The sequence below is a fragment of the Phalacrocorax aristotelis genome, chromosome Z (genome assembly GCF_949628215.1).
Source record: "Phalacrocorax aristotelis chromosome Z, bGulAri2.1, whole genome shotgun sequence".
Lineage (NCBI taxonomy): Eukaryota > Metazoa > Chordata > Aves > Suliformes > Phalacrocoracidae > Phalacrocorax > Phalacrocorax aristotelis.
In genome coordinates this window covers 31,610,826-32,757,840 of record NC_134311.1, presented here as the reverse complement: position 1 = coordinate 32,757,840, position 1,147,015 = coordinate 31,610,826, and the positions used below count along the sequence as shown (strand labels likewise).

At 40.3% G+C, this 1,147,015-nt stretch overlaps 6 protein-coding genes and 4 long non-coding RNA genes across 23 annotated transcripts; 5 read left to right on the top strand and 5 right to left on the bottom strand.

Annotated features, from left to right (window-relative positions):
- Positions 1 to 55,601: 55,601 nt before the first annotated feature.
- On the bottom strand, positions 55,602 to 172,337 carry CDC42SE2 (CDC42 small effector 2). Of its 5 annotated transcripts, none has more exons than XM_075079593.1 (9): positions 172,177 to 172,337; positions 170,455 to 170,584; positions 142,483 to 142,570; positions 139,699 to 139,756; positions 125,593 to 125,664; positions 89,966 to 90,283; positions 62,656 to 62,757; positions 57,975 to 58,092; positions 55,602 to 57,532 (listed from the first exon to the last, which is right to left on the bottom strand). In XM_075079593.1, the coding sequence occupies exons 6-8, from the start codon at positions 90,017 to 90,019 to the stop codon at positions 57,994 to 57,996; spliced, it is 255 nt and encodes an 84-aa protein (XP_074935694.1). In that variant the 5' UTR covers positions 90,020 to 90,283; positions 125,593 to 125,664; positions 139,699 to 139,756; positions 142,483 to 142,570; positions 170,455 to 170,584; positions 172,177 to 172,337; the 3' UTR covers positions 55,602 to 57,532; positions 57,975 to 57,993. The 5 variants fall into 5 exon arrangements, with proteins under 5 accessions (XP_074935694.1, XP_074935692.1, XP_074935691.1 ...); XM_075079591.1 differs by lacking the exons at positions 142,483 to 142,570; positions 170,455 to 170,584; positions 172,177 to 172,337 and adding exons at positions 95,454 to 95,594; positions 103,006 to 103,112; positions 140,619 to 140,760; XM_075079590.1 differs by lacking the exons at positions 142,483 to 142,570; positions 170,455 to 170,584; positions 172,177 to 172,337 and adding exons at positions 103,006 to 103,112; positions 140,619 to 140,760.
- Positions 172,338 to 172,848: 511 nt separating this feature from the next.
- LYRM7 (LYR motif containing 7) lies at positions 172,849 to 185,898 on the bottom strand. Its single transcript, XM_075079588.1, has 5 exons — positions 185,791 to 185,898; positions 183,315 to 183,387; positions 182,633 to 182,703; positions 180,110 to 180,191; positions 172,849 to 173,476 (listed from the first exon to the last, which is right to left on the bottom strand). The coding sequence occupies exons 1-5, from the start codon at positions 185,806 to 185,808 to the stop codon at positions 173,400 to 173,402; spliced, it is 321 nt and encodes a 106-aa protein (XP_074935689.1). The 5' UTR covers positions 185,809 to 185,898; the 3' UTR covers positions 172,849 to 173,399.
- A 3,840-nt stretch (positions 185,899 to 189,738) lies between these two features.
- On the top strand, positions 189,739 to 194,036 carry HINT1 (histidine triad nucleotide binding protein 1). The gene is made up of 3 exons (XM_075078690.1): positions 189,739 to 189,911; positions 192,836 to 192,940; positions 193,695 to 194,036. The coding sequence occupies exons 1-3, from the start codon at positions 189,801 to 189,803 to the stop codon at positions 193,857 to 193,859; spliced, it is 381 nt and encodes a 126-aa protein (XP_074934791.1). The 5' UTR covers positions 189,739 to 189,800; the 3' UTR covers positions 193,860 to 194,036.
- Positions 194,037 to 227,849: 33,813 nt separating this feature from the next.
- Positions 227,850 to 245,960, top strand: LOC142050372 (uncharacterized). The gene is made up of 5 exons (XR_012658007.1): positions 227,850 to 228,115; positions 241,846 to 242,170; positions 244,151 to 244,280; positions 244,817 to 244,889; positions 245,673 to 245,960. It is a non-coding gene; the product is annotated as an uncharacterized LOC142050372 (long non-coding RNA).
- An 82,375-nt stretch (positions 245,961 to 328,335) lies between these two features.
- On the top strand, positions 328,336 to 983,467 carry LOC142050689 (uncharacterized). Of its 2 annotated transcripts, XR_012658089.1 has the most exons (3): positions 328,336 to 328,371; positions 981,070 to 981,532; positions 982,004 to 983,467. It is a non-coding gene; the product is annotated as an uncharacterized LOC142050689 (long non-coding RNA). The 2 variants fall into 2 exon arrangements; XR_012658088.1 differs by lacking the exon at positions 328,336 to 328,371 and having other exon boundaries at positions 980,654 to 981,532.
- CHSY3 (chondroitin sulfate synthase 3) lies at positions 661,992 to 838,971 on the bottom strand. The gene is made up of 3 exons (XM_075078530.1): positions 838,145 to 838,971; positions 836,459 to 836,742; positions 661,992 to 669,977 (listed from the first exon to the last, which is right to left on the bottom strand). Exons 1-3 carry the CDS (start codon positions 838,881 to 838,883, stop codon positions 668,412 to 668,414), a joined length of 2,589 nt encoding a protein of 862 aa, XP_074934631.1. The 5' UTR covers positions 838,884 to 838,971; the 3' UTR covers positions 661,992 to 668,411.
- On the bottom strand, positions 866,966 to 876,166 carry MINAR2 (membrane integral NOTCH2 associated receptor 2). The gene is made up of 3 exons (XM_075078429.1): positions 875,948 to 876,166; positions 868,136 to 868,381; positions 866,966 to 867,323 (listed from the first exon to the last, which is right to left on the bottom strand). The coding sequence occupies exons 1-3, from the start codon at positions 876,110 to 876,112 to the stop codon at positions 867,144 to 867,146; spliced, it is 591 nt and encodes a 196-aa protein (XP_074934530.1). The 5' UTR covers positions 876,113 to 876,166; the 3' UTR covers positions 866,966 to 867,143.
- On the bottom strand, positions 881,808 to 1,037,653 carry ADAMTS19 (ADAM metallopeptidase with thrombospondin type 1 motif 19). 3 transcript variants are annotated; one of them, XM_075079693.1, is made up of 23 exons: positions 1,037,223 to 1,037,653; positions 1,035,607 to 1,036,217; positions 1,006,848 to 1,007,013; positions 999,776 to 999,948; positions 998,773 to 998,856; positions 997,582 to 997,739; positions 986,003 to 986,046; positions 962,591 to 962,696; positions 947,436 to 947,576; positions 946,061 to 946,211; positions 937,962 to 938,063; positions 934,877 to 935,007; positions 933,127 to 933,296; positions 929,938 to 930,065; positions 926,755 to 926,875; positions 924,261 to 924,341; positions 913,563 to 913,720; positions 912,591 to 912,744; positions 909,527 to 909,662; positions 906,984 to 907,188; positions 904,937 to 905,089; positions 886,169 to 886,346; positions 881,808 to 883,058 (listed from the first exon to the last, which is right to left on the bottom strand). In XM_075079693.1, the coding sequence occupies exons 1-23, from the start codon at positions 1,037,299 to 1,037,301 to the stop codon at positions 882,907 to 882,909; spliced, it is 3,582 nt and encodes a 1,193-aa protein (XP_074935794.1). In that variant the 5' UTR covers positions 1,037,302 to 1,037,653; the 3' UTR covers positions 881,808 to 882,906. The 3 variants fall into 3 exon arrangements, with proteins under 3 accessions (XP_074935794.1, XP_074935795.1, XP_074935798.1); XM_075079694.1 differs by having other exon boundaries at positions 998,773 to 998,838; XM_075079697.1 differs by lacking the exon at positions 1,035,607 to 1,036,217 and having other exon boundaries at positions 1,037,223 to 1,037,300.
- Positions 1,037,654 to 1,037,761: 108 nt separating this feature from the next.
- On the top strand, positions 1,037,762 to 1,078,757 carry LOC142050252 (uncharacterized). 7 transcript variants are annotated; one of them, XR_012657967.1, is made up of 8 exons: positions 1,037,762 to 1,038,199; positions 1,052,406 to 1,052,528; positions 1,056,801 to 1,056,857; positions 1,061,157 to 1,061,242; positions 1,068,521 to 1,068,722; positions 1,072,158 to 1,072,479; positions 1,076,309 to 1,076,417; positions 1,078,693 to 1,078,757. It is a non-coding gene; the product is annotated as an uncharacterized LOC142050252 (long non-coding RNA). The 7 variants fall into 7 exon arrangements; XR_012657971.1 differs by lacking the exon at positions 1,078,693 to 1,078,757 and having other exon boundaries at positions 1,068,587 to 1,068,722; positions 1,076,309 to 1,076,648; XR_012657965.1 differs by lacking the exon at positions 1,078,693 to 1,078,757 and having other exon boundaries at positions 1,076,309 to 1,076,648.
- A 6,252-nt stretch (positions 1,078,758 to 1,085,009) lies between these two features.
- On the top strand, positions 1,085,010 to 1,126,181 carry LOC142050253 (uncharacterized). The gene is made up of 4 exons (XR_012657972.1): positions 1,085,010 to 1,085,160; positions 1,094,593 to 1,094,669; positions 1,108,394 to 1,108,490; positions 1,125,366 to 1,126,181. It is a non-coding gene; the product is annotated as an uncharacterized LOC142050253 (long non-coding RNA).
- The last annotated feature ends 20,834 nt before the right edge of the window (positions 1,126,182 to 1,147,015 follow it).

Sequence of the window (1,147,015 nt, the reverse complement as noted above, 5' to 3'; positions counted from 1 at the left end):
ATGGGTTAATCTGACATGACTTGTAGGTAACGCACATGACATGCACCATATGCAAGGTAGAGCTTGTGACCTGCAAGATGAGAAAGAAAAACACAATTGGCATAAATTCTAGCCAGCAGAAGCCAGCACCTGGCCAGGTGGCCAGCAGAAGTTCATGAGGTTTGACTCTGAAGGTTCACATTCCACTCCTCCCTTAACTACCACCATGCAGGTCTTCTCTCTTGAGAATGAAGCCAGAAGAAGAGCAAAGGGATATTAACACTGAGTCAGTTCAGGTTATTTACTTGAAGATTTGGGCACCAGCCTAAACGAAAATGACTAAGGACCTTTATTGCCAGCAGTGTTTTAGACATACTTACTATCTTGTCCTTGAAGTTTTAAGGGAGGACTTCATCTTCTGATGCTCTGACTAGGTAAAAGTCTGTCTTTTAATGCAGCCCAAATAGCCCTTTAACCTCTGTGTGTTTACATAAAGGTCACACTGGTTTGTACAAACCCCTCTGCTTTTACAGTACTGTTATCCACTGGCTGTCTTGCATAAAAACGTGGTCTCTGATGAGTGCTTTTATGCCAACAAACAGTGGAACCATAATTTGGAGGTTATTCTGATGCACGGAGCCTTAGCGCAGTACTGAGAAGCACAACAGTGTGATGTATGCAGCCTTCACTTCACATAGTTGCAATTAGATGCCTGAAGGAAGGATCCATTAAAAAAAGTAAATGAGCGTGAAGCTGCCTATTTCGAATTGTGAGAGTAGCAGTATGCTTTGAGTCCTAGATGGAGGTAAAAATTTGGTTGTTCTCATCAGATATTGGAATCTTTTGAAGTAAGATAATTCAGTCCATTTTATTTGAAAATGGAGCAGTGGGTACTGTAGATTTCATTTGTCTGCAAAGAATAGGCAGATGAATAGGCAATTACACAGTCTTGATGTTATAGATAGGTGGCCACCTTCTACTTCAGTTTCAAAAGAGCCTCTGAAAGCTTGTGTCCTTATCAGAGATAAACTCTTTCTTGTACTGAACTGTGACTGGTAAGTGTTCTCCGAAATTTCAGGTTTCAAGTGTGATCCAGATGCAGTGAACCTTATGGGAACAGCGTGTACTGGATTTAAAGCTGCATTTTTAAGACTTAAATGGCAATTTTGTCTCCCTGATACAAAGAAATGCAATAGATACCTATCTTCCAGCAGCAGCCTTAATGAATTGGCTTTGGATCAAGTACCACAAACCCAGTTCCTAGTCTTAAATTTGGATGCATGTTAACTCTATTCAGGTAGCAGATCATATTTAGAGATTAACAATGATTTATCCTCCTCATTCGTCCACGGTTAATTGCCAACAAATCCTTCTGATGAAAAGTAGGAAAGAACTATTGAACTTTTTCAGGCCTGCAATGTTGCAGAACTCAGATCGAAACTGGGATGAAGTTGTGCTCTGTGCAGTCGCTATTTTTGTTGGCCTTAGGAATAATGGAATGATGGCAAATAGTTGCCGATTATGGTGAAAGCAGAAGCATTTCTTGATCATACGTTCATTGTGGTTCACACGGCTTAATTTCTGGTAGCTTCTTACATCCATGTTACAGTGTTGGGCATTAAACTATTTTACTATCCCATGCTGTTTTAACATCCTCAGGGTGAATGTTTATTTCAAGTTTTAAGCAAGCTGTAAACCTTCGCAAACATTTTCAGGAGCTTTGAGAGCAGGTTGGACTGTCTGTGAGAACATAATTTTGTTTTCTCCTTAATGACTGGGTTTCTTCACTGTCTGCAGAATATTCAGTGCTTTCAGTAACCCCATTCTGCTGACTGTAGCAAGCACTGATTACTAATGCCTTAATTGACTCTTTTTACACCTTCTACAGATGTTGGTGGGGCTCTTTCGGTCTGTGTTTTCTTCAGTTCAGCTCCTTTGCTGTTTGGGTGGTTCTGCATTTCAATGGTAACAGTGCAGTCTGCAGCATGTAATCGTAAAACTCTTACTAGCGTACCTGAGTTTAGAAATAAGAGACTTCAGATGGCATTATTGGAGTAGAGAAAAGTCTGAAAAGTTACAGTACTTCAGCATTTTAATGCATGGTTTTCACCATGGAGTTTGCTCCCTTGAAGATGTATTTGTAAAACTGTGTGTAAAAGAAATGCCTAAATTTCAGCCAGAAAAACAGAAGTAGTCCTTTGCCAACTCATCGTTCTTGCCAATCTACTTAAGCAGAGAAAGGCAGTGTATTGTTTACAGATCCACGTAATGCATACCAGAGCACAAGCTGAAAATCTTTGTGGTTATAGGTAAAATGTGTGTGCACGTGTTAGCAGAGCTAGTCAAGTCTGACAGGCAACACCTTGCATATGTTTGCTACGCAGAGAGTTGCAACATAACTGCTACGAATTCAGAACAGATGTGGCTGAAAACATTTTTGAATTGATAGAGAAATGCTCTTTCAAGCTCTGAGATTCTTATCTGGCTTTTAAACCATGTGATTTTACCTGAGCAAAGCTTGAATAAAAAGCTAGCACCCTATTCAACTCCTGTTTCATAGCCAATTAGTGGAATGCAAACTGTTCTCCATTACTAAGCATCCATAGTCATCCCAGATGTTTCACTAAACTAAGTAACTGTAAGAAGTTGACATTTAAAAGATAAAATAAATGGGATGAAATTATAATGCCAGGAAATAAAGTGACCGAGAACCCCTCTGCGCACTTTTGCCACACAAAGTAATTGTTGAAATATATCTCTCAGAGGGACCTGAACAGTAGGGTTGAACAGAGAGCTGAGACAACAATGTAGTCCTTGTTAATGGTTGAATATTGGCGGCTTTATAAGACAGATTCTGATCTTTCTGACTCCACTGAAAATCTAAGTGAAAGTCTGCTGGAATCAAAGGAAAGAGGAACTTAGTTTTTGAAGCTTTTCAGAATTTCCCAGTGCGCTTTTGAACATCGTGAAACTCTTACTGTTTTTGTAACTTCGCTTCTGTAAGATATTTGCACTGGAAAACAAGTCTTCTGCACGCAATTGTTTACGTCAGCTGCTGAAGTTAGTGTGCAGTTTCAAGTGAAAAAACTGGCACAACTTAGCTTGTGCTCCATCTGAATACTGTCTTAATTATTTCTGACTATCCTTATAGTTTTCTTGCATCTCTTGAAGGAAATGGTTGCCATTTTGCAGCTGTACTATATTTTAGGTATAAATTTCCATTTATACCATTGTTTCACTTCATAATTCATGTTATAAATAGGACACCCAACGTCTTAGAACAGTTTTCTGAGAAATGCAGAGGACTGGAGCTCGCCTAGCCTGTGCCTTTTTTGTCTGGAAAACAAGCAAGCCAGTTTTCAGTTGCTGTTTCTTCTTTGTGACTTTTATTTCTGTACTCCCGGGTTATATTTTAAGGTGACACTAGTCTTAATTAACATGTGAGATGATAAACCAGCTTGGTCTTTGCTTAGGCATAGTAATGAAATGGAATAACTCTCCAAAGATCCTGATTTATTTTTCCAGGAGACAGAAGAGGACAAACATATTCACTATCTATTCATTATCAAATAGAGAAGAACATGAGAGCTTACTTTCTGCAACTAGTGCCAATGACAGAGACCACTGATTGATGCAAATGCAAATACTTGATTCTCTGGGGGAGGGGAAGAAGCCTAGAGAAAAGTCTAATAAATACTTCATTCTTGAAAAAGATACTTTTTACTAAATTTCTGTGCAGAGAAGCTGATCAAATTTATCAGCTCTGATGGTTGCTATCAAAACCAGGAAATAAAGTAATCCAATCACTTTCTATCCTGGTAGGTTTGCTGAGTTTTTCAATTATAACACATTTACTTTTAGTCAAAAAGAAAAACGATTGAGAACATTTAGAGGTACTTCTAAGCAAATCTTAGATCATTCTGTACCTGGGAGGTAAAAATCCTGGTCTGATTCTTTGAATTGTGTCTGTATTTACATAGAAAAAGGAAACCCTTAGGTAGACTCTGCGACATATTTCCTTCAGTAGTTCCTTGAATTTCTGTGTTTGTTTTTGTGATGCTGTAATACCACCTGTGTGTCCTTCTGCTCCAAACACAGCTAGTGAAACAAGAATCATATATTGTTAAATTGCCCAACAGTCTTATCGTGAAATGGGTGGCTTGTGCAACAGGAGTTTTTACAGTCAATTCATATTTCAAGGCTTTTTGTGTATGGATCTCATCAGGAAGTGAGCGAGACAATAAGAATTTGACGCTGTGGTACCAGCATTCCCAGACACATTTCTTTATTCCTAATGGAGAAACAAATGTGTAAAAAACATTTCCAAAATTACAGTACATTTTCCAAGTGATTTTTCTGTTAAATATTTTAACCAAAATTGGACATGTGTGGCTAGCTACAGAAACAAGGCCTCTTTTTCCCCCTTAACCACAGTTGTATTGCCTCATAGAGAAACTTGTGCAAAACTTCTGTACCAGATTCTTGTCCCTAAGATTGTAAACCTACATTGCAGGGTCTGAAAGAACATAATTATTGGGTAGATCCTGAGACCTCGCCACCAAAGCAATTCTTGGTGAGTGGTGTAAATTTCTATAACTCCACTGAAGTAGCTCTGACAGACAACAGTGGCTGTCTGCTGTAACTGACTGAAGAGGATTACTCCCGTTCATACTATCTTAGAAGAGCTATAAATGTTCCAGTAGCCAAAGCTGAGAATTTATGCTTACTTAAAGTAGTGCACACTCAGAAATTAATTCTGCTACCCTCTGAAATGCAGGGTCAAGCACAAGACATCAAATCCAAAGGTTTCCAGTTACTGTACTTGCTTTCTGATTTAGACCTCTAACCTGATAAAACCAGGATCTGAGAATGGATATTTAGGTGCCCAGTTAGAAAAACCAAGTTCTGTGTTAGAGAGGAAATGTATTTAAATCCCAGCCAATAAATCCAAGTGGAATGTCTTTTATGGATTGGCTCATGATTTAGGCAGTAAATTGGCAACGTTCACTAAGAATAATCATCCTAATTTTCTTTGTTTGAGAGCATAAAGTAAACACTGAATTGAGATTCATAGGTTTTTTATATTTTTTCTTGATCCTCAGTCTTGCATTTGCAGAACCATAGAAACAACATATTTTGCCTATTCCCAGACCTTTGTGGAAATAAGTGAAGTCAAAAAACTATGCTGTTCCCAGATGAAAACTGTTCATGTAATTTTGCAACTGCTAGCCTTTTTTACAAATGCAAATTGATGGGCACAAGGGGACATCTGCTGCCAGCAAGTGGCAATGCACTGAAGCTACTCAGTGCTAGGGTTCATGCAGTAGTATGGTAGGAGAGGGAAAATAACAGAGGTCATTATGCTTACCTTACACATTTCTGCCAGACTCCAGAAAAGACCTGATGATTTTTTTTCTGTGTTCTTGTCTTTGTGTCTGTGTTAGGAAAGAGCAGCAAGAAGGCAAGCTGGGGTAGCTGGAAAAACAAATTCTATTTCGTGATTCATTCACCTCACCTCAGAGCCATAAGAAGGGCTTGCTGACCAGATGGTTCAGCAACTGTTTGAAGTGATGGTTATGTTCTTTGGTATAGCTGTTGCAGTCCCTAGAAATCCTGAAAGCCCTTTCATTCAGCCAAGAAAGGTGCTAGCCTAACCCTAGAGTGCTCCTGCATGGAATGGTTGTGCGCTGCGAGTGAACAGTAGGACTAGGAAGTTACTGGTTTGGGTCTGACCTGGTGATGGTTCCATCGTAACTAAATTATTTTTAAAGTGTATGAGACTTGCATAGGATTGATTAGCAGTCTTGAGCCAGTCCCTAGCAAATATATCAGTGGGTAAAAGGCAAGAGTAATACTGACAAACTTTTCTTAAATCTATTCAGTGTGGAGGGGGTGTTTTCAGAGTGATTGTCAGAGGGGTTTTATATCAGAACACACTAATATTTCAGTAGATAAACAGTGTACTATTTATTCCTTGCACCTTGTCTGTCTGTAGTACTATAACTTTTATATGACATAGTTATGTTAGTTTTCAATTTGGAAAATCTGTACCATGGTGTCTGTCATTAGACAGCTGCTGAAACTTCTTTCGGACTTATATTTCTCTTTTTTTTTGTGGTGTTTACTCTTTGGTGGGGCTAGGAAAGGGCATTTCATATGAGTTAGAGTATTCCTATTAATAAGGGCATCTCACCTAAAAGTCAAGAGACAAACAAGTTACTGTAAAGACAAAACCAAGAAGTTAAAAAGAATTGTGTTGCTTACATTTGCCATAGGGATTTTTCAAATATTTTTTGACTTCCTAGTGTAACACATTGCCTGTGTATTCACTATCACAATCATAGCATTTCATGTGCTTTACTGGTGAAAATATCATGGCAGTCAGGAGTTGTTTAAGCTTAGCAAGATAAAGCAATTTCAGAGAAGGCTAAACAAACTAGTCACTGGGATTAGAAAAAATGTGAAAGTTATACCACTGCTCTGGACTATATGGGCTGGCTTTGTTTTTGGTTTTGGTTTTTTGTGTTTTGTTTTTTTTTTAAATACCCAGACAAAAAACAGTGTAGGAGGAGGTTCAGGATATTCAGGATACCACACAACCCCTCTTTGCTAGATGTTGATCTTGTTAGTTGGCAGCTGTGATTAAGTGTATTTCCTGTGTAAGATGAGTCATTAATGAGAGAAAGAAGTTGCATACACCACAAAATTAGGCTACCATAAACACCATACATACATCTTAGCCTTAGTGGTGCTCAGAAATTGAACATATCACTGCTTGGTGCCTTGCGCACCAAGTACTTGTAATACTGAGGTAATTGCATGTCTCTGGATTTCCACATGAAACTCAGGTTATTGGGGTTTGATCTCTTGACACTCCTATGGGTGGGGATAAGACCATCTCCCACCCACACGGTAATATCGCTGTTGCTCTCAGGAGGCTCTTGAGGTGTGCTCTGCCACCCACAAAGGGAACATTGCTGAATCGGTGATGTTTGTCAGGCTAAGTCTGAATGAATTTCCCTTTTTTTGGGCCAAAGGTCTGATAAGTTAATTTTCCACATGTGCTACAAAAAAAAAAACAACAAAAAAACCCAACAACAAAAGCAAATCCTCTTGAAAACAGAACTTTTCATGGTATGTTTCCTCCCTGGGGGAAGGACGAGAGTACAAACAACATATGGCAGATGTTAGCCACAGTTTTAAGCCCTAGCAAGAGCTCAGACACCATGGGGATAGGTGCTGAGTGAGAACACACTAGCAATAGAAAGGTGGTCTTCTCCAGGTGACTTCTCAGGGGGGCTGCAGGGTGCTGAAATGAAAAAGATGCACCAACATTGCAGAAAGCTTTTATGCTAGGGTTGTAGGGAATTAGGCCATTGAAGGGGAGCTTAACATGTGAAGAATAATTCATTCATTACCTACTTTTTATATTCAGGTCATAGCAGTTGGCCCACAAACAGTTATTGGCTGCTTAATACATCTGAATTTAATATAATCCAAAGGTTTTTCTTGGTTTTCATTGCTGTTTTTTTCTGGACGGGTGGGTTGGTTAGTTGGGTTTTTTTTTCAGGAACAGGAGAGTTGGTATATTTTTCCTTTTAGTACTATTGATCCACATTCTTGTCAAGGAATTAGTAAAAGTTTTATTTGGGTGAGGAAAATTTTATTTTGGTGAGGAAAAGTAGGGGGAAAATATTGCAGTTGCCAAATTTCGGTTTTGGTAATGAGTGGGGATGAGAATGAAAACCAAGCTATTATCTAATTCAAGATGCAGTTTTCAGGGTTAGGCAGTCAAGACAGTTTTCCATTCTTATGAAACATGCTTTATATTTTCTTACAAGCAGTACATGAATGTCCTAAAGACATGAATGCCCCAAACCCATCATCTTCTATCTTTGATCAAACTGTCAATTATATTGTACTGTCAAGAGCAATTTTTCAATCATAGTTTAAAAATTAAAAAGAACTAATTGAGAGAGGAAGATAAAGCCAGAAAGGATTAAATGCTGATACCATTTTACTGGAGGAATATAATTCCTGTATCTGACATACTGGCCTACATTCTTCCTGTGGTTAGTAATTCATTCCTGACTGTCCTGCTGTGAGGCATGTCATCTTAACCAGAAGGCCTTCCCTCCCTTCTCCAGTATTCGGTGGTTCTGCTTTTTGATGATCACCCCTCACCCTCCCAGGTTTAATACAAATGTCTTATGACAGCTTGGTCCACAGATAAAAGCTTAGTTTGCATATATGTATATATGTATATATACACACACATATATCTTCCATATATACACACACATATATCTTCCAGCACACTAATTACATTTCTTTTTTACCTCCCACTAAACATTAGCCAAAGATGTTTTTGAGCAATTCCTGCAGTTTGTCGTGGTGTGAGCAACACTGCTTTGCCTCTATTTTCTCAAGTCTTTTAAGTGGTACAAGTATGTCCGACCCAGTGCTTCCTAAAAGCTTCAGGTTGTATCATAAATATTGGAAACTACAGCTGTGAAGCAGTGACTTTAAAATATGTTAACTTTGGACTGGTTTAGCTAGGGACAGTCTTTTATGGTTATACAAATCTTGTATGGTTATGCAAGTGCTGTTAAACAACATTGTGCAAAAAGAACAATGTGAGGCAGTAATATCCCATTTTCAGAGGGCGTGAGTACAAGTGGCAACCCTTGCTTTTAAAAAAAAAGTGTTGTTGTGTAATTTGGAACAGAGATAGATCGCTTTATGAGGGCAGAGTATGAGGTTTCCTTGTACGCTTACCATGTGTATGTATGCAGATCCTCCAGGGAACAGCAGGTGCATCTGTTTCCTTACCACCTGTCCTGGCTAGTCCAATTGGAAAATTCAGGTAAGTTATCTGAACTGTTTGTTTTGTAGTACTGACTTCATAGGAAATAATCCTTTGTTTTTCTTAAAAACTTGTCTCTCCAATTTTCTTAAAAACTTGTCTTTGAATTTAACATCAGTTAATGATGTAAATATTTCTGGATTTAAACTTAATTAAGTTGAATTGGTATCCCTTGACATTGTAGAATAATCTTGAACCAAGCTAGATTTGAATTTAGCACTGCATATGTGTTTTTCATGCTCTAGAATAATACTGTGGGTAGAAATATCTGCATTCTAACAGAAGCTTGTAGAGTGCCCATCTAAGGTATATCTGGGACAGAAAAATAAGGCGCCCTGTTCTTACAGAATTGAAGAGATTGCTTTCCCAGGCACTAATTTCCCATAACCACCTTTTTTTTTGTACACAAAACAAAATACATGTGTCTACTTTGTGCATAAATTGGATTGACTTTGTACAGCAACCTGGTCATAACAGGGATCTGCAAGTACCGCAAAACAGAAGGAGCAAGGAGATCTGTACAAACTCAAAACCACCTTGTTGCCCCCTCTAAATCCCCCAGCAGATCATCCTCCGCACCATGCCAGCATAGAGCATTTTTGCTAGCTAGGCAGCTGCTGCACTGTGATGGCTTCTGTTACGCAGAGCAGTCTGTCTGTCTCCCACACTCTGATAATTATATTCAGCTGTTGTTACATTGGTCCCTTAGATTGCTAGCTGTTTGGGGCAAGGATCAGGTGGTTTTTAGATAGGGCTGTTGCCTAGTTACAGTATAAGAAGAGCCTGTAGGCACAACTAGAAACTATTGTGTACTAATGCAGTGCAAAAACACAGCAGGGGGAAAGTGCTCAAGGAGTGGCTATTTATAGGTGTTCTCGATCGACAGGTGCACAGGTAATGCAGCTGTGTGCATTTGCACATCTGAATGAATTTCCATCTTGAAAATTCAGAGTCGGGACTTCAACTGATATAAACTTTTCACTGCAGTGCCTAGAAAGAGAGTTTCTGAAAGCTGTTGGTCTGCCTTATCTTCCCAGATTTGAGGGCTGGTAGAAAGTCAGTGTACTCTAAGAAGACTCTATTTATATAACAAAGTGCAACCTCATTTTGTGCGTTAACCCACTCTTTTTCCACTCATCTTTCTTTTACTGAACATCCGAGAAATCCACCAACAATCGTACAAATACATTGGTATAAGGAGAACGCCAAATGTTTCTTAAGTCACTTAAACCCTCTTAAGTACTCATAAAACTCAATTTTATCCTGCCAATACACCCTCAAGTATCAGGTGTGTTGGAGGCTGTAGCAGAACTGGTCATCACCCTACTTTCTGTGCCCTCAGTTGAAAACGCACACCTAGCAGGTGCTAAACTTCTACATGTTAAAATGGCCAGTTTTGGGTAACCTTTAATTCCTGGACCTGAAACTGGCAGTTCATTCCTTAACCCATATATATATTTGAGCCAAGTACTGACACATGGGAGTCATGGCCAATTTAGCTATTTTACTGTTTAATCTACCAGTGTTCATACATGAACACCTATTTCTGTGTGAATTACTAAAATGAAGAATAAAGTAGCTGAAAAGGTAGAAAGAGTTGTGCTACTCAGCCTAATCTAAATTCAATCATAATTTCAGGAGCTAATAATAAGGTTTAGAAGTCTCCAAAGTGAAATGAGTAGACTCTCTAAATTTAATTGTGCCATATTTCTTCCCAGTCTTTCTTGAAGTCTCTCTTGAAAACTTATACAAGGAAAAATGTAACTGGGAAATTATTAAAATGATCTAATGACATTCCTGTCTCCTATTTCTGTGGTTACTTCCTAGCTTAAAGGGATAGAGATGTTGCTGATGAGTAATAACATGCATGTGCATTGAGAGTTTATATTCCAGTCTTACAAGCTTTCAGGCTTGCTGATTCAAACCTAATAAAACCCTGCACAGTTCACACCAGCAGTAAATTAGCTCTTTTTTGTTTAATTTCTTCTTATGTTTACCCAGCCTACCTCAAATATATTTTAAGTCGATATTAGAAAAGATTGGTCTGGTACTGCCAGAGAAATGAACTAGAATTATCAGATCTAAACAGAGTTACATACTCTTAGTTTCAGTCATTCACATTTTTATTTCATTAATTATTTTTTTTTCTTATTACCCATTCTTGGAAAACAACAATATATTGACTTCATCAGGATCAGCTAAGGATTTTTCTGTAAAATTGGTGTGGTAATTTTTTGCCACTAGAGAGCAGATTTGCACTATAAAATGTAGTATAACCTCACCAGAGATCATAGAATCAGAGAATCGTTAAGGTTGGAAAAGACCCTTAAGATCATCGAGTCCAACCACTAACCTATCACTGCCAAGTCCATCGCTAAACCACATCCTCAAGCACCACATTTACCCTTCTTTTAAATACCTCCAGGGATGGAGACTCCACCACCTCCCTGGGTAGCCTGTTCCAATGCCTGACAACCTTTTCAATTAAGAAGTTTTTCCTAATGTCCAACCTAAACTTCCCCTGGCGCAGCTTGAGGCCATTTCTTCTCATCCTATGGCTTGTTACTAGGGAGAAGAGACCGACCCCCGCCTCACTACAACCTCCTCTCAGCTAGTGTAGAGAGTGAGAAGGCCTCCCCTCAGCCTCCTCCAGACTAAACAACCCCAATTCCCTCAGCCGCTCCTCATAAGACTTGTGCTCTAGGCACAACTTTGTTGCCCTTCTCTGGACACGCTCCAGCACCTCGATGTCCCTCTTGTAGTGAGGGGCCCAAAACTGCACACAGAACTCGACGTGCAGCCTCACCAGTGCCAAGTACAGGGGCACGATCACCTCCCAGCTCCTGCTGGCCACACTATTCCTGACACAAGCCAGGATGCCGTTGGCCTTCTTGGTCGCCTGAGCACATTGCTGGCTCATGTTCAGCCGGCTGTCAGCCAACACCCCCAGGTCCTTTTCCTCCAGGCAGCTCTCCAGCCACTCTTCCCCAAGCCTGTAGTGTTGCCTGGGGTTGTTGTGACCCAAGTGCAGGACCCGGCACTTGGCCTTGTTGAATCTCATAACGTTGGCTCCAGCCCAACGATCCAGCCTGTCCAGATCCCTCTGTAGGGCCTTCCTGCCCTCCAGCAGATCGACACTTCCACCCAGCTTGGTGTCATCTGCAAACTTACTGAGGGTGCACTCCATCCCCTCATCCAGATCATCAATGAAGATATTGAAGAGGACTGGCCCCAACACTGAGCCCTGGGGAACACCTTGACTCCATTTACCACCACTCTCTGGGCTCGGCCGTCCAGCCAGTTTTTAACCCAGCACAGAGTGCTCTTGTCCGAGCCGTGAGCAGCAAGCTTCTCCAGGAGAATGCTGTGAGAGACAGTGTCAAAGGCCTTACTAAAGTCCAAGTACACAACGTCCACAGCCTTCCCCTCATCCACTAAGCATGTCACCTTGTCATAGAAGGAGACCAGGTTAGTGAGGCAGGACCTCCCTTTCATAAACCCATGCTGGCTGAGCCCGATCCCCTGGGTGTCCCGCATGTGCCGCATAACGGCATCCAAGATGATCTGTTCCATGACCTTTCCCGGCACCGAGGTCAGGCTGACAGGCCCGTAGTTCCCCGGATCCTCCTTCGACCCTTCTTGTAGAGGGGCATCACGTTCACTAGTTTCCAGTCGTCCGGGACCTCCCCGGTTGACCAGGACTGCTGATAAATGATGGGGAGTTGTCAAAGGGCTGGGAAGAGCCTCCTGTACATACAACTTTCAAATACAATTACCTGGTTATATGCATGCATGACTGTTTTCTTCTCAAACGGACTTTAGACTCTTCCCTGATTATTAGAAATTGCTTCTTTCATAAATTGTAATGATTAAAAATATTTTGTGTTTGAGGACTTCAGTGGAACTCTACAATTCTCTTAATCTGACATTCAGGAAAAAACAGAACATTAATTTATATTGTTTTAAGTATACTGCCCTTGTAAATATAATTATGAACTGGTGGAAACTGATCAGCTCATATTAGTTTATGTCTAATTCTTAAATGTTTCACTCCCTTAAATCAACTTTCATTTACTTGGACATTCCACTAAGCTGTATTTAGCAGGACTGCAGGAACACATCTTGGCTATTGACGTATTGCAAAATATGTAGAGGGGGAGAGCTTTCATAGTATGTTTTCAAGCTTTCTGACTAAAAGGAGCAAAGACTTTGGAAAGCCAGCAAAGGGAAGTTCAGAAACCCTGTCTGTTTTCCAAATACACCACAAAACTGTAATATTTGGGGTATAATCCTGAGTCTGTTAAAATTGGTAGCTTTGCTGATTCTTTGATAAAATAGGTGTATGCCCAGATTTTACTGTGAGGCAAACACCCTTACACCTGTTGCATCCCTTAATTGAGGACAGTTAATAGATATGAAAGTGGCATTAAAGGCTTCAAGGTATTTTTCTTGCTTCTCTAGCATGGCATGAGGAAAAAAGTGCTGGTGAACAAGGTCACAAACTGACATTGTCAATGTAACAACCAAGTTTCACAGGCCAACAGTGATGTATCGCTTTCATTCTATACATGCAGTACATATTCTTCATGTGCAATTTGTTAACTGGCTTCGGAGCACAACTTGTAATATCCTGTGATCATGCACTGCAGGATGCTTGAAGAACTTCAACAGTGAAGTTTTCTATTCAAGTTTCTTCATGGTGTTCTGTCAACTCAAACACACATAATTCTGATAAAAGGCAGTATCATAGCTCTGAATATTTGAAAAAAAGATCACAGGCAGAAAATGTTTCACATCTACCATGATCTCAGTTAGCATTACCTTATATTCTAGGAAGTACACAGTGTCTAGCTCTTATTTCGGTTGTGTAGCTGTTTGTGAGGTGTGACTTGAACAGTAAAAGCCACAAAAATTTCAGGTTAAATCTGTGAGTTACATGACATATCTCCTCTGTGAGGGGACTGAGAGAAACATTCAATTGATGTAATCTTGTTAAACTCCAAAAATGGATGAACATATTCTTGTACATTCTCACCTGTATGCTTGTTTTATGTTTCATCTGAAGCTACCATGGGAAACCAATTAAATTGAGATGTGTAAAACATGACCAGGAAAAAGAATTCAAATGCATCTCCTTAGAAAACTTCAGCCATAAAAGCTTATGTAGCTCAGCTATTCTAAAATGGTGCTGTACCATGTCCATATTTCCAGCCATACTCTCACTGTTCTTGCCTTTGGGATATCCGCTTCCTATTGGAGAACAAGATAACTGGCATCAAAAGGAATACCTCTCTACTTCCCAGGAAGATATAGATTGTTGGCTGCTGTACAATAAATAGCAATTATATCAATGCTGTTTAAATATCATGGTTTACATTATATCCTAATGGCATTTTAAGCAGGTTGAAGGTTACCATGAGTAACAGAGCAGACTGGTGAGACCAAGTCCTCTTTAGCAGTTCAGAAAGGAGGCAAGAATCATTGGATATGCCTCACTCTTGTCATATGAGGTGCAATGAGATGATGTCTCATTTGCTTTCTTCCTAAACCATCAAACAATATGTCCACTTTGTCCTTCCATGTGGTTTGTTTCCCTAGCTGTCCTTTGTAAAACACCTTAGAGGTTTAAATAGACTAGCTGATGTCACTGTCCTTATCTAATGATTTCTCCACCTGTGACTAGGAACTGATTATTCTATAATCAGTGCTGGTGTCTCATAACAGTAACCCTTGCTGGTGCCAACTATGGTTCACTGAGGGGAGGACTGGCCTCCTCAACAGCTGCTGGCAGAATTCCTGGAGTAGCTTAGGTAGTAGCTGCTCTTATTCCTGTAAGGCAACTGTATCATCATAAACATAAAGGAAGGAGAGAAGCTTCAGCAAAATTTACGCCCGTTATGTCCAACTTAACCATATTAGGACTTTCAGCTGGATGTAGATGGTATGGTTTAAGTATTATCACTTTGGTTACTTGCCATGCATACATGCACCCTTACTACAAGGGTGGCAGAAGGGACCAGTAGTTTGTATTCGTCTTGTGCCAAAGCTGACCAGGCTGGTCCTAAGTGTATCCAATTCATCAGAAACCATCTGTTGCCCTGAGATACTTATAACAGTAGGAAGCGTGTTTAGTTAAGTCAAAATGGTTCCTTAACAAATTAACATTTGTTTGTACACCAATAAAATCAGATCTGTGGTGCTGAGTAGCAGCATATTACTGGGTTTAATTATAGTTACAGTATGTGCAACTGCCATTTCTTCCCCATGTTACCATTAGTCACAAGAAAGTGGTACCAAGCAGGACAGTGCTCTCTGATTAGGCTTTTTATAATTGTAATTCTATTTATGGCCATCAACATAGTGGGAAGTTCTGACTTCTCATATTACAACAGAAAAAAGGAAACAAAACACAACTTCTTCATGTCTTAGACTATCTAGCTGAGTTTTCCAATGTTTGCTAATTTGCAGAAGCTAATATGCTAAGCCTTATGATTTACTTCTGATGACATAGCAATTTTTTAAGGCTGCTAGAAGTCAGAATGCATCTTCTATCATTTGATAGAGCGCTGTCAGCCTAGATTAATTGGCTATTCAGATATTCACATTTATAACTTAAACAAAGGTAGGTTGTTACGCAGAGTGACACTAGTTACTGAGATGCAGTGGTTTGTGGGAAGAGAACCAGCATGTGCAGTAAGTTTTGAAGCAAGCTGGAGTTCTTGCTGCTCTTTCTTCTACTCCATTTGCCACTTCTGTCTGTCCTCCTTATGCAGTTTTTGTCCCAAGATGCACTTAGAATGGAAATGCCGAGCCCAGACACACACAGATTTTGGAAAAATAGATCTGTAACTAGTCAGCGGGCTCTGCTCATTGCAGGAAAGTGTGATTTCTTCCTGTAGTGTCAACTCTTGCTATTCCAGAATGATGTTTGGGATTCAGGGAAAAAAGAGCAGTGGCTATTTTAAACTTTTGAATGTTAATCAAGAGCTATCATCCAGTGACCTAGTTCCAGCTGAGAGCAGTCTTAAAGGATTTCTGATTCTTTCTAATATGCCTGCTTTTGCTATGTGCAAGAAATTTCTAGGAATATGTCATAGCATTGACTTTGTGCTTCTGTTGTAGGACGTATGGTTATACAATGTGAAACAGTATGTTATGAGCCTCCTAATAACAGTAATTAAAAATTATAAACCTGGTTTTCTTCATGGAGTAGTAGTCTTCAAGTGTATCTTCAAACAGTAACTAATATTAAGAGAATCAAACCAAGACATCTTGATGTATTTCTACTGTTAAAATGCCAAACTGCAAAGATATGCTTGTAATGCAACATATTAACGTATAATCTAGCGGAATATGTTAACTAGGGAAAATGTGTTGGAGGTGTTCAGATTTAATCAGAACAGATGAACTTCAGTTGATATGATTTATGCAGATTCTTTGGGCTGTTTCAAGTTTGTCATCTGTGTTTATTTCTTAAACCAGGCAGGACTCCAGTAGAAACTTAAGTAGGGATCCTAGTCTTTTTTGCTGGGTGTCCTCTGAAGGCCTTCAGTCCTCAAGCATAGTGAATACTGGTATGCATATTGATATGGGGCAATACTTTGTGACAGTACCTATGACTTTTTTTAACCTTATGTTGATGTTAGATAGAAGAAGGTCTACTGTGTGTGTGATACTGCTTTTAATTGCTATGCAGCAGTTGATGCATTAGCCTGGAACTCAGGAGACTCAGGTTTGGTTCTCAGCTGCATACTCATAAGTCTCAATTTCATTTCCCTCACAGAGAAGTGCAGATAATTTTACTTCTCCGGGGAGATACATCATATGGCTATGAGGAATTCACATGCTAAAGAAGCAGCAAAGATACTTAATATCAACTATACAATTTAAATATCTGCACAGAAGAGCTATTGGAGGAGAGATCATTATTCTCTCTTTACCTCGTAGATGTTTAAGTACACTGAAATACGCCTCCTATACTAAGTGTGAGAAGAAAAATCCCCACAAATTATATATTTTCTGCAAACTTTCTTAGTATTTGTAGCACACAAGAACAAAATTGTATTTTTGATTATCTGACATAACAGTATATTTTTACAGTGCTTTTCAAAGATTAACAGCAGGCTTTCTAGACAATATTTCTAAAATATTCCCATCCCGGGACAATTTCAAATAAACGTAAATAAGTAGTGTTACCTGCTATTACCAGCAGTCATATTCCTAGCACACATTCATTCAGTTCACCATGTACTTGTTTTTGTGATCTTAAAATGATATACATTTTTTGCTGAAAATAGAATCTAGGCCGTTGTTTTGTTTTGTACCTTAGACTTAAACAATTGCGTAGTATCAAAGTTATTTGGTACTTTGTGTAGAGCTAATGAACTTCTCAGATGTCATGGTCTTTTTCCTTTGAAGCTAATAGAATGGTTATTTTTAAACCTGTAAGATGTTTAAAAAGAACTGTGAACTTCCTTTCAAACAATTCCAGTTTAATTTGTCTGTATAACCCCTCTGTTCTTTTTATCACTTGTTAAACACACATGGTTTACAGTATTTAGTGTTGTGTAATGGTGCTTTTGAAGAAACGCATGAGATTTTTTAAAGTGTAGTAAAAGAGTGATTGAAATAAAAGCCTGCTGCCTACTGAGGTTCACTCGTAACTTCAGGAGTTGGAAGATTTTTTTTTCTCCTTCTTCTTGTAGACACCTCTCTTACCTCCACGTGTCGTACGGCCAAATTGCTTTGTCTTGCTTAGGTAACTTGTTTCAGAAGAGATCTTGGAGGATAGGGAAGTCCCTACACAGATAGTTCTGGAAAAGTCACTCACTATAAACTTGTTCTTGGTCACCTAAATAAAGGTTAAAAATTAAAAAAGGCCCTTAGGGGTGTTAGTGTCCTTTACTAATGAAATGGTTTTCACTTATTTAGTGTTAATGATTCATGATCATGATTCACTTACATAAACCTGGGGAAAATGAGAGAAATATTGTTACTCCCTTAGCATTGAGCTCGCTTGAACCAGGGATGTGATAAGTTTTAGGTTTTTGGAGAATCCATGCCTATGCTTTAACTTTTTATTGCATTTAAAATAAGACTTAAACGTAATTAGCACTAAAATCTACGGCCACTTCCGTCTGAATGCTAAGTGAAAAGATGACCTCACTTGGATGCTTTCACAGTTAAGTACTTTAAAACTAGAACATGCATTTAAGAAACACACTAGTCCCAATGGCTCAGGTGGTGTGTTGAAGTGAACTGGGAAGCCTGGTGTGGTATACCTGTTCCAAGATTATTTAATGTGTAGCATTGGGGGTTTATGGAAAACTTCAGGGTCAGCCCAGCTGGAAGCAGGGGTGGCTTCTACCCTGGTGATAGTGAGGCCCACCCCCTGTCCCCAAACTTTATAACTGTCAAAAAAAACCCTCCCTAGTCTTATTTACCTCCTGTCCTAAGCACAGACAGCAAATGCATGAAGCCCAGCACAGCAACACACCCTGAAGTATACACCAAACCAGGACGTATGCTGTAGCCATCAGTGAAGAGGATTCTGCCAACCCAAAAGTAGTGAAGTTGATATGGGTTGCTGGTGCTGCTTGCCCCTATGTCGTGGTTCAGCCTCAGCTGGCAACTGAACACCACGCAGCCGCTCGCTCACCCCCCCCCACCCCTGTGGGATGGGGAAGAGAATCAGACGAGCAAAAGAACTTGTGGGTTGAGATAAGCACAGTTTAATGATTACAATAAAATGATAATGATAAATGATTATGATAATAATGACAATGATGTTAATATAATAAAAGGGAAAAGGAAGGGAAAGGGCAAACAGGAAAAAAACCGCAGAAACACGAACAATACAGCCGCTCACCACCTGCCGACCGACGCTGCCCGTCCCCGAGCCGCGCGCGATTGCTTCCTCCCTCCCCCGGCCAGCCCCTCCCAGGTAGCATACTGGGCATGACGTTACATGATATGGAATATCCCGTTGGTCAGTTTGAATCAGCTCTCTTAGCTGTGCCCCCCTCCCCTCCCAGCTTCTTGTGCACCCAGCAGAGCATGGGAGGCTAGACATGTCCTTGACTAGTATAAGCGCTACCCAGCAACAGCCTAAACATCTGTGTGTTATCTCAACAGGTTTTTTTTCCATGCTAATTTCAAAGCACAGCACTATACCAGCTAGAGTGAAGAAAACTAACTCTATCCCCGCTGAAACCATGACACCCTACTAGAATGGGATGTTGGTGAAAGCTGTCATCAAGAAGTAAGCAATTCAGGACCAGATCCGTCTCTATAGTTCCTGGAAGATCAAAATAACCAGGGCAAGCTGAATGCAGAGCATTGCACTTCCACCTTGTCTGATGCTGCCACTAAGCAAGGGGGAAAACAGTTTTATTGCCAAAGACAGCACAGGAAGGATCATGACTGTTGTCTGATACTGGTTGTGAGACACCCTGGATTATGGTTCCTGTTTCCAGGCTATGGTTTTGGTTTGTTGTTGGTTTTAATTTTGTTTTTAGAAATGTCTGGTCCAAATCAGGTTTCAGTATTTGATCGGACTGTGAAGGACAGTGAGCTTGAAGAAATGCTAGAGCCTTGATGCGTACCAGAGAAATTAAGAACTGGTTAGAGTGTTTGTTGTCATCCTCATTTTTAGTAGCTTACCAGCTATTACACAAAAAACAATAGGATCATCCTTGCATCCTCTAGCCTATTCCTTTGAGAAACTATCAGAAGTATGGCTTTACTGTATTGTTAACCTGGAGGACCTCCTCCTTTCTTGGGTGCCAAATTCATGTGTTTTATTTGGCAGCCTTCCATCGTGTGTTGGTTTTGAAAGGATATTTGGCTGAAATTGAATCTTGTTTTGCAGAAGCATTTAATTAGCCTTCATGCCTCTGAGATTAAGATTAAAAACTGTTGGTAAATCTGTTATCTATCTCAGTTTTCACAAGCAATTGCTACCAGCAGCTGACAAAGTACTCCATCAAAATACTGTGAATTTTGGGAGAAACTCATCAGTCCTAGTAAGTCTGCAGGGGCAATAACTAGTAAAACAAACATAGCCGTCTCACTCTTGAACATCTTGTGTTCAGCTTGTACTGATGAGTCAAACTCTTTTCCTGCACAGAATGAAGTCAGGATTATTAGCTAAACCGCACATGTCCTTTCCCACCAGGCAATGCATAGTATCATAAGTACTGTTTAAGGTATAATCCACGGCCTAAAATACTGCAAAAAACAGGCTGTCCGTCCATCTCCCATTTATCTTAGCCAAACCACATGAAACGCTGGGTTAAATGCTGCATCAAGTTATTCCCAAATTGTGTCACTATTATGTTATAGCCGTGTCCCTTTGTCACTTTGTTATAGCAAAGATGACTTAGCATTTTTAATGGTGAAATAATTCCATAAATTGTAACTTAGCTATAGAAAGTGACATAGATTGCCCAGAAATTACAGTGGGAGGCAGAAGGGGAGTAATGCAACTACTGGTCTTCCCCAGGTTTCTCCGGTTTTTGTTTGGTTGGTTTTGGCAGTCTCCCAAGATGTTTCTGTTAAGCAAAACACTAGGTATTTTAGTTGCCACTGTGCAAACCTGACTCCGATGACTTCAGGCTTCATCTTCTCAAAAACTCTGAGGCCAACATACAGCTGCTGATCTTGGTGACAAGTCTGTGAACCCAGAAGGTTTCTGTCAGCCACAAGGGAGCCATTCCAAATAAACCATGTTTTAATAGATGGGAATCTGCCCTGCTTACTGTTTCTTTTTACTGTAGTATTTGTGGGAGGTAGTAACAGAAAGCAAGAGGATTCTTCTCCAAGCAGAATTATTCCCTTAGTTGCCTGGTACAAACATATGAAGGAGGGGTATATATCTATAAAGTAGCAGGAGCCATTTTTTTTACTTAGTTACAGCCCTTCAATGATGCTACTGATGCAGAAGAAGGACAGAATTAATCACAGTATTTATTAGTGACTTTCTACTAAAATTAGGTTTTACTTAAGGATTTCATTGGATCAGAAGAAAATGCTTGATCCTTAAATTTATGTACTACTTCCTTTCCCCGTGAAAAAAAATATCAACACGCATGTTCAGACAGACTTTCTAGTCATTTAGCTGTCTCAAGAACTTGTAACAATGTTAACAATAAGATTGCGTGTCTTCTTTTTAAAAATTAGCATGTTAAACTATCTAGTAAATTCAACGCAGAACCTAATGCATGGAAGTTTTATAGATTGTGTGAGTGCAGGCTACCAGATTACGTATCTCCAAACATCTTTTCTGAATCTGAATCACTCATCATCACAAAGTTAGGCAATTCTCTGTTCAAGGGCAATGGAGAACTTCTCACTGAATGTACTGATCTGACAGCATGTTAGTGGCATAATTTATGCAGGCAATGGTTTAAAAGTGCTTCTCCTCCAGGCGTATTGACTTAACTTGCATAGAAGTGGAGCTATTGCTGGGATATGGTGTAAGCAATTGCAGGTGCTCAACTTCAGTGCTTAGTTTTTATGTACATTCTGAGCATGCATTAGGTTTATATGTAGGGTCACAGTATAATTTTGGATACAAATGACAAATACAATGTTTTCGTGTGACTCCAGAATTGAGGTACAAACTGTACAGTTATACAGGTGTTTTGTAAAAACAAAACAAGAAAACAACAACAAAAAACATAAAACAAAAAAAACCCCATATAATTACTTTGCAATTTTATATAGCAATTAAAAACCTCTATTAGAAGTTGACAGACATTATTCTGTCCTTTCTTCCATCTATGCATCATTTACTTGCTAAGTTTTGGTGATTTTTTTCCCCACCCCTCTGTCATACATGGAATTGTTGTATTTATAATGAATTTTGATCTTTCAGATCGGTTTGCTGCTTTTTAAAATTTTGAGATTCACCAGATTTTAAGGATTTAATATTTTCGTTGTTACTTTTTCATCATTCACCAAGAAGTACCACTTAAAGCAACATTCTGTTCTCACACTGCTCTCTGATTTCTTTTGTCTATTTTCACATAATAATATAGAAAGCCTAGCTAACTGTTATCTGACAGCTGCAGATTTTAAAATAAAATCTGTAGAACTTTGATTCAAAACTATTTCTAGTTTATAAGAACCATGTGTGTCCTGTGACTCCCCAAAATCCTAGATGCTAAACTCTTTCAACTGGTGAACTTTGCAGACGATGTAGTCCAATTATGTAAAAGGTTTTTGTTTTCCTTTTGAATAATATTATAAGAAATAGCTGAAGAAAACAATTTCTGTAGCGGTGTCTCATATTCAATCTTTAACACCAACAAAGAAAGCGTGTGTTGTGTGCCTCTACTCCCCTGTATTATAGATCTTATAATTTTTAAGTATGCATTTCAGGACAGAACTATAATATCCAGGAATTAATGCATAGATATTGTAGAATGTCAAGTCTTTGAACCTATCTCTATAATATGGTGTGAAATGCTGAAGCCATTTTGCAGGATTCATATGGAATATTTTCTCCTCTGTGTTAGTAGTTTGAATAGTGAAGGGGAAAGTCTGTCTTCCAGCCATATTTTACGGTTCCCCCCCCCCCCCCCCGCCCCGTAAAATTGCTATTAAGCTGTTTACTTTCAATAGAATGTAATGTTTTCATACTAGGTCACTACTTTTACAGTAGAGTGGCATCAATTTGGGTTGTCCTACCTGAAATTTTGAAATGGTTATTTCAGAAACTAGATGCATTTCCTGAAGATCATCTCAAGTAATCTCTAAAATCACCAGTTAATTTAAATAACCTTAGCCAACGGGCTACATGGATTCCCAGTGCCCTTCATCAGTCTTCTCAGGATGACACCACAAAAGATGTGAGTAGAGGTACCCTGCACTTTCTCTTACACAAAACTTTTAATTAACTGAGGAGCTTTGCATATGCTAGAACTATAAGAATGGAATTCATTTCTTTGCTATGTAGCTATGTTAATTAAAAGCTCTGTTTAAATTCATTTTAGCACTTATTTTGGCTGTCACACAAAAATATGTGCGGTCTTAAAAGTTGCAATCTTGAGCTTGACTACAAATAACCTTTTCTGGAGGTCCGATTTACTGCTCCTGACTTGGAATCATACATCATGCCTGCTTACTGTTTCTAGAAAGAGATTATTTTTCTCAAGTGAATAATTAATTAATGCTAAATAAATAAATAAACAATCAAACCTAAATTTTTAAAATTTAAAGAGTAAAAATAATAATTAATACTAAGTTGGGAAGAGAAAAGTTTACTAGCCCCCCTCCCCCAAAGTAATGTCCTAGAAGTTCGTAGTACAGACAGGAATTATAAAGATATGGTCTTACAGCAAATTGTGGTAACTGTTTATCTATTTACCTGCTTATCTAACCTCAGTTCTACTAGACTTGCCCATCTCCAACCAATATTAGATTCCATTTCTGCAATGCATCTCTTAGAAGTTCAGATTGGACATTCAGAGAAGGTTCTTCACTAAGAGGGTGTTTGGTGACTGGAACAGGCTCCTCAGGAAAGTGGTCACAGCACCAAGCCTGGCAGAGTTCAAGGAGCATCTGGACAATGCTTTTAGTCTTATGGTTGAGTTTTAGGTAGTCCTGTGAGAAGCAGAGAGTTGGACTCTTATGGGTCCCTTCCAGCTTGAGATAGTCTTATGATTCCATAGGTAACATTGGTCCAAGGTATAAATTCTGTGTTTATCAAGTAACTTGAAAAAAAAATAGTCTTTAACCTACTTGTAAATTAGGAGATCTTATGGTATATGAACTCACTCTTCAGTTATGAACTTTTTTTTTTTTGTTCTTTCTGCAATTTAGGGCAGCAAAATACCTAACTGTACACGTAGTTCTAAGTGTAAATCCATCTCTGCATCTCTCAATACCTTGCAAAACCAATGCCTGGTGAAGTGAATCTTATGCCACTTTATGGCATAAAATCTGCCAATCTCCCAAGAAATATTTGCTTCTGGCCTAATCCTGCGTAGAGGTAAGCTTTACAGGGCAAAGCAAAATCCATTCTCCAACTGACTAATGCTAGCTGATGAGAAAACATACAAGCACTTAACTAGCATATTAGATTTTGCATATTAAATATTTTTCCTTAAGTATGTAAATTGCAGTTGACAGTGGTCAAATTTCAACTGTTTTATAAAGGCTGATTGCCATTTTTACTTAAAATTATGAGGATTACCAGAGACTTTTAAAAGCAAATGTTGCAAAAATCCTTGAATTAGAAAAGCCTTCCAACTTTTGTGATTACTGATATTTGCTATGATTATATACTTAGCTTTCTACCAAAAGAAAACACCGCTTTTTTTTAAACAATAATTGGCTAAGGGAATAGTTGGTACGCTCAGTGTTCTGTAGAAACTTTAGCTTGGATATAGATCTCTGTTAATTTAGGGGAGTTGAGGGTTTATTTTGCTTTGTACATGCAGCAGTGAGATGGAAGTATTACCACAGTTTCATCGTTAATTGTTTAAGATACGTACACTGATAGGGGTTACCAATATTTCAACAATTATACTGAGATGCTGTGCTTCCTATTGATGTTAACTCCCAGCTGTCCTGAAGGGTAGTACTGATTCATAACACACACATGCCGAGGATCAGGGTGGCTTTGTCTTGAAGTTGCATTTTACACTGAATTTGCCGTACTTGGAGTATTGAGGCAATCCCGATCAGCACACCATTCCCCTCAAAGGGTCTGTGCCACATGTGAGCTTGGGAGTCCTGCAACTTTTTGCCCTCAGCTCTTCAGTGTTCACTGTTTTGCAGCAGGTTTAAGCGGGCTAATTTTACTTAGACTTAGAGACTTCGAATTTCTTTTTACTTCACTTTATTTTTTTATACAAGTGTCTTTTGGCTTCCCAGGAATAAACCAGGGAGATTGCTACTGTCTTCTCTAGCTCTGTAACACAGAACATGGAGAAAAAGGGCAATTTTAATGGCTGCTTTCATACCCTGCTTCCTTACTCGCAGCACACACTGTTTCCCTGTATTAGTCACATAGTCCAGAAACGTGTGTCTGTTAAAATCTGCAAATGTCCTTTCTCAATGAAGACTAAGGGAATAGCACCTATTGAAGTATAATCGTGCATTCCTTACCTTCAGGTGGTTCTTAACACAAGCTATATATTTTCATGCAGTCCTGTACTTGTCTCCTTCACCTTTTCTTTACTTGACACTAAGCTTCTGCGAACTGTTATTGCCCAGTTTGGAAACCACTTTATTACTTTGGATTCAAAAGGTAGATGATTTCTTTAGTGGTTTCACACTGAGGTTAGCACAGAAGGAAGCTTAAGGAATAGAAAAGGGAAAGAGTAAATAGGAAGCCCTTGAACCAAAACTACTTTAAAGTTACTAAATAGTGAAACTAGTAGGTAAGAAAAGCCTCTTCCCTGAATCTGTTTGTGGCAAGAGAGTCTGGTGCCAGCGAACTGGACTGCCTTCTATTTTTCAGATAATGAATTAGAAAAGGAAAATATTAAAACATAATGCTGAATTTTTATAGTCCTGGCCAAATGTTCTTATGTTAGATGTAGTTCTTAGGATTGCACAGGGTGGTGTTCTACAACAGGAGAACATCAGTCAGCATTGTATGGGAAAAAAAAATCTCTATGCACCTTCCTCAGGAGGTGATCAGGACAAAAAAATGTTCTTTACTAGGAGTGATTAGTTACTACAAACTCTAATAGCAATAGTTTAGACAGTCTCATATGAATCATGAAACAGTAGAGGTGGTTGATTTGTGCGTACGTTTTGAAAGGTGAAAAAATAGGTTTTTCCTAAATAAAAAACTGTGCACCTTGTGCATATATTGACATTTAAGCAACATGGGTGGGAATCAGACCAGGGATTTTGTTTCTCACACTGTATATGGTATACAAGGACAAAAATGTAGAACATTTCCATTCTTGGCAAAGCACATCCACTTAGTGTGATGGAGCACAGAGCTTTGGATTCCCCTTGAATGAGTTTAGGCCTTACAACCAGAAATTAATTGCCTAGTAGTGGAATACAGATTACTTTCAATAAACACTTCACACAACTTGAAAGAAATCCTGTTGAAATCTAGTAAGCCTTTGTCTGAAAAGGGTGAGTTTTTGGGAAATGGGGAATATATTTTTCAGACTGTGTGAGCGCAGAATTGTGAATCAGGAAAGAAATCCCCAGCTGTCAAAAGGCTGGGCTATTGAGTCTGATATATAAATACCCTGTTCAAGTGGCTGCTGTTAACAGAAAAATTGGTAGAAACCAGACCAAGCAAGTGGTCTGTGAACTGTCTGTCCCAAAAGATGTATTAAAGAAAAGGGGAGAAACACTGGGAAAGGGATGCAAGAGAGAAGACCCATAGTATCCTCCCTAGAGTGGTGAGAATACTACTGACTTGAAAATATTCCTGAACAACTGTTTTAAATTTGAGGCTGCTTGCTATGAAAGCCCATACCACCCAAGAAAATAGACTTCCAGCATGTATAAATACATTTTCTTGTGATTTATCCACTCCTATTTAAGTGAAGCATTGTTAATTTTACTCAAGCAAATGTGCACATCCTCAATTAGTATGCTCAAACATCAGCTGCAGCTATAGCGTGGTTAAACCTACTAGTCAAGTATCTTTGACATCTCTCCTCTGTTCCAGAGTAGTCCAACTTGTGAATTGGTAAGGGTACTGGTGGTTGAATGATTAAAATAGGTGCTGGATATTTTTAAACACCAAAACCATTGCAATATATCTAAACAATGCGGGCATTGCAGGTAACCTAAAGTTACCTTCTTTGTAACTCCTTCCAAAACACAAAGGTATAATGCATTTAACTTTTTTTGGGGAGAGAGTGGAAGGTAAAGGAGGAGAATCTTCTGTAGGCATACAGCCTTCACATAGGCCCAACACTATAACCTTGCTGTTCCCACGTAGACTCCTTGTGGGGAGAAAAGCAACATGTGACCATCCTGGGCAGATGAAGAGCAGTCTGGTTTAGTCTCCTTTTGGGCTGCCACAGAGCAGCAGACACAGGGAACTGCTATAGCCATTAGCATTGTGAGAGAAAAAACAGAGCTTTCAGTTTCCTCATAATCAAAAATCTTGGATGTGCTTTCCTTTTCTTGTTGATTTGGTCTCAAGGGTAATGCATCTCTGCTTATATAACCTATGCACATTGCTAAATGAATTCTATCACAAAGGAAAGTAAATGTTTGTTATTAAAAAAGCAAAGCAGTTTTTTAACATAGACTTGCCTTCTCAGAAGATTTCTCAAGACTTAAACTACAGTTACGTATAAATACGTTGCTGTCTAACATGACAAACAGATATATAAGGTATCTATTTTTGTGTGTGTGAGAGGTACGGTTGAATTTGTTTTCAAGTCTTTCCCATCCTAAATCGTCATGCCAGCTTTCTTTTCCCAGGTACCTTTTACCCTGTAGTAACATGCAGCATCCTCAATTTTTCAACAGTTAACTGTTCTTGTTGTCTTCACTCATCCACAATGACAGTTTTACTGCCAATTACTATTATCTGTTGCTGCCTGAATTCTTGCTGGTTCTATGCATTTGTTACTTCCTAATGGAAGTGCTGTAAAAGTCACCAGCAGCTGGACTGGAGCAGTAGCAATAGACTGCCAGGATGGAAACTGGCAGGTGACTGTACATATGGAAAGCAACTCCAGAATACATAATGGACTTAAAGTTCCTATTTGACGGTTGATTGGTTGGTTCTTTGCAATTTTTTTATTCCTTAACTTCTATCATGAATAGTCAATGTTGGAGAAAAAATACATTTTTTTTGTTAAGATCATTCACTGTTAATGGTTATATTTTCTCCAGTCTGTTGGCTTTCAGCAGAGCCCTGTCTTACTTTCTGTCTAATCTCTGGCAACAGAGGTCCTGAATGAGGCCGAATGTGAGTACAAGCAGCACAGTTGGGCTGTGATGTTTTCTGAAGATTTGACTAAGCCTTTATGGCACCTAAAAAGCTGTAGTTGTCTCTAGTTCAGGTAAGTGACCTAGTCAGACATCTCATGAGTGAGTTAACTTCTTCCCCTGTAGGATGCCTGTGCAAAACTTTGCATATGGATAGCAGTTGACTGGATAGTCAGTTGACTACATCACTTGCACAGCGTTCCTATTTGTATCCAGATTTCTGAAACCACTTAACAACTATGTATCAAATGCACCTGAATTTAAATTTTTCATGTTTAGTAATACGAACATGCATCGACATGACTCGTTCATTGTCTTCAGAAAAAATGGCAGTTGTCAACCAAATGGAAAAAGACAACTAGTCAATCTCTTAGAGGTGGCTTTATGCTACTAAAATGCCAGCCTATAACTAACTTTTCTATTTAGGAGCTACTTTCTCCAAGCACACAGTTTGTGTTGCCCGGGCTGCCAAGTTTAATAAAATTCAGTGTAATATTTTTTTTAACCAGTGGAGTTGAAAACCCTGAATTATAATGCCAGTTGGAAACCCTTATTGGAGAAAAGCCTTACTTGCCACAGGGTTTAGATAAGCATGAGGAAGCTGAAAATCAACAGTATCCTTAAATTTACATCCAAGTTGTGAAGTGGTGGAGTTTGGGTTTTTTTTCAGATTACTACTGAAAATGCCTGAACTTGAAAAGCTTCAGCTAGCTCAGATTTTCAGCCTCAGCCAATTGTACTTTTTAAGTCTTGGTTTATTACTAGTGAACTTTCATTGCAGCTAATAGTTGGCTGTTTACCAGTGGGCTCGGTAATGAAAGTTGGCTTGCATTTCCCTACAGAATTCAGATTTTCTTTCTCAGCTGAGTCTTTTCTAAGCTCTGCATGGGGAAATCCTGTCGTTCTCTCATTCATAATGTCTGGCATTTTAATTTTTCAACGCCAACATGTAGTATTTTCAATATAGCTTACTTTCTAAAGAAAAAAACAGTTGCAGAAACTTCTCGACGTTACTTAATAGAACTTTTAAATTTCAAAGGTTATTTTAACACTGAGATACACCTTTCCCTAACATCCTGTTCAATTCATTCAGCTTGAGAAATTCAACATTTACACAGAGAAACATTCTTGTCTAGATAATTTTCGTTTGGTAAACTACCTTTATTAGAATATTAGTAATGCATTTAACTCCATCACAATTTGGAAGGGATAAGAAAATTTGTACAAATTTGCCTTGACACCACCCCACACCCCCCACACTCCCCTGGCATTTTGTGGTATCTTGTAATTTAAAAAAGAAAGTCTCTATTTTTGTGCTCAATTACTGGCCTTATGTCTGCTTGATCTTACAAATTGAAGACTTGAGTGTGTATACTCTAACTGTATTTTAGAAGCCAAAGAACTGGCATGGTTTTGGTAGCTTGGTTTGGTTAGAAGGCTAGACTGCAACTAATTTAAAAGTAATCCAACTTTTCATCCTTAGATGAGGCTAAACATCTCTCCAAATGGAAGGCAAAGCTTTCTTTCCACTGTCTGAGGAGAGAATACAGTAGGACTACTGCTTATCTTACAGATTTTAAAAATGTAGCTTTAGAAGGTCTAAAACCCACAACATGTAGAGTTGCTCTAAATAAAGAGATTTACCCAAAACAGTAAAACAGCATTGTTACTGAGTGTCATGCTATATGGGGATTCTAACACATAAAACCTAGTCTCTAACATTTTTTCACGTATAATGCCTTCAGCTTTGCCTTTCTATCTTGGTTTCATTAAAAGTACTTTGAAATAGCTTCAGAAGGATATACACTACATAGCAAACAACTTTTTAAAAAACAATACTGAAAAGTACAGAATGACGTTAGCTTGCCAGGTTGCTTGGCTTGGTATTTTTTCAGAAAGTTGTATATTTCCAATTGTACATACAACTTATCTATTTATATGCTGCTGCTGTTGTTGTTTTATTATTAACTACTGGATTAAAACTAAAAAAAAACGTGCAAAATTTGGGTGAGGCAAAAGTCTGAGTTGTAGCTACTCTCATGGATATAAGTTTGACCTAAGATATTTTCGTTTGGAGGAAACTACTATTTTTTTATGTCTAAAAAGATTTGGTGTGCTAGTTCAAGCCCATATATTTTTAGGTATGAAACAAAATGATGTTTTAAGTAAGTGCACTGAAATGTGTCCTTCTTTCTGAATAATTTATAAGAGCAACTAAAGAAAATCCAAGCCATTTATCTTCCCACCCAGTTTTACCTGAGGAGAATTTTGGGTGTGATCTTTTCTTGGAAGCATAAACATGGAGGAGGCCAGAGGAGCAAAGGAACCATACTGAGGGGTGTCTGTAGATATTGATAGTGAGATGTGTCCCAGTAGCTTTGACCTGAAGTGCAAACACAATGCAGGAACCCTTATGGAAGCAAAACCAGAGGAGTCATCCTTGTTAGCGTTTTGTTCCACTCCTCCCAGCACTGTAGCATTCAATTCAGTATTCCTTGTGCCAGCCAGAATGACTCTCTCTCCCTCCCTCCTCTCCTCCCTCTCACACACACACACACAGGAAGGCTTTACAGCATGCCCAGGACACTTCAGTCTCAAATTGCTTTGGCTGGGGCTGTGCCTGCCGAAGTAAATAAAAACAGGGAGGCAGGGAGAAGGATGCCCTTCAGGTATTCTCATAACCAGCTGGGGTATGGCTTGACCTTAGCTCAGCTGTGTAGCAGCATAGTAAGGAGAGCTGGTTTGTAAGGAAGCATGATGCCTAACTGTTTAGACTTGATTTTAATGACTGTTAAGGGGCTGTGAATTTTTTTAGGATATAGATTTTGGAGCTTGGTAGAGCAAAATTCTAGCTCCTTATAAAAGAGATGCTTGGTAGGCAGCATTACTATGGAGGTAAGTGCCACATACTGCTTACTAGCTGTGGAGTTCTGTTACAGGTCATCTAATGTTGCTATACACTTGCTGAGGAAACAGTGGCAGGCAGTGTCTATTTGTTTCTTCCATGACAGTGGGTACTCTGTACATCACTCCAAATAGTTTATGTGAATGTCATAGGTGCAACATTATTCACTGCCCTTCAGTTAACTAATAAGTCCTGTTGTTTCTTGTCCCTGGATAGATAAAACCCTTATAGCAAAACCATTTAATAGCATGAATTTGACATTACAAAATCATATGATTTGAAATTGTTTCCTGAATTTTGTTCTCTAAACTTGATGATTTGTACCTTCAGCGTCACCCAGCAATGCAGAAAATGTGAATGTGGCTGAGTCAAAACTTAATTAAGCATCTCCGATATGCCTAGGTTTGTATATTCTGCCTTGTAGATACTCAAGTAAGAATTGTTTTCTCCTTTCCAAATGGCAGAGTGCTTTCTAGAACATGAGGCAACAATAGAATAATGTCGTATTCAGTAGCTTTAAATAGGAGTCAAAATGGGACCTGTTTTTTTGACGTATATGAAAGCAGACACTGGGATGCAAGAGCAAACCACACTCTTAGAGATTGCCACACTTCAGCCTAACTGCTAATGGTGTACCACAGCATTCCTGGGCAGGAGGCAGCTCTGTGGGTTACAGTCTGCTAGTGAAAACATTCTGGAATCTAACTGGTTTATATCAAACATCTTAAAAATGGAGAATATAGACTTTAAGGGTATACTCAGGGCAGAAAAAAAATCTATCAGGGGTTTTATGCATGGTGTCAATTAAAAGATCAATTAAATGTTAATGTTAGTGAATGTTAGTTAACGTTAATGTTAATGTTATTTTAATGTTACTACAGAAAATCCAGCCAAAGACATGTCAATGTTCTTCAGCCTTTAGCTGTAGAATAGAACAAAAACTCTGAGCACCTGCCGTGGTATTGGGTTATGCATTCAATTCTCTGCTTTCGTTAGTCCATTCCTTTAACAGTAAGATCACCGTGACAGGTCTTTTCACACTGCCATTGTGTATACTGTGTTTTTTGACAATGGACTGTGAAATCCACCTGTAAGATGGATACAAGTAAATATACCTGTAAATATTTAACAATAATATTTCAACTTAAGGAGTTGAACTAGATTTCAACTAGATAAGATGACCAGGTTATACCCAGAGCAAACTACATAGTGTCAATTCTGAGGATTTTGTGGGTGTGTCTGACTCCCTTACCAGAAACTGCTGTGAACTGAGCTTAGGTGGGTAGGTGTTGATGTTGGGTATCATCCTGTAACCAATGTGAGTTGAATAGGTTGAGCAAATTCAGTTCTCCTGAACAAGATGTCTGAGCTGTAAAACCCACAGTCAGGTGGCTTTACCTGCCAAATGATCTGAGCAGAATGATGGAAGATTGAATAAGCCATGAAAGTTAATGTAACCTCAACACTAGGAATAAATATGCTTTTGGCCAGGTGTGGTGGGTTGACCTGGACTGGATGTCGGGTGCCCACCAAGCTGCCCTACCACTCCCACACTTCAGCAGGACAGTGGGGGAGAAAATAAGATGAAAAAAACTTTTTGGGCCAAGATAAAGGCCGTCTAATAGAGAAAATGTAAAGGCTATACATGGAAGCAAAGGAAAACAAAAGATTTATTCTCTACTTCCCATCAGCAGTATCCAGTGACGTGGAGCCACAGAACGCATAGCAGTTGCTCCAGAAAACAAACACCTTAATAATGAATATCCCCCACCCCTTTCTCTTAGCTTTTATTGCTCAGTAGACATCATATGGTATGGACGATCCCTTTGGCCAGTTTGGGTCAGCTGTCCTGGTTATGTCCCCTCCGAAGCTCTTGCCCACCCTTAACCTACTGGCTTTTGGAGGGAGGGTGGGGGTTGGTGGACAGCCTTGGTGCTATACAAGCGCTGTAGCCAAAACACTGGTGTGCTACCAACACCCTTCTAGCTACAAATACAAAGCACAGCACTATCAGCACTGCTATGGGGAAAGTTAACCCCATCCCTGCCAGACCCAATACACCACCTGTGCATGATACAGTAGTGAGTCTATGGTGGGAGTTTTGCCTGAACTAGTTTTGTTTCAGTTTTCACTCTCCTAGTTTTGTAAAAGATTAATTTTCTCAGGCAGTTGAGATGAATTAGATTCCTAGACAATCCAAAAATTAATCTAAGCCAATAAAACTCATACACCTTTAAAGGAGGGGTAGGAGAGATGGTGTGGGAGCTAATGGAAAGTATTAGCTGAAAATAATGTTTTCTACATGCATTACTTGGCAATTATTCCACTTATTACTGCAGTATAGGGAAGAATGAGTAGATCCATATCCTGGAGTCAAACATACCACACTGTGACTCTGTTATTTGTCTGAGAGTCACTGCAAGAGCATACAAAAATATAGCAGTAAGTAACTAAAGAAATGTTATGTACTGTGGTGATATCTGAACCAAATTGGTATCTAGTTGTATGAATATAATACTGTCCATGTGCATGAATACTGAAATAATCTCCAAGCAGTGCAACTGCAGTCTGTATTCAGTAGAGCCACAGTGCGCACTGGGGTCTAGAGCTCTAGAGGAACCTTCCAGCTGGTGAGAGTGCAGGGTCAGGCCAAAAATGCTGACCTCTTTGGAATAAGAGTAATGTCAGTGATCTGCATGTTTTTCTATAGAAAATGCAAGAGTAGGGGAAAAAAAGAGTATCTGAAAGAGACTGCAAACTAAGGAGAAGCAAAATATTATCTAACATGAAAAGTACCTAATTTAATATTTAACATAACAGCTGCCCAACTTGTGTCCAGAGCATAGCTATTTTTTTGTCTCTCAAGGAGGCACAAACGGTTTTCACAGTTTTTCTCACCAAGAGCTGTCAAACTGGCTGTAATAAACTCTGTTAGCGACTCCTTCCCCCACACAGAATTATATCCTCTAACATGTGACCCACTGTGATCATGTTGAGCCAAAAAAGTTCAGAAAACTCACTGGGCTGAATTCACTAACTACCCTGTTCTCCAAAAGAGCAAGCAAGCAATCGTGTAAGATGAACACTATGCCTTTTTATGCTGCTCTCTTTAGCTCCAGTGAGCAGAACAGGACGTAGCCTGTTCATGTTTTTTTCAGATCAGTCAGTCTTTTGATGTGTAATGTTACCTTCTTGTACCAGGAGTGAATTGCTTTAACAGGAATGAAAGCCAGAGCTGCTGATGCCAATTCTGCTGGCATGAACGTGAATGAATAAGGGGTCTTCAGAGCAAGTGCTTACCAATGCGAGATCAGGACACAGGGAAGACTGGATGCTGTGGTCACGACAGCAAGGGTTTAGTGTTGTGCTGGGCAGCAGCTAATGCTACACCTGTATGAAAACATAAAGCTAAAATTCTCAAACAGGTAGCAGCATTGAGATATATATGTCAGCACCTCCTCTGCTATGTCTTCTCTCAAGCCCTAAACAGCCAGGTGCGTCCTGGAAGACTAAAGTGACCAACGCCATCTAAGCTGTCATCAAAGACAGGACTGTAATACCTGATCTGCCTGATTATTTGCAGTTCTCTGCACGTGCATAAGGAAAGTTGTACCATCTTCCTACATATATAAACTAAAAACCAGTGTCCCTTACAAAACTATTGCAAACAGATTGCAGTGGTTTATTTCTGGTGAGCAATGCTGCCATCATCCCAGCAGAGGGAAATCTGGAGACATTGTGAAAGCAGGTCTAGTTTTACAGAAGTAAAACCAGCTAGTTGTCATAAATATACTGGAGTTAGTGAAAGACTCTCTTTTTAATTATATGACCATAAACAATGATTAACTGATGTTACTGCTTAGTATGCACTAGGAGATGTTTGTTTTTAAGCTGTACTCCCAAGAATAAGATCTGGGGCACTAAATACGTTAGTGGTGTCACTTGTTTTTCTATAAAAATTAAGTTAGTTTTTTTGAGCTATTTTAACTTTGAAGTTCTGGATAAAAGCAAGATATATTATTTAGGATTTTTTTATTCTTCTTTAGATATTTTCTGAGTGCCAAAAGATCTTCACAAAAACCAAAGAAGGTATGCTTTACTACATTAAAAGTGTCAGGCTTTACTGAAAGGTATATATGCTACTTAATGAAAAGTCTTCTGGTGCTTAACAGAAAGTCCTGTCCTTCACAGTGGCAAGTGAAACAGTGCCAGGAAAATTACAATAGCATAGGCGTAGCTATACTGACAAAACTATACATGGTAATGGTAATGTAAAAGCTTTAAACTTTTTTTTTTTTTTTTCTCATTGGTCATCTCCGGCAGAAACCAGAGAGACCAATGCAATGGTACCTCCATAAGAGTATTCTGCTGGCCTACCTCTCTTGGCCAGTGGCAGGAACTTCAGATGCCTGAGCAATGTTTAAGTGACAGAAGTCTGTAATGTAAAACTAATCAGAGATTTCCGATCAGTCATGACAGTGAGGAAGAATAATTGCTTGATTATTATTATTATTATTATTGAATGTATAGGAATTGGAACAGAAATCATCACTCCTGAGTGGCTAAAGATTAATTTGTTGTCATGTTCTAAAGGGATGAAATAGTCTGGTAAAATCTACCCAGCACAAAGCCAAAATTATTCTAAAGTGATAGGAAGTAAAACATTTACAGAAGCAAACAACCACAGACCCCTACCCAATTTACTGAGCAAGTGTCCTTGGCTTTCTGTACAAGCCCTTGCCACAGAATTGCACTCCAGAATTTGAAATTTCATTTTAATACTGCTATTTGTGAAAAGGAAAAATAAATATGTGAGAAACTGAACTAGATGCATACTGCTACTTAAAGCCCAAGAGTGCTGACTCATCATCAGAAGGAACTTCAGGTCCAGAGGTTTTCTTTTCCTCCCTCAGCCTTCACCAGAGGCTGTTGTCCCCAGCACTGCAGGAGCAGCCAACAAGAACATGTATCTGCTCCTTATTCTCTTCAATTAATAACATAAGCTAAGGTGATCAGCAATTTATACATGTCAGGCTGGAAGCAATGGCAGGACTGTAATGAATGTGGCGTCCTCACTATGGAAGCTGTAGGTCCGTGCATATCTGACCCCAGAGCAAAGCTGCTACTTTTTATTTGCTTATTTTATAGTTATTTTTCACCTTAGACAGTTCCTTGGTTTGGTAAACTTGTGGCTTTAGAAGCAGTCTCACAAACTTCACAGCTACCAAAACTGAGGGAGAATGTGGCGGGGAAAGCAGCCACAGGACAGGGAGGCAGGAACCACTTGCATCAGTTTTGCCAGGAAATGTCTGTACCACCACAGCCCACAGCAGGGCAGGGGACAGTTTGATTGTGTGGGACAAAGCTGCTTCTGTAACTGCAGCTGAACCTTCTGCAAGTATAGTTAAACACTGTCTAGTCAGTGTGTGAACTCCGTCATTTGTCTCAAGGATGAACTAACTCAGCAGTCCATAGCAATTTGTGTCTCTAGTCAGCTGTTCTGCAGAATACCCTGTTAATCTTCCTAGCCCCATTCACAAGTTCTTCCTTAGGCATTAAACTGCTTCCATTTATACTGAACTCAGAAGCCGGCTGGTTTTGAGCACCATCTTTAGGATTTCTGTGTTGAAGTCCCCATCTTCAGTACATAAATCTGCATGGAGCTAAAAATATAGCTGAAAAAAGACCACTGACCACAAATCCCGTCATTGTATGCTTCATTTTAAAAAATAAGCACCTCCATTTTTAAAAGTGTCTGGATTTCCATCCTGTAATGCTGGGGTGACTTTTAATCTTCTTAAGCAATTTGACTTTACTCCTGAGACCTTGAGCCGTGGTTAATAGAGCAAAACTTTGTTACTGAGTCCTCTGCCAACCCAGATTGCTATAATCTGTGTATCTGGAAAATTTCTCTGTCATGTGAATGCTGAGGTGCTTTTACATACAGACGCCTTTCTCCTGGGGCCTGTTACCTGTCCCCCATAGCAGAGCACAATACCTGGTGCTTATGTAAACACAACTCCTGGCTTTGCATATATGGCAAGTAGATGTATTGCCCTTTTTAATTGCTGCTCCACATTGTATATGTGATGAAGATGCCAAGTTCTATGCAACTGCTCATGAGAAAACATCTTGTTTCTGCATCACCTGAGAAGATCTAACTATTAAATTATCCAAAAATGAGCTACAGGTGAGTCAGGGGACAAGTTGGATTTTACACCTGCTGAGAAAACCATTGCCAGGCTAGGTCAGTATATTGTCAATTCCTTTTGCTGGTGTTTGAATCTTTCGGATAGAATAATGCTTAGTCCACAACTGTTCACAGGAAACAAGCTATCTTGCCGTGTGGCAGTACCACAAGAATTATCCAGAATGTGTGCTTTAAGATACAGAAGCTAGATAACAACCCTTCCTAACTCCCAGTGCTGCCCAGAGCTTTGATTTATCTGTGCAAGGAATGAGTACAGTGTTAGCACTAATACTTATATGTGGTTCCACAAGATAACTCTTTGCTGTCCTGGACAAAGCCTTTATCTGATCAGCAATTCAATCCTATCTGCAAGTGCTAGGTCAGCAGGTTAATTGGAAATTTGTGACTGGTTTGACGATGGAGGAAAACTAGACTGATGTCTCACAGGTTTGTATTTGTAAGACAGAAGTATGTTGAGGTCAGGGAGTCAAAGGGCTCAGAGAAGCATCCCCAAATTGTTTCAATTCCTGTGTCACCAGAGCGCTCTTACTATTTAGTATGTTGAGATTTACTGCCAACAGGAAACTTCTAAAGCAAAGACCCCTGTGGCTTGTGATTGTATAATTCTAAACAGCATAACAATACTTTTTGTAGCTTTTATCACTCTTCTGCCTGGAGCCAGCAAACTGAGGTTTGCTTCCTCAGAATGATTTAGGACAGGGCATTTGAGTTACAGAGTTGCTCAGAAACCATGAAGAGGGATCTATATCAAAAGAGAGAACCAAAAGGAAAGGGGTTTGCTAGGGCAGACATCACATTCTGTTGCTTTCTTCCTGCTGCTCCTACTGTTATCCCATGCAAACCAACAGGTTCCTCCTGCATAGTGATTTGCTGCTCCCATAGCTGTCGCAGTATGTAATTCATTGTTTCTGGCACATCTTCAGCTGTTCCTCTGGTGCCGCCGGTGGTTCAGTCTTTAGTGGAATGATTGAAATATCTGTGCTCTTAGAAAGGCATATTTTATGCCCTTGGTCCAGGCAGTTGCTTGGTGGTAGCTTTAGGCAAAAAAAAAAGACATTGTGTGACTAATACCTGTTCCACATTTTTTCTTGCTATACCACAGAACACAGTAATGCTTCCAAATTTTTGTCTCTCCTCCACTAAAGAAAAATATTTTAATTGCTTTTACAAGCTTCTAGGATGCTTTTTTTCAAAACTTAAAACATACTTTAAGCCTTTTTCTTTAAATTTATCTTCCTCATTCTGTATGGGTTATTAACTTTAGTTATCTTTAATATCATGAGGCAGATACCATAAATTGTCTGGGGAGTAAGCACATTCATGTTGAGAAGCAAAGTTCTTCTCTTTGCTATGCAGCTTCTTGCCTCATGCTAGGCCAAATGCTTTAATCAAGAAGTGCAAAGAAGAAAAAAACTCCTGTGGTGCATGCAAAGACAAACTTGATGCTTTAGGTCAGATGCTTACCCAGTTTTCTGTCTGTAGCACATCTGTGCTTCGGAGAAGTAACCACATGGGAAAACGTTTCCAGAGCATGTTCCATGCTGTGACGTGTCTTATTTTTCAATAACTGAACATGGAAGGAGATGTAATTCTTGCTACCTGCTGAGCTTGCTGTGTAGCTTTCAGCTGTTTTGGAGTAAACCTGTTTCCCATCCCCTCCTTAATGTTTCATTAAATCAGCAGTTTCTGCTAATTCTTAGATGTTGTATCATACTTGGTTAGCAAAAGGGAGAACAGATCTAATTCTGTTGAATGAGATTTTTCTCTGATAAATTCTGTGTACAGAAAAAAAGGATCTGCCACCTTCACTGTCAGAAACCTCTGTTCAGGGCCACTCAAAAAATTTGCTGTTAAAAATCTTCTCTCAATTCTTGGAATACACTATATGCTGGCTAACAAGAATGAATTGCTGTTGGGGTAGAACATTTAATATCCCCATTTTTATCTTTCACGCTGAAAATAAATGCTCAGTTTTTAACAGTGCTGCTGGGAATGCACAATAAGAAAAGACATTTTTTGGGGAAGACATCACTGTTCCTTCAACTGTTGTGCATGATTTTAACTCAGAATGTTGATATCTTCATCCATCAAAATAAATAACTCCATTATTGCTGGGGTTCTCTGATCCATATCCTTTTATTATTCTGTTTCCACATAGGAACCAGACACCAAGACAGCTGATTCCTCAGGAATTCTGTCTTCACCAAATGCCACAGGGTTGTTTCTTGCCAATAGTGCAGCAAATCTAGTAACTTAATGTACCTGAAGACTTACAGCACCTTTCTTGAAATTGGTAAAATGAAAATTTTTCAATAGTTTCTGAATTATACCTAATAAAATTAGAGAAAGATGGTTTTTAAAGCTTTTTTTTTTCTCTTTAATCTTAGAGATTTGAAAGAAAACTGGCATATTGAATATGCAACGTTCTGTGAATGACCTAATACAGTGCTTTGGAATAACCTGCGATGGCCCTTGTGACTTCTTGTCCCCGCTAGTTGCTAAAAATTTCCCTGACAAATTTGAAATTTGTATATTTCTACATGCATTTGTGTATAGTCAGGCATATATTTGAGCGTATGGAGAAGCTTGTGTTTCAGCAACCTACTCCATATACTTTCATGACGCATTTTTTACATGGATAGAAACAATCTTTTTGCATACATGGGATTAATTAAATCTATTGTTTGCAGCAGCATTGTTTTGCTGACTAAGACATTCAGCATTAGACAGGCTTGCTCCAGCCAGTGACAAACTTGCCAGTTGACAGGAGAGCTGACTTATGGTGCAAATAAATAAAACCTTTATTAAGTGAAAGCTTTTCTGTCTTTTTGTACATATTCTCCATTATTTGAGTAAAAATCTACATATGACTGTTGAGTCTTTCTTCAGCCTTAGGACTTGACTTGTGAAATGCCACAGCTACCCTTGTCTAGTCTCCTTATAGCAGAAACTCCTTACTGGTACCATTTCTGCATGGATGGCCCTATCTGAGCTAGCCAAAAATCACTTTTTCTGTTAGCAAAGGAGTGTCAGAAGGACAGAATTGCTTTTGGTGCCTCTGACCAAGAGGAAGGTGATGCACTGGAACTCTTGATGTAGTTAAGGGGTCAGGGAAGAAGAATGATAGAATCATAGAATCATTAAGGTTGGAAAAGACCTCTGGGATCATCAAGTTCAAACGCCGAGCCAACACCACTATGTCTCCTAAACCATGCCCTGAAGTGCCATGTCTACAGGTCTTTTAAATAACTCCAGGGGTGGCGACTCCACCACCTCTCTGGGCAGCCTGTTCCAATGTCTGACCACTCTTTCAGTGAAGAAATTTTTCCTAACATCCAATCTAGACCTCCACTGATGCAGCTTGAAGATAAAGTAGATTTGCTTTGTTTGCTATCCTAAGATTTGGTTTGTTGAAGATATCCTAACACCATTCTGTAGCAACATAAGGAAATTCTGTGTGGAATGAATGCACAAAGCATCTCTTGTACTCCAGGTTTGCCAGATATGAGCAGATACACTTCTGAAGGAGGCAAGCTATTTTAATATGAGAAAGCAGCTTGGAATGGAGATTCTCTCATCTATTTCCTACTTTTTTTTAGTAACTTTCTTCTAAGAAATATTTTTTCCATTGGAAAAGTTCCCCAAGAGCTATTTCTAGGAGGAATGACAGAGAAACCATTGTGGTTTTCCTTTAAACTAGCTTTTAAATTACATCAGATGCCACCTATAATGTACTAAGTCCTCTGGCTTGTATTTATTTCATTACTGTAAGTTGGTTTGTGGGGAAGAAAAAAAGAACTAGATTAATGCCAATTGAAAGCTTGGACTGGCACACCCCTTGCCTAGAGAAAAGCCTCTGGTGATGTAAGACTTATTTATCCAGCAGTTCATGTTTAGTGTGGGCGCCAGTTATATTCTGTGACTGAATAGAAAGGGAGGATAAAGCCTGTAAATGTGACATGTTTTAAGGACTGATGAAAGGAAATTACAACCTATTTCTGAGAATACTTCTCAGTTTGGCCTGTTGCCTCCTTCACAGGAGATTCTGCTACAATCTGAAGGCACTCAAGGGTTTTTTGGGGGGATAAAAAGGGGCTTTTTGTACTTTTGGTCTGATACCTGAAAGTAATAATTTATCTTTTGCTTTCTTGGCTCAAGTTTCTCTGGAGAGTTTACGGTGGCTACTCTGACTATGCAGAACCTGTTGACTGAATGGGGTCCTCAGTCTCAGCTGGAGCCTCTAGGCATAATTGTAATACAAAAAATAGTGTAGGGTACTACAAGAATGATTTTGTAGATGTCCTAAAACCCTTGTTCTCCCTTGAGGCTAACTTCTAACTATATTAATTATTTAACAAGCATGACACTGCAGATGTAGTCTGCAGATTGCTGCTAATACACTTCTCTGTCCCATGCATTGTCCATCCTTGAGGGAATGCATGCACTGTGCATGCTTATAAGTCAAGATTGCAGCCTACTCTTCTGGCAGTGTTGGAAACTTTAATTGGCTTGAGCAGTTAAGGAAGATTTATATATGAGCAGAGACTTCAGGAGTGTACCACTCCCAGTACTAGTTTGTGACACTAACCTCTTGTATTTTGGGCTTACTTTTAAATGGAAAGGAAGAGTGGAAAAACAGAAAAGGTTAAAATGACCTGACCTGGCTTGGAGCTGTGCTTGCCTGGCCAGATACAGCCTCTGTTCCTCTCTCAGTCTTTGCCCATCTCTTCCTCCTCCACAGTCACCAAAACTGTCAACAAGAACCAGCCGCCAAGTTTCACTTCAAAGTAACTGTCCTGTCTCAATCTGCTCTCATTTTAGAGCCAACATTACAGTATTCATGCTTGCACATGGCAGTGGTTTTCTTAATTTGGCAAGACTGACAATAAGCTTTATAGATATTTGCCAGCACAGGTGCTGAAAGTATAAGTAAAAAAAGAACAACAACCAAGGAAAGGAAAAAGCAAACCAAATAGAAACTACACTTCTGTAATTCTTGGGAGGCATATATTTTTCTGACCCTCTGGCTCCCCTTTGACACTATTGAAGACTTTTCTGTCAGCATATTCTTGCCACTCTGTCCACAAACATCACAAAAGGTGTGCGACACCTTCAGAGGTGTCTATAATTAGGATCCACTGGTATAACATAGCACTGGTGGCTAACTACTTCAGAGTGTATGCAGATCACACACATCTGTTTCTTACTGCGTTTACTGCTGTGAGTCATGGAAAAGAAACAAATGGGTGCTCCAGCACGTTGTCCAAAACTGCAGCAACCAAGGTCCTGTTGGTAGTAATTGTTTGCTTGCATATGCCTGTTGTATATAGGCAGATTCATTTTACTCTGATACAGTGGGTGAATATTTCATGAAAGACAGAAAGCCCAAGTGGAGGAATACCAAATACAGACATGTAGTACCTGAAGTGTCTCATCAGCTACTGGCTGATGAGTATACACTTTTCACCATACTGCTCAATCCTGGCTCTTATTGGCAAAACTATTTGTATGAAAAGTTCATCCTTATATGGACTAGTAAAAAGGAATTTGAAAAGCCTGACTATCTCTGATGGCAACAGGAACAAAGAAATGTTAAAATATTGCCCTTGGTTATTACCTTTTGTCTGAGTCCACGTATACATGTTTGTATTGTGAACGTTGGAAGTTTTTGGTGTTAGTAGCTGCAAGCTGCATTCAGTCACTATTTTCTCTTAGCTGTCATCAGGTTCCACACAGGCTCAACCTCACAGCTCAGTTCATAGCTGCCCTGTGAGCTCACTGCATTTTCTCTCATTTATTTGTTCTTATGAGATATGCTGCTAGAGTGCTCTTTCCTCATCCCTAGTAAAACTCTTACCTGAAGAATCAAAACCACAAAAAGAAATTAAAAGAATTGACTGTTTGTTAGCAGTTTGTTTTGCAACAGCCGCATTCCCATCACTACTGCCTGTGGAAGAGGGCTACAGTGTTTGAGGAAAACGCTGTATTCTGCACAAATGCTTGAAGTTCAAGTGCAAAAGTAGTATCTACAGTCATATTGTCTTGTCAGTCTCTGTGCTCTACTGTAGACTTGGGAGGTTTTAACACTAAAACTTCATCTTCCTTGCATCTTTCCTCAAGTGTCTAACCGCTTCTCAAGCACTGCAGAAAAACTCATAGATGTAGTATGGGTGATCAAGGCACCCATAAACTTCCAAACCTGACATGCACCACTTCCTGAGACCTCTCAGCCCAAAGAAGCTCCCCTAAAGCAGATGGGACCTGAGAGAAGCCTACCCAAATGAAGTAATGAGCTATGGAAATAACTCTTAACATCAGAGGTCAGGACATGTTTCACCAGAGATAAAACTGTACTAGTAGCTAAAATATTTCTCTTCCATACCTCTGCAGTGCAGCTTTTGCCAAGTACTTCATTGCTGTCATGAAAACCTGCATTATATGAGCAAGAGTCATGGGACATCTCTTCTAGAGAATGTAATTATTGAACCCTAGAGGATATAGTTGCTGGTGTGAATTTGTGTATATAGGGGTGATCACACTTATGGGACAGCTTACCAGTAATTGTAGTTCCAGATGTGTTGTCCATATGCTCATTCATTATTCCTCCCCCTGCTTTTCTTTTTTTTTTCTGTGTCAACGGTTGAGAAAATAGAGTATGTGCTTTGCATGGCCCTTCTGTGGTCATGCACAGATGAACAGGAAAGAGGTACACACACCATGGGGTGCTGCAACAACACAAGGCTAAAATAGTGCCAAAGAGAGGGAAAGGAAAATCATCATGACAAGCACATGGAGGGAAAAAAGTAAGGGGACTGTGAGAGCAGGGAGGCAAGGCTTAAAGAGGGTAAGGTGGCAGCAGTAGCAGCCTAGCCAGAGCTTTGGCCACAGGGTCAGACTTGCAGGGCAGCACCATCACTCAGGGACTTGATGGGAGAGGAGAGGGAACTGGGAGAGAGGCTCCTTCTGACACTACTGACCCAAGATCAGAGCTGCCATTCAGATTGCGGAAGAGCTTTAAGAATGCTCCTGTTCTGGTGCCTTCATTCAAGCCTCTTCAGTGACATTTTGTGCAATGCAGCTCAAGAGTAAGACTGGACTGGTTTTACCAGCGTAGGAGGAGTGTGGGAGCAAGTAGGAGGTTGGGGGAGAACCCGATTGCTGCACAGATGCCTTGAAGTTTACCTTGCTACAGACTGGCACAAGAAAACAAGTTTTATAGGTAGATTAAATGCAGGTGTGACATTTTTCATGCCTTATATCCACAGCATACATTGCTCTGCTTCTTATTTTACAGTGCGCTATCTTTATTTTCTCTTTACTGCAGGGACCTGAGGCCTCATCTGTGTGATAAATGTGCCTGACACCTTCTAATGGTCTAAGGTGTGCAGATGCACCTTTAACAGGGAGTGGAAAATTGGGTGGTGTGTAGATTGATGGAGCAATTGCACCCAGCAGTGGCACTGCCACCATTTTCAGTGTGCAGGAAACGGGAAGGCAGCAGAGCTGCACAAAGCACAGGGCAGCTATTCCCTTTGTTGCTGACCAAAGTATCGTAAATGTAAATGGCTTCATCAAGAATCGCAACAGTGATTGCCCTGTAAATGGGTCAGGCAGCTTTTACATCTGCTTTCAAAATAATTGGTGTGTCCGCAGAGCTGGTTCCTCATCCTAGGTGACAATTCAAAGAAGCATGCCTGTCAGCTTTGCTATTGTATAAAGTGTACGTTGCCAGGGCTGTGGGGCAGGGAAGTTTCTTTTCCCAGTGTGAGTAGGGAACTATTACATGTGGTGCTAGAAACCAGCTTGTCCTTGTGGAGGAGCACTGCAAGGCAAAGCACGTGCAGGGACCTAGAGTGGGAAAGGCTTGTTCACTCTGCCACCCCCAAGCAGAGAGGGGCTGGAGGTTTCCCGAGGGAAATGACAGGTTCAGAGCAGCACAAGGCTGTTGGGGCTACTGTGGATGTGATGTGCTCCATGTGGTGTCCACTCCTCAAGCTTTGAGCTGTTCATGCCATTCTGGTTCTGCATGCTCTACACTGTTAGGATCAGCTTTGGAGCAAGAAAGTTGGAGAAGGATGTGAGAACAAAGCGCTGCAGGAAGACCTGAGCTAAGGCTGGGAGCTAGTTGTGCTGCCTGACTACTTAATATCATCTCATGTAACCTCTCACAAGCAGCTTAGAGCCAGTGAACATTTTGAAAATGAATACCAGGCTGGAGCATGACCTGAGAACCAGGCATGCTTATGCACGTACTGTTTTGTCCTGTGTACACTCTTCTTGAACAGTGTATTTCAAAAACTATGTATTTCCTACCAAGTTCAGAAGTGTCTTTTCTTCCACCTAGTAAGAGTAAAGGTGGTTGCTCTTTGAATTTATTTATAGTGAAGTAACAGAAATGGAAAATGTCCAAAACCAACAATGGTTTTCAACAGTGCTTGCCAGGTCAGATGCTTGCCAGGTCTAAGAGGAGGCAGGAGGAGGAGATCCAGAATTTAGCCAGACTTGCTGATGAAAAAGGATAGCATCATAATCTGAGCTACGCATTTTCTCTCCCTCCCTCATATTTTTGTGCTAATTAATTAGTGCTTATTTCTGAGTGCCAAACACAGCAGAAAACATGTAGCTTTTTTCTTGGTTATGTGTTTGTTAGAACTTGTTACCGTCTTGCCCTGGGGAAGGGTGAAAAAAAGCACAGTCTCTAGTTACTTCTTTGGTTTGGTCTTCAGAGATTTGGGACAGTCTTAAGGGACACACAGAAGAACTTCTGTGTCTCTGAGGTGGTAAGCAATTTAGGGCGGTAAAATGCTTCTTCTCAGTGTCTGGTGGGAAACGGGTATGTCATGGGCTCTGGCTGGAACTGGTGCTAAAATGCCCAGGAGCAAGGCTCACAGCTAGAAGTGAGGAGGCACAGTGCAACAGGCAGTGGAGTTGCCAGCAGAAAACCATGGGCACTGCCAGTTACGATTTCAGTTTCAGCTGAAGAAAAGAGTACAGCAGACAGTAATATGGCACATATGGCACTGTGTCAAAGAGCAACTCTATTTTAACCTTCAAAGGGGGTGCTGTTTTCTGCTGCCTTTTTTGCATCTCCTGTGAGCTGAGGGCTCCAAAAGCATCATCACAGAGCTAGTCATAGCGGGTGGCTAAAATCTGACAGCTCTGCTGAAAGGCACAACCCAGAGGAAGAGGGGCACACAGTGCAGATGGGAGCACAAGGGCACTCCCATGTTCACTCAGCCAACTGAGCCAATCATTTTAAGCTGATTTGTAGCAGAGAGAGAAGTTTAATGAGTGTTGGGGATCTAGTGGATAAGCAATGGTATGCTGGGCTTTTTCTTCACATGTGTGATTTTTTCAGGACATGTGGACTGGCAGCTTAGAGCCAATGAATGTTTTGAAAAGGAATACCAGGCTGGAGCATGACCTGAGAACCCAGCATGCTTATGCATGTACTGTTTTGTCCTGTGTACGCTCTTCTTGAACAGCATATTTCAAAATCAGTATATTTCATATCTAGTTCATATGGGAAGACGAGAGGCAAGCTGATGAGGAAATCAGAGTTGCACAAGTATTCCTGCAATGGACTAAATCTTTCAGTTCATCAGCAGGCATTGCTGTGTCATTAAACTCAGTCACTTCTGCATCAAAACCCAGCCCCTTGCCCCTTCTGAAGGAGGCTGCTGCAGAGTTCAAAGCCAGTTACCAGTTTTCCCTGAGCTCACGTAATTTAGCCTACAATCTTCCTTGAGTCCTGGTGCTGAGAGTCATCTGCCAGCTGAGGTTTTGCACGCTGCCATGTTTTCATCAGCCCAGAAAGACTAGGTGTCTGGTGTTCCTTCCTTCAGGGACCAGCTGTGGGACCACTCCAGTGACTTTTCGTGTTTTTCTCTATCTAAGCAGGTTTAGCTGTCTAGACCAAAGAAAGCTAGTGGACCCTGGCAGTGCAGAAGCTGCTGAATTTTCCTTTTCTCACTCCAATGAATGGCTGCCAAGGCCTCCTTGTATTTGTGGGCTTTTACAGTGAGCCCTGTGCTCAGCCTTGGAGCAGCTGGGCAGACACACTGTGGGTATGGCTTTTAAGAAAACCACTGATCCTGGAGCACACACCTGTTTGTGCACTTTCACTTCCAGGCAGGCTGGGATTTTTCTGTTGCTTCCCATAACTCACAAATGCAAACCTCAAACCCACTTGCTGATTAAAGAAACACAATCAAAATCAATATTCACTTTGTATTTAACTACAGGAACAAAATGGCAAGACCTGAAGCATTTAGCTCTAGTGAGGACGTGGTGCTATGTTCACAATGGCATTCCTCTGTTAATCACCCTGTATGTAATAAAAATAGATGCTATGTTTTTTACACCTCTATTCTCAGAGGTAAGGGCTCAAGATGGTATCACATCAGAGTGACAATACATTGTATCATTGGCGCTAAGGGGCATCTTAGTGTTGTAAACAACCTCTCTGATGATCACATGCAAGCACACTCACAGACGAAGCGGTATTTGTTGAAACCATGCAAGGCTGCGCAGTCAGAGACCTGTCTCTTGTGAGGAGCCGGTGTACCAGGTCAGGGTGTATAAGCAAAAAGCCAGATGAGCAGTCTTGTGCACAGAGCTCTCAGTTACAGCATATGTGACTGCGACAGCTGCCCCTCTGCTCTCCCTGCCACTTTCCTTGGAGGTGTTGCTTATAGGAACCATAGGAAAAAGAATTATCCGTTCTATCTGTGCAAATTCCTTAGTCTCTTGTGTTTTGGTGTTTATTCCATCACGCCAAGATGTTGGTATCAGGACTGCCTCTCAGCAGCAGCTTGGCAGAGGACAGATCTTGTTCCTATGTCCCATCAGATGAACATTTGTGATAGAATTGACTAAAAGCTGTATCTGAAGCTGTATTAGAAGTGAAAGGGTCTCTGTTCACCCAGGTGACCCTAAGTTCTCTTACTGATATAAATTAACGAAGTAGCAAGTCACAGTGAGCTCTGATGAGACAAGTTGTCCTATCCTGGCTTAGATCCTGCAGTCCTTATTCAGATAAATTATTTCATTAAAACAAATGAGGCTTTTTGACAAGAGTGCTCTGACCCTTTTTACTTTTCTCAAATCTATTTTTTTCTTACCTTGTGGTAATTGCTTGAAGCAGTAGAGAACTCTCTTGTCACCCTGCTGCTTCTGAAGCAGTCCTATCTTTCTGGGTACAGAATACAGGCAAGGGACAGGGCAATTAATATATGAAAAATTTTATTAGCTGATTTATATAATTATTAATAAAAATAAATTAGTTTTTCTTTTTCAAAGTGTCTATTATACCCTGTGTGCTTTTGCACCTCACTAGAGAGCTCTGAAGTGACCTTTCAATAAGCGTTACTGACTGAAGTGAGGATGAGGCCTGGGATGCCAGTCATTTGATACAATGCTACAAAAGCAAAATGTGGCACTGCTGTTATCCTTTAGAAGATGTCAGCACCACGCGAAATATCAAAATATTGCTAATGCTACTTCAAAAGCATTCTAGGAGATGTTTAGGGGCAATTTTCCTAAATTTGTTATTTCAAGGCTCACTTAAATTCATTATCTCCTTCTGCATATTCCTGGTAATACGTGTAAATGTTGCTATGATGCCATTTGTGATGGGAGGATTAAGGCTAACCTCAGGTGAGAAACAAGCAACATCAGTAACACATAAAGTCTTAAGAAATAGTTCTCAGAAGCCCAAAACCTTAAGTAGTGAAGTAGTGAAGGAATAAAAATGCAGGTGATGTGGTGTACCAGAAATTTGGGCAAAAGGTAGTGCAGAGGAAAAAATCCTGAACCATGCAAATGTATTCTTAGTTTTGTAAAATCCTTTAACCTCTTTGCAGCCCTCTGATTCTGGATCCTCTTGGCCTGATTAAAAAAGGCCATTCTCATTCGCAGGTTCATTTATGGACAGAGGACTGGACTGTAGGCTTCTTAATTGGAAAACAGTCCAGCGTGCTGTGAAACTGGCTTTACCTTGGGAGAATGAGGTATCTAAAGCAGTTGCCCATGCAGGGAGGCCAGTCCCACTTTCCAATTATCCAAATATTTATTGCAGCTTTTTAAACATCTTGTAATGTGACCATCATGATTGCTAATATGGGGGCGTGGGGGGATTTATGGGCCCTATGGCATGGTTTGTTGGACAGGAGTGTGGAAATTTCTTACAGAGAAGCTTAAATATAGAAGGCATGTTGGTCCCAAGCAGGATTTTTCTTCATGGGTGTGTGAGCAGCTGCACATATTTGATCACAGTTTTCCAAGCAGTGACAGCACTGATTATTGCATTGATAATAACCAGCTCCCATCGCTGACTGTGCTGGCAAAGCCCAGCCAAATGGGGACAGAGAGGAGGAGGACACGACTTTTCTTCGCACAGAGTTAGTTAGCTAAATGCCCTTACTTAGAAAATCTGATCTGAGAAAGGTTTTCTTAACTTAGTGCAATACTACGTGGATTTGCATTTAGGAAGGTAGCGGCGCTACCCAGGAATGTGATGCAAACCACTCAGTTAATTTGGGGTGAGGTGGGGGCTGTCTCAGCTGCCCCTGGACCAGGGCAGCTGCTGTGGTTGCACACGCTTGGGTGAGTGTCGCCGTGGCAGAAGCTGAGCTGGGGCACCGCGCTTGCGGCAGGCTTTACCCGCCGGTGGCTGCGACACCTGCAAGCACTGACAAAAACAACTGCAGGTCCCTCATGCCAAATGGCTTTGACATGTTGTACTGGGACACGACGTCTGTCCTATCAGCGCTGCGCTGGCCTCCGCATTGCTGCCGGATGGATGCTTGAAGCGCTGCTGCACGGGAGGCAGGTGGATGTCTTGCACAGCGGCTGAGAGGTGCCTCGTGCCCCAGAAACCATTAGGCACTCATTCTTAGAGAAGAAATCATTATGTCTCATTATAGCATGTACGCTGGGGACAGTGTAGGCCACTGCATCTATGTAGGTCAGAACAGTTTAATTTTGCTTAAAGTGTTCGGCTGTGCAAGTATGTTTTAAGAGGCTGAAAATCCTATTTAAAATTGTTTTAGTAAGCAGTCATCTTGATGTAACTTTGTGGGTTTAGGTTTTACAAAGCTGTTGCATTAGCCATGGTGTTTCCTTCTGTCATGTATTTCCAGTGCTCTGGTTGTGATTCAGAGAATGAGTGAGGAAGCTCTTAAACAAAGCATGGGATGGCAATTTAATTCCCACCCACGGACGGGGCTGGGTGCATTTTGGCAGTCTGTGAGGAAAACCACATCTATGCAACTGCAGATAGATGTGAACAGATAGAAGTGGGTGGTTCTAGTCGATAAAAAGGAATACTGAGACTTAGACCTGTAGCAGCAATATCATCCTGATGTTGTCCAGCTCCAGCAAATGAGTTTGGAAACAGATTTCTGAATTCTTTTTAAGAATTGTGGAGCTGTACGGGCATCAATTGCACCATCCTGTGTATGTTCACATGAAGAAAAATACTTTGCATTTAATACAGACTTTGAAAATTGTCAAAAAAAGTCTCATTCCCCAGCTCTTTTCACCGTGCAGCCCTGTTCCCCTGGGCTGCTCCTAACCCGCTTGTTACGACGGATCCTGCTTATGCCAGCTGGAAACCAAACGTCTGCTACTACTACAGAAAGAGTAATTGGCTTGGAATCTACTACCTAAAATCGTGAAAAATGAACAGGCCTTGCTGCACTGGGCTCTGGTTTTGCAGCTGTCGCCAATAGTACCCTCTTGAAAAGAGAATCATGGGGAATTGGTACAGTACTTGGACACCTATTAAAATTCACCCTCCTACCCCACTTACCCTCCTTTCTTTTCACTCACCCACTGTTAATAACTGACCTCCCCACAGTCCTCCATCCTTCCAAGCCCAAAGTGTTGCTCACTGAAGTGTGACTGTTGATTCCTTATTTGCACCTTCTGAAATGTTTCTCATTAGTGAACGGGAATCGAAACGCTGCACAACACCCCCACACCCATGCATTATCTCTGCTGCTTAATGCATACACCATACATTAGATGACTGTTAAGTGCTGTAGTAGGTGAAATTGTGACAAGTGGAAGAAGCTGTGGAGTGCCAAAATGTATATTAGCATTAACCACCTGTGAAGATTAGTCTTCTTATTACGATTCTCTGCATGTTAAATTGCTACTCTAAAGATGATTTCCTAAGGAAAACTGTTTCAGAATAGCCATTTCCCTAGTGTTGCCACAGTTCAGGAAATCCAAAGGCTTCAAAATCACTTCCAGGTAAAACTCATCTTCCTCCTAGAGATGATGTTTTAAGAACTGGCTTTGCTTAACAGCCTACCACACATGTTTGGTGAGGCATAGTGGTGAGTGACAGCAGGTGGAAAAGATAAACGCCAGCCACGATGTGGTGCAGGAGGGTTCCTCACACCACTGCTGTCTCAACAGAGGTCATTCATCCGAGCTTCCCACCAGGAAATACACAAATGAAAAATATGTTTATATGGCCTGGCAGATATTTCAAATAAATTATAACCTACGAAGGCTGATGTAATGGTGAGAGATTTAAAAAAACAAACCAAAAGCCAACAGTCCCTTCATGGCACTGAGGACATAGAACAGGCAAAACAAAGCACATTCCTGGGAAACAATTGCCCATGACTTTGACGTGCAGAGCACTGGTAGAACACCAGCACTCCCTGAATGCTGACATCAGTACGTGAAGCTTTCTTACTGCTTAGCATTTTGAGGATAAATGGCACATACCATAGTGTATCCATAGCTCACTGTTTCATGCTGAATTATCTCCTACCCTCAAAGTCACAGTTGGACTGATAAAGCTTATCATCACTGTTGCATATACCAATACCTTCCTGACCTGTTCGAAAATCAGAGTAAGCCAATTTCAGTGGTATCCACCAGAGCTCCAGCCCTGCTCTGTGCATGTCATGGCATACTAGGAGTGTCTTCTACTACAAGCCGAGCCCAAAAGTGAAGCATCCACTTCATTTGAAAGAACTGATAAACCAAATGTAACGCTCTACTTTTATTTTCTGCTAATAGGTTCTGTTACTATCTTGTGTCTAAAACCAGATTTTTAGAATTCATATTTTTGGGGACAAAAGATAAATTTGGCTGTAGACAATCCGTTCCATGAAAAGTTCCCACAAATGCTTAAATAGCTGTGTTATAACACATGAATATGCCTTTTGCAGGACGGCTCAATCATTCATAAATGTGGTTATACCATTCTGCTTCACATTTAAGTAAGCAAGCTTGGCATTCAGCAAGTTATTGCCAACTCCAAACCAGCACTCTGCATTTTCTGGGCTGAACAGGGAACTTGCTTGAAGTCTGAACTCATTGTTCCTATTAGGTTGTGTGAAGGCAGAAAGTCATGTCTTGTGCAGTGGTGACGGAACTAGCACTGATGGCAGAAATTAATCATATCACCTGAGTTTGACTGACTCCTGGTGATGGTGTAGTTGACCATCTGGCAATGTGTTCAACATGCTCTGCACCCCCAAACCATACAGAACACCCTGGGCAAACCGGTGAGCCCGATACATGGAAATAGAGCTCCCAAAAAAGTGGAAGTAGCTTTTCAGTAGATGTATTCCCAGCCCCAGCTGCGGCTAAGCTTTGCCACTAGGCTGAATGTTCTTTGGGTTTTTGGTTTTTTTTTATTCCGAAAGCTTGATGCTCTTCCACAGCCATGTTAAGCTACCAGCGTTCCCCAAAACTGATTATTTCTGATCCCACGCCATTCTCTCCCATGCTTGGAAAACATTTAGAAACCGATCCAGGTTAAAACTAAACAATTTGGCCAAAAAAACAACCTTTACTCTAAGTCAGTACCCAATACAGTCAGCTGGGCTGCCAAATCAGTGTCAGTGCTAGCGTGGACTGTTACAGTAAGTAGGTGGGATCAGTCCCAACCAGCTTTACTGGTATGCCTTTGAAGTCCTTCTACTAATCATTGGCAGAGCCAGGACATAATTTTCAATCAGCTTTAATGTCACAATCACCATATATGGATCTACAGTCAGGACTACATCATTAGTATTCAGGATGCTAAATACAATTAAATATTTGTCAGTTTATTTATTGAGTAGTGCACATTTTAAAATAATTTATAGCTGACTTAAAATGTTAAGTGATGAACTGCACATGTATGAGCACTTTGCTTCATGCCATGAATACAGTGAAAGTAAATTGATTTTCTTCTTCTGAAATACAGAAGACCACTTGCAATTCTTCTCCATGACAAAAACTTTTAAAATATGCACACCAAAATACCATTTTAACATCTGCCAATATTGCATAAGGTAGGACATCTATCAAGAGCGAGAAGGATGTTTTAGAGTGTTTTGTATGGTCGTTTCTTTTGTTGATTTTCAAGGAATCTAGCAACAGCTATACATTCACAGTGATGATTCAGTGTGCACTTAAGAGTGTTATTTGCTCAAGTTCACGATAACTTCCAGTCATGTTGGCTTATTGCATCTACGCACAGAGATCACTCCTAATCCCCTAACAGCAAACATTGAAAGAACCATCTAAAATTTACCTATTGCTACTTTAATGCACAGATTTTTGTCAGCAGGAAATGGTTACATTTTCATAATGTCTCATTCTGGGGAATCTTGCTCACTGCTTAGCAATTCCCTCACTCAGTATCTCTTAGCTTCCCAGTGGCAGACGTTGCATGTGCCGTCAGCCTCAGGCAGGTGAACTTCTTCAGAAATAAGGTAGTGCTTTGCTGATTATCATTTTTACATCTTCTTACCATTAGTAGAATCGTTTTATAGGGAAGTTGTAGCCTGTGGCTGCAACCAGCACACAAAAGCCTCAAACTCTCATCCCAAACACTGAGCCTGTAACATCTTTTACTCTGAAAGTGTTTTGTGTCCTGATGTAACTGTGCTCATGGAATTGCATTAGACAACTGAATCTGGAATTTAGTTCAGATTTCATCATGTTAACGTTTTTTAAGGAATAAGAATATGTTAAAGAGTTTATAGAAAATGTTGAAGAGTAAATAGCAGGTAATATGGTAATAACAATATGCATAATTATGCATAGTTTGTGATTAGGTGTGATAATAGAAAAAGGGATATGGAATAAGGAATGGGAATTTTACTGCTGAAATTCAAATAAGTGCAGTATTCCTAAACTGCAAAATCCAGGACATCAGTGGGAAATCCTCACCAAAAGTTTTTGATCTGTGGGAATGTGTAATACCCAGGTCTCTTCCATTAAACTGTTTTCATAAATATAAAACCTAATAAACCCTATAATGCTTGCTACTCATTTCAAAAGGGGACGTAGTACTTTTTTTCTTTTTTTAAGGCATTAAGGAGAGAAAGCACAGTCAATTAATGAAATCTTTTGAGTGGCATGCATAGGCATCTTCATAGAAGATGGAGATCAGGAAATACAGTAAAGTGCCAAAGATCCATAGAATCCTTATGAAGCTCAAATATAATTTTCCATTCTCTAGGAAGGGGCCCTATTCACATGCATACACATCAAATAGGAATAGCTTTAAAAATTAGGCGTTGAAAATCAATATTGTATTTAACTGACACCAGACCCACCCCACCCCAAAAAAAAAAAAAAAAAAAAGGACAAGGAATACTGACATCAGAATAATTGTGTTGTGGTGAAACATGTACTTGGTAAGAATGTGTCATTATGTAGGCAGGGCAAGATTTTTTAACGACTTAATTTTTTGGATCTTAAGGATAGGGGTTTTTTGGTATATTAAGTCATGGCAGAGTATAGTGCTACTTGGGACCAAGATGATGTTCAGAGACTTGGTTGCTAATGCAGCACCTTCTCACTTAAAAATTAAAAAAGGCACAAAAAGGATTAACTGACTCGTACAACTGCTTTAGGCAGCTAAACAGACTAAGGACTAAGTGTAAACAGGCTGGCTCCTTCTTAAAGAGGTCAAAACACTTTATTTTTATAGAGGGTTATATTAAAACATCTGCTCTTCAAGACATACCTTTGGAGACAGTACTAAGCTTCTATAACCTCAACAATTAAAGAAAAGAACCCTCTAGGTGACTGATATCTCATGACTTCATGTTGATCTTCCTTTCCCTTTACAACTATCTTTTTTCCTCAACTGGCAGTGTAAAGAACTTGCCATGAGCTAAAGAACTCATTACCAGTTTTTAAAACAATCTAGCATGAAGGCTAAAGTAGTAAATTAGTGCTTAAGGAATGAACTTAGTGTCAAATGCAAAAATTAATTGAGCCAAATACAGAGTAGACAACATTGTGCCTTGCAGGTATATTTAATGCAGATGTGCGTATTACGATGATTAGTTGTATAATTAAGTCTTCTACTGATCACAACAGTAATCTGCATCACAATCAAGAAAGTAACACACATACCAGTTGCAGTCAAAAGGAAAGAAATCCTGTATATGAAGGTTTGCAATGTGTTTTTTAAGCCACCTTCCCTTGAAGATCCTTGCAGAAGCCCCTGGTACACACGCCAAATCAATGCCACAAAACTGCTAATAAAATTATGGTTTAACCCACTTGGCAACAAAAGGGTCAAGTGTCATGAAAAAGACTCAAGCCTACAAATTACTTGATGACACTAATAGGTTACTCTTCAGCCAATTTTCACCACTGATTTCTCTGTTGGCTGCAAGTGTTTTTCTAATGCAAATGTAACTTATGAAAAAGAAAAAGGGTAGGCCACCAACTGAAAGAAAACATTTATTGAACCAAAGTCAATACTTCCCTTGTAATATCTACAAGCCAACACTGAACTGACTTTATTCAAGAATGAACACAATGTACAAAAAAAGTATGTCTGTTATAAAAATATGTCAATTTTTTTTCCTGGCTATTGAGCTGAAAACATTTTGATGAGTGCAAGATAGGTTTGGCAAACAAATTTAAGCCACTATCACCAATGACAAAATTAAAATAGTTTTTTAATCGTGGTGTATATTTAAGACTCATTGATAAAGTGGCACTGCAAATGTTGACCCTTAAAAATCATATCACTGCTCTGCCATGTGTTTATGCACCCAGACAACTGAACATCTTGATCTTCTGTCATCATGAATCAGTACCTTTATCAATGAAGACTATCCAACCCAATTCAAACTAATCAACCAGGTAACTGACACCTACCGCTGGAACACAACTTAGGGGAGGTAAACTACCTCCATGGCCCTGCATTTTGTGTGTTGTTTGCGAACTGAGAAAGAAGAGTAGGTAGGTTCATACATGTTTAAATCCACCTGGGAGCTGTTGCAATGTGAAATCAGGGAAAGGATGGAAAAAGCACACAGAATCATTTATGACAGCAAACTATATTTATGAAAACATGCGTGTTTACCTATAAAAATGGATCTGACTAGGCTCAGTTATGCCTTATTTGTTTGGATCAGGTTTTTTTCACATAAAAATTTAACTCAACCAGGACTCAAATCATCAACTTCTCTCAAACCACCAACAAGGAGGGGAAAAAGGGACCATTTACAGACATAATCTGAAACAGTGCAATATTAAAATACAATTTCACAACGTGTGAAAGAAACATGCTTTGGAACCTGAGCAAAAGGCGTTTTACTGACTTTGTAAAAAGTCACCCTGTATGTTGTTTTCATTGGCATCTGTTCTGCCAGATTAGTATGTTGCTTTTAGCAACTTCCATGGCCCCTAAATATTTAGTACACAGAATCTGCCAACTACTTAGAGAGGTCTACGAAACTTTTCAGCTAATATTGCAGGCAGTCTGACATGCTGCTACTGGAAATGACCATACAGGCTAAATCAAGAAAAACTGTAAAGAAGCAGCAAAACATGATGCTTTTCTTTTTTAAATAGACTAAAGCGCTTCCACAACACTTAGATACGGTACTACACTGGTTTACAGTCTCAAGGTCAGCTCTTTCAAAATAAATATACTGAACATTTACAACAAATGCCTCCTGAATGCAAGCTCTCTATTATTTCAAGACCAGTTGGATAAAAACTAAAATAAAGACGTAACTCTGAAGCAGGTAAGCTAAAAGTCCTTTTTCAGAAACAGGCATGACTTGGTGCCACAGCAAAATTTTTCACCAGTCTGCAGTAAGCAATTTTTTTTTCTTCTAGCACCAAGCAGGCCACCATACAAAGCAACCTCACAAAGCATGCGGTCATCTACTCTGCTGATTTTGTATGAAATAATCATTTGTGCTTGCAGGTCCCAGACCTTTCAAAAATGGGTATGAAAAACAGATGATTGAAGACATTAATGGAACACTCATTTCTAAATTACTTGAGTGCAGAAAAGATTTAAAGACTACAAAGCAACAGAATATTGTGCATTAGTATTTGTGAGGGACGAGGGAAGCTAAGGTCGGTGCTTTAGTTTGCTTAAAACAAACGAAAAGCTAAAATCAATCCTAAAATAGCTCTACGTCCATGATACTCGTAGAGGCCAATGTGTGCATGCCACTGAAAGGCACGGTCAGACCAATCTGACAAATGGCATCATCAGAGCAGAACAGCAACTTTTCACTGGAGTAATCACAAAGGGTGAACAATTAGCCATCACTTCTCTTGTCATGAGCACAGAAAGCAGTCACCAAGGCAAAAGAGGGGACACAGGAAAGAAGATACAGGAACTCGCATAAACCTGGAAGACAGAAAACACATACTAAACTGAGTTTTGAACATTCTGAGTGACCATTTTCCTTCTGTAACATTGCTATTCATTGACTTAACACCATACATATTATGCTTACATGGATGAACTGTTGCAAAAATAGTACCCTAATCATACCACAAAATTCTTCTGGAATTTGTTATACAACCAACTTCACTTGCAAAGATTTTCCTACGATATCATCGCAGGTATAAAACAGGCTTATGGACAGACTGATGCAGTCATGACAATTTATTTTTCATCGTTTAAAAAAATTAATATGCTTACATGACATTGATTTTTTTACTCAGAAATGCATTTTAAAATCGGGCATCATAAAGACACAGCTATTTACAGGGAGCTAATTCTGAAGTCGTATGATTGTTCTTCCTACTACTCTAACAATGCCTAAAAAGTAGAGTGCAATACTTACTGGAAAGGTTTCCCCAAGGTTATCCTGCCTTTGTATCTACAAGCTGCATCTGAACATTTGCAGACATGCCACCTCCATAGCCTCCCTTGGACTGCATTTGGTTCTGAATTGAGCTGACCTGGAGACAGAAGGGAAAGGGAAGCAGAGAAAACAAGAAAGGCAGTTAGTGCGCTATGGCATCTTCTTGCTTCCAATTTTATTTCTTGTTTAGGTTTGGTTTCCAAGTGCTCCTTTACCATTAAAGCCACATTACTTTTGCATGAAGACATGTGCAGCGTAGGCTTGCTGGAATTTTCACTTCTGCAGGCAGCTCAGCAGGAGAGATGGAAGAACTGATGCTGAGGCAGAAGTTTTTCCTCTCTCCCAAAGAAAACTGGCTGATTCAGGCTTTCACTGACCTGCTTGATTACTCAAAAAAAATTAATCAAATCTCTTACTGGTATCCAACTCCATTCCATCTGACAAGCTATAATTTATCTTGTAATACAGAAAATGTTCTTTGCAAAGTATGACAAACCAGAGACGTTTACACCGATACGTTAACAATATAATAGACAACTTACAAAATATCTGGATAGTATCTGCACTGTATGGCTAACTTCAGATAATTAAAAAAGGAATTTCTAAACCAAAAAGGAGCTTTTGGTTTGTGGAAGGCTTTTTATTTATCTATTTATACAACAGCACACAGTGCTTTCCTTAAATGCTACTATTCCTTTAAATGGTAGGGCATTTATTGTTTAAATCTTACTCAATCTACCAACTTCCCTGGAAACAGCTTATTTGAAGGTATTTTTAGCCTGATGCAAATAAATACATAAAGAACACGCACACACACGGAGACACATGCACATCCCTGTATGGCTTTCATTGCCTTTATCAACAAAAAGGAAGGGAATCTGTAGTTCTTTCCTGCTTGTGTTGCACAAGTCAAAATAATCATCTCCAAGTGCCTGCAGGAAGACCACTCTAACCTTAAATGTTTGGCCGCCTTCTCTCTGCACCCCAGAGCATAAGTATACAATGAGCACAAAATAGCATATTCTTTCAAGGCTACAGCTTCTGAAATTGAACTAGCAGCAAAGCCTATGCCTGCAGGGTACCACCTGCAATTATTAGATGTATGCTCCCTCATAGAGACCACCAAATATCACTAGAAAGCTGTATTAAAACAGCACTGGAGAAATATTTCCAAGTAGTGTGCACGATATTTTCCCTGTCTGCAAAGGCAAAAGGAGGATCTTCTGTTCCCCAGCAAAGCAAAACACAAGGACACACATGAATTAGCACAACTCTTTCATACACACTGTTTCGCAAACCAATGTGAAAAAAGAGCCTATTTTACGATCTTTGTTTTCAACAGTATCACATATTGCAGTGCTGTGTAAGACCATTTTCTAGCTTGGTGCTCTGCTCAAGTGAGTGATACAGCTGCAGCAAAGCAATGTTATATTCACATTTTTTTCCAGGAAAAGTGTTCAGAGCCAGTACTCCAGTGGGTCCGATGTCAGAGAATACAAACTCAGTAAGGAAGTGTGGAGAAGTGCAATCACGTTCACTGGGCAGTGTTTAAGAACTTTCACATTTCACCAAGCTGGTCTTCGTCTTCACCAAGCATCTTCCATTGCTCATTGGAACAAAAGGAGTTTGAATTTAATCTTTTTTTCCTCAGAAAATAATTCGTCTGCATGTAAATGTATTCACAAGAATGACTTGAGGATGGCATTAATTTCATCCGAATGAACTCTACCTCTAGAGTAAAAGAGCTAGAAAATCATCTCCAGGTCATGTCACCTTCCAGCCTGACAACTTGCCTACATGACTTTCAGATTTTGGAGAACAGCAAATGAACATAAATTGCAAGGCTAAGGTGTTAAATCTTTATGACTATTTCTCCTAAAGGTTAGAGTAATTTCTCTGGTACTTGATTCACACATATAGATGCTTGTGTTAGTGGGTAAGGAAGTGTCAGTCTAAAATGCAGGGGCTGTTACACCTAAAGCAAAGAGAATGCAGCGAATTAAACCTGACTGCATTAACAGTTCAGTGGCTATTTTATATATGAAAAAGAATATAGGAGACATACAAAGTTAAAAACACTGAGCAAAAAAGCAGGTCTGTAGGCTTATAAGGTGGTATTCTTTCTGAAGCATCCTGCTTTTGAGGCAATCTGGGCTACAAGAACAAGCGCCATGAAATGCAATTATTTTTTTCTTTCCAAAAGATGCCATTGCCTTCCTTTGAATCATCGTAACAGTAAGGTTCTTGTGTCGTATGTCTGATTTAGATAGTATAAGGATTTAAAGATTTTGGAAGAGGAAAGCTATTGCACCAATCAAAGATCAGACAATCTGTTGTGCTGCTTATCTATCTCATTAATTTCCTTCTTTCCTTTTCTTTCCCTCCTTTTTAGAATTAGGAAATAGTACAAGTGGTCCTTGAGAAAGAAAACACAGGAAAACTGAGAAGAGGGTGGAATACATGAAACCAAAGACTAAAGTGAGGAATATGAAGCAGAAGAAGAAAGTGAGAGATTTCATCATGGATTATGAAGGTAAAATAAGAAAGTTATGGGAATGAGAAAGAAAGAAAGAGTGCAGAGGGTTCCCACTGTTTAAGTGTACCTTTGACAAAGGAGCAAGACTCTTTACAGAGAGAAGGCAAACAAAAAAGCAAAATATTTCAGTAATCAGAAAACTACTGTACTCAGAATCATAAGGATATGTAATGAAGAACAAAGCTCATGAAAAAACACACAGAGCAGATAGTGGATGAAAACCGAAATTTATACAGGAAAAGCTAATAAATTGCAGGAAGTCCTCCAAAGGTACTGAGAAGAGAGAAGGCAAAAGGAGGTTCACGAAGGTGTGTAATGTCCATACTATAGAGGAAATTAAGCAGCAGAAAAACATGCGGAGGTTAACACTGTAATCTTGGAATTTACACTGCGAAGAATGAACAAGGAGACTGAATGCAATATTACCACAGGAAGTCACTGCAGAAGAGGCAGAAAAATAAGCACTGTGAAAAAGCAGAGATTTGTGCTTCTGAAGAGAGAGAAGGAAAACAGGATTATTTTTTGCATATAGATCCTTTCTATCTGGGATCACAAACATCATTCCGAGCACTGATGCAGCGCATCATCCAAATGGAAAAGAGTGAGAGAAAGAGAGCGCCAGTTATGAGCATTCAAAATGAAAAAGTCTATGTAGATAGACAATAACAATTACCTACTATCTGGAGTGTAATTGGATATTGTGCAAGGCAACGGTGCGGGCAAGCAGGAGGAAAGTCTAAGATGAAAGAGCAAAGCTGCCGGCAATCACCACAAACGTCACATGAGGCAGATCAGCTGTGAGAGTGACGAAGGTTCTCACAGGAGGGACAACAATCATTTAAAAAGCAAAAAGCCATGCTTTACAGAAAAAAAGAGAAAACTTCTCACTTTATTATTTCAATTTATAATGGCTTTAAATATTAATGCAATATATTGGATTAAATAAGTAATTAGCTTTAACTGAATTTTATCAAGTTCAAGCTGTGCTTGTCCGTTTAACTTGCTTACACATGTTTTAGTACAAATTACTTCCAATCCATTATGTTTTTTCCAGGACAATGTAGTATATTGCTTGGCACGTCAGATTTTCTAGCTTTGCCCTTCGCTAATATCTACTGACTTACAAAAGGTTTTGTCTGATCTCAATAAGCTGTAAACAAGTTGAAACTACAAATGACCTCACTTGCCTGCCTTAAAACCGCCTCCTTCCTTAAGAGCTCTGCTCTCTGTTCTTATACCTCTGAGAGAACTCTTTCTTCTCCTTTTGTCTGTAAGATTTTTTCCTCACTTTAATCTCAAAACTTTTTTTTCCTTTAAAGAGGCTTAAGGTCAAGAAGTATTTTTCATCGTTATCTACATACAAGCCTTTTATACATTGCTTATTATTGACCTTAAAAACAGATTGACACTTCACATAAATATAAAGCTGCATAAAAGAAATCTATCCTCATAAGCTGATTTTCAGTATCTATCTTAGCCTCCGTTTTTCACTTTCAAAGAGATAAAAATATTTATTGCTACTATCATCTACAAGAAGCCCGAAAACCTTGCCTATGACATTGTTGCTTGCTCCAGAAGTAATTCACACACTGCAAATAGGGCTACAGAGTATAGAAGAACCTCAACAAGGACACCCAAAAGTATTCGTGTGCACCAGAAACCAAGGTAAGTTAGAGTTTTACTTGAACTATATTTAAAATAGCTTAAAGCGTTTCAGGTAAGAAGTCTAGTCAATTATGAGATGCTTTTAAAAGTTTTCTCTAAAATACTCTAGTATATTTTCAAATATACCTCTATTTTAGTTCATACATATCATCAGAATGAATTTTTAAAAAGTATTCTACACAGAGCCTGTTCAATTTATACAGCATCTACTATGTATTGTCAATAAAAATAGGAATTTAAAAAATTAATTCCATAATCTTGAATGCAAGTGTTTAGGACTTGGAATTAAGACACTAGCAGGTTGTTCTTCAGTTATATACAGATTCTTTCTTATAGTTGAAAGACTCATTGCTTTAGCCACTATATATATATATATATATATATATATATATATACACACACACACAGTGTTCCTGTGTTCTATCTAAGATGAAATATTCTTCATCTGCTCATACTTACTGAATTCATTCCACTGAATAGGTCTCCTGATCCTACATGAGCTGTGTGAACAAAGTTTGTTGGCTCCCCAATCATGCTTCGGTCAATCCGCCGTCGTCTTTTCTGAAAGGAAGGTAAAGAAACCATCTAATTGAGAGTCATTGAGAAGGCAAAAACAATGTGTGTCATAAATGTAAAAGTTAACTGCCCACAGGATACTTCTTACACTAAGTAAAAAAGCAGAGTCCAAATTCCCAGGTTAACCAAGAGATTGGTGATACTGTCCTTCATTTTTACTTGGAGGATCTATAGCAGGCTGTTAGACCTGTGTTTAGGCCAACAAAACATTCGTAAATAACCTTACTACATTCTACAGTTTGTAAAGCAGTACTTGCAATGTCTCATACAATAACTTCTGCCTATAGTTGTATTTAAATCATGATCTGACAGATCAAATTTGAGTTTAGTCATTCAGAACAAGAATTCAGGATCAAAGACCATTAATATAGTCTATGAAACCACCAACTTACAGAATTTCTGATTTGCATGCCATGGGAACTTACATCGCTATTTGTAATATATTTCATAGTGATGTTCAGACAATGCCTTGAGTTTGATCAGGGTTAGTCACAGACACATCTTTACTGAACCCTGTGTACTAAGATAACTTCCAGTCCGTGTGGTTGTAGAGTGTGAGGTGGAGGGGTGCAGTATGATGGTAAAGCAGGATGCCAGATTAGGAACTCCCATTCCTGTGCCATGAGACAGAGGGCAAGAATGTCTTAACATCTGCCTCCCCTTTCTTAGAGTCACAGCTTCATTTTTTATTAATGTAATAACACACAAATGAAAAACTGGAGGCAGTAAGGACTTTCTCTAATTAAAGCTGCTTTGGTTGCCTGCCTCTAGCTAAGCGTTGCATCTAAAGGAATACAGCACGAAAACCCTGTCCTCATTTCTTAGGCCAGAGCCAGGGAGGTTACACAGAGCAAACCATGCACTGTGCAGTCACCATATGCCCATATAATGTATTTGAAAAAACCACATAGCATCTCCACCAGGTGTGATGATTATTTTAAACACACCTTGCTGTATTTACACAATATAGAATTGTAATATGCTGTGACTGACACAGAAATAAGCTCTAGAGAGGTGTATGAAACACACTGCTGCAACTAAAACACTTTAAATTTTCAGGTCTGCAGTAGTTGCCCCTCTCCCCCTTCTAAAAAGATAACAGCCAGAGTCAGATTCATTTATATGTCTAAACAATACATCCATGATTTCTTGGTTTTAGTACAGTTTTGAAATGCAGGGTTTTGATGTAGACAAAATGTAGACAAACTCAAAGCTTTTGAAATTTCTTGTTTTCCTTTGTTTGCAAATAACCAAACTCTTTCTTTGGGCAACTCAACTTATTTTCCTCCTTTACTTGTTGCTAAGATCACAGGCATGCCAGTAACAGAATTAAGAGTGCTGGGTCTTGTGAATGAATGTAAATGATTCTCCGCTAATCATCAGCAAGTCAACCAGTAACCACTAGTTAAAGTGAATTGCCATCAAACCCTGTTTTTATTTTAAGCAAGTTTCTTATCAGAGGCCATCAGCCAGTTACACCCTGGCATGTGCCCACTGATCTGATCTCCTTCAAGCAATGGAACAGTATTTAAATGCTCTGCTATATTAAGACCACAGCTAGTTTGCTCTGAAAGCAAATCAAACCTTTTTTTTTTTTTTTGCTGCAGGAGCACTCAGTTTACATTTACATTATTATTTTAGCTTGGATCACAAGCACGCTTGTGAAGCAACTTTGCCAGTCCCTATTTATCATGCTTCAGTTTTAATTTCAGAGTAATCTTGGAGTGTACAAATTAGACTTCTTGCGTGAAGCCAAACTGGAGGTCTAGCTGATGCACTCCCATTGCTAACGGACAGTGAGGCCAATGGACCAGGTGAGCCAGTCTGAAGCTGACCACAAAAGACATCTAAGGCACGTCACGGTTCCCCAACACTAACTGTTCTGCTCTACTACATAGCTGCTCCTACTAGAATATGCCATTTCCATAGACACAGCCTTAGCCAGAACCAATGTGACCAATTAGCATGGGTGAAGGGACTTGGGGAACACTGTAAAAAGTCACTTCTTTTTGAGCAATGTTGACACAAGAGACAGGAGGAGGGGAACATGCCTGGAAAGGTTACAAAGCTTTTACAGAGGATGCCAAAAACATTAGCTTTGCCAGGATTTTATTGTGAAGCTGTACTTTCTGAGGCCCTGTAAGAATACATGCAATACCATTGCTCTATAAACAACAAGAATGAACACACAGATTAATTCTTCAATAAATTTAGCATATTTAATTTGAGAGGAGCCGAGAAGCAGCGCATTCGTCTCTTACTTAAGAAGAAATGAATTGTCCAATTATGCTCATTTCCCTCTGCGTATCCCTTGTGCTTTTCCATGCTTGTTCCTAAGGCAAGTCATGTGCCTGAGCTGACAGAGCCCAGGAAAATGAATTCCCGCTAGCCTTCACCCATGCCCAAACTCTGCTTGACAACATACCATAAATAATTAGCCTGAGAATATATATACACCACTAACCATTACAGCAATGAGATCTGACTATAAAGATGATCTATAAACAACTGCTTGTTTATGATACTAGTACAAAGAACTTCAACCTACACGGACTTGTACCATCCAAAGGTTTGTTTTAAAGATGTTTCTGAGGGAATACCTTTATGTCCCAACTCTGGCAGCCTAATTGCAATGACACCCTAAGTCCTCTGTCTGTGTTTCTTGTGGATGTTTTCATTGCAGGGGGGAAGCAGAAGACAGCTGACATTATGATTAGCTAATGTGTCTGTGTCTCTTATCTTTCTTGTTAAAATCTGAATTGTAATATTTGCTTCCCCCCCATCTTGCCTTGTCTCAAGGGACTTCCCCCTTTACTAAGAGGGAAGGGGTGACAAGGAACACAAAACAGGAAATAGAGCAGAGGAAAAGACCTGTAAAGGGTTCCTGAAGTGGAATATGTAATATCATTATTTAATGGCTTTACTCAGTTTGTTCCCTTGACAAAAATCTGCAGAATCTGGATGGCAAAGTACACACCAGGTAATCTTTACGCCATGAAAAGAATAAATAATCTTTAAACATAAGTGGAAGAGATGCAGGTGGGTGTGGGTGTGGGTGTGTGTGTGTGTGTGTTAAATGTTTGAAAGGAACGGAAGCAGTCTGAGGATCCATCTCAGAAGCTTTGCTTTGAACATATACTAGATGGAATGAAACTGGATCACATTTCAGTTACCATAGTAATGAAGTCAAGAACTGTCTCTTCTATTCTTAATCTGTGAGTGATGCTTTGCACCCACACATGGTAGCATCTCTTTTGAAGTACAACATCAGAATTCAGAAGGCCACCAACAGTTACATCACACAGAAAATATCTTAACCTTGCAAGTTTCTTGAAACTTTCAATAAAGTTTGAAACTTCCATTTTAAAAAATTCAACTAATCTTACCATGCACTCAACCTGCCCTTCATCAAAACCACAAGTGTTTTACTGAAAGTGTTTTCATAGTTCAAAAAACTACTTATTACAAGAAATTCAAGACTATTTTTTCTTTAAGCAAATAATTGCCACTGATGTGTCTAGAGGCATGTAAAATTTCCGTTTCATTCCCCTCTATTTTGGGCTTGCAGGGAAGAAGTGATCTTTTTTTACTATCTCCAAATTTTGTCCAGGGACTGCGCTGCAGTTCTCTAGCTGAAGCCACTTCATAGTGATGGCAATTAGGTCTGAATTAGACAAGTTCTCTGGCTGTATATATGCATATAAAAAAGAAAAGTTTTGGAAATTTTTCTCCTCTACATGGTTATTCATGCCTCTCTGCTATTCATGACAGGCCTCCTCAAAAAAAGAAAAAGAAAAGACACGCAAAGTACCATCAAGGTCTCAAATATATCAGAAAATATTTGAGTGATGTCACTTAGATCCTAGTAGGCTGATAATTATTTTTCTAGATGTCCAGGTTTCAGCTGGGATAGAGTTAATTTTCTTCACAGTAGCTAGCATGGGCCTATGTGTTGGATTTGTGCTAAAAACAGATAATGCAGAGATGTTTTAGTTGTTGCTAAGCAGTGCTTACACTAGTCAGGAACTTTTTCAGCTTCCCACACTCAGCCAGGTGCACAAGAAGCTGGGAGGGGACATGGCTGGGACAGCTGATCCCAGCTGACCCAAGGGATATCCCACCCCATATGACATCATGCTCAGAATAAAAAGCTGGGGAAGAAGAACGAAGGGGGAGGGAGGAGGGGGAAATATATTCGGAGTGATGGCATTTGTCTTCCCAAGTAACCGTTACACGTGATGGAGCCCTGCTTTCCTGGAGATGGGTGAACACCTGCCTGCCCATGGGAAGCGGTGAATGAATTGCTTATTTTGCTTTGCTTGTGTGCACAGCTTTTGCTTTACCTATTAAACTGTCTTTATCTCAACCCACGAGTTTCCTCACTTTTACTCTTCCGATTCTCTCCCCCATCCCACTGTGGGGGGAGTGAGCGAGCGGCTGTGTGGTGCTGCGTTGCTGACTGGGGCTAAACCACAACACTGGAAGCTGCTAGAAGTTGCAAGTGATGTCAAACAGAATATCATATAAAAGTATCCCAAAGTCAGGTACAAACCTACACATGCTGGGGATCAAAAGCAAATAAATCTCTTCTGTTTAGCTGGCAGAAAAGTATGTTCTGCTAAATCTACACCAGACTTTTTGTGATAGCTGCTAGATGCATATCCCAAATCCAAGTCTGAGTGAAACAGAAGTGACATACAGCACTTCAAACGACTCTGCAACACAAAAGCCTGCATGGATCTGACCTGCAGAAGGCTCCATCTCAGCCCCGGTCAGCCCTCAAATGGAAGTACTGCGAGTGAAAGATGAAGAACGTGCTTTCTAAGCATAAAGCAATACATGGTGGAAACTGAAGAAAGTTGTTGCCATATTGCGAACATGTAGAGTTTCTGAAAACAATTGCTGCATAGGGCATTCTTCTCCTACCATCTACCATTTAATTTATCTGCACTTCACACACACGGAAAACTGCCAACTCTTTTTCACCACACAGCAGTGCTTTTTGCCCAGCTGTATGTTGTCCTGGCTTGTTACATCTTAGGATCTCAGTCAAGTAGACTGTAACAAACCAGGCAACAGAATACCCGCTGCCCTCAGTGCGAGCCTCCTATAGGGAACAACAGAGCATGTCTACAGTAGCAACAAATTAGTGGCAGAGGCAGACTGGAACTTCACACCTCACATTAAGAGTAACAAAATTTTGGTATTTAGGTCCCAAGCAGTAATCTTTGTTTTGATCATTCTTCTCTAAAACTAAACACAGATACAGCTGCTTTGCTTTTTAGGAGAACATTTTATTATTATTAATTAATATCATCTACTACAGCTACTACAACTACTATCAGCTGCCACAAGGCAAAGAGAACACTTTCCTACTGCTAACTTTGTAACATTTACCAAAGTGTTACAAGTGTTATTTTTCTTGACTGTGCTTCCATATATAGTTTTATTTTATATGCAGTAAAAATATATTGCACATAATATATATTGTTGTGTAATGCATAAATATTAATATATCATATGTTGCATTTACAGGCATTTTTCTGTCACTCGATATTTATTTGTGTTCCAAAAAAATGTAGGGCACAGTAAACTAAATCAGAAAGGAAATAGCATAATGACCTGATCTATCTAGTCTAATCTTGTGTAACATGTTTCCAACCAGATCCAAATCAATATGAAGCAATCCAAATATAAAACGACAAGTGACGCACCTTCCTTTTTTTGACACAGTTCTCTTTGTCTTTCATTGTAACTATCTGTAGAAAAGGAACTTCAGTTCAAATTTGTCATCATTTCTCCTTATTCTGCAAGACTATATTATTTTTCATGATGTGTCATTTTGGGTTCTGTTATTTCAATACAAAATTTGTAAGCTTGCCACAAAGACTGATATGCAGAAAATATAAGAAGTGATTATTTATTGAGGCATAATCCCTGTGCTTTATAGTTTCCTCTTCTGAATAAAATGATGAGAAACATTTATTGTATTTTAACTTCAAAACAGCTTTGATACATAATCAGGGAAAATCAAAACCAAGCACCATGCTTTGGCACCTCATGTGATGCAGAATGAAAGCATCAACTTCCTGAGACTCACTTTCCAGTCTTGCATCAGTTATCTTCTCTAATTTCAGACTATTTTTTAAAAAATCAAATTCTGTAAAAGGACTGCAGATTGTGTAAATCAAGATATTCATAATATTCCACATCAGAGTGGGCTATCACAGCATCATTTGAGGCTTCAGTGGGTCTCACTCACCTGCCAGGATTGCCTTCATCAAGTCAGCAATGCTTACTCCTGGCATGCAGGCTCAGTAACCTAGCTAGGGTAAAAAGTAGTTTTCCCCTTTTCTGAAATGATTGCTGTCATAAAACAGGCTTATCTCTCTTGTAAAGAAGCTAACTAAAGAACATTAATTCCTCTTTGAAGCCTAGTTCAAGACTTAATAAATTTACTTGCTAACTCCCCATTGGAAAACTCTCCTTGGTGAACAGAGGAGTGAACAATCCGTCTGGACGCTATAAAGAGTTGCTTTGCAGAATGGGTTTCTGTGGTTAGGGAATGACCGCTTACATTTATTACCTCCAAAAATTTTACTCTTTTCAAAGCAGAAATATGACTCTGAATTCATAAACGCTAGAAAGATACACAGCTTTTAAACTTGTCTCCACAACACAAGGGTCAGTTTTTCAGACTGCTCAGTCACCACTCTCTCAGACATTAAAATGGCATCAAATACAGTAAGAAGCAATTCACTCTCTACAAATAGCTCTTTGCAAGCTTGACTTTTAAATAACAGCAGGGTTATTTGAGCATAATTAAGTATAATAACTTTTAAGCACATCGTTTAATCCTTTGCCACACTAAGAGATCTAGAGTTAATACATCTTTCCATACTAAATCTAAATCTCAAACCGTCCTAAAATAAAATAAATCTCAGTACAGCCACCATAACTGCTGTTCTTACGGTAGATAGGTAGACAAATGCGAACAAGGAATACGTTCCCTCTCCTCCTCTGTACCTGCCTAGTGCATGTGTTTTCATTATCAGGAGCTAGTCTGCTCATACATCCAACACTGTATGGATGCACTATCAAGATGTGATTTGCTAATCTTTTCTTTTTTTAAATAGGAACTATCAGATTTATATGGAGGCTTACAGCTATTGTGTTTGATGTTCTTTCACAAATAACCCTCAAACAGCAACCCTTTTTTGGAGAACTTCTGTTACCATTCATTCTAGTGTTAATTTCAGGCTAACCCTATGCAAAAAGCAAAATCTTTTAATCTGCTAATTTACTCTCTGGGATCCCTGCCACCAATCAAGACAGGTGTTTCATAACTTTTCCCTGAGGACAAAGTGATCTATTAAACCTAATATAACCCTCTGTTGAAATAGAGCTGTTTGCCAGCTTTGTATTCAAGAACTCAGCTGAAACTTCAAAAGCAGTGAAGGCCAAAGATAAAACTAAGATAGCAATATAAGGAAAGGATTTAATCAAAGACAAGATAGTCAGCCATTTCAAGATGGGGAATTTTGGATGGTTACTGGGGAATTTTGGATGGTTACAGGCGAAACTGAAAGAGAGAAAACACTCTTCGTACTATTTTCCTTCTTTGATCTTGCCTACTTTTTATATCTGCTCTGAAAAGAGCACCAGCAGCAAAGGAGTCCCTATGCTGTGTCACCCAGCTGATCCTCCGCACGCTAACACACAGGAAGAGCTATGTACTTGCTCAGAATAGGATATATCAGATCACCCTGTAGATGTGGCTTCCTGTCCTCCCACTTACATGCTGTTCTGCTCCCAAAATAGTCTGACGTGCAGAGGATGGCTGTGTATCTTCCAAGACAAGCTGTGTCTGGGTTCCCAATATTGACCCATCAGAATTACTTTAAAAGGTCTTAAAGAGTGTCTTTCATCAAACCCTACCTGAAAGTGCTGCAGGGGCAAGGGTGTCCCTTGTATTTGTTTTTGTGCATTGTATTTTTAAGATGCATTTCTCCACACCTTCCTCCCTAATTAGGAACCAAGAGATTCATGTTAAAAACAAAAAAACTGAGTACACATATAAAGCTGGAATGCTAATACACTCTCATCTCTAGCAGCTGGACCATAATGTAGCAAACTAGCACTGTGAGGCCAATGGCTAGATGTGTAGGATCATCATATAGTCAGTATTGTATTTTTCACAGAAAAATTTTTGAAGAAGAAAATGCTGCAAACCTAAACATTTCCCTCAATATTGCAGTACTCTCCAATTTTTTTTCAGCTTTTTAAACCCATGAGCTTACACTACCAATTCCATCATTTATACAATCTGCAAGTACTACAAGAAAGTTAATGAAATTAAAGAGCCGCCACCCACAGTAATGTTAAAATTCCAGTCAGGCACTAGCATATGTTTAAAGTTTTAACATTTAATTTTTCAACCATAAAGTGACACTGACTATATTGATCTGCAAGAGACCACATACTCTGCGAAGGAGCAAGGATGAAGAACTAGACCTTTAAGTTTCCAATGCCTTCTATCATGAAGTTTACCATACAGAAGAAACACAGAGGCACAACTAAGATAATATGCAAGTATGCAAGATAAGTTAAAATGCTAGCCACTCCCTCCCAACCACCATTTCAGTGACAGATTTATTCTAAAGCAGTAATGTGGTATCTAAGCCCAGCGTAACAATGTTCTGACCAGTGCTGCAATCTTCAACTGCGAAACACCAAAGCTTCCACCATTACTAACATGCTTTTCTCAGTCACTTACATGGGCAGATTCTAGCAGATTGCTTAAAGAGTCTTGATTGCTTATGAATCTTACAAACTACTGCTTCACCAGAACAGAACCAGCAGGAAACCAGCACAGGTTTTCATGCCAGCTCTTAAGCAAAAGCGATAAATAGCAGGCCTCCAGCACACTCAGCTCTCATCAAGTTTTCCAGATATCCAGGACGATACCTGACTTTCTCTAGTTAAAGTAGGGTTAGGAAATTGAGACAAAGAATTCAAAAGAGGTAAGTTTTAAAATTATGTTAAGCTGTTACAATTAACAACTAATAAATTGATTATCAAAAGTATACTGGATTTAGCCTTTAGACAAAATCACTTAGCATTTACTGACTGCCTCAAGTGGCAAAAAAACCCCCAACCACAAACCAGAATAAGCAAATCTTATAGCTTTCTGAACTCCCAAGCAAAGTGACTAGCAATTCCATTCTTATTTAGAAGACGACAAAAAGCAAAGGGAAAATAAAAGAAGCTAAAATGGCAGAGAAGCTGACTTTATAAAATCTTCCTGCCTGACTTTAAGTACAACTTCACATCAAATTAACTTATTTTTTTAAATTTATACCTCAAACTGGACTGCATATTGTTAGCTCAAACAACTCCTTTGCTTTTAGCAAATTCAGCACCTTCTTGAATCTTTTGAAGTGTATGCTTTTTGATCTGTTTACACAATATTCCATTATATTATGATGGTGTTAGTCATCACATGACAAAACTGGCAATTGTAGCCTATGTTTTCTAAATAAACAGGAAAATTTGCCAGATGAGGTCAAATGACTCTGAAAGACAATAGGTCTTTTAAGAAATGTGTTTAGCTCACACATTAAAGGGAACTTGTTCCATTCCAGATGCTTAAACCAACTTTAAATCACATAGTAAAACACAATCCATTGGTTGGTATAGATAGTAAGTATTGTCCTTTCCAAAATACACATTAGCACAATTTTAAGGCAACTAACTTTTCTTTTCAAAAAGTTTATTTTCATTACTTTTGGTGACTAATGTCTCTTTAGCATAATTTAAAAATCAAAACATTCACCTAAGATAATAATACTGGATTTCTACTTCAGCAACCATACTTCTTTAGTGTCTTTAGACAGACTATGCATTCTGTTTCTAGAGTAACGGGTAATTCATTAATGATAAGGACAGCAGGGTGTGATGAAAGGAACAAGTCTGTGATACTGACTTGTGGTATCTCAGCAAAAATCAGAAATTCACATTTAACATATACTCTTTTCTTACAGTTGCCAAGCTATGTAACTTAAAACGCGTTAGCTGTTGCTTGGAACAAGTGCTTATTACCAGCCCGCACAGCTGCAAATAAAAGCTTCTCAATGCACCTTTCAGAGTGAATCCAGAGCTATGACACAGGTAAGGGACAACAACTGTGCTGCACATGGTATAGAAGCAGTGACTGAAGAAGTGGGTTTATTCACCCTTAAGAAGAGAAGAGATATCTGCTTGTGGTCTTAATGGTGTAATACTACCTAACAGGATGGTACAGAAGACACACTTGGAGGTGCACAGTGGTAGTATGAGAAGCCACAACCTGAAGTTGCAACATAGAAAATAGTGATTACATTTGAAAAGAAATTTTTTTCAGGTAGGCAGTCAAATACTGTACCAAGCACCAACGAATCTGAATGTCTATCTTCGGAGAGACCCAGAACACAGCTGGAATGGCCCTACAAAAGCCAGTCTAGTTGGTTCTGCTTTGAGTAGGTACACTGCACTAGATGGCATCCAGAGGCCTCTTGTCACCTAGATTATTTTCCAAGTCTCTGACTTCAGCTGGTGACGAAGAGGAAGAATGTAAAGCAGGCTGGAATTGACTTTGCTGCAACACAGATGCAGTATATTGTCCCCAGTGATCATAATGTTAAAAGAGACAGATTAAACAAATGTTGTAAATATACATCACATCACAAACTTTCTGGAGATATCTGATAGCTTCTCAAAAAAACCAAAGCCCAAAGTCCTGATAATGACACATTGCAAACTGCTTCATGTTGAGCTCTCTTTCCTTTCACTCGCTGACCTTCTCCAACAAGAACACAGGAAATACTTGAAAGGACATCTGGCATTACGAGAGCTGTAGTTCTCTAGAGGGCGTGTGTCAGGATTACAACATGTAGCCCCCTCCTGCTCAGCCAAATTAATGTGTGCACCCTCCCCCCCCCCCCACCCCGCTACAACAGCACCAAAAGCTTTTGGTGTTCTTAAGTACACTGCAAATTGAATTTCTTTTGTTAAGAAATTATATTTCAGGCTTGCAAATCCTGTAGTAAGACTTACTACAGCTAGCTGGCTAATATGAACAGGTTTGTTATGGCCTGCCTACACAGGCCTCTGCACACCTATGCATCTATATGGAAACATACACATTGCATAAGATACATTACATACAAGCCTTCTGTACTCCTATGTACAATATGTATAATCTTCTAAATCAGGATGATATGCACAAACCAAACTCCTTAAGTACAAGAACAAAAACCAAACCCTTCGAACAGGTAATAGCCACTGCCAGATACAGGACCCTCAGTCATACTCACCATACAAGCCCAATCAATTAGTAAGTTTAACACTTTCTCTGGATCAGGTAGTTTAACATCTGCTCTGAAGAAAACAGCTGCAAATTGTCATATGTGCTTGCAAGTAGCAGTTTGGTACTGCACAATGTGATTCACTTTCAACTATGACAACAAATCAGGGCATGCATAGTATTTTCAGAAAACCTCTGTACCCAGCTCACAGTAATTCCCTTACTGGGGGAAGATGGATCTTCAGGAATTATGGTACTGATGTTTTTTAGCAGTAGGATTCATGGATGGAAGCTCTAGTACTTGTGCTGCAGGCAGAAACAAAGCCACAATATTTAATAATAATACCCTCTAGAGCCAACAAACACAGAAACAGTGAATTCAACAGCTTTTAAATACCTCTGCGAACATCATCTTAGAAGCTTGACATTCGTTTGCCCAAACAGCAGCAGTTTCTTCTTTGTTTATATACCTATACAATGAAACACCTCGATATTCACCTGGTTTTCTAGTGGTTCGTCTGATTTTCTACTTACTTCTCAGCGAAGTGTTATCAAAATGAACTTGCTCTGAACGAAGATACTTTTTTTTTCTTTTTTGTACAAATCCTTTTTTAAGGGATGTAATCCTGTTAAGTTTTGTGTGCGTCAGGTCCATAAGGCCTGCTGACCTTTCTGGCAATCTTCCCATTGGCATTTCCTTGCTAAGTTATTGGTCACCTGTGTGAACTCATCATTATCTCTGGGTTCTGCTTGCTGCTCCAAAGGCACCCTGACCAGTAACCTCATCAGTATACGAGCACTGTCACAGGGCCTTGGGTAGCCTGTTTTGCAGTGGGGAGCAGCATTCATAAACATGGAATCACAGATTTGCTTCAGAGGCCAACCCACTTGCTCCTGTGAGGACTTTGCAAAGCTCCCAAATTTGACTCAGTGTTGAAAATCTGTTTATCCAGTTCATTTCAGGTAAGCCACTGGAACAAGTGCATCCCAAAATATGTTATGATGTAGTCTGTCTTTGCTTGCTCTTGAAACATCAAATCAAAAAGGAGTTACAATCTACCCAAGGGAAGCAGGAAGAGCCTCCCATATTATTCCCATACTATGAAAAGTAATCACACATCTGAAAGGTGATCACACCAGTGGACATGGAAATGATGGCATTATACACAAAATAAAAAATACAATACAACAAGCATCCAAGACAATTTAGCAATGGATGGCCCAGAAGATATTTTAGGGATGCTTAGATGCTGAGCCCACAGATAGCCTGGCCAGAAGCATCTCTGGGAGAGACTTCAACTAGCAACTCTTAAGAACAGCTGAGCTCAGACTTCAAATAGCTTTCTGCTCACCTTTTGAGATATTCAGAATAGTATCAGAATATTCAGAATGGTGTCCAGTTTTGGGCCCCCCAGTCTAAGAAGGACGTAGAACTGCTTGAGCAAGTCCAGCGGAGAGCTACCAAGATGATCAGGGGACTGGAGTATCTCCCTTGTGAGGAAAGGCTGAGAGACCTGGGTTTGTTCAGCCTGGAGAAGACTGAAGGGGGATTTCATCAATACCTATAAATATCCAAAGGGAGGGTGTCAGGACAATGGGACTAGGCTCTTTTCAGTGGTGCCCAATGACAGGACAAGGGGAAATGGGCACAAGTTGAACACAGGAAGTTCCACCTCGATATGAGAAAAACCTTCTGTGAGGGTGACAGAGCGGTGGAACAGGCTGCCCAGAGAGGTTGTGGAGTGTCCTTCCCTGGAGACATTCAAAACCCACCTGGATGCGTTCCTGTGCCCCCTGCTCTGGGTGTCTCTGCTCAAGCAGGGGGGTTGGACAAGATGATCTCCAGAAGTCCCTTCCCACCCCTACCAGTCTGTGATCTGACGAAGAGCAGCAACACAAAAGCCGATGCCCAAAGTGTGGCAAATACCCCCAAAAGATAGAAGGGAAGCTGTTCAGGTGCTAATTAAACAAGTTCTAAGAGAAGCATGGGGGCAAAGGAAGAGCAACATGGTGTGCCATTGCAAATCCGTAGGCTCGAAAGACAACAAAGAAAAAAGGCCATCATGAGGGAAAACTTCTAGTCAGTCACTGAATTCCTACCTATTTCAGTTCAACAAGGAACATAAAAAGGAAGCCCGATCAAGGAGTGTTCTGTTTTCCCTGGCAAAACAAAGGAATCCTTGCTGCCTTGTCCAACCTCCTATCAAAAGGAAAACAGCAATTCCAAGCATGTACAGGCACTTTTGCATAGTCTAGCTGAGGCATGCCACAATTCCACAGGTCTTGAATTTAAACAATCACTAACTATTTAAATTTCATCAAGTCAGAAAGCACCCCATACTCCTAATTTATTTGTCAAATTCTACTCTTCTAAATACAGCCTCGTTGAAAAGAAGTATTCAGGAGCAGTAGCAATAGCTCCTTACTCTTCCACTGGCTGCCCTAAGAAGACACATGAATTTTGTTGATGACAAAGTCTCAGGTACATTTATTATTCAGAATTTACTGCCAGAATCGAGAGTAGGATCAACAACACACCACACTATCATTTTTAAAGGCAGCATTGGCTGCTCATAATGTTCAGAAAAATCTTTCTACTTACTAATCCATTCCTGTGGCAAGCCTATCCCTCCTCGTCTTCAGGTCTTCTGTACTAAGTTACCATAGATAAATTTATTACTGTGAGGGCAGAACTTCCATCATTGTATTGTTGTGTTTCCTACCTGCATACTTTTTGACACCATTCCTTCAGTCTAGCAATTTTGAAGTTGGATCCACTGTAAAAATCCAGGAAATACAGTGGCTTTCTTAGTGCGTCAGATCTACTGGTATTGCCAGAATATGCCTGTATTTAGGAGCTTCTTAAGAGAGAACAGGAAAGCATGGTTCTTTAACAGTCAGCAAAACAGGGGAAGCTTTGGCACTGCAACACGGGACACCACAGAGATCTCTCAGACTCCTCCAGGTTCTTGCCTTATTGGCAACTTCAGGGCAACTGCTGCCCAGTTCCACAAGTGTAGTCAACTTCTATCAAAAACAAGATACAGCCAACATCAGCTGCTGGCTACAGATTTATAGTCACTGACAGTTAAAAAAAAAGTCAGAATGCAGAGCTGAAAAGGCAATAAACATACAGGACAAAACCGGGTTTTCTACAGATGCCTCAGGCTGGGAGTTTCTAAACAGGGTGCATAACAATAAAGGTAGATTATTTACAGTAAATATTTTTCCTTTTACTCTTCATCAAATGGAACCATAGGATACCTAAAAAGACAGGAATGTAACTCCACCTTTCCCAACAACTAGAGCTATGAACACAGAACTGAATATTAGTTCTTGGAAGGAAAATATATATCATTCCTAAATGAAAGAAAAACCACAACAGCCAAGATAAAACACTACCACCACCACTCTATGTTTCACAGCCTGAGTGTCAGGTACCCTTTACCAACACACAGGTCTCCAGTGGACTCTGGCGGCTATGATAATATATCAAGTTGGTTTTGAACAGCTGTCTCACCAGCATGACAACTGCCAAATTCCAATCATATAAAATTATTTTAAGAGCTTCCTATGCCACAGCATTATCAGGCTACACCACCCAGAAACATGCTTCCATGATCAAGGCACCAAATTTGCAAGAAGTTAATTTTCTTCCCAGATTTCTTGCATGTTTTCTATCCCTCAACCTCGCTTCACCATTTCATTGGGTTTCCCGAGAAATTCTGTGAAGGCCCATGGACCCAGGCATTAGAGTAGCTGCCTGCAACTGTTGTCCTGAGCAGACATTGCCACTTATCTCAATAGCTTCAAAGTTTTACACTAAGGAGAGCTGCGTATGACATAAAAATAATTTAGGACGAGATGCATCAGCATGAAAGGTCACACTTTTAATATGCAGAATCTTAGTTGTCTACCTTTGAATTAGTAAAACACCAGTTTTCACTTTACAGTTATGCTACAGAGAGCTTCTCAGAGCCTCTTTAACCTTTCCCCTCAGATGGCTGGAAATAGCACATTAGAAACAATTTTGAAGATCAGAATGCTGTGGTGGTGCTGCTGTCCCTCTGGTGTTGGCTCTGTACCCCCTTCTTCCCTGCCTGGTGGAATGAACACATGTGCAAGCATGGGCAGCCAGAGAAATGTCATCCTTTCAGGTGACTGGCATTTACAGCCCACCACATACTCATTGCTCGGGAGCCCTCCCTGCCTCTGCTCCTTGCTCTTCCCTATTACAGTAACTTTAACCTCTGACCTGCTCCCCTAAAGGTATCAGTCAATTTTGTCATTCGACAGCCATCCAGGGAGGAGTTTTACCCAAACACTGCTGGCTTTTCTTACTGGAAAGAGCAACTGATTTACAAGCTACCTCGATAAAGGATCCCAAAGGCTGCACAGCTAGAAAACAACAGAGTAGTATTAAGAAATCCTTCCATTTTAATCTTCCCTATTCCCTCACCTTTCTCTGTCCTAAATCATCTGCAGCCACTATGTTAAAGTCCCTCTTGAAGAAAGGGAATTGCTATAGCTCTTCAAAAGCTTTAAACACTTGTCTTCATAAAAACAATGTATACTTGGTTTACGCTCCAGCTGCTTTTATGCAAAGCCAAACATTACAGATTCAGAAGTGACCCTAGTTCTCTCTGTAACATAACTGTAGACAGTTTTAAATGTATTTTCTTAAGCTTTAAAGTGTTAATTTTAACACATTATACTGAAAACGCAAATATATTTTAAGTACACTTTATGAATCTAATATTTAAAACTCAAGGGCAAACAAATTTCTCCACTATAAACAGCACAAAGGGGTTTTGTTTTCCAGGTGCAACGCTAAAAAAGTCAGCAACCAGAAAGATGCATGCATTATCAAGACACTCACCACACTGTCTTTGGGATCACTAAGGAAAAAATTGAGAAACCCAATCCATTCTGCCCTTCCCAATTGCTTCCCTGCAGGCTTCATTTTCAGACCACTCTTACGTGTTCTGAGATTGTATAGCTGGAGTTCATTTTTGTTGAAGGAACTAGAACATGTAAACTTGTATATACCACAATCTAAAACTTAGGTGTGGCTGTTTATCTAGGGAACAGTAACAGCATGAACCATACCACAGTCAGTGCATCCTGGAGCATTTCTTGTCTTACACAGTGCAAACCTAAGTGTCTGCTATGTTTGGTCATAAAAAACAAATTGTCAGTGATATGCATCCCTGCAATGCCTGCAGAGCTAACATTGCTAAGAGCCTAAGTTGCATTCTATTCCTTCTTGGGCATGACCAAATTATTTACTAAATTCCAGTGAGCTGAAGCAAAGAGATTACTTGCAGAAAACTTACTGTACCAGTGTGGGAAAGATTCAGCTTGACTCTGAAGCCAGAGTGCATTTGTAGACCTGGCAACTGGAAGTTTTACTTATTTCCAAAAGCAGTTCCTTGTAAGAGTCAATCACTTGATGTACATTTTATTGACCAACAAATAACCATATAGTAAAACAGGTTTTGAGCTGTATTTTAGAGCATGCCTCAAAGGGAAAGTTTTGTCTTTTTCGATAACAAAATACAATGACATCAAAACCAAATAAAATCCTCTCATTCCCTTACAATTTTTCTTTCCTTTTCAGTGGGTAATAATGCAAGCTGACTGATTCTGGAACACTAAATTACAGAAGTTATTATGTAAAGCAAGGTACTGTAGAGCACCTGATCACTTTGCCTATTATATGTAGTAGAGACAGATCAGACTGATGTAACCTCTTCCGTTCATTCCAACTAATCAGAGATTAGTATTTACACTGGTGTCAAGTTCAGAGAGAGCGAGCAAGAGACAAAAGACATTGCAGAATGTCATTTGGTTACACGAAGCATGCTACCAGCAGCATATAAGGAGAGTAATTTTACTGTCTTCAAAGGATGATCAAAATGCCCTCACATTTTAAAAATATTATGGCAGATGTTAACAAAGCAGTTATTTCACAGGAGTACTGAGCACTGCAAAAACTCCTCTTGTATTATAATCTCTTTACATATAGAAAAGGTGTTTACAATGAACATCAAGTAAGTAAAGACTAAAAAAAATATATATACATAGTCTATAATTAACATAATCCCTTTTAAAATCTAGCCAGAACAACTTTTTGCCTTAACATTTAAGCTGTGCGGCCTTCAAAAATACCCATGATGCTTATATACATGCCCCATAGAAACCTACCACGAAACATCCAAGAGTTCTGTAGTTTTTAATATTTGGTAGTGCCTTTCATCAGAAGATCTAGGCACAGTTAGCAGGATCCCAGGCAAGCGCTCAGAAAAATAATCTGGCTGTTGGTTTTGGCTATAATTCAGCAGATTATTTCCTACACACACAAAAATACAAAACACCAAAATCCAACCCGCCATCCAAAACATACTTCACAAATCAGAGGAATCAGGAACTACAGTTTGCATGGCTTTGCTATGTAGAGAAACATTAAGCGTTGCTGCCTGCGGAAAACCCCAGAACCGTCGGTTCTTTAACTACTAAATCAGTTAACACACATCTATCTTCACGTATCAGTCAGTTCATTCCCAGATTTTAATCTAGGTGTGTATGTATAAAAATGTGTAAACTTCCTCTTGATTATCTTCTCTGTGTAGGAACATTACTCTTTTTTTATAATGGAAATGCTGGAATTTTATTCCTAAACTAAAAAGAGCAGCTGTATCTCCCTGACCTGAGATATGCGCATAGGTTTTATTTATGTGTAGGGCCATATGACGAGTCCTTGATTACATCCTTTCTAGTCTTCCAGCAGTCAGTTTAATACACACTGCTTTCACCGTGGCCACTTTAATCACCTTTTCTCCCTCATACTCACTACTGGCAGCAGCCTAGCATTGTTTGCAGTGTTTTAGAGATTTGCACTGTCTTCATGATTAGCTTACAGAAAAGACAATATCCACATAGTGTAATGGGCTTGGAAATCTTTGACAGGTTTAAAAAGTCTTTAAAAGCAATAATTAAGTAGCTCCAGTTCTTCTCTCTCACATATAAGACCCATTTCTTTATTGTCTGAAGTACACACATTGCAGTTACTTTCTTTCCTCCCTCAAATCTTCCTTTCTTTGCATTATAAATTGAAGAGGTGTTTAATTTTCAAAGCTTAATTCTGATGTTAAAAAAAGAAAATACGTATTTGATATTTTTCTACAGAGAATAAAAGGCCCTGTAGGCTCTTTTGCCTGCTATTCTGTAGATCAGCATGCCTATTCTTGTGTTGGCATTTCTTCTTCTCTTTAGAAGTTCAGCAATGCCAAGCTACTACCACAAACACAAGCAATCCAGTACGTTACATACACACGCATTTATACGTGTATGCATTTGTATATCCCAGCAGATTTGTTTCAAATATGTGCCTAGCAGGATTTATTGCCCCATTTTACCAGTAATCTACTATTTAACCATCATCCTAGAGCCTAGGAATTAAATGTTTTTTAAGTAACTGGAGTACAGCAAGCTGTATTTGAAGTAATATTTGTTCCAAGCAGAGTTAAATAACGTGTCATCCTATGTTAATTTTACTCAAGTCTTTCCAAAAAATCTACCTGAAGCGGATTTGGCTTGGAAGCCCCCTATGTTTAGAGGAACTTGATGAGTCATAACAGTAATTTCCTTTTATAAATAATACACTCGCTTCACACAAAACTTTAGTTCCCAGTTGAACATAGCCAAGTGTGCTTTCTTTAGATAACTTAATTCCTGATAGCATCAGTTTTTCAGTTCACAAACTGATAAAGCACTCCAAAAGGCAAGTTTAATGCAAATATACATAATGAGGTAAAGATTAGTAACTACAGTTTTGCAACTGTCTTTTTAAAAACACTGATGTGACATCACCTCTAAAATTATATCATTCTGGCATAATCCCCAATTAACATCTATTCATCAATCCTGTTGAAGACTTTTTCTTTATTTTATTCCAATCCAATTCATTTTTCTCTACCCACCACATCATCCTAGATGACCCAAACAATCTTTTTGTTCTTTCCTCATTTAAGGTCAGATGCTCTGAAGCCACCGATGGACACCATACAGCTCCCCAGGCAACATGCCTGACATTTTCCAGCTGTAAAGCAAGGATACCAGTGCTGACCTCTCAAATGAGTCAGGCCTAAGCCACAAGAAAACTTAACTCAAAATTGGTGGCATAACTTGGGGGTTTCAGTGGAGGCAAGACTTAAACCTGTGCTTAAAGCAGTCTGAGACCAGAATAAGAGACTGCCATGAATTTCCAGAGTGTTTACCTGTGCTCAGCCATCACCACAGTCACTGTCCATCAGAAATGTTTTTGGTTTTTAAGTAAGTAGAAGAAATTAAAAGGTCACGATTTCCTTTAACAAAGTGAAACTACAACGCTCTGTGTTGTACCACATCCCCCCAGAGAGATGGATGTAAAACAAAGGGAAGGCAGCCTCCAACAAGCAATACTATTTCCCACTGTGTGCCGTGATGAGACGAGCTCTGCACCTCTGCTCTAGAGGTGGAGAGCTCCAGCTGGCCAATATCATGGTGCTAGAGCAGTAAAGCATGAAGTGCCATGCTATGCCAGCAAAGAAGTGCTGGTCTGGGTAAACTCAGAAGACAAATCACAATTTGGTCCCAATTTATTTCTCAATCTCTGGAGAGAAGGCAGCTACATACCAACTTGTAACCATATTGTGCAGGTTAGAAACACCTAAACCATAATGCAGGCCTGCTAAAGATAAGGCAAAACTGAAATATTCTGGTTTGAGAGCATCCCAGAACCGAAACAGGCAAACTATGAACTAGGTAGTCCTTTATGATAAATCATCAAGCAGACCACAAAGGGTAGTTATGTTCATATTGAAAAACAGTCATACCAGAAGCAAGAGAAACAAACAATTATAAAGACCCTGTGCCTGCTGAAGACAGCATATTATAAACACATACTTTTCTGAGACTGAATGAACTGAATTTACAGTTGCAAGGAGAGAGAGAATGCAACTTAAAACTAGTTAAAAAAATTCCATGCAAGCCTCTCCCTTTTGATGTCAGGTCACTCTCAGAGCATGACATGTCAACAAATCACTCAGTTTCACACATTTATTTGAGGGAGGAAACACAAAGAGAGATGGTGTCTTTCCTCAGCAATAGTAAACTACAGCTCTCTTGAGGGTACACCCAAGTACCTAAAAACACCCTCTAAAGTTATTTCAAAAACAGAAATAAAACTGATGGGTTCAGAGAGGCATTACTTCCCTGAATCTGCATCACAATGCAGTTCACAGCTTCAGTTTTTCTGCCTAACCTCCACTCCTCTATTCTCCTCACTCTCTGGCAGCATATTAACCCAGAATTACAGATGCCAGCATTTTAGAGCAATCAGCTGAGCCACTCTGAAGATGAAAAGTGAGAAAATCACTGCAATTGAGTATGTATTAAAGTCTATTGCTTAATGGGTACCTTACAATTTCAGGATCTCTGAGAATACATGAACAATAGATATAACATAATTTAACAGGAACTTTGATATCATACCTGTCTCATGCGTAAGTAAGAGTTATGACATGAACTGCAGAACAAAAGGTTTGAAGAACAGTCTGAAAAAGGAAAACTTTCATCATTGTGAAATGTTAATGTTGGAAATTAAAGATATAAGTGCAGGCAGAGATCTTTAAAATAGCCATTTTAAAATGTGTATTTTGCAGATTGCATATTGGTCTTAATTATCTCCAACAGATTATCTCAGATCCATTACAGAAAAGTTACAATAAAAATACAGTAAACTAGCCGCAGAGGAAGCTTCTACTCTCAGTATTCCCTTTCATATCAAAAGCAGTTAAAGGTAAAAGGCTGAACATTTAGCTGCAGGGCAAGGACTGACTCCTCTATTCAGTAACACAAAGCATACTTCCATACGGAGTCAGTGAAAGTGCACATCTCTCAGACTATGTCCAGGTTACCTCTGCCTTTAGCTGTTGATAAGTAGAAGTGCCCCTAAACCCACACACTCGCCCATCTCCCCTGTTCCAACATGAAAAGCAGAACAGGGGGAAAGTAGCTGAACTGCCAAGCATTAAAATTAAGGCACACCAAAAATATCAGGGCTTTGCAGCTTCAGCTTTCATTTAAAAGAAAAATACAAAAATTGCATTGGATTTGTTAATTTCAGAAATGCTTCAGCACAGTTGCTAAGGGTGGCTGCAAAACTATCAACTTTTGCTAGGCAGTATCAACTATTTCTTGTGCAGCTCCGTTTGTCAGTGGCTCATACTGGGTTTTGTTCTTGAAGATGTCTTCTCATTCAAAATTTTGGAGCTTTAAAAGAAACAAGTGATTCAAGGGCTCTAACACTGGTGTCCGTATCAAAGAGTACAATCTACTTCTTCCCCATGTTTAAACAGAAAGCTTGAGCTCTTCAGAGCCTGTAGATATCAAAAGGATATTATGTCCTTCATCAAATATGTTGACAATGGCAAGACACATTCTCATCAACAGAAAGCTGGCATAATTCTTGTTTCCACCCCGCCAAAGAGCTATTTTCCATCCCATCAAGTAGTATGTTAAATAAATAGCATCAATACAGCTAACTAAGAGCTTCTAGAATTTTCACAGCCATAATAAAGGATTGCAAAATACTCAGTTAATTTTTATTCAGGTATGTATACATAAACACAAAATACTTTTTTTTTTCCTTTGCAAACATTTTAATACTTGAACATCACAACAGATATTTTAGGATGTGTGGGGTGTATTTAAAGGTAAAAGAAAAATCTAAAGCAGCTTTATCAGGCTGAAAGAGCACAAACAGATAAGGTTTGAGAAACACAGCCAAGTATTTGGCTGCTTATTTAACTCTGCCCCCTTTGATAAGGTGTTCCCTCAGGCTACTTATACAGCAGCACTGAATAGGGAAAAAGGAGGAATCTGAAACATTCAAACTGGCAGCTCAATATCTAACGAAGTATGTCAACACTGAAACCTGAGGGGTCTCTAGAGTTCTCACATTTTACATTTGAATATTTCACAGGCTTACTGAATGTGGTAGGGTGATCAAATGTAATGAATAAGATAGCCTGAGTTTAGTCATTTCGAGCCAGAAGCTGCACTTGTGCAGCACTGCTGTACCGAGCAGGGAGCCTCGCCCAGTACTTCAGGAACAAAACCCTGATTTACTGTGCAGGCCTGCTGGGGGTGATTTATTCTGCATTTGTCATGCATACTGAATGCTTTATTATCTTTATTGTGTTGAAGTGTGTAGAGTTGCAGTGGTAGATGTATCCTTTGATATACCTAGGACTCCTCTAGGAAAAAAGCTAGAGCTGACAATATTCGTCAGTGGTTAATTTCCTTTAAGTAATCAGAGTCAAGATCATTTATGTCTTCTGCATTCGACATTCAGCTCAGTTGATAAATACAGCAGTATGTACAGGGTTTTTTCTGCCTGTATTTTAAGATGGGCACCCCCACTCTAAATACAGATCTGTCAATCCTCTTCCATACTTCAAAAAAAGACAAAGGAAACCTCACTTTCTAAACCACTTCAAACATTTATGGCATAGCACGCAGCAAAACCCTAATAGCCCTTTCACAATATACAAAATGGAAATTACATAAATGAGAGACAAGCAACAAAACAGAAACTAATTAACTGGAGAAGGAAGCTCAGAGCAAGAAGGAAGAGAGCAAAGTTTATTCTTTTATAGCAGAGCAGTAATTTTGCTGCAAGGTCAAAGGAAACCGAACTGCTCAGCTGCACTGGGTGGTGGCCCAAACCAGGTGGGAGTGCACCAGATCATGACCCAAGGCTTCTCAGACCAAAAATTAACTTTGCAAGTTAAAAATGGACAGAACGTGAAAAAAAGTGGAGGAAAATAACAGATTCCACCAGATTCCTGGTGTAGGCGACAAGCTCAGCCTAAGAAAGAAACCATGGACACGTTCCCTGAAAACCTGCAAGATAAAAGGCTCTCTAAACTTCTGTTACTAAACAATGCATCTGGTAGTGGGAATTTGGCAGTTTATTGAAATGTAGCAGTGGATGGGACGATAGGACATAGGAAGCATGGAAGAGAGACTCATCTTGTCACTAGGAAGTGCAAGATCAGCTTTCAGAGCCTATAAAGGGTATCAGTGGGAGGTGTAAGAAACGTGGTGCCATCACAGAAAGTGATACTCTTCTCAAAATAAAAAACTGTTTGGGTCAGATCGTAAGAGATTGAATTCAGGCTATTTAAACAACCAAGAAAACCTGAACATAGTTATTAAGAGATTAATAACACCTCCTGAAAATAGATGTGAAAGCAACTAGTTGTCTGAAGTCTTCATTGTGGTGAAATCTATTGTCAATCCTAATCTGACAAGAGAAAACTGGAAGCTTATACCAGAACACCTTCCCTTGGCTTTTGTTTGCATTCTACTGGTAAAAACCTAAGGCTATTAAGAGGCAAGAGCTAAGCCACCATCAGGACCATGCTTCCTTCAACTGTATCACTATGTAGTTTTGCTTCTTCGCATACTCAATTTCTTCATTTATGACCCTGTTTCAGGAAAGCATGGAGACCCATGTTCAGACATGCCCCTTCCGTGATAGGAGTACTGCAGTCTCAGACGCACCAGGTAAAATATTTAGCAAACAAACGTTAGGTGAGAGAGCAGAACAGTGCTCTTTCCAAGGCACCTATGTTTTATTTCACAACAACACGGTGCAGTGCATTCATTCAGCGCTGACAAAAGACAAAAAGCTGTGCCGTTATACACTTCCATAAAAGATGATGGTAATACTTGAATACTCTTTTAATTAAGGAACCTCTTAAAGTGCACTAATATATAACTGCAACATTGTTGCTGTTCTGCTCTGGGGTATGCTATTAGGGAAGTGATGGCAGTAAAATTATGTAAGTAGCATGTTCTTATTGCCATAAAGTTTGTTAATCTTACCTAAAAAGGCATGGTTCAAAACCATGAAAATGCACTGGAAAGCACTAGTATGCTAGTTTGGAAGGCATGCAGAGTACTGGCAATAACCTACAAAATGCCTTCATGTACAGTCCAAGTAATAGTCTTATATAAAATTGACTGAAATGACTCAGTGCATGTACACATTTTTCATTTTAAGTGTACTATAACTGCAAGGAACAGAGATGCCATACTGATGAATCCTGATATAATATGCTAGAGTTTTGCCAGAAGAAAGCAAGAGAGAGAGTTCCTGCATCCTGGATTTCAAGAGAGAAGGAAAACTCCTGAGCTCAATGGAAGCTAACTGCTATGCACGCAAGCTAACTACTAACACGCGACTACTAAAAGCTCCATTTTTAACTTCTCCAGTGAAGAGCCTTAAAATTTGTCACTATCCAGGTCATTAAAGTTGTCCCAGATATCAGCACCTGACAAAGATAATGAGAAAAAAAATCATGTTCCAGAGAACGTAAGTATAAAAACAAAAGGAACATTTTAAACATTGATCAGAACAAGAGGCAAATTAAGTAACTTCCTGCTTTCAAGGTCTTTATTCTAAGAGGCTGTTGGTTGTTGGTGTTGCTACAAGACTACATTAGTCTTTCCACAGAAGGAACATCCTGAACATATAATGGCTGAACATGAAAGTGATAGCTGGGACACTGTTAGGCCACGAAGGAGTTGAGATGCAGGAGGTAAAATGGAGGAAGGAAAACGAAAGAGATGAAACCAAGCAGATGAGGCATTTGTCCTGAGAAACTGGACTAAACTGACAGATTGAATGCATAGTAGGGGACAGACAAGTGGCTTTGATGCAAGTTTGCATGTTTCACCTATCTTTTGATACAACTGGGCAAAAAGTACCAGTATTTGGGGGCTAAAAACAAGCATGTTTTTCAGCAAGTCAGTCTCCCAAACATGCAATCACGCAACACCTACAGAGACAGGGAAAAACTGCTTCTTTACCACTTGTCTGGTTTACCAGCTTGCTCACACTGACAGTACATGATTTGCTACATGTCAGAGGAGAAAATCATTCCTGTATTTATTCAGATGCATAAGTATCTGTTTAAATACTCCCCTTACTGCAACAGTGCATGCCAGAACAACGGCTATACAACACAACACAGCAAAATGAGGTAACTGCAGCGGAAGGACAACTAAGCACCTATTATCAAGCATGCCAAGGAGGGCCCACAGCTTTTTCTGAGATTCGTCCTGAAGAATTTTGGTACTTCATAATGAGCAAGGCTCCTACAACATTTGAAAGGCAGATTTCAGGAACTAGGTCAATGCTCAGTTACATGCTATCTCTATCTTAAACATAAGGATGGTTTTAATTTTCTAAGCAAATGCACACCACCAGATCAGTGGAAACATACAAAAAGGGGTTGTCTTCCCTTTTTGCCACTTTTGAAGTACATTCTCCACCCTTTCCATGAGTCATGACCCACAGATCATTATGTGCTGTATTAACATACCAAGTACTTCTTGGGCAATAACTTAACTGCATCATAAAGTTTGAGTCAAGATTTTATAAGGACTGAGCCTCAGGATTCTTGTAAACAAACAGAATATGCCATTTTCTATCTCAAAGATTTTTAACAGTCACACCTTATTTTTAGTTGAAATATATGTTCCAAAAACTAAGCAAATAAACTTTTGCTATATATGGACACAGCTAGTGTTTTAAAGGACTGAGTGGTATTCAAGAAACAGGAGAGGATTGCAGCTTCCCGTGTTGGCATCACAGAGTCCATCTCCCACAACTCTACTTGACTAAAAGTGAGATAAAGTTGCATTCATTTGTTAGAAATATTAATGGTCACACTTTAATATTTGTATTGTCACCCAAGGATGAGTCTGGCAGCCAGGCTTTGTGCAGTAACACCACCTAACGTTAGAAAATTTTTTTTTTTAAATCCTTTGGCTTCCCTAAAGCCAATATTATAATCTGAACATATTAATGCGAGTTTGCTCTACTCACTCTGAGATTCTCTTGGTCACTATAATTCCAGCATATCCTTTAGTATTAACTAGGTTCTCTTCCACATATTTGTAAGATGACTGTCCTTTCTATAAATTCATGTAGCCTGATCTGGATGCCACACCATACAGCAATTTTTCTCATACTGGGCTAACCATGACCCTGGTTAATTCTACTTTTGTACAGGCAGACTTTCTCCCAAAAGGATTAGAGTCTGGGACATACCCTAAGGGTAGAGTATATGAAACCCAAGAATATTTCTGTACTTTCTGTCTTCCTTACATATGCTTTGATATGTTCTTTTATCCAACTGTTTGTTATGTACTTTTTTTAAACGACAACCATTCCAACTTCTATTTTTTTTAAAAAAAGTATTTATGGTACAAGTGCATCCCTTCAATCTCCTAAGGTTTCATCTTAAAATTAATAAAACAATTAAGACTGAAATCCTTATTTAAATTAAGATGGAGGAGGACTGGATTTCACTCTGGACTTTTTAACAGAATAATTTCCTTCCTTCATCATTGTCCAGCCACACCTGAAGGCAGGCCTTTAGCCACACAGAAGTCAGGATGCTTACAGATCTCCACTCAAAAATTACTTATTTTAGAATGACAGTTTAGGTCCTCCTCACCCTTCCCTTCCTTCCTCCTCAGTTCAAACAAATAAAGGCTCTTTCCAAAGACTTTGGATAGATTTGATCTTAAAGACAGGAAAACAGCTGTATGACAATAATCTAGAACAGACATTTTTTTGGCCCCACTAAGCCAGAATGTTAGTTAATTGCTTAATTCTCACTGAGCTTGGCCAAACAGCACTAATTTAAAAAGCCATACGAAAACCAGAAAATGTGATCGATGTAGTAAATTATAAAAAAATAAAGCAGTGACAATACTCATACTTACAGGCTGAGGCTGTTCTGCAATACAGCAGTTGAAACACAACCAAAACTCACTCATTGTTTCCCGTTTGAAGTGGGAATGCAGATGAAAAGCAGGACTTGACCTCCGTAAATCTGTCTCTAGGTGGCAAGTTCTTTAAACAGATTTATTTAGTTCCAATGTGAAAATCGTTTCTCTTTTGAGCTCTTCTCTGAAGACAAGTCAGTCCCAGGACAGACAAGTTGAAGGCAAAAAGTTATTTTAGAGTCTTCTTTCAGAAGGTTGGTCCCAGCACCACAGAAATGTTACATATGCTTCTTTGGTCTCTAGCGTTACACAAACCTGAAAACAGAAGTACATTACATCAAAAAGAAAGAAAACACAGAATCTCATGCTCCCAGCCAGCCACCTACACACCAGTGATTTCTTCATAATATTTGAACCACAGACTGAAGAGACACTAGCAAACAAGTCACATGCTTATTTCTACAGTGACTACCAAAAATGGCATATACCAGAAATCCATATGAGGCTTACATTCCAGCTTTGGTTAGATAAAGTGATATCAGGAACTGGTGTCCTATCTTTTGACAGACATCTCTCTTTGATCTGTTTCTAGCTTTCAAATACCATTTAGAAAGTGACAACTGCCCAACACCCCTTTAAACTTCTTAGGAAATTGTGCCTATTGACATTTCAGATTTCTCGATGGAAAAGTTATCTAGTCCACTGACAGCATAAGGTTTAAATAGTATTTAACCCCAACCCTGTCACACATCTGTCAAGCAAAGGCGTGCTTTTCTAAATGTTGGGGAAACTAATAAATAGATTTCTGTATATGGAAAATTTGCAAAATGGCTGGACTTGGTCAGCTCAAGGTATTTCCCTTCCACTCTCTCTTCCTTCCTGATTCACGTACGGTTGGCTTCAAAACAGGACATTTCTTGTAGAGTTTGAAACTGTTTCCTTAAACCTCTAAAATTTCTCATGTGGAACAACCAAGGCTCCAGATTCCAACCATTGTTTAGCTAAAATAATGTTTATTGGTTAATCTCCAACCTGGTTTCTTTCACTAAGAGTGCAATAAAAATTCCTGTGAGATTTCACCCTGGTCATTCATATCGCCATCAATCATAAACTTTACTTGCAGAAAAAGTGAGATAATGAGTATTCAGTTGTTTTTACGTGCACGCTCCTTAATAATTCTATATATAACTGCATCTTCATTCATAGAAATGTGTGTGTAACTATGCATCATTATTTGTACGCAATTCCTCACAGTATGAAGTAGTTTGGAGGCTTCCATGGGGTACATAAACTCCATACATATATGCACATACACAAACATTCTGTGGCAGAGCAGTCCCACTTAGCTACTGCCTTCATCCATTCTCACCATGCCAAGCACATAAGAGACAATGTCCCCCATTTACTACACACACGCCAAGTTACTGTACTGTGCAGCCACTGCTAGCCAGGTACTTTCCAGGACTGTTGGCTACAACGCACACATACGGAAATACAGTAGCACCTTTCCCATACTAAGTCCAAAGCCTCTGGGAAGCTTTCTGACTTTTTACCTTTCAAGAGGCTAACAGAGGCTCTTCAAGAAATAAATGCATGCTGCAGTAACACCATCTAAACTGCAAAACCCCAGCAAAAGTACTTGTCTCTCCTAGCTTTGAAAAGCTACTGGTAGTGTTTCAATTAAGTTTATATGCCTGTTTGTGGCATCTGTTGCCTAAAGATCAGAATAGGAAAGGGGGAAAAATTCTTTGCTAGCTTTTCCTATCACTAACACCATATAAAGCAAAGCAGTTTTATTAAACAGAACACCCTGAGGGTAAGAAAAAAACTTAAAATAAAAAAAAAATCCTTCTGCACAACCTTTTGTTTGTCAGACATTCAAAAAAGGTCTTAGTACTGTGCTAATATGACATATTTTCCATTCTTAACAGATTTTTTTTTCTACCTTGAAGATGATCATCTAAATCCCATGTGTCAAGAAGGTGCAATAAAACATGGGAATTATCAACCAAGAGTGTGAAATCCAAGAATTAAAATAACTTTAAAAGTCTCTAAGGAAGTTCTCACTTCATAAGTAGGTAGCTTACATCATTTTCTCAATTATTCTGGTTACTGAAATTTGGATCAACTTTCAATAGTGAGAGATGGACTAACAGAAAAAGTTGATAAGAAAATACTGTTCTCTGCAGTGTCAGAATTTGCATGCTACACAATTCTTCTCTAAACTTGATTCAATATGTAACAGAATCGAAACTAAAACACGGTTAACTCCTGTTAAGCATGGAACAAATGACAATTTTAGTCTAGTAACTGTACAGCTTATCTCTCCTTAAAACTTGGCAGTTTTACTTCTGAGAAGATAGGCTCCAAAGTTGTTCTGAAATGCAGTAACGCTCTCCCAAGCTAGCTGCTCAGGTTATGAGAAACTGAGAAAGCAAATACTCAAAGTTAGAGTGTTTTGAAGTCTAATATAGTGAAACCTGACAGAGCTATATACAGATAAATTGCAGTGGGATTCTCTTGCTCTGCAGGTGACCCAATATTCTGATTTGCAGCTTCTGAAATTCTGATACTTGTTGCTTCCTTCACAGCCTCCTTCTGACAAAGTCCAGATTTAAGATATCAAATTCTTGTTCTCACAGAGGGTTAACTTCCACCCTGCTATTACACACATGTACAGAAAACATACATGGAAAGGGCAGGGAAATTCCTCTGTCAATCCATCTCCTCATTTGCTCACTGATAGCTGGCACACTCCTCCAGCTCACTGCAGCATTAAGCGCCGTTGTGAACTGAAGCCCTGGGAACACACCCGAAGGGCTTGTGTACGCTCCTGTGAGCCTGGAAGGCTGTTTCTGTTTACAAAATACTCAAGGGTGCAGAAGACTTTCTCCACCCAGCCACTCTCAGCATGCAGGACTTGGGCCCTCCAGCGCACAGTTCTCTCTGAAATTGACTCCCCCCCTTAAATCAAAAGCTGCTGAATGACAAAGCCAAGGTAGAGTTTGCAAATAATAGTCGCTGATAACACGTTCATTCTTAAAAATGTATTTTATTTTCTATAGCCACAGTACAGTGCCACATTTGCCTTCAATTTCACGGTTCTTCATTAGTACCAAGTAGTTTTTCAATCTGTTGTCTTTTAATTTAAAAAATAAATAAATAAAAAGGTGGTGGGACATGTCTCTAAGTCTGGAGGAAACTGACAGTAACTGCATCTCTTAAATGGCAAACACAAGTTTAGCAGTATTTGTTAGAGCACTAGAATTTTATACACCCCTGCTCTACTAAACAAATTATTTTTACAGTGGCCAAGTTAATATAAAAGATGAGGTATAAATCTGCCACACAAAAAGGGAAAGAAAAAGCAATTAAACTGACAGCAGAAAGCCGTATCGGCACTTTGATGCCAACAGCAACACACTAGAACTCCTCTTAAAATGCTAGTTGCTTGTTTAAAGAACAAGTTGAAACAGGAAAATTATGCTGTTCTTTTCTAAATTATTGGTTATAAAGAAAGAAAGAAAAAAGCACCATACTGACCGATAGCTACCAGTCAGGTAGTTACGTAGTACCAGCCCACTAGCCATCTTGTGAGAAAGTGTTACTAAAAAGCCTGGGCTGCACCCCAAACCTAGCTGCAATTAAGGAGATCCCAAAACCTGTGTGATGCCTCACAGCTAGTTCTCTGCTTTGTCGTAGCATCAAGCTTTTACTATGGCACTGTTCGCAAGTGTTGCTGCATTCGTCTGCATAGACTTGCCAGATGAAGAGGACTGAGGCTGAAGAACACAGCTGATGACGACAACAGCTGTCACGCTTTGTTTTTGCTCTTTACACAGTTTATGGTGCTCAGAGTGGCAGAACACCATACAGCTCATGCTGAAAAGACTAGGCGCTTATTCTGTCTGAACCAGAAAGTTAATCAGAGTGATGAATGGTGAGACACCTCTTTGCTTTTTCCCACTTCAACTTTCTCAACTCTGAACGCAACTTGTTTCACGGTGTACAATTCACATTGCAAGAGCACATAGGACTATCACGCTGAATAATTTTGTCACATTTTAAGGCTTTTATACCTTATGTATGACTTTCATTTCATCCCATTTATAGAAATTTTAAGTAATATGAAGAAATGAAGATATTAAAAAGGATACATTGTTTAAAAATTAAAGTGAAAACCAGTAAGCTAATTTTCATTACTCCGATGTTTATTCCACAGTAGCTGATCTAATGCAAAAACCAAAACTGCTGCTTATTGATAAATACCAGTCATAAAGGCAGTAAGTGCAAACACTGCATTAATGGATAGTGGGGGTGGAGCACATTCCCCTACAGTATCAGCAATTTTTCTTATTAAAGCAGTATTAACTTTTCTTTTTTTTTTTTCCTATTTTCTTATTAGGAAATAAACAGAGCAGGAAAGGAGAAAGGGGAAAAAAAAAATGAAATCAATATCCAAGCTCTTAATGTTTACTGGGAAAAAGTGGGTTAGAGAGCGTTTACCTTAGCTGATCCAAACAGGAATACGCTGCATGCTGTGGAGGGTCAGTTAGAATAAAGCTACTTATTAATTATATAGCTTAAAAACAGGCTGCTGTTTTAAAAACACATCTAGAAAGTTCCCTTTAGAGGTGAATCCTCTATGTCCTTTGCACGCTGTTCACTATGGCTTCAAACAGGAAGTGCGGTAACAACGCTCTCTGACAATTACTTGAAACAAATAAAACCACAGGAAGAAAGAAGATGACTGCAGGTGTTAACATCTGAATTCAACTACACTTGCTCCAAAGCTCAGAGTACTATTGGGGGGGGGGGGAGTTGAGTAAAGGAGAAAAAAAAATGAAGTGTGCAAGTGTGCACAAAGTCATGACTAAGTGTGCCTTGTCATGGTACGTCATGACATGACATGACGTACCACGACATGCACATGTATGCACACAGTCACACCCAGGACTACTACTAGTTTTTTTTAGTCTCAAGTACTTCATAAGAAAGAAATTTACAATGTTCTTGATATGGAGGTATCATTCCATAAGAGACACATTTTCTTTCCTTAAAGGCTCTGAACAGGTATCATTTGTTTCAATCCAGTAAACTGTAAATTGAAAATTATCAATTCAGAGTGTATTTTTAAGACTTCTTTCATATTTTTCCCTTTAAATCTCAACTGTAGCCATACTATTTCCTCTTGCTGCTTAGCAAAAACAGTCCAGTGGCAGCAATAAATGAGGGGGGCAGGGGGGATTAAGTTGTGTCCAAACCAGAGATGTTGCGCTGGTGCACACTTCCATACACTCACAACTGGAGCAACTGGAGGATGATCTCCAGCCCTTAAAGGAAGTGACAAGTGTTTACTCCCATGCTAGCTTCTTTTTTTGAAATAAAACAAGATGTACAAGAAGCAATGGAGATTTGAAACAAACACTACCTATAGGGAACATTGCCTGCATGAATGAATTTTGTATCACAAACTTCATCTCACCAGGGCAGTGCACTTGCAGAAGCACTCTTCTTCCCTTCCCCCCAGCACAGCAGGCACTTCTGGGGACTTTGGCACTGCTTTTAAGGCACCAATTATCTTTTGCACTTTCAGGTCCTGAGAAACCTGAGCTGCAAGTAACTCCTGCCAGACAAAGGACAACATTCATCATCGACATAGGCTGAATAAAGCTGAAATCCCTTTTTCACTTCCTCATAACTTTCCCATATCTGTTCTGTCCCCCCACCTCCCGCAAGTGCTTTAGGGTTTAGTTTCAAGACACTGAAGAAACTTCTTCAAAGTTTGGTTTAGACTTTCTTGCGCATTTTCAAACCCTGAACACACAGGTCCTAACTCTGTAAAAAGATATTTTAATTATATCTTTATGATACAGTTTTGAACATTATAACTGAAGTTATTTATAAGATTTTATTTTAGGGTTTTATGTTGGGATTATCAGTCATTTGAAGTTAGGTGCCCCCCCCCCCCCCCCCCCCATTTATACTGAAACGGTTTCCATTACTGTATTTCCTTGAGCAACTTAGGAATAGGTTGTACTTCAAATCAAGCTCAACACAAATTAATAGCCATGAACAACTACATATTGTAAGTGTGCTTTGCTTCTGAATTAAAAATTCAAAGAATATTGAAAATGGTGGAATAGGATGAAGGTATTCTTACAAATTAAAGGAGAAAGATTTTTTTAAAATTCTTGTTGTTAACAGAACGGAGTCTAGCTTTAGGAACAAACCCATCTTCCACTTTCATCTTTCCCAGAAACACCTCCAGTTTCTGTTTTTTCAGTTTGCAGGAAGCCAGCACAAGTTTCCCCACAACAAATGTACCCATCTGAGATAATACATGGGCAGGCAACAAAAGGTACAGGAAGGGAACCACAGCAAGTGTGTCAGGAGAAATACCAGGCTGTTCATATCAGGTCACTGACTGCCTGAGAGGGAGCTGTAAAGCAGGTGAAGGCAGGAGAGCTCACCATTCAGTCAAGGAAAGAACAGCTCATGCAGGGTGACAGTAGTCAAGTTGTTTGCGAGTGCCAGCTGGGAGCTTAAAGCAGAGAGCCTTTAAACATCTTTAAAACATCTTGATAGTGTGAAGCTCAAACATTTGCTTATCAGACAAGCGTCCTGCCCTTTTTGTTTTGGGGTTTTTCTTTTTTTTTTTTTTTTTTACACCCGCCACCTGCAATTGCCTGAGGTTTACTCTCTAGTCATTCTGTTAATTATTTCAGCTAAGTGGCCCAGCCCTTGAAAGGTCCTTATTATTTTATGCACAAAACCGACAAATGCAACAGATAGTATTACACTGGTCCCATTAAAATTCCCTGTGTCCAGTTTGAAACATAAAAGCATAGTTTTTCAGGACCAAACCAAGTTTAACAGGCAAGAGTGTGTCAGTGACTAAGCAGTTCAGGTTATCTTCTCCCCAGCACTGATATTTCAAAGCTTCCTGGGTCTTCAATTAATAATTGCTTTCAATATACACGGCTTCAGTGCAGCTTTCTGAAACAGCTGATACCTAGCTCGTACTGTTTCCCACACATACATGCAGACAGGATCCTACTTCTCTGAAAACCACAGCACAGAACATCTAATAGGTCCACACTATGAAAACAGAGATACTAGCACAAAACTAATAGTTCAAATTTATTTACTAAATAACAGGAAGACAAACCAAAGTTTGTTCTGTGCTACCTGAGACATAGGCTAGGCATAACATATTTTGCCCTACCTACAAAAACAGTCAGTTAAGAACAAGTGAGAAGCCTTTGAGAATCCACCCCTATGGTTTAGGAAATCTGATTTCATATTGCCTGCTGTTCACATTCAAAAAGAAAATCCAGTTAGTCAGAGTTCTAACTGACAATAACATTATCTTCTTAAGTGGCAAGCCCTATTGAAGGTAACACAAAAGAACACTTTCTCATCTGGCCTCGTTGTTAATTCTAACAGGTAATACAAGTCAGAGGGGAGAAAAATAAACAAGGCAAACTAGTAGTCCAAGGCAGGCTCTGAACAGGGTACCATTTCTATAAAGAAGAGAAAGAAAAAAAACAACACAAAACAAACAAAAAACCCAAACCCTCCCTGGAGAGCCCCATGTTATTACTTCTAAGATCTTCTAGGATAGAGGAAAGGAATAAGTGGGAACAAGGGGAGAAAAGGCCCTTAAAACTGTCAGGAGTTCACAGAGGCAAGCTCTCACCAGTACTGTGTTTCATGTAAAAAAAAAAAAAAATCAACATGGCACACTGCTATTGCAGATTTTTAAACTACTACTTTAAGAAAGACAGCCTTGCAACAGAAGTCTGCCATTTTATCTAAAGAAATTTTAATGCACTTCAGTATATTATTGCTGTCACTTCCTCACCTCCCACTCAGGTACAAAACAATTATGAGACTGATTACAGTAAGCAAAGCAGCATCATGTTAATTTTACTCAGTCACCCAGTAACACTAGCTAGGGTGCACATTTGACTGTTTGAAAAGCCAGATGAGTCACCTCTGTTCAAGCCTTCCTTGGCACGAGGCAATGAGACGTTTCACCAGAGAGGAGATCAGCACTTCCCCCTCTGCTGCTCCCCTTGAAGAAGCTGTAGACTGCCATGAAGTCATCCCTCAGCCTCCTCTTCCTCAAGCTGAACAAACCAAGTGACCTCAGCTGCTCCTTGTAAGTCTTGCCCTTGAGACCTCTCACCCTCTTGGTCACCCTCCTCTGGACACACTCCAATACTTTGATGTCCTCCTCGTACTGAGGTGCCCAACACTGCACACAGTGCTTAAGGTGGAGCCGCATCCATGTGATGTAGCATGGGACAATCACCTCCCTTAGCCAGCTGTCCCTTAGCCCTTTTGGCTGCCAGCACACACTGTTGACTCCTACTCAACTTGCCATCAACTCAAACCCCCAGACCTCTTTCAATGGGGCTGCCCTCCAGCCTCTCCTCCCCCAGTTTGTATGTATAACCAGGATTACCTTGTCCCAGGTGCAGAATGTAGGACTTCCCCATGTTAAATTTCACAAGGCTGGCGGCTGCCCAACTCTCTGGTCTATCCAGATCTCTCTGTAAGGCCTCTCTACCCTCAAGGGAGTCCACAGCTCCTCCTAATTTAGTATCACTGGCAAAATTACTTAATGTACATTTGACTCCTGTGTCTGGATTATTTATAAAAACATTGAAGAGCGCTGGCCCTAAAATTGAGCCCAGAGGAACCCCACTCGTGACTGGCTGCCAGCCTGATGTAACACCATTTGCTCTAACTCTTCAAGCCTGATCCGTGAGCCAATTGTTCACCCAATGTATTACAGCCTTGCCTAGCTGTATGAGGGACATTTCGTCCAGAAGGAATACTGTGAGACAGTATTAACAGCTTTGCTATAAAATCCAAAACACCCACATATTCTGGCTTTCACTGGTCATGGGTGACCTTATCAAAAAAGGAAATTAAGGTAGTTAAGCAGGACTTCCCCCTCGTGAACCCAAGATGGCTGTGACCAGTGACTGCATTGTCTCTGAAGTGTTTTTCAATAACTCCCAGAATAACCTTCTGCATCATTTTACCAGGCTCTGAAGACCGACAGGCCTGTAATTACAAGGGGCTTCCTTCTTACCCTTCTTGAAAACTGGGTTAAATCACAGCTTAATTACCATCCAATTATTGCTTAATTGATTAGCATTTCATTTTCATTCAATCATCCATTAGTTATAATTTGATAATCATTTAATCATTAATAAAACCCTTTTAGTTAACCCCATAACTATGACTTCTTTTAATTCACCTGCAACACATATTGCATCTTCTTATACACTAGGCAACATGAACAAATTTACCAAATAAAGTTTAATTATAAATTAATAAAATTTAAGAAATCAGGTAGAGAGAAGTGCAATTTTAAATCCAAAAAACACTATGCCATAACTTACACAGAAAAATAGCCAAGCTTATGTATGGTCAGGTTAAAATAAAAATAAGCAGTACACAAGACAAATCTCCAACACTGAAACACAATTTCAGTGGAGATACCAGAATTACTGACCTAGTTAAGAAGTGAAGTGCTGTACGAAAAAGGGAGTTAAAAATGTTCCAGAAACATTTTAACAAAGTACATATTCTCAACAGAACAGTTACTGCCATTCTGGAATTTGAACACACAGGAAGCTAAATTGTCTCCTCAGAAATGTCTGCCTATCTTGCCAAGAAGCGCTGAATTGTGTTCCCTGTGTACCCACAAAAAGTTCAAGGCCATTACTGCTAAAAATACCCGTTTGGAAAATGCCCTGCAGGTCATATATCAGTGGTGGTCAGTCACCTGGAGTTTAACTGCCAATGCAAAACCACTGTAAATCTCAAATGGTTTGGCTTTCCTATGAAACACTCATGGATACAAAGTCATATGGCTTACCTACACTGAGGTTTCCAGTGAGGGGAAAAATCTAGAATAAAGGTGTGTCAAGGCTAAGAGTTATTTTTCTAACAAATTTTAAATAAGTTGGTTATACCTGGAAATGCTAAACAGGTTCATTTCAGCTCCCCAAACCAAAAGCTGCTGACAAAACCATAAGTAACTGGTAGCACTTGTCTACTAAATACGAAGGAAACTTTATGTCTTAGCCAATGGCTCGCTGTAAGGAACTAAACAGGCAATGTGAAAAGTGTACTCTGATACGAAATAATCACAGGATGATACTATTTGATCTCCACAATGAACTTTTAGTTATATTAACTACAGCTATTCAAACTTGTATTCTCCTACAGTAGACAGAAAATACCTGCATAGGATGTAGTTACAAATTTAACTTCCGTATACCCTCTTAAAGAACAGGCATATATGATTTTCCGAATGCAAATTTAGTCTGCCAACAATTTGAAGAACTTCCATCAATAAATGGCAGAGATTACCCTGTGTCACAAACTATGCAATCTTATCCAAAGCCTACCAACAGAATGTCTTTTTAAATGCTTCACAACATAAACAACTGCTCTTGTAAATTCTGAGTTTTCAGGTTTTTTTAAAGAATGCCCTCTCCCCTCCCCCAATTTCTAAAAACATCCAAAAAACACTTCTGCGGAATGAATTGTGATAAATAAAAGCATTTCTCAAACTAAAATCCTTCCTGTTCTTTGTGATGCAAAGGAAATATTTTCTATTGTATTAGGCCAATATGCAAGAGAGGACTGAGACAGTACTCCTAGCCACTTCTGCTTTGTTCCTCAGGACATAGCCAAACATATTTTTCAGAATACATCTAGATTCAGCAGGTGGTCTCTTGCCTTCCCTCAAGATACCCACCTCCTCGGTTATGTCTACTTCACCATTAGTTCAAAAGCTTTCTGTGAAAGGCAAGTGTTTGGTTTGTTTAAGACTTGGGCTATGTGACAGCAGGGGAGGACAACCAGATGAGCAGGTATTTTGGCAAGATCTGGAGTAGCTTCTTGGCTGAGGGCGCAAGAGGGTGGGTGGGAGCAGCCACCAGGCATCCAGCTTGCTGCAGGCAGACCAGCCTTCGCCAGGGGACAAGCCCTGGGGCAGGGACGCCCACTCAGCTTCCTGGCCTCCATGTACAGCCTGACTGATGCTACATGCACCTGCAAGTACCCTCCAGTGCAAATAGCAATGACTTTTTAAAAAGGTGGAGACTGGAAAAGTGCTTCAGCCAGTTGGCTTTGACATAGTCATCACGCATGTGCAGTTAATTATCTCCTTAAAAGCTCTGCTTTTTATTTGATTTTAAGCATATTCTGCACCCTTCTTATTCTTTTCCCAATACATTCTAGACTAAGCTCATGTCACACAATAAAAATTACATCTGCTAGAGGCAAAAATACTACATGACATTTGTAAAGCAGAGTCATCCTGCCAGCTATTCAACATGACCTACTTGAAATTTAATCAGAACAGTGTTTTTTCCTCCTAAAAGCACAAGCTTAGGAAAAAAGAAAGTAGTATGCCAAAAGACATTAAGAATCACATGAAAGGAGACTAACTTTGAGGCTCCAATCTCAATCCAACCAGCAGGTCAGAAAGAGAAGGTACACAGTGCCACTGACGTTTCCTCTCAATCTCAGTGCTGCAGCTTTCAATACTACCTAGGCTACACTTCAAATGGTTCTGCTTTACACACGAGAACACTGCAGCATGAAAATTAGCCATCCTAAAACAAAAAGCACACACAGTGGTAAATCTGCTCTGTGTTTCTATCCAAGGCAATAAAGAAGGTGTAAATAGCATGAACGTTTTTACTCATTTACCTTCTCAGTCACTGGTTTAATTGTTGATCTTGATGGTAGAAAGTGGTTTTTGTACACTAAAACTCAACTCACAGCAAAGATATCTGCTTCTCAATTTAATGCAGCTTGAAAAACAGTACTTTCTATCACACTACTAGGTGTCCAGAAACAGATGTGAATCCACTGTCAGCCACAGTGCTTGTGCTATCTGGAGTCTGAGCTAGGCTCATTATTTCATTAAACAAATATTAACAAGCTGTCCAGCTCTTCTTATCAGGCTTGGATCCCACAGCTGACCGGAGAGCTCTATTCTAGATCAGCAACTAGCTACCACAATAGCACAAGACCTTCCCAAAAAATCCTAACACCCCCCCAACCAAAACACTCAACATAACCACACCACAACCCTCCTCACCCCCAAATAAGGTATTTCATTCTTTAGCTCAAACGCCATTTGCTGCTTACTTCCTATTAGCTTTCAGTTACAGTTATGTTCCTACACCATGACTTCTGCTTTTGAAAGTCTCTTACCTGTGGATTTTCTTAAGAACTACCTTATTAACAAAGAAACAAGAAAACCTGTTCTGGAAAGAAAAAAACCCCAACCAAACAAAAAAAACCACAAATCAAGAACATACTGGATATGAACTAGATTTGTCATTTGTCACATATACTACAACTACAGAAGGAAGTGGCTGGAGCTTAGTTGTCCAAGATGTGATTTCATGCATAATCATTGCGCTGCACTTAATCTACTTCCCATGTGGTCACCTCAGGAGCTGCCGAGCATGGCTGCATGTGAGAGCTAACTTTCACAAGCAGAGTAGTGGTACCCATGCCAGACAGTATTTTTGAGTTGACTACAGGAAGTAAGCCTGGACTAGCTACTGCAACTTCCACATATAGACATGACCCACACTCACCTAACCTCAGAGCATGGCCCCTTGCCAAGTGTCTCCCCCTGCCTCCCTCAGGCCTGTACCCCATCCCCTGCATGGGCACCTGTGTGGAAAAGAGGATTGATTTGTGCACAGTTGATAGCTGGGCAGCAAGAGCCAGCTCTAACTTTGTTTTTAAGAAACAGTCTACAATGCAGTGTATTGTTATCTTGCATGAAGGAATCAAAGATGCATCATGTCACAAGTAAAATAACTATTTTCATGTTATTGTAACAACAACAAAAAGCATCTGGACTAAAGGATCAGTTTTTTTCACATGCTTATTCTAGGAACTTCATGCATGAAATGCACTTATAGCTACAGTGCTATTATAAAACATTTGCTTATTTTTCAATAACTAGTACATATTACCTCAAGAGGAGCTCAGAGCACACAGCCAAGTCAGACACTTCTGTATGATGCTTTTGTTTCAATGTCACAATTCCACAATTTCATGAGGGGAAAAAGAGGTGCCTATGCTGAACATAGACAAGAATTCTTCATTTAGTGGATGCCAGCTAGAAAGTCCCCTACCTATTAAGTCAGTATTTTTAATCACCGAGAGCGATTAAAGACACCAGTGCAGCGTTTTCACCAGGGAATGAAAAATCATAGTTACAAAGAATAAACATGAGATCAACTAATCTAGTTCATTTATCAAACATGGCAGTTTATTTGCATGATCATACTTTCAGATGGTAGATGGAAGCATAAAACACACCTTACAAAAAATTTATTATGCCCAAAAGCACAAATGACATTGTTGATATAACCGGGTAATTACAATTTTGAAGATAGGTTTGCAAATCAGCGCTTCTGTACTCTGACACCCAGCCTCCAGCTCCCCTTCCTACTCTAAGAGAGATTTAATCAATTTAACCCAAGTTAAATGAGTATATAGCTAAATGGTAAAAGCTATAGGGGAAAAAAAGGAAGGCGATTATAAAAGAAAAACCATTTCCTAAGTTTTTTTTCCTAAACTGTAGAACAGTCTCAGTAGGCAAGTGGTGGAAGTTCCAGCACATGACTCATTCAGTACTAAACTGTACAGAGCATTAGTTAAAAAAACAAAAGAAAACCCCACACAAGAACAGTCACATCTTGGCAATGAAATTAACAGATGAATGAGCAGATCTTTCCATTTCATTTTTCTTAATGATTCTGCGGGAAAGAAATCAAAAAGTCTTTAATGTATGTTAAAATATTGCATTACTAAAAGAATAAAAATCATTCAGTAACATTTTAAAGACTTGGCAAAAACTTTGAGAACCAAAATGAAGCAGGTAAAAGAACTACAATTTTTTTTTCCTGCACTTAATATACTCCCAGCATTGTAACATAGGCATAACTCTTCATCTTGGGCCATCATTGATATAATTTGTGAAGTCAATTTTGTGACAGGATTGTCATAGTAAAGCTGGTAATAACTGAATTCCTGTAAAAAAAACAAACCATGCGCATATATATAAAGATCTTGAAGTATAATCCATTATCATTAATTGTATTGCTAACTGTTTGGAATTAGTTTAATTTAAAAAAAAAAAACCCAAACCCAACCACTATTAGGAGGCTCATGGCAGGCATAAGCTTTGAGGAAGTCTCCTGACCTCTTCTACTTTACATGTGTGGGAAACAGAAGCACAATGACAATATTATTTTATAACTCAAGATGGCCAGTTATTCTTACTCAACTTAGTTCCAAGCACATGCATTTCCACCAATTCATGGATTTCAGCGTATGTCTTCTTGCAAACCTAGGACACTGAAACTGCTCCGTTACGCTCAAGACAGAGGGCAATCATTTGCCCTGCAAAACTGGCCAACAAATGTTTATTAGTTTTTAGAATCCTGTATGTTAATCTCTTACATTTTTATGAGCAGACATTGGAAAGATCATGATAAAAATATGGTGTCTTTTCATATAAGGCAATAGGTATCTTTCTCAGCAGGACTTTTTCTGAACTCTGCACACAGAACTCTGAAGTTGCCATGAAAAAACCACTGAATATGCACTGATATGCTGATAACTTTAATCTGTGATGAATTTAAAAAACCTCTACACATCTGCCTTGATATCTGCTTTCCTTTTATTCTATCAATATAACTATAAAGTCACGTATTCAGACCGTTTCATGATGAAATCAACATTCTTCTTGAAGGGAATCTTTCCACTTACTCAGTTTTGCTGCAAAGAACGAATGTAACAAGTGGTCTTTTGCAGGTCCGGCAGTAATACAACCTGTTGGTCCTCAACTAACATTATCACTTTAAGAAAAGACTAATTTTAATCCTGTGTTAGTGGGGAAGGCTGACAGTAGTAAACTATGTTATGAATACAGTGTTGTGGCTGCAGTATCCACAGATAATACTTCTCTACCAGACATGCGAAATTATAGTATCCACATGGGGAGTTACAGTATGATACCTGTCAAATTTTATGTACTTTCAGTAGTTCCATTTCCCCTATGTCAGCCTCATCTTCTCTATAAAATCTCTGCAGTATACTCAGCAGCTCTTTAACAAAACATTGTACAATCTTCTTTAAAATCTCTAATGAGTACAGCAAGCCTTTTCTTTAGGTAACATATTAATATATCACATATGCAGTTGTTATATTTATCAATGTTTACTTGCCAGGTACATGCCAAATAAAGATACTACCAAAAATATGAAAGAGAAGATTTGCCTTCTTTGCTACAATTAGGCAACAACACAGGACTGCAACTGTGCCAGAGCGCACTGTACTTCTTAATGTTTATTAATACACAGGCTTGCATCAATCACTAGAATTCTTTATTTTATTTTGAATGGATTTTCGTATGATGTAACAGGATTTTAAAACGCCTAATCTTTTTATCTAGATACAGACCTCATACTTAAGGCCTGAGACTACAAATAAAAGTCAAGTTTGCCTTGCAGATGAGACAATATAGTTTGGAAAGAAAGCTGACTTACTAATGCTGACCTACAGAAGTTACCTAGAGAAACAACAACATCCTGTTTACTGATGCATGTATTTTCTAGTACACCACCATGACAAAGAATTGCAGTTCTTTGCAAGACTGTTCTTTACATGATTGTTCTTTGCCAAGCACTATTAAGTTGGAAGTAGATTCTTATTTTTCATCAGTCAAAACAACAAATAAATACAGAGTTAAGTCATTGGGTGATTAGTGGCCACTGATATGCCACTGCTCCGTATGTAGCAAAATTTTCAGTCCTTTTTTTTTTTTTTTTGGTAAACTAAGGGGGAAAAAATCCTGAAGTTTGAAAGTTTGTTGTGTAGACAAATGCCAGTTAGATGGAAGGAAGCCTGCTTCAGACCTACTAGATACAAACAGAAACAGTGATGAATGGACTGCTGGTTCTTCCAGTCTGAAGAGGCCTCTACAATGTTGTTATCCAGTATTCTACAAGAGGCACATTAATGTCATAACTGAATGAACACTAAGATTTTTAACCTCTAGTCTGTTTGTGATCTTTTTATAAAATAGGCATTCAAATGTCCCTTGAAGAAAACAACTTACGGGAAATCCATTAGTACCCTTAGAAAAAGTTATGATTAAGCAAGCTAAATCTTCTAAGTATGCACCCTCACCTCTGTATAATTCAGAGTTATACAAAAACTTTATCATCCCTCCCCCTTACCATTTTTATCCCTTTCTCAAACAACATTTTCTCAATATCCTCACTTTTCAAAAGGCAAGACAGAAGAAGTGGTACAAGTAAGCATCTGGAAGCTACGCATGTGGCTGAAGATCACACATCACTTGACTTTTACTATGATTTTCATTATGTATGACATTCCAAGTGAAGACATACAATATATTGTTTTTCTTTTAAATAATTTAATCAAGGCTTTGCAGAAATTTTTCCCTATTTCACAGTCTACCTTTACATTTTTGTCATGCATGTATTCTATTTGTTTTTTTTTAAATTGAGACAAATACTCTGTCAATCTTGTCTATGTATCTAGCTTCTGTAGGATGATTTACTTGGTACAGCTCAAATCTTAAGGGAATTAAGACATTGGAGTGACAGAAGAATCAGGAATTTAGGAAAAGTGAACCCCAAACAAGTAAACATTTTCCTCATGAACGCTTCCCCGAAGATACTTGCACTACTATGCTGCTGTTAAGGTTGAAACTGGTATTAACTACAGTTTTGTGCACCTTTCATCTTTCGGCCAGTATTTCAAACACAGCAGCCACCCTCAAGGTGTGTCACACTGCCAGATACTCAGCCTCTAATGCTTTTCCTCTGTGCGCTGCCTGTTTTCCCTGCAGTACTGCACTGCAAAGCAAGCATGTGGAATCCTATGGGCACTGGGGATAGGAGGCAAAAGCTAGAAAACAAAACAAACAACAAGCCAAGTGACCCTTTTGTGCTGAGTCCATCTCTTCCAGTGAAGGTGAAAAACAGCCCTTCAAAGTGATTTGAACTAGGTGCTTCTTTTACACTTAACGTTTGCAGAAGTTTTGATGAAAGAGGATGCCATGCTTTCAGCTCCTGCCCTGTGTTGTCCAGGTCTCCCCACTAGCCTGGCACAGTCTTCAGACATTGCCCCTACCTACTTCTTCTCTCATCCCTTCCTCAAAAGCACCGACACTTCCCTCCTCCATGCACACATACGGTGAGGAAAAAAGATTCACTTAATATTGCATTTTGTAATACCCAAAATAGTATCTACTTACAGTAGATGTTCACAGCATGAAATAAAGTCTTATCCCTTTAAGACAGCACAGCAATGAAGTAACATTCTTTTTCCTATTGTGGGCCCTTCAATTCCGCTGTCACATTAGCCGACAATATTTGCTTATCCACATTGAATGAACACTTTCAAGTACAAAGACCTAGCTCTGGAGAATTTGTCTGGGCGGGAGGAAAGGGAAAGGGAAGAAATGAGATTATTTACAAGAAAACACATTTGAAAACAGTATCAGGAACTGTGGTATGGATCAGAGGCATACTGTCTCCAAGCAATCTCTCTTACATTATATTAGTTAGTTACCTGCTTGCAAACAGGTAAGGAAGGGAAATAAAACACACACACAAAATACTGCCCTTTTCTTTCCAGCCTTCTGACCTAAACACAACCCCTAATAGAAGCCTGAAAAATAAACAGTGTTTTGACCATGGCATTTCTCGTACCGAAACAATCACTAGACCTACAATACTTCTGCTGATAAAGTTGAAAGGTCCTGAACAACAGATATGAAGTGTAATACTTGTCCTTCCCCACTATGAAAAGAATGCTACTGCCACACAGAGTAAGAATCTCTATAAACATAAGCATGAAGACTCACGTGTTTCTCACATCGGTCAAAACCATTTGCCCACTTGCAACAGGGAAATAGGAGTTCCTTTACTCAAGATCAACTACGGAAGTTTTCTAGACAGCCAATACATCAGGCAATCTTTTTGTAACACATGACAAAGCCATAAGGAAAATGACAGCAGCAACCATTGTAACTCTTCGTACCAGAAAGGACTGTCAGGTTCCTCCAAGACCTCTTGTGCAAACTATAGTAATGATGACAGCAGAACAAACCACAGACACTGGAAGTGAATTACAAGGCTTAGCTCATGATGCATTTAACATCTGATGATTCCAAGTATAACCCTGGAAAAAAAAATGCTTTGCCAACACCGCCCACTGTGTTCTCTACCGTCTGTTGTCTTATTCTACTCTTTTGACAGGTAAACTTAGTTAATCAGTTATTTCTCTTGGCAAATACTTAGTTCCCTAGACAACAAGGTAAATATATATTAGCTATGCAGAAGGATCATCATGGCTCCAAGTGTTGTTATGGAGAAACATGAAAACATGACAGACCATTAAAAATTTCTAACATACAAATCCACTACCTTTTCTGCTACTGACCGGGTCAGGAAAGCCTCTCGGTACTGGTACATACTTCCCTTTGAATAAGTCTATGCTTGTGTTTTAAATACAGTGGAACTTTGTCCTAAGCTGGGATCACAGCAATTTGAAGATACAAAGCACTAAGTAGCACAACAGCTTCATTTTCTCTCACGAACTGCTGTGGCAAACGACCAAGAAACAGGAATTAAACAGACAAGTTTTGGAAAATATAATAATAGCCCAAACTAGCAAACTAACCAAACTAAACCAAACTACTGCCTTTTACAAAAGAGGTAAAATGCCAGATTTTTTTGATTTTGTGAGAAGATGCATGATTTTCTTTAGTCCTATGGAGACTTTTGCTCCTTTCCCCAGTTACCGTGAACTCCTAAGAAGTTTTGCAGCCAACTTTTGAAGAGATTGTAAGAGCCTTGAAGTATATACAATGAGTAAGTATCTTCATAATGACCTTTACAAACTTTGTGGTGAGCATTCTGTGTGTGATTCATTCTGCATGCTACAGAACTGCTGGCAAACTCCATTATCACTGAAAATTTAAGCTGTAAAATTCAGAGGAATTCTCTATGTTCAAGGGCGGGGAGGGAAGGTCTTTTCTGCCATCACATTTCTCCTAGTTCTGTTTGGTTTTGTTTAGTTTTTTGTTTTGTTTTTGTTTGTTTGTTTTTTAAAGTAAATTATTTAATAACATCATAGTATTTCATTTGTATAATCCTTTCCAGTGAAAGGTCTGGAGATGAGTCACTAGGGTTTTGCTGGAGGGTACAATCAAGTCTACATGTAGAACTGGCTTAAGTAAATCAACTCAAACGAAAAGCAAGCAGCAACTACTTTGACTAAACTGTCAAACAGTTGTAAGGTGACAATTGAGTTTACCATACAAAGTTTCCCTATTTTGAATGAGATCCTATCTCCTCCAATGCCACACAACTGTTCCTTTTTACTTTTCTGTGTGTGGAGGGGTGGGGGACATTTTCCTTGAATCTGCTGACAAAGATACCCTGTATATATTTGGAAACAAAAAAACAAAACCACACACCAATTCCTTTGCCTGGGATAACAATTTTTATCTGTAAGTTAAGATTAAGTTATAAGAAATATGCATTTAGATAAAAGTTACAGTTGCTCTTTAACATGTTTTTCCATTATGGTTTCTCTTTCTCAAATAAAGGAAAGGGCTGTTAAAGGGGGTGTCAAGCTCTTGAAATTTGTAACTTTACTTTCACTACCAACTTTTGCAAAGAACACAAGATACAGCTGTAACTCCAGTATTTAAGTAGAGCCTCAAATCCTATCCTAGCTCAAAACATTTCCCTCATTTTTTCTATCCCTCACAAAAAAGCAGAGAATTCTATAATTTTGAGACTCAAGGTGTCTCCAAATAATTTACAGGCACCAGACCTTTCCCTTTGCACTTTACAGCAACTCAACAAATACACCTAGTGAGGGAACATGTTCCTCCTAGCTTTTACCTCCAGTCCTCTTTCACTGCTCAAGCTGAATGAAGAACAAGTGAGGGAAGCCACAAAAGAAAAAAAGGGAAGCCAAGGATTGAGTAACTCATCCCATTTACAATCAAGCTCCAGTAAATCTTGCTTGAACTGTTTAAGATATTGTTGTAGCTTTCCACCGAGCTCCTGCGCAGGACATGATTGCCTGTGCAGCAGAGTCAGCGGAAGGGAATGTGCCTCTAATCTGTGGTTGCTCCAGGTCAGCACGTTGGCCTCACCAGAGAACATCCAAGAGTCATGACATCTGTGCTCCATTTGCTCTGTAGCCCAGATATTACAGACTGCATATAGAAGGTATGAAAGTGGAAGAGAAACCAACAACAACAACTAAAAGATCTGTACCTATCTGGCCAAGAAATGGCTACTGTATTTGTCAAAATACTGGAAAACAGAACTAAAATAACCAAGCTTTCCACGTCACTATTCTTCATTACAGTAACGAGATAAGCACAATGCAGTAACTGCGCCTTCACTGGCAAGGTGCGCTTGCTTCCTAAATGGATGTGATTTCCCCTTTTTCTCCCCAAAAAGAAGGGGCAGTGGCTTATGCGCGAGGTTCAGCATGAAGGCCAGATATGGCTGTGATCCTTTCATGCAGGTCAATCAGTCACTTCCCCAAAGCCCTCTTTGTCTCCCACTCAGCCACAGATCATTTGGTTTAAGGTATTCAGTCTCTCCCTCAAACAAACACCCCCCTCTCCCAGACGTGCCGCCAGAACTGTGGCTAGTGAATCACTGTCCACAGCTGGGTAATTAATGAAGCCTATTGTATCCACATCAGTCGCATTATCCCAACTCGTTCACAGGACTTCCCATGCAAATAGATCAGATTGCGGCATCTTACAAATGAAACATTTAACATCAACTTCTCTAGGAAACATCTGTCACAATAAGCATAAGCACTTTTTAAGCACCAATGCAAATCTTGCAAACAGTCCTGTGAATATATACACACACATTTGTTACAATAAAGTAGTTTCTCAAACTGCTGCTTCTTTAAGGATTTCTTTCATCGATAGTACAAAAATCAGCTTGAACTGAATTCCTTCATGCTTTTTAACTGGTGACAATTAATTGTGTGCTGAATCAAACAGTACGAATTCTCCAGGAAATACACTATAAAGTTAAGACTCTAAAATCACAAACAAACAAACCAACAAATAAACCAACCCAAGGATTTTTACTAATTGTTATGAGAACAAACTCGCAGTGTTATGTTCAATACCAGTTCAAAGTAACAAAGACACTGGCAAGTCTTAAGTCATTGATTTATCTATGTATTAAAAAACACATAGATGGATTTCAGTCTGAGAGTTAAAATTAAAAGAAGAAAAAAAATCCCTAGGAAGAATAACAGGCATCTTCAGGTACTAGACTACTGGTTTAATTTGCTCATCTTCAAATGCGGCATCCTCCATTGGGAAGCTGCCCTCATTCTTTTCTCCAGGCCCTTGTTGCTAGGGTTGCAGCTGCATGGCTCATTCCTGTTGAAGCGCATGTCTTTGGATGGGGGCACAAAGGCTTTCATTCTCTGCTCCTCCAAGCAGGCACAGCACTGCCAGAAAAAAGCATTCACTCTTCTCCCCCCACCAGAAAAGTAGGCAGGCAACACCCCACATCCCCCCACCTTCCACACCATCGTGACCATTTACACATGAAGAGCTGCAGAAGGCATCCCCTTCCCTCCCTGAGGTGCCTGCCACCACCACCACCAGTTACCCCCTCCAGGGAAGGGTCTTCAGAAGCTGCTCATTTATGATCCAGTCATCTTTACTCATGACTTGATGGGAAGTTCACACTGCAGTTTGACTTAAGAACTACTGAGATGAGATTTGGTTTTTTAAAGCCAGTAGGAACAATCGCCGAGTATTTCTAAGCCTCCAGAAAGAGTTGTGTTTACAAGCCCTGGCCTTCTCTGGGACATACAGATTGAAGACACAAAACACAGAAGGGCACAACAACCAAATCAGCACACCTTGCTGTGGTCGAAAGTGCTCTTCATTCACACTGAACTACCTTCCCAGACCTTAATTCAAATCCTTATTGGCATTAACAGCTGAGTGCATTCTATGAACACATCTACACAGTTGTGGCACTTGTGAAGGGGAGAGAGATATGGGCTGTGTTTCCTTTCAGAAATTTAGCAAAATAAGCTGAAAAACAAATTCAAAATAAATAAAAGCTAATTGTTCCCTAAACTGGTTTTGGCACCATGGTGCTTGTGAATGCCAGTATACTGTCAGCAATTTCCTATAAAGAAGTTTAGCACTTCTAGTGTCGAACGAGGAAGCAAAGCAGGCAGAAACAATTCATTTTCACTTTGGATTCCCCTTCCTCAGGGCAAAAAATTCATTGCTGAACAGCAGAAAATGAGAAGAGAAAGAAATTAACCCTCCATGAGAACCCCGAGTATCAATACATAACAAATCATAAAACATGGTTTTTGAGGCTATGTGCAAATAAGTAATTTACAATGGAAACTGAGAAGATTTATTTCACAGAAAGCAACACCACGTTTTACATTAACAAGCACACACAGAGTACACGGGGTACAAAAGCATTTTCACATAGGATGTCAGACTACTACACAGCAAGAGGTAGAAAGGAAATCCCAGTTCTTCTAGGCCTGAACCAAAGGTCAGGCTAGTTTTTCACTTAATGTTATCACATCAGCAGTCCTGTACCTGAAGGCCTGTCTCTTTAGCAACAGCAGAGGAAACACTTGGAATCTGTGCCAGCTCTGAGGGACCCAAGCCTCCTTAGAAGGCAATAGGAATTCCAGCATTTGCTGCCCATGAGATTACTGGAGCATCCTGGCAGGGTTATGCACTTACTGCACTCCCAAAGAGCCGGCATATGACAACTTCCAGATGCAGTCTGAAACCAGAGCGCTGCTACCTGTCCCATGATCTGACACCTGTATCTAACACTGGAAGGACCACAGACGGTAGTACAATATTTTAACCCTGTTGACACAGGACGTATGCCAACAGTCTAGTCTATTTCCAGGTAACCTTTTGAGAAACAGGTTAGATCTTCCCTAGCGTGTGTTTCCTCTTGGTACTTCTGCTGAGGGCTTTGAGCCCCATGTGATTATTTTGAATGGGCACAAAGGCAGGCAGAGATGAACAAGCCTAATTTCTGCAAGGGAACGTCTTTAAAAGTTCACGTTTTGAAAAAAAAAAAAAACAAAAACCACAACATATTTACAGTTAACTGTCTCAGTTCTGTGCAAAGCATTTAAAAACCTAAGTGGGGGTAAACTGGAGTTTAAATGAAGAGATCCTGAAGAATACAACTGGTATTATTCGAGGACCATCACTCGAATATTTCTAGTGCAAGAGAAAGCTCATTTTCCTTCTAATCCAGAATTTGTCATGCCTTAACCTACAATTGTGGACTTTTTTCCCTGTGAATTTCTCAAATATTTAAAGTACGATACAGCAAGGTCAAAAAAAGGTACCTGTACCATGCTTACTTGTAATACTATGTATTTTAATACTTGATTCCATCTGCTCTTTTTCCTAGCCTGATCTCATACCTCTCTCCCAGGCTCCTGTTATACAGTTCTGTAATTGGGATGGTAGAACAATTGGTAGGAACAACTTCAATTGTTGTGTTAAAGGTATACATTTGGTAGAGCCCAAGAAAATAACCAGTAAAACAACCCATGTATTTCACACTAGGCAGTAAACAAGCCACAAGTAACTAGAAGACTAAAGAGGGGTAAGAGTAAGAGGAGCAGTAGAAAACACACAGTGGTGCTGAAATAACTGCAATTCTTGAACATACAATGTAGTGAATAACGCTGATTTTTGTCAAAAGAGAGTGAATCTGCTTTTTATGTCACTAGTACCTCCATTTTTGAACATTTGAAATTAACTGGTATGTGTGCATATTTATATACATACATAGATAGATACCTTAAGCTTTCCAGTTGCTTTAGTGAGGTGTGCACAAAGCTATCACCCTCAACTTCAGACTGAGACTTTGGAACAAATGCTGATTTAACTTACTTTATTATATACTGATATCCCAGACAGTTGCAAAATCTAAACAGTGCTGGTAACACCAGTAATAACAGTCAGTGCATACTGGTTGTTAACTTTCACTCACTAATTCTGTGCTGGTTCTTAGATCAGGAAAGGGACAAAGTGTTTGGGATTTTTGCAGAAGTTCTAAAAACAATAGTCTAAAATACTTTCTTCCACTTCTTGATGAATATCCTATTTTACTGTAATATTGAAAATGCAGTATCTCAAAAATGAAGTACTGTCTAAAATGTATAAATATTAATAGCAGGACAATTAAATAGTGAAAAGCCTTTCAGAAGCTTTTTTGAGAAGTTACTGGTCTTAATTTGTGAAGTGACAGACATTTCTTTTTCTAAGTGGTTGTTATTAATAGCTGTGTTACTGAACATGTCAGAATATAATCTGTTTCTGCAAAACAAGCTGTTATTTCTAGATATATGTGAATGTATCTTCCTTCTAGAGGATTCTCAGCTATCTGCAAAAAAGCAGTGAAACAAACAAAAAACCACTTCCACACTTGAGTTCAGTTCAACTACCAAATTAGTAATAGCTGCAGTGCTACTCCACTGTAGAAGCTTCCGGTTAGTAAATGCTACGTGACTTTGTTAAACATATATGGAAATGAAAGTATATCAGTCTCTAAGAGACTGGAACAAGCATACTTTTTTGTTACAGTTTGTTTTGAGACATATAACAAAGTCATACTTTTCTGCACAAAGCTTTACATCTGGGAATTTGGTGCCTATTTACAAGGAGTTACTAGCTACAGCAATGCAATACATTAGTTTAACAAAGCATCCAAGAGCCTCCACTACTACATCAGTAACACATACCAAGCCCCTCACCCTTAAATGGCACTACAGACAGTTTTTGCAGAGCTAGCAACTCTTTTCAAAGGCTTTTAAAAAGAGAAGTAGTTAGAGTTTTCTCCCATGCTACACCACGAAGGACTTCATAATGTAATGTTATCCATCAGCCTTCAAATTCTGGGTCCATCTAGCAGCATAACCACAGCAGTAATGACCACTACAGCTATTGCGAGATAGAAACAGCTGAAAGGAACAAGAAGGGACAGAAAGATAACAGGGAAGGTTGTAGTACTACAAGGGAAGGTGAGAGGGAGAAGAGAGGCAAGGTAGAGCAGAGCAAAAGAAATTATACTCATGAAACAAACCTGAAGATTACATCCAATATAAGAGAACTGGGTGGGAGACTTGTTTGTTTTTAAACAAATAAAAAATCTAAAAAGGTGAAGTCAAAGCACTTGCAATGATACTACAACAGACGACCCACTGCATTAAGAAGCTTTGCTGAAATCTATCTAAATATCCAGTGGCAAAGATAGTGCAGGAGATATTGAGGAGGTAGATGGCGAGCAGGAGAAAGATGGTACAGAAACAAAGGAACCATTTTATTCATGAGAGAGCACTGGCTGACAAATAAGTTTCTAAACTGGCTTATCTGAAGGTAAATAATGAAATTTTGACAGTAAATCATGTTTTTCTTCTACGGCACCTCAGTTAACAATGAGAAATTTCAGCAATCTTCTGTCAGTTTGTGTTCCCTCCAACAGATAAATCAAGCGATAACATCTGTGCACAAACTGGTCTGGGGATCTGCACTTTAAAATCAGCTGGGACTACAGAGATTCATGTCACAGTGTGGCTTTTCATTTACTTGGTAAGTCACAGTCCATTAAAATGAAGAAAGCGTTCAATACAGCAACACCCCAACCTCTTGTGGCATCTCAGGTTAGGAGCCTTATGCTAGAAACATCTCAAAACACAAACTGAAGTTAGGTAGCAAGGTTTTCAGAAGTGCCAAGTATGCAGCAATTTCCACTCAAGGCCTGCCAGATTTTTGAGAAGCAGGTGCTACTCAACTACAGATCTGGCTTGCTGTTTTACAAATCAAACAACAACTCTGGCACCCCTGCCCACCCAATAATTAATGACAATGCTTCTCCATGCCTCCACTTCCTCTTCTGCGTAAGGAAATTACCATCTTTTCATATACATGTACAGCAAATAACTATCACCCATGCATTCCTCCTTAAGAGAACATATTCCACGTTTCCACCTCACCACAGTAAAAGCATCTTCCCCAACAATACTGGCACTAACTTGAAAAGACTACTCTTAAAAAGGGGGCTAGGCTGGCATTACCATCCTAATTTTTAATTCATTGATTAACTAAAACCCAAACAAAAACCCCAGAGAAGCCACTGCAGCTCCCCCAGTGCTATTTCTCTGTCTGAGCCAATTCAAAAGCAGCATTCCTCTTCTGCCAGTCAACGGGTTTTAAGGAAGTTATGGCTTGAGGCCACTCTTCTAGTTTTCCAAACTCCTGCACCAATGAGTCAGTGTGCTCAGGATGTGCAAATGCAGTTCAGCCTCTGAACACTATTCATATTTAAGGCTGGTTGACCCAACTTGATGAACAGAATGACTGTTCACAAATACTTGGAATGAAGTCTAACAAGGCAGCCTCAAATAAATGGCAGTCATGCATAATCCAGCCAGAGAGAGGCACGAATCTCTTATGCAATAGGAATAATGGAAATATTGGCCTGCTTACCCTTCCTCCCCAATTTACTCAGTAACAGATAACATTCCTGGTAGGATTAATAACTGGGAATCAAGAAAGACTAGAAGGATTAAAGACTGATATACATTTCAATACAGAGAAAGACAAGATGTACTTCTGAATTGCCTCAGATTCTTGAAAAATGCTGCAACTACTAGGTCATGCTTAAGAAGGCAGGAGCCATGAGAAATTACTTTGGTCATTATATTTGAAAAAGAAAACTACATCGCAGAATGGTGTCTGGTGAGAAGCCTAATATGATTTGAACGCAGCATATTCCAAGGAACTGTATCAGTCTCTCCTGGAAACTGGAGCCAGACAGCTCAACCAAACTGCAACAATTTTGCACATGAGTAAACATGAAGAGGAGGTGCCTGTGAAAACTACAGAAAGGAGCAAGAAGTCTGTGAAATCTGCGTGTCCAAAGCTGAATATTAGTAAGATTTTCAAGACAGTATTTTGCATCTATAGGCCAAAGTCCTGAATAAGTGCTTACTGGAACACATCGTCCTTCAGGGGACATAGATTAAAGTGCTCTTCCTATTCAGGGAATACCCAGTAAGCTGTACATAATGCTAAAAAACACGGCTAGAAAATAATCCATTCTATGTCCTTCAGTGTGCTGTAGAAGCTGTTGGTCCAAAAGAAGGCATCAGAGTGGAAGATTATTTTCTGTGGCAAAGATGAACTTGAAAGTTAAATTGGGCCATCAGCACAAGTCTGTTCTTTACTTCCTCTTTCCTTCTTGATAACAGATCATTAATATGAGAGAATACTACCCTTCTCCCTCTTTTGAAGAAAACGGACAGTTGCCATGGTTAGAAGTTCTGCCTGAAATTCAAGAAAAAGTTTTAAATACTGTAAGGGCAACAGACCTCCGCCACTTCTGTTCACTTTTGCAACCAGCTTGCTGTAAATATCAGATTCTTACACTTCATGAGCTTGTGTCTGCCTCTGAGCTACCTAACTTCCTAGATTTTTAAGTATCTCAAGTAATTTCATGCTGTAAAATAGGGTTCCTTAATTATTTGACACCTACAGTGATCTGATTTGACTAAATAATGCAGGCACCTTGTCTGGTAGCATTTCATAGAATCATAGAATCGTTAAGGTTGGAAAAGACCCTTAAGATCACCGAGTCCAACCGCTAACCTATTACTGCCAAGTCCACCGCTAAACCACATCCTCAAGCACCACATCTACCCTTCTTTTAAATACCTCCAGTGATGGTGACTCAACCACATCCCTGGGCAGCCTCTTCCAATGCCTGACAACCCTTTCAATTAAGAAGTTTTTCCTAATGTCCAACCTAAACTTCCCCTGGCGCAGCTTGAGGCCATTATGTCTTGTCCTATAACTTGTTACTGGGGAGAAGAGACCGACTCCCGCCTCACTACAACCTCCTCTCAGCTAGTGTAGAGAGTGAGAAGGCCTCCCCTCAGCCTCCTCCAGACTAAACAACCCCAATTCCCTCAGCCGCTCCTCATAAGACTTGTGCTCTAGGCACAACTTTGTTGCCCTTCTCTGGACATGCTCCAGCACCTCGATGTCCCTCTTGTAGTGAGGGGCCCAAAACTGCACACAGAACTCGACGTGCATCCTCACCGGTGCCAAGTACAGGGGCACGATCACCTCCCTGCTCCTGCTGGCCACACTATTCCTGACACAAGCCAGGATGCCATTGGCCTTCTTGGTCGTCTGAGCACATTGCTGGCTCATGTTCAGCCAGCTGTCAGCCAACACCCCCAGGTCCTTTTCCTCCAGGCAGCTCTCCAGCCACTCTTCCCCAAGCCTGTAGTGTTGCCTGGGGTTGTTGTGACACAAGTGCAGGACCTGGCACTTGGCCTTGTTGAATCTCATAACGTTGTCTCCGGCCCAACAATCCAGCCTGTCCAGGTCCCTCTGTAGGGCCTTCCTGCCCTCCAGCAGATTGACACTTCCACCCAGCTTGGTGTCATCTGCAAACTTACTGAGGGGCACTCAATCCCCTCATCCAGATCATCAATGAAGATATTGAACAGGACTGGCCCCAACACTGAGCCCTGGGGAACACCACTCATGACTGGCCACCACCTGGATTTGACTCCATTCACCACCACTCTCTGGGCTCAGCCGTCCAGCCAGTTTTTAACCCAGCACAGAGAGCTCTTCTTCAAGCCGTGAGCAGCAAGCTTCTCCAGGAGAATGCTGTGGGAGACAGTGTCAAAGGCTTTACTGAAGTCCAAGTAGACAACGTCCGCAGCCTTCTCCTCATCCACTAAGCGGGTCACCTTATCACAGAAGGAGACCAGGTTAGTGAGGCAGGACCTCCCTTTCATAAACCCACGCTGGCTGAGCCCGATCCCCTGGGTGTCCCGCATGTGCCGCATAACGGCATCCAAGATGATCTGTTCCGTGACCTTTCCCGGCACCGAGGTCAGGCTGACAGGCCTGTAGTTCCCTGGATCCTCCTTCCGACCCTTCTTGTAGAGGGGCATCACATTCACTAGTTTCCAGTCGTCCGGAACCTCCCCGGTTGACCAGGACTACTGATAAATGATGGACAGTGGCTTGGCGAGCTCCTCTGCCAGCTCCCTCAGTATCCTCGAGTGGATCCCATCCAGCCCCATGGACTTGTGAATATCCAGGTGAAGGAGCAGGTCGGTGACTGCCACCTCTTCAACAACTGGAACTTCATTCTGCATACTACCTCCATTTCCCACCGCAGGGGCCTGACAACCCCGAGGATGACCAGTCTGGCTATTAAAGACTGAGGCAAAGAAAGGATTAAGTACCTCAGCCTTCTCCTCATCTTTCATGGCAAGGTTACCTTCTGCATCCAACAAAGGAGGGAGATTCTCCCCGGCCCTCCTTTTGTCACTGATGTATTTATAAAAACACTTTTTGTTAGCTTTAACGGTGGCGGCCAGTTTAAGTTCCAGCTGGGCCTTTGCCTTCCTAATCTTTTCCCTGCATAACCTCACAACATCCTTGTAGTCCTCCTGAGTCACCTGCCCCTTCTTCCAAAGGCAGCAACCTCCTTTTTTTCTTGAGTTCCAGCCAAAGCTCCCTATTCAGCCAAGCCGGTCTTCTCCCTCACCTGCTCGACTTATGGCACATGGGGACAGCCTGCTCCTGCGCCTTTGAGACTTCCTTCTTTAATAACATCCAGCCTTCCTGGACTCCTTTGCCCTTCAGGACTGCCTCCCAAGGGACTCTCTTAACCAGACTCCTTAACAATCCAAAGTCTGCCCTTCTGGAGTTCAGGGTAGCGTTTTTGCTGACCCCCTTCCTACCTTCTCCAAGAATCGAGAACTCTATCATGTCATGGTCACTGAGCCCAAGACAGCCTCCAACCACCACATCACCCACCAGGCCTTCTCTGTTCGTAAAGAGCAGGTCCAGCGGGGCACCTCCCCTGGTTGGCTCGCTTACCAGCTGCATCAGGAAGTTATCTCCCACACACTCCAGGAACCTCCGAGACTGCTTTCTCTCTGCTGTGTTGTATTTCCAGCAGATATCTGGTAAGTTGAAGTCTCCCATAAGAACCAGGGCTAGAGGTTGTGAGACTTCAGCCAACTGCTTGTAGAGCACTTCATCTTTCTCCTCATCCTGGTTGGGCGGTCTATAACAGACACCAACCAGGATGTCTCCTTTATCGGCCTTCCACCTGATCCTTACCTATAAGCACTCAAACTTATTACCATCGTTGAGTTCCAGACAGTCAAAACACTCTCTAACATACAAGGCTACCCCTCCACCTCTCCTTCCTTGCCTGTCCCTTCTAAAGAGCTTGTAGCCATCCACTGCAGTGCTCCAGTTGTGCGAGTCATCCCACCATCTTTCCACGATGGTGACCACATCATAGTTTCCCTGACGCACAATGGCTTCCAGCTCCTCCTGTTTATTGCCCATGATGCGTGCATTGGTATAAATGCACTTCAATCGATCTATTGATCTCTTTTTCCAACACAGGTATGCCACCCCCAGGCTCATTCCTAGCAAGCCTGGTTTTATCCCCTTCGCCCTTTGTATCTAGTTTAAAGCCCTCTCAACAAGGCCTGCTAACTCCTGAGCCAGAATCCTTTTCCCCCTTTGCGACAGATGAACCCCATCTGTCTCCAGCAGGCCTGGGGCCATGTAAATTGCCCCATGATCAAAAAAACAAAATTCCACCGCTGGCACCAGCCCCTGAGCCACGTGTTAACAAGATAGGCATTGCACACTGGAGGGTAACTACAAATCTGATGCACAGAAGACAGACAGTAAGCACTAAATAATTTGTGAAAAGGACCATTAACACTCAGCCTGGGCTCTCCCAGGAAACAGGACAACAGCGTTCAAGTAATCCCAGGACATTTGTCCTTGGCATTCTCACTGCATTCTCACTTTGTCCTGAAGATCATACAACACATGGGCTTGGGGAATTTTCTGTCGACGCGTGATTATTCAGAAAAAAAAAAATCTGAAAAAGCCAGAATTACACTCTTAGGCTTTGTGCCTTAATTACAAAACAGCAGATAAAACCAAAAATATGATTGCTAAGTACAGTATGTATAAGAGGGCAGGAAGTATGTACAGGTTTTTCAGGATGCCATATTTCACACTGTACATAAGTTTAGCCAATTTAAGATTACTGCATATGACTGTATTTCCAGAAAGAAAAAATATAATCTTATAGAACAGAACTTCCCAATCTGTTAGAGATATTTTAAATATCATTATGAAGTACACTCTATATCTAATTAGAAGTCTAAATATAAAACCTTGAAAATTTAAGATGTCTCAGATATTTCAAACTACAGTAACTGAACATTGTGTAGCCATCTTTCCTAGCATCATTTCTTTGTGGGCCTCGTGCTTTCCTTTCCTTCCCCATTACACTGCAGGATGGCTTACTCGCACAGGAGGACAAACCAGTTTAAGTATCCAATTTAGACATCAACCAATATTCCTGACATGCTTTCCTATCCTACTTTTTGTTTACTATTCTCTTCATACAGACAGGTGTAATGAAAGTCGGCTTCCACGACAGCAATTTTCTTATTGACAGTCTTTGATTCCTAGCTTTCTTCTATTTTATGGTTTCCACTGGCATAAAGCTTCAGTGGCTTTGTTTCTCATGTTCGACTTTACGGTGAAAAGCAACAGCAAAAGTTGTGCTGTACACTTCTGCATTAATATTGTTCAATTGGATCAGCTGTGTTCTACTTCAAAATGCAAACAAAATGTTTCAGGGAAAAAAACCACCACTGTCTTTTATGACTTATGTAAGAAGCTGAATCAGTCACCCAATCCAGCTGCACCCCAATGATCTGACCCAAGTTTAACAATGAAGGAAGTGGAGAACAGTCAGATACACAGTGCAAGAGACAGCAATAATGAAATGTGAGTATTTACACAAATGGGATCTGAAATGGAGTAACAGAAGAGCATATTTTTGCACCTGTGTTACCTGACAGTTATCCTACAGCATTAATGCAACAATCAGAATTCGTGAGCTGCAGGTAGAACTTAAGCTAAACTGAAAAACTTAAGTCCTTCATTAAACAAAATGTTAAAAATCAACATCTTATATGAATTTTTTCCTTTTCCCTTAAAGTGAACAGCACATATAAATTTGAATTAAATAACTGAACTAGAACTTCTCTTTTTGCCATTACTTCAACTTCATTAATCAATTATTAAATTGAAAATTAGGGTCATACAGAACTGATAAGTGTGGTGGATGAAGTCTAAATGCTTCCTTATACAGGAAACTAAAATCCAGGAAAATCTTACTGAGAAAAGACAGCCCGTGAACCAGATTTGAAAATGATGTGCTACAAAAGAAGGTAATAGAAAAGATATTTCAGATTTTGAAGATACGCAGGCTTTTCTGTGGACATAAACAGAACACATGAATAGTCTGCTAACATTTTAAGCAAGGCCTTCTGTCTGCAGAAGTGTTGCAGAAGCTTAGTACTAGATGTGAAAGGATTAAGGGTTTCCTTGGCAAACTCAAGTTGTTTACTTGTATAAAAGCACTTACCTAAAACTCACCACCATTTTGACACTACCTCCAGAAGGAAGAAGAAAATTTTCTTCTACCTTCTCCCCCACTGCAGTATTCTAGACCTTTGATGAATTAAGTGATAAGTAGCAATACTAGAATAGAAAAGTTAAGGAAAACACACTTTTTATCTTTTCTTCAGATTAGAATAAACCCAGAACGAGCGGTTGGAAAGTACATGTTTCAGGGTATCATGAGACCAGATGAGGAATATACTAACTATAAGGAAGAGCCACAAGCCTTAATGCCTTCTCCTTCACGTGACTGGAACATCCACCCACCATGTGGTCAAAGTCATGCGAGAAGAAACACTGGCTATGTGAATGAAGATGCAAGTCCACGCACACAATTACAGGGGGGCACGGGAGGGAAAAGTTGCAGGGTTCTAGGTAAAGAGGCAGCCGGGAATGGCCCTGGTGCACTGTCATGCATCACACTCATCTGTCTCACAAACTGTCAGTTTGAACCTTAAAACACTTAAGATAAATGATGAAAAACATTAGGACTTCAAGCATGGGGTTTTTAGGCTGGAATAAGACATACTGTAAGATGCTTATGGAGGCTTTACACTCACCAGTTTCACAGCTGCCAGCAAGACAAGTCAGGAAGGCTGTACTTCCTGACCTGTGATTGAAACTTCCTGCAGACACTCCTGGAGCATGTACAGAAAGGGCAGCCAACAGGTTGGGAACACCCAGCGCACTTCACTTGTTTCTGGCACAAGAATGAAATATACATGCTTTCGCACTGTAGTTCTCTTTGCTCCCTGCATCTCCCTGCTCCAGAGGGGATGACCACTGCCTAATGCCAGTGCTCCAGGAGAAGTCTCATCCATGTCCATGCCTTCCTTGTGCTGCTTGCAGTACAGCCCTTATTCGCCTCCTCTAGTAAATATTCCTCCTCTTTTCCTCTCAGTCCTCTTCAGATATCACCATCTTTTACCTACCCTTATCACCCTACACCTGCTACCCAACTACCTGCCTTCTCTTGTCCCCCTTCCATCCACCTCCATGGCATGGGGTTTGTATTTTTTTAAAAATTTGTTTTAAAATTACCTGATTGGGCTACTACTGCCTTCCTCTCTCTCCCCCCTCCTGACAGAGTCTTAAGGACAGGGATTCCTCATCCCCACACCCCATTCTCATTCTGCAATTAAATGTTTCTTCACAGGGTGGGTATATAAACATGTGGTAATGCCCCAGAGACACAGCAGCAAGAAGCAGGCCCGAGGAGGAACCGCAGGGCCAGCCAGGGAGGCTGCAGCCACAGCTCCCACTTTGGGATGCCACTTACACTTCCAGTTTCACATGCTAGTAATAAAACCACCTCCTTGTCACATACTTCTCCAAGGTAGATTCATGTGCAGACTCTTCTTTCCCCAGGGTCTCTAGCAAAAAGATTTTGTAAGTAATAGTGAAATCAGCTGAAAAAAACCCCAGGTGTGTTCACAGGAAGGAAGTGCACAACATGAAGGATAAGCCCAAACATGTCTGGTATCGTCAGTCATACTGAAAACACTTCAGGGTTGTCAAAGGAACAAAGGGGAAGGGAAAGAAAAAGAAGGAAACAGAAAATGTAAAGTTAGCCATTTACCAGTATTTAAATGAAAATCAACGCACTGAGTATTTTTAGGGTACAGCATCAAGTTTGACTTCTACTTTAATTACATACTTCATGAATGGTGCTCAGAAGCACACAGAGTAAGGTTAAGTAGAAAGATGTTTATTACGTAGTACACGAGAAATGAAACAGTGTTTGCAGGCTTTGCTCTCAATGCATAGAATTGTGCAATGTGTTCCACAAGTTACACCTCTTTCTCAGGAAGCAGCATGCATAAGAGATTTTTATGCATTTCCTGAAGTACTGTTACCTAACAGAATCCTTATCCACAGATCATTTGGTTTTTTAGACAGTAAAATATGAAACAGTATAGGAAAACATTAAAGTAGAATTTACAAGCTTCTAAAATTAAAGTTGCTGTACAGAACTGAGCTCATAAGAAACCAGCAGTAGTTTCAGGGTTTAGCTGTCCATCAGTACTCATGTAATCCACAGAAATTAACCCTACATAAATGCACTGCAATCATATCACTTACTAAAATCAAATAGGATGGATCTGTCCCAGAATGTTGCTGGAGGCAAATTCAGCTGATTAAAAACACTGGCCATTCATCTACATTGTTTAACACCACCCCAAAGCACATGTACTTAATGGGAATTCGAAAGTAGGAAAGTCAAGCTGGATGGGTCCTTCAAAGCTGAGCAAACCAGCATAAGCAGTAGCATATCACATTAAATTGCAAGTTAAATTATTAAAGCCATGAGAGGTATCACACAAAAGAAACCAAAGGAGTTTTGTCATTTTACTGAAGAATTAGGTATTGGACTTCTATTTAAAAGCCTTACTTTGAACAAAGGAATAGAAGTGTGAAATTAATACGAAGTAATTAGCAAACCCATTGAGAATATACTTTGTTAAGAAAATTATGGAAGGAAATCTGGGTAAAGTATATGTAGCTGCACATACCATGAATAGCAGAGTCTGTTGGGGCAACAAGACAATTTAATGCTGTAAAAATGATTTGTTAAATTAATTAAAGGTCACAAAGTACCTGGACCTCCTGTCAAAGTTAGCCTGAATTAGATATGAATATTAGTCTATCTGGTTTCATTATGAGCTCAAAGGATATTTACATATCATAATTCTGCTGGACTTACCAGGGGCTCATCACCAGGGAAGCACTTGAAATGCTGCTTAGAATTCATAAGAAGATCCATGAAACCAGATCCAATGTACTTAAGGTTAAAATCCCCATCTTGCTTCAATGGTTTTGGTACCACAATGAATATTCACAGATCTGTCTACATTTATGTCAACATTTAAAGTGAAAAGTAAACTGACATATTGCCTACCTGATTTCACAACTTCAGTTACTCTAGTCCTTTCTTTAAGCAGCACGTTATTCACTGAAGAGATCCCCAATTCTAGAAAGTAAGGAAGGAGGGAAAAAACGGTGTAAGTAACTATATATTACAGCTCCTGACGCAAATTATTTTTAACAGAGAGCAATGTAACTTCATGTTAGCAAGAAGGAAACAGCTACAAAGGACAATCTGGAGTTTCTCCAACTCTTTGCCGTTGCAGAGCACCACAGATGTCAGAACAGCTCAGCTACTGCCATTTGTGAATGAATACAAGGATTAGAGGCTACCTTGTTCGCTGCAGTGTTGGAAGAAACCTTCACTGACTTGTGCACTCTTGGGTGCTCTTTGTTCTTATTCTAATATGCTTACACACTGTTTTGTGTATATATATACACATAAATATAATTTTTATATGTGTGTATATATGTATGCCATAGTTGAAGGAAGTAAATAAGGAGCATGGGTTCAAAAGCAGTAACCACTTAGTTTTGGCTGCTCAGTTTGCTAGGATAAAACCTTAATATTCGCATGAGCTGGTGGAAAGGCCCTAAACCAGATGTATATTCCAACATTGTGTGCAGGATTAGCTAGATAATCCTTCTTACTGATCACAGCCTTCAGATCACTGGCAATGCCAGGTAGTTCAGGAAATAACTGGTTCGTTCTAAGCAGCCAATAAAAACGTGTAACTTTGCAGTTAAGTCTCATGACATGTGTGAGGTTTAGCAAACAAGTTTATTATTGTCCATGACATCTGCTACCAAGTTCAGCAGTTCTCAGTAAAAGGAAGGATGGATTACAAGAACTGCAGGCAATAACAGAAAGGAAACACATTCATAAGAGCTGGCTCTAAGCAACAAGAAGAATCACTGCTCTAGAATCTGCTGTTGAAGTAGCAGTGGATTATTTACCAGTGGTAAACCTGTATTCAGGAAAACAAACCCAAGAAATCAGAACACCCCTGTATTCAAATGTATCCACCTGTAATAACAAACTGTCATGACAGCATTCATATACCAGAAATAAGCTTCAAAACAGGCAGAAGCTGTGAGGAAAGCTGAAAAATTCAAACAATCCAGTTCACACTTCAAAACTTCATGCAAAATAAGGTTAAAGTAGTAATAAATTAAATTTTATGCATCTCCTATGTTAGGTAGGGCAATGTTTTGTAGATTTTATTTTTAAAACAAAAACCAAGCCAAAGAAAAAAAAAAAAAAAACAAAAAACAAAACACCAAAACCCAACACCCCTCTCTTCTACAGCTGAGCTCCCTGGTGTTTTATCTTTCACATTCCATGGCAAGACATTTGCTTGTGGACTTTCACTGGGGGCTGGTTTGTTACATTTCAGCTCTTCCTTACTCAAAAACTAGGGAACCAAGTCTTCTGTTTTTTTCTCAGAGTGACACAAGCCAGATTTAAAAAGTAAAATTAAGGTTGTTTTTTTTTAACCTGACAGTTTTCAGAAAAGACCGTCAGAAAATTTATGGACTAGAAACAAAGAGCTAAGGCAGATGAGAACAGGTAAGATAGGCTATAAATGAAGCAAAATGGTAAATCAAGAGAAGAATGCTGGGGAGGAAAAGAGGGAATAGGGAAACTTGTCTGCACAGCTTTATCTGTCAGAGACAGAAAGCTTTGATCACCTTTTTTGTTAGGATAGAAATCTGGGTGTTCAAAAAAGAAGGACTTCACAACAGTGGATTACTAAGCGGAATAGTATTAGGAAATGGCTGTAACAGCCTTCATGAAAATAACATTTGATGATTGCATAGCCCTGACAGTGACACAAGGCGGGACTGGAAAGAACGAGATTTGAGTCTCTTTCCTTTGGCTAATGAGTCAGACAACAGCTTTTTACTCTTTACCTTTAGTTACCTCAGAATAACGAGGAAGCAACAAAAGTAAACTTTAATTGACAGAACAATAAGATTGACAGATCGTATAAAAGGTGGAGAACTACTAGATGAAGGGCTAGAGAACTACAGGTCCCAAAAATGGGACATCTAGTTGGAGCAAAGCAGGCGGCTATCAACATAGTGGCAGAGGCACAGAGGGCAAACACTTGAATATCATAATGCTTGGGCTCCACATAAACTATATTCAGAACACCCTGTAAGTAGAGTTCTGATGATTTTTCTTTCCTCTACTAAGATAACCACATCACAATAAGCTATTCCTCAGACAGAACAGCAGAGCAACCAGCTTATAAACATGGGACACTGCACTGGTTGCCTAACAAGACAAACATGCATTTTTAGAGATCGTGTCAATTTTTAAACTGAATTGTCACTGAAAGTTGGCTACCTTCTAGTTAAAGACTCTGTGGACAATATCTGACATATACATAGGAGAACCAACTAATTTAGCTGTAATTAAACATGGATCTCCTCACTCAAATGCAATGCAACTGAAATCAAAGTGGAGAAAGAGTCACATTAGTAAATTTTACTGAGACAAAACTGAGGCAATTCTGCATTATGAGATGCTGGCACAGAGTACATATTAATAGCACAAAAAACATCCTAAAAACAGGCAGAGACTGCAATTCTGTGTAAGCCATTTCAATATGTAACAACATTTGTACAAATGTAATAATGGTAGATGTAAGAATATCTATATTTTTTACTTCTAAGCCAACTGTCTTCCTCCACCCCTCTCCTTAAAGTAAAACAGGCTAAGTAGAAAATAAAGTAATTATACTTTCCTAAACTGTAGCATTACAAATCTAGGGCCATGCAGTAAGAGCAGCAGGACAGAACAACAAAAGCCATCCTTGTACAGTAATATTTTTTAAAGTCAGTCACAAATGAGATCTGGACCAGTAGTTGTAGAGTCATCGTGTCACAGCTATTTAGAGTCCCAGATGAATGAACCCTGTAGACTCAACCCACATCCTAATGGACAATTTAATTCACAAAACCACTTCTATAAATGGTAGACTTCTGGCTTGAAAGGCTATTAAATGAACTGCCATAGAGTACCAGTCAGCAGAGTAGAAACAGTAGTTGTTTGCAAGTACTGCCAAGGCACACTACTAATCAAGCTGTAACCCCTTTCTATAAAGTCTCGACAGCTTATTGCAGACTTGCCCACATCACTCATTCATTAAGAATGTCAGTTATAAATAGCAATTGTTTAAGTGTTAACATTTGCATAAGAATTTTAAGCTTTATGCTTGTCTGAAGCCTTGCTTTCAGAGCTAACAATTCAGTATACTTCCTGTATTTCTAAATAATAATTAAATTACTGATTTAACCAGTTACAAGAAATCTGTAGTGTTGCAACATTAGGAGGTGATTTCCTCATTACCCCAACATTATCTGCTAAGATGATTTCTTATTTTAATTAGTCCATCACAGCTTAAAAGTCACATTAGCTTTTTGAGAAGTTCCGTATAAAACCTGTGCATGAAAACAAAGATGACAAAGTACAAATCAATATGGTAAATGACATACAGATTACCTTAGTAAGGTGAAGCATATCTATTAGTACACTATCTCTCCTACTGAAGAGATACACATTCTTTTAGAGAACCTAAATGCCAAAGAAATCTAGCTTGATGGGGCAGCTACAAAAGTGTCATAAGCATTAAGACACTTGAGAAAATTAATGCTGTTATTACTAAGTGTATCAAATTCAGAGAGAAAATTAGTGCAGCCCCATAACATTTTCGAAGTTGTTTTCCAATTACACAGAACAGCTTGACATCGGAAAAAGAACTTGAAGACACTATATATGTAAAGTGTAAGCTTTAAAAATGCTTTTGTGTCTTAAGGAAAAGTATTTCCTAAGCTAAAGAGACCATGAGCTTACAATAGCCAAAGAGTTAAATAGCCTGCAAACATTCAGTCCTTTCAACTAAAAAAAAAAAAAATCCAGACATTGAACTTCAGCAGTTTCACAGAACCATATAGGTTGGAAAGGACCTTTAAGATCATGAGTCCAACCATAAACCTGACACTGCCAGTTAACCACTAAACCATGCCCCTAAGCACCACATCTAAATGCCTTTTAAATACCTCCAGGGATGGTGACTCAACCACATCCCTGGGCAGCCCGTTCCAATGCCTGACAACCCTTTCGGTGAAGTAGTATTTTCTAATATCCAATCTAAAACTCCCCTGGCGCAGCTTGAGGCCATTTTGTCTTGCCCTATAACTTGTTACTTGGGAGAAGAGACCAACACCCACCTCGCTAAAACCTCCTTTCAGGTAGGTGTAGAGAACAATAGGGTCTCCCCTCAGCCTCCTTTTCTACAGGCTGAACAACCCCAGTTCCCTCAACCTCTCCTCATAAGACTTGTTCTGTAGACCCTTTACCAGTTTCATTGCTCTCTGAACATGCTCCAGCATCTCCATGTCCTTCTTGTAGTGAGGGGCCCAAAACTGCACACAGAACTCAAGGTGCATCCTCACCGGTGCCAAGTACAGGGGCACGATCACCTCCCTGCTCCTGCTGGCCACACTATTCCTGACACAAGCCAGGATGCCATTGGCCTTCTTGGTCGTCTGAGCACATTGCCGGCTCATGTTCATCCAGCTGTCAACCAGCGCCCCCAGGTCCTTCTCCGCCAGGCAGCTCTCCAGCCACTCCTCCCCAAGCCTGTAGTGTTGCATGGGGTTGTTGTGACCCAAGTGCAGGACCCGGCACTTGGCCTTGTTGAATCTCATAACGTTGTCTCCGGCCCAACAATCCAGCCTGTCCAGGTCCCTCTGTAGGGCCTTCCTGCCCTCCAGCAGATCGACACTTCCACCCAGCTTGGTGTCATCTGCAAACTTACTGAGGGTGCACTCAGTTGTCTGATCCAGGTAACTGGTAAAGACATTCAACAGAACCAGCCCCAACACTGACCCCTGTTTCGCCAATTTATCCATACGAAAACGATAATCTAAACTGTATATTTGGTTTTATTATCTGATTAGAACATCTGACTTTTTCATCCTTTTGCAAGCTATTAAGAACAGAAAAGGAAAAAATACCACAGATTAGTTTTATACCCGCTAACTGATTTTGATCTCTCTATAGACATACATAGTATATATACACAGATTTACAATCATCCTTCCATTCCAGTCAATGGCAAAGTCACATATATACAGAAAATTACAAATAGCCAGTAGAGTATATTTTATCATTTCATTATGAAGCTATAAGTGGTACACCAATTTATCTAACAGAGCCATAATGAATGTGAATGGAGTTAATAAATGTCAGTGAATTCAGAGCTGTGCATATTTGTAAGCAGAAGAGCCATAAGGCATGTAAAATTAAATATAAGTTGAGGCATAAAGAATCATGAAAGATCCTTTTATTTCTCCCATTCCTGTCAGAGGGATATAAGTCTCTAATTTTGAGGCCTTTAGAGGACAATATAGAGATGGATTTTACACTTAGATACGTCTGAAGTGGGACAGTATCTCTTTTCACCAACTTAGCCTAGAAAAGGACTTGGGACAGCCACCCACTTGAACTTCCCTGAATACCTTTTCCCCAGCCTAAACATTGTTTTCAAGAGATCCTTAGAAGACAGCAACATTAAGGCATTTCAATATCTTACAATGTTTACATTTACCTCCCTTGGCCTCCAGAAATCTCTAAGAAAAAAGGAAAATAATCCTCTTGGAAACTACTAGAAGTCAGACACATAGAAGGCTGACCTCCAGGTCATGCTGACATCAAGCTTTCCTATTTCTTCTCTGTCCTACTCAAATTTTTTGGCTTATCAGTGACACAGGTGTGCCTACTTGGATGACAGATGCACAACACTGTATGAACACACTAAGGAGAAGACTGAAAGATACCTGGGGTCAAAGGCTGCGACTGCAGAAATTCACTATGTAAGATGTGAAATCTTCTATTTCATTCTATTCATTCATTAAACACACTGGGCTTTTAGTGTGGAGAAATTCAGTATGTACATACTACAATGTTTGAGAGACCAAGCCTTTCATAAAGAGAAGGAAAAAGTATCCCTGTGCTAATACTTCTTTTTCAGATTATTCTACCATGCAACCTAAATCTAACTGTGATCTCTTTTGCTGTATATAAAGGCTTTCCTTTTCCATAAGGAAATGGTGGAAAGAGGCTAATATGATCAGGATTTTTGGTGGGAGGAAGGTGCATTTAACAGTATGCTCTTCCAAAGCACGTACTGTGTTTTCATACCTGCCAACTTAAGTTATTCACGCCAAATTCTACAAGTCTAAGATTTACCAGATAAAGGATGTAATTTGCTTAAGTTCTTGCTTCAAAATCTAGCATGAGTAATCCCTTAGCTGTCTACTTTAAATCACACAGGTGACAATCAACTTGTGTGCTACTACAAATCCTGTTCTATCAGAAGTAGAAAGGTTGAGGTAATGAACAGAAAAAAAAAAAAACACCCAAAACTACAACAGATTATTGTTGGAAGTCCTACCAACCGTAAAGTTTTATCTTTAAAAGAGCTAGAAAGAGACATATCCTGTTAGTGGATATCAAAACTCATCTTCAACAAAGAAGGGACCTGGCAAGTCACTAGCTACACAAACAGCTCCACCGCCTACACAGAGGAGTTCAGCCTTTGCAAAAACAGCCTTGAAAGACCAGAACTTGTTTTTCTAAGGCAAAGACTTTCAAAGTCATCACCTCCCACACTTAACCTCTTGAGAGGAGGCCTGGCATTTTGAAGAAAAAATACAGTAGTAATAATGCTTATTACTATGACAGCAGCCTGCATATAACAAGTGGATAGCACTGTAAAAAGAAAATACACCAAGCGGTGTGAACGTACTCACAGATGGCTCAGACCCACAGCTGACTCTAAGTTCAGGACAGTCTGACTGAGCGTCTGTGTCATGCCAGGCTAACTGCTCCACTCTGCCAGTGGCACAGGCAGCTCTCAAGATCCTCCCTTGACTCATCTGAACTCTGATGCAGAGAACGCACTTCAACTCCACATCCTTCTTGGTGATTTTGCTATAGTGCTTATCTATGCAATGAAGAAGTGAAGAAGCCCATTCTCTTAGGCCACCTAACACAAAAGTCATTGGAACTTCATCTGTATTTTGAACCAGTATCAATGCCTCTAATTCTCAACAGCAGTGGGCCAGTATTTTTAAACTCTTAAGTTACTGCAACTCATTAAAATTTGGGACAATCAATATAGTAATGGGGAAAACAAATCATCTTTCATCCAGGTCTCCCATATTTTTCAGTTTATTTAGACTACAGTAGTAAAGAGCCAAGAAACATCAGGTTTAACTTCTCCTTTCCCCCAAACAAAGCAACAGCCAATCCTCCTATAAATTCATAAAAATTTGTAAGTTTATCTGTCATCAGCACTGACTGAATAAGGGTAATTATTAAGAACCAGTTTCAGCACTCGAAAACAGAATACAGTTCCTCTTAAAAATCATTTTTTTTTTTAAATTTAAACCAGGATTGACTACACTTCAGAGCTAATTCTGTGTCTAAGTCAACAGCTGCCTGTATAAAAGCATCCAGACAAGAACCTTAAACATTCACAGTGACTTGGCAGAAATCACAAGGACGTGAGCTATCAGTAATAAGTGTCCTTAGTTCATATATCCAAGTTGTAAAACACTGACTTCTGAGCCTATCTGTAAGTTCTTAGAGACGCAACAAAAAAACAATGAAATTTCTTTGCTAGATTACAAGACTCTTTCATGCCATTTCCTGAACAGAAAGAAGACTCAACAATTACCCACATATCTGATTATTTCAGTGGATTAGTTTCAGAACTAAAAAAAAAATCCGTTTAAAAATCAGACTATAAGCAGTATTAGCTGCATTGTATTACTTTGTTTTTAATTAAGCAAAGAACATATCTACATCAAAGAACAAGCAGTGCTAGTGGCACTGAGCATATGCAATATTAACAGATTCTGTTAATGCAGATTCTGACTTTAGCCTTCCTCCCACACACACATTACCATGGTGATTTGCAAAATTTGCTGCCTGAGATTTTGGAACAGCACAGTATTTGAAATGCCCTCAGTATCTTTGAATAGATGCAAACACAAATGAAGTTAGATTTAAAGAGACAATAGGCCACAACAGTTGGTAAAACTGTCTATACAGAAGAACACTAACAAAAATATCTTAATATGACCTCAACCAGTAGAAACGACGCAACAAAGCCTTCACATTATGCTTTCTGTGCCTTAAAGGAAGGAAACTAAAAGTTTAAGGATTTGAGGAAAGAAATAGGCTACATTCGGTATAAAAAGCATAATCTATAATCACCCATTATCTATGTTCAACATTTGACTAGCTATCTGTGGAAGTGTCACTTTCAGAACAATACTTGTTCTTTAAATGAATTCTTAATTTACATACTATTTCACTAAAATGCACACTTGTTTGGACTACAAAAGGTCTATGCCTGTTGAGTTTCTCACAAGTGGGATCACTCTTGACACAGTTTCCTTCTTATTTATTCTAATTTTCAACAGAAGTAAAAAAAATTAAGAATTTAGGTTCACCTTACTGTGAATATATTCATATACTGACAACACAAAAGGCACAGGACTGGGAGCATAGGCAACAATTCTTGGTTCTTTGTGCCCAAACCAAACAACAGGTTAAACGAACAAATCCACCACCACCTCTGCATCTGTATAGTCCTGTATGTACAGTGATAATGTCTCATACTTTAGTTTGTAAGCACCTTGGAATACAACTAACACAATTATGATTCTAATGAAGAAATACAAGTGACGACTTCACCATAACTGCTACCTGCAGGTAACTATGGATATTACTCTTGCAGACGCATTCTTGCAGAGATGCCATGTTGACTTTCTTCACAGACACGATTGTAATGGATTTAGGATCTCAATGAAAGGTTCACCACTAACTTCACCATAGCCAGGGTTTAACTTGAAACTCTTAAAACTGAAAGGCATCCCTCACCACTGCTACTGACTTCCCAGGAAAAGCCTGTGGAAAGTGGAAGCAACCGAGATTTCTGAATGTCATATTTCAATATTTACTAGCATGACTATTTTGACGAGGAAGCAACTGCAATTTATGGAAGTCCTATTTTTGCATAAGATTTAAACAGTCAGTCTCCAAATTCAGTGAGTAAGTACAAGGAAGATGACAAAATATCCCCCTCCAAAAAGGAAGTGAGTGAAAACTGAATCAAGCCCATACAAAGATAAGCCTGTATTTTATGACAGAAAAGTCACTAAGTTTAAGACAGAAATCACCAACTTCATTCAAAAGACAGACACACTTATTTCTTCTATGAGGACAGTTGCGATTTTGACTGGAAAGGTTTTGGTGACAACCACTTTCTAGTCTGTACAAAGAAAGTTCTACAAAGAAATCGCTTCTGCACTCTGTGTAATAACTGATAAAGTTCAAGGCACATACACTTAGAAAAAAAATGTTGACTTGTACAGTACTTTGTAAAAAAAGCACAAGGCGCCAGGAAATGATGCAGTCTAATCAGTTATTTGGTTCATGCGTTGTTGTGCCCTCGTACTGTGATTTATAAGTATATAAACAAACAATAGCTCTCTGTTTTAGCCTAAATGGTTAGATACTTAAAATATTTTAACCCTGCTTGCCTGAAGAGCAACAGTAAGTACTGTAACTGTTTTGCTGTGAAAAATTATTTGACCTGAGTGGTCATCACTATGTGTAACCTTCTCCCAGCATTATAAGCCCCTTATTGCTTACCACAGCAAAGGAGAAACTTTCGTCTGAAGATGAATTGCAATTTCTCCTCCAATCTGGAGGGAATGCTTGATACAGCACAAACAAACCTCATCGTGGGCCATGACACTTCTGCTATAACTTATGTATGGTGGGGAGAGGACTGAAACTCTGTCCAGTGAAGGACTGAGCTGACAGTTTTCTAATAACTACAGCATCAGATCAAGTGCTCAGGTAACTGCAACCCAGTAGACCTTTGACATAACTAGATGTTGGCCAATACCGCAATCTGTACTTTAAACATTAGCCAAGTAACCAAGCCATCCACTGAACACAACCCACAGAGATCCTCTTCAGGTGTTTGTTGAATATACCATAACCATAACTTTGAAGCAAGCTGCACAGCAGTTCCTAGCTCTTTAGGCAGCAAAACTGTCAGCAGATTGCTTTCTCCCGTGTACCACTCTGATGCACTAATGCATGTGCATAGAGAAGGTATCAGTTCTCCCTCTGACATCTCATGACAAATATTACCAATCTGACTAAACAGAAAGCTAACTAAATGAGAGGAGGAAGTTCATACAGTATAGTCACATTTCCAGGAAAAGGCCTGCAAAACCTGCTGATGATCACATTGGCACCTTATGTCTTCCTTCTCACCCTTCTGTTTATGTGACACTGACAAAGATGGCGAAGTGCTCTGAAGGAGGTCTGCACTCCCTTACCTGTGCCCTCATTATAGGCAAGACAGCTCCTCTTCCTCTTGGAGTCGAGAGGTGATCAAGAGAAGCTTCTGTTCCTGTTGGGACAATCGTTACCCTTGAACTAGTAGTTTCATCTCATGTATCCACTTCTAATCACTTGCAAAACACTGAACTAGAGGGAGATCAAAGGAGTCCTCAGGCATGGCAATAGGGACTGAGAACAGACCCTCTCTTAGGACACTTACCAGCCTAACTTTCCTATATTCTTTGTTAGTGACAGCCAGCTTTCTCACTGCTGAACTTCCTCTTCAATCTGCTCTTTACATGAAGCCCCTGCTTCAACATATTCAGTACAGCTGTTTGATTGCTTTTACCCACTTCAGTATGTTTCAGGTTGCTTGTTCCTTGAGTTTGTTATTATTTCTTGACATCATCTCTAGTCATGCAATACAACAAGAGACACTAATCACACAAGACAGACTTGCTTCATCAAAATACCCTGAAACCTTTAATTGACTGTGAATACTCAAAAGCCTCTCTGCAGGTTTACTGACATTTTTTAAACAAAAAGGAATCCAACCCACCCATCTCAGGACCAGCATCCTTCAGAAAAGCATTCCTCCTCCCCCCTTTGTTTTCCTCCCAGCCTTGGCCACAGGAAGGAACACTATGTCCCTGCTTTTCTAATGCATCTCCATCTAGTCTATTCAAAAAATTATCCTTGGAAAAAAAAAATTCATTTAGTTGTGCAGTTATCATGTGCACTTAGCTTCAGAACTTTTAATGCAACAGTAATACACATCAAGACAGCTATAGTATTAAAAAACTCCTTCATGTTAACTCTGCTAAATGTACTTTAAGAATTTATAAAATTGCATTATACATTTGTGCAATAAACAGCAGCCAATTCCCTACAATCCTTCAGCATATGTAAGAGAGCATTTCTTTGACTTGTAAGTTATCAAAACAGTAACCAACACTTTCACAATACCCTCAGTTCTTTCAAAACTCAGTGATTTGCTTTACAGGCCAGTATTAAGATTAGGAGAAACAAGACTAATATTAAACAGATATGGGAGTTACTAGCAAACACATTTTAATTAATATGACACAGCAAGGTACAACAAGGCTTTACGATGGGCCACACTAGTCTACACCCGTTTTCTCTATCTGAACACACAGAGAGGTGTACAGTGAGAAACAGATACCCAGAGGTAAGGCGGTGACCAAAGATAACTCGGTCACTCAAGACACATGTTTACGTAAGTCTAATATTAGCTAGAACCATATCTAGTGAAAACATGTGTTGCAGTACTGCATTTGATGATAAATTGCTATTTAGTTCCCAGACTCTGGTTGTCAAGTCTAATCAAGACTTGGAACTAAGTTGCTGAAAGCTACTTTGAATAGTCAAACTATCACTCAAAAGCAAGTGAAACTTAGTCATATTTTAATACTGTTATAAATGTACTCAGCAACACTGACCAGAAAGAACCCAGTGGGTTTCTGCACACAGAGCTAACACAGATCATGACAGAGTTTGCAAAACAGACTGGCAAGAGATTTTCTTTAGCAATATGGTATGCTAAGCTTGCATATAATTTGCCACTCCACAACAAGCTAAATTCATCAAAAGTGAAACAAACAAAAGACCTGCAAGAGAGGTACTTCCAGTAAGGTTGGGTTGTTGTTTTTTGTTAATGTTATTTAGTAATTTAATTGTACATTATGCTTCATGCCTAAAGGTTGGTCTATAAATCACATTAAGCAAAGCAAATGTGTCAACACTATTCTTAAGTGTTTGAAACAGAAAATCTGGAACTCCAAGAAACTACCACCTCAGTAATATATCACAGAATTAAATACATTTTCCTTGCAATTCATACATCAATAGTGTAAAGAAAAAGTATTTTTCTAACAGGGAACTGTAATGCTAGCAAGAAATCCTAACTAAAGAGATAAAAAAAAAAAAGAAAACCCTTCACACCCCACCTTTGAGCGTCAAAATATCTGACACAAGTATCTGAAGGGTTTGTGCCCGTTCTCTCTAAAAGGCTTGCTCAAGTTACCAGGTGTTACATGGACACCTCCCCTGTGGACAATGAATTATAGCAGCAACTGCTGATTAATGTTATTTCACCACCACAAGCCATTACTCCTTCTAGGAATATAAAAGAGCATTGATTACACTTCTTGCTGCAGAAAAATATGAAATGAGACATTTAAGGCTTCTTTTTTTACTGTAATGGCTCCATAGGACATGATCTGATTTCTCAACACTACTCCAGGGTTAATGTTTTATCACTGCAATGAAAGCTCTGGTATCTAAGTAGAAGAAATCACAGTAAAATATTTAGAAAGCCACTTGGAACACACACTCAATTTCTCTTCTCCCTTTCCTGTTTCTAAAGCAACTCAGCTTACTTTCTGGAGAGCAGAAACTACGAAGGGATGTTCAAAATATTTCTAATTGTCTTTTCCCTATTGTGACAAGTCACCATGTCCACAAGGCTTCCCACAGACCACCACACTGCAAGACACCACAGAACTTCTGACACCCTTGTAAGGTCAGAATTACTAGGAAGCTCAAACTTTTTTTTTTTTTTTTTTTGCTATATTACAGCATAAGTAAATTGTCAATTATTTTTCAGCAAAACAGCCTTTACATCAAAGATAACATACAGCACAGCTGTAACATTTCTGGCCAAGCTACAGCTACCAAGAGTTTCAGAGTTATTGATTCCTCTGGTGTACAAACGCATTACAATGTTTTAGAGAGCGTACACTGTAATTTCTGATCTATGCAACTTTGGTCTAGTTATACAGAAACTTCCTGGTGAAGTTTCTTGAACATAGGAAAACTGATTGCCTGCTGTGGAAAGGATACCAGCCTTTTCTCAAAGCAGAAAGCGTATAAAGAATATTACCCATTAGCAAAATAATTTTAGATATCCCGACAGCTATATCCAGATTCTAGTTCCTCATCCAGGCTAATGGGAGAAATTAAAGAGAGCAGCAATGCAACTATTGACACACAATTACATTTATGTACATACTAAAATTCATACAGTGAATTATCTCATTGCTTACTTGAGCTGCTACTTAGTTCCTTAGTGGTTGTAATTACTTTCTTGATCACTTTCTACAATTTCATCTACAATAGCCCCTTTCACCCTTCAGAAAAAAAAATTATTACAATAGATATTTAGTATTTTATTACATCTTTCAAACATGCATCTATATTTCAACACCGTAAAAAACAACTTTCAGAAACATATCTGTACCTTTGCTGAGTTATTATTAATCAGATTACCTAAGCAAATTAATTGGCTAAACATTCCTTATGAATGAGGAAAAAGCACATTCTAATCTCAACTACTTCAGTTAAATATAAGGAAACATACCAGTATTACACTTACAGGTGTTTCCTATACATTCATTCAAGCTTAAAAGGTGACTGCTGGCCCTTGAGGATTAAATAAGACCCATTGCCAAAAAAAATACCTAAGAAAAGAGCTTAAGGCAACCGCTTCCCCTAGGCTTTACAGATTTTCTTTGCTTTTCTCATTTTTAAACAGTTATCACAGGCGGAATATATTTGCAATGGGTGCAGGAAAAGTCTGCTTAGGGTTTCATTTAAATTACTTCTGAAGTTTTTGTCCCACAAACGTGAAATAATTACTCCATTCATCCGAGTTCAAAACAAAATCGGAAGACTTACAGTTTAATGCATCTCCAGCTTCGGAGTTAAGGCTGGCAGGACCTTATGTTCTCCCGGCCTACGAAAGTAAGATTTATAATTTCGGTAAGAGCACAAGGTCACGCACGCCTTAAAGCCAAACGCTTAGCCCAGGAGACGAGCGCCACATTTCCAACAACCGCGTTAAACACGACTTTACCCCTCTGGATGCACAGCCAAGTCCCAGCTGCTATGCCCCAGCGCCCCCCCATCCTCACCCGCCGGGGGCACCCCACGCCGCTGTGCGGGGCTCCCCACGGCGGTGTCGGGGACACGCGTGGCCGCGGCATCCCCGGCCGGCCACCACGCCCTGCGCCCGCCACAGGCCGAGCCCAGGCCCCGCCGCCCGCCCACCTGCCCACGGCAGCACCTGCCCTCCCGCCACACGCCGTGCCAAGGATTGGGGTCGGAGGGGGGAAAAAAAACCCAACACCCCCGCCCTCCCTTCATCTTTTTTTTTTTTTTTTTTAGATCCCCCACCAGAGAATCAGCTGCTGGCTCCTTTTTGTCCGTGTCCGGCGGGATTACCGCGGAGCATCCCTCCCTCGCCGCGCCCGCGGCACCGGCCAGCCCCGCTCCCCGCTGCGGCGGCGGGGCCGGAGGCTCCCCCGAAAACACGACACCCCAAGCCCCCGCCGCCCCCGGGGCACCTCGCTCGCCACTGCCCGGCCGCGGGGTTGGCGGTGCGGTGAGCACCGGTGGTCTCAGGCGGCGGCAGCGAAGAGGCACCCACCGCCCCGCTCCGGCAGCGGCCCGAGCTCTCCTCCGGTGAAGGGAGCGGCCGCAGCGCAGCCCGGGGAATACCGGTTACCTGCCCCGCGGGCGCGCCGGGGAAATGTGGGATTCGAGAGCGCGGACACCCCACACACACCCACACAGCCCCCCGTGCCCCCGCCACTCACCGCTGCCCACGGAGGCGCCCGCTCCTTTGTCTGCCCGCCGCGCCCCAGCACCTCCGTCTCCCGCTGCCGGGCGCCCCGCGCCCCCTCCCCGCCGCGCCGCGCCGCGCTGGGGGCGGAGGAGGAGGCAGACGCGATCCACGGAGGAGGCCGCTACCGCGCGGCGATCACATGCAGCGGGCGGGCGCGGCGCCGCGCAGGCCCCCTCCCGCGATCCCGGCCGGCTGCCGTGAGCCCGGCCGGCAGGGTCTGACGGCGGTACGGGAGGGGGGCGTGTGAAGATGGCGACGCGGGGAGGGAATCCCCAGGCCTGGGCGCGCCGAGGAGGGGAGGGGAGGGGACAAAGGAGGCCAGGCGGCGGCGGCTGCCGCTGCCCGTCAGTGCTATCGAGGGGGCGGTAGCCCGCTCCTCCTCCGCCGCCGCCGCGCTTTCAAACCGCCGTCAGGGGCCGGGGCCGCAGCGCCCCCTGCCCGCACCGCTCCGTCGTCCCTGACGGGCGCCGCCGCGCCCGGGCTGTCGGAGCGGTGCCGTCCGTGGAGCCGCCGCCGACCTGACTGCGCACCCCAGCGGGACGTCCGCCCCCGGCTGGCACCATCGTGGTCTCCGGGATGGGCTCTCCCTCTGCAGGGTCTTCCGAAGGCGGCGGGTTCATCTCGCCTTCTCAGATGGTTTCCCACCTTTGCGCCGTGGGGTGATAGCTCCATGCCCCAGGGGGAGTGAGCCCAAGTGGCTGACCGTTCGTTAGCCAGCCGTCCAAAATTTTGTGCTGGCACTGCCAAGGCCAAGGAGGGGGAAAAGTAGTGAAAGTGGGTAAACAAAAGCTGGTATGGCTGGGGTTGGACCTCCAGGAAAAGAGATGGGGCTTCTGGCCCCAAGCTGTTGACAGCAGCAAACCCCCTCTGCGTGCTGGCAAACTTCCCCATCCTACGTCCCCCGCAGCAGACAATTCAGTCATGACAGCAATATGAACCCGACCTTGCGGAGAGGTGATGGTTCGTCACTTGATTTACTGATTTAAAATAGATATGGCACCACTGCGACTCTTGAAAGGAGCTCTCTCCGCTCCGTTCCACTGGACCATACTTTTAAAAAGAAAAAGAGAGGGGGGAAAAAAGCTAAAGGTGGCAAGCATGACTTAAATACGAAACATGATGAATGTGCAAGATCAGGCGTTCCTTGCTGGGTGGCAAAGTGCAGCTAGCAGCTCTACCCAGTGACACCTTGGTGCTGTTGAGCTGCAGTTCTCCACACAGAGACATGCTGCCATCCTCCTCCATCTCATCTGCACACTACTTGACCTGGTTTGGCACATCATCCATGGTTCAGCCGCATGGGTGAAAATGGAAGATGTGGCAGCGCTAATGAGTTGCCAGTAAGCTGAATTTGGATGGCATCACAGGGAAAGAGACTGTAGAGACCAATTGTAGAGTGCAAAAATTTCCTCATCTATACCTGAATCTGCAAACTGTTGTAAAACAGTCTGAAAAGGATATCAAGCATATAAAAAAAAAATTCAAAAACTTTTGATCTCTTTTTTTAGTCTGTATGAATCTGCGACATTTACACTTGCTGACAATATAGATTTCGTGTCATTAATATGACCTGCATCAACTGACAATGTGGTTGGGTTTTATTATTTTTCCAGACTCTTCTTTTTTATGATTCTGGACATTTTTCTAAGAGGTCTTTTTTTGTGCGCAATGAGGTACCACATGTGGTTATGTCTAATCTGCCTTCAGAAGGATGCAGTGTCTGTGGGTGTCTGCAACATCCCCTTGCACAGACAGGGGCACTGAAAACCAGTCCCAACCCAGTGACCTGCCAGTGGCATTTCAGCTGCATGTGTCTGGATAATGAACACACTTACCTGATGCCTGCGAAGAACAGCTGCAATGGTTGCTTCCATTCTGCTTAAGCTTCTCGTTACTGTTAATGGACTTTACTTCACAAGAATCCTGTGATGTAGAGAAAGTATTGTTACCCCCACTTTCAAGATGAGAAATTGCAGCATAAAGAGGCAGTATAGTTTGCCTCAAGTCATGCATATAAGTATGTGGTAAAACCAGAAACTTAATCCAGAGTTTGGATGCAGGTCCAGTCAGTCTAACCACAAGTTCATCTTCTTTCCAAAGCTCTGTTTCTCAGGATTCCACTCCTGAAAAATTCTTGGGGGGAGGAGCGAAGCAATATTGAAGAAGACACGCTAGCAGAAATTCTGTTGTGCTCATGCAGAAAACCCGGGTAGTTAAATGGAAATGATGCAAGCAGGCGTATTTCCATAGAAGACTTCTGCAGAAGCGCTACCTCTTGGTTTGTACACTTCTTGTGTACAAACCAAGTAGAACACCATGCAACCTGTCACTTCAAGATCATGCATTTAAGACGTGATGTAAGAGCTTCCAGCTCTTATTGGCCAAATTTCATGCAGGAGAAGGTGAATCACAGGAACACTGCAGAAATCTTAGGCCAAAGCTGCTAACAGGTTAAGGATTCCCGTGAAGGACAGTCCGCATTAGGAGTACCACTGTATTCTAAAGATTTGTGGCATTTTCATCAGACCCTGTGGTAGCACACGGTTTGAACTGTTCCCCACAGCAATTCCTCTCAAGGAACAAAGACGTGTCAAGTGCTCGCAGTCATATTCACTTGCGTTACATGGTTCTCGTACATTAGATGGTTCAGAGTTTTGGGCATCTCCCCTGCCACATGCCTCAACAGACAGTAGAGTGCCCAAAGGCACATTGTATTGTAGCCCAGTAGCATAAACCTGTAAGAAGCCAACCTTCACAAACCAGGACCAGCAGCAGAGTCAGGAGATTCATCTATATTGCAAAGGCATGTGCCAAACACTTGTCAGAAGACAGTCATGTGCCAGGCTGCTTCTGGCAGCAATGGTACGTATTCAGCTGCCATAGTTACTAACAAAGTACTAATCATGTTGTGTGTGAGAAAAAACTGTGTATAGAGCCAGCCATGCTTGCAAATAAACTCAATTAGGCCTTCAATAGATTGAACTGAATTGGACAAATGTGCTCTGACCAACGGTTTGTACTCTGCTTTATTATGGTTAGTTCCTCAAAAGCACAGTCACGCTGTCTTTACCACTTTCCAAGTATCCCTCTTGTGTCCTTCTGACTAAATACTGACCATTCCCTAGATTTCTTTCCCCAGTGACAGTCTGGCCCATATTACTGACTAATTTTACCAATTACTTCTTCTATATTCAAAGTTAGGCGAGAACTTTATCTTTCAAAAACTTTTTCCTCTCCTGCTGTCCTCAGGGCCTCATGCAGAACCACGAAAAAAAATTGTTAGGCAGAAATAACTCAATATTTATATGAACCTTTGCTAATAAATTATGTTCTTCACACCCCATGGGCCAGGGTGGTTGCTAGTTAGCATACCAAACACAGCAAATAGAAATCCATCATTGCTGGCTTTGATGGTGTCTGTGAAAAAAGATTGCTTTTTAAAAGGGAAAAATTACTTCATGATTCCAAATTTAACAATGCATTGTCCCCTTTCTTAAATGAACAATAAAATGTACATGTTAGCTGTGACTGAGCCGAGGTGTGTGGGTATAACACTCATAAACACCATGGGATTCCTCTATTGCTAGTGTAGCCGGTGAAGGTGTGGACCGGCAATTACAAGTGGTTAAGGTAGCTGTTCACTGAGCTGCGATAGCTGACCATACCTGCATTCCTTACCTCTGGCAACTGTGTGCCTTCGTGACAGCAGCCTAGGCAAATACGTTTTGTTTTGCATTTGCCACAGGCAAAGAACCAGGAGAACAGTCCGTTGACGTGGCTCAGCTAACAAGAGGCAACGTGTTACACTCTGCTCATTCAGCTGTTTGCAAGGGTCTGTTCATGACCAATGAGGAAGTTGTTCATGAACTTCATGAGCAACTGAAGTTCTTATGAACAGGTCCAGTCATAACCACCAGCTTTAAGAAGAGATCAGCCCAATGAGTGGGGGGCGGGGAGGGTGGCGGTGGAGAAGGCGGCTATCTTCTTACTTGTCTTCTCCTCTGCTAAAAGAGGAAGCTACTGGCAATATTCACCTTCCAGTGTTTTCTCTAAATGGTTCTTCCCTGTGGATGAGTCCAGGTAAGGGAAAAACTTGCTTTTTCCAGAAGAGAGAGAGACGTTGCACCTGGAAGTCCCAGCAAACGCTCTGAATCTGCATGTGTTTTGGATACAAGTCCCTCTATGTGGCCTGGTAACTGTCCATGTGGAAGCTGATGCACCCTGCCTGCTCCCTTATGGCTCTAGAGGTAGCATATGTCTTTTTCTGAATTAGATCCAGAGACCTGAAACACAACCTGAGGTGCTCTTTCAGCAACTAGTGTGAGGCAGATTTACTACTCTCCAAGAAAGTGTGGGGAGAATGGAAAAGGATGCATGTCCTCTTCACTCAGCCACTTCTCACTCAATGTGTAAAGACCTGAACTTGGCAAAGTAGCTCAGAGCTTTTTTGCATAATAAAAAGAAGATCCTTGAACAAAAGAAGCTCACCAAGTGACAATCCAAAGGGATTTTCTCAGACAATAGTACTGGTTCTATCAGAAAGGAACTTTGCTAAATAGCAGCAGTAATTTAGTTGCTTCATCATGAGCCCGCAATGAAAACTGTGTATGATACCTTAATTCATTGTCCTTTTTTCTGACAGAAATGCAACACCACAAACAATAGCATTTTTAAACTTGCAGGAACCAGGGCTGTTAATTACATATCTAATATATTTTCTGTAACTTCCCTTAACTTTCATTCTGTGCGTGTATGTGGCTTTGGAAAGCCATAATTATTTAACATGCATCTAAGTTTCCTCTCTCACCCTCTGGCTGTCTGGTCTGTTTAAGTTGCATATTTCTATTATGTTTTTTGCTATGTTTGCACATTGCCCAGTATTGAGCAACTCCCAGTTTGTTTGGCTTCTCTGCTTGCTGTTATGACAAACAAAAAATAGTTCTACACTTTTAAAATTAATTATTATTTCAGAAGCTCTAGGCATTAACTTTGTTTTCCTGTTTATGAAAATATAGTTTTCTTGGTTTTATCAGAGATCGGGGCATTCCATTAGGCACGTAAAAAAAAAGGCTTTGCATGTTACAAGCTTTGCTTGTTACAGGCTTTGCAACATGCTGCTGTGAAACTGGGTAGAATGGTCTGGGAATGGGAGAAAACCCCTTAGAATCCTCTGTGACGTCCAATTTTTCTCACCATTGTGTTAATGTTCCTAGGTGCCTTGCCAAGGGCATGGAGAGCTTTACAGACTTATCTCATTAGTGCTGCTGGCTAGGTTCAAGTATTTCCTAGGAAGCTTTTATTCATCTGGGGAAAAGTCCTCTGAAGTCAACAGGAGCCTCTGGAGTCAACAAGTGAGTGACTTATTAGGTCTCTGAACCATTTATGATCATCCTTCCTAGCATCCAGCCAGCACTTTGAAAGCTGACATTGCTCCTTTTTGTTCTTTAATTTTCTTCTTTTTTATTTTCTAATTGCCACTTCCACTGAAGACTTATACTCACTGTTTTTTGAATGTGACCACACTACCCCTGTTCTGAAGTGCAAACCAGGTAGACTCACATTCCTGCTGCTATTAACCTGCCTGTCCCTGCAGCAGAACCAGCTCAATGTAACTGAGGAATGGTGACTAGATAGATGGCAACTCTTAATCTGGTGACAATATAAATCCTCTTTGCTTTTTCTTACTTTAAGCTGTTCAAACCCATTTTGCTTCTCCCTCCCGCCCAAAAAAAACCAACCCCCCCCCAAAAAAAACCAAAAACCAAGGAACATGGAAAGGAAACCAGCATTCTAATACTTGCAGATTAATTCTATTTCTAACTTCAAAAAAATACAACAGGATTCTGCACCCAGTATCAGGGGTATTTTTTGCTTCTAAGGTGAATTCTGTCCTCTCCATGAAACATTCTCTTGGTTCCTAAATGCAGGGAAGTGCCCCAGTCTGATGCTGACCTTAGAACTTGAATTAATTAGTGAAAGACATGCCAGTGTCTTCAGTGTCTTCAGTGAGACCAGTTTTCTACCTTGCACACTCAGCTTCCTAACACAGTGCTTTTTGTGTCTGTGTCTTTTTTCTTTATAGCAGGTACTTTCATAAGATTCCACCTCATAAATTTCTTTTTCCATGGCTTCTTTTTTTTTTCACCCTACACTGTACAGTGTTTATTGTAGCTAGTTTATTTTTACTAATTTTATGCAAGTGAACAGGATCTTACTCAGCTGATGGATAGGTAGAACTAAAAGCCTGCTTGCAGCAGTATTTGGCTGTGCTCTCAGCCACTCCATTACGATGCCTTCCTTGTTCATGTAACTGGCAGTAAGCTACATCAACTCATATGTTGTTGCTATTTTTGATCTCTTGCCAACCTGCTAGATTAATTTGGAATTGCTTTCAGTCCTAGGCCACCAAAGATTGACGACATTGGTTTTGAACAGGACATTCGTATGCATGAGGAAAAAACAACCACCCTTAGCATCTGAACAGTGACAATATGCCCTGAAGCATATGCTCTTTGAACTTGCAACTGGGATTTCAGACAGTATTATCATTAAGTACTGGTGTTTATTTTGTGTCCATAGTACCGGTCAAAAGAGGTGGGGCTCACAATAGAACTAGATGATGTGCTAGGAAAAACTTGCCGACCTTTTCCTAGAACAGGAATCCCACTAACTCTAGCAGAGTTGGGAGAATTTCATAAAACTCAGGTCAAGCCAGCGGCAGGAGATAGATAGATAGATAGATAGATAGATAGATAGATAGATAGATAGATAGATAGATAGATAGATAGATAGAGATATATATATTTGCCTCAAAAATTAAACTCAAATGCTATCCGTGCCACAGAAAACACATGTGTAAGGTTACACAGGGTTTTTTATCACCATGCCATCAGCCTCACTGATTCATTCTTGGAGAGGGTGCAGTTTTGCACGTCCAGCTGCACTGCCAGACAGAGAGTTTGCCACAACAGAGCATGGGTGTCCGCTCAGGGCTGGGCCCAAACACCTGCCTTGTTATTCCTGAACTGAATAAGCCCACTGATGCAGCAAATAATTTTGACAATGGGGTACAAGTCATGTGGATGTTGCCCATATTATTCAGTAGGAGAATGTTTTCCTGAAGTGTAAATGGATTATAACATCCATTCTGAATGCTAGTCTCAGATTTGCAAAGGGAAGTGAATCTCAATCTGTGCCAAAACTATGAAAGAAAAGGACAGAAGTGTGCATATATGTTGAAATATGACTAAGATGCACTAAGAGTAAGAGAAGAGCATGAAGTTCCATGAATGCTGGAACCCATAAATTGTGGTTTCTAGAGTCTTTTTATGACAAACACGCAGACATACACAGCACACACAACTGGAACTAAGGTAAGAAAAACCTTACTTACACAGACACAGAAAAAGAGAAACTAGCACAAAACTAAAAAAGAGAGCAAATAGAATAACAGGAAAATAGCTTTAAATAAATCTCAGATTTTCACATTTATGTAGTTGGGAGAATTGGCCTTGAAAATGGGACTATCCAATTACCCAACTGACATGATGAAAATCATAGCTACCATAGGCAGCCGGAATACATTTTTTCCAGCTTTATGCCTTTAGCAATATATGGTGGCATTAAGTTCTGCCAGCTAATCGCACTGTAAATCCAAATATTCTCTGAAACTCTATTTCCTCTCTGTCTTGACTGACTGCCTTTTTTCCCCTAGGGCACAAAATTGAGAAAGCAGCATTTAATCAACCATTTTCTTTCCCTCTACTAGTCTATATTTAATCTTAATTTATTTCCTTTCCTCACAAAACCATGTGAAACATGGGAAGCTTTCTTCACATGTAACTGTTGAGCTCTCTATAGCAACACTGCTGTCTAACATAGCAGAGCATTGGGATAGCTAACCTGAATTAAATAAAATCCTGCTACATCCACAAACAAAGTAAATATACATATATTTCTACAATAAGGGGATTTAATGCCTTGGAAGTCATGCTGCAAAAAAAGTAAATAGTTCACCTGTATGAATTAATTGGTAAGTTGCAAAGTAAAAGATTATCAACTATGGCTTTCTGAGAAATGTCAGAAATGGGTTTCAGAGGTAGGAGCCCTCAGTGGAAGTGGCTTGCTGCCATGCGTTCAGGGTTTCACCTAGCAGCCAGCAGCAGGAGCAGTGCCGTAGGTTGGTACTGGTGTAATGAGGCCAAAGCTTCCTTCCCACTGCACCGGCATTTGTATCAGGCGTCCGTCCAGCGAGACAAGACCTTAGATGGTCTTTATCATGATAACCAACATTTTGAAAGGCACTGGAAGTAGTTTTAATTAAGGTTTATTGCTCTGTGTTATATTTCACGTACCGCTGGAGCCTCCTTTTTTTGTGGGGCAGCCACAGTAGCACAGCAGAAGGCAACTGCAGTGCAGAGAAACATCCTCCCTTGTAATCATTCAGAGGAATCTTTGTCTATTCAGAATTCACCGCTTGTACCCAAGTCTTACCTCCATCATATTATGGAACTGTTTAAAGAAAATATTTGAGGTGAAAGTAATAAAACAACCACTCTGATTCATACAAGTAAGTTTCTGTGAAAAATTGCGGGAATTCACGCCTGATTTTCCCCTGTAAATAGAAGCATTCAGCTGCTGCTAATTGGCATACCCATGTCCTGTGATTTAGTAGAGTTTGGTGGATTCTGAGTAATTGCAAATTAAAAGCAGGCACTGCATGATAAAACAATCTAGGCTTTAAATGGATACTAAATGTATTTCAGGTCCAAATTAGGAGCCAGACCTCAGAGATGCTCCAGATATTGAACTCGTACTGGAATTTACAGCAAATTCAGCAACATCTCTTATTAAAAAGCAATAGGTTTTTTATTGTACCTGAGTAGAATTCAGCTGTTCATTCCAGAACAGTTCATTCTGTAAACAAAGCATACTGATGTAGGTACTATTCATGAGCAAATATGCTACCAGACCAGGCTCAGGAGTTTGACGGGCTACCCCTTGCTAAATAATATAATTGTTTCTTTTCTAACATCCCCAAAATAGTCCAAGAAAAATGTTGATGAATTGTTTTCCACTTTGAAAATCTCTGACAAAAAGACTGATTACAGTGTGTATAAGTAATAAGAAAAGTTATAGCAAAAAACGCAGACAATAGCAGCAAGGGGCAACTATATAAAATGTCCCGCACATTTATATATTTAGGAAAACATTCCAAGGATTTCTATGCTGAATACCTCACTGAAACAGTAAAGGGTCTTTTCCTCGAACAACCCACAGCTGAGCTGCACATGGCAATGATACCTAAATAGGACTGTGCCCTGGAGGCTATAAGGATATATAAATTTGAAAAGTCAGTATGTACTTTGGTGCTTTGGGTCCACCACGTGATTGCTTCCCTTTTGGTTTCTGTATTTTTAGCCCTGTTGGTCCAAATACACATTTGGAAGCAGGTTAACCACTGCTTGTTTCTCTGAGACCGTACACAGCCTACCTGCATGACAAAACCAGAACTGGCTGAGACGTCCTGGTTGTTAACACACTGCATTGCCCTATCCAGGGAGCAACGAATTCAAAATGGGGTAACATCAGCATATCACACAGGCCGTTGTTACAGTCTTTATTCTGGTGCTTTATTGGGTAGAGGAGGGTCTTTAGGACACCAAAATCAAATTACTTGCTTCAGTGTGTGGAGGACTGGGAAGGACGTTCTTCTTCATGACTCCCCCAAATCTTTACACTTTTGTCACCACCCAGATATATATAGCAGTTCTATTTTGAAGCCCTGTCCCTAAGGCACTTCAAGCGCTGATAGTCAGATCTGGGCTTAAACCAAAATCTTGCTGGAAAATAGCTAGCATAATTTACCCGTGCAATGTGGGATCATGTTTAAAAATCATTTCAATCCACTCAAGCACTAAGCTTTTTGTTTTGTAACCTACACGTTGCCGGCGCTAGGGCAACTTCAGTAATGTTGAGAACAAGTGGGAACAACAGCAAAGACTTGCTGCTGGCAACCAATGCTGCTCAAACCTGTTCCACATAGCTGTCAGAGCCTTCCCTGTAATGTTGCACCAGCAGATTCACACCACTTAGCAATGGTTGAAAATTTTTGACAAAAACTTTCAGTAGCCTCTAGTAAAAGTTTACTGTTTGGTATTGTAAGATACTTTACCTATAAGATATTTGAGTGGCAAACTGGGTTTAATATGTAGGCATATATCAACAGGGGTTTAAACAAAGATGTGCTCATTTGGGTCATAGGAGAGATTTGGAGTTGTCTTCCAGGGTGTTTTTTTCCCAACCCATTCTAGGTTTGGAAAAAAATGAGAGATTTCCTGGGAAGTGAAACTCTTTACCTATCTCCCATGCCACTTCCTCAAGAATGCAGAGGTACTTATGATGACATGATCTGACAAAAAAAAGAAATAAATAATAATGCAAGGATGTATCCTAGAGGCCTGTTTCTGTTCCCAGTGAAATCAATTTAAAAACTCCCACTGACTTCAGTGGAAGCTGGATTAAGCTTAGTTAGTTCTAGAGGAACTTTAATAGGAGAATAGAAGTCTGCCTTGGGCAAAAAGAGAATGAGGGACTTTCAAAGTATCAAATTAAAGACATGGGACTCATGTTCCATTTATTATGCCCAGACAATCTAGTGTGGGAACAGAACAATTAAATATGCTCTGGTCTTCCTTTACAAATTTCCTCCTCCTACTTCTCTCAAATGACACTTACAAAGAACACACCCCCCCCACCCACACACACACGCATGCGCACAAAAAAAAAAAAAGCCAAACCCTCTTCTTGAAGCTATAAAATTCTTCCGCCCCAAAACTCACCCTTTCAAACAGCAATTCCACACATACAAATTTATAACCTGGGAACAGGCCAGATTCTGTTTCAGAAAGTGCCTCAGCTTTGCTGAGAATTTCAAGTTTACCTGCCCCCATCAATTACATGCATTTCACCAGATATTACCAACTGGGCCATGACTGTCTTTCCAGTGTCTCAATCTAGGAGTGCACACTTATGCCAGGATACAGTTGGGAGACACCAGGGACATGGGAACACACTGTACCTGCCTCTTGTTCCCCACCGCACCTTGCTTGTTATACAGAGCTAGCCAGAATTAGCAGCCTAGTGGGGACTTGCAATGTGCTCCGGCAGGTCTTGTGTTCAGCATGTTGGTGGACCAGGCAGGACATGGGACGTGGCACAAAGCACACTTACCCCACAGTGAAGGCACCACCTATCTGTCCCATACTAATGTTAGAAAATCCCACAACTGTTAAATTTCCGTTCAAGTTTTATAACTACAGATATGTATGTGCCTGAATAAGATGGCAGTTTCTCTGGCTTTTCTGTCCATTTGGATTTCATCCATGTATGATCACTGCATATATGATTTTTACAAGCATGACAAACAGAATCTACAGAAGCAGGAAATGCTCTGTATTCATTTCCCTAGGTGGTCAACTGCTTTGAAAACAGGGAGCAGGAGCAGGCTGAAAATGTAATGGAAGCTCAGGATAATAGATAAGATTACTGTTAGTTTTGTTGCTGTTTACTGTTTGGGAAAGCATCCAAAAGCCCCACTATGTCATATTTAAAACCCAACAAGAAAGTTCTCATATACGTAGAAATAGATCCTGTCTTGAGGAGTTCACAGTCAAGATGAAGAACAAGATGGAGTAAGAAACAATCATGAAGGAGGAGCTGAGGATAGTTAAATGACCATTTGGGTGGCCTTGGTAGCACTCTTCAGACAGTTCCAGGCTGCCCGCTGAAAGACAAGTCTTTCTCCCTGGGTTTTTATCAAAATGGTCTATTTCAGTCCAATTTGACACTGAAAAAAATGACTTTCCTGGTGCTTAGTTCATGCAGAACTATAATGCCAAGAAAAAAAAACAAAAAGAAAAAAAATTTGGCCACAGGCGTCTTTTCTAGAAGTTTCTTTTTGCCAATTGTCTCTTTTGCTTGTAATCATATCTCCTTTAAAGTACTGAGGATTCAGGAATTTCCAGTCATTCACAGCTGCATTTGTCTTCCAAAATCTCCAAAATGTGTGTAGCATAGGCATTGGGTCCTCTGCACTGAGTGCTTTCCTCTACTGCACTGCTGCTGCCGCACCACGCTACTTGCTCATGTAGAACCTGTCTTCCCAAACTATTTCAGATTTAGAGTCAGCATTTCATGCAGCAGACTGTAGCAACGCATGGACAAAACTTGGCTAGAGTGTGTTAGGCTTTCTGTCTCTTCTAAGCACCCCTGACATACTGTCTACCATATTATAATGCCTAAGTATGTATTTACATATGTAACTTTATCATCAAATTTTGAAAGTGACCTCTAATCTGGCTCAGAACTCAGGACCATTGGCTTCCCAGCCTATACTCAGGACACCTTACAATCCCACCCTGCACATAGGATATTTATTTATTTTCTATTTTAGTCATTTGAAAAGATAACGGCCGGATCCTCATTTGGCAATACAGAAAAGAAAACTGCATCCATATATACTTGTTTAATTTTCAGAAAACCTATTGTGACACAGAGACCTCAAAATGTGGAAGTGCCCTATAAATTAACTTAGGCCACCTGAGTTCACTGATGTACAACAAAAGATATAAACTGAACAGCTGGGCATAGAACATTTCACTTCCCTGTTGTTCAAAAAAAGAGACTGTCAGACCCTGGCCATTCGAGGTCCGTTTGATTGTTGTACTTGTATTCTCTACAGAGAATTAATAAATATTTACATTGAATACACGTGCATGCATGCACGGTTGACAGAGAGAGAGAACCAGTTCCATGAGGCTCCAACAACTGTAAACTCCTGTGAGGGCATAAAAATTGGAGAAATGCTTTACAAACTGAGTCACTGGTGTGTACTAGCGAGAACAGATTTGCAAATAACTGTATAAATATAAACTAATCACAAAAATAACTTCTGAAAACTGTCTATAACAGGCAAGTGATTCATTAAAAACATCCCCACTGGGTTTTTTATTCCCTTTTGTATCAGTGGTTCTGCTGTAATTCTTTTTGTATTCTTGAGTCATTGCCAATGGTGCTATCTGGAGACAAACAACTGAAGCAACTTTAGAGATTGCTGTCTTTATATGGCCACAAAATGCTAATACTACATGGCTGCTAATTCTGCAAGCTGACTTTCTCTCATGCTTCTATTCCCCCAGATAAAATAACTATTGCAGAAAATGTGCACAGCTCTATAATTTATCCTCAGGCTGGCAGCAAGGTGCTGCAGAAAGCTGTGTGCTTAGCTGCTGCTTCTCCTACACCCTTCCTAGTTGCTTCTTTGCTCTGTTGTCAACGGTGAAGTCGGTTTGCGATCACACAGTTATAGCCCTTCGGCAGCAATACAGAAGTGAAAGGAAGAGAGCTGCTGACAGGGATGAGTGAAGGTACCCGTGGAGGAAGACCCTTCTTCAGTGTTCTTTTCCAGCAAGCAAATGCTCTCCTTGGCTTGTGCTAGACTGAATGAATGTCCGTTCTTTGACAATGCAAAGGGTACCTTTTTAACCACACACAGGGAGTAAAAAACACATTCCCTAACTCACCTGAAACATGTGGTGGACAGACAAAATGCACTCCAAGCATCCCCGTGATTCACGCCTGCAAATAAACTCAGGAAGATGGTATAGCACATTGCTTATGTTCGGATCTCAGGAGGCTTTTGTAGGATTTAGCTTTCCTTTTTAATTTTTCCCTGCAAATACCATTGCAATATCTCTAATACATTATTAAGGCCTTAGTCCTTCACAGACCCATGTCCAACTTCACACAGAGAAGTTGTCTTATTCATTTAACCTGTTTGGAAATGCAAAGCTATTCATATCTGACACTGCCTGTCACAGTGCTCTACCTTGTGCTGCTTGCCCTCGCTGAGTGCCTGTTCTGAAGGGAGTGCAGGTAACCCAGCAGTCAAACCTGGCCTACATGACTTGGCAGTCAGCCTCCAGAGCTGCAGTTTCACCACAATGTGATGTGTTGGTATCTCTAGAACAGCAATCTGCTTCACGGGTAAAAAAAGATGGATTCTTCTTGATCCCTTTGCATGGGAAAAAGGTGATTTCCTCCAGTAAGACTGTTTAAAGTTGCATGTAGATTGAAGTCCTGTTGTGCACAGACAAGAAAATGTTAAATGCTGATACTGCTCTAAGTTGTTTCACTTCTCTGTCTGATAGAATAATTCAGATGTAGGGTTTAGGGTTTTATTGTTGTTAAAAGGTTCAGCGTGAGAAGAAAGTGAAGTGTGGAGAGAAGTAGCATTTGTTCAATTTGCAGTTAAACTGGTGAACATGAGAGGAGGCTTAGGACGTTGCATATGTTTTAAGTCTTAAAATGTCTTGTTACTAGCCAGAAACCTTTTATTATTCAAAGAAATACTTTTCCTGCCTCATGTAATCTGACGTAGTTTATTGAAAGTCTTAGTTTAACAAAGTTATTTTTATTTCAGGAAGTCATAGTTTATATGGTTTAAAACATGAAAGCATGGAAGACAGCCCTGGGGAAACTAAGCCCATATCTGGAAATGCAGCGGAGGATCCCTTGTGCCAATTGCCAATTTAAAAAAGTCTGTTTGCAGAAGTCAGAACTAATAGTGTTCATGTTCCCAACTTACTCAACATCATACTCAGCAGTAAGCATCCTCCTCTATTTTATTAGTGATTTTAGCTTTAGTCTCAAAATTGATCATTTCTTATAGTTCTCCTTTCCTGTAATGGGAATTAAATGTCTCTATTACACAAAAAAGCAGGTGTGAATAATGAGATGCCTTGCAAAGTGTCACTTAGATCAAGACTTAGTCTTGATCTAGACATGAGACTTAGTCTTCTTGAACACACTCTCAGCTCTGCCACCTACTTCCTCTAAGACCTTCGATAAAACACTTAACCACTCTGCATTCATTTCTCCACCTGTAAAATGAGAATGGCAAGAGCCACATGTTACTGCCCAGGCCCCAGTGAGCTCGGCACGGTATGAGGGACAGACACAGTCCTGGTCTGACTGGGGGGTTATGCATCTGGCTGGCCATGACTGCTTTGCACGTTGATACTAGCAGAGGCCTATAGTCACTTTATTGCAGAACTTGCTTTGTATGTTTGTAGATCTGGAGGTTACTTAAAATATTATTTTGCTAGCAGATGTCATATACTAACCTGGCAGAGAATGGTTTAAAATCCCAAACTAAAAATATAAGCACTTTTTTTCCCCCAGGGATTTAATCTGTTAAAATTGTCTTAGGCTAATTTTTTGGTGCATCTGGAAAATTAACAGCATTTTTAGGATATATCCAATTTGACTCTCAATTTGAAGATTTTCTGGATTTGAGAAATATATGGACAATTTGGGGAAAGTTTAGTATTCAAAGTGGAGACTGATGCTGAGAAGAGGTGCTTGTCACTCTGCCAATCTCCCATCCCTCTGGCTTCCTTGACTCACTCTTGTGTTTCCTTTATTCTCCCTTTCCCTCCCCAACCTCTTTCCCAAGAGCCATACAACTGATATTTCAGTTCCCATGCGTCTGCTAAAGCACTGCCAGTTTTCCTGACACTAGCAGAGAACGGGTTTCAGTTATGTGCTGTATTATACCACTGTGCGGTAACACTAAGGGGTAACAGCTGGTTGAATAAATTATCTTTTATTTTAAATTTAACTGATTTTTTTTAATTAAAATAAAAAGTTTGATTTACATCAGGGCTGTTTTATGAAAAGGGGTCAGGAAAGGCAGATAGTTTCTCAGAGGTCCAGTTAAAGACAGGAAACCACCTACCTGAAAGGAACAGACTAACCTTGATGCTTTTTGTCCCCGTTTCTCACTTATGTAGTCCTGTACTGAGAACTTAATAATGATGGCCTTTGTGAGCCACTCTCCTCAGCACATAGCTCATCTCGAGTGCTGACGAGAAAGCCGAGGGTACAGACTCCATTCCACTACTAGATCAGACATCAAAAATAGAGGAGATACTACATTCAGCAGTGCAACAGCTTTGTCCTCCTGTGGAAATGCCTGTAGTCTTTTCTCAAGTGACAACAGTTGGAACATTTCCATCATACAATCTAGGACTTATTTAGGTACCTTACGGAAGGGAAGGGAGGTAAGGAAAAGAAAAAGAATCACGTATCAGTCACCAGAATCATAGATTTAATTTTCATAATCTATTTACATTTTCTTTTATTGGTATTTATTACCACAAACTTCTAAATATGGAGGCTGTTGTTAGTTCCTTTAATGGGCTTATTTTGTTCTTCTGCCCACATGCTTCCTTTGCATCAAGCAGGCCTTCCGGGCAATATTGATTATGAATCAGCTTACTTCTGACAACTATTTTGAGTACAGCATTTAGAAGGCTATGAAATCCCATCTTTCCCAGGGTGTTTCAGGCACAAGGAAAAGCTAATAATACAAAACTTGACTTTTTCTACTAGCTCAGCTGTAATAAACAAAGAGAAACAGCTTCATACTATAACCGAGGCAGAGACAGTTATTTTTGTCCAATGGTGTTCACTTCACCACAGGGTAAGCATAGAAATCTTTATGTGATAGATGTCCATAATAAATCTCTTGGACCAGGCAGGCAGAGGTCACAGAGCAAGACACCAGCCCCACAAAAATAGGTGCTAAGATAATTTTAAACGGATATGTAGCCTGTGAGGGCTGCTAGGAGGGGGTAGATCTAATGATTGTTTATTTTCCCTTATTTATGTTCCCTCAATAATGTGGATTTATCTCTGTAGCTGTGCCAGTTTAGCTAAAATTTCTACGAAGACTACTAGTACTTCCAGAGGACTTGAAGCCAGCCTGCAAATGTCTCCAGCTGTAGCTGAAAGGAAAAAAAGGATTCAATTAATAGGAGTCACATCCAATTCACTTAGGAAATGCAGAGGCATAAATTGTACCTGTGGCTTCTTAAGACTTTTGCATCCCAAAAGAGATTCCTCCTGAGAGAGGTCAGGAGCTCTTTTTGCCAGGACCTCTGTTATCCCCCTGAGAGACAGGAGCAGCACTGAGCTGAACCAAAGTGGGGTCCTAAGTGAGGGTATGGTTTCAGTGTCACCACGAGCCAGTGTTAGGCCATGTTGCTGTTAAAAGGAGCAGTCCTGCTCCTCCCACGACATCCAGCTGCTCAAGCCTGCCATGTGTTTGCACTGGTTGTAGTGATCTCTCAGCCATGAGACATGCCAGCCCTCTGATCTTGCTGAAGGCCAATATTTCATTCTAGAAGGTATCAGATCAACAAGCTGATCCGACTTGCCAAACAATTCCTAGTTTTGATAGGAAATAGGTAGCGAGAATATGTACCTGGGAGCAAGGCATAATCACCCTTTGCAGTGGTAACTCCATCTCAGAGCAGCTTAGCCCAGCAATGATATGCTGAAAAAGTGTCTTGAACACATGCTTTGCTCCACCAGAGCCATCTGATTTGGTCTTCAGTGTTCCCTTGTGTAACTTCCATTAGCATTGTTTGTCAAAACGTATTTTTGTCAAACACAGCCTGATAGTGTCAGCATCTGATTAAGCCAGCTTTGAACACAACCATTACACTTACGTGAGAAACCTGCATGTAGCAGCAGGAAGCCTTTGGGTCTGTCCTTACGCCCCAGCGAGAGCACTAGCCCTACACAGCTGAGGTAAGGGCTAGCTTGTGCTGTGGAGCAAGAAGCCCATGGAGACACAGTTCAGACCCTGAGCTGTGCTCCACACGCACATGTGCAGCTACACAGTGTCAGAGCTTTCCAAGCTATTATTTTGTGATCAGTTCCTCCAAGTCTCACCTGATGGCTCAAGACATCCAAGAATTATCTATATATGAATATGCAAGCACATACAGAGCAGGTACCATAATCTAGGCATTTTATTAACAACATAACAATAACTTTCAGAGCTTCTTGTAGGACAAGCTAAACGCAAACATGTAGTGTTTCTTCTTTATGTCTACGTTGTAGAAGTGTACAACATCAAACAGCACACCCAACAACTATTAAAGTGATTTATAAACTTCCAGCATGAAATTTTTCATATAATCACTGCTATCCTGCTGTGGGCACCAGCAAAGTCTCCCAGCTTTTTTTCTGGATAGTGCCTGTCTGCCAAATATATTGCTCAGAAAGTATTTTCCATGTGAAATATTTATTTTGTAGCACAGTAAGGATGTATGTAATTCATCAGAGGATTGTAGTACTACACTGTATCTCAGTGAATCAACTTTAATGAGTGATTTCTAACAAAAATTCCTGCTGTGAGAAGCAGAAAAATTAGAACAGTATTGGGTCCCTGCAGATGTATTCTTCAGCTCCCAGATTTGCCATTCCAGATATAAAGCCCTAAAAATACTACTGCTTCACTGTAAAAATCCCTTTAAAGTAACCTTATCAAGCCTAATATATGACAACACTGCTGTTATCAAGACTTTTTCCGTTTAAGATGTGTTTTTGAGTGTGTATACACACACTCAAATCACATACATAGGTACCAGTTTCCTCATATAAGGGAGGAGGGTACTAAAACTGGGGATTACAAGAGGAAGAAGACAAGGTACAGTTCTTCATACAAAAATGGACAAAAATAACAAGGGCATGACCTCAAGCACTGATGCCTAATGAGAAGTACGAGCAGGACATTTTTCCCCAAACAGCATCGTTACATCCGTCTTAGATATACACTGTGAAAAAGGATTTGACGTCCACAACATTAGCCCAGGTCCCAGACCTTTGCCTCTCCTCCAGACCTTTCATCCAGGTCTTAGATCTGTGGACATGTAAGGGGAAGTCCAGGTAAAGAGGCAAAGGCAGGTGTTTTCTTCTCACCAAACTAGTGGAAAAAAACCACATCATTTCATGCAGCCTCTTCTTAGCGGGCAAATTAATTTGAAGATTAGAGATGAGAACTGCCTCTGCCGATAGGTCTCCACATCAGCTGTGCAGAGCAGGCCATCCAGGTGCACAAGCGGGTCCTGGACTGCTTACTGAAAAACAGGGGGTTTAAACAGGTCACCTTACCCCTGCCCCTCTGAGGGCCAAGCTCTTGATTCCTCTAATGAGGAGGAGATACTTCCTCCTAATGAAACTTTGCAATGCCACCAGAACCACTTTCTTTCTCCTAGTCCACTTTCACAGGTCTGCTTGTGGCCAGCTGTGAGCAGGTGCTATTCTGCTCCTTTGGCTACTTGTTTTGCATATTCTGTTCCAGTTTAAGAAGTGCCCTCCTGTGTGTTGTGGTTATGTGCATAGCTGCTGATCACTCATATTCAGTTCTCCCATGGACCTACTCCCACCCCACCCCTTTGACCTGACATTGTGCAGGGTACTCTGGCAAGTAACAGAGCAATCTCTCATTATTCTGTACAGCCACTGTATTTAGTGCACACTCATCACCCTGCTACTTGTGTGCTGTGGATGCAAATTCACTCCCGGCACTGCTGAGTTTTATAGTGGTCCTGCTCCTGCAGTTAAGTACAGAAGACAAACAGTAGTCACTCTAAAATGCACACAGCTGTGGTGTCACCTGGACAGCACAACCTGGTTCTGGCTCCCTGGCTAGCAATCCTGCTTCCTCTACCCGTTGGAGACTATAACCTGCTGATAGAGTCATCTTTTTTTTACCCTCAGCTGCCATTAAAGCAATGGGCCATTAATGCGCTGTGGATACACAGCCAACATTCATCCCCCCACTTAGCCGGACATCTGGCAGCTCAGTGGCATCTGACCCCTCCTTGGTTCTGGAACAGGCAGCATGGGCAGGTTTCATTACACTCCCCGGTGCCCCCATGCTGCCACACAGATGAACCCTCCAAGCCCTGACATGGATACCTCGCTCCTGCATTGGCTCCAGATGTTTTCTTCAGACAGTATATGCAAAAGAATCAACAGCTAATTTCAAGAAGGGAGGAAGGGAGGGGAGTTATTACTATGAAAACAATTTTGTGCTTGCAGGGAAAATACTCTGGATGTAAGAACTTCAAAGTAGGACAAGAGTGATAAGAAACAGATCTCAATCAGAGATTAATTTCCTGTTTTCTGTTCAAAACAGTCCTATGTCACAACCAGTGCAGTGTGACTAGCCTAGCACGGCCAGAGAGATTTTATCTTGAACATCTACCCATTGCTATAAGCAGAATATGAAGAAATAACAACACACAAATATTTTTTCTGTAAAAGATTTTAAGACCTGCTCTTTCTACTTTTCTGGTAAGCAAACTGCAAGTATAAATTCCCCCAATCTACTACCATGATTACTGAAACTTCTTTCCCTTTGGCTCCCCACTGCCATTTAATCTATGAAGCAGATCTGAAAACTGTTCTTGGCTATAAACCTGACCCTGTCAACCCTCTTCATTACATTTAGCTCAAGGTTGGTATTCTGACCTCCCAGCCAAGCGCCAGCCAGCTCCCCTCCAGGAATTCAGCCTCTGCTGCATCCCACCCTCTGTGCTGCTGGGCTGCTACACTCACGTCACGGTTTTGTCTTCCTGCAGCTGCCCTTGGTCTCTTTCTGACCATCTCTGGGTTTTTTCTTCATGAAAATCTCTCTTAGTTCCCGTTTTTATTTCATACCTCAATCTCAGTTTATGTGCCTCTGTTAACAAAATACACATATATGTCCTAAAATAAAACTTTTTGGTGTTAGGCTAAGCAAGCTACATCAAGGTGGTTTTTGTACCCAGCTCCGTTTCTGCCTTTTTGCATTATGTTCTAAACTAATCTATAATCTCATCTGTGCATTTTAAGGCCTCCTCCTCCTGGCATTGCTTTTACTACTGTTAAAAATGATAAATAAATGTAATCTTTATTAATTTATACAGCAGCTTTTGGCTTTGCAAAGTTTGGTCTGAACCACTAAATTAATCTTTTTGGAGACTATAAAGAATCAGTCAAATATCACTGAGTAATCAAATTTAACAGACTACCATTTCTGAGACCTTACACACAGTTTCTTGTTACTTTCTTCGTCCGTATAATAACTAGAGCTCTACCTTCAACACCTGGCTTACCAAACTGAGACTAGGATAAAAACCCTCCTTTGAAGTACTCAATTTAACTAGTTTTGCAACTGTGACATGCATGAAGACTAACAGTCACATACTTTCTTTTGCTTAATTTATTGGTATTGACATTCAAAGTACAATACAGCCAACCCCTTTGGCAGTTTGCCTCCAGCACAAAACCCCTGAAAATTAAAAAAAAAAAAAAAAAAAGGTCTTCCTTGTCCCCATCCCTAAAATACTTTCTAGCCTGGAGTACTGTTCCCAGCCAGAAGGAATAATGAAGAAATACTCAGGAAAATGACAGTACCTAGTCCTCAGCCTATATTTTGGCTTCAAAATGCAAACATAATAATCTGCATAGTTATACAGCATTTGCAACTTAAAAACTTGCCAACACCTAATGCACAGCAGGGACAAATCTGAGCTTCCTGAATGGCACATAGCTTGTAAACAGTCCAGCTACGGGCAGTATGGGCTGCTGATAGAGTGTGCAATGAGAGAGGGCTGCATGGGCCCAGAGCCCGTTGGATCATGCCAAGTTCCTTGGCTAAAGAAGAAAAGAAACAAGGAAGAGTTTCTGTGGTCAGTATCATCACATATTCCTCCTTTCCTAACTGATCCTGAGGTTGCACACACTGGCTTAATTGACACAGGAAATCCAAGCAGCAAGCTCTTATGCCACTGAAGAGAATTATAAAACCATTGTGGATTTCCAGGGGTCTGGAGGGAGCCACTGAGAAGCATTTTGAACTTTTCAGAAACCCTCTGCAATTTTGCTTTACCCAGCTCTTCATCCTGGGGCAACGTCTGTCTCCCAAAACCCCCATCATCTCCCATGCCTTCCCCAGTACCTCTGCCCCGCTGCTGGTGTTCAGACACTGAGAACTGCCATGCAGGGGGCTGGTCATTGCTAACCACCTCTGTTTAACAGGGCTAGGGACCAGCCAGCGGCCCCGTTACCTCCACCCTGCTCTAATGACCAAGGTGCTAGATGATGTTGGGAGGATCTAGCCCTGCCTGTTATATTATGGGAGAGGCTATCAAGGCAGCAGATATATTTGGCATATTGAAACCGTGACTGTTGTGGGGGCTAAGGATGACTGTGCAAGGAGGTTAGGACACTAAAAAGTACAGCATTGCCGATTCCTGCACAACATACTCCTAAATACCAGTAATAGCAGCTGTGGGCTGAGCAGGAGCACAAATAGCCCTCCCTCCTCCCGTGCCATGCACTTCTCCGAGCAATGTCCCAGGGCCTGCCCCGCCCACAGGGCCCTCCTCACTCAGTTTCATCCATGGGACAGGAGACCAGGCTCCCTAGGGTCCACTGGAAATTGGCCAGAACACTCTTCTCCATTTGGAGCTCTGAGAAAGCAATTCTAAAATATGGAATCAGGTTTTTAATTAGAATTCTCCATTCACATACCTAATTTTCCTGTCTTTCCTGCAAAGACCCATGATGACATACAGTAAAAGAGCCTAGAGCACAGACAAAAGCCATTAAACACCTGTGTGTTGGTGTTTAATGCATTTGAGGTCATCGAGGGTTATCTGAGGAGGTTCAGGTACACAGATGGACAGAAAACTATACTTGTTATTCAAATTATTAATTGTTCAAATTATTCCTTAACTCAGGTAATATCTGTTAAAGCATTAATGTACCATATGTAAAGGCAGAAAGATGAGCATTACAAACCCAGGAAGTTAAAACACTTGATGCAGCATGTAACTTGGCTTTTTGAAGCAGCATGTTCACAGCTGCGCAGCTATGCAAGCATTCGGTAGCATAAGCCTTTGTTGAGTTTCTTTGACAATTTTATTGCTCCATACCAAAATGCCACGTGCAAGTGCAGGTTAGAAAGCCTGAAGAAGGCTTTGCTGGTGATCTCTGCATCTGGCTCTGTGGCTGTATCTTTTTGGACTGTTACCATCCTATGCGTGAATAGGTAACTGTACTACATACACTTCTTAGGTAACAGCCACACTCTCAAGAGAGGTAGAACATACAAGATATGAGCCACAAAGCTACTTTCTTTGAAAAGAAATCAATCACCATGGTAAAGATCTATTCAGATATTCTCCAGGGTAAAAAATTAAAATGGCTCCAGAAATTAAATGAGTGGTTACATGTTCTTTCTATTGATTTCAGTATTGCTTTTAGGCTACTGCTTACCCAAAGGTTCCCCGTGCAACCAAGAGCTTGGCTCACTTTGAAGATTATGACACATCCTGCTTGCTTTACGCACAGAGGTGAATTCAATGAGACGGCTTCTGTGCACCAGGCAGGAAACATTTACTCCCAAGTTCCTTATTTCCTTGGCAAACTGTCATTATAAAACATGCTGCCAGTTCTGCAAGCCTTTAAGCACTGCATTTAATTGGCCTGCTTATATAAGCAGGAACATGTATTTGCTCAAATGCTGACCAGATCAAACTCTATGCCATAGCTGGAATTTTCATATAAAGTCATGCTTTAAGGAGCTAGGACACTCCTTACTGAGAGTCCTCTCCCATTGCTGCAGTGGTAACGGTGTGGGTGAGGACTACACACCCAGGGGGTTTAAACCTGTGTTTCCATACAGTGCCTTTCTACCTCCTTGCTGTGAGATTGATGGTTTAAGATAAGGCACCAAGAAGTGCTGGCCTTTCTGGTTTTAACAGACTCGGGATATCCACAATGATTTACATGTTGCATATACAGTGATCTGCCACAGAACAGGCTGAAGTTAATGCTTCTCGCAGGTCAGCAGAGGCAGAAAAACCCATCAACTTCTCAAAAAGAATCATCTGAGATATTTGGCTTAGCATCAGCTTAGCATCAGCGCCTGTGTATGGACAAAAAAGGAGCATTAGGGTTCTCAGACAGCAAGAGAATGACAGAAGTCTTGAGGCAGGAAGACCAAGATGGACAGTGGCCAAGAGAAAGTAAAGATAGAGAAAAAAAACACATTCTTCCTTACCTAGGCTAAGACTGCTCTGATTATTGTACCCAGGCCAGAGTTTGCTGTGGGCCAACACTTCATAGGTTAGCAGAACCAGAACTTGAGACTTACAAGAAACCTTCACACAACCCTGGACTATCTGTTAAATGAACTCAAAACATAGAGAGTGCTTCCAGTGATTCAAGAGTGATTGAGAGTTTCCTCACATTTAACTTGGTGGAAATAGCAGCAGAGCCCCTGCAAGTGATTTCTAGCTGATTATTTTCAGGGGCAAGATATTCAGAATCTAACTACTGGGTAAGGATTAAATAACCCATTTTAATACAGCATTAACAGTTAGTACTTGACAACATCTGTGAAATTGGCTCTGCACAGAGTTCCTGAAGGGCAGAGGTAGGAGAAGGCAAATGCGCAATATTCATACATAAACTCTTAGGAAAAAGAAGTGAAGACTAGCAGCTCACACAATTTTCATCTTAAGTCACCTGGCAAGAAGAGTCCCTGCTGTAGAGACCACTAGCTACAGAGGGGTGTTACAGAAGGGTGTACTCCTGCCTAACCAAGTGCAGCACAACGTCTTATTTTCTACCATCTTTGTATCCTAATTTTCTGGTGAGCAGTGGTGGAGGTTTAAGAACCTCTTTCCCTTTCAGCTTCTGCTGCCTTCAGTGTGGTTGAGCACATTGCTTCTAAATTACTTTAGCATACATATAACATAGCTTTTCCCAGCACCCAGCTGAGTCCTCATTCCTCCTCATTCTAACGTGTCTACTGCATATGCTTTAGTATTGTGGGAGGTGAGACTTCAAACATCCCAACAAAACAGGTGTCCGCTTTCCTGGAGGCAATGCTTCGCTAGGAGAAGATACTGAGCAGAGTCTAACTAACAGCAGAGAGCTGCACTTCATGCTTTTCTTGATACTCAGCCTATATTTTCCCCACTTCCTCTCCTCAGCCCCCGTTATAGGCTGCCAAACCATCCCAGCCATACCTTACCTTCTGAGGGCATACATTTGAAGGGTAGTCATAATGTGAAAGTACGCTATTCTACATCAGTCAGAACTGCAGCTCATTCCTCTTCATTTCCTTACATATATGGATACATCCTTGGAGATCACTGTTTAGCTAATCTTAGTTTATTCCTAATTTCACATTAGAATGGGTATAAAACATTCTTTCTTGATCTGTTCTAATAAATAGTAGCTTTTTGAACCTCTGTTTAGTAATGCCTAGTGATTTCCAAATATGAAACAGTCCCCTAAATAATTAATAGAATAACAAAATTCTTAATATTTCCTTTTCTTGCTAAAATGTAGAGCGCCGTTACTTTCAGAGGTTGTTTTTCTAAGAGTCAATAGGATTTTTAGTTTCGAAAGTGTGCCAGATGTTACAGGCAGCTCAGATGATTTTTTTTTTTATTTCATTATAATTTCAGCTTTCCCTATTTATTTTCTTTCTTTGACATGGAGTAGAGGAAACGTCGCTTAGGAGAAATCCCCGAGAGATCACCTGACTTAACTTCTGTGGTTTGGGTCACTGTATATTTGAGTAAATCACTTAAGTAACTACTTCATGTGCTAGAAAATTTAGTTTTAAATAAATGCAACTGTACGAGAACAAGGTGATGAAATCTGCACCAAGCTTTGCTGGTTGATCACTGAAACTCTGTTGTGCACTTTGTTCCCTGGTTTGGGGCAGGGGTGGGGTGGGTTGCACCCTTTTCTCTTGCGTATTTGGGGTCTTCTATCCTGAAATGATGATGCAACACACGTGCCAGCATTTGTACGCTTTTTCTCCATTTTAAGTGTTTGTAATTTTAAACATTCATTGAAACATTGTTAAAAAAAATGAACAGGGAAAGAAAGCCCAACACTGATCTTAAAGCAGAATGTCAAGCTACAAGCCTGTTGTAGGGGACTGGGAAGTACATCAAACAGCATGCTGTGCAGCGTGATTCGTCATTTGATGTAACTGGTGCATCATAACATACATCTCCCACCTGACAAAGGCAGGTAACGCACTCTTTACCTGTCCCAGGTCTTTTGTCCTTGGAGTCATAAATCCCCTAAATTTTGCCTTTCACACAGTAGCTAAAGTGAAACAGTACAGAGCAGCATACCTGCCACCATTCTGCCCGCCCACGGCCCTTCTCCAAGCCTTCTGCTCTAAACGCATGTACTAGCAGCATGGCAAAATGAAACAGTTTCTAGAGTCCTTTTTTCTTTTCTTTTTAGAAAGTATTTGTATTGTTAGTCCAACGTTAAGTTGCCATGTTGAATTTTCTTGTACCTGTTCATAATCTACTTAATCCCATATTTGGATGCAGTTGTGGAAGCTGTGAGGTTACTTCCTAATGTGTCTGTATAGACAATGTTACCAGAAACTAGTATGGGTACATTTGTTGATCCCCCCTATTACAACATTTAAGAGTTTTACAGCCCCCCCTGTAGAGGAAATTCTCGTCCTTCCTTCTCCATAAGGAATAAAAATACAGATAGTCTTTGCAAGTCATTGCAGCTGAGTATTTATCTAAGTCCCACTGAATGCAACTGAAAAAGCAAAAACTTAGGGAAAATTATATACAAAAATGACTCCAAAACAGGTAATTGACCCTAAATCTTTCTGTTCAAAGAATTTACTTTCTGCACACACAGCAGTCCTAATTATGACTGCAATGAAGCATAATCAAGTGCAAATTAAATAACTTCTTTGCCTTTATTATTTCTCTGTTCAATCCTCTGTTCTTCAGCCCACAAATAATCAGTCTTCCTTTCACCTCGAGTCTGCACTGCAGACTACAATTAAACAATGAAAATCTGACATTTCTAGTGGAAAATCGTTTAAAGAACCGTTTAGTACATTGACATTTTTGTTTCACTAGTGCAAAAGCTGTCCTTAATATTCCTGTATTCCATTTGCTCTTCCTTCTATGAATTTTAATGCTCTTGTGCTCATTCATATGCTCATTCATTTTGCATTTCATTCATCAGTTTGACAAGAGCCAGCCTCACCTCAGCTACTATCGGTCAGCACTGCAGGGCCCACCGCAGAGCACTTGTCTGCTTGTATTTCCACAAAGCATGTTCAGAAGATATTTACTGAGGAAATCACATGCATAATTAAATACTAGTGACCAAAAAAATCTGGCAGGTTCTTCGCATTAAAAGGAAATTCCTTCAGGAACTATTTCCAGGTAGGTAAGAATTCCTCCTCCGCCCTTTCTCAGTACTGTGTTGTTATATAGATCTCTTCCCTGCTGATCCAGTAAAACATGTTGGCCAAACTCAATATATGGAAGAAATTTTTTACGACGAGGGTGGTGAAACATTGGCACAGGCTGCCCACAGAGGTGGTAGATGCCCCGTCCCCAGAAACATTCAAGGTCAGGTTGGATGGGACCCTGAGCAACCTGATCTACTGGAAGATGTCCCTGCTCACTGCAGAGCGGTTGGACTAGATGACTTTTAAAGGTCTCTTCCAACCTAAACCATTCTATGATTCTATTATTTTACAATAACTCCTACAGAGAGTGTACTATATATGTAGCGTTTGAAATCACATCCAAAGGAATTACAGCCTGAAAGCCATACTCTTTGTGTTATGACATAGCTAGACACAGCTGACTCTGAAAAGCACAAGTTTGTTCCCTCTCCTTAAGAGTACTTGTTTTTCCATGGGCTGAGTTTGTGTTGAGTCTCCAAAAACCCCCCAAGAAACTGACTTCAGGCCGTACCTCTGCAAGTGTCAGGAGGAAATGTGAAGCAGAGGATAGCAGTCCTCCCAAAATATATGAATGAACTGGTAAAGACCTACACAGAAACATCAGTGCTGGCTCACCTGCAGGTGGACAGCAACAGACCAAAGACTATTATCTTAAATACACGCTTAGAAAGGGAAGGAAGCACTGCAATGACCTTTTCATTTTTTCCTTTACAAACTGACTGGAAAAAATGTAGAGTATTGTACGGGTCACTGCCTGCTTGTTTTCACTACCACAGTCGTACTGCGCAGCGAGCAGAGTGACAGAATTCCCATGCTTAGCTACGGAGATGTCTTTCAGCTGGAAAGGACAGTTTGGGGGCAGCTGAATCACCCTTTGCACATAGACACAGACCTCAGAGAACAGGGCTGCTACTGCTACAGCAGCCAGTGAAACAGTAGAACTATTCCCATTTTTATGGCCTAAAGCAGAGTGCCATCCTCCTTCCCAGCTCCTACAGACCATAGTTTCACCAGCTGTTTATTTAATCCTGACTAATCCCAGACTCAAGCCATAGCCTTCCCATGAGATGGGAAGCTGAAGCACATACTGCAAGAAAAAATTAAGCATAATTTGAAAAGTAGATGCTTTTACTCCTCCACCTGATGCAAACCAGATTACCACAGTGCTAACTAAATGGAAATATTTGCTTATAAAAAGAGCAAATTATTAAAACTTACTGCTGTTTATCAAAGTATAAAAATGTGCCCTTCCTCTCTTTTCCTCGCCTCAGATTTATCTCGCTGGCACAAAAAAAAAAAGTCACAGGAACTTTTAAGAAACTGAATAATGCTATCCCAAAGCTTCACTTGTGAAGTCTTTCAACAGAATTAGAGAGATCTGGATATCTACCCCATAAAAAGCACATATATCTTACACTCAAAGATGACTGGATTTCTACTAGAGTCAGCAAAACACCAAACCTTTGTAGCTCTAAAATACCAGCCTTAATACTGAATTCATTTTGCAATTTGTGCTTTGTGTTAAGTAATAAATTTCCCATAAAGCTAAAGATGAAAGATTTGACAGCCCACCAAACTGCAGAGTTTAGGATTAAATTGTTGCAAGTAGTTTGGAAAGTGTTATCTAAGCCAGGGAAGTACTAGGACTCAGCTCTTCCTGTAAGTTGGTCAGCCTTTATTTTTAGTTTTCAATTGTCAATATTTTTCCCTTTTGTAAAGGAAGTGTAAAGAACTGCCAGTACTTGAAGCTAAATTACTTTATTTACATGTCCAGTATGATACAAACAGGACTGATAATCCTATGCTGCGCTCAGACTAGTTCAGCTCCGTCAGCTGGCATGACCTCTAAGAAGAAGAATAAATGCTAATACTAGATTTAGTCACTGAAGTTGCCACAGGTTTCTTGATCTCATATTACTAGAAAAACTGCCTGAAAACTTGGCACCTTGGGGAAGGTACAAGCCACTTTTCTAGACTAAACTCCTAACGCTACTTCCAGGTAACTCTTTGTGGAGTCACTTTGTGGTGTACAACAGCACTCCCTGTAAAAATAGCAACTAAAGCTTTCTTTACCAAAGAGCACAGGAAGAGAGAAGGGGATTAATTTGGCCCTGCTAAATTAGAAAAGCCACCCTGTTTCACTGGAAGATCATAAAGACTTTTAACACAAATCCTACCCAGGCAAACGAAAGCAATTCATAATTACATCTATCACCTGTGTTCTATGAACATCAGGCTATAGCAAATGTACTAATACCATGCTTGATGCCTATCCTGAGCTACTGCTTGCAGAAAAAAAATCTGAAGAAACCTTGTATTTTGAAATTGTTAAATAAAGGAGAGGAAAAGGTTGTTAGAATAAAACCAAAACTTGAAATTTAAACAGGAAGCATTCCTTGGATGTATATAATGCTTTCATTAAAGCTACAGTATAGAGAGTCAAGACTTCCTGAAGGAGAATACCAGGGCAGAAGGCTCTAACAGACACATCTCTGGCAGATGATGTCAAAAGTTGACAGAATCAGAATGATGTCAGAAGTTGTCAAATTTTCTTATGCGTCATCACTTAGGAGACATCTGTTCTGCCAAACTCTGTAAGCATGCGACTACCTCGAGTAGACCTGAAACTCACCTTTAAAATACCAGGTCCTGCTAAGCAGCACTGCTCTTGTATACATATACATACAGGTCACAGAAGCGCCTCCAGACAGCAACACCCGGCAGTTAGACCATACTGATCTCTTGGCTGTAGCAGCTGAACCCTAACACATCAGAACAAGCAGTAAGTACTTTTCCCCTTTTCAACAGAATCTCCTGCCTGCCTACGAGAGATTGCAACAGATTTTTTTTGATACAAGTCATAGTTCTTTAAACTGTAGTTTAACTATTACATTTAAGGCTTATCTTTTAAGACTGATGATGTATACTCTGGAAAAAAATTGCTCTAAAAATTGCTCTAAATCTGCTCTAAAATTCTGCAGTTCCAGTAAACCTGAAAAAGTTGAATGTGATTGAAGAGTATTACTGTGAGCCACCAACCTTTTCCCCTCCCAGGTCATTAAGTGAAAGCCCCTGTAGTTTTAAACAGTTTCACCTAACACTTCAAACTTTGCAGAGGGAATGCAACAATACTTCCTGTCTTTTTAACATTATTTGACAGCCCTGTCAGTCTCTTATGTCAGCAGTCTTTTGCTTATCAACTCGATTTTCCTCATCCCAGCGCTGCAAAATTCAGTTTGTCTTTGCTGCCCAGGAATGCACAAGGACAGCAGGAACACAGAATGCTAATGCAGAGGCCATAAACATACAGCACAGGAGTGTAAGGAGAATTGTTCTGAGCGCCACTAAATTGTAACAACCTTTTCTTATCATGCCCTTTATTTCCAGCAGTTGTGCGTGTTATTCAAGTGACTCATTCGGTGTTTTTACTAGGAGTGTGCAAGGTGTAGGTAAGATGAAGCATGCAAATGCCTGTCAAATCCCAAGCCTGATCCTGTAGGTTGGCATTTCCACACTATCTTTCTATTACTGTGTTAATTCTTGTCAAAAACAAAAACCTAAAACACATGGCAGCAGAAAAATACCGAAGCAACAGTCACATGAAGAGTTTCTCCACTTGCGGTTTCCTCAAACAGCATACCAAAGACTGCCATCTACTGTTGACATCACTAAGTCTTTTAGTACATAACTTGCATGGTACAGGCAATAGTATTCTCCATCACTACCAAAAGAGTGAAGACCTACCAGGCCTCAGTCCTATGAAATCAGTCTGAAGGATAAAATCACAAATACACAACTTCCATAGCCTAAAGCAATGGGCCTACAAGAGATTAATTCCCCCCAATTCCAGTGTGCCATGGGGTGTATACCTTAATGGTTGTATCATTTGTCATTCTTGCCAGACCCCCATTTAATTATTTCTGCTTAAAAATTAGTCACTTTACTTGATGTTCTGTTTTCTCTTTAGAACTGCAACTACTTTTATTTTCTTTCCTTTCCATACCCCTCTCATGTTCCTTACGGAAGGAAAAGTCATTGTAGTCTGGTTTTCAACCCCTCTGCAGCCTGCCACAAAACATGCCGTGTCCTTAGGGAAGCAGACAACACAAGCGGCCTAGAACAGCATATCCCCTACAACAGAGGATGTTTGTTTTGTAGCAGAGCCACCAGACTGCAACAAACAGCAAGAACTGCACTCATTTCATTCTATCTCCCATCATTTGCCTGCTGCCTTCTAGCTGCCATGGTTGCAGTTATCAGTGCGACAGGAAGAGGGTTACTGACAAGGTATTCGCTGCTGGCTCTCCTGCCCACGGCAGCCAGAGGCAATAGTTTTAAAGAAGGGAGTACTTACCGCACCAACACGCTGTGTGAGGAAAGGAGACTGGATATGCAGGCACTAGTTTTCCATTCTACTCAGTCAGTGAAGCCATGCCAGAACTCACATGGATATGCAATATTGACATCTTGGAGGCTTATGAAAAATAAACAGGACCACTGGGATCTGAAACAGAGCTGAGAGATATTACTGGGCTACCTCACTCCTGTGTGAGGTATTAGATCCTAGTATGGTGCCTGTTACTGATTTCACACAGAGGAGATTCTATGTATCACTGTAGTTGTATCTGATCTAACCAATTAAAATGAATGTGAACAGATCATTGTGATGAATTCCGCAAAAAGCAAAGAAGCCTCCTTTAAAAAAAGTGGAAGTGATAAGGGCTTACTAAATAAACCCACCATAAATTCACTCTAGGCAAGTCAGATCACTCGCAACTGAGCAACAGGCGTCTTTTCTTTGGAAAATGCTTTGGTAAGTCACTTGCTAATTACAAGATAAAACGAAAACCTTAAATTCATAAACCATATGATCTAAAACAACATCCTTAGGTTAGGTTGCAGCTGGGTTCTCGTGTTCCGCTGTCAGCTAAGAAAGCAAACGCTGCCACTGCTGCTCGTTCAAAGGAGTGGGGGAGGAGAAAAACACTACACTAACTCTGTGAGATGTGATGTTCACTCCCATCTGTAAAACCTGAACAATTTATTCAGATAAACCTTAAGAACTCTCTCAAACATCACAGTATAATAGTGTACAATTAATGACGACTCCAGAAATCATGCTTTTGGTGCAAAGCATAGATTTAATGATAAGTGCCACAAGATGGCTTTTCATTACCTCAAAGTGGCATATGATTGACAACAAACTTATAAATAGACATTATCAGGATTAAGAACTGCATTTACTTAGTTTTTAGGAATCCCGCATCACTAGGAAACAATCTCTGATGACTGCCATAATTAAAAACATTCCTGGCTGAAATGACAAAATTTAGCAGTGTATTTTTGAGAGAACTGTGCGTCTTGAGTTTCCATGGACATAGTAGTATCTTCCACAATACTAAGTGCATGATGGTACCACAGCACACAACAAGATCAGTGACTTGGTCTCAATCTCTGTTTTCCTGGTAACAATACTTAACTGTTTGTAAAATTTATCTTTAAAACAGGTATCCACTATTGGTTTTCAGAGATCTCAGTACAGGATATTAACCTTCTGGGGAGAAGGGTGTATTTTCCTCAGGATTCATGCTTTTTTGTTGGTTTATCAAAGTAAGGAGTGTTGTCTTGTAGCAGATCCTTCCTGGGTATGAGCACTGTAACAGAAAACAAACCTGTAAGAATATAATCTTACGGGAAATACTATTTAAGATTCTAAAGATGTCCTTACATTTATGAACAAAAAATAAGGTTACTACAAAAAAAATCAGGCTACTGAAATGAGAACCTAAACTTCTGGTGAGCGTATAAGCAGCATCATGGTATCTACCCAAGACAAAATTATATTTGGATTTTCACCTTCTGTTGGTCAGAATAGTGCGTTCCCTTTTTTCCTTTTAAAAGCACTGAAAATATTCTGAAAGCATTAAGAATCCATAAGAAATGGTAAAATGTTGCAGTAACTTTTAGCAAGAGAGGGAATAGCAATTTTATCATGCCTGAGACAGATTACGTTTACTTCAACAGTTCCAAAAATGGATACTAAATTTGACTTAGCCCTCTCTCCCAATGCCCTGGAACCTGATCTGTAATATTCATTGTCACACCTGTTCTAAATGCCAACAGGAAAAGAAAGCATCAAATGAAAATTATAGACACTGTATCGTCACAGAAGCACAGTGTGTTAGGGGTTTGTCTAATTATACGCCATTTTAACCTCTTCCTGACTCTAATTTCTTGCCACCTAGCTCTTCAAAAATCAGCTTGTCCTTTCTTCAGGGAGGGAAGGAGGTATGTCATGTTGGATTTGCTCCAGCGCAAACACCTGAAACCATAATGCTGTACTTGCACTAGGTCAAACAGCTGTGAAAGGTACAGTAAACCTGCAAAACTGCCTGTGTTTGTGTGCATCTGTGTAATGAGTAACATTCTACCCAAACTACACTGATCTCATACCTTACAAGAAAGAAAACTGGTTTCCTTGAAGGTATGTTTCTTCTGCATCTGTGTACTGATACTGATGCATTTAGTAAGTTTCTACAAGCTTTAAGTAACATTTCAATTGCATGTCTCTTATATAAAACACCTGTGAGTAAATTGACTTAAGGTGTTGATCTACAAACTTAGAACAGGTGCAAGAAACAGAAACACCAAAGAAAAACAGAATTGGATATAAAGTATTTAAAAGCAAAAGCTCAAACAAATAAAGATTGAAAGAATAATTTTTAACCTTCCTTTTCAAAGCTAAGTTTAACATACACTGCCAACACACCAAATCAAAATCACCAGAACCTACTGCATGTGTGGTATATTACTGAAGCGTAAGCTCTACTTGTAACACCTTGATCTGAAATTAATGTGAAATGAATAGAACTGAGACATTTGTATACCACTCAGTAACATAACTCAGACTGAAACACAAAAAAACTCCTAAGAATTGTCTAATATGACTAACAAGCTTCTAACTGAAATCTTCTCTTTAGTAAGAAAGCCTCAGACTAATTCATTGGGTTTGTTTTGTTTGTTGTTTTAAGATTTGCCAGTGAATCCCAACACAACTATGCACCACTACGTCTCAAATTATTTTTAAAGAGTAACATGTTCCCCTTAGGAAAATTTGTTCTCACTAAGGCAGATCTTTGCCTTTTTCTTTTCAGTTATTAGTTAGTTTAGAGAGACAGGAGTGGGGGAAAAAAAAAAGAAAAACACTAGGTGTAGATAAATTGCATATTGTTAGCTATAACACAAAAAGTTAGAGTCAAAAGATTCTGACAGTAACTCACTTAAGCAAACCAGCTGCAGAAATAGGTTTCCAAAACATTTTACCTAGTTTCTTTTTCCCCTGCTCTTCCTTCATAGAACACAGCAACTGATCACTCCATCTTTTTTTGGGTGGACAATGACTTGGGATGAAGCAAGGATGTAATACTAACTTAAATACAGCCCAACTGTAAGTATTTTACAAGATTTTCTTTTTTTCCAAATAGGTCACTATACTTTCTATTACAGCAAAGTAAACCTTCATTACAAAGTTTCCAAAACAAACATGTGGCACCTAAGGTGAAACACTATAAAAAGCAAACTTAAACTGAGGTTGCTTATTTTCACTTGCCAACAGCCACTCAAGCAGCCACCTTAGGGGTGCACTTCTGGTTTGGTGGGGTTTTTTTTGTTTATTTTGTTTTGGGTTTTTGTTAATAAATCTGCCAAAGCCTCTCATTTAATACAAGATGACAGCAAAAAAGCAAGGAGGGAGCTAACTGTAATTCTATTGGCACTACAAAATTTACCACAGACCATACAGATTAAGGATCAAAAAGGTTGATTTTGTTCTCCTAAAACTTCCTTAATCAAAGCTGTACTGGATTTGAATACCCATTGAATGTGCTACGTAAGTAGACTCACACAGCTACACAGGCATTTCCTACAACAAACTTCCTGCCAGAAATGAGCTCCTAGGTGCCAACAAGCAAAGTGAGAAGATCCACTTGGTATTTTCATCAAATATATGCACAAGATGTTTGGAGAGTCTGGAGCCGGGAGAGCCGACCCCAAGTGGCCAAAGGGATGTCCCACACCATATGACATCATGCTCTGCATATAAACCTGGGGGAAGAACAAGGAAGGGGGGGATGTTCGCAGTGATGGTGTTTGTCTTCCCAAGTCACCATTACACATGATGGAGCCCTGCTTTCCTGGAGATGGCTGAACACCTGCCTGACCTTGGGAAGTGGTGAATGAATTCCTTTTTTTGCTTTGCTTGCACGCACAGCTTTTGCTTTACCTATTAAACTAACTTTATCTCAACCCATGAGTCTTTTCACTTTTACCCTTCCAATTCCCTCCCCTATCCCACTGCAGGGGATAAAGTGAGCGGCTGTGAGGGGCTGAGCTGCTGGCTGGGGTTAAACCACAACACTGCCTAGCCATAGATTCAACTGGAAGTTGAAATCCCACTTCCAGCTTTTCCTCTCTTTTTAATCTCAGACAACTTTTCTTTACAAACAAGGAAGGATGGTGAGATATTAAACAAAATGGAGCAGCAGTGGAAACCACATCCATTTATAGGTACAATTTCACACAGTGCGCTGACCATGCTATTCAGCATAAACTGCTATCAAAATATGGTGACAATTACCACAACTTCCTTAAACTTCTGAATTTCTGGTGTCAGAAATTTTCTAATGGCATACTCTGTGCTACTGGTGACATTAATAATACAAAAAGAGCTATATCAGAATTGCCTAGTTCAGAGTGCTGACTAATCAAAGCTGGATTCTTAGGAAAGATGTGAACACATTAGAAGCCTGCTCAGAGAATGGCACTTAGGAATAATGTTCTGTTACTGATCAATTTGTCATGGTATAAAGGTCTATCTATTCCTTCTGTAAGGAGATTTTCTTTTACTCCTTCACTACAACATCAAGCTAAATGTCAAGTTTAATCTTCTGCTGTTCTGTAATTTGAGTAATACCTTGCTCCTGACCACAAAGATTCTTCATTGCCGTGACCTTTTTACTGCATAAAATAAAAATGCTTTTTTTTTTGTGCTAGCTTTGAATGTAAATTCCAACTTCACTGAATGCTCTTTACATTTTCATTATACCAGGACAAGTAAGAATATCTACCCATTCTATACTTTTTTTAATATATACTGTTTATTCTTCTGCTGTGAACTTCTATGATGATGCTCTGGATTTCTTTCCTAAGCATTCCTGATCTTTTAAGTGAAAATTCATTACATTATCACGACTAAATAGTTCTCACTTCAATATATATTCCAAATACAGAAACCAGACAGCTCTCAAACTGAGATGGCTGTTTCAAGATTGTTTTGTTCTTACCGCAGTAAGATCAATTACAGGATAAGAAGCAAAACGGAGACCTATCCAAAACACATATCGAAAAAAAAATGGGCAAGAGAGTGCATAATGACATCCTCTGCATTTATAAGCACGTCAAATGTACCCTGTGTACGAAGGCATTCCACATTTTTTGCTGCAGGACAAAGTTTTCCTGGCCAGTACTAGACTCTGGAAGTCCTCCTTCTTCCACAGAAACCACAATGCCACCTTTTATGCAGGCTGCAAAATTAGGTGGATGCAATTCTATCACCTTTTGTTTACAGAGATTTTAAAAGAGACAGCATTAAATCTCTGCTACAGTCAAAACGGACAGTCACCACTCCCCTCCCCTTGTCAGCTGAGTAAAGTAATTTCAATATAAAAGGGTATCAGACTGGTCAGAAAAGATCTCCCCTTCGTCAATCCTTGCTGACTACTCCCACTCCTCATTCTGTTCTTAGACCAGTTGGAAGCTTCCCAGATTCTCCCTCTTGCCCTTCTTGAAAAGGGGAGTGACATTTGCTTTCTTCCAGTCCTCAGGCAACTCCTTATCACCATGTCCTGTCAAAGACAACCAAGAGTGGCCTTGCAATACATTAGCCAGCTCCCTCAGCACTCGGGTGCATCACATCAGGTCCCATGGATTGTGTATGCCCTATCTGTTCAAATGTTCCCTGGCTTTTTCCTCCTCTACCAAAAGTAAGTCATCCTCACTCCAGATGTTCCCAGTGGTCTGAGACCCGTGATTCCTGAAGGCAAATCTTAATAGTAAAGACAAGTGAAGGTACCGAGCACCTCAGTCTCTTCCGTGTCCTTTGTTAACCAGGTCCTATTCCTTCTGCTGTTGATATGCTTGTAGAAGCTGTTCTTGCTGTGCTTCACATTCCTTGCCAAGATCAACTTCAGGTGGGCTCTAGCTGTCCTAATCCCATCCCCACAAGCTCACACAGCATTAGAATATAACTTAGTATTTGAACATGAACACATGTGGCTTCTGCAAGGCAAGTTCTCCCTTACAGTCCCTGCTGGAGTTCTCTGAAGAGCTCCTATGGGGCTGCCACAACATGCTTAGATTCCCAAAAGTCCCTCAGCAAATGCTTCTAAGAAAACAATAGCTTTATTATGACAGAAGGTCTTGCATGGTTAAGTCCCTGGTTAAACTGTAGGAAGTAATAAACGAACAGGCCTCCCAATGGAGAGACATCAAAAGCAGAGTTCTAGAGTTGCTTCTGTTGGCATCTGTGCTGTTCAACGTATTTGTAAGTCACCTGGAAAAGAAGAGTTTTTAATGATGCCATCCTGAGCAAGTTCTTTAAGAAAATGGCCTACTGTGAAGAATTGCAGGATAAGCTTAAGACTTGACTGAATATCCAGTAAACGACAGAGAAAATTATATGTAGACATGCAATGCACACAGGTCAAAAAAAACCCCAATCTAACCTCACAGAGAAAGTGATACGTTCAAAACAGACTATGACCATTCAGATGAGTTTAATGAATACAAGGTAATTTTGTAAAATTAAGTAAATATATGTATGCACAGCAGCCAAAAATGAAATTTAGAATTAGGAATGACTAGGAAACCAATTGAGAATGAAAAAGAAACTTCATTGTGCCATCGTTGTGTGTATAAATGCCTGGTTTGCCCATGGCTTGATGATTGTGCTCAGCTCTGAATGAGACAGCAAGCTCTTAATCGTCTTGAAATATAGTAGAATTGAAAATGGTGCAGCGAATAGCAACCGAATGATCACAGGCATTCACCTGCTGTTTCACACAGAAGCTGTTCCTTGTGGGTGCTGAAACAAAAGGTGGGCAATGAGGGGCTTAACTCATGAACAGCTTGGTGCAAATGGATAGTAACAAGAATAGGACCAGTACAGCGAGTGATTATTCATAAAAAACCAGAGTAAATTCTTTGTCAAGCTTCATTCTTGGAAGCAAGATATTTGCATAGGTTGACAGGAACAAGTTCATGAGAGAGAAACCTACTGAGGATAACTAAAACAGAAGCAATCTCTGGCTCAAAGAGTGCTGCCAGGTGTAAAGAGCTGGGAGATGTGAAAGTTCACTTGCTCTGTTCCTGCTCTTCACCTGTCATCTGCCTCAGACCACTGTAGAGTCACACTGGTCAACACTTGTCTAGTCGTATCTTTGGCATCATCATAATGGCTGTTCTAAAGTTAGATGCTTTACCAAATCTAGAACTGGAAACCTTTACAAAGCTTTGCAGACACCACTAAAACAGAATTGAAAGGAAATGACATACAGAGCTCCACCATACATTTGTAGACAGAACCTACTAGTTCTCTTGTGTCTGACTGCAAAATAGAAGAACCTCTAAACCAGGAACCAAAATTTCAAAATTTGATAGGCTTTGCATCAAGGCCATCATTGTGTCACAAATCTTCCAAGGCATAGTTGGTAACTTAAATTGTCAGAACAAGGTTTCAGAAAAGAACACTCAATCCTCAAAGAAAAAGCTATTCTATGGACAGCATACATACTGCATTTGCTAATTCTCCTCAGGCAGCTTCTACCTATTTGGTAGAGCAGGCACCTACAGACACTGCGGCTACTACATTTAGGCCTATACTGACTGACCAGCCAGTACATGCACGCCAACTTGCTACCTCATTGCTGTCACTCCGAATAGTCAAGTTATCAAGGTGTAACTTCTTCTCTCAATAAGGGCATTAAATGCAGTCACTGCCTCTTTTCAACCAGCCTCCACATTTCAAAATAGTTGTGTAGAAACTTTGACCTTTGAAACCTCCACCTGTTCTAGGTAGCGACATCAGTCAACAGGCTTAAATTAAGGGTTTGGGAAAAGAAATGACAGACAGACTTTTGCTCTCTCTATCCCTTTACTTAGTTTTCAAGTTTTGTATTTATTTACTGAACCACAACATTTTTAAACATTTTTTAGCATGCAGCTTTACTCACATATTTTGTCAGAATCTGTGTGAACTGCCTGAATAACTGAAGTTCTCAGAATCACTTCAACATCTGAAGCTATTTTCAGAAGCTAGTAAAAGGAAAAAAAACACAACACAGTAATTTAAATGATACGTAATTATTCCTGAAGGCATTTTCCATACTAGACGGCTATTCAAATAAAGCCAGTCAGTTCTGTTATGCAGTTAGTTATGAACTATCTATGCATGGCTTTTACTTTTGGGATCCTGGAATAACTTACAGATTGATATATAAGCTACTTCGATATACAGCACGAGTGGAAGGAAACTTCCGCTCAGTAACGTACAGTAGAATAAAATATACACACCCAATTAAAACTGCAAACGAATAAAGTAGAATGCAACTACCAAAACAAGTATTTGTTTCCAATGGTCAAATACATCGGTGAATGCCTCAATAACATCTGACTATCCCCAGTAAAAGGGCAATCTGGTTCTTTTAACATTCCTCTCTTGAACGAATTGCTCGTCATTAATACTGAGGTTTCCCAGAAAAACAGTACAGGAACAAGGCTCTACCTAAAGATTAGCAGAGGCATTAGTATTTGGCAAAAGGCCCAGAATGCCTTCCCTTATTAAGAGGATAAGCCAAAGCACCCTTGCTAGTTTTGCTGAACAATTAAGAGAAGCCAAATACTTGCTTGTATGTTACCTGTCTCAGAAATAAATGAAACTGCACATGCGAGACATGTATACTAGGCAGTAGTGTGTACCAACAGAAGTGAACCTTTGCAAGAGTTAGAGCTCAGGACTTGACATCTACACTGAATTTCTCCTCCTCCTTTTCCCTTTTAAGGGTTCAGACTTGGTATCCTCCAGTTCCCCCTATCAAATGTCCATTCGCGGTTAGGCTGCATGCTCCTGAATCTGAAGTGGAAGGTGTGCTTCATCTTAAGTTCTGCTATTTGCTCTGTGACTGCTTCACAAATCAAGCCAAATCACAGGAAGCAGAGATAACCAAGGTAACTTCAGAAGCGTACTTGTGATCTGAAGTAAAACTCTGCAGCAGACGCAGCTGCCACATCTCTCATTCTAATACTGCAAATAGTTACTCCCACCTCCTTAGGTCACTACATAAGTATTTTGTGTCAATTAAAAGACACTGCAGCTTTCTGTTCTGGCACAGTAATGCACATTTGGTTGGTCAATATTCATTTTTTTAGCTGCTGCCCAAAGCAGAACACTGAAACCCCAGCGTTTATGCAAGCAATTGCCCAAATTCTCACAAGTCCTTTATATCATTTCATTCAGATCCTCTGCATCCAAGTCTATTCATATATATACATATGTATATGAAATAAACATGACAGCTTCTATGATAGTCTAGGATTGTGTAGTTGTGATAAAAGCCTAGAATTCCTCCCACTGACATGTTTAATCAAGGTATCAATTGACCCATACTAAAAAGTCACATATGTGCATTTTGTAGGTTGCCATTCCTAACATAGATTTAAAAATTACAGCAAGTATTTTACCTGTACATCTATAACAAAAAAGAGTGTACAATTTTTCAGATCAGACACCAGAAAAACAGAGAATTATTACTACAGAGGTCTGGTAACAAGCAGAAATGCTAGAAAGTATTAACTAAATGATTTACATTAGTGTGCAGCGGCTGGTATGATGCAAAGGTTTAGATTTACTTCTGCAAAGGGCAGATGGAGGCACTTTCTTCCAACTAGTGCCAAATGACAATGTAAATACATTCTGTTAAAAGGCTGAATGACAAGGATGAAATTTTTCACTCTGTATGGATGTTAAGAACTAAAATACCTAAAATACACAAGTTCCATTTCAGGCCTCAGTAAGTTCTAGAAAAATGACTCAGTAAAAAGTGTTAAAAGAACAACTGAGTAAAGGTAACTTACATAGTGAGATAACAGAATGTTCTACTCCCTTTAATGTACCACGAGGAAAGAAGCAGCAAAAAAAATCCAGCAGTATAATTAATACCTCTATATTACAACAGTCATGATCATTTGGCTGTGTTTTGCCTCCCACAAAAGATGCTGCCTTGTTTGTGATCAGAAATCAAAATAACTTCTCATGTGTGCCAGTGGCTGAACAGATTATTTAATTTCTCTGTATCTGTCTGTGCTTGTCTATACAACAAAGACCAGGTAAACTTAAGTGAGCACAGCTCAGATAAATATTTATGAGTAAAGTATACAAAATAGTTACATGAAAATAGCAACAAAGCATTTTTTCATAATTTTATTGTAAGCTTCAAAATAAGCATACTGAACTACCAGAAGACACTTTCTCCTTATGTATTTTTGCATGTGCAAAATTTTATAACATACTATTAATAGCCATGGAGGTATCAATATATTTATAAACAAAAATCCAAGTCAAAGCCTTTTTACACTCATCTGGCTCTCACAATGTCTCAATCAGTCCTTACACTGGTTTAAAGATCCTTTAAGTAAAAAGCTCCTATATAAGTATTCTTATGCAAAGTGGAAAAAAACCCAATTAAAATATGAAGTACCTCATTTATCTTTTCTTCAGATGTCTCATCTTGGTTATTTTTGAATTCTTCATTTATCTTTTGTCTTGCAGCTAAATAAACAGAAAAACTGAAGTGTGAACAAAAAATTCTATCTTGTCTTTGTCGCTGCCTCAAAGCTCAGAGTCCTAAGCCCTTTATAGCACTTTCCTGGTGCACTCTGCCCGAAGTATTTTAAGATTTCCATGGAATTCAGGTGATATCATATTTTAAGTTGACTGGTATAGGAATAAAATATGATTGCCTATCTAGCATTTTGATCTTTAAAAATAGCTAACATATAGAAGCCACTACTAAAAATTCGTTTACTAAAAAAGCAGTATTTATACTCTGAGGAGCAACTGTACCTAAAGTGAATCAACTCAAATGCTTTGACTGAAGAGAGAACGTTTAAAAAAAAATCCCAGGAAGAACACCAAGATTCCAAAAAGAGATGTTTTCCTTATGAGATATGGCTCGAGTGCTTAAGTCTAACAACCAGTTTTTTGTTTCAAATTAAAGGATGTCTGGTTATGGACACACAAGTTTTCCCAAGGATTACTTAAAAATGTGGAAGGGAATAATTAAAGGAAGACTATGTTAAGAATTTTCTTTCCCTGTGTTCAGAGAACAAAGTTCTACACAAATATGGGTAAGCATCCACCACACAAAGACAGCATCTCACCTTCAAGGGCTCTGGTATCATTTCTAAAAACTTCTTGCCGGGTTCTGTGTAATAATTTAAAAAGCTTCAGAACCTGTCAACACAACATTAATAGTATTAGCTTGTTTGCTAACAGGATTCTTAGTTAAAACAAACATGTTGCAATTAAGAGTGTTCTGGTTGATTTTTTGTGTTCTTTCCATTTAGTACAGAATTTGGTATGGAATCAGTACCTACTTTACCTCAACTCCTGACCAAACAACTTGCAGCCAAAGCAGATGTGAGAAAGTCAAGATCCTAGACAGTTCTAGATGTTTCAAGTTAATCTAAGATGCTAGAGAATATGAGCACTACACTCCTAAATTATCATTTGGCATGACGAGAATATAATCCTGAAATACATTGGTGCAAACATACTTATCGTGCCAATATCAAATAACCCAACAGAATCAGAATACCTCTAGAAGTCAAGTCTCCTGAAGTGACTATCAAGGGTACATCACTGGATATTCTCCGATTACAAAAAAAAAAAAGAAATATAAATGGCTAAAGTTTTCTCACACTTACAAGCCAACGTGAGAAGAGTGAATTTCAGAACGATCTCACATGGTATATTAACTAATTCTACAATTATCTTTCATTTCTCTGTATAATACCTAGGCATAATCTTCTTCTACAGGGGATGTGGCAAAACCAACACAATGCAACGTCCTCCCCTAAATATAATCGCTGCATCAGCAAACAAACACTTCAGTAAGAGCAAACACTCAAGAAAATTAGGATCTATATTATAAAGGTGACACGTCTCAGTATGCATATAAAGCAATACCACTGAGAATCGCAGCTCATAGTCATGTGTTTTGGCCATTTATTCATACAGACTAATGAACTACAGAAGTCGTCCAGTCCCTGTCAGACTTTTTTGGTGATTGTCCAGGATTCGCAGGAATCTCTGACAAGCACAAAAAAAAAGTTACAAAGATAACTTTTTTCGTTATTTCTAGTACTTTCTAGTGTGCTTTGGCATTTCTAGAAGGCACAGTTACAGGTATTTCACAATAATCTTAAACCGTTTTCTCACAATTAATAATCCAAAACTTTCTTAGAGGAACACAGTGGAAACCGAGGGATGTAACAGAAATGACCATCTTTATCAGCCTGCTCTGCATCTGTGAGCCAGAGATGTAAAAAGACTGTCCCCTAGAAGGCCAATAAAAACCACCCTGGCAGTGCCCTTTTGAAAAAAGCATTGCCTCAGCTTTCAGAGAAGCTTGCTGTTTTGCGGGCTGTCGTTGGCAGATTTAAAGCAATTTCTTCCAACACACGTCAACATATTTTCAAATTTTCAAGCTAAGTTCTCACCCTCCGCTCAGCTGGTCACTTGGTTACACCTTGATATAATTCATCCAGAAATGTACACAAAAGACAGTTTTTAGGAAGAGAAGACATAAAACAGTGAGAATGGGCAACATTCCAGTTCAGTACTGCTTCTTTAACATACTACTACCACAACTTTAGTGCTATTAAGGGACAACTTACAAATATGAACAAATTCAAATCTTGCTTCACCACGTGGATTAGACCACCTCATAATTTCTACTGCAATTTATGATTTAGCATCCTGTTGAGAATACGCTACCGCATTACCCATCTTTCTGGAAAGAGGACAAACTAGTGCATTCTCAATTGTGTAAGAGTCTTATGAATGTTTAAATAAAAAACGTTTGTCACTTTTACAAGAATCAGTATGCGACTTGACAATCAGTTAAACCAATCTGAGCAGAGACCTGTAAGAAAGATCAAGGGCTCTGCCAACTCCTTTTCAGGTGGTGTGTCCTTAATAATTAGCAACTGAAGGGAGCCATGTTGCCTTTAATTGCAGCATTCCCTAGATGGCTGAATCTGTGAAAAGAATTAAAAGCCAGGAAATAAATTTCTTCGCTATAAATGTATCTTCAGAGATTTGACTAAATTATTTTAGATTATTTCGAAGCAAGATATATTAATGCAGAGACTCCTTTCAGCTCTACAGACCTACCCCGCAGTGATACGCAAAGCAAAACTCGCCCCAATATATATAACGTGTGCCTCGTTACTACTCGCAGCCTGAGGCCGCAGCTGTGAGGGGGCCCAGAGGGCGCTGCCGCCCGCCCCGGGGGCGCCGGGCGGCGTAAGGGGGGGCAAAGCCCCTGCCGCGGCCGGGAAATGGCGGCGACGTCCCGCCGGCGGCAGGCAGCCCGCCCACCCTCACCCAGCCGCAGCAGGACCGCCGCTACCACCCGGGGCGCCTGCCAGGCGGGGACGGGCAGGGCCGGCCTCCGACTCGCTGGAGGCGGCCCCCGAGCACCGGAGCAGGGAGCGCCCGGCCCCCGCCGCCAGCCTCGGGAGGCGGCCAGACGGGGCCTCACAGGCAGAGGCCGACCCCCTCTCCCTGCGGGACACCGGAGGCCGTTAGTGCCCGCGCATGCGCGCCACACTCACACACCCCCTCGCTCACCCTCCGGCGGCCCGCCATGGCCACCGCCCTCCTTTTCCGGCCCGGGGCGGCAGTAGAGGCGGAAGTGACGATAGCACACGACGTGCCGCCGGGTGCCCCCGTCAATGCTGCCCCGCCCAGCGCGGCTCACCCTCGCCGTGGTTCCGGGCAGAGCTGCCGTGGGCGCCCCCGCGCCCCAAAATGCGACACATCTTACCCGTTCTCTTCTGAAGAAAATTCTCATTGTTTCAAACCGGTATCGGGAAAGCCATTAATCTGAGGCCAACACATTATTTTACACCGCTCCCTGTTATTTCCCAGAAGCGCTCAATGGCATTTAAACTTTTTTTTTTTTAAAAAAAAAAAGTGCTGACACTGAGGTGATCAAGGATTATTTACCAGAACCGATCAGGGTGTTTCATATTTTGTTTGAACGTCTTTTGCAGAAAATATTCTGACTGGGGCTACAGAAAAACCATAACCAAACAACCACCCTGCTTTTATGCCGACTAAGGTTAGCAGAACCAGCCTGACTTTGGAAAAAATAAACCTGATCGTGGTTCTTCAGGTGACCTAGAGAGGAATTACAGGTTCTGACACCAGGATTGCCCTCGATGGTAGCAGTCGGTGCACTAATGTGGCCGCCCGCCACCCCCCCACAGTCCTGGGGGCACCCCAGGCCGCGAGAGCACGGCAATGGCGGCCGGCCTGGGGCCGTAGGGCTCCCTGAGGCAGCGGGGCACGGACGCTTCTCCCGCTGCACTCCTCTGCTTCGTTGCAGACGGACATGATATAATCTCCGCTAGCAAGTGTACTGCTACGAAAATCGCCCCTACGAAGTGCACCGGTGGTTAATAAAGCAAATGTACATCTGTCTCAAGCTACTACAAATTACTGTCAGCGATCAATAACAGCAGCCATTGGCTGTATAGCAACAACCAACACTGCAGCAACAGCCGACCTGTAGGTACTTGCCATGGCATGTCACTACAAATTGACCTCTAGCAAAGCAGCTGAACATCACTATAAGGGCAGATACATTACGACAGACTACTTGTACGGATCTATAATAGCAACACCAAGTGAGATACGATTTCAGAGGGGGGGGCCCGGCCATCACAGCGGTGGGAGGGCAGACCCACCCGGCTAGGCAGCGTCCCAGTGGGGGGCTGCAAACTAACAAGTCTCTCTTCAAAGATGATCTGCGGCACGGAGCCTGGAGTCTTGGGAGTCCACCATCTCATAGGAAGTTTCTGCGGAGGTCTTAGCCTGTTTAGGAAAGGAGAAGCATGTGTGGCACAGGATGGTCTTAGAGACAGAGACATTTTGGCAAAAAGTTATTTTTATATCATTGAGACGTTAGAGGGCACAGGATGCCACCACCGTGAGCACCCAATGGGTGCTGTTAGCATTCATCTTCCACCTGGAACAGCCAGTAGATGATAATGATGTTTGCTCATATTCCAGATCAATTTTTATTTTGCCAGACTGTTTTCCTGCTCTTGCAGTTAGAACAGCCAATGGCAGTTACCTGGTCTTACTTTCTTGGGGGGTTTCCTCCTTTCCCAGACTATTTTTGACCTTTTCAGATGAAACGTTGCTCTCTACAGTGCCTTGTTTCTGCACTTATCAACGGTATCTTGGGATGTCTCTGGTTTCTAGATACCCAGCTGCACTTAAAATAGGACAGCCACGCTTCTAAAGGGTGTGTCTGGTCCCCAGGCTCACAGCTCCCAGGCTGACAGGCATTTTCTCTGCCAGTGTTTTTCAACAGATGTTTTCTCCTGTTCAGCCGTATTCCCTTTCTGGCCAGGTTACCTTTCCGGCTGCTCACACCAAGCTCCCCACAGCCCCTCCATGCCTTGCCTACAGCCTGGCCGACCAGCCCAGCCTCGGCCTGGCCATCCCAGGGCTGTGTCTGTTACTTTAAAATCCAATTGCCATTCTCCAGAAAAAACACCAATTCAATAACGCATCATCCAGTATTAGCTAAAGGCAGCATAATGATTTTAAATGTAATCAGCTTTACTGCTTTGCTAGACTTTTAGCTTCAATAGACAGCCCGTTTCATTGTTTAATTGCAACTACATTCAAAGGTGATTGAAGTGTGGGAACACTAAACTGTTACTAAATATTTTTAATATGTCAAATTTCCTGATTGCTCTTATTTGAAGGACTATACACCTCATAAAGAAACTTAATCCATCGGCAGGAGAAATGATCTTTATTCATAGATCTATTTGCACAAATAATTATTGCAACTGTGAATGAATGAATTAAATCCTTTGAAAAGGCCTTGTTATATTCAAAATAATAGAAAATTTGCCATTTATGTGGTGAGACAAAAATATATGTTGAAGTCAACTATATGAAAAAAAATTTTTTTACCTTTTCAGAGAAACTTCTTAAATTGTCTCTTTATGTCTTCTCCTGACACAGAAATATGTTTTCTAGACTGACTCCATGGCAGCCTGTGGTGTTGTCCATAAAGCAGATCCATCACCTGGTCTGCAATGACCCAATAATCACACCCTCAGGAGAGAGACGCTGCTTATTTATTTCAGGGTTGTGCAAGCTGGGGTGCTTGGTGGTTTCCCACAAGTCAAGCACACCGGGTCAAAATCATAGTAGGTATTTATACAGTTAAATGTATTAGTAACACATAATATTCGCGCCCTCCAGCTAGTTGTTGCTTAGTTTCTTTCTCATTTCATCGTAAAAGTACAAACTAAATTAAATCAAATCCTGTTAAATTTGCCACGCGTGCTCAGAGAGTGAGGGGCTTATTTGAGTAGGGGGCTTTCTGATCTATGAGCATGATTTTTGCTATTATGATGAGGATGGTTCACCTCAAGGACACTTAGTTCTTACCAAGTTGGCAACGTACATAAAATATCCTGATTAGTTGTTCTCCTTAAGGTCTAGTTGCCCCAGGATGTCTGTGGTTAAAGGATACTGACTTTGTACTTTATGGCCCAGCTGAGGTGGGAGTTTTCCTTTTATCGTTTTCCAAGGATACTGAATGTCTGTTTTTCTAAGTAAAGGTAGTTTAGTGTCCTTTAGTTTTAACATATTGGCCTAATACAATGTTAGCTAAGTTTCTTCAACAATGGAACTACCTGAAGTACACTAACATGTAGAGATGGATCCTTGATAAGTATTTGTATGTTAGATGGTTCCTGAGTCTGTCTAGCTAGTCCTACCAACTCTTCTTTCATAAAATACGTTTAACTCTTGAGAAAATAGGGCAATTAAGTTATTCATCTCTTTGCTTAATAACCAGGGTTAGACGACAGTAGAAAGCAATCTACCCCTGAAGCAACAATGCCGCCCTTATCTTGGCTGACATACTCCAGTACTCTCCGTAGGACTTACACGTGTCAAAATACCTTAATGCAGTACCATCAATGTATCAGCAGAATATTATCCCACTGTTTAATGTGCTTCATCAGAGCTTTGTTTCGTGTATCCCAAAATGCATCACTTCAGAGTTAGTACCAGATGTGTATGACAAATTCTGCTCTTTTTGTAACAAGTTCAGGTAATTGAATGGTGAAACCATTTTAGATGTAAACCACTTTGCAGTATTTATTCCCTGCCTCCTTCCAGAATTATCTTTCCTGTGAGATTTTTGTCATGAGGCAAATATATATAAAAGTGTATATATAGTTGGATTTGTTTGGATTTGATGCGGCAATAAACACCATTTCTGGCTGCAATAGCCTCTCTCAGCACCCCCACAGCCTCACCACATGACCCCAGCACGCCTCCACGCCGATGGCGTCGCAACGACGCCACCAGCCCCCTCCTACCCCGGGATCCCTCCGCCGCGCCGAGAGACCCGTCAGTCCCACTCCGCGAGGGCGGGCCAACTGGGTGGGCGGGGACAAGCGAAAAAGACAGGCAAATCTACCAATCGCTAGGTGGACACGGCCGGCTGTTATTTGTCGACCCAATGAGCGCCGCGGGAGGGCGTGGCGGCGCGAGGAAGCGCGGGGCAAGGGGCGCCGCGCGCGGGGAGGAGGGCCGCCATGGCTGACGAGATCAGCAAGGCTCAGGCCGCCCGCCCGGGGGGAGACACGATCTTCGGGAAGATCATCCGCAAGGAGATCCCCGCCAACATCATCTACGAGGACGAGCAGGTGCGGGCGGCGCCCTCGCAGCCGCCCGGGGCTCGGGGGGTGCCGCTGAGTTGCTTCGGAGGGCGGTGGGTGTGGGGGGACGGGGCCTCTCCACAGCCCCCTGCTGTGGGGGCAGCAGTCTGTCTGTTGTCTATCTCCACAGTCTCCTGTCCCCACGGTGTCTCCTCCTTCGTGTTCCGGCCCGGCCCGACGCAGGGCTGCGGGTGCTGCTGTGTCACCGGCCTCCGTGTCGGAGTATTGCGGCATTACAGGCCGCGAAGGCTTCGCTGCCCGGGGACGGGGCTTCTGGCACCTGGCGCGGGAGGGGGGTCGTGAATCCGGAGATATACCAGCCGCAGGCAATCTGCTTGTGGGTTTGGGGCCTATGCGTCTGGATCTGTTTTGGCACGGCTGAAATGCGGGTCTTGATGTGCCTCCCCAAAGCGTAGTGGAGATGACACAGCTGTGCCTGCCGGGCTTGGGTTATGAACTTCTGAGAGGGGTTATTATTATTACAGAACTATAGAGAAGTACGGCTTTTTCTGCTGTCCACAAAAGCCTGGAACTGGGCGTCCTGCAGGCGGCTAAAAATTGGTTTCTGTGGTGAGGTGGGATTAGTAGCATTCAGAGGTGCTGGTGCACCACAGCGTGCTAGGACCGAAGTGAAATGGTTAGCTTATGAGAACGTGCAGCTGTTATCTCCAAACGCAAACTAAACCAGTGTCAGGTATAGGCCTCTCTCTTTTTTTTTTTTTTTTAATTGAAATACTAAACATCAGTAGGAGCTTTTGAAGTAAGGGATTAGCTGGAGTGTAGAATACAAACTCCCTAAAGATGCTGTTTTTTTCTGATTTCTGTGCTTAAAAACTGCGTGGCTTGGAACAACGTTTTCTTAATAGGCACAGAAATGTCACAGCTGCCATCTACTCTCAAGAATATCAGAAATTTTCACTGCTTTCCGAAATCATGCTTATGCTACTTCTTTGTGTTTATGTGAGGGTGTGCATCCTTTCTTTACCCGGGTCAAAGCTGCATGAGGTTTTTCCTCAGCTGTGATGGCTACAGCAGTGTAACCTGAACTCTGTGCTTGATTGAGAATGAGTCCATTGACTTTGATGGGTGACTTGAGAGCATATAACCTACTCTGGCTGCTGTTACTCTAGGATATTTTCTGGAAGAGTGATTACCTGCATAGCATCTTAGTTGATTTTTACCTTAAACTACGTAGAAATGTAGAACTGCTTTTAGAGTTTAGCTTGCTATAGTGGATGATCTTTAGTTCATTTGGTTGACTCTGTGAAGGTCTTTTTAGAGGTGGCTGGAAATGTTACAAGGAAAAATGTAAGGAAGGTTTTTAATCATTAATTGACATGCAGGGAAAAGGAGATATTAAAAAGTACTAAGTCTGCGTGGAATTAGGCCTTATTGTTGGTTTAGTTGAATCTGAACTTGCGGAAATGAAGGCTGGTTTATTGTGCACTCGTGGACTTTCTGTGATTGTGTTTTTGTTCAATACTACTTCTGCTCTCTGTCCCATAGAAAATTATTTGCTACTGGTCTTCTGCTCATTAAATTCTTCAACTCAGTTTGGCCATTTGCATCCGCCTCTATGTGGCTCATGTAGAATAGAAAAGCTGCTTATAAAATGATCGACATAAAGTAACATTTTTTTAATTAGGTGCAAATTGGTTTTTTTAATCCATTCTTTGCTTACCACCTCCTCTGTTTGGGGGAAACAGGCAGTTTCTCAGAGATTTAAAAGTGGGCATTATCTTCTTAAAGATAGCTTAAAATAGGACACATTGGAGGTATACAAGATAAGGCCTGCTAACTGAGGCAAAGGCTGCAGTTCCTGTCAGTAGAATTAAAAAGCAGTATAGTGACATAGAAAATTTCACTTTATTGATTCATGAATAACTGAAAGCATCTAGAAAATACAACTTTGGAGAAAGTGCATGCTTATAAACACGTACCTCAGCCACTAACTACCAGGTGTTTTGCAGTTCAGTGTGATGGGTAAGTCGGAGATGCCCTTTGGTTAGCAGTGGCAGAGTGCATGCTCAGTGTGGGCATCTGCAAACTGTAGTGGTTGCAGTAGCAAGTCCTGGTTCTGTGGCTGGCCGTTTGCACAAAGAGGCATAGCTTCCTTTTCTCTTTCTTTGCTTTCTCTTCTTTTTTTCATGCATGTTGGAAGTTCCTAGTCTGAGATTTATTGGGTGTAGTTAAGTGCTGTATGTGGTTTCTGTTAGATAGTGATTTTGGTACTTGCATAAAATTAGTTGGGCGTCAACTATTTGCTACAGATAGTTGTTCATATTTCAAAAGTGATGCCTTTCCCTCAATTTGAGAATGTCAGAAGTAGAGCTAGCCTTAATACATTGTTTTGAAATAATCTTTTTCTGAAATACTTTGTGCTATTGGGAACAGAAATGTAATATTGCCTCAATGACATAACTTCAGGTTCTTTGAAATTGCCTTGCTGTCTTTGACAAAGGCAATGTTCAGACATAACTGGAAGGTGATCCGAGACCGTTTGCCATTTGTTTTGTTAAACAGGGTGTTAATGAAAAAGTGAAATAAGTATAAATATATTTTTATAGGCATGCATGACATCAGCTCTGTTAGTTGTTATGCATATGTGGAAATAAATCATGAACTTCATTGCATATTAACATGCTGAGAAGACTACAGCTTTTAAATAATACTTAACAAAGAATAATGATTATTTTTTTCATACCAGCAGGTCTTGGTAAGTAGGTGTTTTGTGTTTAGAAATCAGAGGACTTTGAATAATAGATCACTCAAGAAAAAAGTCAGTGTTTCTGCTTATGTTTGGGGTATCTGATAATCTGCTTAAGTAGGCCTTTAGTGAGGCATATTGATTTATTTAAGCTTTTGCCTTTCTCTAAAGCAAATTATGTTTTAAATGTTTGCTGTTCCTCCAGTGCCTTGCGTTCCATGATATTTCACCTCAAGCTCCAACACATTTCCTAGTGATTCCTAAGAAGCCAATTGTCAGGTTATCTGAAGCAGAAGATTCCGATGAATCTGTAAGTACTCTAGAAGCTTTCTGTACACCACACTGTACCTCTGATTACTTCATAATTTACTAGACTTTCCCCCTTTTTCTCTTGACATTTAGAAGAGGCCAAGTAGTTTTCCAGTACAATAGTCCTTTTCCTCTAGCTTAGAATGGGAATGGAGTTAAGGTTTTGCAGTACAAGTAGGGATATGAAGCAAAATATATCTCTGGAAGTGCAAATTTATTATTATTTCGGAGCATACTCTTGATGTCTGTTTTCATGGTTTACAGGCAGTAGTACTTATTCTAATATGGCTTGGGGTTTTTGGCAGGTCAGAGACAAAGTTAGCTGAGAGTGCTCAATATTTCATTTGTAACTCTAAAAATTAAGTTCAAAGATTTTGTAAACCTTTACGTGATAATGTAAAGTTTATTTTCCCCCAGAACTGTGTATGTTGCCTGAAGAAGTACTGGGGGCTTTAACCATGAGATAAACTTAGCTTCTGTGACACTTTTGTAGTCTGTTACTGTCTAGCTTAAAAAAAAAACCACTATAGCTATTTTTTCCCCCTATATTATGAATAGTCAGTCTTTATAGTTTTTCTTGGAAAGTGTCAGTTGCAGGCAGACAATAATTTGAAGAGCAGTAGCTGAATTTCTAAGAATTAGCTTACTGGTTTATCTGAATGGTCTCTGCTCTCATTCCTTCCATTCCTGCCCTCTCCCCTTTTTGTGTGTTTTCTGTTTGGTTTTTTCTTTTTTTTTTTTTTTCTCTCCTCCAGCTTCTTGGGCATTTAATGATCGTTGGCAAGAAGTGTGCTGCTAACCTGGGCCTGACCAATGGATTCCGGATGGTTGTGAATGAAGGGCCAGAGGGTGGGCAGTCTGTCTATCATGTACATCTCCATGTTCTGGGTGGTCGTCAGTTCGGCTGGCCTCCTGGCTAAGAGTTTTACACCACAAGAGTTCTAACTGCATGCGTACAAATTACCACCAAATAGGTTTAATGTGTCACCCATCAATCTAGCCACTGTTAATGTAATTTTTTTAGAATGTGGATCTACGAAGGGTAATAAATGCTCTGAACAACCTTTGCACAATAAAGATTTAGCATGTGGGAATCATCTCTGTCTGGTGTGTCTTATTGATTGAAACAATTCTGCAACTTACAGTGGTGTCCTCTGGAGTTTTAGTATGTAGCATGTTTCAGCCTGCTTTTAACAATCTTCTGTCTATAGTAATTTGCTGAGGCATTTGAAAACTGAGGGTGCAGCTGCTTAGCAGTCTTTCACATCTTTTGGAAAGAAAACTTCTATGCTTTTTGAATGTGGTGTGTAAATAAAGCTGGCATAGGCTGCTGCTAAAAGTGTTGTATGTGAAATTCTGAACATGCTGTGCAAAGGCTGTGTCAGCGCAGTGCAACGTGTTGGAAACAAGCAGCTCCTGTTGGAGCCCTCTGTCAATGGCTGCTTTATAAGGCCCCATCTTTCTGATGAGAAGGAGTGAAACAATAGTCTTAATGGCAGCTGCAATGGTTCCGTAGCACACTGGTGTTTACTTCTACGTCGTGATTTTGATGGAATTGAAATGAAAATATTGAACTGTGTCTGTAGGGCCTTGTAAGATGCTCAAGGCACTTCATCTTGGCACATCAGCAGCATGAGGTAATATGTATGCATCTTAGATTCCAGATTTTATTGGGCTGACTTTGTCCTTCAGTGAATAGTAGTTTCTCTATGTTACTGCATACAGTTCACTGTCATCAAATCTCCAAGGCAACGAATTTTACTGAAGTTAGGATTACAGATGTGTCTGCCAGTGTAAATATAAAGCAGCTGTTCCTTCTGTTAAAATTGAGAAGTCCCAGCTAACCAGTTTTTATGATGGGAGATACTTGGAAGTCTTTATGCAGATGCATGAAGAAAAACTGGGGTATTTGGGAGCACCACTACTCCAGCATACAGTTTTAACACCAAATGTGTTAGGGAAAGAACTGTGGGAGTGTGGAAGGTGCACAGGTAAAGCGTGGGAGTTGTGATTCCTATTCAGATAAAAACTTGTAAGTTTGGTAAAGGAATTTGAATTCATTCCACTTTAAAGGAAGGTTCTGAACCTTCAGAGTTTTTACCCTAAGACACAACTTCAACTGGAAAATCAGCTAGCGCTTCTGAGGGCGGCTGGTCTATAGTTGAGTTAGGAATAAAAAGGTCGTCCTGTGGTGGTAGCCTGACAGCTCTTCTGGATGTCCTGCACAGAAGTGAAGAAGAAAACCACCCAACCCCCAGAGGTACATCCCAGAGCAGACAGCTGAATGTGTATTGCAAGAATGAGGTATCACTAGCAGATACAGTGGGGCTACAGTGAAGGTTTGTGACTGGGAAACTTGCTGTGGGAACAATTTACATGAAAGGCACTTAAGGATATTGAGATGAACCACTGGCACTCAAATGTGGGAAAGGGCACATGATGTGCGTACTATCACTTTTCTAATTTCTGTTCTCCTGTGTGTATGCTTTATACCAACATTGGCATGTGTGGATTAAAGCATGACTGGTGAAGTTAATTGCATCACTGCTGAACCCTGTAACTCGGTAAGGCTTTTGTTGTTTTACTTGGAATCTGACTTGCAGATGTACGTGTTTTGGGAAGGTAAGAAGACTTCCAGGCGAGGGTGGAACCATGGAGTTTTTGCAAGGTGAGCTTGCTAACCAGATGCGTTGTGCTTCAGTTTCAGATAAGTGTGTTCTGCAGTACCTTGAAAGCCAAAGACTGATGCTCAAACGGTGGGTAGTACTGAGCTTAAGACATCTGTCAGACAATGGGGAACCCCATGTGGAAAGAACAGCCTTCCTGCCATCAGTTTCCTCCAGCTTGAGCTGCAGTCTGTTTCTTCTGTGGCTAGGCAATCGGCTGTGGAGCAGCTGCTGTCTCCTATGATTTCGAAGGCCAGTTACAAAGTGAGATGCTAACTGCATCATGGGCAGACAGCAAACATCTTAGATATTAAATAAGCCAGACGTGGACATAGGAAAGTAGGGTTATCCTAAGTAGCCCTTCAGCTACATTACTGATGAGCCTGAGTAACTCGCAGGAAGATGTCTTGGTCTCTTCTGTTTCTCCAAGTAATCAAATGTCATTAGATGACAAAAGCCTGTAAGAAACCCAAGGACTTCACCTTCATTTAATCTTCATGGGCAGAGGGTGGAAGTGATTTACTTGGAGTAGATGGAAGCTAATATGTGGTCTGAAATTAAATTGCTGTAGTGTTTGTGTCCACTTAACTGAATGGTTGAGCTAGGCAACATCTTTTGTTACATCTCTGTAAACTCCCTGAAGTACCTGGAGGGTGTTCCTGCTTTTCAGACGTAGGGATGGAGTGGGGAGTGTGTTGGAAAGCCATAATGGGGAATTTTGAAGAAGCTAGATATGGCTTATAAATTCAGGAAGACTGGATTTAGCGGTCTCTGGTAGAATTTATGTCTCATTGTGCAGGTAATACCACTGTTACTCCTTCAAATCAGAACAAATGGATATTGATCAATAATCCGCTGAAAAAGAGCTTGGCATGGAAAATTACTGGTAGAGAAAGCTTATGGATCACATATATATTTATTCCATTTTTAAGTATTTAAAAAATCAAAAGGTATGTATACTTCAGTATTTTAGTTTGGATTGGAACTGTTCTTTCAAAGTGAATTTGGCTGTGTTTTTGTGGTTTTGGAGCTGTCTTGGCCTGTGTGGACTAGATTCTTCTTGAATGAACTGGAAGATACATCCCAGGACTTACCAAAAATACTCCAGCCACAAATAGGCATTTTGTGTGTTCAAACCAGAGCTTGGCAGAAGAAGAAAACCCAAAATGCTGAAAGGTATTGTCATGGTTTTAGTTTGGATAGAGTTAATTTTCTTCACTGCAGCTGGCATAGTGCTGTGCTTTGGACTTAGCATGAAGACGATGTTGATAACACACCGATGTTTTGGGCTGTTGCTGGGTAGTGCTTGTACTAGTCGAGGGCATTTCCAGGTTCCCATGCTCTGCCGGGTGCACAAGAAGCCAGAAGGGGAGGGGGCACAGCTAAGAGAGTGGACTCAAACTGGCCAAAGGGATATTCCATATCATGTAACATCATGCCCAGTATGTTAACTGGGAGGAGCTGGCTGGGGGAGGGAGGCAGCAATCGCGGCTCGGGGACAGGCAGTGTCGGTTGGCGGGTGGTGAGCGGTTGTATCATTTGTGTTTCCGTGTTTTTTGTTCTTTTTTTTCTTCTTTTCCTTCCTTTTCCATTTTTTTATATTATCATTACTGTCATTATTATCATAATCATTATTATAATTATTATTTTATTGTAATTATTAAACTATGCTTAACCCACAAGTTCTTTTGCTCTTCCGATTCTCTTCCCCATCCCACGGGGTGGGGGGGAGTGAGTGAGTGGCTGCGTGGTGGTTGGTTGCCAGCTGAGGCTGAACCATGACAGGTATGTAGTATGGGTGTTGGAGTCTCACATTATCTTTACAGATTGACTCTTACTGAGCTGTACTGCTTGTTAATGTAGTATTTCTAGTAAAGGTGGCAACCCTGAGGATGGTGATAAAGGTATGAAAAAGAGGCAGAACTTACACAGAAAGTATGATATGAAACTCAGAAGATGATGGACTGAGAACGAGAAAGATTCGGGTTTTATGAGAGGATCCTACACAGAGGGGGAACTTGGCCTGAAAATATTTCACTGTCTTCAAGACATTTGAAGAATGCAGAGAGTAAACTGACCACTTTGAAGACATGTCTCCAGCTTACATAGAATCCAGGACAGAATGCTTGAGCATTCAAAAGAGTGAAGTGCTATGCCAAGTTTATTATTTTTGTCCAGCTTGAAGTAATGGTTGCACTAATGAGCATGGCTATGTTCAAACCCTCTGTGTGTTTAGGTTTTGTTTGTATCTGCTGCATGTTCCTTAAGAGTTAGACAAGGTGAAAAGGTTGATACATTCTGGAATGAATGACAGGGATGTGTTTTAAAGCGCCGTGGAAGACTTTGAAGGGTCCACACTAGCTCCAGGTTGCTGTGGACCTACAAGAGAGTTCCTTTTTTTTTAAAGCTAGTGACTGTATTTAGACTGTTCTGGTTCTGGGGCTTAAAATTACACAGAGACCCAAGTAACCCTCTGATGAGTGTCCAAGAGAGAGCGGTAAACTACGCATGTGATATTTATGTCAATTTTTAAAATACCAGTCACTGAGTTTGAACTAACGCCTAGGTATGAATTTTGCATCCTTTTAGGTGTTGAGCTGTCCAGTCTTGTTGAGCCAAGCTGACTACGCGTAGCCACGCAGTTCTTGAAAACCCCGTGACAGTAACTTGCAGATTTGGACAAGCCATCCTGACTTTGGCTCCAGTTGTCTTATTTTCTCCTCTTTGTTCGTTATTTTCTAATGCATTGGAACTAATTTCTGTGGACCAGGTTGAATTTCTCTTAAGAGCACTCGATTAATCTTTTATCTGATTATGGCTGTATTTGCTATGGATTTAAATACAAAGTCCTCTCTTCATTCTGGCTGTTAATTCTCCAGTTATTAAGGAAAAAAACAGCCAAGGCTGTTTTAACATACATGGAATGACTGTAGTAAACCTGCAGAATGTAATCTTGTTTTATTCTTATTTATAGTTAAGAATTTCTGTCCTTCTGACAAACTGTGATAGTTTGTCTAAACTATCTACACTAATACTGCTAAAGTACTAAAACTACTGGCTAAAAGTGCTCTAGCCAATTCATAGCTGAGCTTGAAGAAACTGGGGAAGAATCGAAACCTAGGCTAATACTGTTGGGCAGAGCTGCCTGCTAGGGTTGGCTACCAGGTACATGCCCTATATGCCCGTGGAGTTGAAAAGGAGATGTGGGCTTTATTTGACTGTCATGGGCTTATACCTGACACTTGGGCTGCCAGATGGAAAAAAACCTGGATCTAAGCCTAAAATAGAGTCTTCTGTGTAGAAGTTGAAGGAGGGTGGTGGTTTAAGGAGAGGTCACTGCTTTAGTGACTGGGGTAGGAACATGACTCTCTGGAGACAGGAGACTTGTGAAAATATCTGGGAATGCAGCCCCTTTGAGGGGGAAGCTTCAAGAGAACAATTGTTTTTTTTTTCTCTGAGAAACAGAAGGATCTTGAGAGAAAAAGCATCTAGAAGTTCCAGAAGAAGAGAGACTACCTCTTCTTAACTCGTAGTAAAAGTGAAAAAGAACTGGTAATATGCATGCGAGGGGTAAAAAACTTAAGTATTAGCCATTGGATGTTCTGTGTGTTGAAAGTCCAGCAACACCTGTAGAAATGTTACTGAGTATATGTGAGCTTGGTTAACTTGGTCTTGCTAAACTTGGTCAAAACACGTCCTTTCAGGAGACAATGCCCAGAGGATATGGTTAAAGGGTAAAGGGACAATAAGTGAGGCTGGAGCTGTAGTTCTTGACCCCTTTGTCAGGATTTGTACTGTTGGTTTGGCTGAAGGTCAAGTACCAATCAGACTTCCATAACAGATTTCAGTAGCAGAGAAGACTCACAGCTGAGAATAAGTATACTCCAAAGAAATCTGGTATTTTTGTTTTGTTGTAGTGGTAGCTGTGCTCTGTCAAATTTTGTCAATGTAAAAATTCTGTTACTGTGAAGAAGCTGGTGAATTCTCCAGAAACTTGATAAAGCATCATGCTTGATAGCATATGTTGGCTGAAAGATGGTAACTAGATGTGGAAAAGCCCCACCCTACTATCTCATCGTGGGGAGGAGGGAGAGTGTTCTGTCTTGCTTGTGGCTTGTATTTTGTTGGAAGCTCTCAGGGGCCTTGGAGTTATATCCTCTCGCAAAACAGGAACAGTTCTGTCAATTCATTTGTAGAATGTACGTCTGTAATGCAAGTAGGTTGTCCTTTTTCTTCTTCAAGAGTAGCCAGTCCCTAAATGCTGTTTTACATAAGCAAGGAGGTATGATCAGTGTTTGAGACTCTAGCAGCTAGCACTGAAGCAGCTGTTTGGAGCCACAGTGGTGTGGTCTCTTACAAGGTCATGTATCCTTGCAGAGTTGAGATAATGCTGTTTTCCCCTGTCCCTCTGTTTTATCGTTACAGCAAGATCTAGACTATGGTGTGTATAGAGTGGATGGAGTAACAATTCCAGAAGCTTCACTTCAGGAAAGAAATGTCTGCGGAGAAGGAAGGGAGGGGTGAGTTAAAAAAGAAACAGTAAACTCAATGTGGTAATTGAATGGCATGGTGCTGCAGTGAAAATCCATACCTGCTTATGTTGTGTTAGGGCGGGAAGGGGAATACTCGTATGGAAAGGCCTGTCTGCTTTCTTACATGCCATTGGGAACTTGTGTATTCCTAGTGTTGTTATCTCTGGGTCCTTTGCTCAGTGCTCAGTGTAAAAATCTGGAGGTGAAGTTGCGTAGCTCCAGAGAGTGGTTGCTCCTCTCTCAGCTCTGTGCTAGGGGTGTGTCTGTCAAATAACTCAGTGCAAGCCAAGGGAGGATGGGCACCTTGACCTGCATCACAGCTCACATACCTGTCTATAACATTTCTGTACTCTTGCACAGAGGGGAGGTCCCAGTAAGCTGTGGTGACAAACCTAACATCACAGTATTTATACAAGTCTGCCTTTCTGTAGTCTGTCGATTGGAATGCATTCAATGATTACGCTGCAAATGACACTGCTTCTTATTCATAGAGTTCGTTCTTTTTTCTTTACAATAATTTTGGCAAAACGATCTAACGTGATTTAATTTTTAGTCCAAAAACTTTAGTCCATAAATTGTGTCTGGATCTCAATTTAGTGAGAACACTTGGTTTTATGCTTGATGGAACTAATCAGCTCATCCCTGCCTTTTTTTGTAGTTAGAAAAACCTCATTTGATTCTTAATATTTTGGCTTTTTTAAATCATTTAACAGCTCAGCAGTGTCCACAAAATTGCTTCCACTTTTATTCACGGTAGAGCAAACAACATGCATTTGCTTTTCCAGCTGTGACATAGAAACATTTGAGTTTCGAATCAAAAGATGTGAAGTAAGTGCGAGGCATGGTACAGTTCACTTGTCGCTCTGAGGCACCTCTCTGCATTGCATTGCAGCCTCCCTGGAGACTCTGGTTATCGTTAAGTTGTAAGCTAGCCTAGGGCCTTCCTCCGTAACTTCTGCGCAAACAAATGGAATTTCAGCTTTGTGGCAAAAGAAGATGCATCGTGACTGTAGTCCTGTGGTTAGAACGTGTATTTTTATCCAGTGAAGCTTAGCTTAGAGAATTGTGGAAAAATGCTGTCATCCCGGTCCCAGAAGAGATGTTGAACACCAGCATGAGGGTCAGGCTGATGTGCCTGTTCTGCAGAGGAAGCTGGGAACAAGATGGTGGAATTATATTCCTGTACTTTAAACTCAAGTCCTCTGTCCCATAGTGAAGGCAAGTGAGATGTGATATGCTGACTACTTTATTTCTAAAATATAGAATGCAATGGTAGGTATTTTGTAATAGAATTTTCCTTCAGACAGCTTTTCTTAATTAAAGGGAAAAAAATGTTCTGTGTTTTATAAATGTCCTGATCTTGATGGGGGTGTGTGAGGGTGTGGAGGGTATGTGTGTGTAAGGTATCCTGTAAGCAGGCTTACCACAGTTGCCCTCTTTGAAAAAATGTGGGTAAACGTGGAGCTTACTGGAGATAATCAGGTAAAACAAATGGGTTCCTTGCAAATTTAAGCACTTGCAGGGCAAGAGTGTTGTTCTGTCTGGGTTTTTTTGGACATAAGTGAGCTACATAACTGTGTCATCTTCATTATCTTCAGAGTTGAATGACAGGCCAGGTGTGTTACAGAAACCATCTGCATCATTAGAAGAATGTGCTATCTACTGAGATACAGCGAAATTAAAAATTATGTTTACGAAACCTGCATGGGTACATTTACCTTTGTAAGAGGTTTTGGCTTAGACTGTATTTATGATTAGTAGTAGCACTTCTTCGTCAGTATATTAAGAAAGTGATTTCCTGAGTTCATTCCGTGTATTGCTGTGGGAACAGAGAAAGCGTGTAGCAGAACAATGAACCTCATCTTCAGAAGAATGGAATTCAGCTTCCTGAGTAAGCTTGTAGATGAGATCCCATGGGAGGCAGCTGTGGAAAGAGGCCCAAGACAGCTCTTTGAACGTCAAGAATAGCCTCCTTCAGGCATAGGAACTGCATGTTTTGAAGTTCACAGTCCAAGGGGATGTGGCAGGAGGTCCACATGGCTGAACTGGGACCTTTGACTAAACTGAAGTGCAGAAGGCACTTGTTCATAGGTGGGAGTGGGGATGGGCTACATGAAAGAAATAGACATTGCTCAGGTGGAGTAGAAGAGCCAAGCTTAGCTGGAACTGAAATTTGTGGTGGATGAGAAGGGCAACAACAGGGGCTGTTACAGCTGCCTAAGCAGCAGGAGTGGACTAAGAAACATGTAGACCTCCTGAAGAATGGGGTGACAGGCCTAGTGACAAAGGAAGTAGAAAAGGTTGAGTTACTCAACTGCTTTTTAAATTTTTTTTTCCCCTCATCTTTGTTTACTGGCAAGGTTTTCTGTCTAGTCTCCTACATCTGTGTGCCTAGAGGCCAAGTTTGTGCCATGGTAAAGGCAGATTGAGTTAGGGACTTCTTAAGCAACCTAGACATACACAGGTGTTCGTGGGACTGAATGGGATGCATCCAATGCTGCTGAGGGAACTAGTCAATGTGATTGCAAAGTCCCTCTTTGTGATATTCCAAAAGGCATGATGACTGTGTGAAGTACATTATGACTGGAAGATGGCAAGCATCACAGCTAACCTGAAGAAAAATAAGGTGAATTTGAGGAACTTCAAGCAGGCACCACTGGAGTCCCCAGGAAGATCATAGAGCCAGTCTTCCTGGAAGCCATTTCTGGGCACATCAGGAGAAGGTGATTGGGAACAGCAAGCACAGATTTACCTGGGCAAGTTGTGCCTGATCAACCTGGTTGCCTTATACAATGATGTAATTAGCAGTGTGGATATAGGCAGAACAAAACTTTTGACACAGACTCTTTGCATCTGAAGTAGAGAAACCTGCACTGGATTGGCAGATTACCGGGTGGGTGGAAAACTGGCTGGACCAGTGGGGTCAAAGAGTGGGTCAAAGAGTAGGAGTGCCTACTTAGGCACAGCATTCCTCAGGGGTTTATATTAGGGGTGCTAACATTTAATGTCTTTGTCAGTAACCTAGAAAATGGAATGGAGTACACCCTTAGGAAGTTCACAGTTGACACCAAACTGGGGAGGGGAATGACTGATAAGCTGGAGGCCAGGGCTGATATTTAGAGGCACTTAACAGGTTGGAGAAGGGGACCGATGGGGACCTTTTGAAGCTCAACAGAGTCAGGTGCAGAGTCCTGCACTTGGAAGGGACTAGCCTCAAGCAACAGGCACACTGGGGATTGACTGGCTAGAAAGCTGTCTTGCAAAGCAGGCTCTGGCATTTTTGATGTCCAACAAGGTGAACAAAACCCAGCAGCATGCCTTTGCAGCAACGAAGGCCAAGCCCACCCTTGGCAGCACTAGGAGCAGCTTAATTGAGGGAATTCATTAGTACCCTCAATTCAGCACTTGTGAGATGTATCTGGAGTGCTGTGCGCAGTTTTGGGCTCTCCAGTACAAGGAAGATGCAGACGTACTGGAGAGAGACTAGTGGTGGGCCACTGGGATGGAGGCTGGAGCGCGTGGTATACAAAGAAAGTCTGAGAAATGGGTTGTTTTGCCCTGAAGGGATGGTTTGGAGTTTTCTGTTTCTGTTCCATCTGAGTTGGATGGTTTCTGTTTTCAGCTATCTAATGGGTGGCTGTAGGGAAGGCAGGCTCCTGGAGGTGCAGAGGGAAAGGGTGAGAGGCAATGGGCTGATGTTGCAGCGGGAGAAATTCTGAATAGATACTAGGAAGAAATTATTCACAGTGAGGAAGGTCAAGTGCTGGAGCAGGTTGTTCAGAGAGGCTGTGGGATCTTCATCCTTGGAGGTGCTCAAAGCTTGACTAGACAAGGCCCTGAGAAATGTGGATCTGACGCCAAAGCTGGCTCTCATCTGAGCAGGAAAGTGAACTAGACAGTCTCCAAAGGTCCCTTCCAACATTGTTCTGGTGTTCCATTGACAGCAGCATAAATATCTTCAAAGCAGATTCAAAATAAAGTGATGGAAACAACAAGAAAGCCACAAGGCAAAAAGCAAAAAGCCAAAACTGCAGAACTAAAATAAAAAAGCGTGTGAGAGAGGATTCCGTTGTATTTGAAATCCTGTAATTTTGAAAGTATAAATTTGCATTTACAAGACTTCATATGTTTGTATCAAATTTATGACATATTCTTACTCCTTTTGTTTGAGAATGGGAGAAATGCCATATTAAGCTGCTCATTGTTAGCCACAATTAATTAGAAATCAGTGGCTGGAAACTATTAATGAGAATGTGGAACACATTTCTTTTGAACACCAAAGAAAAAGAAATAGGACAAAAGAGAATCAGAGCTGTTATGAACAGACTGAATTTTCTGTCTTGAAAATGCATGATTGTTTCTTGCTTTACAGGACATAAATGGTAGGAGTAGTGTGGATAATGTCCCCTGCCCCCTTCCCATCCCCTGAGGGACTGCAACTGGCTTGGGTTGTCAGTCAGCCACTTAATCCCCGTGTGAACTCAGACAATAGTGCAATTTTCAGCCTTGGTACCTGGAAGTGGGTTCTCTCTCATTTTCTCAGCTGATAGGCCTTGATATGTGAAACTATGCTGACACCGATAACGTTGACGGGCTCAGATAATTAGTGATGGTGACTAAAGAAACAAAACTGAAACCTAAAATGGTGCAACTTGCCGTCTACCTAAAATTTTCTTTTTATAAAAGATTTTGAGAGTTGTGTGAGCTGGTGCCCATCTCAGATGCTTACTCGGTTTAAAATGTATGCATAAAATGTACATGTGGTTCTTGGCTTAAAAAGTAAAACAGAATGTAATGTATGAGTTCTTGTTTGCCTTTATGCGGTAGTGTCTGGACTTCTGACTGCTGCACAGGAATCCCAGCTGACTGCTGTTTGCAATGCAAGAGACCAGTTCTGCACTGCCTGCCAGATTGCCTGCATTGAAGAGAACCTCAACATTTCTGCTGCCAAGTCAGGTCAAAATTTCTGCCTGACAGAGAAGTAGATCTTGAAATAAAAGCATTTGGTCAGATTTATGTGTTTGAGTTTTAAGGTGTTCTGCCTGGCATTCTTGGGTTTTTTTCAGCCTCTGTTGTTTTGTGTAGCTGCACAGATTTCAATCTTATGACTTAACGAAATGGTAAATTTTCAATTGAAAAAAAGATGAATAGCTACATGTGGTTAAAAGGGTAGATTCTTACATAGGTTTTTTTCACAATACTTCTAAAATAAACTTCTATAAAATAGGTATGATGAAGTGTGAGCACGCATACTTAATTTGACTGTTAGAAGATACAAAGCAGATTACTTTGCTGTTGTGTTAATGATAAGGTGTCTGGGAGTGGTTAAACCCAGACAAAATCTGTTCTATTAGTACTGGAGTCTGAAACTCCAACCCCCAAACTTCAGGTGGAATCTTAGTCCTTTTGTGACTTCTTGTAAATAGAATATTTAGAAAAGCTGGCTCCTATTTTGCTTTTTTAGGTAAAAGTGGAAATAAAGGTGTACGCATAAAGTAAATATACTTGCCAATGTTGTAAATAGTGCTGCAAAGAATTACATAGGTTGGTATTGTGATGTAATCAAACAGGAAAAAATATTATTTCCTCTGTCACCTGCATTTTTCTGTCTTTTGAACTACTAATCCAGGAGGCCGTGTAGGTTAGCTAGATTAAGGAACTGAAAAATGTCAGTATTTGGGGGGTGCAGGTGTTTAAAACTTTCTTCACTGCACTACATTTTTGTAATGCATCATGATCAGTCTGAACTTTCTTGTAGTTCCCATTTTGAAAAACACTGGGATATATTAAAAACAAAAATAACTTTTAATCAGTTTTTCACAAGGAAATATGTTATTGGTTGTTTATCTTGAGCTGCTAAAACTTATTAAATGACCTGCATTTGATGTGTTTCAAAGGTAATGTGATGAAGTGAGGTAAAAAAAATCCATTATAAAAAACTAATACATTGTAAATGGAACAATGTGTAACTAACAAAATAGAATAAGGAAGACTAGGACAATCACAAATCTAATAATTATGTAGTGTAACAGAAAGTGAATGTCAAGATAGATAACAGGATGATGGGAAATTGAGACTGAGAGGTGATTAAATAAATATGGCTTATGGAACTTGACTTCCAGTCCAGGTGTTAGAGTATTGCGTAATTATGTATATTTTATTTTTCAATAAATAAGAGTATTTTTCAAATGCTCTTAAAACATTTTTGCCATTGAAATTTATATTGGTTTCAGTGGGAACCACATTCAGCCCTCTCTAAGCACTTCTAAAAATTCCTTATGTCCTGTCTGGCCACACCAGGGCATATTAAAATATAAAATTCTAGTAGTGAAAAACATTGTCAGCCAGTGAAGGGCATCCTGATTCTAGTGTGTGTTCTATAATTGAAATAATGTGTACTTTGGTAAGTGGGTAGAATGAAAAATGCCACACCCAAGTATCCACAGGGAAATGTCCTTGTCTCTTTGTCACAAATCAGCATGCTGTCTTTTCCATGAAAGGATTATCCCTTAAAACAGTAGATGAAAGTTCTGAGCAAAGTTTCATAAATGTACTTCCTAGGTCGGGCCACTTGAGGGCAGCGTAGGACTACTGTTAAATTCAGCCTCTGGTTTCAACAGAGGCCTTGAGTGTCTTGGGTTTTTACTTCATTGTAACGAAATGTGAATACTAATATCAAAAGTTATAAAAATAAGTGATTCAACTTTTTAAATAGCTTATTCTCTGATGCACAAAATTTCTCGTTTGCAGAACAGCATGTATCAGTTCAGCATGGTTGATACGGGCAGATAGCCTTTTTCAGAGTTTTAGCTTTTAATTAGCTTGATACAATCTTAAGAGCTGCTGTGTGATAGTTCAGAAGAAAATCTTTCTGGCGTCCTTGTGCATCATGCATTGATTGACCTTGAGAATTTGTCGCATACATTCATGTTTGTATGAACTTGATGCCTTCTGGAGGGTCCTTTCGAAGAATTGGCAATGCAGCTGCTACCAAAATTATACTTAATATCATGTTTTGGAGGTGGAATGTGTGAAAACGTATCTTCACATCTAATAAATTGTCACTGCAGGCACACAAAGCATAGGTGGCTACATGGCACTTTCCTATAGAAATCCTGCCGTTGCTGTCTTATTATTCAGACAAGTACTGGATTATTGCAGTGTATAATTACATTTCTAGGACTGTGTTCAGAACATTTAGAGGGAAAGGGTCATAAAAAGTCTTGTGAGTAATAACTAGAAGTAGACTAATGAGCACTTAACTGTAGTTTTTTTTCTTAACCATAATTATATATCAATGTAATCTTTCTTTCAGAAACACTTTGATTTATGTACAATATTATAAAACCCTCTACTGAATAATGCTGTCAGTCACTTACCATTGATCAAGTTTTTCAAATCACTTTTTTAGATGGAGGGTTGTGTTTCAATCAGGAGGAGCATTAAAGTATAAGATGAGGGACTGAATGCCACATATTGTCACTGGCTCTTTTAATTTTTCATGTTGTTTCCCCCCCACCCCCCCTCATGAGTGGGCTTCTCATATCTGATTCACTAGCTCCTTCTGTATGTTTTGATTTAAACTACTGGTGGTGCCATGGATGCCTCAGGATCTTACTGAAGCAAGAACCAATCCTGTGTACTTCATGGGCAAACACTGTAATTAACTGAGGGAAGAAATAATTTGACTTGTAATATCTGCTAAGCAGTGATGATTGTATGCAAAGGTCTTGGCCTACAAGATCAAACAAGAAAGAAGCAAGCTTTAGAAAGCTGCTGTGTGAAAGCAGTTTTGATTTTGAGAGAGAAGGAGAAAGTGAAAACAAATAAATGTTGTGGCAGGATTAGCAATATTAATCTAGAACCAGATGAGAGTCAGGTTTGACTGGAATTCCTGTTACTTTGCCTTATTACTAGAATTTAGTAACTCAAATAAGCAGAGGCTATTCCATCCCTTAAGAAGTCCCATTGTCTTGGGGGACTATGGCTTAGAGTAAAATGGACCATATTCCGGGTCTTTGCTTCTAAAGTTACACTATAACTTTCTAAGATCTAAATGATAAAAAACCAAAATTGTTCGCTGAAGTCTATGGTGTGTGGGCTCGGACTTAACTTACCAAATGGGAAAAACATGGGCCTGAAAACTGTCAGACCCTATCTGACCCAGCAGGGTAGGACCTTTACTGTGACTATTAGTGATGATCATTTTCTACCTACCTATCTGTTACTGGACAGTGAACTTTTGGAGCTGGCAGTCTACTCTGCTCAGTGAGTTTCATGTTCACATTAAGGTTTGCAACTATGGGGCAGCTCACAAGATAAGGTCCTTGAGCTGTATGCTCTGCTAAACAGAGGGGCCTGTTTGTTTGCCAGAGCATCAGGAGTATATGTGGTGCTAAATAAATTATTCCAGATTAAGGAAAAAAAACTAACGCAGGAGTGCTATCTTTAGGTTAGCTGCAGACCTGTGTTTGAGTAGAAAGCACAGTAGGGAAGTGTATTGTAATTCTGAAGTTGAAAGTTGTAGCAATAAGTAATGAAAGCTAAAGAAAGATTTGTATTCCAGGCTACACTGCTTCATCATCTGTAAATAGCCTTCTTAATCTATATTAAAAACATATCCTGCTTTCTTTGTGTTTTTTCCTAGTTGCTGCATGTGTGTGTGTGTGTCTATACATTGCTACTGTTAAAAGAGCAAAACCAACAATGTAAGACTTATTCCTGGAATCATAAACTGGATGAGGCTTTTTAACACAATGCGTATCTCATTTCTGGCTTTAGGATGCCAGTGATTTGAAAAGGTAGAAATGAAGTAGAGAAGGATATATTTTCTGAATCCTAATTTGAAATACCTCAGGAATACTCCTTTCAAGATGTGAATTGTTTTAAAGAATCTTAATACTCAATTCAAAAAACGTCAGGAATACTTCTTTCAAGATCTATGTTGTTTTAAGTTTTTTGTGTGTGTGTGTGAATGGATTGAGCACAGCCCTTCAGAGAAAGACTTGGGGATATTTGTAGATGAAAAATTAGGTATGAGCTAGCAATGTGCACTTGCAGCCCAGAAAGGTAATTGTATCCTGGGCTGCATCAAAAGAAGTGTGGCCAGCAGGTTGAGGGAGGTGATTCTGCCCCTCTGCTCTCGTGTGACCCCACCTGCAGTACTGCATCCAGCTCTGGGGTCCCCAGCACAGGAAAGACATGGACCTGTTGGAGTGGGTCCAAAGGAGGGCCATGAAAATGGTCCGAGGGCTGGAGCACCTCTCCTATGACAACAGGCTGAGAGAGTTGGGGTTGTTCAGCCTGGAGAAGAGAAGGCTGTGGGGAGACATAATTGCAGCCTTCCAGTCTATAATGGCGCAACTCACCAGGAAGATGGAGAAAGATTTTCTGAAACTGAAAGAGGGTAGATTTAGATTGGATGTAAGAAGAGATTTATTATGATTAGTGGTGAGATGCTGGAATGGGTTACCTAAAGAAGTGGATGCCCCATCCCTAGAAGTGTGCAGAGTCAGGTTGGATGAGGCTTTGAGCAACCTGATCTAGTGAAAGATGTCTGCCCATGGTGAGGGTTTGGACTACATGGTCTTTTAAGGTCCCATCTAAAGCAACTCAGTCTGCAATTCTGTGTTATTTGCTGGGAGCAATGCTAGTTTCCTACCTGTACTTTGTGACTGAAAATGTACATTATTGTGCTTGCTTTTTCTGATTGGACTGTGCAAGACGTTGACTGTTCTTCAGTAGGTATTTGCTGGTTTTCACAGGTTAAGTTAGGTGCTTGCTTGATTTTTGCCTCACCCATACACCAAAAATGTGCCTCCTATGAGCATTTATGGGGGCAGAGTTTAATCCTTGAATTAATATATGTGAAAAGTAAACATGACAATAGATTATGAGTCAGAATTAGCAAAAATGTCAACAGAGTCATATTCCCACTATTTTGCCCAGTACATCTGGGCTGTGATTGCCTTAGCTGGAACTGAGTAAACTCTGAGGTTTTCTCAGCTTTGTAATAGTACTAGCAGGAAGTGAATGTATTTTAAGTACTGTCTGTGACTGTGACTAAAGAACGTATTTTGAAATGGGCTGTTTAATGAACTGCAAATATAAAATGGTTGTATTTTCTTCATTAGATTTCTACTTTAGACTGATTTTTGACCACTCTAATAGGGAAAATTAGTTCTTAGCAGCAGCTAAGTTTATTTTTTATGTTTCCAAAGAGAAGAGATATGGATGAGAGATGGAAACTGGAAAATGAATTTGGGAACAGTCACTTTTAATTTACATAGAACCTCTAAATATATTATGAAGGCACTGGACCACTAGGGAAATACAAGGCAGCCTTGAGATGGGTGGGAATTCAGGAAAAAGGACAGTTGTGAGAGGCAGTACCTCTCTATGCTGACCTGAAGAAGGATTGCTCAAACTTCTGGCTTCTCTCCCACGAAAAATTCAGTCAGAAAGCCACAGCTCTATTTCACATCTTTCTGGAATGTGTGAGTTTCCACTTTGTTGCTTGTTTCTGTCTCACTTTTGAAAAGCACTGACTTTGTGTCTCTGTCTACAAAATCTCTGTCTACAGCAATTTCAAGTGTTCGTATCTAAACACTTAAAGATACTGGACTCCCTTTTCCTCCCTCAGTGATGTGGACCTGAGCCAGACTTCTGCCACCACTTGCCCTTCTTTAAGGTATGCTCTGAATCAAACAGGAGCTTGGACTGTACCAAGCCTTATTCTTGTATAGGAGATGGGTTTTGGAATAGCCCAGCTGACTGAAACTATTTTATAGTGGAGGTGGTTTCAGTGAGTTCTTACCACTGACTGAGAAGTTCAGGAATCAGTTTTTCACAAAGAAGCCTTTGGATAGTCTTTGCAGTCAGTTTGTCTTTTAAAATATAAAATACTTTTTCTTATCCTCACTTGAGGTAATTTTGATACGAAGCTGCTAGTTGATTCATAAATTTTGTATTCAGATGCAGCAGAGTGCCTCTGTGGGAAAACAGGATTCCTTCCTCCTTTGTATCCTGTTGCCAGCTTTCATGAGGCTACATTTGTAGGAGTGTCAAAAATGTGCACTTATAGGCAAGAAGCAATTTGAGCTAACAAGAATTCTTTGTAAGATATTCAGAATTCAGCTCTGCTAATAAATTAAAATAACCAGCACCCTATTAACATGAGACCCTGGCAGGAAAATGAGCAGAGCACTACTTGAGATCGGAAAGGAGACAGACAATTGCCTTAATAAGAGCTTTGTCTTGCTTCTAAGTAAAAGTTAGAGCAATTGCAATAAAGAGGCTGTTAGTAGGGTTAAGAGGATTTCGCATATCTCAGCTATTGCTGCTTTTTCAAGAAAACAGCAGATAGCTATTGTAAATAGCACTCTTACACGCAAAAGCAATGGATTATTTTCTATTTATTTTTATGCTGCCTTTAATCTGAGCATTGATGTGTCCATATCCACCACAGCATCAGGTATTACTATGAAAGCTAGGCATGCGATTCAATACTAGTCACTTCACTGCTAATTCCTGTTTATGTAACTCAAAGTAGTTTGGGGTATTTCAAAGATGCTGACCAGAATTCTGAGCCTACTGAAAGGTTTTGGTTGGCTATATGTGAAGAAGTATACTAGTGTAGGCTTCCCTACACTGCTTCCCAATATACCTGATCATTAGAGTGAATGGTTAAGAAATGCTACAGTTCTTGACCTGTTTGGCACCACTGGCAATGTGGTGTCAGTGATGAAGTTTGCCAGTCTGATTGATATAAGTGAATTATTTTTGGCCATCTGTTCAGGGATGTAGTTGCTAAAAAAGTACAGAAAGAAAGAGTAAATTCCTCTGGGCTTGAACGTACTGGTTGAAACTCAGGACAGCATGAAGGAGCCCGCGTCAGGCTGTCAAATGTCCTTGTAAGGCAGTTTATGGAGGGACCCCCCTAACAATATTTGGGGTGAACCAGAGGCGGAGTTGGGAGTGGGAAAGGTATGTCAAAAGCAGGTTCCGCTCTGATCTGACAACCTGCAGTTAGAGCAGCCTGGGGGTGCTGCTGTGATTTTTGAGAACAACCAGGACTGTCTAATTTATGAAAAGTCCTTGTTAGTCCCCAGAGGATAGCAGAGAATCAGAAGTTTGCAAGGTTGCAAAATGCTCTCAAGTCATTTTAACATCCTTTCCCAGGGTATTTGCTTTTGGGCAGCTCATTCTGCATGATGCCTAACAGAGGAGCTGCACTGCATCTTGCTCAGTTTCTAAGGCCACCCTGTATCTGCCTGTGTCATCACCACTTTGACCGCAACTTTCTGACAGCAAGTTTCTGTAAATGAAGCCCAGTGCTGGTGAGGAAAGAGACTGACTGAGATTCTCCCAATTAGACTAATGGCAACTACCTTTTCTAATCTGGGGAAGAATTTATCCCCTTGTTATGCTGGCAGAAATTAAGGAATTTAATAATTTAGGGAAATATTCTTTCTTACAATGTGTATGACAGACCATGACTGGTGCTTTCCTACACACACAAGTGAAAGTGCTAGGCAAGGGTGATGAATAAAACATTGAAGCTAAGCTTTACTGTATGGTTCTGATATGAAAAATTGTTCATAGTATTTCCTGAAAATTAATTAATACACAAGAAGCACAGCTGATCCTGATTGCTCATACACAGTGCAGTCATCAAGGTGGAAATTAGACAAGCTTCAGTGTTATAGGAATGAGACTAACAATTGCTTATCAGTATTTCAGCTATACTACCATCCTGTGACTGAAATTCACTGTTAAACAAAAGCTGGTCTCATCACTCTAACATGGTATTTGATTGGGGTGTGCTGTGAGGCTCGAATAGTTCCTGGTGTAAGGGCTCCATGGGCCACAGTGTCTGTTTGTACTGAACCCACTGTAATGAACTGCCTTGTTTTTGTGATCTCGTGCTGTGCATATATCACAATATATATTGGACTTCTCAAAGTATTTTTGGTATTGTTTCCTTCTGTTGTTTAAGACGGTGAAGCAGTCCATCTGGCTTGCGATGTAAGAATTGTGTTTATTGTGCAAAATATGCCCCAACTATTGTTTTGTTAGCTCTGAACTATTGTCCCATTGTATCATTATCTCAACACCAGAAATAGAGACAGTCTCCACTCACAGAAGGTAATTTCAGCTCCCATCCTAGCTTTCCTCTAAGGAAAATAAGGTCAGATTAATACAGAAAATAAGAAAAGGAGGTCAGAAGATGTGCCAGGACCATTGCTTCCAGGATTTACAATGCCTGAGGCTGTTGTGGCACCATACTGTTACCTTTGCCTTAGGTGTAGACAATAAACAATGCATGTCATATAAGCCTGTGTAATTTCCTATTTCTGTAGAAACTGGAAACAGTGGGGTATGATATGAGCATTAAGACCCACTAAATGACACGTTATCGGTAAAGCAAAGTGCAGATGACAAATTGTAGCCTCTCATTTTTCTTCTGTTCTCTAGTTGTTCATGAACAGATTTTATTCTTTTGAATCTGTTATGTTTTCATAATGCCAGATGCACTGTGGGCTATTCATAAACAGCAGATTCCTCACAGACTCTTTTTTCATTTTGTGTACTCATTGTCACTTTGTCTGTCATTGAATGAGTTATCATTTCAATAATGGCAGAAGGGGAGGGGGAAAAATGACATCAAGTTCCTGGTTCTTTGCTTTTTTTCCTCAGGAAAGTGGAAACTTTGATCTGAAAGGAGCCAGCACAGAGGCACATTGCCTGATGGGTCAGGGCACGTGGCAGGGTAAACTAGAATTAACCTAATACTCTCCTTTTGTCTTCTGTGTGATTTTGAGTCATTTGCACCATCCTTTTTGTAGACCTCATTGAGGTTCTTAGCTCTGTGTTAGCAGGGGCTCTCTCTCTTCATACATTTGTACAGTGTGCAGCACAAGAGGGTGATGCTATCTATCTGTGCACATTGCCATAATTAATACCTGATTGTGTCCTAGAAACTCCATCACTGCCTGGCTAGATGACTACTGGTAAAGTAGTGCTAGTGTTCAGGTTAGATTGAAGCCTTAATCCCTTGCAAAATATTTTTATGCAAGACCAGTCATAGGGAGCGCATCTGGGTAATTCTCTAGCTTATTTAATTGACTTTTTTGGTTAAATCGCTTTGGATATCTGACTGATTTTTCTCAAAACTCTCCTCTTACTTCCCTTATTTAAGACAAAAGTTCTTTAATTGATCTTTTTCCTTCTGAGATACGGAAAAGCTGGTGAACTCTGCTTTCTGTTGAGGACAACTGCAGCGAGCCTTCAGCTGGGTGTGCCTTAGGGCATCGGTGTGCAGGTCCTGATCCAAGTCTGTACTTCCCAAGTTGAGGGTAGCTTTATGTGAACTGCACTTAAAATTAAACACACGCCTTACTGGACTGAAGAGTCACTGACATTGACTTTAATGTCAGAGTGATTTTATCTCAGAAACCCTTATGTTCAGAAAAAAAGAAAGATAACTTTATTTTCCAAGGAAAATCTCTAGGAACTTCTGAGTAGATCTATAGTGGTAACACCATGCAGATTTCTTTGGTTAGCTCAGTCCTTGCAAATGTTTTTTGCTAGCATTTTGGCAGTGTGTAAGAATGTGTCACTTAGCCTTTTTTCCTTCTTTGCCTCAGGGAGCAATAATGTAATATACTGTACATCTTGAGGTTATGTCTTGCCTGTCAGAATTTGTTCTAGATCACTAGTTTGCCTGATTACGATGGGGTCAAACCACAAATACTGAAGTGTCTCAGCTGCCAGCTGCGGTAATAAAGTTCAATACGAAAGAAAGGTGTTAAATCAAGCTTGATTCTTAATATTTTTATAGCTTATCAGGGCTATTCTCTGAGTGAAGGAAAACCTTTTTTAAAGTGTGTTACATAAAAGAATCATTCTAATTTTTATTTAGCACATTGAGCAACTTTAGAATTAACTCTTGTGCCCTCAGCTGTTTGAAATAATCGGAGTATCTTTCACAGTTATCTGTATCAGTCAACCACAGAGGAAAATACAAGAAGCAAATTTTTTCGGGGCTGGGAAGGAGGGAGAAGTTGTTAAAATATTTATCAAAGAGCATAATGCTGGAGACACACTCGCGCTTGCTGTGGTTCCTCACTGAAGGTGAGAGTTGCTGGATATGTGTAAGGAAGGCCTATTCTTTCTGGCTTCCGAACGTCCTTATTTCATGGGACAGAGAGCACAGATAATCTGACCTGCACTCATGTCTCCAAACCTGTGGAAAAATTTGACCTTCAGAGAAGTGTTTTTACATGGACAAGGTTAACAAAGCGAAGGTTGAAGAGAGTGAGTGATTCTCTGATTTCTGATTGAGAACTAATGTCTTCCCCCTTGAAGTGACATCCTCATGTTGTCTTTCAAGTATGTTAATAAGGGCAGAAAATGAAAGGTGTTTTTTTAGGGTTTTGTTTGCATGACTGATAATGGACACATCTTACATGCATTTGTAAGGCGAAGGAAATACAGTATTTGTGTTACATGTAGGTGGAAAATACAACTTGGGAGAAAGCTAATCGTGCTTTCATGTGCACCATAGCTGCATTTGTGGACAAATGGTCACCTGCAAATTTTAATTATAATATCTTTATTTCTAGCAATATACCATATTGTTACTATTATTGACATCCAACTATAAAAAATAAGGCTGAAAAAGTCACAGTAATTTGCACAGCTCTGCAAGGTGTTCCTAGTACTGCATAATATCCATTATAATTTATCTAGGAAGATATAAATTCAACCCAATGCTCTGCAGCTTCTTTTGGGACCAGATCAATAGGAGACAGGGAATATATTAGAGGTTTACCTCTCCCACAGAGGGAATTGGGCAGAAGAGAGAGAACTGCAGTGGATCTGCCTGCTTTCTGTTGAGACAATTCTGGCTCACTAATGAATCATGCAATTACTGACTCCTGTGTTTTGACAGAAATGCAAAATGAGGGAGACTAAGATGTGTGTTTCCTCTTCTCTCTGCCCTCATGGAATAGGCAAGACTTTTTGTGGGCAGAGACAAAAGTTGTTGATTTTACGGGGGTAGATGATCTGGGCTTTGTTTCTCTGGACATAGGCATGATGATGTGATATGATATGATTACCTTCCAACGTAGGTTGGTGTGCCCTCCTCATCCACAGAGTGTGCTGATGTGCTGGCATACTTACTAACAGGTCTGCAGCCAGCAAGTCACATTGGAGTGCGCTTCAAGTAAGAAATTAAGTTTGAGTCTTTTGTCCTGGTCTTAGGTTCCTTATCCAGAAATTTTGGTTAGTAAAACAAGTACACAGGATTCTTACAACCCCATTGTTACCAGATTCTGATGGTTTTTTTGCATAATGGCACTTACAAATTTGTTTAAGCTGCTGCTTAATGCTATGACACTCAATAGTTCAATGCCCTTAGCCAGCTAATAAGACAACTTCTGCAGGTGTCGAACAAATAAATGTGAATTCCAGATGCTCAGAAAAAGCCAATTAATACAGTCTTTCATGGCATGGAATCTAACCCTGTAGGAAGTTTAGCAAGCATTAAACAGAAAAGAACAGTGACAGAAAAAATTAACTGTTCTGATCTGTGTGTGTTGTGCCTGTTTTTCAGAAAGGGTGCTTCACAATTACAGACTTGTATATGTACACAACTCGTTATTCTTATGAAAAGACGTGAATAAAACCAACTTGACCTCAGTGCTCTTACGCTTCTGATTTAAATAGGAACCAGAGTGCATGTGCCTTGCTTTATTTTCAAATAGGCAGTTTATGATCTCATTGTAAATTTTCTGCTGCTCGCTCCTATAAATATTTTCTGCAATATTTCAGTAGCTCTTCAGAGTGCCTTCTGTGCAACAACCTTGCCAACTTTTTGGGGAACTGCATTAATTAACCTTTTCTAAACAAGCTGTCTAGGTATCCTGAATGAATCTAAGTACCCAGTCTGTAAGGTCATCTGTCTTCCATCCTCCTGAAGATTTTTCTTTTCTAGTGGCATTTCTTCAGCCAAGATGATTATAAAACTTTTCAGGATCCATTTATAATTTCAAGTACCAGAATAGGCTGTTATTCAGCTGCCTAGATACTCTGTTTCTGAAAGTGGCCAATGCTTATGGGGAGGTAAATGCCTTGCTTAATATAAGAGTAATTAATAAGATCTACAATGTCTCTGAACAGACATTAAATTCTCTAAGCCAAAATGTCTTAATTCATATATATAGGCTAGATCTGCAAGTGGAATTTTGCATCATAATATCCAGCTCAGAGATGGCTGCTGCCCAGTCTCTTTTATGTTCCTTTTATGTCATATATAGGGAGAATCCATAGCCTAAAAAATGAGCTTTATGGAAATCAATATATTGATTCAATCTGCTGCTTAAATCTCTTGTGAGGAAGCGCCAGGAAAGGAATGAGATTCTAATTCCATTTGGAAAGAAATGTTAAAGGTCAAACCATACACTTGAGAGTGGTAGGGTCTTCTGTTTGGGATTCATGGCTGCAAAATCATGTGTCTGTGACAAGCTGGATGATCGCTTTTCTTTCAGGAAGAAGAGAGAGAATGTTCTTCATGTGTAACCATGGATTGCACAGGGCAGTGAATGAAATCACAAGCAATTTAAAATTTGAGCATTGCAGATGTTGGAAGTGAAGCAAGGTAAAAGCTCTAGATGGGGGATTCAGTTAAACAGGGTGAGAAAGCAGCACTTCGGACTTTATCAATACCAGTGCTACTGATCTAGTAGATCTGAGGTGGCCATCTGTATCCTGCTGCCCCTGTAGTTTGAGCCTAAAGATCTAGCATGAGGGCCTCTGGTTCTCATTGGTACTTCTTGATTCTACCAGAATATGAATAATGTATCTCAGTAAGCATACACTAAAATTATCAGCCCTTTTCAAACACTTGCCATTTTCCTCCTCCCTGGAGGGGGAAACAATAAACTTGTATCTTTGAATCTTGACTTTGGGAGTGGTTAAGAAACAAATAAAAGGCTATAAAGTAGCGTGGCACCACTTCCGATCACATAGACTTTTGCATTCAAGATTGCAAAAGACAGAAGCAACAATTAAGCAAGGCTTTGCAAGCATTCAAAAGCAGTAGTCAGACTTTTTAAAGCAGCTTTAGGAAAGGTCCTGAAACCTATTACATTTGTTTGAGGTTAGCTTTTCCTGCCTAAATGAAAGAGGGTAAATACTCAACTAAATGATTTTGTAAAATTCCCAGCTCTTCTTGTCCCTGTGGACATTACCACTAGTTTCTAAGCTATATCCCAAAGTTGTTCTTTTGAGCTTGGCCTTTATATGACTTGTCCATTAATTTCACTGCTTGCAATGAGTCACAGTTTTTCCATTGACTCATTTGTTTTTAGACCTTCCAACTGTGAATTTATAAAGTCACAATCTGCAGCTGAAAGATAACCATAACTGGTTAGAAAATGTAAAATGTGCCTTAGAGGCACAAAAGCCTAGGATTGCTGTAAATCTTTAGGCAGAAGCTAGGCCAGTTTACATGCAGCCACTGCATGCTTTAACATGTTCCAATGCTGCAAACTACTGCTGCAGAAGCCAAAATTTGCCAGTGGACCAGGGCCTTCTTGCTGCAAATCCTTTTGCCTAAAAATTGTTATCACAGAAAGAAAGGATAGTGTGCATGCAAGCTGCTAAACTGTGCTTCCCTCCTGCAGGAGTGGTGGTCCAGTCCTGTGTTTGCTGCTGAGATTGGCTTTAGGTCAGCTCTATATGTTGGAGATTTTTTTCTGCTGTTGTGTCGGTGGTGTGGAAACAGCAAAAGAAGTGAGATAAGCTGCTGCTTTTTCAAATTATTTTTTTTTTTTTTTTTTAGTTTGTGTGAATGCATTTATTTAATAGGATCCAACACCTATAATGCAGAAAGTAGATGCTATAATCCTGCATTCAATTTTGTTTTGTTAAATGTTAGGTCTTTGAAGTGGAGCCTGTGTTCTCTTGTGTTTTATAAATCCCCATGTACTTTCACAGTGATGTAGAAATTCTTATTCCTAATGGAAGAGGAAACTAAATAGGGCCACGAGAAGTTCTGTGCACCTGGAAGCACTAACTCTGGTGCAAAGATTCCTGGAAGTTCCCAAGTGCATTAATATTTCTAATGTATACAGTTAATGTACTTACAAAACATGGGTTTCAGGTGTTATTTTCCAATGTTCACATTCCAGAAGGAATTGTCTTTGAAGACATTTTTTTGTTGTTTTCAAACAGCGATCTAAATATCTCAAAAACATTTTTACAGACAGAAATAAATCAATCTACGGATGGCTATGGATCAGTTTAGTTTTCTCTGGTCATGTGTTTCTTATTTTTTCCAACTACAAAGAAGATGATGGCCTGCTACAAAGGGACTTGCTTTTTAATGACCTTAAACCATATTCTAATTGTAAACAAGCAGCTGTGTACTTTAATACCCTGGAATTAGCTAAAGCTTTACTGTGCTTAATAGATGCATGTTTGTCTAGTCTAAGGAAGGCTGCCCTTCCCCTCTTCTTGTCTTCCAAGAAAAGGTGTTTCTACTGCAGAAAATAGTCACATCATTTGCTTCTGGAGCTCGATATAAAGTATGAGAGACCCACGAACTGTGGAGTCTGCTTTACTGTTGGGTTGATTACATCTCCTTGTAGATTAGAGTTCCTTTAAAGAGATTTAGGAAATGCTGTGCAATCTGGGCTTCCAAAGACGGCTTTCTTTCTACCAGAAGAATAATTCTCTTTTGTTTGGACATGTGGAAGGAGTAAGTTGCTGCTATGCTTGTGCCTTAGACACATGGGGTTGCCTCTGGAATTGACTGTAAACATCTGGGGACTAAACCTATTGCAAAACAGTAAAGAACAATACTCTTTCAGATGTACTGAACGATCTCTATAAAATAGTCCAGTTGTCTTTTCTGAGCTATGTAAGTGTGCCACTAAAGTACATATAGTAGGTAAAACATGCTCTATTGGAAGGCTCTACATTTTGACACCACGCTGTAGACATTATCTCATATGAGGGAAGACATTTATTTAGGCTGTCTTTGATCTCATTGATACCATTTTTTTCATAGCCAAAGACAAAATATCTCCTAATATATTTTCCAGTTGCATTTAGTCTCTAAACACTGTCTCTCCTCTGGTCCACATGTACTGAATTTTTAGGCTTATTATTTGCAAAGCAGGAAATTCTCCCAACTGAAGAATCCCTTATGTAACAGCGAATACAGTGTTACTAGCATATAATTATATATGCATCCAATGGCTTTGATGGCAAAACTTTCATTGACTTTGATGTTAGTGAGCTAAGTCCCTTTGTGATAACCTCAAGAGTGGAATGTTTTTCTGTTGAGTTGGGAGAGCCTTGATTTTGGTTGGAATGGATTAAATCAAAACCCAGTTGTTGATGTTGAATACCAACGGAGGTAATAAACCAAAATGCCTTTTAAAATAACATTGAACAAAATATTGAATTATTTAAAATTGCTATTTTATATTTGCTCTTCTCACTTTCTAGTGGCAGTGAGTTACCTACTACTGTCTATGAAGTCTAGAATGAGACTGCAAGTTGAAAGGATCCTGTGGATCAGTACACGAATCTCAGCCATTGAAGTATAAATGTAAAAATAGTTGTTCTTAGTAACAGAAGTTTGTATGCATCCTGCATTACAGCATGAACTTTCCTACTGATTTTATTTATACTTATGATTTCTCCTGCTTCTGTAGAGCTCAGCAACATGTTTGATCTTCATCAGAACTTCTGCAGATCTTGTGGGTGTTGTCATGTGGGGTTTTGGTCAAAACCCACTTGTCTTCTCAAGTTATTAATACATTATAAAGCTGCTTTGGTCCTTTTTTGTTAGGCAATGGCTTTGTCTTCTAGGCACTCTCAGATATAGGGGACTTGGAAATGGTAAGATTTTGCAGCATGAAGAGCTCCAAACTAGAAGTGTATTCTTGTGCCGGGATCACAGGCAACACTTCCTTATGTCAGAAGGAGTACAGCATGTTCTCTGCCACCCATTACTGTGAGAAAAGGATAGTCTTTCTTCTGCTTGTGCATTTTCAACCTTTTTAGGCATCTATAAACCAGATGGACTCCAGGAGGAAAGCCTTTTCTCCCTTACTGCTGCTTGAGCATGAGACACTACCTCATTGCAGTCTTGCTGCAAGCCTTGATACTACAGTTCTACAGCTCCTAAAACACTGTGTAGTGATCAGGACACACAGCACGGTTCCAGTAAGTGATCCTGTAGCTTTAGCTGAGTGCCACCTTTGTGTGGTATTTTGCTGTATTTCATAATAATACCTCCAAAAGGGGACCAGAAGAAGATTACATTTTGCATGTATGCTGGACGTATTACCTGCAGTGTATTTGAGAATAATTTGATTTCCATAAGCATTATAACTGATGGCAGACAGTGGTTTCAAGGTAGAAAAAGCACTACATATGAGCAGGAAAATGAGACTGAGCATAGGCAGATGGGGAAGTACTTCTCTCTGGGACAAGAGAGAAGCACTGAGAAAGTAACATCATTTACTGGCATACATGAGAAGTGGTGAGAGGGAATTTTGATGGTGATGCCAATGCGTCTTACAAGTAGATTTCCAGTCTAGGATTGTTTTAGGGATATTTCATAAAGGGTAGGTTGCTGAGAGTTTTGCTGAGGGCAATGTGAACTCTTGCACAGTCACCAGTCTTGAAGTACTAGGTGAATGATGAGCCAATAGGAAGTAAGGGGGTGATACTTGTGTGCACTGAAGACTCTACTTGATGGGCCCTTGCAAGCAAGACTTGGAACAGGTAGTGGCTAGACATGGCAGTGTGCTGCACCGAAACAATGACAGTTTGAACTTGTTAGAAGACAACTACTTGGGCTGAGCGACTGCCAGCAAGTTACAGGGAATCGATGTATTGGAAAAATAATTTGAACTTATGTTGCTGTGTGGTGTAATGAAAGTATCTACTCAAGCTGAGGACTTAAACAAGTAGTGGGATAGCATGCAGAATCATAGAATAGAATCATTTAGGCTGGAAAAGACCTTTAAGACCATCAAGTCCAACCGTTAACGTAACACTGCCAAGTCCACCACTAAACCATGTTCCTAAGTGCCACATCTACACATCTTGTAAATACCTCCAGGGATGGTGACTCAACCACATCCCTGGGCAGCTGGTTACAGTGCCTGACAACCCATTCAATGAAGTAATATTTCCTAATATCCAGTCTAAACCTCCCCCAGCACATCTTGAGGCCATTTTGTCTTGTCCTATAACTTGTTACTTGGGAGAAGAGACCAACACCCACCTCACTACAACCTCCTTTCAGGTAGTTGTAGAGAGCAATAAGGTCTCCCCTCAGCCTCCTTTTCTACAGGCTGAACAACCCCAGTCCTCTCAGCCACTCCTAAGTCTTGTTCTCCAGACCCTTCACCAGCTTCGTTGCCCTTCTCTGGACACGCTCCAGCACCTCCATGTCCTTCTTGTACTGAGGGGCCAAAACTGGACACAGTATTCAAGGTGCGGCCTCACCAGTGCCAAGTACAGGGGCACAATCACTTCCCTGCTCCTGCTGGCCACACTACTTCTGATACAAGCCAGGATGCAGCTGGCCTTCTTGGCCACCTGGGTGCACTACCAGCTCATATTGAGCTGCTGTCAACCAACACACCAGGTCCTTTTCTGCTGGACAGCTCTCCAGCCACTCTTCCCCAGGCCTGTAGTGTTGCCTGGGGTTGTTGTGGCCCAGGTGCGGGACCCAGCACTTGGTCTTGTTGAAGCTCATACAGTTGGCCGCAGCTGACTGTCCAGATCCCTCTGTAGAGCCTTCGGGCAGATTACCCTCAAGCAGATCAACACTCCTGCCCAACTTGATATCAACTGCAAAAGACAGTAAGCACATCATTGATCCATGCTTGGATGTCAGATTTACAAGTGGCAAACACTTGTGCCCTCCAGACTCTGCTCTGCCCTTGCTGCATGGATGTAAGAGACACTGTCAATAAGCTTTTGAACTGCTGCAGTGTATACAGTGTGATGTTTGTTTCAGGGTAAACTTCACAGATTTTGCATGCCTTTGAACAGTCGGCTACAAGCTGTGTTGTTATAGGGGCTGATTGGTGAGCAGTGTGATTGGGACAGAGAGGAAAACATCCTAATAAACTTTCACATGCTTAAGCAATCTCCTCTTTTAGTCAGAAATGTGACCCTGTGAATACCAACTAAAACTGCATTTATTGCCTTTGTACATAATAGCATCCCCCCATTCCTTCTACTGGATGAGATGACATAGACACTTGTAAATCTGTGCCCTCCTGTGGCTTGGGTTTCCTGATGTCTGAATTCACAGAGACTGGTAGTGTGGCTAGAAGTAACCAGAAGGAAACTATGGGCTGAATATTGGAAGTGAGGCACTTCTTCCCTCACAGTTTGTTATGAGAGAGGGACATGTTTCTGTGGGGCAAAATGCTGTCAGATGAAGCTTTCACTTCCTATCCCTAGGCTGTCCATCACCACCTCACCTGGGCTGGTAACCTGCACTGTGTTTTCACTAGGGCTTACTGGTTGTTTAAAAGCCCTGCATTCCAGATCAAAATTAGCTTTATATTTGGTAAGATATAAGAAGAAACTTAACAGCTTCTCTTGGCACAGACCTATAATAAGATGTGAAAACTAAATTAACTTATCTAGTGTTTAAGTAGTGGGAAAATAGATGTACCGGTAATTTCTTTCTGAATAGAGCTGATTACCCATTTGTTTACTGGAGATTAGTAAATAATCCAAATAATCTAAAAAAAAAAAGTCTAAAAATAGGCTTTTAGCTAATGCATTTAAGGATAAATGCATTAAGAAAAGCAAGGGCAAAAGTGTGTGTATGTCTGAAGTTCAAGAATGTGAAAGATGATTTCTGGAAAAAGTCTACAATCTTTGGAGGCTTGGTGTCACTGAGCCTGCTTCCCAGGGGAATGGAAAACAGAGCACTTGCTGTACTCTGAAAATCTGAAACTCATCTGATCTTGTATCATGCCCTATAGGAATCCAGCTGGAATGTGGTTTTTTTTTTCAAATAGCAAGATATGCCACATTATATGCTGTCAGAACATAGCATGAACAACTAATAATAAGTCGTCTTTGTTACCAATGCAAATGTCATTGGTAAATGATTATTTGAACTGGTCTGGCAATGGAGTTGAGAAAAAGGTTATGTTTTTGATATTGAATACTGTTTCTTTTTTTGTTTTGTTTTCTTTTAAGTGAAGGTATGCTTCATTGAGGTATACATGCTTTAAAAGCTGATGCTCTTCTCTGTGTATTGCCAGTCTTGGGTCAGTAAAATGGCAATTTTTTCTAGTCCATAATGGGGTGTCTTGGGAAAACTACTGCAAAATAGAGAGACTTGTGGCCTCTGTCATGCCATAGAAGTGCTCATCGCTGCCAAGAGAGATGTATTTTAGAAGAATACAAACTACAAATAATGGAAATTAAATTGCACCGTAAACATTTTGAGGAATGGTGAAAAAGCTCTTAATGGAAAGAGAACAAATGAAAGAGATTAATAGAAAGCAGATAAATGTGCTATCTGTGTTGTCTTGGTCAACTTTGAGGCTTTGGTTCTGCTGTGGGTCTAATAAGAAACAGAAGACAACCTTGCAGAGAGATTTTGTGCTAGGTGGCATAAAAATATTAGGTTCAGTCCAAAATTAGTGTATATTCAGTTCTCCAGTACAGCCAAAAATTCCTTAGTTGACCTCCCTTTGAATTAAAGTGGAAAAGTTCCATTGCATCATTTTCACTATTGACAATTCTTCTCCCTTGGCTGATAAGTTACCTGGATGAGCACTTTCTTCCAATGATAGTACCTGCGTAATCCTGTTTTTGAATGGCTCTAAATGTTTTCCTCTACTAAACCTTTAGTAATGAACTAAAACTTTTTCTTTTTTAAAAAATATGCCTTAGTTTTACTGGGAACATTAAAAAAGCATGACTCTTGAACACTGTAAAGTAAATCAGCTCTTTAAGCTGTTTGTAAATATCAGCCATAAAGCATAATTTTGACAAGCACAACGGTTCCACGAAGCAATCATGAAATTAAAAATTAACATTAAAAGAATTCAGGAAAATACTCATCTCTGAATGGAGCAGATGGAGAAAAGTCTATTCTTTCCCTTCAGAAATCCTCATCTTGACATGGAGAATATATCTTTACGATTACTCCCTATTTATAATGTACAGATAGTTATGAATCACAGTGGTTTCTTTGTCATGCTGTGACAATAGACACACTATATGGTATGTCTCACCTTCACAGTCCAATTGGTGATGTTTTTGGAATTTAGTACTTAATGATGATTACTGCAGTGACTCAGAAAAAATGAGGGCTAAATTCTACCCATTGGGCTTTCCACTGCAAACACAAAAATACGTCTGTAAATGCATGAGTAAGCTTTTGCCATTTTACCCTCTTAGAAGGTTAAGTTCCTCTTGTTTCTTGATGATCATGTTTTGTACATTATGACAAAATTTTGCAAAGAAGACAAATGTGTCATCCTATTCAGTTTATGCTTTCTCAAGGAGAAGAATATTTTTATTTGTAGCAATAGTTTCACCTATTTATATTGGGTAGAAAAAGGAAATCTGTCTTTGTTCTTATATTATTTTTTCCCTTTATTTTCACAGTATTTTCAAGTGTTTTGACACTTTATTATTAAATAAAGAACCTCGTCAGCCCATCTTTCAGCCACATGCCCAAGAACAGACTTCTTGCAGTGAAAGACATTGTATTCTCATTTGTGTGGAGATTCCTGGGCAGAACAAACCATCACATCCAACTTATATGTTACAATTGCTCTAATACTGTCATTTGAAAACCCCACAGGAATATTACTGTCTCTTCTGTTTTTTCAGTTTGCATAGTTTCCTCTTAAAAAAAGCTGACCAAAACAACCAGAGAGACTTACTTTTTAAATAACTGTATTTTCAGTGGGGTAATGCTGAAATGGGAAATATTATATATCTTGTGTATTTATACAGGAATGATGTACCAAACTGCTGTATTGGGTTTCTTTATCTTCTCATCAGACTGTGTAAAAATTGAATGAAATGGCAAATGGATTCATACTTTTATGTAATCTTGAAATTAAAAAACAAGGAAAGAGGTTTTGCAGCATTGTCTGAAATCTCATATTTTCTATAACTTGACTCCTGAGGCACTCTGTTGACTGGCTCATCAAAGAGATTTTCTTAATTTATATGCTTCCTTTGTAACTACTCATTCACTACATAATTTTAACGCAAAAGCAGCTAAAATTCAATATGTAATCATAGGGAAATCCAAGGCTACATTGATTTTGTATATTGCAAAATTTGAGAGTCAGTGACTTGAGAACAAACAAAATATTTGTCAGTCAGATAACAGACTTTCCTGTCCCAGTTTTCTCATACCGAAGTCCCAGCACAATATTCCTACCAGGGTCCCCACCCTCTTATGATGCCCACTATCTTACCAAACTAAGTTAGGATCTATCTGTTCCCATTCTCGTCTTTCACACCCTGCCCTTCGTTTCCTTGCAAAGCATCCCTGTACTTACTGACCACATATGTCCTGGCACTGGGAAGCACAGAGTCTGATATCCATTCCTGTAAGCATGGTGTTATCAGGGAGAGGTAGAATCAACCTCTGTACCAAACATTGCAAAAGCCCACTCCCAAAACCTGTGGGCATGCACTTAACAGGAGCTGGAAGGCAGTTATAAATATCCCTCTTGCTATATTTCAGGTGAGATCCATGACTTTGAAGTTAGGGAGCCTCCTGAGCTGGAGATGAACTTCCAGCATAACAACTTCCTCACTCCTATCGGACTCCTTTTCTTATCCTTCAAATTTTCTGCTAAGAGTGCTTTCCTATCGGTTATCTTCACATGCTTCCAAAGCAGATGTTAAAGGGCATTAGCAGTTTGAACTGGGGAAATGCAGCTGAGAGTAAGTAGGAGTTTGAGTGTCTGAAATAGCATTGGCTCAAGAAAAAAGAAGAAGTTCTGACTGCAGATGGTAACAGTGCATTTTTAAAGGCAGCAATACTCCCTCTGTGACTGGAAATTCAGTGACTTCCTGAAAATACCACTCAAGACTTTCTTTTAAATTACTGTAAAATGCTGTTTTTTTGCAAGACTTATCACGAAAAACATCTCTGGGGCTCTCTTGGTGGCCACTTGACAGGCGATAAAGCTGCTGCTGGCATGTTTTGAACTGATGCTTCTTGAACCTATGATGGTAATGATACAGCAGTGAGTTGTGATCATGGTGATATGTAAGTGAGAATAAATTGCCTGTATGGTTTTGCAGTGAAATAGCTGATCAGGCTACCATGTGTTGTTTTTGACTGATTTAGAAAGCAGAGATATCCCAGAGGTCTCTCTTCTATGGAAGACCCTGAAAGAATAAAAGGAAATGTAGTTTTCTGCTGAAAACAGCTGGAAATCAGCATTTGCTTCCTGTAAACTCAGCATAACTGATATGGGTTTTTTTGCTAAAAGGGACTTCAGGAAGTCCAGAAGCTGTCAGATTTTAAAGTTGGTACTCAAAAAGTTGCAGGCAACTACAGGAAGGAAAGGCTGCAAAGGATGGAGAAAGAACCTTGCTCTCTTTGAAAGAGGGCAAAGAAAGTCAGCAGCTGATGTAGCAGAGGTCCTAAACAGCAGAGGGAGGGAGGACGTGCTCCTGTACACAGCAGTTGTGAGAGTACTCTTGCAAAAGGGGTGCTGGCTTTTTTGGATGGCGAATGAAGCAACATTTTCATTCAGGGAGATCCTGCACTGCATGGAGCTAAACTTTTAGAAAGAAAGCTCTGCATTTTGAATTGCTACAAAACTGAAATGGGATCATGTTTCTACAGCATCCTTATGAAGTTAAATTTCTTCTTCCCACTACTGTTACTAGAGTAAAAGTTCCATACTGCCGAGTTTCCTGGTTTTGGTGAGTGGGGCTCCGGAATGCTTCCCTATTAACCATAAGGGGGATATCAGCATTGCGAACTCCAGTGGGACATTTTCAGGTGGTCTGTGGAGGACTGATTTCATAACTCTCTCTTTTTTCTTTTCTGGCTGCCAAATGCCTGCAGAAGGAGTTAACAGCACTGCAATACTCTCCTAACACCACTTTTCTACATACAAGGCCTTCAGTTCCTTGGGCGGTGGTTGTGTGTGGGTGTCATCCCTGAAAAGGAAGGGAAGCAGTCACCAGGGAATCTCTCCATTAAGAACGGTTTCTCTTTGCTAATGCAAAGAAGCTTAAACAAGTGAATGGACTTTCTCCCTGATAGGCTGTGAACTGAATTAGTTCAGACAAATTTGGACAGGAAAATGGATGCAGAGAGAAGATGGCTTTTTGTTTGTTTGTTTGTTTGTTTATAAAACATAGCTTTGCTGTTCTTATATAGAGAAAACAGAATGGAATATGCTTTCCAGGTGGTATGGTAGACCTTAATTCAGTCCAATACCTGGTGTTAGGGAGGTTTTAAAATCACAGTTACACTTTTTTTTTTCTCTTTCTAGATCTCTAATACTGGAGCTACGAAGAGCATCCTGATTTTAGTCCTTCCTCCTGCATACAACAATCGGTATTAGTAAACTGCAGCTGTAGTCTGTATGATCTGTATTGAAAACTATAAAAAGGTTACAGTTACAAAATGTAATTTTACAGAACCTCTAAACAAGTAATGACTTAAAAACTCAGACACCGTAATGGAAAGCCTGCCTTCTAGCCCAGAAGACCAGAATCTCTGATGCACCCATGAAAGGTTTCATGAATACAATTAGAAAGATTAATTGCTTAAAATATTCAGACTATTGTTAGGTAGTTAGACTGTTCTGTTGTTATTATTTATTACAAGACTAAGTGCAATTCAAACAATTTAAAAGAAATTCTGCAAAGAATGAACACGCGTTTATTCCTTGATGAGCTGCCACATGAACAGGCATGCAATTTACAGATAGCCCTCTAGATGGCTCTTGGAGCAGACTGGAGCAATTTGCTGTAGCAAGACTGTGAAGTAGTGCCTGATAATGATGAGATCGACTCAGATAGACTAACCTAAGCGTGTTGAGGTATTGAAATAGTTGCATGATAGAGCTTGCAAACTTGCATAGCTTAGTGCTGCAAAAGGACATGAGGGCAACGAGTTTGGATCAGTGCTTAACCAATGCTGCAGATAGGGTGATGCCATTGGTCTGATCCAGTAAAGAAATAGCCAGTTTACCACTCCTGGGTAAATTTTTTTGACCTCAGTGGAGCTCACAGATTTTTGTGGGGCCAGAACATCCCCTTATTTTTTGCAAAATTTGTATTAATCTCCATGCAGTTGTAAAACAGCAAGTGATTTGTTCTTACTTGTTTGGAGAATGTACTCTTCCTTCTTTATTTTTGCCAGCTTTTGATGATATTCATTTCTGGGTTTGCCGTGAAATATTTTGGGGATACGTGATTTTTCCTTGGCCAGAGTTTGTGTTAATCTTTTGAAGTGTTTTTGAATTAAAAAATGTGTTGTGGGAGCGTAACATAATAATGTAATGGTAATAGCAGGTTGGAGAAGAATTTAATAGGAGAAGAGGTAGCAGCTTTTCCTTTGTTATGCCAGAAGTGTTGCAGTAAGAATTTACTCTGTAGAAAGAATGCTCAAGTAATGAAAGCCCTAACAGAAATATCTGCCCATGTGCATTCCCGCTGGTGTAATTCCCCTGTGTGCAAATTTTGCACAGCCTGTGATTATCTGCACAGCTGGAGTAGCCTTGTGTTGATCTGAACCTTCACCTTTGGCAGAATGAAACTTTTAGGTTTATGAATAAGGTGATCATGAACATGTTAGCCTTGACAAGGTGTTCTTTCTGCTATGGGATTACATTGCACTAACAAAACAAACTGCTGTTATAAGAAGTGAGTTTTGTTTGGTAAAAAGAAAATATCTTTTAAGGCTTTACAAAAACATTTTAAAGCTACATACGTTTTAAACATATGTGTTGTGAGCAAAGATGTATTTAAAATATATTTATTTAGGAATGTGGAGGTGTTGGCCCTTTTTAACTGACTCTGCTGTTTTAATTTTTTCTCTAAATCTGACAGATACATGCTGAGGCTTTGCTGCATCAAATTTCAAACCAATCAGGTTTCATCTGACAAATAGTCACATTAATATCTTAAATGCCTGAATACCTTCATTGAATCTGCTGGGGCTATAGGCATTGCTCACATGACTAACGGTACTTATTCAGTTTTCTGTGCTGGATGCTTGCTGAATGTGGATAGCATTAATACCTGCACAAAAGCGCAGCTGCTTGGAAAGAATACAAAGGCACTGAATGGCAAAGGAAGGGTGGAAAGGCCATTGCCTAATGTGCTCTTCTCTCTGCCACAAAAGATCACTCAGGACACTCAACGTGCCCTCTCTCACTTAATGGGCTGCAGCCACATGGTTATTCTGTTCTCTCTTCCATCCCACTTTCACCTTGCTGGGCTGATTACAGGCTTCTCAGCAATGTAAAAGTGAATCTGGACAAACCAAGATTGATGACCAAATAAAAACAAAAGCTGTCTCAAAACAATTATCTGGGGCAAACGGCCAGCTGAGAGCCCAGAGACTGGGCTTCCTGCTTCTGATGCCACTGAGAGGGATGTTGAAGGCAGCTCTTGCTTCTGGGAGAGACTATGATCTCATGCACCTTGATCCTCCTCATGAATGTAGAGGCGGCAGCAGCAGCTGTAACAAAGCACTCTGTATTTGGCTGTGCAGGTAGGAGGCAGAGAATGAGGTTAAGTGCAGCATATGTTGGCTAGTTGTGCTGGATAAGACAAAAATCTAGCTGGCTGAAGTAGGCAGAGGTAGGTAGTTCTTACAGAGGTGCATTGAAGCAGTCTGTAATAGTTTTATTTGCCCATGTCTAAGGGTATTTTGCAGCTCTGCTGCAACTTAGCAATTATAGAAACATGCTCTTTCAAATTGTTGGCATTCTTTTTTAGATATTCCTGAGGTATGCCTGCACTTAGTAATGGCTAAGATAATAATTCTTCTGTGACTGCAGTGTCAAGGAGCCCACTTAGGACATTTGAAAGTCAATATAGCATTGAAGATGTTCTGCATAATAAAATAATAATGCAGGTATGTTAACTGGATGGGTGGTATGTTAATGCCAGAAACTCCAAATTCTAAGGCTGTGCAATAGCAGCAGCTTGTATGTAGGCAGAGTTGGCAGAGAACTGCATCAAAGCAGATTTTGGTGTGGGCACATAAATTCCTGGTTTTGAACATATGTTGAAGTATCATAAATGTTAATGGGCAGAGTTCACTAACCTAGCTTATGGAAGGTGGATTCAATTGGTGGATAATGAGCAAGGACTTGGTCTCAAAAACGTCCTCCTGTCCAGCCAAAAATGGCAGTCTATGATGATCTCTGTTATTCATAAATTGCTGGGTGTATTAGGGTATAAGGAAAAGACACAATTGGTATGTTCATATGAGGATGCAAATACTTCCTCATATCTCTCTAAACCACATTGAAAATGAACATTTGATAGAAAACAGCAGCAGACATCACCAGGGCCATCCTTTCAATGAAAAGTTGTCAAGGATTTCTAATTCACACCATTGCCTGCTGCTTGTGTGTGGACAAACTGGGAAATGCAAATTACCTTCAAAATAATTTTCCTGAGTGAGAAAATCAGTATTCAGATCTTGAGGGATTAAACATGATGATGTAAATGTTTGAGACTCACAGTTACATTAAGGCCACATTATATTACTTTAACCCCAAAGTGAGTATAACTGTAATTGATTTACTATATTTAAGTGCATAAAGGAGAACAAAAAGCCCATGTCTGCCATTTTAGGTTTAGTGTTTTTTCCGTTTTGCCTTTCTGTATGCATTTCATACCATGTTAAGTCCTGCTAATTTTCAGCACTTTTAGATATAACCAGTACTACTCTAACTGGAGTATTTTCTGGCTATCTGCTATAAGTTAGTATATTTTCTGATCTAACAATCAGCCAGCTGGCTGATGTCCTCTAACATTTCCAAATAATAAGGTGCTTGAAGCAGTTTTGTGCTCATGGAGATGTCGTTTTTCAGAACCCTTTTAGGATGTCGATATGTGCATGCTGATGATGCTCTAACATCTTTATATGTATCTGTATGTGTGTGTGTGGCTCTTGGCACTATCTGGAGCCATAGCAATTGGAGCCATTATTAGAATTTCAGATAAACTCCTTTGGCTGCACTGCATAAAGGCATGCAGCCAGGAGTCGATTAGCTACAGGCACCAGATCTCCCTGCCCTCCTCTGACCACCTCCAGAAGAGAGATAGATGAGTGACACATTAGTCAGCTCTGGAAGTGCTGCACTCCTAACGCAGCATGCTACCAGATAATGGCTTTGATCTCAGTTGCTGGAGTCTGCTGAGCACCGGACTGCATAGCTGAACGGCTGAGGTGTGAGCCATTCTGCCACCACTGCAGTGTGTCACCAGCCTCAGGAGGGGCAATGCCAGCAGGCAGGGATGCCAACTGCTGCCACTGACCCACTCACCCACCAAACGTGAATCCAGCACTCTCACATCGTGTCCTTCACATTCAGCTTGTTCACGTGAACCCCCACCCTGCATAAATTTCCCAGTTGGATATCTGAAATGGATAGAGAGCACTGCTATCTTGTTTTCCCTTTTTGCTCTTAACAGCATGTACTGTCAGCACCTTTGGGAATATGGGATATAGACTCCAACATTTTCTAGGGATGTTTGTTGTGCCTTGTCCTGGGCTTCTTCCAGTGATCCTTACCTAGTCTAAGATGCTGAGGCACTGATTACACACTTGCAGCGTGACTGCTTTAGGTCCTAACATCCTTTTGAAGTGATGTGAAAGAAAGGAGGAATACCCTATCTGCTTGCTGAATAGATATTTTACTATAAAAGGTGAAACAAAGACTTCTAGCTCAAATTGTGCTGTCCAGCAGAAAGATCTGTATTAACAGCAACATTTTCCAGCTGAAATCTCCCCATATTCTTGTAGGAAGCAGATCAAGTAAATGATGCTAGGTCCAGAAGAAGTATTGAGAATACCATCTGAAAAGATCAGAGAAGCTTTAACCAGAATGCTCCAATACTTGATGCCTACGCTTTGTGAAGTGTTCTTCATTTAATGAACAGGATATTATTCCTGTAGAAGTACTGAAACAGCAAAATGCCTGGACCTGAGCCTCTAATTCTTTCAATCGTTGTGATTTAAGGGGTTACGTAGACCTTTGAAAGCTCTCAGGCCAGAGGCAATCTCTGATCCAATTTATACTTCTCTGCATCTGATGGTGATGTTGTGTATACTATAGGAAAAGGCAACAAAATAATTTGGTGTATAGCATACCCAGTCTGCTTTTACATTTTCTTGCCTTTTAGGCAGGACCAGTCATACCTTAAATGCACTGATTTTTAGTTAATACATCTTGCAAAATTTCAGTATTTTTTCCAGATTACATCTTAGGTAAATGATAGATAAGAATGTAAATACAACTTGTTTCAGTAAAGAAAAAAAGGAAAATTACTGTTACGATTTATAAATAGAACTATTCTTAATCTGGCTTTTAACATGACAAAAGATGAAAAAATATGAATGGGAACAGGGCTAATCTGGCCATATGTCCTGGATAATTCTCCATCTTTGGGACCTGTATGGAAATTTCTGTCATGCAAGCCAGTTATCAGCAGCTTCCAAAGGAGTAAAAGAGAACAGAAAACCAACCAACCACACTCTCCTCCAATGCTGCTCTAGACAGGATCTATGTATGTGTCCATCTGATCTGCGAAGTGAATATCTAGGGTAACAGAGTTCTTCAGGACTGCACATAAAAACTGTGATAGCAACTGTGATAGTTGTTATCCTGAAGTCTAGGGAAGCTCCTAGACACTTATTGAGAGGTAGTTAGGTATAAGTCTCCGATATGGCTCAGCTATTGCATGACCAGATATTCTGAATTCTGTTTATAATTTGGTGTATTATGAATATGGTATAAGAAGATTTTGTGCATAATAGTTGGTGTGAGATAGACTTAGGAAAGCAATGAATGTGAGGGGAGGTTAAATCATTCCTTGCTCATGTACAGGCAAAAGAAGTGGGAAGAGGTTTGTGTTTGAACTGTAGCCCGAATGTCACATGTGGGAGGTGGGTTTCACAGAACATTATCCTGGTGTATTAAGTAGAGATTTGCAGTTCATACCAAAAATAATTAGGACTTCGTGATGGGATACAGAAATGTGTTAGAGGTACTCTAGAGGTGGATATTGCTTTTGGCACTTGAGCTGAGGTTCTGTAAAGACCTCTTTTACTGTGAATAGCTGCGCTGTACTGGGATGTGGGTTGTATCTTGAGTACCTTGTTTTTCCAAAGATAAGCTTTCTCTGGTAAATAGTTGTGTGTATGTATATATTTTCAAGTTCATCTTAACAACAGAAAAGTTTCATCCTTCTCTGTTTTCAAAATCAGCTTGAGTGTTAATGTTTCAGATAATTAGAGTCAACTACCAGACCATGCTTCATTTTTTTAATAAAAAGTAGATTGTTCCAGAAAAATAATTTTAAGTATTATTTCTAAATGTATTAATTCTGTAACAAAATGCATGTTAGAACTGCAGAGGGATATCAAAGTCAGGTTTGTTATAAGAACCTTCCTACCAGCTTAGGTATTGCCCTGTGGGTGTTCACATACTCAGTAATTTTATGCACATGTAAAATAAGATTGCTTCTGTGTGTAAAGTTGAGCCAGTGAAGACCCCCTTAAACTATGATGGCACTCAAGAAAATTATGCCTACAACATAATTTGAAATGAGTATCACTTACGATTCATGGAAGGTCACTCAGAAATATGCTGTCATTCAGAAACAGAAAAATACAGAAAAAATAAAGTAAGGTCTGGCTGTTGCCTGCTCAAAAAAATCTGCTTCCTTTGAGGTTTTTTTGCCTCTCTTATATCTGTATGAACTGGCTTTTACTCCCAAAGTCTGCATGACATTAGAAACATCTCTGTATCTTCCCTAACATTGTCAAGAAATGGTTTTCTGAGCTTTTTAGTATTTCTTCGAGCTGAAGGACCCAGAGGTCTCCTTTCGTGCTTTCAGAACAACTCAGAGATACAAAACTACATCCCCTCTCTGCTATGCTGTTCACCAGTCCTTACCAAACATACCTATCCTTTTCAATTTAGTCCTTCCATATATTTTAGCCCTGTGCTGAATTATGTATAAAACTAACAGGAAAGTCTCAGGTAGAGTCATATTACTAAGCAAAAGCTGACCATAATCTTGGATACGCAGAATTTTGGAAAAACAATGCACCTGAATTTGTGTAAGTCTTGGGACTAATTGTCATCTTCTGTACCCTTGAATTATTCCTGTAAGTGGATCTTGCTTTTGAAAGGGAAAAGGCTTAGCTTTTAGAAAAAAGTATGCATAAAAATTACAGCTTGGATTGGGCAGTCTTTTGGATCAACCTCCATTCATATTATAAATTATAAAAGTGACTTTCTAATGGTCAAGGAAGCAGAAAATCAGAATCTTTCGTGCATTTTAAAATAACATCTTTATTCACATGTGGAAATAACTTTGAACTGTTCAACTGGATAAAAAAATCTGTATATTTTCATCTTTGTTTACCATGTCAGTTCAAAGCTGGGCTTAGAGGAAGGTGGAGAATTTCTGGTCTAGCAGAACCTTTGCTGCTGCTGAGCCTGCAGACACTTTTTTTTTTTTTTTTTTTTCTTTTTTCTTTTGTGAGGGACTATCAGACTGGTAATGCAGTGTCTGTCCTGCCACTTTCTTTCCCCTCAGCTCCCAACCCATTTTCCTGTTACCTGCTTTGGGAGTGTTGTAAGTTCTGTCCTGCACAAGTGTAAGAAGCATGGAACAGAAATGCAGAATCACTGAGGCTGGAAGGCATCTCTGGAGATTGTCTGCTACAACCCTCCAGCACATGGAAAGGGTCAACTGAAGTATGTTGCCCAGGCCATGTACGGTTGAGTTTTTAATATCTCCAAGGATGGAGACTCTACACACCTCTGGGCAGCCTTTGCCAGTGCCAGTGCTTGATCACCCTTACTTAAAAAAGTTTTTTTCTTACATTTATGTTGAATTTCTGTATTGCAGATCTTCATTGCTTCTTGTCCTGTCACTGGGCACTGCTGAGAAGCATTTGGCTTTATCATCCTTACACCCTCCTGTCAAGTATTTTTAGAAATGTACAAGATTCTCCTGAGCTTTGTCTTCTCCATGCTAAACAAGACCCAGCTCCCTCAGCCTCACCTTCTATGAAAGATGCTCCAGTCTCATTGACATCTTTGTGGCCCTGCACTGAACTTGCTCCAGTATTTCCATGTCTCTCTTGTACTGGCGAGCCCAGAAATGGACCCAGCACTACAGATGTATCTCACCCATTCTGAGAAGAGGGGAGGGATCACTTGCCTGGTGGCAAAGCTTTTCCTAGTGCAGCCCGAGAAGCTGCTGCCCTTCTTTGCCATGAGGCTGCATTGCTGACTGATGTTCAGCTTGTTCACTAGGACCCTGAGATCCTTCTCTGCAGAGCTGCTTTCCAGCTGGCCAGCCCCCAGCCTGTACCGGTGCCTGCAGTTATTCCTGCTGAGGGGCAGGACTTTGAATTTACCTTTCTTGAACTTCATGAGGTTTCTGTTTGCCCATTTCTCCAGCTTGTAAAGTCCCTCTGAATGGCTGCCACATCTGGTATGTTAACTGTTCCTCCCAGTTTTGTATCATCTGCAGACTTGCTGAGACTGCACTCAGTCCCATAATTAATGATAAGTTTAAATGGAGTTGGTCCCCGTATCAGTTCCTGGGGTACACTACTGGCAACTGGTCTTCAGCTGGTCTTTGTGGCACTGATCACAGCCCTTTGAGCCTGGCAGTTCTACCAGTTTTCAGTCCACCTCGCTGCCTACTTATCTAGTCTGTACTTCATCAGTTTGCCTAGGAGGGTGTGATGGGAGACAGTGTGGACAGCCCTGCTAAAGTTAAGGTAAAACAACTTCTGCTCTCCTGTCATGCACCAGGCCAGTCACCTCATCACAGATGGCTGTCAGGTTGTTCAGGAATTATTTCCTCTTCATAAATCCATGCTGACTACTCCCAATAACCTTCTTGCCTTTTATATGTTTGGATAGTTTTGTCCATCACCTCCTCAGGAGTAAAGGTCAGGCTGATCAGCATGTTCCCCAAGATCCTCCTCCTTCCTCTTCTTGTATATAAGAGCAACATTAGCTTTCTTTCAGTCCTTGGAAACACCCTTTGCCCCCCTAATTGCCGTGATCTTTCAAAGATGATTGAGAGAGTCTCCCAGTGGCATTGGCCAGTTTCCCTCAGCACCCATTGGTGCATCCTGTCAGGTTCCATGGACGTGTGTATGTCCAGGTTGTTGAAATGTTCCATAGCCTGGTCCCCCTCTACAAAGGCCAAGTTTTCTTGCTCTGCACTTTTCCACTGCTCTCCTCACAAATGCAGTCTGCCAAGTAGCCATAGGGTAGTCAACCAGCTCAGCCACTTAGAGACCAGTGTGAGAAAAATTCTGCGTGGGGTACTTGGCTGGCCATGGTACGAGGGCTGTCTGCATATCTCACCATGAAACAGGGACACATTTATTGCTTCTACATAGCTAATGATATGTGTACCCAGCAAATAATCAGGAGTGCTAGTATTTTGGTTACACCATTATTCATACAATTTGCTGGAGATGTTAGGGAATGTGACTATCTTTCCTGCCATCATAAATGGAAATGTCTGCCTTTACGGGAAGACGTAAAGGGAGAAAAGATGCCACCTCTTCGTGTGGACAATAAGAGGAGTCTGGTCAATACATTGTTTCCAGTACCATAGTTTGGGGCTGGTTTAAGTCCGCACTATGAGTGAAATGCAACAGTACTGGGTTTGTCTCTGCTGCAGAAAACTAATTTTTGTGTTGCTGGTGTTTGTCAGTGGACAAAAGGTACCTAGAAAAATACTATGAAAAAAATCTTAGAAGTATGCCTAGGAGATTTACATATTAAGAAAAAGTATTTTACAGGACCTCAATTCTGAGCAAAATTGTTCTCAGCAACACCGCTTTCGTATGACTTCTGTGCTGTCTGTTTCTCTGGAGCAAATCAGCGTTTTTGTCACAGGTAAGAAATCTGGCACAGAGTTGACTACCTGGAGATTACAAGGGCTGCGTTGGCAAAGGGACCACCCAAATACTGACTTTCTACTGTGCTCAAATCAACCACAGAGAAACTTCAGTGGCATGCACTTAGAAATACATGCTAAGGAAATGAATCCTTCAGGAGAATGGGGAGGGCTCATAGTTTATAGAAGGAATCTGGTAAAAATATGTGACCATTGACTAACATGTGGAACACAATGTGTTTTAATACTGTACACATGTGAATGAATGAATGAAGTGGAAGCCAGGACAGTGTACAGAGATTGTACACCAGAGAGCGGTCAGTTCATGTGCTTCTAAAGGCACTGTGAGAAGCTGAAAAAATAAGCGAGTTCTCTGCAGGATAGTCATATACTGTAAAGTGGAGTCTGCTGCTATTGTAGCACAGACTGAAGGGGGCTGCTTCCTGCCTGAAGTGCCGTTTCTTGGTTTAGAGCTGAGCATTCTTGATTCATTCAAGAATTCAGCATTTTTTTCTGTTCAGCCCCCACACCTCTGTGTTGTAGGCATTTCCACCTCTAGTTAATCTGATGTGTATTCTCATGCCATTGAGGTTAATGGGATTGCCTGTGTGTACAGTAGAAGACTAAGACTTTGAAATGATAAAGCCAGACCACTGTGGGTGGATAAGACCAATGAAAATTTGTCATCAGAAGTTTATCATGGCTGCTAAGGAATAGTAAATGCTATGTCTCTTAAGCTTCTGCAGTAAATTTAGCCACTTAATTTACTCCCAGAGGCATGGGGCTACTTAAAAGCAGAGTCTTCCTTCCCTTCCTTTCTGTGAATGCCTCTTTATATTATGTATAAAACTTTAAAAGAAGTTTTACCATATCCCTGCTGCTAAAGACTGTGAAATGCTCAGGTTTGAAATCTTTTAACTGAGAGGTCACTTGGTCATTAAAACCTTTACTGAAAAGAAGTGCTACCTGGCACTTACTAGGATCAGATATTCTGCAGGACATGGACAATTATTTCCTGTATCAGCATCTTGCTAATTGCAGTAACTGTTTGGGGTGTAAGTGTTTCTGAGGATTTGGACTTTAAATATTTTCCAGCTGAAAGACTTTTGGTGTTAAGGTGGGAACCCCTGTTAATAAATTTTCACAGATTTATGAAGGTTCACTTTATTCTTCTGTGCATTAGTGACCTGTCTGCATTAAGAATATTCCTACTATAGTTTTTCCTGTGAAATTTCCTTAGTTGTCCTGTCTTGGGGTATCATGGCTGCCTTTCACACTCCTTTTTCCTCTAGAATGCGTGCTGGTGGCAGTCATCATAGAGCATGGAACAGACCTAGACCTGTGTTCACATCATAAAACTGCTTTTAAAATAGGTCCAATTATTCACTGTTTTTGAAATACGCGTCACAAAGCCAGTCCCTTTCAACCCTTAGCAGATAACAGTCTTTCTAGCCTGTAGCACTTGCAGTAGCTGCACGCTGTCTGGCTTATGTGGGAATGCACTCCCAGAGCTCTTGGCCTCTGGATTTCACTCCTCTTTGCTACCAAATATGGTTACATTTGTTTGTGCTGTGTCAGACTTATAGGAACATGCACAAATGTTTGTGGTATTATTGGTTTTCCTCTTTCCTATAAGTCAAGATAAGGACTTCAGTTCCTATGAAAATTTATGTAACATAGGTAGAAAATAGAATTATAGAATCATAGAATCATTAAGGTTGGAAAAGACCCTTAAGACCATCGAGTCCAACCGCTAACCTGTCACTGCCAAGTCCACCACTAAACCATATCCTCACACACCACATCTACCCTTTCTTTTAAATACCTCCAGAGATGGAGACTCCACCACCTCCATGGAATAGGAGCTTCCAGTTTTATAAAATGTACAGTATAAAGACATAGCTTTATATCTGACTGGCCTGGTTTATGCCAGGATCTATCCTTAGTTTTCATGGAGTCAGCCAGTGAACTGCTTTAGCTCCAGCACTGGTGTGAACAGAAGAATCGAAACATTTGTGTGCATTGGGGGAAGCCAACTCATTACTTTGATTATTAATACTGAACAGATGCCATGCACTGTTCGAGAATGACTATGAAAGTCAGGCAGAATACTTTTTGGTACCTGGCGCAAATTAAGATTAAGGGCTGCAGTCCTGCATCTACCGACCAAATGTGATTTGTGGATTCTACAGAATGCAGGAGAACTAGTTGAAGTGTTTGGTTTGCAGAGCCTGATTTTCTTTCCAATATCAGCCTCCTTAGAGGCATAAAATTAGGCATTAGATAATATACAGTGAGAGTGGCCTTAATTCTGTATTTCCTTAGCAATGGGAGGCCATTTCTTTATGAATATTTTTTTTCAATCACTTGATTTTTATTTTCACATTCTCATTTTCTCCTTTATCAAACTTATCTTTACAGCTTCCCGATTTTCTTTCACAGACTCTTACTGGTGCTGCTATAATTTAGGCATCTTCTATTGTTCCAACAGATGCTATTTTGGAGATATCCAGACTTACCTACCCAGAGTTGGGGTTTAGCCTCTTGGGATCATAAATTTTCTTGTTGTATTTAAATTACAGAAAGTGTTGGAAGGCTTCAGTTGAATTATGACCATGTTGTCCAAAGCAGCCTGTGTTCTTATTCTAAGAGACAGATCAAAAAGGCAGAGGTTGATTTTGTTCATTTATCATTTTCTTTGTATAAGGTGGTAAAGTACGTACAGGCAGACAGGAAAGATAATTGAGAATACTGAATTATTAGAAAGGAAATAGCAAGTTCCAGTTTCCTTCATATCTCTTGTATTTTGGTTAAATTTCATTCTCTTGTAGGCTAGTTGATAATTACATTGTCCTGAGATTGTTGACACAGACCGTTGGTATATGTATTGCAATAAAGAAGTGCAGATTCATGGATATTTCGGCTTCTGCATGTGCTGAAATTCTTACTAATTCCATTACTTGCAATCATTTGCCCTGAAGGTGTTTCCTTAACCACTAAAAACTGTATCAAGATAGTCATCCTGTTAAGCGAACTAGTCTTCAGTAGCATCCAGCAATGTTGAATGAAGAAGTACAGCTCCTGTATCTTTATTTTTTTCAGAAATAATTTTTTTTTGTTTGGGTTCTAAGTGGTTTTGATAGGTCATTAGACAATGCATGACCTTATCTATCTGAGGTCTGCCAATACGGCTCAAAAGGATGATACAGAATATACAGCATGATAGATGGTGTGGAGGAAGCAGTCTTCTACTCAGCTTTGTGCCATGTATCAGTTTTCTTTTCTTTCTCTTAGATAATATGAGTAATAGAACCTGAAAGTCATTGTACAGTCTTCTTACCAATTTGTACCACCATTTCTGGTAAAATTTTGTAGCAGTTGACTTCTTCCAGTCAATATACTGGGTAACTCTGATAACTTGATGCTATTTTTAATCATCCTAGAATTTACCACTGACTTTTTTCCTTAATTGGCACTTTTCATATTGTTAATTATTTTTGCTCTTTTGCCAGAACAAAATACAGAATCATAGAGTCACATTGTGGTTGAGGTTGGAAGGGACTTCTAGAGGCCTTCTGGTCCAAACTTTCTGCTCCAGCAGGGAGACCTGAAGCATGCTGCCTGAGACCATGTCTGGATGGCTTTTGAAGACCTTCAAGGATGGAGACTCCATCACCACTCTGGGCAACCTGTTCCCATGCTGAGTAACCCTCACAGTAAAAAAGTGTTTCCTGATGTTCAGAAGGAGCCTCACGTCTTTTGGTTTATGCCTCTGGTCCTGTCACTGGGCTCCACTGGGAAGAGTCTGGCTCCATCTTCTAAACACCCTCCCTTCAGGTGTGTGTACAATATGATGAGATTGCCCCCAGGCATCCTCTTCTCTAGGCTGAACAGTCCCAGCTCTCTCAGTATTTCCTCATAGGAGAGATACTCCAGGCCCTCCATCATCTTTGTGGCTCTTCATTTGACTCCCTCCAGTAGTTCCATCTCTCTCTTGCACTGGGGAGCCCAGAACTGGGCACAGTACGCCAAGCATGGCCTCACCAGTGCTGAGGAGAGGAGAACATCACCTCCCTTGGCCTGCCGGCAACACTCTTCCTCATGCAGCCCAGGATACCATTAGTCATCTTTGCCACAAGGGCACAGTGCTGGCCTATGTTCAACTTGGTGTCCACCCCAAAGATGTAATTTTACAAATAGTGTTATTTCATTTAGGATCCTATCAGTATCTGATAGGATACTTCCATGCAAGTGCATGGAAAGACGTAAGTCACATAGAAATTTCCTAGGGTATCATAGTCTGTGTTTGTAAGCATATGTAGCAGCCGTGTTGACCGGCTGAGGCACTGAACGGTTGTATTAGGTCTGGCTGAGATGGAGCTAATTTTCTCCACAGCAGCCCTCGTAGCACTGTGCTTTGTATTGGTGGCTAGAAAGATGTTGATAATGCACCAGTGTTTTGGCTACCCCTGAGCAGTGCTTGCACAGCATCAAGGCTCTCTCTCCAACATTTCCCCCCCTTCACCAGTAGGCAGGGGGTGGGCAAGATCTTGGGAGGGGACACAGCCAGGACAGTTGACCCAAACTGACCAAAGGGATATACCGTACTGTACGACATCCACTCAGCAAAAAAAGCTAAAAGAAAGGGGGAGCAAGGGGGCGCACTCGTCATTTACAGTGTTTGTCTTCTGGAGCAACCACTACACATACTGAAGCCCTGCTTCCCAGGAAGTGGCTGGATGGGATGTAGAGAGTAAAATCTTTGTTTTCCTTTTGCTTCCACACATGTTTTTTTTTTTTTTTTGCTTTTATTAAAATGCCTTTACGTTGGCCCATGAGGGCTTTTTTCCATCTCATTTTCTCCCTGTCCCTGTCCTACTGAGGAGGGGAGTGATAGAGCGGCTTGGTGGCATCTGGAGTCCAGTCGAGGTCAACCCAGAACAACAGTTGACATTCTTAGTACTTGAACTCACCCAGTCTTCCACGGCAGGCTACTGGCCTCTTGACAGTCAGCTGAGGATTTAGCACTGCGGCAGTGAAGGTGGCTATGGAGATACTGAAAACACCCACTCTGTTCTGACCAGAGATGAGCCTCAGCTCTGCAAAATATTAGATTCAAACCCAAATCTGGTTCCAATTCCTGTCTTTCAGCTCTAAGGTGTGTCATAAAAATGAATACTGAAATAAACTGTATCATGTCTTTCTGGTCAGCCACAGAAATCTACAGACTACATGGTGCTTTCCTATATACATTGCATATCCTATAAGAGAAGCGGCAGATACCTGACTGCGTTTCTGCAATAATGTGAAGTAATAACAGGAACATTTTCCATTTATGCAACTCTGAAAGCAGATACTTCAGCTGCTACTGAGGTACCTTGAAGAGGAGGGTTCTGAATGTCCTCTAAGAAGCCTGCAGATTGTTCCATATTTTATTTCTGATTTCTGGCAGAAGAAAATAATATTTTCAAAATTTGAAGTTCTAGCTCTGCAGAGAAATGTCATAACAGAAATCAATGGTTTTTGCATATTGAAGGTCCATTGCTTCTTCAAGACTGCATCATGCATCTTCTTGGCACTCATAAGTGATAGGGGTTTTTGAAATTTCCTCCTGTTATGCAAGAAATGGGAAATATTTGTTTCACATATGATTAAAAAAAATTACAATGATGTGAGGTTTCTCAGAGCTTTGGAATGCTGAATGTAGAATATGAGGAGAGTCACATGTGTATGATAATCCATTTCTGTTGCCTATGTTTATAACGAAAAACAGAGAGGATGCTGGAATATTTTTTAAACTTGCCTATATTTTTACAGAGAGCTCCACAGACATGGAATTTTAAAATTCCACCAGCTGTGTAACACTGTATTCCTATGAAGAGTTACAACACATGTGCATGCCTAGAGGACATCTGAAGCTTTCTATGTCCAGGACTCCATTCATATAGTAAGTCTTTAAATATATACATGTACATACATACCTACATACTTACACATAAATGTAATTTATTGTTCTTGGGCTAAACTGCACCTAAGGGTTTAAAGACAGCAAGCTATAGAGCTGTAGAGAACAAGTTATGCCTACATTGATGTCCTATTTACCACAGATGTGCTACAGAAAGCATTAGATAATGTTACTTCCTACACCTCCCGAGAAAGCATCCTTTTGCCAAAGCATCTCTAAACAAAGCTCCCAAATTCATGGACTCATATTGCAACTAACCTCTGCTTGATGCTGCCTCCATTTCTATCTGGGAGCTGGGCTCCTTGTTGCTGTCGGGTATTTTTCATAATAAGCATGCTGACTGGATCACAGTGTTGCTTGTAAAAGAAGCCTGGCTGACTGCTGGCTTTTATCTTTGATCTTAGATGAAGGCTTTCCAAGTGTGGCTCAGCAGGTAGTTGACTGCTCCTCCTGCTCACTTTAAATTTTAGAAGTGTCTTATCTCCCACAACGATTTCTTTGTCTTTCCTTTTCAACAGAGCCTCTTTACTGAACCCACAAGAGAAGAAAAGCTTGGATGGAGCTGGAAAATGAGGACATTTTTTCTCCCGGGTAATGTGCATTTTCACCTTTGTGATGCTGCTCCATCCAGCACAACATTTCATATTAAAAACATCCGATTCACTTTGTGAAGCCTGTTGGGTTTTTTTTTTTTTTCTGTAGCAGCAAACTCCTTTGTTAGGTATGAAGGTATAAAGATCTCAAGTGCACATAAAGATCACAGCACTGTTTGGATGTAGTGCTTTTATCCTGAAAGCATAAAACATCTTGGATGTAAAACTTTGTTTCTGTTCAGCTGTGTTAGCGTGGCACTGTGCCCAAGCTAATATGTCTTGCAGCTTGAGGAAAAAAACCTATGCTACAGCTATGCTATCCTCTTGTTTTTGGAGCTTCTAGCTAGAACTGTTCTTCTACTTATTGAGGAGAAATCTGTAATTTGACATCATAAAAGTGCAGAAACCCTGGTTTTTTATTTCTGCCTCTCTCTCATGCTATTGCAGTAAGACCATAATATGTTGCAATCTTCTTTCACTCTGCCTCTGTGGTGCCTTGAACACTGAAGTACTCCAGAGCACGTAAGATTCACACTGGATTTCCCAGCTGAGGTCTTAGACTAAAATGAGGCAAAATCCTCTATATTTTCAAGTTTATTGGAAACCCAAATCCAAATATAGCTTTGAAGGATGAAACCTCATGAACTAATCCTAAAAAACCAAAGAATCTTCCCAAGATCATGACAGAACAGTTTTAAATGGATGGCTAGAATATTACAATATGTAGCATCAATGTTTTCTGATATGCCATGAGTAAACATTTCTAATATTTTTGTTCTAGCACCTTGCCTCCCATCAGGAGATTTGATGGCATATGCCAAATTCTAAGAAGACTACAGAAATTCTGTAAGGCTTATATAAGCATCAGTATTCCTGCATGAAGAATGGAAATGCTCAGGGCAAAGAAGCTCAGTGTTGTGCTCAGCATTGTACTTACACTTGTGGAGCCAAGGAATAGAAGAACAACTCCTGCACCTGACAGAAAGTCCTCCCATGTTTCTGCCTGCTTCAAATGGATTATGTTTCTGTCTTTTCAAGAAAATCATTGGTATAAAATGTATTACTGTAGATATACTACTAAGATCTTACTAAAGCAAATGATATTGGAGATTTGTAATTAAATAAATGTAATTTTTTCTTTGAAGAACTCTGTCTGTCCTGTTGCAGTCCTGTGGCTTGCAAGGGTCTCTAAATTGCAAATGATTTTGTGTGCCTTTTACTTTGTAATACCACTATCTATAGTTTCCTTGCCTGTGAGAGTTGAAACTTGAAATCAGATCCAAGTTGTTATTTAGACAAGATTTCCATAATATGCACTTCCCTTGCTTTGCAAATTTGCTGCTGCTAAGCAAGCAGATGTACTGCAGGCAGCACTGTAGGATAAGAGTATGAGTGTTGTATAATACACTTGTTTTCTTTCTCTCCATTTTGCTCTTTTTCTCCTCCTCCAGCAAGTGTGCTCCCAGGCACTCTTGGAAAGCTGCCAGTCCAGAAACATAAACACTTCTGAAATTCTTCCCAGCCTGAGATTTCTGATATCCTTTTCATGGGGTAGTCAAATTAGAAAGAATCCCCGAAGTAATTTCTGTGGAGGATGTTGCTGTAGAAGGGAGGGCAGGCTCAGACAGAAGATCCCCAGAGATGCTAATGCCCCAATATAAAAAAGCTAAAGCTATTCATATTTTGTGTGACTACTCTGGGTAATATAAGAGAGAGAACAACGGTAATCATTCTACTAGTACATGTTTAGTTCCTTTTTACTGTCCCCCTTCTGGGCTTTGATGGGCTTCTATATAATGATTCTCATCTGTTCAATGTTAACAGCTACTAGTAAAAGCCATCTACTTAAACACAGGTAATTTGAAGTACGTGAAAATAAATGAGCTATAAGGTCTGTTGGGTGTTGGGTGTTTTAATGGGCTGCAATGCTTAAGGGATGATGAAAGTTTTGCAGTTTGCAGCGTTAACATATAATTCATGCCGTCTGTTAGGTTGCTCCCAACGGACCCACCTTGTTTATATCCATACCCTGAAGGTGACTGCAGACACACCCTATGGCACAATGGACAGTAATAGAGAAATAGATAATATCTATCCCCTGGGGCTCTGGCAAAGCATATCTAATACTTGTCCTGCCCCAAACTGACTGCTTTTGGCCCATCTGTGTGGGGCAGGCTGGCTTATTCCACAAATCTACCAGCACCTTGTAGCAAGAGCGAGGAGATCTGGGAGCCTACCCTGCTTCTACCATGGAAGAAGTGCTTGTTTTGGGGGCCAGCTGAACTCAGCCGCCCCTGGGAAGATGGCCTAGGTCACTGCACTGGAAGCGTAAGGATAAGGCCCTTCCAGGATAAAATTTATGGCAATTCAGATTGCTCCCCAAGCACCTCATTCAGAAGAAAAACACATGTAAAAGTGATACACACCTTACCTGTGCCAGGAAAAAAAAATCTACTGTGAGTTTGCAGGACAAAAGTAAAACTTATTTTGCCATTTGCAGGGGTTGTGAGTGAAGAAGAGGATACCTTAGGGTCCCACCATCGTGTAGAAGACTCTCTCCTGCTTTAGTATGTAACCCACAGTTTGGCCACTAAAGCAATAGTCTGAGGGACATCTGTCCAGGCAGCTGATTTTCCTGGGCGACACACAGCAACCCCAATGGGTTCAGCGGTGCTTTTAACATCATATGTCTGTCCTCAGCTTCCATTTGCACAGAGCTGAAGTCGTGTGGGATCTGGCATTTGAAATGTTTCAATATAGGTCTGGGGTGGTCTTTCCTCAGACGTAGGCCTGTGCTGAATACAAGGAGCCATCGCCACGTGCACTCAGCACATCCTGATCCTGGAGGGAACATTATGCAAATTGTTTTCAGGATAAAGGGAACCTTTGGCTCCTTCCTATAGACATGTTTGTTGTAGCAGTCTCTCTTGACTGCTATGTGATCACTTTGGAGATGTTCCTGTGTTACCTATAATTTTAAATAACTCCCAAAACACATGAAGTATGTTTAGAGAGGAGACATTGGGGTTTTTTTGCACAGGGTGCAAGGTGGAATATTTCCGCAAGTCAAGCACACCTATTGGAGTTCATTTTGTCATTTATACATGACAGTTAACACACCACGCCTATCTAATACATAATCGTTGACCTGACTGAACATCCTCTTCTTAGTTTTAAAGCTATACTGTGGTTTTAATTCACTGCACATGCTCAAAAGGAGTGTGGAGGGGAGGGTAGTCCTTTCGTACCTCAGTTGAGTTGGTGGTGGCAATCTCCTCCTGCAGGAATCACCTTTCACCCGATTACAGTTCTTCAGCACCTTCTGGGGCAAGTTGTTCCCCTTTTATCATTGGTGGCTTCACATCTGTGGCCTTCCCTTATCTTCACACCCTTTTTTCTAGCAGGATGTTTCTATTGTCAGTCCTTGAAGTTCTACTGATTTGTATTCTTTTAGGAGGTCCTTGTCAATGAGGCATTCATTGCTAATACCCTCTTATCTGGCCTAAGTGTTATTTGCTACCTTGAACTGTGATCCACACTTAACTGCTAATAATTCCTGTGCTATTCCATTTCATCCAAGAAGAATATATATATTTGAGACAATGCCTGGACAAGGATGGGTGACTCTTGCTTCAGCAGCAGATTGGATTAGGCAAGGATTCAGCTGGCCCTGTTGCTGCCATACACTGGTGACTGCGAAATGGATATTCTGCCAAGCCTGCACCTGCCTTCCTCCCTCTCTGCCTGCTTTCACCCAGAAGATATGGTGCAAGCCAGCCCCCAGCCCTGAGAAGCCACTCATAAGAGTGGCCACCTGGCTGCCCAGTCAGTACCGGGACTTTGGATGATAGAGGTGGGTGGACATTAGGTCTATCCTGAGAGGAGAGTGTGTCATAGATATGAACTTCATGTGTTTGACCATCAAGTGGATAGGGTGGTCTGAGGTGCAGAGAAGGTAAGATCATGACATCCCATGGACCTGTTATACTTACTTTTGAATACTAAAAGAGGGATTTTGTCATACTGGGACAACAGGGATGGCTCTGAAATGTGTTTCTGTGTGCTTACACATGCATTGCCTGCTCCTCACACAGCTGGCTGTTGTGAAACAGCCCTGCATGGGATCTGTGGGGCAACAGTTCCCATGTCATCTGGTGCCCCTGATGCTCTTTGTCAAGGGACATAACTTGGTAAAGTTGGATTGCATCTGCCAAAGATTTTTCAGGTTTTCTATTTGTCCACACTGCCCAAGGACATGACCTGAAGCATCAGTGTGGTCTACATGGACCTTAAAAATTCTCATGGCAGCCTACTTGGGGCACTGTTGCCCCAGCACCCGTAGTGAGCTCCAGTGCCATGAAAATGTGAACGAGGATTTGGCCTTGAGAGGACCAGATGACTGCTGAGAGTGCAGTAGCTGCACAACTAGACACAGCTATACAGATCCTACTGCTAGATAAGGATCATTTGAGCTCTGGCAGCTCCATCTAGCCTTTTGAAAATTATCTTGAGCTCATTGCACGGTGTAGAAGAGGGAGCAGGTGAGTTTGGGTTCATGTCAGCAGGTCCTGCAGTGCAGTTTTCTTGGAAGTGTTTCTCCTACTGGTAAAAATGTAGCATGACTGGAAATGGGGTAAGATTCTGGCTCTAAATGCAGAAGTGCAGCACAGACTGGGATCCACCTGGCTGGAGAGCAGCTCTGTTGACAGGGACCTTGGGGTCCTGGTGGACAGGAAGCTCAACATGAGTGAACAGTGTGCTGCTGCGGCCAAGAAGGCCAACAGGATGCTGGGTTGCATCAAAAAGGGCATCACCAGCAGAGATAAAGAAGTCATCATCCCACTCTGCTCAGCGCTTGTCAGGCCACACCTGGAGTGCTGTGTGCAGTTCTGGTCCCTGCTATACAAAGAAGATGTGGACAGGCTGGAAGGGGTCCAGAGAAGGGCCACCAAGATGATCAAAGGACTGGGAAGCTGCCATACGAGGACAGACTGGGAGAACTGGGTTTGTTCAGCCTTGAGAAAAGGAGGCTCAGAGGGGATCTCATCACCATGTGCCAGTACTTAAGGGGTAGCTACAAAGAAGACGGAGACTCCCTTTTTACAAGGAGTCACATGGAGAGGACGAGGGGGAATGGACACAAGTTGCTCTTGGGGAGATTCTGATTGGACACAAGAGGGAAATTTTTCACAGTGAGGACAGTCACCCATTGGAATACTCTCCCCAGAGAAATGGTTCACTGGGCCACTTTCAAGATTTGTCTGGACAGGCTGCTGGGCCATCTTGTCTAGACTGTGCTCTTCCCAGAAATGTTGGACTAGATGATCCCTGAGGTCCCTTCCAACCTGTGATTCTGTGATTCTGTGAAGTGTGTGTTAAAAAAGCATCTGGGAGGTAGACTGTCTTTTAGTCTAAAATACTACTAGTTCACCAGAAGACACCTCACCTCCAGCTGGCAGTGAGCACCCTGTTTCTTCAGAATTGTGGTTGCCTGGTTTGCCTCTGCCCCCTCACCAGGTGAAGTGGGGACCCTGTCACCTTGTCTCATGTCACAGTCCTGCAAGTGAAGAGCGGTACCACTCAGCTCGAGCTCTTCACAGGGCAGCTGCAGGCAGAGAGCAGATAAGGCAACATGCCTGCAATCTTTTTTTCTTTCCCCCCACAGAATTACAGCTGATTTGGGGTACATTTTTATCTCAGTAATTGGGAAATCTAATTAGATATCCTGGAGTCCTAATTAAGTGGCTTTTATGGTTATAAGGGATTTTGAGAATATTCATCTGTGAAGACTTGCAACCTATGTTCCATTTGCATGTGCAGTTTCTATGGCTGTGCAAGTGCTGTAATTGCCTGTAGGAATTATAGTGTTTGCCCAAATGGAAGAAATTACAAATACTTCCTAGCATTCAGTTTCTAAGTCTCTTATTCTAGAATTAGGGAGACAGCTGACAAAAAATACTATACTTGAGTATAATGCAAGAACAGAAATCACATTCCGTTCACTTAAACTGTGTGTTTTTTGGCAACTTGTGTATCAATTGATGGAAAGTTAAAATTTTGCAGCTGTTTTAACACTTGGTTAACCACCACAGGAATCCTTGGTAGCAGCTGAGTATGTACCATGGCATGGAATATATGCTAATACTGTTCCAATTAAGCAGTATTCACTGCAATTGCCTCTCATTAGATAAATAATTTCTGAGAGATATACTAATTAAGTGTTTTTCCTTATTATGAATTTCATGATTAAGAGGAGTTTACTATATTTACAGCAGTGCAACTAAAACTGTTCAGAACTAGCCAATCTAAAGTTTACAGAACACAGAAAGAAATTGCTTATGCTTCTGTCTTCTTCATTGCTAATTGTGAAGGGTATGTTTAGTTTCCTTAGAGGTGCTTTCACTCCTGTAATGACTAAAATGATCCCTAAGTTGGTAAAGTATTTTGACATCCTCTAGAACTTAAATGGTTTTATAACATTAAAAAGCGATTGTTATTCAGTTCTCTGAGCTAGCTGCTGCTGTCTAGCAGCTGATTTGCTTATTTATAATAATAATAATAAGCTGTCTGGTTTAGCATTGTATCACCATGTAAAGCTCTTTAATGCTAGACTGTTGCAATCAGCTGGAACACTTAGGCTTAGAAAAGAGTTTTGTTAAATCTGATGGCGGCTTATTTCCTGCCAGCATTACAAGCATTTTATTCCTTCTTGAACAGAGACAATTTTTAAAATTTCTTGTTTACATTTTCATAGAGGCACATAAAGTATTAATAGTCCATATGTAGCTTAGAGAACTTTATTAAATGTTAGCATTTATACACAGCTTTACTTCCAGCACATCAGGTTTCCACACCACATGGATGAGCCTATCAAGATGAAAATTTCTCTGTGGTTATCATTTGTGCTTGGGTAAATACCATACCAATTTAAATAACTCCTGTTGGAAGCCAAAAGCAGTAGAAGTGCTGGAAAAGTGATGACTGAAGACAGAGGCTCTTGACCTCACCAGATGACAGGCAGGATCGTCATAGGTCATGTATTTGGGATCAGGAGACAAAGTCCAGTTACCTTTCATCATGGCAGTTTGTCAGGCTCTTCCTCCAGCGTTTTTGCATCCAGGCAATTTTTTAAATGGATCTCATGCAGTTTTGGCAGCTTAATTCAATTTAAAAGACTTCTTGTTCCTGATTTCTCCTTTTGCATGAAATGGTAGCTTTGCAGAATTGTGAACAAATTTAATGCCTTTTCCTTCTTACATGTTCTCTGTCCCATGGGCTCTTCATTTTGCTTGTGCAAATCCCTGTACCCTGGGAAACAAACAGAAGTTTAGAGGCCAGAAGGCTTGTTCTGCATTTGTTCCTCTCTTGAAAATGTAAAGCTATCACTATCCAGCCTGCTCTTCTCCCTGTAGCAATTGCTTTCCTCTTAACAGGCAAACAATTCAATCATTCTCTTTTTTTCCCTTCACTCCAGCTCCATTCACAAAAGAATCTGGCCAGGCACTTGTGTAACTAACATTTCTGTGTACTCTTGAGGGATATCTGAGCTGTTTCTCAAGCCAGTAATGCCGAGACTATGTAAGGTTTCTGAGAAGGCACGTGTAATTTTGCAAGGACTGTCCTTTTAGAGACATTCCTCTGTAGTTGTCAAAGTCTTCACGGATGCTCTTGGCTCTGATATCTGAGAGGAAACCAGGAGGTCAGAGCAGACACTTTTGACTCCTGGGCTCTTTCCTGAAGGTGCTTCTTAGAGCTTCATTATCTGTGTGCAAACAGTGTACAACTGAGTACAAATACAGGAGATGAAATGTAATCATCCTACAGTTTGGTGTTTCTAACAGTTCTGACTTCCCAGGGGAGACTGTAAAACACTGAAAATGTTCCTACTGTAAAGTAGAGAATTATAACTTCCCTCACCCCCACCCCATGGCCAGCTCTTTTCCCTTCAAGCCCCAGAATTCTCAATCAGACTTTTAAAACATGCGGGATATGACATGGCCTTTATCATTCTCAGGTTATCTGGAGAACCAGAGGGATAATGACTCCCACTCATGCTGTCCAGAGCAGAGGGCAGAGTCAGAATCAAGCACCTCCTGTGTGCCAGTGCACCCAGATTCGGTGCTCCTTCACTGTTGGTTTTTTTTCTCCCAATTTTTTAAGATAAGTGAGTGGTGAAAATATTTTATTTCAACTAAGGGCTTTGCCTTATCTGAGCAGAAAATGACCTGAAGGTCAGATCTGCCTATAGGCACATATTAAGTATTAATTTCTATGACTAAATGACATAAAGAGAACCAAGAATTAGTTATATCACAGATCAGCAAATTGACCTGAGGGTAGCATTGTAAATTTTTTTTTCTTTTCATACCATTCCCTAATACTGAAAAAGAACCCAACCCAAACCAAACCACATTTGGAAGAGTCTTAATATGATCTCAACAAGTCTCAAGCGTCCTTTTTTTCTCTTACTCCTCTAAATTTTGCCTCTCTAAAAGCTTTAGAATGAGAAAAGATGGATTATATCTTAGTATAGTCTTTGTGGATTTAAGAGAAAAAAGGAACAGCAATCCCAATCAAAATCAATCAGTGTGGGTAGAGCAGGTAGAGAAGGGATTGTGTGAGCTTATTGGTAGGTCATTGACTTACTAATGCATCTTGATATTTTCCTGTTAAAATCCTATTCCAAGTTTGTGTGGCTATGGGAAAAAGGATTCTTAATACTTTCAGACGTACTGATAGATCAGTCTGTAAGAGTAAGCCTTGCTTAAACATAAACTAACTAATTAAATATTAGGGCCAGCCAAATTGTGGAAAGCACTCTAAGATAATTTCCCTCCTTGTTTTTGTTTCGATGGCAGGTGTTTAATGTGCAGTCATAATTTTTTATTTCTCCTCATTTTTTGCTGTATTTCCTTTTCAATTTGTTTACCTATACAAGCAAATTACTATTTAGGTGCCCATTAGTTATACAGGCCAAAGAACTGATTCACTTAATTGAGTTTAAAAGTTAGATTTGCAGATATTCTCCATTCTCTTTAGTTTTTCATCATTTGGAATTACATTTACAGTTCTGAATAAGGAATAAGTGAATTAAGTATAAATACAGCACATAGGTGTTCTATTGTGTCAGGGAGAGTGGTCTTACAGGAACCACACAAAAAAGACATGTGAAAAAAGTCTAGGCATGTCCCTTCAGCTGTCAGAGATTTGACAAATACATCTAGAAATTTCTATATCCAGATTGACAGCATGTGGCATATTAAGCTAAAAGCAAAATATCTAACTCTTTAAGTTTTGTAAACTAAAGAACATCAATGTATTTTGGTTTATGCAGTGACCACAGACTACCCAAGAATGTAACTCTTAGGTTGAATTTGAAATGTGGCTGCAAATTAGCTACTAAGTTAACCAGTGACTACATTGGTGCGGTGATTTGTTGTCACCATGTAACTGTGCAATAGCAGTTATGGTCACAGTCTACAGAGGCTGTGTTGGCTGTTTCATTACTTGGGTGGCCTTCCTCATATTCATCAGGAGATTTTCAGGCCCTTTGGGTGATAGAGAAGAGTCAGTCACACCTCAGCCCAAGGGACTTTTAGACAGCATCTCCCCAAAGAATCTGGTCTTGGGATTTTTCTAGTATTTGGGATTTTTCTGATGTTTGCAGTCAAACTACTCCAATCTTCATTTTATTCAGCCATCAGCATACAGATCCCTTACTGTTGATCCCCTGTCACTCCAAATGATCAGTATGACACAGATTTCAGCTCTTGTTAGACTTTTCATATGTCCCATCTTTTTATATGTAATCCATATCCCCTCACTGAGGAAAGTGCTCCTTTTCACTTATGGTCTGGTACCATGCAGAGGTTTCAGCCAGGATTGAGGCCACTGGTGAAATATGCTCGATGGTGTGAGAGCTTCTGTTGAGCTGCTATTAAGGGTGCCTGATATTCTGTGTTTGATTTCTTAGAATTGGCTCATTTAGTGCTGCGTGCTTTTGCAGTGTTGAAAACTGGGGTTATTTTTTTCCTGTGAGGTACTTTGTTCAACTTTTTAGCAGTGATACCCCAGTAACATGCCTGCAAACACAGCATATAGGCTGTCGTTCTCCATGGGAACTGGGCTTTGTGCTTCTCCGGGCTAGATAGCAGGGAAAGGTTAAAGAATGAACATCCCTAAGAGTAAAGCTGGGCAAAACAAATGAGGTAATACAACAACCATGCACTTAAGCTAATCTTTTCAGCGAAGTTGCACACTGAACATCTAAATTTTTGTCATTATTGTCACAAGTCTGTCTTCTTCTTGGCACTAAGTTATAGTGCTTGAGGTTCTTGCTGTGGGATTATCAAGCTACATAAAAGCAAAGCAAAATGTTCTTCGATAACTTTCTAGGCCAGTGATCTCAGGCAATGTTACAGCTAAGGTCATACAGGGTCAAATGTATAGGTGAGCTGATACAGAATCAGATGCCATAAGGTCTATTTCTGCATCTTCTCTAGCTTGGGTGAGTTTGATTAACCTTTCTCAGATGGCTGCTCCAGTCGTATAATGGAGATGGCAGTATTCTGTCTTGTAATGAAGAGGTTTACAGATGATAAATATTTCAAAAGTGCCCTTTCGGGTGCAAAAGTTGAGGTTTTCTTTCCTGCTGTATTTTAAGTATTCTTCCCTTGTTACTCTCCCAAATTTCAGAGGCTATTATTTTTTTCTTTTGGGTGTATCAGAAAGTTTTTATTGACCTACTTAGAGAAGTGACAAGATCTGACTTTGTGCTAGCTGCAAAGTGTTGCTTTTACTACCAGCTTTCCCCTCTTACTTCATGTTTTTGATTAGCTCCAATCTGAAGAATTCAGAAATATTTCCTCCTTGAATTAGTATTTTCATTCTTCATAGCCAGCTAATATGGTTTGATTGGCTGTAGAGGAAATTGTTGCTGTTCTAAACCTCTGACAAAGTCTACCAGCAGATAAGGATTTTTAAAATCTGAATATGGCCTAATATGTTCCTATGATCACTTACATATGGCCAATTTTTAAAAATATAATCAATGAAGATAAAGCATTTCCTCTTCCCAGGCTCACACTTAACACTATAGATTGATAACCCTTAAGGTATTAATTTTTTTTTATTATTTTTTACTTTTTCTTTTCACATTAGTAACACAGTTCAAGTGATATATGTAAGACAGAAATGCTGTTCCTTGTCTTAGCTAACAATAGTGCTGAAATATTTAATTTTAAAAGAGAAATATTCTAAACTGGAAACTTCAATTAAGCCCCCTTCATAATTTTAGTTGAATAAAAAGAGTAAAATCTCTGGTTGTATAGTCACTTGTACACTTTATTTCTACTTCTGCCTGAGCCCGGAGAGCCCTGTTTTTCCAGTTACAACACTAAGCTAATATCTTACAAGGACAGCAAGTCTGTAAGGTTTCACTATTCAGAAGAGTGTGCATTGTGTTAGATTTATGAGCCTCCAGCCAGCATCCAGGTCCCCCTGTGATAGAAAACACATAGCGGGAATCCTGGGTTTAAGGAATTTGCACTGAATAATCCAGGCACAGAGAGGCTCAGACTAGGCAGTGTACCAAGGTGGGAGGCAGCTCAGGGGCTTGCTGGAACTCACACAGGAATTGAGCTGAGCTGGGCAGAACAGAGCTCAGATTTTCATAGTGCTAAACCAGAAGTTTAACTGCAAGACTTCAAAATACCATTGTAAAATTTTGATTCTGTTGATGCCAAACCCAAATCCTGATGTTGACTAAGACTTAAACCTAAGCCTGAGTGCCATCCAAGATATAATCCAGTGGTACATCTCAGGCTTGTTTTCTCTTTTTATATCCCTCAAAATATCTCTGTGGTGGCTCACATTTTCTAGTGAGGCTAACAAAAACACAACATTGCAGATTCTTGAGACTTTCTGGTATGTCTTCTCACCTGGTCTTCTGTCCTCTGTGCTTTCTGCTGGTTATAATGTAGAAATCTTGATGCTTGCAAGATAAGTATTAAATTTTCTGCAATTAGAAAAGAAAATTCAGATTTCATTTTGTTGTGAAGCGAGGCCAAAGACAGAAATGCAGAAAGACCTCCATGAGCTATTTAAAGGTGAGCTGAGGACATCTAGGTTGCTAGATGAAGTGGTCCAAAGGAATGTGAAGCCAGGTACCTCTGTGATGTGGATGCAGCTGCTGAGAAAGGCTACAACTGACACATGATTTATTAACAACATTTAATACTAGGGTTGTAATCTTGTTCAACGAGCGAAACGTATTCTAAATGGAGAACTTCACGACATAGAGAAAGATGATACTTAATATTCAGTCATTGGCTCACAGTTTAAATTAAAATATATCATCATGATATATTTACTTCTGCCAAGTACCTTTTTACATTCATTTTTAAGGTGGGATAAGTGCATCTTTGATGAAAGTGGTATTGAGCATATATTTGCTCAATTGAGCAAATATATTGAGCATATATTGAGCATATATTGAGCATATATTTGCTTAAAATGTATAAATATTTTAAATTTATCTTATCTTCTGCATATCCTATACAGTTATACATCATGCTTTTCTGGAACAAAACAAAAGTTTGGAAAAAAAAGAAGATAATTCACAGCATCTTACAGTGGACTCGACCCATTTTTTGTTAGACAGAACTTGAACATACACAGAGGTAATGGAAATAGCCCATGAACTGTAAAACCATTGGTCTCCCAGCTCAAAACCCTCTACTCACAAATGTGCTGTCCTCATTTAGACTGAACATACCCACTGAGCCCACATCACAGACCTCAAAACACTGGCAGTTATGCAGCAGGGTTGAGATGAAATCTGAAGAACTGCTCTGTGCAACACGTAACATTTCTCCATGCTGGATATCCTGCGTAGACTTTGGCTGCTGAAGAATGGAATACCTCAGTCTGTGGATGTCTCCATCACCCAGAAGAAGGTTCCCAACAGCCACAACTAGCTTTTGCTTCCCTCTCTGTATTTTCTCTAATCACAACTCTCCTGGCTGTGTTTTCAGAGTTGTAGGTACACAGCATGGTAGCGAACTTTCAAATGGAAAGGTCACTTAGTTGTTTTCTCAGGGACCAGCAAACTTTTCCTCAACTATTTAGATGAGTTAGGAAGCCTCCTTTCCTTTTCTGTGCTGTCAGAGTGGTGCATAAAGGCGAGCATGCTTTATGAAAATTCAGGGTCAGTATTTTGCAGAGGAATGGTGTGAAGAGAATCTGTCCTACAAGTACTAAAACAAAGGCTTTTTCCAAGGCCTGACTCTGAATTCTGTACAGTCCAGAGCAAAATCTGCTCCCTGTTTTCCTTCCTTCATACACACTTTTGCACTATTTATCTGACAATTACAATCAAATAACAGTACCATTAGAAGAATATTAATGGCAATAAATAGAATAGCAATCATATTAGCTTGAATAAGCATAACAATTAATGTGGTTACCCAGACAGAAAGTGCCAATCATTTCTCTATGCCTTGAGGATACAACAAACCCCATGTAATTTCTAGATGGTCAAAAGACCTATTGTATCATCAAAACATGTAATAAGATTGGAGAGGGACTGATGTCTTTAGGATCTAATACATATAAGGAGTATTTATTCAGCTGGAAACCTTCTGACCTGTTAATAAATGACTACTTGTAGTATTAACTAATACTAGTAATAACTAATTGTTGTATTAACTATATTAATAATAACTTTCAAAAACTGAAGCTGCCTTGACTGGGTGAGACTAGACCTCCTTGCTAATATATATTCACAGAAGCTGTAATTTAGCCACAGAAATAGAAAAAAATATACATGAAGGAATTAAAGAAATTAGGTATGAGGAAATATTCGCAAAGTACCTATGGTTTGTTTGTTTTTACACGAGTTAGAAGGAAAAGCATGCTGTGAATTGAATAAGGTAGTACTCAGAAAGGAACCCTTGCTTCCTCCAGTCTTGCAGGTCCACAAAAGCTCTTATGAAATTTTCAGTCTCATTGACCCAGGTCCAGGGATCTTATTGTAATTTCTTCCTCAGCCTCTACGTAAAGATGGCAAAAGTGAGCACTGAAAAGAAATAACTTTGCAAAAAGACATGAAACTACTTTTTACAACTATAGAGAATATATCATTGTGTTCTTTTTTTTTTACTATAATTTTCTTTACCATATTAATCTCTAAACAGAATTTTTTCCATGTCTATTGCAAATCCTTTGGGTTGGTAGAGTCTTCCCAAGTCAGCGGCTGTAGCAGGAAGCTAGCTAGTGCTTCTTATTCTATCAGTTCTGACCTTATTTGGCTGCTTGAGGGTGAGAGAGCTTAGGGATGGTCAAAATGCTATATCTGCCCTAAGGCTGCAGCTGGAGAATGACGAATTTAATTTCTAATGGCTCTACTTAAGACAGTCAAAATCGTTATTCAAAGAACACCAAACATGGTTCTTTATGCCTTGAAACCAACAGGCCAGATTAAAGTGGGAATCCCCAAAGGGAAGTTATGCAATGGGTACTCTAATCTCTTCAGTTTCTTAGCCACAGAAACTACAGAATGACTGGATTGTGATCGGCTTCAGAAAGAAGAAAACACAAGAGTGTACAAACAAAAATAAGGCCATCAACAGTGGCATGTTATTCTGTGTTACAAGCTGTGTTTTGTTCAGACAATTCCATGTGGTTGCTAGTGGCACCAGGGTTTAAGCTTTAACAGGGTATTCCTTGTTTTAGACGAGTTTGTGCAAGATCCTGGTTTCAGTAGGAGGTTTACTCAGAGTCTATCAGACCCATAAGCAGCTGTTCTGTCCTTCCCAATGACTACTTGCGTTGTTCCTCCCTAACCAGGGATGAACCACAACCAAAAGTTTTTGTCAGTTAGGTTTTTATTTCCCTCCCCCCGCCCCTCTTTTTTTGCTTATTTTTTTTCTTTTTTTAATTTTTTAAAAATTTTTTTTCCAAAAGTAGCAAGTTATAAACAAAATACACCAAGTATCAGATACACTGCCTGTTATAGAAAGTACATTCAGTAATGGCTGATCTGCACCTGCTCCTCGATGACTATGACAGTAAACATAGATTATCATAACAAATATCTGCAAAATAAGTATTGATCCATGACCATCTTCTGAAAAATAGTAATAACTGTGTTCGCCTGTAGAGAGAATTATCAATATGTAATCCAGAAGTTATAGCCCTGTAGGCTCTTGCTAATGGTAATCAATAACTCTTTATTTCTGCATGTCATGCAGATTAGCAGTGTTGACAATTTCCTGTTGTTTTTTTATTTAAGGGGTAGTCAGAGCTGTTCATTTTTGGAATCCACTGGTGGCCACTGCCTATATAGTTTCACAGGAATCTCTATATAACTTCACAATTAATTATTTATTGGCATTACACGAATGCCTGGCTGAAATCAATGCTTAGATAAACTGTCATTATACATACACATAGAAAAAGTATTCCAAAGGGTTTGTATAATCTGCATAAATGGGATGCAAGAAGAGAAACAGTGTTGTGATGTGTATTGACTGGGATGGTTGGGTTGTTGCCAGAATCAGAAACAGAGCTGTGATCTTCTCAGTTCTTGTCAAGATGACTTAGTTGATATGCTATAAATCGTTTATTGCATGCTTGAAATTTCCTTTCATTATTTTCCATCCAGCACGTCTCTGTAAAAGCACAGATAAAAGATTTGTGTTTGGTAGCTCAATGTCACGAAAATTTTGCAAGTCAGTAATGCCTTCTCTATTCCTTGAACTTTGTAATGACATGACAGTGGATATGAAGGACACTGCTCCAAATTTTCTTGATACAGGAGTAAATAATAATCTGTCTCAGGAGGGAGTTATACATTAAAAATATGAAAAACTTGTTTTTTTCCATACAGAGGTGGTTTTTTTGGGGGGAGGGGAGTGGATTGGAAATTAAATCGTGATAAAACACTTATTGAAGCATGAACTTTTGAGGAGGCCGGTATCTCAAAGTAAGAGGATATGCTTCATATGTTCACATATCAAACAGCCCTGAGAAATGTAAACGATTATAAATCTCATTACAGACCAATAATATAGTATGCAATTTTTAATAACCATATGGGCAAAGGGAATAATTGTAGATCTCTTAAACATTTACTTAATTACCTCATATTCCTGTTTTCTTCAAGAATTACACTTCTTCTATTACATTTTTTTTATTAAATGGCTTAATGTAATTGACCTAAGGGCTTAATAAGTACCTAAATACTTGCAAATAAATGAAATCAAATACAGGCACAGAACTGTAGTCAAGGCAATTTGTGAGGCCACAGGAGATTAGGTGTATAGCACAGAAGATCATAGTGACAGGAAAGAAGGCTGTAAGGGACAAGAAATGTTCATCTACTCCAGGCAGGTATTTGCCTAATTTGTTCTTAAAAAACTTAGGTTTTTAGTTAGAAATCCTATGTCCTTTTGATATCTATCACAGTACTTCCCTATCTTTAGCACTAGAAAGTTTTTCCATGGAGTCTAAGTTCAGCCACTGCACCGCAAGCCTGTTTTTCTGTTGTAGGCACCATAGACAAGAGTGTATGTTCTTTCTTCCCCATTTGAAGCAGCTTCTTACATATTTAAAGACTGTCATCATATGCCTTCAAGCCTTTTCCCTCTCCACCCCTCTGGACCCCTGGCTTATGTAGTCTTTTCATCTTTAGACTAAACAAACCCAATTATTTCAGTCTTTCTTCATAGCTCATGTTTTCCAGATGCCTCATCATTCCTGTTTCTCTACTCTGGACTGTCTCCAGTTTGATACACATGATTTTTTGAAGTGTGGTGCCTAAAATTGGGTGTTATACTTCAACTACTTCAGCTGCAGTCTTATTAGTGCTGAGTAGAATGGAAAAATTATTGTGTCTGATAATGTTTTTGCCACTTACATGTTTTTCTAATAGCATGCCACTGCTCATTCATCTGCACTTTGTAGTCTGCTCTAGTCCCCAGGATCTTTTCTGAAGACCTATTACCTTGTCAGTCCTTTGCCATCTGGTATTTCCTGTTTGTGAAACAGGTTATTCCCCGCAAAGTACAGAGGTGCACAGCCCTCTAACTGAATTTCGTTTCTTTTTATTTCTTTCTAGACCGTGTTTTCAGTCTACCAAGGTCACTGTGAATTCTAATTTTGTCCTCCATCAGACTTGTAGAGATCCCATCTTAGCATCATCTCAGGAAGTAGCATGCTTTCAAAGACTTATTAGGCTGCTAATGCCTGGTGAAGTGGTGTCTGCTTGGTCTGGAGTAAGAGTTAGGACTCAGCATCTGGCCTTTGATGATTCATTAATAGCTAGGGGAATAATTTTCCAATGCTATGCTGAATAAATCTGTTATCTACTGAGGACATTTCTTTTTCTTAAACATGCTGCCTGGAATCTGTCTAGTTTTCACTTTCAGCTATTTTGTTTCCAGATCAAGTGTCACGGATTTATAATCTCCAGCTGGAAATTTCACAAAAAACCTTACACCTTGGAATAGGGGAGAAGCTGCCTGGCAGAGCAGGACCACATCTACAGTGAACTGTAATAATATACTAACTGCTTAGTACTGCCACTGAAAATTCAGCATTCTGATCTTGCTTTCCACTGAAAAATTCTATAAATCTTGAGATTCTGTTGGCTTTTCTAATTGACTGACTTATGGTGTTAACCAACCTGGAAAAGGTTTCAGGTGGCATATTTTACTCCAGTATTATTTTGGTATTTGAGGTTTATCGGTTGGTTAAGAATTAGTCACTGAAGGAATTCGTGAATCATTCTGCATAATGAATAAATTTATGTTCTGACTGCAAACAATTTCTGAAAAGGAACAAAGGGAGAAATTAATTTTAAAAATGTTAACTCACTCAACTCCAATAGGACTTTTAGTCATCTTTTAAACATCCATAGACCACGGGAGAGAAAGAAATGTCAGGGCTTAATGTAGAGTCCAGACAAAGTCAAAGGTAGAGTCAGGATTAGACTTCTTAGCTTCTATCTTTTGGTTTGATAATGACTCTGGTTTTGTTTCCACATTAGTTCATGTCTTTAGAGTCCCTGAGGGTAGGGGTATGGATGGAGGGCCTTGGAGAGACATGCATATCTCAAATGGCAATACCAACAGGCTTACCAATGAAGGGGAAAAAGAAAACAGCAACAAGAACATCAGTGATGATGTGTCGTGGCTTAGAGTGCAATACACACAGTTGTTTTGCAATTTACCTTGGCGGTGTGATTCCACACCATTATAATCCTGTTCCACTGACTGCTAATTCCAGAGCAGTGTGTGCACAATAGAGCATAAATTGGGCATCACAGAGTGAATATTAAATGCAGAACATAAAGCACTAAGCACCTTGTAAGCAAATCAGAAGGGCAGACTGATAACATAATTAACTACAGTTTTTATTTTAGACCACTGTCTTAAAAGTTAAATTATGATCCTTTATGTAAATCTACCCATAGGAAATGCAAAAAAAATGTGTAAGAAGAAAGATTATCCTCAACCAAAATATGGGGTGCAAACACAGAAAATCAAATAAAATGAGTAAACTTTAGAAGAATGAAAGACAAACTTGAAGAAAAGGACTAGCAAAGCTGAACACTAACATTCCTTATGTTCAGCTGTAGGTCTGATTTTATCAGTTCTTTCAAAAGCACAAATCAGCAATAAGAAAATCTGCAGTACAAGGCACTGAAAAAGTCCACAATAAAGTTTGCAAATTAAAATAAAAATCAAAGCTGCAGGGTTATGCACAATAGTAGAAAATGGATCCCAAAACACAGACTGCAAACTATGAAATTTTTCACATAAAAGGATGAGTGTTTAAGCAGTAATTACATGTTACTGGGAGATAACGCTGCTGAGTTTCTAAAACTTTAACATAGGATGGTTGCGGCAGCAATTTTTTCGATTCACCTTATTTTAGAACAGCAATATTAGGAAATTCCGTAAATAATGGTTTACTTGTTTATGCTCACTTCTTGCTTTTGCCTTCTTCTAATTGGTCTGTCAGAAATGGTATTTGGAGAAAAGATACTTCAGCTTTAGAAGAAAGAAGGTTTTGATTTTACAAAAGTGGTTTGGTGTTGCTCGTGAACTGATCAGAGCCCTCTATCTGTGTGCGTATGGTTGCACTTCTTCCTCTGCTTGTGACTTGCTGTTTGACTGCAATGTGAAAGCATATTCTGTTATTCAGTTGTATTTTAACTTAAAATATTACACATATTGTTTAAGTACGGTGACTAGGCTAGTTGCCATGGAAAAATTAATTTGATAGTATTTGCTTTTTGTTATTAGTGACGATGTCTTTCATATCACTTTTTCAGTTACTGCTCTCATCACTATGACTCACCAAAAATCCTGCTTTGCCAGACTGGAGTGCTAGGCAGTTTGGGCAAAAACATACCTGGAGGCTGAGCCTGTGGTTTTGCATTTCTTTTGTCTAAATACAGAAAGACCACAGGCCGTAGACAATGTAAATCTCTCTGTCCTAAAGTCCTGGAGAGGTATTGCTGTATGAACGTCAGCTACATGGCAGGTACTGGGGCAATGGGACACCTCCCACAAATGCTGACTCTATGAGCAGACTTTATGGGGTCGAACCACACGTGGACTACAGAGACATTTGGGATTCTGGTCGCAAAGCATGAAAGCCTGGCAGCTGGGCACATTCAGAGGGATTTGGGAGACAGAGCCTCCTGTGTCCTGCCTTCTCTTGCCCCCAGGTAACTCTGTGTCTGCTTTCACCCCGCTGCATTAAATGGTTGTCATTAAGGACCAGCTTTGGTGGAGTAAGTATAGGCTTTTCTGGTTTAAGCGGTTGTCTATCTCACTCTGTACTCTTATACATGAGCAAAGATTCACTCTTGGAGCTGTATTTTGATAATTTTGGGTTTTGAAACAGTATCCTGGTGTGTACACCAGGTGCCTTGAAGCCACCTTCACATTTGTCAATACAGCAAAGTGAAGAATGGTCAGGGATTTTGAGTGACTCTTATTCTGCTACCAGGTAGAAGTTCCCACTGGACAGCAGCTGTTTTCAGGCCTCTGACCCAGCCCTGAAATGACAAATAGATGTGGGCAGATATTTTTTTTTTTTTTTATTTCCTTGGAAAACAGAAGCTGTAAAAATCAGCACTAAGTAAACTCTAATTTAGGCAAATCCAGATTTTTTTTCCACTGAGCAAAGACCCTGCCATGGTGGACTGTGAAGAGTGGATTACACCCAGCACTGATTTGAACGACACAGTCTGAACAAACACTGAGTTTCATAAGCTGTTGTCATCTTAATTGGTGAGATAGCAGTTTCAAATTCAAATACTTCAACCCCAAATTCTTTATACTTCTATGTTCTTAAAGCTGGGTTTCTGTAACAGGGAAGGACTGAACACTAACCGGTTCTGGGTGGAGTCAGTCACTCACACATGAAGTTTGGTTCTGCCATCATTAACCCCAGCAACAACTTGTCCTGGACTGCTAAATATGTGAGGCACAAAGAAACCCATGCACCTACCCTGCTTTACTTGCTTAAGTTCTCAGTAAGTCCACCTTTTTCATGCAGAATCACAGACTGGTAGGGGTTGGAAGGGACCCCCCTGCTTGAGCAGGGACACCCAGAGCAGGGGGCACAGGAATGCATCCAGGTGGGGTTTGAATGTCTCCGGGGAAGGAGACTCCACAACCTCTCTGGGCAGCCTGTTCCAGTCCTCTGTCACCCTCACGGTAAAGAAGTTTTTCCTCATATGTAAGTGGAACTTCCTGTTTTCCAACTTGTGCTCATTGCCCCTTGGCCTGCCACTGGGCACCACTGAAAAGAGTCCAGTCCCACCCTCCTGACACCCGCCCTTCAGATATTTATAAGCATTCATGAGATCCACCCTCAGTCTTCTCCAGGCTGAACAAACCCAGGCCTAACAGCCTTTCCTCATAAGGGAGTTGCTCCCTGATCATCTTGGTAGCTCTCCGCTGGACTTGCCCGAGCGGTTCCCTGTCCTGCTTGAACTGGGGGACCTAAAACCTTTTCTGCAGTTCCTGGCCAGAGTTTCTAGGCAAAGGAATGCTTCCAAGGAATTTGCATGAAAGCCAGTGGCTTTCTGAAGCTGATTTTCCAACACAGAGCTTCCCATATTCCTGAAGCAGCAGCTGCTACCTATGGTGCAGCACAACCTTCTCTTCCTACACCTGCCAAAAGCATCTTGTCAGTACTATTTCATTTGGTTTGTACTTTTTTTTCCTAGTTATGAATTCTTACCTTCTTTGGTTGCTTGAATTGCTTTAATTCCATTTCAGTGAAAAAAGGCATAACCTTTGGAAGCTCATCAGACAATTCAGAAACTTGAACTCTACCTCTCAAGAGTCCCACCTGACATAGCATAGAGACTCTCCCACAGCAGAAGACTCTGAGCCACCCCTGCAGCAGTCTGAGCTATTTTTCATGCAATTGAAAATCACTAGAATGTAATTCAGTATTTTTTGATCAGAATTGTCATACCTTCTTTCCCCTTACCCTGGATTTTTGCTGGCACAACGCTAAAAAATAAATTAGTAGCATAGCTTAAGTGGGTTTGAGCAATGGCAGGGAAATAATCAGACCACTTCACTGCAGCACCAAGCATGACGAAAATATTGCCTGAAGGTGAGTGCAACTATATTCAGAATCTGGTGTGAAAGCACCAGTCTAAGTCCTGTGCTTGTGCTCTCTGTTCTGTACCTTAAAGTATCTTGACCAAATTCCAGCCTGTGGTTAGATTTGCTATCTGGGCTTTTTGTATTATCACAGATGAAATGCCAAGCAAGAGCTTTGTTGCCAGTAGCTGTTAGCTATCCCTCCTGAGCCAACAGGAGCTGCTAGAACTTTTGCTAAGCTTTTCACTGCTGCAACTTGTTTTTCATAGATCTGTATGTCTCCCAGCATGCCTGCACCTCCTTAACAGTCTAAAACCAAGGCATCTGAGTAAGAAAGGTGGACCAGGTGGTTGAGGGTTGTGAAGATTCTATTGCATCTGCAGCTTGCACATCAATAGATTTGAGGATTCATTTTTTATTTTAAAAATAGTCAGAAACATATACCACTGCTTTCCTATCACTTAATTGTGATTATTTTAACTTGAACACATTTCAATGGCTTTTAGAAGACTAAGATAATATATTGTGACTGAAAGGAATGAATTCAACAAACATAATCAATTGAAATGAACTGGAAAAGGGAGTCTAATAAATAGAGGCTGCTTTCAGCCTGCCTGTGAAGAAAAGACTGCTTCCTTGACCCCTCTGATCCAAAGTTTTCAGCCCAGAGGCTATGTCTGCCCTCCGTAGTGATGCTCAGCTGCTGCATGAGGCTATTGTGCTTACTTTTAACTGTTTGGCTGTGTTCTTTATTCTCATCAGGTCTTCACATTTTATTGGATACATTTATATATGCATTGGAAATAGCACAACTATAAATGGGTTGACAGAAAAGATTTACAAGGTTATATTTAGTTCCTGAGAAACATTCTTGAGACTTTCTCTGAAGTCACTGATCCCAAAATCACCTCTACATACTTTTCATACTGGTCTCCCTCATACAGTCCACACTGGTGTACAATTCTGTCTGTGCATGCTTAATAATAGAGAGTTGAGAAGATGTAGTTTTGGCTCTCTTCTTTCCTCTCTGAATTACTGCTTTTCTTTTTTTTTTTTTTTTCACTTAAGATCACATAATTTGCCTTCCCCATGCTTTTTCTCAGCATTCTCATTTTATATGAAAACACCTTTTAAAATGCAGCTGTATGTGAGTACCATTTTGACATTAGACTATTTCTTTTTTAGTGTCTTGTTGTTATTACCTGCTTCCTACTGTCTCCATTTTTTCCTAACAGCCACCTCCTCAAACAACAATTTCTTTTATTCGGCTATTTGAGCATGATCTGTATGATAGCTTGTTTTCAATGTCTGTAATTACAATATGCCTGACTGGTGCCTTCCTAATCTTCACAGAATTATTTTTCAAGAAAATAGTTCTCATTACATGTAAAATGTTTGAAGGCTTTGTCCTCTGAGCACATTTCATTTGTAACTGCACTTTCTGTTTAGTATGATATTATCTCCAGGAGCTGCCTCTGTGTTTCCTTTTCTACCGTCAACAACATAGATAGAAGATGTACTTCTTGTGTCTGACGTTATCCCTGAAAATGTAACTATTGAACAAGTGGGGTTTTTTCTTGATGAAGCATTTTAAAGTATCTGAAGCATCATAGATGACAGAGCAGGAAAAGATGGTGTAGGCAATCTCATTCCCTTGGTAATTCAGTGTTCATCTGCAATGCCTTTTAATCCATTTATCTGCAAAAGATGATGCCACCAACATGCTTAAGAAAGAATGGCATACACTTGGTTATTCAGCAGGGTTAAATGTGTTTTTGATACATAAAGGTAATAAATATATATTTGCCATAATTTTGCATAAATAATAAATTTGAAGTTTTCAGCTAGAAACTGAGCTTCAGTTTTGATTATGTCAGTAAAACCTAAAAGATGGGTGTAGGTGCCTCAAAGGAGTATTTAGGATCTGGATTTTTGATTTCTTGAGGTAAATGCTTGCTTTTTCTTGAATTGGTTTCAACTTCTGCTTCCACCAATACCCATTCTCCATAAGTCACGTAATGCTTCTTTCTGTGTGGCCAGAAAGGATCCTGAAGACCTGTCATATGTTTTTTCTTGAGATATTTCTGGTGTTGATTGGCAGGGACTTTCAAAATTGTTTGACAGCCATGCTTGAAACTCACTGGGGAGTGCTAAATCTCTCTACATTTAACACTGAAGGAGGGCGTTCTCCCATGCCTGCTGGGAGAATATAGAGTTAGCTCAATGATGACCTAAGGCAGACTAGATCATTCAGACCGAATTCTGTGCCATTTTAAAGAAGTGGTATGGAGCAGAGAACCTGAGTGGTCACTTTTTCTCTTTCCCTCTCTCTGTTACAAGAGGTTTACATTTTTAGTACCCTAGATGATGCCTTAGCCACAGCTTTTCACTTCCAGATCATAGGTTTCTGGTGCCTACCCCCAAATGTCAAGACTTTGCTCTTGGTTATTTTTCCATAAATTTCATCAAACAGAATTAATTTTCTTACTTTCTAGTAATACCGTTCACCCTGCTCTATTTATTTGCATTAATATTTTATCTATTCTGATTCTTACAAAGTTTGAGATCTGTATAATTAGTTCAGTTATCAGCAATATCTGTTATTTCGTCACCTCAACTAGGAGTATCTAAAGTTTAGATACTATCTAAACTTTATCTAAAGTTTATCTAAAGTTTAGATACTAGGAGTATCTAAAGTATCTAAGTTGTAATCTGAAGCCCTGGAACTTGTCCCAAGTACCCCATTGCATTCTTCATTCACAAAAATGAACCGAAATCGAATTTAGTTATGATCCTGATACCTTCCATTGAATCATAGAACGGTTCAGATTGGAATGGACCTCAAAAAATCATCTGATCCCACCTTCATGGGAAAGGGAGACTAGATGAGATTACACAGCACCCTGTCCAATTGCATCCTGAAAACCTCCATTGATGGGGACTCCACCACATCGCTGGGGAGGCTGCTCACTGGAGATGACACCTCATTCTTTTAGTCTTTCCTCACAGGGAAGGTTCTCCAGCCCTTTTGTTATCTTTGTGGCCCTCCTTTGGACCCTCCCCGGTCTGTCCACATCTTTCTTTAATTGTGGGGACCAGAACTGGCCACAATAGACCATGTGCAGCCTGACAAGTGCTGAGCAGATTGGGATGATCACATCTCTATCTCTGCTAGTAATGCCTGTGTGGGTGCAGCCCAGGATCTGATTTGCCTTTGTGGCTGGAGCTGTGCTCTGCTGACTCATGTTTATCTTGTCCACCAGGACCCCCAGGGCCCTGGGAGGTGGCTGCTCTGGCTCTCCAGCCACACATATCCTAGCATGTACTGGGCTCTTTGGTTTTCCTGACTCAGGTGCAGGACTTTGGACATGTCTTTATTAAACTTTATACTGTTCCTGCTACCCACTTTTCCTGCATGTTCAGACCTCCCTGTAAGAAGGCTCCTCCTTCTGATGTGTCCACCTCACCATCCAGTTTGGTGTCATCAGCAAACTTGGTGAGGGTGCTTTCAATCCCATCATCCAAGTCATTCATGAAGGTGTTGAATAACATGGGGACCAGCGTCGATGCCTGGGGGACTCCACTTGTGACGGGCTGCCAGCCTGAGAAAAAAACCCTGAACATTTCTCAGCATATACATTTGAAAAGTCAATATCTAGCAGGTTTTTTTCCCCCTAGCATATTTAAAGTATAGTCAGTAAGTAAGATAGAGTGTAGTTTATGCTAGAAGTGTTTAGCTGGTGGAATGCAAGAGATGGAAGGACAGATCTGTTCCTAAGATCTGTCAGCAATATGAAGGTAGGAACAGCTAGGAGGACTAAAATTCAGTGTTATTTTCTTTCAGTTATTGGTTGGAGAGAGGTCTTGCTGTTAGGTAATCTCTCGGAAGAGCTGGAGCTGGGAAATTATCCAATTGACTGGGTGGTTTTGTTAGACTATGTTGGGACTTGGGGTGACATAAGGCATCCCTTATTTGATTTTCTGGGAAAAGAAGGGAGAGGTTGATTTATATTTCTGTTCTGAATTATTAAGTCATTTATTTTACTGTAGTGTCAGGATTTCTCAGCTGAGATCACACCCTGTCTGGTAGGACAAAATAAAAATACATTGTCACAACTGCAGTGCCAATGGTACTACGGACTAAGTAGCATGGTGATGTCTAACAACTTGCCTAATGATAGAGAATAGGTCAATGGCAGAGGTCTGCGAGGAGCCCCCATCTCAGTCTTTAGCTACTGGCCCACATTCTCTGTTGAAAGTGGCTGATACTGGAAAAGGGGAGCTGCAGTCCCAGGCCTCAAATGTGGAGTTTCACTGGAGATAATGGTGGGAACTCCCCCAGTTTAAATTCTTCCATGGAAAATGATGGGTTTTTGTAGTCCCTGGCTGTACCTGTTTCCCACAGGCAGCTTGACTTACTTGTGCCAGCATAGCCATAAATCCTGCAGTTATATTCAGTAAATTAAGCTTCCCCCTTCCAAAGCTTTATTCCTACAGCTCTGCTCTTACCCAGTTTGGAAGCACACTTTCCTGTGTTGGCAGCTGTGGTGTTCTGAATATGTGACTTCAAACTGCAGTTTATAAGCCTTATACCTGCACTTCTTCTTCTAAAAATCACTGCTGTTTGTCTAATAAAGTTTATTTCCTGTGGGAGAAATAGAAATGCCATGCTTCCTAGCGGAGATTTAAAAAAAAAAATTTATTCTGTTTTTGATAAGTAAACAATGCAAACTAAAACTGAGTATAGCTAGGCACAATTTATGTGCCAGACATTTTTCTGTACAGTTTGATGAAATACATTTCACAGCCGTAATCCTCAGATATGTGGTACACCAGTTCCCCATTCCATTTAAAACTCCTGGCAGTAATGTAATAATTGACGAAACACTTATTTCAGGGATCAATGCTGAGGTTGTGGCTTCCTTGCTGTGCTTAATTAAGAAGATTACTTACCACTTGTCTACCTAAGATAATAAAAGGGCATCTCATGTGCTCTGTTTCAGTTGTCTTTGAAGCCATTGGCCAAAGGCCAGTGACCTTTCAGTAATGATGGCATCCAATGCTGTTAGAAGCCCTCCCCTTAGAGCATCAGGCAGATGATGATAATCTTCCACTCCTGTCAGAGCAGTGAAAAAGCAGTAGGTGCCACATTCTGACACTTTTATGGCTCATTTCATCTCCGGGGTGACAGAGCTATGCCGACTATTAAGCATTCCCTTTATAGGTCTGCCATTGTATTTGGAGTCTATTTTTAGTATTTTTTTCTAAAAAGGAAAACTTAAGATCAAGGAAATATAATGCACTTTTACAAGAATTCTCTGTGAAGAGAGTGGGGTTTTTGCTTCTCTGCTGTGGTATCTTACTCTGAGGGTGGTGAGGCACTGGAACAGGTTGCCCATCCCTGGAAGTGCTCAAGGCCAGGATGGATGGGGCTTTGGGCAACCTGGTCTTGTGAAAGGTGTCCTGGCCCATGGCAGGGGACTGGAACTAGATGATCTTTAAGGTCCCTTCCAACCCAAACCATTCTATGATTCTATTACTTTTCAGAGCTGCCTGAGGACACAAACTCAAGTAATGTGAATTCTTAGAACAAATTACTCAGTTGAAAGAGAAATGGGGAGTCTCTCTGTACTCCTTCCCCACCCACACATCCGCTGTGCCCAGGAGGGGATAGGAGAGGAAGTGGAAGGGGCTGCAAGGCTTTTGAACCATCAGACAGGTGTCATCCTCAGAAGTAGCCTGGCATCATGGCAGTATGCATGAGAGACATGGTGGGGAGCAGGGGAGCGAACCAGAGGAGCTGCTTCTCTAGCTGTGGAGAGCCCTGGGTAACTCAGAAGCAGAATATTGTATATCTGGTTGTGAGCTAGAAGGCACCACTGCCAGTGTGACAGTTCACTCAGTGGCATGACTGTCCTGCCCAGTGAGTGGAGTAGTAAACCATCCTGGGTGTTTGCACACCATGGTGTGCAAATCGTACTGCATTATTACTCTTACTTGCTTACACAAGGTGTGCAGAGCCTGGATGGGAGAACAGACTTAGGGTGAAGCCTCTCTGTTCTCCCTGAAGGGGTCATGAGCTTCTGCAGACCAAGTGGCAGAGCCTATGCTAGCATTGTTTTGCAGAAACATGACATTTTATTCCTAGCTTTGCAGCATGGAGAAACAAAAAGAAGTACATTATGATGAATACGCTGGAAGAGGTGATGTTCTTCACAGAACAAAAGATACGGGAAACACTGTTTAGTTTCTAGCAAGGGAGTTTGTCAGTTTTTAATTTTTACAACTCTTTCTTGGTAGAATTGCACGTTCCAATACACACCCCCTCTGCAAGGTACCTGCCAAAGAGAGAAAGCACGCTTGTTTTTTTAGGCAATGATTCTTATTCTGGCTGCCTAGTCCTGAAATGAGTTCTGGGTAAATTTCCTAATGGGCAAAACATAAATCACCTGAATAACTGAGCAACCCATTATCAACACAAAGGGTGCCTTAGCTCCTGCACTTAACAGATACAGTAAAGTTGTAGAAAGCTCTAACAAAGCTGGTGTGGGCAGAAGATAGGGAGGGGAGGAAGTGAGCTTCGAAGCTGAGCTGACAGATCACTCATCCATATTTCCATACTGAGACATGAGTAAGAAGCCTCAGTAATTATTCTAGGGACAAGTTCCCAGAGTACCTGATGGTCCGGTGCTGGATTTTGGTGTTTTGATTAAAATACTGACATGATAGGTAATGAAAAAACCCCCACACTTCTGAAACTACAGGATTCATGTTTTTTTAGTCATCTCCTACAGTATTGCATAGAACAGTGGACAAAATTATGCCTATTTAATGGCACAGCTATCAATAGGGTTGCAGGATTTTCTGTTTTAAGAGTTTAAAGCTGGCCTAGGTATCTCAAATTCTGCTTGAACAGTGTTATGTGTTGCACTCCTCTGCTACCCCTCTTTTTGATATTTACTGCTGAATAACAGTTAAGAAACACAAATGTTCTCACTTATTACTTCGTTATAGTATGCATATCTGTTATATGACTTAAGATGTTTTAAAAATATGCTGCATATTAGATTACAGGTTTTTTTAATAGAACTTCCCATACATATTGGTTTCTAGATATAAAACCCCTACAGAATTGTGGACATTTCTTACTTGTACTTGAATAATCAATTTTGCTTCTGGACATCTCAGGTAAGCACCTGCCTGAAATGGCTCAAGATTAATTCAATTTTAAAAAAGGCTGGAATAAGGGATACTTAAAAATTCTCTTCCTGCAGTAAAAAGTTTATCTGATAAAATGTGAAAGACTGTATTTTTTGAGAAAAAGCATTTACTTTGAAACAATTTTTAGTTATTTTTAATATTACTTAGGTTACAATACAAAGGTTTTTTTTACGTACCATGATCTTGAATATTGAAGGTACAATAACAGTTTGGAACTAGATTCCGTCTTTTAAGTATAATACCTGGTTTTATTTGGTAGTCCTCTCAGATTGCCCCATGAAAATGCTGCCCCTCTTTCACCGGCCCTCCTACTAACATCACTTGTGCTGGTGACAAAGGGTCTTAGGGCCCCGCTCATCCTATTCCTGGTAATCAGCAGTAAGCAGTAAGTGAACCTCAAAGGGACTGGCAGCCCTTTCCATGGCGCAGAGGGAGGGGAGGATCTTGTACTGTCCCCACATACTAAGACCTCCTTCATTAGGGGTCTGGAAACCATTCTGGAAACCTGCAGCCCTTTCAGCCCTGTGAACGGGAACACTGCAGCAGGCAACTCGTTATTGCACAGATGTGATGCAGAAGAGTTGTGGTTTAACCCAGCCAGCAGCTAAGCCCCACACAGCTACTCACTCACTCACAGCCCCTCCCCCAGGTGGGATGGGGTGAGAATCAGAACGGTAAAAGTGAGAAAACCCATGGGTTGAGATAAAGACGGTTTAATAAGTAAAACAAAAGCCATGCGCACAAGCAAAGCAAAACAAGGAATTCATTCACCGCTTCCCATGGGCAGGCAGGTGTTCAGCCATCTCCAGGAAAGCAGGGCTCCATCATGCATAAAGGGTACCTGGGAAGACAAACGCCATCACTCCAAACATCCCCCCCTTCCTTCTTCCCCCAGCTTTATATGCTGAGCATTACATCATATGGTGTGGGATATCCCTTGGGTCAGTTGGGGTCAGCTGTCCCGGCCGTGTCCCCTCCCAGCTTCTTGTGCAGCCGGCAGAGCATGGCAAGCTGAAAAAGTCTTTGACCAGTGTAAGCACTGCTCAGCAACAACTAAAATATCAGTGTGTTATCAACATTATTGCCACTCGAAATCTAAACCCCAGCACTATACCAGCTGAAACCAGGACAAGAAGCAAGGTCTTGGGTTCATACCTGAAGATTTCACAGAATCGTTGAGGTTGGGACGGACCTCTTGAGATCCTGTAGTCTAATCTTCTTGCTCAATGTAGGGTCAACCACAGCAGGCTGACCAGGATTGTGTCCAGCTGGCTTTTGAATCTGTCCCAGGATGCAGACCACACAACCCCTCTGGGCAGCCTGTGCCACTGCTCAGTCTCCCTCACAGTAAGAAAGTGTTTTCTTGTGTTCAAACTGAATTTCTTTTTTTCAGTGTGTGCCCATTGCCTCTTGTTTTCTCAGCAGGCACCGCTGAGAAGAGTCTGCCTCCCTCATCTTCATTCCCTCCCTCCCATCAGGTATTTATGCACAATGATAAGATCCCCTGGAGCCCTCTTATCTCCAGCGCTCTCAGCCTCAGCTCTCTCAGCCTCTCCTCATACAAGAGATGCTCTGGTCCTGTAACCATCTGAGTGGCCCTTTGCTGGACTTGCTTCAGTATGTCCATGTCCCTCTTGTACTGGGAAGCCCAAAACTGGACACAGCAATCCAGATGTGGCCTCACCAGTGCCAAGAAGAGAGGGAGGGTCACTCCCTTGACCTGCTGGTGATGCCTTTCCTAATGAAACCTGGAAGACTCTTTGCACTGCCCTTTTACTCTGAGGATGCATTAGATTTGTCATTTCATACTTGAAAAGCAGCACTAGCTTGAGCACAGGAAGACCTGCCCAGTAGTCAGTCCTCTGACCAGCTGTTGAGAAAGCTGTTCCACAGAGTTGAAAGAATATTCTGCAACGTGAGCTGACTTCCAAATGCAGTAGGGCTTATGCTCATTCATCTTGCTGTCAGGACACTCCACACAGCACAGGAAGCAGCTTGGCAAGCAGATTATAAGCCCCAGGTGGCAAAGCCTGAGAAATGAGTTAAATATAACCCTATGAAATAACTTTAGTGACCATGGCAAATAGAACTTTTATGTTAGCCTGAGAGATTTTTATGTTTGGGTTTTTTTTTTTCTCCTTTTTAAGTGGCTGTGTATGAGACAAAATACATGTTATTAATTTTAAAATCTAAAGAAAGAGAGCCATACATGTGAAGCAGATTGCTCTTCCTGGCAACTAATAAACTCAGCACTTTCCTTCTCTGCAACTCAGCCATGCACACACTTACAGGTGTATTGTCATTACCTACTTAAGCATCCTTCCATCACCTATAGCAAATATATAAGTGTTGTTGCATGAATGTCTTTGTCTTCACACACGTCCCTGCTCCCTGGGATCAGAAGTACAGATCTTCCAACATTGCTGTTTATTTGAGGAAAGAAGGAAACAGCAGAGTGAAACATACTAATCTTTTGTTATCTGAAAAATCTGGGCACTCTTTTAGGAGGCAACAGATCTTTACACCCTGAAGAGGACTATATGGGACTCTTTGCAGCAGAATCAATGGAGCATGAGCCTTTGGCAATTTCAGGGCACCACTGCCAAGTTCAGCTTTAGCGAAACTTCAGTTGCCTGTGTAATACTTCTGCTTATGTTGATTGTTTTCAAGGTAATATAATATATATTGTATTTCCTCACTGCCATTAAAAGATCCCAACAAGATTTTTGGAGGCTTTTGGAATAAAAGCTGATCGGAAGCTTTTATCAAATGAACAAACGTTTCATTTTTTTAGATAACCTGGAGCTGCAGCCACTATCTCAAGATCTAACTGATCTCTTCTCCATTTCTAGCTGTGGTCTCAACCAATAATTACGATACATACAGGAATTTTAAAATTTCTCAAAACTTATCTTAAGTTAAAGTTAGATTACTGAGTAGCAGAAAAGGTGTAGTAGAATTTTTAAGTTGTACCTAAACATAAATAATAGTTAAGAGAAAAAATAATAGAAAAAACTAGAAAAATGTGTTTAAGGGAAAAAACATCATGTAGGAGAAAAAAATGTAATAACTGTCATAACAGAGGACCTGACAAACAATTATAAATAATTTTTGATGGTCAGACTATGGTTGTTTAAGAACTTGATTTGTCCTAATGTGGTCCAGACTTCTCTGAGCAGCTAAAAGCATGATGCAGTCATACAGAAATGTGGCTAAATACAGAGCCTTTTTCAAAGGCTTAGTTTGTGTTAAAGCATTATAAAAACAGTTGAGGTTTTGCATGTGAACTGACTGAGTAGTCTTAAAAATGTCATCCTTTAACACAGTTCTCAGCCCAGAGGGACTGATTTATGATGGGGAATGGAAGATATGAAGAGTCCACCATGGGAAAAGCCTAAGAGAGGACTGGCCAGGGAAAGTGTAAACCAGACAACACCAGCATTTGGAGTCAGCTGCCAGCTTACTGACGAGAAGAGCCTTCAGTGTATGGGAAGTGGTTTGATATTAATAACATATAGTTGAAATACAACCTTTCAGCAAAGTCTGGTCTGTTCTTAGTTTCAAAGTTTAAATGGTGAGACTGTCCGCTGTCTATTGGCAAATAATAGCTTGTTTAGACTTTAAAACTGAGAAGAATTTTCTGCTTAGATTGCCTCTGCTGAATTAAAGGACCTTTGAAGCTCAGTTCAAAGGTAACGGGTGATTACTTATTACCTGTATGTTAACATTTGAGTAGTAAACCCAGAGACTCCATGCCATAGCTGTTCTTCCTTGGCTGTGAGCTTATACAAACAAGTGCCACATTGCTTCTAACTTCGGTTTTCTTCAGCATCACGGAAAGATAAACTGATAGAAGTGGGAAAAGAAAATTGGTTACAGATCACTATGAATGGACTGATTTGGGAGATCACAGCCTGGATGTACAAGTGATGAAGATTATATAGTGCCCCTGATGATAAAAAAATATGTTGGTGGGAGAACCACAGTTCACATGGTTCATTCAGAGTCCAGTTTGACTTTGAATTTTGAATGTGGGACTTAAGTCCAAAGTACAATTCAAAGCTTCATTCATCGCAGAGCATTCAAAGCGTGGTACATAATACTGTTATCTCCATTTTTCATTGCTATGTGTATAACAGGGTTTCAAAATATTGTTTTAAATAACTTTATATTAATGGATAATAAATAAATAAATAAGAGGCTAAGTGGAAACAGCGGGGTCCTGTGAAACAGAACAACTCTACCTGCATCTCCATTAGGGATTTTAGTAACTAACCGAAGGATCCAACTGTTCAGGGAGGTAGCTTCCCTTAACGTCCCATGGAAAGTGAATGAGTGTTTATAGTATCAGATCAATGTCAGAACATTTGCTTTATTTATTCCTAATTCCATTTAAAAAGGCCTCCTATACAAGCAAACAAAAACTTCCTTTAAGGAAAAAGTAACTCACCAAAGTTAGTCACGTATCACTAAAGCACTGATAATGATACTTAAATAGTGTGTTTTAAAAGCAAGCAAGAGGGAAGTACTTCATTTATTATAATTGTATGGAAACAAAATATAAAAGGCATATATTGGCAGGCAAATAAATAGAAAAACAAAGTAAAATAAATCTTGTGTTAGAGCTAGGGAAAAGCTGGTAGAGGAGGATGAAAAGGAAAACTTAAACAAAACTTCCAACTTGGTTATTGACCACCTGTCCCGGTGTCAGCTGGGATAGAGTTAAATTTATTCGTAGTAGCTAGTATGAGAATATGTTCTGGATTTTTGCTGGAAACAGCGGTGATAATGTGGAGATGTTTTAGTTGTTGCTAAGCAGCGGTTACACTGGTCAAGGACTTTTTCAGCTGCCCGTGCTCTGCCGGGTGCAGAAGCAGCTGGGAGGGGACACGGCCGGGACAGCTGACCCCAACTGACCAGTGGGATATTCCATACCATATGACATCATGCTCGGTATATAAAGCTGGGGGAAGAAGGAGGAAGGGGGGACGTTTGGAGTGGTGGCGTTTGTCTTCCCAAGTAACCGTTACGCGTGATGGAGCCCTGCTTTCCTGGAGGTGGCTGAACACCTGCCTGCCCATGGGAAGCGGTGAATGAATTCCTTGTTTTGCTTTGCTTCCGCGCGCAGCTTTTGCTTTACCTATTACACTGTCTTTATCTCACACCATGAGTTGCCTCACTCTTACTCTTCCGATTCTCTCCCCTGTCCCGCCAGGGGGGAGTGAGCGAGCGGCTGCGTGGTGCTTGGTTGCTGACTGGGGCTAAACCACAAAGCTGTTTTAGGTTTACGCCCTTAATAGAGACACAAAGAGCAAGTCTGCTCAATCAGAGGAATCAATACACAAATATCACTTCTTGCGTACCCCCCCAGGAATTCTTTTCCTTTTTAATTTAGCAGATAGACCCTTTTTACCAAAAATGTTTGAAGACCAGTCCCCATTGTTTCTACTGAATTCTAGTCTAGTGTCAATCCAGAGAGCACTGGAAGAAGTACCACTACTAGCAGATGCTAGATTTAATGTGGACTTGAAAAGGCTTGTACTGCTAACTCTTTAGAAGTCAGTAGAACCTGTGCTGATGGCACAATATTCAGCCTGCCTTATGATGGTGAAGCATAGATAAAAAGATTTAAGGCATGCTTGGTAAGAATAAAAGGCGCTAGAGGAATCAGGAAAGCACTTTGGTAAAAATCCATCCCCCTTCACCTCAAAGGCAGGAGCCATGATCGCTTTTCAACATATACATAGTCCTGTGTCATCAAAGGACAAAAATCAGTCATTTCCTACAGAACACATATTTCCCAATTCATATATTTAAAGGTGGGTTTATTTTCTGGTAATAAAGAAAGTGGAGTAGTTGAAAACATTGTACAAATTATATAACTATCTGGCATGTTTTACTATGGCTGCCAGCCAAACTAAAACATATATATCTGTATCACTGCAGAATTTGAAGGACGTAGAGGTCTAGGGAAATCTAAATTCCTCTGCAGAGCAGAAAGATATCTGTTGACTTTCAAAGTCCTTGGTCTATAAGATAAATGTTAAACTAAATTCAACCTTCTCATATCTTACAATTTACCTTCAGCCATATGCTCTTCTTCTTGTGTAAGATAAAAGCACACTTTCATCACCCACAGATGGATTATTCATTTTAATGAAATAAAAATTTTTCATCTTATTTTATTAATTTTCTTCTACAATACTTTGCTGGTATGGCCCTCACTTTACTCTTTTCTCTAAAATGGAATGGAATTCATTCAGTGCTATTGTGAAGGCTACACAATAAATATTTGTTAGAAAAATCATGAATAGGAGAACTATGTCAGAGACCTCAGGCTTCACTCGTCCTAGAAATTTCTCTTTGGAATCGAAATTCAAAAGTGTCAAACTCCAACAGTGAAAGAAAGTGTAATTACTACATCCTGAGGTATCTCAAATTAGGCTTTTTAAAATTGCAGTAATGTATATTGTCTGTTAGAATGAATGTAGGGGAACAAATAGTTATCCTCAAACTATAACATGTGCACATATAAATCAGGATATTAAACAGCCAGTTGTGGAAGGAGAAGAAGTAATAATGAATGTTAGTTCTGGGTAAAGTATACGTCAAACTGAATTCTACGCAGAAGTATCACTCTCTGCACCTAAAAGCAAACATGCAACTATGGAGGGACAGCTGACTTCAGGAAAGGTGTCTTTGTGAGTTTTGAGTTTCATATTTTTGTCAGATTTCAAGTATTATCAACCAGTCACCTTAGGAAAGTGACAAATACTAATTGTCAATATGATCAGTGGTCCAGCCCTCTGTTTCATGGGCTGATCAACTCTTCTCTTGCACTGCCCATATCCCCTCTCCTAAAGAAAAACCAAACCACCATATCCATAGCTCCCAAGAGAGGCTCAGGCCTTGTATTGCAACTCCTTGACACAGAAACATTGCCCCAGTTTGTTCCCACCCAAGAGTGGCAGAGGTTGCTTCTGTATTGGAAACATCTGTTTTTTTCTGGATGTCCTTTGCTGCTTCTTGCCTTTAAACTGCATTACCTGTCTGTCCACAATGAGAAATTTCTGTTGCTCCCCAAGGACTGGATTGTCTCAGCTGGGATCCCGCACTCTCTGTAGCATTGACCCAACAACCAGTGTAAAGAGGGTTTTGGGGCCTCTGAGGATGGGATGAGAAGTGGTTCTGGCTGTCCTTGTGACCAACCTGTACCAGTGCCTCGCAAGTACTGAGGGTGGATGTAGGCAGGAATTTCCAGTTACAAAAGTGGCATCAAAGAAAAGAGGAGGATATTTTGGAAATATCGTATGTCAAAGATTTCTAGGATCTCCTTTGGCTTGGGGAAAATGATGCTAAGATTTATGTTAGAAGATAGATCTACACAGGCAGGTACACACTGCCCTACATCCATTCTGGCCTTTTCATGGAGCTGCCATAAGTAAAGGCTGCACACACCTGAAATCCAATGACATATGTATGGGTACACCCACCTGTCCAACTCACCCTATCTCTGTACCTAAAAATCCTCTTTGGTCTTTTGTTCCACTATGCTACATCAATATAAACCCTTCAGCACGGAGCAGATATTTAAGCATCCATCAAAACCAGTCCAAGTCATTGACCAGGCATTGACCCTGCACAAAAGCAAACTTACCACCTGTGGAAGCGGAAGAAACCTAAAAACTGACCTGGCTATGGTGGGTCCCTCACTGTACTTAAACCTACATTCAATATGATGAAAAGTAGTAACTTTTGCATTTACCAGTAGAGCAATTCTTCCATCAGTAAAGAGTTTTCAAAAATACACCTTTTATGGACTCAAATGGTAGTGAAAGATGCAGAGAAAGGCTAAGAACTGTGTTCCACAAGCTGTTATACAAGCAAGCAACCCACCTTCAGTGAAGCAGTGCAGAAAATGCCGTTCTAAATGAATTTACCAGAGAACTTAAGTATTTTGGCATATCCAAGTATGTGTCACAATGCACAGAATTTCCTTCCAGCCATGCTGTTTCAGCATGGCAGCTGACAGTCTGTTTAACAGAGTGTACTGGGTCTCATTGGGTTGGAGTTAATTTTCTTCATAGCAGTCCGTATTGTGCTGTGTTTTAGATTTGCAACCAAAACAGTGTTGATAACACAATAATATTTGGATATCGCTGGGCAGTGCTTGCTCAGCATCAAGGCCTTCTCTGTTTCTCACTCTGCTCCCACTGTGAGTAGATCAGGGGTAGAAAAGAACCTGCGAGGAGTCACATCTGGGACAGCTGGCCCAAAATCACCGCAGAGATGTTTCAGTTCCATGTAATGTCATGCTCAGCAATAAAGCTGGGGGACAGTTTTTCCAAGGCAGTTGTTGCTCAGAGACTGGTTGGGCATCAGTCTGCTGTGATTGCCTTTGAATCCCATCAGGATTTTTCTTTTTTCCCATCCACTTACTAAACAGCCTTTGTCTTGACCCATGAGTTTTCTGATGTTTGCCTTTCTGATTCTCCCCCCAGTCCCACTGCAGGGAGGTGAGCGAGCAATTGGGTGGAAGCTTGGTTGCCAGCCAGGATCAGCCTGCCACACAAAAGGTTTTCAGACTGTTCTGCCACCTAGAGCCAAAAGTGCAAAGGCTATCTCCATTAATATTACTGTAACCAAAGTGATGAAATTAATCAACCAGGGATGTTGTTACATTATGGGAACATGGAGTGTACGACTCAGTGTATCTGTTGATCTGTATTTTAGTCCCTAGGTAATCATTAATGTGAACGAAACAATAGACAATGTGCTTCTGTCAGAAGAGGATGACAAAATGCAGTTTCGTGTAGTGGACTGAGAAAACTGGCCAGGACTGCCAAGATTAAGAACCAACTAGGTAAAAGGTAATTCCGGCAGGGGGAGATCGCGACCACCGACTCACGGACCACCGACCCAAGTAACACCACCTACTCAAAAGAGAACCATGGAAGAGGACACTGAGCCTGCGCAATAATTTTCATATGGAACGAGCAAGTTTGTACCAATCAGTAGAAAGGATAATAATGAATATGTATGAATAGGTAAATTTTTGATCTATAAATTGTATGGGAAAGGTGTGTAAGGTACGCACGTTAGGAGGAGCGATCCCCCGTGCATCCGGCGCCATGAATAAAGAATGCCTGCTCTTTAATACTAAATTGGTGTTAAAGAGTTGTTTCTGATTTTACAGCGTTTTTTGATAACGTTACTATTTCCCCATTATTTAACACTGGGAGGTAGCACTATCAATATGTCTCTCTTTATGGCTGCCTTTCCACCTTGCATATCACATGCTTATAATTGCCGCCTTCTGGACAGCTAGCTATCACCTGACTTAAGATGCCAAGTATCTCAGTATGTATCACCTGGCCCTCAGCTCCATGTGCCAATCTGCCTCTGTTCTCAGACCAGAGTTTTACAGCACTGTAAATCCAACTTCCAGGCTGTTAATACAGAATTAAAAATGCTGCACCCTTGTAACTGACTCTGCTATTTTATATTTAATTCAAGGTATTTTGAACCAACATGCTCTATGCCAATAGGCATCACATATTTTCTCAAAGCCAGCATAAAATTGGTGTAAAGGAAGCATAAACGCTTATTGTGTCCTCTGTCTAATCTAACTAAAATGTAAACACATGATACTCACAATCTACACAAAATTGGTAATGCTCCTAGAGCGATTTGAGATTGCCTCTAGGAATATTAGTCCATGTCAAACACCATGTAAGAAGTTGGCCTTTCTGGATATCTAATGAGCTTTATTTTCCCTCATCCACACTAGTGTTTCCATTCCATTAATGACATGTACCTGCCCATATGTGGGCACAGAACTGAGGGGACTGTATTTTAGCCATAGTATTCTGCAATAATTTCAGTTTATGCACCTGTATCTTCAGCTTGTTTCTCCCTTGTCCTCGTATCCTTATGACAACAAAAATTTCCATGTTTTACAGAAAAAGCAGGACCTAGGATCCTTTATTTTTAGAGAATGCCCCCTTAATCTCTTACTGAATTCCAAAATGAAGCAAAGGATAATCGAAATTAAAATTATCTGAGATACTGAAAAATCTGAATAATAATATTTAGTTATTATTATTATTATTATTGCATTCTTTTTCATTAATTTTTTCTTCAAGCTATGAATCATTGTACAACTCAGAGAGCTCTTTCCTACAGGTAGCCAGGCAGTTCGGTCAAGGTTGACACTGCCAGGAAGAAGGTACAACGCTCACAACCATGTAAAAAGGACAAGGAGCTGGCAACATTGTAGTATGGGACAGAGGAGAGAAGCTGAGGACGACAGGTAATGATCATTACAGGGTGAAGTTTAAAAGGAAAGGACCCACCAGTGGATAGCAGTCTCAGAAGGATTTAGGATCTTTCAGCAGTTCCTGTGCAGATAGTATTAAATGAATTAATGCTTAGTGTCCTGTATAATTTAATTGTTATGGTTTCCTTTATAGCTTAGCAACTATAAGACATTTAATCAGTTGTTTGTTACATCATTAGACATAACCTTAAATCACCAAGTCCATAAATAAAGCATTTTGTTAGCTTCATTTTACCCTTCTGACATGTAAATAGAAGTGGTGTCACTCTACAAAGCATATGATCCCTGTGCAATGAACATATGTCCTTCAAAAAATGGTTTGAAGTCTCAAAACCTTTGTCAGAGCTCTTCAGGAGAGTAAAGAGAAGTTTTAAAAATAGGTACAAAACTAATTAGGAGTTTGCAAATGCAGTGGGACTGAAGGTCAGTTTTGTCTTTGCAAAAGGTTAATAGCAGGACACCACGTGGTTATGTACTCAGACTGTTATTTATTGTGTCTATAGACCATATTAATAACCTCAATCAGTCTGAAGGTTACAGCACAGGGCTAGTGTGGCCACGTGCCAACTGTTGAGGAATTACCTCCCTCCCTGTGCACAAGCCAGCATCCCATATGAGTGAAGCAGTGAACGGAAGCATCCCTCAGGTCTGGACAAATGCCATAGCATCAGAAGGTGAAAGCTGCTACTTAGGAAGCTTTGCAATGGCTGGGGCAGGAAAAGAGAAGGCTAAAACAGGGTCACTGGTGTGAACCGGACACATTTTTGGAAACCAGTACTAAAATAAATGGAAGTGTTCACTGTGGGCGTAAAGGAAGTAATGGTACAAAGGTACAATGCAGTAGAAGATTCAAAACAAGACATATAGCTGTTAAGGTACTTTTAAAGGTGACTGTGAATTCAGTTTTGAAGGCAATGCAGCTTTTTGCAGCTCTGTTTTCCACATGGCTTTTGCATAAGAAATGTTAATCATATTTAGCAAAGAGAATCTTCAATGCTTACCTGTCTTTTTTATTTTTTTAATGAGCAAATTATGCTTATATTTGCATAAAGCAATCTTTTATACAAGGTTATGTCCTACAAGACACTTGATTAACAAAATTTTAAGGTAAAATTTTTGAAGTCTCACTCAAATTTATGTTTACTTCTTGTTCAGGTAGTCTTCCTGGATAACAGAAAGTACTGAAAATAAGAGATACCAGGAAAGTAGTCCTCTCCAAGGCTTTTTTTCTGTTTTTGCAAATACATTGAATGGATTCTGCAAAAGCCCGTCAGGTTCTCAGTATATTATATATTAGTCAAGCTATAATCCTTCCTGCTCATGTTATGCCATGTTTAGATCTACTTAGGCAAAGAGAAAGATGCCATTAAGTTCAGTGCAGTAAGTCTATGACACTTCTGCTTGCATTGAACTGAGGAAATAAAAAAAATTCTGTCTTTTCTTTGCAGAGAAAAACATCTTAAAATATATTTAAACAGTATTTAAGAATGCCAAGGGAAGCTTCATTTCTTAGAAATCCTATTAAATAGTTACTATACAGGATTAACCATTCATCTGTCAGGCATGAAGGGCTGACTGCTAACTGAGCTTTGCATGTCTTGATTTGGGTTCCTTTGTTAAATCCTCAGTGATCAGTTTAATTTTATATTTGCATAAAATCAGTAGAATATCCAGCACTGTTTCTTCCTTTTCTTTGCTTGCACCTTTTTGAAATACAGAATATTTTGAATTTCGTTTTTTCTTAAATGATTTATCTTTTTAATCTTACTGACACCTGGTCAGTTGGCTGTGAAAAGAAAAGTGTTCAAGGAAGTGTTTAGCCAATGAAAGAGGAATTAGTCAGGCTGCAATGAACCTTTCAAATACCTGCTTCCATTCAAAAAGGTGTGGGAAAATCCCTGAGATTTTCACTATCAAAATAACCTGCATTTTTCTGAAAGATCACTGAAAAATAACTGTTCCTATGCGCACCGTATATACTGGTGCATTTCTTCTCCTGCTGTTGCCAGTGTGAATGCCTCAGCTATCCCCATGAAACCCATCCACTGCAATACCTGCCCTTGGCATCACTGATGACATCATCCGTCCACTATGGAGAACAGTCAGTAATTTCTCACAAAGCCTGAACGGTCACATTGGGTTCATAAAGGTGAGCTTTTGGGTAACTCAGACACTTTTGCTCTTTACCGAGAGAAAAACAAGTGCAGCGGTGGCTGTGAACAGCGCTTCGGGGATATCAGGCAGACCTTATGGGCAGACAACTTTGTGATCTGACTCTGCAGAATTTAACTTAAACTGCCTAACAATGCCCTTTGACATGTCCTTTGTCTTTCCATCTTTTTGTATGTTACAGTTTGCACACCAAAGGGGTTTTACTCTGTGGGGGGTAAAAAAGAGCATGCTTACATAGTGTATTTGCTGCTCTTTCTATGGTTAGCCCTGTCAAAAGCAGTTGTTCACCCACTGAATCACCTCTGTCTGCAGCCTGTTTCTGCTTTGTGGGGTGGTAAAAGTCTTGGTGATGCTAACCTTTGAGGGCTGGGCACACCTAAGCCTTAAGTAGTCCTTTTGTGGTGCCAAGATGCATAGTCTCTGAAGCTTAATCTATTCTTAAACTCATCAAAGCCCCTGCAAATGGCCTGCATTTGCATACTGCTGTTTTAAAACAGGACTTTATTGCTTGAGCTCTGGCTTTCAGTAGTTTGGACACTACACAAACTACAGTTTTTGCCCTCCAGCATAGTGTTTGAAAATAGAATTGTTCATTAAATATATAACTATAGAACATGTACATTTGTACCAAATATATAAATAGTAGGAAGGACTTAAATCCAGAGCAGAAACCCATACCAATTACTATCTGATCACAGAAAAGACACGTAAACAGAGGCTGTCATTTCTCTGTGACCATACATTCAAGCACTTGCGTGTAGCATCCTGCCTGCTTCCATATGCCTATCTCCATACCTCTAAGTTTCTGTCAACGCTCACATGTGTTGTGGCATTCCCAAATCCTCCCATTCCAGCTGTTTGCTCTGTTTCTTTTCCACCTCCAGCTATTCTTCTGCTGTCTTTGGCTCCTGTAAGCCCTCCCTGGGACATCCCAACCCACAGCAGCCCCCAGGCAGGTACTCAGTGGTACAAAAGTGAGGTCGCTAATTTCAGCATGGATGGGTCATCCCACCATGTCCCCAGACTGTTAAAGAGTAGTCCTTGTTGTTCAGTAAAGTCTCTGGTGGATGTCCTCTGGCAGAATATTTCCCAACAGAACACTTCCTGGTGACTTAACATGTGTTATGTAGTCATAGCTAAATAATTCTAAATGTGTACTTTTAGGGGATTATTTCATGAAAAGTAGAAAATAGGACTTGATGAAGCATGAGAGACATGTACAATGTCAATTTAAAATAAAAGAAAAACATTTTCTGCCTGATATATCATCCAGAACTTTTGTCTAGACTTTTTTACAGCAGAAACGTAAAACACTTGTGAATTTAACTAGTAAAAAGTCCTGGTTTGGTACATTAATGATTTCCAGGCAAATTAAATATTAAAAGCAAAGTCTGAGAAGTGCAGCTTGAATATATGAAACTAAGATCCAAAATGAAATGTCTTAGCTGGGGGATGTGTGTGTGTGTGTGCGTGCGTGTATTTGGGCATTCATGCTAGCACAAATGATTCGGGCTCATTTAAGAATGGGTAAAATAATAAGAACAAAGAAAGGGCTGGGGAATGATTTGTCAGTGATGATAAAATCAGTGGGATGTGTCTTCCATTACCTTTCATGAAAGGAAATAATTAAAAATGGCAAGAACTGACCTCCAGCTTTTAGTCCAAACCTAAAGAATCAATCTCAAAACTTCAGCACAGGAAATGTAATTATAAAGAGCCTCAGCAGATGCTACAGAGCCTTTTGCAGAGTTCTGCACACTCCCCAGGCAGAGGAAAAATTCACATCAGAAGAAAATGAGATGAGAGATGGTGAGAAACTAAGTGCATGTCTCACAAAATGGGTCCCTGTAGGCTGCTGTGCATATGTAAGGCAGTAGATAAAAACCATGGTAATTTTGATCTCTCCTCTTTCTTGGAATCATTTATTTGTTTACTGCATTTAATTTTGGGCTCCTAATTCATGTGAAATTTCAGTAGCACAACTGGTTTTAAATTCTTTTTAGAAGAAGCCTTGAAAGGCTCTCGTACAGAACTTTTTGCCTCAAAGCGATGTACAGCAGTCCTCAAATGAGGTGTCTTGCCAGCAGAGTTGTCATACAGCAGAATAATAACATAATAAATATTCATTGGTAGACTGTAGCAGGTCTGAGACTAAAGTAAGAGTAAGTTTTATTCATGTTTAAAGTGCCAAATTCTTTGCATTAGTAAAAATTTAGTTTCCCTTAGGAGTGTTTTTCTGCACATCTTTTGATTCTTAGGACAATGATGTTGAAGAATAACAGGCCTAACCTAGGGGTTAAGAGACCTGCAGTGCTCTGCATTACTTTAATGCATATCCCTCAGCAAGTCACCTAGGACTGAGAGTGCCAAAAGTTTGGGTCTGAGCTCCCGTTTTGGAAAAGCAGCAATATAGGAACAGGTTATTTGCTCTTATGCAGGCAAGTTTCAGAACGGCACCTTCAAATGGCACCTAGCTTCGGGCAGCCACTTAAAAATGAAAAATCCACTTGGTCTTAATCTTGCTGGGGGTAAGCTGTGCTTTCCCCAAGTGCTTTGCTGTTGAGAGATGTAGCGTAAGTGCTCCTTGGCACTGTCACCAAAATGGGGAATAAAACTCCTTAACACCAATGTAGTATTAAGAAGCAGACATTCTTTATTACAGTGCTGGATGCATGGGGGATAATTCCTCCTAGCGTGAATACCTCAAGTGATGGTAGAGCTTATATTGCGCAGTTATATACATGTGCATTAGATTTCCCGGAGTAGCTATACATATTCATTCTATTTCTTGGAACTAATTATAATCCTTGCATCTTAATTACCCATGCATTTTAAGCCCCTTAGGAGCCCCTGAAGAGGTATCAGGTGGTCCCTCATGGTCCCTAGCGGTTTGTTGAAGGGGTGTTTCTTGTGTCCTTTCCATGAACTCTGAGTCCTTCTTGCACATATGGTCATGAGCTGGCCCATCGAGTAATCCTGTCACAGTGTGTGGCAGGGTGAGTTGGTTTCAACTGGTGTTCCGACTCTTATCTAGTTGGAGATGTCCTTAGTTCCTTTTGTCTTGGTTTCAACTGGCACCTGCTGCTAGGTTGTTTGCATCCCTCCAGATCAGCTTGCAAAGATTATGTCCTTGAGCACATTCTTGCCTGAGGGCCTTTACAACAGCACCATGCTGTTAGCAAGGGAGATTTCCTCCCATTTGATTGCGGTAGTTTTATGTGCCCATTTCTTGGCCACAGCAAAACTGCAGCATGCCTTTGCAGCAGCATGTGCAGCAGGAAGCACTGAGAGATGGCAGGAGGCACTTCTTTGGACAGTTCACTGAGCTCAGGAAATCCATGAAGGTGTTTTCATGAGCAGTTTGAAATGAAATGCATAGTAAGCTGTAGAACTGTGACATTAACTCCAGCAGGATTAAAATAAACTGAGATGAGAAGGTGGCTGTTCTGGATTTCCTCAGTATTTGTTTCAAGAGCAGGACCAGTACAGGATCTGTTAAACTTTACCTATTAAGTGGAATTTTACAAAACCAAGGAAAAGATAATCTGCGTTTTAAGGAGATTACAGTTTAGAACTAGAAATATTCAAGTACGGATGCAGAAGTAAAAATTACCACTTCAGCTGTTTTAATTTATTACCATGTTGCTTTCTCAGAATTCTTATTTAAACCCTGTTTTAAGATCTGTAATGCTAAGCTAACAGTCCAAAGGTTTAACTCGTCATATCATAATGCATTTTCACTGAAAATATAATATCTGTAGGTTATCAAACTGTCAGGTTAATATACTAGTCAGATCTTTTTAAAGAAAAAGCCATATCATCCGTTCTTTTCTTTACAGAAAATAACATACCTATGCTAAGTATGGACAACATTGCCACTGCATTGAGATAAGGCACAAAAAATAACATTACAGTGAGAATCAGTGAGAATACACAGGGAAACAGTGTAGTAATGTCACATTAGAAAAGTATAGCAGAATTAGTGCTTGTATTTCTCTATCTGTCCTGTTGCATACCATCTTGCTCAGATAATCCTAACTCCATTGTTTACAGGGCTAGTAGTTGTAATGTTTGTGCTATGTCACAGCTTCTGCATATTTATAGGCCTGGAAATCCTTTTTGCTCAGTTGAGGGACTGAGGTTGCATGGGAGGTATTTTCATGCTTCTTGTGGGTCCATAGTCATTATTTTCAGCCCCTCTGGTGTGATAGGTCTGCTGTTTAGAAACTGTGAAGAACCTGCTCAAACGAACCTCAGGAATAATGAGCACAGGGACATCTCAGCCTGAGATGTGTTAGTTGCTATTCAGGGCCTCAAAGTAAAATGCATTAGCAAGCACTTAGCAGTAAGCGTATGCCCAGAGCCTGGTAACCTTCAAATCTAATGATGTATTTAGGGACTATTGCCTACATTTGTAATAGAAGAAAAAGAAGAAGATCATTTTAAACATTATCTAGAATATCTCAGTAAGGTGTGATCATTTCAGGGTCTGCATTATCCTAGATGAAATTGTTCTTGAGCACCTTCTCATTTTATCAGGGCAGATTTAGTCCCTCTCAAATGGCACCCTGAACCCCTGCAATTGGCAACACGCAAGCCTTGGGTGAAGTGCTTCCTTTGCTCCTCGAGGGAGCATGATGGCTGACCATATGCCCTGCTATCACAGGGAGAAAACATGCATTTAGTCATCCTCTAATGTGGTGGACATCTTCAGGCACTGGAAATCAGAGGTCGTAGTCATGGTTGAGCGGTGGTTTAGATGATGAAGCAGATGCTGTCTACTGTAAAAACACCTCAAATAGGAAAGTGCTTTTATGCTCAGTCAGTGCTTGGGCTTGATCCAATTTTAAAGAGAGACACGGAGAAGTTTTTCAGTGGCTGCACTGGGAGAAAGAACAGGCCTCTGATGTTTCCAGAGCTTTCAATTTTTGCTCTATCCTTCCAGCTGTTTCTTCCGCCTTTGCTTTATTCTAAGCTGCAAGTAAAAGCAAAGTTTGGGATACTTCAGTGAAGAAATCTTACAGGCATAGAAAGGAAAGCTGACTCTAGAGTTCCTTTATCCCTATACATGAAAAGCTCCCATTATAATCAGCAGGCAATCTGCATGCGTGAGGAATTTCAGGAGTTGAGGATTACACTGGTAGAGGGGGACTTTTCCTTTCAAGTCTGCTGCACTGTATTTCTAATCAATTGTTTAGCCTTTAATTGATTAACTTTTGATTTAATCGACATTGACTGCAATCCTTTTGTTCTTTGCTCTGTTGCAGCTGTAGCTAGCACGCATCTGATTGTACTTAGAGTAGGCCCAATCATTTGTTTCCCAGGCAAGCAAAGCCTTTTCCAAAGCCCTTAAGTTTTCTTTGTCTTTTCTCATTGGGTATTTTGCTAGCGTTAAGAACACAGGGCCATTAGTTTCATGGCAGATCACCTGTTTAATTTAAAAAATAGTAAATATCTGCCATTAGTCCTGCTGCGACTGCTAGCTATGTATATGAGGCTATTTAATATTTAAATTAGTTGTGAAAATGAGACTTATTAGTTTTAAGTATTAATCTATCACTAATACCTGAAAAGTCTCAATGAAGAGAAACCGTGCTATTCTGTTGTTATATGGCTCAAGAGACTAAGGTAAAGCTTAGCGTTGCATGTTGTTTAGATTTTAAAACATTTTAATTAATTTTATCCTGACTTGGCAAATGCCCGAAACATTGTTTGGCTATACCAAGGGAGTGTGCTCCGCGTCTCTACCAATGTCTTAGCATTAAAACCCTTCTGACAAATAACTAAGCCTCTTGCACAGCATATTGAGTTTCTGTTGTCTGAGTCATACTTTGAACCTATTGTCCACCATCTGTGGCTTTAAAACCTGTTAAAGCCAAAAGTTGATAATAGTAATACTGAGCTCTTGTACTTTTCATCAAAAACATCTCTTCAGTTCATTGATAAAGAACATGAACAGCTGAGAGGCTAAATGACTTATCTACCCAGTATCACATGAGGAGTCACCAGTAAACCCAGATAGAAAAGAGGCTCAAGGCACCTCTTCTAACCACAAGACTGTACTTCTTACCTCTGTAGTCATCCATCAACTGTGTCCAATTTGTATGAGTATGGTAAAGAATCTTTGAAAACATAAATGTGTGCAAAAGCAGTGTTGGGAATTAATTCTGTGGCTTTGCCCTACTTTTTTCCTATGCTTTTCATTTTTGTTACCGAGGTCAAAGATTATTTGCTGGAAGAAAATGTTGTTCCTCTGGGTTTTTTTCCCAGTTGTTTTGTTCCTTTTGTGGGAGATACCTTCTCTGCTTTTTGACTTCAAACTTTTGCATGGGAGCTGATTAAGCATTAGTCACCTTCCTTGCCTGACAGGGTAAAATAGCAACTGATGTCCCCCAGTACGGTACACCATACAAATTAATATCCTGGTGATGTTTCATTTCTATCAAGTTTAAACAAGAGTAAAATTCATCTTGATTTTGAGTTTTACAACAGAAAGTATTGGAGATTATGGTTACTCCTCCTTTCCAGCTTCTTTTCCTTCCCCCTACTTTTCTTTCATCTCCTAACTTGACATTCTTCCCTCTGAGACCTTGGTCTCAGTATTTATCTCGGTGTGGGGAGGCTTTCCCTGAGGACATTTTAGTACAGTTCTGGTATTTAGCCAGCTGGTGTTATTGCTCCAGGTGCTTCTGAGCAATACGCTATTAACATGTAGGGGTATTTGCTATCAGTTCTGCTACCCCTGTGGCAGAGTCTTGAAGGAAGCCAGCAACTGTGCATCTTCTCTTGAGAGGGCAATCATTACCAGGTTTAAAAACAGACAGGCATTTTTGGGTATTTTCACTGGGCTTGTGTGAGTTAAAGAGCACTCCACTGACTCTGAGGCTTCCATAAATCCACTGCTAGCTTTTTGTACAAGATCTTTCTTAATACAGGGGAGACTTATGTATGGAGTTCACTGATCTGTATGTGCTCTATGTGTGTGTATTTTGAGTCATGCAACAAGGAGATGCCACGGTGCTGCCCCTGGTGCCAGGTAGACGATGTAATGTAGCCGAGCATCCTGCAAGACAGCACAACTCCTTGACTTTGCCAGAATCTTTGTGTTCCCTGCTGAAACGGATGTCGCACAGGGCTATGCTGGCAATATATATGGTGGGGACTCAGGTTCCGTATAGGAAGATTGGGAAAAGAAAAACTTTTTAGGCACACTCAAACTGAATATCTCAAAAAAAAAAAGTGAAGAGGCTTCATATATTTATCTTGCAATATATCAACTGAACTTAAGAGAAGGGTTCCTTTTCTTGTAGTCTGTAAGAATAACAAAATGTAATTTAATTTCAAAATGGCATATGATTTTGAAAATGGAAAATTTTTTTATGTGGTCAATTCCAGATTTTGTCTTTCCTCATTGAAATATTCTGTTGAGTTGACCCCAAATCACAGACTACTCCAGCTGTCCTGACTTCTATTTTTTATTTTTATTTTTATATACTTATATATTTACTGTTCTCTGTACTTCTAAAGTAAAGAATATTCAGGGAATGGCAGAAGGAAACCAGGGCATGAGAGGAATCAAAGTTCTTTGTGTTCCTATTTCTTTCTTTTTGAAGATTTATCTCCCAAAATACACTGTCATGTATTCAGCAGAGGTTTCATTGTGTTTTGGCAAAATCTCACTTTCCCAATTATATGGCACTCACTGGCAAAGCCCCATTTTTAAAATGTTTTCAGGTGTCTGTAAATAGAACAAGAAAGATAGTTAATACTGACCTTTTTGTACCTCTTTAACACTTCATTTTGGAGCAGTGTGTCATGTTGAAGTTTTTACCACTGAAACTATGCAAGTAAGGTGCAGTCTAAGAAGTTTCTTTAGCTAAATATAAGCATGTGTTTCTGTTTCCCTCTCACTTCCTTCCTTTCTTTGTTTCAATGAAGGGAGAAAAGCAGAAAATTGAGATTACAAATAAAAAAAAAAAAGAAAAAAGAAAAGGGGGGGTTTTACTAGGTAGAAAGTAATCGTATCATGTGCATAAGAATTACTGTGGAGCAAAGAGTAGGTAAGTAGAGCTGGGGAAGAAGCAGAGCTGGGATGGTACAATAGGCTTGAGTGAAGAAACAGAAATTATTTGGAAGATCTTTCTTCTCATGACTCATGTGCCTTTTCTTCTTGTAATTCTTCTCTCCCATGGGTTGTTGGCATGGTCCTGAGGGGGTCATGACCTATTAATAGTGCTTGCTTTTCTTCATGAAAATGTGTATCAGTAAAGATAGATAGAACAGTAATACTAAAGATATGACAGGTAAGCAGGATTCTGAACAGAATGAACTTAAAAACCTTCCTCCAAAACACAGACAAATGAGTTCCTTAAAATGCTGTATTGTGACAGATAGGGTAGTATATTCTTCATTTTACTGCACATCTGGCATGGAGTAAGATCTGCTTCATATGCTATTTTGCCCAAAGAGTCACTGATAAAATTGAATTTTGTACCTAATCTTTCATTGTAAAATATTCAAGCAATTTTTCCCACCAGCAGTCACGTAAACAGCTGAATGGAGTGTCTCCTTCCACTACCCTTTGTTTATTCCTTCCTTAAGAGGTCCACTAATACAGAAGTTGCACCTACTTTTAACTTTTTGAATTAATATTGGTTTTTACATGGCTCTTGGAGTTTGTTCTGGACAAACCTTCCTAGGCTGTGTTTATGTAATACACTAACTCAGATGCTATATCCCAAGGTATGCCAGTATGCCAAAACAGAGATACTCACAGCAGCAAAGTTAGGCATGTGGTTCACTACTTTGCTGAGCGGGAGATGGGACATCGGTGAAGATAAATGTGACTGCAGGGAAGATCAGTTCTTTACTGGTAGTAATTTGTTCTGACTGTCAGTATTTTCTGTCGTGTGAGGACCAAGCTAAGTTCTGCAAAGATGAAGAGAATTATTAAAAGGGGAAGGAAAATCCCCAGAACAGATTGAAAAGTAGGTTTTTCTTTCCTGATTTATTCTTCCCAGAGCTTTATTCTTTTATTGTAGAGGAACAAGAAAAAGGAAGCACTCAAATGTTTGAACCCTCTCTGGTAATAGCAATGTTAAACATCACAAGTACATTTTATGTCTATCCACTCAAAAGGGAAGGGAAATGTGTTTTGGAATTTCATACCCTACTTTACTGCTCCAGTTATTTTATGTTCTGGTCCCTCTGCTACCCAATAGTCTATTATAATTTGTTTTATTGTTCAGTGGCTTTTGTTGTGTAGCTTGAAATGATATATAATATTGGAAAAAGAAATGAATTAAACATGCAGTGTTCAGTTAGCATGCCCTTGTTTCTTTTACTCCTTTGTTAAAATATATGGCAGTCTTTTCTCTCTACTGTTCAGAATCCTACAGAAATGAAATATTGATGGAAAGGAGCTATCAAGTGCCAGCAATAGTTAATGAGGGTTTGAATTTTTATGTCCAGTCCAAATCCTAATGTAACCTTTACATTCCAGAATAAATGTTGAAATTGGTAGGAGCTACTGCACTGAACACCTCCCTGGATTTGGCCCTTTGGCAAGCACGATTGTGTTTTTAAAGAGCTTCCTCTTGCTCTGCTCAGATTTTCTCAGTTTTCCCACCCTTCTGTAATTATCTCCCAAAACTTTTCCTTTAAATTAAACAAGAGAATATGTGCTGAAGGTTTTATTTACAAGTTTTTTTAAGCACTTGTTCCTATGAACTGGGTCTGTGGCTGCACTGTGCCAGCCAACCCACTTGGTGCCCCATTGAGTCCTTCTCGGAGGGGTCATGGGGCAGATAAGCGCTGTGCATGAGCCCTGGGGAGCCTTGCTGCAAGGCAGAAACCTGGATGGAGTGTTTTCTCAACTCACCAAACAGACCCCAAAGGAGTGTGTTAGCGTGACTCTAGCCTCATGCAGCGGTTGCCTACGTTTTTTCTGAATTAGGCCTCAGCCCTGGCCAATGTCAGTCAGCTCCCCATTGTTTCCCCAAAATGCTGACAGGGTATCTTTGCTGGCTGGAGTTACTCTGGTGGAGGAAAGAGGAGCAGTGGGTGAGGCTTCGGCGCATTTCCTTCTTCACTATCAAATACTATAATTGAGTCTCTCAATACTGAACCCAGTAGACTTAAACACGTAATGGACAACAGCTTTTTTGTCGAGTTAAAAGTCCAGCAGCTGGAAGGCCTCACTTAAAGATTCTCCTAGGATCTGTGTGGTCTACCCACCTCTGTCCAGAATGTAGGCAGAGCTGGATTTTTCTCCCTGAATTTAATTCTTAGAAAAATCTACCCTATCTTCAGACCAACAGAATTACAGAAATAACCCTGCAAATATATTTATTTTTTCCTCGTGGAAATCAGTTTTTGTCATTTTAAACCAACATCCAAACCAAGCAGAAGCTGGTATGTTCCATCAGTAAAAACAAAGCAAAAGAGCAAGGGACTTGTCAGTGTAGGATGCACACACTGAATCTGATTTCATTAGATGGATGATCTTTAACTAAAGTAGAAAAAACAGCAAGTCTGTGTAGATATACTCTGATTTGATTTTAAGAGTTGCCAATTGGTTTCATTTTAGCTTAATTGACTGCCTGAAGATAAAGATGGTCTGAGCGCTAAAAATGGGCTGAAATGAGAAAAAAGGTGAATTAAGGCAAATACAGCTACTTTGGTGTAAATCTGTGTGTGGACCCATTTGCTTTCCAAAGTGTATAAAATCAGTTTACTGAAAGCCAATAACAAACTACCAGGGTGAATATCTCTTGTTCTTCCCTCATGTCTTCGAGGCTTATGCAACCTATTGCTCTGTTGCTTCTGATATTCCGTCTGGAAAAAGCTTTCTATATTTAGTACCTTAAAAAACATTATTTTTTATTTTATTTTTATGGCCCAAAATAAATTGCACAAACTTTAATTTCAGAGAGAGTGCTAAAATTGTTTTAGTTCTTCAGTAGTCCAGCAGTCTTCAAAATATATGCTTCAGTTTGTCTGGAGGGCTGTACAATTTGATGTTGCTGTTGAACCTCTGCATATCCAGACTGGTTTTTTTTATTCTTTGATGTAAAGCAGTACTCTACAGGCCTGAACTCTGTGTAGTTAAATGCTGCTTCATTGTGCTTACGTATTTCTACATGAATAAGACTATTTGCAGACGTCATTATTGCAATACTGTTGTGTACAATGTACAGATTATAGCATGATATTTTGTATTTGAGGTTAAACTTTGGATTTCTATCTTCTAATTGTCAATTTCTAGTTAATTTAATCAACAAATTTAATGTGCATTCAAATGTAATTATAATTTAATTTTCTCTGCAGCTGTCATGTTCCCAGAGAGGATGATATGCCAAATCTGATGCATTTATTTCTTGAATTCAGTTTGTGTTGCCGGATGCTCTGCCATGCCCCTCGAAATCTGGATGCAAGTAAATACAAAAGCAAAATTCTTAAAAAAAGAAACCTAATTCTGCGTTTGAGAAAAAGATGGAACTACTTCTTTCTGTAAGCCATATCTTGTTCATATTTTCAGACCACTGCTGCTGGATGGTGGAAATGCTGCTGGAAAAAATGGAGTACACCAAAATTAGAAATGGAGAGTACACACATGATGAAGAAAGAGTTCAGGCAGCAAAGCTATTTCCTGAGTTTAGACACAAGTTTGTGTATTATTTCTAGAAGAATTACCATCTAAAGATAACCATCAGATATAACTCAAGAAAAGCTAAATAACTGCAGAGGAGGTTTGTTGTTTGTTTGTTGGTTGCTTTTTTTTAATTCAGCTACCACCTCCTTCACTTCATCTGCTCAAAAATAAAAGACATATCTTTCTCTAAAAGCCTTTTCCTGCCCATTACTTAACCCTGTCAATTTGTCCAGTCTGTTTTGGTGGGTCTGTTTTCTCTTGACCAGGTGAGGATGTTGCTGTGGCTGCCCTGATGTTGTTTCTTTTGTGACAGCTAACTTTTGCTGACAGAGCTTATGCTGCAGCAAACCTATTCTTCCTTTCTCTTCCAACTGAATAGTGGTATCCTAAAGCAGATGCTGCTGTCATAAATTGATAATCTGCTATGGTTCATTAAATACTTAAATTTTGTAATTACGACAAGAATGATATGATATCTTCCACGGGAGAAGTCACCTGGAACACAGTTTCTGGCCCTTCTGATGGAGATTTCAGCAACACACTGAACCACTTCTGATGAAGAACTTTGTTCACTATGTCCAACAAAGAAATGGATATATTAACACATCCTACAAACAACTATTTTCCTAGTTGAATTACATAGCCCACAGGGTGCTTATGCGTGCCTCAAAATCACAGTCTTAACTCCAAATTTGTGGGAAGGGAGGTGGTAGTAATAATGTACTATAATTTTTCTTTAAAAGGCTTGTCTGTCAGTAAAGGTTTTTTGCCATACATTTACTAGTGGGGGACTTCAGCAGCTATGCAGTTAGGCATGTGAGTAAAAGCAAGAAGGTGAAAGTCTGCATTGTGGTATCGTATATATAATTGAAGCAAGTGTCTCAGCTGCAACTACACTGACAAGAGGTGGATGTGACAATACCATAAGAGGCCAAGAATTAATCTGGTTTTAGTGAATGTAGGGGAATAGACAGGGATCGGCGACCGGAAGATCACGGGCTGTGACGGAAAGATAGACTCCTCCCCATAGGAGTGGCAGGAACAGGAAGCACAAGAGCTATATAAGCGTGTGACGCAGCCAAATAAACGGACATTTTGTATCCATCATATTGATGTCTGTGCATCACTGTCCCCAGGGTGGGTAGAGCCCTGGGTCCCGGAGATATGCGGCCCAAGATAAGTTCTCCCGTAGAAGCGTACAGCTACAAGTGAATTGTTTTTGCCAACTTTTTAAGTAAAACATTAAGTCTTTAAATCAAAACAATGGATTTTTTCTAAATAAATTAATTGACTGCATTTAAAAAAAAAAAGCTTCCCAATGAAAGATGAAACAAATTTAAATTTTGAAATGTATAAAGTGCTTTATTTGACTTACTATGTTGTCCTCAATTTTTTCATTGACAGAAAACTGGAAAAGATCAATTATTCACATTCTTTATACTAAGGTTGCAAATGTATTTTGTTTATGTCTGTCCACGCTGTAATGGAGAGAAGTGTCACCTGAGATGATCCTGCATGTTAAGTACAGGGGTTTTGGTGGTTAAGGACTCTAAGTGCAATACTAGTCTGTGTTTCTAAGCCAAGTTATCTCCAGGTTTCTTGGGGGTGGGAGGGGATTATATGAATTAGAAACAGGAAGTTAACACATTTTCTGAGTCCACTGTGAGACCTGTGGTTTCTGCTGTCACCAGAACCTTGTAGTAGTAAATTTCCTTGTAACTCCCTACAGATTTATCTGTAATTCATATGCCTTGGTCTGACCTTGGTCAATCTAATTTATTCTTCCTAGTATCCTTTTAAAAGTTAAATACTACTTTCTGCTTATGTGCATTTGCTCATTGGGCGGATCTTTAACTTAACTGACACATATGAAAAATAAGCTCACTTGCACTGGAGGAACAGAGGAGAAGACTCGGTTTAGGGGTTAGATTTCCCAGCTGTTTCAATGCAAATCTGTAGGCTGATCTCACTAGCTGCTCTATCCAAAATCAACAAGGCAGGGCATCATAAACAGCACAGTGATGGCACTACAGCAGTGAGCCTGGAGATAAGTGGAATTGAAATATTCTGAAAACCTGAGTACTGTGGCAATTGGTTCTGCTTCCAAAGCTGCCTTTGCTCCTCCGGGCCCCACTTAGACAGGATGTGGTCTTTCCTTAATAATCCCCACTGCCTCCTTTCAGTACAGCTTTGTAAGAAAAGCAAGGAGAAGCCACACAATAAAGAGCGGGGCTTCTGCTCCTGCCTGTGGCTGGCTAGGCTGGTGATGGGCTACCATCCCTGTGCCCTGTCCTGAGGCATGGGCAGAACTTTAAGGTCCTTCAGACTATGTTCCCTTTGCCTTTGTCCCTGCCAAACATGTGCCCAGATGTTACAGACCAAATCCAAAGCAATAAGGTCAAGCAGTAATTCAAAGCTGATTTGAATTCATTTTTTCCATTCTCCCTCTTTTCTTTTTTCCTTATTGACTTTAATGAGATTTCAGTTAAGGCCATAAGGCCTTTGGTTCATGGATAGCAGAATTATGATACCACAGGAAGAGGCCTGTTGACATGCGTAATTATTCATCCAGTCAATACCAGTACTGTTCTGCACGTTCTCCAAAGTTTTACTCTGACAGCTGTCATTCCCGGACAGTAAGCTTCTTGGGAAACTTCAGTTCCCCTTTCACTGCACTCCACTTCATACAACAATTTCTTGTCTGGAACTATGTCAGTATGCATCAACTATTGCTTAATCATGCCAGACCTTGCAAACCATCAAAACTCAGAGGTCAAAATCAGCCCTTCATTAATAGCAGTAATGCTCTTTGGATTTATTGTCACCCTGTTAATGTGCTGTTCAGCACTGTTTATGGCATTTTCATAACCAGTACAGCAGCTTGGTAAGCATTACGTTTGTGCCAAGTGAGGATGCATGTAATCTGTTCCTTCCATGCATTTTAATACCTAGTCCTCAAATATACCTATTCTGCCATGTCATGTGGCAAATATATAGCTGGACTGATATTGAGTCGTGCCAGATATGGGAAAAATAACCTGAAAAAAGTATAGTCATGGCTATTTTGGGCTGTTCAGAGTGCAGGGTTGGCTGTCTTTGGCCTATGACTAGATTGTCACAGTGAAGTTAAAATGTGCTACTGCGGTTGCTACAGTTGTCTAAGCCCATTTATTTCCTTGTTCCATTTTGTTCTGTTCATCCAGCATCCATCCCCCCTGCCTACGTTTTCTGTTCATCTTGCTGTCACTTGGTCTGGTGTGTTTTATTTATTTTTTGTTTTGGTATAAATTAAAATGAGTCTGCTGCTGTCTCCAAGCTGACCTACAGGATTATTTATTTCAGATCTCAGCAAATATTGCCCTATCTAAATAATCTTATGAAGAGTGTCTCTGTGATTTGGTATCTAGGTGAAAAGATAAGAAGTATTATTAACTTTGTATTGCCCATTGTCCTACGTGATCACTTGCATTGATTATATCCAAAAGCTTGTACCCTTGATAGCTTTTATTGTCAAGGCTCAGTTGACAAGGCTGGAAGCATTCCAGGATGGGTTGCTGGTTTAGAGGTACTTTAGCACTGGATTGTGTTTTGTTGTGTCAATATGAAGGGGCTTGCTCTGAAGTAATTCTCAGCAATCCATTCACTTTGTGTAACTTGCAGAGGTATGTGGAGAGATGAAGCTTTCTCCAAAGTGACATCCACACAGAGCCATTACTTTCAATGTCTGAACAGTTGTGACTGGAGCTTCTAGAGCAAATTATTGTAACTTGATCTTTTATCCCTGATGTTATGAGAGTTAAGTATTTCTTTTCTTTTGGCATAGCTCAGTAGTTAAACTGCAGGTGAGGAGTTGTAATGACCTGATATGAATGCACTTTGGCATGAGCCACATGCACTTTGAGATTGAATAAGGAGCACTGCAAATTAATTTGTGCTTCTGAAAGGCAGATTCATTCTCAACTAATGCTAGAAGCAGTAAAATATTTTCAAAGCACCTGCAAAAATTTAAAATATTTCCTCAGTATACAAAATGTTATGATGAACGGTTGTTTTGTCAAGAGCTTTTTATTTGCTTTTGAGTATGGCCTTTATTTGCTTTTGATTATATTACTTCAAATCACTTCGAACACTAAAATTTTAGATTTCTAGTTCACAATAAGAAGAAAAGGGATTTTTTGACATTTTAGATTTCATTTAATAACTGGTCCATTGACTTTACCAAAGTTAAAGCATTAATCTTAGATGTAGAACTATTCAGATAGTGAAATCTTCCAAATTAGAATAAGATTAGCAAAATTAGCCTAACAGTGAATAGCAGGAGTCATCAACTCCTGAAGAATGCTTCAGACTCTATCCCTTGTTCTGCCCAGGATTAGAGTTTGGCTTGGATAATCCTCTCCTTGATAACTATCTTCTTATTATATTGCAGACAAGTCAGTGTTCTCATTTAATAGATATTTTCTGGTAGAGGTTACGTGGTTTCCAGGAGTGACTTCAGAGGCTTTCTTCCAAACATATTTACCTTTTTTGTGCCAACCACCTAACGTTGTGTCCCATCACATAAATAATAATGCCCATTTTACTTTCAGTGGGACAGAAACAGCACAACCTATAACACAACAAATTCTCACTGACAGAGTGCAGGGTGTACTTATATCTGACCCAACGTATGTTACAGGGAGATGAGATTATTTGGTAACTTTCATGGATATAGCATTTGATTCCTAGTAAAATCTTTTGCTATTTATTAATCCTCATTGTCAATATACACCATCTACAATCCGAGGGAATCATTCATCCAAACTGCAAATTTTGTCCAGTGCCAGAACTCCATCAGACAGGAATGAGCGTAGCCTGGGGGGCCGCGCCAATTTATAGCCCCAGGCTCTTTTTTTGGGTAAAGTATGCTCTAAAAGAGAAGACACCAGCAAAAGTGGGAAAAGAATATACATTTTTTCCTAGAAAAAAAACCCAAACTCTTCCAGTGAGAGAGGCCTTTTATTTTAGCTGGCTGAAAAACAGCCCTCAGCCTTATGCCAGGGACTATGTCTAGTCTGTAGTACCCACATGTCCGACAGCATCTCTGTGGTCACAGCTCTTTGAAGAATTCACATTTGGCAGGACAGTTATGAGACAGACCTATCTGAGAGTGATGGACGTGGTGATGTTGAGAGGAAAAGCAAGGCTGTCTCGTGCTTGGAGTGGATTGCCCACTGGCACTTTCCAACCCCTCTGTGAAGGATTCCCCCCCGCCACATGCTGCTTGCTCCCTCTGCTGCGCTCTCACATTCCTCATTCACTTAGGGCCCCCTTTTCTCATCTTTGTTATGTGTCTCTTATCAGTGGCAGAAATTTTGTTATATTTTTATTTCCAGATTTGGAGTTGTGTGGAATAATCGCTGGAGGTGACATAGAAATTAAACTTATGTTTTTAGAAAAGGTACAGCATTGAAGAAGCTGTCAGGGTGAAGTGCAGCTGACGTGAGAAATCCATTCCACAGAAGTTCCCTAGTAACCTTAGAGGTCAGCAATGCCAGGAGAACTTGGCGTACTGACTCTGAGAGGAGGCATCTGGAGGGTAGAATGGTACGGAGGCATCACAGCCAGGCTCATGATAAATGGGAACTTGAGGTACCATGGAGCTGGTACACTGCATATTTGCCACCCTGGGCCAAAAGTCCGTCACCCTTTTGACAAAATGCTGTCCTTTTGGTGAACTTTGCTCATTATAATATAAAAACACACCTCCATTCCAAAAGTTAACCACCTCTAAAGTTTGGTTTGAGCACATGCTTTGAATTTCTTCTAGTCTACACTTTTAAAAGCAAAGCAAAGAAATTTTACACCAATCATAATGAAGGTATGTATGACTAGAGTCACTCAAGCTCCACCTGAAAGGTAAAAAATAGTATAAAATATGTGAAGAGAAAGAGGGCGTTAGGGAAGATACCATTGCATACCACTCTGACTTCTGGGACCAGTTGATGGGCTGAGCCTTTCTTCCCCCCCACTGGGATGCCTTTGGGTAAGATTGGAAACCTCTGTAGAGTCACTTTAAATCCCTAACATATTAGAGTTGCTTTGCTTCATATTAGAGTTGCTTCATATTTGTTTTGCATACTTGTAGCCTAGCAGTGTACTCATATCTTTGGCATTTATGTGTGTCTTTTAACCAGCATTTTTATCACTGGTAATCCAAATAACCTGTGTATCTGTTGCTGTAATAAATTGTACTATTCATTAACCTAGCCATGGATCGTTCTCATTGAACCGGCCTGGGCGTCTGCCAAATCAGTTACTAACAACAAATACTCTGATGGGTGGTTGCTCCTACAACCCTTAGAAAATAAACTGTTGACCAAGTCTGAGACTAAGGCTGGACTAAGCCACAACTAGACTCGTCTCTGAGAAGGAGTTTAGAAAGCAAAAGGGTCCTGTCTGAACCTCGTGACTCAACGGTAGGGTCTCCCCCTAGCCACTCCTCAGACCCTTACCATTAATGCAACAGGTTGATGAAGGGGTACTGCAAGGGGGGAGGAAGGTGTCTAGGGCTACAGAAGCCAGAAATGTAAAAGTATGATAAAAAATAAATAATATCAGAACGTTTTCTTTTCTGAATTGGAAAGTCAGAAAGTCCCAGACATCTTAGGGCTGGATTACTCCATGTATTGAGGTGTGGGTATGTGGGTCATTATCTGTAATATTACATACTTCCTCGCTTTATTATATAATCCTTGAAGATTTTTTAAAATGTCAGAAATAAAGATTTAATGTACTCCAGGGACTACTACTTCAGATCTCTCCGCCTGCAAGCAAGAGAAAGCAGAATTATTCTTTTTAATGAAATAACTGTAGCTGTTATATTTGCCTTCCATGGTTCATTAATAGGAACTTGTTTGGTCTCAGTAATTTTCTCTTGACACAGTGCAGCAAAATACACACAGCTTCACTGCGGATGAAAGGATTACCAGAAAAATAACAGAAAGCTCAAATGGGAAGCTCAAATTGACATTTTAGAAGGCGGCATGTGTCTGTTCCATCTGTATCACTTTATTGAAGAACAGAATGTACCATCCGGGAAGGATAGAAAGAGGCACACTTTATAAAATACAGCAACACATCTTTCAGTTTCACTCCACGTGAGTATCTGGTGCTTGATGTGCAACACAATTGTTATCGTATAAGTACAGGACACTAGACTTTTCTGTGGTCCTCTTATTTACCTGAAAATACTTGTAGTAAAGGACAGGATTACTGAATTTCTACACTATTTTACTTGTAAAGAATTTAGTAGATTTCTGCCAGGTTAAGAACTTTGCAGAGAAATTGCTCCCGCCCTAGATTCTGGTAGGTTTTATGCCAGAAATAAAGTGTTCTCTACTGAGAGAACTTTCCTGATGCTCTGTGAACTAGTATAAAATAATGACTTGATACCTTATAGGTGCTTCAATGTATTTTTGTATGCGTGTTAATACCACTTGTTAGCACTTAGTGCAATCACAACACCTGAGTTAATTTATATCCATATCTTCTGCATAGTCCTAACTGAAACTGAATCAGTGAAGACCGGGCTGAGACTTGTTTTTAAGATGCTTAGGTAAAAAATTTCTTGGGTGCTGGCTGAGTGTTTGTTTTGGGACTGGATGATCACAGAAATCTATAATAACCTAGTTACCTATTTTAATTCTTTTCAGCTCATCAGTGACCAAATTTAATACTTGATTCACATGGTGGCCTGTATGAAATCTTTTGACAGTCTCAACTGATTCACTGGCAGACGGCAATTCGCATTGCAGAAGCCAAGACAAAATTACCAGACGTTAATGGGTCTCATTTTTGGCAGACTTTGCAGAGGAATCTGTATTACAAAATCTGACTCACTTTCCTGTGTCCCAAAGGGACCTGGCAGCTGATGGGTGAAGCATACCCGTAAAATGAGGAGCTCAGATTGCTGCTTCACAAACTGTTGCTGCTGTGTAGAAACGTGGAGAATCCACTCTTCAGGACAGGTGGTCTTTTTCAGCAACTAAAAATATTCTTAAATTAAGGGAAAAGAAACTTATTGCTAGGTAGAAATGCTTTACACAGCTCATCTGTGCTCTGTATTGGGATGTCCTCATCATCAGAAAGAAAACTAACTTTATATCATCTATGGGTTTGAAAAAGGTTAATTTTAATTTAAATTGTTGACCATGCAAGTTTCATTTATGCATCAGAGAGGTAATAACTGAGTAGCATAATGAAAGAGAGTTATTTAACATGATAACAAGTCCCCATAGCTGCTACTATTAACTTGTCTGATCTACGTAATTTAAATAAGAATATCTAACATATTTATATTTACTTTATTTTTTTTAACCAGGATTTATACCTGTTAGATAATGATTAAACAAATCCTGACATATTTAAACATATTTTACAACTGTTTCAGCTGTTTGGTATTCACTAAGCAACAGAATGTTAGGATAAGTAGTGCAAACAAATTAAGTTGAAACTGCCAGATGAAAATTGAAGCTTGCTGGGTGTTTACTTGGGAAGGAAAGTGTGATGTGAAGTAGTGACTGCAGTAGTACTGATCAGTGCTGGCCTTGCTGCAGTTAATAGTAACTTTTCTAGAGAATTTAGTAAGAGGGAGATGAAGCAGAAATTGCTTGCCTCTGAGCTGAGCTTGTTCAGTTGCCAAAAGACAGTTGCTCTTTCCTTCAAAATGGAGAAAACCAAAGTCAATGTTCAGAAATTACTGTGGTTTGTTATGGATGGTGATTGCCAGGGCAGTTTACAGGACCACAGTTTTTTTGACAGACCAAGGCAGCAGCCAAGATGACTAGAAGCATGGGGGAAAAGACGAGACACTTACCTAACATATTTGTAGAGAGAGAAAGGAAATATTAGGAGGCAGTAGGAACACTCTGGGACAGGCAGCATCTTTTTGCTTTATGCTGTGTGGTGCATAGGACATGGTTTAGCAATTCTGAGGACCATTGCAATTTAAGATTTCTTTTGTTAAGACATACAGATAGCATCATAGATACTGGATGGAAAGATGACGTAATATCTTTCTAAAAGAGGCCATCCACTGACTAAAACTAGAAGTTTTCTTGCTCTAAGTAAGGAGTCATATATAGATTTCCATTAATCTAAGAGCACAAAGAGAAGCTTTTTCTGTCATGTCAATTTCTTTGCATATCTTTCTTTGTTTAGAAATACCCTACTGAGATAAAACTCCTAATCTAAAGCTTGTAGTTTTGGGGACAGCAGGAGACTTAGGTAATAATAATAAAAGACAAGAAAATAACCCATTTTAAAAGAGGAAAAGCATGGAAACAATGAAAGAAAAATATACAATCCACAGACATAGAGGCTCTAATTGGACTGCCTGGCACCTTGTCAAAATCTAATTTTGTTCTTGCCTTTTAAAAAGCGTCTTTCATTGGAAGCTGTCAATGACAAGGTATAGGAAACATCTGTAACTGTGACATGCCTCTAGTCCCTCTGTATGGGCCTGGAAACGAAGACATAGGTAGATGGATAAGCCCCCAAACTTCCCATGTAATGAAATCAGACTCTGGTCTGGTTGCGTGAACATTCTGTATAGCTTGGTTTCTCTGGGGTCGAGATGAAATGCATAGCTTTGGAAATGCCAGGAACCTGTGAAATGCATAATCATATTTAATGAAGGAAAGCTGTGACTGTGAAACCAGAGAAATAACTTTAGAATTTTAATTTATTTATTTTGTCAGATAGCACCCCTGTCCTGCCCTGCTCAGGTGCCCAGGCACGTCAGGGGAAGGGAGCTAAGTATTTTATTCTTGCATCTTTCAGTAGAATTAATTGAATTTAAAAGGATAGATTTGATTAACATCTTGAATGAGACTGATTACCAAGTGTGACAAGGCAGGAAGTTTAGAATGTGGCCGTTATTGCTGTGGGTCAACAAGTCAAATTTAGGAATCCTAATTTCACCAAACTCAGATGTGTTTGGAGGTGGATCCAGATATTACATTTGTACCTTCTCTGATACTGTTTCTCTTGTCACATTTGCATCAATAGGCAGTGTGCAAGTACTGAGTGTTCACCATAGAGAAAGAAACTCTTAGGCAGATCTTAACAGCTTTTATAGAATCCAGTGCTGGTTGAAGTCATCCCATAAAGCATTGGATGAAAGCTAGTCTAATTAACTGTCAGCAACTGCGCTGACCAGGACTTGGTATCAGTGCTTGTTGAGTGTCAGGAAATAGGATGTGGGCTTTGACAGGGACAGGTGAACTGTTGCTGCATAAACACCCTCAGACTACTAGTAGTAACAGGGTTTAGATGACCACTGAGATATATCTATGGCACCTAAGGTGTAGGCTGTAAGTATTCTCAACACGGTTTGTAAGAATGTCAACAAGGATGAAAAAAAACAAAACGTTTCTGAAACTTTCCCGACAGCTTTTTAAACAATACCCCCCCAAACTGTATGGGACAAGAGTACTTTAGGTTTCTCCCATCCACCAAATATATTTGCCAAGATGTCACTGAGTACAGGTGCCCAGAGGCAGTTCAAGGCCTATCAGTACACTAGGCAAAATGGATTTTGCTGTTTCTGTTTCTAGCCTTCTTTTCTTATGTAACAAATTCAGTTTTGCAGCTGCAGAATGTCCTTCCCAGGTCTCCTTTCACTATACATAAAGTGGTGACGCAAGCAGACAGAGGTGCATGCAGTGAACTTCTTTCATTATGTTCTGGCATGTCTGCCACTGAAAAGACTTGCTAAAGGAACTGTACTGAAGACACAAGTCCTGTCTTCTTCATGGCCAGAGGAAATTTGTACCTCAGTCTTTTTCTGCCCTGCCTCTGCACCTGTGAAGACACCTTCATGGGATATCTACTTGATCTGCTTCGGCAAGGGGCCAGCCTGAGGGTAGAGGATGGGGCAGGGTGTTTCTGGGGCAGGACCAGAGTGTGTGTCTCTAATGTACAGTTATTGCTCCCACTCCTAAGGCAGGAGCACTGCCACCCTCACAGATGCAGTGATTTACACCTTTTGATATTACTCTACAAAGAGGCACTGAGGGAACAGCCCAGGCTGAGACAGGGCACTGTCTGTGGCTCCTTGAAATGTGGGATCCTCAGCTTCTTCCATGCTTCATTCCCTTTTTCTTCCCCGAGCATCCACTGTTGTTGAATTAGGGATGTGAAAAGGTTACATCTCTGTCTGTTTCCTGCAGCACCTCTTCATGGACCTGTTGTACAAGGCCATGCCTGATCCATTTGTTAACTTGTTGATACTGTCAATCAACATCAGCTACTCCAGCTGCATGTTTCAGAAGATGTTGAAAAACCCCAAATTTCCTTGAAGCTCTGGATGCCAGGTTGGGGAGTCCAGCTCCTCTCTCCCATGTGTTTTTTATCTTTGGGGTAGAGGCCGCACAGGCAGTAAAAGTTCTTCTGCCCATTTTTTCCCAGCCTTTCCAAGGAGGGGAAAGGAAAATGTTACACTGAGGAGGCAGAAGAGAAGGAGTGACCTGTGGGGTATCTTTTACTTGGAGGCTATTTGGCTATCCAAGTCAGCTTCGCTTGTGCTTAAAGCTGACATTACAAGCTTTTATTATTTGGGGCAGTTAATATTTATAATCTCTTCCTGGAGAAATCTGTTTTTAAAACTGCAAGATCCATTTAGAACATGTTGGTATGGAAAAAATAATTGCACTCCTACATGAACAACATTACCTTACTTGAGTAGGCAAGTCAGCCCCTTCTCTGTGAGTGCATTACTTTGTGCTGCATGCAAGATTCTTGCTTTACTGCTATCACTGGAAAAGTTCTTCACAAGGTCAAAGGCAAAGTGTATCCAGCAGAGGAATGGATAGTCGTTTGTCATTTCCTACTTCAGTAATCAGGAATGTGCTGTTAGAAATCTTCAGACCTGTCAGTTTTGGAATTAAATGGTTTTTTCAAAGTCTCTTATTTAGCTACTGAAATTTACTTTTTTTTTCAGTAAAATCCTCTGAGATAAAAGAAGTGCATATTAAAAAATAATACATGCCTGTGCAGAAATCCAAACAAGAGTCAAATACCATGAAACGAAACAGTCCTTCACACTACAGGACTTCCATACTGCTTTTCTAATCCAGCATTGCATTATCTCAAGCACTTTCTGCTTCAGTGACCCTCTCTTGCGCCTGCTAAATTTAATGGAAAAATACCTACTGAAATCAATGAGAACAGGATCATGCACACAGTGTGCAAAGAACTCTGTAAATAAACAAACCTGCTATATCCATTCAGTCGTATGCTCTGAGCAGCTAGCATTAGGAGGCACTTTGTTTTACTTAGGGCAGTATAATGAGCCTAAAAACTTCCAATCACTTTTTCACTTCAGTCTGTTATAACATTTGCTAGCACTGAGGAACTGTTACGGGGAAGCAAATTATGTGTTTGGGTTTGGTTTTTATACGTATTTATTTCCTAGTAGAAGTGTGTATGTCCCAGATAGTGCAGCTGGACAGTGCGTCCTGCTCTGAGCTGGGTCAAGGCTTCCTGGGGCTGCAGAGGGAGCTGGGAACCCACCAGGGTCTGGACTTCACTTCTGCAGCCACCCACCGCAGACGTGCTGGCTGGGATGGACAAGCAGAGGAACATCTCTGCAAAATGAGACTGCTGTTCTGAGGAGACAGAAACATTCTTCCCATCCCAGAACTAGCCACTATCCTCCTCCCCTTCGCAGCAAAGTAGGTGGTGGGTCCATTTGGTGCCCCTCAATGATTTGCTCCTCAAGGTAAACTGGTTGCCTTGCTAGAGCCTAGACTTGGCCCTAGTCATCTCAGATGGCTGGATTTGTGACAATGTAATATAATTAATATTCCATTTTACTTAGTTTGCCAAAAAGTCCCTTTCTGGGGCTGCAGCAAAAGAAGTTTTCAGCATAAGGTTCCTAAAAGGGAAGAGTTGGATCTTACATGTATCGTTAGAAGAAAATAGTGCATGGTAACACCAACATTGACATTTTAAGAATAAGAACATTGTGTCAAGCTTCTAAGTAATTTGAAGTTCATCACATGCTCAGTTAGTATCCAATATACTTCACAGAATCACAGAATCACAGAATCACAGGTTTAAAGGGAACTCAGGGATCATCTAGTCCAACCTTTCTGGGAAGAGCACAGTCTAGACAAGATGGCCCAGCACCCTGTCCAGACGACTCTTGAAAGTGTTCAATGTGGCCGAATCAACCACTTCCCTGGGGAGATTATTCCAATGGTTGACTGTTCTCACTGTGAAACCTTCCCCTCTCATGTCCAGTCGGAATCTCCCCAAGAGCGACTTGTGTCCATACGGGAACCTTCATGAGGTTCTTGCTGGCCCACTCTTCCAGCCTAGCCACATCTTCCTGCAGAGCGGCTCTCCCTTCTGGAGCGTCTACCTCCCCACTCGGTTTGGTGTCATCTGCAAACCTGTCGTCAGGCTACTCTTGATCCCAGTACCCAGATCGCTTATGAAGATGTTGAATGACATTGGGCCCGGTATGGATCCCTGGGGCACCCCGCTTGGGACAGGGTGCCACTTGGAAAAGGAGCTATTTTCCACCACCCTTTGGGTGGGGCCTGTCAGCCAATTCCCCACCCACTGCACAGACCACTTGTCTAGGCCATAACGCATTCATTTCTCCAGGAGGAGGCTGTGGGGGACCGTATCAAAGGCCTTGGGGAGGGCCAGGTAGACAACATCCACCGCCTGCCCCAGGTCAACCAGGCAAGTCACTTTCTTGTAGAAGGCCACCAGGTTTGTCAAGCACGACCTGCCCTTAGTGAAGCCGTGTTGGCTTTTCCTAATCATGTGCTTCATTTGACTTGTGATGGCCCCCAGGAGGATTTGTTCCATACCTATCCCACGGACTGAAGTTAGGCTGAGAAAGATACGTGGTGATTTCTGAGGCTTTATGTAAGTTTTCATACAACAGGTGATCACAAACATGTGCATTAGAGATCCCAGAGCACTGAGTGTTCTGTAGAAGATATTTGGTTTTGTTTGGAAATGTGACTCTTCAGTGTGTTTTTTGTTGAAGAAACTGTAATAAAGAGTAAGGAAATAATAAAGTATGGGCCACCCTGTATAGCTGAATGTTTGAGAAATTTTGGACTCAGTTCTTGATCCTTCAGAAAGCTCTGTGTGGATACACCTCATAATGTCCTATCAATTATGCCATATGCAAAGTGTGACCAGCTTCCCAGCCACAAATTATACTAGGAGTCTCTTTTTCTTATGAAGACGGTTTCAGCTGTCTCTTCACCAGCACCGGTGCCTTCTGCAGTATTGTGTATGTTCTGGACACAATGTCTTTCGGTCATTTTTGTATGCTACTGGGCACTGGGCAGTATGTGCAGTGGTGGTGTTTTCTCACTAGTCAGGTTTTTTGCCAGAATAGACCAAAGAGATAAGCATGTCTGTAATTTTGTACTAACAATAGATCTTAAACCCATGTCTACTAATTGAGGGTATGTGTTTAAGACCAGTTAACTCTTCAGGGTAGACCCTAAGATCTCCCAGGCATGTAAGTCTGTTAAATGAACAAAATCTTACTGGTTTTGAGGGCTTTTGTGCCAGCACTGCCTTATGTCTTTTGTTGTACCTGGCAGAGCAGGTTAGCAGAGGTGTTGGGAGTGGAAGATGATGGGCCCTTTCCCTGTGCAGTTAACCCACTAGGCATGTTGCAGTTGCAAGGCAAAACACTTGAGCTTATGCCTCTGTGAGAGATGTTTATCCAGCCATTGTCTTACAAGGGCTTAACTAATTTCTGCCTGTTTTCTCAGCAGCTTGCAGTTGTGAAGGCACAGTCATTTAGTGCATTTAGTGATGCCTGATCCCACAGTAACCTTGGGAAGGTCTGGAACTTCAGGTATTGCTTTTTCCCTGACACAATTCAGGTAGGAGTCTCTCTGTGTTCCCATTTTTTCAGCAGTCCTCAGCCCACTGCAACTTGTGGCAATGCCATCTGTCCTTAGTCAGGGGCATTGGCACAGAGAGGAAAGTACTTTAAATTGTAGGGCTAATCATCAGCTTTCTACTCTGTGCCAAGACTGAAGGGCATTTAGGCTTGATCTCAGCTTGATGCTAAAGGTAAGAAGGCATTTTGGAACAAATTGTTACTTCATATGAAGTGCAGCCTTTGGTCCCCTTCATGCAGCCTGCTGCTTGGTTTGCCTGCCAGGAGTCTTTTGCTACCCTATGTCTGCAAGAGGATGGGCTGACAAGCAGCGGTAAAACCCAACTTCCACGTACAGCAGCTTTGCAGGAGCTGTGTATCATAGCAAAAATAAATTATTTGGACAGGCATATATGGATTAAGTGGTTGTTGGATATCTACTGTGTTAAATAACTCTTCTCCTAGGCACTATGAAGTAATAAAAAATGTCGACTTCGATTTTTTTTGTTTCAAAAAACCAAACCTCAGTTTTATTGGAAAATTCTTGAGTGGTTGTATCAGAAAGGAAGCCTGGCTCCCTAATTCTCAGCCTCAGTGCTCCTTAAAGCACATAACAAATGGTCCTCAAAGTGTCCTGTGCTAGTGGAGAACCATGAGGCCTCTTCCTTGTTTCTCAAATTCTCTGATGTCCAACAGTAGGAAAGCAGACAGTAGTGTGGGTTTCTGGTGTTATTCAATATTTGCCTCTGACAGCAAAATGCTCTGTTGGGAATCTTTGCGTGTAAGTGGATTGTAAACTATTTGCATTATTGCGCAGGCCACAGATTTTAACCCATCATCTTGGTCATAATAGCTCTGTTTGTGAATGATATATGCAGAAGGAAAAATTGGCCTTCAGACCAATGAAAAAACACTTACAAAGCTCAGAAAGCCCTGAATAATCCAGATATACACAAATGTGCACACTAAATGGATATTGGTGGTGTAGGAGACAGGCCCTGCCTATCTTTTTCATCAAATTGCCGGACTGAATTGAAGACCAAATTGCTTGCTTACCTGCTCTGGTTTGTGAAAATTTCTATTAGCACAACTAGTAACTCTATCTGAGCAGTTCATTCCTTCTCTGAGAAAATGCTGGTGTTGCAGTGGCCTTTTCTTATTTTTTAGATAGATACCACAGAAAATGAAAAATCTCTTGAGGGCTGCTCCAGTTTACTATATATAGGATGCTTAAAAATATAACAACTAAGGAACAAATTTTTCTTTGCCCCTAGCAAATGAGATGGACCCTGGAAGGTGGAGAACATGTAATAGTGGTGTTCTGCACTTTTGCTAGACTTAAACGGACTGCCACATAGTATTTTATTTTGGTGCAAGTCCGGTACCTGAAAGGGTACTATGTGAGCTGTGGTGTTTTCTACCCACCTGGCACTGTTGGAGGCCTGAAAGAAATGCAGGCAAAAATGGAGAATGAAAACACGTCCTAGTGCAAGGGCTAAATATGCCTCTGTGTGCAGCATTGTGCCTGTGCAAACAATCACAATGAGAACTGGAAAGACAGGAAGCAAGGAGGCCCCTTGTCTCGCTGACGCAGAAAACCGGCTGGCATTGAGAATGTGGGGCATCTGCATGGCATGGGGTGTACAAGCAAGCCTCTGCTTTCCTGAGAGTCAAGCATATCCCAGAGTGCTTTCTGTAGGAGCTGGGTAAACATTTTCTGTGTCTCTGTGTGCATATCTATGGACATAGAGAGACATTAGCTATTCAGGTATAAATCTGGTCTTGTAAAACTTATTTTAGAGCAAATAATTCATTTTTAGGCTCATCCCACAAAGGTTTGGGAATTGGCTATGACTGTATCGCTGCATTCAGCACAAGGTGTAGTTCTCCCATTTAAAGGCAGCATGAAAGCATGAATGACACCATGGATGAAAGTCTGCAGAGTGAGGGCTACTGCATACTGCAAAAAGCAAAACAGTTCACGTTGTGTCTTCATCTCCCTTCCAATTACAAAATCCAACACACTGCAGCCAAGTATCCCCATGACTCACTGTCCAGTAATTAATCTCTGCTATGCCAAAGGCATTCAAAACATCAGAATAGAATCACTCGGGGGAATCCTATATTAGCTGGAAATTAAAGTTTAAAAGGCTGTAGCTCTTGTTTCTCTTGTGGCTGCTACTTTAAAAATATTTCTAAGTGGAAAATGGAAACTTGCTGTTATTGGGAGGAGGGGAAAAGGGGAAATTGACTATTCCTGTGTGACTTAACATGGTTGATTGACAACAACAAAGCCAGGGACAATCATGAGACACCAATGCATAAAATGTCTCTAGAAAATAACCAGCTCATTAAGGAAAGAAAAAAAAAAGTTATTTCTGCCTAATTATTAGGAACTTGTTTGAACAACAGGGCAATATCAGCTGGACAGTTTTATGTCATTGATGGTTTTCTCAATGATTTTTTTTGTTAAAGGAGTGGACCTGGAAACCCTCTGAATTATTAATGCTCAAAGCAAGATGGTCTATCAGATTTTCAGTTTTATGTTGTGATTCCCTTGGATATATTTTACCAAAGGTATAAATATGTCTTGCCTGCAGGCCTCTCTGCTGAGTAAAAAAGGTCTTGCTTTGTCATACTCCTGCTCCTAGTCCCTAAATGACGGAGCACCTTGACAACACATCTGACATGCCGTGAGTTTACTGCACTGGAGGTAACCTCAGTTGTTTGTGCGGACGACCAGAGCTACAACATAAATGCATTTGTGAGAACTGGGGAAGCGGGTGTGTGTCTGCAGAGATAGTCCTGGGAAATCTAGGTCCATCCCTATGAATATATCCTCTGCCTCCTTCCTTATCTGCAAAAAATCCTCTTGTTTTCTAGAGTGGAGTCTGTGGGGCTTTCTTTGCTCAAAGACTCCTCAGGCATGTAGATGCTCTGAAGTGAGATGTATGCAGTTCAGCAATCACCCAGAGCCAGAAAGGTTTTCATTCAGCATATGCATTTCAGCTGGATGGGTCTGTGTAACACAGCCCCCCACCCTATGCTTAACACTGAACCTGGTGCCACATGGCTCGTGTGGCTCCTTCTGTAAGGGGCAGCTCCCTGCCTACTTCTATCCCAGAAAACCAATAGCAATAACAAACAATAATATTACGTGCAGTTTGAAAAGCGTATGAACATCTTACTAGCTACCAGTGTGTGTCCAGAGAGTGCTAGAACAGATTGCATTTTACCTGGCTATAATTTTTTTTAATGCATGTACTTAATTGTCTCTGGCTTTCACAGAATGTAACTGCTGTTTCTGTACCTCCTCTTTAGTACTAATAGCGGTGTTTCTGGCACCACATCTGTGCATTTTCTTGCAGTCAAGTGGAAATGCATGAATCTTTATTCACTTGCAGGCTGCCAGAAAAGTTCCTCTGACCTCATGGTAAGTGCTGTTCCCATTGTCTTTGTCCATGTGGTGGTGTTGCATACTCTCACAAAGTGCTATAATCTATTACAGTTGTATTGCTTTCCAAATGCTGGGCATTTCCTTCACCCATGCTGTTTGCCAGAGCATGTGTAGCCCCACGTGATATGTTTATATTTTTTGTAAGCTCTAACACTAAGCTCCACATTCTCTTCTGCCCAAAGGTTTTGATTTTTTTAAAAAAGGACATTATTAAAAAAGAATCCTAAATTACAGCAGCATGACATTATCAGTCCTCTCACCGTACATCTTAGGCCACTGTTTGTGAGAAGCCAGACTCAGCAGCAAAGTCAGTTTAGATTTTTGTGATATAAATCAGGTTGTTTCAACAAGGAAAGGGGTTATTCCTTTCCTGAATTCTTTCAATGACACAGTCTGAGCACTGTTCCTCAGCTCAGCGCAACCACTTCCAACTGCTTCTGTGAGAAACATTTTAAGGTATAGTTCAGTGAATTTGTGGCCAATTCTTCAGAGAAAAAGGAGTGGAAACTTCTTGTGCCAGCTTTATTCTTTAAGGCAACAATTCAGTAAATTGCATCTTCTGACTGGACTGGGCAGTTTCTATCGTTTAGAAAATCTTTTTACTTTGTCAAAGACTAGTTTGCTTTCAGGACTCTCTGCCATCTTCAGAGTTCTTCACAGTTCTTTCTCCTCTGAGTCCAAACTGGGCTTACATGAGGGACCCAGTTAGCACTTGCAACTCTAACCTGTCTTCTCAACCCCAGAATTCAGCACAGGCTCTTCTGAGCTTTTACCTTTTTTCTGTCCTCCCCATCTGAAGAAAATGGTACAATTTTTTCTTCTTTCTTTTTTTTTTTTTTTCATTCTCGTTATTTTGACAGTTTGCCCTCCTCTGGGGCTGCATGGTGTTTCACAATCAACTGGTTTCAAATGCTTGGTTTCCAGGTGCTGTTGTTGTAAACATAACTTGGAGACCACATTAAATGCTGGTGTCTTCTCCAGAGTGCTTTCAGTGATGCTATTCTTCCATTCAGTAGGTTCTTAATTAGTTTTACCTCACACCATGTCCTGTTCAGAGGTACTTGAAGGCAGAGTTTGACATTGCTTTGCTTCCTTTTCTTTGTTTTTTTTTTTTAACCCTGTCCAAATGCTAAGTCACCAGAGCAACCAGTTCCAGCTAGCTGCTCCAAGAACGTCAAGATACAGTTTCCTGCAGATAACAAAAAGTAATTTCTTGGAGGCTGATGAGACCTTCTTAAGAAATTCCTGTATTTGTTATCAGTTCCTGATGTGAAATTCACAAAATACTTCCTCTTCAACCCTGTCTTTCAGCCGAAGATATAAGTAAACAAATTCACTCATGGGCTGTGGATGTCATATCCCTGTGGGAGTATGCAGTGTGGATGCTTTCTCTCTGTGCTGTAAAAATGTCACCTGGCTTTACCTGTGATGATGTTAGTTGGCTCAGGGTCTCTGCACAGAAACATAAATATGCTTTAATGCAAAAGGTTGGATGCTCTAAGTTATTGGCATAGCTTAATGCCTTACAGTAAATCTCAGAAAGAGTATGCCACTGAGTTAAGACTTCAAGATTTGGCTTCCTAGTAATAGTTGAACACAATAAAAATATTCTCTTAGCGGTGATCTGTGCTGTTCGGAACAAATGGAAAGCAGGAGCTAGTCTTTGTTGTAAGTATGAAGTGAATCCTCCTGTGACAGACTTCCTCTGATAATAGAGATGAACATAACAAATCTTTCATGGAGGTGTCTGCTAACCTAGAAAAGCTTAAGCTGTCAGGTCTGGTTCTACCCTTGCCTTGGGTTTCTATTTCTCTGTTTAGCAATTGCCTCCCAAAGCACGCATGAGTAGGAGTGCGTGAAAATAGAAGCTGCATGGCAAATCAAGGAAAAGACTTGTTGTTGTTTCCTATGCTTTGCTTGTTGTTTTTGTTTGCCTCTCATTTCCCTGGGGCAATGGATGCCTGTAATTAGAAGGGAATAAGTGGCTGAGAAACCTCTCCTGCCTCCCTCCATCTCTTCCCACTGGGAGTGGGTTGGAATCTGTGCTGTGGCCTGGACTCAGTCCACAGTAATAAAGCAAAGCCTTGGGTGGCAAGCCAAGAGAGCCTGCGAGAGGAGCAACATGGTGGGGTGAAAAACATGCCCTCTTTTTATCTATTTTGGATACAAAGATGAAGAGTTGTGACACCTTGGCATGAACATCTTTGAATGCTGTTATGGTCCCTCTGTTTATGAAAAGGTACCTGACAGAAGACTGTGTGTAGTTTGGCTCCCAGAGTAAACTTGCCTCGTGGTGGGGGAGGAGCAGCTGGAAGAAACAACAGCTCAAACCCTGCAGTTCTGGGGTGTGTGCCCCCACTCTCACCACTGACGAGCTACTCTCTGATGCCCTGGCTGACATGGATGTCTGGTTGTAGTTCCTCTTCATCCTGGCTCTCACCGCTTTATCTCATACCCTTTCCCTTGCCCACACTTGGGGAGGGAGACCACTCACTTGTGGATGCAGAAAGCACACCCTGACTCTCAGCTAGGCGCCAGGCTCCTGCGGGAGCTCACCTGGAAGAAGTCTGGGCACTGCGTTTCTGCCTGCAATTTGATGGAAATAGAAAGCTGCTATAGGCTTGATGAGGCTCAAACTCACGCTGTGAAAGCACAGGGGGCTTTGGGATTATTAAAGGATACCCACCGTCTTAAATATACAACACTTCATTACTGATTTTGTTTGTTTGTTTGTTTTGGGTTTGTGGGTTTTTTTTTCTGTTCTTTGCTGAAATTAAGCCACAAGAGAAAGCCAGGTCTTGTGGGTGAAATTTCATTAGTGCTGCATTTTCTCAGTTAGCTTGTAGCCCATTCATCTCTCCTACCTTTGTTTAAGTCATCCATGTGGTTGTCACATTTCTGCAGCTCTTTTCTGCTGGACTGTGTCTTCATTTTGGCTAATAGCTTATGCTATTGTCTTCCTTGAGTGTGTCCAAAAAAGCTGCAACTGAAGTAAATACTTTTAGCTTTCTTTATGGAACACCATCCAAGTACATGGGCCTTATTAAGAGCTTCTTCCCCTGGGTAATAAGACCTTGGGACCTTCCCCATGGAAGTGCAGTAATTTAATTCCTTAGGCCTATCCTGGATTTCTTGCCAATTTCTTCTATAACATCAGAGATGTATTTTGCTTGCAGTGAGTAACAGTTATGAATTGTCAGCCTTCTCCCTCCCGCATGCTACACACTTTCTGTCCCCAGAGGCAGGCAGAGTGTCCTTATACAATTCAGTTGTAAAACAGCTAAGGAGCAGATCACTCACCTCCTGCCCTCTCCAACAGGACTTTGGTGATCCAGACATTAGCAGGATCCTCACAACAGGAAGACTGGGCACAGTGGACATCATAAAATATGTTATCCTTATACCCTTATGTAGTAACATCGGCATTTCCTACTGAGGCATGCAGCAAAAAAAAATTTGTCAGCTAATTCTTCTCTCTCTGAGTTGCAGGAAGGGGAAACTGCCCCTTGTTTGTTGCACAGCAAAACTACCCTGTTACCTTGGATCATGTTAATGAACTTTAATTCTGATTATAATCAGTGTTTTGCTCGCAATAACTCTCTCTCAATATCAGGTAATGTATTTCTTCAGCCACTCCAATCTAATGACAAGCATTGAAATAGAGGGCTTCCGCTGTGCTGAGTTTTCTGTTAAAAGCTGAAATGACATTGACACCAATATGGGAGGATAATCGGATGTGGAAACAGCATACAGCCTCTGTGGGGCCACAAGTTATGCAGGCAGCTGGGCACAAGAAATGAGGGTGAAAGTGTCGTCTCTGGCCTGTACAGATGACTGGCACAAAAGAATGAGAGAATCTAAACTTTTCTCATGGCCTCTCTAATAGGATTCAAAAACAGAGTTCTGTAAGGCCCTCTGGTTAAATGCCACTCTACCATTGTGATGTGGCACTGCAGCATCTCTTTACTCTTTTTTCTCTCAGGAGGGCAGAGGGGAATGGGTGAGCCAAAGGACCTTCATACTGAGGTTGAGAATTGGTGTGCCGGATTCTCCTTCCGCTAATTTTTTCCAAGAGGTGTCTCAGCATGGCACCTCTATTGCTTTCAGTACAGTGGGGAAACAGGCTGTTGTTTATGGCTGGTTGGCAGCTGCTGTCAAGTCTTCCTTGGTGAGTTAAGTAATTAAACTGAGAAATAAACCAGAAAAGTTAGTGCTTGACTCTTTGCCTGTTGGTATAGGAGTGTGAGAGAGGCTGAGAAGTTTGACAAGTGTCATCTGGCTAGGCAAATTCCATGGACTGCGAGCAATCATGCTGTACTTTTTGCTGTCCCTTCTTTGGGTACATGTGACACTTAGGAATGGCCCTTGGTGCTGTAGACAATGGGGCTGAATCCCTCATCGGGCAGTCTGGAATAATCACTGGGGGTGACTTAGAAATTAGAAATGTTTTCAGAAATGGTATAGCATGGAAGAAGCTTGCAGGGTAGGGTGCAGCAGAGAGGTGAGAAATCCATTCCATGGAAGTTCCCTATGCTTGTAAGCTTAGATGTCAGCAATGCCAGGAGAACTTGATGTACTGACTCTAAGAGGATTTGTCCAGAGGGTGGAACAGTGTAGAGACTCCATGTCCAGGCTCTGTGACCATGGAGCTGGTACAGTGCACGTTTGCTACCTGAGCCAACAGTCTGTCATGCTTTTGACAGAACTGTCCTTATTATCATTATAATACCAGAACACACATCCATTCCAAAAGCTACCTGCCTTGAAGGTGCAACCACCCCTCAATGGGCAAAGCAAGGAAATTTTACACCAATCATAATAAAGGTATGTATGACTAGAGTCACTCAAGCTCCACCTGAAAGATAAAAAATAGTATAAATTATGTTAAGAGAAAAGCGGTGTTGGGGAAGATACCATCAGGTATCACTCTGACTTCTGGGACCGGTCGACGGGCTGAGCCTCTCTTCCCCCGCATTGGGATACCTTTGGGTAAGATTTGAGAACTTGGCTATACCAAGTGTTTCCCCGGGAAAACTTAGAAACCTCTCTATAGCTTCACTTTAAATCTCCAATGCATTAGAGTCGCTTCATATTTGCTTAATGCGCTTGTAGCCTAGCAGTGTTACTAATTTTCCTAGTATTTGTGTGTCTTGTAACCAGCAATTCTATCACCAGTAATCCAAATAGCCTGCATGTCTGTTGCTAATAAATTGTACTGTACATTAATCTAGCCATGACCTTTCTCACTGAATGTGACCGGCCTGGCCGTCTGCCAAATTAGTTACAAACAACAAATGCTCTGATGGGCTGTTACATCTCAATCCTTAGAAAATATACCATTGACCAAGTCTGAGACTAAGGCTGGACTAAGCCACACCTAGACTCGTCTCTGAGGAGTTTAGAAAGCCAAAGGGTCCTGTCTGAACCTTGTGACTCAATGGTAGGGTCTCCCCCTAGCCACTCCTCAGAATCCTACTATTAACACAACAGCCAGCCCTTGCCTGTTCTCATACTTTGCTCTCTGGCCACAAACTTCCAGCCCTAGCTAAGAAAAAGTATCATGAAATTAAACTTAAAATACAGTTATGTGGTTGTTTAAATGCACCTATTTATGTTATCATTAAGGTTCTTGAATTTATATTACTGATACCAGGCACAGAATCAGCTGAGACCTGCTCACGTGTATGGAGGAGCTTAGGTTTAGGTGTTAGCTGCAAGCAATTATGTTCTGGTCTGGTTTTAGCATTTAAAACTGATTTGACTGAGTAAATCCACAGGCTGTCATAGTACATCTACAAAAAGAGCTCTGCCAGCGGACTGAGTTTCAAATTTGTCAGTGGGGCATGCACTAGTACTATAGCTAATGCTCTTCCCAAAACCTGCTTTTGGGTCTTACTCGGGATGCCATGAGACTTAAAGCTAGAAGACTGAATTTTCACACACTACAGCTTCTAATGTTCCTATGTGTCCACTTCTACTCAAAGACCGACCACTGAATAGAGAGCAAAGTGTCAGGATGGTCTCAGACATGTGAATACCACCATAAAAATGGTGCCAGCCAGGTTACTTGGTTTTTGTAGTAAAATATTTAAGCTCTGTAAACTGCACATCTACTTAAAAAAATAAAATACTTTTTTCAATAACCCTATTTTCTAAAAGTCAAACTCTATTCTGGTAGGCACATCAGCTATGGGTTTCCATGCCAAACTTCAGTGTGCTGAAGTTGTCAAGCTTACTCCTAATAAACTGTTAAACACCACACATTTCTTGTACTGCCGAGGCCTGTAAATACTAATGATGTCTGCAGAGAATGTGAGATAAGTTATCTCCAGTACCAGAACTCCTCATTGTACTGACCACTCCAGAGGGATGAGGTCTGTGTGGTTCTGTTTTGCTTTGAGAAGGGGCTGTCTTGAAAAAGATGAGTAAAAGACTTCTGTAGTAAAAGAACTCAAGAAAAAATCATTCTTAGTATTTTAAGTCTTTCTGTTTTACAGAAAGAAATTAAAATAACTAGTGACACATTAAATGCTGCCCTTCAGTGGAATAAAATAATACCAAATAATGGAGTATTTACAGTTATTAAAGTGCTATGGCTTATCAAGATTAATTTTTTTAATTTGTAAAATATTAAAAAATGTATGTAGTTATACATGTTTTATTAACTTTAACTGAATAAAATATGAAATTCACTTCAGTCAAGCAAATAATTCTGGAGATGAAATTATCAAATCATGACCCAAGACAATGACATTTAATCAGGTTAGAGTATATGTGACACAAATGGCTGGTATTAAAGCAAAACTCAGTTCGTCACTAGTTCTAACAAAGAATAGATAGAAGTAAACAGCTGACTTCTGACCTTCCTTTGCAGCATTCAGCTGAGCGACGATTCAGACGTTTGTTTATTTTGATACACTTACTGTCAGCTCATGCTGTGCTGGTGTTCCAGGAATCAGTCTGCAGATGAGCCCTTCATTACTCACTTATGCAAAAAATTTCTGGTAAGGTTGCTTAACTGAACAAGTGATGGAAGCCTTGGACAGGCTGACTAATAAGTACTGACAGTGGTGGAGCACCTTCCTGAGGCCATGTGCCCTCGGTCTCCTTATACTTTCTGAGTAAATTGCAGGAATGAATGTCGTACTTTGCTTTTGATGTCCATCAAAAATGTTGGCCAGATCCCTGGTGGGAGGTAAAAAAATTGGTATTACCTTGGAATGCTAGATGAAAAGCTCTCTTTGCTTGAAAGCTAAATTATACAGTCAACAAAATACTCCCAGTTTGCCTTCATTTTGAAGCAGGACACAGTTTAAGAGATGACTAGTTACAAGAAGTTTACCTGAAAGTGAGCTGCTTTCCTCAGTCCTCACCACTCAGACCATGTTTCTGACCTGTTCACATACTTGTCCCTACCTGCTGTCTGGCAGCAAATCAGTGATCAGAGGTAGTAAAAAGAAGGAAGCTTCCTTCCTTCTGTGTTCTCCCAATTTACACCCAAAATGGGAATTTGAGGTTCTTTTACTTAGATGCACGACTAGAAAAATATGGGAAGTAACCCAGCAAGAGGCCCACACACCTTGCAGTTTCCTGCCTCTTGTAAACTCAGTGCTCATGTCGTCTTTTCTGTAATCTCAGGGGGGAAACTGTGAAAATCTCACCGTGATCAACATCACTGGAAGTATTTACAAACCCATTTTTACTAGATGCAAGGAGACAATATGATGACATTTCTTCCTATGTGAGCACAAAATAAATGGTGAACTTGCAGTTATCTAACCAACTGCAGTTATGGAATTGAATATTTTAATACTATTTTAAATTTGAAATGTTAATAATACTAATAATGCTTACTGAGTATTTCAGTACTACTTACTTTTAATAATGTTTAGTATATCAGCTCTGTGATATTGCCTCCTATGTAAAAAGTCCATTTTAAGAAATAGTCTGAAAGAATGCATCAGAAGTGAATAACAGGTTTGCTCTGGACTGCAAGCTCCCATGATCAATTTTCCTCCATGTTCATATTCCCTGTGTTTTACATAGGGTACCTTGACCCCTAGCTACATGAATACTATGGCATTTAACTTCTATGAATAGACCTATTGACTTTCAGGAAATATTCAGAGCCTGTTTCAGAAGTCTGGCTACACAGGACATTAGTTAGAGCATTCTTTCACAACTGCATCTAAGAAAAAAATGTCTCTGAAAGGCATTACAGAGTCCCTAAAACATATGTCTAACATTAGAGGGTGCAAACACTTTTCTTTGTGCTGATACCTGTAAGTTTCCACCATGAGTACTTAAGGCCTTGAGCCTAGTAAGGTAAGTGGACCTCAAAGCAGGGTACAAAAATTCAGGTGTCAATATAAAGTAAACTCTTGGTGATGAAGAAATTAAAGAAAATCTTATGAAAAGGAAAATCTGTGATTCAGTTTTCATTGCTTTTATTTACAGGATAGAAGAGAACAGAAGAGAGCATAACAGCTCCAGCTGGCAGGGACCCACAGGGATCATCTGATCCAACTGTCTGAGCACTCCAGAGCCAACAAGCTGTTAAAGCCTGTTATGAAACACATTGTCCCAATGCCTCTTATCACAGCACTGACAGGCACGGGGCATAGACCACCTGTCCGGGAAGCCTGCTGCAGTCTCTGATCGCCCTGTTGCAATGAAACACTTCCCAATACCAAGGCAAATCCAGGAAAGCCACAACCGCTGCCTTCCCTTTACCCGTGTGGTGGGCGGCCGTCTGGTAGGAGGATCTCTGATGAGTGAGACAGGGCTTTCCCTGTGTGAAGCCCTGCGGACTCTGCCCGGTGATGGCAGCGTCCTGGAAATGCCTTCCCGTAGCTCCCAGCCAGATCTGCTCCAGCATTTTTCCAGGTGCTGAGGTTAGACTGCCAGGTGTGTGGTTTGCTGGGTCTTGCCAGGAGCACAGCGTGGGAGGGGTTCAAAGCTGCCTCAGGGGAGGCTCAGCCGTGACACTGGACAGCAAGGTGACCCTGAGCCAGCAGTGTGCCCTTGTGGCCAAGAAGGCCAACGGTATCGTGGGCAGCATTAAATGCCGTGTGGCCAGCAGGTCGAGGGAGGTTATCCTCCCCCTCTGCTCTGCCCTAGTGAGACCGCATTTGGAGTGCTGTGTGCAGTTTGGGGCCCCCCAGTTCAAGCAGGACAGGGAACCGCTCGGGCAAGTCCAGCGGAGAGCTACCAAGATGATCAGGGAGCAACTCCCTTATGAGGAAAGGCTGTTAGGCCTGGGTTTGTTCAGCCTGGAGAAGAGAAGACTGAGGGTGGATCTCATGAATGCTTATAAATATCTGAAGGGCGGGTGTCAGGAGGGTGGGACTGGACTCTTTTCAGTGGTGCCCAGTGGCAGGCCAAGGGGCAATGGGCACAAGTTGGAAAACAGGAAGTTCCACTTACATATGAGGAAAAACTTCTTTACCGTGAGGGTGACAGAGGACTGGAACAGGCTGCCCAGAGAGGTTGTGGAGTCTCCTTCCCCGGAGACATTCAAACCCCACCTGCATGCATTCCTGTGCCCCCTGCTCTGGGTGTCCCTGCTCAAGCAGGGGGGTTGGACAAGGTGATCTCCAGCGGTCCCTTCCAACCCCTACTGGTCTGTGATTCTGTGATTGTGAGATTGTCTATTTTGTAAGTAATTTGTGTTGTTAATGTTATTTCATGTATTGCCTGCATTGTGTTGGAGCATATCAAATCTATTTCTTGTCTTGCCTTCACTGTATTCTCTTCATTCCGCTTTATTTCTTAGTTTCTGTTTTGTATTCTCTGGTGTGGTATATTGTATGGGTTGCACTGTATGTAGCGTAGTGCTTGTGTTGCTTTGTCTGGTTGGGTACTTACTGCATTCTCTGTATAGTATGGTGTGGAGCGGTGCTTATTGCACGTCCTGTACAGCGCAGCGTGTTGTTTTTTGTGGTGTAGTGTGTATTGCGGTGTGTATTGTATTGCATTTTCTTGTGCGTTGTGCGTATGGTGAGTATGGGATGGTACATGCTGTATGGCGTGTGGTGTATGGGACGTGTTGTGTGCTTTGTGCCTGTTCTGTGTGGTTTGTATCCCACCATCAGTGAAGGAAGAGTTAGTACATGAATTACTACAGGAGCTTGACCCCGACAAGTGAATGGGCGCTGATGCCATCGCAAGGGCACTCTCCATAATCTTCGAGAAGTCATGGAGAAAGGCAAATGTTACCCCTACCTACAAGAAAGGGTCGAGGGAGGATCCGGTTAACTGAAGGCCAATTAGCTTTACTTCAATCCGTGGGATAGGTATGGAACAAATCCTCCTGGGGGCCATCACAAGTCAAATGAAGCACATGATTAGGAAAAGCCAACACGGCTTCACTAAGGGCAGGTCGTGCTTGACAAACCTGGTGGCCTTCTACAAGAAAGTGACTTGCCTGGTTGACCTGGGGCAGGCGGTGGACGTTGTCTACCTGGCCCTCTCCAAGGCCTTTGATACGGTCCCCCACAGCCTCCTCCTGGAGAAATGAATGCGTTATGGCCTAGACAAGTGGTCTGTGCAGTGGGTGGGGAATTGGCTGACAGGCCCCACCCAAAGGGTGGTGGAAAATAGCTCCTTTTCCAAGTGGCACCCTGTCCCAAGCGGGGTGCCCCAGGGATCCATATTGGGCCCAATGTCATTCAACATCTTCATAAGCGATCTGGGTACTGGGATCAAGTGTAGCCTGACGACAGGTTTGCGGATGACACCAAACCGAGTGGGGAGGTAGACGCTCCAGAAGGGAGAGCCGCTCTGCAGGAAGATGTGGCTAGGCTGGAAGAGTGGGCCAGCAAGAACCTCATGAAGGTTCTCGTATGGACACAAGTCGCTCTTGGGGAGGTTCCGACTGGAGCATGCAACAGAAACCATAAAACACAATGCAGAATACACAACAACAAAAAATACATTGACAGGCGGACGATGCAAATTACCTAACAATACCAAATACATTACAAACCAAACAATGCCCTACAACACAACACGTACAACGCAATAAATAGCATACCGTGGGCTCTGTAGAACACAAGACATAGAACACATTCCAGAAAACACATATATTATACAAAATAAAAGACACACTATACATTAGAAAATACAAGACAATACACAAATACAAAATACAATACAAAACCAAAAGCAGACCACAAAATGCAAACTATAGTACAATATGAAACATACGATACATACAACAAAAATGCAAACAATACCACACGATACGTACAGTAGGATACGTACGATAAATGTCTGACGACACAACACATGCGGTACACCTTGGAAAACAAACTGCATGTCATTGTATGTATTTTATTTTACTGTATTCTATTTTGTAGTCTGTTTTATGGTATGTATTGAATAGTATGGTACAGCATTACGGGGTGCTACTCTTCTCCCGAGTAACGAGTGATAGGACGAGAGGAAACAGCCTCCACCTGCGCCAGGGGAGGTCAGATTGGATCTTAGGAAATAATTTCATCACCAAAAGGCTCACCAAGCGTCGCAAAAGGCTGCCCGACTACTAGAACATACTATACCTTGCAATACATACCGTACAATACATACTATACGTACAGTACCGTACCATACCGACTATACAAGTCGCCATGCCATACAGAAGAAAATACAACAGAATATAAAGTACAGCACAAGACTTACCGTAGGATACATACTGTACCATAGAATATAATGCAACACATACAATACTGTCATGGTTTTAGCTGGGATAGAGTTAATTTTCTTCACTTTAGCTGGCACAGTGCCGTCCTTTGAACTTAGCATGGAAAAAAAGTTTTGAGATAAAACACAGATGTTTTGGTCTGTTGCTGGGTAGCGCTTGTACTAGTCCAGGACATTTCTAGCCTCCCATGCTCTGCTGGGTGCACAAGAAGCCGGGAGGGGAGGGGGCACAGCTAAGAGAGCAGATTCAAACTGACCAAAGGGAATATTCCATATCATGTAACATCATGCCCAGTATTTTACCTGGGAGGAGCTGGCTGGGGGAGGCAGGCAGCAATCACGGCTCAGAGATGGGCAGCGTCAGTCGGCGGGTGGTGAGCGGTTGTATCGTTCATGTTTATGTGGTTTTTTTTCCCTGTTTTTTCCCCTTTCCCTTCCATTTCCATTTTATTATATTAACATTATTGTCATAATTATAATAATCATTATTATTATTATTATTTTGTAATCATTAAACTGTGCTTGTCTCAACCCACAAGTTCTTTTGCTCGTCCGATTCTCTTCCCCATCCCACAGGGGTTGGGGTGGGGAGTGAGTGAGCGGCTACGTGGTGTTCAGTTGCCAGCTGAGGCTGAATCATGACAGTGCATTTTTGGCGCCCAACATGGGGCTTGAAGGGTTTGAGATAATAACAGTTGCTGGTCACAGCATTGATTCATCTGCTCTCAGTATTAGTTTGTCCAGTCTTTACCATGCCGATTGTAAAGTACATGTTAAAACTTGCTGTTGGTTTTTTCAGTTTGCTGTGCTCTGCAGTTATTAGAGATGTTTTGCCTAGGAGAATTGTTATTAAAACACTGGCCTTGACCGTTATCGGTTATTTAGGTCTTGCATGGAAGCTGTTACTGTACTTCAGCTACCACCTCATGGAGGCAATTAGCAACTACACCTCTTCCTCTGAGAAGTTTTTTATGGAGGAAATACAGAACGGCAGCTTAGCTACCATCTTATATAACGTGTCCTCCTTCAGTACAACAACTTTTCAGTATCTTGAACATCCTTGGGTAGTCAAGATACATCTGTTGATATTGCTTTGGCAGGTGGTTTCAGTTCTGTCTAAGGTTAATAAGCAAGTCAAGAATATAATCCAGAGATCTGCCCCAAGGCTCGATAGCTGTGCGTGGCAGGGTATGTGGGGTAGTATGGGCAAATGCCTAAGACGGTGGGCACCCGCCGTGATGTGGGACTTCACCCCTGAACAAGTGCAGAATCCTGAAAAATCAGTAGAACATTTGGAGGAAGTATGTTGTCAACCTGGCAATTCCAGAGAGAGACAAATCACTGCAATGTGCTGGGGCCTGGCTCATGCCTATCGAGTCCTATTTAACACTATTCAGTACCCCCAAGGGAAAGAGAAGGTCGCGGGATCTAAAAAGACAAAGACAAGGAAAGCAACGAGTACTGTGGCCCCTCAAACCCCCACAACAGACACTGCAACTACGCCAACCCCAGTGACAAGCACTGCGGCCACTCAAGCCCCCACGACAGGCACTGCAGCTACTCAAACCCCAGTGTCAAGCTTGCAGCTAAACCAGAGGACCAACCTGTGCCAGTATCAGTCGCCCCTATATGCAAGAAGAAATCATGGAAGAATAGGTCAACTCATTTAGAAAGAGATTATGAGGAACCAGGGCCATCACGAGAAGAAGAGGAGGAAGAGGAAGAATGTGTACAAGAAACGGAAACTACCCGATCCCTATTCTTGAGTGAGTTGCGGGATATACGGAAAGATCTCAGGCATCATTCAGGTGAGCACATTACACCTGGCTGCTCCGATGCTGGGATAATGGGGCCAGTAGCCTGGAATTAGAGGGGAAGGAAGCCAAACAACTGGGATCCCTCTCTAGGGAAGCGGACATTGATAAAGCAATTGGAAAAGGAACACAAGCCCTCAGCCTCTGGAGGCGGCTCCTGTCTGCAGTGAGAGAGAGGTATCCCTTCAAAGAAGATATTGTATTTCGCCTAGGAAAATGGATGACCATGGAGAAAGGCATTCAGCATCTAAGGGAATTAGCTGTGCTTGAGGTGATTTATGGTGACCTGGATGACCAACGGTCCTCCAAAGATCTAGATGAAGCCGAGTGCACACGACCCATGTGGTGGAAGTTTGTACGGAGCGCACCATCCTTGTATGCAAACTCATTGGCAGTGATGTCCTGGAAAGATGACGAGACACCAATGGTGGCGGAGTTGATTGATAAACTCTGGGAATATGAAGCGAATCTCTCTTCTTCGCTCATCTCTGCTGTTGAGAAACTGTCCCGAGAGTTCCGGCAACTCAAAGAAGATAGGTCCTACTCCCCACCAGTACGGACCAGTATCTCAGCCATTAGGAGTAAGCGTCCCTTTGCTCAAGAGAAAGGATACACACGACAGGACACCCTATGGTTTTACTTGCGTGATCACGGAGAGGACATGAAGAAGGCAGATGGAAAACCTACCTCAGCCCTAGAGGCACGGGTACATGAGCTGCAAGGGAGAACAATCACACAGAGGAGTTTCTCCAGGAGAGCTACTGCTCCAGTTTCCAGTAAGCAATTCCCCAGGCAGAGGAGCAGAAGTGCTGATTTTCTGTCTGATCTTAATAGAGACACTCGTGGTTCATATTTACAGGAAGTGAGTGATGAATACTGTGATAAGGACTAGGGGGGCCCTGCCTCCAGCCAGGTGGAGGAAAGGGATAACCGGGTTTACTGGACTGTGTGGATCCGATGGCCTGGCACATCTGACCCACAGGAGGATAAAGCTTTAGTGGACACCGGCGCACAGTGCACCTTAATGCCATCAAACTATATAGGGGCAGAACCCATCAACATTGCTGGAGTGACAGGGGGATCTCAAGAGCTAACTGTATTGGAGGCCGAAGTGAGCCTAACTGGGAATGAATGGCAAAAGCACCCCATTGTGACTGGCCCAGAGGCTCCGTGCATCCTTGGCATAGACTACCTCAGGAGAGGGTATTTCAAGGACCCAAAAGGTTACAAGTGGGCTTTTGGTGTAGCTGCCTTGGAGACGGAGGAAACTGAACAGCTGTCTACCTTGCCCGGTCTCTCAAAGGACCCTTCTGTGGTGGGGTTGCTGAAGGTCAAAGAACAACAGGTGCCAATCGCCACCACAACAGTGCACCGGCGGCAATATCGCACCAACAGAGACTCTCTGATCCCCATCCATAAACTCATTCACCAACTGAGGAACCAAGGAGTCATCAGTAAGACCCACTCACCCTTTAACAGTCCCATATGGCCAGTCCGGAAGTCTAATGGAGAGTGGAGACTAACAGTAGACTATCGTGGCCTGAATGAAGTCACTCCACCGTTGAGTGCTGCTGTGCCAGACATGCTAGAACTTCAATACGAACTGGAGTCAAAGGCAGCCAAGTGGTTATGCCACATCTGATATCGCTAATGCATTCTTCTCAATCCCTCTGGCAGCAGAGTGCAGGCCACAGTTTGCTTTCACACAGAGGGGTGTCCAGTACACCTGGAATCAACTGCCCCAGGGGTGGAAACACAGCCCTACCATTTGCCGTGGACTGATCCATACTGCACGGGAGCAAGGTGAAGCTCCCGAACACCTACAGTACATTGATGACATCACTGTGTGGGGTAACACAGGAGAAGAAGTTTTTCAGAAAGGAGAGAAAATAGTCCAAATCCTTCTGAAAGCTGGTTTTGCCAAAAAACCAAAGTAAAGTCAAGGTACCCGCATGAGAAATCCAGTTCTTAGGAATCAAATGGCAAGATGGTTGTCATCAGATCCCCATGGATGTGATCAACAAGATAGCAGCCATGTCTCCACCAACTAGCAAAAAGGAAACACAAGCTTTCTTGGGCGTTGTGGGTTTTTGGAGGATGCATATTCCAGATTACAGTCTGATCGTAAGCCCTCTTTCTCAAGTGACCCGGAAAAAGAATTATTTCAAATGGGGCCCTGAGCAACAACCAGTTTTCGACCAGATTAAACGAGAAATAGTTCATGCAGTAGCTCTTGGGCCGGTCCAGGCAGGACAAGATGTAAAAAATGTGCTCTACTCTGCAGCCGGGGAGAATGGCCCTACCTGGAGCCTCTGGCAGGAAGCACCAGGGGAGACCCGAGGTCGACCCCCAGAGTTTTGGAGTCAGGGATACAGAGGGTCCAAAGCCCGCTATACTCCAACTGAAAAAGAGATATTGGCAGGATATGAAGGGGTCTGAGCTGCTTCAGAAGTGGTTGGTACTGAGGCACAGCTGCTCCTGGCACCCCGACTACCAGTGCTGGGCTGGATGTTCAGAGGGAACGTCCCCTCTACACACCATGCAACTGATGTTACGTGGAGTAAATGGGTTGCCCTGATCATTGAGTGGGCTCAAGTAGGAAACCCCAGTCGCCCAGTGTCGTGGTTTAGCCGGCAGCTCAACCCCACACAGTCGCTCGCTCACTCCCCCATCAGTAGATGGGGGAGAGAATCAGAGGGGTAACGCTCGTGGGTTGGGATAAGAACAGTTTAATAATTAAAATTAAAAGAAACAACAACAGAAACGCAATGTAAAGGAGAACAACAAGAGGCGCAAAGCCCCGGGGGAGGGGGGAAGGGAGGGGAGAGGGGGAACGAACCGCCGAAACAAACCGCATGCGCCGCACCCACCCACCGACCCGGCGCTGTGCCGCTCCCGAGCAGCAATGGCCCCCCCTCAATATACTGGTCATGGGGTCACATGGTGTGGGATGAACATGCCGTTGGCCAGTCGGGGTCAGCCGCCCCGCCATGGCCCTGCCCCTCCCAGCCCTCTCCCCCGCCACACAGCAGAGCGTGGGAAGCTGGCAAGGTAGCCAATCCCCACAGCGAGGAGAATTAAGTCCTTCTCAGCCAAAACCAGCACACCCAGGAATCTTGGAAGTGATTATGGACTGGCCAGAAGGCAAAGACTTTGGATTATCACCAGAGGAGGAGGTGACACATGCTGAAGAAGCCCCACTGTATAACAAACTGCCAGAAGATGAGAAGCAATATGCCCTGTTCACTGATGGGTCCTGTCGCCTTGTGGGGAAGCACCGGAGATGGAAGGCTGCTGTATGGAGTCCTACATGACAGGTAGCAGAAACTGCTGAAGGAGAAGGTGAATTGAGCCAGTTTGCAGAGGTAAAGGCCATCCAGCTGGCCTTAGGCATTGCTGAACGGGAAAAGTGGACAGTGCTCTATCTCTATACTGACTCCTGGATGGTGGCAAACGCCCCGTGGGGGCAGTTACAGCAGTGGAAGCAAAGCAACTGGCAGCGCAGAGGCAAACCCATCTGGGCTGCCACATTGTGGCAAGATATTGCTGCCCAGGTAGAGATCCTGGTTGTGAAAGTACATCATGTGGATGCTCACGTCCCCAAGAGTCAGGCCACTTGAAGAACATCGAAACAACCAGCAGGTGGATCAGGCTGCCAAGACTGAAGTGGCTGAGGTGGATCTGCACTGGCAATATAAGGGTGAACTATTTCTAGCTCAGTGGGCCCATGACACCTCAGGCCATCAAGGGAGAGATGCAACATACAGGTGGGCTCGTGATCGAGGGGTGGACTCGACCATGGACGCTATTGTGCAGGTTATCCACGAATGTGAAATGTGCGCTGCCATCAAGCAAGCGAAGCGGGTAAAGCCTCTGTGGTATGGGGGACAATGGCTGAACAATAAATCTGGGGAGGCCTGGCAAATTGACTATATCACACTCCCACAAACCCGCCAAGGCAAGTGCCATGTGCTTACCATGGTAGAAGCAACCACCTGCTGGCTGGAAACATCTCCTGTCCCCCGCGCCACTGCCCGGAACACTCTCCTGGCTCTCAAAAAACAAGTCCTGTGGTGACATGGCACCCCAGAGAGAACTGAGTCAGACAACGGGACTCATTTCCGAAATAACCTCATAGACACCTGGGCCAAAGAGCACGGCATTGAGTGGGTGTATCACATCCCCTATCACGCACCAGCCTCTGGGAAAATTCAATGATACAATGGACTGTTAAAAACTACACTGAGAGCAATGGGGGGTGGGGCATTCAAGCACTGGGATACACATTTAGCAAAAGCCACCTGGTTAGTCAACACGAGGGGATCTGCCAACCGAGCTGGCCCTGCCCAGTCAGAAATCCTACATACTGTGGAAGGGGATAGAGTCCCTGGAGTGCATGTAAAAAATATGTTGGGCGAAACAGTCTGGGTTATTCCTGCTTCAGGCAAAGGCAAACCCACTCGTGGGATTGCGTTTGCTCGAGGACCTGGGCGCACTTGGTGGGTGATGCGGGAGGATGGAGGAATCCGGTGTGTACCTCAAGGGGGTTTAATTTTGGGTGAAAACAGCCAATGAACTGAATAATATGCTGTTAATTGCCATATAATGTTGTATGTCATCACTACTATGGTTGCCATATGCCATATCAATGGAATGGTATCATGGTAGTAATCTCCCAATTAATAATAATAGCAAATGAACTTTCAATTGAACCAAGCAAAGTGCAGCAGTGAGAGAACAAGAACTACCAGTGCAGCGGTGATGGAACAAGGACTGACTTCAGCATGCAACAATCCGACACAACAGACCCCACCTCTCTGTAAGACTCTTACAATAGATGAAACCCAAAGTCATGGACTAAATGAACTCAATGGACATTTCATGGACATTTTACAGGGGTGGTCCATAGACTAGGGGAATGATAAATAAAAATCTGTATATCCTATTAAAGGATGAGAAGGTGGGTAGGGATTATTGAAATTGTACTGAATAGTATGGGACCTAAGCATGATGTAAATGATATGGAATAAGGGGTGGATAGTCATGGTTTTAGCTGGGATAGAGTTAATTTTCTTCACTCTAGCTGGCACAGTGCCGTGCTTTGAACTTAGCATGGAAAAAAAGTTTTGAGATAAAACACAGATGTTTTGGTCTGTTGCTGGGTAGCGCTTGTACTAGTCCAGGACATTTCTAGCCTCCCATGCTCTGCTGGGTGCACAAGAAGCCGGGAGGGGAAGGGGCACAGCTAAGAGAGCAGATTCAAACTGATCAAAGGGAATATTCCATAACATGTAACATCATGCCCAGTATGTTACCTGGGAGGGGCTGGCCGGGGGAGGGAGGCAGCAATCACGGCTCAGAGATGGGCAGCGTCAGTCGGCGGGTGGTGAGGGGTTGTATCGTTCGTGTTTCTGCGGTTTTTTTCCCTTTTTTTCCCCTTTCCCTTCCATTTCCATTTTATTATATTAACATTATTGTCATAATTATAATAATCATTGTTATTATTTTATAATCATTAAACTGTACTTATCTCAACCCACAAGCTGTTTTGCTCGTCCAAATCTCTTCCCCATCCCACAGGGGTTGGGGTGGGGAGTGAGTGAGCGGCTGCGTGGTGTTCAGTTGCCAGCTGAGGCTGAACAATGAGAAATACCATGGATGATATGCAATACATACAATTCAATACCGACCCTGCACCACGTACCGTAGAATACAATGCAGGGCGCAGCACAATACAAACTACACGACACAAGAGAATACAATACATACCAGACAAGCCAACAGAATTCACACAATACAAAACAAAAACTACCGTGCCCTACCCTACAATGCATAATCTACAATCCATACAATTTGATACCAAAGACAAGAAATAAAAAATACGGTATAAACATACAAAGCATACAATAAAATACATACAATGCATAGAATAGAATAGAATAGAAAAAACACCGTACTGGACAATACATACAATATAATACCAACTACAAGACTAACAATACATACGATACGTTCAATACCATACATACCTGATCATACAATGAAATCCATAAAATAAATACCATACAAGAAAAATCAAAACATACCATACGTACATTATAATGCAATACACACGCAATACATAAGTTCACGATCTACCTAATACAAATACAAATACAAATACAACGCGTACGCTAACATTAAAAACAGAATACACATAGTACGATACAAACCATACCATACCATGCAATATGCACAGTAAATTAATACAATATATAAAAAGCATGCAATACAATACAACACATACAATTAATACAATATCTAAAGTAAATGAAATGCAGTAAATCCCATACCGGACCATGCAGTACACACCGCACAATACAATAAATGCCACACAACACAATGTATACCACACCGCACCATACAATGCAATGCAATACCATACTTGCCCCATTTTCATTAGGAAACCTTCTTAGCCACGAGGATGGTCCAGCACTGCAAGAGGCTGCCTAGAGAGGTGTCGCTGCTGCGAAACGCCGATTCCCAGCACAAGCCAAGAGGTGGGGGGATGGGGGGGCAGGGGCACTGTGGTAACCACGGACGCGACTGCTGGGGCCGCAGCGCTGTCGGGGTGAGCGCCGTGAGCGACGACATCCTGTTCTGAGGTCCCCAAGCGATAAACAGTGATGTCACCTAGCGATGGACTCTGACATCAGCTAGCGATGGATTGTGATGAGGCGTCCCTCACTGCTTATATTCAGGCGCCGACTCTCACCCAGCCGGCTCGTGCCCGCACTCCGGCTGAGCGAGTTCGTGAGGTTTGGAGTGTCGAGCGAGGCCTTTGGTGCTGGTGTCGCGCTTGGGGAGTTGTTCGCTGCAGCTCTCTGTGGCCGATCCCAGAGCCCTCGAAGGACCTTCCCTGGCCCTGCCAGCTTCAGGCAGCCGGGGCACCCAGGAGGCGCGCTCACAGCAGCAGAGGTGAGCTGGGAGGGACGGGACACCTCACCCTGGGGAGCTGGGACGGTTTTCTTCTGGAGGGACCTGGGCATTGCTGCCACCCCTCCACGGCCCAGCCAATGACCCTGGCCTCTCCTCCTTTTCTAGCACGACACCCACTGCTGCAGCGCCAGAGAGAGGGAGCAGCTCGACATGCCCGGCTCCCCCAGCCCACCGCAGCACGTGGAGAGCATGGTCACAGAGCTGGAGGAGCGCTGCCCCATCTGCCTGGGCAGCTGCGAGGAGCCCAGCTCTGTCATGCCGTGCTTCCACCGGTTCTGCTACCCCTGCATCCTGCGGTGGGCTGAGATCAAGCCCGAGTGCCCCCTCTGCAAGGGGACAGTGACCTCCATCTTGCACTCGGTGCAGGCGGACAGTGACTACATGGAGCATGTCATCACACCATCCATGACACCATCAGTCGCCGTCCACCAGGCGGGAAGAGTTCCCAGACCACCAGCCGCCCACAACCTCCATCACCCTGGAGCACCCCAACGGTGGGCTGCAGGAGGGGTGCCCAGGCGTCCTGTGGGCGGCCTCCAGCCCCCAAACTGGATGAACTCTTTCCACAACCAGCCAACGCTCCTCAACATCCTGCAGCGCTGGGTCCATCAGGAGCAAGAGGAGATCTTTGGCATCCTCAGCCACCACGGCATGGATACAGAGGGGCCGGGCCACATGCAGGGGGTCTCCCCGCAAAACCGCAGGGCGACACGTGTGCAACAGCCTGCACGTGTCGCTGGGCAAGGGCGCAGCGGAGACACCCACCCTCTGCAGGGCTGGCAGGACGCCCGTGCTGCCGGGGAGCGGGAGGGCAGCCCCACGGGTGCCCCTGGCCCTGCTGCCTCCCAAGGCGGGTCTCTCACTCCCAGCCCAGCCCCCACCAGCAGCCCTGCAAGAAGCAGCGCAGACGAGCTCCCCGGCACCTCACCCGTTGCCACTGGTGAGGATCCCAGCAGCCACCCCTCTGCTCCCGTTGCCATCCCTGTGGAGCAAGAAGAGCCCCAGGAGGAGCCAGGGGAGGCTGTGCCCAGGCCCTCCACCTCCAGCCGGGGCACTGAACGCTCCCGTGGGGGGACACGGCAACCCCCAAAGAGGAAGACCGGCAGCTCCGAGGCCTCTCCTGCCAACAAGAGGCCAGCACCACGTCGGTGACCCTGCAGGCTGCCCGGTGGGATGGCCAAACCAGGACTGGGCCATCAGCTGGTCCCGGGGCAGATCTTTCCAGCCAGGGGTCCAGGGCCAGCCCACACCCCACTGCCCATCACCCCAGGCTTGGCCTCCTCCTCACCGCACCCTCTGCCCCCACCTCCCCGGGGCCCTGCTCTCCTGCCAGCCTGCACGGATGGCTGCAGCCTCGCTATGGCAGCACCCAGACCCCTCCTCCTGCACTGAGTCTCAACTTGGTGCTGCTCTCTGCATCATCTGCTGCCCTCGAGCACAGGCTTTCCTCCCGCTCTTCCAAACCCAGCCTTGGTACTGCCATTTCTTCTCCTCTGCTGGGAAAGGACCCGTCTCGGCAGATGCTCGCCAGAGGGATGCCCAGCGGCTGAGGATGCTGCGTTTGTCTGCTTTGGAGAAAAGGAGGCAGAGGGTCGACCGTGTTGCTCTCTACAGCTTCCCGAGGAGGGGAAGCGGAGACGGGGTGCTCATCTCTTCTCCCTGGGATCCAGCAAGGGGATGCAGCGTGGCAGTGGTTCAAAGCTGACTCAGGGGAGGCTCAGCCTTGACACTGGGAAGCGTTTCTTTGCCAAGAAACATCTCCATATTATCACCACTGTTTCCAGCAAAAATCCAAAACATAGTCTCATACTAGCTACTAGGAAGAAATGTAACTCCATCCCAGCTGAAACCAGGACAGTATCCACTCCTTATTCCATACCATTTACATCATGCTTAGGTTCTACACTATCCAATACAATCTCATTAACTTCCACCCCGCCCTTCCCATCCTTTGATAAAATACACGGATATCATTTAGCCCATGGCTTTGGTCTCCATCTGTTCTTGTGGTCACTCAGGACAGGAGAGGTGGTGTGTTGCGTGGAGTTACTGGGCACCAAAATGAGCTCAGGTCGGGTCACTGCTGCACTTGCACTGCTGCTTGAAAGGCTTGTGCTCCATTGGTTTGGGTGGTTCCTGCTGTGGTAATTCCCATAACGTGCAACTCAAATCACAGGTTACAACAATTTAAAGGTATATCCATCACAATCTCCACCCCTGGTCCCTTTGGGCCAGGTTATAGGTTTTAACATTGCAATGAACTCCTCTCCTTGCCCCTGCTCTGGCTTGGACTTACCCACAGACTGTAGTCCTTTAGGGTTGTACCTGCTCCAAGTGGAGCCTTACCCGGGAGCCACAGTCTCTCCAGGGGCACACCTGCTGCAGCATAGACTTATCCAGAGCCACAGTCGCTTTGAGGTGCGCCTGTTCCAGCGTGGCCTTCTGCATGGGCCTCAATGCTTTCAGAGCTATACCTGCTCCACCATGGCCGTACCCACAGCTGCAATCCCTCCAGAAGTAAACTCGCTCCAACAGGGCCTTGCCCATGGCTGCAGTCCCTCCAGAAGTAAACCTGCTCCGTTGTGGCCTTATCCATGGCCACGCACTTTGAGGTGCTCTGGCGTGACCTCATGCACAGCCACTGATGCTTCAACGTGTACCTGCTGCAGCACGGACTTATCTACAGCCACAGACACTTCGAGGCGTACCTTCTCCAAGACGGATATATCCTTGGGCCACAATTGCCTCAGAGGTATACCTGCTGTGTGTGGCACAGACATAACCAAGGCCACAGATGCTTTGAGATATACCTGCTCTGGCATGGGCTTATACACAGCCACAGATGCCGCGGGGTGTCCTGCTCCCACATGGACTCATCCACAGGTCACAGTCCCTTTGGCTCGAGTTCACACTGGAGTCCCAGCCTGTCCAGTAGAGCAGCACAGAAACAGCAGCTGGGCCCTGGCCATCTGCCAGCCCAGGCGCATCACCGTGGCTGTTATCAGAATGCTCCCAGGCCCGGCAGGGTAAGGTGATAAGCGGTATGGCAGTACAGCAAGCAGTGAAAGCAAAAAGCACCACTAATGAGCACTAGATTTTAAGGCATACAGTAAGTCAGGCAAGCCCCATAGCAAGCACAGAAGCCTGCCAATTAATAGCTAAGCAGCAATAACCGCTATAAATTCCATCTAGCGCATTCCAATCAAACCTGTCGTTATCTCAAACCTTTCGTGCCCCACGTTGGGCGCCAAAATGGGCTGCCGTGGTTTAGCCCCAGTCAGCAACCAAGCACCACGCAGCCGCTCGCTCACTCCCCCCTGGCGGGACGGGGGAGAGAATCGGAAGAGTAAGAGTGAGGTAACTCATGGTTTGAGATAAAGACAGTGTAATAGGTAAAGCAAAAGCTGCGCGCGGAAGCAAAGCAAAACAAGGAATTCATTCACCGCTTCCCATGGGCAGGCAGGTGTTCAGCCATCTCCAGGAAAGCAGGGCTCCATCACGCGTAACGGTTACTTGGGAAGACAAACGCCATCACTCCAAACGTCCCCCCTTCCTCCTTCTTCCCCCAGCTTTATATACCGAGCATGATGTCATATGGTATGGAATATCCCACTGGTCAGTTGGGGTCAGCTGTCCCGGCCGTGTCCCCTCCCAGCTGCTTCTGCACCCGGCAGAGCACGGGCAGCTGAAAAAGTCCTTGACCAGTGTAAGCGCTACTTTGCAACAACTAAAACATCTCCACATTATCACCGCTGTTTCCAGCAAAAATCCAAAACATAGTCTCATACCAGCTACTGCAAAGAAATTTAACTCTATCCCAGCTGAAACCAGGACAGGTGGTCAGAGGCTGCAACAGGCTTCCTGGAGAGGTGGTCGACGCCCCGTGCCTGTCAGTGCCGTGAGAAGAGGCATTGGGACAATGCCCTTTGTAACAGGCTTTAACTGCTGGTCAGCCCTGGAGTGCTCAGGCAGCTGGACCTGATGATCCCTGTGCGAACTAAAGACTTTGTGCACAGGGCTGAACCTCTCTTCCTCCCCATAGGGACACCTATTGGGTAGGACTCAAACACTCGGTTTTACCTAGCGACGACACGGGAAATCTAGAGAACAAGCTTGTTATTTTGCATTTTCTGTTTTAGCACTTGCACGTGCTTTGCAGACGGTGTATTTAACACCGGCAACCTGGTAAGAACCTGTATTTCTGGTGTTTTGATAAACCACACTATTAGTGAATCTGGCCGTGAAGCGTTGTTGGGCACGACTCGAGCAGTAGTGATCAAACTGTTAGTGAATCCCTCACGGACTAACTGTGCTGAATCGGGTATCACTCAGAATCTAAGCGCAGGCGCCCCCAGCCTCTCTGACATCTGAGGTTTTGTATTTTAGGTGTCGAAATTTTGGCATTGCGTGTTCTGCGTGTATTCCATGGTACAATATTTATCGTATCGGGTGTATTGTATTTTGTGTGGTAGTGTTGTTTGTAATGTACTTGGTACTGAATGTTGTCCTGGCAGGTAGTTGTGCTGTGTTTTGTACCATAATGTATTTCTTAGTGTATTTGCTGCATTGCACGGCTTGTACTTGTCACGGAGTAAAAATGTTTACACGGTTTTGGTCCAGCATCAATTTAGGATTCTTCAATAGTTTTTGCGATCGATCACAAACCTAGGCGGTATAATTCTTCAGCATCAGCCAATTTAACAGAGCGATTCAATGGAATTTGTGAACAATCAAATTAGCGACTCAGTTAAAGATCCGAGAATGGCAAGGGTCACCCAAAACTTACAGCAGGGTAGCACGCACAGATGGGGTTGAAATGCAATCATACGCACGCACAGACAGACCGACGCATGGCTCTACATTACACTCACGCACACGCACAGACAGGCAGGCACACAGCTGAAATCAAATTGCGCTCGCACAAACACACCCCCAGAGGTTGGCCTGTGGTTAGAATTTCCTTTCTTGCGAGTTTCACGAATTACCACTATTATGTGCCGCATTCGTCGACGGAGGGTTGGGAAACCTTGCAAAGTCACGGCAGAGAGTCCGTGCAAAACGATTGACGGACGACGCTTCAGTCCTTGCAAATCTACCCTGAGAGGCGTCCCGGCTCTCTAAAATGCAATGAAACCAGAATACAATCCAAAATACAATGCAACACGTAAAATACAACACATCCCACAAATATACCACGCATTGCACATCGCACAAGACGTACCACACGCTACATAAAACCCAGTACAAACTACAGCGCAAAACAGCACACCAAATACAAGACATGCAGCCCATATGATGCATTCAATACAATTCGGTACACAGAAGACAATACGATACATTATGTACAAGAAGTACCGCATGGTGCAAAGTCCCATACAACGTATGACACAAAACAAACTGCAGTACAATACACAACACAGAGTACAATACGTCCAACACAAAACATACGGTACGTACTGTACCACACAATACTTACAATACCACACAATGCAAGAGAAGCACAGAATCACATAATCACAGGTCGGAAGGGACCTCAGGGATCATCTGGTCCAACCTTTCTAGGAAGAGCACAGTCTAGACAAGATGGTCCAGCACCTTGTCCAGTTGAATCTTAAAGGTGTCCAACGTGGCCAAGTCAACCATCTCTCTGGGGAGATTATTTCAATGGTTGACTGTCCTCACTGTGAAAAATTTTCCTCTTGTGTCCAGTCGGAATCTCAATAAGAGTAACTTGTGTCCGTTCCCCCTTGTCCTCTCCATGTGACTTCTTGTAAAGACGGATCCTCCATCTTCCTTGTAGCTACCCCTTAAGTACTGGCACATGGTGATGAGATCCCCTCTGAGCCTCCTTTTCTCAAGGCTGAACAAACCCAGTTCTCCCAGTCTATCCTCGTATGGCAGCTTCCCAGTCCTTTGATCATCTTGGTGGCCCTTCTCTGGACCCCTTCCAGCCTGTCCACATCCTTTTTGTATAGCAGGGACCAGAACTGTATACAGTACTCCAGGTGTGGCCTGACAAGCGCTGAGCAGAGTGGGATGACGACTTCTTTATCTCTGCTGGTGATGCCCTTTTGGTGCAACACAGCATCCTGTTGGCCCTCTGGGACACAGCACCGCACTGTTCGCTCATGGTGAGCTTTCTGTCCACCAGGACGCCCAGGTCCCTTTCCACAGAGCTGCTCTCCAGCCAGGCGGATCCCAGTCTGTGCTGAACTCCCAGATTATGTTTTCCCAGGTTCATGACCTTACACTTCTTGTTGAAAATTCATAAGGTTCTTGCTGGCCCACTCTTCCAGCCTAGCCACATCTTCCTGCAGAGCGGCTCTCCCTTCTGGAGCGTCTACCTCCCCACTCGGTTTGGTGTCATCTGCAAACCTGTCGTCAGGCTACTCTTGATCCCAGTACCCAGATCGCTTATGAAGATGTTGAATGACATTGGGCCCAATATGGATCCCTGGGGCACCCCGCTTGGGACAGGGTGCCACTTGGAAAAGGAGCTATTTTCCACCACCCTTTGGGTGGGGCCTGTCAGCCAATTCCCCACCCACTGCACAGACCACTTGTCTAGGCCATAACGTATTCATTTCTCCAGGAGGAGGCTGTGGGGGACCGTATCAAAGGCCTTGGAGAGGGCCAGGTAGACAACGTCCACCGCCTGCCCCAGGTCAACCAGGCAAGTCACTTTCTTGTAGAAGGCCACCAGGTTTGTCAAGCACGACCTGCCCTTAGTGAAGCCGTGTTGGCTTTTCCTAATCATGTGCTTCATTTGACTTGTGATGGCCCCCAGGAGGATTTGTTCCATACCTATCCCACGGATTGAAGTAAAGCTAATTGGCCTTCAGTTAACCAGATCCTCCCTCGACCCTTTCTTGTAGGTAGGGGTAACATTTGCCTTTCTCCACGACTTCTCGAAGATTATGGAGAGTGCCCTTGCGATGGCATCAGCGCCCATTCACTTGTCGGGGTCAAGCTCCTGTAGTAATTCATGTACTAACTCTTCCTTCACTGATGGTGGGATACAAACCACACAGAACAGGCACAAAGCACACAACACGTCCCATACACCACACGCCATACAGCACGTACCATCCCATACTCACCATACGCACAACGCACAAGAAAATGCAATACAATACACACCGCAATACACACTACACCACAAAAAACAACACGCTGCGCTGTACAGGACGTGCAATAAGCACCGCTCCACACCATACTATACAGAGAATGCAGTAAATACCCAACCAGACAAAGCAACACAAGCACTACGCTACATACAGTGCAACCCATACAATATACCACACCAGAGAATACAAAACAGAAACTAAGAAATAAAGCGGAATGAAGAGAATACAGTGAAGGCAAGACAAGAAATAGATTTGATATGCTCCAACACAATGCAGGCAATACATGAAATAACATTAACAACACAAATTACTTACAAAATAGACAATCTCACAATCACAGAATCACAGACCAGTAGGGGTTGGAAGGGACCGCTGGAGATCACCTTGTCCAACCCCCCTGCTTGAGCAGGGACACCCAGAGCAGGGGGCACAGGAATGCATGCAGGTGGGGTTTGAATGTCTCCGGGGAAGGAGACTCCACAACCTCTCTGGGCAGCCTGTTCCAGTCCTCTGTCACCCTCACGGTAAAGAAGTTTTTCCTCATATGTAAGTGGAACTTCCTGTTTTCCAACTTGTGCCCATTGCCCCTTGGCCTGCCACTGGGCACCACTGAAAAGAGTCCAGTCCCACCCTCCTGACACCCACCCTTCAGATATTTATAAGCATTCATGAGATCCACCCTCAGTCTTCTCTTCTCCAGGCTGAACAAACCCAGGCCTAACAGCCTTTCCTCATAAGGGAGTTGCTCCCTGATCATCTTGGTAGCTCTCCGCTGGACTTGCCCGAGCGGTTCCCTCTCCTGCTTGAACTGGGGGGCCCCAAACTGCACACAGCACTCCAAATGCGGTCTCACTAGGGCAGAGCAGAGGGGGAGGATAACCTCCCTCGACCTGCTGGCCACACGGCTTTTAATGCTGCCCACGATACCGTTGGCCTTCTTGGCCACAAGGGCACACTGCTGGCTCAGGGTCACCTTGCTGTCCAGTGTCACGGCTGAGCCTCCCCTGAGGCAGCTTTGAACCCCTCCCACGCTGTGCTCCTGGCAAGACCCAGCAAACCACACACCTGGCAGTCTAACCTCAGCACCTGGAAAAATGCTGGAGCAGATCTGGCTGGGAGCTACGGGAAGGCATTTCCAGGACGCTGCCATCACCGGGCAGAGTCCGCAGGGCTTCACACAGGGAAAGCCCCGTCTCACTCATCGGAGATCCTCCTACCAGGCGGCCTGCCGAGCGGGTGACGGGAAGACGGCGGATGTGGCTTTCCTGGACTTTAGGGAGGCTTTTGACGCCGTCCCTCACAGCATCCTTCGGGACAAGCTATCCAGCTGTGAGGTCAGCAGGGGCACACTGCGCTGGGTGAAGAACCAGCCTTTTGACATTAGGAAACCTTTCTTAACCGTGAGAGCTGTCCAGCAGTGTCCAGCAGCTCTCCCAGGTCCTTCTTAACAGAGCAGAGCCGCTTTCCAGTAGTTCAGCTCCCAACCCGTACTGGTGCATGTGATTGTTCCTCCACAGGTGCAGGACCCTGCACTTGCTCTTGTTGAATTCCATGAGGTTCCCCTTGGCCCAGCTCTGCAGCCTGTCCAGGTCCTGTTGGATGGCAGCACAGCCTGCCGGCGTTATCAGCCACTCCTCCCAGCTTCGTATCGTCAGCGAACGTGCTGAGGGTACGCTCTGTCCCTTCGCCCAGGCCACTGATGAATACATTGGACAGGACTGGAATCCCTGCAAGGCATGCAATGCAATCCATAAAACAATACATATAACTCAAGATACACAATACAATACAAACAATACAATAAAGAGCATACAATACATACTAAACCACGCAACACATGCAATGCATATAATACGCACAGTACTCTACCAATACAATACTCTACCAGTACAATACACACCACACAGATCACACAATACCTGCCATACCACACAATACGTTTCATACATACATACAATACGAAATACAAGTAAATAAGAACAATCGAATGCAGCTCCTGCAACGCAAGACATGCAATAAACTACAAACAATCCATGCATTACAATGCAAACAGTAAGTGCCATACCGTACGGTACGTGCGATACAATACGTACCCTACAATACGACACACACAACGCATGCCCTACAACAGAACACATACACACCATGCCATACAATAAACCACAACACATACCATACGTACAGTACAATGCAATGGAAAATACAAGAGAAAATGCTAAACACATGACAAAATACAAGGTGTACCTTGCAATAAGGTACCTGAAAGTCAACACTTAATATACAGCACCTAACACACAACACTGAAAATTTAATACATACACTCCAAAAATACCTAAACTCCAAAAATACCTACTATACAAAAAGCAATGCAGTACAAAACGCAGTGCGATAGGACACAATATGTCCAATACTTGAAATACAACACATCAACTGCATCACAGAATACAATACATGCAGCCTCTGGCCAGCCTCTCGGCAAAGAACCGCCTCCCACTGTCACAGCTGATCCTCCCCCGAGGCAGATTTGAACCATTCCCGTACAGCACAATACAAAATACATTACAACACAAAACACACTAAAATGCAAAAGACATCACAATACACAGAATACATACAAAACAATACCAAATACAATACCAAAGACGTTACAGACCAAGCAACACCATACAACACAATACATACAAAACAATACCTTACAACACAATACATAACACACACTACAAACAATACAATACGTAAAATGGAAATACTATACAAAATACCGTACAAAACATGAATACAAAATACAATACAAACACCAAAGTACAGTTCAAAATACAAAATGCAGTACAAAGAATACAATACATACAGCACAACGCAAACCATACGATACTTACCAGAAAATACAGACGATCCAATACATACCATAAGCGTCTTAACATACAACACGTACAGTGCACAAGAAAAAACAAACAGCAGCGCAATACAAAACATATATTACAAAACCTAAAGAAAAATATCAAACAGAAAGCTAAATACAAAATACTATACAATACAAACATTATACAATGCACACAACGCGATAGTTACCGTACCTTGGTGTACAGTACAAGGAATGCGATCAATACCACGCCAGACAATACACAATATCCACAAATCCACAAAATACACAACCAAACTACAGTACAATACAATCCATAAAATACAACACACGAAACCCTCATCACGCCATGCACTAAAGCACAGCACGTACAATACGTACAAGACAACGCAAGGCAAACAACAGTAGTAAATACACTACGGGACAAAATACGTTAGAACACATACAGCACAATACTTACAGTCCAACACGGCGCAATACATACAAGAAACACCATGCAAAACATGCCATACAGAAAATTCGATGCAGAAAATATAATGCAATACACAATACGTACAATGCAATACAGACAACGCAATACAAAATACAGCAAATACGACAGAAAAGACAACACGGTACCGACAATACGGAATACAATACAAAATACGCAACGCTACGCCATACAAGCAACACGGGACACATACGATAAACACCAGAGCGTAACATTCGATATGTACAATGCGATAAATACCACACCGTGAAACACAAGCAACACAACAGAAATACAATACAATGCATACTCTAGAAAAGAAATATAACACAACACGGTGCAATGTGAAACGACACATTACGGTACGATACAGTAAGATACAAGACGATACATAGAATACGTTACAAGAGAATAACCAAATACAATAAAATACATACAGTAAATACCACACCATACAAGAGAACAAAACAGATACAACACCTACAAGACGGTGCAAGAGAAATTACAATACGTACAATACGTACAACAGAAACAATACAATACAAAATACAATACGCACCACACAATACATACCATGGCATTCGCTACCTAAACTGCAAGACAAAATGCATTACAATGCAAAGCACGTTACAAGAAAAAAATAGATTACAATACATACGCACTAAAATACATTTGAAAAAATACAATACAACGGCATACAGTATGTAAAGGAACAGAAGTACCCCACAATACAATACGTACAATGAATAACATACGATACAACACGATACATACAACAAGATATCTAGAACAGGGCACACAATACAGAAAATTCAACCCCCTAAGACAGTACATAGAAAGCCATACAATACGCTATAAAATACACCACCATACGTAACATGCTATGCAAGACAGTACAAAATACTAACGCTGCAATACAAACAACACAACGGAATACAGACAACGCAGTCAACGCCTCACAAGAAAACGGAACACATTCAATACAAACGATAGATAAAATACAATATAAAATCCATACAATGCTGTATAAACAATACAAACTACAAGAGACAGAATGCAATACCTACCACACCACACAATACACGCACCACCATACTACAGATTATATACATAAATATAGAGATAAAGAAAACACACACGAGACATACCATACCCCTCACTACACACCTTAAAAGAATAGAACGCTTGCCATATGTACAATACCATAAATACAAGGCGGTAGACATGTTCAGTTCCCTGAGATACAACACATACAGAACAACGCGATACACACCTTACCACACACTACAATGCTTAGAACAGAAGAGGAAATAAAACACAATACAAAATACCACACAATACACAGCAAACCGTACAAGGCATAAAAGACCATGCGACATATACACATGTACATACGTATACGTATTACAATGTATTACAATACAAAATATGTTACAATACATGCAATACAGAAAAGACAACACACAAGAATCCACGCAGAAGGCGCAAGACAAACAACGCATTATATACCACGGAATGGGGACACAGCAACAGAAAACACAATACCTGTGAGACGATACGAAACAATCCCAAACCCAGAATACCATACGCACAATATGATTCATACAATGCTTACACGCCGTGCAATAAACACCACGCCATACAACGCGGACACTGCACTACACAAACCGAACTACGGTACGACACCTGAAGTACAATGCATGCAATCAAAAAAAGAAAAGAAAATATGACACATGCAGCGCGATACAAACAACACGATACAAGTAATGCAGTACAAACATGGGAACTATGGAAACTATATCATATAAACTATGTGACACAACGCAAAAACCACAATACAAAAAATACAACAGATACAACGCGATACAAAACCCAATACCAAACACGCAATGCAACATAGAGCACAAAATACAACACGAAAGGCGGTTTTATGGAAACAATACAATACAAACGATACAACATGATAAACAACGTACCATAAAACAAAATGCGAGAACAGTTACACCATACAAGAACATACAGGACACAAAAGAAACTACAGTACAATACAAAACACAATGCAAAAGGAAGCCAGAAAACACAATACGTACAATACCTAAAAGAAAAAGTACAATACAAATTAAAAACCACAATATAATACAAACAATACAACGCATCTGTTACAGACAGGACGATAAATACCATACGACACGAGCAATACCCGACCACACAATGCATACAGCGCCCAGCACAAAACAGAATGCGCACCACGCAACAAAGCACAGAACAGTACAAAAGAAACTGCAGTACAAAATACAATCCCACATACAGTAACCTACAGGCAATACAATAGGATATAAAATGCCATGCCGGCAATCCATCACATTGAATGGTATGGTAGAAACAGATATTTTAAATTATGTATATAGAAACGTATCTTTTATATAGTTAAAGAATTAGAAATAGTTATAATTCTTTGAACATACCATTTAGATATTATAAATTAACATTTCTATATTTATAATATAGAAATGTAACACATATTTACGTAGAAATAAATTTCTAAATTACAGACAAGAGCAAATATACAAAGTCCAATAAAAAGATAGAGCACATATAAATATATATTTATAACCATATAAATACAAAATACAAATGTATATTGTACGGGATGTGCAAACTGTGATTACGATACATACAGCCATACAGTGCAGCACTCTACATCCAATACCATATGATAGATACGCTACGATAGACCCAATAATACACACGCGATACACAGAATACAAGACCCAACACAAAACAAACCACAGTAAAATACAGTCAGAACCACACCACACACCACATACAACTCACACAACACATGCCATACCACACCTGCCACGCATTCCATAACTCACCGTACACTACTACCGTACCTCAGACACACGGCACAGCACGCATGCCATGCAATACATAGAATACGGTAACTACCGCGCCAGACAACGAAACACAACGCATACAGGGCGTACAAGGAAACGCAGGACAGAATGCAAGACCAGGCAAGGCAAGACAGAGCAAACTAGAGTACAACACAGGCCACACAGAACCTAGATTCGCAAGGGAAAAACACAGTCCAAGACACATGACAATCGAAAATACATCGCAACAGAAAAATAGATTTCCACGCAAAATACGCCGAGCTCGGCAGTCGCCTGGGGACATCCCTGCTCTGGGCCCAGGGAGGCAGCCAACTCCCTTGGAGGGAGGATCCGCTCTGCAGGCAGGTGCCTCGCTCCGTCTCCGTCTCCTTCTCCCGCTGCAGCTGCGGCTCCCGCTCCGTCTCCGTCGCTGGCTCCCTGTCCGTCTCCATCTCCATCTCCGTCTCCTTCTCCCGCTGCAGCTGCGGCTCCCGCTCCATCTCCGTCTCTGGCTCCGTTTCCGTCTCCGGCTCCTGTCCGTCTCAGTCTCCGTCCACCGCTCCGTGTCCGGCGGCAGTCACCGACGGCCACGATGCGCCCTTGCTCCTGCTCGGTGCGGGGCTCGGGGCAGCTCCTGCGGCGCGGGCTCGGTGGCCCCGACTCGGCGAGAGCGCTGGCGCAGCTCCCTGCCCTCCTCTCTCGTGCGAGGGCGGCCTCGGCCAGAGCCGGGGCTTCCTCCCGGCTCCCGCCAGGGGCCCCCGAGGGCCCGGGAAGGCTCTTCTCCCGCAGCCACCTCCCGCCTTCCCCCCGCAAGGCGCACACACGCACCCCGCGCCCGCCCCGCCGGCAGCGACCGGGCCCCGACGAGCCGGCCCGTGCCCGCCAGCACCGATGGCAGAGCGCCGCCCCGCCTCCCTCCCGGGCGCCCACCGGCCCGCCCGCCCGGCAGAGACCCCCCACCCGCCCGGCCCGTCCCGTCCCGTTCCCCCGGGACAGCAGAGCACCCCGCGCACTCCCCCTGCGGGAACAGCCCCGCGCACACCCCGCAGCCGGACACCCGGCCCCCCGGGCGGCCGCCTGCCGGGACAGGCGCTCCGGCGGGGCGGCCGCGGGGGCTCTGCCGGGCGCCGGCGGCTCCGGGCAACCGGGGACTCGGCTCTCTGCCCGCGGCCGCGCGCCTGCGCGCCGCCGCCGTTGGCACCAACCGCCTCGGGGGCCGCCACCCGCTCCAACCTCCCGCGCGGCCGGGCGCAGGCTCCGCCCCCTGCCCGCTCGCCCAATCAGCGCGCCGGGCCCCGCGGGGGCGGAGGCGCGGTGGTGAGGGGGCGCGGTCCGGCCGTCCTCGTCCGCGGCGGGCAGGGCCGCCCCGCGTGTCCTTGCTGCGCCGCAGGTGCCTGCGCGAGGCGTCGCCCTTTGGCAGCACGAGCTGGCGAGCGCGAGGGTGCGGAAGGAGCGGGCTCGTATAGCCTGGGGGTGAGGTGTTCTCCTGGAGGGAGGCAGGGGCTTGGGCTCTTCACCAAAGGGCGTGCTGGCCAGAGGAGAACCTGTGTAGCCAAGCGGAGAAGAGTCCCAGAGGCGCAGCCCTGAGGTCGGGAGCCAGGCCGTGGCCCTTTTCAGAGCAGGCCTGTAGGCGTGAGGTGCCGTCGGCTCCTCTTGTCTCCACAGCCTCCCTCAGTGCAAGCCTGAACTGGCAGCCCGAGGCGAGTGGGTGTTTTGGGTGTCAGGCTCCTGTTTGCTGGGCGAGTGTTGTAGCCACTGGAGCACGACGAGAGAGGGGTGGAAGCATCAGCGTTGCTGCCACATTTGAAAGAGCGGCAACTTTGTTAGGAGAGGAGAAAGGAGGGGCGGGGGGGGAAGGGTCGTAAGAGAAGGAGCAGAAAGCAGACCCATCCCCAGGATGGACTTGTCTGGAACTTGGTGAGGTCGCGAGCAGAGTAGGTTACTCGACAGCACGCAGAACAACTTGCTGGCCTTTCACCCTTTCGACTTGCATCTGTGGGCAATTCTTCCCCTCTGCAAAGAGCAAAAATGGTCGTGGGATACCTGGAGGAGGCAAAGAGAAGTTTGGAAGTGAAGTCCTCCCAGGTCCATCGCTAGGTGACATCACGGTTTATCACTTGGGGACCTCAGAACAGGACGGCGTCGCTCACGGCGCTCACCCCGACAGCGCTGCGGCCCCAGCAGTCGCGTCCGTGGTTACCACAGTGCCCCTGCCCCCCCATCCCCCCACCTCTTGGCTTGTGCTGGGAATCGGCGTTTCGCAGCAGCGACACCTCTCTAGGCAGCCTCTACGGTACGTACCGTATGTTTTGTGTTGGACGTATTGTACTCTGTGTTGTGTATTGTACTGCAGTTTGTTTTGTGTCATACGTTGTATGGGACTTTGCACCATGCGGTACTTCTTGTGTAGCATGTATCGTATTGTCTTCTGTGTACCGAATTGTATTGAATGCATCATATGGGCTGCATGTCTTGTATTTGGTGTGCTGTTTTGCGCTGTAGTTTGTACTGGGTTTTATGTAGCGTGTGGTACGTCTTGTGCGGTGTGCAATGCGTGGTATATTTGTGGGATGTGTTGTATTTTACGTGTTGCATTGTATTTTGGATTGTATTCTGGTTTCATTGCATTTTAGAGAGCTGGGACACCTCTCAGGGTAGATTTGCAAGGACTGAAGCGTCGTCCATCGATCGTTTTGCACGGACTCTCTGCCGTGACTTTGCAAGGTTTCCCAACCCTCCGTCGACGAATGCGGCACATAATAGTGGTAATTCGTGAAACTCGCAAGAAAGGAAATTCTAACCACAGGCCAACCTCTGGGGGTGTGTTTGTGCGAGCACAATTTGATTTCAGCTGTGTGCCTGCCTGTCTGTGCGTGTGCGTGAGTGTGATGTAGAGCCATGCGTCGGTCTGTCTGTGCGTGCGTATGATTGCATTTCAACCCCATCTGTGCGTGCTACCCTGCTGTAAGTTTTGGGTGACCCTTGCCATTCTCGGATCTTTAACTGAGTCGCTAATTTGATTGTTCACAAATTCCATTGAATCGCTCTGTTAAATTGGCTGATGCTGAAGAATTATACCGCCTAGGTTTGTGATCGATCGCAAAAACTATTGAAGAATCCTAAATTGATGCTGGACCAAAACCGTGTAAACATTTTTACTCCGTGACAAGTACAAGCCGTGCAATGCAGCAAATACACTAAGAAATACATTATGGTACAAAACACAGCACAACTACCTGCCAGGACAACATTCATGACCAAGTACATTACAAACAACACTACCACACAAAATACAATACACCCAATACGATAAATAATGTACCATGGAATACACGCAGAACACGCAATGCCAAAATTTCAACACCTAAAATACAAAACCTCAGATGTCAGAGAGGCTGGGGGCGCCTGCGCTTAGATTCTGAGTGATACCCGATTCAGCACAGTTAGTCCGTGAGGGATTCACTAACAGTTTGATCACTACTGCTCGAGTCGTGCCCAACAACGCTTCACGGCCAGATTCACTAATAGTGTGGTTTATCAAAACACCAGAAATACAGGTTCTTACCAGGTTGCCGGTGTTAAATACACCGTCTGCAAAGCACGTGCAAGTGCTAAAACAGAAAATGCAAAATAACAAGCTTGTTCTCTAGATTTCCCGTGTCGTCGCTAGGTAAAACCGAGTGTTTGAGTCCTACCCAATAGGTGTCCCTATGGGGAGGAAGAGAGGTTCAGCCCTGTGCACAAAGTCTTTAGTTCGCACAGGGATCATCAGGTCCAGCTGCCTGAGCACTCCAGGGCTGACCAGCAGTTAAAGCCTGTTACAAAGCGCATTGTCCCAATGCCTCTTCTCACGGCACTGACAGGCACGGGGCGTCGACCACCTCTCCAGGAAGCCTGTTGCAGCCTCTGACCACCTGTCCTGGTTTCAGCTGGGACAGAGTTAAATTTCTTTGCAGTAGCTAGTATGAGACTATGTTTTGGATTTTTGCTGGAAACAGCAGTGATAATGTGGAGATGTTTTAGTTGTTGCAAAGTAGCGCTTACACTGGTCGAGGACTTTTTCAGCTGCCCGTGCTCTGCCGGGTGCAGAAGCAGCTGGGAGGGGACACGGCCGGGACAGCTGACCCCAACTGACCAGTGGGATATTCCATACCATATGACATCATGCTCGGTATATAAAGCTGGGGGAAGAAGGAGGAAGGGGGGACGTTTGGAGTGATGGCGTTTGTCTTCCCAAGTAACCGTTACGCGTGATGGAGCCCTGCTTTCCTGGAGATGGCTGAACACCTGCCTGCCCATGGGAAGCGGTGAATGAATTCCTTGTTTTGCTTTGCTTCCGCGCGCAGCTTTTGCTTTACCTATTACACTGTCTTTATCTCAAACCATGAGTTACCTCACTCTTACTCTTCCGATTCTCTCCCCCGTCCCGCCAGGGGGGAGTGAGCGAGCGGCTGCGTGGTGCTTGGTTGCTGACTGGGGCTAAATCACGACAGCCCATTTTGGCGCCCAACGTGGGGCAGGAAAGGTTTGAGATAACGACAGGTTTGATTGGAATGCGCTAGATGGAATTTATAGCGGTTATTGCTGCTTAGCTATTAATTGGCAGGCTTCTGTGCTTGCTATGGGGCTTGCCTGACTTACTGTATGCCTTAAAATCTAGTGCTCATTAGTGGTGCTTTTTGCTTTCACTGCTTGCTGTACTGCCATACCGCTTATCACCTTACCCTGCCGGGCCTGGGAACATTCTGATAACAGCCACGGTGATGCGCCTGGGCTGGCAGATGGCCAGGGCCCAGCTGCTGTTTCTGTGCTGCTCTACTGGACAGGCTGGGACTCCAGTGTGAACTCGAGCCAAAGGGACTGTGACCTGTGGATGAGTCCATGTGGGAGCAGGACACCCCGCGGCATCTGTGGCTGTGTATAAGCCCATGCCAGAGCAGGTATATCTCAAAGCATCTGTGGCCTTGGTTATGTCTGTGCCACACACAGCAGGTATACCTCTGAGGCAATTGTGGCCCAAGGATATATCCGTCTTGGAGAAGGTACGCCTCGAAGTGTCTGTGGCTGTAGATAAGTCCGTGCTGCAGCAGGTACACGTTGAAGCATCAGTGGCCGTGCATGAGGTCACGCCAGAGCACCTCAAAGTGCGTGGCCATGGATAAGGCCACAACGGAGCAGGTTTACTTCCGGAGGGACTGCAGCCATGGGCAAGGCCCTGTTGGAGCGAGTTTACTTCTGGAGGGATTGCAGCTGTGGGTACGGCCATGGTGGAGCAGGTATAGCTCTGAAAGCATTGAGGCCCATGCAGAAGGCCACGCTGGAACAGGCGCACCTCAAAGCGACTGTGGCTCTGGATAAGTCTATGCTGCAGCAGGTGTGCCCCTGGAGAGACTGTGGCTCCCAGGTAAGGCTCCACTTGGAGTAGGTACAACCCTAAAGGACTAGTCTGTGGGTAAGTCCAAGCCAGAGCAGGGGCAAGGAGAGGAGTTCATTGCAATGTTAAAACCTATAACCTGGCCCAAAGGGACCAGGGGTGGAGATTGTGATGGATATACCTTTAAATTGTTGTAACCTGTGATTTTGAGTTGCACGTTATGGGAATTACCACAGCAGGAACCACCCAAACCAATGGAGCACAAGCCTTTCAAGCAGCAGTGCAAGTGCAGCAGTGACCCGACCTGAGCTCGTTTTGGTGCCCAGTAACTCCACGCAACACACCACCTCTCCTGTCCTGAGTGACCACAAGAACAGATGGAGACCAAAGCCATGGGCTAAATGATATCCGTGTATTTTATCAAAGGATGGGAAGGGCGGGGTGGAAGTTAATGAGATTGTATTGGATAGTGTGGAACCTAAGCATGATGTAAATGGTATGGAATAAGGAGTGGATACTGTCCTGGTTTCAGCTGGGATGGAGTTACATTTCTTCCTAGTAGCTAGTATGAGACTATGTTTTGGATTTTTGCTGGAAACAGTGGTGATAATATGGAGATGTTTCTTGGCAAAGAAACGCTTCCCAGTGTCAAGGCTGAGCCTCCCCTGAGTCAGCTTTGAACCACTGCCACGCTGCATCCCCTTGCTGGATCCCAGGGAGAAGAGATGAGCACCCCGTCTCCGCTTCCCCTCCTCGGGAAGCTGTAGAGAGCAACACGGTCGACCCTCTGCCTCCTTTTCTCCAAAGCAGACAAACGCAGCATCCTCAGCCGCTGGGCATCCCTCTGGCGAGCATCTGCCGAGACGGGTCCTTTCCCAGCAGAGGAGAAGAAATGGCAGTACCAAGGCTGGGTTTGGAAGAGCGGGAGGAAAGCCTGTGCTCGAGGGCAGCAGATGATGCAGAGAGCAGCACCAAGCTGCGACTCAGTGCAGGAGGAGGGGTCTGGGTGCTGCCATAGCGAGGCTGCAGCCATCCATGCAGGCTGGCAGGAGAGCAGGGCCCCGGGGAGGTGGGGGCAGAGGGTGCGGTGAGGAGGAGGCCAAGCCTGGGGTGATGGGCAGTGGGGTGTGGGCTGGCCCTGGACCCCTGGCTGGAAAGATCTGCCCCGGGACCAGCTGATGGCCCAGTCCTGGTTTGGCCATCCCACCGGGCAGCCTGCAGGGTCACCGACGTGGTGCTGGCCTCTTGTTGGCAGGAGAGGCCTCGGAGCTGCCGGTCTTCCTCTTTGGGGGTTGCCGTGTCCCCCCACGGGAGCGTTCAGTGCCCCGGCTGGAGGTGGAGGGCCTGGGCACAGCCTCCCCTGGCTCCTCCTGGGGCTCTTCTTGCTCCACAGGGATGGCAACAGGAGCAGAGGGGTGGCTGCTGGGATCCTCACCAGTGGCAACGGGTGAGGTGCCGGGGAGCTCGTCTGCGCTGGTTCTTGCAGGGCTGCTGGTGGGGGCTGGGCTGGGAGTGAGAGACCCTCCTTGGGAGGCAGCAGGGCCAGGGGCACCCGTGGGGCTGCCCTCCCACTCCCCGGCAGCACGGGCGTCCTGCCAGCCCTGCAGAGGGTGGGTGTCTCCGCTGCGCCCTTGCCCAGCGACACGTGCAGGCTGTTGCACACGTGTCGCCCTGCGGTTTTGCAGGGAGACCCCCTGCATGTGGCCCGGCCCCTCTGTATCCATGCCGTGGTGGCTGAGGATGCCAAAGATCTCCTCTTGCTCCTGATGGACCCAGCGCTGCAGGATGTTGAGGAGCGTTGGCTGGTTGTGGAAAGAGTTCATCCAGTTTGGGGGCTGGAGGCCGCCCACAGGACGCCTGGGCACCCCTCCTGCAGCCCACCGTTGGGGTGCTCCAGGGTGATGGAGGTTGTGGGCGGCTGGTGGTCTGGGAACTCTTCCCGCCTGGTGGACGGCGACTGATGGTGTCATGGATGGTGTGATGACATGCTCCATGTAGTCACTGTCCGCCTGCACCGAGTGCAAGATGGAGGTCACTGTCCCCTTGCAGAGGGGGCACTCGGGCTTGATCTCAGCCCACCGCAGGATGCAGGGGTAGCAGAACCGGTGGAAGCATGGCATGACAGAGCTGGGCTCCTCGCAGCTGCCCAGGCAGATGGGGCAGCGCTCCTCCAGCTCTGTGACCATGCTCTCCACGTGCTGCGGTGGGCTGGGGGAGCCGGGCGTGTCGAGCTGCTCCCTCTCTCTGGCGCTGCAGCAGTGGGTGTCGTGCTAGAAAAGGAGGAGAGGCCAGGGTCATTGGCTGGGCCGTGGAGGGGTGGCAGCAATGCCCAGGTCCCTCCAGAAGAAAACCGTCCCAGCTCCCCAGGGTGAGGTGTCCTGTCCCTCCCAGCTCACCTCTGCTGCTGTGAGCGCGCCTCCTGGGTGCCCCGGCTGCCTGAAGCTGGCAGGGCCAGGGAAGGTCCTTCGAGGGCTCTGGGATCGGCCACAGAGAGCTGCAGCGAACAACTCCCCAAGCGCGACACCAGCACCAAAGGCCTCGCTCGACACTCCAAACCTCACGAACTCGCTCAGCCGGAGTGCGGGCACGAGCCGGCTGGGTGAGAGTCGGCGCCTGAATATAAGCAGTGAGGGACGCCTCATCACAATCCATCGCTAGCTGATGTCAGAGTCCATCGCTAGGTGACATCACGGTTTATCACTTGGGGACCTCAGAACAGGACGGCGTCGCTCACGGCGCTCACCCCGACAGCGCTGCGGCCCCAGCAGTCGCGTCCGTGGTTACCACAGTGCCCCTGCCCCCCCATCCCCCCACCTCTTGGCTTGTGCTGGGAATCGGCGTTTCGCAGCAGCGACACCTCTCTAGGCAGCCTCTACGGTACGTACCGTATGTTTTGTGTTGGACGTATTGTACTCTGTGTTGTGTATTGTACTGCAGTTTGTTTTGTGTCATACGTTGTATGGGACTTTGCACCATGCGGTACTTCTTGTGTAGCATGTATCGTATTGTCTTCTGTGTACCGAATTGTATTGAATGCATCATATGGGCTGCATGTCTTGTATTTGGTGTGCTGTTTTGCGCTGTAGTTTGTACTGTGTTTTATGTAGCGTGTGGTACGTCTTGTGCGGTGTGCAATGCGTGGTATATTTGTGGGATGTGTTGTATTTTACGTGTTGCATTGTATTTTGGATTGTATTCTGGTTTCATTGCATTTTAGAGAGCTGGGACACCTCTCAGGGTAGATTTGCAAGGACTGAAGCGTCGTCCGTCGACCGTTTTGCACGGACTCTCTGCCGTGACTTTGCAAGGTTTTCCAACCCTCCGTCGACGAATGCGGCACATAATAGTGGTAATTCGTGAAACTCGCAAGAAAGGAAATTCTAACCACAGGCCAACCTCTGGGGGTGTGTTTGTGCGAGCGCAATTTGATTTCAGCTGTGTGCCTGCCTGTCTGTGCGTGTGCGTGAGTGTGATGTAGAGCCATGCGTCGGTCTGTCTGTGCGTGCGTATGATTGCATTTCAACCCCATCTGTGCGTGCTACCCTGCTGTAAGTTTTGGGTGACCCTGGCCATTCTCGGATCTTTAACTGAGTCGCTAATTTGATTGTTCACAAATTCCATTGAATCGCTCTGTTAAATTGGCTGATGCTGAAGAATTATACCGCCTAGGTTTGTGATCGATCGCAAAAACTATTGAAGAATCCTAAATTGATGCTGGACCAAAACCGTGTAAACATTTTTACTCCGTGACAAGTACAAGCCGTGCAATGCAGCAAATACACTAAGAAATACATTATGGTACAAAACACAGCACAACTACCTGCCAGGACAACATTCATGACCAAGTACATTACAAACAACACTACCACACAAAATACAATACACCCAATACGATAAATAATGTACCATGGAATACACGCAGAACACGCAATGCCAAAATTTCGACACCTAAAATACAAAACCTCAGATGTCAGAGAGGCTGGGGGCGCCTGCGCTTAGATTCTGAGTGATACCCGATTCAGCACAGTTAGTCCGTGAGGGATTCACTAACAGTTTGATCACTACTGCTCGAGTCGTGCCCAACAACGCTTCACGGCCAGATTCACTAATAGTGTGGTTTATCAAAACACCAGAAATACAGGTTCTTACCAGGTTGCCGGTGTTAAATACACCGTCTGCAAAGCACGTGCAAGTGCTAAAACAGAAAATGCAAAATAACAAGCTTGTTCTCTAGATTTCCCGTGTCGTCGCTAGGTAAAACCGAGTGTTTGAGTCCTACCCAATAGGTGTCCCTATGGGGAGGAAGAGAGGTTCAGCCCTGTGCACAAAGTCTTTAGTTCGCACAGGGATCATCAGGTCCAGCTGCCTGAGCACTCCAGGGCTGACCAGCAGTTAAAGCCTGTTACAAAGGGCATTGTCCCAATGCCTCTTCTCACGGCACTGACAGGCACGGGGCGTCGACCACCTCTCCAGGAAGCCTGTTGCAGCCTCTGACCACCTGTCCTGGTTTCAGCTGGGATAGAGTTAAATTTCTTTGCAGTAGCTAGTATGAGACTATGTTTTGGATTTTTGCTGGAAACAGCGGTGATAATGTGGAGATGTTTTAGTTGTTGCAAAGTAGCGCTTACACTGGTCGAGGACTTTTTCAGCTGCCCGTGCTCTGCCGGGTGCAGAAGCAGCTGGGAGGGGACACGGCCGGGACAGCTGACCCCAACTGACCAGTGGGATATTCCATACCATATGACATCATGCTCGGTATATAAAGCTGGGGGAAGAAGGAGGAAGGGGGGACGTTTGGAGTGATGGCGTTTGTCTTCCCAAGTAACCGTTACGCGTGATGGAGCCCTGCTTTCCTGGAGATGGCTGAACACCTGCCTGCCCATGGGAAGCGGTGAATGAATTCCTTGTTTTGCTTTGCTTCCGCGCGCAGCTTTTGCTTTACCTATTACACTGTCTTTATCTCAAACCATGAGTTACCTCACTCTTACTCTTCCGATTCTCTCCCCCGTCCCGCCAGGGGGGAGTGAGCGAGCGGCTGCGTGGTGCTTGGTTGCTGACTGGGGCTAAATCACGACAGCCCATTTTGGCGCCCAACGTGGGGCAGGAAAGGTTTGAGATAACGACAGGTTTGATTGGAATGCGCTAGATGGAATTTATAGCGGTTATTGCTGCTTAGCTATTAATTGGCAGGCTTCTGTGCTTGCTATGGGGCTTGCCTGACTTACTGTATGCCTTAAAATCTAGTGCTCATTAGTGGTGCTTTTTGCTTTCACTGCTTGCTGTACTGCCATACCGCTTATCACCTTACCCTGCCGGGCCTGGGAACATTCTGATAACAGCCACGGTGATGCGCCTGGGCTGGCAGATGGCCAGGGCCCAGCTGCTGTTTCTGTGCTGCTCTACTGGACAGGCTGGGACTCCAGTGTGAACTCGAGCCAAAGGGACTGTGACCTGTGGATGAGTCCATGTGGGAGCAGGACACCCCGCGGCATCTGTGGCTGTGTATAAGCCCATGCCAGAGCAGGTATATCTCAAAGCATCTGTGGCCTTGGTTATGTCTGTGCCACACACAGCAGGTATACCTCTGAGGCAATTGTGGCCCAAGGATATATCCGTCTTGGAGAAGGTACGCCTCGAAGTGTCTGTGGCTGTAGATAAGTCCGTGCTGCAGCAGGTACACGTTGAAGCATCAGTGGCCGTGCATGAGGTCACGCCAGAGCACCTCAAAGTGCGTGGCCATGGATAAGGCCACAACGGAGCAGGTTTACTTCTGGAGGGACTGCAGCCATGGGCAAGGCCCTGTTGGAGCGAGTTTACTTCTGGAGGGATTGCAGCTGTGGGTACGGCCATGGTGGAGCAGGTATAGCTCTGAAAGCATTGAGGCCCATGCAGAAGGCCACGCTGGAACAGGCGCACCTCAAAGCGACTGTGGCTCTGGATAAGTCTATGCTGCAGCAGGTGTGCCCCTGGAGAGACTGTGGCTCCCGGGTAAGGCTCCACTTGGAGTAGGTACAACCCTAAAGGACTAGTCTGTGGGTAAGTCCAAGCCAGAGCAGGGGCAAGGAGAGGAGTTCATTGCAATGTTAAAACCTATAACCTGGCCCAAAGGGACCAGGGGTGGAGATTGTGATGGATATACCTTTAAATTGTTGTAACCTGTGATTTTGAGTTGCACGTTATGGGAATTACCACAGCAGGAACCACCCAAACCAATGGAGCACAAGCCTTTCAAGCAGCAGTGCAAGTGCAGCAGTGACCCGACCTGAGCTCGTTTTGGTGCCCAGTAACTCCACGCAACACACCACCTCTCCTGTCCTGAGTGACCACAAGAACAGATGGAGACCAAAGCCATGGGCTAAATGATATCCGTGTATTTTATCAAAGGATGGGAAGGGCGGGGTGGAAGTTAATGAGATTGTATTGGATAGTGTGGAACCTAAGCATGATGTAAATGGTATGGAATAAGGAGTGGATACTGTCCTGGTTTCAGCTGGGATGGAGTTACATTTCTTCCTAGTAGCTAGTATGAGACTATGTTTTGGATTTTTGCTGGAAACAGTGGTGATAATATGGAGATGTTTCTTGGCAAAGAAACGCTTCCCAGTGTCAAGGCTGAGCCTCCCCTGAGTCAGCTTTGAACCACTGCCACGCTGCATCCCCTTGCTGGATCCCAGGGAGAAGAGATGAGCACCCCGTCTCCGCTTCCCCTCCTCGGGAAGCTGTAGAGAGCAACACGGTCGACCCTCTGCCTCCTTTTCTCCAAAGCAGACAAACGCAGCATCCTCAGCCGCTGGGCATCCCTCTGGCGAGCATCTGCCGAGACGGGTCCTTTCCCAGCAGAGGAGAAGAAATGGCAGTACCAAGGCTGGGTTTGGAAGAGCGGGAGGAAAGCCTGTGCTCGAGGGCAGCAGATGATGCAGAGAGCAGCACCAAGTTGAGACTCAGTGCAGGAGGAGGGGTCTGGGTGCTGCCATAGCGAGGCTGCAGCCATCCGTGCAGGCTGGCAGGAGAGCAGGGCCCCGGGGAGGTGGGGGCAGAGGGTGCGGTGAGGAGGAGGCCAAGCCTGGGGTGATGGGCAGTGGGGTGTGGGCTGGCCCTGGACCCCTGGCTGGAAAGATCTGCCCCGGGACCAGCTGATGGCCCAGTCCTGGTTTGGCCATCCCACCGGGCAGCCTGCAGGGTCACCGACGTGGTGCTGGCCTCTTGTTGGCAGGAGAGGCCTCGGAGCTGCCGGTCTTCCTCTTTGGGGGTTGCCGTGTCCCCCCACGGGAGCGTTCAGTGCCCCGGCTGGAGGTGGAGGGCCTGGGCACAGCCTCCCCTGGCTCCTCCTGGGGCTCTTCTTGCTCCACAGGGATGGCAACGGGAGCAGAGGGGTGGCTGCTGGGATCCTCACCAGTGGCAACGGGTGAGGTGCCGGGGAGCTCGTCTGCGCTGGCTCTTGCAGGGCTGCTGGTGGGGGCTGGGCTGGGAGTGAGAGACCCTCCTTGGGAGGCAGCAGGGCCAGGGGCACCCGTGGGGCTGCCCTCCCGCTCCCCGGCAGCACGGGCGTCCTGCCAGCCCTGCAGAGGGTGGGTGTCTCCGCTGCGCCCTTGCCCAGCGACACGTGCAGGCTGTTGCACACGTGTCGCCCTGCGGTTTTGCAGGGAGACCCCCTGCATGTGGCCCGGCCCCTCTGTATCCATGCCGTGGTGGCTGAGGATGCCAAAGATCTCCTCTTGCTCCTGATGGACCCAGCGCTGCAGGATGTTGAGGAGCGTTGGCTGGTTGTGGAAAGAGTTCATCCAGTTTGGGGGCTGGAGGCCGCCCACAGGACGCCTGGGCACCCCTCCTGCAGCCCACCGTTGGGGTGCTCCAGGGTGATGGAGGTTGTGGGCGGCTGGTGGTCTGGGAACTCTTCCCGCCTGGCGGACGGCGACTGATGGTGTCATGGATGGTGTGATGACATGCTCCATGTAGTCACTGTCCGCCTGCACCGAGTGCAAGATGGAGGTCACTGTCCCCTTGCAGAGGGGGCACTCGGGCTTGATCTCAGCCCACCGCAGGATGCAGGGGTAGCAGAACCGGTGGAAGCATGGCATGACAGAGCTGGGCTCCTCGCAGCTGCCCAGGCAGATGGGGCAGCGCTCCTCCAGCTCTGTGACCATGCTCTCCACGTGCTGCGGTGGGCTGGGGGAGCCGGGCGTGTCGAGCTGCTCCCTCTCTCTGGCGCTGCAGCAGTGGGTGTCGTGCTAGAAAAGGAGGAGAGGCCAGGGTCATTGGCTGGGCCGTGGAGGGGTGGCAGCAATGCCCAGGTCTCTCCAGAAGGAAACCGTCCCAGCTCCCCAGGGTGAGGTGTCCTGTCCCTCCCAGCTCACCTCTGCTGCTGTGAGCGCGCCTCCTGGGTGCCCCGGCTGCCTGAAGCTGGCAGGGCCAGGGAAGGTCCTTCGAGGGCTCTGGGATCGGCCACAGAGAGCTGCAGCGAACAACTCCCCAAGCGCGACACCAGCACCAAAGGCCTCGCTCGACACTCCAGACCTCACGAACTCGCTCAGCCGGAGTGCGGGCACGAGCCGGCTGGGTGAGAGTCGGCGCCTGAATATAAGCAGTGAGGGACGCCTCATCACAATCCATCGCTAGCTGATGTCAGAGTCCATCGCTAGGTGACATCACTGTTTATCGCTTGGGGACCTCAGAACAGGACGTCGTCGCTCACGGCGCTCACCCCGACAGCGCTGCGGCCCCAGCAGTCGCGTCCGTGGTTACCACAATGCTCCTGCCCCCCCATCCCCCCACCTCTTGGCTTGTGCTGGGAATCGGCGTTTCGCAGCAGCGACACCTCTCTAGGCAGCCTCTTGCAGTGCTGGACCACCCTCGCGGTTTAGAAAGGTTTCCTAATGTCAAAAAAGGCTGGTTCTTCACCCAGCGCAGTGTGCCCCTGCTGACCTCACAGCTGGATATCTTGTCCCGAAGGATGCTGTGAGGGACGGCGTCAAAAGCCTCCCTAAAGTCCAGGAAAGCCACATCCGCCGTCTTCCCGTCACCCGCTCGGCAGGCCGCCTGGTAGGAGGATCTCCGATGAGTGAGACGGGGCTTTCCCTGTGTGAAGCCCTGCGGACTCTGCCCGGTGATGGCAGCGTCCTGGAAATGCCTTCCCGTAGCTCCCAGCCAGATCTGCTCCAGCATTTTTCCAGGTGCTGAGGTTAGACTGCCAGGTGTGTGGTTTGCTGGGTCTTGCCAGGAGCACAGCATGGGAGGGGTTCAAAGCTGCCTCAGGGGAGGCTCAGCCGTGGCACTGGGAAGCGTTTCTTTGCCGAGAGGGTGGTCAGAGGCTGCAACAGGCTTCCCGGGGAGGTGGTTGATGCCGGGTGCCTGTCAGTGCCGTGAGAAGAGGCGTGGGAATGGTTCCTGCCGATGGGGCAAGTATGGTATTGCATTGCATTGTATGGTGCGGTGTGGTATACATTGTGTTGTGTGGCATTTATTGTATTGTGCGGTGTGTACTGCATGGTCCGGTATGGGATTTACTGCATTTCATTTACTTTAGATATTGTATTAATTGTATGTGTTGTATTGTATTGCATGCTTTTTATATATTGTATTAATTTACTGTGCATATTGCATGGTATGGTATGGTTTGTATCGTACTATGTGTATTCTGTTTTTAATGTTAGCGTACGCGTTGTATTTGTATTTGTATTTGTATTTGTATTAGGTAGATCGTGAACTTATGTATTGCGTGTGTATTGCATTATAATGTACGTATGGTATGTTTTGATTTTTCTTGTATGGTATTTATTTTATGGATTTCATTGTATGATCAGGTATGTATGGTATTGAACGTATCGTATGTATTGTTAGTCTTGTAGTTGGTATTATATTGTATGTATTGTCCAGTACGGTGTTTTTTCTATTCTATTCTATTCTATGCATTGTATGTATTTTATTGTATGCTTTGTATGTTTATACCGTATTTTTTATTTCTTGTCTTTGGTATCAAATTGTATGGATTGTAGATTATGCATTGTAGGGTAGGGCACGGTAGTTTTTGTTTTGTATTGTGTGAATTCTGTTGGCTTGTCTGGTATGTATTGTATTCTCTTGTGTCGTGTAGTTTGTATTCTGCTGCGCCCTGCATTGTATTCTACGGTACGTGGTGCAGGGTCGGTATTGAATTGTATGTATTGCATAGCCTCCGTGGTACTGTGTGCGTTGCATTGTATTCTATGGTACGGTGTGTATCCTACGGTAAGTCTTGTGCTGTAAAGTTATATTCTGTTGTATTTTCTGTATATTCTGTTGTGCTATAAAGTTATATTCTGTTGTATTTTCTTCTGTATGGCATGGCGACTTGTATAGTCGGTATGGTACGGTACTGTACGTATAGTATGTATTGTACGGTATGTATTGCAAGGTATAGTATGTTCTAGTAGTCGGGCAGCCTTTTGCAACGCTTGGTGAGCCTTTTGGTGATGCAATTATTTCCTAAGATCCAATCTGACCTCCCCTGGCGCAGGTGGAGGCTGTTTCCTCTCGTCCTATCACTCGTTACTTGGGAGAAGAGTAGCACCCCGTAATGCTATACCATACTATTCAATACATACCATAAAACAGACTACAAAATAGAATACAGTAAAATAAAATACATACAATGACATGCAGTTTGTTTTCCAAGGTGTACCGCATGTGTTGTGTGGTCAGACATTTATCGTACGTATCCTACTGTACGTATCGTGTGGTATTGTTTGCATTTTTGTTGTATGTATCGTATGTTTCATATTGTACTATAGTTTGCATTTTGTGGTCTGCTTTTGGTTTTGTATTGTATTTTGCATTTGTGTATTGTCTTGTATTTTCTAATGTATAGTGTGTCTTTTATTTTGTATAATATATGTGTTTTCTGGAATGTGTTCTATGTCTTGTGTATTTTCTAATGTATAGTGTGTCTTTTATTTTGTATAATATATGTGTTTTCTGGAATGTGTTCTATGTCTTGTGTTCTACGGAGCCCACAGTATGCTATTTATTGCGTTGTACGTGTTGTGTTGTAGGGCGTTGTTTGGTTTGTAATGTATTTGGTATTGTTAGGTAATTTGCATCGTCCGTCTGTCAATGTATTTTGTGTTGTTGTGTATTCTGCATTGTGTTTTATGGTTTCTGTGGCATGGTTTGTATTGTATGGCTTCTTAGGTATTGTGTTGTGTGCGTTCTGTTGTGCACGTTGTATTTTGTCTTGCGTTTTCTTGCAGGTGTTGTACGTGCCGTGTTTTGTTGTAAGGTACCGTCATTGTTGTATTTTATGTGTTGTCTTATCTTGTATGGGATGGTGGTTTTATATGGATTGTATGGTATTCTGCATCTTGCACGTCTTGTAATTTAGGCACAGTATGTGTTCTAGGTAAGGCACGCATTGTATGGAATTGTATGCGTGGTGTTGTACGTATCGTGATGCGTTGTAGCAAATGTATTGCATTTTTTGTTGTATGTATGGTTTTATTTAAATGTGTATAGTGTATGGTGTGGTATTTATTGTATTTCACAGAATCACAGGTTGAAAGGGAACTCGGGGATCATCTGGTCCAACCTTTCTGGGAAGAGCGCAGTCTAGACAAGATGGCCCAGCACCCTGTCCAGCCGGATCTTGAAAGTGTTCAATGTGGCTGAATCAACCACTTCCCAGGGGAGATTATTCCAATGGTTGACTGTTCTCACTGTGAAACCTTCCCCTCTCATGTCCAGTCGGAATCTCCCCAAGAGCGACTTGTGTCCATACGTGAACCTTCTTGAGGTTCTTGCTGGCCCACTCTTCCAGCCTAGCCACATCTTCCTGCAGAGCGGCTCTCCCTTCTGGAGTGTCTACCTCCCCACTCGGTTTGGTGTCATCCGCAAACCTGTCGTCAGGCTACTCTTGATCCCAGTACCCAGATCGCTTATGAAGATGTTGAATGACATTGGGCCCAATATGGATCCCTGGGGCACCCCACTTGGGACAGGGTGCCACTTGGAAAAGGAGCTATTTTCCACCACCCTTTGGGTGGGGCCTGTCAGCCAATTCCCCACCCACTGCACAGACCACTTGTCTAGGCCATAACGTATTCATTTCTCCAGGAGGAGGCTGTGGGGGACCGTATCAAAGGCCTTGGAGAGGGCCAGGTAGACAACGTCCACCGCCTGCCCCAGGTCAACCAGGCAAGTCACTTTCTTGTAGAAGGCCACCAGGTTTGTCAAGCACGACCTGCCCTTAGTGAAGCCGTGTTGGCTTTTCCTAATCATGTGCTTCATTTGACTTGTGATGGCCCCCAGGAGGATTTGTTCCATACCTATCCCATGGATTGAAGTAAAGCTAATTGGCCTTCAGTTAACCAGATCCTCCCTCGACCCTTTCTTGTAGGTAGGGGTAACATTTGCCTTTCTCCACGACTTCTCGAAGATTATGGAGAGTGCCCTTGCGATGGCATCAGCGCCCATTCACTTGTCGGGGTCAAGCTCCTGTAGTAATTCATGTACTAACTCTTCCTTCACTGATGGTGGGATACAAACCACACAGAACAGGCACAAAGCACACAACACGTCCCATACACCACACGCCATACAGCACGTACCATCCCATACTCACCATACGCACAACGCACAAGAAAATGCAATACAATACACACCGCAATACACACTACACCACAAAAAACAACACGCTGCGCTGTACAGGACGTGCAATAAGCACCGCTCCACACCATACTATACAGAGAATGCAGTAAATACCCAACCAGACAAAGCAACACAAGCACTACGCTACATACAGTGCAACCCATACAATATACCACACCAGAGAATACAAAACAGAAACTAAGAAATAAAGCAGAATGAAGAGAATACAGTGAAGGCAAGACAAGAAATAGATTTGATATGCTCCAACACAATGCAGGCAATACATGAAATAACATTAACAACACAAATTACTTACAAAATAGACAATATCACAATCACAGAATCACAGACCAGTAGGGGTTGGAAGGGACCGCTGGAGATCGCCTTGTCCAACCCCCCTGCTTGAGCAGGGACACCCAGAGCAGGGGGCACAGGAATGCATGCAGGTGGGGTTTGAATGTCTCCGGGGAAGGAGACTCCACAACCTCTCTGGGCAGCCTGTTCCAGTCCTCTGTCACCCTCACGGTAAAGAAGTTTTTCCTCATATGTAAGTGGAACTTCCTGTTTTCCAACTTGTGCCCATTGCCCCTTGGCCTGCCACTGGGCACCACTGAAAAGAGTCTGACACCCGCCCTTCAGATATTTATAAGCATTCATGAGATCCACCCTCAGTCTTCTCTTCTCCAGGCTGAACAAACCCAGGCCTAACAGCCTTTCCTCATAAGGGAGTTGCTCCCTGATCATCTTGGTAGCTCTCCGCTGGACTTGCCCGAGCGGTTCCCTGTCCTGCTTGAACTGGGGGGCCCCAAACTGCACACAGCACTCCAAATGCGGTCTCACTAGGGCAGAGCAGAGGGGGAGGATAACCTCCCTCGACCTGCTGGCCACACGGCTTTTAATGCTGCCCACGATACCGTTGGCCTTCTTGGCCACAAGGGCACACTGCTGGCTCAGGGTCACCTTGCTGTCCAGTGTCACGGCTGAGCCTCCCCTGAGGCAGCTTTGAACCCCTCCCACGCTGTGCTCCTGGCAAGACCCAGCAAACCACACACCTGGCAGTCTAACCTCAGCACCTGGAAAAATGCTGGAGCAGATCTGGCTGGGAGCTACGGGAAGGCATTTCCAGGACGCTGCCATCACCGGGCAGAGTCCGCAGGGCTTCACACAGGGAAAGCCCCGTCTCACTCATCGGAGATCCTCCTACCAGGCGGCCTGCCGAGCGGGTGACGGGAAGACGGCGGATGTGGCTTTCCTGGACTTTAGGGAGGCTTTTGACGCTGTCCCTCACAGCATCCTTCGGGACAAGCTATCCAGCTGTGAGGTCAGCAGGGGCACACTGCGCTGGGTGAAGAACCAGCCTTTTTTGACATTAGGAAACCTTTCTTAACCGTGAGAGCTGTCCAGCAGTGTCCAGCAGCTCTCCCAGGTCCTTCTTAACAGAGCAGAGCCGCTTTCCAGTAGTTCAGCTCCCAACCCGTACTGGTGCATGTGATTGTTCCTCCACAGGTGCAGGACCCTGCACTTGCTCTTGTTGAATTCCATGAGGTTCCCCTTGGCCCAGCTCTGCAGCCTGTCCAGGTCCTGTTGGATGGCAGCACAGCCTGCCGGCGTTATCAGCCACTCCTCCCAGCTTCGTATCGTCAGCGAACGTGCTGAGGGTACGCTCTGTCCCTTCGCCCAGGCCACTGATGAATACATTGGACAGGACTGGAATCCCTGCAAGGCATGCAATGCAATCCATAAAACAATACATATAACTCAAGATACACAATACAATACAAACAATACAATAAAGAGCATACAATACATACTAAACCACGCAACACATGCAATGCATATAATACGCACAGTACTCTACCAATACAATACTCTACCAGTACAATACACACCACACAGATCACACAATACCTGCCATACCACACAATACGTTTCATACATACATACAATACGAAATACAAGTAAATAAGAACAATCGAATGCAGCTCCTGCAACGCAAGACATGCAATAAACTACAAACAATCCATGCATTACAATGCAAACAGTAAGTGCCATACCGTACGGTACGTGCGATACAATACGTACCCTACAATACGACACACACAACGCATGCCCTACAACAGAACACATACACACCATGCCATACAATAAACCACAACACATACCATACGTACAGTACAATGCAATGGAAAATACAAGAGAAAATGCTAAACACATGACAAAATACAAGGTGTACCTTGCAATAAGGTACCTGAAAGTCAACACTTAATATACAGCACCTAACACACAACACTGAAAATTTAATACATACACTCCAAAAATACCTAAACTCCAAAAATACCTACTATACAAAAAGCAATGCAGTACAAAACGCAGTGCGATAGGACACAATATGTCCAATACTTGAAATACAACACATCAACTGCATCACAGAATACAATACATGCAGCCTCTGGCCAGCCTCTCGGCAAAGAACCGCCTCCCACTGTCACAGCTGATCCTCCCCCGAGGCAGATTTGAACCATTCCCGTACAGCACAATACAAAATACATTACAACACAAAACACACTAAAATGCAAAAGACATCACAATACACAGAATACATACAAAACAATACCAAATACAATACCAAAGACGTTACAGACCAAGCAACACCATACAACACAATACATACAAAACAATACCTTACAACACAATACATAACACACACTACAAACAATACAATACGTAAAATGGAAATACTATACAAAATACCGTACAAAACATGAATACAAAATACAATACAAACACCAAAGTACAGTTCAAAATACAAAATGCAGTACAAAGAATACAATACATACAGCACAACGCAAACCATACGATACTTACCAGAAAATACAGACAATCCAATACATACCATAAGCGTCTTAACATACAACACGTACAGTGCACAAGAAAAAACAAACAGCAGCGCAATACAAAACATATATTACAAAACCTAAAGAAAAATATCAAACAGAAAGCTAAATACAAAATACTATACAATACAAACATTATACAATGCACACAACGCGATAGTTACCGTACCTTGGTGTACAGTACAAGGAATGCGATCAATACCACGCCAGACAATACACAATATCCACAAATCCACAAAATACACAACCAAACTACAGTACAATACAATCCATAAAATACAACACACGAAACCCTCATCACGCCATGCACTAAAGCACAGCACGTACAATACGTACAAGACAACGCAAGGCAAACAACAATAGTAAATACACTACGGGACAAAATACGTTAGAACACATACAGCACAATACTTACAGTCCAACACGGCGCAATACATACAAGAAACACCATGCAAAACATGCCATACAGAAAATTCGATGCAGAAAATATAATGCAATACACAATACGTACAATGCAATACAGACAACGCAATACAAAATACAGCAAATACGACAGAAAAGACAACACGGTACCGACAATACAGAATACAATACAAAATACGCAACGCTACGCCATACAAGCAACACGGGACACATACGATAAACACCAGAGCGTAACATTCGATACGCACAATGCGATAAATACCACACCGTGAAACACAAGCAACACAACAGAAATACAATACAACGCATACTCTAGAAAAGAAATATAACACAGCACGGTGCAATGTGAAACGACACATTACGGTACGATACAGTAAGATACAAGACAATACATAGAATACGTTACAAGAGAATAACCAAATACAATAAAATACATACAGTAAATGCCACACCATACAAGAGAACAAAACAGATACAACACCTACAAGACGGTGCAAGAGAAATTACAATACGTACAATACGTACAACAGAAACAATACAATACAAAATACAATACGCACCACACAATACATACCATGGCATTCGCTACCTAAACTGCAAGACAAAATGCATTACAATGCAAAGCACGTTACAAGAAAAAAATAGATTACAATACATACGCACTAAAATACATTTGAAAAAATACAATACAACGGCATACAGTATGTAAAGGAACAGAAGTACCCCACAATACAATACGTACAATGAATAACATACGATACAACACGATACATACAACAAGATATCTAGAACAGGGCACACAATACAGAAAATTCAACCCCCTAAGACAGTACATAGAAAGCCATACAATACGCTATAAAATACACCACCATACGTAACATGCTATGCAAGACAGTACAAAATACTAACGCTGCAATACAAACAACACAACGGAATACAGACAACGCAGTCAACGCCTCACAAGAAAACGGAACACATTCAATACAAACGATAGATAAAATACAATATAAAATCCATACAATGCTGTATAAACAATACAAACTACAAGAGACAGAATGCAATACCTACCACACCACACAATACACGCACCACCATACTACAGATTATATACATAAATATAGAGATAAAGAAAACACACACGAGACATACCATACCCCTCACTACACACCTTAAAAGAATAGAACGCTTGCCATATGTACAATACCATAAATACAAGGCGGTAGACACGTTCAGTTCCCTGAGATACAACACATACAGAACAACGCGATACACACCTTACCACACACTACAATGCTTAGAACAGAAGAGGAAATAAAACACAATACAAAATACCACACAATACACAGCAAACCGTACAAGGCATAAAAGACCATGCGACATATACACATGTACATACGTATACGTATTACAATGTATTACAATACAAAATATGTTACAATACATGCAATACAGAAAAGACAACACACAAGAATCCACGCAGAAGACGCAAGACAAACAACGCATTATATACCACGGAATGGGGACACAGCAACAGAAAACACAATACCTGTGAGACGATACGAAACAATCCCAAACCCAGAATACCATACGCACAATATGATTCATACAATGCTTACACGCCGTGCAATAAACACCACGCCATACAACGCGGACACTGCACTACACAAACCGAACTACGGTACGACACCTGAAGTACAATGCATGCAATCAAAAAAAGAAAAGAAAATATGACACATGCAGCGCGATACAAACAACACGATACAAGTAATGCAGTACAAACATGGGAACTATGGAAACTATATCATATAAACTATGTGACACAACGCAAAAACCACAATACAAAAAATACAACAGATACAACGCGATACAAAACCCAATACCAAACACGCAATGCAACATAGAGCACAAAATACAACACGAAAGGCGGTTTTATGGAAACAATACAATACAAACGATACAACATGATAAACAACGTACCATAAAACAAAATGCGAGAACAGTTACACCATACAAGAACATACAGGACACAAAAGAAACTACAGTACAATACAAAACACAATGCAAAAGGAAGCCAGAAAACACAATACGTACAATACCTAAAAGAAAAAGTACAATACAAACTAAAAACCACAATATAATACAAACAATACAACGCATCTGTTACAGACAGGACGATAAATACCGTACGACACGAGCAATACCCGACCACACAATGCATACAGCGCCCAGCACAAAACAGAATGCGCACCACGCAACAAAGCACAGAACAGTACAAAAGAAACTGCGGTACAAAATACAATCCCACATACAGTAACCTACAGGCAATACAATAGGATATAAAATGCCATGCCGGCAATCCATCACATTGAATGGTATGGTAGAAACAGATATTTTAAATTATGTATATAGAAACGTATCTTTTATATAGTTAAAGAATTAGAAATAGTTATAATTCTTTGAACATACCATTTAGATATTATAAATTAACATTTCTATATTTATAATATAGAAATGTAATACATATTTACGTAGAAATAAATTTCTAAATTACAGACAAGAGCAAATATACAAAGTCCAATAAAAAGATAGAGCACATATAAATATATATTTATAACCATATAAATACAAAATACAAATGTATATTGTACGGGATGTGCAAACTGTGATTACGATACATACAGCCATACAGTGCAGCACTCTACATCCAATACCATATGATAGATACGCTACGATAGACCCAATAATACACACGCGATACACAGAATACAAGACCCAACACAAAACAAACCACAGTAAAATACAGTCAGAACCACACCACACACCACATACAACTCACACAACACATGCCATACCACACCTGCCACGCATTCCATAACTCACCGTACACTACTACCGTACCTCAGACACACGGCACAGCACGCATGCCATGCAATACATAGAATACGGTAACTACCGCGCCAGACAACGAAACACAACGCATACAGGGCGTACAAGGAAACGCAGGACAGAATGCAAGACCAGGCAAGGCAAGACAGAGCAAACTAGAGTACAACACAGGCCACACAGAACCTAGATTCGCAAGGGAAAAACACAGTCCAAGACACATGACAATCGAAAATACATCGCAACAGAAAAATAGATTTCCACGCAAAATACGCCGAGCTCGGCAGTCGCCTGGGGACATCCCTGCTCTGGGCCCAGGGAGGCAGCCAACTCCCTTGGAGGGAGGATCCGCTCTGCAGGCAGGTGCCTCGCTCCGTCTCCGTCTCCTTCTCCCGCTGCAGCTGCGGCTCCCGCTCCGTCTCCGTCGCTGGCTCCCTGTCCGTCTCCATCTCCGTCTCCGTCGCTGGCTCCCTGTCCGTCTCCATCTCCATCTCCGTCTCCGTCTCCTTCTCGCGCTGCAGCTGCGGCTCCCGCTCCATCTCCGTCTCTGGCTCCGTTTCCGTCTCCGGCTCCTGTCCGTCTCAGTCTCCGTCCACCGCTCCGTGTCCGGCGGCAGTCACCGACGGCCACGATGCGCCCTTGCTCCTGCTCGGTGCGGGGCTCGGGGCAGCTCCTGCGGCGCGGGCTCGGTGGCCCCGACTCGGCGAGAGCGCTGGCGCAGCTCCCTGCCCTCCTCTCTCGTGCGAGGGCGGCCTCGGCCAGAGCCGGGGCTTCCTCCCGGCTCCCGCCAGGGGCCCCCGAGGGCCCGGGAAGGCTCTTCTCCCGCAGCCACCTCCCGCCTTCCCCCCGCAAGGCGCACACACGCACCCCGCGCCCGCCCCGCCGGCAGCGACCGGGCCCCGACGAGCCGGCCCGTGCCCGCCAGCACCGATGGCAGAGCGCCGCCCCGCCTCCCTCCCGGGCGCCCACCGGCCCGCCCGCCCGGCAGAGACCCCCCACCCGCCCGGCCCGTCCCGTCCCGTTCCCCCGGGACAGCAGAGCACCCCGCGCACTCCCCCTGCGGGAACAGCCCCGCGCACACCCCGCAGCCGGACACCCGGCCCCCCGGGCGGCCGCCTGCCGGGACAGGCGCTCCGGCGGGGCGGCCGCGGGGGCTCTGCCGGGCGCCGGCGGCTCCGGGCAACCGGGGACTCGGCTCTCTGCCCGCGGCCGCGCGCCTGCGCGCCGCCGCCGTTGGCACCAACCGCCTCGGGGGCCGCCACCCGCTCCAACCTCCCGCGCGGCCGGGCGCAGGCTCCGCCCCCTGCCCGCTCGCCCAATCAGCGCGCCGGGCCCCGCGGGGGCGGAGGCGCGGTGGTGAGGGGGCGCGGTCCGGCCGTCCTCGTCCGCGGCGGGCAGGGCCGCCCCGCGTGTCCTTGCTGCGCCGCAGGTGCCTGCGCGAGGCGTCGCCCTTTGGCAGCACGAGCTGGCGAGCGCGAGGGTGCGGAAGGAGCGGGCTCGTATAGCCTGGGGGTGAGGTGTTCTCCTGGAGGGAGGCAGGGGCTTGGGCTCTTCACCAAAGGGCGTGCTGGCCAGAGGAGAACCTGTGTAGCCAAGCGGAGAAGAGTCCCAGAGGCGCAGCCCTGAGGTCGGGAGCCAGGCCGTGGCCCTTTTCAGAGCAGGCCTGTAGGCGTGAGGTGCCGTCGGCTCCTCTTGTCTCCACAGCCTCCCTCAGTGCAAGCCTGAACTGGCAGCCCGAGGCGAGTGGGTGTTTTGGGTGTCAGGCTCCTGTTTGCTGGGCGAGTGTTGTAGCCACTGGAGCACGACGAGAGAGGGGTGGAAGCATCAGCGTTGCTGCCACATTTGAAAGAGCGGCAACTTTGTTAGGAGAGGAGAAAGGAGGGGCGGGGGGGGAAGGGTCGTAAGAGAAGGAGCAGAAAGCAGACCCATCCCCAGGATGGACTTGTCTGGAACTTGGTGAGGTCGCGAGCAGAGTAGGTTACTCGACAGCACGCAGAACAACTTGCTGGCCTTTCACCCTTTCGACTTGCATCTGTGGGCAATTCTTCCCCTCTGCAAAGAGCAAAAATGGTCGTGGGATACCTGGAGGAGGCAAAGAGAAGTTTGGAAGTGAAGTCCTCCCAGGTCCATCGCTAGGTGACATCACGGTTTATCACTTGGGGACCTCAGAACAGGACGGCGTCGCTCACGGCGCTCACCCCGACAGCGCTGCGGCCCCAGCAGTCGCGTCCGTGGTTACCACAGTGCCCCTGCCCCCCCATCCCCCCACCTCTTGGCTTGTGCTGGGAATCGGCGTTTCGCAGCAGCGACACCTCTCTAGGCAGCCTCTACGGTACGTACCGTATGTTTTGTGTTGGACGTATTGTACTCTGTGTTGTGTATTGTACTGCAGTTTGTTTTGTGTCATACGTTGTATGGGACTTTGCACCATGCGGTACTTCTTGTGTAGCATGTATCGTATTGTCTTCTGTGTACCGAATTGTATTGAATGCATCATATGGGCTGCATGTCTTGTATTTGGTGTGCTGTTTTGCGCTGTAGTTTGTACTGGGTTTTATGTAGCGTGTGGTACGTCTTGTGCGGTGTGCAATGCGTGGTATATTTGTGGGATGTGTTGTATTTTACGTGTTGCATTGTATTTTGGATTGTATTCTGGTTTCATTGCATTTTAGAGAGCCGGGACACCTCTCAGGGTAGATTTGCAAGGACTGAAGCGTCGTCCGTCGACCGTTTTGCACGGACTCTCTGCCGTGACTTTGCAAGGTTTCCCAACCCTCCGTCGACGAATGCGGCACATAATAGTGGTAATTCGTGAAACTCGCAAGAAAGGAAATTCTAACCACAGGCCAACCTCTGGGGGTGTGTTTGTGCGAGCGCAATTTGATTTCAGCTGTGTGCCTGCCTGTCTGTGCGTGTGCGTGAGTGTGATGTAGAGCCATGCGTCGGTCTGTCTGTGCGTGCGTATGATTGCATTTCAACCCCATCTGTGCGTGCTACCCTGCTGTAAGTTTTGGGTGACCCTTGCCATTCTCGGATCTTTAACTGAGTCGCTAATTTGATTGTTCACAAATTCCATTGAATCGCTCTGTTAAATTGGCTGATGCTGAAGAATTATACCGCCTAGGTTTGTGATCGATCGCAAAAACTATTGAAGAATCCTAAATTGATGCTGGACCAAAACCGTGTAAACATTTTTACTCCGTGGCAAGTACAAGCCGTGCAATGCAGCAAATACACTAAGAAATACATTATGGTACAAAACACAGCACAACTACCTGCCAGGACAACATTCAGTACCAAGTACATTACAAACAACACTACCACACAAAATACAATACACCCAATACGATAAATAATGTACCATGGAATACACGCAGAACACGCAATGCCAAAATTTCGACACCTAAAATACAAAACCTCAGATGTCAGAGAGGCTGGGGGCGCCTGCGCTTAGATTCTGAGTGATACCCGATTCAGCACAGTTAGTCCGTGAGGGATTCACTAACAGTTTGATCACTACTGCTCGAGTCGTGCCCAACAACGCTTCACGGCCAGATTCACTAATAGTGTGGTTTATCAAAACACCAGAAATACAGGTTCTTACCAGGTTGCCGGTGTTAAATACACCGTCTGCAAAGCACGTGCAAGTGCTAAAACAGAAAATGCAAAATAACAAGCTTGTTCTCTAGATTTCCCGTGTCGTCGCTAGGTAAAACCGAGTGTTTGAGTCCTACCCAATAGGTGTCCCTATGGGGAGGAAGAGAGGTTCAGCCCTGTGCACAAAGTCTTTAGTTCCCACAGGGATCATCAGGTCCAGCTGCCTGAGCACTCCAGGGCTGACCAGCAGTTAAAGCCTGTTACAAAGGGCATTGTCCCAATGCCTCTTCTCACGGCACTGACAGGCACGGGGCGTCGACCACCTCTCCAGGAAGCCTGTTGCAGCCTCTGACCACCTGTCCTGGTTTCAGCTGGGATAGAGTTAAATTTCTTTGCAGTAGCTAGTATGAGACTATGTTTTGGATTTTTGCTGGAAACAGCGGTGATAATGTGGAGATGTTTTAGTTGTTGCAAAGTAGCGCTTACACTGGTCGAGGACTTTTTCAGCTGCCCGTGCTCTGCCGGGTGCAGAAGCAGCTGGGAGGGGACACGGCCGGGACAGCTGACCCCAACTGACCAGTGGGATATTCCATACCATATGACATCATGCTCGGTATATAAAGCTGGGGGAAGAAGGAGGAAGGGGGGACGTTTGGAGTGATGGCGTTTGTCTTCCCAAGTAACCGTTACGCGTGATGGAGCCCTGCTTTCCTGGAGGTGGCTGAACACCTGCCTGCCCATGGGAAGCGGTGAATGAATTCCTTGTTTTGCTTTGCTTCCGCGCGCAGCTTTTGCTTTACCTATTACACTGTCTTTATCTCAAACCATGAGTTACCTCACTCTTACTCTTCCGATTCTCTCCCCCGTCCCGCCAGGGGGGAGTGAGCGAGCGGCTGCGTGGTGCTTGGTTGCTGACTGGGGCTAAACCACGGCAGCCCATTTTGGCGCCCAACGTGGGGCAGGAAAGGTTTGAGATAACGACAGGTTTGATTGGAATGCGCTAGATGGAATTTATAGCGGTTATTGCTGCTTAGCTATTAATTGGCAGGCTTCTGTGCTTGCTATGGGGCTTGCCTGACTTACTGTATGCCTTAAAATCTAGTGCTCATTAGTGGTGCTTTTTGCTTTCACTGCTTGCTGTACTGCCATACCGCTTATCACCTTACCCTGCTGGGCCTGGGAACATTCTGATAACAGCCACGGTGATGCGCCTGGGCTGGCAGATGGCCAGGGCCCAGCTGCTGTTTCTGTGCTGCTCTACTGGACAGGCTGGAACTCCAGTGTGAACTCGAGCCAAAGGGACTGTGACCTGTGGATGAGTCCATGTGGGAGCAGGACACCCCGCGGCATCTGTGGCTGTGTATAAGCCCATGCCAGAGCAGGTATATCTCAAAGCATCTGTGGCCTTGGTTATGTCTGTGCCACACACAGCAGGTATACCTCTGAGGCAATTGTGGCCCAAGGATATATCCGTCTTGGAGAAGGTACGCCTCGAAGTGTCTGTGGCTGTAGATAAGTCCGTGCTGCAGCAGGTACACGTTGAAGCATCAGTGGCCATGCATGAGGTCACGCCAGAGCACCTCAAAGTGCATGGCCATGGATAAGCCCACAACGGAGCAGGTTTACTTCTGGAGGGACTGCAGCCATGGGCAAGGCCCTGTTGGAGCGAGTTTACTTCTGGAGAGATTGCAGCTGTGGGTACGGCCATGGTGGAGCAGGTATAGCTCTGAAAGCATTGAGGCCCATGCAGAAGGCCACGCTGGAACAGGCGCACCTCAAAGCGACTGTGGCTCTGGATAAGTCTATGCTGCAGCAGGTGTGCCCCTGGAGAGACTGTGGCTCCCGGGTAAGGCTCCACTTGGAGTAGGTACAACCCTAAAGGACTAGTCTGTGGGTAAGTCCAAGCCAGAGCAGGGGCAAGGAGAGGAGTTCATTGCAATGTTAAAACCTATAACCTGGCCCAAAGGGACCAGGGGTGGAGATTGTGATGGATATACCTTTAAATTGTTGTAACCTGTGATTTGAGTTGCACGTTATGGGAATTACCACAGCAGGAACCACCCAAACCAATGGAGCACAAGCCTTTCAAGCAGCAGTGCAAGTGCAGCAGTGACCCGACCTGAGCTCGTTTTGGTGCCCAGTAACTCCACGCAACACACCACCTCTCCTGTCCTGAGTGACCACAAGAACAGATGGAGACCAAAGCCATGGGCTAAATGATATCCGTGTATTTTATCAAAGGATGGGAAGGGCGGGGTGGAAGTTAATGAGATTGTATTGGATAGTGTGGAACCTAAGCATGATGTAAATGGTATGGAATAAGGAGTGGATACTGTCCTGGTTTCAGCTGGGATGGAGTTACATTTCTTCCTAGTAGCTAGTATGAGACTATGTTTTGGATTTTTGCTGGAAACAGTGGTGATAATATGGAGATGTTTCTTGGCAAAGAAACGCTTCCCAGTGTCAAGGCTGAGCCTCCCCTGAGTCAGCTTTGAACCACTGCCACGCTGCATCCCCTTGCTGGATCCCAGGGAGAAGAGATGAGCACCCCGTCTCCGCTTCCCCTCCTCGGCAAGCTGTAGAGAGCAACACGGTCGACCCTCTGCCTCCTTTTCTCCAAAGCAGACAAACGCAGCATCCTCAGCCGCTGGGCATCCCTCTGGCGAGCATCTGCCGAGACGGGTCCTTTCCCAGCAGAGGAGAAGAAATGGCAGTACCAAGGCTGGGTTTGGAAGAGCGGGAGGAAAGCCTGTGCTCGAGGGCAGCAGATGATGCAGAGAGCAGCACCAAGTTGAGACTCAGTGCAGGAGGAGGGGTCTGGGTGCTGCCATAGCGAGGCTGCAGCCATCCGTGCAGGCTGGCAGGAGAGCAGGGCCCCGGGGAGGTGGGGGCAGAGGGTGCGGTGAGGAGGAGGCCAAGCCTGGGGTGATGGGCAGTGGGGTGTGGGCTGGCCCTGGACCCCTGGCTGGAAAGATCTGCCCCGGGACCAGCTGATGGCCCAGTCCTGGTTTGGCCATCCCACCGGGCAGCCTGCAGGGTCACCGACGTGGTGCTGGCCTCTTGTTGGCAGGAGAGGCCTCGGAGCTGCCGGTCTTCCTCTTTGGGGGTCGCCGTGTCCCCCCACGGGAGCGTTCAGTGCCCCGGCTGGAGGTGGAGGGCCTGGGCACAGCCTCCCCTGGCTCCTCCTGGGGCTCTTCTTGCTCCACAGGGATGGCAACGGGAGCAGAGGGGTGGCTGCTGGGATCCTCACCAGTGGCAACGGGTGAGGTGCCGGGGAGCTCGTCTGCGCTGGTTCTTGCAGGGCTGCTGGTGGGGGCTGGGCTGGGAGTGAGAGACCCTCCTTGGGAGGCAGCAGGGCCAGGGGCACCCGTGGGGCTGCCCTCCCGCTCCCCGGCAGCACGGGCGTCCTGCCAGCCCTGCAGAGGGTGGGTGTCTCCGCTGCGCCCTTGCCCAGCGACACGTGCAGGCTGTTGCACACGTGTCGCCCTGCGGTTTTGCAGGGAGACCCCCTGCATGTGGCCCGGCCCCTCTGTATCCATGCCGTGGTGGCTGAGGATGCCAAAGATCTCCTCTTGCTCCTGATGGACCCAGCGCTGCAGGATGTTGAGGAGCGTTGGCTGGTTGTGGAAAGAGTTCATCCAGTTTGGGGGCTGGAGGCCGCCCACAGGACGCCTGGGCACCCCTCCTGCAGCCCACCGTTGGGGTGCTCCAGGGTGATGGAGGTTGTGGGCGGCTGGTGGTCTGGGAACTCTTCCCGCCTGGCGGACGGCGACTGATGGTGTCATGGATGGTGTGATGACATGCTCCATGTAGTCACTGTCCGCCTGCACCGAGTGCAAGATGGAGGTCACTGTCCCCTTGCAGAGGGGGCACTCGGGCTTGATCTCAGCCCACCGCAGGATGCAGGGGTAGCAGAACCGGTGGAAGCACGGCATGACAGAGCTGGGCTCCTCGCAGCTGCCCAGGCAGATGGGGCAGCGCTCCTCCAGCTCTGTGACCATGCTCTCCACGTGCTGCGGTGGGCTGGGGGAGCCGGGCATGTCGAGCTGCTCCCTCTCTCTGGCGCTGCAGCAGTGGGTGTCGTGCTAGAAAAGGAGGAGAGGCCAGGGTCATTGGCTGGGCCGTGGAGGGGTGGCAGCAATGCCCAGGTCTCTCCAGAAGGAAACCGTCCCAGCTCCCCAGGGTGAGGTGTCCTGTCCCTCCCAGCTCACCTCTGCTGCTGTGAGCGCGCCTCCTGGGTGACCCGGCTGCCTGAAGCTGGCAGGGCCAGGGAAGGTCCTTCGAGGGCTCTGGGATCGGCCACAGAGAGCTGCAGCGAACAACTCCCCAAGCGCGACACCAGCACCAAAGGCCTCGCTCGACACTCCAAACCTCACGAACTCGCTCAGCCGGAGTGCGGGCACGAGCCGGCTGGGTGAGAGTCGGCGCCTGAATATAAGCAGTGAGGGACGCCTCATCACAATCCATCGCTAGCTGATGTCAGAGTCCATCGCTAGGTGACATCACTGTTTATCGCTTGGGGACCTCAGAACAGGACGGCGTCGCTCACGGCGCTCACCCCGACAGCGCTGCGGCCCCAGCAGTCGCGTCCGTTGTTACCACAATGCTCCTGCCCCCCCCATCCCCCTACCTCTTGGCTTGTGCTGGGAATCGGCGTTTCGCAGCAGCGACACCTCTCTAGGCAGCCTCTTGCAGTGCTGGACCACCCTCGCGGTTTAGAAAGGTTTCCTAATGTCAAAAAAGGCTGGTTCTTCACCCAGCGCAGTGTGCCCCTGCTGACCTCACAGCTGGATAGCTTGTCCCGAAGGATGCTGTGAGGGACGGCGTCAAAAGCGTCCCTAAAGTCCAGGAAAGCCACATCCGCCGTCTTCCCGTCACCCGCTCAGCAGGCCGCCTGGTAGGAGGATCTCCGATGAGTGAGACGGGGCTTTCCCTGTGTGAAGCCCTGCGGACTCTGCCCGGTGATGGCAGCGTCCTGGAAATGCCTTCCCGTAGCTCCCAGCCAGATCTGCTCCAGCATTTTTCCAGGTGCTGAGGTTAGACTGCCAGGTGTGTGGTTTGCTGGGTCTTGCCAGGAGCACAGCGTGGGAGGGGTTCAAAGCTGCCTCAGGGGAGGCTCAGCCGTGGCACTGGGAAGCGTTTCTTTGCCGAGAGGGTGGTCAGAGGCTGCAACAGGCTTCCCGGGGAGGTGGTTGATGCCGGGTGCCTGTCAGTGCCGTGAGAAGAGGCGTGGGAATGTTTCCTGCAGATGGGGCAAGTATGGTATTGCATTGCATTGTATGGTGCGGTGTGGTATACATTGTGTTGTGTGGCATTTATTGTATTGTGCGGTGTGTACTGCATGGTCCGGTATGGGATTTACTGCATTTCATTTACTTTAGATATTGTATTAATTGTATGTGTTGTATTGTATTGCATGCTTTTTATATATTGTATTAATTTACTGTGCATATTGCATGGTATGGTATGGTTTGTATCGTACTATGTGTATTCTGTTTTTAATGTTAGCATACGCGTTGTATTTGTATTTGTATTTGTATTAGGTAGATCGTGAACTTACGTATTGCGTGTGTATTGCATTATAATGTACGTATGGTATGTTTTGATTTTTCTTGTATGGTATTTATTTTATGGATTTCATTGTATGATCAGGTATGTATGGTATTGAACGTATCGTATGTATTGTTAGTCTTGTAGTTGGTATTATATTGTATGTATTGTCCAGTACGGTGTTTTTTCTATTCTATTCTATTCTATGCATTGTATGTATTTTATTGTATGCTCTGTATGTTTATACCGTATTTTTTATTTCTTGTCTTTGGTATCAAATTGTATGGATTGTAGATTATGCATTGTAGGGTAGGGCACGGTAGTTTTTGTTTTGTATTGTGTGAATTCTGTTGGCTTGTCTGGTATGTATTGTATTCTCTTGTGTCGTGTAGTTTGTATTGTGCTGCGCCCTGCATTGTATTCTACGGTACGTGGTGCAGGGTCGGTATTGAATTGTATGTATTGCATAGCCTCCGTGGTACTGTGTGCGTTGCATTGTATTCTATGGTACGGTGTGTATCCTACGGTAAGTCTTGTGCTGTAAAGTTATATTCTGTTGTATTTTCTTCTGTATGGCATGGCGACTTGTATAGTCGGTATGGTACGGTACTGTACGTATAGTATGTATTGTACGGTATGTATTGCAAGGTATAGTATGTTCTAGTAGTCGGGCAGCCTTTTGCAACGCTTGGTGAGCCTTTTGGTGATGCAATTATTTCCTAAGATCCAATCTGACCTCCCCTGGCGCAGGTGGAGGCTGTTTCCTCTCGTCCTATCACTCGTTACTTGGGAGAAGAGTAGCACCCCGTAATGCTATACCATACTATTCAATACATACCATAAAACAGACTACAAAATAGAATACAGTAAAATAAAATACATACAATGACATGCAGTTTGTTTTCCAAGGTGTACCGCATGTGTTGTGTGGTCAGACATTTATCGTACGTATCCTACTGTACGTATTGTGTGGTATTGTTTGCATTTTTGTTGTATGTATCGTATGTTTCATATTGTACTATAGTTTGCATTTTGTGGTCTGCTTTTGGTTTTGTATTGTATTTTGTATTTGTGTATTGTCTTGTATTTTCTAATGTATAGTGTGTCTTTTATTTTGTATAATATATGTGTTTTCTGGAATGTGTTCTATGTCTTGTGTATTTTCTAATGTATAGTGTGTCTTTTATTTTGTATAATATATGTGTTTTCTGGAATGTGTTCTATGTCTTGTGTTCTACGGAGCCCACGGTATGCTATTTATTGCGTTGTACGTGTTGTGTTGTAGGGCATTGTTTGGTTTGTAATGTATTTTGTATTGTTAGGTAATTTGCATCGTCCGTCTGTCAATGTATTTTGTGTTGTTGTGTATTCTGCATTGTGTTTTATGGTTTCTGTGGCATGGTTTGTATTGTATGGCTTCTTAGGTATTGTGTTGTGTGCGTTCTGTTGTGCACGTTGTATTTTGTCTTGCGTTTTCTTGCAGGTGTTTTATGTGCCGTGTTTTGTTGTAAGGTACCGTCATTGTTGTATTTTATGTGTTGTCTTATCTTGTATGGGATGGTGGTTTTATATGGATTGTATGGTATTCTGCATCTTGCACGTCTTGTAATTTAGGCACAGTATGTGTTCTAGGTAAGGCACGCATTGTATGGAATTGTATGCGTGGTGTTGTACGTATCGTGATGCGTTGTAGCAAATGTATTGCATTTTTTGTTGTATGTATGGTTTTATTTAAATGTGTATAGTGTATGGTGTGGTATTTATTGTATTTCACAGAATCACAGGTTGAAAGGGAACTCAGGGATCATCTAGTCCAACCTTTCTGGGAAGAGCGCAGTCTAGACAAGATGGCCCAGCACCCTGTCCAGCCGGATCTTGAAAGTGTTCAATGTGGCTGAATCAACCACTTCCCAGGGGAGATTATTCCAATGGTTGACTGTTCTCACTGTGAAACCTTCCCCTCTCATGTCCAGTCGGAATCTCCCCAAGAGCGACTTGTGTCCATACGTGAACCTTCTTGAGGTTCTTGCTGGCCCACTCTTCCAGCCTAGCCACATCTTCCTGCAGAGCGGCTCTCCCTTCTGGAGTGTCTACCTCCCCACTCGGTTTGGTGTCATCCGCAAACCTGTCGTCAGGCTACTCTTGATCCCAGTACCCAGATCGCTTATGAAGATGTTGAATGACATTGGGCCCAATATGGATCCCTGGGGCACCCCACTTGGGACAGGGTGCCACTTGGAAAAGGAGCTATTTTCCACCACCCTTTGGGTGGGGCCTGTCAGCCAATTCCCCACCCACTGCACAGACCACTTGTCTAGGCCATAACGTATTCATTTCTCCAGGAGGAGGCTGTGGGGGACCGTATCAAAGGCCTTGGAGAGGGCCAGGTAGACAACGTCCACCGCCTGCCCCAGGTCAACCAGGCAAGTCACTTTCTTGTAGAAGGCCACCAGGTTTGTCAAGCACGACCTGCCCTTAGTGAAGCCGTGTTGGCTTTTCCTAATCATGTGCTTCATTTGACTTGTGATGGCCCCCAGGAGGATTTGTTCCATACCTATCCCATGGATTGAAGTAAAGCTAATTGGCCTTCAGTTAACCAGATCCTCCCTCGACCCTTTCTTGTAGGTAGGGGTAACATTTGCCTTTCTCCACGACTTCTCGAAGATTATGGAGAGTGCCCTTGCGATGGCATCAGCGCCCATTCACTTGTCGGGGTCAAGCTCCTGTAGTAATTCATGTACTAACTCTTCCTTCACTGATGGTGGGATACAAACCACACAGAACAGGCACAAAGCACACAACACGTCCCATACACCACACGCCATACAGCACGTACCATCCCATACTCACCATACGCACAACGCACAAGAAAATGCAATACAATACACACCGCAATACACACTACACCACAAAAAACAACACGCTGCGCTGTACAGGACGTGCAATAAGCACCGCTCCACACCATACTATACAGAGAATGCAGTAAATACCCAACCAGACAAAGCAACACAAGCACTACGCTACATACAGTGCAACCCATACAATATACCACACCAGAGAATACAAAACAGAAACTAAGAAATAAAGCAGAATGAAGAGAATACAGTGAAGGCAAGACAAGAAATAGATTTGATATGCTCCAACACAATGCAGGCAATACATGAAATAACATTAACAACACAAATTACTTACAAAATAGACAATATCACAATCACAGAATCACAGACCAGTAGGGGTTGGAAGGGACCGCTGGAGATCGCCTTGTCCAACCCCCCTGCTTGAGCAGGGACACCCAGAGCAGGGGGCACAGGAATGCATGCAGGTGGGGTTTGAATGTCTCCGGGGAAGGAGACTCCACAACCTCTCTGGGCAGCCTGTTCCAGTCCTCTGTCACCCTCACGGTAAAGAAGTTTTTCCTCATATGTAAGTGGAACTTCCTGTTTTCCAACTTGTGCCCATTGCCCCTTGGCCTGCCACTGGGCACCACTGAAAAGAGTCTGACACCCGCCCTTCAGATATTTATAAGCATTCATGAGATCCACCCTCAGTCTTCTCTTCTCCAGGCTGAACAAACCCAGGCCTAACAGCCTTTCCTCATAAGGGAGTTGCTCCCTGATCATCTTGGTAGCTCTCCGCTGGACTTGCCCGAGCGGTTCCCTGTCCTGCTTGAACTGGGGGGCCCCAAACTGCACACAGCACTCCAAATGCGGTCTCACTAGGGCAGAGCAGAGGGGGAGGATAACCTCCCTCGACCTGCTGGCCACACGGCTTTTAATGCTGCCCACGATACCGTTGGCCTTCTTGGCCACAAGGGCACACTGCTGGCTCAGGGTCACCTTGCTGTCCAGTGTCACGGCTGAGCCTCCCCTGAGGCAGCTTTGAACCCCTCCCACGCTGTGCTCCTGGCAAGACCCAGCAAACCACACACCTGGCAGTCTAACCTCAGCACCTGGAAAAATGCTGGAGCAGATCTGGCTGGGAGCTACGGGAAGGCATTTCCAGGACGCTGCCATCACCGGGCAGAGTCCGCAGGGCTTCACACAGGGAAAGCCCCGTCTCACTCATCGGAGATCCTCCTACCAGGCGGCCTGCCGAGCGGGTGACGGGAAGACGGCGGATGTGGCTTTCCTGGACTTTAGGGACGCTTTTGACGCCGTCCCTCACAGCATCCTTCGGGACAAGCTATCCAGCTGTGAGGTCAGCAGGGGCACACTGCGCTGGGTGAAGAACCAGCCTTTTTTGACATTAGGAAACCTTTCTTAACCGTGAGAGCTGTCCAGCAGTGTCCAGCAGCTCTCCCAGGTCCTTCTTAACAGAGCAGAGCCGCTTTCCAGTAGTTCAGCTCCCAACCCGTACTGGTGCATGTGATTGTTCCTCCACAGGTGCAGGACCCTGCACTTGCTCTTGTTGAATTCCATGAGGTTCCCCTTGGCCCAGCTCTGCAGCCTGTCCAGGTCCTGTTGGATGGCAGCACAGCCTGCCGGCGTTATCAGCCACTCCTCCCAGCTTCGTATCGTCAGCGAACGTGCTGAGGGTACGCTCTGTCCCTTCGCCCAGGCCACTGATGAATACATTGGACAGGACTGGAATCCCTGCAAGGCATGCAATGCAATCCATAAAACAATACATATAACTCAAGATACACAATACAATACAAACAATACAATAAAGAGCATACAATACATACTAAACCACGCAACACATGCAATGCATATAATACGCACAGTACTCTACCAATACAATACTCTACCAGTACAATACACACCACACAGATCACACAATACCTGCCATACCACACAATACGTTTCATACATACATACAATACGAAATACAAGTAAATAAGAACAATCGAATGCAGCTCCTGCAACGCAAGACATGCAATAAACTACAAACAATCCATGCATTACAATGCAAACAGTAAGTGCCATACCGTACGGTACGTGCGATACAATACGTACCCTACAATACGACACACACAACGCATGCCCTACAACAGAACACATACACACCATGCCATACAATAAACCACAACACATACCATACGTACAGTACAATGCAATGGAAAATACAAGAGAAAATGCTAAACACATGACAAAATACAAGGTGTACCTTGCAATAAGGTACCTGAAAGTCAACACTTAATATACAGCACCTAACACACAACACTGAAAATTTAATACATACACTCCAAAAATACCTAAACTCCAAAAATACCTACTATACAAAAAGCAATGCAGTACAAAACGCAGTGCGATAGGACACAATATGTCCAATACTTGAAATACAACACATCAACTGCATCACAGAATACAATACATGCAGCCTCTGGCCAGCCTCTCGGCAAAGAACCGCCTCCCACTGTCACAGCTGATCCTCCCCCGAGGCAGATTTGAACCATTCCCGTACAGCACAATACAAAATACATTACAACACAAAACACACTAAAATGCAAAAGACATCACAATACACAGAATACATACAAAACAATACCAAATACAATACCAAAGACGTTACAGACCAAGCAACACCATACAACACAATACATACAAAACAATACCTTACAACACAATACATAACACACACTACAAACAATACAATACGTAAAATGGAAATACTATACAAAATACCGTACAAAACATGAATACAAAATACAATACAAACACCAAAGTACAGTTCAAAATACAAAATGCAGTACAAAGAATACAATACATACAGCACAACGCAAACCATACGATACTTACCAGAAAATACAGACAATCCAATACATACCATAAGCGTCTTAACATACAACACGTACAGTGCACAAGAAAAAACAAACAGCAGCGCAATACAAAACATATATTACAAAACCTAAAGAAAAATATCAAACAGAAAGCTAAATACAAAATACTATACAATACAAACATTATACAATGCACACAACGCGATAGTTACCGTACCTTGGTGTACAGTACAAGGAATGCGATCAATACCACGCCAGACAATACACAATATCCACAAATCCACAAAATACACAACCAAACTACAGTACAATACAATCCATAAAATACAACACACGAAACCCTCATCACGCCATGCACTAAAGCACAGCACGTACAATACGTACAAGACAACGCAAGGCAAACAACAGTAGTAAATACACTACGGGACAAAATACGTTAGAACACATACAGCACAATACTTACAGTCCAACACGGCGCAATACATACAAGAAACACCATGCAAAACATGCCATACAGAAAATTCGATGCAGAAAATATAATGCAATACACAATACGTACAATGCAATACAGACAACGCAATACAAAATACAGCAAATACGACAGAAAAGACAACACGGTACCGACAATACGGAATACAATACAAAATACGCAACGCTACGCCATACAAGCAACACGGGACACATACGATAAACACCAGAGCGTAACATTCGATACGCACAATGCGATAAATACCACACCGTGAAACACAAGCAACACAACAGAAATACAATACAATGCATACTCTAGAAAAGAAATATAACACAACACGGTGCAATGTGAAACGACACATTACGGTACGATACAGTAAGATACAAGACGATACATAGAATACGTTACAAGAGAATAACCAAATACAATAAAATACATACAGTAAATACCACACCATACAAGAGAACAAAACAGATACAACACCTACAAGACGGTGCAAGAGAAATTACAATACGTACAATACGTACAACAGAAACAATACAATACAAAATACAATACGCACCACACAATACATACCATGGCATTCGCTACCTAAACTGCAAGACAAAATGCATTACAATGCAAAGCACGTTACAAGAAAAAAATAGATTACAATACATACGCACTAAAATACATTTGAAAAAATACAATACAACGGCATACAGTATGTAAAGGAACAGAAGTACCCCACAATACAATACGTACAATGAATAACATACGATACAACACGATACATACAACAAGATATCTAGAACAGGGCACACAATACAGAAAATTCAACCCCCTAAGACAGTACATAGAAAGCCATACAATACGCTATAAAATACACCACCATACGTAACATGCTATGCAAGACAGTACAAAATACTAACGCTGCAATACAAACAACACAACGGAATACAGACAACGCAGTCAACGCCTCACAAGAAAACGGAACACATTCAATACAAACGATAGATAAAATACAATATAAAATCCATACAATGCTGTATAAACAATACAAACTACAAGAGACAGAATGCAATACCTACCACACCACACAATACACGCACCACCATACTACAGATTATATACATAAATATAGAGATAAAGAAAACACACACGAGACATACCATACCCCTCACTACACACCTTAAAAGAATAGAACGCTTGCCATATGTACAATACCATAAATACAAGGCGGTAGACACGTTCAGTTCCCTGAGATACAACACATACAGAACAACGCGATACACACCTTACCACACACTACAATGCTTAGAACAGAAGAGGAAATAAAACACAATACAAAATACCACACAATACACAGCAAACCGTACAAGGCATAAAAGACCATGCGACATATACACATGTACATACGTATACGTATTACAATGTATTACAATACAAAATATGTTACAATACATGCAATACAGAAAAGACAACACACAAGAATCCACGCAGAAGACGCAAGACAAACAACGCATTATATACCACGGAATGGGGACACAGCAACAGAAAACACAATACCTGTGAGACGATACGAAACAATCCCAAACCCAGAATACCATACGCACAATATGATTCATACAATGCTTACACGCCGTGCAATAAACACCACGCCATACAACGCGGACACTGCACTACACAAACCGAACTACGGTACGACACCTGAAGTACAATGCATGCAATCAAAAAAAGAAAAGAAAATATGACACATGCAGCGCGATACAAACAACACGATACAAGTAATGCAGTACAAACATGGGAACTATGGAAACTATATCATATAAACTATGTGACACAACGCAAAAACCACAATACAAAAAATACAACAGATACAACGCGATACAAAACCCAATACCAAACACGCAATGCAACATAGAGCACAAAATACAACACGAAAGGCGGTTTTATGGAAACAATACAATACAAACGATACAACATGATAAACAACGTACCATAAAACAAAATGCGAGAACAGTTACACCATACAAGAACATACAGGACACAAAAGAAACTACAGTACAATACAAAACACAATGCAAAAGGAAGCCAGAAAACACAATACGTACAATACCTAAAAGAAAAAGTACAATACAAATTAAAAACCACAATATAATACAAACAATACAACGCATCTGTTACAGACAGGACGATAAATACCATACGACACGAGCAATACCCGACCACACAATGCATACAGCGCCCAGCACAAAACAGAATGCGCACCACGCAACAAAGCACAGAACAGTACAAAAGAAACTGCAGTACAAAATACAATCCCACATACAGTAACCTACAGGCAATACAATAGGATATAAAATGCCATGCCGGCAATCCATCACATTGAATGGTATGGTAGAAACAGATATTTTAAATTATGTATATAGAAACGTATCTTTTATATAGTTAAAGAATTAGAAATAGTTATAATTCTTTGAACATACCATTTAGATATTATAAATTAACATTTCTATATTTATAATATAGAAATGTAACACATATTTACGTAGAAATAAATTTCTAAATTACAGACAAGAGCAAATATACAAAGTCCAATAAAAAGATAGAGCACATATAAATATATATTTATAACCATATAAATACAAAATACAAATGTATATTGTACGGGATGTGCAAACTGTGATTACGATACATACAGCCATACAGTGCAGCACTCTACATCCAATACCATATGATAGATACGCTACGATAGACCCAATAATACACACGCGATACACAGAATACAAGACCCAACACAAAACAAACCACAGTAAAATACAGTCAGAACCACACCACACACCACATACAACTCACACAACACATGCCATACCACACCTGCCACGCATTCCATAACTCACCGTACACTACTACCGTACCTCAGACACACGGCACAGCACGCATGCCATGCAATACATAGAATACGGTAACTACCGCGCCAGACAACGAAACACAACGCATACAGGGCGTACAAGGAAACGCAGGACAGAATGCAAGACCAGGCAAGGCAAGACAGAGCAAACTAGAGTACAACACAGGCCACACAGAACCTAGATTCGCAAGGGAAAAACACAGTCCAAGACACATGACAATCGAAAATACATCGCAACAGAAAAATAGATTTCCACGCAAAATACGCCGAGCTCGGCAGTCGCCTGGGGACATCCCTGCTCTGGGCCCAGGGAGGCAGCCAACTCCCTTGGAGGGAGGATCCGCTCTGCAGGCAGGTGCCTCGCTCCGTCTCCGTCTCCTTCTCCCGCTGCAGCTGCGGCTCCCGCTCCGTCTCCGTCGCTGGCTCCCTGTCCGTCTCCATCTCCATCTCCGTCTCCTTCTCCCGCTGCAGCTGCGGCTCCCGCTCCATCTCCGTCTCTGGCTCCGTTTCCGTCTCCGGCTCCGTCCACCGCTCCGTGTCCGGCGGCAGTCACCGACGGCCACGATGCGCCCTTGCTCCTGCTCGGTGCGGGGCTCGGGGCAGCTCCTGTGGCGCGGGCTCGGTGGCCCCGACTCGGCGAGAGCGCTGGCGCAGCTCCCTGCCCTCCTCTCTCGTGCGAGGGCGGCCTCGGCCAGAGCCGGGGCTTCCTCCCGGCTCCCGCCAGGGGCCCCCGAGGGCCCGGGAAGGCTCTTCTCCCGCAGCCACCTCCCGCCTTCCCCCCGCAAGGCGCACACACGCACCCCGCGCCCGCCCCGCCGGCAGCGACCGGGCCCCGACGAGCCGGCCCGTGCCCGCCAGCACCGATGGCAGAGCGCCGCCCCGCCTCCCTCCCGGGCGCCCACCGGCCCGCCCGCCCGGCAGAGACCCCCCACCCGCCCGGCCCGTCCCGTCCCGTTCCCCCGGGACAGCAGAGCACCCCGCGCACTCCCCCTGCGGGAACAGCCCCGCGCACACCCCGCAGCCGGACACCCGGCCCCCCGGGCGGCCGCCTGCCGGGACAGGCGCTCCGGCGGGGCGGCCGCGGGGGCTCTGCCGGGCGCCGGCGGCTCCGGGCAACCGGGGACTCGGCTCTCTGCCCGCGGCCGCGCGCCTGCGCGCCGCCGCCGTTGGCACCAACCGCCTCGGGGGCCGCCACCCGCTCCAACCTCCCGCGCGGCCGGGCGCAGGCTCCGCCCCCTGCCCGCTCGCCCAATCAGCGCGCCGGGCCCCGCGGGGGCGGAGGCGCGGTGGTGAGGGGGCGCGGTCCGGCCGTCCTCGTCCGCGGCGGGCAGGGCCGCCCCGCGTGTCCTTGCTGCGCCGCAGGTGCCTGCGCGAGGCGTCGCCCTTTGGCAGCACGAGCTGGCGAGCGCGAGGGTGCGGAAGGAGCGGGCTCGTATAGCCTGGGGGTGAGGTGTTCTCCTGGAGGGAGGCAGGGGCTTGGGCTCTTCACCAAAGGGCGTGCTGGCCAGAGGAGAACCTGTGTAGCCAAGCGGAGAAGAGTCCCAGAGGCGCAGCCCTGAGGTCGGGAGCCAGGCCGTGGCCCTTTTCAGAGCAGGCCTGTAGGCGTGAGGTGCCGTCGGCTCCTCTTGTCTCCACAGCCTCCCTCAGTGCAAGCCTGAACTGGCAGCCCGAGGCGAGTGGGTGTTTTGGGTGTCAGGCTCCTGTTTGCTGGGCGAGTGTTGTAGCCACTGGAGCACGACGAGAGAGGGGTGGAAGCATCAGCGTTGCTGCCACATTTGAAAGAGCGGCAACTTTGTTAGGAGAGGAGAAAGGAGGGGCGGGGGGGGAAGGGTCGTAAGAGAAGGAGCAGAAAGCAGACCCATCCCCAGGATGGACTTGTCTGGAACTTGGTGAGGTCGCGAGCAGAGTAGGTTACTCGACAGCACGCAGAACAACTTGCTGGCCTTTCACCCTTTCGACTTGCATCTGTGGGCAATTCTTCCCCTCTGCAAAGAGCAAAAATGGTCGTGGGATACCTGGAGGAGGCAAAGAGAAGTTTGGAAGTGAAGTCCTCCCAGGTCCATCGCTAGGTGACATCACGGTTTATCACTTGGGGACCTCAGAACAGGACGGCGTCGCTCACGGCGCTCACCCCGACAGCGCTGCGGCCCCAGCAGTCGCGTCCGTGGTTACCACAGTGCCCCTGCCCCCCCATCCCCCCACCTCTTGGCTTGTGCTGGGAATCGGCGTTTCGCAGCAGCGACACCTCTCTAGGCAGCCTCTACGGTACGTACCGTATGTTTTGTGTTGGACGTATTGTACTCTGTGTTGTGTATTGTACTGCAGTTTGTTTTGTGTCATACGTTGTATGGGACTTTGCACCATGCGGTACTTCTTGTGTAGCATGTATCGTATTGTCTTCTGTGTACCGAATTGTATTGAATGCATCATATGGGCTGCATGTCTTGTATTTGGTGTGCTGTTTTGCGCTGTAGTTTGTACTGGGTTTTATGTAGCGTGTGGTACGTCTTGTGCGGTGTGCAATGCGTGGTATATTTGTGGGATGTGTTGTATTTTACGTGTTGCATTGTATTTTGGATTGTATTCTGGTTTCATTGCATTTTAGAGAGCCGGGACACCTCTCAGGGTAGATTTGCAAGGACTGAAGCGTCGTCCGTCGACCGTTTTGCACGGACTCTCTGCCGTGACTTTGCAAGGTTTCCCAACCCTCCGTCGACGAATGCGGCACATAATAGTGGTAATTCGTGAAACTCGCAAGAAAGGAAATTCTAACCACAGGCCAACCTCTGGGGGTGTGTTTGTGCGAGCGCAATTTGATTTCAGCTGTGTGCCTGCCTGTCTGTGCGTGTGCGTGAGTGTGATGTAGAGCCATGCGTCGGTCTGTCTGTGCGTGCGTATGATTGCATTTCAACCCCATCTGTGCGTGCTACCCTGCTGTAAGTTTTGGGTGACCCTTGCCATTCTCGGATCTTTAACTGAGTCGCTAATTTGATTGTTCACAAATTCCATTGAATCGCTCTGTTAAATTGGCTGATGCTGAAGAATTATACCGCCTAGGTTTGTGATCGATCGCAAAAACTATTGAAGAATCCTAAATTGATGCTGGACCAAAACCGTGTAAACATTTTTACTCCGTGGCAAGTACAAGCCGTGCAATGCAGCAAATACACTAAGAAATACATTATGGTACAAAACACAGCACAACTACCTGCCAGGACAACATTCAGTACCAAGTACATTACAAACAACACTACCACACAAAATACAATACACCCAATACGATAAATAATGTACCATGGAATACACGCAGAACACGCAATGCCAAAATTTCGACACCTAAAATACAAAACCTCAGATGTCAGAGAGGCTGGGGGCGCCTGCGCTTAGATTCTGAGTGATACCCGATTCAGCACAGTTAGTCCGTGAGGGATTCACTAACAGTTTGATCACTACTGCTCGAGTCGTGCCCAACAACGCTTCACGGCCAGATTCACTAATAGTGTGGTTTATCAAAACACCAGAAATACAGGTTCTTACCAGGTTGCCGGTGTTAAATACACCGTCTGCAAAGCACGTGCAAGTGCTAAAACAGAAAATGCAAAATAACAAGCTTGTTCTCTAGATTTCCCGTGTCGTCGCTAGGTAAAACCGAGTGTTTGAGTCCTACCCAATAGGTGTCCCTATGGGGAGGAAGAGAGGTTCAGCCCTGTGCACAAAGTCTTTAGTTCCCACAGGGATCATCAGGTCCAGCTGCCTGAGCACTCCAGGGCTGACCAGCAGTTAAAGCCTGTTACAAAGGGCATTGTCCCAATGCCTCTTCTCACGGCACTGACAGGCACGGGGCGTCGACCACCTCTCCAGGAAGCCTGTTGCAGCCTCTGACCACCTGTCCTGGTTTCAGCTGGGATAGAGTTAAATTTCTTTGCAGTAGCTAGTATGAGACTATGTTTTGGATTTTTGCTGGAAACAGCGGTGATAATGTGGAGATGTTTTAGTTGTTGCAAAGTAGCGCTTACACTGGTCGAGGACTTTTTCAGCTGCCCGTGCTCTGCCGGGTGCAGAAGCAGCTGGGAGGGGACACGGCCGGGACAGCTGACCCCAACTGACCAGTGGGATATTCCATACCATATGACATCATGCTCGGTATATAAAGCTGGGGGAAGAAGGAGGAAGGGGGGACGTTTGGAGTGATGGCGTTTGTCTTCCCAAGTAACCGTTACGCGTGATGGAGCCCTGCTTTCCTGGAGGTGGCTGAACACCTGCCTGCCCATGGGAAGCGGTGAATGAATTCCTTGTTTTGCTTTGCTTCCGCGCGCAGCTTTTGCTTTACCTATTACACTGTCTTTATCTCAAACCATGAGTTACCTCACTCTTACTCTTCCGATTCTCTCCCCCGTCCCGCCAGGGGGGAGTGAGCGAGCGGCTGCGTGGTGCTTGGTTGCTGACTGGGGCTAAACCACGGCAGCCCATTTTGGCGCCCAACGTGGGGCAGGAAAGGTTTGAGATAACGACAGGTTTGATTGGAATGCGCTAGATGGAATTTATAGCGGTTATTGCTGCTTAGCTATTAATTGGCAGGCTTCTGTGCTTGCTATGGGGCTTGCCTGACTTACTGTATGCCTTAAAATCTAGTGCTCATTAGTGGTGCTTTTTGCTTTCACTGCTTGCTGTACTGCCATACCGCTTATCACCTTACCCTGCTGGGCCTGGGAACATTCTGATAACAGCCACGGTGATGCGCCTGGGCTGGCAGATGGCCAGGGCCCAGCTGCTGTTTCTGTGCTGCTCTACTGGACAGGCTGGAACTCCAGTGTGAACTCGAGCCAAAGGGACTGTGACCTGTGGATGAGTCCATGTGGGAGCAGGACACCCCGCGGCATCTGTGGCTGTGTATAAGCCCATGCCAGAGCAGGTATATCTCAAAGCATCTGTGGCCTTGGTTATGTCTGTGCCACACACAGCAGGTATACCTCTGAGGCAATTGTGGCCCAAGGATATATCCGTCTTGGAGAAGGTACGCCTCGAAGTGTCTGTGGCTGTAGATAAGTCCGTGCTGCAGCAGGTACACGTTGAAGCATCAGTGGCCATGCATGAGGTCACGCCAGAGCACCTCAAAGTGCATGGCCATGGATAAGCCCACAACGGAGCAGGTTTACTTCTGGAGGGACTGCAGCCATGGGCAAGGCCCTGTTGGAGCGAGTTTACTTCTGGAGAGATTGCAGCTGTGGGTACGGCCATGGTGGAGCAGGTATAGCTCTGAAAGCATTGAGGCCCATGCAGAAGGCCACGCTGGAACAGGCGCACCTCAAAGCGACTGTGGCTCTGGATAAGTCTATGCTGCAGCAGGTGTGCCCCTGGAGAGACTGTGGCTCCCGGGTAAGGCTCCACTTGGAGTAGGTACAACCCTAAAGGACTAGTCTGTGGGTAAGTCCAAGCCAGAGCAGGGGCAAGGAGAGGAGTTCATTGCAATGTTAAAACCTATAACCTGGCCCAAAGGGACCAGGGGTGGAGATTGTGATGGATATACCTTTAAATTGTTGTAACCTGTGATTTGAGTTGCACGTTATGGGAATTACCACAGCAGGAACCACCCAAACCAATGGAGCACAAGCCTTTCAAGCAGCAGTGCAAGTGCAGCAGTGACCCGACCTGAGCTCGTTTTGGTGCCCAGTAACTCCACGCAACACACCACCTCTCCTGTCCTGAGTGACCACAAGAACAGATGGAGACCAAAGCCATGGGCTAAATGATATCCGTGTATTTTATCAAAGGATGGGAAGGGCGGGGTGGAAGTTAATGAGATTGTATTGGATAGTGTGGAACCTAAGCATGATGTAAATGGTATGGAATAAGGAGTGGATACTGTCCTGGTTTCAGCTGGGATGGAGTTACATTTCTTCCTAGTAGCTAGTATGAGACTATGTTTTGGATTTTTGCTGGAAACAGTGGTGATAATATGGAGATGTTTCTTGGCAAAGAAACGCTTCCCAGTGTCAAGGCTGAGCCTCCCCTGAGTCAGCTTTGAACCACTGCCACGCTGCATCCCCTTGCTGGATCCCAGGGAGAAGAGATGAGCACCCCGTCTCCGCTTCCCCTCCTCGGGAAGCTGTAGAGAGCAACACGGTCGACCCTCTGCCTCCTTTTCTCCAAAGCAGACAAACGCAGCATCCTCAGCCGCTGGGCATCCCTCTGGCGAGCATCTGCCGAGACGGGTCCTTTCCCAGCAGAGGAGAAGAAATGGCAGTACCAAGGCTGGGTTTGGAAGAGCGGGAGGAAAGCCTGTGCTCGAGGGCAGCAGATGATGCAGAGAGCAGCACCAAGTTGAGACTCAGTGCAGGAGGAGGGGTCTGGGTGCTGCCATAGCGAGGCTGCAGCCATCCGTGCAGGCTGGCAGGAGAGCAGGGCCCCGGGGAGGTGGGGGCAGAGGGTGCGGTGAGGAGGAGGCCAAGCCTGGGGTGATGGGCAGTGGGGTGTGGGCTGGCCCTGGACCCCTGGCTGGAAAGATCTGCCCCGGGACCAGCTGATGGCCCAGTCCTGGTTTGGCCATCCCACCGGGCAGCCTGCAGGGTCACCGACGTGGTGCTGGCCTCTTGTTGGCAGGAGAGGCCTCGGAGCTGCCGGTCTTCCTCTTTGGGGGTCGCCGTGTCCCCCCACGGGAGCGTTCAGTGCCCCGGCTGGAGGTGGAGGGCCTGGGCACAGCCTCCCCTGGCTCCTCCTGGGGCTCTTCTTGCTCCACAGGGATGGCAACGGGAGCAGAGGGGTGGCTGCTGGGATCCTCACCAGTGGCAACGGGTGAGGTGCCGGGGAGCTCGTCTGCGCTGGTTCTTGCAGGGCTGCTGGTGGGGGCTGGGCTGGGAGTGAGAGACCCTCCTTGGGAGGCAGCAGGGCCAGGGGCACCCGTGGGGCTGCCCTCCCGCTCCCCGGCAGCACGGGCGTCCTGCCAGCCCTGCAGAGGGTGGGTGTCTCCGCTGCGCCCTTGCCCAGCGACACGTGCAGGCTGTTGCACACGTGTCGCCCTGCGGTTTTGCAGGGAGACCCCCTGCATGTGGCCCGGCCCCTCTGTATCCATGCCGTGGTGGCTGAGGATGCCAAAGATCTCCTCTTGCTCCTGATGGACCCAGCGCTGCAGGATGTTGAGGAGCGTTGGCTGGTTGTGGAAAGAGTTCATCCAGTTTGGGGGCTGGAGGCCGCCCACAGGACGCCTGGGCACCCCTCCTGCAGCCCACCGTTGGGGTGCTCCAGGGTGATGGAGGTTGTGGGCGGCTGGTGGTCTGGGAACTCTTCCCGCCTGGCGGACGGCGACTGATGGTGTCATGGATGGTGTGATGACATGCTCCATGTAGTCACTGTCCGCCTGCACCGAGTGCAAGATGGAGGTCACTGTCCCCTTGCAGAGGGGGCACTCGGGCTTGATCTCAGCCCACCGCAGGATGCAGGGGTAGCAGAACCGGTGGAAGCACGGCATGACAGAGCTGGGCTCCTCGCAGCTGCCCAGGCAGATGGGGCAGCGCTCCTCCAGCTCTGTGACCATGCTCTCCACGTGCTGCGGTGGGCTGGGGGAGCCGGGCATGTCGAGCTGCTCCCTCTCTCTGGCGCTGCAGCAGTGGGTGTCGTGCTAGAAAAGGAGGAGAGGCCAGGGTCATTGGCTGGGCCGTGGAGGGGTGGCAGCAATGCCCAGGTCTCTCCAGAAGGAAACCGTCCCAGCTCCCCAGGGTGAGGTGTCCTGTCCCTCCCAGCTCACCTCTGCTGCTGTGAGCGCGCCTCCTGGGTGACCCGGCTGCCTGAAGCTGGCAGGGCCAGGGAAGGTCCTTCGAGGGCTCTGGGATCGGCCACAGAGAGCTGCAGCGAACAACTCCCCAAGCGCGACACCAGCACCAAAGGCCTCGCTCGACACTCCAAACCTCACGAACTCGCTCAGCCGGAGTGCGGGCACGAGCCGGCTGGGTGAGAGTCGGCGCCTGAATATAAGCAGTGAGGGACGCCTCATCACAATCCATCGCTAGCTGATGTCAGAGTCCATCGCTAGGTGACATCACTGTTTATCGCTTGGGGACCTCAGAACAGGACGGCGTCGCTCACGGCGCTCACCCCGACAGCGCTGCGGCCCCAGCAGTCGCGTCCGTTGTTACCACAATGCTCCTGCCCCCCCCATCCCCCTACCTCTTGGCTTGTGCTGGGAATCGGCGTTTCGCAGCAGCGACACCTCTCTAGGCAGCCTCTTGCAGTGCTGGACCACCCTCGCGGTTTAGAAAGGTTTCCTAATGTCAAAAAAGGCTGGTTCTTCACCCAGCGCAGTGTGCCCCTGCTGACCTCACAGCTGGATAGCTTGTCCCGAAGGATGCTGTGAGGGACGGCGTCAAAAGCGTCCCTAAAGTCCAGGAAAGCCACATCCGCCGTCTTCCCGTCACCCGCTCAGCAGGCCGCCTGGTAGGAGGATCTCCGATGAGTGAGACGGGGCTTTCCCTGTGTGAAGCCCTGCGGACTCTGCCCGGTGATGGCAGCGTCCTGGAAATGCCTTCCCGTAGCTCCCAGCCAGATCTGCTCCAGCATTTTTCCAGGTGCTGAGGTTAGACTGCCAGGTGTGTGGTTTGCTGGGTCTTGCCAGGAGCACAGCGTGGGAGGGGTTCAAAGCTGCCTCAGGGGAGGCTCAGCCGTGGCACTGGGAAGCGTTTCTTTGCCGAGAGGGTGGTCAGAGGCTGCAACAGGCTTCCCGGGGAGGTGGTTGATGCCGGGTGCCTGTCAGTGCCGTGAGAAGAGGCGTGGGAATGTTTCCTGCAGATGGGGCAAGTATGGTATTGCATTGCATTGTATGGTGCGGTGTGGTATACATTGTGTTGTGTGGCATTTATTGTATTGTGCGGTGTGTACTGCATGGTCCGGTATGGGATTTACTGCATTTCATTTACTTTAGATATTGTATTAATTGTATGTGTTGTATTGTATTGCATGCTTTTTATATATTGTATTAATTTACTGTGCATATTGCATGGTATGGTATGGTTTGTATCGTACTATGTGTATTCTGTTTTTAATGTTAGCATACGCGTTGTATTTGTATTTGTATTTGTATTAGGTAGATCGTGAACTTACGTATTGCGTGTGTATTGCATTATAATGTACGTATGGTATGTTTTGATTTTTCTTGTATGGTATTTATTTTATGGATTTCATTGTATGATCAGGTATGTATGGTATTGAACGTATCGTATGTATTGTTAGTCTTGTAGTTGGTATTATATTGTATGTATTGTCCAGTACGGTGTTTTTTCTATTCTATTCTATTCTATGCATTGTATGTATTTTATTGTATGCTCTGTATGTTTATACCGTATTTTTTATTTCTTGTCTTTGGTATCAAATTGTATGGATTGTAGATTATGCATTGTAGGGTAGGGCACGGTAGTTTTTGTTTTGTATTGTGTGAATTCTGTTGGCTTGTCTGGTATGTATTGTATTCTCTTGTGTCGTGTAGTTTGTATTGTGCTGCGCCCTGCATTGTATTCTACGGTACGTGGTGCAGGGTCGGTATTGAATTGTATGTATTGCATAGCCTCCGTGGTACTGTGTGCGTTGCATTGTATTCTATGGTACGGTGTGTATCCTACGGTAAGTCTTGTGCTGTAAAGTTATATTCTGTTGTATTTTCTTCTGTATGGCATGGCGACTTGTATAGTCGGTATGGTACGGTACTGTACGTATAGTATGTATTGTACGGTATGTATTGCAAGGTATAGTATGTTCTAGTAGTCGGGCAGCCTTTTGCAACGCTTGGTGAGCCTTTTGGTGATGCAATTATTTCCTAAGATCCAATCTGACCTCCCCTGGCGCAGGTGGAGGCTGTTTCCTCTCGTCCTATCACTCGTTACTTGGGAGAAGAGTAGCACCCCGTAATGCTATACCATACTATTCAATACATACCATAAAACAGACTACAAAATAGAATACAGTAAAATAAAATACATACAATGACATGCAGTTTGTTTTCCAAGGTGTACCGCATGTGTTGTGTGGTCAGACATTTATCGTACGTATCCTACTGTACGTATTGTGTGGTATTGTTTGCATTTTTGTTGTATGTATCGTATGTTTCATATTGTACTATAGTTTGCATTTTGTGGTCTGCTTTTGGTTTTGTATTGTATTTTGTATTTGTGTATTGTCTTGTATTTTCTAATGTATAGTGTGTCTTTTATTTTGTATAATATATGTGTTTTCTGGAATGTGTTCTATGTCTTGTGTATTTTCTAATGTATAGTGTGTCTTTTATTTTGTATAATATATGTGTTTTCTGGAATGTGTTCTATGTCTTGTGTTCTACGGAGCCCACGGTATGCTATTTATTGCGTTGTACGTGTTGTGTTGTAGGGCATTGTTTGGTTTGTAATGTATTTTGTATTGTTAGGTAATTTGCATCGTCCGTCTGTCAATGTATTTTGTGTTGTTGTGTATTCTGCATTGTGTTTTATGGTTTCTGTGGCATGGTTTGTATTGTATGGCTTCTTAGGTATTGTGTTGTGTGCGTTCTGTTGTGCACGTTGTATTTTGTCTTGCGTTTTCTTGCAGGTGTTTTATGTGCCGTGTTTTGTTGTAAGGTACCGTCATTGTTGTATTTTATGTGTTGTCTTATCTTGTATGGGATGGTGGTTTTATATGGATTGTATGGTATTCTGCATCTTGCACGTCTTGTAATTTAGGCACAGTATGTGTTCTAGGTAAGGCACGCATTGTATGGAATTGTATGCGTGGTGTTGTACGTATCGTGATGCGTTGTAGCAAATGTATTGCATTTTTTGTTGTATGTATGGTTTTATTTAAATGTGTATAGTGTATGGTGTGGTATTTATTGTATTTCACAGAATCACAGGTTGAAAGGGAACTCAGGGATCATCTAGTCCAACCTTTCTGGGAAGAGCGCAGTCTAGACAAGATGGCCCAGCACCCTGTCCAGCCGGATCTTGAAAGTGTTCAATGTGGCTGAATCAACCACTTCCCAGGGGAGATTATTCCAATGGTTGACTGTTCTCACTGTGAAACCTTCCCCTCTCATGTCCAGTCGGAATCTCCCCAAGAGCGACTTGTGTCCATACGTGAACCTTCTTGAGGTTCTTGCTGGCCCACTCTTCCAGCCTAGCCACATCTTCCTGCAGAGCGGCTCTCCCTTCTGGAGTGTCTACCTCCCCACTCGGTTTGGTGTCATCCGCAAACCTGTCGTCAGGCTACTCTTGATCCCAGTACCCAGATCGCTTATGAAGATGTTGAATGACATTGGGCCCAATATGGATCCCTGGGGCACCCCACTTGGGACAGGGTGCCACTTGGAAAAGGAGCTATTTTCCACCACCCTTTGGGTGGGGCCTGTCAGCCAATTCCCCACCCACTGCACAGACCACTTGTCTAGGCCATAACGTATTCATTTCTCCAGGAGGAGGCTGTGGGGGACCGTATCAAAGGCCTTGGAGAGGGCCAGGTAGACAACGTCCACCGCCTGCCCCAGGTCAACCAGGCAAGTCACTTTCTTGTAGAAGGCCACCAGGTTTGTCAAGCACGACCTGCCCTTAGTGAAGCCGTGTTGGCTTTTCCTAATCATGTGCTTCATTTGACTTGTGATGGCCCCCAGGAGGATTTGTTCCATACCTATCCCATGGATTGAAGTAAAGCTAATTGGCCTTCAGTTAACCAGATCCTCCCTCGACCCTTTCTTGTAGGTAGGGGTAACATTTGCCTTTCTCCACGACTTCTCGAAGATTATGGAGAGTGCCCTTGCGATGGCATCAGCGCCCATTCACTTGTCGGGGTCAAGCTCCTGTAGTAATTCATGTACTAACTCTTCCTTCACTGATGGTGGGATACAAACCACACAGAACAGGCACAAAGCACACAACACGTCCCATACACCACACGCCATACAGCACGTACCATCCCATACTCACCATACGCACAACGCACAAGAAAATGCAATACAATACACACCGCAATACACACTACACCACAAAAAACAACACGCTGCGCTGTACAGGACGTGCAATAAGCACCGCTCCACACCATACTATACAGAGAATGCAGTAAATACCCAACCAGACAAAGCAACACAAGCACTACGCTACATACAGTGCAACCCATACAATATACCACACCAGAGAATACAAAACAGAAACTAAGAAATAAAGCAGAATGAAGAGAATACAGTGAAGGCAAGACAAGAAATAGATTTGATATGCTCCAACACAATGCAGGCAATACATGAAATAACATTAACAACACAAATTACTTACAAAATAGACAATATCACAATCACAGAATCACAGACCAGTAGGGGTTGGAAGGGACCGCTGGAGATCGCCTTGTCCAACCCCCCTGCTTGAGCAGGGACACCCAGAGCAGGGGGCACAGGAATGCATGCAGGTGGGGTTTGAATGTCTCCGGGGAAGGAGACTCCACAACCTCTCTGGGCAGCCTGTTCCAGTCCTCTGTCACCCTCACGGTAAAGAAGTTTTTCCTCATATGTAAGTGGAACTTCCTGTTTTCCAACTTGTGCCCATTGCCCCTTGGCCTGCCACTGGGCACCACTGAAAAGAGTCTGACACCCGCCCTTCAGATATTTATAAGCATTCATGAGATCCACCCTCAGTCTTCTCTTCTCCAGGCTGAACAAACCCAGGCCTAACAGCCTTTCCTCATAAGGGAGTTGCTCCCTGATCATCTTGGTAGCTCTCCGCTGGACTTGCCCGAGCGGTTCCCTGTCCTGCTTGAACTGGGGGGCCCCAAACTGCACACAGCACTCCAAATGCGGTCTCACTAGGGCAGAGCAGAGGGGGAGGATAACCTCCCTCGACCTGCTGGCCACACGGCTTTTAATGCTGCCCACGATACCGTTGGCCTTCTTGGCCACAAGGGCACACTGCTGGCTCAGGGTCACCTTGCTGTCCAGTGTCACGGCTGAGCCTCCCCTGAGGCAGCTTTGAACCCCTCCCACGCTGTGCTCCTGGCAAGACCCAGCAAACCACACACCTGGCAGTCTAACCTCAGCACCTGGAAAAATGCTGGAGCAGATCTGGCTGGGAGCTACGGGAAGGCATTTCCAGGACGCTGCCATCACCGGGCAGAGTCCGCAGGGCTTCACACAGGGAAAGCCCCGTCTCACTCATCGGAGATCCTCCTACCAGGCGGCCTGCCGAGCGGGTGACGGGAAGACGGCGGATGTGGCTTTCCTGGACTTTAGGGACGCTTTTGACGCCGTCCCTCACAGCATCCTTCGGGACAAGCTATCCAGCTGTGAGGTCAGCAGGGGCACACTGCGCTGGGTGAAGAACCAGCCTTTTTTGACATTAGGAAACCTTTCTTAACCGTGAGAGCTGTCCAGCAGTGTCCAGCAGCTCTCCCAGGTCCTTCTTAACAGAGCAGAGCCGCTTTCCAGTAGTTCAGCTCCCAACCCGTACTGGTGCATGTGATTGTTCCTCCACAGGTGCAGGACCCTGCACTTGCTCTTGTTGAATTCCATGAGGTTCCCCTTGGCCCAGCTCTGCAGCCTGTCCAGGTCCTGTTGGATGGCAGCACAGCCTGCCGGCGTTATCAGCCACTCCTCCCAGCTTCGTATCGTCAGCGAACGTGCTGAGGGTACGCTCTGTCCCTTCGCCCAGGCCACTGATGAATACATTGGACAGGACTGGAATCCCTGCAAGGCATGCAATGCAATCCATAAAACAATACATATAACTCAAGATACACAATACAATACAAACAATACAATAAAGAGCATACAATACATACTAAACCACGCAACACATGCAATGCATATAATACGCACAGTACTCTACCAATACAATACTCTACCAGTACAATACACACCACACAGATCACACAATACCTGCCATACCACACAATACGTTTCATACATACATACAATACGAAATACAAGTAAATAAGAACAATCGAATGCAGCTCCTGCAACGCAAGACATGCAATAAACTACAAACAATCCATGCATTACAATGCAAACAGTAAGTGCCATACCGTACGGTACGTGCGATACAATACGTACCCTACAATACGACACACACAACGCATGCCCTACAACAGAACACATACACACCATGCCATACAATAAACCACAACACATACCATACGTACAGTACAATGCAATGGAAAATACAAGAGAAAATGCTAAACACATGACAAAATACAAGGTGTACCTTGCAATAAGGTACCTGAAAGTCAACACTTAATATACAGCACCTAACACACAACACTGAAAATTTAATACATACACTCCAAAAATACCTAAACTCCAAAAATACCTACTATACAAAAAGCAATGCAGTACAAAACGCAGTGCGATAGGACACAATATGTCCAATACTTGAAATACAACACATCAACTGCATCACAGAATACAATACATGCAGCCTCTGGCCAGCCTCTCGGCAAAGAACCGCCTCCCACTGTCACAGCTGATCCTCCCCCGAGGCAGATTTGAACCATTCCCGTACAGCACAATACAAAATACATTACAACACAAAACACACTAAAATGCAAAAGACATCACAATACACAGAATACATACAAAACAATACCAAATACAATACCAAAGACGTTACAGACCAAGCAACACCATACAACACAATACATACAAAACAATACCTTACAACACAATACATAACACACACTACAAACAATACAATACGTAAAATGGAAATACTATACAAAATACCGTACAAAACATGAATACAAAATACAATACAAACACCAAAGTACAGTTCAAAATACAAAATGCAGTACAAAGAATACAATACATACAGCACAACGCAAACCATACGATACTTACCAGAAAATACAGACGATCCAATACATACCATAAGCGTCTTAACATACAACACGTACAGTGCACAAGAAAAAACAAACAGCAGCGCAATACAAAACATATATTACAAAACCTAAAGAAAAATATCAAACAGAAAGCTAAATACAAAATACTATACAATACAAACATTATACAATGCACACAACGCGATAGTTACCGTACCTTGGTGTACAGTACAAGGAATGCGATCAATACCACGCCAGACAATACACAATATCCACAAATCCACAAAATACACAACCAAACTACAGTACAATACAATCCATAAAATACAACACACGAAACCCTCATCACGCCATGCACTAAAGCACAGCACGTACAATACGTACAAGACAACGCAAGGCAAACAACAGTAGTAAATACACTACGGGACAAAATACGTTAGAACACATACAGCACAATACTTACAGTCCAACACGGCGCAATACATACAAGAAACACCATGCAAAACATGCCATACAGAAAATTCGATGCAGAAAATATAATGCAATACACAATACGTACAATGCAATACAGACAACGCAATACAAAATACAGCAAATACGACAGAAAAGACAACACGGTACCGACAATACGGAATACAATACAAAATACGCAACGCTACGCCATACAAGCAACACGGGACACATACGATAAACACCAGAGCGTAACATTCGATATGTACAATGCGATAAATACCACACCGTGAAACACAAGCAACACAACAGAAATACAATACAATGCATACTCTAGAAAAGAAATATAACACAACACGGTGCAATGTGAAACGACACATTACGGTACGATACAGTAAGATACAAGACGATACATAGAATACGTTACAAGAGAATAACCAAATACAATAAAATACATACAGTAAATACCACACCATACAAGAGAACAAAACAGATACAACACCTACAAGACGGTGCAAGAGAAATTACAATACGTACAATACGTACAACAGAAACAATACAATACAAAATACAATACGCACCACACAATACATACCATGGCATTCGCTACCTAAACTGCAAGACAAAATGCATTACAATGCAAAGCACGTTACAAGAAAAAAATAGATTACAATACATACGCACTAAAATACATTTGAAAAAATACAATACAACGGCATACAGTATGTAAAGGAACAGAAGTACCCCACAATACAATACGTACAATGAATAACATACGATACAACACGATACATACAACAAGATATCTAGAACAGGGCACACAATACAGAAAATTCAACCCCCTAAGACAGTACATAGAAAGCCATACAATACGCTATAAAATACACCACCATACGTAACATGCTATGCAAGACAGTACAAAATACTAACGCTGCAATACAAACAACACAACGGAATACAGACAACGCAGTCAACGCCTCACAAGAAAACGGAACACATTCAATACAAACGATAGATAAAATACAATATAAAATCCATACAATGCTGTATAAACAATACAAACTACAAGAGACAGAATGCAATACCTACCACACCACACAATACACGCACCACCATACTACAGATTATATACATAAATATAGAGATAAAGAAAACACACACGAGACATACCATACCCCTCACTACACACCTTAAAAGAATAGAACGCTTGCCATATGTACAATACCATAAATACAAGGCGGTAGACACGTTCAGTTCCCTGAGATACAACACATACAGAACAACGCGATACACACCTTACCACACACTACAATGCTTAGAACAGAAGAGGAAATAAAACACAATACAAAATACCACACAATACACAGCAAACCGTACAAGGCATAAAAGACCATGCGACATATACACATGTACATACGTATACGTATTACAATGTATTACAATACAAAATATGTTACAATACATGCAATACAGAAAAGACAACACACAAGAATCCACGCAGAAGACGCAAGACAAACAACGCATTATATACCACGGAATGGGGACACAGCAACAGAAAACACAATACCTGTGAGACGATACGAAACAATCCCAAACCCAGAATACCATACGCACAATATGATTCATACAATGCTTACACGCCGTGCAATAAACACCACGCCATACAACGCGGACACTGCACTACACAAACCGAACTACGGTACGACACCTGAAGTACAATGCATGCAATCAAAAAAAGAAAAGAAAATATGACACATGCAGCGCGATACAAACAACACGATACAAGTAATGCAGTACAAACATGGGAACTATGGAAACTATATCATATAAACTATGTGACACAACGCAAAAACCACAATACAAAAAATACAACAGATACAACGCGATACAAAACCCAATACCAAACACGCAATGCAACATAGAGCACAAAATACAACACGAAAGGCGGTTTTATGGAAACAATACAATACAAACGATACAACATGATAAACAACGTACCATAAAACAAAATGCGAGAACAGTTACACCATACAAGAACATACAGGACACAAAAGAAACTACAGTACAATACAAAACACAATGCAAAAGGAAGCCAGAAAACACAATACGTACAATACCTAAAAGAAAAAGTACAATACAAATTAAAAACCACAATATAATACAAACAATACAACGCATCTGTTACAGACAGGACGATAAATACCGTACGACACGAGCAATACCCGACCACACAATGCATACAGCGCCCAGCACAAAACAGAATGCGCACCACGCAACAAAGCACAGAACAGTACAAAAGAAACTGCGGTACAAAATACAATCCCACATACAGTAACCTACAGGCAATACAATAGGATATAAAATGCCATGCCGGCAATCCATCACATTGAATGGTATGGTAGAAACAGATATTTTAAATTATGTATATAGAAACGTATCTTTTATATAGTTAAAGAATTAGAAATAGTTATAATTCTTTGAACATACCATTTAGATATTATAAATTAACATTTCTATATTTATAATATAGAAATGTAATACATATTTACGTAGAAATAAATTTCTAAATTACAGACAAGAGCAAATATACAAAGTCCAATAAAAAGATAGAGCACATATAAATATATATTTATAACCATATAAATACAAAATACAAATGTATATTGTACGGGATGTGCAAACTGTGATTACGATACATACAGCCATACAGTGCAGCACTCTACATCCAATACCATATGATAGATACGCTACGATAGACCCAATAATACACACGCGATACACAGAATACAAGACCCAACACAAAACAAACCACAGTAAAATACAGTCAGAACCACACCACACACCACATACAACTCACACAACACATGCCATACCACACCTGCCACGCATTCCATAACTCACCGTACACTACTACCGTACCTCAGACACACGGCACAGCACGCATGCCATGCAATACATAGAATACGGTAACTACCGCGCCAGACAACGAAACACAACGCATACAGGGCGTACAAGGAAACGCAGGACAGAATGCAAGACCAGGCAAGGCAAGACAGAGCAAACTAGAGTACAACACAGGCCACACAGAACCTAGATTCGCAAGGGAAAAACACAGTCCAAGACACATGACAATCGAAAATACATCGCAACAGAAAAATAGATTTCCACGCAAAATACGCCGAGCTCGGCAGTCGCCTGGGGACATCCCTGCTCTGGGCCCAGGGAGGCAGCCAACTCCCTTGGAGGGAGGATCCGCTCTGCAGGCAGGTGCCTCGCTCCGTCTCCGTCTCCTTCTCCCGCTGCAGCTGCGGCTCCCGCTCCGTCTCCGTCGCTGGCTCCCTGTCCGTCTCCATCTCCATCTCCGTCTCCTTCTCCCGCTGCAGCTGCGGCTCCCGCTCCATCTCCGTCTCTGGCTCCGTTTCCGTCTCCGGCTCCTGTCCGTCTCAGTCTCCGTCCACCGCTCCGTGTCCGGCGGCAGTCACCGACGGCCACGATGCGCCCTTGCTCCTGCTCGGTGCGGGGCTCGGGGCAGCTCCTGCGGCGCGGGCTCGGTGGCCCCGACTCGGCGAGAGCGCTGGCGCAGCTCCCTGCCCTCCTCTCTCGTGCGAGGGCGGCCTCGGCCAGAGCCGGGGCTTCCTCCCGGCTCCCGCCAGGGGCCCCCGAGGGCCGGGGAAGGCTCTTCTCCCGCAGCCACCTCCCGCCTTCCCCCCGCAAGGCGCACACACGCACCCCGCGCCCGCCCCGCCGGCAGCGACCGGGCCCCGACGAGCCGGCCCGTGCCCGCCAGCACCGATGGCAGAGCGCCGCCCCGCCTCCCTCCCGGGCGCCCACCGGCCCGCCCGCCCGGCAGAGACCCCCCACCCGCCCGGCCCGTCCCGTCCCGTTCCCCCGGGACAGCAGAGCACCCCGCGCACTCCCCCTGCGGGAACAGCCCCGCGCACACCCCGCAGCCGGACACCCGGCCCCCCGGGCGGCCGCCTGCCGGGACAGGCGCTCCGGCGGGGCGGCCGCGGGGGCTCTGCCGGGCGCCGGCGGCTCCGGGCAACCGGGGACTCGGCTCTCTGCCCGCGGCCGCGCGCCTGCGCGCCGCCGCCGTTGGCACCAACCGCCTCGGGGGCCGCCACCCGCTCCAACCTCCCGCGCGGCCGGGCGCAGGCTCCGCCCCCTGCCCGCTCGCCCAATCAGCGCGCCGGGCCCCGCGGGGGCGGAGGCGCGGTGGTGAGGGGGCGCGGTCCGGCCGTCCTCGTCCGCGGCGGGCAGGGCCGCCCCGCGTGTCCTTGCTGCGCCGCAGGTGCCTGCGCGAGGCGTCGCCCTTTGGCAGCACGAGCTGGCGAGCGCGAGGGTGCGGAAGGAGCGGGCTCGTATAGCCTGGGGGTGAGGTGTTCTCCTGGAGGGAGGCAGGGGCTTGGGCTCTTCACCAAAGGGCGTGCTGGCCAGAGGAGAACCTGTGTAGCCAAGCGGAGAAGAGTCCCAGAGGCGCAGCCCTGAGGTCGGGAGCCAGGCCGTGGCCCTTTTCAGAGCAGGCCTGTAGGCGTGAGGTGCCGTCGGCTCCTCTTGTCTCCACAGCCTCCCTCAGTGCAAGCCTGAACTGGCAGCCCGAGGCGAGTGGGTGTTTTGGGTGTCAGGCTCCTGTTTGCTGGGCGAGTGTTGTAGCCACTGGAGCACGACGAGAGAGGGGTGGAAGCATCAGCGTTGCTGCCACATTTGAAAGAGCGGCAACTTTGTTAGGAGAGGAGAAAGGAGGGGCGGGGGGGGAAGGGTCGTAAGAGAAGGAGCAGAAAGCAGACCCATCCCCAGGATGGACTTGTCTGGAACTTGGTGAGGTCGCGAGCAGAGTAGGTTACTCGACAGCACGCAGAACAACTTGCTGGCCTTTCACCCTTTCGACTTGCATCTGTGGGCAATTCTTCCCCTCTGCAAAGAGCAAAAATGGTCGTGGGATACCTGGAGGAGGCAAAGAGAAGTTTGGAAGTGAAGTCCTCCCAGGTCCATCGCTAGGTGACATCACGGTTTATCACTTGGGGACCTCAGAACAGGACGGCGTCGCTCACGGCGCTCACCCCGACAGCGCTGCGGCCCCAGCAGTCGCGTCCGTGGTTACCACAATGCTCCTGCTACCCCATCCCCCCACCTCTTGGCTTGTGCTGGGAATCGGCGTTTCGCAGCAGCGACACCTCTCTAGGCAGCCTCTTGCAGTGCTGGACCACCCTCGCGGTTTATAAAGGTTTCCTAATGTCAAAAAAGGCTGGTTCTTCACCCAGCACAGTGTGCCCCTGCTGACCTCACAGCTGGATAACTTGTCCCGAAGGATGCTGTGAGGGACGGCGTCAAAAGCCTCCCTAAAGTCCAGGAAAGCCACATCCGCCGTCTTCCCGTCACCCGCTCAGCAGGCCGCCTGGTAGGAGGATCTCCGATGAGTGAGACGGGGCTTTCCCTGTGTGAAGCCCTGCGGACTCTGCCCGGTGATGGCAGCGTCCTGGAAATGCCTTCCCGTAGCTCCCAGCCAGATCTGCTCCAGCATTTTTCCAGGTGCTGAGGTTAGACTGCCAGGTGTGTGGTTTGCTGGGTCTTGCCAGGAGCACAGCGTGGGAGGGGTTCAAAGCTGCCTCAGGGGAGGCTCAGCCGTGGCACTGGGAAGCGTTTCTTTGCCGAGAGGGTGGTCAGAGGCTGCAACAGGCTTCCCGGGGAGGTGGTTGATGCCGGGTGCCTGTCAGTGCCGTGAGAAGAGGCGTGGGAATGGTTCCTGCAGATGGGGCAAGTATGGTATTGCATTTACGTTTATTTACTTATTTTTCTTTATTTAATACTTCATTTTATTTACTTTAGATATTGTATTAATTCTATATATTATATGCTTTTTATATATTGTATTAATTTACTGTGTGTATTGTATTTTATAGTATGGGTTGTATCATACTCTTCATATTGTATAGTGTATATCTTGTTATTTATTTGTATTTTGTAATGTATTTATATATTGCATGGTATTGCAATGGTTTTTAATTTGTATTGTTTGTATTGTATCATATTCTGCATTGTATTTTGCACTGGATTGCTTGTATTGCCTGATATTTTTTATTGTATGGTTTGTTGTTTATTGTATTTTCTAATGTATTTTGTGTTCCATCTTATGTATTGTATTTGTTGATGCATTTAATAGGTTGTGTATTTGATATTGGATATATTGTGTCCTGTTGTATTGTCTTTTGTACTGTTTTCCTTTTGTATTGTGGTATTTTTGGTATTTAAGTATTAAATTTTCAGTGCTGTATTTTATGTACTGTATATTAGGTGTTTCATATTATATATGGTGTTTTAAGTAGTGAATTTCAGTTATTGTATTGCATTACACATTTTATTCTTTAATATATTTAGCATTTAATGTTGTATTTTCTATTGCATTGTACTGTATCTATTGTATGTGTGGTGTTTTATTGTATGGCATGGTGTGTGCATTAATGTGGCATGTGTTGTCTGTGTTGTAATGTATGGTATGTATTGTATTGCATGTATTGTATGGCATGGCACTTACTAGAGTTTTTGTATTGTATTGTTTGTATTGTAAGGCATGGATTGTTTGTAGTGTATTTCATGTCTTGTGTTGCAGGTGCTGCATTCGATTGTACTTATTTATTTGTATTTTGTATTGTACGTATGTATTAAACCTATTGTATATTATGGTTCTATTACATTTTATATTGTGATGTATGTGGTATATGGTATGCACTGAATTGCATGTGTTGTATATCCGTGGTACTGTATGTGTTGCTTTGCATTTTATGTTATCGTAAGTATCCTATTGTAAATATTGTACTATACTTTATATTCTATTTATTTTCTTTTGTATTGCATTTGTATATGCATTGTAACTGTATAGTTGGTATTGTATGGTATGGTATTGCATAGTATTTATTGTATTATTTGGTATTTTTTACATTCTGTTTACTGTACAGTATGAAATATAATGAGTAGTATGGCATTTATTGTATTGTGTGGTAAATAGTGGATGGTATGTTAAGGTATTGTATTATATGCATTTTTTATATTGTAGTAATTCTGTGTACTGTATTTTATGTATTGTATGGTATGGTGTTTATTGTACTGTAAGGTATGTATGGTGTTGTTTGGTATTCCTTGTAGGTATTGTGCGGTATGTGATGGTAGTGCAAATGTTTTATGGTATTTTGTATGTATATGTTTTATCTGTTTATATTGTATGGTATTGTACATACTCTACTTTGGGTATGGTATGTATTGTATTCTATTTCTCACATTGTATATTCTGAGTATTGTATTTTGTATGGTGTTGTATTTTATACTGTACTTATTGTATTTTTTAAAATGTGTTGTATTTTATGTATTGTTTTGTATTTGATATATTATGTATTTCATTGTGTAGTGTGGTATCTATTGTATTGTTGCATTCTATGTAGTTTATGGTATTTATTGTATTTTATGTATTGTTTTGTACTGTATTGTATTGGGTATATTGTATGGTATGCTATTGTGTGTATTGTAGGCTATGGTATGTCTCTCATGTATGGTATGTGCTGAACTGTAGCTTCTAGCTATTGTATTGTATAAAATGTATGTAGTGTCTGCTATGATATTTATTATGAAGTCTATATTGTATTGAATGTATTTTAATATATTGTATGTATGGTGTTGGTTATGTATGGTAAGGTAGGTATTGTATGCTATGTTTTATATTGTATTTATTGTACGGTATGCATTGTAGATATTCTAAGATATGGTATGGTATCTGTGCTGGTTTTGGCTGAGAAGGGGTTAATTCTCCTCACTGGGGGGGGTCGGCTACCTTTGCAGCTTCCCGAGCTGTGCCACGTCCGTGGGAGGCTGGGAGGGGCGGGGCCATGGTGGGGGCGGCTGATGCCGACTGCCCAAAGGCATGTTCATCCCATACCATGTGACCCCATGACCAGTATATTGAGGGGGGGCAGTTGCGGCTCGGGGGCGGTGCGGCGTCGGGTCGGCGGGCAGTGAGCGGCTGCGTCACGTGCGGTTTGTTTTGGTGGTTAATTCCCCTCCCCCCTCCGTTTCCCCCCCACCCCCCCAGGTTTTGTGCCTTTCATTGTTCTCCTTTCCATTGCAATTTTGTTGGTGTTTTTCTTTAATTTTAACTATTAACCTGTTCTTGTCCCAACCCACGAGCGTTACCCTTCTGATTCTCTCTCCCATCTACCATGGGGGAGTGAGCGAGCGGCTGTGTGGGGCTGAGCTGCCGCTAAACCATGACAGTCTTTTTGGCGCCCAACGTGGGGCTCAGAGGGTTTGAGAAAATGACAGCTGCTGGCCACAGCACCAGGTTCTTGTTTTTGCAGTTTGTGTTAAAGATTGGTGTTGGTTTGTTTAGTCTGCTGTGTTCTGCTGTGATTAGTGGTGTTTTGCCTACAAGATTTGTTATGCAAACACTGGTTTTCAGCTTTATCTGGTATTTGGGGTTTTTGCTGAAACCGTTACTGTACTTCAGATACCACCTTGTTGAGGCAATTAGCAATTATACCTCCTCCTCTGAGAGATTTGATATGGAGGAAATACAGAATAGTATGTTTGCAACTTTGTTCTATGATATCTCCACCTTTATTACAACAACCTTTTTGTATCTTGAACATTCCTGGGTGGTTAAGGTGCACTTATTGTTAGTTTTTGGGCATATTGTTTTGGTTTTGGCTAAGGTTAGAAAACAATTTAAAATATCACCCAGAGATCTGCCCCCAGGCTTGATAGTTACGAGTGGCAGGGCACGTGGGATAGGATGGGCAAATACCTAGGGCAGTGGGCACCCCCAGTATTTTGGAGTGTCACCCCTGAACAAGTGCAGAATCCTGAAAAACTAGTAGAATATTTGGAGAAAGTATGTTGTTACGCTGGGAACTCCAGAGAGACACAGATCACTGCAACATGCTGGGGCCTGGCCCATGCGTACCGGGCCCTGCTCAACAGTGTTCAGTGCTCCCAAGGGGAAGAGAAGGTCTCTGGATCTAAAAAGACAAAGTGACAGGCACTGCGGCCACTCAAACCCCCAGGACAAGCACTGTGGCTACTCAAACCCCCACAACAAGTACTGGAGCTGGCTCAGAGAATCAACCCATGCCAGTATCAGCTGCCCCCATGCACAAGACAAAATATTGGAAGCAGACGTCAACTCGTTTAGAAAGGGATGATGAAGAACCAGGACCATCGCGGGGAGAAGAGGAGGAAGCAGCCATAAATGAATCGGAGACCACCTGATCCCTGTCCTTGAGTGGGTTGCGAGATATGCGAAAGGATTTTGTCCATTGTCTAGGGGAGGAAATTGCCACCTAGCTGCTCTGGTGCTGGGATAATGGGGCCAGTAGCCTGGAATTAGAGGGAAAAGAAGCCAAACAACTGGGTTCCCTTTCTGGGGAAGGGGGCATTGGCAAAGCAATTGGAAAAGGGACACAAGCCCTCAGCTGCTGGAGGCGCCTCCTGTCCAAAGTGAAGGAAAGGTATCCCTTTAAAGATGATGTTACGTATTGCCTAGGAAAATGGACAACTATGGAGAAAGGCATCCAGCACCTAAGGGAATTAGCTGTGCTTGAGGTGATTTATGGTGACCTGGATGATCAACGGTCATCCAAAGATCCAGATGAAGCCAAGTGCACACAACCCATGTGGCAGAAGTTTGTACGGAGCGCACCATCTTCACATGCAAACTCATTGGCAGTGATGTCCTGGAAAGATGACAAGACACCAACGGTGGCAGAGGTGATTGATAAACTCCGGGATTATGAAACAAATATCTCTTCCTCGCTAGTGGAGAAACTATACCGAGAGGTCCAGCAACTCAAAGAAGATATGTCCTACTCCTCATCTCTGCAGAGTAGTGTCTCAGCTGTTAGGAATAAGCATCCTTTTGCGCAAAGGAGAGGATACATACCACGGGGCACCCTATGGTTCTACCTGCGTGACCAGGGAAAGGACATGAGGATGTGGGCTGGCAAGCCTACCTCAACCCTAGAGGCACAGGTACATGAGCTGCAAGGAAGAAAAATCACTCAGGGAGGTTCTTCCAGGAAAGCTACTGTTCTTATCTCAACCCATAAGTGTTACCCTTCTGATTCTCTCCCCCATCTACTGGTGGGAGAGTGAGCGAGCGACTGTGTGGTGCTGAGTTGCCAGCTAAACCACTACAGAATCATATTCTATTTTTTAATGTTTTGTGCATTGTATGTATGGCTTGGTGTTTTCTTTATGTATTGTGTTGTATGGTATGTATTGTGTCATATGCTATATACTGTATTGTATTATATGCTCTGTATTTTCTTGTATGATATTGTATATTACGATATTTATATGGTGTGCTCTTCACTGTATTGCATGTATTGCATGTATTGTGTGTATTGTGTTTTATTTAATTGTATTGTTTATATTGTATGGTTTGGTATGTGTTTTATGGTTTGGTATGTGTTGCATGTACTGGATGGAATGGTATATATTGTATTTTTCATTGCATTCTATTTTGTATCGTATTGTATCATGTGAGGTTCAACTGTATAAGGTTTAACAAGGCCAAGTGCTGGGTCTTGCACTTGGGTCACAACAACCCCATGCAATGCTACAGGCTTGGGGAAGAATGGCTGGAATGCTGCCCATCAGAAAAGGACCTGGGGGTGTTGGCTGACAGCCGGCTGAACCTGGGCCAGCAGCGTGCCCAGGTGGCCAAGAAGGCCAACAGCATCCTGGCGTGTGTCAGGAATAGTGTGGCCAGCAGGAGCAGGGAGGTGATCGTGCCCCTGTACTCGGCACTGGTGAGGATGCACCTCCAATACTGTGTTCAGTTTTGGCCTCTGAGAACAAGAAAGACGTCGAGGTGCTGGAGCGTGTCCAGAGAAGGGCAACAAAGCTGGTGAAGGGTCTGGAGAACAGGTCTTAAGAGGAGGGGCTGATTGAACTTGGTTTTTTTAGCCTGGAGAAAAGGAGTCTGAGGGGAGACCTTATTGCTCTCTACAACTTTCTTCATGGAAAGGGTTGTCAAGCATGGAACAGGCTGCCCAGCGAAGTGGTCGAGTCAGCGTCCTTGGAGGTATTTAAAAGAGGTGTAGATGTGGCACTTAGGGACGTGGTTTAGTGGTGGACTTGGCAGTGTTACATTAATGGTTGGACTCTATGATATTAAAGGTCTTTTCCTACCTAAATGATTCCATGTATTTTGCATAGTATTTTGTATTGTATCTTTTGTGTTCTATGTTTTGTATTGTATGGTGCAGTATTTTGTATTTGCTATGGTTATTTTTTATTGTATGTTTTGTGTTTTATTTTGTGGTATTTATTGTGTTGTTTTGTATTGTCTACTGGTTTTTGTATTGTGTTGTGTATTTGTATTTTATGTTGTATATTGTATGTATTGTATTTGTTTTCTTTAATGTATTGTATGATAAGGTATTTATTTTATTGCATGCATTGTATGTGTTGTATTTTCTAATATATGCTATAGTATTTATTTTACTGTATTTTCTATTGTATTCTATTTTGTTTTGTATGGTGTGTATTGTATGGTATGTCTGGTGTGTTTTTTTGTGTGTATGTACTGTGTATTGTGTGGTATGTTTTGTGTTGCACGTATTGTGTGTTTTGTGTTGTAGGTATTGTATTTTGTATTGTATGTAATATGTAGTGTATCATATATATTGAACTATATGTATTCTATTTTTTAGTGTATTTTAAATTGTATGTTTTGTATTTTGTATTGTGTGTGTTGTATGTGTTTTGTTGCATTTTATGGTATGGTATTTATTGTGTTGAATGTATTTTCTGTGTATTGTGTTTTGTTTTGTATTTTGTATTGTTCCATATTGCATGTATTGTATGGCATGTTATGGTATTTATTGTAATGTATATATTGCATTTTATGTATTGTATGTATTTTATGCGCTTTATTGTATGGTATGTGTTGTGTTGTATTTTGTATTGTTGGGTATAGGTATTGTATTAATTGTATGTCATGTAAGTACTGTATTTGAATTCTGTACTGTATCGTGTTTTCTATTGTACTTTGTATTGTGTGTACTGTACAGTATTGTATGTATGGTATTGTCTGTATGGTATGATATGGTATGTATTTTCTGTATAGTATGGTATAGTAGGTACTGCATTTATTATATGTATTGCATTTTATTTCCTGTATTGCATTGTATGGTATGGTTCAGAATTTATTGTGTTGTATGTATTGTATTTTGTATGATGTAGTTTGGTATTTATTGTATGTCTTCTATTGTATGTCTTTTTATTGTATGTCTTGTCTATATTGTATTTTGTGTTGGTAATGCATGTAATTTAACATATTCCATGTAATATATGTAGTTTATGGTATGATGTGTATGGTATCTATGGTATTGTATGGTATATATTGTCTGTAATTTAATGTTTATTTTCTACTGTAATTTTTACTGAGTTGTATGCCATCTTGCATGTTGTCTCATATGAAATTTTTTATTTTATCTTGTATTTTATGTATTGTATTTTATGTGTTGTCTTTCATGTATTGTAAGGTATGATTGGGTATTATATTGTAGTATATGTATAATAGTATACGTGTTTCTTTTTGTGTTATATTGCACGTATAGTATGGTATGTGCTTGTGATATGTGTGTACTCTGGTATTTTGTATTATCTGTACTGAATTTTGTATTGTATTTTATATTGTACAGTATGTTATTTATTGTGTTGTATGTATTGCATTGTATTAAATTTATTGCATTGTATTGCATGGTGTGGTATTGAATGATATTTTATGTATTGTGTATTGTATTTTGTATCATGTTTTGTATTGTATGTATCCTATGTATGGTATTGTATTTTATTTAGTGGACTGTATTGTATTTTGTATTGTATGGTATGTATTGTATTACATGTATTGTACGACATGGGATGATATTTATTGTATTGGGTGGTGTATGGCATGGTATCGCATATATTCTGTGGGGTTGTATTGTATGGTATTGCATGTATTGTATGGTATTGCTTTGTGTTTTGCGTGGCATTGCATGTATTGCACTGTTTTGCACGGTATTTGTTTTATCGTATGTATTATATTGTGTTGCATTGTATGTATTGAACGGTATGGGTATTGTTATTTTCTGTTATTGGTATTGTCATTGGTATTTTATGGTATCGGTACTGGTATTCACTCTAACCTCTGCCTCTTGAATGGACCAAACCACCATGTTGCTTTTCCTGCCACACAATAGAAGTGTCATGATTAAATAAGACATTGGCTGGTGCATACTCATCTATTTTATTCTCCACAATAAACACTTAGCAAAGATAAACTAGATAGTGTGTGGATGCTTCAGATAATCGCAGACTGCTTCAATAGCCCACTGTCTTAAACTCTTCATCCTTTGTAATGACTTCCAAAAGCCATTAGTTCCTTTGTCAACAGAATGGACTGTTGGGTTTTTCCCCCCATAAGTTTTGTGCTATGCTCAGTTTATTCTGTCTAATATTTAATTTTTATTTGTACCATCTCAATTAGACTGCCTGCTGGAACTGGCAATACAACAAGGGCAAAGCCGTCTTTTGTGCCAACGCTTTTTATCTAGACCTTCTAGTAACTTGGATTGTGTAATCAAGCCTAGTGGAGAGACCATGTTCAGGAGTGTTTTAGAACTATTTTTTTTAAAAGCCTTTCATATTTCTTTGTACAAGAACAATAATTAAGTCCTTCAAAAATAAAAATTCCTGCCATGTAAACCTTCCTATGGAATTACTGGCAGCAAGGAGTGAAATGGAAGTGAGCAAGCTTGATTTAAGATGGCCCTGACTTTCATGGACCATACACATTTCACTCCCTTTGTACAGTATATTTAGCTGGTATACAGTTTTTTTAAAAATTGGTGCTGCTTGAATTTCGTAGTTTTCAGTGTGTGTTTACCACCAACTCATCTCTTTGTCATTATTCATTATATTTTTCAACCGCTGTGTTCCAGAACAGTTTACTTTTTCTAGGATTTTAACATTTTAAATAATACATATCTAAGGTTTTAGTTGCACCTTCTTCTGTAAGCTGGCTTTTGAGAGTGTGTAGCCAAAGCTCTTTTCCCCAGCTTCCTTTAAACTGTGTTTTGTTGCTTGGAAGAGCAACTTTTAACTTAGATTTTCCTAGGTTTTAATTGCTCGAAAAGATGGCATAGAAAGTTTTGTTTGCAGTTTTATTGCTGTCTGTTACTAGCACTTATGAAAACAAAAGGTATTGTGCTCCTCTGTTCAGTGATGACTGTCTTTATTGAAGCAGTATCTGAAAACACCACCTGCTGATAAAGTGGAAGAATTCTTTATAAAGCATATGGGGGCTGGTGCAAATCAGCCAAATTTGTAAAGAGTCTTAAAACTCCAGCAGGACAAAAGGAGATTTTTGGTTAGCTAGTGGACAAATCAGCAATACTTTTGTAGCTTGATGTGGAATTTCAACACACCTTGAGTGAAACTCGGTGATCGCAAAGACCTCTATACATTCTTGTTGACCGAAATGTGTGGAGCTGTCACTAAAATGGGGAATAAAACTCCTTAACACCAATGTAGTATTAAGAAGCAGACATTCTTTATTACAGTGCTGGATGCATAGGGGATAATTCCTCCTAGCGTGAATACCTCAAGTGATGGTAGAGCTTATATTGCACAGTTATATACATGTGCATTAGATTTCCCGGAGTAGCTATACATATTCATTCTATTTCTTGGAACTAATTATAATCCTTGCATCTTAATTGCCCATGCATTTTAAGTCCCTTAGGAGTCCCTGAAGAGATATCAGGTGGTCCCTCATGGTCCCTAGCGGTTTGTTGAAGGGGTGTTTCTTGTGTCCTTTCCATGAACTCTGAGTCCTTCTTGCACATATGGTCATGAGCTGGCCCATCGAGTAATCCTGTCACGGTGTGTGGCAGGGTGTGTTGGTTTCAACTGGTGTTCCGACTCTTATCTAGTTGGAGATGTCCTTAGTTCCTTTTGTCTTTGTTTCAACTGGCACCTGCTGCTAGGTTGTTTGTATCCCTCCAGGATGTCACTGATCAGCTTGCAAAGATTATGTCCTTGAGCGCGTTATTGCCTGAGGGCCTTTACAACAGAGCTAGTTTCTTTCTATGGTGATGTGAAAACTGTCAGCTGTGAGCTGTGCTCACTCATGCAGTCCCACTTCCTTAGATTTATTATTCCGTTTCATTAGTAGTTTAAGTAGCTAGGTAAGCTTGGCTTAAGACTTCAGTAAGCACAGAACTTGGCTGAGAAGAAATCCATTTCTCAGAAAAGTATTGCTGCTGTCCTTTCACTGCAGTCTGGTTGAGACTGGAGGCTACCAGTTTATGTGCCACATAAAGTTGTTCAGAAAGTGCTTATATTCAGTGGCAAGTGGAACTGTTAAAACCAAAATCCCAGTAAGCTGCAAAGGAAAACTTGAAAATTGAATACAAACCTGTGGGAGAGTTGGTAGAGGAAGGCACACGAGCTAAGCATTTGAAAATGTGCAGTTGATCTAGGCTCAAGATTAGGTTATATATGAGAAAGGCCATTACTAGTTGCCGGCTTTACGGAGGAAATGTGGTGTATGACTGCTGAGGAGCAGTCCTTAAAGGAGGTAATTAAGTCTAATGCCACAGAGGTGTCAAGGCGAACAATATTCTGGTGTTAGGAAATAAGCTATCTGGTGGATTTTGTTCGAAGTAGACAAGTGCTAATGGTTTAAACGGTGCTGATAAACATGCTACAAAGAATCCCAGAGGCTCATGGTTCTACATGAAGTCTGCAAAGATGCCTCAGGAACCGATCCCTTACATCCATTTGCACCAGCACACATCCTGAGTCCTGAGAGTTGCTGATTGGGACGTCTCAGCTGGGCCCTGGGTCCATCCCCTAGCCCAGCTCTGCTGCCCAGTAGTGGTCCCTGAGCTTGGGCCCCTAAGCACTCCCATTCCAGGATGGCTGCAAGACAATATTAAGGCTGTTTCTTACCTCATCGCCCATGTCATAGGTCATCCCTTCATTCCCTTTCCAGGAGTCGAGGAGTCCCTCTGGCATTCCTGCTTCCAGCCAGTTTAAGCCCTTCTTGCCCTGCATGCCAGATCGTTCCTTAGTCACAGATTACCACTGCTGAGCAGTTAAAATTTCGACTTACCCTTTACTAAGCAACACAAAAGCACAGAACCCAATAATTCCTGTGCATTTGTGGAAGAGGGGTGGCAATAACAGCCTGAGATGTGGTACAGACAGGGTATGGCAAGGATTTTGGCTAGCAGTGCCTGAGGAGACAGTGGCAGAATCTGGGTTGGTGGGTTGATGTTGCAAAGACCCTGCTTTAGATTTGCTGTTTTGCTGATCTAGTCTTGCTATAATTAAGGAGTGATTAAAATATCTCCAACACATTTTTCACTAGACATATTAAATAATGCCATAAAATGTTCCACAGATCTGGGAATTAGCAGTTAACTGTCTATTCCATAGTATTTCCAGTCTAATGGCTTTATGTAAATGGATTGCAATAGTGAATTAGTTACTAAAGCGAGACTGCATTTAGCACTGCTAAATTACAAAAGATCCCAGTTATTTGTTTTAAACTTTGTCGGTGACAATATCAAGTGGGTGTTTGCTTTAGTACAATGAGTTACAAAAGCATTAGTCAAATTTGTGTGTGGCTATAACCATTCTCTGTGTCCTTTTGGTCAAGCATTGCCCTCTAGGCTTCACAGTTTCATATGGTTTTAATAATCTTCTTCCATTGGGCACAAAGAATTACTAAATCGGGATTCAAATATACTTCTTTTGCTGCAAACTTCCTGTTCTACTTTGTTGCTGGTCTTTTTTTGTTTTGGTTCTTTGTTTTATTGTTGCTAAATATATATATCCCTTACCAGTATCTGGTCCAGTTCAATGATCAGAGCAGTATCTGTACCATTTCTGTGTTTGGACTGTGGCAAGTTGGAAGCTTGTGCAAGAAATGCCATGGTATTTGAGATGAAAAAAAAATGCATCTAGAATTCAGTTTGACTAGCAAGTTTTCAGACAGGTTGAACTCTTCAGACTTCAGAAACCAGACTGTAATAAAGGGGCGTAATGGGAGCACACCTATACAAATGCACTGTTCATTTGAGGCAAAAAGCATAATTACCATTGATAGCAGAGCATAGATTTACCTAAATTGCTAAGTGGCCAATAGATTTAGACAAACTAACTTGTATTGGCATTCATGCAGCAAGTTTTAGTTTGGTGTAAAACGTGGCTTTGATTAGCTGACCATCCATCCTCTTCTGATCATTTCAAACACAAAATAACTGGATAGTTATTTCTGCAAAGGCTGCTGGATCCTTGCAACCCAGCACCATAAAGGTTCTTGCTGTCAGGTGATTAAATCTGAGACACAAGACAGTATTATGTAAGAGCCACTAGTTTCTGGATATGTTTCTCATTATGATCCTCATTTTTTGATTCTCTTGTGTAGTTCATTAAGTACCATTGCATTGCCTCTGGTAGTTATACTCCTCAAGTTTTCCTAGATTAAGATCTACCTCAATAATCACTTAGCCTGAAAAGACAAGTTTAGCGCTCACAGTACCTCCTCTGGTTATTTCTTACATCCTACACTTTGCTTTTGCTACTGTACTATGAATGTTAATCAATTGCTAATGAAGTTAACCTCCTTCCTTATTGCTGAATATAAAACATTTACATGTACAAGTACTTCTTGAGCTTATCTGGTTTATGAAACTGTAATGGCCTTTGCTCTCTGTGCCCTGTACTTACATGTCCATGCCCCCTTACAGTTCAATGGCCCTCTTTTTCCCCCTTGGAGTTCACTGAAGATGTGTGTAGGAGATACATTTGTTCTGCCCCTTTTGCCTTCTCCACCCTTTCCTTCTCAGAGGCACTTCCCTGCTGTTGATTCTGAGGTTATCTTTTTACATTGACAGAATTCTTGTGTTTCTTCCAATGTAAAGAACAGCCATATAAAGTCAGGCAGTATTTTTCTTTATGGGTTCTCATTATATTCACACAAAACAATTTCACCTAATATATATAGTCTTAAGGGAAAACTAAGTCGAGAAACTAGTGATATATTCAGCTTTCTGTACACGTGCATCATTGCTTACAATAATTCAGTAATATGAGAGCCTGTGTGTATAGGTAAAATTAAGGCCATTTGTGATCTCACTCATGGCACCGTATCAGGTTATACCAATGAGTAGGAATGTTACTGCTGGGGTCTCATGGATTAGTTTTTGGCCCGCCCAATTATTGTTCCTATCTTAACCTGTGAGTATATAGTTCTGCAAACTGAACTGTAGAGATTTTATGGAAAACACAACTTGGGAGGCAATAAGATTACTGCTGGAGATCTGAATTGCATGTTTAAATAATTACAAAATACCAACTTCATTTGATAATAACAAATGCAAAGCAACAGTGGACACTTTGGTTAGGGTTTAGGAGGAAGAAGTAGTTCCTTCACTTTGTGGTCTTGCCTTGCACTACCTGGAGAACCGGCACCAGAATGTCTTCATTGAACTTGGGGATCTTCACCACCGTCCTTCAGCCATCTGTCCTTGACATACATCTGAGAGTGAATAATTACTCTGGAGAACAGAGATGCAAACCCAAAGTTAGGATGACCAAAGAGAAGAATTACAACTTTCAGTGAACTACTGTAGATCTAAGAAAACTAAGTCCTTGGCCAGAAAATGGACATCATGTTGCTGCATTTTAAAGCCCCTACTAAATGATTCATGTAATTCCAAGAAGTGCATGGAACACACTAGAAGTGCTAGAAAGTGTTAAAAGAAAGGCTATGAAAATAATTATGAGGCTGGAAAATAGGCCTGAGAAACTCAGTTAATTCATATTATCAGAGGAAGCTGAGTGGTGACTTGTATTAGGGCAGAGAAGAGATATTAGGGAACTTATATGACAAAGGGATCATGAGATTCGGTGGCTAGAAGCTGAAATTTGACAATTTCAATATTAAAATAAGATGCAAATCTTTAGCAGGATAATTAAATATTTAAACAGCATAGCTGAGAGGGTGCTGGACCTGCTACATTTTGGCAACTTTATAAAAGACGACATGTCTACAATGTTAATTTGAATTCTGTAGCCTGGCTTTGATCAAAGATTTTGACAGTAAATACTGAAAACACAGCAAACAGAGATGATGTGCATTCAGTACAATGCTTCAGTGTACAGATATATATATATGTACATGTACATATAGGTAATTTTGGCCACCATGCACTTTTTAATAGCATCTCAACCTTTTGGCAAGTTAATGTCAAAATATTTAAATGTCAGCAGCAAGCAACATAAGTGCATGTCTGGTGCATCCCTGCATGGCACTGACCTTCTGGGGAAAAAATATATTGCATGCTATCTATACTCGAAATACAGTGAAACCCAGGAGAGCAATCTTGTTGGTTAATGACACTTCCAGCTTGTGCAGATATTGGAAAAGGGTCCTTCTAGGCAGGAATCTGTTGGCCTCTGGCATCTCTTTGTACTGTATACAAATAAAAAAGAAGAAATAGTGGGGTGATGGACTACAACAGGCTCCTGGAAACTCTTTCATTGCCCCTGTTAAGGATTAGAATTTGTGAAGAGGAGAGTGAAGAAACTGCTAAGGTCCCCAGGCTTTGGGGATGTGCATGGACCTATAGAGTGGGAAACACTGAACATTCCTTCTCAGCTAATGCTGTTGGTGTGGTCTCCACTGTATGGAATGAGAATTTTAATGTACTTATTATCGTATTCTACAGTTTCTTCCAAACTCGTTCATTTTCTTTGCTCCATTCTCTACGGCTTCTGGTTCTTGGCTGGTATTTTGTGAATCCCATGTTCAGGAAAACCAGAAAGGGCATATAGAAGAGAGAAGAAAGAGATTTTAAAGTGGAGGAAGACCACATAATAAGATATAATTAGCAAGTTCTTGGCCTGATTGTGTCATGAAAGGGATAATTGCTCTGGAAAGTAAGCAGCTTTTATACTGCAACTGACTTAGCAAAGAGAAAAGGGTAGGTGTTTGTCTTGTGCATATACTGTAAAGAAGGTGGTGTGAATTTAACAACTCTGGATCTGGAGAGAATATGCATGCCATTATTTGTTGCAGCAGTGCATTTTGTGTGAATATGCTAGGATTCCAAGCAGATGCCTGGGAAGCTTCCAAGGACTTTGTACAATAAAACTGCTTCTATTTAAATATCACCTATATAACGTCATTTAAATGGAACATATAAAACGCATGGCTTCTGCTGCTTTTCCTCTACTCATTTCCATATCTATTATGTACTCTCTGTATAGTCCACAATGATTACTTGATAAACCCATTAAGTTATCAGCAGGGCGTATTTGCAGGGCATATCCACTCTAGATGTTATCGTTGTTCAATTCAAGTAAAGGTGAAATGGTTTGTACAGGGTGAAGCTGGGGAGCTGTTTCCCACCAAGTCTTTAATTAATGACAGTGTGCTATAGCAAATATAGAATATGCAAGATAGGAAAATAGAGTATGGAAAGTTCAAAGAACAGGCCAAACTAGACTGTGGTGCTGTGTTTATGTTAGCAAATAAATGTGATATTAAAAAAAAGGATGTAATCAAAGATAGGAATGGAAGCTGATGCAACTCAACTGCAGTGGATTAACTGCTACTAAATTGAGGACTGTGCAGACAGAATAATCCTAGAGTAGGTTGTTTTGGTTTGGAATTGAAGGAGTTATCTGCAGGTTGTTCTTTGTTCTCCCCAGTTTTCCCCTACATTTAAATGAATTTGTCTGGGAAAAATGTTGTTATGGCAACATATTTTTTCCAAAGTTAATCTCTGTTTCAGACTTACAAGTTATATTACTACAAAAATGGCATTCAGGAAATACATAAATACAATTTAGTTGCCTAAACATAGCTGTAGATTCCTTTTCAGATCAGAAAGGTATCATGTCCTGAAAAGTGAAGTCAGACACACAAAGCTACTGTCAATGATGTATACACAGCTCTGTCACTGCAGTGAGAAAGGGAGGTTTAGTTGGGAAGTGTGCAGAAATGGCTCTTGTGTGAGAAGGGAGAGAGTGGGAAGAGCCTTGGAGACTTTCTTTTGTCCCAGAGAGACAGGAGGTACAAGTGAAGACTGATGCTGCTGAGTGAGGGTACTGGCTGCTGCAAAATTCACAGTAGTCTTTACTTATTAGAGACAACGCTGCCTAAAAGTCAGGATGTCTGGTACTGTCACAGGCAAAAGCAAGCAAGGGGCTCCTGCTGCTTTTCTGTCCTGCACAACTGTATGCTTTGATTTTCCAGGGCTGTTTATTTCCGTCCAACGTCTCAATGCAGCACACTTCATTATTGCAGCCTTCAGAAGTTTATCTCTGGCAGGAGGCCTTCAACATTGTGTACCTCTCTATATAAAAATAGTGTCAGTGATCACATTTGCCTGAGTTTGCTATTGCATGTGTTTATAGCATGCCTAAATGAACAAAAAACTTGACTTGCAATTGTTGTGGCTAAAATCTTGTGTATGGGCAAGAGGAGGTACACCCTGTATAAAGCCAAGAACTTAGTCTTAATATAATTAAGAGTCTAATAATTATTAGTTCAGATCTAATTGTTGGGGGGCAGGGAAAGAATTAAGCTCAAATTCTTCCTTTTGTACCCCTTTTCCTGGTTTACATACATCCTTCCTCTGTTCCTCCTGGGTCTAAGGTTAGTAATTTCATCCTTGTGGTGGGATGCTGTGGTGAGCCCTCAGTATCTGGGGTCCTTCACAAGGCGGAATATGATGTTTATGTGATTTTTTTTCCTTTTTTTCTCTAGGTTTTCCCTGGGATAATTTTTCTTTTTGCTTGCTGACACACTTCTTCACATTTGCTCTTTATTCATTGGTCTGCAACTCCATGTTATGTCCAAGTTTAAACTTTTATGGTGCTCATTACCAAATTCTTTGTTCTCTTTATTACTCCTAGACACAGTTTTGTCTGGTTCCAGGTATTTCTTTAACTGACCGTTGGTAAGTTGCTCATACCCATGGGGTAGTAGTGCCAAGTCTCTGCCCTACATCTTCTCACTCCGTGCCTGTGCTGCTCTGCACTATATCCTGTGTCTCCACTTCTGAAGACCCCTCCTATTGTACCAGGTCTTTATTTCTTTACACTACATCATTATGTTAGAGCCATAAATATCCATTGTATAGAAAATAATGGCTTGTTACTGCTGCTTATATAATGCTTTGGTTGTACCGTATGAAGAAAGTAAAATAAACAGGCAAAATTACTGTCACCACTAAATCAGGTGAAACAAATCTGCAGGTGGGTCAAGAAAAGTTCAGGGAGACTTTTGTGGTTTAGCTAGCAACTCAGCCCCAAACAGCTGCTCGCTGACTCCCCCACTGCAGGATGGGGGAGAGAATCGGAAGGGTAAAAGTGAGAAAACTTGTGGGTTGAGATAAGAATAGTTTAATAATTAAAATAAAACAATAATAACAACAACAACATAATAATGCAAGGAAAAGGAAAATAATGAGAGAGGTGAAACCCAGGTTGAGGGGAAGGGGAAACGAACAACCAAAACCATCAGCACGGGACGCAGCCTCTCACCGCCCACCGACCCGATGCCGCCAGTCCCCGAGCCACAACCGCCCCCCCACGCGCCAACTGCCCCGTTAATGTACTGGCCATGGCGTCACATGGTATGGAACGAGCATCCCATTGGCCAGTCGGGGTCACCTGTCTGGGGTGTGGCCCCGCCCCTCCCGGCCTCCTGCCCACATGGCAGAGCATGGGAGGCTGGAAAGGTCCCTCACTGCTACAGGCGCTACTTGGCGACACTGAGCTGCTACTTAACAGCAACTAAAGCGTCACTGTGCCTCGCATTTTCCCAGCTACGGTGAAGACAATTAACTCTATCCCAGCCAAAACTAGCAGAGAAAGGAAGCCTGACAAGCCTTAGTCCTGAGGACTTGCAAATTAAGTACAAGGCTTATGGCCTGCAGCCAGCAATGGCAGTATTATATTACAAGGATACATGGGTAGAGAATGCCTGGGTTATTGCACTAAAACTAGTTCTTCTTGTTCATCTCCAAGTTTGTCACCACCAGCATTTCAGTCTTGAAGCTCTTTATCTCCTACTTTCCATGATGCTGAGAATCAGTTATCCTTATTTTGAAATTTGTTCTTGAGGCTATACAAAATTCTCAATCTTCCCCGAAAGACTTATTTTTAGGTTTTGTCTCTCTTCACCTGCTCACCAGAACAATTTTTACTTTATTTTTTCATTTAGAAAATATTTTTAATTTTTACAAAATATGGCCTGCATTTTTTCTAGTCAACCACCACTGGTGTGCTGAAGACTTTAGATCTGCTTTAAAAAAATTCCAATCTGAAAGTTCCTCATAGCTTATGTTGCTCATTTCCCATTGAATCCTCTGGCAGCCTCTTTGCTGAAGTTAGCCAACTATTTTGATACAAGCTGGTGCTTCGCACCTGATTTCGTTTTTCATGTGGACAATGAAAACTCATCCTTCTTTCCTTCTCACTGAAGGAAAACTATTTGGACTTCTGCATCAAAATCCAGGGCAGAAATAAATTCTTGTCAAGTGGCAGGAATGATTTATGCAGGTCTATTTTCAGAGTTGGACTCTTCATACTTGACTACGTGTAGGTGTGGGTCTGCTGCATCTGTACTCTGTCAATGAAGAGTCTTAGTTTGAGAATTCTTGCCAATATTTGTGCAAATTAATGAAGCTTTTTCCTCCCTTGAGATAAATTAAAAAGACAACAGTGTGCTTTTATACTGCTTGATAATTTGCTGATTTAATTTCTAAGTGTATCTGAAATGTGCTACATGGGTTTTTCACACTATCCTTTGGGCAATACTGTATCCTTGCCTTTAGCAGACTCTATGATATTGATATCTGCTTTAACAGGACTCTGCAAAATATGCTATGACTGGGAGGAATTGATGTACAGAAGTAGGAATGACCTACAAAAGAAGATCTTAATCTTGTACCCCAGGTGTGTGCTTTGAGGGAGCTTTGAAACAGCTCACCACTGTAGATTCAAAGATTCAGTTTGGGCTTCTCAGCGTATTTCATCAGACCCTATTAGATGGTGGAAGGGGAAACTAAAATGCCAACATGAAAGAAGCTTCTAGTTGCATCTGTCACATTAAAGAGACTCTGTTAAAATAGTGGTAAAAAGCATCCATCAGGGGATTTGCTGGATTTATCCAGAAAAGGATAGCTTTCCTCTGCCTGTGGAGAGGATGATTAGCAAGGTATGTGCACATGGAGGCAGTGAGAATGTATTAGTCCCAGGCCCAAAGTAAATAGGATTCTGCAAGATTAGAGCTCAGATTGTAACATACAGTGATATTACCATGTGATGAACTTGAGCAAACTCAGTTTTTAAAGCTCACTGCACAAGATTTTTCAATTAATTTTTTCATTTTAAAACGATTTTGGCACACACTCACCACTATTTTGCCCTCCTTGTAAGCATCGTTAGAGGCTTCTGAAGTGCATCCATATGTAACTGCATTTTCATCTTCAGTATTATACTTCCTCAAGAACTTTTTGGCTAACAAACACTGCTATCTGGGGGAAATTAAATTAGCCTGCATAAAGCTTGATTTCATGTAGCTACACTTCCATATATTAAAGGGATTTCACCCCTTTCTATTTTACAAACAGCTGATTGCTCCACCTTCTTGATATTGTTTGATTGAACTGGTTTCCCCAAAACCAGTGTTTAAGGCTTCCTTTGCTATGTGTTTTCCTCTGGCCAAATTTTCTGATTCTCTCATGTATAGGAGTAAGATCTCTCCTAAGGAAAAGGACCATTCAGTATTTCTTCACTTGCCCAAAACAGCCTGCAAAATTTGGGACTAAGTAAGTATGGTTTAGTCACCTTGCAAGGCTGCTTTCAGTAACTTACAATAGGCAGTATCTTTCACAATAAGAAGGGCTAACAGTCTTTCTCTTAGCAGGGTACTGCTGCTGTTTGAGTATGAATCCACTCCTGAAATTATAGAACTACTGTTTTCTTTTAAATAGCATGGAAGCAAAGCCTTCCCACTAGCTTTGATGGGAATCAAACCATGTTTCCGGTATGATGACTGGCGGAGACGAAAGATAAAAGGTTTGTGGAGTTTAATGGATATTTAAGAGTCTCTGTAGAGATTAGATTTGTATCACAAAAGTTTTTATTGCTGGAGTCAGAAACCTAAGACCAAGTACAAAGAAAGATACTGAATTTTAACCTGACATTTGGGGGAAATTGAAAAAAAATCAATTCTCATGAAGTCGCTTAGAAATTGCCCTGTACTTGCTCACAGGTCAGCATGGGACATCTGACAGCATCTTAAGCCCTGACCAGCCTCTGAGCTGAAGAGTTGTCAAAACTGGTTGCCAAGAGGCCTGCTAGTCATCTGTAAGTACTGAGAGAGGATTCAGAATTCAAACCAGCCTGTTTGTTCTCTTTTCTCTCCCTTAAAAAACTTCTATGTCCAGTGATTCACAGACAGCCTTGCATGACTCCTGTTCTGGGACAGCACTCCTCCCTCCTGCGGTTCATGCAGGGAGCATTTCACTGCAGATACAGCAGTCAAGCAAACAATATATTAATTACTGAGCCCAGTCTGTGACTTTGGGGCTTTTCAAGAGCATAAAGGTTTTGAAGAAGGGTTAGCCTCAGTTTCCTTCTCAACATTAGCATCTGGCTCATTTTGCCCTTGGGCTGGACCCAAGCTCCAGCTCACTCTGCACAGAGTGTCTGTGGTTTGTTTCAGTCTTTGTGCCTATGATAATAAATTGAACGCTGTCATGTAGCCAGCCTTGAAAACTTAATTTGTCTCTGTCCTTTGCACATCTGATAATAAAAAAAGAGTTTTAAGGTCTAGATTCCTAGTTCACTGGTGCCAGGACTATGTGAAATGTTAGGACTTCCTGGGGCTGGACTTTCTCTGGGTGTTATCCCGAAAAGCAGTTTAATTCACCCAGGGTGCAAAACACCAAACTACACACAGAGTGGAGGTATTTTATTTAGTTAATTTTTTGCACAAAGATGGGTGCTAGGTGGCAACCCACAAAGCTAGCACCCTGTACCAAGAAACTACAAGGCATTTATACAGTTAAATGTGTCAGTCACAGCTAATAGTCACACACCTCAGCTAATAATTGGTTAATTTCTTTCTTGCTTCGATGTAGTGGTATGTCTCTCTTTAATTTACCATGCATGCTCAGAGAGGAAGGGGCTTGTTTGAAGGGGGTGGTTCCTGGCTTATGGGTGTGATTTTTAGTATTACAGTGAGGAAAGTTCACCTAATGGGCACTTTGTTTTAGTTTTATCAACATCCCAATTGGTTGGTCTCCTTGACTATAGACCTTATTACCCCGTTCTCAGCGTCTTCTAAGGCAGGATGTTTGCTTTGATCAGTCTCTCAGCTCTCCTCCAGGATATAGTCATAAAACAAGTGCTTGACTACCTCTCAGTTCCCTCCTCTGGCCATCAAATTCTGTTTCACCAGGCTCACATTGTTCATTATTCTGGCTTAGTGGAAAATTCCCAAAATCCAATTTTCTTCAGGATATCAGTTCTTTGTGTCTGTTTAGTCCTTTTAAGGACATAGAGTATAGCTCTACTATATGGAAGTGGAAGTGATGCAAAACTCAAGCTTGATAGACTTAGTATTATTTAGGAGATTCTTCTTGGTTTTGCCTTGCTTCAAAAGCTCTTATATGTGGGGATTTACTGGATTTATTTAGGGAGGAAGAAAGCAAAGATTTGGAATTACCTTTTGCAGAACCTGAATCAGCAGGACATTTTCATGTCTTGGCGATTTGATTAACATTAAAGCTAGGAGGGCTGCAACTTGGTTACTTACTGGGACAGATTAAAAATTCATTCTGAATTGCTTTAGTAGGAAATTTAGATCTTGATGCTGACTGAGATGGGGATTCTTTGTAGCACTGTCTGCCATATACCATGACAAGCAAGCTGCCTGTGACATGACTAGGAAGAAATGTTTGTGATTGAAGAGACCAAGGCTCAGTCTAGCCGTATTATGTCTAGAGATGCTTGAAGTTTGTCTAAGTGTTTCCTAGCCATGGCAGAAGTGTGTCAGACTTAAAAGGAAATATACTGCACAGCGCTCATAATGTGTGAAAAAGTGGTTGGTTGTGGAGAAACAGAAGGGGACTAACATGAGAGCTGAGAAGTGGTTTAAAGGTGAGGTAGCAAATGGGTAGCATTTGAAATTGAAAGATTGAACAAGCAACCAGTCCGTGACGATGCAAAACACTAGCTTTGGGTGTCTGGCAGAAAGTCAGTTTGGGAAATGTTAATGCTTCTGTATTTCAGTAACGACCATGCTATGTTGGTATATATGGTGGTGCTACTAGGATAAAGCTGCTACAAGACATTTCAGCGCTGTGCACTAGATATGCAAAATGCACTGGTGTGCTGACTGCAAAGAAGGATACTTTTTCTGAAAATGAGCAATAAATAAACATGTTAGACATGTTTATCTCATGTTAGACATGTATGACTATTCACTCAACTACTGCTTAGATTTTCGCCAACGCAGCTCATGCTAAAGCCTGATGTGTGCTGGGAGCAGTGCCATTAGGTCAAAGTTAGAGTACTAGATAGGCAGGACAGGTGGCCAGGAAGAGCTGAAGGGGCATTATGCAGCCATGATCACCTGCAAATTGGTGTCTCCGGCAGCCATTATCTTGTCTGGCTGTTCCTCAGAAACCACTAACTTATGGAAATGGTATAGACCACACCTCCAAGCTGGAGGGTATGAAACATCAGCTAACCCAACAAGTTTTCAAAGCGGATCCATCAGCAGCTGGACTGCTGAGGCTTTCATGCATCCCTGTGAGATGCAGGGGATGGCTGCACTGTGACAGAGGAGAAAGGATAAGCACTCTCCCCATCAGCTAGGTAACTCTTTTCTTTTGCTCATAGGTGCACAGTATTAAGAGTTATGGGTTGTAAGTTATGAAATATTATTACTTGAAAGGTGAAAAAGTGAATTAATATGACAGACTAGTCTGAGTGAAAGAGGATTGAACCCCTGTTTCTTGTGTTTATTTCTTAATAAGCTCATGAAATAAAGTGTAAATAATAGAGAATATGTACTATAAATTTGAGAGATCCGAACAGACATTGACAGGCATGTGTGTGATTTCATGGGGAAGATGAGAGCACTACAGCTTCCAGCTGCCAGTCAGCCAGGAACAGTCTGCTCATGGCTTTTAACTTTCCTATTTGATAAATTTGGAAAAAATGAAGTTCTAGGAGCTTTGGTGTTTAGAAATCTATCCCCACTCCTGCCCAAGCAAAAAAAAAAAAACAACCCCTGAGTTTTGTTCTGTGTTAATAACATTAGAGAACCCCATGGATAGGCATATTCATCAAAGGCAAGGTGCTCCGTCTGATAAGAGCATTAATCATACTGACTGCTTCTACATGGTACAAAGGAAGAAGATTACTCTTTAGGGAAGCTTGTTTATAAACCAGTAGCTGCAATCCTGGCTGAGTACCCCAGGATGATGTCTATCCTCTTTGTAACACAACCTAATCATTAGTCTAAATCCAGTCAGTACTTCCAGTAACGGATCTCCTAAAGCACACACCAAGGTCAAATCTCGCAACTCATGGTCCCTGAGAGAAGGATTTCATGGCATAATCATCCTCAAAGCCGGTGCTGAGATCTTCTAAGCCTTTTCAGCCTCTTTAGCTTTCTTCCAAGCTTTGTGTAGATGCCTTAGTTCAGTTGTAATGATTTAATGATTTGGGGAACATATGGCATATATAGCTGAAAGGAAATTCATAAAATGTACATATGTTACTTGTAGGTAACGCTAATAAATCATGGCTCTAGGCAGAATAGCACATGCCAGGGGATAACTGCTGTTCAAAATCCACTTTACTCTGATTGCCAAAACACAGTCTAGATTTGGAAGAGAGAAGTTCTGCACCACCACTTCTCCAGCTGTGTTGTTCTGCGGCATCTGTGTCTCTTTTAGGGCAGGCTTGTTCTCTCAGTTTAAGAAGACTCTGACTAGCCAGATTCTGCACTCCCGCCATTTCTGTTCCTCTGCTAGGACTTTTCCAGTTTAATATTGTAAGGCTAAGAATGCTTTTCATATATATCAATGTCTATGTTTTTTATTGGCTGATAAGATATTGTTTGGATCTGTTGGGGCCATCTCAAAAGAAGCTGGACTCTTCTGTTTAGGAAGCTGAAATGAACATTAAGTAAGTATTTGTGATGATCCACTACAAAATTTGCCCCTACGAAAAGACATTCTAATTGGCACTAAAGGTTACAGTTATGCTAAATTCATAATACAGAAATGGAAGTAATAAATTTACATAGTTCCCTGAGCTTTTGCACTAGCAAAAGGAAGGACTTCTTATGGCATTGGAGGCAACCCTGCTTGGCTTGCAGCAGCCACTTTGAAGAAAGTGTTATGGAAACTGAGAGAAGTAGCAGACAAAGGACAGGGGAATGTCAATGAGTGGGAAGTGACGGCAGAAGTAGCTAGGGATTACTGGAGGCTGATTTGAAGTGATAGGCAAGTATTCATGTGGCAGACTTTCTGGTTAAATTTTGAGTCTTTGGACCCTCAGGAATTATACTTTTGACATCAACTGTATAACCTTGAGGCATTACGATGATTACACCCAGGAAGTCACTGATGTCAGTGCTAACAACAGCTCTGGTCTATTGGCATGTCAATGATTGGTAGAGATCTCTCAGCCACAGAAGGGATCTGTGGACCTGAATTTCTCTTTTCTGGAAATACAAGGAAGGGAGGTCCCTGATGTTAAACAGACATAACAACTGAAAAAAAGCCTTTTTTGCTTTTTGGTAGGCCTTTGTATAGAAGAAAAGGACAATGGGCATGAATCAGGACCAGTTTCTTTCATTCAGGCAAGAGATAGAAATAATCTGCCCTTATAATTGTGAGCCATTTGCATACAAGTAGCAGATTAAGCAAAATGTTGGTCAGTTCCCAGTTGGAGTGAAAATCAGGTTTTATTACGTCTAAGTTAGAGCCTTAAACTGTAATTTAAGAATTGGTTTTCTCTTTACAGAAAAACAGAATTTGTGAATACTTTGCAGAAGAGAGAGAAGTCAGCTGTCTGGAAGCACGCGGGCTGACTGCCAAAGCAGGAGCAGCACAGCCTCTTTACTGCGGAGCCTTGTCGCTGTGTCCTGGCCACCTCTTGTGCCACAGCTGCTCTGCAGTACAAAGGAGCTTTAGCACAGGCTCAGCTGCTCACACATTTGCTGCATTACCCTCTGCAGCTCTCCTTCAGGTGATGATAGGGAGGAATCTCAGCCCAGATGTTTGCTCATTAGTGTGTTGGGACATGTAATTCATTAACACCTGAAGACTGTTTAGATGGGCTACTCATCCTGGCTTCTGAATCAAGCTTAAAAGAAAATGTCAGTAATTATTTGTTATGCTTTGGAGAAGAAAAGCAAGTATTTACCAAAGGAAAATACTGTGTTGGCTTCAAAAGGTTTTCAAAACAGGTATTAAAATCCCTGCAAGTTTTTTTCAGTGGGGAGGGTCTGCTCTCTGCGAAGGTTTCTGCTTTGACAAGGCTTTGCAGCACAGCCCTAATGGCTGAAAACAAAAATGCTGTGCTGAAAGAAAAGCATCCGAGCACTTTTCAAGATAAAAGGTAGAGGTGGAACAGATGTCATCTGAAGAGATCTTTAAGGCACAGGAAATGAAAACTCAAAGTGTGTAATTGGTTCAGGATTTTAGAAGATGACCTGGTTACTCTCAAGACTTTTACTTTCTTAAGAGGAGGAGAGAAATGGATTTAGGTAACACTCTAGAGCAGCCTGTTCAAAGTTATCCTGCAGAGCATTTGCTTGTGAAGCAAACCCCTGACTGAATGCCATGAAGGGAGGTGCTAACTTGGGGCTGCAGTCTTTGCTGGTCTTTGGTTTTGTGGAGGCTGCCTGCCCCATCGTGGGTGATGTTTGGGAGCAGCCAGACCAAAGCATCGATACCACATTGAGGAGTAAGGCCTGGGTGCTCTGTGCTTTATTGGTACACCCCAAAATCTCATCTGCTTCCATCTGGATGGGTCATCTTTAGAGAGAGAGATTGTCTGTATTGCTACATTAGGAAGAAAACATAAGGTCTTGTGTTTGCAGAGAACATGTGGGAATGAGCAGGACGGGACCCTGGATAATTGCATGATAGTTTCAGAACCCTCACAAGCTTAAGAACCAGCAAGCAATCAAAATATGTCTATGTTCATGACGAGATTTTCCCAGACCTATTTTCTTCTTTTTGAAAAGCCTTTCCTAAAGGAGGCTCTGGGTGGTGTGCAGATGCCTTGTTTTCCCAGATTCTTGATAGAGGAGCCTCTTCATTCTGACAATCTGGTGAGTCTGAGGTGGCTGATTTAGAGCAGAAAGAGCAGGGTAAAGTTTGGAGGATAAAACCAGCAAAAACCAGATGAGTCAACTGCATGAATGGACACACCTTCTGTATCACAACCTCTCTTTGTACCTCATGTTTTCACTTTTTACTCCTCAGCACCACTACCTTCAGTCTGAACTAGGGCACTGAGATCTCCATCAGGATCTTTTCTATCCTAGAGTCCTAGACTCATTCATTGACTTTGATGGACTAAAGCGCTGAACTTTGCAAAAGCTGGTGGCTACTGTTGTGAAAACTTTTAAAAGAAAAATAACCAATAGCTTAAAGAAGACTCCTCCAGTCTAACATAGTTCTCCAGTTTGTCTTTTTCAGTATGTTTCTTTAATTACATGCTGCCAGCTCCTTGGACTGTGAGAAATATTAATTTTTAAATACAAGAAATACTTAGCAGGGAAAAATATTATTAAGTTTTCAGGACATATCAGACCAAGACCAAATGGTGCTTTAATTTAGCATTAGGCGTTGATTATAAAAACTATGACCACAGCAAACTTGTCTGGTATTAATGTGAATGTCATGTGTTCCCACGGGACACCCACTGAAGTTCAGCTATAATTAATGTACCATTGCAGCAAAGTGTCAGTGAAAGTTCATACCTTCTACTGCTTGTCCTTTCGAAACAATTAAGCAATTAATTGCTGTTCTCTAACCTCCTGCTCTGTTAAATGCCATTCTGACAAAAAGATGCTATTTCTTTATATCCTGTTATTCCTGTCAAATTATCTACCCAGCCTTTAAAAATTAATTTTTTCCTTTGTGTCGCAAAGGTCACATGTGGAACGAGGTCATTGAAATTAACACACTAATAATTCAGCCTGCAACTTTTACTGTTAGCAAATCTCTGGTGGCCTTAATATATACTACCTATCACTTACAAGTGAGAGACAAATTATACTTTTAAACCTCTGAAGCTGCAGAACACTTTCTGTGAACTCCTGTGCACAGTTCTTCTGCAAAAACTTTTGCATGATTTTTTCTCTTTCTTTGGCTTTGTAACACCCTTTACATAAGCTATTTATTTATTTCTAGTTTTATCTATATTTTAGCTGATCAGTTCTGTTTCTGCATTTAGACAAGATGTGAGTGTTTCTAAATTGGCATAAACAGCTGGTTTTCGCTTTAGTGCAGGGAGTCTTGGTGATAGTACGAATCTAACCACCATGGATTTTTTATTCACAGAGGACAATTTTTGGTTTGAGGGTGGGGTTTTATTGCATGCCCTGAGAAGTGTGGATTTATTGCCTGCCATGCAGATTTGTTGCCTGCCATATAGCTGCAGTCGAGGGGGAAACTTTCTTACAGCACAATCAGGATGTTAAAGGGGGGAAAAAAAAATAAATTCCCACAGAAAGCAATGTTGCATGTTGCCATGATGGAGGAGGACCAAGCTGCCAATGAAAGAAAAGCTTCTGTATTCACCAAACTGAGACAGAAGCTGTTGGCCTTGAGAGAACACTGCTCAGCATAAGACCAGCGGATCAGCTGGAAAGCTGTTAATGGAGTAATAACCACAGCTCTTTAACTATTTATCCACTGAAGCAATTTTGTGGTTTCTTAGCACTTAATCATTTAAAATGACTAACAGACCTGATCTGTGGAGTAGATCTGAGATCACTAGACCGTGGTATTCTATAAAGGCATACCTCGTAATTTATCCCTAAACGAAATAAATGTACTTTACATACAGAAAAGCATCTCCTGTAGGAATACATTCACAGGCGTACCTTTTTCTTCAAGGGTGTTTTAGCATGGGTCATTTTTATTTTTTAGCATTCTTTCCCATATGTTTGAAATGTGTGTCTGTCTGAACCTGGAAGTCAAAAATTATCTGTCACGGGAGAGGTTTGGTGCAGTAAACAATTAAGAAGGCCCAGGTCTTCCTCTAGGCAATTTCTAATGGTTGAGGAAGACTCTTCAGTATGAAGAATATCTAACTGAACAAATTTTACTAGGCCACAGCTCAGATTTGAGAGTGAAGACAGGATGTCAAAAGTGATTCCCTGCAGCACTTTTTCTGCCTGCAGAAGTGCTACTTCCAGCCCTCTGTTCTGTCCCTATGGTGACGAGGATGTTCATGCAGTTGGATACCTGAACCTCGTGCAGTACCCAGCATTCGTATGGATATCTACCTGGGGGAGTACTGACAGAAGCATGCTCTGCAGAGACATGCAAATATTTACCTCAATGATCAGCGTGCTAGTGTTTTACTTGACGAATAAGGTCTATATTTATAAGGCACCTGAGTCACTAGCAGTAATGGATGCAATTTGTCCAGAGTGGAAAAATCTTTGCAAAGTTATGCTAATTTGATATGAACATATCGATGCTTTGAACGTATTTTTGAATATATTGCTACATGGAGAACAGGCTTTTTCTCCAGAGTACTTCACTGAGCATCCAGACTAATCTGAGACTTAAATACATGTCTTAGGTTTAATGCTATCTGTTTCACTCTTCACTCTGGTTTATCTGTATTTTGGGTACTGATATCTGACTAGTTTATTTGCCTGCTCATTTTCTCTTTGAAGGAGTAAGTAGCAGAGACTGGACATCTAGCTTTTCATCTGGGCCTTCTAAACAGGTATACCTTTGTTTCTTCTTCACATTTTCTGGCTAGATCCAGTGCTTTGTAGTTAATGGTTTAGATAATTTAAATTACCAACCACTTCTGAAAGGATAAAGGGTAAGTTGAAAGAATACGTGGGACACAGACCCACATAACCTGCCACGGCTGTTCTGTTTCTGTATTGGAGTTAATCTATGATTTGATCTGGTCACAGAATTAGCATTTATTCTACTACTAGAACACTTTATGTGACTTCTAATTTTGTTCATCTTATAACTCAGGCTTCTGAATTTTAGTATTTGTCATTTAAAAATTCCTAGCCTTTTTACGTTATATTGTGTTTTATTAGAATACACATCTTAAAATATAATAGATCATTCTTTTTATATTAAATCTTACCTTAATTATAGTACCTGTCAAGTCAGTAACACTGCTTGGGCTAAGGTATGATTCAGCACAAGTAAAAGGACAAGAAGTCTCTTTCAAGGCTTTTAGTTCTTGCAGGATAGCAGACAATCACATTTCTTTTCCCAACTGCTAAAGCTTTGATATTGCAAATCAGCGTGTAAATCGTGACAGGAATGCTGGGCGGACAGATTTTGTGGATAACCCCTTCCAGGTTGGCTGAATTAAAGCTTTGTATGCTCAAAATATTAAGCAATTCATGGAGTTCTTTGTAGGAAGAGTCATAAACCTCAAACCTTATGTGCCCTCTCATTTAGTACCAGTGTTATATTATATTTGTGATGAGATTCACTCTTCCACCTTGTCCTGTTTGTGAGTGTTGACTGGGGATGTAGATGCCTGAGACCTTGCCAGTTTTTGCAGTTCAGGAGTTCACAGAGCAGCCTATAGACTACTTTGTTTTGGTGAGGTTCATTGATTCTGTTGATGTTAGTAAAACAGTAAGAAAAGAGTTGTTTCTGCCATAGTTAATATATTGCCTCACTTGGCTGTCTTTAAAGGACCTAAATTTGTAAATCCACCTTCTCAAGACATACCCAACCACCTCTTGCAACAGTGGGTACTGGACCTGCGCAAACCTTGCTGATGCTTAATAAGATGCCTTAGTGGGTAATAAGGTAGCAGCCACGCTTGAAGTCTTAAGCCCCAGTATGGGCACTTATAACAAGCATTTGAAATCTACTGTTCTCCACAGGCATAAATGCTGCTACTTGCTCCTGCTGATCTGCCAGTAAGAGTTACGTTACATACAGGTTTATTTTGCAGTTTAAATGCACTTTTGACTCTCTTTTAGGGCTTTTGCTGTTCCTAGATGTTTCAGATAGAGTTACTACTGAAAACAAAATATTTTCTTCAGCAAACACCTATTGTCCTGATGTGTTTGCTTCACCATAGCTAATAGCTAATTTTACTGCAATGGAGACGTTTTTCTCAATGAGATGTGAATTCTGAAACTTTTGGATCATTTGCCAAGAGGGGACAAGTGTAACTTGCAGGAGCAGGTCTTGCAAGAGGATGATGGTGGAGATGAGGCAGACACCATTCTCTGTCCTAATTGCTACCCCTGATTAGGAGGGACACGTAGAATGTCCTAGATGGCATTTAGCACCTCAGTGTCAACACTCTGATTATGACAATTTTGTTTCAAAAAGGGAAGTGTTTCTTAACATTCTTAACTCGGACTTCTTCAAAGTTTTAACAATCCAGGAGAAAGGAAGAGTGCCTAGCTGAGTGAGAACTGTCTATATTGCACCTGATAGTAAAACTGGAAGGTGATTTAATCCTTTCTAGGTTAGCATATTTTCCTTTTCCATGGGACCTACTCTGGTACATCTCTCTGAGGAGTCTAAGTCTGCTTAAGCAAGTGTGGAGGCAAAGTGTGAGCATGTCTGCCTGCTTTTATAGCCCTACAGGCACTGGAAGAGTCCCCAGTGACAGAAACATTTTTGAAGGAAAAACATGAACTATACATAATGCCTTCAATTACACTGTTGTAAAACAAGGATGGCATGACAGGGATGTGAGACTTCTGAATTTCCCCCTGTATTTATTTGATCTTTTTTAGCTTTGGCTGATAGTTCACTGCTCAGTTCCTGGGCTTGCAACCTGGAGATGTTCACATAAAATGGTACTAAATGGCAATGATAGCTTAATATATTCTCCTTCACATTCTTAGCATGTGAATTTTACAGATGCATGAAAAGTATAATAGTAGGGGATACCTGAAGGATATGAAGTTCCTCAGTAGCATCCCTAGTCGCAAACTGGAGAGCTGTAGGACTGTTTTGCAGTGATAAAACAAAGAAACAAGTTTGGCTTTCAGGGTTTTCAGGAGCTATTAACATGATGACAGTGCCTTGAATTGCAATGGATTGTTCTCAGGTAGCTCTGAACTCAGATAAAGGGCAAACTCTTTTACATGGGCAAAATCTGAAACTTGTTTTTAGTTAAATACCTAATAATAAGTAGTTTGTGGGAGGAAAGTGGGATGCAAGCTTTCAGCTGCTGGCAAACATTTTATCTAAAATGTTTTTCCTAAGTTTTTGATGATTAGGGTAGGCTGAAAGACAACCTGTGAAATTTAAAACGCTTTCAAGCTTTAAAAGTCTTACTATGTAAGAGAGTTTTGCAGGGGGCTGGGCTAATCTAACCCACTAGTTCCCTCTGCCTTACACCTTTTGCTTAGGAGCAGCTTGTCAAAAAACAAAACAAAAAAACAAAACAAAACAAAAACAAAACAAAAAAAAAACCAAAAGGTGGTAGATTTACACAGATATGTGTAAATTAGAGAATTGTTAAATTAATTGTAAATTAGAGAATCGGCATTAGCTATAACTAAAAAAAAAAATGCTTGCAGGGGACAGAGCTTCAGTTTTCACTCAGGATGTCCTGCTGGGGAAACTCTGAATCTGCATATCTGTCAGAGGACCTAACAAATCTTCATATGAAGCCCAGCTGTGTTGTGGACTGTAGCCAGGTCCCAGTGGGGCAGTGGTTGTGCTGCACCCTCTTTGGCTCAGTGGGGCCAAGTGCTCACTGGCTTCTGGGATACGTTAGCAGAATTAGGCACATTTCAGAGCTATGCAGTTCTTTTTCACCTGTGTCTAACAACATTTTAAGTTTATTAGAACTAAACTGGGAAATAGTTAGAAAAAGAAGACACTTTGAAATGTTCTGTGTTTTCCCTCCCAGCTCTCACTTAGTTAAACTGGTTGGTTTTACACTGTTTATTGTCCAGCTGGCTTGCTTTATGGTATTTTTAAACTGCAGTGAAGTCTTTAGCCAAAAAAAAGAAATTTCTAACAAAAGAAATGGAGATAAATGAACATGAGCCAGCAGTGTGCCCAGGTGGCCAAGAAGGCCAACAGCATCCTGGCTTATATCAGGAATAGTGTGTCCAGCAGGAGTAGGGAAGGGATCGTGCCCCTGTACTTGGCACTGGTGAGGCCGCACCTCCAATACTGTGTTCAGTTTTGGGCCCCTCACTAAAAGAGGGACATTAAGGTGCTGGAGCGTGTCCAGAGAAGGGCAACAAAGCTGGTGAACAGTCTGGACAGCAAGCCTTATAAGGAGCAGCTGAGGGAACTGGAGTTGTTTAGCCTGGAGAAGAGGAGGCTGAGGGGAGACCTTATCACTCTCTACAACTACCTGAAAGGAGGTTGTAATGAGGCAGGTGTTGGTCTCTTCTCCCAGGTCACTAGTGATAGAATGAGAGGAAATGGCCTCAAGATGCATCAGGGGAGGTTTAGATTGAATATTAGGAAAAGTTTCTATACTGAAAGAGTGGTCAGCCATTGGAACAGGCTGCCCAGAGAGGTGGTAGAGTCATTCTCCCTGGAGGTGTTCAAAATATGTATAGACGTGGCACTTCAGGGTGTAGTTTAGGAGGCACGGTGGTGATGGGTTGACAGTTGGACTTGATGATCTTAAAGGTCTTTTCCAACCTTAATGATTCTGTAAAATATTAATGTCCATCAGGCTGAAGGTCAAGTATTAATGGTCATTGTATGTGCGGGGAAAAAGTGTGAGGTTTTTTGCATATCAGAATATAATTTGTCCCTGTTTTTCTACAATGCTTGGCAATAAAATGTTGTTAGAAGTCTCAGGTGTAATGAAAAATGCATATAACAACTTTTAAAACACTGTGTATTACTTTTAAGAACCTTTGATTTAACCTACTTGATAACTTTGCTATGCTGTTATGTAGTTAACAGGGTCATTAAAAGACAAATGACCAAGTCACTTATGAAATGCTGAAAACTATGAGGGAGGAATATATAGAATAGGTTTCAATGGAAGCTGGAGCTTTCTGGCAGTTGTGTTGGTGTATATCACGCGGTTTCTAAGCTAGCCATGAATTTTCATTTTGCAGGTTCTTGAAAAACATTTCTTCACCTAGCATAGGACTGTTTATGTAAAAAATACATCAAATGTCAAAACAGTGGTTTAAGAAAGAAGATTAAGTAGTTGAAGGAGAAGCCGGTAGGCATAGCATGCAATGTATCTACCAAGACAGTGATCTACCTCTCACAGAGTTTTAAAAAGTGCTGTTCTGAAGCAAAAGCCTATCTAATGGTTCATACATCCTTTAGCAAATATCAGAAAAGTTCTTCGGATGCTGTTTGTGAATACAGACTTTTATACAAACTCCAGACTTGACATCTGTCATGGTTGTCAAGATTTGGAGAATAACAAAGCATATCTGCCTCAAGATTCAGGATCTAGACCTGAATGCAGAAAAGTTACCGTGCACCATTCTTGCTGCAGCAGCATGGTTAGGACCTTCATGGCTGTACTTTAACTACTAATTGCAGGTTGATTGTGAATGCCCAATGCACCATCTAATAAGATAAATAGTAGGATAAAAGTATTTTTACTTATCACTCTTTTCCAAACTCTGTTGCTTTGCAAACTTTGAAACTCTGCTGCTTTGGTAACAAAAGAGTAGATTCACCTGAGGAAGCTGGAACTCTTGAGTGAACTGCATTTCCTAGCTGCAGCTCCTAGTTGTTCTGTTGTGGAAGATACTGAAGCAGAAGTCGAGAGACTCTGAGTTCCTTCAGACTCCTGAAATCAGGTGATTAGCTTAGGTTTTGTGATTCCATAACTAGGTCAGCCTGGAAAAATACAGTATTGATCCTTGCTAGATGGGCAGACTAATAAATGAACATTTGACTTGGTGAAGTTAAATCAAAATATCTGTGCTGAGGAAGGCCTGCCTTGCAGAATATTGGGTATAGCTTCTGTGTGGTGGCTTTATGGTTTCGAGTAAAATGCTGTAAGTGATGGAGAGTCTCCCATGTGGCCTGGCAGGTATCATCTTACTTGCTTCAGCAATATGACAATTCTGAGGCATATCAATATTTGGGTGCAATGCCCCTCTTGAAAGACATTGCTTAGGAAACAGAATTTCTCTTTAAACTTCTATTCCAAATAGATAAAAAGGTCCTGCTGTTTTGTGGAATGGGACCTGTATGTTTTTAATCAGAAACAGTGATGTGCAAGTGATGTACAGGAGAATGGTTGCAAGGGGTTTAGAGTATAGCTGATCCAAAGGCACCTGTTCCCTGCTGCCATTTTTTGCCCCACAGATTATAGTAAACCACAGATATGCTGGACATGATTCAAACGAGTGAAGAAAACAGTCTCTTCCTTGAAAAGTGAGATATATGTGTGTGTGTGTATATATATGTATGTGTGTGGGTGGTGGTGACTGATTAAAAAAGCAACTGTTAAGAAAGGCAACACATGCGAACAATTAAAAAGAATGAACTATCATTAGTCACATCCTATGTGAAATGGAGCTGATAACATAACCTTTCTGTGCCTTAGTTGGCTCTCTGCTTTTGAAATCCATTCCCCTCTGCCCCCAGGAAAAAAAAAAAAAAATATTCATTACTAAAAAGGCAGTATGAAGGGGACAAGGAGGTATGATGAAAAGGTGCAACTGGTAGCACTATTACTGTGGGGAAGAAAATAAAAAGACTAGTATAAAGTGAGAACAGAGTTAATTCCCTTACCTTCTGAGGTGACAGCCTGCTGAAAAAGATGTTATTTGTTCCATGAAATATTAAATAAGTCTGCTTTCCAGGAAGATCACTGTATCTGCTGTGTACAAGGGGGAGGGAGAGGCAGAAAACCCTGATGGTTTGCACTAGGAACTTGTTAACTGTTGTCTGATTATCTGAAAGATCCTTTTGCAGGGTTTCTAGGAAGTCCCAGAGGTGCACTTGCTACTGGTACTTTGTACAAAAAAAGGTTTTGGTCCCTTTTTCCTTTTGAATGGTGTCTCAAGTCCACCACAGATGACAAACACCAAAGAATAATCAGGCAAAACCGAACTTCAAATGTGGTTAAGCTAATCAGCTATGCTAAATGGCTCTAGATATTTCTTAGATATTTTGTACGAACATACAGTGGTTTAAAACATGCATCTGCTTATGCTGTGTGTAATACAGCATATATTAACAATCAGTTGTTCTTATCATTGATCCTGTACCTGCCACAAGGCAGAAGAGTGACTACGGTGGCCAGTACTTAGAAGTGGTGCTTCAGTGGAAGAGGGTCCGTTTGGCAAGAGGGAAGGAAGGCTTGCCAGCTCTCCAAATTGATCCTCCCTAGCAGGTGGTGCCAGTCAGAGGGAAAATCTCCACATGGGTGTTTCAGCAGAAGCTTCTGGGCTCACAGTGGGATACACAAAATACATTACCTCCCTTCTCTCACCTTCCTGCCTATAACATAAATGCAGCTCATCCTCTTCTGCTGTGGCTATGCTCAACCCTGCTTCTATAAAAAGAAAGACTGAAGCTCAGCTTGGTTACCCTGGGTAGCTCTATATGCTAGAATCGGTGAACCTAATTCTCACTGCAGGCATCAGAAGCCAGGAGAGATTACTGTTATCATTTTACAGCTGGAGGAAAAGAGAGAGAAAGGTTGAAGTACTTTATTCAAGGCCAAAAAATGAGTCAGAGAAGAGTTGAAAAGCCTTTGGAAGCTCCTATGCTCCTTAAAGGTAGTTGGAGAATTTTTTTTCAGCACAAAGTCTTCAAAGAGCTGGCTTTTTCCCTTCCATCTGTGGTGAAGTTTGCTCCAAGACTTTGACTGCTGACAACTGGACTGAGAAGGATCCATGTGCTACGATAACACAGACTCACGTTGCATGCACACATCACCTCTTTTTGAGGCAGTGCCCTCTATAGTCCATTTGCTGACCCCTCCATTTGGCATTTATTTTTTCTTCTCCATTTTGTATGAAATTGGGCCAGAGATATGTTGTCTGACTTTCTCATGCTCAAACCGCTGAGCTGGAGACATGAGTTCATACGCCTGCTCTAGACTGAGTACCTGTGAGTTTTGAACCCAAATACATCACATCCCAAGAGATGTCCTAGGTGAAGGGTTATTCTGCAGTGCAACAACTGCTTGTGAAAATGTTTTGGAAGGATTCCCTATCTTCTGTGCTAAACTAAGGTTTTCAGCTGTTGGAAGAGTGGAGCTCTAGAAAAGTCTTCTGGGAGGAGCCATTGGACCACAAAGTTAATCTGTTTTAGAGTTCTGCCCTTAAACAGTAACAATACACTCCAATACTATATTTCTATGAGCATGCGCTTTGAAACACACCTTATTTTGGGGGTGGGGGAGGGAAAAGCTATTCCTAGTCTTTCTGGCAACACAGCATGAAAAAATAAAGTTATGTAGTTTAGGCTTTGGGGTTTTTTTTTTTGTTTGGTTGTGTTTTGTTTTTTTGAAAGCAGCAACACTGCTGTGTCTCCCATGTGTTTTCTGATATGCTTAGAAGCTTATTAAAATGTCTGCAGGTTTAATGTGTGCTTTGCAATACCTTTCTTGAATGCACTTAAGTAGCAATTTAAGATGCGTTTCAATTTTGAAAAGCTTTATTTGAAACTTTGTAAAGCTGTGTTTTGACACTGGCTCAGTAGAACTTCGTGGCTGTATCAGCTTGATTCTCCGAAGTGTTTCGTGCTGCAGGGCATTTTGACAGGATAGTTGTATTTCACAGTGCCTTCCAGGGACCTCTGTGAACAGGGACAGTACCTTCAGTGTGTTGTGCTCTCCAGAAAGCCATGGAACACCAACCTAAAAAAAATTTTTTTAATTTTTAATGCACCAATATGGCACAGTATCAGAGTAACTCCACACAGCCACCTGCATAAGATAGAGCAGAATATAACAATTGTGCAGGATATAACACAGGTAGGTACCACACAAATCTTTGTAGTGGTACTTTTGGAATGGAGTAGAGGTTTTAGGTCAGAACTAATGTGTATATAGATTTGCTTAAGTACCTTTTCTCTCTGCTCTTGTTCACATGAGGAAGGCGCTCCTTGTTAGTCTGTTTTGTTTCGATCATCTCCCTAACAATACTTGACTCCGCCTACTAGTCACAGAACCACGAGACAGGAAGTTGGATAGGACCACTGCACCTCATTTGGCTGTAGCTCCTGCTCAAAGCAAGTCCAGCTAGATGAGGCTGAACTCTGCTTTCCTTTTATGAAAAACCTGTGCTCTTGTTTTCCTTTGCATGTATCTATGACACATGCCCCCGAAGGGGCTTTGATTCTTTCTGAAAAACCTAGATGCGTTGGCAAGGAGGGAGTTGTGATCCTGCCCTGATCTCCCAGACTGAGTAACCAGAGCCTAAAGACTGCAGCATTAACTAGCCAGACTATAGATGCAGCTATACAGAAACACAAAAGGCATAATTGTATGCATATATAAAGGCTGAGAAAAGCTGAAGCAGCTTTACCTTCCCAGGTTATCTTAAATTTTATATGAATGGCTCACTTTCTTCCAAAAGATACCATTACAGCAAAAGCAGAAGAATTCAACTGCCCTTTGCAGCAGACTGAAGTGTCTTAAAAGATGGTACATCTTTTGCATAGACCCAGTTGGGATGATGCTTCATTTTCTAGGCTATTTTTACACTGCCTGTCCTTTAGATAAGAATATCTAAGACAGTACAGGATATATGAAAAAATCTCAGTGTTGTAAGGTCCTTAGTACTGTTCCAGCTCACACCAGGGCTGGAACACGAAACCAAGTTTGACTATTTGCCAAAATATTAAAATAACAATGAAAAAAAACCCAAAACCCCAAAAATCATTGGCCAGCCATGCAGAGTTCATTTTTTGGCACTTATAATTACCAATGCCTTTTATATTTACCAACCAAATGCCAGTTGGTATTTGAATACTTGAAACTTGAATATTCTATACTTCTTAGAAGTTAAAATTTGTATCACCAACATTCTTTGTATGATTATGTCCAAAATCAGTTTTTAATATTTTCATATGGATCTCAGCAAACAAGAAGCCAAGCATACTGAATAGAAAACTCTTAGAAACCAACATTCTGGTTGCCAAGCTCTGTTTTCATATATTAGCCCTTAATCCATTCTGGCCACCAGCAGGATTTAAAATTGCCCAATCAAATGAGAAAGAAAAACTAGCTAGGATACTTACAGAATGGACCCTGGGCTTGGCTACAACAGCCAGATGCAGGATGCTGGGGGGAAGCAATAAAGTGCAGAACTTCCCAAGATACAGTTTCTAGCTGGGGTCATGGGTAGTCACAGCTTCCTCCTGGTTCCTAGGGTTTCCCTTTAACATGCCCTCAACCAAATTGGGTCAACCTGAGCATGTGTGTACACCCAGGCAGCTGTTGACCAAGTCAGTGTGGAAAGCATTAGCCCTTTGCTGAAGAAGGAAATTCTGCATCTGAGGAGCGACTGAGGTAATATTTCCATAATCTGTTATCTGACCTGAAACCAGAAGAATTTGGTATTCATTGCTTCAAACAAATTTATTGAAAGGCTGGAAGTATTTACCAGTAAGCCACTTTTTTTTTTCCCCAGTATAGTTTATTACTACAGAAAGAGATTAAAGTAGTGTTTCCACCCCTGTGGTATTTTTCCAGTGTTTGCATTGGGTCTGTGCACATGTGGTTGCCTGGATGCTGAAAGAGGAGTTAGCTACAGACTCAGACTTTTGCAGAGAGGGTTTCCAGTAAACTGGTATATTTTTATTCATACCTGCTTTCATAAACTAAACTCTAAAGCAGTCCCCTATGGCAATGAACCAGATGGAAGCAATAATTTCCATATCTCAGGAGAACAACACGCAGGCCATTCAGAGATAGAGGGAGGAAAACACAGAACATTATGCATAAATTACTGCACTTTGCATGTAGTAGACACCAATTATTTGATTGAATTTAGCTACCTATTTACTGCTTTCTATTACAAATTGCTGTAAAGTAGTATGGGAATTTGGAAGATTTTAGAACTGATAGAAATTACTGATGTGAAGATCCTTAATAGATTTAAATATATCCAGCTTCAGTTGTTTATTAAATTTTAATTGGTATGACCTGTAAAATATAAAAAGTAAAATAATACCATTAAGCTACCAAAATACATACTTATGAGTATTGGTAGTTGGTTCAACTTCTCTTCTTTGCAATGCACACAATTATTAACATCTCCTGAGTTTACTTATTTTGCAGCTTAGAAATACATTTCACAACAGAATGTATATGTGATAAAAGAGTATTACAGGTACAAATAAGAAATATTTTATCTCCAGATTTTACCACATAAAATCTAAATTAGTCATAGGTGTAATGTCTGATATTTATTTGCTGATTTCAGAAAAGTGAAATTTCCCTCAGTCAGGAGTTTGATTTATGTTTTATATGTGCTTTGGGGTGGTGAATGTAATCTGGGGATTGATTACTGGATTTTAGAGTTTTTTGTCTAATTCAAATCTGACCAAGACTGACCAAGCATATTCAGTAGAGAATGACATTTATTACAGTGATTTGTGTAATGTGGCCTCCTATCTCATATTTGGTGCCCAATGAATCTTTTAAGTGTTGATTCTTTTCTTCAAATTTCTACCTGCTTTTCTCAACCTTTTGGATATTCAGGTGTTCAATGATGAAGAGGAGCCTGCAAAGCTTAACACAGTAAAATACAGCCACAAAATGATATGTGGAACTAGGAAGTTAAATGAAATGCAGTGTTAGCTCTCACTGACTTCTTTTTCACTCTGCTCCCTTCCCCTCACCCTTTGAAAAGTAGTACCTCGGAGCTAAAGAAGTGATGTACACATAATAAAAATAATGTTCAGGTTCTTTTGAATTAAGAGTTAAACCTCTTGCTTTTTCTCTTTCCCACTGTATGTAGCTGCACATGTAGTAGTTAGGCTTATAAACTACAATACTGGCACAATGGGATGAATGAATGCTGGAATAGGAGCCATGTGTGAGAAGTGCTCAAGTGTTTTGGCTTCAGTTAGCACCTTAAAACATTTTATATAGGATTAAACGCGAAACAGAAAAGCAACAGTCCTGTTGGGACTGTTCCTGCTGGGAGTATCTGTCAGGCTCACTGCATGTGGCTGCTTTTAGAAGGCAGAAAAAAACTTAAGGAAAATTACTGTTTCACATTAGGCAAAACATAACTAAGACAAATAATATTATGGGCACAGTAAAGAAATAACTGTCTTGGTAAATTCCTGTTAAAATTCCTTCTTTTTTTATCTCTCTGTTCTTATCATTAACAGCTAAATAGATCAGATTATGTCTGCTTTGTGCACGTGTTTCATTCAGGAATAGCTGAAGTCTGGTTGTTGGGAAGGGGACTGGGAATTAAGGATATTGTATTCCTGGTCTGCTCCTTGGTCCCACTGAAGAAATAATTTACTTGTTCTGGTGGTGGTGAAACAAGTGGTAAAACTGTAGCTGGGGTCAGTGGGACAGGACTGTTCATTGATTATGCCGCACTTAAAGGAGCTTGTTGAAAAGTTTAATCCCTTTTTTTTTTTTAAATAAGCCAGTGAGTTTGAAACTTGAAGCATTCAGCCTTAGACAATGAACCAGAGGGTTTATAGAGTTTAAGGTAACCTGCCTGAGAAAAGCAACTGCATTCCTTTCTTCGGAAAATGAAACTCTGGGAGTTTTATTTTGATTTAGAAATAAATCAAGTCTGCAAACCAGCATTGCCATTCCCTCAGTATCTCTGACGGGAGAGTTGTATTGTACATTCATATTTGGAAAACAGTCTGAGGTCACTAATGTGCAAAAAGGTGTTATAACAGAAAAGTCTTAACTGTTTGTCTAAATAAGGGATGGGTGAGCTCTGATTCATTGCACAGTTTATATCTCTGGGTTTGCAGCAAGGTATTCTACTGAAGCAAGGACAAGTTGAGCTCTCTGTCAGATCAACTTTCCTTCTGAAGGAGTTATGGGTTTGGGGTTGGGGAGTTAGCTACAAGGGGCGTCAGCAAGCCTATGGCTTAGGGAATAGGTCTCCATGGCACAAAAGTTGAGGGTGCAGGCTGGCCTGACTGCAGTATATTCTTAATATCTTAACAGAAACTGGAGATGTGCTTGTGGCAAAACATAAGGTTTTAGTGATTCTTTTTTTTCTTTTACTGTTTTTGGTTGTGGGGTTTTGTGTTGGTTTGTTTTTGTTGTTTTTTTTAAGTTTTTCTAATTTTCCACTTGTGTGTTTGAAACCTGGCTTACCGTTATGAGAGAACTCTCGTCTATGGAGACAGTTGGGCTGTTCGATGGGCCCTTCGATGGTTTTGATGTGAGTCCTGGTGACTCCAAACTGTAGAAATTTCAGATTCCTTGCTCCATTTCTTCAAGTTTCTGTTGCCTTGGCAATGCTAGGCAAAGAGAAGGCTGCCCGCAGCCAGCAATCCATTGGGCTGAGGCAGCACTAGGGATCGAAATGGGACGGGGCAGTCCCCATGTGCCCTGAAACCCTGCAGCACTGCTGTGGGGATGCCTGGTGAAGCAAACCTTGCAGGCTGGTTGAGGGTACGATGGCCCAGCTGGGCTGCCAGTGAGCCCAGGGCAAATGGGGTGCAGAGCAACTTTACTTGGAACAACACTTATTTCTGATAACAGGAATCGTGGATGCCTGTGGCCTCTCATGTCCAGGACATGGACAGGGCTCTGCAGTGGAAGATGTCCCACTGATCTCTATGAGCTCTATGAGCAGAATGAAATATTTTAATGTAACTCTTGCCTTGAATTTTGCCACCCCTACAAAGTACTTTGGTTCAGCAGTGCATCTCATCTCACTCCTCTTTGTTGGTTTTTAGTAAATTTCCTTTAGTGCAATGCATGTGGTATTTGGATATGTTAGAATCAGCCAGCAGAGTCTGCCTTTTCCTAAAGTTGTGCACACTTTCCGTTCTATTAGAGTTTAAATTATTTTTTCAATTTCAAAGTGGGCAATGGTGCCAGGTTGGTTTATGCAGTATAGCTGACAAACAGCAGATGAAATATTTAATGACTTTTTATTTCCCAGATCACTAAAAAGTCCGGGAATGTGTTCTAAAACTTCAGCCTTGGCCTATTTAATTTTCCAAGCATCTTTTTCATACATATCTTGTAATTTTATACACATTGTGGACCTGTGTGAATGAAGTGCTGAAGTCATCTAACTTCCTGATAAACTCACACCAGAGTATAAAAACTTATTTTCAGTTTTACAAGCCAAACACTTGAATTAATTCCATGCACTTTAAAGTAATCCCATAAAACTGTTCCTTTAAAGGAGATTAAAAGGCAGTTCTTTTAAATTCATTCCCTTTGGAATTCATTTTGCGTCCATACTGGATCCACCTGAAGATGATTCTTTCTTCCAATATGTATGTATGACTGTGCACTTTATGGAATGTATGTTGGCACAACTCTTGGCAATTCAGGCAACCTCCAAGCCTGGTTGTCAAATCTGAGAAAAACTGGATACAGTCAGGCTTCAGCCCTGTCCTTATAACTAGGCTGAACAACAGTATACCTGTGAAAGACATAATACAATGTAAATGTTTTTAAGAACAACTTACCACTTACTCAGTGCTAGGACATTTTTTAAAATATTGACATTGAAACCAGGAATTAATTTCTATTATGCTGGTCAGATTTAAAAAAAAAACCCTACTGATATAAACCAGTGGAACTTGGTAGTAGCTGCACTAGGTAACTGAAGTAGCTTCAGGAGGAACAAACAGTACTTTTATTGTTGCACTTAAATAAACAGAACAGTGTTGCAAAGAACAGTGAAGGATACGGTAAAAACAGTGAGTTTTAGGAACTGAAATCTCTACCCATGGAACTAATGAGTTCTGGGAGAAAGAAAGAATAATTCTAATGATCAGTTCTGCACTGAAATTGTAAGTCATTGGTAGTGCATAAAAAACCTGACAGCATTTGCTTGAATGGTTAATGTATCCAATAGTGGCACACAGTAAGGTTTGTGCTTTAGAGGGGGACTGTTTTGCAGGAACTATGTAATACTCTTACATTCATTTGCATAGATAGTGAACTTACCTGCTTTGAAAAGTGCTCATACAGATTCCTTGTATTGCTGCTGTGGAGTGGAGGCTTGTGGGTGTTTTAACACTTATTTATTTAATGATGATCTGTAAGGAAAAAGAAAGATTTTGTGGCTGTATCACAGAAAATCACTTCAGGCAAGGAAATGGTACAGGCTTGTTGAGCAAAGGCTATATAATAGAAAAATGTTTAAGGTAGTTCCTGAGGCTAACCCATTAGTTTAGTATCACAGTTTGGTGGAAAAAGAGTTCTTCATGACTTCTTTCTCCCTCTTAGCAAGTATCTGCTAAAGTTCTCCCTCCAGAAGGGCCAGATGGATGGCTTTATTGGATTCTTCTGTGATGAATAATTTCCTTAACACCCCTCCCTAAGAGCCATCAAACTGAGAAGAGGTGGATAGAGGCTCTGTTGCTTAGCTTTTAGGTGATGGGTCTTGCCTACCTTGTCCAGTTCTGTTTAATCACCCATCTGCAGAAAACAAGAGACTTGTAGGAATAGATGTTACTAGTCATTGGCCAAAAATGTCTTAGATGAGATGTTGGTTTTTGTAGTTTGCTGTGCTCTGCAGTGATTAGAGATGTTTTGCCTAGGAGAATTGTTATTAAAACACTGGCCTTGACCGTTATCGGTTATTTAGGTCTTGCATGGAAGCCATTAGTGTACTTTGGCTACCACCTCAGGGAGACAATTAGCAATTATACCTCCTCCTCTGAGGAGTTTTTTATGGAGGAAATACAGAATGGCACCTTAGCTACCATCTTATATAATGTCTCCTCCTTCAGTACAACAACTTTTCAGTATCTTGAACATCCTTGGGTAGTTAAGATACATCTGTTGATATTGCTTTGGCAGATGGGTCAGTTCTGTCTAAGGTTAATAAACAAGTCAAGAATATAATCCAGAGATCTGCCCCAAGGCTCGATAGCTGTGCATGGCAGGATATGTGGGGTAGTATGGGCAAATGCCTAAGACGGTGGGCACCCCCAGTGTTGTGGGACTTCACCCTGGAACAAGTGCAGAATCCTGAAAAATCAGTAGAATATTTGGAGGAAGTATGTTGTCACCCTGGCAATTCCAGAGAGATACAAATCACTGCAATGTGCTGGGGCCTGACTCATGCCTATCGAGTCCTATTTAACTCTATTCAGTACCCCCAAGGGAAAGAGAAGGCCTCTGGATCTAAAAAGACAAAGACAAGGCAAACAACAAGCACTGTGGCCACTCAAACCCCCACAACAGACACTGCAGCTACTCAAACCCTGGTGAAAAGTGTTGCAGCTGAATCAGAGGACCAACCCGTGCCAGTATCAGTTGCCCCTATACTCAAGACGAAATCTTGGAAGAGAAAGTCAACTAATTTAGAAAGAGATTATGAAGAAGCAGGGCCATCACAAGAAGAAGAGGAGGAAGAACGTGTACAAGTAATGGAAAGAACCCAATCCCTATGCTTGAGTGAGTTGCCGGATGTCCGAAAAGATTTTGGCTGTCGTTCAGGTGAGCACATTATCACCTGGCTGCTCCGATGCTAGGATAATGGGGCCAGTAGTCTGGAATTAGAGGGGAAGGAAGCCAAACAACTGGGATCCCTCTCTAGGGAAGGGGGCATTGATAAAGCAATTGGAAAAGGAACACAAGCCCTCAGCCTCTGGAGGTGACTCCTTTCAGGTGTGAGAGAAAGGTATCCCTTCAAAGAAGATATTGTATTTCACCTAGGAAAATGGATGACCATGGAGAAAGGTAGCCAGTACCTGAGGGAACTAGCCATGCTTGAGGTGATTTGTGTTGACCTGGACGATGAACAGTCATCCAAAGATCCAGACGAAGCCCAGTGCTCACAACCCATGTGGCGGAAGTTTGTATGGAGTGCACCATCGACGCATGGGATCGCATTGGCAGTAATGCCCTGGAAAGATGATGGGACACCAATGGTAGTGGAGCTGATTGATAAACTCCGGGAGTATGAAACAAATCTCTTTTCCTTGCTTGTCTCTGCTGTTGAGAAAATGTCCTGGGAGTTCCAGCAATTCAAAGACGATATGTCCTGCTCCCCACCAGTACGGACCAGTATCTCAGCCATTAGGAGTAAGTGTCCCTTTGCTCAAGAGAAGGGATACACACAACGGGGCACCCTGTGGTTTTACCTGCGTGACCATGGAGATGACATGAAGAAGTGGGATGGAAAACCTACCTCGACCCTAGAGGCACAGGTATGTGAGCTGCAAGAGAAACCAATCACTTGGGAGTTTCTCCAGGAGAGCTGCTGCTCCAGTTTCCAGTAAGCAATTCCCCAGACAGAGCAGAAGTGCTGATTTTCTGTCTGATCTTAATAGAGACACTTGTGATTCATGTTTACAGGGAGTGAGTTGTGAATGCCACAATTGGGACTAGAGGGGCCCTGCCTCCAGCCAGGTGGAGGAAAGGGATAACCGGGTTTACTGGACTGTGTGGATCCGATGGCCTGGCACGTCTGACCCACAGGAGTATAAAGCTTTAGTGGACACCGGCGCACAGTGCACCTTAATGCCATCAAACTATATAGGGGCAGAACCCATCAGCATTGCTGGAGTGACAGGGGGATCCCAAGAGCTAACTGTATTGGAGGCCGAAGTGAGCCTAACCGGGAATGAGTGGCAGAAGCACCCCATTGTGACTGGCCCAGAGGCTCTGTGCATCCTTGGCATAGACTATCTCAGTAGGGGGTATTTCAAGGACCCAAAAGGGTACAGGTGGGCTTTTGGTGTAGCTGCCTTGGAGACGGAGGAAATTAAACAGCTGTCTACCTTGCCTGGCTTCTCGAAGGACCCTTCTGTTGTGGGGTTGCTGAAGGTCAAAGGACAACAGGTGCCAATCACCACCACAACAGTGCATCGGCAGCAATATCGCACCAACTAGACTTCTGATTCCCATCTGTGATCTCATTCGTCAACTGGAGAGCCAAGGAGTCATCAGTAAGACCCACTCACCCTTTAACAGTCCCATATGGCCAGTGTGGAAATCTAATGGAGAGTGGAGGCTAACAGTAGCAAATCATGGCCTGAATGAAGTCACGCTGCCACTGCGTGCTGCCGTGCCAGACATGCTAGAACTTCAATACGAACTGGAGTCCAAGGCAGCCAAGTGGTTATGCCACATCTGATATCGCTAATGCATTCTTCTCAATCCCTCTGGCAGCAGAGTGCAGGCCACAGTTTGCTTTCACTTGGAGGGGGGTCCAGTACACCTGGAATCGACTGCCCCAGGGGTGGAAACACAGTCCTACCATTTGCCATGAACTGATCCATACTGCACGGGAGCAAGGTGGAGCTCCCGAACACCTACAGTACATTGATGACATCATCGTGTGGGGCCATACAGCAGAAGTAGTTTATGAGAAAGGAAAGAAAATAGTCCAAATCCTTCTGAAGGCTGGTTTTGCTATAAAACAAAGTAAGGGCAAGGCACCCACACAGGAGATCCAGTTCTTAGGAATAAAATGGCAAGATGGATGTCATCTCATTCCAATGGATGTGCTCAACAAAATAACAACCATATCTCCACCAACTAGTGAAAAGGAAACACAAGTTTTTTTAGGCGTTGTGGGTTTTTGGAGAATGCATATTCCAGATTACAGTCTGATCGTAAGCCCTCTCTATCAAGTGACCTGGAAGAATGATTTCAAATGGGGCCCTGAGCAACAACCAGTTTTCAACCAGATTCAACAGGACATAATTAATGCAGAAGCCCTTGAGCCAGTCCGGGCAGAACAAGATGTAAAGAATGTGCTCTACACTGCAGCCGGGGAGAATGGCCCTACCTGGAGCCTCTGGCAGAAAGCACATGGGGAGACCCAGGGTCAACCCCTAGGGTTTTGGAGTCAGGGATACAGAGGGTCCGAAGCCCGCTATACTCCAACTGAAAAAGAGATATTGGCAGCATATGAAGGGGTTCGAGCTGCTTCAGAAGTGGTTGGTACTGAGGCACAGTTGCTCCTGGCACCCCGACTGGCAGTGCTGGGCTGGATGTTCAAAGGAAATGTCCCCTCTACACACCATGCAACTGATGTTACATGGAGTAAATGGGTTGCCCTGATCACCCAGCGGGCTCGAGTGGGAAACCCCAGTCGCCCAGGAATCTTGAAAGTGATCATGGACTGGCCAGAAGTCAAAGACTTTGGATTATCACCAGAGGAGGAGGTGACACGTGCTGAAGAAGCCCCACTGTATAACAAACTGCCAGAAGATGAGAAGCAATATGCCCTGTTCACTGATGGGTCCTGTCGCCTTGTGGGAAAGCACCAGAGATGGAAGGCTGCTGAATGGAGTCCTACAAGACAAGTCGCAGAAACTGCTGAAGGAGAAGGTGAATTGAGCCAGTTTGCAGAGGTAACGGCCATCTAGCTGGCCTTAGACATTGCTGAATGGGAAAAGTGGCCAGTGCTCTATCTCTATACTGACTCCTGGATGGTGGCAAATGCCGCATGGGGGCGGTTACAGCAGTGGAAGCAGAACAACTGGCAGAGTAGATGTAAACCTATCTGGGCTGCCGCATTGTGGCAAGATATTGCTGCCCGGGTAGAGAAACTGGTTGTAAAGGTACATGGATGCTCACGTCCCCAAGAGTCGGGCCACTGAAGAACATTGAAACAACCAGCAGGTAGATCAGGCTGCCAAGATTGCTGAGGTGGATCTGGCCTGGCAGCATAAGGGTGAACTATTTCTAGCTCGGTGGGCCCATGACACCTCAGGCCATCAAGGGAGAGATGCAACATACAGGTGGGCTCGTGATCGAGGGGTGGACTTGACCATGGACGCTATTGCACAGGCTATCCATGAATGTGAAACATGCGCTGCCATCAAGCAAGCGAAGCGGGTAAAGCCTCTGTGGTATGGGGGATGATGGCTGAACTATAAATATGGGGCAAATTGACTATATCACACTCCCACAAACCCGCCAAGGCAAGTGCCATGTGCTTACAATGGTGCAAACAACGACTGGCTGGATGGAAACATCTCCTGTCCCCCACACCACTGCCCGGAACACTCTCCTGGGTCTCAAAAAACAAGTCCTGTGGCGACATGGCACCCCAGAGAGAACTGAGTCAGACAACGGGACTCATTTCCGAAATAACCTCATAGACACCTGGGCCAAAGAGCACGGCATTGAGTGGGTGTATCACATCCCCTATCACGCACCAGCCTCTGGGAAAATGGAACGATAAAATGGAGGATACACATTTAGCAAAAGCCACCTGGTTAGTCAACACGAGGGGATCTGCCAACCGAGCTGGCCCTGCCCAGTCAGAACCCTTACGTACTGTGGATGGGGATAGAGTCCCTGTAGTGCGTGTAAAAAAAATATGCTGGGAAAAACAGTCTGGGTTCTTCCTGCCTCAGGCAAAGGCAAACCCATTCATGGATTGCTTTTACTCGAGGACCTTGGTGCACTTGGTGGGTGGTGTGGGAGGATAGAGAAGTCTGATGTGAGCCACAAGGGGATTTGATTTTGGGCGAAAACAGCCAATGAACTGAGTAGTGTGCTGTTAATTGCTATATAGTGTTGTATGTCATCACTACTATGGTTGCTATATGCCATATCAATAGTGTCATGGTGGGAATCCCCAAATTAATAAAAATTAACTTTCAATTGAACCAAGAAAAGTGCAGCTGTGCTAGAACAAGGACTAACAGTGCAGCGGTGATTGAACGAGGACTGACTTCAGCATGCAACAAGCCAACACCACAAACCCCACCTCTCTGAAAGACTTGTACAATAGATGAGACCCAAAGTCATGGACTAAATGAACTCAATGGACATTTCATGGACATTTTCCAGGGGTGATCCATAGACTAGGGGAATGATAAATGAAATCTGTATATTCTGTCAAAGGACGAGAAGGCAGGTAAGGGTTATTGAAATTGTATTGGATAGTATGGGACCTGATCATGATGTAAATGATATGGAATAAGGGGTGCATACTGCCATGGTTTTAGCTGGGATAGAGTTAATCTTCTTCACTGCAGCTGGCATAGTGCTGTGCTTTGGACTTAGCATGGTAACGATGTTGAGATAACACACAGTTGTTTGGGCTGTTGCTGGGTAGCGCTTGTACTAGTCAAGGGCATTTCCAGCTTCCCATTCTCTGCCGGGTGCACAAGAAGCCAGGAGGGGAGGGGGCACAGCTAAGAGAGCAGATTCAAACTGACCAAAGGGATATTCCATATCATGTAACATCATGCCCAGTATGTTACCTGGGAGGAGCTGGCTGGGGGAGGAGGGAAGAAATCACAGCTCGGGAATGGGCAGTGTCGGCCAGTGGGTGGTGAGCAGCTGTATCGTTTGTGTTCCTTTTTTTCCCTTTTCCATTTTATTATATTATCATTGTTGTTATTATTATTGTAAATATTATTTTTATTGTAATTATTAAACTGTGCTTATCTCAACCCACAAGTTCTTTTGCTCGTCCAATTTTCTCCCCCATCCTTCAGGGGTGCGGGGAGTAAGCAAGTGGCTGCGTGGTGTTTAGTTGCCAACTGAGGACAATGCCACTAGCTCTTCCCTAAAAAAAAGCAATCTGCACTGCATGACTTTCTAAAATAATGAACATTATCTGCTGTGAAATTTGAGAAATGTTCTTCCAATCACACAGAAATTATCAAAAGAGTGGGGTTTTTTAGTCCTTTTGGTGCTTCCTATTCCACTTGGGGTTGAAAGAGGAAAAAATATATGAATAAAAAAGCACTTCAATGCTATAACTACATAGCTGGAAAGAGCCAGTATCTCTACTGTGTTGGGTAGATGCTTTCAATGAAATGACGGAATAATACACAGCTGCATCCATGTCTCCCCTGTCTCCTCCTTTTGGAGCACCATCTCACTCAGATGTCTGAAGTACAGCCCAGCTCATATGCTTGGCTCCTTCTCACCAATCTGTGTACACAGATGTGAATGATAAATATGGGAATGAAGACCAACTGTATAGGGATCTAACAGGATCTACAAGGCAAATTCTGAATTGTGCCCTTAAACGTCTTTAATGTAGTGACAGATTTTTTTTTTTAAAGAAAGATTGATTATATAAAAACTTGATAAATCTGTGGTTGGTTCTGCAAGTAGTGTCTTGAGAGATTTTGCTACAGTTTCTCAAATAGCATTGTTTTGCACATATTGGGGCACTACATACGCTGTTTTTTAATAAAGTGATCTTGTTTGTTCTGGTTAGTATCCCTGTGGCCTGTTCCAAAGCCACTTGAATCTGTTTGAAACAAGAACTTGACAGGACAGAGCATGTTATTAAATAGTAGGAGAAAACAGGGGCATTGACACAAAGAAAGGGCCTCTGCTTTAAAACCAAAATGAAATGACACTGTCTACTAGAACTGCTTGTCCCTTTTGTTTATTTCCTATCACTTTGGAAATGAAAGGAAATAAATTCCTATGAAATACTGCTGAACTGAGTCATTTGAGAATGGCAAAGTCTCTCCCCTGCTCTCTGGAACAGTATGGATTAAGTTATTGTAAATAGAAAGATAGCAATTAAATTAGAGAGTTTCCTTAGCCCTCAAGGTTTTTGAAAGTAAAGACTGGTGCCCACACATGGCCCGTCAGCTGATTCTGTGATGTGATTTTTATAGTGCAAATTACGACAAGTCATAAGAGCTGTGGCAGCCATGCTGAAACGATGTTTGTAAGGTCAAATTTTTGAACCTAAAAGTGTGAGCAGGTTTGATGTGCGTTAACCCCAGTTGGAAGCTCAGCCCCACACAGCTGCTCACTCCCTCCCTGCAGGGGGATGGGGGAGAGGATCAGAAGGGCTAAGGAAGAAAACTTTTGGATTGAGATAAGGACAGTTTAATAGGTAGAGGGGGGAAAAGGAAACAAAGCAAAACAAAAAACAAGTGATGCAAGAGCAGTCAGTCACTACCAACTGACAGATGCGTAGCTGGTCCCTGAGCAAGGGTGACTCTGGAAACTGCCCCCCCAGTTTTACTGCTGAGCATGATGTTTATATATAACATATGGGATATCGCTTTGATCAGTTGGGGTCAGCTGTCCCGACTCTCTCCCTCCCAGCATTTTGCCCACCGGGGAGGAAGAGTAAGAAACAGAGGAGGACTTGGCACTGTTCAGCAATAGTTAAAACACAGGGGTCTTATCAACTCTGGTCACAGTCATCACAAATAGAGAACAAAGCACCATATGAGGTGATATGAAGAAAGTTACCCTACCACAGACAGACCCAGTACGTGATTAAAAACTCCACCTCTTTCCCCAGCTAATGGATTTTTAGCTATTTGAGTTGCTAATGTAAATGATACAAAACAGTTTTCTTTCTCCTGTTGTTTATAGAAGGTAGAAATAAATTCAGTGCAGAGCTGTAAGTACAATTATCCTGGCACAGCTCAACCAGGACAGAAGACTTTGTCAAAGTCTTTGTTTGAGGTCTTTGTACAGCAAAGACCTCAAACAAATATCTCTGTGTGGCAGACACTGCTAAGTTACTTGTTTTCAGAAGGATGGTTTGTTTCTCCTACTATTTCTTTTCACACTGCTTTGGGGAACTTTCTTGTTGAGACCTATGTACATTTTCAAAGCTGTCTCAATCCCATTTTCAGCAAAGAAACGTACCACACTGCTTAAAAGCATTTGAATGTCTAGCAATCTCCCACTGAAACCTGTGAGACTTTGGCACTTTTGTATCTCTGAAGATTTGGGCTTTGGAAGCTTATTAAGCAAACTTTCAAAGGCTCCTGAAATGAATAGGAGTTGCGTTACATTTCAGTGGGATTTCAACTTCCAAGTCCACGAATTACTTCAAAAGTAGAACTGTGGGGCTTTTAAAAATGCTACCCTAGCTTCACTGAAATGTAATTGATCTGATCTAGGTAAACTGTATAAACTGTATCACTGTTTGAGGTCCTTGTCATTGGGGTTCATATTCTAGCTAACATTAATTAATGGATTTTTAAAAAAAACAAACAGGTTTTGCAAAAATTCCTGGTAGCATAATCATGTAGGTCAATGCCTAGAGAACTTTCCAAAATACTAAGGCATATAATTCGCATTTACTCCCAAATCTACCCATGCAGACACTATCAAAAAGCCAGAGACTTATGCGTAGCTGTAGGTGGTTAAATATCCTTAAGTACCCTTTAATTTGGCTTCATATTGCAACACCTATAGTTTTACTTCCCTGTTTATAAAAGCTTTTACTAGTGTTACTGTTGCACCACAGATTTTTTTTTTTTGAGAAATGACCACAAAATTAAAGAAATAAGAAATTGCTTTTAAAATCCATGTATTACAAGTGTTGTGTTATTTTTTGTAGGTTTTGTACATATTCCATAATTCTAAAAAAATATTTTCCTGAAATATAGACACCAAGCTATGTAACCATTGCCTTTCGTTTCTCTGAAATGTATATGTTCAAATAAATGAGGAAAAAATAAAAGGTATAAAGTAATTTCACCAGAGACACAGATGCTTTACTTGGTCCAGAAGGAAAAAAACCATTTTGTAAGCACCGATCGGCACGCATTAGTGTGATGTACAGAGCTTCACATGTTAGGACATAGAAGTTTTGTACATGAAAGAGCTGTGTTGCACGCTACACTGTTCATATAGATATAACCTAAGGATTTAAAGGATTAGGCTTTGCATCAACATGTTTAACCTTGGTTTAGGAGGATTAAAAGGCCTGGTGCACTCAAGTCAAGGCAGGAGGGAGAATCCAGAACTGAATCTGCAGCAAACCCATGGCAGGCTGGGATGAACCTGACTACAGGGAAAAAAATAAGGAAAAAAAAAAAAAAAAGAAAAAAAGGAAAAAAAGTCTCTCTCATCCCTCCCTCTCCCCCTGCCTCCCTCTGCCCTTCTCCTCTAGTAGGACAATAGGCTTGTCACCCATCCCTTGCTTTAAAGTCCTACTCTACACCTATGCAAAAGGAAAAGGAATGAGTTTAGAGATCCTGTTATTATAATAGTGTTACACCAGCCTAATGGTATGTGTAGGGCTCTGAAAACTCTTGTGGGTTAGAGATAACCAGAACGAAGGAGCTAAAAGATGGTCCTCAAAACCAACTTCTTTTTTATTCCAGTTATGAACTCAGCACAGAAGCAGAACATCAAAAAACCCCAACTCACTGCCTGTTCTGTTAAAAACTGTTTTGGTTTTGGTTTTCCCCCAAAAAGAAAGGTGATACTAAGCATTTGAAAGTAAGCTTATTTAGGCACACAACAAACACTGAGAGAAACTTTTGTGAACCAAATTCAATCTTGCAATTTAAGCACCTGTTGGTTGACAATCTACAGCATATGCTCATGAGAATCAGATCATGTGAACTTTGTAACTTAGAAATTCTTATATTACTAAGATCTATTTGCCCTATTGGAAAACAAGAGGGACATGCCCATAAGCACCATCTGCAAACCCAAAAATGCAAGATCGCATTTGGAGTGTTGTGTCCACTTTTGGGCTCAATGGTACAAGGGAACATGACACTGACAAACTGAAGTGAGTCTCTCAAAAGGCTACCTAGATGATTAAGGGCCTGGGGCACCTGTCATGTGAGGAGAGGCTGACAGAGAGCTGGATTTGTTCAGCCTGGAGAAGAGAAACATAATGGAGAAACCTCATTGCAGTATTCAGCGCTGGAGATGGAGAAGATGGAATGAGACTTTCCTTGGATATGCATGGTGGTAAGAGGAGAGGCAACAAACACAAACTGCAACAAGGGAAATTCTGGTGAAACACTGGGAAGCTTTTTCCCATGAGGGTTATCAAATGGTGGAAGAGGGGCCCAGGGATTCTCCATCACTGGAGATATCCAGAATGTGACTTGCCACAGCCTACCTAACCAGACCTGGCCTGAGTGAGGTATTTGAAAGTGTTTGACCTCCAGATATCCATTCCAACCTATTTTATTCTGTGATTCTGTGATCACCTTAATGGAATTAAAAAAATCCCCTCGATTATTTTTGTCCTTTGTTGGACAAATTATTTGTATTATTAATTTACTTAGACAGTGTTTTCCGATACCCATGTTTTTATATCCTTGTAGTCTGGTTTTGCTTAGGTTATATGTGTTTAGATGTGTCCCGGTGCAGCTTCACAGGAAGATAAACTTGTAAATAGTCTGTGAATGTTTGCTTGCATATTCCTATTTCTTAGTGCTTTTTGCACTCAGAAAACAATTTATCTAGTAAATGTCATAAATAATTCTTTCTGAACGATCTCTGTCATAATTTAGTTTCTTCAGCTCAGCAAGTATCTAGAAGCAGATCATGATTTCTTCAATTAATTTGCTACACTTCATTCAAAAATATTGGAGCTTTGTTTCTACTGTCTATGATTTGATAGTCAGCAGTGGGGTGTTGAATATTCTATACTGGATATTCAAGATACAAACTTGTTGATAAGAAAAATGATGAACTATTGTACTGATCTCTAATGGGGTTAGTGTGAACTGGGAGATGCAGGCTGAAAGAGGATGTATGCCTCTTAGAAAGACTAGGATTTACTGTTCCACTTTCAAAGGATAAGACATCAGGTCTTGATATAACAGCACTGCAGCGATCCGGAAGGAATAGTAAACACAGTGTGTTACCATGACTGTAACTTTTCTGTTGCACAAATACTGTCCAGCTCTTTTGAAAGTAGCTGTTTGTGTTGTGTTTGCAATTAGTCTGACATACTGTCCTGGTTTCAGCTGGGATAGAGTTAAATTTCTTAGCAAAGGCTAATCACCATCCTCTCCTTAGAAAGCCTGCTGAGGAGTGGTAGAGATAATAATGAATTGAAAGTGGTATGAGAACAATTCTCCTGGGCTTGTGGACCAGACTAAAGTAATTGAAAATAGATTTTTGTGAGAAAATGAACTAGTGGCTGAAATGATAAAAATCATAATGAAGGGGTGCATGTAGAGGGTTGCATTCACTTTTGACCTGTGAAAGTTCTTTTGATGGAAGTAAATCAACGTAGCATTCATCTAAATCCATGACATTTTGAGTAAAGCAGATCTATTGCTCACGTGACTACGGGATATTGGGCTATTTAACCGTCTTCTGATGGCTTGTGATAAGCGATTTGGATAGTACATCTCCCAGTTGTGTTTAGATCTACACTGTTCTATATATTAAAGGTATTCTTCCTTGCTAATTGTTCAGTGGAAAACCATAGGTACATTTTTGATTTGGCACTTATCTGTGAGATGATGATATGTAGAGAGGTCTCTATTTCATCATTGGCCTGCAGAGTTTTCTAATGTATGTCTAGAAGAAGAGGAAATGAGGGTGAGAGGCCAGAGGAACCCACCTCTGGGAAAACGTAAAAGAATTTACATCCCTACTGTATCTGAGAAGACTGAGACAAAACCACGGTCAAGATGTAGGAAGGTTTATGGAGCAAAATCGCAGCGTGCAGCCAGTAGTAGCCTCCACTTCTGGGAGCAGAGTTTGTACGGCTGTAGTGTCTCCTATGACTTTGACAGCCAAATCCCACCACTTACTTGGCTTTCATGTGGACAAATTACCAGAAGTGGGTCAGCTTTCATTATGTGAATTTTTGTACTTCTACAGTGCTTAGTAAGGTAGGGGGCTGGCCCAGGGAGAAGACCCACCCGGGGATATGGTTGTAAATGGTATTCCAATAGCTTCCTTTTGTGGCCAGGTTACAGAGTAGGTAGTAACTGTTCAAGAGTCTGTTGGAAAAAACAAAAAAAGGACCTATTTATTTTTCTGTTTCACTGCAGAAATCACAGTGACAAATCTGATACTACTTGATGAAAAATAAGTCAGTCTTGCCAACAAAGTAAAGGAAAGGAGATTTGCTTTATTTTTAAATTGTTTGAATGTATTCATGCTTTCAAAGATTTAACTGAATGGACATTTTGTGAGTTAATTACAGAGATTTTTGTTCAGAACTATTTCATCACATTGTCAAAAGGCAATGTGCTGAAATGTATAAATACAGCAACATCTTAATTATTTTGGTAGAAAGGTGAAGGCAACAGCAGCAAGGGTGAGAGAAGCCAGGGAAGTCTGGTGCAGAAAGTCAGTGTGCAAGATAACATTTGAAGAGCCTAAGACTCAACAAATCTCGAATGCTTAACTGATTGTATTGAATTGGTTTGCGTACATCAAACATTTTTAAGGTTACCTTTGTATAAATCAAATGGGTAACAAATTAAATTTGTTGTGGTTGAAAGGATTTAATATACAAATAAAGAACCTCTCTTCAGGTCAGAACGTGTGGCAAGGGTGTTGAACATATAGAATGCTTCTTTCAGTCTGCAGCAAGAAGCCTGTTGGGAGAGAGTTCTAGTCAGGAAATATACTGTAGAGAGATACAAAATTGCTGAGAGATAGTGTTTCTGTTTGAATAAGGGTTCTGATCTGCTGTCTGAAAGAAGTTGTGTTTTATAGTTACTTTTTATTCTGTCACTGTTGGGGGCAGGGCCCATGGAGCAGAGATTTCTTTACTGGCAGTTTGCCTCTCTCTAGGTTTTAAATAAAGGTAGCTAAAAGGTTAGATTTCCACTTGGTATTTTTTGCTGTTCCTGTCCTTTTCCACAAAGAAGATTTTCCATCACTCAGAGGGAAATGGTCTACACCAGAGAGAAGAATTCACTTTACCTTGATAGAATCAAGCTAACAACAACCTTTTAAAGCTGTGGATCCAAGTAAAATTACAAGTTAATCACACAGACTTCTCACTCAATCATATCTTCTGTTGACTTGTCAACTTTAGTAGAAAATAATTAAAGCATAAGGCCACCACCTTTGAAATGTGTTTTGCCTAAACACAAATTTTATCTGCAAGATTTTTGTACTACTATATTAAGTCTAGAGTATATAAACTGGAACTAAACGATGCCAAGACTATAAATAAAAATTACAGTAACCCGTCTCTTTTTACTAAGTAAATGAACTGGTTTTATGCATTGTGGTATTCTTGTCCAGGATGAAGAGACATAACACTCAAAGGCATAGCTTTCTTACCTAAAACATCTGTGAGATATTGTGCATGAAAATATTATGGAGAAGAGAAGCTACAGAGGTAAAAAACACTTTGTTCAAAAAAGAGTATTTTATGTCATACCCTAAGATTTCAATACTGTAAATTAACAAAATAGGTTGTATCCAGTTTGAAACCAATGGCAGAGGCTTGCTAGCTTCCGATAAGTCTGGTTTTAGGATAAGAGAGAAGACTTTTTTTTAATTGTATGCATTCTTATTATTTCATTATAGATGTTTGTTATGAACATATCCTTACCTGTACAAACTGCCTTTGCTACAGAGAAAAAAGTTAACCTTTCCTTAAAGCAGCTCTATAGCACAATTTAATCCTACAGCACTGAATCTCACTAGCATTAGAAAGTCCAATGGAGTGAATGAATGAAATGTCCCTACGTCCCAAAAAAATCATGATGTGGAGGGGAACAGGGAAGAGTGAAGAAGCCAGTTCGAGCACTGAGTGCTTCATGTAGCATCCAGTGTAACAATATATTAAAGCTTTTGACTGAATTAATCTTAAACAGAAAATGGAGCTGTGCTGGTTTTGGCTGGGAAAGAGTTAATTCCCTTCACTGCAGCGCCTGTAGCAGTGAGGGACCTTTCCAGCCTCCCATGCTCTGCCATGTGGGCAGGAGGCCGGGAGGGGCGGGGCCACACCCCAGACAGGTGACCCCGACTGGCCAATGGGATGCTCGTTCCATACCATGTGATGCCATGGCCAGTACATTAACGGGGCAGTTGGCGCGTGGGGGGCGGTTGTGGCTCGGGGACTGGCGGCGTCGGGTCGGTGGGCGGCTGCGTCCCGTGCTGATGGTTTTGGTTGTTCATTTCCCCTTCCCCCAAACCAGATTTCACCTCTTTCTCGTTATTTTCCCTTTCCTTGCATTATTATGTTGTTGTTGTTATTATTGTTTTATTTTAATTATTAAACTATTCTTACCTCAACCCACGAGCTTTACCCTTCCGATTCTCTCCCCCATCCCGCCAATGGGGGAGTGAGCGAGTGGCTCCGTGGGGCTGAGTTGCCGGCTAAACAACAACAGGAGCTTATGGAGTAGAAAAAATAATCAAAAACTGTCCTCTTCTGTTATTGCTTAACATTTAACAACTTTCTCTAATCCTTCCTTGGAACACTGTTACATTACCAGAGGCATGGAAATATGCTGCTGTTGCAGAAGCTTGTTTTTGCTGGTGTGGAAAGAAACCCAAATGAAAGAACCTCAAACAAATTATCATTTTACCTGCAGCAGCTGATGCAAGTAATAAACCCTGCATCTGTTCATTTTGGCTTAAGACTGGGAAAGTTCAAAGTGCATCATGGCAGTTCTGCCACTCTCACCAGGGATACCCTGGCAGTGGCGTGCGCAGGGAAAATGGATCCTGTCCTTAGTATTGGAAACAGGAGCAATACGAAATGCAGCAGATCAGAGTTACAGTGAAGGGCTGACCTAAACTGCTTTCACCTGCCATGCAGAATCCTACCCATCACAAACATCTGAGGTGTTCTTCTTTCAACAGCGGTACTGAAGACTGTCCCAGGCAATAGACAGGTATAGTAGGATAGTTTTATTTCTGAACATTCACAGCCATTCTGCTTAAGGGAGCATCCTGATACTCAGACTAACAGGTTCTGATAGCTATAGTTGTGTCTTTGTCATGGTTTAACTCCAGCTGGCAACTCAACCCCACACAGCTGCTCACTCACTCTCTCCCAGTGGGATGTGGGAGGGAGTTGGAAGGGTAAAAGTGAGAAAACTTGTAGGCCAAGATAAAAGACAGTTTAATAGGTAAAGAAAAGTTGCGTGTGTAAGCAAAGCAAAACAAGGAATTCATTCACCACTTCCCATGGGCAGGCAGGTGTTCAGCCATCTCCAGGAAAGCAGGCCTTCATCACAGGTAATGGTCACTTGGGAAGACAAACGCCATCACTCCAAACGTTCCCCCTTCCTTCTTCTTCCCCCAGCTTCATATACTAAGCACAATGTCATACGGTATGGAATACCCCACTGGTCAGTTGAGGTCAGCTATCTTGGCTGTGCCCCCTCCCAACTTCTTGTGCACCCCCAGCCTATTCACTGGTAGAGTGATGTAAGAAGCAGAAAGGCCTTGACTCTGTGTAAGCCCTGCTCAGCAATAACTAAAACATCCCTGTATAATCAAGACTGTTTTCAGCACAAATCCAAAACATAGCCCCATAGTAGGTACTGTGAAGAAAATTAACTCTATCCCAGCCAAAACCAGCAGAGTCTTTAACCCGAGAGACTAATGAAACAAAAATTTGAGACTAATGACACTTGATGCTGAACCTTTAAGTCAAGGAACTTCTGTAGTATGTGAAAAATAGCCAGGACAACCAGGTTACCTTCAGTGGGTGATACCCAGGCTTTTCAGTATCCATTAATTATTACCAGAGTTGTGGTTTTCTTCTATTTAAACAGGGGAAACAGAAACTCTATTAATCTGTATGATCTTCCAGCTGTGAGCAGAAGACTTTGCTTATTTGATACTGTAGTCCTAAGTGCTTCTCCATTTTCTGCATCCAAATCCACATATGATGGCCAGCTGTTTTGCATCAGGATTTATGTCTGTAAAAATTAATTGTCCTGGCTCAGAAATGAGAATGCTGTTTTACTAAACAATTTGAGGTCTTCATACTTCTTCTCCCACCTGTGAAAAGATCTAGACCCTCAAAAAAAGTTACACAACCCTTAAACAAAGAGAGACAGGAATATTCCTGTTTACATCCCCAGGTGTGGTAATTCTGGGTACAGAAAAGATATACATTTTGATACCACTGTCTTCCCTCTGATCAAGCTACAGCTCCAAATTTGAATGTGGTACCTTCAGGGCAGTCACTGTACAACACTTAGGCCAAGTGCAAAGACCCTTATTTTACATTGATAGAGAAAATCCCACAGTGTGCCAATGTGCATGGAATTACGGTGGTTACATTGCTAATGCTACACAAACCACTTGCTACGTTTGAGGGGAGTAGGTAAGCAAAGAGGGTGCTAAACGCAGCACACATCTACTTCAATAGGTGATAATTTTCTGATGTGCTCTTTTCCATTCCTTTGATACAGCCATCTAGCTGCTCTGGAGACCAGGTTTCCCTGGGCGTGCCATGTGCTTTTCTGAAGCATTAGGGAAGCAGAGTTTAAGGGAATTCAAAAGAGATCAGACCATCATCTCCCTCAGCTGTTTCTTGCTCTTTTTTGCCTATCCCCACTCCTAAAAGCAAATATGAAATTTTGCTTTCCTGATTTTGGACAAAAGGTAAATTCTGGATATAATTGAGCAAAGGAGCAAGATGAGGGGCAAAGCAAGTCCACAAATATTTGTGAAAATAACGAGAACAGGAAAGGATAACTAAAATGTGTGTAACTAAGGAAAAAATAATCCGGGCAGTAAGCAAAACCCTCTTTGCCTATAGAGAAAAATCTTTGAAATAGAGAAAAATATTTCAAGGGAATTGATGAAAACTCCATCTTTTTCTTTTCTGTATACTGATATCCTCAAGAAGTTTCTAAAAATTATTAAAAGGGAACGTTCCATATCAGTAATAAAATTGGCATAATAATCTAACAGAAGTATTTTCTGTCATTGTTTTCAAATATTCTGTAAGTAAAACTGAAATTTCTGCATTATAATGCATTATAACCATTTTGAACTTCGCTCATGTTAATTATGTTTTTTGCTATGTGACAGTGTAAGATGTCAGGATTTCAGTTTATGTCCTGAAGTATTTTAATGAAGTCTCACTGTGTTGGAGAGGACAGTGTTCAGGTCAGAGAAACCAAGCAGTTTGACACAGGTTTGAGAGGTGGCTTACTTTGATGAACTGTTGTAACATTTACTTGATTTAATTCACAGGTGAGTAATGATGAGTGATGTTTCCTGGGTCAGTGGTGGAAGTTTCTAAAAGGTATTTTGTGCTCATTCAAAACATATATTGTCACTTTAGCTAATCCCATAAATGTAAATATTTTTCCTATGAGAAAGTTATAACTTTGCCTGTGATTCCACTTGGGTTTGTGTGCCATTCATATGATTTTAAAACAATGGGCAATGATCCCTAACTCACACGTATATTGTGCTATATGAAGTCACTACTACCACGATAGTCCAGACTGACAGCTCAAAACATGATGCTACCCATAGTATGCTATTTGCTCAGTGTTTTGTTTAGACTCTAGTGAAGGCTGGAAATCCTGAGCTCCTCCCCTCTGTGTGTGTCTATAGAGCTGAGCCCTAATGTTGAAGATAGGAACACAACAAGTGCCAGTCTGAATGCTTTTTCTGATTGATGTGAAGTATGTTGAAATTTCATTAAACAAGGTAGGGATTTGGTAAGTTTTCAGAAAAAAAGATAGGTGGTGTCAGGTGTTAGATCTGTGAAATAAAGTTAAAAACAAAACTGGAAGGGAAGCATCATTCAGTAAGGTGTTTAGATTAGCTTCTGAAGAAGAGTATTGCTTAGATTAGTTTCTGAAGAAAAGTATTGTTTTAACACAAGCAAATGACATTTCACAGGTCGGATGTAAAACACTAACTCATCTGTTTTGCCAAGTGGATCTGCACCCTGCAGTCCTTATTCACTGAAACTTCACTGTTAACCTACAGTTTTCTAAATAAATTAGTAATTTTAAACAGGATGGCTTTTATCTGACCTTTCTGCTGAACTGTCTTAGTCAGATTTCTGCTTTTCCCGTCCAGGTATAGCGGTTCTCATTAAGGCCACTAATGAGACCTTCTTGCCAGAACAAGGTCCCACTTTCTGCACTTTTCCCTTCAGATCTCCCTTGTCTCCCTTTCTTCTGGTTGTATTTCCTTTGCCTTTTACTGCTGGGTGTGTTGTCAGCTAATTTTGCTAACAGAATCAACAGCAAAGTTGTTCCTTGCTTTGTCCTCCTCTATTGATATTCCCCAGAACTCTCTCAATTCTTTCTCTTCCTGTTCTATGGTCATCCCCTGGGATTTCTGCATCTGCTCCAGAGTTTCAGTTGCTACATACTCTAAAATGTACCACTTCACAACTAACAGAGCAGTCTGTCATCTGGAAAACTGATTAATTCTATTTTTTATCATGAGTTATATATAGATGCTGGCTGCATCATGGCTAATTAAGGAAAAATTACCCATAATTTTTAACTCATAAGATGTTTAGAAAAGTTTGTTTTGTTACTCTCCCCCTAGCTGCAGTTCATTTCTGCTTGCCACTGCCTTCCCTCCTTCCTGCCCCCCTCTTCCACTTTTCAGGATGATTTATGAGTTAATCACTTGTCATAAGCCCAATGTCTGCTAGATTTGCAAATGAAGGGGTTTTTTTTTAACTACCATAATAACCATTATTTCAGAAACACCTCTATTTAAATTCTTTTCTAATAGAATCGTAAATACAATGCAAACCATTGTCTTTATTCAATGCTTTTTTTTAATGGGAAGCGTAGGCACTATGTTTTAAGTTTTGAATACTTCAGTGATATTTACATTATTTAAAAATAGTCTGGCTAAATTCCTATAGTTATTGTTGTCCACCAGAAACACTTTCCAGTGAATGAGATATTCTATTAGATACATGTAAAAATTTTAATTGTAGGAAGATGTGATATTTTCAGAACATGCTCTGAATGAAATGAAAAGCACAGTAACTCATCCAATATACATCTAAAGTAATATGGCACGGATGGCTCACACCATATGATAAGTAAATCACTTGTTAACATTTTAAAAACAGATGGTGACTCACAGGCAACCTTGTACTTCAAAGCGTTGGGAAGGAATTCATTAGTAAAAAGCTGTCTTTGTAATTGCTCAGCTGCTTTAAATTTTCCAAAGTGATGCTGACCCTACTTAATTTCTCCAACTATTATTTTTCAGATAACTTGACATCTTCACTCCTTGAGAGCTGAGTATAAAAATAAACTGAAGTAAAGCAGCATTCAAGCATATGAATTAAACATCTTGATACTTTGGGAACCTTTTCAGAAAGGTTAGATCTAATCCACGTAGATGATGGAAGCCCTTTTAAAACTCATTTCTAGTCTCCTGAGAAGCAGTAATCCTAACCGTGGCATTTCTGTTTTTTTCATTTTACCCTGTTCTTCTTATCAATGTATAAACACTAACTCTCTTCCTCAGACAGGAACCATTCAACAACTTTTACTTTAAAATTGATCATCATAAAAATAAGCAGAGACTACATCCAGAATTTGTTTGACAGAGTATATGCATTTAACAAGTAATGTTAGTGATGTGAATGGAGTATTTGTCACATGAGAAGTCATGGATTCTTAGACAGAAATAGTTTGCTGGAGTTTCTTTCAATTAATTCATAGGTGGGTCAAAAGTGGCATTAGTGTGTTGATATGTGAAAAGTGGATTTGTACTGCAAGTGATCAAAGAAATCAGAGTTGACAAGCTTTATGTGTGTGGTGCCTCATTGTTAAATCAAAAGGTGTCTGATAATCCCTGAGTTCTGGAGGCTCATAGCACTTCTTGCTCCATATTTTCTAAAAAAAAAAAAATATAAAAAATATTCCTGCTAGATAATATATAATTGCTGACTTTTAGTTCTTTGGGGGATTTTGTTTGTTTATTTGTTTGCTTTAACAGGAGACCTGACTTTAATTTTTCAGCTTTTTTTGGTTTTGTTTTTAATTTGAAGTTTGAAGAGATTCTTAATTATCACTTTCCTCTAGTAAAGTAAAATCCTTTATTCTAGATGGTACAGTTGATACTCTCTTTTTGAGACTTTCTACTCCAATTTTTTAAGCTAAGCAATGGAAATATCAGGGCTAAACTGACAGTACTTTTACTGGGCTTTGAGAGAGATGGCTAGTCTTTATTAAGTTGTGATCACCATTGGAAGAATTGTGAATGAAATCATTTAGAGAAGAATGCTGCATTTTATAAAAATATTTCAGCTACATAGGGGAAGGACATATATTTTAAATGACAAACAAATGATAACTTTGGTGACAAGTATCTTTGGATTTTGATGGGGTCATTGCATATGTAGCTATGATTTTTTTTTCATTACTGAAGACTTTTTTGTCATCTCACCCTCTCCTTTTCTAATGCCAGTATGAATAAAAGGAACTGTTGCTTTCCTACAATGGCAAAATTTTCCTGAGAACAGCTAATATTATAAAACTGGATCTTTATGGGGATAGGAGTATTTTGATATTTCCTGATCACTTGAAATGTTCTTAATCCTCTTTTAGAACGTGTCACCAAAATATTAATCTGTATTTTAACATTATTAACTCCACTCCTGAAACTCAGTGGTTACCTGGCTTGAATTTCAAGCCTAAGAGTAGTCTAAGCAGCCTGAAAAAACTGATGCTTTCTAGAGTGCAAATTATTCCCCTCAATACCGTGGAAGTAGAAATTCCTGAGATGTGAAAATTGCCACCCACAAGTTAATAAATGCCACCCCCAGTTTTAAGGAAAAGCAGATGGTGTAATTATGTTAAAGAGACAAGGGGAGTAAGAAAGAGAAAATCAAGGCCAATGAGAATAGTGGGAATTTTGGGGCCCTCTGAGTGGTCTGCATGCCCAGGCCAGGTCAACCACGTGCCTTCTGCTGCAGCCTGAGACCACAGCTGTGGGCTGGTATATGTGGTCATGTCAGAGGACTATAATTTGCCTGCTTGTAAATTGTTTGCAGAAATCAACATTCCTCTTAAACTTTAGCAGAACTTGCTTTTATTTTCACATGAGACCTTTCAATGACTGTTTAGGACTTGGTGGGATTATCATTGCTTGGATCAGGAATTTAGAAGTCTGTGGGATGCATGGACTGGTTCATGTACCAGTTTGTTATGTGACAGTAACAGCTGCTTTAGAATGGGTGACTAAGAATCAATTCTTGTAAAACTTAGATTTTTATTTTACTTTGATTTTTGTTAATGTAGCTGTCTACTAGATTTACTATGCATTCTATCAGGCTATTTAGGAGAAAAAATTGATAAAGGTAAGCTTTGTGGTTTCCAAAGGCATGATTGAGATTCATTGGGCTTTCATTTTAATAATACATGTATATTCGTTGCTCATTATTAGCATGATTTGTGCCTCATAACTTCAGCCACGCACTGTTCTGTGTGTGGTCAAAATGTTACCTATTCTATTTTGGACACATCTGTCAGAAAAGCCAAGTGAAAAGTAGGAATGACTTCAGGGTCATGACACTCAGAGTTTGAATGCCCAGGACATGGAGGTGAGAGTGAATAACATTCCCCAAGGATAGTGAAATTGCAGATTCCAATGATAGTTCAGCAGTGAGACAATTCGTACAGTACAACAGGGCCATGATTCCCATGACACCAGGCTGTGGCCAGGGAGGGTGACTCGGGGACAGAGATGATTCCACAGGACTGGCAGTTACTGATGATCACTATTTTCACTCTGCGAAGCTAGACTCTGGCATCAATGGAGAAGAGGAGGAGAAACATGTGAAACGTGAAAACTGAGTCAGAAGAGGGATAAGCCATTAATGGGTTGAATTCCTTCAGGCTGGGAAAATTCATCACAGAGTCAAAAGGTTCAGACTTTTCCACTGAGCAGCTGGAGCAAGCTTCTGCTTTCCATGATACGCTGCCCTCAAAATTAGCAGACTTCTAGCTGGAAAACCAAGCAACAATTATTTCTGACTGTTCTACTCTGTGATTATAGATGACGATGTAGTTATTGTTAAGGGGTATCTGGGCAGACAACTTGATAAGATGGAGTAACAGATACTATGGGCTCAAAATGGTGATCTATTTCATTCCTACATTGATATTCAGTGAACCTAGCCAGAGCTAGTTCAGCTATGATGCAAGAAGGCTATTCTAGGCTGCTCCTGTATTTTCTATGTGGATAGCTAAATGCCTGTTTCAGCAGTGAAGATTCAGGGGGTCTTCTTGTGTTGTCCAGACTGATCCCTTATAAAATTAACTCATTTTCTGATTAAGGCCTGAGATTTTGCATCTGGCCTTTGAAATTGAGTGTGATTAGTGAACTGGATGAAGAGTATAAATAAATGACTATGCACGCAATCACCTAGGCTGTAGGCTTTCTAGAGATAGGAAGAGCTGTGCAAGCTTGTGTGCATGTGTATGTACACAAGTCTGCACATGTATGCATGTACAGCAGTTGGCACAACAGTATCCTGGCACACAAGTTAATGGCAACAGAATTTAAGGCAATTGCACAGGAAATGGCAGGTTGGTTTGATAATTGGTATTTTCGCATGCCCTCTTAACTGACTTGCATTTTCTTTTCATCCTAGACCTTTCAGTTAGGTGTACAGCTTAATGCACATATTTGAGTATGCAATTTCAAGCCCATACTTTGAAAAAATGAGCCCAGCAAAGGAATATTAGTATTTGCTGTCTGTCTGTAAATGACACAGAATTGTTTTGTAGACATATTAATCTTTCAGAAGCAGTCAGAACAATTTGAATGGGTTTTGTTATCAGTCATGTCAGCATGACAAGAGAGAAAACGTGTCCTTTGTAAGTTCACACCTTCATGTACAAGACAACATACTGTATTGAAACATCCGCACTTCAATTATTGTAAGGAGTCTTTGCACTAATTATAGATATTCCTGCTGTTGTAAAGCTGCATTTTTAAGAGGGCAGATATTCTTATGCAAGATGTTAATATGGATTTATGCAATAAATTCAGTTATGAGTAGACTGAGTATTTCTTAGGAAACTTTGGGTCTGTAATGAATTTTAAGAGTGTAGTGATAAATGCTTTATAATTGGTATACTCCTGAACAGAGAAATCATAGAATCATAGAATTGTTAATGTTGGAGAAGACCCTTAAGGTCATCGAGTCCAACCACTGACCTATCACTGCCAAGTCCACCACTAAACCATATCCTCAAGCACCACGTCTACCCTTCTTTTAAATACCTCCAGGGATGGAGACTCCACCGCCTCCCTGGGCAGCCTGTTCCAATGTTTGACAACCCTTTCGGTGAAGAAGTTTTTCCTAATATCCAACCTAAACTTCCCCTGGTGCAGCTTGAGGCCATTTCCTCTCATCCTATTGCTTGTTACTAGGGAGAAGAGACCAACACCCACCTCGCTACAACCTCCTCTCAGGTAGTTGTAGAGAGCGAGAAGGTCTCCCCTCAGACTCCTCCAGACTAAACAACCCCAATTCCCTCAGCCGCTTCTCATAAGACTTGTGCTCTAGTCCCTTCACTAACTTCGTTGCCCTTTTCTGGACACGCTCCAGCACCTCGATGTCCATCTTGTAGTGAGGGTCCAAAACTGAACACAGTATAGGAGGTGCATCCTCACCAGTGCCGAGTACAGGGGCATGATCACCTCCCTGCTCCTGCTGGCCACACTATTCCTGATACAAGCCAGGATGCCATTGGCCTTCTTGGCTGCCTGAGGCATTGCCTTCTTACAAGGGGATGCCCATTTGTTGTCTTGTGCCAGAATCACCCTTCCAAATATGAGAATTGCACCTGGTAAGGACAGAAAGCCAGAGTGGCGGATGACAAATTTATCACGCACATACCTCTGATTCTAGTGGAAATTGTGCGTTGCACATCAGGTAAATGTGGCTGGTTTCTAGAGGTTCAGAGGGTAGCCACCAATGGAGTGCTGGGGAGGAGCTATTGGGATTGGAAAGAAAGAGAGAGTTGCTGGAGGCAAAACTTAAGCTATTAAAGAATTAAAGTTCAGGTCAACACACAGAGTGTGCAGTGAAATGTTTCCCGGATCTCCATCCTGTCTGTGGTGCAGAAAGACAGCGCTGCAGAAGATGATGTTGGAAGGAGGGCTTAGTGGACTACCAGCAATTCAGAGCATCTGCTCAAGGTTTATAAAAAATTGTCTGGTGAAGTAATGCTATCACATTTATGCATTCCCATCTCATTTCAATATGACAAATATTACAGTGAGTACTTTTTTTTTTCCCATGTAAGAAATTTTATAGGAGGGTCATAGCTTGCAGTGAAAGCCAGATGGTTGAAATGCTCATGGCAGCAATTTTTTGTCTCAAAATATTGTGATGGTGGGGAGTTCTTTACTAGTTCTATAAAGTATATGACGTGTTCAGAAAATTAATTTGCCTTTCTGTTTTATTTCAAGAACAGAAGTAAAAAGTAAGTTCCACTGGTGTAGCTAGCACAGTTGCAAAGATTATAGTTTTTGTTGAGGACAGAAAATAAAAAATCTATCCAGAATAATTTACATGGAAAATATCACTATCTCTTTACAATATGAATGTCAAAAGAACAAGCTTTCTCACTTGTATTAGCTGTTAAAAAAATTCACTTTTTTTCAGAAAACACTTGAAGGTCCTTGCTGCTGTTTGTGTATGACAGTAACTCTTTGGATCAGATTTTTAGTGCAAATGTTAATCACTGGATGCTCATTTTCTAAAAGTGTTTGTCATCTAGTCAGAATATTTCTGAAAGTGAAAACACTGGCATGAACATATTCTATGGGTGGAGATGAAAGGATACTCCTACAATGAAGAAGTCTTCAAGAGGTTTTTTGTTTGTTTTGGGTTTGTGTTTTTTTTTTTCTTTTTCCCAATGCCTGAGTGGAAAAATGGATCAAACCCACTGTTTTCAAGTACATGTATTTTTAGATGCACGTAATTAATTTTGCTCATAGACTTTCTAGCATATGTATCTGAGTCCAGAATACAAGCTTATCAGGAGACTGGAAGACTTCTGGAGTAGATGGGGCCTACATGAAAGTGATGCAAAATGAAAGATCAGGATATATCAGCTGCAATAGAAGTGACCAAGGCTAGTATTGTGGCAGAAGTGGCAGACAAATGCTTTGCATTTGTAATTATTTGCAGAGGAGCTTTGGGAGGTTTTTGCTCCACAATCTCTCTCATACAGACCTATCTATACAATTTGACTCATGAACAGACATCAGCATTTCTTTTCCCAAAAATTTGGCATTTACACTTGCCCAGGCATTGCATAGAAACTTCTTTGGTGTGAAAATTGTAAATACTGTATTTAATTTTGACAAATTACATTCTGCAGAATTGTATTGTTTTGTTTTGTTCTATTTGTGTCAGAAACACCAGTTTTCCTGGCTTTATTTGAATGAAGAATTACTTTACTGAGGATTGACTCACATGGAATGTTAAACTCAGGTCAGAAGACTGCTCACATCCCAGTGCCTCTTCTGTTTAAATTGCTACAGACTTAAACCTGACCTTGGCACCTCCTACCCAGTCCAGATGTTTTTCTAGAGCTACTTTGCATATATATGTGATGTAAATAGGATGGCTTAAACTCAGACTAGTCTATTTAAAGCAACTTCATTCCCAGGTTATTGCAGGTTATTTTTTGGGAAGATTTTCTGATTCCACCCACATTTGACCTTGGACAAAAGGATTTTTCAGCCATACCAGTACTTAGCTCCCACTTCTCAAGTTGTCAAATAACAATCCAAGCAGTCAAAACCCTGAAAGTGTTAGCAGCATCTTCATTTCCAAACCATTGGCAGGTAGCTGAAAAATAGCGTACCCAGACTTATGAAAAAGATGAGAATTTGTTCTTTATTAATGGAGGTAGTCAAATCCCAGTAAATAAGGTGCTATAAGGAGTAACTAAAAAAAACATGTAGAAAGGGAGCATAATTCCCCTTTTTTCTCCTTCTGTTCTCTTCTAGTGGCTTTGATAGGGCTTAGTTGCTGCCAGGCTGGCCCCCCTACCCTACTGGTGGCATAGCTGTTACCCAGTAAACTCCTTTCAGCTGGTGTGCAGGTGCTACAACAGAACTCCAACTGCATATTCTGGGGACCTGCAAGTAGCTTTACAAATGTTCATAGTGTGTTTGCTGGATATTTTTTCTGCTTGTATGCAGAGGACCAAAAGTCATAAGATCACATTTCCAGTTTATGTAACGCTATTTTTAGGATCCTGTTCTAATTCTCATATGCAACATATAAATACTGAGTTGCCTTATACATCACTATGTTTAATCCTTCTGTGTCATTACACTTCTTTATCTAATGATTTATACAAAATTTTTAAAGCGTTCTTCCCAATTTGGTGTTCCAACAAAAAACCTCTTTCCTAAGCCTGCTCCTCTTAATACAGAAATTGTCATAATTGACTTGGTCTTTTGTCGTTTGGGCAGTTCATTACACAAGTCTTCTATGGCTTGCAAATACCTGCAATGGAAACAGCAGAAATCCCATTAATATCGTGCAGGGTAATTTCAGGGCTTGTAATTGCACTTAGTTGTTAGGGTTGTTTTGCCATAAAACTGACACCGAGTCGAAGTAAGATGCAAGAAACATCACCAAAGAAGCAATTAAGCCAGAGTAAAGACTGTCTCCCAAACTCTGGAGGAGATTTCTGATGCTGCATTTTTTCCAGGCATTACTATAGCAACTGATAAGAAAATTGGTCACAGAAAAAATTTCCTTTCTTCTTCTGAATGCTGGAGGCAGACGATTACTGGTTTTTTTTTTTCCCTCCTCTCTTCAGTGCAGTGCTTTATTGGAAGTAACACTACAGATTTTTGTTAAGTGAAGCTGTTACCTCTGTGCTCCTGCTCTGGCTGAGGATGGTAATTGAGGTAGGGCTTGCAGGAAATAGGAAAAGGAGAAGAATGGTTTTCATGTCATTTATGAGGCAGTCAAAGTACAGAATAGTGTATTTTAGTAAAGTGAAACACTTAGAAAGCATAATACACAAACATTTTGTGATAATGATGGTAGATCATTGCATGTTCTTAAATATGCATATTATGTATATGTGACATTGCTATTTTACCAAGGAGACACTACTCACTCTTGGGCAGAAATAAAAAGAGGCAAATTTATGTGTAGAATGTAGTGAAAGATTCTGATATGGTAGATGAAGAGATGCGGCTTTTTGTTTCTGCTATTTTACTAATTTTTACAAGAGTGCATTTAATATGGGTATGATCGGGTCTTTGTAGGTTTCTTGATTTTGGCGTTCAGCATTTGTTGATAGTTGAATATGATTTCAAAAGTTGTGACTAATTTTGGAAGGTGTTCTTGTTAAATGTCGGACAGCTAGTTGTTTACCTGTGTAACATTTTTCCTTTTGGTGTGTGTACCTTCTACGATCTGATTTTACCTCATATTTGAAGGATATTTTTAAACTCCAAGTTACACTCTCTTTATTGCCCTCTGCTGCCAGCTTTTCCCTGCATCCTTAGTTTTAACGGCTAGGCAACAGGAACAGACCTCTCTTCTCCCCTTTGACCAGCGAGGCTGGCTTTGAGGGAGCTGGTTTGAAACAGGAGTAGGAGTATTGCCTCATAGATTTCCCCTGCCTTGTTCTTTCTGAACCTGATTATCACTGGCATTTCTTACTGGCATTGACATGCTCCTGAGGGTATGACTTTGATAGGTTTTTGCTGCTGATCCCTTCCTGTAGGACCAACATGCTGGGTATGATGTGTTTGAGAATGTGAAACTCTGCCCATAAGTAGGAGCCCTCTTGGATGTGGCTATCTGGTAAAAATGCACACTATGTTCCTGTTATGTCATGAGCTGTTGTGAATCTTATATGAGACTGGATAGTTTAGGAAATAACAGGTATTTTTGCAACAAGGAGGATTATATAATTTTAAGCTGTATTGTAGCAAAAAGGACAATGGGCAGGGGAGAAGTGCCACTTTAAAAACGCGTCAATCTATTTAAGAAGAGTTTATTTAAGGACCCCAAAATATGATAACTAGAAAAAAAAAAGCATTCTACTGTCTTCACTAAAACATACTTTATCTCTTGCCTAGGAAAAAGAGTTTATAGGATAAAACAACAGAAAACAAACCACATGATTTTTGAGGGGAAAATATTTTTGAAGGGTAGATTCAGGTCTGTGTATAGAAATAACATTTCTCATTTGTGTGTTGGTGATGCCAAAATTAAGGAGCATACAAAAATATTTGTTCTTGCTGCTTTGTTCTTATTGGGCCTTGGATGGAAGTTAAAATTCTTCAGGATGTGTTATGTTTTCCTGCATTGCAATGGGCTTCTTTGTACACACTCTGTTCTGTTATTTATGCAAAAACTCTTTTCATTTTAATCAAGTTTCACCAAAACACTTAACAACTTGATCTTCACCTTCAGTAAAGGCCAAAATCATCGCTTCTTTTTAGCTGTTTCTGTTTTTTCTCAGGAATTTTCCTGCTACTGTGCTGGAGTAGTTTGATCTTATACACTGATAAGGTTATTATGGGGTGTAAGATGTGGATTACATACAGATGGAGTTAAAACTGGAAAAAGACGTGATATTTTACTCTACTCAGCGCTTGTCAGGCCACACCTGGAGTACTGTGTGCAGTTCTGGTCCCCACTCTACAAAGAAGATGTGGACAGGCTGGAAGGGGTCCAGAGAAGGACCACCAAGATGATCAAAGGACTGGGAAGCTGCCATACGAGGATAGGCTGAGAGAACTGGGTTTATTCAGCCTTGAGAAAAGGAGGCTCAGAGGGGCTCTCATCACATTGTGCCAGTACTTAAGGGGTAGCTACAAAGAAGATGGAGACTCCCTTTTTACAAGGACTCACATGGAGAGGACAAGGGGGAATGGACACAAGTTGCTCTTGGGGAGATTCCAGTTGGACATGAGAGGGAAATTTTTCACAGTGAGGACAGTCACCATTGGAATAATCTCCCCGGGGAAGTGGTTGACTCAGCCACGTTGGACACCTTCAAGCGTCGTCTGGACAGGCTGCTGGGCGATCTTGTCTGGACTGTGCTCTTCCTAGAAAGGTTGGCCTAGATGATCCCTGAGGTCCCTTCCAACCTGTGATTCTCTGATTTTATGGCTTGTTTCTACCACAGGATCACTATTAACAAGTAGTAAGTACTTTGCAACTGTTATCACACAGAAGTAACCACAGTAACATTATGTGCGTAACCAGGAAATAGGAGACACATTGTGACTGTTGCTGATGAGTGTACCAGAAAGAGCACAGTAGGATTAGTTACTAAGCAGTGCTAAATTTTTTTTTTCAAGTATGCTAGTGTGTTTATTTATTGACTTGTTTATATAACCTTAACAAATATAATGTGGAAGTTGCAGGGAAAATTAAAATGGAATGTCAAGGTACTAAATTTACAGGTAATTTTATTTAGCTTAATTTAATCTAGCTTACAGCTACTGCAAGTATTATAATCAGTAGATAGTCTTGCTTAATTTAAGTCTCTCCTTGGGTAATTTGGCTTGTTTGGAGCAGAAGCAATGCTTAAAAGATTTAAAAATATGTTTTATGTCTGGCTACAATATACTTTAGGTCAGTGCTAGCATTTTTCAAGATAATGGATTTGGTAAATATTTTATTTAAATAGTGAAAATTATAACCATGTCTGGCATATAAGAGATGCAGAGATTAGTGCATGCTAATTGTTAGCTGAGTACATGGCTCTTTTCTTTTAGAACTTAATAAAATTATGTTCTGTATTTTTACAGTTTATGTCAGATGACATTTAACGAAATTCAGATGAACAGTAAACTCCTATTACAGAAGGAAAACTTGCATGTACACATTGCGTATGACCATAGATACCTGTTTGTTTCTACAACTGCTAAGCTGTTTCCAGCAACCTCAATTTAAACCTGAAGTGCCTCCCACAGATGTAAGTAAAGGCACTTCAGATGAAATCCTAAGCCCACAACAGTCAATAAAAAATTTTGCAATCGATTTTTAATGGGGCAAGGATTCACTCTAAGAATTTCCTGCTGCTAAATGAAACCTGAGTTTGACCTAGAAAAAATATCTAAGCATATCAAGTGGTGTGGAAATCCCTAAGAAAAGATATTATGACAGTAACATTAGAAGAAGGTTGAACTCAGAGAAATTACAATTCTTTCTACCACCCTTCTCTTCTTTCAGGACTATGAGACATCAGCAGAGAATAAGGAAAAGATCTCATTTTAAAACAAATTGAGGTTGAGTTATGCTTTTTAAATATCCTAAATGTGTGATCTCACCTTCTAATCAGATATATTTTTGGCAATCTAAAAGATGCAGTGAAGTTTGTGAAATCTAGATGAGCTGGAGTTTCTTAGGAGTTGGTCCCTGAATCTACAGCTGTGCTGAGTGATAACAATTAATTCCTTTACATTATTTGTAATACCACTGCATTCTACATAAACGTCAACAGTCAAAGCCTAGCTATGATTCAGACCCAAACACCTCTTTGTCATGTGTCCTTTTTTCCTTGGGTATTAGCATGTCTACGTGATTATTCAAAAGTGAATGAGTTTACTTATTTTGCTACTTAATCCACTAAAAAGAAACATAAACATCCTGGGGAAATTAGACTGGATAGAATTTCTTCTTCTCTTTCCTGGATTTAATAAATCTGGTGGAATATTACTGACATGTGCCAAGGAGTGGGTGGTGGTATCTCTGTTGGAGCTCTCCCTCTGCCCTCGAACTGTGTCTATGCAGAAAAATAGTGGATAAAATGCAACTGCAAAGCTAGTTGTTCTGCAGATATGGGACCTCAGCAGGTCTGTGGCAGTTAGCTCTGTAATTCATGTGTCCCAACTACAGCTACGCGTCAGAAATTGCCTTTCTGTCCCATAGTATGGATGCCAGGTTCCGAGCAATTTTTCTACAAAATTCATTCCTGTTGGGTTTTATTACTTGTTGTTATAGCTTGAGCTAAGGGTTTTCTCTTTTCTGAGAAACAAAAACAAGTTGAAAGCAACTTTGCCTTCTTGCTTATTTAGAGGGATGGCTTGGTTTTGGAAGTGGAGCCTGGGTTATGTGCCTCCTTCTGGCTTTGATAAGTAGTTAGACTCATAGAATGGTGTGTATTGGAAAGGACCTTAAAGATCATCTAGTTGCAACACCCCCTGCCATGGGCAGGGGTACCTCCCACTGTATCAGGTTGCTCAAAGGCTCATTCAACCTGGCCTTGAACACTTCCAGAGAGGGGGCATCCACAGCTTTCTGGGCTTTCTATTGTCTCACCACCCTTGCTGTAAAGAATTTCTTCTTAATATCTAAATCTACACTCTGCCTGATAAAGTCCACCCCCATCTTTCCTGTAGGCCCCCTTTAAGTTCTGCAAGACTGCTGCAAGGTCTCCCCAGAGCCTTCTTTTCTCTAGGCTAAACCATTCCAACTCTCAGCCTGTCTTCATAGGAGAGGAGGTCCAGCCCCATGATCATCTTTGTGGTCCCCTTCTGTACCCGCTCAAGCAGGTCCATGTTTTTCTTATGCTGGAAGCCCCAGAGCTGAACACAGCACTCCAGGTGGGGTCTCACAAGCGTGGAGTGGAGGTGGAGAATCACCTCCCTCGACCTGCTGGTCACGCTTCTTCTGATGCAGCCCAGGATATAGTTGGCCTTCTGGGCTGCTAGTGCACATCGCTGGCTCATAATCAGTTTTTCATCCACCAAATCCCTAAAGTCCTTCTTCACAGGGCTGCTCTCAATCACCTCGTTATTTTCCATGTGCCTTAGCACAGTTTTGAGGAGGATATGCTCCAGGATTTTGCTGGGCACAGGGGTGAGGCTGACCAGCCTGTAGTCCCCCAGGTCTTCATTTTTTCCCTCTTTAAAAATGAGGGTTATGTTTCCCGTTTTCCAGTCACTGGGAACTTTAGTCTGCCACGACTTTTCAGATATGGTGGGTAGTGGCTTAGTAGCTTCACCTCCCAGTTCCCTCAGGTCCCATGGATGCTTCTTATCAGGTCCCATGGATTTGCGTACCTTCAGGTTCCCTAGATGGTTTTGAACGTGACCTAATACAGTGGGCAGTACTTAATTCTTATACTCCCTGCCTTTGGATTCCATGAATTGGTTGGTGTGGCTAGAGCACTTGCAAGTGAAGACCAAGGCAAAAAAGTTGTTGAGTACCTCAGCCTTCTCTGTGTCAGTTGTAGCCAGGGCTCTCATTTTGCTCATCAGGGGAGCACAGTTTCTTTCGTCTTTCTTTGTTGTCCTGCCTACCTGAAGAAACCCTTCTTATTATTTCTCATGTCCCTAGCCAAGTTAATCTGCAGCTGTACCTTGGCTTTCCTCATCCTCTTGGACCATATCCTTATAATCTCACCAGGATGTATATCCCTGCCTCCATTGACTATGCATTTTGTTTTTGTGTTTCAGTTTGGATAAGAGGTCTTGACTTAGCCAAGCCGGCTTCCTGCCTCCCCTGCCCAACTTCTTGCACGTGGGGATTTTGAGCTCTTGTGCCCTAAGAAAAATGTCTTTAAATATACCCCAAGTCTCATTTGCTCCTTTGCCTCTGAAGGCAGTTTCCCAAGGGATCCCATGCACTAGCACCCTAAACAGCTGAAAGTTTGTCTTTCTGAGGTTTAACATCCTGACTCTACTTTTTACCTATCCTGTATGCCTCAGGGTTGACAATTGCACAGGTGCATGATCACTGCAGCCCAGACTACCTCCAGTCTTGACCTCTTTGATAAGTTCATCTACACTAGTGAGAACAGGTCCAGCCAGCAGTGTTTCTCCTCTTGTTGGGGTCTGCACTGCCTGTACTAGGAAGTTGTCCTCAATGCACTGCCGTAGTTTCCTGGACTGCTTGCAGTTTGCTGTGCTGCTTTTCCAGCAGATGTCCAGTGATTGAAGTTCACTGTCAGTCTCAGGGCCTGCAAGCACGGTGTTTCCTGCAGTTGAAGAAGGAAGTCTTCACCAGCCTCCTCTTATTGATGACGTAGCCTGTAGCAGACAGCAACCACAAAGTTTTCTTTGTTGGCTTGGTATCTAATTTTTACCCATAAGCTCTCTACCTGCGCATTGCTGTTCTTCAAATACAGCTTGGTGCGATCAATCCCACTTTTAACATAGAGGGCAAGCCCCCCACTTCTCCTTCCTTAAATTGTTTTTCACGGGGAAGTTTTAGAGTGATTTCTTTTGGTGTGTGGAAGCTACTAGTGTAGGAGAGCTAGGCCAGGTTATTATTATTTTTGCCACACTTCCCAGCCTTAGACTCCATCTCCTGCCACAGGTAGCTGACCCTCCTATAGCTGCAGTATTACTGTTCCTGCTCCTTTAAGCTTAATCTGATGGGGCAAGAATGGACTTTAGACTCCAAAAATGAGTTTGTTATTGCTTCTGTAACATCAAATTATGTCCTGTACTGACTTTGCCCTACTATTACTAAACTTAAAAAAAAAAAGGCAAAATTATTTACTGATGTTTCCAAAATCTGTAATTTGTTTTATCAATGAGTATTGTGATATATGCTTGGTCCCTGTAGCCTGAATGGTAAGACAGTTTGCATTTTCCTGCTCCTACTGTTCAACCAGTCAACTTTATAGGGCAGGTAAAGGTGTGAAAAACAGGTATGTAAATGTATGAATAAGAAAAAAAATTTTTAATTTCCCCTTCTTTAAACCTTATAAATCAGTGTTCCATGAGGAATACTTTTGTGTGCTATCTTTTTTCTAAGGAAGAAAACATGTTGTCTTTTCTACTTTACACCTATTTTTATGCTATAACTTTCTCTATCCTGAGTTAACCACCTTTAAGGTTACAACAGAGTTTATACACAAGCTCAAACCATCATTTCTTCTCATGCCATTATTTTTGCATTGAAAACAAGCATCCTCTATTTATTAAACCAAGAATAATGTACTCAAGAAGCTGCTGGACAGCTAACAGTATCAATTGCAATGAAGGAAGGATGGTTCTGAGGCTAAATAATCCATTGTTAATACTATGTAAAAACAGATGCTCATACTTTTTGTAGGAAGTTGCATTCAAAATATATAACAAAATGTTTAAACAAGAATTACAAGGCTGTGAATCCAGAATGTTAATAACCGAGGGGCATTTTCCTTTTTCTTTTCCCACCTCTAATCTGTATAATCTGTGTGCATAAAAAAAAAAAAAAAGACAAATTATCACTGGTGGAATGCAGCTTTCAGTTACTTTGTTTTAAACTTTGAAAGGTGTATTTCTTATAAAGCCACAGGCATCCATTACAAGAGGGTCTTAAATATTATCACAGCATAGCTGAAGGTATTTGAAATTTTGTGTGACTGTTGGTAAACTTATTTTATCATTAGCCAGCTTATTCTTCATTGCAATTTGCACTAACGAGAAAAAAAATAAAGATCACCGTATTTTATTGATAAAATGATTGCTATGAGAAAATGCAGTTAGTAACAAAGTCACTACGATAACTGGTGTGAAGTGACATTAGTTAATAAGGCTCAGACTTCCCATATGAAGTCATTGGGAACACATGCCTCTGAGAAGGTCACTTGGCCTTGACTACTTGCCAATTTTTCCTTCTTTCTAATAGTGTAGTGCAGAGCATATAAAAGAAAAAATCCTTGCCTCTGAGGTATAGTGGTTTCCCAATAGCAGAATTTGTTCACAGAAATTTGTCATTGTGTTTTGCAAACTGACAGGTTATGCTTTTCCTAGATGACTTTGGCTTCAGTCCTGCACGTATGCATGCATAAGTATGTCTGCAGATGTGGGTGGTCCCTTTCCTCACAAAAGCAGGACAGTGAAGATTTTGGTCCAATCAAAATTTCCAGTTGTGAAGTATCAGAGAACCAATGCAAGTATTCATTGACCTGAAAGGACTGTTGGCTGCAAGAGAGGTATATGGGCCTAAAAGTTTGGGCATGTGTAAGTTCAACATAGATATGGATGGAAATAGCTGTACATTCATTCAGCTGCCTTTTTTGGTTTTGGTTGTTTTTGTTTTGTTCTTATTTTTTTGTTTGGTTCCACAGGAAGTAATTTGTCTTTGCAATGGTCCGTTAGGTCCTTTCTGGTGCCAAAATTGTATTCCCTTTCTCTTTGTGGTTTTTTTTTTTTTTTTAGAGCTTCCCTTAGTTAAATGACTGCACTAGTTTTACTAGTATCAGAACCAGTCCCTTTGTTTCTTCTGTTTCCAGGGTTCTGATAAGCTAACAGTGCTGAAACAGCTTTTTAGTAGTATAACTCCATTATTCTTCAAGCGCAAAGAAAAAGAGCCCAGTTTGTCTGATTGCTGTAACAAAAGGCTCATTGCAAATCTTTGATCAGTTGTGGTTATTTTCTCTCCCCCATTCTACCCTAAATCAAAAGTCAGTTAACATGTAGGATGTTTTTGTCTCATTTAAGCTTTATGGTTTTGAGGCTGTGCACTGACAGGAGTTATGAATCCATCAAGTTTTACTTCAGTATTTTGTATCATTCATCATTTTGAATCCATGTTGATATTTTTTTTCCCTTGGGGTTTAAGAATCAATCTCTATCACCCTTGCAGCTCCCTAAGGTTTATATTTGTTCTTTTCTCTTTTCTCAGCCTACCTAGCTGCTTTTAGGTATGTTACTCTTACTTTTCTCTTAAAAGGCATTTTTCATGGTGACTATACATCTAAAGGGGCTGCTAGACATATCCTAATGGTTATTTACTGCAGCAATACAGATTAATCAAATAGTCCAGTAGGAATCAGCTTTTATAATAGTATGGATCTAATATATGTTACTTAAGAGCTGTAGTTCCTTCTTGTCTTGTAACTGTTATTTGATCATTGTCCATACATAATCATCTTACCTATATGGATGCCTTTTTCATCTGATGTGTTTCTGCACGTTACTTCCAAGTCATATAGGCAAGAATGTAATGTAAATCCTCATCGTGTCTGGCTAGACACAAAGTATATGCAAAAAGCCCTCTGGGACGAGGGGACCCATGACGAAGCCCCAGGCTGTGTTGATTTTTATGGGTGTAGATGGCAGGCTGGAGGCTGGTTATTCTTGACCTGGCTGCAGAGAGATGTCAACCCAATCTTTTCCTCTAAACACAGAGGGTAGGACTTTCTAATAATATTCCATAGAGCTGGGACTGTTTAGCCTGGAGAGGAGAAAGCTGGGGGGGAGGATCTTATCAGCATAATAAATCTCTGAAGGGAGGGTGCAAAGAAGATGCAGCCAATCTTTCCAGTGGTGCCCAGTGACAGGACCAGAGGCAGTGGGCACAAACTTAAACACAGGAAATTCTGTATGAATGTCACGAAACACTTTTTACTGTGAGGGTGACTAAGCACTGGCACAGATTGCCCAGAGAGGTGGTGGAGTCTGCATCCTTGGAGATATTAAAAAACAACTGGACATGGTCCTAGGCAGTCTACTTTAGATGCCCCTGCTTGAGCAGTAGTTAGACCAGATGATCTCCAGAGGCCCTTTCCAACCTCTAGAGATCACTCTACAGTTAGTGAATCATTAGGAAAGTCATCTTGTGGGGACTGCTCAACTCACATGGTTGTCTTTCAGTACAGTGATAAAGATAGTTAATAATTTGGGCAAGCCTGTTCTGGTTGTCTTTTGACATGTGAAATGTTAAGACCCCATAACTGCCTCTGTTGATTCATGACAGCCAGTCTCCCAAATACTTCTGGAATGCCAGCAGGCAAGCTGGTGAACATATTTACTAAGCATGTAGGTGTTTTCACCAGTCACAGAGACTGTTTTTGGCTTTGAATGTAAGCTGTAGGGTTGAATGAAAATATGGCTGTGATGAGCCCATGCTTAGTGTCTGTCAGCATGTGAGAGGGATGCTTTACACCAAAGGCAGGTTGGGAGGAGCTGGGCCACATGTCCCCAGGCCACTCTGTTTAAGTGAGAGGCTCCTTGGTGTTGCTTTCTCCAGAACAATTTGAAACCAAAACAGATTATTGATGGGATGAATTCTCATTTTATCATTATCATTTTACTTCAACAATTACTTTGAAGAAATCTTAGCCAGACCACAAAGCAGTAAAGTTACAGAACTAGAGGTCAGTTTTGCCTGTTATTTGTTTTCTGGGACTAAAATCATCTTAAAATTGGAGGGAAAATCAAGCACCATTCTTGTGCAAAGCAACAACTTCTTTACTGTGCAGGCATTATCCCTTCTTTATAAAATTTTGCTTCAAACTTTAAACTTTTATAGCAAAGTTTAATTTGTTTAAGTGTTATCTCTATGGTTAGTTGAAACAAAATGGAAAGAAAGCGTGGTGAATAATCCTGATTAGAACAGGAGTCCCTATGGTCTCTGCTATGGTTTGGTGTTATAGATATTTGTGGTTTGTGTAAGCATTCATATTTAATAACATATTTTTAATAAAATGCTCCCATGGTATTGAAATGGATATGGCAGACTCTTATGAGTAGGTATAAGTTGGTTATGAAGTGCTTTCTGAAATCACTTAATATTTTTGTCCAGATAGTATTCCAAGTCTTACAAACTTTTTTGTAATTCAGGCTAGTCATAGAAGCCTTTTCTCCAGATATTCTTCTTCCAAAAGTTTTTTTTTTAGACTCAGAGAATGGAAACTGAGTGATTATTTGGCTGTGCCTCTGTGATTTATTATTAGGATAAATAATTTCTGTGCAGATTACAAATGGTTGAAAAAATGAGAGCCAGTAGCCCAAATGGGACCTAAGGCAGGAGAAAAAGTGTGTCTCTACTGACACTATTCACGGTCTTGGACAGAGAAGTCCCTCTAGAAAGCCAAGAGATTCCTCAGAGGTGAATCCCTTCTGTGATTTTTTTTCCTCAAGAACTGGGTTTTGTTTGATACAAAGAATTCAAATGTGATATAAACAATATTTTGGGGATAGAATAAAAATGGAAAAGGTAAAAGTTGTCAAAAAAGAGGAAGAGAATTTCTTTTCCACCTCCTCCTCAGCCCCTCAAATGACTCCTCATGCAAAGTAAACGTTCACAAACTAGGAGAAATCTTTTTCCCCTCTCTGGTTGTTTGTTGTGGCCCTTCAGGCTCTGGTTGTGCTCCTTACACAGTCCTCTTAATTTTGTCAGCTGTAAGGAACAACCAGGGTTTGTAAAGCCTAGAAATAAATGGTATATTGTTCCACAGAGAAAATCTATACTAGTAGGTTTTTCAGTCAGTGTTGGTCCAGGAGGTCATGCATCTTTAGTGTGAGCTTTAGGAGACTGACAGCCCCCATTGGTATTATCCTTAGTAAGGTCTTTGAGAACTTTCTGAGCAAATTTGTCCTTCCCACATCCTTAAATTTGGTGACTATATAATTGTGCACATTTGATACCTAAGGACTTGAAATCATTAAAATCAGAGGTAAGCGATGCTCTCAGAAGTTTCTAAACAAAAAGAATGAGAGCCAAAAGAAAACTAGTAAGTTAAAGCACTTATTGCTAAAAGTTAGTCATGGGTGAAAGACAATGAATAAATACCACAAGCATTTTATTATATGTCCAGGTGAAAGACACAACACAAATCCAGCATAGAAATGCATAGCAGATACAGGTATTTTATTAATTTTTCCCAGATCTTAAAGATCTTTGTACTGTGCTAAATTCATGCAAAAACATATAACGCTAATGCTATTGTGATATGCCCTGAACTGTAAAGGCTGTCAAACAAATTCTTCTAGCTGGAGAAAGTATCAATGTAAGAGAATAAATAAGTCTAATGTCTATCTTGAAACTGACAGGAACATTTTCTTTCTGCTGGGCTGGTCAGTTGAGACAAATATTTTTCTGACAGGTTGACTTTGATTGCTTGTTACCCCACATCGTGCCTAACCTCCTGATCAAATCTTATTTGCATGAAAAACCAAGACTGTAAGGAGTTCAGAATGAACACACTTCAGGCATAAAGTGTGACACTTGGAGTTTATGGTGGAGCAGTTTAATTATTTTTGTTGCATGCAAAAAAAAGTTCGATGACTTTGAAACTCTGCTAAGGTATCAAATGGGAAATGACATAACCAAAGACACGATGAGTATAAGAAAAAAAACCCAAACCAAAACATGATATTTCTACTCAGGTGAGCAATAGAGGATAGTTGGTTAAATAAATAAATACTGGTAATAGTGCCTGTGTATCTGCAAAATAACATCATACCTGAAGCAGTATGTCATGGTACCTTCTTCCCCAGATGTGAATGGCATCTTAGAGACCTGTGTCTCTGGTATGTTTATCTCTCATTATCACAGAACCACAGACCAGTAGGGTTTGGAAGGGACCTCTGGAGATCGTCTTGTCCAACCCCCCTGCTTGAGCAGGGACACCCAGAGCAGGGGGCACAGGAGTGCATCCAGGCAGGTTTTGAATGTCTCCGGGGAAGAAGACTCCACAACCTCCCTGGGCAGCCTGTGCCACTGCTCTGTCACCCTCATGGTAAAGAAGTTTTTTCTCATATTTAAGTGGAACTTCCTGTTTTCCAACTTGTGTCCATTCCCCCTTGGCCTGTCATTGGGCACTGTTGTGCTTTAGCCCCAGTCAGCAACCAAGCACCACGCAGCCGCTCGCTCACTCCCCCCTGGCGGGACAGGGGAGAGAATCGGAAGAGTAAGAGTGAGGTAACTCATGGTTTGAGATAAAGACAGTGTAATAGGTAAAGCAAAAGCTGCGCGCGGAAGCAAAGCAAAACAAGGAATTCATTCACCGCTTCCCATGGGCATGCAGGTGTTCAGCCATCTCCAGGAAAGCAGGGCTCCATCACGCGTAACGGTTACTTGGGAAGACAAACGCCATCACTCCAAACGTCCCCCCTTCCTCCTTCTTCCCCCAGCTTTATATACCGAGCATGATGTCATATGGTATGGAATATCCCACTGGTCAGTTGGGGTCAGCTGTCCCGGCCGTGTCCCCTCCCAGCTGCTTCTGCACCTGGCAAAGCACGGGCAGCTGAAAAAGTCCTCGACCAGTGTAAGCGCTACTTTGCAACAACTAAAACATCTCCACATTATCACCGCTGTTTCCAGCAAAAATCCAAAACATAGTCTCATACTAGCTACTGCAAAGAAATTTAACTCTATCCCAGCTGAAACCAGGACAGGAACTATTGAAAAGAGCCTAGTCCCGTCATCCTGACACCTACGATTCAAATATTTATAGGTATTGGTGAAATCCCCCCTCAGTCTTCACTTCTCCAGGCTGAACAAACCCAGTTCTGTCAGCCTTTCTTAATAAGCGAGATGCTCCAGCCCCCGATCATATTGGTAGCTCTCCGCTGGCCTTGCTCAAGCAGTTCTGCATCCTTCTTAGACTGGGGGGCCCAAAACTGGACACAGTAGTCCAAATGTGTTCTCACTAGGGCAGAGTAGAGGGAGAGAATGACCTCTCTAAACCTGCTGGCCACACTCCTTTTAATGCAGCCCAGGATATTGTTGGCCTTCTTGGCCATAAGGGCACAGTGCTGGCTCATGGTCAACTTGCTGTCCACCAGCACTCCCAGGCCCTTCTCAACAGACCCACTTTCTAGTAATTCAGTCCCCAAACTGTACGTGGGGTTGTTCCTCCCCAAGTGCAGAACCTTGCACTTGCTCTTGTTGAATTTCATCAGGTTGCCCTCGGCCCAGCTCTCCAGCCTGTCCAGGTCTCGTTAGATGTCAGCACAGCCTTCCGGCATATCAGCCACTCCTCCCAGCTTAGTATCATCAGTGAACCTGCTGAGGTTACACTCTATTCCACTGTCCAGGTCATCGATGAATATGTTGAACAGGACTGGACCCAGCACAGACCCCTGGGGAACACCACTAGTTACAAGCCTCCATCCAGACTCTGCTCCGTTGATCATGACCCTCTGAGCTCTGTTGCTGAGCCAGTTCTCTGTCCACCTCACTGTCCACTCATCCAGCCCACACTCCCTTAGCTTGTCTTAGGATGTTATGGGAGGCAGTGTTGAATGCCTTACTGAAGTCAAGACAGACAACATCCACTGCTCTCCCTTCATCAACCCAGCCAGTCATGTCATCATAGAAAGCTATCAGGTTGGTCAAGCGTGATCTTCCCTTGGTGAATCCATGTTGACTATTTCTGATAACATTCTTGTCCTCTACATGCCTGGAGATGACCTCCAGAATGAACTGCTCCATCACCTTTCCAGGGATGGAGATGAGGCTGACCAGCCTATAGTTTCCCAGGACCTCCTTCTTGCCCTTTTTGAAGATTGGAGTGACACTTGCTTTCCTCCAGTCATCGGGCACCTCACCTGTTCTCCATGACCTTTCAAAAATGATGGAGAGTGGCTCAGCAAGAATATCCACCAGCTCCCTCAGTATATCCCATCAGGGTGCATCCCATCGGGGCCCATGGATTTGCAAGGATCCAGTTTGCATAGGTGATCTCTAATCCAAGAGATTGTGTTTTAGCAGCTATGTAAACCTATTGCTAACAAGAATTGTGCTGAAAGATAACTTCAGTCAGAACAGTTGTGGGAAATATCTGATGCATTCAAAATACCCTCTAATATAATGTTGGCTGTCATGTAATTAAAATTGTAATCTGATTTGAACAGAAGCAATTAATTTAACATTTATATAAATAAAACACACTGAACAGTGTCATAAAAAAGGATTTCTATTATTAAAGCTGATACCCTTTATCAATTTTAGTTATCAAAAGAACTGAACTTCTATCAGATGTAGGCATATAACAGACAAATATTTCCAGTGGTTCTTGACAACCTTTTGAATAATGCATTTCTTTCACAAGTTGTACCTAGAACGCTAAGGCATGTACAGGGTTTCTTTCAGCCACGTTGGAAATATTTAAGTAAAGAACCCGAAATGTATTGTTCTAAATTACTAGGGCAGTAATATGTATTACAGCAGTAATTATTATTTTACAAATCACAACTGTTTCATATGGTTCTATCATAAGCAAAAGGTGATATAACCATTGAACCGAGTTCTCAGAAATAGTTTATGGTATGTTGCTTGTTTCCAGGATATTCCTAATGACATCAAATTATTGGAGTCTGCAATCAACTTTTGAATACAATTGGGAGGCATAAATGTATTGTTGTTGCAGGAAAAGTTACACAATATTGAATCCTGAGGGGAGACAAATGTACAGATGATGATTCTGCATCTGCAAATTTGTTTAAAATTGATTTAATTACACTGGAGAAACTAAAATATGATGATGGCAGGTCTTCTTGGTGTCCCAGTTCTTACAGTAGAAAAGGGAGGCCAGGCACAAATACAGAACTCTTTTTAACTTGTTCTGTGGTCCATTGTTTCTAGAGGTGAGTCTTCCTTTTAAAATGTTCATGGCAGAAATGAAAGAAAAATACAACAATCATAATTCTTGCCTAATGATTCCACTGTCCTAAATTTCTACTGTCATCTTCCTGCTTAAAGCCTCTGCTGGTGTTGGTTGTTTTAATCTGTAAATCTTTTACAAGAAAAAAATATTTTATATGAAGACAGGATTCCTGGTCTGGCTCATCTTAAATATAACAATCAAATAACCTATTTATCTTGCTCATTTCTTTCATCCTTTTCACTTAACTGATTATATAGTTCCTTGCTCAACTGTCGTACAATACATGGATTTTGGCAGTGTCATTTCTGGTCTCTGCTGAGAGTGCTGACGTTTCTCTCCATCTGAATTTCCTATTTCAGGATAGTTTCTTGTCCCCAAGAGAAGATGCTCTTTGGAGCAGGAATCTCATACTGAACTTACTTTAGCATGGCATGGTGAGACCAGTGAAAAGACAGGGAGGGGAAAATAGTGTGAATAAAATAAAAGAAGTGAGAGGGAGATAACTCATACAAATCAGAAAATATACTCTCTCCAACTTCATTAGGTTCCTTATCTCTGTTTGGTGGAATTTTTTGTAAAAATAAAAGCAAATGCAAGATAAAGCAAAACAAAGGGAAAGGGAAAAAAGGAAAAGAAAAAGAGGTCAAGGATAAAAGGAAGAAAAGCCTCCTCTAGTAAAGTATTAGGCAAATTACCTCTAGCAGAGTATTACCATGAGCTGAAGTTGTTCCACACCTAAGAATGGCCTTAGTAAGATAAGCAGTATGAACATACTGGATTTACAGATAACGTTCATTTTTTTACTATGCAGAAGGGATGCACTGTTCCTCCTCCCCTCAGTGGCATGTGACTTTCTCCATTTACTGAGAAACACTTTGGAGAAGTAATTCTGAAAGGCATGCTAATTTTTGACTCCTGCTGTGATGTCATTGATCTTTTGAGTTTTTTTTGTAGTGCAGTTTGTTCCTATGCAGATCTTTTGGCATTTGAAACCTGTGGGAATTTGGAGAGCTGTCTATCAACCACAGAAGGGGTGTGTTGTTTCTCAAGCATCCAGCCATCTCTGCAGCTAACATTAGCTTAATTGGGACTTTCTCCTGTTGTATGTCTTTATAGGTGGTAGGAATGAACAGGGATGTCTGTCTGGGAGAGGACTTAGAAATTCTTTGCCTAATTCTGTTGCGTACGTAATTTTTCGTAAAAAGTTTTTTCCATGCCAGTTTGTACAATATACTGTTGCTTTATGCTAGTCCCATCAAAGCAAAGATGTGCCTTCACAGTAGTAGCCTCATACTGGACCTTTCAGAAACTGCTGCTTTCTGTCCTTTTTATGAAGTTGTGACAAACCCAGTTTATAGGTCAAAGATGACAGGAAATAGAACAAAATGCAGAGCTCCGAGACCTGGCCAGAGGCAAGAAAGTTTAACCACTGGTGTCCTGCAACAGCTGCAAAGTAAGTTTACAAATGTTTCTGAATAAGCAGCTGCTGGTCAGTTAGTTCATCTCTGAGATGAGGTGGTGGCATCTCACACAGAGACAACTTTGGCTGCTCCTGTTCCAGGACCCCACTGCTAGGGAAACTGATGTGACACTTGCTCCGTCATGTGCGTTTTTCTCTTCTTTCAAATGGTTTTTCTTTCAAATGGTTTCTAAAGATAGAGAAACATCATCTGCTCAGAAGGAGGAAAAAGCAAGGAGTAATATATTTTCCAGTTCTCTGCTAGGACAAAGAGCCTGTGGTCATACAATTGTGCATCAGACAGAAAAAACAGTAATGCTCTGCCCTCTGACTGTTCAACTAGTAGAAATGAACAAGTGAACAATATGCATATATAAACCAGCGCGACCTAAGACTCAGACCATAGACAAAGAGTAGACAAACTGCAAGCCAATGATGGCAAGACTTCACAAGTTCAGCTGTTTGTGTCAGACCAGACGTGGTTGTAAATGTGTGAGAACTAGCAGGTCTTTCCTGGATCTGTGTGCTAAGGCTACAAATCTTTCAAGATAAGTTGTTTTCTTTCACTGCAAGAGATATATTTCCTTAAGTGCTGCAGTAAAATGCACAACAGCAGACGAAGACATGCATCAATTTCTGAGCTATGCTCAGCGTTTTGAATTTGTGGCACTGTGGTTCACAGGAGGAGGGAGGGGAAATGTGGACAACTTGATCTGAAATAATTTAAGAAGAAAATTATATGTGCATAGGAACTATAAGGCTCATTTGTCATTTGCTAGCAGAGCTTCATAAGAAAATTTCTACCTATTTCTCTATATCTGTCTATATCTCCTGTATTATAAAAAACCCAAGCTTATCACTTCTCTATCTGGAGGGTTTTTTTCTGTCTGATTGTCGTTTCAACAGGTTAGTCACAAGACTGTTTTAAATCAGACTCAGAGCACAGTTGCAAGAATACACCTTTTTGCTACTACCAAATACTAAACAATAGAAGCAATTCTGTTTCTTTTCATGTTCGGAATAATTTTCTGTGGGTTAAAGACATGTATAGTTCTACACTGTCTTAGGATTAAAAAACTGTTTTAAGATACAGAATTAAACCAATCTGGAGCAGTATGTGTGTATTTGTGGCAATGCCACAGCTTATTATGGAAGAAGAAAATACCAGACCATACCAAAGGCTTTGTAACAGCCCCAGTTCCCATTCCCTCACTTTTCTGTTCTGATTCATTACGTTTTGTGCACTCCTTCTAATGCTGATTAAGCTATTCACCTATGCTTGTCAGATATTAGATTTTTCTGTTACTCCCTTTCCAGGCTCTAAATAGGTGCAAAACCAAGGTTGTGGATGGCGGTCTTATTCTTAGCCTTCCCTAGATGAATAATTTGTAATTGACTAGTGATTTTCACACAGCATGTGTCAACTATGCTCTTGCTACAGGGTGCCTGGGTTTAGACACAAACAAAACACATCACTTTGTCTAGACGTAACCAAATAATTCATGTCTAGCATTATGATTGAAATGAAAGACTGTATGAAATAAGTCTGAAAAATATGTTTATAAACAGTTACGGCAGTGGATTGCCAGACTATAACAGATTTGTACACAATACACAATCTAAATGCAGTCGGCTATGGCAAGTGTAAAAGTGTATCGTTAGTGTGCCATAAACAATTAAAATTGTGACAGCACTAAATGTGAATTTGACGCCTGATTGAATGAAATGAGAATTAAAAATGATCCTCACTTTGCTTGCATATAAAGTGTGCTCTCTTTGTAAGAAAGGTCATTTTTTCACATACACACATTTTAGCCCTAGGAAATTAGGCTTAGTTCCTATTTTAACTGCTTGTACCAGTAATGCAGGTTCCGTTGATCAGATTAGTTTCCCACCTATACTTTACAATTCGATTGTTTCCTAATAATATCTTTACCAGCATAAATTTGTAGTGTTTAAGTCCAAAAGCAACCATCAGATTATCCAGACCAAATATGTAAGCAGATTGCTCAGTTCAAATTCAGGCAGCCACAGGGATGCTCCACGCAGTACTGAACCCGTCTGCTTGGGCTTGGCTGAGCATGTACTGAAGAAGAGTGTTCAGTCCTGATCTTCTGAAGCCACTACTATGCTTGGAGATATGTCAGTCTCATTAACATACATTTTTACTGACTATCTGTTTGAGTTGGTCCGGCTTTCACTCTGCTGCCTGGGAACACCTTCCCAGTCCTGGCTGGATGTGCCCTGGCCCCGTCATGGTCGCATGTCAGTGAGAGCCGTCCCCTGCATGGAAAGGATCCTTCCAACATTGGGAAGGCTCTGTGTAGTCAGGAGACTAGGACTGCCAGTGGCCCCAGAGCTTGACCTTCCACAGGGCTTAGACACAGCTGCTAGAGAAACTACTACTCCTAATACTTATTATTATTACTTATTTATTTCCTATTGTAACAATTGTGTGAAAGAACTTCTAAATTGTAACCAACTAACTGATCTATAAATTTTTTTAGGAAGTTCAACAGTTCAACTTTAAATCTGTAAATAGCTGCTTCTTCTTTCTTTGACTCATTTTTTATGGCCCTTCTGCATTATTTCCAGTTTTTCAGTATATCTTTTTTAAAACCAAAAGCATCAAAAATATCTGCAGAACTCCAAGCTTCACATCTTAATGTCATATAGAAAAGTAAATATCTCTCTGCTACTTCCATCTTCTGTAGCTATTCATACAGCAAAGTACTACATTGGCTTTTTTAGCTATAACGTTGCAAAGGAATATTTGTTTTGTGAGTTCCCCTTCCCTATTCTGAATTCCTTTTTTATTACACTTGTAGCTTTACACTTAGTCATATCAAAATACTTTTTATTTCAACTAGTCTAGCTTGAAAATATAAATCACATTGCTCTGTCTTCATGTCAGCACAAGTATGCCTAGAAGACTGCAAATGTTTGTGTCAGATCACCCTGTTTTTTACATCCTAAACACTGGCATGTCCCAAGCACTCTTCTATTACTAGAGACATTACTTCCAACGGTCCTATTGATCATAATATCCTAAACAAAACCTGCAGAGATTATTTTTTTTTCCCCCATGCATGTTAACATAGAATTAAAAATTGCAAAAAGCCAGGGTGCTTCTTAGCATTTTTAATTGTATCAACCCTCATTAGGTAAAAAGTCAAATGCAATATACTTTATATGAGTGTTACAAATACTTTATTTTTGTTGGAAATTGAGTCCAGAATATAATAAGAAACATAGTTACTAGTTGAAAGTTTTTGAGGGAGATCCAGATTTAACTGCAAGTTTACACTTAATGAGTAATCTAGTATATAAGATTTTATTCACTAAGTATGGCATGCTATCAAAGCTAGTAGAAAGTGTATTAAGTGTCATACAAGCTCCCTCTACCCCTTGAGAAAGCATATATGTCTCTCAAAAGCTCATGTTATTCCAACGTCAGAACCAATACCATTTAAATTCATTTATTCTCTGAGTATTTCCTTCTATGACTTTATGAGGTTTATCTCTGAAGAACTCTGCTTCTTGTGGACAAATTTAAAATTGTTATTCTACCTGACTTCTTTTCAGTTTTTATTGAAGTATTATGTTAGTCATATAATGTGCAATTTTTCATGTTTACGTGAGTTGATTTTCCTTAGCTCTAGCTCTTTTTCATTTTTGATTGATTTTTTTTCACTGACTCTGTTTTCTGTCAAGTTCATTGGCCTTGCTTGTGTACAGGAGGGCAGGGAGGAAGGGTATGGGTTAGTGTACAGATTTCCCTGACCTTTGAAGCTCTCTCTACTATGGAATTTATTATATAGACACAGCAGCTGTTATCTTCCTCCAGAAAAGCATTATATGTAAGTGATGAATCGGTGGGTAAAAATGCCAATTTCCCAGAACACTCTCATTCTGCTTCCAAGGGGTAACATATATAATTCTTTGTGATCTTTTTTAGATGGAGTCAAATGGTCTTTTTGATAGATTACCTGAAGACATTTTTTGTATAGCCAGTTTACATGTTCTCTACAGCTTTGCAATGAAAAAGCTGAAATGGCTCTGTCTCAAGAAACCATGGACAGTTATTAATTTTCCATTTTGTCTTCCTGTATTTTGAGGCCCTAATCAATAATATAAAACTCTATTAAGTTTCTGGTTTTCTGTGGCTCTATAACACTGAGATTAAGCTAATGGTTTTAAATAAATCAAAAACTACTTGTCGAAAAGCCACAAGTTTCATTTTTAACATTTGGTTAAGTTACTGAACATATTATTTTTGACTTCAGCAAGAACTTTGCTCTGGATTGAAGCAAAAAGCTTCATCAGCATATGGGAATTTTCTTCTGCCAGAATAAAGAAGTTGAAAACACAATGTTCTCAGCTAAATATTCCACAGGAATATTGATCTGGTACAGAAGCCTGTAAATAAAGCTATTTCCACAGTAGTATTAGTACTATCTCGGGTGCCCAATAACCAGCTTCCTGTAGTCTTAATTGAAAAATATCTCACTATAATAGCTGATGCTCATTGTGAGGTCAACACATTGAAGAGATTCAAAATGCTCTGGAAAAGGTCAGTAAGACCATACTACTCTATCACCCTGTGAATGATTAATGAACAGTTGTCTGAATAAACCAAAACTTCGCTATCTGGAGCAAAGCTGACAAAAAATAGATTTCTGAACCAACGAATGTGACTGTGGATGGTGAACAAATTTTCCAGGCGTTAGCTTTGTTACAATATTTTATCTAAATCTGCCCTACCCTGCACTGCTTTGCTACTGGGACTTGCCTTGTGATGCTCCTCAAGAAGAAGGATCCTAAAAGATACTCCTTTCACTAGAAGCCACGATATAATTAAGATTTGATGTTTCTTTTAAGTTTATGTATATTTCTTTATATCTAAGTAGTTACATATTTAATAAATATTCTTAAACTTGGAGTTATGTTTATTCTTTCCTCTTTGTGTAGGGCCTGCAGTCCTTCATCAGCTGCTCTGTTTCTGCTTTCTGTAGTGAAAAAACAGTGATTTACTTCAGCACAATGGCCTCTGTAGTCTTCTTGAAGTGGTGCTGTGTCTATTCAACTCAGTTATGGACCTAGAAATTAAAAGCATGGTGTAGGCTCTTTCTGACGGTCTGGTCTGCCCAGCACAATTCCTTAGTAAGAAAAACTCAGAGGAGACACCGCTTCCAGGGCCTGCCCTCGACCTTTCCTCTAGAGACAGATGCTGGCAGGAGGCACTAAAGCCTTCCTAAGTGGAGTCTGCCTAAGAGAGGCATGCACAAAAAGAACAGAGGCATGTTCTCCATAATCCACACCATAGCAAAAAGTGCATTTCTGAAGGATAGTAAAAGAGAAAATTTAGGAGTTACGGGGTGAGTCCACCATGAAGTTGAGTGCCCTAAGAGTTTTGTTTAAACATTTAATCTCATGTTTCTCCTTTTTAGCTTCCGTAGTGACTTTTTTTTTTTTTGGTATGTAGGTGACTAGGGCTGTTTGAATAAATTTTCTATTCTGAAAACACCTTCAAGTATACTTTCCCTTATAGCAAATATCTGCTGATTTATACATTTTGTTCTCCTTGGGTTTGAACTCCTGAACAAAAAAACTCATACACAGCAAAAGGCGGTCAAGGGAACAAAAAGGGGAAAAAAACAGTAAACAACAACAATCCCTACTTCCAGAATTTCAAGTAGGTTGAAACTCAGAGAATAGAGACATTGACTGAACTGTGATATAGCTGCTTTCCTCTGACCTAAGGTTTGTATCTTTTACCCCTGTCTTGGTTTCAGCTGGGATAGAGTTAAATTTCTTTGCAGTAGCTAGTATGAGACTATGTTTTGGATTTTTGCTGGAAACAGCGGTGATAATGTGGAGATGTTTTAGTTGTTGCAAAGTAGCGCTTACACTGGTCGAGGACTTTTTCAGCTGCCCGTGCTCTGCCGGGTGCAGAAGCAGCTGGGAGGGGACACGGCCGGGACAGCTGACCCCAACTGACCAGTGGGATATTCCATACCATATGACATCATGCTCGGTATATAAAGCTGGGGGAAGAAGGAGGAAGGGGGGACGTTTGGAGTGATGGCGTTTCTCTTCCCAAGTAACCGTTACGCGTGATGGAGCCCTGCTTTCCTGGAGATGGCTGAACACCTGCCTGCCCATGGGAAGCGGTGAATGAATTCCTTGTTTTGCTTTGCTTCTGCGCGCAGCTTTTGCTTTACCTATTACACTGTCTTTATCTCAAACCATGAGTTGCCTCACTCTTACTCTTCTGATTCTCTCCCCCGTCCCGCCAGGGGGGAGTGAGCGAGCGGCTGCGTGGTGCTTGGTTGCTGACTGGGGCTAAACCACGACAGCCCCTTTCAAAGGTAGAAAATTGCATTTACTCATTAGGGAAAGATTAATCTGTTTTCAGCTCCACCAGGTTTTCCGGGTCAACTGGCTTTAAAAATGCTCATGCATTTGATAACAAACAAATCACATACCAACAGAACATCTCTGTTTTTATCTACTGCTATATAATACATGGATTGGATTAAACTGATATTTATTAATTACCACAAACTCAGCTAAAAACACAGGAGGAGTCTATGCCTTGTGTAGTCCTCTGAATAGCAAAGGAATCTTTTCAATGCTCTCAGAACAGTCGTAGCACTGTTCATTTTTTTCCTTCTTCCCTTCGAAGGTCGCACTGAAAAAGACAGACCAGAAATCCCTAACATAGCCCACACATCAGCTGCATCCTGTAGCACAAGCTCACCATACTAATTGACTAACGCTTTACAAAATGGTCCTCCTCACACCTTTTATTGCTTAATGTGAGCATCGTGCTTTTCCAGTGAAAGCCACGCAGCCTGAGCGCTACACTTTGGAAGTTGGTCCTAATCTCTAGTCATTGCTTCATGGCTGACTTTTCCTACGCAGCATGAACCACCACTGCTGTACTCCCTCTCAAACACTCTCAGGCAGCTTTCTAGATAATGTACTTCTAACCATCATGCTTATGTGGCCTGCCAACACAATTCCAGCTGAACGTGAAAAGCAGGCAGGAAGCAGCTTAGTATAAACTAGCTTTCACAGGTGTTTTGGCCAGCTAAGAATCTATCCTAGGACACTTAAGATCCTGCTGCGCCTTCCAATAAGCAGAAGGACATTTTTTTCCAAATAAGTACTTAATTATTCAGCTATACCCACTAATAAAATCAATATAAGTGACACAGTTTTGAGGCAATGAGCATCTATGAAATGCATGACAGATAGGGGCAATCAACAGGACATAAACATACAAACACATAATTGAATGCTTACCTGCTGATTTGATATCCATCATTTTGGGGAAAAAAACCCAAACCCAACAGTTTAATTTCTAATATTATTAGATTTAAAAAACCCACAACAGTGCTCAGATTTTTCAGATTCCAGATGAACCCAGTGGACTCTTTACATGTGCATATCTACATTCACCAGGACAAAATGGAGTCATCTGATGAAACTACTGTCTTTGGTTTTTGGGTTTGCATGTAGCAAAGAAAGATGTTCTGGCTGCTGATTTTATACCTTCTCCTCAATATCTAACTTCCTGATTACAACCCTTCTGACAGCTACTAAACCAACCTGAAGACCACACAGAGAAGGTAGCAAAAAATCTTATTTATATTATTATTTTCAGATAACTCTTAGGTAAACTACAGTAAGAACAAATTCTGACACAGACAAGGAATGCACAGTAAAATATCAGGTTTTTAAACAAGAAAATATGAATCCCCTACCAAAAAATTAATCTCGAAGTAACTTAAAGTAAGTACTTTTTGTTGACTGCTGAAAAAGTTAGCATTTTTAAAGAGATAAAGTTAAAAGAAATCAAGCTCGTGTCAAGGCATATAGGTTTTTTACTAACTATACATAAAGCAAAGCAGAATGTGCAGGAATATGGTAAATGTCAGTCTGAAGGACTTAATTTCTGCTCTATTTTCATCTCATGCTCTTAAATGTTGTGCTTTGCTTATCTTTTATTGGATATCTGGTTGCTGTGGTGGAATTTTCTCTTCCAGTCATTCCTTTGTTACAAAAGATATCTAGCATATTTCTCTAGAATGGATAGTATTTAAAAGGCAAAATAGCTGAGCAATGACAGCTTTTTCTATTGTACACAAGAGTGTAGCTGAAGCCTAGAAGCTTTTTTAAAATTCTTTATATTGGGAATGTTGTTGATCACCCCCTTGCAGTAAAGAAATAATGGTAGCTGGTTCTGTTTCTGCTACAATTTCAATGTCTTTCTTCTATCAAACTATATTTTCATTCTTTTTATCATGTCTTTATCATCAGCATTAATGTTATATCTCAGAAAAATCAAATAATGCTTTTAATCAGGAGAAAAGTAAGTACAATTGATTTACATAGCTACACAAGAAGCAAATGCTTCCTTTTTCTTGGGAGACAGGGAGGCAGTGAAAGTCAGACCTCATAGAGATAAAAAGACTGGAGAAACAGACATAGAGCAGGGTTAGGATGGGACATTGGAGAAACAGGTTTTGATCGTTGCATCATGCCTGCAGGAATAGCACTGACAGTAGTGGCATCTAGCAATGGCACTAAAGTAACAGGTGATATAACTTTCATCCAAGCTATTTGAATTAATTTGCAAAGAGTTTTCACAAAAATTTTAGTGTTTTCCAGTGTGGCTGCAGTTATGTCCAGGACACCTTTGCTTGTACAGTAAGGAAGGAGGGAGGAAAGGAAGTGGAAACCTTCAGGTGCTTTGTTTTGTATGTTTTGTATGTACTGCAGGTACCAAATTAACGAAGAAGAGTAATGCATGTCACTGAATTCTGTTCACTAAAACAGTGCTTCAAAAAAAAAAAAGAGTGTAGATTTCACAAATCCAAGAAATGAGAAGCAAACAAAGCAAGTGATTTGACCAAAGTGTCCAAACAAGTCCATGGGACTTCTGAAAGACACCAGACATCTTCAAGGACTATTACCTGGGTGGTTTTCTATATGGCTTTTGAGAGAGAGACAAATAAAAAGTGTGCCTTCAGGTATTAGATCCGTAGGAGATCTTCAGTACCCATTTTGATTGGGAAAACAATTATAATATCCACTCTTTTGAAGCTTTTTCTCACCTCTCATATTTAACTTGTTTCTGCAAATCTGAGAGTAAGCACTGAAACTGTCTGACTTGGTAAAAACAGCCCAGATGGAAGAAGAGAGATACCACTGAAGTTCAGTCTGAGAACAGACTTGTCCCCTGAGTGAAGGTACCTCTGCTTGGACTGATGCAAGGACCATGCAAAATCTGTTTGTCTGCCTGCTAAAAGAACAGCAGGTGGTTAAACTTATCACTGTTCTATGGGATGGGTTCTCTTTTGCAGAGCTGTTGGCTCATAATAGATAGAATTCTTTCTGAAGTTGTCTGGTCATTGATTAACCTTTTCTTTGCCACAGATTAAAGGACAAAAACACAATACGCAAGCTTTGAAAGAAAATAACTTTAGCTGCTGGCTAGCAACCTGTAAGGGAACCGATGAGAGGACATACAAGGGACAGTTAATTTGTGAGGTGGAGGCACATATGGCTTTATTTATTTCTACACATGCAGAGATACCTCTTCCCTGTAAGCTGGAGTTACTGAACTGGAAGCCAAGGCCCAAAAGAAGCACCCGCTGCCCTCCCAGCAGGAGCTCAGGCTGGCGATCTGAGGGCAAGCAGGTGCCACTGTTCCTTTGCTCTTTTTAGTTCCAGCCCTGCCACTGAGTTTGCTGAGGTCCCTCCTCATCTGTTCGCCCTGAAACTTTCAGAAAACTTGTGCATGCACATGTTCCCTGCCAGGCAAAGTTAAAAAGCATAACCACATTGATCCACACAGAAAACACAATATTTTAAATTTTAAAACCCTTCCTGGCCAATGTGGTTCAATTCCAAACCTTCTGCTGGTAACGTTCCCAGCAGCATAGGACGGCTTTCAGCATTTGGAAGTGAAATCCACCTTGGAGGTCTATAGGGAGCCTGAAAGCTCTGATGTCCAGGCTTCAAGATCTACAAATTATGATTGGCATCACCTCAGTGGTCAAGGGCCAGTTCATTATAACAGGCGGCACTGGATTTGTAACTTTCAGTCCTCAGGGAGTAAATCATGGCTTTCCACATTTGGCAGGATGCTTTGGATTTTTTCCATTTTCTCCTATTGATCCTAAAGTACTGATTTAACATAATCTCTAAAGAGGTAAGTGGATGCATTGCCTTCTTAAATATACCCAGGTGTTAGTCTCCACAGTGTTTCTCTTCAATTGGTGCTAAAAACCAAATTGACTTAGAAGGGTATATGAGGATCTCTAAAGAAATTTATGCTAAATTACTGCAGGGAATTGAATTTGTAGCTCAGCTCAAACAGCAAGTGTCTCTAAAGTGATGTAAAGAGATATATGCATCCCTTGTGATATATGCTCTTCTCAATGACCTTTTGTGGGCTTCACTGGATTGTGTGACGGTGCTGTAAAATATAGTGCAGCCCTAAACAAAGGGATTTTTTAAAATTATTTTTTACTGCAAGTTAGCAGAGTTGCAACTACTGATACATTTATGAAATAGTCCTTGAGAATTGTACAACACCAAAGCCATGATAACAAAATCATTTGCTAGTAGGAATCTATCAGAATTTCAGTTATTTAGTCATGAATGAAGAAAGCAAATACACCAAATATTTCTTGGTCAGCCTGTGAGGTATTTTTGATAACCGCTTCATTTTGCAGAAAAGCAATTTCACAAGCCGTCTGCATTAGTGTTTGTATGGCTTCCAGACTATAGTCAAGTGTCAGCCTGCAGTTTTGCTGAACATTTGTTGGAATTTATTGATGATCTGTAATGCTTTCAAACCCACAAGTAGCTAACTGTCTAAATGACAGGTACTGACTGAAACCTGAAGAGCTATTTTGACCTTGCAATGATTTTTACTTTTGTAAGTGTTAAATATCTTTCTAACTAATAATATCTTTTCTAACCAATGTTATGTGGTTATTTAAAAAGCATGATTGCATGAGTCAAAAATAGAGTAAAGCAAACACAACCTTTACTTAGAGTTTAATTTTGTCTGAATATAGCAAGTTTTGTTCTGGAACAGATGAGATTATTTGAAATGACACTTCACAAAAAATCCATGCCAAAATCTTACCATTTATAACTCCTTATATAAGCAGGTATGAATTTGGCTTGTACTTCTACTACAGTGGACACCTTCATTGGTTTTATGGATGTCTGCAAATGGTATTATGAGAGCTGGTGCTGATGTTCACTTCGATTAATTAGCGATTCACAGGGAGAATACAGAAATTTGTAGTTCCTTTACAGTACTAGCACAGGTTCAATATTGTACAGAAGTGCTACAGGGCTGAGAAGAGCTGAGCAAATGTGTGTCATTGTCGTCCCCCCCCCCGCCCCCCTTTTTCCCCTTGCAAGCAACAGAGCAGGATTTCTGCATAGCATTTGAATGCACTGGGAATAATTAAATTTTTATACTAATAACCATCCCCAGTTATAACTTGGCAGCTGAGAAGATACAGTGCAGTGCCTCAGCCATGGAGCAGGTGTGCTGCAGTCATAGCCAGCACACTGGTATTTGTTCCTAACCTACCCTAAATGGCTTCTATGTGAAAAAAATTTCACCTGCAAAATGGTATGTTAATAACTTTTGCTTGACAAAGTAGATTAGAAAGCTATTTAAAATGCTCCTTGCCCTCTTTGATATCTCTGTCTCTCAGAAGTCATTGGCATCTCAAATGACATCAATGAAAGTCAAGTTAGTCTTTTTTCCTGCCCTGGGGAGCAATGGATTCCCACTGTGTTGTTTTTAACTCAGTTGGATGGGGTTTTTTTGAGATATGATGTAGAGAAACACATTACAAAGCTTACTAATATGATTTAACATCTTAGGAGAGAAGTTAGGATTAGAAGGTCTAATGGTCATTTCTAGACTGAAAAAAAAATCTGTGACTCTAAATAGTACTTAATTGTAAAACCTTTGTTGGTACAATTGACCAGTCCATGTCCCAAAGACTTTTAAAAGAAGTAAACACTCGGATTACTGTAATTTGTTCTCCTTATTCCTGTCATTACTAGGGATCAGAAGAAAAGCTTAAAGAAGGAGAATGCTTTGGTGGAATATCAGGCAATATTTTCTGCATCACACAGCTTGGCTGTAAAACACAATTCCAAGAAAATCTATTAAGTGACCTGTTCAAGAATTTGAATGAAGCACAAAAGCTAAATGTTCATTTTAATTTGCAATGACAGTTGGGACAAAAGTGAAATAATGGATCTGTTTAACTTCTGATTCCTGTAGCCAGCTTTATATTCTGGCCTTCAGAATGTATGTATGTTATGCTGAGAGCTGTGGGTCACCTACTGCATCGCTTGCGCTGGGCACACAGCTTGCTATGAAGCTCCCTTTCAGAGAAGGATGCAGAGCAGATGGTAGTGAGGAGACCAAGAAAAGCAGTTTACTTTTTATTAACTCAAGGAAATCAACACAAGCAATCCAGGACTTCAGTGACCTCTCCTTGCTAATTAAACCCAAATCTTCTTCAGTGCTGCAGTTAGATACAAGGATATCAAAGGGCAGGAAGTCAGCTATATAAAAAGTAACTCAGCAGAGCAATGGAGATTTGTGCTCTGTTTTATGAGATACAAAAACCATCCCTTGGCTTGCACAAGAAAATTTGTATGTAGAATATACCAAATATCCTATTTCTCCTCGGAAAGGTCTGTCATTTGGAAGTCTAATTCTGGTGTGATCTGCAAAATTACAAGATCTTCAAGCCAGTGTCCATGTATTCCACTTTTTCAAAAGTGTGAAGCACTGCATCAGCACTTACTAGAGTAATAACTGTACTGAATTGGTTTAGGTTTTCTCCAGACATATGGTAGATCAAAGTACTTTATTGTATTTTTTTTAACTGCTGAGCAATCTTTGTTGATTTAGTGTACGCGGAAAAACGCTTTCCAATAATTTATTGAATTACCTTATTCTCCTTTATAGCAATATTGTCTGAAAAAGTACAGTGAGAACAACAGTGCTGTGTTTGCAAGACAGGATAAAATTTCTAAGATGCATGCCCTAAAAGGATACTGTTATTATGCCTGAAAAATTGAAGGAGTCACACATTAAATTTAGACTACTCACAGATGGACACTAGTTTATTTTCTGAGCATGTTATGGACTTATTTAATGTGTAACTTGAGGGGCACAGGACTAATTCTGAATTTAAAGTGAATCACACTCTCCACATTCCTCTAAATATCCTTTATACCTAGAAGCCTGGTGTAAGGTTTTTATTTATGTACCCACTATCATATGAATATGTGTACATACTGCACACAGGAGAAAAAAAAAAAGTTAATTTAATACTAGTGGTTTTGCTTTGTATAAAGCTTTGGATGTCTTTCTTAGTATTTGTAAATCAGTGTTAAGAAGTGACCAGGTTGCTGCTGTGGGAGGGAGAAGTCAGAAGGAAACCATAACCTCAGAGGTATTTTCTGACAGGTTCTGCAAGTAGACTTTAGCTCTTGATAAATGTACAATGTGATACATTTGAAATTTTGAATTTGTTCAGTTACATGTTGCAATGGAGCAAAGGGATAATCCTGTTGAGACAGGAAAGACTAATGGCTGATAAAATTGCAGATTTGATAAAAACAATAAGTTTCCTTTTGAAAGCGTTTAATTGCTTTTAACCTGGCTTTTTCTTTGGATATCTATACGTTTATACTCCTGCTAAATGAAGGGAGCTGTGTCTGTGAAACTTTGTTGTTCCCTCAGTTCTATCTGACTTTGAGAAACACTGGGGCACTTTTCACTTGGTAACAAAACATGCATATGGAAATGCCCAGGAAGCTAATCAGAGTTAACATAGATTTCATGTATGATAGCCAAGAAATACAGGAAGATCAAAATGTGTACAGGAAAATTCTGAGTGGGAAGGAGGGAGACGGCATGAAATACTTCGGTTTTCATATGCTGCTACAAAAAGTAAACAAGAAAGCAAACTTGCTCTTGTATCTACAGAGATACATTACAGATGGAGCACTCACCATCAGGCTGTTTGTACGTTGAATAATTTTGCCTCTGTGTATGTGAAGCATTATTATGCAATGGGGATATTAAGGATGTGGGATATTAAGTCAGTTATCCAGGGAGAAAAAAAAGACATTAGAAATTCTGTTAATTGAGTAATGACTTTACTTGTGATTTTGAAGAAGAATAATGGGGACTTACATTATGAAAAGAAGGCTGTACTAAGTCCTGATCCTGCACAGGAAAAGAAAAAAACACCCAACATATTTAATAAAGGTGGGAAGGAAACAGCAATAGCCAGGTTTCTGCATAATGGTACAGTATTTTTAGTACTTGCCTAGGATATGGGATAGGAACAGTCAGGGGCTTTGGACTGTAGTCTGGACTCAGTGTTCTAAGGTCACAGGACATGCTTTAGTCATTGGGCATGTGAGGCCAGAACTATCTTTCATCCTGTTGTAAGTTTGAGCCACTGTGCAAAAGGAGTGCAAAAGGAATGAAAAATTCATATTCCCTAAAAGCACACTGTCTCGAGCATCCTAGCCCACTGCTAGTGAGCACAGAGAGTCCCAAATTCTGGTCTCTGCTCCTAATGAAGCTCCTGTTACATCCAATAACTCTGGAAGAAAGATAATTTGGGACTCCCTGACACACATTTCTCCCCAAGGAAGACTTCTTGTCATGGATAGTAGAGCCAAACTTTTTCTTGCTTACTGTTTCCAATTACTTTTTCTGCTTTGGTATTTCCCAATGGTCCTAGTAGATTAAAGTACTACTGGGAAATAACAGGTGCCTGTTCAAGTATTCTCACACTGGCGAGGATCCCACTAATCTTCCCAACTTCTGGACAGGATGGTTTGACCAGGTAAGATATAGCCCATCTAGCCTGTATTTGCTTTTCAAGATGATGCTTAAGGAACTGGGCAAGAACAGCATGAACATACCTCAGTATTTCACACTGGTATAGCTCTAGTATTATAAAGGTTGAGGCATTCAGGGGAAGGTACTGGCTCTGCTTTGTGTGGAATTTATTACAGATGTTAGGTAGACTTGAGCTGTCTGAGGGTCTGAGGAACTCAGGCTGCCCTCCACAGAAAAACAGATCTCATACACTTCCCTGGTCACAGTGAAACATGTAACCCAGACCACATGCTGAATGGCCACAGAAATTTCTTCTCTAAAATGGAGCTACCATTTTACTTTAAAATGCTCACAAAGACAGGCTATCTTGCACAACAGGTGGTTGAAACATCCTTTTGAATCTAGGAAATACAAAGACATTACACTGACTTAGATACTGCATCTGCCTGTCATAAAGAAAGATGCCCCTTCGAAAGAGGCATATATGCCGGTGTGATACATTCAGTTTTTAGAGGAGTGGGATTTCAGCTTCTTATGTCCCCAGCATTTCCTGGTGAATAACTGCCATAGCTGCATGCTGTGGGGGTTTACCCTGAGCAGATCTGAGCACTTTTTCCCAGCTGTGTTACACCCAGGGCTGAGATGCCAAATTCATTTCAGTACCAAACAGCGTTGACCCTGGTCAGGCATCCCTAGCCAGTTTTTAACTAGATTGGTAAGCAACATTTCTCAGATCTCCACTTTCCAGACAGCCTACAACCACTTTCTGATAGTGGTCACTTCAACCAACTATACCACACATTTGGGACACTCCATAGTCCTGAAAATAGGAATCAGTGGAACAATTCAGCAGCACACATATCTCAGAGAAGTTCAGTTTACTGGGGGAGGGTAATATGGCTTTATTATTTTCCTAAGTCACTCCTTAGATAAAGAAACCCCTCCAAAACATACACCCCTCCACACACACCCCACCATCCACCCCCGTTTCCCAGCTGAACAAAGCATCAGGCAGGGGACAGGAGAGGAGTCATCGCTGGACTTTAAACGTGCTACTTTGGTTTTCTCAGAAGTTGACAATTTCAGGTTCATTTTTCACCTGTGGTGATTTTACTAAATTATTTTTTCTAATATATGGCAGTATAACACCACTGACTGTCTATGCCATACAATTAATCCATCTTATTCTTTGTAAGAACAAAGATTAAAACATATTCCTTTGGTGTTCCCACTCAGAATAATTAGAATTAATTTTAAACACAGTATTAATTAATGTACCAATACATATAACCCCATCTTTTTCTAGGTTTTAGTGATGTAGAAAACTGGAATTGCTGAATCGCAGAATTTTTAAGTGATTTAACTAAGTATATGCCAGATCACAGCAGTTCCTTCCTCCTTCAGTTATATCAGGTGAATAAAGAGCTGGGAAGTCCTGCGCTGTCTTTAGAACACAAGAGTTTGGGATAGGGACCTAACTCAGGGCATGTATTCCACAAATCAGACATCTCCCTAACTGTACTGACCTGTAACTTTAACTAATCATCATTATAAAATAAACTTCATGACTGTAATTTTTTGAGCTCTCTTGAAAGTATCCTAGGTCCATGGTACACACAAATCTTTGAATATACTCGAAGAATTAAGATTCTGATTAAGTGAACACCATGTGAATTAAGGCACTTACCATCCTTTTGGATATAGATCTTTTTTTGTTTGAACTTCATCAAGCTCAGGCTCTAAACTCTGGGATGCAGCACCACTGGGACTTCAAACATCAGATACAGCTCTTAGCAGCTCATTAGCTGTGGGATGGCAATAGCACTTAGACTGGGGACTGCTGGCAGAAAACAGGATTTAACAGTTTAGTAACACCTTGATGAGGGTTTTAAAGATCTCAGTGGCATTTGAAAAATGGCATGGGAGGAAAACAGGAACATTTGGCACTTACTGACTGTAGCTCATATGCTCTGCTGTGATGAGCTGCAGTGTAATGTAGCAGAGAAGGGACATAAGAGAAAAGTGCGTTGAAGCTCATTACTTTTGGGACACAGCTATTCTTTCCTGATCACCAGAACAGGTTAGAGAGATTTCTGGGTTGCTGCCATAGAGCTAGCCAGAGTGGAAGAGCTACGGTGCATAGCCCTCACCTCCATCCCTACAAACGCAGGGATAGCCTCAGATGAGCTATGTCAGTTCTGTATACACCAAGAGCACCTTTAGGTGATGGACAGCCATTTTCAGATGTTATCTTATTTCTTGACACAGACAGAGTGCTGCAAAGACCAAAACAGCTAAGAAACTGTTTCCAAGTGTTCAAACATGAGTTAGGAATAGTTGTCCTTGCCAGTATCAAGGAAAAGACTGGGTTGGGGGACATCTAGTACATCAGTGCCTCATGTACCAAGGCTGCAGATGCTGCTGCCGCTACAAGAATACCATGGTACAGTAAGTAACACTCATAGAAGGAAGTGAGGTGAAATGGATCAGCACTTGGATGCCACTTACCCCCCTGGAGCTCTGGTGCTTACAACCAGGGTAACAAGAGTACTAGTTGCTGAACAACACTGAACAACAGAAACATGAAAATGGTGGTCTCCCTAGCAAAAAACAAAGGTACACATACTTTTGTCTGAAAGCTTATCTCTAAGTTCAGGATCAATGAACATCACCATTAATATTGAATTCCACATTCTAAAGCATTTGACATGCAGTGTTTGCTTTTAGTAAGCAGCAGCCTTATAAGTGAGGACTGATGATTGAATCTCAAAAGTCTGCAATAACCTGAAGTAGTAAAAGAGTGACAGAAATAAGTTTTAACAATTTCCTTCCTCTGGAGTTTAGCATGAACTTCTTCCTTCATTTCTAGGAAATAAATACAGACGCAATGAAACATCATTAAAGTCACTGGAAATCACAGTCCCTTACTCAAACACATAGTTAGCATTGCTTTTAGTTTTATTTATTGAGGATCTTTGTCAGTGCTTCTAGGACTTTTTTTTTTTCCTTTTCCAAGGGGCTGTTTTGATATTAGATTATTTTCTTTCAGCTTCCTGTCAGTAGTGGAAGCTGACTTTCCTCTGACTTTTATTAGTGGTACTGTGGACTACTGATAACTAAGGGTAATTGAAAAAGCTGGTGTATTGTTACCTTGTTTCTCATTATTTGAGCACCACAGCAGGCCTCTTGCCCACTGGTAATAAGAATTGTATTGTTTTCCATTCGCTTTTCCTTGCCTTATATGACCCCGCTCAGCAGATGTGGTAACTGAAGCAACTGACTAGAACGCCGGAGAAGAACTTGTATGCTTGTCCTGATGTGCCTTGTGTTCACGTGTAGACACAGTTTTTTAAATCAGAATTTTGGAGTTTTCTACAGTAAGAAGTTTCCCTTTTGAGTAGACATGAGCTTACTCATATCTATCCAGCAGAGAGGTCATGCTTTCACACACAGTGAAAACTCTTACAAGCCTCTTATTTTTCTACTTGAAGGTAGATGAGAAAAGAGTGAAGTCTCTCTTCATAAGACAATCCCATTTACCTTTTCATTCCTGGAGCATATTCCAAGGTAACTCCTCTACACAAACTTCTCCCCTTTTTTCTTACTAAAAAGAATTATTCCAGAGTAATGCAAGCAATCATATTTTGCTAAAGAGCTGAGAGATGCTTGAGGAACAGTCCCTGTCTTCCTTGACTCACCAAAGGCAACAAGGGTCTATAGAAAGTCTGGTATCACAGATATAAATCATTACAGTGTTGATGCAGGGAAATCTGGCATTAGAACACCACAGCATGGTATGAAACATGCTTTCCCAGATCAGACTAGTATTTTTTCCCTGGCCTGGGAGATAAATATACAAGGTGAGGAAAATGTATCATTCCCTGAGGGAATCACGAACTCTTTCATTAACACTCTCTGACACAGCACATACTACAGATCATATCATGAGGCAGAAGATATTCAGTGCTATAAATCCATCCCTTGCACTGTACCAAATAGTGACTACATCTGGCTTAGGGCAATTTGTGTCCCATTAATATGATCTCAGGTCCACATCTGTGCAAAGGCAGTCATAACTTACCCTCTCAGTGCCTTCCTTTTGACTCTGGACATCAGCCTCTGAACAAAGCTGTCAGCCTCCCTGGCAATAGCCCCAATACATGATCTACCACCATCAAACTGCTTAGCTGACAGCGATGCCTCAAAGTATCCCTTTCAGGTAAATGCTGTGCATCAGCAACTGCTTGGTTCCCTCCTCCTCCTCAGCTGGTTTGTCACAGCAGTATTCAGCCCATTCACACCATAAGGCAAAATTAAACACTGAAGTACAGACACTCCATCATGGGCTTTTTTGCCAGATCATTGAAATGAACATCAGCAGAACACCCCGCTGGCAAGGGCTAACTACTTCAAGTTGCCTTATCAAGACTGTGTCAAGGGACATAGCTTGGTGTAGTAACCATGCAGCATCTAGTAAGTGGACCAGCTCCATGCAACATTGCTGCAATCACCTGGTCTAAATCTTATGGTGACAAAATTGCTGGGGGACTAATTCCAACAACACAGCAAACTGTCAAATCCAGTTAAAAAGAACTGCATGTCTGTAACAACTTTATCGTGCAGCTTTGGCTATTTCAGCTTGTCCTGGTTTCAGCTGGGATAGAGTACGTTTACTTCACTGTAGCTGATATAGTGCTGTGTTTTGGATTTAGTACGAGAATAATGTTGATAACACACTGATGTCTTAGTTGTTGCTAAGTAGTGCTTACACTAGTCAAGGACTTTTCCAGCTTCCCATGCTCTGCTGGGTGCACAAGAAGCTGGGAGGGGAGGGGGCACAGCCAGGACAGCTGACCCAAACTGGCTAAAGTGATATTCCATATTTTATGACGTCATGCCCAGTATATTAAATGGGGGCAGTTGGCTGGGAGAAGCAGTGATCATGGCTCAGGGACCAGCAGTGTCTGCCAGTGGGTGGTGAGTGGTTGCATCATCTGTTTGGTTGTTTTTTCCCCCACTCCTAAGGTTTTGCCACTTTCTCTCTCTTTTCCTTTTCATTATATTATTATTGTTGCTATTATTATTACTATTGCTATTACTATTACTGTTTTATTTTAATTATTAAACTGTTCTTATCTCAACCCACAGGTTTTCTTACTTTTGCCCTTCTGATTCTCTCCCCCATCTCACTTCGGTTAGGGGAGTGAACAAGCAGCTGTGAGGTGCTTAGTTGTTGACTGGGGCTAAACCATAACACAGCTGTTCCTTGCCTTCTATCCCATCTTAATCTATCCTATGACCTATTTTAAGTAGTATCTCCAAACAGATACTACTTAAAAAATAACCCGCGAAGTGCTTCACACTAGCTCTCAGGAGTTTGGCCCTCAGAAGTCATCATGGAAGGTTCCTATTTTAACATATTGCATGTGCTGCTGCAATATACTTCCAGACACAGGTCTGTGTCCAAACAAGCTGACAAGGTACATTGAGAACCATCCAACAACTTGCTAGATCCATCTCTTTTGACCACTGCCACATTCAGGTGAATTAAGATGCTAATCTGCACTGCTTCTTCTTGTTGCTCTCCTCAGCCTATTATTTGGCTTGGCTTGTCTGGAAAAAACCCTTTCAAGGCAGAAAGCTTTGACAAAGTATTTAGCCAGAGGTTGTCTTTGTTCTGCCCTCTGTATATCTGCAGAGGCTACTTTCTTTCTTGCAACTGTCTTTTTCCCTAGTGCCCTGGCCATATTGCATATGTCTGCAGCACATAAACAGTGTTAGGCGCTCAGCAAAAAGAAGGCGTTCTCATTTTAAGGGTGTCAAACATGGTCCCAGTGACAGTCCTCAGAGTGAGGTGTGCTGTACAGCAGCATCCCCCCACAGCTGCAAACAGCAGTGAGGTTGCATAAACCAAGGTAGGGAAATTACACATGGTGGGGAAACAAGCACAAGCAGGGTGGCCTGGGTGATAAGCCCAAGTAAACTCTGGCAGGCATTTGGGATGACCCATCTGTAGAATGACAGAATACAAGTATTCTACAAGACAGACAGTTGTGTGTAAATTGTATAATTTTATGTAATAGTAGGTCATTCAAACATGCTCAGCTCCTACATACCCTGCATGCATTATAAATATCTGATAGGTGAAAACTATTCAATAACTGCAAGTAATAATTATGACTGCCTTCCCTACAGAGTGCTATTGTCTACTTGAGAAAATATTTGTGTTGGTTTGGCCTATTTTTAAAAATACTTTATTTTCTCTTCCTTTTCTTTCGATTTTTTTTTCCATAGGAAATGTCTTTTTGCTTATCTCCTTCCCTTTGATAGTCAATTTTGCTTGAGTTTATTTGATAAGTTTATCAATACATGTGCATACAGCTATAGTTGAAGAACCTCTGAAAGGCATGTCTGTGTCAATACATAAAAAGGAGAATAAAATATGTTTTGAAAAGGTAAAATCATTGGAGCAGCCAAGGCTTTGACTATACAAGCTTTAATTTTCAACTCATAGTAGCAGACTAAGCTGACAGGATCAGAGCATGTCTCAAGTTTGTTTCTAAGGGAGGGGGTGCGGGGAGGAGAAGGGATCATGCAACGCAGATTGGAGCTAAATGACAAGTTTAAGAGTAAAATGCTCATCTATAGCCAAACTTTTAGAATAATGGAATGTAATTGCCTTTCAAATCATATAGAATAACAGAAGGTCTTGTAAAGATGAGTTAATAGTTAAAGCTGGAAAAGATTTCTATTGTCACCTCCAATGCAAGTTTCTTACTACTATGATGGGTACCTATGTGTGAGCCACTCTGTTTTCTGTGTGTACCCAAGATAAATTAGGAGGCACTCACTGAACTGCAGAGCCCTTAGATTTCCAAAGACTGTTTCCTCAGCTGTAAAACTGAATTACAGTACCTACCTGCCTACATAAAGTCTGTTTGCTCTTCTGTGGAGCCTTCCAGGCAAGGTGCAATGACTGTTCATGGCATTGCATGCAACACCAAACTGCTACACCTTGCCACAAAATGTCCTCAGCTGGCATGCATCATGGCCTGGGTGTTACAAACTTCTATTAACTCGAATGTTCATTTTTCATGTGGGAACATTCCCTCTCCAGTCAAATTCAGGCATCTGTCTGTTTATCCAACTGCTTTCATGGGGACTGCATGCTCTTTGCTGAAGTTTTCCCTTGTTTCAAAGGGCTTCTTTCTGCCTAAAGTGGGCGTTGCCGTTAGAAGTGAGAACCTCTCTGAAAAAACAGATAATTTTAAATGCGCTCACCAGACTATGCTCCTCACTATAGAAACCAGTGCCTTTCTGATCTGTAATTTCCTTTTCCAGCAGGATTGTCAGTGGAATGATGTAGTTACTAGTCCATTACATAAGGTTGCTCATCTAAAAGTAACTTAAAACATTCCAGCAACTGAGTGAAACTAAAAGCAAACCTTTTAATGTTTTTGCATGTAGGATACAGCATTTTGTCAAGCATTTACTAAACAGACAAGTACAAGGAGCCCCAAAAATATGGTTATTACTCATTGTCCAGACCAAAAATTATGGAAATTATGCATTTATTGTTGGTCCTCATATGCCTTTGGCATCGGCAATGGGTCATAATGAATATGACTTAAAAATAAAGGGGTGGTTAGAAAAACATTGCTCATTTATTTGTTAAACGGATAATCTAACGCCTGATTTATAGAATTTCTACAGTATTTCCTTCTGCCCATATGACAATGACAGGTTAAACGAAGTTTTTATTATTCCCCAAACACAAATTTGATCACCATTGCCATCCTAAGCCAAACCCTTTTCCTTGTCATTGTCCCCGAGGAAAGGCCAAGTAAGTAGAATTGTGTAAAGTGCATTTCAAGAATTTAAAGTGAATGAAGTCATGGCTGAAGTGCAGTATAGAAAGCACTGAAGCACCGCTCTACTATCAGTGCTACAGATCATAAGCCTTTATTTTTGCTGTTGTGCATAAGGGAAGCCAGTTATCCAAGAATGCCTTTATTTATGGGTTGATCTCCACCTCTGTCTTTCCTTGACAACCTCCCAAAAGATTTCCATTCTTGACCAAAGATTCCTAAGGACAGCTGAAGAAGTTTTTTAAAACTCAGTAATTTATAAATAGATACATAAGTAGCTATAAGATAGAGGTTTCAAAATAATTATTCAAATAGTACCTACTTTGTTTTATAGTTGCAGTTGCTGAAATGGATTCCACCTCATTTGTCTTACAACAGTATTTGTAGGTACTACTTTCCTGCTATGACTAGTATCTGTAATGAAAAGTAGCATGCATACTATAACTAGTAGACATCAGCATCATTTATTTTTACCTCAACCTTTTGCTTAATTTAATAATATAAGTTTGGTGTATTTAGGGTGTCAGGAGGGGGGGATGTTGTTGTTTTTTGGGTTTTGTTTTGTTTGGCGTTTTTTTTTTTTTTCCCCTAGTGGAGCATCAGGGTTTCTTGCAATTATTTAGCAGTTTTTTAGAGTATAACATTTCCCAGTCAGTTGTTGCCCTAAAATTGTATATTCAAAAAGAAAATATACAAAATTAAGGTACCCAATGATCATATGGTCAATATTATGATATGTCATTGTACCATAGGCTTAAATGCTCGCAGTTTCTGGGTTTGAAATTTTGTTAATACTAATTAAGATTCCTGTGTGACATAAGTAAGTAGATAGTAGATATAAGCCCCTATTTTAATGTAAGGCATCTAGAAAGGTTTCCTGATATTGTCAAGATTTAACTCCCTTGTGCCTTGTTTATCAGACATATAGTCAGACATCTCCTTACTTTTCTTTTCGTTACTGCCTGCATAATAATTCCAATCCTGTCTTACATTATCAGATAGAATCCCACTGTCTTCTCTTTACTGTGGGATTCTCAAATTAGCATAGCTTTGGCATTGGACTCACATAATTTCAATCAGTTCAACTGATTATGAAAGTGCTGTCTAAATAGGTTTAGTAGTTTTAAAAAATCCTTTGTAATTCTTTAGATGCAAATTCTGATAAAGACTTGTAGACTACCAGAGTCAGTAGAAGCTGAAACACTAAGCATTCCCTTTGTAATCTGCAAGGAAATCTTCGCCGAAAGATATGCTTGTAAATTTCCATATAAATGAAATGTCTTTTTTTTGTCATGAAAATACATAAGCAAGGGAAAGCAGGCAACAGACTGAGGCTGGCTTGTCAGGAGATTCACAGCCAAACTGACAAAGTTGTATTAGAACCACTTAAGAATGGGTAGTTTTATCTGCATGATATAAATTATAGAGTTTATTTTAGCTGTTAACTTTTATCTAAAGGTATTCTTTAAATAAAAATCTGCTTATTTTCTTTAGTACTATATAGTGATTTAGTATAAATGCCTATGTTTAAAGAAGATAACACTTTTAAATAATTTTCAAATTAGCATATCTTTTGACAAGTTTTGTTCTGCTTTCTTTGAAATCACGAGTGATTATTTAAATTCCTGTTGGTTTAACGTCACTCAGTCATTCTCTTCCCTTGTCAACTTGAATGTGTTGCAAGCTTCCAATTCAAAGGCTTTTCTGTGAAGTTTCCTTTCTGAAATAATTCTCAAGTGTGGCACTGGCCTCTACAGTGGCTACATGAAGTGTTGTGCATGGGCACTTGATCAAAAATACATAGAAGCAGGAAAATGGTTTGTCACCCTAGATTGCTGCCAGGAGGCTAGAAATCAGCAATATTCCTACCCTGTATATTTCCACCTAGTGAGTAAAAATCTACCTTAAATATATCTCCTGTGTAGCTGATAATGATCTACATAAAATCTGCTACCCAGCGTAAGTCCCACTCAGAAATCTGGATGCACACAGGAAGTGCTTAGATGGTCTTCTCCTGCCTGCACTCACAGCTCTGCAATGAAGTTATTGCTGGCCAAATTTATTCTGAAACCAGAACATAATGAAATTTCACAAAAGTTTAGTTCAAAATGAACCTTTCTGCCTCCTCTGAAGAATTTTGATGTCTAGATATTGCTAAAGTGTGATGCAGGAAGAAAATAAGTTTCTATTTTCTTTACCTAATAAAAATTGAAAGACCTTACCTTTCTTGTTTAACAAGCTGTACATCCCATATAAATTTTGATGCCTTACATATTTTACTAATAAACCATTAACAAGATTATAAAAGGTATTTTTCCACTTGCATAACAGTAAACAATTTTCTTAGTATCATTGTCTCTCACCACACTTTTTTACAAAATAATTCTTGCAGGTACTTTATATTTCTTTAGAAATGTTGCAGTACAGAATATTTTGCCTGAATGCAAGTTAGTCTGAAAGCCAATAAACTTTTTCAAAAAGACGAAGTTGTTACTTTGGTATGAAATCCCACAATAAACAAGTGTAAGAAGAAGAGGACATATCCTGTGCTATCTGCCAGGCAGAGAGTCTTTAAGTAATGTCTGATACCTTGCTAGATGTTCAGCTCATTAATAGTAGGTGTGGTTAGTAAAGCAGATCAAAGCAGAGAAGGTGTGCAGTCAACAAAGAGCACTGTTCATTGGTGATTTGCTATTTGGGCTGAGTTCATCAGATACTGTGCTTCACAACAATAATAAAAAAGTCAAGGGACTAGGCTCTAGACTAGGCACTATAAAGCAGAAATAAAGACAGCAGGATATATTAAGTGCATCTCCAAGTTCAAAACTCATGGTCATATCCCTAGCCCAACAAGCAAGGGATAGAAAGAGTTGCAGGCAGGGTGCAGGCAGAGTGATAGCTTTGCGAAGAACATGCTGCCATTCTGTGTACAGCAGCACGTGAAGACTATTGTGAAGAGATATCCAATGGACATGAAATTTCATTTTTAATGAAATGCTAAATGAAGTTGAAGATTTCACTAAAAAAGATCCCCGGGGTGTTAAGACACAAAAGTATGATACATGCATGAATTATTGGCATAACTATCTTAACTATCTTAAAAATGGTGAAAATTGTACTCTTTTATGTTATGGTACTAGTGAGAGCTTGGCATCTGTACTCTTAAATAGAGGAAAATGGAGGGGGGTGCCCTGTAGCTACAGAGGTGGAGAGGTTTGTTTGTTTGCTTGCTATTTTCTTTTTCAAAGAAGAAACCAAGATTATCTAAAATGAACATTTATTCTCATTGCTAAACAACACTGAATCAATATTGGCATACCCAAGAATAAAGTGATTACAAACATCAGAATTATAAGCTCAATTAATACTTGAATTCAAATACATTTTTATTGCATTTGATAAACCCTTACGGTAAGAAGAGGAAGATCCTGAATTTTCATACAAGATAAGCAGAAAAATCCATAAGCAAAAGGCCTGTACAGCAAGAGATATTGGAGACACTGTGAAAGATGAGCCTTCTTAAAAGCAACTGGGACCCACTATGTGACAAACAGCATAAACCCCTACCCTGCTATTGGTTAAGAGAGGTAGTCCTCAATCAAGATGAGATTTTGTTCAAAGATATCAAAATGGCAATTCATCAGGTTGACAAGAAAGAAATATCTTTTTTTGTGTACATGAAAATAACCTGGGATCTGAAAAAAAAAATCAAATAACTAAATAATTTTTTCTAGGCTTCAAATTAATAGACATACTGAGAAATTCACATGGCCAAAAATAAGCTGAGACAAGCCAATAGGTGATATTGCCAACCATGTGAAAAAATAGCCCTTGGAAGAGGCAGAGGTTCTTGCTGGCAGAAAAAATTAATTATCTGTTAACTTCCCTGAGAGAGTCTTACTGAAACACAGGTAAAGAGGAGATTATGCTATCAAGCGTTTCATTTTTAGATTAAGTATCTGCTATGAAAATACCTCAGAGACAATCACATTTCAACAAAATACAAGTGAAATACTACTTCCCATTATTCCCATGCAAAATGTCTTAACGGAAAACAGTGGGAAAATAATAAAATATGTTCTACCAAAATTATGCCATGAGGCTGTGATGCCTATTTAGTTATGTTAAAAAGTAGAACAGCACTGGTGGAACATAGCTTGTCACCAGTGACTTTTTAAAGCCTGCATTAGAAATGAACGTCAGGGTAGTTAGGGACCTGCTGGTATGTACGGACAAAGAAGGCGAAACAGTATACTCAGAATATGAAGTTCCAGGAATGACCAACATTTTGTAAAAACAAGGATGTGTCCACCTCTAATCAGAAATAGCTGTCACTGACAGCAGACAGGTGGTAGCCAGATATAAATGAGCACCTACAGTAGCTAAGTGACATCTGCAGATCCCAGCAGGCAGAGGATTAATGGGGGGTTGGACAAGATGATCTCCAGAGGTCCCTTCCAACACCTACAATCTGTGATCCTGTAATTAAGCTGTTGTGATGTTTATTCAAGAAATCCTCATAGTCAACAGGCCACAGCTAAAAGCAACAGATTAAACAGAACTAAACAATGTGCAGAGATCCACAGAGCACTTCATAAATAGCACTTCAGCCTTGCTCTCTGGCTATAACTCTGATATTTATTATGTACTGATGATGATTATTAGCTGTTAGTTACATCTGGCTTGGAAGATAAAGAACTGTAATTTTTAAGTGCATGCAGCTTGAGCCAGATTGATTGTTTGTCATTAACAACAAGAAACGTTGATCTTCAAGACAGCTAAAATGACCCAGGTCATTTTAGATTCCCAGATTTAGAGTAGCTTTTCACACAGAGACAACCGTTACATTGCAAAGACATGACTTTCCCAAACTTACTTTCCTCTTCCAAAGAAGGGCACAGACAAACAGCAGTGGTTTTGGTACCATTAGAGGGAAGCCAGAAGGTCTCCCATCTCCTCAACTTCACTGCTTTCAAAGTTTAAAAAATGCTGGAGGAATGGGGAAGAAGAAGAGAAGGAAGTGAAGGAAGGAATTTCTCTGTCTTGAGTGCAATGCCAGTGCATCCCCGCCTGCAAAAAAACACACACTGACTGAACAGCATCCCTTGGGTACAGCCAGAACTTATTGTACAAAAACCAGACAGGTTTCACACAATGTATGTGCTATTTATGTTTTCATACCTGGCTTCAGCCAGAGTGCTTTAAGAACAGGAAGTTTATTATTAACCCACAACATGCTGGTCCGGTTTCCTAGCTTTGATTTAACACAGTGATACAAGACTTGTCAGATCTGGTGAAGTATCATCCCCTTGTTCTCATAACTCTGCTCCATCTTCATGTTCTGGGAGCAAGATTATTCTCTGCCTTTGCATGCTTCCCTGTCTGAGCCTTTCATTACCCTGACAGAAACTTTCCTGCACCATAATAAATGGAGACCACTGAAGCCAGGCTTTATTGTGATAACAGATTTCACTGAATGTTATTTTCTACTGTGCTTCACAAGCTGTCCTATGGAAAAAGGAACAAAGGCAGGATCTAGGATACCACAGCATTCAGGATTTTCATCAGGAGAATTTAATCATTAATATATTTCCTGTTGTTATAAAGAAACAAAAAAAAGATTCTGACCTGTGAGTTTTCAATGTCTCTTCAGTAGCATTTCATCCACCAGCATATGCTGTATTTCTGCATTCCGTATTAGAATATGAACCTCAGTAAAGCCATATAGTGTCTGAAGGACTCTTGTGAAAGTAGTTGCAAATCATGCTGACTGCTTTACCCTGCTACCTTGTCTTCTACCTAGTGTTTCAATTCATTGTCATGTTTGAAACACTATTTCAAAGTGGTGATTTGGGAAAGAGATATTGATTTAAATTGATTAATATTATATTGGATATTAGGAAAAATTTCTTCATGAAAAGAGTTATCAAGCATTGGAAGATGCTCTCCAGGGAAGTGGTTGAGTCATCATCCCTAGAAGTATTTAAAAACATGTAGATTTGGTGCTTAGAGACATGGTTTAGTGGTGGCCTTGGCAGTGTTAGGTTAACGGTTGGACTCGATGATCTTACAGGTCTTTTCCAACCTAAGTGATTCTATAATTCTCTGATTCTATGAAAATGATGCCTTAGTCCATGTTGGTGAACTCTTGACCTTTCAGAACATAACCACATTGATTTAATAATATCTTCTACTGCCTTTTTCTTCTGAACAAATTCCCTTTGAAGTCATTCCCACAGAATAACCTACTACAGGATCATGCATTTTGGATTTAGAACAGCAAACTATTTGTGAGGTATGGTGATGAAGAAAAAAGTTCTGTTGTAGAAGAATAATAAGATGTGGCATATTGCCCAAAAAAATTTCATTATCATGGACCATGTCTTTTAGTACACAAGCACTAAATCTGATATAGTCCTCTTGCTTTGCTTTTAGGGTCACTGACTCAGGTACATGTTTGGGGAAACAAAGAGGAAACCTTCACTCCAAGTGTGCTAGAAAATGCATTTTAGCTGCATAGGCTGCTGCAGTTTCTTTTCTTTCTTCAGGGCAAACTCCATTCATGGTTATGCAATGGACTTAACTGTATTGTGCGGGTTGGCATAAGGACCATATTCTTTCTGAAGGGAAAGGAGAGCAGACCAAGCAGGAGTAAGAGGCTGCAGAACATGTCAACCTCCTCTATCCATATTTTCCCTTTCCTAGGCTGACTGCACTGTGTTGTCTGTAGCTCAGAAACTCCTCAGTGCACTGTCCTACACTTGCAGCAGCTCGGTTTTCCACAGAACAGAACTCAGCTGCTTTCTGCATCTCCCACTGAAAATTTTGTGCCCTGTCAGATTATTAAATGCACAGAAGAAATAAAAGGCCTGAAGCAGTAAAGCCATCTGGGTATTTGTTCATGGAATAGGTATAGCAAATGTGCAGTAGTAGATGACACTAAATAAAGAGGGGAAGTAGACACTCCAGAAGGGAGAGCTGCTCTGCAGGGAGATCTGGATAGGCTGGAAGAGTGGGCCAGCAAGAACCTTATGAAGTCCAACAAGGACAAGTGTAAGGTCATACACTTGGGAAAACATAATCCGGGAGTGCAGCACAGACTGGGATCCACCTGGCTGGAGAGCAGCTCTGTGGAAAGGGACCTGGGGGTCCTGGTGGACAGAAAGCTCACCATGAACGAACAGTGCGCTGCTGCGGCCAAGACGGCCAACAGGATGCTGGGTTGCATCAAAAAGGGCATCACCAGCAGAGATAAAGAAGTCATCATCCCACTCTGCTCAGCTCTTGTCAGGCCACACCTGGAGCACTGTGTGCAGTTCTGGTCCCCGCTCTACAAAAAGGATGTGGACAGGCTGGAAGGGGTCCAGAGAAGGGCCACCAAGATGATCAAAGGACTGGGAAACCTGCCATATGAGGATAGGCTGAGAGAACTGGGTTTGCTCAGCCTTGAGAAAAGGAGGCTCAGAGGGGATCTCATCACCATGTGCCAGTACTTAAGGGGTAGCTACAAAGAAGATGGAGGATCCGTTTTTACAAGGAGTCCCATGGAGAGGACAAGGGGGAATGGACACAAGTTGCTCTTGGGGAGATTCCAGTTGGACACGAGAGGGAAATTTTTCACAGTGAGGACAGTCAACCATTGGAATAATCTCCCCAGGGAAGTGGTTGACTCGGCCACTTTGGACACCTTTAAGATTCGTCTGGACAGGGTGCTGGGCCATCTTGTCTAGACTGTGCTCTTCCCAGAAAGGTTGGCCTAGATGATCCCTGAGGTCCCTTCCAACCTGTGATTCTGTAATTCCAGTCATTAAGGGATCTTTCTGGCAGTTAAAAACCCATTTCACATTCCACACCCAGTGTCAGACCCAGTTAATGGCCCTGACCTGTCCCACTTGGGGCACCCACCCCACCTCAGGGGGCCCATTTATAAGCCTAGACTGGGACACCCAGGTCTTCTCTGATGGATGTTGAATCTATGCCATGGGGTGCTGATCTTCAGTCCCGTCTCCTGGTGGACTCCTCATACATGCATCTTAGCCCCAATTCTTGCTCTCCCATTACCTTGCTGTGCCGTGGATGATACAAGCCCCAGCTCTGCCCCTGCTGAGATCCATTGGGGTGGGCATGACCTGTGTGGGGCAGCCTCTGTTTCACCCCCTTGTGGGGCAGCCTGTCACTCAGCGCTCCCTGACACTTATTTTCCATGCTAGATTTGTTGACAATAATACCAGTCACTGTCAATTCTAATGGTGGCTTGAGTACTACCGTCACAGAAACATTTTGAATTTGTAGCCAGTACTGGCAATTTGGTACAATCCTGTGTCCAATGGCATTGACTAAACCATATTTTAATAAATGGATAACTTAAGGTGAGCCCCTGAAGGTGGTTCTTCATTGCCTCAAGCCTTCTACCTATTCCCTAGCACTACACTAGTTCCCAGTTTCTTTCCTAGCTGATTACAATGTGATTATTATTCCCATTTTAGTATTTCTTTAAAAAAATCTTCTTAGTTAAGAATTTCTTAACACCGAAGTAGACTCCCATAGACAGCAAAAGCTCCTGTTAGTAATTTTGCTCACTTGTCTCAAAACTTGAAGAAAACCTTTAGCACTTTGATTGCTCAGCGAAAGATATATTTAGATCCAGAGAATACTGTACATGGTCAACCCAACTAGAAAAAAATAATTTTGGCAACACGAAATGTCTATTTCCTCCATACAGATGCATAGTGCTGTAGGTATTAAATGTATACTTGTGGTCAGTGGCAACACTGAAACTTCACTGGTAGAAGCCCAAACACTGGAAAACAAATGGCAATAAGCCAATATATTTATAGTGAAAACTGTGTGATATTCCAGTCCTGGATCCAGGATACTGATAATGAAATCACGAAATCCAGTTAAAGGTATTTAGGGCAAACAACTTGATGATTGCATGTATGACTTTTCATTTCAGTCTAATCTAAGATTCCTAGTGATATACAAGAAAGCTGTTTTATGTTTAGACCTTTCTTATATAAGCACTAGATTTGTTCTCCATGTTTAAAAAAGTTGACCTGCAATACAGAACATGAGTGCCCAACCATGTTTTCCCTTAAGGTGAGCTGCTCCCAGCACACATCATCTAAATGTCAAATAAGAGGCCTAAAAGATGCAATAGCTACCTTAGTAATTGTTGGACTATCCTTTGAGATAGGGACATAGCTTTTGTAGTGTCAGTAGACAGAAGTGTCTGAGGAAGGCATTATAATTAGTTCATTAGAAGTTACTGACTTCACAGACTCATTTATCTTAAAAATATCTGAAATACTAAACAAAACTGAAGAGGCCTATGACCAAGAAGTCACAGTGTACTTTGAGAACCTCCCAGTAGGTCACTATTGTTGGGGGTGATGATGACCATACTATTTTGCACAAAAGCACTTGATATGAGCAAGGGGAAAAAGCGATGGAATGCCTGTTCTTTAGAATACTCTTCCCCTCACTATTTTATTCATTTTCCATGTCTGATATATGAATACATGGCAGTTCAGGACCCAGAACCTCTTATCACCAGGAGGAGTTCCCTGATGACAAGAAAACTTTCTGCTAGGCATTTTCAGCCAGTTTACCGTTATGATTTCTGCATATGGTATACTTATTTTGTATGATTTACAAGTATTTGTTCCACAAACCTCTGTCTGTGTAAGTGCTGACTTACTAAAGACAGTTTACCTATCCAGGATACCTACATGTATGAATATTGTTGTTTTTTCCCCACAATTCAGTTGTTCAGATTATATATTCTGACATATAGTGATTTTATGCAACAGAACCAAAAATAGACTCATCAATATTAAAACATGCAAATCATATATTTTTAACAAAACATCCTCATTTGACTTTACAATGCATATCCAACCCTGCTTTCTAGGGAGGGAGAAAGATTCCTGTAGACAGCATCTGATTTCATTATGACCTATGCAAATCCTAGTCTGTCTTTCAAGAAGACAACAGCTTCCTACTTCCATGTCTAAATCAGCTTTTTCAGGTTTTTTTGTTTAAGTTAAGTGCTTATATGAATGGCTCTGATGGAAAAGCATCACTACCCTCCAATTTTCCAAATAGGTATAGAGTAAGTGTTTATTATTGTATCTTCATATCCATATATCCTAAGCAGAGTGATATTGTAGATCTAAAAAAAAAACCCCAACAACAAAACAAAGGAAAAAGCCTCTCTTTATATTCTTTTCTTCTGCAAACAGACCCGTCATATACTGAACCGTATAATATAATAACAAAGAGTTGTGGGAAGAGGAGGTGAGGCCTTGCCTGAGAAGCCAAAGCTACTTATACCCTAATGTCTGGAACGAAGGAACTCCAAGGAAAAACAATCTTTTTCAAGAGGTTTGTGTTTTGGGTTTGTTTGTTTGCTTGCTTTAAATTTCTGAGGTGAATTCTGTAGTTCTATCCTGAAAATATCTTCTTTTTAAAGCATGTATATAAACAATGAAGTTAACTGTCTTGCTCATCATTTGTTGTATTTTCTGTTCACTGTTAATGGAATAAGAAAACTGAAGAGTTAGCAGAGAAATGGGGAAAAAAAGGAGTCAATGGGAAAAAAAATCCCATCAATAAAATTAGCTGGATCATAGGTATTTCAAGAGTTGTTTATGAGTGTTGCCATGTAAATTTGGACCTGCAGGCTAACAGGACACAAATAACTCTATCTGTGGATATGCTATTACAATAGGTGTATATGTATCTATGCTCTGCCAGCAGCTGTGAGGTAGAAGGTCCTAGGGGTTGCTGAATCAGGTAGTCTAATACAGGCAAGGTTGCTGCAGCTCTCTGCCCTGAGGTCTGACCAGGTGTGAGGTTGAGCACTTATTTGGGGTAAGCACACGCCTCCAGGCATACTTGTACAATGCAAATATATGTATATACACAGCCAGCCAAAAGATCAGCACGTACAGACACACTCAGTGCTCAAACAAACAAAACCACCACCAAAAGCCTTATCCTGTTCCTCTCGTTGGCTGGTCAGGGTCACGATGAAGCCCATTAGAAGAAAATGTGTGTATACAGATAGATATGGATCCATCCAGTACCTGACATGAGACTCACAGTCTAGCCAGAGGCTGCCCCTGGATCCCTGGTCTTGCCAGCTGCTGGCATCTGGGCATATGACCCCCCCAAGGCTGCAGCCCCATTCCTGCTGCTGGTACAGAACCCGCTTGCACACACAAGAAAATGCACACACAGACAGACAGACATGCTAAGGATCCCTCCAGTAACTGGCCTCAGACACCCAGTCTACCCAGTAGATGGGTCACAGGTTCCCCAGTCTCCAATTGCCTCATGCATGACAAAACACACATGTAAATGGGTTTCTTGGCCAATGCCCAGACCCCACAGTGTCCCCAGTAGCTGGCTTGGATCCCCTGGTTCCTCCAGTAGCCAACTCTGAAACCTCTGCTGTCTACCTGGCTTCCCAAGCCATTTGCCCTACTCAGTGTCAGGTCTGCCTTGGCTTATGCTAGTGATAACACACTGATATAGTGGTGATAACCACACAGCAGGCACATGTCCCAGCCTTCCTGGCTGCTGGCACACCATGCACACAGGCTCCCTCTGGTCCACAGTCCAAATCCAGTGGCTGGCACTTATACATCCACACACAGGAAAAAATATATTTTCCCTTACCCAAGAAAAAAATCAGAAATGTAATTTAATGAGAAGACAGGGCAGACTGTGCTGATTAGGCACAGGGCATGGCCAGACACGCATATTGACCAGCAACCTCTTTACATGCAACCAACACTTAGGCCCTTATCCCGCTATTTTTGCACACTTATTGCTCCCCAAACCACCTTGATTCTTCCACTTCCTGCCTATGGTTCTTCCCTAAGCATCCCTTAATAAGTTTTCCATAATCCCAAAATGCTGTTCCCTGCATCCCATAGTAAGTCCTGTACCATGGTAGGTAGCACACCTCTAAGACTGAAAGGTGATGGGGTGACTTTCTGGTACCACCCCTGAGCAGTGGGACTGAAACTTTCCTGGGGCAGGGGCTCAGGTCTCTCATGAAGCTGTTGGGTGACCCCACTTGCCAGTGGCATGCTAGGCTCCTCTCTCTGTCTGGAGGTAAGTGTTTAATCACATAACCTAACAGAAGTTAGAACAAGTCATTATGACACAAAGATATGTTGAAACACAGACAGGCAACATCTCTTTTGCACGGCATGCTCTTGTTTAGTCCTTAATAGCTAGTAAATAAATAGTAGCAATAGTAATAACTATTAGCTAACTTATTTACTGTTAAAAACATTTGTAGTTAAGTTTAATTTGGACCTCCACTTATTAGCAATTACCAAAGGATGTAACAGGAAGAAAGTGTCATTTAATCAAAGTCTGTGAATTCAGTTTGCCTTAAGAAGCTGTTAGCTCCTTTAAGGGAAACTACAGATTTGCACCAAGCTAGGGTAATCACTGAAGCTAAATGAAAAATAATAGAATCTAAAACACTTGTCTTAGAATAAAATGAAGTGCCCTCTGCATTGACTGAAAGCAGAAGTTAGAAAGTGACCCATGCTGAAGTTAGCATACAGTCTAACCTAAAATCTAGCAGTGTGAATACTATCCTGAGACTAAGTCCCTCCAACAGATGGAAGAACTTGCTAAAAATGTTGGCTTTTCTACTTCAGTGATGGAAAAAGCCCCCCAAAGGCTCCAGTTTTTAAGAAACAGTGTTAACTTTTCTTAAAAAGTGACAAAGGTAAAGCTGCCTATTTCCTCCACTTACATGAGTTATCATTATATGCTGGCAGCAAATACTTCTGAAAAGGCAAATGTGTAAGGAATGCTTGAAATGCCTTTTTTTTTTTTTAGGCTATATATTTAACTTTTTATATATTGCTTTAAACTTGCTTTTAAGGTTTAGAGGGGGAAAAATTACTACTAATAAGGAAAATAGCTGGATCTTTTTAATAGCAGAAACTTTGTCAATGGATATGAGATTTTTTTAAGACAGAAGATACTAATTTAAAAATAAACCAAAATTAATTAAATTAAATGTGTAGTTTTAATTAATTTCAATAGCCAGCTTTACAAAAATGTTAGGTAGACAGTTTATTCTTTTCCTTATACTAGGCAGACATACATATTTTACTTAATGACTTCATAACTTACAGGCAAATGTTGAAAAAACCTTAGCAAAAATTTTTTTTCTCAATATAATTATTGCGGCTTTATCATTGTTTTTTCTTACTATAAATATGTATCACCTGACCAGCTTGCTCAGAGAGATCATCTCAAGCTTCTTCCAAATTTTTAAGTGTCATTTTGCATGACAAACCTTCATGTAACCTTGCACCACATATTTCAACAAATAGTTGCTTCTAAAAGATTTGGTTTTCCACCTTCTGCATGAAAGGGAACATGAATGATGCAAAGAAGAATGGAAAATATATTTCAGTTTTACTGTTACAGCATACCTGTATGTGAATTATTCCACATGCCTTCAATAAAAAAGCAACATTCTTTTTCCCCACCACAACATCATCTTTATTTTACAAGAAGGAACATAATCATTTTTAGAAAAGTTAAAAGTAAAATCCTAAGCCATGAAACTGCTTTTGGAAAGGATAGCCTAAAAAACAAACTGTCCCAGACATTGCTATCAGATTTAATCTTTGGCAGGCATATACTTCTGCATTCTTCATACAGAGGTAGTGATAGTTAATATTCTTTCCAAAAAGATGCAGTTTTAATCTAATTAGATGATGGTTTGGTATCTAGGTGTCTGAGGGCATTGTCTAAGTGCTTCTTGAATAATGTCAGGCTTGGTGCCATGACTATCTCCCTGAGGAGCCTGTTCCAGTGCTCCACCACCCTCTGGGTGAAGAACCTTTTCCTAATATCCAACCTAAACCTCCCCTGGCACATCTTCCCGCCATACCCTTGGGTCCTGTCATTGCTCACTAGAGAGAAGAGATCAGTGCCTGCCCCTCCTCCTCCCCTTGTGAGGAAGCTGCCGACCGCAATGAGGTCTCCCTCAGTCTCTTCTCCTGGCTGAACAAACCAAGGGACTCATATGGTCCTCATATGAGCTGCTCTTCATATGGTTTCTCCTCTAAACCCTTCACCAACGTCGTGGCCCTCCTCTGGACACTCTCTAGTAGCTTTGTATCCTTACTATAATGCGGCGCCCAAAACTGCACAGCACTCGAGGTGAGGCCGCACCAGCGCAGAGCAGGACAATCACCTCCCTTGACCGGCTGCAATGCAGTGCCTGATGCGCCCCAGGACTCGGTTGGCCCCCTTGGCTGCCAGGGCACACTGTTGGCTCGTGTTTGACTTGCTGTCAACCAGAACCTGCAGATTCCTCTCCACAGGGCTGCCTTCCAGCCCCTCACTTCTCAGCCTGTATGTATATCCAGGGTTGCTGTGCCCCAGGGTTGCTCTGCCCCAGGTGCAAAATCTGACACCTGTCCTTGTTAAACTTCATACGGTTGGTGATTGCCCAACTCTCTAATTTGCTGAGATCAGGCTGTCCTGTACAGGGACAGGAGTTGGTCTCGATGATCCTTGTGGGTCCCTTCCAACTCAGGACATTCTATGATTCTATGATTCTATTTACTGACTCTAAAATATATAGACAATTCTTCACGAGAATCATATTGTTCTACAAGCCACATGCGCCACTAGCACTGTTAAACTGGAAAAGCAAAAAGTATTTTTTTACATGTAATACAGAAGAAAATACCCTCTCATGTGTTCTTGTGCAATCTAAAATAATTTTTATTTCCCTTAAATCTCTTACATTAAATTTTTATAGAAATGCCCAAATAAGCAGTTTAACAGGAAACCTAGCATTTCCAGAGCCTGAGAGTTCTACAGTTATCCGAAGTGGCTAAAACAAACTGTAACAAAAAAGATTTGAATATGTAAGTGAAATATTACCATTGACCACCCATGAAAAAAGCTTTACATTTGTGGTTTTCAGGTTCCACAAAGTTTTATACCTACATATTATTATAAGCTTGGTAGACTGAGAAGTGGAGAAAAGCCATCTCACAGTGAGCTCATAGAATTTACCTGACAGCTGAAGGTGAGGGGGAGAGCTGGTCGCCCTCAAGCCTTTTAAGTAATAATTATGAATAGCAAATTGAGCTGGATTCTTTTTTGTCTGCTCACAAACATTCTGTCAACAGAGAAAAAGCCAGGTACATCTGATAAGTCCATCACCAAGCTGTCTTAATCTGTAAAATGCAAGCGCTGTCACTAGCAGCCTGCAGCAACAACCTGTCCCTGGGACAGGATTGCCCTTACTTCTAAGGATATTATGTTTCAATGCGGCAGCCTAAGGGAGAACTTTTACCTAGCTGAAGACCCTGAGGAGCCCAGAAGGATGGCAGCAGTCTCCAAGCTTGCGTGTATTCTTCCTTTGAAGTTAATCTATTTATACATCCCCGTTCCTTAAAGCTAGTACAAGAAAACACCACTTGTTGTAGCAGGTTAGAGTGATGTGGCAGCTACAGAAGTGGTCTGTTTCCCTCTGCCTCTTTCTTTAGCAGGATCTGGTACTAGGTGCTTCAAGAAGAGGTCCAAGAACTTTTGTTGTGGGTATGATAACCAAACCAGAAGGCAAACTGCTCTGTAATCCAACTTTGAAGGTACATCCCGAACATCTTCTACCTCTACCATAAATTTCAAGATTTCTTCCACTGAGGACAGGATATATAGCTCCATTCAGTTTTAGGCAGATTGTTCTGAGGCACCAATATGGGACATTTAAGCTACAGGACTCAAACTTTACAATCCTTGGCAGGAACAGTGCCTTGGTCCATTCTGCCCACAATATTATCAAAATTAGACCCGACTTTGAATTCTGATATTCAGATTGGTTTTTGCTATAAGGACCCTCAGAACCTTATGTCACATACTCTTCACCTTTCCATTCACTTTATCTCACTGCCCTCACTTCTGCACTTTAGTACAGCCCTTTTAAGAGTCTCAAAAGTGTCAGAGATTGTGGTCTCAAAAAACCTGTTTTTATATATGGATGTGTGTATATTTATGTATGAAAGGGAGAGGCAGAAGAATATTTGAAACCTCCTGGCAACAAGAACAAAGTTACAAGATTTAGAATTTTCTAACATTTGCAAAGGGTGTCTGTTAGCCTGCTGGTTGTAAATTAAATCGTAAAACCATGAACGAAGAGCATCCTAAAGGCACAGACAAGAGAAAACCAAGTAAATATAGTTGATCTTTTGATTAATTAATACTTATTCCATGCTTAAAAGCAGGGGATTTTCTCTAGAAAGACAAAACTAACATTTATTTACATTTAGATTTTAATTCATTGTATTTGTGCTGCATCAGAAGCCAAAATCTTCATGTAAATTTACATGATGAGCCTTACAATATGTTTGGTTTTGCTCCTGTTGTAGAGGATGTATGAGCACAGAGGCCAGAGGCACAAAAGGCAGACAGCCATTTGAAAACTCACTTCTTACACCATGCATTTTAGACAAAATGTAGCACTCAAAAAAATTAAGCCAATGCTAGAATAAGGAAATCAACAACTTTTATGAATGAACATGATCTTAAACCATTGCCACATTGTTTCTCAGTCCAAATCAACTTAGTCTTTCCCTCTGCTTTGAAATAATATTTGTCTCATTTCTGGACTGATACTAACATTTTCCATAGGTTTGGTACTTGCATCCATCGTGCCTATTGCTTATCTTTGCACCACATACGAACACTTCAGCATTGACCCTGTTTACTTTCTATTGAGAGGTCCAACAACTGTTACACATTTTATTTGCAAATCCTCTAAGTGACTAAGCGCTGACATACTATCAGCCGAGAAATAATAGCTTAAAATTTCTCAGAAGAAAATGAAATCTCTTTGGATTTTTTCACTGAATCTTTGGCCAAAAGTGTCTGCAACGTTTATGGAAGACACTGCTTTGAATTGCTTTATTGTGGACTGGAACATAGAAGAGAGAAGAAACAAAATACAGAATAAAATACAGAAAAGTGCTGAGCTGGGGCTTTTCAATCTCCACAGAGGGGCAATCAAGATGATGGTGAGTGAAGAGTAGAAAGAAGAGAGAATCAGCATGGAGATGGATGCCAGTGGCAGAGCAACTCTTCAGTGTGCCTCCACTCCCCAACAGCACACAGAACCTTTTTTAAACATCACATACTGCTGAATCCTCCTCCACACTACACACAGACAAACCATACAATTCATCGAAGCCAGCCAGGACAGCTGTTATATTTTTCGATGAATAGAGTCCTTATTAAAAACTCTTTCTGGATAAATTCACCTAGTTTTGGAAACCTTATTCTAGCCTAGCAAACACCACTTTCATAACGTGTCTTTATAGGTCTTGGCTGAAATTATGTAATAATGAGTTTAGATCCAGCAGCTAAAAGGACTAATTTTTACACTGAGGTCAGTAAGAGGGAGAAGGTGATGACGTATAGTTTGGTGGCTGCAATCCAGTCCAAACAGTTAAGCAAAGTAAAGTAAATAGTTCTAGTCTGGCTTTGGTTTGCTCTTCCTACCTGCACTTGCAGAAAGACTCATTGTGGTACAGTATAGGAAATTATAGTGCCCAGTGTGCATTATTAACATGTTCTGCAGTCACCAACAGTCATGAGTTTATAAAACACTAACCTGTTTGTTAAGAAACAAACCACTTATTCTTGTCACAGGAGAGACTTATGATTTGTTTCCATTGTGCAGGTTGCGCATATGTACTGTCTTAAACAATAGAAAGCTAAAAGTATAGTCTCTAAATATTATAAGATACAATTATGCAGGAAAAAAATCCCACATTCACATATATTTTCCTCTTACTTGCTCTTCAGGCTCTCAAATAGAGCTTTACATAGCCATATAGTACTCCAAGTTCCTAAAGAGATAAAGACAGCTTGAGGAAAGAAAGTTAATGCTCCTGCTGAGTTTCACTGAATTTCATACATCCTTACCCCCACAGCCACATCACTCAATTCATGGTCCTTAAGATAACTTGAGGAAGCTACTTTTCTGAAGCAGTCTTTCCTGAAGAAAAACCAAATAAACAGTTTGGTATTAAAATATCAAACCTCATCTTTTAAATACTTAGGAAATAGAGCGCTGCCATTTGAGTGGTTCCTTCAGTTCAGAAGCTTCTTTTTCTGTCCACAGTGGTGCTGACTGGCAGATCCCAGCATCACGGCACCATGGAAGAAAAAAGATTTCAGTATAAGCAGGGTTAAAATTCCAGAACAGACAGCCATGTTCAGAGACTAACATTTTGCATCCTAAAGAAAAGATTAGGAAAGTTGGTTTCCTGCTGAAATATATCTCAGAAAACTCTAATAAAGTTGTGAATATACCATTAGGTAGGATCTGTCATGCACTGGAATGAACATAATCCAGAAATACAGCTCTTGCAGTCCACACTGAAAACAAGGGCATTTTTTTCACTAAGATCATCTTCCACTCACACCACTTCATATTTCTGGTGCAGCTTTCCCACTGTAACAAAGTAATCACAAAGTTGCAGAAGTACAGAAGAATTTAGATATCTCCTGAAGTTTACTGCATGTTCTGATTTTACAATGAAGAATGTCAACTCCAGGCCGGAAGGTAAGGTCACAGTCTCTGCCTACTCCACACATTCTGATTGATACCTGCCATGATAGGGTTACTCATTTCACAGACCCTACTGTCAGTCATTCCTTCTGGAGTGAGGAGGTGTGGAGAGTGGTCAAACACCATTTTAAAATGTAAGGGTTTATTTTCATAAGGGGGGAAAGAAAGGCAAGCAGTGATTTTAAAGAAACTAATGACTTTAAGTATTCCTTTGAAATTATTTTTGACATGTAAGGACTGTGGTACTTCTCACTGAATTCAATGGCATAGGCTGGGACTCACCTGCTACTGCCTGTGCATTTTCATGATTAATATCTCATAACTAATAAAATGGGCCTCAAGGGGCCACTGAAACTTTCTGCAACCAAGGTGACCTGGTTATTGGAGAAATGTCAAACGAAGATATTTGCAATGCAACTCGGCATAGCAATAACGGTATTATATATCAGGTTAGGCAAGAAAAATTGTCTCAAAGGGTCTTTGTTACAAAGGAGAAAAGCTCTTCTGTATGTCTGAGTAAATCATTCCCTGTAGGCCAGAACTGTAACTTCACTATGTAGTAGAGTTGTGGTGCTGTTTCACTTGACATTGCAATGGGCTAAACACTGAGTAACTCCTTTGTGAAAGGTCACCGGTGTCTTGGCTTCCATGGTGTATCTAAGACTTTAGCTAATTTATATTTAGGTATTATGAAGCAGAGATCACAGATGCACTGCAACTGCTCCTTAGTTATAAAGTCACTAATAAGCAAATATTCACCATGATGTCATTCACTACTATGAACAAGTTTATGTTGAATGCAATTTCATAAAGACATTGCCATGAACTATCAAAGTTATTAAAGACCACTGCATTCATTAACGGAGCTGCCCATTGTCTTACTAAATAGCAGTTTTGTCCTTATAAGTATTAATTACAAACAAAACTAAAGACCTCAGTTGTTCCTACATGAATGAAGTTGAGCCATCATGTGATGCTCTATCTGACCAGGCTAGAGGGAGCAACGACAGAACACAGGTATTTCTTGACAGCTCTTTGAGATGCTCTCTTTTTAGTTGTAATTTTGTGCATTACCTGATACCAAAGGACATGGTCCAAACTAAAGACTTTTAAGTATGTGGGTTTTTAATATTGTATAGATTCTTTTTCCCAGTGTTTTTACTGCTTGCTTCCAATGCCTCACTGAATAAGAAAGCTGTAAAGGTAGCGACACAAAGCAACACAAATAATTCTTTTTCTGTCCAAGTTGCTGGCATTTGTAGATGTTAGAAAGTAGGAATCACACCTTTGATTGTTCTGACCATTGAAACTGCAAGGCCTCACCACCAGTCCCCTCAGACAAGTAGTACATGTGTACAAGTGGAACACAGACATGTGCAGCGAGTGTATTAAATCCACAATGCACTGACCAGCATGTGTGTGAAAAGTTCAAGAACATGTTTGATTAGTGTACACACTTGTTCAATGCTTTGCTTTACACTTGCACCTCTGTTGAGGTTTAACTTGGCAGGCAGCTAAACACTGCACAGCTGCTCACTCACTCCCCCTCAGTGGGATGGGGAGAGAATTTTAAAAACCCTTAAAACTCATGGGTTGAGATAAAGAGAATTTAACAGGAGAGAAAGGAAAGGGAAAATAATAATAATGATAAAAGTATATACAAAACAAGTGATGCACAATGCAATTGCTCCCCAGCCACTAACCGATGCTACCCAGTTCCTGAGTGGCTGATCCCGGCCAGCTTTTCCCCTAGCTTATATACTGGGTATGGGGTCATATGGTATGGGATATCCGTTTCGTCAGGTTGAGTCAGCTGTCCCAGCCATGTCCCCTCACAGCTTCTTGTGCACCCCCAGCCTACCCACTGGTGTGGTGGGGTGGGTGAGAAGCAGAAAAAGGCCTTGACTCTCTGTAAGCACTGCCCAGCAATAACTAAAACATCCCTCTGTCATCAACAATATACTGATCCCAAAGCCAATACAGCACTATACCAGCTACTGGAAAGAAAATTAACTCTATACCACCTGAAACTGGGACCACCTCCTAAAATATTTCTTTGCATGGATCTGGCACAAGAAGTCTGATGTTTTGCTGTGTTAAAAAAAAAATTACATTTTGTTCTTATTGTTGAGAGTTCATCAGATTTTGTTCAAGGATGAGTGCAGTTCCAGACAGGTATACAGGTGCCTAATCAAGTCAGCAGGCTTGAATAGGAGTTCTTTCATAGGCCGCATAAAGGACCGATCAGAGTGGGGAAAAAAAAATCAAGAAATCTTACCTAGAAAGAAATCAAAGCTCTGCCTGTCATTGAAAGGACAACAGAGGGACAGAGGCAAACTAGCTCTTTAACCACAACAGCCAGCAGACTGTTATTTAACCATCGAAATAGACGTAATTCCAGGTGCCGAAAGAAAAAGACACAAAGCAGAAACAGAAATCTGAAACAAGTGAAATGATTAAGGATTTTGAAACTGTAAGCAACCCTGGGGCCTTGCACAGTATTTAGAACATTCTTATGTAGACCACTTTCATTAACTTTATCTCAAATTCGGGATCTGTTCAGAAAAGGAGTAATAAATTACCAAACGAGGCACATCTAGATAGTACACTGAACTGGTGTTAAAGTTGTCTTCTATAGGTCGCTCCTACATCACCTGAATAGCTTTTCAGGATCCACAAAATGCTTGGTCACAAAACTTTCCGTATTGTGAAATAAATTCCAAAATTGGGGCTATTGCAATACAAAGATAAGGACAAAATTGTTTACACAATGTTTACTCTTTACATCAGACTGATCATCATAATAGGTTATGAACCATACAGCATTGATTCTGACAAATGAGACATGAACTCGGCAGCAAAATTCCTATTATACAAGGGTAGAACTAGACCTGTTAGCCATTTAAACTTCAAAGTAAGTCAATCAGAAGTTGAATGATTGGCAAATTCAGAAGCTACAATTGATCTGCAGCCAAGCAACATCAGGAAATGTAACAGACTCCCTTCTTTAACAAGGGAAGTTACATCTAATTCTAATTCATACAAACAAGTACCCTATCAGCATCCAGGGACAAAGGTCACCACTGAGATGATATGGCTTTTGGAAGATAATTTTTCATCCACAACACTGTCAATCTCTGAATACAAGGTTCTTTAAAAGCAGAAGTCACAACACTTAATCTCATCAGTTCAGTAGATAAAAGACAGACCCTGCCGAACATCCCACAAAGTCTGATAAACTTCAAATTATCTGGCCTGGTAAACTTTTAAGATATCTTACAATGGCTTTCTAGTTTAGAAGCCTCTTTCATTTGCAGTATTAGGCTGAAAAAAAATACTAGGAAGAATAAGTGGATGAGGCCCTATACAGACAGATAAGAGTGGTCTCGTGTCTGCAGGTCCTGGGGGACTTCAACTACCCTGATGTTTACCAGAGACAAAAAACAAGCAGGACATAAGCAATTCAGGATGTTCATGGAAGACAGCAGTAACAATTTCCTGACCCAACTGATAGAGAAACCAAGGAAATGACCTCATGCTCAAAACTAAGCAGGGTCTCACTGGTAATGTGAAGGCAGAAGGCAGCTTTGGCTGCAGTGATCATGAGACAGTGAAGTTCAGGACCCGGGGAGGAGGGACTGATCAGGGCAAAAAGCAAGATCACAATCCTGGGCTGCAGGAGAGCAGACCTTGGCATCTTCAAAGATGTGCTTGGACGGGCGCCATAGGATGAAACACTACAGGTAAGAGGGCCCCAGGAAAGCTTAATAATACTCAAGGATTATCTCCTCTAAGCTCAAGAGCAGCCCATCCCAATGAACAGGTAGGCAGGCAAAAATGTCAGGAGGCCTGTGTGGATGAAAAAGAAGCTCCTGGCCAAACTCAGTCACAAAAAGGAAGCATTCAGAAGGTAGAAGTGGGGACAGGTAATCTGGGAGAAATACAGTGATGGTGTCTGAGCATGCAGGGATGAGGTTAGGAAAGCCAAAGCCCAACTGGAATTGAATCTGGTGAGGATCATAAAAGGCAACAAGAAGGGTTGAGGTACTGAATGCAAGACTGGAATTTCTGAATCTGAGGTCTCAGAAACCAGGGGGAAAGCCTGGAGCAAGAAAGACTTACCCAAGGTGGAAGAGGATCAGATGAGGGAATGCTTCAGCAAACTGGGCGGACATAAGTGCATGAGCCCTGTTGGGATGAACCCACAAGTGCTGAGGGAGCTGGTGGGTGTCATTGCAAGGCATAATCTTTGAACAATCATGGTGATCAGAGAAGTGCCTGAGGACTGGAGGAAAGCAAATATCACTCCTTTCTTCAGGAATGGCATGAGGGAGGATCCAGGGAACAACAGGTCAGTCAACCTCACCTAAATCCTTGGAGAGGTGACAGAGCAGCTAATCCTGGGAAGCATTTCCAGTTACATGAAGGAAGAGAAGGTGATCAGAAGTGGTCAGCATGGATTCTCCAAGGAGAAGTCCTGCATGACCAACCTGATAACCTTCTTTGACAAAATGACTGGCTTGGTAGAGGAGGGAGAAGCAGTGGGTGTTGTCTCCCCTGACTTCTCTAAGGTTTTTGAAACTCTCCCCCTAGAGAGATGACATCCTCATGGAGAGGCTGATGAAGTCTAGGCTGGATGAGCAGAGAGAGAGTGAGACTGAAACCTGGCTGAATGGCCATGCCCAGAGGCTGGTGATCAGTGGCACAAAGTCTAGTTGGACATCAGCAAATATCAGTGTACCCCAGGGCTTACTGCTGGGTCTAATCCTGTTCAACATCCTCGTTCATGATCTGGATGATGGGGTAGGGCGTACCTGCAGTGAGTTTGCTGACCATACAAAACTGGGAGGAGTGAGTAGAACACCAGAAGGTCATGCTGCCATTGAGTTGGGCCTTGACAGGCTCGAGAAATGGACTGACAGGAACCTTATGAAGTTTAACAAGGAGAAATGCCAAGTCCCACATCGGGGAAGGAACTACCCAGTGCACCAGGGGTATACACTGGGGGCCAACAGGCTGCAAATCAGCTTTGCTGAAAAGGCCTTGGTGTTCTGGTAGACACCAGGTAGAACATAGGCCAGCACTTTGCTCTGGTGGCAAAGCAAGCTAATGGTGTCCAGGGATGCATGAGGAGGAGTGTTGCCAGCAGGTGGAGGGAGGTGACCTTCCCATTTATTCAGCACTGGTGAGGCCTCATGGGGAATGCTGTGCCCAGTTCTGAGCTCTCCCATGCAGGAAAGAGATGGAGCTACTGAAGACAGTCCAGCAAAGGGCCATGAAGATGATGAAGGGGGTTGAGCATCTCTCTTACGAGGAAAGTCAGAGAGAGATGGGACTGTTCAGCCTGCAGAAGAGAAGGCTTGGGGGGATATTATTAGTGCGTATATATACCTGAAGGGAGGGTACAAAGAAGACGGAGCCACGCTCTTTCCAGTGGTGCCCCTTGACAGGACAAGAGGAGAAGGGCACAAACTGAAACACAGAGGTTCTGTACGGCCATCGGGAAACACTTTTTTACTGGAAAGGTGACGGAGCACTGTCACAGTTTACCCAGAGAGATTATGTAGTCTCCATCCTTGGAGATCTTCAAAAGCCATCCGAACATGATCCTGGGCAGCCAACTCTAGGTCTACGTGGTCCAACCCTCTGGCTCAGCTTCAGCAGGTTGGACCAGATGAGCTCCAAAGCTCCCTTCTAAACTTAGGCCTTTTGCAATTCTGTGATTCTGCACACATGTGAGTTTAAGAAATGGGGTTCTGTGGAAATGTGGTTTCTGCTGAAATTACATTATTTTGCTGCAGGCCAGGACTCCCCAGGGGGATAGGCAGGTGTCCATTGATATTTTTTTCTAAGTAACACTTCTGTGTATTACTGATCTCCAAAGCAATCATGTACTAGTGTAGTAGCCCTAGTCATGGGTTTTGCCAGCTATCCCCAAGCTCAAGTGTGGATATCTGGCAATATGGGTTGATCACAAATTGGGTGTGTAGGAGGTGTGAACATCAGGAAACACCTTTACTGTGAGCATGATTGAGCACTGGCACTTCCAAAGACACATCATATTTGAAAATGTTCATATCCCTGCAAGAATGTTTTTTGAATGGCATTCTATTTAGAAGTTGATAAATCAGAAATACTGAGATGATAAACAGAGCAAAAAGCAGGCAAGAAAGAACAGGAATAAAAAAAATTTTAACCATTTAGGTGACTAGAAGTAAAATCTAAAACCTTTCACCTAACGTCTGAGAGGTGCAATGGAACAAACACCATTCTCTTCTGCGTCATCACCATATCTATTTATAAGGAAAACAACAGAAGCTTTGTTAGACTGTCTCTGATGATGTAGGATATTGATCATCATGCAGGCAACAGGGCATTCTTTTGTTTACTTTTCACCATGCTAGTGAAAAATACATTTATGTAAGGCTGGAAACAAAGCCATTCCAACACCGAAAAAGAGTTGAAAAGGGCAAAGTGACTTTTTGTCCTTCTGCTGAAAAAGAGTTTATCATGTGACCTCACTTCTTACAAATATTGCAGGTGCTATGGCCAGAATGACACTTAGTAGCCTTAAAGGCAGGCAGCAACAATAATTCAGAGAAGTAGATAGGCTGCTTTAAACCATTTTGGCCTTGCTTACAATAATACCTTCATAAACTAACATTATGAGCTGTGCTTCGTGTTTTTTATTATTCTGAAAGGATATGATACAGTATGTCAAAGTCAGCTCTGCCACTGTCCATATGTGTGCTCTGAACAAATAAAATATCTCTTCTTTCTGGACCATCAAATTGACACACAGGAACAGTAAATTCACCTAGAGGAGACAGGGTGAAAATTTCCCTTTAAGTAATAATGACTTTTACTTGTACAGATTGGTCTAGCCTTCTCAAATTGCAACATAATTTTCAAAATTTTAACAGGAGGAAAAAATATGATAGTGATCAGTGCTATAGTGTTTCATAAAATCAGACTACGATAGGACAACCATCTACACACTGCTGTCTTTTCCCTTATCCTGTTAACTGAGCCAGGAAAAAAAACACAGTAAATTCCCTATAAGGAGAGCAAAGGCAGTGTATTATACAAAGAACATAGAGCCCAAATAACAGCCATTGAAATGAAGAATTAAAATGTCACATAAAAGTACTGAGGTATTTGGTATTGTAAATAGAATTGCTGCACTTTCCAGGATGAAGACCAAGATTCCTAACAACAATGAAAAATACCTACTACCAAGAAAATAAATACACCTTTGGGGAAGGAGACTATGCTTAGTGTTCCAGGCCCACTCTCTGATAAGTGTAATTTTTCAAAGTATACACAATATTCTCATATGTCTTCTAATTACCACTTCTGCTTCTTGCCTGTGCATTAATATGAAGTGACATGGGTGTGTTATTACAGGGAAACAAACATTCTTGAAGCTATCTCTCTGCCATTAATTTAGCTGAGGCTATTTTTTTTTTTTTTTTTGGCTTTTAAAGGACAGACTTTTTAAAGAGAATTTTGTTTTTTACCTCTTCTTCCCTCAGAAAAGCATGCAAAATACAGTGAGGGAGTTCTCTTTTAGAAGTGCCATACACTGTTTTTGAGCAGTTCTACACTTTTGCAGAAATGGCCAAGAATACCTAAAAGACCTAATGCTATGAATATAGCTACTGCTGAGCAGAAATGGAAGGAGTATAAATGGGAGTGCTTCAATTGCATGGAGCTTAGAGACTTGGATGATAAGGTGTTTATGGGTAAGGATGAGGGGGAAGGCCAACAAGGCAGACATCCTGCTGGGAATCTGTTATAGACCACCCAACCAAGATAAAGAGGCAGATGAAGTGTTCTACAAGCAGCTGGAGGAAGTATCACAATCGGTTGCCCTTGTTCTAGTGGGGGACTTCAATTTACTGATGGCTGCTGAAAATACAACACAGCAGAGAAGAAACAGACCAGGAGGTTCCTGGAGTGTGTGGAAAATAACTTCCTCACACAGCTTGTAAGTGAACCTATGAGGGGAGGTGCCTCGCTTGACCTCCTGTCCACAGAGAAGAACTGGTGGGAGATGTGGTGGTTGGAGGCTGTCTTGGGCTCAGCAACCATGATATAATTGAGTTCTTGATTCATGGTGAAGTAAGAAGAGGGGTCAGCAGAACCACTATCATGGACTTCTGGAGGGTAGGCTTTGGTCTGTTCAGGACACTGGTTGGGAGAATCCCTTGGGAGATAGTCCCAAAGGGCAAAGGGGTACAGGAAGGCTGGGCATTCTTCAAGAAGGAAGTCTTGAAGGCGCAGGAGAAGGCTGTCCTCAAGTGCTGCAAGATGAACCAGCGGGGCAGATGACAGGCCTGGCTAAAGAGGGAGTTTTGGCTGACACTCAGGAAAAAAAGGAGAGTCTACCATTTTTGGAAGAAGGGGCAGGTAACACAAGAAGAGTACAGAGACCTCATTAGGTCTTGCAGGGAGAAAATTAGGTGAGCAAAAGCCCAACTAGAACTCAACCTGGCCACTGCTCTAAGGGTATCAAAAATTGTTTTTATAAATATACCAACAACAAAAAGAGAACCAAAGAGAATCTCCATCCTCTATTGGACATGGAGGGGAACATTGCCACTGAGGATAAGGAAAAGGCTGAGGTACTAAATGTCGCCTTTGCTTCAGTCTTTAACAGTCAGACCAGTTATCCCCAGGGTATTCAGCCCATGGAGTTGGAAGGCAGGGACGGATCACAGAATAAACCCCCCCATAATCCAGGAGGAAGAAATTTACAACCTGCTGCTCCACCTGGACACTCACAGGGCTATGGGGCCGGATGGGATCCACCTGAGAGGACTGAGGGAGCTGGCAGAGGAGCTCCCCAAGACACTTTCCATCATTTACCAGCAGTCCTGGTTAACAGGGGAGGTCTCAGACAACTGGAGGCTTGACAATGTGACACCCATCTACAAGAAGGGTTGGAAGGAGGATCTGGGGAACTGCAGACCAGTTAGCCTGACCTCGGTATGAGGGGAGATTATGGAGTGGTTCATCTTGAGTGAGTTCACCAAGCATGTGCAGGACAACCAGGGGATCAAGCCCAGTCAGCATGGCTTCATGAAAGGCAGGTCCTGCCTGACCAACCTGATCTTCTTCTATGACAGGGTGACCCACCTAGTGGATGAGGGAAAGACTGTGGGTGTTGTCTACCTGGACTTTAGCAAAGCCTTTGATACTGTCTCCCACAGCATTCTTCTAGAGAAGCTGGTGCCTCATGGCTTAGACAGGTGTACTTTTCACTGGGTAAATACTGGCTGGATGGCCGAGCCCAGGGAGTTGTGGTGAACGGAGCTAAATCCACTTGGTGGCCAGTCACAAGCGGGGTTCCCCAGGGCTCAGTGTTGGGGCCAGTCTTGTTTAATATCTTTATCAACAATTTGGATGAGGAGATTAAGTGCCCCCTTTGCAAGTTTGCAGGTGACACCAAACTGGGCAGGAGAGTTGATCTGCTCAAAGGCAGGAAGGCTCTGCAGAGGGACCCAGACAGGCTGGATTGATAGGCCAAGGCCAGTTGTATGAGGTTTAAGAAGGCCAAGTGCCAGGTCCTGCACTTCAGTCACAATAACAACCACATGCAAAGCTACAATCTTGGGGAAGAGTGGCTGGAGAGCTGCCTGGCAGTGAAGGACCTGGGGGTGCTGGTTGACAGCTGGCTGAACATGAGCCAGCAGTGTGCCCAGGTGGCCAAGAAGGCCATCAGCATCCTGCCTTGTGTCAGAAATAGTGCAGCTAGCAGGAGTAGGGAAGTGATCATACCTCTGCACTTGGCACTGGTGAGGCCACACCTCCAATATCGTGTTCAGTTTTGAGTCCCTCACTACAAGAACATTGAGTTGCTGGAGCATGTCCAGAGAAGGGCAGCAAAGCTGGTAAAGGGTATGGAGAACAAGTCTTGTGAGGACTGGCTGAGGGAACTGGGGTTGTTTAGCCTGGAGGAGAGGAGGCTGAGGGGAGATCTTCTCACTTTCTACAACTACCTGAAAGGAGCTTGTAGCGAGGTGGGTGTTGGTCTTTTCTCCCAGGCCACTAGTAATAGAACGAGAGGAAACAACTTCAAGCTGTGTCAGGGTAGGTTTAGATTGAATATTAGGAAAAATTTCCTTACTGAAAGAGTGGTCAGACATTGGAACAGGCTGCCCAGAGAGGTGGTGGAGTCACCACCCCTGGAGGTATTTAAAAGATGCATAGATATGGCACTTCAGGACATGGTTTAGGAGACATGGTAGTGTTGGGTTGATGGTTGGACTTGATGATCCTAGAGGTCTTTTGTAACCTTAATGATTCGATGATTCTAAATGGAGACACATAGAGGGGGAGCAGGACCTTTTGGCTAGGTTAAGAATTGCTTTGCCATCCTAGTGATCCTTTTGCAATAAGGAATGTATAAATTGGGCCTCTCTTTAGAAGAGGGGTAAGGATTGTACTGGTTTGGGCTAGAAGAGAGTTCATTTTCTTCACTCTAGCTGGTATAGTGTGTTTTGGATTTGTTATGAGAATAGTGCTGATAGCACAGTGATGTTTCAGTTGTTGTTTAGTGAATGCTAAATGTCCCTAGGTAGTGCCTATACTAGTCAAGGACTTTTCCAGCTTCCCATGTTGCACAACAAGCCAGGAGGGGAGGGAGCACAAGAAAGGCATCTGACCTAGACTGACCCAAGAGATATTCCATACCATATGATGTCATGCTCAGTATATAAAGCTGGGGGACGAATGAAAGGAGGGACATTCACAGTGATGTTGTTTGTCTTCCCAAGTAACGATTATGCTTGATGGAGCCCTTCTTTCCTGGAGGTGGCTGAACACCTGCCTGCCCATGGGAAGTAGGGAATGAATTCCTTGTTTTGCTTTGCTTGCACGTGCAGGTTTTGCTTTTCCTTTTCATTATATAATTAATGTTATTATTATTATTACTATTACTGTTTTGCTGTACCTATTAAACTGTCTTTTTCTCAACCTATGAGTGTTCTCACTTTTACCCTTCTGATTCTCTCCCTATACCACCAGGGGGCGCGAGCGTGCAAGCGGCTGTATGGTGCTTGGCTGCTGGCTGGAGCTAAACCACAACAGGAGAGAGGAGGAAAACTGTAGGAACAACCTTTGACTTTCAGTTCTTAAATTCCTCAAAATTTAAATTCAAATCCAGTATTTGGAATACGCCCACCATGGATTTTGTTGCAAAGTACAGAAAAATGGATGGAAGCTGTGATCTTGACCTAGAATTTCAATACTCTATTTTGTTTGGACTTGTTGAATTAAATCTATCATATCCATTTTCTCCATTTACTATTAACAAAGGGACATATGACATCAAATAAGTTGGATTTCATTCTTATTCAGGAAGTATTTCAATGCCTTGGAAGTTTTTGGTCTGCATGTACTCATACTGTTCAGTGCACTAACCTTTTGCACAGTTCACCTATTAGAATCTGAACTTACCTTAGTTTTTCAGTTTTTCCAATACACTGTCATCTCCAGTAATGGACACCCAGCACAATTAAATGAAATATTTGTAATTTGTAGATCGGGAGTTTTGTAAGGATATTGCAGGATATGGATACTTTTATTATAAACTACTTCAATCTGTCTCTTTTCATACTTCCCCAATATTACATCAAGTAGAAATAAAAGCATATTACAGATGGCCAGACAGACAAGCTGTAGCTGAAGGCTGTTTCTTCTGTTCGTAAGTTGTCATACTGTAAGCATTCTGGCTGATGTTTTCCATAAGGCTAATATTCTGAGTGTTAAATTTTATAAGGAGGAAATGCTACCTTTGCTATGGTTGTGAAAAATTTTTAGAAGTTCGAAGGTAGAGACATTATATGTTACAAGAACGATTTTCATGTATTGGTTGTGTGCATTTTGCTAGGGGCATTGAGTAAAAGTAGCTAAAACAAGAGCTATATTTTAAGAAAATAAATCATTCAGGAGAAACCTCATAAAATTTGAATGTTGTGTTAAAGAGAAGCTCTAGACTTTGTGGGCAGCAGGTATATCAGAACCGAATGCAACCCTGGAATGGGCCTCACCTCTTTCATTTATCAGTCTCCTATTTATATGTAGCTTTCTGAGCTCCTTTACTATGACTTTCAAAACACGGTCATAGTAGAAGCTATTAAATAAATTTTCTTTTCCTAAAGAAACCTGTCTGGAAAATTGACTTCCATTTCTGCTTTCTAGGTATACAGCCTCAATTATGCTATATAACATAATCCTCAGATTAGACTGGGTTACTCAAGAAATCTAGATCCTAGAATCATAGAATGGTTTAGGTTGGAAGGGACCTTTAGAGGTCATCTAGTCCAACCCGCATGCAATGAGCAGGGACACCTTCAACTAGATCAGGTTGCTTAGAGACCCATCCAACCTGACCTTGAATGTTTCTAGGGATGGGGCCTCCACAACCCCTCCAGGCAACCTATTCCAGTGTTTCACCACCCTCATTGTAAAAAATTTTTTCCTTATATCCAGTCTAAATCTACCCCTCTTTAGTTTAAAACCATTACCCCTTGTCCTGTCACAACAGGCCTTGCTAAAGAGATTGTCCCCATCCTTCTTGTAGTCCCCCTTCAAGTACTGGAAGGGCCCCAATAAGGTCTCTCCACAGCCTTCTCCAACCTGAACAATCCCAGCTCTCTCAGCCTGTCCTCATAGAATACGTGCTCCAACCCTCCAATCATTTTTGTGGCCCTCCTCTGGACGCGCTCCTACAGGTTCATGTTCTTGTGCTGACTGCTCCAGAGCTGGATTCAAAGGAACTGGTCCTCCTTTAAAATAACTCAGTTTTAATCATTACTTCACTATTTCTTTGTAAGCTAAACATCTGACCAAGTCAAACCAACAACTTGAATTTAGGAAGACAAATACCTAGAAGAAACTTTTAATGAGCAGTTTGCAAAACAAGATCCACCTACAGACCTTTTTCAGTAAATAGTTCTAAGTAATGATAGACATTATAAACAACCCCTGTCTACTTTGAAAACAGAAAGAGTAAGCATAAATTACCTACTGGAAGTACGTGATAGTAAGCACAATGTAATTGCAAGAGTAGTATTAAAATCAACTATATGCTCACCAGCTGTCACCAATATTGCATTTGGAGGCATGCACTCCTAACCAAGAACTGCACAGTGCTAGTTTGAAACAGCTGGCAAAATGTCTTTCCTTCCATTCCTTTTGAACTATAGCATTTCACTGGTAAATGTTTTGCTGAACAATTTGTGGAGCTCACAGTATGAGTCCTTATAATTAGAATGATTCTGCAACACTGCTGACAGCACCATACTGCACTTTGTCAAACTGATCCCACTCATCTCTGAAATAAATAGATTAAATGAAGCTGTTAAATTCAAGTACATGTCAGAAAAGTTATTAATCTGTCCTGAAATGTATGACTACATGTTCTAGTAAAAAGACTGAAAAATTTAGTTCCATGGCCCCATTAATTTTATTGCAACTAATTATATATTGTGCCTCATGGAGGTGGTTCCTTCAGATGTCACTTATTAGCCATAATGAAGTAACTCTTCACTGAGAGTTAATTTCCAGATGTAAATTGATCCAAAAAAAAGGTTTAAGTCCTTTCTGGCTGTGATTGGAGAAAAACAGTCACACAGTGTAGGCTGTAGCCTAAATTACTTAGGAATTTAAGAGAATCAAAGTTGTTTTGCTTAGTTTTTTAGAGGAATAATTTCAAAGGAAGGACTGAGTTCTGTATTTCAGCAAGAGCTGACCCAAGAGTTGGTAAGTGGTCTAGCAATTTACAATGGCCAATTAATTTTTTTAATGCATCTTTTCAATGACATGCAGAGATGTCATTTAGTAGGTCATGGATTACCAAGAATACACCTTCAATGTATTGCTATTGATCTTACTGTGAAGGTTCTGAAGAACTGTGCACTGACAGAAAACTACCATTTCATCCACACTCCTTTTCCATTCATATGTGATAACTCAGTATACAAAAAAATCCTTAGGAAAGGATGTAACTCTATTTCCTAGGCATGCACAACAACCAGAATTTAGGAACTCAACTCTGGTCATACCTATTATGTCAAACTCAAGACTACAAAAGTAATTAGTTTTTCTTATGATCAGTTCAGGTGAACTCTTTTAAAACTTTTAAGATAATGAATCCACATTTCAGTATGTATGTAACTGAAAGGCTTGTGAACCAACAAGGCAAATAAGATGTGAGTGATAGCAATTCTGGTAAATTTCAATCAGTTCTTGATCTGTCTCTGTTGTCATGTTTCTTACAGTATTTGGGGTTTGGTTTTTTTTTAAGTGGACTATATAACATAACATTCAAGTATTTTCTAAGGCACAGAGTGTCATCACATTTTCTTTCTTAGTCCTATATGAAGACACATTTTTAATGTCTTGTAAAATATTTGGAGATTTTTTCCTGCTCTTAATTGAATTTAAGTATATGTGTTTGAGAGAAGTGATAGTGCTTTTGGAGAGCTGCAGACATGATGGCTTGGATCCAGCTTCCATTGAAGTAAATGGAAACACTTCAGTTGATTTAATGGGTCTTGGATTTGATCCAAGGTGCACTTTGACTTAATTGGACTATTCCTGGGAGTGAGTGCTGTACCTAGTTGAATACTCATATGCAATGAGCATTTGTAAGATCTAGCCCTTAGAAATGAGCACCTGAGAGACAAGAGCAGCTACTTTTATGGTATGACTTGTTAAGAATCACAAGAAATAAGAACCATGAAAGTTTTGCATAAGTAAGAATATTTTTATATTAATGTAGAGGAACAACATACCAGGAATTTATCTTTTACATTTCTGTGAAACATCAGTATAAATCTGTACTTTTTCACATGTTATTACAAGCTAAACTCCCCAAAGATGGAAAAAATAGGTGCAGAACTGGGTCTTATAAATTGGGTCTTGTAGCTATCTATATTAATTTCTTGGTATAATTATTTAATGATACAAAATAATCACTATATACTCACTTTCACTCCCGTGAGACTTGTTTCCCTCTTTACCCTCTGTGATAAGATCATCAGTATAGATAAGCTAGTGAAAATATGTCTTAATATAACCTCAATCGTAATTGAAGCTGTTTCTACAAAACTGTGCATAATGCCTATCCTGATTCCCTATCCACTGCAAATGTGAAATGCCTTCAAAATGATTTATCATAAGCTGTCTCCATTTGGTCTTTAAACAAAAGATTTTTAAAGAGTTTGGCAATCTCTGTCTTAATTTCAAAGATATATACATTTTTTTTCCTTTGTCAATTTTTACTTTGAAACAATTGTGTTCTGCCTTCAAAGCTTAACTTTGTTTCACAAAAGAATTAAACAAGATTGAAAGGTGTTCCATAGTTATTAAGATAATCAGAGTTTTTTGACCTTCTCTTTCAAGATATCACAAATCTTAATGAGTGTTCTTAAAAAGCTCTGAAAGTGCCATATTTTCTGCTGTGGCATAATATGATGACCTGGTCACCAGCTACAGCTGTGGAGAGCTAGCACTAAACATCGATGCCATTGCATTTCCAAATAACATATCTACCACAATGGGGTGCACACTTCAATGTAATAGGCTCACATGGCTGAAAGTACCACTGGCTGTTAGACTGGGGCAGAAACCCACCTGCTGCCAGACAACTCTGTTCTGTGACATTCGGCCCGCATGCACAGTTATGCACTGTCCGACTGCTTTTCCACCAGCTCTGCCCAGTACCTTTTTCACTTCTGCTCAGATGGCTCTGTGCCACTTCTATCTTATCATGAGATGGGCTGCTGTCACACCAGCCATACAAATGTAAAAGCTGTAGCCAGTCATCACCTCCCCAGACTGCAGCATTCAAAAACCCACTGCATAATAAAACCTTACACAATCCAAACCTCTTTAGAAAGCCATTGTTTAAAACACTTCTCTGTGAGGAACTTTGACAGCACAGCCGTACTAGGCTGGTATGTGAAAATCCACTCCATGAGACACAGTGTGACCTGTTGGCTCCAGATATATCCAGCTAACTGTCCATGCAACTTAAACATGAATACAGTTATTAAATAATTGCAACAAAACAACACAATTCAGCAGTACAAAGGTGGGGGGGAAAAGTTCCAGAAGAAGAAATTATATCTGTGAACTGGAGAGAAAGAAATTCAGTTTGTTACAAAATTATTCCTAGAGTTGGGTTTACAATTTGCTCACTTTTCCTCTTCACCTGTCCATCTCTTTCTTTTACATACTCTCTATTTCCTTCATTCTTTTTAATTCTTTTCAGTTTGGAAGGATCTCCCAGTTCCTTCTCACTAATGCTATGTATATATCAAGGTATTTTCCACACTCTGATTGTGGCTCTCCATTTCTTCCTTGTATATTCTGTCTCTTTGGATTTTGGAAGAGCTATGGTAAAATAAATCACTGAAGAGGCAGGTTAAGTTATTATTATCAATTAACTCAGCACAGCACTAAGACAAAGTAGCTAGGTGCAGGGGAAATCTGCCTGTGTTTCCTACACAGCTAGTGACCCCTGCGGCCCTGCCCAATCTGCTATACATACTGACTAAATAATAGTATTTGGTGTCCTATGGATACATTTCCTCCCATATACACAAATTCAGAAGGAAAACTTTTTTGAGCAAAATCAAAGCTCCAACGTAAAGTAACAAGAATTTCCATCCTTGTTCAAGATGTCCAGTGTTTCTTAAAAGTCATATAGCAAGAATTAACTGCTGTCCACCTCCCTGTCAAATATCCCAGTATAATGTGTATTTTAAAGCATTTATGTTTTTTTTTCCAAATTTTATGCATTGGATTGAGTTAATCTAAAAAAAAGCCTCTAATTTAACAGTATTAAAAATGTAGTAACTGGCCACTTTATTTCTCTTTAAGACTTTTTCCAGCTGTACTCTAAGGTCTAATGATTAACAGACTTTAGGGATAATCATAATAGTCTGGTAAAACTGGAGTTAGGTGCCAAAGATTACACCAATAAGAAATGGTACAGGTGCAAGTTAAAAGCCACAAACTGCAGTGACCCATGACTAGAACTACCTTAATTTAAGCCACATTAGAGCTGAACAGTACCTTGTTAATGTCATGCAGGCATTGACACATGAACAAGCAGGAAAACCAACATGACAAGGATTAAATGTATGACAAAAATCACTGGGCTGCTTAATACATGGCTTTTACTACACTACAGTTATATGCATAACAGGCTGAGCGGTAATATTCTTATATTCCTTTCTGTGGCTGGAGAGCACAGTCTTCCATTAGATGGTTGTATAACAGAGAACAGCCATTTAAGCCTTCTTCCCATAATTTGCGTGTTGACCTTGCACATATTAAGGCGGCTGGTATTCAAAAAATCCTTAAACAACATCATTATATGCTTCCTGAAACCTTGCTTCCATTCTTATTTTCCTTGCTATAGAAATAAGTATGTAAAATTGTAAAAATTTTGACATTGGAAATGTATAAGAACCAAGAACCTCCTCCCCCTTAGAACCATCATGTGATAAGTGAATACAATAACTATGTCCATAAAGTATACAGCCAGAAAGTCTGATAAAACCACCAGGCTTGGGCCCCTGGTTATGTCAGGCTAGTTAGTCCACCCAGACAGAGTACTTCAGTTATGTTATAGCATTGCAGTGTTTTGGAGACTTAAAAATGTGAGCCAAAGGGAAATAACAGGAGATATCAAGCTTTACCAATGACAGCTGTCAAGAAACTGACAGGCAATGTCTGTCCCCACAAGTCCAGCAGCTGATCTTCCCTTAGCGCCGCAAAGGGAATGAGACACCTCAAGATGCCTGTCGCTCTACACAGAAGGAAAGTCATTCCAGAACTTCAGTACATCCACCAGCTTTACCTGGACCAGACACACCAGCCACACAGTTAAGAATGTAAAGTGCCTGCACTGTCACTAGCTGCTTCTTCTAGTTCTGTAGCAGATACATAAATTTACTATATGAAAAAGTGTGAGGAAACAACTTACAGAATTTAACTGAGCATCAAAATTTAGAAACAACAAACACACATGAAGACTCAACAGCTCCGGAGCAAGATTACTGGTTCTTTTTAGAGACTAACAGTTATGTTGCAGGCCTGTGCAGCACTTAAGAAGTGAGTGATCTGGAAGATATGCAGGTTCTTCACAAAGACCACAAGAGATCACAGTGATTATTTCATTCCACCATTTCCCCAAAATCCACAATTTCTCTGGCAAGATAGCATGAAGTAACTCTTAGAATGATAAATCAAGTGACTCCAAGGAATTGCAAGGTCAATTCAAGTATTTTTTCTTCTAATCAAACTCATCTATCTTCTCTGTTGAATTTGACTAACTTCCAGCATTTTGAGTCACCATATGAAAGAGGACAGAAATAGACCCTACAAGTCTTTTCCATACTCAAGCACATTTGGTTGTAATACACATTTGTACCAGCTTGTAATAAAATTCTGTAATCTGATATAGTATCTCCGCATATCATCAGCATCTAATAATTGCCGTTACTTAAGCTCTGATCCTGCAAATAGTTGTGACTATTAAGATAGGGCTGTACCCTCAGAAACATCAGGCTGATTTAATTAAATGACACTACCCATATGACTGATTTCAGAATTGACATGTCAGCAAGAGAAAGCCAATACAGCAAAACAACATTAAGAAAAATTGATGATCCCTAAGTCCATCTTAGATCAATCCTACTTTAACAAAGAAGATCTTCCCTTCATATTCCCTGATGTTTATATGGACAAGTTAAAATAGAAGATCACCTTATTTTCTGAGTGTTGACAATGCTATTTCTTCACAAACTTTTTTGTGACGAAAATTAAAACTTGAGTGAAATTAGAAAAAATTGAGAACAAGGTGAAAAATTAACTGAATTACCTTGCAGAGACATACAGCTTCTTCCTTAAAATGCCTAATACAATTTTAAAATATGAATGTATGGCGAGAGTGTTGTCAATGCCAACAGTTGGAATGCCTGATTAAAGTCTCATGTGTACTTTGTTCCTGAAATTTAAAAAAATTGCAGTCTTTTGTTTTTAAGAACTGGAAAAGGTAAATAAAATTTTTCAGATGTTACTTTCAAGATGATTAATCCCTCAAACTGTAAGAAAAATAAGTCTCATTATCAGGTAAAGCTGGATGGTCTACTACTAAGAAAACAGTACTTTTCTAAGAAGTAGTAGTTAAAAAAATAGCCGAAGAAAATATAGTCCATTAAACTTGATGTTGTAATTTGATGGAAAACAGCACAAATTCAGGCCCCAAAATTTAGGTCAATGAGGCTGTGTACTCAGGACCCGATTTTTATGCAGCACTTTTGGGCGAGATTGACAGAAGCTATCAAATATATATGTTTGTTCTTTTTTCTTTTTTTTATTCCAAATAGTATAACATTTCAAGAAAGAAGCAATATCAGCATCACAAAACATGCACAATATTTAGTCTGAGTTAACACAGTCTGAAGTCAATGCTGAACTTCACAGCTTTTTTTCTCCTTTTTTTTAATTCATAAATTTATGGTATTCACAATAAAAAGACTTTGTAAGAGCAGCTCCCCATTCAAAAATTTCTACACTGGTTCAGACATTTGGTGGTATGGTATGGTATTCTACTTTCACTTCAGCTACTCCATTATTATTTGGATCCACCCAGCTCTCTTTGATAATGGTAAGACTCTTACTACAGTTCTCCTGTAGTTAAAGACAAAAAGCATTCACACCAAGTCTCTCATCTATTTTGAGAAAGAGCATTTAATTTGGCAATTTACACATCCATTTTCCCTTGCCTAAAAGACAGAGTCCACCAATCTTACATGTTATTAGACACAGTAAAATCTGTCTTAAATTTGTATAAATAAAGTGGTCGCTGCTACAAAATAGAGGTCAAACATGTTGGTTTTTTTTTTTTTCATTTTGCAATAGAAAGATTATATTTTAATTTTATTCCTGAGGAAAGAACACTTAAACCATTGAAACACAAGGAGGGCAACCATGCCAGATTTTAGGCAATTCTATTACCTTAAGTGGAGTTCTGATCTTGACAATGTATTTTATTGCTTGGAGAGAAACCCATCTATAGCTCTGCCTGGAATCCTTTAAATCCTTACAGGTAAATTGTGCCAAACTTATTGGAGTAGTTTATATTACCCTGATATTCAGCTGCTGTCATTTTTAACAGTGAACCAGAAGGCTGTCAAATCTTATAAAGGCGGCACAGATTCAAATTCATTAAAAATAAAACAAAACAAACTCAAAACCAAACCCAAAACCCACTACGCCCTTTGTTCCCTACAATAGGTAGTAGCTGAATTCATTCCAGCAATCCTTTTACATTTCCTACATTCCAGCATTTATTTTTACTAATATATTTTTTTTTCTGGCAGAAAGCCATCATGTTATTGCTTTATATTCCTAGTCCATGTTAACCCAACTGTAAAATAAATTATGTGAGCTATTTTAGAAATACTGAAGTGGCAAAATTCTGCAGTAGAAAATATAGTAAAATGTCCCCTTTTTAATCATCCAACTAAGACTTGCCAGAAAGTATAGCTAGAGCAAAATTATTGTCACATGTGAGAGCCATTCTCAGGAACAGAAAAGGCAATATTTGGATTCTGAAGTGCTAAATAAGCTATAAAACTTTATCACACAGTATTTAAACTTGGTCTCTGACAAGCAAATGTACTTTCTGGGAGAACAGAAAAGCCTCAGAGAGCCACAAGTTTCTGTAAAAAAAATGTCAATTATAATTCACCAAAATTTTTCAGAAGGCAAAATGGCAATCTCCTCTTTGCTGGTCTACTTCCCCCCTCCGTGTTTCTGCGAGAGAAACATACTGTCTCTTAAATAGACCATAGAGCTTCCCTGTAATAGATTTCAACTCTCAAACCTCTATTTTGCAGTAAGATATTACCAGGTAGCATGCAGCTTCACATACTGGAAAAAATTGCTTTCTTTCTAGAGCTCCCAATCCACCTACATCATTCAGCAAGTCCAGTCAAAAGACAATAAGATAGAAAAGGTCTTTATTCCCATGACTGTGGTGAATCCAATGCTATTACTTTCCAGCCATCTGAACCACATACTTAGGTAAGGTGGAATAGAGAACAACCAACCAAAGGAGTCACTACGTACTGCATGGTCATTAACATAGCACAGGTATTTATTTTTAAGTCATATATGAGCAGAGTTTATTTGCTCTGTAAATATAAATCTCAGTAAAGCTGGTGAAAATTTCAAAGGTAATCTCAACAACTGAATTCACAAGAGCCATATATATCACCTTATTTATGTTCTGTGAACCACTGACAGAATAAGAAAACTTCTCTCCTCAAACGATGGAAATTTTTATAATTGAAAAAAAAAAACCCCAAAACATTTAGGTAGTCCATTCTACTCTTAATAATAACTGAGCATTACACAGCTTAAAAAATGTCCACAATCAGGTGTCCTCAGCTTCTGCTTTAGTTTAAGCATTCCTTTTGTCCTGAAAACAGTCTGAGTGAATACGTACTCTAACACAGATTTTAACAGTTCCCTTCTGAATTTGCTAATACATTTCATAAGCTAGTGTTTTTGCCCCCTGTTGATCAGATAGCAATGAAGTTAGATGAGGGGAAAAAAAAAAAGAACACTGGAAACTGTAAGACCAGATTGCTCATTGAACACAAAGGAATGCTTTGATTGCTGACTCATCATCTAGCAGTGTTCATTAAGTATCTTACCCCACCACTGTTTACAAGAGCTCTTTCAGGGATCAAGACAAGCAAGCATCTTCTCCCCTTTTCCTAACTGTTGGCGAAAAAAAAAAAAAAAAAGAGAGAAAGTCAAGTAAACTCTCATTTTGTGGTTGGCAAGGGAACAACAATTGGTTTCTAACACTCCTTTCCCTCAGGAGGCTATGGAGAGTGAATTCTTTCATTTCTACCAGCTGCCAGTAAGAACCACATTGCAGGTGGCTGCTCTCTTGTACATATGCTGTTAGCTCTGCTTGTTTGTATATTCACTAAAATGAGTGACACACCTGAGTATCCTCATATGTCTACTTAGGGAGGTGGTGCTGTCAGCCTGAAGAAATCATATACCTGGCTAGCAATGTACAAAATCCAGTGCATTGAGATGAGGTCCTATAGGGCTTTGCTTCAATTCATGGTACACTCTTCTGTGTGCTGAGTAGTTTATATTTCTGTAACTGGTGTGACATTCCAGCTGACTTAAAAATCTAAATTTATTTCACTAGGCTACTGGAACTGACGAATTAGAGACAATTTTCACTTGTTTAGCTACTTCAGAAAGCACCATAAAGGACAGCACTGTAGGATGAAAATTAATGTACTCAGGAAAACAGAGAAAGACATACCACTATTTTGATTCTAAGTGCCTCAAGGTAATTTAGAAAACACATTGCACTGTTATTCTGAAGAGCCATAAAGATTCCACAGGGGGGCACTTTATAGTCTAATACACTTTTCACCTTAACACAAGACATTATACAGAAACAACAGATTGGCAGGCTCAAGTAGGTAGAAACAAAATTAAACCAGAAACTAATATTTTTTTTTTTTAAAGGAAAAAGAAAAAATGGTGTTCTCCATACAGGCTCTGTAGCTTTGAATAAAGGGTGAAGCACAGCTGTGACTTTGCTTTCTTTGGTCTTTGCTTTGCAATGAAGATTAGAATTTTAACATTGTAGTAGTCACCTGCTGGAATGGAGGGGAAGAAATCTTCTTTAACGTAAAGTGACCTAATTCCTAGGGAGTGTTTGGTAAAACACATTGAAAGAACAACATAGCTACCTTGGACAAACACGCATCAACATGAGGAAACACGAGAGAGCACAATGTAAACTCTGAGGTGAAAACTGTGGTAAGATACTTGTGATTTCCCACACACAAGATGAAATCCCAAGCCTAAAGGAGGAACTTGCTTGGCCTGTCATGCTGCAGACCTACTTGTAGGTTTCAAATTCTGCCAGAACACTTGGGTGAGTTGTGCTACTTTTTCAGACATAAGGAGTCCAGACTGCCTAAAAACACTTTTATACCACACTGGGAACCTCTTGAGGGCCAAGCCTGATTAAAGGTCCACTTCTCTCAAGATGAGACATGTCTGCCAGCCTAGCTTCAGATGCAACTAAATAGCCAGTATTACCCCAAAAGTCAACTTGGCAGTAGCAAAACTAATTTTGGATTCTGGATTATTTGCCCCCGCCAAGCAAAACACAAATGTAATGCCAGCACTTACCAGCAGCCCCTGCTCGGTTAGACTTACCTGTAGCAATGCTGGCACATTTCAAACTTAGTTTTGCTGTCCTTTCCAAACCACAGCTTATTTTAAGCTTATTTATATTTATTGACTTACTGTTCTACCACAAGACCCTTCAGTCATTAGCTCTGTCATTATAGAAGGTACAGCTCATTCTGTCCAGAGGCCCTTCTACAACCCACTTTATCTAAAGCCAGTATCTTCTGTTGATCTGGACCATAACACCATCCTAAAATCTACCATTCATTGCAAATAGGTGGCTTAGATATAGCTACAAGGCTTGTGTTGATACTATGCTTAAACTAGCAGCTCCTTCTGAACACAGCTATCTTGTAACTGCCAGAAGACCCTAAACCAAACCCATCACCCCAGCATCAGGCCAGGCACCTGTATGGTGCTGCCTTAATGTTTACCTCTCAAAGACATAAACATGAGGGGATCTGTGCTGGCAGCATGGTCTGTAAAAACAAGCCTGACTTAGGTTTACTTAGAGCTTAACTTAGAGCCAGGCTTCATCTGTCTCACTGACTCCTTCCTGGAGCATGGACAGATCATTTACACCTGTGCCTCCTTTTCTAAATTTGGTATCAGGAGAGCTATGCTGTTGTAGATGACCTGAGACCCAGCTTGTTATCTATGCAACTCAGTTGCTGCAAGCACCGTGGAATAAAAAGAAGCTTTAAAGAAAATATTGGAAAATAATTTCTCTTATTATAGGGTGTTCTGTAAAACAGATAGAGGATGAAGCTATGTTCTATCTGGATTTGATTAGGTGATGCAGTGCCTGGAAGAAAGGAGCACCAAGGCAGCTAGTGAAGTGTTCTTAAGCAAAACTGGGAGCTTCATGTACTACTCTCTCTTTTTTATTATGTCTGTGTGGTTCTCTCCTTGGGATGTGAGCTACTCTTCGGAGGACTCAAACTCCTCAAGTGTATAGTAACAAAAGCCTACCTATTGTACATAAAGATTTAGACTGTGACCTTATTAAATGTCACACCCTTTTGGCTGTGTAAGGTTTTAGTTTCTTAATGCACTAGTACTTAAAGACTAGCTGTGCTGTGCGTAATCATAAACTATAGCAGGTGCAGCTGACATGCCTGTAAGAGTCTATGATCAAATACTCAACAGGTTGTGGAGGATTACAGAAATGTTTCCCTGGACCAAACTTATACAAGGATATTTGTGCAAAAAAATAAGTTTGTCAGATGTGCTGGATTTCTGAGGCAATTCAGAAGGTGAAAATGGGGCAGCACTTAGCAGGTTTCGATTTTGCAAGCCACTTTTAATAGTTCTTCGTATCATTGAAGAACAGCAGCTGCAGCAGTGTTATTGCTGGCATAGCTATAGGGAGACTCCTTTGGCACATGAATTACAGGCAGGAATTATTCCCTACATCAGATCAAGTCCGTATGTGTGCACTGGAAAAATTCTGTCCAAGTTACACCTAGGTAACTCTTCTGACCTACTTATTCCAGACACTGGTTATCCAATAAGTCTACTCAAATGTCTGGCCAGCAGTTGGCAAACATGATACAGTTGCTATACTTCACTGAGGTGCAGCCAGAGAATACTGGAAGGATGTTCTTACATCCTGACAGACGTCAGATTTTCTGCGCCCTGTCCTCAGTCTATTCTTAATGCACTAGTTTATATGTCCCCATGCGGTGGGGTGCACAAGTTAATGAGAAACATTCTTCTTCATGCTGTGGTAAATAACATTAAGAAAATGTGACTCAGGATACAGTGGTCTTCTCACATCCAAATATCTGATGCTTTTTTTCACATCACCTGAGTAGACCACAGAGGGATGCATGGCACTGTGGCCCAGAAAGTCCTGTATATTTCAGCAACAGCTACAAGATGCAGGAAAAAGTGTAAATTTTTATTTGGGTATGTTAACTTCATTCAAAACCTAACGTTACAAAATGGTATATTTTGAGTGATCATAGAGATAATGATTCAACAGCAAAACTGTGTAGATATTTTTCTAACACATGAAAAAGATGATTATGTCGGCTTTTTGGAGGAAAACTGGGAACCCTGTAGCTAATTTTTTCCACCTGTGGAAAAACAGACAATTGTGGCCCTGGCAAAATAGTACACTATTTCTTTTAGCTTTCATATATTGTTATTCTATAGCCTTCCATGGAATACATTCTTCTGAGTAGCTACTATACGAACAAAGAACACAACACTATTTCTTGTATCTGGATAAAAGGCAGCACACCAGATTCTCTGGGCCAGGAAAGCACAGCTAAAAGATCCTTGCCATGTAATTTCCCCCCTCTCACAGACATCCTCTGCCTCCCTGCCTCCACCCCCAAATCATCTGACTTCTGAGCAGTTTTGTTCCTGGCAGCTGTGGATACTTTGATGGTACCTGCAGCGTCTGACAGTTTCTTTTGGACTTCTTCAATCAATCAATGTCAAACCTGAAAGCACAACGACTTGTGCTCTCTTTGGGCATCCAATCAGTCTGAGATGGTACATTTGTGAAACAAGCAAAGCTCTTTGACATGAGGCCTGGGAAGATAGGAACATATACAGGGTGTCATCAATCAGCGAATTTTCCTGCAGGTACAACATAATTTGTCAGACTGTCCATTTTCAAGACAGCAGCTCCAGGGTTTACAAATGAAACTAAATGCATTCTGAAAACAAGATTACTTATGACATTTTGTCTCTCTTTTCAATAATGTGATATTAATATTTCAGATCTGCACCATTATTTTAATAGAATAAATTGATTGAATTCTGTCCAGAAAGTGGGGGAAGGGGTTATCAGCTAAGCTACCCAAAGGCCCATTCCTGTATCCAGAGTCCCACTGTACATATCAATGAGAAGAAAAGCTGTCATTGGTGTTTTTAAAAAGACTTTTCCATTGTACAAATAGTTTGCCAAAGACCTTTTTCTTCTAGTAGATTCTCAGTTATGAATGTACTATGAAGAAAACATGAGCATTTAAGGGACCCTCACCAGGCCAACCCTTGCTAATATTCAAGAATGTTTTGATCCACTTCAGGAGAAAACACATATAAAATAAGGAAAGGCAATAGGCAGTGATTTGCATTGTCTGGGACCTCTACCTCAGATGCATTCTAGTGAGCACATGTATAGGAAAAAGGTATAAACTCCTTTATGGGTCCCAAATTTCCTTGCAAGTTACTGCCAAGATCAGTGGAACTAAGATGAAAATTAGGAACTCCTGCTTCTTTACACAAAGGACTATTATTTTTCCACAGGAGGCGTTCCTAGCTCCCCTTTTTCATCCTCTGGCTGAGAAGTGGAGCACAGCTTTTCCTTCCTGGCTGCCTGCAGTGGTACTCTGGAGTACCAGAGAACAGCAATTAGACCATGTCTACATGGAAACTTTTAATTGGATTAAAACTGTGTCAAAAACAATAGCTGTACTCTGCAGCAGTCTTCCTATTTCAAAGCTGAATTTGAAAATTCGTCATTTTATTCCTTTCATGCTGCAAAATCAAAATCAACATTTAAAAAATGGTGTGGGTTATAAGGTTAACCTGTGCATTGAACAGACACTTTACGGTGAGGGCAACAGGTTAGCTGAGGAGAAAAATCTCTGTATATTCATTTCAGACGTGCATTTCTGAATTCCAAATCAGAGGTAATGCGGAGAATAAAAAAAGTTTTTTTTTCTCAGGGGACTATAACATTTGGGGTCTGGCCTGGGACCTGGGTACAGAAGACAAAATTTTTTTCAGACCCATTTGTTTTGCTTTAACCATAAGATGAAGGTTGTTTTACTGAAGAAGTTTGTTGGTTTAGTTTTGGCTCCTAATACATCTGATCTATAGACAACTCTTTCAATAGCTTTGTGTGCTGACAGTCACAAGTCAGTACAGGCTTCCACCGAGACACTCCCTCAAAGCCCTGGCTTAGCCCGACCCACCAAGCTTTATTTATTACCAAGGTTTTCTGTATCACTTCTGTTTTCGCTCTCAAGTTTAGCTAAATAAATTTATTTCCTATGTTAAAATGCATAGATCAGTCTGGACAAAACTGTAGCAAAACAATTCCAACTTCAAGGGGCAAGCCCTCAGCTCAGGTCAGGTTCCTCTGAGTCACAATAGCAATTAGGCCCATGCTAAAAGGCTCCATTCCAAGCTGATTAGGACCAAATCTTCATGCCAATGCAACTACTGTCCTCTTCTGTGGGTGAAAAAAGAACAAAATTTGCTATTAAGTCAAGTGGGAAAGCTGTCTTCAGCGGGTTTTGGCCTGGGTCCACAGGCTTTGGTTTTTGAGGCCTGGTGTAAGGGAGAACCTTTTTTGTTGTTTATTGGTTGTCAAAGGTCAAAGGTGTAATGAACCCTGTCAGCTTGAAAAATTAAGCCCGACATACATAAATGATTGAAATATTAAACTGCTATAAATTTGCTAAATTCAGCGCTGCTTAGGGTCTTTTATTTTTTGTCACTTGCACATCATGTGTGTAATATCAGTTCTCTGTTCGTTAATCCCACAGTGCTCGCCCTGTCAGGCTTTTCCTTCATCCATACGAAACAAGTGCATGGAAGGGTGTTATTCTGAGCAATGACTTACCACATCATGCCATTGGGCTTTTTCTCCACTGTCCTTGCAATAGCATTTTTCAGGTAATCAACAAGAAAATAATAGTGTTTCAGACATGTGAAAGAAGATTGGGATGATGCTTTAATTAGGTGAGAAGTTTATGAATCCTAATGTTCCTCATTCAGGAATGCTGGCTACATCTTAGCTGATGCAGCCATTATTCTTCTTTCATTATTTCTCTGAAGCAAAGGATTTTCATAGCCCCAAGCTGTAACCCAGCTGGCTTTGAGTTCACCCTTACGAAACTTACTCTCCGTGCATGGACAAGGCCCATACAGAATGTTGTTTCCTTGCAGTACCAGGCATGAGGACCCCTAGCTTTCTTCCACTAGCTCTTGGGATATGGTTCCTTTTGAATCGCTATCAAGTTTTTTCAAGAGACTGGATCATCGCAACTTATGGCAATATCACCACAACTAGAACTTCGTCTTCCTACCTCCTGCGTGCCTGTCAATGTGGCTGAAAAACTTTCCACACAGCATTGCTATCTAGAAAAAGAAAACTTCCTTTCCAGCCCCCAGGATAGAACTTTCCTTTTATGGCATATAAGGGAGGGAAGATAAAAGCAATCCATCTAGACATGGAGGGGAGCACAGGTTGGAGACACTGAGCTTGCCATCCCCCTTTCCACAACACACAGAGTCTTCTGGGGGCTCATGGTTGCCACAGGCCTGTCCATACAAATGCAAAGCTTTCCAACCAACTCCTGGAGGAAAGAAACCACTGAAGAAGAAATAGCTCTTCCCTTGACAGTCTAGAAACACCTTCTTATCTTATTACCAAGGATTCAGGGGTCACATTGTAACCGAAACCAAAGAGAAATGATTGGTGCCTGGAAAATGTGCTTTTTTCTGAAGCTCCTTCCTGCCAGATCTAGTAGTATGGTTCAGAAACATGCAGATAAACAGGAAACCTACCTCTAATGTTCCCATACAGCTTTCATCCACCTCACTCATAGACATGAAATAGGTGAGTTTTCTTCTGGTCTAATTTATCACGTGCCACTGCCTATGCTTGTTCTGGATTTGTGGGTTCGGTTTTCATGTGTTCTACTCTCCTGCAAAAATCCTGAATGTTGCCAGGGCAGGATAATGGGAGAAGCACAAATTTCAATCATCCACAGTATTATATTACTCTTTAACACAGAAAAGCAAAAACTAGTCAGCTATTACAGTCCCATATGGGCATGGAGCTTTATTACATCAAACCCACCTACTGTGTTATTACTCAGTTAGAGGTTGGAATATCCTATTTAAAAAGGGATCTGTTAGGCATAAGTGGTGGTACTCTCAGGCCTGTCAAATTCTGATATAAACTTACCAGCACAAGACTGGAGCCTGGATGACACACTGTCCTTAGTTTGAGAAGAATACAAATGGAACAACGTGACTGGGAGATAGGTAGAAAAATGCTTTTGCTCAGACTCCCATGGTAGCAATCACTGTAACAGCTAGGCACTAGTACTAAACAGACATGATGAGATAAATGTCTTGTTTATCTGGCATATGTAATTTGTCACTCTGATAGGACAATAACTACATGGCAATTTATTGCGTCAATTTTTTTAATCTTAACTTCCCTGCCAATCAGTGTTTGCACTGTGACTATTGGTTGTATTTTAGAATGAAACTGGATTGTTATGATTCAGTTTTTGTAGTACTTAGAAAGTCAGTTCCTGGGAAACAGTGAAAACAAAGAGCTGCATGTGATAGGAAAATACAGCAACACCTGAAGGAATTCTGGCTAGGGGAGAAAGTAAGCGCAGTAAAAATGAAACTGAAGGCTTTAGTACTTATATTAGGTAAAATTATCTCACCAAAACCTATATGCTTTTAATTTATGAATACAGTTTTTTGTCAAGTTCAGAAGGAGCAGTAGAGCACACTTTGAATCTTTCAAACTACAATCACTATCATACAGGGCTCTACAATACATCCAAGAATAAAGTGATTCCTCTCCTCTCCTACAGAATATTTACTAAATTAATTCATTGAATGAATACATAGCAGATGCTTGAGTCATTTGTACAGTATCAGGAGCAATGAATTTTGGACAGACAATTTTAAAAAGAAATCCAACATTCCAATATTAACCTCCCTGCTACATCTCATTTACCCAGTTTTGCAGTATAGACTTCTCTCACTTTGAATTTACACTAGCCTCTGCAAATTTCTTCCAAACTCTAGCAGTGGGTTTACTTGTTGTTTTACTAACAGTGATTGCCTTAAAAAGTCAATACATTAACTAAATCTGTTGCATCATTTTTAGCCAGCACTGGTACAGGTTCCAGAGAGGTGACAGTCTGATTTTAATAAACAACATCGACCAGGTGATTTATCAAATGACAGGAATAAATAGGTAAGATGAACTAACGTATCCCAGAAATCAGGAGGTATATTTTTGTACACAAATCAAGAAATTCCAGTTTATCATTATGTGGTTTTATTTTACCCATTACTGACATCTTCAAGCTTATGAATTTCAATATGGCCTCCTTTTCTGAAGGGCACTGCAATAGGAATGGTATTTGATTTGACATTTGTTTTTCTCTGTTAAGGCATAGGACTCAAAAACTGCAGGGGTTTCAGCTGAATCTCTGAACAAAGATTGTTTCTGGATTTTATCATAATGTTGATAATGACACTGACAGGAGGTAAAAATCAGCTAGGTAATGAAAAAATTGATCTTATAAGAATTTATGGCTTACCTTCTGAGGAAGCATACACATAGCTTCCAAACAGATTCATATCTGTCCATGATTATATACTTTGTTCTGAAAAGAGAAAGGGCCCAGAAAAGGGCCTTTAGCTCTATGAAAAGAGAACAGGGCTACTAAGAGAATGAGAAATCGAAAAGGAAGTAGGAAGGCAGCAAAACAACAACAGAGAAAAAGGGCTTGGAAAAGGGCTGGAAATATTGATATAGGCAGAGGAGAGTAAATAGTGATGTGGTTTTGGGAATGAGGAGAGAGGCACTGGGAAGTGAGCAGATGCAAGAGGAATGATTAAAATCAAGATGTGGAAGGAAACAAAAAGTGGTGATGAAGATCATGAAAAGGACGATGGAGAAAGTGAAGAAAACACACTCAATATATAAGCTGTAAAAATTCATATCCTAGAGAAGTACAGCTTATCCCACAACAAGTACTTAACCATCCTGTAGAATGATTTTACTTGTCTGTCAAAAGAGCTTGTGCTATAGGTAGGCAAAGGAAAGAAGACTTGTAAAACAATTCAATATAAAACTTTCAAAATTCATTGCTGGCTTGCATAAAAAACACCTGAAACTGAATGCATACATATCTCCTTGGATACTTGAATCAGAAAAAAATCTTTCTACTTGCTCTTATATTAATATTTTTATTACTGTATAAGAATTCCATTAGATTAAAACCCAGAAACTCCATAGAATATCTAGGTCCCATAGAGTTTCTCTCTGTTTGGAGATGGTCTGTGCTTTATACACTTTGGAATCATCAGCCCTGGACTGGTATGCAGAGATACTTACACTCATATTTCTTCCACTTTTCTAAGGAGAAATGGATGAGCCTATTACCAATTTCTATTAGCATCATCCAACAGACTAAGTTTAAAAGATCACAGTCTGCTGTCCAACATTTTTCCCCCAGAATGAAGCAAAATGCCATACTCATAAGACAACCCTTGGACCCTTCCAGCAAACAGGTAGAAACTGGCCAAAAGTTTTCCTGTAAGACATTGGCTGAATTGCATATATCTTTTCATTCATTCCCATTCATTTCATTTGGTGATTTGTTATAGCTCCTGTTTGCTGACATTTGTCTTCTCTGTACGTGTTTATGTTTCCTTTAATTTATTTATTATGAAAGGAAAAAAAGCAGTCATTCTTTCCAAGCCTTCCCATGAGACCATAAAAAATGTATGAGAAAAGCCAAAGCTTATGCAGTGCTTTTGTAAGTGACTGAAAATGGATTCTATTAACCTCAAAAATAAGCAGATGCCTAAGAAAGGTCATAAGCTAATTACTTACCTTATTTTGCATTGTAGAAATTAAAAGAACCACAGCAGAAAGAATCTGGATAATCACTTTAATATTCCATGATAAGATCACAAGAGGGTAATAAAAGACTTTCAGCTGTTATTAGTAATTGCAGGAATATTATGCAGTCTTTTAAGGGAATGAAAAAAAATTACGCTCTTGATGATAAATACATAAATGTTTTTAAGTAACCAAAGTACTACTAAATACAAAAAACCACCAATAAACCGCTTACATTTAGACTGTCCAAATAAATACTCAGAAGAGAAGCCATGCACCACGGTGCCTCAAAATTTTGGGTACCAAAAATCAGACACCCTAAAACATGTTATTGCTTAAAATGTGGGTGTCAATCCCACTTAATATGTAAGAAATAGAGCCTTTAAAATCACTCATCATCTTTGAAAATTACGGTTTATTTAAAATTATATACAAGATGTGTCTAAAAATTATTAAATGCATTCTGAGAAAAGATATTTGTAATGGCATAGAAGGTGGGTTTCTGCATTAGTAAAGTGTGAAGGAAAACAATACAGGTAAATGGTTACTCCTAAACTAATACCTATAGCTTCTGGAAATTATGTATTTAAGTAATGACCAAAAGGAATTTTAATATGCTGGATAACAAGCTTATAGTGAAGTGGAGAAGGCCCTTGTTTCTTTTCCACAGTAGTGCTGGGTGTTATCTCATGAAGATACAGCTAAAAACTTGTAACATTTATGATCTGCAAGACTCAGTTCACTTCTTTAAAAATATAATTGGATTCTCTATGATTCCTATTTTCTGATCCTCTTACAAAAAGACAGTAAGGAAACTGCCCAATTCTACAACAGAAGGAAAGGAAAACCTTGTTATGAGCAGCTGAAACATCAGAGAGACTATCACATACAATCATTATGCATGGGAGTAGGTTATCACAATTTGATTGATTAACCACGGAATCATTTCCTTTGAATCAACAGTACAACAATTTGTTATCAATGAAACATGCCTCTATTCATATTCTGAAGAGCAGGAAGCCTAATAACCATTCAAACTAGACCAGAACTTGGTGCACAATGTGGCCTTTTCTGCAGTAGCTGGAGCTCCAGCTGAGCAGCACGGCTGCAAACCCTGGTAACAGAAAGCTGACATATACCTTTATCACCCAAGGTGCCTCTAACGTAGCAAGTGATAGGATGAGAAGAAATAGCCTCAGGTTACACCAGGGGAGGTTTAGATTGGATATTGGGAAAAGTTTCTTCACTGAAAGGGTTATCAAGCCCTGGGAAGTGGTTGAGTCATCATCCCTGGAGGTATTTAGAAGATGTGTTGATGTAGCACTGAGAGGTATGGTTTAGTGGTGGCCTTTGCAGTGCTAGGTTTATGGTCGAACGCTATGATCTGAAAGGCCTTTTCCTACCTAAATGATTCTATAATTCTGTGATCTGGATCCTCTTCAACTCTGAGGGCAGTGAACCTATTTTGTAGTTGTGAGTCCTTAGGTAGGGCAGGAGCCTTCCTCATCATGCCTGAAGTCACCAATTTCCATCCCACACCTTCTCCAGAGGCTGCACTTATAGTAGAGATGGACACTGTCTGTACTTCAGTAATGGTTGGGGTCCAGGACTTTTCAAACTGTTGCATCTCGGAGAAGATCCTTATCTATCTCCCTTCGCCCTTCTCTGATGCTGTGCAAACTGCTCACTTCCTCTCATACCTCCTCCACTTGGAGGAACAGCTCCTCCAAGATGGCACACATCCAGCAGGACAGGGCCAACTCACCTGGTGTCAGAGAGACACCCCAGGAACTCTCTACAGCCTGGAACTTAGAAGGGTGCTTCCCCCATCTGAAGCTCTAACTGTGTCAAAGCCTCTCCCCTAGCAGGGACAGCTGCTCCAACACCTGCTGGGGAAACTGCCCTGTGGTATGCAACCACTGTACTGACACTGTTTATATCGGTACAAATTCAACTGAGGCCTCCTTCTTTATACCTTTCTGCACAAACTCCTGCATCGATTGGCTATCTTCATGAGTTGTGCTGTAGGAGTGGCTCTTCTGTTAGCTTTGCCCAAGCACTGGTGCCTGACCCTCCCTAATCAGGGGACTCCTGCAATGAAGGCTCCAGACACCCTGGCTCAAGGGAAGCTGGTGACACTCATTAAAAGCTGCTAGAGCTTCCTAAGGCACACACGTAATTTCTTGATTTGATGTTGGGGGACAAAATGTATGGGCCCAGAGAAATGAAGTGTGAGACTCTCATTGACTTCAAAGATAACAACAGTTTAAATCTTAATAACATGTATTAATTCTTCATAGGGTCATGGGAAAGCAAGTATTGTAGGATTTTTCCTATGTGGGAACTTTTTTTGGAAGTTTATGAAAACTTGAGGAATGGGAAGACAAACCATGCCAGCTCTTTGCTAAGAAGTCTCAGTGTGTTTACCAGATTTTTTAGCAAGGAGTGAAAAAGCAAGGAAACACATGGGACTAAGCTACAGCTATATCTTTTAATTGGTCATTTTTAGCACAAGTGTTTGAGAACCAAAAAACTTTGAGTCATTGGCGGAGATTGTGGTAGGGGGCAGTACATGGGAGCTGCAGAAAAGTGATCTGGATCTAGAAGGAGTCATTTCTTCATTCCCCAGAAGCAGAGCAAACCCAGACCTAGACTAAAGCATACCAGTCATGGTTGCTTGGGGTTATTAGCAACTGCAATAAAAATATGTCTAATATGTCTGACTGTAGATCCTTAGACCCAGGGATCAGACATAAATAAAATAACTCTTGATTGCAAAGGAATCTAATGGTGGGGAAAACCTCTGAATACAAATGTGTGGTTGAAAAAATAATACCTTATCTCCATTCAGCAGAATTCTCTATTTAGCTGTTCCATATTTATTCATAATAATATCCAGAAATAGGCAGTCCCAGCGCAAGGGCTGAATACAGTCTCTTTATAGAAGAAAACACACTTTTCCATTTCTGGAGCAGCAGAACAAATTCATCACAGAACCTCCAAAATATTTATACTAATTGGTCTGTATAAGATTAGGTGAAAGTATTGGTGGAAATGTTTGTACCATGAGGAGCAATAATAAAGCTACTTCTTACATGACAATTTCAGGTAGACTAAGGAATACTTAAATCACATGAAGAATCACTGCTTTGCTTTCTTCTTGTGCATTCAGTCATTGATACATGAGCTCCAAGCTTAAGAACTAAAAAACAAAGAAAACATACTTTTTAAAAATTACAAAAGCTGTAGGGTGTGAGATGTATTACCAATAGCATACACAAGACATGGAAGTATATAGCTTTGTATTGTAACATCATGCAGAATTATATGCTGTGCTAACAGCCCTTAAATGGTGTGAATTATCTTGTTACTATACAGAAAAAAAAAAATTTGATTAGCTTACAGAGTATTCACTAATTCGTGCTGATTAAGCTGCTGAGTGCAAAGCAATTAGTAAAAACATTCCATACACTACTTGTTTTCCACAGCGAACAAGTAAATTGGTGTTATTAATCCTTTCAAATATAGCTGTCTTTATTATATACAAATTCTAGTTTTTGAAGGAATATATTACATTATCAGATATACTTACCGTATTATCTTGCATACTACAATCCATGAAATATCCAGGGATTCATAAGGGCTCATTTCATGTTTTCCTTGAATTAGAAATCTGTAACTTATTACACCTGTCTTCATAGAGAAAATTTTAAGAGGTCAAATACTGCCTTTTTTTCAGCAGTAACCAAAAATTCAGCTTTTATCCTTGCTTAATTTCCTGTGTTCAGGTGCCAGAAATACTGGGGTAAGGTGCAGTGAAAACAACTGTGTATTTTATCAGGGCTATTCACCTCAAAGTTATTAGTTAAGACAAATAGTTACACTAGAGAGGAAGTACAATGGGAGAATTGTTTTGGCTTAAGTTTAATCTAAGGCCAATTTGTGAATGCTAGTAATAAATCAGTCCTGCTTTATGCCAGTTTAACTATTCACCAGCTTTAAAAGAGAGCCATATTCTAGTTTTAAAGTTTGTTATTTAACATTTATTAATTCATAAAATCCAGAAGTGTTCTATGGCATGTATTTTTCAGGATTTAGCATTAACTAGTTTTGTTAAATACTCTGCTGATAGAATTTCTTGAGAAATATAGTCTCTATTCAATATGTAGTAAAGGAGAAAGTAGATTAATAGTAAACCAGTAAGGAGAGCAGCGAGGCTCTAGAGTGCTGTAAAATGTGTGTAAATAACTGGATACACACAGGTAAATAGTTGAGATTAATATAAATGTTCATTATAAACTTGCTATTCAAACCCAAGATTACAATTTCTTTTAAGCCCTCCCTCCTAGGAAAAGTTGCAATTACAAAAAACTTTGCTGACTGCATTTCATCCCACACTCTATTTGCCAGAGGTGTGACAACTACCTATCCAAACACCAACCCACCATCAGTGAAGGAAGAGTTAGTACATTAACTAAAATAGGAACTTGACCCCTACAAATCAATGGGCCCTGACACCATCCACCCAAGGGTGTTGAGAGAGCTGGCTGACATCATCGCAAGGCCACTCTCCATAATCTTCGAGAAGTCATGGAGAACGGGGGATGTGCCAGAGGACTGGAGGTAGGGCTACTACAAGAAAGGATTGAGGGAGCATCTGGGTAACTATAGGCCCATCAGCCTTACTTCAATCCCTGGGAAAATATGGAATGAATCCTCCTGGGGGCCACCACAAGTCAAATGGTTGGGAAAAGCCGATGTGGCTTCACTAAGGGCAGAACATGCTTGACAAACCTGGTGGCCTTCTATGACAAGGTGACTTGCCTGGTTGACATGAGGCGGGTGGTGGACCTTGTCTACCTAGACCTCTCCAAGGCCTTTGGTACAGTCCCCCACAGCCTCCTCCTGGAGAAATTAATGCGTTATGGCCTAGACGAGTGGTCTGTGCAGTGGGTGGGGAATTGGCTGACAGGCCCCACCCACAGGGTGGTGGTAAATAGCTCCTTTTCCAAGTGGCAACCTGTCACAGGTAGAGTCCCCCAGGGATCAATATTGGGCCCAATGTTATTCAACATCTTTATAAGTTATGTGGATAACAGCATCAAATGTAGCCTGATGAAATCTGCTGATGACACCAAGTTGAGTGGGGAAGTAGACACTCCAGAAGGGAGAGCTGCTCTGCAGGGAGATCTGGATAGGCTGGAAGAGTGGGCCAGCAAAAACCTTATGAAGTTCAACAAGGACAAGTGTAAGATCATGCACATGGGAAAACATAATCCGGGAGTGTAGCACAGACTGGGATCCACCTGGCTGGAGAGCAGCTCTGTGGAAAGGGACCTGGGGGTCCTGGTGGACAGAAAGCTCACCATGAGCGAACAGTGCGCTGCTGCGGCCAAGAAGGCCAACAGGATGCTGGGTTGCATCAAAAAGGGCTTCACCAGCAGAGATAAAGAAGTCATCATCCCGCTCTCGTCAGCGCTTGTCAGGCCACACCTGGAGTACTGTGTGCAGTTCTGGTCCCCGCTCTACAAAAAGGATGTGGACGGGCTGGAAGGGGTCCAGAGAAGGGCCACCAAGATGATCAAAGGACTGGGAAGCCTGCCATACGAGGATAGGCTGGGAGAACTGTGTTTGCTCAGCCTTGAGAAAAGGAGGCTCAGAGGGGATCTCATCACCATGTGCCAGTACTTAAGGGGTAGCTGCAAAGAAGATGGAGACTCCCTTTTTACAAGGAGTCCCATGGAGAGGACAAGGGGGAATGGACACAAGTTGCTCTTACGGAGATTCCAGTTGGACACGAGAGGGAAATTTTTCACAGCGAGGACAGTCAACCATTGGAATAATCTCCCCAGGGAAGTGGTTGACTCGGCCACTTTGGACACCTTTAAGATTCGTCTGGACAGGGTGCTGGGCCGTCTTGTCTAGATTGTGCTCTTCCCAGAAAGGTTGGACTAGATGATCCCTGACGTCCCTTCCAATCTGTGATTCTGTGATTCTGTGAACTATATTTAATTTAATGAGATCCGATTATAAAATTATATAAGTTGCTACAGTTTCTATTGTTAACTTTAAAGACAACAGGGGAATTTACCAAGTCAAGAATCTATTCTTTCCACTGAGCTATAAGACTATCTCAAGTGCTTTAGTTCACCATAACTCTAAAGCATATCTTCTAATGCAACTCTAAGACATATGCAATATATGTTCCTAAATCCTAAATTTGATGATTTTGTAAATTAAATTCCAACACCTGTCTAACATGATTCATTGAATAATATAAACAGATAGCAAATTTTTGGGATTGTTAATGAAGCCTTTAGTAAAATTTCTGAAGAGTTTTGCATGTAAGAGGTAGAAAGTTAATTTGAAAATGTACTGAAATTTTCAAAATAATTTTTCATTATTCAAGAAAAAAGGTAATTATAGACTGCTACACCAAGTAGAGATTCCGGATAAGCACATGAGTCGTTATTCAATTGTGTTGTTTAATTTTCATTGTGTTTACCTTCCTCTTATTACTGTCTGCTTGCTGAAATGCCACAGCAAAGTACTAAGAAAACATGGGGCTTTTATCTACACTATTTTCCAATTTCTTTCATATTCTTTAATCTTAGCCACAATAAAGTTAAAGCAAGATTGTGTCCCCCAGTTTCACAGTTAATATCACCAGTCACTTGCAAATATTACTGAACCGGTATTCTCTGTCCAACACAGCATCATTTGATCTCCCATAGATAGGGTTTTTTCCGGTCCTGCAAACTGAGAAGGTTTATGCAAGGTCTGTGAAAACAAAGCACAGTTAAGTGGAATATGGAAGTTTATAGCTCTATAATGCCAGTAGGGTGATTTAGCAATGCCTAGTGACTTAACGCTGGGAATGAAAAACAGCTCCTTTGAAAGAGAGAACTATACACACACACACACATTCTCTTGGATGTCTGTCTTTTCCAGTAACTTGTTTTACAGCACACTAGAGTATTGCCCATTGAGGGGGAAATAAGCGTTTATAAAAGGTATTGCACATACATTTTGAAACCTACTTTTTGCTGTATGAAATATGTCTTTGACATTACACATTAAGAGGGATCTCACCTTTTAATTCTTTAACATAAGGAGATTGCTTAATATAAGGAGATTTTTTAAAATAGTAGATAATCTTAAAAAGGCAGATCTGGATTTCTGAACTTGTTTTCTAGAATATTTGAGAAATTACCTCAAATATTTTATATGACATGCAACCACCCACACTTGTGTCATCAGTATAAGTTGCATTATCAGGGAATTATTAATGTAAGTACATACTTGCTGAAGTGGCTAAGTAGTGTACAGCTGTGCACACTACAAGTGTACAAGTGTTTTCATGTAGTTAGTGATATAATACTTAGTCATGCATGTGGAATAGAACACATTGGAAAACAGAGTGAAACCGTCTAAGGTGATTTGCTGAATATATTGTGAGGTTTGTAGATGCTTCCATTGCATTCATAATCTTTTTTATTTATTAGCTTTCATTTCGAAAAAGCAATTCCACCCATAAAAATGTAACAACTGCTTCTAAGATGGCTGTTTTCACTCTAAGAAAAAAAAATTCTGGATCTAGAGCACTCTGAATATATTTACTCATTTCTTTATAGTAATCAAAGGCAAATAAAAAATGATTTTTTAAATTGCCTTTTCTAAAAAAAAAATAAAATCTGAAGATCTTTTTTGAAGAAAAAATCTTCATGGTAAGAATGAAGGGGAAAAGACCAGAGAGAAAAACAATTATATTACCATATCCAGTTACATATACATCTTAAATTCTGCATGCGTTCTGATTATTTTATGTCAAAAGGATACATTAGAAATTAAAAGGTACAAAGAAGAGCAACCAGAATTATTAGAGTTGTGGAAAAAATAACATATAAAATGAAATTAAATAGACAAAAACTTCTTATCCTGAAGACGAGGCAGCTGGGGAAGATTATCACAGATGTCTACAAATTCCTGAAGGAGAGAAGAAAGAATGATTAAAGTTCTTTTTCAGCAAGTATATGGTTACGATGTGAAAGTCACTGCTACAAAATGCTTAGGATATCAGAATATAAGTGGGCTAATAATCAGTTAGGTAAGTGAGTGGTAGAAAAACACAGAGGTATTAAATTGATTGAATGTTGCTACAACTCCCAGCTCAGGGAGTGCTGAAACAGAGATTGCTGGAAACTAGAACTTTGCTGTAGAAATGCTGTGTTGGCTCTCATTTTACAGTTTTTCCTCTGTGACCAGTGAGAAGGAGAGGGTTCAGGTAGAATCATAGAATCATTAAGGTTGCAAAAGACCTCTAGGATCATCAAGTCCAGCTGTGAACCCAGCACTACCACCATGCCTCCTCCTAAACCATGCACTGAAGTGCCACATCTACACGTCTTTTGAACACCTCCAGGGATGGTGACTCCACCACCTCTCTGGGCAGCCTTTTCTGATGCCTGACTGCTCTTTCAGTAAAAAATGTTTCCTAATATACAATCTAAACCTCCTCTGATGCAGCTTGAAGCTGTTTCCTCTCGTTCTATTACTAGTGACCTGGGAGAAAAGACCAACACCCACCTTGCTACAGCCTCCTTTCAGGTAGTTGTACTGATGCTCCTCTGGATTGATCTCACATAGTCTTTCTTAATTTGGCTTTGCTCGTGAGCTCACACACAGATTCCTTTGATAAATCTGCTCCTCACTTTGAGCAGAAAGTTAGATTGCATTGGGAAAAATGTGATCTCACTAAGGCATCTAAAGATGGTGATACCTGAAAAATATACCTTTCACAATGGATTTGGTGGCATTTGAATCATTAGGACGTTGGGGTTTTATTTTTTAGTAGTGTTTCCAGACAAAATAGCAAACATGTCTTTGTTTGAAGAGCCATGTGAATTCAACATGCCTGGCTGGATTTAGAGAAGTTATTGTTATTGATGCTGAGTAACACTGTACAAATTCACCACTTCTATGCCCTGTGTTTGTAATAAAAATATGAAACTGTGTTATATTAGATGGTAGGTTTTGTTCAGCAGTGCTTAAATCACTTATCAAGTGTTGTAAATGCCTTTTTAAAATTATTATTATAAAACCAAGCTAAAAGAAATGAAAGTACTAGATTTTGGCCACTCAGTGTGAGGACAGAACACAGAAACACTCTTGAGTGTCAAAGAAAGAAACATTATGTGTAATCCTAGTCACCTATTTAGAAAATTACTTAGAAATGAAATATTGTCAGTTTATGGCTGGTTGCCCAAAAATGAAGAAAAATTAAAAATTTAATTTTCAGTGTAAGCACCTAATATCTTCATCAGTCAAAACCCTGTTACGGGGTCCAACTGGAATCTCAACTGCTACTCACAACGTTCACAAGAGTGAGAGATCCAGTATCATGCTGGACTCAGAAGACTGTTTTTCAAAAGTCACTCATGTAAGTACTAGTCTCATAGGGACAGGAAGTTACAAAATGACAGATAAGTTTGGCAGCAGGGGGAAGAGATTTTAAAACAAACCATTAAAATACGATCAGGAAAAAGTTACAAGAAATTAGTTGCTAATTGCATACCTAGAAACATAGACAGTTTCTTAACTCCTTTGAAAAAGCATCATATTAGTTAGGCTGGTGAGCTAGCCTACAAAATCATTTAGCTAGGGGACTGAAGGATTTTATTTTACGTCCTTGTAGAAACCAGCAGTTAAAATTAGATTCTTTCATGGAGAAGCTTTCTCATATTATTGCTATTATCCAAAAGTGTAGAGAGAAATAAACAGGAAGACTCTTCTGAGCTTTGTTTTCCCCTGTAGAGGAGTTCTTCAGTGACAAACGACTTGTCAGATGAGACTGGTGGAGAGATCGTCTTTGCACTGATTGCTTCAACCCTCTGAGAGTCTAAACTTCTTATTAACAAACTGACTTTATCTGGAAATTAATAAGGGGTTGTAAAGTAGTTAGATAATTATAGCTATTTGAGCGCTCTGGCTCACAGGAAGATCAGGTAACAAACTGGCACTTCTTAAATTATGCCCTTACATAAGGGCAGGTAGACTGTGTAATGAGTAATATGCAGGAACTCTTGAGCTTTCTCTTGGTTTGACGTCATTTGAAAATCAGAATGAAAAGCATAATTTTAGAGGAGTTATTTCTATGAGAATGGGAGGTGGCATTGGAAGTGAAAATAAAGTTTAAAAATACTGGCCAGCAGAAAGAAGAAAGACAAGTAAAAAATCACAAACAATGGACACAAAGGAAATAAACTGTAAGGCAACTCTATCTGCCCTTTCTTTACCTATGGAAAACTCTTGTCTTTAGTTCTGGTGGGTTCCCCACCTCCATCTTCCCCAGCCTTCTTGAGTTCCCTCGGATTCATCTTGACCATCACTCCTTTGTGTGTTATTACTTGAAATCAAATAGAAGTCTACAGTCCCTAGCTCTAAAACCTCTAAGTATCACTGCAAATCTCCTACTACACTTTGGGGCCCTATAAAACACTAGTCTTACTAACAAAAAGAACATTTAGGAAAAGCTTAGAGCAGGGAAACAACAATATTTATTGTGGTGATCGCTAATATCCAGTAACTGCAGAGCTCTTAATCTCTTTTAATTCCTTTCTCAATACATCTTCCCATTCAATATCCTTTTGTTTGAACTCAGAAGTAATACCACTGAATCAGTGTCATCATTGTAGGGGGAACATGAACAAATTCAAACTGGAAACAGACAGTTAAACAAATAGATAACCGCCACAGACTTGGGCAATGTCTGTGCCCAAGTCACAAAAGACTATTTAACAGTATTTTTTAGAACTAAGGCTCTGAATTATTTTTATAACAACTAGGAATTGAGACTATAAATCACATATTTCACTGATACTTCTTTTTATTTTTAATTGCTGTTAAAAATATAGCATAAAAATGTAATTTGGAAGTTGGAGAAGCAAATGACTAAGTGCTTTAACAACACGCTGATTATTACTGTGCCGCATTTGGGAGTTGTCAATAAGAGGCTGATTTCTTTTGAAAATTGTCCCATTTTATCGCAGATTTAGGCTTCAAGGATTTTTGGAGATTGTGCTTGTCAGCCACTTGCAACACATGAAGCATTGTGCATTGAAAACAGATTGTAATTAGCTGGGTATCAGAGGTGAGTTTTGCAGTAGTTTTAAACAGGTATATTTATCCCCCTTCTGATGTCAAAGAGGAAGAAGTATCATTTCTAGAGGCCTTGGCTTTTGAGAGGTTTTGAGCACTTAGTTACACAAGGATAATAACAATAAAAAAATCCTTATTGTAATTCACACGAAGGAGAGGAGTCATGGTGTCACTGGTGCAACAGAACAACATCTGCAGTCTCTATCTTTATGTTTCTGTTTAAGAGAGAAAGAGAAGGAAAAAGCTTTGCTGATGACTTAAGGCTGGTTTTGGATGATATTTTTAAAGCCATGTGAATAATTACCTGAATTCTTCGGCAGTATGATTTCCAAAGGTGCTTGGCCAAGGAAGCTGCCTTGATTGCTATGTTTTCCTCATTCTGAAAAGCCTCCCAAGAGCTTAAGGAAAGTTTTCATGAAACATTATAGGCTCCTGTTTGAAGCCTCTAGTCCCCTACAAAACCTGTGCAAACTGTTGTACCAAACTTCTGACAAAACAAAAACATGGAACACCTCTAGGTGTAAGTCATTCCTCTCCAGGGCTGGTTCTTTTCTGAAAAGGGAAGATCAGACAGCTTGTTCACACTACTCTCCACAGAAAAAGGCTTATTCCTCACCCATATCAAAGACCTTTTAGAGAAAGTGCATGCACGATTTACTACCCACTCCAAAAATGCTGATATTATGCATAAATTTGTGGCATAACTAATTAATTTCTATGCTGTGCTTCTCTGCCTGAATTCTTTTTAGTCACTCAGGCATTTATAATTTTGGATTTCACACTTAAAAAATAAATCTTGTGACAGGTTAGATCTTATCATTTGGGATAAATATCTTAACAATGTCATCCAGGGAAGTGAGGCAGGACTTTATGGGCAAAACCCAGCAGAGGAATCCATGGACTCCATGGGTACTAATATCTGGTAGATAAAACAAGTATCAGCTCTCCCACCCTAACTTGCCTAGGGCAGGGGCAGTCGCAGTCCATCACAACCACTTGAACAAAATGATCTGCAGTATCTCGTAATACCCTGACTTTCTAAATGTAGCTTTGTTTCCAACATAGCAATCCAAGGTTTTAAACCTTCTTAGGATGTGGAAGGAAAACTCATATGACAAGAAAGCAGTGGTAAGGCTGAAAGGACTTTTCAGCAATTTATTAATGTCAGATTGATTAAGGATTTTGGCTAGGAGCCTTAATTCTCAGCGTTTTCCATTATTTAAACTTTGTAGCAGGTGGACACTCAAAGGATGATAACAAACCACACCAAAGAAATAATTTATTGTGCTGCATTCAGTGTGCATTATTAGATAAAAAGACCTAAGATTTTAAATTTGCTACAAATCTGCTGATCATCTTGAGGAAACCTGCTTTGTTCTGTGGCTTACCCAAGAAGTGTTAGGACAGATGTTCTTTTCCTTTGTTTGTTTCATCTGCACATGTGAAATAAGCTGTAACGGATGTAGCTGAATTGCCTTAAAGTGTTTCAGGGCCACACTGGGTTTGTAGTTCATAGATTTAGAGAATGTGAGTTGACCAAATTTTCTGAACCTAATGCCACTTTGGCATCCTCTTAGGACTCTTTTGTCTGAGGCTAAGAATGGGCAATAGCTGTTCAAAGGGATACTGTGTTGGTAAACTGAAATGAAAATAGAAAGTCCATTACTGTCTTGTGTTTCATTTTTCCTCAGATATGACCAGACAAGGATTTAGATATCCAGGATGCAGGTCTTTTTTTCTTTCCTTGCAAAGACAACAACAAGAATATAATGGCCAAGACGACAGTTTAAATGGAGCAAATGGAAGGCTTTCAGAGGTTATTGCAGTTGCTGATCTTTGGACCAGACACTGACATTTCAGAATAAAGAGTAAACATATTCACAGATCTATAGACACAGCCCTCATGCATTTTGACTGATCTGCATGTTCATTTGAAATGGAGAGTAATTTAAACCAGTTGGTGGGGTTTTTTTGTTGCTGTTTGTGGGTTTTTCATTGTTTATTTTGGTGGAAAGTGATTTTTACAGACCTTGGCAGAGCAATCAATACCAGCCAGGTTGCATTCACTTCCTATGGGCCTTGGCTTCTACAAGGAACTTAGGAAAGATTTATCCCTTCAATCCCTTGCTCTGCCTTCTCCAGTTGCTCAAATTCCACTCAGAAAGGGAATTTTAAAAATTTTGCTTTTCAGTCTAGACTGTGAATTTATGTCTATCTGTGGCACGATAGATCATTCTGCGTAAGCTTCTACATTCTGTTTCAGCACATTAAAATACGGGTACTCTGAGAAAGAAGTTCAGAACAACTCTCTTTTTTCCTTTTGTCCAGCTCTTCAATTTACCAATGTCATCATATACATATTCCAGATGAAGAAATGACAGCAATCTCGCAACCTGTGCTCTACACAATTTACTATTTTTTCTTGCGTTGGCATTTGTTTCATTTTTGACAGTTTGCTTACATTAGTCTTGATACTGTTTGAAAGTTTATCGTAATTTATAAATACAATGTAAGAGAATATTTCATAAATGTGCATAAGAGATTAAAGCATTATTTTGCATCTATTTTACTTAGTTGTAAAAAGACATATGCAAAAAGAAATATTTTAATATCTGGGGTACATAACCAAATGCAGAAGAAATCTTTATTCTGATCCCATACAGACCTAACCTGTTGACGGACTTAGAGTAAACATTTGGTTCATATATACATCAATGATTAGGAAATAAACATAATTTCTGAACTGCTCACTGCTTCAGTATTATTCCACTCTTCATCATATTTTGTAGGCTTTTTTTAAGTTTTTAAAACTACATTCAGATAGATGAATTGATAGATTTCTATTGAAATATAAAACTGACATTTAAATAAGCTCATAAAGAGTTTAAAGCCCATCTATTTTAGGAATATATTCAATAGGTAAACTAAGAAACACAAAATCTAATTACTATTTGTAAAATGGTTGGACAAACACAGCATAAATCAAAAGCTAACCAACCATCACTGTTATCATTATCTCAAAGTGAATTGCAATTATTTGGAGACTGGATTTTTTTATGATTAATATAATTTGTTCTACCTAGTTTTCCTAAGTAATTTCTCTGCAAAAACGACCACAGCAATGACCTCTCCTAGTAATTTAATGAGCAAGAGGAGGTTCTCATACAAATTGCTACCACATATATAAAATTATCATGCCTCCTGGCTTGAGACATATGGTTGTCTGACTTTTTGAAACAATAAAAAGGGTCATCTTCTGCTTCTTACACAGTATGAGTGGTTCTCCAATTGCTGTATAAATGCTAACTAATTGAATGCCAGACCCTCTTCTGGGGGAGCACTACGGATGCACAGTTTATTATGGATACTTGCTAGTAGCAATTCTGCTCAGAAAACAATGTAATGACACAAAACAAACCTAACTTCTGGCATACACAGAAAAAAAGTATCAGGTACATCCTGATGGGGGAACACCCTTCAGATAGAGTAGCTGATGGACCATTTAGGACTTGCTGAACCTCAGAAAAATGGATATAATGCCCCAATAAGGAACTGATTGTTTTAGTTATTTTGGTGAGTATAGGTTATATCTTCTTACCTACAGACCATGATCATAAAAACAAAGGGTAAAAGCTTCCCCATCCTACGTGAACCACAACAGCTTTGAGAAGAGAGGTGAAAGAAACTGTAAGGACCAGACTTTCCCAAGTGGAGAACCTACTTGATTCAGGTGAATCTAAGAGCATTTTCCTGTGCATCCGTCTTTCCTGATGTTTCAAAGAGGAGAGATTTTATATATAGATATTACCATAATGTTAAATGTTTACTTTATAATGTTTAGAAAGGAAACTAGAATGTTTCTTTGACATTGTATTCAGACAACACTGCCCCATGGAAGTGTATGTTAATAGCTCGATGGACTCCCCAGCTCAGCATTTGAAGAAGGAAGTTTTGCATAAATGTAAAAGAGGTAGGTTAAAACAGAAACCTTGACAGTACCACGAAAACCAGATTCAGAATTCTGAGAATGATTTCACTCCTTTGTATGCAATAGTAGTGCATCACTGCAGAATGGAAATTCACAGGGGTGCATTCCACACAGAGATAACTGAGTTACAGCCAGTCAAAAAGTGATCACACTTTTGTACTGAAATATCTGATTTTTCAGAGTTTAGTTGAAATACCTATAATGATTCAAGTTATTAAAATATTTGAGTGAATTCATGTAGGTAGTAAAGCTGAAATAAAATTAAACATTAACTCTAGCTGAGCCACTAGGCTGCTTCACCTGAGATTAAACTTCAATAAACACACAGAAAAATAATTTTTTTAATGTATCAGTGCCAGTCTTCAACATATCCTACAAATCTGGTGCTAAATATTGTTGTTATTCCAGTTGGTGTAAATTTTCTATTGACTGCTGCTGAACACAAAAGCCAGTGCAAGAGAAAGAATGAGACTGTCAAGTTAGGAGCGGTGTTAGCATTACCAGCCAAAAGGGAGAAGGCAGCTTTTTAAAGTCATTTAAAAGGGCAGAATTAGTAATAGAAGTACAGAGCTTACTGCTACATCTCTTCCATCCCATTAGAGTAGCTAGATGTCACATCATTAGATCCTGCTTCTGACGCTTGCTATTGTTGTCAGCTTGTTGACCAGAGCATTATCAAAACCAGGCAATTCCGTTGCCAGTGCCTGAACCTGAACTTGGGTACTTATCAGAAAGCATGCCTACTGAAGTGATATGTGAGCTAAGTGCAGCTGAAATACCATTCAGCTCTTTGGGGTGTCACATGTTTGGTTGTAGTATGTGGGGGTTTGTCAATTATTTATACATCATAATGATTCTCAGAGTGGAAAAGAAAGTGCAGCTGTAAATTGCACCAACTTTCATAATTTCTAGTGCTTCAAATTAAAATGCCAGTAGCAGACAAGAAAATTATTGATGGTCCGCCTCTGTGGAAACAGATACCCTAAACGCAAGAAAGGCTACTGTTGTACCCTCAGCTAAGCGCTAGTGTTCATATGTGCCTGAACATTTCCTAGGATCTTCATGCTGGAAAGCCTACAGCCAAGAAATCTGTTTTGGTGAGAAGGTATAAAGAAGAAAAATACCTGCATAGGTTAGCACAGGGCAGAAATTATTAAGTTCTAATTGGATATAAAAAATATCCCTGCAGTTTTCTCTGTCATTTGCTGAGTTGTAGCAAAAATCAGAATTTACCGGAGTTGAACTAAGTAATTAAATAAATTAGTTACAGTAAATTTACGTAGCGCCACATCCCAGTACTACGCTGCCCTTGTTAAGGCCAGGGAAGAAAACATTGCAAGCATGAAGTTGTGAGATGAGAGATCCTGAGTTTTAGTTATGCAGTGTTATATAGGAAAAAATCATACCTGAAAATGTTCTGAATAAAGTACAAGATTCAGATATAGCTCATATGAGATGATGGAGAAAGAGAGATAAACAAATGTGATATTCAGTGTTCAGTGGTGAGACAAAATGAAAGTATTTTCAGAATTATGGCAAACGTAGGCAAGTAGGTGGGAAAATCAAGACTGGTGATCAGCCAGGATGATCCTGGACCAATATTCAAGAAAGATATCAGAGACACTGTAAATTTAGAAAGCCAAGCATGGACTTTTCAGAGTAGCAAATGTGAGTAAGAAACAAGCTAGAGAAAAGATGTTTTTGCCCTACTACAATTTTTCTGTTGAAAGAACTCGCTTACTCAGTAGTTGTTACAAAATTACCCCCTTGATTTCTTTACCTATATATATAATATAGCATTTCACATTTCTGAATGTGGGGGAGATACCAAATGCCTGGTGTTTCTTTCAGCATTATTATAGAATAGTTACTATAGTCTATAATAAAGAAACAACAGAAGCAACTTCCAGTTAAATATTTAAAATTTCCTGAGAGGTTTAACTATCTATCTCTGTTTAAAACTAGTGTATAATAGATAGAAATCAGCTTATTTTTACCCAGAAGCTTTAGTGCACCCGTGTAAGCTGTGACATAACTCAGCAGGTTAAAAGATCTGCCATTAAATTATTTCAGAATACAGAAATGCAAGCAAAATTTAGTGATGCTGACAAATCATTCAAAAGCCCTGGTGGTTTGTCATATTATTGATTTTCTTAAAAATGAGAACAGGCCACAAACAGTAAGCAATACTACAGCAGTTAAGCAATACAGAAAAATCCTGGTTGTGGACTGGTCTGTTAAGATGCTTGTGAACATTGCCTTACACATGACCTTATGTAGGAATGGAATTTAACAAAAATAGAATAAGTGTATTTTCCTCAAGACTGTCAGCTCTCTCAGTTCCAATGTGTTGGAATTAAGGTAACCAATCAAAAAGTATCACTACTTCCAGGAATGATTCTTTTATTTTAGTTTTTTAAATATATGTGAAAAAGTAAATCCTTCTACAGCAAAGTATTTGCTGATAAATATTATACAGCGCTTTCTTGGTTTGGGAAAATTGAGAAGTAAGAAAAATAAAAAAGGAAAGGAAATAGACCAAATTATAGAGCAAATTTTTATTTTTATTTGGTAATATATATAAGTACATATAGAGATGTATAGATATAATTAAACACACAGATTGCCTTCAGAATACTATTTTTGTACAGAGTAACATATTTCAGGCATTTCACGTTATTTGAAAGGCATCAAGGGCAAAGTGATCATTGCTAGAGCAAGTTTTGCATTTCAGTCATCCCAATGGGCAGGTAAAAAATCAACACAGACTAAACTGAGCAAAAAATCTCAGGCTGCAGAAGCATTGACTCTTTTAACATATACAGTGTGCAGCGGAGGAGGAGGGCAAAAACGATAGTGAAAGGACTAGAGGTCACGACTTATGAAGAGCAGATAAGGATATAAGGTTTTTCAGTCAGAGGGGAATGAGGGTGACTTCATTGCTGCCTACATGTTCCTCAAGATGGATAGCAGAGCAGGAGGTGCTGTTATCCTCTCTCTGGTGGCTGGTGATGGGACACAAGGGAAAGGCTTAAAGCTGTGTCTTAGGAGTTTTGGATCAGATATTAAGAAAAAGTTCTTTACTGAGAGAATGGTCAAGCACTGGAACAAGGTCCCTCAGGAAGTGGTCATGGCCCCAAGCCTGTCTGTGTTCAAGAAGTGTTTGGGCAATGGTGTTGGATATAAGGTTTAACCTTTAGGTTGCCCTGTGTGGAGTCAGAAGTTGGACTTGATCCTCATGGGTCCCTTCCAACTCAGCATAGTCGATGATTCTAAGTGGAAGATTTCTGCTTGCTAGCATAAATCTCAACTCTTTGTGATCAAGTTTTGTTTCTTACTAAAACATAAATAACTCTCTATCTTTCTCTCTGTGACTTTTTAATTATATTAATTGCAACCCATGGTTCTTCCTTGAATGTATCCTTCAAACTATTTTGTGCACTTATGTTTAAATCTTTAAATAACAAAAATTAAGAAGATTATGAATAAAATACCATGATATTTAAAGGCAGGCTTTATCCTAAAGGGTGGACTTGATTAGTATTCCTCTGACCTTATTTCCCACTTTTTCATATCAAAGTAAATATGAAATGTCTCCTTTGGTGTCATTTTTGCATTTAATAAGAAGATAACTTCTCATTTTAAAAGCTATAGTAAATTGGTGTTTATAGAGACAGACATGTTATACCTTGGGATTATTGTTTCCTTAAATTTCTTTTGATATCAGTAAGAACTAATTATTCATACACTCATTAACAAGCATCTGGCAAGTGTTAGCAAATCAGACACTGACAACAGAAGTAGCTTCAGGAATGGAACTATCTTTTTGTTGGATTATTCATATCTCTGTTAAGCTCCCCCTAAAGTAATTAAAGAGTAAGGCATTCATCTAGAGGATCATCCCTGCAAAATATCAAGACAAGAGCAGAAGGAGAAAGGAGGGGGTGAATGCTATATGACTAGATAAATTGTTTGAAATATTTTTTTTTTCTATTATGCATTAGGTGTTAAAAAGGATTATGGAAATGAGATGGAATAGCAACGAGTGCTCTGTTCTTGTGTTGAATGACTTTCAGGACAGCAGTTAATTGAACTGTTTATCACATTGGAAGGTCACATGAAACATGGCTGTCAGAAGACTTCAGAATAAACTGCACTTCATGCTAAAAATAAAAACAGGCCCCCACATTCATTTACGTTTTTAAAATTCTAATGTGGTTATTTAATCTCAATGGAGAAATACTCATCATGATCACGGCAGCACTGCTGAAATTAGCAAGTCATCCACTACCTGCTGATTTCTCTGCTAGCAGTTTTCAGTTTAACAGGGTTTTTATATAAAATAGTCTTAGGTTAAAAATTAGATCAAGTGATTTTTGGGAGGGAGAAGAAAGTACGGCAAAACAACAGTATACTTAATTAAAATTTCCAAGATTATTTTTCCATTGTAACAATTAATACTAACAGTAGGTGTTATTCCAAAGGATTCCCCATAGGACCTTTACACACACAAAGATGGTGAGAGATAAATCGAGCTGGAGTTCCTCTGCTGCTCTCATGAGCAGGCATCACACACCTGTTGTGGCTTCTCTATATTATGCAGTTACAATTCCCCTGCAGAGGCAGAACTACATTTCAGACCTTGCGCCCGTTCAGATTTCAGTGCTGGAGCTTCCAACAGGACAACCCTGGAGCTCACAGGCTCTTACTGATAAAGTCACCTGGCAAAGGGAAACCAGGGCAAACTCTATTTCATGCATCACCAGAAGACGTAACTTTTCACTCCATGAATCATGCTACATCAAATCCAACAGAGCTCCTAGAAGCTTCATTTTGAGAAGCTTCACTCAGAGATGACAGGGCCTAGCACCAAGGGCACTGAGCTGTTTGCCAGCTCATAAGGTGGAAGGCTGTCAATAAAAGGAGGTGTACCCTTTTATTTTCTCAGTATTTTCTCAACGTGCTGCCAATCCTGAGATTACCATGGCAAGTATCCTGCAGGTGGGACACACTGATTAAGGACAACAAATAATTAACTTAGAGCTTTGCTTCTCCCTCATCTAAGTGATTTCTAACTGCAGTGTCTTCTCAGGTAAATTGTGTCAACGAAGTTTTTCTGCAAAGTTTTCTCTGGGATAGACAGTACTAAGAGAAACTTTGAGTAGGATCTGTGGGAGAGGAAATATTTTGACAGAGATCCCAGGCTGAACAGTTTCTCTTGGGAAGAAAAATATTGCCAGTGAATATCAATCTCTTGGTGCCTGTTCTCCCTCAGCAACTAGTCCAGTCACTCTTTCATCAGAAAATAGCATCTATCTTTTTTCACTCACTTTTACATGCATAAGCAGTTTTGCCTACAAAGAATACACACACATATTTCTAAAATAAGGTCTTTTTGCAGTTAAGGTAGTTTTATTTCTGAAGAAACTAATTCAGTTTTGGCACGCATTTAAACTTAATTTTTTTTTTTCCCTAAGACTATTCCAATTTTTTTCTTTTTTAAATAAAAACTGATTGCTTTGATCTGTTCTTAGTGTACTTCCTGCTGAATGTACATGAAATTCTGCAGCTCTATAGTTGAAGTCCTTAAATGTATTGAGCTAAAGGATGATAATGCTCTTGTACCTGACCTAGTCCTTTTAGAGGAAGTTACATTTCATTGAGATTGTCCTTGGAGGTCATCTCCTAGGGGTTTCTTTTTTTTCTTAATTAGATTAACCTATGCTTAGAGTTAGCTTCATTTTTGTCACATAACAGTGTTTAGCTACCTTCTACTTTCTGCTGGTGGTTTCCGAATAGCAGGTAATGAATGTCATGAGTCTGGAAGCAGAGTCAGCACCCTGCTTTATGACTGCGTATGAATTTAGGGACAGTCTGTGCCATGGAGTTACCTGAGCATTAACCTAAGAAACTACAAACCAGAAGGAGTCACAAAATCCTGGTTATGTCCAGAAGACTCAGCAAAGAACCTTTTTGCCTACTACAGACAAAGCCCTGTCACTTCTCAAATGCAGTGCCCTAGTGTTGACCTAGTCAACACAAAAACCCAGTCAGAAAAAGAACCATTAACCCCCTGGGCCTTTACTAACTTCATCACTTTTTTTTTTTTTTTTTTAGCTGAAATACTACCCCTTTCTAGGTCATTTAATAATGGACCTTAATTGTGGTGCCTGTGAAATTGCTCAACCAGTGCTTTAGAGAAAGGTTAGGGGAATGTGAAACAAACAGTCTGTCAGGGCAGGAGAGAGAAATTTCACCTCCCAAACCAGCATACAACCTTTACCACTTCCTAAATCTTTGTGTTGATTGGTAATAAACTTTGGATCTGGTGTCCAGCTTCAAGCTCAAATGTGCTTTCATAAAAAGCCTTCACAAAGAAAGGTGTTTTCATCTTTCTGCTGTAAACAATGCCCCAGCTGGTTCCTGTGTGTATTCAGCTGCCCTAGTTACTGCTCAGGAAAAGCCAACCTCCATCAGACCCAGGTATGCCTTTTGTTTTATTAATGGTTTCTTTATAATCTAGCCAATACTTTTAATCTAGTGAACCTAGCTACTGTATTCTCTAGCTCCATTTCCAATACAGTGAAAAGCAACTGTCAGTTCTCTTGGTTGAAGACATTAGGTTTCTGATTACATTTAAAACAGCATAGAAAACCCCGGGAGGAAGCAGCTTTTAGCTACTAAATGAGAAGCATATCATTTTTAAGTGCTATGGAGAAGTAAAGATTCAGCTCAACTGGAAGTAATCAATTCCTATTTTAATCACATCAGTTTTTGTAAACATCTGTCACATTATTCAGTAAATTCTTTCTTTTCTAGAAAATTCTGCAAAACTTCTAAGTGTTAGCTAACAAGAACTGAATGCCTTGCACTTCTACAAAGCTCAAACCACTTCTTTCAAGACTGCATTGCTACCTATGAAAACCAGCTGTTGAACACGAGGCTGCCCTGTTTGGTCTATGCCAGTGTAGTTGTGATACTCAAATTTAAAGAGAGGAGACTCTGGGTGCTCCTTTGGAGGTACTGTATTCTCTAGCTCCATTTCCAAAAGGCCTGGTGTCCATGCAAGAAACAGATCTAACACATGGAATTTTCACAATGCAAGGGTATGGGATATTCATGTTTTCCTGGCATTTGCTTTTATGGGGCCATTTCCCAGAAGCACCTTTGGAAATCCCATGTGAAGCTTAACTGAAGCCTTTAGTCATGGCAACAATTACTAGCAGGGTATACATAGAATCATCTAAAGCTGAATGAATTTAATACTGTCAAGAAAACCTCTCCACCTATTTTATAATAATGTAATTCCTGTTACTTTTAAGAAAACATTTTTCCCTCCTATCACTCATGTTATACATACCCCTCACCTTATATTTCGCACTCAACATAATTTTAATTTCTTTTTCATTTTTAACTGGTACTATTGGATGAGAATATTCATGGCAAAAAATATTGCCTTTATTGCAGAAGAACGGGTTTCTATAAAGTTTTGTATTGGTTAAGTAATTATGTATTAGTTAAAAAAAAATTCAGGGAAAACAAAAGGCACAAGTCCCACAAGATTAAAGTGTGCAAGATACTGTGGGGAAGGTAAGTGTTTGAGAGTTAATCATTTTAAAGTACTGCCCACCTACACTACACCTTTGGAGGCCTTCTCCCCCTTGTTGACCTTAGCTTTGATTTTTGCCTTCCTCCTTCAGCTACTGCATCACTGTCTTGGGATGCAACTTCAAGAGCTTTGTGCCTGACATTGAGCCAGCAGTTCCACAAGCAGCCTCAGAGCCTCTCAAGAACCTGTATGCTGCCAAAATGCCAGCAGCATTTCCTCTCCATAGTGAAAAATTCAGGGGAGCTGCAGTGACCTGATTCTGCAGTCCCTCACTGAAATGAAAGCATAATATGCTGAACTAGATGGAGAACTGTTGGTACTCAGAGGCTTTGTTATGCTGTATTACAGCCATGACAGAATGCCTTTGCTAGCAGTGTCTCTTAGCTGTCTATACCTAAAATTTAGGAGAAGTGTGTTCCCCCTTAACAGAGCACAATTCCTGTCAGCATTACAATTGCCTTACAAAAGCCTGGCACCTTCACGCTATAATAGCTGGCTGGAAAGGACATGATCTGAAGTGGTTTCAACATTTCTCACAAAGAGGCCAAGCAGGGCCAGTCTTCCATCTGAAACTCTATTATGTGCACAGTTTAATTTAACTAGTAGCAGCGTTTCTTCTGCATGCTTTCTGTCCCTCATTGCTATGTTGTTTGTTTCCAGACTGAATTGCTTTTATTGATTTTGTACTGTTTTGTCTAATGATTTTTCTTGTAAACCCCACTTAATATGATTTATGACCTTCACTCTTCTGCCACAAATCCAGTTGCAGGATGTTTGCTCTACCAGTAAATCAATTATTTTAAACACTACCTCAAAGGATCTTCTCAGAAAATTTCTCCATCACACCTTAGAGATGTCCTCTGCCTTTTCTTCCTCCTGTCAGTTCCTATTTAACATCTTTATCTCTTGATGTACACCCATTCCCCTTTGGAACACACTTCTTGCAAATGTCTGGGGGATAAGATATCTGCAGGGACTCCACTAGGCTACTTGTTTTAACATTTACCGTGTAGCTGACACGGTTTGCTTATCCATAGCTCTGATGGTTACAAAGGCAATCTGTGGATGGTTTAAGCCGTCAAGTGTCAGAAGGGGATGTCAATCTGATTTGACTCACCATCCACATAATTAGAAACAAACAAACAATCAAAACCCTGGCAAGCCTGTGATTTGAACCAGCATCTCCCTCGTGAGCCTAGTAAATTCAGGGTACAATGTAGTTTACCTTGTTTCTGTGGTATAAAACTAGAGAGATTATAAATTTTCTTGAACTCAGCAAGCAAGTAGCTCATCCTTTCACATGCAATTCCCAAGTTTTAAAGCTAAAATGTCAAAAGAGTAAAAGAATAACTTGTGTTGAAGGCAAATGGATTTTTGTGGCTTTTCTCCAGGGAAGCTCTCATTTGTGAGAGCATATTAAAAGCTACAGCAAGTAAAAGAATGCTAGCGTCTCCTGGTAATGGCATATGACTGCATAAAACAACAAACCTTATGACACACTAAAACCTTATGACACACTAAAAATAAGCTTGTTCCCTCCCCTTCTCTTATTAACAAATCCTAAAAAGAAAATATAACAAAAGTCAGAAATAACTGCTAACTTTTTACTTTAATCACCAACTCCAAGATGATTATTGGTCTACAGACTCTGCTAGGAATAAAATACTGCTGTTAAGTCAGATTACAAAATAGAATTACCCAGCTTTCTGCTCCATTCACCTTAAAAGATTTTATATTAAAAACTTAAAAACAGTAAAAATATTGAACACAAGATTCAATCAAGACTTACGTATTTTAATGGCAAAAGTGATAGTGGAGCTAAAAGAGGTTTACAGAATATACCAGAACAAGGACAGGTAAATCTTATTTCCCATTAGTTTGATGGATCACAGGTGGTTAAGAGATACTAGATAAAATGGATTGTATTAAAATAGTCTGACTAGACTTACCTGTAAAGTGTTGCCATTATAACTCTCTGGTTTCTGTAAGTTTTTCACACTGACAATTGCCTCAGTTTTTCACAGTTTATATCCAAGTAGCCCAAATGCAGACTATGGACTCACAAGCATGTAGGCAGTAATTGCCTTATAACTGGATCCAGATGACAGAATTTCTGGTTGCAAAATTTGTCAGTCAACTTTCTATGCTGCATGGCATATGTTAAAGAAACAGGTGCAGATTAAGTCACAGAATTTGCTTTATTTCTTTGGCTTCTATGTGGGTGGGTTTATTGTCTTCTGTTCAGTAACAGTTTAGCAAGTGGCTTGTGCAGACTACAGAGGCTAGAACGTGCCTGTGCACTGTGCACTTAGATATCTTTTATTTGAAATGGGCACAATATAACCCTGCCCTTGGACTCTGCAGGAAGGACAATGTATAGACAACACCAGGAAGCCCACTGAACCCTAGTCTGGTAGGTCATTTAAAACTAAACAAGCACTTTACTTCTACTTGGCTATGGAAGCATGAAGTATTTTGCACCTGAGTTTAAGTTATTACATTTGTTCAGCCACATATTTTAGTTGTGTTGTCTGTTTCATGTCGATTCATCCTGACAAGTTGAAGACCACACATACCATGCAGTCCATTTGTACAGAACCATTTTTGCTATGCCTCATATTTCCTTATAATTCCAATAATTATTTGATTTTGCTTTACACTACACAAATATGCAATGCTGGTAGATAACGTCACATAGTTCCTACAAGAGAAAAAAAAAAAAAAAGACTGGTGTTTAACCTCTGAGCGTGTACTGTATAGTGAATGATACGTACAGAAGTACCCAATTGTTCACTACCTGGTATGTGCAGTACAACTTCACAGTCACCTTGTTGAAAGTATATTTGAAAAAAGAAGCACATTCAACATCCTCCATCCATGGCAACTAGGCTAAAGATTATGTGGTTTTATTCAGTACAAACTCTAACCTTAGTCTCAGCAATGTTATTTCAAGGTGTACTCTGTAGAGAAAACAATAAGCTTAATAGAATGACAATGTAATTTGTCCTCCTTAAGGAAAGGAGGGATTAATGTTAATAAATGCCTTAATTAACCCTAATACGGGTTAACAAATCTGCATTAGTATCATTTTATAGAATCATCTTAGCTCTCAAATCCAAAATATTGTACAAACTTGGCATAATCTCTCTGAAGTCACTGAAGAGCTTTTTATCTCATGAAATATCCAAATATGGAGGGCAATTTTTCTCACATCAGTTCTTTTTGACTATCGTTAATTCAGAATGACAGCAGCTAAAAAAATACAATACAATTGGTTGCATTACATAGGTAATATCTCTAGAAGATTATTTATTCTTTAATAATTCATCCATTGCTTGTGCCAAACAACAGTATCTCTTCAGGATCGAGGAAGCAAAGGTCTTTTCTCAACTATACCTTTGACTTCTTTACATAATCTCCTGTTCCTGTGTGCATGGCAGAAGGAGGCACATGCCTGGTTCTTTTGCAGGACTGACGCACATTACATAGCAGGAAAGTGCGTCTTACTCCTCCCCCACTTAAATATTTATATCAGACTCCACCAAAATACTGCACAGAGAGAATTTGACAGGGAAGAGGTAGTGCTTACCTGTAAAGGCAGAGGTGCCCTAAAGGCGTGTCTCCAGGAAAGCAAATACCACCACTATAGACATTTGTAAAAGGCATGTGTCCTGAAAAGTGCATTACCCTACCCCTAATTCTGGTCACATACATGGGTCACAGAATAGCTCCTGGGAGAACACCACACCACCATGCAACCACCACCACTGGCAGACCTTGTGTTTTTGGCAGGCTTCAGCATAAGAATCACAGAAACTCCGTGTTAAAATTTGGCATCTCGCTTGTAGAGATTCAAGCTATTAGAAAGCTATCCATAAATACTTTTTGATACATCAAGAAGATGTATAAATTTAATAATCTTACATGAGGTGGACCTTCAACATGACAGTTGACCAATTCCTACAAAAAGAAAATGAAGAAAAAGAGACCTGTTGTGAGAGCTGTGTAGCTTTGTCCCCATTGGGACAAAGACAAGAAATCCCTGAGCATTAAAAATTGCTAACAGGAAACCCTTTCTCTTCAGAGACTATGCCATTCCAACCCACAGTAACACAAAAGTAAATGAACACTAGTAAGCTGATGGTTTTATAATAAAAGAATTATCACCTTGCCAGCAACTATGATTCCCTACAGTATTCAAATACAGTGGTTATTACAGATTTGCCGTGTGATACATCATTTTTAAATGTTAATCTCTTAATATTCTTGAAGCATCTCAATCTTTAGTGAGTATAGTATGACCGAATCAGGAGAGACAGCATGCATCATTGCAAGATTACAAGCACTTTTAATTCAGTCATGCTGACCTTCCAGCAGTGAGCTTAAAAACAGCTGAAAAATGAACCTTTCAATGATAAGACTGACTGCTATTGAAATTTAATTGTCCCTGGTGTTTGTGTGACTAAGGGTCTCACCTTGTCAGTTTTTGCACTGGTTTTGGTAGCACCACTAAACAGAATGCTTTATCAGCTTTGACAGTTACGCCTGAGAGCAAGGATTTAAAATGAACTAGTTAAAAGAACGAAAATATCCTAGCTGCATTTCTTAAAAAGAAGTATTTGATATTTCTTACCCAGACATTGTCTTCGAGTTTCTGCAGTTTATCGGTTCCCAGTACTTTTAGGGTCTTGAAAACACAGTAACTAATTCATGAACTGACCTTGTATGAAACATTGCCTGACTCATCCCCACCACTCACCCCTGCGCCCCACCAAAAAAAAAAAAAAAAAAGAAACTGATTAGAGTGTCAAGAGCGATTACCATGACAAATAAATATCAGAGGTAGAAATCGACGCACCTGTCAGACCTGTTGGTGATCATTTTTCTGCTAGTAACTATGGAAATCACAGAATCACAGAATCACAGATTGGAAGGGACGTCAGGGATCATCTAGTCCAACCTTTCTGGGAAGAGCACAATCTAGACAAGATGGCCCAGCACCCTGTCCAGACGAATCTTAAAGGTGTCCAAAGTGGCCGAGTCAACCACTTCCCTGGGGAGATTATTCCAATGGTTGACTGTCCTCACTGTGAAAAATTTCCCCCTCGTGTCCAACTGGAATCTCCCCAAGAGCAACTTGTGTCCATTCCCCCTTGTCCTCTCCATGGGACTCCTTGTAAAAAGGGAACCTCCATCTTCTTTGCAGCTACCCCTTAAGTACTGGAACATGGTGATGAGATCCCCTCTGAGCCTTCTTTTCTCAAGGCTGAGCAAACACAGTTCTCCCAGCCTATCCTCGTATGGCAGGCTTCCCAGTCCTCTGATCATCTTGGTGGCCCTTCTCTGGACCCCTTCCAGCCTGTCCACATCCTTTTTGTAGAGCGGGGACCAGAACCACAGACAGTACTCCAGGTGTGGCCTGACAAGCGCTGACTAGAGCGGGATGATGACTTCTTTATCTCTGCTGGTGAAGCCCTTTTTGATGCAACCCAGCATCCTGTTGGCCTTCTTGGCCGCAGCAGCGCACTGTTCGCTCATGGTGAGCTTTCTGTCCACCAGGACCCCCAGGTCCCTTTCCACAGAGCTACTCTCCAGCCAGGTGCATCCCAGTCTGTGCTACACTCCCGGATTATGTTTTCCCATGTGCATGATCTTACACTTGTCCTTGTTGAACTTCATAAGGTTTTTGCTGGCCCACTCTTCCAGCCTATCCAGATCTCCCTGCAGAGCAGCTCTCCCTTCTGGAGTGTCTACTTCCCCACTCAACTTGGTGTCATCAGCAAATTTCATCAGGCTACATTTGATGCTGTTATCCACATAACTTATAAAGATGTTGAATAACATTGGGCCCAATATTGATCCCTGGGGGACTCTACCTGTGACAGGTTGCCACTTGGAAAAGGAGCTATTTACCACCACCCTGTGGGTGGGGCCTGTCAGCCAGTTCCCCACCCACTGCACAGACCACTCGTCTAGGCCATAACGCATTAATTTCTCCAGGAGGAGGCTGTGGGGGACTGTACCAAAGGCCTTGGAGAGGTCTAGGTAGACAAGGTCCACCACCCGCCTCATGTCAACCAGGCAAGTCACCTTGTCATAGAAGGCCACCAGGTTTGTCAAGCATGTTCTGCCCTTAGTGAAGCCACATCGGCTTTTCCCAATCACGTGCTTCAATTGACTTGTGGTGGCCCCCAGGAGGATTCATTCCATATTTTCCCAGGGATTGAAGTAAGGCTGATGGGCCTATAGTTACCCAAATGCTCCCTTGATCCCTTCTTGCAGTAGCCCTTCCTCCAGTCCTCTGGCACATCCCCCATTCTCCATGACTTCTCGAAGATTATGGAGAGTGGCCTTGCGATGATGTCAGCCAGCTCTCTCAACACCCTTGGGTGGATGGCGTCAGGGCCCATTGATTTGTAGGGGTCAAGTTCCTATAGTAATTAATGTACTAACTCTTCCTTCACTGATGGTGGGTTGGTGTTTGGATCAATTGGCAATTTCGTTCCCAAAGCCTGGGACCCTACAGTGCTGGTAAAGACCGAGGTGAAGAAGGTGTTGAGGACCTCTGCCTTTTCTGCATTGTTGGTGATTGACTCTCCTTTTCCGTTTAACAGTGGGCCTATGTTTTCCTTCTTTTTCTGGTTATTTGACATGTCTGAAGATACCTTTTTTGTTATGAAATGTAAGTGATACACTCTGCCTAGCTCTTAAGTCTAAGATACATTTACACTTCAGAAATGTTAGTCATGCAGTGAAGTTAAATGACCTAATTACGAATTCAATTAATTCAATGAAAAAAGTTGAAGTCAGTGACAGACTAAATTAACTTCCTGTCTAACAATAAAGCTGGAAATGCAGGGTGTGCTGGTTTTGGCTGAGAAGGGGTTAATTCTCCTCACTGTGGGGGTCAGCTACCTTTCCAGCTTCCCGCGCTCTGCCGCGTGGCGTGGCAGGGGGGGCTGGGAGGGGCAGGGCCATGGTGGGGGCGGCTGACCCCGACTGGCCAATGGCAGGTTCATTCCATACCATGTGACACCATGACCAGTATATTGAGGGGGGGCAGTGGCAGCGGGCGGGCGGCGCGGCGTCGGGTCGGCGGGCGGCGAGCGGCTGCGGCGCGTGCGGTTTGTTCCGGCGGTTCGTTCCCCCTCTCCCCTCCCCTCCCTTCCCCCCTCCCCCGGGGCTTTGCGCCTCTCGTTGTTCTCCTTCACATTGCATTTCTACTGTTGTTTCTTTTAATTTTCATTATTAAACTGTTCTTATCCCAACCCACGAGCGTTACCCTTCTGATTCTCTCCCCCATCTACCGGTGGGGGAGTGAGCGAGCGACTGTGTGGGGCTGAGCTGCCGCTAAACCACGACAGTCTTTTTGGCGCCCAACGTGGGGCTCAAGGGTTGGAGATAACAACAGCTGCTGGTCACAGCACCATGTTGTCCTTTTTGCAGTGGGTGTTAAAAATCGGTGTTGGTTGTTTGAGTCTGCTGTGTTCTGCTGTGATTAGTAATGTTTTGCCTACGAGATTTGTTATACAAACACTCGTTTTCAGCTTTACCTGGTATTTGGGGTTTTTGCTGAAACCGTTACTGTACTTCGGATACCACCTTGTTGAGGCAATTAGCAATTATACCTCCTCCTCTGAGAGATTTTATATGGAGGAAATACAGAATAATACCTTTGCAACTTTGTTCTATGATGTCTGTGCCTTTGTTACAACAACGTTTTTGTATCTTGAACATCCTTGGGTGGTTAAGGTGCAGTCATTGTTAGTTTTTGGGCATGTTGTTTTGGTTTTGACTAAGCAACTTAAGAATATCACCCAGAAATCTGCCCCGAGGCTTGATAGTTACGAGTGGCAGGGCATGTGGGATAGCATGGGCAAATACCTAGGGCAGTGGGCACCCCCAGTGTTTTGGAGTTTCACCCCCGAGCAAGTGCAGAATCCTAAAAAACTAGTAGAATATTTGGAGAAAGTATGTTGTTACGCTGGGAACTCCAGAGAGACACAGATAACTGCAACGTGCTGGGGTCTGGCCCATGCATACCGAGCCCTGCTCAACAGTATTCAGTGCCCCCAGGGGGAAGAGAATGTCTCTGGATTGAAATGCAAAGTGACTGGCACTGTAGACAATCCAGCCCTGACAACAGGCACTGCAGCCACTCAAACCCCCACAACAAGTACCGGAGCTAGCTCAGAAAATAAACCCGTACCAGTATCAGTTGCCCCCATACATAAGACGAAATATTGGAAGCGGACATCAACCCGTTTAGAACGGGATGATGAAGAACCAGGGCCATCGCGGGGAGAGGAGGGAGAAGTAATAAATGAAATAGAGACCACCCGATCCCTGTCCTTAAGCGAGTTGCGAGATATGCGAAAAGATTATAGCCGTCGTTCAGGTGAGCACATTGCCACCTGGCTGCTCCGATGCTGGGATAATGGGGCCAGTAGCCTGGAACTAGAGGGAAAAGAAGCCAAACAATTGGGATCCCTTTCTGGGGAAGGGGGCGTTGACAAAGCAATTGGAAAAAAACCACAAGCCCTCAGCCTCTGGAGGCGACTCCTGTCTGGAGTGAAGGAAAGGTATCCCTTTAAAGAAGATGTTACATATCGCCCAGGAAAATGGACAACTATGGAGAAAGGCATCCAGTATCTCAGGGAATTAGCTGTGTTTGAGGTGATTTATGGTGACCTGGATGATCAACGGTCATCCAAAGATCCAGATGAAGCCGAGTGCACACGACCCATGTGGCGGAAGTTTGTACGGAGCGCACCATCTTCGCATGCAAACTCATTGGCAGTGATGTCCTGGAAAGATGACGAGACACCAACGGTGGCAGAGGTGATAGATAGGCTCCGGGATTATGACACAAATATCTCTTCCTCGCTTGTCTCTGCTGTGGAGAAACTATCCCAAGAGGTCCAGCAACTCAAAGAAGATCTGTCCTACTCCCCACCTCGACAGAGCAGTGTCTCAGCTGTTAGGAATAAGCGTCCTTTGGCTCAAAGAAGGGGATACACACCACGGGCCACCCTATGGTTCTACCTGCGTGACCACGGAGAGGACATGATGAGGTGGGATGGCAAGCCTACTTCGACCCTACAGGCACGAGTACATGAACTGCAAGGAAGAACAGTCACTCAGGGAGGCTCTTCCAGGAAAGCTGCTGCTCCAGTTTCCAGCGAGCAAGTCCCCAGACAGAGGAGTAGAAGCGCAGATTTTATTTCTAAGTGTAATAGAGGGACTCCTGATTCACATTTACAGGAAGTGAGTTGTGACTGCCATGATCAGGACTAGAGGGGCCCTGCCTCCAGCCGGGTGGAGGAAAGGGATAACCGGGCTTACTGGACTGTGTGGATCCGATGGCCTGGCACGTCCGACCCACAGGAGTATAAAGCTTTAGTGGACACCGGCGCACAGTGCACCTTAATGCCATCAAACTGTATAGGGGCAGAACCCATCAGCATTGCTGGAGTGACAGGGGGATCCCAAGAGCTAACTGTATTGGAGGCCGAAGTGAGCCTAACTGGCAATGAGTGGCAGAAGCACCCCATTGTGACTGGCCCAGAGGCTCCGTGCATCCTTGGTATAGACTACCTCAGGAGAGGGTATTTCAAGGACCCAAAAGGTTACAAGTGGGCTTTTGGTGTAGCTGCCTTGGAGACGGAGGAAACTGAACAGCTGTCTACCTTGCCCGGTCTCTCAAAGGACCCTTCTGTGGTGGGGTTGCTGAAGGTCAAAGAACAACAGGTGCCAATCGCCACCACAACAGTGCACCGGCGGCAATATCGCACCAACAGAGACTCTCTGATCCCCATCCATAAACTCATTCACCAACTGAGGAGCCAAGGAGTCATCAGTAAGACCCACTCACCCTTTAACAGTCCCATATGGCCAGTCCGGAAGTCTAATGGAGAGTGGAGACTAACAGTAGACTATCGTGGCCTGAATGAAGTCACTCCACCGTTGAGTGCTGCTGTGCCAGACATGCTAGAACTTCAATACGAACTGGAGTCAAAGGCGGCCAAGTGGTATGCCACAATTGATATTGCTAATGCATTCTTCTCAATCCCTCTGGCAGCAGAGTGCAGGCCACAGTTTGCTTTCACATGGAGGGGCGTCCAGTACACCTGGAATCGACTGCCCCAGGGGTGGAAACACAGTCCTACCATTTGCCATGGACTGATTCAGACTGTACTGGAACAGGGAGAAGCTCCAGAACACCTTCAATACATTGATGACATCATTGTGTGGGGCAGCACAGCAGAAGAAGTTTTTGAGAAAGGTGAGAAAATAGTCCAAATCCTTCTGAAAGCTGGTTTTGCCATAAAACAAAGTAAGGTGAAGGGACCTGCACGAGAAATCCAGTTCTTAGGAATTAAATGGCAAGACGGTCGTCGTCAGATTCCAATGGATGTGATCAACAAAATAGCAGCCATGTCTCCACCAACTAGCAAAAAGGAAACACAAGCTTTCTTGGGCGTTGTGGGTTTTTGGAGAATGCATATTCCAAATTACAGTCTGATCGTGAGCCCTCTCTATCAAGTGACCCGGAAAAAGAATGATTTCAAATGGGGCCCTGAGCAACGACAAGCCTTTGAACAGATTAAACGAGAAATAGTCCATGCAGTAGCTCTTGGGCCAGTCCGGGCAGGACAAGATGTAAAAAATGTGCTCTACACTGCAGCCGGGGAGAATGGCCCTACCTGGAGTCTCTGGCAGAAAGCACCTGGGGAGACCCGGGGTCGACCCCTAGGGTTTTGGAGTCGGGGATACAGAGGGTCTGAAGCCCGCTATACTCCAACTGAAAAAGAGATATTGGCAGCATATGAAGGGGTTCGAGCTGCTTCAGAAGTGGTTGGTACTGAAGCACAGTTGCTCCTGGCACCCCGACTGCCAGTGCTGGGCTGGATGTTCAAAGGAAACATCCCCTCTACACACCATGCAACTGATGCTACGTGGAGTAAATGGGTTGCACTGATCACCCAGCGGGCTCGAGTAGGAAACCCCAGTCGCCCAGGAATCTTGGAAGTGATTATGGACTGGCCAGAAGGCAAAGATTTTGGATTATCACCAGAGGAGGAGGTGACACGTGCTGAAGAAGCCCCACTGTATAACAAACTGCCAGAAGATGAGAAGCAATATGCCCTGTTCACTGATGGGTCCTGTCGCCTTGTGGGAAAGCACCGGAGATGGAAGGCTGCTGTATGGAGTCCTACACGACAAGTAGCAGAAACTGCTGAAGGAGAAGGTGAATCGAGCCAGTTTGCAGAGGTAAAGGCCATCCAGCTGGCCTTAGACATCGCTGAACGGGAAAAGTGGCCAGTGCTCTATCTCTATACTGACTCCTGGATGGTGGCAAATGCCCTGTGGGGCTGGCTGCAGCAATGGAAGCAAAGCAACTGGCAGCGCAGAGGCAAACCCATCTGGGCTGCCACATTGTGGCAAGATATTGCTGCCCGGGTAGAGAAACTGGTTGTAAAGGTACGGCATGTGGATGCTCACGTCCCCAAGAGTCGGGCCACTGAAGAACATCGAAACAACCAGCAGGTAGATCGGGCTGCCAAGATTGAAGTGGCTGAGGTGGATCTGGACTGGCAGCATAAGGGTGAACTATTTCTAGCTCGGTGGGCCCATGACACCTCAGGCCATCAAGGGAGAGATGCAACATACAGGTGGGCTCGTGATCGAGGGGTGGACTTGACCATGGGTATTATTGCACAGGTTATCCACGAATGTGACACATGCGCTGCAATCAAGCAAGCGAAGCGGGTAAAGCCTCTGTGGTATGGGGGACGATGGCTGAAATATAAATATGGGGAGGCCTGGCAAATTGACTATATCACACTCCCACAGACCCGCCAAGGCAAGCGCCATGTGCTTACAATGGTAGAAACAACGACTGGCTGGCTGGAAACATATCCTGTCCCCCACGCCACTGCCCGGAACACTATCCTGGGTCTTGAGAAACAAGTCCTGTGGCGACATGGCACCCCAGAGAGGATTGAGTCAGACAATGGGACTCATTTCCGAAATAGCCTCATAGACACCTGGGCCAAAGAGCACGGCATTGAGTGGGTGTATCACATCCCCTATCACGCACCAGCCTCTGGGAAAATTGAAAGGTACAATGGACTGTTAAAAACCACACTGAGAGCAATGGGGGGTGGGACATTCAAGCACTGGGATACACATTTAGCAAAAGCCACGTGGTTAGTCAACACGAGGGGATCTGCCAACCGAGCTGGCCCTGCCCAGTCAGAAATCCTACATACTGTGGAAGGGGATAGAGTCCCTGTAGTGCACACAAAAAGTATGCTGGGCAAAACAGTCTGGGTTCTTCCTGCCTCTGGCAAAGGCAAACCCATTCGTGGGATTGTTTTTGCTCGAGGACCTGGGTGCACTTGGTGGGTGATGCGGGAGGATGGAGAAATCCGATGTGTGCCTCAAGGGGACTTGATTTTGGGTGAAAACAGTCAATGAACTGAATGGCACAATGTGAACTGCTATATAATATTGTGTGTCACCTCTGTGTTGTATCAATGATATCAGAGTACGAGCCTCCCAACCCATGGAAGATCAACTATGAAACAAGCCGTGCAGCAGTGATGGAACGATGACTGACTCGGTATGCAGCAACCCAACGCCACACACCATCTCTCCCACCCGGAAAGACTGATACAACAGATGGAGCCCAGAGTCATGGACTGCGTGAACTCAATGGACATTTTAATGGACATTTTACAGGGAAGGTCCATGAACTAAGGGAATGATGTCTGTGTATTATGTTAAAGGATGGGAAGGGGAGGGGTGGTGGTTGGTACGGTTGTATTGCATCATATGGGACCTGGGCATGGTGTAAGTGGTATGGAATAAGGGGTGGAGAATGTGCTGGTTTTGGCTGAGAAGGGGTTAATTCTCCTCACTGTGGGGGTCAGCTACCTTTCCAGCTTCCCGCGCTCTGCCGCGTGGCGTGGCAGGGGGGGCTGGGAGGGGCAGGGCCATGGTGGGGGCGGCTGACCCCGACTGGCCAATGGCAGGTTCATTCCATACCATGTGACACCATGACCAGTATATTGAGGGGGGGCAGTGGCAGCGGGCGGGCGGCGCGGCGTCGGGTCGGCGGGCGGCGAGCGGCTGCGGCGCGTGCGGTTTGTTCCGGCGGTTCGTTCCCCCTCTCCCCTCCCCTCCCTTCCCCCCTCCCCCGGGGCTTTGCGCCTCTCGTTGTTCTCCTTCACATTGCATTTCTACTGTTGTTTCTTTTAATTTTCATTATTAAACTGTTCTTATCCCAACCCACGAGCGTTACCCTTCTGATTCTCTCCCCCATCTACCGGTGGGGGAGTGAGCGAGCGACTGTGTGGGGCTGAGCTGCCGCTAAACCACGACACAGGGGGAGCATCTTTGTAGAAGACACTTTGGATAAGTGCACTCTGCATGTTATATGTCTTTTTTATTTTCATGTTAAAGCAAAAATTCTGTTTCAAATTTGCTAATAGATCATGTTTATTTCAGTTAATAACTTAAGGCCAACATTATAAAATATATCTTCATAAATTACTGACAAGGACATTTAGGAAAAGAGTAGGAAGTTTTGGAATGCTAATACAAATTACAGGCATGGCATTTTTATGATCACTGTGTCACACACTATGAGCTGCACAAAGAATAAATGGCTAGATAGAGATTGTCAATTTAATAAGATGGAAATATGGTGAATTTCTGTCATGACTGATAAGGTGTTGGAACGGTCTTGAAAATACTGTTAACAGCAGAAAGGGTCTTTCAACTATAAGAAACTTGCTGAGTGATGCTCAGAGAAAAATGAAAGTGAATCCCTAGAGCAGATGGAAAGTGGGCTCTGCCTCCTGCTACATTCACTTTGCGCAGCAGTAAAACCAGGAAGAGTTCTGTTTCTGTGGAATGAGGCATGAGATAGAAAAAAAGAGGTTCTACCATGAATACAGAAAGGATAACAAAAGCTAGTTTTTCATTACACTTTCTGCCCCCACACCCTGCTAGACAGTTTGTGCCCTATTCCAGCTAAGGGGGCGGATCTCGCTGTGAGAGACCTTATTACTTTTTTACGTGAAACCATTTCCAAATTTATAATCAAGAATTTAGCCCTCTCTTTTGCTAGACTAGATACATAGCAACTTTTAAAATGAGAAATTAATCTGAACTTAGCCAAATATAATAAGTATTGCTGGGATTCTTTGCAGCATTGCAGATAATCCCTTTGAGTCCCTACAAGCAAAAGCAATTTGGGGAAGTCTGGAAGGCTGAGTTTGTTTTCTACTGTTGCAGGTCAGTTTGGAGATTAGGGGAAATGCTGTCTATAATGGATGCAAGAGGAAAGCTCCTGAATCTAGATGCGCTTAGCAAACAAATATCCTGAATTATTAGTCATCTGCTGACTCCTATCAAATTTCAGCTGGAAACTTTCAAAAATAGAGGCCTACCTATCATGCAAAAAAGAAGAGAAATCTTCTGGACTGATTTCTAGCACTATTGCTCCTTAAGGAAATGGAAAAAGAAACCAGCCCACACCCACAAAACACCCTATGAAATACTGACAAATGCACACTTTTGAAGCAGAACCTTATATTCTTTCAAACATGTATGTCTATATCTGAGAAGAAAAAGTGAGAACTCAAAAGGTATACCTGACTTGCCTTTAGGGATTTACCAGAAGGGCCAAAGCCAGCAGAAAGGCATATAGAGAATGAAAGACAAAAATAAAAATAGTAGAGACGAGATCATGACTATTGTTAGGTGAACCTGCTTTCCTCTGAGATATACCTCTTCCTGTTCCCAGCCTGAGTAGATGATTATGTATAGGTATCAGAGTATAAATGCCGGAACAATTTGTAAGTATCTTTTAAAAACAGCTGAATGAATTGACAGGGTTTTTTTCTTAAAAAAGGTGAAGTTATATTTGATCACAGCTGTCACATCAGGTTTAAGTCCTGTACCGATAGCTCCTGACCTTTCTCGTTTTGTGGGCTCCCCAGCAGTTCCAATGGGGTGTAAAATGGAGAGTGAAGGCAAGACTGGTTTTCTCCTCTTTCATGAAAATGCTAAAAACAGCCTGTGGACCTGTGTTTTGTGTCCCTCAGGTGTCAGACCCAAAGCTCTCTCAAGTACTAGACTTTCTAAGACATCCTCTCATTCACCTAACAGAAAGCTATAACCTACATTTTCAGCAGTGCTTGTTTAAAGGAGAAAAGCACCTAGAGCCATTGCTGTTCTAGGTGTTATTACTTGAACAAGCTGAGCTGGAAATCCCCGGCTCAAGCAGAAACGCAATGTGGAGTAATAGAAAAACATTCTAAATCACTGCCAAAGACATGACCTGGACAAGAACATCAATTATTTTCCTGATATAAGATGCCTGTGTACAAAAGATTCTGCAATTTTAGCACTTTCTTATGAGTGTGACTTCAACCTGAAATAAAAAGTTTTGCCTTTAGAGCTATATTATTTTGATCTTAAGGGTGACAAAACAATACAAAGCAAAGCAATAGGGATTATGCATTCATGCAAAGATATTTTGATAATTTGACTGAGATAAAATTAACTTCCTTACTACCTAAAATGTGTTTCTATTTTTACCAGAGTTAGATCAGACATTTAAATTATAAAATTATAATTATTTTCTAGTTTTAAAAGCCATGAAATAATAGAATTTCAGATCCAGTCACAAAACTTTTAATGCATTATGTCTTTTCATATTTGCTTAATCCAAACCCTCCAATGTTATTAACATAAACCAATCTGCAGAGGGCCATATTTATCTACTAACTCCATGAAAGTGATAAAGGAATTAATAAGGGGTCAGGACTGCAGTTTGGTCATCCTTCTACATACAAGAACACTGACTCAAGCTCACATTTTAGAAGCAAAAATTCCAGATCTGGGCCCAACTTTATGATCGTATTTGTAAAGCAGCCACCATTTTTATGAAGCCAGGCACTAAAACCATAAAAAGAAAGGGTCTAAACCCATTCGTAGTTATTTTCGGAATTGTAGGTTTGATTCTGTCTCATTTATACAAAATATTTCTCCTTTTATAGATCCATATATCTATACCTGTCTATCTATACAGATAATATATGCCCACCATTTTTAAATGGTAGTAGCCAAGCATTTAATACTGTAGCCTAAACAATATTTTTACCAAAAAGTCTTAAAGATTCCTGTGCTAGTTTTGGCTGGGATAGAGTTAATTCTTTTCACTGTAGCACCTGTAGCAGTGAGGGATCTTTCCAGCCTCCCATGCTCTGCCACGTGGGCATGAACTGGGAAGGGCGGGGCCACACCCCAGACAGGTGACCCCGACTGGCCAATGGGATGCTCGTTCCATACCATGTGACGCCATGGCCAGTACATTAACGGGGCAGTTGGCACACAGGGATGGTTGTGGCTTGGAGACTGGTGGTTGTGTCTCATGCTGTTTGTTTTGGTTGTTCATTTCCCCTCCCCCGGGTTTTGCCTTTCTTGTCATTTTCCTTTCCATTGTATTATTGTTGCTGCTGCTGTTGTTACTGTTTTATTTTAATTATTAAACTGTTCTTATCTCAACCCATGAGCTTTACCCTTCTGATTCTCTCCCCGATCCTACCAGTGGGGGAGCGAGTGAGTGGCTGCATGGGGCTGAGTTGCCAGCTAAACCACAACTCCCTGAGAAATCCATGTCCTGAGGAAGCAGGATGTTCAGTAATATAATGTTGTAAATGTTCATCAAGGGGTAAAAAAATGATGTGTCCTAACTCCTCCACAGTCTTTGATAGTAACTGAACTTCCTGCTGTAAGTGTAGTTAATGCACTCAGTCTGCGATGTCTGTAGGTGATGGTTTGTGACTAACATGCTTGAGAACTGGAAGAGACATAACATGCAGGAATAAATATGGAAAGCTCACTCCAAAACCATACTGTAAAGAACAATCCATTCTTTATAATGTATTGTTTTGACCAATCTCTTCTTTCACCATTAGATAAAAGTCATGATTTGCTTTATTCAAGTTACAAATTTATGATTTGTTACTACCATCACAAGTATTTATCTTCCCTACCCTTCAGCCACCAAAAATTAGGTTAATAATTCTTTTCAAAGATGGTGTTCTTCACCTTAATTAGATATAATAAATGAAGCATTGATTGAAAATAGAAATAAAGAAAAAAATTCCCAATCCACACCAAAACCACATTTTATTTATAAATGCTTTTTGTTAACTGGTAACTAAACTGTTACCAGTTTCAGAATTGAGTACCAGTAGCAATTATAAGGTTATTAACAATGTTCAAATGTTATTACTCCACACCTGAGGAAATGCTAATAATCTGTTTAGATTTTTCTGTGGGAGCAGCCTGGCTTCTGTCTCACTCATGCACTCTTCTAAATGTGTGTCATGCTCTTTGTGAAGAGCACGTGAGACAGCTAAGCCAGTGTTTCTTTTGAAGTTTTAGGACAGAAGAAGATTTAACTACTTTTTTTTTTTTTTTTTTGAGATCTAGTGTTTTTATTGATATTTAATTGAGATCATCCTTTGGCAAAAAACTTGCTCTGCTCCCCTAATTCAGGAGAATTCTGAATTTGTAAACCTATTCCCTGATGACACAGGAAAATAAATGAGGACAGGTCTCAGCTCAGACACTGAATTGCCCTGTGGTTCTCAAGTGCCCTGTGCTTTGCAAATGCCCACCTGTGGCACAATTCTCTCACCAGAAGGAAGAATTAGGGAGAAGGAAAGCACTCCTAGAGCACCTGTGAAAGCCGGGAGAAGTTATATTTTACTACTATTTGTGTTTTCCTTCAGTACGTCTTCATCTTCAGCCTACATCCAAAAGCAAGTTGCATTTTATGGCTTTTGTTGCATGCTACATGCTTGGTTTACTCAAGCACTAGTTCCTAGAGGTGTGAAAGACACTTTATGCTACTTCTCCTAACCTGCATTGCCCAATCCAAATTGATCCTATCCCACTTCTCCTAGCCCAGATGAGCTCTCAGACCAATATGCTGCAACTCACATAACCATACAAAAGCAAAGAAGAAAAGTGGTACCACCCCTACAGTCTCCCACATCCTGCTGCAGTCCTCTTCTCCAACAGCAGCTTGGTAGTTTCCTCCCACCCTGACTAATTAAGTTACCAGCTGCCAGCATGGTCCAGCTGGCCATACTTGCTCCCAAAAAGGGATGGTGTACTGGCAATCATGAGGCAGGGGAGACTAAGAAGACAGGTGATCTCCCAAGCTGCGCTTGCACCATGTTTGGGCATGCAGTGTCCACCTCCACCAGCAATGTGGCAGCCACCATGCTGCAAGCAATCCCAGAGGCCAGGTCCCATCACCTTTTCCATCCACTCCAACTCACCCAAAATGCAAGTTGGGGTATCACGAGTGGCTTTGCAGACACGAAAAGCCCCAGAGGGGGTCACTGTCTGCTGCCCCTTGTCACTTTGACCATGCCTCAGATGGGCCACTGGTAGTTTTTGTGAGATCACAGTCACCCAGATTAATTTAGAGAATATGGAGCCTTAAAAAAAATAATAAAAGGAAAACATGGGGACTTTTCAGGTGGAACAATTTGCTGGATTTTAAGATAACCAGTTCCTTCCCCACATTTCTGAATAGGAATGGAATTAAGCCAGGGACAGAAAAATTTCCTTGTCAGGGTTCCCAAGTCTCAGTTAGATCCTAATTTTCAAAGCATTGCTGTTATACAACCACATAATAAGGCAATCAACAATAATCGGCATTCTAATTAAGCAAAATGCACTTTATGTTGTAGCACGTAAATTGAGATTGCAGAGATTAAGAACATTTGTCCCTAGTTGCCATACACAGATAATGCTTCTATACATGGAGAATCATTGGTCAGCCTATTTAATGTTTTAAAAACCCAAAAAGGTAATAAATATAGTTAAAATGATAGGAAATGTTTCTTAAATCCAAAGACAGTGCCTAAAATCAGAAATATACACAAAGCAATCAGTAACCATTAAGACACATTTTTACTGCAAATTATGCCAAGAAAACTATAGCATAGAGACAATCAGGGTAAATTATGCCCACACATTTTTCACATATATACATTGACATATGTATTTGTACAATATACATCTGTGTACAATGTGTACAAATGCACATGTATAAAAATCAGCTTCTTAAAGGCAGAATGTTATCTAACCTGTCTTGCAGAAATAAGGTACTTCAGTTCAAAGATTGGACCAGATTGGAAAACCAAAGTCCTGGCCTTGAAAATGCCAAATGCCTCTTGTGATGTTCTCACTTTGGTAGAAGGGAGGATATTGAACACTTAGCTGGAAATTTCTCCAGATGTCATGGGTTTTAATTACAGTGTCACAAATAACATGGTGTAGCTAAGAGTCAATACAATTTTGTTGTTATTCTAATCATCTGTTATTTAAGATTTTAATCCTCAAAGATGGGTAAAATATATTTTCTCCACTTCCATATTTATATTGTATTTCAACATTGCAGTTTTGGGCATCATTAATGAAAACAAAAATCAATCAATTAGTGCAAAGCTTTGACTAAATTTTGCATGGTTACTCAGTGTTGCAGAAGACAGCCGATGCTTAGTAGTAAAGCAAACACTTCTGCCTAGAAGAGTTCATACTTTGAATGGTGTTCTGGTGGCTGGTTACATGTTGAGTTGTAACATGGCCTAGACTACTATTTCATTTTACTTAGATGTCTACCTGAGAAAACAAACTGAATAGGAAGAAGAAAAATTCCTCATTGTATCCTATTCTGAACACTGACAGAAATTTTTCTGCCAGTGTAGATGGCTCAGCCTTCTGATCTAGAGTAGATTTTGTCCTACTTTGTTGTAAGGAAGACATCTCTTTCTTTTCCACTTTCATAAGGAAATGTTAAATCCATATATTTTACCTTCATGATACCTGGCATAATTGACCCAGGTCTGAATTCTTTTCTCCCTGAGTTTTACTTCATATCAAATTGTATTCATTTTCCATGTTGTAGGGGAATAGACAGGGATCGGCGACTGGAAGATCACGGGATGTGACGGAAAGATAGACTCCTCCCCATAGGAGTGGCAGGAACAGGAAGCGCAAGAGCTATATAAGCGTGTGACGCAGCCAAATAAACGGACATTTTGTATCCATCATATTGATGTCTGTGCATCACTGTCCCCAGGGTGGGTAGAGCCCTGGGTCCCGGAGATATGCGGCCCAAGATAAGTTCTCCCGTAGAAGCGTACAGCAACACCATGTAAACAGCCAAAAGATAATATTAAATATGTTACCTAAGGACCCCACATAAAACAGATCGAATGGCAAAAAATTATTGTTTTGCATAAAATTAATAATCTTGAGATGAAAACAAAGCCTTAGCCTATTGCCTTTTAGGATAGTTCGGGGACACCATTAAAATGCCTTTTATACCTATGACTGCAATCCCTAAACTATCTGTTCTCTTATTTTGCATATCTAATAAATACAAAGAGATTAATAAAATATTTCTTTAGGTGATATTGGGTGGTAAAGAAGTAAAAAATTTCCCCTGCTTTTCTTTTTTTATTTCTTTTTTATTACGTATGCACAATAGTACCATCTTGTAGAACAATAAAGGTCTCTTAATCTCCACATCCCTCTTGGTTTAAATATGATTACTGTTGAAAAGTTAGCAGCCGTTTCAGAGGGAAATGAAAGACAAAGCCCAACCAACTGGCACCAAATCAAAATTCATGAAAATTATGTCCATCATGTCTGCCAGTTAAACAGCACTATTTGGTGTAGTTTTGCCTTACTGTGAATATGTCCTGTTCACCTCCATGTGCAGATATGTAGACCAACCTCCTTCACATAAATAGAAGATATTTGATCCTGAATTTTCTTTCTTACTGAAAAGATCAAAGAATTGTAATTTCCACGTAGTCATCAACTTGATCTAAATCTACATCTTGTTTTCATTTAAAATGATTTTATTATTTTCTTTTCTTCCCCTTTTTCTGAGAAAACTGATATTTTAACTTCTAAGAGGTGTGATATACTCCATTTACCTAAACATTTCCTTGGTCTTCTGTATAAATATATTGGGTAGCTTTGCAAAATTTGGGTAGACTTTGTTTTAAAGCTTAGAGCTTGGTGCCTGCTACTTTTACTCAATACAGAAATTAGCATTTTTTGAAGATTGATTTTGTTAGGCTAAAGATAGATTCTGCGTGAAAGATGGGAAATACCAGAGTAAAGATTGTTTAAAAAATGTTGTCACTGGGTGACTCCTCTGACCTGAGAACTGCAGCCACCCTAAAGCTATGGTCTCATCCATGTATCTATTTTTTCATATTTATCAAGGCACCATTGTAATTATTTCAGTTAATTAACTTAAGGGACGTGTTCTCTGCTTGGTGCTATCAAAAGTTAGTAGTGATACATAAAACTGTGGCTTACTCAGTGTTTTAATGCCATACAGGGCAGAGTGTGCCACTCCTACTTATGTTGATGCCACCCTATTCTATGAGAGGGTTATTTGCTGCTTGGGAGCTACGGGAGCAACCAAGGCCAAAATGAAAAAGAATGCCAGAAGCCCTGTGTGCCAGACATCTGTTTCATGTCCTAGAAACTGTAACACAATAAGAGTTTGCTTTTTCTGTAATCATGGTACTGTTTTTCTCTTTTGGCATCCCTCTGTTAAAATGGGCTCCTCTGCATGACTTGCTTGAATATATTTTAGACGAAATAATGGACAGCTTTCTCTGGAAATGTGTCCTTCAGCTTATTTAAGTGGGAAGTAGCTCTCACAAACATAGCTTATAGCAGAGCATCAAATGCATACACACACACTCAGGTAAGCACTGTAGGAAGACTAATCTTCAAATAGCTGCTGAAGAATTTGCTTCAACTTTAAATTAAGATGTTTGGAGTTAAATCCTAAGTAGCTGCCTTTAGCGAAAGCTAGCTTTATCAGAGTTAACAACTACATAGGCTTCTTCCCCACATGACTTATTTTATTACAAGGGATGCAAACAGGAAATCTAAAATTCTTACCATTTTGAATTCTCTAACAGTCTTTCAAATACAAAATGTGATGCTTCAAATCTTAACAGTTTCTGCCCTTACTGCGTCTGTTAACTGTATATTACAAAAATATATAACCCCCTTATACCAAATAAAATACCAGAAGAGAAAAGCAACAAGTGACCAGAAGGGCAGATGCCCATGCAGAGGGATAGCAGGGTCATAGCAGAGCAGAGCACAACCCATACCTTGATCAGTTCCTGTTGCTGCTCCAAAATGAGCAGGGTGTGGCCTATGTTTTGTTGTTCACCGACTGTGCAGTAGGAAGGAGGAGCAGAGGCTATAAGTGAGATTACTGGTCACAAATCCTTGATGATGCAGGATGCTTTTCCCATCTTCTTCATCAGCAGTCAAAAGTGCAAAACAAGCATGTCATGCTTTGGGTTTGGGCATTGTTTGTGGTGAAAGACGAAAGGAATCTTGTTCCTTGCTCTGCTCCCATATGGCTGCAACAAAATGGTCAGATTTTGCCCAAGCTGGGCAAAAAATCCCATGGATGTAATTTGTTGCAATATTTTCTAGCTGTCCTGAGCTAGACATGTGAAGATTTGATATAATTTTTAGACCTAACACACTCTCTTTCAAAGAGTAACAAATGTACAGGTGTACAAGCAAGGGTGTCTGAAGCACTGTCATTGATTATTCCATTTAATAATTTCTTCACCACAAATGGAGTCCTCCAATTTTAATAAAAACAGATTATGTAATTTCTCTCTCTGAGACTGGCCAGACTTTTGAGACAAAAGGTCTTCTTTTGGACATTGTCATTATTTACTGTATGTAGTCTTGCTTTTCGATTGGAAATGAACTGCTTGCTCTGCCAGTTTGAAATTGGAAATTACATAGGATTGGTAGAAATACCCTAATTCTCCCTAAAATCCAAGGTGTCTGGAAAGATTCAGGATATTACGTTGCTACTAAGCTGTTAGTTTTAGGTCAATGTGCTATTCCTTTCAAGATTATTAAACAATTCTAACGTGGATTTTGATAACAGAGGGATTTTTCACAGCAGTTCCTGTAGCTGGCAAGCTATAATATGTCAACACAAACATACCTGGTCACTTTGCTTTTTGGATATTAGATGGAGCTTGGGCAAATTATTTGGAAATTATTTGCAACATGCTTTCAAATAGTATAAATCATCCTCAGCACATACATAGCAATTTACCCTAGCTGCTTTGAGGTATATGAATGGGAGGATAAAAAGTTTCTAGCAATTACTTGTTTGACTCTGATTTACTATATGTGTATACAAATAAGGAGAAATTCAATACAGTAGTAAGAAGAAAATCAATATTGTATTACTTTAGATTAGACACTAAACTGGTGAAGACATCAGTACTGTAATACACTGCAGCTATCTTTTACTTCATATAGAAACCAAACTGTGATAAAATTCCTTCATTAAATACAACAAAATATTTGGTCTCAGGCTTTGAGCAGCTCCACTGAGCCAGGAGACAATTTGCTTTTTTATATTATGGTATGGAAGTTATAATACGGAAAGATTTACGAGGCAAAAATAAGGAAAAGAAGGGAAGGACAAAGTTATAAAGGACAAAGTTACTAGATAAGGAAGACTTCATCAGTGGAGTACAAATTTCAGCCCTTTCAATGCTTGCTCTAGCGCTGTTAAATCTTCGTGCTCTAGCCACTGCTTTGCTTTCTGTGAAAACTAGGAGTAGCTGTTTCACACCGTCACTCCAGTAAAATGTATCATGATAATTAACTACTATTGTCATAAACTGGTAACCATGTAAACTATTCTCTATGTTTACAAATATGAGCTGAATATTACAGCAAGATTTTTTTAATGAAACACTCAATATACAACTTAGGACGAAGCAGAAGAGAAAGTGGCACAACATACTACACTAATGAAGATGAGGAAAAAAACCCCAACTTTTCACATATGTTCACTTTTCTCATTTCACTGGGAGTGGGAATAGTTTCGTAAAGATCTTGCTGAGAAGGGATGGCTGATATAAGAAAAGATCTGATACAGCATTAGAAGACAGGATTGTCAAACTAAGCATTTCTTGTATATTTGTGGTTATTTTTGCTGGCTGCAAACCTAATTTCTTACTAATTTGTTGCCAAGTATCTCATATTCCAGAATCCATGAATGACAGCTGAAGGAAGAAAAGTCATCAAATGCTGTGACACTCACAGTAAATTGGCCCAGGTCAGCATTACTCTAAGGATCTCAAAACAATAGCTTTTTCCCAGGTGTAAGAATTTTAAATTCTTCAAAGGTCCAACATTTTCACTGGGAAGCCAGCCAAGGCCTATACACTGCATTTGTATATCTTTTCTATTAATTTATTTGGCATAATTACAGACAGGAACTGCTACTGCTCTTGAAATGAGGCGTACAGGAGTATATCCTGAGCATTTTAAAGGCAATGCTTAGGGAAGATAAAAGATTGTGCTGATCAGGTGTGCTGATCAGTGCACATTTTTTGAGTCTCTAACCCTCTGGAAATCCTGTTTATGTCTTACATTATGTCCTCAGATGAGCTGCATCCCATGTATAACAGCTTTCGGCACATTTGGCAACAACCCTCTGAAACAAGGGGCTCTGGCCCTCCAAGGCTTTGCAACAGGATGCTGATCTACCCAGGCAGATAGTAAACTCACTTTCAAGAATATTAGCATGACAGTAAGCAGCACAATTTCATACTGTTAGAAAAGAGATTGGTTTCTGCACGTGAAATCAGGTCATTTTCTATACCTGCAGTTACACTTGGCTCTATTTGCAGCAATAGCCTGGTGAGAGAGATACTGAAATGTATCAAGCTGGAAATAAAACAAAGTTCCCTGAAACACTATGGTTAGTGTTAAATTTCTAATCCTCGATTTCCCAATGCATATGTCCCAAACACATAGATGGTGTAAAGGAGTAATATAGATACTAACAAAGTGGGACTTTCCTCTAAAGAGAAGAATGACAGTCTCCTGGGGACATAATTTTGCTCCAAGGTATCCGTATGCACTGCATGACTCTGGGGTAAAATGAACAACAGTGAAACAGAAATTGAGTGTTTTGGAAGGAAAAATCCATTTTTAAAGAATTTCAGAGTGTTAAGGGTTTCGGTAGCGGTGTTCGGGATTTTTCTGTCCTTCATGTATTGCAAAGGCTATGTATTATAAAACTTGTTTTTAATTTCTTAGGACTGTTTAGTTCAAAATGGGAATGAAATATCAAAATGCCAGCAAGGACACCACAGACACGGGGAACTGCAATAGTTTTACTTATTTTCACTACACTCTTGCTCTAACTTACTAAGTAGTTGCTAATCCTTCTGGCATTATTCACCCAGAGCTACACTTTAAAGGACTTAAAAAATTGTTCCCTCTGCACGGTCTGTTGCTTTTGAAGAGCCATTTCACCATTTCCTTTACAGAACAATTACTTAGGTGTTGTATTAAGTACTTTAATGCCCCCCTCTGCATATTTTTTTTTGTTTTTGTTTTTCAGGTGAGCAGGTCAGAAAAATTACTCCTTTAATTACAATTTTAAAATCTGCATAGGTGTTAATCAAGTCTTCATCTGTTTTATGGCACTCTATCCATACAATCTTAATACAAATCTGTACTGAAAAACATTGCAGGCATAGTATTATATTCAAAACACCAATAACTTCCATAGACAACATTAACAGTCAGAGGCACTCAGAAAGGTTCTTTTTTTTTTTTTTAATTCCATGGTTTTACTCCGTGGCTAATAAAATTATGCAAAATCACTGTACATCAAAAGATGCAATTACCTTAAATGAAGTACTCTAACATAATAGAGAAAAAAACGAGCAGACAATGTTCCACATCAAAGCCATTTCAGAAACAAATGTGACATTTTAGGGAAGGAATTTGTAAACTAACAACTTGGAAACCATGGAAGGAAATGGCCTTCCCAAGTAAAAATGCTTCTTAAGAAAATGATGAAATCTCATCTTTTTGTCATCACAAGAACTTACTAAAGTGATAATAGGCATTTTCCTAGTACGATCTTCATTATATATGGTTGATGTACTGTTTTATGTTTTGCTGTGCTTTCTAAACTTACTGCCCTTCCTTTTTCTTCTGCAGAAAAGAGGAGTTATTCACATGTATACTTCAAGTCCTTCACCCTGCAGGACAACCTACAGACCTTGTATCTTGGAAGAGGGGAATAAGTGGGCTGATGATGTGGCACCTGGTCTTTTCTTGATTAAGAAGATAATACTGAATTTCCCACTTTGGTGTATGAGGTAAAATAGTTCTGGAGATACTGAGAATAGGAACACATGAACTGTTTTGTTGTACCTTGCCTCTGACTGCCATGTCTTTTGGGAAAGAGCAGCTGGCTGAAGAAGCCTTATCTACTTCTCCCTGATCAGTCAGTCTGTAGCAGACATCCACCACAATGCTGCCTATACTGCTTTGGCCTCTCTTTTGACCCACAAACTCCCAGCCAGCTGACCACCAGTCCCGGGCAGAGCTCCATGTGTTCCTGCTGCTCTCCTACATTCAGGACAACTCCCCCTTCTCACAATCCCAGCCTGTCCTTCACAAAGGGCTTGTACCCATCCATTGCAGCACTCCAGCCATGTGAGTTTTTCCACTGTGCTTCTGTGATCCCAGTGAAATTGTAGCCCTGCAGTGGCACACAGACCTCCAATTCCTCCTGTTTGTTCCCCATCCTGCCAGCACTAGTGCAGGCACTGCAGAGAGGCACCTGGTGATGATGATTTCTCAAATAAAGCATGAGAGATTACCTCCATAATTACTGTGAAAATAGTGAAACAAATTAAAAACTGATTTATTTTTCACTTAGTCTAGAGGATCACTCTTAGATTTTACTTATTGGCATGTATACCAAATGATGCTTTGAAAGTCATGCAAGCAATTTCACAGAAATTAATTAAGCTTTACTTTTTCCTAGATAGAAGATATTCAATAAATAATAAGAAAAGTAACTGTGCCTGCTTGACAGTCTTCAGGGGATACCAATTTTTGATAATTACATATATGTATGTATATATGTATATTTTTATCCATAACACCACCCACCCACCCCACACCCCAGTCACAGAATGGCTGAGGTTGGAAGGAACTTCTGGAGGCCATCTGCTCCAAGCCCCTGCTCAACCACGGGAACCTAGAGGTATATACATGTAACAGTATTTATATATCTTTGTTCTGGCTTCTCATGAAGATACTTACATGGTTATTGATTTAAATTGGAGAAATGAGTGATTAGGAATGAAAGCACTTGGGCAGATTATGACTAAAATTTTTCTTCTACAGAAAACCTACTAGCAACATTAGGGAAACAAATCATTAGGATAGTGATAGAAACAGGAATAGTATCTTGGTATAAAGTAATTAAGACAAAACATCACCCAGATTGCTGATGAATTCACCTTGTGTCTCACTTTTCCTGAGTAATGTCCTTCCTTATTACAGGAATGGAAAGTACATCGTGACTCCCTGAAAAATAAAAAAAAAAAAACAGTAAAGAGTAGACAATGGTCTTGAATAAATTAGAATAATAAATGAGACAAAGAATGATTTTCCAGAAATTTCTGTAGAATTTCCCTCAGATTCATGAAAATCGTTCATCTAGTGTGTTCAAGATCTTCATATCCAGGAGATCCAGGACCTATAGCAAATGTTAGACAAATACAAAACACATATTTGGTAACAAATGGTTATAAAATGGTTATGTATCTATCTGAAACCATAAAAACATGGGGAATTCTTTCATCTGGAATTTACTATAAATAAAGCTTTAAAGAAAATTAAAAATATTAAAGTAAATTTTATTATACAAATGTCACAATATATGCCTTTGAAATAAAAATCTGAGGCAGAGACAAAATCACCGTCATTTCATCACTGTTAGGAACAGAACAGACCTAGGTTTCTAAATTCCTTGGAGACATCTTTTTCAAGGCTTGCATTCCCTTATGATATAATACCCTTTCTCAGTCAAGTTCAGTGTCTGCCGGGGTCTAGGTTTGTGCCTGGATAGAGAAACCTGAGATGTTGGGAAAACAACTAGATAACCTCTGCACTAGTTCTTTGAAGGTGGTACTAAACTATCCAAAATAGTTGCATGGAAAGTTCCTGGGAAGAGATACAGAAAGTTCCTTCAATGCTGCATGACTGCAAATGAGAGGGCAAATTTCATTCAGTATCAGTGAGTGCAAAGTAGTACACACAGGAAAAACTAACCTTATCTTCACTTCATAAGGTGCTCCAACTACTTATTACCTTTATGAAAGAAACCGTGGGTCCATTATTAACAGTTTTCTAAAGACCACCTACAGAGATGTTTAAAGGGATGAAGAGAACATGGAGCTTTCTTGGGAAAAGAGAAAAGAACAATTAGGTGAACAACATTGTGGTGTTGTGTACACTTATGGGTTCTACAAGCCTAGGACAAAATCTTCAGTCATTAGGTTGTGGAGAGAAAGAGTACAGAAGAGTTTGATATAGCACTTACGCAGAGTAATGGAAGACAGTTATGTTAAGTATGAAGTGTCTGGATGTTTCCATAATTTCCTACTGTTAGACCTTTGGAAAATACACCTTATGGTTTGGATGTATCCGTAATTTCTCAGCTGTTAGACCCTTGGAAAATACACCTTATGCCTCTCCATTTAAGCCAGCTGGAAGAAGCCTCACATTTGGACCCTAGTCCTCATGGGGGACTTGAACCACCTAATCTGCTGCAGAGACAACACAGCAGGAGACAAGCAGTCCCGGAGCAATCTGAAATTAATTGATTAATAAATTCCTTAGACAGGTTACTGAGGAGTGGATGAGGGAATGTGCTCTGTTGGACCTGCTACTTACAAACACGGAGAACTGGTCAGAGATGCAAGGGGAGCATGGACTGCAGCAACCAAGGAAGGCTGGAATTCAGGAACCTGAGGGGAGGGAACAGGGCAAATAGCAGGATCACAACCCTGGACTTTAAGAGAACAATGTTTGTCCTGTTCAGAGACCTGCTTGGAGGAAAGGTCTTGGAAGAACACAGGGTTCAGAAGAAATAGTTGATTTTCAAGCGTCACTTTATTCAAGCTCAAGATCCTATGAGCAAGAAATCAAGCAAAAGTGGCAGGAAGTCTGTATGGATGAATGAGGAGTTCCTGACTATACACAGACATAACAAGGAAGCATACAGGAACTAGAATCAGGGACAGGTGACACAGGAGAAAGAAGTAGATGCTATCCAAGAGTGCAGGGATGGGGCTAGGAAAACTAAAGCCGTCTGGGCTTTACCCTGACAAGTGATGTGAAGGACAACAAGGGTTTGTACAGGTATATCAGCTGCATAAGAAAGATGAAAGAATATGTGGGCCCATTGCTGAATGGGGCAGGGGACCTGATGACACAGGATATCGAAAAGTTAGGAACTCAATGCCTTCTTTGCCTACACCTTTACATATCAGATTTGCTTTCAAGAATACCAGGCCTAAGACCTGTGGGGAAGCCTAGAGCAAGGAAGATTTAGTCTTGATGTAGGAGGATCAGGTTAGGGAGCATACAATCAAATAAGATATATTTATATATAAACCCATATATGGAACACACGCATGACTGCTTGGGGAGACAGCTGATGTCATTATGAGGACAGTCTGGATCCTTTTTGAAAGTTGATAGCAATGGGGGATCAGAGGAAGAAGGTGGTTCTTGAGGATTGGACGAAAGCAAGTGTTACTCCTGTCTTCAAAAAGAGGAAGGAGGGCCGAAGGAACCTTGGGCTCTGGGAAGGTGTTGGGAGTAGTCAGCATGTATTTAAAATGGGACAAATCATCCCTGATCAACCTGACAGCCTTCTACAATGGGGTGACTGCCTCGGACAACAGGAGAGCAGCTGATGCTCTTTATCTGGACTTTCGTAAGGCTCTTGGCAGTGTTTCCCATAACATCCTCATAGATCAACTTATGAAGTATAAAGTAGACAAGAGGCTGAACTGCCAAGAATCCAGTGAAGGGCCATGAATGTGATTAAGGGTCTGGAACATCTTCCTTATGAGGAGAGGCTGAAAGAGCTGGAACTTTTCAGCCTAGAGAAGAGAAGGCTCAGGAGGCTCTTACATGTGTATATAAATATCTGATGGAAGGAATGAAAATGAGGGACCCAGACTCTTCTCAGAGGTATGCACTGATAGGAAAAGAGGCATTGGACACACAAATTGAAATACAGGAAAAGCTGTTTAAACATGAGACTTTTTTACTGTGAGTGTGGTTGAACACTGGCACAGGTTGCCCAGAGAGGCTGTGGAGTTTGCACCTGTGAAGATATGAAAAACCTGACAGGACACAGCCCTGAGCAACCTGCTGTAGCTGACCCTGCTTTAAGCAGGGAGTTGGACTACATGATCATCAGAGGTTCCTTCCAACCTCAACCACACTATGTTTCTGCAATTGCTGATTTCAAGCAGTCTATGTAATTTTAAATAATCATTTTCACCTCATTTTAATATTTTGAACAAGAATTCTTCCTCCAGAACGGCATGTAACATAAGAAATTTTAATAAAGACAAAGACAATGCACACAGCAGCACTTTGGCAGAAGAAAATACACTTGTCAGAATGCATTACAGTCTTATAACACACTTTAAACCACAGAACATGACTTTATGCAATATTAAACATAAATTAAACATAATCTGAAAAGAAAAGAAACAGTTCATGATTGAAGTTTTCTTCATTTTAAGTTAATCACAGTGCATGTCCTCAGACCTGGGAGGGTGATGCCGTTCCAGTTTCTGTTTACTGCAGGTGAAAACCCATAGCCACATAGTGATTAAAACCATAATCACACAGGTCTTGTTCATCTTTTACTGTGTCTATGGTTCTGTGACAGTAACAGTTATTTTTCTTTGTTATACAGTGAAATGCATTGACATAAAGTACATTAGGCTGCTGAAGAATAGCTCTCCTATGAATAAATGAAAAATACATATTTATTGGGGTTTTTTTTTGTGCACATCATTATACTGCTCTAAAGGAGGTCACAGCAACCAAGGCTGAAATCATACTTTCATTCTAGCTGTCCCTTTTCAATTTCTCCTAATTTTCCTACCACGTGTCTTTGGGACCAACATTTCCCATACTTGGTCTCTGTTTAAAACATGAATGTTCTTCTGCAGTATGGACAAATGTAGTTGCTTTTTAGCTATGCAACAATGAAAACATTTATCTCCTTGTATATTCCAAACAGAAATGTCATGCTCAGACAAACCCACAACTCAGAAACTAGAAACTCCAATAAAAAGGAAAGTAGCTTATTTCATAGAGACCAGTGTTGTTATCAAGGATTGTTTAAATTATCTGATTCACCACAGACAAAAGTTTTCTTCCGTGATTCAAGGCATTTTCAGTCTCAGTGCTCAATGGTTGGAGAAGCAGGAGGTGTTTAGCTTCATGGGACAAATCCAGCCTAACAAAACTCAGCTGAAAGACCGTAGTTTTATGGGAGGTGGACAGATATAAGTCTGCCAATGACCTGGAATCTCCAGCTTTTATAAATTCTCCCAGTTGAGCTATGAGATCAAAGAGCCTTTAGCAAGCAGGAGGATTATTCAAATAAATAAATAAATAAAACCACTAAAAGACCCCCAAACCCTACGAATGTCTTTCATAACGAAACAACAAAACTTAGCAAAATAATTGCCTCTCATTTTCTTTTTATTCCTGACTCCCCGCGCACACACACCCCCCCACCCCCATTAGTTTTAAAAACCTCAGAGATGTACAGCCTAGGAAGAATTCATATATTGTTACTCTGCCGCAATGTCAAGCACTCAGTGTATGCTTCCACTGGAATTTGCAAGAGATTTGTTTTGGACAAATAGTGATAATGTAGGTAAACTGAATTGATTACTTCCAGGTCAGGCATTTGGCTTCAGAAGTGTTGTAGGGAAACAACCCCCCCCCCCGAGAAAAACCCTAGAACAATTGAACGGAAGTTAGGGAAGCAGAATTCAGACCAGTAGCCTGTAGATGGTTTACTATAGCCTCAGAATTAAGGAGCAACAGCCACAAAAGACGGAGATTTGGAGATAATAATTCACTGAGAAGGCTTTATCTTACAGTTTGAAATTGGTTAAAGTCCTGAACTGCAAGAGGGAGAGGGGGATTTTATTCCTTGCTTGTGTTATAAGTGTTCAGCCAAGACTTTCATCTGGGGAAGGACTCCCCCTGTGATAATGTCTGGCAAATGTACAAGAATGTTCTGAGGAAATGTCAAAACATGATCTATGTTTTTTTGATGCTACTAGTTCCTTGCTTGGCCTGACTTTTAGTTTATTATTATCAGCTTAGTTCATGCTTTCTAGCTACATGAGATATTCTCAGATATACTTTCTGACATTCAATTCAGAAACCTCTGTAATTATCTGTCATGCAGAATTAGGGGTGACAGTGTGTGAGAGGTTAAGTTTGTTTCTTATAAGCTTTGTTTACAGCAAAATCCCAATGTGACATCAAGAGAAGGAAATGATTGGTTATACAAGGCAAACCAAAAACATTTATTATCCCATCTCACTGAGTCTTAGATGATTCAGTGGAATTTCTGAAAAGATTCTATTAGTAAACAAATAGAAATTGGTTTTGGACATGTTAGACATGATTTTGATTAAAAACAGACTGCATAGTCCTTGGCTGTTTGCATTAATGATGTGCCAGCCGGCCTCTCTTGTTTGATGAAGGACTGCAAAAGCTGGCTGAGAGAAATTTAAGGGAATAATTATTTCACCCTATGAATTAAATCTCACCACTGCTATTCCCAGAAAATCTGACAAGCAATGAGACCAAAGGGAGCTGCACTAAATTTTCAATGAAAAAGTGTGTTCACTTTTGGAGCAGGTATTTTCAGGACCTTTGGCTTAAGTCATTGTCACAGTCCCAAGAAATAAAGGCTGACAACAAAAAGAAGAAAGTTGCAATAAAAGTCAACCAAGAAAAATACCAAGATGCTTTAAGACATTGTCCAAAGCAAACATGGGTATTCAATTGCTATGTAGGGTTCTGTTTCATGTTTTCAGGCCTCTGCTGTAAACTCACTGAAATAAGGTTGGGAAAATGAAACTCATTTGTGGTTTAATTTACTTATTCCAGAATATTGCAAGGTGGTAAGCCAAACAGAGCCATACTTAAATCAAATATGTCACTGTGTAGACCTCAGGGCAATTTTCGTAGCTACAGCTGAGTCACTAAGACAACTGGGCTACTCAGTGAAATGAAACAGTAAATTAAAGGCACATGTAATCGGCTTTCTGTGTTTATTGCTCTCTCTCTTTTCAGTGCATCTGAATATGCTCAGGACCAATTTAATAAAATCTCTTTTGACAGACTTTCTGTGTTCTTTTTCTTCTACTTTCCTCTAAAAAGGATCTTAGTGAACATCAAAAACCAGACTACAACTAGTACTATATGAGTTATATGTGTAAAATGGCTCTTTGGGGGCTCTCGGATTCCTGTGTTATTTGTTTGCTTTTCTCCATGGGGGCCTCAGAGCATAACAAACTGATCGTTATGACCTGAATTGAGTCTCTGTATTCCTTTTTATATGTTTGAGGCAATAATATTTTTTTTAACACCTCAGTAGAAGTTGGTAATGAAAACAAATATGTACAAATGAAGCTGTCTTTCCCATACCCAGACATTTCTTTGACTTTAACAACCTGCAAAAATCTGTCATCAGTGCAATAATTACAATAGCAAGTTAGAAGCATTCCTCTTCCATTTACTTCCATCTGACACATCCGTTACTAGTATAATCAGAGCCCTCTTGCATTGCCTAATTATCTCCTAAGTGGCAAGGTAAATCCTAAGAAGTTAACTGAATATTGATGAAGCAAGAGCCCAGAAAAAGTAAAGTACCGTTTTTCACCATTAGGACCTTCATAATTGTGAGTGATCAAGTGCAACTATGGCTAACCTGCAATCCCAGGAAGGGCTGTGCCACCATGCTCCTCCCCTTCCCCCATTTCTTGGCCAGCACCAACCATTCAGCAGCAAACTCAGATACAAACCAAAGTTCCCAAAATGGTCAGCCCCTCCCCAGGGACTCGTGTTGGTCTGGCATTGGTCAGTTTTCTTGAAAGATGGGGCAACCAAGAGAGTAACGATGCAGTATTAGTGCCTCTATGACATATTCATCTCAGGGAGGGAAGCCCTCGTTTGGATCCAGGTCTGCAAGGAGCTGTTTTGAACTGCAGTGGACACCATTTAACAGGCTTGTGTGTAGGAAGCTGCTGTGAACTCCTTCCCAGCAGCTTGGCTAGCTCCTCACTCAGTTTTCTGTAATTTATACAAAAAGGGATAGCAGAGGAAAAGTACTCAGGCTCTATGAGCATTTCATATGTCACAATGAGCGTGTCTCTGAAAGTAGCCACAGCTGTAATAGGGTGATGTAAATACTGACTTGAGACAAGCCTAAAAAAATTCAGAAAAAAAATTAAATAAACAGAAAACTGAATATCCCCCCACTTTTCTTCTTTTCTTTTCTGTTCCTGCATTCTCCTAGATTTCCAACCTTTCTGTGGCCACCCTTAGAACACCTAAAACATGAGGACATTAAAACTGTTTTGTTTGTTCCTAGGCTTGTACCAGTGGTGGTGGATGCTGCAGCTCCCCAGTGAAAAAATGTTTGTTAACCTCCAGAAAAAGTAATTCTGTGGCATGTCTGCAAAATCACCCTAGTCTGTCAAATACAGCATAGCCTGAAGGGGATTATATCCTGGACTTTATCACTCAGCATTATAAGGACAAGGCAGGACAGTGAAGCTTTCACCATGTGAAAGATAAAAGAAGACAGCACTGTAACCTCATCTCTGGACAGCTTTGGTTGTGAACAATAAGTACAGAGACTTCTCTGCCTTACTAGTTTGTAATAGGGCTGCTAAAATACATTAGTTATTCCATGTTACCCTGTCTTACTCCCAAAAAACCATTTCCTTCCCACTGCAAAGCTTAACACGTTATGTGGCCAGCTTTGTGTACAAAGTCTACCCTGATCCTCCTTGCTAATGCTGCTCAGCACCACACTAGTCCTTGGCATTTCAAGGAGAAAATAAGACTTTACATTCATTAATATTGGGCTAATGACTGCCTCATTAGCCTCATTAGCCTAAACAACCTCACCACACTTCACAAAGAAATGAAGTTCTTGCTATTTATAAAATAGATTGAGCTGATACCAAAGTGAATCAATCAACACGTAAAAAGCATGCAGAAAGTAAAACGCACACATCTAACAGAATTAAAAGGCCTTTTGTAAACAAGATTCTTCATAAGCTTCAGCTTAATGGAATATCAAATGTTACAAAAAACACAGTGCTTCTGACAGATTCACATGAATTTCTCCAGTAGTTGCTGGAAAGCAATTAGCTATTAAAGGCCTCTTTTTCTTTTCTTTTTTATTTTTTTCTTAATATGTAATTTAAAGTAATTAAAAGACTGTCTTCCTTAATAGGTGGGGAAAACAGAATGATTTATTTTGTTTCATATACAAAATGATCCACAGAAGATGTGTCAAAAATTTCTAAGAACCATAGTACAATACAACAAAAACTTTTACCAGAAAAGCAAAAAAAGCGCAGGAAAATAAAAAAAATAATTAAAATGTCAAGATTATAATATTATTTATTATTATTATATAACAAATGCTTCACTATATTATTCTTATCCCTACATTCCAGCAGCAGTTTTAAAGTGGTCAGCTCATGTCCTGATAAGCATCCAGCTTAACATAGACTGGTCTACCCTGCGCTCTGTAACTGAGGTGGTACTGGTCTACCTCACTGCCTAAACCAGCTGGTGCAAGCCAGGTTAAGTGCTGAGACCCGCACTGAAATCGGTTGTCTCACCTTAGCAACATTGGATTTGCCTATGGGAAAATAATGGCAACACAACAACAAACCTTCCAAGGCACAGAGGGCCCATCTGCCTGAGCGCTGGAATTACAGACTGAGAAATAAGTACTGTGTTTGCTTTTCAGAACAGATGATCCCACCACGTGGGGGAAACAGGCTGCTAGAAAGGGCATAGGCAACTCACTCTTTCATTCCAACTTCACAAATATTTTACTTAAACTTTCTGGCTGTATTAATTTACAACTTTTTACCTCTTTCTATTTTTGCACATGCGAATTTCTCCTGCCACCTTCTATTTCTTTTTTAATTAGAAAAGGTTGAAAGAGAGGCTTTAAAAGTGTCCGAAAGTGCATGGAGAAATGTAGAAAGGACTCTAGTGGAAAAAAATGTAACGTGTAGTCATGCCAGGAAGACAGCACCTCAAAGTAAGGCAGAGCTGCTGGATTAATTATATTGCCAACTTTAATTCTCATAGTTCACAATTTCCAACTGATTGGATAAGCAATCTTTCTGGTATTTTGAAACATAGTGACTCAATGTTACATTTTCAACGCTGCCCTAAGGGTCATTGCACAGGAGGCAAAATGCTTCCTGGGCATCCCTGGCTAACTGTTAGACCACAGTCCTGCATGGCTGCACCCTGCCGTTTTTCTCTTCCAAGGATAACCATGTAGCTTCAGGCTCCTGAGCTGTCAGAGAGACTGACATGTTGAATTACCAATTATTTCCCTCTCTCTCTTCCTTCCCTCCCCATCCTCCTTCCTTCAAGAGCTGCTCAGTTGACCTGACAGTGTATTTCTCTTATTCCTAAGGGAAAAGGATCTGGTTTATTTTCATATGAATCTGCCAGTCTCAATTCATCTGCTTACTACAGTGCAAGTAATTTGGAGCATTTGCTTCAAAGAAAGACATTAAGACAATTTAACTAACACAACATATTTCCCCAGAGAAGGACAACAGCGATGTAGAGGAAAATCCCTCTCCCCTTCACTGTCCTTCTCTGGCAGAAGGGTTTGCTGGATATGAGGAAGATCATGCATAGTTTTGGAGCAGGGGCGAGAGCTGCATGAACACTTTTCCAACTCACTTGAACCTGAGCTGGGCCAAAGCGATCAAGTCTTCCCTTCACAAATGAGACCATGTCTAGACCTGAAAAGGACAGTTCCAGTCTGCTAACAGATTCAAGTTATTTCAAAATCGAATATAGCTGTCACTCGTAAACCAGCTGTTACGACCTGTTGAAGTTAACACACTAAAGAAGAGTGCTTTTTCAAGTAGAAAAATCTGGGAAAGGCTGGAAGAGGATTCTTTTCAGCTGTGCTGCAGCACTAGAAACCTCTGAAGTCTGTGTAGCCAAAAGGTAAGGCAATTGAGAGTGACAAGAGTGAATTCCCTTGTCAACCTGGCAGAATAATGAAAATATCTTGGTACGTAACCTTAGTGAGGACTGTTGCAGATTTTTCTGAGTTGTGTTATTTCTAGAGTATGCCCTCAATACAATGAATATAACTTATAATTCTGAACATGGAAAGAAAAAAGATCAGGTACCTTTATTATGGAGTTGTCTAGTAGCAATTGGAGGTGTCTTATTAATGTTCTTCTTATGATCTTTCCTCCACCTCAACTCCATGCATGGATTTATAATGGTGAAGGCTGAATCAAAACAGAAATAAAATGAGAGGTTCTTTTACTGGGAACTAACCATATCCTAAACCTAATAATATCAATTCCAGCTCCACCCTTTATTTTAATTCTAGTCATACGTGCTTTTCCCAAGTCCTGACCAGGTTGGAATGGAAATTTTTCCTGGCTGGAAATATTCTAGTTTTTCTTTTTTTCCCAGTTCTACTATACTTCCTGCCTCATTCAGGGGCAACCTGCAATAAATTCTGTCTATATGGTTTCCAGACTAATATTTCAGTACAGGGTGCTTTATTATATTTACTTCAAAAATTTTGGGAAGGAATATTAGGGAAATGGAGCAAATGGTGAGGAAGACAGGTTTGGGGAAAGATGGACTGCACTGGGGACATGGGGAACACTGAGGACATCAACATGAGGGGAATATTTAAGGGAAAATCTTATATTAGAAAACATTTATTTCAGTCTATGCATATACTATGAACTATACGGTCAGTAAATTTGAGGAAAATTCAGGCAAGAAAAGTCATGCCTTTGAAAGGTGAACAGTTTTTAACAAGCATACATCTGGTGGAATAAAAAAGAAAAGAATGGAGTTAGCTGACAGGGACAGAATAGAGCAAGTATTTGGAAGGAGCAAAGAAGAATGGTTTGGGGACAGGAATGTCAGAGTGTTATTGCTGTTGTGACAAGAGAGACAAGGGAGCACTATGTGATCTTACAAGGATTTCGTGCCCATTCTAGCTTCAATGGCAACTTTTTTTTTTTTTTTTTTTTTATACAGACACTCTCAGCATGTGCCTACTAAATGATTCTGCCTTAAATCAGGAGATGATTCTGTCACAGCTATTTCAGGATAAGTTACCAAAAGATCATACTAAAAAAGTAATAAAGTCACAGAAATTGCTCTTTTAAAATACAAAAAAACACTACAGTACGGCACGAAAAATAACATTTTCCACTCAGTGCTGAGGACTGGCCTGTGAACTGCAATAATAAGGGATAATTTCAAACATGCCCTCTGTAAGCCCAATTTAGTTTCAGTCTTTCTCCTCTGATCTGGTTTTTCATATGAACACAGAGATTATGGAGTGGTTCATCTTGAGTGAGTTCACCAAGCATGTGCAGGACAACCAGGGGATCAAGCCCAGTCAGCATGGCTTCATGAAAGGCAGGTCCTGCCTGACCAACCTGATCTTCTGCTATGACAGGGTGACCCACCTAGTGGATGAGGGAAAGACTGTGGGTGTCGTCTACCTGGACTTTAGCAAAGCCTGTGATACTGTCTCCCACAGAATTCTTCTAGAGAAGCTGGTGCCTCATGACTTAGACAGGTGTACTTTTCACTGGGTAAATACTGGCTGGATGGCCGAGCCGAGAGTTGTGGTGAACGGAGCTAAATCCAGTTGGTGGCCAGTCACAAGCGGGGTTCCCCAGGGCTCAGCGTTGGGGCCAGTCTTGTTTAACATCTTTATCAACAATCTGGATGAGGAGATCAAGTGCACCCTTAGTAAGTTTGCAGGTGACACCAAATTGGGCAGGAGAGTTGATCTGCTCAAAGGGAGGAAGGCTCTGCAGAGGGACCCGGACAGGCTGGATTGATAGGCCAAGGCCAGTTGAATGAGGTTTAAGAAGGCCAAGTGCCAGGTCCTGCACTTCAGTCACAACAAACCACATGCAAAGCTACGATCTTGGGGAAGAGTGGCTGAAGAGCTGCCTGGCAGTGAAGGACCTGGGGGTGCTGGTTGACAGCTGGCTGAACATGAGCCAGCAGTGTGCCCAGGTGGCCAAGAAGGCCAACAGCATCCTGCCTTATGTCAGAACTAGAGTGGCCAGCAGGACTAAGGAAGCGATCATGCCCCTGTATTTGGCACTGGTGAGGCCACACCTCCAATACTGTGCTCAGTTTTGGGCCCCTCACTACAAGACATTGAGGTCCTGGAGCGTGTCCAGAGAAGGGCAACAAAACTGATGAAGGCTGGTAAAGGGTATGGAGAGCAAGTCTTGTGAGGACTGGCTGAGGGAACTGGGGTTGTTTAGCCTGGAGAAGAGGAGGCTGAGGGGAGACCTTATCGCTTTCTATAGCTACCTGAAAGGAGGTTGTAGCGAGGTGGGTGTTGGTGTTGGTCTCTTCTCCCAAGTCGCTAGTCATAGAGCAAGAGGAAACAGCTTCAAGCTGCATCAGGGGAGGTTTAGATTGTATATTAGGAAACATTTTTTACTGAAAGAGTGGTCAGACATCAGAAAAGGCTGCCCAGAGAGGTGGTGGAGTCACCATCCCTGGAGGTGTTCAAAAGACGTGTAGATGTGTAGATATTTTCAAAAGACATGTAGATTATGGCACTTCAGTGCGTGGTTTAGGAGGAGGCATGGTGGTGGGCTGACAGTTGGACTTGATGATCCTAGAGGTCTTTTGCAATCTTAATGATTCAATGATTCTAAGGAGCTCTTGACTAACTTGCACATGAAAAGGCAATGTACAAGTGGCAGAAGCAGCAGCAGGTGGCCCAGGAGGAGTGTATAGCTGCTGTCCTATCTTGCAGGGATGAGGTTAGGAAAGTCAAGGCTGATTAGGAGTTGCCACAGGGAGCAAGGTATGTGAAGCAGAACAAAAAGTGCTTTCACAAATATATTAACAGCAAAAGTAAGAGTAGGGAAAACATGGATCTGCTGCTGAATGGGTCAGGGGAGCTGGTGACAAAAGACAAAAAAAAGCCAAGGTCCTCGACATCTTCTTTGTCTCAGTCTTTATCAGTAAAAATCAACTTCAGGAATCCCAAGGTCTGACACCACAGGGAAAGTCTGGAGCAAGGAAGACAGCCTTCACAGAGGAAGATCAGGTTGGGGGCACTTAAAAAAACCGGACGTACATAAGTCCGTGGGGTCTGATGGGGTGCACACATGGGTACTGAGAGACCTGTCTGATTTCATTGCAAGGCCACTCTTGATAATCTTTAAATAATCATGGTGACTGGTATAGCTGCCCGAGGACTGCAAGAAAGTGAATATGATACCTAGCTTCAAAAACAGCAAGAAGAAAGACCCAGAGAACTACAGGCTGGTCAGCCTCAACTTGGTCCCTGGTGAGGTGATAGAATAAATAATCCTGGGGACTGTTTCCAGGCATATGAAAGGTAAGGATGTGATTATGAATAGTCAGCAGGTATTATAGGGAGGAAATTATTCTTAAAGAAACAGCGTTCTACAATGAGGTGACCAGCTTGGTGGATGAAGGGAGACCAGTGGATATTGTTTACCTTGACTTTAGTAAGATTTTTGATAGTATCACATAATGCCTTCATAGACACCATGGCAAACTAATGGGTTAGATAATGGGACAGTGAGGTGGACTGAAAACGAGCTGAACTTCTGGGCCTAATGGGTGGTGATCAATACACAAAGTCCTGTCTGTGGTGTACTAGTGGTGTAACTTAGGTGTTAATACTGGGTTCAACACTGTTTAACATCTTTAATGATACAAAACTAGGAGGAATAGTTAATATACCACTGCTACCATTCAGAGGGACCTTTATAGGCTAGAGAAACAGACAAGCAATAACCTTATGAAGTTCAAAAAAGAAAAATGCAGGGACAATATTGTTTCACATCTTCATTAATGACCTGGATGATGGGACCAAGTGCACTTTCAACAAGTTTGCAGGTGATACAAAATTGGGAGGAATAATTAATATAGCAGGTGGGTGCTACCATTCAGAGGGACCTTGACAACCTGCAGAGAAGCAAAAACAGGATACACAAACTCCTCTGCAAAGTTCTGCTCGTGGGCAGGGATAATCCCAGGCAACAGTACACACTAGGAGCTGACCAGGAATGGAAAGCAACTTTGCAGAGAAGGACCTCAGGTCCCAGTGGACAACCAAGCTGCCCACGAGCCAGCAATGTGCCCATGCAGCAAAGATGACCAACAGCCTTCTGTGCTGCATTAGGAAGACCATTGCCAGTAGGAAGAGGGAGGCATGGCCAGGGAGAGAAGGGAGACATGGGCAGAACAGGGAGACATGGACATGCTGGAGTGAGTCCAGTGAAGGGTCACAAAGATGATTAAGGGACTGGATATACAACAAGAGTCTGAGAGAGTGGGGAGTATTCAGCCTGGAGAAGAGAAGGCTCATGGGGAATCTCATCCCCTGATGGGTAGGGAATAAAGAAGGCAGACACAGACTCTTTTCCATGGTGCCCACTGACGGGACAGGATGCAATGCGCAAAATAAAAAAACCAAATAGACAAAAACAAAGAAATCATAAAAATCAATCAAAACACAATAATTTATTTTTTTTTTTTTGCAGTGAGAGTGGTGATACACTGGAACGTTTTGTGGGCTTTCTGTCTTTGGACATATTCAAAACCCAGCTGGACAGGGCTTGAGCTACCTGACCTAGGCAACCCTGCTTTGAGCACAGGGCTGCGCACTAAAAAATCTCCAAAGGTTCTTTCCAGCATCAACCACTATGTGATTCTGTGAAACTGCAAGTGTAAGACTGTAACTGTTGGACTGACAGTTTTTATACGATTCACATCAGCTTCATCCATCAGCTTAGCCACATTCAATGTCATTAACTACCAGCATCATACATACCAATAAAATACAATAAATTAGGGATCTCACATCTTTTATAAGTCTAGGTTTAGTTATTCTCACATGATAAGAAAAATCTGAAATAATCTGTGTTGAAAGATATATGGAATTCAGGCAAAGAAAACACCTTTCTCCATGAAGTGAATAGGAGTTTGATTTTTCATTTCAACAAGGACAAGGTGTGTACAGTGACAGTGAAAAATGTCAGACCCTCAAAATCTTCATGGAACATAAAAAGGTGAAGCTCCCTTTGTGTGAATTTTCTTTCTTGGTTTGCTGAAATTGAAATGATAATGTCATTTGGGGTTTCTTTTGATTTTTTTTTTCCATTTATAGGGATAATTGCTTTAGCAGCAGTAGCAATTGTAGCAATTAGCAATGTAACTATCTTCTTTTTTAAAAAAAATCCAGCTGAGCATGTGGAAAGAAATTATAAAATACATGAGATTAAAGGTACTGAAGACTTCCCATGATGCTATATTATTTTATACTCTCACTAAATAAAGAGACAGAGGGGTGATTTTCATTTTTCCACTTAACATGCAGTTTTGAGTTAAAAAAAACATAACCACATAAAGAAATCATTCAGACCACTAAAAATTCTGTCTAGCCTAGGAGATCATCTGTTCTTCACCTGAACAAAACCTTAGTTTTCCATTTCACAATTCCCTTTGTCCTGACACAGGTGAATGACAGCAAAAGCTTAGAGACTAGGCAATAAATACATAACTAAATGAACTCCTGACATCTGTGCTGCATTTTGTGTCCTTTGTGTTTGTGGGCCCTTACTCTGTTTCGGTAAATCTAATCAGCTTACTCACTGCTGCATCTTCTATTCATTCATTGCAGTGCTTATGTAACTGGGAAAAGAAAAAACAATCTCCGTCACTTGCATTTCCAAAAAGCTGCCTGAAGTTTTTCTAGAAATATGTTGTATGCCCAGCTCCTCCCAGTTTTGCAAACTAAACTACCCCATCGACTGCATCATTCTCTTGGGAAGCAGGTAATGACAGAGGAGCCTGGTAGCTCCTCCTTTTGCCCCATCCTCCATCTTCAGAAAGCAAACTCTAGTAGCGTCAAGGAAGGCCAAGATGGATAGAGATGCTCCATCTCTGCTGCCCAAATGAAATGCCATGGGCAGACAATAAATCACTTACACAAGAATGTCACTGGTAAGAGACAGAGCACATTGGCACAGGCATTTTCTATATATATTGCTTTTTATCATTAGCCTCTACTCAGCAAATGGTGATCCCAGTGTCCCCAAAGTCATGGCAGCTGCTTTTGATTCTTTCTTGCAAATCCATCTCAAAATCCTCTCAATCAATTACAGGAGCATTTTACACAGATTCTGGGCACGCAACTGAAATTAAGGCATGCCAGCTGTATCAGTAAAACTGAAAGAGGAATGCATTTTTAAAGGAAGGATAAAAAGACAAGGCATTTTGGTGGCCTTTAGATGAATAGCTATGGTAATCCTAGTACTGTTCAAGGGCGCTTTTTCAGATGCCATTAATGTACTAAGCAGCTGCATATTTAAACCACTTTTAAACCATTCTCCAAGCCATACAGACTGCACCTCTCTAACAGCCCAAGAGCAATTTCTTCTTTTCAGCCAGTACGTAGCGTATTTAATAGTCTATTATATATCCTGAGGTAGTCCAAAGTGATATAAAGCAGTTATTTTATGGAACACTGATTTGCAGCTCAGTATCATTTCCTGGCACATCACATCACATATTAACATAACACAAGATGGAAACTGATTGAATGCCTTTTGAGAATAGTATTGCTGTAAGGGGAAAAAAAGGCAAAAATACGTAGCTGCTTGAGTTTACATTGTGAACAAAGGGCTTTACTGCACTAGAATATAGAGACTTTCACTATATTCCCAATTTTTCTCTTTATGCTCCAGCAAGTGGGACATGTAAAAGGAATTTAATTCTGGAAAGTTGCTTAGGTACTCTTGTGACAGCACATTGTAGGAGGAAAGAAGGGAAGGGAGAAGGCATGAGATCTCACTGTTAGATGTAGAATATAAATATCTTCTTTGCAACAAGGCAGAAAGTCAGTGATTGCTGGCCAAATCATTGTCTGGAGATAAGACAAAAGGAGGAAGGGAAGAAGAAAGGAAATCAAAGCAATGGGAAACAGGAAAATGCCATATACTTGACAGAATAGTTAATCAGGAAAAAGACAGAACAAATAAAATATGTATGTTCAAAAAGAAGAATATATGAAATGGTTAAAAGAAGTTTGAATATCAGTTAGGATCTTTGGGTGTTTGAGGTTTTGATCTCCCTTTAGAGAAGGCCTATTATCATCAAGGTTTCAAACTAGAAGGTGTGAATGTAGATTAAATCTAGTGATAAATTACAACCTAGAAAACTTCTGTAGAAATTGAATTTTGGCTGTGAAACAAATACAGGATCAGGCTGTGTTTCAGTTAGCAGAATTTGTTCTTAACCATCTGTTCCACATCTTGAATTAATACTAGAGCCTTCCCTGGAGTGGTTTTGGAGTCTTAAATAATTCTGCTTCAAGAAACAGCCAGAAAACAAACAGGTGGGATTGGCCCTGATCAACATGAGTGATGTCCAAGGCAGTGCTCTGGGTAGCAGAAGCGGGAGCATCCAACAATATGTCTCTTCTCCAAGCACACTACAGATTAGGCTGTGTGGATGCCAGAGTTGTAAAGAGAAGAAAAACAGGTTATTATTGCCTTCTGATATCACTGCCAATTGCTGGGGGGAAGGGGAGGGGCGGGGAGGATTGGGGGGAGGTGGGGAGCAGTGAAGGGGAGGGATAGAGAAACATATTAATTTAAATTTTTTTTTCTGGTAAATGGATTATTATTGTTATAGAGAAAATTCAGCTAGCTGAACCAATATCATTTATTCTTTGCAAGTTTTCATTTTAGGATCTTTTCAAAGGCAAATATTTTAAAGGGGATAACTTTCCATAAAGTAGTCCTCAGGGGAGTGATCTAGCTGCACTAAAATGTCTAGCAGCTGAATTCAGTTTCCTTTACAGATCATTTTATTGTGGAAAATAAAGATTGAACCTATACTTTTGTGCTATCAAAATATTAGTACAAGTTCAGTTTTTCATTAACAATTCCATGGCATATATTTAACTTATAAAAGATCAGACATTCATTTCTGTGTATAACATCCCCAAGAGATCTTCCCCAGTCCCCCACTATCACCTTCCAGATAGCCTCCAAGAGGTCTCAGCTATTTGTTCAGCTCCAGCCACCGGGTCCTCAGTGGAAAGCTTAGAAGTATAGCCTAAAGCATACCTCAGTTATGAAATGCAGTGTACTGCCAGCTTCAGTAATAATGTAGAGGTTAACATCCAGTCCCTTTGTGGCACTAACCGTGGGTTGTTCCCTCATTAGAGGAATAATGCTGTTAAGTGAGGACTACATGGTGACACTTTACTCACTCATGGGGGTTTCAGTCTGTGCTGAACTTTGTAAGGTTTCCTGGAGCTTTGAACAATCATGTGAAGAGGGACAAATATGGGGTAGTTAGCTTCTGTATTTCTTCTGAAGGCTGTTCATCACATCGTACCACTTTTTTATATATTAGGTCAATGAATACTGTGAATAACTAGCATCTTCTCCTCTTACACTCACTGAGCAACTGTAGCATCTTCTGCTCTACTTTATATTAACAGTGAGTTTGCCTTTGTAAACTCATTCCTTTTATATTCATTTTTCTGAACTGTTTCCCTGAGTCATCCTTGCCCTCCATGGAGCATTAAGGGACCATCTATGGCTTAATAGTCAGGCCTGTGAATCCCACAGTTCACATCCTAGCTTCAATAAGATCTTAGTTCCTTTGCATCCTGGGAGTCCTTAAACTGTTAATGGCCAGAAACTCAGGCTATAGTGGTAATCACAATGTGCTGGACTAAGACACTGAACTGATATGAATCCACCAATAGCTGGGGCTGATTTGTCTTATTCCTATTTGTCTGTGCTGTACACAGTGGATTTTGCTTCTGACACTTCTTAAAAGGCATAACTGATACTTTATCCAAGCATGTGAATGCAGATGGGACAAGGCGTAAAAGCCAGTGCCTTCCCTGCCCTGCCACGATGTTACCCTGTGATATAAGGTATCACTCATTCCACATCAGTCAACCTGCAAGAGAATTGTGACTGCCTTTTGCAGAGCAGGGCACGCCAAAAAAAGTTTCCCTTTCTCCAGTGCAGAATATGGTCCCCAGGACCTCAGAGAATTTGACTTGCATTTGCTCATTGTTAAGCAGGTACATGTTGTAGGACTGATGTAGGATGCTGAGCTGTCTCTATTTTTTTTCTTTCTCTTTAACTCTGCAGTTGCTTTTAACATAGCCCTCTTCTCTGCCTCTCTCTGCTAGAGGTGGTGTACGATTATCTCAAATATTCAAAGCTGCACAAGCTGTTTGCCTGAAACTCATTTCCTTTGGATTAGATAGGAAGGGCTTGAGAGCTCAGCTGTTGTTCAGGTAAGGGAACATGAGGGTAAACTAGACAGAAAACTTTTGCATGCACAGGATAATTCCTTGAGATCCTATATGTGCCCAGTGTTTTATAGGTGAGTCCCAAAATTGTCATTCTTACTGTATAATCAGAGTAACTAAGGACACTTAGGAAAGTTTTGGATTCTTTGTGTATCTTTCAGTTGGTCTAAGCTTTAATATTAGACTGTTCTGTCTCACTGTAGCCTCACAGCAGTGAACAGTGTAAGCAAAGGGTATTTCGTAGACATCTGGGCCAAAATTTTTTCTCGACATTAATATCTTCCACTAATTTCACTGCTCTCCCTTCCTTATGATTACATATTAAATGAAACTATGACTGTGAAAATAGTTAATTTATCTAGAAATCCTGTGTGGGACCTCAGGGCAGAGCAGCTGCAAAACAACTTAAAATTTACTCATCTCAGATTGGAATTAATTTTAACAGATTTTGAGAGCTTGTGAATATCATATCATCATGAGAATATCGTATCATCAGTGATACATAAAAACAGCCTCTGATGTGTACCCAGAAAAATATGGCAACTTTTTAATAAGGCCTGAGTCTTCTAAGATGCTGCATTCAAAAATGAAGAATACTTCTCATTCAGTATTCGCTGCTCTTCCTCATGGGACTGTTCAATTTGAATAATACAAATGCTACAGAGCATTGAGGGCACAAGGGCTAAAGCTACTTATATTTCCAAGAAATATACCTGGAGAGTACCTGGAAACACCATTTTGCAAAGGTCTGGCAGATATTTGAATTGTCACTTTTCTGGCACAGTTCTTCTTACACTGAGGAGTTAAAACTAAGGGATATTATAGAACTTACCATTTTACTTCAGTGTGTATTCAGTGAATTTCATAAGCTTGTCTTCATAAACCAATAAATTATTCAGTTCCTTTGCCATTTAACTGAATCTTTTACACCAAGAAAGAAAAATGTTTTAAAACATAAGAAATGTCAACCTTAAAAAAAAATCACACAAATCCACATCATCTTTCGCATGATTTAAAGACAATAGGGCATCTGAACTAAGCCACTTGTCATCCTTTAAGCCTAAATATTTCATTAAAAGGCTTCTCCTGGAATTCTGAATTAATTTTACTCCTTCTCCCTACATTCACAATGGTAATTTCAGAGCTACTGAACTATAGAGCACCTTGCACTCATCTGTCTGCTTGCTCTAGCAGTGGGTGCTGGCTGTGATGCAGTGCTTCATGGCAGCATAACCTGGAGACTACACTGCTTTATCTCACTGACAATTGTTGGTGACTTGGGAATTTACGGTATTGTAACAGAATAATAAATGTTTCAGGCTTTTCTTAACAATTAGGCAGGGCTAAGAAATGTGCATATGGTATTTTGGATTAAAAGTTCTTCATGTATTGCAGAGCAGGGCATTATGACTGTCAAAAATAGAAAGTACTAGAGAGTACTTCTGACATACAGTATGAGGCCTCTGAGGAAACTCTATTACTATTTTTCTCCTGCTGTGTTGTTTACTTCAAAAGACACTGTCGTGGTTCAGCCTCAGTCAGCAACTAAACACCACGCAGCCGCTCGCTTACTCCCCGCATCCCTGTGGGACAGGGGAGAGAATCAGAAGAGCAAAAACACACAAAGCAAAAATAACTTGTGGGTTAAGATAAGAACAGTTTAATAATTACAGTAAAAATAATAATTATAATAATAAAGATAATGATAATAATAACAATAATGATAATATAGTTAAACAGAAAAGGAAAAAAAAGGAAAAAAAAGGAAAAAAACAGAAACACAAACGATACAGCCGCTCACCACCCACCAACCGGCGCTGCCCGTCCCCGAGCTGCGATTGCTGCCTCCTTCCCACGGCCAGCCCTTCCCAGTTAACATACTGGGCATGATGTTACATGATACGGAATATCCCTTTGGCCAGTTTGAGTCCACTCTCTTAGCTGTGCCCCCTCCCCTCCTGGCTTCTTGCGCACCCGGCAGGGCATGGGAAGCTGGAAATACCCTTGACTAGTACAAGCACTACCCAGCAACAACCAAAACATCGGTGTGTTATCAACATTGTCTTCATGCTAAGTCCAAAGCACAGCACTATGCCAGCTGCAGTGAAGAAGATTAACTCTATCCCAGCTAAAACCATGACAGTCACATGTGATGATGAATTCCTTAAGGAAATATATTGATACACTGCATTCAAAGGGGCTGACATTTCCAGCATGCTAACAGACTCCCCCACCAAAAAATGCCTTTAAAAAGTAGAGATTGTTGTTGTTGCAATATTCAGACGATTATTCTTCTAGCACAAACAGTTAGGATGAATCGGTGACATCTCCCTCTTTCAAGCAACATGGCTGGAGCAGATTAGAACTGGCCTAGGAACACCATAACATTTCTTACTCTCTCTGTAGTTAAAGTAGAAATGTTTCCCTTCAACAGTTTTAAAGACTCAGGTTGGTCTTTCATGAAGACAAAGCTTTCAAAGCCATGTCTGCAGATTTAACGAATATTATTTATAAAGCAACAGACAATGTAGTCAAAGGAAGGTATGTAATCTTTGAGGACAGAAATTAACTACAAATTACTAATTCAATGATAGAAATATTTTTTTAAATAATATTTTTCTTGAGGATTCTGATGATGTTTCCTAATTGTAAAGATATAGGCAGCAGCTGATGCAAAGCCTTTACATAATTTTGTGTGTTTTACACCTGACCTTATACTGGCAAAAAGAACTCAAACAATGGAAACATACAGTTTTAAAATCACTGCCAATCACAATATTGTCGTATTATTTTTAAGAGGCATGTCTTTTATCTAGGGCCTTTATTTGCTAAATTTCATTATTCATTTCTTCCAAAAGATGGCTTTAACATAGTTTATGTATAATATAGTACATCCTAGCATTCTGAAATGAGATTGGCTCATTAATCAACAGCCCATAATGACTACAAAGGAAAAATACAGGAAGCATGACTTCATGTCCAGCTCTGCTGTAAACGGAGAGCACATGTTGGCAAAAACTCTCTTCTTTGTTCCCATTTCCATTCCTCTTAATATTAATTTTGTTTATAGCTCAAGAAAATCTGCATGCAAGGAAAACCACTGTGTGTCACAGCTGAAAGACAAAGAAGTAAGTAATCAGACAACGCATTTCTGGGCAAATATAACAAGCCTGCAGTTGCACTGAAAGGCAGGGGAGCATGAGCCAAATGACTGAGAAACATACTTCCTGTAGAGCCTTATGAAAATGACGTTATACATAAAAAGAATTGCAGCAGACTTGGCTGTGAGTTTAGGAGGTCTAACGGACATAAATATGAGCTCACCAGCAGCCAGTACAAAAGTTTCATGCCTGTCACACAACTCTAACTCTTTCACACTTAAGTGTATTTCCTTACATAGAAACTAATTAACAATTAACTGTATGAAATGAAACCGTATGTATGAAAATTGTCCTACTCAAAAGGTTATATAGAAGTTATTTTATAGCATAAGTATGAACTTGCTCCTGAGAGCCTTCCGGTTTGCAAATACTTCCATCTGATGTAACTGATGTGATATATGAGAATAAGTATCACATAATTTTTTCTTGATGCAAAAGAATGAAAATACATTCCTTATTTGTAAACTGATAAAATGATATAAATCAGCATAATACAAGCTGGTTTTGTTTCTAATTCCATTGAGTTCACTGATAGGATGAAGAAATGGGTGTTCATCTGTTTTTTTCTCCAGCCATACTCAATTTTCTGTGAATAAACAATAGAAATGCAATTAGTTTCAAGCAATACAAACATGTTTGTGAAGTTGTATCCTTTTGTTAGTCACTTTTTTTATTGTTTACTTCTGAGCATTAGTGCTGAAACTAATGTAGGATCTTCTCAGCTGGTGATACAGGATGTAGTTACAGTATGTTCTGATTGCATCTGATTTTTGCAATGAATTATTATATTTGCTTTCTACTGGTGGTTCTAAATAATTTCTTTCAGACTCTGTGAATTATGTCCATTTTCACATACCTGATTTCAGGGAAATGAAGATAATGAAATATAGCAAGACAACATGATGCCATAACATTTCCTCTCCAGAAATTATTAGTCCTTCAGGATAAAGTGTGTTCCTAGGGAAATTTTCTGACCAGTGTCCCAATCAAAGAGCTGTGGAATCAATCTAAACTTCAGGGCCTTTCACCTAAACCAGTAATCCTTTTGAGGTCTGCCCTTCACTAATCTTTGTAAGTAATTCTGCTTTGACAGAGCACAGCTAAATCTGATCTAGTTAACTAAAAATACTCACTAAATCAAGGAAGGATGAGGATTTACAATATTTCAGCAGTTTTCTAAGGAATGACATGTCACTAAAGATCTCTGACATGCCTGCAAGGTTATTCAGACATCTCACATGGGCTGTTAACACTGTAGACTATGTTGAACTTAAGAAATTGAAGGGACCAAATTAATTGACAGTAATTAGGTTATTGGACTGTATTACTTTTAGTTATTTTTCCTATCAGCCATAATAGAACATGTGGGTTAATCCACTGGTTTTCAGCTATGTACAATAGAAATAATAAGTCAGGGTCTATGGTTTCAAGAAGCTAAACATCTTCTGGTATTTTCTTCTAATGTTTTGTTTTGTGCTACTCTTCCATTGAATTTGGAAATTCAGCTTTTCCTGCTCTGCAGAGTACTGTACTCTCCACGGCCAAAACATGTGCACCCTCAGGTGCCCGAGGCATGAAAAAAACTGATGGAGAGCAGGAGCAACCCAGCAATTCTAAGATTTTATGTTAAGGCCCTCTAATATGCACACAACAATTTAGTACAAAGTCACTTTTCCAGTACAATCAAGGCAGAGTACACAGTTAGGAAAATAGAAATATAAAAGCAAGATAAAGTGTTGCAAAGGCAACACATAACAGGAAAGCAACATTACTCCTTCCACGGGTACTCTCTATTGCATGGCATGAATTATTCTATTATAACTAAACAATGGGAGATTAATCTCAAATTCTTTCATAATGTGTTAAATTTTCTCAAATTTTCCTAATGTGGCAGAAGTGAAATTAACATATACAGTCCCTGCCTGCATAACACATGTCAGAAGCCTAACATGTTAGTGCATGAAGTCTGTTTGTTAGTACCCAGAGTTTAAGCACACTGTAGCAGGCTCCTGCTGGCTTGGTCACAAATTCTCCCCGCAGTTGCTCTTTCTTTTATGAGCAGACAGAATGATGATCTAGTTTCCTTTAACTCTGTCATAGAGCCATTCCCTCCAGGAAAAAGGCATAAATATTGCTGAACGCTCAAAACCAGTGCTGAGTAACCCCTTTATCTTTTTGCCTACATTTTCTTACTGGAACTCAAGTAAGCATCTGTAAGGTTTTGTTTTTTTGGTTTGGTTTGGTTTTGTTTTGTCAATGGAATTGGAAATAAAACCAGCTTGTATTATGCTGATTTATCTCATTTTAAAAGCTGTTTACTGTATTCCCCAGAACTACGTAAGCTGGTGTTTCAAGTGTTAAAGGCATGAGTATGAATTTTGAGTTACATTATCTAGTTCTTTTCAAGTCCTAGAAATGAACCCAGTGTTGTTGAGAATTGTGACCATCACTCAAGCATTTTCCCCAGACCCTCTAGTATGTACCAACTGCTAAGTGCATTGCTCCATGGTGAAACAATAGCACAGACTTCTTCACAGCATTCCTGTCAGAGCAGAAGAAAGCAGGGATATATCAGTCTAGCTTGCAAATGAATGTTCTTGACACATTTTCTTATGTTCTTATTAACTGGAAAATTACATATTCAAAGGCTCTAATACAGTTACAGTTAGATTCCTAAAATGGAAAAAGGTAACTTTACATTTGTCAGACTGTAACGATTTGTCAGGACTTTCTGAATTTTAAAGAGACAATTATGTCTCTATTTTTTCCCCAGTTCCCATTACAAGGAGCTCTGAACCCTCCCCTCAAGGAGGTAAGTCAAGGTACCATACTGGAAATACTATAAGCCTGAATCGGAATGATAATTCCTATTCACTTTGTGAGCAAAATATAACACAGCATTATCACTTAGGACCAGTGTATGAAGGAACAAGCATAAATAAGTTCAGTGTTAGTTACAAAGTGGTCACAGTAAAAGTATGCTGAAGATGTCGCCTCCACCCTTACCCCTCTGAGGGCCTGTTTTGTAATCCTACCAAATGCTGTCAGACACTGCCAGCCAACTGACACTGTGATGCTGTAACCACATTTCTTTTCAGGAGTCAGTTCTTGCAAACACAGAGGCTGTCAAATTGAAGGAGAATATGTGAACACTAAAAATGCTAGCACTAATTACTATGGCAACTCAGAAATTCTGATGTTAAAATTAGACATTTTGATTTACATTTCCGTGTTTCTCTGGAGGAAAAAAAAAGCAACTAAATAACATTTTATATATCTTACTTCTAATGAAAATACTTAAACACATATGCATTCTTTTAACAGAAAATCTTTAAATCCAAATAGGAAACCCAAACAGAAACTGATTTGGAGCTGCAATCAGTGAAAGATAGTAAATATGAAGTAAAGATATTCTACAGATATGTTTTGCAGGTAGAAATGAGCAATGCGATTTGGAAAGTCGACAGCAATTATCTTCAACTCATGCTTATTTCACCAGTTATTACAATGCTTTATTTCCAAAATAACAAACAGCAATGTTCTTTGTGGATAAGTAAAAGCCTGTAAAATGTCATCCATTGAAACAACTAGAGGAATTTCAAGGGTGTATTTAAAAGACACAGAACATATTCTATGATGGCCTAGAATTAAACAATTGATTTTAAGAAAGATTTATCTGGAGAAGGGGGGAATAAAATCTTAAAATCAAACGGGCTAACATATACCTAGATTCCCACCTTGATATCAGGAATTCAGCTGATGCTGCCATGGCTTAAACTAAAACTCTGATTTATTCTAACATCTAAGGGGGGGAACATAAAAACAATAGAATTAGAAAACCTTATAGATTTTCGTTGCTAGCCACTTTTGGATAGCCTTTCCCACTGCTTTAAATAAATGCTGAAATGAAGACTGTTAAAGCATCAAGGCACGCAGGGTACAGCAGAGTGCACCAGTGCTGCTGCCAGCTGTAACTGCTGTGTTCACAGAGGTGGTAAGGTGACCAGAAGAAATGGCAGCCTTGCACTCAGTGTTTGCTTTTCCTCACACGCATCACAGCGTGAGCTGGTCCCCACCCTCTGCCCCACCACTGCTAGGTGGTGCATAAATCTTGTTTGCACCAGGTTCTGGGAGAGGGCTTTAATATCCTTTAAGAGCTAGGAGATGCTCCAAAGGCCCAGAGTGTAAGCTGGGCCAGAATCAAACCTAAAATAAATATTTAAGACCACTGACTTCAATCGAAATTTTCTTGGCTTCAACTCGGTCTAGGTACCTGCTTCAAGTCTCTGTACTGTATGGTCAGCTTTCAGACATACTCCTCCCATACATGAATGCCTCTTAGTAGGGCCAGAGCATACACACCTCTTGATAGAGACAGAGAGTTTTTGACCAAACAAGGTTAACATGAGTGACAAGAAAAGATCTCCCTCATTTTCTGTTGTCAGATACTGCTCAGCGAACACTTAACTTCAGTGCTAAAATGGTGAGGGATTTTATGTCTTTGTTCTCTTAAAATTAACCAGCAATCAAATGCAACTAAATTTTTATTGGCTTCAGAATCCACTGCGAGAGCAGTGAGAAAGCTGGGGGAAAGTTATCAGTGCATGAAAACAAAGATGAACACTGTAGTCCATCATAATGAAAACCCATCACAGCTTCTGGTTGCTTACAGTAGCCCAGAACTACAACACAATAATGATACGCTACGCTCAATTATCTGTGCAATTTCTTCACCTTACAAATCATGGAAAATGTGTGGGAGATGAGACAAAGATGGGACTTTTGACAGAACAGGGAGCTGTGCTCATTAACAGGTTTCCCCTTCCCCCTCTCACTTTGTCACAGTTGTCATTTCATCTCAGATTATGGAAACGCTTTCAATCTGCCTTTCTGCATTAGCCTGTCATTAGTTTTACACTTTGTTCTTTCATCAGTGGTTCTTAATTACTGTAATTTTGTTCTACAGTCTTTGATAAACTCATGCAGTGTCCCATTTTCACGTTTTCATCCTACTGAATTGAAGGCGATGACTCCAGTAGTTGCAAATGGAGTTAAGGCAGGACTAAAATACCCCACCACACACAAATGATTAGGTACTCACATCATGGCTCCTGCTTTTGTGCAGTTATTTCAGTAGATAAAGCTTTGATGCAAGTTAAAGAAAGGCCGATATCAGGTATGTGTGGAAGGGAAGGAGAACAAAATAGATTTCATTACATTTTATCTGGACCTGGCTGCAGCATCAGTCCAGTTTCCTAGATGGTTCTCTGATGCCTGCTTCTGACCAGGCATCAGATGTCCCTGCCTACTTGCCAGTACCAGCAGCTGGCAGGAATAGGCTTTAGCTGCATAACACTTACAGGGATGGGCTGGGGGTGATACACTTTGCTTAATCCAAGCTGAAAAAAGCAAAATGCTGAACAGTTACAAACACAAATATTGTTCCAAGGACAACTTCCAGATGACAGCTTCAGAACAAGTACGTTCAAAGGTGGTGTGACCCTATCTAAAGTCAACCTTTATAAGACAACTGTGTTTCATGGTTTTTTTGTTGGTTTGGTATGGCTTCTTTTTTTTAACTGGTTCATGAAGACAAATTCTTTCTTACTGGCACTGTTTCTCTCCTTCCTTTTTCAAGCAAGGGATATCAAATACAAAAGTGTGTGAAGTTTTTGTATGACCAAATTAATTGCACTCTTGAACCTGGTAAAGGGGCGCTTAAAGTAGAAGATCTACGCAGTGGTAGTGGTCTGTAAGCAGACACAGAGAACAGTTTTCTGGAACATATATTTTTTGTCATTCAATGCTCTAGATATTAACTTCCAAACCCAGGACCATTGAACTTCAAGTAGTGAGGTGTGCTGGTTTTGGCTGAGAAGGGGTTTAATTCTCCTCACTGTGGGGGGTCGGGGACCTTTCCAGCTTCTCGAGCTCTGCCGCATGGCGGGGGGGGCTGGGAGGGGCAGGGCCATGGCGGGGGCGGCTGACCTCGACTGGCCAATGGCAGGTTCATCCCATACCATGTGACACCATGACCAGTATATTGGGGGGGGCAGTTGTGGCTCGGGGGCGGCGCGGCGTCGGGTCGGTGGGGGGTGAGCGGCTGCGGCGCGTGCGGTTTGTTTCAGCAGTTCGTTCCCCCTCTCCCCTCCCTTCCCCCCTCCCCCGGGGCTTTGCGCCTCTCGTTGTTCTCCTTTACATTGCATTTCTACTGTTGTTTCTTTTAATTTTAATTATTAAACTGTTCTTATCCCAACCCACGAGCGTTACCCCTCTGATTCTCTCCCCCATCTACTGATGGGGGAGTGAGCGAGTGGCTGTGTGGGGCTGAGCTGCCAGCTAAACCACGACACAAGGGGACTTAGCTGCAGAACTCATTGATCTTAATGTGAATTGCATGGCCAGAAACCATAGTTTCTTTGCAAATGTATGTATAGCTGTTCAGCCTTTTTTTTGTTATTTAGCATTTCTCCTGACTGAAGCATTTGTATGTGAAGTAAAGCGATTGGAAGTTACCATAACAGAAATTTCTGTAATGTTCAAGTTCATATTTCTTCACATTTCTTCATATTTCTTCACACCTTGCAAGAGATTGTATGCTATAATATTATAGATAAAAGCATTATCTCTGCAAAGTTGGCCTCACAAGATCATAAATCAGTGTATAATCTTATTAAAGGGTGAAGCAAAAAATACAATATAAGGCAAGAATTACATGAGACTTTTTTGTTACTGGGATGCACTGAAGCCCATAAATGGACTTGGCAGTCCACTGTACACGGTAAAAACACAGGCCAAGAAGTAGAATGGATCTCAGAGGCCTACTAGCTATGTGTCAAATAAGAGAGGAAGGGAGCAAAATGAAGATGTATTAGTCAGCATTAGCAAGCAGCATCCACTTCAGACATCTGTATAAGACGCTTGTTTAAAAACATGGTAGAGTTTCGCAGCAGTGTCTTACATTGATGATGAAAGAGAGGTGGTATGTATGGAGGAGAGCTCAGCTCCAGAAGTGCATAAAGCAACGTTCATTTTAGGGAATAGAGATGATGGTTGGCTGGCATGGTGCCGGTTCCTAACTTTTGTTCCTAATTTTTGTCACATAATGACAAAAATATTATTGCATACCGTGTTTTGGATTTGCTGGGTTTGTAATGGTTCTCATTCTAACTTTGAGTTCTAGCATGGCTCCCACCAAATTTATTAAGTTTGTCAAGGAAAAAATAAGGACATTACCAAACTTTTCCTCACACAATAAATTTAACTGCGGTTGTCAAAAATGTGCTATTCACGTGAGTAATAATCTTTTTAATAAAACTTCAGGAAACTGCATCATGCAACATGGAGCATGTGTTGTGAATCAGTCAAAGGTTACTCAAGCCAGACAGGTACCCTCCACAAGACATTACTGTTAACTGAAACTGATAATACTGTAACCGGGAGGATTTCTAAAGAGTCAATGGTGATGGTGATGATTATGTTTAATGGCATCCTATATCTAGGAAAGGTATCTTGATCTCATAGGTTTTAGCATGTTGTCAAACTGCATTGCTTTGATTAAACTTTGAGCTGCAAACCAATTGTTCCCATGATCAAAAATATACTAGTTGACAAAGCAAGTCCTGTTTGATTCCTTTGGCATTTGTTCAAGAACAGCTTTCCGCCAGCTTCTGCCAGCAAGGTCCTCTGGCCCATTTCAGCTCTGACAGCATGGGCTTTCTTAAACAGTTCATGAGCTGCAGTGGTGTTTGTATCCTCACCTTTTCCTGTGAACAAGTTAACAACCTATTTTCCAGGGTAAGCAGTAAATTTCTTCCTGTCTTCTCATTTTTATCTATTTAATCATGTAATGCAGGGGGTCTGGGCACAGGCCCAACAGAATAGGCACTACATGTACCCTGTGATTATGCTTCTCCAGCCACTGGGAATTTAATCTCAAAACTCACCTCCAGCATATTTTCCACTCTCCTCTTTTTCTTGCACCCCTTGATGTGCAAGCCTGAAAGACAGACCATCCTTTCTTCGTGTGACTTTTGGCCACACCAAATAATCCTTTTCTTCTCTAGTTAAAGGAAGAGGTGGCCAACACCTCCACACCAGCTATTTCTCTCTGTCACCCTCTGCTTCCTCAAGATGTCCTGTATTTCCCTCCAGGCCTGGAAGCACTAGTTGCCTATTTGCAAATGTAGTGCCATAGTTGCCTGTGGGATATCAACAGTGCAAGTAGTGACTGTCAGTTAATCTCAATGGACCCAACCAGTCCTGGCATAAATTAGAGCAGCTATAGGGTTGCTGCAGTGTGTGCTCGCCAGCTGTGTGAGACTAGCATAGCAACCTTTTGTCAATGTCTTCACAAAGTTTTTCTAACTCCATCCCACTTACGAAAAACTGAAGAGAGGTCCTAACAACCTCTCACAGCCCTCCTCTGCAGACACATGCACTCTCAATCTTGCTTTCTCAGTCTCAAAACATTTGAGGTGTGGATAGTAGTTGCAGTAATGGAGTTTACCTGAGTGGATAGTTCACAGTCCTTCTCTTCCAACAGCTGCAGGAATCCTGCTGCCTCCAAACCTGTTCAGTTCAAGCCACCTGTCTCCCCTTTCCCGAAGGTGGGTGCCACCTTTTGTAATGTCAGCAAGCACCACACCCTTACCAGGGCTGAAGCTTAATAAAGAGTGATAGAGCTCACAAGAAAACTGGCTTTAAACTTATTTCATCTTTCAGTATAATTTGTCCAGTAATCTCAATCCTTTGCATTAATCATTACCTGCTTTCTCCTAGACGATGTTTTTACACCACTTTTCCAAAAGCTGATCTTACCCTTACCACAACAGCGAAGAAGCTGCACAGCTTCTGAGACAATTTAGGAGTTTCAAATTATGTCTAGTGTAGCTTTAATCAGCCAAAAGATGCCATCCAAATTAGATTCATCCTTCACTTTTTTCCCCTTCCTTGCAGAATTCCATTTTAATAAGAAAACTCCCTGCAGAAAATCTTTAAAATCCTCTATCAAAAACTCTGTAAAGATGGCTTCATCTATAAATGTCCCATGGAATAATAGAAATTCCTTCTTTCTTACTCTCAGAGTTAGGGCAGATAAAGAGACAACTATGATTCACTCATATGACTGAATAGAAGTGGTACAGATTTCAAAAATCCTTTCTAAAATTTAATTTCTTAAAAATGAGTATATTGCATCATAAAAATATGGTTTATGTAGAATATGGCCTATGCAATCTGTCTTATCAGTCTGATTTATGGATCCTACCTGCCTGCAAAAAGCACTGTCTGAATCACTTCACTTTGACACAGTCCTCCTTTGATACAGAAGCTCACTTCTGTATAAAAATGGGATAAACATATCCTGCTCTGAAGGACTGCTTTTCAGTTTCTCAGGAGCTTTTAGAAAAGGCAATCTCATCCACACAAGGTGGGTGAGAAAGAACAGGAAACTTTGATTCACATCAAGTTTTATTGGAGGACAAGATGGCAGCAAAATACTAAGTAATTATGACTTAATATTTAAAAATATTTTAAAAAAAAAGAAATACAAGATTTTGTAACAATAAGACTTGTAGAACATCTAAACATGTTTTGCTGGCAGTGTTGAAAGACTTGCTTCCTAAGCAAAGTTTTATTTCATTAGAAGGTAGATACAGAACCAGATCCTGAGTGCTGTCCAAATGTGATCTTAGTGATTGCCTTCCTTGACACCGTCTACAAGTGTCAAGCCATTCCCAATCCATCCATTTTGCTTATTTTCTGAGCAAACTCAAGACTACTGTGCTAACACTTGAGCTCCTATGTCAAGTAGCAGAAACTGTGTGCCACACTCTCTGATGCTGCCTGTTGGGCAGGAATCATATTAACTTTATGCTCCTTTTAGCGCTGGCATGCTCTCAAAGACTGTTTGTAAGTTAGGTTACAGCTCTATGTGGTCTGACTCATGCCAAAATTAAATAAGTGAACTAGGGAGAAAGATGGTGTGAATACACCACTGAGTATATTTATAGGGAAAAGCCCTCCAATTACTGAGACATATAAAACACACAATCTGTATTACTGGTATTACTCTGTGAATTCTGAAATTGCTACAGTAATCTGGAGTGTACAGCTTGCCATTACAAGATCACTTGTTTTTTAGTTATAGGAAACCTTAGAGCAGTTCTATATTAAGTTCTAACAGATGCTTCAACCTTAGAGGTATTCCTTAATAGGTTCACAAAATTGTCATTTCTTCCTCCTCCTAACTGTTAAATGCCATCAGCAATTATTTAATTGGTCACTTGCTGCTCTCCAGAGTTTTCACCTTTAGTGGTCTGTGGGTAAATTTATTCTGACAGCCTCATGATGAGACCAATTTGGCATATATTTCTGGCATTACAAGTGAACACCACATTTAGCAAGTCTAAACGACCCAGAGTAGACAAAAAAGAAAGAGATTATATAGGGCAATATCCAAATAAGCTATTTGTTCCCTTTTGTAGGAGGAAATATCACTGCCTAAAAAAACTCAAGAACTGACAAAACACAGATTATCTTATTTCTATAATCCTAACAGATAGCAATACATACAGAACATTTCATATCAGTGTCAGTGACATTCACCTTAGTGCATTTTCTTTTGTAATCAAGATATTACTATTGCTATTTGGTGCTTTAGACTAGGTTTGCAGGAATGAAAATTAAGCCAAAATTATAAAATGACAAATAAATTCACCATTTAATAGCAGCTGGATCACAGTCCCAGGCTATCAAATCCCAAATATGCAATGCTTTAGTTTATCAATACAGTATCATAGCATTTAACAGACATGTCTGGCCACGCTGGTAGTAAAGCAAGTCAGCCTACTGTCTTAGTTCAGTCCTCAGCAGGTAACCTCCTTCTTAACAACAGCAGCACTGCAGTTTATCTTAGAAATATCAATAAAAAGCTTCCCTGAGATGCTCCACATCTTTCCTGCCTGGTCATCCCTGTGTCTTTTCCCGGTGATGTCTTCGTATCATTGAGTATGCTACTTACCGCTGCAGGACAAGGTGGGTCCTGGACAGAAGGTTGTAGTAGCTGTTTTGCACCTATATATTCACTCCACAGATGTTTTTCAATTAATAATCCAGCAGAGTTTTTAGCAGTACAAATTACATCTGAAAACACATTCAGGCTACTAACTCAGAAAGAAATCAGCGGTTTCTACTGGAATGCTGCCTGAATACCATAATTTAAAAAACAGGCCTGCAAGGATGAACAAAACTAAACTTAAAGTATACAGGAGGTGAAAGCAGGGACAAGTAACCCATAAGAAATAGGGAGACACTGTTCCAGCATGCAGAGGCATCTTAGAAAAGCAAAAGCCACCAGGAATTGTCTCTGGCAAGTGAAATAAGGTAACAAAAAGGGCTGCTAAAGGTGTATCATTAGCAAATGCAAGAGAAGGGAAAATCCAGCTCCATTGGTGACCTGGGCAAGTGACATCATGTCAAAAGACATGGAAAAGGTCAAGTTACTCAATAACTTCTTTGCCTATCTTGCTATTACGATTTGTCTTCAGGAATCTTCAGGACTGCTAAGATTTGCCTTCAGGAATTTGCCTTCATAGACAAGCTGTTGATGTGTGGGCTGGATAAGCAGACAGTGAGGTGGGTGGAAAACTGTTTGAATGGCCAGGCCCAGAGGGGTGGTTATCAGTAGCACATAGTCTAGTTGGAGGCCAGTAACTAGTGATGTACCTCAGGGGTCTATACAGGCTCCAGCCCTGTTCAACATCTTAATTAAAGATCTTGATGATGGGTCAGAGTATATCTGGTACTTGGAGAGCTGTCTGATGTCACTGCAAGGCCACTCTTCATCATCTTTGAAAGGTGATGACATTCAAGGAAGGTTCTTGAGAATTGGGAGAAAGTAAATACCACCCCATCTAGCAAGATGGAGGATCCAGGGAACTATAAGCTGGTCATCTTCTCCTTGATCCTGGGAGGGAGACAGAGCAAATAATGCTGGAAACCATTTCCAAATAAATGAAGGACAAGCAGCTGAGTGGTAGTATTCAGCGTGGATTTTCAAAGACCATGCCTGACCAACATGATAGCCTTCTACAATGAAATGACTGAGTTGGTGACTAAGGAAAGGGCAGTGGTTGCTGTTTATTTGGACTTCAGCAGGGCTTTCAACTATTTCAGAACATCCCCATAGGCAAACTGAAGATCTACAGACTAGATAAATTAATACTCATGTGGACTGAAGACTATCTGATTGGCCAGGCCCAACTCCAGATCCAAGATAGTCACTAGTGGTGTACCTCAGTAATCAATACCAGGGACAATATTGTTTCACATCTTCATTAATGACCTGGATGATGGGACCAAGTGCACTTTCAACAAGTTTGCAGGTGATACAAAATTGGGAGGAATAATTAATATAGCAGGTGGGTGCTACCATTCAGAGGGACCTTGACAACCTGCAGAGAAGCAAAAACAGGATACACAAACTCCTCTGCAAAGTTCTGCTCGTGGGCAGGGATAATCCCAGGCAACAGTACACACTAGGAGCTGACCAGGAATGGAAAGCAACTTTGCAGAGAAGGACCTCAGGTCCCAGTGGACAACCAAGCTGCCCACGAGCCAGCAATGTGCCCATGCAGCAAAGATGACCAACAGCCTTCTGTGCTGCATTAGGAAGACCATTGCCAGTAGGAAGAGGGAGGCATGGCCAGGGAGAGAAGGGAGACATGGGCAGAACAGGGAGACATGGACATGCTGGAGTGAGTCCAGTGAAGGGTCACAAAGATGATTAAGGGACTGGATATACAACAAGAGTCTGAGAGAGTGGGGAGTATTCAGCCTGGAGAAGAGAAGGCTCATGGGAATCTCATCCATATGTATAAACGCCTGATGGGTAGGGAATAAAGAAGACAGACACAGACTCTTCTCAGTAGTGCCCAGTAGTTTTAGTTAAACAGGTACATCTCAAATGTTGCCCTTTGAGGCCGTGAAGATATTAAAAACCCAGCTGGACATAGCCATGTGCAACCTGTGCTAGGTGATTCTGATTTGAGCAGGGGTTTGACCTAGATGATCTCCAGAGGTCCCTTTCCATCTCAGCCATTCTGTGATTGTGTGAGATTATGTAAAATATGTGTAGTACACAAGCATGAGAGTTTTTAGTAAGATGCTTATTCATCCTCAGGTAGCCCAACCTCACTGTGGAAAGGAGCATACTCTCCAGAGGCATTGCTGACCCTACCACTGTGGGAGTGCTAATAGAACCAGCCTTGGAGTAGAGAAGTATGGGTGCATTTTTCCTCCACATTTCTCTCCTGAACACCTTTCCTGACATTTTAATTTACTTCACAAATACTACTGTCAGACAACACTTCGCAGTTGTCTGTAATGAAGCAACAGAGTTGTCATGAGTGCCAGCAGGAAAAAGAGCATTACAAAAATGTGACCTCATGAAGTCTGACATATGTCTCAGGAGATAAGCACCTCCTGCTTCTTCACATTTTCCCTCTGTGTTTTCAAAGGTTCACTTCTCTGTGTCACTGAACCATTTAACATCTGCTGAATCAGTGAGTCTTGTATGCTTCAGCCCTAATATTGGAGGTGCATTTTAAAGTTTGGAAAGGTTTTGTGTTCCTGGTCCTGGCAAGAAACTCAGGATGTCAGGAAGACTGAGGAAAGTGGTAATAAAATTCACGACAGTTTAAAGATAAGTCACAGGCAAATGGAAATGGCTTGCAATGGAGCTGGGAACTAATTCAACAAAGTACAGTAGTTTAGCAATTTTACACAGCAGTGGCGTCATTACAGTGTCTAACTTAATTGGAATGTATGAATAAGCTACCAAGGTGTTGAAAAATAATTTTACCTGGAATATATAATTTGGGGTTTAATGCATAAGCCCACAACAAAATTTGTACACAATTTTGTACAAATTTGTACAAAATTTGGTTCCTTGCTATGGTGATACTAAAAAGGAGATAGATTTCCTTAGTCCTCTAAGTTTGTCATCAGTATCCTAAGTACAGCAGAATCTCGAAACTGAAAGTGGAATAGGAAGGGAAAGGAAGATGGGACGAGACTGCAGAAACTCCCTCCAAGTGCCAGCTGTTTGTAATTTGAGGACATTAAAATCTACAATTATTAAAATTAATAACAAGGATTTCTTTTTCCAAAGATGTACCGTAGCACTGGTGTTGCCATTTCTCTACCACTGAGCTTCAACTGTTAGTACTAAAGACAGCTTCCTCATTTTGTTTACTCTGTTCAGAAAAAGGAAATCCCAGTAACACTGCATCTGTTACTGTTAGCACAATAAAAATAGGAATATTTTAATATTAGTTTGGCATTTGCTGCTTAAGCCACCCCCAGGTAAAGCTGTGAGGTGCAGTGCTGCAGAAATATTTCCCATAACATGTTTCCCTTAACATGTCACCCAAACAGCACTGCAAAGCATTCTGTAACCAATGCTTAATGGTTACATTTATGCTAGTCCTTCAGGTTTTTTTTATTAAACCTTTCTAAGTTCTTCTTTTCTTCCTGCAGTTTCTTTCCTTCTATTGTGCTGTTTTTTCTCCCACCTACTTTAATGTCTACTTTAATTAAGTTCTGCACTGTGCCTGTATCTTCTTTCTTTCAAATCTATGTCCTCTGATTTCTCCCTCTCTTGTAAGGCTCTTACTCTTACATATCAAGGCTAGTGAAATTGTTTACCCACAGACTGAATTTCTACTTCACAAGGAAAAAAAAAAATCCATCTTCTTGGCTCCTTATATGATTTCCCATGCACTTTCCTTCCTATTGCCCAGCAGTATCTGCTCCTGTCACATAGACAGCATTTATGCTTTCTTTCCAGGAGGCTTAATGAATGGGCTTCCCCACCTGGTGCTGAGCTGAATCCAGGCAGACATGGTAGCTCCCTGTGGAGCACAGCAAGATGTCAAACATAAAGAAAAAGAAGAAAGGGAATATTCTCTCTGGTTTCTTACATGCTCCTTTCTTTGCTTAGCTCCATGTTTTTCTCAGAGCAGGCTCTCACCAAGGGTGCTCTAGGACAAATCTTGATCTCTCTGGTCTCTTTCATATATGAGGGCAAGATCTAGGGATCTGCCCTTGTGTCCTTCCCTTAAATACCTGTTGGTCATGGAAGAAGTTATGACTGATATAATTCTTCATGCAATACAAATCTGCTGCTGTCAGCAGTTCTGGAGTGGGAAATATAACATTTCTCATTCACTTTTATGAGAGATGTCTTCTTATAACTTGTTTTGTTAAAAGCACCTATAGGGTCTGGATATTTTTCAGTATCAGCACATGCTGGGTGCATGGCTCATCATTTGGACCCAGTTATTTAAATAAATTTGCTCAGCTTTGCCAACAGAAAATATTCAGTCATAACTCATATTCATTCTGGACTTCTCATCAAGAAAAACCATCGCATCAATGCAGCAAATAAAAGACCATAGGTGAACATACTTTATTTCAACCATGTAGCTTTGCTTGCAGCTGTACACTACTGTCCAGAAGCCTTTGCTTAAAGAAACCCTTTTTCATTTAAAGCATTGATGTACCACATAACAGTACAACATATGAAGTTACAATGGAAAGACTAGAGCATCTTAGGCACAAACAGAACAAAGGTGTCAAAGATCTCGCTCCCAGTTAAATAAAGTGTGCCACGTCTTAAAACAGAACAGGAAGAAGCCATAATTGCCAGTTAAACTACCACTGCAGTGAACTTGGGCATGCTGGTCAGAACAAACCAGGTGTGAAAGGTCTACAGTTTTGGTATTCTTACACATGGTTTCAGCAGTTGTCACTGCACGTACAAGTGGAACACAAAGCTTTCAGGAAGAAAGGAAAGATGAGTTCTACTTTAAAACAAGTTTTGTGTTCCACTCTCCTAACATAAGAAAGATACACACACACCTCTCTAGATTTACATCATTCCTATCCATCCTGTCACCCATGAAACACTTTTTCTGCATTCCTCACTTACCTGCATTCCTAACTTCTATTCTTCAACTGCTGGCAGCACTGTGTTTGGACTTTGTGCCTCTTCCCAGCAGTCACACACTAGAAGCGTGAAGGTGGATCACTGGGTACCATGCGCTTTGTACAAATTCAGGCTTCTACTTCCTATGTCTGCCCACGACAGCCGGCTAAGAGAATTGTCCTTACCTGGGAGCAGATCTAAGCTTTGATTTTGAAGTTAACTATGCACAGTAATTCTCTCTCTGGTCAGTCATGGTTCAATTACCCTTTTCAAAGCATTAGTGAGTTTATCTTTTCTTTAGTCAGCAGCATATGGACAAATGTGGAAAATAAACTCAGCATATTGCTCCATATTACCCTAAGCAAGGGCGAGAGCAAGTCATGAAGGCTCCCCAAATAACCAATAATAAAAATGTTCATGATCTCAAGCACAAGCATTTTTTTTCATCATTCACTTTATTCTCTCTATTGCTTTTTTCTTCCCCCCGATGAAATCACCTAAAGGCAATTTACCTGCTCTGAGTAAAAGTATTTGGCACCTACATTAGCTAGCATACATCTCTCTTAGGAATATCTTCACAGAGCCCATTGCATTGCTGGGGTCTCCTTTTTATATGAATGTCTTCAGTGGGTGTGTCCAGAAGTTGTGGCAGCAGGTGTATTTGACCTATGTACCTACCATCTGATTATGCCACACCACAGTCCCTCTGAATCTAAGGATCAGTCTCTCACATGTTTAGGCAAGTCCAGCAAGTCTTGCCTGCTGCATTAAGCTGGATACTATGCCCGTAGCTTTGCAGTCACTTAAAATCATTGCTAGATATGGCTGACTTGTGAAGAACACTACCACACTGCAGGCATCCTATGCAGACCTGAGGACATCTTCCCACCAGCGCTACAAAAGAAACAAAACCCATCAGCCTACAGTATATAGTGTATCTTTTGATCTCTACCTACATGATTAAGCTTTCCACTAATGCTAAATAAACAATCAGCAAGGATCCTTTTAATATATCTTGAAAGTTCCTATAAATGGCAGACATCTGTTGAATAATTAGGTTCCTAGAAAATAAGGATGTAAAATTAGTTTGTATCACATAGTCCATATATGTGCTGTCTTACATCTTAATACACATTATTTATTTTATTAAAATTATGGAACTGATAAATATACTTCTGAAATTCCAAATAAAAGATCTGAAGAAAAAAAAAATCCCAAACAAACAAAAAAAAGAGATGATGAAAATCCCCAGATTCTGTTCATTTTCCTAGACTTAAGTATTGGAAAGATTTTGCATTTCATTGCCTTGGTAGGATTCCAGTACGCAGGAAACCAGAGGAAGGGATGAAGTAATAATATTCAGAACACTTTTAACTTAGAGTGACGAACAAATGGAAACAATCTGAAGCAGGACTGGAAACTCATTCAGCAAAATACTCTAGTTCAGCAGTTTTATATGGCAGTGACATCATAAAACCATAACAGAAATATCATGCTAGCTCAAAACGTTTCAAATACTGAAGAAATATATACGGCAAATGGAAAAGAAAAATAGGAAGAGAGAGTGAGTCATGAAAAGCTAGCTCATTAATCAAGTGAATAAATGCTGACAGAAGAAAATGTGAAGAAAATTATTCTAAGAAATTAATGAATTAAAAATGGACTGACTTAACTTTGTATGTTACTTACAGACTTATGACAGAGCATAACCTTCAGTGATATTCAGTTATTGTAAATAGTTAGACTTCTGTGAAACATCTCATTGTGCGGCAGTTTAGACCATAATCATCACTGCTATCCACACATCATGGCTGATTTTTGTGTGTATCTACTACAGGCATTTTTTGTTTCCTTCTCATCTGATTCTTTTTTAAAAATAGAGCAGAAATACAAAACTTTCCTCTAGACGGCAGCTCACCAATTCTTAGTCCATATTTTTTTCCAAAAATCCTAACTGATTTCAAGTTGCAAGAAATCAGATGTAGACTGCACATGTGTTTTGTTTATATCTTAAAGCTAGGATTGTTCTTTGGAGCAAAATCATCTGTGTGGCAAACTATGTCTTAACTAATCACTAGAATTACTTCTTAAGAAACCAGCAGAAGTTTAAATTGCTTATTTGCTCTATTTAAAGAAAGTGGTTGTTAATTCATGCTCCTTGGAAGTCTCCACAGTTCCTCAGGATCCACAGTGATCAGAGATGAGCCATTTTACCAGCATCATAATTGTTGCAAGAATCTTGAGGCACTGTTAAGCACACACTGGTACAAAGGCTCCAAAAGGCACTTTTGTGCACATCATTACGGTCTTTGGTGAGTGCAGAAGGTGCCTCTCTCTGCACTGCTTTTTAGGAATACCGCTTGGCACCTTTCTCCCTGCATGTCCCATGACATGGTAAGACTCCAAGTGCATGGTCCAGGCCCACTAGCCCCACTGAGTGGAAGCACTGCTGGTTCAGCCCCTTCCTTCACAATGCTCCTTGAGAAGAAAGAGGGAAGAGGTGTGGGGCCAGACTCTTTCCACCTGGGACACCTTTCCTCCCTAGACAGGGAGACACAGAATCTGCAGGAGATACCCTGACACCCCAACCCAATGAAACTTCAGTTCAGCATCCTCCTGTCATTCCTCCCAAGCCCTGATTAAAATGGCCCTTTTGCTTCCCAAAAGCAGCTGGTGGTAACCAGTGCAGCTCTTCTGTGCTGGCTTGCTCTGCCTATTTGCAGCTCCAAGGAGAGGCATCTGGCAGTGCTGGTGGTTGCAAGGAGGTGACTTGGGCAGAAGGTGCTGACTCCCACAGGTGAGTCTTATGTGTCCCCCTGGCCCTCTGCCTTTCTCCAGCTTGAGAACCAGTACCCTGATGCACAGTACACTCAGCAAGTCTTAGGAAGCCCAACCTGATGTTTTGCCTTCATCAAGAAGATGCAAATGCTCTGTTAAATTAAGTACTGTGAATGGAAAAACATGTCAGGATGGGGGTGGCGTGGGGATTTCTGAGGTTTCTGCGTGGGGATTGCAGAGATTTTTTTTTAAGAACGGCAGTATCTGAAAAGCCAAAGTGTGAGCAGTTCACAACGCACTTCCCAGCAATCAAAATATGGAAGCTATTCCCAGGGTAAGGAGGTTTGGGAAAAACTGGTCATTACGTTCTACTGTGAATTCATTAGTTACGCATTTATAAAGGGACAACATACACAGAGAAATTTCATTTTACAATCAAGATTATGACTCAGACTAGACAAGCAAACAGTTGATTAGCACAGACATTCCCATCTTAATCTATACATCCATAACATTACTCTAACACTTTTGTGCTTTTTTTTGTTTTAATATTATCTCCTTAGAAGGCATATTATTCCTTAAACAAACTAACACAAGTTCTCAAGTTATCTCAGGATAGTTATTTCAAAAGACAATGCAGTATTTCATAATAAACATTTATAATCAGGTTTTTAACAAAGTAATTCATCATATAAACAAATGAATCAGTCAGACACTAAATAAATATTTGTACTGGTAAATACTAGCATTTTGCTTATATCATGTAGGACCTGATCCTGCAAGCCCTCTGTATACATCTTTATCCCCACTGAATGATTGGTTTCATTTCTTGTTCTAATCTACTATTTTACTTTGAGCTGAGCAAATACTTTCTGGCCACTAAGTTAAGTAATTGAATTAAGGACTGGAACATATCCCAGCGGACAATGATTTCCTTAGATGTCCTTGTAACTCATTCTTTTTTTCATGTTTATGAAATCATCACAGACATTTATCAACAGGCATTCAGTTTTTGGTATTTACAATCTGAGTTGCATCAGTTAGTCAAGACTGATCAAATAAATTGTATGTTCCTTGTTCTTGGATCTCTGACTGAACAAAGCATGACCTTTACACTCAATTTAGAGTGGTTTCCAAGAATTATTTCATAAGTAATACTGCATTTCACTTTCTTCAGACATTTGAGCTAAAAATACTAGGAAGGCAAGAGCCTCCAGGAGAATAACAAGCCAGCAGCTCTCCTTGGGGAGGGCAGTCAAGCATGAATTATCATCTATCTGTTCCCATCTACCACAATTACTACCTTCTCCAAGGCAATGGGGAGAGCCTTTTTCAAAGCATACAGAAAGCTACGGCCAGTCCTTTAATTCTGAATTTACTCACTCCTTTGCAGGGATGCGTTTTTCCTTGCATGGTAAATCCAGAACAGAGAACCACAGATGAGAAACATTAACTGATCTACACACTTTCCTTGTGCCTTAGGAAATTTATCAGGATATTTTCATACAAATAGATGTGTCAATGAATTCCAATCTTTTAGTTGTTTTTTGAAAGGCAACAAAGGAGTCTCTTACAGCTAAAAAATTTCAAACTTAAACTCAATAATTGCATGCTTTTTCTGGCCCAGGTCTCTTTGAAATGTAGTTTGAAATCAAGGGTACTGAGGTTATTAGAGGTACCCACTGTATTAATTTAAGTTTTGCTGAATTCTGATGTTTTCTTGGATGCCTTTGAGCTCTTACCACAGTATAATATGAAATGTTTCAAGAATGTTGCAAAAATAATGATTGCAACAAATCACTGCCTGAACTGAAAAGAGGAACAAATTTTGAAATTACTCTCTGTATATATCTATATATATAGGGATATACACACACGCACGCACACACACATATATATCCCTATATAAACATTTCTCTACAATACAGAATTCTATTTTATTATTTCTTATGTTGGTATCATTTTAGATACTTTACTCTGTGAATCCACAATATGACAACTTCAGGCTGTCCAGAGAGATAAACCTTAACACAGTCTTACAACCTCCATTAATATAAATATATTGGCAAAGAACTTTGACCAGCAATAGTAAATTCTGAAACTTAAATAATTATTCTACAATTATTTTAACAACAAATTTCTACTGAGTACCAATATTCATCGAAAATGTAAAAAAAAAAAAGGATACACCTTTACCTTCTAACACTCTGTATCAAGTGCAGCTTTATGAAAGGAATGTAAAAGAAAATTATGTATTATAGACTCATTCTAAAAAGAGAAACAGCAACTTATACTATGTGTTTCAAAGAAAGAATACTGTATGCCTGCACTTTGTCATAAATGACCATGTTAAGTCATAGTTTCTTCTTGCCTGCAAATGAAGGACGTTGGTTCACAAATCTTCTAAAGTGTACAGAAGCATTTGATTAAATCCTTTTCCTTGTGAAAATAAAGTTCATTTACACTTAGAGTGAACAACAGTGAGGAGTTTTTTACTATAATAGGACATTTAAGGACCTTGGTAGCCAGTACCAGTGTATTTGCAAGTAGCTCCTCAGCTTTTCTGTTTTTGTTTTTGTTTTTTTTTTTTTTAAAAATAAACGTACAATCATAGTTATTCATTTACTTTAAAAATTCTAAAGATGAAGAAAAGTAGCGTTTATACATACAAGTCCTCATATAAATTATAAAACTCAAGTTTATCTTATAGAGTTCCATCCCCAGAAGAAGCATAAAGCACTTTTGTGGTACCTTCACCAGTAAATATTTGTATCACATCAAATCTGAGAAATGCAACAAAGATGATACCGCATCCAAAAGCTGAAAGAGAACATTCTTCTGATGCAGTCTCTTTTGATGGATGTGCTCCATGGGATCATATGATTGCCGTGAATTGACTGAATTTCAAATAAAGGGAATATGAAGAAATTCACCTCACCAGTTCAGTAGGTATAAGGAACATCAGTGAACAGCAGACTCATCTCACTTGAGGTCAACAGTCTTTGGAAGACAACGAGGAGGGAGTTTAAAACTACACCAGCAAAATCAAATAATAATAACAATAATGAGGTAAACTCCCCTAAAAAGGCCAAGTAGGCTGCAATGTCAGGAGAGAGTTTGATTGTACCTGACACCCAAATGTTTCTGTAGCCAGAGTTCAGCAAGCTGCATGGTAGAGGCAAAAGTACTTGCTTTGGACCCTAAGCACATTTTATATTGTTTCGGATCTAAACTGGGGTCACACTGAACTGGATGAAAAATATGGACAACTCCCACTTCTTGACTTCTGAAAGCCTTCAAGCCAGATGTTATCACTTTTGTAAAGAGGTCTACATCCTCAAGTCCCCAGCCTTGAATTGAGGTATCAAACCCACCAGCAGTAAGTAGATCGCTTTTGTAAATACAGGTAATTCCAAACCCATACTCTCTCCAAAATCCAGTTCTTTTTGTGAAAACGAAACTACTGTCAGCTGGAGGATTGCCTCCATATATAACTTTTGGATCATACTGGCTAAAGATGATAGGGTAGTAAACCTGTTCTCCCTGAATAGTGTTATCTCTGCAACGCTGGAGGAAGTCTGGTGTGAATATCAGGTCAACATCACAGAAGAGCAGCAAAGTGCCATTGTCAAATTGAGATGAAGCCATTTCAAGACCTAAACCTCTAGAAAACTTTCCTGACATTGGAATCAGGGTCATATCTGCCTTAGGATACTTAATGCTGTATTCTTTTATTAGCTCTATGTGCTTTCTGGTGTCTTGGCCTGACTCAGAACTGAAGAGAATTATTGCCAACTTTACATTCTGCCTGGGAATTAGACAAGTCTTCTCAAAGTTATCCATAAATCTTGAGAAAATGTCAAATCTTCCTGTAAGAGGGACAAGAATATGTATTTTCTTGTTACTGCGTCCCCCCGTGTCTTTGGTGCCTTGGAATGATGAGGAAAAAATCTTTAAAGAACTTGAAAGAAAAGAGAAAGATTGAGTGTCAGTGTTGGTATCTTCCAGCAGGCTTCTTACATCCAGCTCCTCTGCTTCTTTGAAGAAGGGTTTGCTAAACAATTGCTGAAGGTAAGCATGCCGCCTCACTGGAACCGTAACTTTCCTTCCTTTGTGCCTTTTGTACAGAAGTAGTAAATCCAGGATATACTCCACTCCATGCAGAGGGTCCACCCTGCGGTAGCCATACTGTATTTCCTTGAAATCAATGAGCCTTCCTCTAGATCTAGAGTTCTCATTTATCATTTCCATGACTTGCATCACGGTGTCATCCAGTGCAGCCCGCAGGACAGTGCTCAGGCTTTGCCGGGGTGGCTGGTTCTCCACCATCGAGTAAAGAAATTTTCCTGTCAGGAACTCCCACTCAATGACTTCATCCCTTTCACGTGGCTGGAAGTGATTGAAAGATGGCATCACTCCCAGTTGTTGATCTTCTTTATTTACTTCACTGTTACTGAGCTTGCTCATCAGGGCACTTTCTCTATGGAGCTGGATGGTCCGATAGCGCAGTTCGGAAATTTTGCGACTCAGTATGTAATTGTGCAGCCTGTATTGGTAGGCTGGTCTTTTGTTTGGATGAAGTGTTATGGCTGTATGAATCTTGCTGTTGTGAAGATCCTGAATGTAACCCTTGCGGTTGTGTTCATAATTTTCATGGAACAATTGCTGCATCTAGAAAGAGAGAGAGAAAAAATAAAAGACTTTAAGAGGAAGTGCCTCTACCCATAAAGTGACCCATGTTGGTACTGTTAATCATTAACAATTCTTATAGATCACGGCTATTTTTAGGCACAGAACTTTACAGTATTCTGTAGGAACTATTTACACTGGTTTGGTCTCGGTTTCAGGACTGTCCACAGTAAGCAAATATTGCCCTCTAACTAATCAGAGGGGCTGATATCTTGGGTTTATTTTTACTTCATCTAGCTGCAAAAATAAAAGAAACACTTAACCAAAGGTCTGCAGATAATATTTCTGAGTTCCTAGGTGCAGGCTGTATGCTGCTATGCATGAAGCACACTAAGTCTCCACCTACATCTAAACCCTTATTAGCACAGATCCTTACTGAAATATTAGCAACACTGATTATGTTTTTTAACAGGACCTTGGATTTATGTCTATGGAGCACAAAGCTGCTTGTATTTCCTATAGATATACTCAGATGGACAGTGCTACTTAACATTCAAAAACTGAATGTACTTCATTTAACAAAACTATTTTTTTCCATGTGGACAAAGAATTCAATGACTGAAATACAACCATTGCAATATGTGCGTTGGCAGGGTACATATAATAGAGTACATCAATTAAGCAATATATCATGCTAGTATACCTCACCCTGAGTAATTTCCAATGTATTTCTGTGGCAAGAAAAGACATTCTACTTCTGTAAAATTAGTAATTGTAGTATCTTCTAAATAGTGAAGAGATATATTTTGTCTGAAGCACAGATTTACAATTTAAAGTATCTGGCCTTTATACCTTTCTCTGCAAACAGCTAAACCATAAAGCAAATCATAAAACTTTCTCTGACTCAGTTTCCTCCCTAAAAGAAAACGTAGCTCATTATTAATTTAATGTGATGAGTATTTATTCTTAAATGAGAAGTAACATGGAGGAGTAAAATTTCAACATAATTTAAGACCCACTGCTCTTTTCTAAGCTAACTCCAGAGAAACCAAATTATTTCCCAAGATCTTTTTCAGCTGCAAATGGACTGGTCTGTAATTAACACATAAGGAAAATGTGCTAATTAGATAGAAAATGTTGTTCAAGGAAGTGGTGTAAGCTTGAGCTATAATCAGACTTTGAGATGAGTACTGAAGTTTGTCTTTTATACACTGAGGAAATCAAGAGAGGTGAGGTCTGATGACACAATGTCTCAGACTCAAAACACAGCTCATTTTACTGCAATTCTTTCTAAACAGAGGTTTTGCTACTAGAAGTAATATTAAACATAGGGCAATAAATGTAAAATAACTCCTAACAAAGCTAAGAACCATGACAATTATTTAAAATCCATTAGCACGTGTGAGAAATACACTTTTTCATACTTAGAAAAACAGAATTTTGATATGATATTTCTGGAATCTCTCTCCTACCCTCTTCAGACCCCAAATGTCTCTGCTTGAGCAAACGTATTAGTCAGGTTAGCATTTCTGAGGCCATATAACATGGAGAAAAGCAACAGCCTAATTCTGAGAACTACCTTAAGCTACCTTAAATTTGGCTTTAAAAAACCCAATATGTCTGTTATACTAAAGTGAGAGTGAGAATGAAAAAACATACATAGTTACAAAATGACTCAAATACTCCTTATTCACAGAACCCCTATGTAAAGCTGTCAGACCACATTTGTTCTGTCTTAGGAGGTGGTATTTTGTTTGTCACATGAGATGAGATGAAGCAAGGACAAGAGGGTTTGGGTGATCTTCTTGCTATCACAGAGAACAGGAACCAACAGCATTGGTACTGAGTTGGCGTTTAACCAGCAGTGCTGGCAAACTCAAAATATGGCTGCCTTGAGGACAAGAGAGGGACACTGGTGGGACAGGCATATTAGAGACTGAACCAGGGGAAAGTGCCTGGGAAAGGGATGGGTGAGGATAGTTGCTTTTTGAAAGAATAATTCGCCCTTCTCCCTCTATAATTTACATTTTGAATAATGAAAAAAAGATCTAATGATCAGGTGAGGTTTCCATCTCTCCAGTTAGAATTCACACTCCCTTCCTGGCCTTTTTTATTTAAAGAGTCTACTGTGTGCTCTGCAAGGTGACTGTGCTTTTGTATTCTCCACTTCTTCTGGAAAAACTTGAACCCATTATTTCCACATTTAGAATTTCACACTAAAATCCCCTTCTAAAAAAAATAAAGAAAATGTATAATGTTGAAAACAAAAGAAAGAGTGGGAAGCTGTTTGGTTGCTGAATGGTATCATCATTCCTAAATCTTCCTAAATCTTCTAATCATAGTCACGTTAGTTTTTCTTCATCCACAATGAAGAATGGTATTTGAGTATAACTGCAATAATCATTAACTACCATTAACGTATTTCACTTATGGTACCTGAATTTTCTCACTAAGTTTTATTTAAAGTACTATAATTTATTTTATCCAAAAGACTTTTAACAGATGACAACCTATCACTGTAAAACTAAATGCTGTCCTCCTATTGTGCAAATTCTTCTGTAACCCTTGACTTATTACAAGCTCAGCTTCACAGCAGATTCATTAGCAACACTCATTTAACAGGAATATTCTATTAACATAAATACCACATTTTTATTACATTCCAATTTCAGATGCTTTGGTTTATTAGTTATGCTCCACTGAAATCATAGTGAGAGGATGTACTCCATTATACTAATGATTTTGCTTTTGATAATCAACAACAGATTAGCAGTAGCAATGCAAAAAGTTTGAACCAACTCAGTAATACAATATTACCACACATATACAAAACTGTATTAATCCAGTTTAAATTATGTTACTGAACACTTTTAACAGATCTCAATACAGAGAAAACAGTTCAGAACAAAACTGACACTGAAATAATAAACTCTTCCTAAAGATACCAGGTGCCACACAGAAATTTGTTTTCAATTTTGCATGACAAAAATGTCTTTTTACAACTTGAATTATTAACATCTAGATGAAAGCAATTAATTGTGATCCTAACCTTGCTTTGAAATTTCTAAGCAAGGTGGTCAAGCCTAGTAGGCAAAGGGAAAGATGATTAAGCTTCCTGGGGGACAGATCTGTGCAAGGGCCTGAATTGGCCAATGCAGTCATAAGTGATCTGGAAACAGGTGATTTGGGGGGTGAAAGATTTCCTGAATATAAATCAAAATTATGCAGCACTGTAAAAGTAAACCTGCCTGCAAAAGTTCTCATGATTTTGAATGACTAAGTAATAAAATGGCAAATTAAATTTTGTTTAGATAAGTGCAAAGCACATGTGAAGAAGGCAATCCTAATCTTACCTGAAGAATGTCAGACTGTGTGCAAGCTGCTAGCACTCTGGAAAGAGAACCGAGTTACCCAGTGGGCAATTCTGTGCAAATGTCACGTCAGTGTCCAATAGTGATGAAAGGAAAAGCAAATTGCATGAGGACAAGTCTAGAGTGAATCAGAAACATCATTATACGGTTGTGTCCACAGCACACCTGAAATCTTGAAGGCTGTGGGCGGGTACCTTGTCAATGTAATGATGTCCCATCTGAAATCGATAACATATGAGCAGAAAGGTACGCATCAAGGCCACCAGATGATCACACATGTGGATTGCTAGATGAACAGATGACTAGGGCCAACCCCAAGATCTATAAAGGTCAGTAGCACCATAATGGAAGTGGATAGGACTAGACACTGTCTCTTCTCACATAGAGAACTAAGACACATACAATGATGCTCTCAAGATTCAAACAGAAAAGGAAATACTTATGTAGCTCAACCACAGAACTTACTGGCACAGCAAGCTGCTGATGGTAAAATTAGGTATGGCTTCAAAGGCTGAGACAACAGCTTAGTGGGAGTCTTCCATCATTGTTACGTTAAACACAAAGGTACACTTTCTCCACAACACTGCTGTACTGCAGACTCCTGGAGCCCCAGCTGAGGTTATATCACAATATTGTCTTACACCCCTGCCTTGACTTCTTCTGCTGGTTACTGCAGAGAGAGCATATTTTGTCAAATGAACGTTTAGTCTGACACGATACAATCACTTTACATTCACTGAAAGCAGAGAATGGGAGAAGTTGTCTTTGTTCAATATAATACATGGAGGCACAACATTTTATTTTTTCATATTGCATGATTTTGTGAGTTTCCTGAAGAGATTGCTGTCTTCTGAACAATTCTTACAGCACAACTAATGCAAGAGTTAGCAAGGACTTCTGCTTGCTTATTTTCACACCAGCTGAAACTAGAGTTGGCAAGAAATGTGAATAACCTAATTGTGCTCTGAGGAACTCTGAACTGCAACCAAGGATAAAAAAAAACCGGAGAAGAAACAAATTAGAATAAAGGCAATGCTTTATTATCATGGCAGAGAAATACAATAGCTAATACGTAAGCACAATGTAATTTGCATTGCAAGCTCTGAAATCATCGTAACCTCCGTGATTTACTGATATAATAAAAAGGGAAGTTCTTATTATATATACACAAAAGCCCAAACCAACCTACTTTATTATTGCAAGACTATAACATATTAAAAGATTGAGTACAAATGGTGCTTCTTAAATTAACACAATATTTCTCTGAGCATTGTTTAAGAACAATTTCTCCCATTTTACAGAGAAGACATGGAACTTAATCCTCCACCCACCCTAGCTCTTCCTAAATCTACAGCTGTACTAAACTGTTGACTGTTTTATCTAAAATAAGATTAACAGGAACTACTCCTGGTCTTTCTTCGCCCTGCTTTCTAGAGTTTAGCTCTTCTAAAAATAAAGATTTATTCACTATTTCCACTGACTTCAGGGGGCATTTAATTCATATGAAGAACACATGTAAAATCTACTGTGATTTAGATGATACTGTTTGGTTGAACAGCAGCAAGATGAGTACCTTAATCAAAGGATGAGGGGAAAAAAAATTCAGGTAACTATGGGCACATTAGGATGTTCTCAATAACATGTACTGAAATGCAACACTAAGCTATGGGTGATCGTAAGTTGCTGGACAAGAAAACAGATTTCAGCAAGTCATTTGGTGTGGTGCTATGAGAAGAACGGTCAGCCTGGAGAGGATAAGGATTAAGACTGGAATTATGAAACGCATATGAACTATATAACAGAGAAGCAATAACCAGCTATGTTTAAATAGGGAACTGTCAGTTTGGAGGGAATTAATTACAGAAGCTTCTGAGAAACAATATCATACCTAGTGACACGGGCACAAAACCTGGGATGCTGCTCATGACAGAAAGACGAGGACATCATGAAGAGACAAGGATAAGACACCCCACAAGAAGAGCTAAAGAACTTGGAGAAGCAACATTGCAGTTGTTATAATAACACAACACACATAATCCTACACCCGTGGTTTTAAGAGGTAGGTGACTAAATATCTTAGGAAAGCTGATTTTTTAAACTCGAAATAACTGATGTAAGAATATTAGCAGACAGTAAGGTGACATGGAGAGATTATGAAACATCAGTGTGAACCTCCACAGAAAAGGAAAACAAGATTTTGTGTTGCCTCAGCCAAAGTATTTCTGAAAGACATAGCAGACAACTTCACACAATTCTGAACCTGTACTTTGACCAAATGCATGGGACCAAATCAATGCAAAAGAGATTTATCAAGACCAGAAACTATTGTATGAGAAGAGGTTAATGTTATTTGGCTTGTTTAACCTTACACAATGAAGGATAAGAATCATATTGTCTCTAAATACCTTAAGTAAATAAGAGAAAGATAATGAAAGCAAAGTAGCCTCAGCTTTACTTGGGCAGGAAATTAAAGGAAAATTTCTAGCTGTCAGAAGAAGGGTTTAGATTACAAGGAATGCATACAAATTAATCAGGTTATAAAAAACTAGATTGCTTGTGACTAGGGGAATCAATGACTTGAGAGATCCATTCAATTCTTCTCGATGCAGTGACTGGCTTCTAGTAAGAATTAATTACATCTTATTAACTGCCAGCAGCCAACCTTCCTACAAACAGAAGACATTACATTGAAAATACCTAACATCCTCTTTCTATTCACAGTCCTTAGCCAACAGCAGTTCCTTAGATTTCCACTTAGTGTAATGCCTAACAAACGAGCTTTATATCTGTAAAAATTATGACCAGTGATGTAATAGCTTTATAACACAACCGTTTGCTTGTAGTTTATAATGCATCTGAGGAACAATGTTGTGAAGCATTTTGCCACAAAAACAGAACAAGGACTCATGCTTCACTGTCCAAATTTTTGTAAGGGATTAAAACCTGCTGCCATCTTTACATTATGCCCATCACTTTAGCATATGACGCACCCAGAAACAACAGGGAAAACTGGAGTGTCATTCTAATCTACGAGTGATAGGAAAATCCTACGTATTAGAGAGTTGTATCTTGCTGCATAAGGAAAGGCATATCTGCTAATTCTTCCTAGAGAACTAAGTTTAAGCCAACACAGCAACAGAAGAAAGCACTGAATACTATTCTGTTTCACACATCATTAACAGACATATTATGCAACTTAAGCACCAGAATCAACAGTCTTCCTGCTGACATATTCCCCCAGATGAACAAAACCTGATGTACTGATTTCAGCTCTGGTATGTAGGGGTTAGTAAGCAGAAAAATTACAAGCGCACACCACAAATTCAATTAATAGTTTCTTCAGCATTAGGACCACTCACTCAATAGCAAGGAATCTAACTTCTTATTTGCAGATTATCTAGATATGATATGGAGTGATCAAAATAGAAAAGAGGTAATTTCTTTTAAAAGTAGAACTGTGCATTAATTATTTATAACTCTTCTGCTAGTCCTCACCTTAATGAGACTAATAAATAAAGGTTAATAGCAAACTCTTTTGGACCATTTTCGCTCCACCTCTCACAGTAGTCAAACCATCGGACGGAAATCAGCTCAGCATACTGTAAGCCAGGTGATATCAAGGAAAGCTAAAATAAAGTGCTTATGAAACAGTGGTTCTCTGTTAATATTAGTAGACTTTTTTGACATCACATCTCTTTATAGCTGTAAACTAAAAAAACTCCACTCCAAATCCCAAAGTTTTCCTGCAGTGTAGGACAGACAATACAAAAGGATGTATGAAGTCATGCTGTTTTGTGCATGATTCTACCCTCCTGCTATAGGGATACTTCACCAAGCGCACAATGTAATAAAATCCAACAAATCTGTACAGGCAAAATAAGCATAGGTTAGAAAAAGAATAGTAAATATTTGAACCTTTGTAATTTAACCTATAAATAGGCAAATTAAGCAGCATGACATACAAGTACAGCAGCATACATGCAAGAAAGCAGCAAAATGTTTTCTATTACCCTCTGCATTATCCAAGTGGAAAATGCAGGAGAAAAGGCTGCATTTCAGAAGGTTTAAGGAAACTAGACTGTCACCCTTTCAGCTTGCTCAGGTTTGGTCTGCCTGGTGTCACTTACCTGCTTCTTTGGCACAAACCAGCCTTCAGAGTAGCAGCACCATGGGTAATGGGGAAGGGGTAAAGAATTTACATACTGGTAACGGTGCAACAGTGACAGTGGACAACAACTTCCCCCTCACTGCCAGTCTTCTTTCCGTTGGCATGTGAAAGGGAATAGGCTAGCTCAGGATTTTTGATGATGCTGAAGATCTGACTCATTCCCTATTCTGGATAAAAAAAGAGAAGGTATAACTAGTTTTCCTATCACAGCTTAAGCTTTGTGTAATTCAGTGATGTTCAGACTTGTAGTTGCTCCTACGTCCTCACATCATTGAGGGAGGTCAGGAGAGGAAAGCACATCCACATTCTCATAGAGTTAACACAGTGAGACACCAGCAAGTGCACTGGGACCAGCTACATGTTTACAAGATGAGTCCTGGGACCTGAACATGCCCTCCTCAGCACTAACTGCATAGACTTGTAGTCCAGCAGGTAAATCCATCTGTAGTTTTGCCATTCATTTGTCTCATTACTGAAGGTGGTAATTTATCACAGTAGTATTGCCTGCTATCGCATCCAGGTGACAGCCCCAAGCGTGCATGTACTTTATATGGTTTTGAAGATCTTGGCAGGACACGCACACTTGCTTTGGCAATAGGTCCATACTTAAAACTTTTCCAAATGATAAAACTGTTCTTCAGCTCCCCCCAGCCAGGTGAAGGACCAATCCACCCTCGTGCAAGCCAAACTGCGCGCCCACACCCTCAGGGCCATACTGCCGAACTGGATCTCGCCCAAGTTCCTGCCATGCTGCAAAGGCTTCTGCAGCTCCTGGTACAACCACCCTTCCCCGGGGCTCTGCCCCTCATTCATTGGTAGTGGCTGTGCCTCAGGTACTTTGCCTGGAAGCTCTCCCAGAAATCGGGATTCTTATTTTTTTCTGCAGTAAAGAAAGGTGCCCAATATTTGGTAGCTGGTACCCTGCCGGAAGATTTAAGAGATTGCTGCCTTGGTTTCTGAGTAAACTGTTATACCTCTGGGAGAAAGGAGACCTGATAGTTGGTTGCTACTTGTCAGTGAGCTCTAAAAAAAAAATCCAGATCTGGAAGAACTGTGCCAGAGGTGTTGACTTTCACTAAATGTTTTTTTTCTTCTCTGAGCTTGCTGACAGTTAACGTTCATTCTCAATCAATTCTTTCTGGTTGGAGTTCTCTTAAAAACGGATGTCCTTTTAATAGCTTTGTATAGAGCTCAGAGAACTTGAAGCTGTTTAAAATCCTACAGTTGTATCTGTATAAATAATTCAGAAAATAAATTTCTTTACATACTGAATGTCTATCTTCAGACTACAAATGCTATGACGATTGTTCTAGGATCAACGAGTAGTACCATAAAATGGTATCATGCCAAGATGTTAAATAACTTGCTGTGATCGAGGTCAAGAAAATAAATTCAATGTTTTCTAGATATACAGCATGACAGGTGCAGAGTTAATTAATAAGAGGTATTTCACAAATTTAAGATACATTTCATAACTTCCATTCAGCATGGATGTGTAATGCCTGAAATCCTCTACCGCTGAATGAAGAATGAGATTTTCTTCTGTGCCTCAATTTTATGGTGCATTATAAAAATTTAGTGTTTCTATAGCTTTTATGCTTCAAGCGCCCTGAGTGGGTAATCTCAATCTGGTGGGAGAGAACAATTTTATATAGTAAGAGAAAACAGCCCCCTGCCTGCCCTCAGCCCAGTAACAACACTAGCTATAAACAGTATGAGGCTCCTTTTTCATGAAGAATCCTTATACAGTAGTGATATTTTTACAAGGCACAATCCTCCTTACTGGGAGATGAGCATCTCTGCAACTACAGACAAAGTCTGTATATTTAAAAAATAAAATAGTGAAACAGTAAGACTACAACAGTCTGACACAAAGTGTTCCCTGATATTTCTGACTTCCCTTGGGAAATAAATCTAACTGAAGAATCTGCATGCCTGTACCTTACTTAACCTGTTATCCACTACAGAAAATGTACATCTTACATTGCTGTGCAGGAGCTCAAAAGGTCTTCCTTAAGGGATTCAGTCATAAGGATCTGTACTTTTGAAGTAATTCAGCAATTCAAATGTTGAGGAAAACATTGAGAAAAAGACATTATAACTTCTAATTAATCTGAAAAAAAATTAAAAATCAAGCTTTGGGGCTACAAACCCTGAGACCTTAGTGCTGAGGTAAAGTGCTCTGAAGTAGAAATCTTCTCTGCTTCACTAGTTGGTCACGTTTCTGACTAAGTGAAAAGTTATAAGTGAAAGCAATTGTTTGCATTTAATATTCAAGTATATTTATCATTATAGCCTACAAATGGAAAATGCTCTGAGGTATTTATTATGTATCACTGCAGTCAATTATTGGGGCACAAAAGGTTTCTCCTCATCGTTTGATTGGGTTTTAGGAGTCTTTATTAAGTATTAAGTATTACTGTTTGAGGCTAAAATGAAAACAAGAAGTATTTTTTTCAAGCGGTTTTTATTGCTTTTTACCCTCAGTTTTATCTCATGGTAATGGATTCTACAGAATCCATTTTGATACAAAAGACAGCAAAAATGAACAGCCCCATGCTCCCCAAAGTCCAAAGTTATTTGGAAACAGCACTTTACTTTCCATAAATGTTAAAAGAAATAACATGAATGTCTTTACTGTAACTAGAAGATTTATCTATACTAGCTATGTACCCAATTATTATTATTATTCTATGACTATAATTCTATATTAATAAGAATTCTGATATTACGAAACACAACTTGAAGAGAAATGTGGCAGAAATTTCTGCTGTACTACCAGTATTAGGGAATCTGCACCTGGCATCCTCCAAAAATCTTTCAGAAAAATGTAAGCTTTGAGAGACTTGAAATACTGACAATTCACAGCATTTTTAACTTGTTAATACAGGACCTACGTTATCTGGCACATATGCAGACGCAAACATATAGCATAATTCAAATTTTTTTGGAGTAACTCAGCCTTTAAGAGATGCTACTTCCTCTGTTCATTTATTATTTTTTCCCTTTATCTTACTTACAGTTCATGTTCTATTCTGCAGACTTCTTGAAAGTATTTAGATACAGCAAATAAATAATCATTCCCCTGTGCTTAGCTGACACAATTCCATTTAGTCAGATACCTAATTGTGCCCCACAGGTCTAAAGCTAAATAGTTTATACAGGCCTGGAATCATGTATCGGGGCCCCATGGGAAGAGTACCACACAATTTCTGAAGATGAAATACATAGTCTCAACAAAAAGTATTGTACATGGCCAGTTACAAAAAGTGACACCAATGGCAATCTCATCAGCTGAACTTCCATGCAACTTAGAAAAGCTAGCTGATATTTTAGTAACATGCAGGTAATACCATGAAGACTGCTGTATAACATATTGTGAAGAATATACGGTGTTTCTTTTTTTGCTGACAAAAACGTATGCACATGTACCAGGTAAATGGCAAATGAGAATACTCAGCTTAATACTTAATACACTTAATACACTTAATACTTGATACACTCGATACTTATTTCTTGGTCAAAGTAGAGCTGTTAAACTACTGCCCGTGTAGAAAAATCTGAAAAGTCCATGAAGGTGAGAATAGAAGTTAGTAAGAAAGAGTAATTTTAAAAAGTCAAAACAAAAAGTCAAAAGACAAAGCATCACAAGAAGACAAGGATGGGATGCCAACCTATGCTGGGGAGAAGTGAGGACCAATTCACTTACATGACGAAGCAAGAGCTGGGAAGGTCAGACACACTGGAAGGAATTTCTAGATCAGAAAACATAGTTTGTCCCCTACAGAAGAATGCAGTGCACCAGAAGATCTCTTCTCTGATAATAAAATGCTTCTGAAGAGTAAAGACAAGAAGACAGGGAACCGCTCATGGGGCTTGCTTTGTCAGAAACCATGTATTCTTTATGTCAACAAGTGAATACTAACGGTGTGCTCCGGACACCACTGCAGCCTAAGTCTTGCCTACACCCAGCTCTTCCCTTGGGAAATCAGTCTGTACCAGGAATGCTCAAATAGCTGGAATTAGGGGGTTTAGTTTCAGGGGACCATGAAAAATAAGCACTAGGTTAATGAAAAAGGCAGCTTTTTTAATACTGAAGGGTTGCTAAACAGAAGATCAACCTCAAAGGGGCCTGAGACTGTTAGCCAGAGCAGTGCGGGTCCCTGGCTGAAATGCCAGGAGGTTAAAGTTTGCTATCCCCTGCTGATTGGAACCAAACAGAAGGGAGTTTGGTGAATTTCTTAATACAAAGTTTGTTCAGATCTCTGATCTGAACAGATCTGCAAAAGAAGAAATATATCAGAACGCTGCATTTGCCTTTGCTGTTGCTTGCCTGATTATTTCTAGAGATATTTTCTCCTCAGATATAGGCACATCTGAAAAAAAGTGTTTTCAGATCTGAAAATATTCATAACTCATAGTATCAAATCAGATTAGCAATAAAAAAAAATAACTCCAGCACTGAAATGAGAAAAATTGTTTAAAAAGTCATCCAGGTCCTCAGGAAACAACGAGATTGGCTGGAAAAAAATCGTGTAACTCTATCTGTATTTCAACACAATCCATAATTATGCTTCTAAAATTTTATTTCTCTTGAGGCACAGGCATGCAGCTTGTTTTCTTCTCTACTGTTCACCAACTACAATTTTCTTTTTTTTATCCTAAGAAGTTCTCTACTGCAAGTTATCTGCTTAAGAAGTATTCTACTGCATATACACTTCAGAAAACTGCTGGTTATACCCTTTAAGGAAGCTTTTGAAGCCTTTAATTGTTAGCAGAAACATCAATAAATGCTTTTATAACCAATTAAGTACAGATTTCTATTCCAGCACTATCAGATAACGTTGAAATAATGTATGAGGAACAGCATCCATAACTTCCATTAAGTAATGCCATGAATTCTGTACTTAAAAACTTCATCTATCAAACGAATCAACTGTCTGAATATATTACACATTTGTTTACATCAATGCCTAAACATCTACAAAAGAACCAGTGTAGGAAGACACTTGGCCTCAAATGTCTTTGTTTATTCACAATTAGCAATATTTAATGAAGAATTAGTTTAAGTATTTCAATTCCCTAGCCCATTAGCCTCATTTGGATGGATTTTCCACATGAAATAAAGAAAGGGCAAGCGTTCTAAAGGGACATACGTAACTGGAAAAACTTAAAAGCTTAGCATAGGACTGATACTTGGTTATATCTTTAAAGATGGAGAATACAAATTCAATCTGCAGCATCCATTTTAAATTACTCTCCGCTAGGCAGTATCAGATAAAAACTCATTGCACTCTTTTATGCAGTGCTGGTCTAAGGACAAAAGCAAGAATGTGAGATAGAGGTAATATATGTTTTAAAAATAAACTCGCATAAAAGGATAAGATGAGCATGCTTCTAGTGGAAGAAAACTTCAGAGACCTGAAAACCTGTCTGGAAGCCTTTTGGACATCTTAGTTGGCTAGTTTCCTTGCTTTGCTTCAAGCTCAGGCCATGATGTCTGGACTTGTGTTTTCCATGTTTTCTGGCAATAAATGCAACATATTGACAAAATCTGAGGTATCAAAAGGAATAAAGCATGACGGAAACTGGCAAACTAAGACGACAAACAGACCAGGGCTATATATCTAAGGCGTACAAGGAAGAGCATATTGTTGATACAAAAACAGGCAATCTCATAAAAAACAGCACTTGTAGCAAAGCACTGACTTTCTGTTTAAAACTCCAAGGGCATTAAATTTATTTGATTTGCTTTGAAGCCTGCATGCTTATTCAGACTGCCCTTGGAATCTGGCATCTTGCAAAAGCTGTTGGGTGGAGTAAGTGTTCAGTTATGGACCTGCTAGTGCAGAGGAGTCCTGAAAATAAGCATCCAGGGGAAAAAAAAAAGAAAAGAAAAACCACCAACAAACCCCAGCCCCCAAAAATGATAACAAAATTTTTAAATCTGGCGAAGCTACAACCCCTTCTGCACACGTTTGTCAGGTTATGAGACCACAAATGTCATCCCACTTCAAATTATTTCAGTATATCTAAGCTTGACAGACAAATGACAGATGACACAAGCACTGAAGTGTGTTTAAGCACTCAGCCATGGCTTAATTGATTTATAAAATTTATACGGAAGTGGTTTGGGAGACCTGGAGCTATGACAAAGGGCTACCCACAGCAGGAAATACTGCTGACTAGTAATCTTGACTTTTCTTATATGATTTAAAAAACAGGCTTTAAGTGTATCATTAGAGCAAGCCACTGAGCAATGTACCACTCAGGCTGCCATATCTTTCTGTCTGCATGAGGTGAGAGGGAGGAAATATTTCTTCTTCCACTTCCCTTTGGCCATTCTACAGGGCTTGCTTGATGTGTCCAGACCTTTTTTATGCTTTTAGGCTCACCTTCAGGGGTGCAGGTGTGAGTACAGTGGTTAGGGAGATATGATGCTTTATTGCCAAGAGAAAAGAGATTTACAGAGCCCTTTCTGCAGAGGTAAATCTAGGTTTCCCTCTTTGCTCACTCAGCTAGTAGTGAGGCTTTGTATTCCTGTTTATACAGAGGACTTGCCTGCCTGGGTGCAACGTCTGTCCTTCCCAGGCAGGGGCAGGTGACTGAATTTGGTTCTGGGATCAGAGCCCCAAAGACAACGGGAATAAAGCCTGCCTCCAGCCAGATTTTTCTAATGCTAGGAATATTAACTTTATAAAGGAAACATACCATCATGCAGCTACAATAACACAGGAATAATTTACAAATAATATATAACAGAAATCAGACATGTCTTTTTTACTAGGACGAAGAAATAGAATATCAGCAGCTCTAAAATAGAGACAGGAAAAGGTCTCTGTACCATAAAGTACCGAAGGGAGCCAGGGCTTCTTAACATTACTGAAGCTCTGAACTTAGCATGAAGCTAAAAGGATTAAACATACACATAATAAGTACATCCAATATGACATTATAAGGGACAAGAGCAGTGAGAACCCTTGCTGCTCTGGGGCAAAGGTAATTTGGTAGCTCAGTAAAGGCCCACTGCAAGGTATCAGCATGAGCTCACTGCAAAGATCCAGACTACAGAATGTAGAATTAATACTTCTTCCCAGATAAATGTATTTACTTAAAAATGAGAATTTGACCACTTTCACGTACATCACATCACATGAACATAGCAAAGACAGGATCTTCAATACCTTTGGACAGCAAAACAATAAATGTGGACTGGAGAAAAAAGACCGTTTCTCTTTTTTTAACGGGGTAAGAACATCTTGGGAACACTTAAGTACATTGCAAAGTCCCATTTTCAAGTCTTCTGTTAAGTAAAGAAAACAGAAGTATCAGCAGACATACCTAGTATCTATCAAAGCTCTCTATTCTGTCCCTGCTGATTGAATACTCCCTTCTTTCAACAAAGTTACACATAAAATTTATAGCAACCTCTACAAAGTTTGGGAATGACTGAAACCTGGTTCTGGTGGCTGGAAATTGGTTTCCCAGAAGTTACCATTGGAGAATTAAAGACTGAACTAGAGCACCCAAAAAGTCAGAATTCTCCCAAAGAAACAACAGGCAAAATGAGTATGGTAAGACTTTCTGTAACATTTCTACAATCCCTTGACATAAAAGCTGCTCAGCAGTCTGCATACTGGTAGGCCAGATTTAATCTCTCTTTTATTTAATTTTCCTACACTCGCACTACATTGAGTCATTACTCAGCTGAGGAAGTGAACAGCATGATTTCCTTGTCAATCTAGTTTTCCCTTCTTGCTTTGTCAGTAAAAGAAAAAAAAAATGTTCAAATTAAGATTTTACTTCTCATAGTGTAATCAAGGAGATTAAGTATAGCTTCCTTCCAGCTGATTTTATTAACATTAAAGTTTATGATAAATTATGAACCACCCTGGAGCTAAACATCCAATTAAAATAACATAAGCATGGCTGGATGTCTGTTACACTGTTTTTCTTAGAAGAAATCGTAATTATATTTCCATGATACTCTTCCACAGACATAGCTGTGTTTTCTGACTGGATGGGATGAAAATACAGCATTAATTAACATGAATGTACTTTATCACATTACTGAGAATTAGTATTACATGAAAAATAAACAAAATCAAAGCCTACTGAGTTATACGCTTCACGGGGACTGGAGACACTGCATAGAACAGTGACTCTTCATCCTCCCAGTATTATAAAATATCCTTTACAAGATACTTCATTGTTGTATTTCTGAACTGGGAAGTGCTGCTGATTAGCAAAAAGAAAAAGACTTCCAGCTATAGAGTGGTAATTTAAAACCCATTTTATAGTGCCTTATATGTCTTTATGACTGAAAATGTTACTATTTTTAATACACATACGAATATTTATGTTATGAAAAAAGTGGTAGTACCCTCCTAATGGCAATTTCTAATTCAAGTCATAGAATTCAAACTAATTTTTCTTCAGGTAGTAAAAGACCTGTGCATTCATTGGATCTTTAGTAATAAAGTCTAGCGATTTTCTTACAAATCACAAAAGCATGTCTAGCTTGATGATTAACTCAGGAATTAATAATCTACATGTACTGTGTCTTGTATAACATATCACATAATTCTGTTTTATACAAAATCTGTCATAGCATAATCAAATATACAGAAAGCAGTTCTATAAATGGTTACCATGAAGGATTTTGGAAAAAAATAAATCAAAAAAGATGACAAATGGGGAAGTGCAATGGGGTATGGCAAATGGATGGAATTGATACATTTGGAGAAATACTCAGGAGAAGCATATTCCTGGTGAAAACATTAAGAAAAAAAAATCAAGGACTTTGGATATTACCAACACAATTGACCTAAATCATTCAGAAATTAGTCGGCCCTTGTTTCTATTAAATTGTTGGTTGCCTTGGTTTGTATTTTGAATGGAGAACGTAGAGCAGAAGGGAACAGGGAAAGAAGAGTAAAAATCAAACCAAAGTTAAAGAGTTAATTTTTGCCTGTCTCTTACTGTAAAATGTTAAAATACCTTGAAGGAATGAGACCAGACCTATAGAAAGCTGGGGCTATTTCCGTAGGATAACATTACGTTTATTTTTAATAGGATGAATATTAAGAAAATGACTCCTCTGTCAACGTGGTCAATAGTTCTCTTTCATAATGATGGCGAACCATACAGTAAGAAAAATTCTCACACAATTTAATTTAATAATCAGCTTGAAAAACATTGCAGAGCTGTTTGAAAGCCACCTGACAGGATTTTTACATTTGTTTTCTTTGATGTATGCCTAAAGGGAGCTGTTATTTCTGTTACAACTGTGCCTACCAATTCCTATAAAGATGTTTGCTTAAAATACTGAACAAAATGGGAAAAAAACCAAAGAACTTTAGAGAGAGATCATAATCAGAATTACTTCATTCAAAAATGTGGCAACAAAATTATTTTTCCTGTACTGTGACTGAAGACAGATGTGGAATGTGGGGATGCAAGCAGTAAGGCACAAAGGGTATTGACACTAAAGTTGCTCTGAGATAGGGTTTAGGAGGATGGATTGAAATGTCACTGTATCATCAGTATCATCAAAAACAAGTAGAGTTTGCTTTCTGAGGAAATATTATATACTATAATGTGCAAATGATATCACTCATATATGGAGTTCTCAAATCTTATCAAAAAGGAAGAAATAAATAATGTATTGGAAATTCCTGCTAGTAAACTGAAATGCACTAAGACTAGGAATTAGAGACATAATCATTTATTGTTCCTACCACTATTGTGAATATGCTGAACTGATCTATTATTTGCTGAGAGATTTCAGCAAGTAAGCAGAAGATTCAGCTATCCTCACTTTGGAAATTAGTTTTGATCTTTTCTCTTTAGTGTCAGCTGGGTTCTTTAACATTTAAAACATCTATCAACATATTTTCCTTAAAGACATCACCAACATGAGTTTCTTTCAAAAAGAGGTCTAAATATGGCACCATTTGGAATTGCAGTGACCTCTTTCACCAGAGATGCATGTTGTATTTAATCTACTTGTAAAAGGAAACACAATGCTGTTAGTAACAGCATTTCTCATTTGAAACAAATACTACCTTTGTCTTGGACACCAGTCATATCCACCAAAACTAAGAAGGCAGGATCCACAAAGGTGCTCATTCTCTGTAATCAGGCTAGAATATATGCTAAAGAAAGGTCTGTATTTTAAGATACAAACTGAACTGACTTAATAGTTGATTCTTTTTCTATTTACCGCCTTCCATCTCTCCATAGGCTAATAACATCGCTAGTTTAACTGACACTGGCTCTCAGTTTTATCCCTGACTCTGTATAAACAAACACACACAGAACATGAGAAGTAATATACAGAATTGCTAACAGAATTTCAGTAGTCTTTGAAAACATCATCTACATGCTTATTGCATTGTATGTACCGGCAATACACCTGCTTGTCAGTTCCTCTATACCTAGGTGCATACTAAACATAGATGTTTACTGTTCTTATTTCAAATAGGCCCTATAAAGTTCTTTTAATAAAGGCTATGAAAGATACCAGTGATATGAATGACTAACTTTCCAATTTAGGATCCGTGAAAATGAGCCAGAAGTTATCAGTTCAGACACTACAGTAAAGGCTGGTCACCATGATAATCAAACAAATAGATTTTCAGAACACTTAGCTTTAAATCTCATGATAGCAACAGTATTTTTCTAAAGCTGGCAGCCACTTCAGAATTGCAGTAAGCATGTCAACACCCTCAAAAACCTCTCTATTACCTACACATTTACCTTCCAGAGTTGGATTATAAATTCAATAAGCTCAATATCCCCAAGTGAACAAAGCTGCAAAGAATGAAAATCTGCATAAATATAGTATTTGGAAATACAAGTATCAATAACAGGCTTTTACCAGAAACACTACACAAATTACAAACTAAATTTACAATAATTTTAAGTCTGCAAATTCATAGAATCATAGAATAGAACCATAGAAACATTAAGGTTGGACAAGACCTCTAGGATCATCAAGTCCAACCGTCAAACCAACACTACCATGTCTCCTAAACCATGCCCTGAAGTGCCACATCTACAAGGCTTTTAAATAACTCCAGGGATGGCGACTCTACCACCTCCCTGGGCAGCCTGTTCCAATGTCTGACCGCACTTTCAGTGAAGACGTTTCCTAATATCCAATCTAAACCTCCCCTGATGCAGCTTGAGGCCATTTCCTCTCGTTCTATTGCTGGTGTCTTGGGAGAAGGGACCAACACCCACCTCATTACAACCTCCTTTCAGGTAGATGTAGAGAGCAAGAAGGTCTCCCCTCAGCCTCCTCTTCTCCCGGCTAAACAACCCCAGTTCCCTCAGCTGCTCCTCATAAGACTTGCTCTCCAGACCCTTCACCAGCTTTGCTGCCCTTCTCTGGACACGCTCCAGCATCTCAATGTCCTTGTTGTAATGAGAGGCTCAAAACTGAACACAGTATTGGAGGTGTGGCCTCACCAGTGCCGAGTACGGGGTACAATCACCTCCCTGCTCCTGCTGGCCACACTATTCCTAACACAAGGCAGGATGCTGTTGGCCTTCTTGGCCACCTGGGCACACTGCTGGCTCACGTTCAGCCAGCTGTCAACCAGCACCCCCAGGTCCTTCACTGCCAGGCAGCTCTCCAGCCACTCTTGCCCAAGCCTGTAGCGTTGCAAGGGGTTGTTGCGACCCAAGTGCAGGACCTGGCACTTGGCCTTCTTAAACCTCATGCAACTGACGTCAGTCCATCAATCCAGCCTGTCCAGATCCGTCTGCAGAGCCTTCCTACCCTCGAGCAGATCAACCCTCCTGCCCAATTTGGTGTCACCTGCAAACTTACAAAGGGGGCACTTGATCCCCTCATCCAGATGGTTGATAAAGACATTAAACAAGACTGGCCCCAACACTGAGCCCTGGGGAACCCAGCTTGTGACTGGCCACCAAGTGGATTTAGCTCCATTCACCACAACTCTCTGGGCTTGGCCGTCCAGCCAGTTTTTTACCCAGTGAAGAGTACACCCACCTACGCGATGAGCCACCAGCTTCTCTAGGAGGATACTTTGGGAGACAGTGTCAAAAGCTTTGCTAAAGTCCAGGTAGACAACATCCACAGCCTTTCCCTCATTCAGAATCATAAGTTAGGAAACACAGGGACCTTTAAAAAAATATTAAGTGATTGTATTTTAAAAAATTAAAGCATAATTCACTTCCTATATTCTGGAAGCAAAAAGATGACCCATAGTAGAGCATCCCATTGGAATGAACTTCATCACCTTTCCAACCCTGTCAACACTTCCTCCCACTCGCTGATTTCATATATTGAAGTGCCAAATATTTCTTTTGAAGTTGCATTTACTTGGAAATTAATGCTGTATTGTAGACTTGAAGAGGGATTATATGTCCAAATTCTATTTTTCCACCTATATCAAGTAGTTCTAATTAACAGCATTACGTCTCCCTACGCACATTTTCTCTTAAACTCAAAAGCAGTGATGCAAGGAAAGAATTAAGCCTGACCTTCCCCAGTTTCTGAGTGTAGGAGATTTCAGTGCTTCTGTTCTTTACTAAACTCCATATGTAATTTTCTTGTTCCTTGCCACAAAACAACAATTAAAAATAAATATCTGATAAATATGTAAATATGTAAATAGTTGCTCTTGTCCAATTTTGGACTTCACAATGAAGTTCACATTCAAAGGTACGGGACATGTCAGCCTAGGACTGCAAGATTAGAGAGTTCAAAGCACAAAGGCTCGAGCCCAGGCCAGAAAAAGCCAGGTGGGTCCATTTTGACTCCTGTCTGCTATTATTAAATCAGTTTGGTCTCCTAGATCCTCAGCACAGGCTTCATCCTTTGAATTAATGAAGGCCAATTAGGAAAAAAAAATCCAGTCTGCCTTTAGCTACTGCTGAACAAAAAGAAGTGTAGAAATGAGAACACCTGCTGTGGGCTTAAAAGGTGCATGCTCTAAAACCTACAGGTGGTTCTGTCTCTGTCCCCATCAGTACCTATGATCAATCCTAGTGTATTTTCTCCTTAAAGCCTTGGTCCTGGCCAGTGCTTCTCTGCTAGTTGCAGTCTCTACTCCCCTGTTCCATTCCTATCTACATGCCAATGTGACTCTGTGTCCCTCTGCGCTACCCCTCGTTGCACCTGTTTCACCCCCGCTGGCGTGCTTTAGTGAGATAACAAGTAACTAGTCTTTTTGGCAGGCAGAAACTGTCAAACTGCAAAACTCCTTCCAGTACCTGGTATCTTTGGAGAGGGTCATTGTCTCAGTCTTTCCTACAAAAACCACAGTCAGTTTGGAGGTAAATTTTAACAGTGACGGTAAGTGCAAATCTCCATCTTGGTCACCAGCCTGTTAACTTTCAAGTAGCCACCCCTTCACACCCCTAGGAATGTGAAGCAATTTATCAGCAAGAAGGCCTTTCTGTTTTACTTAATACAGATCAGCAATATAGTTTTCCTAATCTTGTTCTTCAAAAGATAGCAACATTTTTCACAAAATTTAAACAAATCTGTTCATGGCATAGAAACATTTCAGACCAAATGGTTCAAATCTGGAAAACTTTTAAGCAAAGAAAATAAAGCCCTTTTCTAGGAAGATTTATGCAGCCCATAATTAACAGCAGCACAATTAGCCCAAGCTACACTAAATAATAGCCTACACTCTGTAGAAGAACAGGAGCAACCTTGAGCTTCCTATACAGAATTACGTTTTCCTTCTGCTCACTAAAGCAAAAAAAAAAAAACCAAACCAAATGTCTTTGATCAAAAGTCCAGGCATGTTTACATGATGCTTTCTGATTTATCAAAAATTCCCTATCACCCCTATGCTTGAAAATGAGTTCACCTCCTCAGGGTTTGTGGCTAGATTTGCAGCTGTTCAAGTACTAATTTCATTGTGCAAAGATTTAAAATATTTTACTTAAGATTTTAAAATATTTGAATTTTTCATTCTTTTTTTCATAATTTTACTTACACTATTTTTTAAACATTATTTTCTATCACCTTTTAACCACAGTCATAGTTTTCCCTGTTCCACAGTCATGTTTTCCCCATTAAGAGAAATAATATGCCCTGGCACTAACCAAAATTTAGCTCAATCTAATGTTCATTTCACATCAGAGATTTTTAAAGTTTTGATAGGAAAACACATCATTTATTTCCCTCTATTAGAAAAGTAATTAATTTTGAAGAAAACTGCTGCTGTATGTTTGGATGAGATTAGCCAATACTTTTTATATTTGTGGCTGGTAAAAGTATTTGAAGTTTGATATTTGCAACTGCCCCTTCAGATTTCCAGTTGCAGAAAACACTGTGTTTTACCCACAGCTCTTCAGTATTCTTTCTGTCCCCAAAGAACTATTTTCTCTGGACTTGACACTGCAGACAACAGCTAACTATAAAATTTGGGTCTCAGTTTTGGCCAGATATTTTTTCAGAGCAGCCATTCTGGGTTCCAGCTGAGTTCCTAACTAGCCAAAGGTGCATTCGGTGCTCTGGAATTGTAAATACGGGGTATCGCAGCCAGCAAATACATAGCTGAAGTTCAGGGATTTTTCTTGCAATGTATTACCGCAGATTTGAACAATGCTGACAATGTAGAAGAAAATGCCATAATCTGACAAGTGAAAAAAAAACCAAAAACCAGGAAGGAGACTTCTTTGGATGAAGGACCAGGTAAGTTTAAGTCCTGAAACGCCCAAAAATAAAAATAAAAGGAGCAATGTTCAATATAGTGTTGCTGTGCAAATATATTAAAAGTTTGGAAGGGAAAATAATGCAATAAATTCTTTCACAGAATTAATTCATACATAATCTTTTCTTCAGAAGGAATGATCATGCAGACCATGAGTGTTCCTATGACCTTCCAGCACGATGCGACATGGACAGAGGAGCCTGCACTAATAAAAGACTCAAAGCAGAACTACAGCACTCCTGTGACAAACCTTTGATGGAAGCAGTCCAACTTACACTTGCAGGCTCAGCAGTGTGTGTGTTGTATTTATAGCCTTCTACTTGTATGAATGAAATCTTTGCTGATAAAAGCAAAACCACCACCACTTACACTAGCCGAGTGCTGTGCACAGATGTTGAAGAGCTATGAAAAAAATGTACAAGTCAAGCTGATTTTATAGTTGGTTATACTTTCTTTTAAAACAGACGGGTTTCTTTTTATGGCTTGTCAACCCAATTTTTAGATATATTTTAATTATCCCTACTCCATCTGTGCAGTTTAATTATTGATTTATTACCCTTTTCAGTAAGATATCCATCTCCATATATTCAACTACTGTCTATAGTGAGGAATGCAAATAACTTCATTTTCCTTATGAAAGTGATGATGCATCTTTTAAAGACAGCACAGACAGGTCATGTCATTACAAAAACTAAAACAACATCACAAATAACTAAACAAACTGCAGAGAGTAAGAACTGTAACTGCAGTTCTCTTTACTAGCCCCTGTATTTTTTACCAGCTAACTGTAAAAACCAGTTTCGTTGATGAGACAAAACAATATGTAAACTAAGCCAGTGTCCGATTCCACCTCCTTTTGTGTAAAGCTTGCCTGGAATTGCATTACAATTGTCTCTGTAAATCCACAAACTCTCTCTCAGAGTCTTTGAAAAAGTCTGTCACTTCTTAATGTAAACACTGAGATACAATTAGTATAATTACCAGTTCAAGCTTGGACAGACTAATTCTGATTTTGATGTAATTCTGCACATACAAAGAAACTGGCAGCACTCCCCCTTGAGAATGTGCCTTTTTCTTGCAAAGCCATAATACGTAATGTGGGTCCTGTTATGAACAGTCTCAAGATTTTAACACAATTCTGTCTAAATGGCACAGATGCTTAAACAATCATAAGGAAACACAGCAACAGTAAAAAAATAGTACGATTGATTCAGTTCACAATTCACAGTTGGGAGGTTACGTATGTGAATATATAAATTTAGGAAAATGGTGTAGTTAACTCCTTAGAACTGATCACCTGGGTTAGTAAAACTAGCATGGTTGCTTTAACAGATGAAATATTTTCTGGTACATTTTTTTAATTCTGGCTTTGCTACACACGTGAGACATTTCCAACTAAATGGAGTGTAAAACATGATAAGCATTTATCACTGTGGCTCATAAATCATTTCCTCTCCGAGAGCAATTGCCGAGAAATAACTACATTTCAATGGTGACATTCTAGCATAAGCAAAATCATGTACAAAGACTGCAGAAAAGAGTTAATATTGCCACAGACTAATATGTATATCAATCCAAATTCTGAAAGTATTTTAAGAGTGCATGTAACTTTTCGACAGGCTTATACAAATAGGATCAAATCGTGCCAAAAAAAGGCATCTTTTACCTTCCTCCTAGCAATAGCCACACTGATATAATAGTAACAATAGCAGAAAGCAAAACCTATATGCCACCGTTCTTCGTAAAGAGCAGCTGCATTTATTTTGTATCAGAGCTCATGTGAAATACAAGACCTGATTAACCACCTTATGACAGCTGGAGTGTTTTATTAGAAAGAGAAACAACTGAGAAGATCCTTCCCTAGGAACCAACATTCCACATGTCAAAGTGTATAACTGACCAAGAACCCAGGGTTTATGTTAACAAAATTATTATCCCTTTCATTGTAATCACCAGCAAGGAAAAACTTAAAAATACGTAGTTTGTTGTGCTTGATCTTAATTTTAGATTAAGATCATGCTTTCATACCAGTTATAGCATTAGGAAGTCTTCCAGAAATAAATCATTTATCAAGGAAATTTAGCTCATTCAGTCCTGTTAAGTCACATTGAGGGCTTTATTGGAGCAGTCACCTCAGGTTATTAGACCTCAATTACCTCTAAGCCAGCTGCTTATCACACAGGACTATGAATTGCAGCAATGGAGGTTTCCCGTTGCTTGCAGCACCATTTATTGCAGTGACCGTTTAACATTTGATTTCTGAAGGACCATAGACCACTAACACTAGTCAAAGGTACTTTTAGGTGTATATTAAAACTTGCAGGTGTGTTCTTTGTTAATTGCTGCCTGAGCAATGGAAATGACAAAATCCACCAGCTGCAAAATGCAAGTGATTTCTCTGACCTTCCTGGTGTGACAACTGGAGAGATGATTACTCATGTTCTTACTTGTAGCTATGTCTACCACAATTTCCACAATTTACAAGTGGCTTTTAAACATTTCTTACTTTACGTAGAAAGGAGTGTACATACATATAGAAAGTGAGAATGATACGCACTATAGTCCCACACTATCTTACCCATGCAAACTTTTCAACTAGTTTAACTATCATGTGTCTTTGCCAAAAGAACATTAATTTTTTGTGACTGCATGTTCACAGCATCAACATACTGATGAATTCCTACAATCTAGAACGGTGACCCCCCCAAACAAAAATCAGGCTGTTGATATGCATATGAAACCCCTCCATCTATGTGTACTTCAACTGATGATGTCAGTGTCTTGTATATTATGCCTTTACTGAGAAATGAGGATTCCTCACAGCCTGTAAGGAATTTTAAATTAGCTAAACCTTTGAGAAAACCAGATATTACTTTCAAAGACTGCATAATAATTGATACGGTATCAGATATAATAATCACCCATGTGTTATCTCCCCGCTCCAAGGAGAATGCAAATAGCATTTGATCGAAGAAAACAATATAAGTTTCGAAAAATACAACAGAACAAGATGGATACTATAATGCTAAATTGGGTTTCATATCAGGCATAACTTTAATGATACTGCTTCCCAAAAAGTTCCCATTTGTATTCTATTTTAGTTGTTTAAAGCTATATATTTTGGGGTTTTTTTTCTAGGACTTTTTAGCTGTTTAAAGCTAAATGTTTGAATTTCCTCTGTTGGCTAGTGCAAAAAGATACTAAAGACCTTCTTTCCCTAGACAAATATGTTGCAGTCCTGCTTATAAAGGTAAAACAGATTCCTTTTCTGTAAGATTCTTTAGAAACCTGCATACTGGGGTTAAAAAAGAAAAGAAATGAGAGAAAGATAATAACATGACAAGACAAACACATAATAGACAAAGTCTAGTACTTTGCAAAAGACTAACACCTAGAAAGACCTTCAGTAACACAGGATTCATTGAAAACAGACAAATGGAAACATAGTCAATTCCAGCATGAAAAAACCAAGGAGAGGATTTATAACTCAAGAATTTGTAACTTAAGAATTTCTTAAGTCTCAAAATAATAAACTGAAATAGTTTAGCTGATCACCCTGTTCTCAGACCCTAAGATTTAAGGAATATCTACATATAAACAACATCACCTATGACCATTGCTGAAGAGTTCCAATGTAAATCCTTGGCACGCCTCACCACAGAGATGGGACAATGTAAAATGGTGAGGTGTATCTGAGACCAAATTCTGAAAAAACAGGATTCTCAGAAGGTGATTAAGGACAATTATTCCAGATTTTGTTGAGACTGTTTCAGTCACTAGTCACATAGGAACACTGCTTCTATAATGATATCCTGGTAAACCAAATGCTCAACACCTTTTTTCCTCCAAAAAGAGATAAACAAATACTCGCTCTATAACCCACACAGAGAATAACCTGACACTTACCCAGACCTAATTTCAGCTATATGTGGGACTAGATTTCAAAATAATGCAGACGAAGTTAAAATTATATTACCAAGACATGCATTAAGTTTATACCAACAGTTAATTTTTAAGCTAATGTCCAGTACCCTGGAGCAAATCTGACAGCTTCACAGACTATTACATAGAACGATTCATTTATCTTTTTATTTTCCCTACATTCCTCAAGACAGAACCTTAAATAATTTCTTAAATACTCTGCAATAACTGCAGCTTGATCAAAGGTAAAACTTTCAAGAGCTAAAATTAGAAACAGGGAGGAGCATGCAAGTGTGCATAAAATGATGAAATGAAACCCTAAACAAGGAGAGAGGGAACCAATTGTAACTGGGTTTTGGCTGGTTTTTTTCTTCTCCAAGATTAGTATTTTATGCCAGGAAGTAAAATAATTCAAAGAATCTGAAAGTGTTCCAGTCAGAGTAGAAGATAAATATGATGAAATCTGATTAAGATAAAGGTTTAATGTCACATCTGGAAATACTAACTAGTTACAAATCTTGTCACAGGTCATCACTTCCCTTGACCACTACATCTCCCCTTTGCCTTGACGTGGGATGGCTACCTTAACTGAGCTGCCTTTTAGACCGCCTTTTGTTCTTTCACCTAAAACCTTAAAAAGAAAATTGCAATTTAAGATGTCATTAAAATTGAAGACAAGGCATTGTTGTGTGCAACAAGAGAATTATTTTGATTTATTACATAGACTCTGGTAACATCAAGCCATAACAACAGAGCTGGTAATCTGCTGGAAAAGTATGTTCAACATACAATATAAACAACTGGCAAAGCTGTAGCACGTGATTAAGCGCAGGGTCACATGCATCAGTGTTTATAAACCTCTCCCTAACCTACTGAATCCTTGAAGGAACATCTCAAAATAAACACTGCAGGAAGCTTAAGTTACTGATTATTTTTATTATGAAGTTGGATCGATAAGGTTAGAAAACTAAGCACTCCTGCACTTTAAGGGGGATAGGCTTAATGTAAGCACAGATCATGTTAATTTGCACAAAAGCACACACACTCGCACACAAAAAAACCACAGAAAGACTTTGACCAATGAAAATAGTAAAATTTTAACAAAAGCAAAGTCAGACATTTGAGTCAGACATCTTCAGATTTCTTTAAATACTATGGTTAAAACAGTGTTGTGTTTCACTTAGTTGCCTTGTTATAAATAAAACAACTGTGTGTTACTGACAAACATGGGTTATTACGAAACTTTTTTGCAATACTTTTGTGGAAGCTGATATCCACAGATATTTCCCTAATCTGATCACAACATGATTTTATCATCGTATTTTTCCACTTCCTTATGCTTTTTTCCAGCTTGTGTTGTAGGCTTCTCACATACAAAAACATTGTAAGAAGAAAAGGTTTTCTGCAAACTGAATTTTCTTTTCAGCTAAAAGATGGTTGAGAGCAGCTAATAGTGCTATAACAATATACCAATCATTTTTATTGTATTGCAAATGTAAACTGAAACACAGTGATCTTGTAGATTGTATTCACAACACAATTGTTCTTTAATACCCTTATCTGCAAGCACAAAGTAAGACAACTTATTTTGCAAAACTGTTTTTGCTTGTGTTCTGTAGTCTTTTGCTTCACACATAATATGCTCCACAGAGAATGCTTGTTTTAATGCTAAAGCAAAAAAGAACCGTATTTGCTGTTACATTTATTTTCCAACTATTTCCAGTGTTAATAAAAAATTATAATAGCGACACAAGATGGGAATTCATGTGCTATATTGAAAAACTGATGTCAGGAGTATGCTAAAACTTATTATTTAGTTACAATATCTGCATTAATTGTTAGAGTTTGCTACCTTCATGAAAAGATAACGATTATTTAGGGAGAAAGTGCCAGTTTCACATTAGAAGATCCTATCTGTTCTCAAATTTCTAGACTCATACAGATAAGTACCTCACCCTTTGTTCCAATATTCAGATATAGGTAACGGAGCTATTACATCTAACAAATTAATTATTATTCTTCAAGCCTGAAAAAATAACATGGTATGATAAACATTTGGTTTTAACAACCTAACCATGGAGAGTTGTTTTTGGGTATTCACAAAATCTCAGAAGGAAACAAGCTTGTTTCTCTTAAATCAAGAAATCATTCAAGAGCCACCAAAAAAAAAAATAAAAAATGCTGGTCTTGTGTCTTCAGGGCCAAACACCATATTTTCCTCTGGCAAATGGGTTGACTTTGTCCAGCAGAAGCATTAGGGATGAAATCACAGCCCACTTGAAGCAGAGTCTGTGAGGACTTATCCACCCTTTCAGCAGCAAAAGGCTCCCAGTTACACGTTAGCAATCACGGTCATACAGGAAACTGCGCCCTGTTACCTCCTATCTCACCCTCTGCCTTTTGAAACTCAAATTCCAGTTTTCAAGACAAAAACAATTTCTAAATGAAACCTCGTTAGTTAGAAGAGAATTCAGAGGAAAAAAAAAAAAGGAAATTGGAGTCAGGAAAAAAACCCTAAGGATTGCTGCTTGTGTCCACTGTCAATTCACAGTTACATTTATGTTGGAGAGGGTGCTTGTTCGGTTTTTCTGGGTAGTTTGCTGCAGTAACTCTGTCCTCTGACTACATATACCATCAAGATGTAACACTAAAGTAACCTAACGATGGGCAAATATATTTTTCAGTAGAATTCAAGATCTATTTCCAGTGTGCAAACTGCAGAAATACTATATAGAACAGTTCCCATTATCACTCTTCCCTCCAAATGTGTTAAACGGTACTTTGTAAATACTAGGTCTTCCCAGCTGCTAGTGTATTTCAATGGACTCTGATCCTTAGGTAAGCTAAGGGTGTGATGGCTGTCCATTACAGCTGCTGGCCTGAAGATGGCTCTTTTACAATTAAAAATGCAGGAGACATAAACCCAAACTCTCCAAGAGGATATCTATTGTAGTTGCCATATTCTACTACAGTTCACAAGTGCTTTTTGAACACTGAGTAGAATATAAAGTATTTGTGCAGTTTCCCAAATGTTCTTTAGAATTTAATCTGGAGATTTATTTCCATTACAGATAGCTACATACTGTTTTACTGTTTCAGTGCTGTAAATAAGATCCTTTATTTCCAATAACATTTCCAGCAAGAAAAGACATATAAACAATCTGTAGCCCCCAAAATGCTTATAATCATCTTATAATCATCATTTAAATAAAACAAAACAAAACAAAAACAGGAAAAAAGTGCCTTCATAATTTTGAAAACTAGATGTATTCAGCACAGAAATGGACTGGCAATACTTGTAAAAAATAGTGATCTTCCTCTTCATTGCACCTCAAATGTTCATTAAGCAAAGAGTAAGATTAGATAAATAAGAATGAAGGAAATGGCAGTTCCGTGATTCAGACACTGCAGTTTGAGGAACTTCTATTCAGTTCCTTATACCCCCACAAATCTACTGGTGGCACCTGAGACAAGTCACTTAAAGTCACAATGGAAAAACTAAAGGACACAAGCAACAAGGCACTAAACAGAGACTTAGGCACTTAAAATCCAAAGTCTCACTGAAATTAGTTTTAAAGCTTATGCTAATGCTTGCGTATACCCAAGGCAATACTTGCAGGTACTTGTCCCAGCCTTGTCGCTCTTGCATGGAGCAGTGTGCACTGCAAACAGGTATTCAATAAATTGGCCAAATAACATCAGCAACAACAGGCAGTGACTGCAAATACAGACACACCTCTAGATGCACCATGATACTGTTCGGGTGTCACTGGACTGACTGACCCCAAAAAATCTGATGAGCTCAAGCTCATGCAAGGATTCTGCTAAATCCAAACTACCTCCAGGAATGTGAGACTTCTATTTTTGTATCCTTTTCCTGTCTTTCCTTGCTCTCCTCTTGCCCATTGTGCAGGGCTCTTTTTCTTTCTGGCCTCTCCGCTGGAAGTGAGAAGAAAAAGTATTAATGGAAGTAAGATTAAAACACAGCTAAGTTCAACGACATGCCACCCCCCTCCACCCCCAAAACTTTTTAAAAAAGTGCTAAGAGCAGTCTTTCTCATTAAAAACAAACCCAAACAAAACAAAACAACTCTCTGCAGTTGAAGATAATAAAGGAGACTGTAAAAAATGCAAACCTTCCTTAAAACTTTGTGTTTCAAATGCTTTAGTGGTTTCCCTCCCTTCTGTATTTTAATGAAGTGTTTAAAAGGTTTAAGTAACAACTATTTGACAGACACAAGTCTCTGAATCCCAAACCCTGTTTGACTGCTTGGTATTTTTCAGTGAGAGGATCTCACTAATACAATTGAATTTCTGAGCTCATTTAGTCTACCAGAATTAATATACTTAGAATAAATAATTAGACACTTGCAGTGTATTAAGGAAAGACTTGTTTAAAAGCAGAGGAAATCTGTCAGTTATCACTAGAAATTAATGAGACTGTTCTAATGTGGTACTCTACAAGCCAATAGTCTGAAGCATACTAAACACTTGGACGTGCTTTCACAGTACATTTGCAGCAGTTGGCATAAGCAAAACTCATCCATTCTCTCTAGGTCAGTTTGTCTGACAATATTTAACAAAACTTTTTTGGAACAGTGGATTTGACATTTTCTTATGCACCCTCCGAAGTAGTTCTCCCTGTGCTTTAATACCCAGTTCCAAGGCCAGCTCTAATGATCTCCCTGACCATCATGTAATCACAATCGCTGCCAGTAGTCTTGAGAGCAGAGGGAGTGAGAACAAGGGAATGCCACAGGTTTTCAAATCAGATGGTGAAGAACTTTGAGGTGCAGCCACAGGGCACATCAAAAAAAGACATAAGACCACATACCACGATCAACTGTGGAAATGGATCCAGGAACCACTTTTCTGAAACTTCTTAAGATGGTATGTTGAATAGCCTAATAGGAGAGTCTTCAGCAGCTCCTCCCCGTCTCCCCCTCCAATAGGTTCACAGATAGTGGGGCCAGCAAGCACCTTTATGATAATTACCTTGACTTTCTATATTACATATTCTACAATATTTTATGCTGAAATTCCTGAAACAACTCTATAAATTCTGATTAATTCACATCTTTTGAAAAGGCTGTTAACCTTAAAAGATCTGGAGAGAAAAAGCTTAAATACCTACTCATAAATTGTTTCAACAGTTAACTGCCTTAATTACTAAGCACTGTGCCTTGCTTCCTGTCTAAATTTGTTGTAAACTTTTGTCTCCTTTTGTATCTTGCAGTGCCTTTGGGATTGAAAAGTGTTCACCAAGACAAAACATCTACCAGTGCAAAAACTGAAGTACTTCTGATTCTCTCTCTCGTGAGTATATAATTCACAGTATTTACAGGAGACCTGGGTATACATTATCTTATCATTTAAGTGCTCCTTTTGTCTGCCTTTTTTACTATACAGAGCAGTAATCTGAAAGGCAGAAAATCAGTCTGACTTTAATGTTCCAGGAACTTACTAATGCAGCTTTAAAGATGGCTCAGAACCAATCAAACCTGGAAAGGGATTACTTGGAAGCAGTGCATCACATTTTTAATTTTATCAAAGACCAGGGCTTACTGTTGATTCAGTCAATATTCTGGTCATCGATGTTTTACTATCCTCCTGACTAGTATAAGAAAACAAGCCCCTATGTTTTCAAACCAGAAAAAAAGGATAATTCTTCATCACTGTAAGAAACCCCAATTGTTCCTGTGTCTTGTGAAATCTTTATTCAGACCTTATGCATTGTTAAACATCAAAGATGTATACAAAATACTGCCTCAGACCTCAAATCCAGGCTAACGAATGGTGCCAAAGTGACAGGAGAATATAACCAAAATCTGTCACTGGCTTGTTAAATTAGCATTATTTGCCAGAGTTTTGAAAGGCAAGACACAAGACTGGGTACCTGGCAGCAGTCTTAAGAGAAAAAAGGGAATGTCAACAGGAAGGAAGGGAGGAAGGAAGGGAGGAAGGAAGGGAGGAAGGGAGGAAGAAAGGGAGGGAGGGAGGGAGGGGGGAGGGAGGAAAAGAAAAAAGCAAACCATAATGAAAAAGGAAAAAAAAAAGAAAAAGAAAAATGGAAAACTAAAAGGGAAATGAAAAGGAAAAAGGAAAAAAAAAAGAAAAAGAAAAAAGGAAAATGAATAGGAAAACTATAATGAAAAAGAAAAAAAAAGAAAAAGAAAAATGGAAAACTATAATGAAAAAGGAAAAAAGAAAAAAGGAAAAGGAAAATTAAAAAGAAAAAAAAGAAAAATGGAAAACTATAATGAAAAAGGAAAAAAGAAAAAAGAAAAAAGGAAAACTAAAAGGAAAAGGAAAATGAAAATGAAAAATGAAAAAAAGAAAAAAGGAAAAAGAAAATTAAAAGGAAAAAAGAAAAAAGAAAAAAGGAAAAAGAAAATGAAAAGAAAAAAGAAAAAAGAAAAAAGGAAAAGAAAATTAAAAGAAAAAAGAAAAAATATAAAAGAAAAAAGAAAAAAGAGAAGAGGGACAGAAAGAGAGAGGGGGAAAGAGAGGAGAAAGGAAGAAAGGAGGGAAAGAGAGGAGAAAGGAAGAAAAGATAGACATCTGGAATAGATAATAAAAAGAAACCAGATAAGTTTGTTATTCTCAGTTGTACAGAAGTACCAGGCTCAAGAGAAGGAGAAAGAAATGCAGGAGGACAATAGCAGTGGGTGAAGGTGGAAACATGCTTCAAGGCACTCAGAAGAATCCATGAACTCACTCTCAGAAAACAAAGCAAGCTGTAAAACATTACAAAATCTCCTTGTTTTTTTCATGATAAGGTCACAGGTGTTTTGTTTTCAGAATATAGCTGGTCCTGACACCTATTTCTTCTTAAACTTTGTGTTTGTCTTTGAAATAAGAAAAACAAAATGCCCTAGTTTTAACTTTTCTCAGTGTATAGACAGTATAGAAATTCTAAACATAGCAGCAATATAATCTCTGTGTATAAAAAAGTATATTTAAACTGTTAGAATAGCTTCCTTTCAAATGGTTTCCGTGTATAAGATGCTGGTGTAAGAAACATAAACTGACTATTGTTCTATTCTTCCACAGAAAACGATTAGTTTTTCTTCCACATTTGTAGCATCTTAAGATCCATAGAATAAGACAATCTGTGAATATTGTGACAACGCAGTACAGGCCAGAATAAGAAAAAATAAAAAGCGCTTATAGAGAAATAGCTAGATTATGCTTATCTTTAAGATACTTAATATTTTGGTTAGTCTTCCTTGCCAAACAAATACTGGAAGAAATAAAACAATCTGAAAGTTTTAACTAAGCAATATTTTTTCTCATTAGTCTCTTTAGGAATTTCTAGTTTTTCAAGGCCAAAGAAACTCTAGATGACCAAATTTGGAAATCACACTATCAACGTGTAATAAGGTTCAACACTGGTACCTAAAAAGTAAATACCTTTTGATTATCAACTAGCATAAACTTAGACTTGATATTTTGTTTCAGTAGTCCATACAATTCAGTCCCTTTTCACATATAGCACCTTCAGCACCAAGTTTTCCACTACAATATATAACTCCAGAAGATAAATGTGAAAATGTGAATTGCAAGCATCTGTGAGCCTGATCATTGTTACGTATTCCATCACTGAAATAAAAGAATAGTTTTACCCCTTGTTGCTTCAGTTTCACAAAGAAGTTAGAAAGGTTTGTGTTACTGTTCTGAAAGAGATTTTTCTTGATTCTCAGTCACAGAAATAATAGGAAAATGAAAGTGTCTCTTCTCCGAATTTTGTCTTTAGGACGACTGGATTGACACAGCAAGACATTGCTGTGTTTTCTGCCTTTAATTGGAGGCACTTGGACATTCTGAATCTTTAGTAAGTACATAATTTCCTTCATCTTTTTGAACTGTAATTGAGATCAGCAGGTGTTAAAACAAAATACATCTTTAGACATTGTGAACAAAACCTGCTTCCTTTTCTCCATCACGTGTTTGTTTCTTAATTCAAAAGATAACAAATTACATGGCCCTGCTTTTAAAGGAAAAGCCATGGAAAAGACATAAACTTTTAATGCACAGAATGGGAAAAAGGGAAAGGTTTTATATATTGCAGGGTGGATAAAAGAAGGAAAGAAGTGAAAGCATTCATAAGGTATTTTGTCTGTTTTATAAAGATCTATTGCTTATCATATAAAATTGTATATATAATATGTAAAATAGTTTATATGCAGTATATAATATATAAAAATTCTTAGCATGGTGAGTGAAAGAATACCTACAGGAATTTGAATTTCCCTACAAACGCACCCACAGTGTCTTAATGTTCCAAAGCATCACTTAAAATAACAGCAAATATCAGCAAATATGAGTGCTTAAGTAAAATGCACATACAGTGGTGACAACCAATTTCCTTGCAGATCTGCAGACAAGCAAACCCCAGAGATTCTCACTTTCAGATGTATTTAAACTGACGTGTTTCTCTCTTCATGTGGTATGGAAACTAATGAAGACCTCCTGAAATGAAATTAAGTCAGTATGAAAATCTGGAAGTTAGGGAGGGATGATTTCCCTATTTTCTGCACCAGCTTTGAGAAAGGAATGACAGGACTCTTCATGTAGCTTAATGAATACGCTAACTTCTTAGTCTGCAACATCTATTGTATATTTTCTGAACTGTAGATCATTTGGACCTCAGTGTGGTATAATGCTTTTCAATGAAAAAAGATGCTGCAATAAATGAAGCAATCTCATGAATTTAAATGGACACCTCAGTTAGAAATGAACTTATTCTGATTTGGAACAATGTGCTCTTAAAAAAATAAAGGTTTGGATTTTTAGGGTTAGAGGTTTTTTTCTGGTTTGTCTTTTTTATTTTTTTTTTTAAGTGACTGAAAATATTGCTACTTGGGGCCTGTTTTTATCACTTATGGGATGCCACGCATATTCCTGTGAGTGCACTAGCTTTAAGCAGTTCCTGACTGTACCTAGAACAGAAAAGACTGAAGTCTACTGTACCTATTCAATTTTTAATATTCTTTTTTACTGCCTTTTAACCTTGTTGCTTATTGCACCTCCACATTCCCTCCTCTAAGCACTTTGCAGCTCAGAGTAGGAACAGTGACCAGCATAGTGCAGATGTCAGTTGCCGTCCATAAACCCAGGGCAGGACATTTAACAAAGGTACCAGTACAAAATGGGATTTATTGCTGCAACTGAAGACCTCCCCACTGCGTTGCTGCTGCCTATTTGGGTGATCACAGCCACACACAGGAATCAAAGGGCAGGTCTTGCCCCAGGTTTTCTCTTATGTGTCACTGCATCTGTCTGGGTCTCGTTCCCAGTCTCAGATCTCTCCATGCCATTTCCGCTTTATTCTCATCAAACAATAGATACCTGTGTTTCAAGTGCCACTCTGTTCATTTTTCCCCTTTGTGCGGACAGTTTTCAATTTTTGTTTTATTTTAATTATCTTATGTTATTGTTTTAGCCCACCAGGAAGGTACAGTAACATAGCAGAGTTGTTTCATATGCTCCTTCAGTTGTTGTTAAAATTATTACCCTGCTTCTTTCTTTTAGCAAAGATATTGGTAGCTATCTCTGCATTCTTTTAATCACCACTTCTAAGAACTTAGTCTAGTTTTTAAAGTTATTTCCTTTATAAGGTGATCAACCTCCTCACCACTGTACTCAACTTCCTCAGCCCCACCCTCCCTCCCAATTCACTCCATTTCAGTGCCTTGTATTCTCATTTTCTTAGTGCATTGTATTCTCATTTTCTACAGTATCATGCATGCTTTCCCTCTGTCTCCTCTGCAATCATTTTTGGAGGCATTCTGCCCTTGCCATTTTCTGTATTTCACTGCAGGAAGATATCAGAAATGCAATTTAACTGGGTAAGACATCCAAGAGCAACCTGGCAGCAAGTAACCCAAAAGGGTCATCCATTTTCATGGACTAATAGACAGACTAATAGACCAGAATACCCATTAGAGTACACAGTCAAGCTTACAAACCACAGGCGTTTACATACCTTCTAGTTAAGCCTGGTATTAAATTCTATAGACTAACTTTGGCAAAGAAGTAGCTTTCTAAAAGGCATGCCCTGATTTGGAGGCATCAATGGAAAGAGTATCTGCTCTGCTGTGTGCCTCAATTGTTGATCCAAGAACATGTTCCCTTTAACACTGTAAAATTTTCAATTTGAGTTTGTCTGCTTGAACCTTTCAGCCCTTTGCTTTTGTTTTGTTTATTTTGAAAAGAAAAAGAACCATTTAGTACCACTAATTTTTTCACTTCTGTGTTCAAATAATCCAGTCATGTCTCCATCTGCTTCCTATAAGCTAAACCATTGAACTCCTATGTTCACCCCCACTGACATTTTCTCTAACTCCTGGACAGTTTTCTGGTTCTCTTTAGATTTATTCTCATTTTTCAAAATGCAATTGCTATGCTCCCTCAGGTGACATTCACAGGTTTTCTTGGTAGAAGTAAACCCATTTCCTTTCTATTTACTTCTTCCTCATTTTCAAGGATTTCACCAAGTCTGGTGGATGCACTATGAGCTCAGGTTCAGTGGTTTTTGCTCTGACCCCTGAATCCTGTATGGAGCTGCTTTCAGGGACAAAAAGTCTCCCATCACATTTTATTGCAACAGTTTGCTTTCCATGTTCCTGAAGAACTCACTCTTCACTTGCCTTGGTTAAAAGCATACGCTGGTCAAATCAAACCATCACTCTCCTCTCTGTTAACTTATCTTTCAATTTTGCCTTTACCATCTGTGTCAGGTCTACCAGAAAACACAATTCCTAGAAGCAACTGCTGCTGATCTCTCCCAGCTGACAAATATTTTTAAAGATCTGACGTTGTTAATTGTATCTTAATGGCTTTAACATGTACTCTCTTCATAGCGTACAATGCTATTAAGAAAAATTATGCAAAGCAGTATTAAACAGCTAACAAATATCATTAGTTCTATACAATTTACGTTTATTAAGGAAACCTGAATCTCATCAAGGGATGCAACTGAATCTGGCTTACAGTTTTTATTTTTCATGTAACAGTTCTGATGAACATTAACCTCATTTTTCACTTTTAACTCTAATTCACTTTTCTTCCAAAAACTACAACTAACAGTGGACTACTGAACTTAAAGATGTTAATCTGGTTCCAGAACAAGTTATGGAAGAAATACAATCCATGATGAAGGAGCAAACAGGGAGTTAGAGTTGCCAATGTGTGGGCTCACAGAATCCCTCTGAAACAGAGTACAAAACAAGCTATGTTCAAGCCATTTGCTTTATGTTACCAGACTTCAAAATGAGTTTGATCTGAAAAGGCTGCAGGGGATGTGATTCCCTAGTATCATCCCACACACAAGGACAAAGCAAGACAATTTTTTTATGGATGTGCAGAGAGGAAATCACCAGCAACATACAAGAAAGTTATCTGGCAACTCCGAAACAGCTGTCCCAGTCTATGACAGACATGATATGATCTAATACAGTAAAATATTTCATGAAGTTATTACTTAAAAAAACATAAGGTCTTACCACACCACTATTTCAATAGCATACCTAATAGCATCTTTTTCCTTTTTTATGTTTTTTTTTTGTTTTTATTAAAGAGAGACATGAAAGTCCTGATAAAAAAATTCAATTGAAATTCACTCTTTATTGTGTCAGCCAAAGCTTCTCCCCCTCCTTATCCCCCTTAAGTAGAGAATCTACCTACAAGGTTACAGGAAACACTGAGAACATCAAGCTGGTCTCAAGCATAGTAATCTGTTACTTTTTGCTGAAGAACTATCACAAAATATCCAGGTCAGGGAATTATAAAGACAAGAGCAAACAGAATGGCCATAACCTGAAAGAAGATAATATGTGTTTTGTGGACTGCAACAGCAAAACCTCCGAAATGAACAAAGTTTCTTCTGTCTGAATGTAACTGGCTGAGGCCAGCAGCCAAAACTACCAAATAGCCTAACTGTGCTTTTACAGGAAACGTAATTTCACGGTTGTAGATCGTATTACCACATGACATCATATTTTTGAGCTAATGCTTGAAACTCCTGGCTGAAATCTACTATTGTAAGTATACTGTCAAAAAATCTGTAGCTAAGTATGTCCCGAAATCTTATCCTACATTTTACAGTTCATCATTAAATGCACAGACTACTATACAATAGTAAAATATATTCATATAAAAATTCATTTTTATTCAGAAAATGAAATATGAAAGTCAGAGGTATGCTACCTAGAAAATAAAAAGAAAAAACCACCATAAATGGTTTAAATACAGTTAGTGCTTGCTGCATATGTTAGCTGGGAGAAGACAGAACAGCCAACTGCTTTTTTTTAAATAAATGGCACTATAATTACAATGGAATGGGAATATATTCATGAAATTCATGTAATATATTCATCAGACATTATCTTATCAGGAAAGCGTGACTCAAAAGATAACTTTTAGTCATCATAAAAGCATTCCGCCAGGAGTCACACAAAGTGATCACAAGGACAGACTGGCCACTCCCTCTAAACAGGATTTTTTAATAACTGTTTGTACCACTCATGTTATATCAGAGAAATAATTTCTGTTGACAAGTACACTATATACAGCATTCACTGGAAGTCACAAAAATTAAACATACCATAAACTATCCTCAGTGGCTATAACACAGGGATCACAGTTCAGGTAACTGGGCCTACTATGGGGCTATTTGTGTCTATACATTTGACAGTATAAAACTGATTCATCTACAAATTATATTTTGTAATTTTTTGGCTTTGACCTGACTCTTAAAAATACAGGTGGACAACACTTAAGATTCTGAGAATTTAAAGTGAGAAAAGATTTGCAGAATTGAACAAATAAGGGTGTTAAAGACAAAAGAGTCAAGGACAAAGGAATATAGCATTAAGAAAAAGGCAACAAGAGAGTACAATACTTCTTAGACAGATTAACATTTACTGCACATTATGTAAACATCTCTGAACCCATACGTGTTACAGTAAAGAAGACATTAAGGTCTTAAGCTTGTACACAACAGCCTTCACAAAAAACAAGGACAGCAAAATAAACAGGCTCACTAAAAATATATTCTGGAAAAGGGTGAAAACACTGATATGCTATTCAGCCTTTTTCCATTTTCAACAGATTTTTCAAGATTGAAGGCAAATCTATCATTCTTGGTTTACCCTGTTCATAAACAGAACAAGAGTATTTAGGGCAACATCTGCCTGAATTTACCACCAAATGTTCTCTCTAGCCACAATTTGTAAATAAATCTCCTTGGGTTTAAAAATTAAGATAACTGATCTCCTCTGGATCTAACGTCCAATGCTATCAGGTTCCCATACGGACAAAGGCATAAATGTACTCTAACACACATTTCAAAATATTTTATCTCTTTTTCAGAGACCATGGCAACAAATAAATAAATAAATGCTGGTTCCTCCCCACCCCCTGCTTATTTGACTTTTCTGCACTGATTACTTTTTAGTCCCATTAAAAACAGTCATTAGTTTGACTGTTTCATCCGGATTTGTTTCAAGGGAATCTAATCTTTACATAATCAGATGCTTTTCTGCATTGATTAGACTTCAGACTCTAAAAGACTAGGTTATATACCAACCTTTTCACTTTACCACACAATCCAAGTCTACTAAAAGTGTTTGACTATAACAATATAGCTAATGTGGAAAGAAAGCACAGAGAAGGAGCTGCTGATTTTATGGTAGTATCATTAGGCACCAGAGATTCAAATCTTAAAGGGAAAAAATACACATGACCCTCGTTTATACTGCTTCTTTTCCAAAAACAAGAGCTCTCAGAATCCTAAATGTATCAATATACGTATAGAAGCTCTGCAATTACAATACTTTAGCCATAAAATTACAATACATTACACATAGCACCACTGTGAGAGGAACCAGACTGAATCTATGTGTTCTTTTTTTTTTCACTCAATCTCAAATCCATGGATTTGAGATCTGCTTTGCTGCCAAATACACACAATAAGCATGACACCCAGCACTTACACAAAAATCAATTATTTTACAAGTACATGGTCTAAGCAAACAGAAGTTTGATAAACACAGAAACCACACACTTGTGGCTTATACAGTTCCCCATGATAATTCCGAATGCAACAGGTAAGTGCATCTTATCCCAGATGTTTTCTCAATTCTCTGCTCTCAGGTACGAAGTAGTTGGTTTCAGATCAAGGAGTGGGAATTTGCATGGATCACTGAAGTAGCTAGCTTAAAGAGCATGTAACATCCTTCCACCCTATGCACTATATATCTATGATATTAAATACATCTGCCAACTGTATGTCATGGGATAGGACCCGCTTAGTTAAGCTCCCGTAATCCTACTGTTACTCTGCTTTTTCAAGCATCTGCCACTCACAGCTCTTCTCCCTCAACATTTCATTCATCTTGGCAGGCAGTTCTGCCAGAATGACCAGCAGCTGCTGTGTCTGCAGATGATGGCATTAGATGACAACATGCTTTAATAATATCTGCTCAAGATGTAAGCGTTGCCTATTTCAGCGCTCTCTACAGGCTTCTCAGCCAAAAAACAGTCAGAATATGGACATTCCAATTATTTAAATGAACTAAAATAACAAAAAAGAGACAAATTGAGGTCTTGCTTTGCCTTCCAGAAGAGGCAAAGGCCTTTCAGTGCAAAGTAGAGATTCAACTTTGAGAACAGAGAGCTCAATAAATCAGGTTGCACTTATTAACAACAATTAGCTTAAGCTATTAAAAACGCTTTAAGAGAATATTAAAAAATAGGCTTACAGAGTGCGTTATAGATAGTAATGAGCCATAATAGGATTATTAGCAATGATACTGGTGGACAAAATCCTAATAATACCCAAGCCACTGCTAGTAGTATGCCACAACTGCAAACAGACTTACATGAAGAAAGCATGAACGCCTCTACATCAATTTATAACCTGTACGCTGAGGAAAACCAAGAGTTTATTTTTGCCCAGTTTTTAAGCACAGAATCAAGCACACCTTCATAAAAAGAAAAGGGTTTTCCTTTCTCCCACATAAAAGCTGCACAAAAGTATACCATGCTGTAAAAAAAAAAACCTAAAAGGAAATTCCACCCAGTGTGCAGTTTTCTTTCCACCATAAACTCACAGTATGAAAATACCACCATTTCTACATGTTTAGGCCAGTACCTAGCCAGTTATTTGTTACCGTTGAATCCACCAAGTGAAAAAGTGAAATGTTATTTGCACTGAGGAGGTAATATTTAAATTTGGAGTGTTGCATCAAGAGGGTAGGTTGTATTAAGAGGTAACTTCAAGCTCCCACAAAGCTGTTTTTTTGCACAATGTAGTAGACTCCATGTTCTAGGAGTATGGGGTGTCCGAGTCCTGGTGTTGCTGGGAGGGGGCTGCGCAGGTCCATGTGCCTGTCATGGCAAGTTACGTCTGGTTCCGACCACCTCCAGCAGTCCTGCTGCGAGACACAGCTGAGCCCGCTGGCCATGTTGGTGGTGCCTCTGCAGAAGCACATTTAAGAAAAGGCAAAAAATACTGGGCAGAGAGAGGAAGAGGGAACAAAAAGAGTGAGAAACAGCAGAGAGAACATAAAGGTTGGAGAAGGAGGTGCCATTTTAATTGGCAATAAATTAAATTAATTTTCCCCAAGCCAAGTCTGCTTTCCCCGTGATGGCAATTGGTAAGTGATTTTCCTGTCTTGATCTCTTCTCCCCCCTGCCCACTGAGGCAGATGGGTGAGCAAGCATCTGGGTGGGACTTTGGTCCTTAGCCAAGACTAACCCACCATGTCAGACCAAAAGCTTAACAAGCAGCTTCCAGTTTTACAAGGACAACTACCAGAGCAATAGTGCCCAAACACTTTTTGTAATGTATCTTCTTGGATGGAATGTATGGATGTAGCTTCTACATTCCAGACACAACAATATATTTCATCACAAGGCCTGCTCCTGACCTAATTTTCTAATTTTGTCTGGAGAGAGATGCCAGTACACGTATCGCCAAGAACGCTGAGCCAGTACGCCGAAAGCAAGCTTGAATCCAGAATCTGAGACTGCACCAGCACAAAATCCACTCTGCCTATACTCCAGGTTTACTAAGCTACATAAGACCGTGACCAATAGCTGTATCTGAGCAAAGATTTACATTTCTCCCAATGTAACTAAAACAAAGTACAATCCACTGAGTACCTGGCTGATAAAATACGCTTCGTGGACAAATGATAATGCAACATTCATTTTAGGATGAAAGAATAAATTGAATCTAAGTAAAAAATGTGATACATTCAATCTACATCTTTTTCAATATGCCGTTTGAGTGATGGCTGACCTTCTCATCTTGAAAATATGCAAACCTGTGGCACATTCTCCAGAGACAGAATTTAGTGACACAAAGTGACAGATAAAAACCTAACAGTTGTTCTTTAATTTTTCTAGAAAACAGCTTTTCACTCAGCCAAGCTTCAGCGATATTAGTATTTTAACACCTCCAAAACAGTAAAAAAGAAAAATCCTCTAATGGTTTTATGCATTCAATGCTCTACACCTAATAAAACAATTGTCACATAATGTGAAAATGTCATAATGTGATTGTGTCTCACCATAGAACGTGACATTCAAATCACACAGAAAAGAGCCTTCAGGCACTGTATAGTGTGTTCCACATAAATGACCAACAACTACAAACAAGATCTTGGCATTTTAATAGGTATTCTAATAAAACGTTCAGCTCAGTACTAGGTTGTGGTCAAACACAATAGACAGAATTTTAGGAAATAAAAGGACAAGTATACTTAAAGTAGAATCTGTCACTAGCCTAACCACTGAGTGCTCTTCTAGCCTTCCTCTAGTTATAAAGTTAGAAAAGGAAATAGCAGAACAGAAGGGAAGTGGACACACAGGAGGTAGGAATGGAAGAGATGGACGAGGAAAATAGTTATAAGGAATGTGAATGAAGAAAACATGGAAAAAGGGAAGAAAACCCATAGGAATTACCAGCAGAGGATTCTGCCTTTCATAACTAAAATAAATATGCCATAAGGTCATAGAAGAAGCTCGATCACAAAGTCAATGATATTAGTGTCTTTCTGAAAACTCAGGTTCTTCCATGATCATAAGAGAAGTGAAATGAAAATCCATGACTATAAATAAGAATGTAGGTTTTAAATACTAATTCAAAATAAAACACAAGAAAAAATGCTCAGTGACATTCTCAAATAATGACCAGAATATTTACTGAAGAGTAAGTCTTTTGGAACAGAAAGAGGACAGCTGTTTAAAAATATTTTGAAGACAAATTATTCATAGTTCATTGTACTTGTGTAAACTTTTTGACCACTCACTTTAATATAATATAAAATGGAGTAAACAATGACGAAGTTACTGCTTTCACACATACTGCTTTCTCTCTTACTAGTCCGGTCCCCCCTTTTTTTGGAATATAAGTTTGGTCACTCTCCTGTTTCTTTCTCATTGCAAGCAGTTTTCCCCACTCTCATCCTTTCTACCTTTCTTCCAGATCAGAACTATATTTGCTGCTTCACTACTTTTTTTCCCAAACCCAAACCATCATTCCCTTCTCACAATATATAGAGGCACAGCATGCTATTCGACATATGAAGCAATCCATCAGAAGAGAAAAGAAATACAGTATTGAAGTGAAATACTATAATCCACTTGATTATTTGTCAGCTAATCAATGAATAAGATATTCTCCTTTATATAAAAGTTTATGCACCTTTCAGTTAATGCTTGTCATCAGTTTGGGCTTGGCTACTGAGTGTCAGTCACATCAGTGACTGCAAGTTTCAGGACTAATCATCTGAAGAACTACTCATCTAAGCCCCTGCTGCCTGGATCTAAACACAGGGCAGGCACTCAGCTAGCACGCAGGCATGCAGCACACTAGCCCGGCAGATGGGCTGCAGGGAGAATCTGACATAACATTTATCACGCATCTTTTCAGAGTTGGTTTTGACCACAAATTCTTGACTGGGCTTTTTAACTAATATTTTTGTATTAAATGCACAACTTCACAGACTTGCTGCAAACTCTACAAGCAGGAAAGCCTCTGTGGGGTGAAATACCCCTATATTGGGAGCAATATCCCTATATTGACATTCTGAAACACAGAGAGGTACTGTCTGAGTAGGATAAGAAAGGTCCTGTCTCAGATGTGTCTGTGTCTTAATTTTTAACTATATATATGCACACTTCCATGGCTAATGTGACTTACAACCCTGTAGGTAGAATCTGGTTTTATACCTAACTAATATATTTTTTTTCACTAGCATGGTTAATGTCAGACGACACACCTCCTTGGCCATTCATCTGACATCGGAATGGCTTCAGACTGCATTATACACACTCCACTTTTTAAAAAAGCAGATGCTTTCTTCAAAAGTAAATGTTAATAGTTTGGCTAGAAGTAGAACTTTAAAGTGCTAAAAATACTAACAGGAATTCAGCCTACCCAAACAAATTCCTTATTAACAGAGGCTAAATGAAACTGAACTGCACTACAACCAAATTAAACATTCGTAAAGGAACTTCCATGAGCTTAACCTAAATTGGTTTAACCAACTTAAATCACTTTAACTACGAACACCAATAGACCTCAGATTTCTTACCCCCCCGTGGTTTCAGCATGTTCTGACTGTATACAAACACTGAACTTTGGCAGCAATTGAGCTCTGCACCACACCAGTAGGAGTGGCAGCTACAGGAAAGGGCCACATTCTCCAAAGATGCCAGACCTTGCCTTTCTTTAGGTCTAAGAGAAGATTTGTGAAACAGCATTAATAAATTTTGCCAGTATTGCCATATTTATGTAATGCCATATGGTTTGGAAACTAGTTAAATGGCATTTTGCCTTCTTTGTACTGTGAGTTTGTGGATCAAGTTACCTAAATCTGTATAGATCCCACTTATGGGATAGACTCTATGTGAGTATTCTCCAAATATTTTCAGAAAACCATGATTCCTCTTAATTAGATCACGTTTTAAATATCTGTTGTAAGGTTGTCTACGCGACAATGTAATGCGAGAGCCTTAAGAGGCCCCACAAAAGTGGGATGTCAGTACAGCAAAGCCCATCTGTGCAAGGCCCTGCCCTGGCAAGCTCCTAGACTGAAACACGGGGTGACAGACCCAAAAGCAGTTAGATGGGACAGTATGGGTCTGTCACAGCCAGTGACATGAGTGGAAGGAGGGAAAAAAAGCATCTGGCTCTGGTATTATCTTTGCTTATTATGCCTGTCCTTCTGCACTTTGGAAAGAACAAAAGGAACACAAGCCATTGTTTTAAAACGCTCACTAAAAGATCACACTACTTAAAACTTACATTGCACCATTAATCATCCTGATTTATTTGGCCTCCAATATCAACTCACTTTTAAACTTCACAGCTAAGTAAGATACACATAAAAAATATGAGACAAATATTTGGATATTAATAGGTAGCTTGCATGTAATATTTAAAGCTACTATATTTAAATGTCATATCTTGAACAGGAATGCTACCACGAAGTCCTGGAGTATTGAAAGCAATTAAACATTGATATAAAAATTAGTAGGAATGGAAAGTTATTCATGAAGATTAGATTTGCAAGATCACATGTGGAGACACTGAAAATTGTTCTGGAACTGTTCACAGGCAAATATCACTGTCTAATTACAGTAAAATTTTTGTGTGTTACCTATACTCCGGAATATGTCTCTGCCCAGCTATAAAGCATCTTATGGATTTAACTTATAAGCAAACTGGAGAATGTATTATGCACAGACTTCAAGTTACACATATTTAATGTTAAATCCAATAAATTATTTCTTCTCTTCTAGCATAATATCCAACCTCAAGTCCTGTTGTTATTACCCTTCTGGCTCAGGAGGAAACTCTTTTTCTTTCATTAAAAACTAATTATTAAATAAACAATAACAAATAAACAAGAGTAATAATAATAAAAATATGCAGGATTTTTATGATATCAGCATATTTTTCTAATTAATCAGTTTTAAGTAGGTGCACCAGAAAAAGCAAATTTTATGAAAGTGTATAAAAGAGAACAGATGTACTGCTTTGGTGAGACACATTAGGAAGATGGTACAGGAGAAAATACTGCAAAGGGCAGTTGAGACACCAGATTTTGTGTGTCATAGGAACAGTTTTTTGGTTTAAAGAAAACATAAAATTAAACATGCCAATGAGTAAGATGACATCAAGAACCAATGGGATATAATAAATGTAATTTTAAAAGAGTGATTTTTTGTTGTCTTTGACTTTGCATCATTATTTAAAAAATTTTCACTCTTCTATGTGGTTCTCAACATGCAATTTACAACATAAAAAAATGAGAGCTTTAGGTTTCTTTTAAAAATTGAATATTTCATTATGCAAGAAGTTTTTCAAGGAAAGGCTTTTGTAAACCAATCTGACACCAGTACATGCTGTTGAAGAAAAGAAGAAATGGACTATGCACTATATATTGTAACAATTTATAGTTCCTAAAGCCATTTGAAACTCTTCCCAGCACCTATTTTCAGGCTTCCCCCTGACCTTCCCTCCAGTCATTATAGCAAGACATATAAAGATGTTATTAATAAACCAGCAGTGAATCTTTCAGAGTTCCACCCAAACTCACTAAGCCTGAAATGCAGCTTTTACCTGGGGCAATATAGGTAAGGCTGTTACGACTGTGTTGTCTTGGAATAATTTGTAAGCAATTGGTGCCTGAACTTTTGGAAGAATGAATTCAAAATTATTTTTCTAAGTGATCATAAATCCTCTGACCTTCATTTGCTAGCTCTGTCTTCCTTCATGTTATCATGAGCTGCAGAGAGAGTGGACTTTCTTAACCTAAGTGCAAAAATAACAGGTCCTGCTTTCCACATTTAGGATCAAACAAAGCTAAAATGAAACCAATGACCACCACTCTGGTGTCAGCACTATCTAACTTCACACAGGGATGAGAATTAATTTTAAGCACCAACAGCTTCCACTAGGGCTAATGCATAAAAGAGCTCCTTCAGCAAAAATTTTAGGAAAGGTGTTCATCTTAGGTAAGAGTGAGAGCTGGCCAAAGTCTGGACATGCCATTTTGTTATAGAAATCTGTTCTTAGCTCTTTTATAACCTGCAACAGAACTGCTTGCTCCTAAGAGAACACTGTTCCTCTGAGCACGCTAACGGTGAAGACTGAAGAGGTTGTTCCATCTTTTTTATTCTGTTCAGCATTCACATCTCTCTAATCCAGCCAGAAACAGATATGTGCAATGATACATCATGCAAGGAGAACTTGCCAAAGGACACCTACACGCACAGTGAGCATACAGAACATAACCTGTTTCTGACTTTCTGACATGCTGAGGACTGCACTGCAGAGAAGCTTCACTTTAGGGAGAAAACAGGCAGATGGAGGCAAACAACTGTTGTCCCACTCTCCTGCTTATTTTTTTTTTTCCTGCTGGGTGGGTGTCTTGCAACAAAGCACTTCCAAGACTTTGGCATTTAATTTCAAAACTTTTTCATGTCTTCCATCTGGAGGACAAAGAGGTTTTAGGGTTTTTTTCTTTTCTTGAAAGAAAGTCTGAGTTATTTCTTTGAGGCAAACAGTGCACACCATACCTTCTGGTTGCTGTATCACCAGAATTCAGCAGTTTGGTATCATAAGATTGTAGAGGGGAAAAAAAAAAGAAATAAAAGCACTTACTAGTTTACAAAAAAATAAATTATTCTAGGTCAAGAATTCAAGGTCCCCAGGCATTCTGTGGATGATCAGCTTCTAAATTACATCAGCATTTTTGGAAAAGCAGAAATATTGTTTTGTGAACGAAGATTCACAGGAAAATAGTGTTGTAGTTTAATGGTTAGTGCTGATACTTTAACTAGACATGTTGCACTCTTTTTCCACCCAGAGTTAAAATTAAATATTTTGAATCTCCAGGTCTGTAAAACTGCACTATTTGCTGCACAGATCAACAGGACTTTTTCAGAAGGATGACACAGAGTGGTCTAATAAACCAATTTCCATTTCCAATCTGCGGGCAATCCCATTACTCAAAGAGCTGCACCCTTGCATCCATAGGTACTGAGGTAGGCACGGAGAGCAGTCACATTTCTCTGGTCTTCTGATTCTTGGTGTTCGCACAGCTGAGAAGCGTCTAAGAGCAGGCTTAGTGCTGTGCTCAAGTCGTGTAAGCTACTCTGCTACCAGCCCTCTGGTTCTGCTCCACAACTAATCCTGCCTGCTGTTGTCTCTGTGGTTTGCTTCTGTCTGCAGCATTACACCATCTAAAATCCAGATAGGTGTCTTAGCAGGCAAACTCACACTATGGAGCCACTAAGCATATCTTAACTCTCCCTTTTTTCAAGCTTCCAGACAATGGGAAAGCTTGCGGCAACAGCACAGAGCTATCCAGCTGAAAATTACACAACATAAAGCTCTGTATTGGCTATGTGCTACAGGACAATATAATATATTATACTTACAGGCTTGTCAGAGCTAAAAAATAATATGCCATGATTTGGCTTGGTAATTAAAATACCTTCAGAAAAAGAAGACGAAGAAAAGTATGTTAATGATGAGCTAGCTCAAAAGTTCAGATTGTCTCCTGAGGGTGACAGCATTCACAGGCAAAAGTTTGTACCTGCTACTTTTGTAAGGATGACTAATAAGCAAAGGCAGTAATTGTCATTGAACTGTGTAGTGGGGCAAAACTGTTACACGTGTCAGATATTTAGAAGCTAAATATTCATGTAAAAACACGTACTTTGTGAAACACAAATCATAAACAGATTTAGAGGCTGAAGGAAAAATCTGTTTAGTCAGGAGAGTGACGATGCAGTCAGTGGCCATGACTGGAAGATTCACTTTAAAAGCACACCCTTTCCACAATTAAAATACTAGCTGGAGGGGAATTGGGGTGTATTTTTAGATGCTAACAATCAGTGTTTTGCTATTAATCAGAGACATTTAATCAATATTTGTGACCATGTGAAGATTTTTCCCACAGTTTTGGGCTTAATGTAAGTCTTCCAAGCTTGTCCTGCAGACCAAAACATGAATTTAAATCGCAGTGACTTCTGTAACTATTGCAGACATTAAAGAAATCTAGATCTATTTAACTGTAACTTTCTTGTTATAGTAGTTCAGTAGTACTAAATAAAAAATATGATACAAATAACAAAGTAAGCTGTGTGTGCTTTTTGAAAGTTTGGAGGAATTACTTTTAAATCTCTAAATGCAATAGACAAGGATTCCCTTGAAGATGAAAAAAATAATACTATATGAGTAAATACTTACAATGTACAAAAACGTACAATGTAATCAGTTATTTTTGCTTATTTTCTTTCAGTTTGGATATAATCATTACATTATTTTCACTGCCTTCTATAGAATAGGTGAAAAGCATTATGGGTTGCATATTGCCTTTTTAAAAGCCCATTGTTTTCAACGGAAACTCCATTAGACTTCCACATGTAATTTTTAAATCTATCTCTTATACAAGTATCTCACTGCCAATCCCAGAAAACTGTAATCTCATTAGCTTTAATTTGCAGTTAAAGATGTAAATATTGGTACTATAGCAACTTTTTCAATTTTGTAACATCTCAACTTTTTGATTTTAATGTCTCCAAATAAGAATAAATTCATCCCAGGAAATTCCTATCAGCCTGATATTCTTCATGAGAACAGTGACTGGACAACAAAGGAATTGGATCTGAATCCAGTTACTGAATTTTATGTCCTTTTTTTATTATAACTAATAATATATTGATCTATCACATTATTCATAACTAAATATACAACATAACCTCTACTATTCTGTTACTGAAGTTGCCCACCTGAAATGCATCCCACTTTGTTCCGCTGAAATATGAAATTATTGAAAATCATTAATCAGGAATTGCTCTAAAATAAGGCATTAAAAATAGCAAGTTTCTCCTGTGTGTAGCTTACTGAAGTATAGAAATTGAACATCCACTTGAGACAGAAGAGATCTCTCAAGGAAACACCAACCACAGGGATATTCTGAATTGCTGGTTGCAACAAATTGCAGAGCATATTGAGAGCAAATTTCCAAGCACAGAAAGCTAATTTGATCCCATGGGGGCTCCCATGCTTTTCCAGTGGTGGAGAGCTCTGTAGCTGGTACGTGTGTGGGTGCCTGTCCATGTGCACAGGCATACAATGCAGCGGAGGAGAACACTATTACCCAAGAGAAGAACAGTACACGTTAGTAATTTTTAAGACTTCTCTGTGTTGTGTGGTGCCCAGATAAATAAATTTTAAAACCCAACGTAACACAATTCCTATAGACAAGCCTCGGTTGTCCTTTCCATAGACTTGGATGTGTTTTCACAGCAAACAATGCTGCACTGGAGAGGTAGTTCTCAGTGAGAACTTTTGCCATCCCCAGGCTTGCAGAGACGGGCTGTGTCAGCTCAGGCTGAACCCAAAAAGAGCCATGCAGTAGCAAGCCACAAGGTGCTTCACACAGAATTTGTTGCTTTTTCTGGTCTCAAACACATAACAGCTATTTCCATTTTGTTAGTGTTATCATTATGATTCATTACTAAGGTAAGAGTCTTGCACTGTTACAGTTAAAGTGCACTTCCAGTGCCCTGGAGGCTGCAACAAACATACACCATCAATCACTATGGATCAAATCAAATATAATACTGAAGTAACCACCGGAACAATCTCCCCACCAATAATCTCCTGCCCAGGTGTCTTCACCTCAAAACCATCCATAAAGATGCTCCAGCTCTATGAGGGTTGTTTGGGCTGATGTAGTTTGAAGGTGCTAGTTTAAAACCATAATTTGTCAAACAAATCTTCCGTGTAAAGTAGCTGAAGAGTTTCTAAGAATATGTTGGGCAATCCGTAAGTAAATGGTGCAAACACTATCATCAGGTTCATATCTATCACTACTAGTACGTCAACACACAGTGCAGACAAACACTTCAGCTATCAAGCACTGACAGCTCCAGATGTAACTAATATAATTTAAAAAATACTTCATTGTCTTCAGAAAATACAGATTACTCTGATTTTTCAAAAAAAAAACCCCAACCCAAACCCCACACCTTATGCTGGAAAGCTGGACTATGAGTCTATGAGGGCTCTAAAATCCTCTCATGTAAGAGCGAAAGGACAAGTGGTATAAAGAGAAACCTATTTACTTTAAAATAAATATGGACTTACTGGACTGGCATGTTTACGTTGACAGACAGACAACATATCTGTCAGTAATGGATATATGTATCAGCAAAGGTTTATATATAGGAATGAAACTGTATATTTCACCGTAATCAATTCTATTTAAATCTGAAGATATTTATTTCACTATTTAATTGTACTTTCATCCTGCACTAGTTCCTGCTATATTCATTAGATGTGCTCTCATTTAATGGGGTTCTCTCTATTCTCACTAGTTGCTTTTCCTATCCTGAGGCTACTCTCTGTTTCACATTTCTTGTTTCAGAGCACTGCTTGTTCTGCTCACCCTTGACTACTTTTAACTGTTATTTCTACCTGGATAGATTCTATCTCTGATACTTATTTTATTAGATTTTCCTCTATTAGGACAAGTACCTGACAAACCATTTTTTCATCCATTTGTTTCTAGTCAGTCACCTTTCTGATTCCTTATATGCAGACTCCATATTTTCCTTTCCTGTTAACAGTACACATAAAATTAAGATGGAAATATCGGGGGGGGGAGGGGGGGGGGGGAGGGATAAAAAAAGGAAAGAGTGTTTCAATCTGAAAGTGTTACTGAAAACACCAGTCATGTCCCCACTCTCCCCCCACCAACCATAGACCAGAATATTGCACTGAAAGGAATTGTAGCCCTGAAACTGCAAGAGAATATGGTTTGGTATCAGTGTTGTACTGAAGAAACGGTATGTCAGATTAACCATATCACAACTTGTGACCCATCACAAGTCTGAAAAATCTGCAAATGCAGCTATTGCATGCAGCACTGTCTTCAGATTCTCCTAAAACACAGAATTCTTTGTTGTTTGTGTGATCTCCATTGTTTTCATGGTGTGCTGGGCCAGTGTGTATCTTGTCCAGCACAGTAGCTTCAAGCACCACCATAGCTATTGTAAATCCTCTAAAATGTAATAACGTCTCTTTTTGCAGAGGAAGAGAAAATAAACCTTCATTCACCAACACAGGTTGTATTAAGCCAATGACATTGTTCATAGTACTGAAACTAAAACTCGCTCTTTCTTTACTCAGATGTGACATTTCGTATTCCTGCCACCTGAAAAATATTATTTAAATTCCACACAAGATATATGCCATGATATTATTTTTAATCAACAGTTCCATATTCTTACAGACCAAGATTGATTTTTGAAAGTTTGTTAAATTTATTTACCATGAATCTTATCTCATAAAATGTTTTCAACACAGAAGGCAATCACATTAGACATCTGAAGTGGCATTCAGTAAAAATAAATAGAAAACACCTTAATACTATTGTGACTTTTATACCTAACATGGAAGTGTAAAAGAGGATTCCTTAAGGGTTATTCGACTTGCCTGCTCTCTATCTTCCTGACACTGTACAAGGATTTTACACATAGACAGAAATTGCACTTAAAATCCATACGTTTTGGAAGCTTTATTTGACTGTATGTTCTGCTTTACTGATAAATGACCTCATAAATCAAACTATCTGAAACCATACAGGCCGTTTCTTGAAAAATGTTTTTTTGCATGCAGCAAAACTCAGAAGTCTTATTTGAAGTTAAATATAAATGCATCACTGCCTAAACTAGACCTACATTAGAATAGAAACAATAATGACAAAATCCCTGATTCTCAGGTAGTAATAATAATTTGTTCAACTTTTTACCCATAAAAACTTTACAGCAAGGTTTGACTAAAGCAACACATCGACTGCCCTAGAAGAGTCGAAAAGCACAATCAATTCGAAAGCAATTGAGAAAGTCTAACACTTAGACTTAGGGTTGGCTGGATAATTTGTTGGTTGGGTTGGGTTTTACCTGAAGCTCTAAAATAACTAAAATACATAGAGAACATAATTGATTCTATTAAAAACTGTATTAAAGTGTTTCTAAACAGCTGTCACATTTTAGTAATCAGGTGAGTCAAACTCACATACAGTCCTTTATGTCAGTTCCCATGTAATGCAGCAACCCTTGACTTATGTTTCCCAAAGGTATGGTTCCATCTACAAATTTCTTCAGTATTTTTTCCACAATGCTTCACCAAACAAAAAATAACCATCAAGCAACATAGAAAAGAGAAGAAAAAAGACAAGTTATTTCCAACTCTTCTCCTGTCAACTGCTGAAGTCAAAATCTCATGCATTTTGTCATCAGAAGAGTACATTATCTCAACCGGGTAGGTTTGTAGCTTAAATGTCCATATTGTTCTAGCATGAGACCACTAAAAACAGAAATGTTAGTAACTCTCCAAAATGAGTTAAATATAAGTTAGTGATAGAGAGCACTGTCACAGGACATAAAATTGGTACAGGTATACTCACATAACTACTTGTACAGAACCTGTGCAAAAGTCACACAGAGAAAGTAAGGTAAAAACTAAAGAATAAAAACGAGTTTGAAGAGAACTAATTTTTAGACTGCAAATAGGATTTAAGAACTTGAAAGATTTTTTCTTCTTTAATAGATACCCAATTTACAGGTGTCTTAGAACTCTTACAGGTGAGCAAAATATATCAAGGAGTAAAATATCACAATACTACTGTAATTGGGGAACATATGAGGAAGTTGTAGGGATAGACTACAATCCTGAAGTATAAACATCAACGTTCTTTTAACATCAGGGTTTAGGTTTACTTAAAAATAGAACAGTGTCCAGAGTAATTCCTATATAATTTTAAGCACTTCTGTTAGAAACCTTAATACACAAGGTTCAATCTCTAGTAAATGGTAAAAGCATTTATTAATAACAGACAGAAAAAGCCAGCTCTAAGACTTGTAGTAAGCAAACCTTCAGTGTGCTGTCTGCCCATTTATACAGATATTGGGTGTAACTGTAATAATAAATACTGTTCCTCTTGATGTTTCAAAAGCTGTATTTACTAGATAGCAATAGCACAACTCATTTTCTTCAAGTATAACGTACACTACATTTTTAGCATGTAAAATACTCTTGAGAATGTATTCTCTAAAAATGTTTTAGAAACCTTAACAATTAATATAGAACTGGAGAAGATACTTCAGTCTAGTTCAATGACTTTAGTATGCTATACTATATTAAGGCAAGTTCTCCAAAGACTACTCCAGTAAAATTCAGTAAAATATAACAACAGCAAGACATCATTGCACTACAACTGAGATGCTAAAGTGTCTGTAATGGCATAATCATGGCTTTAAACAAAAAAAGTATTTCAAGCAATGAGCTGGTGAGGTAAGGTATTACTTAGGGAGAAACTAAGCATTCAGCTATAATGAAAAGCAAAACTGTGAATTTATAACAACTGATTTTGAACACAACACAAATAAGGATTAGTATAGAATTCTGATGTACTTCTGCTATCATAACTTACTGTAAATCTCAAATACCCATGGTCACGCAATTTATTTCAATTCTTGGAGGACAAGTTCCTAGTTACATTAGACTTTTAAACTTTTAAATCCATGCTGCAGCTGTGCATAGATACACCAAATCTTCAAAAACTTATAACACTATGTTTCAAATTCACTGACTTCCACCGTTTTATTTCAGTTAGCACAAGACCTTTTCAAATAAAGTTATCAACTGATGAAAGCATAATTCTATACTAAAAATTAAATAAAAAATGAACACCATGTGACTGCACCAGAGGAAAGTTACATATGCCTATAATTGCGTAAAGCATATTTGCAGATGCAATTTTGGGTTGCAGAAGAACTACCCATCACTATCCCTGCAACTGAATTAATGGGATTTGCTTGCCGTAGAACATGCCATGTTTACTTATAATTTGAAATAAAAGTAATAGCTTTGATGTATGATTATATATATTTCACTTTTCCAATTATCCAGATAAAGTTAACTGGAAACACCTGTTGATTGATGAAGAGAACATTTTTTTTTTCAATCCATGTTTCTGTTTTTCAAAGCAGTCATGGGAACAAAAAACAGAAGGAAGCCACATCTTGAAAACTGAAGAAACTAATCAGGGAGAAAATCTATTTCAATCATTTTTAGAGTTTAAAGCATGTGTTTGGGGACATTTGTTCCCAAATGAACCTTTCAAAATGGATAGGTGAAACAAAGACAAATTCATGTCCAGAAAAGTGCTTACAGCTGTCTAAAAGTATTAAAAAAATCTCTAAAATGTGTATATGCACTACACTAGAAGAGTAGGATATGGTATCCCTAGCACCCTTTGGAAAAAGACTTTTGTGACTGGATGTTACTGGAGTTTGCATTATAAATGGTTCAAGTTTCCTATCGCACCACAATTCTTCAGGCATACCCACACATGTCAGTACACCCGACAGCAAATCCCTTTCACAAAGTTCTTCAACAAGAGTGAGAACTGCTAGTGGTTTTTTTCCTTTAAATATTGGTGAATTTAATAATTATTTTTTAAAGAGCAGAAAGTCCTGTGATTAAATTAGCTGTCATGAGAAACATAAGAATAAAATCTTATGAAGCTGAATAACTGTGGCAGAATATTCACTCTTTCCATCTACGACTTGCCCTGTGATACAATTCTGCCAAGTGGTGACTAATCCATCATGTTTATTCATTCTAATAACATACTTGGCATAATAAAAGTTAAAAATCACATCAGAATAGATGTGTTCAAACATAAAGCTACACTGCTTTGATAGCAATTAAACCTTCTTCAGGAGAGTCCACGGCAAAAAATCTTTGCCAGAAAAAGACAAATTTTGATGTAACATATTTTTATCAAATAGCTATATAGCACTGATATTTAATCTTTGCTTCACCACATTTTGAAAATAATTTTAGTTTAGATATATATTGCAATGTGCAAATTGTTCATTCAAAGGAAAAAAAAAAGAAAAAACACCCAAACCTTTCCTTCATTTTTTCCCATAAATATTTTGGTAGTGGGCAGTTACAGCAAATGCAGTAGTTGGCTAACACCAAAGTAGTCCAGGCTTGCAGCTTGGTATTTTCTTGCAATGCTACTTTTCCTTCTGCAAATTAGCACTTTACTTAAAATGTCACATATTAATTGCTTCTTTTCCTGTGTGTAAAGACTGTGATCTACTGAGGCAGATATATTTGATTAACTATTTGCTGTGGAAAATACTATTCCCATAGACTGACAAAAAAATTTTAAAAAACAAACCCAGATGTGTTAGAAGTCCTTACTAGTATTAATGCAATCTTACAGTCTAAGCATAATGTAAAGACATTGTACAGCCCTTTAATGTGTGAAAACTATTTTTTCCCACTGTGAATCAAAGGAAAACGTTTATCCTTTCCCCTTTTGCTAGAGTTGAATTAGTGCTTCTGCACTTACTACTTAGTTGTTTTTTTTTTCTCTTTCTTCATGAAAGGCACAAATAAACCAAGCAATTGTAATCCAAAGGCAGATTTTGAAAGCAAAACACAATACCACTACAAATTCATTGCACGGAAAGGCAAAGATAATTTGTTCCAAATCTGTCTTAGAAAAAAGATCTGAAGCACCAATAAATTATAACAGTGAACATACAGAAATTACACAAGATAAAAACTGGACCTCTGCTGATGTAAAGTTATCAGCTAATCCTATTAGTACTTTTAAAACAAAATACCTTAGTTATCTCCTAGTGGAGGTTACCATATTATTAATGGCACTCCTACTGTTCAAGTCAGAAAGTCATTATCTTATTATCTTATCTTATTATGTGTAAAGATGCTTACATAAGAATTTCTGAAAGAACTTTTCTTCCAACACTTGAACTCTAATCCTCCTAAAAATAGTCAGAGCTGTCAACATTCTGATATGCCCATCACAGGCATGGACACAATAAACAGTACAGATTCAAACACAAAACAATAACTTTTTTAGAAAGCCCCAAACCCCCTTCCCTCCTAATCCACTTGCCCCATAGTAGTATAGAGTAAACCTAGAGGAAGACCGTCTGATCTCTTAAACACATTCCTGTTCATATCTGACCTTACAAGTTTTCCAAAGTTCAGATCATCTTAACCTTTTGCATCCAACTTTCTCTGTCTTTGCATTCCTTTCTCATCTAGCTATTCAGAATTGTTTCCAACAGCACACAGGCACATGTGATTTGGTTTCTTTTTTTAAAAGTTTCTCCAGTAAAGAAGGGCGTGAAGATGAGGTCTACTAGTACTGACTAGCCTTGGAGCCGTGTTCCTTCCTTCACATCTGACAGCACAGACCTTTACAGCATAGTGCCATCTACCTCCCCTTCCAAGGAAAGAGTGTCCTGTCTGCAGACATTCAATATGGCATTTAATTAATATATAATTTGAATAATATTTATCACTAATATTATATAATCTATTACATTAATATCTAATTTGACATTTATTAATACATAATTTGAAAATGTATTGCAAGCTTGAAAGTTTTATGAGAAAGTTCTTGCTTGTGAAGAAAGCAGAATAAGATATCAGGTACTGCATAAATAATGAATTTGCAGCCCCAGCTGTAATCATTCACTGTCTCCAGTTGATGCTTACTGATGTGATGTTCAAGACAACATAACTCATAGAATATAGCAGAATTAATAACATAATCTCTATAATAAGATAACTAGTAAAATGTGAGATCAACTCCAGTTTCAGAAGATGGGACAGTAACAGAAAGAATCCACGGGGAAGTAACTGAAGAGAGGTTACAAATTATGGTAATTAAGAAACACAGAATACCATATAAAATAGGCTCTTTGATTAATTCCACAACATCAATAGAAAGCAGAAAGAGAATGAGGCTAGTCTGAGTTTCTGGAATGCTGGGAAAATAAGTTTACGAATCAACAATTTGGATAGATGTAAAAAAATGTTAGCTGGTCAAGATCAGCATCTGCCATTATGAAGAGTGTAATTACCAGAGCTTGGGATGGCAATGCGAAAAAGAAAATCAAATAACAGAGGAAACAAATGGAGCAGAAACAGAGGTATGAGGAGAGAGAAATGAAGACAGAAAGAAATGGACTGCAAACAAAGTCAATTACTGTAGGCTGAAAGTGCCATGAAACCCTGAAAAAGATACATAACCCTGAAGAGAGAATTCTGAAGGTCAACTGTTCCTAGTGAATTTTCTGGCCAAGTTCGCTAGATCTCATAAGATATTTGATTATTATCTGGCTATAATGTGAATTTACTTTGGCTACAATTGCTAATGTATGTGAATTTCTGATTTCACTTAACATTCTTCTAGTTAATTTCACTCCTTAATTACATAAATATGTTAAAACTGTAAAGCAATTTTATGGTCTCATCATGCAAGATCTTCCACAATTCTCAGTACATACATATTCATGACATATATGATAATACACATTCAAATAGTACTCTGCACCTCATAGGATGGTTTCATTTGCAAGGTAACAAAATAGGATATATAGCATGATTTTTATTACATTAAATTATATCCCTGCATTTCATAAAATGGAAATAAGAAAATATCCAAAACAAAAGGCTATTTTCTATAGGTAATCTACAGCCTTTACTTAGCAGGGTTTAAAAACAGTTAGAAAACCAACTGAGTACTTTCAGAATGGCAAGAAGTAAGTATCTAGATTAAAGTAAAAATACTGTCAATGAAAACCTAAGTATGTTAACAGAACTGCACTACAACAAGGTTTACTTTCGTAACACATCTACAACCCAAGCTAGGGCTTGGTATGAACTCGACTTCTTTTTGGCTTGGGATGAACTCCTTTTCAAGTGAAGGTGTTAGCAACTGAGTGTGAAAATCGCAAATACTCCTTTGTCTTGATAAAAGAAGCAAGAGCATGTTTCTGTAATTCCTAGACCAAGAATGCAACTTTTCTTCAATGAATAAAGCATAGTTCTCTTCTTGGTCTCTACGATCTAGCTCCAAATGTAAAGAGAATACGTACTCAGAATTTCCAAAGGGCAATTTATTCAGAATATCTGCAGTTGAGCGTTCTCATGATATGCTGATGAGAAGTATCACATTACTTTAGCAGGACACTGACCATTACTGACACCAGAGACAGCACTGACCAACAATTTTACATTATAACTAAATCAGACACCACTTCTAACATTATTTGCATGTAAACTGCTAATTCTATTTGAGGATCTCAAACCACATCACTAACATCAGCTTTTAGCCTAGCAACATATTTGGGAAGAAGACAGCTATTATTTTCCTCATGTAATTTATATATGCCATAAAAAAAAAATATTTGACCAGAACCACTTGGGATGCTCCATAACATAAATTCTGATGCCTGCTACATGTCATATTTCTTTTTCACACTTAGTGTATATCCCTCTTGCACCTCAACTTTTTAAAATCACACCATTAGACTGCAGGCTATGGAAAATTCAGTAAAGTGTCAGACTAGCATAAACACGTTAGCACAACATTCCAGCCTAGCCATGAAAAAGTGAAACGCAAAAAAAACTACTTCTAGATAGGAAAGGATGGAGAAAAAAGGCAGGTTCAAGTTATGAATCAGATGCCTATTCACATTATGCTCACTCCCAAAACTAAAAATATCTTAATAAAGAGGGCTTATAATACTTTGGGGAATAAAATGTACAAAATTCACCTTTCTGTTAAAACCCACATATAGTGGCACATAAATGTCAGATCTGTAGGAAAGAGTGGAATGCAGAACTTTAATACTTTCGTGAAGGGTAAAATTGTACAACTTCTCAGGAATATAATTAATATTTTGCTCTTCAAACAACAGGAGAGGCCTCAGACAATATTCTCATCTAGTTCAAAGAGGTAGACCTCAAAGAAATATTTTAACAATTTCATCTACTGATATGACTATCTCATATCTCATGATCAAGACACCATTAAAGGACAGCTAAAGCAAAATTCAGTCACATGCTCTTTTGAACCTCTCCCTTTGCAATACTATCTGCTAATTTTTCTCTTTTAATAAATTAGCATTATATCTACAAAACAGAGAGAGCTGAAAATAAATATATAACAAAAGAAGTTGGAATTAGAGGAACTGCGATAAGACAAAATAAATAATGCCTGTGTAATTAAACAGAACAAGAAAGTGATCCATGAAAAAAAAACAACCAAACCCAACACAAAAAATAAATTCAAAAAAACCCCCATGAATCTTTCCCCACCCCCAAAAATACCCCAAAACCAAAACCCCATCAATGTTTTCTTGGCCATGTTCCAAACTCACTAAAATTTATGTCCTGGTAAAACATGTTACAAATATTTCATACTAAGACTGCCAACTGCACTAAAATGTTGATAATATGGAAAGTGGGGTTGCCGTGCTTTAAAATACATCAGTAATGTTCATGCATCTTACATGCTGACGGGCATCTTACAGAATATGCTTACTGCTAGAGTACTCACAGCTACATTCAGGGTCTACTTTACTGTATACACAACAGAAATGAAACTCACGTTTTATCATGTTTCACACATACCAAAGCATAGCTAGCTTTTGAAGAAAAAGCAAACAATAAAACTGGAGAAAAAAAAGAAACAGTAGAGATTAATGTCCCAGTGTAGGTTATAAAGAATCTCTAAAGACACTCCCAAGCCGTAGTTCACCCTGCAAGCAAACCTGTGACAAATATTTCCCTCTCTCCATAGGTGGCTGCAACAACTGCTCTAGCTTCCCAAATCTATTCCCTGTTCTGTGTAGTTCCTGCAGCTCCTGCATGGAGAGTCCTACCTTTCCTTCACCTCCTGCTTGAGTCTCCAAATTTCCTTTTTTCCCTCATCCACTCATCTCAGTTTCCTCTGAGGTTTTGCAGGCCTTTCGCCCAGCCTGATTTACCAAGTAATGATATGTATCTTTATGTACAAAGGATAAATCTGAATATGTAGGGAATCTGACTCCTTGGTGAGGCAACTCCACTGTTGAAGGGATTCAGGCTGACTGAGGTGTGAGCGATAAGAGCCAGAGGATAGAAATACATATTGTTTATCAATATGGAAATTTATAATCATATATATACACATTGGGTACACCATTAAAATTACTTTTTCAAACCATATTTATTAACCTACACCACATTATTCCCAGGAAGCACAATGGGGAAATGTGCAGTTTTTCAATACGCCTTAAGAGAGTAAGTTGATAATTTTCTCTTTTATAAAGGAAGAACCATGGCAGAGAAGTTAATGATGAAGTTTATATTAATTTTGGGCAGAAACCTATTTTGTACTTGCAATCACTTATGTCACTCATTATGTGCTATCCTTTGTTCCATTGGCAAGAGCTCCATCTGTTAATTTTCTAAGCATTATTTTTCCCATATTCAGGTAAAATAATACATGGATATAAAACTGGAAATTGCACCACAATGCATACGAATGAGAGGAACAAATTAAGTTGTTATGATAAATATTCACACTGACACATTTTTAAATGCGACTGTGCAACATACCTTTGAATATAGTACCTACATATTCAAATAAATAACTTCATCTCTTTTTTAAATACTATATTTACAGCAGTTAATGTCTAAAACATAAACTTCCAACTCAGTAAAATTCTGTACCAAATTCTAAAGAACATAGTTATGAATGTTTTGAAGGGCAATATTAATCTTATTTTACCAAAGCAACGATATACAGTCATATATGCACTTGTGAAATTTTATTTTATCAGTTTAGTGTTTTTTGTTTGTGCTAATACTGGTTGAGAACAGATTGCTATCCTGGACTGACCAACTCTAAATTAATATCAAAGCACCACTTAGAGCCAGAAAAGAAGCATTGCTCATCAAACAAAAAAACACCTTTGCCATTTGATGGCTGCACACATTAAAAGTTTTCACAGTGTATCAGTTGAAGGAACAAATACCCTCTCCCCCCTAAATTTTTTACGTTACATGAGTGAAAAGTATTTAAATATTACATTGCAAGTTTCCTTAAACTAGTAGGAAAATCCTAAGTTTTATTATCACTTAGAATAAACCTAGGCCACATGTAATTAGCTCTCTTACAAACATGATAGAATTATTTCAATTTTGCGTTGCTGCTTTGGGCAGTAAATAGAACATGATAGAGTTTTAGATGGTTACTTCACAATATCACTGAAACAACTACATTGAAAACTTGGCAGTAGAACTAAATAAATTTATGTGACAATTTTTTCATCGATAACACACCTGAAAAGCTTAATAAATCACTCACTTAACAGCCACTGGAAAATCTCCCAGTGTGAGAAATAGCAAAGGTAATTTAAAAATAACAAAGCACACCCACTGGAAATGGAAAAGAAAATACGAATAATATATTCTACACACAATGTGACTAATATGTATACTTGTTGCAAATGGTAGAGACTGATAATGACTGGCACGGTAATAAAACACATCAAACAAAGCAAGATAGTCTACTTTGAAATCAGAAGAAAATTTGGAGCCAGCATAAGCCAAATAGCTTAAAAATAATAATTTCTGCTACTACAGGGTTCTCAGCGGGGGAGAAGGAGGCAGAAGAGTCGGGAACAAAGAAGTGAAGTTGAGCCTGGGAAGAAAAGGGACTGGGGGGAAGGTGTTTTTAGTCTTGTCTTTGCTTCTTTCCATTCTTTTTAATCAGTAATTAACAAAATAATTTTCCCCAAGTTCAGTCTGGTTTTGCCTGTCTATTTCAACCCAGAAGCTTTTCTGTCTTATTTTCTCCCTGTGTCCTGTTGAGGACGGGCAATGAAAAGAGCAGCTGGGTGGGCATCTGGCAGCCAGCCAAGATCAACCCATCACAGTGTGTTTGTGTGTGTGTGTGTGTGTGTACACGCACCAAGATAGTCACAAATTACCTGGAAGGTTAACAGCTTCAGTTACACAGTAAGTATTCTTTTCTTGTACAACCCAAACAATATATTCTCCAATATCTCAGAAAATCAGTTGGCAATGCAGTACCACATTAGCAGGAGTGACGCTTGCACATACACACACATAGACCACCCCCTTGCCCCCCTCCGTGCACTGCTCTGCTCGCAAAAATAGATATTGCTGCAGGAGCCCAAAATTAAAAAGCAATTTTTATTTCTCTAGTCCCATTACCATATTCAGACACCTTATGGATATGGGAATTCATTACCACTTGTTCAGCAGAAGGTGGTCATCACTGATAAGCAGGGCCTGCATTTCTTGTGCACCTCCTGCACTCCAGTGTCTGCAATAATAGCCAGGCCCGCTATCATAAATGTAGTACAGCTGCAGCATCCACATGACAACAGAATCACAAACAAAAAAGTTAGAAGTAATACACAATCCAGAATACACCTGTGCACTCAGTAATACACAATACATACATTGGATTTAACCAATTTAAAAAATAACAATATCCTTTAGCTACTGGGTAGCCAGCTTCTACAAGTCCAGTTTCTTTCCAACTGTACTGTTTCCAATATGTTTCTTAGATATCTAAGATTCATAACAATCTACAAGGTTTTCCATTAGAAAATGTCTCATGATGGACAAAATAATTTTTTTTACTTTGCTGTGTTGGCAACAAATAGTATCAGAAGATCTGAACTTGCCTTTAAAACAATATGCCTTTTCCTTGTTGCAATAACAACCAACAAGCAGTTAAAATATACGTAGATTTCTGATTTGCAGTATGTTAAGAGAAGATCACGTTCATTTATATTTAACAACCTAAGAACTAGAAGACTGTTCTTTCAATAAGTTCTACTAACTCTCATTTTATTTAATAACTGGAGCTCGCGGTTGATATCTGCTTAGTATTTCTAGTATTTCAGCTTTTTTATTGCTAGATAAAGTTACATATGTGCCATATATAAGTATATTTGCCACCTCAAACCATAGAGCACTTAGTGAAGACAAACCTAGATGCTTTCGTCTTTTCCTGCTCATTTTTCACTCTCTTCATAAGAATGAAAAACTTTATTAAGTGCAGATTTCAAGTAAAAAGGAGTCAACATTTTCCATTAGGAAACAGTGCTCTTTGAATATCCAAGTCTACCTATATGTACTGTATCTCAAGAAGCACTCAGACGCCGCCCTCAGAGATATAGGGTAAATTTGGGGTTGTCCTGCGCAGGGACAGGCGTTGGACTTGATGATCCTTGTGGGTCCATTCCAGCTCAGGACATTCCCTGATTCTATGATTCTGTACTACTGGTTAGTATCATCTTAAGTAGGATATGTTTGTAGCAAAAACATTGGATGAACAACAGTGAAAAGAAAATATCGTTATATGATAATTACCACTAAATTTCTTCTCTTGATGTTTTATATTTCAAAGAGGAAAAAATAAATAGATCAGGGAATATTTTTTCACTAAAGCAGATTCCATTTGAATCCCAATGATTACTGTTGAATTCAGCAGAACAAACTTTTGCAGCTTTACATAGTGGAAATGTTTCTTTGTCTGATTTTCTATGCAGTATGAGGGATTCATACAAAAGATTACAGGAGTTACAACAGTATTCACTGATAAGTGGCATAAGCTAAGACAAAAATTTGGAATCCACACACAAGTTTCTCCAGCTTTCTTGTATTTTTGGCATATTCTTCAGCCTATAGTAGCAGCATGTCCTAAGGTGATAATACTGGCAGGCTGTGAATAATTTAAAATGGAGAAAAGGGGAAAAGTTAAAGTGCTGTTCTAGCAACTGCAAGGACACTAGAACTGAGACTCCCGTCACATTTGCTAAGAATCCATTTGCAGCTACAAACATCACTGGGCTGTGCAGTGGATTTGCAGCTGAAAGCTAAGGTAGATTTGTTTGTTTGTTTGTTTTTGTTTTTTTAAGGCTGACAGAATCCACTCAAAACAGTGGGCTTTCCCAAGCATTAATTTCAGTAAATCCTAAAATGTAATGAAAAGTTTTATTTTCAATTTGTCAACAACACAAAATTAAGCTAGGTGAAATCAATAAATAAAATATGCAGGTAAAAATGAGGGAAGATTTACTTGAATTAATATAGTATTCTAAAGAATCAAATACTTCCTGAAATTAATCATCAGGTTAACATCACAATTTCAAAACTAAAATTACAGCTTCCTTATCTTCACAACTACATAACTGAATATTCTCTGTGGATGACAGGCTTAACTCTGCATTGATAAAAGCCCACCATTACAGCAAGAAAATCAGAAAATGTTATTCAACCTCATAGACTTCTATTTTGTAGAGGTCTCAATGTTAACTTGAAAGTTAAAGTTTCAGAATAAAACCAGCAAATAAAAAAGCAATTAAAATATGTCCGATGAGTCTTATCGTGAAGACAGAAAGATATAGTTAATCTGTGAAGCAAGAATTTATGTTGCTCTAGAGCAGCCTGTTTGAAATAAAGTTCTTTCACTATTCCTGTAGACCAACCAATACAAGAAAGAAATTACTTATACAAACAAAACTGTAGATGCTCCCTGAAGGAGAAGAAGAAGATATGCTGTTTCGCATGTGGTTTCCACAAACGTATATCTTAGCAGCTGATACAAAAAATTTTAGCAGGTAGCACTGAAAAAAGTCTGGTGAATGGTCTCCAGCTGAATTCATGAAAGGTGGATATCTAATCCTAATTATCATAGCTTGGTTGTGTTTAATGTTTAGACGAAAAAACTTTGGCTTTTTATCTGCATTTCCATCTCCACTTTTCCACTGATTTTCACATAGTACTGGAAGGATTACGAAAGACTTACAGTGTATGTGAATATACAGCTGTCTAGCTGTATGGTTTTTCAACTTCAGTGTAATATCTAGTGGTCAAAAATCCCAGATTTTTAGACAATTTCACCCAAAGTTATCAACCCATTTATATATATTCTTCATGCTGAAGCAAGCTCTCTAACTGAACTTAAGACACCAGAAGGTTGCATTTGGAGATATCTACAAGACTAATTCCAGAAGTAGCATCCGTGATATAACTAATGTTACACAGCTGTGGATCCTTGAACATCAGATGGGATAGAGGTACCTGCTAGATGAGGATTCAGAAAAGCCAATGGTCCAATCAATGGCATGCCAAGCCCAACACCCAAAAAAGGAATTTACCAAAACCGCTGTTGTATGCTCTTAAGCACATACTGCAGTGTAAAGTTCAGTGTCCCTGTACAGATAAGCCTGAAAGCCCCTACAGCTCAAAATGTAACAAAACCAGTATTTTCTCTGTTCTATTTACATAATACTGATTTCTGCATCTCAAACAGCTTTAGGTGGGATCTTATGAATACAGGTTAGTGAAGACAGACTATGACTCCTAACAAGTTTAAAAGCTTTTGAAAATTTCCAGCAACTGTTTGAGGTGTATTACAGCATTTCACATAATTTTATTGGATTCCTTTCCTGAACTCTGTTCTTTTTATTCTTCCCAACTCTGTCAAAATTCCTACAGTCTCTTAATCTGGCCCAATTACACTCTGCACTGCAGAGGCCTCGACAGTAATGCCAAAAGTATACGAATCGATGACTTTGAGAACGGATCAGGCTATTCTGTCTGCACAAATACAGCATTATATTTAGGAAATCACATTTAACTGCTTAGGAACTGATGTAAGATAGACATTATGCTGGAAAAATAGATGAGTTCTACCAAATAGGGACAAGCGCATACACATGCGCTTCAGAAGGAATAACATTATCTATTATAATTCCTGATAATTAATTTTTGTATAAGAATTAACATATATTCAGCAGGTTTTTAAATGTCGGTTCATTATAGGTGGATTACGTGCAACACAAACCTTTAAGACCATAATAAGTAATTCTTCTTAGACAAGGAACAGAACATGAAGCATACAAGCACCTTAAAAACAGAAACTTAATTTCTTCCCATGGGTATATCACACAGTACTTTGTTGTCAGACAACCATTTTACTAATTTAAAAAGCCAGACAAAAATATTCAAAAGACGATGCAACAAGAAATTTACAGAGATACAGTAAAATAGCTCAGCATTCAGAAAGAGCTTCAATAAAGTTCGCTATTTCATAAACAAAATAGTGCAAGATGGAGCAAAAGCAATTCTACTTTCTAAAATATTATACATTCACATTGCTTATAGATTAAAAACTCTGCCAATACAGTTCAACAATAAGTATCTCTAACTTAATTATAAACTAATCTTCTCCTGATTGTTTCCTTTACAGATGTAGTGGAGAAGAAAAGATATTTGAGATTTGTAACAGTGCTCTGAAATATGCTGAAGGTCCTCCTCCTGTTAGGTGTATTTGCATTTTACAATAAAAACACAGAATCATCTGGAACATAAAATCATTATGGATAATTTCATCCAATGCTTTTAAGGAAAATGTTTCACAAAAGGCCTCTCAAGCCCAGCTACTGAATGTACACTGAACATATTACCTAACATTAAGGAAATTAAAAGGTACAGTTATACTCTTCAAGGTACTTCATGTTTGGATAGGCTCGAGCACAATGGCCAATTTTAAAAAGAACTAAGGTTAAACAAGGGGTCAGCAAAATCCCTTTTTAAAAATAGTCTTAAAATTATCTTCCTCCTTATATTGGCATCCTATTTTAACACTTCCAGAGTTTCCCTGAAAGTACTGGCATATAAAGATATTGGATACGGTATTTCTCATAAGCGAAAACCACACCTCCCTATTACATTCTTTCTCTCCACCCAGACAAGAAAACAAATACAGTATTTTTCAACTAACATTTCAGGTTTCTTAACCAGTGATAAGACTGAAAAACAAAGCAATGATGTCCTTTTTCCCCAACGTACTTCTGATGTTAACAACTCTAGGACTTAAACATTTTAATGAGCTGCCAGCATGCTGATGAAAATACCTCTCTCCAACAGTGTTCAAGCATATAAATTCAAAAACAGTACAAAAGGAGACAAAATAACTGACTTATCCTACAGGTACGTTTTTCTTTTTATATGACAAACATAACACCAAAAAATGGGAAGAATCATGCTGCTCTGCTTTCCTTCTAAGACCATTGCACAGAAAAACTGGCAAAATTCCCTCTGTGAGATTATGAATGGTCAGTATTCCACATATTTCCCTGCCATGGAGTCCGAAAGGCTACGGATAAATCGTTAAAGTAAAAACTGATGCAGTACAACCTTGCATCTGATTTAATATGAAAAGGATTTTTTCCCCCCAACACAGCAGATAGTGAAGGCTGGCAAGATATGTCATGTCTGAGCTGACTTGAATGCAGGGATGCTTTGAACTTAACATAGAGCAGCTGCATTCAGGAATGCACTTCTTTAATGCCTATGGGTGAGCTCACATGGCTAACAATAGACTTTATACATGCATATGTCCAATTTTAAGCAGAACCAAGTAGGCAAAGTTATCCTTCCATCTTCAAAAGCAACAATTTCCCCTGGTCACAGTAAGCGTGTTAAATAGCTTAAAAATCTATTTAGGGAAAATATTATATTTTTTAAAGCTTTAACATTCATCAAAATATTTACTTTCAAGTTATTCTGCTAAGTCAATGTCTATACTCTCTCATTAAACAAACATTGTCAGTAAGAAGGTATAAACTGGAATTTATTGATGGAAGAAGCCAGCAACACTGCTTTGTAACAGACATGCAATAGGTTCTCACACTTGTTTTCCAAAACCAAGGTGTAGCTTATTTCTTGTAGTATTTACTACTATCCATTATTCTTCATTACCTCTAAGTCAGAAACTAAGACTTCTTCTTACTAACAGAATTTACAGCTTCCATTTAAGACACCCACTGGAAAGATGTTCTTTAGAGAAAGTATACTCTTCTTGAATGTGAATATATTAAAGATAATTTGTAGTGTATTAAATGCGACAGGTTTATACTATTTATCAGTAAGCATCAGAAAACTTCTGTTCAGTAATATCTGGTGTGATATTGCCAACTTCTTTAGTTTTATCTCCCTCTTAAGAAGAAGAAGCTCCCAGTACCTTCCCACAAGAAACAGTCATCATTCAAAGCTGCAGAAAGAACAGACATGAGGGGCTGCATTTGCTGCCTCAGATGTGACAGCTGCTGGAGTGCTTTGCCTATACAGAGAAATCTGACTGTAAAGCAGACTATTATCCTAAGTCTACTTCTGTAGAAATAACCAGTCCAAAAGAACTGAAAGCTGTCTTGCTTAAATATAAATTGCAAAAATGGTTCTTAAGCTTTGTTACCACTTTCACCATTTCTGAAAAAAGACTGTCTTGTAAGTTTCCCCTCCAATATCGCAGACACCATGCTTCTCACAGTTCCTGCCTACTGAAGACTCTTAAAGGGCTGTAAGACTTTGCAAACTTGTAACACACCAATACCAGTAAAACCACAGTTTTGCAATTTCTCTTGCAGGCCTTTCTTCCCTAGCAGTAGCTGCATCATACCATTGGAAGCTTTATGGCTCTGAAGTTTCTGCGCTAATCTGCTGTTGCCTTTGGTAGTACCTAATCCTTACTCTTCCCAGCTGTCTCTTCATCACTGTTTTGACTTTAGAAGATATTAGCCATATGTTGTCTCTCCTTAACCTATGTGATTCTATGATAAAAGATATGGTTCCTCCTACTGAAGCTCATAAATTAAAAGGAAGAAAAGAAGCGATGTAACAGCAACACAAGGACTCTGCAGGTCTCAACTGAGAACTGCTATTATAACACAAATAATATTTTATGGCCTTTAGGATTGGTGAGGAGAGGTACGAAGAAACAACAAAAAAGTTCCCCATTAATACAAAACACCTTCAAGAACAAAGCAAAAATATATCAGAAGACATGCTGATACCTTTTATACAACACCAAACTGCTCTGTCTGGTTTTTATGTAATGAAAAGTTCAGATAACCTAGATGCATATGATAGTTGAAAAACAGCTAGCTCAAAATCAATAAGCCAAGTTTTCACAAGAATATTCTAGTTGTCCATTAATTAAGTCTTACCCTTTGTTTAATTTTAAATTAGCTGTTTCCCTTCCCAAATTGAAGTATGCTGATTTCTTATTAATGGCACACATTAATTGGACTTCTCTAAAAATAGAGAAGATGAAGCTCAGCTGAAGGGGTATCACAGACAGCAAATTACCTGTAAAATGTGGCCATTTGATGCTACACTTGCTGGAAGATTTTCTGTGAAATGATCTGTTTCTGCACAATGTTAAAAAGTGTAGTTTCCAGGAACCTAATGTTTAAAGGTAACATCCTGCAGAGAGAGTACATTATCCAAGTCAGAATGCAATTCCACAGAATCATAAATCATTAAGGTTGGAAAAGACCTGTAGGATCATCAAGTCCAACCATCAACCCGACACCACCACGTCTCCTAAACCATGCCCTGAAGTGCCACATCTACAAGTCTTTTAACTCCAGGGATGGCGATTCCACCACCTCCCTGGGCAGCCTGTTCCAATGCCTGACCACTCTTTCACTAAAGAAATTTTTCCAAATATCCAATCTAAACCTCCCCTGATGCAGCTTGAAGCCGTTTCCTCTCGTTCTATTGCTAGTGACCTGGGAGAAGGGACCAACACCCACCTTGCTACAACCTCCTTTCAGGTAGTTGTAGAGAGCAAGAAGGTCTCCCCTCAGCCTCCTCTCCTCCAGGCTAAACAACCCCAGTTCCCTCAGCTGCTCCTCACAAGACTTGCTCTCCAGACCCTTCACCAACTTTGTTGCCCTCCTCTGGACACGCTCCAATACCTCAGTGTCCTTCTTGTAATGAGGGGCTCAAAACTGAACACAATATTCAAGGTTCAGCCTCACCAGTGCTGAGTACAGGGGCACAATCACTTCACAGCAGGATTGCTCCTGCTGGCCACACTATTCCTAACACAAGCCAGGATGCTGTTGGCCTTCTTGGCCACCTGGGCACACTGCTGGCTCACGTTCAGCCACTGTCAACCAACATCCACAGGTCCTCCACTGCCAGGCAGCTCTCCAGCCACTCTTTCCCAAGCCTGTAGCATTGCAAGGGGTTGTTGCGACCCAAGTGCAAGACCTGGCACTTGGCCTTCTTAAACCTCATATAATTGGCCTTGGCCCATCAATCCAGCCTGTCCAGATCCGTCTGCAGAGCCTTCCTACCCTGAAGCAGATCGACACTCCTGCCCAACTTGGTGTCATCTGCAAACTTACTGAGGGGGCACTCGATCCCCTCATCCAGATCATTGATAAAGATATTAAACAAGACTGGCCCCAACACTGAGCCCCTGGGGAACCCCGCTTGTGACTGGCCACCAAGTGGATTTAGCTCCGTTCACCACAACTCTCTGGGCTTGGCCGTCCAGCCAGTTTTTTACCCAACGAACGGTGCACCCATCCAAGCCATGAGCCACCAGCTTCTCTAGGAGGATACTTTGGGAGACAGTATCAAAGGCTTTGCTGAAGTCTAGGTAGACAACACCCACAGCCTTACCTTCATGCACTAGGTGGGTTACCCGGCCATAGAAAGGGATACTACTTTAATTTTGTGCAATGTGGTGTTTCTTAGCTTTTGAAACCACTCCCCTAGCTGCTGGTGTTTTCTTTAACACTGTACTTATCTAAATATCATCAGGCTAAAATTTAGTAGAACACATGTGAAACAAAGGTGATAAAATATTGCTATAGAAATTTTGGCAGAGAATTTTAAGTTACTCAATAGTCAAACTTTACAACATTCACTTCCAGAAGTCAAAATTTAGTCAGTCCTTCCATGGAGTAACAATACAATAGGAGTTATAGCAACATCAATAATATTAACATCTGTTATTAAGCAGTGATGTAAAAGAGATATTCCTTTCTAGTAATTTGTTAAACAAGCATATATTCAGAAATGAACTCTGCAACAAAAAGGAAAGTAGCTAAGCAAGAAAGAATTGTGATATGTAGGGTATATGCAAAGACACCAAAATCTGACATGTGATGAAAAATTATCCCTTGTGTGGGACGTGGCACGGCTGAGATGTGAAGTTTAGGCAATACATACCATCTTTTAAGTCTAAAGACAAAATGGTACATGAAACAATGACTGGAATGAATGGCTCTGCAACTGGCAAATATAATTAACCTTCCTTATGTATACCAACACAGAAAACAGGTGCAATGCTTAACCCACTTTGGATTAAACGAAAATAGTTTTCCACCAACTTCAACTACATACATACCAAGGTGAGAGAAAAAAGGAATTGTGTTGGGTTTGTGTGGCATGTTTTGGTAGCAGGGAGGCTACAGGGGTGGCTTTCGTTAGAAGCTGCTAGAAGCTTCCTCTATATCCGACAAAGCCAGCGCCAGCTGGCTCCAAGATGCACCCGCTGTTAGCCAAGGCTGAGCCCATCAGTGACAGCAGTAACGCCTTTGGGGTTACATATTGAAGAAGGGGAACAAAAAAGCCCGGTGCACTTGGAGCTGGAGAAAGGAGTGAGAATATGTGCAGAGAATGTCTGGAGACACCAAGTTCAGTGAGGAAGGAGGGGGAGGCGGTGCTCCAGGCACCAGAGCAGAGGTTCCCCTGCAGCCTGTGGTGAAGACATGCGGCCGATGGAGGTTAACAGTGGAGCAGATATCCACCTGCAGCCTGTGGAGGACCCCACACCAGAGAACGTGGATGCCCAAAGGAGGCTGTGATCCTGCTGGAGTAGGCTCATGACAGGACCTGTGGACCCATGGAGAGAAGAACCCATGCTGGAGCAGGTTTGCTGGAAAGACTTGTGACCCCATGGGGGACCCACGCTGGAGCAGTCTGCTCAAGAAGGACTGCACCCTATGGAAGGGACCCACGTTGGAGAAGTTTGTGGAGAACTGTTTCCCAGCGGAGGGACCCCACGCTGCAGCAGGGGAAGAGTTTGACGAACCCTCCCCCTGAGGAGGAAGGAGCAGCATAGACAACATGTGATGAACTGACTGCAATCCCCCATTTCCCATCCCCCTACACTGCTCAGGAGGAGGAGGTAGAGAAATCAGGAGTAAACTTAAGCCTGTGAAAAAGGGAGGGGAGGGAGTATATTGTTTTAAAATTTAGTTTTTATCTTCTCATTACCTTACCCTGATCTGACTGGTAATAAATTAAACTAATTTCCCCAAGTCGAGTGTTTTGCCTGTGACAGTAATTGATGAGTGATCTCTCCCTTTCCTTGTCTTGACCCACGAGCCTTTCATTATATTTTCTGTCCCCTGTCTGGCTGAGGAGGGGGAGTGATAGACTGGCTTTGGTCGGCACTTGGGTCAATCCACCACAGGGTTGCATGCAACATTTTTCATTGCTCAGTTTTAAGTCATTGCTTTATTTTTTTTTCCACTTATTATGGTGCCCTTCCATCAAATTTGTGCATTATTTACTATTAGTAATTTATCTTTGTAGGTAGAATTCCAAGATTGCAAATAACAGCAAAGAAAAAAGATCACAGCAGATATAATCTAAACACATTTCATAGGCTATTTAGGCAATAACAGAATAGATTGTGGTTCACAAACAAATAATATGAACTGTAATATACTTAATGCAAAAAAAATAATTAATCAAGGAAGAATACACTTATTCTGAGGAATGCACAGATATGGCTTTCAACCAAATCTGAATCTGTGCTAACCAAAAAAAAAGTTATACAAGTCAACTTAATTTACAACACATAGTAAGAAAATAAATCAAAAAAAGAAAAACGTTGCATAACATGTCTGTCCAGTGTTCCATGGTTTATGAGAAATGGAAGATACACACGTCCCTGTTTACACCACCAGCTAATCAAGTATCTTCTGATGCCTACAATTGCTTAGACTGTCAGGTCTGCAAATAAGCAAAACTTCAGAAAGATCCATTATTGTTGCAAAACCATTTGCCAATCTGCATGGTAAGAGCACAGGCATTTCTACTCATTTCATCCCAAGAAACATTTTCAGTATATTTCCATTATAAAAGCGTCACCATGAAATTAAAATCAACCCTCTGTGAATGACAATCAAGATTTTTCCTAAGAGTTTAATTGGTAGTTTTCAATTTGACTCATAAGAATTTTAAAATGAAGAGGTAAACAATGGCAGCCCTGCTGCTCTTACTTTCTCTTTCACACTAACATTACACAAGGAAATGAATAATAAAGCTGTGGTGTGTCTGACCCTGATTTTTTTCACTCTCTTTTTCTCTGTATTATAGAAACAACTCTGAACTATCCATAATGCTGGAAGAACAAGGAGTATTATCTTCACAATAGCCTATCATTAACATGAATATTTTCATAAAGGCAGAGTAAAAAACTGTCAATTTTTGATGAAGCAAAGGTGCTACCTTTTAATACTTCCTAATTAAAAAAAAAAAAGTAGAGATTTTAGTATTAAAATCAGATTTTTATTTTGTTTGTAGTTAACTCTTTTATAAATCTTTGAGAAAGAAGTCCTAGGTAGGGAAAAAATATTCCAAACTTGTGTATCTATCCCGATGGGAAAGGCATTTGATTCCAGCAACTCTTCTCAAAATAGTATAAAAATACAGCCTTAATTTAATCTACAAGATTACTGGGGCCACATGATGAACTATGTATCAAAAATAGAAATTAATTATGTTAGGAAGTTCTAAGAATATTTTAAGATTAATCATCCTCTTCATTCACCCAGAGAGGTCAATCTACTCAGCTTTTGCTCTTTATGTTCCAAATGTGTAGTTCACACATCAAGAGGATAAACCAGCTGTTACAGTACAGATGATAACACTGATTTCTGCCAGTGGTTCGGTTAATTATGTTACATTCCAAGTTTAAAAAGCAGCAAGGATATCATACTTATGAAGACAATAGTAACCATGTGGTTCCTGGAGGCATTAGTTCCATTTTATTTTTGTTATTTCTTTAAATACTACTTTTAAATTAAAAAGCTGTTTCATTATATAACTTCTGTGTTGAATCTCTAGAGCTTTTGTAATACCACTGTTTAACATAAACAGCCTTTTTCTAATTGCTTTTTAAAAAATTAACTCAGATTCTTTAATTTCTCTTAGAATTGATGGCAACTATGAAAACATTTGTGAAGCCACTTCCTAAAAGTGAATCACCACATCAGAGCACTGACTGCCAGAATAACTGTAAGTCTGTACTGAAGCAGCCATGGATTTTTACTGAATTAGGCTGCTGGTAAGTCCTAAAATGCAGAAATAAAATGTATGTGAGAAGGATCTGCACACTGTTTGCACAAGAACAGAAGGCGGCAATAACAGAAAATACTACCTTTTGAGATCTACCTTTTCCATAATTCTAATTTCATAAACCACATTCAAAACTTGCTCCAGGGCTTTTGCTGTTTGGAGGTAAAAGCAGTATATGCTATTCCAAACAAAGCAGAAGAGGAATAACATAAAACGCAGAATATTTTTGCACCTCTTGTAAATGCCACCTTATAAAGTCAAATAATTAATAAAAATGGGATATTGCTGATACTGACCAGACCCTCTTTAAAGAAGAAGTAATTCTGATTTTAGGACAATGTATCATATATTGAAGCCTGTGTACACAAGTCTATTGAATCAAATAGAATTTAAAAAATAAGAGCTGTTCTAACTTATCTTCTACATAATTATACAGACACACATACATATATATGAAAAATACCCTAATTCCAACTAAAATACTTTGGAACCAGATTAAACCAGTGTAAAATAAATACAGACAGGCACAAACAGCAGGAGTTAATTACAGCATTCCCCTCCTACAGAAAATCTCTTGAAGCATATTTTACATCCATATATCAGAATCCACAGACATTCATGATCAGTACTACCATTCAAACTAATTGTCAAATACAGAGATTATGTAATTTCCAACACTACTTTCCATCATAAGTGATGTACTGGACTATATCCAAGCTGCCAGTTTTAATGATAAAATTACATAGAGATTTTAAATAAATTATCTGAGAACAAAACAAGGAGATGCTTAAGTGCCTTTGTAATATTAACAAATAAATACTAATCTATACCTATGGCAAAAAGACCATGTGCATACATACTACTCACAGAAAACTGGCTTCATTGCAAGCAGGGACTTAACTTACCAAGTGTTCTGCTTATTATTGCTAACTTTCCATGTTTATTTTTCAAGTTGTCTTGGAGCTTTTGGCTCAGGAAGACTACAGTGGCTTCTACGTTTAAAACGTTTAGCTAGCTATCCCCAAAAGGCCAGATTTCCTGAAGACCTAAGTGAGAGACCTCAAGTTACGTATACTGTCTCTCCACAAAAGCTATTCGACGCTACAGACCACAGAAGTGTTTATAGGCTTAATGAGCTTTAAGAGAGTCTCAAATTCTCTTCATCTGCTCTAACCTGAAGAAATTAGCAGCCACAATATTACCAGCTTCTCTGAAGCACAAAATTTTATTGTTTATACACTGTGTAGCAAAAAGAAAATCAGTATCTGCTAAGCAGTTTCGTCCTGTAAAACACTATATTTAAATATATCCATTTCTTGTGCCTTTTATGTCAACTATTTGGTGACTGACAAAGCTAATGACCAGCTTAGGGTTGCACCACAGATTCCCTTTAGGGGTAGCTATTCCAGCTAACATGACAGCAATACCACTTCAGAGTGCCCATCACTTTCAGAGACTTCTGGTCCCTTGATTTATCAGTTAGGCTACTTAAGTTAAACAAATGCTTAAATTAATCCAGTTCATTTTCATTAAAACAGGACAGGGTGCAACACCAGGGACAACAGTCACAGAAGGATGTGACCTCCCTTTGAATGACAGTGCCTATAGGAAGCAATGGCTTTCAGCCTATATATTTATAAAAATTTCAACTTTCCTTTTAAAACCAGTATATTCCAATCTCAAAGAAGAATCACAGAGAAAACATGAACAAGTATAAGAACCCCAAAAGTTTCACTACCATGAAGTCAAGGGCTGAAGCTGTGGCATGGCAGTGTAAAGTTTCTGCTATATCATCACTTTTATTTATATTTTTAACAAGTGTGGGTACTTAATGATTAACAAAATAAGTACTGTAAATAATGTAAGTAGACACTGAGAAGCTGAAATCTAAGTGCAAAGTTTAAGTGTGCTCCACAAACCTCTGCTTAGTTCAGTTGAAGTTATTGGAGAGTATGCTTTTCCAGAGTACTTATAGTGGCAGAAACAAGCATTTAGCAGCTCATAATTAAGATACAATATAATAACTAGAAAAATATGACCCCAGGTCTCTGAGAGATGGGGTTTCCAAGAGAGAGGAGCTAAGGTTTCTAATACTGATATGGAAAGATTAATTTCAAAAAGAAAAAAGACAGCAGATATGCTTTTCTGTGATGATTAATATCATTATTTTGTTGCTATGTAGTAATTTAAATAACATAATAAGTTATTAAACAGAGATACCTATCAGTCTGCGTGGCTTTAAAAGCACCAGTGTTTACTGTCACCAAAAAATTGACATGTATCGAGTAGTTCCTTATATTAAAGAATGCTTGTTTTTATTACATTAATGGCCTAAGTCAAACAGATTAGTAAGAAGAGCTGTGGAAGAAAAAGAGGCAGTAAAGAAGCCTTTAACACAGAAAGAAACACAGTGCTATCTTTTATCCTTTATATTTGCATGAACACCATACTGTCAGGCTTTTCTCTCTCATCTTTGATTGGGCACAGCTTTAACCAGTGGAGCAGACGGTTTGCTTCAAGTGCCCAGTAGCTGCCATCAAAGTCTTTCTGGGTCAATGAATTTTACTCACTGTGATGAAGCTAGGATGTCCATAGAAATGAAACAAAACTGCAGGATTTTCAGGATAGCAACACATTTCAGCAGAAAGGTAACAGTCCAGTAAGGTCTTGCAAAGCCCGAAGAAAAGTTTTCGCGTGGCGACTTTTGCCCTAATGCAAGATAACTGTGAACTGAATTACTGTTTGGCTCTTCCAGACTTGGAGTAGAACAAAGTAACTTCATTTCAGATGCAGTGCTGACACATGCAGTTCACCTTCTTTTTGATGGCTCATGAATAAGGGAACAGCTCCCCTATGGCAGTTATCTAAATAGCAGAGCCTCTTCATCTTCTCAAAATGCCCCTTGTTCCAATCCTACCTTGAAAAACCAAGTGTGCTTTTAATTGGATAATTCAGGGTGCTAATGCTCTGGACTGCAAAATTGCCAAGCCACTCAAAGTTCCTCTCATGCATCGATTAATGCGCAAAGAAAACACTTAAATAAGAGGTGATATGCTGAAGAATACTGAATCTCACATGCCCTCTATTAATCAGACTGATTAATTAGGCTGAAACAAATGAACAAATTAAATGGAACGGTTTTATATAGCGCCACTCAAATTCAAGGTGTAGTGTAGGCTACACTACACTGATTTTATTTCACTGCCTTGTGTACTTCCACAAGGTTTAAAATTTCTTAGTGTAAATCAGATCATATTTTGTTTCTGTGTAAAATAGTAAAGATTAATTATAATGAGAACTTTTAGCTTAATTCACCATATTTGATGCTTAGACTGGTTTTCACTTAAGAAGAGGTGCAAAATGGAGTAATATGGCAAGACCAGCTTTAGAGTAAGTCTGGCCAAAGGACCTGTTTCTTGTCTTTATTAGTCTGATCACAGGGATGGTATCTGACAAATGGGTGACTATGGTTAAGTTTCGGCAGAAAGTTATTAAATAATTTGGTGTATTTCAATGAAGAAAATTTTTATATACACTAAAAAAAAATAGAAAAAGTTGCAACCTGTATCATTGTACTTAGTATCACTGATTATTACTGGACACACAGTAGTACTTGACACCAAAATAGATTTAGAACATTAACCCTCCATAATGTTTCTTTCTGTCCTTCTCAAAAACATCAAAGCCTTCAAATAATGAAAATGTCTGGCTTCAAGCATGTGAACAGACCGTCCAGCAGTGTTCATGCAGTCATGCCTAAAAGTATTTTAAAAGCCCGCTGAGTGTGTGTCTTTGGCATTTACGATTAAATTCTGCCTTGGAGTGAGATGAAGTTTTGCTCTCAGCTCCACAGCTGGACCAGAATTCCATTCCTAGAGTTCCAGATAAGGATTTTAGGCATGTCCTCTTGACTACATTTTAAAAAAATCCCTACACTCTACATTAAAACGATGTAGAGATTTAAGCATGATACGACGCTGATTATTCAAACTATTAGCACCAATATATGTTTGCCTCTGCAAAATACAGGATTATGAGCTCTATTAGGTAACTATAATAGAAAAGCTTCAAATAGCAAATATACTCCCATGAATACTGAACGCTTGTGCACATATTTCTTTTCCAAAGTTTCCAAACTCATCTTCCCTTTCTCTTTTTCCATGTAGTACACAGAGTTGTGATAAATATTATTTAGGTAATGTGTATATAAAGTTGATGTGACAGATTCTACAACAAAAAAGGATAAGTGTTATTAATGTTCAAAAACTCATTGCAATCTTGTATGTTTTCTTCTTCTATGGGAAATTCTTTTTCATATATAATCTGTTTATGGACAATATGTAATACAAAAAAAACCCCACCAAACAAGAAAATAGCAGAAGAATCTTCATGACCATCTATACACTGTAGGGAGAGACACTCATAGAAATTGAAGTTTATTAGTTTTGATCTATCACTGCATCTTGGTAAAGAAAACTACTGAAAAAGAAAAACATTCCCTCCAAAATAAACAAGTATCACATAATAGCTGAAATACTACACAAGATCAATTAAATGCATTAAGTATAATATATATAGTGTAGCAAGTATCTTGTTAGCTTCTGTACTCATAGTATTGCTCCTTGTAGTCTGATCAGAAGCACCATTTAAAAGTTAAGTCTGCATATTGACTTAGATTGAGAATAAAATTATATATTACTCAGCAATATACTGAATGGGTGTACTTAGTGGTTTTGTAAACAGATGTCTCAAAAGTAGTTTTTGCATTTCATCTGATGTGTTTCAATCAAAATGATCTTTATCATATCCTAATTACTTCTGAATGTTTTTCATTCTACAGATGTAAAAACAATACTTCTGGGAATCATAAAGAATTGTCTGGCAGGTATTTTAAAGTAAAAAAAATAAATTTCTTTCATCAAGAAAAAGAAACAGTAATAAATCTAAATGCCACATAGATCAGTTTGCTAATCACAGGACCAAGTGTATATAGTATAAAATGCATGTACTGTTAATGCTTTCCTAGAATTGTGAAAACGTAACTTCATAAACTAGATTTTTTACAGAAAGCATCTTTTCATGTCTGATTCTTAAAAATCAAACTGAACACAATCTGTGAGACTGGTTTTTAGCATTTTTAAATTTAGAAAGCAAAAGCCTATCCAATTTAAGGAAAACTGCAAAAGCAATCAACCTGAAATCTATTAAATTTATTGCAAGTCTTTGTAATAAACTCAAATGTTATTGGGCTTGAGAAAACATACATTCACAATTAGTTTTCAAATCTGTTCTATAATAGCATGTGGCAATGTTCTGTATTAAGACACACATTCATGGCGCAGTTAAGGAGTTTTATACAGTTCTGCAATTACAGATTTCAAAACAATTTTAATGTAGCAAGTGCAGGAATATAAACCTCACATATAATTCTACTGGAGAATGAAATTATGATGGAGGATAGTAGACCCTCTATTAAAATTTCAGCTTCATTTCAAGAAAAACTCTTCTCAGTTCGCTACCAAAAAACTGTTACTTATGCATCATCAAAGTTCTTTCCAGAGAGCAGCATTTTAACTGAGTAGAGCAGAAATCACTCGTCTTACTCAGATGCAGATTGAAAAAGCAGAAATAAAATGGGAAAAAGTGTTTCATTTTTATTTATTCTCAGTTCAGCCTATGCCTTTCAGAATTCTAGACACCTGAATAAATGAATACAATATGAACCACCTCATTTAAAATTTTACAATTACTGGCCACAACTTCATGCAAGGTAGCATTTCCATTTTCCTTTTGCGTTAGACAACTAGAGAAATATGAACATTTAGCAAAACCCTGGATACTTCCATACTAGTATTTTAAATCACCTTCACTTGGAACTTTATTTTACTTACCTTCATTCTCTTTAAGGTATCCTACAAGATTCTTGATTAATTCCACCTAGAAGCCCAATGCTATATTTTCTGTAACAGGCCTGTGCAGTAGTTTGACAGAGATGAAATTCTGCAATACTTTTAGAATTCGGTATGCGAATAGGCACCACCGTTCATAAGTAATCTACAGATTTACAAAAAGGTTGTGTCCCTTACAAGTGAAAAGAGTGAAAAGGGTAAAAGTATCCACATACCATGAATAAGAAAGTGCATTTAAAGTATTCAAAAATCTGACAGTCCATGAAGACCTATTAACGGAAACTACTAACTCAATTAGTCAGTATAGCTTATACACATTAGGACAGCTATGTTGCACGTGGGGATTTAAATTTGGATTTCAAAACCCTGAGCATCTAACACCCACTGAGCCAGAGTCTGGCTGAACCAACAAGACTGACCTGAATAAAAAATTTCTTTATTTAGGTCTAACTTAACAATAAAATCTGTATCATCTATATTAAAAACTGAGAACAACAAACTCCCCCGAGCATTTTGACCTATTCATAGCCGATTTGCTACAGTGGTAAGTCCATGTGACAGTTAAAACTGAAAAGTGTGAAGTGGCAGAGTGATAAAATTGGTGAAACAGTCAAGGACCCTATGTAAATGATTGCCTACTGGCTGCAACACACTGCAGGTGCCACTGCATTTTAGGCTGACTTAGTCCAGGCTATTATAGCCTGTCCACGTATCCAATCCCCCTTCCATCAGCAGCTGTGCACATTACTCCTGTTCTGGCCACCCCAAAGTCAGAGGCTTCCCTTACTTGGAGCAGAAGGTATATATTTACTGTTGAACCAGGGTGCACATATTCAATTTCCATGGCTACATTAAAAGCTCGTTGTAGTACTCCATTGATTTTAAACTTACAAATTAGGTAAACTGAATTAAGTGAGAGACAACTTTTAGTTTCTTTTAAACCAGTCAAGTTGCTAAATAAATATATATCCTTCATCTTCTCTCTGAAAAGATACTTACAGAGTGTTCAGTTTTCCTGCAGATATGGAAAAAAATGATATTTCAATTCCCTTTAACAAAATAGGGCAACTTTCTAAAAACCCAAATATGTTTCTTAATGCTTTAATAAACATTGCTGGCATGTGGCTTAGTCTCTGGCCAGCATACAGCATACATCTGTTTCATCCACTGTTTTGGGCCAATTATCTTAAGCAATAATCATGAGGTACATACAATTTTAATAAACTGTTTCCTCAAAATGAAGGTGCTTCAGACTGCAAGGCTACTCTCAACCTCATTTAAATAAATTTTTTTGTCCTTATGTCTCTAATAATCCAGATCTAATTCCATCACAACTGGAAACTGGTAAAGCAGTCAAAAGAAAAATATGGAGATTATGCTTTTCAAATGCAGCCAAAAGCTATCCTCTGTGTCGTCTTAGACTAATGGTAAGTGGGAAGTAATGAGGAGGAAAGACCTCCCCATGCTCAGTTTCCCTTTACTACAAATACGTTCAAATATGAAGATGCACCTCTCCATTACCCACTCACTAGCAATCTCATTGCCCAGACCATCTCTTGACTCAAGCAGGGTTCTGCAGGAGACAAAGGAGAGGTGGAGGAGGCATTTTCAGAATTTTCTTGGCAATTTTCACAAAACAACATGTTATTATTACACAAATACAAAATAGAACAGGAAGAGAACATCACAAGATTACCATAGCAGGGGTTTTTACAAATAAAATTTAGACCAGGTGCTAAATCTAATACAGGGTAGACAGTCGTCTTCTGATCCAAAGCATCACACTAGCTGCACAAAGTACCTGGGTAGAAAAAAAACTTATCTAAAATATACATTTGCAAATATTTACCAAAACTCCAACATATGAGATACTGACAATCTGCTGGTCTACAAGCAAATTTCACAGAATGTAGTAACCACAGATATTTAAAACATAACGGTACTATAACAATATGATCGGTCAGATGATTATGTAAAGAATCTAAAGACAGAATTAACACCACAAACTCATATGGTGCCTAGTTCAAATCAATGGACACAGTTAAGAGGGATCTTTCTATTTCTTTTCTTTCACTCTGTGTGTACATGCCCATGGATGGGGATGCCCTCAAACAAAAGTTTAATCAGGCCTACCACCACAGACATTTATAGACTCTAGTGGAAATATAATAACCACTACTTGATGTAATATAGATACAGTCAAACCTCCAAACAATTCTATTTTTCCAAATCATTCTTAGGTATTTACCTCTATTTGCAGAACAAACCCAAATTTCAAAGGCTTGACAGTCACCATGAAATGAATTCTAATCCTCCTGACATGCCATCAAATATATTAATCTCTACTGAGAATATGCAGGCTACTCCAAAGATAAAAATAAATGTAATTTATAAATTACAGCCATGCAATTTCATGAAGTACATTTGTAAAAAGTGATTCAGAAAAAAAAAAAAAAGAACAACTGAAGTGAACAATTCAGTTTAGCTCAATCACAAATTATGGGCTTAACACAGATTCTGGAACTGATTCTTGACAAAGATTCAACTAGATTTCAATAATGGATTCTTCGGACTTAACACACAAACACATTCTATCATGTCACGCTTCTCACACAGAAAACACTCAGGAATTTTCTATTACTTCCCTATGAAATTCCTCAGTCACTGTGTTAGGAACATGGAGGTACCACATTTCAGCATTTCATGGATGTCCTGGAGAATCGGCAATACTCCTGTGGCAGCTATTTCTACATGATGCCTGGGATAACAGATAGACAGGTTTCTCAGTCACTTCTGGGGTGATCCATTCACCCCGAGGCAGCAAAGTATCAAAGGGGCTTATGCAGCAAGGTTGCTGAAATGGGTCCTATTTAGTAAAAAAAAGGGATCCAGCTGATACATAGAAAAAATGATACCACCTACCTGAAGAAGGTGTTTCGTGCTTACTTTGGTACCACATCTTGAAGGTAGAGGCAAAGAAGGCTGCTGCCAGAGCTGCAAGCTTCACTTGGTGCAGCAGTTTCCATAACTCCCTTGCACTGCTGAGGGTACTGCAGCACCAACCCAGCTCCTCATCTGATGGGCAGCAACTCACAGGGCATTAACTACAGTGAGGGACACAGGCAGGCACTTGCTTTTCTCGAAAAACAGCAGAGACCAACCACTGTTCTTCAGAAGGCCAGAAAAGCAGTCAAAGCTTTAGTATTTTACAGCAGACTGCCAGGTATTCCTGACACAAGCTAATGTATAACCAGTGCTGATTTGACATACTCACAGCTTACTGACTGTGTGGCTTTGACAGACTAGTCCTCAGAGGAAAGATCTGGCAGATCTTCTCTAAGATATACAGTTAACTCTAGCCTGTATTTTATGCAAAATGCTTTTCCTTACAGAATATTCATATTCAATTTAATAGGAAACTGCAACATTTCCACACAGTTCTGTAAACATGTATCAAATTGAATAAATCTACACTTCACATAAATCTCTACAGAATGCCTCAACAGAAACTATGGAAAAGAATTATACTATTGTGTTGCTCAAGGCACTGGAGCTTCACAGAAATTGCTGGGTATCCTGTTTCTCATTAACCTGACTTGTAAGGTCAGTTTTACACTCAGGTCTGTGGGGCTGTAAAACACACGCCTGGAGGACCCTTTCTCATTCACTTTTATTTGGTATGCCATTGAAAGAGAAAGAAACACCTTGGGTTTTCCTTTTAAAAATGGTGAAGGCTGAGATTTAGCCTCACTGAACACAGGTTCTTGCCTTGAAAATAAGTCATTCCTACTCTCCTTTCAAAGTGGCAAATGCTTGTCATTTCAGTGCTAAATACTTCCATACCTAAGCATCATACCTTAGAATCATAGAATTTTCAAATCATTAAGGTTGGAAAAGACCTCTAGGATCATCAAGTCCAACCATCAACCCGACACCACCACGTCTCCTAAACCATGCCCTGAAGTGCCACATCTACAAGTCTTTTAAATACCTCCAGGGATGGCGACTCCACCACCTCCCTGGGCAGCCTGTTCCAATGTCTGACCACTCTTTCACTAAAGAAATTTTTCCAAATATCCAATCTAAACCTCCCCTGATGCAGCTTGAAGCCGTTTCCTCTCGTTCTATTGCTAGTGACCTGGGAGAAGGGACCAACACCCACCTTGCTACAACCTCCTTTCAGGTAGTTGTAGAGAGCAAGAAGGTCTCTCCTCAGCCTCCTCTCCTCCAGGCTAAACAACCCCAGTTCCCTCAGCTGCTCCTCACAAGACTTGCTCTCCAGACCCTTCACCAACTTTGTTGCCCTCCTCTGGACACGCTCCAATACCTCAATGTCCTTCTTGTAATGAGGGGCTCAAAACTGAACACAATATTCAAGGTTCAGCCTCACCAGTGCTGAGTACAGGGGCACAATCACTTCACAGCAGGATTGCTCCTGCTGGCCACACTATTCCTGACACAAGCCAGGATGCTGTTGGCCTTCTTGGCCACCTGGGCACACTGCTGGCTCACGTTCAGCCACTGTCAACCAACATCCCCAGGTCCTCCACTGCCAGGCAGCTCTCCAGCCACTCTTGCCCAAGCCTGTAGCGTTGCAAGGGGTTGTTGCGACCCAAGTGCAAGACCTGGCACTTGGCCTTCTTAAACCTCATATAATTGGCCTTGGCCCATCAATCCAGCCTGTCCAGATCCCTCTGCAGAGCCTTCCTACCCTCAAGCAGATCGACACTCCTGCCCAACTTGGTGTCACCTGCAAACTTACTGAGGGTGCACTCGATCCCCTCATCCAGGTTCACATACAAACTATATTAAAAGGCAGAAATTTAATATTCAACTTATTTCTTTTTCTTTAAATAATAAGCAAGTACACAACAAGGAATCCAAGAATCAGTTTTAAGACGCATGAGTTGGCTTGGATGTGTTATAAAAATTATTACATGTTTTAATTAATTATATGTGTATATGTATACACACAGGTGTACACACAATATTATTAACAGTTCTTTAGCTAACCATGCTTTGCTGCTTCTTTTAGTGCATTACCAACTGTGAACCTGAATCTGAATCTTGAAAAGCTCACTTCCTCTGAAGGAAGAGTCAAAGTATTTTTAGTAAGAGGAAAAGGACATACATGTATCTACAATGTAAGGATTCCTTCTCACCCTCAAGCCTTCAGCTAATGCTTGTACGGCAAAAATGGGCTACAACAGAAAAATGTTGAAATCACGTAACTGCTGTAAACAGATATCAGAATCAGGAAGTAAGGATTGAGTTTGTCATTAAAGCCTAACTAAATTGTACCAGCAGTCAGCAGCATTCTAGGTTATGTTCAGATCAAATTCTAACACTGAATTCCTACATTGTCTATGTCTGTATAGCTACGGTATGCCTAACCCAATTACACAGCAGATTTAATTTAATTAAATAAATTAATAATCAATAATTAAATAATAATTAAATTAAATAATTAAATAATTAAATAATAAATAAATAATAACAATTAAATTATTAATAATTAAAACACAGATCCTCTCCTTTCATGCCCTCCCCCTTTTAAATCTAACAAACTCAGTACCACAATCCCAATTCCAGGTTGAACCCACACATACTGTACAACCAGACAGACAGCCTCTCTGTTTTAACTGAAAAGCTCTTTTTCCATTTCCTGTCGTAAGTATCTGTGTGGTATGCTGACAACCAACTTCATCCTAGAAACTGCTAAACTAGTACACTTACGTACATACGTGTATATATGCAAAATATATATGTTAATACCTTCCTTATAATCTGTTCACTGAATCAGATTTAATTTAATTTATAAAATTAAAACTTTCATTTATAAATTTATAAAGTTATAAAATTAAAACTTTAATCACAGATCAGAAAATAAAGATTTTAAAATGTTAATTAACAATAGCATTCCTGAAAATAGGAAGAAAAAAAATATTAACTTCTAGGGATAAATATGAGAGAGATTGAAGCATAATAAAAAGTAGATTAAGTCTTGCATCCTGATAATATGAATGTCTGAAGTCAATATAATGTACATTTAAACAGTCCAGCTAATAAATTAGAACACAAGATATTTTATTTTTCCATACCCTGGAAAACCGAAATTGGTAGTCTGCTGAATGAACACTAATAAGAAGACATGGCATAATCGTAACCTTCAGGTTTGAATTGTTTCCGTAACTTTGTTATTCTGATTTACTGTCACATCTAAATATGGATTCTGCCCTTGCCTGACAGACCACTCTTTCTTGAACTCTAAAAAGTTCCTTGCTTTCTTTCACATCTGACTCTAACAGTTCTCCTCTGTCATGACCAAAATCCTTGCTGTCTTACTTTTAGCAAACCCTCAACAAAGGGTGCCATCGAAAACTATTTCCTAGCCTGGCTGTTGACAGTTAAGACAAAGGAGGGTTTTTTTGTTTTGCAGCTAAACAGAATTTCCAGAACAAGGTTATAAAATATCTACTACTTGGATTTTCTTACACCTTCTGAGGCACTGCACTTTTTAAAATGTATGCAGGCAAACAGATGCTGCCCTCATTGAAAGTCGTCTGCAGCCAGCAGTTCTGCAAAGCGCCTGCACGTACTCTGAAGCTAGACCTGTGACTGCATCATTTTTGGTAACACCTAGAGATGCCCTTCAAGACTGGAACCTCACTGAACTTGGCACTGCCCAAACACACCAGAAATAATTTTTTTTTTCACAGTTATTGTTAAGTCTCTTCATAAAAACACCTTTATTGACAAACACTCAGCTGGCTTCCTCAAAAGGAAGAAAAAAGTAAAAATCATGTAGACGCAAAGCAAGGACACTATTTAATCTTCCACCTTTTAATTATTGTGAGCAGGTTATCAGACGAAAATAAAGCACATCTTCATAAAATTCACAAACTTGCTTCCAAATATTTTCAAGTATTACAGAATATAGTAATCTGGGAGCTGAACTAACCCTATAAACTGGCATTGTAGAGCACTTCAAATACAAACATTTATAAAGTTGAAAATAAAATTTCAATGTTTCTGAGCTCGAAAATAAAAAGCGGGGATCTGTCAAAGCTACAAAAGCTAGTTAATCCCCAAATCTAAGTTCTGAAGAGAGGTAGATTAAAATTTCAAGATATCACTGACCAGAATAGTGTGCATACACTTTTATTGTATTGATATACTTTTTTTTGTTGTGACTCTGCTCCATATTGTAACATCTTTCATGAAGGATAGATTGTTGTTGGCAAAAAGATGACACAGAATCTACTTTTTTATTCCACATTAAACCAGAAACACCTGCTAAGTGTCATTGAAAATCCACAGTTAGAAATACTATTTATAAAAAAAAAATCCCTCTATTTGGATATTATAATTTAATTTTTTAAGGTTCTTCCAACTAGAAACTGCAGAACAGAACATTATTAATGAAGTTTAAATTTGGAAATAAAATTCCATTTTTCTACCAGGTCTCAACACAGGAACTGGTAATAACCATCAGTACTTTGAGAGGTAAAACAAAGAAAGCGTTTCTAAATGTGTTTTCTCTGACTGAAGATTAATGTTTTGAATCTCCCTCTTTTCACACATTCCCTTATTGAAGCATGAGTTGAGCATCTCTACAACAAGACAACACTAAGACTCAGGAAACTTAAATATTAAAAAAAAAACCAACAAAACCAAACAACAAAAAAACCCAACACCCAAAACTCATTCCATTAGATTTGTAAAAGCTATTTAAACATCGTATTTATGAGATACTCCTACACGGATATTTTAGAGCCTTTATAATTCTGTAGCAGTGAGACCTCTGTCTTGACAGCTACAGTGACAGAGGCAGGAAGAACCCGCTGCACCGTTTGACTCCGTGCATGTTGGCCAATAGCTTAAGGCAGAACCTGTAAAAGACACCTCCTGGAGAAGATAGAAGTTCAAGATCCAAAATACAAATTTGCTTTCTCTGTAGGAGTAGCATTTGAAGAGTTGCTGTCAAGTTTTTTATTTTTTTCCTGTCAAATGCTGGATCCCAACTCCTTCCCCAATGTAGTCCTGTGCAACATCCTCCACACTGTCTGGCAGAATCAAAGCCTTGCTTCAGCTTCTTGCTGATTCCTAAAGCCTCCTTCACAGAATGAACTTCAAAATTTTCAGTTATCCTGAGGCAGCTAAGTTATTCAACTCAATCAAACCGAAATGAAAAATCCTTTTTTTAAAAAAAGTGTTTTTCTCCTAGAATAAGCCACACACTAAGAAAAAAATATATGGTGGTTACTATCAAAGCTGTTATGAACAAATAAGCCGATGTTAATACCTGTAGCTCATTCTTTTGAATAAGACAACTGCTATGAAGATCCAAATTAATACTCAGTTACCCCTTCAGAATAAAATACTGTAAATGCCTCTATTTTTCCTTAGCACTGTTTTAGGTTTTACCATCAATATTGATCATAAGAAATAAATTAATTCTCCTCAGTTGAATACTGGGTTTAGGTACGCCTTGTCTTTGTTTTTGTTTCTGGTTTTGGTTTTGTTTTTTGAAAAAACTTTTATTTTTCTCCCTAGTATCTTAATGGTTTTGTTCCTTTTCTTTTTCTCATTCTATAAACTTTCTTTCTCACTTTTCAACTCATTTCCACAGACCTAGGAATCTTTTTAAAGGAAATTCCATTCAGTCTCCATATTCAGCTAGTCTGTGGGAAAGAAAAGTGTGACTACACCAGATTACTGAAAAAAAAAAGGCAGCCCAGACTTAAAAATAAAACATGGTTTGAATAAAAATTACTGGCATTAATATTAAAACACTCTTAATTAAAATAGAAATAGGAATGGAACTGTTTTGTTTCCCCTCAGGAACAGGAGGACACTTTCACTACTGGAAGTAGATGATGTTTAAAAACCAGCTTATCCCTTAAACATTAAACATTGCAAAAGTAGACATTGCAAGAACTGTGAACCAATATACCTGTATGTGACCTATGCATCTAGAAGGGCACTTAGCAAGTATTTAACATAGAGAACATATTTTTCGTCTCATTTGGCTTATGGAGAAATAATTTAACTTTCTAATGTTATTTAGTGTATGGGCCAATGTTGTGTGTCTGTGTGTGTGTGTGTGTGTGTTAAGCCTTGACCATAAATGAAGCTGTGTCAACAAGGCTAAGAATCATAGATGATTTTGTTATACAGTATTTTCTGGCTTACCAATTTCTTTCCATTATCTTACTGCAAGGACCAATTTTTTCCTGGGGAATAAGTCTTAAAATTAATTACTTAGGCTTCTTCTTTCTTAAAACTGAGTTATATTCCCTTAAGATTTCAAGAGCATTCACCACAACACTGGTGGACTGCTGGCATCCTCCACTCTTCTGCAAGGCAGACGAAGCAGGAAACCAGGGCCCAGGAGAGTCAGGACATCTCCTCATGGTTCACCCACCCTGCTGCTCACTGTGCTGGGGCTTGCCCTTGCCACAGCAAGAGGGTGTGGCATGTACAGGCAGTTTAAACAGTTTATGAGCCGTTTCAGAAATAATGTGTTGCTTAAAGTGTCAGTAGTCAGAAATTCCATGCACACCTTGAAGATAAGGGGAAAAGAAAAACAAAAAGGTGGTGTACAGCACTTGACAGGGCAGGAGATGGCAACCATACCTTCAGATATTGAATTTAGCTACCACCACCAGATCCCCCCCTTCTCAGGGCAACCCTGTACGCTTGCCATATACACGGATAACATATACCCATAATCTTTTCCCAAAGACAGCTTGATATAATCAGCATTACCTAACTCACTGTTCTTCCATGTACAATTTTGCCAGGCAAGACGAAGCCTAGCTCTGAAATTTTGAACACGGTCAGAAATAGGTAAGAAACCTTGGTGTTTAATTTCTGAAGCATAAGTCAGAGAACAGGGGCTTCTTCTGTTAAAAGTGAAACTGTTGATTTGCATTTATGCGTAACTCTGTCGAATCCAAGTCAGAATTACAAAGTTTATTAACTGTTGACCTGAAGGATCACTAAAAACACATCAGCTGATGTTCTAAACTAGTACTGTGTCAAGGAAAAAACTGAATTATAACAAGCAAATTTAAGATAATTGTTCAGAGTTTCCTTTTTAGCTTTTTATTTATAGAAAGTTTAGTAAAAATATTGTCATTGGTGTGACTATGGGAAGTTCAGTAGAAATACTGCTATTGGTGTGGCCATGCCCAATTCTGAAACAGAGCTACTTTTTATATGAGATAATAAATTTTTCCAGATCTGGAAGCAGATAAGAGTATGAGTAGCTAGTGAGATTCAAGGTGGGTTAATATACAATATATGGCTATGTACCTACTCCAGTACTAGTATTGTCGTTATGATCTGATTCTGATTATGCTCATTTCTTACTGCATTGCTTTTCTAAGATTTCAGTAGTAGATGCACTAACTTCCATCATCTTCAAGGTTTTCACAAATGCTGTCAATTAGGAGTCATGTCTTTGTTTCCAAATTAAACGGGCAAAATCATCAAAGAAGAGTATTATGTATAGGAACTGTTTAAACTCATGCTCAATATTCTGCAGAATAAAGAGTTCAAGCACAATTCCAATGCAAAATGTGCAGTCCAACTGCTAATGGAACTTAAAGAAATTATTTCAGAGAAAATATTCTAAAATTACATCCACATTAAACAAAAACACAGAACAAAAACCAAACCCAAGCCCAACAGCCCCACCCTGTAAAAAATCCCAGAAACGTTTGGAAGGTATAACATACTTCAATAAATGTAACTATGCAGCTTATGCAACTCTGTCAATGTAAGGCATCTGGCAAGTTGATATGGACTGATCTGCAGAGCAAGATCTCAGGAGGCCAACTATGATTTTCAGGGAAAAAAAAAATAATCCAGGCTAGCAAACAAACTATGACTCTTTAAAAACTTCTGGTATACATTTCCTGATGCATTATTTGGAGACAATCATGATGAAGTGGCTCTTAAAGCCTGAGGCTACGCACCCTGCTCAAGCAGTTAGCGGATAGCAGCTACTCCTTTCCCTTTCCAGTGTCCAGAGTTCCAAATCTGACCTACAAAATTCAAACATTCACACATTTTCTTTTGAGAAACTGAAAATGCAAATTCTTACTTTACTGTGTCTTCCACACAGTTAACGTGAAGGACTAAGCTACCACAACCCAAAACAAAATTAAGCTACAAGTACCACTGAATAGGATCTTTGTGTTAGTAAGCTACGGCCAAAAGTTTTTTATATATACTATTTTTTTTATGGATACTAGGACAATAATTAGAGAGCTTCACACACAGAAACCTCCTATTTACTGACATCTCTGATGTGATGTTAGATTTTTTTCAAGTCAGAGTTCATTTCTTGTTAACAGTACAGAAATACTGATAGAGATCTGTACATTAAATAGCTGTTTGCTCCATCCCAGCCTTTTAAACAGAACTCTTCAATAAATTTAATCAGTTTTACATCAGCAAAACCCAGCACCTCTTTTTAAGTTAATAACTTAATTCTGATGATAATGAAGACAGAAAGAACACCTGTTTGCTGAGGACAATTCCTGTGGAAAGAAGCAATATGGAACTAATATTAAGCTTATCAGGGTCACTGACTTTCTATTCAATAAGGTTTCCTCAGTGTCACAGTGCATCGGGGTCACAGGCTTGTAATCACAATTTAAATAGTTTGACCAAATTAATGGGCTGCATTTAAAAAATACAGAAATCTTAATAAAAATACAAATTTAAAAATTAGTTTCACATAATGACATACAGAAGGGGTTTCAGATTTTACCACGTGAAAAACAACAGAAGTGATAGTGGAAACTGGAGAGAAGTTGACTGTAACAAAAATAAACTGACTTACAGGAGAGAGAATGGGAAGGTATTATCTGTATAGTAATTAACTTGAAAAGAATTCAAAATATAAATTGTAATAACTATTTAAAAAGCAAAGAAATAATTTTTCCTTTTTTTCCTAAAAAGTAATTTTAAATTGAAGTTTCAGAACTTTCTCAAAGCCTAACAGGCTTCTTCGGTTGCCCTGAATCAAATTCATGTGCCTGTGCCTATTACTCTTCAAAAGACCAGAATCAAGCAATAACAGAGTTTTGAGTGCTTTATAAATTGCTTTTTATTCAACATACCAGACAAACTAACAGATAATATGAAAAAGAAGTACTACGAAGGCACTTCCTTTTTTTCTAATATCGCCAATTTAATTTCAATCTGACCGAATGGAGGTCAATGCATTTTATCCACTTTATTGGATTTTGGATTTGACTCTGAATATTTTATCCTTAAATTGATTCTGTGCATATGTGCTCATTCAGACTGCCTGTATGGAAATGAGGAATAGCAGAAACCCTAAACATCTGTGCACCCTGCCATAGTTAGCCAATAACCCATGCACTAAACATTGCATCCAAAATAACGATGGTAGCGCTAGCTGCTTACTTTATACCTTAAATGAATGCAGACACAAAAAAAGACAGTTTTTTAATAGCATTTACAGTCATCCAACTGTTAGAAAACTTTTGGTTTCCCGGACAGGAGTTGATTTCTCCAAACTAATCCTAAATAATGAAATATATGTCATTTTGAAACATTAATACCAATCATAAATAGTTCTATAGCTAACCATCAACAAATAAAGCCATGCTGTAATATGCAATGAAAGGCTATGACATGCCAATTGTTCACAAATCTAGGCAGGGTACAGCTCATTGGCAATGAACAGTGAAACAAATGATTTGGGAAAATGCATCTTCTTGTATAATCTCTGTGGAGATAACCTTTATTACATCACATATTTGACTAGTTGTTGGTTGGTTGGTTTTTGTAAGACTGTCTGCACAGAACGATGTTCAGTATTAGAAACTGATTGATTGATTGATGTTAGCGTTAGTGTTAGTATTAGTAACAGTTTGCTGATTGATAGAGAATTAGCCCAAATAATGAAGCCCATATTCAGTTTTCCAGGACAGAGTACAGTGAACACTTCTATTTAACATTGACTCCTGGCAACAACATAAGCTCTGGCTTCATAGCGCTGTTATCAAAAAGTTCAGTTGCACAGCCATATTCTTATTTATAGCTTATCACTCAACCATATAAGAAGTCTCATTTACCCCAATTGGTATTTTCTGTCAATAGAACAAAATTGGGGTAAGAATGCAGTACCAAATATTAGCAATAGCACAGTTTCAAGTTTCAGTATTTTCTTCTTGGTAACATCACGCATATTCCAGGAACTGTGAACCAAAAATACACGCTTCCAAGCCATATTTGTTTTGGAACTAAAATACTGTCTTAAGATGCAAAGGAAATCCATATTATTAAAAACCATAAAAATTAAACCAAAATTTAAAGATCAGGCAGAATGCCAGAAGGAAATAAAGTTCACAGTACATAGTACACGTGTCATTTTTGGTTTTTCTATAAGACGTTTGAATATTCACCTATGTAAAATCATTTTCAGTTAGGATATTTGAATACTATAGTAAAATGACAGGTGAAGTGAACAGTAATAGAAGTTTAATATGTGATAAATGAAGGGCAATAGCACTGGCAATAGCACTCTAATAATTAATTCCACTGAAAAGTAATAAAAAATTATGCTTCTGAAATTCTTCAACCTGGACAATTCACAACACCTGGATAAAAAAATTATAAAGCAAAATACAAAAATATTATTCCATTTCAGTTAATAATACTTTTTTAGCTAAGAATACTTTTTTCAGTCTTTCAGGGAGAATATTTAGAAGTTTGGGGTTTTTTTCACAAGAGGGAAAAAAACCCAACAGAAAATGGAGAGGGATGAAGGCAAATGGGTACCTTAAGGACATACATTTAGAAAAACCTAATTTAGATTGAAAAACCTCAAAATGAAAACATTAAGTTCTTCACTTAGTTGTAAAACTCAATCCAACAATCAGATGAATGAATCATTTTCATTCTCCAGCCAGCTCATTTCACTCCGCTGCTTGCATATTCTTTTAATCAGGAGAGTGATAGAGTAATTTTGCCTGTAGCTGCCATAAAGTCTCAGGTGTGCCTTCTGTGTGCTAGTACAGTCTTAAACAAAATGTAAAAATCAGAAGTGTTTCATTAATACTTTTTAAGATATTCACCAAATGCCAAACTAAGCCACAGGAAGCTTTCCTTTAAATTTGATGGGGGTTGACATGTATTTAAGAAATTACTCAACCTACAGACTGCCTTTCAGAATAAATAAATAATGAATGAAACTCCGCTCCATTTAGTTCCAGTTTAAAAAATAAAAATACTTGAAGAATGCAAGAGAGCTGCAAACCTGAGTTGTCATATCTTGTAGCAAACCTTGTAGTAAGGAGGAAAAAGATAGATAAATCTCTCTGTGAAAAATACAGATAGAACAAGCAAAGAGGGCAGAAAGTGAATAGTAAAAATAGTCATACTTAAGTGTTTTATATAGAGAGAAAATTTGAAACCCTTTACAATGAAACTTAATTCTCCAGAGAGGAAATACCTTAATTAAAAGAAATGGGATTAGCTGACTAAAGCAATATACTAGACAAAAGCAGATATGGAACCGAGCCCAGATCTCAACTTCATAATGTTGCAACCCATGTAAAGAGCCAAGCTGGTTCTCAGAATGTATCAGGCTAAATGGGAAAATTCAATTCAGCTTTAATAAAAAATAACAAGTACTTAAAAAGAAAACTTGAAAAAAATCCTGCAATAACATATGAAAAATAGTGTGAGAAATTAAAATTCAAAACATACAACTATTTCAGAAGTCATACTGGAGCCCACATGAGCAAGACAACTATTAGAGGACCCTTCAATAAACTAACCAAAAATGTGGATGTGCTTTCAACAAAGCTTCCACTCAAGAAATGTAAACCAAGGAAGAGCCTTTGACTTCTAGCAGAATTGCATGAAATTTTCAACTAAAACTATTTCAGGAATTACAAATAGGAAAATTCATGACAAATCAATTTCTGAGTTCATCAGGATTTTGTCAAATTGCATCAGAACAACTAAACCACCTCTGTTTCAATGTTTCCAACAAACTACTTTAGAGAGAGGTAGTTTTTTTTCCTGAAATTTCCCTATTTTAAGCAGAATATTCTTAACATTCAAAACTATTTCTTCTGGATTAAAACAGAAACTTCATTTGTTCTAAAACATTTTCTACTCCTCTGTTTCATCATTCTGTCTCATAATTTAAAAGATACAATGAAAATTAAAAAGAAAAAAAAAGAAAAAAGAAAAGAAGCAAGATTGGTATACTTCTTACTTTTCTTTGTTTGTTCAAGGTATAAGCATATCTTAAAATTCAAGCCAAAAGACTAGATATTTGTCATATCTAACAGTAATTTCAGTTTCCCCTGTGCTCTGATAGTTGGAAAAGGAATCACAGAATCTTCAAGCACCACATATTTTAGAATAGGTACAGATATATTTTCAGGAGACTCTTCAGCATAAACAGTTCCTTAATTTTACTTGAAGTATAACCTTTCTCAAGATTTGGAACTGTATCTGATGACTAACTGCAGCTATTCAGCAGCACCTCAACATACCTTAGAGTCTTGCTCTTACAAATCCATGAATTGAATCACACACTGTTTAAGGAAAAATCTGAGCATGCATCTCCCTTGATGGTGTTTACCTACCTGAACAAGGTGGTGCTTGTTTTAGTATTGACCCTCATGCCTGCCATCTCACACCTCACAGCTGCCAACTAAGCTACTATACAATAATCATACAAAATAACCAAATAACCAAATAGAGCGGGAAGAAAGAAATAAAACTAGCTATAATATCCAGCAATGAAAATTAAGTAAAAATCCTTCTTCTACTCGATGTAGCATTCAAAGCTACATTTGTGTACAGCACATGTAGAAAGCTTTAAAAAATTCTTCCCTGAAATATATTCTATGAGACTTTTTTCCATTCAATAAGAGCCTCAATACAAAGCACTTTACTAGTAAAACTTGTGACTATTGGCAATGAGAAAAAAACAGTTTAAAACCCTCTATTTAAAAAAAAAAGTTAAAAAACAGTTTAAAAAAACTTTTATAATATAGCTTTTGCTAAATTCTATTAAATGAAGTGTAAAACATTTCAGTGGAACACGCAGGTTTTTAATATATTTCTTATTAATGAGATTTTAAATATATCTTTACAATTTAATTATTTTTTCTACTTAAACAATACCTGAGCAATATAATACTATATTGTGCACTGCATTAATTATCCAAATATTTCAGCAATCCAAACTCACTAGAGAGAAGAGGATAGGAAACAGTAGGAACTTCTGCTTTTTGCTCACATCCATGAAGTTTTAAGCAGTTCTGATTTCTACAGTTCTCAATAAACCATATATTATTAGCAATGTATTTAATTTTTATACTTACATATTTATATTTTTCTCGATGACTAGTCACAGAATTTTTGTATAAATACATTATCTTGTACAGGGTACAAGCTAGATCATGTATGATAGAAGACTGTTTTAAGAAGCTGTAGAATCATTGTCAACAACTTATTTGTATATTTAGAAACTATTCTTAAAGAAACATGACTTTCCTGTTGTGTGTTGCTCAGACTGACAACCTTCTTCAGATCTCCTTTAAAATCCTCAGGAATGGTCCTGTTTGATAAGCATCTGGGCAAACAACTTTGAGCCTGATCTTTATCAAATTTCTTGGCTGGTTGCTCTGACATCAGCAAGTTGGGGAGAACATGACCCTGATTAAGCTACTGGAAGAAAAACTGCCAACATTTTTGTGATTCAGTTCCCATAAGTAGCAGTTTGCCGGAGTTGATTAAAGGGACAACTCAGAAGAAGGGGTGGAATGGAATGCTTAATGAGGCAGCCTAAAAAACAAATCACTCTCTCTGTCTCTCATATATGCAGAGTGCTATGAATAGTCTCATAGCTACATTTTCAAAGAAACAGCCAGCCAGATGACACTTTTCTGATGAGTCAGAGCTAAGATTAAAAAAAAAAACCACACCAACCCAAAACACCTAAATAGCTACAGTGTGAACTGTAGGATTATTTTTTTTTAAAATGAAAATATATTTTAGGTAGAAATACCATTTGATTGTAATTTACAATTTTGCACAAACAAACATTTTACAGGTGGTAAGGCAGTATTTGCAAGCAACAGTGATAATCGCCACAAGGGAGGCAGCAAAGGAAAAATATTCAACACTTGGAATTACTATTATGTATGGAGCACAGCTAAAAAACAACAACAAAAAAACCACAACAAAAACAAAACCCAAAAAGAAGCAGCCCTGCAACAACCTACTACAGAGCCTTAACTGAAAACCCAGTTTCTGTTGGAACAAGCACATGAATAAACAAACAGTGATTGGGATTTAGGTTTAAACTTGTTATCAGATCTCAGCCAGTGCACATATTAAAGGACAGTTGTAAAAAAGAAACACACACTTTGCAGGACACAGCAGATGGAAGACAAAATAGCCCCTGATTCCAGAAAGCACTTTGATGACTTCATCATTGAGAGGAGTCACAGGTAGAAATCAGGACCTTGATAGAAGGATAAAAAAATCACAATTAGACTAGATCTTAACAAGTAATATGAAAGGAACTGGAAGAAGCCTGTGGAGAGTACAAGGGATTTAAGAAAACATTAAAGAAAAAATAGCCTAAGAATATATGTAGTCTCAGTCAGTATACAGAATGAAAAATGTGTTACATAGTCACAGACATCTTCTTCCCCTTTTGTGAAATGGCGAAAAAGGAAAGGAAAAAAATCACAGATGGAACAGATCTTTCTTTATTTTTGCTCCCCCACTCAGAACTGGAGACGTATATATGAACACCATCAGAGAAGACTGACACCTTCTAGAATGCGAACTGAACAGAATGTATCCTGATGCAGACCACCAGAAATAGTACCATAGTATAGAATGGCATATTTTTAAACTCAAAAGAAAGCAAATATCCCACAACACAACACAAAGAAAGATGATAGGAGACACCAGAAGACACTGAATACTGACAAGGTTTTAACAAAGACTGGCAAAAAAATGAAAGAAGAAGAAAAACAAAATTACAGAAAAAGTAATAGTGAAAGATAAGAATAACACAGAATAATAGGGAAAGTAATGCCTAATATAAATATGAAACTGACTGGAGAAAGGACACCTGAAAAATTACTTTGAACAGCCCTTCCCAGACATCAACCCCTGATAAAAACAACTGCATAGTGTGACAAGTGCTGTACCAAATGCACTTGAGATTGCAGTAAAGAATCACCTTCAAAAAAGAGGTCCAGGAAAAGGATTCTCTTGCCCAAATTAAAAAAAAAAAAAGGTTATGTTTTTACACAGGAAAAAGCGATGATGGATAAAAACAATCTGTTACTTTAAAACAATGATGTAAAAACTACGGATAATTTAGAGATGGATAGGAAGTTTGACTTGATGAACAACACAGAGAGTGAAAAAAGGGCAGGGTATAAAGTACCAAAGCAACCCACAGAACTAGAATGGAAAGGAGGATACATGGAGGACCAAGAGAGACTTCCAAATATGTTAAAACAGAGAAAAGTAGTATTGGAAGTCAGTGTGAACATAGTTGTTATACTGCAGCTGAACACAGACAAAAAAGGAAAGGGTTAGAAAATGTTATTAGGCAAGAGAAACACACTTAGCTTACATGACAGAATATGCTGTAGAAACAAAAGTGATGGTGTCTCTCGGGCAGAAATGTTAATAAATGAGCAGCGTGAAATAAAGAGAATGCACAAAAAAAATTATAAGCATAGCTTCAAAAGAGGAATTGAATCAGATTACCTACCATTTCAAATAAATAGCAGGTACCTATAATCTCAGAATTATGAAACAGCAAAACCCCCACAATTATGTCTAAGAATATGGCTATTATTAAATACCATTTGTAAGAACAAAACACAACAGAAATTACTTAGATAAGCTAAAAAGTTTGGTGTTTGTTTCCCCTGTGGCACGTGACATCCCACGGTGATGAAATTAAAGGCATAATATATACTTCTACACATAATATGGGAAACAGCATTACCAAGAAACTCAACGCTGAAAATGTACTGCAGTATAATTGCTATAATCATTTCATACACAACTGTATTCTCCAAGAAAATGCACAAATATCTTGCTGTTTTCAAAACAGTGTTGCCTCTGGGAATAAAGCCATATTTGTGTTAAGTGATACCATGGAGAACAAGCTCCCTGCGTAACTGATTAATGTACTGTGAGACTAAAGTGGTTCATGCATGTCTTTCTAAAGCAATAGCTGGAAGCACTGGTCACGAAAGTCACCATAACCTGATGTTAAAAGCCCTGAGATCAAATTAATTAAGAGATCTGACCAGAGCATGTTAAAACAAATTTGTTGTAAGCATTCATTATACTGTGTTAATAGTCACTGTTCGCAAAGTTGATGTATTTACTCTCAGTTTTTGTGCATGTTCTCAGAGTTTCTAATGTAACTTCCTACTTGCCATATATGTTCCCTGTTGTGCTGTTTATCACCTCTGGAGGCTGGATTTAGGTTACTGTTTTGCTGTACTGCGTAACACTGTCTTATGATATGATAAAATTACTGGTTGCAAGACTAATCTGGTATTTCTACTGAGCACTGCCATCATCTCCATACTTCAGGAACCATCGCTTGGAAACTATTAATAATTACACTCTTTTTCTTTTCTTCTTGGAAAGGCAATCTATGGGGGAGACAAGAGAGGACACTTTCCCCTGCTCTGTCATTTTACTCTTCTCCTCCAGGCTAGTTAAAATAGCTCTTGATAATTTTGAATATCCTTGGGATGTGCAAACCAGCATGTTCCTATTGCTATGTCTCCTGAATGTGTTTCAGGTCTTGTTTAAAGTTAAACAACTGTTTAAGAATACCTGCCCAAGGCTGGATAGTTATGAGTGCCAGGGTGTGTGGGGTAGTACGGGCAAGTACCCAGGACAGTGGGCCTCTCCAATATTTTGAAACTTCACCCCTGAACAAGTGCAGAATCCTGAAATAATATGCTGCCCATGCCTACTGAGCCCTGTTCAACACTATTTGGAACCCTGAAGGGGAAGAGAAGGTCTCTGGATCTGACGAAAGAATGACAGGCACTGCAGTTACACCAACCCCAGCAACAGGCACTGCGGCTACTCTAACCTTTGCGACAGGCACTGCAGCTGAACCAGAGAAACAACCGTGCTAGTATTAGTCACCCCTATACCCAAGAAGAAATACTGGACGCGAAAGTCAGCTTATTTAGTAAGGGAAGAAATTCCTAGTAAGAAAGGGAAGGAGAAAGAGGTGGACAAGGCAGCCTACTCCAAAGCAGGGCCGTCACACTAAGAGGAAGAGGAAGAGGCAGAACCATAAATGAGGCAGGAACCACCTGATCACTATCCCTGAGTGAGCTGCAAGATATGTGAAAAGATTTCAGCCATCAACCAGGCAAGCACATTGTCACCTGGCTGCTCGGATGCTGGGATAACAGGGCCAGTAGCCTGGAATTAGAGGGTAGAGAAGCCAAGCAACTGGGATCCCTTTCTAGGAAGGGGGCATTGACAAAGCTATTGGAAAAGAAGCCAAGCCCCAAGCCTCTGGAGGCAACTCCAGTCAAGCATGAAGAAAAGGTATCCCTTCAAGGAAAAGGTTACATGTCACCCAGGCAAGTGGACCACCATGGAGAGAGGTATCCAGTACCTGAGGGAATTAGCTGTGCTTGAGGTGATTTATGATGACTGGGACAACAGGCAGTTATCCAAAGATCCACATGAAGTCAGGTGCACATGACCCAAGTGGTGGAAGTTTGTATGGAGCACACCATTGTCATAGGTCAGCTTATTGGCAGTAATGACCTGGGAAGACGGAGAGGGACAAATGGTGCATGAATTGACTGGCCAACTCCAGCAATACGAAGAAAGCCTCTCTTCCTCCGTATGGGCCTGCATCTTGGCTCTGGAGAAACTGTCCCAAGAGTTTCAGCAATTCAAAGAGGATATGTCCTACTCACCATGTGTACAGACCAGTATCTCAACTATTAGAAGTAAGTGTTCCTCTCTCAAAAAAGAAATATATATATATATATATATATATAAAAATATATAGCGGATACACATCATGGAGCACCCTGTGGTTTTACCCGTGTGACCACAAAGAGGACATGAGAAAGTGGGATAGAAAACCTACCTCGACCCTAGAGGCACAGGTACATGAGTTGCAAGGAAAAACAAGCACAAAAGGGGGCTCTTCAGGAACTTCCACTTTCCAGACAGCAGTTCCCCAGACAGAGTAGACGGGCTGATTTTACTTCTGATCTTAATAAAGGGACTTCTATGTGTATTTACAGGAAGCAAGTAATGAATACTATGACCAGGACTAGAAGGGCCCTGCCTCCAGCCAGGTGGAGGAAAGGGACAACCAGGTTTACTGGTCTGCACGGACTTGATAGCCTGGCACATCAGACTCATGGGAATATTAATAAGGCTTTAGTGGACACCAGTGCACAGGGCACCCTAATGCCATCAAGCTATACAGGGGCAAAACCCATCTATATTTCTGGAGTGATCAGGAGATCCCAAGAGCTAACTGTATTGGAGGCCGAAGTGAGCCTAACCGGGAATGAGTGGCAGAAGCACCCCAATTGTCACTGGCCCAGAGGCTCCATGCATACTTGGCATAGGCTACCTCAGGCGAGGGTATTTCAAGCACCCAAAAGGGTACCGGTGCACTTTTGGTGTAGCTGCCTTGGAGACGGAGGGACTTAAAGTTGTCTACCTTGCCTGATCTCTAAGAGTACCCTTCTGTGTGTGGGGTTGCTGAGGATTGAAGAACAATGGGTGCCAACTGCTATCAAAACAGTGCACCGGTGCCAATACTGCACCAGCCAAGACTCCCTGATTCCCATCCATGAACTCATTTGTCAGCTGGAGAGCCAAGGAGTCATGAGTAAGACCCACTCACCCTTCAGCAGTCCCATAAGGCCAGCACGAAAGTCTAATGGAGAGTGGAGACTAACAGTAGACTATTGTGGTGTGAACAAAGTCACATCGCCTCTGAGTGCTGCTGTGCCAGATATGCCAGAACTTCAATACAAACTGGAGTCAAAAGCAGCCAAGTGGTCTGCCACAACTGATATGACTGATATTGCACTGACTCATCCATCTTTAAGAACACTTGAGTTCTGTGTTTACTTCTCATTTATATAAAACTTCACTATGTGGTAAAGCAAAAATACAAATATTACATTGTCTTGCAATTGCCAACGTCTCAAGTTTCACAGTAGATTTATCTTGTTAGGTAATCTCATGTTTCAAAAAGTCCTCTCCAGCAACACTACACACAAAAAGTATGAAATCTTTGTGATTACCAACCAATACAAGGATTTTTGGATTGTTAGAACAGAGAATCTTCAGTACTATTTATGTTCTGTCTGAGCTGCAGAATTTGGCTGAAATACTGTGTGAGGTGACAGTGCCCTGATAGAAATAACCACTCCTCTCTTCAAAACAGAGGTTCACAGGTGTGGTGAAATGAAGAAGCCATTTATTAAACATTACCTGCATTTTTGGTATTAACAAACTTACCATAGAAAGCCTTCTGTATAAACACACTCTATTTTGCAGTGAAACGGACAAAGGAAGAGAGGAACCCTGCCAGCACATAGTGGTAATCATTTTGAAAGCACATTTGTTTTGCAGTGTTCAACCGCTTGTGTTCGTCAAAAGGAAAAGTGGAAATCATCAGGACCTTCCTGGCAGAGACTAAACCGCTGAATGAATAAAGCAATGCTGTGTAAAACTGCTACAAAAAAAAAAAGTTAACTGATGCCCCATTACAAAACCAGAATACTTGCAAGAGAGTTGCTCCTTCAAATTCTGATGCAAATCCAAGCACAGCCATGAATATGTCAACAATTTATGTTGCACTGTGTATACAGTGAACAAGAAGCTGCTTTTAAAGCAGCAATCCTGAAAACTGGCTTAGAATTAAACAAAAAACCTTAGTTATTTAATCCTCATTAAATAGTAAATTAGGCTGTTGTAACATAACTCAGCAATATTTAAACATTGTCAAAATAAAATTAAATATAGACTTACCAGCAAAACCAACTGAAATGTACCTGAAACTATTACTATTATTGTGTCCACATACTCACGTACTTGCCTTATATTTTATTAAGACATAAATCACCTGCAAGATATTCAATGAACTGTCTCTGCAATTAACTTTTCAAAACTTGTGTTTCTTCTCTGAATCATTACATATTCTTCTACCTAAATTTAACTGCTTTGATCCTGTCACTGTTCAGTCTCATTTATTAGAGACCAGTTTCTCCATACCACTGAGCTGAATTTACAGTCTTCTGCAGATGGGAACCTCATGAAGTTTCAATATGGAGAAGTGCAAAGTCCTCCCTCTGAGAAGGAACAAACTTATGCACCAATATGTGCTTGGGGCCAACAGGCTGGAAAGCAGCTCTGCAAAAAAGGACATGCAGGTCCTGGTGGACACCAAGTTGAACATGACCAGAACCATACCCTTGTGGCAAAGAAGTCTACTGGTATCCTGGATTGTATTAGAAAAGTGTTGCCAGCAGGTTGAGGGAGGTGACCCTTCTGCTCTACTCAGCACTACTGTTGAGGCAACACCTGGACTTCTTTGTCCAGTTTTGGACTCTCCAGTACAAGACCGACATGGAGCTACTGGAGACGGTCGAGCCAAGAGCTGGACTAAGATGACAAAGGGACCAGAGCATTTCCCATAGCAGGAAAGGTGGAGAAAGCTTACACTGTTTACCCTGCAGAAGAGAAGGCTCAGGGTAGATCTCATCAAGCTGTACAGATATCTGTGGAGAAGGTGCAAAAATGATGAAGCTGTGGAGCCGCCCATTCCTGGGCCCTTGTGTTCAGGGCACCAGTCTCTTGGCACACGACCTCACAGGCCTGGGCTTAAAACCCACCTGCCAGGTCACAAGAAGGTAGCAAGTGTCTTTCGGACCAGCTTTCCCTCTTTGGGCCGAATGCCTTTCTGGCTGGGCAGCCATTGCGAGCAGCCACTGACACACCTGTCATGTCACCAGGGAACGGCTCTGGCAGCCCGACCTCACTGCTTTTCAGCAGCCACAGGCTCTGTCTCCCCACGTTTTGTCCAGGGCTCCTGTAGGTGCACACACAGGTGTGTAGTCTCCGTCAAGACCTTCAGCTTGCTCTACCACCTTTGGCGTGGGGGGGTGAACAGCAGGTCTGGACACTGTGCAAAGGCAGCCCCTTCCAGTGCTCCTCCTCTCCCCACTGCCCTGCCGTGTGGTGCTACAGGTCAATTGGCACCTGTCCCAGGGCCATGGGCATGAGTGTTGGGGACAGAGGCAGCAGTGAAGACTTGCAGCAAGTTCCTCCATCTTCCCTGACCACGTCCTGGAGTTGAGTGCTCACAGTTTGTCTGATTTCTAATGAAAACAGACACAGGCTCTTTTCACTGGTGCCCAGTGACAGGATCAGAGGAAGCAGGTACAGACTGAAACACAGGAGGTTCCGTATGAATGTCAGGAAACATTTTTTTGGTGTGAGGGTGACAGCACGTGAGCAGGTTGCCCAGGGAGGTGGCAGTCTCCATCCTTGTAAGCCTTCAAAGCCACCTTGATATGGTCCTAGGCAACTGGCTCCAGGTGACCTTGTTTAAGCAGGGTGGTTGGACTACATGACGTCCAGAGGTCTTTTCCAACCTTTACCGTTCTGGGATTCTTGGTGCAGCTCATCTTCTGTACCATCTGCCCGTGGAACAAAAGTCAGTTACAGAGCACACTAATAATTTGAGGGCTAATTCTTCTTTAAGTTCTTCTTGAGTGCGTCTTTTTTCAAGCCTCACTGACTCATTCCTTTTTTTAGAAGCCTGAGCTTCCCACATTACGGTCTTCATCTCCCAGGAAAAAACCTTCTCTGACAGTTATAACTTACCAGTCCTCTCAATATCCCACCATGACAGTGACTGTCATGCTCTATAATTTCTCACATTGGATTATTTTCCAAATATACTGAAAGAAGTTCTTCTCTGGCAAGCTTTAGAACACAAAGTTTCAAGACAGCTGCAGGCAAAAACATGATAGGTTTCCAGAGTCTGTTATGATAGTTTTTTCTTCACATGTAATCGAAAATCAGCTTCATCTTCAGCTAGGAAGCAGATACCATTGACCTTGACAGACATGTGAAAGCAGTGGATAGTGTCTACCTTGACATCAGTAAGGCTTTTGACATTGTCTCATGTAAGATCCTCAGAGAAAAGCTGATTAAGTATGTGCTGCATCAGCAGACAGTGAGGTGGACTGAGAACTGGCTGAATGGCCAGGCCTCTTACAACAGGCTTTGTTACATACCTTAAATGCCTTTACATTGTTTCCCATCAATATGGTGGTTGGTTTGGTCCTACACATTTAAGCAATCCAATTAAGAACAGAGGTAAGAAAAGAGGCAGCTCAAACACACCCAAATCCCAGACAGGACGGCTGCTAATTATACACATTTTTTCAAAGGATTTTTAGGAAGCATACTCATTTAAATGCTCTCAGTATTTTTGATTGTAAAACTGTCTTTTAAAAATGCTAGATTCTCACTGTAACACCCTCAACCTCTCCTCAAAAGACTTGCTCTCCAGACCCTTCACCAGCTCTGTTACCCTTCCTCTGGACACACTCCAGCAATTCAATGTTCTTGTAATGAGGGGCTCAAAACTGAACACAATATTCAAGGTTCGGCCTCACCAGTGCTGAGTACAGGGGCACAATCACTTCCCTGCTCCTGCTGGCCACACTATTCCTGACACAAGCCAGGATGCTGTTGGCCTTCTTGGCCACCTGGGCACACTGCCGGCTCATGCTCAGCCACTGCCAACCAACACCCCCAGGTCCTTTTCTGACGGGCGGCTTTCCAGCCACTCTTTCCCAAGCCTGTAGCGTTGCATGGGGTGATGCTAAAGCACTGATATATTCAGCAGCTGCAATTAATGTATTAGAGTTTGTTGATTCTGCATTTCAGTTATTTTAGGTTTTGATAAATAAAATGTATACTAGCTACATGTAATGTTAGAGGAGAGACTAGCCTTTTCACATCAAGAAAATCCCAATTTTGCTTAACAAAACAAACAAATGCCTGGATATCTGCAACAGCAGAATCTGTAACAGCAGAATACTGAAGTCTTTGGCCTCAGCTGACATTGGTGAGATTCCTCAAAGATATGAAGGGTCCTGAAAGCTTAAGACCATAGGCTTTGCTACTAAGAAATATCTGTATTTCCTCATGACACATTCTTCAGAACTCCTCTGCTTCCACAAGATCAGGTAATTACAAGCTATTCCGAGGCTTTGATGCATACAATGCAAAGACAGTAGTGCTTTGAGGAAAATAACTTAGAATATGTACACAGAGAAATATTTCAAATCAATTACAAGCCCATAGAGGAGACAGCCCTTGCAGTACAGTGATACAATTTCCTAGGAATTATATTAACAGTAAAATATATCCATATCACAGTATTAATTCCTTCAGCAATCAATTGCACCAAGATGCTGGGTTTAAACAATCCTGAGGCACCAAAAATATTCTTTTTTTCTCTGCAAACTAAATTTATGCATCACTCTAACTTGAAAAAAAAAATTAACAAAATATAAAATGAAAGACAACTACTTCACTGTAGTGAAATTAATTTTACTGAATTTCTCATTAAGATTTTGTCCTTTTTCTCAGTCGTGGCACAATTTTTTTCAAGGTATTACAAAGACCTAAACATTATATTTAGAAACTGTTAGAAAATTCTGATTTCACAAGTGTACCAAATACGCTGGAACTTGAAGACCTCACAGAAAACCTACCTTTTAAATTTTAGTTTTCTTCCCTTCTTCAACTATAACACAGCAGCATAATTTTATTCTATTAATTTAAATACTGAAATAGCCTAGATTCATAAGAACTGAAACCAAACTTCTGTCCAGAATTTTTTTATTGCTCACTTACTGCAAATAATTCAGCCCAAAAACTACAGCCACATGCTCTTCCACAGAATATATACCACATGTTAACTCATCCAAGGGCTACGCCCTACTTTGCCGGTTCTCTCCTCTATATTCCCAAGGAAGGTGAAACACAACAGCTCTCTGTCCACAGTGATGGAGCAATCACTTGCTTCTTGCCATCGGCACACAAATTTAGTCCTGTTAGTTTTGAAGAGATCCAAGGTAAGCGTTCAGCTCTGTAGGCTTCATTTAAATCAATGTTGTTATATGCCACACTTCACATTTCGTAGGCATATATATATATATTCATACTAGTATCAGTAAACCATAAAATAGATAACACCATATTATATAGCGCATCACATAGAACTGTGGGATCAGTGCACCCTCAGTAAGTTTGCAGGTGACACCAAGTTGGGTGGGAGTGTCAATCTGCTTGAGGGTAGGAAGGCTCTGCAGACGGATCTGGACAGGCTGGATCGATGGGCCAAGGCCAATTATATGAGGTTTAAGAAGGCCAAGTGCCAGGTCTTGCACTTGGGTCGCAACAACCCCTTGCAATGCTACAGGCTTGGGAAAGAGTGGCTGGAGAGCTGCCTGGCAGTGGAGGACCTGGGGATGTTGGTTGACAGTGGCTGAACGTGAGCCAGCAGTGTGCCCAGGTGGCCAAGAAGGCCAACAGCATCCTGGCTTGTGTCAGGAATAGTGTGGCCAGCAGGAGCAATCCTGCTGTGAAGTGATTGTGCCCCTGTACTCAGCACTGGTGAGGCTGAACCTTGAATATTGTGTTCAGTTTTGAGCCCCTCATTACAAGAAGGACACTGAGGTATTGGAGCGTGTCCAGAGGAGGGCAACAAAGTTGGTGAAGGGTCTGGAGAGCAAGTCTTCTGAGGAGCAGCTGAGGGAACTGGGGTTGTTTAGCCTGGAGGAGAGGAGGCTGAGGGGAGACCTTCTTGCTCTCTACAACTACCTGAAAGGAGGTTGTAGCAAGGTGGGTGTTGGTCCCTTCTCCCAGGTCACTAGTGATAGAATGAGAGGAAATGGCTTCAAGCTGCATCAGGGGAGGTTTAGATTGGATATTTGGAAAAATTTCTTTAGTGAAAGAGTGGTCAGGCATTGGAACAGGCTGCCCAGGGAGGTGGTGCAGTCGTCATCCCTGGAGGTATTTAAAAGACTTGTAGATGTGGCACTTCAGGGCATGGTTTAGGAGACGTGGTGGTGTCGGGTTGATGGTTGGACTTGATGATCCTAGAGGTCTTTTCCAACCTTAATGATTTGAAAATTCTATGATTCTAAGGTATGATGCTAAGTTATGAAGTATTTAGCACTGAAATGACAAGCATTTGCCACTTTGAAAGGAGAGTAGGAATGACTTATTTTCAAGGCATTTTCCTATTTTCCTAGAGGTCTTTTCCAACCTTAACGATTCTATGATTGTATGATATCTTCTCTACATACACACTTTCCTTATGCAAATGTAAAGCAGGTAAGATTACATGCCCTTGATTCAAATTTCAAGGCACCCTATCTAACAAAGAGTACTCCCATTTAAAGTTGGGTTGATAATATAATTATACTGTTGCTCAAGCTAGTATGGGTGGCACACCCTACCACGGTACATCCACATATTGAAGCAGATGCTGACAACACTCTCTGAATTCTACACTTCAGTGACATTACTTAAGGAAACAGAAAATATAACAGGAAGGTTTGGGGAAAAGCCAAAGTCACAGCAACTAAGAATGAATTCTTCCGTTCAACCTACACCTCCATCAGGATTCAGTATGTTTACAAAAATGGGTAACTCCCTCTGGCAGCTGAAGCAAATCTCTAGCTCATCTTGTTTTGGCCAGAGATAAGGAATTTGAGCAGAGAGCTAGTGACCTGTTTGTTGGAAGTCTTGTACAGCTTTCTGCCTTATCACATCAACAGCAACAAATTTAACCATCCTTGTAAGCAGCTTTTCAGTCAAAAAGGGCTAAGCTTCACACAACCTTTACAGTTTCTGTTCTCTTCAGAGTATTTGACTACTGTCCCAGACCTTAGCTGACAAGGCCTTTATTTGCTGATCTGTCTTCAGTCGAAGATATACTTTTATGGCAATACTGTGCAGCAGTTGATTTACTCCTTGCAGAAGCTTTTCTGGTTTACATTGTAGGGTCACATAATCCTGTCTCTGATACCTGCAGCCTGGTCAGGAATTTAGACATCTATGTATATTGGATAACTAGGTGCCATGGCAACAGGAGTACGGAGATTTTACATCATGCCAGAAGTACCCACATATATTTTTTCCTTAAGTTGACCAACAATTTCTGCAGAGTGAATTCTTGATTCTTTTGAGTAACACACATTACTAAGGAAATAAGAACAAAATTAATGGTTCTTTAGCATTTTCAGCAAAGAACTGCAGCTGTAAAAATACTTTTACCTTCCACAGAATAAAGCTTGTGCCACAAAGAGGCATACTATGAAAAAAGAAAAGGTCTCAAATGCCAAACATCCCTGTACAATATTATTAATACTCTGACGTGTTGCACATTTGTAAGAGTGACCCAGTCTCCTTCAAATGCTTCTGCAGCACATCCATGGAAGAACTGTTTTTCCTCTCCCTGGAGATCACACTGACCACTGAAGAGTCTGTGTAAGCTTGCTAAAAAGAGCATCCTCACATGGCTTTTACAAATTACTTTTCACGGGAAGTCTGCAGATGCAAGATCTTCTTACCAGCTCCAAAAGCTATTCAATAAAACAAGCACTTAAACGTCCAAACAACTGAAAAGCAATTTGAAGAAAAATATTTGCATGAAACTAATACACTGAACAGAACAAAATTCCCTAGATTTGTTCTATTAGAAAAAACAGAAAGAATACTTCTGGCTCAAGGGGAGAAAACATGACTTGCACTATCTCTTCTCTCAAACAGTAAATCAATGTATTACAGACTAAATTACATCTCCTGCAGGATACAAAAGGTATCAAATCTAATTCTGTAAATAATACTTTCCCATGAGAAGCACTACCATACACTTCACACTTTCCCTGTCATATATCCATTTTTTCACACAGTGAATTAGGAAAGACAGAACTGAAAATCAAGCTGCTACCTATTTTATTCTGAAGTAAATAAAATCTCCAAAGCCAATTTGAAGTATATTCAACCTCCAAAGTCCCTATACTTTGCTTATATTAACAAGAAGAAATATATTAACGAATTTGCTTGAAAAGGTTGAACAATAATTGCTCACAATTTTACGCTTCACTATAAATGCTTTTCTGGTCTTAGCATTTATATTATGTGTTACCTACCTGCCACATCTTTTCTCATCAACTTCTCGCTCCTTAAACACACCTTCAAAGCTGCACCTCTTTGTTTCTTCCTGTCCATACCTAGGGCTCAACTCATTTCAGAGGTCTGGTTTTGTACTTCTCTTTGTTAGCAGGGGTGGTAACCAACTCCTGACAGCACCTTCTTGCAGAAGTAGAGCACGCATCAGTTTGTGGTAATTAAGGTAGACGGGTGCCTGTAAAAGTAGATCTCCTTCCAGAAGATGATCTCCTTCCACTACTGCTGTTGCTGACAGTGACATATTTGTGCTGAGGTGTGAGAGAACAGAGCCCAACAACACCAGTGCATGAAAATGCACATTATTCCCATTCGAAATACACATGTGAACAGATTGAGTGGTGTCATGGGAAACGGATAACAGTATGGGTGCTTCAATGGAAAAAGAGGTTGAGTACCATAGAAAAATAATTAAGGTTGCAGCAATAAAAAAGTTAGCATGTTTTCAGAACATTTATGTTTACTCTGAAAAAGACATTCATTATTTCCCATGATTTAGGATCTTGACTCAAAAGATGGCAAAGTAATGTTACCAAATGTTTTTCCCTTCTGTGTGCCACACATTTGGAATAAATACAGGCAACTTAGATGACTGACAGAGGAATATACTACAGATAAAATGCTTTTTATGTTCAGTGAAGACCATAAAGGAGAGACTGAAACTTCTAGTTAATCATGTTTAACAGTATATTGTTTATCTAATAATGAACAAGACTCCAAGATGTTATTATAACAGAGTCTAAGCAGAAAATACTGTTGGGCTGTGCTGATGGTACATATTTAAAAGGATTACATTCCAGGTGGTCAGTAAAAAGGCACTGAAGAAGACACTGATAGCCTGCAGTTTTAGACCTCACCTTCTGGAAGCAATTACAGAACTGACGGATTACAGCATCGGTTTCACGTGCTTCAATCCATGCTATGTGCTTTTTTAGGGGAAGCAGAAATAGACCAGACTGCCAGTTCTTAACACTAAGGCTTCCCTGAAGTCTTCTGTTCCCAAAAACGTTACACTGAACGGCAGCTTTAGAAAGTGACAGATGAGTTCACTGAGGAAAAAAACTTTAAAACTTGCTCAAGAAAAAAGAAACACACAAAGTGCTACTAAAACATGCTTCACTTTGGCCAGTTTTAATGGTCTTAATACCCACTTTCCAACATGATCTTACTGAGAACAAACTTAGCAAGGTTTAGAGGTTACCAGAATCAACAGCTTCTCATGGACAAAAGGACCTGAGTGATGATGACTTCCATTCCTAAAGCTGAATTTGAAAAACCTGTCCAAACATTATGCTTGTATTCTGCACAAAAAAATTACACCTCAAGAACTTGTTACCAAGATTAAAACTTCTCACTACTTGTAGTAAGTCTAATCTTGCCCTGGATCTAACACAGTTTTGTGGACAAATCATCGTTACACATTCCTGTACAACTGCAACCACATGCCCTGTAGACAAACACAGATTTGTGGGGATCCCTTGCCAGTGACTCAGCCATTAGAATTACCAGGACTGCTTTTAAATGAGATGTGAACACAATGAGTTTCATGCCTTCGCTATAGATGGACCTGTCCCTTTACAGACATAACTGCTTGTAAATTGTAGTTTACTACCGCTTTCCCTACTGGTAGCAACAAAGGGGAAAGAAGAATCTCAATTCCTTCTCCTCCTTGTCGTGAAACTGGCTGTGAAGAAAGGTCATAGGAGTTAAATACTAAGCATTACGGAAATAAAGAATAAAAAATAGTTATCCTATTTTTTGTCAAGGGCTTGCGGTTCTTACCCTATTCTACTACTAATCTACTTCTACACTGCACCACCCTCAAACACATCAGGCATTCTGTGTCTTAGAGCTCCACAGTTACAATACACTGTGTGCTACTCTTCAATAATTTACTGAAACACAAGTGATGCGGGCTACATTACTGCATGCAAACTCCATGCTGCCGTGCCTTCTGCACCTCTGCCATCTAAGCTTCTTCATGTAGCTCTTTATTATCATGAAGTCTGCAGTACAGAAAAACCCATATACCAATGTATTTGAATGGAACAGGAATGTCATTACCATCATTTTGCAGTACTGTTATATTGCTCTGCATGAAATATAGTTTTGCACTGATCTAAATCCTCAGATGCTCAAAAAATAGAAATAATAGAAATTGTACAATTGTGTCAGAAGGGAACTCTACCTCATATTTAACCAGCAGTAAGATTAAGTAAGGAGAATCTGTGAAAGACCATTAAAGGGGAAGGAGAATACCATCCCTGCAGCAGAAAAAGATGCTCACATCACATATGAATGAGGGCAGCTCAGACATGTTTAGGATCCCTGGAAACAAAACTGACAGAGTTTGCAAAATCCAAGTGTCCATACCAAATACACATAACAGAGTCACAAAAGGAACTTCTTGTATGTATCTAATGGAATAAGTGTGAAGACTATTCAGATAACATCCTCCCACACTCCTAGTCCCAAAAGATGTCTGACCAAATTTTAGAGAGTCAAGTCAGGTACTCCAGGCACTGGGCCTATGACCAGGACAAAAGAGGAAGGAAAGACAGCCAAACGAGAGAAGCTTAAAAAGTAATGGGGAAAAAAACCCCCTCTTGTTGCTCTTTAAGAAAAGACTACTCACCTAGCGAATCATTTAACCCATGAGACAACTGAAAATGGAAATACAGTGACCAACTAGTAACACTAAGATGCTGGAAAAGTTTAGTTTCTTTCAAGAACCTGCAGTAGATACCTCATAAAAATAAATACATAAATACCCAGGGAATAATCACTTGTTCCCCACTCTTAAGTACAACACAGGGTTAAAATTTAAAGGCTTATGAGGATAAAAGCAACTGATTAATTTCTACGCATGGGAAGAGAACAGAAGGAATTAAGATGAAGTTAGTGTACTGACTGAAAGATATATTGCTTTCTCCTGAACACCAGTGACTAGTGTTACACCATAAACTACCCACCACAGCTATACACAGGCCAGAAGAGGGCTGAAGCTCCCTGTTTAAAGAGTCCTGTATCCATGTCTAAGACACAGCAGGCTGCAGAAAACAACAGACCTCTTTTTAACCTGATTCCCTCAAGAAAGGGAAAGGTATGGAGAGTCAGCAGGCTGAAAAAATAGGGAGCACAACATCAGAAAGTTAAGTCTAGGAGGTGTAGGCATCAACCTCTTTACTCAGGTTGCCTTCCAGACAGAAAAGTCAAGAGTAACACAGGAATCCACCTCTTCGGTACCCAAGTTCAAGCACTGCCTAGGGACCTTGCAGAACATTCAACTTCTCATTACCTTCCAAACAGGCTGACTACTGATGTCTAGTGAGCTGCTGCTGCCAGGGATCCTTTGCAGCAAAATCATTACGGTCACTCCAAATTCCCTTCCAAATGACAGAGAATGGTGCATAAGAAGAAAATACTTCCCCATAATCCAATCCAACCCCATCCCAAAGGATATAACGTCACATTCTTCAGCATGACATAACATCAAAAAGGGAAATAAATACATACGTAGTGAAGAAAATTGACATTTTCCCAGCCTTTGCACACTACACTTCTATACAAAAGAGAATGTAATAAAATTAATTCTGGTTAGCCTTCAGTCCTATCAGTTTCCATTTTTCTTCTCCAAATGCAGAAATGTTAAACTGGCTTATATCTGCTAACAAAAAACTCAGCACTGCAAAGATATTATACATATATATCAATTATGTCAAATGATGGAACGTATTACTAACACACTTCACGCTTTTGACAAATGATGCTGTTTTTCACATTTATAATAAATGGTTTTAGTAGTAAAGCTTACTACAAATGCTACTAATTTTTTTTAACATTCAGAGCAATGCCTTGATGAATGTTATAACTAATTACAATAAAAGGGAAATTATTTCTGGCAAGGAAATACCTAATAACAATTAACCTCTTTATTCCTATGTAAGTATTTGTAAAAGTAAAGCAAGGGCAATTTGCCTTAGGACAGATGACACTAAAACACTGATCAGAGAAATGCCATAGGCATAGGTGTAGCATAATTGTTTATATAACAACAGCAGCAAGCAAGATTGCAAAATAAAGTTCAAGGGAAAGCAAACAATAAAATTTTGAAACAGACCAAACAGCAATTCCTGTGATAGTCATTATTACTCATTGTACCTGAACCATACTTTCTATATACCAAAGTGGGAATTAGAAAAGCCATACTTACTTCAGGGATAGACAAGGGAAATGGTTTGACAATTTCTGAGCAAAGCTAGACAGACTTAGCACTGATCTTTTCTGGGGGTGTTTGCTGTCAGACAAATATTCAGAGATCTTCTATTTATGCTTCTATTCTTTCATCTGGGACAGTTAACTCGTATTTCTACAAATGCTGCAAGCCAGTGTGACCGCGAAAATAAGAAAGCCTGTTTTGCAAATCAATTCACATCTATATTCTGATTCTATAAATTATAGAAGAAGGCTGAGGGGAGGCCTTATTGCTCTCTACAACTACAGGAAAGGTGGTTGGTACGAGGTGGGTGTTGGTCTCTTCTCCGAAGTAACCAGTGACAGGACAAGAGGAAATGGCCTCAAGCTGCATCAGTGGAGATTTAGATTGGATATTAGGAAAAATTTCTTCATGGAAAGGGTTATCAAGCACTGGAACAGGCTACCCAGGGAAGTCATTGAGTCACCATCCCTCAAGGTATTTAAAAGATGTGTAGATGTGGTACTTAGAACATGGTTTAGTGGTGGACTTGGCAGTGTTAGGTTAATGGTTCGACTCAAGGTTGTTAAAGGTCTTTTCCAACCTAAACAATTCTATCACTAATATAGCATCACATAAATGTCTGCCTTAATGCTTGAACTGGAAGACAAAACCCCATCATTTTCGTTTTTTCTAATATTCTCAACAGCCACACTGCAGTGCTTCTTACGAGACATATGTTACAAGAAATTCATCCTGTGCAAAACAGGGCTTTAAGGGGAAGAAATCACAGGGCAGTTCAAAACTCAATGAGTAAAAAATTTTTTGCTCGTTTAATTAAAAAATTCTTAATATTTCAGGGCAAAATCAAGAAATCACATCCACCAAATAGCCATCAACATAGAAGAAACTCCTTTCATTTGATCCTCCTTTCCCCTGTGTTAGTGTTTCTACACTCACACTTTAGGATCAACTAAAATCTCACACTTTTCACCCACTGGAACCCAATAGCTGCCTGCAAGCATCATGAACCAACTTTAATGTTCTGTCATTTTTCAATTTTTTTTTCCAGTTCTTCCTGCACTTCTGATATACAACTTTTTAACATCACACAAGCAAACAGTAGTCACAATGGTCACAAGACATGGCTGGAAGACTGACATTTTAAAAGTTGTTGCTTTAGAGCCTGCCTATCTAAAAGGCTGTATCTGGTTGAAACACCTAGGTATTAGTAACTTCATAAAATGCATCATGGAAGAGGTTCAAATGAGAAATTTAAGGCTCCCCAACAAAACACAAGACTGTGGAAGCACCAACAGGAGTAGCTGTAAATGTAGAAAACCAAAAACTATGTTTCACAATTTTCAGGAAAGTTTCAGATTTATAAAATGTTTAAAGTAACTACCATCTAGAAAGCAGACTAAAAAACACTGCTAGAAGAGCAACGAAATAAAGTTTTGGAGGAAAAACAAGTTTGTTACAAACATAGGTGTCTTCTGCAAGACTTGATGAGCAGCATCAAGGGCCAGGTTTAAAAGCCCATGTCATGCTGAAACTTGCACAGTCAAGCTGTCGTTTCGAATAGCTCCTACCGTATCTTATCCTACTGGCAAAACCACCCGAGACTTCTGCCTCGTACCTTGCAAAAGGCTGTTACACTGTTTCCTACCTTTTTTCCCTCCTCTTCTGGGCTTTAGGACTTGCATTCCAATGCCAGAAGCTGTCACCTTCCATCTCGGTGATCACTTACCCTTGGACAACATAGCTGTACAGAAGAGTATGTCAGCTAGTAATGTATACAAGAAGGACAAGGGACATACTCGGGGGAATTGTTTCCACATCAGACCTTAGCCACCAGATTTCCAAAACACACTTCTAGAATCACATACCAAAAAAGAATATTAGCACATGATGATATTGAGCATAGAAGTGCCTAACTCTTGGGCTTCTGCCATCGTAAAGTACAAGTTTTCCAACTTACCATGTTAAGTTCCCTGCACAATTCTTCAAAGAGGCATAGAGCTTAAGGAAAAAAAAATTAAAACCTGCAATATCTAAAATATCCCTTTCCTCTTTCTGCCTCAATATGCTGATTAAGTCAGCCAAATGAAGCACTGAAGAGAGAGATATGCCTGAAATCTTACTGTTTCCCAGGACTTTGGGCTGTAATTGAGGCATCATTGTGAAAATACAAATAGAAAACTGCCGATAACAGAAAGGGATCACAGCTCCATGACTGTGATGGAGATACCTATTATAGCAAATAGAGATGTCAGCTCTAACTGTGCTTCTGTGATGGTTTTGGCATTAAAACTAATGTCAAATTTGCAGTGTTAAAACACACTGTTAAATCCAAAAAGCCTCAGATACAAATGATATCTGCTAAGGTCTGACAAAATAAATGCTTCTCGATGTGCGTAACATTAAAGCCCTGGACACCAGGTGCTTATGATGCTCTACTGACCTAGGAGGATGGGTGAGAATGCATATCTCAGTCCTCAGCATCTAAGTCCATCCCACCTAGAATTTGGACTTTAGTTTTATTTGCTGAAAGTCAGAGAGTCAATGTTTAGTGTTGAGAAACTCTGAGAAAGAAGCCAACAGCTGTGAAACACTTTTTGTCAGACAAGCCTTGAGTAAATGTAGAAGGCCAAGGATTTAAAAATAAATACATTGTTTTGTTTGCTCTGGTCAGAGATCACCAGAATAAAATCTCTACAACATGTGTAGAGATGCTGTTTGTATCTATAAAAACCTGTGTTGTAACAAAGAAGAATATACCACAGTTTTACACTGCATATATGCAAGACAAGCATAACATTCACATCTAAGAAATAAACAAATATGAACATTCTGGAATTAACGCTCAAAGAGCAATTGTGGTTTGATAAGATACCAAGAATGACTAGCTGATTACATATTTTCTCCCTACATTACTTCATACATTTGCTGAACTCAGGACTAAATGTTTCAAAATACTGACCTCTTATTATTCCACATCATGATGTCAAAGCTAAACAGTGCAGCTAAAATTCAAGTTGGGTTCTGATTACTACACCCTATGTACTTTTTTCAGTAAACCGACCTGTGACACAGCTTGAACAGGAGGGAACAGCACATGCTAACTGAAATTAGATTAAGGTACAGTGACTTCCAGTTTTTCACACAACTTAAATAACCCTGTGATTTAAGTGCATATAGTCTGAAAGCTACCGCGTAATTCATAAAAGCCCACAGAAAACCAATACGTGACTTGGTTCCCAAAGGACTGATGGCGAAGCAGTAACTTATAAAGGTGTCTTTGGTAGTATTATTGGCCAACTGCCACAGTACACCTGCACTTAAAAGGTAACAAGTGCCATATGGATGATTCAGTCAATACTGTGCTTTGCTCAGTGATTCATGAATGCTGAAAGATCTTTCACTGATGCCTTTTCTGAATATATCTAAATTATGCAAGGAATTAGATAATTCTACTTCCCAGATTACAATGGATTTACAACTGATTTACAGACCAGTGAGCACAGATCATTCCACATGGGAGCAAGAGAGGTGGTGATTGATTGTCATTTGTTGGGGAAAGCTCCCAAGCTTTCAAGAGCAGAACACAGGCTTGCAACCTAATCGTATTAGAATCAAACTAAAATTCCAGCTAAATATCTGCTTCCATCTCTGTATAACCCTGAAGTTTTACAAATCCTATCTGTGGCAAGTACTCTTTTTGGTCCTGTCAAATCAAAGAGTCAGTCACCAGAAACTGGAGGTGCTTCACAGAAGTAATCGCAAAACAAAGCTCAGAAGTGCTTTTCTAAAAGCACAAAAGCAAAACACTAACAATCACTCAGAGTAAAGTTAGGCGCTACTTGAAAGAACAGGCAGTTGCTCAGTTTTCCAGGAATTATTTAGGGGTTTAACTGTCACTTCAAGGTTGACAGAACAGAACTCAAGTGTCACAAACACTTGGAGTATTTCTAAAGTATGTCACTGTAGCCATTTTTGTAGTATCTAAGTATTATTACTTGCATATTGTACCTCTCCTCATTAAAATGAGTAGACTAGAGATTAAAGACAACTTACAAAATTTTAGATATAAATGACTACATAAAATATAATTATCTTCATAATAGCTCTTCAGAATCTTACAAGCATAATTGTTTTAACCTGATTAGCTTATTTTTATGCACAAAACCGGAATCTTTTCCTGCCTTCTCAGTTAGAGTACTCAGATCCTTTGGCATCCAACACTGCCACACTCTCTTGAAAGATGGCACTGTTACTCCCTCTGTAGTCAGTCATTAGTTATGGTTAGTAAACCGCAACTTATGGTTGTACCTTTCATCATTTAAAGCAGAGCACTCTGTACTATTTTGGAATAAAACCCTGTTAGTCAAGATTGGTGTACATTAACGTGCTCATTCCCCTCCTCTCCAGGCAACTTCTTGTCATCAGCTTGGAAAGTTTGCTAGTTGTTACCAGTGTACTTTAATTTTGCTGCAGGTGTCAAGGCCGCAACTATGCCTTACAGCTCAGCAATAAAACAATAAAAGAATACCCGCTACTTTTTCTTTTATTTTTATTTTAGAGATGTTAGTCTTATCTTCATCTTGCTAAAAACCAAACTAGCACACAAAACTGGACATCAATCACAGATACTCAAAAGATAGATTTGTTGAGACACATCAGTTTAACTGAAGTGGCAAGCTGCTCTCTGCAGAATGGGCACAAGCTTATAGATACTCACAGGGATTAACGTACATTCCTCTACAGTCAGTAGCAAAAGGTAAATTTCCTGTCAGGGGTAATGCAGAGCAGGCATCTCTTTTCGGCTACACAGGATAACCTTTCTGTCTAAAGCCAGTGCTTGCAGATAAAATGCCACACTTAGTTTCATCTTGTAGTCTAATATAACAAGCATTGAAGTGCTCTGAGTATGGAGTTACCAGGCCTCTGACCAAAACACCAATACTGCAAAATAAATTATCTTCAAGCTGTTCCAGGAATGAGCTTGCTAACTGGTGGGGTTTTTGCAGTTTTTTCTCAAGGAAAGTTTAATCCCATGAAGACCCAAAACTCACCCTCTCCTACAGGCATTCAATAAAATCCCACATCTTATATTCTTGCCTTTTATGAGCACTGCAAACTTGTCACAGTTACATCTGCTTTTCCCAGTGTAAAATGTCATGTTCTACCCAGCCTGATGACGTTGGCTCTGATAGAAAGGTAGTGTCTACTGCTTGATCAGTTTTTGGATAGGGAAAAATTACTTCCATGGGATCAAACACATGGTATTCTAAACGCACAACATTTACTTCACTGTCAGGGAGAAGAAGCAAAGCAAAGTTGGAGCTAAAGCCTTCGAAAGCTAGGTAAATTTAAATAAACTGTAAGATCTGAGGAATCAGTGGACTAGTCCAGCTATCATGAATAAGAGAAGTCGAGCTAGGAAAAGGTTCTTCCATCTTAACAAGGATACGTTCATATATTCCCTAAACTACATCAGTCTCCCAGTTACGGTAGCAAAATAAGACTAGAGAGTTAAAAACAACTTTGTAGTTATCTATGTCCTTGCAAAAATAAGAAAAAAAAATTAACAGCCTCATTTAGGATATGCTTTAGCTGTCAAAATCAGTTCAGAAGAGCTTTTAAAATACTCTTGTTTCATTGTGACAAACAGAACACTAATATACTCTCTCATATTTTTTTATGTATTTTGAGCATCTTACCTCTGGTTTTCACTCTGATATTGCTGAGAGAAACTGCTAGATTCTCCAAATCATAGCAAGGATAAAATGTACTCTGCATTTTGCCATGGCAATGTCTCTATTTATTTCAGAAGCCTGAAACATTAATCCAGCCCTCTCAGTCAACAAACCCAACCCTGCAACATTTCTGTGACCAACTGTGCAAGCTACCACACATTAGTAAACATGTTATGCACATGCTGCGGAGGATGTACCACCATTCGCCCTGGACTTCTGTAGGCTACTTACATTAATACACTCAGCTTACAGGCTAGCAGTGGTTTTCAAGGGTAATGGAGAAAAGTGAGTATGATCATGACCGCTGAGTGGGAGTTTTATATGTCAGTGCAACATAGCACTTCATATGCAGCTGAAGCCAGCAAAACAGAGACTGCATGGATAGCATGTCAATGCTTTTCTCTCGCACGTGAACTGCAGGTACACTCACTGTTCACTTCATGTACTTACTCGGGATAGCAACCACATATTTCATTATGGTTGGTTTTGGTTTTTTTTTAGCTTGCACTTTTATTTTTCATCCTTCACTACTTTAATTTAACTTGCTTCATAGAACAGAGGCCTACAAAGTTTTTTATCAATTAGCAGAAGGTTTGGCAGGGGCACACTTTCATACGCTACAAACACCAGCAAGTTAACATGCCTATCATTAGTACCACATACCAGATTAGAAGCCTCCACCCATTTATTAGACCTAAGCAAAGCACTAAGCATTCACAGAGGAACGCTAAGCAAGTAGGCTGTGGGTGCACAAGAAGCTGGAAGGGGACACACCATATGACATCATGCTCAATATATAAAGCTGGGGGAAGAAGAAGGAAGCAGGGGATGTTTGGAGTGATGGCACTTCTCTTCCAAAGTAACCATCACACGTGATGGAGCCCTGCTTTCCTGGAGACGGCTGAACACCTGCCTGCCGATGGGAAGTAGTGAATTAATTCCTTGTTTTGTTGTCCTTTCATTTGCAGCTTTTGTTTTCCCTATTAAACTGTTTTTATCTCAACCAACAAGTTTTTTCTCTTTTACTCTTCTTTTCTCTCTCTTTCTTTCTCTTTTCCTCTTCTGATTCTCTCCCCCATCCCACTGGGGGGGGGCAGTGAGTGAGCAGCTGCAGGGTGCTTCGCTGCCAGCTGAGGTTAAACCACAACAAAAGAATATCTGTATTTCTCCCTTCTGAAATATTTTCATTAAAACTTCTTTTTGTACACCTAACAAACGTAAAATGTGAAATGCAAGGAAGGGACAAGATCCAGAATTTGCATTTACAGCTGTAACATGGTTTTTCACATTCTCGCTGAAGCAGATCATCACAAGCCAGCTCTGTGTCAGTACGTATCCTGAAAAAACACAGGGCTTTACATTTGGTATTTGTTCAGGTCTGGAAAGCCCAAGCACTCCAAGCAACCCAGCAGACAAGCTCAGCACAGGCAGCAACAAGGGGGACTGCACATCTCCCCACTTATGGCTGCTCCAGGCCTTGCAAACACATGCAAGTGACTGTAAGCAGCATGATCATTTATGTGGAGAGAGACAGCTATTTTACATGCATCTAGATTATAAATCAGTGTCTATTTCTGTTGCGTAGGCTTCTCCTAGCAAACTCCTTTTATTCCAATGCTAATTTTGTAAGTGAAATGTCAGACAAAATCTTGACTTGCTTCTGTTGAAGCCTGTACAGGCTATCTTCTAAAACCTTACCAGGATGTTTAAATCCACCATCAAGTGACAGATGGATTAGAGCACTGAGTCATAACAGTACCATTTGGTTTTTATGCTAATAGACCCTGATAGCCTTGATCAGATCTGCAAAAAAATCATTCTCTCCAACTGTCCTTCTGAGAAAGATAACTAACTGCTTCGGTCAGTTACAAAATTGTAACGCACAATTCTCTGGCCAATTACAACACAAACACTACAAAGTATATGTGTTTATTTAACCACAGCCACAGTTTGAGTACTCACCCACAGATATGCAGTAAAAAAATACAAGATTTTTGATAGAGAAAATCAGCAGGCTCCGACTTAAAGAACACTTGCTCTGTTACTGCAGTTAAAAGTTCTGGAAAGCACATCTTCAAGGCATTACATACTGCTCAGTGGGACCTCGTATGGGATAATGCAGATAAAGCATGAAAATGCATGTGTACGTATACACATTTTGGAAAACAAATATGTATGTGTCTGTGCTTATATTGCATATGCTTGGGCTGAATTGTTCTGCATGTTTTGTACAGAAATGGCAACATCGGAGACCTGTAGCATGTAAGTAATAATTTCAGTCTCTTTTCCTCTCACACAAATAAATCTGAATCTACTTATACTTAGCTTTGTTACATTTCAAAGTCAAAAGAATCACAAAAGCAATATACTTTCAAAGGTCAGTTATAATTCTCATCTAACTAATGCTAGCTTCATTTTCAAAATGAGGAAAAAAAATACAGAGAGCCTGCAGTTTCTCTCATTACTTCTCTCTCAAACTGTCCTAGCCATGTGACTGTGAGAGCAGACAATTCTTCAGAGTCCAACTATTGTGTCATGCTTTCTCCAAATGAGAATTAGGATTAGGATCTTGGGATCATAAAAATTGTCATCAACAGAGCCATGATTCATGTAATTCAGTACCCTGTCTTTCAATTAGGCATGTTAGGCATATCAGACAGTTCAGAAGAACATCCAGAAGGCCTGAAACATATATGAATCACATGCAAAGGAAGTATCTTCACTGCCATAGGCAATCAAAGCCAATTTATGCTACAGATGACAGGGCTTTAGAGTAATTTTTGTAAAAAAATTAATCTTAAGGTAACTGTAGATGTTATTCATCCATAAAACTTATGTTTTTCCTCAGATCTTGACCATGGTCTCTCACAGGCTTGTGTTTCCACGCTTACTCACACACTGCACTAAGAAGTCCTCTTATTATTTTTAAATTTGATACTTCCCAATTTCCCTGTGGCCTCTACCTGAAAACATGAAAGACATTAAAATAGAAACTGATATTCCATTTGCACTTCATTATTTTACCTATATACTTACCCCCAAATGGAGTAGTACTGACTGCTGAGTGGTCAGTGGTAATCTTTTTTCCCAATTCTTGGTAAGAAAAAAGTCTCAGTAAGGATTTTTTTACTATAGATACATTCTCAAGTCTTCCTTGACTTTTGGTTACCATTTCTTTTGCAAGTTATAGCTGATAGGCTCTTTCACCAAGCCTGGCAAGAGCTGCAGGTACCTGCTGATACAATACTCTATTTTTGCATTTTCCATCCCATTTCTTAGCAACTGTAATGTTTTCTCCTAATTTAGTCCTAAAGCTGGTGCTGCTTATTCACAATGAAAAGGCAGGTAAGAAGCTTCCCATCCTTGGCCCATCCAGTGGCTGCAGCACATCTGAACCACAAAAATGTAACTTGTGCATTCCAGTAAAAATCACCATAACATCTTGCCTAAGAGCTGTGCTTGCCAAATGACTTTGGGATCAATGGAAGCTCTGGGTTGTTTTACAAACGACAAATCAAGGAAAACAAGTTTCAAACTGAACGATATACCTTGTTTGAGTGAAAGTTTTATTTTGGCACACGACATATTTTTACACGAAGCTGAAATTAGTTTCCAAATGCAAAGTCACCTGGGAACTCAAGAAACAAAAGCATCAGAACTTTCCAATTCTGGAGCAGAAGAAGGTGTCTCTCCCATTAATTAATTTAGTGAAACTGACGTGAACTCACCCAAAAGAGAAAACCACACACTTTCTGATGCTCCAGAGGTTGTATACCTGTGGCTAAGGTACCTGACTGGGAAAAAAAAAAACTAAAACAAAAAACCCCATGTGCCCAGTTCTGACATGCTGAAGATATTTAAATACTTTTCAGTTCTCCAGAGCATGCTGTGCTCTGCTTTTGAATTAATATGGCAGAAAAGATCTGCTGAAGTTTCTATACCATAATGAACCAAATAGTCAGTTCCTGCAATTTGATTTTTCTTCATGTGTCCAAAATATAAGTCTCCCAAAGACCCACTGCTGTATTGAACACATGACCTGTGCATTAGACACTTTGCTTTAAGTCAATCACTGTGATCTAATATAAAATATGAAAACATCCCCCACTAAGTGGTAATGAAATATGCGTTGATCAATGTTGCTGGAAAAGGTAGAGTCTGGTCAGCCAACAATCACTGTGACTCCAGCTGCAGGCAGACGAAACACGCTACCCCCAGTTTCCCACATGAACTTCCAGTTGACCAAATTGAACTTGCTTAAAAAAGTCACATATCCAATCAATATGTCTTTCCAACTGCAGAACTGCATTTGTTGAAAAAAGCTCTCCCAACACCAGTTATATGCCACTTGACAGGGGGGCGAATCTTTCTGACCCTGTTAAAAAACTTCACACATTCAAGGGTCTCAATTTCCAAAACTCAGTGGAGGGAAAACCCTGGGAGTAGTCCAAGGCTGGAAAACAGCAACGTCTCCCTGACACTTAACCTCTTCATGGCTCACAGAGGTAGTCAGTAGCCACTGCTGGCTCACCACGTAGTGAAGCTAAGAATATGGAGGAGGATGTAGGGGGTCCCCCAGAGGGACTGTACCCTCACCTGTCATGCAGCAGCGCCCCAGCACAGGTGCCTACTTCCACTCGGCAACTGCAAGGCACAGCTCAAAAGCCAATGAACACTTACACAACACTAACTGAAATAATAATAATTTTTTAAAAATGCAAAACAAACAAAAAATCCCAAACAACACCTTTTTCCCCAGACTGAAGATCCCTCCCTTTCCTATTCTTCCATTTGCAGTATGTAAATAGACTTCCCACTATCAAACCAGGACTTCAAACCCACGCAAAAAATGGCAGTTCATTGCTCAGAGATGCCCATAAAAGAGGGCCTGAGAAATTCTTCGTTTTAAGATCACTACAGATATTTATGCTATGCTTGTCAATGATCTGACATAGAAGCACCCTAGCAACTGCAAGTCACGTAATCCAGATTGCACTGGGATTTCCCTCATGTGACACAAAGCAGCAGGAATGATGCATTTTGGCCACAAGTCTGACCATCCTGCAAACAAGCAAGGACAATAGCCCACCCTCAAGTACCTAATTAGAAAGTCCAACCGAGCCACTAGCCACCAATGAATGGCAGGACTGACAACTCTTCTACTGGAGGGGGCTAGGGCAGGTAGGGAGAGAGAGACACCACGTGTCTGATGTGCGTGTCAGAGGGAAATCCACTGTTAAAAAGATTCATTACTCTGTATTGCATTATACTACTACTCCCTTGTACTCTCTCTAAATTTGTAATAATGCACACTATAAGCCACACAAGCTCCAAAGTGAGAGCCCAAACACCTGGCAGTAGCAGGAATAATAAAATGGCTGTGCCTCGGAAGGATGCAGCTTCAGTTCAGGGGAATGCCTTTAATCTTCACAGAAACAAACTAAGACTATTCTCTGAATAGTCTTCACACCTAATGCGGTGTGAAGACGGACACTATCACAACTGTAACAGCATCAGAAAAAGTATTCTAGTAATCTGATCTTTTGTACAATGTCAGATAAGAAAACTTTTTTCAAAACTCTATTTCCATCGCTGTATATAGGTATATATGTATATAGGTATTATCTGATAGAAAGAGACCTAGTCTTCATGAAAAAAATATATTGGCTGCCAGGGCAAGTGGTTAAAATGCTTTGGCTTCCCTCTTTCTGGGCATGATTTTAGATCTTCTTTTGAATCTGAGTTCATACAGCTGTTGTTTTCACAATGTCACTGTGATGCAATGATGCATTTCACTAAGTTCTCACCAGCTATACTTCCCATGTAGGAATTCATCAATTTTAAAGTGACTGCTTGATTTTTTTCTTCTCTTTTTATTCATGGATATGAATGAGATACACATAGGAATTGAAATTACAGAAATTACATTATTCTGCCCACAGAAACAATTTCTGCAATATCAAAAGCCTTGTTCCAGAAGTAATTTCTAAACCCGGTATTGCCTTTGCCAACTGAAGCCCATGTGAATCAGGATTATAATGACTATACAAAAGCATGAATTTAGCTCGCAATCCTCTGAAAGACATATGACTTAGGAAGAAATTACCTGTATGTGTGACTCAGTTCCAAAAGACTACATAAAAAGTATTTGGGGGTTCACTATTTATGCTGTCTCACACAGCCCATGAAAAATTTGCTCAGGTGGTAGACAAAACGCTTTCCTAACTGGAAGTACTGCAAATTTAGACTAGGCTCAGAGCCAAGATAGACACTTGCCATCTCAGGAATTACCATAAATAATAGAAATCTGTTACCCACTCAACAATTTTATTAAATCCACTCAAATCTGTTGGGTCAAATATTTATTTCTCCCAGTACAGCCAATGCCCTCAAAACCAGTGTCCCATTTCTCCATCCTGACATTGCTTCCAGAGTTCCCCACTAAGTGTTCACACCATGCAGTATTCTTCACCCTTTCAGGCAGACACAGCTTCTGTATTACAGAGCGTGCTGGCGTTAGTGGATACAATTCCCAACTGCTACACCAACACCTTTGAGCTTCTGTCCTGATTCAAAGCAGAAAAATTGCAATCCTCGCAGGGGCATGTGCAACCCAAAAGTAACAGCCAGTCATGACAGCATTCGTCAGAAATAACCAAGAGACTGGGTGCAACTCCAAGTTTCGGCTGACATTTGCCCTGCCCCACTTTAGGATCACTACCAAATGCAAATAACATGTTTCATCACACACAAAGAGCCAGGATACTCCATAGATTAAAATTCAAAGGGTTTCTTAACAAGAACTTTACTTAAGGGTATTGTCATTATTAATTTTCTTCCAAAACACTAACCACACTTTTTTTTTATGCACTATAAATGGTTGTGTTATTACCAGTGATTGATGATATGGAAATGAAGAAGGAACAAGAGCTCCTCCATCCACCCCTCATTTCATTTAAAAAAATAAAGGATGGAAGGGAGAGGGAGGAGTATCCTATCTTCTACTACGACTACTTTTTTTGCTCTTTTATGTTTCCCATTTTTCCCTCTAGTACATCAGCAACTTTAATAAAAGCATAGCAAATGTCCTTTCAAGCTTAGAGGTAGCATATCATCCACTATTTGGCGAGCTTCTGAAGTTCTTCTGTTGGGACATTAACTAATTAGGATTTTACTGCTTTTTAGTAGACCACACTGCTGTCTCATTTCTCTCCCCAACAGACCTACTTTGCCTACAATTTAAACTAATTCATTCTCTCTTTAGTACTGCAGCCTACTTTATATCACATATCTCCAATCTCTCCCCAAACACATCCAGTGGGAGAGCATTAGCATGAAGGCCTTAAGTAGGCATATTTTTTATTAGTGCTTCCAATCAGTAGCAAGCTACCTTTGCTCCTGTTTTAAATCTTTCACCAACTCTCCTTATGCCACACCACCTAAAGTTTTGAGCCTCGAAGAAATTTGCAGAGTGTGGTGATCCCATCAGTCATTTCTTCCCCATGCAAAGAATGAATAGCCTTTAACACATGGTTCCTCTAAATTTCAATTGAATACCACTTAATTTAATTTTTCACTGATTTTATTATTAGGTTGTTGAAAATACACCTTGTTTTCTTTTTAAAGCATGCAGTCATAAACAAGTTCAACTATATAACCATGGCAAGTACAAAACAGAAATTTTCTCATAAATGAGGTAGTTAAGGCACAGCATACGGACTGGAACATCTTCATAAAACACGTAATTACATCCTGAACTGCATGCCTTTACAACACAGAAACATATTACAGTATCACTCACAGTGGCACTTTTTAACAGCCTGTCAGCATCGTTTAGAGCTTGGGTAGGATTTCACATGAAGAGGGATCTCTCATTTTGTCAGATTTTATTCACCCTGAACTCTATTTGCTGCCTTCCAGCTATCAGAAGCCTCCAGCAAAGATTTTAGGATAAATGACTTGACAACAGGCTAAATTAAAAGGATTCCAAATACAAATGATAATTTTGAGTGTGACCCTTTACCACAGCAAGATCTAAACATTCAGTTTAATTAAGACCCATCAGTGAAAAGGTACAGTGCCTAAGGACAAAACCAGCTGTCAAGACAGCTTTTGAATCATGCTTTCCACACACTCAGTGCCCATTGCTGGGCCCTTGTGTTCAGGGCACCAGTCTCTTGGCACACGACCTCACAGGCCTGGGCTTAAAACCCACCTGCCAGGTCACAAGAAGGTAGCAAGTGTCTTTCGGACCAGCTTTCCCTCTTTGGGCCGAATGCCTTTCTGGCTGGGCAGCCATTGCGAGCAGCCACTGACACACCTGTCATGTCACCAGGGAACGGCTCTGGCAGCCCGACCTCACTGCTTTTCAGCAGCCACAGGCTCTGTCTCCCCACGTTTTGTCCAGGGCTCCTGTAGGTGCACACACAGGTGTGTAGTCTCCGTCAAGACCTTCAGCTTGCTCTACCACCTTTGGCGTGGGGGGGTGAACAGCAGGTCTGGACACTGTGCAAAGGCAGCCCCTTCCAGTGCTCCTCCTCTCCCCACTGCCCTGCCGTGTGGTGCTACAGGTCAACTGGCACCTGTCCCAGGGCCATGGGTGCAAGGAAGCTCCTGGAGAAGCTGGCCGTGATGAAGACTCCTGGTGAGTTCCCTCACATTCCCTGACCACCTACTGCAGGTACCCTGTGCTAAACCGGTGGTGTCTGGGAAGAGGTGTGGGCTCTTCCCTCAGGGTGCCCTAACAGCTCTCTGGGCTCCACCCGAGGCACCTCGCCCATCCCAGCTTGAGCACTGGGGAGGTGTGGAGGAGACTGGGGCTTCCCATCCTGCTCTCCATTCCTCTCTCCCTCCCTGCAGCCCACCTCCAAGGACATGCAGAGATAGGGGCATATCCCAGCTTGGCCCCACATCTCTACACCCTGCCCGAGGACTGCGGCTACTGCATTCCAGCCTGCACAGAGAGCCCTCAGGAAGCCCTTGCTTTCCCTCCCTCAGAGCCTTCATAGGCTTCCTTGACTTTTCTGCTCCAAGCAACAGACAAGCTCCAGCACTTTGCATGTGTCTTTTCCCAGGACGTACCGTTGGGTGCCAACATAGCTATGGGGGACAGAAGCTCTGCTGCAAGAGACGCCGGTACGACACAGCGACTCCAGGCAGGGCCAGTGGAGGTAGCAGAAGACTCCCAGTGCCCCACCTGCCTGGGAGACATCAAAAAGGCAGCCTACATGGCCTACTGCATGCACAGCTTCTGCTTTGCACGCATCCAGTGGTGGGCCAGGAGGAGAGGCGACTGCCCAGTCTGCAGGCAGAGAGTGAGCTGAACATCAGCCAGCCGCCATGCCCTGCTGCCAAAGGTGGCCAGTGGTGTGCTGCGCTGCAGGAGGATGAGTCTGGCCAGAGAGCCTTACAAGCCCACTTGGAACTGAATCTGGTGGGGAACACCAAAGGCAATAAGAAAGGCTTCCCTAAATCCTTAAGTGCCAAAGAGGACACTAGAGAAAATGTGGGCCCAGTTCTAAATGAGAGGCCAGAGGTACTCAATGCCTTGGATTGGTCTCTGCAAGCAAGTCCAGCTGTAAGAAATCTCACTTGACCCTTCCATCACCATTGTCAAGCTCTAGACAGTTAAAACACCCCCTAACATACAGGGCTACCCCACACCCTCTCCACCCTTGCCCATCTCTCCTCAAGATTTTATAGACGCCCATTGCAGCACTCTAATTGTTTGAGGCATCCCACCGTGTTTCCGTGATTGCAATTCCATCACAGTTTTCCAGCTGCACAGTGGCTCCCAGCTCCTCCTGTTTGTTGTCCATGCTGTGTGCACTGGTGTAGAGGCACTTCAGTTGCGCTACTCATCTCGCCACCTTTTTTTGGGGAGAAGCCCTAAGTCCTATGTGACTCTTCTCAGATGCTTCCGTGGTTTCTAATGCATCAACAACCCTTGTGTCTTTGCTGCCATGTGGATCTCCACCCCCTAGCCCTCCTGAGATGGCTAAGGAGCATTCATTGCTGCTCTGGTTGGCTTGGCTTTTTACCCTGTTGCTTTCAACTTCACAGGTGTCACCACTATGGACCCCATCCCCCAGGCTTGTCAGTTAAAAGCTCACTTCACCACATTTGCTAGCCTGTTGGCAAAGATTCCTTTGCCTCTTCTAGTCAGGTGGGTCCCACCTCTCCCTAGCACGTTAGAGTCATCAAAGAGTGTCCCATGATCATGAAAGCCAAAAGCCTGGCCAAAGCACCACCCACATAGCAGGAGTAACTTGAATGCAAGTTCTGTACTTAAACTACCATCCAGTAACATAGAAATTGTTAACTCCTCAAAAATACCTTATGGCTGGCTATTTGTACTGACTTGTCTTAACACTGCAACACACGTCACATCAGCTAGGTGGAAAAGTCATTGTACAGTCCTCCATAAAAGAGTGTTAAGAACAATAATTTTCTTCTTCAGTACTGCGTGTTTTAAAGGTTGCTGAGAGTATCTCTTAAAAGAAGGATGAAAATATAACTCTAACCTTGACAACTACTTTTAGATTTACCTCACGTGCAAGGAAACCGGAGAATGTATTTTCATCTTGTTGAACTCTTCTGCATAATGCTTCCGTTACAACTACACTCAGAAAGTTTATCATTTTATAGTTCCAGGCTGGACACAGACAGAACTCTGAAATGAAATAAAATAAATTTGTACATGTTTGAACATACTGTTTTTTGAAGGGGTGGTTTCAGCCATTTGACAGTACTCTACTGGCATAACCAATACTTGTTTTCCCTCAACTTTTAACACATTATCTGATGTGCAACTCAGTAGAACTGAATGCAAACAGAAATGACAAAGTCGATTGTAGTCCGAAATCTTTGACATGCCGAGACCGGCAGCACTTCAGTTTTACACTGTCAGCAAGGATTTCCTGCTATACTTCTGTAGAAGTAATTTTACATTTACCAGCCCGTCAAAGCTGTAATGTTTTGAAAGGTCAAAGCTAAGAAATATAAAATGTGAAGATTCATCACAAGGAAAATGAAATGAGCAGACAATTAACAGGGCATATTTAGATAATACTACACAAATTTTTGGTTTTATTCAAAGATGCAGTTGACTACAAAATTACTGATGGTCCACAAAACAGGGCTAGCGGCTCTAAATTTCTCCATTTCAAACATCCTTAAAGGCTATATATAGTAAATAGAGAGGAAGTAGGAACACTTTCATGCACAAATGGACTCGAATTACTCAAGCCCATTCAGAAGGCATTAAGCACAAAGCACCATCAGCAGCTACCTACTAGTACTCATCTAAAATTCTGGCTGTGTTTATACTAGACCAGAACAAGCACTCCTCACATGGCTTTGCTCTACCTACCACAATGTTAGGTGGATAATCAGGTCAGAAGCATCCTGAGCTGCTCGAATCTACCTCAGGAAGTTGCTATATGTTCAGTAGTGTGCTAGCTAACATCAGTCAGAGCAAGGTCTATTTTGTACAAGACTATGCACAGCCATCTAATGCATCAGACCACACAAGAAGCATGGGGCCACATCCCACTTGCCAACTGTACCAGCTACACCAGGAACTAGGTGACACCAGCACAGAGACACCTCCAAATGCTGCACTCATAACTTTTTTTTTTTTTCAAAGGTTTCTTATCCCGCATACTATCTTCTACTCTGGAATTCACTGTTCATTGTAATATAGTTCTGTCCAGTTAAGATACATTACTGCTGTCAAAATTACATCTAGAGTATTTTGTTTTCTCATCATAAAGTCTTCTTCCAGTGCCATACCATCTTCTAAAACAATACCCCTTTGGGCCACAGTATCAGTATCACCAAGCTCTGAAATAGTGCCGTTTCAAACTTTATTACAGCAAATAGTCTCACTAAAATGCCCCATGCCACATTTTGCTTCTCCTTCTATTCCCTTACTCCCTTTATTACAGTTTCAGTAAAAATAATTTAAAGGACTTCTGAAATAAATCTTACAAGAAAGCTTATGCCACAACATGGCAGGGGAGCAGGAAGAAATGCACCAATCATTTAGCTAAAAAACTATGAAGCTGTGAAGCATACTGTCAAACCGGGACGGACCTCTGACTGCACACGCATGCTGAAACAGAGTACAAGGCTACCTCTGCGGTTATTTGCTCTCTTGTGTACCAAATATAAACCAGAGTGGGGAGTTCGTTGAAAAAATAAGCCAGTTTTATAGGCTACAATCCACATTCATAAGGATTACAAATATGCATTAGAAAGAAGAATCCATTATTCATCATCCTACCCCATTTATAGGATTGTCTTCATTTGTGATGAGATGTATATTAGAGACAAGAGAAACAATGATCTGCCACCTTATCAAGATCACTACATGCTATTGTACAGGAATGAATGCTCCACCCAAAATAATGATTTGGGGAAAATCTTCTGAAGCAGAAGTTTACATTTATCCACAGACAGAACACCTACATGTAACTCTATAATGAGAAATTCTATATTTTAACACAAGCAAGATGCATTTAAATTGCGTCCTGGTGCTTCAAGCATTAAGTGTTTGACAAAGCAACCTTAATGCTTTTAAATAGATAGGGTTTGTTTGCTTTGTATATATGCTTTTAATTCACTGCCAAAAGGAAAATAATTTTAGAAAGAGGCCTAATTCAGCAGCTTCTAGAATCGAGTTTCACTGCACGATTTCAGAAGGATGTCCAGTGAAGTACACTCAGTTATTTCCTTTCACTGTACTGACAGTAATTTAAAAACATACCATGATATCTGAATCTAGTGCAGAGCTTAAAAAAAGCCCACCACAGAACATGACACAACACAACACAACACAAGCCTTGTCACACAGATTTGTCCCAACAGTTAGTAGAGACCCAACACTGTCACCAGGGAGCAAAACACCTTCGTGGAAGTCATTTCTAGACTTTTCTCAGCAGGTGAGAGAACTATCCAGCCCTGAGCAGGATGATGGTGGTAAGATTTATGACACCTTTCATTCTGAATTCCTATTATAATATACTACACAGTGTCATCATGCCTCTTCGAGTCACATCACCTTATTACTCTTCTAGACCCAACAAGTGACATATAATTGCCTTACTTAATGGCAAATATCATTTTTTTCCAACAGGCTACTTGAGGATATATCTTTTCTGAAAAGGTTCCAGATTTTGTTGTAAAATACACAAATGCAGAAATAAGCTACATCGAATTTTGAAACGTTTTTGCATTGCTTTTATGTTTTTGTCTCAGACAACTTTTATTCTAAGTCATATTATTTGACCACATTTCCTTACATGGTCCTCTTCTTTTTAATGCAGTGTATGCTGAAAGATTATTTTAATTGATCTATGTACAGGGAGAAACAATCCGTAACAAGGGAGAGAAATTCCTTCATTTTTTTTACTGTCCTCCGAGTGTATTGTTTCACAGCAGGGTCTCCATGTCATTCTTCCCCTCACCACACTCTGCAGAGAAGTTACTACTGCAGCTACCGTGGTTTGTACAGCTACTGCATTGCCTGCTTTATTTCAGGAGATTACGTATATCCCTGTCATACAGCAGACCTAACAAAAATGACATTAAGCAGAGTAATCCTTGGTAACTAGACTATTTTTAGTCTACAGGTGGGTTGTAAAGGACTACTACATCCTTTTTAAAACAATTTAAAATACTACTTTATTGGAATGTATCTTCGCATTTCTGATCAGAAAGTGATCAGAATGGATAGAACAACTTTCAGTAACTTCCAAATAGCTTCCAATTTGCAAGAAGCTTAAAAAACCACATTGTTACTTCAGTAGATTCAGCTCTTAAAACGTTTGTCCGTTAAAACTTTTATAAGTTTGAAATATACAGCAGCACTAAGTACAAGGATCACCTCTCTGCTCCTATGTATGTTTACACTTAGGCGAGATTACTTACTCTAAGTTTCACACAGACAGTAATTTACAATCAATAGTACACACACACGCACTTACATTTATTTAATTTAAAAAATATAGTCCAGTATTGGCATTTTCTTTCGTTCTGAGGGCACTCAGAAGGGCACTGTTCTACCTCTGCCAGACCGAAATTTCTACAAAGGCATAAGACAAAGGCGGCTTGCTCCTGCTGTGCAGAACCTGGCTGGACCACTGAATCAGGCCCATCCCAGACAGCTTCACGGCTTTGTCACCAGGTGACAATGGCCAACATCTCATTGCATGGTGGCCAAACAGGTCAGCACCTTTGTTCATACCAGTCCCAGACAGCTAACTCGTCACCAAAGGACAACAGAGATGATGTGAAGGTTTATAAAAAACTAGAGAATTTATCAAAGAGAATATAGCACTCCAAGCACTCAGGAACTTTGAAAACTTTCCTGTGGTGAAGAAGTTGGATCACTCATCTGTACTTAAAAAGCAACAGGTGGAATGTACAGTATCCACCTGGGGCATATATTGGTGTCCAGCACAGATAAGTAGATTCAAACAACTTAAGAGGGGTTCATCTCTGTAAAAGATAAACCTAATTTGATGTGCTCCTCGAAAGAGCTTCAAGCATAAGCTTTTGCAGTAACCCGATTCCAACTAATTCATACTTTCTAGCAACGCACTGAATACACACAACTCATATTTTCAGCAAAACTGCTGTTTTCTGTATTTAAAGCCCTTCTTAGTCTTTGCTTCCTCAGACTAATTTTAAAAAATGCATAAATTTAAGCAACACAGAGATTTCCATGAAGAGGCAATCTGACTCATCTACAGAGTCAGCTTTCTTGCTCACTCACCCCTCACAAGGCTTCTAAGGGTCTGAAATCAAGCTGCAAGAGATTTCAACCTACACAATATATTATTGTGATAAAGTATACTTCAAAATTGTTTTCCTGGTTTTTTGTTGGTTTTTTTCGCCCTCTACTTCAAAGAGGAAAAACAACTACCTTTGGAGAACCAGAATAGACCAGGAAGGTTTTGCTGCATGCATCATAAAACAAGGTATGCATGTTATTTAATGTTTGGAGATTTTGCTCCTGTAACAAGAAAAGTATTTTTCTACCAATTTGTCCAGCTCACACTTTTTTGTTTGTCCATATTATGGACTAGGTGTGCTTATAAATACGCAGGCATCTTTCCTGAATCTTTCACTTACATAAGCGACATGATTATTTCTCTTTGAGTAGTAAGGTGCAAAGCTTCAATAAAGGTACATGGTGTACACACTTCCCTTGTGACAGGAGCCAAAAAGCAAAAGCCCAATTTGAATTGAAACTGGCTGTAGACACAAAAAATAACATGAAAGGGTTCTTCAGATATGTCAACCACAAGCAGAAAAAGAAGGAAAACATAGGCCCACTGTTAAACAGAAAAGGAGAATCAATCACCAACGATGCAGAAAAGGCAGAGGTCCTCAACACCTTCTTCACCTTGGCCTTTACCAGCACTGTAGGGTCCCAGGCTTTGGGAACAAAATTGCCAATTGAACCAAACACCGACCCATCATCGGTGAAGGAAAGGTTAGTATATGAACTACTACAGGAGCTTGACCCCCACAAATCAATGGGCCCTGACGCCATCCACCCAAGGGTGTTGAGAGAGCTGGCTGACATCATCGCAAGGCTGCTCTCCATAATCTTTGAGAGGTCATGGAGAACGGGGGATGTGCCAGAGGACTGGAGGAAGGCAAATGTTACCCCTATCTACAAGAAGGGCTCGAGGGAAGATCCGGGTAACTATAGGCCCATCAGCCTTACTTCAATCCCTGGGAAAGTTATGGAACAAATCCTCCTGAGGGCCATCACAAGTCAATTAAAGCATGTGATTGGGAAAAGCCAACACGGCTTCACTAAAGGCAGATCATGCTTGACAAACCTGGTGGCCTTCTATGACAAAGTGACTTGCCTGGTTGACATGGGGTGGGTGGTGGACATTGTCTACCTGGCCCTCTCCAAGGCCTTTGATACAGTCCCCCACAGCCTCCTCCTGGAGAAATTGATGTGTTATGGCCTAGACAAGTTGTCTGTGCAGTGGGTGGGGAACTGGCTGACAGGCCCCACCCACAGGGTGGTGGAAAATAGCTCCTTTTCCAAGTGGCAACATGTCACAGGTGGAGTCCCGCAGGGATCAATATTGGGCCCAATGTTATTCAACATCTTTATAAGTGATCTGGACAACGGCATCAAATGTAGCCTGATGAAGTTTGCTGATGACACCAAGTTGAGTGGGGAAGTAGACACTGCAGAAGGGAGAGCTGCTCTGCAGGAAGATCTGGATAGGCTGGAAGAATGGGTCAGCAAGAACCTCATGAAGTTCAACAAGGACAAGTGTAAGATCATGCACATGGGAAAACATAATCCGGGAGCACAGCACAGACTGGGATCCACCTGGCTGGAGAGCAGCTCTGTGGAAAGGGACCTGGGGGTCCTGGTGAGCAGGAAGCTCAACATGAGCGAACAGTGCACTGCTGCGGCCGAGAAGGCCAACAGGATGCTGGGTTGCATCAAAAAGGGCATCACCAGCAGAGATAAAGAAGTCATCATCCCACTCTGCTCAGCGCTTGTCAGGCCACACCTGGAGTACTGTGTACGGTTCTGGTCCCCGCTGTACAAAAAGGATGTGGACAGGCTGGAAGGGGTCCAGAGAATGGCCACCCAGATGATCAGAGGACTGGGAAGCCTGCCATATGAGGATAGGCTGGGAGAACTGGGTTTGCTCAGCCTTGAGAAAAGAAGGCTCAGAGGGGATCTCATCACCGTGTACCAGTACTTAAAGGGTAGTTACAAAGAAGATGGAGACTCTCTTTTCACAAGGAGTCCCATGGAGAGGACAAGGGGGAATGGACACAAGTTGCTCTTGGGGAGATTCCGACTGGACACCAGAGGGAAATTTTTCACAGTGAGGACAGTCAACCATTGGAATAATCTCCCCAGGGGAGTGGTTGACTCGGCCACGTTGGACACCTTCAAAAATCATCTGGACAGGGTGCTGGACCATCTTGTTTAGACTCTGCTCTTCCTAGAAAGGTTGGACTAGATGATCCCTGAGATCCCTTCCAACCTGTGATTCTGTGATTCTGTGATTCTGTGAAATATTCATCCAGAAATCATGCACTTGGTATCATGTCAACAGGACTGAAGAACGTAGCCGGGGCTGGGGGATGACACACACAGACACAGGCACCACCCAAAAACCTGCTGAGATCAGCTTGAGAAGTGGATTACAATTCTCCCATAAGCAATTGCAACATTTGCTGTGTTATTTTTATGGTTAATGAACTGTTAAGAATTATCCTTCCTATAAAAGGAAAGGAAAGAAAGAACAGAAAGAACGGAAGGACAGCTATTTCTATTGTAAAATTGTGAGTTTGGTTTTTTTTGTGTTTTAAATGCAGTCAAGTCTTCTGGCCCGCTTTCTTCAGCTAACCTCAGCTCTGGTGCAGTCAGCAGGAAAGCCTGCGTGTCTTTAAAAAGAAAACAGCCATTAGTCTAATTTGTGATTGTCAATAGTACAAGACCACAAACCTTAACTGTCAATGCATATTACTACGAACTGTCACTACAGAAAGGATTTCATTCTGATGACAACTGTGCATTTTCATATTCTAATACATTTGGGTCTGCTGCATATATCGACGATTGTTTTGCTAGTTGTACTTTATTATACAACATGTTCCATCCTAATAATACCACAAATTAAACCTGCCTCTTCTCTACACTATGAGGAAAAAAGGCGAAAAAAGGGGCAGGAAAATGACCCCACCAAGCCTCTATGACTTAAGGCTAACCTGACAAAGAAAAGTCCTGGTTCAGCTTCTTAAAGACAGAACACTGCTGCAATTTGGTATTACCAAAAGGTGCAAGTCAAAGAGTGTATACAACTAACTATGCTACTTTTTCCTTAGTGAAAATTAGCAAAATTTGACATACAAATGCAAAAGAAGGAGTCTCAGTGGGGTATGTGGGCTTTGGAAAGGCACTTTTATCCTGCTTTACACCTGGACGAAGTTTATGAAAATTAAAATGAAATAGCCCATCAGTACAACCAAACAATGCATGCCATTTAAAACTGTCATGGCAAGTTAGACATTTTCAAAAGTTTTTTGTAAGGCTCCACTCTGGTTAAAAACAATGTTTAAGCTACTGACTTACATCGTTCTAGTACCTTTCTCAAACTTAAGTCACATTTGTCTTTTCCCTCTACTTTTGGCATATAAATGCCAAAACCTCAGTTTTTCTAAATACCTTGGGAAATTCTAATGCCATAATTTTGTTGTTATAAATTGCTAGAAATTATTAAAACAACACATTTTTTTCACACTATATTCAAGTAAGTTCCTGTCTTGGTCCACAGTTATTTTTTGTAAGGGTAAATATAATTAAGGAAGTATGCCTAGTACAGCACAGATATTTGTATAGCATGCTGTATTTGTACAGCAGTCATCCAAACTCGCAAAAGATAAAACTGGTGTAATGACGCTTCACCCAAACCATTCAGAACTTGGACAGATCTCCTCAGCACCCGACAGCATCGCAGATTAATTACTGGCCAGGGTCAACACCTTAATGTCCTTTTGGTACAAATCAAATTAGCTCCTACATGCTACCTGTTTTTCAGTCACCATAATCCCACAAATTCTACAGTTGGAGATTGACATGACATCAAATCAAAAAACAGAATTCTTGAGCATTTAGTGGGGAAGAAATGAGTGCGTCGTAGAGGTGACAACGCTCTGCTGAGATGTACACACTTAACACTACAACTGCCACCACTATTTAAAAGAATAGGAAAAAAAAGGTGTTATAACCCTTTTATTATTAAAGAATTAAAATTACTATTTAGCGTTAGTATCAAATTGTTCAAATTACAAATATAGAATATTTGATTTGCCTTCCCTAAAGGTCTGGTCATAGTAAATAAAGCAGAGTAATACACTTTGTTAGGCCAGTAAGTAATCAAGCAGAGCACATGTCCTTCCTTTGTCCCGGAATAAAATGAGCTGGTACCCAGAGGCTATGAAAACAAACATCAGTGGCCTACAATACTCAGTTCCTACTTTTTACTAGTTAATTATAAATACCAAGCCTGCAGCTGCAACCCTTAGAATAGACCTTTTCCACCTACTTAGCATTTTCTATTAAGGAAAAAAAAAGGTACATATTTTTGCCCACTTTTTCTGCATATTGCTTCACCCAGCGTATTGCCATTCAAACAGGATTACAATCCAAGCCTCCTCCAGTTTTTTCTTACTTTTTTGTTGTTTTCCCTATTCATCTACCTCAGGCACACAGAGCAAGCCTACTTTCACACACAGCCAAAGCCACTTTTTACCAGATTCATTTACTCCCTACAGACGTAGTCATTACTCAGGATACAAGCTGATAACCCCAACACATTTTTTCCCATTTTCAACATTTTGCTTCTGTAGACCAACCAGACCTGCAGAACTTTCACCAAGCCTCAATTCCTTGACTAACCAGAGCAGTATTTTACTGCAATCTTGTGGTCAAGGAAACTAACAGACAGTGCACTGGATTAGTTGCCTCCTGGATACAGACCTAAATTATCATGTGGAAATCCACTGGCCAAGTAAATCTATCTTCCTTTAGGTATCTGTCAGAGACTGGAAATTGGCATTGCAATATCAAAACCATTTTCAGTAGAAATTTCAGAAGAAATTTGCTTCCTGGAAATGCAGAGAAACCACACTGAATTATCCTTATCAAATGCAAACATGACAATTCTTATTTGAAGAACGTAAACTATAAATTAACATTGTGCTTCCATGTGCTGTATCTTAAGAGTTCCTGAAGCACTCACTCAACACATTAATAACACAAAAACATATTCTAAAAATAATTGCAATTTATAAGGCAGTTCAAAACTTCATGAACATATCAAACATGTCAAACACTGGCAAAAAAAAATGACCTTTGACAGAGGCTTGAAAAATAAAAGCAAAAGATTCTTAGAAACTAAAAGTTAACATGACCTGTTTCTGTTTTGTTGTCATATTTCCAGACCTGTTTCTAGCCTGAAGTTTAACTTCAAATTTATATTAACAAACAGTATTTTAATACTGAGAGAAATGCAGTATTGAGACAGGGGTTTATTCAAAAATTAGGTTAGCATTTTTCTAACACACACAGTTCCAGAGAAAAAGAAACCATCCTATTGTACTAATGCACTGAGACTCTCTTAGGTGTCTGGATTAGCTTCTGCTCCAATTTTGCACATGTATAATAATGCTGTTATTCTTTGTTAGAAGCAGCAAATAAATAAACAAGCCTGCAATTTTCAATGCATCTCACAGTCACTTTTTTCTTTAGAGGCTGACTACTTTAGACATGACACAAGGAGAACTGGCTCAAAGACCACAATGTTCCGCTTCAGAGCTGCCTTAAGAGTGTGCTGCGTTATAGACTTGGACCCCATGTGATCCTTGCTGAGATCTCACTATCATTCAAGATGCCCTATTTCTTCCTAATTCTTCAGAGCATCTTCTCTTCACAGACACCTTGATTTGCAGGGTCTAGGGCATCACCCAGGCCAGCCTCTGGCTTGTAGTGCAGCTTCCAAACCTGCATCCAAGGAGACTGTACAAGCCCTGGGGAAACCTGTCCCACTACTGTCCTGCTCTCCTCGTGGCAAAGTTCCTAATGTGCAACATGAATCTCCCAAGCCACAGCTTGTGACAACTGTTCCCTTCTTATACTGCCTAGAGCTATTGGGAAGAGCTCAGCTCTACCATCTTTGTAACTGTCCTAGTATTTTTAAAAGGCCACTGTTAACACTTCCCTTAGAATTGCCCATAATCCTTCCAGTAGGGAATACAGGGTAACAAACCTTCCCTCAGTCTACTGACCACGCTCTTCCTAATGCAGACCAACTTGTGGCTTGCTTTATTTGCAATGTGTGCATACTTCTGGCTCAACTTGGCATCCAGTGGAAACCTCAAATCTTTCTCAGCCCATCAGCTCCTCAGCCAGTCCCCTCCCATGGGGGAGTCTATGTACGTGTACGTGCTATGCATGAACGTGTACAGAGCATGGGGCTACTTCACCCCATCTGCAGAACTTTGCAATACTTCTTGTTTAACTCATGAGGTTTCTGAACGCCTGCTCCTTAGGTGTCTCAGGGTCCCTCCGTACTGACCTCACCTCTTCCATCTGTGTCACTCCCCTAGTTTAATGTTCTCTGCAGACTTGCTGAGGCTACAGGCTTCCCTTCCACCTCAGCGACCAGGCTCTTGATAGAGATACTGAACAATACTGCACCCAGAACTGGACCCCGAGGGTGCACCACTTTTCACCATGCACTAACTGGACATTAAACCATCACTTACACCCATTAGGTCCGGCAGCCAGGCATCTTTCAGCTTACCTAGCACTCTGTTCATCCAGCTTATACTTCTGCTTACAAATGAGAATAACAGCATCAAAGTCTTCTAAAGTGGAAGCATACTCAGTCCACCACTCTCCCCTCATCCGCAAAGCCTGTCGGTTCATGGAAGAGGCAGTAGGGCTGCCAAGCATTGCTTGCTTCAGTAGCTTTAACTCTTCTTGATTACCTTCTTTCCCTTTGCATGTTTGCTTTGCTATTTGCCTGTTGTGGGGAATACACTGCAGTCGTCCCTGAGGGTCTGAGCTGTCTGAGTAGTGTGCAACACCTGCTCCTTCCAACACAACTGGAAAACTGCTTCCTGCTGTACACACCTTGGTAAACTCAGTCATCTCCCTTTTTTTGTACCTTTTTGTATTTAGCACACCTAAACCTAGCACATAAGTAAGAAGACTACCCGAAGACACAAAAAACTACTTAAGACTAAAGGAAAGGAAAAAGAACTCATCCAGGGAAAACATTTCATGCTCACTTTCCAAAAAAGTAATGACTTGCACATAACGTACACAGTATAAAAATTAAAGATTATGACTACAATGGTGGTGACATCCTTCTGAGTGTGTGCTCATTACAGCGGCTTTTTCATTAACAAACGCCTGAGCTACCAATGTCCTTTAAGTGAGGCATGAGCAATTAAAAAAAGCTAAACCAAGAAAACCAAAATATCAACAAAACTCAGTTTGCAAAAGGGACAAATTGATAGAATTAGGGAAACATTTTTATTGAAATGCCTTTTTTTCAGAACTCAAAACTGAAACCCAGTTTTTGCGCTCTGTATTTGGATTGCCTGAAACTATTTCATCAGTGGGAGAAAACATACAATACACAGATAGTCCTTGCTATTGTTTTTGTTATGTGGTTTTACTGTGTTTCCTGTAATAAGTAAGAATTGTCTCACCTGAAACCAAATATTTAGAGTGGGTTTTTTTCTGCTATATCCTGCTCTCATGCCATACTGATGGACAGAACTAAAACTCACTTTGTATACACAAACAAATGCAACAAAGATATAAGGTTTATAGCTGAGACCTTAGAAGACATTATAAATAACATGCTTTGAAATCCATTTAAACGTTAACTGTCTTTTGGGAAGAAACAGGGCTTCTCCCCAACTTTGGTCTTTGGGGTTGGGTTTTTTTCTGATGTAGATAAAGCAAACTATTTGCACTTGCAATTACTTTATGAACACAGAGAATATTGACATAAGGGACACTTTCAGTTTGTACTGGAGATCTTCCCAAACGTTTTTTTAACATTTTTGCAATTGGCATATAATATATTCATCTTCTCCAGAAATGTAAGCAAACTAAAAATATATCAAAGGTGCATGTATTTAAGTATTCCTTTAGTTAAAAGTACTCATTAAAAAGAGGGCTTCTCTGCACAGCTGTGACATAACTAAGAGGAAGCAGAGCTCATACAGCATAAGGGCTTGCAAACAGAACAGCATAAGCATCTACACAGGACAGCATGTTTCGAAACACATGAGTACGAGGAGGTATCCAGAAGGTGAGAAGCTGAGAGTAGATAGAATGATACACAACAAGTTTCTTAAATAGGTTTTTACTTTTAATCAGCCTTTTTTATTCAACTGTATTTGATCGTGTCAAAATAGTAAGAGAATAGTTTTGTCTACCACTCTTTTTAGAGAACACCATCATAACGTCGACTCTTTCAGAGAAGCCCAAGGGAAAAAGCACATGATACTTACTGATTATGACTTGAGCGCACCAGAAACAAACTAATCTAATTACAACAGCTGAACCACTGCCATGGAATTAACATGCTTACTTTTGGAAGTCTGTTAGAAACCAGGAGACACCATCCCTGAAGAGGTACCATCAGAGAAGTCTGTCTGTCCCTGCTAAGTGTTCAACAGAGTTTGTTACCATTTCATCCCCTGCATAATAGTCAAAAGACTAGGTTTATTAACCAACAAGGTGAATACTTGAGGCTATGTGTTCTCTCTCCAGCAAAGCTAAGAAAGTGAATCCATGCATCCTTCAGTTACTGGATTAGCTAAACGGTACTTTCAGTCAAGCAATCTGTTTTTTATTTTGATCACAGATTTTATCCCTCATTTTCGACTGAGTAAAAAGATCAACATCAGGCCAAATAAAATCCTGATAAATCCTCAGAATACTTAGTAAAAAGTGAAACCTGATAAATCTTAGCTGGTATTGATTCTTGCTTAATTTGTTATAATAATGGATTCTCAGTCAAACATTTTAAAAAATTAGGAAGCGGTTGGATAACTATCAAACCCATTAAGCATAGTGGGAGAACATTTAGCATTTAAGAACCAAAAGGAACACTTACACCAGCAGAGGGGAAACGATGCAATTTATCCCAAGGATCAATAAAAGTAATACAAAAAAGTATGAAGCAGAAGCAATGTTGTCATTCCACTGTAGTACAGCTCCCGAATGCTTTGGTGATGAGCTAGAGCAGTTAACACACGCTGCTCGTCTTTGAGCAAAGTATATTGGTTTAGTTCTTAGTCAAAGGTTTAACAATTCCTCTTTCTAAATGCATCAGATAACCACATAGTAAAGTTTAGTCTATCAGTGAAGCCGCTGAAATCAAGACACAACTCACATGGTAACAAACTCTTCAATATAGTCTGTCATCCATACAGATTATTTTTTACCCTGTCTCACTAGCTAAGGGACAAGGTGTTGGACTATGACTTTTCATGAAGAACAGTCTGAACTCTCATGACACTTACTTGTTCAAAACAAAATCCGTGGAAAGGAATTTTGGAACAAAAGGTTGCATGAAGAAATGACAGAATGAGTATTCACGCATGCAGTCACAGAAGTACTTTTCCATAAATAGGAAGTACACATCTATATATTTCTCCTGCACCTGCACAAAATAAAATAGCTGCCATTCCTTGGTATAGAAATCCTGCATCCTGTAAATGACATTGGCTTCCTTGTGAGAGGAACTCCAAGTATGATGGTGATGGGGTTACAATTAGTATGGACTTTAAATACAAAGTGCAAATAAAACCTTGAATGAAACAGTCTAGTAATGTAATCATGAAGCAGAAAAGGGCTCAGAGTATTCAAGGTGCGATCACAATTTACAATTGACCCAAATAATTGCATTCTTCTCCTTCTGCGTTACTTGGGCAGATTCATACAAAAGAAGTTCAGGAAAGGGAAACACGCATGTTCTGCAATTAAAGAAAAGAAAAGCTTCATTCTTCCAAATTTTGTGGGACAGAAAGGTGCAGTGAATGTCTATAAAAAGGTTTGTTTGAAAGTCAGTCAGGGACAGCAAGGCCATGTGATGTCACATATATCCTGGATACTTCATACTTTTCAGAGACTAAAATTTAGAATTAAAAACAAAAAACAACCTAATGCTGACAGAGCTGGAAATTCACGTGTCAAATCGCACCATCTCAAACCTGCCTTTTTTTAATGAGACGAATTTTGGGACTGGCAAATGTCAGAGAATAAAGACAAATGCTTTCAGAATACCCCCTATTTTACAATCCCGCCTGCTCCCTTCACAGGGACACATGATTTTCCTCCTACCTTATGGCAAGTGAAGGACCACCCGAAACACGAGAACCCTCCCATGCATATGGAGGGTCCCGAAGGATGCTGATAAGCAGGCTGCAGGGGAGAAAGACTACCTGAACTGTTCCCATATACCAGTTCCTGACTGGTTGCACCCAGAAAGGCAAAACTTGTTCCTGCCCCTCTCTGGTTGCCAAAAGGAAGGCTCATGCTTTTTCTTTTGCATTCCTCAGCCAGCTGATGATGGCAGTATTTCACCATCCCCCTCTATGTCTCCTACCAATTCCTCACACTAACAAATGCACTGGGGAGAATTTTCTCGCAGCGCTTCCTTGCAAGGAGCTTTTTTTGACAGATGTCAGTGTGGTGGATTATGGCAAAAAAGAAAAATCAGAATGTTCAGAATTCATTCGTCCCCTTGGCTTATAGGCTTTATTTTATGAGATGGTCATTTGTTTTCATGGTGGATTCCTACCTTCAGTACAACTCTCTTGAAATGCGCTGGGAGGCCAGACAGAAAAATTAACCCCATCTGGCCAGTAAACATTTGAAAGAAACCACATTTTGTTACCTGTACGCAAAGAATTGCTAAAATTGATTAATACAAATCACTAAACCATTTACAGCTAAGTCTTTAGACAAGCTACTAAAAACCCTGCAAGTCTGTAGACTATGCTGGGACAGGGATCAACTATGCTGTTGTTAGTCTATCTCTACACAACAGCTGTTCTGAACTTAGTTTGGTTTTCTACTTCAGGACCGTGCAGGACACAGTCTGCAAAAACTGACAACTTGCCAAGATGACAGAATTTTACCTTAGCTTGCCCTTGCAGTAATTGCTCTACACTGCAGCATATATTAAAGTCTGAGTTGCTTTGCAGTAAGCTTACTGAAGACAACTGTTGATAGAAGTGAAAGCATACATTTTAAACTGAAAATCTGTATAAAAGGACTGCATACAGCACAAAATATACACTGGGTTAAAAATAAGACATAGTGTCCTAAAAAACCACCAAGAGGAATCAAAAATTGTCTTAAGTTTCATATGGATACTGCCAATGAGGCAAACCAGTAACACCGACAGAATAAACAGGAACATATTTTCCAGTCCTTTTGTTTTTTCTATAGTAATTTTCCATAAGCAGAGAAGAAATTGACAGAAAACAAAACCTTATTTCACACAAGATGGGAAACATCCAACAAGTAGAGAGCAAAATTCCCCATGAATTTTAAAATCCTGGTTTCAAACCCTTTATTGCTCCCCATAGTCCGGGAAAGCCTGTTTGGAATGGCAGCAACCAGAGCCTCTCGACAGACAGATGCTCTGGACTTGCACTGTGGACTTGCCTATGGAAAAAGAGCTTCGTTTTTATCCAGTGCCTAAAAAGCAACAACTGAAAGAAAACATGAGCCTACCAGGTGTTAAATGGGGACTACAGTGGAACTTCTACCTAGAAAATGGTTCCCATAAGTTTACTAGGAGTAACTAAAGTTGCAATTTCGTACTTGCTTTTTCCTCCCATGGCCCATTTATACTGGACCCACACCTCAAATGTTTACAGAAGAAAAAACTTCTGGTCCTACCTGCAGGCAGACCTAGTAGGATGGACACCCTCAGTCCTGTCTGACCTAACTGGTGAAGCACCAGGTGCTACAACCAGGTTTCAATCCGGCACTCAACAAGTAAACAAGATACTTGTGTATATTCTGAAAGTGAAGAAGACGAAAAACATCATCAGCCTTCCACAAAGACTCTGGCATGACTTTTTGTTGTTGTTGTTAATAGTGAAAAGCTGGGGATTTTGAGTCCCAAGAAATCACAGACCAGGAATGCCTGAGTGACAAAGGTAATCCATTAAACTTGAAAAAAAGAAAAAGAACAACAAAAAAGAAAAGAGCAATAGTGGCAAACTGCTATAAAACATACCTTCATACATTTAAACGTACTCCCACACTTTACTTTCATTCACGGATCACGGATTTTTGTACAGCTTTATTTGTCTTCTGCTGATTTGCAGGCCTAGCACCCCTGCTGTGAAATAAAAAAAACCCTAAACCCCTAACCTGGAGAGCTGTAAATAAATGTCTAATTTGTTAAAGCTACTCAGGGAGAGGATTTTATTTTATGAAAACTACAATTGACTAAACCCTTCATTCACGTTTCATTTATGTTAGGCATAAACCCTTAATAAACTGGCTCTTTTAAAGAATAAGAAACAGCACATTAGCTGCTCCTGCCAAACATATATCACGTCTTAACTAGTGAAACTTTAATTTCACTCAGAACATCCCATCACCATTACCATTATGTTTTAAACTGACTGCCTTTTGACGTTATTAGCATTTAACAGTCCTTCCAATTTATCCTTTGTTCAGCTACTTAGAAGAGCCCCAAACAAATCTCCTTTGCTGGAAGCCAGTTGTTCACAGTCACAGAAATCCTCCCTCTCTTTCCAACTCTAACAGCATTTGGTCAAAATTCCTCAACTTCCAAGGCCCTGCCCCAAAGCTATACATATCACCCCAGGCTAGTCACACTTGGTTTTGTCCCTTCCTAGATGACCACATTTTCTTCTTACTCTCTGCTTTCCTCTTTCAAGCTCTCAACTTGTCACATCCCCCTACACAGGAGAAGATGGCGAGACTGTTGCACGGAGTTCTCCTTTTTGTTTCTCAAGAGCTCATGGAAAACTGTCCAAGTGAGCATCTGTGCAGGTATCCTCATTCTGCTTACTAACAACTTCTCACAACCTTGCCTTCCCTCTTCTCGCCTTCTGTCTTCAGCACTGGTCATGCAGAGGTACAAGCTGTGCATGTGATGCTCCCACCCCTCCCAGCTCTTCACCACTGCAGAGCTTTGCTAGCACTGAGTCACCTGCTGGGTCAGGGCCTTGTCCTGTGAACTGTTTGGAAACAACAGCATTCCTTGCAACTTGGCTACCATGCAATTTTTCAGCAGCGTGGAGAATAAACAGACTAGTGGTAAATACGCATGCAAAGACAGTTTCTGGTCTGAAGGCTAAAATACCTGTACAAGCTTCTAAATCATACAAATGACAGTGCCCATCAGTTTAATGACTATTTCTAAACCTATCAGTTTGGTAAAACACATCATTATTTGATTACACATTGCATAGGGTTTAGCAGAAAAATTTACTTTAAGTATACGTGCATGTGGTATGTATATAAATATACAAGATATTAACTTAGGTAATCTTTATTCAAAGGCAGTTAACTGGGTTTGTTCATCCCTTGAGTGTCTTATGTCCTCCTGAAGCTTTAAAATAAAGGTTTTAATGTATTTTTTCCTGTAACTACATTTCAGGAACACTTTACAATACTCATATAGAAACTCTGCAACCAACCCAATGGCATGCACTAGCAGTTCACAATCCAAACAGCCTGTTCAGCTTTGCACACCATCGGTTAAACTGCTCACTGAACACGCATGTAAGTGAAAGAAAGGCCACCTGCATGGAGGTTTTAAACCATTTGAATGCCAAAAGATTTTATAATTACTCATGCTGGACAGAAGTCCAAGCAGTTCCAGTCTTCTACAGGGCCAGAATTCATCTAACTGAAAAATGAACATTAATGAGCTGTCTAATAACACGTGGCAATACGGTAACGCTTTCCAAGGAGATTTATGTAGGCCGACCATAAAACAACAAAAGTTAGACAAAGACTGTCGATTCGACTAACAAGGAATCTCTTTGTGTCGTTGGTTGCCAGACCACAGCTTGGTGTCTTTTAGTGAGACAGCATCTCAACAAGCACTAGCCAAGAGCTCCACCCTTCCCTACAGTCTGGAGGCATTCAGTGCGTGGATTCAAGAAAACAGCTATTGCCGAGATAACTTCTTTCAAACACCTAAGATCTTCCATAAATCTCCCCTCCAAATAATGCTGAGAACTAACTACATTTCACCAATCAAATCTGAAGGATTTAGAACACAGAACGTCGCTGGAGGCATTCACGGAGAAACTCTAAGAAAACACACATCACCGTGATGAAAGCGTTTTTATTGCTGGGCAAATTCATCATCTAGAGAACATTATGGTATTAACTTGTATGAAGTTATTACACATCAAAAATGCTTTCTAAAAGCTATCCCTTCCCTCATTTTAGACAAAACCTTGAAGATATGTGCCCCATGATGATCTCATTATTCATTTTTTCAAAATTTGTGAGAAAGAATGCTACGTATCATGACTATTTGATAGATGAAGAACTTTTGATAATGAGTGAACAGAAAGGGAGCGTATAAACAATGTGGCCTCATGAGTTCAGCAACAGCTTGTATGACTGTGTGCAACAGAACAACTGTACTGAAGATAAACTAATAATACACACAGGTGTACAGGAAGCCCCAGGAAAGCTTGAGTTTATCTTAAAATATCTCTGGTGTCAAAGCAGAACTTCAGGCAACAGCACGCAGCTGCTCAGCACTACAGGGAAACACAGAAGGAAGAAGGAAGAGCACAATCTTCAGTGCCTTCGTCACTGTGTGAGAAACACAAATCAGGTGACTCAAGCTCTTCCATTCCAGGACGGACTGCACCCCAGGTCAACACAGCAGTAACTTATTCCCCAACCAGCCTCAGAGAATCACGTCCCAGCTGTCACCTTCCTATAATAGCAAAAATAAAAACCCCTTAAAAAAGTCATACAACTTTCTCCAGAAATGTAAGAATATAGAAGCCATATTATCAGGAAAATTAGCGTATTGAGTGAAAAAAAAGGTTTTTCAACCAAAGATTTGATGAAAAGAATGTAGCTGAGAAGTGTGTATGCAAGTATGTCTTGATTTAAGCAAGCAGAGGAAAGTAAAGCTACTTTTCTGGGACTTCAGGAAAGAAAAAAAAGTTCGTAAGTGACTAGAAAAACATGTACTTCTTCCTCAATAACCTCCAAAAGGTATTAATGCTTCACGCACTGAAAATGGCATCTCCCCTTTCTAGGTACATTAAAACCACTGAATGAAACTTTAACAGCCCATGTCATTCCTTTAACATGTTTCCATTGCACATCTATTTCATTAACAAGATTTTTTTATTTTTATAGACAGATTGTAGCTTTTATGAAAACAGTTTCATTCCTGCAGTAATGCTGAGCAATTCTTTAAGGTTCTGTAAGCTTTCCATGTCACTTCAAAAGCAAAGACAAAAGCCAGAGCAAAAATTTTACTGCAAACGAGACAAGGAGGCAACAGAACATGAAGAGCAAAGTCACAGAAAGGGACAGAAGATGAAGGGAGTGTGAGCCCTGAGCAAGAAGGCAATTTCATGGCAGAAAATAACTCGCTATATTCAGTAGGTGACATGCATTTAACTGAACTTCAAATGGAAAAGACTTCCCACAAAGTAGGCTATAGAGATCAGATGTAGGAATGAACACTGTTCTCTCCCTCTATACAGAGAGCAAGTGGAGTAAGATAGGAGAGGAGACAAACCTTCCCTGCGTGAGGATGGACTGCACTTAACCAAACACTTGGCTGAAGTTTCTTGGTACCACACGGTTTTGTGTGAGCCAAAAGCAAAACACAAAAAAGCCGCTACAGTCTATGCCAAACTTGAGGGCTGCATCTGTCCCGCAAGCCACAGGTTTCCCATTACAGCTATAAGAAAAGGATCTAAACAGATAGGGATTTTGATCTGAGCAAAGGAACTAGGTGGACTCATTCCAGCTCAGCTTACACCACCTGTCATGGACAGTAGCTTTTAACACCTGTCTGTGCCATGGACCCCCAAAGCTTCCTCAAGAGTTTTATGGCTCATCTCATCATTTGAATGCCAAGAGGACACCAAAATGGGATTTTTTCATACCTGAGGATGTAGCAGCATGTAACAGGTCACCACAAGGAGACACCAGAGGCAGCTTTAGGTCTACAATTGCATTACTTTATTTACTTAGGAAAAGCTCAGTTCTGCAAAAGTTGACGCCTCTCTTCCAAGAAGGCTTCCAGAACTGGCAGGAACAGACTGCTTGTACGCTCAGTGCAAAGACTGAGCTGTTTGTCTCATAATAGTTGCAGGACTAGCGCCAACCTCAAGACACAGGCATGATCTAAACTGCTTAAGAAATACAGGTACACATGACATTTAATACACATATATTTGCTACTTACTACTGAGGTTGAAAAGCTCCGAAGAAGCATTAATGCTGGAAATAATCCTTGCATTTATGCAAGCCTTGTTTTCATGGGTACATGTTTTCCAACCTATCCAAAAACCTCTTTTAAAAGTCTGTATTTTGTTGTAGGCTTTTCAAGGAAATCACCTCCAGCTGTCACATTAAAAAGTTCTGTCATGCTCCCCTACCATTTTTTTTAATATATATATACACATACATGTGCGTGTACGCATATACATACGCACCCCTTCAAGCTTTAGTTCCTTAAACAATTCATTGGAGTCTTCCACTTCAATTCATCGTGAATTAAAGCATTCATAAACAGTACACACAGGATCCTTATGTTTTCCAAATGAGGTATGAAGTCAAAGCATGAAAAGATCTGCCCTACACGGTCAACATACTTCAGCCAGAAACATCAACTCTACCAGCAGACTGCAGTACTCATTCAGTATTTGCCCTGGCTACAATGGCTGTAGAGCAAAACTGGAAACTACTGCGTGTTTGTCTTCCGCAGGTATTCAGCTTGGGATTCAAGTAACTGGCTTGAAAAATAAAGTCCAGTGTTCAAAGACAGTCCTTTGAGCTCCTCTGGGCACTTCTGATAATCTACATGTTTATTTGCACAAATTTCACACTGAACAGCAGCAAAAAATAAAATGGCAAATCGCAGAGTATAAAGTTGAAAGTCCAAAAGGCAACTGTCCTCTAAGATGCACTGAATTGCTTCCTTTACTTGGAATGAAAGCCCTCAACAGTTTACATCATGTGTGATTAAGCTCTTTGCCAGATGAAATCATTCCTCTTCACTCATCATTTGCCTGCTAGGAGGTAAAAGTAGACTTGGAATAACGGCTAGGATTTTCCACGTGGGACATGTGCAATGCAGCACATTCCCTCTGCTACTACTGCAGCATCTGCCCTTGCTGTGGAGGTCACTGTGCTAACCAGGCACGTTCCCTTCACACAGGAAAAGGCAATTTTTATCTGGTACTGCAACATCATGTTTAGGACAGCACAGTTTTTCAATAGCAACAGGATTAAACATGCAACTACTATACTATTAAACTTTAACACAAGTGAAATATTCTGCCAGTCAGAAGCTCCATAGACGAAAATGGACAAAGATGACACTGACCTAATAGTACTAACCAACTGCAAAACAGTGATGAATTTGTAGTGCGATGAAGCCTTAAAATTGGTAAATGTAATCCTGAGCTGCAATAATAAAACTCAACATTGAGCGCCACTGTAGTTACAGATGAGTTCCTATACATAGTACCATACCTAATACCGATCATAGATTTAAAATAAATAAATAAATAAAACAAATAAAGAAGACTGAGGCAAGTGAAAGGAAGCATGATGAAGAGAAGAAGTGGGGCAGAAAGCATGGATTCTTGCATCTCGCCAAACAAAAGCTCTGTAGCATTCATCAATATGGATGGGTAACTACAAGGGACAAAACAAAAGCTTTGTGAAGTGACTAGTAACAACTCAAGAGAACAACAAATGGGTGTGTATTTGCCCTGAAGAATTTAAAAGCGTAAGTAAAGAAGCTACTTATTATGGCAATTGCCATAGTTTTAGAATAGTATTCCAGTGGCACAGCACAGGTAGAATTGAGAACCCTATTATTTCAGATAGCGCTTGTGCTGGATTTGGCTGAGAAGGGGTTAATTCTCCTCACCGTGGGGGGTCGGGGACCTTTCCCGCTTCCCGCGCTCTGCCGCGTGGTGGTGGGGGGGGGGGCTGGGAGGGGCGGGGCCGTGGTGGGGGCAGCTGACCCCGACTGGCCAACGGCGTGTTCATCCCACACCATGTGACCCCATGACCAGTATATTGAGGGGGGGCAGCTGTGGCTCGGGAGCGGCGCGGCGTCGGGTCGGCGGGCGGCGAGCGGCTGCGGCGCATGCGGTTTGTTTCGGCGGTTCGTTCCCCCTCTCCCCTCCCTTCCCCCTCCCCCGGGGCTTTGCGCCTCTTGTTGTTCTCCTTTACATTGCATTTCTGTTGTTGTTTCTTTTAATTTTAATTATTAAACTGTTATTGTTGCAACCCACGAGTGTTACCCTTCTGATTCACTCCCCCATCTACCGGTGGGGGAGTGAGCAAGCAGCTGTGTGGGGCTGAGCTGCCGCTAAACCACGACAGCGCTCAGTACATTTGGATAAGGAATGATGTGAAGTGCAGAAGGTATCTTAAATACCTCCTTAGAATGTGTGAATGAATGCAAATATCAACCTGAGAAATACAATAGTGTTGCTGTTTTATTATCTGTACTGATGAACAGATGCCAAAAACTCTACCAGACATCTTTCATTACTATGCATTTATCCCCAGTGAACAAGGAATAATGACTATACTACAAAACACACATAAATTTTCTGGAAACTCTTCAAAAAATAACAGAGCAACACTGTAGGATTCTATCCTTGTACTAGTCCCATATAAATGAAATAATCCAGCAACTATTTCTCTTACCTACCTACATGATCATCGTGGATGTGATAAGGACAAAAAGTTACTTCATTTGTTCAAGGTAGTACCTAGTCTGCAGAGAAAGACTTATTTTGACCAAGCTGATTAGTAGCATTATGGCTAAACAGAAACAACTAAATAAAAATCAAAAAAAAAAAAAAACAACACAAATCCCTTCCTCCCCCAAACCAGGGCACTGCATTTTATTTTCTTTCAAATTTGAAAGAACACCAAGTGTACCTACACTGAAGGTAACACAGGTATTAAAAGTGGTGAAGTCATCTGCTGGTTTGTTTTCATTGGCCAGTCCATGGATTTATGGCAGAGACTCCAAATAAATCTCTTCAAAGTCCATTTCCAAGGAAAACAGTAGGTCTCCAAAGGATGTTTAGCAATGGAAAATTAACAGTGAAGTTATTTACTAAAATTGTGAGTTTAGTACTAAACTAAACATTCCAATTAGCAATAGCAAAATTCTTTCAAACTGAGGTGAGTGTGAAGCTCCTGCAGTTCTGGACTTACCTGCAGGAATGCTACTGAAGTGTATTTTCAGATTCCAAAGTAGGTATCACCAATGTTCAGAAATATGAAAAATTTCAGGCCTCCTATTTAATCAAGTCAGTAACTAACCTACACTCAGGAACGTATTTTAACATGGTTGTTCTGAGAGCCTCAGTTAGATTTTCCCCTTCTGAATCAGTGAACTTTTATCAGTGTTTTATCAACAGCATACACAGCTAATAGAAATCCCATTCAGATCGATGTGGGAGTGTAAGTGGTTTCACATCCCTCAGTCCACTAGCAAAACACAGCCAGTAAGTGAATATTGTGGAAGATAACTGGCATGTCTAATAGAAACAAGTCAACATTATAACACTGGATTCTCACTTGGGGGTCAGGTTCTAATAAACCCAGGTAGGTCTAAGTCTAGGCAAGACAATTGTTATCATAATCATCAGTCTCCAGAAACAGCTGGTAACAAGCTAAATGACATAAATTTAATGGTCTTTATGATTATCTGGTGCTCAAAGTGGAGCAAAAAGGCAAATGGCAATACACTGCACTATTCTTAAAAATACACACACATACCCCACACACATATATATACACACATCTACACACACACACACATAGAACATCAGCACCACATCCTATTTTAGGGCAAAATCTCATGGAAGAAGTCTTGTGAGAATGTAACTCCTAGCCATGAGCAGCTGATTCATAGCAGCTGTTTTCTAAAATGCCGAACTCAGCGAAGGGATATCAGTCTGTTATTCCAACCTACCTTCTTCCAGCATTTCCCTCCCCTGCTTCTAGCATTAGGGGCTGCTAAAATAATAAAGCCACTGCTGTTCAAAATATTTTTCCAGTGACACGTTAGGAAGCTTAGACTGGCCTGGGATAGCTGATGAGCATACTGAAGAAGGAAGATCAGCCCTTACTCATCCAAGGCTCTCTGCCCCATAAAGACCACACGTCTCTCCCATCTCTCCCATGACAGAGCTGTCACCTTCAAGCATACATGCCAACAGCACAACACAGATAGGCTAAGAGCAGAGTCTGAAGGTAGGTTTATTTTTGGGTTTAGTACATTAAAAAGTAAGGCTAACAGATTTGGAAGAGGGAGTGAGCACCAACTTACCATGGCCGGGATGGAGGAACACCCAATGCACATTTTTGGTACATTCTTTCTTGAAGGTAGAAATCGATTTTTGCAAAGATGTAACAGACAAAGCTCTATAATTTTAAGGAAATCTCCAGCATCAAATGCCACAAAAGAAACACATACGCACTTACATAACCCTCTTGGACACACTAATACTACATTTCCTAAAATTACTACAGCCAAATATTAAGAAAAAATACTTTTTATTGTTTGACATTGTATTACACTCAACTACCCTCAGCTAAGTGCAATTATTTACCCCTACCACATGAAGAAAAGTACCTTCAATCACAAAAACTCAGAGCAGAAGAAAAGAAGAATCCAAAATACTAGCCCCTGCTTTCATTCATTCTAGCAAGATACATTAATAACTAACAAATTATTTTAAAACAACAATAACAAAATACCAATAGTACATAACAAAACGGTTTCATTTGCTGTTAAGCACACTCCTAAAAGCTTTGTCATCAGCTACATCTGTTCTAGTTAAATCCCCTGATGTCTGGAACTAAGACTCATGCACTTCGGAAAATTTTCCACAAAATTGATAAAAAGTAACAGAAAACACCACTGTGTTCTGTCATGACCAACAGTAGGAAGCTGTGCAATTCTGGCAGGATATGAGCTGGTCCATAAGATAGTCCCCTCTGGTGATGAAAACTTATTATGATAATAGGTGCGCTACAGTCTTTAGCCGGAAAGAAAATGCTTTCAAGGAAAATGGAAAGCCGAAGAACTACGTTACACTGAAGCTGGAAGCCAAAATTATCGTATATACAGAACAAAAGGGCACATATACAACTACAAAGTGAAAATAAAAACAAGCTGAAAGCTAAATTCTTAAGTGTTACAGGAGAGAGTCTACAATAAACACCTAGAAGCACAGCTTAGAAGCTCCAAAGGACCTTCATTTACGCCCCTGGGAGCTTGGTTATCAGCTAGGAACAAACTTTAAATATATGCATATGTTCGTACAAATGAACATTTCCTTGCACATAGATTTACAGTGGATGCCTCAGGTAGTAGTTAAGGTCACAAATACTTCCACTGCATTGCACCACATAGCCAACTAAAGAAATGCTGCATTTCTTCCGTGCATCTGCTTCCATGCCATGAGGAGCACATTCACACATGCCACACTCAGAAATGGCCCCATGAACAAACACCTCTCTGATACCAGCAAATGCAGAGTTAAAAGGAGCATCATCCCTGATGATCAAACTCTCCTCCTTCAGATGTTAATTTGCCCTTGAATGGTTGTAAAAAAATTATAATAAAGAAACAAGAAAAGTTTAGGGACTCAGATGCAATTTAAAGCAATCCTGAAAATATAAAATCCTTCAAAGTATGAAGTGCACAAAAAACCAAGGCACAAAATGACAGTTCTATTTGAAAATTATTAAAAGGAATACTTCCAAGTTTATAAATCAAATATTTTATCACAAACTAAAAATTAAAAATAACAGCAAATAGAAACACACACAATCTGCCCAGTCAGTACCTCAGTTTTTAATCTTCAGGATTCTAACTGCCTGGTTAAACCAGCACATTCCAGAAGAGACTTACTTTAGACTTTTTTTTTTTTCCATTTTTAAATGTTCACAAAGGTTAATTTACTAAAGGTAAAACTTCAACACTTATGGAAAATTACTGTACAAAATGCGTCTCAAAAGAACTAACTGAAAAATAAATGAAAAGGTAACCTTCCCTTTCCTAGGTTAATTTCAAAAATAAATCATACATAAAGCAGCATTCTGTAAGCCTGTATCCTCCTTCTGCTGCTTCTCCTCCTCCAGAATTTCCTAAAATTATACCTCTAGTTTAAGATGGTCTTTGTTTCCCAAAGTATATGTATGCTTTAGAATAATTCTTAAAAGCAGGCCAAAAATCTTGTCTTAGTGTGGTACCCAGGAAGCCAAAAATATTGCGGCTAGGGTGGAACTACACATTTACTTGCTGCTCAGTTCCAAATATGTATTAAAGAGTAACCAACCTTTACACTCATCTTGAGCTTAAAACATTAGCCAGGCCAAGTCAGGTGGAATAAACTCCTCAAAGTGTAGCAGTTCTGGCTACACTTTAAATTAGTATATGTATTCTTTGACTATTTAATGCTATATAATGAAGTCAAATAATTACATTAAAGCCTATTTGAGAGCGTATGTTACAGCAGCATATACTGACAATGACTTAATACATACCTTCTGACAGAAGAACTGAAAATAGGTGAAAACCAGTTTGGTAATGAGAACCACAGACTAAGTGAAGTCTGAAGACCTAAAATGATCCAGCTACACTCTATACGTGTTTGTCTGCTTGCAGGAAATTCCCAAGAAACATACAGAAGTGGGAGAGCAGCTTGAAAGCTTATTCTTCTAAAAAATGAAATAGATCTATTTTTGATAACTAATGAAATAACAAGGTAAACATAAGTACATTTAATTAGCACTTATTTCAAGTAATTTCTGTAGCTCTCCTTTTTTATAACTTCCAGCTTCTCTCTTTGTGAGTGTTTTCTATTTCAGTAGAAGAGTGTCTTTTGATCTCATCAAAAGACATGAAATTGTAAAGTGAAAGTCAGGAAAAAAAGTTATCTCTGGGAGATTTTCTAAGTCAGGACAAGAAGAGATACAAGGAACAGTGCAGAAAAAGTAACAAAACCCATCAGCTCTTGTGGTTGGGAATGAGCAGGAGGAAACAACCTGTTGGTTATCAGTGTCTTTGACTGAACTTTGTCAGTCTCAAAGACTAGACATGCTTTGATCAGCTCTATACTATTTGATTCACTTGGTACTCTGCAACAAACACTTCATCTTCAAAAAGGCTCAAGCAGGACAGTTTAACAAAACTCTTTGCCAACGTATGACCAAGAACCATGATCAAATCTACAGGCATGAATGGGAAATTTATTTCAGAATACCTAGGAAAGACCAAATTTTGAAAATAAATATAATTTTGGGAATACCTACAGAAACTAATGCTTCCTGTGTGGTTTGGTTTACTCGATTCTAAGGCAAAGTACAGAAAACTATTTCAGGGTAAGAAGCAGAAACTTCAGGACTTCATTGTGCTTTGTTTCATGGATTCACTTAAAGCACTGAATCCACTGTTGACCCTAAAGCAGACAAATTCTTCACCTGCAAGTCCCTTTTTAAAAATCAAGCTTATTCTTTGTATAATGTGACAGGCACTGTCAAGGCTGGTGACATTAAGGTCTTAAATGAGATGACTCTTAAAATAGTTGTGCCACAATTGCATTGTCTCATGTTGAACACTAGTTCTAAAACACACTTGAACAGCTAGCCTTCTGCACTAGACTACTATGGAAATACCACCTCCAATACGACAACTGCACAAAAGCCTTGAGAAGACATTTCCAACAAAATGACAGCAAACATGAGAAAAAAGTTGAACACAGTTAGAGTTGACCAGGTTGACAGATGGTTCAGGATACCCATGAGCAGAACTAAAAACACATTTTTAATGATTTAAGAACTCCTCCTAATGTTTTTCTTTTGCCTGCCTGTGGGATGCTTTGGTAATTCAAACAAGAGCTTATTCTCAGAGAGCAAAACCTTTGAAATATTTGCTTTAAGAATGTACAAACATTCAAAAGAGACTAGAAAGCTCTTAGCTAGCCCACACAGTCCTGCACATAAATAGCTGATGGCATCTTAGAGGAAAACACATTAAGAGGAAGGTGTATCCATGGTTTCTTCACATCATGGACATGAAAATGCACACCCGCAGTCCACCAGCACTGTCGTAACTCAGCACCAGCAGTCAGAATCACACAGATGTCAAACTCCAAAAAGGCACAGGAAGTATTTCCTCTTGGGGCACTGCAGGAAAATACAGGACTCTCTGAAAACCCCTCAACCTGGCTGAGAAACTGTGCCCTTAGTTCTCGGCTCCGCAACTAAGACACCCTCATACAGCGGACCACAGCCATGGGCTTGCGTGTGCTGGCACACACCTTCATGGTAGCTGCAGGAATACCATCTGAATTCTTCACAATGAAGACCCTCCAGAAAGGTACCTCCACCTCTTGCAGTCCTGCTGAGCCACACAGAAAAATGCTTAAGACCCTCAATAACATGGAAGTACCAGGGATGACTCTCTTTTCCCACCATGAACTTCCTCACCTCCCAGCCAAGTTGATCCTGCAGGATCAAGAAGCGGCAAGAAGACAAGGAGTCCCCAGAATATGCGAACTCAAGGGAGGCAGCACCCCTGAGCAGCCTCCCTGGGCAACCTCCCCAGACTCCCCAGGTAAAAAAGAAAATTAATGACAATGGGTTATTTACAAGGCCAGGGAAAGAGCAGGGAGTCTGCACCGCACCCCAGGGGCAGACAGCTCAGATGAGGCCCACACAGAGCCACATAGGGCAAGAATAATGACCCCATTATAGCACCACGGTTGCTGCAATATGCATTTAATTATTTGCTTTTTAAACGGTATCATGGACACAGAAACACTATACTACAATGATATGGAAATAGAACTCACTTTTCTAACCAGGTGAGAATCACAATAAAGTAAGAAAGTTTGATAACTACCTTTAACATTGCTGTAATCAGATAGCTATTAATAACAAATAGTTAAGAGAGCACATACACAATCCTCTATCAATAATTGGCCATTTACGCAAACAGTTCTGAGGCCTCTCTGATCATCCTGTTTCTCTCCATACACCCTCAGAGACCCCTGCTACAATCTTAATTATCCACTCTTCCATGCACTTCTATTATAGGGTCACTGATAGCTTGCTCTATGCCTTTTTAAAATGATGGTGGCATTTATGTAACCACCTAATGAAGCAGCCCAAAACCAACAGCTTAAGAGGGGGTGGGTACCATGCTTCAAGACAGATCATTCCAGTACCCAAATGAGCAAAATACCACCTCATCATCATCAATGGCAAACACACCTCAAATGCTTCTGTTTGGTGTGGTGTTCAACTCAGAGCTGAGTTGTGATCCACCAACATCTTCAACAAAGACCTAAATGAAAAATTAAAATACATCAGGAAGGAAAACTGGCATTAAAAAGGAACAGATAAAGTGTTTTTAGAGGAAGCTAGAAGATGGCATACAAAGGTTCCACCACCTCCAGAGACAGTCACAATATCACTGTACTGCAAAGGGAACCATTCTGAGCATGCAGTTTGATCCAAATAGGCATTTTCCCAGGATATTTACTGTAATGTTTACTGTAACTACTGGGAATCAACAACAAATAGGATATTAGAGAGCTGTATTATTAAAAAAAGCATTGTAGTAATGCGACTGTATTCTATTGTTGCCATAGAACTTTGTAAAAGAAAAAAAAATGGGAAAACAGATACAATCATTAATGTGAACTGCTTGTATGTACAAAGTACAATATTTTCTTTCAATATCAACATACGCATTACCAAAAGATTGAAAGTCTACAGGGCATTTTGTATTAATGTAGTTTTTTGTATGAACGTAGTTTTTAAGTTTAAAATTAATGTAGCGAGAGTTGGACTTGATGATCCTTATGGGACCCATCTAACTTGAGGTATTCTATGGTATTTTCTCCCACGGAAAGGGAAAAAAGGCTACAAAAAGAAAAGCTTTACAAACTTAACATTAGAACAAATGTCCCAAATACAGTGGCAAATGGCCTTGAAATCTTTCTGTGCTGCATTTACCATTTTTCATTTCCTGATAGTCAGTATTTATACCCCAACAATTTTTGATTTCTGCTCAAATTGTTACAGCCATGTAATTCATACAATGCATTTTATTTGTCCTACTGTGAAACTACGCTATTTGGTCTGTTACAAACTTAGGTTACAAATTACAAAATGGTCTTCTGAAACCACACCACCATTAACAAAAAAAAGCGCAAGGGGTGGATGTGTAGGTTCAGTGAAAGAGTCAGCCTCTTTTTCCAAATGGCCCTCTATAGTCAAGACCCTCCTAAACACCAAAGCGAGAAACAACACAGTGTCTCAGGTTTTTTATTATGTATTTGTTTCCAAAGCATAAAACAAGTATGAGTCACTAAAATCAAGCTAATCGCTTCATTCATTTAAAGAAAGACATTTCAAGGCTTCAAAATTAGTGGAAGAGAGAGTGCTAGCTTGAAATGTGGATTCTGAAAGCACAAAAGCAAAAGGCCCTTTTAAATCTCTACTGTTATTGATTCTGGGAATCAGAAGTTGCTAACCCCTAACAAAAGCAAAAAGGCTTTTTATACTGATATTTTAGACAAATTCGTCAGGTTTATTACACCTTAATCATTACAGCATCTACAAAACTGGAGGATAAATTAAGATAATAATTGAAAAATATACAGAGCAAGGATGGATTTCCTGGAGAAAGAAAATGATCCACCCAAAATACAATGCTTCTAGCAGGTATTTTCTCATGTTGCATGGAAACCTACTAGATTTAGGCTGCAGTTCAACTGTTGCTTCCAGCCAATGCAGGCTGCTGCCAAGAAGGGCAGTTTGACACTCTTCTGCTCTGACATTCCTGCCTGAATGTGACCACCTCTTCTTTCTCCTGATGCTCGTGCTCAGCACAGCTTTGCAGTGGGTACTGATTGAGCTGAAGAAGACACTTTCGGTCAGGTTCAGGTTTCAAGTGGATCCCGTCCCTGTTCCAGCTCACCACAGGGCTGCACAAGTCCTGCAGAACAGGACAGCAACTGAAAGAAGGAGGAAGCACCCTTCAGTGAAAGCCCATATTTACGTCAGCTCAGAGCAACTGTCAAATTGCAGCTGAGGGCAGGGTTTTGTCTCCTTTCCGCACAAGTGCCCTAAAACGCCTGTTGTTATATTCACTCTTTCAGCAACTCAATGACTAATTCCTTATTTAAAGTGGAGGAGCTCCACCAGCAGAGACAGAGAGACACTCATCGCCTCAGCCATAAGTCATTTGGTATGTGGCAGACCCAGGCTTCAGCCCTGGCTTCACATCTGGCAGAACAACAATTAAAATCTAGAAAGCCCCAAGAATAAGAGTGGCTCATTGCAGGCTTGAACACCTCTTCTTTTCTTATTCATTCAGGGAAAAAAAATATTGCCCCCTCAAAAAAATAGAAGTTGCAACACTCTCCTTGCCGACAAGCATATTATTGGTATAAGCTAGCACAGCTTACTAGCTACCTCTAAACAGAGGCATAATAAACCCTGAGAGGCAGCCAGTCTTAGCTATGCCGGTTGAGCCACCCAGCAAAGATCAGGTTTTCTCTTGACCTCTTTGATTTCTTTCATCCCCACCAAAAAGAGACTTTCCGTTCCTGTTCTTAGAAAAGAAACCTAGTAAAAAATGATGCAACAGCAATTCAACTCTTCTAGAGCTTTTCTGCTTCTATGAATTTTAATGGAATTGTTTCCAGTTTATATTAGTCTTCAGCAAGCCATACTAAATACAAATTATGCATCTCCTCAAAAGCAGCAAAGCTCATAAAAATCTTACAGCTCAACAGGATCCAGTTTAATACTTAAATACAACAAGACTACTTCAGGACCACAGTGCGACTGGCTATGCAGAAAGTCCTGGCTCCCATCTTTGGTTTTGCACACATGTATCTGAGGGAATAACTCTCCTTCTAGCACACAGAGTGTTGCTGATCTAAGGCAGGAATGAGAAAGTACACAGCAAGAGTTTCAGTGCCCTAGTTAAAAAGTCACCCTTGTCACCGACTAATTTAACAACCTGCAACACATCAATCTGCTCAAGTGCAATATTAGACTGCTTGAAACAACCAGCTGCACAACACAAACTATGCCAAAGCACAAATGTAACTTCTATCTCTTCACATACCCTGTTTCGCTCCCTCCCTTCCACACACATTTAACACTGGCATAGCATCCTACGCAGCTTTGTCTTAATCATCTGCATCTTCTGGAGCATCTCCTGTTCCAGCAACAGAGTCAAAGATTCTTCTAACAGATGGAAATACTGGTCAGAAATGAGCAACTGCTATTGCAATGCCTAACGCATTTTCCCTTTTTTCATTCTTCATTGTCTAGACCTAGCACCTTCAAGAGCAACTGACAGTCAAGACTGGTGTCACTCTATTCCAGATCCCATAAAAACACGTGGGGTTTTTTTTCCAAAAACTTGCTGTTTCCAGGTTCCAATCCTACCACAACAAGATGATCTTCTGGGCAGTTCTATAACTCAGTCTCCAAAACTGAAGAAAGTAACCATATTTTTTCGCTCTGTCCTGCTTACACTCAGTGCCTGGAGCCAAAATTCTCTGAGATTCAATATCAACATAAATTACAACCACAGTGATAATGTTATCTCTTACCAGTCTTCTTCCCTTCCCCAGATTTCTTCCCAAGAATACAAACCAGAAAAATAAAACCAAAGCCCTTTCCGAGATAGGACATCAAGACAGAATCGCAATTTTGCTATCTTATACAGATCAGCAGGCATCACATGCCTGAAAGGATTTGAAAACAACCGTGTACAGACACAGCCCAAACACAGAGTGTAAGATTAAGCCACCAACGTAGCGCGCTGTTTGGAAGTCCAATTAAGAACCACTAGGCCTACAGCGATACCCACCTGCATGATAAATGCCTTCCCTGCCCTAGCAGGGCAATGGGTGTATTATTCTACATTGGCATTTACAATATTTACTGAAATTGTCTCTAAAAGCACCCTTCTATTGTGAAGTAAAGGGCAAGATTTCTCTAAGATTTCTACCTAGTTAGAATCAACTATTCAAAAATCATTTTCATTCACCTGTTTACACGCAGTGTAGCCCACCAAACACAGTTTTTAAATGGCCACCTGTCCCCCAGGCCATTCAGAAAAACACTTATCCACAAAATTAATTAGTTTTCCCTGTCTTTTTGTCATTAATAGCATATAACCTCTTTCAGTGGCCCATATAAATTATTTTTCCTGCCTAACGAGGGAGCGCCACAAGGGCAAGCATAGATTAATATTATAAAGAACCAGCCAAAATAACTAAATTCATATTCGTCCTATTAGCCATCACCCTTTAGCCTTTCTGGCAGCTGCATGCTTAGTCTATTTTTATCTACAAAGACAGTCCTGCCACTAACCACAGTATTTCCAGAGAAATAGGCCTGAATTTTAGTTACAGCACTGCAAACAAACTTTTTGGGTACTGCAACACATCTTTACTACTTTAGAAAATGCTACTACAGAATGAAGTCATTTGCTCCCAAAATGACTTCATCATAGGAAGATTTGTCACTCTGCCTGTGTCCTTAATACATTTTAACACTGTTGTACACTATGAAAAACACCGTTAACAGTGTGTCATAGGCACAGGCAGTGTAACCAATTTCCTTTCTGTACAAGGGAAAAAAAAAACCCAACCCTTATTTCTGCTTTTGCCAGTAATGTACTCCCTTAAAATACATCTGAGTAATTAAGAAAATACAGGCAATTCTTCTTCAAACAGCACAACATATTTTAAGAACCTGCGATGCAGAACAGACAGATATACTGCATGCTTATCCAGAAACAGCACACATCAAAGACAGCAGCGTCCTGTCAAGGATTATATGTAGAAATCCTCAAGGTGATGCTTTAGCAACTTACAGCATCGCAGTCCTTACAACATGGCTGCACTGTCACCGATGCACGAGTAGAAATAAATATGCTTGCAGCAACATGCCATGAATGTTTTCCGCTCTTTTTTCCTCACAGTCTGCAGTCTACATCCTGATGCATGCATTAAAACATAATTATGGTGGAAAGAGACTGCGGATACAGCTACTTACGCTGCAAGACGTGCAACTCTGTAAACCAACGGCAGAGTGCAATTTCTACTGCGACTTACCTCATATGACCAAACACACTGAGTTCCTCCAAACCTTCGGACACACCTGCCCACCTCCACGTCCTCATGAGTGGTGTACATTTCTCGAAGGCATTCACCTATATGTGGCACCATCCTCCTCAGGACCTCCCGGCTGAAGATCATTCCCGGCCCTCCCATGCAGAAGTTCTCCCCAGGCTCCAGCCCAAGTTTTCCCAGTTCTTCAATATTTCCCAGACCAGTCTGTCCCAAATACAGAGGTTTACTGCTGTTCAGTGAGCGAAGAAACTCCTCCAATTTTTCACCTGAAAAAGAGAAAAGATTACTGGTATTCCTCTGCCTAGTCCACCAGCCATCTCTTTTCCTGTACCTCAAGCTTTTTTAAAAAGGCAACAGGCACCTGAGACTGCCACAGGAAATCACTTCCCATGCAGTATCCTATGCCCAACTGACAATATCCTTGGACAAGTTTACCTTTCACAGTTGACTTTTTTAAAAATTATTATTATTAATTAGCATTACAATGACATTTGCATACAGGCAGAAGCCAGAATATGATCAAAGCTTAACTTCACCAGTAAACCTTGCTCTGTTCAGCCGACACTGATGGAAAGCACTCCCTTGCTAGTTTAAAACTCTCTTTAAAGTAGGACAATTTGCCACTATAGATCCAGGCTGGGGAGGAAGGAGAGGGGAAATGTCAGGTATTATTGTAATAGGATTATTTTTTTAACAGACTGGAACAATCAAATATGTTTGATTACAGAGTAATTGTCGGAACAAGGTAAAACTTAGGCTCCTTCCAAAGGTATTTCCAGTGCTACAGTGTCTACACACTCTTCCTTCAAACCCCTCACTTATTTAAGAAATTGTGATTTTGTATTTACTTGAAATTAAAAGTTTCTGGATAGGTTTAACTCGGAACCTGGGAACCAATTAAAAACGGGGTCCTTACACCTCTGAAAAGAGGCCAAAGAAAGGAGCAGCAACTCTCAGGTCAGCAACCGAATATAGATACAGATATGCAGGTGTACGTGTGTAAGTATTTCACAGACGAACGACAGCTGACAAGCAAGCAGCCCATTAAACGACCCAAGCAAAACCAAGCGACAAGACGGGAAGCGCACAGGTACCGCCAGCTAACTTTCAACAGCGCTGCAAGCGCCCACGCCCGCCACCGAGGCTGACGCTTACAACTTCAGCTTCTCCGTCTTTCCCAGGAGCGGGACGCGGCACGAGTAACAGCGGCAACAAACGCAGGCCACAAGGAAGCGGGCTGCAGAGCATCGTTTTCTCAGGGGGCTACAGACCTCGCAGGGAAATCGGGGCAGCACCCCTCGGAGAGGCAGGCTGCGGAGGAGAGCAGCAGCCTCACAAGCAGCCTCCCGAGGCTGCGTTTGCGCAGCCCAAGTGCCGCTGAGCAGCCGAGAACTTTTGCTGCCAACACTGTTTCCGAGGACGACCGACCCGCAGCCTTCGGGCTGAGCCGCAGCAGCGGCGGGGGATGCCCGGCCGGAGCAGGAGGCAGCCGGCACCTCTCCCCACGGGCGGCGGGACGAGGCGGGACCGCCGGCACCCTCCGGCTGCGCAGCCGAGCGCGGCGGGACCCGGGTCTCCCGGCACGTCCCGGTCGCGGCCGGCCGCCGGGCCCCTCGGCCGGCCGCCCCTCCCTCCCTCCCCACCGCCGGCGTGGCGCGCCCCGGTCACCTTTGATGTAGACGTCGTCGTCCGCCCGCATGAACCACTCGTACTTGTCCAGGTAGTGGTCGTGCATGTATTTGATCATCATGAAAGACTTCTTCTGCGGCGGGTAGGAGTCGTCGACGCCGGGCAGGGCGACGACGGGCAGCGGGGGCAGCCCGGGGGGCGCGGCGGAGCCCTGGCTGGAGAAGAACTCCACGCGTCCCGGCACCGAGGACGCCCACGTCCGCTGCGCCGCCACCGCCCGGCTGCCCAGGTACTTCTGAGCCGTCATCACCCCCACGTAGAGGAAGTTGCGGGGCTTGGCGCAGCCCGGGCCACCCCCCCAGTCCCCGCTCCCGTTGTGGCTGCCACCGGGCCGGCCGCTCCGCTTGTCGCCGCCGTCCTCCTCCTGTTCCTCCGGCTCCCCTTCCCCGCCGGCGGCCGGGCTGGAGACCGTTCCCTCCGCCGCCGCCGCCGCCGGCGGCAGCTCCCAGGGGCTGCTCCTGAAGCTCGTGCCGCCGCCCAGCACCGCCGCTGCCTCCGGCGGTGGCCGCTGCCCGCCCGGCCCCGGCCCCGGCGCCGCCGCGCCCCCGGCAGCGCCCGGACCCGCCGAGCGGCCGTAGTAGGAGCAGAGGCTGGCGCCGCGCCTCCTCTTCTCGCTCAGCTCGGCCACTTTGGGGGCGATGAGCCAGGAGGCGGCGGTGAAGCCCAGCACCAGCCCCAGCACCACGCTCAGCCAGGGTCTCCGGGACCGCGCTGCCATGGCGCGGGCGGGGCGGCTCCCGGAGCGCCGCCGCCGCCGCCGCCGGAGGCGACCCCCGTCCCGCCGCGGGCGGCCCCGGGCGCGGCGACTCCCGGCGCGGCTCCCGGCCCCGCCGCGGCGGCCCGGGCGGCTGCGCTGCTCCCGAGTCAAACTTCTCCGGGCGGGCGGCGAGGGCGGCGGAGCGCTGGCGGCGGCCCCTCCGCTCCGCTGGCACCTTGTCACCGCGGCGACTGGTCCCTCCCCGCCCCTCCCACCGCTCAGCCGCCTCCACACGGCGGCGGCGGCGGCGGCGGCTGCGGCTCCGACCCCCCGCTCTGCGCTCGCCTTTCAGCCGGCTTCCTCCGCGGCTTCCGAGCGCCTCACCCCGGAGGGAGCCGCCGCCGCCGCCGGGTGCCTGTGCCAGAGCCCTTCAGCCGGGGAAGTGGCAGCAGCCGCCGCCGCTCCGGAAGGAAGCGATTTTTTTCGGCTCCCCCGCGCCGCGGCCCCGCCGCCCTCCGGCGCCCCCCTCCACCGGCCGGGGCTGGGGCCGCCCGCGGGGCGCTGCGGCCGGGGTAACCCCGGGCGCGCCGCTTAGCCCCGGCCGCGCCCCGGTGCGCCCCGCTCCCGCCGCCGCGTCGGGAGGGGCCGGGTTGTCGTCTGCTGCCGAAGCTTCACGTCGCCCGAGGGAGGCCACGGGACACCGGGCAGGACCGTCCTGCCCTGGCTTCTCATCCGGAGGGTGCTCACGGCAAGGCCGGTCAGGGGTGCGGTGTCAGAAGCGGGGGAGCCGTCTCCTCTGTCCCCGCTCTACCCGCTGCTCCTCGGCCCCAGCAGTTGACAGCTTTCCAGCCAAGAACTGTAGCCCTCCCTGACCATGTCTTGTTCCTGTGGCATGGATTCCCACAGCCCCAAGACGATGGGGCAAATCCGCCTCAGCCTCCCGGCCTCAGGCTGACTGCACTGTCCACAGCCCAGGATGACTGGCAACAAGAATTAAACGTTCCAGCCACTGTGGCTGCAGAGTCAGCTTTAATTCTCAAGTTTCAGACCTCCCTCGCATACCCCTTGTTTATATGCATCCCTAATTTCCTCATGCCAGGTGCTCATCTCCAGCAAAACGACACGTTGTTCCTTGTGTCTGTCATTTCATGTAAATACATCCAAGTTACTGAAGGTCCAGCAGAGTGTGTTTAATCGTTTGTCAGCAAACCAACCCATTTTTATAGCTAAGCCTGTCTGTCATTTGACGGGCCTTTATCAATCGTCAGACATGTGTCAAGGCGAGAGGAGGTGTATGGAAGCTGGCATTGCATGATGCTAGCAAAAGTAACAGAAGAGTCGTGAGAGAAAAAATTATTCCAAAACCAGAGGAACTACTTCACTCAGCTAATAGTAGAAAAATGCCTACTCTGCGTAGTCTTCACCTATGAAGAGGTCACTTACTGAAGAAATTTGCCATTTCCCCTTGCACCACCACCACCACATGCAGTGAGCGAGCAGGCTGTGTGCTCCTTGTGTTTTTGAGATGTGCAAGCATGAGGCTTAGGAGCGCCCACCCTCTAGCTTCCCCAGGGCTGAGCACCTGTTCCAAAGCAGCCCATCCTTCATTTCCTCTCTACGCGCACCCAAACTGGAGCATTTCTAAGGCACTGGGTGCCAGGCACACGTGTATGCACTCTGCCGTCACCACTAAAAGCAGCCCAAGCAATGCGTCCAGGCACATAAGTACCAGCGGAGACGTTCTGCGAGCAACAGGGTGGCAGATCCTGGGCCTGTCTTCACCGAGCTGCTAACAGGAAACATGCGGTGGAAGGCTGTCCTTCAGAAAGCCTTCACCATGGCATTAGGTATTACCAGTATTGTGAGTGCCTCAGCTTTCTGTCCCCTGCTCCTTCCCCCTCTTTCTTCCCGAACAGCTGGAGGTTGCTGGGTCCCAGTGAGCCACACACAGTATGACCTCTAGTAGCAAGGGTTCCTTTACACTGATGCAACCCCATCACCACAGTGCCCTAAATTTCGGACAACTTACTGCTATAGGGTTGCACAGGTACAGCATATGACACTAAGCTACTTCCATTGCTTATGCACACACTGAAGTGACTCCAGTCAGCGTCAGCTGGCTGACTCCTCAGGTCTGACAGCTGGGGACACAGCGCTTATCCTTGTCGCAAAAAGAGCAGGCAGGCCTGCGAGAGGTGACCATAAAGCCTTTGACATACTTCCAGGGTGAAAATCAACCTTAAGGTGGTGTATGTTATCCAGATAGTTTGTAAAGGAACTGAGCATTAGGATATTTGGAGCAGAATATTACCAGCGCGTACCTGCATTCACATTTTCAGCTCAATGCCATACCAGCATTTTGATACACTGTGGGGAAATCTGTTGAATGTTTGTGGGTTTTTACGGACAGAGCAACACGCAGACAGGACTGCTTCTACAGGAGCAACGGTGGCATCTAGTGGTTAACAGTAACGGTCCTGTATCTGGGTTCGGTAAAAGCATGAAACCCAGAATGATTTTCCAGTTCAAATAAAGGCTTGATATAGCAACTTGTTAAGCTGGAGATCATGAGTTCATGTGTACATGGCTCGTTACATGTTATTATGCATTTGATAAGAATATTATGCTGATGCCACACTGAATGTGTCTGAGGGGAACGGGAGAGGCCAGAGCCAGGCGGTAGTTTCAAAGATGCGAAAGATCATTTTTAACAAAAATTGGATTGGAAATTAGAAAATCTGCCTTCTTTCCACTGTGCCACATGTTTCTACCTGTAATTGTGGGGGAGTCTCTTAACATTTTTGTTTTTTGTCTTGTAAAAAAGGCGGAAAATGCCATCTCTGTTTTCACCCCCGTAGTTTTACAGCCTCTGATCAACTCTTTCCACACATGGCCTTTGATGAAGGAACTGCAGAAACACAGGGGTATCCTTGTCCTTAGTAATAACTTCTAAACTAAATTAATATTTGTTCAGCTGTAGAAGAAGTGGCCAGTCTTTCTTACACAATGATACCAGCAGAAGCCAGAGTTCAAGTGGGTGGGTATCAACTTCTCACTCCTGCTTTACTTTTTTGAAACTCATTCTGGCAACACAAAACCCAGTCATTTTGTCTTCAGGAGGCACAAAGGCCTGGACTGAAGGAGCAGTCAACCCATCTGCAGTAACAGAGAGGAACAGAGCTGGTTTTTCCCAAACTTCTCCTATGCCTTAGTAGTAGTCTTACTACTTTTCCTTCCCAGGTGCAAGTCGAAAGCCATGAGCGACAGACTGCTAGGGCAGGCTTCAGATTCAACACTGGACAGAAAACAAAGGAAGTTAAATCTTGAGTGCAGTCTTGGATGTTTCCACTCCACCAGCTTGCTGAGATGTCTGAATATGAAGCTGACACTTGAGCTGCAGTTTACAGATTGTACCTACTGCATAAAGGGCACCTAAAATAAGATAGCCCTAACACCATTCATGGCCTCTTCACAGCAGCTGTAGGTGAAAAGCACTGACTAAAGCTAACTGAACTTTAAGCAAGACTGAGGGTAAGTTGTGAAACACTAACTCTGGGCACAGACTTTTATCCTGCTGGTCCCATGTCCTCTGTCAGTCATCTCAAGAAACGACACCATAACAGTACAGGTTGATCAGCTGAAAAGGACAGAGCCCCAGAGCAGATCAGAGCTGAACATGGAAAAGAAAGCATCTGATTTAATTCAATCATCAGAAAGGAGTGGAGCTCACTAAACTGAATTCCGTTCCCTCTTTATTTTGCTTAACCCCACATATCCTGAAGAAACAAACAGGTCTATTAGAACCACAGGATTTCTCTTCTGCATTAGGAACCAGTTGCTAAAACATACAATATGCCAGCTGTAAAAGAAAACTGAAGCGTGATTGTGAAGAGAAATTAATTGTTCCAGTTGTGTTAGAGCTGTTACTTCAGATAGAGCTCCAGACCTTTAACTGTGCTAAGTCCTCCTCTAAAGAGAGCTTTATGGAATAGCAAGATTAAATATATACGTCAATATAGACACACATACTACGGATCAAGTACCTGTTAGGCTATTTGTTGATGAAGCAGCTTAGTGCCATTCCAGCTAAGAGGACATTTACCTGTGATTATTGGTATGGTGAGTGTCTCGGCTTTCATATGAGTTTTGTTTGTATGTGTGTTGGTGTGGACGTAATATGACCTACGGTTCCCCCAAGGCAGACCAAAATCAGCTTCAATATAGAATTAGGTTTTTTGTTTAGAATTTGAGGTATTAAGGTTTAGAGATTTTCAGAGATGGAAAACAATTCCAGATAGCTATTTTGTGTCCTTTTTAAGAGGATCTTGATCACATATTGTGTGAATTCAAACAACAGCCCAAGGGATGGCTTCAATTTATGTTGTAACAGCCACTACAATCAACTCGAGCTCTATTAGGAAGTTAAGAAAGAGTTTTCAAAACAAAACAAAAAAGCCTAAAAAAAGGTGCCCCACACATCTGCTTGATGCAAGAAAGGAGCAGCTCAAGACCGACATATTAATTATTGAAAGGTCTGGAGCTGTTAGCACCACTACCCAAACAGGTCTCAAAATTTTGCAGTAGGTTCTCAGTCTTTGAATCCAAATCAAAAAAATTTTTCACTGCTTTTTCATGGTCATTCTTTAAAATATCACCAGGAAGCAATGGATAGTTCCGTCCTAGGTATGCGAGGTTACAGAAAATTTATAGCATTTGGCTCTAAGTGATAGACTGTAGTGTGCCCATCCCACAAAAATGGCTCACGTCAGAGCTAGCATGGCCATCTGCAAAAGACAAAAACATTTCCATTGTCTTGCAGAGAAAACTTTTGAAAACATCAAGCTTGAAATTCCCCTTGGACATTCAGTATTATTGTAGAGGCATATACACATCACTTACAGAGGAATAGCTGTAACTGCCAACTGTCCTTTAACATTTTTCTAAGTATATATTGTATTAATTGATAGATCTAGGTAATCATAGGCATTAATAGTATATTAATATAAATAGGTTAGTTTCTTTATTTTTATTCTCATATTCTATAAAACCAGGGTATTTATGCTGAATTTGGTATTACTATGTGGTGCTTGCATGATTGCAACACCAGACTCTGTAGCCATTTGCATTTCTCCATACAGTTTGATTTTGGAAAGTAATTATTGGTCCAATCCGTGAACCCTTACAGCCATCTGACTGAATTTGATTAAAGCCTTTTCTGTTGATTTTACTGGGCACTGGACCCAGCCAGGTCTTGCATAAAGATAGCCCTTTCTTTCAAGAGAGATCAGCTCCTTGTGTATATTCCATCACATCCACACACTTAGGGTCTTAGCACCATTTCCTTGCAGAGCGATAACAGCTACTGGAGCAGGAATTTGACTGCAGTATCCTGCGCCTTCACTACTATCCACAGAGCCATTTCTGAAGCTCCATGTACTCAGTCCTGCTCCAGACTGAGATCAGTCAAGCGTAACAGACATTACTGAAAGGAAAACCTTTATATCTTCAGAATTATATGCAGTTCTGAAAATCCAGCAGTAACTTGTATTTTATATTCAAGATGAGTTTGCAACATCAGCTATTACCAAACACGTCCTTTACTTGTGAAACGAACGTACTTGATCTGCAATTTAATGAAAGATAAATGTGGAACTCTATACTCCTGTAATTTACTTTTGGATTAAAGCCAAAACTGAAACAATATGCACGATAGGCGAGGCTGTGAAATCCTTACTTATGAAAATCCTTTCAGATTTAACATTTGCGACATTTATTTATGAAGAATTATTATGACACGAGTTTACATTGGCAATTTATATGTAAATTTTATTTAACCTGTTTTCTTTTGCTCCTCTTTCAAACTGTTTATTTTTTCTGTGCTTTGTAGTAGTTTTCTGTCTCTTCTTAGAATACAAATAAATGAGTCTAAATCACTCTCTCTTATGAACAGGAGACATCCATACACAGCTCCAACCTATATGTGGGATACATTAAACAGTCCTATGTGGTAGGCAGCAGTAGTTACTCTCTTCCTCCTCAGGTGCCACAACAGCTGTGGACTTGTACAGAGGCATCATTTCAAGTGGTTTCAATGAGTTTGTGAGACTGTGTATAATTTCTCCCCACAGGAGCTGACCTCCTCAGGAAATACTCAGGTAAGTTAGGAAAGGTGCTCTTTCCCAGCAACGCAGGTCCATTGCACTCTTATGCCATCTAACCTGTAATGCAGGTATGTTTTGTAACACACCGCAGGCTTTGATCCTGACACCAGATCAAGCACGGATCACAGCTGGAGAGCACTGTGGCATCCTTCCAGCCCACAGGCACAGCATCTTCTCATTTGAAGCCACAGGAGGAGATGGTACTGTGCATGGGCAACTCTCATACCAACAGAGACACTCACGTGGAAGCAGGGACGCGCTCTCTGGAGTCACAGCATGCATGCACTGGTAGAGGCTATAGGCAATGACTTCTCCAAAATCCTGCAAAACCTGAAAGTTTGCAAATTTGGAGCATATTCTGCAACTGTCGTCCCAAGAAGTGTGCTTTGGCCTTACCTGGGTGGCTTGGGATAATGTTCCTGAAAGAATCCCAGGGAGGGGATCCAGAGGTCATTTCAGGGGAATTGAGGACCTGTTCATCCCAGGGCAGAATTGACCTGACAGCCAACTGACCTGTTGGCAAAAGGAGTCTGTTTCTCAAAGGTTCTTGCACATTTCTGATACTAGAGAATGCAGTGGTGTTTCCTGTATTAACATTTTTGTCACACGTCATTGCCTACTTGTCTAGTGGCAGATATAATGATTAAGCAGAATAATTTCTGCCCTTTGAAAGAAACTCAGCAATGTGCTGCATCTCCACATGTGCTTAGGATAGACAGACAGCTGTGTACAACAATCCAGCTAAAGAGGTAGCTACAATCGTAAGGAGCACAGCAGAAACTCTCTCTTTTAAAGACCTCAGCAGACACATTTAGTTCTCAATGTACTCTGATGACTGACTGTATGGAGAAAGATTAAGATTGAAAGTAAAAACCTTTTGTGCTTAACATAACTCCCCTACAATATCTACAGTAGGAAAGAACCTGTGTAGTGCCTTCTTCCAAAGTTTTAAAAAGGTTCATGAGGCAGAAAAGGTTCTTCTTGTACTAGCTTTTACTAACTCTTGTAATGACAAAGCTAACACCACCATTTGATCAACTTGAATGCAGGAATTTTTTTTTCTTGGAAACAAAAGAAACAAAAGAAGGTAAAATACAAGATTAATTTCTAATAACAATAACCAAATACCTTATTGGTTAATCTGCAGGCTGAAGTAGTGCCTGTGAGGAAGCTGCATGGAATATACTTTGTTGTGTTGTTTTGTGAAGGTGGAGGGCACTGCTTGAGAAGTGGATGCCAAAAACTCTGAAGGTTGTTCAAGCCATTTGAAAACAAAAATCTGGCAGATATTATTATATTAAATAAAATTAAATAAAATATTAGAATTTTCTTAAATTTAAAAAAAACAATTCAACACTTCTAGAGAAAACTCTAGAAAGGAAACAGCAGGATGCCTGCAGAGGTGAGCACTTGCTCCCAGAGGAAGAACTGAATATCTTCCACTCTAAGTCAGACAAAATAAAAGTTATATGAGTTATATAAGTTATCTTCTGCTATAAGTCAGCCAAAACAAAAGTGACAATAAACACATAGACACACCCTGCTCCAACATTTAGTTTCAACGAACCATGTGAAGTCTTAAAACGAAAAATGAAAAGGAGAGAACGGTGAGCCTAGAGTTCTTGTAAACACACTTTTGTCTGACCCTAGGCATGTTGGTTTGGCAAGTTCCCTACAAAGTTTTCTTTTATGCAGTCCTTTTTTTTACGAGTTATTGAAGAGGATATTAACAAGCTGATAACAAACTGAACTTTTTCCAAATTTCCTAGGAGTTTTACTCAAATATGACTTTTCCTCAGAGTTGGCATCAAGGTCATCTAAAGCAATGTCCTTCTAGTCTGCAACTTGAAATGTCTGGATGAAGGACAAATAATGATACTTAAAGATTCACTCTTTGCATTAAATATTACAGTAACATAGCTTTGAAGTTGTTATATAAACCTAGAAAAAAACCAGCTTTAATTTCTATATTATGTAACTTCCCCTCCTGATCCTAGAGATTAATTGCCAAAGTTTGAATTAAGAATACAAAGAATTGTACTGACACGTTAAGAGAGCAAAATACCAAGAATGCTAATTAGAACTCACTTCTGCAGTAGGGAAGTGTTTTGAATTTACTTAGAACCGTCTCACTGAATTTGGATGGATTATGGATGTGTCAGTTCAGCTTCTAGTTCTTATTACTAGCTGAGTTTATTAGTAATCATACTAAGATTTCTAAAAAGCCAGACAAGAGCTAAGCATTATAAGCTTATTTTACCCCAGAAGTTTAATATGTTGTCTGCTGTAGCTAATCATGCACAGGATTAGAAAGGGAATTAGAAAGGGAATTGGAAAATGGAAGAACTGTAACTCTAAATTCCCCTTCTACCCACGCTAAACATTTTCTATACAATGTATAACCTAGATACTCAATATAATGAAAAGCATGTTTTCTGCTTCTGCAAATCTGCACCTGGTGATGCTTGCTGAGATGGCTGCATCCCTTCCGTGTGCACTAGTGGCATCAGAAACTTGTGCCAGATGTGGGGGTGTGTGTGTGAATTCCTCACGTGAAAACAGATGTTAATTAGATTATTCTGTTAGGTCCCTGGTAGCCTTTGGCTAAAATAAAGATTTACACACAAGTAATGAATTACAAGCCATGTTTGTGTCTCGGTCCCTATTCCAAATGGAATCGTTCAAAGGACCTGAACTGACCAGCTGAGGGAATTTTTTAGAACTGACAATAAGTAGAGTTGGGCAGATATTTGTTGTTCATGGTATTCCCTTATTTATCACTAAAATTACCTCTCTAGTTTACTAGGTGTAGTTATCATTTAAAACTGCAATTGCAATGCCTGATGAACAGCATATTTTGCTTTTTCTAGGTCAGCCTTCAGAGTGATAGCCAAAAATAAGACAAGAGCTACTTAGCCTGTGTAGAATCACTAAGTCCAGCAGACAAGACTGCTACACAAATTATTCCAAGGGAGCTTAGGTAGTAACATATCACACCAGAAAGCGTGTCTTATCTGCTGCATAATAGTATGGAAAAATTGTCAAATTCAGAACAAAGAAAGGTAGGGTAGTGCACCCAGGGTGAGCAGTCCTTAAGAACATTATCTCTGTAAAAATACTATTGAAAGTTAAAAGCTGTTAAAATTATAAAAATGCTGTGGATAAGCTATTAAATTCCCATCAAAGACACTGGAAAGCTTATTGATTTCCACAAGCCTTGAGCTGGGCCTGAAGACTGTCTACCTTACTTATGCTTGCTGCAACTGAATACAAGTAGGCTCTTAGTTGCTAACCACTTTGTTGGTGGCTGAGGAAAATTATATATGCACAATATGAAGAGTAATTGTGCCACCTTGTGAAACACTACTGTGGTTGCAGTCTGATGGTTTCTGGCAGCATTTCATTATAATTCAAACCATCATGCAATATCCTTGGGACCAACCTATTATTTCACCATTTTATTTTCTACCCTTTATTAGAAAAGACTTTGAAAGAAGCTGTTGCCTACTTGCTTTCTGAATTATTTGCTGAAAATTCCACTACAGTTTTGAAAGAATTATTTTTACCTGCTGATTTCCTGCCATATGTAGCTGGAATAAGTTGTGCTAAGAGTAGATAGCACTTGATAGGAGAAGTTTTTCCAAAATAATCGTATCTTTGGCAAAAATGTCAACCAATTTATAGAAAGTGTCTTGTCCACAGAATCTAGATTTTTGAAGGAAAAAATATTCTACAGGCACAGGGAATTTTCTGAGGGAAAAGTCACATTGTATGTTTTATCATTTTATAATTACAAAAAAGAAGAAAAAAAATCAAAGCAATTTGAAGAAACCTTTTCTGATTTAAAAGATATGATGTTTGTGGGAGGGAGAGTATGCATATGAAATACCAACCATGAGATCAGTTCAGCAAACTTCTACAAGGGAACAGTTGCTCTCCTTTAGAAATACATCATGTAAAATAAGTACATTGTGGTTTTTACCATCACTGCTTACCTATAATAGGAATAGGAGAATGAATTAGTAATGTTTGGAACCTGCATTTGGCAGAAAAGAACCCAACAGTTAAAGAAAGAATCACCCCATATTTCCTTTCCACTCTTTGATTTGATTAATGAGTAATTTGGGGCATATTTTGGCTACTCAGTTACCCAGCGCATAGTGGCCCAAACTCAGCAGAATCTATTCTTTTTAGCATAGAAGCAATCCTAATGGAACTAGGACATTAGATTCTAGAGATCTCAAAAGAAAAAGTGTAGAAGGTTCATTTTGTGCATATAATTAAGAAGATACTACAAAATTTTGCTTTATAATGGCTATGTCAATTGAAAACGTCAGAGGTGCTACAAAGTTGAAGGACTGGTTTACACTTAGAAGTATCAGTTCCAAACCACTAATATGGGTATTAAGCCTGTTTTGGTTATGGAAAGGGTGTGTTTGAAGTTATGTCCGTTTTACTTTTTTTTTTTTTAAAGAAAGTTCAAAATTTTCCTAAGCCTAAGCGCATTCAAACAGAGCTCAAAATATAGTTTACTAGTTGAATGAATCTTCACACTTCAAGTGACTACAGAGAAGAGAGAAATTACAAAATTCGCACTTTGTGACTCATATGCATTTAGCATCTAACATTCTCAGAGCACTGGCCTTGAGGTCTGGCAAATTTGCTTTGCAAAATCCTACTGCTGACATCGCTACTTGTATTTTATGCAAAATTTGTGAGGAAAAAGTTTGCTTATTGGGAAACTGCCATTTACATCACTGTTGAACACTGTTGTGTAACAAACTGCAGCGGATATCTGGGACTCAGAATAGTTGGTCAGTTCAGCTTGTGACCTTGGGCTGAGAGGGGAGAAAATGTACAGATTTATAGTCTCATGCCACAAGTTTCAGAGGGTTCTCTCCACATGGGCAAGCATTTAAAATTCCAGGTGATAATAGGACAAACATGAATAAATTCCTCTGATGATAAACTAAGCCTATGAGTTTTGGTTGCTTTTGCATTATCTTGACTATGGCTGTCTCCAAGAACTGTGGCTATGCAAAACTTGGATTAAAGCAAAAAGGTTTTGGATTTCAAAGGTAGTCTAGTTAGTCAGTTCTTTATACCATTGAAATTGCCCATAAAAATCCCCCTGCAAATGCCAGCAATGCTTTCAGTTCAAATACAAACACAGAACAACAGGCATATGTGTGTTTGTACATGGAAATGGATTAGTCACAAGAGGAAGGAAAAGCAAGAAAGAGAAATAGTCTGGGGTTTCAAGTGTCATCATATGGACAAACTGGCCTTTTATTTCAGTGTAGGGAAGGGGCTGTACGGATGTGATCATTAATACAACTTCTTATTCTTCCCCTCACAGGGTGAAGTGTTAGCAAGCATGCACAAAGAGAGTGGATAAAGATCTGTTCTTTACGGGGCGGTGGAAAAACCCAGATCCATTCCTGCTGATCACAGCTGCCAGCTGCCAGCTGCCCGCACACAGCCACAATTGCTGTTCTGGCTCATTCCCCCCTCCAGGAGGATGCCTCATCCCACAGCAGTGCCACCACTGGCTCCTGTCCTGCACGGGAGCCCCCCCTTCCAGGCTGGAAGATGCCAGGTTCATGACAGTAGGTTGATCTTGATGAATTTTCATTTCATTTCTACCCAGGAAGTCCATTGTTCTCGAAGGTATCGTACCCCATTAGAGCATTTGCCTTTGGTCTTGCCCTGCTTGGTGACAGATCCTTCAGAGCTCCAGCTAAATAGCATTAAACAGCACTTAAATCACTCTCTGTGCAGTTCAGACTGGGACACTAACTTGGCTCAGAGTAAACCAGTCTGTTTGAACTGCTCTGCTTCAAGGCAGAATGTCTGGGTGTTATTTTGGGCAAAACAGACCGCATTCAGGGTCCACAAAGAAGGCAGTGAGCAAACTTTTTAGTGTTTTCCTGGGAGCATCCTGACTTTTCATGTAGGCTAGAAAATTCAAATGGCTCCTAATCCTTCAAGTTTGTCCTAAGCAAATGTGTAGCTTTTGGCTGAGGTGATAAATTAATTACTGCACTGTAGCATTGTTAAAACCCCCTTTATATACTACGTGGTATCTTGTGCCTCGAAGCTGCTATAGCATATGTGGCAATCATAGCAGAAGGGGGTTGTGAAGTTGTGCGGAGTGCCCTACTGACAAAGGCAGAAAAGTTACCCTGGGGCGGGAAGGATAAATTGCAGCTTTCCCTTCATTGACACACCAACGACCTAGAAATCACTCCGCAAACAATCTACGCCATCACTTCCATTATGCAGAGCTATTTCCAGATGGTTGGGACCAGGGCACTTCAGGATGGGTACCCAAAGGGAACAGCCACACAGAGTCCTGTGGGAGGGAATGCACTGCTCCTCTTGGCTGTATGGACAAGTCGGAATTCGATGGCTGTCAAAGCCTACCCTCTGTCATTTTCCTCAATCACATCTTTCAGAAAGCAGGAGGCAGTGGGAGGAAGCCAACATCCAACCAAACTAAACTTTGTAAGGCTGGAGATACACCTGAAGGCATAGCTGTGCAGTACAATGGAAAAATATTTGAGGCGGGAGACAACCCTTTCCTCCCTTATTCCTGGGACATGGACGTTAAACAACACTTGATATCATCACCGAAAGGTATTTCTATATTAAGTTAGTGGTTCAAGTCTCTTATTAGCTATATTTGTCTTTATTTCACTAGTAATAGTAAATAAGCAAGCAAGGAATCAGGATTTGCCCTTGCTGTGTCTATATCCCTAATCATTATTTCTGGCTTCTTCTACAAGGAATTTCAAGGCTAGTGCTTACATTTGTAAGCTAACAACTTTTATCTCTGAACAATATTTTAAACAGACTTCAGCTATTCAGCAGCTAGTGCAATCTAAGATTGCATCCAATAAACCACGCCCTGTCTTTTGCAGCCTTTAGCTGCTGCCACAGTAAGAAAGGTGATTAATGTGCTAAAACAACTGATACTTGAATCAGTAAGTAGAGCTTATAGTTTTTGTTTTCTTAGACTAATTGAGCACATTCCAAGATCCCTTCTACTACCTTGAGAGGAGCATTCTCCCAAAACCTAAGACTGCACAGTTTATTTCCAGGAGAAGAGCATTTTCTAGAGGTCAGTCTCCCTCTTCTGATGTAAAGGAACTGACCTCAACTCTTCAGACTCCGTTTTTTCCCAAAGTGTGATTTCCTGAGCAGAGGGGAAGCAGAGGATCCCTTATCTGTCTCTTGCAATGGCAGACAGGAAATTATAGATTCCACTGAAGATTTAAGGTTTGCCATTATCTCTCATTTATTTAGCTTCAGTCTTTTAATCCTAGGACGGGGGAAGAGGCATCTCATCACCTTCAATACATTCAGTGATTCATCTCTTCTGTTGCCAGAGTTCTATTTGAAAGCCTTGTCACACTCAAGAGGGCTCAGCGTGCTGCTTTATGCCTAAACATCAGCTGACAGATCCAACATAAGGAAAAAAGCCTCCTTTTCAATGAAGCTGACGTTAGTGTGGGGGGTGTTCTTTTTATTTTTTGCATTAAAGAGAGCCCACCACTGACACCTGTTTTCAGCAGAGTGATACCTTACAGAATTGGCAGGCTTGAATAAGCTCAGAGCACTGGTAGGCAAGAATCCCTTGCGAAGTAAAGGGAGCAAAGAAGCGCTTCCTTGATGAAATAATGCCAGGACCAAGAAGAAGACATTTCCTGTTATGTGCATTTCCAGTGCACCCACTGTTACGTGCAATGACAGACCAACCTGACTTAATTGCACATTCTTTAATGCCTTAAAGAGAAGCAGGTGCCTTAAATATAGAAAGTAAAAAAATAAGCCAAATTACTGAAAACAAGGATGAAAATGTCATCAAGCATCCGGGGACCAAAAGGATGCAAGATAACAACAGGTATCAGAGATAACAAGAACTCATCCTGTAGGCACACAAAAAGCATGTGTCATTTCATCATTGCTTTCCTAAAGCAACGATGATGAGCAGGACAGAGGGCATGCATGTGAGCAGTCATTATATCTTTCTTCCTTGTAAAATGCCATCATATTTATAATTTTCATTAATTTTCACTGAAGAGGTTATTTGTGATCTGGTTGATAGCACAGTATGTATCAACACCAAAGACATATCTGGTTCACAGATAATTCCATTTAGAATAGAGAAGGAAGATAGTAGAGAGAGCCCTTAGAAAAAGCAGATGTTGCTGAGGTCGGCTGACCTCAGTAAAGATTCACCTTAGGATGCTTCAAGAACTGGGAAGCAGCTGTAAAGCCAGAAGTTATCTCAGAATAGGAAATTTGCTGAGATGCTAAGAGAATGGAACAGGACCATGTAACTTCGGTGTTTAAAAATTGATCAATTTGCCTAACTATGGCTTCTAGAGAGAATAACCTGAAGCAAAACCACCACTATGTTATCATGTAAAAATATAACAAAAGCTGAGAGTGGAAAGCTCTCCTGAGCAGGGCTTCACAGGAGGCTGTGCTTGGCCCTTCTCTGTTTGCTCTTAACAACAACAGAAACATGTCCACACAGCACATTACAGAATCACAGAATGGTAGGGGTTGGAAGGGACTGCTGGAGATCATCTTGTCCAACCCCCCTGCTTGAGCAGGGACACCCAGAGCAGGGGGCACAGGACCACGTCCAGGCGGGTTTTGAATGTATCCAGGGAAGGAGACTCCACACCCTCCCTGGGCAGCCTGTGCCACTGCTCTGGCACCCTCACGGTAAAGAAGTTTTTTCTCATGTTTAGGTGGAACTTCCTGTGTTCCAGCTTGTGCCCATTGCCCCTTGGCCTGTCATTGAGCACTATTGAAAGAAGCCTAGTCCCATCATCCTGACACCCACCCTTTAGATATTTACAGGGATTTATGAAATCCCCCCTCAGTCTTCTCTTCTCCAGGCTGAACAAACCCAAGTCTCTCAGCCTTTCCTCATAAGGGAGATGCTCCAGCCCCCTGATCATCTTGGTAGCTCTACACTGGAGTTGCTCAAGCAGTTCCACATCCTTCTTAAACTGGGGGGCCCAAAACTGCACACAGCACTCCAAATGTGGTCTCACTAGGGCAGAGTAGAGGGGGAGGATAACCTCCCTCGACCTGCTGGCCACACGGCTTTTAATGCTGCCCACGATACCGTTGGCCTTCTTGGTCACAAAGGCACACTGCTGGCTCAGGGTCAGCTTGCTGTCCACCAGCACTTCCAGGTCCTTCTCAACAGAGACACTAAGGTGCTTCATATAATCACATTAAGGTGCTTCATATAATCAAATTAGTATTCCTCAAAGATGACTCAGGTTCAGTCACTCAAAAATCCCATTAGAGCAGGGGGAATTCAAGATATTCTTCTTAGTACCAATTCTTTGACTCCATTCAGATTTTTCAGGTCCTCTACTGAGACAGACATTGAAAACTAAGAGTCTGCACTGATGTTTTTATTTTAAAACCCCTCCACCTTATTTCTTCTTAGGAGCACCCATCTACTCTCTATCTAAGCTCAAGGGACCTCCGTTTCTCTTTCTAGTTCCACTGGGCACCGGCGGAGCACTTCTACACTCCCCTAAACTCGGATGAATTTTTCCAAAGATTCCAGTTGAGGTTTCTGCATGGACACCCTAATGCCCTGACAGAGCAAGTGATTTTCTGCCATGTCAATGCTGTACACGCCACGCTCTGAGCCTGTGCAATAAAACATGCGTGTGCTCATTTCTAGCCAGCATGTGCTGGTACACTGACAGCAACAAATTATTTCCAAAAAGCTATCTTCCTTGCCTGCCATTTCCCTATCTAGGTCACAAGCATAGTGCCTGCAATAATATATTTTAACAGCAGTCTCCAAAAGGAAAGCCACAAATAAGTTTGGGGTTTTTGAAATTTTTATTTGATGTGCACAATGTCATGGTGTCTTAGGAGAAAAAGAGTGTTTTATACTTGCAGGTTTTGTTAGCACAAACTTTTGTCAGGGTGCATTTCATAGCAAAAAAATGTTTAATTCACAATAGCAAAGTTGAATTGTTTTGCTGAGGTTTTTTTTCTCATATAAAGAATGGAAAGATAAAATGAAAGATAAGCCCTCTAAAATTAGAGGTTAGCATTCTTCTTCCTCGTTCTTCTGTTATTTCTACCTCCAAAAAAAAGAGCATCAAATTAAGCTTTGAAGGAAAGCTTAAGGATTTAAGAAAGTTCAAGAAACTATAAAATACAACAGTAATCACACATATGTTCCCTCATTTGCTGCCAGTATTTTTATCAAGGGAATAGCTGTTTGCTTAAGACTCCACTTTCATTTCAACATAAATTATCATTTGAGAACTCTAGCCGTAGATGGAGAGGTTATACTAAGTCAAAAGCAAATTTATGTTACGGGTACTTCATAAAAAAAAAAAGCTTTTTTCTAATGTAATAGAACTCATTGCCTTGTTTGGTGTGTTAATATTCTTCTGGAAGAAAAAGGTGGATGTAAATTAGAACCGAACCCTGCAATTATAATGCATAGCAGTTACAGTCAATTACTTTATAAAACTAACTTGTGTATTCTACAGATTTTTCCTTTTCTTTTTTTTTTTTTTTTTTTTTGGAGGCCTTAGGAGGCAGAACCAGGCGGTAAGGCAGAAGAGTCTGCTGCAAGTTACTGAAAAACCCTTGGAGTATCTAGGTTTTTGGCATACTCTGCCAGTAGAATTAAAGCAGAACAAAATCCTTGTTTATGAGCATCATGTTGAATTACTCAGAACTCCTTCATTCTCTTTTTCTGGAATGGATAGCAAGTTATTTTGTGCTTTAGTGTTACCGCATGCATGAACTGACATGCAAGACCAGACAAAATTATTCACCACTTTACAGACTGTAAGGGCAAAAAAAGAAATAATACAGCAACACCTACTGCTTTCTTGTCAGAAGCAGCACAGTGAAAATTAAGGCAGTGTCCCTGTGCCAGGAAGCCCTCAGTTCCTGCCACTTTCCTACAATTGCTTGGGAGGAGGATCTGCTCACCCAGGATCTGGGTGAGGATCTAGCAACAGCCAGACCCACCAACTCCCAAGGACTCCCATCTCCCCACTTCTCAAAGTGGCCCTGGACCATTGCTTAACAGCACCTGGTCACGCACATCCTGCCTCTGAGAGCATCATGTTTCAGATCCTATCTATTTTCATCAGTCTTTACTCATTTATTTTGGAGTCTGTTTATTTAAAGGCATAGTGGCCACTTCCTGAGGTCCCCAGCCCTAACGCAAAGCTGTAGATACCTTTCAACTGGCTCTTTGTTGTAGCTGCTGGTGCATCTTACCTGCAGCTGGCGGGTAAGGTACTGAGTAAGGTAAGGTAACTGGCTGAGGTAGTTCAATGTAGCGAGCCAGTCTCTAGAGAATATTGAGTTGCCTGTGGTGTGAATACAGCACACTGAAAAGATGTGTCAGAGGGAGCTGCAAAAATATACTGAATGATTTCGCAGCTTAAGCATGCTTGCCAAACTTGCTTACTGCCAATGTGCAGCGTGAATGCAAACTGGCTTGCACTAGAAGCAAGGTGTGGATGTAACTGGCTCTGTAAACTTGAAATTTGGCAGGTAACCAAATACACTGTTGGAGTATTCAGATGCAACCAGGATGCATCAGTAAGGGTGAAGCTAACTTTGTGTCAGAAAGGAAACTTGAGAAGAATCCTGTAACTATACTATAAAAGCATGATTTATCTAACAACAACTGCTCTGCTGAAGTTATGAAGAACAACTTCCTGATCATCCTGGCATCCTCTCTGAATTTCACATATGAAAGGAAAAATAAACAAACTCCTAAACCATTGAACATTTGTAGGAGAAGGATGTGATTTTGATTCATTAGGAGGAACCCTCAACACATGCTTCAAGGCATTGTCGAGTTCTAAAGGCATAGCTAGAAGCATAACTCCTAATAGCAGGAAAAAAAAACAGAGCCAGCAGGGAAAGCCTCCTGGACTTTAGTATTTGTCAATTAAGTTTAGTGTACCACTGTGCTATTAAGGACAGAACTTAGCTCTTTCTAGCTTGTATAGCTTTATAATGGTTGCCTTCTTCACCATCTCACTGATCAGCAGCTTCCTCAAATGGATTCTGCTGATATGATCCGTAACAGCTTATTCTTCAATACTTCATAAGCATGTGTCAGCAGTTTATTGAAGAATACTAGATATGAAATTGATTTTGAACACTAAATAACTCCTGATAATTCACAGAAATACACAGAATTTTGGTTCTGGTGAGCTTACACTGTTTCTCACCCCTGTGGTCCACACCACTGTGCTGAATAATGAAGGCAAAATGGATTAAGAAAACCATGACAAAAGCAGCTTTATTTTCACCAAGCATTCAGCCTACGGCCATAACATATGAAAACATTTGCAGGTGAGAAAGTGAAGGGGTTTTTTTCAGTTGTTTAAGAAAAGTTTCAGCGGGAGCAGGCAGAGATGGCCAACGGTGCCTACCTGGTTTCCCCCAGGAGCAGCATCCCCTGGCTGCCAGCTGCAGGGCTGCTGTGCTCCCCAGGCAGCTGGTACAGCCTGCCAAGCTGCTGCAGCATCCAGCTGCCCAGCTCCTTTGCAGAGCTGCCTGTCCGACAGGCAGGGTGCCTGCATCCCCATGTGCCATGGACAGCATGAAGCTGCATGGGAAATGAAGCGTCACAGGCCTCTCCATAATTCACAGATTCATTTCCAGCTGCCAATGTGTTACAGAGCTCAACCTCTCAAGGGGCCACTTCCTCACATCTCCTTGCCAAGTGGGCTTACCCGTGGAAAGGGATGTTCAGCACAGATCCACAACAAGTAAACTGAAGTCATGCAATGGTCTCCAGCTGGTGCCCTAGTTGCTTCCCTTTGCTGCTTGATTGCCAGCCTTTCTCAAAGAAGGAGCTGTAGCAGTTGTTAGCAACGCATAACAAGGGACTAATTCCATCTGTTTCACAAGTACTACACCTTGCATCTTGTCTGGCTTAGTATACCCTGATTATTGCTTAAGAGCTTCTTAAGCAAAATTGTTCTTGACACCACAGATTTTCTGCTTTGGACGCTGGAAAAAACACATCACCTGTACCTTAGGAGGTAACAGCTTCACAGGGCCAATGGCTTTTTCAAGTGTGTATACACACACATACATAAGTGTATATCATACATACATAAGTATGTATACATACATATACATACATGTATATATATACACACATGTATGCACGTATTGCCAAACTTCATTGGAAAATGCACTGTAACCTGGGAAGCTCAGACACTTGTTCTGGGTAGCAGTGAAGGGAAAGCTTGCCCCCAAAGCCATGACAGGACAAACCAGTTATGAGACTGAATAGGGCTTGGGGTTACTCTTAAAAGGAAAAAGCCAAAAAAGAAGCGAAAAATGCACTGGACAGCATGCCTTGAGCCAGAGGTACAGGTTACAGGTATGTTACATGTATCATGTTATATGATACATGTTAAATATTAGAGGTGTCAAAAAAATTGAGAGTATCACTGGTGGCTCCCCGCTGCCAGGATGCAGAGCGAGGAAGACCAGGACCTTCACAGCTTTTAAGTGGCCCATGATCACGATAGTTATGTCTTGAACTGAGGGGAGCAGAGAAGAACCTACCCTGATGGAAGGAGACCTCACTCAGAATGGAAGCAGGTTTTTTGGCGGTAAAGTTGCCTTGTGAAAACAAGGTCACGGACTCCTCGCTTGTCACAGGGGTACAGACACAGCTCTGGGGAAAGTACCTGACCAAGGCACACACAGTTAAATATAGTCAGTAAGGTAAAATTTAATGGGCATCATTAAATAGATCCTACCATCGCATACCTTTATTATTCTTTGTCAAGAAAACCCCAAGGAAGCCAATTTCTCACTTCAAGATCAGACACACGTTTATCTCCTTAGTGAATTCTTCTCTCCCTTGGCAATTTGTTATATACTGCAACATTCATTTCCACACCACATTACTGCTGTAAACCCTAGGTTTTACTCATTTGTTGTATACTGCCTGGGGATTTGACAACTTGCCAATTTAATGCGCTAGCATCCAGGCTGCAAACTGTATCTTTACCCCATTTGCTAGGAGAGCCCATTCTTGTCTGCCTTTGAGCTTTGCATAATCTTATGCTTCAGACCTAATTACTTCTAATGTTTTATATTCTTACCCATATGCACAAAGCCAGAGCTAGTGTTGTATCCGCTCATTCAATTCTAAATTCCTTGGCCAAGATTTATTTTTGTTCTATGTATAGATCACTTTCTGTGTCACATTTCAACCAGGGACAAAGCCTGATTTATGGCTGTCATGGCTCTCTCTTTATCCTCAGCTTAACCTTAACAAATTAGGAGGTCTTCCTTTTCCTTTCTCATTATTTTAAACAGTCTGATTAAAAATCTCTCTCGTTATATTGTACTGAATACTGTGCTATATGGTAACTTAATATTGCAGGCACCTCAGAAGTTTTTATGGGGTGCAATGAAGACAGAATAACTTGTCAGACCTTTAGAGCAATACAGATCACTCCAGAGCAAAAGAGAGCTTTCTGATTCCTGATTTGAAATTTTCCCCACATGCCTAACACAAATGGTTCTGAAATTGAGTGCAGTTAATCTTAAGAAACAGCCTTAAAAAAAAAAAAGTTATTAAAAAAAGAAACAGCACTTTTGGCTCCTGACTATGTAGATTACCCACTTTCTAATTTACTGATACTTGGTTCAGCTCATTTCTCATTGAAACGAAATAACATTTATGACTTTGTTCATTAAAACAAAAGAGAAGTAATGCAAATTTAAAAATTGAAGGCCCTGTGCTTATTTTACCCTGACATCTACTTTTATAAGGCGCACAGTCTTTCCCTTAGTGATTTACCAGTAACAGTGCTAGCCATACACTGAACATTATTTGCTTACACCTCCTACCTCCGTAACTCCAGATTGACTTATATCCTAAGCACTTTCAAAAGGTTACCATGCTTGCAGTCCAGAAAACAAAAAAAGCAGAGGAGCATGTGAAAAAGAGAAATGGGGTTTTGAAAAAAAGCAAGCATCTTCTACAACAAAACGATCCTCTGTCATCTTCACTATGGATCATCTTTATCACTTCCCTTTCTGGGGAAGCACCAAGTTATTTAGAAAAGAAAGACCCAAACAGCTGAACACAAAATACTGCTTCAGTGTGCAAATTTATATGTGTGTTTTCAGTGTTCAGTTGTGCCTGCCTAGAGAGAAGAAGCTTTAAAGGCTGAGCATTTGTTTCATATGCTGCTCACCCACAGGTACTAAAAAAGCAGAAGTCCACCGAATTTGAAGCAAATATGCCTGATACCCAGTAGGTTTGTGCTACAACTGTGTACTCTTGTAAAACCCTCTGCCTTACCCCTACACCACTTCCTCCAACAAGACTAACCTTACCACATGCAATGAGAATACCCACAGATGAACCCACTTACAGCTACAAGAGCTTCAATTTGCTGCAGCAGCTGCAGCAAATTGATTTCTGAACTGGAAGTGGCCTTCTGGAGAATTTCCAAGAGCAGCACAATTGGCACAGAGGAAACTCCAGAGGGAAACAAAACCTCTTTGGGAAGCCTGGTTCATATGCTGGGATGTCTGTGAAGCTATATATGTGGGTGGAAAAACTAATGCACTAGCTCAGGTTTTGCATGTTCTCCTGAAAATACAGCATGTCATACTGCTATGAATGAACTATTCCCCTCTCTCAATTAACACAAAAACCGTCTGACAGCTTGTTTCAGTAATGCATTGAAAAGATATCTGTGTACAGGAATTTTGTTGCTGGGTTGCCTTAATAGAACATAATATATCAGAGGAGAGAGAGTCTGGTGTTTATTTTCCACAACCAGATGGCTTATATTAGGTCTGGTGATGAAAAAAACCCTTAACAATATGTCATTCATAACCAAATAGTCTGGCTTTTGGATTCAATGTGTTGTGGTCAGCATTATAGCAGTATCAGGATCATTGCAAAGTGTGTCCAGCGGCAGAGATTCACGAAGTCAGCCTCCATGACTAGAAAATCCTGACCAGTCCCTCTGTCAGGAAGAGGGTTGCCTGTCAGGCTGTACCACCACTGACCAGACTGGCTGCTCCCAGGGAGAAGTCCGCTGAAAAGCAGCTGCAAAAGGGAGAAGGCAGTGTCACACTGCCTGGGAGATCTGGTCAAAAGCTCTTTACCTAAACCACATGTGCGCTCAGATTCCACTCAGTTGAAACCTGAACTACACCTGTGCTCCAGCAGAAATCTGCCTGGACTGTGTGGGAATCTTCCATATAGGGGCAGTCCTGTGGTGGTCATACATGGATAGCTGCAACCGTCGCCCGTTGCTGTTTGCAGTTGGACACGTCCAGAGAAGCTGAGCACCTGCAAACCTAGGCAGCTGGCTGTTTTCAAGATTTAGCTTAGTAAGCTTATGGTTTGAGCCTAGCTCAATAGGTTATGTACCTGTCAGAAACACAAATCCCAGTCCTAGGCAACTTAACTTAAAAGATTGCAAATAAAACTCGAGGGGAGGGGAGGGGAGGGGAGGGGAGAGGGGAGGGGAGGGGAGAGGGGAGGGGAGGGGAGGGGAGGGGAGAGGGGAGGGGAGGGGAGAGGGGAGGGGAGGGGAGGGGAGGGGAGAGGGGAGGGGAGGGGAGGGGAGAGGGGAGGGGAGGGGAGGGGAGAGGGGAGGGGAGGGGAGGGGAGGGGAGGGGAGAGGGGAGGGGAGGGGAGGGGAGGGGAGGGGAGAGGGGAGGGGAGGGGAGGGGAGAGGGGAGGGGAGGGGAGGGGGGAGGGGAGGGGAGGGGAGAGGGGAGGGGAGGGGAGGGGAGGGGAGGGGAGGGGAGGGGAGAGGGGAGGGGAGGGGAGGGGAGAGGGGAGGGGAGGGGAGGGGAGAGGGGAGGGGAGGGGAGGGGGGAGGGGAGGGGAGGGGAGAGGGGAGGGGAGGGGAGGGGAGGGGAGGGGAGGGGAGGGGAGGGGAGAGGGGAGGGGAGGGGAGGGGAGGGGAGAGGGGAGGGGAGGGGAGGGGGGGAGGAGAGGAGAGGAGAGGAGAGGAGAGGAGAGGAGAGGAGAGGAGAGGAGAGGAGAGGAGAGGAGAGGAGAGGAGAGGAGAGGAGAGGAGAGGAGAGGAGAGGAGAGGAGAGGAGAGGAGAGGAGAGGAGAGGAGAGGAGAGGAGAGGAGAGGAGAGGAGAGGCCCCCCAAACACTGAATATTGGCAACCTAAAACTTTTGCAGATTTAGATTCACAGACTTACAGACAAGTATTTAATGAAGAGATTTATTTTCCTTTAAGCCATTGTTCTATTGCTCTCCTTCCAGACAACAGCCTGGAAATGGGCACAGGCCTATCAAACGTAACGATTCTGGGTTTGCAGTGCCACCAGGCTGCTGAGAAACAAGCTGAATCATGGCACTTCTTGTCCTTACCCATGAATCCAGATACCCTGAGTTTGCATGTAGCAGTGGCTTGACTATGAACCAATGTCAGACACCAGAGTCCCTCACGTATTTATGAATGCATTCCTACGCAATGCAAATAATCAGGTTGTGGCTGCACAGGTAAGGTCACAGCAGAACTGTGAATCCATAGAATTGCTCTGGATTTGCATCCTTCTTTGTCCACGAGGTAAAGCTCTCTGGGAAATCCTAAAAAATAAAAAACTATATAATGCAAAAAATGCTTTTTATAAGGGAAACTATATAGGAGGGACGTGCTATTGTTAAACCAAAAAGTGTAATTACCTAAAATACTGGTTGCTAAGAACTTTTAAAATTTATCTTGTGTACCAAAAAAAGATGGTACACCTTATGTTATACCTGCCACGTGTTACAGCATAACTGCTGCTTTAGCTTTTTAAATCTAGAAGCATCTTCTAACCAGCAAAATCACAAGAAAATAGTTGACAGGAACATCACATTTGTCATGCTGAAAGGCTCTCTGCTGCTTAGTCCATCTGACTAGTATTCCTGTATATTTATATTCCTGTGAATTATTCCATTTACAAGAATGTGACCACGCAGAGCATATTCTGTAGCCTGAGCTGCTTCGAAACGTCTCTGAACGATCCAGTGCAACACTCTCCTTCGGTAGGGCAATTTGTGGGGACCCTCCTAATCTTTCAGTGATAGACAGCACCCACACTGGTTATGCTGTTACGATTCTTTATTGTTCAAATAAATATTAATTCAGCACTCACACACCACAACATCATACCTGAAGGAGTAACTTCTGCCCTGCCCAGAGAAATTTATAATATATGACATCTCACAACTCACATTGCATCTTCCGTTTTCAGATCGTGATGTGGCCAAGGTAACCCTACCCACGGCAAATTAAAAAATGTCCTTTCCCTCTCCTTTTCCTGTTTTAGATGTGTAATGAATGCATTGGCAGAAGAACAAAACATGAAGCTGGAAAGTGTGAAAACATGTACCTTGCAAAAGCAACGAGCCCTGCAAGATCCTTTCCATAGGCCAGCTCTGTACTTCACTGAAGCAGAGTGGCAGCTGTTATTTCCCCAAATAGTGCCTGTTGGAGCACCGGACCCAAGTAGAAGCCCACGTTCAGCAGCTTCACAGGCTAAAAGCAAGTAACATGAGAACTCAGTCGTGTACTTACGGATGCTTCTGGGAGGGGAAGAATGTAGCAAAGAAAGAGGAGGAGGAAAGTTGGGAATTTCCTTATCAGAATTTTCCAATATGCTCTAGTGATTTGGGAAAGCAATTGTCCTAAAAGCCAACAAAAAATAAAGTTCAATTGCTTAGGTAGTTTTGAAAGCTAATCCTCATTTGCTGAAAAGGAAGAAGTTAATTTTTCTAAAATCACTTGTGAAATATAGCAACTGCCAGCGCAATTAGAAGTTGGCAGAACTGCGTGAAGGAGTGCTCTTATGTGCTTCCAGGTTGCAGCTGTACAGTTTGTAAGAGCTAACTCCTGCTACATCTCACTGCAGATGCCAGTTTTCCCAGTCAAAGGTAGCATTCCACTGCAGTTATAACCTTGTTCTACATCCTATGAGTAGGTGCTGGTAAGATATCTATGTATCAACCTGGTGTCATATGTTAAAGAGTTTTGAGACTATTAAGTAGGAGACTTTGCTGCCATTTGAGCTGATTACCATTGGAATAAAAAACTGACACCCATGCCAAGATTTGTTTCTGTTCTGATTTGACTACTTTCTTAGCTTTAAGCACCTGCTTAAATCCTACTGAAGTCAAACAAAGTGTATGTGTGAGCATTCCCTCAGGCCAGAAAGAGACCAGCGAATGCAGCGATCTCAGAGATTACTTACCATGGAAAAAATGCCCTATGTCCTCTTTTAATGTCATTACCTAATAGAGTTGTTTTATTCATCCAGTTTTAAAAGCACTTTTGGACTACACTAAACATTCTGTTCTCCTAACTCCAATACTGATCCTAGTTTATAAATGTTACATGATAGCTCTTCTGCTTCAGTCCCTGTCACTAACGAATTACAGGGGGGAAAAAAAATCACACGGTAAGAGAGGCAACACAATCTTAGCAACCAAAATTTAAAATTATTCTTGTACAACACACGTAACCTAATATTGCATCAAGTGGTTAATGAAGGGGTATCTCCTTAATTGTTTTTGGACTAAGCACATAGTCCAAAGTACCCCGAGGCTCCACCACTCCCCCTTGAAGAAGTCTTTGTCTCTCAATCTGTTCGGTTCCTCCCCCGCCAAAAGCATTCCAATGTTGTTTATTTTCTGCAACCCTAGATCGGGGCTCGCAGGGCGGCAGGCGAGGGGCCGTCCCCCCGCCAATGCTCTCTCAACCGCGCAGCAGCAGCAGCAGCAGCAGCAGCAGTTTGCAGCGGTGCAACCCGTCATGAGCGAAGAGGACAGGCGGGGCTCGGCGCGGGGCTCGGCGCGGGGCTCGGCGCGGGGCTCGGCGCGGGGCTCGGCGCGGGGCTCGGCGCGGGGCTCGGCGCGGGGCTCGGCGCGGGGCTCGGCGCGGGGCTCGGCGGCTCCGCCGCGCTCTGCCACGAGGTGTCAGCAAAGGAACCCGCATCGCAACGGCGCGAGCGGAAAACCAAAAGTCAACCCCGCCGCCCCACCCCCCTCCCTGCCGCCAACCGCCTAAGACACACCCCCCCCCCCCAAAAAAAAAAAAAAAAAAAAGGAGGGGGGGGAAAAAAAGGGAAAAAAAAAGAGGCAAATTACTCCAAACCGGCACCTCCGTGCCTGAAACGTTTTTTCCTCTTTCCTGACTCGCCGCTAGATGACAGCAGCGAAACCGGACTGAAACAGCCAGTAATGGGCTTGTGGAGAAAACGATTTTACCCCTACAGCTAAACCCTCAGAGAGCGATGCAGTTAAGAAACTCGCATTATTGGCTCTTTTCCTGGAAATTACAGAGTCCTTTGCTTTTAGGCTTCCCGCCTACAGGCCTCAATAATTTACAAAAATACATCTCTGCATTGTATGCAATGCACTTAAAGCAAATGCACTTGGGCTGGAAAAAACAGTTAAGTATTGTTGTTTTAATGTGAATAATTACTTCATAATGTCAGCTATTAGTCTTGTAAAATGCTCCAAGTTCTTGCTTTCATAAGATGAATGGACCTGATCTTTCAGACGAGAACACCCATCTACACTGAAACTGCAGCAAGCCAGGAGACTGAGCCCCCCCGTATATTTGCAGCATTGTTCAATTTTGTAATAGGGATACTAATTTTATGCCAATGCATTAAAATGCGGCTGTTGGCTGCTCACCAGGTTAAAGCAGTAAGCTGTTTCAGCTTGGGTCTTCAAACCCGTCACAGTACGAACTAGACTAGGGTCCAAACAGTTACAGCACAAACGAGATTCAAACATGGACCAGGTGAAGAAGGAAGGAATTAAATGCACTTGTCTTTGTGTCACGCTGCACTTGCAGACGAATCCATCCTGACCTGAGTTAAAGCACTGCAAAGCTGCTGTAAGTAGGACACATGTTAGAATTCAGAGGGGGCAATACACACCCTCTACCTTGGTCCTATTCCTGACTTATTCCAAAGCATTTTTTGTGTGAAGAGAGGTAGATCCAGTATAACCCCAAATGTCCAGCTTTCATACACCTGTGAGATTCTCTTGTGTGAGGGAGATCCCCATTTCAATAGTATGCATAGCCCCTTGCCCTAAGATGGAGGTACAAAGGGTTTGTGGCACTCAGAGAAAGGGAAGATGTAGCTTAAGTTTTTCTCTCTCTGTTCACTCACTTTTTGTTTTGTCATTTTATCTGATGTTTTCACTCTCCTGAATTATTCTGAGGTGTATGAACTTGAGTGTTCTTAACATTTAGTTTTGGTCCTTTTATTTACAAAGATCCTTTTTCACAGCATGGCTATATAACTGTAATCTTTTTAAAGTGTATCCTAATCCCAGTTTATACGCTAGAATTCAGCAATTTTGCTCTAGTTTTCGATGTGTCAGATTGAAAAATATTGGCCCACCATCTTTTGGGGTGAAAGAGGTGCTACATGTTCAAAGAACATGACACGGGGTTGAAGATAACCCTGTCTCAGGTCTCAGGGAATCCTTTTGATCGAAGCTCAGCAGTCTATTTTTTTTTTCTTCTCTGAAAAAGTATAAGGAAACTCTTAGGCTTTTAGCCTAGCTTTTTACTAAGTGCTGCATCATTGCAGCAATGCATTCAGTCACTAAGTAATGCATATATTTTTTATTTAGAATTCTTTATGATATCTTGAATGCTGCTTTATCATACTTTTCTATATTCCAGTAACAGCTATCATAAAAAGATTAATAGGATGGTAGGTGTTTATTAGAATGAATAGTCATCTGGTTGTCTGTACGTCCTATATGTACCATACCACACATACGGACTCAAATCATTAGCCCTAAGAAGAAAGCACTAAGAAAAGTTGCATAATTATAGTTTTATTATTAGATTATACCCATAAGGAGACATTCTGCCATGCTCAGAGTATTTGCCTTTTCAGGATCAATTCCTTATGCTGCGCAGGAACATTGTAAAATAGTGATGTCAAACAAATTGTATTTGTGACAAAAAATTGGAATTCAAATAAAACAAGGGAGGGGAATAGCTTAATAAAAATATTTATTGAAAAAATTCCCATCAACATCATTTGGCTGTACTAAGTAAGTAAAATGCTGAGCGTGACTATGGTAATCAGGATGCAAACAGCTAGTACCATGAGCAGGATGATTCGCCAACATTTGGAATGCTTTTTTTCTCTCTCTTTCTTTTTTAACAAGGTATCATACCCAGGAGTATAAATATCCCCCATCCAGAACTGTAGATCATTAGGATTTTCCTAAAAGAAAAATCAGAAAATGAACTCAGTTCCTCTCTCTCGCACATAAAGTCATTACAACATAGCCAGGAGTATTTTGGCTATCATCAGATAGCGATTAATGAATTTAAGGCATCACAACACAAATGCAAGAAACTTTCACTTGAACATAGGTTGCGCTACTTGCCAGATGCTGCAAGTGTTCCGCTGGGGAAAACTAAAACCACACTTTTCAGCCAGAAACCAAATGTAGGACACCAGCCATTGAAATGTGATTAAAAAGCCCAGAAGAAACCATGTTGTCTTCTCAAGAAGAGATGTCAATTTATAAACACAGATCTGAGTCCCTTTCCAAAAAAGGGAACAGCAGAAAAAAGTCACAGAGGTAACCCTAAAAAGTGATTTGTGCCAACCCACAGGCAGGCAGGCTCCTGCATGGTATGGATGAGGCTGAGAAAATATATGGTTTTTGATAACAAAATGATGTTATGAACAGTTATTAGAGTGGTCATATAGTATTTAAGCGCCTCATTTATAGTTCTTCCCTATAAAAAGGGGGAAGCTGAGTTGTGGGGCATTGTGGTTTAATACTTTCTCTAGTCACACAGGTTGTGTTCTGCAGAACTGGTATTCCCCGAGTCTAACCAGATACCTAGACTTCTTTTCCTGATCAGGCTCATGTTAGTGTCACGTCTATACTGGAAAACACGTCCATATTTACTTCTGGAATTCCACCAAAAGAACGAAGCGGGCTGCACCGTGGTTCATGCGCGCACACACCACAGGGCTCACACCAATTCGCTTTGCTCAAACGCAGTGCAGCAGCACGTTACCTTTATGTGGCTGGCCAAGTTAGAGTGCAGCGAGTGCCTGTCATAGTCTTGCACAGTCCAGGAAGGGATCTTTTTCTTCTCCTCCCAGTTGTCATCCACCTGGATATCATTATACAAGGGGTTGCTTTTGATTGTGGATTTCAGGGTGATGGGCGTAATATGTTTCCCGAGGGCTCTGTCTATCATTTCTTGACTGACCTCATTCAAGTCTAAACCCGGCAGCTCAGTGGCATTTCTTTTTTCTCTCTGTAAGGCACAAGTTAGATCAGAAGTTGGCTTTCATCTTAATTTACCTATGACACAGGCCCTCTTCCAGAGTTATCATTTGTAATACAACAGAATAATTTTAAAATTACACATGCAACAATTTTTCTCGTTCTGGCAAACATCTTCATTGCAATAAGGGAGCCTGACTGTTCACTCTGGGCAGATTTCTTCCTTCTGGGGAAAGCATGTGGGTACAATCTGAACATTAAATGCTTTTGCAAATGTGAACTGGCATTATAATGCCTGCTGAAAGAAAGCCTCTGCTTTAGCAAAACAATGCTTTGGAGCACTGTGGTAGAAGATGCAGTTCTGATGAAAGCCATGGGTGAAGCAGAGGGGTAATGGTGTCTAAGGGACTGCCTTGACTTGAGCTGCACATCTGACAGCAGGGGTGTGATTTGCAGTTCTGTTCACATTGCTGAATGCTAGACCTGTCTTAGGATGTCAATCAGCCCCTTCATTCAACTGAGGGAGGGTCCTTACTTTGGGCACTGTCAGAACTCAAAGGTAAATACCTAAGCAGTCTCCCAGCAACAACAATCATTAAATGAGACCTTTCAGAACAGGTGAGTGGCAAGGGAGGAGGACAAACAACCCTGGTGGGGTCACATTTTTGGAGAACTCAGAAGCTGCTGCTTAACACAGCACTAAGAGCCTCTTCAGGAGCTGGTAAGATGGTAGTTACTGTATTTTTCAGTCTGTAATTGCAAGGAAGAATGCAATCAGACTCTCCAATTCAAGCTGTTCAACATTTTGTCTCACCTCAACCTTCTGTCCCCAAGACTTTGAATTAATCTGTCACCAATCTGCAGTTCCGGTGGTGCGTCAGCTTCCTGGTAGACCTGCTTCTGGCACAGCTCTTGCCTCATGCTAACAGCTGTCCCAGTCTTAGGGCTGCTTCTACAGGACCATCACAGTGCAAATGCAGCTTTCCTCATCAGCAGACACCACTTCCTCATTAGCACCTTTGTCCTAAGGAACTTTATGCTGAGACGAGGGGAGCCTTGACCTGACCCAGTGGCCCTATGGCAGGCATGCTGGGATGGGGGCACATCCCAGCCCCTCTCCCACCCTCAGAAATCAGAAAGGCGTGGGCAGCACCCACTGTCAAACTCCCATGAAGTGAATGCACCTCATAAACAGAGGATGAAGAGGCTGGGATCTGAGAAACTTCCTTCCCTGAAAGGGCATCTTTCCCAGGATATTTCACTTACATTGAGGTCTCCAGCTGTTAAGGTGCCACGGGCAGGACAGACTTCAGCAGCCAAAGGACTTGCTGCTGCTAGGGGCACAGCCTGCTGCTTCTTCCACCTTTCTAGTGGGAGCCCAAGGGATCCCACCTCCTCCCACACACTGGCTCTGGGAGCTGCTCGGATTCCACATCAGCCAGTGCAGGTCTCTAAGCTGATGGCAAACTGTTGGCTTCTTCTGCCTGAGTAATTTTCTGCCCCCTTCGTGGGCTGGTGAATCCACTTTCAGTGGAAGCCAGCTGCTACATGTCATCACCTAGTTCATACCTCAGTGCCTGCACACACACGTAGACATGTGTGACTTGTTCTAGGGCAGGCAGGTGTTGAAGAAGGAAGCAGGACAACTGGTTTCCTTCAGAGAGGAAAGGTGGAAAACAGAAAACAGCCTTTGCCTAAGAAACGCCAGGAAGAAGCATCGTACTGCCGTTCTTATCACTAAATCATGCACAAGTGACTAAGCATGTTTCCCAACAATAATTACCACTGGTAGGTGGGTGGATCCTCAGTGCCCTCCCAGTCCCTCTATTAGTTCATATTTTCCATATGTCATTCCTTAGCCTTGAGATATCCCCTGACAATATTACTCTTTGCATTGCAGTTAGAGCTGGCACTGACGCCCTCTGGGTTGTACTGGCTGAGCTGGTGTTTTTGACTCATTTCTTTCTGCCTGTATTTTATTTTATTTTATTTTATTTTATTTTATTTTATTTTATTTTATTTTATTTTATTTTATTTTATTTTATTTTATTTTATGTTTTATTTCTTATTTAAAATTTGTCATTGACCTTAATGATGCTTCCCTCAGGCTTGCTAGATAGTTGATTTTGGAGAACCGTTTTGTTGAAGAATGCAAACTGTCTCACCAGGGGATGCTTGGTCTCCCTAGGCTAAAATGTTGTGAAAAGAATGCGACTTGACAGGAATTTCTAAAGCTGTTTTAAATAAAATGCTCAAAAACTTGGAATAGATGGCAATGTGCAAAATTTGTTCATAAAGAGAATGCTTTGTGGCAAAAATTTTTGCTCCTTCCATCTGGAATACCTTTTCATAGCACTAGAACAGGAGAATGTGATAGCTTGCACAGAGGTAGAGAGGGAATAGGATGGGATAGGCAACAGGGTTTTACTGTGAGAACTGGACTGGAATTTGGGAAAGGAGATAGTTTGCAGAAGTTTTAGAGAACAGACACTGAAGTGCCAAGCTAATCGGGAGAATACACTTGTGTGCAGGCAAATGCTTGGTTGTGAAACTTCTGTAGTAGATATGTCCTAGAGACTAGTTAGGGAAAAGGAAGGACAGAAGCCTGAAACACATACCCAAAAAAAAAAAGTTTAGGTCCAAGAAATGATACAGAGAAACACAAAGAAGATTGCATGAAATGCATGGTTTATAGAAGCAGACAAACAGAAGGAGTCTAGATAATAAAAATATGCCTGCTACTTTCTAGCAGAAGCTACATATTTTTTCTTTTAAGATTCAAAACATCTCCCAAGAGTTTTCACAAACTTCTATGTTTTGGTTGTGATTCATGAAGCAAATGTTCAAAGAAAGAGGAAAGTATTGTAAACCTAGGCATCTGTATGGGTTACAGAATTCATATGATATACGCTGTGTCCGGGAAGCCAGTGTGAATGAGGGTGTAACAGATAAATAAGAGGCAATTTATATTACTATTCACTGATTGGAAGAAGGGTACAGCAAATACTCAGAGCAGCAGTAGTTATGAAGAACTCAGAGAAACCGTAGTTGAAATGTGTTGACAAAATACTCATTTAACAAGATGAAAAATGCTCAACTCTGCGAACACATAACTGTGTTTGATCTACATATAGCTCATGAGCAAGAAAGCTTTTATGGTTTATAACTCATGTTTCACTGAGAACAGTTTGTCCCTCTTTGACAGACCCAGAGAGCTGGCATGTATAAAACCAGGATTCTTTAAAAAGCCTGAAGCTCTGTAGAGAGTCAATGTTAGTTCCATCCCTGGGTCAAAATGTGCTTTCTCCACAGGTTTTTCTTGCTGATTATTTCATAATGTGAATTATGCATATAGGTACATTACAATGTATATAATTAAAAATCATAAATTAATCTATATTGCTAGAAAATACTCTTATCTAATTTTTATTTTGACTTCATTCTTTTGTTCCTACTGTTGTCATTGTTGTTAACACTGAAACAACCCGAAAGTCTAACCATTCTTTCCTCAGCCTGTGATATGAGACATCAAGCTAATTACCCACCAAAACCAGGACATCAACAGTCAAGGCTAGGCCTTGGTTTCAAGCCCATCTACCTGCAAGAAGAGATCAAAGAGACACCTAAAAAATTAAAGATATTCACTTCCTGTGAGTCAAATTTTCCCTTACTGCCCTCCAAAGAGAGTTAGTTCCTCTTGTCCCATGGCCAGCCATGGTCTCCATCTTGGCTGGGGGATATACTCAATGAAAGTGACAAACGCTGTCGATGGGCAGCTATGCCTAAAAGTTTTAATCAAGGGAGTCTTCAAGAAACTTAGGGCCACCAGATACTGCAGGATTTGTTTTGTAACAGCCTCCTTAATCCTAGTGAAAGTGGGTAGCATATTTGCATGTAATTTGTTTGAGACTATAACCCTCTGTTGTGCAAAAGCCTTCTAATGTACCCTGAAGGACTCTCCCAGCACTTGGAAGGGTATTTTTCTGATGTAGAGACCTGTGTCTAAGAGAGAGAAAAGCTCTGACAGATAAAAATCTGCTAGGTAGTAACCCAAGAATCCCTGTGACAGTTGTAACAACTGTGTAGGTATTACTAGGCATTTGGTCAGTAAAAGAAGGTAATTTATCAGGATAAATAATTATTAGCTCTTTAGAATTTCCTGCACAAATCTGAGCTCACAGGGGATGCTGTGGAAAAGCAATCAGGAGGGCAAGGGGTAACTGAGCATAGGTAAGCAGATCTGAAAGACAGTAGGGCAGACAGCTCACATCAAGGATTCCTGAGAAAGCAAGTTTTGTTTCTGAAGGAATTGAAGGGCATCAGAATGGCTTGTCAGAGACATAAGGCAGCATCAGGTACTACAAAGCAACCTGGGAAGCCACCTGGCATGGATAGGAAGGAGATCAGTAGATGCTTATAAACACTTAAGCCAAATTGACTGGATTATTTAGAGAAAAGTAGGTGTTCATATGGACTATTTTAATTGCACAGCATTGAGACTGCTTCTGTCCTCATAACAAATTGTTTGCTTAAAGAAAGCTGTTAATGGAGTTCTGCAGGATTGTGAGTGCATTATATAAAATCTTCTGTACAGTGTTAAGACCAAAGCTCCTGCCACCCTTGCAGCTGGCTCTGATTGTGGCCAATTGCAGATGTCTAGGGAAGAATATGGGAAAGAGTGGAAGTACGTAATGCACGTATGATCCAGAGGACAAACAAGTACCTGTAACCCAGCACCTAATTCATAGGTTTAAAAAAAAAAATCTTTTGTCCTGGTACACTGAGAAACAAGCAAAGGCATTAGCTCAGATGAGAAACCAGGAGGGGTTAAGAGTTCAGTTAGCATGATAACTGCAGGCCACAATTTGTTCAGAGTTGTGAATTCCTGAGAAAAAGCAGCATGACAAGAAGTAGCAAGGTATTCAAAGACCAAATGCTCTCTGCTGTCTTCCAGAAATGAGGAAAAAGGGACATAAAAGCAGTAAAGAGAAGTCTGAGAAGTGCAGAAAATGACGTGGTAGACTACAGGGGAGACATGCACCCCAGCTATCAGAAGCAGATCTAGGGGATTAATTATCTGGTGTGTGCTGATCATCAAAACATATTGTGGGGCAGATAGAACAGCAGGACGGGAAATTTTCAGGGCAATTGGAAGGCGGTCAGTAGCTAGCCATTTGCAGGAGAAACAGTCTGTGCTTTTTATGCTGCTTTTCACAAGGAAAGGCCAAGATTCCTGGACTGCTTTATGGTTTGTTTTATTCAAAGTAGATGAAGAAAATATATGCTAAGCAAGGAAGTTGTTCAGTTTGCCTGACACAGAAGAGGAAAGTAAGGAGAAAAAGCAGCAACTTTTTGATCAGCAATAGGAATTGTTGTTATGTCAAGCTGCTTTTTATAATGGAAATAAATTTAAAATCTTAGAGGTGGAGAAAACACATAAGCGCTTAAGTGCACTTGAATTTAAATGATCTCATAATAAAGGTCTGGAAGAGACCACAAACACGTCACTGAGAAGTCACTTTTCACGGGGACCCCTGAGTAGCAATAGTTTCTTAGAAGAAAATGAATTTCTGAAGAGGGAATTTAGGCTACTTTCAAGGTTTAATGACTTTGGGAGTCTGTAGGTCACGCACATATGTTCTGAAATGAATTCTCCTCCCTCATTCCCCTCCCCCCTTTCCGTTTCTGAATTAACTAACCCTTAACCCCATTAGCTCTCTCATCTTAAAGCAAAACATATTATTCCTGGGCCATTAGTTCTCCACTGTGTCATCATGTTTATTCTAATGTCTGGAACTCATCAGTTCTTTTCCTTTTATTTGATTGTCAGCAAAAGGGAAAAAAGGAGGCGAGCTCATAAGGAAGAGAGAATAAGGCACAATGGATTTTATCTAGACAGCTTGAATTCACTAATGAATACACTTAAAAGTATAGGTTGTGCCCTAGGTGTAGCATTTATAAAACATACAGCATTGCAAGATGCATTTCTGGAGACATGGTGACCACAGACGTTTCCTTTGAAATGGCCATCCCAGGGCTGGGAACAGAGTTCCAGGAAAACCCTCTCAATGGTGGCGAAGGGCAGAGCAGAAGACAAAAAAGCACAGGGCTCCCCACACATTTTTAATCCTGCCAGCAGCTCTGCAGCCCTGGCTTGGTGACAGTGCATCCTGTTAAAGGACAATAGGGAGAAGGATCCCTGCTGTGGAGGAGGCTCTGTGTGTGGCTGCCTCCCTCCTGCACAAAAGAGGGCTTAGGTGGGGTGGGGATCGAGGCCAGCATTGCACCATACCCTATTGTTTGGGATCCCGCAGGCTCCTTCCCTTGGTTAGGGCTCTTTGCATGGGAGACGACGGGTGACCGTGCCTCCCCCCATTCCTAGCTCTCCTTGGGGAACCGCCAGCAAAAATTATACAGTATGAGCAGAGGCAGCTGGAGGCATTTGGGTAGGCAGAGGGAAGGGTGTCTGGGGTAGGGAGGAGGCTAGGGAAGGTAAGGGGGTGTCATGGAAGAGGGTGTCAGGAGAGGAAGGACTTTTGCATGTGGATGAGGACTGGAATGGTCTCTGGGAGGGAGCAAAGGGTTTTAGGGAGCTGATGGGGAGAAATGTCTGAAAGGAGAGGCGTGCAACTGGGAGTAGCAGTAGGAGACTTTAAGGATCTTTCTTTTCCCCTCCCCTCCCTCAGGTTGATGGTTTTTCGGCTCCCACTCTTCATTCCTCTGGGGAATTGGACCCCCATCCTAAGGATCCTCAGGATTTAGACCCTTCTCCCCCACCTCCCCAACTGCTTATGTGTGTCTCCATCCCTTGACAAGAAACAGACCTTGGAGCTTTTGCTCATGCTAGGGGTGGGGAAGGCGAGGGGCTCCCTGGGCAGCAGGAAAGGAGCACTGTGGAGCAGCAAGTGGGGCCCAGAGGGGTGTGAGCTGATGCAGCTGTACTGCTGCTGATCCAGACATGAACTTTGTCGCTGCCAGGTCCAGGGCCTCTATTAGACAGCACACATTTACATTTTTACCAAGAAGCTGCTGCTACCTCTGTACAATAACCTGGATTAATAAAGTTAGTGTGTTTCACACTTTCAACAGCTATCTGTCAGGATAACAGAAGGTAAAGTAGAATGAGGAAAATAAGGCAAGATAAAGAGGAAGGTACTGTGAACTATAGACATATATAAACTCATATGGCACTAGCAAGAATCTTTGATGCTCTCTCTAATGTGTCTTTTCATCAAGTTTGATATGAGGGATATGGCCTGGCTTTCAGATCTAAGTCTGGGATTTTTTCTTATTTTACCCCTTTAGTACAATTGATCAGTGTTTGACATCAATAGACTTTCTGGGAAATGCTATTAAAATAGTACAATGAGCAGCAGAAAGCCTAACGGACTGAAATAAAGTCAGCAGACGGCCCTGAAGAATTGGAGCCTGATCCTCACTAAGTCAGGGGGAAAACTTAAGGGGATATTAGTGATTCAGATTCAGAGATGCAGAAGCTGAATCCACAGCTGAAGTCTCAACCTCATGTCATTTGTCTCCAGATCCCTAAAAAGAGGTAGAAAAATCAGGAAAAATGTCAGCCTCTTTTGGACCTTACCTGTAAATAGATCCTGTTGTGCCACCGCTGCACACCAGGTAAAGCTGCTTCTGGGAGATTTGCCAGGCTGGCTTGTAGAAAGGCAGAATTTTTCACTAGAGACTTCACCTCCAGTTTCAGGAATTTATCGGGGTGGTTGTTGTTTGGCAAAACGGAGAAGTCCATGTTCCTGTCCTGTAGAGTAATAACGAAAACAGCCCCAGCTTCTGCTTCCTGGCTGTGCACGCTCCTTCTATTATTAATGATGTGAAGAAGGATACGACAGTTTCCTGAAACTGTATCTGACCCCTGTTTGGTGTCAGGCTCACTCATATCATCTACCAATACTAAAAGATTGTTTAGAAGCAGCAGAACAGACAGTACATGTTTCTGTAAGTGCCTAGCTTAAGTTTTCAAGTTCAGGGTCTGTTTTGATAGATACATATGTGCTCATTAAAGCTAACAGAGTACCAGTGAGTAGATGCATGAGACACTTAAATGCATACCAGCGCTTCCTCAAGTGACCTGCCAAAAACGTCAAGCTTACAATACTTCAAAGCAAGCTTTTTTCCCAGAAAATTAGAAGCAGCTCCCACTACAAGGCAAGTTGTCCTTTTCTGTGGTGGTACTAAGAGGCTCCATTGTGCTGTGTGGGTCGGTACCGTTTACCACAATGGCTATGACATGCACTTCTTTAGGTTCAGGGATTTCTTTCACAGGGATTTCTTTCTTCTTGACCCTGGGAACTATTAGATTGTTTAAAGTAACTGATAACAGAATTTTTCAGGTAATTGATTCAGCTCCTGTTCAAGTGAATGGAAATAACTCTTACTGACTTGAATCTCGTGGTCTCAGTCCTTTCACTTTTATTATTTTATTTTGAGATTTGGTATTTTCATCATCATTTTGTAAGTCTTAAGTTCTTTTGTCTTTCAGCTAATGAAATTTCCCTTCTTATCATGGGCATTACTCACAACCAGCAAAAGTAGTCTCCTAATTTTTATTTTAACCTTTTTTTTCTAAACCTTTCTGTTTTTCTTTCTAAGGTATATTTATTTTTTTAATGACAGTGCCATAGAGGAAAGGTTTTTGAAAGTTCACTGTCTGAAATTCAGGAAAACCTATGGCGGATCAAATTAGTGCTGAGAATTGGGCATCACAAAAATTGTAGCCTTGTACTTAGACCAGAGAATCTATTTTCCTTACAGAAGGTTGCTGAAATTTAAAAAGAAAATAAAACCAGTAAACTATTTTTTGAAATGTTACTAATTTGAGAACCTAATGTAATAAATGAATACTTTGATATACATATAAGTTAAAACTCTTATCTACTTAGAAAGCTCATGATTTTTCCTTGCATGTAATTATTGGCAATTATTTTACAGCATATATGTTAAAAGTTATTAATCTGTCGCCTTTCAGGTAGGTGCTCAGAGTATTTGTGAGCAGGCACAATAGACACAGTAGTGACCATGTTTCTGAGTGGAAGTGCATGCTTCTGGGGAACCTGCTGCTGTGTCTAGAACTGTTTCTCCCAAGTGTTATGAAGCACTGAAACATTAACACACCTGTACAGTGTCCCCAAAGGGACTAACATGAAGCTGCTGGTTTACTTACCATGGCATGTAGTCCCCTCCCTTTTCTCTGTGCAGAACTAGGACTCTGTGTACTAGAATAGCAGGGTATGTACAGCCATGCCTTCTTTCTAAACATATATACCCTTTCCTGCATCTTTCTGAACACAGGATTCTTCTGTGCTACCATAGCATGTGATGTGGTGTGTGTCTGTATGAATTTACTTACCAACACTACTCATTTCATTAGACATGACGTAAGAACGTAAAAAATTCTCACTAGGTCAGACACCCTAAGCCCAGGATCTATCACTGTGTTTGAAAAACGCAAGAAGAGTTGCTGTTTAGGGAGACAGTGTACACCTGGCTACTTTCTGCAGTTTGTTCTCCTTTTACTCCCCCAGGCGCCACACAATTTTTTGTGCTAGGGTTTCTCTTCCCAGTCCTTTTATTATCTATTCATGGGCTTGTTGTCCATGAATTTGTCTAACTGCTTTTCAAATCTTCTGATACTAGCTCCTCTAGAAGCAAGCTTCAAAATACCATGACCATCTGTCTAAAGTGCTCATTTGTGTGTGTTTTAAATTAATATCCATAATAGCTTCCATACTGCAGGATTTTAAGAACAAGAGCTCCACATGAAGCTTATCTATCACCTTCAGGATTTTTTAAACCTTGACCATGCTCATCTCAGCCTTTTCCTCTCCAATCTGAAGTATCGACTCCTTCAGTCTCATCTCGTAAGTCATCTGGTTTATCCCCTTGCTCATTTATCTGCCTTTTAAAATGTGTTACAGTGTAATTCCACTACACTGTTCATGAGAATATAGCAACCGTAAATGAACACAATGCTCAAGCTGTGGGTACACCACGGTTCCAAAAACAGGAAAAATTATGCCCTCTCTTCTGACAACATCCATCAGTTTATTGCTTTTTTCCCTGCTGTTCTCATATATCTAGTAACTGCAGACTACAGCAACCAATGACGCTGATTTTTCTCCAAACCTACGACTGCCAGCTGTAAGTTCAGTATCTTGTAGGAATAGTTTAGGCTATTTTCCATAGCTATACTAACTTATATTTACCCACATCAAAGTTTATTGGCTAACATATTGCTTAACCACTCAGTTCTGTGAGTTTTTTGCCTAGTGATGCAAAAGTTGGTTAAGCAGAGCTGGAGATCTCAGATTTTATTCTGTTCCTCATGCCATTAATGAAAATGTTGAAAAAATGCAGCATCATTCCTTGTGGAACCATACTGCTGACTTCTTTCCATCCTGAAAGATGACCATTTTGCTTCCAGTCATTTAACCAGCTTTCAAGTCATAAGGATTGCCTCTGTAGTCCTGTATGAATGTAGTTTATTGAATATCTTGTAATGTGGATCCTTGTCAGAGACTTTTGTGTCCATCAGATCCAATTTGCCCAGGACACAACTGAAGTCATGCTGACCCTTTCCCAACAGCCCATGCTTATCCAGGTGCTCAGGGATCTTATTCTTTTTTATTGGCTATTACAGCACCAGAAAAGGAACTCAGGGCTCCTTAGTCTGCAGTTCAAAGGATCCCCTAAGCATCCCCTTTTTCACAGGCAGGAATTATACTGCAATGCAACTTGCCAGTTGTCTGTCAGAGTGGCTCTTTGAAACAACTGCTTACACATCATGGCAAGCAGTTCTGTAAATTCCCAATTGCATTCTTCCAGGAATCTTGCATGACTGCCACCTGAGATACATGTTAGCGTCTAACACACCTGTTTGGTCTTACATTCTTGTGTATTTCCTTCAACTTGATCCAGCTTCTCTGAAACCTCTGCTGTACGGAATGTGCAAGGTACAAGAACCCCGGCAACATTTCAGCTGGAAAGGCCAATGCAAATAATTCACTGACCTTCCCTTTCATAACTCTATTGTCCCCAAGTGTTCGTTTCACACGTGTGTTATCAGATGGTCCCTTTGACTAGCTACCTGGCTTCCTGCTTTGGATGCATTTCAAGTCCTTTTTACTCTTAGTTTGGCCATCTTTTCTACAGAGCTCTTAGAATTCTCTCTGAGCACTCTTTGTTTTCTGTTTACAATTGACCTGCTAAGCTTTAGGGCCCCTATTGGACTTCTCATGCAGGCAAGGTTTCAAATTTTAATATCATAATTTTTAGAATAAGTAAATGGCTGCTTTTCTGTCACTAAAGATGACAATGAAAACTGAATTAACCCCCCCTCAAACAATCCAAAACCTAAACCACATCCTCCAGAACAAAGCAGCAAACTCCCTCCAGAATAAATAACAATACCATTAAAATTCAGGTATTCCTTTCCTTTAAGAAAGGTAAGAGAAGTGGCAACTGTTGTAACTTTTGGTCACTGCTGTATCTAGCCAGTATGTATCTGGGAAGAAGTAAGGAAGAAGTGCACATCAGCCCAGCACAAACCCTGTGGACAAGTTAAATCATATTTAATTCATCAAAATAGAATCTAAGTGGGATTTAATTAGCAGAGAGGTCTAGGCTAGCCCTTGTGAGCTGCAGTGAATTTCACATTTACTTGTTAGCTGAACTTTACTGATTTGACATTCATTAGTTGAAATTTTCCATATTGATCAGGCTGAGTGGAAAACATATTCATGCAGAGGGATTTTTACTGAAAGACCAAATCCAAAAAGTGAGTAAATTTGGGTGGGAATGTGTATGAGTGCAGAAGGCTGTTGCTTCCCTGAATGCAGCTGGAAAGGGCTGCCTGTGGTCACCCTGGGCTCTGCAGGGCAGGCACATGCATGCACACCCCTCCAACCATGCTGGGACTCAGGCCACAGGCTGGGCCCTTTCTCAAAACATTCTTACCATTTTCTGACAGAATAGGTATTTTGATCTGTGCTGCTTCCCTGAATGATGATACAGTGTATCAAAGCAATGAAATCACCTTGCTTTCAAATTCGTGTAGAGAAGAGGCATTTTTCCTATGTAGACACAAATCTGCTTCAAAATGATTCACACACGTCTAATTAAGAGTTTTATACTACAGATGCTGAAGGAATCAGAGCCAGAGCTATCAGCATTGTAACACCCTGATTTCACTCATTACATTTAAAGAGAATGTCATCTTAGTGTGCAACTTGCCATCCCTGGTTCCCATCCAAAAGTCTTTTCTTTTATGATGTTGTATAAGGGTGATGGGAGGATGATTTCAACACAAGTCACTCATCTGTTTTCAACAGATACAGGCAGAGTTAAAAGGTACTTTTCCATTTTGAGATAAAACCAGCACTCTTGTTAGTGGAATATTCAGAAACAGCAGAGCATAAACATTCAAAACTGCAGTTGATATCACTGGCTGCTAAATGATTGTTCTCTGGCCCCTAGTCTGGAGGCATTTTCCCTTTCACTTTATTTTCAGTTGATTCAAGTGAGTGCAGGAGTATTAGCAGGACTGGTGACTAAGCATAAAGAAAATTTAAAATAATGATTATTTCTCTTCCCTGCCATCTACAATAATTCTATTAGACTTTCAAATGTGTCTGTGACATTGAGGAGTTATGCCCAAGAGCAACTGAATCTTCTGTGCATTGAAACTTTTTAATTATACAAAATATAGTATCACATTCCATGAAGTCAGAGTTGTTTTTTCTTCTTTACCTTCTAAGACAAGAAGAGACTTAATTTAAAATCATATATTAGCACATCAGTTATATTTTTTGAATGCACAGCAGTAAGATGCCAAACCAAAGATTTTGAGAGTACTTGAAAGCACATGCGTTGATTTCAACAGGAGTTAAGACGGTTAAGTAGTCTCCCCGGACGGAACCACAGGCCTGATTGAGGGCCTCAGTTTATTAAATTGTGTTGATATCTACATCACATTTATACAGTAGACTCTTTGCAGAGAGTTAAAAGGAACAACTACTGAAATAAAGATGCATTCCCTTTTTGTCCTGAGTAGCAAATATGATGCCTTTCATACTAATTTCTCCATCTCTCTTGCCTTCAGGGTTTACTCTCCCACATATTTTCAGAGCTTGGCTAAAGGCTTGCACCAAAAATGGAGGCAGAGGACCTACCTCTCTCCTCTTGCCAAGTTCAGTGGTTATAGAACTCACATGAGAGAAATAACTTCTCCTCCACTGAATTTTACTCTGTTATACCCAACTTTCCACATATCAAGGCTCACAGAGTGGCATGTCTGCCTGCAGGTGCAGAAAGGTGCCTAAGGCAAGAGGCAGGAGATATTTGTTGTAGGGACTGCTGTAGCTGTACCTGCTGTGATGCAGGGCTTGATCGATTTGGCTAACAGACACAGATGCTCAAAACAGTAAAAATGCAAATAACAAAAGAAGCTTTACTTTTTATTGAAAATGTAAAAATCATGTGAATCATGTACAGTATTTTCTCATAAGGAAAATTTTAGCTGTTTCATAACGTTTCACAGAACTGTAAAACATTTCATTTTTATAAAGACTTTTTCATAAAACAAAGATAAAACTAAAGTAGTATTACAAAGCTATTTTCATTTAAACTGAAAATGTTTAACAGATTAATTCATACGAGTGGCAGGAGGAAGGACTCTTCCATTTGTAAATCTGCAAGAGGACACACAAAGGTATAGTGGGGCATGGGTTTTTTGTTTCAAAACGTTTAAAATCAAGTGACATCTTAAAACAGTACAGACGTGGATTCATAGGATGGTACAAGTTCTAGGACTGCATTTCTCTACACTACCTCAAACAGTGCAACAGTGATTCAGTGTAAATCTCTACAGTGTTTCATTGATTCAATACTTGTGTTCAAGTATGTGTCCATGAGAATGATCAAAATCCCTACTTAGCTATTTTAATTTTCTTGTTTATAATATGTTATAAGTTACAGTAGATTATCCCCTTCAGTATGTTTCTAAATCAAATGAACTAATTTCACAATACATTCTGTAATAACCTGTTCAATAATGTTAGCTTACTCACCTCAACATCTGTTGCAAAATACACAAGATCATTCTGATTCTGAATGCCAAAAATATAAAATTAAAAAGGGCTTTATTTCCATATACAACAAAACTATTCAGCTAAATTAAAATAAACTCAAGATAACATGCCTTTTTTTTTTTTTTTTGGCAACAGAGAGACGACCCTACTGAAAATAAACATTTAAAATACTAGTTCCTATTTTTTAAAAATTCTGATAAATGTATCCAAAATTGTTCATATAAAAATTAATTACGAAAACATCAGAGGATAAAACAAGTTGGCTGTCTAACCACAACAATTAAGGATGTCTAGCAGGCAAAAATAAATTAATTTGATTAAATTATATGTAATCTGATAATATTTGGTCTGAAGAAGCGTGCGTGTGTGTGTGTATGTGTGTGTGTGTTTATAAATAATAAGATTGCAAAGAGCTGAGAGCCAGCCAGCCTGACAGAGGTCAACTCTTCTGTTGCATTTTTTGCGCATAAAAGTCCCTGCACGTCTCACAGCACCGCTGATACCACCTCATGTCTTGACAGAGGTTCTTCTCTCTTATCACCCTGCAGTACACAGGCCACTGGTCTCCCAGACACTTGAACGTTAAAGCAGCTGTGAAACAACAACAACAACAAACCCAAATATGCGTTACTTTTACATTTATTGGTGAAGAATCCGGTAGCAAAGGTGTCAAGGATACCAGAAATGTATCTGGGGAAGGGAAATGAGAATAGATGTAGACATTCAACAAAAGAAAGAAAAAAAAAAATCCTCCTGCTGTCAATATTTTCAACATTACAATTTTTTAAGGCCAGCTTAATTTATAAATTGGAATAAGTTGCATTGAAACTAAATGGTTTAATGTCATGCAGCTGTCTCCTCATGAGAGACTGAAGCCCATTTATGTTTTATATGGGGGTGGGCGGGGACCAGGGCTATGTGGGGGCTGCAGAGCCAGCTCCTGCAAAGCTGCATGATGCAGTAGCTCCAGCTGAAGCTGCCCTCAGTCTGAGATGGAATTTGCCACTGGAAAAACAGGAAGCCTCAGCTTGAATGATACAGGAATGGGGTTCTGAATGACACCTGTAAGGGGATTCTTTTTAATCAGTAGCAGGTAGGGAGATGTAGGAATTAAAACATGGAGACTGCTGGTGGTTTTCTGAGCAGCTCTTGCTCAAGAAATCAAGACTTTGTGCCATGTTGTTGATGAACGGAAATTGAACAAAACTGCATGATGTCTTACATTATCTTTCTCTGTAACTGAAATAATCTACTAGACCTTTAGTTTTTCCTGGCTTCTTTGTTCACAGGAACAGAAATATATTGTCTTGCTAGCTTGAATGCTACAGGTTGAGACTCTCAACCATATCATGAGGCACTCTTAATAAGGTTTGAAGGCAGTTAGCCAGTCCCATGGTACATTTTGTAATGCGAATCCATTTTATCTAGAAAAATGAAACTTACACTATGGAATCAATGATAGTTGGCATGTTGGCAAATATATTTGTCCAGGGCCAATTATTGCATTTTCTGCTTCTCAAATGTACAAATACTGTGAATTTCTTACCTTGCTGACCTATTTCTCTCTTCTCCAAGTACATTCATAATTGTCTTCCAGTACATTGGTCTGGCTGCATCACCCTCTTTTTAATCACTCCAATGGGTCTTCCCTCCTCCATGTCAAAGTCAGGCTATTAATCCTTGCCTTCACATCTTTCATGTCTTATTTTCACCTAGTTATTCAGGTTGCTCTATTAGTAGTCTGTTGCTGCTTTCTAATGGTGAGAATCCCTGACTACCAAATTCTTCCTCAGAAACCTACTAAGATGACAAGGACATCACACTAGCCTGAATAGCTGCTGTTTAGTTCACTCTATCTCCTCCCACGGCTGTTATAACTATTCGGTTCTGTCTAGCAGTCATAAACATTCAGATGCAGAAGCCTGAGTTTTGTTCTATGCCTGTTGTACAAAACAGGCATATTTTCATGTGTGTTGTCTTTTTTCAGGTGAAGCCATCTGTTAATCCACCTACCTGTTTTGCTTATTAAAGTCTCTTAGAGTGCTTATTACAGAAGGACCCTGGCACCAAATTTGGGTCTTTGAACTATCAGTTATTCAAGCTGTAGCGCATACATGGAATTAATATGGTAAAACAGCTAAAAATAATAAGAAGAAACAGACACAAGAAACAGACACAATCCAAAAATCATCATAAACACTGAACTGAAAAAAAGTCAATTTCACAGAAGATTTGAGTTACACTCCTTTTTTAACAGAAGGGAAAGAGAAACGGAGAGCATATTTATAAGAGTAGAGATGGTGCAATCCACACCAGCTTCCACTAGCCCTACCCCCAAATCCAGAGAATCTATACTGCATAATAGAAATGGAACTGGAGGCCAAAATGATCAATATATTCAAGAGAAGCATTGAATTATGTATTTTGGAGATGTTAATGTTTCTATCGGACTGGATTCTGACTCCTGCTGGATGATGTTGACCTGTAGATTACTAACATCAGTGCTACATAATCCATTCTACGAGGACAACATAGCCAATCTTTTTTTGTGCACTTCACATTAAGTCAAATTTTAATGAATCTGACACTGTATTTTTTTCTGTGAAATATTGTGATTCACTTTACTCTGTGACACAAAACTGCTTATACCTCACCAGAGGGAAAGTGTCAGTGATGGAGTGATGGCAGCCTTTTGCTTCTGAGAGACCAGTTGAACAAAGAAAGATAAAGTATGAAGGGCAACCTTCAAGAGTGAAATAGCAGGGGAGAGGGCCATAAGCAACAGCTACCATCTCATCCAGCAAACTGAAACAATGAATACTACATAACGTTTAAGGGTTAAAAGCTTCAAAGAGGAGTACCCTTCACTGACTTAAAGGAAGGATTACATACAGCCTGAAATGTTAAAGAGTTGCTTTCCATGCATGAGTAATCTATTTGACAGGAGGGTTTATCTTAACAAGGGCTCTGGAAAATCACCTGGAAAGGGTATGCTGTCTTACAGCAAGCCTTTGAATATTCCCCAGTCACGCTCAAGAAGCAGATGAACCATTTGGGGACCTAATAGTAAGACCATCATCAATAACCCACTGGGAAATAATAATTAACAGTTCTGTAGTTATGAAGTAACATAATTTCTTTAAGACCAACAGAGACCCGAGTTCCTCCAGGAACAGCAAACCTCTTCATGTTAGTAATTTTCCGTCACACTTCCTAGTCCATCAGGCATAGATTGTAGACATTTGAACTAAAGACAAGTGGAAAGAGCTATTTGTATCTGAGGAACAAATAAGGGCCTCCTTGATCTCACAAGAACATAGGTTCTAGAGCTTCTAAAGAGAAAACAGGTATCTTCTTACTTTAGGAATGTTTGATAAAATTGGGTGGACAAATATATATTAACATATATAATATGTTTATAATGTCTCTAAAAATATATTTTCATCTTGGATGTTTTGTGTCCATAATATCACACAGTCCCATTATATGGTCCTTACTTGCACAGCAAAACCATTCACCAATCTGAGGTACAATCTCTGATGTACACACTGGAAAACTGAGGCAGAGAGATGAGTCTCTGCATAGAATTTGCACCTCCTGAGTCCTAGCCCTCTGTTTTTAATCTGGGATCATCATTACTCTATGGAGAGAAAGAACTAAAAAGAAATTTCCAGCGGGAATATGCCATTTTGATTGCTTACCTAACCTCGGTGATGTTATTGTGTTAACATTAATCTTCTCATTGCAGGGGTGGAGGTGACAGGGTCTGTAGGCTGCAGGCTTTTCTGAGGAAAAGCATTCATTGCCATGCCTTCCTGTGATCTTGTGCATGCACTGGATGACTCGGGACTGCATCCCTTTGCCACAGGTGACAGAGCACTGGAACACACAGAAGACACATTCATACAAAAGGTATTTTTGTCTGTAAACATGGTGAAATGCCAATCCAGGTGAAGCCAGTGGCTGCTCCTTCAATTGTCAGCATTCCAAAATTTCTGCCTTCCATTCCATTAGATAAATGAAAATTAATTTTAAAAGCACAAATAAACTGGCAGTATTTATTGCAGGAATGATTCCAACATCCTGTTACTGTCAAGGTCCATTTTGTAGAGCCTGCAATGAAACCGAAATGCAGCAATGTGCCTGAAGGGAGCAAGGGCTGTTCTCCTGTATCAGTATTCTAATTTACTATTATTAGAGGTGAAAGTGACGGAACAAAAGAAAATGCTCACAGACACTGACAGAGAGAAGCACTTTTAATTAAGCCATTACTCCCGCCAGTACAAAAATGCTTTTTCTATGGAGCAGAGCGTATGCCTCCTGTCTTTGCATCACATCTTCATGTTTTCATGTGCATCCCACAAATGAAACACACAACACGGGACATGCTGCCTGGTCTTTATTCAGCCTTTCCATCTTGTTGCCACAGAGAATGAGGTGAGAAAATAAAACAGGTGAGCACTGTAATGGTGGTAACGTTCTACTTATATCACAGTAACATAATATATTAGAATGAAAACTTGGGCAGTGCTGTACGGATGCATACAAAACCTATTCCAAATTAACAAAATGCATGCTTTCCCCTTCACTGACATTTTGTGAACAAAGGTTCACAGGGCATGAATTATTTTGTGTCCATTGACATACGTTCTATTGCTTTCACTATAAATTCATTCAAAAAATTATATAATGCAATTGGTCCTACCTGCTAATGAATTTGACTCAAGTACCCAAAAGTTGCATTAAGTTTTGGAGAAATTTACTACTGAGGACATCTTCAAATATTAATCAATTTCTTGCAATGAATGATATGAGTACTGACTGAAAATTTACGCCACTGCCATCCACATAATCCTGAAAATATTTTTGTTCTAAAAAATCTTAATTACATAAATACTCAGAACACATTTCCTTGGGAGGCTTCAAGAAGCAGCTGAAAAAATGTTGAAATGAGAGAGAAAGACAAGGAGAGGGTGCTATAATAGGTTTCCCAACTATCCTTCATCAAGATGGAGTTGGGGAAGTAGAGTTTTCTGAAAGTAAGGAATAGTTTTTGAGTGTAGGAAACACTGAAGGGGGTTTTACCCTTTAGTTTTCTTATCTATGTCCTTTCGAGTGCCTTTCTGAACACTGTTACTTAGGGGAAAGATTCAGATGTGCCAAATGGGAAATAGAGGGCTTGCACCCAAATATGTACAGCAAAAGAAGTTAGACTCATGTCTTTTGGACTCATGAGACTCCAAGAGATACAAGAGATACAAGAGTACTCCAAGAGACTCATGAGTAAAAAAGACTAGGATATACACTTGAAAGGTGTTTTCACAAGGGACTGAACAAGGTCCAAAGCACACTCCAAATGTAATGACATGAAATCAAACACTGGCATTCTACAGAGGCAGCAAGTGGACTTGATTTTGCTTCTGTTCTCTGTGATGTATATCTGGAGTAAGTTCATAAAGTCAATAAAGGACTATAATTTCTTGCAAAGTTAATCAAATACAGCCTGCATGAGCCAAGGCATTCAATTATGAATACGTAATTTGCTATTCAATAGCAACCGCTGCTTAACATATGAACAATATGCTGTTTACAGGAGGCAATCCAGCTACTACTGAAGCCTTTTCAAAGTAGAAGTCTGTCATCAACTTTGAATTTAGTATATGGCTTTTAAATTGCATGAGAAAAAGCCTCTCAATGTAATTCCTTTTCCTGAATTCTCTGCCTTTTCGTTGTGCAGCTAAAAATAATCTGATTTCCTATAACGGGCAACATTATGCACATGGTAAACATGTATAATCACACATATACATACCCATATTTAATCACAGATAGCAGCTGGAACATCAGTCTTAATCTTGCCAAAATTCCAACCACATCTCGGACTCCTCTCTCCATAATTTCAGAGAGGTTTCTCTTTGCAATATTTTAATAGAATGGCAAGAGAGACAATGAAATAGCAAAATAAAAAAAACCCTCCAACAACACAAAAAAAACCCTGAAACCTAAGAATGAAGGGAAGATTAAGGTAATATGAAGAAGATAATATTTAAATCTTATCAAAATAATCTTAATTTAGAGTAATTTTGCACACAGTATTCAATTATTTCCCTTCAGTAAAACACTTGCATGTTTATTAGCCAAAGCTAGAGTATGTGTGAGCTTGTAGTATTTATGCATCTTCTTCTAGCAGCTGCAGAGTAGAAGGACAGGACAGGCAGGTGGATCTGGTACCTAAGATCTCCTAAAAATAATTTATCAGCCCTTAACCTTTGGTTATCCTAAAATGAGTAGGTGCAACCTAGCCATCTGCAGTACTGGAGGTGAGAATGGGATTTGAAAACACTAGACTTCTGCTGACAAAATGCGCTCCAATAGTTTATCTACTAATTGATAATGGCTAACAATTCATGTATGCAGGTGCCTTTGGGTAGAGGACCCTGGCAGCAGTCATACCTTCTCTGTATCAAATGAGCTCTGGCCTGAAAGCTTCACATGACTGCAACTGAGAAAATACGCAACATGCAGACAGATCTCTCTCTTGGCTAATGAGTGTTTAGGCCCTGAGTTTGTCTGCAGATTTTGGCAAGATTTTGGCAGTAAAATCTTAATTGGTGAATAAACATCCCTTTAATGACTGAGCTGCTACTGGCCTTTGAGATATTTCAAAGAGTGCTATGAAGCATTACAAAGTAGTTTTTTTTTACCCAGAAATGTGTACATCTTGCAAACAATTAATTTTGGTCTTGCATGACCTACTTATTAACATCCCAACTTTAGAGGAAGAAACTGACACTAAAGGATGTCAAAATAAAATGTCTCAGTTCATATAGGAAGTATGTGACAAAGCAGGAAATAAGTAAGAAATTTGTCTTCTGTTTTATCTTCTTTTCACAGACATGTACTAAGTTTAACTTTGTATTTATTATATTTTTTTAAACTGAGAACTTTTATTACATATTGTAAGATGTTCGGGGAAAATTTTGAAGAGGTAGGGCTACCACACTGATTTGCAATCCAAAACTTTCAAAGCCGGCCTGATCACTGTACAAGTAAAGAGCATTTTTTTCCAAACCACTAGTGTTTTAAAATCAACCCGGGATAACTGATTGTCCAGCTGTGCTCTTCCCTGTTCACACATCTTCATCATCAGCGGTGTCTGTCTTCAGAATTAAGAATTCTACTGATTGGAAGCCAGAAAAAAATAGTATCTTTTTACTATATCTATATTATCTCACATTCAAAGTAGTATGAAATAGGGAAAACACACTTCATGTATGCCATTTAGCAGTGCATTTGCTGGCTACACAGACAAACAGTGAGTTCTGTTTGTCTCCATGAAGTGGTCTTAAATGTGAATTTGTGCTGTATACACACCAGCCAACTGCTGGTATAACTGAATATTGGAAGATAAAAGGCATTCATATTTTTCACTCTGCAAAGGTATGGACATTGTCCAATTTGACTAGGAGACACCTCAACTTCCACAAACCAGCTAGATGCAACTCAGAGCAACAGCTCTAACCCTAATTTTGATACTCATTTTACTGCCTATGCATGTGTTCATTCTAGTTGAAGCAGACACTTCCAAAACTGCCTCCTAAGCTTGCCTCACTTTTGGATTTCTCTCACTGAAAATACTCAACCTGAGGCAAATAACTCTCACTGGATATGCAGCTGTCACATTTTAGGTTGCACTTGTATGTAGCTAACACTGCATAGCTTCTGTATACTTCTGGAGTTTCCATGTTTAAAACTGTAACAAAGCTTTCAACTTACAGCAAACAAGAAATGCTTACTTATCAAGAAGTGAACTTAATCAGAAAGCAATCTGTCAAAACCGCTTCTATTTTAAATTATTTTATATATAAATATATCTATTAATATAAAGCTTACATATATAAAATTTACAGAAGATACCCACTCCAAACCAACCTGTAGCAACTTGCATCAATTCAGCAGATCTCAGATTAATTTCAACCTACAGCTTTTCTCTCTAGTGAATGAAGAATACTTTTCTATAGCTCTTTTTTTCCATCCCCTCCGCCTCCCAAATGTCACTCTTGCACATGCTACGCATTATTTTTTCGGTGGTTAATTACATTTTACTTCTGACTGCTCAGATGACCTACACTTTAAGGCCATGTAGCTGATTAGCAAAAATTCCCATAGGACAACTGTGTTTGTAAGTTTAGACTGAATGTTCTGATATGCAGCCAGAGGTTTTTTATGTGGCTGTTAATCTGTGCATTTTGGACACAGTCCTAAAGGTACTGTAAAACCGTTCAAGCAGCAAGACATGTAAAACATTCCTGTTAAAGATTACAAAAAATCCTGGATAAATATAGTTAACGGGTATTTTTTTTTCAAAGTTTCTCTTTTTTTCAAATAAAACTTACCCACCCTGTTTGAATTTTGTCCTACTTTTGAACTTCTTTTAGACATAATTTCAAGGACAGAAACCTTGGCGTTAAATATAACAATCCTTACACTTGGCATGCACACTCGTTACCCAAGATTCCTTCTTTCTGTTCCCTGCCAAAGATATATATTTTGGAGAGAATACATATTCCCAAGGCCAACAGCTGAGGAAGGTGCTGTAATGCCTTAGCTGCTTCCAGCTGGCCTTTATGAGAAGTAGGAATTCCTAAATTAAGGGAAAAATTGTCACTGGCAGACAGTAACAGTCAAAATGCATCCTTCTGCCAAGACAACAGGCAATCACTGCAGAGGCTGATACAACCCACAATGAAAAACCCAATCTGTGACAATATTAATGGAATTGACTTAGCCAATTTATTTTCAGTAATCAATGGATTGTTCAATAAAAGGTTTTTACAAGTCTAAGTAGCATTCAAAGTGGAGAGTGATGTGCTCATAAGGAAACTCAGTGATGAGTTCTACTGGAAATTATTAGCAGAGCATTCCTAATCATCTATGTATAGGTTCATCAGTTCCAGCATTTAAGCAGTTTCAACCTTTTCATAAAGTGAGTGTGAAACAAGGGTAACAAACAATCAGACTTTAGCAACAGGATCATATTTGCTGACATGCTTGCAATCTTTTTGTCTATCTTGTATTTTTATAAAGTTTGCTTTTCAAGGCAGGTAGTAGAGAAAGTGGTACATTTGTTTTCAACAAAGACTTCATCCTGCATTCAGCAATATTCTTAAAGGTTACTAAATAAAGCAAATAATCCATTTATTTAAGAACTTTTTTTCTTTAATAAAGGCATTTGTGAATAGCATAACTAATACAAAAAGAGAGACTAATGAATCCAAACATCAGATGGAGTCTGAGTTCTCCCATGCATCATTTCCAGGAAGATCTTTCTGCCTCTCTCGTTTCTGACACACCCAACACCTCAGTATTTGAATGCCAAATTTAATATTCAGAACTTGTGCTAAGTTTAGCTGAAAGAATTCTGCTGTTAGTCTCTCCTAAGTTTAACAAGTTTGAGTTGTTCTTTTTTTTTTTTTTTTCCTTCTTTTTCCCATTCATTTTTCTTTCTAGCTCTTCTTTCTAGAGTAATAATTAGTACTGGATAACTGTTCAAAAGAGATAAGATTTTGAAGTAAGATAGACAGACCCCCAGCTCTCCTTTAATAAGCTGGGCTAGAGATGGGGCTTCTGTGGAGGAACCCCTCATCACCTCATCTTAAGAATCTGGACTTTTCTCTTTTTTTTTTTTTTTTAAATCCTGTTAGCTTCCTATGCAGAACAATGCAGTTTGGTGGATGATGCAAAACTGCCTTTGGGTAACAAGACAAGAACCAACTAAAAGCTTACAAGTAAAATGTGGTTGAGGAAAACCATGTAGAATTTGATATAATATGATTATTAATGAAACAATAAAAACCAAATCTTTTTTTCTAGGACAGTATATAAAAATCTATACTTGAGAATATCATTACTCATTTACTCTGAATCAATAGCAGGGTTTGATAGGCTTCAACCTTAACAGACTCACCGAACTCAGAAGTAGCAAATTCTTCGTCTATCTTTGAAACCCAGGTTCAGTTCCCCAGTTTCTTTCTTGGATGAACTAATGAAACACAGTCATCCACTTAATGATTTAAAAATTTTGATTGTCGCAGTGAAACTAGTTTGTTTTGTTAGGACAGTTTGACTTACTAGTTCATTAAGAAAGCCCGCTTAGAGAATTACTAATGGCACAGTATCTTCTCCAGCTCAGGGAAGGCTGATCCTCCAATATATTCTTAACAGACTACGCAAGGAACAGGTAGAAGAGTTTTGAATTTTGAAGGGAAAATCTCTTGCAAGACTAAACAGTTTTCTAATGTGGCACACAAGATTGATTTGGATCTCTCTGTAACCAGAAAAAGAGCAAAAGTTAAGGGTATTTTTTTCCTGGTGGATTCTTCCACCAGCTTTACACTGACTTAAAAGCCTTTATTGTAAAGATTTTCCTTTCTTCCACAAACACAAATCTGATTAGGATTGTATTATTAAAAAAAACCAAACAACTAAGATGGAAGTTCCTGAAAACTGCAAAATTTCCATGTGTGATGACAACCTGAAGTCCTGGTCCATAAAAACACCCTGTCATTTCCCCTGCAAATTAAGGAAAATAGCAGCATTTTTCTCTCATCATTAATGATCTAAGCCAAAGCATGGACAAAGCCTGTAATACCGTAATAGATACAGGAAGCAATATGTATGCTTCAGATGTACTTTCCTTTCACATAATTTTCAATTTTTGTATTTATAATTTCTATAGATCTATTAATAAAAAACCACATTCAAGTTTGAAGACCATTTTAAGCATATCTCCACCTGAAAAATCAGTTCTTTATTATTATTTAGGACCTTAGACACATTGTTAAATAGTATTTGGCATTCGAGCACTGGTGGATTTTACAAGAAATAAGCTGGTGAATGCTGACAAATGATTACACATCAGCATCTACATGGCTGCAGTATTCTACAGTATAAAGTGCAGATGTTCAGACTTGTTGATAATATGCAAACATATCCTTAAAGAACATTTTTTTAAATTACAGGGCAAGCTTGATTTTTCTATTAAAAAAAAAAAAAGTTAGGCAATTGGTCCAAAACTCAAGTCGACAGCTTATCTCTTTTTTCCTGGTAAAGGTGCCTGGCAAAATGTGTATCCCTGCTTAAGCTTAAATGTGATATACTGTCTAAATTCACTGAAGATGATTACAATTTATAGATCTATAGGGCAGCCATAAAATTATTTCCATGCTTCCCAGTGATGTGAAGCCTTAGCTTTTATCTTGTTGGTTCTGTAAACTGTATTTATCCTTCATCATTTCTAAAGGCAATACCGGTACAAAGCTAAAACCAAATATTCAACTTGTTTTTTTGATAAAACAGATCTGTGATGGTTGTGATATTCTGAGATGAGGGCGGTGAAAGCAAACTGTATAAGCACCATTTCTTTAGGATCTTTACCCTCCAGCCAAGGAAACAAACAGCTTGAGTAAAGAGCACTTTTATAAAACTATGGCTTGTTTTCAGTGTTGTTATGGATATTTTATGAATTCTAAACATACTAAAGGTTTGCCTAAGGCTGTATGTTACTTTCAACATATGTCAGTAAAGATACTGAAAGGAGACAATTATTTCTTAGAGCCATGTGATAAAACTGGTTGTACAGATGCAAGTCATAACTCTGTAAGAGGATTCACACTTAGTGGATTAGACTTAATATTATACTGCCAACACTTTGTAAAAAATCTTTTATATGGCATCACTGCCATTAGCGCTTAGATGAATAAGACATCATTATATCTCACACTTTCATATCTGACGTACCACTGCATGGTATTTTGGCAGGAGATGACTTGCCATTGATTATCAAACATGGAAACAATAATCTGGAAGCAGTTAAATGACTTCATAATTACCTTTATCTTTTTGATGAAATTAGTTGGAGTATGTCATTCTGGACTTATGAAAATGAACTCTTAAAAAGAATTTGGAATATTAGCCTTTGATTATATAATTTAATGTTAGCGTATATCACAATGCTAGCCTGCTGCTCTTTAGCACCTTCCAGGGAAAAGCATAGCTCACCAGTACAAAAATGTAATTAAAGGATTACGGCATTTCTAATGAAAAGTTAGTTCGAAGAACACACTAAGGACGTAAAAGGAAATGTCACAGGAGGGGAAAAAATACTCCAAAACCCCTCTTTCTCTTCAAATTTATACTATTTTATCTATTTATTTTTCAGAAATCAAAGAAACATAAGTCAAAATGCTGTTTTGTACCACATGAAATTAAGTATTTGCCTTTAAAAAGCATCATGCTGTGTAGCTCTCTTAATTTTTTTCCAGTAGTATTCTAAGTAAAACAATGAGATCACCCCAACAATGACTTTCCTTCCATTCACTGTAATTTTAAATCATGAAGATCTGAAGTGAGAGCAGCTAACGCTGCTAAATGGATATGAAAGATATTTTAAAAATTCTACAACAATCTGAGAGTTTATGAGGAAACTGAACCCTAAGGACTTTTTTTTTTCAGCTGAAATACCATGATCCCACATGCAGGTAATTACTTTTGAAATAAAAAACCTAAAAGAGAAACGGAGAAAATGAAGTAGCTATAAATAAAAGCAGCTATAAAAAAAACTTCCACCAGCTAATTTTCTCTTCAAAATGTCTAAACACATTCTGCATTGGAAAAAAATGGATTTCCAGAAAATGATTTTAACTGCTTTCTGAGTATGAAAACCATACTGAAGTGTAACACTTTCATCATGTATGATGAGGTCACCCGAAAGCATGACTGTCCTGAGGGAGCTATCAGAGGGCCAGCAGATAGACAATGTTGACCTGAGTTGTGATCCTATGATAAACTTACCAAAGAATGATCATTACTTTTGGGTGAACTCTGTTTTATGTCAACATTATTGGAAATACTTGTGGCAAGATTAGATGAGGGAACTCTGGAGATTAAACATAAATCTAAGAACAGCAGCCTGAAACAGCACAGATAAAGCAGAAAAGTAAATATTTTTTACATTATTTAAAAATACGTAATATTGCCTGTAATTCTTTAAAACTGGTAAATGAATAATATTAAGTAGCTATTCTGATTCTGTTTTTCCAGCCAGAAATCACAGACTTATTTGAAACAATTATTTCAAAAGAAATTTTCAAGAATTTGTTATTAATTACATTATAAAAGTCTTTTGAGCTAGTAACTAATTACAAGCTATTGGAAAACAGTAAAAAGTGAGAATCACACAGATTAAAACAAAATAACAAAAAATAAACAGTAAATACTTTTGTGACAAAATGAGGACTTCATAGAAGATCAAGTTTATCGCGAGAATGAACACCTGAAGCCGTATCATCTACATTAGCTCCATGAAAGATAGGATTGAAAAATGCATCAAAGAAGAAAGTTTCCAGCATACAAAAATCAATCATATCCCACAAGAGCAGGAGGATTACATAAATACTAACAGAACCGAAGTGAACTGGCTAAATGAGTTACACGTTGGCAGATGTTGCAGTCAGAGATGCTGAGGAAAACAATTGGAAAGAGAGAGAGATGATCTTAGAGATGGAGATACACCAGGCAAAAGAATGCCTATGGGACTGAGCCTCAGCACTAGACTGAGTAATTGAATTTTCCTGCACACATTGACAGCTTGGAATGACGTGTCAACTATCAGAGAAAAAGTCTAGGCATTATCATGGACAGACTGATGAAATGATTTGCCCAATGTGTATCACTAAGCAAACGCAAGAAAGAACATTAAGGCAGAAATTAGAGTATGAAAATGCAGCAAAAGTCTACACTGAAAAGAACCTATGTGGTTCAAAATATCAGGGGACTGCTCTTCTCCTCCAAACTGGAACCCACCATGAAAACTCAGAAAAACTCAGTGTTTTCCAGTTTGTATAATGAAATAGTCTTACAGTGTAAACTCAGGTACATAATCTGTTATTGGGAGGAGAATGGAGATGGTTATGTAGAACGGGCTATAGACACACAACACATTCATTTCAGTTAAGTCAAATTCTGAGAAGACAAAACAGAAGTTGTGCATCTTGTTTGCCTTGTGTGTCCCCCCTGCCACCTCTCTGCAGTCTGATGTTACTTCTAATTCCACTAGCTCCTTTCTTATTTACTTGCTTGTGATATTATGTGATGGTATTTTTTGCACATAAATTCAGCATAGTTCCTTGGGACACTGACATTCTGATGGTCAGTGTAGTCCCTATCATATATTTTATTGAGAATAATCTTTTTAGACTGAGTCTGATTGAACAAGAATTAGTGTCAGCACAAGGACACTGAAGGGATGCTCAGTGTTACTACTCTTCCTCATTCAGAAGAGTACTCTGGGATATGCATCCCACTAGTTGGGCTATAAAGATCTGCATTGTAATGGTTGTGTAACAGAGTGTTAGAGTAAAGATTTCACTGGTAAAGCACCATTTATCTACCCGCTGAATTATGCATCATCCTTCCAGAAGAGTCATTGTTCAAATATCCCAGCAGCCCTCCATAAAAATTGGCAGGCATTTCTGGGAAGTCCTGAATATAGGACATTGCTTCTATTCAGCAATTCCCAATAATATTTTCTTAATTTAAATCTATGTTTATATGTATATGTGCGCATATGTAAGTCTCCTGCAGCAGTAATGCCTAACCTGACACTATAAGGCTCCCAACCAGAAAAGTTTGGGAGTTGGTACTTGGCCTAATCAAGAGTGTGCTAGAATGGCTTGGAAGCGGTGGCAGTGCCAAAGGAGGAGATGGGAAGCTGTTACTGCTATTCTCTGTGACTTCTGCCTTTGCAGCTCTATGACATACCTCTTGCTAGGTGTGAACTTGTCACCTTCACCTGGCCTTATTTGCTCCAAGAGACCACAACATCGAAATGTTGAAAGACAGCACTGAGCAAGCCTCAGCACAAGCAAATGGGTTCCTGCTACCTTCTCTGTAGCGGAAACACTTAACAGTTATTCAAAGGCATCCTATTTGTCCTTCTAGCTCTAATAATTACAGCCAAGGTGTTGTTTTGTTTTTCTAATTCTAGTTTCCTTATTCCTAATCCATTTTTTTCCCTTGAAGGTAATCCCCATATCCTTTCAAAAAATAAGATCCAGTATCAAAGTTTAATGTTGATTGTACATGTTTGATTTTCTCTTTGTGAAGACATTCAGTAAATGCCATGATGCTTAACAGTTCAACCAAACTTTCTCCCCGAAACCATACCTTTGTATTACTCTGTAAAATTTCAAGGATCTTTCACCTAGGTAGTCCAAAAGAGGCCATTTCAAGAATTTATCCAGTTGACAGTATCTTGTTCGACCAATCCACTTCTCATGAAAACATTTCTGCTTAACTTTTGGAAGCTGGAGTGATTAATTTTTAATTTTAAAGAATGCTTCAAAAATAAACTTACCATTATGGACATTTGAAGTTTTTACCTCACTGTGTATACCCAAAGACTATTTTTAAAGTGACAAAGAATTTTTATAAATTAGCATTTTGGAAATCTGATATATGCAGGTTTTGGACTCCAGATTACCGACTCTGTTCATCACAGTTCAAAAGAGCCATTAATATCAGACAGTATCAGCTCTTTTCAGACTGCCAAACACCCACACTGTCACTTTTCAGTAAGGCTGTAGGAAGAGTAATTTCTTCAAACAGAGTCATCTGTATGGAAAGAAAGCTCAGTGGATGCGCTGGATCTCTGAATCCAGTATGCCACTGGAATATCTTTCGCAGCTATCTATCCTTTTGGGTTATGCCAGATTGCCAAATCTGGTAATTCAATAAACAGCTAGACAAGCTGCCAGCACAGAAGGTAATTACAGAAGCTAAAGGGACAGTTAGTTGTCAACAATAGAAAACAGCACAATAGAGATCATGCGTACAGCATGGATACCTACAGTCTATTCAACTTAAGATAAAAAGGGCTACGTTGTAGAGTGAAAGGTTTTTTAAAATTCCTGCCAATTGACACAGCAATTTCTGCTTCATTAGAAATAAAAGTCTGCTTTGATGATATAAACACATCTTTCTCACACCAGTAAGCCAGAGTCCAGTCAATCATGCCCGTCAATTTTAACATGTGTCAAACACTGGTATGGCAAATAGCAGCCAGACTGCTTCACTTACAACTATGGTTTCAGGCTGTAGGTAGAACTGCAGAGGATATGGCTGGAATGAGTGCCAGAAAAAGGAAATTTGTAAAGCTGCCCAAAGGTTCAAAGTCTATGACTGCATACTAGTACTAACAATATTTAGTTCTGAAATATTGCTGGGCATACGTGGAAGAAAACGCCATTTATTTATAAAGTTCTCAATTACCTATTTTAGGAGCATTTTTATCATTTTACTTCTAGTACCAGGCAATAAGAAAAAACCAGCTTGTTCAGGTACATTTCAGATATTTTCTTTTAGAATTTCCTCGAATTCCTCTAACTTTTAATGTTTATGAGGGTGACTTAGAAGTCAACCTTTCACTATTGCTTTGTGTCCCTAGCATGCGTCTCAGCATGCCTCCCTGGAAAACACTCTTTAAAATCAGCACAGTCCAAAGCAATTCCATACAATTGCTGAACTCATCTATGTTACCCTTTTCTTTCTCAGACAGGCCAAAACAATGGCTGTGTAAGTGAACTTCCCCCTTCCCCATACCACTCTTTCAGATGGCCCCCTGCAGCATGCTCTATATCGTGTAACGAGACTGTGGCTGTACAGACCTGCTTAAGCATGGGACTGCATTTGCCTCTGCTACACGCTGCCATCTTCCAGGCATCCTCTTCCAGCTACGAGGCTTGGGCTTTTTTCATCTGTTCCCCTTCTTTTTGCATTACACCATCTCTTGGACTCCATAAGAAGGTCATTATGGGCACCCACTTGTTTACTTACAGAAAGGAATGTCCAAAACAAATCTACATAGGCTGTACCTTCTGCTTGAAACCCTCTTCTAGGATGCACAGGAAAAAAGAATAACCGTTATCAGATGGATTTAAAATGGGGTTTTCTCTCTTTTTCTTTTCATTATCTATGTGATTATATAGTTGTCCCCCAACCCTATCACTTGTCAGATAAGACTGCAAGCAGGAACTGTAAGCTTCTTTTGTTCTTGTTGGTTCTTGCTTTGTTTTTCTATGGGGCCTAGCAAGGCTCAGTCCTGATGGGAACTATTGATGTACCACAACTTAATTTTTTTCAAATGTAACCCCACTTACTGATAATGAAATTCAAGAGACCACACAACATCCACCCATAATTATCTTTTGATTCCAGTTTGGCATTCCCAAAATCTTTGCCTACCCTAAAGAGGCTTGCAGCAAAAGAATAGCAAAGATGTCCCAGTAGATCTAAGTGTGATACAGATACTAGAATTTCCCATTTATGTGTGATTTTGTGTGTGTGCAAAATGGGTAATGTCTACCTTTAAAATTCTTTCCAGTCTTATCAGTGCTTTTGCCTATTATTAAGGGTGGTCTTGTTCTGTTTTTCTAGAAACTAACATGATATTACACTTATTCCAGGCAAAATACTACAGTACATTGATCTATAAAAAAATATCTGAAACAAATTATGTTAATATTACAGGATTGGTTAGAAATGTACAAAAACGTCCCCACTCTCATTTCATTATATTGACATCTTCCATATGATTTGCTCATACTTCATTTCTGAAACAAAGACATAGCTCATTTGCTGGAAACTAACTGTATAATTGAGTCAATATAAAAGTTATTAACATTATGCCAGTATTATTTTGACTTCTCCTATTTCACAAAAGTCACATAATTTCTTTGTCCATAAATCTATTAATAGTGTCATATTTTGACTCATGGCCAGCACTGTTCTGTTCCCGGAATCTAAAAGAGCTAACAATTTTGGATGGAGATCCAAAGAATAAAACCAAGGCTAATTACCTTGTCAGTAAAACTGTAACATTAATATTACCCAAATTCTAGTTTTTTTAATTGAAGGAGACAAAATCAGTTGAGTCTGTTTGCTGTGGAAATTTAGGGCTGTTTAAATGTTTAAGCACGCAGTTTAAAGGTTGAATGCCCCATGCTGTTAAGAGTTGGAGAAAAAATATTTTGGTTTCTTTTTTTCTCTCTCCATTTTCACATGTTCTTTGGTTGGGACAGAAGAGAAGCAATCCTCATCACTGACAGCTGCTTTTTCTACCACTCAATTGGGAGATCTCTTGGTGATCTGTTGGGTTCACTCTGTCACCCCCCAGCAACTGGAGACTTGACTCTGTCCCATACACGCACAATTTCTAGACAGCACTGCATGTACTGTCTTAAATAATTTGGAATAGGCCATGGTTTCTGGGACTCATTGGTGTAAAAACCAAGCAGTTGCTTCAGATGTCCTTTCAGACTCACTGGAAAAAATATAGCAGATTAACTTTTGTTCCCTATATTTGCTTCTTCAGGCTATAGACGAAGTGAGATCCATCCCAACCATTGGGACCATTATCCCAGATGTTGTATTTGACTCCTCTTCATCTCTGGTCTAACGTATAGATACTAGTGAGAAATTCTGCTGCTGCTGCTTCTTCTTTACTTTCTACTGAATGCACCCTCTTTCCAGCACCCATAGCCAAATGTCTTTTTAGAACTTATACCATATTATCTTCTCTGGTCGCTATACACACATACTTTATATTTCTTCATCTTACAAATGGCTGCTCATAAACTCTACTCTGCTGCCCAGTGTTTTGATCTTAATTATCCCCTGCTGAATCTCCAGAAGTTTCTGGTATAATATCATATCAAAGTTAAAGCTTTTAATTATTATTTTCAAAACCCACTCTCCAAATTATTCTCCCTCCCAGAATTCATCCTGCTGTCATGCTTCATTTATTCCACCAATGTCCTGAAGACTCTGGATAATAGCAAAAAAAACCCCAAAACCCACGAACACTGCTTCCTACATAAAGTACCCTAAACCTGCCTTTCGAGCACCCTATGCCGTTGACATTTAAGTCTTTTTTTGGAGAATGATGTCTACAATGACGTGAACTTCTCTAGTAAGCCAGGTATATCTGTAAACATGCAGTTCCTATGCATTTCATATCACCTGTCACCTGCCTACTTGTTTATCCTTAGACGATGAATTCCTCTGAGCATGACCATGTCCTCATATAGACTTGAAATGGGTGGCAATGGGTAGCTTAGTAAAAGTCACTGCAGCTAATAAGACTGAGCTATGTCTTGCCCTAACTGGTGCTATATTAGCTATGAGCTATGAACTTTCCTCACCTGAAGGTAACTTTTACATTGTTAAATATGGTATATCAAGGATGGCATTCACTGGGAAAAGACAGTATAATTGCTAATGTTGGTAGGTGCTGGCTCCAGAAGCTCAGTTTGAGCTTTTGTTCTTTACTTTCTCATCATACTCATTTTCCTCAGAAGGGCAAGCACAGAGCCTAACTGATGCTAAGAACAGCAATGTTTAGCATATTGAGCCACCTTGCTGACTTAAGAGCTATTATGAAGTTTAATGCTGCATACAGGCCAGGTTATACAGCATACTTTTAAATTAAGTCAGTTTTAGAAGGATTGATGTGGTTTTTGACCTACTGGAGCTTGCAATTTTGGTCAGATTTTCTTTGATCTTGGTATTATTGTTAAAACACTGAGCAGGAGAATTACTTGATCTCTATGTGACCGTACCTCTAAAACAAATTAACTCCATTACAGCCCTACTATGATTATTAATAATGTTATCTTTTCAGTAATAGTGCAATTTAAGCTTCATTTAAAATTATGCCTTAGGAGTTCAAGGGGAGCAGCAAAGCCAATAAGGATCACATTAAGCCTCTTGTTTCAATGTGTGAGAAGCGTCATTTAAATTTTTCAAGCCAAGTCTTGGCATTAGCTTGGGGGAACTTGGCTCTGCTCAAAGGAACAGCCTTCTGTCAATGTCAAGAACAATCCTGAAGAGTAAAAACAGTGAACACAGAAGGCTGCACTGAATCTCTGAGTTAGAAACAAACAGTGAGCAAAGATTAACATTTATCTGAGCTTTCCATTTGTTTCCCCCATCGCAGACATATTAACCTGTATGCCATGACTTCATGTTGCTATGTACTCTACCAATGGAACAGAATAGTAACAGGGGGAAAAAAAAAAAAAAGGAAATCCAAGTATATTTTAAATTGAACTCATGTCTCTGTAGAGAAATTAATGTATCCATTTTTTGGTATAAATCTTGGAAAATCTCAGCTGCACAAGTCAGAGTCAGGCTATATGTTAACTGCTCAAAAGCTTTTGTTAATTCCATATGAAGTATTTTCTCATCTCCTCATTTTGAAGTTTAGAGTACAGTTGAGGTGACTGTTACAGCTTTGACTGTCGGAGGAACACAGAACATACAAGAGGTCAGTAAATTTTAAACAGGAAGAAGTAAGTTCTTGTACATTCATCTATGACATGGATGTTTGTGAAAAGTACTGAGAATAAAGCTCTGTTTTTTTTCCAGAGGGTACTGGGAACACAGTGTAACTGTCTGAGCATCCCCACATAGCCTCAGCAACCCCGATTTGAATGACTGCTTCAACTACGAAAGCAGATGGTAATTTCTGCATAGTCTACTCCCTCCTGGTGCTAGTGCTAAATGATGCAGGTTTTTTGGTATGGAAATGTAAATACTAAACCTTATTGCCAAACACATCTTCTTGTAAAAGTAACCCTGCTACTGAAGGTTCGTTCTTTCTGTTGTTTAAAAAAATCAATGGTTATATCACTTAGACCTTTTGAATTAGCTAAGGTAGGGGGGTTATCTTCTAGTTTTTGTGAGGCTGTTCCAAAATATTTCCAAATATTGTGAATTATCATGACTATAAAAAGATCATTTGACACAATCCTTCATCCTTTAAATGTGAAGAAAGTAAAGAAAATGGAATAAATAGCAATGTAATAGTGACAATTTGTACCCCATCATCATAAAATGGGAGCTCCCAAGCAGAATTCTATGAAACACTAGTTACCCACAGAGTACTTGCAGCTAATTCTTGGAAGGCTGGCTAGTCATACACTGCTGGCTTTAGTCCTTGTTTCCAGCTGTTACATCACATGAAAGACAACTAAAAATACATTAAATACTTCTCCATACAAGCAAGTTAAAAACTGCTGCAATAACGTTAGGCACTGAAAGTAGAAGTGTTGTGTGCAAAGTTATGAACAGAAGCAAGTTAAAAAAAAAAAAAGATTACAATCTCTCTGCTGAAGTGTGGTCTGTGATATTGCAAGGCAAAACCTTGACTTTAAAAGTCAGTATTTCAGCATGTTTTGGATATTCTAAAGTGTATCAGATGTTTAAGGCCCCAGTCCAATAACACACTTAATCACAGATTTAATCAATATTTTCTGTTACAGTTTGGCCTACACTTTATGTACCTCACTGAAATCAAAACCAATATGCCAAGGAAACAACGTACTGACAGCTATGTCAAGTGTTCAGAATAGACAGTAATAGATGCTTCCCAGCTATTAAATGGTCTGTGGAAATTTAATAGGCTAAAGGTGCTTCCTTATAATGCTGGAGGGTGTAACCTATTGGAAACACAAATTACTAAAATGTGCAAACTGTGAGGTTGGAGTGAGCTGCAGTGGAGGAAAAGAATTATAGTTGATTACAGTTGGATAACATATAAATATGTTGCCCTGGTTGAGAAAAGGGGTGGGGGGACATCCAGTAGGGTGGCTAAAGTAAAGTATTCTAAATGTTTAGTAATGGAAATTAAGTTATCTTCTCAGAACCATTTTGGTAAGCTATCCTTGAAAAAGATCCCATATCATTGTGGGAAACGCATGATAGAATTAGGACAGAGAACAACAAACATTAGGATCCTGGCAGCCTATAATGGAGGTGGTAGGGGCAAGGAAATACAACAGAGCATCCCACCAAAGTGTGTCTTATGCATAGCCAATTGATAGACTCTACTTTGCAATCCAGTGACAATCTGAAAGCTCTTAATGTGAGCCAAATAGAGATTACAATGCATATGACACCTTGTCTCAGTAATGTATCAAGCCAGAAGCAGGAGAGAATACAAGTCAAACTAAAAAATAAGCAAACACTACAGACAATATAAATGCTACTTCAGATGTCATTATCATTCACAAACCGGGCTGAAAATGTAATAATCCTTATAGATGTTTTTGCAAACAGAAATGCCTGACTTTGTCTATCACTCTTCAGCTTCTGGAGTTGTTTGCCTGCCTACTGACAACAGCAAATTTATATCACATTTGCATAATACTGAAGATTCATCTCATGCTTTCTTCATATTTCGAAGTTTTATTTATACTGTGGTCTCAGTATGACTGCATGTTTTGGTTTTTTTTTCTTTGTAGCCTTATTGTTCCCTCAATTGGGACACTTCTGATAAAAGCAATTCTTACAAAGAACTCAGCTTGAAAAATACATTATGCTGTGGGGCAATAGTATCAAGGATGCTTTACCTTAGACCAATCTCCCATTCTCCAGACGTAGCATTTGGAATAGTCCTCACAGTCCTCTGCTTCTTTAGGTCTTGTAGACAAGACACATTTCTTGCGGGGATTGGTGCACCTCACAGTCCGATGCCGTACTCCCTTACCACACTTTACGGAGCACTGTTGGAAAAGATGTTTTTTCAGGTTTCTACAAAAGTCACAGTTACCCCATATTATCCACTTCTAATGACCTCTGCCAGGCTGACATAAATATTTCAAGGCTTCAGTGATTTCCTGACTTCCAATCTTCAATTGCATAGACACTGGATCGTTAAAAACTAACAAATGAATAACAATTCCTTATGAGGCAGAATGAGAATTGTTGTATTTTCAGCTAAAATATATAATTAGATCAAAAATTATTTGCTTAAGGAAAAAATAGGCTTTTGGTGAGGAAACATCAGAAAAGTTATGATGAATGCAAAGGGCTATATTGAAAATATTAGGCAACCTTTGTTCTACATATGACAGGAAATATAATGAAAGAAAATCTAAGTAATGTTTATAAGACTAAGATATGAAGCAACTTCAAAAAAACTCTACTAGTGTCTAATAGACCTTTTTTGTGAGAGAAAAAAAGTTAAAGTGGAAAAGTAAATACTCCAAAACTATGAAAGAATCCAGACTGAATTTAAAAATTCAAAGTCACTGCATATACAGCATGTGAAAACTCTCTTTGAGTTCCACAGAAGGTCTTAATCTATGTTTTTTTCCACTATTCCCACTTACGCTGCCAAAAATTATGCCATTTCCTTCTCAAAACATTATCATTGCTTTTGATCATCCCACTGCTTGCAGATCAAAACTCTCCTTTGCCAAGCTGATTATAACTGCAGGAAGCAGTAATGGCTAGCTTCCAATATAATGGTGATAATAGGAATGGCCATGGGAAACACCTCACTCCTCAAAATATATTTATTGCTTCCAACAAAAACATGCTTACTTATTTCTCATCTCTCAAGTCAAGCAAACCAACTAAATGATCTGGGTTTCTTTCTTGCACCTCTGTAAAGTGAACACCATTCTTCTCATATCCAGTCCTGGCATTATAAACCTCTGTGTACTGAACTGCTGTTATTTACTTCTCTTATCTCTACCTTAGCATCTGTTTTTCTTCTTTGAAAACATTCCCTATGTCTTAGCTCTTTCTTCCTCAGGCATCAAGGGGTGCTGCTGAGCAGAGGAGCCCAAAGAAGGGACTGCGCCCACATTTAGAAGCTGCTATTTGTATTTTTAACCCAGAGGGACCTGTAGCACAGCTTCTTGTATGACAGGCAATCAGAATTGCCTTGCTCTTCCAATGGCGAGAGACACTCTAAGTAACCTCTGCAGCTTGTCTGGATGACAGTGATAACAACACCCTTCTTTGACCACAGTTACTTTCAGAAGTAGTATAGCTTTTTAGACGAAGAAGAAATCCAAGTGGACGTGCACATTAAAAGATCTTAAATGAATAAAGCTTTTTGAATAATAATTATATTCTACAGCAATGCTTCAGGATGCAAAGTATGCAAAATTTTGTTATTTACAAGCCCCTTTGCCCACTGCTTTTGCTGTTCTTGGAAAAAGCAGTAAGAAAGAGGAAGGAAAGGAAAAGCAGCTCCCCTCATAGCCTCTCCGAAGCAGAATGGCAACAACCATCTGCTGATCAACACCCTTGGTAGAAAAGTAAGCCAGAGATGTTCCCACTCTGAACCCAAGGTCTGGTAGCTGATAAATGACGGCCTTAATTCCATTTACCCCTAGTTACCCACTACTACAGTCAGGACATACTTGATTATATGTGCTTGAAAATTGGCCAAAAGAAACTGTTCCAGGACATTAACTAGGTAAAATGTAGTAGTTCTACATGGCTAGTTTTCCTAGTCCCTGATCCCTTTGCCAAATCATTGTATGAGGACTGTGAAAATCATTAGGCTGAACTGTGCCACTTGCCGCTGAAAAAATCATATTCCCAGAAAATAGTAAGGCTTAAATAATCTCCATGGACTATTTGGATAAATAAATGCAGCACCTCAGACCAGACTCCTGCCTCCCACACAGTCATGCAGTCCTGGCCTTCACAGCGCTGTGCAGAAGCAGGCTTTGGCCCAAGGCAATCCCTCTCCCGAGCTCTGATTAGGGTCCCATTTCTGAGCTGCTGTGTGCAGGCTACTTGTCTGTTCTGTGTCCCTTTTCCACATGTCCTTGAACATGGAGTCCATTCTGTCATCATCCATCTACAAAGAAATACAGGCAATGCAGTAACAAGAAACCAGGAAGGGAAGGGTACCATCACATCATCTTACTCTTGTGCTTACCAGTACACACATCCAAGATATACTTGCATATTTTCCACCTCCTTTTAACTTCACATTGTTAATGGGCTACTTATTAATCTATCATATTTTACATTAAATAAGGTATTAATGTTTGTATCGTTTCATTCCCCAGCCCACTGTCCCTACGTTTTCAGAGTACTCTCCTCTCATTGTAATTCCAATTAGAAAAGCTCCAACATACACACACATTTTAAAGATGACAGATAACTGACCAGCCTCTCTGTTATTCTCTATCTATATGTCAAGTGCATGCCATGCACATGAAGTCCAGCATTCTTTGAAACTACTTAGTTGCAAGACAGAATCACTCCTGTGTGAAAGGCTCGTTTCTCTGGAGGAAGTACAAAAGCACAGACTTCATGTTCTTGGGGTCAGGCCTAACTCAGGTTGCGTGGTTTAAATCCCAGCAGCAAGAAAGGCTGATGCAGCTTGGCAGAGCCCGCATACCTGGAGAGCACTCGTTCTAGAACATAATTTTCCCTAAATGTTCTGTAGCTCCGGACTATGGCTCTGTGCCCTGAAAAACCAAACAGCGCTGCCACTGATGCAGTGTACACGTGTATCCCAGGAGACTTAGATAGCAAGGGAGAGTTTTTAGGAAACTGAGATTCAACACATCTGTTCCAACCTTCTGTCAGGCATTTGTTGTAAGAAAATAAAACATTTAACTAAGGTTTTTTTATTATCAGTTGAGAGACTCAATTTACAAATCAGCCTGTCAAGATAATGAAATAGAGTTTAAGATACCTGTCAAGTGCCAATAATGAACAACTAGTTATGCAAGCTTATGGTTTAGTTACATTTCTGTGAAAACTAACAATGTTTGTTTTGTAAGAATCACTAACACTGTATTAAAAACTGGATATATAGGTTAAGGATCATGATATCTTTCTATATTTCTCAGCAGCATCTCTGAGTAGGAATTAGCAATATTTAAAATATTCCATTTTAAAAACTGCAAAAAGTACAGGACATTGAAAATAGGTAGTTGACAATGCTAACGATCAGAAAAAGCTCAGTCTCTTCCATTTCCATCTATTAGGTGTACAGTGATGATAAAAAAATAAAACAAAGATCTGCTCAAGAATGTATATAATGAAATTCAAATAATCCCTCCAAAGAGTAATGGCCTAGTCTGGGGAAGTCCAAACCTCAGTGGTTTGGTCTCACTTAAAATGTACCGTAACTTGCTTTTTATCAATATCAGTATTTCATCTTTTCCAAGAAAGCTATGTCCTCTGGTTCATTTTACATGCTTTCTTCAACAATATTTGCATTTTGTTTACTTTGCATTGTTTTATTTAAAAATACCATCTTCCTCTCCTCCAGATGACTGCAGTAGATCTATCCGGGTGCTTACTCCTGGCAATGCTAGCCAACTATTGCTAGCTGCTCTTCCCTCTGTTGAAAGGCGGCAGGTGCTTCACCCAAGTCCACACAACACTGGGGGACTTTGTCGTAATTCTTAGCTGCCATTTGGAAGCAGGATGGCACATTCTGAAGTGGGTCATTTTGCCAGCCTCGACATCCAGTGCAAGGAGCAGGCTGCCAGCCTGGCTGCAGGGACACCAAATAGGGTGGGCTTTGCATGGCAAAGGCTGCATGCTGCAGCTGCCTCCTGGGGTGAAATTCAGAGAGAAAAAGCTCCCACTGCTTCTTCCACCATTCCACCATCAGAGCCCAGTTCTGCCTATTGATCCACATACAAAAGGATGGGGGAAAAGGAAGGAGAGGACCAAGGGAAGGGTCTTTATACTTCAAGTTGCATCAATGTAGAAAACTAGATTAACAGATTTTTATTTATTTATTTATTCACTACTTAATGCACACAGAGCTTACTGAGAGTTTTCAAAGGAGTGAAGCCCTCATTGAACTAAAAACTAAAATTTAGTTTGATTTTTAATTAAAAGCATGGGATTAAATCCATCTTTATATAAACACCATTTAAATTTCAATTTCATAGTATACATCAATGAGTCTGTGAGAACTCCTCCTGAGGAATGTAATGAGCTGCTTTATTGAATAAGAATTGATTTAGGCATGTGCTTAAGGGCTCCCTTTCATTAAAACTCAGGAGAAACAACAGCCAGTGTTTCTGTTTTCCCTATGTTTTGCATTATAACCTTTTGGATGTATGTATTTACTGCACATTCATTGCCAGAGGCAGTCATCTTTCTTAGCTCTTAAGATTTTTGCATCTAGATATTACTGTTTAATGTAACCAAATCACTATTACCTGGTCTGGCATGGCTGCTCATTGCACTTGCGGATCTGTGGTTCAGGTTTTGTTAAGTATTTGCACTTTTTGCTGTCCACAAGACTGATATTCTTGTTCATAATCTTTGTACAGGAGACTGTTGTCTTTCTTTCACCTAGTGAAAAAAAGAGCACATATGTAGGGAAACCAGGAATATGCAACACTGTTAAAACAGGAAGGACAAAGGTATCTTTATCAGATGCAGCTACTTCACAAACATTTTGGCTAAGAGAACTGTAAAACCTGTACAAGTGTAAAATCTCAGAAGAAAATCAAAGTTAGCAGGAAGCCCAAGAAAGATATTAAAGTTTGTAGGGAATAACGTGATTTTCTAATCAAATGTTTGCACATCACTGTCAACAGAGTTTTCCGGCTTTATTCCTGTAACTAGTCATAGACCAAAGCCTTAGACTTGCTGGAATAATTGTTTCTTTCTCAACCATTGAGACCCCAGTGCTGAGAAAAGCTCGCAGAAATATTACACAGAAAGTATGTTTGTTCATTAATAGATAAAATAAGGAAAGAAGTGACAAGTCCTGCTTCTTGGTATTGCTCGGGCTTAGTAGTTTTGCCTGGTTTAGCAGTAAACTGGCAGGCATGGCTGGCACTCAGCTAAGGGAATGAGTGCATGCAACCTTCAGTAAGGAGCCTGCACTATTCCCCAAGAACTAAAGCGGCCAGATAACTGACCTGATTTGTAGGGTAATCATTAAGAAGTTGGGTACTGCCTGCAGGACCTAGTGCATGTTCTGTTCAGAAACCTTGCCCTGATGGGTGAGTTGGAGCCTGGTGTCTCTCGAAGCTGAAAGCATTAGAAATCAGAATTTAACATAATACCTACTGCAAGCAGTAACTTTTAAGTAGACTGGAGCCTAATTCCTAGAAAACCAGCAATCTTTGAACTAAAGACTCAATTAGTGGAAAGTAGGTTCATAACCATTTGTTCCTATGGTTACGTTACAACAGTGTTTCTGTCTGGAAGTTTACCAGCAAACAGGGTTCATGCAGGAGTGGGGCAGACTTAAGCATGCAACGTTCATCAGAGGTCAGAAAGGTGCCTGTGGATGGAGCGGTTAAGTTATAAATGCCCATGATATGTATGTGTGACCACAGCTGACATTTTACATAGCGCTTGTGTATGTGAGAGCACATGCAATTAATCTATCCTATACAGCATTTGTAATGTTTGACAAGTCTTTCTGCATTTACATATACATCTGTGTATTCATATTCTCTCCCACACAAAGAAAGCTCATCTGCAACACAGGAGACTGCAGACCCGTTACATATATAAACATGCACAAAACCACATGGCTTCATCAATAGTTTAATCCTGACATACACTTTAAACATTTAAGGAAAACTACCAATGATTGTTATATTCTTTAATCAGATTCATCAAAATATTGATGTTAAAATTTGAAACACAAATATTTACACAGTGTACAAGCTGGAGCATTTTAATTTCATTATTGATCATATTTAAGCCAAGAACTAAAAGAACAGTTAAAATGGTTTTGTCTAAAGTAAGAAAAATCTTTCACTTGTATTTCAGAATATTTGCAGTAAAGATACATTTTATGGAACTTTGCATTAACTCAACTATTTTAGTTAATAACAAAAAATGAAGGCCAGTTACAACAGAAAAATATGATAAAGATTACTGTGAAACACTTAAATATTTATTTAAGCATTAATGTAGAATAAATTACCGACATACTGCATTTTACCTTCTCCAAATGATAGGTAACCCTAGAAATATTTGTGGCAATAATGATAGATTGTGGTAGCATTACAATAATTCGAAAAATACCTCAGGAAACTGTAAAAAGCATGAATAGGAATGCACTACTAGGAAACAGAGGATGCTACTAGCACCACGTACAAAATACCTTCAGGGAAGAAGCTTTCTTACCAAACCACAAAAAGCATGTTTATGGAAACTACAGTAATCTGTCATGACACCAGGATTGTTCACAGAGTCGAAGGAGCTAGAACACTGTGTTCCTTATGCTGCTGTAATGAGAAAGTAAAGCATTTCCAGGCCTTCTTAGTGATTCACAAGGTGCACAGCAGTTTTCAGAACTGCTGATCAGAGCAACCATGGCTGTCAAGTTTGTAAGCAGGGAAGACAGGTATCAAAAATCAATACAGTATTCACAGTATTGATCTGACTAATTGCACAAGGTATGAACAGTTCTTTATAGGTTGCATTCATTAAAAAAACTCTGAAGTGGTTCTTCAGTGTAACTACCTATTTGAATAACCAGCTTCTAAACTGCAATTTTACATGATTTTGTTACAGCAATACTGGTCAAGTTCCAATATTTGTTTTTGTTTCTGTATTTTGTTCTTCCAAATTCACATTTTTTTATGGTTTATAAACATAAACATAGGAAAAATATCACATCAGCATGCTAATATCTGCTGTTGTAATATTTGTTCCATATGTTTCTGGATCATCCTCAACTCATGGTACTAACTGTACATATTTGATCTGAGATTGGGGTTCAGCTTTTCTGTAGTTTGCAATGTCTTTTACAGATCATTTATCTTCAATAGTTCCAAATACAGAATGGAATGCATATGAACTTTCTATTCTTGTTCTAGCTCTTGCACTTGTATTTCTTCTTGGAAACTGTGTCCTGAATTTCCTTTGTTAATCTAGATTTTGTTCCTTTCCTACTTCACTATCTTTTTCTACTTACTTTAGTTTTAAGCTTTTCCTAGAGTTATCAAAATTCTTTTAACATAATCAGGAAGCATGAGGCTGAAATATGTCCACCATTATGTGGAATCATACAAGCTGCAATGAGGATATTGCTATTAAATACACAACACTGACCATCAGAATCTTAAATATTAATGCATCATGTGTTTTTATTGAGACATATATACACACACACACAGAGTGCATATACAAATTTACACATATTGTATACACACACATATATGTATTGTGTATGTATGTACATATTATATATACATATATATTTTTAATATATATGTGTATGTGTGTTTGTACATCTTTCTTTTATTTTACCTCCTCCACATACAGCATCACAGTCTTCCCAGCCAGAATGAGTCCACATGAAAAGAGGCTCTGGTACTTTAGAGCTCTGATTCTCAGGAAGAGGATCCAGTGGGATTGTGTATTCATAGTGTAGACCATAGCTCTGGTCCTGGAAGAGCAGCACCTACAAGATACGGAGAAGGAAAACCGACCTATGTACACAGACACTGTGGAAGACGAACACCGAACGGTGAGGAGATCATCTTGAAGAGCATGACAGGAAGACTTAATGGTCTGTAGCCATTCATCCCCTGATAGATTTTGTAGAAGAAATTAATGGGAGTACCCAAATGAAGGCAATGAAAAAACCTATTATAATTATCATAAAGGTCAAAAAGCCCTCCATGTGAAATACACAAACAAAATTCACCAGAAATCTGGAGGACGATTATGTCCTCTGATTTCAGTGCTCTTAAATAGAGGAGGCCTTTCCTAGATGCATCAGATCTAAAACTATTTTAGCTATATCAGCCAGCTTCTTGCATTTGAAGTACTTCCTCACCATCTCTCCCTCCTTCTTTCTGATGGCTATAAACATTTCCTCCCCTACACTGAAATGCATCAAAACTCTACTTCTTAATGGAGAATTTGGTGACTGCAATCCTGAAATGGCAATGCTGTGCTATGTTCAGCCAGGATAAAAACATCTGACATTAATCTGAATCTCTCTTCTTAAGCAGCACATCAAATTTTTATGATGTTGTAGGAATGCTGAGACCTTCCATCCTGCCTCAACAATGTAAAGATTATTCTTGGATTTAAATGCATTTTTTTTTAGAAGTAGGCTGAAAGATCTATATATATAAGCAGGTGTGGGTATATATACACAAGCAGGTATATCTTACATAGATCTCATTATCTTCAGGAGCCTGGAACGAAATATTAGTTACCATGCTATATGATAGGAATGAGGTAAAAAAACCCCAATCCATACTGTCATACCAGTAAATGTAAAGGTGATGTTGTGGGACCTTTGGCTGATATTTTCTCCCAGAGACCTCTCCGAACATAATGGACAGTGGTCCCAGCAATATTGAATGTTCCTGAATGCTCTATCTTCCAGTCACTATTGATCGACTGTTTCCCAGCATCTCGAAGAGCTGCAAAATATATGAAAAAAGACCAATATAAAAGGTGTCTGTTCAGTAGTGATTTGGGCCTTCTTTCACTTCCTGTTTGGATAATTTAACAAGTAGGTGAAATCACATAACTCTGTTTGCAAAGTTATTTATGGGTCCTACTATACATGAGTTCAATTGGAACACACTTCAGAAACACTTTCTGGAAGGAATGTTTGGCAAAACCATGTCTGTTTAACATTGCTTGAAGTTAACATCAGGGTGTTAATGCCTAGAGAGACTGACAGGCTCCAGCATAATTCACGATTTGATTACTGTACTAATTTAAGGCAAAGGCAACCATTCTCTATTCCTAGGTGGTCATTTCTATAATCCATAAAGGCATGGGAAACAAAATTTGCACAAGATGCTCTTCAAATTTTGTGGAATTAGGCTAAAACTTCAGAAAAGTTCTAGTTCAGAATTCTTCCCCCTCTAATAACCACATTTGCCTTTTTCTCCACCTTACAATACTACTGTCATCCTACCTAAACACCTATTTTATACACTTTCACCACATAATTTGAGGCTTCTAACAAATAAGAAAAACTTGCTCCTTTTGGCTGAATCATTCCTCTTGTTGGCCTAATTTATATTGAAATGCATCATCAAGTCAGGTAAGATATATTTCATACATTGAGAACACAGGATTTTGCATTAGTTTGCTGTAGTAAAGTGAATAGGTTTTTCTGCAAAGGACATGTAATATTTTTTTTCCTTTATTTTATTTTATTTTCTTCAGATCAGGTCTGAAATAATCATGTGAAGTAGAATATACTTGAAGTCACCTTCTGGACAAGAAATTTTACACATTCCTCTTCATTGAAATTGCATGTTTGGCATCAGACTGTTGTAAGAGAACCTCAACAGTTTAAGCCTTGTCCAACATTTCTTTTTTAAAGTTGTAAGTTAATGTGAGTCACTCCTGTAATCATCTTCTCTCCTATTCATATTTATACTGTTATGTTTTGTTTCTATGGGAAACAATGGCAACAGGTCTATGGACTGGCAGAAAATACAATTGCGTAAGACACCACTGATGTGTACCACTGCAGCACTGTTAATGTTAAGACTATGAAATCCATTAATCCTGTAGAACAAACCTGTACTAAAAATAACCAGTGATTTTACAAGATTAAAAATTGGTCGTTTAGGTTTAAACATTCTATTATTAATGGTAATTAAGTTCCATTTAGGTTTTAAGCTGTAGGATTCAATCCTCTTCCCAGTGGAGAAACAAAATAATGCACTTGAAAGCGCAGAGGTCCAGTCGGGTCATGCTGCTCAGATGGAGCAGTATCTTCTCCCTGGAGAGCAGAGGAGTTTGCATCGTTTGTCTTGTCTTTAAAATGAATGTGTGTGCCACACAATGCAGACATGTGCAGGGGACTGAAATCCTGGCCCCAGAATATGGAAATATACCAGATCTTGCATTTTCTGCTTTCAGATTCCCCACTTGAGCCACTGGGGATAGACAAAGTAAGAAACGGTACCCTCAAGCCTAAAATTTAGGCTTGGATTCAGGCAGTCCAGCTTCTGTTCTTGACTCTCTCACACCCCATATTGTAAGCAAGTTTACTTGAGTTTTGTTCCACCACACATGTACTCCCAATCTGCCTAGCTTTCAATAAAGGAAGATTTCCTGTACAAATAAATGCAATACAGGAAGAAAATTCAGCATACAAGTGTATCCTCTCTCAGGCTATAAAACAAATTGTGCAGTACATCTACAACTAAAAAGACAAACAAAGAAAACTCAGACTGGGAAAACCTACTGCAACTGTGACCAAGACCCAAATTCCAGTGCTAAACAAGGCAGCTAATTACAAGTGCATCTCTGCAGAGCATAAATTAGCTATCATCACAATGACAATTAAGTGATGGTGATGACTGCAATGTATTTTTTAATTACTGTACCAGGGATACACACTCTTCCTATTTTAATGAGGTGAAAGAGGCTACACAGCCATAGAGATGTAACATTTCACAGTTCAGATATTACACCTCCCAGTGTTCAGTGGGGAGCAACAGTGCCCTGGTCCTGGTCCTCCACTTGGTAAATCTGTGCTTACTGATCCTTTTATTGTTTTCTACAGAAAACTAAAGTACTATTGCAAAACAGTAGTGCTGAATTAACTTTTAAATGTTTTCTTAAGTCGATATTGCCACACTTTACGGAGAGATGAAGAAAAAAGGCATTTGTACCAAAATAAGAGGGAAGTTGACATCTTTGTGAATTGTGAATTTTGCCTTTTGTTCTGTACAGAATTTAGTCACGCTAAAGAAAAGTACTAAAACAATGTCATTTTGTCTGACTCCTATTTTTCTCAAGAAAATTGACAAATACAAAAAATATCTGAAATTCAATTCTAAATGAGAGTACCTCTGCTGATCTCTTTTGTCAAGGAAGTCATTGTCTTACTTCCATTCAGGTTATCATGTGTTCCCTTCAAGCCATCTTAAGAACATTAAGATTTGATATTTGAGTAACTTTTTGAAAATTTTGATGTATCATCCCACAAGGAACAAAATTCTGACTTGACCTTACATATATGGTGTCACTACAACTCATCAAGATACACATAATTTGGCATAACATGTTAATGTTTCTGTTTAAACTATTTACATTATTTTGTCTTTACATTTAAAGTATTTTTTCCAACTTTTTATTAAACAGGAAGATACTTAAAGATGCTGACATCAACTAAGTTTTCCGTTCGTAGTACCACACAGGACACACACCGTTCAATAGATAGTATCTCTTATTATAAGAAGAAATTCTATACAACATTGCCTTTCTTCTACAAGGTCACAAGTTGATAATTCCTTGCTGTTTTCTCCAAATTAACTAAAGATCAGCCCTGATATTATAATCTGCAGCAAACTTTCCTTCAGTTGCTGCTTCTTCAGTCTTTTCCTAATTGTTGTTTCGACGTTAAGGAAACTAAAGTAAGAGAAGAGAAACAAACAAGAGAAAAAAGCTATCAAGTGGGCATGCAGCAGATTGTCAAATGTTACCAACAGAATATCTTCTTCGTACATTCCAGAAAAATTTTTATGACATATTCCAGCAATTAAATATTTATTTTAAAACCAATCAGTCAGGGCTATAGTTAAGGCACTTAACAGCTATTACTAATATGCCCAGATTAGAGTGGAAAAATCTAATATGGAGAAACTCACAGATACAAATGTCACTGTCCTTGCTGAACTGTTTTCCATACACATTTTTGTTGTATTTAGAAAATAATATTTCTACCATTCATTTTTAAGTATTGTTACGCATGATCAATATTTACTAAATGGCAAGTGGGGTTTTTTTTGGAATAACAAATGTAATTGTAAACATCTCTCTTGTATTCATGTGTGAATTAAACCAATGAATAAGCAACACAAGCTCACAGGTGCTATTCTGTTTTATAAGCAGTAACTATCAAATTATGTGCCATATTCTCTGGTCTACATGTTGCTAGAAGCCATTGATAGCATTTTAGCATCACCTCAACTAATTAACCCCGACTGGTCATTAGCATCCAGAAAATCCTTGTGTTAAGGTCATTACTGCTATTACAATGAGAAACTGGTAACAGGGAAGGCAACATGCATGTTTTGACATGATGGGACAACAAACATAGTTCATATAAAAAAAGAGACTGCTTGTATTTTCCCACAATAACTCTTGAAAATAGAAAGGAATAATCAAGGTGTCCAGCTTATTTCTGTTACACTGTACCAATCATTCCATGTTAAACAGTAATAAAGGCACCAATTTAAAAGTAACTCACCTAAAGGCATATATGTAATCTAATGAAAATCAAGGACTTTTAAGACTATGTTTAGAAGTAAGTGCTAGACTGCTTAAAATTACTAAGCACTACTTTCGCTTGCTGTGCTGCAATGTTCACATATAAAATTAATTTTAAAACAGAAATTGATTCCTGATCTGTCTGCCTATTTTCTTAGTTACATGTTTTTAGTCATAGTTTTGATGACCTATTTACAGTTCCTTAATCACTTTTATTTTACAGAACAACAACACAAGTTCCCTCAGTATCAGATACAATTGTATGGGAATATTTAATGAAGGGTGTAGATATATGTATACGTATGTACATATATACATATCTATGGCTGTTCCATCATTCTACATAGACAAGGAACATTTATTTCTAGAAAGAAACCTGACATACATTAAAATGTGTATATGCAAAAATACAATCTTATCTGTCTGGATAATAATTCAAACTCACACAAGACTTCCTGGAAATTGTCTGCTTAGTTTTTGTTGTTACAAACTACAGTACAAATGCATTGCTGACAGCTTTCAAAGATAGCAACTTAATCACAAATGCTAAAGAATGCGTATTTCATACAACCATAGAAAGATTTGGGTTGGAAGGGACATCTAAAGATCCTCTTGTTCAAACCCCCTGCCATGGGCAAAGACGTCTTTCACTAGATCAGGATGCTCACAGCACCATCCAACCTGACCTTGGACACTTCCAGGGATGTATCCACTATTTCTTGGGCAACCTGTTCCAGCATCTCACCACTCTCATTGTAAAAATTAACTTTCTTATACCTAATCTAAATCTCTACCCCCTTTTCATTTGAAAGCATTGCCCCTTGTCCTGTCACCAGAGATCATGGTAAAAAGTCTCTCTGTTTTTGTGTAAGTCCCCTTCACATACTGAAAGGCCAAAATAAGGTCTCCCCAAAGCTTTCTCTTCTCCAGGCTGAACAACTCCAACTCTTTCAGCCTGTCTTGATAGGAGAAGTATTCCAGCCCTCTGATCATTTTTGTGGCCCTCCTCTGGACCTGCTCCAACAGGTCCATGTCTTTCTTGTGCTGGGGACACCAGAGCTGGATGCGGTACTCCATGGAGGGTCTCAGAAGAGTGGAGTAAAGGGGGACAATCACCTTCCTTGACCTGATGGCCACACTTATTTTTATGCAGCCCAGGATACGACTGGCTTTCTATGCTGTAAGGACACATTTGTTGCCTCATGTACATTTTTTCATCCAACAGTATCCTGAAGTCTTTCTCCACAGGGCTTTCAATCAACTCACCACCCATTCTAGGTTGATATTAAGGATTGTCCTGGCCCAGGTGCAGGACCTTGCACTTGTCCTTGTTCAACTTCCTGAGGTCGACATGGGCCCATTCCTTGAGCCTCTCAAGGTGCCTCTGGTTGGCAAGCCTTCCCTCAAGGGAATCAACGGCACCACTCAGCTTGATGTCATCTGCAAACTTCCTGATGGTGTGGTCAATCCCACTATGTCACTGAAGAAAATACTAAATAGCATTGGTCCCAGTATGGACCCTTGAGAGACACCACTCATTACAGTTTCCACTTGGTCATGGAGCCATTGACTGAAACTCTTTGGATGCGGCTACCCGCAACTCAATATTCATCTAACAGTCCATCCATCAAACACATCTGTCTCTGATTTAGCAGCAAGAATGTTGTGGGGGACCACATCAAAGGCCTTACAGAAGTCAAGGTAGACGACATCAGTTGCTCTTCCCTTGTCCACTGATGCAGGCACTACATCACAGAAGGCCACTAGATTAGTTAGGCATGATTTGCCCTCAGTGAAGCCATGCTGACTGTTTCTAATCATGCCTGTCTTTCATACGTTTTGACATAACTTCCAGCAGGATCTGTTGCATGATTGTACTGGGCACTGAGGTAAAGCTGAGTGGTCAGTAGTTCCCAGGGTCCTCTGTTTTACCTTTTTTAAAAATGGTGAAATATTCCTTTTTCCAGTTGCTGGGGACTTCACCTGACTGCCAGGACTTTTCAAATATGCTTGAGTGTGGCTTCACAATTACATCAGCCATTTCCCTCAGGATCCTTGGATGCATTTCATTGAGTCCCATGGACTTGTGTATGTTCAGATTCCTCAGGTGGTCTCAAACCTGATCTATGATGGGAGTGACTTCATTCCACCAGTCCCTGCCTTGACATTCAGGGACTTGAGAGATGTAGGAAGAGTGTCTATCATTGAAAATGAGGCAAAAACTTGTTGACTACCTCAGCCTTCTGTCTTATTTATCAGGGTGCGTGTAGGTGTGTGTATGTACATTTTCTTTATTCTTCCTTTTCTGACTAACGTACCTGTAGAAGACCTTATTATTCTTCTCATTCCTTGCCAAATTCAGCTCTGACTGTCCCCTAGCTTTCCTAATCACATTCCTATGCATCTGGGCAGTGTCCCCATGTACTTCCCAGGATATGAGTCCCTGGCTTTACTGCCGATGCATTTCCTTCTTACAGTTTAGTTTGACCAGGAGATGCCTACTCAGCCATGCCGGTCTTGTGCCTTCCTTGCCTAGTGGGAATTGTGGGATCCTGTGATCTAGGAAAAATGTCCTTAAAGAGCTGCCAGCTCTGTCAGAACTCCTTTATCCCTGAGGGCAGTTTCCCAGGTGGTCTAATCTGCTAATTCCTTAAATAACCGAAAGTTTGCTCTCCTAACATTCACGGTCCTGGCATTAGTCTTCACCTGGCTCATATCCCTCAAGGTCACGAGTTCCACCTGGGCATGATCACTGCAGCTCAGGCTGCAGATCACCAATCGTGACCTCTCTGAACAGTTCGTATGTGTTGGTAGGCAACCAAAAAGATCCAGTAATGCTGTTTCTCTGGCTGGGCTGTCTACCACCTGGATTAAATAATTATCCCTGATGCACTCCAAGAGTCTCCTGGACTGCTTACAGCTTGCTGTGCTGTTTTCTCAGAAGATGTAAAGTTACTGAAGTCCCCAAACAGGATTAGAGCCTGCAAGCATGATGTTTCCTGTAGTTGAAGTAAGAATGCTTCATCAACAGGCTCCCCTTGGTCAGACAGCCACAAAGTTTCCTTTGTTGGGTTGGTCCCTGATTTTTACCCATAAGCTCTCAATCTGTTCACTGCTGCTTTTCAAAGGCAGCTCTGCAAATTAAATACTTTTTATATAGAGGGCATTTGTTTCATCTTGATGCAAAATGTTTTCAAAAGGTGTTACTTATTAACCATCTTCTGTGGCCCTCTATATATGAAAGGAAACCATCCTTAGTCTAAGTGGACTCTGGTCTCTGCTATGGGACCAGGTCCTCAACTGGCTTCACTTGAAATTAGAAATTATACACTCTAAGAATTTGGCCCAAGGTATTTTAAAACTATTAGCATTGTCAGAAATGAGGGATTCAAAATTTTGTATTATTTGACAGACACCATCTGCTTTCCCACACCCAAAATATGGTACAACATGCTTTTTTTTTTTAACCGGGAAACATACTTCATAAAGAAAATCAGTCAGGAACACAGCACACCTATGAATTTGATACCTATAAGAGAACTGGCAATTACAATGTCATGTGGTGTTAAGTTGCACGTCCAATGGGTCTATATCCCTGAAGCAGCTTGATCACATATTTGAGAATAATGATATAGCTAATCTGCTTCTTTAGTTCAGGTGAAAACAAATAACCTCTCATTTCCAATTAGCACAGAAAAATTTCAGGTTTTAGATTGTAAGTCACTGTTGTCTGTAGAGTTATATATCATTAACTGATCTTATTAATTCATTACGGGGTCTGGACCTGTCATGTCATTATAAAGGTGTTACATGAATGAGCTCTCTAATCTCAAAGCCTGGTGTCTCTTATACAAAAATACTGTAAACTTCGTTTTTGTATCCTACATTAAATTTTTTTTTTTCAAAAAGACTTTTAACTTCTGCCAAATATATATGAAAATTTAGCGCCAGAAAAGGAATTATCTTAGACCACAGGAATCTAGATAACAGTTGAAACAAGTTTCTTATAGCTGTTCTTACAAAAATTTTTTAAAGTCACTGACAATGAACCAAGTCTCATGTCAACATGGTTATAAGCAGACCAGGTTATCACTGCTAGTTTATTCTTTAAAAATAAATCTCAAAGTTCTTTCTTAAAATAATGCATTCTAATTCCAAAATTAATAAGTATATGCTTTAGGAAAGAGTCTCAGATAAACACTTTCCCCCCCTCCCCCCCCCCAATACTGCTACAAATAATTCCTATTCTTGAATACTCTACTGATGAAAGAAGACTCACATTCTCTTCTGCATTTTCTCATATAACTTCAGCAGGGAGGAATACCTAATGTTTTGCTATATCACTGCTCCTATCTCCCCTTAGAGGAGAAGAGACACGACAGACCTCAACAGATCCAGCAACTCAGTAAATGCAGTTGCAAGTTCTACCTTATCTTTTCTCATAGGATGCCAGAGCTCCTGTTACTGTGGTGTGTGTTGATATATCTCAGATAAAGAGGATATCTGAAGTGTTCAGTAAGAACTCCTCTGAAGATCTGCTTCAATGGCACAATCACCCAGTGATGCTAATGACATGGGCTCCATTTTTATTAATCACTTCAGCAACATCATCGCCGCTTCCAGATCATAGTGATTCTGCTTTCTGACCATAAAGTAAATCCACAGACAGGCGTTTCATTTTTACTACCTCTGTATTTGAGCTGTGTTGTACAACTGGGATCAAATCTTCCCTCAGTTTAAAACAGCTTCTACTTTGTAAGACACAGCTCTTAGTGTACACTGGATTAAATTGTGTTTACAGCTATATCCCTAATTATACAATTATTAATTATATGAGGAGCTATATTATTTATCCTTAAATGTGTATATGACAATAAATGTATATGACAATTAGCAAAACAGAAATAGTGTTGGCCTGTATTGACTCATCTCAAGTACAGAATTGCAGAGAGCAAAGTACTATGCAACATAGAATTAGCATACAGAAACATAAAGATAGAAAACAAATCAGAAACACATGAGAATTTAATATGTATTGCATTTCATATTCTAAATCACAGTATTTTGAGGAATATTGTTTCTAAAGTGAAAGATTTATGCCTTCTCCCCAAAACTTTCAATACGTTACTCCTATTCAAAAATGTCCCTATTCAAAATGTTACTCCAGTTCAGATTGTTATGATTTCAGAATAAATCTCCTTTAAGTGAAGAAAGTTTAAATACCATTCATTAGTAAAAAAGAGAAAAAAAAAGTCCAACAACACAAGTTTTATTCAAAATACTGTAGCAGACCAGTTCCTGCTTCCCCATAGAGGCTTAACAAAAAAATATTGCAATGAAATACTGGCCGATCATCATTCAGACCAACATTAGTGAAATGAAGAAAAGTAAAATCAAAGTGACAAGCAATTAATAGCAAATTATGTGCTAATGGGTATCTTTCAAAAATAAGCAGTATGACTGACATTATTTCATGGGCATAAAAAGCATGACAGTCTTTTTGCCTTTTGTAAGGTAAGGGATGAATCAGCTTGCTAGTCATGAAAAAGGAATTAGTTTCTCCAAATACAAATCCAGCATTTATTTAATTTTTGCATTATTTTAAAAATAAAAAGTAACAGTATTTCTGTTGCCCATGTATGTTAACACAGTAGACACAGGGGGAAAAAAGGCTTGGAAAATTTAGAAAATTTGTCAATAAAATTTCAGTTATCAATTTGACACTCTACATATCCATCTCTATGGTCCATTGGGGAGCAATGAGATAATCCAGATGTCTAAATCTCCTGTGATATCTTAACAGGGCAGGTGCAGACCCTATAATAAACCAAGAGTCACACACTGAAAACTTAAGCTGTTGTAATTCAGATTCACCATATTCAACATTCTCTCAACTGAAGTACTGAAAACACTCAGGTAAAAAGTTTCTTAGTATAGGTATTATGAGCAGAACTAAGAACAGTGATCTAATCAGAGAATTTTTAATTTCTTTGTCCTAGTCCTCAAACTAAGTCTCTCTCAATATAAACTTAAGCAGTGCATGGAACAGCACCAATTGTGATATTTCATACATTCACTTAAACACCGTAACAATAATAGTAACAAATTATACTCTCCTACACGATAGCATTAGAACTCATTAAAAGAGAAAAGCTTTTTTTTAATATATGAAGACAATTTCATAGAAATGCAAAAGCTAAAACTAAACTAAAATAAAATGTTATTAAGTTTGTCCATTAAAACATTCAGACAACTCAAAATAATGCAAATAAATACTTTTCTGTTTTCTTAGTTTAATTTTAGAACTTTTGTTTGACTTTGTTGGTCAGCATGGTTTTTTTGCTGAGCGCAAATTATTCCACGTTTCAGCATAAAACTCTTTTCACTAGTTTTACTGTGAAGTATTTTCTTTAGCACTTTCTATATGAAAATTTGAAAATGTTGAAGATAAGTTATGCAGAACTTTTCTTAAATCATCTGAATACATTCTTTGAAACATTCTCTAAATAAAATTAGATGAAACAAAAGTTCAAAATAAAACCTATATGAAGACTGGTGCTATAACGATTCATTTTGTTATTCTGCAAAACTTCTTTAGAAGTATTTTTCACAGATTTTTTTTCCATTTTTTTTTTTTTAATCACAAAAGCATGTTTAGCTAGCACTCTTCATTGCTGACCAAAACAGGACATGAACACTAAAACATATGACATTTACCTAAATAACTGTGAGCTGGTTTTTCTTCCACAACTTTGATTCTCCTTGCTCCTGCAGGTATCACCAAAGCTTCCACATAACCTAGACATGAGGCCAGATGTCCCAAGGTAAACAGAAAAGCACAGAAAAGTACATGTATGTTTTTTCATTTCTCCTCCTCTATTTTATAACTAGTTATAATTTATATAGCAATGGTTTGAGGGTTCTCACAAATGTTGCAACAAACTATGAAGCTGTGCATTATATGTAATATATATACCATGACATACAATTAAAAGAGTATAGCAATGTAAAGCATAACAAGAACTGGTGAGGCTGGGAAGATTGGGACTGGAACAGATGAAGTTGTCTCTGGCCATGTAGTTCAGTGTCATCCTCACCACAAAATGACCATAACAGAATTCAAACTTTACTCAATGTGTAGAGACAAATGATATAGCACTAAAGATCAAACATCCTCCCACTGTTTGGCTTTTGGGTTTTGTGCTCTCTCTTTTCTTGTGTTAACACATCCAAACCCTACTTTAGTTTTGAAGTCTACTCATTAGTTATTTGCTTTACATAACAATTGCTTCCTTAGAGTGTGGGACTAAGACATGCTGTTGAGCAATTTGCTTTAAGTAAAAAGGGGTGAAAAGGCAATGCAGATGAAAAACACTGTGCAAGCAGGAATGTTATAAATAAATAAAAACATATTATCCAGACAAACTTCAAAAAGTGGACAGTAAACCAGGCTTTTGTTTTGCGCAGCTATGTAATGTTCTGTAACAAAATACTAAACATTTACAACACCTTTCCAATATCATGAAACATGAAAATCAAATTGCTGCAAAGCAGCGTTATTTAACTTTAATTCCCTTAAGAGATAATAACACTTTTTAAGTATTTCTGACATCCCAACTTCTTGAGAAAATAACTTACGCACTTCTTTAGAAGGCAATACCACAATATTATGGACTGTCAAAGAACCCTGAATAAACTTGAAAGAGTGTGGATATTCACATTAGCTATAAAAGAGAGCTGATATATTGTAATTTGTATTAGCAGCCACCACCTTTGTAGTTTTTGATCTTGTAGTCCTCCAGACTCATCTGTGCTTTGGGATCTCTGTTCTGCATTAACTTCAGCTTAAGCAGGGGCCAGACATAAACATTTGAAGACTATGCATAACTTTTTCTTAAAGTACTGTACTTCAGTCTGTAATGCACTGAAGTCCTTGATTTTTCAAAGACATACTGGCTGTTTCTAATTACAGTAGTTTTTGATGTGATTTACTTACTGTCTTGAAATTCTGCACATTTTCTACTCAAAAAACTGAAAGTGTAATGGCAAACAAATGCTGAAAACAGCTTGCCAAACGCTGTTTCAAAGAAAGGACTTTTCCTGGAGAGAAGGTATACATGGTGCATGGCACACATTATTAGGATTTCAATCCTCTACTCTGTCAACACTGTTGTGCTGGAGCCAGTCAGTTATTCTCATTCAAAGAACAGATCACAGCAGTGTTTGAAAATCTCATGTTCATTCTGCATCAGAAAACCTATTTGCTTTTTAAGATAAGTTATTATTAGAATAAAACAATAATATAAAGATATGACTGCTTCACACATTCAGCTTTATGTTCTCCCACTGCCTAGCTTGGTTTAATGGTGTTACTCTAGGTAACATATCATAATTTGGATACTTATTTGAAGAACACTAAATGAATCCCAACACTATAAGAAGAGCAATGAAGCTGGTGAAGGGTCTAGAGAACAGGTCCCCTGAAGAGGGGCTGAGGGAATTGGGGTTGTTTAGTCTGGAGAAGAGGAGCCTGAAGGGAGACCTTATTGCTCTTTACAGCTACCTGAAAGGAGACTGTAATGAGGTGGGTGTTGGTCTCTTTTCCCATGTAGCAAGTGATAGGACGAAACAACCTCAAGTTGTGCCAGGGGATGTTTAGATTGGATATTAGGAAAAATTTCTTCACTAAAAGGGTTATCAAACCCTGGAACAGGCTGCCCAGGGAAGCAGTTGAGTCACCATCCCTGGCAGTATTTAAAAGATGAGTATACATAGTGCTTAGGGACATGGTTTAGGGGAGGACATGGCAGCGCTATGCTTACAATTGAACAGGATGATCTGAAGGGTCTTTTCCAACCTAAATGATTCTATGAAAAATTTACACTTCATTTCTTTACTAAAAATACAAATTTTATTTCACAGTTTTTTTAAAAAATCAGGCTCTTCTATGAAATAACGTGTGTCTTAATGGAAGATAAATTAGATAATTCCTTAGTTTTGTAATTTAAACAATTTGCAATAATTTTGCAACAATTAAATTTAAAAATACTCACACATTCTTATCTTACATGTCTTCTTATCTTAAAAAGTAGATCTGAAGTTTTTGTGAGGAACTACATAATTTTAAGAAGTACAGTTTTTTAAAATTCCCAACGGTCAAAGTAACCAAACAGCTACTGGTGTCCTGAGTATTTGAAATAAACAGACTTACCTGCTCCTCTGGTATGGTTAAAATCACCTTTAATAACTTTGCATGACTTTCCATTACCATTGCATACACCGCAATGATCTTCACGAGCCAGAGATCCTAATATGCCATCGCACCCAAATTTCTGTGGGAGAAGAAAATACAGTTGTTGAGACACAGGCCATGTTTTTCATAAACCTGCCTTTAATAGTGGGCATCTCACCCTTTTGCAAGACACCCTAATCAACATGATCTAGCCCTGCTCAGGATGAGGGTTGAACCAGTTCATGTGCAGAGATCTCTTCCATACTAATTTTCTCCATTTCCAACATATAAATTGTTGCATACACTCTTCCTATATTCTTGGCTAACGCTACCAGCTGCTCTCCAAGAGGAACACAACTGTGTTCCCACCTCCTCACAGAACCTCTGGCACTTCTGAGCCACTATGCAACACACACCCCACAGGAGCTCCTGCTCAGCGACTGCAATGTGTGCAACTCTACTACTTTCTAGTCAAAATATGGGAGGTCCTTTGCCACACCTACAATGCTAAAGTGCTGTCTAACGACAACCTAATGTCTCATTTGAATAGGATGTGAACATGTCTGGGAATCATAGAATCATAGAATGGTTTAGGTTGGAAGAGGCCTTTAGAGGTCATTCAGTCCAGCCTCCCCTGTAATAAGCAGGGACATCTTCAACTAGACCAGTTTGCTCAGAGCCTTGAATGTTTCTAGGGATGGGGCATCTACCACCTCTCCGGGCTACCCGGGCCAGTGTTTCACCACACTCATTGTAAAAAATTGGTTCCTTATATGCAGCCTAAATCTACCCTCCTTTAGTTTAAAACCATTACCCCTTGTCCTGTCACAACAGGCCTTGCGAAAAATATTGTCCCCATCCTTCCTATAGTTCCTTTTTAAGTACTGGAAGGCTGCAATAAGGTCTCCCCAGAGCCTTCTCTTCTCCAGGCTGAACAACCCCAACTCTCTCAGCCTGTCCTCACAGGAGAGGTGTTCCAGACCTCCAGTCATTTTTTGTGGCCCTCCTCTGGTCCGCTCAAACAGATCCACATCCTTTCTGTGTTGAGGGCCCCAGAGCTGGATGCAGCACTCCAGGTGGGGTCTCACCAGAAGGGAGTAGAGGGGCAGAATCACCTCCCTTGACCTGCTGGCCATACATCTTTTGATGCAGACCAGGATACGGTTGGTTTTCTGGACTGCAAGTGCACTTTGTTGGCTCATGTCCAGCTTTTCATCCATCAGTACCCCCAAGTCCTATTCCACAGGGCTGCTCTCATTCCCTTCATCCCTCAGCCTGTCTTGATACCAGGGGTTGCCCCAACCCAGGTGCCGGACTTTGCCCTTGGTCTTGTTAAACCTTGTGAGATTCTCACAGGCCCACCTCTCCAGCTTGTCTAGGTCTGTCTGGATGACGTCCCATCCTTCTGGTGTGTCAACGGCACCGCTCAGCTTGGTATAACATGCAAATTTGCTGAGGGTGCACTCGATACCACTGTTTATGTCACTGATGAAGATATTAAATAGTACTGGCGCCAGTATGGACCCCTGAGGGACACCACTCGTCACTGGTCTGGACATGGAGCCATTGACCACTACCCTCTGGACGTGACCATCCAGCCAATTCCTGGCTGGAATATGTAAATATAAATTGTATTTGTGTTTTGATAAAAAGCATTCAGTTTAAAACTAATTAAGTTTACTCAAGCACCTCCACATTACTGCATTAGACATATTTCTGTCAATAAACATTAGTGGTAGTTTGACAATGGGAATACAATTAATATGATATGCTGGTCTGGTATGAAATAAAAGCCTTTTAAAGTAGAAATCATCACAGCGTAATCTCTTACACTGTATAAATGCATCTGACAAAACCAGTTAAACTTCAATACTGTTTGATAAAAAATGAAGACAAAAGCTAGGTTAAAGAGAAAATAAAGGATTCCTTTAGGAGCAGAAACCATGGTTATCAAGGAGCCAGTCGTTTCCAAACAAGTTATTACTTCTCTTAATGCATGTAATTTTTATTAAGAGTTCTTCTACCTATAGAAGCAACATAGATTTCAAAACCCTGATGACACAATAAGCATTCAAAGAACTGTGTATCCAAAATGGCACAACTACAAAATAGAAATGCCTAACCCTACAGCTGTAGTCCCCAAAGTTCTTCCTACCGAGTTGTCTAAAAAGACAGGGTAAAATGTTGAAGAACTTACAAATTAGACTTTAGATCTGATTAGCACCTATATCTCTGACCCTTGATATGCCAAGAAGCCAACACAATCTTAGTTGGCTTTTTTTGATCTTTATTAGTCAGTTGTGAAAGTGAATGATAAAACAAACAACTTTTTTTTCAGGAAAAATGGGCTATGTACCTTTTTCGTGATTAAACATGTAATTGTTACATGGTGAACAAAAGCCTCAGTTCAGCAAAGTTTTTCAGAGTATTCTTGTTACATGCACTCAGTCACTCAAGAAAGGATAACTATATGTACATATATGTATTTGTGTTCGTATATACATGCATGCATGCATCCTTAAGTTAATCTGTTGAAGTTATTACAGTATTTAGCAATGTTGTTTCTGCATTAAAGTTTGTTTTTCTGCTGAATTCACTGTGTGCAATGAGAAACGGACAAAGGAAAAAACCAACCCTGTGGGATTTCTATATAAAAGGGTCTCCATATGAGGCACTATAAAAGCAACAAAAGAACTTCTATGAACCAAATGAATTCTGAGGATCATGAGTAGCATAAGCACTCAGCTTTACTTATCTGTTATTCAGCTCCTTTGGTGGTTTATTTAGATGTAAACTCTTGTACTGTTGAAAAAGGCAGAATTAGACATACATATGTGTACCCCATGGCAAAATTTCCCAACCCGTTGAAAGCTGAGGCTTCCCCTAGAAGATGAAATCAGTTATACTAATTTTCCACTCTGCAGCAGTTTAAGCATCCTTATCATCACAGATACAAATTCCCCAAGCTAACAGCTGCTTTGCATACTGTGTTCCACTCAGTGAAATTCATTTAAAATATTTTAATATGACACAAGAAGATCCATTCAGTCTTGGTCACGCATATTGCAACATTTTATCAGAGAAATAACATGCATGCATAACAGACGTATGTGCTTGCGTATGTGTGCCTGTGTATCCAGGTTCGGAACAAGTAATTCATACCTGGCATCTGCCGTCTGCACAGACGTCTAACCCATGCTGGCCACAAGAAGTCCCATCCATCACCTTTTCAGTTAGAAGAACGGGTTGATCCTTTCCAGCCGGTGAACAGAATAAGGCACATGGCTTTTCTATAGTAGCAATTGATGGAAAAAAACCACCAAATTGATAAAAGTTCTTTTAAGAAATACAGAGTTATTATTAACATAATTTTTTAAACTGCTATTTTCTTATCTGTGTGGTATGAATCTATGTTAGCATAACAAGTTTTCTTAGATATAGTGAAAACAAAAGGATTTTGATCCTTTTCTCATCTGTTTGGAAAACTCAGATTCCTTCTCCTGCTAGAGCATACTGGTGCTATAAACTTGGCCTACATAGTACTCATGTCATGTTCATTGTTGCAATTAAGAACACGCACATTACAGCTGTCGGAATATTTTGGTTGTAACCTATACTTTCATTCTACTATATTTTTGGCAGATCATAAATATTGGTGAAAAAAAAAACTTAACACTTTCCAGATTTTTTAACTATGCAGGTCAAAGAGAAAAAAATCAAGTAACTGAAATACCCTGGGAAGAAAAATATATGGATTTACAAAGCACACATTAAAAAAAAAAGACAAAAAACTGAACACATTCTTTCTAACATCTTTATCATCTACATTTCTAAAACATTCTGCAAATAATTTATAAATTTGAAAGAGAATAAAAAAGTAATAGTGTCCTGTATCCATGTATTAGACATACACGTATCCATGTATTCCTAATGGTCACCATTTATAAATAATGAAGTTTGCTTCACCACTGCCAAAGTAATACCAAATAAAATAAAATAAGTTTCCTCTCAGTGGCCAACTGAGTACAAAATGACATGATTTTTTATATCTTTATTCACAAGAGTACTGACTCAGAACTTCTTCCTAAATCTGTTGCAAATTTTAGAAAAGATAATATCAATCCTGAAGTTGAAACTGATTTCACTTGGACACAGTCTACGCCACTCTGACTTCATACTGACTTCTAGATTCCTGGAGTGCATTTTTATTAGTAAATTAAACAGTTCCAGGAAACGTTCATGGCCACTGGAATGCTATTGTCTATACAGCTGAACTGTAAAACAGTCTATGCCACATTTTTTTGCCTGTGCTAACTAGCACTAGCTTGGTCTAGACTGGAAATTGCCACCTGCAAAGGACCATTTCCAAAAAGCCATTTGGATGTCACCATCCTTTTCAGAGTGCAAAGGAGTTGAAAAGTATGGACACAGAACTCCTGTTCCAGCTGACTTCGACATCAGAGAATGGTCTGGGCACATTTAATTTACTAAAATTGACACAGCCTCTATGTATCTGTGTATCTGGTGCAAACAGATGTGATCTTTTTTGCCAGCATGTGAAGCCAGTCAGACACAAGCCATCTCCAGCTGAGAAGCGTGAGCCCTTGCCTGACTTTGTGCCCTCTGCATTTGTGTTATGCTCCTTCAACAGTAATCTCAAAGATCCCTGGGAGCTTTAAGCATGTATCAGCATTTTTTAAAGGAATACAAGATTAACGACCTAACCATTATTTTATGGATACTGAACTCAAAAATACAGTAACTCAACAACACCAAACAACTTCAACAGACTATAGGAGACCTCATTCAAACACAGCAACTATTTTGGACATGGTGCACAGTTAGTCTCTATGAACGGCTAAGAGTACAAATAATTAAGGATTTGGGACCAATGTATTTCTGTAATACTGAAACTCTTTAGCTGGCATCCACTTTTGTGTCTCCTGAGCGACATCTCAAGACAACAGGATCTCTCAGAACAAAGTTAGATGAAGGCAACCATCCATACTCCTTAACATGGGATGTAAGAGTGTCAAGATTTTTCATCAGATGACTGAATTATTCAAAGTCAGGCTTAAAGCTGTTGATCCCTTAGGATATAAATCATGTGTTCCTATTCTAAAATGAAATTTAGTAAAACAAACTGAAACTAATTCAGTAGATAAGCACCTATAAAATAGCTGGAGAGAGTTGTCCTTACTATGAACATGAGCTGCCAGACAAGCCTAATGAAAATAGCCTCACAGTTTTTCATTTTGGCACCCTGAAAAAAGGCTAAGAAGAAAAAACCCACCTTGTTTAGCCAGGCATATATTAAGTTCTTGATAAAAAATTCAAAATTTTCAGGGTTCAGCAAACTAGTTCTCTTAAAATCTGTGCTTTCTAACGGTTTCTGATAATTTGTTTCAAGACTTAAAATATAAATGGCAATAATGAACTACTTAAAACGTGGTAACTCATATTTACAGTACTCCTGTGTCATTCCAGGCTCTTCTTTATCACTAGCTGCTATGATTTTGTTCATTTCAGATTAACTGTTTTCATAACTGAAGTCTTATTTTCCTGTTTTATTTTGGTTTGATTTTTTAAATTAATAAATTAAATAGTAAAAGTTTAATGAAAATTCAGTGGAATGGCAGCTATTGTTCACATTCCAAGCAAAGGCTTGTATAGAATGTTTTGGTTTCTAGTTGCTGATATTTTGCACCAGCATTATCTTTGCACATACTGTAAGTTTGACATTACTATACTCGTACTGGAGCAAGTTTGTTACACTGAAGCATGCATGCAGTATGCCAGGACTTTGCATACAGTAGCTGTTAGAATTTATAGAAATCTTATCTAAGTTTGCAGTATGCATTACATATGGATTTCTGCCAAAATCAAACTCTGGTATGTGAAATAAGTGTTAAGCTAAAAGTGTTCTCTCCTTCCTCAAAAACAGAAACCCTCAATATCTGTACCGTCTTTTTGGTTTTGTAGGTGGAAGTATAACTGATATATGCATGCTTAATGATATAGCATTACTCTAGAAATCTGTATTTCTGAGTCACTTCATACTACATTTCTGATTAAATTGGACCACACTCATACTGAATTTCAGTTCAAATGTAGTCATTACATATCAAGAAGGACAAATTCAATAGCAGTATAAGACAATAGATTCCAAAGTGTGTGAAAACACCACCAGATTTTGTCTATGAAATAAAAATTACTTACCAAGAATCTTGGGCTTGGGGTTTGTTTGTTTGTTTGCTTTAGTTTTTACCATATCTTTCTTAATCAAAAATACCAACAAGCTATAAGCCTTATGAGCAGATGATAAGAACGCAGGAGATGGTTTATACTTACCATCATCAATGACAGCCTGCCACTGGTGCACGTGCTTCTGATATGAAGATCTGACACTGAAAGCCTGGCACTGCCAGTCCCTGAAGGCAGGCACGCCAGCAGGACAAGAAGGATTTTCACATACTCTGTACTGCATCATGGGACCATGACACTCTCCTTCAACGCCTGAACTAGAAAAGATGCCATAAAAATCATGCTTTATTGTTGGTAATGTTTTGTCAAACTTACAGCACAGGTTATTTATGCTATACACAAATTCAGTTTAAATAGCAGAGTTTTTGCTGACACATAACATTAAGAAATCACCCACAAAAAATCTAAGTCACAGAACAAAACATGTTTGCATTGTTTGTACTGGTTACATTACATAAAAGAGTCATAAGTGCTAAACCATAATTCACACTTGGCCCCAAAGAAGCACTAGGACTAGTAGGAGTGTTCAGTAAGGAGAACCTCAACTGCAGTTTTGATTTAGTTCAGGTGATTTTCCTCTAGCTGGACTGAGCCAAAGGTGCCACTGAAAGGTAATAACACCAGCAGATTTGCCAGCTCTCCTTTTTTACAAGGGTGGTGGCGTTGCAAAGTTCAGACAATGCTTTGTTTCTTTTTGGTTGCTCCAGTTGTGCTTGCAGGTCCTAATGAACAAATGAAAAAGAACAGTGAACTGCAGAAACTGGAGCTAATTATTTGGAACCTTGCCTGGAAAAATGAATGGATGAAAGTGAAATTAAGACATCCCGAAATTCTAGAAATAGCTTTTAGGCATACAGATGGAAGTGGTGTTTAGATGGCAGGAAATATGAAAGCATTCTGCACGTCTAAGGCTTCTGTTAAACTACCATGCTTTTGTATAGCCATATCCAAGTTTTACTCACACCTCTCCATGCAAACTTCTCTTTTTAATCCCCCTGTCTTTTCTGTCATAATCTTTTGCCCCAAAACTGTTACATTGTCTTTCATCTTTCTTCATTTCCCCCTTTGGTCCTATTGTTTTCCTAAATCATCTACTCTGCCCTGCCCTGCCCTGCCCTACCTGACTCTACTCTACTCTGGTCTAGTCTAGTCTAGTCTTCTTTACGCTTGTCTTCACTACTCAGCTCTGCTCTGTTCCCACTTCCCTTCCTATTTATTCTTCTTCTCTTGGTGTATAAATGACCCATGAAAGAGAGGGAATGGTACTGAGTAACTAAAAGGAAAGCTGACCACTGAGATATGGTGAAACAGACTCCATTCAGTCAATGGTAAAAATCCATTTATCCCCAACAGCACAAGGTTTTCATTTTCACAAGATACAGAATCTAAATATTGTTTCCAGATATTCTATCTAAACATCTGTGAAACTGGTAGCAAGATCTCTTCAAAAAGATTGCAATTGCTTGGCTCTCTAAATGAAACAGAATTTAATTTTCTCCAGCAAAAAACTGAAAGACTAGAATTACATGCTGACGGTCTGCAAGTCAAAAATTTAAAATTTAATTTTCTGTTGCTTCTTCAGGTGTAACTTAAAAAGAAAGTTGTATTCTTCCATTAACTTTATCTAAGCTTTTGACAGAAGTAGAAAGAGGTAAAATAGTGTCACTATGCAATAAAAAACCCTGAAATACCTATTCTCCTAAGTGTTTTTCAGTATTCATAAAAATGAATTGCTTATATAGGATAACTGGATCTTAATGAGTTTCTGTACTCATACGGTTTAAAGTCTGTTCGGAAATACTGATGAACAGCAATGGAAACCTGAACTTGGCTTTACCCAGGGCATTTGCGTTGTCGACTGCTGATTCCAGTGTTGCAAGTACGGCTACAAGTGCTCCACGCGCTCCATTCCCCCTCCATATGCTCCGCAAAAGAGGTCCGATTGATACACTCTCCAGCCTTACACCACTAGGTGAAAATTCAGCTCTTAGGTAAATAAATCAAGGTATATGCAAAACAATTCACTGTTCCATAAGAACACGGGAAGCACAACATAAACATTCTGTTCAATACATAGTTTTCATATGTCAGGTATATTTTTTCCTATTGTCCCCATAGCTCTTTTTCCTATCCTAGTAAATGCAACAGCCAGACACCGTTCTCTGGCTCAGTGGCCAAGGAGCAGGTGTTAACTCTTGTCCACAAGCTCAAGCACAAATTTTTTCCCAATAAAGGAAGCCTCATGGAATAGTCTGCTGAAATGGTCCCCAGATATATGCTGTCCCCTTCATTTGAGCCTGGGCACTGCTAGGAAAGCACTTTTGGGTCCAGCCCAAACCCACTGCGGGAATCATCCTCCAGCTGAACTGTATGGATGATCACAGCACTGTGTTCAGGGCTATTCTCAGGACTTGTTTGGCTCACTTTTACAGTTCCCACAAGGCTAGTAGGAACTGCATTGTCACTTATTATCCAGTGATAATTTCAATTGAAGGATATATTACAAGTAATAAAATTAGACTTTATTCACAGCTCGAATTCAAAAAGAGAATGGAAGCCTCTATAAGCTAGTGTTGAGAAAGTAAAGACAATTTCTGGCATTTATTTAAATAATAATTATAATAATCACCTTAATAATCTTGTATGCATATATCATTTCTCAAAAACTATCCAATCACTATTGTTATGCTCTATAACCTATGTCCATCTCTGATATAAATGATTATAACTCTGCAGAAACCACTATTTTATCAACTTATACCAGCTGGATATCTGTCCCACATACTACGAAATTTCAGGAATTGCAAAGCAATAAGGCTACAAGTAGACAATGAACACTTAATGTCATAAACATCAGTAATTTAACCCATTTCTCTTTGCACTCTGAATTACTGGTGAATTACTGTTATCAGTGAATAAAGTTCATGAAGACTTCTCATATTTTGAGCAAAACAAAACATGTCACTAATGCAGCCAATAAAAGCCTTTGTCACTTTTAGAATACACTTTCGTTTCTTGCAGTTTCTGTGCTAAATCCTTGTCTGGTGATCTTAAACTTCACCTGCAGTTTCAAACCAGTCTTCACTGATCGATTGATCTTAGTTTTTGCTCTTACATCACAGCATTACAATGATGGCATAATTACACCACCTTTGAAAAGACTTCACATAGGATGGCTCCATCACTGTACTGAGTTTGCAATCAGAAACTACAAATTCTGTAGGGCTCTTGGATGTTTCAGACTAAAAATGCTCATATTTATGTAAAGATATTCCTTCAGCCATAATAGGCAAAATGGACTTTTCTATAGAGGTCACCTGCCTTATGTAGAGTCTGAGGGATGCTTATAAATCCTTGAGTTAAAAAACAACCAAGTTGAACAGGCTATGCAAATAACATTTCCATCACTTCCTAAGATCCTAAGAGGAGCACAAGACAACAATACTCCATTTCTACAATATAAGTAAAACAAAACAACACCAGAGATTTGCATAATCTGAAGCTCATCTTGGACAGATAGTAAACAAGAAGTATAATCCCTTCTAATCCTCTGAGATGTTTCAGTGATGCCTGCTTAGTTTTTTTATTGCTAGACATAAAAAAGGTATCTCTGTAGCCTGGCACAAGGCTTAATGAGCTGTTCTAATTAGAATCAGTACTTTTGTCTTTCCTTACTAGCTATATACTCCTCAATAGCTAAGCTCTACAGTAAACAGAACGGTGTTACCTTTCTCACTGGACTTTCCCTGGACCCATGTCACTATGATATCATCCTCCCATAAGTATAAAGTTAGAATGAGTCCTCTGCAATGAGTTGCTATTATCACCTTTTGCAAGTCAGACATTAATATGCAAAATGCATGCTAATTTTGGGTGCCCAGTTCATGATGGTGGTGGTTTCACAATGAAAAATCCTGGGTAGTCCTAATAAGACATACTGCTTTCTTATTCCATACCATGGGCACGCCAGTCTTAATGTAAAGAATGCAACATCAAATAAAAGGCATGTCCCTAACTTTCCAGGTATTGACTTAAGACAGAATACCAACTACACATGTTTATCAGGATCAAATGTTCCCAGCAAATGTCATTATTTTAGAGATAAGAAAATTAATAAACCCTGTTTTTCCTATAGCATGTAAGATGATACTATCTGAACATCTTATCTTACTCAGTTGATTGATTTGTTTACTTTTTTAGGGGGATGATGACAGTCCTGGTGAATGTAATATAATTCAAAGAGTAAATCGTTCCTGTGGGAGATGGCTGTCAGCACAATATCCTGCAAATTCGAAGATATATGCATGCTCCTGCTCTGTCATCTGTTTGAGTTTATTTATCTTCATTTACAGTTATACACAGAGATGACAGAGATTATTCAAACATAAAAGCTCTTGAAGGACATTTAATGTAAGTTTCATTTCAGGTGACTCTAATGTGTATTTGGTATCATACTTTTACTGACATTTATCACTCTTTTACATGCACTGACATTATAAATATTTCTTTACAAAGCTTATACCGAAAATTTTTATCACAAATCTGTATCAATTCCTCCAGTGATACTATTTCTAAATCTTAAATCATAGCTGAGAACTTTGTATCTTTGAAAGCTTATGCTTCTGTTTACAGTAAGCAGTGCAACAATGACATTCCATTCATATATAGGATACAAAACCAGAATAAATTTGAAATAAAATCGTGTAAGCATTAAAACATCTGTGGCTTTGGCTAACTCTTTTTAAATTCAGTGGGTTTAGGGAACTGTACTTTTTAATCATATCTATACATTCAACTATACATATATGATTTTTATGGTAACTGAGGTAAGCAGAAACTTAAGCGCAAAGACCTATTCAGCTTGTTTCCTTAACTGTTAGGTGTTCAATATAATTTGTATTGCTTTTCTACCAGAAACATACCTTTCCAGTGTCACAGTCTGTTCCATCCATTGGTGGATCCAGTTTGGTTTTGCATTCCTTCTCAGTTTCCACCTTACACCACAACCCGGTGCAAATGACATGCTGAAAACCAAACACACAGGTATCTTATGCAAAATTAATTTCTGCATGCAATCCACTACTGTTGTCATAAAGTTACCAGTTTGATGGTACTGAAGTATGTTTAAAGACAAGTTAAACATGCACAAAACCCAAAGCGAGCAGATTCTGCTTAGACTTTTACTAATCACAAACACATGGAACAAGTCAAGCTGGTGTGTTGATAGACAGGGGAAAGAACCTTCTAAGGATAACCCTAGGGGTCACGGTCTTTGCACAGAGTGGATCTGACAAAGCACATAGGAACAACTTTGCCCCATGATGTGAAGCAGCCACTAAACAGATGCATTCCCCCAGAGACTGGAAGAGGTGTGAGCTTTCTGGGAATTATTTTAAAAAATAATTTATATTTTTACTCCTTTTATTTAGTGCTTATTCATTTTATGTGAAAGGGAGAAAAATAGCACTGTCACTAGCAACAAAAACCAAGGTTGTAAAATGAGTCCATTTCTATATACAGGGACTAATGAGTCTTCGTGCAGCTACACAGAACTATGTCCACGGGAGTTGTGTAAAAATGTGTTTGTGAGAAACTTTGAGGATTCTCTAGCACTTCCAAATCCCCCTTGTTCATACCATGCCAATGATTGCTGCTAGAATCTATTAATTCCCCTGGAAATATCTCCAAAAAGCAATTCAAACCTGATATCCACAAAGAAGACACAAAGTAAACTGACAAATCAGGATGAAATATTTTTGCTGGGAAGAAAAGGGAGATGAGAGAGATACTAGTCAGGAGTGATTTTTAGAGATGGAAAGAAAAGCTGCTTATTCTGTCCTTCTTAAGCATCAGAGTTTTACATTCTTCAAAAGGAAGAATAGCCTTGAAGTATGTTGGCTCACATTTCCCCAGATTTCCTTGGCAGCTTCCCCTATTTTCCTCCAAAAAGTCCTCCTTATCCCATGGTTTTCAGTCATGACTTCATTCTTTTCTTGTCTCCCCCCTTACCTGTGAACTGGGTGGAAGTGAACAGAGGGCATGTGGGGCTTCAGTTGTGGCTTAAATGTTACTGCATGTGCAGACTGATTTCCCCTAAATATGTACAGTACTCTCAAAGAGGAGCAAGAAGGATCAGGAGAGGGGGATGGGTTGCAGGGAGGATAAAAGATAAAGATCCACTGCTTTTTGAAACCAGAGTTGCCAGAAGACGTGCTTTTTCTGACTTTAATGATTTGTTACATTGGTAAACCTAGCAAAAGTCTCTGTGTCTTTTACACTATGCATGAAAAATGTGTGGTAAATCTTATGCTACCTTGAAAAAAGCCTTACAGCACAGGAATCATACTTGAACAAAAGATTGTGTCTGAACCAAGGAACAGGACAGTTCCAGTGGGAGTCTTGCATATAAAAATGTCTGTAACGCCAGCTTTCAAAAAAAGTCAGATTGTAGAGGTCTCAAGCATTGCACAGAAACAAAAGACAGGATGGCAGCTGTCAGACTCACTCCTGATTCATCCTGTAACAGTTTTGTGCTGAAGCTGAACTAGCAAGATGACAGTTAGCCTGTGCATATCCTAAAATATGTAAGTCCTATCCTGTTCCTGGGTAATTTTAAGAAGCATTTTTGAAATATCAAACTGTAATTTATGTTCTTATTCAAGGGAGAAAGAGAATTTATTCTTTTAATTTTTTTCAAACATGAACATTAAGATATAACTTCATAGCCAAGAACTAAACTTAGCAAGAAAACTTCTGGCCAGTTTTGGAAGACAATGTAGACAAGACAGTATCAGATGTTCATGACAAAGCGCTTCCATGCCAACTACGAAATGACAAATTAAAGTGTTGGAACAATTCCACAAAAATATATGCTAATTTAATGTTCCTAATTCAAACAATTTTTTTCACATCCCTAAATCTTCATTTGTCAATGGCTATATTTGAGGAAAAGCCATCCAGGTTTCCAAAAACTAAAGTCAAATTTTCCTTTATGTCACCACATTTTAATGTATGGTATCCTTTTTTTTTCGCTAAACACTTGGATCTTGTGGTCAATTTCACTTGCATATGACTGCAGAATGGCTGAGAACAAACCCACAGTTCCTTACAAATCCGGAAACAAGTCTATACTTAGGAAGACCTGAAGTCAGATTGACAAGGATTTGGATACCTGAACACACAGATGCATTTGAGCTGTGTAAAGTAAATAAAGTAAATCAAATCCAGATGCTTGACTTGCTAATGGGCTTTGTATACATATGCGTGTTTCTGCAAATACTTGTGTACCACCTCCTTATGAACTATGAACCTACGTCCCCCAGCAAGAAACGTCAAAGTGAATTATATCCACTTCACCAATTTTTAAAATAAGCACTCAAGATTACTTCAACATTTCATCCTAGACTTTAAGATTCCCAAAACCCAAGAAAACAGAGAAACAAAATTACTAAAACTGGAGGATGAATTGTACAGTTTTTTTCTGGGCTTTCCATTTCACTCAAATCACAAATAGACTCTTTAGTTACTCTTCAGATCATACTTCTGCTGCCAAAGTAAGAGAAATTGAGATTACTGTTATCATTTAACTTCTGACATTTGGGTATTTCTGCACGTGGCTGTGGAAAAACCATGATGCACAACTTGTTTTTTTCATCAGCAACCTGCAATGCTGCAGGTCAGGACTGATCTGAAAACTAACAGAAACCTGGAGGCCACTGTCAATATTACAGTCACTCCAAAACCAGAGCACAAACTTCTAAACCAGAAATGTACTCCTTTGGAAAGTTTCATTCAGTCAGAATCAGGATAGCTAAGTTAACATTCACAGGGGTTTACTAGTTACCTATCATAAGCACAGTTAAACAGCCACTACAGTTTTTTAGACTAGCCAAGGGAAGTAAGAGTTATTGGAGATGATACATTTATATTTGTGATACTAGGCTAAAATATTTCATTGTCTGTACACTAGAAAACAAAATATTGCCAAGCACACACAAAGGATATTTTTTCTGAAGGACTGTGTTAATAACAAAGTTTTTAACAGCAAAAGCTTGTAAAATACAATATGAAAGTCACAATGTACTACAAAAACAGCTGACAGAGGTCATTCCAACTTTGGGTTTGGTTTTTTTTTTTGAATGAAGCAGGTCTGTGTGCATCACACTGATGCTTTTCCAGTAATATAATAAGGCCAGGTTGAGAGGAAAGACCAGAGGCAAAAAGAGCATTTCAGAACTGTATTTGGGCAAGGTCAAGATTGTTTAAAGTGTGGTGGTGGAGATGAGGACAGATATCTCACCAGGACTCTAGTATTTCATGACTTTCATTATTTTCATTGTGATCTTTCCGTGAAATGCCTTAAAAATCACCAAGAAATATAACCAGTCTCCTCCTTTGCAAAGATCACAGCTGTGTTATGACAAGAGTTGTTTTAGTGGAACTGACCAGATAGCATTCGCATCCTGGACTTTAATCTTAAAAGCCAACATTTAATAGTTCAACAATTATATTAAAGTGTCAAGTTCTATAATCACATTTAATCATCAAGAACTACTTCTGAGCCATGATCTCACTATCTGTTACGTGAAACAATGTTAGGGTCTAATTGATCCTTGTGTGAGACATCATGGGCATAAAAGCAAACTTGGCTCCCTTACAAGATAAGCATGGCGACATCATATAAATCTTGTACTCTGAGATGCATACATATTTTTCTCAGGCACTATAAATTTTGCTTAGAGTATGAGAAAAAAGTAGTCTTTGAAATGAAGATGAAAGGAAAAAAATAAACTCTGGACAACATTCTTGAAAGAGGAGCGGGAAGGCTTACTTAGGAAAATACGGGAGCAGGCTCTCAGTGGTTCCTTTGGCCCTTTGCTTTAGCCATTAAATCATAAAGAGGAATTCCTGATAGCAAGGGAAAATAATTGGCATCTGCAGTGTTTCTCAGAGGCTGCCATGCAATGTGACTGTAAATTACCCTAAAGTGCTGCTCAATAAAATTTGTAGAAAATTATGCCTCAGCAGAAATGCATTATTGATTGTACTGTTGATATCTGTAGATTATTTTATATAATTAAGGAAACTATTTCCCATCATTACTCAATTGTTTTCTTAGTTGAATAGCTGTTATATATGAAATATATAACATAGTATTTCCTTATTACATATATGCTGTAATGTAAAAGACTGCATGGAAGTCTGGTCATCAAATTATCTTCCAGTCACAAAAAATAGAAGACTCTGACATAGTTCATAATTTATCTTTTACACAGTTAGTTACACTCAAGTGCATGAACTGTTCAGCAAGTAGAATGTATCCAAGAAATCCTGGGCTATAAATTGTTGGATTTACTGAAGTTTAAATGAAGCTTCGAAGAGTAGGTGTCTCTCATTTCCTGGCTTGTGGACAACAACTGTAACCACAGTAAACTGCCAGTTATTGGCAGAGTAGAAGAGAGTATACAGAAGTAAAAGAAAGTAGTTTGGATTTCACAGAAAATTCAGTGGTTGCCAATGTACAGTAAAATGATTACTTTAATAAATTCATACTGCAACTAATAAAGAGTAATAAAGAGCAAGTCTTATGAGGAGAGGTTGAGGGAACTGGGGTTGTTTAGTCTGGAGAAGAGGAGGCTGAGGGGAGACCTTCTCGCTCTCTACAACTACCTGAAAGGAGGTTGTAGCGAGGTGGGAGTTGGTCCCTTCTCCCAGGTCACTAGCGATAGAACAAGAAGAAACGGCTTCAAGCTGCATCAGGGGAGGTTTAGATTGGATATTAGGAAAAATTTCTTTACTAAAAGAGTGGTCAGGCATTGGAACAGGCTGCCCAGAGACGGGGTAGAGTTGCCATCCCAGGAGGTATTAAAAGATGTGTAGACCTGGCATTTCAGAGCATGGTTTTGGAGACATGGTGGTGTTGGGTTGATGGTTGGACTTGATGATCCTAGAGGTCTTTTCCAACCTTAATGATTCTATGATTCTATGAAAATACTGCATTCAGTTTAGAAAAACCTTCTAAATGTTGACTTCTCTATATGGCAGCCACCATAATCTATACAGTCAACACAGTGAACTTTGAATCACCTTCATCATATGTAAAATGCAGTTATTTAGTAGGTTATATTCAATATATTTGTTATTTCAATGCAACATAATCATATTTCAGAGGGAGATGATAACATTAGATACTGACTAACAGTACTTCACAGTTAGACAATGTTGGAGTTGCACCATCCACGTAGTAGAACTCATGAAGGATTTCTGGCAAGTTTACATAGCTTGGTTCAAGCCCAATTTAAATTGCAGTGTAATTTTTTTTCTTTCTCTTCATACATAAGAGAAACATATGTAAGAGCAGGACGGTGTTCTTACCTTTGGGCTGTGCTCTATCCATTGCTCTGAGTTTTCCCTTCACCATAGAAATCTTATTTAATTGGACTAGAGCACTGTAAACTTCCCTACAGAAGAGCTGAATTTAAGGCCCACAGCAGAGGAAAAAAAAGAAGGAGTATAGTGCCTAAGCTTGCTGTTACTAGCTTTTCAGGTCTAAAGTCTGAGGATCACATTTCTTGGTTTTTTTTTTTTTGTTGGGGGGAAGGTGGGAGAATAGATTTTGCTTCCAGACAAAAGTATGCAGAAGAAAACCAGCAAGGTGACTTTAGGGAGGTTGTCAGCAGAGCTTTGGAGAACTTCTGCCTCTGTGCTCTCACCAGACTGTCTCACTTCTGTCCTCAGTGTCTTTCCTTCATTTTTATGTAATTTCTAATCGGTCCAAAGCTCTTAAAGATGCATTTACAAAAATGTTGTGGTTCAGTATTTGCTGGCATGATTTCCAGTTCAGAGTTAGCAGTTTTGCAGAGGATTTTGGTGAAACTGTGGAAGGTTTTTCCCTTGATCTCCACTCAGAAACTGTTATCAAGTTCTCTTTTTCTTATGGTTAAGACCGTAAGGTTATCAAGGAACAGACTTGGTTTACGACAAAGACAGAAAGTTGCAGTTTCTCAGAAGAAAACTAATAGTTGAAAAGACCACTGCCTTTTTATATTGTTTTGCATCATTGCCAGGTTCTTTCCTCACAGCAAGCCCACGTATCTTTGGATTTAAGCTACAATGGTTTCTTAATGGTATCTTACTACTAATATTTAATATCTTAATAGGAATTTTTGCTAAACTACCATTTTAATATAAAGTCATGATCCTGTAAGTGGGCAAAAAAGGATGGCACAAGTGATTTAGCTGAAATGTGTCCTCTTACATACAAAAGCCAGAAGAGAGAATGATGTAAGATAATTAGGAATGAAGAATTAGGTACCACCACCCAGAGCCTAAGTACTCTCTGTGCAAACAGGTGAACACTACCAGGCTAGTTTTAACTGAATTTAATTTCCTAACATTTCTAAAATAATAATGAAAGCCAAAGAAACCTTGGAGTCAAGACCCCGAGAGAAGAATATTCACTACATCTGTGAATGAAACACAACAGATACGGGACCACTTGGCTTCCTGAATTTAAATGCCTGAATTAGAACTAAACACACGGGCATTAAAGGAGGGAAAGTGTCCAGAGAGATTAAAAGCATAGAAAGGTATTACACAACAGCAAGTCTCCAGGTTTGACTATCTCTTTAATTACTTTTTTAATTCTTTTACCTGGTATGGAAGACCAGAAGAAATAATGGGCTAACGCTGTACCATTTTCTTTTTCAGAATAGGTTTGTAGAGAATGAGAAACCAAAATCACATCTTTTAATTGAAAACAAAGTACTAAAAACCAAGAAACAGATTGCAGGCAATGAAAAAAGCACTTTGAAGTAATTAAGAACATTTGTAGAATCGTTACATTGCGTTGTACTGCTCATCTCTCAGACTGAAAATGTTTTCAATGAGACAATTAAAACAGTAACCAGTAACCTACAGCTCCATATTTTTTTTTCAGCTATGCCATTCTCTGCATGCGGTAGTCATACATGTATGGCAACGTTTACTTTAAGAATCTTCAGGATAAAGATTACTCTTACTGAAACTCACTAAAGAAAGAGTACTATGCCTAAGTAGAAAAGGTGAGGAGAACTGAAGAAATAAAGGCGTAAGGAATTCTGCTTTCATATTGAATACAACCGACATTTCCATGCTATCTGTCCGCTCTGACTCTGATGAAATTTTATTTCACAGTGCCTCCTAGCCTCCGATCTCTTAACCCGTATTCCATGTTCTTTGTACACTTGTGATATCATTTAACCATCTTGTCTTGGTTACCTTCTCAAGGGCATCCAACATGTTTAGCTTTTGTCCTGTTGATGTTAAAGAAGGATGATTCTTCTCTGTTAAAACCATTCTTAAAAAGCTTCTTCAATCAGATGTCTACTAGTATTAGGCCATAAAATTATTAAGAGCTCTTCAATTTTATTAATCTGCCTATTCAATGTTAATATATAGTGACACTGTTTCATGCAATGGGATGAAGCAATGTCAGCAAACTCACTTGAGTATTGGAACTCCTATTGCCATAGCTCTGCACAGTTCTGCCGGGGCTCTCAGGGGACCTGCTGGGAGGCAGGGTATATTCAGAAGTACAGAGAGCCCCCAGCTAACACCACTGCTTTCCCTCAGAGCTAGCACAGGAACAACATACTCTACTGAAAGTCAGATACAGAGGTTCAATACCAAAAACATAATGAAATGGAACCTACATGTGAAATCTGGTTCCAGTGGAATAAATTGCAAATATTTCACTTGCTGCAATGACATGACTTCGCACTATGACATTTTATGCTTCTAAAGTACAAGGAACATATCAGTGGTATGCTACGATACATCAAGATTCAGTATGTTTGGAGATCCAAAACAAGCCTTACAAGATAAACAAGTGAAAACGTTCATATTAACTTCAGAAAGCAAAGTGTAAACTTCTCACTTCAAAGATGCTATGTTCTCTTTCTCTCACAGGTATGCACAGAAACATCCCTCACAGAAAATGAGCTGGTAGGTGTATTTTTCTGAAGTATACACCCATCCTTACCTGCATTTCTTGGCAAAAGGAAGCAGTTGGTCCAAAAAGAATCTGACACTGTTCATCTGCAGTGTACGTCATTCCTGGGAGCTTGGAGGGAATAATCACAGAATTGAGGCTCTGAGGATTCATCTGTAGCAGACAGTTACTGGCCTTTGACCTGGCAATATGCAGAGATTCATATGCTGAGCAATCCTAAAGAGGCTGATTGTTATGCCGACTTAAACATGCATTTGTCATTACACAAACGTGGACTCTTAAGGGTTTTTTATTTGTCAGCATTGGGCTGTCATTCAGAGGAATGACTCCATATAAATTAATATGGCTTACTTGATATAACTTAATGGCATGTTCAGATGTTGCACATTTGCAGAAAGACAGTATAATTTATCAGCTATAATAGGAATTTCAGAAAAGTACTGGACAACATTTTAGTGTAAAACTGACTTAACTGATAAAGGTTTGGATAGAGACTTAAACAATTATAAAAAAGCAGACAATTTATAATGCATAGAAAATTGTGTACCTTAGTTTTCACATCTAGCAGGACCTCAGATTAATCACTTCAGATTAAATATATATATATTCACACACACACTTAAAAATATATGCATTTCTGACCTGGTAGCCAGAAATATAACTTATCTCAAAAAGTGAAAGAAAAATATTTGAAAATACTTAAACCTGTTAAAGCACTAACTCGTCGTTTTGATTTCTGTCTAGTTTCAGTACAAATGGGTCAGACTAACACATATAACTTATACTAGCTATTCCAGTTTCATAAAGCAGAACTTCTGAGGACTGCTTAACAGTTGCAAGTAAATTCTCAACAGATATGTTTATAAACTTAATATAGGAACAGAACTTTAGGGAATAGATCCTGTTTAAGAGATACAGAGTGAAACTAAATGTTTTAATTTGGTTTCTAGGTATACTTTTCTTTATTAAATACTCCTTCATAAATTTATATTTTAAAAATTTAACATGATGTAATTATATTGCATGGTTTGATATTGAATGGCACCACATAGATCAGACAAGCTACGTAACGTTCATAGGTCATTCACTGTCTGACATTCTTCAATACATAGCATATTCATATATATTAAACATATTTACATATATCTAAAATATAACTATATTGAAGCAGACATCTGGATTAACATAAGAAAATATAAAAATACAAATAATTGCTGAAAACAGATTTTAATCAATCTGTCAATATTATGTAGTTCATTATGATTTAAGTTATTTTGATGGATTATGCAAACACAGGTCTGCCACAGAAGTAGTAAAAATTATTGAAAACTTATTATTTTGGGATATTTATTGCAACTATTTGTAAATGACACATAGTAAGAGTTCTTTTTCTTGAATGATATACCTGAGAAATCTTTCCAGATCTTCCCTGCTGCACCGAGACCATGAAACATCCCCAAGATTCTGTCCTTTAATCCACTCCCCAGACATGATATGTAGACCATCTGCACAGGATGGGTGGTCATTGTCGTGGTTTATCCCCATGCTGAATTTTGAAGTTATTGAAAATAAACCAAAGCACAACAAAATAACAAGTTGTTTTCAAAATGTTTGTAAGTTAAAACTCTTGCAACAGGGTATGAAAAACTCATGTAAATTACATGTAGGATTCTCTTTTGATTTTTTTCCAAGATACCTCTCACAGAAGTACATGGAACCATGTGTGGAGGACAATTCTATACTGAGAGGTGAAAGTGAAGCATCATTCATTTGATGAGAAATATTACATTCTAATCAGGTGTTCAATATATACTTTGGACAACTTTTTGCGTGTTCAGTACTGCACAACTACTGCAGGCTTAATGAACTGCACTTCTCTTGCTAATGGCCAACAAAAATATTGAAAATTTACTTTCTGAGATCAGTAAATTTTCAATATTTTGGCAGTGATTCTATCTTAATTCTGTATGTAACTGGTTTGTTGGTATTTTACAGAGCAGTAAAATGCTTACTAGTTTAATGTATAATTATTGCATCTACGAAAAAAAAATAACCTAAATGTGTTTTCAATGTCTACTGTTAGAAATAACACTGATTAAGCAATTCAACGGATTGTGATTTGAAAGACTCAGCATCCATATGCATCCCAGTGAGTTCTCTCACAGGACACTGCAATGAAAAATTCTACTAAAAATTTGCTGGAAGCTGCTACTTTAACTAAAGTGAAGACTCACTGTCACTCTCATTCACAAGCAGTGAACAGAGAGAAAGAAGATTAGACTTAAATAAAAATAAAGTTTTCAAAATTAGCTAAGTGGATACATGCTTGACTGCAATTAAGAGAAATAAATGAAATACTGTGAGCTGTTTTTGAAGACTTGCAAATGAGTATGGGACTGTGCTCCAGAGCACTGGATTCAAAGTTGTGCTGGAATTTTGCAGTCCTAGTCTGCCCTGCAGAAAAACAAAACTTTAGAGTGAATAAAGCTTTATACCTTTTATTGATTCCTTCAAAGAGCAGTCAAATCGCTTAGAGACTGCAAGACAGAAGTTTGCTGCTTCTGTAGAAAAACTAGAGTACACATGCTTCTCCATATTTCACCACACTGCGGTTCCAAAGGGCAAAAAAGGCCTGCCACCCATCAATGAAAACACCAGCTCATTTTTCTTCTCCAGCCTACCCCCAAACCCCCTCATGACTAGATCAAATTTTACATTGTTCTGCAAGCTGCACTACCTAGTGCCTACTAATGAAATGAATTTAAATGCCGTGTAGGGCTTTATCTTGCTTATCAGAGTGCTCAGTCTCTTACAGTGATGTGCACACCCCACAATCGGGAGCACTGGAACAGCTGCCTCTGCATGAATTGGATAATTTTGTTAGTTGTAAACAGTGTAACCGAGGTAAACAGATCTGTCTGACCCATCTTAGCTTCTGCCTTTTCCTGAACTGCCTGAATGGGACATAACAACTACACAGAAGTGCCTCTGCATTTCCCTTACATTCTTCTTATGTGCCTCACACACAGAATTCGAGATGTCCGTATCTCCAGACTTTTATCCTATACTATAGAACTATAGAAGAAGACACAGAAAAGCTAATGACACTTTAATTTGATGACTGCACATGAAACATATTTTGCTTACAGGTCTTCAATTAACTTCATTAATCAGTGCCACATATATACAGTATAATTTGAAATAAAGCATTTACAACATACAAGTACACAAAAACTTTTGGATAGAATTTATTACAGAATTGATGGCTCCAATTTATGCAGAGTGGGAATTAACATATTTATATGCTATTTAAAACATTTTAAAAGTTAAAAATGTTTTTAAAATTAAGAAATATTTTCTGATTATTATTGTTTCCCATCCAGTCTGAAGAGCAATTCCTGAAGTCAGACTTCATCACAAATGAATCTGTAAAATCACCCAGAAAAACGTGTGCTGAGCTGAAGCCTAGATGTTGGCTGTTTCAAAAAACAACTCCGCTAGCCACCATTACAGACGAACAGTGTAACCCCTTTTTCCAATCTATTACCACAGAAGCATTCTGTATAGTCTATCAGTACATGAATTCTGAGGACAACATTGTCTTTTAAAGTAAGAAGTGGCAAAAATTGTTGTATTTATAACAACTGTGTACATCAGCAACATTAAGCACTAATAAAAAAATCTAATTCCAACTGTCTTCCAATACGTCAGCTGCTATACTTTTGTAACAGTTCTCCTATTCTGCTTTGACATTCAGATGTAGTTCGAAGTATCTGCACTACTCCAACAGGATTCATTCCTCCATACAATTCCACCTCCAAATTAAATACACATAACAAAATATCCAGCAAGCAGCAAAGATGAATATCAAAGCCTTTGACTATCAGCATGAATAGCTACTTCAAAAAGGAAGTACAGGTCATTATGTTAACATCAACTAATTAAATCACAGGACAATGCTAAAGTAGCAGTGGAACCTGCTCTTAAACATTCTCAGAAATCTTTTCCTCAATACATACTGCTGATCTCTTCTATAGCGTTGTAATGACCGCATACTTTTATCTGACCTCGGATCAACTGCAAGATCACATAAAAGCAGACATGCAGTAGTACTGACTTCTGATTTCATTCACCACATCACATTGTGTGTGTGGTGAAAGAAAGAAGCTGAACAGTCATTGCTACCTTCCCATCCAGCAAGACAGTAAGTAATGTGAGCGGGTATAGCTACTCCTTTGTAAACAAGCAGGGATATAACAATATCCAATGCTCCCACTGGCAGCCATGGTATTTTCTAGCCTTCCTTGCTGTACTGTCTCCATAAAAGAGACAACTACATCTTTTCACTAAAACAAAGGCACTGCAGAAACTGGGTCTGTGTAAGGTGCTGTTCTATGCTCTCCCTGTGGAATTAATTATGCTAGCATTGGACACATTGCCCTCTCTGTCCATAAGCTCCTCTCTCCCACTGCTGTGATCATTCAACCTCATGCAAGATTAAAGCAACACCATGTGCATATGGGAGGAAGACAAGGGAGTTTGGGGTAAGAGGATAACTTTATAACAGTCTGAAAAAAACATAATGAACCAGTCTGAAAAAAACATAATTAACAAAGAAGGCAGTGCTGTGCTTTAACAAGTAGCAGATCATATCTATATGGACATAAATAAAATTCTTTTTTCACTGATATATAAAAATGCTCCACCCATTTTGGTTAAAGACTATATATGTCAGATATAATATGAAAGTAGAAAGTATCCAATGGAATGCATTCCCTAACTAAAATATTAGCAATATTCCACCTGACACTATGCAACTAAACTATATTTTATTAATCTCAGTTTAAAAGCATTTTGACAAAGAGCTTTGGTCAAATAAACTCCACTAACATTATATACGTGGTTGTCAAGCCAAGAGAAAAAATATATTTATCTAATAAAAACTCTAAAATTTGTGTAAAAATCACTGCTTTATTCTTTTTTTTTGGTGATATCATGCAGAAAGTGTGAACAATTTCTGCTAAATTTTGAAGATGATCCCTATGGATGTTTAATGTGCAGTAGGAATAGTACAAAGAATTAACAACTCAGGCCACTGAAAGTGGGAGACAAATACCAGTTCTACTTTTCAGTTAAAAAGTAATTATTTTACAATTTACTACTGCTGCAATTATATATGCACAGTTGGATTCAAGGCAGACGACATCTCTCCTGTCTTCAAGGGAATTGGTTATATTCTTGTGGGCATAAAATCCATTCCAATGTCAATGCACGTACAGAAGAAGTGCTAAGTACAACACTTTGATTTGATTATACCTGAGTATTAAGAAATAAAAGCTCTTTTAATTCTCAACACAGGATCCTCAATCATTATGCTATCCTAAAATAAATTAAATAAGGCTATGCACACACCTTCTGGAAAGAATTAGGTCTGCATTGTCAAGTGCTATTTTATATTTCTTCTCACTACAGGACTCCAAAATTCTCCTACACGTGCAACATTCATGGCACCACGGATTTGCTCAGTGACCCCACGCTCTTCCAGGTGGAAAGCTTTGTATTATTTATTTATTATTTTCATTCTGCTTTGCAAATGGCAGATGATGACCTGGTTTTCACCATCACATTCCACTGAAATGCACAGTAGTGCAGCTGAACAAGAATGATGCTATTAAACTAGAAACAGGCAATGCAGGCACAAAGACTAAGTAGTATCAAAAACTTAAAAATATAGGAGCAATTAATTGGGTGAGTTCAGACGGATATGGAGGATTACTTTAGGTGTCTCTGTAAATAAAAAGAACTAGAATTAAAAATATTAAAGAAGACTGCTGTTCAGAGTTTTACAGTCACTAATCGAAGACAGGTTAGGAAATGAGATATGGATTAGGAAAATGATAAGAGCAAGTACCCAAGGAAGCAGGGGCAGGTGGAATATTCAGTATAATATATAAATCGTCAGATCCTAAAAGGTGAAAGTTCAGCCCAAGGGATATAAGCATCAGAGGAATGATGAATGTAAACTGCAGATCCAGGATAAGAGTACTAGCTCATGCTCACGACAGAATTAAAATTATTGGAAAAAACTTTCCCTTTATGAAGGAGATAGTAAACCTCTGAATGCTACTGCAAGTTTACACCTGTGATGTGTGATGGGAACAGGGTGGCATCTGATTTCCTTCAAAATTAGTATTTTTATAAATGATAACTACATAGTGTTTGTAAATTTACTGCAATTATTATCCTATAGATTTTTTTCCATTCTAGCAAACAAACAAACCACAAATATATGATGGATTGTATTACTTTAAAAAATAAAAATAAGAATTAATTAAAAATAATTATTAATTTCAAAATGGTGTCCTCCCTATTACTTCCACTGTTTTCTTTTTTGTCATCGTTACGTGCAATACTATGTTAGAATGATTGAAATCTCTTGAATTATGGACTTGGAAACAACAATGTTTAAAAGCTTATATGGCATATAATAGAACAATGATTGTCCAAACAATTTGTCTAGTCTGAAATTTTGTATATCACAGTATCACAAGGATGTATTTGACAAGGAAAAATAACTTCACACATTTGACTATCTCAGACAGGGAGAGGGAAGCTGCATTACTGTGTTAGGACTTGTATTGGACTTTTTCAACATAAAAAAGTTTTATCACACTGCTATCTTTGTAAAGAAAATTATGTATACAAACACAGTAGTAGCAGATTTTTATAAGCTATTTTATGAAATTAATGCAAAAATATTTATTATTGTAAGTCGATTTGGTTTTTTTTAAATTGCAGTTGATGAAAGAATGTCTTGTATAATTTTTTTATAAGTGCTTTAAAACATATGAGGGCTTCATGGATCATTGCACAAATGGGATAGGAAACATGGTTCTACTTGTCACTGAATTATTGAATTATTTAGCCTAAAGCAAATTGAAAGGCGAGTAACCCAGCTACAGAAAAACTATGATGGCAAAAGGTAGAACATGATTTCTTTTGGAAAAACTTTGTCTTAAAAGGAGGAATCTACTGCACAAGAAAACCCCAATCTTCTTGTTAATAATTTGAGGATAAAAAGAAAACAATCAAAAGAAATATGTTTAGGCAATGAGTATTTCTGTTCTGTGAATCATTGATCATTACCTAGGATGTGGGCAACTCAGATTACATTTTCAATCTTAAAACTATTGGGTAAAAAAATACCACATGTATATTAATATATAGATATGAACATATACTGCATGCTACTGTCCAGCTGACTTGGTAACTTTTGCTAAACTTTGCTAAAGTTGCTTTCTTCTCTATTGCTCCAACGCTTCTACCACTATGCTGGATCTAGACACAGTACCGTGCCATGGTCCTTTGACTTAAGTATATAAATAATTTAAAGCTTTGACATGACAGATGTATTTAGCAGCATAACATGAAGATACATATGGTCCCTTGCTGAAGTTTTTTACAGAGAATATTAATACAGGAGAAGTACTCACTGCTGGCAAATACAATGCCAATGCCACGTCCTGCAAATTGCAGTATTTCAAGATAAACAATTACGTTTATGACTTTAATCTTATGCCAAGGAAAAAAATTGATATATAAATTTTCTTCAAATGGAAGAAAATATGTAATCAGGAAAAAGACTTTGAGCTACCACATACTCAGTGAATAGACCAAAAAATAATTAAGTTTCCTTATTAACAAAAACCATTGACACTATTAGGATGTTTTGCCAACTTTTTCACAGCTGTTTTAAATGTTCAGACTACCAATTAAGCCTATGCATCCTGTAGGCTGTTGTTCAGTTACTAACTGTTCAGGTTACAAAAACTATTCTAAGGAAAATTAACTGTAAATCCATCCTGGAACATTATCGTCTGTCAGAAATGGAAGCCTTGATACCTTCCTACAGAAAGAATTGACTAATCTTCTACATTTCAAGTACAAAATTATAATATCTTTTTAACTAACCAAAAATGCTGATGCAGTGCTATTTGCTGTCTCAGTGCTTCATTTCTTCCCGAGTTGTTTCTTTCCTCAGCTGTCTAGCTACCAGCAAAAGGCTAGTGAAGCTTGATTTCTGCTAGGCATTGTTGTGATGTGTTTGCATAAAATAAGATCTTTCTTGAGCCTCTGTCTGTTCTTAGAATTGGACCAAGCAAAACTATTTTTTTCTCCTGGGTTTGAACCACCATATGAATTTTGAGAGTAAGAGTAAATGGAAATGCAAAGTTTGTAATAAACTGCATCCTTTTCTGTCATCTCTAATTGCAAGTGTGTTTTGCTGGACAATTTCCAGATCGCTGGCAAGTTTGGTATGATATACCCATCTGCCCAGTAAGATCCTAGGCTGATTTAAGTCAGCATAACTTCATGACTATGGAACACAGACGCCTACTTTGATATGCACGCAGGAATTCCAGAAACTACTGATTTTTAAAGAACTTAACCTACTAAAGCATGAAAACTGAATGACAGAATCTAAGGTGATCTCAAGGACGTTGTGACTGCTTTTTTGGAATAATGGGGGTTTTTTTGCCATTACTTTCTATTCACTTTCATTGGAGGGATATTAAATGTCTGCCTGTACAGCTGAACACCTAATAGACACTTTGAACTTCATTAAAATAACTTTAAAAAAACCAAACCAGATATTTTTAAAAAGGCTTTAAAGATCAGCCAGTGCACTGTGAGTATTTATTACAATAGTTTTGAACAGTTATCTTATGGATTCTTCTCCTAATCTAACAAAAAAACAAAAAGGCAGCATTTGTGATTAAACTCCTGGAGTGATTCTCATATAGATCATGTTTGAAATAAAGAATATGTAATGCTGAAATGCAATACAAATAGAAAACCCCCTTTAATCAAAACACGAAGTAACAAAGGATAAGCATTGTCTCTTTCTTATTAAGAGTAAATTAAATAAAACTAGTTTCTTATTAAACAAGTACTACGCATTATAGATAAAATTTCCTGTGAAGAATATTTTTGAACAAACAGGACACAAAATGTTACCACAGATAGTAAAACAATACCAAAAATAATATAAAAAGATGTCCCTGTTTTATGCAGTTATCCACAAACTGCAGAGTATAGCCATTTCTCTGTACATGTGTCAATGATACAAACACACGCATATAATTTCTTACAGTTTGCTGTGCATGCATTTTTAAAATCATTATAAAGCTCCGTTTTGCAAACTGCAGCTGTGCTTTTCAAATTGGATTGCTCAAAGTTAGCTTCCTGTGTCTACACTTCAGTTGGCATTCAACAATATTTTGAACAAAAACTCGTAATGATGAAAATGAGTTTAAACAGTTAAAGCTCAACATCTCAGACAGTCAGGCTGCTTCTGTATCCAACTACCTGAATATTTCTGTGTCTACAGATAGATTAATATCTGTATCTACACATCTAAACTTGCACTCAGAAATCCAGCTTTGGACTGTTAGCTAAAAATGACAGAAAAATTAAGGAAAGGAGCAATGGGGGGAAAATAAGAGAGTCTGCACAGCTGGGAGCAGGCCCCAGTGACAGGCACTTCCCCTGTGCATTCCACCCACTACCCCTGTAGCCCATGGGATCATGGATTTACAGGAGAGAGAGGGAAGCAAGTACATTATTTGGGGACAGGTTACTGGCACAGTCCTCAGTGCTGCAACAGTTCTGCAGCAGCTTCCTTCTTATTCCGTAGTCACTGCCACAGGAACACCTAACATTGTAGGACCCCAAGATGACCTGAGTCAGGATGCTGGGAAGCAAGAGCTCTGAGAGCAAGGGACCCCAGAGTGATATTACATCCATTACTGAATAAAGTCATAGCTTCATTGTCAGAAAATGGAGTAACTATTTGAACACATCAGCTCAGTATACCCTTGGTTAAATAACCTACACTTTGCAAATGTCTTTTAAGTCAATCATTTATCAACAAATCAGAGCTGGCTAAATATATGACAACATGGTATCTCTCCTATGCAGATCTACTTTCAAAGAAATGCTATGCAGAGCATGTAAAAGCAAGGTATATTTTGAGATTCATCTACACTTTCTAGAATTTTTTTTAAAAACATACTGTTTATGCTTATAACTATGAAGGGATTTTCTTATATTTGAATGTTCCAATGCTTGGAATAATAGGGCTCCAAAATTTGCTAGCCCGTCTCCTTCATGGTAGTAAGCAAATTATCAACTCACATATAAATTATCAATTAATGTCAAAACCATCCAAAGTTTTAAAAGGATGTATTTGAATTAGAAGATATATGTCTTTCTGTATTGGAATTACAGACAGAAATAGAGGAACAATTTCACATCAAGGAAAGGGGAGATAGAAAACCATAACCTTCAGAGAAGGTCTGAAGCTGGAAAAAAAAAGATCATTAAAACATTAATAAAATAGCATATAGTCATGTTGAACCTAGTAGTTTCACCTTTTTACTCTTTCACTCGAATCAAAAGCCTGAGTAACGGATTGCAGGACAAACTTGGGAAACATACTCTACTAATGAAGGCAGCTGCAAGTACTTGTACTGAAACATTTCTGCAGTTGAGGAACCTGAAAAGACCTCCTCCTACACCATGAACTCCTTAATACTTTGACCAGTTTTTGTTTCAAAACTATTTTTTAACTTACCACACCTGCTTTTATTCCTGCAGGAAACAGGTTTTCAACTTCCACAATTGCTTACCTCATAATTTCATCCTGTGGTCCACTGTCCTGAGATCATATATTATTTTATTTATGGTTCACTTCTTAATCAACTATTATGTTATGAGCATTCAGAAAACTTAATGTGGCTGCCTTCTCAGAGAAGAAAATTGCACTATAGACAGAAAGTAATCTTCTTCCTTCATATTAAAACAGCATTAAAGGGTCATTTTTTTACTTTCTAATTTATTCTAAAAAATATTTATCCCATATTTTTGATGTAAAATAAATGTAATTAAATAATTATCCAGATAAGAACAGTACAATCTATCACATGGCTAGAAGCTTACTATCTCAAGTAAGAAGAGAACGGTCCTGTGGAAGCAGGTAATTTCAGCAGCAAATTTTGATTTTGTGATTCAAATCATGGATTGTTCAACTAAATTCTGTTTTCAGGAATAAAACCTGTATTCTCTTAATACACATACTGACAATTACAGTCCTAATATAGGGACTTTTCCTTTTTTTGGAAAACAAAAGTAAGCTATGCTTATCATGACTTAGTAGGAATTACGAACTCTGCCTTTGTAGTCAGTCCTAGAAAAAGTGAAGGAATATGGGAGGGGAGGGACTCTTTTCTCATTCATAAGAAAGGCTGCTGTCACTGACCAAGTGGCCAGAGAGTTTTCTTCTTCTCTTTTTTTCCAAATGAATCCCCAAAACTCTCTCCTGGTGGAGGTAACCTTTGAGAAAGTTGCTGGTCTAAGAAGTAGGAGACTTAAAATTCTTGGTACACCCCACAGTTAGGTATTTTGGAAAAAGAAAAGCAGTGCCACTATCCTGTAAAACCTCTCCACACTTCTTTCTCAAGACAGAAAAGTCATTAAAATGTAAACAGTGGGTGTTGTATATGCATATCGACCCAACTATCAAGTAAGGCTTTATTCTTTCTCTCACAGTTTAATGTTAAGGGAACAAAAAAATACTAAACAAATACTTTGACTTAACATTTGAGACAAAATGCCATGTGTCAAATGCCTTAATTTAGTGATCCTTACTGATACAAATCCTACTGTGCAGTTTTATCACTAGAAGTGACCACTACTGCTCCTGAAGTTTCTCATTATACTTGTGATTAGATGATTTTCAGGATTCTACTTTAACCTTGTAAGTATCAAAATAGCTCTTTTTTTCAGTTACTTTAATGAGATTCCCCACTTCACATTAGCAACTCATTCACAAAGATTAGTAGACAGTTGGTTTTATTACTCTTGTTGATTTTGTTGTGTTCTGTTATCGTATTTTGGACTGTGATAACAAAAATGCATGGAGCAACCGATGCTCCATTAGCATTTCCTGGTCTCCCATTTAAAACTCTTTTCAACTTCCACTGGACTTCATATGGTTGTTTAATATTGACACAAAAAATAGATGTCATTTACTTATGAGTTATTAAGTAGGTGATTGAAAAATTCCACACACTTCCTGTTTGGAACTAGAAAAATACTTGGTAGAATATCCTGAATTTTAAAAATAGGTAAATTTCATATTTCACAAAACACCACAAAAAGAATGCAGATGTGTATAAAACTGATTCTGAGAAATTCCACCAGTATCTCTTTCAACTGTTCAGAGCAACTTTTAAAGTACGCTTAGAGCACACAATAATTGCTAATTAATGTATTTTGAGATACTGCATTTTACATCTATCCTTTATTTCTCCATACTTAAGAGGGACCCATATGCCAGCAATCATGTAAGTAAAATGAAGACAAAAGTGTTATTTGATAACCGAAATAATAGCACTCTCTCTTCTCTCAGTTCTCCACACAGAGACAATGTCTTTTAATTCATGTTTGTTAGTTTTTGTTCTGTAATATGACTTCGTTATGTAATTACCTAATTGCTCATCAAATTTATTTTAACAAATAGGATTTGATTATTAAAAAAAAATCCATTGATGTGTTATAGTTTTTAACCTCTGATTACACAGAGTGCTTCCTAATACTTCAAGAGGAAGCTCCAAAATCAACTGTTGACTTACAACATTATTTCTCAATATCATTAAAAGATCATCTGTTTTCAGATAAACATGGCTAGAAGAAAGGCACTTCATATTGCAAATTAAGGTTTAGTTTGCCATTGTGTTTCATTTAGAGTATATCTGTTTTAATTTGAAAAACTAAGAAAACCACACACAATGCTTAATAAACATCCACGTATCAGAAATATTCAATATAATTAACTGTAATTCTTCAGCTGTGTTCCTGTGTAAGCAAACCTAAATTGCTGGACAGGGGGTATAACTCACAGAATCACAGAATCTAGGGTTGGAAGGGACCTCAGGGATCATCTAGTCCAACCTTTCTGGGAAGAGCACAGTCTAGGCAAGATGGCCCAGCAGCCTGTCCAGCCGAGTCTTGGAAGTGTCCAACATGGCCGAGTCAACCACTTCCCTGGGGAGATTATTCCAATGGTTGACTGTTCTCACTGTGAAAAATTTCCCTCTGATGTCCAATCAGAAACTCCCTAAGATCAACTTGTATCCATCCCCCATGTCCTCTCCATGGGACTCCTTGTGAAAAGAGAGTCTCCATCTCCTTTGTAGCTACCCCTTAAGTACTGGTACATGGTGATGAGATCCCCTCTGAGCCTCCTTTTCTCAAGGCTGAACAAACCCAGTTCTCCCCTCCCAAATCCCCATAACCTGTATTTATGCAAAAGACATCAGTGACAATAGAGGTCTGCCAAATTGTTCTGAGTTTGCAAATGATCATGAGGTTTTACCAGAGACAAATGAATTTCAAATATATAGATAGCAACACAGAGGTTGGCATGTAAAAACAAGCACTCCAAAAGCAAACTGATTTTTTTCAAAGGTACTTTTATATTCATCGAAACAATGGCAATTGTGAATGTATTTGTTTATGTCCTCAGGCTGATCAATTAAAATCAACAGTCTATACTGCATCCATTTTAAGTCTATTTGAATGATAATTTATGAGCAAATATATTCTTTGTTATCTAGAAGACAAAATAATTCAGGGGTTTTTCTTTGTACTTTGAGAGGCAAAGTCTTTGAGAAAGTTTTTGCTTCTCCTACGCTGCTGAATAGGACTCTCTTCACAATGACAAGAGCAACTAGAATGGTTAAAGACAAAAAAAAGAAAGCAAAAAAAGAAGGTAGCAGTTACGTGACTTCAAGATTCAGAAAGAGTAAAATTTTCTAGAAAAAAGACAGTTAGGAATGAGCAAGACAAATACCTCTGTGAGAAATATTCTAGTTACATTTGAATCTGTTGAGGTCCTTTTCAATGGAACCTTCATTCAAATGTTTGTCTCCACATATTTTTACATGGTCTCTCTACAAAGGGTCAACTACTTCTAGTGTGCTCTTTGCACTCACCAGGGTTAAGCTGGCAGACAGAGACACTCATGCAGAGAAAAAAAATGTCTCTGGAGTACCACCTTCCTCTCTTTGGGGCAAGACCACTCTATTTTAAATTGCAACTAGACTGGCTCCAGAACGAGGCAAGGATCAAGCTGAATGCCTCTGCATGATCTGCACTGGAGGCTGCCCCTTTTTTTTTTTTTTTTTTTTTTTGTGGCAATTGTTCAGATATGTCTCTGGCTACCTATTCTTTCACTTTTGTGGTACTCTTCCTGATTTCTGTGTGGCTTGTTACTAGCGTTCATGAGGTTGAATTTCTTGAAGAAATGTTATTTCTTGAAGAAATAACATCCTGTCCTTTACCATTAAAACAGATTTGGTTTATTCTTTATTTCCATTGTTATACATCTATTACAGTACCTGCAAAGAAATGTGAGAGTGTCTCTAAGGATATCCAAACAACATTATTAGTGTGAGAATATGATAGCTGGGATAGCATCATGATTTCTTTTTCCAAATTTATTTGAATTAATATGGAGGAATTTGAAAGTTCTCAAATTCCATAGTGTAGCCTTTAACATTTTTTCTCCCAGGGTTCATGCATCAGCAGTTTAGTTTTTATATCCCTGTAGGAAGATCAGGCTAAATCCTTTCTCTTCCTCAGTGCCACATCAATGCAAATCCACGAAAACATTTCAAGCTGAGGACTGAATGCAACAAGGATTACAGAGCCTAGCCTGTGCAGCAGTGTTGGAAGGACTGCTAGGATGAGTGGTAACAGCAACTTCCCTGTCTAACTTCTTCCAGATACTGCTTGGCATCCAGCAGCCCTTAGAATGTCAAAGATAGGTCTGAATTCTTCGCTGCAAGGCAAAACCTTCTTTATAAGATCAGCATCCCACATTCTCAAATTTGCTAGTACAGAACCAACACATTGCCCATAACTTGGCGAAAATTTTATACCTGCTTCCCGTTTCCACATCTAGGATTTTGCACATCGCTGCTTCTCAGGAACAATAAGGTGTTGCATTTCATGTTGATCAAGGTGCCTCTTTTTTTGAAATCCAGTAATTCTGCTGCCAAGCTTTTTATTCTCTAAACATATTTTTTTGTTGTGCAGGGCATAAAGCGGTACTTATATTTCTCTGAATTATCTGGTATTACCATACCTGACTCAAAGAATTTTCTATATTCAGCTATTGTTTCTTTCCCCTTATCCTTCGTTTACTGTCATAAGAACAATTGTGCAGAAGATGAATCTTCCTCCACCCATCCTCCCTTCTAACATTAGCAATTCTACAGTGGAAAAAAAAGGAAAAAGGACAGCATGTGGCTACAAACCACAAACAAATTTTTCTTTTGAATTCTTTCCTTTATCATAACTATCACTCAAACAGGCTGGCTTATATCAACCTGGAGTTCCTTTCTGCAGTTACAAAAACTCAAAAAAAAAAAACCCAAACATCAAAAAAAGGACAAGATCAATTTCATGCAGTGTCTCATACTCAGGCCACTCTTTTCCTCCAAGTTACATAATTGCTCTGAATTTGCTTATTTTCCATCCAGGAAAATGTTACATGGAAACACTTTAAGTTCCAATTCTGTCTTGTAATCAACTGCATGTTTCAACATGAGATGCTATGACCTCCACTTGCAGACAGCTTTGACCAGATTTAAACCATATCACTTTTAATTCGAAGTGTTTGTCCTAAGATACCTAACCTCAACATTCAGAGTTTCAAAGGATTTAACAAAGCATCCCCCTCTTCTGTCACTGAAGCTGCTCTTCTGAAAATGTATACACAGATACCTGGAGCAGCCACTGCAGGTAAAAATGACCGATTAATACACACCTCCCTTTTATTTTTCTTTAACAAGTACTGAAGCCAAGAATTGTATACAACTTTCACTAACAAATTTGATTATTGCAACAAGCGAATTTTTCTCATTTGCTTCAAAGTATTCCTCGTGGAATGAGTAAAAACATCCAATCCAATTGTGAAGGATAGTTACTTTCACTTTGTCATCCTCTTCTATTAAGGGGAGGAAAAAACAATATTAATGTTGCGATGACCGATGACCACTATACACTTTAATGGGATCTATCCTGAGAAAGCCAAATTAAATAACAGCTCTTCCAACTCATGATGTCATTAAAATGTTTGTTGGCAACTACAGCCAGAGCTGGATCTGATATACAATACCACAGTCCCAAAAGAGAAAAAATCTTGGGGAACCTGCTTTTCCTCTACACAATGTCAGTCCTTCCAGCTAACCTAATTATTGTGTAGCTATAAAGATTCCTGTATTACTCCAAGCTGTAAACATTTTCTTAATCTGCACACTATATATCAGTACACGTTACTATGACTATTAATAACAAAAAACGTGGTTCTCCACATTTTTCATCAGATTTAAAAGCCTTCCTGAAAGCAAAAAAGGAAAACTGAAGTACACAATCAAATCACAGTAGTATTACATGCAAACAAATACTGGGGTTTGTCACCCACATACTTACTTGTGACCCATTTCATGCGCAATGGTAAAGGCGAGATTCAGACCATTGTCCTCTGCAATTATACATTTTCGTTTTTCACTGCACATTCCACTCAGGTATGCTATACCTAAGAAACATAACCAACCACCACAGTCAATTATTTTTTATTATTACTAACTGTATGTATTACGGCATTACTGACCCCAGACTGGTCTGAAACGTTATTGTGGACAGACCCATCCAAATATATGAACAGACATCTGACAATGGTTTATTTATTCATAAGCAAAAGCTTATGCAAAAAATTGCATAAAAGGTAACAAAGGAATTCTGAGCAGTGGTAATATTACCTGAGAGTAATGATTACGCAGGCTGCAGAAAATATAATCTTTAAAAGTGTTGCTAGGTACCTTAATGAGATGTGACAGAACACACATACGAATATCAATACTACTGTAAATGAAAATAGGTGTCTACAACAATAGGACAAAAGTCTGAACAGGTACTTCTTCTGACAGACTCAGAAGAACAGAACTCAAAGCATAGAGCCGCACCCCTGCATTGCCACTGTTACATACTGGTACAATGTTCTGCATGTTAATGATTTTAAAAATATGTAAAAGGTGTCACAGACCTAGTAGAATTCATAGGAAACTGCAGCCTGACGAACACGTTCATTGTAGACACTATAACACCTCTACTATCTAATACCTAAGTTTCCAAAATATTGAAGCCTGAATGGTAGGCTTTTGAGTTAAAGTTCAGCTTCTAAAAAGTAGAACGTCCGTAACTGTGAAAGCTTGCGGAACATGCAGCTTAATTTGGGTAACAATATATTTTTTCAGACCATAAATACGTTTAGCAGGGACCTATTGTCGTCACTCATTGTTTGAAACACAGAGTAAGCAATCAAAATGCTGTTTCAAGTGTTTGGCCTTCTCCCCAGGAACATCCTTTCAATGGAATGGTGCCCCTTGGATCAACATGTTTGCGGGATGTTTGCATGAAAAGGTCAATTTTGAAATGTTTGACAGTGTTTGAATTAGCATTCTAAGTTAACAAGATAAAAGTAATTCTTCTTACAGTCCAAGTATTTGTCTGTCTGTGAGCACAATGCTCCATCTACCACATGAAATTCAAGTAGTAACCCCATCACTAGTCTGGCAGTGTTGTTCTCAGCAGAGCTGGCTGAAAGTTTTTGGACACAGAATTTGTGTGACAAAAAAATGTTGTTCAGGACTGAACAAAACAATCACAAATTATATTTGAATACAGCAGAATCTGTCAACTTTTACTATTTCTTTCCAAAGAAGGGAGAAAAAGTGAGGCAGGGGTAAATGTAATTTGGAATACAAAAATGGGCAAAATGTTCAAAGCAAAACCCCTGAAGTCCTTCAAATGACACCTCATGCTAAATGTAGGTATCTTTTATATTAACTCTTTTGAAAATCAGCGAAGTAAGAAATGCTCTGATGTGTAACGTTTTATGTCAAATTTTATGCTCCAGTGGCTGAAATAAAAAGAAAAATATTTCTAAAACCATTTTGTGCCTTGTAGTTCCACAATTACATGCATTTTATTCCAAGTTTTGATGAGCAAACTGAAAAAGATAAGAGCTGCTTTTAATACTGTAACTCTAAGTAGTAGAGCTGATAGCAATACCAGGAGAAGCAGACATCAGAGACCTGACCTCAGCCAATGCCAATACATTTACAAGGTGCTAAAACAGAATAGAAAAATTACTCTTACCATAGGCAAAATCCAGTACTGCCTTTCAAAGGGTTGCGGGCATTCCTGTTACTATAATGCAGACTGTTTAGAAATACCTTCCTTACTGATGAAGACTATCCTCAGTTGGATAAAACCTACTTGCTGGGCTCTACAGAAAAAGAATGCCCAAACCTCCCCTGCCTGTTGATGCTGAGCACTAACTGAAAACTAACTGATGCCCTCTAGCTTTTTCTGGGGAAAAGAAGACCCCTAACCTTGTTTTGGGCTCTGAAGTGGCAGGTTCAAGTACCTTAGCAAGATCTTTCTATGCAACAACATGAGTACTACCAGTTGCTTTCTGCTATCATGCCTGCCCCAAAAGCATGATTCCATGCATATTGCAGGTTTCATACCTATTCTGCAGAAGAAGCAGTCAGCAGGGGTAGGCATTTTCAACATTACTCAATATATAACACCGATACCATTTTTAGACTTGGCATTCCTCAAAGGGAATTGATTATGTTTGACCTTTCTGAGTGCAACATACAAACATAAAACTGCATTTCATTTAGATTAAATCAGATTTATGATTCTAGAAATGTCAAAAAGCATCAAATGCAATGAATGCTTTATGACTTTTCCCTATTAAACAAAGTCAACCTCATATGTGAAAGCCACATCCAACAGCAGCTAATGGATGTAAATCAGTGAACTACTAGCCATGAACTAGTTTAATGTCTTGTCCTTGGTTATTTATTTCACATGTAGAGAAAAAGAAACTGACTTCAGTAAGCAGCTGCTCTTGCTTAGTTGTCTCTGCATTAGGTAAGAGAAGGAATTTCTTCTTTAAATGTATATATGTTCAGTGCAGCTTCCTGTGCCTTATTAACACAGCTGGAACTGCTCCAAGGTTAAATACACAAGGAAAAAAAAAAAAAAAAAAAAAAAAGAACAATTGCTCCCTTGTTATGATTAAGATATTCCTAGTGAACCCCATGGTCTCAACACACAGCTTCACATTAAAACATTTAGTATCTGAAAAGTATTGGCTAGAAAGCAGTAACATCATCTCAGTGACAATTTAAGAAAGGATCCTCTTTCTCATCTATGAAGAAAGCTGTGTTTTGAAACGAAAAAGGACTGAATGAATACATGCCAAATGTAAAATATTCAGATTACCTCACTCTGTAGACAACTATTTTGCAGGTTATTCAGAAGAAAATACATGCAAGATCAATTAAGAGAGTAAATCTTTACCATCGTGGCCCAGAAGAATCATGCAAGGGACCATGTTTTCTTATCAAACATAAATATCCAAACAAAATACATACTGCTTCAGAAAAGCAGAACTTTTGCCAGAGTCATAGCAGTGGCTTATTACTACTTCCGTTACTGCTACCCATAGACATGGGTATGTCACTCTACATAATATGATAAAATTTTCTTTAAAATTTTCTGGTTTCTTAATAAACTTCCTCATCACATCATCACACTATGTAGTCTTTCAAAGCAGGCACACATTTACAACTTCTCTGTTGAAAAGCCATGATTCAGCTCACAGGGATGTTACACAAAACACGTTACCTATAAAAGTACCCCAACAAATTTGTCAGCTTTACCTACTCATTCATGGCCTGCTGCTCATAACATAAATCCACTACCTATATTAAAAGTCTACTGTCAGCATTGTCTGGAGGAACGAAGACTCCACAGTAAAAACCCCAAAATCTCATTAGGAAATATACAAACATACAAGCATTGCTCTTTCTTACAGGGACCATACAACATGCAAGTATGACTAAAGTATGTCTGCATTTGTAACAATGCATTCTGAAAGGCTAGAGAATGGTCATTATTTTTTCCCTTATAATGATCCAGTGAAATGGAGTTCATATTCTGACAGTCTAAATCACACAAATTAATTACTTGGCACATTTGAATTCAGAAGAAATTCTGAACTTCCTTGGTTTCACAACACATTCAACTTGGTTTGTCACACTGTTAGCTATGTGCTTATTCTGAATCCCTCCCCTCACACTTGCTCCAAAATCTACTTGCTAATTTTAGATGCTTCTGAAAGAGAAAGAGGCCCTTCCACACACCACCAGTTTAATCCACTGATATCACCTGGATATCACCTCTACACATTCCTGAGCTATTTCACAGCTCTTCTGCTTTGGGAACAGTAATCTGCTGTCCAACAGAGTGGGTTTTTTTATTATTACAAGGCAATAATGACTATAAAAAACACAGAACAAAGTTCTGTAACATATTCTTTGATGGAGAGGGATAGGGGATCACCCAGATAACCCTTCTACTACTGATTAAGAGCAGAGCCTACCTGAATTTCCAGTCCACATGAAATCAAAATTCCATAAAAAAACAAATATAAATATTCTGTACCCTTGAAAACACATGCTGAAAGAACTGAAAAGAGCATATGTTTGTATAGCACAGTTCAGGGGAAAAAAAAACCAGACATTCCCATTTTAAAGCATTTTTTAAGGAAGGAGTATGTTATTTTCTCAGAGGCCTAGGGATAGTACGCTCCTTGCTGTGCCATCTATCCATCCATAAAAACTGTCAAATTTGACCAAGATGAAAAACAGTAAAACAGAATAGCTTTCCAGTGACTACTGCATTCCCTGTCATTTTGGTAAAATAATGAAGCACGCTATCACTACTGAATGCACATTAGATATAATTTCAAGAATATTGAAACTGTTCGTGAACTTCATGAACGACGGATCCCTTTTTATTAAATTAGTATACATAAAACAGATATGGCTTAAGTGCATATTATGAATAAAAGCAATATTTATGTATGGAATTTTCTTCAAAAGTTTCTACACCAAGCTACTTAAACAATAGTATAAAACACTGATGAAATATAAGTAAGCTTGAAGTGGGTAGAAAACATGCAGAGAAACTCATGACAATTTCAATCACAAAATTTCCAGAGAAAATCTTTAGCCTTGAGGAGGTGCCATGCAGCAATACACTCCCGATAGCATGACCTTAGTTTGAAATATTGGTGATGCACAAACCTAGTAAGCCAATGCAACAGAAACATAATTTAATGCCCAAGTACATCTGGCTTTTGATTCCAACGTATTTTAAATTTGAACCGGCAAATCAATGGGCCTGTGAGTATAAATGATAGTACTTAACTGGACTTCACTACTAACCTAACAAATTAATTTTTTTTAGCAGCCCATATGCAGAAGGAAAAAGCTTTCCACAGTGCTGATACTTGAAAGTCGAATTAGCACAAACTGCTCTGAAGAGAGTCCCAGACACTGACCATTTCCAGGAAAAGAAGGTATTGTCAGTCCTCAGTGAGTCAGCAGCCCTTGAATACAACAGCAATCAGAACAACACAGTTGTTAGACCGGAGTCTCAAATGCAAACAAAGAAGCCTAGACATATTTATTTTTTTCTTTTTAAAGTGAGAGATATCAACAGTGATGGTAGCTATAGCTATACTTGTGTGTGTATACACACAAATGCATATACACACCAATGCAAGACATTAGAAGAAACAATGGGATAAAATCAAATAAATTTCTGGTACGTTTCACTCAAATGTAAGCAAAATTCTATTAACCTGTTTTGTTAGTTTATGGTTTAGGTACATCTTAGAAAAACTAACGTTTCCAGAAAAATACTTTATCAATAGCTAATAAGTACCTACTTTTATATTTCAGAATAGACTATTAGGCTTACTCTTCTCCCTTTAAACAAACTGCTGCATTTTAATCCTTAGAGTGGGGAAGAAGTCTAAAAATGGTGAGGGCATATCAATGTATGCCATGCACACATGAACAAATTCTGTATGTGTGATTGTATGGTTTTATGTCCTTAAGTAGTGCACTGTATAAACAATCCACAGATGTCTAATATGTTATTAGAGGGATGGGATGGCAGAACTGCTGGAAGATATCGATTTTCTTTCAAAATACAGCCCACATGGAAAACACTTTTCTCAAGATAAATGCACAGATGAAAGAGTAAGTGAATATTCCCCACTGTCCACTCCTGGCCTTTGCTGACAAATGTCACAGGGACCCCCTGAGCTAAAGGCTGCATCCATACTGTCACCTTTATCAGCCACCAAAGCATTTATTCTCCAGATTTGGCTATTCCTTCTTAACCTGCTTCAGAGCTTGGGTCCATAACATGGGATGGCAAATAGCTCCAGAGTGTAATTGTGTACAAGAGTACATTTTTCTCTTCTTATGAAGACTGCACAGGGGGTATTCTAACTCAAATAGAAAACTGTTCATCTGTCAAAGCCATCTATGCCTTCCTAGATCTGTCAACTATCTCAATGACAAACTGAGAAGCTCTAGCACATTTAGTGACTCCCCAAGCAGAAGCCAGCCACACCTTTTTGACATCTTATAGCCCTCTGTGTACCTTACCTTCTCTTGTTCTACTATAGTCTTTCTGACAGAAATGGTTACAGTCGAAAGGTCAGGTGTACCATGCATTAATAAAAGACCAGTATTCTGATTTTCCTCTGGTTCTGTATTCTTTCCTAGTCACTCCTAACAGTCACTTTACTCAGCTGATCAGTGAGATGACATTTTCAGACAACTGCCTACTACCACTCTCTGATCTCTTTCCTGTGTGGTAGCAAAGCCCACAGTTTCACACATGTAAGCTAAAGACTCGGTTTTTGTTTCTTAATATGCATTACTTTGCATTTGGCAATACTTAACTTCATCTGCTCTTTCACTGTCTTTTAAGCATCATGATGTTCATATACAGTTCTTCTCAGCAGCTTCATACTGAACTATCCAGAATGCTTCAAACCGTATGAAAGTGTGATAATTAATTTAGCCTTAAACGGGATTCCAATTAAAGTTTACAATTTATTGAATAGAGACAAGCAAGCAGCGCTGGATGCACAGGGGATCCTTCCGCCTAGCGTGCATACCGTCATACAAAACTACAGGGTTTATATTCAGTTACTTAACTAATAACAATTAGTAAAAACACGCCTAAGTTTACACTCATTGGTCAGTGATAAGCATCCCACTTGCTGTTGGTCAGCCGTATTTAAATTAGCCACGCTTGCCATGTAGATTAGCATGCATGCTCTTTACGGGTGTGTGGGGGGCAAGTCTTTTTGGTCCTGAATTGGGTCGGTGGTCGCAATCTCCCCCTGCCGGAATTACCTTTCCCCCAGTTTCCATGCTTCAGCGCCTTCTGAGCCAAGAAGTTCCCTGTTATCACTACTGGCTGATTTGTGGCCTTCCCTTATCTTGGCACTCTCCTTTGTAGCAGGATGTTTCCACTGTTAGTCCTTGAAGTTCTACTGAGTTGTATTCTTTTAGGAGGCTTCTTGTCAATGAAGCATTCATTGCTAATGCCCTCTTGTCTGGCCTAAGCATTATTTATTATCTTGTTAAAATTCTCAGGTGTTAGTTTCTACTCCTAATTAAAATTCTTTCTTAACAACTAACTTAACAAATCGCCAATCAATATTCCAACCATTAAGACAGTTAACAAGTCAATTGAACGGCCCTCAGTTACACAAGCACAAACAGAACGGTCAAATGTTAGAGGGTCACACTTCACCGTGTGGCCCTAGCATTGTTCCATATTGACACGAATCAGATGAACACATTTTACAAAAGCATACCCAAGCTACCACTATTCCAAATACTTCATGAAGCGAGGCAGCTCTGAACTCAAGGACACCTTTTTCTAATGGAAAGGCTGAAAATTAATTCCCATGTCTTGTTTTTTTAACTTTTAAGCAACAGAAGAAAAAAATGTCTTAAAAATTTAAACACCATCACACTGTAACATGGCTACTGTGTACAGCCACTACATTTTTTAAGTCTTTTAATTGCCTTTTTTTTTTTAAGGCAACATTGCCAAGTGGAAAACTTCTCCATAAAACTATGTGCGAACAGGGAAAGACAAAGATGCAAAAGAAACTGAATACTGGAAAATGCAAAGAGAAAACCATGAATTGAAGAAGAAAAGAGTCACAACTCTCCTTCCTCTACCTTTGACTTTCTTTTGCACCTGTAATCTAGAAACACACACAAAAAACTTGGTTAGCTTGTGTATAATTGATGTTGAAGAGGTCTTAAGTCATTCTGTTCAGAAGAAAATGTGAAAAATCACTGTGCATGGAATAACGTGCAATAAAGATTTTCTTTGCTTCCTATTTTGTCATACTATTAATATGAAGGAAAAATAAAATGTAATCTTTCTAAGCTGTAACTCAATCTTCTTCTAACAAATTGAACTAATTTCATCCATTACCTCTTAACTTACTCATTACATGATTTGCAAAAACTATTTTTCTAGATCTTTGTTTTACATGGCATAGAAAATTTTAAATAATCTTGATCTACATTTATAAATTTAACTTTTGGACAGCAGTAGAAAAGCCTATTTTTAGGGCTTACACAATAAAGACTTTTAGTCCTTAAATTACATGGGTATATTACAAGAGTGCCTTATGAAAGCTTCAAGGAACTCTGCTGTATACGAACAAATAAGATGTGACTTTGAAAAGGAGACACCTCACTTCTTTGGCAGCAAAACTGAATGGGGCTTTACAAAGTTAAGTGGAAGCTTGTTACTTAAATAGCCAGAAACAGGTTTCAAACTGAGCACCAGTCATTTCAGAAGGGCTCTCACCAAACACATGCATAAATAAATTCTTCTTGAGGATATGCTTTTCATTGACACATTGGACAGACATAACAGATACACAGTTTACTTCGAATGAGTATCACATCTCTCAGATTAAGAGTTGGTGCCCATTTCTGTTGCTGTACATTGACAAAACCCTTGTTACTCCACAGGCAAGATTATGGCAGAGAACACTGCAGTATCACACAGGAAGTATTTTTAACTGCTCAAACTTGCTTTCTGTGTTTTCCAGCTTGGTCTACAGTTAGATTTTCTTTACAGTGGGCAATGTGACAATGTTGTTTTGCAGTCTTTCAGGCTGTATTTGTAGCTTTCTCTATCAATAAAGTCCAGGCAATCACACGGTTTTTTTGTGGGGCAAAAATGAACAGGGAAAGCTATTGGTATGAATTAGCCATTTCCAGTCTTCATGCTATCTAAGCATATAGCACTTCTCATCTTGGGACTAGCTGTAGCAAAATAGGAATGAGAATTTACTCTTTACAAAGAAAAGCTTTTATTATTGTCTATTACTTTCTTATATGCATACACAGTATAAAAAAGAGCATCAGGAAGAAATATCTTGTAAAACATCATGCTAGATGGAAAAAAGCAGGGCTTGAATCCTGCTTTTCTTTGGTACAATGAACACTAACCTAGAAGCTAACAGAAGACTGCTATTAATGGATCATCACAATGACTAGCAAATATGTAAAGCATATATTTTCCTTTTACTTATTTACCTTTGTGACCAGATGCACCACCACTCCATATTAGCACCTACAGTGTATTACAAGGTGGTATGTGTGCCTGTGGTATGAAGGCTGTGTCTATTCCTTGGACTAATCGTCTCCACATTTCTGTGTACATATATATGCACTTTTCTTTTATTCTGCTCTTTTGATCTCTATTTTAGCCCATCTTTATTTTAGCCCATCACTCATTTTTCTTTTCCACACCTGCTTTATTTAAATACACTTATTTAAAAAAAAAAAAAAAGTTTATCTTTTTGTGTGTGGTCAGTAAACCCCTAAACCAGAAGAAGGGTCAGATGAGATGGGCAAGGGCGATGTGCTTATGAAGCTGAGGGAAGAATGTAGGGAGTGACTGACCACAGCTGTAGCAAAGAAGCCTAAACTTATCCCAACAGAAAACACTGGAGGGTTTGTTTTAGATAAACGCCTGTATCAGTTCAGTGGATTAACTGCTTGTGTAAATGTTTTCCCCTGAGTTAATCAAAAGAGTGTGAACGGCTTCTCAAGTTAGCCAGCCCAGCAAGGGGTAAGTGCATATGTGGCTCAGCCCAGCAGAGAGTATAAAACTGAACAACTGACAAAATGAACTTTGAACAGAGCAAAGGGCTTGAGCTGCCTTTAACTCACATATTCCTTCCTGGCACCTGGGGATGCCTACCATTGTGGTGGTGAGCTTACAAAGGCCAGTAGCGGGAATCGGATTTGTACTGCAATCCAACAGTATATTGCAATGACTATACTGCGTTTGCACCACGATTTCAGTACATTGCTGAATTGCTCTGCTAAATCAAAATCCCATGTCACATCAAATATCTTCAGATAAGTAAACTTTGTCTTAACCATTAAACTCTCTTTATGTGGAATATCTAATAGAGCCTGGTCAGAGACTGCTGGATTCTGATACACTTGCATTTCACTGGTCCCCACAGAGCATATTCTTTCCAAAGATGGAAGCAAAAGTAATACTGATCTACACAGCATCCATACAGAATTAGCTTTTTCTAAAATACATTTTCTTCCCTATTGTTTTCAGTCTGCGTTAAGCTCTGTTCAGTTGCTGGAAACTAACCTTGTGCCAGGACATATGGTAGCTCTTGAACTTGACGGGAAGCAAGTAGGACCAGTATGAATGTTTGGGATAGGAAGTGGCTACCTGTGTTTAATAGTGCCACACAAAAGCCTGAGAGATGGAGGCATTCTTGAAAGTGGGAAATTATCTGTGCAGTTCTTCAAAGAGAAAAATTATTCTTCAGATGTGCTTAAAAATAAATGTTTCATTGTAAAAACAGGTAACGGGAGACTTATTATCAGGCCTACATATTTCCTTCTAGAACATTTTTTGAGAAATAAAACACCTGATAGATCGGAATAAATATCTTAGAGGATTAAACAGCCTGATGAATAGTGTATGACTCACATCTGGTATTTGTCCATGCAAAAATCTGCATGCAATAGATGGAATAGATTTACTATGACAAGTATTTTAAAACAGTTATCCTTCACCGAAAGAACGGAACAAGAATACCAGAGTGGTACAAGAAATTACAGGTTGAACACTTGCTAGCATTAAGAAACACAAACTGACCTCATTTTATGAAGATGACCTTTTCTAACAATTTGTTACAGCTTTGCTATTGCATACTTTCTTGCCTCTGCCATTTGTTTAAATTACTTTTTTTTCTAATGTAAGCACTATTTTAAACATACTTTTACAAAAAAAATAACATACAGAAAGGTTTGGTTGATTTAAAAATATTTTTAATGCCTGGAACACATTAAAAAACATAACATTTTATTTTAAAGTATATTAAAAAGAGCCTCATCATTTAATGTCAAGGACCCTGGCCCAAGGAAATAGGAAGCACAATGCACAGAACAGCATGTTTATGAAAATGCTGATGTAAGAGCAAGCTCTGGACTTCTAGGGGAGCTATGTACACTATAGGTACTTTAAAAGATTCCCTAGTTTTCAAGAAGAGCTTTGAGGTAGTCTCTACTTTCTAAGCAGAAATTTTATATACCTTCTGTAAACCTTAAAAAAATTGTGCTGACCTTAAAACTTAAGCATGTAGGTCATTTCAAGATGATTAAGTTTTCTGTAATTTCTGTGAAAAAAACTCATTACACCATATCCATCAGTGTTGCTCTGACACATCTTTATTTCTACAACAAAGCACAAGGAAAACAAGACTGTCTTGCTTTCTTTTGTAATTTATTTTATTATACCCATGCTATGGAAATGACACTGTGTGGTAGAAACATGGAACTGTTCCTTGACAAACTGTGCTTCAGTGCACTAATACATTTCCTCATTTTCTGCAGTCTGGGTGACTCCTGTAAAACAGTGCTCATGTTTTCATGTTTTCGTGAGATGATCAAGCTAGAAGTGGTATGAAATTGGTTATTCTACTGTTCTTGAAACGCCACTTAAAGAATATATTTAGGAAGTTTTTTCCCTTTTTAAAAAGCATGGTGTAATCTGTGTTCTCTTTTGTGTGAGACAAGGGGCAGCTAAGGGGATTGAAAAAGGTATTGGTCAGCTTTTTGTTAGCTGGCTGGTTTTTAGAATAATCTATTACTCTATGGCCAAAATTTTGAAGTTTGTGACCTGAAGTTTTTCATGTGAAGCAATTATACTTTGTTTTACTATGAGATAAACGCACTGTAAGAAAATGGCTGATCTTGGGACTGCATATAGCAAATACCAGTAGCACACCTGGGAAAAGTGAATTAAATGGCTAGTTGTTCCCTTTTACAGAAAACACTGTCTAGATGTGGATGGCTAGCTTAACTAGTATCTTCCTGATAAATGAGAACAACGTCAAAGCTATCCTGAGAAGAGTCTTCCATCACGCCTCTCTTAATCTAAAATTATTTTATTTAAAATTACAACTGTTATCTCCAGATATCCATCCTTTATTCCATCTTCATTACTGTAACTAAGCACATACTGTTTCATGCTGTATTAACACATGTGATGAAAGTGGATATGCTGCCTAAGCAAGAGTCAGCACTAACTGATCAGTGGCCCAGGAGACAATGAAAGATATCTTTAAGAGCTCACAGCTGCTTGGGCCTGGTTCAGTTTTTCAACACTTTGGATTAATAAAATGACAGAGGACATAATTCACTGTTCAATGCAGCGAGAGGGTCACTAAGTCACCAATTCGTTTATCTCTTGCAGTCTGACTAGCTAAAACTGTAAATTTCCTCCTGGTGAAATAATTTTTGCCAGCAGAGACCCCGAGCTTAGTTATGCCATGCCTACCTCTGTCCTCTGCTCTGTGTCTCACCATCCTTCCCTAGCCTTGACTCGAGCATCTCTTGTGTACCATGGCAGTATTGCTCTGATGTTTCACTGATTTTTCACTTTTGAATCTGGTATGCATAGCTGAAGGATTCAGACATGAAGTTAGAAAGTACACTCTATTCACAAGACAAATACAAATTATTGTGATAATTGGCTTGCAATTTCCTTTTGTTGTTTTTTTTTGTTGGGTTTTGTTTTGTTTTGGTTTGGTTGGTTTTTTTTTTTTAGCACAAAGCAAATATGTACTGTATAATACTACAGATTCTTTCATCCTTACTTGGTTGGGAATGCCTTTTTCTGATGGACTCAGGAGTTTTTGCTGTGAAAGAAGTTGAAGTTCCAGCTCCAAGAACAAATATTCTAAATGCTATTCAGTGTAATGTTAACATTTGTTATGTATAGTAAGTCTCTATTATTTTAAATCCCTTTAAGACAGAATTTTAAACACTGCAGGTAAGTTGAGACTAAATACAGAAAACAATACAAAATAAACATGAAAATTTACCTAAAGATGAAATAGTATAATCCGTAGAAAATGACAACGTTATATTATATTTCCACGTAAGGAGTATGGCTACACATGAAATTATTAAGAACTATGGATGCAGTTGCAGCATGTTACAGGACTACTTACTGAGGTCAAGAACCAAATTCAGCAACTGAGCACGTAGTTGACTCTGACCGGCTTTAAGTGTGTGTTAAGAACAACCATAGCATGTCGCCTAAATGAGGAAGAGCACAGCTGAATGTACCTGAACTGGAATGTGTAACAAGAAGTAAACATGGGTCTGAATGGACGTAATAGTTGTTATTATTATAACTTAAGTAAAAATAATTGCTAACCTCAGATATATTACAAGTTAACCACAACTTCTGAAAAAGCTGGTTTCTTTAGCAACTGAGGAATCATTGCACCTTTGATACTATCTGAACTACCCCATATTGATTTGTAATTTATAGCTATTATACAAATAAATACTAAGGACAACCATAAATACCAATGCTATCAACAAATACACAAAATTATCCTGCACATCAAATGAGTAATGCATTAGATTGTTCCATTCTAACAAAGTATTAGTCCCTGAACCAGAACATCCACAGCCTAACAGAGGTTTAATATAGGCAACAGATTTTCTCAGCTCTATCTAAAATTTACTTACAGATTTCATTGTAAACTTTTGAAACTGGATGTAAACACGAAGATTAACCTTCTAGTCTTCCTAAACACACTCAAAGGCCCTACTGTTTCCTAAGACAGATTGTTAACACATACTTAGTAAGAAAGCAGTAAGTGACTTCTGCAGGATAATCTGAAAAGCGAAACAGAAAAAAGGGGTTTTTTTCCCTTCACTTTCAGCTCTCTAAATGCATTGTCTAACTACTTCAAAGTAAAATAAAATAAAATAAAGGAAGGAATTGCCTGAAGCAGTCAGTCCTTGATCACTTTTTTAAGGAAGAAAAGACTTGGTATTCAGTGGCTAGTAATTAAAAGTAAGCTTAGTGATTATGAAATTGCCATAAAGAGTCCATTCAGAGAGGTTTATTCTGTGTTACCCTACTACTGTTGAGACTAATTAAGCTTTAAACAATTAAAGTAAAACACTGGAAAATCAAACAATCTAATGTGTCGTAACCTAGTTATTTTGTGTCTGAGGTACAACACGGCTTGAAAACAAAGGTTTGGCTGTCTTGGCGTGAAAACCTAGCTCTCTGGTCTCATGGGAGTGTTGCCATTTATTCCAACTCAGTAAAACAAGAGGCAAGGTAAGATACGACTGCATCTTAAGAGTTGTGCTGGAATCAAAGGTCTTAATAACTTTAAAAACTGGTTTTATCTAGAGGAGGAAAAAAGTTGAGGCTTGTAACAACAGACGTCTGGATTTGATGAATGAGCACATGTATTGTAGTCCTACCTTCTTCTGCTTTCCTGAGAAACTGCACCAAGCATGCATAATTCACTTGATGTCTTCCGACACAAGGTAGACTAAATTATATTTATTTATTTAGGATTTTTTTTTTTACATTTATCGGAATCCACATCTAATTAGGTTCTGCTTTGCTGTACTTACCAACATGTAACTCACCAACAAAAGCAAGTTTTATTCTGTAGAAGACTGCAGAAGTCAAAATTTCCCTGATGATATGAAAAAATCTTGCTTATTAAAAGTATTTGTATCCCAGATATATTGTACTACCATATGGGTATCACTTCCTAGGGAACTTCTGCATTTCCACATTTCCACACAGTTCGAATGATACTAAATACAACATCCTAGCAACGTCACAGGGGAAATCAATGTTCAGAAGCCACATGAGAACACTGTAGTTACTCAGGCAGTTGCAGCTACTGGACAAACCCCTGAGCTACAGTACTTTTAACAAAGATAGAAGTTCATGAAGTGAAATTGAGTGAGATCTCTACGGCCAGCTTTTCCACAAAAGCACTTAAAAGATGCTCCTGCTGTCACTGTATACGGTGTTCCCTTACGTGCGGGTCAGTGAACTTCTTATCACAATCTTGCTGTAGAAGGGAATGTTGTATGAATGCAAAATTGTACATATTGTAAAAGTTAAATGACTAGCTTAGATTAGGCTACATATTGGAAATCTCCATGGGAAGTCCTTTGCAGATTAAATGGTGAACCCCGTTCTCTGAATGTCAGCAATCTTACAGACAAAGTTATCTTTTCTAAAAACAGGATATGTTTAGAGTATCTTCTGTTCAGGACAGTTTTTGTATTCTGGGGTAAAACAGCTCAGAGGGCAAAACCTCAAGACATCAACGCTTTTCCCATTTATGCAAATTTTGTGTAGCAGCAAGCTGGGAGGTGTCTCAGAGAACATATTTGACCTAGAAGTTTAACAGACCGCACCTATACCTTCACTAGGAGAAACCTGCTGTGTTTACTTCTCCGCATCCAGTCTGTCTGCCCAACTGCTCATGCTCCCACTCTGATTTCCCTAAGGTACCCGGGAGAGTAACATTCACAACAAAAGAAACAAATTTAATTACACTAGTGATGAAGATCAGAAAAAAATGCTGCTTACGCCGGTCAGCTGGAGGGCTAGGTGTACATCTCCAGGTATGGGTGACCTCAATCAACAGAATTTTAAAATGGCAACCTCAAGTAGCATTTCTTTACTTAAAACATAACACACTTCACCAATATGCACCCTGACTGTGTGCAATGCTGTAATGTTAAAAAAAACACAGATGTATGTGCACACCTTACAAAACTCATCTTTCCAACCTCCACTAATTTAATTCTTTAAGTATGCCTCCCACATTTCCCTCTGCAAGACTGGCAGGACTGCCGACTCCTCAGCCCCACCCCCTTGGCTATAAATAGCGCAGGACCTATGTATAAGTTCTATACTCCACCCTTTGTAGAAGTAGTTCTGGCCTGCCCACTACTTTCAGCCTTACCTGTCTTGTGGAGAAACCTGTTCCTAAAAATGCATGTCAATGTTAGCACATACCTTAAAGGACAGGCCTCAGGGCTTATGGATTCCTGTTTGCCTTGCCCCATGCCAGTGTCAGCAACAGGACAACCTACAGTATTCATTTGTTACTGCCTTAAGTGCATTTCTTTCACAGTTTTGCCTCAACAAAAGAGAAGAAACAAACAAACAAAAACCCTTGGAGTGAATATAAACAACAGAGGCCCTTGCCTTCTAGGAAATCTTCTAGGAAAACAGATATGTGTTGCAGGACCCAGTTCTGGTGGTGGGGAGGGCCTGGACGGCTGGGGACAAGCGTCCCCTTGCTTCTTTATCCCAGTTAAACCAAATACGCCCACTGAAAACCCAGCGGCAGCACCTCTTTGTTCCTTTCACTTCCTGTGGAGGAACAGAGTCCAGTGCAAGATCCAGTAATCCTAACCTGCCTAGCTGCAGACGAGAACCCAACCGCACGAAGTGTTACAGAGGCAGAAAGACTAACCCTGCCTACAGGGTTTACTCAGCAAGGGCTCCTGTTCTGCAGCACACAGGTACTTGAACTAGCTTTATATTAGCAACAGCGAGTGCCCACAGGAGGTCAGCCACAGCAGCATACGGCTCAGCATAAGAGTTCACCCTTCTTCTCAGGAAACCCTTACCACTCCCCTAGCTAGTTAGGCTAAGGGCAGGTGCGCAAGACTACAAGTGCCATTTTCTGGATAAGAGGAGGGACACCAGAGGGATACAGGTGACAAAGCACAGGGAAACAGACTTCTTAAGTTTACTTCTGGAGTACTGCTCCTCATGTTCTGTGCAACTTCTTTGGCGGCTTGTTCATTGGTAACAGGCCCCAAGCATTCAGCTTCAATATTCCCAGCATTAACCTCCACTGGAAAATGATAGCCTGCCCAATTCCCTATTTCTGTCTTATCTCTTAATGCGTAGGGCTGAACTAAACCTTTGTCCCTGTGGGCAAGTTTTGGAGGAAAGGCTAATTCTTTTGTATTAAAGGTCTACAGCTTTCACATTATAAAAGAAAAGTAAATAAATCTATCTTTGGCATTTTGCTAAGTTGGATGGAAGACATGTTCTTTCACCTCATTTTGTTTTGTGGTCTTTATTGTGTAGATGTTTGTCTGATTGCTTACTGGTCATTATTTGTATCCATGCTGTTTAGATCCTTTGCAACAGAATGAAGACCTGATGGCGCCTCAGTTTTCTGCTCTTGTTTTTCTCTCTGACATGTTCACTGTTACTAAAGTTAGAAACCTATAATAAACTACATTTGTACCATCTCCCTAAAACAATTTGACAAGAGTTTTTAAGGGAGTTCTGTTTAGAGGTTGCAATGTCAGCATTTTATTGAAAAATGCTTTCTAATAAACAGTTCAGAGGGAAGCACGCTTTTGGGAAACAATGTTCTTATAGCTGATGTTTTCACTGCAAATGGTATCTCAAATACAGGATCAAATGGTACTGTATCAGCTTTTAAAAATAACTTTGTTGTTGTTGTTTTTAAGGAAACCCTGCTCTTTTTTGATATTGTTAGATAAAAAATATTGTTTGAAAACAGCATTTAATTACCTTCTCTCCAGGAGAACACAATCAGAACATTGCACTTACACTCCTCTGAGATTAATGAAATGCTTAAAACCCCCTCTTTGATAAAGCATCAGAAAAGCTCCATTTACTATCCCTGAAACATCCTATTACTTGGGAATTTCAGCCAGGACTAAGAGTATAAGCAAATGGTATCAGCTTTAAAGGAAATATGTTTCTGCAGAGCGATATAGGTGTGTTAGCTGGAGATGTATTTTAAAAAATGAAGCTTCACCCTCTTGCAGTAAGAAGATATTGTTGAAACAATCAGCTGAGGTCACTCTATTTAAGTCAAAAGCTATCTTTGAAATTACTCATATTTCTGACATATTAGGTTAAACGGAACTCAATCTATACATGCCGAGAAAATTCCTGACCTTCCTTTCACAGAGGGGTATTTTTTTAACTGAGTGCAGTAAAAGGCTTACAGTAACTGACTCTGGAAATACTACTTTTTTTGTTTTCCTTTTTGTTGCAACCCGTGTTACTAGCACATTTTACAAGCTATCATAAATCTTTCAAAACATTAACTATGGTCACAAGATTTTACAGAGCACATGTGTTGTACACCTGCAGACTTTTGACAAGGGATGAGAGAAGACAGTACCTGAATATTCAGATAGCATAAGACAAGGGATAATACCAGGATTCAGGTGCTGAGTGTCTGATATCGGGAATGATCTAGCTTCAGTAAAGACTTAGGAAAAAGCCAAATACCAGCAGGAACTGTAATTAATATTCACTATAGGATAGTATTACTAAAGCAACAGCTTTCAAATAGTAGAATTGAAGATTTTCCTGTCTGCAAATTATTTTAAAATGCTAATTGTTCTTGAAGGATAAATTTACTTGGAGCTTTACAACTTACAGTGATATGACAGCATACCAACATTTTAGATTTTCTTAAAAGCCATGCCATAGGCTCTAGAAATGCAGACAGCGTAATAGGCTGAATGGAGAGGAAGAAAATGCTGGGTTCCCTTCCTGATTCTCTTACTTGCTAATTCATTGATCTTTTGCAGGTCATTCAGCCTGCCAGTATGTCCAGCTGTAGCAATTATGCTCATTCCTACGCCTTTTGAAAAATATTTTGAGATGATACTGCTGGGAGAAGATCACAATGCATCCATGAACACTTCCAGGGCATCAGCAAGCTCTCAAGCATCCTGCTAGAACCCACCTGTTAATCTAAATCCACAGCTTTGATGAAAACAGTGAGCTGTATGGAAGCCACAAACAAAATTCTACAGCTAGTTAAGTAAAAATTGACAACTTCCACTGAACACAGCTTCATGTTTGGGCTAAGATTTTCTGTCATTTTTCTGGAACAAGGGAAGACTAGAAAAGGAGGCAGAGGGATGCTAAACCAAGGCAGTCAGCAGCCTCCAAGCTGGGCACTCCCGGAAATGACACGGCCTCCCTTTTAAACAGTCATTCCCTCAGTTTCTGCAGATTAACAAGGCTCCAGTCTAATGTCAGCACAAGGTCAGCATCATTTTACAATCTGCCCATGCCTATAACATTTCACACTAAGAACTCTCCATTATAGGGCTTCCACAGAAGACATTAGCTAGCAGCAAGAAACAAATGTACTCCAAAAGTATGTCTCAGAGACTCAAAATCTGAATTGCTGCAGTAAAAAGATGAAGGGAAATTCAAAGGTGCATATGCTTGCTTCAGGAATAATTTTCCTATATTTATTTGTTAGCCTAATCCTTCAAGGGAGTGAGAAAATAGCTGTTGATTTCCATATGCTGTTACTTACAGTAATCCACTAACAAGTCGCCCTATGAATCATTGCTCCTTTCAGTTACCTAAACCTAAGAATACCAGCAGATGCATGCACAAGAGGAGTACAGCATGGTCTAGCTCTTAGTTTACATTTCGCGCTGATTCTTTTCGTACAGACTTAATTTTCGGAAAATTGACAACTGAACTATTTCTTATATTTTTCAGAAATTCACTGAGACATCTACATGCATAATTTTACCTGTCTACAGCACAAGAAAAAGAACAATACCCCAAATCACCACAAATTTAGGTGATAGTTCCCTCTGAGCAAGCAAACAAAGCCTGTTTGGAGGATAGAAATGTCATGGCCCCAAAGGACAGTTGTCTTCTGGGGGAAAAGAATCTCGGACAATTACAGATCTAAACAAATTTTTTCATAAGCTAAAGGAAATTTAATTTGTATATAAACATCTTCATATCCTTTCACACCCAGACAAGCCCTCTGTTTTAATCATAGTATGTCCCTAATGATCATACAGCAAAGCAAGTTCCAAAACCTCTCTTTAAGCTACAGAAGAGCTGTGAGAATCAGTGGCAAAGCAACAGGATCTCACTTCAGTGGAGGAATAGGAGGCAGAGAGCACACACATAAGCTGAGCAGCAGGGGAAAAAAATAAAAATAAAAGAGTGCTACAGCCAACCAACCAAAGGAAGCTCAAAAACACTGGGGTCTGGTCAATTCTGAGCCTAAAACAATTGCCTTGTGGTTTTCCACCCAGAAGGAATTTGATGGGCTGTAACAATTGACAATGCTGAAATCAGAATAGCTTAGCTGAAATCAGTTGATCTGGGCTGACTGATACTGCATGAGAGTCTAGCTTATTGTTTTACAGAAATGTGAGATTAGTCAAGGAATGCATTTGAGTTACTCTGGATTTAAAGTGTGAAGTAAGAAAGTAGCCCCAACAACTCCCCTGGCTACAGTAGAGCTTTCCAAACACTTCTGGCAATAGTATAATACTCAATATAATATAACCCTGAGAAGCATAAAATAAAGACGTACTACTTTCTAAACTTCAAATCAAATAAAATACCAGAGGTAATTATTCTATTTCTGCTGACTTTTCAAAACTACCAAATAATAAGTATCAACACATTTTGTGTTTGATCACCGAGAGAGACAGAACTTTTTTTCCTGATTAAGAATGTAAAAACCTGACAAACATTCCAAAACATGTTTTCTATCATTATGGTAAAAAATTATTATATTTGTACACCTTAAATGCTTTTGTGGAGGAATATTTGGAAGATTGGCACTATGTATTTTGTTTCAAAATCAGGAATGAAATTACATATTTCTAGGGAGTTTTGACACATTTTTGATTTTGAGTAAACATTTTTTTTCTGGTTAACAGAGTGCTTGATTAATGTTACCTTTAAACCATCAAATCTTCATATAAATCACCCGGTTATTTTAAGAGACAACGGAAAAGTACTAATTGAAAAGTGCATAAGCTCTGTACTTTGAGTAGAACAAGACCAGAAGCACAGAGAAATGTATTATTTGCCAAAGAAAACTTTGTCTATATAGCAGAATACTGGCACTTACTCCATCGGGCTTAAGTGGGTACTCATGTCCAGTCTGAAAACTGTGAGTCTTGGCATTTAATGAATAAACAATCAATCCAATATTTGTCTGTTTAGTATCCATCACTGTGAAGAAGTATGATCCAACATGACAACCTTTTCCAATAACACGGTCTATCCTGTAAATGTTCCTTTCTCATGACTGTCATTTCTGGATTGTGTAATGTGATACAAAGATCACCTTGACTGCCTCACACACATGTACATTTATGTACCTTATTCCACTCTTCATGATAGACAAAAGTCTGTATTGTGGTATATTCTTTTGGAAGTTTTTTGTGGGAAGGAGGTGCAAGCTCTGAACAGTTGGGAATTGTAGAGTTGATACTACATTAGTATTTCTCATCTACTTTCTTTGGCAAATTCTATAATCCACATCATGTTAAAGATCCTTGGAATGTGCAGTCTCCTTTTGCCTATAAACATGTTGCATGAAGATCTATAGTAAGACCAAACTGCTCTTCCTTATCTTTCAATGACCTTTTACTCATGATCGAATCTAAATCTACAAATCACCATCTGCGTTTTCTTAGTGAAGGCAAAAGCAAAAGAAAAGATGCCAATATGAAACCACCATCTACCTACATGTACTTTCAACAGTTTTGCATATAAACCTGCAATCCTAAAAGTGTTGATGTAGTACACCCATGCCAGTAAGACAATTTAAAAATTCTCTTCAAGAGAAATGCACAAAGTTCTCCCTAGTTTTTGAATACTCTTTGTTAGATCAGCTCATGGATGATGGTGGACAAGAGCTTCAGAAAGATACTATCTTCTTAAGACTGAGCATGGACCCACAGTACTGTAAATACGCATGGAAAAATGATACACTGAATTTCTGGAAAGGTGATATATTCCACTGGAAAACTAATTCTTAAATTCATATAATAATTGATGGAACAACAGGATATGAATGACCTTGGCTTTTGCTGCACAACTGTAGCTATATGGAACTATGCTTCAATTCCAGAAGAAAACTCAAACAATATGCACAGTGGGAAAGTCCACAACAGCCATTCTATAAAATGCTGAATTAGACAGCCAAGGTCTCTACTTCATTTTGTTTATCACTATATTAGGCTGCAAACTCTGCTTCCCGTGCACTTATGATTAATGCACTGCCTCATTTTCAAGTTTTATCCAAGCTTCTTCATCATAAAAATGTGAACAACTGATACTTGAGTCAGTTAAATCTTATTTACAATTCCATGGACAAATTCAGAGATAAACAGTCATTCTGTTTCCTCCAAGGCTCAACCAAAGAGGAAGCATTTTTTCAAGGAAAATCCTCGAATATATTCACTTCATCTGTGAAATCCAGACAGCAGCCTATCCTGATTTAGATATACTGGAAGTACTCCAGATTTGATCTTCAGTTTAGATCAGCATAAGATACTGAAGACTTCTTGTCACATCACTTCCTCTTTTAGCTGGAAGGAAACATTTTTCCAGTTCCAAGACTCTGAGCACCAAACCCTCATACCAAATTCACCTAAGACCAAGACACCAACTAGTGGAAGAACACTATGAATTCTTAACCACTAACTGCTGTTAGAAACATTCTATTCTTCATTTAGGAGGATCCTTTATTGATACCCACCCCACAAACATACTCACATAAACTTGGATTGACACAGCAGTAAAAAAGACTAGCAAGTGTTGAGGTAATACAGTTTACATGAGAACTCTCCTCAAACCTTTGTCACTGAAATTAAACAGGAAAAAAATAAAAATCTACTTCTCCACTTACGAGAAAGCACAAGCATGAGAATAGTTAACACTCCAATACTATCCAATACTCCTGTACTATTCTTACTGAAACAGATTAGGTTCTGAATACTTGCATTTACATATGGAACTGTGGAAGACTTCTATTAGCCAAGAGAAATTCTAGGGTAAAAACATGCCACGACGTCCTTCATTTAGTGTCATGGCACATTTTTATCCAGAATTACAACTGAACAGAACAATTGCTACCTTTTCTACCAGACCTTTACACTGAAAAACTGTCTTACCAAAAGGGTGTGAACTACAATAACAACTGTTGATAGAAAAACTTGGTGCAGCTAACACTCATTTTAATTGAAGATGTGAGAAGACGCCTTGCACAATAGTTCATATTCTGTACACTTCAGAAGTTACATACTTCATAAACACTGTACTACATTACATTATATTCTTATGGAAGCTTTTTTAAAACGTCATAGACATATTCTCACCAAAGATAAATCCACTGCATAAAATAAGAACCATAAACACATTTGTTTGGCTTCATATTCTGAATTAAGAATATTTTAAAAATTTGGTATTAAACTGGCAGTGAGATTAAAAAGAAAAAAGTTTTAAACATTTGCTTTATGAATGAGATGGAAATATTGCACTTAAGCATATTATTCTTCTAGAAGCATACACAAATTTAACAAAGTATTATTGGCATTTGAGGTTTATTTTGCATTTTAGCTAGTTACAGCTATCTATCACTGATGCTGCTGTTGTCTTTTAGCTTCACATCTCTATTTATGTAGCATTTATTTTATGAAGTGGTTTATAAACAGTCTCTTATGCTTGTTTACTTACCAACAGTATCACATGGTTCATCTTTATGTACACAGAAATCCTTCCTAAAATCAGGGGGAAAAAGAAAAATGTTAAGCAAGCCAAGCTGTCAGACTGATAAGGACTGTGTGACCTGTTTACAAATATTTTGTATGGCTCAATGAATGAATACAGAACACCATTATCTCAACAAAGAACATGGGGAAGCAAAGGCCAGGATTACCCAGAACACTTAAACTTCAGTTTATTCTCAGAAAAGGTTTAGGATTAGTCAGGTGACAAAACATGTACCATATATTTAAACTGCATTGTACCTAATTTCTGGTTTTCTGCCCATGTAAGTACCTTGAAATGTAACAAGACTATAGTTAGTCTTCATGTGATATGAAAGTATCTTCAGCACTTAATATCAGGTCCAAAAGCAGCAGTGTGTTCCAGCATTTACATCAGATACAGAGTCAGAAAGTTTTTCTGCTAAAAAGTCAATGGTTAAAATGACTTACAGGAGTACATTCTGGAGAAGCATTTGTGCTAGGGCATCCTTTTCTAGTAGTGAAAGACTTATAAATTAACTTGCTGGGAGAAGCCTGTCCTATCACCAACACAGATTTCAGTCCACCCATAGCTCTATAGATAAGACTGCTCAATTACATGAAGTAGAATAAATATTTGACCTCTGTGCTAAACAGCATCTGCTTGGGATTCATTTTAATTTCACACCTGTTTTACCTGTTCTCAGAGACACGTAACAAAGGTATCAAAAGAGCAAAAGAAAAGCTTCCTTTTACTGGAGTGTTTATAACTCGTGCTAATTTTTTAATCTGAAGTAAAAATAGGACTGCTGAGGTATGCATGAACTGGGGAGGGAGGGATGGAACCAACAGGAACAGACAACAGAAAAAACGCACATATAGCATCTAAGCAAAATACAGCCTAGTTACCTGAATTTCATTCTGACATGTATTCAAAGAAGTTTCTGTTCTTTAGCTGTACCACAGAGTCATGGTCTCTGTTTTTAGAGAGGGGCTATACGGGCCAGAGAGATTTCACTTTTATATTCTGTCTATGAAGCTACATAGATATCACATAGATTGATACAGATAAAAATACACACATAGAAACACTCATTTTCCAGGAACAAAACACAGGAATTGTTTGGTTCTTGAGATGAGAGAGCAGACCAGTGATACTTCCCGTTTTTCCAAATGTAACTACTCCAAGAGCTTTTTGTCTGTTTGTTTGTTTCTTTGTTTCCCACAGACTAATCCCACAGAGTCATTTAGACCCAAACACAATCTCAAGAGGCTGGCAATTTTCTGACACTTGTTAAAGGCCACACAGCCAGGGACATGGGGTTATTTTGCTTTTGATTCTCCAGTCACCATTGCCAAATAATTACAGAGTAGAAAAGCAAAACAACAGTGCTAGAAACAAATCTTGCAAATAAATTGATAAAGAAACTCTAGGAATCCCCTTAGAAGAGCCCTGGAAATTGAGCCAAAGGTGGTGAACAAGAAAGTATAATCAGATACAGAAGGAAAGTCTTCTATTTTTTCAAACCTGCAACAAATTGCAATAATGCACTGGATTATAACACAGTTCTTTGTTTTCTGCTATGTGACACAAGGGATTTACTGTCTTGTTAAGTGACATGACAGAACGATTAGAAATGTGGGACTCGTGGTGAAGCAAGAGAACATTTGTAAAGATAATCTAAGGACATAGATTGTCTTCCACGCACACTCATACAACTACCACAAATATTAACCGATGTTACAAGGTTTAAAAAAAAAAAAGCGCATACATTCAAATCTACAGGAATACCATCTGACATTTTAAAACTGCCAATATCCAAGAGGTTTCTGCTTATGTAATAGTTTTGTCCTCACAATTACTGAGCTGTTTTTGTTTTGTTTTCTCCTTCTTGGCTGACTCTGACTATAGTTACGCTATGCATCCAGAGTTTCATTATGGGACTCAGGGAAAACGGTACTGCTGTGATTTGGCAAGAGGGAAGTACAATAAACCATTCTTAGTTCCTGATTTACATTGAAAGAATGTAGTACCTCCTTTAATTTCCAAGAATATGAATACATTACATACATTTGAGACTAGGCTCCTTAGTAAAGATTTACAGCTCTAACTAGACCTACCAATGACTCACAAAAATAATTCGCTAATTCCCGCACAGTAACTTAAATATTCCATCATAACTATGTTCCTGTGTGTATATAACATACACACACACACATATATATACACACCTCTACACTTTATATATGTATGGAATTGGCATACTGAAACTACACAAAACAAAAAAAGAGGATACCGACTCTTCCAAGTAAGAGGAGGTATATAATAGAGCAATAAAACACACTACAAAGCCCTCAGGAAAGCCACTGAGATTATTTGCCTTTGTCCAAGCACAAGGAACGGCCAGAGGCTTTAAAGGTGTCTTGTGGCATGTGCGGCAATGGACTTGGCCACAAATTCCCCAATTCTATCCCAGCCAAAACCATGACACCTTTGTTCTTTTCCTCCCTTCTCTTGGAAAAAATAGGCAAAGATATTAGCATTACCATTAATGCATATAGAAGCTTTTCTGGCACAATTTAGCAACGGAGTCTAACACTGAAAGCGAGGAACTGGTTAAAACGCACTAAAGTCCCCTGCTAACCATACCCAGCACAAAACTTCCATTACTCTAAATAGTTACTTTGCATGCACATGCACATTCAAGTGAGAGAAAAGAGGAGCTTTCATGAGATGTAGGACTGATTTCCAAGCTTAAATGAGTTGGCTAAGTCTAGAAAAGAACTCTAAGCAAGAATGGGTAACTACTAATCCATTGTTTCAGAAAATGACATTTAGTTAGTGCATTTTTAATTGACTACATCAAGTATTATGAGGGGCCTTCACAATAAACAGAGACTATGCAATTTCCAAATATGAAGTATCTCATTACATTATCTTTGTTAAAATCAATCCTGATGTGTAGATGGGATGTTCAACAGAAGACATCAAGAACAGCAGAGGAAGACTAAAGAATCCAGACTTCTTTTGCAAATAGTTTGCACCAATTTGTCCTTTTGGATAAATTTAACACCTATTTTAGGCATACAAGTCAAAACAATAGTTCCTGTCCAAGCTGGTTTATAATTTCCTTCCATATGTTAAATTGGAGAAAAGAAGAAACAGAAGAGAACAGATAATGGATTTTACCAGCCTGCCAAATCTTCATTCTGGCTTACAACCTACTTCCAATTTTGTAACTTCTCTAATGTTCATATTTTTGAAAAAAGTAGTAGTATAGGCTAGAAACTGCAGTCTAACTCCTGCTCTCATCACTGATTCTAGGACTTACAACTTTTAAAGATAACTCTGAGGTCTATTGCTGAAGCAACAAGTTTTCTCAAATCATGAGGCTTTTGTAAAGAATAGTTGCAATTAATGGCCTCTGTGGCACAAAACATTATCATCATGTTGAAAATACCTTCATTTGCACCTTGCTAAGTGAATAATGGCAACACTGCAGATGTTCTTGCTTCTTCACGTAACAGGACATTCTGAAATGGTTCCCAAATATAAACTAAGCACATATATACTAATGAGTAACTTTAAAAAGTACCTTGGAGTTAATGAACCGCAAGATAAACTACACATTTACTATTCAGTTGGGAATTCAAACAAATGGACAATGTTGCTATCATAGATGCTACTTCAGAAACTGTTTAGTATTTTGACGGTAAACCCCAAATGCTCCAATATGCACAGTATACTTCAGCAAATTAGGAAACACTGTATTTAAATATTTTAAATAGTTAACAGATCACTTCTGTTCTGTAAAGTTGAAATGAGATTAAAAAGGATAATATAAATAGGTTTTCTTCTAAAGTTCATGTTACAGCCAAACTGAAAAATAAGAACACAGAAATGTGATAAGTGAACTAATAACTGAATTGAATGTGTAGCTAACATCTCAAAACAGATACAGAAATGTTAGGAAGTCAAGGAAGGTGTTTTTCAGCGGAGTCCAACAGAATCTAACCTCAGTGTTAGCATTAAACAATGATCTGGAAGAAAATAAGAGAGCACTACTGGTAAAGTTTGAAAATTAAATGAGGACTGGTAGAATACTAATAGGAATGAAGACCAGTCAATTTTTAAAGATGACTCATCTGAGTAACTTCTATTTTAGTGTAGCCAAAGCTGGACCCCCAAACTTGATCACATATGGCAACAGCATGACAATAACAGAAAGGGGTGAGCATTTGAAAACAGGCAGTAGGAGTGAAGTGTATCCTTGGATAAAGATGCAGGAAAATATCAGACGTGGCACCAGTACAACAGTTCACACACTACTGTGTCCAATTTTGGCACTTATGCTTCAAAAAACAATTTGGAAAATAGGAAAAGGTCTGGAAAGAGCCAAGAGAATGATTACATGTCTGGGAAACAGGCTTAAAAACTTCTCTAAGTTAATCTAAGAGAAAGATGAGTTGTGACTTGATCACAGCCTACACGTATTTACATAGGGACGAGCTTTCTAATAGCTCTTTAGCAGCAAAGGGTACAAAGAGATCCATGGTTGAAAGCTGAAATAACAAAAATTAGAAATAAGACACAACTGTCCATTCTGAAAGTAACGGACTGTGGCAATGATCTACTTCAGAACAGAGTTAATCTTCCTTTCTTTTAAATCTTCGTCTCAAGACTGTCTAGCTTTCTTATTCACCAGAAAAATAAAATGTAAAAATAACTGAACAAATTTAATACTAGGATTAGATAATCAGAAATTAAAATTCAGTTTAGGCCCATGTAATGCTATGTAACAGATCTGTACAAGTGAACCGAACACACATAGGCTGAGCAGTACAGCTTGGAAGAACAAGCTGACAGAAACAGGTAAATTAATGCAGATTTTTTTCACATGTGATATTACAAGCATTACCACTTCACAGACTCAAATACCTTAATCTTTTAGAGAAGCAAAAACAAAACCCAAAACGCACAGCATGTTTTTGAAATGGTTTTTGAAAACACACAAGTTAAAAGTACAAGTCTTGAAATTAAAGTAATAAATAAAGGAGATTGTGGAGCTTTTAAAAAAGACACCTTTGGTTTGAAAGTATGCTCTTCTCATGCTTTCATGCTTACTGCTGTACGTACAGTCCTATTAGTAAATAATTAATAGTAAGGACATGAGATTCTCATTAAATCCCTTGATGTCTGCTGTTTATGTCAAAAGAAAAGAGTAAACACTGTAAAACCCTGCAAAAATATCAACAGAGTTGGCAGCATTGAAATCACAGCGATGAGAAAATACCACTAGGAAGACAAAATTAAGAATAATTTCACCTCTCACCGTGCACTTGCAAGGACTCATGTTTCCAAAGCTGATTTTCACTACAAGTTTAAGGACAGCAGCTTAATAACCCATGTCTATCCCTTTATATTTCAACAATTTTGGACTGCCAAACACTGCAAGCTTTTTGGGTGACCCTATAATGTTAGTTTCTGTGCAGGGGTCATTTGCAATCTCCTACCTCTGACTTTCTTGAGGAGGTATTTTTGGTTCAAACCATTATCATCACAAAGGAAGTAAAAAGCAACATCAGGAAAAGGACTGTACTTCTTGTGCATGTTGGAAGGTAATAGCAGCACTAAAGAAGTTCTTGTCCAAGCTCTGGGGAGAGTTCTGGGGAGAGTTGGAACAACTGGAAATGAAACAATATTTAGCAAATCTAAGTGCTGTTTATGCCATTGCCGAGTTCTATAGCATGAGTCAGTTTCTTACAGTGAAAACGCCTCGCAGCACTGTTGCAATTATATATCACCCAGAGCAAAGATATTTCAGATACTGCAGATCGATACGAACAAACAGCCGATGTACACTGTGAACAGGGAGTATCACTGTCCATCTGCTGGATATCAGGAGAATCATAAAACTACGTTCTACCACAAGCACGTGTGAAATGGCAATTCTGAGAAGGAGAATATAGAACCTGACCTTTAAAAAAATTTTTATTTACATGTTTTTCTAAAAGACTGCTGTGACACAGATTGACTTATGCAACGGAAAAGCAGCACGATGCATAACTTTTAAGTGAAGGTAGAGTCTGCCTCATTCTTGTACACTTTTGGGTTTTTTCATACACTTTGAAGCTCTCATTACCTCGTTCACAATAGGGGCAATATAAGAATTTAAGTACCATCATAAAGCAACTGTGGATGCCATGGCCTTTTCATGCCTTACTTTCAGCTACCTCATTCAGGTCAGACAACCTATGCAGATAGCAACTGGTAGTATCATCTCAGTGGCTACCAAAATCAGGGCTTATCTCTGTACACTCACACTCTGTAACTTAAAAGGCAAGGAGGATGTCGATGTGCTGTGGTATATTCTTTCCTCAGAGAGAAGTTACATACACATCATGGTCTTTGTAGTTAGGCATTAAAAATTAGCACTGCAGAATACTCAATACTTCATTTTGAACTCTTTTGTTTACCAGACACAACTGGCATGTGAAAGCATAGCAAAGCTTTTTCAAAGCACTCTTGCTGTTCTATTATCATGCAAGACAAAAAAGGAGGTATGGGTGAGTTTTAGGAGGTCTGCCACAGAATGTGTTAGATAACCAAAACTTTACATTTTTACTTGAAAAATATCGAGCAGCTGGTGTTCATCTGTCTAAACAAGATTATTTCTCTCAGTAAAGCAGGTCTGCTGTCCGAAGCTGTTTGGAAGTTGTGGCAAAGGAGCTTGTTCTGTGTTTGCAAAACAGAATGAGACTCTGAATTAACAAAACACACAAGTGGAGCCACACATGGGGTTAGCTATACCATAAACCTGATGATGTGCAGAGGGAGCCTGGATTAGCAAAACATTCCCACAGTCAGCAAACCGCACTGGTATGATTTATTAGCAGCTAAAGCAGCTCTGAGATGGGAGGCAGTACAGTCCAGAGAATAATACCACTGAAAAAATAAAAATGTCAGAAGAACAGATCTTTAATTTCTGGCTCCAGCACTGACTTACTATCTGACATCCAAGCAATCACTTCCCTGCTCTCTACTTCAATTTCCTTAATACTGATCAGAGATTTACTCAGAAAAACATATTAAAACTGACAGGTAAAAAATGTAGGCAATGCAAATCAGAATATCATTATTACAAAGCACATCAGAAAAACTTGTCTTGACATATGATTAGACTTTCCAAAAGCTTTTTTACCATTTAGAAATGCTGCATGAAATTAAAAAAGCTCTCTGGCCAAACACATGCGCTGCTAAAGGTATCTCCAGACCACTGCCTCTTGAGTGCTTAACTAATGCCTCACTTTCATCATTTCAGAAGTCTTCTGCCTCTTCCCATAAAGGCTGTTTAAAAAGTGAGCAGAAAGAGACGTTACATGCTCTATTTCACAGTATTTTGCTAATTGTGAGATACACCTCACAAACTGAAGAATGCAGTGCCTGGCACTCTCCTGGCAGTGCCTGTGATGTAGGCTCGAGGGGTTTGATGCTCCCTCAAGATGCTGTTGCTGATGCAGGTACTGCTGTCTCCAGTGCCTCAAATGAGAGAGCCAGGGGACAGGTGAGAGGTCATTCAACATTTCTAGTAACCAAGCAATGTCCAGTTGCTTGATGAGACTTGGACAGTCAAAAAGTACAGCTAGAGGTAAGAAGGTCTGTTTCCCTTCAGCTATGCTTATCGAGACAATGCCATGTATGATACTCGGCCACCCTTTATGCCTTGGCCCAAGTTCACTCTTTTCTACTACTCACACCTTTCCTCCTCCATCTAGACTCTTCCCCCACCAACACACTATTAAAATCAGTCTTGAGCCTTAATCTGAAAAATTTCCGGTCTCTCATCCCAAGTCTGTTTTCCCATGAGCTAATGGAAATTTCTTACAGAAAATGTTATTTGTCATGTCTTCCATGGTAGTTCAGAGGAGCCTGTGTGAAGCACTACTGCTTAGCTAATGTACAAATGTTTAACAAAAACTAATCTCAAAGCCCCAACAATCCATAAAACAGACAAACACAACAAATAGGGGAGGATGGCACAGGGTAAGAAGAGATGGGTATGGGCTTTTCTGAGAACAGTAAGGGATTAAACAGCAAAATTAGCAATAAAGCTGTCACCAGAGACAATCTGGACTTCTTAATTTCCATTTCCTGCTTCCAGTATGTGGCTAGCTCTCCAAAACAGGGAAATTTAGGGAAGCATTACTCTGCTTCAGAAAACTGAAATACCTTATTTGTACCAGAATAATCAGAATTTAAACTAATTAAAAAAAAAAAAAAGGATATAGCTCATAGTGAGACTGCCCTGAATAAACGGCATACAAGTACAAAGGCTACATACAAAGGCTACAAGAAAGTTCAAGTAAGTTTAAAGATTACACATGGTTTTAAGACACCATGTCACCAACTAGCGTGGGACAGGACAATAGTATTCTAATATCATAGAATCATAGAATCGTTAAGGTTGGAAAAGACCCTTAAGATCATCAAGTCCAACTGCTAACCTACCACTGCCAAGTCTACCACTGAACCATATCCTCAAGCACCACATCTACCCTTCTTTTAAATACCTCCAGGGATGGAGACTCCACCACCTCTCTGGGCAGCCTGTTCCAATGCCTGACAACCCTTTCAGTGAAGAATTTTTTCCTAATATCTAACCTAAACTTCCCCTGGTGCAGCTTGAGGCCGTTTCCTCTCGTCCTATCGCTTGTTACTAGGGAGAAGAGTCCAACCCCCACCTCGCTACAACCTCCTTTCAGGTAGTTGTAGAGCACAATAAGGTCTCCCCTCAGCCTCCTCTTCTCCAGGCTAAACAACCCCAGCTTCCTCTGCTGCTCCTCATAAGACTTGTTGAATCTCATACCATTGGCTCCGGCCCAATGATCCAGCCTGTCCAGGTCCCTCTGAAGGGCCTTCCTGCCCTCCAGCAGATCGACACTTCCACCCAGCTTGGTGTCATCTGCAAACTTACTGAGGGTGCACTCAATCCCCTCATCCAGATCATCAATGAAGATATTGAAAAGGACTTGCCCCAACACTGAGCCCTGGGGAACACCACTCGTGACCAGCCGCCAACTGGATTTGACTCGATTCACCGCCACTCTCTGGGCTCGGCCGTCCAGCCAGTTTTTAACCCAGCACAGAATACACTTGTTCAAGCCGTGAGCCACCAGCTTCTCCAGGAGAATGCTGTGGGAGACAGTGTCAAAGGCCTTATTGAAGTCCAAGTAGACAATGTCCGCAGCCTTCCCCTCATCCACTAAGCAGGTCACCTTATCATAGAAGGAGACCAGCTTAGTGAGGCAGGACCTCCCTTTCATTAACTCATGCTGGCTGAGCCCGATCCCCTGGGTGTCCCGCATGTGCCGCATAATGGCATCCAAGATGATCTGCTCCATGACCTTTCCCGGCACCGAGGTCAGGCTGACAGGCCTGTAGTTCCCCAGATCCTCCTTCTGACCCTTCTTGTAGAAGGTCATCACATTTGCTAGTTTCCAGTCATCTGGGACCTCCCCGGTCGACCAGGACTGCTGATAAATGATGGACAGTGGCTTGGCAAGCTCCTCTGCCATCTCCTTCAGTATCCTCGGGTGGATCCCATCCGACCCCATGGACTTGTGAACATCCAGGTGAAGGAGCAGGTCAGTGACTGCCACCTCGTGAACAACTGGGACTTCCTTCCGCGTACTATCTCAATTTCCCAGCACAGGGGCCTGACAACCCCGAGGATGACCAGTCTGACTATTAAAGACTGAGGCAAAGAAAGCATTAAGTACCTCAGCCTTCTCCTCATCTTTTGTGGCAAGGTTACCTTCTGCATCCAACAAAGGAGCGAGATGCTCCCTGGCCCTCCTTTTGCCACTGACATATTTATAAAAACATTTTTTGTTATCTTTAACGGTGGCGGCCAGTTTAAGTTCCAGCTGGGCCTTTGTCTTCCTAATCTTTTCCCTGCATAACCTCACAACATCCTTGTAGTCCTCCTGAGTCACCTGCCCCTCCTTCCAAAGGCAGTAACCTCTCCTTTTTTTCTTGAGTTCCAGCCAAAGCTCCCTATTCAGCCAAGCCGGACTTCTCCCCTGCCTGCTCGACTTACGGCACATGGGGACGGCCTCCTACTGCGCCTTTGAGACTTCCTTCTTTAATAACATCCAGCCTTCCTGGACTCCTTTGCCCTTCAGGACTGCCTCCCAAGGCACTCTGTTAACCAGACTCCTTAACAATTCAAAGTCTGCCCTTCCAAAGTTCAGGGTAGCGTTTTTGCTGACCCCCTTCCTTACTTCTCCAAGAATCGAAAACTCTATCATGTCATGGTCGCTGAGCCCAAGACAGTCTCCAACCACCACAACACCCACCAGGCCTTCCCTGTCGTAAAGAGCAGGTCCAGTGGGGCACCTCCCCTGGTTGGCTCGCTTACCAGCTGCATCAGGAAGTTATCTCCCACACACTCCAGGAACATCTGAGACTGCTTTCTCTCTGCTGTGTTTTATTTCCAGCAGGTATCTGGCAAGTTGAAGTCTCCCACGAGAACCAGGGGTAGAGATTGTGAGACTTCAGCCAACTGCTTGTAGAGTACTTCATCTGTCTCCTCATTCCGCTTGGGTGGTCTATAACAGATTCCCACCAGGATATCTGCCTTATTAGCCTTCCCCCTGATCTTTACCCATAAGCACTCAACCTTATCATTACCGTCGTTGAGTTCTAGACAGTCAAAATATATCTGACAGTCAAAATATATCCAGTCAATATATCTAGACAGTCAAAATATATCCAATCACAGGAATTTGCTTTAGAAGGGAACTCCAAATATCATTCAGTCCAAGACCCACCTCAAAACTGGGACTAAACTCAATCCTAGACCACCTGAACCACCATTCTGTCCTTTGCTTTGGAAAATGGCTGTACACTGTCTGAATATCAAGACGCATCCCCCTGTGCACCACTTACAGCCTAAACCATGACAGCATCTGCTTGGGAGGAAAGAGGTGAGCTGGAGGCGTATTTCCTTCTGAATGTGTGAAACACCTGATACGTAGGGGTTATAAGGAAGCGCAGATCTGGGATTACACCCCTGTGGCTGCAGAGAACATACAGTGCATATGATGTACCTTCAGCACATAATGAAACATAGTAGTTCTAGATCCATTAGAGGGAAGCACAACTCAGTAATGCGCCCAGCTAGTGTCATGCAGATCCAGCTCCGAATGATCTAAATATGCTCAGTGCTTTGCAGGGAAGTATTTACAGGTCTGTGTGTGCTGCCTCTTCTAAATATAGGCACATATGGAGAGGCATCTAACCTATGGCCTTAGCTATTTAGCCAAAGAAGAAACAAGAGAGTGACCTGTCTGTCATTTCATGTGTTTACCATTGGGGAACTCTTCCCTTCTGAACCATCTTTACCACCACTTTAGCACCACCTTTGAGTTCTGGAATGAAGCCTCAAGTTGCACTCTTCCTCACTGCAAAACTAAACCCTGTGTTGGTCATCTATCAGGTCCTTTGCTCTATGTTCATATTAGGCCATCTACCAATTTTTTAATGCTCATCTTTCAGTATTTTACCTTGTGATCAGTATGGCTGCATCAACTGAAGACATGTCTTCTCCCCAGCTTGTTGACATTTCTAAGTGTATATCATTCTTCTTGCCAAATTCTTCATGTTGCCATTTACAAAAGCTTTCCAGCATTTTTTCCCCGTGATGCCCGATATACATATCTGCCTGGAAATAAAAACCAATTCATTTTACTAACATTATGATTCTCTAAATGGAATTAAGCCCATCTTTTAACTGAGTTAGCAAAAACATTCTCCTTTTTACAGCATAATGTATTCATGGCAGAATGACTTGAACTTCAGGAGAGGAGACCATCTTTTTCTCATGTTCAAGACACTGGTGAAGACAGTGGACTGAGAGGCCTTCAGTAGATTTCTTCACCTGAACTCTTGTCTCATTCATTCACTGATTCTGCACTATCCATAGTGATGAAAAGATAAATGATATGAATATCCAGAGTTTGAACATGAAATGAGACTTCTTCATTTGCTGAGAGGACACTGAAGAAAGAAATACTTTCTTATTCACTGGAAAAACATAATATTTTAAAATTAGAAACACAGATGAGGGAATCCCTTTTTCTCATGAACTAACTAGAATATGAAAGGATTTCCATAATATTTTGTAGAAACAAGAAATCAAGTTGACATTGTCCTGAAATACAATACACAAAGCATAGGTTAATCTAAAGTATCACTAAAGATATCAGCCAACTTGTCTTTCTTCAGAAGGAAGAACAGGATTTGAGATGATGCCTGAAACGCGCAATGAAAGAATAATGCTATATCATGGCACCTTTTGTTCATCTAGAGATTGCCTGACAAAGAACATAAGTTCTCCTTCTACTGTCCACTGGGTTTGAAGGAGATGATTTTTGTATTGAGCTATACGAATGCACAAAAAGTAGAGTACAAGCAGATTTTCTTAAGAACTTAAGAACTAGCTGATTTCGGCAAGGGAACTTTGATTGACTTCCCACTGCAAGCACAGAAAAATCTCAGTATGTGCAGCACAAAAAGCAGGAGAAGCTTAATCTTTACTGGGGCTGCCCAGCAGTGTGAATAACTGAATAATGCACAAAAACTAGCTGAGACAATTTGTCAGCCATTGAAGTCAGTGAATACTGCAAGCCTTCATGGAGCAACAAGGTAAGTAGCATTACCCTTTACAGGCAAAGAAAAAGAGAATATACACTTACCGGAGTCTCATGAAGGAGGACAAGCTTAGTCACACGAAGATTTACTTGTACTCCAAGGCTCTTGTGCTGGAAAAGGTTAAAAACCTAAGATAAAAAACAGTAAATACAAATATGTGCTTGTATTGCACACAACACACTGCAGACTAAAAACAGCAGAACCTCAAAGAACCTAAAAAAATTCTCATACTCTACTGTCACTGCTTTAATTTTCCACAATTTGAACAGAGCATTAGGTGAATGTATTGTGCTGGTCTTCTGAAGGGGAAACAGAGCTTAGGCAGTATTCATTCTGGGAGCACAAAAAGACCTTTTCCCCACAAAGGCTGTGACCATACAGTTTATAAACTGTAGCTTGTTTCTCCAAATACTTACACATGCGTATAATACTATTCCCATGAAAAGTTCTATTCAGTTAAGTCCAAGATCATGGCCCAAATGGTCTGAGCCAGTACATGGCAATTCAGAGTAGTTAAAGTTAATATTTATTCTTCAGCTTGTGCTCCTTCTTTAGAACAATCTTTCCTTATACATCACAGATGCCATTTCTCACTGCTTTATGCATCAAATGAGTGCAATGCAGCTCCAGATAGAGCTGGGAAGGGATGTAATTGTCCGAGTGCATTACCCGTCATTTTTTTTCAGCCACTGATGGTCACACAGTCCTTCTCAATGACAATGTCATCTCTTCAATAACAAACATAAATCATGAGATATCATGCAATGTCCCAGCCATCCCAGTCTTCTAACCAAAAAATCATCTTGTTCAGCTCCCACTTTCTGGCTTCATTGCTGACAATATAAGACCAGACAGTACAGACAAGTCTGCAGCACCACGGTTTTTATGCTGCAAAACAGATGGCGTTAAGTCTTGACAGCCTGCTGGTGGTCATGAACTGACTGTCCCTTACAGGTGCTCGTTCAGAATAATTAAAAGGAACAATCAAATCAGCCCGTGGTGCATGCATTGCTGGAAAAATGCCAAAATTAGTTTTAAATTTCCTACCATGTTTAAGATGGTTAGTATAAATCTTCTGGCAGCATCTGTTCCATGATATGAAACCATAGCTGGATCTGCCACCACAACAGTTTCTATATTGTACTCCTGAGGTAACTTGTAAGAGTATCGTTTTCCTCTTCCACTTTCTGGTACCTTTTGATTCTGGGATTTTCTTTTATCTGTAACATAAAACATTGCTTGATAAACTCATCCTTCAGACTACCCCTACAGTACTTTTAGGATATTCTACCCGTGATCATGGTATAGCTGATTATGTGGAATGAAATAGCTATGAATTCTAATACATTCTTATTTAGCACTGCCAGTGCTACGGCTCAGACTGAAGGCCTGCACAACATATAAATGTTAGTTCACACCAAGAAAACAGGAATTTTATCCAGCTGCTCAAATAAAGTCAGTCAGATTCTTTGCATGCTGACATATTTATAAAGGACTATGTGCTTCGTAGTTCGGTTTGTGGGAGAAAACTAAATGCATGTTAGGTTTGACAGAAAAATACTCTGAGACTGCAGAATTGTTATCCACCCGTCTTCATAAATCACAGAGAAAACATCTTGATGTAAGTATATCTTAGCATAAAAGACAACAAATACAGGTTTGCCGCAAATTCAATATTAAGAAAATACATGGAACAATTCAGCGATTTGCAAAGGTGAAAGAATATTTCAGATGAATTACAGAGGACAAAATGTAGGACATCGGCTTGCCGGTAACAAAAAAGTGAACTTTTAGTAACATGACATCAAAGCCATTTCTGCTGCCATTATAAGCAGCTAAAGTCAAACAACAAAACTGAACTGTGGGCACAGGCTTCTAAACCTACAAAAACCTCCAAAGCAAAAACACGTTACATTTGTGGTAAGCTAGAGGCTACTGCTCCTGTTAATTTTAAGTTTCCTCTCCAAAAACACAAAAAAATCCCCATTACTACTACAGTACATATGGAAAAAGAAAAACTAATTACACAGAAACAGTTCAAGCCAGAAGGTGGTCAGATATACATACAGCAGTTAGCAATGACATTTAAAATAATTTAATTTAAAACAAAATATAAAATTAAACTCCCTGTTGTAATAGCCAAATATTGTTAGATCCCCTTGAGAGGACATAAAACTTCTGGGACTGATCTCATTGAAGTCACTGTAATCAAGTGACATTTTTTCCAGCTTCCACAATGGAATATTGGGCACTCTGTTTACAACAAAAGTGATGCTTGAGATGACAATTATAAACACATGTTCTGGAAACAATCAAATATTCAGAAATTTTGAGGAAATGTTTTGCAATTAATCAGTTTCATCTCTAATAGGAAAGTTCCTGCAGTTCATTTTATAACACATATAACTCTCCAAAAAATGAGTCACTCTTCAGGAAAGTGCTAAAAATATGCCTTAAAAGTCACTGAACTCACAAATTAGCTTTAAAATATAAGATACTACTGGAAGAAGGATACATGATTTAATATAAATATATGTGTAATATAGATTTAATGAAAATATAATGTAAATATATACTTTTCAAAAGGGTTGGCTATCTTTTTCTGCGGTCATTTATTAAAGATTATGTATGTGAGTGATTTAGTCCATCCTGCTACATTTTTGAAGGGCTTACTGATTCCTGTAGAACTTGAGACAATATAAGACTTACAAGCACTAATAAGCATACAAATTTACTAAAAGAAAAGAAGTCTATCTTCTCCAGAAATAAATACCCGGTATTTGCATAGAAGTAAAAACAACTCATACATTCATAAGCTATCTAAAACTAATTTTAACTTCTCTCACTTTGATCCTTCAGACACTTGCTTAGCCTTATATATACAGCTAGCATCTAGCTTTACTTGTGTTTGCTAAGTGTGGATCTACAGCCTATAAAACTAGCTTATAAAACATTATGTGTTTTTTCGTCACTCTTTTGAGAATAATTTTAAATGAAACTTCAGTGTCAGGGATTTGTGCCAAAAAACCCACACCCTATAAGCTATATGACTATGACTTACTGTATAAGCACCTAATGCTGCAAGAGTAGCCTATAGATCTCAGTTTAAATAGTAAACTCATTTAGGTTAAAAAAGATCTCTCATGAGCCATCTAGTCAACCCGCTTTCCTCCTAGGAGCAATGATTGATTCCAGTGCAGTTTCCATCAACACAGTTTATTCCTTGTTCACTTCTTTGTAAAAAACAGGGAGCTAGTGGCTGAAAACTTTAAATTTAATATTGGCATGGCTGTTCAGAGAAGTCTGCTAACACAACTCTCTAAAATTTTTAGCTAGTGGTGCATTTCTATTCAGAATTGACAGTAAGCAGCCCACAATAAAATACCGCATTGTGCTAAACACTGAGGTCACTGCAGTCCCACAAACTCTTGAAACCTCTGTCTTTGAGGATTGTAGTGGATAAGAAGACTGCATAGCTCTGTAGACAAGCTGGCTGCAAGGGGCAGGGCCCATCATTTGCCTCAAATATCTTGACGGGTTAACAAACCAAAGGACAATCTCTTCTTTGCCAGCCAACCTTTTCCAAATTGCTGGCAGAATTCCCCATCACATGAGATCTCATTTATCTGAAAATTTTAGCTCTTCCCTAAGACCTTTAAATAAATAGAATTAATAATTTTGCTACCAGTGGTATTCAAACAACTGTCATGATTACTGCCAGAAAACAGGCAAAATGGGCTTTTGCCTAAAGCAGAATTATGCTTATGCCTAAAGTATAATTATGATTATACTTTTCATAATCATAAATAAGTAAAAATTCCAAAGAATTGCTCATTATTGAAGGTAATGTATGTAAGAGATAATAATTCCTGAAAAAAAACATACCTATGTTAATAATGCATGTGCTACAAAGATAAAAATCAGATTAACTCAAAAAAACCCTTCTTGGGATTAAAGATGCATAAATTAAGCTTGCAAATTTACTTTCATTGGCAAAATAAAAAAAGAAATGCTAGAGGAGTGCAATAAGACTTCTGTGTTTTGTGCAACCATGGAAAATATGAAGATTCCATTTCAATTTATTACTTACAGTGAGTTGACTGAAAGGAAAGCTAGAAATACACCAGTACTCCAGCAAGAAAGCTAGAAATACTGCAACAAGTACATTTGACATTCAATAGGCAAGTAAGAGAAAATAACTAGCAATTTTAATAAAACAATAAAAATCCCCCCCCCCCCAAAAAAAAAAAAAAAAAAAAGAGCTGAAAATCCAGCTGCTATAACCACAGGTAGTATAAAGTACCAGAGCCAAGATTAAGAACAGGCTACGACTACAGGACTCCAGGACACTTAAAAGTTCTCAGGCACCAGAGCATTCCCGGAGTTCATCCATATGAGGTCCAGACTACTGACCATACACCATGACTCTTCCAGACTTTCTTTTCCCTGGGAGAAGAAAATGGATGCTCTGATCATACAGAAATTGCAGTATTCTGGCGAGGCAGGGAATATTCAGGAGTTTAGGAAGCCATTAGCTATACCTCCACTATAGTTTGGATAGGGATTTAAATGTCTTAATGCAGAGCTACAACTTGTTTCTGACCCAAGCAATGGAAACCAACACCTCAAGCAGCACTAGTCTCCATCTAGTACAATCTCATAGATCTAGACCCATGACCAAAATTGTTTATGCATTTTATTTCATGATTATCACATGGGAACAGGCAGTAGAGGAAGAAGCAACAGAGCTCTCCCAGCTCACTGCCCAGTCTACATCCCATAAAGTCAAACTTCTGCTTTTGATCCAGTGAAACTAGCAGGCTTCTTACTGCAAAATGGCATCACTCTAAGAGGAGAAGCATAATCTGTTCATAACTCAGAACAGTATGTTATTTATTGCCAGAACTGGGAAGTAAAGAGGAGGCTTCCAGTCTCCCAAATACAGAAGGGATTAGAACCTTAAATCTGCTGTATCCTGGATAAAAGCTCTCGCTCACTAGTGTGTGTGAAAAGGAATGACCGTTTGAGAAGATAAATTTTTTTTTCCCCAAAAGTGCCCCATGCCTTTACTGTGAGTGAGGGTCACTGTACAAACAACTTCAGCCAAAACAAGGGCTCCAGATTAGGCAGAAGGCAAAGAGCTTAGCATTCCTGTGTGGCCCTTTGCTCTAACAGCAAGTGCTTCTCTCATATTTCTCTCTAAGTCTCTTATGAACTGGTTGCTCTGAAAGATTTCATTGGCCATGTGCATGGAAGGGTATGGAGTGTGAGGTTAGTGTGTGTGCAACTGGCTTACATATGTAAATAAATCACAGACACATTCAATAACAGGATATAAACACACACTCTCACAAATCCAGAAAGCACCTGCTTCTGTTCGTACAATTCTCTCCCTGCCCTAATTAATAAGGAAAATCCACCACATTCATAAAAACGTTCTTTGTTCTCTCCAGACAACTTCAGCTGTGTAGCATCTTTCAATCCAGCCCACAACAGTAATGGACATCAAACAAAACCTTCTTTGATTGCCTCTTCCAGTTCTGCATGAAAAGCTATTATTTCCAATAGTGATCCTTCAACACCTCCATCACAGACATTCATTCCTTCTAATAATTATAGCTCATCACTGGTAATATACATTTGCTTGATAGGTAGCCAGCCTTTGAGATCAATTTGGCTCAAAACCAGTAGCATAAATACCTGTCCCAGAGCACCTATTCTGACATACACGTACTGTAGAAGCAAGAGATCCTGTTGTGAGATAGGTCCACATTGCTGAGATAATAGTTTCTCTGTGTCACAGCTGCAACTCTACCAAAAGCAGCTGTGCATAACTTACAAGTACCAGAGAGCCCCATATACTCATCTGCTTTATCTTTGTTTCATTGATCTACTTAGTTTAGGATTTGACTAAAAAAATCTCAAATATTGCTGTAAAGGCTCATTTTTATTGCTTCAGCTCACCTTTAAGACTGTGCCCATACCATGAATGTTTTGGTGATATTAGCTAACTGCATGTCACACCAGCAAACTGCTCCTAGCATAGACAGACATTTTATGCACGTAGCTTACTGTAGCCCCACTTAGTAAAATAACCTTTAGCAGCAGAGTGAGGGACTGGTCTTGCTAGTACAACCATATCGGTTACAAACTGCAGATATTTATACCCCCTGGCAATAAGGTTATGACAGCAGATGCCAATCAGTTATGCACAGCTTGGAGTTATTTTGAAATTTCAGGCTCGTAGTAGAGATAATGAAACTTATTTCAAGCAAATATTTGAATCTCTGTTGACAAACTATTTGCACCAAGTCAGAGCCTTGGACTTAAGATTATTAGAACAGAATAAACTGACTTTCCCATTTCAGAGCCTAAGAGAAAGTGAATGGATGACTGGTAATGAACATGACAGAAAAATAATGTCCTTACAGAGGAGTTTGCACCTCTACTCATTTTCATACACATCATGGTTTGCTATTTATGAGATGCCCCTCTCCCTTTCCCAGTGCACACATCATGCATGTACTTTCTCTCTTTTTCGCACTCCCGAACACATGCAGGCATGCGTGCTCTAACTCACTAGTAAGGGAGAATAACCAGCTTTATTTTATGTGAACAACTTCCACTAACATAGAAAATTTCACTTTTAGATAAGTAGTGGTAACGTAATACAATGCCTAGAAGAGAAATACAGAACCTGCTGGAGGAAGTTACATGTCATTTACCTCATCCCTCTTAATAACTACAAAAAGACCCTTGCTTTGATAATTCATTTTTGATTTCAACCTGTGAATGGATCCCTAATTATAAAAACAATACTTCCCAAATGGCAAAAACACCTGTCACGTTTATTCTGTAACCATATAAAATGGTCAGAGCAGTATAAATGTTCAGTAAGGACCACACAGCCACAGAAAAGTTTAGGCTGGAAGGGATCTCTGGAGGTCAGCTAGGCCAACCTCCTGCTCCAGTCAGGGCAAGCATCGAAGTAAGATCAGCTCTCTTAGAGCCATTTCCAGCTATGTTTTGTAAATGTCAGAGGATGTGGACTCCACAACTTCTCTACGGAACCTCTTCCAATGCTAAGCATTCTTGCTGAGATTTTTTTTCCTTATGGCCAATTGAAATTTCCTTGAATGCAAGTTACAACTGTTGCCTTTCATCCTGTCATAACATACCTCTTAAGATTAGTCTCCTTTCAGCTTTTCTCTGCAGCCCCTTAGGCACCAGAAAACTGCAGCTGCATCCTTCCTTTACCTTTCTTTACCTGTTTGAAATAACACAGTTTCTTCTCCCAAATGTCATATAATCCAGCTCCCTAGCTATTCCTTTCCACTTTGTCAGTATCTCACTTATACTATGTTAGGAGACATGAAAAAAATGCCTATAAATGTGCACCCATTCTGGTTTATTTACTGGGAAAAAAAATCTCACAACATTAAAAACACTATCAGCTAGGTGAGGTGTCCTCTGTCCTTTGAAGAAGAGGAGCAGATGATGAAGCAGGAAAAACAGAATGTCATCTTTTACAAAAGCCATTTTTCCCCTCTCCATTTAAAACTATTAAGTCATCACCATACGCAAAACTTTTGTTGAAACCCTTCAACAACTTATTTTACCTGCCATTGAGGAAGATGCATTAGGACTGTTTCGTATAGTTCTTCTAAGTGTCAATCATAGAACAAGAACACTGTTACAAAAAGAATTTCAATTCAGTATCAGACCTGTTTGGAAGTTCAAGACTTATTACTAACCAAAACTGGGATGAACTGTGCTAACATTTTAAAACAGAAAATTAAGTACAAGCATTGCACATAGTAAGTAATTAAGCAACTATGAAGACACAGAGGGGCAGGAAATAGGTTGTAATTGATAAGTTGAAGTAACAAAAAAAAAAGTCCCGAAGATTTCTACTTTCAAATATATAGGGATATTAAGAAGCAATTCCTGTTCTGACAAGTGAAACAGCAGCCTCAGCACGCCACCTCAACATCCACCATAAGTCAGTGCTACAAGAACAACAGATATACTTTTATTGGGGGTTGTTTTTAACTACTATCTATATATATTAAAAATATGCCTGCTACATTAGCTCTTTTCAGTGAGATTTGTATATTACCTGCAACGACACCACAGTACTGATTCTGAGAAGCTGGCTTTTCAGCACTTTTCTCCTCTATGGACCTTTTTCGTCTGTACACCCTGTGTGCATGACCTGTCACAGCCAAAGTGCGATTGAGAGGCTCAATAAATATGAAGTCCTCATTAATCTGAATAAACCCCATCTGCAAAGGAAAACAAAAGGAACACATAAGATCAGAATTTAGGAAAGTATGAAACTGCACACAGTCCAGCAGAAGAAAAAGTCCACAAAACTCCATTTAAGAAAACTGTTTGTTTTAGTAACCTTACCAGCAAGGTGACTACCTTTATATTTTACAAGCCTTTCTACTTACGTGAACTAGAATAAATTTCATTTATTTCAGCTAAATCTGTGTGGGTGGGTGGCTACATGCCAGCAGCAGATGCATGGTAAAAGATTTGGAATGTTGAAAGTTTGCTTTGGGAGACCCACGGGGTCATTTAAATATGTACAGCACGTACAGAAAAGTCTATACACTAGTTTTATTACTCAGTGTATTGTCACATTTTTAGATAACTATATTTCGTGAAATAACAGGAATGATTCAGGGCATAAGAATACATCCTGAACAACTATGAAGCTGGAAAAGACATCTTGTGAAACTCCTTTTACACTTCTTCAAACTAAAAAAAAAAAAAAAAAAAAAAGTATCAAAAAGGGCAGTAATCCCTCCTTGTTTGCCAGCAGCTAAAACAGAAAAACATTCTAATACATCCATTTAGTTGGTTAGCTTCCCCCTGCCCCAACATATTTATACACACAAACATATATAAAAAGCTAACATACCCGATGCATATCTAATATTACAAGAGTGTGGCCAGACTTAAAAAGAATACCGTAAAATGTATTTATATACATACCATACAAATCTAACTCAGTTCAAATACTGACGCTGCCAATACACACAAGTTCCTATCAAGAGTAAAGCTGGAGACAGCAAGGTTTTGTGGGTTTTTTCCTCCTAGAAAATGCCATCAGCAAGACTGACAGTTAACTTTCTCATTCTCCAAACTTAAAAACCTATTAAACAGTTTTGCTACAGAAAGAAAACAATGTGGTACATCTGGCTAAGAGAAGCAAAGAGCTCTTCTGTATGTTTCCATGTAGTATGAATAGAGAGAAATAGAAAAGAATTTTGTTTCTTCTGGAATTATATAGATGCCATTATCACATTGGATATCCTGTCTGACATATGGATAAATCATCAAAAAGAAACTCCGATCCAAGGAAGAAAACAAAATTAAATTTTTTAGGTGGTAAAAAATACAATTTCCTTAAAACACAAGTGGGCATTACTTTAAAAAGAAAAAAACCCAACAGTCTTACTGCACAATCACACTGAGTAAATGTGAATACATGTATTTAATTTTTCAGTCAGCTACCCTAGCTGCAGACTAGGCAGATCTGTAGGCAGATCAGAATTCTGAAATACGAAAGCAGGGTTTTTTTCCTACATTTGGTTGGAAATATAGATGAGAGACAAAGAATGAAAAATATCTGAATATTCTGGGCAATTGCATCTGATAAAAGACATTGTAAGAGAAACTGCTATGCCATCTTATTTTTAAAATCTATGTTAGAACACTCATGCTAATCTTTTTTGCCCAGCATTTCTTTCCTAATAGGACAGCAATTTTTTCCCCTATTTAGAGCATATATTAGGATTTGACATTCTGTTCATGTATCTTATGAAAACCTGAAGTAAGTCTACTGCTTCTAATAAAGCTATATTACCATGAGAAGTTATACAAACATAAAAGCGAAGAAAATTTGTGAAGACCACCTATGCATATAGTTACCAGATACTGGGTAGAAGATAGGAAACGTCAAGATTGGCAAAGATTTCTTTAAACCCTTATATACTCTTCCTTGCATACCAGTTCAGAGTTTGTTATCATTCAAAGTTGAAACAATGCAGATTTTGAACATAATATTATTTCTTGTAGAATTTATACAAACAAGACAACAAAGGAATGTAAGAAAAATGAATGTTTTCCTAAGAACAGGAATTGAAAAGTAAGAAAAGAAGAAAATATATTTCCCTTGAAACCATTATCACAAAAAAAATTGGAATGACAGAATAATATGCACCAGCATGTACTACAGTCAGAGAATAAGTAATTTCCATTTTAATACCCCAGAGAAGAGATGGGGCACATACAATACTATGTCAAAAAGGAGACTTTACATACAAAAAGACAGTTATGAAATAACGTTCTGCCAATATGTTGTGTTGTTTTCAACACAGAGATTCACTGAAATGCAATAATAAATGTAGATGACGTTACACAGACTTCAAAGAAATGTTAGAAGATTAAGGCTTTTTTACTTTTTTAAACAAAGTAGTTGCCAGCTCCAAAGGATGAGTCTCAGTGGTCTACAATTTATCATTCGTTGCTTATATACTAGCAGTTTCTAATCCTGCAGCTTGACATGTCAAAGCAAATATTTAATTCACTAAACAATTCACCACTGTGGTTGTTGGCCTTGGCCAGCTGCCAGACACCCACCCAGCCGCTCTCCTACCCCCCTCTCCAACAGGACAGGGGGAGGAAAAAAGATAAAAAGAAAAGGCTCATGCGTCAAGATAAGGACAGGGAGATCACTTAGCTATTACCATAATGGGCAAATAAAACTTGACTTGCAGAAAATTAATTTAATTAATTGCAATTAAAACATATTTGGATAGTGAAAAACAAAGACAAATGAAAACAACACCTTCCCCCTGTACCCCCAACAGCACAGGGTGGGTGGGGAATGGGGGGTGCAGTCAGCACATAGCAGTTTCTCTCTGCTGCTCCTTCACCCTCACACATTACTGCTCTTCCCTCTCCACAGGCTGCAGGCCTTCAGGATAAGCCTGCTCCAGCAGAGGCTCTCCATGGCCTGCTGTGTTCTTCAGGGCATGCACACCTGGTCTAGCCTGGAGTCCTCCCCATAGAGGAGTGGGGATATCTGCTCTGGTGCCTGGAGCACCACCTCCTCCTCCTCCTCCTCTACCTTTGTTGTCTGCAGCAATGTTTCTCTCACTTTTTTTCCTCACTCCTCACACTGCTGGCCAGTGTTTTACCCTTTCCTTTTCCCAGGGGCATTGCTGTCTTGGCTGAGGGGCTCAGATTTGCCCTGCTGCAGGTCCACTGGAGCCTGCTGGAACCAGCTGTGGCCAGCACAGGGCAGTCTCCGGTATCATCCCACAGAGGCCATCCATACAGAGCTACATACCGGTTCCCCCCTTGTAGGTTATTACTACCAGCTGCATGCTTGCATGGACACAGGTGTACTTGTCCCTGTACAATGGTGTCACCCCCTAAACGAGCAGTAGATTCAAAATTTCCTAATTCTCACCTGAAGTAGACTCCCACCGTGTTACACTTTTCCTGTTTCTCACTACTCTTTGTCTCTTCATCCATTCAACGGGTATCTTAAACTAGGTTTCAGTAGTAAATAGACAGAGAGTTGCCATGTCACAACCCCAGTAAAAATTTTCCCTACAGTCTCCTGTCCACTCTCTGGGGAAGCAGATGCACACAAAGTGTGCAAGAACAGGCTGTACGAAACTGTACCTCTTCATGCTCCCAGCATACTGCCGAAGGCAAGTAGCAATACTGTCATAGGAAAAATGCATCCCTATCAGATGTAGAAAATGTACATATAGTTTAATAAGCATATTACAACCATCAGCACCAAAATACTGTCATCTGCAGTATAAAAATGGTTTTCTTCAATGTACAGTGCAAAAGAAAATTCTTGTTTACTACTTCAGTACTTGTCAATACTATCAATACTGTCAATACTATCAGTACAATCAATACTACACTGTATTTTGAAACACATTCTGGTAATCTTAGTCTTTGTACTATCTGTAAAACATCCCAGAACTGAAGATTTGTTCTTGACTGAAGAGGCAAAAATCTTTAATTTGCGTATCGATATCCCACTCTGAGGGTGGTTTTCCTCCAGAATTTTAAATTCTGACAATGCTGTCAGGACCTGACTTTAGCTGAAACAAAACTGAAATCTCCCACTCTTACTAATCCATATAATAAAGCAAGCTCAAACAACTTTTCAAACTGCATAAATAACAGGGTAAGAGCTTCACACATTCTTGTTATTCAAACACACTGCAGCTTTCCATCTTTAAGTACCTTCATTGCTGAAGGCTGAAGAAACAATTCGTAAGCGCCAGCAACTTCTGTCTTCAATTAACTGCATTTCCGGGCTTTGCACACACAGCATACACATTGTACGTCTCACAGAAGTTTTCTCTACCTATCTGCTCGCTCCACTCTGCTGCACAGGGTTAGGAGAAGTCACAGCAGGGAGAGAATCAGTATTATATCTGTTGACTGGCTTTCAGTTGCTGACATAGCATTCCATCCAATCCTTTCTGGCATTTTTTGTTTTTTTATGGTAGGACTGCACCCTAAGGAAGTATACATACATGCATAATACCGCACCTTATAGCCCTGACAGAGGAAGAACATTCAGACTTATGCAGAGACTACTGAATTAAAAGCATGCCTTTAGGTACTGGCCCCCCAAATTTAAGATCTATAGAAACAATTTTTCCATTGCTTTTAAACTTTTCCAAACTACTCTGTTTCCAGCCTGGTTTAAGACAAACACTACCCTGAATATTTAGGAAAATCATTCTCTATAGGGTGCTGCTTTCATGATGTTTAAGATGATGACGACTTTTATCAAAACAAGCTGATGTTGCACATGCAAAAGGATTTCTTAATTTTTGTTACGATACAAATGAATAGTAAAGCATGCCAAATTAAGATGGGTTTGCATATTCTCACACATTTCAACAGGTGCTATTATTCACATAACCTTACTCAATTGAGCAAGAATCTCTCAAGCTGACAGTGGAAAGTGAAGTGTAAGCTGATCACAGAAAGGACACAAATCCAAAGGAATCTGATTTGTTGAAAAGAAAATCAAGTAAAGGAGACCAATGGATAAAGAAATTATAGCCATCAGGTCCGCCTAGAGGGTCTGTGGTTACTACCCCTCAAACTTTCATCCGTCCATTAATTCACTGCCAGCCAAACCCTAAGACGTTTGGCATTTCCTCCAGATTCCAATTTTCATGTGTCCTAGCCTGAAATAAAATATTTTCTTTTTTAGACCCAAGTCTCGCTCGGTAAAGACATTATTAGAAATTACTGCTGTATTTGGTATCAGTGCTGCTTAAATTGCCAATATTCTAGTATTTGGCTACCATTTTTAAACGGTATTCACAGTGCAGGATGATACCTAAACAAAGTACAGTCTACTTAAGACGTGACCACAAACAATCATTGAATACCTCCAAAATAGAAATATTTGGTTGTGCATGCAATAAATTATTTTGTAACACAAGTTTGATATGTGTCTTAAGATGTTGCCAGTTATTTCAGATGTTAGCTTTACTGAATGCAAGAATCTAAAATAGATATTAGCATTTGTGCCTTTACTGTTTGGAGTCCACGTTTTAAATAGTCTTATTTCTGAAGAGATTTTTACAGAGAAATCTTACAACAAAAATACGCAAATGACATCATTTTTTCAGAATCTTCCCTCTCAAATCTTGACACCCTCTTACTCAAATAAATTTTCCATCTAGCGAAGTTGTCCTCATGCCGTTTTGCCAGGCTGGCTGATCACCTGCACCACTGATAAAATTGTTGATTGACAATATTAAGAACACAATCACATCTATGTTAAGTACAGATGAACAACTGGACTGGGTAGAACGAAGGTCCACCCTGTACAGTATCTTCTTGCTGACAGTGTATAAAGGGTGACAAGAAAGTACGTAAGAACAGAGCAAGTGTAGTTTGTATGCTCACGGCCTACAGCAAACTCCCCGGTAGGGAACTGGTACCAGTAGCTTTATGGGATGCATAAACTTTAACTGTAATGGAAATAAGCAAAACAATTCCTCCTCCTCCCATTGGCTCATTTATAAGATTATAAGGTAAAAAGCACTATTAAAGAGTTATTTAACATGTAGGAAGGATTCAAGTTCTAGATTATGAAAAAGGCTGACAAGATACAAAGGTAAAAACTAGTTAGCTTTCTTTTTCCAACCACAGTGAATGAAATGTCAAAAATATATCAAGGCCATTAGTAAAAATTACTATGAGAAAAATATGAAAAATGATTAAGATCCTAATATCTTGAAGGGAGGACAGAAAGTTATTTAACTTTCCATGACTTATAGACTCCACTTTCTTTGACATTGATTTTTAAAAGTATCCTTTTTTCCCAGTTTATAATGAGTAACGTACAAACAGTGTTCTTGTGATCCCTGCACTGCAAGTGCTTACAGGGCTTGTTGGTTAAGTCCAGTGCTGTCCTCTGTCCGTGCAGCAGACCAGAACTCAAAGAAGCCAACAGATTCAAAGCTTTGGAAATGATTCAGTGTTGTCAAATATTTACCAGTAATCTCACAATCCATAAAAGGTTGACAGCCTCCAAAATATCACTTGAAAGCTGTGACAAATTGAGCACACCTTGGAAACAAGGCAATTGAGGTAACAGGATATATGGTCACAACTGTGAAACTTATAGGATTGTGAATTACCTATTGATTTTTATTCATGTTTGCAGACATTCACTAGGACCTCCAGAAAGGATGCTTTGATACAGCTACATTTTCCCCATTAAACAGAACATTAACTTGTATCTTGCAGTCTGAAGTCCCTGTGCACATCTCAGTTCTTCTGTCCCACTCCACAAAAGCCTTTCTTATCGATGTGCACCACAACCAGACCTACTCGAAATAAAACCTCACCCCTAAAACCTCTTACCAGCAATACTTCTTCTTGCCTGCCTCCACTGCCCAAGTATGCCTCTCCCCTTATGGCCAGCTGGACTGCTCCTATTTCTCACAGGTGATGTGAAGCACAGGAAATAATTTCCTTACAAAAGGCACTGTCATTCAGCTACTTGTTGGCATCTTGCCTCTGTCTGAGGTAGAATTTCCTAATGCTTCAGCTGCCATTACAAGACAACAGATATTCAAGCTACATTTTAGTCTGGAGGATGTAAATTACATCACCTGTAACTTTATCAGACATCCTCTAAAATAGTAACATGTTACCAATTTAGTAGCCGCTTCTGTAACTTTTTTTTAATACCTTAAAGAATATTTATTAATGATCACATACATAAAACATTTCACATTTATGAAACTCAACTGGAAACACATGAACTATCACTTGATTTTAAAATCAGTTCGGTATAGCTGTACACTCTGAAGATTCCCAGGGAACATTCAATAATACCATTTTAAGTTAAATCGATATACTGGAAGATATATAAGATACCAGAAGAATTAATCACTCAACCTCTTTTTTCATAAAAATGCTTTGGAAATCTATTAATCCTACTTCAACTTTTCCCTGTTCTTCCTGAATTATGCTTATATATTAGAAGTTCCAACTCAAATCAGCTCCATTAGCAACCATGTATATTTTATTGTATGTACAGTTAAGTCATAACTTTAAAAAAAATCCAGGATAGCAAATATTGCAGCATTGCCAAAATAAAGTTCCAACAGGAACATTAACTTTTGCTCAAACTGACATTCTAGTTTTTTAGCCCTGCAACATGAATGCTACATTAACCTTTTTAAAAAAATTTTACTTAGGATAATTTACAAGTAAAACCAAAATGCATCTCACTGGGGAGAAAGCTCTTTCTGCTAGACCTAGAATAGAAAACCTTCTATCTGGCCTGTAGAGTGTTTGACACCCTCCAGTTTCCTACTTACTGAAGAGCAGTGGAGAAGCGGCAAATTTATTTGGTGACAAGAATATCTCACCAGCAGCATATTGTTTCACAGCCATTCTCCAAACTCACTGCCTACAAGCTTCCCATGATCATTCAGGTTCTGAATTTTAGTTATTTAGCTCTCAGTGATGTGCAACCTGTCTTGTTGAAAGACTTGGGTTCTTCCAATGGCATTTTGCTGAAATACAGCTAAGCTAAGAATAGGTATTTGAGTTACCAGTGGGAGGCTGGTGACAGGCAATATTCTCGGCAGGAATCCCACTGGTCTCCAAAAGCCTACCCATCCAAATGGTCCCAAATAGTGCCAATCTGTTGAATGGGAAGCTCACGTTTCTTTTGCCTAGGTAAAATCTGAGATCAGAAAATAAACCTCTAAGATTAGAATGTATATCTCTAAATTGCAGGCTGCACTTCTAAGATATAAAACACACAAAAAAATCTAGACAGGCTTATTTACACATTTGCCATTCAGAGAGTATAAATACTCTAAGTTATATGGCTAGCTTTTCACATTTGGGATGTATTTTTAATTTATGCAAAAGGCATTTGCAGAAATGTCTCAGTTCTGTTTAATGTATTCTTTGTGATGAACTTAGATTTTACTGGAAGTTAGACAAAAATGCGTCAGGATAATTTGTATAATTAGGCTATGAAGTCCACAGCTTATAATGATAAGTACTCACACCTCCGAAATAAAGACTCAAAAGTCAGAACTTTTGTAGTACACTTTGGGAAATTCTCATGTCACATCTGAGATAATTAACCCTCAAGCTGCAACCTGTCTGTACAGATGCAATACAATCTCTTTAATGGTAGAGGATGCATTTTGCACACCTGCCATAAGGTGATAAAATGACAAAAGCAGATATTATAAAATTAATATAAGCTTAGATCGTTTAAACTGATTTTCTAAGCATTTCAAAAAAAGCCCTTCAATGCTTACAGGTAAAAATCTCATTAATAACACTAAGCTTGAAAGTGTTTCAATTAATTCCAGCTTAAAATAAGGAAGGGAAAAGCTATAAAGGCACAAATATCAACAAGTGTCTATGTCAAAAACCCATCTGTATCACTACGACATTATAATCTTCTTATCCATGTTTCAGATCTGTTTTTTGTTTCAGCATTGTCACTTTCATCATAGGTCACATGATGTCAGGGTTTACCATAAAACTTTTCATCTCTTTTGTGTTCTTCTGTCTTATCGAGTTTTCTAAATCCACAACAATCCATGCCAAAGCTGAAAAGCTGAAATATTCCCCATGATGCAACATATGATAATCATAATACATGCGCAATTAAGATACCATATTTGTATTTCATGCACTTTATACCAAATGGCCTTTAGTCTACATGATATATGGTTAAGATTCTTTTTAATCAAGAAATTACCTAAAAGGGTGTTTTATGAATTGGTACATGGTGAACGCAAGGGTACAAATCCGTTTTTTGCTAAAGACTAACACAAATTTCAGAGCAAGTACAAATTTTGTAGTTTCCAGCACAGTAAATCAATCTTTCAAGATCACCATCTTAAGGAGAGACTATTTAAAAATCTGTAATTTTTGAAGAATAACATTTAAATGCTGAAGTAGTTATTACGCTTGCTTCTCTTGCCATTTTATAGTGTTTTACAATGACTATACACACACAGAAATACACACTCCTCACTGTTTGAAAAATCCACATAGATGCAGGAAAATAACTGTTATTACTCAGCAACACTCACTATGCAACTTACAGGCATTCACCACACACAAAATGGAATTGCAAATAAATACATAAATTGTATAAATTTTAATCACTTTCATTTCTTTTAAGTGCCCTTTTTAGGCAAAAGCACAAAATGTGCTTCCTAAATTCATGGTGGTGTTTTAAAATCAGATGTTCAGTCACTGCCACCAGCAGTGAAACTCATAAACCTGACACAAGTCCCTCCAAGTGCCACAGCTTTCTGGGCAATGTATCAGGCTGGTCATCAGGTTCAAGTGACCACCTCTTCACATACCATCTACTCTCTGTTCTTCTTATCAGAATTATTAACTGGCTGTAGACTCTTGCAATGATAGTGTCACATCACTCATGGAGTCCACTTCTTCAGCTTCTGCCACTGTTCCCAGAAAAGTCAGTGCCTTTTCAACTACTGTACTCTTGCCCTTTGATTTCCAGAACAATCCAGCAGAACAGATAAACCAATTGTCAAATGCTGAAATTATGTGTTCAAACATCCTTTCCTTTCCACAACCCAAGAAACTCTTGCCCAGGTTCTGGCTGATTAAGCTGTGGCTTAAAGGAGCAAAAAAAACCCCAAATTTAAGAAGCACCTGTGACAAAGCAAAACACACCCCAATACACAAGAAAGCTGTGTATTCTGTGAAAGAGAGAAAATCCCAGCAGCAAAAGACCACTTTCTACCAAGTGAATCATCTGGAATTCTCCAGTCGTGATTGGAGCACTTGGTATCAACACAGGCCGTGCATATGCTTCTGAACAAACAACACTGTCTTGAAAGAAGCACCGGCTGAGAGAACAATTGGCTGATTGCCCTAGTGACTTATCTCGCACAGTGGATTTTCAGGTTTTTTTTATTACTGCCTCAAAGTCATAAAAAGCCATTTAATCTTTTTACTCTAACCAGGAAATCAAAGAGAATTATATATCACTTGTGAAACTGTAGGTTTGCTTATAAATCTCAGTTGAATATTAAAAACAGACTCAGCTATATTCGGCTTGCTAAATCAAATCCAATTTTCTCTTTATGCCTCATGCAGCATGTATTATTTAATTATTCTCATTATATTACCTCAATTCACAGTGCTTAAGTCCTGTAGTATTGAAAAAATAGTTAAGGATAAGAAACAGTTTAGAACAGAGAATGCAAATTACCATTTTATTTTAGATGTGTTAGATCCACAGATCAAGTCCAGCCCCCTATGCATTTAAGACTTTGTAAAACAGAGGCGTTCTTACACTTACCATTGTAACACAGATCCTTTGTTTTCCTTACCGGTAATTAAAGTAGTTTCATTAGAACTGTTGCTCTATTAGTTCACTATTCCTACTGATATTTGTTTGAGATTTTCCTCTTCTAATAGTTGGAAATATTTCCAATTTTCTAACCTTAACTTATTCATGGCCATTATTTTAGGTCCATCTGATCCTGGGTCTACATAGGTTTTCTCCTTGGACAGCTTTCCAGGCTCCTTGATATTCACTCCAGTGTTTTTATAAAAGGTAATCACACTGTATCGCAGTTTCTGCTGTGTGATGGTAAACACACAAGCCTTTGACTGTTGCTTGAATGCATAGGCTTTCTTACTACAATTATCCTTGTAGCCACAACTGAATTCCTCTCTCTGAACATCAGCAAACAAAACTGCAAGCCATATTTCAGCTATCATTTCACTGCAACTTTGTGAAATAAGAATAAAGTTTCTGTATCCCCACTAAATGTCCTTCACCAGTTAGATGCATCTTTCACACCCGCATCACACCTGATGGCTCATGTTGATCAGCAAATACGCAATCTTTTCCTCCTCCTGTCACTGCCAGCTAAGTTATCAGCCTATAAGCAAATCTATAAACATAGTATAAAAGTAGTAAGTCACACTGGAAGTCACTTATATCAGCCTTTAGTCTATTAAATTGTCCTGTGCCTCCCAGCCTGAATTTACCACTAACGCAAAGTCAACTCCCCAGGTGCTCCTTCTGACCTTACCTCCTGTTCATATAAAGCATCCAGGCTTCATGACCGGAACTGGCCAGGAGCCTTCCAGCAAAAGAGGGTTTTTTCCTTCAAAAATACTGCATCATCAGAAAGAATATGCTCTTCATCATCTAAAACACTGCCTTCTCTCCACGTTAATGTGAACAAAAGTCACACCGAAAAGCAGACAAAATTTACTGAAACCCTGTCTCTCACTGCCAGCTGAATTTGTGAGAGTGGGACTTCAGAACGATCACACCAGGTTACACCAAAGATACACCTTCCATTGAAAGGCAGCCATCTTCCATGGAGAATGAAGTCTTCAAGAAGTGGGAAAGCACAGAACAACAGTCAAACACATAATAGAATCACTAGGGATTACAGAATTCTTACCATTTGTTACTTCCAATTTATTATCTTAAGGTCACCGTTACCGCCAACATTGTGTTTTCACAAAAAAACCCCTTTTTTCATCTCAATTTCCTAGATTTACCTAGTTTTGTCTGTTAGTCTTTGATGCTACTTACTTTTCCTGTACTGTAAGGCATACAAGATGTTACTAGCTAGATATGGTTCTGAAAATTGTTTCTCCTAAATAATGTGCCAGCAGGTTCATTACAACATCATATATAAACTTTCATAGATTCTCCTTTTTAAAAAAACCCCAAACTTCAAGAAGTTGTTTACTGAAATTAAACATATGTTATTCTCTTCACAGATTTATTGCTTCAACAGCACATTGTAAATGGACTCCACTGTACACTCTTTTTTTGGCAGCAGTTACCCAGAAGTATAGTTTAATTGTAGATTGCTTTAGTCAAATTAGTTGTGTCAAAACACTGGAAGAGGCTCAATGCTTTAAAATGCAGAACTCATCCCAAACCCTTTTAAGTCTTGCACTGAGAAGGCATAGCATAGTTTAAACATACATTAAAAATTTCAAAATCACTAGTTACCATAACTCAAATTTCAAAATATTAAATGGTAAAAGAAGGTAAATAGCACACTGGTGTTGAGTGAAACCCTATAGTTCTTAAAATTACTTTTCTGGAACAACTACAGAAACTTTTATAAACAATCACTACCCTGCACAGACTGCCCCATGAACTGGACATGTGTATGCTGTTCTTTCTCTCCATAGAGACAAGTCTAATCTGTTCTAGTTTGAGGTAACTGAAATAACTTTAATAATAATTCATTGAAAACTACTACCATAAGGCAATTCTATTTTCAAAAGCTTCAAACAGAAACGTAACAAATGTGAATTACAAACTCCTTAAGCTAAATGTACCATTCCTGTTGTACAGTGTATTCTTCTAAAAAATACATGGCAACCAATCCAACTGTGTCTAACTGCGGATAACTTGTTCCCAATGTGTCACATGAAGCTAATTCTGCTTCCTAATGATTTGCACTATAGATACTAGTAACCCTCAGATAATTCAAAATTTTGGGGGTTGAACAGGTATAGCCAGACAATGTAATCTTTGAGGCAAATAAAATCATAAAGAATGGGGATAGCCAACAAGAGCCCCAGCATCTTAACTGAAGCCACAGAACAATAGAAATGTGGGTCTCATGGAGACACTAGTCATTCACATAGCCTCATTTTAGTGCCATCCAACCTATACATAAATATATATTTATACATATGCTTTATATGAAGAGCTATCAGCAGAAACCTCACGAAATTCAGCAAGGATGAAAGCCAGGTCCAGTCCCTGGGACAAATTCATCCCCTCCGTGGATACGGACTTCCCATGGTGTGGGTGAGCAAGTGGATGGATGAATGGCTAAACAGACAGATAGATGGTGAGCAGATTCTAGTGGTCCTTGTGGACAGCAGGTGGGGCATGGAACAACAGGATGCATGCAAATAAAGAGAAAAAGCATAATAAAAATTTAGATAATTATACTGAAGTGTAACATATATTCAGAAAGGAAGAAAATTTACTTAAATATCTTTATCCACGGTATTAAAAAAATAAAAAAAAGGTGCTGCAATCCTGTATGAATAATAGAACACTTCCGAGTATACAATTTCTAAAAGATGTAACACCTCGTTCAGTACTTTCTCAGTTTAGGCTGAATAATCCCTACAAGTCTGTTCTACTGGAATTTGGTTTTTTTCTTTTAATAAGAGCTGATCTGTGCCCCTACCTACAACAACATCATCATCTCTCATGGAGGTGGCATGTACGTGGCTGTGATGTTATATGAAGTTGATACTGTTCTGATCTCTAAATTCTAGTCCAATTCTGTTATTTACTTTTAGTCTGTCTTCATTTTAAGTCTTGAATTCTAATCCTGTTCTGTCACTGACTTGAAATATAAATTTGGCCAAGATATTTATGCTCATGAATTGTTAACTAGCATTCAGTTTGGGGAGCGCATATGTATATGGTGAATACTAATAATCTGAGACATTCAAAACTACTGGCTATATTTTTAAATTTTGACATAAACTACAATTCAAAGCTGAGCTTTCAATTGCAACATCTACACAACAAACAATTGCAGTAGCATGCAAATGGAAATACCTGAAAAATGTTTGACAGAATCATACTCTAAATACCTTTATTCCTGTTACTACGTTACACAGCTAAAATTACTGTGTAAACAAACATGTTTTTTTTCCTAAATTGCAGCTACCCAGATTCCTAATACATATTCTCCACAGCTATACATCTATTAATCTACCAAGTGTTTAGGCTCTACTTCCTTTAAACAAGAGGGGAAAAAAGGAGAGGGGAGAGAGAGAAACTACTCAATATAGAGATGATCTGGACTTCAAGTTTGCAGTACATGAAATTCTGTTTTCTTTCACATATTCCATTCCATATTCACTCAAGAAAAGTATTCCACAGATATATCTTTAAAATCATAAATGCAAAATTATTAACACTTAAAGATTTATACTTAGAAACTATAAACTAAAAAATGCAGACTTACCACAGGCATGTTCTTATTTCTTTTCCTTATGCAGCACTCTGGAAGTTTATGAGGTACAGAAAGCTTACTACTCCTAGCACAGGTGACTTGACTTTATAAAATTCTAAAATCAAATTAGCATTTCTGATCCAAGTGCTACAAAATATTGTTGAAATGGGAAGTCAAATTTTACATTATGTCTGTGAGAGTCAATTTAAAACCTATTTTAAAGGCAAACTGGGTTAAAGACACACTGAAAAAAAATTTATTTTCAAACTAACTTAAATTAAAAACCTGTACTGTATGCATTTGCTCCAGATAACTATGCAAAAATTGACTAATATCACTAAGAACAGAGACAGCTATTGGCAAGCCAGACTTCATCAGTGGTGCACCTATTAAATGTGCAGAATATCCATAACTGCACACAAGGCACACTCTGAAATCCTTAAGAAAACCAATATTATATTTTCAACCTCAGATACCTAAAACAATACAGATTTTATGATAACCATTACTATGTCACAAAAGAAAACGCCACCAATTCTGCCAACCCACCATGTAATAAATTACTGGTCTCTGACCATTCTTCCTTTCACTCAGTAGCTCCTACTCTTTATCTCAGAATATTGAGCTGATTAGTAAAACAAGTTAGATTCTGGAACTATTATTACCTATCAAGTAGTTTTGTTTTTCTTACAGAAGAAAGAGAAGCTCTGAGGAAGGGCTAGAAAAACTTAAAGGTTGTCTATTTATTCCAGTGACATAAGCTGAATTAATAAAATAGGTATCTTTTCCTGAGAAAGTTTGCCTGACATTAAGTATTTATTATTTTTTAGAATAACAACACTAAAGGCCATAGCATGTCTCTTTCAAAACTACTGTGTTTATGACAACTATGATCAAGCCCTGATATTATGATAAGAGGGGAACCACATTATAGTTAAGAAGAGACTTTCTCAATTTTAGAATGTTAAAAGGGAAGACAAATGAGGTTGTTGTTATGGAAAATCATTTCATGTATACAACCTTCAAAACCCTCAATCTGGTCTGGTCAATATATGCTCAATAAAGCAAGATACAATATTCCACCCTCTCTGTCCAAACCCTAAGCAGATTCAGATCTGATTTCATATAAATTTAGATCAAAGGTAGTGCTGTGATAGTAAATATAAAGTTATGTTATATAATCAAGACTCTGATTTTATGGTATGTAGAAAAATTCACTGCATATATCTTTATGTTACAAAATTAATTTATTAAAAAAATAATAATTAATGAATACAGCTAGAGCTAGTAAAGAGAAGGAAACTAGAAGGCATCATCTTTGCAAAAGGAATGATGTGGCCACCTACCTTAGTCCTCCTCGTTTGCATGAAAAAATTCTATTAATGAGAAATCAACTTCATTAAAATGGAATGTATTATTCTACTAAAAGAACACAAAAACTTTCTGTATGTGCAGCTCTAAATGGTCAACTACAATCAGAAGCTGGTTTTTTTTTTAAAGAAGTTCTTTCAGTGGTCTCCCAGCATTTTGGCCTTCAGGTTTCATATTTTGATCTGTCCTTATGCAGGCTGGAGGACTGCTTTTTTGTTTTTATGAGTTGTCATTTTCATATAGGCCTATGTTTCAAGAAGCTGGAAGACACAATTATAGTACAGCAACTCATAAGGGCCATGCCTTCAGTTTGGTTCATCAAAACACAATGATCAGAGCTGACTCTGATTCAAGGACAGTTTCCAAATGAACTAAAGGAAGTAACTACCATTACAAAAGGAAGCATTAAGCAACTACCAAGGCTGCTAAACCAAAGGAAAAAAATTCAAAGATATCAAACGCTTAAGACCCATGGACAAAGGTGTTCATTCTGTCTCCCACACAATCTTACACTAAACAGACACTTTATGTGGTTGCATGACTTCACCTCCATTGCTGATGCATGCACCAACTGACCAATGAATAAAGTTGCTTCTTGTATGTTGCCTGAAATGTTCTGGAAAGCCTTATTTTATTTTGCTTCAACAAGTATGCTGGAGGAACATGCTCAGCCAACCACAGATGACTAACACACTCCAACAAAATAAACTACAATCAAACTGAAAACCAAGATACAATTATATTTAACAAGCACGATGCAGCCCTTTACTTGCACAATTCAAAGTGGAACTGGCATAAAAATCAATTTTTAAAACAGCCAACTAACTTGTAAATTATGTCTATCATGTTGTCAGAACTGAGTGATGCATGATGTTAGCAATTACTTAGTTTTGCCCATCAATCACATGCTATATTAAATGGAACACCATGACTGATTTACTTCTTAAAAAAAAACCAAACACAACCCCAACCATATCCCCTTTCCCAAATATATACAACAGCTTCTCTAAAGTAAGCCAGCATTTTAAAAACTGTATTCCAGAAAACCTAAGGTAAAAATTGTGATGTTTACCATTATATGGATACTCTAGATCATTTATTACATAACAACATTTCAGTAATTATTAATATTGTATAAAAAAGGCCCTTTGCATAGCTAAACATGACTAGCCTTAGAAAAAACAACACCTATGGAAACACATCACCTATGGAAAAAATCCTTGCAATTAAAGACTCAGTGCTTGTAGATGTGTTTCTTTAGAGCATTTCAGTGTAATATGAGTAACTTCAGCACTCTTGTGGCAAGACTAAAAACCAGTCTTTTAGAGTAGGAATCAAACTGCTGTACCTTTAGCTAGTGGAACTGCATTAACCCCATTTCTTTAGTACAAGCCTGGATTTAATGCCATCAGAATCTTACGTAATAGTACACGAAGGATGAGCACAAAGCATTCTACACTGAGTCCCATACAGGTAATTTAAATGGAAATTATCAGCAACCGTGTATGTAACCTACATTAGATAAAACACCTAGATGAGTACCAAAAAGACCAATACAAGGGATCCAAGTTTAAATTGATTCATCTGCGTAAAACACTCCAATAGTGCATACCAATGAGCTACCATTGTTCAAACCCATGTGTTTTCATTGTAGCCACAGAGGGATGTGGCACAGCTCCAAAACTCGCCCATGATTGCCCATAGAGAAATTTAAGCTCTGCTAATCCTTACTGAAATATCTATCCACAACTCCATTATTTTGGTTTTCTTCTGAGAGAGGAGCTGAACTGCATTCAAAGGCTATTTAATTCAAGGCAACACTCCATGAAACTCAGTTTTGTTCAGACCTACAGTTTGCCAAAACTACTAACTGTGGAAAACAGCAATTCAAGAAAGGAAAATAATTTATATTTATGGGCATAGAACTATAATTCTAGAAATCAAGTTAGTCCACCTATAAAATAGTTATGCTTGGGCTTTTTACATCGCTATCTAAAATTACATGAATCCAGAACTGGTAGCTTTAAGAGAAATAAATGAGACTCACAATTTATTATCATTTTAGATTCATTTTTCTTGAAAAAGATTAAGAATATATGGAAGTCATATACTTCTACGGCTCCACTCCTAACTTCATTAAATTCATATCTAATTTTTTTTCCAAATAATGCATAGTTTTTTGCTTTTAACTTCTAAGTCCAGATTCTCCTTCCACTTTTTTGCGGGGGGGGGAAAATTACCTCTTGTTGCAAACAGAAACTAAAGTTCTGCTACCCTCCTGAAAGAAGGAACACTATTTAATTATTTTTCAAGAACAATTACTTTAACTTAAACAAAAAAATATATTTTGGAAGAAGGCCTTTTTCCTTTTTTTAAAAGGTAGAGAGCTTGATTTTATGTCCGTAAGAATGCCAATGGCGAGCAGAATGGAGCTTTGATACTGGCATCCTGAACCAAGTAGCATCAACCTGACTAGTCACTTTTAAGCAAATTTGTTCATATGAAACAAGCAAAAGATTTATCACTCAAAATGAAATAAGAAAGGAAGGAATTATTTCCTTCCATTATTTCCAATGCAGATAATTCAGTATTAGAAGCAAAAAATAAATAAAAAAACCAACACCCACCAAAGGGACATAGAAAAAAATCTTTGTCATTACACTTCCTCAGATACCTTACTACAGCAGAAACAGGATCAGACAGAAAAAGGGAAACATGTTAGGACTATCAGCCAGAAATTGGAAAACTATGTTTTTAATATGCATAACTGTATCCATTTTAGTCTATAAACCATCTTCTACTTTTAGCTCCATCAATTCCCTCATATGTTACTTAATAAATATTTGGGGTGAGGTCCATTTATGTCAAAGAGGGACAAGAGAGATTGGAGAGCTATCTACGCATAAAATCACCTAAACAACTTCCTGTCCCCTAACTTGCAACAAGCTCGTAAATTCTCAGAAGATTTTAAAAATTACCAAAGTTAGAAGTGTTGCATGCAGAGCTTATGACAGAAGCATAGATCCAGACAGCTTTATGCTTAGAGAGCATTTTTTAAAAGCAAATTAAGCAAGACCACAATTAAATATTAAGTCCTGAGAATATGTGTACAAACCTGGCTTTATGTTCCCTGCACATACCAAGAATAAGAACTCACCCTTCATCCACCGCTGTATCCCAGAGTAACAGGCATTCAGCTTTTTTTCACCTTTTTTTTAATCCCTTATCATGTCTCTTTTTCGTCCTGTCTCACATCTTCAGAAGAAAAGCAAAGCACTTCATACAGGAAGCCCTGAAGCAGAGTTACACCTCAGTTTTCAAGGTTGTAACACTACCATGAGACTAATCAGCATTCTCAAGGACAAAAAAGAGCACTGAGAAGTTTAAGCACATCTGAAGCACAGTTTAACATTTTAAATAGAAGATGGCATCACTATAATGGCTGTAGCCATTTCTTGGGCACTTCTCCAGCCAGCATCCCCGTAAGGCCAGAGGGACATACGGGACATTTACTCTGTCTGGATCATAAAAAGTTGTCCCCAGCTGAATTAACATCACCTGCAGAAATATCTGTATTTTCCTTAGTGTACTCCTATCTAAATAAGTTTGACCTGACTTGACCCAGTTAAACTTCTGACATCTAATGAGAATTTAAGGTAGCACAGCTGAGATCATAAAGCAAGCATATGCAATTGTTGGAGGATAATCACACAGAAACTAAATCACTTCACAAGTCAGTTTTGGGCACATTTCTACATTTTTGGATGCAAAACTCATTCAGAAAATAATTCTGACTGAAGTACTGGTAGACCCAAGAAAAACATTCTCAGCACAGGCTTCCAAAATATTTTACTTCTATTCACTTACGTGCAGATACATGCATTATTAGCAACTAATGTTATGATTCTGATTTATCACTCTAAATACATTGTTCTACAATTAACACAAGAAATGTTCGTCATTCTCTCCCTTCCAGATAATACTTCTTTGCTTATTTATGCCATTATTAGAAGCAATAGAAATAACTGAGAAGAGCAGATTGTCCAGACAATGACAGGTTAACAACAAAAGGTTAACTGAACTGCTAATGCATAACAGATGTACATCTGATTTTAAATCCAACGTAGATATTTTGAGCTATTGGTTTATAAAAGTTTGACCCACTACCGTCTGGATATGCAATACAACATACACATGCACGTGCTCAGCATATTTCACACTATTTCCATTTACATTGCTGCTTCTGCTTCTGCTAAACAAGGAGCAAACAACGAACCCCCATGCTATGTCCCTCAAATTATCAGTGAGAGGCCTGAGTAAACCAAGGATAGGCACATGCTCTACAGAATTGCTTTTGCAAACACCTTGTTCTCCCCCAAATCCGAACGGCTTTGAGTCACCCCTTTCTATCCTGGCAGCTCTCTTTATCACACAGCAAAAAGAAATGTGCAGCATTTGCATGCTACCTCTACATGACCATTAATTTTCAGATTCCTCCTTCAATATCTTCACGTACCATCAACCCCACAATGACTCTCACACCTGATGCTTTCTTTCTATTGTTTCCTCCCTGTTTCCCAGCTCTTCTATTTTTATGGTATTACATCTTGGAAATCATGGATGTTCCTATTTTTCCTCCTGTCACAATTTGTCATTAGCTACCAAAAAGAACCTCTGGTCTTGCAGGTCCAATAAATCTTTTAAAAAAGAAAGACAAAGAGCAGTGTTTTTAAAATAAAATTACAAGGGTTGTAACATGGAGGACAATTTGTTTCTTTTAAAAATCCTGGTTCACTTGCTACAGAAGAAACAATCAGCATGTATCATGAGATACAAGGCTTGGAGAAAATGCTTATTTCAGTAACCTTAACAGTTGCAGCTGGGAGAAGCTCAGTGCTCTGTCTTTTCCTTTTAAAGTGGTTACCTTCAAATTAGGGGGTCAAAACTTTACTAATTGAATTAATACAAAAACTTTTCTCATTAATGGACTTACCTAGTTTTTCTGATTTACCATGACACTTCTGTATCTTGCAGAATAACCTTGATAATTTTATTCTTGTTATTTACACAACAGTCTCGATTTTTTTTAAATAAAGCTACTCTGGAGATACTGTATTTTCATTTCTAATTATGGCTTGGAAATACATTGCAAATGAAGTATTTGTACTGAAACTAAGCACTTTAGGAGAACAGCAGGCTATCATAAGCAGGATTGGAATCATAAATCAAACCTGTCTCACGATGGAGTGATTACATGATTATAAGATAGCTCTTAGAGGGAGAAAGGAATCATTACCACATGGCCTGAGACATCTTGACCCAACATCTCAAATACCATTACACAGTGTTTAATATTAAAAGAGATCATTATAGTTCAAATGTAGTCTCAGCCTAAATCAAAACTGATTTTCTAAACCTTTCAGCTCTACATTAACACTGCTGTTCCTGTTTAAAAGACTTATCCTTTGTATCAGTTAGCAAGGATTCTCATATACACAAAATGAAAATCCAACCAAATAATGTTACATCCAGAGAGGCAAAGGTGAACAGCAATAGACTGCAGCATCAGAGCTCAGGAAGGAAAACAGAAACAAAGAGGTTTTAGTACTTTATCCTTATAGAGATCTTTGTTGGTTTATGGTTCTAAAAGACACTAATCAAACAATTAAAGGGATACCATATCCACTACTCCTTTTCTTTATGAAAAAAAATTTAAAATAAACCATATTTAATACTTCCCTTTGTAATTAACTTGCTGTTCAGGTAGGATAAAGCAATGTTTGTTAATATTGCTTTGCTTGTACATATATGCCAGTTATTCCAGCTGGCCATAGTCACTTCCTTGATTTTAATTTTCTCCGGCTTCTGTACTGTGTTTTCAGTTGTGCTTCATTAGATGTTCAAGGTGACATTACAATGAAGAGATTTTAATATAACAGAGAGATTAACAAAAACTAGAAGATAAGCCTATGCTGGAGGAAGATGTGCCTGTGCCTGAGCATGCCCAAGTAACCTCATGTAAACAACTTGTTTTGTCCTGTTGGACACCAGATTTCCTAGAAGCCTGGCTGCCCCTCTCTCATGTTCCATTGCCATATAAATCCGGGAGGAACAACCCAGCCCAGATTCAACACAACACATGTATTGAAGGCATGGGTATCCACCACATTTCACTGGTTCTTCTACCTTTTGCAGAAGCGGGAATCCCAAATTTTAATCCAACACTTCATCTTCCCAGGGGTGCTTCTGTTTTTTCTGCAAAGAAACCCACTTTTGTAACAGAGCAGAGCTGCTTTCTGTTCAGGGCTGACATGTCCAGTCATGCCTTACCTTGCCCACCTACTTCTACTGATGACGAATTTTATATTGCCTATTTAAAGATGTTTAAAACACAAGTAAGGCATAAATTAAAGTCAACAAAGCAAAACTTGGTGAACCTGTGACCTCTCAGCAAGGGATACTCAGAGTACCCTCATTCACATATGTATTTCTGTTCCTCTCAGCAAACTTTCATTTCTTTCACAAACTCAAAGTGAAACAGTAGGCAGACTATGCACTAAGAAATAAAGGGTTTAGCATTCTAAATAGCTAACTGAAAAAAACTCCAAAAAACCCACCTGTGATTTCCCACATCTTTCTGTCTTGAGTTAGCTCTGTTTTTAAAAAAGAGGGGATCTAAACACATATTTTACTGCTTCTTTGTCCTCTCTTTCATTTATGGATCCCAGGAACCTGGGTGTACAGAAGGAGGGAGTGTGTACTTCATTTCACCCTGGTAGCCTTTAAGGATAATCCTGTTTTTTAATTTAATAATCCCCCTTCTGCAATGTCAAACTTTAGCCTGTATGTATCAAATGGACCATGAATATGTCTAACAGTGTTTTTTCTTTCCCCTTTCATGAAAAATTGTTGGTGATCTCTGTTTTCTAATGCTTAGCCTCAGCACAGAAGAAGCTGTAATTGTCTCCAATTTCTTTTGCAAAAGCATCTGGTGTGGAAGTTACTCAATACCAAAGTGTAACTGCAACAACACTGAAGTGGGGTGGCAGGGGTACTATTTTTGGTTGACAAGAAGTTTGGTATTTAACCCATTTCAGGCTTGTGTGCTGATACCATCTGGTCCAGGATGTGTAATGGGGTAGTTGCTCTCCAGCTTGATTGAAGCAGGAAGTCTATTAAGATGCCTCAGAGCCTCACACCAGGACCTCTCATCCTGTAAACAGCACAGCTTCCAAGGGCAATTCAGGAAGCCCATGAGTTGCTCCTGACCACCTCCTCCAAGAGCCCCAGAAAAGCAGCAATGCTCACAAAAGCAAGCATTTACATCGTAAGGGCACTGCACAGCAAATGTCAGGCTCACTACTTGCACCCAGTGCAAACAATCTACGCATTCCCAGTCAGTCTGACCCTATGCCCGGAAAGGAGTTGCAGCAGGTTAAGTATTGCACTGACACTGACAGAAGCTGTACAACCAAAAGGCAGACATTCAGTACAGCTCTCCAAAACTGTCCAAGCTGCCCAAAAATTGAAGTACAATTGCCATGTCAGACACTACTCTCACTGCAGGGATCACTAGGAAGTGTAACTAAGAACTATATTCATTGGGATTTCTCCCATATAAAAATGTTGAAACACTGCAGTTTAAATCCTTCTCTAGGAGGACAGATGTCAAAACAAGGATTCAGCCTTTTCTCAGGCTGAATCCTATCCTCAGAAGTGACTGTGTGCAGAATTTTAGGAATACAGAAAATATTTTATTACTATTGTTCTATTACAACTTCATTTTGCTTGTTCAGAGACAACCTGTTACGTCAAACTATCCTTGATGGATAGGTACAAAATAAAAAATCCCAGTTTTGCAGAGGCTCATTTTTATGCCCTGAATTTAAGGGTCATGTGCATTTAGAATGTCCTTAAAAATCTAAAATATTTTTAATCCATCATGTGTCACTCCTTTACTATTAGTTAACAGCACTAATCTTCAAAACAGCTTGTGTCAGAAATAAAAAATCATACATTTCCTGTAAAGGTGCTTCAGGGTTTTCTCAAATCTCACTGAAGTATCATAGGAGCATTCCATTATCCAAAGAGGCACTTTGGTGGTTTTTTTTTTCTCACATCCTAATTTATTCCAGTTTTATTGTAAAAGTAGGATGTTATCATCAGAAGCATTTGTTAAAATGTTATTATCCTACGGTATTTGGCACATCTCTGCGTGACACAGAACTACTGACATCCATTCTTTTACTGGTGCTGGCAGCAATGCTTTGGACAGTGCTCTTAAATGTATGTGTAGCAGCTGCAGTGAATCTGTGACTACTTTCCTATAAACTACTGATCAGGTTTTAAAATACCTGTTTGTTAATGGCAATGAGACCTAATAAAAGCACCATACACTTCTTTAGAGGGAGCTCTTCACTGGATTGGATTGGAAATAGGTTAAGACTTGTTCCCACTCAAGTCTCTGGGAAAATTCACTTTAATAATTCCAAATAGTATTTCACATTTCAGGGCTTCAAAAAACTATATATATGCTATTGACCATTTCACATTCCTAAGATCTAGTGAAAATATAGAAACACACAGATGAATTTCAAAGCTTCTCTCCAGTAAATTAACCCACCTATCAATGCTATCTGTTTATGTAGATCTCCACACATGTTCTGTTAGACAACCTGCTAAGTGCTGCGATGAACAGAATAGCTGTATGGAGCTGCATTCTCTTGTCCATTCTCTGGGTATACATTTGCTCCTGTTGGCACTTCCTAACAGTCTAAACATATCCCTTTGCTTTAGGTATAAGAAGACATTCAAATCCTTTTGCTGCCTAGCTGTTCTCTATTTAATGCAGACGGCTTCAGTTAAAAGAAGAAAGAAAATGAAGCACTGGGGGAAGCCTTGCCTGATACCACATAGCCATGGAGTACCACCTAAGCAATTCAGTGCTAAGAAAAAACATTAAATGCCTCTCTGTCTGAAATGAAAGAAGTAGGGAATAAAGCACACATTTTCTGTGTTTACAGCTCTCTTTGGGGAAATGCAGTGAGACTACTACAACTTCCATGCTAGCAGCAGAGCAAATCATTGGTAAAGAACCAGTAGCCGGATTTCTTAATTCTAAGTCCACAGTTAAGTTTCTCCTCCAACATGCGCTAAAAGAACTACCAGTTGTAAGTTATATATAATACAAATTACAAATAGAACTGTTCAACAAAATTTGACATGCTTTTTTTTCTTATCTCAACTATTATGGCAAAACAGAAGCAAGCAGTAGAAACGACCATTTAAACAATTAACGGTCCAGCTCTGCAATTCCTCACTTTCAGAAGAGCAGCCTCACTGGCATCAGCAAGGCTGCTTACATCCTGGTATTTGGCTAACGATGAACAAGCAGGCAGTCAGCATACAGATGGAGAATTCTTGGAAACCTCTCCTTATTAATCTTCCCAGAGCACCAGTGCAGAATCCCAAAACACACTCAGAACCAATCGCATTGAGCTACCCAAGGAAGCAAGAATCCACAAGTGTTTTACCAAGGAATTGGATAGGGGTTTCACCATTGATCATGTGAGCAATGAGATTACACCAAGGTCATGGTGAGAGTTTCTAGACAGTCTGTGCATATCTTCCATCTTTAGTTTGATTAGAAAATATTCACTGAGTTATGTTCCCTTCATTTGTCAAGATAGGTTGCCAAATGTGGCCAATACTGGCAATCAGAATTTGGTTAGTAATTAACTGGGAGTATAGCTCTCATTTTTCACTTGTGTATTTAGATTCATAACATGGTATGTTATGAACCCGATTATTATCACCCCTCCATGCTGGCTTTTGCCGAACAGCTGAAGAAAAAGCACACTACTGAAGCTCTCAAGAACTGTCAAATAAGAAATACGTGGAAGCTTTAATGTTGTGCTGTATGTTACATGATTTACACAACTGCAACTAGTAAAAAAAGCTTCGAAACCCCACTTCAAGGGGGTAAGGTGCCTAACATCAGCAACGATATCCTTTGGTCCCTCTGCCTTGGAAGGAGCAGTTAAGACTTCTACAGAGATATTTTTTTCGATTTCCTGAATATCACTGATATGTCAGGTCTCTCCATGCCTTGAGAAGTTGGAACCAACACCAACATCCTAACTTGGATGACACAACAATTTCATGCAAGGCCTTTTTTTCATTTTATTGAAGGTCTGGTATCTTTTCACAAAACTAGACCCACAGCATCAGCCACACATCTGTACCGCAATGTAAAACCCTCCACGGCACATGACAGCCAAACCTTTTCTATTGGCCTTTACACCTCTTCACCCTTCCTCCCATGTGGCAAAATCACTGCTGTCTGTCGGACTACAGTTACTTTCCTCGGTGAATAAAGAGATTCACTAAAAGACTACTATCTGAAGAGCCCACTTGTTTGGTCTTCCAAAGTGTACGCAGCCTAGTAATCCTAACCCAAAGTCTGCAAGGCTTTGAAATGAGGGTGTATCTAAGACATTCGTACCATACTTTCTCTGAAATTTCTTTATACTTAAAATGAAAAAATAAATTGTAATTGAGGTAACTGCAATCAAATATTTGTAGGTTCAAGTTTCAATGGATTTTTAAATCTTAAAAGAGAAAATGTAGTTTGAAATATGGCTTGGCTCTTACTGCAGGGCAAGGTCTAGAGGAAACAGGGTAGAATATGCAATGTATGTGTGATGTTTTTTCAAGACTCTTGGAAACAGAGCAACTTATACATGTAATAGACCCGAAGCAGTGACTGAATAAAGAATGACAAATAACTTAAGATTTGTTATGACAACTTTGACATAATAGCACTGTGCAATTTAACTATGTGCCTGACGCAGCAACACTCTCAGGAAGAACAGCTGCTTAACTATTTCACTGCAACAAGACTATGCAGTTGAGGATCATGACAACACCAGTCAACATCAACAACAGTTTCCAGTTTTATTTGTGATACATAGTATAGTTTATATTTCAGCTGCAGCTTTCCAAATGGGGAACATGGTCTGGGCCCAGGCACACTTAGCCGGCTGGTAAGCTGGGACTAAGCTGGTGCTCCTAGGAAAAGCCTGACTGAATTAAAATTTACTAATGGGGCTCCTAGGGAACCAGGGTCTATTTGACTAGCGAATTTCAATTTACAAATCAAGTCAATGGAATTACAGATATGCAATGATGTACATCACTTTTGAGCTGACACTTGTCATAATTATTTCCACCAATTTCTTTGCAACCTAGGTCTTCTCTAACCTAATATTACACACACGCAATGTAGAAAGAGGTAAAATTCTAATAAGGACAAGGGATGCAGAAGTCAAATCCTTTCCAGAACACAAAAATCCTTTACCTGTTTGCTTTCAAACCACCTTCAGCTGACTTCCGATATTTTTCTCCACAATTAACTCTGCTACCATGCTTTGGAAAATCTGACAAAATGTCAATAATTAGATGCCAACCACTTGGAGTTGTGTGAATCTTGGCGGTTTCACTCTGCAGGAGTGCAGGCAAATATTTTATTTGGTCTCAATCCACCTATGTTCCCTCTCCACCACTTTCATTTTGGGTTTTGACTTTTGAGTAAGTCCAAACGGGCAAATGAATAAGCAGTCAAAATTTCCGCATTTTACCTGGTTTCACTTCATGACCATGCAAATAAAAACCAGGCAGGCATATCTTCATGAATCAACAATGGAACAAGTTAGATGTGCATATTTTGAGAGAAATACAAGAAATCATCTATTGTGATTGTGGTGATTTACACCCATGTAGCCACCCAAAAAAACCTAGGGTGATTATTATGTTAACTCTCCCTAGCGCCATTACTGTTTCTAGTCTATATTCTGTAAAGTGGTGCAGGCGTGTGCATTTATGATGCTATATAAAGGCATAAAATGAGAATAATAATAGTAATAATTGTTTTTGTTTTAAAACCTGCCAGCATTTTACATCATCCCAGCTGCTTTCTACTCTTTCCATCCACCCCCAAGTATCTTGGGATTGCCGCTCACTGGATCACCACTGCTGTTGTCAGTGTGCCCAGTTCTGGTCTTTATCTGGTAAAAATCACGACTGATCCAACAGAAATTATAGCAGGTGAAATTTGTTTTACATAAGGGACGTATGCCACAGAAGTAATAACCATTCAAAAGGTCTGACTATATTAACATTTCTGCTGAGAACATACTCATTGCATACTTCTTTGGAGGAACTGAAAGGAAAGAAGGGTATGGAGTCCCAAATCCAAGTAACTACAGGTACCACATGCGGGAAGGTGTGAGGTAGAGAAAAAAGGCCGAAGGAAAGAAAGGAATGAAAGAAAAGGAATAATGAAGACAAAAAAGCAGACATAAAACACTGGTAGAAGTTGGAAAGACAGAACAGTCTGAAAACTGAGATGTAGAACATAAGGAAGATCAACATGGATGAGAAAGGTAACTTTAGAATATAGGATGAGAATGAAGAATAAATGGGATACAGATGTTACTGGAGGAGAGATGATAATAGATGAAAAAGGAAGGAGACTGAGCACAAAGGTAACTAATTACAGGCACACACTGAAACCCACGATAAAATTAGGGATAGAGATGAGAAAAGCTGAAGAAAGAATGTTGTAAGAATGAAAAGGAGATTAAAAAAAAGAAAGGCATAGGACTGAGAGACAAAAGTATATCTGGAAATGGGGCAAAGTACATCAAAACTTTACAGGATAAAGGCAGAAGTAGGCTTTGAGAAAAATTATGAGTGGGATAATAAATGTATGAATGGCAAAATGGTTAAAAGTAAGGGTAAGTAGAGAGGTAGGACCCACGAGGATATGAAGGAAAGAGGACCTTAGGAAAGGGATGGGAGTGAAAAGCAGCAGATGAAGCTGACACTTGGATGGAGACCTTGGTGCTACCCCTGCATGCATGGTCATCTTACCAATCCACCACAGGTACTGAAGGAGGCGAAGGAGCCCGGGTAGTGGAGGACAGCACCACTGTAGTAACAAGCTCTCTCAGGTTGCGACTGTGCAGCAGTGGGTGGGCTTTTGCCCTCACCCCCAAGCCGCTCCTCCACGGCAAAGCCAGGAGCCAGGAAGCGGCTGTCCCTCTTGAGCAGCAGGTAGAGTTCCCGAGCAAAAGCCGGGATCCTCAGCAGCACTTCATCTCCATCCTCTGCTGGAGGCGGTGGCGGGGGGGATGGTGGTAGTGGCAACTGAGAGGCAGCACCAGACCCCTGGGGCAGGGGGGACCAGTGGTAAAACTCCTGAGACTCATACTCATCCTCAGTGTCCTCTTCCTCTGCCGCCTCCCCCACAGCCTGCGCCTGCCCCTCCACCGAGGAGGAGACTGAACGCACCTCCCGGGAACTGCCGGCCACCTGGCTAGGTGTGACAGGGGCGCTGAGGGTGCTGCTCCGGTTCCCACAGCTGGGGTCGGCGCTGCAGCCCCCACCACCACCACTGCCACCCGCCGGCTCCTGCTGGCCCCTGCTCCACAGCGCAGGGAAGACGATCTCCCACTCCTCAGTTTCTTCTGAAGCATGGAGACCTGCGGGAAGGCCAGCAGATGCTTTAAATGAGTGGAGCACCCAGCAGCCCACAGCGCCTGCCAGAAACCTACCCTATGCCCCCCATGACACACTCCTGGCTCCCAGCCCACCAAGCGTGCCACCCAAAATACAGTGGTCTCCATTTGGCCCTTTCATCCTGTGCTTACACATGGCAGAGGGGCCAGCCACTAGATGTCTCTGTGCCTGTTCAGGGGTCTGGGACACATCACGGTCCTGGTAAATACTGAGGGAGAGCTGGAGCTCAAGCTAGGCAGAAGTTGTAACAGTAGCTGGGGATGTTCTTCTTCATGACCACCACCTCCACACAAGGAGAGTTGCACAGACCTTTTGTCATTTAGATAAAGTGGCAACTTTTTCATAGAGCTAAAAAAATTTATTTTTTTTAGCAGGGAAAACTTGAACAAAAAAAATTTGAAAATTTCAACCTTGTTCTCAGCATGTTTTGCAAGACCCAGTGTGATTTCAAAGGTGCAGCCAAATGCATGCACACCCCACGCCCACACACGTGCGAGTGCGCGTAAAAGTGGCAGACGCATGCAGAAGCCGTATCATCATTACACTGTAAGCAAACTGAGTTATAATCACTAAGTAGTGATGTCTGCGTATTACACACACCATATCGCCGTTTAACCAAAATTCCCAGCATACCAGCATTATGTTTATAAACATATGAGCACACACAACGTCCACCAGCCTGAGACAGATGACAGTTTTATTTACAGACTTATCCTATGCACGCTAGGAATAGCACTGCCGAGATGACAGGGCTGCGCACGAAAATCAGCGTTTGCTACAGACGAGCGCGTTGCAACGCACCCTCCCCGTGTAAGCAGGCGTTATCCCGTCACCCACCGGTTGCAGGGGACGGGCACGGCTGTGAAGGCGCCGAACAATGGGCAGGTACCGGGTAGCGGCTGCCGGCAGCCGGCGGGCAGGGTGCTGGCCCGCGGCTCGGCCCTGTCCCGCGGAAGGCGCGCACTTACCCGCGGCCAGCCCGCTTGACAGCACGCACAGCTGGTAGAACACGCAGCAGACGCGGCTCAGGCGCATCCTCCCGCCCATCCCCGTCGGCTCCGCGCCCGCGGGACGCCGGCAGGCAGGACAAGCAGGGCCGTGCCGAGCCGAGCCGAGCCGAGCCGAGCCGAGCCGAGCCGGGCCGGGCAGGGAGCGCCGCGGAGGAACCGCAGGCGGGCGCGAAGCGGCCGTCCCGCTGGGGCGGGGGGGCGGCCGGGCAGCACCGGCAGGGCTGGATGCGCAGCGCACGGCGGGTGCGTGTCCGTGTCGGTGTCCGTGTGCGTGTGTGGGCGCAGGCAGGCAGGAGCGCGGCCCGTGCGCGCACACAGCGCCCGGCGGCGGGCAGCTGCGCCCCGGCGGCGGCGGCGACCGCGCTGCCCCCGCCCGCCGCTCGCCCCCACGGGGCGGGACGCGCCGGGCCCCGGCCCGGCCCCGCCCCGCCCCGCCCGGGAGGGCACCCGGCGCGGCCCCCCCTCCACCTCCCCCGCCCCACCCCGCCCCACCCTGCCCCGCCCCGCCGCCGTGCCCCGGGACGGCGACCGGGCGGCTCTGCGGGCCGCCGAGCCCCGGCCGCGCCCCGTGGGCACCTTGCGCGGGGGCGGCCCACGGCAGACGGCGCTTCGCGCCCCGGCCGCCCCCACGGGCCGCGCAGGGTCTCGCACCGCGTGCGTCCCGGCGGCGGGGAGGGCGCCTCTCCTCCCCGCCGCCAGCAGCGCGCTCTGCGCAGGCTTTGCCTCGGATCCAGGGAGCAGCAGGGACTGGCCGTTTCTGCCCGGTTTTGTGTAATTTGATTTTAAGCTCCCTTTGCCCACACTGCGCAGCTCTCCATGGAAACCCACCACTTTCCGCCCCAACCCTGTCAGCAGACGAGCGATTAAGTGAGGACTCGAGCAAAAGCTTTAAACGCACATCAATCTAACATCAGCGTAAACTGCAGAAGCGACAGGTAAACACCTCCCCCTAAAAGCCTGATTTCTTACCATAACTTCTGCTGCTTTACCTACTGGTGGTGGTGTCAAAGGTGACTGCTACGCCTTAGGGGAAAGCAGAGCATTCCCCTGTGGAAAAGGAAAGCCATCTGTGCCGGTAGGGGTAAGCTACGAAGTTGCAAGAATTCTTTCTAAAAGTTGTATAAAGTGAAAAGCAAAACAAAAATCACATGTTAGGACTCCAAATAAAAAACATGTTTAGACTCCACAGACACAAAATGCAGCTGGGGTTTGTTCTCTGTTGTGTTCAATAGCTGCTTCAAACCTCTGCTGCGTGGGTATGTGTTCTCAACTACCTCCAAACAGTAGTTTTGATTAGTTGCTTCATTTTACAGGGAAAAAGTTACCATACAGTGATCTTTTTTTGGTGTTTCAGGGTTTTTTTTAATGTTGCATCTAAGCCTACTTACACTAAGCAAAATCAGAGGGACTTAGTAAAAACAAGATGACAGATTTGCATTTAACAGTTCAGGAAGAGGTGAGTTTTCCGGAGGCTGCAAACTAGTATTTGCCTGGTAATTTAAGGTTACCGTAAAAATGCATTTTAAATGAAGCTTTGTTTCCCAAGTAAATAACAACATACCTAGTAATTTACCGTGGAACTGGTTAATAGGCCCAAAACTGCAGTCTCCTTACAACTGATTAGGAAATCCTGTAAGATGTGGTTTATAAGCTCTTGTGCAAATACTAGATGCAAATTCTGATCGTATTTTTTAAAAACAAATCAGAATATATAGACAAGATGCAAAAATACACAGAGAAAACCTTTGCTTACAATGTGTGCAGTAACATCCCAAAAGATATAAATGGACAACCGGCAGGAATAAGGAAAAAAAGACGTGGCATGTACATTTGTTCCCTTTAAAACTGTGAATTGCTGTAGGTGTTTTTAATCTCCTGAAGTTAAGTTAGTCCCTTTGGACCAAATTCTGCTTCTTTTAGTCCCGCGTATAATTTTGCTAAAAAGACAAAAGAACTGCTTTTGTTAGTAAGGTAAGCAGAATCTGGCCTTTTCAACACAAGCTGCAGGGGGTAAAGAGACCGTAAGAAGCCAACTGAGAAAGGCTTTAATATGTTTGACTTTATCACCAGCCAAACTAAAAGAGGAACATTTCACATACGTCTCCACATACAAATACAAGGCAAGCTGCAGTCAACGTGGGGCTGCAACAAATATCTTTAGTTCATTTTATGTTTGGTTTTGTTTTTTTTTTATCGTTTCAATAGTTAAAGTGAAAATACAGGGGGAAGTTCTCTATGTTTAACTTTGGGAAAAGTGCACTATAAAATAGAGCCCCTACTGGTGTTCATTAGTTTTAACAAAGAGTCTGGTCATAGGTTAATACTGGTAGACGGTATTGTAGCCCACCACATGCTAACTGTCGTCACTGTGAAACTAGTGCAGAGAAGTCTATGGCTAAAAGAATAAGAATTAAAAGAACAAAACAATGCTTTCATACTGCAATTATTTTGCAGAGGGAATTATTGTATCCACATGTACTGTACAAAAGACTTTATTATTTTCTTCATTGCAAAGCCACCAAAACTCTTTGTAAAACACTTTATTTTACATAACATATTGCATGCGGGCTAGTATTAAATATGCCTTCATAAAATTGGAATAAAGAGTATCTTCAAACTCAATATAGAGCTAGATGAAAAGCAACATTTAGTGTGCCCCAGTAGATTCTTAAAACTGTGCATCCAATCTGAAAGGTCTAAGGGACTCATGCAGAATCACGAAAGCATTGAGAAAAGAGAGTGTTGATTTTTAAAGTATAACAATGATCCAGATCATCTCACTGACATGAGAAAAAAATTACAGAAAATGTGGTAAAGAATTTGTCCTCATCAGTCCTTCCTGATTGGGATAAATCAGCCTAATTTTGTTGAAATCAACAGAGATTTGGCAATTTCCTCTCTTTTAGTCCTTCCTGATGTTAAATTTATGGAACAGTGCCATCAGTCCCTTAGGGGCTGGCAGGGCAAGGGCTCTCTCAGGCCCCACCACAGGCTGACTTCTCTTTTCTTCGGTGTGCCAAGATCATGCATGATAGTGCCCCAATCACTGGTGATGTACCATAGACATCTCAAGCCATATTTTGAAAACATGGATATTGTTCTTCAACCTCCACACCCTGCACCACTATGGTTTTATTTAAATCTGAACTGCAGTTACTGCCGTACCTAATGTGAGCAAGGGCAGAATTTCTGCCCCTTCCCCCCATCTCACAGTGAATCTGTTTCAGTGATTTAATTCCAGGGATTAAGATAAATATGGACAAATCACACTGTTGAATTTGAAAAGTCAGCTTCTGGCAATACAGACACCACCATCAGTCAGGGACTTTCCTTGGTTTATTTTTTCTTCTTACTTAATCATCCAACTGTAAAAGCTATCAAGTTTATACATACAAAAGTGATTTAAAATTACCTCAGCTTTACAATATATACAAGATTGTCTCAAGTAATTGTTACCAAAAAAACCCAAACCTTTAATCGTCTTCACAGGGAAATAGTTGTTTATTATTTGTTCATATGTTTTGATTGATGATATAATTGATTTTTTAAAAATCTTTGAGTACATTTGTTTCAAATTTTTACAACTTAACAAAATATGCTATATGAATGGAAAAAATCTTTTCTGTTTTGAAGGGTGCTTACTACCTTAAGGCCACATATCGTATGACTGTTGAGATTAGAAACAGAAACTCACATCTTCCTGTTTCTAGGGAGCTTTGCAAATGTTATCTCAGTATAAATAAACTTGTTTGAAAGCAGATTGAACTAAATTTTTTTTACCTGCAGTTATATGTGAACCAATGTAAATTTTCTGCTCTTAAGTGTGAACGAAATTAGCTTTTTTCCATTTTAGAAAATATTGCGTTCCCTGTCCCTTGAACTGAACAGTGAATTTCCACTGCCTGTTAGCTCATGGACGCTGAATGTTTAGTCTGTAATTCTATACCGTTATTTACATGCTCAAAATAAAGGGTTTATTTAAAATGTATGTATTTAAGGCCATGTGCTGGTTTTGGCTGAGAAGGGGTTAATTCTCCTCACTGTGGGGGTCAGCTACCTTTCCAGCTTCCCGCGCTCTGCCGCGTGGCGTGGCAGGGGGGGCTGGGAGGGGCAGGGCCATGGTGGGGGCGGCTGACCCCGACTGGCCAATGGCAGGTTCATTCCATACCATGTGACACCATGACCAGTATATTGAGGGGGGGCAGTGGCAGCGCGGGGGCGGCGCGGCGTCGGGTCGGCGGGCGGCGAGCGGCTGCGGCGCGTGCGGTTTGTTCCGGCGGTTCGTTCCCCCTCTCCCCTCCCCTCCCTTCCCCCCTCCCCCGGGGCTTTGCGCCTCTCATTGTTCTCCTTCACATTGCATTTCTACTGTTGTTTCTTTTAATTTTCATTATTAAACTGTTCTTATCCCAACCCACGAGCGTTACCCTTCTGATTCTCTCCCCCATCTACCGGTGGGGGAGTGAGCGAGCGACTGTGTGGGGCTGAGCTGCCGCTAAACCACGACAGTCTTTTTGGCGCCCAACGTGGGGCACGAGGGTTGGAGATAACAACAGCTGCTGGTCACAGCACCATGTTGTCCTTTTTGCAGTGGGTGTTAAAAATCGGTGTTGGTTGTTTGAGTCTGCTGTGTTCTGCTGTGATTAGTAATGTTTTGCCTACGAGATTTGTTATACAAACACTCGTTTTCAGCTTTACCTGGTATTTGGGGTTTTTGCTGAAACCGTTACTGTACTTCGGATACCACCTTGTTGAGGCAATTAGCAATTATACCTCCTCCTCTGAGAGATTTTATATGGAGGAAATACAGAATAATACCTTTGCAACTTTGTTCTATGATGTCTGTGCCTTTGTTACAACAACGTTTTTGTATCTTGAACATCCTTGGGTGGTTAAGGTGCAGTCATTGTTAGTTTTTGGGCATGTTGTTTTGGTTTTGACTAAGCAACTTAAGAATATCACCCAGAAATCTGCCCCGAGGCTTGATAGTTACGAGTGGCAGGGCATGTGGGATAGCATGGGCAAATACCTAGGGCAGTGGGCACCCCCAGTGTTTTGGAGTTTCACCCCCGAGCAAGTGCAGAATCCTAAAAAACTAGTAGAATATTTGGAAAAAGTATGTTGTTACGCTGGGAACTCCAGAGAGACACAGATAACTGCAACGTGCTGGGGTCTGGCCCATGCATACCGAGCCCTGCTCAACAGTATTCAGTGCCCCCAGGGGGAAGAGAATGTCTCTGGATTGAAATGCAAAGTGACTGGCACTGTAGACAATCCAGCCCTGACAACAGGCACTGCAGCCACTCAAACCCCCACAACAAGTACCGGAGCTAGCTCAGAAAATAAACCCGTACCAGTATCAGTTGCCCCCATACATAAGACGAAATATTGGAAGCGGACATCAACTCGTTTAGAACGGGATGATGAAGAACCAGGGCCATCGCGGGGAGAGGAGGGAGAAGTAATAAATGAAATAGAGACCACCCGATCCCTGTCCTTAAGCGAGTTGCGAGATATGCGAAAAGATTATAGCCGTCGTTCAGGTGAGCACATTGCCACCTGGCTGCTCCGATGCTGGGATAATGGGGCCAGTAGCCTGGAACTAGAGGGAAAAGAAGCCAAACAATTGGGATCCCTTTCTGGGGAAGGGGGCGTTGACAAAGCAATTGGAAAAAAACCACAAGCCCTCAGCCTCTGGAGGCGACTCCTGTCTGGAGTGAAGGAAAGGTATCCCTTTAAAGAAGATGTTACATATCGCCCAGGAAAATGGACAACTATGGAGAAAGGCATCCAGTATCTCAGGGAATTAGCTGTGTTTGAGGTGATTTATGGTGACCTGGATGATCAACGGTCATCCAAAGATCCAGATGAAGCCGAGTGCACACGACCCATGTGGCGGAAGTTTGTACGGAGCGCACCATCTTCGCATGCAAACTCATTGGCAGTGATGTCCTGGAAAGATGACGAGACACCAACGGTGGCAGAGGTGATAGATAGGCTCCGGGATTATGACACAAATATCTCTTCCTCGCTTGTCTCTGCTGTGGAGAAACTATCCCAAGAGGTCCAGCAACTCAAAGAAGATCTGTCCTACTCCCCACCTCGACAGAGCAGTGTCTCAGCTGTTAGGAATAAGCGTCCTTTGGCTCAAAGAAGGGGATACACACCACGGGCCACCCTATGGTTCTACCTGCGTGACCACGGAGAGGACATGATGAGGTGGGATGGCAAGCCTACTTCGACCCTACAGGCACGAGTACATGAACTGCAAGGAAGAACAGTCACTCAGGGAGGCTCTTCCAGGAAAGCTGCTGCTCCAGTTTCCAGCGAGCAAGTCCCCAGACAGAGGAGTAGAAGCGCAGATTTTATTTCTAAGTGTAATAGAGGGACTCCTGATTCACATTTACAGGAAGTGAGTTGTGACTGCCATGATCAGGACTAGAGGGGCCCTGCCTCCAGCCGGGTGGAGGAAAGGGATAACCGGGCTTACTGGACTGTGTGGATCCGATGGCCTGGCACGTCCGACCCACAGGAGTATAAAGCTTTAGTGGACACCGGCGCACAGTGCACCTTAATGCCATCAAACTATATAGGGGCAGAACCCATCAGCATTGCTGGAGTGACAGGGGGATCCCAAGAGCTAACTGTATTGGAGGCCGAAGTGAGCCTAACTGGCAATGAGTGGCAGAAGCACCCCATTGTGACTGGCCCAGAGGCTCCGTGCATCCTTGGTATAGACTACCTCAGGAGAGGGTATTTCAAGGACCCAAAAGGTTACAAGTGGGCTTTTGGTGTAGCTGCCTTGGAGACGGAGGAAACTGAACAGCTGTCTACCTTGCCCGGTCTCTCAAAGGACCCTTCTGTGGTGGGGTTGCTGAAGGTCAAAGAACAACAGGTGCCAATCGCCACCACAACAGTGCACCGGCGGCAATATCGCACCAACAGAGACTCTCTGATCCCCATCCATAAACTCATTCACCAACTGAGGAGCCAAGGAGTCATCAGTAAGACCCACTCACCCTTTAACAGTCCCATATGGCCAGTCCGGAAGTCTAATGGAGAGTGGAGACTAACAGTAGACTATCGTGGCCTGAATGAAGTCACTCCACCGTTGAGTGCTGCTGTGCCAGACATGCTAGAACTTCAATACGAACTGGAGTCAAAGGCGGCCAAGTGGTATGCCACAATTGATATTGCTAATGCATTCTTCTCAATCCCTCTGGCAGCAGAGTGCAGGCCACAGTTTGCTTTCACATGGAGGGGCGTCCAGTACACCTGGAATCGACTGCCCCAGGGGTGGAAACACAGTCCTACCATTTGCCATGGACTGATTCAGACTGTACTGGAACAGGGAGAAGCTCCAGAACACCTTCAATACATTGATGACATCATTGTGTGGGGCAGCACAGCAGAAGAAGTTTTTGAGAAAGGTGAGAAAATAGTCCAAATCCTTCTGAAAGCTGGTTTTGCCATAAAACAAAGTAAGGTGAAGGGACCTGCACGAGAAATCCAGTTCTTAGGAATTAAATGGCAAGACGGTCGTCGTCAGATTCCAATGGATGTGATCAACAAAATAGCAGCCATGTCTCCACCAACTAGCAAAAAGGAAACACAAGCTTTCTTGGGCGTTGTGGGTTTTTGGAGAATGCATATTCCAAATTACAGTCTGATCGTGAGCCCTCTCTATCAAGTGACCCGGAAAAAGAATGATTTCAAATGGGGCCCTGAGCAACGACAAGCCTTTGAACAGATTAAACGAGAAATAGTCCATGCAGTAGCTCTTGGGCCAGTCCGGGCAGGACAAGATGTAAAAAATGTGCTCTACACTGCAGCCGGGGAGAATGGCCCTACCTGGAGTCTCTGGCAGAAAGCACCTGGGGAGACCCGGGGTCGACCCCTAGGGTTTTGGAGTCGGGGATACAGAGGGTCTGAAGCCCGCTATACTCCAACTGAAAAAGAGATATTGGCAGCATATGAAGGGGTTCGAGCTGCTTCAGAAGTGGTTGGTACTGAAGCACAGTTGCTCCTGGCACCCCGACTGCCAGTGCTGGGCTGGATGTTCAAAGGAAACATCCCCTCTACACACCATGCAACTGATGCTACGTGGAGTAAATGGGTTGCACTGATCACCCAGCGGGCTCGAGTAGGAAACCCCAGTCGCCCAGGAATCTTGGAAGTGATTATGGACTGGCCAGAAGGCAAAGATTTTGGATTATCACCAGAGGAGGAGGTGACACGTGCTGAAGAAGCCCCACTGTATAACAAACTGCCAGAAGATGAGAAGCAATATGCCCTGTTCACTGATGGGTCCTGTCGCCTTGTGGGAAAGCACCGGAGATGGAAGGCTGCTGTATGGAGTCCTACACGACAAGTAGCAGAAACTGCTGAAGGAGAAGGTGAATCGAGCCAGTTTGCAGAGGTAAAGGCCATCCAGCTGGCCTTAGACATCGCTGAACGGGAAAAGTGGCCAGTGCTCTATCTCTATACTGACTCCTGGATGGTGGCAAATGCCCTGTGGGGCTGGCTGCAGCAATGGAAGCAAAGCAACTGGCAGCGCAGAGGCAAACCCATCTGGGCTGCCACATTGTGGCAAGATATTGCTGCCCGGGTAGAGAAACTGGTTGTAAAGGTACGGCATGTGGATGCTCACGTCCCCAAGAGTCGGGCCACTGAAGAACATCGAAACAACCAGCAGGTAGATCGGGCTGCCAAGATTGAAGTGGCTGAGGTGGATCTGGACTGGCAGCATAAGGGTGAACTATTTCTAGCTCGGTGGGCCCATGACACCTCAGGCCATCAAGGGAGAGATGCAACATACAGGTGGGCTCGTGATCGAGGGGTGGACTTGACCATGGGTATTATTGCACAGGTTATCCACGAATGTGACACATGCGCTGCAATCAAGCAAGCGAAGCGGGTAAAGCCTCTGTGGTATGGGGGACGATGGCTGAAATATAAATATGGGGAGGCCTGGCAAATTGACTATATCACACTCCCACAGACCCGCCAAGGCAAGCGCCATGTGCTTACAATGGTAGAAACAACGACTGGCTGGCTGGAAACATATCCTGTCCCCCATGCCACTGCCCGGAACACTATCCTGGGTCTTGAGAAACAAGTCCTGTGGCGACATGGCACCCCAGAGAGGATTGAGTCAGACAATGGGACTCATTTCCGAAATAGCCTCATAGACACCTGGGCCAAAGAGCACGGCATTGAGTGGGTGTATCACATCCCCTATCACGCACCAGCCTCTGGGAAAATTGAAAGGTACAATGGACTGTTAAAAACCACACTGAGAGCAATGGGGGGTGGGACATTCAAGCACTGGGATACACATTTAGCAAAAGCCACGTGGTTAGTCAACACGAGGGGATCTGCCAACCGAGCTGGCCCTGCCCAGTCAGAAATCCTACATACTGTGGAAGGGGATAGAGTCCCTGTAGTGCACACAAAAAGTATGCTGGGCAAAACAGTCTGGGTTCTTCCTGCCTCTGGCAAAGGCAAACCCATTCGTGGGATTGTTTTTGCTCGAGGACCTGGGTGCACTTGGTGGGTGATGCGGGAGGATGGAGAAATCCGATGTGTGCCTCAAGGGGATTTGATTTTGGGTGAAAACAGTCAATGAACTGAATGGCACAATGTGAACTGCTATATAATATTGTGTGTCACCTCTGTGTTGTATCAATGATATCAGAGTACGAGCCTCCCAACCCATGGAAGATCAACTATGAAACAAGCCGTGCAGCAGTGATGGAACGATGACTGACTCGGTATGCAGCAACCCAACGCCACACACCATCTCTCCCACCCGGAAAGACTGATACAACAGATGGAGCCCAGAGTCATGGACTGCGTGAACTCAATGGACATTTTAATGGACATTTTACAGGGAAGATCCATGAACTAAGGGAATGATGTCTGTGTATTATGTTAAAGGATGGGAAGGGGAGGGGTGGTGGTTGGTACGGTTGTATTGCATCATATGGGACCTGGGCATGGTGTAAGTGGTATGGAATAAGGGGTGGAGAATGTGCTGGTTTTGGCTGAGAAGGGGTTAATTCTCCTCACTGTGGGGGTCAGCTACCTTTCCAGCTTCCCGCGCTCTGCCGCGTGGCGTGGCAGGGGGGGCTGGGAGGGGCAGGGCCATGGTGGGGGCGGCTGACCCCGACTGGCCAATGGCAGGTTCATTCCATACCATGTGACACCATGACCAGTATATTGAGGGGGGGGCAGTGGCAGCGCGGGGGCGGCGCGGCGTCGGGTCGGCGGGCGGCGAGCGGCTGCGGCGCGTGCGGTTTGTTCCGGCGGTTCGTTCCCCCTCTCCCCTCCCCTCCCTTCCCCCCTCCCCCGGGGCTTTGCGCCTCTCATTGTTCTACTTCACATTGCATTTCTACTGTTGTTTCTTTTAATTTTCATTATTAAACTGTTCTTATCCCAACCCACGAGCGTTACCCTTCTGATTCTCTCCCCCATCTACCGGTGGGGGAGTGAGCGAGCGACTGTGTGGGGCTGAGCTGCCGCTAAACCACGACAGGCCACTTCAAACAACTTCTCTTTAGCAGATCTTGCTTCAGAGCAAATCTCACAGTTACATCTAAACTCAATAGTACAATCAGATGACCTGTGGAGTAAGATGTGTGTCGAACTATTGTGAGCCTAATACCTCTGCTAGTTTAAAGTGCAAAAATGACATGAGTGCAAAGCTAAGCTCATAGCAGCTCAATGCTGTTATGCTACCCCACCAATTCTTATGATCCTATTGTGTTTAGGTGAGTCAGTGAAATTTACTCCCAAGTCACAGTTGTTACCTTCACAAAGAGTTACTTCACAAAGTCATAATGTGAAATTAATCAAGATCTTTGTGGATGGTACATACAGGTTTAAAATGCACTTTCAACACACTATTTATGTAGAATGTTTGGCAGAGTCACTGTTTTAACCAGAATAGACTTTCAAACTCTTTTATTATATCCTTTTGATTTGGTGACTTTTTTTTTCTCAGAAAAATTGGTGCTTGGCAATTGTTGACAATTTGACAGAAAGCTCAGTCTGTACAATGGAAGGTACCAAAGTACTCTACTCAAGTTGAAGCCACTTAAAAGACAGCAAGACTCTCTCTGTGAACCTGAGTCCCATAAAACTTGCCAAGGTAGAGCCTCCCACAAAGAGGAGCTTCCTCAAATTTCTAAACTAGAAATAATCTAACAAGGAAATATGTCGCTTGATCAATTATGGGGAAAAGGCTAACCCAGAATGATCAACATTTCTATCACTAATTTTTAAGAACTTCTGAGATTGCCATTTGAATCAGATCTTCAGTAAGAATTAAATTTCCAACACTTCTGTGGTTTCCATGCATGCCTGAATTTAGAAGATTAATCTTTTTGAGGTCAGTGCATATAAACTTAAAGTTGTTGTTTTGGAGGTGCTGCCGAAATCTTGTTCCAATCTTCATAAAACTTCCTGTACTCAACAGCATGTACAATTTACCATCAAAACCAGTGTATCACTATTGCTATCATAGGGTGTAGAAGAGATGCTATAGGAGAGACTACTTATGGAGAATACCTACACATTATTATTTAACACTGCGTGGTTCTTCTTGACAAATACATTTTAAAATAATACAATAAGCATGTCTTAAAATAGTGATGTCTTAAAAATTAAAATACTGTTTACAACTGTATTATAATTTGTAAATATATATGAGAACATAGAAACATGTTAATGTTAATTACTGGGAAAAAAGCAATAAAGGAAAATACCCTTAAAATAGCTCGATGGACATGAAGTCTCGTAGTGGAGAATTCATTCTTCATTATAAAGATAATGAAACTGACTCCTCTGCCAACCTGTAAAAGCAGGTTAGAGGATTAAAGAAATTTTGCATAGTCAAGAATGGTGGGAAATTAGAGTTCTGCTTCCTGTTGGAAAATTACCCCATTTCTGACTGTAGCATTTGTTTTTAAAAAAATTCTAACTTTTTCTAATTTATATCCAAAAAAAATTTGGGAACCTCCACTAGGCTACTTCATCCTCTCTCTACCTGCATGTCTCCACATTAAAAGGTGGGCAGGAATACATGCTGTACAACAAAGAAAAGTATTTGGTAGGAACTGCAGACATCTGGGACTGGGTACAAAAGTCCATCGGTTTTATGATCAAACCAGAATAATTGACCACTGCATTAGATGATTAGTGAACACCAAGTACATGTCTGCTATGTTTAAACTAGTAAGTTTAAAAGATTCTATAAGCCATACTTATCCCAACCCTACTAGGCAACCAGTCTGTTTCAGAATTTATTCTGATTTTATGCAGAGAAATGGAGCAATCATGTTAAGAATTATACAGTGAGTTAAAAATACCTTTCCATTACTTATGTACACACTTTAAATGGCTGAGTGGTACTACCATTATAATGTATTGACAACATTTTAGCTTCAGAAAAAAGCCAAAAAACTTTTTTTTTTTTTAAATGGAATCAGTATAACTCGAAAGCCTATAAACCTGAAGGTAAAATGAAAAATACAGAAATGGGAATGATAACATGTTAGTGGGAAATATGAAACGCAATGCAGGCAAATCTTGTGTAACATGAAATGTGGCTCCAAGAAAGGTTTAAAAAATTGAATGAATTTTATAGATTCTGGCAGTTACATTGCTGTGTAGTCTTCAGTTTATCAGTATACATGCGTTACTGTTTTTATTACACAACTATAACTCACACAGAGAAAAGGAAGACAAGAGGCAGGAGAATGGATCCAGGTCAGGAGAAGCCAGTGTAGAGGTGATTTGAAAGCTGATCAAGATAACAAAGTAAAGAAAAACAAGGGAGGATAAAGAGAATATAATGAGATACCACTTCAAAAGCTCTAAGTAAATCAAAGGAGGTGGTCCATGCAGCAAGGTTCATTTCCTTGCTGTTTTGTAAGATGAGGCATATAAATAACCTTGCTTTCTGAAACACATCTTTCTTTCCGTATAGATTTAAAGAAAGCATGCAATAGGATAGCTGAACAAAGATAATCACTGATTTCTAGACATCCTTCTTCAACATGTCACCTAGCTGCAAGCACTGAAGATATCATGAAGCCATATAGAAATGAAGTTAACTAGTCTCCAAGTCATTATTCATTTAAATGACATTGCGGATATCCTATTTGCACTTTCCCCTGCTGCAGGAGAGAAAGACTTCATTATATCTACCAGATAAAAAACAAACATTGTAGAAAAGATTTATTTTTTCCTATCTAAAGGATTTATTCATAAGAACTGCTGTGTGGTAGCCTGCAGAACAGGCTGCCTTGCTCTTTTAGCTGCTGTAACTGGGAAACCCATTAAGACCACATGAGTTGTCAAAGCATACGGTATGTTACATACCGTATGAGTACTGTCCACAGGCACTCGCTTTGAAGGCAGGCCAATGGCAAACAGTGGCACCAGGAGACCAGCTAAAATATAGAGAAATCAAGGTGACAGCACATAAAACACAGGTTGTGCAAGACCTCTGTTAAACAGGCAAAAAGCCAAGGACACATGGTTAAAGGGTTTCCAAGCTACTCTGTAGTCGTCTTTTGCTTGAATTGAGGTGGAAAAAGAAATACTGGTGTCATATGAGATGTTCTCAGTTTTTCTCCTCAATTCTTGATCTCATCCTCCTTCACCCTCCCATTATGCTGAGACAGGTAAGAATAAAGGTGCAAAAGTTGGTGTACTTAAGTGAGGTCAGGCAGCAGAAATAAACAAATTGACAAGCTGCACAACAGTGATCCTGTTTCTGGCCAAAGCCAGGGAGTGTCAGTCAACAGAGAGCTCAAAGATCTCCGTTACAGAGGAGATATCCGTTTGTGTTTGCAGAGCAGCTTGAAGATTAAAAGTGCTCTGTATCATTGCTATCTAAAAAGCTCTGTTGTCCAGTTAGATGCAAATTATGGTGTCTTGTCACAAAACCTTGGGATTATTTATAAATACCTTTTCTAAACCAGCTGATGTAAATCTGGTGTCCATGATTGTACCTGCTTTTTCTGCCAGTGTAAGAGCTTGTAGACCAAGGATTTTACCTCCATGCCTAGATAGCAGTATAAGCCCACTTCGTGGCCAATATGAAGGAAACAGATTTCTATGTATCCAAAGTAAGGACAGGACACTAGCATTACAACTGCTTCTTGGGCAGGAAGGTGGATAAATGGCCTGCCCAGCTTTTTTTTTTTTTTTCAGAATTATATGATGTGGAGAGGTGAGGGAGAGGGAAGCTTTCTGATATGCTTACCCTATCTCTCCCTGCCATCATGATGAATAAGGAGGTGATTGTCCCACTCTGCGCTAGTGCGGCCTCACCTTGTGCAGTTTTGGACGCCACAGTGTATTAAGGTTACAAAGCTACTAGACAGTGTCCAGAGGAGGGCCATGAAGTTGGTGAAGGGTTTAGAGCAGAAACCGTATGAGCAGCGGCTAAAGTCCCTTGGTTTATTCAGCCAGGAGAAGAGGAAGCTGAGGGACACCTCATCGTGGTCTGCCCCTTCCTCACAAGGGGAGGAGGAGGGGCAGGCACTGATCTCTTCTCTCTAGTGACCAATGACAGGACCCAAGGGAATGGCAGGTAGATGTGCCAGGGGAGGTTTAGCTGGATATTAGGAAAAGGTTCTTCACCCAGAGGGTGGTGGAGCCCTGTAACAGGCTCCCCAGGGAGGTAGGCACGGCACCAAGCCTGACGATATTCAAGAAGCATTTGGACAATGCCCTCATGTTGTGAATTTTGGGGTTTTCCTGTGCAGGGACAGGAATTGGACTTGATGATCCTTGCAGGTCCCTTTCAACTCAGGACATTCTATGTTTCTATGATCAAATCAGTCAGGAGATTTAAAACCTCAGTGATTAAAAACCCCTGCTCTCCAGTTGATATCAGTTTCAGTGTTAAACTATCATAACTGTTAGAAAGCCTATCTTTCCTTAGATCTGATCTAACTGTTTTTGTTCCACTTTCAACTTGTTACTTTGCTAGCTCTAGATAGGAAGAAAATTTGTTTCCCTTTCTCTTTTCAATAGCAGCCTACCAAACATTTATCACTCCTCTTTGGGGTTTTTGTGCTCTAGACCCACCACATTTTTTCACTGTTTTCCCACTGGTCATGTTTTCAGATTCACGTTCTGTAGACCTCTGATGGGCACTGTCACTCTCCCCTGGACTCTCAAACTGGCCCACATCTTTCTGGAAATGCAATTACCCAAAACAGGTTCTTGCTGAAGCCTTACCACTTCTCGGTGAGTAAAAGCAAAAATTAACTCTCTGGGTTCTGAAGGCCATAGTCCAGTCTGTAATGCTTCTAGGCATGATTTAGTTTTTTCCTTTGTGTTTGAAATCAGAATAAGGATTTTCTGTGTATAGAGTAAGAACTAATAAGGTCTCAGGATTACAGATAAAATAGTGTTTTTTAAACATCCCAGTTAGAGTTTTCAAGCCTCTTACACCAAAATAATGGTGCAATAGGACATGAACTGAATTAGATACCTTATCCTTAGAAGCAGAGACATGTAGTAATAAAACCAGACAACTATAGCTGCTGAGCAAGAGAATGCAGGACCTTTGTGCAAGTGGGAATTAAATGTGACTTGGAACTGGCCTAACCTGTTGTACAAACTAAGTTGTACATAAATATACCCAGAAGATGAATTTGAAGGGAAAATATAGTATTTTAAATATATGTATTATGCCTATCTGGCCTGTGTTCTTTTTTTTAAAAAAAAATGCAATATACTTTTTCATCTTGCATTTATCTAGGAAGGATAAGTATTTGCAGTATACAGATCAGAGAATGTTGGGGGTTTTTGCCATAGGAAACTTGTGTTTGGTATCCGCACATCAGTGCCAAAGCAGCACCTCCAGTTTCCTTCATAACATAGCAAGGTTTCTTTGTACATTATTCATCCCCCCATTCATCAATCTGCAGCTATTAGGAGAAAGACTTCCTTTGATCTTTGGAAATAAAGACATCTCTTCTGGGAAAGCTTCTCAAACGTTAAAAGGAGCCAAAGAAATAATTTTTGCATAGCAATGAAGAAACCTGGGTGGGGATGGGGAGACGGAGGTTTTATGATACAACCTGCAAGTTAACAAATTCAAGTTATTACAGATTAAAGGGAAGAGTGGGGTGTCTTCCCCAGTTAAATAGCTTCTTTCTTTGTAGCTAGTTTTTCCAGCACAAATGGCCTTTTATGACTTAAGCTATAGCTATGGGGGTTGTGAAGACAAAAAACTTACTCATGTAGGACTTTTACCATTTAATCAAAATCTTAAATTCAGCTTTAAACCTGAGTTGAGAAACCTGTATTCAGGCTTAGCTTAGTGCTGGCAAGAAAGGTAAATATGGTCGTTTATAGTACATATGCACCATGGTAGGTATCACTGATATTTCACAGTCTATATAGAAGCATAATTGTTATTATCTGTTTTCCACTTGATATTTATATAAAGGTAGATCAATTTTGATTCATTTTTGACCTGAGGTTGTGAAGGTTAGAGTCCTTTAATAAACGTATGTGCTTTTATATGCTAGGAGCACCATATAGTTTATATTCTTCTTTAGTATGACTTCTAGAGAAAAAAGAGATGAAGGCACAGCAAAAGCAAACAGGGATATGGTTTGATTGCAGGAAATTTTGTGGAAATTGGCCAAATAAGCAAGCTCTTCCTCTAACTGTCCCTCCCGACCTGCGAAATGGCGATCTCAGTAGTGGAAGTGCACCAAATGAGCAAGTTGTTCCTCCCTTTCTCCCTTTTGGCCTATGAAAAAGCTGGTGAAAAGGACAACTGCCTCATTCAAAAAAGCATCCACAGAGGGCAAAATCTCCCTTTCCCTTTAGGCACTGCAAAACACATTGTAGTAAACTGTTCAGTCCTTAGTACACACGAGATCAGCTGCATTTGTTGAACCAGCATGAATGTGCAGCTCAGATCTGGCTGGCGGTGGAGTGTCATCTTGCCCGTATTAACACATCATAATTTTTCCCTACTTACTTTATTATTTTCTTAAATACTTGCCAGTATGCAAAATCAAGTGTCTCTTCTGTTAAGAAATGTGATTCATAAATAGAAGCAAAACTGATGAATGAATGAATGAGGAGACAACTAAAAAAGGAGGGGAAAAAAAAAGAGTAAAGGAGAGAGAACATCAAGAACATCCTTTTCCCCTTAATGGTTATGAATACTGCAAGGTTCCTGCAGTGGCTCTCTGACATACCAGCTCTCAGCTTGAAGCCTGCTGAAGTTTTACTCCTGCTCTAGTAACCTGCAGATCTTTGCAGAAGACATACTGTTTTAAGGCATTTAAAGCATTATGTCAAACTTTTGCATGCTCTCTTATAAAGCAGAGTTTCTATTAAAAAAGAAATACCCACCCAAATAAAATTAATCCCACTTCTATCTTTCAAACGACTAATTTAAAATCCCTAGCATCTCTGAGTTAGATTGTTTGTTTTCATAATATCCATCAGTAGTTTATATTGTTTAAGAAAAACCAATGCTGTCATTGTTTTTAGACAAATGAATATGCCAGTCATAGTAGAACAACAGCAGGTATTAAAGTTCCAGGGCTCTTGGGGCTTGATCTTGAAAAAATACTTCTTTCTGTTTTACTGAGTACTCAAATATAGGTTGCATGTTTTAATAGTTCAGTGGAGACAGTCATATATTAATGAGACTGCTCGATTTCTGTTCCACAGAACTTCAGGGTGACATTGGTCAAAAGGGATCGTGATACCTTTTACTACCCTTTTATTTTTTGCTTGATTTCTTCTTACACCTTCAATAAAGGTTTTTATTAGCAATGTATTTAATTTATTTAAGAAAAATAAATGTATTTCTGTAGTACATAAAGCAGCAAGCAGGTGGTGATTGTAAGAAAGTCTGCTGCATCATATAAAATACATTTTAATCAATACAAATCATAAAGGGGACATGTATAATGAAGATAAGTAAAAAACTATTAAGAAAGCATATGCTATCAATTAAAGAGTGTTGCAGTCAAGTTTCATGGTGAGATAAATGCATTTTTAACTTAGCAAAAAATGAAAGTTCAGTTAAATCTGTTTTCTATAAAAACAACTTTCATAGAAAGACTGAACTTGCTTTTCCTTAGTTAATGTACCTTCCCAATCTACCAATTACAAACTTCTTAACAACCACTCCTAATTTTATACACAGTGAAAAATAGTGATCTGTGTTTTTTGGTGGTAATCTTTTTTAAGCATGTTGGACATGTTCAAAAGAGGGTACAGGTGACTGCAAATTTAAAAGCTCTTTTCAGGTATCTTTTCACATCTTTTCAAGATAAAAGTGCGTTTTCCTCCGGCATGATACAGATGTCTTTCAAAATAAGTTTGATTCCCAGAATATCTATCCTTCTGAAAAAGCATCTACATTTTAAGAAGACAATTTATTTTAAGAAGACAAAGAGAAAAGCAGTTGTAGAACCACTTCAGAAGACACACTGGATAAAAAGACTGGGAATAACTAAACTCTGCTAGAGGGAGCTCTGCAGCTACATATTTACTCAAACAAGTGAACTTTACAAGAACTTACCATCTACCTACTGTTGTAGACAAAGTTAGTCGAAACTTAGAACTAGCAGCATAAATATTAGTAACAGCTAGAGTAGACAAAACTAGCAGCTTAAACATTAATAGATAGAGTAGACAAAGCCTATAGATCATGGCATACAAACTGTAACAACCACCTTACAACATGCCAAATAGCTAACTACAGAATCGGCTGAAACCAACCTAAGAGAATTTGATAGCATATAAGAAGATGACCACTTAGCAATCACTTAGTAATGAAACAACAAACAAATCAAACCAATAAAAAAGCAAGAAGACCCCAGACATTAATATTACTATTGGTCCAAACTATTTTGTGAGGGGTGGGGAACTTATGTTGTAAGGGTATGATTGCCCAGGGATTTCTTTGTTTTAGGTCCCTCTTCAGAGTCACCCAGTTCGAGCTGAGGAGCCCTTTGTTAGTAAAAAGGACTTTAATCTCTTTTTGGGTTATTCATTTAGTGGAAACCTAGTGTCAAACACTGCTATGGTGGTTGGCATGCGTAATTTCTATAACTCTACACTGAACTATGATAAATTAACGTGAACTTGAAATGGCATACATATATTGCATGTCACCCCAAGCACATCTAGGTTACTGATGATCTGTAAAGGTTAGTTTTTGCTTTGAACATTCTTATCAAATTAGAGTCTGCTTTTAAGAGCAGTACCTTTAAATGGTGGTTCTGTTACGGATGCAAAAGCATGAATAATATTATATGATAAGGAATACACTTTCTTTCCTATTTTCAAACCTAAATGTAGACAGAGAATATGGTGTTGTATAAGAAATGCAGTGAAAAGCCTGACCTTCTGTTAGGCAAAACATCTGTTAGTTTTAAGATACACCCAGACAAAACTTACAAACTCTGAAAAAAATTATGATTTCTACTCATGTGCTTTAAGCTGATCAAGAATTCAACTCCTTTTCTTGATTAGGCCCATAAATTACAATTGAATTATCTCCATTCTCTTCACCTGCTCATTCCTCAGTAGGTAAGTCTACCTTCTTACCCACTGTTCAGTTTGGCACCTCCATACAGCTGTGCTGCCACAACCTCTCAGCGTCTGCTTTGCATTAGTGTGTCCTGGCATTGGTAGCAGTCACAGCAGCACAAAAGTCCCTTGTGTGAAACGGCCCAGTACAAAACCTATGTGGAGTGAGAAATTATTCTGACATTTTACCTGTGCTAAATGTTCTAGCCACTCTAACTGTGTCGCTAGCAGAACTGAAACCTAATTAAGGCCCATTTCAGAGGACTGTGTGCTACACTGTAGTGCTGTGCACAGAGGTGGCCTCTAAATGAAGGGAAGTACAAAGTTAAAAAGTGTGTAGTGAGAAGAAAAATGAGGAGTTTCCTTATCAGTGTTTTTGCTTTAATAAAAATATTTTCTTAATTAATCATTGCAGAGAGAGTTTATCTCATTACTGACTTCTGGCTGTATCTCCCTCCCATGTACATGTTAATGAGCATAAGACAGAGCTCAGTGTTAAAAAAACAGGGAAGAAAAGCTGACTACTACAAGATACTAGTGGCATGCTTCAACTTCCTATGCTATGTTTCCAAGAAAGCTTTAGTGTAAGACTTCACTAAATACAAAGTAGCAAATGGTTCCAGGAGGAGCTTATTGCCATGAATAAGAGAACACATAAGTAGTTATTAAGAAAATAAAAGTATAGCCTGATTGATGTTCCCCCCCCCTCCTTAATATGGGAAAATACATTCTAATTTAGAAATTATTTAAATGGGATATCTTTGCAAAGAATTTGTTGTTAAAAATATCACAGGAAAAGATCAAAATGACCAGCTAAAACAATGGCCTCTTGAGTCCAAGCATCTTAACAGATGGTTTCTATTAAACTTCTATTGCTTCTTCAGGAAGAATTGCTTTAATGTCTAGTACAGTTTTATTATTATTATTATTTTGAGAACATACCTACAGTATTTTAGACATATAATATGCGGGCAAAACTATGCCAAAAATCTGACTGAAGCATTTCTAACGGGCTTAACTTCTACTCTTTTTTTTTTTCAGCTGCTGATTCAGGTCACATTTTCATTTACTTTCTGCTACTGTTGGACTTGATGAACTATTCTGTTCAACAGGAGGCTCTTTCACCACAGTTCCGTTTCCTTTCAGTGTTTCCTCATGCTTTTCTTCATCAACAGCACACTTGAAGAAAAAAGTGCTTAAAAATATTTTATTTCCTTGCCTTTATAAAAGCACAACTATTTAGGACTTTACAAGAAGGCATCCAGCAACCCTTATGGAAATTTGTCGACATAGATTTTGGTCCTGATCCCAGACAAGAAAACTCTCATGACTTTAAATCTTTTGTAAGCATAAGAGCTAACTATGTAACATAGTTATCTTGTGTTATTTCATAGGAAATACATTCCAAAATGACTAAGTGATGCAAGTCATTATCGGTACATTGTATTCCAGGACAATATACCATTTCTTCTAGAATAGATGTTATGCAAAAGCAAAGATGCATAGAAATATGATAGGTTTTGCTATATTCGAAAGACCAGCGAAAACAAGGGCAGGAGGGAAAGAAATCTGGCACACAGAGCACTCTTTGAGTTCCCCTATTTTGCTGTTAGATTGAAATTAAGAATGATACTGAGGGATTCCTAGTATCTCTGAGTGAGGTATATTATAGGTATTAGCTGGAATAAACTGTATATAAACTTCTCAAGGTGTGTTTGATAGGGTGTTCTCTGCCACGTTATGATTTCTCATATCCTTCAGATTCGGCATTAGGAAACATTATGGTGATTCATTATTCTCCTTAGCAGATTTTATAGTCATAAACCAAAGACTTATGTCTATCCATATGGGCATCTTATTAATCTGTGACAGCTATAAAACCTGGTTCTTCCAAATGGCTTTCAATTTCAATTGCTTGTAGAAATGTTAGGTACAGTCTTTTTAGTAATAAAAGTTTAATAGCCAACAAACAAACAGAAAGAACTTCTAAAAATATGGGACTGTACACTACAATTTTTAAATAAACAATCAGAGCATAGCAGTTCCTCAGACAGCACAAAATTTACTACCAAAAAAAATATTCACCTGTTTCTATAATGATCTCACCTAATCTAATCCAACTGAAAGCAAATATGATCTCACCAAATGTCTGCCTCCAAAAACATCATGGTTACTACTAGCATTACCTTTTTTGGAAATACTACATGATGCTTATGTGAAAGGAACCCAAAATGAATTTCATTGGCAACTATTATTCTGGTTTTCCCAACCTCAGGGTTATGCAATCAGGAACTGAGAATAAATGGGCTAACACAGTGCAAGCATAGTTTCATGAGCTATCCTCTGGAGGGGAGCAAGACATTTCTGGAGAGGTCAGGTTCTCAAGCTCTTAAAGGGTAGTTATAAACTTTCTCCTCTCATCATCCTTTTGTTTTCTTATGCATTTATATTTTCCTCTGTGTCCTTCTAGCCTTCTGTCTCAGTTCCCCTCCTGATACAAGGTGGGGCCTCAGCCATGGCTTAGTAAGTCTGCTCAGATGTTCCATCATTTCTCCTTTGCCCTCCCTAGACAGTATCCAGAACAGTCTTCTTGCTCTCCACTGCACCAGAGTGATTAAAGTAAGCATTTAATATGGAATCTGATAATACTGTCCTTTAATCTGTTACATAGCCTTTATCATGGGTAAAGACACACTCTCTGCCTACAACAAACATGGATCCAATGTGGGCATATATTCAGTAGCAAACAGAAATTATGTATGGTCTGTATGAAAATCTAGGAGCAGATATAAGGGTACAACTATACGCAAAACTTAAATGCTATAGCACATGGCAGTCAGAGAGGATTCACTTTTTTTGTAGTAGAGATATGCCTGAATTAGTTGAGTAGCATCACGGCACTGAATGATAACACAGTGAGATCACAATTACTATCTCTTACTGTCCACAATACACAACTGTCTGGAGGAAGGAATAACACAAAACAAAACAAAACAAAAAAATCTTTGTGCTAAGGATACTTAAAAGACAGAGCTAAAAGCCCCATAATATGACATCAGAAAATGAGTAATTAAAGTCACTCAGCTCAGCATGGGAGCTTCTTAAAAATATCATAGAGGGAATGCATAACCTTAAGCATAAAAGCAAAATAGCCAAAGGGTATCTTAAAAAAGTTATGGAAAGTCAACCCTAACCAGAAAAGAATGTATGTTCTGGCAGCGACAATGCAAGACTGAATTTATGGAAGCTATCAAGTTTAAAATAAATTTCAAAGATTATTTAAATAAACAAACAAACAAACAAACCCTAACGTAAGACTTAGGAAGCCAGAGACCTAAAATAGGAAATTAGGTTGGTAGTAAAGCTAGAAATAATATAGCAGGTAGAATGAACACAATGGAAAACTGTTGCTAGCCTTCTAGCAGTAAAGGTTGTTCTGTTTCTATATAGCCATACAGAAGGCAGAATTTTTCATTAGCTTCAACAGCTGTGGGACCAGGCACTGATTTTCACTATCTAAAAGCCTAGGCAACCCAAGGGACAAAAATTAGGTAAGTAACACTGAAGGAAAGAGACAAAATTGTTTTACTAAACAAAATAAATGGATACATATCTGAGATTGAAACTATGAACAACATTATTTTTATGCCCACATTGCAGTTCCATACTTCTATGCAATTGGGCATCTAGTACACCTACCAGGGTATCTAATGGCCTCTGAGCTATTTATTTATGTGTTTATTTACAGTGGAATGTTTATTTACAAATAGACTGTATATCTTATGTCAGTGACCAGTTAATTACATTTCAGGAAGATCTTTCTCTGTCCCTTCCCATGAAGGTATCATTCTTTTCATTCACTGTTACTGCCTGGGCACTAATATTGCACTATATTTCACCACAGTTGTATTACATTAAAATCTTAGTTCTCAGTTTCGCAACCGCAAGTGACTACGACGGGTTACAATACTGTCCTAGATCAGCCACTTTCATACGTCAATGTATACATGAATTATGGCACTTGCTGGTGTCTTTTCTGAACCAATTTATGTAGGAAAAACATGGGTTTAGATTATTTATTTCAAATGAGTTCTTAAATCAGAAATGAAGTTATTCTACCTTATCTCAATTTCCCATGCCAAAGTTGTTTTGCTTTAAGTAGTGGGTTTTGCTTTTTGTTTGATTACAATAAAAGCTGACATTTTTCAACTGTAGGTGATGCGAACTGGTTAGAAAGATTCAGTTTTCATTTAATCAACAATACAGAATAAGGAGTGAACATAATGTGTTTGTTCACAGTCTGAGGAGAAGCATACCAAGAAGTTTGTATTTTTCTAAGTATGAACTGAAGATTCCAGCTGTGGGGTGCCAGGAACAATCTAGAGGTATGGCTTAACTGCGCAGAAAGATATTTGTGTGAATTGCCATTTTTCCCCTTCAATCATAACAAGTTTTTGAGTCTGTGCCATGAAAGTTAGAGTGAACTCAATGTCCAGTCTTGTTCTGGACATGTATTTCAAGCTTGCCTTATATCATGTTCAACAAAAACAAGGATACCAGGAACAATTTAAAATCCACTGAGATCATGAATATTTTCCCTCAGGCACACCCCCAAATACAATACTTTCAGTAGGTTTTAGTAAGTGATTGTGAAAGGCATCTGGACCAGACAGATACACAGAGGGAGAGAGAGAGAGAGAGAAATAGCATCCTACTATTCAGTTGAGAGGAAGAAATCAGATCTTTACCTTTGAGTGTTAAGGGGAATTTTTAACAGCTTGAGAGAGTCCATGCTATGCGTTAGTGGGCAAGTAGACAGAGACACCAAAGACAACCAAGTCATAGGCTTGAAATGCGGCTCCTGGGAGGTCACCAAGAGCAGAGAGTCCTGCTGTGGCTCACCCAGTAATTTGGGAATGCCACCCAAGCAGATAGACAAATCCACAGGCCTGTCAGTAAAAGGAGTGACCATACTGCATGTGGATACACCTGCACACAAACACAGTGTCAGGGTTCCTGTTCCTCAACTGAGGAGTATGTTAGATAGTTAAAATTAATGAGGACAACTTGAGGTTCCCAGGGAGGAAAAATCAGAGGAATACCAGGCAAGAAATTGAAACAGAAGGCTGTGAGGAAGAAATGTCAGATGGAGATTTATCTTTGACAGAGAAGAGTATGAGGAGTGAATTAGGGAACAGGAAGAAAAACAAAGAAACAGTTGTTATAATAAAAAAGAGAAAAACTGCAATAATGACTGAAGCAAGCATACCTAATACTAGAAGATGTCAAATAAGTGAAAGTCAAATAAAATGCACTGGAAGAACAGGATTTGCTCCAAATGAGACAACAAAGATGGATGCTGGAAAGTATTCTTAGTGTCAAACCCACTCATTCAGGAGTAGGACTGCATGCAGGCATCCCTGTCTAATCCCATATGGAAAGGACTGGAGAGTCTCTGAGTATTATGCTTGAAAATTTATGTCAAAGGACTAGGCCCTTTGGTCTCACTATAGGCACAGCAAAGACAGGACATCAATTATTTGTAAGCCAAACAAGAGGCACATCAGGGATCTGAGGGCAAGAAAAATATCCATTATCTTTGTGGTTCTGCCATGATTATTCTAGTAACAATTACAGTTTAGCACAGTAAAACTGGAGTTTCTTTTGTGAAAAACAAACATTTCTTAAGGATTTCACATGTACTGATTAGCATCTTCCCAAAAGACTGCAATAACCTCATCTGGGATATTTAACTATGAAAAACCCTTCATTCAAAAAGACTTTGCTTCCAATTTCTCATGAATAAACAGTCAATCTTAACTTGACTGCTGAAGACATTCTAATCTGCCATGGTGGCCCTCTTCTGAGAGCAGTTGTCTTTGAGTCACATAGGAACCAATGAAATTAAGGATATAGAAATTTAAAATCAAAAACAAAATGCATACCCAAACTTTGTATTACCTCTGGACATGAAGTAAAAGCTGAATGTTGACGTTTTCTTTCTGAGAAACTCTTCCTAATGGTCCCTGTAATCCTCTCAGCTGAGAGCTCTGAGACAAAGTCCCCAGTTACAACCCCAGCTAAGGTAGGACGGTGGGCTGGGCACACAGACCTTGTCCTGGACACAGCCATGCTCCAATGCTGTGGGTTCTCCCCATTGATGAGGGGTTGAGGGGTGAAATGGCCCTCCATGGGTGTTAGAACTGAGCATCATCACTTTCCTGACGTGGCCAATCCTGAGGAAGTCCCAGCTGTGCCTGGCCAAGTGCTGCACTTTCAGAGATGTGTGAAGGAACCAGAGGGAGACTGGGAAGGTAGGATAATGACATTAGCTCTTTTGATGAGTTTTTACAATGGTAGTTCTGCTTATTCTCATTCCCTGTGAACTTACCTCTGTACATGCCCTGAACAAAAGAGACAAGATGACTACTGGTATTGTACCTAGTAAAGTACAATGTAAAGCTGAACAACATGTATGAACACTGATATTTTATCACCATCACAAATTGTCTTGAGAACAGAAGATTGTTAGCCTGTAGAGGTTATAGCTTTATAGCTTAGCCTATAAGGAAGTTAAATAAGCAAATAAATGCTCCAGGTTGGATTTATCTCTGTCACATTGGACTATGGCTGTAACCCCTTTTATTCAATTAGCATCAATGCTTAGAGTTTACACTCTTTATTCTCATTTATTGTGAGGTGGCAAACAAGCATTAGAGCTCAGCGCAGTATTGTACCACAAAACATAAAACATGAGAAAAACAAGGATTTTATTTTTTTTTTTGTTCTGACTACATGTGCTGTCATAGAAGGAATGTTTGGTAGCAAGTTGGTAATTAGAGAATTTGTGAGACTACAAAGAAATGAGAAACAAAGCAAGTTTTCACCCGTTTTAACTACAAATGAAGTGGTATCTTGCTTTCTCCTACTAATTTCATTGATCAAAAGCAACTTGTGTGTTTGGCTTATTTATCAGTTTGAAACTCCCCCAGTGCTTCCAGAGTCTCACCAAGAGATACTGTTGACCAAAACTCAAGCCAAAAAAGCATTTGTCCTTTCTGAAGCCAGCCTTTTTCTTTGTAAGCCAAAAGTCAAGTCTGAGTTTTAGTGAGTTTATCCAAGTATAACAAAAATTCCTCATCATGAAACACTCAACCAACCCCAAGAGTAGACAATTACTTGGAACTAGTCACTGACTGAGATGTAACAGATGTCATGGAAAAGAAAGCTCATATGTTTTTTTCTTGAACAGTTGTGGCATAAAACACAGTATTTACCAGCATCTTTGTCACTGACACTCGTTATCTCCTGTGATACTTTAGGACATTGTTATGCTAAGTCTTGGAAAGGGTTGCACCTATAGCTGTGAGCACAACGGTTTAACAATGACTTAATAGGCAGCAAAACAGATATTCTTCAGAGCTAGTTATAGGCAGTGTATATCAGCAAATGGTCCAGATTACAACAAGGAAATCCTTAATTATAATGTATTATTAGGGTGATTTCTAATTGGAGTTCATATAGAATACGGACTCTGTATACTGCATTGTTGCTATCTCCAGTCCTGTATCAAAAGCGAGATCCAGAGAAAGACACAGTAAACATGCAGGGTCCATAACAACCTTAATTATTCCTTTCATTGCTACTTACAGAAACTATGAATTTCTAAAGTTGTTCTGAGGATTTGGTCTTCATATGAGTACTACAGTTGCCCAGGGCAGTAAGTTTCTTCAGACTTGATCAGCTCAAGTAGAACTCTTATACTCAGCTAAAGGAAATTATTTAAATATCAATTTAAAGTAAAATTATGCTATTTATTTAAATAGGAAATTGAAAAACTTTAAAATAAATACCTTCAGTAACCTACCAGAGCAAGAGAAGTTCATCAGTCATTTAATTTCACCAGGATTTCACCCCTGGTATATGCCATTCAACCACAGTTGTAAGTAGTTATAAAAATGGCACCATAAATTAACAGCAAAATGCTATGAATATTTGATGGCAATCCAGACAGGCTGATGATATCCCAAGGTTAATAACGTAGGTGAAGTATGTGATCAGAGTAGTGAATGTATTAAAATGTAAACTTAAATGTAAAATGTTAATGTATTAAAATATACTACTGGTTTACAAGTAGTGTCTGTGTCTAACATTAAAGTGAATGTTTGTGTTCAAAAACTGTACCTGAAACTACAGTGTTATATTAACCCACTGGACCACTACTGCCAGTGAACCCAACACCCTAATATTAAATGAGACACAGTGTGTGCAAAGAGGAACCAGAATGAACAGACTCTGTTGGGCTTAGCAGTTTGGGCTTGGCATCAGAACTGCTGGAGAGGCCCAGGAAGAAAACGAGCAGCAGCAGCTCAAAAAGTGGCAGGGATTGTAACACAACCTACGTTTGATGAATCTTGATGCAGTCAGCCTAATAAGCAGAAGAAAGTGGCCCAGCTGGACATTAACGTGTTCAAATTTTAATTTTGTTTTTGTAAGTGTACAACTGAGGTGTATTACTTCTACCATGTGCAAAAAAGATGTCACAGTGCAATAATCACAGAACCTACAGTATACCTACAGAACCTATAACCTTCTGTTGGATCATATCGTCAAGCTTACATAAAGTTAATGAAAATGCATGAGTCAAGAAATAAACTCTGTTCAACAAAGAAATTGGGAATTTCTTACCAATACTGGGGTGCAAAAGAATTTTGAGGAGAACACAGCTGAGACAACTGACCCCAACTGACCAAAGGGATCTCCCATACTGCCTGCTGGGGTTAAACCATGACACAGGCCCAGGAAAAATATAAGCACCTTAAGATATCCTTAAATACACAGTTTCTAGCGATATGCTAGTACAAGTGCCCTGACTGAGATTGCTATACCTCCAAAACTGGTACCTTTCACGTTTTGTCCTTTTTAAACACACACTTTCAAAGAACTCAGCCGATTACAGGTGTCATCCCACATCCTTGGAAGTCTACCTGTGGTTCTTTCTTCAGACACTAAAATATCATCGACTCAGTGAGATCCTGGTGAAAACTGCTCACTCACCTTACTTATTTTTCTTTTGAATTCTGTATTTTTATACAAAGACTTTCAGACTAGAAATTATTTCTCATCTTTTTGAAGTGTGTCATACTATGAGGAAAAAACTTTACAAGATTATTTGCAAGGAAGAAATACAAATTCACTGACTACACTGTTTATAACAGGCAAGAACAGGTCTCTACACTCTGAAAAGCACAGGACTAGGAGGGTCCTATTGCAGCATTGAATCCTGCCCTCTGCTCAGTGTGCCAAGTAATCTCATCCACAAATGGATTAAGAACCATCACTCATTTCAGTAGTCTATTTTCCCATTACTATTCCTTTTGGAAATTTGTTCTGTAGCACTACTGATGGTTAGAAATATTTAGCTTACAAATACAATGATTTATTTCTATTTACTTTTGAGCCATTGCCATTGTTGGCCTTAAGAGCTGATGTATCTATAAAACCTCTCATTTGGAAGAATTCTGACAAAACAATAAAGCCCATTTATTATCCTGTTCTGAAACACTTTCTACTCAATTTGACAAAAAATCCCTTCTCATCACCTATTTCACTTTGATCCATCTTTCTTACAGGTGGGATCTCACTTTGCAGAGGGGAAAAGCAACAGTATTTCTTGATCTCTGCTGAAAACAACTTTACTTAGTAAAGCTTGGGATAGTGTCTGCTGCAATCACAACAGTATCCCATCACATCCCTATGATTAATAATCCCATGAGCTTTACACCTTTTTTTTTTCTGATTCCAAAAGGTTAGCTTCCAGTTTAGAAAGGAAAACTTGTTTTATAATTCACAAACGTGTAGCACATGAATCACACACACACAAAAAATCAGGTTAGATTTTTCACTCTGTATTAAAGATCTTCCTCTGAGCCCTACTGTCCCAAAGGGGAGGGGTTTGCAGGATTCTGCAGTGAAGATTATGATGTTCCCCTGACTTGCGGGAAGTAAATTCTGTTTCCATCTTTAACATAATAATTTCTAGTTCCGTACTCTCATGCCACCTAGCCATCCTGCCTTGGCCCTTGAATTCAACTTTAGCATTGTTCTGGAAAGGTAAAATACTGATTTAATTTTGGCTTATGCCTCTATTGTCCTTCCTTTATGCTCTTTTTGTTTACATGACCAAAGAAACTTTATCATTGGAGTCAAATTTCTGTGCAAGACCTTCCAATTCTGTTTTGGCTCCATACAAAGATGTACATTCTGGGATTATGGAACACATGAAGCCACTGTATTCGTTCAGAAGCAAATGGCCTTGATAAGGTGTTGTGTGTGAATACACATTTATATTTCTTGTATTTTATTAAGACGTTTAAAGTGTTGTAGAGTTACTTTATTTACATAGAAAGGCATGCCTCAAAATGCTGAATATTTTTCTGAAGTGTAAACACTTCTCTAACATAGGTGGAAGTTGATAGATAAGGTTGCTTGGTCTGAAAATATCCTTGACTATTATGATTCATTATGCAAACACATAAAAGAGACAGGGTTCTGCTTCATGATGACCCAGAGTTGACAGTGAACTGGGTCACTAAATCTGGACACAATCCTATCACTATCCTAAGACAGGAAAAAATATTATCAGTAGTGCAGAAAGTGTGGTTCAAACATAGCAGGCAAATTCTCCCTCGTGGTTTTTTTCTCTACAATCGATGACAGTTATCTTGTTCCTTTAGTGTTTACTAATGAGGTCCTCTTAATAACAGCCAATGGCATTAAATTAAAAAAGAAACAACTGCTGACTTATTGCCAGCTACAGGTCATTTTCAAAGTGAGGATGAGACTACATATATAAAAAACATCCAATGTTCATGCTAGGAGAAGGGCTGGGCATGAAATTCAAACTCACTTATGAATAGTAGGTGAAGTGAAAGAAAGACTCTGTTCATGATCTTCAGCAACAGAAATTTTAATTTTAGCAGTAATTTTTGAACAGTCAAGTGTGTGGGAGTGTAAGGCAGCCACAAGAGAGATGACATAGAGGTGGTAATGGTAGAAATCTGAATCCTGAGGTTACTGTGGCTTTGTTCTTGGAGCACCAATAGTCATGCTACCGATGGGCTTTTCATATCTCAGTAACTCTTGAAATTATATTCACTGACCAGTTCTACTGATACAGAAAAAAATATTCTTTAAGAACTTACAACTCGTTATGAATATTTTGGTACTATTTATTCATTTAGATTGAATAAGTTGTTCATATATATACTGTGAACAGCTCAGGTATTGTAGTTACTACTTAGCCTGGACTATGAAACTTTAATTTAGATTCAAATACATTGTCAATTGACGGCTTTAAAAATCCATTTGAAAATGTGATTTATTAGATTTAGCAGTACAATTAATTTTATTAAAATTTACAAAATTTATTCAGAGATTTGTATTTACAAGTCTGGAAATTTTAATTAATTTGCCAGCATTTCCAAGCGTACATGCGTACATTTTGGATGAAAATCATTCCATTTAAGTTTAAATACTTGATTCTTTCTACATAGCATTCTTAATCATAAAACCATTACTTCAAGTGGTATGGAACCAGTAAAATGATGCTGAATAAAAAATATTTTTCCCACCTTTTTCTGATATGTGCTGTTTATCCACAGACTCTTTTTCCAGTTTCTAAAATGTGTTGTATGCTGAAATACATATGATTAAAAGTGATCCTTTAGAATTCCCTCTAGAGATTCAGTCTGGAGATAAGACCACCAGGAGGATGTGACTGCCTTCTGGGAAAACAAAAGCAGTAGACTTCATCGTACTCTCTTGAACAATCCTCCTTTCAACATCGACAGCAATTTAGATCAAGTAAGAATCACAATATTTGACCCAATAGATCTTGCTGGTTTCCTTTTTTTTTTGCTTTAATAGAAACACAGAATGAGACAGGTAGCTGGGATTTGCACCTTCTGCATACACTGCACTTCTCTACGTGGATAGGATTTTCAGGGAGTATTGATAGGTGCTTTACTCTGTCCAAGAAAGATACTCCCTTGGCCAACCTTGAGGAAAAGGTAAGTATTCAAATAGTAGGGAAAAGCTAGCAATAGGGATGATCTAATAGAGGAGTTCATCATGGAGTCACAAGCAGTTGTTTTCTAAACCAACACCCTTTTTCAGTTTGGACACAAGCAGTAATGGATATATTCAAAGTTAACTGTGAGCATCTAAAGCTGTGTGGGCTAAAGTACAGCTCACAAAGTTTGCTGAAGCCAAGGTCAGCAGACGCTCCCAAAAATACTAAATGAAATTTTGGGTTTGGGTCCCAATAGATTTACAAGGTTAGAAAGGTTTTTTGTATTGCTTTTTTTTCTTAGAAGCTAACGAGCTCTTCAAAGACGAAAAATCTGTTTATTCCCATTGGCAACTAATAACCCCCATGAAACAGATATGTGTTTTCCATTGAGATTTATACCATTTGCTCTAGCATTTATATTACTGGCTTGTACAAAGGAAAGAAATAGTAGCTTGAGCTCATAATGTGTTGGGCAGAATATCAAGAAGATTAGGCCACATGGTAGAGCAAAGTCTGATGGAAAACATACATTTACTGCAGAGAAATAGTTATGCCAGAATCTAAGAAATTCTCCTGCAAAACAGTACCTGCCTTGTATCATGGTCTCTTACTCCCTCTTCCTCTATAAGATTTTCTTAGCAGGAAACTGGGCCTTAGCAAAAAGGATCTGAATAGCAGATTACTTCAAAAAAAAAGATTTAGAGAGTTAGCGTAGGAATAGAGAAGGGGAAAGATGGAAATAGAGAAAATCTCACCAATTTTTATTAGCAAAAATATTTACCTTTTCCTGTTCCATAAAGTGATGGCTGCCACAAATACTAAGCAACCTACAGGTGTTGAAGACCATCAAATGTACTTTACAATGTTTATGATATTTATTATTATGACCTCATTTGAGATTGAGTCTAATAGCAATTATGCTCTGCAGCTGCTAGTCCACTGATGGCCTCCTTGACTTCCACAGGGAATAAGGAAAGTGCTCCCACTACATAACATCCATGAAAAACAAGCTAGATGTTAGACAAACTGTTCCTTCACACATTGCAAGGCTGCCGACTTCCTCTACCCTGCTCAGCAAATAGTCGTAACCAAAAACACAGCTGCTGTCTACAAGGCTGAGCAGCCCAACATCTGCCTCTTTCACCCTAGCCAGAACCGCATTGATGGTACCCCTTTTTTCACAGTCATCACCCCAGGGAGCATGCTGTAGGGGAGGCTAAGCTCACAATGAGCATGGTTGTGCAGGAAACAGCCTTTACTTTCAACATTTGCTAAGCCAGCTTCAGCACCTGTGCACAGCAGAACTCACCCTCACAGACACTGCTTCACCCCATATACCAGCTTCCTCTTAATTACATACTGATGCACTGGGTAATATCCTGTTTCCTACTGACACAGAAACATGCTTGGGACAGTTAAGCCCATCCTGAAGCCTTAATGATTTGAACATTTGTTTTGGATCTTATTTGTTCAAAGCTCTCAGCTCTGATAGTAGCAGTTAGTTATGGTTCTTGCACTAACTTGCCTTCCATTTTTGTTGTACCAAGATATAGGCAGAAGTGCATTTTTCTGCCCTAAAACTAAGAAAGGTCACTAGTCATTCTGCAATTCAGACTGCACTGGGATGTAACTCTAAAAGCAGGGCTGCCTCTGTGTTGTAGACATTACCTCCTGAATTCATTCTCCAGCTGTAGCAAACTCACACTTCATAGGTGAGATCATTTGCAGCATAGTTACTTCGGTGAAATATTTACTGATATTTGAAGATGCTATCACAAGTACTGTCCCTGTTGTAACATCTTTATCTTTTCTCTTCATCTTTGGGTTCTTCTGTCCACAGTCTCAGCAAAACACAAGCATCTCCCAGAATGGTTAAGATGCAGCCAGCTACTGAAATTTTAACCTTTTAAGCACTGCCTAAACAGATGTCAGTACTCTCTTGTCAACCTCTGAGTTCTCCCCCCTTCCTTCTGGTTCTCACCATTACAGCAGCCCTTCCACTCCTCTACACCATTGCCCTATGAAACTGGTTTTTCTCCCACAGCTTTTTTTAACCAATAAAACATTCATTCACAGCCATTTTCCCCACTCAAGTCCTGTCCCTGGTCCTGTCCTCACCCCTATGTCTTCCTCAGCTCCCTTGTCCTTATTATTCATGCTCAGCTGTAAGAGGATTGGAATAGGAAGCACAAGTCTTGTATGTATGTAACTGGAAAAGTGAGGCTGTGTTGAAGAGATAGCATGAATAGTAAACCCACTTGATATGTACACTGGAAAGATCCTTATATCTACAGATATTTGTATGAAGTTGTTCAAAAAGGTTGTGCTGTCTTTCATACTTGCCAAAAACCAGAGGTCTGTCATTTTAGCAGCCAAGCAGACCATAACGGTATGAAGAGATGTTAAAAAAAAAAAAAAAAAAAAAAAAGAAAGCCCTGCTGCAAAACAACTTCTTGGTTTTTCCTCCACTTGGAAATGAAAAAACCACATCAAACATGCTGCTATGAAACCAAAACAATACATGCAAGGTTAATTTCAAGCATATATAAACTTTTTACGAGATGTGTGCATAACATGGAAATGATTAATGACAGTCATTGTGTAGCTTTATTGTTAAGTAAGATTTAACAGACAAGCTAATCTATTTTTTCTGACATGAACAGAATAAACATCAACGTAGCATAATACATCCATTTGAGCATTTACTATATGCTAAACATTTTATTTCTGCTTTACTGAAAATGAAATAGAATTATCACTTGCAATGCTAGACACCAAGGTAAACCACAACCAATTTCCCTTCTTAATAAATCTTCACTCTTTTCTCTGAGAAAATTCATTGGATAAATCCTGGTCCATTGGCTGATCTCATTGTGCTGAATCACACCATGTCATAAGAACGGGATTTGGCATGTGTTTGGGTAAAGAAACTGTAAACTCTTTAGCAGCACAGAGCATGATGGGAAATGTAAAGAGTACACAGCTCTGTAACAAGCCTCAAGACTTTCAAGCCCATGTAAGCAAGCAGGCATCTGCCAGCCTAAAATTAAAAAAGGGCTAGCTTGAATCAACAGCTAATGGGCTTATTTACTGGACCAGTCCCAAATCCAGTGAGGGTGACAGGAACCCTTTAGTTTACTTGTCTCTGTGTTATCTTAATAATAATTTTGCTCTGTACATTTTCAGTTATACAAATATTGACTGATTAAGCTTTACCTTATCTGCAGGAGGGGCATTCCTCCATGAAGATCTCTCTTTCAGAAGCATCAAACTGAACCTGTTCAGACTTATGATACATTTGGGTCTTCAGATCTGAGTGTCCCCAAAGATCTCAAAGCTCCCAGCCCAGCCACCTTGCAGTCCCATTTCCCTTGCCAGCAGGAGGAATCCAAGCCAAGTTCAAGTTCAAGCTACTAAAAATCCTGGTGAAAGGTGACTTCAGGGACCTTCCCAGCTGAATGGCAAGCCTTACCTCTCTGCCAGCTATCTGATGTAGAGTGCCACCACAACAAGGAAATGGAGGATGCTGAGCCCCATCCCTGTGCTGGGGTAGGTGAGAAACCTGGCACATACTCCTTCACATGCCCTTCTCCGTCTTTGTGCTTGTCTCATCATCTTCTACTGTCTTTCTGTACATCAGCCTGCTTCACAATGCTGTGTCATGTTCTGATTATCTGCTCCGTTGTCAGCTTTTTGGAGACATCTAAAAATCCTGACCCATATTATACCCAGTCTCAGCTGTTAAGAATTCCTACCCTCTTCATGCTTTAGGTACAAAACCAGATCTGGGACTTCCTGTGAGATGCATAGATTTAAAAACAAATTAACACTAATCGTGCTTATGGTTCTTTGATTCAGCTCAATGTAAGGAATAGCCTGGCAGAATAAACATGTATGAGGAGGCTATTACAAACAGCCCTCAGCAGATGCTCGTGGAACACAAACCTTAAACAGACCAGTGTGAGCCTGCCACAGAGGAGACAGCACATGTAACTCTTTAGTGTCAATAGCTGTGGCTTGGAGAGACATTTACAAATCTGTAAATTCAAAACATTTGGTGTATTTTCAATGGTGTTGGACACTCATTCAGCAGAGAGAGAGAGACTTCCGAGAATCCCTGGCAGGAAAGCAATTAAATAAACCAGACAAAGAGGCCATATTGTTTTTGAACTGGACAATATATACATATGTTTCCCTTTTGTGCAAGTCTGGCTAGAGAAATTATCTTCAAATTGAATTAAATGAGACAGTAGCTGTATTTCATTTTTAGAGATGATGCTTTAGGTAAAGACTGCACAATCTTGAACAAAAACCCAATTGAATCATGTTTATCTGTACCCCCTTGATAGGTTTTCAAGTTTTTTTTCCCAAATTGCAGGATTGATGTTCACCCAGCTGCAGAGCAGTAACAGGTCTAGTGATATATGGAAAGCAAGAACACTCAAAAGTTAACGCTCATGTTCTCAATTGTTCTGTTGCTCCTGAGACAATGAAGCAAACCTGTTTCACAAACAAATATAATCTGAAAAAGTGATGGTGTTGCCAGTATATTCGAAAAATCTTTGTGTTTCTGGATACAATAAACACCACCTACACAAACACATTCATTCGCTATGCTATGCCCCAAAAAGTTTACTTGGTCTTTAATAGTGATCTATTTGTCCCCTAAGGATTTTGTGAAGCTTTTTTTTGTTTGTTTTCTAGTAACAGTTTCCACAAGATTGTCAAGGGGAACGTACAGCATAGATGTTTATCATGAATGCAACAAGTGAAATGTCGTTACTGCAGTGTTTGTATGCTGGTTGCATTTCATAAAACAGCCACGCAGAGTGGAAACAACTGAGAAGACAACTGGTAATGGGGAAGCAAGACAAGATTTCTTAATAAAGAAGCTTTCATTCTGGGAATAGCCACATCTCATAAGGAAAAGATGTGAGCACAAATTGTGGTTCCCCAGCTGGCAGGGAAGATGAGTACAGAAGCAGAACAAAGCAATTCAGCCCAGACAGTCCAAGACAGAGCAATACCAAAATGCAGTAGTACTACAATTGAATATTTTAAGTCAGATTTTTATGAGGCACGACGTTGCTCATAGTTGCAGGAAAGCTACTCTGAGGAACAGCATTTACCAACAGTTTTTGAGGATTATTATGGACACAGCTCTGTTGGTGATATTGTGCTAAGGCAGAAGACTTTCAGGCTCTGCTAAACACCAATAATATGGCATATGTGTAGCTGAGGCAGGGTGTTTGAATGCAGAGCACTACATAAAGCATTTCAGATGCTTTTGATGTATCTGTGATGTGTCTCAGTGGCTTGGACAGACACTTCTTTCGCTGCAGATCTTTAAGGGATCTCTTTGCTTTGGTAGACACATTAGTCCTAACCCACTATCACTGTCATTTAAGGTATTCTTACACAAATTGGCAGGTTCCCATTGCCCCTTCTCTTCCTTTTTGCAGGATGCTGAGATGATAGGGCCTAGCTATCCACAGTTTCTGTTTGCCAAATTCTGGGGACCCCACTACAAGCTGTTACTGTTGTTTTCCCCTGTAAGATATATAGTATCTCTTTCTGTATGGGAAAGACCTTCAGATACTGTACCATATTGATTATTCTGTTTGGCCGTTTTTATTTCTTTGTACTTCTGCAATTCCTCATTTCCTCTGGCATCAGTTTTAAATATTACAGGCTCACTGCATCCAGTTTTCTATTAAATATGACAGCTGTACTTGGTTGATGCCAAAATATCATTTGATAGTGCAAAACATGAGTGACTCCACATGGTTTTTCTAAGGTACTTTGCTACTCGGGGATAGTTTGCGTGTTGGATTGGGATGAGTGATTTTATACCTAACCCCAGACTTCAGTACCTGAAGTCACTCTCATTGGTCTGTGCATTATACATTGTGGCCATGGTAGGTATACCATGTCTTGAAAAACTGAGTAAATAATCATCTCTGTTTTCTAGCAAACTTACCTTTGGAAAATGAGATTTATGGGCTTTTGGGGAAGCCCTAGGGACTGGAGGTTTGCTGTGGATGTGGACTGTAGATTTGCTTTGGGTATGGCTCCCACCTACTCCCAGTCAAAGTACCAGTTTTTGTCTACTTAGCTTTGGGGCTTGTCAGTTTTTGCTCAGACTGCAAAACTAGACCATTTTGTCTGTTTTCCCCTTCACTTACAGCATATGCAGGAAACTATGACAGTTTCTTCTAAATATTTTGCCAACTACCATTTATGGATATTCTAGAAACCTCTCTCTCTTTTCCTGTTTTGACTAGTCTATCTCAGCCTTACAAAGGCCTGGGGCAGGCCAAAATTACAGTCTGTAACTGAACTGCAGGTGAAGAATCAGATTCTTCCATAATTTTACTTGTCTTTTGTATTTTTCACACGTCATCTTCCTTTCCTATAGAAGGCAGTGTTAGAAGATAATGTAGGTACCTACCTACATCTTTCTGTTGCACCAGAGAATTAATAAACACAAGAAAAGTTTTAGTACAAGGCAGTTTAAAAAATAAAGCCACTATCTAAAAATCTTAGTTTATACTGGTACCCATTTATCTGTAAGTACAGAATGAGGTACTCCTCAGCAGTCTGATTTTGCAGATCTGCATCCTCCAGTATCTTGGTTTCAGTGGCCTTGCATCTACATATGAGAAACCTCCACAGCAAGTAATATTATCCTCTGAAGTAAACAGTTTTAAAAAATGTGAATTCTGTATGGAAACAAGGTAGTAACTCTTCTTGTTCTTAGATAGGGTTCTGTGTATACTTGTAGAAAATATTCATTTTAGAGATACACAACTAAGCTGCCTGAGCAACCTAAACCCTTTGCTGTAATTATGACTGTGTTTACATGGGTTTTAGCTAGCAAATAATCTTGTTCTTTTGCACTCTCAACCAATACAAGCCATGCCACATTAGCATGGCATCATTCCTAAAATAATACGCAGTGCTTTGCAGCAGGGCTTGTTAGCTTGGGCTCTGTGATACTCTAATGCCAGTTAAATAGCTCTGGTTGGCTCAGACTCTGGGAAGAGCTTGCTCATGTCTGTTGTAGCATACCATTAAGTAATACCTCATGTGGTAAACATATTAATTAATGTAACTGACTGGATGGGTGTGGAGTTTTTTTAATTTTGTTTTTGAGATGAGAAATAGAGTGGAATGACAGGTAGCAGAGTATTTTGCCTGTTCTTTAGCCTGAATTTTGATTAACCTGGACTTCTAATAATTTTTAAAGATAATTGCAGAGCCCGACTTTTGTTCATGTTTAAACTAATATTTGTGTCTTTTGTTGATGTCTGCACAATAATTCTTTTCTGTTCCAAAATCCTCACTCTAACTGCTATGTATATCTTTGCAATTGCAGTTGTTGTCCCTGGAGCTCCCTACTGTTGCTGCCTCTCAGATTGGTTTCCCTGGGGGTCCAAGCTGAAATGAAGAACTGAAAGAGCACTCACAAAATGGATTATTTCATGGTGGGTGGAAAGCCTACAGACACAGCTCAGCAACTGCTTAAGCAATAGTCAATGAATTTCATTACACTAATGGTTCTTGAGCCTTCCCCTGAGTTGTATTGTCATCACACTCACAGGTCTCTTTCAAGCTGTTTTTTAGGTATATCAGAAAATCTTATCTTTTGTGTTCATTAGTTTTCCAATTTATCTTTTTTCTCTGTCTTCATTATTAAAAAATACTCTTTATTTCCATGTTTGGGTATGTTTCTTCACACCACATGGCTTTATCTAGAAATTGTGGTAGCTTTATACTGGAGGAGGGGGAAAAAATAGTAAGTTTCTAAATCAGGCTGTTTTATGGAAAAGACTGGAATGTGTTCGCTTTGGTAGTTCTAAAATTATTAAGTGGTAATTACAGATTAAATTCACCTGGATTCATAGAATCTTATTTTAATCCTTTCTAAATCTGACAGAAGGTGTGCTTAAACGGTGCAAAATGTGATCACCCAAGCCTCTCCGCTGGCATGTAATTTAAATGTATCCAATGCAACCTCCGGAGAAATTACACAATTCCAATTTGTAATAACTTTTTCCTTTTGTTGAGATGCTTTGTGTCCAATTTTCTGCCTTCTACTCAAACGAGTTTGAATTACAAAAGAAATGGTGAACAGCCAACTACTCTCAGTGTGCCGTTTTGCAATTTGAATATGAGAAGTTTTGGTGACCTTGCCATTATGTGAAAAGAATACACAAAGTTATTTAAGCTGTCAAACTAGCTGATACTCAGGACTCATATTCTAATTATACAATAAGTTTCCAGGAATCTGTTCCTTCATGCCTCTATCACACTTACCTGTCATTTGCTAAGTCTCTGAAATATTCCAGACTTGACCTTGTCCCTCTTTTCTGTTTCTGTTGCTATTACATTTCTACTGGCAGCTTTCATATACCACGTGACATTTTGTACCTCATTGAAAAGTCAGGGTGTTTCATAAGTACAGTTTCCTGGATTGTAGCATCCTCATTACTTTAAATCAGATCTTACAGAGCAGCTCTTCAAGTTAAATCATACAGTAATTCATAACCCAAGTTTAAAAAAAAATCCCTTCAAAAATCCCCTCAATTATTCTGGTAAAAGGAAGGATTCTCCTGTAAAACTATGTATAACCAGGGCAATAAAACAGTGGAAAGTGCCTGCAGTAGTGCAATTACTTCCTACTTCAGTTTGCAAGTCAACATTTTACAAAATGAAAGAAAAAAGTGGTCACTGGCTATAAATTAGACTTATTGTAGCGCAGATGAGAATTCATCAAACAAAATATCTATACTTGAATTTCTGGGTTTTCATATAGTATTCAAAATGTGGCCAGCAGAAAGAATGAAATAAAATCCTTCAAAGGATGATTCAAAGCCGGGATATCCCTTTCTATTTAGTAGAAAGGGAACTTCCCAGTATAAGTTTGCCTAAAAGTGGGTTCTGGGATAAGTTTAAGGCTTGCCATCAGTATGAGGTGGTTTTGACAGTTGTAAATCTGTTCTTTCAGCCTGTACTAAAATGTCACATTCTCATAGTGTTACAAAGTTTTGTTGCTTTTATGAACAGATAAGTGGTCATTTACTTAGCTTGGAGGGGAATTAGTCACAAAACTGTATTAGAAAAAACTAATGTGAATTTTAGCATTGGGATTAAGAATTATTATTTAATTTCTTCCTTTGAATTTGTTTCTCCTTCTATAAAGCATTTCTCACAACTTATATCATGCTTCATACCAGAGGATTTTAATCAAATTTGCTTCATATCTTGAGCTAAAGATTTTTAAACATTCTTGCAACAATTTAAAAAAAATACTGCTTGCTCAAATCTGCTTTTATTTTTGTGCCTAAGGCTCAGAAAATAAATGCAGTAAATACATTTAAAATGCATTGATTTATAAAATTGAAAACCTTCAAGTTCATCATGCAGCTATAGATTTTACATTTTTATATAAGTATTTTCAATGTATATTCCCTTTTCAGTTTTGGGGATTAAAAAGAACAAATATTATGGACCATTTTGGGGAGACTCATGTAAACAAAAGCTATACTGAAATCATGTATGTCAGCTTAAGTCATCCAGTATAAAATGAAAGAAACTACTGAATAAACCAGGATTATTTTCTTGTTTTATTCTGCAGTCTCATATTGGAAAATTTTGAAATACAATTCTGTATAAAGCAATATCATACAAAGATTTACACAAAATCGAACAACTTATGCTAAAAAACACAATGTGAGAATTAAAATTTCTTGGTCACAGAGACTCTGTGAAGACGGGGAAACTCATTTGGCTCAAAATATGGAGCAGCTCAAATTATGGAGCAGCTCAAATGATGGAGCAGAGACAGAGAAGATACCAAGAAGGAGGAGCAAAGGTAGGTGTAGTTGGACAACAAGTTAATATAGTGAATTAGAATAATTTATGAAACTTTTTGTGAAACATTATTTTTAAGTGGATTAGAAGGTCATTCTAAGTAGAAAGCTAGGGAATGGTCTGGAAGATGAAGCTGATACAGTGATATTTACTGCATAGACAGAACTATCTGGCTATGATACTTCAGTCTCCCTGCAGCTGAGATAATAAGGATTTCTAAAGACTCTAAGGAGGGAATAGCAATAGTCCAGATAAGTGATTTATGTGTGACTGAGGATTTCAGCAAATGATAAGTCAGTGAAAAACCAAATGCAGGCAATGTTCCATAGGTGGAAAATTTACAGGAAATATTAAAGATACAAAAGTTTCTTGAAAGACCAAGACTGTTCACAAGGCTTTCTTTTATTTAAATATGTAAACTAAGAAGAATGAAGACAGTTATGTATTTTAGGACTATGTTGTTTAAGCATGACATCTTGAAAGAAAACAGTTTCTTGTATGGCAGAGCTACTTTTCTTTCATTTTACACTCCTACCTCATATGAAATGCTTATTAAATTTTCCTTAAATAACACCAGCGTGTCTGATTGTCCATGAACAAAGACTAGAAAGTGAGAAAGTAATTGCTTCCTCACAACTACTATTGTCTTAATGAGTTTTTGTTTAAAGGACAGAATAGCAGCATCCACTCTCAAATTGTGATAGGCAAGTAGTTATGGTTTGCAGAAACTCTGAAACTTCAGTCCTCATTTTCTGTTGAGTTTTTAATAAAATAATTATTAAAAAAAAAATTTCTTTAATCATGCACTCGCAGGAAGTAGTAACTACAGATTTCAAAAGCAACCAGATGATTTGAGAAAATACATCCTATTTCTAGTAGTGACTTATTTATCTAAGAGAGTGGGATATAGGTTCCTAAGTAGTAATTTCTTGAAAATGGGCCTTTCATTTTTATACTTTTCAATATTTTAGACAGTAGATCCAACTGCGTAGTATGCTGAGTACTATCCCTTTCAAAAACAAACTCAGTCCCTCTTGGGTTAAGTACTTAACTCTTTTTCATGTGTGGAGCTTCAGCAACTGCAAAATAAAAATCAAGCACCACATTAACTTGCAGTTTCCTCTAATGTGATGTAAGAATGTAAAACTGGAAAGACCCTCTTAGGATATTAAGTCTAGCCTCTTTTCACTGAAAATAATCTTCTTATGTCCTCGCTTCCATAAACATGTAAACTTCCAGTTAAAATTAACTTGTTCCCTCTAGGAAACTTCCTCCAAAATCTTATTCCTTGAATTCTTAGGAATTTAATTTACAATCTGTGTTTACTCATAACAAGTTTACACTCATTTGGTTTCCCTGCATGTATCCCTTCCTGTCGTTCTTCCTGATATATTGATAGAGGCCAGTAGCTGTTTTCTTTTTAAGTCATATTGGATGTATGAAAAATCTTTTAGACACGTATTTAGAATGATGTTAAACTTTTGAAAGATGTTTAAAGGCCAGTTATTGCAGGTACTGAAGCTCTGGAAACTACTTTCATTTCAGTTTTGTGAACCTTACCTAACTAGAATCAGTATCAGTTTGCAAGTACAGGCAAAAAAAATGAGATTTCTCTGCTGAAACACTGAGGAGATCATTCTGATTAATCCTTTTAATCTAAAAAATTCAAAAGGGCAAGTATTTCAAAGGTTTTGCAAGAGTGGTAATTTCCAAAGAGTGTTTTATTTTATTAGTTATAGCTGTATTCTGTGATTTGGAGCAAATTTGTCTTCACTGAGTTACTTGTTCATTAACCTGTTGTTTACAAAAAAGTGAGTTTTCTGGATGCTGCTCTATTTTCCGTACACACATCCAGAATCCCTCCCACAGCTCCTGTACTGTTTTCATTGAATTACAAAACTTAACTTGTACTCTGAGACGACTATGAATGCGTTAAAATCTTACTTTTCTCTTTTTACAAAATCAGAGTTTTAGCCTATACCAGCTTAAAAATATAAAGGTCGTTTTGTTTCAGTATGGTGATTGGCTGAATGAATGGCTTCCACCAACTCTCTAGGGAAAAATCCCAGGTCTAAAGAAAATCTCAGACTGGATTGCCCTTCCTATTTTCTAAATCCTGGGAGCACACAGCTAGAGAATACTTTATTTATCTTTTTCTATTTCATTTTTTCATCTGTAAGCTTTTTTTTTTCCAAAAAATGTACCCACCCATTCTGTCAGTATTATATGATATGGCCATGCCATGTCAGTTCTAAAACCCTCTCTATCTGAACTAAAATGCTTCAAGAATCATCACAATCACTTGTGCACCTCACAGTCTCACACTGGGAAAAAAGAAACAGACCAAACTGTTGAGAGCAAATTTGTCTCTTCATCACAGAACTTTAAATAACTATTTGCAAAATAAGTTTTATCACTTAACGATTTCATTGATTGTCATCAATATTGTCAGAGAATAGATGCTGAAAAAAAAATGTTGCAAGAATACTGCTTGTTCAGGTTGTGAATTTCAATGCAAATATGTTTCTGTGTCCTGTGTCTGTGGAAATCAATTAGGACACTTTTAAAGGAATTAAAAACAATCAGCCATTCCCTTCTCCATCTGCAAATGTTTAAAATTGGTACAGCTTTTTCTAATATTTGCTTGACTGAAACACTTTTATAAAGAGAACTAACAATTAAGAGACATGTGGAGCATCAGACAAGCTATACTGAAATTATATTGTAAGCACTTTACAGTAACAGCTGAAGAAGCAGGAGATCTCAGCAGAAAGTGGATATTCTGACTAAAGGTGTGCAAAGTTGGTGAGCCAGGTAACTGGGCAGGCCTGACATATTGGCAGTTTCACACATAATTGTACTGAGCAGTTTATTTTTATGATAACACATAAGTATTTTAGAGCTTTTTTTCAGGTAAAAATAAGCCTTGGACCTAGGCTCTAAGTCTCTCTCGTTCTGAAGTTACAGACAGCAGAGAAGCCTTGTGTTGGATATGCATGATAGTGATAAAAGTGTTAGACATAAGTACAGTGCTCCAGGGGAAGCTTGTTCATGGCTTGGCAGTCAACAAAACTGTCTGTGACAGGAAAACAAAAATGGATTACAAAAGCAGACTGAGGTTTGCTATTTAGCAATCGTGTCCAATTAAAAGAGGGTGACATAGAAAAGCAAGAAAATCTAAGAACTCGCATTGCCTTGGAATAGGGGGGAGTCGGAGGAGGACTTAAAAGACTGAATTGTGTGAGACTGGTAGGGCATTTTTAGCAGGAAAGACTGAGATATTAAAAAGATTAAAGGTTAGAGATGGGTAAAATATATGCCAGAAACAGATGAGCACAAGCTTTAAAAAAGATTTTTTTAAAAACGGTAATAATTTTACTGATATTTTATACATATAATCTATGCATAAGTTTTCAGAAAAACAAATTATTATATATATACACTACATGCAGATGGTCTGAACAGGACCATCTTGTGAAGATTTGAAATACATTTTCTAAATGAGCAAATCTAACATGCATGGCCAGAGCTCTGCAATAAGGTCTCCATTTCTAGCTACACGTAACTGCTTGCTCTTACATTATACATAGCACTGCCCACTGCTGAACAAAGCAGAATGCTTGCAGTGTTGTGCTTGCCTGGTACTACAGACAGCAGAATCCTTTGTGCTTCAAAAAATTCCTGTTACAACCAAAATGCTGTCTCTCCCAAGAGCTGGAAGGGTAATTAGGAGTATAATTCTGTTCTGAATCTGATTAAATCACATGTCCCCACCAGGCTGAGGAGAGCTGTTGTTAGTCCCTTTTGCTCAGTTTGGTTTGGACTCATGCTAACTCTAATGGTAAAATGGCGCTCTGCTGGGCTGACACAGTCAGCATCACTTCAGAGATGGCAGTTTATCATCTGTTTAAGATAAATGCTACATAAAGCATTGCTTGAGTTTGATTACTCTGCATTTGATATAGGATGGGTGTACCTTACATAAAAAAAATGCCCAACACTGGGAAATTTTAGGCAGATTTCCTAGTTCTGTGAAAGTGAGGTAGCCACATGAGTCACTAGGAGGTTACTGTAGTTTTACTCAAACATAGACCAGAATGCAAAGGATTTCAGGGCTCTCTGGTAGGCTGCATTTCCCCCTGGAAGATTTAGGGATTGCAATTCCCAGGATGTGCCCTGTCTTTGCTGTGCATCTGGACAGAGCTGAAGGTATGGGGCACAGAGGGCCCAAGTCTGCCTCAAGCTGCCTTGCCACCTGGCTCATACTGCCTCAGCTGCGATCCTGTAGTGGTCTGAGGTTAGAATTTCATTTCTTTCAGAAAGGAACTTCAGCAGGGAGTTTTTAATTTAAAAAAAAAAAAAAAAAAAAAAGAAAAAAGTGCTTCCCTTTTCTGAACCAAACACAACGTAATGCAGGGTTTAAGTCTCTCAAACTCGTCTTTTAAGGCAGAGGCAGTGAAGGCAATGGAGTAGATTGTGCTGCATGGCTTTGTTATTTTACAAGTTGTGTTTTGTAGATTCTATATAGGAAACAATACATTTCCTTACAGTTTCTGGTATTTTATATAGAATATAAATTAATTTGATTGCACTGGGTATGTGTTTGTCAGAGTCAACATGAGTTCTGAGTAGTAAATGTACTCTTTCAATAGATTTCCAGCAATAAATGTATGTGGTTGTACAATCAGTTGTGTCATCTCACCCAAAGACAGCTCCTTAGGAGCAACTTTTCTAAATTTTTCATGGTACTTTTCCTACTGTGTTGCATAGTGACCAGGAATACAAACCACACTTTGAAAAACGGTGAGCAGCAGCAGCTACATTTGTTTCTTTGCTACATACTATAGATACTTCTCTGTAACTAACACCACATGTCCTGGATTGAACCCCAACACAATTGCAGCATTCTTAGCTCTAATGGAGAGAATGTGTTAATTCCTCTTTTGTTTCTCAGTTTATAGTGCTCTTTTCTCCTTTAGTTTTTGATCAGTTCCCAGGCACTTTGAAGATTTCTGTTTCTATTCTTTTACTACTCCATATATAGTCTTTGATTCAAAGCAAAGAAACGTGTCCAACTTCCACACCACGGAACCACCAAAATAGATTCTCATGGGTATTTGCAGTCATACCCAGACTTCTACAATGCTGAAGCCAGCCACAGTTTAGCTGGCCATTTAAGATAATTTTCTTCATTTATATTCTTCATAAATTTTCAAAAGTTTGCTGAAAATTGTTTTCAATATTGAGGATAAGATAAGGAAAATGCATTACTTAAGCACATTTCTTCCCCTCTGTGCAAGTGAAGTTGCTTCTTATAGCATACTCCCTCCTACCTCTGACAAGATCTGGTGTTCTCTAGTATCAGATATTTGCACTGCTTGATAACTGGGTATAAACTGGATCTGGAATAGGTGTATTTTGAATTAATTAGCTGGAGTGTCTAACTAGGTGTTTATGTAGTATTTGCTACAAAATTGCCACCTATGGCCCAGACTGCTTGTGTTGTTCTCTTCTTGCATCGTGGTGGTAGGGTCTTATCCTATATGTGTCTGTGATGCTGAGTCTATCACCATCAGTATGGTTACCCTCATTGACTTGACTGGGCTTAGTTCCTGGTGGCTTTCTAGGAACTGACTTTGTTTTTAAGGTCAGACATTGTTGTCAGTAAAAGCTTAAATAAAATAAAAAATCTCTACACTAGGATGGGTGGCAGAGGATGGTGCCACACATCTCGGAGTGTCAGGAAAATGTCAGGTTGAGGAAACTTGTTTTCATGAACGTAAGAATTTATACTCAACCGTGGTAAGGAAGCTAGGCAACAGGAGATTTCTGCTAGGCCAAGAAAAGCCACGGTTATTTGAAAAGGGCCAGCCTCAGACATGTATTGTGCTGTTTCTCCTTATTTTGGTGTAAGCCAGTATCTCACTATGATTCAGGGGGCAATAAATGCCATTCAGAAGAAATTTTTGTCATGCTAACTGCAAATAGTGGACCCACAGAAGGTCACAACAGGCTTTATTGACGTGGGTTTCCTTATTCATGTCAGAACAATCAGTTGGATGTATATGATGCCTACTTCTATCTTCATCTCTGGCCACTCCTGTTTCCACAAATGCCAGAACAAGTACTTCTCCATTGCATTTTAGACTGAGTCGCTGTATCACAGTGAATGCTTTATGACCATCTCTGTACATTGCAGTATCACTAGGTACAACACCTCAGGAGAGAGATTTTCCTAGCCAAAACAACACCAAAAAGCCAGAATGTCCCTGATGCCGAGTCCCTTACCACTACTATAGTTATACTTGCGAATGGATGAGTCTTTCAAGTTTATCTGTTGCACTTTAAACACAGGTAATTTCAGTTACTTTATTCTCAATGCTATTTCACAAAGAATTGCAGAGGAGCAACCAAGGACTTGGTATGCTTGGGCACAGAAAGAGAAACACATTTTGGAGATTAGGGGAGGGGAAGGGGACATCTGCATTCAGCTTTCCTCCCTGAAGAAAGTAGTCACGGATTTGCGTGCCAATGCTTCTGAAAAATTGTGAAAAATAATTTCTGACAAAAAGGTTGACCCTCCATCTAAATAGTGATGATTGTGCCTAAGAAATATAATGATCTAGATTGCAGAGTAAAACAGCGTGTAATTTAAATAATATATCTTAAAGACAGAAGTTTAGTCTGAATATCAGATTCAATCGAGTCTGCAGTGTAGGGGGAAATAGTCACTTAATTCTTATTGATTATGAAAAATTTTGGGGAAGTATTGTTACTGAATAATGAACATATTAAGAAAAGTAACTGTATAAATTCTTCATTGGAAGTAATCTGCCCAGCTCTTTTTTAAATTCTATTTTAAAAAGATGACTGGGGGAAGCGATCTTTAAGTTGATTGTAGTAATAGTAACATCAACTACTAGTTTCTCCCTTTTCATAATCTTTTCTGTTTATGATTAAGGTAGATTAAGTTCAGTGTATAGCATCTGTTTTCTTTTCTTTAAAGTTGAAATTACATAACTGAGTCTTCATGGACCTGATGTTTGTAAAGCCTTTTACAATTTTAAAATTGACGTAACATACATGTTATTTTGTTTTAGATACAGCATTTTAGCAAAGATTATACAAAGGCTATGTTGAGTGGGGACAAAGATTGTAGGAAAGTGATAAAGCTATTAGAGATAATTCTAAATGTCAAACAGTAGGATTTAACTAGGTGACAAATAAGACATTAAACAGGCCAACAGTCTTTGCAGGGATCTTGACATTACTTTGTAATGGAAGGAGGATTGCAGACATGAATTGAGTTCAAAGGCTTCTAATGGAAGCAGGGTGGGGGAGACTCCTTAGTCAATAAAAGTCTGTGTGGTATCTGATTTAACCCTTGAAAGGCAAAAGATCTTGAAGAACTAAATAAAATAAAATTAAATAAATTAAAACAGACGAACAAACAACAACTAAAACATAAAAAAACCCACATACACATACAAACTGGCCATTTGGTTCCTTTTTTAGGATAGTTTATCCAGCCCCATTTTATTACAATATGTATATCAGCATCTTTCCACAATGCAATGCTCTTAATAACCTAAGTACAAACCTGCAAAGCCCCAAACCCACAACTTGAAATGATAATCTTTAAAAGAGGAGCCTGCATGCCATTTGGATCAGAACAAACAAGAAAAAACAAATTTATACCAACTACTTACTGCAATTGAGTGTGAAGTTCAATTTAATTTAGGGTACAGTTTCTGTATTGAATTTGTAACCCCTAGTACTTTAATTACTATGAAACCAGCTCCACTGGGCTCAAAATTAGGTAGTTATTAAAAAGCCAGAATTACTTTCACTGTATTTTTCATCCAGAAAAAACACAGCTATAAAATCTCATGTCTCAGGAACTTTTACTGTTGGGCTTTTAGTACTGACACTTCAAGGATGAAAAAGAGTTACCATTTTTCATTCCCTATTTTTCAATTGACAAGGATATAAGTACAGCTCCCAGTAGCTCAAGGGCAAATGTTGCTTAGTATGAACTACAAATCAGCTAATTCTGCTACTGAATTTTGTATGTGAAGACATGGCATACAGAGGAGATATGTGCATTACAACTAGTAAAATTATCGTGTTATTGAAAGGAAAGAAAATTACATTAAAAAGTAAAAAGGAAAAAAAAAAACAGAAAGCATTTTAACTTCTTTGGGAGAACAACAATTTCCAAGTTCTTTTAATCTGGAGTCAGAACTTTGAAAAATGGAAAAAAGCAGGAACTAAACGATGTTTGATTTGTTTTCTTTTGCAAGCATCCCAAGTGACCTTAATTAGCAGCTGGAATATGGGTGAGGAAGGAAAGGCATCCAAGTAAACCAATAGTCTACTGGGCTTTGCAGATTATTGTGCAGAATCACATTGTAGTTGAGGCTGGATGGGACCTGTGGAGATCAACTAGTCCAACCTCCCTGCTCAAAGCAGGGGTAGCTGGAGCAGATTGCTTAGGGCTGTGTCCAGACAGGCTTTGGTTATCTCCAAGGGTAGAGATATTACTAATTACTTTAATAAATATATTACTTTAATAAGTGCACATCTATATAACAGATCTCCCCCTGAGGCATAAAAACAGTAAGTACTTTTCATTTATTTCACCTGACTCAAGAGCCTGTTAGGCTGACATTATACATCCTTTTTCACCTACGTTCTTCTATGCATAGCAAGCCACATCACAGGGACTCCTGTTACTGAATACCTGGTTTCCACCTGAGCAGACAGCTGCCTGTCTTTGGCATCTACAATGGCTTTGTTAATCTTCACTTAAGAAAACTCAGGTCTTTATGAATATAGTATAAACTTTTCTAGTTTTGACTGAGGAGTCACTTGCAAACTCCAGACAGAGTTCTGAATGCAACACCTAGGGATGTCAAGAATCTTGCATACTTTTGAGGGTCAGAAAGTGTTTCCTATTAATGGCAATAAGCTTCAAAAAATAAACAGTTATTCCAAAGAAATCCTACTACATTGCAAGCATACTAAGAGCTTATGGAGGGTTGCCTTGCTGTGGAGTTTAGTAGGCAAAGTATTATAACTAAATTATCTGTAGGCATTAGCTAAAGTCCCACTTGGCAGCTTCAAGGATGAAATCATTGAATGAGACAGTAAAGTGTTGGAGCTCCCAGTGTTCCTAGTGAGACCTTTGCTAAAAAGTTACAGAGCAACCTCCCCTTGCAGTTGCACTCAGATAATCCATGCCAGAGATAACTTATCCATGGGGCACTGACTAATACTTCAGAGAAAATTTTCTCCTTTTGGAAAAGTAAAGACTATAGCAGGTGTGAAATATTTTGTCATAGTATCCACAGTGAGTATAGCACAGGAAACAAAGAAGACCTTTAACTGTTCCCTTCATCCTGATGACCTCCTCCTTGCTTGGAGTCAGAAGATTTGAGACATGTGTACTTCTCTCATCTCCTGGGCTGCAAGGGCAAAATGGAAATGTCATATCCTTCCAAACGAAGTATATATCACCCACGCAAGGAATTGCTCTTCTGACTCATATGCAGAAGAAAACAAGATTATGATCTTTACGCCCATCTGTTTCTCCTGCATGTTTTGTGAAGGCTGGTGCACTCTTCTCAATAATCTTCCACACAAAGAAGTGGAAGGATGATGATTTCTCCCATCACCTCCCCTGAGCAGTTTCAGATTACAATCTGAACTCATATTATTACATTTAGGCCAGAATAGGAAAAGAAAAACAAAAATCCAGAAAGACAAGATTTCTCCCACAAAAATAAGACGTGGCAGTAGGAGTTCAACATGTTAATATTTTGCAGAAAAAGGCAATTTCAGAAAATTTTTAGAAAAAAAATTAAGATTCTTTCATAGTTTTAGAACTGAGTCCCTTGTAATAGTAAAGATAATATTTTTTTTTACACATAAAAAAGAAACTATTCAGTGGTCATTAGTTGGTATTTTCTTTCTATATTTTCCTTTTTACTAAAGATTGTTTATTTCATAATAACTTCTGGAAAAGTACAAGGAAAAAGGAAAGATTAGAAAAATCTACAACTTCAACTTAATAAAGTATGGTAAATTTTAGACTATACTACTATCATACTTGTTCATTCTAGAGGTAATGTAATTATCTTTTAAGGAACAGAAACAGTTTTTTTAAATGTGCGTTCAATTTTGGAAAAATAACAAAGTACATAGTTGCACCACAAAACTGCACCTCAACGGCTAATTGCACCCCGTTGTACGTGGCTAGGCTGGAAGAGTGGGCCAGCAAGAACCTTATGAAGTTCAACATGGACAAGTGCAAGATCATGCACCTGGGAAAACATAATCCGGGAGTGCAGCACAGACTGGGATCCACCTGGCTGGAGAGCAGCTCTGCGGAAAGGGACCTGGGAGTCCTGGTGGACAGAAAGCTCACCATGAGCGAACAGTGCGCTGCTGCGGCCAAGAAGGCCAACAGGATGCTGGGTTGCATCAAAAAGGGCATCACCAGCAGAGATAAAGAAGTCATCATCCCACTCTGCTCAGCGCTTGTCAGGCCACACCTGGAGTACTGTGTGCAGTTCTGGTCCCTGCTATACAAAAAGGATGTGGACAGGCTGGAAGGGGTCCAGAGAAGGGACACCAGAATGATCAAAGGACTGGGAAGCTGCCATATGAGGATAGGCTGGGAGAACTGTGTTTGTTCAGCCTTGAGAAAAGGAGGCTCAGAGGGGATCTCATCACCGTGTACCAGTACTTAAGGGGTAGTTACAAAGAAGATGGAGGTTCCCTTTTTACAAGAAGTCCCATGGAGAGGACAAGGGGGAATGGACACAAGTTGCTCTTGGGGAGATTCCAGTTGGACACCAGAGGGAAATTTTCACAGTGAGGACAGTCAACCATTGGAATAATCTCCCCAGGGAAGTGGTTGACTCGGCCACGTTGAACACTTTCAAGAGTCATCTGGACAGGGTGCTGGGCCATCTTGTTTAGACTCTGCTCTTCCTAGAAAAGTTGGACTAGATGATCCCTGAGGTCCCTTCCAACCTGTGATTCTCTGATTCTGTGATTCTAGAAACACAGAGAGAAAACCCCATTTAGTTAGAACAGAACATTTCAAATATTGACAGGATAGACCGTACTATAAGAAGGAAGTTTCAGAGGACTCAGAATGCATAATGATGCCCTACTACTATTAATCTTTTTCAACATTTATTAAATTCCCCGCATCTTCACCAAACTGTCAGGCAGCCCCTACTTATTTCAGGCTAGGTGTCTGGTAGTGAAATGCATGCTTACAAGAACCCAAAGCACTGAAATCTGAATAAAAGGAGTTTTAAAAAAAGATCATTTTCATGGTGGAAAATCTGAAATTATATGGATGTTTTACAGATGTTTAATACAGGGGTAACTGGCTTACAAAGACATGTCCAATTTATCCATTTCTGAAACTGGGCAGAAAAATCTCCTCCACCTCCAGCTCTATAATTTTGCTAAGGAATAGGAGTTTGGCAAACCTGAACTTTTAGTCATCTGAGTCACATGCCAACCTGAAACCAGTGAAACCTGGGTTCAAACTGTCTGTCTGGCAAATCTAGGCCTATTCATGTATTGACATTGCTGAGGAAGATTTTGCTCTGATCATGAAGGTTTGATTAAAACCTGTGGACTAAAACCATTTGCATTTGTAGCCCAGATTTTCACAGAACATTTAGGAAATCCACCCTAAATATAAAGCCAGGAACACACAGGAAGCTAAAAGTCTGCTGGTCTTGACTAAAGAATCAGGCCCTCAGAAGTCCATAGGGTTTACACCTGTGGCTAAGCAAATCCCAAAGCAAACATGTTTGTGGTGCAAAGTAGAAAGGATTGGGAGAAAAGATAATGGAAAGAATGCACAAAAATATAAAAGCTAAATACTGAGATACATTCAAATACACTGATTTTTTTCCTATCAAGCTCACAAAATCTAAATATGGGTCAAATATTAATTTGAAAATCAAATTTGTCTTGAACAGCTATAGAAATGACCCAAATTGCTTTTGCATGGGAAAACACCTATTACTTACAGTAATTAACATTTGTGCTATTGGCCTGGTGTTTGTGTACCAGTTTTAATAAAAAATCAATTTTCCATGGATAGAAGCCTTGAAAACAATGATTTACCATGGAAATATTGACACAACGCAAAACACAATAGAGGCAGTTCTGCTTTTAGACATAAATGATTCATACTGCGATGAGTCACTGTTCTACATAGGGGACTTGATTTCCTGGCTGAATTACTGCTCGGTTTAATCCTAAAACTTTATACTTGAACGTTTGCTGTAATGCTAACTTTCTTAATTACAATTATTAATAAAGACTACCAAATTATCTACAGAGCTACATAACTTGTTCTTCTCTGTCACAGATGTGGATAACAGTGCATGCTTCATCAAAAGCCTCTCATTCTTGTACTTTTGTAGATTAGGTCAGTATGCCATATGGTTAACCTCAAGTTCCCTCAAGAAAAGCACTTCTTTATAGTCAATATATCTAAAAAGCTGTAATTACTTGGCCTTAATTCTTTGGGATTATTTCAGTTGTACTCTCTTGTGCTTATTTGTTATTTCTTATGGTTTACTGAGATCTGGTTGTTTGCCTAACACTGTGCAGACATAAACTAGATCAAATAATACACTTCTTTATTTCTAATGTTTCTTTCTTGTGCAATAGAGTATTGTCATTTTGAGGTTTCACATAGACACCTGCAACTCAAACTGAACTGGGAATTTATATACAGTTTTCCAGGGTGACTGCATGCAGGCAGATATACAAAAGATGTTTACTTCAAGTAGACAAATAGCTTGTATTTTCACAAGCTGAAAAACATACAACCAAAATACAAAGCATTTAAATTCCATAATCCCATGTTGTACTCCCATTAAAAAAAAAAAAAGAGACAGCTTGTAACAAAACCCCACTTCCAAGTTAGAGGCACTTGAAAATTTAGATTTGCATTTTGAGGCTACAGCCCATTTCTAGCCAGAGTTATTCAAATCCTTCCTGATTTTAAGGCAAAAGTCAACAGAATTAAATGAAGAAGGGATCTGGCCAAATAATTTGTGATGTAAAATGATTTCTAGTATTTTATAAAACCATTTTGGACCAACTCAGTGCTAACCAGTTAGTACTTTACATGGTCAGAATGGAAACCTATTTGCTTGCTGATGTACTACTATCATTGCTTCAGGGCTTTCTAGATGCAACAGCAAGAAGTTAGTATTTCTTTAAGCAAATAACCGGGCATCTTGCTGGATAAGGAAAACCACAGTGCAAACCATGACGGAAATACAGCCATGTCTCTCTAAGTAATATGAAGCATGGCAGTCATAGCCATTCAGTTGTTCCTGCTCAGCATTACAACAGTAGGAAAAAGCTGATGAGGAGAAATGTTGCCACGTGGTGGATTATCTGTTCCTTGAAATCCTGAAATAAATGAATTATACTTTTCTTAGCATTTAGACCTTTCCTTAAGAAAAAAAAAGTGTCAGACACTGCCAAATGCGTCAGGCAGATGTGGCTGGAGAACCTACCTGAGGTGCCAGCTGGATTTGCACTAGCATTCTTGGAGAGACTGTAGACACGAATGGCTGCTTTGAATTTAATATATGTTATTTCCTGCCTGCAGGCGTTACTTATGGGACATTTGCTGTCCACTCTGCTGTGCCCTCCGAATTATTTTTTTTTTCCTTCCCTTCAATTTTTTCTTCATTTTTAATATGGGTTTTTCATGAAATGAAACAAAAATATTAAATTGTTGCCTTAAACATTTGGCTCCAATCACTTAGTTCTTAAAGACAGCAGTTCATGGTAAAGAGTAAAGGCAAATGGTTAACACATTTTAAGATAGATTTTTGGCAATGAAAGAAATTTGTGAAATAGTTTCTGACTTTTTTTTTCTGAATCAAAGCTGCTTACTAGAACTACTAGAATGTTTCTGTGACACTGTTGCCCTTGCAAAGCTTATTTGCAGCTTACATTGTAATTACGTAATATGAGACGTGCTGGTGACAAACAACATAGTTTATCAAAAAATCTTATTCATACAAACCAAATCAGTAAGTTTTATAGTAAAATTGGTGGGTTTGACCTTAATCTTAGTGGTCAAATACTCTGCTCCACCATCTAGGAGTGAATTAACAAAAAAGTGTTCTGTTGCCAAAACACACTGGAAATAACAAGAGCACAGAATCTGAGATTCTTTATAGGGACTACGTACATCAGATTATGAGGGTTCCAGGATTAGTGCATTCATATGCAACTACACACCTATATGTACATGGACACACATGCTGACATGTATTTTGGATGTGCATGTCTGTTCCTGTAGCTTTTAGATATTTTCTTCCTAACAGATGTGTTGTGCACATAGTTTTGATAACTGTTATTTGGATGCTAGCAAGTAAGTGTTGAACCTTGTGTTTTGTTTCATCAGTTAAGTAGTTCTGTGAGAAGATACAAATAAAGCTATCAAGATTTTGTTCTTTTTTTCTTTTTTTGTAAATATTTATTTTATAAAATGGTTGAATCCCAGTGCCCTGCAGTACTACACAGCCATATCCTTACTCCTGCAATGAGCCTGCCCACAACCCATCAGGTCGCTATCAATCTTTTCTTGGCCTGACAGCCCAGCAAGAAACAGCACGCACTGTGGCTTGGTGAAAATCACAGCCGTGCTGACTGACCGGCAGCTCTCCATGAGCTGACTGCCTGGCTAGTTGCTGTTTCTTGGCTGCTGGGTGAGCCTAAACAGAACAACTCAACTTTGATGGATCAAACAAACAGCTCTGGAGTCTGAATGAGGCCCCTGGGCAATATTTTGTGCAGGCCAGTTGAAAGAGCTTAATATCTTTGAAAACTCGACATCTTTGTCAACTTTTCGTGTAACTGTCCAAGGGACTCCAGGGTACTAGTGAGAGAGACACAGCCACACAGACCTCATGACTGCCTAAGCCTTGTTTCCCCAGGGAAGCCAGGCTAAAAATGTGCCTAGAGATATTTTTTATGTCCCAAACTGTTAAGCAGTCCTCAAGATGAGGAAAAGAAATACCTACACTACATATTATTTGCAAGAAGATTTCAATGCGCAAAATGAGAAGAAAAGTAAAAATCAGTTCCATGCTATCTAAACCAATTATTTTGGATTGAAACTGAGTGCCCGTGCTTTCCACAACTTACACTTGAACAAAATAATCAGCAATAACTACAAAAACTATAAATGGCTGTTAATTATCAATGGTTATAAACTAGTTCACGGCAATAGCATGTCTCTTGTTGAAGAGGTTATTCTTACTAGACCCGCTCAGAATGTCATCCCATATAAATTCTCTGTCACATGTTGTGTTTTCATTCTCTTCCAGGAATATAGACAGGTGCCTCCCATTTGTACAAAAGTATCTGTACAGTACTCACTCTGTAGTTTGATATTTTGCGGGTTTTGCTCATGACTTCCAGATCACGTGCTATGTTTTAGTTGAAGAGAAGGCTAATGTATCTTGAATATGAAATAAAAATTAGCAAGCATGGGGGAAAGAGTATTCTTTTTCCTGAGAGTGACTTACTAGACAGACTGTCTCAAGAAATGTTAATGCAAATATGCACCTTTTATCAAAGTTTGACTGAAAACTGTCAAAAGATGGAGAGAGGGTAGAGTTTAAGCATATACTGAAGATACTGCCTTAAATCTTAATAACTTTAAAAATGTGAACAGTACCATTGATATTAATGAAATAATCTACAAATTTAAAGTTACAGACCTGATAAAGGAATAGAATTGAGGCCTATTTGATCAGTCCTACTTGGGAAACCATTCCTACCATGACCTGGTAAGTAGATCACTCCTTCTGGAATTGTAGTATAAGGTGTAGAAAAAAGTCGATCTGCTTTACCGCTGGAAAAGAATTTATTCTTTCCCATAACATATTTGCATTTCAGGAGACACAAATGACTTTTCTTTCTAAAAACATGATAATTCAGAATAAGGTCCAAACAGCAGTACAGCTTACTGCAAGAGAGCATAAATTAGCAGGTCCTGACTTTCCACAAGGTCTTGATTTCAGTAGGAGCCAGCCTTGAGCGAGTCCTGTACCAGGATCTTGAAAGCCTGTAAGGACCCCAAAGGCAAAAAGATGGGTCTGTGTGCTAATTTAGAGATAGTGTGAGTTCTCTCCTGTGCCTGCCTGCTCTGCTTTGTTGTTAGGATGCTGCCTGGTGCTGTTTTGGCTGGGGCCAGCTTGTGCTTTCCCAAGCATAATTTGGGAGATAGCAAACTCCAGGAACTATTCCGGTTAGGAAGACTCCAGTGTGACTGTCCTCTTTTAGGACATCTAGCTACAGACAGAAAAAGGAAAGTTTAGATCTATGGACTTGATCCAGGCTTTGCTATGTGGCTTTGAAGCCAGAATGTGGGCCCTGGTTAATTTTATTTAGCAATACAGACAAAGCCTCAGTGTCTACATTTGGGCACTTAATAGTGCATGATAGTGCTCAAGCCTGCTGTGGACAAGCTGGCATAGCAAAAAGCAGTTTTTCTTCAAAGAGAGACTATTTCAAATATAAAGGCATTAAGGACATGTAGAAATATAATCACATAGCTCAGAAGAATTTTCAGGAGCTGATAAGAGCTTGCAGAACAACCCAGCAATTCCCCTGACCTCTACAAATATCCTGCCTTGGTCTGCAGGCATCAGGGATAGACCACAACAGCAAGTGTGCTGCAGGCACTGAATCTGTAGATTCAGCCTGCAGAGTAAAAACTGGCCACCTTATTTTGGAGCTAGCAGCTGTGCCTCTGTCTGTTTCACAACTCTGCTTGAGCAAAGCAGACAAGAGTTCACTCAAATTTGCAGGTAAAACGACAAGTGCTCGTGGTGGGTGACTCTCTGTTGAAGGGTACTGAGGCACCCATCTGCCAACCTGAGAGGGAGTCACAAGAGGTATGCTGCCCCCCAGGAGCTAAGGTCCGAGACGTTGCTGAGAGGGTGCCACAACTCATCAGGAAAACAGACTACTATCCGCTATTACTATTTCATGTAGGCACGAACGACACTGAAAGCTGCAACCTGGGTAAAATCAAGGAAGATTTTCGAGCCCTGGGGGATCAAGTGAAAAACATTGGTGCCCAAGTGATCTTCTCTTCCATTTTGCCAGTTCGAGGGAAGGGAGCAGCCAGAAACAGGTGCATAATGTATATCAACTCCTGGCTACGTGGCTGGTGCCATCGTGAGGGGTTTGGCTTTTACAACAATGGGGTGTTCTTCAGTGACGACGACATACTAGGGAGGGATGGAACCCATCTGCCTAAAAGGGGTAGGGGAATCTTCAGCAGTAGGCTGGCTAATCTGGTGAGGCAGGCTTTAAACTGAAGGACTTGGGGGGTGGGATCCGTGGAGAAAACACTCACACCAGCACATCCAATGGGAGAGTAAGTCAGGCCAAGCAGTGTGGTGACAAAGGTTCCTTAGCTGTCTCCCAAGAGGTGAAACAAAAGAGTAAACACCTCAAGTGTATGTACACGAATGCACACAGTCTAGGCAACAAACAGGAGGAACTGGAGCTCCGCGCCCACTCAGAAGGGTACGACATCATAGGAGTAACCGAAACATGGTGGGACACCTCAAACGACTGGAGGATCACAATGGACCGTTACAAGCTCTTCTGTAAAGACAGGCAGGGAGAAGAGGTGGAGGAGTTGCACTCTACATCAAGGAATACCTTGATTGTATCGAAGTCAGCTATGGTGATTGTGACTGCTCTATCGAATGCCGCTGGGTTAAAGTCAAAGGGGTCATATCCAAGCAGGACCTCACAGTGGGCATCTGCTATCAACCTCCTAACCATGGTGACGAACCCAACAAAGCGATACTTGGGGCACTAAAGCAAGCTTCTGGCCAACAGAACCTGATCCTGATGGGTGACTTCAACTACCAGACATCTGCTGGAAGAACAATACGGCAGCTCGCATGTCATCCACCAAGTTCCTGGAATGTATAGAGGACTGTTTCCTGATACAAATGCTAGACGTGCCAACCAGGAAGGAGGTGCTGCTGGACTTGCTATTCACAAACCGAGAAAGCCTGCTTTGTAATATCTCAGTTAGTGATATCTTGGCTATCACTCCAATATTGTGGAGTTTGGGATCCTGCTGAGTGTGCTGCAGGTCAGCTCTAAGACAAGGATTCTTGATTTTAGAAGAGCGAACTTCAGTGCACTCAGGGCTCAATTGGGAGGGATTTGATGGGAGGCTTTCATGGAATACAAAAGAGCTAGTGAGTGCTGGGAATTCTTCAAGAACTCTCTATTGGAAGCACAAAGCCAATTTATCCCCTACAAAGGAAAAGGAAGTAAGCGGAGCAAGAGGGCCCCATGGCTCAACTATGACCACCTGCGTCTACTCAAATCCAAAAGAGAAGCACACCAGAAATGGAGAAGTGGAGGATTATCCGCTGAGAACTACAAGGGCATAGCCAGAGAGAGTGCAGAGACGCAGTCAGAAAAGCAAAAGCCCAATTTGAATTGAAACTGGCTGTAGACATAAAAAATAACAGAAAGGGTCCTTCAGATATGTCAACCACAAGCAGAAAAAGAAGGAAAACATAGGTCCACTGTTAAATGGAAAAGGAGAGTCAATCACCAATGATGCAGAAAAGGCAGAGGTCCTCAACACCTTCTTCACCTCAGCCTTTACCAGCACTGTAGGGTCCCAGGCTTTGGGAACAAAATTGCCAATTGAACGAAACACTGACCCACCACTGGTGAAAGAAGAGTTAGTATACGAACTACTACAGGAACTTGACCCCCACAAATCAATGGGCCCTGACGCCATCCTCCCGAGGGTGTTGAGAGAGCTGGCTGACATCATTGCAAGGCTGCTCTCCATAATCTTTGAGGAGTCATGGAGAACAGGGGATGTCCCAGAGGACTGGAGGAAGGCAAATGTTACCCCTATCTACAAGAGGGGCTCGAGGGAAGATCTGGGTAACTATAGGCCCATCAGCCTTACTTCAATCCCTGGGACAGTTATGGAACGAATCCTCCTGAGAGCCATCACAAGTCAATTGAAGCACGTGATTGGGAAAAGCCAACATGGCTTCACTAAAGGCAGATCGTGCTTGACAAACCTGGTGGCCTTCTATGACAAAGTGACTTGCCTGGTTGACATGGGGTGGGCAGTGGACGTTGTCTACCTGGACTTCTCCAAGGCCTTTGATACGGTCCCCCATAGTCTTCTCCTGGAGAAATTGATGTGTTATGGCCTAGACAAGTGACCCGTACAGTGGGAGGGGAACTGGCTGACAGGCCCCACCCAAAGGGTGGTGGTAAATAGCTCTTTCTCAAACTGGCAACCTGTCACTAGTGGAGTCCCCCAGGGATCAATATTGGGCCCAATGTTATTCAACATCTTTATAAGTGATCTGGACAACAGCATCAAGTGTAACCTGATGAAGTTTGCTGATGACGCCAAGTTAAGTGGGGAAGTAGACACTCCAGAAGGGAGAGCTGCTCTGAAGGCAGATCTGGATAGGCTGGAAGAGTGGGCCAGCAAGAACCTTATGAAGTCCAACAAGGACAAGTGCAAGATCATGCACCTGGGAAAACATACTCCGGGAGTGCAGCACAGACTGGGATCCACCTGGCTGGAGAGCAGCTCTGCGGAAAGGGACCTGGGAGTCCTGGTGAACAGAAAGCTCACCATGAGCGAACAGTGCGCTGCTGCGGCCAAGAAGGCCAACAGGATGCTGGGTTGCATCAAAAAGGGCATCACCAGCAGAGATAAAGAAGTCATCATCCCACTCTGCTCAGCGCTTGTCAGGCCACACCTGGAGTACTGTGTGCAGTTCTGGTCCCCGCTATACAAAAAGGATGTGGACAGGCTGGAAGGGGTCCAGAGAAGGGACACCAGAATGATCAAAGGACTGGGAAGCCTGCCATACGGGGATAGGCTGGGAGAACTGTGTTTGTTCAGCCTTGAGTAAAGGAGGCTCAGAGGGGATCTCATCACCGTGTACCAGTACTTAAGGGGTAGTTACAAAGAAGATGGAGGTTCCCTTTTTACAAGAAGTCCCATGGAGGGGACAAGGGGGAATGGACACAAGTTGCTCTTGGGGAGATTCCAGTTGGACACCAGAGGGAAATTTTCACAGTGAGGACAGTCAACCATTGGAATAATCTCCCCAGGGAAGTGGTTGACTCGGCCACGTTGAACACTTTCAAGAGTCATCTGGACAGGGTGCTGGGCCATCTTGTTTAGACTCTGCTCTTCCTAGAAAAGTTGGACTAGATGATCCCTGAGGTCCCTTCCGACCTGTGATTCTGTGATTTTGTGAAAACTGTATTACATTGTATTACAAGGAAAGGTGGTAAAACTCTCTGGAAATTTTGTCCCATCCCCAGTAGCCTGTAAAGAAATTCATGGAAATTTTTCTTTCCTTTATTATGTTACAGTATTTACCTTTGATGAGAAGATTCACTTTCATGAGTCATTTCCTTTTACTTTGAAATGCATTTACTCAGTATACATTCTTTGATATGAATTCTCATGCATATGCAGAAGAATGCATAAGCAAAGAGGTGAAAATACCTTAAATTATTTGGTTAGCTGGTCTTCTAGAGTACAGAATCATGGATTTCTCTGAGACTCCACTGTGCCTTGTCTGGGTATAAATGGGTTACATTTAAGCTCTCTCCTCCATTTTTATTTTATCTGTTACTTTATATTAGATCTTCATAGTCTAATTCCCATGTGATTTTAACAAAAACATTGCCTCTAGATTACTGGGAGACTTGGTTCATAATGCACCATTTTAACAGGTTTTTTACACTCATTCTATATGCCAAAACAAAACACTTTGAAATTATTTTTCCTTTTTTTTTCCCCACAAGTGTGCTGATTTTCACACAGCTGAAATCCCAATCATTTGAAAATACATATGTGCAGAAATATGCTATTAAAAGGAATTCAGAAAACATTGGCAAGCAACATTTCCCTACTGTGAGCAACTGATTTATATTTTTAACTGCAGATTTTGAAAATCAGGAGTAAAAATAAAGAATAAGAAATAATAAATAATTTTCAGGCAGAAATATCTACCAACTTCCTACTGTGATTTTTGTCTTGTATAAAGCACTGCTGCAATTTTTTATTGTGTTTGGCAGTGTAAATAGACCACAATCAATATTTAAGTTTATAACACTTAAATATGTTTAAACTATATGCAAATATTCAATATCCAAGGCCTATATACCCTGTTTCATTACCACACTGAATAACTGATATTTAAAAGAAATATGCACCTTTCTTAATGTACTCAGTAATTATGCCTTCAGAGAATATGCTTGTGATTACCAGCCTTTGAAACAGCAGTCTGCCTATGTACTGAGTCAAATATTTTGCACACTTGGTACTTCCCGAGTCATAGTGTTCAGACCTCCTTTATATGCAAAACAGGGATAAATGGGAGCAGTCTTCCAGTACTGTTTTCCAGCTGTTTTTGTAACTGACAAAATCAGCAATGTTCTATAGCTACTAATGGGCATCTGCCACTTGTTTAATTCCCTTCTTCTTGCTGGAGCCATCATCTTTTTCTTTATCCAGTGATACAATGCAGCTGGTGCACAGAGTGCACTAACAAGTTGAACTGGGCCCACGTGCCTCTGGCCCAAGCACCTGAGGTTGTTATCATACTGAGCTCCTGCTGTAGGGGATGTGCAACAGGGACACTGGAGCTGGTTAAAGGTAGGGCACATTTGCTGGAGTTCCCCACCCAGTGCAAGTATTGCCAGGGTCAGTTGCTGATGTACCTATCTGGGAAGGTGCATCATGTTTCATATCCCTACGCTTTTAAAGTGGTTCTGGATCTTCAGACAGAAAATACTATTAAATTTATTTTCAAGGGAAACTAAAGTATTTTTGTTCTAAAATATAAAAGGTCTGTAAATTTTAGTCAAATTTAGAATCACTAATAAATGCTTTTAAAATACATTTTAACATTAAGCTGTTTAAAATTAATTCTTAGGCTATTTGTGGTTCTCTGTTTTGTTGGTTGTTGGGTTTTTTTTTCTCTGTCAAGTTGGAGTTGATGGCATTTCAATTATAAGGAGCAAATTTGTATTGCTGCTTTGGATGTTTATGCAGTCATCTGTTATAAAATCAAAGCATCACTCCAAACATATTTTGGCAGATAAAAAAGTTGTTTACAATGTTTTGTGTCTTGCTTTAATCGCACTGTGAAAACATGGTTATTAGGAACATTTTTATTTCCATCTGTTTGTTATGACTACCAGTATAGGGCTTACCTAGTTATTTACAAAGTAATATTTTCCTGATAAAGAAATATTTCTGAAGACAGTGAACTTCACGTAATTTGTATATGTATTAATGATACCACAATTTACAGTTCCTTTCACAACAAAAGCGGGGTTTTGTAAGTTACTAGCGGTAGGAGCCAGGTAACAAACAAGTGCATTTACATTTACAAATTTTAATTCATAGGAAATTATTTGATACCACAGACTAATAGCCCGGAGTTGTAACACCAAAAATATTATTAATGGTCACTTTCTGAGGACGTTTTCTAAGCTCAGTACTGAGTACTTACTGAATACTCTTTGCTGTATTTCAGTGATACTGGAAATTACTCAAGTTACAGTGAACCTAAAAGATCTAAGAACCATTAGGTATAAATCTGCAGTACTATATAATGTTCTCCACTGAATCAGAGATTGAAGCAGCAGTGTTCGTTTGAATTCCCCACTTATTATGGGTACAGTGCCTTCGATAGCAACATAATTTTTTTTAACATCCTATTAAACTCAAGGAAGGCTGTACACATCTGATGAAGTTTTTCACAGATCTGTTAAGAGGCTGACTTAAAACTTACTGTTTACATTACTGAATAGTTTGAGACTGATTAGGTGCATCATGAAAGAAGCTGTGAAAATAGCTTACATGCTTTTTCATCTGTCCAGTTTATGTAAACCTATCAATAAGGAAGTAGAATCATAAAGTAGGATCATTTTTTCAGCATTATATTTCAGTATTACAAAATTCTAAAATGTGCATATACACTATTATGTCACTAACAATATCATTATGAATGCAGAGTCAAGCATTTATAGGATTTGGACTTTCCAGAGCACACAGACATCTGACAATATAGTGGGAGACCTCTTCACTCTAAAGCCAAAATATAATATATAAACGCATATATAATGTGGATAATTCATTTCAGAAGATAATGGTATTTGAAAAACAGTAGGATAAGATACTAAGTTCCTTCTCTTCAAAAAGAATCCAGAAAAATAATGTCCAAATATTTGCAGTTCATCAGTCTCAAAAAGAATTAAAACTGAATAGTAATTAAAAAAAAAAAAAAAAAGGCAGCAAAAGAGGGGTGTAACTTGAGTGCATTTATTCTGGTTCATTGCTATTCTTTCGCTCATGAGCATAAAACAGCATGAGTGAGAAGTTTACAAGAATAAAGACTTCAAGAGAGGGACATAAAAGAACTGGAATAGTAAGGAATGCTATTAGCACAAGATTGATAAACATGACTGATCTTCTATAGTTACACTAAATCTTTTCCGTAAACTTGATTAATCATTGTCATGAATGTTAGTATGTATGTATTTTTAAAATACTAAATTAATTTGCTTTGCCCAGCAAAATATTGTATGTTCTTTGAAGAACAGTTTTACTCTAAATATATGTTCTTTGAGTATTTTTAGAGCCATCTGTTACAACACACTCTAACACAATGTTAAAAAAATGTATACTAGGAATTCCAGATGAAATGTTGTTCAGCGAAGAAACTGATTGTTCCCTCCATTGCCATATTGAAAGTATACTGAATAATGCATGTAAAGATCTTAAAAACTTAGAGTACGGAAAAATAAGATATGTGTATTGTTAAAAAGGATCTGTAAATGTTAATCCAAGTTATGTATTCCTATGTGCTTTACATCATTGTAGTCACATACTTGGAATAAAAGTTGGTCTGGAACAAAAGTTATGCTTGTCCTCGCACAAACTTTGTGTCTCAAGTAGAAAAGTAGATTATTTCTTTAAAAAGAAGAATAACAATCAGGGAAAAAGATAAGCTTGTTTTCTCACACTGTTAAGGCTGGAAGACAAATGAAGGTTGAACAGTTTAATAATTTTTTTTTTTAAATTAAATCTAACAAGTTTTTACTCTGTAGTCTTGAAAGTTGAAGGACATTAATATTTTAGGTCTATTTTCATTTTACTGTATAAAATAGTGTATCTATGCTTTTATTCCCTGGGTTTCCAGTAAAAATGATAATTAGAAAGAAGTACCTCTTGGAAATCTAACTGCTTTTGATATTATTATTTTTATTTCAAGGAATATTTTTATTGACTTTAAGACAGTCTTGCTGGTGTATGTCAAAGTATCTAAATATTTATTACAAAATTAGGTCACTACCATGTTAATTCACTCACTAATAGTCAAACAAATGAACCAAAGCAGTTCAAAAGTTAAAATGGAGACACAGACAGAAATTGTAGAGGTTGATGACGAGTGTCTCAGACAACAGTGTTAGACTGAAATGTGTGTGTGTAATTCCTTGGGGGGGTATTCCTTATAGCAGTTTAAATATAAAGGTCATCTTTAAAGCTCTCTCCAGGACTTACAGCTGAATCTGACACAATCAAATGAAAACTCAAAGTAGAAGAGGTGGAAAATCTGCAAAATATTATAGTACATAAGAGTTTGGGTCCTGATAGGCTGAATGAACAAAGATCAAGAAGACAGAGAAGATGATCTAGGGTTACACAGGAGAAAAGCCCCTTCTTTCCCGTGGGTTGCTTTAACTCTGTGAAAAAGCTAACCAATTTATACCAGAAATCTTCTCAAAACAATTCATACAGACTTACACATACTATGGGTGAGGTTTTCAAAGAAGCATAACCTTCATTTTCATGCAAACAACTGAACCTACCAGATTCCAAGTCCATCTGAAGAAAAAAACCCAAACCCTTTCTTAACTAAATTGGAAATCCACTCTTTTCTCCACTGAAATTATAGGTTACACTCAAATGATCACTTTCAGATTACATGTTTTCTTCTTTCTGGAAAAAACAAAGCTGTGAAATATATCACTCTAGTTCTTTCTGTCCCCAAGGCAAAATAAGAAAGAAAAATGTTAATATAGTCTGACATTCCTAAATGCAAAGAGTTTAAAAAAATATATTATGGTAGGTCTATCTGCTTCCCAAACAGAACCCCAAAGTCTCTCTCATTTGCAAGTAACCTCTAAAAGTAATAGTGTTTACTCTGCATATATTCACAAGCACATTCACAGATTCTTGTCAAAGAAATCTGGAAAATTAAATCAGTTGTTTCATTGTTATTTCCTATTATAGCTAGATAAATCCTTCACCACATTATTATTTCTCTAATTATGAAAGGAACCGAGATCACATGTAGTCATTCCACCATCTTAGGTATTTTCTGAAAGAAATAGGAACATTTAAATTTCTTGTAAGTTTCAGGCAGTTGTAGTTCAAATCTGAAAGGAAGAACTGAGTATGAAATACAAATGAAGTTGCTTAGCCATATAATCAGTTGATCCCATGCCCTACTATACCATTCTAATAAATCATTAAAATAAAGCCCAGGCTCTAAAATGGTGTTTGATAAGGGAGACAGGTTTTTTTTTTAAGAGTCCACAAGAAAATCAGAACCAAAAATGGATAAGAATCTCCATCTTTAGCATTATATATATATAAACATTCATATATATATATATCTGACAGATATAACTGTAAAGAATAGTTTGGTATTACCATATTGGACTATGTACTGAAAGATGTCAAGCTTTTTTTAAGGACAGGAATAGAACCTTTGAAATCACAAAGACTTTTGTCGACCTCTGCAAAGCCCTTGGAGAGCAAATCTCCAGCTGCCACGTAATGAGCAAAACAAAATCACCATGATAGACATTAACAGCTGCATAGGGTTTACAAATGTTATTAGTTATTTTAAGCCAAATTTTTGTGATTTTTATATAAAATTGTAATGTGTGTGAACAAACAACTCTTTAGTAATAAATCCCTGTATTGCTATAAATGACAGAATACATATTTCATGCTGATATGACCTGGTGAAAAAAGAGTTTTATCACTATTTGTTTCAGCCACATGTTCTCGTTCACAATATTGCTTACAGAACTAAAAAATATTTATCTTATGGATTAGAATGCTGGTTTATAGTAGATTCCACAGCATTACATGATGCTAATGGGGTGAACTCATAAAATATCAGAGCTTCTTTACTAAATCTTCTCTCAACCCTAGAACTGAAATATTTTTGAAGTAGTATTTACTTAAGCTTTCTCATCACATTACTACATTTCTTTACTTCAGAAAAAGGGACAGACAGACAGAGAGAAAGGAAAACATGCAAAGAAAGGAAGGAATAAAAAGGAATCAGGTGTATTTTTCCTATGTCCCTTGGATTTTTACTGTTTTAATCTTCCCTGCCCCACACTTAAGTATTTTGGGGATGGCAGAACCCTTTATTTTGGCATTTCCCAGATGTTCTGGAGCCTACAGAGTCATTAAAGAAGTGGTAGCTGAGTTCTATCCTTCTCTAGATACTGACCTCACTGGGATTTTTAGGTTATTACTGGATTACAGACTTGCCAGACACCATCTGAAGAACTGGAAAGAAATAGTGGACTTCTTTGTTAGTCTCTTTGCAAGACTTTGGCTAGGCAAAGGATGTCAGTGTTCACTTCTAAAATATTTTTTTCTCTAGCTGTAAAGAGGGAAGAGAATTTATCAAGGTGATCTCTGCCTAAAATAAAATAAATTTAAAAAAAACAAAACAAAACAAAAAACCCAACCAAAAAAATCCTCAACTAACAGACTATAAGACTGAAATCTTTATTCTACTGTATACTTAAGAGTTATTCCAGGATGTGGCAATTAAGTCAAGTCCTACAGTAATTTAGCATTCAACAATCAAATTCAACCAATTGTTCTGACCTTGGCAAAAGACACTCATTCCTTCCACCCCCTCCTCCCCCCAAAAAAGGATACAGAAGCAAAGCCAAGCCTTATATTTTGCAGTTTTTTATCACTTTCAAGACTTGTTTTGCAAATACCAGGTGCACAGTCTGTAAATCCTAGGCATTAGAGAGCTTTTCTGATCTGGTAGAGAACCACAAAGGAACTGCACACAAATTAAAAGGGAGGTTGAATAAAAATTAATGAAAAAGAAGTCATGTCTAATAGAAATATCTTCCTTTGAAATTTGCACAGTCTAAAACCAAACTCAAGTCAATGTATTTCTAAATTATCAAAGATTCACTTGATGCTCTAGGTTGTACTGAAACCCCTGTATTTTTTTGCATGTTCACTGTTCTGCATCTGCAGCATCAGTAGTGAAGGAATTAGGAGACAGATAGGAAAAAGTTCCTCTAAAGCCTGTGATTTTATTGAAACTAGCTATGGAATGAAACTCTGTACAGAGTACAATGAATATGCAAACTCTGAGGGTGGAAGAACTCCAATTGTTTTCCCAATCTCTATCAAATCAATGCTTATGACAATTTTAAAGGAATTTATTAAACTTAAATTGAGTAAACTTGCACTTGCCAAAATTCTCAGCTCAGTTAATGATTGTCCTGGTAGAAAAAGTCATTATGATAGATTGTTGTTCACCTACTTTTCTACCAGTTTTAAAATTATGAACTAATAGTACTGACATACACAATATCATTTACACCCTTCGCTGATTTGTGTCCTTCATTCTTTCATGGTCTAACCCTCAACTAGATTACCCACACATGTGCAATACAAACATAATTTTTCAGTGCTATTATGCATTTAAAATCTAAGACCACTATGATGGGAGACATTCAGGAGAAGGTTCTGAATATAAGAGCTTCAATAAAGTTAATATTTTATTATCAGCTGAGACATGGACTTGAAAAATTGCTTTTATACATTTTTTTCACACCCTATAGTGTTTCAAATGTAGGAGGGAATTTTAGAGGACTGGGGAGAAGATATGGGAGGGTGGTCATAAAATGAGAGTTAGAAATTTATATTCTGACTTAAAATTATCATTCAATCACAAGTATTCAGTAGATTTTGGAAAAAGAAACAAACAAATGTTGCAACATTAACAACAAGAATCATGCAAACTGGTAGCACTGCTATGTGTTCAAGATTTGTCTTTTAATCCGTTACAGATACAGAGCTTTCACTGCACGTCTTTGAATCCTATGTTGCAGGCTGTGACCACTGTATGAAGTGGTAAGAGCAGCTATCATCTCTGGCTGCTGTCATTGTTTCACGGTCCCTCCTTGAAACCCTGCTCAGCAATAAGCCAGCTGAGAAAGTGCTCACCAGTACTGAAGACAAAAAGGAAATAAAAATAAAAATTTAAACTAAAAAAAGCAGACTGATGAAAAATCAATAAACATCATTAATAAATTCAACACTTTAAAAGTTCAGCTGTGAGGCTAGCCCTGTCTTACATTAGATTAAATTGCTACTCCTTTTTAACAATAATTTTTGCAGTGAATTTTGAAAATCATCATGTACTTCTGCAGAGAAATACATACTACACCAGTTTAGTGATTTGATACTTATGACTATTTGCACATTTGCAGTGCCAGTAAATAGAAGAATGGATAGGATGAAGAGTATCTTTTTTTCTTGAAGTATCAGCTACCAGCTATACATCTGAGTGTCAATAAGCCCTCAGCAGGCTGCCATTGTAGCACATGTGCACCACATGTGGCCATCCATTACACAGGGAATATCAACATCATGCAAAAGTTGTAAAATATACACAATATATTAAAAAATAAATCTATATATACATTACACACACTTTCTTGCAATGACTATACGAAACCTTAAGAGTAAGCAATTTTTCAGTATTTAATAGGTTTTTTCGAATAAGTCTATTATAAAGTTAAAGACAGACAAGGGGGGAGGGAAAGAGGAGGGAGGAAGACAGAAGGGAACTTTGACCAAATTCCATAACCGCAAGGTATCACCCATTAGGAGGCTGTGACATGCTAAGAGCTTTATCCTGCAAAACAGGACTAACTCTGCATCAATAAAACTGACTCCATAAATTCTCACAGCGGGGTGATAAAAAGGGAAGGATGAGAGGAGCTGGAAAGCAGCTCAGCATTTCTTCAGTTGTTTATGCATCTAATGCAACAACTGGGGGGATTGATCCAGTAGGTACCGTATGGGTGCCGTATGTCAGACTGCTCTCTGTGCATCCCAAACAGCTGGTCTCATTCTCTCATTCATGTGCTTCATTGATGCCATTTTGGTGTCTGTCTCCCTCCCTCCCTCCCTCCCTCCCTCCCACTGAGCTGAATTTCAGGGACAGAAGATATGACCACAGCACTTTTATGAGATAATAAATGAATGTCGGGTTGTCAAACCACAGATGGTCTAACTAGTTCTGAAGTTTACAGTGAAAGGAGAATGGAGTCAAAAACCATTGCCTCATTATTTATGTATTTTGGTAAATATTATTTCATATTATTGGTTTAGGTTGAAAATATCACTGCTATCCCCCACTCACAGCCTGGAAATCAGGGACACTACAGAAATAGGCAGTATCTGAATTGCCTGTTCTTCCAACACACAGGTAAATTTGAAAAGGTAATGAAACAGGTGTTATGGATGTGTAGTTCATTTCCTTTGTATTTCACGTGATGTTCTGAAAATCTTCCACTGTATGACAGACATCAAAACTTCACTGCATTTCTCCAGATTTTTCCAGAAAAGCAGAACACTAAGAACGTGGACCAACTAATTTTTGGAGGATCTTAGCAAGGACAGCACTAAACAGAATGAAACTTGAAGCTTCTAGGACAAATCCTTGCAAGTAATAAATACATTTAAACAATATTAATTGCAGGTTTCTTTCTTTACCAAATAGGAAACATTATCAACTCAGTACCAGAGAACTTCCTGATAGCCTTAGACCTGTCCTGATTTGTCCTCTGCCAGGACTTACAGATGACCCCCATGTGAAAACACTCAGTATGTCTCTTCACTCAGTACACAACATCTGTACTCCTTTGCAGGTGTACCCTGTCTAACAGGGCAACAGAAAACTGGTTGCACTAAAGCAGTCACATGACAAGAGCTTTGCTGTTTTGGGGCAGCCATGACAAATACTGCAAAAGAACAGTAAAACAGGCTCCTGTCACATGGAACAGAGAAAATAGTGCACCACTTACAGCAGCAGAGAAATACCAACCGTTTGGAAGACCGTGCGCATATGTGCAGTTCTGCATGCTGGACGCAGGAGGGTCAAACCTAGACACAGCAAGTCAAGGACAAAAGCTTTTGAAAGACTCTCTCCTGCAAAAGGAATCTGAAGTTTTCAGGACTCCCAATTGCATCTGTACTGGCCTAGCAGCCCACTTTCAGGCATTGGGCATCCTTTTTGAAATCTAGCCATGTCAGTGCAGGAAATTACATTCCCTCACTGCAGACACCCTTTGGCGGGACACCCCTTTGAATCTGGTGGTAGGCATACTCATCTGGTATGCTTTATCCCTTTTTTCAGTTAAAATAAATGGATTCAGGGCATATCCAATACTTTGTCACTTTACAGAATAGCGGATTTCAAGTGAAGCAGGTTAAGCAGCTGTTGTATAAGCAATTTAGATGGAAGCTTTAAGCAAATGGTACCCTCTGGTATGAATGCAATGACAAACATACTTTTCTTTTTCACAATAGGAGAGCAAAAGAAGGGGGATGTGTACATATTGCTTTGTTATTCCTTCAGGAATAACAGCGGTTTAGAAGTATTTACAGTAAAAACCTTTCAATGACAGCAGGACTAATTAAAAATAAATAATTAAAATCAAGAAACCGCCATCTCCCTGAGATGTCTCCAAAATTTGAGTGGGCAAAAGTTGGAAAAACAGATTCTGTGATTCTACAGCGACATAAGAAGTAAAAGTTGGAAAAAGAGAAGTCTTAGTCTAATCATAAACAGCTATAGAAACTCTGTGTCCCAGCTGTGATCTCAGGAGAGCCATATTAACATAGGGGTGTTGCTAAATGTATATGTCCCAAATAGTTGAGACCCATAGAGACCAGCTTTAGATAATGAGCAAAAGAAGGTTAGCAATTGCTGAATACAAGCAGAAGTAGCGCAGCTCTTTATGTATCTATCCCCATACCACCTATAAAACTTGAAGTGCATTGAACATAACATTTAACTTTGGCTGAACTTGATAAACAACTTGAACAGTGTAAGAACTGCTTAAGTAGCCTCTCCTGTTTTCTGTGCTAACCCACTAATAATTCAAACGTATTTAGGCAGCTTTAACTGCAAGACATCCCCAATATGTCCTTAACCATTCCAGAGCGAAGTACTATGGTTCAGCTCTACAACAGCATTTATGCACACAAGTCCCACTGGAGTCAGTGCAGTACATCTCTGGGTGTCTAGCTGCCTAGGTATTACTGTTCATTTTTGGACCAAAATTTCGGTTTAGAATAGTCTTTTGCACAGAAGAGGAACCATGTATAATACAGTGGTAAAACATCACAAAAAGTCAATATAGTTTGCTTTTGGCTAATGCCACATGAATCTTTATATATATATATATTGTTTAAAGTATTTAAAAGGTTACTTTACCCTGCTTTTCAGCTTCTCATTCACCCACATACCATTTTGCCTTGTCCATCACATTTGCATATTTTACAATGGGAAGTTTATTATCTTCTTCTTGAAGAGGAAAGAGGGGATGGCAATAACTGGGAGCTTTCTGAGGAGCGAGGAGAGCATGGAAGGCAGCAGAGCCCTGCGCAGAACCGTCTCTCAGAACTAAGGGGATTCATGCACTGCTGAAGTGCTTTCTTAGGAGATATTGCAACAGAGGTGTGCCTGCAAATTTTCAGTCCAAATTTGTTCATAAATTGCCTGTTCATCCTTTTTTGACTTGCTAACATGTACCTAAGCCCATTCACAAAAGTAGTTAGTTTCTGGGCTGAAATAGACAGTAAATGATAAGCATGAGATGGTTGTTTCTAAAACAGTTTTTCAAATCTTTCTAACTTTGAATACTTCTGTTTCTTTCCAGTGAAGCAGATGAGGTTAAGCAGTTTTAAGATACTTTGTTTGGCTTTGTCCTAGAAAGAAGTGGAAGAGGAGATAACTACAGACAGAAACTCATTTCACCTGTGTGCCATATAACCCCTGCATTAGCTGCAAGCAGGCAACCTGAAATCAATGCCCAAAGTCTATTTGCCACAGCTGATTGAAATGAGTGACCTGGATTTTTCCCCCAAAGCATCCCAATAAGGACTGCTAAGGCAGCCTCATCTATTTTCACACTCAGTGAAGTGAGTGGCAATTTTTCCCTCTTAGATTTGAGAGCTTTCAGTGGGGAGGTGATAAATGACTATCACTTGTAGACACTTCAAAAGCAAAATCTAACATATCTGTCCTGGCCAGAGGCCCAAGGCGCATTTCAATAAACTGAAAATTGCAACATGTTTTTTATTACTAGTTACCTTAGTTGCATCATTCCTTAAAAATTTGATGAAGTTTGGCCTCAGAGTGGCTTCTCTCTTAGTTGCATCAGTTCCTGGAATACAGGTCTACATAAATTCACTGAAGTAGTGGCTTAATGGTTTATGTTACTGGTAGCTTTTGTTTTATGGTATCACTGAGAGGAGGGGAAAACAGAAAAAAAAAAAGGAACCCATTTTACCCCTATGACCTGAACCTTCATTCTTTTCTCTCATGCCAGACCAAACTCTTTTGCAGCCTTGGAAATGTTTGTTTAAGTGTTTTCCTGCCATTATTTTTCATTGTTGCATACTTCTGCACTTGTGTAAGGAGAACTTAGTGACAGATGAAGCAGAAACAACTATGAAACTACAATAAATAAATTGTATGTCAGAGTTTTCCAGGGAGAAGAAGAGTGCCAACAAACGAGGTAAGATTTAGTGATGAGCAAAAAGATCAATTAAAATACAGCGACTTTAAGAGATATAAAATATTTTTTTAAGAAAATTATTCTTTTAAAAAAACAATGTTCAATAGCTTTGAAATATATGCCAAACATCCTGTTCACAGCAGAAGCTCTTAACCCATGAAGATCAGGAGAGGTAACTTTAGCATAAACTAAATTTAGTGGTTTAATTTGTATTGATCTAGCTAAAAAGTCGAGAGAGAAGTTAATTCCTTAAGCAAGGGAAATCAGTCTCTCTGTAGCTATTTATTAAACATTGTCTTTTGGTTTTCTCTCAGAATTCCTTACAGAAGAATGCAATCTTTTCATATTTCTTAATATCTAAAACTGTTTACCCATTTTTACCCATGAAAAATGATTGAAATGGTCCACTCGGAGTTAAAAATTTGAAAGTGAAATCATATCCTTCCTAATAACCATTTTTTTCCCCTATTGATTTTATGTTTTATCCTAGGTGTAGAATTTTTCTATTTTTCTGAGCCCAGTTGACTGTAACTGAGCACACATTGCAGGATGTTCCATGTTATAGAAAAGTTATGTATGAAAAATATCTACCACTTACCTTTCTTTCTCAGAAGTTCATTCTAAGGAGGTCCAGCTGCATAATTAGCAATAGACAGTGAGTACAGATAGTGTTCACTGTTGACCAAAGCCCCTTTTTTTCAATTTTATCTGGATACTTCAAGTTTCTCTTTTACAAATTGCCCAACTCTATTAACTAAAGCTTTCAAGCCTGACTGAGGATTGGACAACTTATGGCTCACAGTGAGGACAGTGACAGTGAAACAGAAGGATGTACCAGTGTTTCAAGGACTGGACAAGGTTGTGGAAAATGCAAATTCCATTCTTTTTCTGCCCCAGACTTCCTCTGTGTCCTTGACAAGTCATTTAGCACTTTGTACAAGCGTGTCCAGTTCTGAAATATAATTATGCCTTTGCAGCCCCCACATATATTGTGGTAGTGATGTGACTTACACAGGTAACCAAAATAAAAAAGGAGCACCTGGCCAAAGAAAAGTTATTTACAGCCCATCTGTAAGGACATGCAAAAGTGACATAATTTTTGGACATCCATCCCGTAACTAGACCCATGTGAATAAACCTGTGAGCTTTTATGGACTTTTACAGTCATCTTTTCTAATTATTTATTTTTAAAACAGCTGCCTAGAAGCTTGGGGCTCCATTCATGCTGTTCCAGACTCAGAATAAGGGCAATCAATGTACTTTTTTTTTCCCTTACAATATCAATGCAAATAAACAGCTAAATCATGGACTATATTACATGAAGTGACAAAGTAACTTTTGGTAGTGTAACAGTGAAGACTAATGCAGAAGTCCAGCTAAGAACACAGAAGAATAACAGTAGTGATAAAAAGAAGATAGTAGTGGTGAATAGCTTCATCTCAGATGAGAGGATGGGGTCAAGTGTAGGTCTGTAAGATGAATGCAGAAATACCAGTGCGCTGGACAGAAAAACCCAAAGAAACAAAAACAGTTATTGTCTGTGCTCTGGCTTACTGAATAAACCCAAATTCCCCAGTGGCCATTCCCCCAACACGGAAGTCTTCCTGAAATGACAGAAAGAGATCTAAATCCTGTCATTTCTCCTCTAAGTGAAACCTGGATGCAAAGATGGAAAAACTAATGGCTTAACAAAGAGTTCACTTTACTTTATTATAAGGCATATATATACATACACACATATGGCCCTGCATCATGTACAGGCATAATTACTTTGTTTGTATCTTGTTCCAAAGTACAGACTGTTTGCTGAAATGAAACACCTAGGAGAAAGACTGTAATTCATTTCATTGCTTAACTTTTGTTATATTTTGGAGGGTTGGCAGCCACCTTCGTATCTCAGGCCGGAGCCCACGGAGCAGACTGAAGAGATACTCAACCTCTTAAATCATGTCTCTTTTTTTCTGTTATCTTACAATTCTAAAATTTCTTGGCAAAAGAATCAGGAGGTTAATAAGAGAAGTTCTTGTTTGTAAATTGTACTTGTGTTTATGGCCAAAATAACAGCCTTTAAATGCAAATTCACAAATAGGATTCCCATCTGCCAAAGTGTATCAGGTCTCATTTGTACATTTAATATTTAAACCTTAGCATTGTTTATTAAATGCTGTGTCTTAAGATATTATGAGTTCAGAAGGTCCTTATATTATCTTCTAAAGTCAACTTCCTACTTTCTCATTAAGAAGAGTATTGCAGCCAGGGGGATGTGGTTATGCCAGAACAAGGTCTCCTTCAATCCAAGCATTAAAATTCAAATGCTATGTTGCATTTACTCCCTTTTTCAGTTTCTGTTCTTTTTTCTGGACATGTATACTTCTTCTTAGGTCTAAATATAGATTCAGGTTATATTGTCACGGGTTTACACATATGTACAAGAAATAGCTCAAGAAGTAGAAATACTTTCCCATTGAAAATATGATCCCTCAAAAGTATTATAAAAAGAATAAAGCTGACTTAGAGAACGTCCCTCAAATGGAGTTTGGAAAATACCTGGCATAAAAAAGAAAAAAAATCGGAAGGGCAGAAATTGGAAAAATATAGCCACCTTTTTAGTACATACTGACCTCAGACAAGTCTCCCAAATATATATTTCCCCTGAAAGCTGAATTTGCCAAAATTTTCACTTATACATGCCTAGATCTAAATCAGTATCAGAACATAAGACTCAGCTGTACTACTGACTTGAAATTGTATTTTCCTTCCTTGAAATTTCCTTCTGGAAAGCTAACAGTGTTAAGACAGAGAATATGTTTGTATCTAGGAAAAGGTAATGGATTTTCTTGAACTAACTTCTAAGTTCACCCTCAAAACTTATTGGTCATTCTAATTTTTTAGTATCTACCCAGTATAGTATTATGCACCTCAGAATTAATAGTGAAAGGAAACTTTCCTTATGTCTTCAGAAAGAGTAACTGATGGACTGCAAAATGTTTTGCTGCATTATCAAAAGATTCATTTATCCTTTCACAGTGCACATAGTAACCTTGAGGCCAAACAGCTGGAAGCCATGCTGTGTGTATATGTTACACTCCATACGTTATTACTACCATCTCTGTTAACAAAGTACATTCTTTAACTAAATCCTTCTTCTCAAAGTGATATTTCTTTAAGTCTTTGACACAATGTGATCAATGTTCTGCCACCAAAGTTTATAAATGAAAAACAAATGTTGAGGGTTTGGGGGATGGTGGCTAGAGAGTAATTTTTATTTAAATGTTGATCCAAGTTATCCACTCTTTAGTTGATCTTGTTATCATTTTATCTACATAGTCAAAAAGCCTCACAGTAATTTGTCACTAATAATACAGTAACACACTATATATCTAAAACTGCCCTGCCGTGTACCCCAGGAAATAAATTGTATATGATGTTTCCCTTTAATTTTCTAATTACATCATTGTAGAGAGGAGGAGTATATACATCTTTTCAACTCCTTCTGCAGTGAGCAACTACTACTACTTTTAGGTGGAAGAAACAGTACTAAATTCCAGTAAGAAGACTCAGGATTTGCACTGAATCTGGATGCCTACGTAGACATCAAAAACTTGTCTAGAAAGCCAGCAAGAATGGTGTTCCTCTAGACACTGTAAGGACTTCCTGCTTCTGGCTGGGACACAAGCTTCTGGTCTTGTCGTGGTTTAGTGGCAGCTCAGCCACACACAGCCACTCGCTCACTCCCCCACTGGTGCGATGGGGGAGAGAATCAGAAGGGTAACACTCGTGGGTTGGGATAAGAACAGTTTAATAATTAAAATTAAAAGAAACAACAATAGAAATTCAGTGTAAAGGAGAACAACGAGAGGCGCAAAGCCCCGGGGGAGGGGGAAGGGAGGGGGGAGGGGAGAGGGGGAGCGAACTGCCAAAACAAACCGCACGCGCCACAGCCGCTCACCCCCCGCCGGACCGACGCCGCGCCGCCTCCATGCTGCCACTGCCCCCCCCAATATACTGGTCATGGTGTCACATGGTATGGGATGAACCTGCCATTGGCCAGTCGGGGTCAGCCGCGCCCACCATGGCCCTGCCCCTCCCAGCCCCCCCTGCCACACGGCAGAGCGAGGGAAGCTGGAAAGGTAGCCGACCCCCACAGTGAGAAGAATTAACCCCTTCTCAGCCAAAACCAGCACATTCTCCACCCCTTATTCCATACCATTTACACCATGCCCAGGTCCCATACGATGCAATACAACCGTACCAACCACCACCCCTCCCCTTCCCATCCTTTAACATAATACACAGACATCATTCTCTTAGTTCATGGACCTTCCCTGTAAAATGTCCATTAAAATGTCCATTGAGTTCACCCAGTCCATGACTCTGGGCTCCATCTGTTGTATCAGTCTTTCAGGGTGGGAGAGATGGTGGGTGTGTGGCGTTGGGTTGCTGCATACCGAGTCAGTCATTGTGCCATCACTGCTGCACGGCTTGTTTCATAGCTGATCTTCCATGGGTTGGGAGGCTCGTACTCTGATATAATTGATACAACACAGAGGTGACACACAGTATTATATAGCAGTTCACATTGTGCCATTCAGTTCATTGACTGTTTTCACCCAAAATCAAATCCCCTTGAGGCACACATCAGATTTCTCCATCCTCCCGCATCACCCACCAAGTGCACCCAGGTCCTCGAGCAAAAGCAATCCCACGAATGGGTTTGCCTTTGCCGGAGGCAGGAAGAACCCAGACTGTTTTGCCCAGCATACTTTTTGTGTGCACTACAGGGACTCTATCCCCTTCCACAGTATGTAGGATTTCTGACTGGGCAGGGCCAGCTCGGTTGGCAGATCCCCTCGTGTTGACTAACCACGTGGCTTTTGCTAAATGTGTATCCCAGTGCTTGAATGCCCCACCCCCCATTGCTCTCAGTGTAGTTTTTAACAGTCCATTGTACCGTTCAATTTTCCCAGAGGCTGGTGCATGACAGGGGATGTGATACACCCACTCAATGCCGTGCTCTTTGGCCCAGGTGTCTATGAGGCTGTTTCGGAAATGAGTCCCGTTGTCTGACTCAATCCTCTGTGGGGTGCCATGTCGCCACAGGACTTGTTTTTCCAGACCCAGGAGAGCGTTCTGGGCAGTGGTGTGGGGGACAGGAGATGTTTCCATCCAGCCAGTCATTGTTTCTACCATTGTAAGCACATGACGCTTGGCTTGGCGGGTCTGTGGGAGTGTGATATAGCCAATTTGCCAGGCCACCCCATATTTATATTTCAGCAATCGTCCCCCATACCACAGAGGCTTTACCCGCTTCGCTTGCTTGATTGCAGTGCCTGTGTCACATTCGTGGATAACCTGTGCAATAATATCCATAGTCAAGTCCACCCCTCGATCACGAGCCCACCTGTATGTTGCATCTCTCCCTTGATGGCCTGAGGTGTCATGGGCCCACTGAGCTAGAAATAGTTCACCCTTATGCTGCCAGTCCAGATCCACCTCAGCCACTTCAATCTTGGCAGCCTGATCTACCTGCTGGTTGTTTTGATGTTCTTCAGTGGCCCGACTCTTGGGGACGTGAGCATCCACATGCCGTACCTTTACAACCAGTTTCTCTACCCGGGCAGCAATATCTTGCCACAATGTGGCAGCCCAGATGGGTTTGCCTCTACGCTGCCAGTTGCTTTGCTTCCATTGCTGCAGCCAGCCCCACAAGGCATTTGCCACCATCCAGGAGTCAGTATAGAGATAGAGCACTGGCCACTTTTCCTGTTCAGCAATGTCTAAGGCCAGCTGGATGGCCGTTACCTCTGCAAACTGGCTCGATTCACCTTCTCTTCAGCAGTTTCTGCTACCTGTCATGTAGGACTCCATACAGCAGCCTTCCATCTCCGGTGCTTTCCCACAAGGCGACAGGACCCATCAGTGAACAGGGCAAACTGCTTTTCATCTTCTGACAGTTTGTTATAGAGTGGGGCTTCTTCAGCACGTGTCACCTCCTCCTCTGGTGATAATCCAAAATCTTTGCCTTCTGGCCAGTCCATAATCACTTCCAAGATTCCTGGGCGACTGGGGTTTCCTACTCGAGCCCGCTGGGTGATCAGTGCAACCCATTTACTCCACGTAGCATCAGTTGCATGGTGTGTAGAGGGGATGTTTCCTTTGAACATCCAGCCCAGCACTGGCAGTCGGGGTGCCAGGAGCAACTGTGCTTCAGTACCAACCACTTCTGAAGCAGCTCAGACCCCTTCATATGCTGCCAGTATCTCTTTTTCAGTTGGAGTATAGCGGGCTTCGGACCCTCTGTATTAGGGCCATTCTCCCCGGCTGTGGTGTAGAGCACATTTTTTACATCTTGTCCTGCCCGGACTGGCCCAAGAGCTACTGCATGAACTATTTCTCGTTTAATCTGTTCAAAGGCTTGTCGTTGCTCAGGGCCCCATTTGAAATCATTCTTTTTCTGGGTCACTTGAGAGAGAGGGCTTACGATCAGACTGTAATTTGGAATATGCATTCTCCAAAAACCCACAACGCCCAAGAAAGCTTGTGTTTCCTTTTTGCTAGTTGGTGGAGACATGGCTGCTATTTTGTTGATCACATCCATTGGAATCTGACGACGACCATCTTGCCATTTGATTCCTAAGAACTGGATTTCTCGTGCAGGTCCCTTCACCTTACTTTGTTTTATGGCAAAACCAGCTTTCAGAAGGATTTGGACTATTTTCTCTCCTTTCTCAAAAACTTCTTCCGCTGTGTTGCCCCACACAATGAGGTCATCAATGTATTGAAGGTGTTCTGGAGCTTCTCCCTGTTCCAGTACAGTCCGAATCAGTCCATGGCAAATGGTAGGACTGTGTTTCCACCCCTGGGGCAGTCGATTCCAGGTGTACTGGACGCCCCTCCATGTGAAAGCAAACTGTGGCCTGCACTCTGCTGCCAGAGGGATTGAGAAGAATGCATTAGCGATATCAATTGTGGCATAACCACTTGGCTGCCTTGGACTCCAGTTCGTATTGAAGTTCTAGCACGTCTGCAACAGCAGCACTCAACAGTGGAGTGACTTCATTCAGGCCATGATAGTCTACTGTTAGTCTCCACTCTCCATTAGACTTCCGCGCTGGCCATATGGGACTGTTAAAGGGTGAGTGGGTCTTACTGATGACTCCTTGGCTCCTCAGTTGGTGAATGAGTTTATGGATGGGGATCAGAGAGTCTCTGTTGGTGCGATATTGCCGCCGGTGCACTGTTGTGGTGGCAATTGGCACCTGTTGTTCTTCGACCTTCAGCAACCCCACCACAGAAGGGTCCTTTGAGAGACCGGGCAAGGTAGACAGCTGTTCAGTTTCCTCCGTCTCCAAGGCAGCTACACCAAAAGCCCACTTGTAACCTTTTGGGTCCTTGAAATACCCTCTCCTGAGATAGTCTATGCCAAGGATGCACGGACCCTCTGGGCCAGTCACAATGGGGTGCTTCTGCCACTCATTCCCAGTTAGGCTCACTTCGGCCTCCAATACGGTTAGCTCTTGGGATCCCCCTGTCAGTCCAGCAATGCTGATGGGTTCTGCCCCTATATAGTTTGATGGCATTAAGGTGCACTGTGCGCCGGTGTCCACTAAAGCTTTATACTCCTGTGGGTCGGACGTGCCAGGCCATCGGATCCACACAGTCCAGTAAGCCCGGTTATCCCTTTCCTCCACCCAGCTGGAGGCAGGGCCCCTCTAGTCCTGATCGTGGCAGCCACAACTCACTTCCTGTAAATGTGAATCAGAAGTCCCTCTATTACACTTAGAAATAAAATCTGCGCTTCTACTCCTCTGTCTGGGGACTTGCTCGCTGGAAACTGGAGCAGCAGCTTTCCTGGAAGAGCCTCCCTGAGTGACTGTTCTTCCTTGCAGTTCATGTACTCGTGCCTGTAGGGTCGAAGTAGGCTTGCCATCCCACCTCATCATGTCCTCTCCGTGGTCACGCAAGTAGAACCATAGGGTGGCCCGTGGTGTGTATCCCCTCCTTTGAGCCAAAGGACACTTATTCCTAACAGCTGAGACACTGCTCTGTCGAGGTGGGGAGTAGGACAGATCTTCTTTGAGTTGCTGGACCTCTTGGGATAGTTTCTCCACAGCAGAGACGAGCGAAGAAGAGATATTTGTGTCGTAATCCCGGAGTCTATCAATCACCTCTGCCACCGTTGGTGTCTCGTCATCTTTCCAGGACATCACTGCCAATGAGTTTGCATGCAAAGATGGTGCGCTCCGTACAAACTTCCGCCACATGGGTCGTGTGCACTTGGCTTCTTCTGGATCTTTGGATGACCGTTGATCGTCCAGGTCACCATAAATCACCTCAAACACAGCTAATTCCCTGAGATACTGGATGCCTTTCTCCATAGTTGTCCATTTTCCTGGGCGATATGTAACATCTTCTTTAAAGGGATACCTTTCCTTCACTCCAGACAGGAGTCGCCTCCAGAGGCTGAGGGCTTGTAGTTTTTTTCCAATTGCTTTGTCAACGCCCCCTTCCCCAGAAAGGGATCCCAATTGTTTGGCTTCTTTTCCCTCTAGTTCCAGGCTACTGGCCCCATTATCCCAGCATCGGAGCAGCCAGGTGACAATGTGCTCACCTGAACGACGGCTATAATCTTTTCGCATATCTCGCAACTCGCTTAAGGACAGGGATCGGGTGGTCTCTATTTCATTTATTATTTCTCCCTCCTCTCCCCGCGATGGCCCTGGTTCTTCATCATCCCGTTCTAAACGAGTTGATGTCCGCTTCCAATATTTCATCTTGTGTATGGGGGCAACTGATACTGGTACGGGTTTATTTTCTGAGCTAGCTCCGGTGCTTGTTGTGGGGGTTTGAGTGGCTGCAGTGCCTGTCGTCAGGGCTGGATTGTCTACAGTGCCAGTCACTTTGCATTTCAATCCAGAGACATTCTCTTCCCCCTGGGGGTACTGAATACTGTTGAGCAGGGCTCGGTATGCATGGGCCAGACCCCAGCATGTTGCAGTTATCTGTGTCTCTCTGGAGTTCCCAGCGTAACAACATACTTTCTCCAAATATTCTACTAGTTTTTTAGGATTCTGCACTTGTTCAGGGGGGAAACTCCAAAACACTGGGGGTGCCCACTGCCCTAGGTATTTGCCCATGCTATCCCACATGCCCTGCCACTCGTAACTATCAAGCCTCGGGGCAGATTTCTGGGTGATATTCTTAAGTTGCTTATTCAAAACCAAAACAACATGCCCAAAAACTAACAATAAGTGCACCTTAACCACCCAAGGATGTTCAAGATACAAAAACGTTGTTGTAACAAAGGCACAGACATCATACAACAAAGTTGCAAAGGTACTATTCTGTATTTCCTCCATATAAAATCTCTCAGAGGAGGAGGTATAATTGCTAATTGCCTCAACAAGGTGGTACCCGAAGTACAGTAACGGTTTCAGCAAAAACCCCAAATACCAGATAAAGCTGAAAACGAGTGTTTGTATAACGAATCTTGTAGGCAAAACATTACTAATCACAGCAGAACACAGCAGACTCAAACAACCAACACCGATTTTTAACACCAACTGCAAAAAGGACAACATGGTGCTGTGACCAGCAGCTGTTGTTATCTCCAACCCTTGAGCCCCATGTTGGGCGCCAAAATGACTGTCGTGGTTTAGCAGCAGCTCAGCCCCACACAGCCACTCGCTCACTCCCCCACCGGTGGGATGGGGGAGAGAATCAGAAGGGTAACGCTCGTGGGTTGGGATAAGAACAGTTTAATAATTAAAATTAAAAGAAACAACAATAGAAATGCAATGTAAAGGAGAACAACGAGAGGCGCAAAGCCCCGGGGGAGGGGGAACGAACCGCCAAAACAAACCGCACGCGCCGCAGCCACTCACCCCCCGCCGGACCGACGCCGCGCCGCCTGCGCGCTGCCACTGCCCCCCCTCAATATATTGGCCATGGTGTCACATGGTATGGAATGAACCTGCCATTGGCCAGTCGGGGTCAGCCGCGCCCACCATGGCCCTGCCCCTCCCAGCCCCCCCCGCCACGCGGCAGAGCGTGGGAAGCTGGAAAGGTAGCCGACCCCCACAGTGAGGAGAATTAACCCCTTCTCAGCCAAAACCAGCACAGGTCTGTTTTGCTGGGAACTTTAGGTGGATCAAGTGTGCCGATCAATGAAAAGAGATGGCCAGGAAGACACACACACACACACACCCACACACACCCCCATAATTTTGAATGCATGGAAAACTTACTGTTGACATTAAGACAAAAACTTTTTAAGAACAGAGATTCTTTTTACTGAATTACATCTTTTCCATGGCTTTTTTGCTATTTTAAGTTTAATCATAGAATGATAGAATCATAGAACAGCTTGGGTTGGAAGGGACCTCAAAAGATCATCTGGTCCAGCCTTTCATGGGAAAAGGAGCCTAGATGAGATTGGCTAGCACCCTGTCCAATCGTATCTTGAAAACCTCCAGTGATAGGGACTCCACCACATTCCTGGAGAGGTTATTCAAGTGATTGAGTAGTCTCACTGTAAAAAGATTCTTTCCTTTAACAAGTTTATATAACAGTTGACTGTTTCTAATTTATTTGGTGAGGTTCTATCTACCTAAATTCAAGGTAAATGCAATTAAAACTATTGCTTACATAGCTAAAACATAACTATTACTATGGCTACCAGGCAGGAGGTACCGTCTATGTACTGATAAACAAACTCTTACTTGTATTAGCAATTAGCTCCTGAGTCAGCAATACAAAACAGAGGAGACGTCTTTTTGGCAGCCTCTGAGAGTAAAGAAGTAGGGGACTGTTCAGTTGGTGGCTTACATTGATCAAATAATTTCTTTAAAATCAAAATGGAGAAGGAGCACACCGCATCAATGACATGTAAACAGCTCAGGATTAGATGAGTAATACTTCAGGGGTGATATCATTCAGCTGGAAAACCATCAGGATTTCACAGGAATGGTGAGAGATGGGAAATGCCCTGAGATAATAACCACCTATTCATTCCTTCTCCACAACCTGTTTTCCGTTAATTCTCTCATTTATCTCTGCTGGCTTCAAAAGACCGTACTCTAGAGTGGCTCATGCAGGCAATAATGCAGAGAATGACCACACTGAGGGGAGACACCAGGCACCACTCAGAGAATGAGGGGAGATGAGAGAGAAATCACTTCAAACAGTGGAGGGGGTCAAAGGCCTGGAAATGTGAAATGGAGAAGGTCTAACTTTACTTTGAAGGAAAAAAGATATATGAACTACTGGGGGAAATATTTAGCTTGTAGACAGTGGGAAAATGACATTTTTCATGTATGAAATAATAACTGCTTATTCATTTCTTTCTGCTGACTCATCTTCCTTCCTCAAGAGTTGACAATGCCCTCAGTAAAGTCCTTCACAGGAAGAGACGTGGAGATGTTTCCAGTGCCTTGATCCTTTTATTTCATTTCAGCTTGCATTATTTGCTGATTTTACATATGGCTGTTTCAACATGTGCTGCTAAACTTTACAGCCTTGTTGGTCAGTGTCAACCTTTTTTTCCCTGAATGAGTAATTCCTGATCTACTGACCTAAATCTCCGGCCACAAGAAGTTTGCTTGAAAACTGCTAGTCTGGTATGACTACAGCTCATAAAAGACCACCATATTCATGCTTTCTTCCTCATTGTCAGTAAGGCAATGACACAGCACTGTTTGTTAAATAAATATTAAGAAAAGGGTCAACCCCTTGTATCATGATTTAAGACTTGTACTATTTTACATGGTTCACATCCAGGTAAATTACAAGCTAAATTTTGAATACAGTAAATGCAAAAATAGCAACTGTCTTCATGCTGTCTGATGACAGCTATCTGGCAGAGGAACCCCAAAAATGGCCTTGGGGAAAAACCTGAGTTAGAGAATAGAAATAATTGCAAGTCCCAGATCCTGAGCTCAAAGTAGAAGTCCACTTTAAACAGCTGTCCTTACAGGGCTGGGTTAGATGATATTTTGGTATGATCTTTAGAACAACAACAGAAAAAAAGGTTAATTATTTTCGGTACCTAAGGATGCTGCTAATATTATTTACAGATTCATTGGTAAGGGGTTTTACTTCTATTTTCTTTTTTAGTCTTACTCTCCTTGCAATCCCATATCCTAGGGCAGGGGATTGTGTCTGTGCTCAAGGATTTCTGCATAAAAATAAGAGGTGAACATTATTCATATGTTGAGTCAATTATTACGTAACAAGTTCATATCCTTTTCCTAGCTTCCACATTCTCACTTCAGTTACAGTGTTGCCCTAAGCATTTTCACCTCACTCTACAACCAAGGACATCACATGGAAGATCTGTGCATGGGATTGGTATGGTTGTATTAAAAAAATACTTAATTCAACATTGACAACTTCACCACATGAGGTCAAGAAGTGCTGACATAATATCCCCACAGGGCTTTTGGAAATAAAAAAGGTGAAGACAAGCGAATGGAAACAGCATGTAAGACAGATAGACTGAACAGAAAGAACAAGAGATTGTTTTGTAGAAGTGATTTCCAGGATTCAAACAATTACTGCACATCTAACTAAAATCCAATTGTTCTCATCCGTGATCTTTAAAGCATTTCTACTTCTCACAAAAAGTTACACGGAATATTTTTGTTTTCTGTTTTATAATCCATTAAATCAAAAACACATGAATGAGGTTTATGCAATGACATATGGAAGTCATTAATGCTGCTTTAGTTCTCAACTAAGTACCCAGTCCTGTACTCCTTAAGCAAGAAAAACTCTTACTGAAGTCACTGTGAGTTTTTCTTGCATAAAAGGAAAAAAACCTGAGTACTAAATGTAATGATCTGTAGGCTACTAAAATTGCCCAGTGACCCCTATGTCAGTCCCTTTTAATAATAGGCACGCTTTTTTGCAGGATATAAATTCTCGCTATACAGTGAGTGATTGTTTTCTGTTCAACCGGGGACCAATTTGGCTTCCACAAAGTCAAACGCAAAACTCTCACTGACCTCTACAGGAAGCAGGATTAAGACTTTTACATAGTTCCTTTATAAGAAATCTTCTGTCTCAACAGGCTGTCACCTTCTCAGTTAGCTGTAGATACAAGTGGGCTGCTGTATCAGTGTCAGTCACACATTTCTTGACAAAGAGAATGCAGAAAATCTTACCTAAACATTGCAAGGTAAAAATTGAAAAAGTCAGAGACACTCAAACCCGTATATATTATCTACAGAAAGGCCCCTATTAACCTTTTAAGGACATGATCAAACAAAAAATCATCAGATACTTTTTTTTTTCAATTAACAAATGCTTCAGAGATCTCAGCTCAAGCTTGTGGAAATCAATGACAAAAGAAACCTCTCACAGCAGTAAGTGGGAGTGGATTCAGAAATATTTTTGCCCTTGTGAAGTAAAACATACAGTTAAGGAATTTCATTATCATTCCCAAGTAAAGACAGAAATGTTATGTGAAGTCTTAGAATTCAAGTATTCTGCATGAAATTCTTCTCATATTCCATGTTATTCTGACTTGTATTTGCATATTGTTCTTCCATAAATAGGTGACCTTGATGATTTCTCCAAGCCATAAGATCTCTGACACTGGAAAATAAAGATGGAAACTGAAGACTGGAGATAATTTTAAGTAAAAAGGATTAAAGAGAAATATCAGATAATGAGATATCCTCATTTTCATGTATTCCCTGGTCAGCTGAACAACTGAATCTATGTATTTGTGATATAATACTGTATATTTGTGAAAATATAATATAAGACAGATTTGTATAGACTTACATATTCTCTACAGTCCATTAGAGTATTGAAACATGTTTATTTTAAAAGATAAAATCTGTTCTTAGAAACTGGAAAAGAGACTTTAGATAATGCTGTGTTATAGTACAATGATTACTTGTTCCAGTATTTTTCTTGGAACTGACTGACGATTCAAATCTCTGTGCATTCATTATCAGCTTTCTAGTACTTTAAAAATTCATTGCAAGATTTGATAGAAAGCAACTGAGAGAAAAGTAAGAGAGGCAGAAAAATGAAGGGAGAGAGGAGATGAGAGAAAAGGAGAGGAGACACAATGAACTGCCATCTAAGTATCTTTTACGATGAGTAACAGGAATTCAATCAGGTAACAACCTGCATGTCATTCCCACTCTAAGTGTGGCCAAAACCAAGCTAATAAAAAAAGTCAGATTTCTATAGAATTTAATATATATTTTGGCTGTCAGTGAAAGAAAAGAGTTGGGGGAGGGAGCTATTACTCTAAGTGGAATGTAATGAATCATCACCAAGGTTGAAATAAACTCACTTGTTTCAACTTAATGGAAAGTGATTTTGTTGGTTACTTCATAATATACTATTCTGATTCTTAGGAAATTCAATGCTGAATGTCAGAATATCATGGAGAATTAGACTTTCTGTCTTCACTAGTACAGCAGTACACCACAAATTACACCAATTCCAATGTGCATTTCCTTTGAAACTTTATTTTACAGTATTCCTCATAGTTGTTGGTCCTGCAAATCATTCAACAGTGTTCTTCTCCAGTTTGTATTTTTTTGTGAGAATCAGATTCTGCCTAGGCAATATTTCGTAGGGTTCTGAGAACCTGAATGAACCAGCACTCCCTCTAATGGGCCATAAATGGCTTGTCGTCTTCTTTGCATCCCTTGAATATCTCTCAACTGTCAGAAGACAAGTATCAAGCAGGAATTCTCAGAAATTCTTGTGTTCAGTCTTACTACAGGCAATTCTTGACAGTGATATTTCTAGCTCAGGTTATCTGGTGTAATCTCCAAGCTCACAGAGAAGTTATTGCCTACAGAGATTTTTTCCTCATACTCAGTTCAGTAGTTCTAGTTTAGAATATTCTGACAGTAAGGCAGGGAAAAATGAAATTAGTTTTTCCAGATCAAACAATGCTGAACAATAAGGACCTTTCATAGAAGAAAAATAGTCTAGTTTATGATATTAACCTCCAAATATGTGTGAAGGCCACACATGAGCCATGAAGTCAGTGATTAATCAAATGAAATCCTTTATATTTTTCTCAACCAAAAAGGAAGAAGAAAGCCATTTTTGACTTTGTTTTCACTTTTACCTTTGTCCAGCTTTAACAAGCTAAGCTACATGATAACACACATCTCAAAATTAATGTGCCAATTAGCATTATGACAAAAAGTATTTCTGGTCACTTTGACAAAGCCACTAAATCTTTTAGTATTCTAGAGTCAGATTTTAACATAATTCTATGCTGTTGTGATTACATATTTACTTAGATGTGGGCTGCACAGAAAGCACTGGATGGGAAAAGGCCAACTCAAACAATTTTCCAGCAACATTTCCAAGTTAAGACAAAGGAATTGTTCAGGTGACAAAGAGCTCTTTACTTTAGCAACCAATGCTTAACCACCTTAGGGACTACTGACTAAGATTCCTGTTTCCTGGTAGGTTTCTTGTAGATTTTGGATAGATGTTTCTGAAAGGTCAGGAGGATGGTCATTAGTTTGCATTAGGCTTTCTCAGAGATGTGACCATGAACTGTCTGTGAATCCTCTTTTCAATGTAATGAAAGGAAACTTTTTTTTTTCCCAGGAATACAACTAATTAGCAAATTAGTTATCAATTAACTTATTATTAATGATCCGTCAGTAGCATCTAAGAGATAGTGTTTTATCTGCAACTAAAAGTGACAGAAAACAAAACACATTTCTGACATTGACATTGCAAAAGTCGCAGAGCTAATGTTACCTCTATTTTAAATTTATGAGGTGGTGAGAAACAGCAGGGGGTATCCTGTCCCAGAGGACAGAAAGGCAAAACCTCAGCTGACTGCTGTGGTGCCAGAATATTACCCAAGAAGTTCAATTGGAGGGACAAGGATTGCTGGATTTATAGGGTCCTTGTAACTTTTCATAAGAAAATGCTATTGGAGAAAGCGTACTTTTACCTTACTTAAGGTTTGATAATACATTGGAACACTAACCTGTGTTGAATGTGAATGCAAGGTATATAGAAAAAATATTTCCATGCAGTTATTTTGTTTACCTCGTACATTTAAAACCATTTCATGAAAAGTGGGCAAGTATAAACATTAAAAGAGAAGGCCTGAAGAACTCAGAGTGGATGTCAGGTTGTAGCTTAGGAAAAGAAGTAGATTTATTGTTTAAAAAAGCATGAGGTTTGTCACACCACAAGCTCCCTTGCACCCCTAAAACTGCTGCAGATGAATCTTGTCACCATTTTATGGAAATGAAATTATGTTTCATGGTTTTTACTGAGATGTAGTTGGAGAATCCCTATGTGATGAAACTGGAAGTCAAAACACCTCAGTGGGAGCTGGCCCATTGTTCAAGTCTGTAATCATCTTTATATTTATATACATATATATGCATAAAAATATACTGTATGTGTTTATATATATATATACACACATATATCTGTACACGTGTGTGCGGGCGCGCACTCCTTGAAGTCCTAAAAAATTAAATTGTTCTTTTCAATAAGTCAGCTCTTTTTCTTGCATTTCCTGGATAAAGTCTTCAAAGAACACAATTGTGTTGTGCTCTTATACAGACTCAAGTACTGAGATCGGATTCTCTGCTGCCCATTTAAGTAAAGGATTAAACCAACTTAGTGCCCAGAAACTGAATAATGATCATTGTATCCCAAGCATCATGTCTATACTTTTACTTTTAAAATTAGTTTATATCCTTTTACTTTTAAAATTAGTTTATATCCAGTCTCTTTCCTCAGATTGCTTTTTCCTTAAAAAAAAAAAACAGAGACAGAGTCACAGAGAATCCTTTGTGATACTAGCTTTTACTACGAATGTGGGAAGTATCCTGTTTCTAACAATTAAAAGAGTTTTTAATGAGTTTTATTAGATTTAAAATTATACCAGGTGAATGCAGATAGCATGGCCTATGTGCTAGCAAAGACACAAGGTGAGTGTTCTAAGATGCAGAGACAGTCATTATATTTTATGTGACATGTGCTGTAGAATTACCATGGACAAATGTCATAGGAATAGACATACATGTATACAGAACTATCAAGTATCTTTCATGGCTATTGGAATGCATGACACGCCCATGATAGGATGGATTCACCCATAAACAAATGTTTCCAGTTTTCATAAATTCAGCTGAGTGCGTATGTCCAGCTCAACTAGTGCCGTGTCATCGTGGTAGCTTATCCCAAGAAAAAATCAATTCATGCCTACTCTCAGAATCACACAAAAGCTATTTAGGGACTCTAGAAAGAAAGGCTCTGGCTGATAGTTGTATATGATACGCAGAAATTAAGAACTGACAGAAAATTTTGAAGACTTTCTGTAAATGCAATAATATGCTTAAACCCAGTCTTCAGCATCCTGAGCATAAGCGACTGTGCTGTAGCAATGAATCTACATAGATTATGGCAGACAGTTTATGAGACATATGTTTTAAATTGCTTTCAATACTTACTGTAAATGACTGGAATTATCCTGTATGAATTAAATCTAATGTAATGCAGATGTTGGATGTGTTAAAATTAGTGTTTTAGGGACAGCAGTTTCTGAACACATTCTGTCAATGAACCTAATTCACACTCCAAGTTTCTATTGCTTGTCAAAAGAAATGGCATCAAATATAACATCAGAATCCAGCAACAGCTATTTTAATATGAAGATGTATTAAAAAATTAAAATGTAACTGGTTAAAATTTTCCACCTAAGCAAAATCTTATTTGAAAAAGTATATTGTTTAGGCTTAAAAATTCTTCTTTATCAATGGAACTGATATCAAATATTTCGTGTATGAGAATTGTTTTTCTTGTTGAATTTAATCAGTTCAACATTTTCATAGCAGCCCCCACCCCATAAGACATGTAATTCAAGGTACCATTCTTTTTTCTGAGCCCAAGTCCACTGAAGATTTCCTCTCCTGCTGTGCAGTGCATCCTTCCCTCTTACCGAGCCTGATCATGGGCCTCATCTAGGAGGTATCATCTGCCAGGTACCTGCAGAATTAAGAAACATTCCTCCATTAAATCCCCACAAAGGGGGAAAGGCAGTTTGGCAAGCCAAACAAAAACATTTGGAGATGTTACTCATTTTTATTTAAATAAGATATCCATCAGGAAATGTATAATCCTTTAATGAACTGAAAGCTTCTTACACTTTTTCTGAGATTAGGATTCTGGGAGTTCAATTTTTCAAGTTTTCTCAGAATTAAAACAGAACTGTGGTACTTCAAAAGCTCCAGGTGAAAAAAAATTTCCAGTTTTATGCCAATTCTAGGTTTGGGCAAGTCAGTAAGAATACGCATTTTACCAAGTCTTGCATATTAAGCACACTTACTAAAAATTATTCTTTAAGCTTAAAGAAATCCACTTCATCATATTATGTATAATATTTAAAGAATTAAAGGAAAACTTTGGTCAATCGCCTCTATTAAACTTTTAACTCCAGAAAGGCAAATCTTAGACGAATTATGAACTTAATTTCCACTCCCCTTAGCCCTGTCACATTAAACTGTTGTTAACCTGAATCCCTTTTTATCTTTCTCATAAGAGTATTCTTTCACAGTTTGATCCTCTACTGAGTGATCCCATCAAAGATAATCCCATTTACTGAATCTGCTTTCTGAACAATCAGTTTATCCATTGCCCTCTCTGCCACAGTCCTGGAAGTCTTGCCCTGCCTAGCAAGGGTTGCAGTGTAGGTCAGAGCTTTCCAGGTGTGCTACTGGTGGAAATCTCTCCTAGGGAAAAATTGGGATTCACTGGTCTTTCCTCCAGCTATTGAGGGAACATGTCAGTAGACAATGACAATTTTCCTGAGCGTAGAAGAAAAGAGTACTCTACTTTCTGAGTCTTGTTTACCTTTACCTTTATTTTGGCACTGTTAGGAGAAACAATTAAAGCCTGAAGCATTTAAAATTAGCCTGATAATTTAAAAGTACAGGGATCAATACTGCACTTTCCAATTCAAAAAATATGTAGATAGAGGAAACAGTCACCTGCTCTCAAGGTCACTCCCTATTACAGTTTCAAATCTACTTAAATCTATGTATATGTTTTCAGTAGTCTAAGGATATATTCCAACATTGATAAAATACTGGCAAAGGAAACCATTAGCATTCCTACAAATTATTCTTTAAAAACATACACTCTTGCACTGTAGCAAACTAAACTTCTGAAATAATTGATGTCTGCTCCAAATGCAGCTCTCCCCACCATGTAACAGGAAGTTTGTGTTCCTGATGATGGGAGCCCTTAGTGGGGAATTACAGTACGCTGGCCTGCTCCCTCTCTCCTTCTCTGTGAGTTATGATCTGTGACCTGTGAAACTAAGTTTTGTCATTCGTTGTGTTTCCCCCAAAGCTGTCAAAAAATAATGAACCATTCAACAAAATTCACATGTTCACCATCTAAGACTCTGATCCTTGCAAATCAATCTATGCAGAGCTGATTGGCTTTATGCCTTCCTGAGTCCTGATGGTGTCAATGGGATCCTGCACAGGTCCAACAGAGTAAATTCATGTACAGGACTGAGCCTCCTGCAGCTTCTCTCTACCATAAGTCTTTATGTAGTACCGTGAGTGTTTCACATGCTCAGAAAGCTGTCTGGCAGGGACCAAACCTCTTTTTTTGCCTTATACTTACCTTCCTTAGGCTGAGACAAATATTTCGAAAATACTTCCTTCATTATTTTCCAAAATAAAGGCTTTATGAAACATTGTAGTTTGTTTTGCTGTTTTTATGGCACAAAGCAATCAATGAAGTTAGTTCCTGCATATTTTTATAGTCAAGGAACCTTAACTTTAGAAGTCTAGAAGACTATCTTGTGTCTTAATTCTTTTATGACACCTACAGATAAAGAAGAAAAAATTAAACGCACAAAATAAAATGGAAGTACTACACAGTCAGAGAGAGAACAGTTTCAGTAGTGTCACTATCCACTTATGTCAATTCTCCTATATTTAATACACAGTTGTCTGGGTATCTCTTGTCAAGGTGTTGCAAGACTCAGTTTCAGTATACAACATTCAGATATTCTGATAGGAGGTGGGACCATCACAGAGACTAGATACCAATGAAGAATACAGGGCAATAATATTTCTTATATCTGTCCAACGGACTGGTGAAGTGAGCTTTCACATCTCTCAAACCAATTCAATAAAGCATTTTAAATACCAAAGTACTTTTAGTCTCATAATTCAATATACCAGGCCAAAGTGCTTTCAGCAGAAACAAGGAAGGAAGCAATGAGGGGTGTTACAGGGATTTAACAGGTATTGCATATTGAGTAAAGGGTAGTAGAAGTTGACCCAAGATATGCAGGAATAATTGCCTTGAAATCACTGAAGTTTGTCCCTTTTGCACTGAGATTTAATTTAATCCCAGGTGCATAACTACTTTGACACCATAACAAGCAAGCATTATTATGGTCAGCCTGAAATGACGCTCTAGCTAGAATGATTTTTGCTTTGGTATAGGATGTCATTATTAGAACAGAATAGCTCTTACATATCCATATTTCATTACATCAAAACAAATTAAATAATTCATTTGTGATTAATTAACAAATTAAATATTGTGCTGTTATATTTATCATTAAAATATATTTACCTGTTGCATGGAAATAATCAGTGCAAAACAAATGAAACATTTTTGACCTTTAAACTAACAAGGTAAATAATTGTTAATAGAAAAAATGATGCTACAATATTTTAACCTCTCAAATACCAGTAATTAATTATTGTAAAGCAAATTAATTTGTCCTGCATTTCAGTTAATGTTCCGAGCTAATTAAATAGTAATGATTCTGTTACTAACAGCTCCATCTTTTAAGTCTCTGCTGAAATTCACAGGTAAGGCAGAAGAAGAAGCCTGCAAGAGGCTAAATCTTTGCTAAACACACAGCATCTTTTCATATACCTTAGGACTTCTTATGACAGCTTTAGTGTTATACTTACTATCTCTTATAAAAAATATTAAAAATTATTTCTTTGGATCATTTCTTCTAGTTTTACAAACATTTACTTAGCTTTCCCTACATAAAGAAATCCAGCTCCTACCAGCTCCAAAAACTGTGATAGCATCTCCTGCATAGGCCAATTTTGAAGTTTTAAAATTAATCACATAAGGAGCTGATCATTCCTTGTAACCTAATTGTATTTTGCCAAGATTTCCTGGTGGGACTACTCAGATTAATCATCTACTTCTGTTTTCCAGTTCTGCCAGCACTTCTTCCTGGCTAAAAGTGAAATTTATGATGAAAAACAAAAATGAAAACAATTCAGAATGTTAGTTTCTGTTTTTCATCAACATGTCAGATTTGACCAGCTGTGCTTTCCATACACCACTGAGAAGACACAGAGCCACAGGAACATCTGAGGTGTGGATCTCATCTGATAAGACGACGACTGAAGGATGCTGGGACTCTACAGGGAGTTTAAGATTAGAAGTCCATCACTTCTGCAGTAAGATGAAGGCCCTGTTTCTACTCTGGATCAGGTAAAGTAACAAAATTACTGCTCGTAGAAATTGTGTCCCCTTCATCTAGAATATTGGCCCAGCCTCACAGCTCCAAAGGCCGTATGTTTAAGCCTTGCAGCTTTGCAACACTTGTAGGCAAATGGGAGTGTTACTTCAGCAGAGTGTTCACTCTGATGAGTCTTAAAAATCATGTTATGACTGCCTTTCCCTCATTTAAATTGCTATATTTCAGGAAAATAATCCCTTCAGGCAGTGCAGAGCTGTGTGGCCTCCATAGATGCATTGGACAATAAAAGTTTTTGTCTCAGCACTTTGAAGACTGATAGTACTAAATTCCCTTCAAAGTAATTCAAAGGCAAGGGCTATTAACCTTTATACCTTTGAAAAAAACTTATTTCTGCAAGCACATAAAGGAACGTTATAGGGGCAATTATTCTTAGAGTTCAAGCAAATCAGACTATATTTATCTGTAAATAGTTATTAAAAATTGGACATTGGCATTTTGTCTATCTTATCCACTACAAAGTTACTTATTGATACTATTTCATTTATTATGCTGTCTTTAATACAAGCTGAGTAGAATGTGTCCTTCTGTAACACTATGTAGTGTAAAACCTACTGTCATAGAAAAAGCAAGATATTGTGCTATATTCCTATAATGCAAAGCATATAAGCAAAGAACCAACAGTCTCCTGACACTTCTTGACAGAACTGATACTTAAACAATGCTAGGTGTTTCTTAATTTTTACAGCTGGTGTGATTTTGAACTCATATAAATGGAAGGCAAATATCAGCAAGTCTAGAACCAGTGAAAGAAGCAGGGAGAGGTACACAACACTCTAAATAACAGGCACCTTTGCCAGGTAATGTACTTTAAAAGGCAACTTTTGCTCCTTAATCTTGGGTCTACATATGGAATTAACACTGACGCTGATAAAAGTTACAAGCTGAAGACAAAGGGAAGAAGTCATCAAGATTGTCTAGTTAAAGTAATTAATGATTTTTGTATTATTGTGCTAGATCTAAGAAAATGGAAGATTACAATATTATTAATACAGGATGGGTGGATCCAATACAATTATATTCAGATTTGCATCTCAACTTTCTCGTATCTAGAAAGAGTTTTGCTACTTAGAGTACTGCTTATTCAAAGATATCAAGAGGTTTTACAAGTATCAGTGTTATAACTTGAAAAGTAGTTATACGTGTGGAATGCATTTGGAGAGATGAAAAAGTGATTTACATGGAGTAATACAACAAACCATTGAAAGAACCAGGGATAGAAGTTAACAATCCTGACTGTTAACCCTGTACTATACCAAGGTAATGCCGCTTTCTAATGGAAAAAAAGTCCATTACTATTTATAACAAGTCCAATAGTCATAATTTTATACTAAAAAAAATTAACTTACAGAAATAACTAAGCATCTTCAAGTTTATAGCTGAAATAGTCTACTTTGTAGTTTACATACAGTAGGTGAAGAGCTAACGGGTCATTTTCCAGACTAGAAAAGTAAATGGCATTAGCATTTTTGAAATCTATCCAAACTCCAAGTGTTTATATAGTAGTTGGTAAACTGTAACAGCTGGCCTACTTCTGAACTGAACAGGATACCTGGTCTAGACATTTAGACGCAGATGACAGAATCTTAAATTATGCACTGCTAGGATGTGTGTTGCGCGTTTCATATGCTTAAACTGCCTAAGTAGACTTCAGTGAGCAAAAATACTAGGATAATTCATATATTTTTTCAAAGAAATCTGTTTTCATAGCACTCTCTTTGTTCTACAACTGGTTTTTATGATGTTATTCTTAAAGTAAGCCTTAAACGCCACACCACAAAACTTCAGAGGGCAAGTTATTTTTATTTTACACTAGTACCTTGTGAGTTCTACTAAGTCCAGTGCTTCCCTCCCACAGCACAAAACACCTGATCTTCAGGTGAGGATCTTCACCAGGGTCAAGGAGTGCTGAGCACAAATCTGTGCTTTCCAGCAGAGAAAGAGGGGGGAAATGGCAGTTTGGGATGCCTTTCCTCCCAGGGAACTTCACTCATGGGCTATAGGTATTATGACACTCTTTCAGTTAGATTGATGATACTGAATATTTTATCAGATGTTTAACATAAATAATAGCTGAGTAAAGAGTTCAGAATAGAGGTTATGGTATTCATTCATGACAGGATATCTAAAATGGATCTAATGAATATGGAATTACACAGAAAACAGCCTATTTCAAAACATCCTATAGCCTGATGATCAGAACACTTTTCCTGAGGACATTTGCTAAGACATATTTTCTACCTAAAAGAGGGGGAAAGGTATGAATGTTGTCCTCTATGCACTCAGTCAACCATTAGATAAAATAGTGGGGATGTCGGCAGAAGTATCAGCACTGTTATGGGATGTCTAGATCTGGTCCCAACACACTTTCTTCCAGCTAGAATTACGTACTGAATTTAATTCAGCTTCATGAATTTAACTCATCTTTTCATATCTGTCAAATTCCAATTGCAAACTAAATCAGAAAAAAAAAAAAGACTGAGAACAAGTAGATATGATATCTCTTACAGTCCTCGTTTTCAAGGTGAGGAGATCATTCTCATTTAATTTATTATTACCAAGTAAATATTTCCTACAACAGGCTTAATAATTGCAAAGGAAAAGGTAAAAGTCAAGCATCTGAAGTAGGTAAAGACAAGGTTTTCAACTGAGCATAACCACGTGATCTTTCCAGGGTAAAAACAAATTAATGCATTGCCTTCCCAACAGTGATTTGTTACTACCTTATGGTACAGCAACAGCCACTATAGAGCACTGTTAGTCCACTTCTGTGCAACCAGGTTAGTCTATAGTCACCTTCAAGGTAATTCAACATTAGTCCCTCTGATTTCAAGTTTAAAAGGTCAGGAACATTCACCTGTTTAGTGGCAATGACAGATAAGAACTCAAAGACAGCGAGAGTGATGGTCATCTGCAAAAGAACAGGAATAGGGGAAGGACCACTGGAATAGGTTGCCTGAGCACCTGAATGCCCAAGGACGTCGTAGAGTCTCTCTCCTTAGAGATATTAAAAAACTGACTGGTCAGGTCCTTGGCAACTGGCTGTAGGTGGCCTTGCTGGAGCAGGGGGGTTGAACCAGACAACCACCAGAGGTGCTTTCCTACATTAACCATTCTGTGGTTCTGTGAGGTACATACACACCCCTGAGTGTAACATCCATGGGGCCAAGGGGAAAGAGTAAGTAAACAAATGTAATTTCTTTGAATAAAACAAGATAAGAACAAGCCAAATTGCAAACATCATCAAAAACAAATCAAGTGACAACAATCTATATTCTTTCTGTAACGGGTTAATAGCCTCCTGAGGAAAGGAAAGCACTAAACACATGTATTGTGTTTGCCTAGAAAAGCTTTTGACAATGTTGCACGTGACATTATGTGCAACTACAGAAGCATGAGCCCACAGAAAAGAGTACAGGTTAATGCCAAAATGCCAGTAGTTACTATTAGCACACAACCAACATAGCTATCTTGAGCTCAGTGTCACATATAGTTTTCCTTTCAGTTTTTTTTTCCCTCAAAATCTGAATGATGGCTGAATAATGTTTATTAGATTTACACCAAAATGGGATAAACAGTAAGCATACTAGAGGACGATATCTGAAAAAAAATTTAGAAATTTGGGATCATGGTCTTCAGGTTCCTACTTAGTTATATGACTCTAACACCCTTGTAACTCATAATTTCTTATAGCTGGACCAGTTTCTTATGTGTTCAGATACATATATGTTTATATTTATTTGTATGTATACATATATACAGATGATTTATTTGAAATCAGAAATGTCTTCCTCTCTTCCCCCAGAGAGGAAGAACAATTGTTCAGTGCCAGGTGACCTTTTAAACATGCATTGAATCAACACTTTAGGAAGTTTTGGTCAACTCTGCAAGGTTCCTTAATTGAGTTATTAGTCTCATTGAAGGGGGAAAGGTTATGATAGATCTAGTAGGAATTTGACCTTTTTGCTGAACATATCATTACTATCAAGTAAGATTAAGAGTGGTTTCCTGTTCTAGTCCAACCTGAAGCTTAAACACCCTAGGGAAAACATCCAAGATTGTATGCTGCAGGAATTAATTTGCTGTTGGAAACAAAAATACACTGGAAACAGTAATGTAGAACAAACCTGACTCCCCCCAGCCCCTGCCAAAAGAAAATAATAGAAGGAAGTGCTTGTAAACGTGTGTGAATCATTTCCTAGCCATAAACTAGCTAAATAAAATGCATTTATAGAATAATATATTTAAATAGTTTACCAGCTACATGTCTTGATATTGATATTCCCAAATCCTATCTCCTAATTTTCAATCTCAACACAAATCTCAGCCCAGCTGTATGCCCAGGCCATCCTCTTGCAACAAAGTGCATAACCATTCCCTAGAATTAAGCTTTGTTAGAAAAAAAGCAATACGAAAACCAAAACAAAAATCCGGGATTAAACCAAAGTATTACTAAACTAAAATATTCTCTGTGTTCCTCAGGTCTTGTTTTTAGTTTGCAGAACTTTGGTTATCATTGTTATCCATTGCTTTGTAATTATCAGTTTAATTCTTTGTTAGAAAAAAGAGTGTGTGCATTTTTGAAGGGCAACAATAAGCAGCAGCAGATGCATGCCCCCACAGGGCAAGCTTGCTACCTGATTACAGCTGATTAGCTCTTCATGTTATAGTCACTGTAAGTAATCTAACCACGAAACGGGAGAGGTTATCCAGAATGGCAGAGTTAAATTATTGAATACAGTATTGCAAATTTACACATTTAAATGATATTTAGATGGTGACATTAGTAAAGGGAAGTGAAGTAACAGGTCATGATAGCACAGAGCTTGAGGACCAGTGTGGATGGTTATGGGAGAGGAGATTGATCCTTTTCCAGGGTTCTCAGTTTATACTCTGAAAAATAAAGAAACAACTTGTGAGATTAACTTTAAATATGTTTCCACTGCTTCAGTTTCCTCAATAATTTCTAGTGCCCTAAATTAGGAACCATATGAAACAATTTTTCATGGCTGATTCATCCACGAGTCAATCCTCTAAAAGCAAAATGACATGCACAGACTGACTGCACCACCTGCAGCATCTGATAAGCTTTCTTAGGCTGTCTGTGAACATGACATCCCTTTCTTAAGCAAGTCCAGGTGCTACATCACAGAAACAAGGCACTTGATTATTCACAGCATAAATTTTAAGACTATGCTAATAATCAGGGCCTGGTGAGAAGGCAGGTCAGTTGGACAAATGCTGTGATTTCTTCATGTTACTGTATGTCCTTGGATTCCTTTCCCATGAATCGGTACAGTAAGCAGGTCATGTTATCTTCATTGCTTCTTAGCGTCTCAAAATCCCTTTCACCTGGGAGGATAATAATCTCTTACATAGATGAAAATTATTTAAAAAAAAAAAAAAAAAGGAAGAGTATTTTCCAATGTTCAACAACACAAGCAAGTCCTAACTTCTACCTTAGTAAGACAGCTGTCATATGGACTAAATGGTTTAGTGATACCTGGCATGCATAGTGCATAAAAGTACACTCAGCCTTTCAGGAGGAAGAAGCCATGGCAGGAAATGAAAAGAAAACCTCAAAAAAGATGGCCTTATTATATTATATATTATATATATATATTATTATATAATATATATATAATATATATTATATATTCCTTGATAGGGAATGTCAGTATGGCATTACTAATTTTTATTTAGTCACAGTAGAACATGCTACTGAGAGGAATGCTCACAGTGGGGGATACTGTGTAGAGATGCGAATGTAGAGAGCGAGTAAGTATTTTCACAGAAGTATAGCAATATTGTGAATTAGCCAAACACTTAATAGGTCAGCTGTTACAGATGTCTGTCCTCTGGAAGATGTTTTCTCAACACTATCTTAAGTACAAGAGTATTCTGCTTGAGTATTCTGCTTAGCGTTTGGAGTTTCTTTCTGGCTGCGGTATAATATATTTATGAGTACGTATGAGGCACAACCAAAACAGATAATAAACTATCATATTCAAGTCCTTCTAATCATTACTATGATTCTTTTTGCAAAGTGAACATGGAAATTACTTATTAAATGTGTAATACATTACTCATTAAATGTATAATTTAGGCAAGATAAAGAGTTTCATAAAGCAAGTACATATATGAAAGACATCTATAAATTACTAAAGAAGGATAGCTGAAATAAAAGCAAATGAAATCACATGTCAAAGCCTACTTGTCATTCCAGAAATTTACAACCTGAAAACCAGAAAGCACCAAATGACCAACCTTCCAAGTAATAAATAAGAAAAAGCCCACCCAAGGACTGGATTACAACATTATTAAGAATACAGTCCATAAACAAATTTAAGCTATGTTTCTTTGCACACTGATATAGAAAAACTGATTAAATACATTCAGAAATTAGCAGGGACAAAGTGTGGTTCATCACACAGTGGGATAAAATTACTCTTACTTTTTTCATCAGCGATTCAGAGAGTGAGGCTATGCCCTCTTTATGAAGAAATGAAGTTGATTTCCACACAGAAGAGCAAACTTTTGATACTCATTAAGCCAGTGTACAGAAGCAATATTTCAGGTCCACATTCAATTCTGTTTGAAGACAGAAGGATTCTTTCCAGCTGTTGAGTAGGATACAGATTAGACCTTTAGTGGATCATGAACAAACAGAGATGTTGAGAAGTGGAAAAACCATAAATGGTGATTAATTTTACAATAATTAACATTGATTTTTTTATGCTCAACCTATCTTTTAAAATTGCTTATGTATTTATCTACCCACTGTAGGCATGTCCAACCTTCTTCATGCTGCAAGTCATAGATTTGCTCACTTGGCTGAGAGCCATATGATACATATATAAAATACAGCACATGACTCAGATACTTCTCCATGATGAGTAGAATGATGCCAGTTTAAGCACACTATGGCTAGTCTTAACACATCCCACAGCCCAGGGCAAAATGGTCTTAGGAAAGAAACCTTTTTCAAGCCCACTCCTTCCTTTGACAGCCTCTTTGCAGCCCCACAACAATGAGATCTCTAGGATTTGTCTCTCTCCCAAGCATAACCCTAACCCTACTCCAGGTCCATAGATGGAGTTTATATGTGTTACCATAAATATTATTTATTTTCTGAAACTAACATGTAGTAGCAGGTCAGAAATTCTGAACAAATACCAGGATTTCTGAAACAATGGGGTCACAAACCGAGGTACCCCATTAATTTTAACTTGGCAAACTTTACTGTAGAGAATACTAGTGTGAAAAATTTTAGCAAACACAGGGAAAAGAAAGAAAATGAACAGCAGACTGTAACAAGATATCCCAGTTCTCAAGGCAAACCTATATAGAGAGCTGCAGGGAGACGTGAGCTCAGTTCCTCTAGCCCAAGCTGGCCCAAAGAAGACAGATCTGGTCTGGAAGCTGTACAACTGTGGTGTTCAACCCATTTAACTTCAAACATGATGTGCTGTCCTAGGCAAACTGTTGGATTGCACCTGGTAGCTGAAGAGAATCAGCAAAGCTTTTCTAGTCTGTTTGTCATTGATGTGCAGACAAATATTTAACTAAATTCTACAGTAATTAATAGATCATCTTTTTTAAGAAAAAAAAGCAACTGCAGTTATCTGCTCTTCATACTGTTAACAGATGCAAGACAGTAAAGGATGTTTTGCTAGCACTGCTCACAATCAAATTCACGCAAGAGAAAATGTTATTGACAACATCTAGTGAGTTCCTTGAATCAAAGATTAATTGATTACAAAGCATTCATCAAAGAGAAATATATAAGAAAACAACCTGAAGAAATAAAATAATTTCCATAAATTACTAACATTATAATGGAAGGGAGGAAGTTGGGTTCTGAAAAATATGGTTGACCTTGCCAAGAGGAACAGCTTTTGGCAGCTGTATCAGGTTTATACATTACAACTACCTCTGAAATACGAAGAAGGACACAGATCTCTGTTTCTTAAAAGATGTAGCATGTTAAGATACTGAGAGAAGCTATACATCCCTGGCTGGGAATTGCAGTATGCTGCTATACCAGCATAGACTTCTGATAGTTATGATGCTAAATGCAAATTATATGTGCATTCTTTTCTGGAATATTTAAAGAATCACCCTAAAATCATATGATGAATTCATGTTAATGCCAGAATAACTGCAGATAGTTTATAATGAAGCATTCTGGATACAATGTCTGTGAAGGGCAGCAGTAACAATTTAGCTGAAGCAGAGTCTATTTGTATAAAGAAGTTAATATATCTTGTCATACAGAGACTTTATTAACTGACAAATGAAGTCACTAAGAACATCACAGCAGACAAAATTACCTCAGCCAAACAAATTGTTTTGAGATCCTTTTATTTGTCTGATGAATCATTTACTGTGGCTGTATTTAGATGGTATTATGACTAAATCATTCTCTGTTTTTAACTTGTGATCCAGCTTTACTGTTTTCTTCTTGCATCTCACTGTTTAAACCTTTTTTTCACTCTTTTCTTTCCTCCCCCCTAAAATTAGCGAGGGTAGAAATCACAAAAATACGTTACCAGAACTATTTTGTAGTACCCTGTAATTTGTTTTCTATGTCTGTCATAATTATATAGGATATAATATATATAACATAATAACAAAATATATAACAGTCATGTTTTCCTTCCCATTTTGTGAGATTTTGGGTTGCCTAACACAGAGAACAATGAATATGCCTTAAATGCAAAAGACAAGCCCCGATATGACCACAAAGTTGAACATTGTGCAATGCCAGTATATTTTCTTTCCAGAGTCTTCTTGCTAACATTTAGATGAATGTGGGCAGTTGTTGAAAGGATCTTAAATATAATTTGAATTCATTAATCCTAACCTCTGAAAGCTAAGGTCTGGGGAGGTATACTTCTTTTCTGTCAGAATCATGGAATCATAGAATGCTTTGGGTTGGAAGGGACCTTCAAAGGCCACCTAGTCCAACCCCCCTGCAATGTGCAGGAACATCTTTAATGAGATCAGGTTGCTCAGAGCCCCGTCCAACCTGACCTTAAATATTTCTAGGGATGGGACCTCCACAACCCCCCCGGGCAACCTGTTGTGGTGTTTCACCACCTCAGTGTAGAACATTTCTTCTTGATATCCAGTCTAAATCTACCCTCCTTTAGTTTAAAACCATTACCCCTTGTCCTGTCACAACAGGCCTTGCTAAAAAGATTGTCCCCATCCTTCCTAGAGTCCCCCTTTAAGTACTGGAAGGCTGCAATAAGGTCTCCCTAGAGCCATCTCTTCTCCAGGCTGAACAACCCCAACTCTCTCAGCCTGTCCTCGTAGGAGAGGTGCTCCCACCCTCAGATCTTTTTTGTGGCCCTCCTCTTGTCCGCTCCAACAGGTCCTTACTTTTATTTACCAGCTGGGAAACTCCATGGCTATATGGATCAGTAATTTCAACGTAATTATGGGGTTCTTAGTGATTGTCTAGTAGAGATCAAAATGTCTTATTCAAACAGGGTCACCTCTTCAAGTACAGCTACATTGCCACAGTGTTTATATCACACTTGCACGTTTTCATTAACAGGCACGTGCCTCGGGCATTTTTCAGAATGAACTAGCCATTAACAGAGACTGGAGGTATCATGCCCTGAACCATCTTATTAACACAAAAGCTCTCCTGTTAAAATAAAATTTGATGTGTACTACAACACCCAGAGCTCTCATTTGCAATTATTTGTCTTGGTAACAAAGGTAATTAAAAAGAGATGATAGCGTGGAGTGATTTTTTTTTTCCATTCACTTTAATGACTACAGTAAAGGAAGCCAAATAGAATCCCAGAATCCCAGAATCCCATATTGGAAAGGATCATCTAGTCCAACCTTTAGAATAAAAAGATATTGCTGAAATGTACTAGAATTGAAGTGGATATGAAAAAAACTCCTCTGGTGTGAATTCTTTCAAGCTATTTCTGTTTTGCAGTAGCAAAGGAAACAGTGGTGAAATGAGGACTGCAGTGAAGATGAACCACTAGTCTAATAATTCAAAACAACAACAACAAAATAACAACAACAACCAAAAAAAAAAAACCAACCACAAAACCCCCACACTACTCTGCACATGAAATAATGTTTGAAGTGTCTTAAATGTCAAGTAAATGTCCGTCCATCATCAACAGATGGAAGAACCTGGCTATGACGGCAAGCTTGCAGAGGCATTGACTGTGTGGTCTGTACACTCTGAATGATTTTCTCTGTCTACGTATTAGTAGCTTGCTTGATTTGCATACCAGTTCTAGAAATCTTAAACACTGCTACCACCTGCTGGTTAACTTAGGCTTGAAGATACTAGCTCATCAGCAAAGTAAGAAAGGGAAAAAGGATGAAAAGTCTTTCCTAAAATGCTTTTCAAAAATAATTTAGCTTTCATATTCCCTCAGTATATTCTAAATCAGCTCTTTCTATTGTTGTAGATGAACAATCTTAGTGTTATAAGATGACGAATCCTTTTATTTCTGAATTATTCACAGGAGGAGCCACTGATAGTAAGAAAGAGTGGCCTGTGATATTAGTTTCCTCCATTTTCATTTTTATTTCCTATAGTACCTCTTGTAAGTAGGTCACCGTTGTCTGCTGTGTAGAATCTTCCATGTTGAAAGAGGGAAATATGCCAGTGCTCTGTATTACTGTTTTAGCAGCCGAGTTGGTGTTGAATTCACTTTTATGGTGTCTGTGGTTCAGAAAATAAAAGAAAAAATTAAGTCTCTTGGAAAGTTGTATTAAGCAGCAGCAATAATTTCTCTGTATTAAAAAGTTACAGATAGAGTAGTTGTCATGACAACTGAAGCTTGCAGGGTTATGGCAGAAGTTCTTACCCCTTAATGTTAATTAAAACTAATGATAATACTTTAATTCCATGTTTAAAAACAGATTGCATCTACCTTAGCAATTAACATTTCATACATAAAGGAAAATACTACTATCACTGAAAAGTATACTGTTTGACTAGAAAACTGAGGAAAATGAGAGAATGTTATTCCTAAAAATATTTCTAATAAAATTGTGGTATTGAGCAGTTCCATTAAATAACCACAGAAATACAACAGAAGTCCCTATTAAGCTATCTGCTCGGAAAAAAATCAGCCAGTAGTGTCTGGCAATGAAATCCACAGGGAAAAGATCAATGATGAGTTTAAGCAAGGCTGTTTGGGTGAGGATCTACACTTCTTCACATTTCCTCCCTGTTCAAATCTAGGATTATGATCCAACACAGATTTCAGGTTCAGATCAGGATGTCTCTAAAGTTCAGGTGCTCTTTGCTGATTATAACCATCTCTGAATGGGGTAGTTTGTTAAAAACTAGGAAAATGAGGACCCAGGATCGTGACACATGTTTGTCTTGTTCATCACTGAGGAACTTGATTGCTGCACATAGTAATTAATCAGTAACATTAATTCTTCTGTAACTTTTTCCAGAATTCTGTAAACACTTCTTGATTTTGGCATTTTCATCAGGTAGGAGCGAGATGCCTACAAACACATTTGCCTAGTTCTAAAGTAGAGTTACCAGCAGAGAATAGCTTTTCAGTTTTTATTCTCTATGTACTGTAATGCTAGTGTTTGGGACAAAAAAACCCACAAACACCACCACACACACACAAAAAAAAAAACCCAACCAAAACCATCTGTGTGCTAAATCCTGATTTGTTTGGTGCTTATGTAAGATACTAGGTAAAAATCGCTGATTAGTTCTAGCCCAATCTTGCTGAGGTATAACCAAGAACAGAATTTGAGCCATCAATTTTAGATTAGGTTTGAAGGGGAAAATGGTGCCATTACGTTCTTTCTAAATTTATGATCCTATTAAAAAAGCACAGACCTGACCTTACAGATGAAGGTGCATTTAGACTTTATATGTTCAAACCATTTAAGTACAGAAAAGTTTGTTACTGTGATCCATCCCATTGGGCTAAAACCAAGATAATGCTAGAAACCACATAGAAATGCCTCACTGCATTTGCAAGATTTCTAGACCATTTTGTAGACTAGAGAGTTCTGACCAATCATCCATTTTTTTAAGCTTAACAAAACTCCAAGATTTTTGTTGCATTAGTCACTATGTTGCCATGACACTTGGATAGCTTCTGAAATTCCATACAGTCTTTTTAAGGATGAAGTATCAAAAGTGACTTTAGCCATTGAATATTCCTGGCTAATCAATTCGAAGAGGAAATGAATTAAAACAGACCACTAATGAGATGAGAGAAAAGAAGAAAAATGTGGGGGTCACATGAGGTGTAAGTTCTACTATGGAACATGTTAAGGATAGCATTGTCAGCATTGACTCATTTCTGCTCCTGTCGATCTCAGAGGGGGCAAAGAAAGGCCAGCGCTACGTACTTTTGAAAATCCTACCCTAAGGGTTCAAATACACTTTTAACATAGTAACTGGGCCTTTTGTTTTCTCTTTCATCAATGCTAGTTCCAAAACAATGGAATCAAGAAACAAGTCAGAGTATGCAGTTACCATGTTAAAAATATTTTTGTTATGACTTTATGGTCTGTGGCTTGCTTTCATCTGGCAGTAGCTGAATCTGAAACTGGAAGTTTCCTGTCTTACATCCACACATCTGTACTACTGAGGAATCCAGCAACATGTGGGCTACACGGGAACATGAATAACTCTGTTGCTTTGTGTGCTGAACAGAACAAGCTGTGAGAAGGAACCCTTAAGACATCGGAAGAGGTTGTTCCACTGAATCTGTTGCTCCACATATGGCTCTTCTCAACTTAATTCCTGGGGTTGCTACTATGCATACTAACTAACCAACCATTTCTCAGTTAAGCCTGGTCAATGTGGCTTTCTTACTTTATAACTGGGGGGAAAAAATGAAAACCCAACACTTAAACAAGAGCTGGATTGTTTAGTTTTGCGTTTCAAAAGAAACTAGCACTTTAGAAATCAGCTCAACATATAAATGTGCTATTTTATTTATAACAACATCTCAACACCTGATTAATTTCTTTAAATAAATCTTTCTTTGGCACGATTTGCACATATCTGAAAACCACCACGTAATTTGGCACAATGTGATACAGTTGGCAACCTCTGCTCAAGAGAGGTCCAGAACTGGAGCTAAAAGGGATACCATAAGCCAGCACTGAGGTGCATTAAAAGAGTTACATGGGGAGGATTTCACAGTGGATGCCCGCACATGTCTGATTCAAGCCATTGCGATTAGTTTCTCACTTTCAGGAGCACTGAAGTCATGCAGAAAAAAACCCCATATGTGCCTAAGGTCACTCAGAGATCTTTTGCCTCTCTCTGTCTTAAGCTCACATAAGAATTAGAATTTTCCATTTCCTAGAAGACATTTTCATAATTGTAACCTCCAGAATATAGAATTGTGAAAGTATTGTTATTTCCAGGTAAATTGCATTTAGCAGATTCACGCACTTGACATTTTGCTTGGGCACTCATCACAGCCTATCTGAATGAAGTCCTTCCTCAGTCGTTGCTGAAGTTATGCCCAGAAAAAGTTTGCAAGGTGTAAAACAAATTCCATTTTTATTTAGGACAAAAACCCCAAAATCCTCTTGTGTGCTTTTATTACCTTGGTATGCAGAGGGAAAAAATAAACCAAACCAAACCAACAAACAAAAAACCCCAAACAA

Coding starts and splice junctions, on each gene's coding strand:
- CDC42SE2 (XM_075079593.1), bottom strand. CDS start 90,019: ATGAGTGAGTTTTGGTTGTGTTTCAACTGCTGTATTGCAGAACAGCCT. Junction 62,758..89,965: donor TTGCAGAACAGCCTCAGCCT/GTAAGTATGAGT, acceptor CCTTCCTTTCAG/AAAAGACGACGGCGGATTGA. Junction 58,093..62,655: donor TATTCAGTGGAATGAATTCA/GTAAGTATGAGC, acceptor TTCTGTCTCCAG/GTCAGCTCAATTCAGAACCA.
- LYRM7 (XM_075079588.1), bottom strand. Junction 180,192..182,632: donor CTGAAGAAAAGATAAATGAG/GTACTTCATATT, acceptor TCCTTTTACTAG/CTTCTGAAAATAGCTTCAGA. Junction 173,477..180,109: donor CACAGATTCTGACAAAATAT/GTGAGTAAAGCT, acceptor TTTCTGTTACAG/TGCTCATACCCAGGAAGGAT.
- HINT1 (XM_075078690.1), top strand. CDS start 189,801: ATGGCTGACGAGATCAGCAAGGCTCAGGCCGCCCGCCCGGGGGGAGAC. Junction 189,912..192,835: donor TCATCTACGAGGACGAGCAG/GTGCGGGCGGCG, acceptor CTGTTCCTCCAG/TGCCTTGCGTTCCATGATAT. Junction 192,941..193,694: donor CAGAAGATTCCGATGAATCT/GTAAGTACTCTA, acceptor TCTCTCCTCCAG/CTTCTTGGGCATTTAATGAT.
- CHSY3 (XM_075078530.1), bottom strand. CDS start 838,883: ATGGCAGCGCGGTCCCGGAGACCCTGGCTGAGCGTGGTGCTGGGGCTG. Junction 836,743..838,144: donor CGACGACGTCTACATCAAAG/GTGACCGGGGCG, acceptor TCTCTTTTTCAG/GTGAAAAATTGGAGGAGTTT. Junction 669,978..836,458: donor AGTGTGTTTGGTCATATGAG/GTAAGTCGCAGT, acceptor CTCTCTTTCTAG/ATGCAGCAATTGTTCCATGA.
- MINAR2 (XM_075078429.1), bottom strand. CDS start 876,112: ATGGACTTCTCCGTTTTGCCAAACAACAACCACCCCGATAAATTCCTG. Junction 868,382..875,947: donor ACAACAGGATCTATTTACAG/GTAAGGTCCAAA, acceptor TGTGCCTTACAG/AGAGAAAAAAGAAATGCCAC. Junction 867,324..868,135: donor ACTTGGCCAGCCACATAAAG/GTAACGTGCTGC, acceptor TTTTTCTTTTAG/GAAAATCCTAATGATCTACA.
- ADAMTS19 (XM_075079693.1), bottom strand. CDS start 1,037,301: ATGGGCGGGAGGATGCGCCTGAGCCGCGTCTGCTGCGTGTTCTACCAG. Junction 913,721..924,260: donor ACCAGCTCACAGTTATTTAG/GTAAATGTCATA, acceptor TATATTTTGCAG/CTCTTCGAGATGCTGGGAAA. Junction 905,090..906,983: donor AGGCAGGAGTCTGGTCTGAG/GTGCTGCATTTA, acceptor CTTTTCCAACAG/TGCTCCGTAAAGTGTGGTAA.